Source organism: Bufo bufo, chromosome 4 (genome assembly GCF_905171765.1).
Source record: "Bufo bufo chromosome 4, aBufBuf1.1, whole genome shotgun sequence".
Lineage (NCBI taxonomy): Eukaryota > Metazoa > Chordata > Amphibia > Anura > Bufonidae > Bufo > Bufo bufo.
Genome location: NC_053392.1, coordinates 571044834 through 572198266, shown reverse-complemented (window position 1 = coordinate 572198266; position 1153433 = coordinate 571044834). Strand labels below are relative to the sequence as shown.

The 1153433-nt window shown below is 43.4% G+C and overlaps 4 protein-coding genes across 7 annotated transcripts; 3 read left to right on the top strand and 1 right to left on the bottom strand.

The window, feature by feature from the left end:
- Positions 1-187944: 187944 nt before the first annotated feature.
- PPM1B (protein phosphatase, Mg2+/Mn2+ dependent 1B) lies at positions 187945-252096 on the top strand. 4 transcript variants are annotated; one of them, XM_040430332.1, is made up of 6 exons: positions 187945-188124; positions 222785-223644; positions 244413-244530; positions 246655-246766; positions 247612-247669; positions 249514-250427. In XM_040430332.1, exons 2-6 carry the CDS (start codon positions 222799-222801, stop codon positions 249742-249744), a joined length of 1365 nt encoding a protein of 454 aa, XP_040286266.1. In that variant the 5' UTR covers positions 187945-188124; positions 222785-222798; the 3' UTR covers positions 249745-250427. The 4 variants fall into 4 exon arrangements, with proteins under 4 accessions (XP_040286266.1, XP_040286265.1, XP_040286267.1 ...); XM_040430331.1 differs by lacking the exon at positions 187945-188124 and adding an exon at positions 188204-188522; XM_040430333.1 differs by lacking the exons at positions 187945-188124; positions 249514-250427 and adding exons at positions 188205-188522; positions 251945-252096.
- An 84114-nt stretch (positions 252097-336210) lies between these two features.
- On the top strand, positions 336211-363663 carry SLC3A1 (solute carrier family 3 member 1). The gene is made up of 10 exons (XM_040430329.1): positions 336211-336862; positions 342249-342428; positions 342511-342665; positions 343508-343633; positions 353189-353308; positions 354878-355002; positions 355092-355293; positions 358847-359026; positions 362568-362684; positions 363014-363663. Exons 1-10 carry the CDS (start codon positions 336445-336447, stop codon positions 363452-363454), a joined length of 2064 nt encoding a protein of 687 aa, XP_040286263.1. The 5' UTR covers positions 336211-336444; the 3' UTR covers positions 363455-363663.
- A 6767-nt stretch (positions 363664-370430) lies between these two features.
- PREPL (prolyl endopeptidase like) lies at positions 370431-456181 on the bottom strand. The gene is made up of 15 exons (XM_040430328.1): positions 456141-456181; positions 420399-420591; positions 407293-407421; positions 405975-406041; positions 403038-403241; positions 402726-402849; positions 400735-400951; positions 398617-398802; positions 385181-385384; positions 381566-381738; positions 379603-379819; positions 377658-377807; positions 375169-375295; positions 372694-372779; positions 370431-370950 (listed from the first exon to the last, which is right to left on the bottom strand). The coding sequence occupies exons 2-15, from the start codon at positions 420564-420566 to the stop codon at positions 370897-370899; spliced, it is 2106 nt and encodes a 701-aa protein (XP_040286262.1). The 5' UTR covers positions 420567-420591; positions 456141-456181; the 3' UTR covers positions 370431-370896.
- A 98-nt stretch (positions 456182-456279) lies between these two features.
- On the top strand, positions 456280-990941 carry CAMKMT (calmodulin-lysine N-methyltransferase). Its single transcript, XM_040430327.1, has 11 exons — positions 456280-456485; positions 473578-473756; positions 489184-489248; positions 822605-822665; positions 824287-824341; positions 825411-825474; positions 841561-841627; positions 869698-869772; positions 925428-925491; positions 950799-950930; positions 990759-990941. The coding sequence occupies exons 1-11, from the start codon at positions 456360-456362 to the stop codon at positions 990831-990833; spliced, it is 963 nt and encodes a 320-aa protein (XP_040286261.1). The 5' UTR covers positions 456280-456359; the 3' UTR covers positions 990834-990941.
- The last annotated feature ends 162492 nt before the right edge of the window (positions 990942-1153433 follow it).

The window sequence follows — 1153433 nt, the reverse complement described above, 5'->3', positions numbered from 1 at the left end:
GAATGATTCATTTTGCACCATGCAGGACATTTATACTTCCCTTTGTTTGCAACAGCTGGTATGGCTTATAGATTAATATTACTAATTGCCCTATGGAGAAGGTGCCAAATGTCCTTTCAGTAGTCTGAACCCTTTAGGACTCCTGAAATCTAAGACCATCCTGCTTGGAAGACCCGATGACAGTTCCTGTGTGTGAATCTGACCAGGTTGTCCAGGACTAGAAAAACATGACTGCTTTCTATAAAAAAAAAAACACCACACCTGTCCATTAGCCATGTGGGGTATTGAAGTTCAATTGAGGGTGAAGTTAAAGGGGTTGGCTCATCTGGGACATTGATGTGATTGCCAGAAAGGTGAAGGTCTCACATCTAGGACACAGCACCCAGAACGGCAGATGATCAGTGATCAGAGAGCAACTGCACATGCCACCCTCTATTCACCGCTATGCGAGTTCCGAATACAGCTGAGGGTGCTAGATCGGCTGTTTTTGGAACTCCCATAGCAATGAATAGAGGGTGGCCGCTCATGCACAGTGTGCTATCCACTTCAGGGTCCTGTTCTGAAGATAGAAGTGGGTTCCAGAAGTGGGACCTGCACGTATCTGACATCAATGTCCCAGATGGGCCCAACCCTTTAACATAATAATAATAATAATAATAATAATCTTTATTTATATAGCGCCAACATATTCCGCAGCGCTTTGCAGTGCGGAGGTTCATGTACAAACAGTCATAAATAACATAGCAACAGACATGTCAATAATAACAAAAGGAGTGAGGGCCCTGCTCGCAAGAGCTTACAATCTATGCGGAGATAGGGGTGACACAAAAGGTAGAAGTGCTTGTTATGTACGATAGTCCAGCTATCTTGGGAGATTAGAGAAGCAGATATAAAGCTGCATGAGCCAGTCACCAGCCAATATATGAAGTGCTTCTGGGTGCATGGGTGCAGTGGAGAGTTTGGTGGATGATCAGGTTCAGGAAATGATAGATGGTCTATATATGAAGAGGAGTTAGATCAGGGGAGGTGATAGGCCACCCTAAAAAGATGTGTTTTTAACCCCTTAGGGACCCATGACGTATCGGTACGGCATGGTTCCCGAGTCCTTAAGGACCCATGACGTACCGGTACGTCATGTGTTGTTCCACATGACGTACCGGCGGGCGGTGATCGTTGAATCATTGAGCAGGCACCTCGGCTAAATGCGCGGGGGGGTCCCGTGACCCCCCCTGTGTCGGCGATCGCCGCAAACCGCAGGTCAATTCAGACTTGCGGTTTGCGGCTTTTTCTAAGTTGCGGCGGTGGCGCCATCGGGTCCCCATGGGGCTGTGGGGGGGACCCAATAGCATGGAAGGCAGCGCGATGTCTAAGGAAGGCATCGCGCTGCCTTCTGGTGAAGAGCCTGTGAAATCCAGCCCCCTGGATCTCACAGGCCGGAAGCTGTATGAGTAATACACACAGTATTACTCATACAGTCAATGCATTCCAATATAGAAGTATTGGAATGCATTGTAAAGGATTAGACCCCCAAAAGTTCAAGTCCCAAAGTGGAACAAAAAATAAAGTGAAAAAAAAGTTGAAAAAATTAAGTTTTCCCTCAAAAAAATTAAAAATTTCAAGTAAAAATAAACAAAAACTTAATTTTCCCCAAATAAAGTTAAAAAAAAATTGGTAAAAAATAGGGGGGGGGGGGGGAGTATACATATTAGGTATCGCCACGTCCATATCGACCGGCTCTATAAACATATCATAAATATGTATATATGTATACATAAATAAAAAAAAAGTATACATTAAGTATCGCCGCGTCTGTATCGACCGGCTCTATAAAAATATCACATGACCTTACCCCTCAGATGAACACCGTAAAAAATAAAAAATAAAAACTGTACTAAATAAACAATTTTTGGTCACCTTACATCACAAAAAGTGTAATAGCAAGCGATCAAAAAGTCACACGCACCCCAAAATAGTGCCAATAAAACCTTCATCTCATCCCGCAAAAATCATACCCTACCCAAGGTAATCGCCCAAAAACTGAAAAAATTATGGCTCTCAGACTATGGAAACACTAAAACATGATTTTTTTTGTTTCAAAAAATAAATCATTGTGTAAAACTTACATAAATAAAAAAAGTATACATATTAGGTATCGCCGCATCCGTGACAACCTGGTCTATAAAAATATCACATGATCTAACCTGTCAGATGAATGTTGTAAATAACAAAAATAAAAACGGTGCCAAAACAGCTATTTCTTGCTACCATGCCTCACAAAAAGTGTAATATAGAGCGACCAAAAATCATATGTACCCTAAACTAGTACTAACAAAACTGCCACCCTATCCTGTAGTTTCTAAAATGGGGTAACTTTTTTGGAGTTTCTACTCTAGGGCTGCATCAGGGGGGCTTCAAATGGGACATGGTGTCAAAAAAAACAGTCCAGCAAAATCTGCCTTCCAAAAACCGTATGGCATTCCTTTCCTTCTGCGCCCTGCCGTGTGCCCGTACAGCTGTTTACGACCACATATGGGGTGTTTCTGTAAACTACAGAATCAGGGCCATAAATATTGAGTTTTGTTTGGCTGCTAACCCTTGCTTTGTTACTGGGAAAAATTGATTAAAATGGAAAATTTGCCCAAAAAATTTTATTCTGAAATTTCATCTCCATTTGCCAATAACTCTTGTGAAACACCTAAAGGGTTAACGACGTTTGTAAAATCTGTTTTGAATACCTTCAGGGGTGTAGTTTCTTAGATGGGGTCACTTTTATGGAGTTTCTACTCTAGGGGTGCATCAGGGGGGCTTTAAATGGGACATGGTGTAAAAAAAAACTGTCCAGCAAAACCTGCCTTCCAAAAACCGTATGGGATTCCTTTCCTTCTGCGCCCTGCCGTGTGCCCGTACAGCGGTTTGCGACCACATATGGGGTGTTTCTGTAAACTACAGAATCAGGGCTATAAATATTGAGCTTGGTTTGGCTGTTAACCCTTGCTTTGTAACTGGAAAAAAATTATTAAAATGGAAAATCTGCCAAAAAAGTGAAATTTTAAAATTGTATCTCTATTTTCCATAAATTCTTGTGGAACACCTAAAGGGTTAACAACGTTTGTAAAATCAGTTTTGAATACCTTGAGGGGTGTAGTTTCTTAGATGGGGTCACTTTTATGGAGTTTCTACTCTAGGGGTGCATCAGGGGGGCTTCAAATGGGACATGGTGTAAAAAAAAAAGTCCAGCAAAACCTGCCTTCCAAAAACCGTATGGCATTCCTTTCCTTCTGCGCCCTGCCGTGTGCCCGTACAGCGGTTTACGACCACATATGGGGTGTTTCTGTAAACTACAGAATCAGGGCCATAAATATTGAGTTTGGTTTGGCTGTTAACCCTTGCTTTGTAACTGGAAAAAAATTATTAAAATAGAAAATCTGCCAAAAAAGTGAAATTTTGAAATTGGATCTCTATTTTCCATTAATTCTTGTGGAACACCTAAAGGGTTAACAAAGTTTGTCAAATCCGTTTTGAATACCTTGAGGGGTGTAGTTTATAGAATAGGGTCATTTTTGGGTGGTTTCTATTATGTAAGCCTCGCAAAGTGACTTCAGACCTGAACTGGTTCCTAAAAATTGGGTTTTTGAAAATCTCTGAAAAATTCCAAGATTTGCTTCTAAACTTCTAAGCCTTGTAACATCCCCAAAAAATAAAATATCATTCCCAAAATGATCCAAACATGAAGTAGACATATGGGGAATGTAAAGTAATAATTATTTTTGGAGGTATTACTATGTATTATAGAAGTAGAGAAATTGAAACTTGGAAAATTGCAATTTTTTAAAAAATTTGGGTAAATTTGGTATTTTTTTTATAAATAAAAATGATTTTTTTTAACTTCATTTTACCAATGTCATGAAGTATAATATGTGACGAAAAAACAATCTCAGAATGGCCTGAATAAGTCAAAGCGTTTTAAAGTTATCAGTCCTTAAGGGGTTTAGGAGCACTTAAAACTGTGTATGTTGTGTTTTAACCTGATTTCTTGGGGTAGGGCATTCCAGAGAACCGGTGCAGCTCGAGAGAAGTCTTGCAGCCGGGAACTTAAAGAGGACCTTTCATCTCTCCTGACATGCCTATTTTAATAGCTACATGCTGTCACGAGGGTGTCAAGAGCCACGTCTGACTCCGTTATACCCGGGGTCAGGAAGTCGCAGCGGGTGGCTGCGCGTTCGATGTACAAAGACAGTGCTGTTTCGTAATGGTAGCTTTCTGGGTTTGCCTTGCAATCCTTTTTGGCTCACTCAGGGATCCGTAGCTTCTCCTCCTCAGCAGTTTCTTGTCCAGCAATCCCAACCTCCTTATATTCCCATCTCCCACTTCTCTGGTTGCCAGATATAGAGCTTCCTGCCTGGACTTCTATACTGACCCACTGGAGCTGAGTAGCTGAGATCCCTGGTTGTTGTTCCAGAGTGTTACCCTCCGGATCCCTGTTGGGCCTTGGTGGTCTGCTGTTGTCGCCCACCTGGGATTATATGTTTGTCTGTATTGTCTGTCCTCTCCTTGGTGTTTTCCTCTTAGTGTCAGTGGTGCGGACTAGTGATCCCACCGCCCTGTTCACTACACAGGGCTCATCTTAGGGAAAGCCAGGGTTTAGGCACGTGATTGGCGTACGGGTGAGGAACCCGTCTAGGGACGTCAGGGCAGTCAGGTGCCAGCCGCAAGGTGAGTCAGGGGTCACCACCTTTCCCTCTCCCTTGGACAGGGCCTTCCCATTTCCCTTCCTTTGCTTGACGCCGGTCATTACATTTACCGTTAGCCGAGTTTGCCATAAATAATCGCCGTCAGGAATCTACTGGCAAGTCACCATTTCTTGGTGCATATGGTTTTCATCCCCAATTCTGTACTTTCAAAGAGGGGGGGTCTTCTGGGGTTCCCGAAGAGGAACGGTTTTCGTCGTCTCTTTCATCTGTATGGCAGAAAGTGCAAGCTAATTTGAAAAATATGGGAGGTAAATATAAATGCATAGCTGATAAGAAACGGTCGCCAGGTCCGGACCTAGGAGTGAATGACTATGTGTGGTTATCTACTAGGAATATTAAATTAAAGGTTCCCTCTTGGAAACTGGGTCCTAGGTTTATTGGTCCTTACAAAATAGTAGCCATCATTAACCCTGTGGCTTTTCGCCTGGAGCTACCTCAGACTTTTAAAATTCATAACGTCTTCCATAAATCGTTACTTAAAAAGTATGTTCCACCTCTAGAACCATCACCGCTGCCACCCCCTCCTGTTATTGTGGATGGTAATCTAGAGTTTCAAATATCCAAAATTGTTGATTCTCGTCGGGTCCGCCGTTCTCTTCAATATCTGGTGCATTGGAGGGGTTACGGTCCCGAGGAAAGAATGTGGGTTCCAGCGCCTGAGGTAAACGCCGACAGGTTAGTTCGGGTTTTTCATGCCTCTCATCCTGAGAGACCTAGTCCTGAGTGTCCGGAGGCCCCTTGTGGAAGGGGGGGTACTGTCACGAGGGTGTCAAGAGCCACGTCTGACTCCATTATACCCGGGGTCAGGAAGTCGCAGCGGGTGGCTGCGCGTTCGATGTACAAAGACAGTGCTGTTTCGTAATGGTAGCTTTCTGGGTTTGCCTTGCAATCCTTTTTGGCTCACTCAGGGATCCGTAGCTTCTCCTCCTCAGCTGTTTCTTGTCCAGCAATCCCAACCTCCTTATATTCCCATCTCCCACTTCTCTGGTTGCCAGATATAGAGCTTCCTGCCTGGACTTCTATACTGACCCACTGGAGCTGAGTAGCTGAGATCCCTGGTTGTTGTTCCAGAGTGTTACCCTCCGGATCCCTGTTGGGCCTTGGTGGTCTGCTGTTGTCGCCCACCTGGGATTATATGTTTGTCTGTATTGTCTGTCCTCTCCTTGGTGTTTTCCTCTTAGTGTCAGTGGTGCGGACTAGTGATCCCACCGCCCTGTTCACTACACAGGGCTCATCTTAGGGAAAGCCAGGGTTTAGGCACGTGATCGGCGTACGGGTGAGGAACCCGTCTAGGGACGTCAGGGCAGTCAGGTGCCAGCCGCAAGGTAAGTCAGGGGTCACCACCTTTCCCTCTCCCTTGGACAGGGCCTTCCCATTTCCCTTCCTTTGCGTGACGCCGGTCATTACACATGCATTCCCCATGCAGTAACAATTCTGGAGCATCTATTCTTATGGCTCTATGTTGTGCAATTCCTTTATTATTTCTACTAGAAGTTATGAATGAATTGCTAGCAGTCTGCAGTAAGGGTACAGAGGGGAGTTTCTAGGGGTGCATCATAAAAGTGACCCCATCTAAGAAACTACACCCCTCAAGGTATTCAAAACAGATTTTACAAACATCGTTAACCCTTTAGGTGTTCCACAAGAGTTATTGGCAAATGGAGATGAAATTTCAGAATTTTAATTTTTTGGAAAATTTTCCATTTTAATCAATTTTTCCCAGTAACAAAGCAAGGGTTAACAGCCAAACAAAACTCATTATTTATGGCCCTGATTCTGTAGTTTACAGAAACACCCCATATGTGGTCGTAAACTGCTGTACGGGCACACGGCAGGGCGCAGAAGGAAAGGAATGCCATACGGTTTTTGGAAGGCAGATTTTGCTGGACTGTTTTTTTTGACACCATGTCCCATTTGAAGCCCCCCTGATGCACCCCTAGAGTAGAAACTCCAAAAAAGTAACCCCATTTTAGAAACTACTCAAACACTCGGTGCTCACAATTAAGGACGACGCTTTGCATGTGGAAGAGGTGGAAATTGGGGAAGACATTACCAAGGTTGATAGCCAGACCACCCTCAGTTGGTCTTCTCAGCGCGAATTGGACGATGAAGAGGAGGAGGAGCTGGAGGCAGTTGCCTCCACTACAGAGGGTAGTACCATGGAAGTATAATTCCATCTGTTTAGCGTGGGTGGGCAAAAGAGGAGAAAGAGGAGATTGAGAGTGATATTCCTGATGTTGACAGCGAAGTTTTGCCTGTTGGTACTCTGGCACACATGGCTGACTTCATGTTAGACTGCCTTTCCCGTGACCCGCACGTTATACGCATTTTAGACAACAGGTATTACTAGTTGTTCCCCCTTCTTGACCCCCACTACAAAGAGAACTTCTCATCTCTCATTTATCTGGTGGAGAGGATGAGCAAAACTTTGCAATACCAGAAGATCCTTGTTGAAAAATTGCTCCAAAAATTTCCATCTGACAACGCTGGCGGCAGAGTATGTAGTTCCTTGGCCAACCAAGGAGGGGAGACAAGGGGAACACAGAGCTGTTACAACAGAGGCAGGGCAACACTCTCCAAAGCATGTTTCATGACACCCCGCCAGCACCATCACCCTGATGCGCGGCCTAGTGTCACAAGGAGGGAAACATTTTAGAAGATGGTGAAGGAGTACATAGCAGACTGTGTCAGCGTCGTCAATGATCCCTCAGATCCTTACAACTACTGGGTGTCCAAGCTGGACACGTGGCATGAACTGGCGCTCTATGCCTTGGAGGTGCTGGCCTGTCCTGCCACCAGCGCTTTGTCTGAGCGGGTATTTAGTGCTGCTGGTGGCATTATAACAGATAAGCGTATCCCCCTGTCAACTGAAAATGCTGACAGGTTGACTCTTATAAAAATTAGCAAGGCCTGGATTGACCATGACTTCTCGACTCCATTAGAGGAAAGCTAATGAACATAAAGGCACTTTAAATGTGTTGCTTATAATGTACTGAATACACTGTATTCCCATGCACCCCTTCCACCACAAACAAGGGTATATTGTTGAATCTTTCTTTTCTCATCCTCCTTCTCCTCTTCCATCATATCAACACATGCTTATTTGTCGCATATTCACTGAGGAAAATAAACTGTCAGATGAAATGCTGAATGTAAAAATAAATTCCCCATTAAAAGTGTCTTGTCTGACCCAGGAAGAAGTACAACAGCGACTTAAAAATATTAAAATAGACAAATCACCAGGACCAGATCGCATACACCCCCGTAGCCTAAGGGAATTAAGTAATGTCATAGCCAGACCCTTATTTCTGATATTTGCAGACTCTATACTGACAGGGAATGTTCCACAGGATTGGCGCATGGCAAATGTGGTGGCAATATTCAAAAAGGTCCAAAACCAGAGCCTGGAAACTATAGGCCGGTAAGTTTAACATCTGTTGTGGGTAAACTGTAAACTGTTTGAAGGTTTTCTAAGAGATGCTATCTTAGAGCATCTCAACGGAAATAAGCAAATAACGCCATATCAGCATGGCTTCATGAGGGATCGGTCATGCGAAACTAATTTAATTAGTTTCTATGAGGAGGTAAGTTATAGACTTGACAGTGGCGAATCAATGGATGTCGTATATCTGGACTTCTCCAAAGCATTTGACACTGTACCACATAAAAGGTTAGTATATAAAATGAGAATGCTCGGACTGGGAGAAAATGTTTGTAACTGGCTGAGTGATAATAAACAGAGGGTGTTTATTAACGGTACACACTCAGATTGGGTCACCGTCACTAGTGGGGTACCTCAGGGGTCAGTATTGGGCCCTATTCTCTTCAATATATTTATTAATTATCTTGTAGAAGGCTTGCATAGTAAAATATCAATTTTCACAGATGACACTAAACTGTGTAAAGTACTTAACACTGAAGAGGACAGTATACTACTACAGAGGGATCTTGATAGATTGGAGGCTTGGGCAGATAAGTGGCAGATGAGGTTTAACACTGACAAGGTTATGCACATGGGAAGGAATAATGCAAGTCACCCGTACATACTAAATGGTAAAACACTTGGTAACACTGACATGGAAAAGGATCTAGGAATTTTAATAAACAGCAAACTAAGGGTACTTGCACACTAGCGTTTTTTCTTTTCTGGCATAGAGTTCCGTCACAGGGGCTCTATACCGGAAAAGAACTGATCAGGCATATCCCCATGCATTCTGAATGGTGAGTAATCCGTTCAGGATGCATCAGGATGTCTTCAGTTCAGTCATTTTGACTGATCAGGCAAAAGATAAAACCGTAGCATGCTACGGTTTCATCTCCGGCAGGGCCGCCATCAGGGGGGTACAGCCGATACCCCAGTAAGGGGCCCGGACCCCAGGGGGGCCCGGCCAGTTCCAATTTTAATTTAATATTTTTGTATTTATTTATTTTTTGCCATTTGTCAGTGACTTCATTGCGTTGCTAGAAGGGGGCAATTGATTATTCCTTGCCCGTTCTCCCCCTCCCCCCCCCCCCCCCGCTGATTCTCGTATACCTTCAGACTGCAGTCCCCTTTAAAAGGCTCTGACTCTCTGAGCCGCTGCACAGAGGAACGCAGCTGCGCAGGTGACGTCAGACGCTGGCCGCTGCCTAACACCGCCGCCTGCCTGCCAGCCACTGCCAGACAGTCAATTCTGGTTTGCAGACTTGCAGCCAGGAGCGGCGGCGGGAACTTCTGGGACTGGAAACTTGGAAAGAACTTTTGTGGAAGTCTGCCCTAGTGCCCTCGCCCCTCTTAGCCAGCCCAGGAAGGAGTCAGTGCCAGCTCCATGCTCCAGCCTCCACTCCATCACATGTTGGACGGACCCCAATGATTCAGGTTACTTGTTTCCATAAATAATGTTATCATTTTACTGTTAATGGTGGCATACAGTATTTTTTCAAAGCAGAACACACAGCTAAATGGCTGGGGCTGGGTGGGCTGGCAAGGGAGGGGTTAATAACAATAAGTGATGGAGGATCATGGCCCTGTGGGATAATCCAGAAATGTGGCATACTGAGCTGAGCTATTTCAAAGGCTCCAAATTATTTATTTTCATATTGATCCTTATGTTGTCTACTTGGCTAGGCAGCTCTATGTTGTGTAGTCTTTGCTCGGGGGTAAAATGCAAAGCTGTTTTCTATATTATCCCACAGGGCCATGATCCTCCATCACTTATTGTTATTAACCCCTCCCTTGCCAGCCCACCTAGCCCCATTTAGCTGTGTGTTCTGCTTTGAAAAAAATGTTTAGGCCATGAAGGGGTTAATTAAGTGTTGCAGGGGGTGGGGGGTGTTATTGTGCATATTGTGTTTGGGATCCATTTAACAAGTTTGACCAGTTGGGTTTGAGAGTGGTTGAGTGTCGTCCACAGATTCCCCCCATAACAGTGTGTCATCCACAGATTCCCCCCATAACAGTGTGTCGTCCACAGATTCCCCCCATAACAGTGTGTCGTCCACAGATTCCCCCCATAACAGTGTGTCGTCCACAGATTCCCCCCATAACAGTGTGTCGTCCACAGATTCCCCCCATAACAGTGTGTCGTCCACAGATTCCCCCCATAACAGTGTGTCGTCCACAGATTCCCCCCATAACAGTGCGTCGTCCACAGATTCCCCCATAACAGTGCGTCGTCCACAGATTCCCCCCATAACAGCGCGTCGTCCACAGATTCCCCCCATAACAGCGCGTCGTCCACAGATTCCCCCCATAACAGTGCGTCGTCCACAGATTCCCCCCATAACAGTGCGTCGTCCACAGATTCCCCCCATAACAGTGCGTCGTCCACAGATTCCCCCCATAACAGTGCGTCGTCCACAGATTCCCCCCATAACAGTGCATCGTCCACAGATTCCCCCCATAACAGTGCGTCGTCCACAGATTCCCCCCATAACAGTGCGTCGTCCACAGATTCCCCCCATAACAGTGCGTCGTCCACAGATTCCCCCCATAACAGTGCGTCGTCCACAGATTCCCCCCCATAACAGTGCGTCGTCCACAGATCCCCACCATAACACTGTAACAGTAAACCTTGTGCTTTTAAGGTGTTTTTTCTTCCTTGGAGTCATTGCACACCTGACCAGTTAATCTGTCCTTGAGGCTGGTTTTAAAGTCAGTATAAAACTGAGTCTGCTTGTATAGAACCTACCATTAGCCATCTGGCTCCAGGAGAAGTATATGGTGGGTTCAGCATGCATGTTGGTACTTGCATCCCTGGATCCGATGAAAGCTGTAATGGCACCGGACCGGGTTACAAGCAAAGTGTACTTGGCTTGCATGCTGACCTGCATTCCCTGGATTTTATGTGGCTGTCATGGCCCATGAACAGGTAGGAACAAGAGTTAGGGACCACTCATGAGACGACCTTGACGCGGTGAGTGGCTTACTATGCTTTGGCCAAAATATAAACCAATGTCTCATCCAGCATGGAGGGCAGAGTGCTGGATGTAGTGTGCGATCACATTTGCATTTTCCGTTTGTATATGTATCTCGCCATAGTGATCTGCACCTGCAGGCAGGTTGTGCTGACCCAACCCCTTATTTTTTTCTTTGTAGTATATATTGGAGGCGTGGCGATCTCCTTGGAGTCATTGCACACCTGACCAGTTAATCTGTCCTTGAGGCTGGTTTTAAAGTCAGTATAAAACTGAGTCTGCTTGTATAGAACCTACCATTAGCCATCTGGCTCCAGGAGAAGTATATGGTGGGTTCAGCATGCATGTTGGTACTTGCATCCCTGGATCCGATGAAAGCTGTAATGGCACCGGACGGGGTTACAAGCAAAGTGTACTTGGCTTGCATGCTGACCTGCATTCCCTGGATTTTATGTGGCTGTCATGGCCCATGAACAGGTAGGAACAAGAGTTAGGGACCACTCATGAGACGACCTTGACGCGGTGAGTGGCTTACTATGCTTTGGCCAAAATATAAACCAATGTCTCATCCAGCATGGAGGGCAGAGTGCTGGATGTAGTGTGCGATCACATTTGCATTTTCCGTTTGTATATGTATTTCGCCATAGTGATCTGCACCTGCAGGCAGGTTGTGCTGACCCAACCCCTTATTTTTTTCTTTGTAGTATATATTGGAGGCGTGGCGATCTCCTTGGAGTCATTGCACACCTGACCAGTTAATCTGTCCTTGAGGCTGGTTTTAAAGTCAGTATAAAACTGAGTCTGCTTGTATAGAACCTACCATTAGCCATCTGGCTCCAGGAGAAGTATATGGTGGGTTCAGCATGCATGTTGGTACTTGCATCCCTGGATCCGATGAAAGCTGTAATGGCACCGGACGGGGTTACAAGCAAAGTGTACTTGGCTTGCATGCTGACCTGCATTCCCTGGATTTTATGTGGCTGTCATGGCCCATGAACAGGTAGGAACAAGAGTTAGGGACCACTCATGAGACGACCTTGACGCGGTGAGTGGCTTACTATGCTTTGGCCAAAATATAAACCAATGTCTCATCCAGCATGGAGGGCAGAGTGCTGGATGTAGTGTGCGATCACATTTGCATTTTCCGTTTGTATATGTATTTCGCCATAGTGATCTGCACCTGCAGGCAGGTTGTGCTGACCCAACCCCTTATTTTTTTCTTTGTAGTATATATTGGAGGCGTGGCGATCTCCTTGGAGTCATTGCACACCTGACCAGTTAATCTGTCCTTGAGGCTGGTTTTAAAGTCAGTATAAAACTGAGTCTGCTTGTATAGAACCTACCATTAGCCATCTGGCTCCAGGAGAAGTATATGGTGGGTTCAGCATGCATGTTGGTACTTGCATCCCTGGATCCGATGAAAGCTGTAATGGCACCGGACGGGGTTACAAGCAAAGTGTACTTGGCTTGCATGCTGACCTGCATTCCCTGGATTTTATGTGGCTGTCATGGCCCATGAACAGGTAGGAACAAGAGTTAGGGACCACTCATGAGACGACCTTGACGCGGTGAGTGGCTTACTATGCTTTGGCCAAAATATAAACCAATGTCTCATCCAGCATGGAGGGCAGAGTGCTGGATGTAGTGTGCGATCACATTTGCATTTTCCGTTTGTATATGTATTTCGCCATAGTGATCTGCACCTGCAGGCAGGTTGTGCTGACCCAACCCCTTATTTTTTTCTTTTTAGTATATATTGGAGGCGTGGCGATCTCCTTGGAGTCATTGCACACCTGACCAGTTAATCTGTCCTTGAGGCTGGTTTTAAAGTCAGTATAAAACTGAGTCTGCTTGTATAGAACCTACCATTAGCCATCTGGCTCCAGGAGAAGTATATGGTGGGTTCAGCATGCATGTTGGTACTTGCATCCCTGGATCCTGGAATGTTTCCTAACAATTTTTCATCCAAAATTGATTTCATCTTCGGTTTTGTGCGTATTATTGTCAGTCTTTAAAAGTGGCGTACTACTCGGACAACATCATTCCCAGCAGCGACCTGGGAGGTCAAGATGCATACAGACATCCTCCCCATGCTGTTCCCGAACTATTTAGGTGGTGTTTCGATCAATTTCTGACCTTTTCCTATGAACCAGACACCCTTCCCTCTTCAGAGCAGGGGTACCTGGTTTAATGCTCAGGTTCTCCCATTCACTTCTATTATACTCGGGTGCTTGGTAGAGCACCCGAGCATCCCGATGTGTTTGGGCCAAGCCCCTGAGTACTATGGTGCGCGATCCACACTAATGAGGACCAGTATATACAATATTATAGTGATTCTTTCTATGGTCATTGTACTGCTTAATTGTACCTGATGTATGAAGGCCATTCATTTAAATAAGTATTGGCTGACAGAATTGACCCTGGTAAGCTGGACACAATGAAAAAAGTTCAATATAAAAACCGACTTAATGTATGTATAGAGGAATCCAACATTAATGAGAAAGTGTGTGGGAGGTAAAATGAGGAGTTCAATTGCCATGCTAAGCTTATTCTTAGTTAGTAAATGGCATGACAGGATATTGCCTCTTTTGTGTCAGAGCATTAGATCCAGCTGAAAGGATCTTTTAGATCACCCATCAGTAAAATCAATTTTTTCTTCTTTTTTTTCACTCTTCCTGCTTTTGTAGCATTTTCTACAGTGTTGCTGCTATTACAGCTGAATTAAGCAAACAGACGCCTTTACTGTAAGAATCATACAGACATGACACTTCAAAGGAGAGGTTCTGTACAGAAATCACCTCTGTAACACACTTTGTTCTCTCTTGGTCAGTGCATGTAATCAGGTAAATTGGGCTACTTGGTCAAATTTAAAAATATCAAAAATTTCTAATTAAATTAGTCTTAACTCACTCTGTCATCCCCAGTAAAGAAATTACGCATGTGTTTTCAATGAGGAGAGAAGATTGGATGTTTAATTTTACTCAATTGTTCTCTTCTCTGATATCAACAGTTGGAACCTCCCCATACACATAAGATTGACGGCGGTCCTACCGAAAATGACAGGCTTGCCCAACAATAGTAATTTGTATGGGGGCCTTAAGACTTTAGAAGTGAGCGTGGCCACCACTTCTGAAGCTGGATATGTGCTAGCTAGACCACTCCTTCTTCATTCTTCCTATGTGCCAGACAACTCCTTCCCTATCTTTTCTGTGTGCCAGACCACTCCTTTTCAATGTCTTGTATGCGTTTACCACTTCTTTTCAAGCTTTCTCTCTGCATTGTAAGTTATTGGATGTGGGGCTATGAAAGAGTGAATAGTACACGCAAAGATTAGAATCTTTCGTGATATATTATTAGAGAAATATGCCTCTGTCTCCACTTATCAGTCTTCTTCCTAACCCTACCCTGCTCCATCCTCCTTGCACTAATCACTGACTCTAAATTCACAGCTAAAACCTGTCTTCAGTGGGGTTTGCAGTCCACTGAGATATTGGGTTACAGTTGCTGCTCATAGAAGTCTACAGGAAGAAGGAGGAGCTGCTGGAACGATTCATGTCCTCCATGCTGCTTTTGCTTCTAAGGGTATGCTACAAAGAGTTAGGGGAGCAGGATCTCCTCCTCTCTATGTGTTTTGTGTGGAAAACATCTTTACAACTAATCTCTACCGCTAGGCCAGAGAAAACTGACAATTAGAGATGGCATGTCAAGATGGGGAGTGCGGGGAAACACCCCACCGTACAATGTTAAAGGGATAAGGGTAGCAGCTAGACCAGGCCGCCAAGAAAAGGGAGCTGGTCACCTCCTATAGCATCCCTAAATCTGGCCCTGTTCTCCTAACTGTATGAGCCGACCCTCAAGGTAGGAGGACCCATACACTGGAAACATCAGAACCCTGAAATCCCTGAATATCCCTGAGGTTAGGAGACAGGGACAAGAGACAACCAGGTTCATCCAAAACATGGATGAACCAGAGTCTCCACAGGCCTAGCTGCAGGGAAAAGTGGACGACTGAATACAGCAACAGAGTCGGCAGGTAAGAACACCAGAAACACACTTACCTGCCGCAGCCACCAGGACTGGAACCCATGCAAAAGTACAGGTGCCCACACACCAAATAGGACACCGTACAAACAACACCACACACAGGTATCCAGCAAGCCTAATACTGCCTGGGCCCCATACAGCAAGGTGCACAGCAGCCCCAGGCAGCACTGCATCCAGATTTATGGTTCACCCCTCTGGGAAACCATCCCCCTTCCGGAGGTATCAACATACCGGGTGACGTATAGCATACATGCAGGGACCAACACGAACAACAGCCCAGACATGTAACAACCAACAAAACGCTTCACACACCCAGAACATAAACCCACATCACACGTACAACGTGTGATGGTGAAGGTACATAAGGGAGGACAATTTATGTTCCATAAGGTGGCCCTCAAGGACTGGGCAGAAACACCCAGGCAAGGAGCAAAGCTCCAACACCAAGCAAGGCTGTAGTACAACTGCACCCAGCCAGCAAGCCACAGGTATATATCAAGCCCGCGGCCACACCCAGGAAACACCTTAATCCCCACTAGCATGAATATTAACCCCTTGCTCACCAAACAGCAGGGAGGCAAACCTTAAAGGGGAAGTGCACATGCAAACTGCCAACAACACGTTGCCACCAGCAACCAGACTGCAGCAACCGCGTCACGGTCAAACACCAATATGACCGTGACATGGTGCCTGCAAAGGGGTAAATGGTGGTAACTACAAGAACTCATATAATGGCCATATACAATGTTATCCCTCATGTATACACAACTGCTTACCCTGAAATAAGTCACTTTAAAACAACAGGAAAGTCTGAAGTTTTAAATCTTCAACCATGTGGACTTCTCTTCAGTACCTAGTTCAAGAAAATGCTGTTCAAGAAATGTGCATAGTGTATGTGTGTATAAGAGGTTAACGTAGACTGATGATTAAAGATGCTGCTTATCTGTATATTAAGATGATATTTAACAAGCTTTAATTCTTGGCTTGTGCACTCTCTCCATCTCGCAAATCTAAAAAGATTTGTAAAAAAAAAAAGGCTGAAAATAAACATGAGTAACACATTTAGTGGAAAGTTTTGTGCCTTTTACTTTAATTGAGTTTTCCTTTATTTTTTGCCACAGTGATTGCAGTTAATTTTACATATAAAACACGATTTTATTTTGCTCTTCCCTCTTGTGTGCCAGCAGGTCGGTCTGGATGGGTTAATAAACCCTTATTGTCTGTTGAACAGCTGACACATATTGAGTAGAATTTGCACACTTGGAATATTTGAGAAATGATTGGACTTGGCAGGTTTGTTGCAAATTTTAATGGGGGCTCATCCCTCAGGCGCCAGCTTTCAATCCATCCTTCCTGCAGTTCAAAATATGGAAATGTGAATTACGTTGCCTGTTTTTTATTGTATACGTTTCAATAAATAGTTTTCAAAACATGTTTATGTCGGAATCATTTCAAAATGTATCACTAATCAAATATAGGCCGGGAGGAAATGATCTTGTCCTAATTTTCATTTTGCTCTTAGGGAGAGAAAGTCATCAACATCCTATCTGCATGATGCGCACACTGGCAATTGTAGTGCCGCTGCCAGGCCGGTGGCATGTTGAGCTTGCCAAAAAACAGATGTTCCTGCTAGACTAATACATTTCTCAGCTTGATACTTTTGTCAGGGCTACATAGAAGCTCGAAAACCTGCATGGTGATGAGCACACACTATTTTACATCTATCTGAAATTAGGCATATAATAAAGCAAGTAAAACTGTATTTGCCTCTATGAATGCCGAGGACACGAGAGTCCACTGCTTTTAATGCAAAATTGTGTTGGCTTTATCTGACCTGTCATCACATTTCTTTTGTCTAAGGGGTGTCTTCACTCTCATGGATAAGACTACTTTTATGGTTTGAGTCATTTATTTCTATGAAATTACCATGGTTTATCATTTCAGTGTTGCTAAGGGTGCCAAGGCTGCAGTCTCATCCGAATCATGGTGTTTTAGGGAGTCCAAAGACACCAGTATTGTAAATGGCACATATTAGGTGACGGGGCTGTTCTACAAATTTTGCATTGGGTCCTAGGAGCTTCAAGTCATGTCTCTGGGTTTACATGTCGAGTTTAACGTGATTGCACAAGTTATTAAAAAAGATCCCCAAAGCCAAGATGTAATAAAAGATTTGTGATAAAATAATAAAAGAATGTATACCCACCAATCTTATTCTCCTCTGTTTCCTGCAATGCCACTGTAGCCATCCCTCCAAGGCTTCGATTACTGGGCAGCAGTGATGTGTCCATATACGCCATGTGATTGTTGCAGCCAATCACTGGCCTCAGTAGTCTCATGCTGTATACTGCTGAGGCCACTGATTGGCTGCAGAGGTAACATGGGGTATATGAACACATTACCAGTGCAGTCAAGTATATACAGTCAGGTCCATAAATATTGGGACATCAACACAATTGTAACATTTTTAGCTCTATACACTACCACAGTAGATTTGAAATGAAACAAACAAGTTGTGCTTTAACTGCAGACTGTCAGCTTTAATTTGAGGGTATTTACATCAGAATCAGGTGAACGGTCTAGGAATTACAACAGTTTGCATATGTGCCTCCCACTTGTTAAGGAACCAAAAGTAATAGGACTATTGGGTTCTCAGCTGTTCCATGGCCAGGTGTGTGTTATTCCCTCATTATCCCAATTACAATGAGCAGATAAAAGGTCCAGAGTTCATTTCAAGTGTGCTATTTGCATTTGGAATCTGTTGCTGTCAACTCTCAAGATGAGATCCAAAGAGCTGTCACTATCAGTGAAGCAAGCCATCATTAGGCTGAAAAAACAAAACAAACCCTTCAGAGAGATAACAAAAACATTAGGCGTGGCCTAAACAACTGTTTAGAACATTCTTAAAAAGAAGGAACACACCGGTGAGCTCAGCAACACCAAAAGACCACGGAAAACAACTGTGGTAGATGACCGAAGAATTATTTTCCTGGTGAAGAAAACGCCCTTCACAACAGTTGGCCAGATCAAAAACACTCTCCAGGAGGTAGGTGTATGTGTGTCAAAGTCAACAATCAAGGGAAGACTTCACCAGAGTAAATACAGATGGTTCACCACAAGATGTAAACCATTGGTGAGCCTCAAAAACAGGAAGGCCAGATTACAGTTTGCCATCGACATCTAAAAAAGACTTCACAGTTCTGGAACAACATCCTATGGACAGGTGAGACCAAGATTAACTTGTACCAGAGTGATGGGAAGAGAAGAGTATGGAGAAGGAAAGGAACTGCTCATGATCCTAAGCATACCACCTCATCAGTGAAGCATGGTGGTGGTAGCGTCATGGTGTGGGCACGTATGGCTGCCAATCAAACTCGTTCTCTTGTATTTATTAATGATGTGACTGCTGACAAAAGCAGCAGGATGAATTCTGAAGTGTTTCGGGCAATATTATCTGATCATATTCAGCCAAATGCTTCAAAACTCATTGGACGGCGCTTCACAGTGCAGATGGACAATGATCCAAAAGCAACCAAAGAGTTTTTTAAGGGAAAGAAGTGGAATGTTATGCAATGGCCAAGTCAATCATCTGACCTGAATCCGATTCAGCATGCATTTCACTCGCTGAATACAAAACTGAAGGGAAAATGCCCCAAAAACAAGCAGGAAGACAGTTGCAGTAGAGGCCTGGCAGAGCATCACCCGGGATGAAACCCAGCATCTGGTGATGTCCATGCGTTCCAGACTTTAGGCTGTAATTGACTGCAAAGGATTTGCAACCAAGTATTAAAAGGTGAAAGTTTGATTTATGATTATTATTCTGTCCATTACTTGGTTCCTTAACAAGTGGGAGGCACATATGCAAACTGTTGTAATTCCTACACTGTTCACCTGATTTGGATGTAAATATACTCAAATTAAAGCTGACAGTGTGCAGTTAAAGCACATCTTGTTCGTTTCATTGCAAATCCATTGTGATAGTGTATAGAGCCAAAAATGTTAGAATTGTGTCGATGTCCCAATATTTATGGAACTGGCTGTAAAACCAAGCTGGGAGGACTGATGTGGCTCTGCAGGAAGCACAGGAGAACTTAAATGGGTGAGTTTTTTATTATTTTATCACAATTCGTGACTTTGCAGAGCTTTTTTGAATTACTCGGGCAATACCTTTAACTACACTTTTAAGAGTAGCTGAAACTGTTTCCCAAAGAAAAGAGAGTTATAAATTATTGTGAACCTCTAACCGTCCCTACTTTCGGAGATCCATTCCCATTTTTTATTTCTTCAAAAAAAACATTTGAATATGAGACATACAAAACATCTAAACGCAGTTAAAGGGAACCTGTCACCTGGATTTTGTGTATAGATCTGAAGACATGGGCTGCTAGATGGCCGCTAGCACATCCGCAATACCCAGTCCCCATAGCTCTGTGTGCTTTTATTGTGTAAAAAAAACTATTTGATACATATGCAAATTAACATAAAAGAGTCATATCTTACTTGTGTGACCAGAGAAGAGTCATATTTTCAAGCTCTGACTCATCTTAGGTTAATTTGCATATATATCAAATCGGTTTTTATACACAATAAAAGCAAACAGAGCTATTGGGGACCGGGTATTGCGGATGTGCTAGCGGCCATCTAGCAACCCATGTCCTCAGCTCTATACCCCAAATCCAGGTGACAGGTTACCTTTAAATGGGTTCTCCAGGAATTAAGAAAATAAAAATAGTTAAATATTACTTTATTATAAATATATTCCCAAATACGTTTCATTAGTTTTAATGGTTCGTTTTGTCTGGGGAGCAATCATCAAGAGAAATAAAATGGCTACCGTCCTATTAGTACACACAAAACCTGTCCTAATCACACAGCAGGACAAGTTACTTCACAACACTGAGCTAAAGAGCTGCCTCATCCTCCTCTCTGCTCTGCTTGTCAGGAATTATGATCCTGAATAGAGATGGCCTTGCGGTTCACCAGACGGTCGTTTTGCTGCAAACTTTTCTCATTCGCGATTCGCCGAACATGCGAACATATGGCGATGTCCGCGTGCACCATATTCTTTTGCATTGCGCCCAACTTTGACCCATGACATATCCATCAGGTGGGACAGGAAAGCCAATTAAGATGTTTCAGCACATGGACACACCTCCAACCCTATAACAGAACCCGATCTGGCAGCCATTTTACATTATGTGTTTTGCCAGTGTAGGGAGAGGTTGCATTTTGGAGCAGGGACAGGCTGTTAGGAACTTAGGGACACCAAACGCTAGCTATTAGGGCCACAAAAGTCCTTTTAAGGACTGGTAATGTTGTGCTATCGATAGGTGTGATACACATAGAAAGTATATTATAGTGCATTTGTATGCTTCCAGAAGATACTGATTGAGGGCTGTGATCTTTCAGCTGCCACAAAATAGTGATTGAGGTTTTCCATATACCTGCGTCCACAAAATTACTGCTTGAGGATGATATACCAGCTTCAACTAACATAACAAAAACAAATACAGGTGCACTCTGTGGTCTTACTAACCCTCGTACTGGTGTAAAATTGAGAATTAGCCAACATATCCTGCTTGGAGGACATGTCTGAGCCCGAGCACCGCGCCAAGGTTTCTCAAGTAGCTCGGGAACCTAACGCTAAACTTACCTGGGCCGTATGGGCAATACCAGGAGCCAGTGGGCGAATTACAGGTGCGCAAGGTCCGACTCAAAGCAATCTCCCAGTAACCTCCAGCATGTGACCATGCATACAATGGGAGGAGGCAGAGAGCTCTGAGCCCCACCCAAGACTGGCTGATATAGCCCGGGCCTCACATGTGCACCAGAATGCTGCCTGTGGATGGAAATGAAGGCACATTCAGACTAGGAGTTTCTACACCTCCAAAAATTCAAAATACAAACTACAAATTGGCGTGGTATTAAAAAGCAGGAAGTGCTCAACCCCATATGCAGTGGTGCATCTATACCGGGGGGGGGGGGGGGCAGATCCTGCACATATGGCCTGTTGCTAATGGCAACCCCCAGCAAAAATGCATACAATGGAGGATGCCTGCAGCGGACCACAAGTACCACAATGGACATCCTACACAGGATAGCAATTGTGTGGATGTGATAAACAGTCAAAATAACATAACAAAAACAAATACAGGTGCACTCTGCGGTCTTACTAACCCTCGTACTGGTGCAAAATTGAGAATTAGCCAACATATCCTGCTTGGAGGACATGTCTGAGCCCGAGCACCGCGCCAAGGTTACATATATCAGCTTCCACAAATACTGCTCTTCTCTAGAGACTTTGGCACAGGGTCATTTTGAAAATGACAGGCAGATGAAGAGGCAGGCCGTTCCACAGTGGTATTAGGGGTCAGGCAGGTGCAGCAGTCCGGAGCCTAAGTGGGAAGTTGGAGAAGGTGCGTGCGATTATGTCAAAGGACGCACTAGAGTTGGTTGAGTGGCTCACTCAGCCATCCACTTCTGCACCCTCCTCATCCTCTGTATCTGCACCCTCCTCACTCTCTGCTGTGTGCATCCCCCAAAGACACCACCACCCCCATAGCCCCTCCACTCGAGTCAGAGGAATTATTTTCCCATCCATTCCCAGAACTTACAGATGCACAGCCATTCTTGGCATTAGATGAGGAAGAGGAGGTAGCAACGGCCACCACCCAGCGGTCTGACGACAGTACCCAGATCAGCCCAAGGAGGGTGGTCCCCGCTGTTGCTGCCTACTCCAAGATCTCTAATGTCAGTGGTGGTGAAGGTGACGATGATGATGTGTCGATGGACGTCACGTGGGTGCCCACAGAAGAGGAAGAGGAGGGGAGTTTAGAGGGAGAGACAGAGCAGCAGATAGGGAGGAAAAGGAGGAGACGCAGGCAGAACTCGCAGTGCACAGGAGGCAAAAAGCAGACTGCAAATGTATCTGGAGCGAGCCATCCACCATGCACGGTCACATCTTGCGCATCCAGGACGCCGGCACATGGCTCCACAGTGTGGGCTTTTTTTAACGTGTCAGCTGCTGACAATAGTGTTTCCATCTGCAGCCTGTGCTGTCAACGCATAAGTCGTGGTAAGCCCAACACTCACCTAGGGACGACCGCCTTAATAAGGGACCTGGCCTCCCATCACCGAGCCCAGTGGGAGCAACGCCGTCAGAACCCACAAAGCCACACTCCCGGTGCTCCACGTCCTGCCTCTTCTCCTTCTCCTCTCTACTCCCATTTGTCCTCCACTCCACCTTCCACAGTAACGTAGTCGCGTTCATCTGGCACAAGGCAGGCTTTCGTGGCCCAAATGTTTGAGCGTAAAAAAATTATGACGCCGGATAAGCCTCTTGCGCAACGGCTAATCGCTGGCTTGTCGGAACTGCTAGCCCGCCAACTACTGCCATATAAATTGGTAGACTCGGGGCCTTTAGAAAATTGGCACACCGCAATGGAAGGTCCCCAGAAGGAAATATTTCTCCCAGAAGGGCATCCCTGAACTATATGGCCACGTTTAGCAGCAAATTAATATATCTCTGGCACACAGTGTCGTTGCCAAGATACATCTGACCACAGACACGTGGTCTAGCAAACACGGGCAGGGAAGGTACAAAACTATTACTGCCCACTGGGTGAACCTTCTGACGGCCATCAAGCATGTAACCCATGGCACCCGTGTGGATTTGGTGTTACCGCCACGGATTGCATGCAGGCCTGCCTCTTCTTCTCCTCCTCCTACTCCATCCTCCGTCTCCTCCTCTGCTGACTCCTCCTTTTCCACTGCTACCGCCTTTTCCTCTGCACCCCGCAAGCTCCCCAGAACATATTCGACATGCCAGGTGAGACGTTGCCATGCTGTGCTGCGGCTGTTGTACTTGGAAACCAAGAGCCACACCGGTCCTGCACTGCTTTCAGCTCTGCGGTCACAGGCTGATCAGTGGCTAACCCCGCTCAATTTGACAGTTGGTAAAGTGGTGTGTGAGAACGGTGCCAATCTGCTGAGCGTGCTGAAACAGGGCAAAATGGCACACGTCCTGAACCTCGTCGTACAGCGATTCGTTGCCAAATACCACGGGGTCCAGGACGTCTTGCGGCAGGCCAGTAAAATCTCTGGCCATTTTAGAAGATCTTACACGGCCATGGCTCGCCTTGCTGACATTCAGCGGCGAGACCATTTGCCCGTCAGACGTCTGATTTGTGACTGCCCGACGTGCTGGAACTCCACTTTGTATATGCTTGATAGGCTGCTCCAGCAGAAACGTGCCGTTAACGACTACCTGTACAACCTCTGCGGCAGGACTGGGGAGCTTGGTTTCTTTTCACCGCGCCAGTGGCTGCTCATGTGTGATGCATGCAGACTTCGTACCATCGTACCTTAGGCCTTCTTTCTGGAGCAGGCACTGCGTTGTGTCATTGATCAAGCCGTCGAGGAGCAGGAGCTGGAAGATGAGGAAGTCACAATGCTGAATGAATTCCCAGGGGGGGCTACTCCATCTGAGGCAGGGGTCTGAAGAGGAGTGATGGTGGCTGGGGGGGGGGGGGGGGGAGGAGGAGCAAGAAGAGCAGGCTTTAAACTTTTCGAGGATCCCTGGTGTTGTCAGTGGCTGGGGAGTGGAGATAGAGGACGACATTCTCCTGGGCGACGAACAGGAGCCAGGGCACTCCACCGCTTCCAATTTAGTGCAAATGGGGGCTTTCATGCTCCAGTGTTTGAAGAGGGACCCCCGTATAAAAAGCATAAAGGTCAAGGACCTGTACCTGGTGGCAACGTACTTAGACCCCTGGTACAAACACAAAATGGCGAACATGTTACCAGCATCACGGAGGGCTGTCAGAAGTCAGCATTTCCAGGCCTTGCTGCGAGAGATGCTGCATTCTGCTGTTGCGGGCACAGGCAGAGGAATTTCCACCCACAGCGAAACAGGTGCGGGTACCAATCCTACCGCACCTGCAAAAAGAGGGCGGTTTGAAGCTGTGTTGGTCACTTAGCATATGAGATCATTTTTGCACCCAACCCATCGACAGCCGCCCTCTGGATCCAGCCTCAGTGAACGCCTAGACCGACAGGTGTCCGACTACATTGGGTTAACCTCCGATGTGGACGCTCTGAGAAGCGAGGAACCCCCTGACTACTGGGTGTGCAGGCTTGACCTGTGGCCAGAGCTGGCACAATTTGCCATGGAACTCTTGGCTTTCCCCTCGTCGAGTGTCCTGTCCGAAAGGACGTTCAGCGCAGCAGTGGGGATCTTGACCGATAAGCGTACTCGCCTAGCTCACGAATGAATGAGGCATGGATCTCGGAGGAATTCAACACCTGTGATGACCACGTGTAATTGAATTTCCTCATGCCAGCCCACACATATCCGCCACCACCCAGAACAAAGAATGGTCCTTGCCTTATGTATATACAGCGGCATAAAAGGCCTTTTATGTCAGGTGAATGCCTAATTTTTGGGGCCTATACTGGCCGACAGTTAAATATTTATCCTGTGACCGCCTAATGTACCTCCAGCCACAGAATCCAAAGTTCTTTGCTGTCAGGTGAATGCCTATTGCCTAATTTTTGGGGCCTATACTGGCTGACAATTACATATTTATCCTGTGACCGCCTAATGTATCTCCAGCCACAGAATCCAACGTTCTTTGCTGTCAGGTGAATGCCTATTGCCTAATTTTTGGGGCCTGTACTGTCCAACAGTTACATTTTTATCCTGTGACTCCCTAATGTACCTCCAGTCACAGAATCCAAAGTTCTTTGCTGTCAGGTGAATGCTTATTGCCTAATTTTTGGGGCATGTACTGGCCGACAGTTACATTTTTTTTTTATCTCTAGCCACATAATCACACCCCTGTCTCACTCCTCTGCCTCTCTTTATGGTGGCGTATGAACCGCATTTACCATAAGGACCTTTTAATGTCACAGGGTCATGTGACTGTTCCACCCACCCCGTACTGTGCCCCTCGCCCCGTACTGTGCACCCTTATACCCTGCATTGTGCCCTCTTACCACACCCTGTGCAGTGCCCCTAGTCATTTCCTGTACTGTGTCCTCTCCTTTGAGCCACAATCATAAACGTATTTCTATATAATAAATGACCACCTAATTGTATTATTATTCGGGGGTAGGGCTAATATCTTTATATTATATAGATTCTAGTGTATTATACTGTGCCCTGTATTTCCCAGTAGAAAATGATCCTTGGGAAACACAGTCCTCATCCCTGACCACCAGGACCAGGTAGTGCTCTGGCAGTACATGGCGGCCTCCCCTCTCCTCCACGCTGCTCCGCTGTGTACTGGTGCCTATTCTGACACTAGGGCTGGGTTCACATTCTATTTTTGCCATCCATTTAATGCATACCAAAAATGTATGCGTTAACAGATGCTTCAGACTGATGCGATACACTGGCGTCCGTTCACCATACAGTTCCATGGTAGAAAAAAAATTTACGTTAACATATGCATTTTTTTATGGACTGTGCAGGATACAAAAACGTGGAGTGCTGACTATTTGTATACATCAAACCGATAGGAAATAAACATTTTCTAGGCTCCAGCAGGGCACATTTTTGAGAGTTTCCCTTTAAGACGCATAAAAATGGCCCCTGATTAAAATACATATTTTTTGTGGGAATTTTTGCCAATGATCCCCCTCTGGTATATCACTGTCCATGTTGTGGGACTATTTGCGTACTTCTAGTAGGTGTTTGCTGGCTGCAAATATGACCTGAAGGTTTTTCAGGTTTGCCTGCATTTAAAGTGAATGGGGCCCGCCGCAAACGCGCGGTTCGCGAATCATCTCGGCTGGTGTTCGTCCATCACTAATTCTGAATACAGATGATAGGATCTTGAGCTGAATCTCTGTAGGAATGGAGTTCATGAGGAGACATGAAGTACAGTGAGGAGGGTGGGGGTTGTATGCAGTCTCCATTACCACAGCCCCACATTGTCCATCCTCTCTGTACTTCATGTTTCCTTGTGAACTCCATTCCTATAGAGATTCAGCTGAAGATCTTATCAGCTGTATTCAGGGTCATAATTAGGGTTGAGCGAACCCGAACTGTAACGTTCGGGTTCGTACCGAACTTTAGGGTTTTTTGTACCCGGACCCGAACCCGAAATTTTTGGTAAAAGTTCGGGTTCGAGTTTAGTGTTCGGCGATTAAATGGCGCTTGTTTTCAAGGGCAGCCAATTAACAAGTGTTTAACTCGGGGGCCCAAAGAAGCCATCACAGCCATGCCTACTAATGGCATGGCTGTGATTGGCCAAGTGCAGCATGTGACCCAGCCTCTATATAAGCTGGAGTCATGTAGCGCCGCACGTCTCTCTGCTCTTACTAGTTGTAGGGATAGGATGCTGCTGCTGTGAGGGAGAGATTAGGAAAGACTCTGATATCTGCACTTGGTGTGAAGTCTGCGATCTACAGTGTTTTTTGTTTGGGGGTGCAATGAAACATTTTTGTACCCTGCCCTGAGCCCAGTGAGACTGAAAAAAAAGTTTTAATCTGTCTGTTAGTTAGGTGGGCGCCGGCGGCCATTTTGTGCAACAGCAGTGTACCAGCACTGCATATGTGCCAGGGACAATTATTTAAGCCTGTTCTTGTAGTTCAGTGGCCGACATATACCCATTTTTAAAGTGCCCCTGCACTGCATATGTGCCAGGGGAAGGAAAAAAATAATACCGTCTGTGAGTTCAGGGACCCAGGGGGTGACATATCCCCATTTATTTCTGTAAAGTACTCCTGTGCTGCATTTCTGAGAGTGAAATATAATCAGTTAAATCCATCTGTTCCATTGTGGGGTGACATATTTACATTTTTTGTTGTAAAGTACCTCTGAGGCCTGCACTACATAAATTCAGCAAATTCATCTGTGCCATTGTAGGGGTGACATATCCACAATTTATTATGTAAAAAAACCCTGTGCTAAATTTTTGAGATTGAAATATAATCTCAGTTAAATCTATTTCATTTATGGTTAAAGAAACCCTTTTTTGGGGGCAATAAAGTACCTTTTTGCCCCGTACTGCATTTCTGACAATCCTAAATAATCGACAAATACTGCAGTTAAATTTTTGGTTGAAAAATTCAAGTTTTTGTTGCTAGAAAGTACATTTGCTGCCTATGCTGCGTTCCTGTCATTCAAATAAAACCACTAAATACCGCTGTTACATTTTTGGGCTTCAAATTCCTATTTTTGGGTGTAAAGTACCTCTGAGGCCTGCACATGTGACAGGCAGGCACATAAATTCAGCAAATCCATCTGTTTCATTTTAGGGGTGAAATATCCACCATTTTTTATGTAAAAAAAAAACTGTGCTTCATTTGTGAGAGTGAAATATAATTGGAGATTTTCCTAGCTATTGTAACGGAAAATATAGATTTTATTGAAGACAGGAGGCGAGCATTGTGCATTAACTTTTACTACTCCCATTAGTAGCAAGAATAACTATTACAACAGGTGAAAAAAGTTTTTCTCAGACAGGTATTAAATATGTAAATGAGGTAGTCCAAATAGCGGAGATCTCCTTAGTGTATAAGAGGTGCTGTTGATGTAGATTCTGCCTCTTTCTTGATGATAACTTGAGATGAAACAACTTGAAATTAAACGGATCTTGACCATAAAAGAATATAAGTAGATCTAGATGAGACAAATCTGGAGTAACAGGAACATTGGAAGATTGATGGAGGATTGAAGGGTTGAAGATATTCTAGTATGCTATAGAGATAGAAAATATATATAAAAAACGATTAGGGTTGGGTTAAAAAGGGGGGGACAATGCTCGCCTCCTGTCTTCAATAAAATCTATATTTTCCGTTACAATAGCTAGAAAAATCTCCAATTTTATTGCAACAGGAAGCTCCCATTGTGCAAGTTTAAAGCTAAATTTATGCTAAATGACATAACCATAATTAAATGATAGACATGGATACATGAGTATCGGGTTTGAAATAAAATGTTTTAAAAGTGGATTCTGAAGACCAGTCCGCGGCCTTCAAAATCTCAGAGAGAGAAGCTCCTTTTTGGAATGCTTTAGTGGAAACCGCTCCTCGGATAGAGTGTGGGCCAAATATTGTTGTATTAATCCCTGCCATTTGCATGGCAAGTTTAATCCATCTCGCTAATGTAGGGGAGGACACTGGAAGATGTGGTTTACGAAAAGAAATAAGAAGTTGGGAAGATTGAGGAGAGCGTAAAGATTGGGTCATGGATTCGTATGTTTTTAAACAACGGACAATGCATAGTTTATCGTTAGAAGGGAAAGCCGGGTAAAAAACAATGTGTAGGTTGGTTTTGGTTCTTCTGGTTATTTGGAAAGTTACTCCGTTAGGGGTGAAGGATCTGTGAGAAATGTCTAAGGCTCTAACGTCTGACACCCTTTTAATGGAGATGAGACATAAAAGGGTCGTGATTTTAAAAGAGAGTAATTTTAGTGAAAGATGTTTATTGTCTTCCCAGTTAGAAAAAAGATTTAGAAGGGAGGTAACGTCCCAAGTGGAATGGTACCTAGGTTTTGGAGGGTTTCTAAAACGAATGCCTTTCATGAGTCTACAAATCATTGGATGTTTACCTACTGGGATGGAGTTAATAGGGGCATGTTCTGATGAAATTGCGGAACGATAAAGGTTTATGGTCCTATAAGCCTTCCCCATATTGAATGATTCAGAGAGAAAATTTAATATGTGGGTGACAGGTGCTTGAATGGGATCCAAGTCTCGTTGAGTGCACCAATGAAGCCAAATTTTCCAGGCTGATCTATAAGCCTTTTTGGTTCCCGGGGCCCATGCGTCGGAGAGGATGTCGATAGTAGATTGTGAAAGTCCGAGATCGATTGTTGGCTGCCTGAAATCAACCAAGCTATTAATGTTAGGTGTCCCAAAAGGATCAGAGGGTGTAGGTGTCCCGAAGGGTCTCGGAGAAGATCTTGGGGAGAAGGAAGAATTCTCGGGATATCTATCGTCAGGCTGAGTAATGTGGGAAACCATGTTTGAGACGGCCACCATGGGGTGATGATCACTAGTGTGGAATTTTGTGCTATTGTCTGAAGTAGAACCCTGGGGATTAGTGCAAATGGGGGAAAAGCGTAGAGACGTTCCTGAGGCCAAATTTGGCGGGGAGCGTCTATGGCTAAGGCTTCTGGATCTGGACGCCAGCTGAAGAAGGTGGGAAGTTGGGTGTTCAGTCGTGAAGCAAATAGATCTATGAGGAGGGGACCCCATAAATTGTTGATCTGTTGAAAGATGAGCGGGTGTAATTGCCAATCGCTGGAATCCGAAAGATATCGGGAATTCCAATAGGCAACTGAGTTCATCAAACCTGGAAGGTATTCTGCTTTTAAGGTGATATCCCTGTCTAGACAGAAGTGCCAAAATTCTTTGGCAATGTCGGTTAGAATCTTGGAGGTGGTACCCCCGAAACGGTTGATGTATTGAACTGCTGCAATATTGTCCATACGTAGAAGGATGCAGCAGTGTGATTTGTCTTTCGTGAAACTTTTCATGGCGAAAAAGGCGGCTAGTAATTCCAGACAATTGATGTGTAGTGGAGATTCTGAGTCTGACCATTTTCCTCCTGTGGAGTAAGGGCCACAACGAGCGCCCCATCCCGATAGGCTGGCGTCTGATTCTAGTATCAGATCTGGTAGGGAGTTGAATATCATTTTTCCATTCCAGATCTGAATATGTTGAAGCCACCAAAGAAGTTCTTCTTTGGCTTCCGGGGATAGTGGAACTTTGTCTGAATATTGTAACCCTTCTCGTAAATGTTGCGTTTTTAGACGTTGGAGGGCTCTGTAGTGTAATGGGGCGGGGAAGATTGCTTGTATGGAGGCCGATAAGAGGCCCACAATCCGGGCAATGGTCCTCAGTGAAACTAGATGTTTGTTTAGTACTGAGCGGATTTCCCTTCGAATTAATGTGAGTTTTTTGGTAGGAAGACTCAACAGAGCAGAGTCGGTATTGATGTTGAAGCCCAGGAACTCTAGTTCTTTGGATGGGGATAGGATAGATTTTTTGTAATTGATCAGAAAACCAAGATTGGTTAGAAGAGAAATGGTCCATTGTGAATGCGTAAGGATTAGTGAGAGTGTTTGTGCCATAATTAGGATTTCGTCTAAATATATGATTAGACGTACACCTCGGGATCTTAGGGATGATATCACTGGTTTCATTAATTTGGTGAAACACCATGGGGCTGATGAAAGGCCAAATGGGAGACAAGTGAATTGCCATTTCTGATTGTTCCAGAAAAATTGTAGAAAAGGTTTATGGGAAGGGTGTATGGGTACAGTGAGATAACCGTCTTTTAGATCTATTTTTATTAGCCAATCTTGAGGGAGTAAGAGATCCCTGAGGAGGTGAATTCCCTCCATTTTGAAATGATGGTAAGTCACAAAATTGTTGAGGGTTTTCAAATTTATGACAGGTCTGTGACCCCCATCTTTCTTTTTTACTAGAAAGATGTTGCTGATGAAACCTGGGAATAGAGGTGGTACCTGAATGATAGCTTTCTTGTGGAAAAGATCTATTATCTCTGACTCTATGAGGTCTTGGTCTAAATTGGAGAAATGTATTGGTTGAGGGATGCGGTTCTGTGAGGGGAAGGATTGGAAATCTATCAGATATCCTGAGATGGTGTTCAGGATCCATAAATCTGAGGTTAGAGAGGACCATATTTGGAAAAAATGTTTCAGTCTCCCCCCTAGAGGAAAGTGGGAATAGTTTGGGATAGAAGAGCTTACCTGATGAGGGTCTGGATCTAGGGAAACCTCGCTGGCCTCGGGTTCTCCATGGGCGTCCTCTGGTAGGGAAAAATGGTGTGGTGGACGGTGTATAGGTGGTAGGTCTGTCTGATTGGAAGGGAGCCTGCTGGGTTTGTCTGAACTGTGAAGTTCGGCTGGGAAAGCGGCCCCTGCCTTTCCCAGCCCTGCCAAAAATTTTGGGCTGACCTAATTTTTTCAAAGACGTTTTGGCTTTATCTCTTTAATGAGGGAATCCCCAAAGAGTAGACCATCCGCAGACTCATCAGGGTCAGAATTGGCCAAATGAGTGAGCTGAGGGTCTAATTTCATCAAGATGTTTTGTTTTCTTTCCGCACTCAGGGCTGAGTTAATGTTTCCGAAGAAACAGATGGCCCTTTGGGCCCAGCCACGTAGGACTGACGTGTCTACTGGTTCTCCTGTAATAACAGCTTGTTCTGATAAGTCTAATATTTTAGTAAGGGGTCCTAATAAATCTAAAAGTTTGTCCTGACAAAGTTTAAATGATCTGTCCAGACCCCTTTTGGGATTTTTTCCCGTTTTATTTAAATATTTAAAAATGATGGGATCTAACTCTGGAGTAAGGGATTTTTTATGTGGCAAAGTGGGTCTAGGACATTCAGCTTTTAGTTTGTTCCTGGAGGATCTATCCAGGGATTTATTAACCCAATGCATCAAAAATTTAGAAATTTGAGATTGGGGGACCCATTCTCCAGATCTAGGGTGTTTTATCTGATCTGGGTTGAAAAAGGGAATACCCTGACTGTCTAGAATTAGAGATTCAGGGATTTGGCTGGTTGAAGAGAATTTCTCCGTATCCTCAGGATAGTCATCCTCATGATAAAATGGTAACTCATCCCTTAAAACTGAATCAGAATCATCTGATAATGAGGAGGAAGATATTTCTTTGTAAGAGATAAACTTAGCCCTCTTACTGGCTGTCATAACCCGGCTATTGGTATTCTCCTCCCGGGTGAAGGATCTTTTGTGGGGATTTTCACCACCATTATCATCACCGCAAGGTTTATGCGGACATTCATTGGGATTTTGACCCTTTTCCGTGTTGTGGGATTTTGGGTCGTCTGTAAATCTTCTCTTTTTGGTTGATTTGCCTGATTTTTTAAAACCTTTGGCAAGTTCTGTAACTGAATCCTCCGCTGAGAGGAAATTGTCAGTTGGAGTAGAAGGGTAATTTTGGGGAAGCCTTTGGTTTACTACCAAGGAAAGGGATTTGGAAATGGAATCCTGAATGGATACCATGGCTGACTGTATTGCAACTGATACAGATTTAGACACGGATTGATCAACCATTTGTTGAATGGAATCCGAAATTAACACCTCATAGCCAATGGGTATGGATTGAGTGGATTGGGGATTAGGTTGTTCTTCACAGGGGTTCATATTACTAAATGAAGAATATGAATAGAAAATGAAAAATGGGAAAATTTAAATGAATGTTTATACTTATATACACACCAATACACGCATTCAGGAATATACTTAATCCGTATAAATATATACAGACCAGTATAAATTAGCTGAATGCATGCTAGTGTAAATGCATGTAAGTAATGTAATGTAAATGTGATAGGTATACTTACAATTGGGTAGGAGATATATAAGGATATATATATGTTTAAAAATGTGTGGAGTACACTGAGAGACGACGTGACACACTCTGTGAGGTGATTAGCTGCGCTGAGGTAATTTGAAAAGCGCGCGCAATCACCTCGAAATCTCGCGATAGACGGGATTTCGGTGTTGAATGTAGGAAGACGGCGTTTAAAGACTGGAGACGGGACGGAGGTAAATTTTAGGGGATTAAGGGCTGAAATAGTTTAATAGAACGAGTCGGCAGTCAGTGACCATTAGTATCGCAACAAAACGGTAGTTGAGAACATGAGATTTGACTGGGGACAAACGCTATTCAGAGTGGTCTGAAAACCGGACTTTATCGCTTGATATAAGAACTCTAAATCTTATATATTTATGCATTAAATTACATTGCATTAAATTGTAAACGGTGATATAGAAATAACATTAATAATACATATCTTCTCTTGTAGGAGCAGCAAGAAAGAGGCAGAATCTACATCAACAGCACCTCTTATACACTAAGGAGATCTCCGATTGGCTATTTGGACTACCTCATTTACATATTTAATACCTGTCTGAGAAAAACTTTTTTCCCCTGTTGTAATAGTTATTCTTGCTGCTAATGGGAGTAGTAAAGAAAGTTAATGCACAATGGGAGCCTCCTGTTGCAATAAAATCTCAGTTAAATCCATCTGTTTAATTTAGGGTTAAAAAAAAACTTTTCGGGGGGGCAATAAAGTACCTTTTTACCCTGTGCTGCATTCCTGACAGTCCAAAAAAAAAAAAAAAATACTGCAGTTACATTTTTTGTTGAAAAATTCAAATGTTTGTTGCTAGAAAGTACATTTGCGGCCTACGCTGCGTTCCTGTCAGTCAAATAAAACCAGTAAATACCGCTGTTACATTTTTGGGCTTTAAATTCACATTTTTGGGTGTAAAGTACCTCTGAGGCCTGCACATGTGACAGGCAGGCACATAAATTCAGCAAATCCATCTGTTCCATTGTAGGGGTGACATATCCACCATTTTTATGTAAAAAACCCCTGTGCTTCATTTGTGAGAGTGAAATATAATCTCAGTTAAATCCATCTGTTTCATTGTCTGTTTCATTTTTTGGCAATAAAGTACCTTTGCTGCCTGCACTGCATAGCAGACCGGGCAATAAGATTAAAAAATTTGTCTGTTCCATTGTTGGGTGACATTAACCCCTTTTTCCCGTCAAAAAAACCCTGCTCTGGCTAGGTGACAGGGACCTAAATTTCTAAATGCTTTGCATTGTTCACAAGGAACTTAATTTTGTAAAAACATCTGTTACTTCGGTGGGTGACCGCAAAAAATGAGGAGAGCGCCAAACAAGGGACGTGGCCCTGGTAGTGGTGCTTCTGGTGTTGATCTCCTGTTGCAGGGCGAGGACGTGGTCGATCTGTGCCAGCTACACGCCCAAGTGAAACACCTTCCCCAGGGCGACAGAATCTTCAGCATTATTTGGTAGGCCCGAATGCGGCTCTACAAATGGTGAGGCCAGAACAAGTACAGGTGATAGTAGATTGGGTGACTGACAGTGCCTCTAGTTCCTTCACATTTTCTCCCACCCAGTCCCCTGCTGAAAGCTCAGAGTTGGCACCTACAGCCCATGGCTATCTGTCTTTCAACTCAACCCTTGCAAAATCTGAGCCCCAAGTCATGCAGCAGTCTCTTATGCTTTTTGATGACTCTGCTGGCACGGTTTCCGTGGGCCATCCAAATAACCCTGCCCCAGAAGTGGAAGAGATTGAGTGCACTGATGCCCAACCACTTACAGTCAGGTCCATAAACATTGGGACATCGACACAATTCTAACATTGTTGGCTCTATACACCACCACAATGCATTTGAAATTAAACGAACAAGATGCGCTTTAACTGCAGACTGTCAGCTTTAATTTAAATTTAAATCTAAATCAGGTGAACGGTATAGGAATTACAACGGTTTGCATATGTGCCTCCCACTTGTTAAGGGACCAAAAGTAATGGGACAATTGGCTCCTCAGCTGTTCCATGGCCAGGTGTGTGTTATTCCCTCATTATCCCAATTAAAATGAGCAGATAAAAGGTCAAGAGTTCATTTCAAGTGTGCTATTTGCATTTGGAATCTGTTGCTGTCAACTCTCAAGATGAGATCCAAAGATCTGTCACTATCAGTGAAGCAAGCCATCATTAGGCTGAAAAAAACATAACAGACCCATCAGAGAGATAGCAAAAACATTAGGCGTGGCCAAAACAACTGTTTGGAACATTCTTAAAAAGATGAAACGCACCGGTGAGCTCAGCAACACCAAAAGACCCAAAAGACCGCAGAAAACAACTGTGGTGGATGACTGAAGAATGCTTTCCCTGGTGAAGAAAACACCCTTCACAACAGTTGGCCAGATCAAGAACACTCTCCAGGAGGTAGGTGTATGTGTGTCAAAGTCAACAATCAAGAAAAGACTTCACCAGAGTGAATACAGAGGGTTCACCACAAGATGTAAACCATTGGTGAGCCTCAAAAACAGGAAGGCCAGATTAGAGTTTGCCAAACAACACCTAAAAAAGCCTTCACAGTTCTGCAACAACATCCTATACACAGATGCAGGGCTGGCATCAGAACCCGGCATACCCGGGCAAGTGCTGGGGCCCACTGTAAGTTAGGGGGCCCACACGTCTCCGCGGCGCAGCGGAGAAACTCCAAAAAAGTTACCCCATCTAAGAAACTACACCCCTTAAGGTATTCAAAACAGATTTTACAAATGTCGTTAACCCTTTAGGTGTTCCACAAGAGTTATTGGCAAATGGAGATGAAATTTCAGAATTTAAATTTTTGGGCAAGTTTTCCATTTTAATCCATTTTTCCCAGTAACAAAGCAAGGGTTAACAGCCAAACAAAACTCAATATTTATGGCCCTGATTCTGTAGTTTACAGAAACACCCCATATGTGGTCGTAAACAGCTGTACGGGCACGCGGCAGGGCGCAGAAGGAAAGGAATGCCATACGGTTTTTGGAAGGCAGATTTTGCTGGACTGTTTTTTTTTGACACAATGTCCTATTTGAAGCCCCCCTGATGCACCCCTAGAGTAGAAACTCCAAAAAAGTCGCCCCATTTTAGAAACTACGGGATAGGTTGGCAGTATTGTTGGTACTAGTTTAGGGTACATATGATTTTTGGTTGCTCTATATTACACTTTTTGTGAGGCAAGATAACAAGAAATAGCTGTTTTGGCACCGTTTTTATTTTTTGTTATTTACAACATTCATCTGACAGGTTAGATCATGTGATATTTTTATAGACCAGGTTGTCACGGATGCGGCGATACCTAATATGTATACTTTTTTTTTTATTTATGTAAGTTTTACACAATGTAGGTATTAGAGAGGGCTCACCTGTTTAATCAAGAATAGTACGGGTGCTCCTACAAAGAGGATTCACCCAATCCTCTAAAAATATTGGGAACAAGGGAAAAAAGTAGAAGGGGCACACCAATATTCGGTTCCACACGGACAATTGATATAACAATATTTATTAGTCGTGATATACACTATTAAACGAACATGCTAAAAATACACCCTCTAAAATTAATAAAATGTTAAATACAGTAATAAATAATAAATATTAAATATTTTCTGTATTTGGACCAGAGTTTATTATATGGTACATTGGTGTCTTTCCAAACGGGTTAATTAACCCAATCAATATCCCAGTAAGTAATGTTTCAATCGTGGAGGTAGACTTGATATTTAGATGAAGTCTTTTAAATAGTCACTTGTATCCTTTGACCTAATAGTCGCTTCACATGTATTGTCGCTACAATGTTACTGCCTGTTAGCAAGAATAAGCCGGAGCTGTTTTACTCACAGTTTTAGATGGAGCAGTGCCGGCTTTTATTGCATAACTGGTGGCGTCCCACGTGTGATGGAGTTCTTTACAGGCTGCGATGTATAGAAGTTTGGTTTCCACAGGATTTATGCGGATTCGGGATCCTCGGTGATCATATATAACCGTACTGTATTGGAGGTCAGTTGGTAGTGTATTCCTTCTGCGTTTTTAGTTGATATCTCGCAGGGATGAACTTCACCAAAAATCAACTCTCCAAAAGGCAGGTGTCCGGCTTGTCTTTGCTTTTAAAGATGGAAATTCACCGATCCCTCACCTCTTTCGTTTCTTTAAGCGCTTTTGGTCCTCCGGTACTGTACTTTGTTTCATGGGTTAGTTACCATACGCGTTTCGGAGTGGGCTACGACTCCTTCTTCAGTGGCTAAGTTACCCATGAAAATGACTAGTTTTTATACACCTAAACAGGTGTGGTCTGAATTGATTAGCTTGTGCTGTGAATAGGAAGTGACGTGGGTTCCTTCTCATGTTGGAAAGACAAATATATCGCTTACAAACTCATTATTTCTTGGTTTAAAAGTAAATTAAATAAATGACTGGGTATATCACTTTATAATAAAAAACATACAGTAAGATGTGTCAATATAAAAACTCTAAAGTAAAAAGATCGTATATATATAAAACCGGGATCACATTTTTCTACATTATACATAGGATCCTTTTTATTATTTCATTTCATATATACCCCCATATTTCATAATAATAGTCATCTATGGCAATGGTTATATATGGTTATATATGGCAAGAGAAACTAACAATTGAAAAGCGCACAACCCGCTATGCGGTAATCCTGCGATTTTTATATAGTGCGGTTCTATTGCGTTTTTACTATAATTCAGTTTTATACGGATGACCATTATTATCAAACATATATTAACTTATATTCAGATCGTACAATTGTATATTGGTTCTAATTTGTAATAAATATATGACGTTAAAAATACATATATTATTAAAAGTTACATATATTGTTAAAAATTACATATATTGTTAATAATTAATTAAAAGACGGTATGACAAATGCAATCTGCTCTACAAAGAAATTTCTACATAGAACTTTCATAAAATCTTTCATAAAATCTTCATAAATATCTCTTCCCAGGAAAGTGTTCTATTAATTTAATTTAGGAGAAATTCAACATTTATTTAATTCAGGAGAAATTCAAGAGAAATTCAAGAGAAATTCAACATTTGGGGAGGATAGGGAGAGGGGGTCCACCACCGGGGGAGGACCCGGAGATCAAAATACTTACGGGTCCCTCCTCGGTGGAGAGCCCCCTCCCTCCTTAGTATAGAGTTATAAAAACCCATATATTTCAATTTCAGCATTTAATCCTGCTGGTAATAGGGTGTTAAAGTCAAAGATGTATCTTGATTCAATCCTTGACATTCTCTTAATGTGATTTCCACCCCTCCAGTCTACTTCTACTTTTTCAAGAGCCGAAAAAACAAGTCCTTTTGGGTCTTGATTATGTGTGGTTTTAAAATGGTTTGGCAGGGTATGTTTTTCGTAACCCTTCCTTATATTAGAAATGTGTTCCGCTATACGAACCTTCAGTTGTCTTTTGGTTCTCCCCACATATTGTCTCTTGCAGGGACATTGTATGACATAAATGACACTATTGGAATTACATGTAAGGAAGTCTTTAATTGTATGTTGGTGATTACTTGTTGTAGATTTTACTATCGATGTCTTTTTAGGGAACATAGTGTTTTTACAACCCATACATTTTCCACACTGGAAAAAACCTGTAGTATTCGTCCATTTTTGTATGGATGAATCTACTTTGTTTTTATTAGTTTTTGGGATTGTAGGTGCCACCATAAGTGCTAAGTTAGGTGCTTTGGTGAAAGTGATTGTGGGACTAGGTGGCCTATTACTTTATCTTTATTTAAAAAGTGCCAGTGTTTATTTATTATATACCTCACTTTTTTGTGTTGAGTGTTAAAAGGTAAAATTATTCTTGTGCTATCATCTTTATGTTCCTTTTTAGTTTTTGTGTCAAAAAAAGACTTCTGATCTAATTGTCTAACCATGTTTAATGCTGTCTCAAAAATTTCTGTAGGGTATTGTTTCTTCAAAAATAAATTTCTAATTTTGAATCGTTTTTATTAATATCCTCCAAAAATGTATCCAGTGATTCCTGATCGTTTTTCCATATGAAGAGGACATCATCGATGTACCTCTTCCAGAGCACCAGGTCTGTCCCCAGCTTGGGATCAATAGTCTGTTGTTCCCAATTCGCCATAAATAAATTAGCATAGCTGGGGGCAAACCTGGTGCCCATTGCAGTGCCGCATATCTGCAGATATATATCTGAATCAAACCAAAAATAGTTATGATCCAGAATATATTGTGTAGCTGTCTGCAGATACTCAATCTGTTCTATAGGTACCTGACTATTTTGTTGTAGTTGTTGTCCCATGGCTTTTATTCCTTGTTTGTGATTTATTACTGTATATAGGGACTGCACATCTAATGTTCCTATGATCCATTCAGGACTATACTGTATTTTTTTCTACCATTTGTATTATTGAGGTTGTATCTTTTATATACGATTTAATTGTCTTAACTACAGGTTGCAGTAATTTGTCTATATAATGTGACAGGTTTGCTGTGAGTGACCCTATACCAGAAATTATTGGTCGACCTGGCGGATTAATGGGGTCCTTGTGTAATTTAGGAATACAGTAGAATACTGGCAATCTACATTGACTGTTAGTAATATAGTGGTATTCCTGTTGGGATAGGATGCCCAATTTTTGACCCTGTTCGCATAAGTTTATCAGTTGTTTATGGAACTCTGTAGTAGGGTCAGTACGTAGACGTTTATACGTAGTTGTATCAGATAATTGTCTGATACATTCCTTATTATAGTTGTCTATATCCCATACAACTGTAGCTCCACCTTTGTCTGCTGGACGTATTATTATTTTTTGGTCCTTCTGTAGTTGTTTTATTGCCTGCATCTCAGCTTTTGATAAATTATTATCTCTACTATTACTCGTTTTTATTTTCCTGATATCAAATTCTACTGCTTGCCTAAAAGCTGTTATTTCTTCACTAATTTCTTGACGTGGATATTTTACCGATTTACTTTTCACATCTGTATGTATATACTTTTTTCCTTCTATTGGGATTCTATTGAGATTTGTATTGGTGTCTTTGTGTGTTCTGAGGCTCCTCGTATCGTGTTGTTGATCGAGATTGAGGTGTCTTGTATTGTTGATGAGTTTTGTGATGATATTGGTCCTGATTGATATCCCTGTGCCTCAAATTGTATCGATGTGTTGGGGACTCTATTCGTGTTGGATGTGACTGTGGTGATCGTCTTAGTGTTTTCTGCCGTGATCTTACTTTGTGGTGAGGTGGAGTTTGATGGTTCTCTGTAAATATTTCATATCTATTGGAGGTTGGTATATTAAATTCCCCTTGATCTAGATTATATGTTGTCTCTCTTTCTACAGTTTGTTTTGTATATTGGCTATTAGTCTTTTTTTGTATTTGTTTTTTCGGTTCTTTTTTTGCATTCCGAATTTTCTTGCTTTTCTTGGAGATTATATCATACTCGATTTTATCTATGTTTTTACAAATCCTTTCTTGCCATAATTTGTATTCATCATTTTTAGGTAGATTTGTCATGGTCACTTTTAGTTCCTCAATCTGGATTGTTAATTGCTCCAAAATCTGGGATCTCCTCTTCTTTACCCATTTCCATTAGTACAATGGACTGTGAATGTAGGAAATCATCCCATTCTTTTTCAAAATCAGTGTTGTACAAATCATGTGCTGGAGTTTTGGACAATAACAATCCAGTTGGTATTATTCCTTGTATAATATATTGTCTGAGGGCTCTAATTTTCCATCGTTGTTTTAACATTATAGGACTACTGTACCATCTTATTTATTCACACACTGCATTTTCTTATCATCAATTTTAGGCTGATTATTTTTAGGCTATTTTGTTTCATCCATTGTTGCATATTATATGTATGGTCATATTTTATGATTTTATGAGTATATTAAATTCTACAGGGTGGGCCATTTATATGGATACACCTTAATAAAATGGGAATGGTTGGTGATATTAACTTCCTGTTTGTGGCACATTAGTATATGTGAGGGGGGGAACTTTTCAAGATGGGTGGTGACCATGGCGGCCATTTTGAAGTCGGCCATTTTGAATCCAACTTTTGTTTTTTCAATAGGAAAAGGGTCATGTGACACATCAAACTTATTGGGAATTTCACAAGAAAAACAATGGTGTGCTTGGTTTTAACGTAACTTTATTCTTTCATGAGTTATTTACAAGTTTCTGACCACTTATAAAATATGTTCAATGTGCTGCCCATTGTGTTGGATTGTCAATGCAACCCTCTTCTCCCACTCTTCACACACTGATAGCAACACCGCAGGAGAAATGGTAGCACAGGCTTCCAGTATCCGTAGTTTCAGGTGCTGCACATCTCGTATCTTCACAGCATAGACAATTGCCTTCAGATGACCCCAAAGATAAAAGTCTAAGGGAGTCAGATCAGGAGACCTTGGGGGCCATTCAACTGGCCCACGACGACCAATCCACTTTCCAGGAAACTGTTCATCTAGGAATGCTCGGACCTGACACCCATAATGTGGTGGTGCACCATCTTGCTGGAAAAACTCAGGGAACGTGCCAGCTTCAGTGCATAAAGAGGGAAACACATCATCATGTAGCAATTTCGCATATCTTGTGACCCCCTTAGACTTCGGGGTCATCTGAAGGCAATTGTCTATGCTGTGAAGATATGAGATGTGCAGCACCTGAAACTACGGATACTGGAAGCCTGTGCTAGCATTTCTCCTGCGGTGTTGCTATCAGTGTGTGAAGAGTGGAAGAAGAGGGTTGCCTTGACAATCCAACACAATGGGCAGCACATTGAAAACATTTTATAAGTGGTCAGAAACTTGTAAATAACTAATGAAAGAATAAAGTTACATTAAAACCAAGCACACCATTGTTTTTCTTGTGAAATTCCCAATAAGTTTGACGTGTCACATGACCCTATTCCTACATGACCCTCTTCCTATTGAAAAAACTAAAGTTGGATTCAAAATGGCTGACTTCAAAATGGCCGCCATGGTCACCACCTATCTTGAAAAGTTTCCCCCCTCACATATACTAATGTGCCACAAACAGGAAGTTAATATCACCAACCATTCCCATTTTATTAAGGTGTATCCATATAAATGGGCCACCCTGTACATCTGGTACCGTGGTTCATTCAATGCGATGAATAAATGTTCCTTATCTCCTATGGAAATATTCAATAGACATCTTGCAATCACATTATGACTCTGAGAATCTCCATCCAGATCATGAATCCATTGGTCCTGTGGAGAGGAACCTTTAATCACTTTAGGGCTGGAGACCTGTTTTAAGAGACTTATATAGGCTTATATAACTGGCTTCAGATTTTAGATCCAACTTGGCATATTTCACCTGGGCTATATTGTTCACCTGTAAAGGAATCAATAATTTATCACTGACCTTCTCAATCCGTACCATGGATTGAGTATGCTTGGTCAGGTCCGCAACTTCGCAATTTCCCCCTTCAAGAGAAATAGTTAATACATCCCCATTCAAGGTTACCTTTTCAATTCTGTCCTTCTGGATGGTTATGGTATGAGCGGTACCATTGACATCTTCCCCAGGCTTACAATTTTTCAGGATCGTGACATCTGGCATCCGGTTGTTTCTAAAACGAACTTCAACAGAGTTAAGCCTCTCTTTAATCACATGACAACTATGTTGGGGTTGTGCATTGCAAGAATATTCATAGGTAATAGGTGCCTTTACCTGAGTCCAGATTGCTTCATTGATGAAGTCTACTATGGAACTCAATCTTTTCAGGAGGTCGATTAATATGATCAGCGGATCATAGGGAAGGTCCACAATGAGTGTGGGATGTCTAATTACTTTCTTGCCTATTTTAAATTTTAACCATGCTGTACCTCTTCCCTGCAAAGCAATTCCACCTACACTTATCAAAGAGCCATCAAACGATTTCAATTTCGGCCTCTTTGTTGTCACATCCATAACCTGTTGGAAATAACTATATGACAATATAGTGGCTTGTGATCCCGTGTCAAGTAAACCCCTAATTGGCCCGATAAGTTCATCTAGGAGATAAGAATTAACAAAACATCGGCCTTGAACCTGAAAAAAATCACATAAGAAATTAGGATGTTCACTCATCTGACGCTTTTTGAGGATTTGATCCTTTTGCAGCAGTGCGACTTCTGGAGAAACCCGTACATTATTACTGCACGCGGCAGCAGCCCGCACCTTTGGGGAAAACTGAATTATGTCACAGCTTACAGACGGCAGCTCACAGATTGACGCTGAGATGACGGGATCACTCATTGGAGAAGACACATTAGTGCACGAATCTACATGGTTTTACTGCAAGATAGACAACACGTTAGACATCTCCTCTTTGGCCTCAATTTTAGGGTCAAGAACGCTGCAAGGCAATATAGGATTATGAATCACATTAGATTCTTCTACAACCAGCTGGGTGGCCTTACATTGGCCTGGGCTCAGACCCAGCCCTGTCTGCTTTATAGGTCTGAGCTGGGACCTGCAGCCGCCTCTAAAGAAGGTTCAGGTTGTTTTTTTATGGACACCTGGGACATCTTATTAACTATTTCACTTAATTTAGCCACTTGATCTGCCAACTGATCAAAGCAATCATTTGATTTGTGCACAGTTGGTTTTGTGGTGTACCCTTACTAGAGGTGGGTGACCGACTTCTTTTTTAAATCAAGTCATTTTTATTGAATCAATAAATACAGAGTGTTACAAAAATCTATACGTTGTTTTTTCTTGCTTTATCCACCATGTGGAGTCAGAGTACAACAGTAACCGTACAAATATCATCACACAGTTCTATCCAGTATCTGTACATAACGTGTATACATGTTAAAACAAATATTTGAAACTAATAATTATAAATATCTAAACCCCCCCAAATCCCTACCCCCCCCCCTTGCCCTAACGCTCCCCTCCCTGATAACTGGGTGACCGACTTCTATTTGAAGTAGAGGGTTTAGGCCTACGTCGCTTCTGTTGTCTGGGCCTGTTATTCCAGTGCCTGTATGCCGGGGGACCCCTATTGTAATATTAGGGACAGTAGTTAGACCTTTTACCACCATTATTATCCCCCTCTGACCCGTTGGGGCTAAGAGGCTTTGTTTGCTTGGGTCCTACATGTTGTCGCTGGGTTTGTTGTAAAGGTCCTGTAGACGGAGGGTACCTGCATGACTGTGTTTCAAATCCCAGGCTAGGGTTTATTTTATCTTCTGCTACATTTTATTCTGGGGACCTATTGTATCTCCTCTCACCCGTAGTATGTCACTCACTGATGTTATACAGTGAAGTGGCAGCTGTCACCAATCAGTCCAAGGGAGCTTTAAGATCAAGATCTCTAGCTAGGCTAAATTTAATTTGTATAGGCCTTGCATCATAAAACAGTTGTTTGAATTTCCCAGATTCCCAATTTGGGGACCTCTACGCTAACCCATAGGCATTTTTAAGGATAGAGAGAAATTCCCGGGGACTTTGATTGGGTCTACATATGAGTTTATAAATATCACGTTTTGCAGCACTAATAGTCTGGTAAGGGCTGAATTCTAATTACACCTTGTGAAAAACATCCTGCCAATCCCGGATCCCCCTGTCCCTGAAGGAAATAAAGTAGTGGCGATACTTATTTTCAAATACCCATGGTAGGAATCTGATCCTGTCCTCATCAGAATACAATTTTAAAGAATCCATGGTGGACTGGTACAGTTCTAAGTGATCAGCAATTTCAGGAGAACCTCGGACATCTTATTAACTATTTCACTTAATTTAACCACTTGATCTGCCAACTGATCAAAGCAATCATTTGATTTGTGCACAGTTGGTTTTGTGGTGTACCCTTACTAGAGGTGGGTGACCGACTTCTATTTGAAGTAGAGGGTCTAGGCCTACGTCGCTTCTGTTGTCTGGGCCTGTTATTCCAGTGCCTGTATGCCGGGGGACCCCTATTGTAATATTAGGGACGGTAGTTAGACCTTTTACCACCATTATTATCCCCCTCTGACCCGTTGGGGCTAAGAGGCTTTGTTTGCTTGGGTCCTACATGTTGTCGCTGGGTTTGTTGTAAAGGTCCTGTAGACGGAGGGTACCTGCATGACTGTGTTTCAAATCCCAGGCTAGGGTTTATTTTATCTTCTGCTACATTTTATTCTGGGGACCTATTGTATCTCCTCTCACCCGTAGCATGTCACTCACTGATGTTATACAGTGAAGTGGCAGCTGTCACCAATCTGTCCAAGGGAGCTTTAAGATCAAGATCTCTAGCTAGGCTAAATTTAATTTGTATAGGCCTTGCATCATAAAACAGTTGTTTGAATTTCCCAGATTCCCAATTTGGGGACCTCTACGCTAACCCATAGGCATTTTTAAGGATAGAGAGAAATTCCCGGGGACTTTGATTGGGTCTACATATGAGTTTATAAATATCACGTTTTGCAGCACTAATAGTCTGGTAAGGGCTGAATTCTAATTACACCTTGTGAAAAACATCCTGCCAATCCCGGATCCCCCTGTCCCTGAAGGAAATAAAGTAGTGGCGATACTTATTTTCAAATACCCATGGTAGGAATCTGATCCTGTCCGCATCAGAATACAATTTTAAAGAATCCATGGTGGACTGGTACAGTTCTAAGTGATCAGCAATTTCAGGAGAACCTCTCTTAGAGAATTTAGGTACAGTGGCATTTAGAAATTTAATGATACTTGAGGAACTCTGATCCCCTTCTGCACACTGAGCATTTTTCTTTCTAGAGACCACTTCACTTCAGCGGTCGCCTAGAACTCTCATCGCCCTTGTGTGTAAACTCATGCCTGAGCGATGGAGAATAAGCCACATGCTTTTCCACATAACTGTCATAATCATTCATACTCCGATCACTTCCATCATACCCACTTGGCACAGGTGACTTAACCCGAACATTCCTCTCTAGGGGAAGGTGTGGGGGGACACTTCTGTGGCCTTTGGCATCGCTATCGCCTAGTAAGGCGATTACAGCTTGAAACGCCTGACTTAATTGGGTTAATGCCTGCTGTGTAATCATGCCATCACCCTCAGGTGGCTTAGAGTCTCGGATGGATTCCGCTTTAAGATGAAGACATATCTGTATTTTGAGGTGTGAGAGATGGAGGATCCAAAAATCTCTCATTATCAGACAGATCACTTTCAACATTGACTATAGCATGGCTTGGTCTGTCTGTTTGTTGAAGTCTGCAATAATGGAGGTTTAGCTCATCTGCCTCCCTTTTTAGTTGATGATAGGTAACATGGCTGAGATCGAGCTCACGCTTTAAGTCCTCGATCAATGCTTTTGCAGATTCTAATTCTGTTTCTATATGGGATATATAGACCTGCATGTCTGTTATATGCATATTTCTACTCTTTAAGAGGGTACTGACTTCTAATATCGCATACAGGACTAGTGGCAACATCTTTAAGAGGTGTTGGTCTTTACTGGCGTTACTTTTAAGCACACCAAAATAGGTTAGATGTCTCCTGACTGTACCAAGTGATGTCCATACTTACACACATTCTTTCTTGGCTTCTGCCTACAGCTCACTTAACCATGCAGTTACATCCTGATCCAAACCCAACCGTGAATTTACATATTCAACAATGTTGTGGATTAACTGTTCCGGGCTAGATGGACTACCTCCTGTAGCTTCACCAGAACCCGCGTCTCTACTAGCTGCGCTCATTTTCCCTACCAATAATTAGTACACAGATAGATGAACAATCTGGTTAGCCAAGAAAATCATGGAACGTTTTACTATTTACAAAAATAATTAATAAATTAACAATCTCAGCAGTGCCTCTAATTTATGTCGGGGATATAAAGCAAATGCTTTATATAAAAGAAAGGATCAAAGGAAAAATTTCAAAGGAATTGATCCTAGAGCCAGACATATAAAACACCTTAAAAATAATTCGTCATTAATTTAATTATATTGTGCAATCAGTAAAATATGGTACAACAGTCTATGCAAAAATATAAATAATTTATTATACAATAACTCAAGATACAATCAAAGATTAATCAATAGAAAAACTCAATAATGTGCAATAACACACAGTGATATGCAGTACCCAAAATTCGCCACTATATGGCTCTAACACGACTCCCCGCGTTCCATATCACCTCTCAAACATAAAAATGTAATACAAGCGTCCCAACGACAATTAGGACAGATACAAACCCTTGCTCTGCTCAAACTATGACCAATCTCGGATATTGGGTAGTATTTCTACATAAGTTATAAATTATCAAGCCTCATATGACTATGGAATGAAAATTCCAATCAGAGAGAATCTCTGATATCAATATTAGATCTTTTATTCAGTAATATGCATCTTTACTGAATAGTTATAATATTGATGTAGTACATCTAACATTACACATCCACAATAAAGCGGGAAGTTTCTAAATATAAGGGCAATTAGTTCAATCAATACTACACATAATAAAGTTATTGTCACGACCCTTGGTTAGGTCGTGACTCTGTGTCTTCACATGTGGTTGCCTTTGGCAACGTGGTTTGCATGTGAGGCACTTTTCCTTGGATGTGGTGTTTTCCCATTTTGGTTTGCACGGGGTTAAGGTGTGTCTGGTAGGTGTGACCTCAGGCCTCCTTATATGTTGGTGTGGTGGAGCCTGAAGGTCAGTTTGATTTTGATTGTCAGCTTGGTGTGGAGCTCTGCTCCTGGGCTGTTTGTGATTACGTCTGTGTAAGTCACCCTTATTTATTATTCTGTTTCCTTTGCTGTGTCTGTTGTCCCCTCCGGTGTGTTTCTGTCATTCCTCCACCCACCTGGTGTATGTAGTTATGGTGTGGGTTTTGCTTGGAGGTTTGATTGTGGTGTGTGACGGCTTCGGAAGGGGCGTGCTTTCCCGGAGGGGTTAAGCGAAGGCAAGACTGTGGGTTTCCCAGCCTGGAGCCTCCGTCCATCGCGGCTTCGGCAGGTAAGTGTAGATAGCATTGTTATGTTGCTGTGTGACTTACCTGCCATACTGCTTCACCCATAGCCTTGCATCCTGTCAGCTACTGGGCCCCTGGAGACGCCTGTCATCCGTGTCGTGGATGCACAGGTATTCTCTGCCCTATCATCAGGCCTAGGGCGTGGCAGGAATTGCAGGGTCCTAGGTTGGTGAGCATGAGCCCCCTTACCTTCTGAGGCGGCTCATGTGCTAGGAGTCTATGGAGAGCTCAGGGTTACATTAGGAGGTGACCTGCGCCCTGTTCCTTGCTATCTGGCGTTGCAGCCTCAGCTATTGCACGGTGGGGGGTTTTCCCCACTCCCCACCGTGACATAATAATAAATAACGGCTCTGCAGTCGCGGTTCCTTCGAAAGAGGGTGCAGCATGTATTGCCTTCCGTTTTTGGCATACATGCGCGTTCTCCGGAGGGAGAGCGTTAAGGAGTACACTGTTAATGGCGCGGTTGGTGGCTTTTTCCCCGCCACCTTGTTAACCGTTGTCCGTGTTGGTATCCTCTCGTCCCTCTCAGGGTTCCTTGCTCCGGTCAGCTGTTGTCAGTATTCCTGTCTGTATACCTGCTTTGTGCTGGTTTGGGAATGTCTGCTGGCAGCGACCTGGAGTACGAACGTTTTCCTGAGTCAGACACGGTGTCCAGTGTTCCTCCTCCAGACTGCTTTGATGGCTAACTGCCTGGGACCTAGGTGTCAGTTCAGGGAGGTTGGCGGCAGTTCTGGAGGGAGATACGGGCACCTGTCTGGCAGTGCCTCCATTTGTTCTTTCCTCCAGTCTGCTTTGGTGGCTTGTGACCTGGGACCTTTGTGTCGGTCAAGGTTTGTTGGAGGCAGTTCTGGAGGGAGACACTAGCAGTTATCAGCCATTGCCCCTCCCCCTTCCTGTTGTTTGGCCCCACCAGCTTCCCCTTTTCGGTTGGAGGGGGTTTTGAGGGGTGGGAATGTCACGACCCTTGGTTAGGTCGTGACTCTGTGTCTTCACATGCGGTTGCCTTTGGCAACGTGGTTTGCATGTGAGGCACTTTTCCTTGGATGTGGTGTTTCCCCATTTTGGTTTGCACGGGGTTAAGGTGTGTCTGGTAGGTGTGGTGGGTGTGACCACAGGCCTCCTTATATGTTGGTGTGGTGGAGCCTGAAGGTCAGTTTGATTTTGATTGTCAGCTTGGTGTGGAGCTCTGCTCCTGGGCTGTTTGTGATTATGTCTGTGTGAGTCACCCTTATTTATTATTCTGTTTCCTTTGCAGTGTCTGTTGTCCTCTCCAGTGTGTTTCTGTCATTCCTCTCCCCACCTGGTGTATGTAGTTATGGTGTGGGTTTTGCTTGGAGGTTTGATTGTGGTGTGTGACGGCTCCGGAAGGGGCGTGCTTTCCTGGAAAGGTTAAGCAAAGGCAAGACTGTGGGTTTCCCAGCCTGGAGCCTCCGTCCATCTTTGCTGCGGCAGGTAAGTGTAGATAGCATTGTTATGTTGCTGTCTGACTTACCTGCCATACTGCTTCACCCATAGCCTTGCATCCTGTCAGCTACTGGGCCTCTGGAGATGCCTGTCATCCGTGTCGTGGATGCACAAGGATTCTCTGCCCTGTCATCAGGCCTAGGGCGTAGCAAGGATAGCAGGGTCCTAGGTTGGTGAGCATGAGCCCCCTTAACTTTTGAGGCAGCTCATGCGCTAGGAGTCTAGGGAGAGCTCAGGGTTACATTAGGAGGTGACCTGCTCCCTGATCCTTGCTATCTGGCGTTGCAGCCACAGCTATTGCACGGTGGGGGGTTTTCCCCACTCCCCGCCGTGACAGTTATACGTTACTCGAGAATGCAGATGATATACAGAGTCTAAGAGAAGTCATCTCTAAGGTCCGTTCTGATCATTGGGTTTTTTCTCCTGGGGTCTCTCCTTTCTTTCTTTGTTTCTCTGTGTTTCTGTGTCTTCTGTTGCTCCCTGTTGTCGTTTTTCCCCTTCATGTGTGTGTGGTTTATGATCACAAACTTATAAGTTAGACACACCTTCCTAACTTGGAGTTTTCCAATCATTGTCGGTTAGTCGTGTACATATGATAATGACTATGATGTCACCGTATCACCCAGAATGCATTTCAGCTGTTGGTGCAATGTTACCTATTCATACCTAGGTGGCACTATTGCATAAGCTACTAGCATCATCATTATTAAGGGCTAACTGACTAGGTCTGATTTCTCTAACATTCTATACACATAATATATGGAATCCTAAATCAGAGCAAAAGGATTATCTTTGACACATAAACCAATTAAGGCATAGACTTTGTGGTACCATTTAGACTTTTCCCATACTCTCAAATTTATGTACAGATAAGAATATAATGGACCTTGTACTCTCACAGACATGTGTGTCTCCTCTGTTACTCCAACAGTTGATTGATTGTTAGTTAAAATAATACTATCTTACTAACAAAATTTTACACTTAAAATATTTCTCACCATGCTTTAGGAGTGTATGCGTTCCTAGTGAGAAATATATATAAGATAACAGATGCATTGACGTCCTTCATAATATTCAACAATATAGTACAATACCTATGTTCTATTGATTATCTTATACTAAAACTTAATGTTCATTATACATATACATCACAGACAGTGGCGTAGGGATCGCCATAGCAACCATAGCAGTGGCTATGGGGCCCTACGCCACTGGGGGCCCATCCGATCCGCCTTCTGTTTTTTTTTTACACACACACACACACTACAAACAGGCAGCCAGGCCCGAGCCGCGGACCGCCCGCCCACTACAACGATGTGACACTGTTGCTATACTTGCGGTTGCCCGCGGCAACGTGTTGCTGTTAGAGCATACGGTGGCCTTCTGGGTGATTGCCGTGACATGGTTGCCACGCATGCTGTTGCCGGTGGTAACGTGTGGCTTAGTTTGCTTGTGTGTGGCTGGTGTTGGAAGGGTAACTCCCTTCCTAGTGTTTTGTGAACACTGGGTTTATGTGTTTGTGGGTGTGGGTGTGGCTGCTTGGGCTTTTTAGTCTCTGCTGGAAGCCTGTAGCTCATGTGTTCCTCCAGGCTTGTTGTGTGCTGGTGGTTCACTGCTCCTGGCTTTACCATCTTTCCAGTGAGGGCCACCCTTGTGGTCACAGATGTTCAATGTTATCCCGGTGTCTACTTCCCTTCCTGTTCTTATTTGTATGGAGTGGGTTATGTTCAGGGTGTGGGTATGTCTAGTTTGGTGTTACATGTCTGGTGGTGTTTGGTGTCATGTTTACTAGACATTCCCCTGTCTCATGTTATTGCAGCTATGGGTGTCCTGGGTCTCTGTGTTGTTTGTGGTGTGTGCTGTGTCCTTTAATGTTGGTGTGGACACCAGCACTTGTGCACGGGTTCCAGTCAGTGTGTCTGTGGCAGGTAAGTGTGTTATGGGTGTCGCTTACCTGCCATCTCAATAGCTGTATGTGTTCCCCTATCCTTGCAGCCTGGCCTCAGATAGAGACTCCTGTTTCTCCATGACTGGGATGAACAGGTTGTCTCTTCCCTGCTCCTTGGTGAGGGATTACCAGAGCGACTTAGGGTCTCTAGGAATCCTGTGTATGAGTCGTCCTACCATCGTGGTCCGCTCATACGGTGAGGAGTCAGGGAGAGGATTAGGGATGCGGTAGGAGGTGACCTGCTCCCTTATTGCTCCTTTTGGCCAGGCTGATCCCCTTTTACCCTTTGACACCGCACGGTGGGGGGGATTCCCCACTACCCGCCGTGACATATACATATTCATCACAGATTTTCTGCTTCATCAATAGACATTAAACCATAGGGATAATTAGTAGAGATGTCGCGAACATAAAATTTTCCGTTCGCGAATGGCGAACGCGAATTTCCGCCATAGACTTCAATAGGCAGGTGAATTTTAAAACCCACAGGGACTCTTTCTGGCCACAATAGTGATGGAAAAGTTGTTTCAAGGGGACTAACACCTGGACTGTGGCATACGTAGTTGACGCAGAGTTGGGTTTTAATCCATAAAGGGCATAAATCACCTAACATTCCTAAATTGTTTGGAATAACGTGATTTAAAACATCAGGTATGATGTTGTATCGATCAGGTAGTGTAAGGGTTACGCCCGCTTCACAGTGACAGACCAAACTATGACAGACCAAACTCCCCGTTTAACGCACCGCAAACAACCGCAAACAGTTCATTTGCACAACCGCAAACTCCCCATTTGCACAAGGTTGGATACCAAGCTAGCCATGTCCGGTTCCTTGTCCTCACTGACGTCTCTTCCTCCACCCAGCCACGTACAACACCAAGGGTCCCTGAAAGGTGACAACAAGCCCCCTGGGACGCCTGCTGTGGTTGGTCTTCCACCTCCTCAAAGCCACTTTCCTCCTCTGACTCCTCTTCTTCAGACTCCTCTCTCTGCGTTGCCGCAGGTCCAGCAATCGACGACGACAAGGCTGCTTCTGGTGGTGATGGTGACCACAACTCTTCCTCTTCATGCTCATCTACGGCCTGATCCAGCACTCTTCGCAGGGCACGCTCCAGAAAAAACGCATATGGGATGAGGTCGATGATGTTGCCTTGGGTTTGACTGACCAGGTTTGTCACCTCCGCAAAAGGACGCATGAGCCTACAGCCATTGTGCATTAGCATTCAGTAACGCGGCAAAAAAATACCCAACTCCGCAGAGGCTGTCATCTTTTTTTTTTATTAAAAAAATCTGTTCTTACCAGTTTCATCTCTGTTTTGTCCCCTATCAGGGGCCGTTGTATGGAATATATTTTAGGAACTGGGAGATGGAAAAAGATGCTTAGACGGTCCTCTTACTTCCAATTTGGGGCACTGCGCGTGCGCCGTGCAATGTACTGTGCCACCCTATATGAGTGGTATGTTAAGTAGTACTATTCCTATCAGTTTAATCCCTGTTACGTCCCCTATCAGGGGCCGGTGTATGGAATAGATTTTAGGAACCGGGAGATGGAAAAAGATGCTTGGTTGGTCCTCTTACTTCCAATTTGGGGCACTGCGCATGCGCCGTGCAATGTACTGTGCTACCCTATATGAGTGGTATGTTAAGTAGTACTATTCCTATCAGTTTAATCCCTGTTACGTCCCCTATCAGGGGCCGGTGTATGGAATAGATTTTAGGAACCTGGAGATGGAAAAAGATGCTTGGTCGGTCCTCTTACTTCCAATTTGGGGCACTGCGCGTGCGCCGTGGAATGTACTGTGCTACCCTATATAAGTGGTATGTTAAGTAGTACTATTCCTATCAGTTTAATCCCTGTTACGTCCCCTATCAGGGGCCGGTGTATGGAATAGATTTTAGGAACCGGGAAATGGAAAAAGATGCTGGGTTGGTCCTCCTACTTCTAATTTGGGGCACTGCACGTGCGCCGTGCAATGTAATGTGCCACCCTATATGAGTGGTGTGTTAAGTAGTACTAATCTTATCAGTTTAATCCCTGTTACGTCCCCTATCAGGGGACGTGTATCGAATAGCTTTTAGACAACCGCAAAGAGTTGTCATAAATTTTATTCCTCTATGCGTCAATCTTGGTGTAGTGATGACTGTGCTCGTGCGCACGTTTGGGAGATTGCAGGCGATGGCGGTTTTTCAAAGCCTATGGTCGTGCTGAGGTAGTTCAGTGACAGTTAAGTGACCCAGAAAACAATGATTCTGCAGTGTGGGCCCATTGTCGGCCTAGTAGTCTTTAATGATTACCTTAGATGATCACTAAGAAAATTCATGTTTTTTCTATGCAAAATTATCCAGCCGATCGCTTTTGGTCTGTTCACAATGAAGCAACGACCTTATCATCTGGGGTGTGCCAACATTGCTATTGCCAACACACTCATAGAGGTGATCGCTTCATTGTGATACGCAAGCCCCTTCACCACAACAAGGTAACGATCATGAAGGGGAATTGACACATGTATGTGCCTTTTTTTTTTGTTTTGTTTTTGCAGCCACAGTGCAGCACAAGAGGCCAGAAAAATTAGGCATGTACAAATGCCTGAAAAATCTGGTATTGTTGCAGCCGCTGCTGTAGCAGCGGCCAGAAAAATTGATGTTTTCCAGGCAGAAAGTGCACTAAAACATTGCGGCTTGAACCCTAGTTGGTGGCGGAGAAGTCACGCAAGTCATCCGGCATGCAGAGATTAAATACAGCAGCGTGTGGACCATTTTTAGCCCAAGGCATCTCATCAGGCCTTTTTTAGTCAAATGCATCCCCCACTGTCAGTCCCTTCGGGACCCATGCCTCATTCATCTTAATAAAGGTGAGGTAATCTAGACTTTTTTGACCTAGGCGACTTCTCTTCTCAGTGACAATACCTCCTGCTGCGCTGAAGGTCCTTTCTGACAGGACACTTGAAGCGGGGCAGGCCAGAAGTTCTATCGCAAATTGGGATAGCTCAGGCCACAGGTCAAGCCTGCACACCCAGTAGTCAAGGGGTTCATCGCTCCTCAGAGTGTCAATATCTGCAGTTAAGGCGAGGTAGTCTGCTACCTGTCGGTCGAGTCGTTCTCTGAGGGTGGGCCCCGAAGGGCTGTGGCGATGCGTAGGACTTAAAAAGCTCTGCATGTCCTCCATCAACAACACGTCTGTAAAGCGTCCTGTCCTTGCCGGCGTGGTTGTGGTGGGAGGAGGATTACTTTCACCTCGTCCCCTGTTAGATTCCCGTTGTGCTGTGACATCACCCTTATACGCTGTGTAAAGCATACTTTTTAACTTGTTTTGGAACTGCTGCATCCTTTCCAACTTCCGGTAATTCGGTAACATTTCAGCCACTTTCTGCTTATACCGGGGGTCTAGTAGCGTGGCCACCCAGTACAGGTCGTTCTCCTTCAGCCTTTTTATACGAGGGTCCCTTAACAGGCATGACAGCATGAAAGACCCCATTTGCACAAGGTTGGATGCCGAGCTACTCATGTCCCGTTCCTCGTCCTCACTGATCTCATTGAAGGTCTGTTCTTCCCCCCAGCCACGTACAACACCACGGGTACCAGATAGGTGACAACGAGCACCCTGGGAGGCCTGTTGTGGTTGGTCTTCCTCCTCCTCAAAGCCACATTCCTCCTCTGACTCCTCTTCCTCAGACTCCTCTTCCAGCGTTGCTGCAGGTCCAGCAAGCAATGCTGATAAGGCTGTTTCTGGTGTTGATGGTGACCACAACTCTTCCTCTTCCTCTTCACGCTCATCTATGGCCTGATCCAGCACTCTTCGCAGGGCACGCTCCAGGAAGAAAACAAATGGTATGATGTAGCTGATGGTGTCTTCGGTGCGACTGACTAGGTTTGTCACCTCCTCAAAAGGACGCATGAGCCTACAGGCATTGCGCATGAGCGTCCAGTAACGTGGCAAAAAAATAACCAGCTCTGCAGAGGTTGTCCTAGCACCCCGGTCATACAAATACTCGTTGACGGCTTTTTCTTGTTGGAGCAGGCGGTAGAACATTAGGAGTGTTGAATTCCAACGTGTCGGGCTGTCGCAAATCAAGCGCCTCACTGGCATGTTGTTTCCCCGCTGAATATCGGAAAAGTGCACCATGGCCGTGTAGGAACACCTGAAATGGCCACACACCTTCCTGGCTTGCTTGAGGACGTCCTATAAGCCTGAGTACTTATGCACAAAGCGTTGTACGATCAGATTCAACACATGTGCCATGCACGGCACATATGTCAACTTGCCCAAATTCAATGCCGCCAACAAATTATTGTTATTACACACCACTTTGCCGATCTCCAGTTGGTGCGGAGTCAGCCACTGATCCACCTGTGCATTCAGGGCGGACAGGAGTGCTGGTCCGGTGTGACTCTCTGCTTTCAGGCAAGTCAACCCCAAGACGGCGTGACACTGTCGTATCCGGGATGTGGAATAGCCCCTGGGGAGCTGGGGGGTGCTGTTGATGTGGAGCAAGACGCAGCAGCAGAAGAGGACTCAGTCGAGGAGGTTAGCGAAGAGGATGGAGTAGGAGGAGTAGAGGAGGTGGCAGCAGGCCTGCCTGCAAGTTGTGGCGGTGTTACCAATTCCTCTGCAGAGCCGCGCATTCCATGCTTGGCAGCCGTCAGCAGGTTTACCCAATGCGCAGTGTACATGATATACCTGCCCTGACCGTGCTTTGCAGACCAGGTATCAGTGGTCAGATGGACCCTTGCCCCAACACTGTGTGCCAGACATGCCATGACTTCCTTTTCCATAATAGAGTACAGGTTGGGGATTGCCTTTTGTGAAAAAAAATTTCGGCCGGGTACCTTCCACTGTGGTGTCCCAATAGCTAAAAATTTTTTGAAGGCCTCAGACTCCACCAGCTTGTATGGTAAAAGCTGGCGGGCTAAGAGTTCCGACAAGCCAGCTGTCAGACGCCGGGCAAGGGGGTGACTCTGTGACATTGGCTTCTTACGCTCAAACATTTCCATAGACAGACAGACACCTGACTGTGGACAGATGAGCAGGAACTGCTGAAGGTGAGAGGCGGCGTGGCGGGTGGCTGAGAGGGGGCAAGGATGACAGCAGTGGTTGACGTGGCTGAAGATGCTGGACCAGGAGGAGGATGGTGGCTTTGAGTTTGTGTGCTGCTTGTACTCATCATGTGTTGATCCCATAGGCGTTTGTGATGTGAGATTATGTGCCTTCGCAAAGCAGTTGTACCTAGGTGGGTGTTGGACTTCCCACGACTCAGTTTCTTTTGGCGCAGGTTGCAAATGGCATCGCTGTTATTAGAGGCAGACACACAAAAAAAATGCCACACTGCTGAGCTTTGCAATGACGGCATTCTGGTGGTGGCAACAGCATGCGTTGATTGGCGTGCTGTCTGGCTGACCCCGGGTGCCGATACATGCTGTCTGACTGTGCCACTAGCTCCTTGCAACGACCTCCCCCTGCTTCCAACTCGTCTCCTCCTCCTCTCTGTCTCCCCATCTGAACTTTCCCCCTGTTCTTCTTCTCTTCGAGCGGGCACCCACGTCACATAAACGGACACATCGTCATCATCAACCGCTTCACTTGTATCTGACAACTCAGCAAAGGAAGCAGCAGCGGGTACAACATCATCATCACACCGTACATCCATGTGTGTAATGCTGCCTGACTGAGACATATCCCTGTTATCTACATCCTCTGGCAATAATGGTTGCGCATCACTCATTTCTTCCAAACTGATGTGTAAATAACTCCTCTGACAGATCAAGTGAAGCAGCTGTGGTGCTAGTGTTGGTGGTGGCGGCAGGCGGGCGGGTGGTAACTTGAGAGGCGCCAGAAGCTGAGCTGGAGGAGGATGGTGCGTCAAGGTTCCGAGCGGAAGCTGTAGAAGATTGGGTGTCCTGTGTTAGCCAGTCAACTATGTCCTCAGAACTTTTCGAGTTCAGGGTACGTGGCCTCTGAACACTGGGCATTATTCTAGGGCCAAAGGAAATCACAGCACCACGACCATGACGGCCCCTGCGGGGTGGCCTGCCTCTGCCTGTCATTTTTTTCTAGATTAGTGGTACTATGCGTGCAAGGTACTGTGCCACCCGATATGAGTGGTGGGCACTGGCAGTAGTGGGCACAGTACACTCTGTGGGCCTGACACACGCTGGCAGGCAACTGCATTTATATTACAGAGAAAAAATTGTTTTACTGTTTTAAATGCAAGCTACTGTGACACCAGATATGAATGGTGGGCACTGGCAGTAGTGGGCACAGTACACGCTGCGGGCCTGACACACGCTGGCAGGCAACTGCAATTATATTACAGAGATTTTTTTTTTACTGTTTTAAATGCAAGCTACTGTGACACCAGATATGAGTGGTGGGCACTGGCAGTAGAGGGCACAGTACACGCTGTGGGCCTGACACACGCTGGCAGGCAACTGCAATTATATTACAGAGAAAAAATTGTTTTACTGTTTTAAATGCAAGCTACTGTGACACCCGATATGAGTGGTGGGCACTGGCAGTAGTGGGCACAGTACACTCTGTGGGCCTGACACACGCTGGCAGGCAACTGCAATTATATTACAGAGATTTTTTTTTTACTGTTTTAAATGCAAGCTACTGTGACACCAGATATGAGTGGTGGGCACTGGCAGTAGTGGGCACAGTACACGCTGTGGGCCTGACACACGCTGGCAGGCAACTGCAATTATATTTCAGAGAAAAAATTGTTTTACTGTTTTAAATGCAAGCTACTGTGACACCCGATATGAGTGGTGGGCACTGGCAGTAGTGGGCACAGTACACTCTGTGGGCCTGACACACGCTGGCAGGCAACTGCAATTATATTACAGAGATTTTTTTTTTACTGTTTTAAATGCAAGCTACTGTGACACCAGATATGAGTGGTGGGCACTGGCAGTAGTGGGCACAGTACACGCTGTGGGCCTGACACACGCTGGCAGGCAACTGCAATTGTATTACAGAGAAAAAATTGTTTTACTGTTTCAAATGCAAGCTACTGTGACACCAGATATGAGTGGTGGGCACTGGCAGTAGTGGGCACAGTACACGCTGTGGGCCTGACACACGCTGGCAGGCAACTGCAATTATATTACAGAGAAAAAAAAAGCAGACTGATGTACTAGCCCTAAAAAGGGCTTTTTGGGGTGCTGTCAGGACGCTGTCCTTACAGCAGATCTGATGAGTCTTTGAGGACTGGAGTGGACACAGAACACTGGCCTAGGTAACGATTTCCCTATTAAATCAGCAGCAGTGGCACTGTCCCTGTTCTCACTAACACTGCAGCTTCAGAATGAATCTAAGATGGATGCTGTCCTTGCTTTTTGATAGGAGATGGGAGGGTCTGGGAGGGAGGGTATGCTGCTGATTGGCTGGAATGTGTCTGCTGACTGTGAGGTACAGGGTCAAAGTTTGCTCAATAATGACGTATAGCGGGCGGACCGAACATCGCATATGTTCGCCCGCCGCGGCGAACGCGAACAAGCGATGTTCGCCGGCGAATAGTTCGGGACATCTCTAATAATTAGTACCAGATGCATCTAGAAAATATCCTTATCTCAGTCATAAATCTATAAGGAGACAAGAATGACTCTTCTCAGACTGGTACATTTACAGAGAAGAAATTACTCTATATGAACTGTGTCAAATCACGGGGAAAAAAATATAAAACATCCTGCACGATATGATAATGAATGTTGCGGATGTACATGGCTACATTTATACAATCACAGAAAAAAATGCACTATAATAATAGATGCAAGCATAACATATAGACTAAGCCCTCACTCTATTGATAAAATCTGAGACACTTGGTCAATACATTTTGATAAAAACACATCTAAGCTCACCTACCAAGCGACAAGGTGGTCTCAGTTCAGGCTGGTCCTACGCTAAACCTGCCTATGCCGTTATGTATTTATGTTCAGGACCGCAGACCCCGCACATATAGTGTGTTGCTCCTAGTTACCTCCATGTGCAACAGCAACCGGTGGGAGGAGGAGCACAGACATCTATATGTACCACCTTAAATCAAGATCAAATATAAGGCAGCTCTCACCTGTGTTACTTAATCACCCTCTGGGCACGGATGCCGCACCTGGATGCGGGAAGATAAAGTCCAACGAAAAAAGGAGATAATCCAGCTCAGCTCAGGTGAAGTTATAATAACTTTATTCCAGCGATTTAAAATTTCCATATAACAAGAAGTGTAAAGTGACGCGTTTCAGACCTCTAAGACATATGGGTCCTTCCTCATGACAAACACAAAAGTGAAATGGGAGCACCCTCAGATATATCCCCTGCTAACCCCAGGTTAATGAACATCACCTGGGAGAGGGAGACATCGGAGGGCGGTCCTGCAATAGCTTTAATTAAAATACCTACAAGCCAAAAAAACAAAGAGAAAGCTGGGGTATAAATTCTAACATTAAAATAATATGTAGAACCAAGTGTTCACAAGTTATCAGTTTAATTAAAGCTATTGCAGGATGTCTCCCTTTCCCAGGTGATGTTTATTAACCTGGGGTTAGCAGGGGATATATCTGAGGGTGCTCCCATTTCACTTTTGTGTTTGTCATGAGGAAGGACCCATATGTCTTAGAGGTCTGAAATGCATCACTTTACACTTCTTGTTATATGGAAATTTTAAATCGCTGGAATAAAGTTATTATAACTTCACCCGAGCTGAGCTGGATTATCTCCTTTTTTCGTTGGACTTTACCTTAAATCAAGGTTGCCTATTAGATAGGTGGGGCAAAAGTGCACATGAATACTACACCCAAAATAGGAGCGTATTCACAAATGAAGGTGCCGCTCCTTTAAGATAAGTTAAACAAATCACGGAAAAAATATATATAAAACATCTTGCACGATATAATAATGAATGTTGCGGATGTACATGGCTACATTTATACAATCAGAATTGTATATGAACTGTGTCCTTTCCATGAACCTCTTTCTGCCTACTTTAAAATACATTCACAATGGTGAATATAACACAATATGGCCTATTATATATAGAATCCACTATAATTAGGATATTTAGATATAAATGTTATATACCTATGAAAAAGCACAACAAAAAATGATCTTAGTATACAGAGTCACAAGCCAGCATCTCTTCTAGTGTATATATCAAGGGGAGAAAATCAGAACTGGATCGCACATCCACAATGCTATGCTTAGATCTAATTAAACTCGCTTCTTAGCACAATATTGTACAAGAGTATAATAAAGTGTACAGCCCCCCATACTACATGCTGTACAAGAGGCATTAGTGTACATTTTGATCAAAAGTCATAAGCCCACTCACCACGCCAAGGTCGCCTCTTTGAGTGGGACCTACTCTGACAAAAAGGCGCAGCACAATGCGGTGACAAAGCGTCACTGCCCTAGTAGGCGGGAGGACCCAGGAGTCAAACAGCAACCCTGCTGTCTGACAATGCCACCCATGGCACTGGGTCCCACCAACTCACAAGCACAGCACCACAAAAACGAAGGCCACCACACAGTACTGCAGTACTCTTCTAGTGTAACAGGGGCAGTGTAGGGAAAGAATAGAAATACATAATTGAGGGATTTTGATCAGGGAAAGCTTTGAAGGAGTGAGGGGCTGGGCACACTGCTTAATACAGCTGCTGCTGCATCTCATTCTAGCAGTTCTGCATTACAAAACCAATCACCTGAAAGAAAAAAAAACTATTTTATTTTCATTTGGAGAGACAGAATTTTAAAATTTTATTTTATTTTAAAACTCCAAATTTCTATATAGACTTATTGCCAGGTCAGCATCCCTATAGCATTCTGCTACTAAGCAATTGCATTTTTTTCAAACACGTTTTTTTAAACTCATTGCATTGTTGCAAAAGCATTTTACAGTAAGAACTCAGGTTTTTTTTTACCAGTGAAATTAAAAATACATTACCCAGCAGACAGAAATATCACAACTTTTTCTACATTGTTATATTGGTGTCTTAACAGTGAATAAAGTTCTTTTTTTGAACCTGTGTTTTTAAATGCAGGAAATCTGGAGGGAGGCCATGGAGCCCACCATGAGATATCACAGTATGATAAAAAGGGGGGGGGGGGGGGGTGAGGACTATTATGATTGTGTGTTGGACAGTACCATGGAGACGGATTGGGGTGCTGAAAGGGAGGAGAAGGCATCAGAGGAGAAGGGTGGTGGCCACAGTGGTAATAAAGAGTGGAGACAATGTACAGTCAAAACCTTAAAAAGAACTGACAGGGTCATTATTGTGGTCAGCTCAGGAACTGGTGATGCCACTGATACTCTGGACACAGGCTCAAAACGTATCAGACCAAGGCCAAGCTCAGCTGCCTCTAGCTCTGTGTGAGAAACTCCCGCATGGCAGCTTCTCCCCACAAGGTCAGCACAGCCATATGCAAAATTTGCAGGATTAAAATTAGCCATGGGTATTGAAACACAAAAATAGGTACTGGGGCTATTTTGCAGCACATGAGGCGACACCACCAGAAAAAACATTCCCAATCAGAACAAGTCTGTCCACCTTCTCCTGTCTTCTTTCTAGCAGCCAGCCTGCCTCCCCAAGCAGTACAGTGTCGTTTTCATCATCATCACCTGCTTCATCTCCTGCTCAGATTTCTCCTCGTCCTCTGCTCCATTGTGAGACATCTATAATGGAATTTGTTACCCTGAGAAAACTATTCACGACTATCAATTAGCTTATGTGCAGGCTGAACTTCCACTTGGCCAAATTGCTGGCAGTTCAGTTGCTGCCATACCACTTAGTTGTGGCAAATGTGTCACCCAAATTTAACTTTTCTGGTTTCTGGCATGGGCTGTGACAGTGGCACTTTTCACCAAGCAATCAAGTGTACTGCGCTCTCCAAAAAAAAGTCTCTCGTTGGTCCACAAAGTTGACTCACTATTGTGCCTTACCCAAATTTAACTTTTCTGCACTTTGGCCCATGCAGTGTGTGGGTGTTGGGAAGCAAGCAAAAGTACTGCTGAATTTAAAAAAAATTACTCTCGTCGGTCCACAAATGTGGATCGGTGACAAACCATCACCCAAATTTTAGTTTACAAGCAAAAGAAGCTACAGCAACTATTCAGTCTGCTAGTTGTTACACAGTTTTTTCAACTCCCATGCCACCTGCCAAAACTTGTCTTGTCAATGTGAAAATTTGGCGTACTTCCGCTTCTTCACTAAAATGTTATTCTGCAGTTTGATATTTGTACTTCTGGCCAGCTGTCCATTTCATTATGTAAAAAAAATTGTTAAAACTGTCTGGTTCTCTAAATGTCTGTGGCCTTTTCCCAGCAGGGTAGGCAGACTGGAACAGTGGCACAAAGTGGCCTAGTATGCTCTCTCTGTTTTCTCTTGCCCAGCATCTTGTGTCATCTCAGAGAGGGTTTTTAGCGACACAGTGGGTATGGTGACACCCAAACAGACAAAGTTGCCCTCTGCCAGAGTCCAAAACATCACAAATTATTTTTTAAATTGTCACTTGTGTTTACAAATACAAGCAAGCATTTTTTTTTTCCATAACACCATATGTGCTCAAACAACATCTGCTCCCAATAAGGGACAATTTTTGGAATCTTTGTATTATAAAAAAAACATAACATGTGTGACGGCACAGTGCGTTTTTAATCCCTTAACGCCCGATGACATACATGCACGTCATATCTAGACGTGACTTAAAGCCCAGTGACGTACATATACGTCATGGTGATAGGGCAGAAGCTGCACCAGAAGTATTGTAATGCATTGTAAAGAGGATCAGACCCCCAAAAGTTGAAGTCCCAGAGTGGGACAAAAAGTGAAGTAAAAAAAAAGTTTAAAAAATGTCGTTTTCCCCCCCAAAAATGTAAAGTTTCAAGTAAAAAAAAAATGCGTCTTTTTCCCAAAATAAAGTCCATATTTTTTTTTTAAATAGGAAAAAAAGAAAAGTAGACATATTAGGTATCACCGCGTTCGTATCGACCGGCTCTATAAAAATATCACATGACCTAACCCCTCAGATGAACACCGTAAAAAATAAAAAATAAAAACTGTGCTAAATAAACAATTTTTTTGTCATCTTACATGACTAAAAGTGCAACACCAAGCGATCAAAGAGGCTTATACCCCCTAAAATAGTACCAATCTGTCACCTCATCCCACAAAAAATGAGCCGATGCCTAAGACAATCGCCTAAAAAATAAAAAAAACTATGACTCTCATAAAACATTTTATTTTTCAAAAATCATATCATTGTGTAAAAATTCAATAAATTAAAAAAAGTATACATATTAGGTATTGGCACGTCCATAACGACCTGCTCTAAAAAAATATCACATGACCTAACCCCTCAGGTGAACACCGGCAAAAAAATTTAATAAAAACGGTGTCAAAAAAGCCATTTTTTGTCACCTTACATCACAAAATGTGTAATAGCAAGTAATCAAAAAGTCATATGCAACCCAAAATAGTGCCAATCAAACCGTCATCTGATCCCGCAAAAAATAAAGCCCTACCTAAGACAATCGCCCAAAAAAAACCAAAAAACTATGGCTCTCAGAATATGGAGACACTAAGACATGTTTTTTGTTTCAAAAATGCTGTTATTGTGTAAAACTTAAATAAATAAAAAAAAAAGTATACTGTCACGACGGGGAGTGGTGGAAACCCCCCACCGTGCGGTGTCAGAGGGTAAAGGGGATCAGCCTGGCCAAAAGGAGTAATAAGGGAGCAGTTCACCTCCTACAACATCCCTAATCCTCTCCCTGACTCCTCACCGTATGAGCGGACCCCGATGGTAGGATGACTCGTACTCAGGATACCTAAAGACCCTAAGTCACCCTGGTAATCCCTCATCAAAGAGCAGGGAAGAGACAACCTTTTCATCCCAGTAATGGAGGAACAGGAGTCTCTATCTGAGGCCAGGCTGCAAGGAGAGGGGAACACATACAGCTATAAGGAGATGGCAGGTAAGTGAAACCAGTAACACACTTACCTGCCACAGACACACTGACTGGAACCCGTGCACAAGTGCTGGTGTCCACACCAACATTAAAAGGACACAGCGCACACCACAAACCACACAGGAACCCAGGACACCTATAGCTGCAATAAACGTGAGACACGATAAGAACATCTAACATCTATGACCACAAGGTTGGCCCTCACTGGACAGATGGAATATGAAGACCAGGAGGATAGCTCCAGCATACAGCATGGCTGGAGAACCCCCCAGCTTCAGGCATCCAGCAGAGGCTAAATAGCCCAAGCAGCCACACCCACACACACATAAACCCAGTGTGAGACCTCATGCACACGACCGTGCCGTTATTTGCGGTCCGCAAACGGCGGATCCGCAAAAAACGGAAGGTGCCCGTGTTGCCTTCCGCAATTTGCGGAACAGAACGGGCGCCGGCAATATAAATGCCTATTCTTGTCCGCAAAGCGCGGACAAGAATAGGACATGTTATATTTTTTTAGCGGGGCCACGGAACGGAACCACGGATGCGGACAGCACACGGAGTGCTGTCCGCATCTTTTGCGGTCCCATTGAAATGAATGGGTCCGAGCCGCCAAAACGGCGGCTCGAATGCGGACCCAAACAACGGTCGTGTGCATGAGGCCTTAACAAAACACTAGGAAGGGAGTTAACCCTTCAAACACCAGACAAGGGAAGGAAGCCACTTAAAGGGGAAGTGCACACACAAGCATACCAATCCACATGTTACCACCGGCAACAGCATGCGTGGCAACCATGTCCCGGCAATCACCCAGAAGGCCGAGACCCTGCCATCGCATGCACACACAGCAACACGTTGCAACACAGCAACAGTGTCACAGTGCACACCATAGGCCGTGACATATACATATTAGATATTGCCGCATCCGTAATAACCTACTGTATAAAAATATCACATGACCTAACCCCTCAGATGAACACCTTAAAAAAAAAAGTGTGTCAAAAAGCCATTTTTTATCACCTTACATCACAAAAAGCGTAATACCTAGTGATCAAAAAGTCATATGCACCCTAAAATAGTACCAATTAAATCATCATCTCATACCGAAAAGAATGAGCCCCTACATAAGACAGTCTCCCAAAAAATAAAGACTATGGCTTTTAGAATATGGAGACACTAAAAAATATTTTTTTTCAAAAATGCTTTATTATGTAAAACTGAAACAAACAACAAAAAAAAGTTGTCATATTTGGTATTGTCGCGTCCGTAAGAACTTGCTCTATAAATATAGCACATGATCTAACCTGTCAGATGAACATTGTACATAACAAAAATTAAAAACGGTGCCAAAACAGCAATTTTTTGTTACCTTGCCTCAAAAAAGTGTAATATAGAGCAACCCAAAATCATATGTACCCTAAAATAGTACCAACAAAACTGCCACCTTATCCTGTAGTTTCTAAAATGGGGTCACTTTTTTGGAGTTTCTACTTTAGGGGTGCATCAGGAGATCTTCAAATGTGACATGGCAGCTTAAAATTATCCCAGTGAAATCTGCCCTCCAAAAACCATATGGCGTTCCTTTCTTTCTGCGCCCTGCCGTGTGCCCGTAGAGCAGTTTACGACCACATATGGGGTGTTTCTGTAAACTACAGAATCAAGGAATGGCCTATTCAATTGTAAACAAACGTATTAACGGTCACATCACCCATCCAGTGTCCCTCACTAGGGTAAGTGAGGGACACTGGATGGGTGATGTCACCGTTAATACGTTTATTTACAATTGAATGAGCTATCATATGTGGTTCCTGGTCTACCTGAGGCATTATTGCTATGTACTTTAATAGGCTCTTTGCCTGTGTGTGGAAACCTGCTGTAGAATCTATTTCTTTCATTTTCTGTTACTAACTTGGGGCAACGTTTACACTTGTGTATTTATGTATTTAATTACATTTGCTGTTTCCCCATATGTATTCACATTTATTTGTCCCCTCCCCCCTGTGTTCCACTTTTAAACCTATTTTACTCCACCCAATGATGTAAGACTCCATTATATGTGTTTTATTGTGTTGTTCCAATAAAGTATATATTTTTTGCTTACAAAAAAATTGTAAAAATTTTTTTATAAAAATGAACAAAAAGAGATAACATATCTTCCTAAAAATTCTGACCTAGCAGACTACAGGGAGTTATCTACTAATTTTCAGGGCAACCTGGGGTCCGGCTAGAATCGATTTGGCCCAAACCGAACTTTATGAAAAACGAACCAAACCTGAATTGAACCAAATCTCAAAAGGTTCACTGATCTCAAGGATATTGGTCAGGAAATAGCTCTCAACCGCAGTGGCGTGCCTGGGGGGGGGGGGGGGGGGGGGCTTGTCGCCCCGGGTGTCAGAGTCGATATTACTGGTCACATGGCTATGAGGTAATCAAAGGTCCTTTCTCTTTGGCAGGAGTGTTGCTGCAGGAGAAGTTTGCCATAATTGTGGAGCTTTTTTTTGTGAAGATTACATCAGGAAAAGGTGACAGGGACTGTTATGCTATTATACTGTAAGCTACTGTATACTGTGGGGTGCTGTATACTGTATACTGTGGAGTGCTGTATACTGTGGGGTACTATACACTGTATACTGTGGGGTGCTGTATATTGTGGAGTGCTATACTGCTCTACTGTATACTGTGGAATGCTGTATACTGTGTGGTGCTTTATACTGTGGGGTGCTGTATACTGTATACGGTGGGGTACTATACACTGTATACTGTGGGGTGCTGTATACTGTGGGGTGCTGTATACTGAATACGGTGGGGTACTGTATATTGTAGGGTGCTCTATACTGTGGGGTGCTATACTGCTCTACTGTATACTGTGGGGTGCTATAGGATGCTATACTGCATACTGTGGGGTGTTATACTATGTATTGCATACTGTGGGGTACTATATTCTGTGGGGCGTTGAATACTGTGGGGTACTGTATACTATAGGGTGCTATACTGCATACTGTGGGGTGCTATACTATATATTGCATACTGTGGGGTGCTGTATACTGTGGGGTGCTATACTATATATTGCATACTGTGGGGTACTGTATACTATAGGGTGCTATACTGCATACTGTGGGGTGCTGTATACTATAGGGTGCTATACTGCATACTGTGGGGTGCTGTATACTGTGTATTACATACTATAGGGTACTGTATACTGGGCAGTGTTATATACTGTATACTGTGGGGTATTACACTGTATACTGCGGAGTGTTGTACCCTATACACTAGGGTTGGGCGATATCAAAAATATTCCTACGATAACGATATTAGGAAATTTATTGCGATAACGATATATATCGCGATAAATACCCATTTAGCAGAAAAAACACTTGGGGCCAAAAGGAGACATTATACTGTATGGGGCAGCCACAAGGAGACGTTACACTGTACGGGGCAGCCACAAGGAGACGTTATACTGTATGGGGCAGCCACAAAGAGACGTTACACTGTATGGGGCAGCCACAAGGAGACGTTACACTGTATGGGGCAGCCACAAGGAGACGTTGCACTGTATGGGGCAGCCACAAGGAGAAGTTGCACTGTATGGGGCAGCCACAAGGAGACGTTTTAATGTATGGGGCAGCCACAAGGAGACGTTATACTGTATGGGGCTGTGGGCCACAAGAATACGTTATACTGTATGGGGCGGTGGGCCACAAGGAGACATTATTCATACTGTGTATTGCATACTATGGGGTACTGTATACTGGGCAGTGTTATATACTGTATATTGTGGGGTATTACACTGTATACTGCGGAGTGTTGTACCCTATACACTAGGGTTGGGCGATATCAAAAATATTCCCACGATAACGATATTAAGAAATTTATTGCGATAACGATATATATCGCAATAAATACCCATTTAGCAGAAAAAACACTTGGGGCCAAAAGGAGACATTATACTGTATGGGGCAGCCACAAGAAGACGTTACACTGTATGGGGCAGCCACAAGGAGACGTTACACTGTATGGGGCAGCCACAAGGAGACGTTATACTGTATGGGGAAGCCACAAGGAGACGTTATACTGTATGGGGCAGCCACAAGGAGACGTTGCACTGTATGGGGCAGCCACAAGGAGACGTTGCACTGTATGGGGCAGCCACAAGGAGACGTTTTAATGTATGGGACAGACACAAGGAGACGTTATACTGTATGGGGCGGTGGGCCACAAGAATACGTTATACTGTATGGGGCGGTGGGCCACAAGGAGACATTATTCAGTATGGGGCGGTGTGTGGTATTGTAGGAAAGCCTCTTATGATCAATCTAACTGGGGTAAAATCCTATTAGGATAATTCGTGGAGGAAATCTTCTTTGGGAGATTTTAAAGAAGAGGACAGGGCTCCACATGGGCTAGAAGTGACAACTGGTATGGGGGGGGGGGGGGGGTCATTCTGTGGTAATGTCACTCTCCACCCCCAAAATAGCAGTACATGAGGAAGCTGACTTCAAATATGAAGTTCTCCTACCCCTAAAAAAATAAACATGGGGCACAACACAAAATAGGGGACTGTCGGGGCAAATAGACAGAGGAGTTAGGAGTGGTGCAGACAGTCACAGTGGCACTGTGGTGTGTGGCAGTTAGGAGTGGTGCAGACAGTCACAGTGGCACTGTGGTGTGTGGCAGCAGTGGTGCAGACAGTCACAGTGGCACTGTGGTGTGTGGCAGTTAGAAGTAGTGCAGACAGTCACAGTGGCACTATGGTGTGTGGCAGTTAGGAGTTGCGCAGACAGTCACAGTGGCACTGTGGTGTGTGGCAGTTAGGAGTGGTGCAGACAGTCACAGTGGCACTGTGGTGTGTGGCAGTTAGAAGTGGTGCAGACAGTCACAGTGGCACTCTGGTGTTTGGCAGTTAGGAGTCGTGCAGACAGTCACAGTGGCACTGGGGTGTGTGGCAGTTAGGAGTGGTGCGGACAGTCACAGTGGCACTCTGGTGTGTGGCAGTTAGGAGTGGTGCAGACAGTCACAGTGGCACTGGAGTGTGTGGCAGTTAGGAGTGGTGCAGACAGTCACAGTGGCACTGTGGTGTGTGGCAGTTAGGAATGGTGCAGACAGTCACAGTTGCACTGTGGCAGAACAGTGTGCAGGCAAGAGGCAGCAGACTAGACAGACTAGAGAGGTATTTTTTTCAGTTAAGGGCCTTGCTGCCTTGAATTTTCAATGGGGGGGGGGGGTGTTGAGGAGTTACGAGGCTGCTGCCAGCCAGAAATTTACAAGGCGCCCAAATATGGATGGGAAAGGACCAGGCTTATTAACCTGTAGGATACCAGTGCCGTACCTGTAAATTTATAAAAGCTGTTCAAAAACAGACACCTTTTTCTTCACCTTCCTTCACAAAATGTGTAATACCAAGCTTACATTGTATTTTCATGGTGACAGATTCCCTTAAAAGTTTAATTTACCAGCAATTTTCAGTTTATTAGCAATAAACAATGTTATTTCAAACAAAATGAATATTTCAGTATATTTAAATGTAAAAATAAAGTTTCTTATGGTTTCGGCGGAGGGAAGGGGGATGCCAGAGAAAGTACCCGCCCCGGGTGCCAAATACCCTAGGCACGACACTGCTCAACCGAGGTGTATAGAAACTTTATCCTTACACATAGACCAATATAAACTATGAAACTAGGGAGCAACATGTTAAATTTGGTTAAAATGAAGGATTATGGGGCAGATTTACTAACACTAGTGCAAACATAGACTAGACAGTCTAATAATGTATCAGATTTATTACAGTGGCAGATGCTGGATGACAAATCTAGTGCACCTTTAGACTGTCTAGTATAGGATAGGCCACCCAAGGCTAGATTCACAGCTACACTGCTGTACAACGTCCTCCATTAAGCTACTGCTTCTGAGAGTGTGCTCTAGATAGAAGAGGGAGCAGGATCTCATCTATGTGTGTAGTGTATGGGAGACATCACAGCAGCTAGTCTAACCCCACTAGCTCAGGGAAAACTAATAATTAGAGATGAAGCCTGCAGAGGGGAAAACTGATGATAATTGCAGAATACAAGTCGTGTAATGGCCAGATATAGTGTTAATCCTCATCACACACATGAGAATGTTTATTCTGGAAGCCTAACCCTTTCTCTCCTCGCTTGAATGTATATAATAAAGACTGAAAGAGTTAAACATGTTTTTTGAACGGGTTGAATCAGGTATACATGGTGCAACGAAATTCAATTTAGCCTTTGTACAGAGAACGGAGCGTCTTAAATGCTATCAATTTGTTTATAATCTTTGCAATCAGTAATCTTATGATTCACATCCACTGTCACGCTGTTCATTCATTATTACGTACAATACTCTCTCCGCGGTAAGAGAAGTCTTTTTGTGTTACATTTTTACCTTAAGTACTTTGCCTTTCTTTCTGTATTGATCCACGTTGTATAAATTGTGCCTCTTCCCAATATTCCCCCAGGTTTTTCCTTCTGCTGTTGAAGATAGGGCTTCACTTAAAGAATGTGACACAGCTTCAGTTTCCTCTAATTCTGTTCTCCAGTTGGTCAATGTCTTGATGTATTCGTCACGGCACCACATAAAGAACCATTATTTTTATAGAAACTCTAGTGCTTGTTACTAATGCTTTTACACAATCTCTTACACTTAACTATGATATTCTGCCTTTGAAAGTCAACGTAAAGAAATGTTGATACCTAGAAAGTAGTGCCATACTGATACATTTAAAGCTGACATATTTCCCAATAAATGAAGATGGAAAAGAGGGAGCAACAATGAAATAAAAAAATCTAAATCTGGTTATTGCTCCCCTTCCGTCTTCTAAAATATGCCCATCATGCTTTTTTTCTGGGATCGGAGGTGGGTATAGAAATACCAAAATCAAGTTCTTGCCACAGGTGCCAATCATATCACGTGGTCAACTTTTATGCAGGGCCAAAAATAAAAATATATATTCCTTTAACATAAAAATGTGATTTAAACAATAGGCCATTTTCTAAGGAAACTTTCCCTTTAAGAACTAGACCAATTACAATTTTTTGTGTCTATTTTTAATGCCCACCTTGCAAAGGCCATAACTTTTTTTTACTTTTCTGTTCACATTCATGGGACAAGTTGTATTTTTTGAGCATGCAGCCATGCTTGCAATGGGAGGAGGGAGGAAGCTGTGAGTCCCACCCAAGGCTGGCTGATAAGGCCCAGGCCTCAAAGTTGCACCTAAATGTTGCCTGTGGATGAAAATCAGGCACATTTAAATATGGAGTTTATATATTTCCAAACATATCTATATACAAACTACAGAAAATGGCGTGGTTAGCGTTAGGTCCCGAGCTACTTGAGATACCTTGGCGTGGTGCTCGGGCTCAGATATGTCCTTCAAATAAGGATATATTGGCTAAATTCTAAATTTTACCACCAGTTTGAGGGTTTAGTCAGACTTGTTTGTTTGCATCCACAGTAGTGCACCTTCCTTAATAATGTTCATTTTTATATAGCTATTTACATCCAGACATTTTTCTAACTCGTGTAGGATATCTTTTTGTGGTACTTGTGGTCCGCTGCGGGCATCCTCCACTGTATGCATTTTTGATGGGGATCGCCATTAGCAATGGGCCAGAAGAGCAGGATCTGCTCCCCTGGGCATAGATGCACAACTGCATATGGGGTTGAGCACTTCCTGCATTTTGACACCACAACATTTTCTGTAGTTTATATATCTTGTACTGAAAATGAAAAAGTAAATTATAAAATAGAAATAAATAAAAAACACAAGTCCACTATTTTTTGGGGGTTTTTGCTTTTACGCTGTTCACTATGCACTAAAAAATATATCATGACCTTATTCTGTGGGTCAGTATGATTACAACGATACCAAATGTATATCGTTTTTATATTTAATTAAGAAAACATTTTTGAATCGCCATATTCTGCCTCCCATAATCTTTTTATATTTCTGTCTACAGAGCTGTGTGAGGGCTGGTTTTATTTTTAGCAGCCAGGCTGTAGTACATATTAGTACCATTTTGGGGTAAATATGATTTGTGTTAATTCTTTATTAAATCTTTTTGGAGGAAGGGGGAAGAGGTGACCAAGAAATAGCCCAATTGTGCCAAAAGGACATGCACTGGATGAATGGGGACCTGGGCGGACATACTAGGTACATTCTATGAAGCAACACAGGGGCCCTATAGACAAAGGTAACCGTATCACAATGAAAAAAAATACATCAAGGTTGCCTTGGATCAAAATTACTGATAAATTTTATCCATCAGATGTAAGGTTGACTAGAGAGTCATAGTAAGAAGTAAAGGCTTATTTAGACGAATAGATAATCACTACTCTCCTCTTGGTAGGAGTGGGCTTGTCCAGCTTCCTGCCAGGAGGGGAGGTTCTAGCTAGGACAATAGGAGGAAAGAGTCAAAACTCCTAGGCTCTTAGGGACCATCTAGATATCCAGATCTCCTTTGAGATTACTATTTCAGAGAGACTGCAAGAAGACCAGTAAACCTGAAAAGATAGATCTTTCCCAAAATCTAGAGTGTTGATAGTCAGCAGAGTGACCAGCAAGCCTCAGCTTTACAGACCCTGTTGCAGGTGAGGTAATATGGGTCACCTATTGCCTAGAATAGCAACCAGGCCATACCAACTACAAACCTGCATTACATAGTGCACACCTATATCCACAAATGCCAGCTTTCAGCTTTTAGCCAAAGGTGCAAGAGAGAATTATCATCAAGGTAGTATATCTGAAAAAGGCTTCCGATACTGATAATACAACCATCTGCATCCGTTATGAACGGATTCGGTAGTATAATCTTTAACATAACCACTCCACTGAAAGTCAATGGAGGACGGATCCGTTTTCTATTTTGTCAGATTGTGTCAGAGAAAACAGATCTGTCCCCATTGACTTGCATGTCATTTTGCTCTGAATCCCATGAAGGAAAGAAAATCATAGCATGCTGCGGTTTGCTCTCCGGCATGAGAACGGAACGGAATGCATTTTGGAGCATTCTGTTCTATTCAGTTACGTTTTGTCCCCACTAACAATGAATGGGGACAAAACTGAAGTGTTTTTTTCCGGTATTGAGACCCTATGACGGATCTCAACACCGAAAATATTAACGCTAGTGTAAAAGTAGCATAAAGCAGTATTCTTAATTTTCCTTTATGCTTTAACTTGAAATCTCCTGCAGGTGGCGCTAATACTCCGCTTTTTTCCCCCCGTTTAGCAGAAGTGAGAGAATATTGCTGGCACTGACATTATGTGAAATGTCATGCTCAAACCATTAAAGATCTTTTGTATACTGAGTATAAATGCTCCATTTGCTGCTGTAAAATAAGCACAACTTGATAAAATGACATGAAACAATTACATGGGTGAAATTAGCTGCCAGATAAGCTCATCCTTGGATGCCGAATTTCAGTAAATTCTGTGACAGTAGGTTAAAACTGAATAAAATACCAAGGTCATCAAAATAGATGTAGCTCAAGATGTTGAGAAGAGCAGAAGTGACAATTTACAGATACTATAATTTGGCACATCCCTCCTTACCTAGGACCTCCTGGTTTAGTGGCAGTCAGAAAGTCCGATGTGGTGCAGTGAAGATGAGGTCAAGGGCGGTCAGTCAACACAATGGCCCGATTTACTAATCGTAAAGATGGTGTAAGCTTAGTTTGGCTGTCTAGACCTGCACCAGATTTATCACAGAGTCTCAGGCTTGATGATAAATGTGCTGCAGGGATAGAAGCTTTTCATTGACTCTATACTAACCATTGGCTGGCTTACTTTGAGACAGATTTTTACTCCAGAAATGTGGCTCTATTTGTGTGCAAAATGGACCATTCTTACAAACTAAGCCATGCTCCCTTCTGCTATGCCCCACCCATTGTCAAGCATGTTAGGAAAAAGTTGTACAAAGCCTAGGTGCACCAAATTGCACCACTTTTTTAGACAGATTAGTATGCCTAGTATGCCTAACTTTAAAATGTTGGTAAAGGTAGGCATAGAGGCCTGAATTCTGCAGGCCCATAGTGAAGGACAGTGCCCCTTTTGAGCATGGACGATGTATGGTATTGCAACAGCCCCATTCATTTGAAAGCTGCACTATAAGGAACAGTGCATGGACAAGGCACAGAGTGGTATGGACCCGCCCCAGGTGCACTTGAAAGAGTTTTCAGAGATTTTTTTTACTGATGACCTATCCTCAGGATAGCAGAAAAGTATGTTTGAAGACAGCAGCAGCGTCCCACTTTATAGAAGCGATGCACGGTCACCAGCGGTCTGGCTCCTTCCCGCTTCAAACTGTAGGAAGTAAAGCAATTGTGACCAGAGTCTTCTCTTTTTGCAAGTTTATTTCGATCAACACATCAGACAAGGCAACGTTTCGGCTTATACCATGGCTTGAGAAAGGATTGGTATAAGCTGAAACGTTGCCTTGTTTGATGTGTTGATCGAATTAAACTTGCAAAAAAATAAGACACTGGTCACAATTGTTTTACTTCCTATCCTCAGGATAGGTCATCAGTATCTGGGACCCCCGCCAATCAGCTGTTTTGAGAAGGCACCAGAGCTCCTGTGAGTGCTGCTGCCTTCTCGCAGCTTAGCAAGGACAGCGCCGTACATTGAATAGCGGCTGTGCATGGTACTGCTCTCAGCCCCATTCACTTGATGCTCCTAGGCCACATGATCGATAACCGTGTTGTCACTGGCCTAGGAAAAGCAGAGAGAACGCCATGGCACTCACAGGAGCACCGCTGCCTTCTCAAACAGCTGATCGGCAGGGGTCTTGAGTGTCGGACCCCCACTGATTAGATACTCATGACCTACTCTGAGGATAAGTCATCAGTGAAAAAATCTTGGAAAAATCCTTTAACTGCTCATTTGCATATAGTTTATAAGTACTTTTTCTCCAGAATGACGGAACAAATCGCTAAGTTAAAGGTATCATTAAATAATCTGAACTAGCCCTACAAGCCATTGTACCTAGTCTAACAGTGAATTTTCCAGTGACAAATTTTTTTTATATCTTTTTATAATTTATTAATAAATTGCTATTTGTTATTTTTCGTTTTATTTCCTTTTCTATGCTCTATTATTTTTCTTTTTTTTTGTGTTATGTATCTCTGACGTAGAGAGAACAGGTGGTGACTGAAGTGAATAGGGTGCAGCATGGCAGAATATGTTGGTCCCATAAAAATAGCTAAAGAATTACAAAGATCCAATGCATATTTTTGGGTGTTCAGACTTCTCAAAGCTATCTTTGTGTCTGTCCATCTCATTGCTGACCGCCCACTTCTTCTTATCATCAGTTCTTCCAACTATAAAATTCAAAAACATTTTGGGCCAGATTTATCATAGACCAGTGGCATACAATACAACGGTCTATAATAACCAGATGTGATGCCGGATGCTGCGCTTCATTTATGATGAGGCGTATGTCTGGTCATAAATTAGGCCCCGCATCCGGCAGTCAGAAAACTAGGGTGAAATATGATGAATTAAAGTCACGAACGTGCAGAATGTGACTTTTTCACATCACAAAAGTGACCTATTTAACTGATAAATCTGTCCCTTCATTTTATTTTATACAGTGATTTTATTTTTATTGTTTTTAAAGCTCAATTTGCCCACAAATATCAAAAAGCGCAGTCTACCTATAATTGTCTGAAATCTGAACTTCCAAGTCAAAAATAAACTTTTCTCTGTAACCCACACATTGATTTTTCCAGGACATGCATTTCCACTATCAGCCTACAACCTACAAGGAAAGTATTTTACTCGATCCACCCCTCCTCCCCCCCTGAAGACAGACCACCAGAGGGAGATGTTCTAAGATGACATTTTCTAAAAGCTCTTTCTTGTTCCGTTACACCGTACCCTGTCGTGTCCTTCATACCAGCTATTGATCAGAATTACCAACAATAGACTGGGGCCTGCAATGTCATAATTAAACGGGATTATTGATCCACCCCAGTGTATGAAAAGACATGGACTTGAGATAGAGCGAAGCTGAAGGAACCATGGCAAGTGAGACAGAATGGAAGTGCTCTGAAGATCGCTGGAGATTTTGTTTAGAAAATCTTTAATGAGAAGAAGCTGGAAGGAGGGAGCAGAAAACGCAGTCAATATTGGTTAAAGGGCATTTGCGTTTTAAGAGGAGGGGGAGAAAAAAAGACCCACGAAACTAGGCCATGCCAACCGAGGACTTAACTAATTGGATAAGAGCCCAGGCAGTGTCTTTCTCTCTTAACAAGTACATTAATGCTTTGCTCTAATGCTTCATCCATTTTGTAATTAACTGTTGAGACGGCTGTTAATTTATATTGTGGCGGGGCACTGATTTACAGACAAATATAAGGCGCCATTGTCAATAGCTGAAGCATGCACGGTGTTTACAACCATTATAAAAACCAACCGAAAAGCAACAGCCCTGGGAGGAATGCAGATTTTGTTTTGCTACAACGCAGGAAAGAGTGAGTTCAATTAAAGAAATGGGCACTATCATGAGCTAGCAGTAGCTACCAAATAGCTAGCAAAAGCTGACATGTGCTCACGAATGTTCTGCTTGATAGAGCAGAGGCTTGTACTCCAGAGCTGTTCTTCTTGCTGTACGTGCAAACATAGTCATTCATTTTGGTTTTATGGAACTGGTTTCCTGGTCACCCAACTTCCATTCAGAGGGGTTCTCCTAAGAGTATCCTTGAGGGAGTATTCCCATTTGGGACATTGATGGTATATCGCTAACATATGCCACCAATGTCAGATAGGTGCAGGTTCCTGGAACCTGCTCCTATCTACAGAATGAGATCCCCGAATTGATCACAGAGCACCTGCACATGTGTGGCCACTCTCCATTTACCGCTATTGGAGTCCCGAATATAGCTTGTCCGTGCTTGAGCTCTCTATTCTATGCAATGGGACTTTAAAAAATAGCCATGCTCGCTCGGCAATTTTCAGAACACCCATAGCAATAGCTGGGACCCTGTTATCTAGGTAGGAATGCTTCCCACCTGTGGGAGACATACCTATCTGACATTGATGGCTTATCCTATCGATATGCTATCAATGTCCCAGATGGGCATAGCCCTTAAAGACAGGCCATCAATATTTGATTGGTGGGTCTGGGACTTACGCCAATCAACACAATGAAGGGGAAGACTCACTTGTGAAAGTGCCAACTTATTTAAACAAGGCCACTGGCTCATCTGTAAAGGTGTCTGGGTCTGGTACTACGGCTTTGTTTCATTCTAGTAAACCGGTCAAGTTGCAGTACCAGGCACAGTCACCCATATGGACATGCTTGTGTGCTTGTGCAAACAATGACATAGCTCTGTTTGTGCTGATCAACAGGGGTCCCTTGGATCTCCACTAATCTATCCTAATGACAGGCCATTAATGGAATAGGCTAACAATGTTTAAGCCCTTAGGAGCCGCTTTAAATATTTTTAGACACTTCTCAACTCTCTTCTCATCTTTAATTTTGTAACTGCTAGACCTATAGCCATATAGCTGTATCTTTTGTGTCTACGTGGATTATTACAAAAGGGGAAACACCTTGTATGGAAGAGGACAATGGAAAGTAAACTTGCAGAAAAGTAAGAGTCCATAGGGCACAAAAGTAAAGCAAGGAATTGGTCCCTCAACTTGTTGACCATAAACTAAACCATAGTAACTCAAGCAGAAGTATAATAATTTTTAGATCAACAGCAACCAAATAATGTGCATATAGTAGTGCCATATATATTGTAGTGTATATTCTGTGCAAGAAGATCTCATATGGAAGCAAGCACCATGTCACCCAAAAATTTTTCTAGAAGTGGCCCCCTAAGCCTCTGCCCCCCAAAGCTTCTTCTGTAGTAATGTCCATGTTTACTGTATATGCACCATTGGAGCTATCAATACACGCTCCTCTTCTTAGAGTTTCCATTCATGTCAGTGAAAGTTACAGCCATTTAACAGCATACAGATAAAAATAATAAAAATGGGAAATTTCAATAACTTTTATATTATTATACAGGGTGGCCCATGAAAAGTATCCTGCCTGCAGCAATAGTATGATAAAATGAACGAGTGTTAGCCCAGTGGTCCATGCCGATGCTGCTGCCCCTACCCACAGGCACTGGCGCCAGGCTCCCTCTTTCCCTCCTGCTGCCATGCACCGTGCTGACAAACATGGGCAGCAGGCAGCTTAACTGTTGTATCTGTGCTCCATGCCAGAGCTTACTTCCTGCTTGAGTCCTGTACTGTTGCTAAGGTTTGCATGGGTGTGTCTCTCCTCCCTTGTGAGGCAGCACGTAAATGCCCTCTATCTCCCCAACCTATGGCTGGATTGCAGGAGGTATTTAAAGGCGCTTCCTGACCCAGGAAGGCTCCTGAGCAACTCTTGGTCTAGCTTGTCTAGTTCCTAGTGTGAAGGTGTTTTTGGAGTTTCTACTTTTCTGTGTACCGGACCCTGCTTTTGGATTTATCAGATATTGCTTGTTTTCCGCCTGCCTCTGACACCTTGGACTTTGTTTATGGACTTTGCTTGATTGCTGCCTGCCCTGACTTCAGAATTCCTGACCAATTACTTCTCCTTAGTGCTTGCACCGGTATCTCTGACCCCCTGGTCCGCTGCCCCTGACTCAGGGACTGCTCTGGAGTGGCACCTGGAAACTAACCGAAGCCTATCCTCACCATCAGAGGCTCTAGTGAAGACCAGGTAGTTGCTTAGTCACGACCCTCCAGGGTATAGCCTTTTAGTGGCGCAGTGGGTCCACACCCGCTTGCATAACAACGAGCAAGTAGATTGTTTTTTTTTTAATTACCCACAAGTCACAAAAGATGCTGAAAGTGGTCCCTGTTCACGTCTATGCATATTTGGGCAGGTTGGATTATGTTGGCTAATACTGCTTGTGATGCTGCGAATAGTGGATTGTTAGTGGACACTTACTGGTTTACATTTCCCCACAGATAAAAATCGCACGTGGACGAGTCTGGGGAAGGTAGTGGCCATAACCCCTGGCTCACAGTTCGCTCCTCCGTAAACAGTTTATAAACCCGTGCCAGTGAGTTCCGTGAGGTGCGGCATGTCGCCCCATCTTGTTGGAAAAAACAGGACATTTATTCTTCTGGTGTTAGTTGATTGTAAAACTGTTCAAAGATGTCCAGGTAAATTGCAGTATTCACAGTTGATTTGAACAAAATTGGCCCACTTATCTTGTTCCTGACACTGCTCACCAAACGCCAATTTTCTGGTCCTGAAGTGGTGTTTCATGAGTCAAATAGGGATTTTCAGTGGTCCAGTACCTCATATTCTGGGAATTTATGTGCCCTGATAAATGAAACCAAGCTTCGTCTGTCATGAAGTACAGCAATGGGTCCAAATATCTGTTAGCAATCATAGCCAGCAGCCAAGTCCAGTAATTGACACGATTAGCTTTGTTGGACTCTTTCAGTTCCTGCACACAAGTTATTCGGTGCGGTTTCAGGTTCAGAGATTTCCGCATTCACTGACACGTCGTTCGTGGTACACCAACTTGCTGAGACAGTATTCAAGTAAATTTTTGGGGGCTACTTGCAATCCGCTGCTGAATTTCATGCACAACTTCAGCTGTCCTGATTGATGGAGGCCACAGTTTGTTCCTGGATACTTGTTGGCAAAGGTGTCTTGCATTTCCTAAATCGATCTGCTTTGCACATAGCCTTCCGCAATCACTATTTGCTGTTCCAGTGACAAGTGATCTGTCATGTCACATGCCTTCTAATGAGTGGAATTGTGAAGTGTATTTGTTAATCTAAGAAGTCAGGGACAGTTATTGTAGTTGTAGGGAGGCACACTGACATGCTGGTTGTGGGTATTTAGTAAAATGGAGTATGAAATTATTTATTTAAGGCCTCATGCCCACGGACGTTTTTTTTTTGCGATCCGCAAAATGGATTTCCGTTGTTCAGTGATCCGTGACCGTTTTTTCTTCCGTGGGTCTTGATTTTTGGAGGATCCACGGACATGAAAAAAAAGTCATTTTGGTGTCCGCCTGGCCGTGCGGAGCCAAACGGATCCGTCCTGACTTACAATGCAAGTCAATGGGGACGGATCCGTTTGACGTTGACACAATATGGTGCAATTGCAAATGGATCCGTCCCCCATTGACTTTCAATGTAAAGTCAGGAGTCCCTATTATACCATCGGATCGGAGTTTTCTCCAATCCGATGGTATATTTTAACTTGAAGCGTCCCCATCACCATGGGAACGCCTCTATGTTAGAATATACCATCGGATTTGAGTTAGATCGTAAAAAACTCATATCCGACAGTATATTCTAACACAGAGGCGTTCCCATAGTGATGGGGACGCTTCAAGTTAGAATATACTAAGAACTTTGTACATGACTGCCCCCTGCTGCCTGGCAGCACCCGATCTCTTACAGGGGGCTGTGATCCGCACAATTAACCCCTCAGGTGCCTCACATAAGGGGTTAATTGTGCGTATCATAGCCCCCTGTAAGAGATCGGGTGCTGCCAGGCAGGAGGGGGCAGACCCCCCTCCCCTGTATTTAACTCATTGGTGGCCAGTGCGGCCCCCCTCCCTCCCCTGTATTTAACTCATTGGTGGCCAGTGCGGCCCCCCTCCCTTCCTCCCCAGTATTATATTCATTGGTGGCCAGTGCAGCCTACCCTCTCCCCCCCTAATTAAAATCACCTTCCCCCATCATTTGTGGCCAGTGCGGCCTCCCCTCTCCCCCCCCCTAATTAAAATCACCACCCCATCATTGGTGGCCAGTGCGGCCGGCCCTCTCCCCCCCCTAATTAAAATCACCTTTCCCCATCATTGGTGGCAGCAGAGAGTTCCGATCGGAGTCCCAGTTTAATCGCTGGGGCTCCGATCGGTTACCATGGCAACCAAGACGCTATTGCAGTCCTGGCTGCCATGGTTACTTAGCAATTTTTATAAGCATTATACTTACCTGCGATGTCTGTGACCGGCCGTGCGCTCCTCCTACTGGTAAGTGAAAGGTCTGTGCGGCGCATTGCTTATAGTAGGAGGAGCGCAAAGTCTGCGATCCGTCTGTGTGAAAGTAGCCTACGGCCACGGATCACGGATGCGGAAGCCAATCTTGTGTGTATCCGTGTTTTTTCACGGACCCATTGACTTGAATGGGTCCGTGAACCGTTGTCCGTCCAAAAAATAGGACAGGTCATATTATTTTGACGGACAGGAAACACGGATCACGGCCGCGGATGAACAACGGTGCATTTTCCGAGTTTTCAACGGACCCATTGAAAGTCAATGGGTTCGCAGAAAATCAGGGAAAACGGAACAACGGCCACGGATGCACACAACGGTCGTGTGCATGAGGCCTAACAATGATTACAATGCATGTATTTCATTAACTATTCATTCCTTTTTTTTTAATTTAGTAGTGTAATGCATTTATTATGTTTTACACATTGTAGCTATTTATTTTTTATAAAAAATAAAAAAATCCCTAGTGGCAGCCCTTTTGGCAGCCCATACTTCCTTGCTATATTGTCTGTATTGTTGGTATTGGAGCTGCAATGAATGACAGTTAATGGTAAGAAAAGAGACAACAGAGTATGATAACGTCCATGAGGTAATTAAGTACAGTCCCTCCCGCCAGAGACCAGGGAAGATGCATATAGAAAGAGTCTTACCAGTGCGCATAATGTACAGTTACTATCCTTATGTAGGTCTTCAGTAGTACAATAAAGCTGTCATCTCTCATTAAGTTCCCCACCTTCTAATGATGTGATAACTCTGCTCACTCTGTCCCAGTCTATATCGCAAAGCTGAAACGAGAGTTACAGGAAAAATAAATAAGTGTGGAAACTAAAAATTTTCAGAATACTTTTTTATATTAGAAACATAGAAACATAGAATGTGTCGGCAGATAAGAACTGTTTGGCCCATCTAGTCTGCCCAATATACTAAATACTATGGATAGCCCCTGGCCCTATCTTATATGAAGGATGGCCTTATGCCTATCCCATGCATGCTTAAACTCCTCCACTGTATTTGCAGCTGCCACTTCTGCAGGAAGGCTATTCCATGCATCCACTACTCTCTCAGTAAAGTAATACTTCCTGATATTACTTTTAAACCTTTGCCCCTCTAATTTAAAACTATGTCCGCTTGTAGCAGTTTTTCTTCTTTTAAATATTCTTTCCTCTTTTACCTTGTTGATTCCCTTTATGTATTTAAAAGTTTCTATCATATCCCCTCTGTCTCGTCTTTCTTCCAAGCTGTACATGTTAAGGTCCTTTAATCTTTCCTGGTAAGTTTTATCCTGCAATCCATGTACCAGTTTAGTAGCTCTTCTCTGAACTCTCTCCAAAGTATCAATATCCTTCTGGAGATATGGTCTCCAGTACTGAGCACAATACTCCAAATGAGGTCTCACTAGTGCTCTGTAGAGCGGCATGAGCACCTCCCTCTTTCTACTGGTAATTCCTCTTGCTATACACCCAAGCATTCTGCTAGCATTTCCTGCTGCTCTGTGACATTGTCTGCCTACCTTTAAGTCTTCTGAAATAATGATCCCTAAATCCCTTTCCTCAGATACTGAGGTTAGGACTGTATCACTGATTTTATATTCTGTTCTTGGGTTTTTACGTCCCAGGTGCATTATCTTGCACTTATCAACATTAAATTTTAGTTGCCAGATTTTTGACCATTCCTCTAGTTTTCCTAAGTCCTTTTCCATTTGGTGTATTCCTCCAGGAACATCAACCCTGTTACAAATCTTTGTGTCATCAGCAAAAAGACACAACTTACCATTGAGGCCTTCTGCAATTTCGCTGATAAAGATATTAAACAATATGGGTCCCAGAACAGATCCCTGAGGTACCCCACTGGTAACAAGACCTTGGTCTGAATATACTCCATTGACTACAACCCTCTGTTGCCTGTCCCTCAGCCACTGCCTAATCCATTCAACAATATGGGAGTCCAAGCCCAATGACTGCACTTTATTGATAAGCCTTCTATGTGGGACAGTATCAAAAGCCTTACTAAAGTCTAGATAAGCGATGTCTACTGCACCTCCTCCATCTATTATTTTAGTCACCCAATCAAAAAAATCAATAAGATTAGTTTGACATGATCTCCCTGAAGTAAACCCATGCTGTTTTTTATCTTTCAATCCATGGGATTTTAGATGGTCCACAATCCTCTCCTTAAGTATGGTTTCCATTAATTTCCCCACTATTGATGTCAGGCTTACTGGCCTATAGTTGCCCGATTGCTCCCTACTACCTTTCTTGTGAATGGGCACAACATTTGCTAATTTCCAATCTTCTGGGACGACTCCTGTTGCCAGTGATTGGTTAAATAAGTCTGTTAATGGTTTTGCTAGTTCACCGCTGAGCTCTTTTAATAGCTTTGGGTGTATCCCATCAGGCCCCTGTGACTTATTTGTATTAATTTTAGACAGTTGACTTAGAACCTCTTCCTCTGTAAAGACACATGCGTCAAAAGATTCATTAGTCTTCTTTCCCAACTGAGGTCCTTCTCCTTCATTTTCCTTTGTAAAAACTGAACAGAAGTATTCATTGAGGCAGTCAGCTAGTTCTTTATCATCTTCCATATACCTTCCTTCTTTAGTTTTTAATTTGGTAATTTCTTGTTTTAGTTTCCTTTTTTCATTTATGTATCTGAAGAATGCCTTATCGCCTTTTTTCCCTGACTGAGCTAATTTCTCTTCTGCCTGTGCTTTAGAAGCTCTTATAACTTGTTTGGCCTCTCTCTGCCTAATCTTATAAATTTGTCTGTCATCCTCGTTTTTTTTTTTTTTTATAATTCCTAAATGCTATCTTTTTGTTTTTAATGATTTTGGCCACTTCTGCTGAGTACCACAGTGGTCTCTTCCTTTTTTTGCTTTTACTGACATGCCTAATGCAATCTTCTGTTGCCTTCAATAGTGCCACTTTTAAGTAGTCCCATTTCTCCTGGACTCCAATTAAACTGTTCCAGTCTGATAGGGACTCGTATACCACTAATCTAATTTTAGAAAAGTCAGTTTTTCTAAAATCTAAAACTTTTGTTTTTGTGTGGTGTGACTCAGTCACTGTACTTATAGTAAACCACACTGACTGGTGATCACTAGATCCCAAGCTTTTCCCTACAGTAATATCAGATAACAAATTCCCATTTGTGAATACTAAATCTAAAATGGCCTCCTTCCGGGTTGGCTCCTCCACTACTTGCTGTAGAGATAATCCCAGTAGGGAATTTAGAATATCTGTACTCTTGGCAGAACTAGCTATTTTGGTTTTCCAGTTTACATCTGGAAGATTGAAGTCTCCCATAATGATAACTTCCCCCTTCAATGTCATTTTAGCTATTTCCTCAACTAGTAGATCATCTAATTCTTTGACTTGGGTAGGTGGTCTATATATAACACCTACACGAGTTACCTTATGATTACCAAGCTACAAGGTAACCCAAACTGACTCTAAATTGTTCTCGCTAACTTGTATCAAATTAGATTTCATGCTATCTTTCACATACAGGGCCACCCCTCCCCCCTTCTTGCCTTCTCTGTCTTTTCTGTATAGAGAGAACCCTGGTATTGATATATCCCAGTCATTACTCCCCTTGAACCACGTCTCAGTAACAGCCACTACATCTATATTCTCAGATGCCATTATAGCCTCAAGCTCATTGATCTTATTCCCTAGACTGCGAGCATTTGTAGACAAGACTCTGAGCTTGTCATTTCTATCATATTGATAGAAAAAAGCACTATAAAGATTACAAAATAAAAACATTTATTACAATGCATTAAATAATATACATATGTAATTTTTTGATACCTCTTGTAGTTACTTTTTATGAGATGTTCGGTTAATTTGAAACTGAAAAAAATATATTGCAAAATATAGAAGCCCCTTGCACTTTCTGATGGTACCTGGTACACCTAGAAATACATTTATCACATAGTAGGTACCACTTGATGCAATCATGATATGTAATGTAATACCGATGTAATTGCAGTTTATACTAACAACTTTTTTTCTATCATTTTATCTCTATCACACGGAGCATTTATTACGGTAATTATCCAAAAACGAATTTCAACTGAACTTTTTAGATCACAAGTAGATTGGGGTCTTATTATAATATTGAGAAGCAACAGTAACAGTTAAACAGTGAGTGGCCGGGAACATTTTGTGTGACTTGTCCTTTTAAGGCAATCATTTTACCTGCTTCATGAATTTTCTGTGTGGCCACAGGAAATCTGCTGTAAGAACAACTCATAACAGCAAAAACCGCAACACATTTGGTTTTCAGCTGATGACTCAGTGACCATATCACATATAGTGACTGTATCACACAATATACAGTACATGCTATTTCAATATACTGTATTTATATATACACACACAGCTACATTTTTTTTAACAAAGGTCCTGTGGACAAATATGCTTTAATGATAGCTATTTGGTGATACTGTAGATAGATTACATTTATAAATTGTATGTATGAAATACATAGATAGATAGATAGATTTGATATAAAGTGAGGTATTAGATGTATGATAGAAAGATTTGAGATATATTTAAAATAGAATATATAGATACATACATATTATTAGAAAGTTAAATATTTGCATATAAATTAGATATACATTACTATAGATAGATAATGCTAAATTGTTATGTATTAAATATGTGATAGATTTGAAAAAAGGTACATTTAAAATAGAATATAGAATAATATAATTAAATAGAAAATAAATATTTGCATTAATATTAGATAGATATGAGATAAATCAATAAACATACAGATGGACAGATAGATATAGATAGATACAGTGGATACAAAAAGTCTACACACCCCTGTTAAAATGTCAGGTTTCTGTGATGTAAAAAAAATAAAAAAAGATAAATCATTTCAGAACTTTTTCCACCTTTAATGTGACCTATAAACTGTACCACTCAATTGAAAAACAACTAAAATCTTTTAGGTAGAGGGAAGAAAACAAAAAAAAAAATAATAATGTGGTTGCATAAGTGTACACACTGGGGATGTAGCTGTGTTCAGAATTAAAGGGCTTCTGTCACCCCACTAAAGTCTTTTTTTTTTTTGCTACTTATAATCCCTATACTGCGATATATCAATAGATAATGTTATTAATCATTTCCGTTCAGTAGATAATTAAAAAAACGGACTTTATCATATGCAAATTACCTGTCTACCAGCAAGTAGGGCGGCTACTTGCTGGTAGCAGCCGCATCCTCCTCTCATAAACATGCCCCCTCCTCATGTTGATTGACAGGGCCAGCGAACGCGCAGGCGCACTGAGGCGAGGACGCTCGCTCGGTCGCTCCTTCCTCAGTGCGCCTGCGCCGGGTGTAGATGTGACATCACCGGCGCAGGCGCATTGCACGGCGAGAGCCGCCGGACTAAAAAGTCGGACATGCAGCACTGCCGTGCTGCGCCAGAGCTCCGCCCCCTTGTCCCCATTATAGTCAATGGGGACGGAGCGGCAGTCCGGCGGCACGGCAAAATAGCGGAAGATGGTGAACAGCCTGTCAGATCCATCCTGCCGCAAGTGTGAAAGTACCCTAACAGGGATGTCTTTTAACAGGGATAGACTTTTTATATCCACTGTAGATAGATAGATATGAGATAGATAGATAGATAGATAGATAGATACGGTAGATCTATTTGATATCTACCACATCTATCTATCTATCTATCTATCTATCTATTATCTATCTATCTATCTATCTATCTATCTATCTCATATCTATCTATCTTCATCCATCATTTTCTGTATGACTATTTCACTTGGCATTAATCTTACACAGCAGATCGTCAGTGCCCAGGGCAGAGGTGATGATAAACTACAGTATAATAAAGACAAGAGACATAGTAAGAAAGAGAGATGATTACTTAGCAGACATGGGCTTGTCACTGACAGGTAAGAATAATCGAGCTGTATGTGCAGTCATGCTTTTGTCACCACATTGATTCACCTGCCATCTATCAAAATTCAAACCAATGCAAATTCTATTTTTGAATATGTCTGGAGTCTGGATGTGATTTCTGTATCTCCGGGACACATGTCCATGCTTAGAAGTATGTACGTGAATATATATATCAGGAAATTGAGAGATAAGGTCACAAAAGGATCAAAAGACATTGATTTGCATGCAGAGAACAAACCCCTGGACTAAAAGTGAATCATTATAATAAAGTCCACATGATCATGTGATCCTCACATCTAGGTGTGCTTATCCTTCAATGCTTCTATTATTTACATACTGGGATGACCACTATTGTCAGACATTGGGGGAAACTATAATTACAGACTGACAGACGAGGGCAAGGGGTGGATGATTTGGGTGAAATGGGCTTAAAATATTTAAACAGTCCATCTTTAGGAAGAGGAACTTACTTATTGTTGCGTCCTCATAAATATAACTCCACATTTAAAGGGGTTATCTCATGAATAATGGAAAAAAATGACAATCAGACATCATATACGGTAGTACATGACAATCTCTTTCTAACAAAGCTAGAACCAGCCCTGTGCCTCACATGGATCCAGAGATCTCCACATTCATTTCTCCAATTTCTCTGCTGGATTTATATTAAGGTGGCAGCTCAAGGGAGTATCTTTTCTGCTGCAGCTCAGGGGGCGTGTCCATGCTCTCTCCCTATCATAGCTCAGGCAGTTGAAAGATGAAACTGAGCATGTGCGGCCTTCCTAATGAACCGGTCAAAGAAATAAGAAATTAAGTGGCACTATACAGCTACATTTTATTGAATAACTTAGTAGCTATACAAAAAATTGTATTACATGCAATTACAGAAGTATTCAGATCCAGGAGCTGGTTTGAAAACTGTAGAAATTTTTTGTGGGACAACTCCTTTAAAGATTTGTTCTTGAAGGGATATGATCCTAAAATTACCTATCACAACTCCTCTCCCTTACAGGGGCTGTCTTCTTTGGATGATCCTTTCTCTAATGATAATGTGATCAGATGGACCCCAGCAATCAGCTGTATTTTACAAGGAAAATGGAAGCCAATGTTCATTTTCCCTGCAGCACCACCACAGGTGAAATAAAGAATTACACGACTCCTAGTGAAACATACAGACATGGTCCTCCAGAGAAAAAGATATAAAAAAAATGTATTTCAAAATTATTTTCTAAACCAGACAACCCCTTATTTAAGTATTACTTAACCTGTTTCTAATTCCAGGGTGGAAGTGGATGACATGGTCTTAGCTATTCCCTCATAGCTTTGAGTGGATATGAATATTTTATGCATGGAGCAGGTCTATAGGTATACACATGCTATATATATATATTCTTTACTTATAACAAGCAAGTCAACCATTGAAATGGTGCAAAGACCATTCTTCAGATACAAAAAAACTATGAACACTGCACAGAAAATAACATACTGTATGTAAGAGTATACATGATACAAATTAATCAGGATGCACAGGTAATGCTGTCAAAGTCAGACAGTTATAATTCTAACAAGTAGAAATATTAAGCTATTGAGGGATCAAGATAAAAAAAACAAGGATGAAAAACAAAGGAAGGAAAAGAGAGAATGGAAAGGTAAGTATTATTATTAGTAGTAGGTAGTAAGTAGGGAGAAAAGGAAAAAGAACAAATACAAAGGAGGAAATGGGAGCTTGAAAACTCTGTAATGATAAGGGATGTCAAGTATAGATCATGTATATTACCTTTTATTGTAATTCTGACAGTGATGATGATGATGATGAGATGACTGCTTTGATGTAATCTCCACAGAGCAAGTAGTGTCAGCTTATTATGAGGCTCAATGACCAGTGAGAAAACTGCAGGAGAATAAAAAAAAGGGGATAATGGAATGGAAATTAGGAAAAACTGAGTAAATAAAAATAAATAAATAATAATAATAAAACATAAAAACTTGATTTAAACAGGTTATGTACTGATTATACATTCCCTTTATTGGAGCCATGGCAGCTTTAATGGATTTGTATTCAAACTAATCATAACAAAGGCTGATAGATTAAATCAACACAGCGCCAATGTGAGCAAAGCCTAAAAGGGAGGATTAGAATTTTAAATTATTTAGAAAAGAAAAATACAAAATAAACCAGAAAATGATCAACTTTAACATGGTAAATGATTCCTTACATTTCCATACAATCTTAGGACCTGTTAAACGTTAAATGAAAAAGTGAAATCTCTTGTTCTTGCTTTTTGACTAAAAAAAACTGACCAGGTTTCAAACTACTCCACAAGTCTCTGGTTGGAAAGAATTCCCAAAAAGCTGGACAGTAATTCTATTTTACTATGCATTTCAATACCATTTACTATATGGAAGAACTATGCGCAATTCCTGTTGTCTATACAGTGATATAAATCGCTGCATCTACATCGATTTCAGTCTGCTTTCTCATTATCTCATTGACTGGTACATTTGTCCATTTTTTTAAGGTATAAGAGGTTTCGATTTCGTGAAATTAAAGCTGCAATTCTCTATCCATGAGAAATGCAGTCCATGATTTTAGTAGATTTTACTACTAACTAGAACTCAGACTGCAACATTATAAAATTGTCAGTAAATTGGTCAGTAAAGTCAGCATCTCCCATCTAATTTTGCAGTTTTCACAAACGTGTCACCTATTACAATTAGAGACGAGCAAATTTCATGTTATGAAATTAGTTCACACTTCGTTCGGTGGTAAAAGCAGAATTGCATTATGGATTCTGTTACCACAGACCATAACGCAATTCTATGACGGAATGCATAACGGAATGCCTTTAGAGACATTCTGTTATTCATTCCGTCATAATAGAAGTATATGGCCTGCATAACGGATCCGTCCCGTTTCCGTTATGCAGGAGAGGACTCCCCTGCATAACGGAAACTGGACGGATCCGTTTTACAGCCCAAAGACTTCTATTATGACGGAATGAATAACGGAATGCCTCTCATTGAATTGAGTTATGGTCCGTGGTAACAGAATCCATAACGCAATTCTGCTTTTACCACCAAAGTGTGAACGAATTTCAAAATATGAAATTCGCTCATCTCTATTTACAATACAATATTTTGGAATGGGTTCATTTCATACAAAGTAAAAGTTTACAAATCTAATAAAATTCTGTAAAAGATAAAAAAACTGTCTTATTACATACAAGACTATGTTCAGCATATAACAACTTTTACATTATTGTTTTTACATTGTAGCAGTTAGTGGCTATATTTTAATAGATGAATCTCGCACCACCAAGTTGGCAGATACACATTGTCAAACCCTGATTAAAGGGAACCTGTCACCATGAAAATGCTGCCCAAATTATCAGCAGGAGGAACTGAGCAGATTGATATATAGCGTTTTGCACAAAGATTCAATATAACTTGTCACCTATTGATTGAAATCCCTGCTCATTCTGAGGTTAGGAGTCCAGTGGGTGGTCCTGCTCAGTGATTGATAGAAGCCTTCCTTGTATAAGTGTACATACAGAGATAGCTGTCAATCACTGAAAAGGGCCGCCCACTGGACTCTGACCAGAGGTCTAATGAATGAAATACAAGATATACTCAATGTTTTCTAAAAAAAAACATATATCGATCTGCTCAACTCCTCCTGCTCTATAATATGATGTTGGCAGATTAGACTGCTTGTTCAACATGATGAGTAACTTTTAATAACCGTCTTAAATGGGAAAGGTTATAAAAACATGAACTGATGTATCACGGAATCTAACTAAGATAAAAAGTAGCAAAGTATTTATACATTTCTCATCCATAGTTCTCAAGCACCAACATTAATGTATCCTACGTGGCTTCTACAAATTAAAACTATGCATTAAAGTGAACCTGTCGGGTGATTTTTGTAGCCCTATCTGAAAAGGTAAGAGAGGAATAGAAGCTCAGCTGTGTGATTTATAGGTTTATATGATTTCTTTTTTTTTATCAGATCATTTTTATTTGGGTTTATATGTACGTATCAAAGAAAAACATCATACAATAAGGCTACATCAAGAAACAGGTCTTAACATTAGCAATGAGACATGTAAACATTTTGTACATAGTCCAAATACTTACAATTCCCCCCCCCCCCCCAAGCCCTAAACACTCTCCTCCCCCCCCCCCCCCCACCAACCCCCCAAGGTTTATATGATTTCTATCAAGATTTCTAAGTAAATCCTAACAAGACTTTGAGGAGAGACAGTGAGATTCCTGAGTATCCCATCCACATAGGTGATTTTTTTTTCAGAACTTTCGGAGAGCGCAGGATATGACAGAGGGGGAGGAGTGTCACAATTATCATATGTGGGCATGATTACCAGGACTCTCATGATCTCCCCTTGGAGTCCTGTAAGTATTTACTCAGCTTTTTACTTAGAAATGCTGCTCTAAATCATATAAACATATATATCACAGAACTCAGCTCCTCTTCCTCTGTCATATCCTGCTTTGTCAGAAAGCACAGCAGAAAATCACCTATGTGGGTGGGATAATCAGGACTCTTACTGCAAATCTTAGAGTCCTGTGATATCTTGCTTCCTCAGAAAGTTAAGCACAAATAACCTATGTGTGTGTGTGTGTGGGGGGGGGGGGGGGGTAATCAGGACTCTAACTGTCATTCTTAAGAGTCCAGCCTGGATTTACTTTGCTTTTTTTCAGAAATCCTGGTCATAATCATATAAACCTATATATCAATAAGCTCAGCTCCATTCCCTCTATCATATTATCAGATTCCTCTGCAGAAATAACCTGACAGGTACTCTTTAAATTGAGTTCTCTTTTAAGCTGAATGGATATTTCAATCTCTTACTTTTTTAAACTTTATTTAAAGTACAAAACATAACTCATGGCAAAATATAATGGATTCCTTCTTTTTTATATTTTGAAACCTCAATAAAGTAGATCTAAGGTACCTCAAATCAGCATTTAAAATGGAATTTGAATCTCGAAAATGTGCTACCTGGCATATAGCTACTGTACAGAAGGGGTTAACTTTAAAATTGTCACAGAGAGCCATCGAACTATGACCAGCTTCTGCCCGATCTCCCGCTAAACAGCAGCTTCCATTTTAGCACTGGGCAATTCACAGGAATTGCCATTTTTCATGCGTGGAAACACAGAGATAAAACACACATTACTTCCATGGGCTGGCTTAATAACACCACTGCAAGTGACTTTTGGTTCGGTGAATTTACATTTTTTCTTGATACTAATGGGACAGTAAGTGTACTCATCCCAAAGATTCGAAATCGAAATGACAGTCATCAATACATCAAGTGACATACCCATCATACGTGCGTCTGATCTTTCACTCTGAAAGTTTATTTAAAAGCACGCTTAGCCTTAAAACGCCCATAGCTTCCTCGTCCATCTGCTCACATTAGATTTTCTCTCATAAGACAGCAATGATCAGCCCCCACAAAAGCTGAGAGGCAATCACCTTAATGCATCTGGAAACACATAAAAGAAAACAATAGTAGAGAAAACCTATACTCTGAGGAGGCTAAAACCTGCATGACTAACAAGGGCACTGGCGGACACTCGCCTCCTGTGTATGTGCCACCACGCCTCCCCACCCCCCGCTGTTCAAGACTGGCCAAGACAATAGCAGGGCATGAAGGTTTACATATTTATTTTTCCCAATCTGAAATATTCACAACAAATTTTATTCTTCATTTCTTCTTCAGATTGTGAAGAGACTTTTTCCCCCCACAAATCTGCTATTTTTGGAAAAAAATTGTTAGTTGAATGCTTTTAGTTGTCTCGCTGTTGATTTAACGATGAATAAATATCAGAGGCTATTATTCTTTTTGTTCTTGAAAGACAAGCTGGGACTTGGAGTTCATTTAATGTTGTATAAAAGACATTAAAATACTATGGAAGATATGTATAAACATCCCTGTGATATTTCTCATAAAGAAGTGTCTATCGGCAGAGAACATAACAGACAATATATTCTTTGTGGTTAACTAAACTCAAATTTCAATTTCGAAGAAACGTCAATACATTAAACGATGGCCATAAACTGTGTCGTAACAATCTACTTTATTTAGGAGGGACTATGGCATTCTGGTCAAGCTGCCATACCGTGAAAAGTTATTTCAAGCTCTACATGAAAAATATATGGGTTCACCAAAGAAATACCGAGAGAAGAGACAAATATATTCCTGTAGGTCTGAGGAAATTTTCCAAAAACATAGTTTCATGCATGTAATGTATTGTCCATTAAACAAATCCCACCAGATGTAACATGGACACAGCACATATTATTGCAATGAGTGTTGTGAAGAGGTTTGGACGACAGAAATCCTGATATTCTGTTAAGTATCACAAAATGAATTTGCCAAATTTTTTTTTTACAAAGGAACAGAAGCAAAAGAAGAGTTAAAGGGTTTATCCAGGTTTTTAAAATTGAAGGCGTATCCTTAGGACAGGCCATTGATACTAGATTGTGGGGCTCTGACTTTCAGCATTGATCTAAAACACTCCAAAGAATTTCAACTGTCCAAATAAATTCATTGAGGCCCCAAAGAGAGGGGAGAAGTGTTGCTGTTTAAACATGGGTGAATAAACTTCAATCCTTATTCACAATTTTTTTGGGCTGTTGAGTTTTCTGTCAAACTAGATTCACTGTTTTCCTTACATCTATCTATCTATCTATCTATCTATCTATCTATCTATCTATCTATCTATTTACTGTACTTTGCACAAGATTTAAACAGGTGTGGGGAAAAATGCTGCAAAATAAGAATGCTTTCAAAGATAGAAGTGTTAATAGTTTATTTTTATCAATTAACAAAATGCAAAGTTAATGAACAAAAGTGATATCTAAATTTAAACAATATTTGGTGTGAACAGCCTTTGCTTTCAAGCCAGCACCAATTCTTCTAGGTACACTTGCACACAGTTAGTGAAGGAAATTGGCAGGAAGGTTGTTTTTAAACATCTTGGGGAACTAACCACAGATCTTCTGTGGATATAGGCTTTCTCAAATCTTTCTGTCTCTTCACGTAATTCCAGACTGACTCAGTGATGTTGAGATCAGGGCTCTGTAGGGGCCATATCATCACTTCCAGGACTCTTTGTTCTTCTTTACGTTGAAGATAATTATGTTTGGGGTCACTGTCCTGCTGCAGAATAAATTTTAATGTAAACTATTATCACTTCTATTTTTGAAAGCATTCTTACTTTGCAGCATTTTTTTCTCTCACCTGATTAAAACATTTGCACATTACCGTGTCTATCTCATGTCTATTTCATACATATCTATCATTTAGAAACTATGAATAAGTAATGTATACAATTCCTAAATACAATCAATATAAAATGAACACAGTTTCTATAATCACAGAAGTTCAGGTTATATTTCACATAGTCCCAGTACTAAAGTACTGTCTTTTCTACATGACAATCATTTCCTCCTTTACACTGTATAATACATTCCATATAAATAACACTACAGAAGAATCATATTTAACTTACTATAAATGTATAAAACTATAGATATGTTCTAATCCATATGATTCAGCATTGTTAAGATAATATTTAGATTTGCTTAAAAATCAAGAGGAGTAATTCAAACATGAATTGCTCTGCCAATTCCAAATCTTTGTATGGATTAGTTAAAATTGAAGTGACCAAAATCAATCAGGAATAAAGTATACAGTACTTAACAGGAAGTATCCATTAGCCCCTGAATCTCAGAACTCCACAGGCATTTAAAAGACTATTGTACATTCCACACTAAAGTGTGCTCTACAAAAAGTCCTCTATTTGTACCTTTGCATTTTTAATATTTTTAGGGTAGCATCACTGTGTAAATGAAAACTTCTATAACTTATCATATACAGTATATAAAAAAGAGAATAATGCACTCCAATACAGTTTTGCTTCAATGTTGTTCTTATAGGCAATCTAAATCAGTGTAGTGTTTTGATCTGCGCACTCAGGACTAGAGATGAGTGAATTTCTTCAAATTCGTTTTAAGTGCAATGTTAACAAATAAGTTCACAGATTTGATTCAGGTATGAATAAATCTGACCCAACCCGAAAGTATGCAGATTGCCCTGAAAAGTCATGTATGAAACTATGAGGTCTCCTAGGACTGTATCCAATCAAGCCCTTCAACACCAAGACAGCATTAGCAATATTATAGTGACAGTGACTTACAGTATATGACTATGGGTAAAGGGATGGTAGCCCTACAATAATGCCTCAAACTAAATCATGAATGGGTCCCTCCCACAATATACCAAAAAACCTACAGAATTCCCCACAAGGGAGGGGGGATAAGTATTTATAAAAGTATAAAAACATCTTTATGGAGTACATCAAAACACATAAAACAACCCCATATTTAAGGAGGTATACCAGTACAATAAGAGGAAAAAGTATTACTATACACAGTAAGCTGTACCAAATTAAGTCTGGTTTCACATTGGCGTTACTTGTTCCAGCAAGCTGTTCCGCTGTTGCATGCTGCGTTTTTTGTCCGGCCACCTCTCGGCATATTTGTCGTGTTGAGGCTGGATTTCCGCCAGTCCCCATTATAGTAAATAGGGCCGGGCGGACTTCAGGCAGTGCACGGCTGTAGACAGTAGTTACAGATCCAGCAGGCTGTTCCCCTGCTGAAACAGCCTGCTGGAACAAATAACACCAGTGTGAAACAGGCTTTAACCCCCAATATATTCCAAATCTTGGGGAACTAACCACAGATCTTCTGTGGATATAGGCTTGCTCAAATCTTTCTGTCTCTTCACGTAATTCCAGACTGACTCAGTGATGTTGAGATCAGGGCTCTGTAGGGGCCATATCATCACTTCCAGGACTCTTTGTTCTTCTTTACGTTGAAGATAATTATGTTTGGGGTCACTGTCCTGCTGCAGAATAAATTTTAATGTAAACTATTATCACTTCTATTTTTGAAAGCATTCTTACTTTGCAGCATTTTTTACTCTCACCTGATTAAAACATTTGCACATTACCGTGTCTATCTCATGTCTATTTCATACATATCTATCATTTAGAAACTATGAATAAGTAATGTATACAATTCCTAAATACAATCAATATAAAATGAACACAGTTTCTATAATCACAGAAGTTCAGGTTATATTTCACATAGTCCCAGTACTAAAGTACTGTCTTTTCTACATGACAATCATTTCCTCCTTTACACTGTATAATACATTCCATATAAATAACACTACAGAAGAATCATATTTAACTTACTATAAATGTATAAAACTATATATATGTTCTAATCCATATGATTCAGCATTGTTAAGGGATGCTGAATCATTCAAAAGAATGTAATAACATAGTCACAAAAAGGTTTAGGCAGGGACAAGGGCCATGGGGGTCACATAACCATATATCAACTACTACTGCTGATGGTCTGCTGTGGTCCCATAAATTACGCTAATAGTCACAAAACAATAAAAAATTATCATATAAGGGCTACAATAATTCACCAATATTGTGAATCCCAACAGTGTATAATTAATTGTGCCCACAATATTACGTCATAACAACTCTACATAAAGTTATGCACAATACAGCTGTAAGCTATAATAGTCCACAAAAACCCATGTTCCCCTGATATCATAAAAATAACTACCTACCCTTGGACATGTGTGAGGATCCTTTCTCCAGCTTAATATCTTAATATAAACCTTTTAAAAATATTACTCTAAGTGCACCAGATATAATTCATAATACAGTTTTTGTCTCTAATAATACTAATCTTTATTTGTATAGTACTAACATATTCCGCAGTGCTTTACAATCACGGGGTTCATGCAAAAACAAAATCATGCAGTTCATAACAACAAACAAGTCAACAATTAAAACAAGAGGAATGAGTCTTTAAATACAATTTACATTGCTCTTTGACTCATTGCCATTGTATATTTATATTGCAGTTTTTGCAAAGCCAGAAAATTGTAAGCTCAGCCACAGATGTGATGGGACGTGTCTGCCATGTCTCTGACAGACACCAATTAGACACACAATCCTGCAATTTTAGGGTCTTGCAGGGACAGTGTAGAGAATGTGAATAAGATATATTTAATCAGGTAGATTGAATTCCTAGAGAGAAATTAGGTTTTATCATTAAGGACAGGATAGGGACAGTTAGCGTACTGTTGGGGTCATTTATCAATTGAGATTGTTTTTGAGTTTTAAGTTTGGCTTTGCTTTGTGTGCCTGCGCCAAATTTATGAACTGGTTCACCATATGTACAGTATATATATTTGAAGTGAAATGTGGTTTATACCTTCAGGTGTAAAAGTGGACCGGGGGTTGCCTGGCGTAGGTTGCGACTGTTTTGCGACCTTTGCAAAAGTTGCACATAGTAAATGAGCCATAATCCAGGTCTTATCTCACTTTTAGCTCTTAAACATAAACCACTGTGAAAAGTGTTGAGGATCACGAAATGTCGCAAATTTACCCAAATGTTGCATAAAATGTCGCAGTTGCAATAACTTGCAACTTTTCTAGACCACAAAGCTGACATATCGGATTTGATAAATGCCCCCCTGTGTGTCTGTAGCCAGGGCTGAAGCTGTTGAAAACTTCACGTGTTGCACTGGTCAAGACATGTGCTCTACTGTTGCAGATCTTCTATAATTGATAAGTGTGCAATAGGCATATTTCCCAGCATCACCAGCAACATATATTTTGCCACATATGCTGCACAATTGCTCCTTTTTCTTTACAAAAACTTGTTGCTTCTACAGTTTATACGTGTGCAATAAACATAATTTAGTGCATCAACAGCAGTGAATAGTTTGGTCGCATTCATGGGACGTCCAATTGGGCCTTTTGCTGTTTTCCAAAAAACACAGTTTTTTCCAGTACCGCCATGTGCGTTTAAATATTGCTAAGCATCTGCCCCCATTAAAGGACAATTTTTTGAATTTTTTATTTATTTTAAAAAGCCTTACAAATCAGACAGCACAGTGTGTTTTTAAACAGGCTGTTTGTTATCCCCTTAGTGACCAGCCTGTTTTGGACCTTACTGACGAAGCGTTTTTCATCCTTTTTGCATCGTTGCCTTCCAAGAACTATAACTTTTTTATTTTTCAGGCTAAATAGCTGTTTGAGGGCTTGTTTTTTGCGGGACAAGTTGTAGTTTTTAATGACTCCCATTTTGGGGTACACATAACTTTTGGATTAACTTTAATTAACTCTTAAATAAAAAGGTAGTGGGTGAGCACTCAAGCACTTGGACTTGATAAAATTTGATTAAATCAATTTATTAGTGCATGTACTAGTCATAAAACCATTTAAGATAGATATAAAACATAACATGAATTATAATCACCAATGGGAATGCATATGTTGAGTTTCCACACTTAAAATGAAGTATTGAAATTGTCCAAGCAGTGTGGACTGCCACAGCAAGTAACTGAGCACAAATCCGCGGTCACAGTGTCGATTCCAAAAATGTCAATCCTCAAATATGATTGTCAATCTTTATCCCATATATGGGACACATCAAGCACAAATAAATAGCCAAGATATGATTAAGATAGTATATCTCCTCCACAGGGCTGTCGGTGCAGTAGGATTAAACACAAGCTTAATGGCTATAGGTATTGATCATACCGTACGATGAAAGTCAATCCTTTGGGGAGGAATGGTATCTTACCTTCCTTCTTATTCACACAAACGGCTGACGGTGCAAGTTAGTCATGGACTCGGTCGCAAGCGGTGCCGGTTAATGCCGGCGTCACGCTCCACACTGTTCACGCTGCTAGTCCCGAACTAACGCGGGAGTTGGAGCGGGACTTGATGCGTCCGTGTGTGATAATCCTCCGGCTGGAACAAAGAAGTTACCTCTTCGGTCTGTGTTTATTTGTTCCTGTAAGGTTGACTGCGGCTGCAGTTGGAAGTAGCGTGGCCACGCTAAAGATCACGGAGGTGCTGCTCACAGGTGTCCGGCCCAGACGCGTTTCGGGAATTAGCCTTCCCTTCCTCAGTGGTGCCTTGACACCTGTGGACCTCCACCTTTTATATCCTGAATGTCACACCAAAACTGTGGATTCCTGGATTTCCATTTTGGAATACGTTTTCCAATTTCTATGCATGCGGTATTCATGCGGTTTTATTGAGCATATATGCGTTTTCTGTGCTATACAATTCTGCTGTTACATATGGACTTAGAATCAGAAAGCATTTTGTTATATCTACTTGTTAAACAAAGATAAAACATCTTGGGCAATTATTTCATTAACAATAATGTCTTCTATAATATCCAGGTCAGTAATTTGTCATATCTTGTTCTGACCATCTCAAAGGTGAACATATATATTAAACTATGAATATTTCAATATAAATACATAAAATACATAAAATCCATAAAATCACATAAAACATTTAAAATTGTATAACATAAAAAATATAAAATAAGTATGTCACATTGGATATATCCAACAGAGCATGACTAGATATTTTTTGGGGATCTGGTACGGACCCCAGAGATCTGATCGACCATTATATTAAAGCAATGTCCCTTTTATATCTTCATCAATTCCACTAGTCAGAGCTGATTACAATGACAGATGAATGCGAAGTAGATGTATAACAAAAGACATGCGGACATGTTGATTGAATGTCATATTGATTGGATGTATGGGGGCTGGGGGCCCCAGACCGAGTCCACGACGCAGTGTCGGTAAACGACCCAAACTGCGGCGTATGAGTCGGATATGGGGCACCCAGCCTACAAGAACCCAAAAATCTCGAGGTCTGCATTTAAGCCGGCTGGTAGCATAGATCCGAATTCATAGATGCGTCTTGATTCCATCCTAGACATCTGTTTGATGTAGTTCCCACCACGCCAGTGTATGTCTACCTTCTCCAATGCCGTGAAAACGAGACTGGACGGATCTTTATTGTGAACATCTCTATAATGTCTTGAAAGACAATGTTTCTCATATCCCTTACGGATATTGGAGATGTGTTCGGCCAGTCTGGTTTTCAGGGGGCGTTTAGTACGTCCTATATACTGTCTTTTACAGGGGCATTGGATCAGGTAGACCACACCAGTGGTATTGCAGGTCAGGCATTCCTTTATCTCCCATTTATATCTATTCTGTGTAGAGGCAATAGTTGATGTTTTCTTCGGTGTCGGGGAGATCTTACAGGCCATACACCTACCACATTTGAAAAAACCTTTTAATTTCATCCAGGTATCTATGGTTGTATTGACCTGTTTCGTTGGTTTTTTGATTGATGGGGCTATTTTGAGTCCCAAGTTAGGGGCTTTCGTAAATGTTAAAAGAGGCCCAGTGGGCATTAAATGGCCGATCACCCGATCACTCAAAATATGGTGCCAATGGGTTCTGATGATTTTCTGCAATCTCTTATAATTATTACTGAAGGGAAGTATCATTCTAGTATTAATTATGCCTCCTTCTTGTGTCTTTTTATTTGTTAGTTCTTTCTCCTGGAACCAAGTTTGTCTGTCTTTATTTCTTGTTTTTTCTATTGCTTCGTCTAAGATTTTCTCTGGGTATTGTCTGTTTAAAAACTGATTCTTCATTTTTACAGCTTCCATCTCAAAATCACCTTCTTGTGTACAATTTCTCTTGATTCTACCGAACTGGCCAACAGGGATATTAATCAGCCAATTCGGCAGATGGCAGCTGGAGAACTGAATAAAACTGTTTTTGGATGTCGGTTTGGTAAATGTACTACATATATATTTATTGCCCTCTTTCCTGATTTTGAGATCCAAGAATTCAACCATTTCCATAATATTGGAGGTGAACTTTAGGTTCATTGAGTTAATATTTAGCTCATTCAGAAATATTTCCAGTGACTCTCTATTACCTTTCCAAACAAAAATGATATCGTCTATGAATCTACGCCATAGGGCCAGATCCACCCCGAGTTTGGGTTTGATGGTGGTTTCTTCCCATTCTGCCAAAAATAAATTTGCATAACTCGGGGCGAATCTGGTCCCCATGGCGGTTCCACATTTCTGTAGGTAAAACTGGCCCTCAAAATAAAAATAGTTGTGGGCTAAAATGTACCCAATACCCTCTATAATAAACTCCGTGTGTTTCTCACTTATTGTACCATCTTTTTTTATTTGTTCTCGAATCGCTGACATCCCTTGTTGGTGATCGATTATGGTATATAGAGATTGTATATCGAGTGTTCCCATAATCCACTCTGGTTCTACTGTCAGTTCTTCTAATGTTTGTATGATATGGGTAGTGTCTTTAATATATGAACTAGTTTTTTTCACAATCGGTTGAAGCTGTACGTCAATATATTTTGACAAATTTGAAGATATAGAACCTATACCTGAGACTATCGGTCTACCAGGTGGTCTCAACATGCATTTATGAACCTTGGGGAGACAGTAGAAAACTGGTAGCTTCCTCTGTGTCCCCAAGATAAAGTCATGTTCTTGACTTGAAATAACAGCTGAATCCAATCCCCTCTTACACAGCATCCTGAGTTCCCCATCAAAATGCTCCAGCGGGTCATTTTTCAACATCTCATATGTCCTCACATCTCTAAGTTGTCGCAGACATTCATCATTGTAATCAGCCGTATTCATTATTACAGTTCCCCCCCCCTTGTCTGCGGGGCGTATGGTAATATTTTCATTTTTCTGTAATTGTTTTATGGAGTGGCGTTCGTGTCTAGTTAGGTTTCCCTGTCCCAGACCTTTTGTATTCAGTTTACGTATGTCCACTTCTACATTCCTCTGGAAAGTGGACATTTCCGCACTGATTTCATTTCTGGGAAACATTGTTGATCTATTTTTAAGGATAGTTTTAGTCGATTGATTCTTGGGGTCAGTTGTCCCTATAGGATTTTTTAGGAAGTGTTTTTTTAGACAGAGGTTCCGTATAAATTTTTGGATCCCTATATAGACTGAAAATTTGTCCAATTTTTCAGTTGGTGCAAACTTAAGGCCCTTTTGTAGTAATAGTGATTGTGAATTCGTGAGGTGAACCGAACTTAAATTAATTATAGTGGTGTCTTCATTTATTGGTGTCTCCTGTGTTGTCTTTCCCTTCCTGTGACTTCTCCTGGTCTTTCTCCCTCTGTGTGTTCTCGGTGATACTGGTTTCGGGGACCCCTGTGATTGTGATAGTGATTGGTTTCTAGTGATTGTGCTGGGTGATAATGTTTGTGCCTCAGATTGTAGTGATGTGTAGGTGATTCTCTGTCGTGTATAGGGGATGTGTGTTCCTTGTGTCTCGTTCGGGTCCTGTGATGTGCAGGGGTGTGATCTAAAAAATGTTGTTCAGAGGACAATTGATCATATCTATTACTCACAGTCACTTCGTATTTGTTTTTATTTTGTGTCTCTTCTACTCTAATTTCCCTATTATTGGATAAATTGTCTTTAGGTCTATTTATCTTCTCTCTATTATCCAATATATAGGGATTCTTTTGGGGATCTGTATGTTTCCTCCCTTTCCTATTGATTATATCATTTTCAATCCTATCTAATCCTCTACAGATGCGCTCTTGCCAGTTAGAAAATTCCTCGTTTTTAGGCAATTTATCTGTTTGTTCTTTGACTTTTTGTATCTTGCTGCTTAAGTCCTCCAGTATTTCAGTCCTTCTTTTAATAATTAATTTTATCAGTGATACTGAGGTTGAGAACAATAATGTATTCCATTCTTCCTCAAATGTATCACTGAATAGGTCTTGTGCTGGGGTCTTCTGCAGCAAGAGTCCTTTTGGTATCTTATTGTTTTCTAGATACTGTTGTAGGGATCTTATCTCCCAATGTTGCTTTAATTGTCTCTGTAGGAGACTCTCCAGCTCCCGAAAAATATCAGTCATGTCTCTGTTATCCAATTGTATCTCCCCAATATCACAAAATTTATAGGTCTCTGCCCTTTTTCTTTTGGTCTCTAAATGATGCCCCCAGCCCCCATACATCCAATCAATATGACATTCAATCAACATGTCCGCATGTCTTTTGTTATACATCTACTTCGCATTCATCTGTCATTGTAATCAGCTCTGACTAGTGGAATTGATGAAGATATAAAAGGGACATTGCTTTAATATAATGGTCGATCAGATCTCTGGGGTCCGTACCAGATCCCCAAAAAATATCTAGTCATGCTCTGTTGGATATATCCAATGTGACATACTTATTTTATATTTTTTATGTTATACAATTTTAAATGTTTTATGTGATTTTATGGATTTTATGTATTTTATGTATTTATATTGAAATATTCATAGTTTAATATATATGTTCACCTTTGAGATGGTCAGAACAAGATATGACAAATTACTGACCTGGATATTATAGAAGACATTATTGTTAATGAAATAATTGCCCAAGATGTTTTATCTTTGTTTAACAAGTAGATATAACAAAATGCTTTCTGATTCTAAGTCCATATGTAACAGCAGAATTGTATAGCACAGAAAACGCATATATGCTCAATAAAACCGCATGAATACCGCATGCATAGAAATTGGAAAACGTATTCCAAAATGGAAATCCAGGAATCCACAGTTTTGGTGTGACATTCAGGATATAAAAGGTGGAGGTCCACAGGTGTCAAGGCACCACTGAGGAAGGGAAGGCTAATTCCCGAAACGCGTCTGGGCCGGACACCTGTGAGCAGCACCTCCGTGATCTTTAGCGTGGCCACGCTACTTCCAACTGCAGCCGCAGTCAACCTTACAGGAACAAATAAACACAGACCGAAGAGGTAACTTCTTTGTTCCAGCCGGAGGATTATCACACACGGACGCATCAAGTCCCGCTCCAACTCCCGCGTTAGTTCGGGACTAGCAGCGTGAACAGTGTGGAGCGTGACGCCGGCATTAACCGGCACCGCTTGCGACCGAGTCCATGACTAACTTGCACCGTCAGCCGTTTGTGTGAATAAGAAGGAAGGTAAGATACCATTCCTCCCCAAAGGATTGACTTTCATCGTACGGTATGATCAATACCTATAGCCATTAAGCTTGTGTTTAATCCTACTGCACCGACAGCCCTGTGGAGGAGATATACTATCTTAATCATATCTTGGCTATTTATTTGTGCTTGATGTGTCCCATATATGGGATAAAGATTGACAATCATATTTGAGGATTGACATTTTTGGAATCGACACTGTGACCGCGGATTTGTGCTCAGTTACTTGCTGTGGCAGTCCACACTGCTTGGACAATTTCAATACTTCATTTTAAGTGTGGAAACTCAACATATGCATTCCCATTGGTGATTATAATTCATGTTATGTTTTATATCTATCTTAAATGGTTTTATGACTAGTACATGCACTAATAAATTGATTTAATCAAATTTTATCAAGTCCAAGTGCTTGAGTGCTCACCCACTACCTTTTTATTTATTAACCATACAATTAGAGGGTGGGTGTCCCTCTATTTTGGGTTGGCAGCACCTGACTCCATAATCCGCTTGAAGTGAGCCACCATATTGTATTAATACTCTTTAATTAACTCTTATCTTTAATTAACTCTTATCTGATATAGGGATATGGTAAAAACAGCAATACTGTCACTGAGTTTTTAGGTTATAAATTTTACGGCGTTCATTTTTCGGAATTAATAACATAATATCCTTATTCTCTGGGTCAGTATAATTACAGCAATACCAAATACATATAGTTTTTACTACTTTTCTGCAATAAAGTCCCTTTATTTTAAAAAATCTTTTTGCATTGTTGCTTCCCAACTTTTTTTATTTTTCTTTCTATGGAGTTGTGTGAGGGCTTGATTTTTGCGGGATGACTTGTAGTTTTCACTGGTATCATTGCATGTGTTTACTCATAGCTATATATATTAGAGTCACCCTGCTCGTACCATTTCACCACAGGACCAGAAGTGGCTTGATTCCATTTGACGCTGCGACCAATCATTGGCCTCAGCAATCAAATATGCTTGAACTGCTCAGCTCTTCCTCCACCCTACCTAAACAGTGACCTCTGCACATGTCACCGAGCATGCCCACTCTCCTCATAGAAGTCAGTACCTCATTTTCTGAACTAAAGGGGTTGTCTCATCTCAGACTTTGATGGCATATTGCTAGGATATGCCATCAAAGTCAGATAGGTGCAGGCCTCACCTCTGGGACCTGCAACTATCTCCAGACCAGGCCCCCCGAAGAAAAGAAGAGTGCACTGCACAAGTGCAGCAACCCTCCTTTCACTACTATGCGAGTTCTGAAAATAGCTGGCTTGGCTATTTCCGACTGTCCCATAATGGTGAATGGAACAGTGGCTGAGCATGCTCGGTGCACATTCAACGCTGGGGCTTCTGAAAATAGGCGAGCTTGCTCCTATAGCAGTGAATAAAGTTGGCCAAGCTTGTGCCATGCGTTCTCCTTCACTTAAGGGGCCTGCTCTGAATATAGATGCTATATTAGGTGCTAGAGATATGCCATCAAAGTCCGAGATGAGACAACCCCTTTAATTTTTTTGTTCCTAGGGGTCCGCAGTAAAGCAAATCTCTGGATCTGCCAACATACCGTTAACTATGCGAAAAATAGAATGAAAAAATTTACCATCAGAAAAGCAAAACAGATTAGACAAAAGATTCCAGTGTAAGGTGACAAATTCCCACAATTCCTGTCCATCCAACGTTGCTAATTTGAAACAAGCAGATTTCTATCTTTATAGTGTTACTCTGTAAAAAGGGCAAGGAATTGCTGGGATGTATAAACTTCAGCACATGGCGGCTTATTATAGAGGATCAATCTCGGTTGAGGATTTGCAAAATTAAAAAAAAAGAAACAAAATCATGAAGATGAAATGCACAAATCGATCACACGTGTCACTGCAAATATTTCACATGTCTATTAATGACAGTGCGTTAAATGTGCCTCTAAGATCAGACCCTTATAAAAATAGATTAGTGACTAATTAATTAAGGAAACAGGGCTTCTAAAACGGACAGAGGGGATTTTCTCTGTTCTCAATTTATCAGCCTGGGGTTATAATAGATGCAATTTCTCAAGGATGTGCTTGGAACAAGATAAAGATATCATATTTTCAAAACCACTTTTGCTGCACTTAAAGGATCAGGAACACAATGGAAGCATGGGTCTGGAACTTGTACGGAAGAGGACAGGGGCCATACAGCTCCATAGTACAGTCTCTCTGTGCTGCCACTTCACTGGATGCTGTATGTATGGAGGTATTCTTATTCTAGGAGAGAATGCCTCCATACATGTGCAGTTCATGCCAATGGCTCTGTAAAAAGACTAAAAGTGGCCCCATTTTGTAGCTAGATCCAAATTGACATAAGGCAGGGCAATACATATACATTTCTGTTCAAAATAATAGCAGTCAGACATCACTAACCTGATCAATCACTGTTTTTGGTAGAAATGATATTTCTACATGGCAAATAATTTACTAGCAGGTGTAGTAGAGTAATAGAAACCCAACAGATCTAACAGTCATGACATGCATGCTGCTGATTCTCTGTAATTCAATCACTAATTGAAAGGGGCATGTTCAAAATAATAGCAGTGTGGAGTTCAATGAGTGAGGTCATTCATTCTTTGAAAAACAGGTGGCAATTATTGCCCTTATTTAAGGAAGGAATGCAGCAAATGTTGTACATGCTGGTTACAGTGCATTTCTCTCTGAAAATTCTGAGGAAAATGGGTCGTTCCAGAAATTGTTAAGAAGAACAGCGTACCTTGATTAAAAAGTTGATTGGAGAGGGGAAAACATATAACGAAGTGCAGAAAATCATAGGCTGCTCAGCTAAAATGATCGCAAATGCTTTAAAATGGAAATGAAAACCTGAAAGACGTGGAAGAAAGCGAAAAACTACCATTCGAATGGATAGAAGAATAGCCAAAATGGCAAGGACTCAGCTAACAATCAGCTCCAGGAAGATCAAAGAAGGTCTAAAGTTACCTGTGAGAACTGTTACAATTAGAAGACGCCTATGTGAAGCCAAGCTATCTGCAAGAAGCCCCTCAAAGTGCCACTGTTGGAAAAAAAGACATGTGCTGAAGAGGTTACAATTTGCCAAAGAGCACATTGACTGGCCTAAAGAGAAATGGCACAACATTTTGTGGACTGATGAAAGTAAGATGGTTCTTTTTGGGTCTAGTGGCCGGAAACAGTTTGTCAGACGTCCCCCAAACACTGAATTCAAGCCCCAGTACACTGTGAAGACAGTGAAGCATGGTGGTGCAAGCATCATGATATGGGGATGTTTCTCATACTACGGTGTTGGGCCTATTTATCACATACCAGGGATCATGGATCAGTTTGAACACATCAGAATACTTGAAGAGGTCCTGCTGCCTTATGCTGAAGAGGAAATGCCCTGGAAATGGATGTTCCAACAAGACAACAACCCCATACACACCAGTAAACGTGCAACATCTTGGTTCCAGACCAACAAGATTGACATTATGGAGTGGTCAGCCCAATCCCGGATCTTAATCCAATAGATAACTTGTGGGGTGACATCAAAAATGCAGTTTCTGAGGCAAAACCAAGAAATAGAGAAGAACTGTGGAAAGTAGTCCAATCATCCTGGGCTGGAATACCTGTTCACAGGGGCCAGAAGTTGGTTGACTCCGAGCAACACAGATGTCCAGCAGTTCTCAGAAACAGCGGTTATACAACTAAATATTAGTGAAGTGATTCAAAGGAAAGCAAAATCTTCAAACATTTTTCAGTTTATATAGTGAATGTTTGAGTTTCTAAAGAAGAATACAAACACTGCTATTTGTTTGAACAGTCTAATATTCACTTTTCTTAAATGTTATTTTTTAGAGGAACAACACACATTTGATATATTTTTCTTCATGTTTTGATTTGGAATAGAAAGTGTAGTGTTCCCAATGCATTTGTGTGTATGGAAATAGAAGCTATTAGAAGGATTTTGAGCTTTATTCACTTTTTTAAACACACTGCTATTATTTTGAACACAACTGTACATGGAGCCAGCAATACCATATTGTGGCAAAAAATACCGCCCCAGCAGAGCCAAATACCATAGTGCGTCACAAAATACTACCCCAGCAACACAAAAACTGCCCCTCTGTGGTGGCCAGCACCATGTTCTGTCCTCCTACTCCACTTGCCTCAGGATGGAAATACTGTTGAATTCAGGAGTCAGGAAGGGAGCGTCAGATCATTACCATGGCTTGGTGCCGCGAGGAAAGCTCAGGCGGCCCCCTGGGCATCAGCCCACCGAAAAGTTTCCCTGTAGGGTCTATGGCCAATTCCCCTCGGGTTCATGCCAGGGTAGTACAGCTCAGCTCCTATGAGCATAGGGTATGCTGGCGCCAGAAACGACACAGTGTACGGCGCCTTCTGCCTCTGCTCCGTACACTATTAGTTACCATTACCAAGGCAGCCCGAAACAGCTGATTGGTGGGGGTGCCAGGGGTCGGATCCACACCAATCTGATATTGATGACCTATCGTCACCCATTTATTTTACATGGGCAGGAAGTAGTTGGCATAATCAGAGGTCCTACGACATAATATGGCCCCTAATAAAGTCTGTAGTGATTTTATGTACTTACAGTTTAATGAACTGGCATACAGAGGACATGTAGTTTCTTCAGATGCGCTACCATGTGCACTAACAGTGTTTTTATTGGCAATCTACAGAAGCTCAGAGATTTACATTAAAGTCCTGAGGTAATTTTCAAGGGCTGAGATGCACCGTAGTATCACAGATGTAGTTAAGGCAGGGCTGCTCATTATATAATATATATTTTTAGGTGAGATAACTGTGCCTGATACATACCATATAATGACATCTGGGCACCAGGAAAGGTGATGAATCAGATGAATTCTTTATTCAGAAGAGTAAAATGTCATGTGATCACCGAGAAAGCAACAAGCAGCACAACACTGCTGAGGCCAGTTATTGGCTGCAGCAGAACATCCCGATCCCTGTCAGATCCTATTGTAGTCAATGGGGATCTGGCGGTTCACAGCTTTAGGCCTCTTTCACACGACCGTTTTTTTTTTCCGTTTAGGGCTGTTTTTTGTATTCATTTCAATGGTTCCGTGTACTCCGTATGCATTCCGTTTCCGTATTTCCGTTGAAAGATAGAACATGTCCTATTATTGCCCGCAAATCACGTTCCGTGGCTCCATTCAAGTCAATGGGTCCGTAAAAAAAACGGAACACATACGGAAATGCATCCGAATGTCTTGCGTATCCGATCTGTTTTTGTGGAACCATCTATTGAAAATTTTATGCCCAGCCCAATTGTTTCTATGTAATTACTGTATACTGTATATGCCATCCGGAAAAACGGAAACACAACGGAAACAAAAACAGAACAACGGATCCGTTTATAACAGACCGCAAAACACTGAAAAAGCCATACGGTCGTGTGAAAGAGGCCTTATCGGGCTATGCCCTATGTCTCTTTCTGTAGAGATGGAGGGGAGCGTTACAAACAGCAGAGAAAATTTAAGAGAAAACTAGGGATGAGCGAATCGATTGTAACAAATTGATTCATCTGATTAGCAAGAGTTCTTCACCTATGAGGGGCTGTCCCCACAAGTAAAGAAGCACCACCCTGCCTGTTGACTGACAGGGCTGGACATTTCACCCGGCCCTGACAATCACACACCAATGCTGCTGCTCTGAGTAGCGGCACAAACGCAGAGGTTCTATTTGTGCTTTGGTAGCAGCAACTGTTAGGCTCCATTCGCACATCTGCAATTCTGTTCCGCATTTTGCGGAACTGAATTGCGGACCGTTTTATTTCTATGGGGCCGCTCTATGTGCGGCCCGGATACGGAATTACGCACTTCCGGGTCCGCAATTCCGTTCCCGAAAAAAATAGAACATGTCCTATTCTTGTCCGCAATTGCGGACAAGAATAGGCATATTCTATTAGTGCCGGCGATGGGCGGTCTGCAAAATGCGGAACGCACATTGCCACTGTCTGTGTTTTGCGGATCAGCAAAACACACTACGGACGTGTGAGTGGACCCTAAGGCCTCTTTCACATGGGCGAGTTTTCCACACATTGCACCCGCACTGAATCCAAACCCATTAATTTCTATGGGGCTGTGCACATGAGCAGTGATTTTCATGCATCACTTGTTCGTTGCGTGAAAATCGCAGCATGCTCTATATTGTGCGTTTTTCACGCAGCGCAGGCCCCATAGAAGTGAATGGGGCTGCGTGAAAATCGCAAGCATCCGCAAGCAAGTGCGGATGCGGTGCGATTTTCACGCATGGTTGCTAGGAGATGATCGGGATGGGGACCCGATCTTTATTATTTTCCCTTATAACATGGTTATAAGGGAAAATAATAGCATTCTTAATACAGAATGCTTAGTAAAATGTCCATTGAGGGGTTAAAAATAATAAACACATTTAACTCACCCCATCCACGTGTTCGCGTAGCAGATCTCCTCTTCTTTCTTCAGGACCTGGCAAAAGGACCTTTGATGAAGTCACTGCGCTCATCACATGGTCCATTAATACAAGGCACTTACTAATGTATTGTGATTGTCCATATTGCCTCCTTTGCTGGATAGACTCATTTTTCCATCATATTATATACTGCTCGCTTCCATGGTTACGACCACCCTGCAATCCATCAGTGGTGGTCGTGCTTGCACACTATAGGGGAAAAGCACTAGCTTATCTGCACTACCGCGGCCTGGGCCACCAGAGAGGCCTGTGCTTTTTCCTATAGTGTGCAAGCACGACCACCACTGCTGCATTGCAGGATGGTCATAACCATGGAAATGAGAAGTGTATAATGTGATGTAAAAATTAATCCAGCCAGCAAAGGAGGCAATATGGACAATAACAATAAATTAGTAAGTGCCCTGTATTAACTTTCTCTACATAATAAATGCTATTTGCTGAAGTGAGACAACCCCTTTAATGCTGTTGCAGAGGAGTGGTGCTGGTGCAGTGTTGGTTCTATGAGGTGAACATATCCATTGAACTGCTGCCTTTCGTTTGCATTACAGTATGTTATTCTCATGTTATAGATTTTGTTATAGTCGGGTTGGAAACCGCTGTCCATATTGTTTAGGGAACAATAGAAAGTGTCAGCCAAATGCAGCCCTCTTTACAGATTATGGGCACCTTCGGGTTTTCCGTTTTTTTTTACTGATTGCATTTTACTCATTTTGGCTAAAATCAATTTTTTCAATTGGTCTTTATTAAAAATGTTTTTTCCATTTCTGAGATACAAGGGTTAAAAAAACAGTTTGTTTGCAAGCTGTGACTTTGTTTACTTTGAAACCCATCATTTGACGTATAAAGCTCTATATCTATGATCTCCTGACCTCATAAACACATATTTAAGCAATATTCTTATTAGTTTGATAAGAATTGAGCTACAATGAGTGTTTATGAAATCATGAGACCAGAGATAAGAGCCAGGCATGAGCTGTTAAATGACAGATTCAAAGAAAACAGAAACTGACAGATTTTTTAACCCTTGTATCTCAGAAAAAGAACATTTTTAATAAAGACCAATTGAAAAAAAAAAGATTTTTAGCTCAAAATGAGTAAAATGCAATTATAAAAAAATGCCCTGAAGGTGCACATAGCGTTTAGGTCCATTCCAGGTGTATAAGGCTTGGGCTGAAATTTTGGGGGCTGTCTGTACTCCTACCTATAATCTAAATATGTAACCTGTATGGACAGCTCTATGAAAGCCATTGCATCCTCCTCCATGATATCCATACCTCATGATCGTTCAGCCTTTATTTATATATCAATGCGGCAATGTATATTTCCAAGTTTTGCGTCTCTATTATTTCAGTCCATGTGCCTTTAGATATGCTACTGGACTAATTTTAGTGATGAAATTCTCTGTCCACATTCCATGCAGTCCTCATCATATTTCAATGGTGAGTGTTGTCCACACAATTCCTGTGACCCTCGCACAACCACACACATGTTGAAGTCTCTCCGACGCTCTCTACACCAGGTCTGTGTTCCAGTTACTTCTTTTTACTGACTGCTAAAAAAATGTACTAAATTATCTAAGGGACTAAATCAAGGAGAGGAGAATACAGCTTTCTATTGTGAGCACGTCATTGTGTATATGTATGTGTGTTTTGTGTGCATTGCATACAGAGACAGTTCTGTTCAATATTTTTTTTTACAAAAAGTGTTTTTAAATTATAGTTTCAAAATTAAACAAAGTAAAGAAAATGATCTACCTAAAATGCATAATAAAGCATTGGTTTAATAGCCAACATTTGATGTGTGTGCATATGTGCGTATGTACGTGTGTATATATATATATATATATATATGTGTGTGTTTATATGTATGGGGTATGTATATGTGTCATGCTGACAGATGTGTGTATATATGTCTGTGAATATACATGTATGTAATGTATGTGTATTTCTACATGAATACAGATTGATCTGAAAAATGAAGCCCTGATATATATTTGTTGTGAAACTTCATGGGGTAAAAATATTAAGACATTGCGCCAGAATATTGTGCCTGCACCATTTTTAGTGTGCGCAAAATTTATAATTTGGGTTCTAAAATGTGTCTAAATTTGTGATGTTTTGTAAAGTGGGAAGATAAGACATAATGAGCCACACAGGCACCCTATTTACAACACAATGCGCCATAAGGCTTTATACTCTCAGAAGGTCACACCATATTTTATACCACCAAGTAGCCAATACAGTTTTTGTCCAATACATGCACCAAAAACCGTCGAAGACTTTGACAAAAACAAGGTGCAAAGTAAGCACAGATAAAAATCTGTAAAAGTCGTAAAAACTTGTTTCTCGTGTGTCATTAATAAAATAAAATCATGGAGCATACACTTCATATACAGTTGCAAGAAAAAGTATGTGAACCCTTTGGAATGATATGGATTTTTGCACAAATTGGTCATAAAATGTGATCTGATCTTCATCTAAATTACAACAGGCTGCTTAATCTAATAACACACAAAGAATTAAATGCTACCATGTTTTTATTGAACACACCATATGTAAACATTCACAGTGCAGGTGGAAAAAGTATGTGAACCCCTAGACTAATGACATCTCCAAGAGCTAATTGGAGTGAGGTGTCAGCCAACTGGAGTCCAATCAATGAGATGAGATTGGAGGTGTTGGTTACAGCTGCCCTGCCCTATAAAAAACACACACCAGTTCTGGGTTTGCTTTTCACAAGAAGCATTGCCTGATGTGAATGATGCCTCGCAAAAAAGAGCCCTCAGAAGACCTACGATTAAGAATTGTTGACTTGCATAAAGCTGGAAAGGGTTATAAAAGTATCTCCAAAAGCCTTGCTGTTCATCAGTCCACGGTAAGACAAATTGTCTATAAATGGAGAAAGTTCAGCACTGCTGCTACTCTCCCTAGGAGTGGCCATCCTGTAAAGATGACTGCAAGAGCACAGCGTAGACTGCTCAATGAGGTGAAGAAGAATCCTAGAGTGTCAGCTAAAGACTTACAAAAGTCTCTGGCATATGCTAACATCCCTGTTAACGAATCTACGATACGTAAAACACTAAACAAGAATGGATTTCATGGGAGGATACCACAGAGGAAGCCACTGCTGTCCAAAAAAAAACCATTGCTGCACGTTTACAGTTTTCACAAGAGCACCTGGATGTTCCACAGCAGTACTGGCAAAATATTCTGTGGACAGATGAAACCAAAGTTGAGTTGTTTGGAAGAAACAAACAACACTTTGTGTGGAGAAAAAGAGGCATAGCACACCAACATCAAAACCTCATCCCAACTGTGAAGTATGGTGGTGGGGGCATCATGGTTTGGGGCTGCTTTGCTGCGTCAGGGCCTGGACGGATTGCTGTCATCGAAGGAAAAATGAATCCAAGTTTATCAAGACATTTTGCAGGAGAACTTAAGGCCATCTGTCCACCAGCTGAAGCTCAACAGAAGATGGGTGTTGCAACAGGACAATGACCCAAAGCATAGCAGTAAATCAACAACAGAATGACTTAAACAGAAGAAAATACGCCTTCTGGAGTGGCCCAGTCAGAGTCCTGATCTCAACCCGATTGAGATACTGTGGCATGATCTCAAGAAAGCGATTCACACCAGACATCCAAGAATATTGCTGAACTGAAACAGTTCTGTAAAGAGGAATGGTCAAGAATTACTCCTGACCGTTGTGCACGTCTGATCTGCAACTACAGGAAATGTTTGGTTGAAGTTATTGCTGCCAAAGGAGGTTCAACCAGTTATTAAATCCAAGGGTTCACATACTTTTTCCACCTGAACTGTGAATGTTTACATGGTGTGTTCAATAAAAACATGGTAACATTTAATTCTTTGTGTGTTATTAGTTTAAGCAGACTGTGATTGTCTATTGTTGTGACTTAGAAGATCAGATCACATTTTATGACCAATTTGTGCAGAAAATCATATAATTGCAAAGGGTTCACATACTTTTTCTTGCAACTGTATTTAGCGCAGCACAAATTCTGGCTCAAATAAGATCCAATCCAGGTGCAGTGAGATTGATACATCTGACCCAAAGTGTATATGTTTACACAGTCATTGTGTGTGCGTATGCGTCTGAATGTGCAATGACAAATACAGATCGATCTTATCATTTTTGCCCACAGAAGTTTTCAAATTTTATTTCAAATCTATAGAAAAACTAGAGTGCTTCCATACTTTGTTTGGCAGGGGAGGGAGAAAACTTTTTTTTGGCTGGTAAATGGCATGCAAATCATATGGGTTTTTTTCAGTCACAAAACATTTTATTTTACTTTTTTTTTACCTATAGAGAAGTCTGTAGGACAACACTTGGGCAAAAAAAATGTAAAATTAACGCCAGGAATTCAGTATTTGTAGGGCATTTGTAGACATGTATCATCTGGGCGCTGAATTTTTTGCTCCCTCTTCCCCAAAAATATGGCCGCAAAAAAAGTGTAAAAAAAAACCCAACTATATGTGCTACCCCCCAAAAGACAAATAACATTAAGAGTCCATTAGCCAACAGTTTCCAGTAGCCGACATTCTATTAGCTTTCAACTGTGAATACAAGTCATTGTGTATGTATGTTGTGTGTACAGCATGTATGAGTGTGTGTGTGTATGTATATGTGTACATGTATGTGTTGAATGGTCATGTGTGTTTCATGTGTGGAATATGTCTATGTGAAATTTAGACCAATACAAATCAATTTGATCATTTTTGACCCAACAAAGTTTTTACATTGTAGTTTAAAAATCAATAATTTAGTATTGCCACAAAAGATTAGTGATACATGTAATTAAAGATATGTTCTCAATGTATATGTAATAAAGATTCACTTTTCTTTATTCATTTAATGTTAAAGTTAACAAAGATTTAAGAAGGCACTTTTGTGTATATGTTTATTTTATTTTACTGCAATTTATTCTGATACATGCATAATCAATTATATTTGAAACGTAGATTATGTGTTCCCACCTCATGTGATATGAAGTAATATTACATGTGAAAAATTAAATTTTCTGTATGTTATATTGAAATTTATTTTGTTCTAAAAATCAATAAAAAAAAAGCCAGGAAAGAAAAATAAATATAAGGGACAAGTTATGTAAAATGTCCACAGCGCAGCATTGTTTTTGCAGCAGACATTTGATTCAATGATTATATAATGCTCTGTTACTTTGAGACAGGTTTTCCATTGTTGCAAGGGATATTTAAAATACCATTTGCATTAGCGATTCCAATGTGACAGAAATTGTAATATTTTCAATAGAATACAATGCACAATATTGCTGAAAAGAACTGCCAGTTACTGCCATTTATTGTCCTTCAGGATTCATCTAAACGCCAAAAAAGGATCTGCCAGTTGTACTGAGTTTCATTATTGTCATTGCTGTTCTAGCCGTATTACTGGATTCTGTGTTTTATACAATATTACTTCTATTGTATTCTTTGCTGTGACAGAATTTTTGGGAACTTTTTCAAAGAAATTCTTTTTTTTTTTAAACAAAAAAAAAGATTCCTTCTAAAGTTCTGTACATTATAAATAGTGGATGGTAAGTGCAAGAACTGTTGTACAGTATCTCGGCATATTAACCCCTTTGAGACCAGCCTATTTTGCCCTAACTTTTTTTTATTTTTCCATTGACATAGTTTTGAGAAATAGTTTTTTTTACAGGATGAGTTGTATTTTTGGTGGCATAGCAGCACCATTCTGAGGGTACATATAATGTAATAACTTTTTGGGGGGATTGAAAAAAAAACAGCAACTTCGCCAACATTTTATTACATTTAAAATTTTGTGCCGTCCACCCTGTGACATAAAACATTTTAAAGTTATTCTGTGTGCCAGCAAAATTACTGTGGTATCCAATTAGATACTGTTTAATATTCACACTCTTTTTTAAACATTTGTTTCTGTATCATATTCTGAGAGCTAAAACTATGGTGGACTTGTGTGAGGGCTTCTTTTTGCGTGACAAGCTGTAAGTACATATAACTTTTTGATCCCTTTTTATTCTGTTTGTTGGGTTGACGTATGAACAAAAAAGAGCAATTCTACCATTTATAATAGCATTCACCTCATGTGAGTTAAATGATACCAAGTTTGCATAGTAATTTTTTTTAAAAATATGAAATATGCAATCCTTTTATTGTAGATATAATACTGTTTTAACGTGAATTCAAAGATTTGAGAATAAATAGGCTTACACAGGCAAAGTGATAAAAATATTTAAATAATAATCAATCACCTGCCCTGCAACACAACGGGCGAGCTCCCTTCACCACGCTACCCACGTAGCATATGGCCGATGCTCCATGGTAATACAAAAGAAAAATAGTGACCTACAACACCCTACTTGGATGATGTTTGTCTTTATGCACAAGGGTTTATACCTTTCTCCTAACGATGTGGTATGCAGTACACTTGTCCTGTAAGTTAACTACTCTGGAATGTGGACTAGTAGTTCCTAACTCATTACATTACAAGGAATTACAAGGAATATAGAAGGTAATATATAATAATCAAATGAGAAAAAAACAATCAGTATTTAATTATGTCAAATACCAATTATGTAAAATACTCTTACACGCAAATACACTGCACCACTTATGTTCTACAGTGTATTCAGTCAGCCTTTTAGTATCCTAATAGGCCTCTGCACTGAAGGCCCTTTGTTCAGTCTCTGGCTGCTAGAGCAACCATTAGCACCCACAAATGTCTTGTGGTGGGGTAGAGTTTTGAAGTGACAAAGTCAGCCCCCACTCTCTTTCGAAGCTCTTTGATGCCACAGTTGCTATTACGGCGGCATCTAAGGGATTTGGAGTCTGACTGTATATCACAGCCATCTTACGTAGTAGTGCAACTGTACGTGGATGTGGGGAAATCTTTAAAGCTACACAGAAACATTCAGACTGACATTGAAAAAGCAGCAAGCAGAATACCTCCCCATTTGAGAGACATTTATGTCCCAACCAGCAATACCCACAAAAGATCCCAGAAATTTTTGCACTAGATCCCCTTAAAAACCCTTTTTTTTGTCCGTGATTATGGATCCATCATGCACATTATAGTCTATGGGTCCATGAAAACCACTGACAAAACACGGATGCCATCCGTGTTTGGTCCATAGTTTTCACAGATCGTTGTTAAAATATGCTCTGGAAATGAACTTTCAGCCTAGCAGTGTTTGTGGAATATAGATGACACATGGAGGGCAAAAAGCAGACACACGGACCAAAGACAGATCCTTTATGGACAACTTCACAGAGGAAATACTGACCATCACTGATGGACATGTGAAAGATGTTTGAGGCCCAAAACAGGCCAGTCACTAAAGGGGCTAAAAATGTGATAATTTATTAAGGTTATAACCAGCAATATGTAAAAAAAAATTGGAAAATATTAAAATAACAATTCAACCAGACCAGTAATAAACAATATAGTTCATAAGCATTCTGCAAAAGGCAAAACTGAGCATAAGTATTAGGGCTCATGCACACGGCTGTTGTTCAGCTGTGCCCGGAATGGGTCTGTGATCCAGAAGGACGGTGCGTAACGGAGACACGGAACCCCACGGAAGCACTACGAAGTGCTTCAGTGGGGTTTCTGTCCGTGCCTCCGCACCGCAAAAAAATAGAACATCTTCTATGTTTTTGCTGTGCGGACAGATTTTGGACCAATTCAGGTTGAATTGGTCTGGATCCGCCGCAGAAGCCACACAAATGGTGCTCGTGCATTGGGGATGGCAAATTGCGGCCCCCAATGCATGGAACGGTCGATCAACGGCCGTGTGAATGAGCCCTTAACCCCTTTAAGGACTCGGCCCTATTTCACCTTCTGGACTTGGCCATTTTTTGCAAATCTGACCAGTGTCACTTTAAGTCCTGCTAACTTTAAAACGCTTTGACTTATCCAGGCCATTCTGAGAATGTTTTTTTGTCACATATTGTACTTCTTGAAGTAAAAAAATTTCATTTTTATTTATAAAAGAATACCAAATTTACCAAAACTTTTAAAAAAAATTGCAAGTTTCCAAGTTTCAATTTCTCTACTTCTATAATACATAGTAATACCTCCAAAAATAGTTATTACTTTACATTCCACATATGTCTACTTCATGTTTGGATAATTTTGGGAATGATATTTTATTTTTTGGGGATGTTACAAGGCTTAGAAGTTTAGAAGCAAATCTTGAAATTTTTCAGAAATTTTCAAAAACCCAATTTTTAGGGACCAGTTCAGGTCTGAAGTCACTTTGCGAGGCTTACATAATAGAAACCACCCAATAGACCCCATTATAGAAACTACACCCCTCAAGGTATTCAAAACTGATTTTACAAACGTCGTTAACCCTTTAGGTGTTCCACAAGAATTAATGAAAATAGAGATACAATTTCAAAATTTCACTTTTTTGGCAGATTTTCCATTTTAATAATTTTTTTCCAGTTACAAAGCAAGGGTTAGCAGCCAAACCAAACTCAATATTTATGGCCCTGATTCTGTAGTTTACAGAAACACCCCATATGTGGTCGTAAACTACTGTACGGGCACACGGCAGGGCGCAAAAGGAAAGGAATGCCATACAGTTTTTGGAAGGCAGATTTTGCTGGACTGGTTTTTTTGACACCATGTCCCATTTGAAGCCCCCCTGATGCACCCCTAGAGTAGAAACTCCATGAAAGTGACCCCATCTAAGAAACTACACCCCTCAAGGTATTCAAAACTGATTTTACAAGCTTTATTAACGCTTTAGGTGTTCCACAAGAATTAATGGAAAATAGAGATACAATTTCAAAATTTCACTTTTTTGGCAGATTTTCCATTTTAATATTTTTTTTACTTTTACAAAGCAAGGGTTACCGGGCAAACAAAACTCAATATTTATGGCTCTGATTCTGTAGTTTACAGAAACACCCCATATGTGGTCGTAAACTACTGTACGGGCACACGGCAGGGCGCAGAAGGAAAGGAATGCCATACGGTTTTTGGAAGGCAGATTTTGCTGGACTGTTTCTTTTTACACCATGTCCCATTTAAAGCCCCCCTGATGCACCCCTAGAGTAGAAACTCCAAAAAAGTGGCCCCATTTTAGAAACTATGGGAATAGGGTGGCAGTATTGTTGCTACTAGTTTAGGGTACATATGATTTTTGGTTGCTCTTTATTACACTTTTTGTGAGGCAAGATAACAAGAAATAGCTGTTTTTGCACCGTTTTTATTTTTTGTTATTTACAACATTCATCTGACAGGTTAGATCATGTGATATTTTTATAGACCAGGTTGTCATGGATGCGGCGATACCTAATATATATACTTTTTTTTAGTTATGTAAGTTTTACACAATGATTTCATTTTTTAAGCAAAAAAAATCATGTTTTAGTGTTTCCATAGTCTGAGAGCCATAATTTTTTCAGTTTTTGGGCGATTACCTTGGGTAGGGTATGATTTCTGCGGGATGAGATGATGGTTTTATTGGCACTATTTTGGGGTGCATATGACTTTTTGATCGCTTGCTATTACACTTTTTGTGATGTAAGGTGACAAAAAATGGTTTATTTAGCACAGGTTTTTTTTTTTTTTTTACGGTGTTCATCTGAGGGGTTAGGTCATGTGGTATTTTTATAGAGCCGGTCGATACGAACGCGGAGATACCAAATATGTGTACTTTTTTTTTATTTATGTACGTTTTACACAATAACAGCTTTTTTAAAACCAAAAAAATGATGTTTTAGTGTCTCCATATTCTGAGCCATAGTTTTTTTTATTTTTTGGGCGATTGTCTCAGGTAGGGGCTAATTTTATGCGGGATCAGGTGTCGGTTAGATTGGTACTATTTTGGTGGGCAAACGCCTTTTTGATCGCTTGCTGTTGTACTTTTTGTGATGTAAGGTGACAAAAAAATGGTTTATTTAGCACAGTTTTTATTTTTTATGGTGTTCATCTGAGGGGTGAGGTCATGTTATATGTTTATAGATCCGGTCGATACGGACGCGGCGATACCTAATATGTATACTTTTATTTTTCCCCTATTTTTTACCTATTTTTAAAAAAAATATTTGGGGAAAATGAAGTTTTGGTTTATTTTTACTTGAAACTTTAATTTTTTTGGGGGGAAAACTTTATTTTTTCAACTTTTTTTTCACTTTATTTTTTGTCCCACTTTGGGACTTGAACTTTTGGGGGTCTAATCCTTTACAATGCATTCCAATACTTCTGTATTGGAATGCATTGGCTGTATGAGTAATACTGTGTGTATTACTCATACAGCTTCCGGGGCCTGTGAGATCCAGGGAGCTGGATCTCACAGGCTCTTCACCGGAAGGCAGTGCAGATGCATCAGGAAGGCATCGCGCTGCCTTCCATGCCATCGGGTCCCCCCCACAGCCCCAGGGGGGCCCGATGGCACCACCGCCGCACCAGGTAAAAGCCGCAAACCGCAGGTCGGAATTGACCTGCGATTTGCGGCGATCGCCAACACGGGGGGTCACGGGACCCCCCCCGCGCATTTAGCCGAGGTGCCTGCTCAATGATTTGAGCAGGCACCTTGTTCCGATCACCGCCCGCCGGGCGGCGGTGATCGGAACAACACATGACGTACCGGTACGTCATGGGTCCTTAAGGACTCGGGAACCATGCCGTACCGGTACGTCATGGGTCCCTAAGGGGTTAAAGGGGTCTTACTGAGACTTTTATACTGATAAACTATAATTTGGATAAAAGTATCTGATCGGTGGGGTCCGACACATGGGACCCCGGCCGATCAGCTGTTTGAGAAGGCATCGGTGCCTGCAGTAGCGCCACCAAGCACAGCACTGTACAGTCGTGGCCAAAAGTTTTGAGAATGACAGAAATATTGGTTTTCACAAAGTTTGCTGCTAAACTGCTTTTAGATCGTTGTTTCAGTTGTTTCTGTAATGTAGTGAAATATAATTACACGCACTTCATACGTTTCAAAGGCTTTTATCGACAATTATATGACATTTATGCAAAGAGTCAGTATTTGCAGTGTTGGCCCTTCTTTTTCAGGACCTCTGCAATTCGACTGGGCATGCTCTCAATCAACTTCTGGGCCAATTCCTGACTGATAGCAACCCATTCTTTCAAAATCACTTCCTGGAGTTTGTCAGAATTAGTGGGTTTTTGTTTGTCCACCCGCCTCTTGAGGATTGACCACAAGTTCTCAATGGGATTAAGATCTGGGGAGTTTCCAGGCCATGGACCCAAAATGTCAACGTTTTGGTCCCCGAGCCACTTAGTTATCACTTTTGCCTTATGGCACGGTGCTCCATCGTGCTGGAAAATGCATTGTTCTTCACCAAACTGTTGTTGGAAGAAGTTGCTGTTGGAGGGTGTTTTGGTACCATTCTTTATTCATGGCTGTGTTTTTGGGCAAAATTGTGAGTGAGCCCACTCCCTTGGATGAGAAGCAACCCCACACATGAATGGTCTCAGGATGCTTTACTGTTGGCATGACACAGGACTGATGGTAGCGCTCACCTTTTCTTCTCCGGACAAGCCTTTTTCCAGATGCCCCAAACAATCGGAAAGAGGCTTCATCGGAGAATATGACTTTGCCCCAGTCCTCAGCAGTCCATTCTCCATACTTTCTGCAGAAGATCAATCTGTCCCTGATGTTTTTTTTTGGAGAGAAGTGACTTCTTTGCTGCCCTTCTTGACACCAGGCCATCTTCCAAAATGCGCTCACACCTGCCTGCTGCCATTCCTGAGCAAGCTCTGCACTGGTGGCACTCTGATCCCGCAGCTGAATCCTCTTTAGGAGACGATCCTGGCGCTTGCTGGACTTTCTTGGACGCCCTGAAGCCTTCTTAACAAGAATTGAACCTCTTTCCTTGCAGTTCTTGATGATCCTATAAATTGTTGAATGAGGTGCAATCTTAGTAGCCACAATATCCTTGCCTGTGAAGCCATTTTTATGCAACGCAATGATGGCTGCACGCGTTTCTTTGCAGGTCACCATGGTTAACAACGGAAGAACAATGATTTCAAGCATCACCCTCCTTTTAACATGTCAAGTCTGCCATTTTAACCCAATCAGCCTGATATAATGATCGCCAGCCTTGTGCTCGTCAACATTCTCACCTGAGATAACAAGACGATTACTGAAATGATCTCAGCAGGTCTTTTAATGACAGCAATGAAATGCAGTGGAAAGGTTTTTTTGGGTTTAAGTAAATTTTCATGGCAAAGAAGGACTATGCAATTCATCTGATCACTCTTCATAACATTCTGGAGTATATGCAAATTGCTATTATAAAAAGTTAAGCAGCAACTTTTCCAATTTCCAATATTTATGTAATTCTCAAAACTTTTGGCCACGACTGTACATTGTACAGCGGCTATGAGCGATATAACTGAGCCCTATTCACTTCAAAGGGGGTGAGCTGCGCCCAGACCATGTGACCAATGAACGTGTCGTCACATGGCCTAGTCAAAACCGTGAGAAGGCCGTGGTGCTACTGCGAATGCTTATGCCTTCTCAAACAGCTGATCAATAGAGATCCCGGGTGTCAGACCCCAACAAACAGATACTAATGACCTATTCAAAAGATAGGTCCTAAGTATAAAAATCTTGTAAAACCCCTTTAATATACCAATAAAAGAGAATGTGTGTTTGATAAAACAACAGCATAGAATATAAATGACAAGAATGCCATATGTTGTCTGTGAGCAAATGGAGCCGCCACAGATCTTTACTAAGGATCCATAGACACTCCGATTGCTGCCATAGTGTGCCTCCATGTTACACATGCATTGCAGCATCCCATAATCAACTGGAAGGACAGGAAGGTACAGCAGGCTATAGCCCTGGTGTTACAGATATGTATATCATGGATCTGTCATAAAGCAGAGTGCATGAGACCTAAGTCACTCATCTGTAAATGCACCATTTCAAAGCCCATGTAGCCATGGCAGTAAACACACTGTAAGTTGAGAAAACCTAAAGTTGAAGTTTTGACTTCCTGCCAAACTTAAGAACAGCTATGATTATTGAAGGGAAGATATATTTGGTCTTTCTGTACCAAAGTAAAGGATATGATTCATTGATCTGTAAATAGAGGTCTAGCAGAATGTTATCAAGCTCCTCAGATTAATTTCTGGCCATACCTTTCTTGGTGTGTCAAAAAAACGTTTCCAATCTAGTCGTTACATGTGCGGGCTTGATGCTGTTTTTTTTAGCCAAAGGCAGGAGTTGATCCAAAAGAGAGGAAACATTTAAAGGAAAAGACTACTTGGAGGTGTAACTTAAAGCTCCTGGTCCCTCAACAATGAATGGTTATTTACAGTATTTGTTTCCTATTATGGGGCAGAGTAACTTTTTGGGCCCCCCCAACAACTCCGTACAGTTACACCCCACTTTTCCTTTTTCTTGTTTCCACTCCTGTGTTGGAAAAATCCAAAACTGCATGTGTGAATCCAGTCTTATTGGATAGAAGATGACAGGTAATGACTTGAAGACATACAGGAGGATTCATAGTACAACACACAATAGTAAAATAAAAATAATTATTAGTTTCTATTCTTAGTAGTTTTTTGCATAATTTAATATTTAAGAATTTTCCAAACTGCTGAACGTTGAGATCATGGGTCAGTTACAAGCTTTATTATTTTCCAGGTTAACTATGGCCCATTCCTAGCATAGGAATTCAATATCAGAATAGTGGGGCCCATCTCTCAGCACCCCTGCCGATCCATTGCATAGCCACGACTAAGGCTACTTTCACACTAGTGTTTCTATTTTCTGGTATTGAGATCCGTCATAGGGTCTCAATACCGGAGAAAAACGCTTCCATTTTTGTCCAAAAAGCATTCCGTTCCATTTGGTTGTGCATGCTGCAGTTTTCTTTCCGTCGTGGGATGCGGAGCAAAACGGATCCGTCATGACCCACAATGCAAGTCAATTTTCTGACACAATCTGACACAATAGAAAACGGATCAGTACCCCATTGACTTTCAATGGAGTTCATGACGGATCCGTCTTGGCTATGTTAAAGATAATACAACAGGATCCGTTCATAACGGATGCAGATGGTTGTATTATCAGTAATGGAAGCGTTTTTGCTGAGCCCTGGCGGATCCAGCAAAAACACTAGTGTGAAAGTAGCCTAAGTGAAGAGGCTGCAGTACTCTCTCGCACAACACTGCCCCTTCTGGGGTGCCGAGAGTCCAACACCAACAATCTGATATTAATGACTCCTTTAAAAAATTAGAATTGAGAGGGTTAAGAGTTGATTTTTTATTTTTTTTTGCTATGCTTTGCAGCTTTTCTAAAACTAAGTTCACATTAAAGTGTGTGATATGGTCATGTCCGTGTATATAGGTAGTATTCAGTTTGAATTAAACTATATCTACATCTGTTTGCATCAGTGTCCATAATTTTTTTTCCAGTTCATTATCTATAGACTTTAGTTCATTGGATCTGATTACAATGACCTTTGTACATAATATTCATTGAAAAGTACAATCATAAAACATAACTTTTATTACATCATCTTAAAGGGAACCTGTCACCATGAAAATGCAATGTAAGCTACGGGCAGCATGTTATATAGCAGGAGGAGCTGAGCAAATTGAGCATTTAAATTCCTGCTCATTCTGGTCTTTGAAGTCCAGGAGGCGGTCCTATCAGTGATTGACAGCTGTCTCTGTATACACAGTCATAGAGGGAAGACTGTCAATCACTGATAGGACCGCCTCCGGGAATTCAATTTACCAATGTGGTATGCAGGCTATTAGCAGAGTGGTCCTGTTTTGCTGATAAGAAACATATTTCAGGTTCGGATATTCTTTAAAGAGAGACTCTTAACTGATAATACAGCTACACTTCAAAGGAAGGTTTATAATTAGGGATGAGCGAATCGACTTCGGATGAAACACCCGATTTGCATAATATTTCATTTGAATACTTTACAGAGGGAGAGCTCCGTACAGTATTAGAATGTATTGGCTCCTATGAGCCGAAGTTATTACTCCGTGAAGTCTCACGAGACTTCGCATAATACCTTTATAAATCAATTTCTACTGTAAAAAAAACATTTCGCAAACTCGGGTACCTTGGAACCGAACCCCAGTTTGGGAAATGATTTTTTACAGTAGAAATTGATTTATGAAGTTATTTTGCGAAGTCTCGCGAGACTTAGCTAAGTAATAACTTCGGCTCATAGGAGCCAATACATTCTAATTCTGTACGGATCGCTTGCTCCGTACAGTATTCAAACAAAGTATTATGCGAATCGACTTTGAATGTTTCATCCGAAGTCGATTCGCTCATCCCTATTTATAATATGATTTTATTAAATATAGTAAAGTAGCATATACATACTGTATAGTGATATATGGGGTTGTTGGATGCCGGTCTTAATACCCCTTGCACAGGCGCATGATGCCTCTAAGTGATGTATAGGTGCTGACCTCTACATAACTTAGGCGCATCCACCACTGGCTTAAATATATGCCAGCTCCCTTGCTAGCGTAGAGTTAGATCATTTTATATTCCTAAAACAGACACAGAAAATAATAAATGAGACGGGTCGGCCGACTCGCCCCCTTCCCTGCTCACGCTACGCCCCCTTTTTTAAACCTGGCGTGAGTGGGGAAAAGTCGCAGATCTGGCCGCAAATCCACTTTGAGACCAAATCTACACCAGATATATGCTAAAAATTGGCGGATATCTAATAATAAATGACCCCCATATACAAAGGATAAAATACATAATACACTATTAAATCAACACTTCAACTCTGTCTGACAGCGACATACATCGGCTGGAAGCACTTTCAGCGAAAGCAGTCAGAGTCTCGATCGGGAAAACCCCGATTAGGTCCCTACATGAGGCTCCCCCCGTAGGATGAGCTGACTTTATACAAAAAGCTCTATTCCCTAGTGGAACGTAGCCAGCACATGCGCTCCATAATTGCCACTGTGTATGTGTTAAAATTATAGAAAAAAGTCCCAATCCGTATGACAAAACTTTCCGCAGCGGTTCCCGATTGTGAAGTGGGTTAAGATCACAGTTCAGACCATGCGTTTTTGAGGGACCGCGCGTTCCCTATTCAGGAGGTCAGACCTCTTCAATCTTGAGGCATCCGAAGTTTCTGACACAGGCAAATAAATCAGGTCCCCACTATCAGTACACTAAGGCACCTGTGGGATAACAGAAAGTTCGCATATAGTGAAGCACTGCAGGTCACCAGGAAATTCCTTGTGTGTAAATACTCACAAGCGCAGCTTGATATATAGGCACATAATATAGCTCCACGGCTCTCCTCTATCCACGTCTCTTCACCACCACTAAAACAAGGATTCCTCTAATAGTCAAGTACCGCTAGCAAGTGGTTATATAAAAAGTATTTATTATACTCACAAACATATGGTAAAACCCAGGGCTGTGGAGTCGGTAGATAAATGGTCCGACTCCAACTCCTCAGTTTTTGGTACTTCCGACTCCTCTGCATTTAATATGCAAATGCATTTTATACATTCTTTGAAGGAAAGAAAGGCAACATACATGTCATTACCACAGAACTACTGGCTAGGAAGCCGCTGCCTTCTCCTTTGTGTGCTGATCTTCTGCTGAAGATAGGGCAGTGGGGGGATCCAGGACGGGGCAGGGGAAGGGGCATTTATTGTAAAACATGATTTCCCTAGTAGAATCCCATAGTCATGTTTAAAGTTTAAGCTAACAATCTGAGTTTACAAGTCTTTATAGCCTTAGCTGAATGACAGCAGTTTTTCAAATGGTTTACAGCTTCAGTCTTGAACTATTGACCATCCATTCCCTTCACTTATACAAGTGTCTAGTCCTGCAAAAAACGTATTTAGGCCTCCTGCACACGGCCGTTTTTTTTCCCCGTTTACTGGCTGTTTTTTGCGTTCCGTATACGGTCCGTATACGGAACCATTCATTTCAATGGTTCAGCAAAAAAAACGGAATGTACTCCGTATGCATTCCGTTTCCGTATTTCCGTTTTTCTGTTCAGTTTTAACATAGAACATATCCTATTATTGCCCGCAAATCACGTTCCGTGGCTCCATTCAAGTCAATGGGTCCGCAAAAAAAACGGAACACATATGGAAATACATCCGTATGTCTTCCATTTCCGTTCCGTTTTTTGCTGAACCATCTATTGAAAATGTTATGCCCAGCCCAATTTTATCTATGTAATTATTGTATACTGTATATGCCATACGGAAAAACGGAACGGAAAAACGGAACAGAAACGGAAACACAACGGAAACAAAAAACGAAACAACGGATCCGTGAAAAACGGACCGCAAAACACTGAAAAAGCCATACGGTCATGTGCAATAGGCCTTACTTAATCAGTTATCAGTGAGAGGCTCGGTTAACCATGGGCGTTGCGTTCCCTGTAACAGCGGAACACAACACAATGGAAAGTATAAGTATTGCCGCTCCTTAACTGTGCGTTGCGTGCCATATAGTGAAGCATATGAAAAGCATGCTTCTTCATGGTAACTTAACGTGTTCGTTTTGCGGTAACGTGACGCACTGCATGCATTGGCCTTTATTCTTACAGTAGAGAAGTACCATATTTTTCGCAAAAGTGGGGGAAAAATAGCAGTGCGTCTTATGGGGCGAATGCTGCGACCGTGAATAGGCTGAGAGGGAGGAGGGGCTGGGGGCCGGCATCTGTTTCTGTAATGGCAGCGGGGCCCGGTACAGTCACTGTATTCTACTACACCGGGCCCCGCTCACTGTAGTATACGGTAATCATATCTAACTTGTGGGTATTGTTAAAGTATTCCAATCATCTTAAATCTAGCGCTGTACTACTTACTACTAACTTCTTGGCAGTCAGGAGGCCGGGTGGGCGCTCGTAGAGTAACTCACTACGTCACGAGCCTGCTCCGCCCACTTTATGAATGAAGCAGGCACCGGGCCCCGCTGCCATTACAGAAACAGATGCCGGCCCCCATTCACTACACAGGGACACTGTTATGGGGGGGATCTGTGGATGACACATAAGATAAGATGCTATATATGTGTCATCCACAGATTCCCCCACAATGATCCCCCATAACAGTGCTACCCACAGATGCCCCCATAACAGTGCCACCCACAGATGCCCCCATAACAGTGCCACCCACAGATGCCCCCATAACAGTGCCATCCACAGATGCCCCCATAACAGTGCCATCCACAGATGCCCCCATAACAGTGCCATCCACAGATGCCCCCATAACAGTGCCATCCACAGATCCCCATAATAGTGTTATCCACAGACCACCATTAGTTCAAAACCCACCAAAAGCACACCTTTTGGTTCAAAATATATTTTTTCTTATTTTCCTCCTCAAAAACCTAGGTGCGTCTTATGGGCAGGTGCGTCTTATAGGGCGAAAAATACGGTAATTAATTATAACTTTTTGTGAATTGGGACATTTAAACTTGCTTTTTTATTTTTTATTCCAATTTAAATCTAGTAGGAGTCGGAGTCGGGGTCGGTTAATTTTTTGTCGACTCCGACTCCAGGTACCCAAAATTGCCTACGACTACGACTCCTCGACTCTGACTCCACAGCCCTGGTAAAACCACTTGCTAGCGGTACTTGACTATTAGAGGAATCCTTGTTTTAGTGGTGGTGAAGAGACATGGATAGAGGAGAGCCGTGGAGCTATATTATGTGCCTATATATCAAGCTGCGCTTGTGAGTATTTACACACAAGGAATTTCCTGGTGACCTGCAGTGCTTCACTATATGTGAACTGTGTGAGTCCCAAAGAAGCGTGAGAAAGTTTGTAGACAAAGCCTTACTCCCTTCCACCTGCGATCACAGGTCTTAAATTTAAATGGACAGATACTAAATGATGCAGAGTACATAAGCTCCATAGTACATCACTTCTCTGCCTGTACCCGCTCTCTTAAAGCCTGACATTGCCAGGCCGCAGGGAAATCCGTACTCTCATACACAGCAGTGGATGTACAAGGAATTGCAGCAGTGTACCAGAATACGGATTGCAAAGTGAGATTTCAATAGAAAAAGTAATATAGTATATTAGAAATATGTTTTGATGCCTTAACAACCCCCCTGTGAGACAAGTGACAAGTCATGAATTTAAAGATGGCGCTTGCGAGGGAACTGGGTGCCATAACCGTCAGATTTCTACCGTTTCAAAAAGCAGAAGCCAGGGGCTAATGTCTGCAATCAGCCAAAACCCCTCAGATGCCGTGGTCAAATGTGAAAATGCGTGTGGCGTATCGGGGAAACTGGTTTATGCCAGTAATAACCCAAAGTCTGCTTGAGGCTCCGATGTCTATCCACTGAATATTCCAAGACAGGCCTGCAAGTGACAGCACTGTTTTGGAATATACTGAATGCTGTGTTCAGTGATCGATAAATATCCATCACAGAATACAATTGGCAATCTAATGATTGCTGGTTATAGTCCCCTAGGATGACTTTAAAAAAAAGATATTTTATATAAGTTCAGATTAGCCCCCTTTCCCAAAAATTAAAATAAATGAAAAAAAACCATCATAGGCATCGCTTCATCAACAATCGCATGTGCTAATAAAATATAAAAATATTTATCCCATACGGCAAACAGAATAACAGAAAAAAATTCAAAATGGCCACCCTCCACAAAATTGAATAAAAAGTGATTAAAAAGTCTTACACACCCCAATATGGTATAAAAAAAAGGACAGATCACCCCGCCAAAAAATGAGCCCTTACACAGCTCAGTAGACATAAATATAGAAAAGCTATAGGAGTTAGAATATGACAATAAGATTTTTTTTTTTTTTACAAAGTTGTTATTTTTTTTCAGTATTAAAACACAAGAAAATATAAATATGTAATCTGTGTAATTGCACTGACCCAAAGAATGACGGTAAGGCTGCGTTCACACGGGCGAGATTTTCGCGCGGGTGCAATGCGGTAGGTGAACGCATTGCACCCGCACGGAATCCTGACCCATTCATTTCAATGGGGCTGTTCAGATGAGCGATGATTTTCACGCATCACTTGTGCATTGCGTGAAAATCGCAGCATGCTCTATATTCTGCGTTTTTCACGCAACGCAGGCCCCATAGAAGTGAATGGGGTTGCGTGAAAATCGCAAGCATCCGCAAGCAAGTGCGGATGCGGTGCGATTTTCACGCATGGTTGCTAGGTGACAGTCTATTCACTGTATTATTTTCCCTTATAACATGGTTATAAGGGAAAATAATACCATTCTGAATATAGAATGCTTAGTAAAATAGCGCTGGAGGGGTTAAAAAAAATAAACAAATTAACTCACTTTCTCCTCTTGATCGCATAGTTCCCAGTCTCTTCTGATGAGCTGTCGGCTAAAGGACCTTTGGTGACGTCAGATCACATGCTCCAATCACATGGTCCATCACCGTGGTGATGGACCATGTGATTGGAGCATGTGATCTGACGTCACCACAGGTCCTAGCCTGTAGTTCATCATTAAAGAAGTAAAGAAGAGACCGGGAACTACGTGGAGGAGGTGAGTTAATTTTTTTAATTTTTTTTAACCCTCTATTGATCACCTACTATGCATTCTGTATTCAGAATGCTATTATTTCCCCTTATAACCATGTTATAAGGGAAAATAATACAATCTACAGAACACCGATCCCGAACTTCTGTGAAGAAGTTTCCGGTCTGAGTACCACAGTCGGTTTTTTATCACGCGCGTGCAAAAAACATTGCACCCGCGCGATAAAAACTGAACATCGGAACGCAATCGCAGTCAAAACTGACTGCAATTGCATTCCTACTCGCGCGGGTTTGCCGCAACACACCGGGATGCATCCGGACCTAATCCGGAAACGCTTGTGTGAACCCAGCCTAACAGGTCAGCTTTACTAAGTAGGGAATGCCGGATAAGCAAAATACATAAAACTGTGCGGAATTGCTTTTTTTTTTTTACCAATTCCACCCCATTTTGAATTTTTTTCTAGGTCCCCACTACATCATATGCAATATTAAATGGTGCCATTAGAAAGTACAACTTTTCCCGCAAAAAAAATAAGCCCTCAAATGGCTATCTAAATGGAAAATTATGGCTCTGGGAAGGCAGGGAGTGAAAAACAAAAAGTGAAAATCACTGGGTGCTCTAAAGGTTAATAAAGTGAAACTGAAAGTTTAGGGACACTTTAACTGTTGTTTGTCACCTGAAAGGGGTTCTCAGATAATTAAGAAAATGAAAATACTTAAATATTACTTTATTATAAATATATTCTCAAATACCTTTCATTATTTATAATGGTTCGTTTTGTCTGGGGAGCAATCATCAGGGGAAACAAAATGGCCGCTGTCCCATTAGTTCACACAAAACCTGTCCTGATCACACATGAGGACAAGTTACTTTACAACATTGAGGTATAGACCTGCCTCATCCTCATCTTCCTCTCCTACTTGTCAGGAATTATGATCCTGAATACAGATGATAAGAACTTTAGCTAAATCTCTGGAGAATTTAGTTTATGAGGAGACATTAAGGACAGAGAGGAGGGACAGGACAGGCTGTGGTAATGGAGACTGTAAACAAGTGCTGCTGCTCATTAACCACACCTCACCTCATTTTCTCCATTCCCACAGAGATTCACCTGTATTCAGGATTATGATTCCTGACAAGCAGAGCAGAGAGGAGAATGAGGCAGCACTATGGCTCATTGTGGTGAAGTAACTTGTCCTCCTGTGTGATTAGGAGAGGTTTTGTGTGTACTGATAGGACGGCGGCCATTTTATTTCTCCTAATGATTGCTCCCCAGACAAAACGAGCCATTCTAAGTAATGAAAGGTATTTGTGAATATATTTATTATAAAATAATATTTAAGTATTTTCATTTTTTTTATTCCTGGAGAACCCCTTGAACTGTTTATATTAAGGTCCTCTATGTGTACTGTATGTGTACTATGTACCATAGGTGCACATTAGTAGTACAAACATAAATGTGATAAAAGTGTACCTGATTCACTTCACACTTAGAGGTGTCTCTACATCTGGTGGTTTTTGGTTCAACAGAACCACAAATAACGGCAGCCCTAAAATAATATTGCTGGCTCTGTGTCCGGCTCTGCAATAGCCGTGACGCGAGCCGGATGCCGGATACATAGGGGATTCTCAACGCATTTTCCCGCGACGCACATCTTATCCGGGCCAAAAACATGACGCCCGTGTGAAAGAGGCCTTAGAAATGTACGTCCCCTATGTTTTACCAGTGGAAAATTTCCCTTTTTAGAGCCTTATTTCCACCATATAGGGCAATAAATGCAGGATATGTGTCAGTATACGAACGTTTTTTTTCTGTTTTCATTCTGTTTTTGCGGATTCCGTTTGCGGTCCGTATGCGGAACTATTCATTTCAATGGTTCCGCAAAAAAACTGAATGTACTCCGTATGCATTCGGTTTCCGTATATCCGTTCCACTGAAAGATAGAACTTGTCCTATTATTGCCCGCAAATAACGATCCGTGGCTCCATTCAAGTCAATGTATCCGCAAAAAATACGGAATGCATACGGAACACATCCATGCCCACTTTGCCCATGTGTTTACTGTTAAAACACATTACTGTACATTACGTTAATGATAAAAAGTTTTATGTTTCTGTTTGTGGTCCGCAAACAACGGATCGCATACGGAAACCATACAGAGATTTTTTGCGGAACTACGGAATGGAAACAAAAAACTAAACAACAGATCCGTTAAAAACGGACCGCAAAATACTGAAAAAGCCATACGGTCATGTGCAAGAGGCTTATCAGGGAGAATTCACAAGCAGTAGATTTGCTCCTGGAATTTCTGCAGCTGAAAATCAATTCCACTCATACGAATCGGGTTGTTTTGCTGGCAATCACCTGGATTTCTGCAAGCCTCATTCCGATGAATTCTGCTGTAAGTGAATATGTTTTAAAATCCACTATTTTAAAGAGGTCCTTTCACTAGAATAAAACATCTAAACTAACTATACAGACATGTAGAGCGGCGCCCAGGGATCTCCCTGCACTTACTGTTATCCCCGGGCGCCGCTCCGTTCTCCCGTTATAGCCTCCAGTATCTTCATAGTTAGGCTCCACCCAGGGGAACCTGCCGGGGTCTCCTTCTCCCAGGCTGTAGCGCTGGCCAATCGCAGCGCTCAGCTCATAGCCTGAGAGGCTTTTTTTTCTCTCAGGCTATGAGCTGAGCGCTGCGATTGGCCAGCGCTACAGCATGGGAGAATGAGACGCCGGCAGGTTCCCCTGGGTGGAGCCTAACTATGAAGATACCGGAGGCTATAACGGGAGAACGGAGCGGCGCACAGGTATAACAGTAAGTGCAGGGGGATCCCTGGGCACCGCTCTACATGTCTGTATAGTTGGTTTAGATGTTTTATTCTAGTGAAAGGTCCTCTTTAAAGACATACAGATGCATGATGAGAAACGTGCCCATTGATGAAGCATTGTTTTATTAAAAAGTTAAAATGCCTTGAGAGTGCAAATTTAGGTAATATGAGTACTGCCCACTAGCCACAGCAGATAATCTTTCTGGGATTCTGCTACCTCTTTTTAGCCTATAGAGATGCGGAGATGCACGGCTAGATCGCCGCTAGCATGTCCGCAATATACCTGTTCCATAGCTCTGAGTGGTTCCTTCCCTGTGCTGGCATCAGCCCTTAGGGAAGGAACTGCGCATGTGCAAGCTCGCGCATCGCGAGATTACGGCGATCTGACTTGGTGAGCAAGGAGGAGATTCAAGGATACAGGCAGTGCTGGGCTCTTTCACAGGGGGGCATGGCTAGGCTCCAGAACGGTTAGTACAGCCCCTTGGACTCCTTACCAGGCTGATTTACATATACAGTACAGACCAAAAGTTTGGACACACCTTCTCATTCAAAGAGTTTTCTTTATTTTCATGACTATGAAGGCATCAAAACTATGAATTAACACATGTAGAATTATATACATAACAAACAAGTGTGAAACAACTGAAAATATGTCATATTCTAGGTTCTTCAAAGTAGCCACCTTTTGCTTTGATTACTGCTTTGCACACTCTTGGCATTCTCTTGATGAGCTTCAAGAGGTAGTCCCCTGAAATGGTCTTCCAACAGTCTTGAAGGAGTTCCCAGAGATGCTTAGCACTTGTTGACCCTTTTGCCTTCACTCTGCGGTCCAGCTCACCCCAAACCATCTCGATTGGGTTCAGGTCCGGTGACTGTGGAGGCCAGGTCATCTGGCGCAGCACCCCATCACTCTCCTTCATGGTCAAATAGCCCTTACTTTCAAAGTTTTCCCAATTTTTCGGCTGACTGACTGACCTTCATTTCTTAAAGTAATGATGGCCACTTGTTTTTCTTTACTTAGCTGCTTTTTTCTTGCCATAATACAAATTCTAACAGTCTATTCAGTAGGACTATCAGCTGTGTATCCACCTGACTTCTCCTCAACGCAACTGATGGTCCCAACCCCATTTATAAGGCAAGAAATCCCATTTATTAAACCTGACAGGGCACACCTGTGAAGTGAAAACCATTTCAGGGGACTACCTCTTGAAGCTCATCAAGAGAATGCCAAGAGTGTGCAAAGCAGTAATCAAAGCAAAAGGTGGCTACGTTGAAGAACCTAGAATATGACATATTTTCAGTTGTTTCACACTTGTTTGTTATGTATATAATTCCACATATGTTAATTCATAGTTTTGATGCCTTCAATGTGAATCTACAATTTTCATAGTCATGAAAATAAAGAAAACTGTTTGAATGAGAAGGTGTGTCCAAACTTTTGGTCTGTACTGTATTTAAAATCATTTTTTACACTCAATAAAACCACTCAGAGCTATGGGACAGGTATATTGCGGACATGCTAGCAGCGATCTAGCCGTGCATGTCCGCAGCTCTATAGGGTAAAAAGAGTTGACAGAATCCCTTTAATAAAACATGGCACTCACTTTAGAGTACTGTCACTACTCAATAGAATCAACAGCCAAACCTTGATTTTAACGGGTGGCTAAACTCTCTGATAACACAGTACAGGAATAATGCACACAGTGATGTCACAGTAAATGGAAAATAAATACAAGGATGTCACAGTGCTGAAGTAGCTGGTTTATTGCTCTGAGGTATACCGTATTTTTTGCTTTTAAGATACACCTGATAATAAGACGCATTGAATGACACACTGTTAGGGCTCGTTGACACACAAACATATTTTGCGTTCCGTATACGGGCCGTTTTCTGCGTTCCGCATACGGTCCGTATACGGAACCATTAATTTCAATGGGTCTGCAAAATATGCGGACAGCACTCTGTGTGCTGTCCGCATCCGTTGCTCCATTCCGTGGCCCCACAAAAAATTATGAGTCCTGTCCTATTCTTGTCCGTTTTGCGGACAAGAATAGGCATTTCTATAATGGGCCTTCTATTCCGTTCCGCAAATTGCGGAAGGCACACAGACGTGTGAACGAGCCCTTATGGGGATGTGTGGATGACAAACTTTTATGGGGAGATCTGTGGATGATGCACTGTTATGGGGGATCTGTGGATAAAGCACTGTTAGGCCTCTTGCACATGACCGTATGGTTTTGCAGTCCGTTTTAAATGGATCAGTTTTTTTGTTTCAGTAGTGTTTCCGTTCCGTTTTTCCGTTTGTGATCCGTTTTCTGCGGATCGCAAACGGAAACGGAAGCATCAATAATGTTTAAACAGTAAATACATAAAAAAATTGGGCTGGGCATAACATTTTCAATAGATGGTTGGTTCTGCAAAAACGGAACGGATACGGAAGACATACGGATGCATTCCATTTTTTTTGCGTAACCATTAACTTGAATGGAGCCACAGATCATTATTTGCGGGCAATAATAGGACAAGTTCTATCTTTCAGCTGAACGGAAATACGGAAACAGAATGCATACGGGGTACATTCAGTTTTTTTTTGCAGAACTATTGAAATGAATGGTTCCGCAATACGGACCGCAAATCGAATCTGCAAAAACGGAACGGAAAAATAAACGTTTGTGTGCAAGAGGCCTTATGTGACTATAACCCCCATTATCCAAAATAATACACCCATGTACTGCAGTACATGGGTGCATTCCTATGGATGAGGGGGGTTATAGTCATATTTAATATAAACACATGCTAATTACAGAACAGTCACTGGACAGTGTTTATATTAAATATGACTATAACCCCCTCATCCATAGGAATGCACCCATGTACTGCAGTACATGAGTGTATTCCAATAGATGAGGGGGGTTATAGTCATATTTAATATAAACACTGTCCACACACATTTCCTTTTTAGGCTGGCCCCTGAGCTGTCACTCACTCAGGGACTTTAGGTGACAGGCCAGGAAATAGCACAGGGTGACTGAGGCCCAGTAAAACCCTGCTGCCTTCTCTCTCACAGCTCTGTAACAGCGGCGCTTGTAGTACGGCGATGGGAGAGAGTAAGCTGATTGGTGGAGGCGAGGGAGCAATGGCAGTTCCCGCCGGCGCTCGCCACCAATCAGGGTTCATGCATGCGGGCCGCAGTGCATAGGGGAAGAACTGCTTTCCTCTCTTCTCCTCCTCCTCTGATATGGAGTGTACTCGACGGGCAGATCTGTGGTAAGGACGGGCAGACTGGTGGCACTCAGCATCACTCAGACTCACACTTAGTTAGCAGGCTCAGGAGCAGGCTTAGCAACAGTTCCTGCTATCCTGCAATAGTTCCCACCATCTTGATTTTAGGCACGTTCACTTTATAAGACGCACTGACTCCACTTTTGGTACATAGTAGCAGTTTGTAAGGCTGAAAAAGACATATGTCTATCTAGTTCAGCCTATTATCCTGCAAAGTCGATCCAGAAGAAGGCAAAAACCCTGTGAGGTAAAAGCCAATTTTCCTCATTTTAGGGGATACAATTCCTTCCCGACTCCAATCAGGAAATCAGAATAACTCCCTGGATCAACAACCTTATTATTACACTTCAGAAATACATCCAGGCCCCTCTTCGACTCTTTTAGTGAGATTACCACCACCACCTCCTCAGGCAGAGAGTTCCATAGTCTCACTGCTCTTACAGAGAAACCTTCTTTCCTCTAGACATAGAAGATGTTATGTACTAGCCTTTTATGTGGCAAAGTAGTAAATGTTTTGGAGAAGTCAAGATATATGACATCCAATGACTCACCCTGGTCAAGTCTTGAACTTAGGCTACTTTCAAACTGGCGCTTTGGTTTCCATTTGTGAAATCTGTTCAGGGATCTCACAAGCGGTCCAAAACTGATCAGTTTTGCCGTTAATGCATTCTGAATGGATAAGGATCCGCTCAGAATGCATCAATTTGGCTTAGTTCCGCCTTCATTCCGCTTTCTGACGAAACTGAGCCAAACAGATCCGTCCTGACACACAATGTAAGTCAATAGGGACGGATACGTTTTCACTGACACAAAACGGATCCGTCCTCCATTGACTTTCAATGGTGTTCAAGACGGATCCGTTTTGGCTATGTTAAAAATAATACAAACGGATCTGTTCTGAACGGATGCATGCGGTTGTATTATCTGAACGGATGCGTCTGTGCAGATCCATGACAGATCCGCACCAAACGCGAGTGTAAAAGTAGCCTTACCTCCTCATAGAAACTTTGACAGGACTGATCCCTCATAAACCTGTGCTGTTACGTTTATTTTCATTGAGATTCTCCAGAATGCAACAGATGTTAAACTTACCAGTCTATAGTTTATTGGATATTGGTACTAGATTTGCTAAGCACCAATCCTGTCATTATAGAGTCCTTATAAATCAGAAATAAGGGCCTGTCTATTACATTTCTTAATTTTCTTAAGATGCGGTGTATGCCATCTGCACCCTGTAATTTGGCTATTTTAATCTTTTTATGACGCCTCTGCACTTCTTCTTGGGTCAAACTAGCCACATTTAATGAAAGTTTACTTTGACACTCAGCATTTCATCTGACATTTCAGTTTGCTCAGTGAATCCAGTGGAGAAAAAAAATATATTTACTGGTAATAAATTGGCTTTCTCTTTATCACTCTCTAAAACTCCTCCTTCATCTCTTTTTAAAAGGCCAACACTATTTGGTTTAACCTTTTTTACTATTTACAATACATTTAGATAGTCTTTAGACCCTTTCAATCTTTTTCACATCTTGTTATGTTTATTTGATTGGAGTCTACCTTTGAAAAATTTTGTTGACTGGACATGATAGACACCCCTGTCTATATAAAGTCTCACAGCTGACAATACATATTAGAGCAAAAACTAAGCCATGAGAAGGAAGAAATGCCTGTACAGAGCTCAGGGACATAATTGTGTGAAGGCACAAGTCTGGAGAATGGTCCAAAATATTTCTGCTGCACTGAAAGTTCTCAAGATCTCAGTGGCCTCCATACGTTTGGAACTACCAGTAGTCTTCCTAGAGCTGGCTGCCCTATAAACTAGGTAATCGGAGGAGAAGGGCCTTTGTGAGTGAGGTGACCAAGAACCCAATGGTCAATCTGGATAAGCTCCAAAAATAATGTGTGCAGATGGGAGAAACTTCCAGAAGTTCAACCATCACTGCAGCATTCCTTCAATCTGGACTTTATGGCAGAGTGGCTAGAAAAAAGCCTCTCCCAGCAAAAGACACATGAAAGATCGTCTGGAGTTTGCAAAAAAAAGCACCTAAAAACTCTTTCTCTCTTCTTTTTTATAATTGTATTTTTACAATTGTTTCAACTGTATGCACAAGTGTACAAGATAAAGTCAGTCACGCAATATACTCAAGATATGCAAGAAATGAACATATAATATAACTTCACATTTTATGTGCATTGTAAATCAGACAAGAACCCATAAAGGAGACTTGAGAAACCTGCGTCTTGTCGTATTCATTTCTCAGGCCAATATCGATATATGAGAAGCAAAAAAGGAAAATTAAAAATAGGTAAAGGAAAAAAAAAACATTATCAATGTCGTCCCAGCATACGAGGGATTCTCATGAGGTAGTAGCAACATTGATCTAGTATTATGGCATGTGTGGTCTAAACTAAAGCCTATGTAACTAAGGCTACTTTCACACTCGTGTTTGGTGCGGATCCTTCATGGATCTGCACAAACGCTTCCGCTCAGATAATACAACCCCATGCATCCGTTCAGAATGGATCCGTTTGTATTATCTGTAAGATAGCCAAAACAGATCCGTCTTGAATACCATTAAAAGTCAATGGGGAACGGATCCGTTCTCTATTGTGCCATATTGTGTCAGTGAAAATGGATCCGTCCCCCTCTGCATCGTCAGGCAGCGTTTTGGTGTCCGCCTCCAGAGCGGAATGGAGGCAGAACGGAGGCAAACTGATGCATTCTGAACAAATCCTTATCCATTCAGAATGCATTAGGGCAAAACTGATCCATTTTGGACCGCTTGTGAGATCCCTGAAATGGATCCTTACACTGTAGCCTTACACTGTAGTAACAGAACAAAGTAAGACACACAATACAGACAATGATACATCAAGGGGAGGGGAGGTGCTCTATTCCTTCAGGTTCCTCTCAGGGTTGTCTAGTAGCCCAGTAGTTATCCCAACCATCCCAGATAGCATGAAATAGGTCTATTTTATCCTGGAACATCGCAGTTGTATACTCCAGAGTCCGGATTTTCAGCACCCTGGCATAAAGGTCGGAGATCCCAGGGGGATCAGGGCGCTTCCAGAAGCGGGAAATAAGGCAGCGTGCCACAGTCAGTATTTGTATTAACAGTTTAGGCGAGTATTTCATTATATGTGCTGGGGTGATATTGAGTAGGAAGGATATGGGGTCAGGTGGTATGCTGCAGGCAAACATGTAACTCAGGAGAGTGCTGACTGTGGTCTAGAAGGGACGTATTAGAGGGCAATCCCAGAAAATATGGTGTAATGTACCCTCATGCGTCCCGCATCTCCAACAGACTCTAGGAATTTCCAGATTAAATCTATGGAGGAGATCAGGAGTATGATACCAATACATTATGATCTTATACTGGTTCTCTTGGCAGAGTACGGACATTGAGGATTTCGTTGCTCTCCTCCATATAAGGTTCCAGAGTGCATCTGGCAGAACTCTCCCCAATTATTCCTCCCATCTGACCATGTAAGAGTATCTTTGAACCCGTTCCAGGAAGAGGGTCAACAAGATGGAGTATAGTCCTTTCATATGTACCCCTCTTATACAAAGGTGTTCAAATGCCTTCGGGAGGGAGACATTGAGCCCCGAGAATATAGTTTGGGCAAAGTGTCTAATTTGAATGTAGAAATAGTTGGTCAATGGAGGAAGGTCATATTTATTCTGAATAATTGAGAAGGGTAAAAGGTCCCTAGTGAATGGGTCTACGATGTCCGCATGGCGGAAGATGCCTCGTTGAAACCATAGTCTCGTTGCTGAAGTGGTAAGACTCGCTGGGAGTAGAGGGTGATATAAAAAGGAGGTGAAAGACCTGGAAGAAATGGAAGAATGGTGAAAGACCAGAGGAAACCGACGACTACAAGTACGCCAGATGGATTTAGTGGAGTCCATGGGCCCCAAAAGGTCCCCAGTTGATGATGGACTATATGGATTAGACCATAGCATAGAATTAGGGTGTACAGGAGCCAGCCAGAGTCTCTCTATCTGCATCCAAATAGAATATGGTTGCAGGGATGCCCAAGCTGTGATGCAGCGTAACTGAGCTGCCCAATAGTATTTGATCAAGTCAGGTACTTCTACACCACCCTGAGACTTGCTAGACAGTAGAACAGACCTAGGGATCCTATGGCATCTCTCAGTCCATATAAATCGGAGAAGTTGGGACTGAACAGATCTCAAATCTTTGAGAGGGACCGGAAAGCGTAAGGTCTCAAAGAGGTACAGTATCTTAGGTAAAATTGTCATTTTTACCGCCGCAATGCGGCCTAGAAAGGATAATGGGAGTGTGTGCCATTTAGTAAGAAGGTCTCTAACTTCCTTATATATACACGTGGGAAGTTAGTCCTATAGAGGTCCGTGTAACGGGGGTAAGGTACACACCCAAGTATCGCAAAAAACGGAAAGGGAAGTTTGCCCGAAGGAGGCCAAAGGTCACACGAGGTATATTAAGGGGGAGGGCCTCAGTTTTATAGGTGTTAACCTTATACCCCGACAGACGTCCAAACTCTTGTAGAATGGAGTGGAGATTTGGGAGGGAGGTATGGAGTTTAGTGAGTGTGAGTAGGACATCGTTCGCATATAGTGACAGTTTAAATTATTTTTTCCTGACCATAATTCCCCTGATGTCTGTGCAAGCCCTGATTTTAGCCGCTAGGGGTTCAATACACATTGCAAATAGTAGGGGGGGATAAAGGGCATCCCTGCCTTTTCCCGTTGGCTATGTGTGTTGGTCGAGACTCGGTGTGCGGCAGCCTGATTGTTGCTGTAGGGGAGGAGTACAAGCTTTGAATGACCTGAACAAAGGGACCGGAAAGACTGTATGCCTTCGGAGTCGCTTTTTCAGCGTCTAAAGTAAGTAGGAGTGCATTCCCTCCAGAGCGAACAACCACCTCCAGCAAGTCCATGTTCCGTCTCGTGTTGTCACTGCCCTGTCGACATGGGACAAAACCCACCTGGTCTTTATGGATCAATGAGGGGAGAAAGGTGTTTAAACGAGAGGCTAGTGGTTTAGTAAAAATCTTGAGATCCGAATTAAGTAGTGCAATGGGCCTGTAATTTTGTCAATCGAGATAATCCTTTCCGGGTTTTGGAATCAGCATAAGATATGAGTGGGACATGGGGGTAGGTAACGCGTCACCAGCTAGGAATTGATTAAAGAGATTTGCCATATTGGGGGGTGTCAGTTCTGTCCTAAAGATCTTATAATATTTATAGAAGAAGCCATCGGGGCCTGGGGACTTGCCCTTAGTTGGTGGTCAATGACCTCCTCTATCTCTTCCACAGTTACGGGTCTATTAAAGCCGTATTATCAGCAGTCGAAAGGGTGGGAAGATTACATGAGGTCAGATATGATTGCAACAGGCGCTCTCTGGTCTCTTCATTTGTAGGGAGGTCACTAGGCAGATTAGAAGGGAGGTATAGTATGTTGAGAATCGCTCCACAACTTCCCTGGGGTCATAGTGAACTGTCCCATCAGCTCCCTTAACTGCACAGGGGCCAGTTTGTTGAGGACGATTCCTATGCTGTTTGGCTAACAGCATGTGAGGTTTATTCCCCATGCATAGTACCGTTGTCGGGTGTATAACAATAGCTTGTTAACCCTACCCTGTGCTATCCTATTTAGGTGGGCTCTAACATCCACATATGCTATAGCGTGCGGCGGGTAGGGTGGGCAGACATTGTCTCCTCCAGAGCACGTAAACAGGATTTCAGTAACCGTACTGTATTTACCAAGTCATTTTTTAGTCTTGTGCCCAGAGCGATACAGTGCCCTCTCATTACCGTCTTATGGGCCTCCCATAGGGAACGTACGTCCTCAACCAACCCTATGTTAAGCTCGAAATGGGATTTTAGGTGACCACGTAGCTCGTCTCGTGAGAGTGGTCTCTTAAGGAGGGTGTCATTGAGACGCCAATGATATTGGCGAGTGTGACCGGACCCGAGGTCTATTCCAACCACTACTGGGGCATGATCAGACCAGGTAATTTGACCCATGTGAGCCCCGTTAACACACGAAGAGTGAGATGGTTCCAAGAATAATCAATTCGGGTGTGGGTACCATGCGGGCGAAGTAAAAAGAGAGGGACTTATCAGTGGGATGATTAAGTCGCCAAAGGTCATATAAGGAGTATCGTCTGATTAATTTACGAAAGTCCCTGGCTAATCGCTGTTGGGTTGGGTGCAAGGAACTGTCCGGTAGAGCCAGTCTATCCATAGAGTCAAAAAAAATAGTGTTAAAGTCCCCTCCCAGTAGAACCAATGATTCGGGAAATCCGAAAACCCTGTGGAAGACTCTGTTAAGGAAATTAATCTGGGACGTCTTCGGGGCATATAAGTTGCAAAGCGTGATAGGTTGACGTGCAAGTTTCCCTCTCAGGATGATATAGCGCCCCTGGGGATCTAATATTGAAGATTCAATTCTGATGGGGCAATGGGCTGATATAAGAATGGCGACTCCAGCCTTGCGGCGAGAATGGGTGGGTGAGTATGTCGCAGGATCTACTGTCGGTGTGATGTAAAACGAAAGGAGGAATTTTCCTCAAAGTGGGTCTCCTGAAGAAACACAACATCTGCTTTGAGGGATTTCAACTCCAAGAGCAATAGTCTCCTCTTGGCACTGGAGTTGAGTCCTTTGACATTTAGGGTCACACACTGTAACTTGTTAGTGTAGGAGTGAGTAAAGTGCAGAGAATACAGTTCCTTGTACGCTAATCGTGGAGCTTCACGTTTGATGGATTCTCGTCTAATGCTGAGTCCAGAGTGGTTGTGGTCAAAGGCTGTGAGGTACGGTAGTGAAACTGCTAATTCCGCTCCACTGGCTAGACACGAATCTGCCTACCTTGGGAGAGTGGATGCATAAAGCTCAGGAGATCTATAGGCTGGAAGAACTCTGTGAGGAGGATGGGGGAGCTGTGATCTGCAGGGTAAGTTGGGGCATAGTACCTGCTTCTTCTGATCCCTGCTGAGCACCGTCCTCTATGGCCGCCATGTTAGCCCCCAGCCTCTTGGAAGTGGCAGGGAATAAGTCCCGTGCTTTTGGAGAGAGTTCCTGCCCAGACCTCAGGAGTGCCGAATCCTCAGGTGGTGAGGCAGCATCGGTGGTGGTGAATGGCGCATCCCCCTGCTCATGCGAATCTTCCTGCGCTCCCGCACAAGCGCTTTGTGTAGGCGGTGGGAGGGAGCAATGGCGGGAGGATCCCTGCACTGTGGAGCGCCTCACTGGGAGCTCCGTCCGGGGAGATCGCGTCCAGCACTCCTCAAGTGTCCTGGGCGGCGAGGGGGGTTCGGGGTGGGGGAGAGGCTCTTCGGGCACCATTTTCCCCATTGGAGCGGAATTTAAGGTGTCGCTGGCCAGAATGCTATGGTGCAGACTGGAGCTGTGCACTTACGCTGCCCTCTTAATTTGCGTCCGGACACGCCCCCCCTTTTGGCCTCAATTGTAAGTGTCATGTCTGGAGGTAACCAGGCACTGCTCGTCACTTGCCCAATACCGTCCCGACAATGGAGCATAGTGGTGGCAGCATTATGCCGTGGAGGTGTTTTTCAGTATTTGGGACAGGGAGACCCAGTTTTAGTCATTATAGAGGACGACCTGTCCCTTCTCCTGACATGTCTGTTTTTGTAACTTCTCCAAGTAATACTTCTGGAGCATCTTTTGTTATGACTCTATGTTGCACTATTCCTCTTTTATTCCTGTTATGAATTGCCATCAGTCTGCAATAAAGGTCCACCTGGGTGTTACTGGCTTGGAGTGTGTCCATGCACAGTCTGACACTATCCAACCAGTGCTGCCAGTGCCAGATGGTGCAGGGACACACTCTCAACCAATGTTCCCTCTAAGCTGTGCACTCTGGAATGGAGACGGTTAAAACAACCTACTAATAAGGATCAACAAGCCGAATAAAAGCTTTACCTGCTACAAAGTTTGGAATTTTTAACTATTTCAATTCCAGAGAACACAGCTTAGTGGGAACGGTGCCCTCAACTGGTATACCCAGCTGGATTCTTATTGCAGACTGTAATGTAAAGTGAATTCGAAAGATTTGAGAATGAATAAGCTTACGCAGGCTACGTGAATAAATATATTTACTAAGTGATTGAATATATGATAACACAAAGAAAGCACATACAGAATAATAAAAATTAAATAAACATCACTATCCTAAATGGAGTGGAGACTTCATCGATCATGCTATAACCCATGGCTGTCTCCCCCACCATAACACATGAAGGACACCCCAGGGTGTACAAGAAAGATGGGGTAAGTCATACTCACATCCTACCTAGAATGGAGGGCCTGGTGGAGTCTCCTGAGAAAGTGTGTGCCACACAGTATAAACCTGTTAGCCCCTCCTCCAGTGTGCATCACGCATGTCTCTGGGATCACTCAGAAATGTGGTCTTATTAGCACATTGGTGGATGGGTACTATCTTTAACCCGGTTCATTACAAGGGAAACTTATAAACTATTTGTCACGTACGGGAGGAGTGTGTGCTGCCCTGAGCTCCACCCTCACCTCTGTCCCTGCCTACTTGCACGGTCTGCCCTAAGCAACGGTGTACAACTTGATGGCGGTCCCTAATCTGAGTACGTGCAGGGCCTTGAAGGTAAGAAAACAATATCAAAGTCAATACGAGCCGAGGTCAGGAGCCAGGAGGAACAACAATACAAAAGGGAAAAGCAAGATCAAGTCAAACTTACGTCGGGGACAAAGCCAAGAGGTCACGTCAAATGCAGGAAGTAGCAAGAGCGAGGTCAAAACACAACAAAAACTAACAGACGATATGCTGGTAAATGAAATAAAACCAATCACAGGCAACCTGTGGCCAGCAGGCTGCCTGTTTAAATAGCCCTGGCTGGTGAGTCACATGACGTGGCCAGCATCACGTGACTCACAGTACACAGCCCACCACAGCTGAGCACCGATCATCATTATGCACGCTCAGCTCATCTGCTGCTCGCCTGCTGCCATGGAGACAAGGACGCAGGCTGGGTTCTGGACCCCCTCCTTGCGCAGGGCACCGGCGGCAGTGATGGCCAGTTCGCCCGCGAACACATGCAGGCTGCCATCTTAAATCACAAGTCCGGCGATGCACAGGTAAGCCCTTACCTGTGCCTGCAGTGCGAGCCGGTCTGAAACATATGCGGTCACCGGGAGCAGGCAGTTCCGAGAACAGCCCGATGAAGGCCCCCGGCGATGGAACTGCCTGCCGGAATCCTCTGCCGCAAGTGTGTAAGTACCCTTAGTTTAAAAGATACAGGATTAATAATACTCACAATCTCATAAGGCCCAATAAATCGCGGTGCAAACTTATTTAAGGTACTTTTAGAGATAGATTTTTGGTGGATATACCTTCTCACACACCCTAAAATCCACCCCATGAGAGCGCTTTTTATTAGCCTTGATCTTTTGAACCTCTTAAGATTTTTTGTGGTTCGACTTAACCTAGGCCAGTTCTCTAGCCAACCTATCCGCCTCCGGAACTTGCGGGGAAGATGGTGAAAAAGAATTAAATCGTGGAAGGAAACCAAGGTTACAGAAAAAAGGAGACACCCCAGTGGATGAGTTCACCTGGTTGTTAATGGCGAATATGGCCAAGGGTAGATGTCTCACCCACAACTGTCGGCTGTCAGAAACATAACACCTCAAAAACTGCTCCAAAGACTGATTCAAACATTCCATTTGACCGTTAGTTTCAGGGTGAAAGGCCGAAGAAAACGCCTCTATCCGAGACCACTTTTTCTGGAATCCCGTGTAGACATACCACATGATCTATAAACAGAGAAGCCAGAGTCTTAGCATTGGGCAGCTTTGCCAGTGGAACAAAATGCACCATCTTACTAAACCTATTAACCACTACCCATACCACCAACTTACCCTCAGAGACCGGTAAGTCGGTGATAAAATCCATGGAAATATGAGACCAAGGTCTACTAGGGATGGGCAGTGTTTGTAACTCACCCGCCGGACGGGATCTAGAAGTTTTGGTTCTGGCATACACTTCACATGAAGACACATAAGAGTAGACATCTCTAGATAATGTGGGCCACCAGTAGGACCTGGAGACGAGCTCCTTGGTGGCATCAATACCCGGCTGTCCACTAAACACTGAATTATGGCACTCACCCAACAGACAAACAAGTTATCTGTAGAGGATTGTACCGGAGCTAGGTGTTGTCCTGCCTCTATTTCAGTAGTTAGATCGGAGGACACCGAAGCCACAATAATACCTGCTGGCAATATTGGTTCTGGAGGAGAATCCGGAGGTTGAAAAGCACAAAAACTTCGGGACAAGACATCGGCTTTAACATTTTTACTTACTGGCCTGAAAGTGATACAAAAGTTAAAACGTGTAAAGAATAATGCCCATCTTGCTTGTCTGGGATTAAAACGTTTAGCAGATACCAAATACAATAACATTTTATGATCAGCAAGAACTGTAACACAATTTTGAGCCTCCACCAGAAAATGAAGCCATTCCTCAAAGGCCCATTTAATAGCGAGTAACTCGTCGTAATTTCTTTCAGTGGGAGAGAACTTACGAGAGAAGAACGCACAAGGTCTCAGATTCGTGAGATATGATGACCCCTGAGAGAGAACCGCTCCTACTCCATCTTCAGATGCATCGACCTGAACTACAAAAGGCACTTCTTGATCCGGCTGAACCAGGATTGGGGCGTTAAAACACTTCTTGAGAGTTTTGAAGGCTTTTATGTCCTCAGATGGCCAATTCACTAGATCTGCCCCCTTCCTGGTAAGGTCAGTAAGAGGTTTAGCGACCACCGAAAATATTTTTAATAAATTTCCGTTAATAATTGGAAAACCCCCAAAAAACATTGCAACGCTTTAAGGGAAGAGGGTCTCGCCCATTCCTGAATGGCTTGCACCTTCTCCGGATCCATCTTAAAAGATTGAGGAGTAAGGATATATCCCAAAAACTTAATTTCTTGTACCCCAAATATACATTTCTCCGCTTTGGCAAAAAATAGTTTTTTTCTAAGGACCTCCAGAACCTGTCTGGTGTGAGTGACATGGGAATCCCAATTCGGTGGGAAAAAAAAATCAGGATATCGTCCAAATATATAAATCATACATTTTCCAATAAACTGCCTGAAAATATCATTAACAAAATTTAGAAAAACCGCCGGAGCATTACTGAGACCAAACGGCATGACCAAATATTCAAAATGACCCTCAGGAGTGTTAAAGGCAGTTTTCCACTCATCTTCCTCCCTAATTCGAATCAGATTATAAGCCCCCCTTAAATCGAGTCTCGTGAACAAACAGGCCCCAAGCACCTGATTGAACAGGTCTGGAATCAACGGCAAAGAGTACTGATTTTTAATAGTAATTTTGTTCAATTCTCTATAATCAATACAGGGTCTGAGACCCCAATCTTTTTTTTCCACAAAAAATAACCCTGCCCCCATAGGTGATACCGAGGGTCTAATATGACTTTTTATTAAACTTTCCTTCAGATATTCCCTCATAGAGGCTCGTTCAGGACCGGACAAGCTATAAATACGACCCTTCGGGTATTTGGATCCTACAATGAGATTGATGGCACAATCATATGATCTATGGGGTGGAAGGTTCTCAGCATCAGCGAAGTCATAAATGTATGGGGGAAGAGTTTTTAACCCACTAGTGATTCCAGCCTGAATAACCGATAGACAATATGAATTACATTTAGGTCCCCATTTCTCTATTTCACCCGTGGACCAATTAATGACAGGGTTATGAATCTGGAGCCAAGGCATGCCCAAAACCACCTCCATGGGTAAATTCTCTAATATCAAAATAGAACAAATTTCATTATGACAAGCCCCCACAGTCAAGGTCACCTCAGGAGTACAAAATTTGACCGTTCCGCCAACCAAAGGAGTAGAATCAATAACAACAATGTAGATTGGGTTAGGGAGAGACAAAATAAGTACCCCAATAGAGAGCAAAATTATGATCAAGAAAATTTGAGGCGGGGACTGAATCAATAAAGGCCTCCCCGTGACCCTTACAAGAACCAAAAGAAATAACCAACGGTACTAGTAATTTCTTTGAGACTTTCAGAGAGCGTTGATCTAAACTGACACTTGAGTGCTGGCTCATTCCAGCCAGAGGGAACACAATACTTGCAGAATTGGGTACAGTACTCCTCTACTGGTCTGTCCCCCTGAGTAAGCTAAACAAGGGGAGTCCGTGGGGAGGGAGTATGCCCATTCTTGTGGGTTGCCTTGCAACAAAGAGATAATAATCCCTACTCTTTGTTGTTCAGACCCTGAAAAATGAGAGCGTAAACGAAAGTACAATTTACAGCTTTCCCTAAATGCAAGAAAAGATCTACGATCCCCTGAAAAACGTTCCGGCAGCTTAACATGGGGCTCGATATTCTGCAGGGAGGAGGTAGCTACAGGTGGGGTCTGAACTGATTCCTGCTGCTGTAACTGATTCCTGCCACCAACTCCTGCACCATTTGAGCAAGGTTATGCACCTGATCAGGAAGCACTCGCACCGGGTCCATAATGAAGGTAAGGCCTGTGTGTCATGCCCTGCTCAGGTTATGTGCGGAGGTCTGCCAGGTTAGCAGCACGTGTGTAGTTTTTTGTTTTTGAGTTGAGTTGTATCCACCTCCCGTCAGGTGCACTGGGTCGGGTCATTTGTAGGAGTTTAAATTACGCCCCTTCCCAGTGTCCTGTACGGGTTATAGCTTCTATCTTGCTCAGTGGAAGGAAGGAAGGAAGGAAGGAAAGAAGGATTTGCTGTATCTGCTCTGTGACAAGATAAGTTGGTTTTGTTTTCTTGTGTGTGTTCTGTGTAGGCTGTTAGAGAGACGCCTGCCTCCTCCAGGTCTGAGGAAGCAAGCTGTCTCTTTCCCCCTGTCACCATCTTAGGGATTTTAGGGAATCTTCAGCCTTAGGCACGTTTATTCCCACCTCTAGGGTCTGAACGTGGGCACAGAAGTCTAGGGAGAGCTGGTAGGGATTTGTAAGGAGGTGACCTTTATCCCCAGCTTCTGGCCTAGACACTTGTTTGTGGAGTTCTGTTGTATCTTGTATCCTGTCCAGCGTGACATTATAACCCGCCCAAAACCTAGACTGCCATTTCTCAGCAGCTTTGAGATGGAGTCAATTGATTCATTGGTTGATCGCATGCAGGAGTTAACTTGGGAGGTAGCTGACCTCCACAATGCAGTTTCACTTTGTCAGAAATTTCTGCTTCATGGCTCCGCTGGTGGGAGTCAGTCCAGCCTTGAACCTAAGGTTGCTCTCCCTGATCGGTTTTCTGGGCGTGTGGATGATTTTATCCGCTTTAGAGAGTCATGCAAGTTGTATTTTCAGCTACGGCCGTCTTCATCTGGTGATGAGAGTCAGAGAGTAGGGATAATCATTTCCCTGCTTAAAGGGGACGCGAAGTCCTGGGCCTTTTCTCTGCCGACCGGTTCTCTGGCCCTCCGGTCGGTGGATGAATTTTTTAAAGCCTTGGGATTAATCTATGATGACCCAGATCGGGTTTCGATGGCAGAATCTAAGTTGCGTACTTTATTACAAGGAGAACATTCTGCAGAGGTGTATTGTGTTGAGTTTAGGAGATGGGCTAACGAGTCTGGTGGAATGACCCCGCGCTTCGTAGTCAGTTTTGTCAGGGGTTGTCTGAGAGATTAAAAGATGCCCTCGCTTTTCATGAGTATCCGGATACATTGGAGAATGCTATGTCTTTGGCAGTACGCATTAGAGAGAGGTGTAAGGTCCCCTCCACGTGAGGGATCCCTTCTGAGTGGTTTCGTCCCACCAGTTCCCCAGAGTATTGTGACATGTAATTCTGGGGTAGGGGAGGAACCCATGCAGCTGGGTCAGGTGTTGTTCCGTTCTGGTAATAGGAACTTTAGGAGGTTGCATAAGCTATGTTATTACCGTGGAGAAAGTGGTCATTTTGTTTATGCTTGTCCTTTTTGTTAAATCGCATGTTGATGATAAAGAACCACAAAGAGGTTTACATAAAGAGAAAAAAAAAAACATCCTTGACTCTTGGTAGTGTGAATAGGCTGCCGGAGCAAGCAAGGATGCAATCTCCCTGCAATACTTGTTTTCTCCTTCCAGCTATGGTGGCGCTAGACTCAATAAAATTAAATTTTGAAGTATTCCTTGATTGTGGTGCTGGGGTAAACATTATTGATTATCTTTTTCTTCAAAATCTGGGCCTAAGTACTTGCACCTTAGAAAGAGAGATTCCGGTGTTTGCAATTGATTCTTCCCCTCTTTCTCAAAGGAGTCTCACTCATATTGCTCATGGTATTCAGTTAAGGGTGGGTGATTCACATGTTGAGATCATCTCTTGTTTTGTCATGAAGGACTTGCCCGCTCCTATGGTCTTAGGGTTACCGTGGTTGATAAAACATAACCCTACTATAGTTTGGCAGGCAAGGCAGATCATTGGTTGGAGTGAATTTTGTTCGGACAATTGTCTTAGTACCTCTATCTCTGGGGTGTCTACTACGGTTTTACCCCAGTATCTCTCAGATTTTGCGGATGTATTTTCAGAAGGTGGGGCTCAGGAATTGCCTCCTCATCGTGAATATGATTGCCTTGTTAATCTCATCCCAGGGGCTAAGTTGCCAAAGTCTCGGCTATACAATCTTTCTCAACCCGAAAGAGAGGTCATGCCGAAGTATATTGCCGAGAGTTTGGCAAAGGGTCATATTAGGCCATCTAAATCTCCGGTCGCAGTTGGGTTATTCTTTGTTAAGAAAAAGGATGGATCGCTTAGACCCTGTTTGGATTTCCGGGAATTGAACCGCATTACGGTCCGTGATCCGTATACCCTTCCCTTGATCTCTGACCTTTTTGATCAAATTGTTGGAGCCAAGGTGTTCTCCAAGTTAGATTTAAGAGGGGCCTACAATCTGATCAGAATCAAGGAGGGGGATGAGTGGAAAACAGCCTTTAACACACACGAGGGTCATTTTGAGAATCTGGTTATGCCTTTTGGGTTAACTAACGCGCCAGCAGTGTTTCAGCGATTTGTCAATGACATTTTCCATCATTTTGTGGGAAGGTTCGTTGTAATTTACTTGGATGACATTCTAATTTACTTTCCTGATCTGAAGACTCATCAGGATCACGTGAGACAGGTTTTGTCGATCCTTCGGGAGAATAAATTGTATGCTAAATTGGAGAAATGTGTGTTTACTGTTCAGGAGCTTCCGTTTCTGGGTTACCTGCTTTCTGACTCTGGTTTTCGTATGGACCCCAAAAAGGTCCGGGCGGTTCTGGAATGGGACCGACCGGAGAATCAGAAAGCTTTGATGCGGTTTTTGGGGTTTACAAATTATTATAGAAAATGTATCTTGAACTACATTGTAAGACCCCTGACCGATATGACTAAGAAAGGCGTCGACTTCTCTGTCTGGTCGGATGAGGCATTGCAGGTCTTTTCGGCTATTAAGGAATGTTTTGCGTCTGCTCCCATTCTGATGCAGCCCGATGTGTCTCAGCCATTCGTGGTGGAGGTGGATGCATCAGAGGTTGGGGTTGGAGCAGTGTTGTCGCAGGGTTCATCTCCTGGCAAGTGGCGCCCGTGTGCTTTTTTTTCCAAGAAGCTCTCGGTCGCCGAGAGGAATTATGATGTAGGAGATAGGGAATTGCTGGCCATCAAATTGGCCTTTGAGGAATGGCGTCACTGGTTGGAGGGGGCGTCTCATCCCGTTACGGTATATACTGATCATAAGAACTTGGCTTACCTGCAAACTGCCAAGCGTCTGAATCCTAGACAGGCTAGATGGTCACTGTTCTTTACTAGGTTCAACTTTGTGGTTACGTTTCGCCCAGGGGTTAAAAACGTCAAGGCGGATGCATTGTCTCGTAGTTTTCCTGGGGGAGGTGATTCAGAGAATCCTGCTCTGATTTTGGCTGATGGGGTGGTTGTTTCCGATCTGTACCCCGAGTTCAAGATGGAGGTATTGGGAGCCCAGGAGGAGGCTCCGGATTCTTGTCCCCCAGGTAGGTTGTTTGTTCCTGCTGGATTGAGATACAAGGTATTCAAAGAACATCACGATACTGTCCTTGCGGGACATCCTGGTGGCAAGTCCACCTTTGATCTGATTTCCCGGAGGTTCTGGTGGCCCGGGTTACGTAAGAGTGTTGAGGATTACGTAGCAGCTTGTGAGACCTGTGCACGGGCAAAGGTTGCTCACACTCGACCTTCTGGTTCACTTCTTCCTTTGTCTATTCCATCTCGTCCTTGGACGCACTTGTCTATGGACTTTATTACTGATCTGCCGAGTTCCTCTGGGAAAACTGATTTTGGTGGTTGTTGACCGTTTCAGTAAAATGGCTCACTTTGTATCGTTAGCTAGTCTATACAAACTAAGAAGACAGGTTGGCATTAGCAGTAGGTGCTCAAACCCACATGCAGTTGTGCATATATATAGGGGAGCAAATCCTGCACTTGTGGCCCGTTGCTAATGGCAATCCCCAAGTACCACAAGTACCACAATAGACATCCTACACAAGATAACAAGTGCGGATGTCATAATTAATATAACAATATAACAAAACAATAACAAGGAGAGGTGCACTCTGCAGTCTCACTAGACCCTCAAACTGATTTTAAAATTGAGAGATTAGTCAACATGTCCTACGGTGTAGAACATGTCTAAGCCCGGACACCACGCCAAGGTTTCTCAAGTAGCCCGGGACCTAACACTCTCCTACCTGAGCCGTATGGGCGATACCAGGAGCCAGTGGGCAAATTACAGGAGCATAAGGCCGACTCACAAACAGCTCACCAGTTACCTCCAGCATGTAGCCATGCTTCCAATGGGAGGAGGGAGGAGTCTGCGAGTCCCACTCAAGACTGGCTGATATGTCCCAGGCCTCACAGGTGCACCTAAATGTGGCCTGTAGATGGAAAACAGGCACATTTAAATTGGAGTTTATACACCTCCAGAAATCTATATATACAAACTAAGAAGACAGGTTGGCATTAGCAGGAGGTGCTCAAACCCACATGCAGTTGTGCATATATATAGGGGAGCAAATCCTGCACTTGTGGCCCGTTGCTAATGGCAATCCCCAGCAAAATGCATACAATGGAGGATGCCCGCGGCGAACCACAAGTACCACAATAGACATCCTACACAAGATAACAAGTGCGGATGTCATAATTAATATAACAATATAACAAAACAATAACAAGGACAGGTGCACTCTGCAGTCTCACTAGACCCTCAAACTGATTTTAAAATTGAGAGATTAGTCAACATGTCCTACGGTGTAGAACATGTCTAAGCCCGGACACCACGCCAAGGTTTCTCAAGTAGCCCGGGTACTTGAGAAACCTAGTTCCTCTGGGATGCCAGAGGAGGAGAGATTTTCTTCTGCCTTGTCCTCTATCTGGCGGAAGATTCAAGTGAATTTGGAGAGGATGGGTGAGAGGTACAAGCGAATGGCTGACAAGAGACGTATGACTGGTCCGGACCTGTGTGTGGGTGATCTGGTGTGGTTATCTACTAAAAATATTGAGCTGAAAGTACCATCTTGGAAACTGGGTCCAAGATTTATTGGACCTTACAAAATATCTGCGGTGATCAATCCAGTAGCGTTTCGTCTGGATCTTCCACAGATCTGGAGGATCCACGATGTGTTCCACAGGTCTTTACTTAAGAAATATGTGAAACCGGTGGAACCATCGCCATTGCCTCCTCCCCCTGTTCTGGTTGATGGAAATTTAGAGTTCGAGATCTCTAGGGTTCTCGACTCACGGGTTCTTCGGGGTTCCCTTCAGTACCTGGTACACTGAAGGGGATACGGCCCTGAGGAGAGGATGTGGGTTCCGGCTGTGGATGTTAGTGCCAGCCGACTGGTGAGGGCTTTTCACAGATCCCACCCGGATAAAGTTCGGCCGGGGTGTCCGGAGGTCACCCGTAGAAGGGGGGGTACTGTCATGCCCTGCTCATGTTATGTGCGGAGGTCTGCCAGGTTAGTAGCCCGTGTGTAGTTTTTTGTTTTGGAGTTGAGCTGTATCCGCCTCCCTTCAGGTGCACTGGGTGGGGTCATTTGTAGGAGTTTAAATTACGCCCCTTCCCAGTGTCCTGTATGGGTTATAGCTTCTATCTTGCTCAGTGGAAGGAAGGAAGGATTTGCTGTATCTGCTCTGTGACAAGATAAATTGGTTTTGTTTTCTTGTGTGTGTTCTGTCTAGGCTGTTAGAGAGAAACGCCTGCCTCCTCCAGGTCTGAGGAAGCAAGCTGTCTCTTTCCCCCTGTCACCATCTTAGGGATTTTAGGGAATCTTCAGCCTTAGGCATGGGGGCACGTTTATTCCCACCTCTAGGGTCTGAACGTGGGCACAGAAGTCTAGGGAGAGCTGGTAGGGATTTGTAAGGAGGTGACCTTTATCCCCAGCTTCTGGCCTAGACACTTGTTTGTGTATCTTGTATCCTGTCCAGCGTGACACTGTGATTCTGTCACGTACGGGAGGAGTGTGTGCCGCCCTGAGCTCCACCCTCACCTCTGTCCCTGCCTACTTGCACGGTCCGCCCTAGGCAACGGTGTACAACTTGACGGCGGCCCCTAATCTGAGTACGTGCAGGGCCTTAAAGGGAACCTGTCACTGGGATTTTGGGTATAGAGCTGAGGACATGGGTTGCTAGATGGCCACTAGCACATCCGCAATACCCAGTCCCCATAGCTCTCTGTGCTTTTATTGTGTAAAAAAAACGATTTATACGATACATATGCAAATTAACATAAAAGAGTCATATCTTACTTGTGTGACCAGAGAAGAGTCATATTTTCAAGCTCTGACTCATCTCAGGTTAATTTGCATATGTATCAAATAGGTTTTTATACACAATAAAAGCACACAGAGCTATGGGGACTGGGTATTGCAGATGTGCTAGCGGCCATCTAGCAACCCATGTCCTCAGCTCTATACCCAAAATCCTGGTGACACGTTCCCTTTAAAGGTAAGAAAATAATAAAGGAGAAAACAACAAACAAAGGGACAAGCAGGCCCTGAGGGGTTAATCAAATATCAAAGTCAATACAAGCCGAGGTCAGGAGCCAGGAGGAACAATACAAAAGCGAAAAGCAAGATCAAGTTAAACTCACACCGGGGTCAAAGCCAAGAGGTCAAGTCAAATGCAGGTCAAGTCAATGAGCGAGGTCAAAATACGGAGCCGAGGTCAAAACACAACAAACACTAACAGACGATATGCTGGTGAATGAAATAAGACCAATCACAGTCAACCTGGCTGCCTGTTTAAATAGCCCTGGCTGGTGAGTCACCGGACGTGGCCAGCGTCACGTGACTCACAGTACACAGCCCAACACAGCTAAGCACCGATCATCATTATCTGCGCTAAGCTCCTCTGCTGCTCGCCTGCTGCCATGGAGACGAGGACGCAGGCTGCGTTCTGGACCCTCTCCTTGCGCAGGGCGCCGGCGGTGCTGCGAAGGAAGCACACGTCGCCGGCCCCTCGTTACACTATTACACAGAGCATTAAACAGAATTAGGGTCTATTCACACGTCCGCATGTGTTTTGCGGATCCGCAAAACTCGGACACTGGCAATGTGCGTTCCGCATTTTGCGGACCGCACATCGCCGGCACTCTCATAGAAAATGCCTGTCCGCATGTTCTATTTTTTTGCGGAACGGAAGTGCGGATCCGAAAGTGCAGATCCGCAAATGCAGATGCGGACAGGACATTCCGGCCCCATTGAAAATGAATGGGTCCGCACCTGTTCCGCAAAATTGCGTACAGATGCGGACCCATTTTGCGGACGTGTGAATGGACCCTTAAAGGGGAGAACCAGTCACTTAAAAATACCCTTACAATACTGTAGAAAGGGGTAAGGGTCTGTCATTGATGAAAGGTATGTGTCACCGAGATTCCTGGCCTCGGTGAGGTAAGAGACAGTAATTTCATGTGTCAGCGGCAGCTAGTGCTGGCTGACATGGTTTTGCTATTTAGTATGGCTGTAAAGCCGATCCTGGTCGACTCTTACTGGGAGCAGCCAAAGTACAGGGTGGGTGGCTTCTCCCCACGTTCCAGGCCGGGTCTTGGTTTGGGCTATAAAACACAGGCAGCACTGTCAGGTGGTGAGAATTTACTCCTCTCTGACAGTCTCTGTGTTGGGACCTGGGAGTTTGGGCCTGGGTAAAGGCCTGCTACCTTGTTGGCATGAGAGCAGCAGGCGGCTTCTGCTATGTCCAAGGACTTCTGCATTGCTGCATGGTGTGAACAAACACCAAACTCAAGATGACTGTTTTCCTTGAAACTGACTTTTTGTTTTGCTTATCCTTATGTGTGAATAAACACCGAACTGTTTAAGTTAAATACGCTGTCGTTGCCTCTATACTGCGTCCGCAAGCAAGTCTACCAGAGCAAATCCCCACAATACACAGACTGCTGGCAAATCATTCATAAACGTCAAGTAGTTACTAAACCAGACATGTCAGGAGAGGTCACAGGTCCCCTCTTTTAACAGTCACCATGATGCTGTAGCCCTTGTAAATACATTCTAGACCTGCACCTGTTGAAATCACACATTTTACTATCAGGGAGAAAAAGAATTTATAAGTCTGTGCGTGCTATATGTAAATAGCTTACCAACATGCAACATTCTGTTCTATTATAGAGTTCAATGTATAACAGTATGTACGGTATTGCTTGAAGGTTTATGAACCCTTCGGAATTCTCTATATTTCTGCATAAATTTCACCTAAAACTACATCAGATTTTTTAGATGGTTTATGTTTTTTTTTTTTCAAGATGTTCCCTATACGGTAAGACTGACCTGTTACTTTCTTTTTCCCGGTCAGTACGATTACAGGGATACCACATATGTATAGTTTTTCTTGCATTTTAATACTGAAAAAGTGTGTATAGGAGCGAGCAATCCCATTGAAGTTACTGGGACGGCTTGTAATTACAACTGCTTACCGCAGCGATGTCGACGGAGAGCAAGTAAACAATGAAGGGAAGGCTGCGCTCGCATGGGGCATGCCCTTCTCTTCAACCAACTGATTGACGGGGGTGCCAGGTGTCGGCCCCCCGCGATCTGATATTGATGACCTATCCTGACTCCTGAGGATAGGCATCATACGGCTATGTGAATGGAAAAATTATGCTTTTGGGAAGGTGAGAGTAAAAGCAGAAAATAAAAAAATTTCCTGGTTAATAAATGTTTTGTTTTTTAACCACTTAATAGTCCCACAAGGGGACTATAGCAGGCAATCTTTTGAGTGCTTCTAAAATACAATGCACTATCTCTATAGTGCATTGCATTTTAATGTCAGTGCTATAATGACATTGTCAGCAGGCTACAACTGCACAGCCTGCTGGAGAACACTCAAGGCAGGTTTGGGCCTACACCAGGTCCCAGCCTGCCTATACACACATCAGCAGTCTGCAATTGCATTTGAGGGGTGCTGATGAGGGACAAAGGGAGTCTGCTCCCTCTGTCACCACTTACATGTGGCAGGTGCCATTGCGCGCGGCATGTAAGAGGTTAAACAGCCCAGATTGGCACTCCTGCCAGTCCAGGCTGTTATAGCAGGAGACCTGTGCAAAGCTTAGACCAGGCCGCAATGAAAAGGCGGTGGCCCAGCCTAAGTCCCCTTAGTGACCACTGTAAAAAGGCATATTGGTGGTCAATAAGTCATTAAATAAGAAACGTTCTGCTTAGAGAAAGGAAAACACTTGTTGTGCTGGTGGCACAAACCCGCCGCTGTCCCGTTCTTTCGGGCAGGCATGGTCTCCGCGTTACTTACTCAGCTGGTTTTTCTGTTGTTCCAACAGTCCAGACCATGTGCCCTCCTATGCCCACCAACAGTGGGCTTGGTCCCTGGAGTCCCTTGTATCTCTTTCTTACAAAGGCCGCTGTCTGCACTAGCCAGCTCCTCCACTCCTGCCTGCCTGCCTCTTAAAAAGCCACTGTGCACTCCCTAATCACCAGATAATGGCTCGCCACCCACCCTTAGGTATGTAAGGCAACTTCCCCTGTGGGAGGGGGCCTGAGCAATTGGTGTTCTAGTCTGCTAGTCCCTGCAAAGCTGTTCTGTTTGTTTGCCCATGTACCAACTTCTGCCTTATTCCTGACTCTGACCCTCAACTGCCTGACCTGGTCTGATTATCATCTTGAACTTTTGCTGTCTGCCCTGACCTCAGCCTGTTTCTAACTACAAGTTTGACAGTGCCCTGCACCCATGTCAATAACCACAATGGGCCAGCTTTCAACCATACCATGACTAATTCAGCATGTAGCAGCCTGGTGGCTCTTCAGCAGCAATGTTCAGATCCCTACATAAAGGGTTAAATACACTGCCAGGACAATACCCTTAGATTTACCACAAAGTCAAACCATTGGTTGACACAGTGGTTCCACATCCACTGATCGTTACAACATTGCACTCCAGCATAAAAAAAACCTCATCCCATCTGTGAAACACAGTGGTGCTAGTATCATGGTTTAGGCCTGTTTTGCTGCATCTGGACCAGGGCAGCTTGACATCATTGGTGGAACAATGAATTCTGAATTATACCACCAAATTCTCAAGGAAAATGCCGGGACACCTGTCCATTGGCTGAATCTCAAGAGAATAGAGGTCACAAAGCAAGACAACAATCCTAAGTACACGAGTCATTTTACCAAAGAATGGTTAAAGAAGAACAAAGTTTAGGTTTTGGAATGGGCAAGTCAAAGTCCTGACCTTAATCCAATAGAAATGTTGGGGAAGGACCCGAAGTGAACAGTTCATGGGAGTAAACCCACCAAAAGATCAGCCTTCAAGCTGTTTTGTACAGAGGAATCAGCTACAATTCCTCCAAGCCGATACGCAGGTCATATTTATCTAGAAATATAGGAAATTTTTAAGGGTTGACAAACTTTCAAGCACCACTGCAAGCTCCATCTAGTGGTGGCTACAAGCAGTCAGAATTTCACCATTTAGCTCTAGATCTATGAGGCGGATTAAGAGTTCTATATCTGAAAAAAACTGATATCTGACTGCAGTACAGATTTATTACTATTCATCAGCACAGAGGTGTGGACCTGTTTAGATTAGAGAAACAAATTGGTGAATAAGGAGGAAAATAAGGATGGGGTGTTGGTGTGATCCCTTTAAGTCCTCTTTATAAATGTTCTCCAGCAGTGTGACTAGCACTCCGTGTTCTTATTTTATTGTGTATAACCAGCACGGATTTCTGTTTAATAAACTCCTCAGCTGGAACTCATTGCATGCTCCCTGGATAGGATTCCTTTTTTAGCCTAGCGGGTTCATCTGTCAAGGCCCTACCCTGCACGCCTGAAATATTTTTACAGATAGTTTTCAATGTCTCAGATAAGTTGACTTAGTTTAGAAAAGTCTCTCTGAACCCCATTTAAATGCCATTTGTTACGGGTGGGTTGAAATGTTTTCTATCATATAGATTAGGGATGATCATCGCTTTTATAAATCGTAACACAATATAGGAGAATTAGAAATGTGACGTTGCAAAACACATACTATTCTATTATGGCATGCTATTACGCAACAGGAAAAATACATAGATTTTCCAAAATGCAATAAAGTAGAGGTTTTCCTCTTATGTGCAAAGTACTGTTCTTAACCTCTTAAAAAAAACCTGCACAACTTTTGCCATTGTAGCAAAAGGCTTTAATCTGGAGTGACAGCCAGACATTTATTAGAAAAAAGGATCTCTTCTGCTGCCTCCATTGCATTATACAAAGCCATATATACAGTGGAGGACGCAGCAGACCAAGCATGGTTCTGACGGTGGCAAATATATTATTAGAGCCAAGTAACTAAAACATAGGAAAAAATACTTATACAGTAACATAAAAAAAAGATAATAAAAACACAAAAACCTCACACTTATCCCATGGAAGTTTTCATAGCCTTGTGTGACGCCAGATTTTCACACAGAGATTTATTTATACACAGCCCATGTGCTATTGTGTGATAATAGTCGATTGATGTTACTGTATAGGAGCCAACCTTTTATTTACACATTGCAACTTCTGCCTTCCTGAGTTTGTCTTTTGTTAAGCTAGAAAAACTTTTAAATAGCAATAACAATAAATAGCAATGATAAATATTTAACATTAAAAATAATAAAATATATTCTAATAAATAGTGAAAAGAAAAAACATAAATACAAATAAATAATAAAAACCGTGTTGGTATACTTTTACCAAATCAAATGCTACGTGTTGTTTGTTAAATTTAACACAGGGATTATAAGCTTATTCCGCTTCATATGCGGTGGTTGCCGGCTGTCTAATATAGCCAGCACTCAGCTGCAATGACTGCGATCGGCGATAACTTAGATCCCGCTGATTTAATCCCTCAGATGAAGTGGTCAATAGTGAGAGGTTAGACACAGGGAAGGGACTCCCTCTGCCCTTTGATTGGAGCCCCTTTTGACAAAATTCCAGTCGGTTGCTATGACAGCCAGAGGCATTATGAAGGTAAGCTGTGGCAGGGGTCACAGACAGCCAGTAAAAATCCCATAGATTGTAATAGTATTCTGTTGCAGTCTATGGTACAAAAGATTCCTAAGGAGACTAAAAAGTACAGTGAAAAATGTTTAAAAACATTAAAAACCCAAATCACCACCCTTTCCCAATTTTACATATTAAAATAAATAAACAATAACAAAATAAATATTACAAGTAGCATCCGAAAATATCCAAACTATTAAAAATATATATTTTTTTTCCCCTGTGCAGTGATAGCCATAACGGAAAAAAATGCATGATTTGCCATTTTTCTGTTGCCTTGCTTCTTCCAAAACATTGAATAAAAAGTGATCAAAATGCAGTATGCGCTCCATGATAGTACCAATAAAAATTAGAAATCACCCTGCAAAATATATGAATACAGAATATGGAGATGTAAAGAAATTTTTTATTTTTTCAAAGGTTTAGTAAAACAAACTAAAAACTATATAAATGTGGTATCATTGTAATTGTACTGACCAGTAGAATAAGCTTGTCATGTCATTTTTACTATACAGTGAAACCTATAAAAAAAATAAAAATGGGTGAAATTTTGGTTTTTTTAATCTCCCGCAAAAAAACATGCCTTCAAAAGGCTTTGTGAATGGGAAAGTAAAAAGTTAAGGGACATGGAAGGCAGGGAAGAAAATGCAAAAATAAAAATTGGCCCATTTCTTAAGGGGTTAAACAGGACACTTTTGTCTAGATAGGTTATTTCGCTGTTTCTACATGACCCCCTACACTTGTACATTTTTGTTTTGTTTTTTGTAACTTTTTGCAAAAGTCACAGAGCGATAAACTTGGAGTGGAAATAATTAACTCATAGCTAAGCTACCCACCCACTTTTCAAACTGGAGTTATTTGTGTAAATTCATTGTGCACGTGTGTTGTCCTTGAACTCCACAGATCACTTGTATCCATTGACTTTAACCTTTTCAATACTGGGTGAATTTTCTATTTTTTTTGTTTTCATTTTTTTCTCCCAGCCCTCCCAAAACCATCGCTTTTCTATTTTTTCAATCACATAGCCGTATGAAGGCTTTTTTTTGCGGGACAAGATGCACTTTCTAATGGCACCATTTACGGTTGAATACAATGTGGTAGGAAGCGGTAAAAGAAAAAATTCCCTATAGGGTGGAATTATTAAAATAAACACCATTCCACCACAGTTTTATGGGGGTTTTTTATACCGTTTCCTATGCGGTAAAACTTGTCCTGACCTGTTAGGCTTCTTTCACACGGGCGTCGCGTGTGAGGGAAAATGTGCGATTTAATGCGTTTTGCACGCGCGTCAAAAAAAATCGGCATGTTTGGTACCCAGACCCAAACCCGGACTTCTTCACAGAAGTTCTGGTTTGGGTTAGGTGTTCTGTAGATTTTATTATTTTCCCTTATAACATGGTTATAAGGGAAAATAATAGCATTCTTAATACAGAATGCATAGTAAAATGTCCAATGAGGGATAAAGATAATAAACAAATTTAACTCACCCCATTCACTTCTTTCTTCAGGACGTGGGTAAAGGACCTTTGATGACGTCACTGCGCTCATCACATGGTCCATCACCAGTGACATCATCAAAGGTCCTTTTTCTACCCATATCCTGAAGAAAGAAGAGGAGATCCGCTACGCGACCAAGTGGATGGGGTGAGTTAAATTAGTTTATTATTTTTTAACCCCTCCATCCCTAATTTATTAAGGATGCTATTATTTTCACTTATAACCATGTTATAAGGGAAAAAAATAAAGATCGGGTCCCCATCCCGATCGTCTCCTTAGCAACTATGCGTGAAAATCGCACCACATCCACACTTGCTTGCGGATGCTTGCGTTTTTTACGCAGCCCCACTCACTGGGGCCTGCGTTGCATGAAAAACGCACAATATAGAGCATGCTGCGTTTTTCACGCAACGCACAAGAGATGCGTGAAAATCACCGCTCATGTGCACAGTCCCATAGAAGTGAATGGGTCCGGATTCAGTGCGGGTGCAATGCGTTCACCTCACGCATTGCACCCACGCGGAAAACTCGCCCGTGGGAAAGGGGCCTTACTTTTATTCTCCGGGTCACTATGATTACAATGATACCACATATGTATATTTTTTCTTGTGTTTTAATACTGAGACACGGAGAGCAAAAAACACATGGACCAAACACAGGTTCCTCAAGGACATCTTCACGGAAAACCACTGACCATCTTGTCAGTGATGTCATCACAAACACAGACACGTGGAAGAGGTCTAAAAATGCAAAAATTCACAAAACCATAGTTTTACGACTTTTTGAAGCCTGAATTCTGGACATAAATTCCCTCCTTTATGTCCGAAGATTAGGGAAGCTCCTGGGCCACGAAGAAAGATCTGTAACTGGGAGCCCAACTATCATATGACATGTATAATGCTAACTGAATGCTAGCACAGTATATCGGCACGCAGATCCAGATACCGTATAAGAAAACTTAATTTACTGTCCTAACATCTTTACGTAGCAATTTTCTTGTAGTATATATTGAGGGTAGCACCACTTTTAGACTGACCAACGCTCATCTGCCTGGGACTTCTGAGCAGAGTACGTAAGTAGCTTGTTCCTACACTGCCCTGAAAACTGTAGGCTTAGGTAAGTCCAAGAGAGGTGGTATATTAGTGTTAGGGACCCATCTGCGGAAGCCACCTTGACGCCTGGTAGATGGGCCCGATACAAGTTTGATCAAAAATGTGGGCTAAGAGCTTCCATTTATAGTAGGTATAATACCACTTTAATTTAGAATGATCCCCATTTCTCAGCTCTATTGTTTGTATGTGTAAAGTTGTGCAGCCATTTTTTTATCAATCTTTACGTAGAAACCACATTTCAGCCGTTAAGGCTACTTTCACACTAGCATTTTTACTGGATCCGGCAGGGCTCAACAAAAACGCTTCAGGTTACTGATAAATTATCAGTAAGGGTGGGTTCACATCTGAGTTCTGGATTCCGTTATGGCTTTCCGTTATAACATGGTTATAACACAAAAAAACGGAATCCATAAGCCGGAAGTCAAAATAGAAGCCTTTAGAGGCATTCCGTTTTGATCCGTCTTCATAGAAGTCTATGGGAATCATAACGGATCCGTCTGGGTCCCGTTATGCAAGACGGAAAACAAAGTCCTGTCGACAGGACTTTTTTCTCCGTTCTGCATAACGGAAACGGGACGGATCCATTAGGATTCCCATAGACAGAATGCCTTTTAAAAGCTTCCGTTTTGCATTCCGTCATAATACAAGTCTATGGGCAGAAGAACGGATCCGTCCTTCCGTCTTATGGATTCCGTTATAACTATGTTATAACGGAAAGCCATAACGGAATACAGAATGAAGATGTGAACCCACCCTAACGGAAGCGTTTTTGCTGAACCCTGCCGGATCCAGTAAAAATACAACTGCATGCATCCGTTATGAACGGATCCGGTTGTATTATCTTTAACATTGCCAAGACAGATCCGTCATGAACTCCATTGAAAGTCAATGGGGGACGGATACGTTTTCTATTGTGTCAGAGAAAACGGATCCGCCCCCATTGACTTACATTGGGGGTCATGTCGGATCCGTCTTGCTCCGTATCCCAGGACGGAATACAAACCACAACATATTGCGGTTTGCTCTTCGGTATGGGAACGCAACTAAATGGAACGGAAAGGCATTCTGGAGCATTCCGTTCTGTTCAGTTTAGTTTTGTCCCCCTATGACGGATCTCAATACCGGAAAACTCAAACGCTAGTGTGAAAGTAGCCTAAAGGGGTATTCAATAGTACAAATACCCCCCACAATGCTTCGGCCCCTTCTATAGACAATACTTACCTGGTCCCCTCCAGATCCCTGCACGACCGCTGTTGCATCTCCCAGTCGAGCGGATCAAAACATCCGGCGACTGGGAGCAGCCAATAGCAGGTTGCGACAGTGACCAGCCTCCCTAGCGTCACTCACGATGCTAGGGAGGCTGGTCACCGCCGCGGCCTGCTATTGGCTGCTCCCACTGTCGCAGGAAGTTTTAATCTGAGCGACAGGGAGATGCAGCGGTGGCCATGCAGGGATCTGGAGTGACGCGGGTGTCGAGGACAGGGTAAGGGTATCGTCTATAGAAGGGGCATTGTGGGGGAGTATTTGTACTATTGGACAGCCCCTTTAAGTGCACTCAAGACTTTTTCTCCAGTTTTCTCCAGCTCAAAATGGTAGCCATTTCCTCTTGTCACTTTTGAGAATATAGGAAAAGAAGAGGGGGAGTATAAAAGTAAAGAAAAAATTCATAATAAAACAACTATAGAGGAAACTCATACTAAAGGGGTTACGCAGGATTATAAAAACGTGTTTCCTTTCTTTCACCTGTCCAGAGTGTGTGCTAAACTGCAGCTCAGCCACATTGAATTCAGTGAGACTCAACCCATGGATGGGTGTGGGGATGATTTTTGGATAACCCTCAAAGGGGCGTTTTTATTTGAGGTGGAGATGCCCTTTAAATCCCTAATTGATGCTTGTACCGAACTATTTTTATCTCCAAAATTACTTATCAAGAGAGTTGTTTTGTGGGAAAAGTCTTGCTTTTGCTATTGTATTCCAGTAGGGTGTGTAACAAAGATCCTATTGTAAAAATAACTATTTATTTGCAGTTATTGATAGCAGATGTCCGTTCATCTTCTCCAAATGCTAATGGTGAAACACAGTTTAAGCCTCATGCACACGTTCGTTAAACACGGACCGTGTGATACCGGCCTGGATTTCTTCGGAGTGCAGTAGTGCACGGCATCATTGGTTGCTATGACGCCGTGCGCTTCCTGCTGCCGCCGCCGCAGTACAGTGGTACACTGGTATAGATCATACGAGTGTATTACTGTACTGCGGCGGCAGCAGGAAGCGCACGGCGTCATAGCAACCAATGACGCGGTGCACTACTGCACTCAGAAGAAATCCAGGCCGGTATCACACGGTCCGTTTTTCACGGATGTGTGCATGAGGCTTTAAAGGGGTTGTTTTACTTCAGTAAGTGGCCTTTATCATGTAGAGAAAGTTAATACAAGCCACTTACTAATGTATTGTGATTGTCCATATTGCCTCCTTTGCTGGATTTATTTTTCCATCACATTATACACTGCTCGTTTCCATGGTTACAGACCACCCTCAAATCCATCAGTGGTGGTCGTGTTTGCACACTATAGGAAAAAGCGTCAGCCTCTCTGGTGGCCGGGTCCATTGGAGTGCACATAGGCTGGTGCTTTTTCCTATATTGTGCAAGCACGACTACCACTGATGGATTGGAGGGTGGTTGCAACCATGGAAACGAGCAGTGTATAATGTGATGAAAAAATTAATCCAGCCAGCAAAGGAGGCAATATGGACAATCACTATACATTAGTAAGTGGTTTGTATTAACTTTCTCTACATGATATTCAAACAAGGGAGAGTAATAGCTTCTGTCCTACTTATTGTACATGTGTCTCATATAAACACCTTCCGTCCCAGACAAACAATCCAAATTTTCGGTTGTGCTCAGCCTAACAAAGTCCTTAAAATGGTGCAAATATAGAAGAAATAGCCGGCACTCACCAATTTGGCCTTAAAAACGTCTTCGCCCTTATTTCAACAAACTTGCAGTAAAAACAGAAGGTTGTGGGGCGGACTGCGATCTCACACACATTATGTTGCGGCGACGGCCGTTTTGTGCAACCTGCGCTTCCTCTGGCCACTGACATAATGAAGTGGACGTGTCTCCCTTTTGTATACATCATCATGTGGGTGTGCCGTGCAAAATCACGGTATTAACCCTACATGGTGCTAATACAAATAGCAAACACTGCTGATTAATATTAACACATATCAATTATAAAAACGCACTCATTTCATTCTTATCATTAAGGCCCAGAGGGCCCATTGCTCCTGAGTAGTGTTGAGCGAACCTGTGTTTTAAGTTCTGCGTCCAAAGTTCGGGTTCAGGTTATCGAAGAATCGCGTTTTGGATTCCGCTACCATGGACCATAACGGAATTTGGAATCCATAACGGGATTCTTCCATAACCTGAACCCGAACTTTGGACGAAGAACTTAAAACACAAGTTCGCTCAACACTACTCCTGAGCGTATTATCCACCTGTCTTCTTTCCTCAAAAGCATACGGTGTCGGTCTCCTCCCCGCAAATCTCAGACATCTCGGGTTACCTCCATGTACTTCGTTTACATGCTCAATTAGACGGAGGCATCCCTTTCCAGAACTGATGGAGTTAACATGTTCCCTGAATCTTTCGTATAAGTGTCTTATTGTCTTGCCTACGTAGAAGCGGCCACAGTGACATATTATCAAATACACTACATACATGCTTTTGCAGTTAATGAAATTCGTTACTTTGTGATGGGTGTTACCAAATTGCAAGGTCTTCCACTGATGATTATTGTTGAGGAAGGGTTGAGACGTATGCATATATATCCATATATGCATGCAAACACGTGCATGCATGTATGGTATATATGCACGCATTGCCTGCCATATCATAGGATGTCCGCAGATGTGCCCAACATTTGCGCACATCTGCCCTTGGGGGCCCACAGGGGCTCATTGTGGCCACTGTGGGAAATATCTGTGCCCCCTTAGTATATATAGCTGTGCCCCCTAATAACATATATATATATATATATATATATATATATATATATACATACAGGTCCTTCTCAAAAAATTAGCATATTCTGATAAAGTAAATTATTTTCTGTAATGTACTGATAAACATTAGACTTTCATATATTTTAGATTCATAACACACAACTGAAGTAGTTCAAGCCTTTTCTTGTTTTAATATTGATGATTTTGGCATACAGCTCATGAAAACCCAAAATTCCTATCTCAAAAAATTAGCATATCATGAAAAGGTTCTCTAAACGAGCTATTAACCTAATCATCTGAATCAACTAATTAACTCTAAACACCTGCAAAAGATTCCTGAGGCTTTTAAAAACTCCCAGCCTGGTTCATTACTCAAAACCGCAAACATGGGTAAGACTGCCGACCTGACTGCTGTCCAGAAGGCCATCATTGACACCCTCAAGCAAGAGGGTAAGACACAGAAAGAAATTTCTGAACGAATAGGCTGTTCCCAGAGTGCTGTATCAAGGCACCTCAGTGGGAAGTCTGTGGGAAGGAAAAAGTGTGGCAGAAAACGCTGCACAACGAGAAGAGGTGACCGGACCCTGAGGAAGATTGTGGAGGAGGACCGATTCCAGACCTTGGGGGACCTGCGGAAGCAGTGGACTGAGTCTGGAGTAGAAACATCCAGAGCCACCGTGTACAGGCGTGTGCAGGAAATGGGCTACAGGTGCCGCATTCCCCAGGTCAAGCCACTTTTGAACCAGAAACAGCGGCAGAAGCGCCTGACCTGGGCTACAGAGAAGCAGCACTGGACTGTTGCTCAGTGGTCCAAAGTACTTTTTTCGGATGAAAGCAAATTTTGCATGTCATTCGGAAATCAAGGTGCCAGAGTCTGGAGGAAGACTGGGGAGAGGGAAATGCCAAAATGCCTGAAGTCCAGTGTCAAGTACCCACAGTCAGTGATGGTCTGGGGTGCCATGTCAGCTGCTGGTGTTGGTCCACTGTGTTTTATCAAGGGCAGGGTCAATGCAGCTAGCTATCAGGAGATTTTGGAGCACTTCATGCTTCCATCTGCTGAAAAGCTTTATGGAGATGAAGATTTCATTTTTCAGCACGACCTGGCACCTGCTCGCAGTGCCAAAACCACTGGTAAATGGTTTACTGACCATGGTATTACTGTGCTCAATTGGCCTGCCAACTCTCCTGACCTGAACCCCATAGAGAATCTGTGGGATATTGGGAAGAGAAAGTTGAGAGACACAAGACCCAACACTCTGGATGAGCTTAAGGCCGCTATCGAAGCATCCTGGGCCTCCATAACACCTCAGCAGTGCCACAGGCTGATTGCCTGCATGCCACTCCGCATTGAAGCAGTCATTTCTGCAAAAGGATTCCGGACCAAGTATTGAGTGCATAACTGAACTTAATTATTTGAAGGTTGACTTTTTTTGTATTAAAAACACTTTTCTTTTATTGGTCGGATGAAATATGCTAATTTTTTGAGATAGGAATTTTGGGTTTTCATGAGCTGTATGCCAAAATCATCAATATTAAAACAAGAAAAGGCTTGAACTACTTCAGTTGTGTGTAATGAATCTAAAATATATGAAAGTCTAATGTTTATCAGTACATTACAGAAAATAATGAACTTTATCACAATATGCAAATATTTTGAGAAGGACCTGTATATATATATAAAAAACGAAAAAAAGCAGGACTGCACTCCGAGATAGTGATGAAATAGAAGATTTTAATCACCCATCTTCTATTTCATCACTATCTCGGAGTGCAGTCCTGCTTTTTTCGTTTTGTATTATCGGGTGATGCCGTTACCCCACGTCGGACTTTGCACCCATATCCTGGTTGGTGCTCCCGCTGGACTTTCTTTTTATATATATATATATATATATATATATATATATATATATATATATATATATATATACACCCTGTACAGAATTATTAGGCAAATGAGTATTTTGACCACATCATCCTCTGTCTTACTCCAAGCTGTATAGGCTCGAAAGCCTACTACCAATTAAGCATATTAGGTGATGTGCATCTCTGTAATGAGAAGGGGTGTGGTCTAATGACATCAACACCCTATATCAGGTGTGCATAATTATTAGGCAACTTCCTTTCCTTTGGCAAAATGGGTCAAAAGAAGGACTTGACAGGCTCAGAAAAGTCAAAAATAGTGAGATATCTTGCAGAGGGATGCAGCACTCTTAAAATTGCAACGCTTCTGAAGCGTGATCATCGAACAATCAAGCGTTTCATTCAAAATAGTCAACAGGGTCGCAAGAAGCGTGTGGAAAAACCAAGGCGCAAAATAACTGCCCATGAACTGAGAAAAGTCAAGCGTGCAGCTGCCAAGATGCCACTTGCCACCAGTTTGGCCATATTTCAGAGCTGCAACATCACTGGAGTGCCCAAAAGCACAAGGTGTGCAATACTCAGAGACATGGCCAAGGTAAGAAAGGCTGAAAGACGACCACCACTGAACAAGACACACAAGCTGAAACGTCAAGACTGGGCCAAGAAATATCTCAAGACTGATTTTTCTAAGGTTTTATGGACTGATGAAATGAGAGTGAGTCTTGATGGGCCAGATGGATGGGCCCGTGGCTGGATTGGTAAAGGGCAGACGCCAGCAAGGTGGAGGTGGAGTACTGGTTTGGGCTGGTATCATCAAAGATGGGCTTGTGGGGCCTTTTCGGATTGAGGATGGAGTCAAGCTCAACTCCCAGTCCTACTGCCAGTTTCTGGAAGACACCTTCTTCAAGCAGTGGTACAGGAAGAAGTCTGCATCCTTCAAGAAAAACATGATTTTCATGCAGGACAATGCTCCATCACACGCGTCCAAGTACTCCACAGCGTGGCTGGCAAGAAAGGGTATAAAAGAAGAAAATCTAATGACATGGCCTCCTTGTTCACCTGATCTGAACCCCATTGAGAACCTGTGGTCCATCATCAAATGTGAGATTTACAAGGAGGGAAAACAGTACACCTCTCTGAACAGTGTCTGGGAGGCTGTGGTTGCTGCTGCACGCAATGTTGATGGTGAACAGATCAAAACACTGACAGAATCCATGGATGGCAGGCTTTTGAGTGTCCTTGCAAAGAAAGGTGGCTATATTGGTCACTGATTTGTTTTTGTTTTGTTTTTGAATATCAGAAATGTATATTTGTGAATGTTGAGATGTTATATTGGTTTCACTGGTAAAAATAAATAATTGAAATGGGTATATATTTGTTTTTTGTTAAGTTGCCTAATAATTATGCACAGTAATAGTCACCTGCACACACAGATATCCCCCTAAAATAGCTAAAACTAAAAACAAACTAAAAACTACTTCCAAAAATATTCAGCTTTGATATTAATGAGTTTTTTGGGTTCATTGAGAACATGGTTGTTGTTCAATAATAAAATTAATCCTCAAAAATACAACTTGCCTAATAATTCTGCACTCCCTGTATATATATAGAGAGAGAGTATATGTCCTCCTTATAATATATGTATATCCCCCATATACCTGAAACCAGGTGCATCGGTGTGAATGTGCCCCAAGCATTCACACTGATGCAATCTGGTTGATTGCATCAGAATGACCGGACAAAGGTCCGGTCATCCTGATGACTACAAAGGGCTCAGATTCAACAGAATCTGAGTCCTTTGTTGTAATCATCTCCAGCGCTGCTGGAGATAATTATGCATGATAGAAGGAAGGGAGAATACTCCCCTCCTTCTATTATGAGCATTCCGGCAGCGCGATTACCATCGCACTGCCCGGAATGCTAAATGCTACAGACGGGAGATCAAAGGCTTCTCCCGCCTGTTAGCATATGGCGCGGCCCCAATGTGCTCGTTCGGGGACGCGCGGGCTGGCGCAGTGACATCATCCCACTGCGCCGGCCCATGAGTCTTCGATAGTGGCGTGCGCGCCACCATGTGGGCGGTGCGGCAGTGCGGGCCGCCGGACATAAATATACGGCGGCCGCTGCACTGAGGGTGGACGGAGCGCCCCCCCGGCTGACGAGGATCACCCTAGACAACGCGCAACGAAGTGCTGAGTATCCAACCCCTACCGCTACCCCATCAACGATTTCCCCTGCACCACCCCTAATTAACCCCTCTACCCCACCAACGATTTCCCCTGCCACAGTAACCCTTACCTACCCTGTCCCACCAACGATCCTTATAACCCCCTGCCCATATCCTCTCCCCTACCTGCTACACCCCTACCCACCACCTACCCATATTTGTAGTGTATTAACCCTTGCCCAACCCTACCACCATCTCCCTCCCCAAACCCTGTAGGAGCATCCCTGCTCCCTATTCACCCCTGAATGTAACCCCCATTGTCCCTATACCATCCCTGCAGGCATCCATATTAACCCTTGCAGTGCTGTCCCATACCCTAACCCTACAGGACCATCCCTGCTCTCTATACTGTACCCCCCGCAATGTCTGTGGCCTGCATTCACCCCTGCAGTGCCACCGTTAACCCTTCGTCGTTCTCTTAGGCCTCTTTCACACGGGCGTTGCGGAAAAATGTGCGGGTGCGTTGCGGGAACACCCGAGTGCAAAAACATTGTAATGCGTTTTGCACTCGCGTGAGAAAAATCGCGCGTGTTTGGTACCCAAACCCGAACTTCTTCACAGAAGTTCGGGCTTGGGATCGGTGTTCTGTAAATAGTATTATTTTCCCTTATAACATGGTTATAAGGGAAAATTATAGCATTCTGAATACAGAATGCTAAGTAAAACAGGGCTGGAGGGGGTTAAAAAAAATAAAAAATCATTTAACTCACCTTAATCCACTTGCTCGCGATGCCGGGCATCTCCGTCTGACTCTTTTACTGTATAGGACCTGTGGAGAGCATTAACTATAGTTTAAGGACCTGGGATGACGTCACTCTGGTTATCACATGGTACGTCACATGATCTTTTACCATGGTGAATCATTTCTATGGGGCCTGCGTTACGTGAAAAACGCACAAAGAGGAGCATGCTGCGATTTTCACACAACGCAAAAGTGATGCGTGAAAATCACCGCTCGTGTGCACAGCCCCATAGAAATGAATGGGTCAGTATTCAGTGCGGGTGCAATGCGTTCACCTCCCGCATCGCATCCGCGCGGAATACTCGCTCGTGTGAAAGGGGCCTTAGGGATAGAATTAGTCAGGTGGGGTGGGCTGCTAATACATGTGTGAGTGTACTGTATTAGATAGCTTTGTGGGTGGAATTTGGGAACTGTGTAGTTTAGTGATGTATTTATAGTACTGTATTGTTAGTGTATTGCGTGCGTAGTGAATTGTTGGTATTAATAAATACTATGTTTTATTTATAACTATCTGTATAATGTGTGGTTATTAGCGATAGTTAGTTTAGTAAGGCGCATGCAGCTAGCTTAGGCCTCTTTCACACTTGCGTTGTCCGGATCCGGCGTGTACTCCACTTGCCGGAATTACACGCCGGATCCGGAAAAACGCAAGTGTACTGAAAGCATTTGAAGACGGAACCGTCTTCCAAATGCTTTCAGTGTTACTACGGCACCCAGGACGCTATTAAAGTCCTGGTTGCCGTAGTAGTAGTGGGGAGCGGGGGAGCAGTATACTTACAGTCCGTGCGGCTCCCGGGGCGCTCCAGAATGACGTCAGAGCGCCCCATGCGCATGGATGACGTGTCCATGTGATCACATGATCCATGCGCTTGGGGCGCCCTGACGTCACTCTGAAGCGCCCCGGGAGCCGCACAGACGGTAAGTATACTGCTCCCCCGCTCCCCACTACACTTTACCATGGCTGCCAGGACTTTAGCGTCCCGGCAGCCATGGTAACCACTCTGAAAAAGCTAAATGTCGGCTCCGGCAATGCGCCGAAACGACGTTTAGCTTAAGGCCGGATCCGGATCAATGCCTTTCAATGGGCATTAATTCCGGATCCGGCCTTGCGGCAAGTGTTCCGGATTTTTGGCCGGAGCAAAAAGCGCAGCATGCTGCGGTATTTTCTCCGGCCAAAAAACGTTCCGTTCCGGAACTGAAGACATCCTGATGCATCCTGAACGGATTTCTCTCCATTCAGAATGCATTAGGATAATCCTGATCAGGATTCTTCCGGCATAGAGCCCCGACGACGGAACTCTATGCCGGAAGACAAGAACGCAAGTGTGAAAGAGCCCTTAGTGATTAGCATAAAGTATAGTGAAAGTATTGTGTTATTAATATAAAGGTATAAATAGGCGGGGTCATCAATAGATGGCTCCACCTATTTATGAATATTAATTATTGATATTTGCATAAATATTGGTGATTAATATTCCCCCTTTACAATTATAATTGCAAAAAGCGCAGTTACCGGATTTATAATTCCCTATTGGGCGTAGTTCCCTCAGCCAAGTGGTGGGTTTTTCTTCTATAAATCGACTCCTCACTAAACGATCCCTAATAGTGAGGCTTCTCCTAATAGGTTTAGTCTGGGTGTATTCTTTTAGACTGTCTTTTTTTTTCAAAATGTCCCAATTCCTGAATATAGCCCTTTTTAATGGCATCTGCCATTGGGCTATATTTAAAAGAGAAGGCAAATCTCTTATTATCTTTCTCCTCCTTTTTCATTTTTTTTTTTAAAAGGTCCTGTTGGGTGACACTAGCTGCTCTCTCCATAGCTTCGTTCAACATGTCATTGGGGTAACCTCTCTCTCGGAGGCGTTTTTTCAACTCAGCGGCTTGTGACTCAGCGGCTTTTTCCATCACAAATCTGCTGACAGATGCCCTTTAAGTCTGAATCTTACAATTTATAGTATATTGGGAAAATAGTGAAGATCCTGTACTCAGTTCATCGAGAAATAAATATATATTTCCAGGGAGCGGCTTCAGTTTCTCCCATATTACTGAGGCGATACAATCTCCCTAATGTTTCTGACTGCTGTGATTACATTTTTACTTACCGAAATACACAATTCTAGTGCTAGTGTGAACTGGATCTTAAAGGGGTTGTCTCACTTCAGCAAGTGGCATTTATAATGTAGATTAAGTTGATACAAGGCACTTACTAATAAATTGTTTTATTTTGACTTAGACTTTTTTGAAAGAATAATGCAAACGGATCCGTTCTGAACGGATACAAGCGTTTGCATTATCGGTCCGGATCCGTCTGTGCAGATACAAGACGGAACCGCACCGAACGCAGGTGTGAAAGTAGCCTTACATGAAACAATTTTACATTCACACTTTTTACATGAAAAAAGCATAAAAATAACAACATACTCCTGAGCTCATTGTTCCCCCCTATATTGAATGCTGCTGTCAGTTTTTTCAGTGGAACGCCCAACAATGTGTATTCAGCATCCCAATTATTCTTTCATATATGCCACTGGATTTCAGCAAGCCCGATCATTTGTTCCCTGGCAGTAACTTATCTCCAGAGGCAGCAGCGGTTTGGCCATAGACTTAACAGGGAAATTGCCCAGTGGGACGATGCCCAGGGGGCCGCCTGAGCCCTCCGCATGGCCGGCCAGTGGAAGTTTTTGGGATGTATTTTGTGCTGCTGACGGCAGTATTTTGTGATGGACTGTGCTATTTGGCTCTGTTGGGGTTCCTTTTGGTATAATATTCCACAATATGTTATTGCTGGCGCTACCTTCCATCAATTTGGTCTCGACTATAAAACGGGGCCACTTTTAGTATTTTTTCCAGGGCCACTTTTAAGTTCCCAGTCCGCCCCTGTCCAGAGGCATACCTACAGTTTTAAGGGCCCTGGTGCAAAAGTTAATTTGCCTCCTTCATCTTTGACCATTACTATTAACATCAAAGCCACTGAGGTTTGAATACAATATATTTTAAAATAGCAAAAACAGATAATAGTGACCTGTTAAATATCCCACAATCTGTTAATACAATGGTCCTTAGTAGTGTTGAGCGAATCGAAGTCAAACGAATTGACTTCGATCTGAAGTTCAGGAAAAATTTGATTTGCCACGAGGCCGAATTTGCTTGCGCTGAGTGGTAACAAATCTATTTTTCCTGCACCAGGTCAGCGTAATGACCCCACGAGACTGTGCTCGATTTCTTCAACAAAGATGGCCGCCACAGCCTCTCCACGAGCAAATGGATAAGGTATGTATTTTTTGTAACCCTGATTAACCCCTGAAAGACCTCAATTTTAATGTCAGATGCCGTGATCAGCGATGAACGCGGCATCTGAGGGGCTCAATGACGGGGAGGATGGGGGGGGGGGGCGGCGTAACTAATCGAATTTCTTTGTGAAATTCAGTAAAGCAGCCAAATCTAATTTTTTCTAACTTCACTTTCTAGTCTCTATAGGCTCTCTAATCACGTATATCTGACATTTTTAGCAGTTTTCCTCTGTGCATAATGTGAATGTCTAGCTTGCAGTTCTCCCAAAAATAGTGGGTGGGGACTCGCTTCTATCCACTGCACATAGAAAGTAGAGGAGACTCTGCTTCCTAATCTTCTCTTAGGTACTCAGACGCAGCCCCAGTATCAAGGAATACATTACAGGGAGGTACTGACCTGTATGGTTGTGTGAATAAAATGCTTGGGAAGTTTATATCTCAATCCATGTAGCTCCAGCAGTCTGTCAGTGTGCGCTCCTTCTCGTCCCCCTCCATAGACCAGCCTGTTGCTTGGCCCGCCCTGTAAGTCTTTTACGTCATCCAGCGTACTGGCCAAGATCCCGCCAGCGCATGCGCACTGTGATGACCATTGTGGACAGCAGCATCGTTCCATGCAGTGCGCATGCGCTGGCGGGATCTCGTCCAGTACACTGGATGACGCAAGAGGCTTACAGGGTGGGCCAAGAAACAGGCTGGGGAGGAGTTATGTGAAAAGGAAGAGCGGCCTGGGCACTTACAGCCCGAACGCCACCCCTGGGCACTTGCGAATAAAACTCAGTTTTTGTCCCTGGTGAACATCCAAACAAGAAGACAAAGGTACCATTTGACTGATCTATAGTTATGCTACAGCGCTATGTAAGCGGTCTATAAGTGCAAATTGTGGTGACAGACTCCCTTTAAGGAGAAAGGACTTAAGCCGAGATAACAAATTAATGCCCATTAGCGTTTACCATGCTTACGTACTCCGGCTAAACCCGATTGTAATGTAGCTGCTTACAGTTTAGATAACTAACCAGCTTCTCGTTAAGCATCATTAACTGACAGTATTCATCTACTTCCAGTCAAGCCGAAAATAGGAAATCCAATAAAGGTTTGTAATGTAGCCATTATGAAAACGACGGCACTGGGACTGGCACAAGGCCAGCAGTAGATAAAGCTAATAAACTGATTGCTGACATACGTGCCTCCTGAGAGATTAGATTTTAGTGCCTAGACAATGTGAAGGTACCTTGCGGTGACCTCTTGCCACTGGCTATATGTCATACAGTTAATTTGTGGACTAGTCTAGCTGTATCTAATATACAGAAACAAAAAAGAAAAAGACAAAAACAGAGCCTCATGTGCAGTACGTCTGGACTAAAAATAATAGGAAATGGTGCGTATTGTGCTTACCGGATCCTGTTGTGAGGAGTCACAACAGCTATAGAAGCGTTGCTGGTGTTTGCCCTCACCGGCTTAAGGGGATGCCTTGCTGCTGCCTGGTCCCGCCCTGTCTCGTTGCCACGAACTTCAGGGGTAGTCGATTTGAAGGTTGAAGAAAAATATGACCACTTTCCGGCACTGTAGGAATATAAATCGATCCGCACGATGGCTTGGATGTTTTTTTTAATTTATTTATTGATAATAAAGATGTCTACGCGTTTCAAGGGCGTACAGCCTTCTTCCTCAGGACAGTATGCTTTACAGTAAAGCATACTGTCCTGAGGAAGAGGGCTGTATGCCCTTGTAACATGTAGACAGCTTTATTATCATTAAATAAAAATAAATGCCTACAGCGCCGGAAAGTGGTCCTATTTTTCTTCAACCTTTATCTGTATCTAAAGCATACATGGTCCTTAAAATTGAAATACAGTGAAAAGAAAAGGATCTTCTGATGTCATAGATAGATACAAGAACCCATTGGTGAAGTCTAACCTTGGACCACCAATGATTTTAGAAAAAAGTGGCCTCTACAGAGTGCTTAAAGGGGTCATCCAAGACTTAAAAAGACATCAGAGAGTGGATGACCCGCGGTGGGGTTCATACTTACTGGTCTCCGTCGCTAGGTTCTGACTCCATTGCTTCCAGGCTCTCTCTGTAGCGCTGCGATGCTCTGGCATCAACATCCTATTGACCACTGCAGCCAATCACTGTCATGTGGTGCATGGGTGAAAGGTCTCCGCTATGCCCAGCCAATCACTGTGTCATGTGGCACATGGGTGCCCGGACACCACTGTTTCCAGTGATTGGCTCCAGAGACAGCTAGAGAACAATGGAGCTGGAACCAAGTGGTGGGACCAGGTTAGTATGATCCCCACTCTCTGAGGTCTTTTGAAGTCTTGGATAATCCTTTTGAAGGGAATGCATTCCATTTTTTTTATCACTAGTTAAAACCAGGTACTGATAAATGTTCTTTTTTTCTAATCTATAATATATCTTCTGCACATGATTATGGGAGCAGCCATATTGCCTGAAATGCTATTGACAGCATTCACAGAAACTTTACAAAATTCCATATTGAATCAGAGGCCGACGGCGGTACAGTCTGGCTTTATAGCAGTCTTTGTCTGCCGTATTACTTTCACACTTGCGCTTACCCTTTTAAGAAACCCTTTTAAGTGAATGAGGCAAGTAATTTTTTATTTAACACAAGCAGAACTGGGGGGGGGGCACTCATGAGGGAATTACTAGTACTGGGAGCCACTTATGGCAGCATTCGTTGTACTGGGGCCACTGACGGGGGCATTAATAATCCTGGGGGGCACTAATGGGGGAATTTTTTATACTGGTTGGCACTATGGGGGCCATTATTCACACTGGAGGCACTATGGGGGCAACGTGATGTCCAGGGGGCATTATGTATACTGCGAGGGCCATTAAAAATGGACAGACGAACAGAAAATGGATTTCCATTTGGATGAAAAATGGCCATGAAAAACTGAGAGTGTGTCCGTTTTTAATGGTCATTTTTTTTTTACTGTCATATAAATGTAGCCTAATAAAAAAAATTCATGTGATATATTTGGCTTTAACAGTATTTGTAATCTTCATTTTAAAATTCATAGTAAATGCTAACATGTTCATATGAGTATATAATATAGAAACATCTTACGTATATTTTAGCATGAAGTTTTGGTTTCCCAGTTTGTCCATAAACATTTTGGCTGCCCATGGTTTTTGCCAATTATATTGCAATGTATATATACAGTTAGCTATGACAGAAGTTTCAAGTGAGCGAGGAGGATTTGTTCCCTTTTACTTGCTCTCATTTTGGATGCTGGATAAAGCCCAGTTTATCCTGAGTGAAATCAAATTTCTATGAAGGTTCTTTGGCACCCATCACCTCCACAAGTCATCACTTCCATCTCAAATATCGAAAAAATAAAAAATTGTAAGACATTAGGCAATGCCAGACAAATAATGTCTTCTTGCTTATTTATCCTTAAAGGGAACCTGTCATCAACTTTATGATGCCCATACTAACGGCAGAATAAAGTAGAGACAGGTGAGTTGATTTCAGCGGTCTGTCATTTATAAGTTAAAAGTAAGTGGTTGCCGAGAACCAACATCACAATCATTGCAGACTGGGCCTGGAGAAGAGTCCCGGCCACCTGAGAAGAGTCCTGGTTATTCATGAATTCTTGCTCTCCTACCACCTGCTGATGACTGACAGGCTTCTACCTAGGTTTTCTCCCTTTCTCTCTAGGAGAGAACTGCCAATCATCAGCAGATGGGCAGGAGATTATGTATAACCAGGACTCTTCTCAAGGCCTGTGCTGCAATGATTAAGATGCCGGTTCTCAGCAACCACTGACTTTTAGCTCATTAGTGACACACCGCTGAAATCAGCAATTCTGTCACTAATTTATGCTGCCCTCAGTGAAGTCTGCATAAAGTTGATGACAGGTTCCCTTTAAAGGATGAACACGCGTGTAAAATAATAAAATAAAGCAACTTCCAGTCTTGATGAAAAATGGTGTCTAAAGCTCTTATGCAGACCTAGGCGTCTCTATGGTTACAGACTACAAACAAAACTCTGTAGTCTGATACTGCAGTTACACTCTCTTCCTCCTATCCCTTACACTGGGGTTTCACAACCTATCTTGGTCTGAAGACCACAATGTCATACTGAACAACTCCTTTGGTGCTGCAAAAAGGGGTACTCCCATTTCAGACATTGATGCCATCAATGGCTGACAGGTACAAGTTCCTCGTTCAGGACTCCCACCTATTAAAGGAAGGCGGACCGCCACTTTCCCTATAGGTGGGAATAGAATGCTCTCGTTCACCAGATGAAAGCACAAAAATCATTGTTTCTGGGCAGCAGATCGTCCTGTGCAAACAGAAATCTGCTGCCCAGAAAGAATGAATCGTTATGGCGACTGCAGCAGCGATCAATCATCTACTATAATGTAAATGCAGCTTTCACTTTCTCTGACAAGCAGGCAACTATCAGGAACAAATGGTTTATTCCCAATAATTCCCTTCTTAGTCGGCCCATGTAAATGAGCCTTAAATCACAAATATAAACGAGTATCAAACCAACAGTTGTACCATTTATATTTTTCATTCAGCACATTGAGTAAGACACCACAGTGCAGTGAGAAAAATTAAGTGAACCTGTGACGAATACCACACCTCGTGCCCGCTTGACTACACCGCCTACGTCGAGCTCATGAGACGCAGTATGGTCACGGGTTACCAAAAACATGACGGTACGCCCTCCAGAGGAGAAGGTAAGGTCAGCTTGGTACAGTTTACACAGACACCTCTTGTACACGCTGGCACAGAGAGGCAACAAGCTGAGAGAGCCTTTTCACGGCCGCAGTGAAAACAGCGCTGTCTCAGCCCGGGAAATCTGCCACCAGCTTCTCGTTTGATATAAACCCGGTCCGCTAATGGGATTATATAGGGTGAGAAACCAACCCACGGTAGCTTATAACTAGGCCAAGACACGGACGTGGGGATTCGTGATTGAGATACAAGACAGCACAAGATTAAATTATATATTTAATCGCCGTAAGGGCACACTAGATATAACACAAGAGAATATACACAGTGGTCTGAGGTTACAGATACAGGTTATATGGGTACAACAGGGTTAAGCACAGTAAAAGTCAGTAACCGGGTAGTTGAAAGTTTTATGATGGTGGAATAGTCCTTAGCTGCAGTCACGTGGGGGGGGGGGGGGGGGGGGTGTCAGCGGTTTCCAGGTCTCTCCAAACACATTTGCACGATGTGACCCCCTTTCAGAAAAAGACCCTGCCCTCTGGCTTGCATGGGTTTATGACCTGTAGCCAGCCGCTCGCCTCCCCGCCTATGGGTAGGGTCCACCCCTCCTTCTCTGGTGCTGGGAGCAAATGACCCATAAAACCCCTTAGGGCTCATAGCCCCAGACCAGAATGTCGCAGGAAGATGGTTCCGGCCCCAATTGATCTGCCTGGGTTCCGGCTACTAGAGTCCAAACATGGTACCGTTATTTGGTTTCTGTGGGGAGATATGGCGTGGCTTACCGCAATGTCTTCCAGCCTAGTTACCGCTCTCCATAATTACTGGGGCTGACGGTGACGTCACCGGGCTCACTGCGAAGCGGAAGAAGAGGCTTCGCTCTCCAGCAAGGGACCAGATACGTCACTGACTATAAGAAAATAGGCACTTTCGGCTAAGAATTTGCAATATGAAAACGGGGCATCAGAAATGCGCGGCAAAGGTAGGACAGGCATGTGTGTAATATTTATGTCACTGTTGTACACTTACACCAATGTCCCCAATCTCGTACAACCCCTTTAAGATACTAGGGTATGTTATGAAAAATCCTGGGGGTCATGCTAAGCCCTGCCCCTTTTATTCACGCCCAAAAAGTGCTGAGAAGCTTGAAAAGTTGCAAATTATTGCGCACACATGACACATTTCACCATAAATTGCATCTTATTTACGCTGCATTAGTGGCATAAATAGGTTGATAAATGTCCCTCACTGTTTTCCTTCCATGAAGACCATTCATGTTTGGTGTTTTTCTAATAGTGGACACACGAACTGAGGCTTTTACAGCTTGTCGTCTTTGGCTTCTTTCTCACTTTCAGGACTGCCCGTTGTGCCCTTAGGTCTCATGCACACGGCCGTTGCCACTTTTGCGATTCCGCAAAACACGAATACCAGCCGTGTGCGGTCTGCATTTTGCGGAATGGAATGTCCTGCCCTCTATAGAACTGTCTTATCCTTGTCCGTAAAAACAGACAAGAGTAGGACATGTTCTATTTTTTTGCGATGCCGGGGAACAGACATACGGGGACAGACAGCACATAGAGTGCTGTCCACATCTTATGTGGCCCCATTAATGTGAATGGGTCTGCATCCGATCTGCAGAAAATGAGGGACAGATGCAGACAAAAACATGAATGGGCAGTGGTTCTCAACCTTTCTAAAGCCGTGACCCCTTAATACAGTTCCTCATGTTGTGGTGACCCCAACCATTACATTTTTTTCCTTGCTACGTCATAACTAATTTTGCTACTGTTATGAATTGTAATGTAAATATCTGATATGCAGGATGTATTTTTATTGCTACAAATTGAACATAATTAAAGCAGATTAATCACAAAGACAAAATGTTATATATTGTCAAATATTTATTTCTAATTACAAATAAATGAAATTTTGTATTGAAGCATGGTGTATAAATCAGTGGTGCTTCAAGTCCCCCCAAATAAATTAAGCCTTGCTCAGCCAAATAATTAAAATAAAATTAGCCAGGCTCAATTAAATCATTGGTGGCAGTGGTGCTCAGCGGCGGTGTCATTAACGAAAAAACTCGGACCTCAGCAGACAGGCGGCCCGACTTACCCGTCAGGCTCCTTCAAGCACAGGCAGTGATAGGACATCACTTCCTGTGCGCGAGGATAAGGGGCCGCTGCCGTTGTGCGGGCGACCCACAATAGGAAGCCTCAGACGACCCCCCGGAAAGGGCCGATCGACCCCCAAAGGGGTCGCGACCCCTAGGTTGAGAACCGCTGCCTTAGAGGGATCTCAACAGGTTGCTTACTCCTAAGCAGAGTAGCAACAGTCCTGAATTTTCTTCATCTGTAAGTAATTTGTCTAACCGTTGATTGATGTACTCTAAGGGCTCTTTCACACGAGCGGATCCCGTGTGTGGAATCCACTTTGTGAAAGACAGCCAAGCCCCGTCTCGGACAGCAGAGACACGGAGCAGTAACATGATTGATAATGCTCTGTGCCTCTCTGTGATCTTTTTACTACAAAATCACGGTGACAACTTTATCTCACTGTGATTTTGTAGTAAAAAGATCACAGAGAGGCAAAGAGCATTATCAATCATGTTACTGCTCCGTGTCTCTGCTGTCCGAGACGGGGCTTGGCTGTCTTTCACAAAGTGGATTCCACGCACGGGATCCGCTCGTGTGAAAGAGACCTTAGGTCTTTAGCAATGCTTTGGTTTCCTTTTCCAACCTTGTGCACCTCTATAAACATCATCGGAGGTCTTCTGAAAGTTGTTTGCAATAATTTATTGCGATTATCTATATTGCCTCCTTTGCTGGCTGGATTCATTTTTCTATCACATTATACACTGCTCGTTTTTCTGTCAATCAAAGGGTGTGGCAGTTGCAGAGAGAGCTGAGCTTCTCAGTGTAACGTTAACGTCCCCGTTGCTCCTAGAAGCTCATTTGCACATATTAAAAAAACTTATTTTTCTCAGCAATGTGGGCACATATGAACATGGAACCAACACAGATGCCTTCAGCTGCCAAGTGCACATGTAACAGGTCAGCCAGTGTCATAGGTACAAATCTGCTGACAGATGCCCTTTAGGCCCCATTCACACGACCGTGTTTTAGGTTCTGCATCCGATCTGCATTTTTTTTGGTTCACACAGATGCATTAATTTCTACGGGTCCGCAAAAGAAAGAAAAAAAAAAAAAAGACAGCACACTGTGTGCTATCGGTGCCTTATGTCTGTTTTGCCATTTTGCAGCCAAAAATATGTATTGTTACGAGTCTGCAAAAGTAAAACAGACGCAACACGGATGGATGCGGACCGCAAAATACATTCGGTTGTGTGAACGCACCCTTAATAGACAAAGCACTTGGTGCATCCCACACTTTCAATCTCATCTTCTTAAGGGCACATTCACACGGCCATATGAATAGGTCCGCATCCGTTCCGCAATTTTGGAAAACACGTACAGACCCATTCATTTCAATGGGGCAAAAAATTAAGAGCAAGTCCTATCGTGGACACGTTTAGAATAAACCACGGCACTCCAAGTTCTGTTGCATGAACTTCTTATTTTATTTTGTTATATTTTTAATCCATCCAGAAGAAGTAATATTTAGTCACTGGCCAACATTTCAGTCCAACCTAGACCTTGTTCACGGCCTTAGGCCTCCTGCCCGCTACGAATTTGACCGCGCAGCTGCAGTGGAAAAGGACAGAGGAGGGGAGTAAACAGGCGGGCAGACGCACACGGAGGGCGGGGTTATGAGCCGTTGAGGAGGTGCTGCCTGGGGCTCAGGGGATTGAGACGCCGCCCTGGGCACTTGAGAGGGCTCATTAACATAATGTTCAAAGTTCATTTTTGGCTAAAAGAAAAGTCAGTTTTCCACAACAAAGGTACCGTTTTTAAGTTCTGGGTGGCACATATAACACTATTTGATCAGTCTAATATGCCCAAATGTGGTGACAGATTCCCTTTAAGTCTGGTGACTGCGATGGCCACTTCAAAATGTTCCAGCCTTTAATCTGCAACCATGCTCTAGTGGACTTGGAGGTATGCTTGGGATCATTGTCCTGTTGAAAGGTCCAACGTCTCCCAAGCCTCAGGTTTGTGACGGCTGCATCACATTTTCATCCAATATCTCCTGGTACTGAAGAGAATTCATGGTACCTTGCACACGCTGAAGCTTCCGTGTACCTGTAGAAGCAAAACAGCCCCAAATCATGATTGACCCCCCACCATGCTTCACAGTAGACAAGGTGTTCTTTTCTTGTTCTTCCTCCACCAAACATAGCGTTGATCCATGGGCCCAAACAGTTCTAATTTTGTTTCATCAGTCCACAGAGTCACTGGTTCGTCCACATGACTTTTGGCATACTGCAGTCGACGCTTCTTATTCTTTGGAGACAGCAAGGGGGTGCGCCTGGGAGTTCTGGCATGAAGGCCTTCATTACGCAGTGTGCGCCTTATTGTCTGAGCTGAAACTTCAGTACCCACATCTGACAAATCTTTTTTCAGTTCCTCAGCAGTCACACGGGGACTTTTGTCCACTTTGCACTTCAGGTAGCGCACAGCAGTCGAAGTCAGCATCTTCTTTCTGCCACGACCAGGTAGCATTTCAACAGTGCCCTTTGCCTTGAATTTGTGAATGATGCTTCCTATGGTGTCTCTTGGTATGTTTAACATCTTTGCAATCTTCTTATAGCCATTGCCCTTCCTGTGAAGAGAAATCACCTCTTCTCTTGTCTTCCTGGACCATTCTCTTGACTTCACCATGTTTGTAAACACACCAGTAAATGTCTAGAAGGAGCTGAGTATCACAGTCCTTTTAAATCTGCCTAATTGGTGCTTATTATGCTTGATTGCTGCTCCTTGACATCCACAGGTGTTTTCAATACCTGATCGAAAACACTTGAATGAACCTCTGTTCTTAAGAGTCTGTTCTACCAGTCTTTAAGGGGTTGAATAATTGTGTCAATGAAAAAAACACAAAAAAAACATTTAATACTGTATTACAAAAACAATTGATGCCATTTTAGTTGCATTTGGTTCTTTAAAAAGTCCTTGTGAGATTTCATTCTGAACACAATTACAAATGTGCACTAAATTCCCTAAAACACTTTACAGCATTGGGGGTTGAATAATTTTTAATACAACTGTATTTTAGTGTCTTGCAACATTCGGACCTCTCGCGGCTTTAATGAATTGAAGTTTGATTTCCTTAGAGAGTCCGACTGTGATTTAAGTTTGGTTTAGTAGACGTAGGGATCTGGCAGGGATCAGCAAAAACGCTTCCGTTATTGATAATACAACCATTTCCATCAGTTATGAACGGATCCGGTTGTATTATTTTTAAAATGGCCATGACGGATCCATCATGAACGCCACTGAAAGTCAAGGGGGGATGAATCAGTTTACTATTGTGACAGAGAAAACGGATCCGTCCCCATTGACCGTTTTGTGCCGCATCCCATGACGGAAAGAAAACCGCAGCATGCTGCAAACCGCTCTCCGGTATGAGAACGGAACAGAATGCATTTTGGAGCACTCCGTTCTGTTCAGTTATGTTTTGTCCCCATTGACAATGAATTGGGACAAAACTAAGTGTTTTTTTTCCGGTATTGAGACCCTATGACGGATCTCAGTACCGGAAAATATTAACGCTAGTGTGAAAGTAGCCCAAGTCAATGGGCGCCAGATCCATTTTCAATTGTGTCTGAGAAAACAGATCCGGCACCATTGACTTGCATTGTCGGTCATGACGGATCTCATCATGGACAATGGGGGCACATCGCTAGAATATGCCCCCATTATCTTATAGGTGCGGGTCCCACCGCTCGGACCCACACCTATATCGAGAACGGAGCCCCGCAAGGTGGTGGCTGGAGGACTCTGGTCCGGCCACCATCAATCCGACTCCCATAGAAGTGAATGGGAGCGTACCGCGCATGCGCTCCCTTTCATTCCTATGAGGCCGACGGAAATAGCCGAGCTATTTTCGCTGGCCCCATAGGAATGAATGGAGGGTGGCGGCGCATGCGCAGTGCGCCCTCCTTCACTTGCGGGACTTTGTTCCCAATATAGGTGCGGGTCCCAGTGTTGGGACCCGCACCTATAAGACAATGGGGGCACATCCTAGCGATATGCCCCCATTTTCCATGACGAGAAAACTCTGCTAAATACGGATGACCTATCCTCCTTCTCCCGGCTCACCAAGCACAGTGCCGTACGTTGTATAGCGGCTGTGCTCGGTCCCATTCACTCCTATGGGACTGAGCTGCTCCTAGGCTACGGGACCGATGAGCCTGGCCTAGGGGAGGCTGGATAAGGCCGCGGCTGATTGGTGGGGGGCCCGGGTGTCAGAAGACCCCTTTAACGTGTGACCGTATATCACAATGATCTCCCCTTTTCTGTCTACGCGATTTCACTTTGCGACCTGCATGTTGTTTCCACAGGGATCTTAAGGCCACGGATCATGTCTTACCCCCAACCAAATCCGCAAACCTATTTCTGACCTTTTACTTCATATCTGACCCCATAACACCCAGAAATCCTTCCTAATTTACAAGGACTGTGGCCCCTCTCCCTATTCAGTACACCAGTCAGGCGTCCTGCAATAACAATGCCTTCCCACAAGAACACTCTGTCATCGAGCTTCGGTAACAAACTTCACTTTGCGTCTTTCCCCGCCCATGTTCTCCATGACAGACAGGCAAGGCGAGATGTTTTGGCGAAGACGATGACGTCACCCCCGCTGTTCATTGGCCAGTGATGAGCTCATGTTACATCCGGGCTTCTCGCCTCCCCCTCCCCAAAAGCTTCGCATTGAGGAAAACAACATCCACTCTGCAATTCTTGATTCTCACTCTAGCTTGAGCTCTACCTCCAAAGGCTATTGGTCGGCTGAGCCGTCCATCAACTCGCCTTAACCAATCCAAACTCTTACACCGGAGACCGCCCCGCCCCTCCTTACGGGCCGACAGACAAGGTTGGTTACGTCTCAAACGGCAATAACTGGCTTTCGGTGCTTCGGGCTTAAAAAAAAAAAAAAAAAGCCTAGAGCGTGAGCGTCAGGGAGCACGTGCCCATGCCGTGTACTGCTCAGCTACCGTACAGTCCAAGCAAACACCACACGGAAACGGCAGTGCGGTAGCGGCCGTGAAAACTTCGAGAAGCGTCAGCCAATCAGGGCGGCCGCCATAGGTAACGTCGCTTTTGACGGACAGGCTCCCTGACCAATAAGGTGCGGGTTTATTTCAGTTGTCCTCCAATCGGAGTGAAGACGGCGTTATCTCGCCCCATCCCCCCACGCTGCTGCGCTCGGTCGTTGGAGGCGAGGAGTCGCGCTCGTTGAATGGCCGGTGAAACGTCATGTCAGTCGTGAGGCCCCGTGTGCGCGCTCTTCGGGCGCTATGAGGCTGTGAACGCGACGTGCTATCGCGACAGGGGGGGTTCGTTTTAACCTTTGGTTTGGCCCAAGATGTACGCGGCGGTTTCCTCCCTGAGAGTGGCGTCAAAAGGCGTCCTAGTGTGACAGGCAGAGGGACGGACGACGTGCGCTCGCTGTGTAGGGAGGAGGCCACTGTAACTTGTGCTGTTAGGTAAGTGCCCTTAGTCCCCTGACACGCTGAGAGGTCACACACCCCTCAGGCCTGTCAGAGCTCACCGTGGCCCTGCTCATTGCTGTGGAAGGTCGTGGCCCTCAGGGTCCGGCCTGTAACATGTCTGTGCCGATTATATATTATGTGTGTTTTTTTTCTTAAAGGGAACCTGTCACCATAAACAGGCAGCGTGTGACCAAGCAGGAGGAGCTGAGCAGACTGACACGCCGCTTTATACGGAGAATGTGAACAGGCCCTTATACTGTATCGTCTCGTTTTTGCCAGATCTGTTTAGACATGCAGTAAAAGAACGTCCCCAAACGTATGCAATGTTGTGACTATAACTTGGGCTACTTTCACAGTAACGGACCTCCGGCTGGGGAACAGCCTGTCGGATCCGTCCTGCCGCTAGTGAACGCGTGCCCCCGGACTGCCGCTCCGTCCCCATTGACTATAATTGGGGGGCGAGCCGGAGGCACGGTGAGAGGCTGCCGGAATAAATGTCGGGGCAAGTCATAGTTTTATTCCGGCAGCCTCTCACCGTGCCTCCGGCTCGCCCCCAATTATAGTCAATGGGGACAGAGCGGCAGTCTGGGGGCACGCGTTCACTAGCGGCAGGATGGATCCGACAGGCTGTTCATCCGACTGAGGTCTGTGCCGCTACTATGAAAGTAGCCTTACACGTTAGGCTGGGTTCTCATCGCCTTTTTTTCCCCATCCGCTTAACGTATACAAAACATACATGTTAAATGGATGCCTAAGACTGATGCCATACAGTAGTGTCCGGTCACCATAGAGTTCCATTGTGAAAAAAAAAGTATCCTGTGCAGGATACAAGAATGTCGTGTGCTGCGTTTCAAGGTGTTCGTGGCTGATTTAAAGGGAGTTTTCTAAGTGCTTTCTACTGATGAGCTATCCTCAAGACAGTTCATCAGTATCTGATTGGTGGGTGTCGGACACCCTGGGCCCCACTGATCATCAGTTTGAGAAGGCACAGGCGCTCGCAGTTGTGTCGGGGCCTTCTCTCTCTCTCCATCAGGCTCAGCGCAGTACATTGTATAGTATAGCGACTGGACTTGGTATCGCAGCTCAGCCCCATTGATTTCTAGGACATGTGACCGATGAACGTGACCTCGCTGTCCTAGGAAAAGCTGTGAGAAGGTCATGGTCCTCACAGGAGCGCCGCTGCCTTCTCAAACAGCTGATCGGCGGGGGTCCCGTGTGTCAGACCCCCCCCCCCTCTAATCAGAAACCGGTGACCTATCCAGAGGGTAACGTACGCGTTTTTGCGAAACCGTTATTTTAAAGTGTTCTATCAAAGGAAGTATCTGGAGAAAAACCTGTACGTTTAACGGATGGCAACGTATTGGGGGCACATTTATCAAGGTTGCCTGTTTGTCGTAAAAACTAATCGATTTGGATCCGTCTTGCTATTGTACAGGCACTGCGCATGCGTGCGATATGTGGCCCAGGGTTGCCAACTATCCAGAATTTCCTGGTCAGTCCATTAAGGCTCCATTCACACGTCCGTAATAATGGATCTGTATCCATTCTGCAAATTCCAGAACGGGTGCGGACCCATTCATTCTCTATGGGGACGGAATGGATGCGGACAGCACACAGTGTGCTGTCTGCATCTGCGTTTCCGGAGCGCGGCTCTGGAAGAAAAATAGAACATGTCCTATTTTTGTCCGCAATTCCGCAACAAGAATAGGCATTTCTATGGGGGGTGCCGGCCGGGTGTATTGCAGATCCGTGGGGGAAAAAAAACTGCATCCATGATTTTTTGGAGGCAGGTGATTGTAATGACCATCATTTAATGGCAGACACTAAGAACTGCTAATGCAGTCATACGGGCAGACATGTATTACCTTCACTTGATCGTTTTGTCCGGTTATAAAAAAATTAAATAAATTGCCCGTCCGTGATTTTTATATACAGTTTGTCAAGTAGAGGGGTGCGTCCATGTGGTGAGGTGCTCTCGGGGTCCATCAGTCACAGACTCCTACATAAACCACTGCAATTCGATGCACTTCAAGGTATACTTTTCTGAGTTTTAAGAAAGAAAAACTCACATTGGCAACCCTGATGCGGCCATCGTATTCTGCCAGCGTCCAGCGCTGTGGGGACACCCTCTCAAAAGTGTAAATTAGTTCAGGTTTATGTAAGAGTCATGTGGGCGGTTCTACATGTGACTGACAGCTGCCTGTCTACATACACTAACCCAGTGGGGGCTGTCAATCACGGATAGGACCGCCTACGTGACCCTAAAGTATAGAAAAGTAAAATAAATTACAGGTTTTCCTGATACTTTTTCCCTAAAACTATACAGCAATCTGCTCAGCTCCTCCTGTTCTTTCATGTGCCCCCTGTAGATTTGCACTATATGTGCGTGTTCACAGCTTCCCTTCGATGGAAATGTCACAGAATGTTTTTACTGCCAGTTAAAGGGGCTCTGCAGTTTGTTTAAACTGATGATCTATCCTCTGGATAGATAATCAGCATCTGATCGGCAGGGGTCCAACATCCGGGATCCCCGCCGATCAGCTGTTTGAGAAGGCAGTGGCGCTCCAGCAGTGCCGTCACCTCACTGTTTACCGCTGGCCCAGTGACGTCACGACTAGTATCAACTGGCCTGGGCGGGGCTATGCTCTGTTCACTTGAATGGATTTTAGCCCCGCCCAGGCCAGTTGATGCTAGTCGTGACATCACTGGGCCTGAGGTAAACAGCGAGAAGTCCGCAACGCTCCTGGAGCACCACTGCTTTCTCAAACAGCTGATCGGCGGGGGTCCCGGGTGTCAGACCCCCGCCGATCAGATGCTGATGATCTATCCAGAGGATAGATCATCAGTTTAAAGAAATTGCAGAACCCCTTTAAAACCAGATAGCGCTGCATATACTTTGAAATTTTTTATTTATTTTCTGATAGCAGATTTTTTTTTTTTTTATTCTATATCTTGATCATGATGATGGGGGCGGCCATCTTGCCTTAGCTGTTCTTAAAGGGAACCTGTCACCTCTACTATGCTACCCTCATTGAGCGTTTCTAAATGTTCATTGTTACCCTAAACATATAAATTACACTTTTCATTTGCAGACTAATTCAATAAGTATTATGCAAATTAACATTAGAGTCATATCTTGTGTGACCAGAGAAGAGTCATATTTTCAAGCTCTGACTCATCTCAGGTTAATTTGCATATGTATCAAATCCATATATATATTTTTTAATACAATAAAGGCACACAGAGCTATTGGGACTGGGTATTGCGGATGTGCTAGCGGCCATCTAGCAACCCATGTCCTCAGCTTTATACCCAAAATCCAGGGGACAGGTTCCCTTTAACAGCATTTAGAAAGTGCTAAGAAAATTGCTTTACGGCAGCCCCATGGGCCATAGACACAATGGTCAGGAGGGGACGTCAGTGACTTCTATGGGAGAGTCTTCTAGGCATGCTCTGTGACCTGTGCAGAGGTCATTGTACAAGGAAAGAATAGATAAAGCTCTGACAATCACCTATTGTGAATGGAAAATACTATTATCCGTACACAGAGGTGATATCTGTCATTGTAAACATGCCTGTAATGATAAGAAGATAACTGCAGTAAAGTGATCTGTACTGATCAAGAGGTAGTGCCTATTATTAGGCTTAGTGGTTTTATGGGTTTTGGTTAAATATAGATATTGACATGGAAAATTAAAAATAACATAAGTTCTTTAGAAATATTAAACATAAAAGTGTGATTAAACAATAGGTCATTTTCTGTTAACACATTGCCTTTTAAAGAGCCCATGTCAGCATGATTAAACCAGGCACACTGGCTGGTAGGGTTGGTCATGCTGATTTAAACAGTACCTTTCTTTTGTCTGTATGTGAAACAGCTGCAGAGAGATGTGCTTTTATTCATCATATTTACAGTGCTATGGGATTAATGCCGTTTTAATAATATTCAAATGAGCACCAGAGGGCAGGTCTGCGTCCTTGAAGCACTGCTTTTGTAACACCCTCGTGCTCTCTTCCTCCCCTTGATTGACAGGGCTATACATTAGCATGCTGAGGGCAGAACTGTGTCCTAGTATCTGTTAATCATATATAATACTAGGAATCGACCGATATAGATTTTTTAGGGCCGATACCGTTAATTTGTGAACTTTCAGGCCGATAATTTATACCGATATTCTGGGAATTTTCATTTAAAAAAAAATATAATTTCCTACACATCTGCTGAAAATTTAATATGTTTATTGTTAACGTGTATTTTTTATTTTTTTTGCAAATCTTTTTTTCATTTATACTTGGAAACCCTTTAATATATATATATTTTTTTTAACACTTCGTTTCACATATTTAGCTGTCAGACACTAGCGATCCGCTAGTGTCTGCTCTAACAAACCATCCTAATATAATAATATAATAGGTTTTGGGGCAGCCGTTTTGCTAAAAAAATAACTTTTATAAATATGCTAATGAGCCTCTAGGTGCTATGGGGGCGTCATTAGCACCTAGAGGCTCGGTCTACCTTCACAAACTGCCGCCGCCCAGCGCGTCCCTCCAGCCCGCCCATCTCCTGCTGAATGCGATCCCCCCTGTGAGCGTATGTATTTTGCGCATGCGCAGTGAGTGTCTGACCGCTTCCCTGCAGACATCTCCACTGCGCCTGTTCCTCGGAGCACTATGATGTCATCGGCGCAGGCGCAGTGGAGATGTCTAAGCAGGGAAGCGGTCAGACATTCACTGCGCATGCGCCGAATAGAGACGCGCACGGGGAGGATCTCATTCAGCAGGAGATGGGCGGGCTGGAGGGACGCGCTGGGCGGCAGCAGTTTGTGAAGGTAGACCGAGCCTCTAGGTGCTAATGACGCCCCCATAGCACCTAGAGGCTCATTAGCATATCGATATAAGTTCTTTTTTTTAGCAAAACGGCTGCCCCAAAACCTATTATATTAGGATGGTTTGTTAGAGCAGACACTAGCGGATCGCTAGTGTCTGACAGCTAAATATGTGAAACGAAGTGATAGAAACCCTTTAACTAACTTTTAGCCCCTTAGGGACTAGAACCCTTGTCCTATTCACCCTGATAGATCTCTATCAGGGTGAATAGGAGCTCACACTGTCCCTGCTGCTCTGTGCTTTGTGCACACAGCAGCATGGAGCTGAACATGGCAGCCAGGGCTTCAGTAGCGTCCTGGCTGCCATGGTAACCGATCGGAGCCCCAGGATTACACAGCTGGGGCTCCGATCGGAGGAGCAGGGGAGAGGGGATCCTGTGGCCACTGCCACCAATGATTAATACTGGGGGGGGCGCACTGCGCCACCAACGTTTTTAATACTGGGATGGGGGTGGGGGGCGCACTGCGCCACCAATGCTTAATACTGGGGGGCTTGGGGGGGCGCACTGTGCCACCAATGAAGAGAAATCTCACATTAATTCAGATACAGGAGGCGGGAGCTGGCTGCAGAATCACATGGCCGGCTCCCGACCTCTATGAGCGGTAGCTGTGATCGTGGCACCTAAGGGGTTAACGACCGCAGCTACAGCTCATAGAGGTCGGGAGCCGGCTATGTGATTCTGCAGCCAGCTCCCGCCTCCTGTATCTGAATTAATGAAAGACTTATCTTCATTGGTGGAGCGGTGGCCACAGCCCCTCCTCTTAATTGGTGGCAGCAGCAGCACACGGGGAGGGAGGGAGACACTGCTTCCTTCTCCCCTGTGCTGCTGAGGGAACACGGAGAGCGCTGTCAGCAGCGCGTTTTGTGTTCCCAATACGTTATCGGTATATCGGCAAAATAGATACCGATAACTGTCAAAATCCTGAATATCGGCCGATAATATCGGTAAAACCGATAATCGGACGATCCCTATATAATACTATAGCCTTACTATGTTGAGACTTGTGTTTTTCTATGCTTAGAAAGGTAATGCATATTGCTGTTTTATTCACAGGCACAATATTTGATTATAAAGTAATATGTGTTAGCTTTCTAAGGGTACTTTCACACTTGCGTTGTTTGATTCCGGCAGGCAGCTCCGTTGCCTGAACTGCCTGCCTGATCAGGCAAACTGTATGCAAAGGCATGTCATTTTTTCTGACTGATCAGGCATTTTTCAGACTGATCAGTATCCTGATCAGTCAGAAAAATGCATTGCAATACCGGATCCGTTTTTCCGGTGTCATCAGGCAAAACGGATCCGGTATTTTTTTCTTTTTCATTTGTAAAGGTCTACGCATGCGCAGACCGGAAGGACGGATCCGGCACTAATACATTCCTATGGACTTGAATAGCGTCCTGGCTGCCATAGTAACACTGAACGCATTTTGAAGACGGATCCGTCTTCAAATGCTTTCAGTTCACTTGTGTTTTTCCGGATCCGGCGGGCACCTCCGGCAAATGGAATGCACGACTGATCCGGACAACGCAAGTGTGAAAGAGGCCTTATGTGAAAGTAGCCTTATTATACAGAACTCTACAAGTATACAAAAAAGTGGTAAGCTTTGCACATTGAGATCGCTAGTTCAAATCCCAGGAGAGAATTCTAGTATTTTTTTTCTTCAGCTATCTCTTATTTTTTTTTCTACCTCATTTAAACCCATAATAAAAGGCTGTAGTGGTTTTCTATGCTTAGGAAGCTAATACATATTACTGGTTTCTTTATTATAATTGGGGATGAGCGAATAGACTTCGGATGAAACATCCAAAGTCAATTTACATAATACTTTGTACTAGGGGTGCACCGAAATTTCGGCAGCCGAAAATATCGGCCGAAAATGCACCTAATCCACTTCGGCCGATATTGTTACATATCGGCCGAAAATATGGGGTGTGGGATTTGTCACCCACCATCTGCGGGCGGGCGCCAGGCGGGCGGTTTACTTTGTCACTGCATCTTTATTTTACCTTACAATCGTGAGGCTCCAGTAACTAACAACTCTGCAGGCAGAGCGGAGGCCGGCGTAACGTCACTTACTCACGTGACGCGCCTGCTCCGCCTCCTTCATTCATAAAGTGGGCGGAGCAGGTGCGTCACGTGAGTAAGTGACGTTACGCCGCCCTCCGCTCTGCCTGCAGAGTTGTTAGTTACTGGAGCCTCACGATTGTAAGGTAAAATAAAGATGCAGTGAGTGATGCTGTGAGCAGCAGGGCCGGGGCTGTTATGGGTAGGGGGATCGGTCTATGGCACTGCTATGGGGAGGGGGGATCTGTGCACTGCTATGGGGAGGGGGGATCTGTGCACTGTTATGGGGAAAGGGATCTGTGCACTGTTATGGGGAAAGGGATCTGTGCACTGTTATGCCCATAACAGTGCACAGATCCCCCTCTCCATAACAGCGCCACCCACAGATCCCCCTCTCCATAACAGCGCCACCCACAGATCCCCCTCTCCATAACAGCGCCACCCACAGATCCCCCTCTCCATAACAGCGCCACCCACAGATCCCCCTCTCCATAACAGCGCCACCCACAGATTACCCTCTCCATAACAGCGCCACCCACAGATCCCCCTCTCCATAACAGCGCCACCCACAGATCCCCCTCTCCATAACAGCGCCACCCACAGATCCCCCTCTCCATAACAGCGCCACCCACAGATCCCCCTCTCCATAACAGCGCCACCCACAGATCCCCCTCTCCATAACAGCGCCACCCACAGATCCCCCTCTCCATAACAGCGCCACCCACAGATCCCCCTCTCCATAGCGCCACCCACAGATCCCCCTCTCCATAGCGCCACCCACAGATCCCCCTTTCCATAACAGCGCCACCCACAGATCCCCCTCTCCATAACAGCGCCACCCACAGATCCCCCTCTCCATAACAGCGCCACCCACAGATCCCCTTCTCCATAACAGCGCCACCCACAGATCCCCCTCTCCATAACAGCGCCACCCACAGATGAATTTCATTCATGAAAAAGAATTATTAATAAAATCATTAAAAAAAAAGTATTTTAAAAGTATTTGGGCAAAAAGGCAGTTTCGGTTTCGGTTTTCGGTCAAGGGCATCCTGAATTTTCGGTTTCGGTTTCGGACCAGAATTTTCATTTCGGTGCACCCCTACTTTGTACAGATTTGGTTCCAAGTGGTACCTTGGAACCGAACCAGAGTTTGGGGAAATGTTTTTTTACAGTACAAATTAATTTATGAAGTTATTATGCGAAGTCTCGCTAGACTTCGCATAGTAATAACTTCGGCTTATAGGAGCAAATACATTCTCGCTTCATACAGTATTCAAACTAAGTATTATGCAAATCATCTTCGGATGTTTAATCCGAAGTCGACTCGCTCATCCCTTATTTTTAATAGGCTATTATGCCTTACAGTGTTCGATCAGTGATTTGGAGCCAAAACCAGGTGCGGCTCTAAAAAGAAAACAGGTGCAGATCTTTCCATTATACCTTGCGCCAGGCATGCTAAACCTACGGCCCTCCAGCTGTTGCAAAACTACAACTCCCAGCATGCCCGAACAGCCTACAGCTGGGCATTGTGAGAGTTGTAGTTTTACAACAGCTGGAGGGCCACAGGTTGAGCATGCCTGCCTTACGTCTTTGGAGTCTCCAATACTGGTTTTGGTTCACATTCACTGATGGAAATCACTGACGGCTTAAATAAACTCCAAAGACATACTGGGAACTTAAGGTGGATTTACACGGCCCAATGCAGCTGTATGGGGATGAACGATTGCGGTAGCCGTCCCTCGTCCTAATACCGTGAAGGAGATCGCTGCATGTAAATGCAGTGGTCTACTTCACAGAAAAAGCAGTTGACTGTCAAGAAAGAATGATTCCTTGCCGATCATTGGCTATAGTTTTTGGGCCACATTGGTGATGGCTTGATGCGAATGTCTGTAAAGCACTGTGGAATATAGCAGTGCTATATAAGTTCATGAAATAAAAAAAATAAAAAAAAGCAGTATTAGGCTTAGTTCACATCAGCGTTCAGCCTTTCCGTTCTCCTGCTCCGTTATAGGAGCAGAACGGAAAGGACTGATTTGGCACATAACTGAGCCGAACGGAGCCTACGGACCCCATAGACCCCCATAGACTATAATGGGGTCCGTTAGGTTTCCGCTCAGAAGATGATTTTGGAGCGGAGACAAAAGTTGTGCGCGCAGGACTTTTGTCTCCGCTCCAAAATCATCTTCTGAGCGGAAACCTAAAGGACCCCATTATAGTCTATGGGGTCTGTAGGCTCCGTTCGGCTCAGTTATGAGCCGAATCCGTCCTTTAGGAGCAGGAGAACGGAAAGGCTGAACGCTGATGTGAACTCGGCCTTAGCTTTCTAAATCTAGAACTCCTCTATTCTCAATAGAATTATTACTTTTATTATGGGTTAAATGAGGGATAAAAAACCGGGAAATTTCTTCTGGGATTTGAACCTGGGACATCTTCAAGCAAGGTTGACCCCTTGCCGCCAGGCTACAGCTATATCATATTGAGAAGAGTAGTTTTCTATCTTAGAAAGATAACACATATTGCTGGTATCTTTATAATCATATATTGTGTCTGTGAATAAACCGGTAATATTAGCTTTCTAAGTATAGAAAACCTGTTTTCTCTAAATGGTAAGGCTATAAGTGGTAGTGTTTATGATAGGGTTGTCACGATACGAAAAATTTTATTCAATTTCGATACCATAAAGTATTGTGATACTCTATACCACACAAAAAAAATAAAGCCAAAAAAGCTGCGTGCATTCCGCATTTTATGGCACGTCCATAATCAAACAGTCCTATCCTATTTTTTGGGAGGGATAAGTTGACTCAAGAATGGCGAATCGCACAGTTTTTATTATTTTTTTTCTGTTACTGCTTTCACCGCATAGGAGAATTTTTTTATATTTTGGACATGGCGATATGTAATATGTTTATTGTTTATATATTTTATACGTAAAATTTCGAAAGGGGTGACTTAGACTTAATATTTTGGTGTTTGTTTTGTTCTTAGTTTTTACTTTTTATTTAAAACTATTTCCCCCTTAGGGGCTAGAACATGGGATCTACTAACGGGGTTGTCTCATCATGGACAATGGGGGCTTATCGCTAGGATCTGCCCCATTGTCTTATAGGTGTGTGTCCCACCGCTAGGACCCACATCTATACCGAGAACGGAGCCCCGAAGTGAAGAAGGGCGCACTGCGCATGCGCAGCCACCCTTCATTCATTTTCTATGGGGCAGGCGAAAACAGAAGAGCTCTCGCTCGGCCTTATTCCTTCGGCCGCATAGAAATAAAAGGGAGCATGGGCCGCACATGCGCGGTACGCTCCCATTCACTTCTATGGGGAGCCGGCTTGGTGGTCGCCAGACCAGAGTCCTCCAGCCACCACCTTGCGGGGCTCTGTTCTTGATATAGGTGTGGGTCCTACAGATATGCCCCCATTGTCCATGATGAGACAACCCCTTTAATCCCTTGTCCTATTCACCCTAATAGAGCTCTATTAGGGTGAATAGGAGTTCACACTATCCCTGCTGCTCTGTGCATAGTACACACAGCAGCAGGGAGATTACCATGGCAGTCAGGGCTTCAGTAGCGTCCTGGTAACCAATCGGAGCCCCAGGATTACACTGCTGGGGCTCCGATCACAACTACCACTGCATCACCAAAGAAGAGGGCAGAGGGGACCCTGTGGCCACTGCCACCAATGATTATAATACTGGGGGGGGGGGGGCGCACTGTGCCACCAATGAAGATGATTAACATTTAATACAGATAAAGGAGGCGGGTGCCGGCGGCAGAATCGCATAGCCGGCAACCTACCTCTAACTGGGAGCTGCGATCAGTGGCAGTTAACCCCTCAGGTGCCGTGGATCGCAGCTTCCTGTCAGAGGTCGGGTGCTGGCTATGTGATTCTGCTGCCGGCACCCGTCTCCTGTATCTGTATTAAACGTTAATTATCTTTATTGGTGGCGCAATGGCCACAGTCTCTCCCCTAATCCGCCCCTCTCCCCTCTCATTGGTGGCAGCAGCGGTGGCACGGGGGGAGGGAGACACTTCTTCCTTCTCCCCTGTGCTGCAGAGGGTACATGGCCGCGCTGAGAGCAGCGCTTGTCAGGTTCTGATACTAGGCTGCGCAGTAGTGCAGCCTAGTATCGGTAAAAGGCAAGTCTTGGTATCCAATTGATACCGGTACAAAAGTATCTATTGGGTATCGATAATTCGATACCCGGTGCAACCCTAGTTTGATATGCATGTGCCAGGACACAGCTCTGCCTGCACTATGCTGTCTATCCCCTATCAATTAAAGGGAACCTGTCATCTAAAAACGCACCATAAACCACCAATATTACCTTACAGATGTTCTCATCATGTTTTTAAAGTAGTTTTGTTTTTTGTTTTATGATGCACCTAATTGCAGTTTGATTTCCTTGCATGCCGGATGTAAATTAAGTTCTTGAAGTCAAGCTGGCCACGCCCCCTTTCTGCCCCTTCACATTTGATTGGGCCCCGTTTAATTTCATGTACGAATCTGGCTTGAAATTTCACACATGTGCTGTATTGTTGGGATACCGGCTCCTGCACGTTGTTCCCTGCTGCTGTGTACTTATCTTAAGCAGCTCAGCGCAGGTACAGGCTCAACCGTGCACGAACGCACCACAAAACAATGCATGGGCCTGGTCCTGTTAGTGACATAAACGCATGGCATTGCTTTGTGGCGCCAAATTTAAAGCTGGATTCGTACATTAAATTAAACTGAGGCCATCAATCAAATGCGAAGGGGCTCTTGACTTCAAGAACTTCATTTACATACGGCATCCAACTTTTTCTGCGATTAGGTGCATCACAGAGCAAAGAAACTACTTTAGAAACATCATGAAAACATCTGTAAGGTGGTTTATGGTGCGTTTTTTTTTTTTTTAGTTTGACAGATTCCCTTTAAAAAGGGGGGGGGGGGGACAGAGCACGGGGGTGTTACAAAAGCAGTGCTCCAAGAATTCAGTTCTGCCTCCTTGCGCTCCAATGTGCTCATTTGCATATGAATATAATAGATATTACTTTTGTCTGTTTAACAAACAAAGGTATGGGTTTTAATCAGGTTGATCATGCTGACAGAGGCTCTTTAAAGGGCTTGTCCAGAATTAGAAAACATGGCTGCTTTCTTCACAGAACAGCAGCACTCCTGTGTGGTGCTGCTTGTAGAAGAAATCAGCCAAGTTCTGAATAACTCCTTTAAATCATGCTGAAATATAAAAATACCCCTTAGCCTCTGTTCACATTGCATTAGATCTTTCTCTCCTTGGTTTACAGTGGAGGGATTTCCCAGCATGTACAGTTACTGTTCAGGCATATGGGGCAGGTATTTTGTATTGATGGTCTGCTGGTCCCACCAGTATTGAGTATGTAACATCTGACACGCTTCAGACTTAAAAATCCGCACGGCGGGTCTGTGGTGTTTGGGAGATTTGTAATCACTTTGCTGGTACTGGATTACGGTTCATTTTTTGTGTGCATAATCCGCAGTGTATACCATCTGAACGTTTATGGTGTATCAATAGGAAAGGCTATAAACGTCTGATGGGTGCAGGTCCCACCTCTGATACCTGCTGCTATCTCAGGAATGGTAACCTAGAGTAAATGAACAGCACACCACGTATGTCGTGCGTTTCCTCTCTTGTTCTCCGTTCAATAGTGCACGCTCTCACTTGGCTAGCTTTGGAAGTCCCTTAGCGGTGAATGGAGAGGACGCCATGCATGTTTAACTTGCACTCATGATGCCTCCCTCGTTCTTGATCCACGAGCAGGACCCACACCTATTGGACATTTATGGCATATCCTGTTGATAAACCATGAATGTCATGGTGGGGCAACCCCAGTAGAAAGGCTAACCACACCCTATGTCCTACTTTTCAAAACTGGAGTGGTGTAGCAATGCAATGTATCACAAATTTGGTTGCCCAAAAAGCAGTTGGTTCCTCAGGTTCCATAATTATCCTGGATAGAATAGAGCAGCACGGTGCACTGTTCTGGCTGTCAAAAAGGAAGGAAGGGAAGGGACATAAGTGTAAAGCTACTTTCAGACTAGCGTTTTGGCTTTCCGTTTCTGTCATCCGTTAAGGGCCCTCACAAGCGGTCCAAACCAGATTAGTTTTGCCCGAATGCACTCTGAATGGAAAAGGATCCGCTCAGAATGCGTCAGTTTGCCTCCGATCAGTCTCCATTCTGCTCTGGAGGACGATACCAAAATGCTGCCTGCAGCGTTCTGGTGTCCGCTTGACGAAACTGAGCCAAACAGATCCGTCCTGGCACACAATGTAAGTCAATGAGGACGGATCTGTTTTCTCTGGCAAAATTGAAAACGGATCCGTCCCCCATTGACTTTCAATGGTGTTCAAGACTGATCAGTCATGGCTATGGAAGACCTAATACAACTGTATCCGTTCATGACGGATGCATGTGGTTGTATTATTGTAACGGAAGCGTTTTTGCAGATCCATGACGGATCCGCAAAAAAAACTAGCGTGAAAGTAGCTTAGTAGGGCCACTTTTTTGGGAGGTAAGAATTCAATGGGGCTAATACACATGTGGCCTCGTGCCACGTTAGTTACAATCTGTACTGTATTGACTGCAGTATGGATTCCCATTGACGCCAATTAGAGGCTGGTTTTCAGTGGTTCCTCATAGATTAAGGGCAGATTGTTGTATATTCTGTGTGTAAAGTTCTTTTGCTGTAAACTGGCTATTTTACGTTTGTGAAGGAACCTGTGATGTAGCTGGTGTGGCGCGTTGGATCTGCACTATTACTCCTGAAATTCTGCCACCTGTGTAGTGAATATTTCACGTCTCTCATGGTTATCACGTTACTCAGTGGCAGAGGTCGCAATAACGCCTGTAAAAGCGTCATAGACTCCTGTTCAGGCCATTTTACTCCCTGGAAAAAGTCTAAGGTGTACCGATACACCTTAGACTTTTCCCTGCCATTCATCAGCGCAGTGAGCGCTGTGAACGGCAAGGGCAGCGCACCGATGCTGCTGCTGCTTGAAACAACCAATAACAAAGCTCCTTACAGTAAGGAGCTTAGTGATTGGTCAGTTTGAGCGGGCTGCCGGAGCTTATGCCACACCGCTCTGAAGTAAGGAAGCAGGCGCACGATCCTCACTGGCGGGGTAAGTGGCCTTGCTGTGTAGTGAAATTTAGTGGGGGTCCCGGATCTGAGCGCCTGGTTTTTCCCTATAGTGATGAGTCTGAAGCGCTCAGCCAAGCGCCATCTCTCCTCCCTGCTGAGTGCGGTACTGAAGACAGCCTCAATAGAAGGTCTAGGGGACCGTCTTCACTACCGCGCTTAGCAGTAAGGAAAAGTGGCTGAGCGCTTCAGACTCCTGCTAATAGAAGTCAGCGAGGGTCTCGGCGCTAGACACGCCAACAGGAGACCAGCAGCAAGCAACACCAACCTCCAACTTTGGTCTGACCGCCAGCTGCAAGACAGCGAGGACACGGGAGGGAGACCCTCAGGGCAGGTCATTCTATTGTCCCATAGTGATAAAAATAAAGGAGGAGCATCTTATAGGTGCAGCAGACTGTGATGTGCCTGTGTACCCGGTGCAGGGCCCAACACATGCCTCCTGGCTGATAGATGTCACAGCATGACTGACTTACAGATACCCCTACTCTCATTGCCAATGCAAGTCCTGGAGATAACAGGGGAGAAGAGAGGAGGCTGCAAGCTCCATGGAACAGGAGGCTGCATGAGGGGTATGGTCGGGTTCACACACAGACAGTGGTGACCAAGGAAAAGCATCACTGTCCCACTATATACCGTACACTATTAAACAATGTGCACTATTGTCCATGATACTATCACACTATATACCGTATACTGTGTCACTATGTACACTAACAGTATATACAGTACATTATCACACTATAACAGTATATACAGTACACTATCACACTATAACAGTATATACAGTACACAATCACACTACATCCCACTATGTGCACTACATACAGTACATTATCACACTGTGCTACCCTAAGCCTACCACCCTGACCCTGCAGAGCCCTGTGCTACCCTAAGCCTACATAGCCTCATACTGTGCCAACCTGACCCTGCAGAGCCCTGTGCTACCCTAAGCCTTCATAGCCTCATACTGTGCCAACCTGACTCTGCAGAGCTCTGTGCCACCCTAAGACTACTTGGCATCCAATCGGAGACCACTATTAACTGCCTGAATAAGGTACGTTAAAAACAACTTTATTGTGTTCTTTTATAAAAAAAAATAAAACATCGGTTCTCCACCAAATCTGGCGATCAGGCTAGTAGTGTGAACTGTTGTATAAAGAATATTTATAAATACTTCACTCTGGTGTGAGTTGAGGAGGAAGTATTTATAAATATCCTTTATACACCAGTTCACACTACTAGCCTGATCGCCAGATTTGGTGGAGAACCTATTTTTTTTATTTTTTTTTAAGAACACAATAAAGTTGTTTTTAACGTACCTTATTCAGGCAGTTAATAGTTTTCAGTAGCAGTACGTCCATTTTCTATCAAAAAGCAGTGAACTACAATCTGAGACACAAAGATATGTAACAGGGTTGATGTTCCTGGAGGGAAACGCCAAATGGAAAAGGATTTAGGAAAACTAGAAGAATGGTCAGAACTCTGGAAACTGAAATTTAATGTGGATAAGTGCAAGATAATGCACCTGGGGCGTAAAAACCCAAGGGCAGAATATAGAATATTTGACACAGTCCTGACCTCAGTATCTGAGGAAAGGGATTTAGGAGTAATTATTTCAGAAGACTTAAAGGTGGGAAGACAATGTAATAGAGCAGCACGAAATGCCAGCAGAATGCTTGGATGTATAGGGAGAGGTATAAGCAGTAGAAAGAGTGAAGTGCTTATGCCGCTGTACAGAACACTGGTGAGACCTCACTTGGAGTATTGTGCGCAGTACTGGAGGCCATATCTCCAGAAGGATATAGATACTCTAGAGAGAGTTCAGAGAAGAGCTACTAAACTGGTACATGGATTGCAGGATAAAACTTACCAGGAAAGGTTAAAGGACCTTAATATGTATAGCTTGGAAGAAAGAAGAGACAGAGGGGATATGATAGAAACTTTTAAATACATAAAGGGAATCAACTCGGTAAAGGAAGAGAGCATATTTAAAAGAAGAAAAACTACCACAAGAGGACACAGTTTTAAATTAGAGGGGCAAAGGTTTAAAAGTAATATCAGGAAGTATTACTTTACTGAGAGAGTAGTGGATGCATGGAATAGCCTTCCTGCAGAAGTGGTAGCTGCAAATACAGTGAAGGGGTTTAAGCATGCATGGGATAGGCATAAGGCCATCCTTCATATAAGATAGGGCCGGGGGCTATCCATAGTATTCAGTATATTGGGCAGACTAGATGGGCCAAATGGTTCTTATCTGCCGACACATTCTATGTTTCTATGAGACGACTGCAGAGGGGGAAGCTCTCATGTAACAGTGTCCTCAGCTTTAGGCATTGGAGGAATGACTGTAATAAGGAGTCTACTGTTCGCGTCTATACCAGCAAAAACTGGTGGCACTGTTTAGGTGGCAGTGGTCTTATGTTTAGTATATGATGTCAGCTAAATTTAAAGTTGTCTAAATTTGCTATTTATGCATGGACGACAGTTCTAGAATACTAGTAATGGTTTCCCTGCATAAATAGCAAACCCTTAATGTTACTATTTGAATTACTGTAACTTTCGTACTCCTCATTGGCTAAAAATACTCCTCAAAAATGGTAAGAGGAGTATTTTTACTCTTCCAGAAAAAATGTAGCGCGACCTCTGCTCAGTGACCAATCCTAATCTGTCAATAAGGCTACGTTCACATCTGCGCTGTAACTTCCTTTTTTCTGTTCTGTTACAGAAACAGGAAAACGACAGTGCGAACAGTACGTTGTGGATGCCTTGAGAGCCACAATTTCTTGTGTGTTCTGAGGTATTCTCGGACTCGTCAGATTGTGTTCAGCAAGAAAAAAGACCGTACCTGTGAGATCAGTCAGCCAAACCTGCCAGACAGCTGCGGAGCCACGTGTAGCACCCAACCACCCACTGGTTAGGAGCTCTAAAGCTAAATGCACACGATTAGGATTGTGCGCAGAGAATCCGCACCGTAGGTCACGTACATTGTATTCTGTGAGAATTTGAAATTCTCCTGCAGATTTTGACCTACGGTGCGGGTTTTAAATACCACAGCATGTTAATTTATTTTATTTTTCCTGTCCCGATTTTCTCCATTCTCTTCAATGGTGACAGTGTAATCCGCGTGTAAATCTGCACCAATTGATGCGGATAGATTGCGAACACCTGCAGATTTCAGTGCGGATTGTCCGCACATAAATCCTGAATGTGCATTTACCCTAATGCTACATGCATACAAAAGTGGAAAAATAATGGCACTGAGGGGGGTGGTGATGGCACAAGGACTTATGGCACTGAGAGGAGGCTGCTAACATGGGGGGAGCTGATGGCACAGAGGACTGAGGGGGGAGCCGATGACACTGGGGTCTGATGATGGCACAGGGGGTCTGATGCCATTTTATAAAGGAAAACATTCTTTTTATTTTTTTTGGTAGTTTTGGAGTACTCGATAGATTACCTGATTACAAAAATATTCGATAGCTGCACCCCTAACTGCACTTATCTGTCACATGGCTGTTTATTGCTGTGGGTGCATGTAACCCAAGGGCTGGCACTGATCATTGGTGTGGACGTGTATCTTGGGGTTGGGCCATTAAATACATTAAAGGCTTGGCTTACACGTTTTTGATTAATTTTTTTGTTGTTGGCAAAGCATAACAGTGGATACAAAAGAAGAGAGAAGTAGTCTTTTCTTCAGAGGGGTTTTCTGAGACTCGGAGCCCCTGTTCATATGGGCAAGCACAGAGTAAGGGGTTTAAGAGGACTCTAGCGTTCCAGTGCCAAGTTCTCTTCTGCTCCGCTTCCAGTTCCCGCTGGACTAGTTGTGTAATGTGTTTATCACCACTGCAGCCAAACAGTGGTCATGTGCCGTGCCATTGATTGGCGGACTGCAGTGACATCCATGTAGACAACAGGGACTTTAAGCAGAGTTTCTGTAGCAGAAAAGTATTTTTCAAACCAGCTCCAGCATCTGAATACTTTTCTATTTGCATGTAATAAAAAAAAAAATTGTGTAACCACTTTTTTTTTTTTTTTTTTTTACAGAAATTTATATGTATAGCACCGCCACCTGCTGTTTTCCCTTTTTCTAAACTTTCTGTCCAGCTCACTAAGGTTGACATACATGCTCAGTTCTGTCCTTCTGCTGCCACCAGCTGCAGCAGAAAGGACATGCCCCGTGAGCTGCTTGAAGTAAATCAAGCAGAACAATTGCAGCAATGAATGAGCAAATCTCTGGGCTGGTTCTCTGTTTGTTAGACTCTCGTGTTGTATCGTATTTTTAGCAGGAGAAACGGAGGTGCCGGTGATCACCAGACGCAGACACTTGTTCATCGGGTGATGGTGTAATTCTGATCACACCAAAAAGCGTCGTACCGTCTGTAAACGACAATCTGCTGCCCAGGAATACTGACTTTCTATAGGGACAATAAATCGCTCAATTGGTCGTCCCCACACAGCGGAGGCGATTTCTGTTCGGTGTGTAAATGCAGCCCTCATCTCCACCCACAATCAGACCATTATTGAACGTTTACTTTGTTCCTAATAATCGGTGTAAAGGGACCTTTAGGGCTCATGCACATGACCTTTGTTTTTGTCTGCCTCCGATCTGCATTTTTTGCATCAGTGTGTCAGTTTTACGGCACCCGCCCAAAAAAAAAGGTCCCTTATTCTTGTCCATATTACAGACTGCAAGAATGGCTACGGCTATGTGTATGAATTCTTAACGTGCATACAGAGATAGCTGTCGGTGGCTGGCTGTACACGGGGGCAGTTTTAAGTTAAGAAAAAGCAGAGGTATAAATTCAAAGTTTTGCTAATTCTTTTCTCACAAGCTACACAGAACTCAATCTGCTCAGCTCCCCCTGCTTTATAACATGCCGCCTATAGATCACATTGGTTTTTGTGATGGAGTCCTAAATTCTGCATCTTGCCTGCTCAAATCAAAGTGGTTCCTGGTCTAACTGCAGCAAAAACTGCATGGGGGGAGATTTATTAAAATGGTATGAAGGGAAATTGGCTTAGCTGCCCATAGCAACCAATCAGATTCCACCTTTCAAATTCCCAAAGGAGCTGTGAAAAGTAAAAGTTGGAATCTGATTGGTTACTATGGGCAGCTAAGCTAGATTTCCTTTACACCAGTTTTGATAAATCTTCTCCCCCCCAGGTGTGCATCTAGGCCTGTCCGCTCCCATATGCTACCCTCACTGAGGACGGCATAGTGTAGTGAAAGACCTGCTGATTTCAGTGATCTGTCACTCCTGTGATGGTATTCATTTGTTTGACCTGTACAGGCCATCTATATTGATGACCTGTTGTCAGGATAGGTCATCAATATCTGATCAGGGGTGCCCTGTAACCCCTGAAATGAATGGAGCGGCCGCTTAGCCATGTGTGTGGTGTGGATGATATAGAAGAGCGGTGTACATGGCTATTAACAGAATTCCCATAAAAAAAATTAGGACTTTATATTAATTTGGTTAGAAAAGTGGCTATAGTCAATGTGTCTGGGTTGGTTCTTTTGAAGGTCCAACCAGTTGTTAGTCTGTTATCGTCCGTACTACATGTGAGGGAGTACCTCCAGCAGTGATCTTGTCAGGTCTAGGGCCTCATTCACACATATGTGGATTTTCACGTTTCCTTGCGAGGAAACAATGCATCACTTGGAGATGCACATGCTTTTCTTTGGTAGCGTCAGGCGTATCATTTTCTTTTAATATACAGCTGAGACTGTTTATACACCAAACATTATCCCCAAAGCCCATTTATGTAGGGAGTTAGCTGTGGATTAATTACAGATTTTTAGAAAGTTCAGTACTATACATGTGAATAGGGGCTAAGGATAGTCACATCTTTGTTAAAGGGGTTGTCTGGGTTCAGAGCTGAACGCGGACATACCCTTATTTTCACCCAGGCAGCTCCCCTGAGGCTAGCATCGGGGCATCTTATGCTCCGATGCGCTCCATTGCCCTGCGCTAAATCGCGCAGGGCACGGTCTCTTTTGTTTTCAATAACACACTGCCAGGCAGAAACTTCCGCCCAGCAGAGTGTTCGGTGGCGTCACCGGCTCTGATGGGCGGGCTTTTGCTGCCCTAGCCGTTTTACTGGCTAGGGCAGCGCTAAATCCTGCCCATTAGTGCCAGTGACGTCACCGGGCTTCCTGGCAGCCCCATGGAGAGCCCCGGTACGTCACCGAATCTCCAAAAAATGCCTTTGTCCTGCATGATATAGCACAGGGCAAAGGAGAGCATCAGAGCATGAACTGCTCTGATGCTCAAGTCAGGGGGGCTGCCGGGGTGAAAATGGAGGGATGTCTGGGTTCAGCTCTGAACCCAGACAACCCCTTTAAGGAGAAGCAGAGCACATGCTGGTTGTCAGCCAGACACAAAAATATAAATAATTGCATGCGGCTGTTTTTGTCTGGTGGAAACCTGACATTTATGCCAGAAAGCTGCCTGGTGACTGTCGGACCTCATTGTAGTCAATGGGTGAGGTAGAGGATCTGTCAGGCTGCTCTGTGCCGAAACAGCCTGCCAGATCTCCTAACGGAGATGTGAAAGAGGCCTTAAAGGGGTTGTCAAAGTTATATAAAAACCCAGGCTTTCCCTGTACATGGCCTAACATAACAAATGAATGGATGCTTCTATCTGCTCTGGCCTCAGCAGTGCATGAGGTACCTCTGTGGAGGCCACTGATTGACTGCAGCGGTGACCTATGTGCATGGAACGTTACTGTTGATGTCAGCTGCAGGAGGAGCGGAGCTCAGCTCAGGAAGAAGCAGGGGAGAAAACGGGTAACTATCCAATAATTTATTATTTTAGGCAATTTACAGGGTTGCGTGAGTTTTTTTTTATAACTCTAATAAACCCTTTAACTAAGCCCTAGTAAATGTAGTAGAAAACAGCCTTGCAGATTGACAAATTTGTGGTTTTTTTTTTTTTTTTTTTTTTTTTTTGCTGTGTGCATCGAACACATATATTCTGATCTCTAGGACTAGAGGTTTTTCAGCCAAGGTTATTTACCATCTTTGGATGGGCCTATGCACACGCTTTAAAAAAAAAAAAGTAAAATTATTATATGGCATGTATTTTATGTTTAAAAGGGATCTGTCACAGGATAGGGCATTAATATGAGATCAGCAGGGGCCCGAAACTGGAGGACCCACAGGAAACCGGGGGTGGGGGTATGGGACACAATCAGGCAGCCTGGAGTTTCATACCCCGGTCTTGGGCTACTTAAACACTAGCGTTTCTATTTTTCGGTATTGAGATCTGTCATAGGGTCTCAATACCGGGAAAAAAACGCTTCCATTTTTGTCCCCATTCATTGTCCTTGTGGACAAAACTTAACTGAACAGAACGGAATGTTCCAGAATGCATTCCCTTCAGTTCTCATACCGGAGAGCAAACGGCTGCATGCTGGGGTTTTCTTTCCGTCCTGGGATGCGGACCAAACGGATCCGTCCTGACCCACAATGCAAGTCAATGGGGACGGATCTGTTTTCTCTTGACACAATAGAAAATGGATCCGTCCCCCATTGACTTTCAATGGCATTCGTGACGGATCCGTCTGGGCTATGTTACAGATAATACAACTGGATCTGTTCATAACAGATGCAGATGGTTGTATTATCAGTAACGGAAAGGTTTTTGCAGAGCCCTTGCCGGATCGTGCAAAAACGCTTGTGTGAAAGTACACTGGCGTAAGATGGGCTGGTCAGTTTCTGGCGTAATTATAATAAATCCATCGGGCTCGCTGCTTTCATGCTAAGAAATAACGGATCTTAGACAGAAATGGCTAAAACGGATACCAAATGTGCTTAACTGATGCTTAGAATACAGTATCCGTTTCTTTGTTTCTCTGTTCTTCTAATGGATCAGAAGAAGGAAAAACAAACCTAGATTTGAACCGGACCTAAGGGCAAACAATCCCAAATTACTGTGCAAATATTTTGTGCGCCATAATTTGCTAATTTATTTTACACCTCCTTTTGTGGTGTACAACCTTTGATAAATGTGGCCCACCAGCTCCATGCAGATGTTGCCATGTGAGGCTCATGTACACGACATGTGTGGTTTTGGTCCCCATCCGTTCTGCATTTTTTCCGGATCGTATGTGGACACAATAATCTCATTGGTTCAGCAAAAGATGCAGACCGCACACCCGAGTGTTGTATGCATCTGCAAGTCCGCACCACAACCCTGCAAAAAAATGAGAACATGTCCAAAACAGACAAGGATAGGACATTTGTGCTTTAGGAAAAGAATGGCAGCAGGCGCTCTACTGGGATCCGCGATTTGCAGACCGGAAAAAACATATGGTCTTGTGCATGAGCCCTTACTCTGATTTACTCTAAATGGACACATACAGGGACTAGTCCATCGGCCCCTCATTCTGTGATCCCCTGTTGATCACACTTTTCTGTGTCCCATAAAATTGCTTTGTGGGAACCCCCCTCCTGCTGTGCACGGTAGGAAGATTTATTTTACATTCTACTACATAGATGTCATTAAAGATGATTGATGGGCCTGAGACTAATTTTAGTATTTTGTGCCTTTCTAAATATGTCTTCTGTTCAGGACGTCAACATCAGACCTGTCCACATAGTTTTATGGGCAGTGACAAGCATTTCCTATAGTGCAGGCTGTACAGATTTATTTTTTACAATGGAAGGTCATGGTGCATTTATACTGACATGGCTGTATGCGTTCATAGTGTTTGCTTCGCTTTGAAGTTTTTATTTATTTTTTTTAAAATCTGTATGCCTTTTGACCAATCATCCATTTTTAATGTTTCGATTTGAAGAAAAAAAAACATGATCCCAGTTACTCTGGGGTATATGGCTGTGTTCCCATTTTAGTAAATCAAACCAGAAGTAGTACAAAAATGGCGAAAGGTTTGGTCAACGAACGACATTTATCCCCTATCGACAAACTATGGCTGACCCACTCCATTAACCACCTCCGGACCGCTGTACGCACAGACGCGTCCTGGAGGTGGTTGATTCATTCCTCCTGGACGCGCCGGCGCGTCCTCTCGCGAGACGCGAGATTTCCTGTGAACGCGCGCACACAGGCGCGCGCGCTCACAGGAACGGAAGGTAAAAGAGTTGATCTCCAGCCTGCCAGCGGCGATCGTTCGCTGGCAGGCTGGAGATGTGTTTTTTTTTAACCCCTAACAGGTATATTAGACGCTGTTTTGATAACAGCGTCTAATATACCTGCTACCTGGTCCTCTGGTGGTCCCCTTTGTTTGGATCGACCACCAGAGGACACAGGTAGCTCAGTAAAGTAGCACCAAACTACACTACCCCCCCCCCCCCCCGTCACTTATTAACCCCTTATTAGCCCCTGATCACCCCATATAGACTCCCTGATCACCCCCCTGTCATTGATTACCCCCCTGTCATTGATCACCCCCCTGTAAAGCTCCATTCAGACGTCCGCATGATTTTTACGGATGCACTGATAGATGGATCGGATCTGCAAAACGCATACGGACGTCTGAATGAAGCCTTACAGGGGCATGATCAATGACTGTGGTTATCACCCCATATAGACTCCCTGATCCCCCCCCCTGTCATTGATCACCCCCCCTGTCATTGATCACCCCCCCTGTCATTGATCACCCCCCCTGTCATTGATCACCCCCCCTGTCATTGATCACCCCCCCTGTCATTGATCACCCCCCCGTAAGGCTCCATTCAGACATTTTTTTGGCCCAAGTTAGCGGAATTATTATTTTTTTTTCTTACAAAGTCTCATATTCCACTAACTTGTGTCAAAAAATAAAATCTCACATGAACTCACCATACCCCTCACGGAATCCAAATGCGTAAAATTTTTTAGACATTTATATTCCAGACTTCTTCTCACGCTTTAGGGCCCCTAGAATGCCAGGGCAGTATAAATACCCCACATGTGACCCCATTTCGGAAAGAAGACACCCCCAGGTACTCCATGAGGGGCATATTGAGTCCATGAAAGATTGAAATTTTTGTCCCAAGTTAGCGGAACGGGAGACTTTGTGAGAAAAAAATTAAAAATATCAATTTCCGCTAACTTGTGCCAAAAAAAAAATTTTTCTACAAACTCGCCATGCCCCTCATTGAATACCTTGGGGTGTCTTCTTTCCAAAATGGGGTCACATGTGGGGTATTTATACTGCCCTGGCATTCTAGGGGCCCCAAAGCGTGAGAAGAAGTCTGGTATCCAAATGTCTAAAAATGCCCTCCTAAAAGGAATTTGGGCCCCTTTGCGCATCTAGGCTGCAAAAAAGTGTCACACATCTGGTATCGCCGTACTCAGGAGAAGTTGGGGAATGTGTTTTGGGGTGTCATTTTACATATACCCATGCTGGGTGAGAGAAATATCTTGGCAAAAGACAACTTTTCCCATTTTTTTTATACAAAGTTGGCATTTGACCAAGATATTTCTCTCACCCAGCATGGGTATATATAAAATGACACCCCAAAACACATTCCCCACCTTCTCCTGAGTACGGAGATACCAGATATGTGACACTTTTTTGCAGCCTAGGTGGGCAAAGGGGCCCATATTCCAAAGAGCACCTTTCGGATTTCACAGGTCATTTTTTACAGAATTTGATTTCAAACTCCTTACCACACATTTGGGCCCCTAGAATGCCAGGGCAGTATAACTACCCCACAAGTGACCCCATTTTGGAAAGAAGAGACCCCAAGGTATTTCGTGATGGGCATAGTGAGTTCATAGAAGTTTTTATTTTTTGTCACAAGTTAGTGGAATATGAGACTTTGTAAGAAAAGAAAAAAAAAAGAAAAAAATCATCATTTTCCACTAACTTGTGACAAAAAATAAAAAGTTCTATGAACTCACTATGCCCATCAGCGAATACCTTAGGGTGTGTTCTTTCCGAAATGGGGTCATTTGTGGGGTGTTTGTACTGTCTGGCCATTGTAGAACCTCAGGAAACATGACAGGTGCTCAGAAAGTCAGAGCTGCTTCAAAAAGCGGAAATTCACATTTTTGTACCATAGTTTGTAAACGCTATAACTTTTACCCAAACCATTTTTTTTTTTACCCAAACATTTTTTTTTTATCAAAGCCTGTAGAACAATAAATTTAGAGCAAAATTTATATATGGATGTCGTTTTTTTTGCAAACTTTTACAACTGAAAGTGAAAAATGTCATTTTTTTGCAAAAAAAATCGTTAAATTTCGATTAATAACAAAAAAAGTAAAAATGTCAGCAGCAATGAAATACCACCAAATGAAAGCTCTATTAGTGAGAAGAAAAGGAGGTAAAATTCATTTGGGTGGTAAGTTGCATGACCGAGCAATAAACGGTGAAAGTAGGGTAGGTCAGAAGTGTAAAAAGTGGCCTGGTCATTAAGGGTGTTTAAGCACTGGGGGCTGAGGTGGTTAATTCTCTGTGGAACAGATAGGACCCCTGGGTACAGCAATCATACGTCTGTCTCCTGTGCTCTGGGTAGGTGATAAATGTTTTTTGTGGTAACAACCCCTTTAATTGATCGGAACCTCTTCTGTGTTTCGATCCCACTCCCGGTTTTGGATTACAAATATTAAAGGGGTTTTCTGAGATTTTTAATACTGATGATATCCTCAGGATAGATAATCAGTGTCTGATTGGTGGGGGTCCGACACCCGACAGAGTTTGAGAATCACAGCGCCGTACATGGTATAGTGGCTGTGCTTGGTATTGCGCTCAGCCCAATTCACTTCACTTTCCTAGGCCGATGAACATGTCACTGGCCTAGGAAAAGCTGAGAGAAGGCAACAACGCTACTGCAAGCACCGCTGCCTTTTCGAACAGCTGATCGGCGGGGGTCCTGAGTGTCGGACCCCCACTGTTCAGATACCGATCTAGAGTATACTATTCAGAGGATAGGTCATCAGTAATAAAATCTGAGAAAACCCTTTTTAATATCTGTGTGAATGAGACATAACAACCAGCAGAGATCTGGCTCACGGTCAGCGTGTTGGATGTTAAATTTAAGGCCTGTGACAACTCCCCCCACCACCCCAACAAGTGTTCCTCCCTCTGCCAAACTTTACAATCCTCAGAATCCAGACTTCTCCATCAGACTGCCGGCCGGTGAAGCTTGATACAAAACTTTCATGGTGATCTTGGGCATTTCTTGAAGCTCCCAACATGCACTTCTTGTGCTGTTGTCACTTTCAGAAGTACTGTGTGTTCAGAAAGTTTTCAGACCCCTTCACTTTTTTCATATTTTATGTTGTGGCCTTGTGTTACAATAAAAATAAAAAAAATCCAGTTTTTCCCCATCATTTTGCACTCAATACCCCATAATGAGAAAGTGAAAACAGAATGCTAGGAATCTTTGCTAATTTATTAAAAAAGGAAAAACTAAAATCTTGCACTGACATAAGTCTTTAGACCCTTTACTCAGTACTTAGTTGCAGCCCCTTTGGCAGCGATTCCAGTATTCTTGGGTACGATGCCACATGGTTTGCACACCTGGATTTGGGGATTTTCTAAATGCATTGTATGTTCCAACTCTGTATTGTGATGCTACAGAAGATTGGCCATTTTAACGCTCCAGGACTTGTCCTGTTGAGCCTCTGAATTTGTGATCTGTGATTTAGCATTTTTAAAGGTCTCCGCATCCGTTTTTCCAGAACACTTAGGGCCGGATCCAACATTAATGCATTTTAATGTAAAATAATGCAGTATCCGGCAAGTGTTTCGGAATTTTGGACAGAAAATACCGCAGCATGCTGCGGTATTTTCTCCGTCCAAAAGCCGTACAGTGACTGAACTGAAGACATCCTGATGCATCCTGAACGGATTGCTCTCCATTCACAATGCATTAGGATAAAACCTAGGATGTAACTTAATACCGGAAAAGAAAACTCTTCTACTTTGCTGTAAAAATGACTCTCGGCTGCGTTTTTCAGTTTCAAGGCATGATCAGCTGTATCTTTAGACGGGCAAATTATCAGGAACAAATGTTCGTAGGAACGTTCGTCCCTGATAATCTGCTGAACAATTGGGACGTGTAAACCCACCATTGGGTGTCAGCAATACATTTCTAAGGACACTTTGCTCAGCTGTGACTGGCAGGATATATTTTGTGTGTTTTTTACCTGTAATGCTACCTCACCAGCAGTATTCTAGCAGTGTCCTTTGTTTCCTCCGGCTCAGTGGCATTCATTTATTTTGACTGCTTTCATTGTGGGCAGCTGTGTCACGTGATACCAGTCCACAGCTTGCTGCAATGTGTGGACAGGAGGTCTTTCCTGCGTGGCTGCTATCGCCATCAGAGGCCGATGTAATCCTGTACACAGGAATTCAGGTCGTAGCAATTGGGCTTCTGTGAATTGACCTTCAGATCAATTCTAACACTTTTTCTTTACAGCATTAAAATGTATTGGCTTTGTGGAGCCAAAGTTCTTTTCGCCCGAAGTTGCACGAGAAATCGGTTTATTCCTACAGTATTCAAATCTGTGTATTGAAAAAAAAAATTCAAATAGGAATCCGAACTGGGCCAGTACCAAAAGCCCATATAGCTCCATGGAGCCAATACGTTTTAATGCTGTAGGGAAACAGCATTAAAATCTAAGTATTTGAATGAATTGATTCGCTCAAGCCTAGTAATCTTTGGCCGCCCCATAGACTTTAGATGGAGCAGCGTACACATGGTAAACCAGCCCTTCTTTCAGACTCCTGTGGAGAGGTGATAAATGTTGATTGTTGGAATGCCCCTTTAATAGAAGCCTGTTGGGCTGTATAAAACAGCTGGAGTGCTTCTTTAAAGAGGACCTTTCACTGCTCCTGACATGTCTGTTTAAATAGCTTCATGCATTCCCCATGTAATAATTCTGAAGCATCTATTCTTATGGCTCTATATTGTGCCATTCCTTTATTATTTCTACTAGAAATTATTATTATGAATGAAATGAATTACTAGCAGTCTGCAGTAAGGGTACAGAGGGGAGGAAACAAGTTTGGGGGGGGGGGGGAGGGTGTACCTGCACAGACTGAAAATGGCAGCACTGATTGGATAGAGTGCTACTGTGCAGGTACACCCCCCCCCCCCCAACTGGTTACCTCCCCTCTGTACCCTTACTGCAGACTGCTAGCAATTCATTCATAACTTCTAGTAGAAATAATAAAGGAATGGCACAACATACAGCCATAAGAATAGATGCTCCAAAATTGTTTTTTCATGGGGAACAGATGAAGCTATAAAAACAGGCATGTCAGGAGAGGGGACAGGTCCTCTTTTCTGCTAATTCCTCTTTCACGTCTGTTTCAGTAAATGCTTTCCCTCATAAAATAATTCTGGATGAATTATTTTTAGAGCAGTGTGTTTTGTTGTTCCTCCTGGAACTGTACACATTTCCTTTTGTCAGTGGCACGTGTCCAGACAGTCTGACCCACAGTACTAACTGGTAACACCCAGCTGGACCTTTACCTTTAGAAATGATAGCAGAATGGCACAACATAGTCTCATGAATAGATGCTCTAGAATTATTACATGAGGATGCCTGCCGTTAGCTCCACACTTTACATATGGTAAACACACACAATTAAAAATAAGTAGTTAAAACTAGTTGTCCCTTGCCACAAGGGCTAGCAATCTAACTGGGATGGGAGAAGTGACTCAGTAGCTGCGAGGTGCTATTTTTGTCCTTGGTACCAGCCCCTTGTGTATGCAGCAGAAGTATAAATAAAGCTGCACGGACCCGTCACCGGCCGGGATCTGAGCCAGCACCGGTATAAAGTACAGGCTGAGGACGGGATAGAGGGAGATGCTGTGTCCGCCATGGACTGTGGTTATGTGATAATGTCTTAAAGAATCCTCCTCTCCCTTGCTGTGGCACACCGGAGTGTCTCTGATCCTAAGATTGGTTTATTGCAATTGTGAACTGATGCTGAAGAATTGGGAATTCCACCTCGATTAAGCATGAAACGTGTAATATCTGCACATTAGTAAATGTTTTTTTTTTTTTTTTTTTATTCCCTAAAAGTTTTTCCAAACGTAAACTAGAATTTTTATAAAATCTCGATTGGGGTAGGTTCACACTCGTGTGAGGTAACTGCCTGCCGGAGTTCAGCGATGCTGCCATTTATTGCTGGACCTCATTGACTCTAATGGGATCCGGCAGGTATCTGGCCATTCCCGGCATAAGTGGCAGTTTTTGGCCAGACAAAGCTTGTTGCATGCATAACCTAGCAGCGTTTTATTTGCTTATGTATTACCTAAGGCTCCGTGGTGGGATGGAATTCCCTATCATTTGCTGTAAAGTAATGGCGGTACTACAACTTGCTGGCAATATTGGAGACCTTGTGAAAAATAAAAATAATCCCCTGGCTGTGCAGCGCCATTCTATGGGAGTCACGGCTTGGCTGGTTTTGACAGTTTTTGTGATTAAGGCCTCATGCACACGACAGTATTTTTTTTTTGCGATCCGCAAAAAGCTGTTCCGTGATCCGTTTACGTGTCTTCCTTGATTTTTGGAGGATCACCAGACATGAAAAGTGAAAAAAATCTAAGTCAAGTTTGCCTTGCAAATGATAAGAAAAAAACGTACGCGGATGATTTTTTGACGGACTGGAAACACGGATCACGGACGCGGATGACAAACGGTGCATTATCTGAGTTTTCAACGGACCCATTGAAAGTCAATGGGTCTGCAGAAAATCACGGAACACATCAACGGTCGTGTGCATGAGGCCTTATGGTGAGAGCTGTGCCCATGCATGGCTACCTCTCCATTCACTGATGGCCTTAGGCTACTTTCACACTGGCGTTTCTGGGTCCACTTGTGAGATCCGTTCAGGGCTCTCACAAGCGGCCCAAAATGGATCAGTTCAGCCCCAATGAATTCTGAATGGATAAGGATCCGTTCAGAATGCATCAGTTTGGCTGCGTTTTTTAGACTGTCACTAAAACGCAGCTTGCAGCGTTTTGGTGTCCGTCTGACTATGCGGAGCCAAACGGATCCGTCTAGACTTGCAATGTAAGTCAATGGGGACGGATCCGTTTTCACTGACACAATCTGGTGCAATTGAAAACGGATCCGTCCCACATTGACTTTCAATGTAAGTCTAGACGGATCCGTTTTGACTTAGACTTTTTTTTGAATGAATAATGCAAACTGATCCGTTATTAACGGATCTAAGCGTTTGCATTATTGGTGTGGATCCGTCTGTGCAGATACAAGACGGATCCGCACAAAACACGAGTGTGAAAGTAGCTTTAGGCTACTTTCACACTGGCGTTTTGGTTTCTGTTTGTGAGATCCGTTTCAGGGCTCTCACAAGCGGTCCAATACGTATCCGCTCAGAATGCATCAGTTTGCCTCCGTCACGTCTCCATTCCTCTTTGGAGACTAACACCAAAACGCTGCTTGCAGCGTTTTGGTGTCAGTCTGACGAAACTGAGCCAAACTGATCCGTTCTGGCACAATGTAATTCAATGGGGACGGTTTTCTCTGACACAATACAAAACGGATCCGTCCTCCATTGACTTTCAGTGGTGTTCAAGACAGATCCGTCTTGGCTATGTTAAAGATAATAAAAAAACGGATCCGTTCTGAACGGATGCATGCGGTTGTATTTTCGGTGCGGATCAGTCTGTGCAGATCCATGACTGATACGCACCAAACGCGAGTGTGAAAATAGCCTTACTAGGCAGAACAGGGGTCCTCTGTTTTGAAGACAGGTGGGATTTACACCTACAAACTTTTACGGCATCTCTTGTGAAAATGCTATAAACATCTTTCCAGACTTCGTATATTGATTACCTAAACTCAGGATAGGTAATATCCAATCAGTGGGGGTCCGACATCCCGTACCATTGCCAAAAGCAGCTGTTCCTTTCAGCCTCTGGTGCAGAAAGTAGCACGTTTGAACTAGACCAGAAACACAGCTCCGTTCAGAGTTTAGTGGCCGTGCTGGGGTACTGCAGTTCGCTCCCACAGAAGCAAGAGGCAGAGCCACCACTTTGACTCAAGCTGCGGTGCTTCTGCCAGCACCAGAGGCTGCAAGGAACGGCTGATCGTAGTAGGTGCGGGGTGTCGGACCAATAAGTCCTCAATATCAGGAGCCTGGACAACGCCAAATGCAAATAAAAGAAAACACCCTGGAACCTCCTAGCCAAAAAGTAGTCGCACACACTAGATTACTGTTGGACGACTTTCCCCCGGCAGCCTTTTGTTCTTGATGGGGGCTATGCCGCAGTTCAGTGTACTTAGCAGAGTATTATACTAACAGACATTCACTTGTTAGTATCACACGGCGACAGTAGCTTCTTATGGTAAGGAATGCAGTCTATACTACAAGCAGTCCTGTTCTGCTGCGGGTTGTATAGCTGCACACTTTGCATTGTGTGTAATCGTGGTACATTCCCCTGTGGTAAAAGTACGGTTTAACTTTTATACAGAAATTATTCTCCTCGACATGTTTGCTAGTTTCACATTTGTAAACTGCCTCTATTTCCACGTTGGTTTCACAAAGGCAATTAATTAAAGGGGTTGTCCAGTTTTCTGGTATTGATTACCAATCCTCAGGACAGGTCATCAATATTAGAACAACGCTGGGTCCCACTCTTGACACCCCCATTGATCAGCTGTTTGAAGGGTCTGGGGTGATCATGAGGGCACCACATCCCTTTGTTTACCTGCAAGGCTTTGACATAGCGGTGGCAGTGTGATTACAGCTTTCTCTTCTTTTTTTCTTGTTCACCAAGATCTCTGGTACTGGCTATTTAGGGGTTGTCTCACTTCAGCAACTGGCATTTATCATGTAGAGAAAGTTAATACAAGACACTAATGTACTGTGATTGTCCATCTGGCTGGATAGATTTTTCCGTCCCATTACACTGTCATGTTTTCATGGTTACAACCACCCGGTAACTAGCAGCGGTGGTCGTGCTTTCACAATATTGAGATAAGCTCTGCTGGCTGGGACACTGGGAGTGCCCATAGGTCAGAGCCAATTCCTATATTGTGCAAGCATGACCACCTCTACTGGATTGCAGGGTGGTCGTAACCATGGACACGAGCAGTGTATAATGTGATGGGGAATAATGAATCCAGCCAGGGAAGGAAGCAAAATGGACAATCGCAATACATTAGTAAGTGCCTTGTATTAACTTTCTCTATATGATAAATGCCACTTGCTGAAGTGAGACCACTCCTTAGATGCTGCTAGGACAGCTGCTGTTGCAGAGAATGAGGTCCCCTTCCCCCACCCTAATAGCTGGTCGAGCATGTGCACCTGCCGCCCGTTCATTATCTATGAAACTGCTGAAGAGCAGAAAAAATCTGGATTAAAATCTATTATTATCTTTAAATTGACAATCAAGATTTTTTTTTTCTTGTCAATATTGTCCAGCCCTAGAAATTATATATGAAGTAGAATACATTAAATTATATTCAGAAAACCTTTCAGATAGCTATACATACAAATAAATAAACACATCGCAGCACTTCCAATAGGTGAAAATAGTGGGATCCTTTTATTAATGCATGCGTGCCATGCAACGTTTCGGTCCACTTGCTGGGACCATTTTCAAGTGTGTGTGTGTGTAGATATATAGAGATAGAGATCATTGGGCACCTTTTCTAAATACTGGTTGTATGGGTTGTGCCACCACAAATATTTATTTCTTAACTATTTATTACTTTCTGGTACTAAGATGCTCCAGTTGTGAGAGAATCTTTACTTCATTATATTGGCTCCCCCTGGTGTTTAATCTGTATAGTAATTTGTGCATCCACCTCCTAAGCTGGTCGCACCTTCACAACTCCATCCTTCAACTGTCACCAGCCCTGTCTGCTATTCCAAGCTGTGGCAGTTACAGGGAGAAAGCTGCAGCAGAAAGGACGCGCCTCCTGAGCTGCTAGCTTGAAATGTCTCTATCCATGTGAGGTACAGACCTGGTTCTAGCTTTGTTGGAGACTGTCATGTACTTTATTTCCTTTAAGTCCCCCATTGTTCCATCATTGTCACTTCTGTGAGAATGGCGCGTACATCATTCATGTGCCGACTGCAGCCAATTGCTGTCCGCCAACAGTGATCCCTGCATGTATAACACGTGACTGCAGTCACATGAATGTTGTATGTGATGTCACAGCTGCCGGATGGGTGGGGTCCATCAGAGTGGTTCCATCTTAGTGGTGGGGGGTTATTTTTAATTGTATACAGTTTCATGCTTCTAGGCAATTTTCTTAAAGGGATTATCCTATGACTAATGTAAAAACTTAGCTAGAACCAGCCGTGTACCTCACATGGATCCAGAGATCTCCTCATTCATTGCTCTACTAGATTTATATTGAGCTGACAGCTCAGGGGGGAGTGTCTTGTCTGCTGCAGCTCAGGGGGCGTGTCTCAGCTCTCCCTATCACAGCTCAGGAGGCAGTTAAAGGATAAATCTGAGCATGTGCGACCTTCTCACTGAGCAGGACAAAGAAATAAGAAAAAGAACAAAGAGCAGGTTTTTTAATTACATGCAATTACAAAAGTATTAAAGGGGTGGTCTCACTTTAGCAAATGGCATGTATCATGTAGACCCAGTTAATACAAGGCCCTTACTAATGTATTGTGATTGTCCATATTGCCTCCTTTGCTCGCTGGATTCATTTTTCCATCCCATTATACACTGCTCGTTTCCATGGTTACAACCACCCCGCAATCCAGAAGTGGTGCCCGTGCTTTCACACCATAGAAAAAATTCTGGACTATGTGCATTCCCATGGTCCTGCCCACCAGAGAGGCCTGCCCTTTTTCCTATATTGTGCAAGCACAACCACCACTGACGGATTGCAGGGTGGTCGTAACCATGGACACATGGGCAGTGTATAATGTGATGGAAAAATGAATCCAGCCAGCAAAGAAAGCAATATGGACAATCACAATACATTAGTAAGTGCCTTTGTATTAATTGACTCTACATGATAAATGCCATTTGCTGAAGTGAGACAATTCCTTTAAGATCCAGTACAATAATTTTTGTGGGACAACCCCTTTAAACCTGGATAACCTCAATGCCTTGTCTGTGTTCCAGTGTCGGGGGGAGGGGCGGCTCGAGGAATATATATGCTGGATTTGGGGTCTTGTCACCATAGACTGACATTACGATGATTGAGTTTTTCCCTATTTCTTTTTCTCTGCAGGCTAATCACTGATCATGGGGGCATTTTTGGACAAACCTAAAACTGAGAAACACAACGCTCATGGAGCTGGAAATGGTTTGCAGTACGGACTCAGCAGCATGCAGGGCTGGCGAGTCGAAATGGAAGATGCTCACACGGCTGTGGTGGGTATCCCTCCTAGCCTGGAAGACTGGTCCTTTTTTGCTGTTTATGACGGCCATGCTGGATCTCGTGTTGCAAATTACTGCTCATCGCACTTGCTAGAGCATATAACAGATAACGAAGACTTCAGGCCAACTGAAATGTCAGGATCCAACGTGGAGCCCTCTGTAGAAAATGTTAAAAGTGGCATTCGAACTGGATTTTTAAAAATTGACGAGTATATGCGCAACTTTGCTGATTTAAGGAATGGCATGGACAGAAGCGGCTCAACTGCGGTGGCCATCCTTATTTCACCGAGCCATGTGTATTTCATCAACTGTGGGGATTCTAGGTCTGTGTTGTACAGGAGCGGACAAGTTTGCTTTTCCACACAGGATCACAAACCTTGCAATCCAAGGGAGAAAGAAAGGATTCAAAATGCCGGAGGCAGCGTCATGATCCAGCGCGTCAACGGATCGTTAGCGGTTTCTCGTGCCCTCGGGGACTATGACTACAAATGTGTTGATGGCAAAGGCCCTACTGAGCAGCTTGTGTCTCCCGAGCCTGAGGTGTATGAGATTGTACGAGCAGAAGACGACGAATTTATAATATTAGCTTGCGACGGCATTTGGGATGTCATGAGTAATGAAGAGCTTTGTGAATTTGTCAAGTATAGGCTCCAGCTAACAGATGACCTTGAGAAAGTGTGCAATTCTGTAGTGGACACCTGTTTACATAAGGTAAGTGAATAGCGAAGTGTTTAAAGATATATTTTTTTTTTACAGCTCAAATAATTGTCTTTACATGGACTGACACAGCAGGTAGTTATCGAGAATGAACTGGTCGTTCCCCATAACTGCCTGCTTGTCAGAGGAGGGGAGAGCTTCATTTACATCCAGCTGTCACTTCCGCTGTAAAAAAAACATTTCCCGAACTCTGGTTCGGTTCCAAGTGGAAAGTACCTTGGAACCGAACCAGAGTTCGGGAAATGTTGTTGTGTTTTTTTTTTTTTTGTATAAGTTAATTTCTGAAGTTTATGTGAAGTCTTGCGAGATTTTGTGAAGTATTAATTTCGGCTCATACATAACTTCCTGCTCCGTACAGTATTAGAACAAAGTTTTATGCATATCTACTTCGGATGTTTCATCCGAAGCCTATTCGCTCATCCCTAGTCATAGGTCATCAATATTAAAAGCCTGGAAAACCCCTTTAAACCTATGGGTTTCCATACTTACAGACTGCAAACAAACCCTTCCCATCTCCTGCTGTCTGTAAGGCTACTTTCACACTAGCGCTCAGAGCGGGTCCGTCTGATGTCTGCTCAGACGGATCCGCTCCTATAATGCAGACGTTTGTATCCGTTCAGAACGGATCCGTCTGCATTATAGTTTGAAAAAAAAAAAACGAAGTCTGAAAGTAGCCTGAACTGATCCGTCCAGACTTTACATTGAAAGTCAATGGGGGACGGATCCGTTTGAAGATTGAGCCATATGGTGTCATCTTCAAGCGGATCCGTCCCCATTGACTTCCATTGCAAGCAGCGTTCAGGTGTCCGCTTGCTGAGCGGAGGCTGAACGCTGGCAGACTGATGCATTCTCAGCGGATCCGCGTCCACTGAGAATGCATTAGGGCTGGACGGATGCTTTCGGGGCCGCTTGTCAGCCCCTTCTAACGGAGCTCACGAGCAGACACCCGAACGCAGGTGTGAAAGTAGCCTAATACTGTTTTCACACAAAGGACTCGTGCACGAATGTGTTCTGCATCCAATCCGCACTTTTTGCACGTCAGTTGCAGACCAATTCACTTCCGTATGTCCATCCTGTGACTTTCGCAAAATATGGAACATGTCCTAGGACTTTTCTGTTATGGCCGGATGCTCCATTCAGTAAAATGTGGAACGCATGCAGCTGGTATCTGTTCTGCAGACAGCAAAATGGTCGAGTGCATGGGCCAATACGCTAGAAAACGTCAGGTATATCCGGTCTGGAGATTTGACAGTGTTGCCCTGTCACTCAAGTTGCTATCAGCCTGGAGATGTTCCCCGTCTGGTGCTTTCACACTACAGAGGAGATGACGGTCTGGGTGCTCAGGCGCGGGGCGGGTACTTAAGGCATTGGCCCAATGTGATTTTACAGACCATTCACTGCTGTGTTCACACATGCGCTGACTCAGACAAACCCTGATATGTGGGCAGATTTCTCGCCCATTTTCCTTGGGGGACACAGAAGACCTTGGGTATAGCTCAGCTTCCTAGGAGGCGTGACACTAAGTGAAAGACTTTTAAGCCCCTCCTCCAGCAGCTATACCCTCAGCCTGGAGAGAGAGACTGACAGTTTTTGCTTGGTGTCCAAGGAGGAATTCTCCTTTAATTTTTGATTTTTACTTTTTTTTTTTTTTTCTCTTCCAGACATCAGGGACAACAGACGCACTAGACCTCTCTTTCTCCCGGGGTCGAGCTGCGCCAGTGCTGGTCACCCGCACTGCTGCCTCCCCCACAAAAGGCAAGATGGACCAGGGCAGCCTAGCTCCCCTGCATCCTGCCAGCGCAAGTGTTGCCCGCATGCCAAGTCCCTCTTTCAGCATCCTGCCACTACGTTGCCAGTAGCTGAAGGGGCGACCCTGCTGGAACGGACCGAGGGTGAAGACGGCTGATGGTGAGAGAGTGGCTTCCCCAGCCCTACGTCGTCGCCCCCCCCCCCCCCCCCCCCCCCACCCCGGTCTCCTGCGTGCCTGACCCCCATACTGGTGCCTCTGGACCCTTCCCCTGCTGGACCTAGGCTGGCCCTGGGGTGCCGCAGGGCAGCAATCTGCTCTCTCTCCTCCCTTCCTGGCCTCCATGGGACATTGCAGCTGGCTGCCTGCAGAATAGGTACAGCCACATTGCCTCCCTTCTCCTGCCGGAGTCCCTTCTATCCTCAGGCACCCGGTCTCAGGTTCACCCCCTTCCTGGTGCGCTGCTCAGGGCATGGGGCCCGCTCCTGACGGCAGTGGCGTAAGGCCTCGCCTCCGGCCCGCGGGGTGGGCACCCGCGGCCGGCATGGACATTCCAGTTTGCCGGGCGCCGCAAAATTTGGTCCAGGCTTTGCGGCCTGCTGGGCCGCACCTCAGGAGTTCCTTCCCGGCCCCCTGACTTTTCCGGCCTGCGGGGTGGGCTCCCGCGGCCGGCATTGGACTTGAGCAAGATGCTCCAACAGGCTCAGGCCAACCGTCGGTGCATTCCGGTCGGCCGGGCGCCGCAAATTTTGGCCCAGGCTTCGCGGCCTGCTGGGCAGCAATTCCGGCGCTCCATCCGGGCCTCTGACTCTTCCGGCCCGCGGGGTGGGGACCTGCGGCCGGTATGTACATGCGCCACTCCGGCTCAGGTCCCGGTGGTACCTCGAATACTGTGCGGGCCCGGTCGGCCAGGCGCCGCAAAAATTTAGGCCACGGCCTACTAGGCTGCATAATTCCGGCCTCTGTTGGAGGGGGGCGGGAACTTCTCCAGGCGTGAATTCTTCCCGCCTGGAGGTTCCTCCGCCCCCAGGGGATCGCAGCGCCGCCCCCCAGGCCGGTTCCCTGTTAACCCTTGGGGTACCGGCCGGCTCCCAATGGGCCTGTATGGCTGGCCCCCTTTTTCCTGCCTCTCAGAGAGGCTGTGCCCCTGTATGGTGGCCCCCCTTTCTGCCTCAGAGGCTGTGTTATTTAAAAAAAAAAACTAACTGATTTCTTGTGGGCTGCGTAGGACGCTGCAGCCTCATCCCTGTAGTGCTGCCTGTATGCATGCCCCCCTTCCATAGGTGGCATGGTGTCGCGCTCCCCGGCTGCGCCGCTGGCCAGGTGCATGTTCCCCTTCTAGGCGGTTTCTTGCCATCTCCCGGGATACGGCGCTGGCCAAGTGCATGTGGCCCTTTCTGTGGGCAGAATTCGTCACCCTCTCCTGTTATGGTGCCTGCCATGTGCATGACCCCCCCCCCCCTCCTAGGCGGGATACTGCACTCTCCCTGGCTGCGGGCTGGCCTTGTGCATGACCCCCTTCTAGATACGGTGCTGGCCATGTGCACGACCCCCTTCCATAGGCGGAACGCTGCACTCTCACTGGATTTGTTGCCGGCTATGTGCATGACCCCCTTCCTTAGGCAGAATACTGCACTCACTGGATTCGCTGCCGGCCATAGGCATGACTCCCTTCCATAGGCGGTATGCTGCACTCTCATTGGATTCGCTGCCGGCCTTGGGCATGCCTCCTTCCCTCAGGTGGCATACATACAGGTCCTTCTCAAAAAATTAGCATATTGTAATAAAGTTCATTATTTTCTGTAATGTACTGATAAACATTAGACTTTCATATATTTTAGATTCATTACACACAACTGAAGTAGTTCAAGCCTTTTCTTGTTGATGATTTTGGCATACAGCTCATGAAAACCCAAAATTCCTATCTCAAAAAATTTAGCATATCATGAAAAGGTTCTCTAAACGAGCTATTAACCTAATCATCTGAATCAACTAATTAACTCTAAACACCTGCAAAAGATTCCTGAGGCTTTTAAAAACTCCCAGCCTGGTTCATTACTCAAAACCGCAATCATGGGTAAGACTGCCGACCTGACTGCTGTCCAGAAGGCCATCATTGACACCCTCAAGCAAGAGGGTAAGACACAAAGAAATTTCTGAACGAATAGGCTGTTCCCAGAGTGCTGTATCAAGGCACCTCAGTGGGAAGTCTGTGGGAAGGAAAAAGTGTGGCAGAAAACGCTGCACAACGAGAAGAGGTGACCGGACCCTGAGAAAGATTGTGGAGAAGGACCGATTCCAGACCTTGGGGGACCTGCGGAAGCAGTGGACTGAGTCTGGAGTAGAAACATCCAGAGCCACCGTGTACAGGCGTGTGCAGGAAATGGGCTACAGGTGCCGCATTCCCCAGGTCAAGCCACTTTTGAACCAGAAACAGCGGCATGAGCGCATGACCTGGGCTACAGAGAAGCAGCACTGGACTGTTGCTCAGTGGTCCAAAGTACTTTTTTCGGATGAAAGCAAATTTTGCATGTCATTCGGAAATCAAGGTGCCAGAGTCTGGAGGAAAACTGGAGAGAGGGAAATGCCAAAATGCCTGAAGTCCAGTGTCCAGTACCCACAGTCAGTGATGGTCCACTGTTTTTTATCAAGGGCAGGGTCAATGCAGCTAGCTATCAGGAGATTTTGGAGCACTTCATGCTTTCATCTGCTGAAAAGCTTTATGGAGATGAAGATTTCATTTTTCAGCACGACCTGGCACCTGCTCACAGTGCCAAAACCACTGGTAAATGGCAGGCCAATTGAGCACAGTAATACCATGGTCAGTAAACCAACTCTCCTGACCTGAACCCCATAGAGAATCTGTGGGATATTGGGAAGAGAAAGTTGAGACGCAAGACCCAACACTCTGGATGAGCTTAAGGCCGCTATCGAAGCATCCTGGGCCTCCATAACACCTCAGCAGTGCCACAGGCTGATTGCCTCCATGCCACGCCGCATTGAAGCAGTCATTTCTGCAAAAGGATTCCCGACCAAGTATTGAGTGCATAACTGAACTTAATTATTTGAAGGTTGACTTTTTTTGTATTAAAAACACTTTTCTTTTATTGGTCGGATGAAATATGCTAATTTTTTGAGATAGGAATTTTGGGTTTTCATGAGCTGTATGCCAAAATCATCAATATTAAAACAAGAAAAGGCTTGAAGTACTTCAGTTGTGTGTAATGAATCTAAAATATATGAAAGTCTAATGTTTATCAGTACATTACAGAAAATAATGAACTTTATCACAATATGCTAATTTTTTGAGAAGAACCTGTACACTCTCACTGACTGGGGTTGTTCTCTCGCCGGTAAGTTGCTGGCCATGTGCATGACCCCCCTTTCGTGGGCGGTGTACCGCACTCTCTCTGGATTCGCTGCTGGCCATGGGCATGCCGCCTTTCCTCAGGCGACATATACACACACTCTCACTGACTGTGTTTGTTCTCTCGCCAGTACGTTGCTGGCCATGTGCATGACCCCCCCCCACCTTTCTGGGCGGCATACTGCACTCTCACCTGGTACATTGCTGGCCATGAGCATGGCCCTCTAACATGGGTGGAATGCTTGCACTCCCATTGGATACGGTGCTGGCCTTGTGCGTGACCACCTCTCATTCCATGGGCGGAATTTTGCACGCTCACGAGATTCACGGCTGTCCCTGTATATGCTGTGCTGGACTTGTACATGTCCCCCTTCATTGGCGGAGTAGTTGCACCCTCACGAAATTCAGTGTTGGATGGATTATTGTACACTTAATGCTAGGATAACCCTGCGCATGTTCCCCTTTCACTAGAGGGACCTTCTGCATTCCTGCTGGATACTGTGTGGCCATGTGCATGGCCCCCTTCTGGGCGAAATATGGTATGTCCTACTTCTCTGAAGTAGGTACGGGCCTTGGGCATCACCCCCTGTTGGGGTGGGCCTTTGCACTCTTGCCGACTGCAGTTTGCCAGGTACATTTCCCCCCCTTTCTGGGCGGACTGCTTGCGTTCCATCGCATGCCATATTAGTCTTGTGCAAAACTTCCTTTCAGGTTGCACTTTGCACTTCCGTAGATACTGTGGGACTCTGTGGCTGGCCCCCTTCGCTGAGTGACTATTTTGCAGTGAGCGGACGTTCTTGTGCGCTCTGTGCGTTGTTTGTGCCATGTATGCCTTTTCCTCCCGTAGGTGGGTTGGCCTTCTCACTGCTTACGGGGCTGCTCGTACGTATGCCTCCCTTCCTCCTGCGACATACTTTTTTTCTTTTGGGATACGATGCTTACAGCAAGCCTTGCACTCTTCTCTGAAGAGATCATTCTGCCCACCTGACCTGATCGGGCTCTACTTGGTCTCTAATGCACCGAGCTGGATTGTATATTGCGGTTCCGTTGTGATGGTATCCACCATGCTCGTTGGCCCTTCCGCCTGGGGAGGGTTCGTGGTTCCTAGATGCGTACCCATTCGTCCTCCCGCGGCATTGCTTCCCTGCGCAAGCGGTCACATGAACGAGAGTGCTGCCTGCAGCTCCCCTCGAGTTCTACGTTGGCTCTAGCCGGACTACGGTTCCCTTGCCTACTACCATTTCCTCCTCTTCGGTTGCAGTGTGGTATGAGTCCTTCCTGTTGGCGCCCTCTGCGCTTCAGTCTGATCTGCTACCTGGTTCGGGCCGCTCTTCTCGGGAATGTCACCCAACTTCTCTTGGGTGCTCGATTATCCAGGTCCGGGGGACCTCCACTTTGGGTTCTTCAGGGTATTCCCCTTCTGCGAGGCGGTGAACCGAGCGTCTCGCAGAGTAGCGGGGTTCTGTTTTTGAGCTGTCCTATGGCTTCCCTGTTGCACACTCCTCCTTTCGGTTGGAGGGTGTTATGTCGGCCTCTGTCTCGACTGCTTTTTCTCGCTAGCTCTGTTTTGGCTCCCGCTCGGGGCATATCACTCCGATGTGGCTTCTGCCCCGGCCAGGCTTCAGGGCTGTTCCTTCACTGCCCTCCCCTCTGGGGAGAGCATGGTTGTTCACGTAGATGGTTCCGGTGTTCCTTGTGGCCTCGTACTGTCTCCCTCGTTCACACTGGCTGTACTAGCTGTGTGCCTAATTTACTGGGTCTACCGCGCTCTGTCCTCCCGCTGGGTGAAGATTGCGTTTTCCATTCTGGGCAATGGTCCTGCTGTAGATTTACCTTCTCGGTAACTTTGGAGGACTACCCTTCGGTCACGATTGTCCTTATATCTCCCACACCGGGACTGTAGAACACCTTCCTGTGGTGGCTACATCGGCATGGACTTTAGCCTGTCTTGTCCTGGCATCTGTCGGATGCTGGGCGGAACCTTTCGGTTCCTTCCGCCTGTCCTTCTGCTCCCCCACTCCGGGTGGATATGGGACGACGTTGCTTGGGGGCCGACGGGACTAGTTTTGCCGACCCTTCTGCCCGTGTTACTGGTCTGCGCCTGATCAGGCGACTCCAGCGGGCACGCTAGTGTTCGCCCCCGGCCGTCCTTCGTCCAGGATCGGTTGTCGGACTTCGGGGTTTTACCTGGGGTTCTGTGGGAAGCTGGGCATTCCCCCACTCTGCCTTTCTCTCCCCATGGTTCTGTCTTTCTCCAGTCCAGCCTGGACCTGGGACTGGGACTCTGTTACTTGAAGTGTCAAGGTCCGCACTGTCCCTCCTCTTCCAGCGTTCCCTGGCCCTCTGGGCCTGTCAAGACCTTCTTCCACGGAGTGGCTCTTTGGTTCCTCTGTACCGTCCCCCGGTACCGCCCCTGGGAACTACATACTGAGCTCTCGGCGCTCCAATCTTTCTCTTGGAGCCGTTACAGAAGTTCTCTTTATTCCTTCTGTACGGTTGTGTTTCTGTAGTAATCGTGTCTGAATGGTGGCCCTTCTTGTTCCGAGCCTTCTGTCCTTCCCCAGGACAGGGCTGTTCTCCATCCTGTCCCTTCCTTCTGAAGGTGGTATCTGCCTTTTCATCTCACCGAGGCTATCGTCCTCCCCTTCCCACCCCCGGAATGGACACTTCACCGATTTGGACGTTGTTTGGGCCTTGCAGTTTTTACTTGGAGATCTCAGACTCTTGTCGCCGCTCGGTCTCTTGTGTTTCCAGGAGGTCCGCGCAAAGGTTTAACGGCCTCCAGGGTGGCTTTCCTCAGCTTTATCAGAATGGCTATTGCTGAGGTTACCGCACCAAGGGTAGGGTTCTGCCTTTTTGGTGTCACTGTTCATTTCACCAGAGCGGTCGGTCCCTCCCTGCATACTCGGGCTTCGGCGGATGCTGCCTTGAGTGCCTGGGTTTGCAGGCGGCGATTCCATGATTCCTTCGGGTGCTTCGCCTTGGTGCTGTAGTCCCTCCCCTCTTGGACTGCTCTCGAACGTCCCAAGGTCTTCTGTGTCCCCCAAGGAAAATGGGCGAGAAAACGAGATTTTTGTATAACTTACCAGTAAAATCTCTTTCGCGCTCTTCCTTGGGGGACACAGCACCCACCCATTTATTGTTTTTTCTACACTGTTTCCGAATTTGTTTTACCCGTTAAGTAGTTGGCTTGTTGTTCCACTTGTTGGACTTGGCCTTTTCTCACTACTTGGACACGCAACTGGCAGTCTCTGTCTGTCTCTCTCCAGTTTTCACTTAGTGTCACGCCTCCTAGGGAGCTGAGCTATACCCAAGGTCTCCTGTGTCCCCCAAGGAAGAGCGAGAAAGAGATTTTACTTACTCAGCACAGCAGGGTGCCGCCGGGCCTGTTGGATTCTGGCACGAATGTTGGCATTTTGGCAGACAAAGCGCTCCATGCTGTCCGGCACCAATTCTGGTGTTTGTACCTGGAACCTGCACCAATGCACGTCTCGGCGGCCATAGGCCCCCATCCCTGCACCCTATCAGCATCTCCTCTACCTCCAGTGGCACAGTGCCTGACGAAGGCCAGACACGGCCGAAAAAGTTTGCACAATTTTTGCCGCAATCCATTGCAAATAAAATCTATGAAAAACCTGACATCCCATTATAGCGAATAAGATCCAGTGGTGTCCAGCTGTGCAATTCCTGTATTATGTTGCTCTTTCGGATTAGAATGTGGTGTGGACTTAAAGAGGTATTCCTGTTGGTACAAGTTATCCCCTATCCTGTTTAGTTTGTGGGGCTCCCACGATCATAGGAAGGGCCCCCTGTAGCTCTTCTGAAATGACTGGAGCATCCAGTCGCTCATGTGCGCAGCCTCTCCTTTAATTTCTATGGGAGTTGGAGATAGCCGAGTATGGCTCCAAAACTCCAACATGTGCATCTGGTCATTGCAGGGGGTACATGGTCCCCGTTCTCGTGATCAGTGGTTGTCCCAGCAGTAGGACCCCCACTGATCTTAAAAACTCCTGCAGAAAAATGTATCCTCTGACCTGCTAGAATGGTGCATGGTGTAATTTCCTCACCAGCTTCTCGGCTGTCTCGTGACCAGCTATCTGACTCTCCAAATAACACCGCATCTTATGTGCAGGCAGGAGGCCAGTTTCTCTGTGTTCCTATGGGAGCCTCAGAGCCTGAATGTCCGTCTCATAGGAATAAATAGAGAAGTAACTGACCTCCTGTCGTGTCAGTTGGATATCGGAGTTGGTCACATGACCTAGCTGAGGATCAGAAGCGAGGGGATAGCTCGCAGTCACAAATGAGACTATTACATCATGTACTTTTTTAACAGGTCAAAAAAAAAAACATTTTTGCGGGAGTTCTTCTTTAAGGTTATCCCCTATCCTGTGTATAGGGGATAACGTGTGCCAACCGGAATACCCCTTTTAATAATGTTCTGAAGAGCTTATTAAGGCTAAACAGGACACCTCTGCCTAAATAAATTACTTCACTTTTCAGAGATTTTTTATTTATTTTTTATTTATTTTTGCAACTGCTTAAAGTTGCAGTGATTACTGTAAGGTAAAACTCTATTTACATCACTAACGACCCCCACTTTTTAAAACTTGAATGAGTGGTGTGAAAGTGCTAATTGTCACAAGTAAAAGGTGGATTTAGACGAGCATATAATCGCTTACAATCACAGGCACCAGCGACTACACGGCTAATGGTTGTAGAGACAAGTAGCATTTAAATGAAACTATTATCATGCATTTCATTAACAATAACCGATGATTGTACTTGTTCGCACGACTTCACAGACATTGAGCGAGCGTTTTTGGTCAGATCGCCCAGTTGTTAGAAACCTTTACATTGCAAAGTACTGTCTCAGCCATTTCTGGCGGTCCCATTGCCTTGAATAGAGAGGTGGCTATGCATGCAAGATGTGCCCTCCATTTTCTATTTTTCGGAAGTCCCAAAACGGTAAATGAACTACCTGTCTATGGATGTGTAGAAACCTCTGCACTACCGGTCTATACTCACAAAAAGTTAGGGATCTTTTTTAGCTTTCGGTGAAATTTATGGAAAGCGTTAAAAGTTCCTGCTACAGCGATATTATATCATGAAAGTCGGGCATTTAACCACCTCCGGACCGCCTAACGCAGGATCGCGTTCCGGAGGTGGCAGCGCTGCGCACAGTCACGCATATACGCGTCATCTCGCGAGACGCGAGATTTCCTGTGAACGCGCGCACACAGGATCGGACGGTAAGCGAGTTGATCTCCAGCCTGCCAGCGGCGACCGTTCGCTGGCAGGCTGGAGATGTGATTTTTTTTTAACCCCAAACAGGTATATTAGACGCTGTTTTAATAACAGCGTCTAATATACCTGCTACCTGGTCCTCTGGTGGTCCCTTTTGTTTGGATCGACCACCAGAGGACACAGGTAGCTCAGTAAAGTAGCACCAAACACCACTACACTACACCCCCCCCCCCCCCTGTCACTTATTAACCCCTTATGAACCCCTGATCACCCCATATAGACTCCCTGATCACCCCCCTGTAAGGCTGCATTCAGATGTCTGTATGATTTTTACGGATCCACTGATACATGGATCGGATCTGCAAAACACATACGGACATCTGAATGGAGCCTTACAGGTGGGTGATCACCCCATATAGACTCCCTGATCACCCCCCTGTCATTGATCACCCCCCTGTCAGGCTGCATTCAGATGTCTGTATGATTTTTACGGATCCACTGATACATGGATCGGATCCGCAAAACACATACGGACATCTGAATAGAGCCTTATAGGGGGGTGACCAATGACAGGGGATCACCCCCCCCTGTCATTGATCACCCCCCTGTCATTGATCACCCCCCTGTCATTGATCACCCCCCTATAAGGCTCCATTCAGACATTTTTTTTGGCCTAAGTTAGCGGAAATTATTATTTTTTTTCTTACAAAGTCTCATATTCCACTAACTTGTGGCAAAAAAATAAAATCTCACATGAACTCACCATACCCCTCACGGAATCCAAATGCGTAAAAATTTTTAGACATTTATATTCCAGACTTCTTCTCACGCTTTAGGGCCCCTAGAATGCCAGGGCAGTATAAATACCCCACATGTGACCCCATTTCGGAAAGAAGACACCCCAAGGTATTCCGTGAGGGGCATATTGACTCCATGAAAGATTGAAATTTTTGTCCCAAGTTAGCGGAAAGGGAGACTTTGAGAAAAAATAAATAAAATCAATTTCCGCTAACTTGTGCCAAAAAAAAAAAGAAAATTCTATGAACTCGCCATGCCCCTCATTGAATACCTTGGGGTGTCTTCTTTCCAAAATGGGGTCACATGTGTGGGGTATTTATACTGCCCTGGCATTTTAGGGGCCCTAAAGCGTGAGAAGAAGTCTGGGATCCAAATGTCTAAAAATGCCCTCCTAAAAGGAATTTGGGCCCCTTTGCGCATCTAGGCTGCAAAAAAGTGTCACACATCTGGTATCGCCGTACTCAGGAGAAGTTGGGCAATGTGTTTTGGGGTGTCATTTTACATATACCCATGCTGGGTGAGATAAATATCTTGGTCAAATGCCAACTTTGTATAAAAAATGGGAAAAGTTGTCTTTTGCCGAGCTATTTCTCTCACCCAGTATATGTAAAAAGACACCCCAAAACACATTGCCCAACTTCTCCTGAATACGGCGGTACCAAATGTGTGACACTTTTTTGCAGCCTAGGTGGGCAAAGGGGCCCAAATTCCAAAGAGCACCTTTAGGATTTCACAGGTCATTTACCTACTTACCACACATTAGGGCCCCTGGAAAATGCCAGGGCAGTATAACTACCCCACAAGTGACCCCATTTTGGAAAGAAGACACCCCAAGGTATTCCGTGAGGGGCATGGCGAGTTCCTATGCCCATTAGCGAATACCTTAGGGCAGTGTTGGCGAACCTATGGCACGGGTGCCAGAGGTGGCACTCAGAGCCCTCTCTGTGGGCACCCACACCCTGGAAAAAGTCTATGGTGTACCAATATGCCTTAGACTTTTCCTGCCATTCATCAGCGCAGGGCGCACTATGAACGGCACAGGCAGTCCATTGAATGTAGGCAGGCTATTATAGCTAAATGATAAAGTACATGGAAGATGTACTATATTGGACTGTTGTATTCAGGGTAAATTGCCGTATTGGCACTTTACGATAAATAAGTGGGTTTTGGGTTACAGTTTGGGCACTCGGTCTTAAAAAGGTTCACCATCACTGCCTTAGGGTGTCTACTTTCCGAAATGGGGTCATTTGTGGGGTGTTTGTACTGTCTGGCCATTGTAGAACCTCAGGAAACATGACAGGTGCTCAAAGTCAGAGCTGCTTCAAAAAGCGGAAATTCACATTTTTGTACCATAGTTTGTAAACGCTATAACTTTTACCCAAACCATTTTTTTTTTTACCCAAACATTATTTTTTTTATCAAAGACATGTAGAACAATTAATTTAGAGAAAAATTTATATATGGGTGTCGTTTTTTTGCAAAATTTTACAACTGAAAGTGAAAAATGAAATTTTTTTGCAAAAAAATCGTTACATTTCGATTAATAACAAAAAAAGTAAAAATGTCAGCAGCAATGAAATACCACCAAATGAAAGCTCTATTAGTGAGAAGAAAAGGAGGTAAAATTCATTTGGGTGGTAAGTTGCATGACTGAGCAATAAACGGTGAAAGTAGGGTAGGTCAGAAGTGTAAAGTGGCCTGGTCATTAAGGGTGTTTAACCCCTTAAGGACACAGCCTTTTTACACCTTAGGACCAGGCCATTTTTTGAAAATCTGACCAGAGTCCCTTTAAGTGCTGATAACTTTTAAAACGCTTTGACTTATCCAGGCCGTTCTGAGATTGTTTTTTCGTCACATATTGTACTTCATGACACTGGTAAAATGAAGTCAAAAAAATTATTTTTTTTGCACCAAAAAATACCTAATTTAACAAAAAATTTGGAAAGATTTGCAAATTTCAAAGTTTCAGTTTCTCTACTTCTGTAATACATAGTAATACCCCCAAAAATTGTGATGACTTTACATTCCCCATATGTCTACTTCATGTTAGAATTGATTTGGGAATGATATTTTATTTTTTGGGGATGTTATAAGGCTTAGAAGTTTAGAAGCAAATCTTGAAATTTTTCAGAAATTTACAAAAACTCAATTTTTAGGGACCAGTTCAGGTCTCAAGTCACTTTGCGAGGCTTACATTATAGAAACCACCCAAAAATGACCCCATCTAAGAAACTACACCCCTCAAGGTATTCAAAACTGATTTTGCATACGTTGTTAACCCTTTAGGTGTTGCACAAGAGTTATTGGCAAATGGGGAGGAAATTTGAGAATTTCATTTTTTTGTCTAATTTTTCATTTTAACCCATTTTTTTCCACTAACAAATCAAGGGTTAACAGCCAAACAAGACTGTATGTTTATTGCCCTGACTCTGCCGTTTACAGAAACACCCAATATGTGGCCGTAAACTACTGTACGGCCACACAGCGGGGCGTAGAGTGAAAGGTGCGCCGTATGGTTTTTGGAGGGCTGATTTTTATGGACTGGTTTATTTACACCATGTCCCATTTGAAGCCCCCTGATGCACCCCTAGAGGAGAAACTCCCTAAAAGTGACCCCATCTAAGAAACTACACCCCTCAAGCTATTCAAAACTGATTTTACATACATCGTTAACCCTTTAGGTGTTGCACAGGAGTTATTGGCAAATGGCGAAATTTGAGAATTTCATTTTTTTGCCTAATTTTCCATTTTAACCCATTTTTTTCACTAACAAAGCAAGGGTTAACAGCCAAACAAGACTGTATCTTTATTGCCCTGACTCTGCTGTTTACAGAAACACCCCATATGTGGCCGTAAACTACTGTACGGGCACACAGCGGGGCGTAGAGTGAAAGGTGCGCCGTTTGGTTTTTTGAGGGCTGATTTTGCTGGACTGTTTTTTTTGGCACCATGTCCCATTTGAAGCCCCCCTGATGCACCCCTGGAGTAGAAACTCCATAAAAGTGACCCCATCTAAGAAACTACACCCCTCAAGGTATTCAAAACTGATTTTACAAACTTTGTTAACCCTTTAGGTGTTGCACAAGATTTAATGGAAAATAGAGATACAATTTCAAAATTTCACTTTTTTGGCAGATTTTCCATTTTAATATTTTTCTTCCAGTTACAAAGCAAGGGTTAACAGCCAAACAAAACTCATTATTTATGGCCCTGATTCTGTAGTTTACAGAAACACCCCATATGTGGTCGTAAACTGCTGTACGTGCACACGGCAGGGCGCAGAAGGAAAGGAACGCCATACGGTTTTTGGAAGGCAGATTTTGCTGGACAGTTTTTTTTTTTTACACCATGTCCCATTTGAAGCCCCCCTGATGCACCCCTAGAGTAGAAACTCCAAAAAAGTGACCCCATTTTAGAAACTACGGGATAGGGTGGCAGTTTTGTTGGTACTAGTTTAGGGTACATATGATTTTTGGTTGCTCTATATTACACTTTTTGTGCGGCAAGGTAACAAGAAATAGATTTTTTGGCACGTTTTTATTTTTTGTTATTGACAACATTCATCTGACAGGTTAGATCATGTGGTAATTTTATAGAGCAGGTTGTCACGGACGCGGCGATACCTAATATGTATACTATTTTTTTTATTTATGTAAGTTTTACACAATGATTTCATTTTTAAAACAAAAAAAATGTTTTAGTGTCTCCATAGTCTAAGAGCCATAGTTTTTTCAGTTTTTGGGCGATTATCTTAAGTAGGGTCTCATTTTTTGCGGGATGAAATGACTGTTTGATTGGCATCTATTTTGGGGTGCATATGACTTTTTGATTGCTTGCTATTACACTTTTTGTGACGTAAGATGACAAAAAATTGCTTTTTTTACACCGTTTTTATTTTAATTTTTTTACGGTGGTCATCTGAGGGGTTAGATCATGTGATATTTTTATAGAGCCGGTCGATACGGACGCGGCGATACCTAATATGTATACTTTTTTTTTTATTTATGTAAGTTTTACACAATGATTTCATTTTTGAAACAAAAAAAATCATGTTTTAGTGTTTCCATAGTCTAAGAGCCATAGTTTTTTCAGTTTTTGGGCGATTATCTTGGGTAGGGTATGATTTTTGCGGGATGAGATGACGGTTTGATTAGTACTATTTTGGCGTACATGCGACTTTTTTGATCACTTTTATTACCTTTTTTGGGAAGTAAGGTGGGCAAAATTTCAATTTCATCATAGTTTTTTATTTTTATGGCGTTCACCGTTCGGGTAAAGTAACATAACCATTTTATAGATCAGGTCGTTACGGACGCGGCGATACCAAACATGTGTAGGGAATTTTATTTTTTTCATTTTTAATCAGTGATAAATGTGTTTTTTGATTTTTACTTTATTTTCACTTTTTTTAACTTTTTTTTTGACCCAGACCCACTTGGTTCTTGAAGATCCAGTGGGTCTGATGTCTGTATAATACAGTACAGTACAATATATATTGTTCTGTACTGTATTTTACTTACACTGAACAGATCTATGCTTTTAGCACAGATCTGTTCAGCACCATGGACAGCAGCACGCCTGAGAGGCGTCCTGTTGCCATGGGAACCTTCCCCGTCTGCTCAGAACTGCGCAGACGGGGAAGGGTAAGCACAGGGCTGAGGAGGGCTCTCTGGGGGCTCTCTCCCTCTCCCATCGGGGGGCTGCAAAGGCACAGCAGCCCCCCGATGAGGGAGGGAGCTCCCTGCGCTGTTAACCTTTTCCATACAGCGGTCCGTACGAACCGCTGTATGGAAAGGGTTAACGGCTGACATCGCATCGCAGATGTCAGCCGTTTATACCAGGGTGCCAGCAATGTGCTGGCACCCTGGTATACCCACTAGAAACCAACGATTATACAAGGGGAGGCGGGCGGGGGATCGCGATCCCGCCTGCCGCACCGCCCGCACTGCCCGCAACCCTCCCCCTGCACCTCCCACCGGGCTAAAATCACTCGGGGGGGGTGCAGGGGGAGGGATACAGATCTATTTTAGGAATACTAAAGTTTCTGATCCCCGCGGTCAGGGACCGCAGGGATCAGAAACTGCAGAAATCGCAGCAAACCGCAGGTCTGAATTGACCTGCGTTTTGCCGCGATCGCCGACATGGGGGGGTCACGGGACCCCCCCGCGCTTTTAGCCTAGGTGCCTGCTCGATGATTTGAGCAGGCACCGGGTTCCGATCACTGCCGGCCGGGCGGCAGTGATCGGAACAACACATGACGTACCGGTACGTCATGTGTCCTTAAGTACCAGGACATCATGACGTACCGGTACGTCATGTGTCCTTAAGAGGTTAAGCTAAGGGGGCTGAGGTGGTTAAGTAGAAGCAGCCATGGTGATTTTCTCGTCTCAGTTTATTGTAACAAATGCCGATACCAGTGGGGAGTATACCGCCACAAAAATGTCAGTGTTTCAATAACTTGTCATGTGGCCTTAAAGAGGATCTTTCACTAGATTAAAAAATCTAAACTAAGTATACAGCCATGTAGAGCGTTGCCCAGGGATCCCCCTGCACTTATTATTATACCTGGGCGCTGCTCCGTTCGCCCGGTATAGCCTCCAGTATCTTCACATGTTCGGCTCCACCCAGGGGAACCTGCCAGCGTCTTTCTCCCATGCTGTAGCGCTGGCCAATCGCAGCGCTCAGCTCATAGCCTGAGGTTTTTTTTCTCTCTCGGGCTATGAGCTGAGCGCTGCGATTGGCCAGCGCTACAGCATGGGAGAAAGACGCCGGCAGGTTCCCCTGGGTGGAGCCTAACATGTGAAGATACCGGAGGCTATACCGGGCGAACGGAGCGGCGCCCAGGTATAATAGTAAGTGCAGGGAGATCCCTGGGCGCCGCTCTACATGTCTGTATAGTTAGTTTAGATTTTTTAATCTAGTGAAAGGTCCTCTTTAAGCATCAATTACAGCTTGACGACAACGTCTCCTGCTGGTCTGGAGAAAGTGCAGGCCGCTCCATTTGAGGTCCCCCAATTTCTAGCAGCCACTCCATAATGATGCGACCTCGATGAGCTGGTGCATTGGCTTCCATGAAGATGTATAGTTCATGCAGAGGCACGCCTGTGGGCAGGTTCCCTTTGCAGATCATCTAGCATGCTGATGTAAACTCTTTCGAATGGTCCGACGTGACACTTCTCTTAAATGTGCCTGGAATTGTGTGACATTCATCATCCGTTTCCACAGGGCATTTTTCACAATGAAGCGGTCATCAGTGTGGGATGTGGCCAAAGGAAGTCCACTTCTATGCCTTTTTGTGACTCCTCCAGTCTCTCTGATACAACCTGACACTCTAAGCTCAGCAGCCACTTCTGTCTGAGAACATCCTGCTTGAAGCCTCACAATGGCGAAGTACTGTTTATAAGTTATTAGGTGTCGTATTGGTCTCATGATGTCAAAATGTGAACAGCATGATGAGGAGAACTGTTTAAATACCAAATCTAATTGAACCAGGAAATTTATTGGGCGATTCATAGATCAAACACCTGGTATGAATTTTGCAGTTAAGCTCCTTGTTAGAGAACAGCAAGTTGGGCAAAAAGTACTGAAGCACTGAACAGTTGGACATGTGCATACAGAAGGTCACATTAAGTCCACCTGTAAAGGTTAGCGGGCATTTTAGGTTCATCCTGAAATTTCACCCACAAGTTTAAATAATAACCCCTGCACTACAGGTCTATGTATGTAATAGGGGGAAAAAAACAATTAAGTGCAAAAAAATTCCCAATAAAAAATACGTTTATAAAATACACAATTTAAAAAAAATTATATATAGTATAAATCAAGATTCACATTGAAAATTGTCCATATGGTTGAAAGAAATCTAGATTATTTTAATTATTTTTATTTTTTGGGGGGAAACCTGCCTAGCCTTACTTTAAAATGCTTTTGCCTGTACTGGTGGCCATGGGATTGCTCGAAGGGATCAGTGGGTGTAAAGAGGATATATGGGCAGGTGAGATTATTTTAATGTGCTACCAGATTTGTCGCCTGTCATATTCAACCCACGAATGGCATTTGTCATCTATCCACAGATTGTGTGATTAAATGTCGGATCGCTGGGCCTCCCATTGGTGATAAATGCTGTTGGTGAGAGAACCCCGTTTAAGAGCATTCTATTTAAGGCCAGCATACTGTATGGACGTGCTGCGCTATTAGACCAGAAGGCACAAGATTTCCTTTGGTGCTGTTTGGTTAATATCAGCTATCAAAGAATATGGGGCATGTGAAGAAAGGGAGATGGTACACTGCAGAGGAGAAGTCGGGCCCAAGACACCTCTGGTTCAGTGGAGCTCTTCCTCGGCCACTTGTACGGCCTGCAGGCTGATCCCACAGAGGAGCTCCACCTCACAGGTTACAGTGTATGGAGCTGGCCAGCCCTCTCTGCACAGATAGTTGGTCATTGGAAATGACGGATTCTAGCTGTTTAACCCTCTCAGATGCTGTGGTCCAGACTGTCCAAAAAAATATCCGATATATTAAAAAATTCTGCCTGTACCAAAAGATTTATGGTAATAAGTTGGCAAAGTCATATGTGCCCTGAAATGTTACCAGTAATTACACCTCACACCGCAAAAAAAAGGCCTCCTGCAGCTCTGACGGGAAAAATACATTATTGATTTTTATAAGTAGTGTGACGCACAGAAAACCATAAATTGCTATAAAAGGGTTTTCCAAGATTTCTACTGATAATCTATCCTCTACATTATCAGTATCTGACCAGTGGGGGTCCAATAAACAGGACCCCTGCCATTCGGCCTTGAGAAGGCATTGGCGCTTGCAGTAGTGCCACTGTCGTCTTCTGCTTTCCGTAGGCCATGTGACGACACATTCATTGGTCACATGGCCTAAGTGAGGCTCAGCCCCATTGTAGTACATGGGGCTGAGTGCAATTCCAAGCACGGCCACTAGACAATGTATGGCGCTTGGTTTGTAGAGAGAAGACTGCAGCACTACTGCGAGCCCCAATGCATTCTCAAACGACTGATTGGTGGGGGTCCCATGTGTCGGACCACCGCTGATTATTTACGAATGACCTAATCCGTTCAAAAATTTCAGAAAACCTCCTTTAATTTTACGGACCCACAGAATATACTTTTTTTCTCTCTCGTATTTGGATGCTGTAAAAGTGAATACACCCACTCACAAAAAAAAAGAATTGGACTTTATTTTTTATTTTTTTAATCCTACTGATATTTTTTGCCATTTCTTAATTCATTGTATGAAATAAGTCCTCATGCTGCTATGTTGATTGAACAATAAGAAGGTTATAGCTCTTGAATGAGGGAATAAAAAAAATGAAAACCTTGCCAATATTGGCATGTGACAAGTGGCTCTTTTAAAAGGCTCCTCTGCAGGGACTGCGTTAGGCAGCGTGGTGGCTCAGTGGTTACAATTGGTCCCTTGCAGTACAGGGGTCCTGGGTTTAAATCTCGCAAAGGAAAAAGGTGTGTCCTTTCTGCTGCTGCGTTTTTCCTGTAAGGCCCCTTTTCACACAAGCGAGTATTCCACGCGGGTGCAATGCGTGAGATGAACGCATTGCACCCGCACAGAATCTGTACCCATTCATTTTAATGGGGCTCTGTACATGTGCTTAGGTTTTCACGCATCACTTGTGCATTGCATGAAAATCGCAGCATGTTCTATATTCTGCGATTTTCATGCAACGCTGGCCCCATAGAAGTGAATGGAGCTGCGTGAAAATTGCAAGCAAGTGCGGATGCGATGTGTTTTTCACGCACGGTTGCTAAGATGTTTGTATACATTCAGTTTTTTATCACACGCATTAAATTGCATTGCACCCGTGCGATAACTGAACGCGATCGCAGACAAAACTGAATTACTTTGTTTGCGAAATCGCGCATTTTTCATTGAACGCATCCGGACCTAATCCGCACACACTCGTCTGCAAAAGGCCTAACTAACAGCTCCTGGCAGGAGTTACAGCGGACGGCCGTTGGAAGGATGGGATGGAGCATGTGAGACCACACTATACACATACATTTTATTAATTAACCCAGTGGCTATACTATATCTTTGATTTACATGCAATTATTAACCTTTTCAGATCCAGGTGCTGGTTAGAAAAATGTGGAATATTTGTGAGACCGCTTTTAAACGGGTTGTCAGGCTTGTAACTTAATGAATTTTAAGGGTCAGAATTGCATAAAGAAACAAAAGTGATAATCAAATCGCTGCTCTCATTCTGACTCCCCGGGTACCCCCGGCGTACAGAAAGCGACTTCTCAGCCATCTTTGGGTGAGGCGGGTCACTGCAGCAGTTATATAGCCCCAACACTTACAACTATATAACATACGGTATCCTATGTTGCGGATTGACCCGCGCCAGTACATTCTTTGAGAATCGCTTTGTTCCCTTGTGGCATACATCTGGTCACATTTGGCCTATACGTTTGGAGCAGTTCCTGCCTTATTTGCCAAATGTGCACCGTGGATGTAGTGGGAATATAACAATGACTGTGTACAATCTATAGAAGGATATATTTAGGAATATGCCTACAATGATGATGTGTTTCTAAAGCTGTCTCTTCATTGTTTTCTGCACAGGGAAGTCGTGATAACATGAGCATTGTACTTGTTTGCTTTCCGAACTCCCCTAAAGTTTCTGAAGAAGCTATCAAGAAAGACGCTGAGCTGGATAAATATTTAGAATCGAGAATTGAAGGTACCTCCGTCCCTCCCTGATGTGGCTCCTTCTTATTCTGCCTGATTGGTGGGTGGTCAGAGGAGAGCAGCAGGACCAGCCTGCACCAACTTACTGCCATATGCAGCATCTGCAAACTCTGTATCACTCTAAACGTATTAATAATTATTATTAGATTAGAGCTGGACAGTAGACACCACATTAGGTGTCTCCTCTTCTCCGCGTGAGAGAAGCAGGGCAGAAGGTGCACACACAAAGCAGAGTAATCGGAGCATGCACGTCCACCTTATTACTGCATAGCTGGTGGACATAACCTTGAGAAACCAGTTGAAGCAGTCTGTGCCCGTTTAACCTTGCATTAGCAGATAACTTCACTTTTTTTTTTTAGCACATGGGTTTTACCAACATTAACACTTTCAAGCTTGGAGACTAATTACAGTGAATGTCTGTAGTAAAAAAATAAAACTAATGTACAATAGTGTATCTTCATTATTCCATCACCTTTAGTACTTTCTGCTGCTGATAGTCCAGATAGTGGTATTGAGCTGAATAAGAGTGCATACACTGGGGTGACTGGCTTCCACTTTTCTCGTACTTTGTTTATATCCTTACGTTAAAAATAAAGTATATTCATAGTTTTGCAGATTTATACACTACTTGTAAGCAGTTATGGAGGGGCCATACTATACCTCCAGTTTTATAGAGGTACCGAATGTAGCGCACAAAGAATTCTGTCCTCCATTGAATGCCATGTTACATATTCTTTCCAAAAAGTGTTACTTCTATAAACCAGTGCCATCGTTAACCAATGTGGCAGCAACATTGAGCAGTCCGTAGTAAAGAGCAGCTAGCTCTGCGCTGAGCACAAGATCTTAAAGGGGTATTCTGGTCATGTGACGTTATCCCTTGTCCACAGGATAGGAGACAAATATTAAATTGGTGGGGATCCTACCTGTGGGCCCCTCAGTGATCCCCTAAGAATGGGCGCCCCCCCAGGGCATGGCAGGTCAAACATGCACTGTGCCACTTTTCGTGTCTGTGGAGCTTGCCGGAAATATCTGAGCGCTGTACTCCACCATCTTCAGTAGTCTGATGCAGATGAATGGAGCATTAGTGCGCATGCTTGACCTGCCGTTTCTTATTTTCAGGAGGTCCTACTAGGATATAGCAGTAGGACCCCAACCAATGTAATAGTTATCCCCATTCTGTGGATGAGGTAACTGGAAATTATAGAAATATTCAAGTTTCTTTCAACTGTTCCCCGACCCTGTGCCTCAAAGTGCAACAGCTTACCAACCTTGCCTTTCCTTTAACGAAACCCCTTCTCTAAAGCAGAACCCAATGGCATGCAGCTGACCGCCATGCGACCAGCATTATTTTATGTATTAAAGGGGTTCTGCACTTTGTTTAAACTGATGATCTATCCTCTGGATAGATCATCAGCATCTGATCGGCGGGGGTCCAACACCCGGGACCCCTGTCGATCAGCTGTTTGAGAAGGCGGCAGCGCCGCGGCCTTCTCACTGTTTACCGCCGGCCCAGTGACGTCACGACTAGTATCAACTTGCCTGGGCGCGGCTAAGCTGTGTTCACTTGAATGAAGCTCAGGCAAGTTGATACTAGTCGTGACGTCACTGGGCCGGCAGTAAACAGTGAGAAGGCCGCGGCGCTGCTGGAGCGCCGCTGCCTTCTCAAACAGCTGATCGGCGGGTGTCCCAGGTGTCGGCCCCCCGCCGGTTAGATGCTGATGATCTATCCAGAGGATAGATCATCAGTTTAAACAAAGTGCAGAACCCCTTTTATGTATGCGCTTGTATACTCTTCAGACATTGTCGTCATTGACATCAGTCTGAACCCCCTGGCTTTCACCGCTCCGGCTGCTGGCACATGTACAGGGACAGCCATGTAATGGCTATGATGAGTCCTCCAGGTCAGGATCCACTCTCTGCAGCTGATCTCCGTTCATGTGACTTAATGGGGCACATGGACATGGCTTGTCCTAATGGGACGGCTGCTATGTCTACTCACATACTGCCATGTTTGGTACACTGTGTGGCCCTTAGTAGAGTGTGTATATGACTTTAGAATATCATTATAATTGTTTAACCAACGTTTCAAAAATGAAATTCTTTTTTACTCTCCTAGAAATCATGACAACTGCTGGGGAGGAAGGAATGCCAGATCTCACTCATGTAATGCGCATTTTATCAGCAGAGAACGTCCCACATTTACCACCTGGAGGTGGATTAGCTGGAAAGTGAGTGTATATAGAGTGTCTTGTATTAGCTGGACTTTACCTGTTCCTGTATAGCATTATTGCTTTATTTACCAGCTCTGTTTAAGGGTTCATTTACACATTGTGGTCAAAATCTTGATTTGACTGCAGCATGGTAATGCACCCATAATGGTGTTATCTGACCTCATACACATGACCATTTTTTTTTTTTTGGTCCGTGTCCTATCCACATTTACTTCTATGGGTCCGCAAAGAAAAAAGTTGTCTTAACTCACAAATAACATTTTATTATGTAGAGAAAGTTAATACAAGGCTATTACTAATGTATTGTGACTGTCCATATTGCTTCCTTTGCTGGCCTGATTCATTTTTCCATCACATTATACACTGCTCGTATCCAGGGGTTATGAACACCCTACAATCCATCAGTGGTGGCCGTGCTTGCACACTACAGGAAAAAGCGCCAGACTGTGGGAGGTGGGCTTGTGCTTTTTCCTATAGTGTGCAAGCGAGGCCACCACTGATGGATTGTAGGGTGTTCATAACCCCTGGATACGAGCAGTGTATAATGTGATCGGAAAATGAATCAAGTGAGCGAAGGAAGCAATATGGACAATCACGTTACATTAGTAAGTGCCCTGTATTAACGTTCTCTACATCATAAATGCCACTTTCTGAAGTGAGACAACCCCTTTAAAGAAGGTGCACATAGTTGAACCTGTAGTATTTGATTTTAGGAGAACCTAGACATTGAGGATGCTCTTGTTCCTTATGACTGCAAGACTCCTACACTCACTTCTGCCATTATGTCTCTATTTATTTGCACACTTTTCTCTTGGTCACGTCCATCTTCTTCTTTTTTTTAGACGCAGTGTTATTGAAGATGTCTATAATAGGTTGAATCCACATAGAGAGAATGATGGGGTAAGTTTTACAAATCCTCTTGCTCTGATTTGCGTAAGCACAAGTATGTTGGTTGATGTTGAGATCTCCAGTACACCCTACAGCAACAATAGAATGATTATCACCAGCAAGAAAAATCAGGCCCAATGTTCTCAGGCCTATGCTGACTGTAATAGGCCTGTTATCGATCCTGACAGGATGCAGCGTCGTGCTGATGGTCACAGCCGCTTCTGACTGGATGCAACATCCTAGCGAGGTGCCACCAGTGCGGAGTTAACCCTTATCAAAGGAGGTCCTTTAAAGGAGTATTCCAGTTATAACAAGTTTTGCCGTATCCACACTGTGTGGGTTGGCTGAGTCACAGAGGCCTTGTGCCCTGAAATGAATGGAGTGGCTGGTTAAGCATCGACCACGCCGCTGTATTCAGTCTCTGTGAGACTGCCAAATGCTGAACTCTATTTCTGGCTGTCCCATACAGAATGAATGGAGTGGTATGGCGAATGCTTAACAATCTGTTTCATTCATTTCAGTGTACCCCTTTCTAGTGATTGGTGGTAGGGTTTCCAGTGGTCAAATTTGCACCATTTTAATAGTTATACCCAATCATGTGGATAGGGTATAACCTGTTATAGCTAGAGTACCCCTTTTAGTTGATATGCACTCTACCATAGCATATATTAGCTTGACATAATTTGTATTAGAGACTTGCTGTTTTTGTAGTTCCTTAATGTCCATCGCTAGGTGCATTTGAACTAGCCCCCAAAGCATGTTGTACCTGATGAAAAAAATCACTCATCCGATTCCTTACTGGCAGTCTGACTGGGATTGTCTGGTCCCCGGCCTATAAATTTCCAGACATGGTCACAGGCGCTGCTGCAGCCAATGACTGACCTCAGCTAGCAAGGGTGGACTGGGAACTGAAAGTGGCCCTGGAAATAAAAATAAAGTTAATGTGGCTCTATTTTAATTGGACCCAGATAGATAGGAGGGACAGCACAAGTAGGCAGGGACAACTGAAGGAGGCAGAGCCAACAATACCATAGTGCAGCACAAAATACTGCCCCAGCCACAGTATTCAACTATCACTGTAATGAGGACAGCAATACAGTTAAGTTCAGAAGGGTATCTGTGGCTGCCGGCTAGAAGTACTTGATGCTCCTATCATTAATTAATATGTACTCGGCTGGCAGCCATGAGAAGGGCTTACACAGCCCCCAGTCATCGGCCCACCAGGAAATTTCCCTTTAGGGTCTATGGCTAGTCCACCTCTGTGAGCTAGTGACATGTGCCCCAGAGACACGAGACCCATGTGCTGCTTGAGGACATTTCACTCCTGAGGTGATTCATTGGCTGCAGTCATGCACATTACCCCGTCTGGATGGAGCATCGCAGAACCGAAACAGGCGAGTAGGATTTTTTATTTTTTACAGATGGTACAACACGCCTCCATTAAGTCCTAATGTGTACTGTAACATATGGTATTGAACACCTACTGCTGACTGCGGATCAGTCATTTGTATGTCTACATATAGCCCCATGGCCATGGAACGCACTGAGAGGACTCCTGTGCATGTGCACATAATGGAGAGTAGTCTAGGAGAAGTCCTCTCTATGCATGCCACGGCTGGTGGTGGGCACATAGCAGGGGAATGGGGTGAGTATGGATATACCGAATACTTATCTGGAGTCAGCAGCTGGTGCTCTGTACATGTTGTATTTTATAGGGTGTGCCAAGTAGTAACCTTTTTCCTGATGGAATAATAACCCATGATTAGGTCTTTTATGTATATGGAATGTTGTAGAATTACTTTTTTTTGTTTTTGTTTTTTTTTACGTACTGACTGGGGTCTTGAATCTAAAATAAGGACCCCACTGGAACAGAGGAAAATGCAGCGCATGGGAAGTTGGTGGAAGCTCTCAGGGAGCTGAGAATTAATCATAGGGGAAATTACCGTCAACTCCTGGAGGAAATGCTGAGTAGTTACAGGCTAGTTAAAATGCAGGGTGAAGAGTCATCTGCTGGATCTACAGAAGCTCCTGCTCCCGACGGTGCGGCCAGCAACACAGTAACTGGAAGCCACACTGAAGTGGAGTAAAGAGATCATTGCATGAATCCTTTCCCCTTCTCACAAAGTAAATCTGTGAGGTTATGTACAGGTCAATACAATGAGGCGTTTTAATAAGCGTACCTTCCCCACAGGCCGCATCCAATCCCTGGCTTACAGTTTTCCACTTCCTTTTGGCTGCTTTAATAAGCTTTCAGTGGCTGACTTCAGTAGTAGCATTACAGATGTGAGGTCTGGTGTGCATCAGGTGGAAGTTACCCCCTCCCACCCATCTCCTATAGTAGCCATCCACCAGCTCCGCTGAAAACCTTCCCATGTGTCTAAATTTGTTGGTTTTATGCAGGCCTGTATGTGAGTTTCCTTAGTTGCTTTTTTTTTTTTATTATTATTATTCCCTTTACGTTTGCCCATCCTTTTAGATGCTGCTACTCTGCCATTGTTCAAGTGGGGAGTAATGGTAAACGGTGCTGGCTTTGTATCTGATGCGTCTAAATCTGTATTTGGGATGATGTGCTGATTTATTACACTGTTACTAATGGCGTCCGTCCTTCCTGGTTAGGTAGACATTTGCGGGAGCCTTTATTAAGTCACTTTTCTTATCTATGGGATTTGTAATCTGGTTTACCCTTGACTGTACTTTTTATCACTTGTAGATGGCACTGTTATGCTAACTGCGTTCAATAAAATAAATGCTCCAGTGGTTTAAAGTCGGACACGGTTTCTTTATTTTCATCCACGCTTCTGATTGAAGTCATCTGTCGAACAACCCATCACTGCGTAGGTATTGGGCCTCGTGCACACGACCGTATCTTGCATCTGTGTCCGCGCTGCATTTTTTGCGGATAGCACAGGTTCCCATTTGTTTCTTTTGGTCTGCAATATAAAAAATAAGTTTAAAAAATTGGACCGCGCACAGATGTCACTCATATGTCCGGTAAGCAATTTATAAAAGGTCCTATTGTCCGTATTGCAAGAATAGTCACTTCAAGTGATTGTATTGAGAAGGCATCCGAATTTTGCAAGTCCGTGGCTTGCAGACCACAGTGTGGATACAGTCGTGTGCATAAGACCTTAATGTCACCTTAGCCAGGTGATAAAACAACCAGACATTTATAGGGGTATTCATTATGACCTATCGCTTCTGGGACCCCCACCAAATCCAAGAATAAAGGGAGACTATGCCTGGCCACATGCTGTTCAGGGAACTGCATCCCCGTTCCATTTAATTGAATGGGGTTGTGCTAGAGTTCTTTGCATGGCCGATGGCTGGAAATGTCATTGTGTTGAAACACTAAAGAAGCTGAAGTGACATTCCCTGCATGTCTGTCGGTTTCAGGAAGTAGGCAGGCGTAGGAATGGGAGTGGCAGGGGATCGCGTTTGAACATTACCTTTGTCTTTCTTTAAACATTGATCTGAGCAATTTTTTTTAAAATAATTGACCAGACGGCTTCTTTTACTAGCCCTGTAGCCACTTTGTTCTGAGAATCGATGGAGGTCCTGGCAGCTGTCACCATTTAGGAAGCGTTGGCATCTCCCAGTAAGGGCTCTTTCACATGAGCGTGTCCCTTGCGGGAATCGTGCTCCGCGTTAGAGATCGTCTGGTCTTTTTATACTGTACGTGACTTCATTGATTAACTTCGGTAGTTGATTTTTAAAGTGGAAAAACTTGAAGCCGAACTCAGCATTGGTTCGAAGGTGCCAGTCTGAACCTGAAGCAGAGTTCGGTTCCAAGTTTTAAAGTTAATTTCCACTTCAAAAATCAATTACTGAAGTTATTCTAAAAAAAAAGCCTTGCACGACTTCACAAATAACAGACTTCGGCTCATCAGAGCCCATAGATTCTAATACTGTATGGAGACAGATCACCATACAGTATTAATCTGAAGTTTTGAACTAAGCGACTTTGGATGTAGCACTCAAAGCTCGCTTTGCTCATCCCAATTGATAATCCCAGTATGATTCTGTTACAGAAAGGTCAGGCAGAATGCAGAGCGCTTCTGTAGTCCAGACCGCACAATCTTTCACACAGAGTTATTCCCGCAAGGGACACACTTGTGTGAAAGAGCCCTAATATGCCATCGCCTTCTGTTGGAAATCCACTTCAATCCTTTCAGTAAAGCAGGCTATGAGTTTACTATATGAAAAAATGCTGTCCGACAACATCTAGGTTCATTACAAACCACAGCAAAATGAGTCATGCTTTTGTTTTGTGTTTTTTCTTTTCTGTAGGGTGCTGGCGATCTAGAAGACCCATGGTAGCCTTTCAGAACTCCTTATATGTTTTTGGTCTGGAATAAAGGGGGAAAAACTTAAAATCACTGTTCTCTTTAATCCAACGAAGAGATTCTGGTGGAGCGTCAGCTATGTAATAATAATAAAAATAAAATAAAAAAAACTAATGGGCAAAATGAGAAATGATTAGTATTTTGCACCATTTATCGGTTTGTTTTATAACATTGTCACACTTTAGCAGTATTTTTTTTTTCTTTTGCCAGCCTCAGGATTTCTGGTCACGTCTCAGCCACATTACTCTTTAACACTTACAACTGGAGGGCCCTGCAGTGTGTTTTCTGGCCGGGCACCTTTGGTGCTAAAAAGAGCATAGGAAGAAATATGATGCCTCATGCAGTTTATTAGATGTATCGAGGTGCATGCTGTTTTACTTTAAAAAGGTGCGGCACTTCCCAACTAAACACCACACGCATGTAAAACACTTCATTGTATGAGACATTACTTGTATGTGTTTTTTTTTTTTTCTTCTTTATTTAAAGGGGGATGTAAGACCGCCAACATAGTTTCCCCCCCAAAAATTACCATTTACAACAGGTTTTCCCAGGCACATTCTGTTGACTTGCTTTAGGCTGCGGGAGCACAAGTCCTCACTTTTTGTACTGTCACAGCCGCAAGCTCTCGAACCCATCCAAGGATAGCCTCTCCACACTTCCAGGGTATTCTTTCCCCTCTCTATTATTGGTGCAGGCAATTTTTTTTAAGCTAAAAACCCTAGCCTCTTTTTTTATAATGTAAATTGTGATTTTTTTTTTTTGTTCGTATTTTTTTCTTTCTGATTTCAGCGTAAAATGGTAGCACTGTGTATTGTGGGTATAACTTTTTTTAATCTTTTTTTTTTTTTTTTTTCGGAGCTCAACTTACCAATTTGAAAGGACTATATATAAATATAAATATACTATAAAATAATCTATTTTAAATCTTAGCAAATAATACAGAGATATTTTCATGGATTCCGTGACTTTTTTTTTTTTCTTTTTTTTTTTTTCATTTTCTAAGCAATGGGCATGGTACAAGAGTGGATGTTGTGAGGTACTTGAAGATTGTCTAATTCTATTTTTGCAATAATCTTGATTTATCTGTTTATTTTTTATTCCTTTAAGTTGTGCATGTCAGAAATTCTGTTTAATGCTGAACGTGGAGTAAAAGTATTTATCTAAAAAAAATTAAAATTAATAAAAAGCTATTGGAGAAGAAACAAGGAATGTATAAATTGATTTACATGCTGTAGATGCCTTGTGGTTTTTTGTTTTTTTTCTTCAAGAATGTTTGGACATTTTTGTGTCGTTTTGAGCGGAGTTTTTTTTTTTCTTTTTCTTGTGAAATGAAGTTCATGTTATTTTCCTGTAACTGTTATCTTGCTGAAATTTGGAAATATATTCACATACTGGTACACATAGATCTGCTATGCCAATTACTACTTTAATTTCCTGTCTATTCCTGTGTTTTATTGTCTTAGGATTACTGCTACCTATTTTATTTATTCACTCGATTTTAGGTCTGTAAGTTAAGTGTTCTCCATGATGATGCAGAGTTCCACTACTTGTCCATTGGCTGGGCTTTTTGGTGTTTTTTTTCTGTTTGGTTTTCCTGTTCTTTCACTTCCCACCAGTTTTCTTTGGGGGGAAAAGATTGCAGAAATCCTTGATTAAAGTGTTCACGCTGGTCCAATACTATAACTTCCCAGTACCATGTTGTGATGTTTCATACAATACAGTGAACATAACCAACTTGTTACCTTCAATAAAAGATTGGTAAAATGGCGTGGTCTGTTTTTTTTGTTTTTTTGACACGGTACTTCCATAAATCCATTAAATGGGTTATTTCCATGTTCATTAAAGGGGTATTCCCATCACATACAATATGGGGCATATTACTAGGATATTCCCCATTGTCTGATAGCCTACAACTAGAGCGGGGTGAGCTGTGGCTGGAGGACCCCGGCTTTCCCAGGGTCCATCCACCACCAAGTGCTGCTCCCATAGAAGTGAATGGGAGCGCACCCGTGGCCCCTGCTCCCATTGTTTTCTATGAGGCAGACGGAAATAGCCGAGCCAGCGCTCGGATATTTTTGGCAGCCCCATAGAAATGAATGGAGGGCGGCTGCGCATGTGCAGTGCGCCCTCCGCTCATTTCACCGCTCTATTCTCATTTTAGGTGTGGGTCCCAGAGGTGGGACCCGCACCTATGAGACAATGGGGGCATGTCCTAGCAATATTGTCTGAGAAGGCAAAATCCCTTTTAACTCATGGACTGATCAGCCTGAATAAAGGTACATACACGGCTGCGGTTCAAAACCAGCATGCTCTGTTCCAGCATAAATGCTGGCTGTCGGCCAGACAAAACTGCTGCAGGTATTTGTGTGTCTGAAAGTTGTCATTTAAAGCCTCCTTTGCTTGCTTGATTAATTTTTCCCATCACATTATACACTGCCTGTTTCTGTGGTTACGACCACCCTGCAATCCGGCTGTGGTGGTTGTGCTTGCACATTATAGGAGCACTGGTGGCCGGGACTGTGGGAGTGCACATAGGCTGTTGCTTTTTCCTATAGTGTGCAAGCACGGCCACCACTGATGGATTGCAGGTTGGTCGTAACCTCTAGAAATGAGCAGTGTATAATGTGATGGAAAAAATGAATCCAGCCAGCAACGGAAACAATATGGATAATGACAATACAAGGCACTTACTAATGTATTAACTTCCTCTACATGATACATGCTTTGGCAACTGTGAATGTACCCTTATTGAAGCAGAACAGGTTAATACTGCTTTCACGTGTCCAGCTCTAGCTGTGTAATTTCAAAGGGGGAGGGCTTTTATTAGGTTAAAATGCAGCACGAGCCGTGAGGGTCTACTCGTGATCTAACCTAATTAAAGCTGGTTGAAGTGAGAGCGGACTATTACTGTGCTTGCAGCTTGTATGAATAAGCAGGGGGGCGTCTCGAGGCGGCTCAAAGACCTTCCTCTTGTCCCGTTATGGTTTTGATCATCCCAGAGAAATGGGTGAGATTAACCCTTCATATTATCTTTCCCCCCCCCCCCCCCAGCATACTTGCTTTCTGTCACATGGGTCGGGAGGGTCAGAAAAGTCAGCAGCACTATAAACCTAAAGGAGTTGTCCGTCTGGTTACAGATGTTGATTATTGGTCACTAAAAACACTAACAAAGTTTAGTGTATTTATTGTGCAGGTAGTGTAACAATAAGATATTAGGTGTTTGTGATCATACTCCTCTTTGAATAAAGTTATTTATATAAAACAGTTTAAATTGCTTTTCTTTTTATCCCCTGCCCCAAGGCAGTTAACGGAGGGCGTTGTCGAAGTTAATTTAAAGGGAACCTGTCATCACCTTTATGCTGCCCATACTAATGGCAGAATAAAGTAGAGACAGGTGAGTTGATTTCAGCGGTCTGTCATTTAGAAGTTAAAACTAAGTGGTTGCCGAGAACCAACATCACAATCATTGCAGACTGGGCCTGGAAAAGAGTCCCGGCCACCTGAGAAGAGTCCTGGTTATTCATGAAGTCCTGCTCTCCTGCCCACCTGCTGATGACTGACAGGCTTCTACTGAGTTTTCTCCCTAGGAGAGAACTGCCAATCAGATGGGTGAGAGAGCAGCAGATTATGTATAACCAGGACTCTTCTCGGGTAGATTTGACTCTTTTCAAGGCCTGGGCTGCAATGATTATGATGCTGGTTCTCAGCAACCACTTACTTTCAGCTCATGAGTGACACACCGCTGAGATCAGCATTTCTGTCACTATTCTATGCTGCCCAGAGTGAGGTCAGCATAAAGTTGATGACAGGTTCCCTTTAAAATTTGGCCCATTCTACCTTGTGCTTTAAACATTGTTATATACTTTCCTTTAAGGTCTCATACAGCTACAGTCAAGAAAAAAAATTAGGTTAAAAATGTAGGAAAACGGGGGAAGACTAGGTTAGTAGTCCATGAAGCCAAAATTGGTTATATTGCTAAGGGGTTAAAATGCATTTCAGGTGTTTTCAGAGATTTTGAAACGGATGGCCTATCCTCTGGATAGGTCATCAGTATCTGATCGGTGGGGTCGGACACCTGGGACCCCTGCCGATTAGCTGTTTGAGAAGGCACCAGCGCTCCTGTACATTGGCTGTGCTTGGTATCGCAGCTCAGCCCAATTCACTTCTATGGGGCTGACCTGCTCCTAAGGCATATGAACGTGACGTCATATGGCCTAGGGAAAGCTGAGAGAAGGCCGCAGTGCTCGCAGGAGCACCAGTGCAGTCTCAAACAGCTGATCGTCGGGGTTCAGGGTGTTGGACCCCCACTGATCAGATACGATTAACCTATCCGCAGGATAGATCAATTTAAAGGAGTTTCCCAAGATTTTTATTTTTTTTTTTAAAAGATGGCTGACCCTATAATCCTATACAGAAAAAATAATTTAAAGTAGAAAGAAAACAAATACAATAAGGTTACCTGTTTTGACCGAATAGCATGTGGTTCATGAATGTCAGGGGTGGCTCCCACAGATCCAGCATCCAAAGAGGGAAAGTTCAGCACTTTATTTTGTTTGGATTCAAAAGTTAAAATCTTCACTGCTTATGCATTTTGAATGCGATCGCACTCTTAGTCATAGCATAAAAGGTGATAGTATGTGATCAGTATATGTCGGGTATGTTGGGAAATAAACACAATTAACATGGAAAAGCTGTACAGGATCCAATGGATACTGCATCAAATTGACACAAGAAAGCAGGAACTTTACTTAGATATGGTTAGTAAAAATATGCTGAATCTTTTTTTAAGGTCATGTCCTTCGTAGATCGACTTTCAGGAGTCATAATCCAATAGGCTTCATGATGGAGGAGAGCGTTCCTCCAATCGCCTTTTCTTTTGGGTTGATTTAATCCTTTTAATGTGTTTTGCATTACTTTTTATGCTGTGACAGTCTCTCGCACTCAAAAAGTAAGTGGTGAAAGTATTAACTTTTGTATTTACACAAAGATAAAATAAAGGATTGAAGAATTTGAGTACTGAACGTTCCCTTTTGAAAATAAAAAAATTCAGTTTTTAAGTAGAAAAGTGTTCTACCTCTGTTTCCAACTTCTATTTTTAAATATGTCACAATTGAAAGTTTCAGATAATAAAACTATTATTTAACAAACATACCCCTAGTAAACACAATGATATAGCTATAGTCTGTTAGCTGTTTTGACCATGCTAAATGTTGTGGAGCTTTACTCATCAGGTGTAGTGAGAATATGAAATTTTGTTCTGACAGATTCTGCTTTCTCAAGTTCCCAGGTTGGAGCTTCAACAACAAAGTGCTCTCTGCATTGAACGGCTTCACAGCTCATCTTCTCTAAGTGATAGCTGCAGTGACCTCCTGGTTAGATGATACCTCTGTCACTCAGGGAAGGGCCAGTGAAGCAGCTGAACACAGAGAGCATGTCAAACGCCACCTCCAGTGCAGCTGAGAACAGAATCTGCAGAATAAAACTTCATATTCTCACTATTCCTGATGAGAAAAGCTACACAAAATGTAACCTTTTTTTCTGCTTATGTAGTCCCATTAAATTTTTTGAATTGAAAATGCTTTACCCTATGTTAAAAAAAAAAATGTAATTTTCCTCTTGGCAACTTAGCCTGTTAACCAAATTCAGTTGACAGTTGGGTTCCATTTTACTAGAAAAACCCAGGCATGGTTACTGCCAGACCTAATGAATCTAAACTAACTTAAATAGAACCTGTGTAAGGCTATATGAAGCATGCTAGAAAGTCTTAAAAAGCAGCAAAGGATACAGTCATGTTCTGAAGAGATTTGGACAAGGGTACAAAGTCAGCGTAAGGAGGCGTTCACACGACCGTATCTGTTTTGCGGTCCTCACATAAGCACTTCCCACCTTTTGTTGGAAATGCCTATGGTCCATTTTGTAGACATGTTGTTTTTTGCGGTGCTGTGGAATGGACATACAATTGCAGACATCCCCCGGACCGAAAATTTGGTTGTGTAAATGCCCCTAAAACAGACAGGTTCAATACACTGTTACCTATTGCAATGTATTGCACCACTAATCGGATGACTATGTTAAAGTCCCCAACTGGGACTTAAAAATTGATGAAAAATAATTTTAAGTGAAAAATAGGTTTCCTGTATCCACTCATTTATAATTGGTTAAAAAATAAATAAATGACTACACATAATTGGTATCGCTAGGTCCATAACAACCCGATCTATCAAAGTATCATGTTACTTATCCCATGTGAAGAATGCCATAAAAAAGACTAGTTCTTTCTGTCGCCTCACCTCCCAAATAAATTATATAAAAAGTGATATGTACCCCAAAATGGAACTAGTAAAAGCGACAGCCCATTCCGCAAAAAAAATAATAAAAGCAATCTCTCAAGTTATGAGTCTTAGATATGATGATGAAAATAAAAAGTAACCTTAGGATGCAAAAGGACAACATGAAATGAATCTATATAAATTTGGTATCCCAATATTAGTATTGACAACATAATAATGTTATATATACTGCATGGTGCACCCCATAATAATAATAAACACTCACAGTATTGCAATTTTTGGCCACTTCCCAAAAAAAGTGATCAACCCCAAAATGGTACCAATAAAAAAAACTGCAGCCCATCCTGTAAAAAAACAAGCCCTCATACAACTTCATTTAATGAAAAATGTTATGGAAGTTAGTCAATGGCGATGCAAAATACAACAGATTTTTTTTATTTTTTTTTATAAAAAGTGATTTTATGATGCAAAAGTAGTAACACGTGAAAAAACTATATGAATCTGGTAGTGCTATAATCGTATTAGGCCTCATGCACGGATGCGGACCCATTCACTTCAATGGAGCCGCAAAAGATGCAGACAGCACTCTGTGGCCCCGGTAAAAAAAAAATATAACCTGTCCTATTCTTGTCCGCGCTTTGCGGACAAGAATAGGCATTTATATTGAAGGCTTTCCGTGCCGTTCTGCAAATTGCGGAACGCGCATGGACGCCATCCGTGTTTTGCGGATTCGCGATTTGCGGACCGCAGAACACACCACAGTCGTGTGCAATGAGGCCTTAGGCTACTTTCACACTTGCGACAGAGTGATCCGGCAAGCAGTTCCGTTGCAAAACGTATGCCAACTGATGGCATTTGTAAGACTGATCAGTCAGAAAAATGCATTGAAATGACGGATCCGTCTTTCCGGTGTTATCCGGCAAAACGGATCCGGCATTTATTTATTTATTTTCACCTTTTTTTCGGTCTGCGCATGCGCAGACTGGAAGGACGGATCCAGCATTCTGGTATTTTGAATGCTGACTCCGCCACTAATACATTCCTATGGGAAAAAAAATGCCGGACCACAGTACCCTTAGACCACAGAATAAATTTATATCATGTAAACCGCATGATGAAATTTATATAAAATACTGACAGAATTTCAGTTTTTGCCCACCTTACAAAAAACAGCAGTTTATGAAACCATAAGGGGTATATCTATATGCTGGAGAAATTGTATAACATATGTGGTGCTATACTGTTGAAAAAAGAAAAAAATATTTTTCATGGTAAATTCTATGGAATAGCTGTAGGTTTAAAACCATCAGTACACCCCAAGCTGAATTCCTTGGGGGTGTAGTTAAAAAAATTGGGTTATTTTTGGGGGTTTCCCATTCCAATTAAATCTGCTCTTCAAAAGCAAAATCGCTCTCTCCTTCCCTTCTGAGCCCTGTTGTGTGCCCATATAGCAGGTTATAACCACATATGAGGTGTTGCCGTAACACGGAAATGGCATGACAATTTTTGGGGTTTCTTTTTCTCCTGTTGACCCTTGAAAAAATAAAGTTTAAGCTAAGGCTAAATATTATTTTTAAGATATAAGTTTTTTATTTTCATGCCCAAATTGTAATAATTTTTATGAAACATCTCTGGGGCCAAAATGCTCACTACATGTATAATGCCTCCATGAGATGTGTACTTTCCAAAATGGGGCCTTTTGGGGGTTTATGTTTTAGCACCTGAAGGCCTCTGCAACCTGAAATTGTGCCTGAAAAACTTAAAAAATAGAGACCCCAAAATTCACAAGGTACGCCTTCAATTATGAGGCTGATATTTGAGTAGCATTCTAGGGCAGTGCTCCAGACCAAAAAATAAAAATATCAAGGAGCCATTGGCTCCTAATCTGAAAAATTTAGGAGCCAAATTACATTTTTTATTCGCCAAATTGTTGTTGTATCATAAGGATCAGAAACTGGGTTTTCTTTAGCCTCTTGGCTATTAATTTTCCATTCATAAACCTCCACATTGAGCTCCCAGCAGCAGATAGAAGCCTGCAGGGTACGCTGGCACTTCTGGTGTGACATCACCTGAGCACATGGTCTTTGCTCAGCAGAGGTTCCGTTCCCGCCATACTGTCCCTGGCACTTCATGAGCAGTCGGCAGTGGCGCGTGCTCCCCTGCTCCATAAATGGCAGTTAAATCAAGGAAATGATTTACATTTGGTTTGTTTTGCAAAAGCCTTGAAAAATTTACTTAGAGCTGTTTTTAGCAGACTCTGGCACTAGGCGGGACTGTGCCAGACCGGACACTGCAAAGAGTAAGTAGCGGAGCGATGCAATCTGCTGGGGGAAGGGGGGGGGGGGATGTAACGCAGGATCAGTACAGGATAAGTAATGTATGTAAACAGTGACTCCACCAGGAGAATAGTGAGTGCATCTCTGGAGTATAATACAGGATGTAACTCAGGATCAGTACAGGATAAGTAATATACACTGCTCAAAAAAATAAAGGGAACACAAAAATAACATCCTAGATCTGAATTAATTAAATATTCTTCTGAAATACTTTGTTCTTTACATGGTGGTGCAGCGTGACGTTGGTGGATAGAGCGAGACATGATGTCCCAGATGTGCTCAATTGGATTCAGGTCTGGGGAACGGGCGGGCCAGTCCATAGCATCAATGCCTTCATCTTGCAGGAACTGCTGACACACTCCAGCCACATAAGGTCTAGCATCGTCTTGCATTAGGAGGAACGCAGGGCCAACCGCACCAATATATGGTCTCACAAGGGGTCTGAGGATCTCATCTCGGTACCTGATGGCAGTCAGGCTACCTCTGGCGAGCACATGGAGGGCTGTGCGGCCCTCCAAAGAATTGCCACCCCACAATATTACTGACCCAATGCCAAACCGGTCATGCTGGAGGATGTTGCAGGCAGCAGAAGGTTCTCCACAGCGTCTCCAGACTCTGTCACGTCTGTCACATGTGCTCAGTGTGAACCTGCTTTCATCTGTGAAGAGCACAGGGCGCCAGTGGCGAATTTGCCAATCTTGGTGTTCTCTGGCAAATGCTAAACGTCCTGTACGGTGTAGGGCTGTAAACACAACCCCCACCTGTGGACGTCGGGCCCTCATATCACCCTCATAGTCTGTTTCTGACCGTTTGAGCAGACATGCACATTTGTGGCCTGCTGGAGGTCATTTTGCAAGGCTCTGGCAGTGCTCCTCCTGTTCCTCCTTGCACAAAGGCGGAGGTAGCGGTCCTGCTGCTGGGTTACCTTACGTCCTAACCAGTGGCACAGATGGGGGCTATTCTGCCCCTGTGGACTGGTTAGGACATTTGGAAGTTTTAATGAAATAATAAAAAACTGACATATACATGCCCTCCCTGCCCCCAATAAAGAGGGGTGTGACCCTCCGGACATTGTGTTTTTTTCTGTCCTGCGGACAAGACAGGACGAGTGGTTCACTCCTCCATCCCTCGGTGGAGAGAGTGTTTTTTATTATCTTTTTCCTCTGGGAGCAGGTTCCGCTCCTCCTATGCCGATCCTATGAGATCTAGGACTCCTTAGCTGGAGTTCAGTCTTACCTCATTCGGGGTCTGAAGCGGCGGTGGCGGCGTCCCGCATGTTCTGCTGGGCGCCGCCATCTTGCGGAAGTGACGCCACTTCCGGGTTTTCTCCGGCCGATCGCAGTAGCGTCGGCCGGGGAGTATTTTCTCTGTTTATGGCTGTTGGGTGCCTTTATATGATTCAGGGTCCCTCTCTGGGTTCCAGAGGAGGTTTTTTTTTTTACTCAGTTCTAAAGGATAGGCTTTAGAGGTTTACCCCGCCCCTTTGTGGACGGGGCTTCCGTTTGGCGCCCAAACACCCTATTTAAACTTGGTGAGGCTCCAGGTTCAGTCTCCTGGAGCGCAGTTTTCTGTTAACCTTGAGTCGTGTGGTTGGTGCTAGAGTTGTTTGCGTGCAAACCTCTGTATTGCTGAAAAACCTTTTCCTTTATAATAGAGCTTGCTAGAATCTTCTGGGTAAAGATCCTGAAGCTTGCGGTTAAAGGTCTTTTTTTCTTGAATTATGCTTAAATTCATCTCTCTTCTATTTTTCAGCCATGTCTTCTACCGGGGACGGTGAGCGAGAGCCCAGCAGGAAGTCCGCTGGCAAGAGGCGTCACCTGCAGTGCCATGACTGCCAGATCGTGCTGGAGGACTCCTACGATTTTTCCCGGTGCCCACCCTGTAGGGCCAAGACACTCCCCCAGCTGGAGCCATCGGTCCACGACGTTGTCGATTGGGTAAAGGGCTATATGGAGACCAATATGAACCAGGTGAACGCCTCCATACAAGAGCTGAAGAATACCCTGGTTTCTAAACGCCATCGTCCTTCCTCCCCCCATCGGGAGATGGAGGTATCAGGTTGTCTGGAGACGAGAGACGATTCAGCCTCTTCCTCCTCGGATGAGGAGGACGGGTTTTCATATTTTTTTCCGCTGGAGAAGGCCCAGCGGCTACTAAAATCCGTCCGGTCGGGGGACCAGGACGTTGATCCGGGGGAAGCCTCATCCTCTGCCTCTAGGGGGCCTAGGGCCTTTAAAGCAGATGATTCTCTCCTGTCTCTGATGAAGACGGGATGGAGAAAGCCGGAGAAGGGTCCAGTGTTGACCAAAAGATTCAAGGCAGTGTTTCCGGTCAAAGAAGATCAAGTATCTTCCTGGGGGCCTCTCCCCAAGGTGGACATGGCGATTGCAAAACTATCTAGAAGGACCTTGATCCCATCAGACGACGGGTCAAGTTTGCAAGACCCAATGGCTTGGAAGGAGGATTGCACCCTTAGGCGCGCTTATTCCTCGGCCTCCGCCTCGGTTGCGATTTCTCCATCTGAAGTGGCGAATTTTCTGAAAACAAGATTCACCCAGATTCAGTCTGACCTAGACCAGGGGGTCTCTAGGGACGACATTCTGGCCTCATGTAAGACGGCCAGCCTTGCCATAGACTTCCTGTGTGACGCAGCTCCACAACAACTGAAGCTGGCATCTAAGTCCATGGCTCTCTCAACCGCGGGCAGGCGTCCGCTTTGGTTGAAACCTTGGAAGGCCGATACGACCTCAAAGCACAATCTTTGTGCCATGGCATATGAACCCGGCAAAATCTTTGGTGCAGAGCTTGACCAAATAATGGAAGTGCTGTCGGACAAGAAGAGCAATTCCCTTCCCCAGCAGTCCTTTCGTGGTCGGGGCAAGGGGTTTGGTTCCAGGGCGGAACCTCAACCCAGAGCCCAGAGGAATTGGGGTTCCCGTAGAGGAGGAAAATCCTCTCGGGGTTCTAGACCCCCCAAGAAGTCCTCGGCGCTCTGATTGCGGGCCTCCTCGAGGCTCTTGGTATTTAGCCGGTCTGACTGGAAATCCCAGGCTCCCTTCTCCCCACATTCCCGTAGGCTGTCGCCTACAGCACTTTCTACCTTGTTGGCAGGATCATATCCAGGACAGTTGGGTCCTGCGTGTAATTTCTCAGGGCTACCTTGTAGACTTGAGCAGTCCGCCTCCGGACAAGTTCGTCCAAACAAGGCTTCTTCCCAGCAACAAACAGAAGATTCTAGAAAATTACGTGCTAGAATACTTCCAGAAGGGGGCCTTAGAAGAGGTTCCTCTCCAAGAGAGGGGAACAGGTATCTACTCCCCAGTTTTCCTGGTACCCAAGAATACCGGAGGTTGGAGGATGATTATAGATTTGAGGTTCTTCAACCGTTTCATAAAACAAAAGAAGTTCCGTATGGAAACTATCCAGTCGGTGACCAATCTTCTTATGCCGGGAGATTTCTTGGCAACCTTAGACCTCAAGGATGCTTATCTCCATATTCCCATCCATCCTGGGTCCAGAAGATTCTTAAAGATCGCGGTAAACATCAGGGGGGGTTCTAAAACATTTTCAGTTTGTGGCCCTCCCGTTTGGGATTTCTTCAGCCCCACACACTTTCACCAAAGTGGTGGTCTCTGTGGTGGCCGCGCTAAGGCTTCAGGGCCTGAGTATAGTTCCATACCTGGCCGACTGGCTCCTCAGAGCTCCTTCCCAAGCGATCCTGTCCCAACACATCCAACAGGCTGTCACATTCCTGCATCTGTTGGGATGGATAATCAATTGGGACAAATCCCAACTTCAACCAGCCACCTCGGTAAGGTTCCTGGGGTTCATGGTGGATTCAGTCAGGATGACGATTCATCTCACTCCCGAAAGAAGGCAATCCGTGCAACAGACAGCCCGTTCTCTTTCTGTACCAAAACAGGTAACGATTCGAACATGGATGAAAATGTTGGGACTAATGTCTTTAACCGCTCAGGCGGTACCTTGGGCATTATGGCATCTACGTCCACTCCAGTCGGAAGTACTAGCCAAGTGGAATCACAGTCCAGTGGGACTCAATTCCGTGCTCTCCCTGCCTTACAAAGTCCGATCCTCTCTAAGGTGGTGGTCCCACCTCAAGGACGGCAAGTCCCTGATCCAGCCCTCTTCGATCATACTTACTTCAGACGCATCCCTAGTAGGCTGGTGTGTGCATCTGCAGGACATGACAGTCCAGGGAACTTGGACACCTCAGGAGAGGTTATTGTCATCAAATCTCCTGGAGATCAGAGCAATCAGACTAGCTCTTTTTCATTTTGCTCCCTTCATTCGAGGGAAGGCAGTGAAGGTACAATCAGACAGCATGACCGCTGTGCTGTATATCAACAAGCAGGGAGGCACGAGGTCACAAAGTCTCCTGAGAGAGATAGGGGTGATATTGGATTGGGCAGAACTGAACCTCACCCACTTATCAGCCGTTCACATTCGCGGAGTTCTCAATGTGATTGCGGATCGCTTGAGCCGAGGTCTTCCAACCGGAGAATGGTCACTTCATCCAGAGGTCTTCAAGGAGATAACGCTCAGGTGGGGCATGCCAGAGATCGATCTCATGGCAACGAGGTTCAACACCAAGGTGGAGAGGTATTGCTCCCTTTACAGGGAGGACAACCCGGTGGCTATAGATGCTCTGTCAATCCCATGGAGGTTCAGGCTGGCCTACATCTTCCCTCCAATTTCCTTGATATCAAGGGTCTTGATGAAAATCAGGCAGGACCAAGCGTCAGTTATCGCCATTATCCCATACTGGCCGAAAAGAGCTTGGTTTACCCAACTCTTACAGATGAGTCGGGGTCAATTTCTGAGGCTTCCCCCAGAGAGAGTACTGGTGTCGGGGGACACCCAGATCTCCTCAAATCTTCAAATGTTCAACCTGACAGCCTGGAGGTTGACCAGTCCCTTCCTAGGATAGAAGGGCTATCAGGGTCTGTCTTGAGAACCTTAGAGCACTCCAGATCAGAAGCTACCAATAAGGCCTACTCCAGAATCTGGAAGATTTTTTCATCCTGGTGTACAAGGCATCAGCAAACATCCGCTGAAGCTTCCATCCCGATAATTCTCCAATTTCTTCAAGACGGTCTGGACAGGGGGCTATCACCAGCTACCCTTAAAGTGCAGATTTCAGCAATCTCTGCTTGTCTCAACAGAGCTATTTCTCAAGACCCCCTTATCAAGAGATTCCTGAAGGGAGCCTCAAGATTAAAGCCTACAATAATCAGACCTATCCCTGTTTGGGAGTTATCGGTCGTGCTCAGGGGGTTATCATCTCCCCCCTTTGAGCCCCTAGAGGAGGCGGGATTCAAGTTCCTGACCTGGAAGATCACCTTCTTGTTGGCTGTTACCTCTGCAAAGCGAGTTGGGGAACTCCAGGCTTTTTCTGCCTTTGAGCCTTATACAAAGTTCCTGCAGGATCGGGTACTTCTCAAATTTTTGCCTACTTTCATCCCAAAGGTTCCATCCTTTGACAATATCAACCAGGTGATCTCCCTGCCAACGTTGGCTCCACCCCCCTCCTCTGAGGAAAGAGGGCTCCATACCCTCGACATTTCGAGATGTCTTAGGATTTAACTGGAACGCTCCAAGGTATTTAGGAAGGATGAAAACCTCCTTATCCTTTTTTCCGGTACCCATAAGGGGAGGAAAGCCTCTAAGCCCTCCATCAGTCGCTGGATTAAAGAGGCAATTCGGGAGTCTTATATGTCTCAGGGCTCGGAGCCCCCTGAATTTGTAAGGGCCCACTCTACTCGAGCAGTGGCCACTTCTTTTGCAGAGAGAAGCTCGATCCCATTGGACGTGATCTGTAAGTCAGCTTCTTGGAGTTCTCACTCCACTTTTATCTCACACTATAGAGTGGATACTAGAATACATAGTTATTCATTTGGTCGGACAGTGTTATCTTCCGCCAGGCATGAGGACCCTCCCATGGGGGTTTGTACTTGCTAAATCCCCATCTGTGCCACTGGTTAGGACGTAAGGGAATAGTTAACGTAGAAATTAACGATTGTTGCCCTCCTACGGCCTCCTCCACGTCTCCTGATGTACTGGCCTGTCTCCTGGTAGCGCTTCCATGCTCTGGACACTATGCTGACAGACACATCACAGACACAGACCTTCTTGCCACAGCTCGCATTGATGTGCCATTCTGGATAAGCTGCACTACCTGAGCCACTTGTGTGGATTGTAGACTCCGTCTCATGCTACCACTAGAGTGAAAGCACCACCAGCATTCAAAAGTGACCAAAACATCAGCCAGGAAGCATAGGAACTGAGAAATGGTCTGTGGTCACCACCTGCAGAACCACTCCTTTATTGGGGTGTCTTGCTAATTGCCTATAATATCCACCTGTTGTCTATCCCATTTGCACAACAGCATGTGAAATTGATTGTCACTCAGTGTTGCTTCCTAAGTGGACAGTTTGATTTCACAGAAGTGTGATTGACTTGGAGTTACATTGTGTTGTTTAAGTGTTCCCTTTATTTTTTTGAGCAGTGTATGTACATCGTGACTGCACCAGCAGAATAGTGAGTGCAGCTCTGGAGTATAATACAGGATCAGTGCAGGTTATACATGTACTTCTAGGACAGGTCTGATGTAGCAGTTGTGGATGCAGGGTTGACCACTAGGGGCACTCTACCACCAGTTCTTAAGGGAGGGCTCACGTCCTTTGTATTGGGGACAGGTGATAACCAGTAACTTCAGAGCAATTACTAAGCAGGGATACAAGTTTTTTTCGGCTACCCTTTACATACACCCCCGTTGGGAAATTCCTGTCCTCTGCCGGCGGTCTCACCTAGATTGTGGGTCTCTTGGTCCCAGTATTGCTCTCCCAGTCCTTCTCCGGCTGCTCCCCCTCTTTCCTCTGGGCAGGGGGCAGTGTGAACAGTCTCCGGTCTGACAGTCTGGAGTACACGGCTACGGTGCGGGGAAAGAGGATTGGGGTGACAGTACGCAGTCCGGCATGCTGCCCAGGTGTGGCATGGCACAGTAGGGGTCCGAGTGAACACTGAACAGACGCGTCCACTCTGGGGTTCACCTGAACCCCTACTTCTTTGGTGTAAGAGCGGCTCAGCCCCAGCTGGCTGAGCAAGGCCTACAGCTGAGCCCACCAGTAGTTATCCAGGCAGTCAAAGGGAAGGGCAGACTTCATGGGCCCTGGGGCCCCCTTGTAGGGAGGCTTCCAGTAGGGCCTCTTGGGTTTGCAGTAGGGGGGCTGCTGCCGGTAAGTGGGCCCATATTTTGGGAAGGGCGGATAGGGAGGGTTCATGACTCCAGACATAGTGCATGATCAGAGTCCTGCAAGGAGCAGGTGGGCTGCGCGGCTGCCCCTTATATCAGCCTGTTATAGCAGGCTCGTTACTTTAACGACCAGCAGCCCTGCGGCCTTAACCCCTTCACTGCCAGCCACACCTGCACCTCCCCAGGGTGGTGGCATCTCCCCACCGTAGACTGTACAAATGGCGGAGTGCTCCCTCATACCGCCGCACGTGCACCACCCGATGGAACTGGTCACAATTGCACTTTTATCGGGTTCACACCAGAAAAGCCCCCCTTCCCCCCCACACTTCAGCATAAAATTGGAGGCGCGCAGAGAGAGGTAGGTAGGTGGTGGGGGGGGGGATACTGGGCAGCGGCAGCCATTAGCAAGTGAAGTGGCGAGGTGATCATCAGTTATCTCGCCAATTGCTAATGTTAAGTGTGTGCTGAAAAATTTGTCAAGCTAACCTGTTCTATGGATCAGTAGGCATGGAGCGGGCTTCCCGTTTTCATAACTGAAGAGCAAGCTGCTGCTGTGTTCAGCGCGCGGAAGAATGGGGGTGGTGTGAGAGGAGCAGCCAATGGCAGGGCAGCCCGCGGATACTATGACCAATCAGCAGCCTCCTCACTAATAACAGAGCTCTGTACTGTACGGAGCTCTGTTATTGGATTGCTGTGTGTCTGCTGTATGAAATCCCGTTCTTCTTAAAGCGGCAGAGCAGCGGAGGGTCTTGTCGCCGTTTTGCAATAATAAATGTCGCATTGGCGACCATTTTGGTCGTCATCTGGAGCAAATAATGTGGGAATAGGCGCTAAAACAAAATAATAATAACTTTATTATATGTCTGGTTAAAATGAAGGGTATCACCCGTCAGTGTAACAATAGGCACTGACTGATACTAAGTGTGTGAGAAGGAATTGATGACTCCAAACAGCGCCACCATCTGGAGCACTAAATTAGTCTCACAGACTAACTAACACTTAGAAAGGGGCTCAATACGCCACAGGGCACAAGATGTGTAACCCAGGGTGAGGACTATAAACAAGGGGATGTCTGGTGTCTGGAGTACACCAAACAACACTCCAAACAGCGAGAGCCAGCGCGCAGACTCTCACTGCACTGAAATAGTCACAGGTGCAGGACTATGGCAGAGCACAAGCCGTCACTCCAAGGTGAAATTACGGAGCAAGGATTGCCCTGACATACCCCTCAATGGTAACAGCTCAACGCCTTTCTATGCATTTAGGAATGCATTTCATCAGGAGCTATGTGCACCGAACTTAGAACAGAGCCCAGAGCCTCAGCTATGATTTTTAGACCGAGGTAGTGGACACACAGGCAGCAGTAGAATAACCTGCCTAACACCGCATTCCTCTAGTGTGAGGTACGGTGCTGTAAATCACAGACTACTGTCCTGCCTGAGCTAGCAGCCTCTAGGTTGAGGCGCAGCGTGCTAGTGTGCATGTGAATCGGCGCTGTAATGGCCGCAAAGCGGCCCACAAAACGCTGAGATTTACAGGGTGAAACCCCGCCCTGCTAGACACGCCTCCGTCTAACAGCCAATCCGGCCAGGAGGCTCGGCACAGGGTAAACCAATGGCTGACAGAAGGAGGAACTCAGTGGGTCTCAGGGGAAGCGCAGAAGCGCCGCATTCTTATGTAAGAGAATTAACAAGGCGGCTTAAATACAATCACTGCAGCACAGAAACCTTATCGTTAGTATACAGTGGGGTAAGATCATACACTGCGTGCAGAATTATTAGGCAAATGAGTATTTTGACCACATAATCCTCTTTATGCATGTTGTCTTACTCCAAGCTGTATAGGCTCGAAAGCCTACTACCAATTAAGCATATTAGGTGATGTGCATCTCTGTAATGAGAAGGGGTGTGGTCTAATGACATCAACACCCTATATTAGGTGTGCATAATTATTAGGCAACTTCCTTTCCTTTGGCAAAATGGGTCAAAAGAAGGACTTGACAGGCTCAGAAAAGTCAAAAATAGTGAGATATCTTGCAGAGGGATGCAGCACTCTTAAAATTGCAAAGCTTCTGAAGCGTGATCATCGAACAATCAAGCGTTTCATTCAAAATAGTCAACAGGGTCGCAAGAAGCGTGTGGAAAAACCAAGGCGCAAAATAACTGCCCATGAACTGAGAAAAGTCAAGCGTGCAGCTGCCAAGAGGCTTGATGGGCCAGATGGATGGGCCCGTGGCTGGATTGGTAAAGGGCAGAGAGCTCCAGTCCGACTCAGACGCCAGCAAGGTGGAGGTGGAGTACTGGTTTGGGCTGGTATCATCAAAGATGAGCTTGTGGGGCCTTTTCGGGTTGAGGATGGAGTCAAGCTCAACTCCCAGTCCTACTGCCAGTTTCTGGAAGACACCTTCTTCAAGCAGTGGTACAGGAAGAAGTCTGCATCCTTCAAGAAAAACATGATTTTCATGCAGGACAATGCTCCATCACACGCATCCAAGTACTCCACAGCGTGGCTGGCAAGAAAGGGTATAAAAGAAGAAAATCTAATGACATGGCCTCCTTGTTCACCTGATCTGAACCCCATTGAGAACCTGTGGTCCATCATCAAATGTGAGATTTACAAGGAGGGAAAACAGTACACCTCTCTGAACAGTGTCTGGGAGGCTGTGGTTGCTGCTGCACGCAATGTTGATGGTGAACAGATCAAAACACTGACAGAATCCATGGATGGCAGGCTTTTGAGTGTCCTTGCAAAGAAAGGTGGCTATATTGGTCACTGATTTGTTTTTGTTTTGTTTTTGAATGTCAGAAATGTATATTTGTGAATGTTGAGATGTTATATTGGTTTCACTGGTAAAAATAAATATTTGAAATGGGTATATATTTGTTTTTTGTTAAGTTGCCTAATAATTATGCACAGTAATAGTCACCTGCACACACAGATATCCCCCTAAAATAGCTAAAACTAAAAACAAACTAAAAACTACTTCCAAAAATATTCAGCTTTGATATTAATGAGTTTTTTGGGTTCATTGAGAACATGGTTGTTGTTCAATAATAAAATTAATCCTCAAAAATACAACTTGCCTAATAATTCTGCACTCCCTGTAACAGAAAGATATATGTGAACGAGCAGCCGCATATGCTCACATGAATAGATGGATCAATATGAATCTCCTGATTTAAGACAATGCACGATATGGTAAAGCAGTCTTGTCATTATATAAAGGGGACAAATGAGATCGCATCATTGAGGCCAGATGGTTTAATGGTGTTTAGAGAAAAAATCCATCTCGCCTCTTTTTGTAACAACATGCGATCACAGTCGCCACCCCTAGGTGACAACTTCACAGAGTCGATCACTTGAAACTTGACCGCTGATGCATTCCCTCTGTGATGATCAAGAACATGGCGTGCAATTGGAGTGTCTTTGAGATTCGTGATGTCAAGAATATGCTCCCCGATCCGTCTTCTTAGCTCTCTGATGGTTTTGCCAACGTATTTGATGTTACAGACACATGTCATTAGATAAACGACACCAACCGACTTGCAATTATAGAAAGACTTGGTGAAAAACGTTTTATCTGTAGTACTGTTGGTGAAGCTCTTGGACTTGTTAATGAAACCACAAAATTTACAGGATCCACAAGGAAATGTCCCTGTAAGCGGGTTTCGTAACCATGATTGCGGTCGGGGGCTATTGTATAAGCTATGCGTCAACATGTCCCGCAAATTGTTGCTGCGCCGATATGTGACTGAGGGTTTAGCTGGAATCAGACACCCAATATCTGGGTCAGATTTGAGTATATCCCAGTGTTCAGCAAGAACATGGCGCACCCTCTCATGGGCACTGTCAAACGTCCCGATGATCCTCACGATGTTATCACCAGTGTCTCCCTTTTTGGGAGACAACAACAGATCCCTGTTGGTGCTTACAGAGTGCTGATAGGCCTCTTTTAAACACTGCTGAGGATAACCGCGACGCTGAAACCAGACATGTGTCTGTAACATCAAATACGTTGGCAAAACCATCAGAGAGCTAAGAAGACGGATCGGGGAGCATATTCTTGACATCACGAATCTCAAAGACACTCCAATTGCACGCCATGTTCTTGATCATCACAGAGGGAATGCATCAGCGGTCAAGTTTCAAGTGATCGACTCTGTGAAGTTGTCACCTAGGGGTGGCGACTGTGATCGCATGTTGTTACAAAAAGAGGCGAGATGGATTTTTTCTCTAAACACCATTAAACCATCTGGCCTCAATGATGCGATCTCACTTGTCCCCTTTATATAATGACAAGACTGCTTTACCATATCGTGCATTGTCTTAAATCAGGAGATTCATATTGATCCATCTATTCATGTGAGCATATGTGGCTGCTCGTTCACATATATCTTTCTGTTATGATCTTACCCCACTGTATACTAACGATAAGGTTTCTGTGCTGCGGTGATTGTATTTAAGCCGCCTTGTTAATTCCCTTGCATAAGAATGCGGCGCTTCTGCGCTTCCCCTGAGACCCACTGAGTTCCTCCTTCTGTCAGCCATTGGTTTACCCTGTGCCGAGCCTCCTGGCCGGATTGGCTGTTAGACGGAGGCGTGTCTAGCAGGGCGGGGTTTCACCCTGTAAATCTCGGCGTTTTGTGGGCCGCTTTGCGGCCATTACAGCGCCGATTCACATGCACACTAGCACGCTGCGCCTCAACCTAGAGGCTGCTAGCTCAGGCAGGACAGTAGTCTGTGATTTACAGCACCGTACCTCACACTAGAGGAATGCGGTGTTAGGCAGGTTATTCTACTGCTGCCTGTGTGTCCACTACCTCGGTCTAAAAATCATAGCTGAGGCTCTGGGCTCTGTTCTAAGTTCGGTGCACATAGCTCCTGATGAAATGCATTCCTAAATGCATAGAAAGGCGTTGAGCTGTTACCATTGAGGGGTATGTCAGGGCAATCCTTGCTCCGTAATTTCACCTTGGAGTGACGGCTTGTGCTCTGCCATAGTCCTGCACCTGTGACTATTTCAGTGCAGTGAGAGTCTGCGCGCTGGCTCTCGCTGTTTGGAGTGTTGTTTGGTGTACTCCAGACACCAGACATCCCCTTGTTTATAGTCCTCACCCTGGGTTACACATCTTGTGCCCTGTGGCGTATTGAGCCCCTTTCTAAGTGTTAGTTAGTCTGTGAGACTAATTTAGTGCTCCAGATGGTGGCGCTGTTTGGAGTCATCAATTCCTTCTCACACACTTAGTATCAGTCAGTGCCTATTGTTACACTGACGGGTGATACCCTTCATTTTAACCAGACATATAATAAAGTTATTATTATTTTGTTTTAGCGCCTATTCCCACATTATTTGCTCGATTGTTTATATAGGCGTATACCCAGTATACCACTCCAGTTTTTGATTCGTCATCTACAGCCCTGTAGGGCCACATATGGAATATTTCTAAACTGCAGAATCAGCATTTAAAATGTGGCATTTTTGTTTTATTTTATCACTTCCTGTGTTACATTGAAACACATAAAGGGTAACAAACTTTCTGAATGTCAGTTTTTAAAATATGGTGAATTATGGGAAGGTTCTACTATATAGGCCTCTCAAGGCCACTTCAGCACTGAACTAGTCCCTAAAAAAAAGGATTTGAACATTTGGAAAATTGTTGCTAAATTTAAGAGCCTTTTAACATTTCTAAAAAATAAAAGTACAATAATGCCAACATAAAGTAGACTTATAAATATTAATTAACTTTTGAGAGCTATGACTGTCTTAAAAGCATACAAATTCAAATATCAAAAATGGCAAATTTTGTTACATTTTCATAAAATTTTGGATTTCTTTTATGAATAAAACAAAATATATTGACCAAAATGTACCACTAACATGAAGTATAATGTGTCATGAAAAACCATTCTCAGAATTGCTTGGATAAGTAAAAGCATTCTAAAGTTATTACCATGTATAGTGACACGACAGATTTGAAAAATGAGGCTCTGTCCTTCTGGCCAAAATAGGCTTAGTCCTTAAGGGGTTAATAGGACCTATGTTTGATCATGCTGGACTTTTATTCGCCCAGTGTCACACCCAGCTTTCATCTGTGCTTGTGCAGGTCCTGGATGTGAAAGAAACTAGCGTGGAGGCAGAGCTTTTCAACATAAAACAGTAATGGACAGGTTTCGCCTCATGCTCCTCTTTTGACGGCCATTTTCAGAAACTTAGTTGACTAAAAGCCTTAAAGGGAACCTGTCACCGGGATTTTGGGTATAGAGCTAAGGACATGGGTTGCTAGATGGTCGCTAGCACATCCGCAATACCCAGTCCCTATAGCTCTGTGTGCTTTTATTGTGTAAAAAAAAACGATTTGATACATGTTTAGCACAACATAAAATGTGAAAAAGTCTTAAAATTTTCTGAATGCATTGTGCATTTACACCTTTCTCATGCCCCTGTAATTGCCTATATGGCCCCTGTAATTGCCTATATGGCCCCTGCAAATGCTCATATGGCACAGGTAGATTAGCGTTAGGTCCCATGCCACTATGAGAGACCTTGGCGAGGTGCGTAGGCTCCGATATGTTCTTGATATAAGAATATATTGGCGAAAGTCTCATTTTTAATATCGGTGAGGGTTTAGCCATATATTGTCAATTGCATTTCCCAATGTAGTGCACCAATTTTTGGAATTTTCTGTTTTTAAACATCTATTTTTTATTCATCAGGATGCATGTTACAAGAAGAAAGCCAATTCAATTGCCGACATGGTATGAGCAAAGACATTATGCAGGGAAGTGATACATCACATCATATGAATCATTACAGCTGTACATTGTGATATCCTGATCTTTTTCTATTCAGGTTTGCAGTTAAAACTTCGAACAATTCCCTCCTCCCTATAGAACATCTCCAAATTCCAAACTCCCTCTAACTTTGTTAACTTAGTGATGATTCTGTCTGTGTAAGGCTTCATTCACACGTCAGTATTTTTTTATATCCCGATTTTTGGTCCGTTTTTTGCGGATCCGTTGTTCCTGAAAATGTTTCCGTATGTCATCTGTTTTTTGCGGATCCGCAAAAAACGTAAACATGTATAAATTTCAATAAGCAAATAAAGTTGTTTGGATTTCTTTGAAAAAAAATTGAAAAAAAAAAAGTGAATAAAAGTTTATAAAATAAAAATTTAATTTCCAGGAACGGAATCCGCATAAAACGGATGACATACGTAATGACATACGAATGTCTTCCGTTTTTTGCGGATCCATTGACTTTGTATTGTACCAGGATCCGATTTTTGCGGAAAAGAATAGGACAAGTTTTATATTTTTTCAGACATGCGGAACGGAACAACGGAAACGGACAGCACACCTTGGGCTGTCCGATTTTTTCCAGGACCCATTGAAAATGCATAAAACGGAACAGATCAGGAAAGAAAAAAACCTCATCCATCCCTATTTAATGTACAGGGTGGGCCATTTATATGGATACACCTTAATAAAATGGGAATGGTTGGTGTTATTAACTTCCTGTTTGTGGCACATTAGTATATGTGAGGGGGGAAACTTTTCAAGATGGGTGGTGACCATGGCGGCCATTTTGAAGTCGGTCATTTTGAATCCAACTTTTGTTTTTTCAATAGGAAGAGGGTCATGTGACATGGCGTGCTTGGTTTTAACGTAACTTTATTCTTTCATGAGTTATTTACATGTTTCTGACCACTTATAAAATGTGTTCAATGTGCTGCCCATTGTGTTGGATTGTCAATGCAACCCTCTTCTCCCACTCTTCACACACTGATAGCAACACCGCAGGAGAAATGCTAGCACAGGCTTCCAGTATCCATAGTTTCAGGTGCTGCACATCTCGTATCTTCACAGCATAGACAATTGCCTTCAGATGACCCCAAAGATAAAAGTCTAAGGGGGTCAGATCGGGAGACCTTGGGGGCCATTCAACTGGCCCACGATGACCAATCCACTTTCCAGGAAACTGTTCATCTAGGAATGCTCTGACCTGACACCCATAATGTGGTGGTGCACCATCTTGCTGTAAAAACTCAGGGAACGTGCCAGCTTCAGTGCATAAAGAGGGAAACACATCATCATGTAGCAATTTCGCATATCCAGTGACCCCCTTCGATTTTTATCTTTGGGGTCATCTGAAAGCAATTGTCTATGCTGTGAAGATACGAGATGTGCAGCACCTGAAACTACGGATACTGGAAGCCTGTGCTAGCATTTCTCCTGCGGTGTTGCTATCAGTGTGTGAAGAGTGGGAGAAGAGGGTTGCATTGACAATCCAACACAATGGGCAGCACATTGAACACATTTTATAAGTGGTCAGAAACTTGTAAATAACTCATGAAAGAATAAAGTTACGTTAAAACCAAGCACACCATTGTTTTTCTTGTGAAAATCCCAATAAGTTTGATGTGTCACATGACCCTCTTACTATTGAAAAAACAAAAGTTGGATTCAAAATGGCCGACTTCAAAATGGCCGCCATGGTCACCACCCATCTTGAAAAGTTTCCCCCCTCACATATACTAATGTGCCACAAACAGGAAGTTAATATCACCAACCATTCCCATTTTATTAAGGTGTATCCATATAAATGGCCCACCCTGTAGACATCATAACCCCAACCTTCCGAGGGTTGCTTTCAGCTGAAGAATTTTCTGTTTTATATAATCAATCACATCCACACATTTGGCTATCCTGTCTAGGATTTTCTGCTTTTTAAGACCGGTGTACGATGTTCTTGTGGTACATGTGGTCCGTTGCAGGCATCCTTCATTGTTTGCATTTTTGCTGGGGGATTGCTGTTCGCCACAGATCACGTACAGGATTTGCTCCTCCATCTAGAAATGCGCAACAGCATTTGGGGGCTTTGAGCATTTTTCTGACTTTTAAGACCACTTTATTTTGTGATTTTGTTTTTACACCTTTCTCGCAGCATCCACCACCAGCTATAAACAATTTTAATTCAACATGCTGCTTCTTAGGCCTCATGCACATGGCCGTTGTGCGGCCGATCCGTGCATTGGGGACCACGATTTGCGGTCCCCAATGCACGGGCCCCATCTGTGCGGCAGCCGCAACAAATCCAGACCCATTCAACTTGAATGGGTCCGTGATACAAGTTAACCCAGAAAACCCACAGAAGCACTTTGTCGTGCTTCTAAACGTGCCTCCGCACCGCATCTCCCGGATTGCAGACCCATTCAAGTGAATGGGTCCGCGTGCAGGGTTCACACTGCTGTATGTCGGCAACGGCTGTGTGCATGAGGCCTTAGGCTTTGCCTCCTTGGCGACCTAAGTTTGCAAGATGTTATCAAATTTTAGCACATTTTACAATAAGGTCTAGGTACAATCACATAGGTAAACTTGTGAAAAAACTGTAATCTACTTCCAGGTCCCAAACATGAGCGGTCCTGACAAAAACAATCTACGTCTGTGGGACCTATTTATGTAGGTGCTGTTGCCAAAGCCCTGAATATGGTTTTTGTCCTCTTACATAATATTAATTACACGTAATAAATGCAGATGTCTTAGGGTGCCTTCTGCGACTGAAAATCAATTCTATTCATTTGAATGGGACTTGCCACCAAAACAACCACATTCAAATGACACGGTCTTATTTTCAATTGCAGAACTTTCTGCAACATAATCTGCCATTTGTTAAGGCACCCTTAATTAGTGCCATTGAAGTTCGTGAATAGTTTTCATGACTGAAATAATGCAAAACGCTAATTTATTTATTTTTTTGCATTTTAAAGGACTTGGAGATTTCTCTTCCTTTCAAACCAAATATAACATGAACTTTCATTACTTAACCAGCAGGTGGTACTACAGAGCCTTTAAAATTCTGCTCCCCACAACTTGGTCTACAACATATGTATCAACCTTTTTCACTTGAGGGTGTTTAGTGTATTTATTTATTCATTATACACACTTATATAGCGCTAATATATTTCTTATATTCTTTATAGACATTAGTATCAGGCTGTCCTCAATGCGGCTCACAATCTAAGGTCCCTATCAGTATGTCTTTGGAGTGTGGGAGGAAACCCACAGAAACACGGGGAGAACATACAAACTCCATGCAGATGTTCTCCTTGGTCGGATTCGAACCCAGGACCCCAGTGCTGCAAAGGCATCTAAAATGTACCCAAAGTTTATAGCCTGGAAGTGATGGGTTCACTTTGACAAAATTGGGTAGAAGAAGCCATTACATGCTTAGGTGGTGCATTGGAGGGGTTATTTGGGAATGATTTAAAGTGGCCACCAGCAAACTGTCCTAGATTGTGAGTAGGACTGATTGCCTCGACTTTTAGAGCTGCATAGGGGGTGAGGCCTTACTACACTTATTTATTGTAAATAGGAGGGTAATGATGCTATCCTTCTTGTGATATGCCATCATATCTGAGCAGCCTGACAGGAAAACTCATCAACATGTAGTATATGCAAAGGCTAATGTGTAGTGAGGCCCTGTCCCCTCAAGACCCCCCCCCCCCCCGCTCTGCAAGTGGTAGTGACCAGTCCTGCTCATATTCTAGGGCAGGTTGCTTGCGGCTCTTTTAAATCATTCCCGGCGAGACCCTTTAATGCAGATTTTTCTTTATAACAGATTTTAGTTGCATATCACTGCCTAATTAGGGAAGCCATGGTTGGAGTATGGTAGAATGTCAACTGGACGTATAGAATTCCCTATATGGAGAAAAGTATTAAGACACAAATCTCATTGCCACAGGTGTATAAAATCCAGCACCTAGCCATGCAGTCTGCCTTTATAAACATTTGAGAAAGAATGGTTTGTTCTACAGAGCTTTATGAACTCCAAGATCGGTGCACAAGAGTTGCCAATGCTCTGCTGACTCCATAACTGCAGAGATCCAAACCTCCTCTGGCATTAACATCACCACAAAAACTGTGCAGTGGGAGCTTCATGGCATGGGTTTCCATGGCTGAGAAGCCGCATGTAAGCCTTAAATCACCAAGCACAATGCCAAGCATCGGATGGAGTGGTGAAAAGCAGTGGTTCTCAGTCTTTTTACACCAAGCACCTCCTAGTGACAAAAAGTTCAAAACGAATACCCCCAAGCAAACAGTGATACATGTTAATGAAATGCCCCGTTATAGGCTTTGTGCTGACCCTTTGTCAGCAGTTCCTTCAGATTTGACATAAGAATTGCGCAGCATGTAGTTCTAATATCACTGTCAAAATGATAGACATCACATTAGGACCCATGATGGATGACTTACTATTTAAATTACATTACGCACTATCAAACATACAGGAGAATGCAGCACTACATTCTTATTACACCCAGTAACATCGTTTCTGATGCAGATGTTCTCTTTTCTCCTGTTCTCCATTCTGACCAGAATGTCATTATGACTTTTTTTCAGCCATGTCTAGTATCTGCAGAGTTTGTCACAGATACTTCTTAGGTTTCTACTTTTCCATCATCCTCCCCACCTTCTAAGCACGCCATCCAGCCACCCCCAATACAGTGCCCATTGTGCTCCCCAATACTATACTGAAGAAACCAATAGTCCCACTGAAGATACTAGTACCTTACATAATTATTGCCACAGAGTGCCCTCAAAAATAATTGCGCACAGAAAATAGTGCCCTGACAGTAAATGTGCTGCAAAGTGTTGCCCAAAAGTAATTGTGCTAAGCTGATACTGTCCCAGGGTGCTTACAGCAATAATGATCCCAAAAGTGCAACCAATAGTAATAATTCTCTCCCAGAGTGCCTTTAGTAGTAATAGTGCCCATACAGTGCCCTCAATAGTAATAATGTCCCCTATCGTGCCCCAGAAGTAATGCCCCCATAGTGCCCATTCTAGTAACATGTTCCCCATAGTCCCCCAGTAGTAATAAAGCGCACCATAATGCCCCAGTAGTAATTATTCACCCTATAGTGCCCTAGTAGAAGTAGAGCCCATCATAATGCCCTCAGTAGTAATAATGCCCCCATAAGTAATAATCCCTCAGTAGTACTAAAGCACCTATAGTGTCCCAGTAGTAATAAAGCCCACCATAGTGCCCCTAGTAGTAATAAATCCCATCACAGTGCCCTTCAGTAGTTATAAAGCCTACCATAATGCCCTCAGTAGTATTAAAGCCCCGACAGTGTGCTTTAACAGTAAATATGCCCCCTTATTGTGCCCTTTGTAGTACTACTGCCTCCCAGTAGTAATGGTGCCCACCATAGCGCCCCCGTAGTAGTAAAGTCTATATAGTATGTTCCAGAAGTAATAATGCCTGGCTATAGTGCCCCCAGTAGTAATAAAGCCCCTAATAATCTCCCTTGTCACTACTGTTCAGATTTGAATGAGTTACATCAGTTCATTTGTGCCTGGGATGTGAGAAACCACGGCTGCCCCACTTCTGATTTGCAGGAAAGTGCAGTGTGCAGTGATTAGTTTTTTTGTGGTCTGAGGGTGTGGCTGGTGCCGATATTTATCAAAGACTTTGTGCACAGTATGGAGAAAGTTTTGTTGCAAAGAAGTATGTATGAATGGATAGAGAAGTTCGAGGAAGGTTGCACAAGTGTCACCCATGAAGAAGGAGCTTGGTGCCCATCCATGAGTGATGACAACATTAATGAGTGATGACAACAATGAGCGTGCACGGAAAGTGATTCTGTTGGATAGACGAGTAACAGTGGATTATATGGCAAATTATTTGCAAATCAGCCATGGCTCTGTGGTCAAGACAGCGGTGCATTCGTGGCTCGCAGCTCAGCCTAAAACTTTTTTTTTTTAAACTCTTATTATTACGGGGAAAAAAATTACATAAACTGTCATACAATGTAAGAAACGGTCGGTAGAACAATTTGTATATCTCAACATACTTTAGTACACTGTTACACATATCTTGCAATTTCAGCAGACAGCAGCATGCATGAAGATAATAATACCTTTTAAGCCATTTGACAAGGCCTGGTGCATTCTCGATACGGAATACAGTGTGTATGGAGATCTGCACCATACGCCCCAGACCCTGTTAAACTTCTGAGGTTTATTGCGGTGTTTGTATACCAAAGAAATATAGGGTGTGATGGTAGTAGAAAATATCCCCGTCAAGCATTCCCTTCTTCTCATAAAAGAAAATCACCCAATATTCCACGAGTAGGAATATCCCTGGAATCGCCGAATAATCCACACATGAGTCAAAACTTAATGCTGGAACAAGACTGATTTACTGGTACACAGAACTCACAATTTATGCAGCATAAAACTCCTCCTCTGGGCCAGGCTAGATAATTGAGTTTTAGCAATACACACAGCTCAATTGTCCTAAAACTCCTCCTCTGGGCCAGGCTAGATAATTGAGTTTTAACAATACACACAGCTCAATTATCTGCTGGCCAGAACATTTACAATTTTTAACAATTTCAGAAAAGTACTTTCTATCCCACATACAAACATAATCTCAACATCCCTGTTCGGTACACGAATACATTCATTCTTGACATTTGGAACCAAACAATATAGACCTTACAATAGCAGGGAGAGAATTAAACTGAAGCATATAGGCAATTGCATAAAAGTCCTTCACAATGGCCCCCCTTTTTCTCTCTGCTCCGGCAACTCGGTTGGACCTTTCCTGGTCCAGTAGGGTTGACGGGTTCAGAGCTTTTAGTCCGAGGTTAAATCCGTTTGGCGTGACAATCCATCGGCATTCCCGTTTTGCTTGCCTGGGCGATAATGAATCGTAAAGTCATAGGGCTGTAAGGCCAAGCTCCAGCGTAGCAAACGGGCGTTGTCCCCTGAAACCCGGTTAAGCCACACCAAGGGGTTGTGATCGGTGATGAGAGTGAACGCCCGGCCATAAAGGTAAGGTGTGAGCTTTTTGAGTGCCCATACCAAGGCCAAACACTCTTTTTCAATGGTGGCATAACTGACCTCCCTTGGCAACAGCTTCCGACTCAGGTATGCCACCGGGTGCTCTCCTCCATCCTCCCCGATCTGGCTTAGTACTGCCCCCAGTCCAAACATTGAAGCGTCTGTGTGGACAATAAATCTTTTGTTAGGATCTGGGGTAACCAACACCGGAGCATTAACCAGAGCAGTCTTTAGTGCTTGGAAAGCCACCTCGCATTCCGGGGACCACAGGACTTGTCGGGGTAGCTTCTTTTTGGTTAAGTCGGTCAGGGGTTTGGCCAGGGCGCTATAGTCGGGTACAAAGCGTCTGTAATAGCCGGCTGTGCCTAAGAAAGCCATGACTTGTGTCTTGGTGTGGGGAGTGGGCCAATTGGCAACGGCCTCGATCTTAGCCGGCTCCGGCCGTTGCTTACCACATCCTACTCGGTGGCCCAAATATTGTACCTCCGCCATACCCAAGTGACATTTGTCGGGTTTCAGGGTCAGCCCGGCCCCCCTGATCCTATCTAATACTACCCCTACGTGCTCTAGGTGCGCTTCCCAGGTATCACTGTGGATGGCGATGTCATCCAGGTAAGCGCATGCAAAGCTCTGGAGACCCCTAAGTAACTGATCCACCATCCGTTGGAAGGTGGCCGGGGCGTTCTTCATCCCGAACGGCATAACCCGAAATTGGTATAGGCCGAACGGGGTGATGAAGGCCGACTTGGGTATGGCATCTTCTGCTAGGGGAATCTGCCAATATCCCTTGCATAGGTCTATTGTGGTCAGATACTTCCCTGCAGAGATACGGTCAAGCAGCTCGTCCATCCGTGGCATCGGATAGGCGTCCGTAACTGTCTTGTCGTTGAGGCGCCGGTAATCTACACAGAAGCGGGTTGTCCCATCCTTCTTTGGCACTAAGACTACCGGCGAGGCCCAAGGACTTTCTGAGGGTTCGATTACGCCTAGCCGAAGCATCTCATCTATTTCCTTCCGCATCCCTTCCCGGACTGCTTCGGGGATACGGTAGGGAGGCTGTCTCAGGGGTGCCTGTCCTGGAGTCTCTACCTTGTGTATGGCTAGGAGTGTGTATCCAGGCTCCTGAGAGAATGTAGCCTGTTTTGTTTCTAGTAAGCGGACAGCTTGAGCCCGCTCTTGCGGCTCCAACTGTTCACCTAGCTGGACTTTCTTTATCTGGGTCATCCCTTCGTTACTGCCCAATAGGTCGGGAAGGGGTAGGGTCTCTGTGTCTTCTCCTGCTGGTGCACAGATAGCGGCTACCTCCTCTGCCCGTTCCTGATAGGCTTTGAGCATGTTGATGTGAAAGGTTCGTTTCACATCTTCATCCTCGCAGCTGGCTATCGTGTAGGTAATGTCGCATATCTGTCCTATAACCTTATAGGGGCCCTGCCAGGCGGCCTGGAGCTTGTCTGTTCGGACCGGCCTTAATACCATGACCTTTTGGCCTATCTGAAAGCTCTGGTGCCTAGCCCGTCGGTCATACCATACCCTCTGGCGCTGTTGGGCCGCCCGGAGGTTCTCTCGCACTGTCTGGGCTAGTTCCTCCATGCGGCCCCTCAGCTCCAGGACATAAGGTACAACCGGGGTCCCCTCAATCTCTGTCTGCCCCTCCCAGTAATCCTTGATGAGATCTAAGGGCCCCCTCACCCGCCTCCCATAGAGAAGTTCGAAGGGTGAGAATCCGGTCGATTCTTGCGGCACCTCTCGGTAGGCAAAGAGAAGGTGTGGCAGGAATCGCTCCCAATCCTTGTATGCCCCCGTGAACGACTTCAACATTTGCTTTAGCATTCCGTTGAAGCGCTTGCACAGGCCGTTAGTCTGGGGATGGTATGGGGAGCTAGTCAGGGATTTAACTCCACAGGTTTTCCATATCTGCTGGGTTACCTCGGCCGTGAATTGGGTACTTTGGTCAGACAGAACCTCCTTGGGAAAGCCTACTCGGGAAAATACTTTAACTAGGGCCTCTGCTACGGTCTCAGCCTGTATGTTAGAGAGAGCTACCGCTTCGGGGTAACGGGTGGTGTAGTCTACTATGGTGAGTATATACCGCTTGCCGGAACGGCTAGGTTGGGCCAGGGGCCCTATAATGTCCACGGCTACCCTTGTGAACGGTTCTTCAATAATGGGCATGAAAACTAGTTTAGCCTTTGGGTGGTCTCCCTTTTTACCTATACGTTGGCATACCTCGCACGTTTGACAATATGTCCTGACGTCGTCGGACACCCCAGGCCAGAAGAAGTTCTGGGTTATCCGATACCCTGTCTTGCGTATTCCCAAATGGCCTGCCAAGGGTACGTCGTGACCAATCCTCAATAACTCCTGCCGGTATTTCCGGGGAACTACCAGCTGGCGTTTTTGCTTAGGCCCTGGTGTATTACCCCGGGTCTCGGTGAGCCTGTACAAGCGGCCTTTCTCCCAGATAAATTGCTCCTTCTTTAACCCCCCTTGGCCCCTCCTGGCTTTCTCTCAATACTTTCTGAGGGAAGGATCTCCGGTCACCTCCCGCCCAAAGTCCTCTGGGGTGTCCCAGGGTAGGGGTTCTACAGTCAAGGGTAGGTTGGGTTGGCTTACCTGGGTCTCAGTAGGAAGCGGATGGCTCTCGGCAGCGCGACTTTGTGCTCTGGTGGTTACTGCGTGGGCCTCCTGAGCGGGGGTAGAGGCGAACGCCGAAGTCAGGAGGCCAATGTCGTTGCCCAAGATGACTTCAGAAGGTAAGTCTTTCATGACGCCCACATGAACATTGCCAGCTCCCGCACCCCAGTCTAGGTGTACCTGTGCAGTAGGAATACGGTATACTGCCCCCCCTGCCACTCTCACAGCAATTGATTTCCCCGGTTTCTCTGATGCCTTAATAAGGTGTCTTTGTACCAACGTGATGGTTGCCCCACTGTCTCTTAATCCCCGGGCGGTTTTTCCGTTAACCATGACCAGCTGACAATGGTGTTTCCTGTTGTCCGTAATAACAGATTGTACCATGAGGGCTTCGTAAAGGGTGCCCAATGGTTCTTCCTGACCCAATTCCTGGGGATCCCAAGCCGAGTCTACACAATGGGCTGCTGCTGGTGGGCGGTACCCAGGTCGAGACCAATTTGACCTGGTGTTGTTGTCCATGGGACAATTCTGCTTGTAGTGACCCAGCTGTTTGCACCGGAAGCAGCGTTGTTAATTGTCCTCCTGGCGTGGATAGCGAGGGCTAGATGTCACCGGTCTGTTAGGAGGTTGGTATCTAGCGGCTGGTGGGTGTGAGGGCACCGTTGGTCGTGGAGGTTGTACCCGTGGTGTGACCGGGTTCGTCTTGCGAGTATCCGCATATTCATCCGCCAACTTAGCGGCCTCTGGTAGAGTCATGGGCCTGCGATCTCTCACCCAGTCTTTGACATCCGTCTGGATGCGATCGTAAAATTGTTCCAGGAGCATTAGTTGCAAAATGTCCTCTGCGGTGGTGGCCTGGCTGCTGTTGACCCAGTTAGAGGCCGACAGGGATAACTGGCATGCCCATTCCACGTAAGAGTCTTTCGTGGTTTTGCGCGAGTCCCTGAACTTTTGTCGGTAGGACTCTGGGGTTACTGCATAACGAGCCAGGAGCACTTCTTTAACCCTGGCGTAGCTATGGATCTCCTGCTCTGGCACGGTCCGGAGAGCATCAGAAGCTTTGCCTGACAGTTTGCCTGACAATATTGAGACCCACTCTCCTCTATCTATTCGGTGCAGGTTACATTGTCGCTCAAAATCTGCCAGGTAATTATCAATATCACAGTCTTTTTCATCAAAAGCTTTAAAAGCGCTAAACTGAATCTTCCTTGTGTCTGTTGTACTGTACTCACTGTTTGGAGAATGTGCGGCTGTTTGTTGGACTGCTGCCAGTTTTAACTGTAGCTCTGCGTCTCTTATTTGTTTAGCCTCCTCCGCTAACAGGTTCATCACTTTCAGCACCACATCCGCCGATGGGTTCGGACCGAACCATGCTAGCTTCTCTCTCATTGCCTTGTTGGCTGGTGATTCCTCCTCCTGAATCACTGGTGTCTCCATCTCTTGTACTGCTGGCGTTGCTGCACCCAAGTTCTCCTGGTCTAGCTCCATTAATTCTGCTATAATGACCCGCTTGGTTTTGTTGCTAGCAATCCTTCCACGGACTTCCAGTAGTTCTTTCAGTGTATTTCTTTTAAGCAGGGTGTACCAGCCTTCCATTCACTGTTCCCAGTGTCTGCTTGGAATCCTGGTGTAAAGGAAAGTAGAAGGGAAAATCCCGCTGCTGCCAACCATTTGTGATGGTAGTAGAAAATATCCCCGTCAAGCATTCCCTTCTTCTCATAAAAGAAAATCACCCAATATTCCACGAGTAGGAATATCCCTGGAATCGCCGAATAATCCACACATGAGTCAAAACTTAATGCTGGAACAAGACTGATTTACTGGTACACAGAACTCACAATTTATGCAGCATAAAACTCCTCCTCTGGGCCAGGCTAGATAATTGAGTTTTAGCAATACACACAGCTCAATTGTCCTAAAACTCCTCCTCTGGGCCAGGCTAGATAATTGAGTTTTAACAATACACACAGCTCAATTATCTGCTGGCCAGAACATTTACAATTTTTAACAATTTCAGAAAAGTACTTTCTATCCCACATACAAACATAATCTCAACATCCCTGTTCGGTACACGAATACATTCATTCTTGACATTTGGAACCGAACAATATAGACCTTAAAATAGCAGGGAGAGAATTAAACTGAAGCATATAGGCAATTTCATAAAAGTCCTTCACATAGGGTAAGATCTGATTTATTTGTGTTTTCCACATGCTTAAGGTTGGCACATTTGGGCTGTACCACCTCAAAACTATACATTTGCGTTCCAGGAACAGCGATTCCCGCAGAAGGATAGACATATAGTGATCCCATTGATCTTCTTCCATTATTCCCAAGAGGCACAGATCTGGAGTGCATGTGACCTGAACAGGCAGCAGGTCTGAAAGAAAAGTCGTCAGCCTAGTCAAGAAGACAGCAATTGGACTACATACCCACATCATATGCCAAAAATATGCCTCCATTTCCCCACATCTTGGGCATGCCGTAGAGGACGACCTTCCCATTCTACATAATCTAATCGGTGTGAGATATGTTTCATGAATAATGTAGAGCTGAATAAATTTATTGTTGATTGCTGGTGATACCTGTAAATGTGACTAATAAATCTGTTATTGATTCATCTGTGAGTGTGGATATCTGTGTTTTTCATTTATCTATCATCTTCAGGGGAGCAGCAAGCGATTTTGCTCGCAGCAGATGTGAGTAGATTGCAGAAATTAGACCTCTAGGCCCTTGGGTTTTAACAACACCTATAAGTGAGTATTGGAAACATGTAGTGTTGGGGTCTGGATACGTAGCCTGTAGTGCAGATCTGAGTTGCAGGTATGAAAAAACATAGATCTGGGTATTTTTTAAACTTTTGCATCAGATCTGAGAATGCTAGAAGTACTCCCTGATCACATACATCCCCCAAGCACTGCACTCCAGCCGCTTTCCATCTCTCCCTCCTATATACTTAACTAAAGATACATAAGAGACTGGATAACACCCCCCCCCCCCCCCCCGGGAGGCCAATTGTCTCGGCGAGTGGTTCGATTTTCAGTACAATAGCGGTGTTTGTTGACCGTCTGCTCCGCAAATTCCCTATGCAAGCTCCATCGTACATTAGGGATACTAGTCGTTTCTTGTTGAGACTGAGGGATGTTATATTGCCAGAGAAGTTCCTCTTGGTCTCATTCGATGTGGTCTCGTTATACACGTTGATTGAGCATGAGAGTGGGTTGAGAGCAGTCGATGTGGCGTTTTCTGCCACAGGATTCTCCCCGAGGGGTGTACAGTTTGTCCTCCAACTCTTGGAGGTGGTCCTCAAGAGGAATTATTTCCTCTTTGGGGACACCTTCTACCAACAGAAGCGTGGGACAGCAATGGGGTCCAATGTGGCCCCTTCATACGCTAACATCTATATGGCGCATGTGGAGGACAGATTGGTGTACCAATCAGTTTTTATGGGAAGAATCCTGTGCTGGTGGTGCTACATCGAAGATGTTTTCTTGATTTGGAGTGGCACAGAAACAGAATTGGATGATTTCCACATACATCTCAATGTAGGGGTACCAGGTCTACAGTTTACAAAGGTAGTATCTGATGCTGAGATACAATTCCTGGATGTAAGGGTATATGGTGAAAATGGAGGCATAAAGACTGATTTATATATAAAAAAAAACTTGTACCAGAGTGATGGGAAGAGAAGAGTATGGAGAAGGAAAGGAACTGCTCATGATCCTAAGCATACCACCTCATCAGTGAAGCATGGTGGTGGTAGTGTCATGGCGTGGGCATGTATGGCTGCCAATTAAATCCGTTCTCTTGTATTTATTACTGACGTTACTGCTGACAAAAGCAGCAGGATGAATTCTGAAGTGTTTCGGGCAATATTATCTGCTCATATTCAGCCAAATGCTTCAGAACTCATTGGACGGCGCTTCACATTGCAGATGGACAATGACCCAAAGCATACTGTAAAAGCAACCAAAGCGTTTTTTAAGGGAAAGAAGTAGAATGTTAAGCAAGTCAATCACCTGACCTAAATCCGACTGAGCATGCATTTCACTTGCTGAAGACAAAACTGAAGGGAAAATGCCCCAAGAACAAGCAGGAACTGAAGACAGTTGCAGTAGAGGCCTGGCAGAGCATCACCAGGCATGAAACCCAGCGTCTGGTGATGTCTATGCGTTCCAGACTTCAGGCTGTAATTGACTGCAAAGGATTTGCAACCAAGTATTAAAAAGTGAAAGTTTGATTTATGATTATTATTATGTCCCATTACTTTTGGTCCCTTAACATGTGGGAGGCACATATGAAAACTGTTGTAATTCCTACACCGTTCACCTGATTTGGATGTAAATACCCCTCACATTAAAGCTGACAGTCTGCAGTTAAAGCACATCTTGTTCGTTTCATTTCAAATCCATTGTGGTGGTGTATAGAGCCAAAAATGCTAGAATTGTGTCGATGTCCCAATATTTATGGACCTGACTGTATGTGTGGAAAATTTTGTAACAGAGGTTATCCCCACAGACTACTACAGAGGTCGTATAATAGAATCAAGAATGTGGAGACAGATAGGATCCCATTTATATCCACATATGGAGAACATAGTGGTAAGATAGCAAGAATCCTTTGAACGGAATGGCACATCTTAGAAAAGGGATTACCTGCTATAAAATAATTTGTGGTACCTCCCTTGATGGCCTATAGGAGAAATACTAATTTACAGGATAGACTCGTGAAATCTGACATAGGGGGAGATAGGAGTGAGAAGAAACAGCAGTATTTGGCCCCACAGAAAATGGGTAATTTTCCCTGTTTGAGGTGTTGTAATTGTGGTAACATTATTAAAGGAGATACTTTCACACACCCTTATACAGGACATGTCTTCAGGATTAAAGGACACTATATGTGTAGATCCAATGATGTGATCTACATGAGACAGTGTCCGTGTAGCTTTATTTATGTAGGAGAAACAACTATGGAAGTCAGAGAGCGTATTACTAAACATAAGAGTACTATCAGGAAAAAGATGCTTGACAAACCAGTAGCGAAACATTTTTTGGAGAAAGGTCACTCGATAAGTCAATTAAGATTTCGAGTTATTGACTTGGTGGGTAGACCAAGGAGAGGAGGAAACAGGGAGATGATTTTGCGGAAGAAGGAGTTGAGATTGATTTTTAATCTGAGATCACTACAACCATATGGATTGAATATTGAGTTTAATGTAGGTATTATTGACTAATGTTGTATAATGCTATATTAAGTATATCTTTATCAATCAGTAGCCGAATAGTTAAACAGAAGTGGTTTTATCTGTATTGTTTTTATTTACACACTAGGTGAAGGATATGACATATTGGATATCTACTATGCACGAATAAGACAGTCCCGTAAGTAAGTGCTGATGGACATGCATATATTTCAACATCCGTTTTATAGTTCTTTGATGGTCCTTACATGACCGAGGCACCGATTTATGAGGTGAATCCCATCATTATACATGGTTTTATTACCCGGTGTTCAGCTATGAGGGTCTCCATGACAATAGGAGACGCTCAGGAAGCGTGAGAAGTTGGTTCTGGGCCTGCTATGCTGAGCTCCTTTGCTGTAAACATCCAGTTTTACATCACCCCAGCCAATCACTGGCCCTTTGTGTCATGTGACCATTTGTCATGATGTAAGAGGAGCCAGTCTCCGCTGCCATCATTCATTGATTGGCTGTGGCATTGTCAAACCAGATGTTTACAGCGAGGGAGCCCAGCAGAGTATCACAGGTTTGGAGGAGAAGGAGCAGGGAGCCAGCATTGGGAAGAGGGTAAGTAAGCTTTTTTTTTTACAAATCCGGCTATGTGGAGGCGGGGGGGTGCCAATCTCTGCCCCCATCTCATTCTTGCATATTGTTGATGAGGATCTGAAGACATTTTAGGACATTTTACAAAAAGTCCACAAATTCTCGATAGCTTTTAATCTCCACTGGATTGCCAGAAGTACAAGAAGTTGTCAGTGTGCCATATCTTTCTACTTTGTGGAATACTTTGCGTACGTGATGCTAATGAACAGAGAGTTAGGGGTGACTCATTGTTTATAGGAGAAAGTACAATCAGTGGCAATGCACTGTGTCATCAGAGGTCTTGATTTTAATTGCTTAGGTCCTTTTTTGTTATGCTTTTGTGGCGAATTGAGTATTTTTTAGGGCAACAGACCATGTGCAAACAAGCAAACATCATCACTTGTGTGGAAACTGGAAGCAATCGAGACGTGAGCCTCATACATCCCATTTGCACGCTTCATTTCTAAGGCCCTTGTACTGCCTTTTTTAAAGGACGACTATCAGGAACTTGAAGCCGGCCACCGACCCGAACCTCCTGCTATGCCACACAACAGGTTGATTTTTCCCTCACAGAAAAGAGGATTGCTTACAGCACTAGATGATTTACAACATATTGTTACCTTCTGAACAATGGCAAACCCCTCTGATGCAAATAACAGAGATAGACCAGCATCTCCAAACAATATGAAATAAAGTACAGGTGCACGCTACTATGGCTGACATGTAAAAGCTAACAAACACAATATGTAGCCTCATAGTGCTCCTTTGTGATCAGTCACCTAGAACCAGGCCAATCTGCTATTAAGGAAATGATGTGGATAGATCTGACTGCTTGGTCTTTCTTCATAGGGGCCAATTCTTCGGCTGACCGGACACAGGCCTATATGGGACATTTTTGGTCAAACGTACTTAAAACTGAGTGATTTGACATCTTAATTAAAGGTCAAAAACTAAATATACAAAAAGTGTTTAAGGTGTGCCATGTAGGAAATACTGGCAGTTAATGGTAAGAGTTCCTAAACAGTAGCATACCTGTCCTTATGTTGAAGTAAATGGATATAAGCTACAATATCACACTGGATCTCCACTCTGGAGATCAGAGCCTGAAATCGGGTATGCCCCTCTCCTGCCTCCGATGCCCTCTTTGTGCCCCTGATGCCCCCTGCAGCCTGGTTCCCCTCTGTGCTGCATTGTATGCTGATGGAAGCGGCTCAGGAACATACAGATGGCACTCTGCTGCAATGGCTGAGATCGGTGCTGTTCCCTGTTCCCTGCTGTTTAACCCCTTACATGCAGCAGTCGGTAGCGACCTCTGATGTAAGGGGTTAACAGAGAGCGGGAGCTCCTTCTCTCCCCCATCGGGCCACTGCACTGCGATGGTTACCATGGCAAATGGACATCTTACAAAGGCATCCAGGCTTGCCATGTACTGAAGCCTGACACACCCTGCAATTGGCAGGGTCTGATCCAGCTTAATGTCAGTGTAAAACTGACAGTACTATACTCTGCAATAGGAGACTATTGCAGTGTACAGTTCAGCCATCAGCCCCATTGGATCTCAAAGAACAAAGTAGGACTTGATTTAAAAAAAAAGGGTAGAAAAAAAGTAATAAAATGTAAGTTAAAATAAAAAAATGTAATAAAAATTTTGAATGAAAAAAAATTTGCTTTTCCCATATCCGCTCATTTATAATTAATTCAAAAATAATATAAATAAAATAAACTACACATAATTGGTATCTCCGCATAATTGGTATTGTCCATAACAACCTGATCTATAAAAGTATCATGTTACTAATCCTGCATAGGAAATGGAGTAAAAGAAACTTCAAGAACAATGATGGAATTACTGTTTTTGTCACCTCACCTCCCCAAAAAATTTAATAAAAAGTCATATGTATCCCAAAATGATACCAATAAAAATACAGCCGGTCCTGCAAAATATAACTTATTGTTAATAAAAAAGTAATGTTATGCTGTAAAAGTAGTAAAACATGAAAAAAAACTATATCAATTTGGTATCACCATAGCTGTATCAACCCACAGAACAAACTTATAATATCATATATACCAAATGAAAAAAAAAAAAAACACTGACAGAACTGAAATTTTTGCCCACCTCACCTAAAATTGGTGTAAAAATTTATCAAAAAGTCATTTGTATCCCAAAATGAACCTACAGCTTGTCCTGCAACAAACAAGAACTCACACACAAAAAAATAAAAATGTTATGGCTCCTAAAACAATTTCAGAAAATTCCATGTTGGAAAATCCTGATGCCGCTTCTTCCCTTCTAATTGCTGCTGTGTGCCCAAACAGCAGTTTACGGCCACATGAGGTGTTGCAGGTATTCAGGAAAAATGCATAACAAACTGTTACGGCTTGTGAAAATAAAAAATGTGGGGCTAAAGCAACATTTTATTGGAAATAAAATGTAATTTTTCATTTTCACAGCCAAGTGTTTCTAAATTCTATGAAACGCTAGTTGAGTCAAAGCACTCACTACACCCCTCGATCAATTCCTTAAGAGGTATAGTTTCCAAAAAGGAGTCCGTTTTTGGGGGTTTCTTTTCTCAGGGAACCTCAGGGTCTTTTCAAATGTGACATGGCACCTAAAAACCATTCCAGCTAAATCTGCCCTCCTAAAACAATATTGCGTTCCTTTCCTTCTCAGCCCTGCATTTGCCCGTGAAGAGATTTATTACCATATATGGGGTGTTTCTGTAAACTGCAAAATCAGGGTAATACATATTGAGGTTTGAGGTATGCTGTGTTACAAGAAAAATGGATTAAAATGGAAAATCTGCCCCCAAAAAATAAATGTTAAAATTTTGCCTTCAATTTGCTTTAATTCCCGCAGGAACACCTAAAAGGTTAAAAGTTTTTAAAATTAGTTTTGAAAATATTGAGGGGTGTAGTTTCTAAAAGGGGGTTGGTCCATGTTCATATGTGCCCGCATTGCTGAGAAAAATGATGTTTTAATATATGCAAATGAGCCTCTAGGAGCAATGGGGAAATTGCCATTGCAGAGAAAACGGAGCCCATTGCTACTGGAGGCTCATTTGCATATTTTTCTCAGCAATGCGGGCACATATCAACATGGGACCAACACTGATGCCTTCAGCTGCCGCCAAGTGAACATGTAACAGGTCAGCCATTGTCATAGGTACAAATCTGCTGACAGATTCCCTTTAAAATTGTGAAAATATCCGCAGCACTCTTCAGTTTGTGCAAAAACCCAATTTTTTTTTAATCAGCAGCATACAATGCGATGTTTCGACTTAACCAAGGTTAAGTCGAAACGTTGCATTGTATGCTGCTGATTAAATAAAAAAACTGGATTTTTGCACAAACTGAAGAGTGCTACGGATATTTTCCCCATTTTATTATCTGGACCCCCAGCCTGGATCTCCTTCCGCGGGCACCATTTTTGGACCTGAATACTGGGTACCTGGATCGCTCATATAATTTACCCCATGGTGGAACTTGTAGTGCTGCTTAACCTTTCCTAAGATTCCCTTTAAAGTCACTTTAGAACTGAATTGTCCTAAAAAAACTGGAAATTTTCTTGAAAATTTCAAAAATTGCCTCCAACATATTGCCTTCTAACATACTAAAAATAAAACGACATTTACAAAATGATGCTAACATAGAGTAGATATATGGGGAATGTTAATAACTATTTTGTGAGGAATCACATTGTTTGTCTTAAAAGCAGAGAAATTCAAATTTTTTTATTTGCTAATTCTGTAAATTTTGGATTTTTTTTATACATAAAAGGTAAAACATATCAACTCAAATTCACCACTAACATGAAGTACGATGTGTCACAAGAAAACAGTCTGAGAATGGCTTGGATAAGTAAAAGCATTCCAAAGTTATTACCAAATAAAAAATGACACAGCATTTGGTACAAACTGTCTTTTGCTGGAAGGGGTTAATGGTGTGTCCTGTGTGCAAACATTAACACCTACTGAAAGTACGATTGTAAACAGGTAAATTAACCCTCTGGAATTTCTTGCATTTCAGCATTACTAATTGTGACGAGACCCAGTCTCGCCACATTGCATTGGAGAAGCCTGGTTGCCCGCCTACTTCCTTTAGACTATGGCCCCATGTTGAAACGCTTGATTTTCCCCTGCAAAGACATGAAAGCCGGGTCACTTGGTACTTGCCCTATTTGAACAGTGATACCCCAGATAGCTATGCCATGGAGCCTATTCGGATAACGAAAGATTATGTGAAAGAATTTGGCTCCATGGCAATTGAACTGTATGTATGTGATCTGAGCGCCATTCAGTAATAATGTGCGCTCAGATCCAAGCTATCTGGGGATATGTTAAATGTCTATGTTTACTGTAATGGTTATGACATTTTATATTTGAATAGTGATTTCTGTCCTTTTGTCCCCACGTGTATAAGGGCAATTTCCCTTTGTCCTGAGGGATAATTGAATTACTCCTTGGTTGTCTCCAGGGCAGAGAGGAGGAAACCACGATGCATTGTGGGGATGTATTGTGTCTGTGTGTCCTGAATTGCTGCTTGTCTGTCCTGTGTCCTTATCTGTCCTTCCATCTGGTCCCCTAGGGGCGTGTCCACCAGATGGGGACCTGCATAAATACGGGCGGGTAGCCCTCAGTAAAGAGAGATTCTGATTTACCCTCAACACAGAGCTTGGTCTCATTTTTGGGGGGGATTTATTGTATGCTGTTCCAGTTCGGCTGCTAGGAGTGTAAACCTTTCATATGGTTTTTCCTATTCGGCTGTATGCAGCATTCATATGGTTTCCAGTTCGGAGATTGGCGTCTTTAGTAGCTGCCTGTGCATCTGGAAAGGGAATATCTCTTAAACGGCTTTTACCCCCTTTTATGCCCGGGGTGCCGTTACACTAATTAAATATGCTCTGTTTGTAAAGCTGGGTTCACATCTGCTTTGTGAACTCCGGCACTGTGTCGGGCATATATGCCAGACTATACCAAATGCAGTATTTTTTGTCCGGCGGAAAACCTGGAAAGTCATTGGATCCCGTTATAGTGAATGGGGATCTGGCATTACACGGTGGTATCCAGCTATGCAACTGGAACAGACTAATGGAGTTCACAAAGCAGATGTGAATGTGGCGTTATCTAAATCACAAAAACTAAACTAAACTTTACAATTCAAGACACAATCTAAACGAATAACACACAAACATTTGTACTGATCTTTTATTGAGCACAGTGAAAAAAACAGTAAAGGCCCCTTCACATGGGCCAAAAATCAGGGCCTCCTGTGTCGGCCCATGTAAAGGTGTCTTTAGTGGACCTCTGTGTTAATGACTTCTCAAAGAGTTAACTGGCAAAAAGTGTTTCACTTAAAGGGGTTTTGCCACTTCAGCCAATAGCATTTATTATGCAGAGAAAGTTTCCATGGTTACGACCACCATGCAGTCCAGCAGCATGGCCGTGCTTGCACACTAAGTACCAGAAAAAGTACCAGCCTACGTGAGCTCCCACGGTCCAGGCCACCAGAGAGGCTGGCATTTTTTCTTATAGTGTGCAAGCACGACCATCACTGCTGGATTACAGGTTGTAGCCATAGAAACAAGCAGTGTATAATGAGATAGAATCCAGCCAGCAAAGGAAGCAATATGGACAATCACAATACATTAGTAAGTACCTTGCATTAACTTTCTCTGCATGTTAAATGCCACTTGCTGAAGTGAGACAACCCTTGAAGACCGCCCTCGGTCAACTATCAGTGACTGAGAGCTATGTACATATGTATACACACTTAGGCCTCATGCACACAAACTTATTTTCGGTTTGCATTTTTTACAGATCAAATGTGGACCCATTCATTTCTATGGGGCTGCAAAAAAATGTGGACAGCACACGGATGTTGTGTGCTGTCTGCATCCATTTACCATGTAGAGAAAGGTAATACAAGACACTTACTAATGTATTGTGATTGTCCATATTGCTTCCTTTGCTGGCTGGATTCATTTTCCCATAACATTATATACTGCTGTTTTTCATAGTTACAACCAACCTGCAATCCATCAGAAAAAATGCTAGCCTCTCTGGTAGCCGGGACTGTGGGAGCTCACATAAGCTGGTATTTTTTTCTATTGTGGCCGCGGCCACGGTCAGTAATGTGACAGGAGGGGGCTTTAACAGTGGCTGGTGTGTGCCTGGAGCCACGGGACGTGGGCCTGCCTAAAAGAGGGCCAACCCTAGGGAGAGTAGAAAGAAAGGGGTGGGAAAAGGGGGGGGGGGGGTTGTGCGAGTCGGCGGGCGCGGTGCGGTGAGCTGTACGAGGGGGTTTAAGAAGGGGGACCTGGCCCCTCCCACAATTACAGCCTTAACTATTTGTGGCCGCGGCCACGGTCAGTAATGTGACAGGAGGGGGCTTTAACAGTGGCTGGTGTGTGCCTGGAGCCACGGGACGTGGGCCTGCCTAAAAGAGGGCCAAAAAGACACCGAGTAGGATAAGTGCTGCTTTTTAATGCATGTTGGAACAGTATTACAAAACCAAGGAAAGGAATACTTGCCGGGTTTCAGTCAGCGGATCCGGGATGTACCGGGAAAAACAGGCAGACCTCCACCTACCCATGTGACGGATGACGTGCGGAGGCGTCCCGTGCTTGGAAGCTGCTGAGGCAGCTCCGATGCGGAATGAATGTCCTGATATAGTTTTGGGGTCCACCCCCAACCCTGCAACCAGGGATCTGATGTGAGAGACGAACTGTGGCGTGGACAGAGGTTTCCCTTGGAATGGAAGCAAAGGAGACTCTGGATCTGGAGATGATGTGGAAACAAGGAGACGTTGGAGTACCACCACCGGACACCAGACGTTTTCGGACTTGAAGAAGCGGATCTGTATGGGAGGACCGGTTTGGGACGTCTTGGTGGAAGGAAGGCTTAACACCAGATGATCCTGGCTCCAGGATAGCTGCTTCTTCTTCAGGAAGATCGTCTTCTGGGAAGAAACTGAGAATTCTCCTGGACGAAGGAAGCCGTAAAAGCTTAGATACATAGCGGCCTTGATGACCAGACTAATGGAAGGGCCAAAAGGATTGCCATCTAGGGATGCAGACAGCTGCCTGAATAGCTCGCCGGAGACCGGCCGACGGGACGGGTTGGAGTCTTTACTGTTTTTCTCAATGCCCCTGAGTGTGGCCTTGACGGCTTGGGATGTGAACGCCGCGCGAACTTCTGGATTCTGTAGGACCAAGAAATGTTGCGCCCCGGCTAGGTACAAACGGATTGTGCTGGGTGCCAGCTTGAGGTTGACATGGCAATGGGCCATGAAAGCCATGATGTAAGAAATGAAGGCCGTATCCTGTTGGGGATGGTCCCTGGAAAATTTTTGAAAGAGGTTCCAACCTGTGCTGTAATTGCGAGCCGTGTTGACCGAGAGGGATCGGTGCATGAGGTCCTTGGCGGTTGCCAGCAGAGACCTCAATCCAACATCAGGTCGCTGAAGCCGGGAATCCGGGCCCCGGTCCGGTCTGCCTCTGGACATACCTGAAAGAAGGTTTGAAAATTGAACCTAGATAAGGCATCGGCCGCCGTGTTGCTGGCACCTGGAATATGGGAACATGAGAAATGAAAGTTATTGATCATGGCCAGCCAGACCAGTTTGCGCAAAAGGGACATGACCCTGGCAGACTTAGCTCGGCCTTTGGAGATGATGTCCACCAGGTCCTGACTGTCAGAGATCAACATGACGCTGGAATTAGCCCAGAGGTGACCCCAGACGGATGCGGCCGCCACGATGGGATAACATTCCAGAAACGGTGACGAGCTGAGGGACGGAGGGTCGGAGCTGACCTGAGGAGGCCAAGGACCAGCCAACCACTGGGACCCGAAGATGGCAGCGAAACCCCGGGATGCCGCGGCATCGGAAAACACCCTGGTAGATGACTGGGACCAGGAGGGGACGAACAGGCTGACCCCGTTCCAGGATGAAAGAAAGCTGTCCCACATGCGCAAGTCTGCCATGGCAGCCCTGTCCAAGTGGACAATGCTGCTGGGTTCGGAGGCTGTGGGGAGGAGCGAGAGCAGACGGGAGATGAAGGCCCTGCCCTGGGGCATCACCCTCAAGGCAAAGTTCAGCCGACCCAGGATGGACTGTAGCTCGACCATGGTCACCTGGGAAGAGGTGATGGCCCTGGCCACGACTTCCCGGATTTGGGACAGCTTTGCCTCTGGAAGCCTGGCTTCCATCCTGTCTGAGTCCAGGACAATACCCAGGAAGGTGATGGAAGTGACCGGCCCCGAGGTCTTCCCCTGCGATATTGGGATGGAAAGGGCGGCAAAGATCTCCAGGAGGGAGTGCAGCCCGGATGGCCGACATAGCGGAGGTTCTATGAGGAGAAAGTCGTCCAGGTAGTGGATGACCGCTGGGGCGCTGCCGTGGTGGATCAGGATCCAGTGTAGAGCCTGCGCCAGTTGGTCGAATAACCACGGGCTGCTTTTGGAGCCGAAAGTCAACCTGTTGGCAAAATAGAACCTGCCCTCCCACCGAATACCATAGAACTGCCATAGGTGAGGGGCGATAGGCAGCAGTTTGAAGGCGTCCGCTATGTCAGTTTTAGACAACCAGGCGCCTTTCCCGGCGCTAAGGATGAGGGAAATGGCTTCGTCAATGGATGCATACTTCATGGCAAATTCTTCGGAGGGAATGAGAGAATTAATGCTGGGGATGACGGAATCATGGGGGGCGGAGAGATCGTAAATCAAACGTTTTTTATTTGACTCTTTCTTGGACACTATGCCTATGGGGCTGATCCGCCAGCGAGAGAAAGGAACCTGGTTGAAAGGGCCCAGGAGGAACCCTTTCTCCACCTCCGCATTCAGGAGTTCCTGCACAGTGGCGGAATCTGACCTGGCTGACTGCAGATTGTCGCACTCCCAGTTGGAATGGGGTAGTGCCACCAACCCTGTGTCAAAGCCGGAGCAGAGGCCAGAGATCAGGAAGTCCACGAATCCCGGCACCGGATGTTCCCGTAACAGGAGGGCTAGGAGGTCAATGTCGCAATCGGCCAGTCATAGGCGCTTGTACGCCTTCTTGGGACATGTGGACCTGGGGTGAGCCCTGAAGCAGATGGAGCAGATGTGCAGGGCCCTGCAACCGCCGAAGAGACAGGAACCAAAGTTAAAGTTGTTGCAAACTTGGCTGGTGGCAAGGTAAACAATGGGTCTGCCCAACTTATCAGTGGCGGAGGGACTGCGGGGGACCCCGGAGGGGCCTGGAATGACCTTGTCTGGTTGGGCCGTGGCAGTTTGAGGACACCACTCAGTGGAGTGAAAAATCGACTGACAAGTCGAACAAGCGGGGGCCCGGAGACCGGCGAAATGCTGGCAGAACAACTCCATGTCCAGCGTAGCCCAGTTGACGGAAAACTGAAACTGGGCAAGCGCGGCGGCGGCCTTGGCAGAAAAGGAGCGGTGATAATCATAAAAAGCCGTGCCGCCGTACTTGTGCCCAAGTCCAGTAACCTTGTGTAGATACGTGTCCAGCTCCTCCCGGCGAGCCGGAAAGGCGGAGCAGAACACATCTCTAAACAGGCCAAAGGCCAAAACAAACTCAGGTACCGAGAGCTTGCGGTTGAGACGGCCATCCTTGGCCCGAAGGACCACCGAGACCTCCCCGCAGTCAAAGGTCTTGTTGTCTGCGGCATCGTGGGACGCAATCAGGATGGACGCGAGATTCACGTCCTTGCCCGCCAAGATGTCCCTCCTGATGTGGTCCGGCACCAAGTGCGCAGGAGCCACCACCGGAGCAGCCGGGGACGTACCTGGAGCCGGAAGTTGAGATAGAGGGGGATCAGTGAAGGGGACCACCGCCTGGGATGACGCCGGTGTTCTGGACTCCAAGTCCACCACCCTGGTCCTGATGTCGGCAACGGAAGAGATGAGCGAATCCAAGGAGGCCTGTAACTGTACCAGGGACTGCTGGATGGCTGGGGGTGGATCTTCTCTTTCGGGAGGGCTGGGCTCGGTCATCAATAACCGGTATAGCTCGGCCTTCCTGGCTGAAGCTGGGTGCCTGATACCTCTTCTGCCCAACTCCGCAATGAGCCTTGGCACAGTCCATCTTCGGAGGGCTACTGGGCCGCCTTGGCCGGAGACTGAAGTACCCGGGAGGGACAAAGCGTCGTCGACGTCTGAGACCTGCGACATGGCTTCGCAAATAGCAGAGACCTTGCGAGACCTGGAATTAGAGACAACAATATGGCAGCTGGAAAGGTCATGGGGACGTGTACCATGACTACTGAGATCGTGGGTGAACGTATTGGAGGATGTACCTGAAAGCGTGGAATCAACACCCTTGCCTTACCATCTGAGGAACGACGGGAACGACCCGGCTGGCCCTGAGGACTGGAAAAGTTAGGAGCGACGTGAGAAAATTGCAGAGCGGGACCTGAAAACCATCGCGGATGCGTGCGGACACACCGCAGGGACGTCTAATAGCGGAAACAGGGAGACGTGGATGAAACATGAACCAAAAAGAAGGGGTATCTGGGGAGCCAGGAGGCGGAGTCTAAGGACTGCGAAAAGAAGGAGGCCTGGAAGTTCCAGGACGAGCGGCGAGGGGTGACCTGAACGTCTCAGGTTGGGGACGTGAGCCGGGTGCCTGAGTGCTGCAAGATACGTGGAACTGGGAGACACCTGACGCACCGGCGACTACCGTAAAGGTGGCTGCACCCGTGGCTGAAGAGACCCGGACCGACCCTGACGCTACAGGCCGCCGTGGACGGAGGAGACACCTGAGCGCTTCAGGGTACCTGGCAGGGAAGACACCTGAACGTCTCAGGCTGAGATGGACAGAGGAGACACCTGAACGCTTCAGGGTGCTAGGACAGAGAAGACACCTGAACGCCTCAGGCTAAGATGGACAGAGAAGACACCTGAACGCCTCAGGCTAAGATGGACAGAGAAGACACCTGAACGCTTCAGGGTACCTGGACAGAGAAGACCCCTGAACGCCTCAGGCCAGCTGGACAGAGAAGACACCTGAACGCTTCAGGGCACCTGGACAGAGAAGACACCTGAACGCCTCAGGCCAAGATGGACAGAGAAGACACCTAAACGCTTCAGGATACCTGGACAGAGAAGACACCTGACTGTCTCAGGCCGAGATGTGCAGAGAAACCACCTGAACGCTTCAGGGTACCTGGGCAGAGAAGACACCAGAACGCCTCAGGCTAAGAAGGACAGAAAAGACACCTGAACGTCTCAGGTTGAGTGAGAGAGAAAACATCCTTGCGTGCCTCCGGGGAGGCAACCCGGGATGTGGGTAAGAGGAACTGCTGGGAGCAGCCCAGGATTACCTACCTGAACCCTCAAGTTTGAGAAATCCCGCGAGTGGCCGGCAGCGACCTTCTGCAGGACCTAAACCTGACGTCAGGAAGTCGCGACAAGACACGTCGGGGACCACGAACGCTACTGGCACCTGGGAAAGGAACACATATGTGAAAATTGGGAGCAACAAGGGCCGGAGCCCCCGAGGGCCCGGCTGGAAGGCCGTGGGTAGGCCGGGGCGTGAACGGGCCTGGAGGGCCACGGGTCCGACCTGAGTGTGCGTGGCGGAGCCCGTGGCACATGCCAGCCTGGCAGGAGCGGGTGGGCTGGAGGTGGAAGCACCGGAGCCAGGAACGGGCGACCTGGATGGAGCAAGGTGGGACGTAGAGGGGTGCGGCCCGTTAATTGCCCATCAGTGGACCACACGTGATGGGCAATTAACGCATGTCAGGAATCATGACCGCCCGGATGTGGCGGTCATGACCTAAGCGCTATCTCTGCCAGCCCAACTCTGTGCCTCTATGATCGTTACCTGGCCTTCCTGCACCACTGCAGGCTGGCCACCACGATGTCCATGGGCTGGCTGGACGGTGCGGGTGGCAGCTGACCTGAGCACACCCAAAGGCAGAAGGCCACGGCCCTGATGGACGGACCGGAGACTCCAGGCAGGCGGCGTGCGGCGATACTTACCTGGGGAGCGTGCTTACCGGAAGTGACGTGAGTCACAGGAAGTGCGAGTCGGCGGGCGCGGTGCGGTGAGCTGTACGAGGGGGTTTAAGAAGGGGGACCTGGCCCCTCCCACAATTACAGGCTGCATGCAGCCTTAACTATTAGTGTACAAGCACAACCATGCTGCTGGACTGCAGGGTGGTCGTAACCATGAAAACCTTCTCTGCATAATAAATGCTATTTGCTGAAGTGGCAAAACCCCTTTAATGAGATGAAATTGGAAGTGGGGGTTTCAAAGTTGCTTTGCCCAATAAATAAAGGCACACAAATCCTGGTTACCGACAAATCTGTTCTTTTCAAGAAATATTGGTTAGTGTGAACCATGTCTTGATGCAAACAACCTTCAGAAGACATTATTAAGACACATGAACCTGGAAAAGACTACAAAAACAAAATCAAAAAGAGTTACAAAGAAAAACATCAGCACTACACAATACACACACTATGGAGGTCATTTATCAAACTAGTGAAAAGTAGAACTGGCTTAGTTCCCTATAGCAACCAATCAGATTCCACCATTTATTTTGGGCAGCTCTTTTGGAAAATGAAAGATGGAGTCTGATTGGTCTTACGTAAATTATATTACAGTCCATATGTTGTTTGTGTATATAAATATTTTCTTTTTTTCATAAAAAAAAGTATACACAGAGTTCTTTTCAGAGCATGACTTTATTTTCTAAAGAAGAAATATATGCAAAGAACAAAGGTTTTATTACTTTTACTAATAATTAGAATAGCGGTGTGCTTGGTGTGTTTTATAAATACAGATAGGTATTTTTTTTTTATATAAAAATTGGACATAAGCACACATACGTACAGTCAGGTCCATAAATATTGGGACATCGACACAATTCTAACATTTTGGGCTCTATACACCACCACAAGGGATTTGAAATGAGACGAACAAGATGTGATTTAACTGCTGACTGTCAGCTTTAATTTGAGGGTATTTACATCCAAATCAGGTGAACGGTGTAGGAATTACAACAGTTTGCATATGTGCCTCCCACTTGTTAAGTGACCAAAAGTAATGGGACAATTGGCTTCTCAGCTGTTCCATGGCCAGGTGTGTGTTATTCTCTCATTATCCCAATTACAATGAGCAGATAAAAGGTTCAGAGTTCATTTCAAGTGTGATATTTGCATTTGGAATCTGTTGCTGTCAACTCTCAAGATGAGATCCAAAGAGCTGTCACTATCAGTGAAGCAAGCCATCATTAGGCTGAAAAAACACAACAAACCCATCAGAGAGATAGCAAAAACATTAGGCGTGGCCAAAACAACTGTTTGGAACATTCTTAAAAAAAAGGAACGCATCTGTGAGCTCAGCAACACCAAAGGACCCGGAAGACCGCGGAAAAGAACTGTGGTGGATGACCAAAGAATTCTTTCCCTGGTGAAGAAAACACCCTTCAAAACAGTTGGCCAGATCAAGAACACTCTCCAGGAGGTAGGTGTATGTGTGTCAAAGTCAACAATCAAGAGAAGACTTCACCAGAGTGAATACAGAGAGTTCACCACAAGATGTAAACCATTGGTGAGCCTCAAAAACAGGAAGGCCAGATTAGAGTTTGCCAAACGACAAAGCCTTCGCAGTTCTGGAACAACATCCTATGGACAGAGGAGACCAAGATCAACTTGCACCAGAGTGATGGGAAGAGAAGAGTATGGAGAAGGAAAGGAACTGCTCATGATCCTAAACATACCACCTCATCAGTGAAGCATGGTGGTGGTAGTGTCATGGCATGGGCATGTATGGCTGCCAATGGAACTGGTTCTCTTGTATTTATTAATGATGTGACTGCTGACAAAAGCAGCAGGATGAATTTTGAAGTGTTTCGGGCAATATTATCTGCTCGTATTCAGCCAAATGCTTCAGAACTCTTTGGACGGCGCTTCACAGTGCAAATGGACAATGACCCAAAGCATACTGCAAAAGCAACCAAAGAGTTTTTTAAGGGAAAGATAAAATGTTATGCAATGGCCAAGTCAATGACCTGAATCCGATTGAGCATGCATTTAACTTGCTGAAGACAAAACTGAAGGGAAAATGCCCCAAGAACAAGCAGGAACTGAAGACAGTGCAGTAGAGGCCTGGCAGAGCATCACCAGGGATGAAACCCAGCGTCTGGTGATGTCTATGCGTTCCAGACTTCAGGCTGTAATTGACTGCAAAGGATTTGCAACCAAGTATTAAAAAGTGAAAGCTTGATTTATGATTATTATTATGTCCTATTACTTTTGGTTCCTTAACAAGTGGGAGGCACATATGCAAACTGTTGTAATTCCTACACTGTTCACCTGATTTGGATGTAAATACCCTCAAATTAAAGCTGACGGTCTGCAGTTAAAGCACATATTGTTCGTTTTATTTCAAATCCATTGTGGTGGTGTATAGAGCCAAAAATGTTAGAATTGTGTCGATGTCCCAATTGTTATGGACCTGACTGTATATTTAAAAACATCTTTATTTGAATACAGAGCTGAAGAGTTGTATGCTTTTGTCTGTTCCTCCAGTGAGGAAAGTTTTATGGAAGAGTCCGGTTCTGAGTATTAACCCATTGAAGGCAGTGACTCTGATTGTGACACCCACGTGCCACAAAAAATCCAGAGAGGGCAGCAGAGTTTAGTTGCCAGTGATGAGGAATGTTTGGCTAGTGCCAGCAGTGATGTACCAAGGCCATCTACAAGCCACGTGGCACTAAGCAAGTGACAACAGTGGTGAACAGAGTGGTGAATTTGTGAGTGAAACTACCAGTGCTGAGGTCCATAGTCAGCCTCAAACACGATCTGCATTTCTGAGCAGTCTGACATAAATCTAGTACGGTCCCCCTCAAAAAATACACCAAACATTCCACCATTTCCAGCACAAGCTGGCATTAATGTGCAAGCTGAAAATTTTTCCCCACTTGATTTTTTTCAACTTTCTATTACTGAGGAACTTTTAGAGGAAATTGTGCATTAGACAAATTTATATGCCTGGCAATATTTCGCAGAAAATCCCAATTCATCATATGCAAAACACAGATTTTGGAAGCCGACTAATGTGCCCATAATTTTTCAATTCCTTGCCCTGACATTCAACATGGGAATCATCAAAGAAGCTGAGCTGACATCCTACTGGTCCACAAATCCAATACATCATATGCAAATTTTTACATCTGCGATGGCTAGGTCACGTTTCCAAATTTTTATGAGATTTTTACATTTCAACGATAATTCCCTTTGTCGCAGTGACAATCCAGGTGGGCAAGACAGACTTTACAAACTGAGGCCCCTTGTATCATACCTTACGGGAAATTTAGAGAAATGTATACCCCCAAGAAAAATGTTGCAGTTGATGAATCCCTGTTCCACTTTACTGGCCGACTGTCGTTCAAACATTACAATCCAAGTAAACGTGCTAGATATGGTGTCAAGATATATAAGTTGTGCCCAAGTGGTACCATTTAGGGTGTACGAAGGAAAGGACAGTCAGTTGGATCCCCCTGATTGCCCATCTGGTAAAATTGTCTTAGATCTAATGAATCCACTACTAAGACAAAGCTATCATCTGTATGTGGACAACTACTATACAGGTATTCCACTGTTCAGACACTTGTTTGAGAGGGGTACCGTGTCCTTCGGGACAATTAGAAAAAACAAGAGGGGCTTCCCACAGTCACTTGTCAATAAAAATCTAAATAGAGGAGAATCAGCATCTCTTTCCAGCTCAGAATTGTTGGCTGTGAAATATGGAGATAAGATAAATGTTTTCTTACTCAGCACAATCCATGACAATTCCATCATTGGTAGATTGGCCATAGACCTTACAGGAAAATTTCCCGGTGGGCCGATGCCCTGGGGGCCTCCTGGGCCCTCCTCATGGCCGGCCAGTGGAAGTTTTTGGGGATGTATTTTGTGCTTCTGGCGGTATTTTATGATGGACTGTGGTATTTGGATCTGTTGGGGTGGTATAATGTGCCACAATATGGTATTGCTGGCCCTGTCTTCCATCAGTTTGAACCTGACTGCAAAATGGGGCCGCACTTAGTATTTTTTCCAGAGCCATTTTAAGTTCCCAGTCTGCCCCTGAATTCCATAATCCCTGTACGTCTTAGTCAAAGACACACACATACTGAAAAGCCGCACTGTGCTGTTGAATATAATAAGTACATGGGGGCATTAGATTTCAACAACCAAATGATGAAACCATACCTGGCAGTACGAAAATCAAAGCACTGGTACAAAAAGGTTTCTCTGTATCTTCTGCAGTTTGCAGTATACAGTTCCTATGTGGTATACAAAGAATCTGGAAATCGGGGTTATTTTCTCAATTTTCAAGAGGAAATTATGGGTCCAAGTCTGTCAGCAGACCGAGCAAAAGGCCCCCTGACATCACTCCTCATACCGGAAGCAAAACTAACTCATAGAAGAGGTGCAGGATTTTCCGAAGTCAGAATTGTTGTAACACGTCATGAAATTTTGCTATGCATAAGTATGCCTAAATGAATTAAGCACTTGGAAACTTTCAGGCTCTATATCTCACCATCCACTACAGCTTCTACTACCTGTAGCTGGCCAGCTAAGACCTGTCCTAGGCTGCTAGTATAGCTTATATGTGTATACAGCTAAACCTGCCAATAGCCTTAATACAGTTCCTATGTTTATGTGTTAAAGACAAAAGCAGAGTTATTTACTGTGACATCATGTTTTGGATGTCATATTACTGTTATATTTTGTGTTCACAGAAGCAGAAAAAGATAATATACCTTTAAGATTCATTTTGTAATGTAAGGTAAACTCAGTGATTTAGCAGAAATAACAGAAAGCATAGTGTTAATCTGTTGTTACTGGGCAGAAGTCTAGACCAATCACAGCCAGCTTCTCATACAGCAAGAGTTTTCACCAATCACAGCCAGCCTCACAGACAGCCTGTCTGGGAATTCCCCCAGCTCCTGCTGCTAGAATCATTATTCACCAGAGACAGAAGCTGAAGAGACATTCACTCCACTGAGAGCTGAGTTTTATAGGAACAAGGGGCCAAAATAGGTATTTAAAACAAGTTATATAATGTTCAAATTGTTAGTATTGTGTTTAGAACTGTATATTGAACTATATATATATATATATATATATATATATATATATATATATGTGTTTACTTACAGTTCCACCAATAATTGGAACCATACAAATTCAATTGCAAAGTACAAATACAAATTGCAAATTGCAAGCTACAGTTGCAAACTGTAAACTACTACAAATACCATGCAAACATATTGCAATCCAAATTACATACAACCATACCAGATCATACTCAACCAATCTGCAAATAGTCACTGTTAACTGCATACTGCAAGTGAACTATTAGTTAGACCTCAGATATACCGTATTTTTCACCCTATAAGACGCACTCCCCCCCCCCAAAAAAAGTGGGAGGGAAATGGCAGTGCGTCTTATGGGGCGAATGCTGCAGTTTTTACACTGATACACCGCCGACCGCAAGATGCACAGCGCGGCCGGCGTGTGTATCAGCGAGGGGGGAGGAGGGGCTGGGGGCCGGCCTTTAATTTTGTAATGGCAGCGAGGCCTAGTGCAGTCACTGTATTCTATTGCACCGGGCCCCGCTCACTGTACTAATGGTATCTACTGTAACTGCAGGCAGGCAATGTTTAACTATAAATATGTTCGATCCAGCAGCCTTTACTTATGATCATAGCAGGCTGGAGGCAGGGCGGGCGGGCACTGGCAGCATAACTTCCTACGTCACGTGCATGCTCCACCCACTTTATGAATAAAGCAGGTGGCGCAGGCACGTGACATAGGAAGTTACGCTGCCAGTGCCCGCCCGCCCACGCTCCCAGCCTCCTGCCTCCAGCCTGCTATGATCGTAAGTAAAGGCTGCTGGATCGAACATATTTATAGTTAAACATTGCCTGCCTGCAGTTACAGTAGATACCATTAGTACAGTGAGCGGGGCCTGGTGCAATAGAATACAATGACTGCACTGGGCCCCCGCTGCCATTTAAAAACTAGTGTAGATGCCAGCCCCCACCCCCTGTATTGGGGTCATTCACAGTGGATGGCACTGTTATGGGGGCATCTGTGGATGGCATGACACTGTTATGGGGGGGATCTGTGGATGTCAAATAGCATAAGATGCTATTTATCTGTCATCCAAAGATCCCCCCCATAGCAGTGTCATGCCATCCACAGATGCCCCCATAACAGTGCCATCCACAGACGCCCCTTTAACAGTGTCAGCCACAGACCCCCATAACTGTGTCAGCCACAGATCCCCATAACTGTGTCAGCCACAGATCACCATAACAGTGCCATCCACAGACCCCCATAACAGTGCCATACACAGACCCCCATAACAGTGCCATACACAGACCCCCATAATAGTGTCATTCACAGGCTACCATTAGTTCAAAGCCTACCAAAAGCACACCTTTTGGTTCAAAATATTTTTTTTCTTATTTTCCTCCTCAAAAACCTAGGTGCGTCTTATGGGCCGGTGCGTCTTATAGGGCGAAAAATACGGTACCTCTCAGAGAGATCATAAAGTGCTTAAATAACCTAAAGTGAGAGTACAGATACTCAAGAGAGAAATATATCCACCATTTTATGTTGAATGACAAGATTGAACAGTTGAACCACCATCTTATGCATACCGCCATTTTGTGATATCTTTTCAACACGTGATATGTACATGGGCTATCTGCTGCGGATGCGGCAGTGTTATATATGAAGAAAAGTTGAAGTTAATAAAGAAGTTATTTGAAGCATTTTGTGTGCTCTTTAAACCTAATGTTTCCATAGAAAGGCACTAGAGGAATTACAGAGTAATAGACAGTCTGGTTAGACTAAAAGTCAGAGATATCAAAATTCTTCTAATGCCACAGCGCAAAAGGCGCTTCATAGTGCTGCGCCTGCCACACTACCATCATTTTATAGACAATCATCTTGGCTATCTCATACATAAATTGGACTTGCAGCTATTTAGCATATGATTAGTTATGCAGATTATTGTCATGTAACTGCATTGTTACTGTTTTGCTACTAAAATTCTAAATTTTAATTTTAATTATTTGTAAATCCACCTTTGGCTTTGAACAATGCCTGAATCCTCTGGGCATGCTCTTGATCACATTCAAGCATGTCTTGACTGAAATCTGTTTCCAGGTCTCTTATACATGTTCCCAATGTTGGTGCATACTGGTCGACTCACTTGGGTAGGAATACAGCTTTTTCTTCAACTCTACCCACAAGCGTTCAATTGGATTGAGGTCTGAGGACTGTGCGGGCCAATCCAGCACCACTACTTCATTGTCATTGAACCATTTCTTCACCAATCTCGACGTGTGCTTCAGGTAATCTCTCGCTCTACCTGGGCTTGCTGTACTAAGTGGGCTTCTGAATAAGTGGAGTTTAAAGAAGAGGAGTTTAAGACAAGGAGCAAGAAACTAAGGTTTGATAGATTTTCTTTATTGTTTTCTTGATTCTAGCTAGTTCTCCAACTACAGCAGACAGGGTCTAATTCTAGCTCATATTTACTGTTTTCCTTATTTACTTTTCATCCCCATTTAAACAAGTGCTCCATAGACAATGCTACTAAGTGTGTGTCCTGTGAAATGTATGCGTGCCTTGAAGAGCCATTCGAGGGTGAATACATTTGCACTAGATGCAATCATGTTGCATATTTGGAAGCCCAGATCTTGGATCTAAATAAGCAGCTTGAAATACTTAGGGGCATTGCAAAATTGGAGAGAGGCTCAGACCTCACTGTGCAGGCACTGACTGGGGTCAGTGAAAAGGAGGTGGGAGAAGGAGGGCAAGATCAGGACTATCAGGTCAGCAGTTGGATTAATGTAGGAAGAAGGGATAGAGGGAAAAGTGCCAGGGAGGATAGTCCTGAGCTGGAACGCCCTAGTAAATATGCCTGTTTGGCTGATATTAGGGATGAAAGCCCAGGGCCAGCAACACTGCAGCAGGGCGTTTCTCCTAGCAACCAGGAGGATGACCGCTGCAGGAAGGATGGGAAAAGGAGTGCAGCAAAGGTTAGACAGATGCTGGTGGTAAGGGAATCTATTATTAGGAGGACAGACAGGGTCATCTGTCGCCGAGACTATGAATGCCGAACAGTGTGTTGTCTTCCGGGTGCTCGGGTTGGGCATATTGCGGATTGGATTGACAGAATGCTGGGTGGGGCTGGGGAAAACCCGGCGGTCATGGTACACATTGGCACCAATGACAAAGTCAGGGGGAGATGGAAGGTCCTTAAAAATGATTTTAGGGAACTAGGAGAGAAGCTCAAGTCCAGGACCTCCAAGGTAGTGTTTTCAGAAATACTACCAGTGCCATAAGCATCACCAGAGAGACAACGAGAGCTTAGGGAGTTAAATAAGTGGCTCAGAATCTGGTGCAGGAAGGAAGGGTTTGGGTTTATGGAGAACTGGGCCGACTTCTCTGTCAGTTACAGGCTCTACAGTAGGGATGGGCTGCACCTTAATGGGGAGGGTGCAACTGCCCTGGGGGAAAAATGGTTAGATGGCTGGAGGAGATTTGAAACTAGGAACCGGGGGGAGGGTGGGGGTCATACTAATAAGGGGGTAGATAGTGTAGATAGAGAGTGGGTTATAGGAGGGGACAGTGGGGATTTAGTGGGGGCTGGGGTTAGAGAGGAAATTAGGGAGAAGACTGGGCAGAACTATACACCAATGAAAAATAGAACTGCTGGCAACAAGAACCTGTTACATACAAACATCAACCAAGGTAACCGAAAAATCCCAGATATTCATTTTACAGGTAAAAGCAATTTAAAATGTATTTTCACAAATGCCAGAAGTCTAGCTAGAAAAATGGGGGAGCTGGAGGCTATGGTACTAGAAGAACACATAGATGTAGTTGGTGTGGCTGAGACATGGTTGGATTCTTCACATGACTGGGCTGTAAATATTAAGGGTTTTACACTATTTAGGAAAGACAGGGTCAATAGAAAAGGTGGTGGTGTGTGCCTGTATGTGAGGAGTGATCTGAAGACAAGTGTGAAAGAGGCAATAATGGGTGAGGATAGTGAGGATGTTGAAACCCTATGGGTGGAAGTTCAAGGGGATATAAACACTGAAAAAATAATACTTTTTGTAATCTATAGACCCTCTAACATCACAGAGGAGATAGAAACCCAACTGTATAACCAAATAGAGTGGGCAACACAGGCTGGTACAGTGGTCATAATGGGAGATTTTAACTTCCCAGATATTGACTGGGGTCATAATTATGCCTCAACCGCAAAGGGGAGAAGATTCCTAAACTTGCTGCAGGACCACTTTATAGGCCAGTTTGTAGAAGCTCCCACTAGGGGCAATGCTCTGTTGGATCTGGTAATCTCTTTATTTATTTTATACTTGTATATTTATTAAATAATATAGAAATTAAAATGCACATTTACAATAGATTAATGCACAATAGTACAAGGTAAAGGATGAAACATGAAGTACATCACATTCATATTGATTGAACACTTGTAACACTCGATAATAATCAATGATGAAAAATGAGAGACTGAGCAGAAATATAACAATAAAGTGTACTAAGGGAGACTGTGTCTATCTGTAATCAGTCCAAAGTAGGACTACTTAGGCTACTTTCACACTAGCCTTCGGGTGTCCGCTTGTGAGCTCCGTTTGAAGGGGCTCACAAGCGGCCCCGAACGCATCCGTACTGCCCTAATGCATTCTGAGTGGAACCGGATCCGCTCAGAATGCATCAGTCTGGCAGCGTTCAGCCTCCGCTCAGCAAGCGGACACCTGAACGCTGCTTGCAGCGTTCGGGTGTCCGCCTGGCCGTGCGGAGGCAAGCGGATCCGTCCAGACTTACAATGTAAGTCAATGGGGACGGATCCGTTTGAAGATGACACAATATGGCTCAATCTTCAAACGGATCCGTCCCCCATTTACTTTCAATGTAAAGTCTGGACGGATCCGTTCAGGCTACTTTCACACTTAAAATTTTTTTTAAACTATAATGCAGACGGATCCGTTCTGAACGGATACAAACGTCTGCATTATACGAGCGGATCCGTCTGTGCAGACATCAGACGGACCCGCTCTGAACGGTAGTGTGAAAGTAGCCTTAGCGGTATATCCTAGAACAAGAAGACATCAGGTAGTAGTGGAAGAGTCTTAAAGACCCAAAAGCCCAGGGCTTCTCAGCTAGTAATGTTTTACCTAACAAATAACCTAAAGACAAGACAAATAACATAGACAAAGACACAAGGGGGAACACCTCTTTCTAGTGAGGTCGTTAAGGTTGCTTTGTGGCCCACTAATTATCCCACAGGTCCCATATGGCGTTGAATAGTATTCCATTGTTCGGACCTCTGTCACCCTAGCATACAAATCAGAAACCTGTGGCGGTTCAGGGCTTTTCCAAGCTCGAGAGATTAGACAACGAGCTGCTGTTAGTATTAATAGTAATAACTTGAGTGAGTGTTTTTTAACTTGAATGGGGACCACATTAAGCAGGAAGGACATAGGATCAGGTCGGATTTCTACTGCAAAAATATCACTCAGGAGGGTGCCTACTCCGGTCCAATAGGGGCATATCTTGGGGCAGTCCCAGAAAATATAAGGAAATGTACCCCTATGTAAGCCGCATCTCCAGCAGTCTCCCGAGACTACTGGGTTCATTCTATGGAGAAGGTCAGGAGTGTGGTACCAGTGCATTAAGATTTTATATTGGTTCTCCTGATGAAGTACCGACAGAGGATTTCGCTGCCCTCCTCCATATAAGGTGCCAGAGTGCGTCCTATAAGGCCCTCCCCAGATACTCCTCCCATCGCACCATGTAGGAATGCCTTTGAACCCGATCGGGGAAGGGAGTAAGCAATATGGAGTAAATCTCAGAAATTAGACCTTTCTCATGTACCCCTTCCCTGCAAAGGCGTTTAAAGGGAGTCGGGAGGGAAACTGAAAAAATGGACTGTGCGAAGTGACTAATCTGGATATAAAAGTAATTGGAGGAGGGGGGAGATCATATTTGGTCTGGAGGGTAGAAAACGGCAAAAGGTCCCTAGTGAAGGGGTCCACAATATCTGCAAACCGAAACACCCCCCGCTGAAACCATGGTCTCGTTGTGGACGTGGTAAGACTAGCAGGGAGCATAGGGTGATACAAAAAGGAGGTCATGGCGGAGTTGTTAGAAACCAGAGGGAATTTGCCACTGCACTGCTGCCATATGAGTCTGGTACAAGCCATGGGCCCTAAGAGATCCTTAGCTGGTAGAGTCTTGTGAGATCCGGACAATAGCATGGAGTTAGGATGTATAGGAGCTAGCCAGAGTCTTTTCTACTTGCATCCAGACCGAGTATGGGTGCAAGGAAGCCCAGGCCGTGATAGAACATAGCTGGGCCGCCCAGTAATATTTGGACAGATCCGGTACCCCTAGTCCACCCTGATGCCTACTAGATAGAAGGACTGACCGTGGGATTCTATGACGCCTTCCCGCCCATATGAATCTAAGGAGGTGAGATTGAATGGATCTCAGATCTTTGAGGGGAACTATAATCGTTAAGGTCTCAAAAAGATACAGAAGCATGCGTAAGATCGTCATTTTAGTCGCAGCAATACGTCCCATGAGAGATAGTGGGAGAGCTTGCCACTTGTCCAGGAGACCCCTGATCTCCGCATATATGCGTGGGAAGTTAGCTTTATAAAGCTCCCCATATCGGGGAGTGAGGGGAACACCCAGATATCGCAGGGAGTCTGTCTTCCAATGGAAAGGGAAGTTAACCCTAAGAGAGCCCAGGGCCATCTGAGAAAGATTAAGAGGGAGGGCCTCAGTTTTATGGGTGTTGACCTTATACCCCGAGAGTCGGCCAAACTCCTACAGGATGGAGTGGAGGTTTGGTAGGGAAATATGAAGCTTGGTAAGGGTAAGAAGGATGTCGTCTGCATATAGTGATAGCTTAAACTCCCTGTCCCTGATTTTGGCCGCCAGGGGTTCGATACACATGGCAAATAATAGCGGAGATAGGGGGCAGCCTTGTCTCATCCCGTTAGCAATGCGTATGGGTCGAGATTGAGCATGAGGTAGTTTGATTGTCGCTGTGTGAGAGGAGTATAGGCTACGAATGGCCCTGACAAAAGGACCAGAACGGCCATATGCCTGCAAGGTAGCAAAAAGGAAAGGCCAACCTAAACAGTCAAACGCCTTTTCAGCATCTAAACTAAGAAGTAGCGCCTCCTCACCCGAGCGAGATATGACATCTATCAAGTCAATGTTTCTTTGTGTGTTGTCGGCTCCCTGACGGCCTGTGACAAATCCCACTTGATCTTTGTGGATCAGGGAGGGGAGAAAAACGTTTAGTCGGGAGGCTAGGGCTTTGGTGTAAATCTTAAGGTCTGAATTAAGCAGGGCAATGGGCCTGTAATTATGGCATTCGTGAAGATCTTTCCCAGGTTTCGGAATCATCGTGAGATAAGAGTGAGACATTGGGGCAGGTACTGCGTTGCCAGCTAGAAAATTATTAAAAAGGGTTACTAAGTGAGGGATTAGTTCAGTCTTGAAAGTCATAATATTTATACGAAAAGCCATCAGGCCCTGGGGATTTACCCTCAGGTAGATGGTCCACCACTTCCCCTATCTCTTCCGGCGTGATTGGACTATTAAGGGTGGCAAGGTCGGAAGTCGATAGGGTAGGAAGGTGACAGGATGCCAAATAAGACCGGAGTGTACTATCTCTAAGTCTCTCATCTGAGGGGTGGTCGGAGGGTAAATTGTACAGGGAAGAGTAGCTATCACTCTGGGGTCATAGTGGATTGTTCCTTCAGTCCCCCTAATAGCACTCGGACCCGTTTGGGAATTGCGATTCCTGAGTTGTCTGGCCAGCAAAGTATGAGGTTTGTTCCCCCAAGCATAATAACGCTGTCGTGTGTAAATTAGTAACTTGTTGACACGACCTAAAGCTAGACTCTTCAATTGGGCCCTGGTATCAACAATTCGTCTGAGTGTGCACCGAGAGAGGGTGAGCAGCCATCTTGTCTTCTAGTGTTCGCAAGCGAGACATAAGGGTCTTGACCAAAGCAGTCGAGTCCTTCTTTAATTTTGAGCTTATTGCAATACAATGTCCCCTCATGACCGCCTTATGCGCTTCCCACAAAGGACGGACATCCCCTATCAATCCCTCATTTAGTTCAAAGTACGTTTTCAGGTGTTCGCGGAGTTCCTCCCTAATGATAGGCTGCTTCAAGAGGGAGTCATTAAGTCTCCAGTGGCATTGGCGAACATAGCCCGACTCACTACTAATGTCAACTAGTACAGGAGCATGGTCAGACCAGGTGATTCGGCCCATGTCCACTCCTTCCAATATCCTGAGGGTCGAGATGGTACCAAAGAGGTAATCAATACGGGTAATCAATACGGGACGCCAGAGGTCATACAGGGAGTATTTCCGCACCAGTTTACGAAAGTCCCTGGCTAAGCGCTGCTGTGTCGAACGTATTGGTCTGCCCGGGAGGGCCAGGTGATCCATCGATTCAGAAAACTGCATTAAAATCCCCACCTTGGAGGACCAGGGGCTCCGAAGAGTCCACTCCCTCAACAAAAACCTTGCGGAAGATTCCGCAGAGAAAGTGGATCTGGGAATTGTTTGGGGCATAAATGTTACATAAGGTGATGGGTTTATCTGCTAAATGGCCACGGAGAATAATATAATGCCCCTGTGGGTCTAGAATTGAGGATTAAATTTTGAGGGGACATCGTGCAGATACCAAGATGGCAACCCCATCTAAGTAAACAATAGGATACAGGTGAGAGGCAAAACGAAAGGAGTAGTTGCCATCAAAATGTGTTTCTTGTAGGAACACAATGTCCGCTTTAAGGGATTTCAGTTCCAAAAGCGAGAGTTTCCTCTTGGCGTTGGAGTTGAGCCCCTTGAGATTGAAGGTTATGCACCGCACCATGTGAGTATGTGATTATATATAATATATGCAGGGTACAGCTCACCGAGGGAGTCCGTATACGTCAGTGGCTTTACACTAGTTGAACAACGGATCAAAGACAAAACTGAGGTACACGATCTCCACAGGCAAGGAAGTTCAGGCACCTACAACAGGAGAAAGAACACAACAGGGGTGGGGGGGAGACAGGACAATACAACACAAAGACAGACAAACAGATAGCAGTAAACAACTATTCCTAGGGATATAATCCCTGCTAGGGGCAAATAAGAAGCCCCTTTGGGGGTGTAAGTGTCGAAGACCAACAAATTGAGGCTGGCCAAAGAGCCAACCACAAGTATCTGAAAAAAAATAAAAATAAATTAACAACGAGGTGGGCCCTTCAGATAGCCCGCACCATAATGTAGCAACAAGAAAGCAATAACTGGCTTAACAGAAGTAATAAACGACCAATATAGGGGCCCATCAGAGACAGTCGATCCTGACGGCGTGAAGGATTAAGGGCAGAGTCTAGGATGACCAAGTCCTCCAAGCTTTTGGCGGTCAGGCAGATGGACGATGCCCTGATGACGGAGGAGACCGCAGAGAAGAGAATGCACTTGGACCAGGTCTTTTCCTGGTTACAGGAGACCAAATGCGTGGTGGCGGAAGCGCTGGTGACTCAAACTCCCAATTAGACATGTCGGGGATAGGAATTCCAAGCGATTCCAAAAAGGGTGAAGATCCGAGAAGGAACGGAGAGTCTCTGTTCTTCCTTGATGACGGACCATCAGGGCAAAGGGGAATCCCCAGCGATAGGCAATCTAGTGGTCCCTGAGTGATGTGAGGAGAGGCTGGAGATGTCTCCTTTTCTGGAGTATGAACCAGGATAGGTCAGGAAACAATTGTACCGGAGCGCCATCAAAGTCAAAGTTGCGTAAAGATCTCGCATTAGCCATGATGGCTTCTTTAAGGGTGAAGTCGTGGACACAACAAATTACGTCCCTAGGACGTGCAGCAGAGCCCTTGGGCTTGAGTGCTCTATGAGCTCTGTCCAGCTTGATCTCATGCGAGGGTGGTTGTCCCAAGATCATGTTAAATATGGCTTCCAGTGTGGCAAAGAGGTCCTTGTCTCCGGTAGCCTCCGGAAGGCCCCGTACCCAGATATTATTCCGGCGGCCTCGGTTGTCCAAGTCCTCTAAATGCCGCCCCATGCCCCTGAGCACTGCCATTTGGGCAGAAATGGATTTGTGAAGAGTGGATATGTATTGCCTGGTGTCATCATAGGCATTTTCTAGGGAGTCTACCCGGTCCACCACGTGTTTAATATCAGTGTGAACTGCCGCGATTTCAGCTCTACAGGCTTCAGAGATAAGAACCCGAAAGTCCTCTTTTGTAAGAAAACGGCTAAAATAGCTCGCCCAGGGCAGTGGAGGTTCATACAGGGGTGGGGGGTCCATAAGAGCAAGTGATTGGGGGCTTGGAGATCTGGCCCAGATGTCAGAAGGGAAAGGAGAGCTGCTGTCCCCTTGATCCAGCAATGGTGGGGCTGGGGACTGCTTATTTTGCCAGGGCTCATGCAAGGGGGTCCTAGGAAGGCTAGGTGCAGGGTCCACTAGGGTAGTATCTCATCCCCTAACAGGAGCCACAGTACCTTTGCGTGATGTCGCCCCCTGAGGGGTGAGTCCAGGAGCCATCACGGTGGGATCCCTCCTTTCAGCAGCGGCTGGCCGAAATTCCAGGGCAGCCGGTGAGAGCCACAGCTCTGAGAATCCGTGCGAGGACACCGCCAGCGGCAATCCAGTCCCTTGGTGAGCTCCAGCAGGGGTTTGCAGCGCTGGATCACGTTCACTACTCAAAGCGCGGGAGTCAGGCGGGGGAAGGGAGGTATGGCGGGAGGCCCTCTGTGCCTTGGTGCTGCACGGTGGAAGCGCTGGACCCGGAGCGCGATCCCAGCACTGTTCAAGGGTCCTGGCAGGTGAGGGGGATCGGGGAGGGAGAGGGGTCTTCTTGAGAGCCATTTTTTCCCCCATATGAGCCAGAACAAAGGAGTCGTTGGCCAGAAAGCTGCGGTGCGGGCAGGCGCCGATCTTTCAGGCGGCCATCACAGTCAGCGTCCGGACACCCCCCCCTGGTAATCTCTAATGAGGCAGAGCTTGTTGGTAATGTTACTGTTCGAGAAACACTAGGTAATAGTGACCACAATATAATTATATTCCCCCTAAACTATAAGAAGCAAACTCTGTCAGGTAGAGAAAAGACACTACATTTTAAAAAGGCTAATTTCCCTGGGTTGAGTGCAGCATTTCAGGGCATAGACTGGAGCAACTACTGTCACATAATAATACTGAGGATAAATGGGAGAGATTTAAATCCACATTGAGTAATTGCACTGAAAAATATATTCCTTTAGGTAACAAGTATAAACAGCTAAAATGAACCCCCCCCCATGGCTTACAGCTAATGTAAAAAGGGCAATAAAAGACAAAAAAAAGGGCATTAAAAAATACAATTCTGAGGGGTCAGCTGTAGCGTTTGAAGATTACAAAAGGCTTAATAAAATCTGTAAAAAGGAGATAAAATTTGCAAAAATACAAAACGAACAGCAGGTGGCAAAAGAGAGCAAAACAAATCCCTAAAAATCCCCTAGTAGTCTTTCACGCTCAGCGACCCGCTCAAAGACGGTGAGGAAGGCTTCTACGTCGTCCTCTGGGGTCATTTTTTGTAAGGTAGATTGCATGTTTTTTCTTCCACCCAAATTCTTTTCAGCCATATACCCCACTAGTTGTGCTGCCATTCCCTCTCTTAGGGTTGCAATTTGCTCCGTTATGTAGCGAGCTGGCCCTAGTCGCTCAATGAGCTCATCCACCCGGGGCATGGGATAAGCATCTACTTTGGACACCTTGTTTAATTTGCGGTAGTCATTACAAAACCGCTATTCTCCATTGGGCTTTGGGACTAGCACTATGGGACTAGACCACCCACTTTTTGATTCCTCAATTAGCCCCAGTTTTAACATTCTCTGGACCTCTTTGGAAACTATCTCCCTTCGGGCCTCGGGTATCCTGTATGGTTTTAAATTTACTTGCGCCTGAGGCTCCGTTAGAATCTCATGTTCCACGACCTTGGTTAACCCAGGGGTTTCTGTAAGCAAGTCCCTATTCTGCTGTAACAGGAGCTGGCATTGGTATTTTTGGGAAGAGGACAAGGTTTCGGTAATTTTTACATTGCCGATGGTGGCGTCTGGTTGGGTCAACAGACATGGGCTCTCAGAAGGGTCCCAATCCTTCCATGGTTTTAGCAAGTTGATGTGGTAGATTTGATATGGCTTTCTCCTACCTGGTTGATGTACCCGGTAGTTAACTTCGCCCACTCTCTCAGTTATCTCATAGGGCCCTTGCCACTTGGCTAGGAACTTGCTCTCTACTGTGTGGACTAAGACTAGAACCCAGCCCCCTGGACTGAACTGTCTAAGACGGGCCGTCCTGTTGTATATGTTTGCTTGCGCCTCCTGTGCCTGGAGCATATGCTCTTTCACAATAGGTGTTATTTTAGCTATTCGCTCCTGCAATGTAGTGACATGTTCAATGACACCTTTGTAAGGTGTGAACTTACTCTCCCAGGTCTCCTTAGTGATATCTAACAGGCCTCGTGGATGCCTTTCATACAATTCAAAAGTTGAGAAACCTGTTGACACTTTGGGTACCTCTCTGATTAAGAACAGTAGATAAGGCAACAGGTAATCCCAATCTCGGACATCTTTCTCAACCACTTTTTTCCACATGGCCTTCAAAGTTTTATTGAAGCGTTCTACCAGACCATTTGTCTGTGGGTGGTACACTGAGGTATGCAACTGGGTAATTTATAATACCTTACAGAGATCCTGCATGACCCTGGACATGAACGGGGTCTCCTGGTCAGTCAGGATCTCCTTGGGCAGCCCTGTTCTGGAAAAAATCTGGAACAGTTCTCTGGCTATAACTTTAGAGGTAGCTTTCCTCAAGGGAACCTCCTCAGGGTATCGGGTAGCATAATCCATTACCACTAATATATATTGGTGCCCCCTAGCGGACTTTACTAAAGGCCCGACTAAATCTATCGCAATTCTCTCGAATGGTATCTCGATAATTGTTAATGGAATTAGAGGGCTGCGGAAGTTTGCGACTGGAGAGGTTACTTGGCACGTAGGGCAGGATTGGCAGAAATCCTTAATTTCTCTGTGACACCAGGCCAATAAAACCTCAGCAAAACCCTTTCAAGGGTTTTTTCAGCCCCTAAGTGTCCCCCTAATACATGGCTATGTGCCAGGTCCATTACCATGCGTCGGTATGGTTAAGGAACCACAAGCTGTTCCACTAATTCTTCCTGGATTTTAGTCACCCGATACAACAAGGTTTTCATTCATTGCAAAGTGAGGGTACCTTTTGTCTGCCCCTGGCTCTTAAGGTACCTCATTGACTACCCCCACATTGTTTAAGACCCCTTTTAGAGTCTCATCTCAGAACTGAGCAGCCCCAAAGTTTCCCCGAGAAACCTTTAAGTCAGGGACAGTCTCCTCAAGAGCAGACTCCTCCTCATTCTCGCCTACCATGGCCGAGAACAGAAAGTAAGGGACCATCTCAGGGTCAAGGAGCACGGGGTTGTCTGCGGCCCCAGGGCATTGTTGGGGTATTGCCTTGGCCCACAGGTCCCAGAACACAGGACAGTCTTGGCCAACAATCAGTTCGTGCATCAACCCCTGCATGACCCCTACCTGGTGGTACACCATGCCCACTTCTGTTTTTAAGGTGACCTGGGCTATTGGGTAGACCTTGGTATCACCATGAATGCAGGTGACGCCCAAGGTCTTCCCAGGAACCAACTTATGAGGAATACAGGCCATTAGGAGCATGACCAGACTCCGAGTCCAGAAGTCCCGTTGTGGGGTTGCCATTCACACTAATTGCACAAAAATTAGTTCTGGGCTGATAGGACATTGGGCTGCCATATGTCCCAGGCCATGGCACCTCCAGCAGATGACCTCTCTTAGGGACGGTCGTGACGTTGGTTCTGGTAGACTTTTGGCCGCATAACATCCACTCCGGGGGGGGTTTTAGTCCCTTTCTCTGAACATCAGAGTCAACCCGCGCCTTCTAGTAGGGGGAGTTCAAGGATCCTGAGGCCGCTCTACGGCATAGTACCTCTCTACCAAGCCTATTAAGTCATCTGCAATCTGCGGATTTCCTTGTGCAACCCAGCACTGTATCGGCTTAGAGAGAGCATGCATGACATCCGGCTGTAGCCATTTTTGGACAAGGTGCAGCAGATCAAACATTTGGGACCTGGGAGGCTTGCCTCTCTGAAACCCCCACTGGAGCACCCTCTGAGCTTGGACGGTGACAATATTTCTACCTTTAGTCAGGAGTTTACCCGTGCATCCTGCAACGATAAGTCATAATACGCCTTCTGGGGTTCACCTGAGAGAAAGGGGGCCAGCACCTTGGCCCATTGCTCAGCTTTAGTCTCTCGCACTCAGCGATCCGCTCAATGGCGGTGAGGAAGGCTTCTACGTCGTCCTCTGCAGTCATTTTTTGTAAGGTAGATTGCACATTTTTTCTTCCGCCCAAATTATGTTCAGCCACATACCCCACTGGTTGTGCTGCCACCTCCTCTCTTAGGGTTGAAATTTGCTCCGACAGTAGGCGGTTCATCTCCTGCTGATGGGCATTAGCCTGCCGTTGAGCCTGCAAAGCCTCTGCATGAGCCCTTTGCTGCTGCTCCAAGGCCTGTCGCTGCTGCTGCTCCAATGCCCTTTGCTGCTGCAGATTGCTCTGCACCATCTGCTTGATAAGATCCTCTATTTTAACCGACTCTTGTTGAAGCTCTGCTGTTGCTTTAACCCAGGACATCAATTGGAAAACTTCCTTTCAACAAAAAAAATACATTTAGTAATTTAGGCTACTGTCCCTTTAAGAGTCCAACCAGAGGAGAAAAAAACAGCTTCTGACATTTTAACTTGTTGCAGCTTCAAGCAATCCTGGGTGTGCACGCATCCTCCACCAATTGTAGGGATTTCCCAAATGCTAGCCTTCAGATAAATACACAGCAGGCTTTTTTCAGTGAAAATTAAAGTAATAAATGTTTTTTATTGTTGGCACACAACAAGTTAACGGGCGGCAGTGATCGGCTTACTTATACTCCAGCCGACACGTAAAGAAAAAACAATTCAGTCCCGTATCTGGTGACATCACACAGGTATGATTAAGGCACAGCACCGTAATCCCCAAGGAGTGGAGGGGGATCTTGCTTTGTCCTCCGTCTCTCAGCAGAGACCCTCCGGCTTTCACTCAGCTAAAAAAAAAAACAGCCAGCTATCTAGAGCTGCACCGTCAGCCAGGCAATCACACACACCACCTGACCTTGCTGGCTGACTTTTGTAAGCCAGTCAAAACCCGGCCTGGAACATGGGGAGTAGGCACCCGCCCAGCACTATGGCTACTCCCAGTAAGAGCAGTCTCGGATTAGCTTTTCACAGCTATGCTAACTATCAAAGTGTCCATCAGCAACTGCTGCGGACATATGCACTACTGGCTCCTACTTCACCGAGGCCAGGAACCTCGGTGACACATATCTTCCATCTATGATAGTCCCTTGTGCCTTTCTACAAATACATACAATGGAGGATGCCCACAACGGACCACATGTAAGACACATGTGCGGATGGGGCTTATAAAAAACAGAAAAAACACTGAAAAATGTGCAATACAATGGTAAATGCAATTGACAATATATGGCTAAACCCTCACACTGATATTAAAATGAGACTTTCGCCAATACATTCTTATATCAAGAACATACCAGAGCCCGCTCACCTCGTCAAGATCTCTCAAAATGGCACCTAACGTTAACCTACCTATGGACAGTTTATGATAGGTGTATAAAGTCCGACACACAGCCAGCTCCCAGTTACCTCCAGCTTGAAATCACACATACAATGGGAGGAGGCTGTGAGTCCCACCTATGACTGGCTCATGTGATGCAGGCTGCACAGGTGCACCTGAATGTTGCCAATAGATCAGAATTATCAGTGATGTAATATTACTACTTTACAAAGCGTTGGTGCGGCCTCATCTGGAATATCGAGTTCAGTTCTGGGCACCAGTCCATAGAAAGGATGCTCTGCAGCTGGAAAAAGTACAGAGGAGAGCGACTGAACTAATAAGGGGCATGGAGGGTCTTAGTTATGAAGAAAGATTAAAAGAATTGAATTTATTTAGTCTTGAGAAGAGACGTCTAAGGGGGATACATGATTTAACTATACAAAATATATAAATGGGCCATACAAAAAATATGGTGAAAAACTGTTCCATGTAAAATGTCCTCAAAAGACAAGGGGCACCCGCCTCCACTTGGAGAAGGAAAAGTTCAGTCTCCAGAAGCATCAAAGCTTCTTTACTGTAAGAATTGTGAGTCTGTGGAATAGATTTCCTCAGGACGTGGTCACAGCAGGACCAGTGGACAGTTTTAAAAAGGGTTTAGATGAATTCTTAAAAGTAAATGACATTAATGCTTATGAAAACTTGTAGAAATCTGAGTCTCACTTCCTTCTGGGATTCGCGTCCCCACATATCCCTTGGTTGAACCTGATGGACTTATGTCTTTTTTTTAACTGTATCAACTATGTAACTATGTAATTGTCCTGCTGGAACATTATGTTGCCCTTTTCATAACCATAGTACTCGAGTGTGCGAAGTAACTCGTCTTGCAGGATACTCACATATAGCTCAGCATTGAGACCAGTCCACCACCTATCCTGGTCAAGTATCCAATGCCTTTGGTTGTGAAAAAATCCTATATAATTAGGCTTCCTCCACCAAACTTAACAGTTCCTTCAATTTCTCGATCCATTAGCCCCCTTTTCCCTTGTTTCTTCCAGATCCAATTGCACCCATCAGAGCCCAGTCTATTGACTTTCGTCTCACCCCTTTCCAATCTTCTATTGTCCACTGTTTGTACTTTTTTGCAAACTTGAGCTGACAGTTCTTATGATGATATTTAAGTCAAGACTTCTTCACCTTTTTTTGGGGCCACCATTTCAGACTTGTGTAATGCGTGTTGCATGTGCTTGCATAGATGTCTGTGATGTCACTATTACAAAGCATATAAGACACCTCCACTGCAGTGTTTGTCACACCAGAATTAATTGACCTTGTGTTAACTCCGATATTTTGCCTAGACATCAACCTCTTGGCTTTGGAATGAATGGACCAACTTCATTTTGTATTCTTCCAACTGTCATGGCACTCATATGATGCAGGTTGGCAATTTTATTGGCTGAGATAACTATCAATCAGCTGGATGATGCCGTTTCTCTTTTCTTGGGAAATTTTCATGGCTCCTTCTCGAATCAACCTAATAACACACAGGTATAACAGGTTGTAATTTGTAGTATACAAGAAGAAAAGTGTTCCACAACCAAAAGCAAGACAGTAACAATGCAGTTACATGACAAGAATCTGCATAACTAATCATATGCTAAATAGTTGCAAGTCCAATTTATGTATGAGATAGCCAAGATTATTGTCTATAAAATTATGGTAGTCTCGAGGCTGTAGTGGATGGTGATATATGGAGCCTGAAAGTCAAAAGTTCAAAACATTGTTACCCTTTTGCTCATCAGTGTACTTGCCCTGACACAATCACCCCAGTATAGACATGCAAAGTATCAAAATTAAGTATAAGGAATGCACATAAAAAGTTACATTTTAGGAAAACACTATGGCCCAAACAGTGCCTGTGCAGGTGCTCTTCCAGTTCAACTGAGGGCATTAGCTTCAACAGTTTCACTGAGCATGCGCCAAAAACGTCACTGGGCTCAGCGCATGCCCAGTAAAATAGTTGAAGCTAATGCTCACAGTCAGTGGCGTCGCCAGGAGGGGACCAGAGGGGCCCACGGCCCCCCCTACATCATGCTGTGCCCCCCCAACTAAAAATCCCCCCCCCCAAGTGAGCCGCCGCCGCCGCCGGGCACAGGGAGATGAGCGCTTCCATTGCGCTCATCTCCATTGTAACCTGCCTGTGCCAGCGGAGGTGCAGGGGAGGGAGAGGCGTGTCCCTTCCCCTTCCTCTGATAGGCTGCCGGCCTAGTGCCTGCAGCCTATCAGAGGCCGGCGCAGGCGGAGCAATGACGTCATCGCGCCGCCTGAGCCTTACAGCGCGGGACACAGGAAGAGTCTGCATTGCATCGCTGACACTGAGGTAAGTATAAGTGGTTTTTTTTTGTTTGTTTTTTTACAATAGTGTTACTGGCACATTGGGGGGGGCTTATTACAATGGGGGGGGACTTAATACTGGCACATGATGGGGGGACTTAAAACTGGCACATGATGATTGGGGGGGGCTTATTACAATGGGGGGGGACTTAATACTGGCACATGATGATGGGGGACTTAATACTGGCACATGATGATGGGGGGACTTAATACTGGCACATGATGATGGGGGGACTTAATACTGGCACATGATGATGGGGGGGACTTAATACTGGCACATGATGATGGGGGGGGACTTAATACTGGCACATGATGATGGGGGGACTTAATACTGGCACATGATGATGGGGGGACTTAATACTGGCACATGATGGGGGGACTTAATACTGGCACGTAATGGGGGGCTTAATACTGGCACGTAATGGGGGGCTTATTACTGCCACGTAATGGGGGGGCTTATTACTAGCACGTGATGGGGGGGCTTATTACTGGCACGTGATGGGGGGGCTTATTACTGGCACGTGATGGGGGGGCTTATTACTGGCACGTGATGGGAGCTCTTGTTACTGGCACGTGATGGGGGGCTTATTACTGGCACGTGATGGGGGGCTTATTACTGGCACGTGATGGGGGCTCTTGTTACTGGCACGTGATGGGGGCTTATTACTGGCACATTGGGGGGCTCTTGTTACTGGCAGTGGCACGTTATTGAGGGCACTTATTACTGGCACATTATTGGTGGGCACTATAGGGGCATCTACTGAGGCCACAAAGAAGGGGTGTTTTATATGGGGGGGCTCTGTACAGTAGCATTTTATACTGGGACACATTATGGTGGGTACTATGGAGAAGGGGAGACAGGAGTACTATGGAGTCATCTATGGGGGGCACTAAGAAGGGGTATTTTATACTTGCAAATTATGGGGGACACTGAGGGCATCTACTGGGGCACGATATATGGGGCATTTTATACTGGTACATTATGGGGGGCACTAGCAGGGAGGGGGAGAGGAGCACTATGGAGGCATTTACTGGGGCACTATATAGGGGTATTTTATACTGGCACATTATGGGGGACATTAGCTCAACTGGGGGCATAAGGGGGTATGTTTTGCACATTATAAGGAGAATTATTTCTACTGGGGGGCATTATGGTGGGTTTTATTACTCCCCCATGGTATGACCCCCTAGTAGCAGCACCAGCCTCTCCCTGCTCTGCTATCCCTCTGTCCCTTCTCCAAATCCTTATTATGAAATCTTCCTCATTAGGATAAAACACATCAGCTCCGCCGAGCCCCCGGCCAAAGTGTGGAAGTGGCGTCCGAGATCCCCAAGGGCCAAGCCAAGTAACTGTAAGTGTTCATGTGAAATATGTTTATTTTATATATGTACACTCCTGTGAGAGGCGGGGAGGGAGATCTGTGGATGACACTGTTATGGAGGGGGAAATGGGGATGACACTGTCATGGGGTGGATCTGTGGATGACACATATAGCATAAGATGCTATATACGGTATGTGGCATCCACAGATCCCCCCCATAGCAGTGTCCTCCACAGATCCCCCTCTCTATAAAAGTGTCATCCACAGACAGCTGGACTTTTCTTCCCTGTTGCGGTTTTAGGTATTGGGTAAAGTATTGAAGCATTTCTAAGCGTACTTGTGTAAATGTATCGTTGTTATAGCTGCCCCCCCTACTTTTGTTCTGGCCCCCAGTGTGCCCCCCCAAAATTTGAAAGCTAGAGACGCCACTGCTCACAGTTGAGCTGAAAAAGGGCAGGCGCAGGCAGTGTTCAGCACTTCGCCTGTTGGCTATGCTGAAGGAAAAGGGTGGGCAGGGTTATCGGTTGCTAGTGACGTAGGGGGGGCAGCAACGGCACTGCTGGGGGAGTAGTGTATGAGCGGAGAGAGAGGCATGCTTGGGTCTGGGCACCTTTGAATGAAAATAACGCCCCTCTGGGCACCTTAATGCCTCATTACCATATGGATTTAAGTGGATTTTATGAAGATATAATACAAGCTCCAAAGAAGAACATATGGAAAGAAGGTATGAAGTACTATAAGGACATACTTTTGGTGACAGATTCCCTTTGAACGAATGTGTACTAAAAATGGGCCAGAAATTGGTATAGCTGTGGGAGTGTTTATGTGCAGAGCTGAATATGTTTTTTTCTGCGTTCTATATGTACCCAGCTTCTATGTTCTTCCTGTATATGTACTCAGCTTTGTTAGTTACCGGGCATTATATTTACATATGTTACATATGCTACATTTATGTCTCTGAGCACGAAACAGGCTGTCTGGGAATTATAGTTAACGCGGGGTATTTCTCATGTAGATCCGGACTGCTAGTGGATCTGGTATTGGAAATCCTCCCGTGTTGCATAATGTCTGGCTCTAATACTAAGCTCCTTTTCATGTGAATTGTATGTACAGTGGTCTCCTATTAGGTTACCTAAAAATGCCGCCTAAGTACCGTAACTCAGGAGGGATGTCCTCGCCGAAAGGTGGCCCGGGGGGAAGCCCCCAGGTTTGATTAGATACATTTTTAAAGTCACCACCACCTAAAACCAGGGGAGGTGTGCAAAGATCTGACCCACAGGTTGAGCAGGGAGTGGTCAATACGGACCGTTCAGAGTTGGGTACTTTAAAAGCTACCATGCCCCAGAGTGAAGGTTTTGAGAGTATTAATAAAAAACTTTCGGATATACTGGGAGTAGTAAATTCTACTAGCACCTCTGTGGCAGAGTTGGCCTTTTCCCTCTCGGTAGTACAAGGAGATGTCACGATAATTAGAGATGAGATGACCAAATTGAGACTGAAGGTGAAGGAACTGGAATCTGCAGTTAACTCTGCTACGTTAGAGAACAGTCTATTAAAAAAGAGACTAGAAGAGGTAGATGAAGATCGTTCTTGGCTCAGAAGGAAAGTGATAGATCTAGAGGATAGGTCTTGTAGATACAACCTGCGACTGGTAGGTTTCCCAGAAGGGGCAGAACAGGATAATCCTGCTAACTTTATCCAAAAATGGCTGGTTGAAAATCTAGGACCAGATCACGATGCAGCTACCTTTTGCGTGGAAAGGGCCCACAGAATCCCCTGTAAAAAACTTCCTCCAGGGGCCCCCCCAGGGCAATTTTGGCGAAACTAGTTTGCTCAAAAGATCAGGACTGGGTACTTAGACGTAAAAGAGAAGTATTGGATACATATTTGGATGGTAATCTGATATCAATATACACAGACTTAGCTGCAGCTAACATTAAGTACTCAATGTTATATCCAGCCAAATTGAGGGTGGTCCACAATGATTCTGTCCGCTTCTTTCCTACACAGGCGGATGTTGTTCAATGGCTGGACTCGATGGGGCTATAAAGAAAATCTAAATGTGGGGAGGAGGGAGGTTAAGGGGGAAGTGGCAGGGGGGGAGGTTTGGTGGATTGGAAGAGGTTGATGGGTAATGTGATATTCCTTATCAACCATAGAGGGGGTTTTTTGGGGGAGGATATAAGGGTGGGATTGGCTGTCGTCACTTGCTTTCTAGGTCTACGTCTCTCTCTCCTAGATGGGGGACCGGGAATGTCATTTAGACACTGCTTATGCTACGTAATATTCTATTCTGGAATGTGAGAGGGTTGGGAGACAGAGTGAAGAGGACGGTGCTGTTTGATCTTGTGGCCCGTCATTTGCCGGCAATTGTGGTATTATTAGAAACCCACGTAACAGTAGATAGGCTCTATACATTGAAAAGAAAATGGGCTTCTTTGGAATATCATGCTTATTTCTCCTCTTATGCAAGAGGGGTTAGTGTATATATTCACGGTGGGATGGAATTTCTACCGGTAGATAACATGATTGATAAAGAAGGGAGATTTGTCTTCCTGCTTGGGTTTTGGAAAGGGCAGGAGTTTATATTGGCGTTTATCTATATTCCTCCACCATTTAAATCAACTGTCTTTTCCATATTATCTAAATACCTAGCCACAAAAAATCAATGTCCATTATTAGTAGCCAGAGATTTTAATGCTGTTCCTGACCCTGAGTTGGATCGCTTTTCTGCCTCTTCTGGGCAGGGTCGGACTGGATATCCTTTGAGTTCTGTTTGCCAGGAGCTGGCGCTGGTTGATATCTGGCGCCACCTCTGTGGCAATAAGAACATTTTCTCTTGCTTTAGCCAGTCCTACGGGTCAATGTCCCGTATTGATCTGGCTTTTGCAAGCCGTGATTTGAGTCATCAAATTGTGAGAATGAAGTATGAACCCCATGGAATTTCAGATCATTCCCCAGTCCTGATCTCGTTCAGAGAGATAGACCCTCCAGCCCCAGGTAGAACCTTCAAATTGAACCCGCACTGGTTTGATGTGATAGGGGAGCAAGGCCGAATTGACCAGGATGTACAGGAATTCTGGGGCTTTAATGTAGGCTCGACACATATTCATTATGTGTGGGATGCATTGAAGGCCCATATAAGGGGCTTATATTTTACTAAGATTAACCGGTATAGATTTGAACTCCGTCAAAGGGAACAACAGTTGACAGAGACAATTAGGAGATTACAAGGTGTATTAGTTACTCACTATAATGAGGAATATATAACCCAGTTAAAAGAGGCCAACTCACAGCTTAAGATACTTTTGTACAGTAAAGCTCAACATAAGCTTCTCTTCCAAGGTCAAAATCGCTTCTGTGAATCGGGTAAAACAGGTAAGTTCTTGGCACGGTTAGTTTCTAATTAGAGAGAGGCTACTAGTATAAGTGAGATTAGGAATATAAAAGGCAATAGGGTGAGGTCCCCAGAGATGATTAGGGAGGAATTTGTGAAATACTACTCTTCGCTTTATCAGTCTGACCCTACGCCTAGACGGGATGATATGGAGCAATACTTACAACAACTGGGGCTTCCCCAGTTAGATTTAAAGGATAGGGAAATGTTGGATCGGCCTGTTTGGAGGAGTTGCGATCGATACTTCCATTGCTGAAATATAATTCATCCCCTGGCCCTGATGGTTTGCCGTTTGAACTTTATAGGTACCATCTTAAATCGCTCCTTCCAATCTTTTTGCGGGTCTTCAATGAATCCTGTGTATCTGGTTCTTTGCCTCCATCATTCAGAGAGGCAGTGATTACCTTGGTGTTGAAAAAGGATAAAGATAGATGCGATATGGGATCATATAGACCCATATCGCTCTTAAATACAGATTACAAAATTTTTGCTAAAATTTTGGCTAATCGTTTGAAAAGGGTCATTGCCTCTCTGGTACATTCCAATCAGACGGGATTCATTCCGGGCCGGCAAATACAGATGAGTCTCTATAGGGTGTATTTGAATCTTTCTGTTGGGGGTGACATAGACCACTCCATCCTGTCTTTAGATGCCGCAAAGGCGTTTGACAGTATGGAGTGGTCTTTTCTGTGGTACACTATGTCTCATTTTGGCTTGGGGACTGTATTTATAGAAATGACCCAAATGCTATATGAACAGCCGTCAGCACGTATCAATATTAATGGCATTGGTTCTTCCCCCATTATGATGCGGCGAGGGATGAGACAGGGATGCCCTCTTTCTCCCCTTCTTTTTGCTTTATTTATTGAACCATTGGCCTGTAAGATCCGTTCAGATAACCGCATAGACGGCTTTGGGGTGGCAGGGGTGGCAGGAGTGAGCAATAAAATAAGTCTCTATGCCGATGATGTTATTTTGTGTTTGGACCAGGGATGGAAAATCCTCCCCTATGTGATGGCAGCAATAGAGGACTTTGGTAAATTATCGGGCTATCTGGTTAATTGGACCAAGTCATCGCTCCTCCCACTGAACCGCAACGCCGTAGATGAGGGGAGTGGAGTCTGGGTCCTGGCTCCAAATTAAACCTTGGACTACTTGGGGGTGAAGATTGGGGTTCCCATAAACAGGTTTTATGAGCTTAATTTGGCCCCGATGTTGAATAAAGTTAAGTCTAAAATATGCGCTTGGCAGAAATTGATACTGGCACAGACGGATCGAATAGCGCTGGTCAAAATGATTATTCTGCCTATTGTGATGTACCCGATGTGTGCCTCCCCTGTCTGGATCGATGATATTTTCTTTTATAGATTGGAGACTCTTATTAACAATCTAATATGGGGAAGGAAGAGGGTGAGGATAAAACAGAGTTATTTATGGCTGTCAGACTCAGATGGTGGGCTATCATTTCCTTTTTTTCAAGGATATTATTTATGTGCACAGGTTCAACGTTGTTGTAAATTTAAAGAGAGTTTATTAGCACAATATTTGACGCAGGTTATGGAAAAACCAATTGATAAAATTTTTACATGTTTGGAATCTGGTTATTTGGGAGTGAGGAAGTCCCTATTGATCCCTTGGACTCTACAGAAGGCTTGGAATAAGCTTAAGAGGATTCTGAAAGTCTCCTACTCTTTTGCTTTCACCCCTTTGTGGGAGAACAGGAATTTGGTGGAATTCTTCAAAATCACAGATTTTGTATATTGGCTACGTAGAGGGGTTGTTAATGTGTGTCACCTTTTTGTTTTTGGACACTTTAAATCCTTTAGATGTGTTTATGTATTCACGTTTAAAACACGTTTATGAGGCCTCTAGGAATAAAGGGTATATTTTTCCACGGGAGAATGTATTTTTTGATTATTGTTATGCCCAGACAGATCAGAGGGTTAAGATAGCTAGTCTATATAGTAAACTTCGAACGGCACTGGCAACTGTAACTCTATATAAAAGCCCAAGTAAATGGGAGCAAGAGCTGCATTGCCCACCATTACAATGGACTAGTATTTATAGAAATGTAAGAAAGGCCACAATCTCTAATGCTCACAGATTAATTCAATTTAAGATCTTGCATCGGTTGTACTATACGCCAAAAACCCAAGCAAAATTTCCCCAAAATAAAGGCAGAGACTGTGGCTGTCCTAAATGTGGATATGTGAACGTGGATTTCAGGCATTTACTTTGGGAATGTAGTAAAATAAAAAGGTATTGGGAACAGGTCTTTGTAGCTCTACAAAAGGAGTCTTCTTCGACATATAGCCCTGGGATGTTGACAGTGATGTTGGGATATTATGCTTTAGACATCAAAGTCCCGGCTCGGGTCAGACAGATCTGGATGAGGGGTCTGATGGTGGCAAAAGTTATTTTAGTCAAATATTGGGGGTCTGTCTCCCCACCCTCGTTAAACGAATGGAGCCTGTACCTCCAACAAATTAAAGTCTATGAGGATATGGAAAGGAAACGGAGAGCGGCACGTGTGACTGTTCAGACATAGTTACTAGTTTAATTATGTCTGTGTTTACTAGAGCTGTAGTGACGACAGCCAATTGGGGGGGACGGGGTGGGAGGTTATAGGTTTATTTTTTGTACCATTTGTGAATTTATAGTCATATTTATAATCTGTGTAGGATTCTGTGTTATGTTATAGGGTAGTTCGCTATTGTTTTATAGTGACTATCCTGTATTGGCTGTTTTTTCTATTACAATATGTGTTGTTTTGCATTGAGAAGAAAATTAAATAAAATGGATATTCAAAAAAAAAAATGGGCCAGAACTGGTTAAAGGAAAAGGAATGTATTACCTAAAGTAACATATCCGATGTACAGCATATCACCATAAATCCTACAGTAAAATGATAAAAAGGAAAACATGCAGCTATAAAGCATGAGTCCAACATGAAATACAGCTTTATGGCAATGTCATAAAGAAAATGAACCCCGTAACTCCTACAAGAATTCTAATCATTTGTACGAAGGTTTACAGCAGAGTGTTCATGCCACCATATACTCTTTGTCATATCCATGGCACCACCTTTTTGTATTGGAGATTATCTTCAGATACATTGGGGCAGACTGTCACTCTTTCATGCTGCCCATGGGTAGGGCAGCATAAAACTGATAACATATTTCCTTTTTTTTTATTTTAACTATAATTTACTATATGACATTGCGATTTTCTATAATACTAATTGTATAATAATTATATAATGATTATTAATGACAATTGAGGACCCAAATGGTGGTCTGCAATGCACAGACACCGGCCGTGTGAATCCCATATTGCGGTGCGGACCTATTGACTTAAATGGGTCAGCGATCCGCAAAGTACGACAAAACATAGGACATGCCCTATCTTTTGCTGTGCGGAGGAATGGACCCGAAAGCCCATAGAAGTGCTTTCAAGTGTTTCCATGGGCATTCTATCCTTGCCTCTGCTCCGCTAAAGATAGGACATGTCCTATCTTTTGCCATATTTTGCGGATCGCGGACCTATTAAAATCAATGGGTCTGCAACACGGAGTGCCCGTGGCCAGTGCCCGCATATTGCGAACCCACTGTTTGTGGTCCGCAATACAGGCACAGAGGCCATACGTTCGTGTGAATGGTTCCTTAGTGTGAATATGTAAAGGGTTGTCCTCATTTAGGCTTCTTTCACATGTCTGTGATGACATCCCTGACAAGATGGCCAGTGATTCATCTATGAAGATGTCCATGAAGAATCCGTGTATCTGTTTTTTTGCCCTCCGCATGCCATCCATATTACACGTACACTGCTAGGCCAAAAATGGACGTCTAGAGACTCCTCTACAATGGTCCGTGAAAACCACTGACAGAACAGTGATGCCATGCATGCTTTGTCAATGGTTTTCATGGACTACAATGGGCCACTACACTACTCGGATGAGCGGCGCATGGCCCAGATTGTTAGGGCCAGGCTGAATGTCCATATAAAATGGTCATATAAAAGGACTCAGTCTGAACATAAAAGGGTTGCCCTGATTTATAGAAAAAGGATACTGTGGGGGCAAAGACCCCTTACTCTTATTTATGCCGAGTTCCAAATCATCATTGCCCATAGATTTAGTAATGGTTACCCATTTAGAATTGATTGACCGACACAGTGATCAAACAAGTCTCTGTTTATTCAAGACAAAATGTGCAGATCCGTCTGCATAACAGCTTTTTCAGATCTGAGTTTTCACATAGTGGGGTTAATTGTGCGTATCATAGCCCCCTGTAAGAGATCGGGTGCTGCCAGGCAGCAGGGGGCAGACCCCCCTCCCTCCCTCCCCAGTATTAAATTCATTGGTGGCCAGTGCGGCCCCCCCCCCTCCCTCCCCTGTATTAAATTCATTGGTGGCCAGTGTGGCCCCCCTCCCTCCCCTGTATTAAATTCATTGGTGGCCAGTGCGGCCCCCCCTCCCTCCCCTGTATTAAATTCATTGGTGGCCAGTGCGGCAACCCCTCCCCTGTATTAAATTCATTGGTGGCCAGTGCGGCCTCCCCTCCCCCCTAATTAAAATCCCCCCCCCCCCATCATTGGTGGCAGCGGAGAGTTCCAATCGGAGTCCCAGTTTAATCGCTGGGGCTCCGATTGGTTACCATGGCAACCAGGACGCTACTGCAGTCCTGGCTGCCATGGTTACTTAGCAATTTTAGAAGCATTATACTTACCTGCGCTGTCTGTGACCGGACGGGCGCTCCTCCTACTGGTAAGTGACAGGTCTGTGCGGCGCATTGCTTATAGCACAGACCTGTCACTTACCAGTAGGAGGAGCGCCCGGCCGGTCACAGACAGCGCAGGTAAGTATAATGCTTCTAAAATTGCTAAGTAACCATGGCAGCCAGGACTGCAGTAGCGTCCTGGTTTCCATGGTAACCGATCGGAGCCCCAGCGATTAAACTGGGACTCCGATCGGAACTCTCCGCTGCCACCAATGATGGGGAGGGTGATTTTAATTAGGGGAGGGGAGGCCACCAATGAATTTAATACAGGGGAGGGAGGGAGGGGGGGGGCATCACTGGCCACCAATGAATTAAATACAGGGGAGGGAGGGGGGGCATCACTGGCCACCAATGAATTTAATACTGGGGAGGGAGGGGGGGCCGCACTGGCCACCAATGAATTTAAAACTGGGGAGGGAGGGGGGTCTGCCCCCTGCTGCCTGGCAGCACCTGATCTCTTACAGGGGGCTATGATACGCACAATTAACCCCTTAGGTGCGGCACCTGAGGGGTTAATTGTGCGGATCACAGCCCCCTGTAAGAGATCGGGTGCTGCCAGGCAGCAGGGGGCAGTCATGTACACAGTTCTTAGTATATTCTAACTTGAAGCGTCCCCATCACTATGGGAACGCCTCTGTGTTAGAATATACTGTCGGATCAGAGTTTTAACGATCTAACTCAAATCCGATGATATATTCTAACATAGAAGCGTTCCCATGGTGATGGGGACGCTTCAAGTTAAAATATACCATCGGATTGTAGAAAACTCCGATCCGATGGTATATTAATAGGGACTCCTGACTTTACATTGAAAGTCAATGGGGGACGGATCCGTTTGCAATTGCACCATATTGTGTCAACGCCAAACGGATCCGTCCCCATTGACTTGCATTGCATCCGTTTGGCTCCTTACGGCCAGGCGGACACCAAAACGACTTTTTTCCTTCATATCTGGTGATCCTCCAAAAATCAAGGAAGACACACGGAAACAAAAACGGAAACGGATCACGGAACCCCGTTTTACGGACCGTGAAAAAATACCCTTGTGTGCATGAGACCTTACACTTGGATACACGAGCTATGTACATTTGCGTAGTCAAGCATTACAAGTAGTTAAGACTCTAACTCTCACTCTATCAAAATATTTGAAATTCAAATCCATCTTTATAATGGATCCATTGTTTAGCCTTCGTCAGGAATTTATGCGCATCAAACAACCATTGTTCTTCCTCAGCGTGATCACATTGCCAAGAATGGCTTGTACTTTACTGCATGTTATCGAGCTGCAGTGAGCAAACGAATCCTACTCTTATCATCACAACACTACAGGAAGACTGCGGACACCAATTAATCCAGGTTGTTATGGAGCTGTGGACTATCAATGATTACCAGAACTTTGTATTATTCTGCCTCTCTGTACCTTGACCTGAGCTCAGGTATTTAGAGGGAATTCGCAGTGGTTTGCTGGCAGACCTCAGTTAAACTTTCTTTTGGTTCATCACCACTACTGTATGTTTGTGGATCAGAGGCTGGTCTAGCTGAGACCATGTCTGAGGAGGCAAATTCAGTTGAGTTGAAGAAGACAGGGGTGGAGAACAATGGTTTTGTTGCAGATCAGGGGTCTGAAGAACATGCAATATCAGACAGCAGGAAAAACAGCCAGACTGAAGACCAAGTCTTCGCAATTAAATTGGATTCTTTTGAAGACCAAATCCCCCTGAAGCCGTATGCCGGGATGTCTAAAGAGGTTCTACTACAGTTTTCAAATCAACCATGTTATAAAATTACCCGAGAGATTCTCTTCTGGCTTATCATCGTAGCAACACTAGCGATAATAGCAGCCTGCATCACAATTATTGCCCTGTCTCCCAAGTGCCTTGACTGGTGGCAGAGAAGTCCAATTTATCAAGTCTACCCAAAGTCCTTCCGAGACAGTGACAATGATGGCTCTGGTGATCTTAAGGGTATGTGCTATGTTTTTTGTTGTTTTATTTTTTTAATTAATCTCAAAATATTTTTGAGGTTGCTTTTGTTTACTTTTCAGTGTGTATATCTACGCTCTAGAAACTGGAAAACACCAGTGAAGGTGAGGGCAATGAGTTTTTGGGCCTAACCATAATATACCTTCCATGGGTCAGCTGCCCACTTGCATTTCTACAGAGATTATTTCAAGATGTGAGTTTGCTAGATCAGGAGAAAAATGAGTCTACACATCCAGAGGAAGGTGGTTGGTATCCACGGTGTTGGACTCAAGAACTCTTGCTTGGTCCACACTACTTACGAGACTAGACTAGACTATATTGATCTGGAAATAAAATGGATCCATTTTTATACTCTACAGTATCCATACGTTTCTATGCAACAGGGCCTTTTTGGCATATGTTTTTCAAGTTTATGTCTGGATATCTTCATTTTAAAGCAAAATATGAAACCAAAAAAAGCAGTATGACATTTATCATGTAGAGAAAGTTAATACAAAGCACTTGCTAATGTATTGTGATTGTCCATATTGCCTCCTTTGCTGGCTTGATTCATTTTTCCATTACATCATACACTGCTCGTTTCCTGGGGTTACGGCCACAGCTGCAGCACAGATACAAGTCGGACGAGGCGGAAGCTACTGTGCATGCATGCCTATGTGCACTCCCACAGTCCTGGCCACCAGAGAGGGCGGTGCGTTTTCCTATAGTGTGCAAGCACGACCACCGCTTCTGGATTGCAGAGTGGTCATAACCATGGATATGAGCAGTGTATAATGTGATAGACAAATAAATCAAACCAGCAAAGGAAGCAATATGGATAATAATAATACATTAGTAAGTCCCTTGTATTAACTTTCTGTACATAATAAATGCTATTTCAGAATTCAGGCTTCAAAAAGTTGCAAAATAGGGGCTTTGCAAATTACAACTTTTGGGGCTTATTGGTGCTAACATTTTGCCTTTTAATACCACTCCAGTTTTGAAAATTTGGTGTGGTTAGCCTATCAGACTGATTTGCTACTTTCACACTAGCGTTCTGCTGTCCGCTCGTGAGCTCCGTTTGAAGGGGCTCACGAGCGGAGCAGAACGCTTCCGTCCAGCCCTGATGCAGTCTGAATGGATGCGGATCCGCTCAGACTGCATCAGTCTGGCAGCGTTCAGCCTCCGCTCCGCTCGCCTCCGCACGGCCAGGCGGACAGCTGAACGCTGCTTGCAGCGTTCGGGTGTCCGCCTGGCCGTGCGGAGGCGAGCGGATCCGTCCACACTTACAATGTAAGTCAATGGGGACGGATCCGCTTGAAGATGACACAATGTGGCTCAATCTTCAAGCGGATCCGTTCCCCATTGACTTTCAATGTAAAGTCTGAACGGATCCGCTCAGGCTACTTTCACACTTAGAAAATTTTCTAAGTTTTAATGCAGACGGATCCGTTCTGAACGGATGCGAACGTCTGCATTATCGGAGCGGATCCGTCTGATGAAACATCAGACGGATCCGCTCCGAACGCTAGTGTGAAAGTAGCCTAAGTCATATTTATCAACTGCGATTTTTTTTAAAAGTCACAAAAATTGTCCCAATCTTCCTCCAGTAAAGGGGTGACATTTTATAGTATAGTAAGATTTCCAGACAGAAGTTGTTGGACTGAAGATGACGCAAATTTACCAAACATCGTGCAACATATGACGGCAAAGTAGACTCCTGCAAAACTTACATTAGACGTTTCCCTAATGATAAATCCCTCCCCCCCCCCTCCTGTTTCTTCCTGTGTAATACAGTACTTTATGTATTAGGGTACTTTCACACTAGTGTTTTTGTTTTCTGGTATTGAGTTCCGTCACAGGGGCTCAATATGGGAAAAAAAACGGATCAGTTTTATCCTAATGCATTCTGAATGGAGAGCATTCAGTTCAGTATGCATCAGATCAGTCCCTCTTATGTTTTTTGGCCGGAGAAAATACTGCAGCATGCTGCCGTTTTCTCTCCAGCCCAAAATCCTGAACACTTGCCGGAATGCCGGATCCGGCCCCAAGTGTTCCGGCAAAACGGATCCGTTTTTCCAGATGACAACCGGAAAGACAGATCCGGTATTGCAATGCATTTGTGAGACGGATCTGGATCCATCTCACAAATGCATCCGTTTGCGTCCGGATTGCCAGATCCGGCAAGCAGTTCCGGCGGCGGAACTGCCTGCCGGAATCCTCTGCCGGAAGTGTGAAAGTACCCTTAGAGAATGCCATGATTTTTTTTATTATTTTCCTATGGAAAAAATTGTGTGCCTCCATACAAACTCAAATGTACGAGGTAGAGTACAATAATTTGTGGACCCTAAATGGCATATCTCATGCTAAAACTTACAAAAAAGCATATGAAGGCTTTGTTTACACAATGCATATTTTGTATGTTATCTATACTCTATGGATGCATGTGGATGACAGGTTAAAGGGGCTGTCTAGAAAACCCATTATTTAAGATAATAGTTCAGTATCCTTCTCTCTTCTACAGTAAATTTAAAGAGCCTCTCGATGGAGGACCTGTCCTGTCCTGCAATACATAGACAACCCATTTACCTGAATGAGTTCACTGTAATGCTTAGTGGCGCTGCAGGGTAATTCATCACATACCACCAGGATTCCCTGCAGATCACCTTGCGCTTTCCATTTTTTCCAGAGTAGTTAAAAAAAATTAAGCAGAGCACGCTGTTTTGATTATTTTTTTTTTTAATTAAATTGAGTTTACTTTTATTATAGACTTGTCTATAAAATCATCGGTCATCAATACAAATCAATGTATTTCCTTTCAACACAATTTTTAGGATTTTGTGAGGACTTTGTGTGTTTGGTTTACTCATTATCGAGGTACAGTCGTACAGTACCTTTGTCCTCTAATGATCATTACCAGTAGATTACAGGTAGACTTTGACCAGGTCCGTAAATAATCCCAGTGAATTAGTAGTGAAAAGTAGATGAGTGGTCATACAGTACACGTTATCAGATGCCTCATGACAACAAAGTGCAGCGTTTTCCTTGGTTTTATTGTTTTATGGGTTCCTTAAAGACATTTACTAGGATTATCTACTCAAATACTTGATAATTATGTTTGTCTTCTTTATGATGCCCTTGACAAAGCAATCAAAATTAGAGAACAGTGATAACGGTTTCCATTTTGGCCGATAAACTGAAAATATGTCCCTTGTAAACCAATAATCATTTAATAAATTGAGCAGATCAACTGGAGAGTAAAAAAGGACTTAAAATCTTAAAGTGTCTTGTACAGACAGCCCCTTTAACCTCTTCTTGTCCAGGGTAATTTCGGTCTTCGGGACCAAACACTGTTTAGCTGTTGTTCACACTCGTTAGTTTATAGGGGTTGGCCTATGTCAGACATTGATCGGGTATCGCTAGGAAATTCCATCAACATCAGATAGGTGTGGGCTCTACCTCTGGGAACTGCTTCTATCTCCAGAACAGGGACCCCGAATTGAAGGAAAGCACATCGTGCATGTGTGACTTGCTCTCCATACACTGCTATGGGACTGCCGGAAATAAACAAGCCAGCACGGCCATTAGCGGTAGATCGAAGGTGGCCTCGCTTGCGCAGTGTGCTCCCCTTCACTTCAGGGGGTCCAATCTGACATAGATGGCATTATCCTAGAGATATTCCATCAATGTCTGACATGGGAATACTCCTTTAACTCCTATAATTTTTCTTTTATTGTTGGGCCAGCCATTTTTTTAGCTTTTCTCAGGGGAATAATTCAGGATTCTTTTCATATTATTTTTCTACATTCTTTAAACTTTTTAGGTGTTTTTAGCCATTTTGTTTGTTAATCATTGTCTATTTTGATACATTAAATGTCAAATTTTTGGTAATTGACTCTAGTGGTATGAGGGATGGGTTATTTTTTGTGCACTTCAGAAAGGTCAGAAAAAAAAATGGGTGACTTTTTTTTCCACTTTCATTTACTTTTCCACTGTTACTGCGTTCTGTCACTATTCAGGGCTGTGCTCAGTTCTGTATATAAAGCTCTTTGAGCACTGTGTACGAGCCACAAGAGAAGGCAGAAATGTTGAAAATCACTTCTGTCTTCTCTCTCAAGCTTTGACAGCAGAGCACCCAACATTCGGTTTCCGACTGCTAAAACCCGTGGACACATCTAAGCTCCCATTCAAGTGAATAGAATCTGGGATGCTGTGTGTCGGCACGGTCACTACACAGTGGATGGAGCTTTCTACTTCTGGCTCCATTCACTATGTTGTTTCTGGCACTGGCAGGTTCCGAAAACAGCTGATTGGTGGGGGTGCTGGGTGTTGGATCCCCACTGATCTGATATTAGTGACCTATCATAGGATAGCTGAAACCCCCTCAAGGCTAATATACTTTAAATCCTAATTAGATAAAGCTGCAATATCTCAAATACTGTCTCCTCTATATGTTATAAGGAACAACAGAGAAATATGACGACTGTATGCTAATAAAACATAACCAAGGTTTCATAATTATGGTTAACATCCACACAAAATTCCAGGAGAGATTAAACCCACTATAGACACAGTCAACTGGCAAGAACCTGTGTGCGGCTGTTAGGCTACTTTCACACTAGCGTTTTTTGCGGATCCGTCATGGATCTGCAAAAACGCTTCTGTTACAATAATAGAACCGCATGCATCCGTCATGAACGGATCCGGTTGTATTGTGTCTTATATAGCCATGACGGATCCGTCATGAACACCATTGAAACTCAATGGTAGACGGATTCCCTTTCTATTGTGTCAGAGAAAACGGATCCGTCCCCATTGACTTACATTGTGTGTTAGGATGGATCCGTCTTGCAGCATTATTCTGTCCATGATAGGAGCGCAACCAAACGGAACACATTTTGGTGTGAAAGTAGCCTTACCTGTACGTCTGGTGCGTCTGATGTCACTAGGTTGGAGGCTCCCACAGATTGGTATTTTGGTGAGCCTGCCTGAGATTCCACTAGTGAGCCTAGCCTCTAACACAAAAATGGGCCCCATTTATAGATGGCTTTGTAGTCAATCACTTGCCACTAGGGTCTATTTCTTGTGGGATGATCCTCAAGTAGCCTATTTGACGATATGTCCTGTATGTACAATGGTCATGCGCATGTTATATATAGTTAGAGGGTGGACATCCAGAATGGTGTCCTCTGTGGTGGCACAGGAATCCTCAGTAGATCACCAGAGTACAGTCAGAAAATGATGGTCACAGAAGACATAACAGAAGCTTATTCCCTCATGGTGCAATGAGGTTTCTGATCCATTGGTCAAATATGTAAGCTTTTGTCTTTTGTTTTTCGGTCAGTCTGAAGAACATGAATAACATCTAGTTGGTTTTAAAAAATTTCAGGAGTCCAAGAAAAGATAGATCACTTTGTATATCTGGATGTGAGCACTGTTTGGGTTGCTCCTTTTTACAAATCCACGCTGAAAGACTATCGATATGCTGCGGATGACTTCCGGTCTGTTGACCCTAGTTTTGGGACCATGACTGATTTTGATAACCTACTTGCTGCTCTCCATGACAAAGGTAATAAAAGTTGATTTAGGAGTCCACTATATTCCATTAACCGTACCTAAATGTAAACTATCTCTGTCCTCTTATCCACTAGGTATAAAACTAATCATTGACCTAATCCCAAATCATACTAGCAATAAACACAACTGGTTCGAGTTGAGCAGAAACAGAACCGATAAATATACTGACTACTATATTTGGCACGATTGTGGATTTTCCGAAGGCCTAGTTACCCCTCCCAATAATTGGGTACGTTTCAATAGGATTTTCCAAATGCATTCATGTTGTTGTGATTTGTTCCTTGCAGATTCTTGAATGTTTGACTTAACACAATGTAGGCAATTATATTAGTTTATATATCAAATAATCCATTAGGCACTAGGGACATCACTTTCTAAATTAATAGCGTACTGGTACCAATTTGAGTCAAAGGTTACATTCAGATAAAAACTACAAAAAAGGCGCTTCTGACATAATACGGTGGTAAATTTTATTTCTTGTAATATGTAACATTGAGCGAATCTTTTCATACTGAAGCAGATTTGTTACGGATTTCACAAATATTTGTAACAAACCCATCTGCAACTAGTTCTTTCAGGTCAAAAGTCCTTTATCAGAGCAAAGTAGTTCGAATCAGCTTTTTTAGTTGAGAGGCCTTGGGAGGACCTCTGGGTAGGTTCTATTTCTATTATGGAGACCAGTTAATATACGTGATGACTATTGTAAGCTACACAACACTCCTCTTGGTTTCTGGGAAAATATATGAAAATTAGCACATCTTACATCCGCTGGCATCAGATAGGCTTAGGAAAGCTAATTTGAATATCTTTCAAGAAACTCAGAGGGGCATTGCCTGGCCTACAATACTCCGCACACATAATACACAGAGTTGGCACTCCCAAGAATGAGAAAGAGAACTCCCCCACCCCAGACACTGTATACTGTATATATTGCAAAGAAACCCAGAACAGCATACTAGGTTCTCTCTCTCTCAAAAATCTAAGTAAACTGGAGTTGTATTTGATTTCTAAACCTGTATCTATTATAAGTAATTAATCTTGCTACATAAAACATGATGATGTTATTTCCAGGTGAGTGTGTATGGTAATTCTTCGTGGGAATATGACAATGTGAGGAAGCAATGCTATCTACACCAGTTCCGTAAAGAGCAGCCTGACTTAAATTTCTTCAATCCTGACGTACAAAATGAAATATTGGTAAGTAAAATCAGTGAAAAATCCACTGCTATTGTAGACCACATCTTGCATAGGAGCAGGCCTGGACAGATTTTTAGCCAGGTGCAGAAGCTAGCTCCAAAAGGCTTTCTGGCTGGGTCCAGATGGTAACTTGACCTTACAAATTACTTGAGGTTTTGACTCCCTCCCTGTCCGAATAGACTTCCCCCCGTGTTTGTTACAGCATTGCTAACCTGTCACATGTCTGACAGCGAGGCAAAGGTTTACTGTTGTCTGTTTCCAAGAGCAACCAGCAAAATTTTGATGGCAACTATCAAGTTTAGAAATATAACATAAACTTGCTCAAATTTAGTTGAAAAAAACAAGAGCAAACTACTGTATTTACGGAGTTCTGAAACAGTTTTTTGTAGACTTTTAACTGTGAGATGAAGTTGATTCTGCTTACAGATAGAGTTGATGACATTTGATCAGACCTTTCCAGTATCTTTATCTGGGTCACATGTTGACATCTTCTTTACACCTCCCTGCGTTCCATCACAGAATGGAGAATTAGCTTTAAAACGAGAAAGGTTAATAAGTTTACACTTCAATCAGTTAATAGGTGCGTCAGTAACTCGGAAAACTCAATGAACTTTACTCCTGCTGGTTTTCTCATTAAGCCATAATTATAAAATTAGTCACTCTACACATACTTTGAAACGGCTGACAACTTGTTCAAGGAACCTTTAAAACAGTAACAGAAGATTCACTGATTTATAATTATTAACTTTGATATGAGTGACACAAATTAGCGATTAAGGAAATCTCAAGTGATTTCAATAACATAAAGGTGATTAACTCCTTTCCATAGATCTGTATATGTGATGAATTCATGTAACGGGCCTTTTACACTGCCCGATGTTTAGGGAGGACGATCGGTGATCTGTGTGTCGATAATTTGTATTGGCACTACCGTTGTCATTCTTCCCCCCATTCAGTCCATTACACAGGCAAATGTGCTGCCGATAATAATATAATCTTTTATTATGATCAAAGATGCCAATCAGCCGACAAACGAGACCTGAATCGGTGGCACCATTATATATTATACTTTTTCCCGATAATTGACAGAAAAATTGTGTAATATGGTCTTATTTCCACCCTACAAAAGGACAGCTACCTTATTGGCAACTACTGACCCTAAAATTATGCTACGTCTAACAGTCTTAAAAAGGGTTGTCTGATTTAGAAAACCCATTTTCATGTACCATAATAGGAAATTATTAGAGAAGTGTCCTCTGTTCAGAATCCTCACCTCTTGACCAGAGTGGCTACAAAGAGTGTCCCTCGCTTTAGAGGATCTGTCCTATCCTACATTACACAGTTCATTGATTTCAACTGAAACATTGCAATGCTTTATTTCTCCTGTGGTGGCACTGTAGAACAATTGAACACTTACTTCGTTGGTTTGCCAACAAAACTATAGCTGATCACTGGGGATCCCAGCAAGGGGACACTTTGCGATCCGCTTATTGTTAAGGGACTCTTCTAACATGTAAACAAAAATCTCAAACAGATTAAGGCCTCATGCACACGACCGTTTTTCGGGTCTGCATCCGAGCCGCAGTTTTTGCGGCTCGGGTGCGGACCCATTCACTTCAATGGGGCCGCAAAAGATGCGGACAGCACTCCGTGTGCTGTCCGCATCCGTTGCTCTGTTCCGAGGCCCCGCAAAAAAAAAAATTGCATGTCCTATTCTTGTCCGTTTTGCGGACAAAAATAGGCATGTCTACAATGGGCTGCCCGTTCCGCAAATTGTGGAAGGCACACAGGCGGCTTACATTTTTTGCGGATCCGCGGTTTGCGGACCGTAAAAAACTGAAAGGTCGTGTGCATGAGGCCTAAAAAAAAACAAGAAAAAAAAAAAAAAACATCCTGCACAATGTAACAAATTAATATGCGGATGTGCATGGCTACATAAAAGAAAAATCACAGAAAATAATGAACTACATAAATGTAGCCATGCACATCCGCATATTCATTTGTTACATTGTGCAGGATGTTTTTTTTTTAATCTGTTTCTGTGATTTTTGTTTAGTCTGTAGTATACAGTCGTGGCCAAAAGTTTTGAGAATGACACAATTAGTTTTCGTAAAGTTTGCTGCTAAACTGCTTTTATATCTTTGTTTCAGTTGTTTCTGTGATGTAGTGAAATATAATTACACGCACTTCATACGTTTCAAAGGCTTTTATCGACAATTACATGACATTTATGCAAAGAGTTAGTATTTGTAGTGTTGGCCCTTCTTTTTCAGGACCTCTGCAATTCGACTGGGCATGCTCTCAATCAACTTCTGGGCCAATTCCTGACTGATAGCAACCCATTCTTTCATAATCACTTCTTGGAGTTTGTCAGAATTAGTGGGTTTTTGTTTGTCCACCCGCCTCTTGAGGATTGACCACAAGTTCTCAATGGGATTAAGATCTGGGGAGTTTCCAGGCCATGGACCCAAAATGTCAACGTTTTGTTCCCCGAGCCACTTAGTTATCACTTTTGCCTTATGGCACGGTGCTCCATCGTGCTGGAAAATGCATTGTTCTTCACCAAACTGTTGTTGGATTGTTGGAAGAAGTTGCTGTTGGAGGGTGTTTTGGTAACATTCTTTATTCATGGCTGTGTTTTTGGGCAAAATTGTGAGTGAGCCCACTCCCTTGGATGAGAAGCAACCCCACACATGAATAGTCTCAGGATGCTTTACTGTTGGCATGACACAGGACTGATGGTAGAGCTCACCTTTTCTTCTCCGGACAAGCCTTTTTCCAGATGCCCCAAACAATCGGAAAGAGGCTTCATCAGAGAATATGACTTTTCCCCAGTCCTCAGCAGTCCATTCACCATACTTTCTGCAGAAGATCAATCTGTCCCTGATGTTTTTTTTGGAGAGAAGTGGCTTCTTTGTTGCCCTTCTTTTTTTTTGTTAAATCTTTATTTTATTGTTTTAACTAGTAGATTTACAATAATAAAGACAAAAACCATAATACTCCAAATACAAACAATGGTCATCAAAGCATATTATACCATATTAAATGCAGGATATCGACATATTAATACATAGGCGTCAGATTTACATAGTACATCATTCAGTTGTTGTGGTATCGCACATTTTGTTCCGTATCTTAAATCAAAACCAGTCATTGGACCAGGTAAGTAACATTTTTATTTAACTCTCTCATTTATTTCCTAACCTCAGTATGATGAGTCACTGAGGTACCTGCATCGTTACACTCTATTCATTGCGCTTCTTATACCAATCCACCCATTTAACCCAGGTCAGCAAAAACTTGTCATGTGACAACGATTCCCAACTTGTCAGCTCCTCTAGTTAGCATATCTCCTGGACTTTATTTAGCCACTCCTGAAGACTGGGGACATCTTTAGATAACCAATACTTTGGTATTAGCAGTTTCGCTCCAGCTATAAGTTGTGCCGACAAAGAATGTTTGGCAAGTTTATAGTTGCTGTCAGGCAAATTCAGGAGAGCTACAGTTGGAGCGATAGGAAAACTTACTAGGCAAATTTCTTGTACTATTTTGGATATCCTATCCCAATAATCTGTGATAAGTGGGCAAGACCACCATATATGGTAAATGGTTCCTTTGCTCCCACCGCACCTCCAGCAATCCGCAGAATTTGTGGGTGAGATAGAGTGCAGTTTTGCAGGAGTTTTATACCATCTGGTTATTATCTTATAGGAATTTTCTTGTAGCTTAATACATCTCGAGTAACCGTGTGAATGGGATAATATTCGGTTCGTAGTTTCCTCATTCAAGGGTTGTCCTATCTCCTTCTCCCACTGATCGATAAACCAAGGTCTATCACCTGAGTCAATTTTCAAAATTTTCCTATAAATGAGTAAAATCGTGCCTTTTTTACCCACAGATTGGTTCCAAACTGCATCATACCATGTAGGAGTGTAATTACTTGATGAAGTGGATAAATATAGCTTGCAGTATCTATTTAGCTGAGAGTACTGTGATATAGTCCAGGGTATATGACTGAATCAAGTCTTCAAATCCGACACATCAGGGACTAAACGATTAGTAAGGAAGTCTCCAATAGCCATATCGCCCAAAGCCGCCCACAGACCCATATCGTCATGGAAATCTTCATTAAAGAAGTAAGGCACATGTCTAATAGGTGCGAGAGGCGACATGGACTTGGAAACGCCTAAGCAACCTGACAATTTATGCCAACAATCCAGCACTCCTCTCAATGATATAGGTATTTTAGAATTATGCTGTAGAGACCCAACTGGATCCCATAACTTCACAAGAGCCTTTGGTCCCAGTACCCTCCTGGCAATTTGGCAGCCTAGTTTGTTCACTTTAGTATTTATTATCTCTGAGTGCAATCTCATTTGTATAGCCTTATAGTAGCCACTTATATCTGGTAAGCTAAGGCCTCCTTTGGATCTAGGAAGAATCAATCTCTTATAGGCCAGCCTAGGACGAGCCTGGTTCCATATAAACGCTGAGAAAATCTTCCCTACCTGTGTCAAAAAGTGATGGGGTATTTGCACTGGTAGAGCCTGCATTAAGTATAGCAACTTGGGGAGTACATAAGTTTTTAAGACGTTTTTCCTCCCTAACCAGGTCAAAAAAGGTATCTTCAGCTCTTTCAACTGAAGTCTAATGTCAGCTAATAGTTTAGGGTAGTTTTGGGAGAAAAGTTTGTCCGGATCTCTAGTAATTTGGACCCCTAAATAATTGACATAATAGTTTTCCCAATGAAAGGGATAATTCTTTTTTAGATGGGCTATGGTCGTTTGGGGGGTATTAATTCCTAGGGCTACACATTTGGCCAAATTTATTTTGAAGTTGGATACATATCCGAACTTGTCTAATTGCAGTAGCAGAGCTGGAAATGCCACTCTAGGGTTTGATAGCAAAAGGAGCATATCGTCAGCGAATGCAGCTATAGTGTGCGACTGAGGTCCGATACGTATTCCATGTATATCTTTGTCTTGTCTAATAGCCTGTAAGAGCGTTTCTAAGCAAAGAATGAAGAGGGTAGGAGAGAGCGGGCAGCCTTGTCTGGTCCCGTTTTGTATTTCAAAGTGCGGCGTGAGAGTGCCATTTATGCAAATTCTTGCCGTGGGGCAGGAGTACAGGGACAGCACAGCTGTCACAAATTGAGGTGGAAACCCAAACTTATGTAAGGTGGCCTCCATGTAATGCCAGTCGACTCTGTCGAATGCCTTTTCGGCATCTGTACTTAATAGGGTAATTTTCTGACCATGAGTTAGAGCATATTGCTGTGCCTGTAAAACCCGAAATGTGCTGTCCCTTCACTCCCTGCCGCTCACGAACCCCGACTGCTCCAATGAGACCAGATCACCCAAGAATACTGCAATGCGATGTGCCAAGATTTTCGCCCATAGCTTGATATCTGCGTTTAGCAGAGAAATTGGGCGGTAGCTAGATGGGAGGTTTAAGTCTTTACCAGGTTTAGGCAAGACTGTGATGTGGGCCTCTAGTGACTGCTTGGGGAGTGTGGTGCCATTCATTAAAGAGTTAAACATGGATACTAAATGGGGGCCTAATGTAGTGAAGATTTTTTTGTAATAGGCGACCGTCAGACCATCCGGTCCTGGGCTCTTGCCTTTGGGGGTCGATTTTAGGGCTTTCTTGACTTCTTCTAGAGTCACCGGGGCCACTAGTGCTTCTTTGTTGGTGTCAGATAGGACTGGCAAGTTAAGGTTGTGCAAATAGGAAGCTGTCTTATCCTGACGATCCTTAAGCACTTCGTTAGAGTCATCTCTCCTTATATTATACAAGTCGTGGTAATACGTGGTGAATACCTGAGATATGACCTTGGCGTCTGTGGAAAGAGAACCTTCTGGTGTCTTCATCTGTCTAATGTAAGATTGTTCTGCCCTCTTCTTTATTAGCGCCGTCATAACCTTACTGCCCCTATTGCCATGTATGTAATGTTTCTGCTTAACCCTCATGTATGCTTTGGCTGCCTTAACATTGAGAACCGACTTGAGTTCTTGCCGGAGTGATACAAGCTTTTCGAACTCTTGCTCTGCTAGGGACCTTTTGTGCGTTCTTTCTAATTGGGAAATACTGGTTAAAAGTTCTGATATACGTTTTGTCCTCTCTTTTTTAATGTGCGAACCTAGTGAAATGAACTCTCCTCGTATTACCGCCTTATGTGCCTCCCAAGAGACAGCCGGAGATGTAACGGTATTAGTATTTAGTTCAAAATAGTCTTGCAGCTTCTTTGTGATGGACTCGACATGAGCTTGCGTGTCTAGCAATGTGTGATTGAGTCTCCAAGACCACTCTCTTCCAACTAAGTCAGGGAGTTGAATGGCACAAGATACCATAGCATGGTCCGACACTGTTATGCTGTCGATATTAGCAAATTTCACTAGAGAGACAAGACATTTTCTGGGAACATGAGATAATCCAATCTTTGATAGGTCCTATGTGGATTAGAGTAAAAAGTGTAGTCCCTTCTATCCCCATGTACAGACCGCCAAACATCAACCAGGTGTAGTGCCTTTAATCGCACTTGTAGGGATTTCAGGGCCCTAAATGAAATAGCCGAACGCTGAGTTGAAGAGTCTAACATGGGATTTAAGGTTAAGTTAAAATCCCCCCCTAACAAGATCTTACCAAATGCAAAAGCAGAGATTTTGTCTAATGACTCTATTAACCACTGGACCGTTTTGACGTTGGGAGCATATAAGTTGCATATTGTGAATTTTGTATGTCCTAATTCACAATTCACTAATAAGTAGCGACCCTCTGGATCGATCAACTGGGAATGTAAAGTAAAAGGGACATGTTTCTTTATCCCAATGCTAACCCCTTTGGACGCAGTTTTATCAGAGCATGAGTGGAACCAATAGTGGAAAGCAGAGTTCCCTAAATTGGGAATATGATTAGCTGAGAAATGTGTCTCCTGCAGCATAATAATATCCACTGATGTTATCTTAATGGTCCGGAAAATACGACACCGTTTCACTGGGCCTTTACAGCCATGAACATTAAATGTTGCGATATTGAGAACTAGTGGCGCCATTCATGCTCTTTATAAAAAGGGTCTCCTTGCATATACTTATCATGACCGATTATGGAGTATAAATCATGAACTATTTCAAGAAAAACATAAAGCAAACAATGCAAAATACAAGTAATAATACTCATGAGCCAGATTCCTAGGTAGGACTCTGTGCCTTGGGGGGTGATTATTTGTATCATGAACATATCCTGATCGGCCTAGATCCTTTCTATATACCCGACCATTCAGGTTCGAATCCCAACAGTGGTAGTACTCACTTTTGCATACGACTTCAACAATATAATGCAAATATCGACTATATGATAGAATAAGGCACTATAGAGCGCTAATGCGCGTCTAATTCACACATTTGAAAAGAGAACAGGTGCTATAAGGATATGGAAAGAGGGGTTAAACATTTGTAACAACAGGCTGTTCATGGCTCTAGTGTGGGAACCTAAGGAGCTCTTGACTGCCGTATTAAAAGAGAGCATAGCGTCCTGTACTTGCTCCAAGGACTCAACCCTGTCTCCAATATGGCGGACATCCGTCTTTATAGCGGCCAAATCTGCTGCAATGGGTGCTAGGGCTCTTTGCAGTGCCTGTTCTATGAAGTCTCTAGTGAGCGCTTCTGCTTGTGATCCGCTCACCTCGTTTATGTCATCATGAGTAGCTTCAGGACTCGAGGCTTCACCGAGGTCTCCTGTTCCTTGCCGCTTCAGCGCCATCTTTGGTGTGCGAGCGGAGATCTGAGGAGCTGATCTCTGGAAGAACTTCTCCATGTCAGATTGATGCGGTGAGTCCTTCTTTTGCTCCGAGGCGAGTCTAGTCAATTCCTTAGACTGAATCTTCATCCCTGTAGTTCGGGTAATGCTATTTCCAGGCTTATTTAGGATCTAGTGGCGGGAGCTCCGCTCTCAAGCAGCCGCCATCAAGCTCGGTCAGGCCACGCCCCCTTTGCTGCCCTTCTTGACACCAGGCCATCTTCCAAAAGTCTTCGCCTCACTGTGCGTGCAGATGCGCTCACACCTGCCTGCTGCCATTCCTGAGCAAGCTCTGCACTGGTGGCACTCCGATTCCGCAGCTGAATCCTCTTTAGGAGACGATCCTGGCGCTTGCTGGACTTTCTTGGATGCCCTGAAGCCTTCTTAACAAGAATTGAACCTCTTTCCTTGAAGTTCTTGATGATCCTATAAATTGCTGATTGAGGTGCAATCTTAGTAGCCACAATATCCTTGCCTGTGAAGCCATTTTTATGCACCGCAATGATGGCTGCACGCGTTTCTTTGCAGGTCACCATGTTTAACAATGGAAGAACAATGATTTCAAGCATCACCCTCCTTTTAACATGTCAAGTCTGCCATTTAAACCCAATCAGCCTGACATAATGATCTTCAGCCTTCTGCTCGTCAACATTCTCACCTGAGTTAACAAGACGATTACTGAAATGATCTTAGCAGGTCCTTTAATGACAGCAATGAAATGCAGTGGAAAGGTTTTTTTGGGATTAAGTTAATTTTCATGGCAAAGAAAGACTATGCAATTCATCTGATCACTCTTCATAACATTCTGGAGTATATGCAAATTGCTATTATAAAAACTTAAGCAGCAACTTTTCTAATTTCCAATATTTATGTAATTCTCAAAACTTTTGGCCACGACTGTAAACTTGAAGGAGTGTCACCTTCAAGTGTGAATGTGCTTCTATTTTATCTTGTGAGTAGTATAGTTTTATGGGAAAAGATTCAGAAAAACTTGTATTTCATTTATTTATATCCATGCTCATTCTGAGCTTTGAAGTCCAGGAGGCGGTCCTATCAGTGATGGACAGCCTTCCCTCTATGATTGTATATACAGAAATAACTGTCAGTCACTGATAGGACCGCCTCCTGGACTTCAAAGCTCTAAATGAGCAGGAATATAAATGAATAAATCACACGTTATACTGAAATCTTTTCCCATAAAACTACAGTATATATCAATCTGCTCAGCTCCTCCTGCTCTATAGCATGCTGCCTGAAGATTGCACTGTAATTTCATGGTGACAGGGTCCCTTTAAATAGGCATGAGCTTTAGTTCCAGGAACTGCCCAAGGATTTGAGTGGCATTGTGTAAGCAGATATAAAAATAGCACACATTATGGTCTTGTATTGGTTTTTGCAAATTTTTATTAAATATGAGACAAATGCAGGAATTTTTTTCTAATAAAGCAGCAAAAAAAAAAAAAAAAAAAAGGCAACATGATTGCCTTCTGTGCACATTCTTGCTCATATGTCACTCAACCCCTTTAAGGTTTTGTACACCTTTCTGCATGTTGGTCTATGTAGCAATATCAAAACTGTAATCAGTATTGTGAGGTTTCAGGTAAGGTCTTCATTTTATGTCTCAGCAGTTTACAATTAATATCTGACCACACTTAAGGTGGTTTCTCAACGTTTCAGTCTTAAGCAGATGGAAATAGGACGGATTATGTCTCCATCAATACCGTTCCCATAGCAATTACATAAATCTGTTTGTTATCTCAGGATATTATTAAGTTCTGGCTGGAGAAAGGTGTTGATGGTTTTACAGTGGATGCTGCTAAGTTCCTCCTGGAAGCTGAACACCTCCGAGATGAACCTCAGGTCAACAAATTACAAGATCCGGTAAGTGTCCGAAGTGAAATGTTACACTGCTCGCCTTAGGGTGCAGACACACAAGCAGGTTTTTAGCTTTAAAGGGAACCTGTCATCAACTTTATGCTGACCGTACTGAGGGCAGTATAAAGTAGTGACAAAAATGCTGATTTCAGCGGTGTATCACTCATCAGCTAAAAGTAAGTGGTTGCCGAGAACTAGCATCATAATCATTGCAGCCCAGGCCTTGAAAAGAGTCAAATCTACCTGAGAAGAGTCCTGGTTATTCCTAATCTCCTGCTCTCTCACCCATCTGCTGATGATTGGCAGTTCTCTCCTAGAGAGAGAGGGAGAAAACTAGGTAGAAGAAAGACTGTCAATCATCAGCAGGGAGAGCAGGAATTCATGTATAACCAGGACTCTTCTCAGGTAGATTTGACTCTTTTCAAGGCCCGGGCTGCAATGATTATGATGCTGGTTCTCGGCAACCACTTACTTTTAGCTGATGAGTGACACCGCTGAAATCAGCATTTCTGTCACTACTTTATACTGCCCTCGGTACAGTCGGCATAAAGTTGATGACAGGTTCCCTTTAAGCAGTTTTTGAAGCCAATATCAGGGATGGTTTTTAAAAGGAAAGAAATTATAAAAGGACATGGCTCCTGGTTATGGCTCCCAAAACTGCATTAAGAAACCTGAAATCGTGGCCGTACCCTTGCCCTCAATCTAAACCAGGAATGAAATGGATATTACACAGGTAACTCAAAGATTTACCAATATAATATGACTGACTGGTAGCATTCACATTTTACTTATCTTGGAGGTACATATAGCACTGTTTTAAACAAGCAGATTAGTAAGAGGACCACAGCACTGCTGTTTGCCTGAGGGAAGGAGGTACCAGGCACTGAACCTTTCTCTCTTCCTAACATGAAAGCACTGCATTTTGATGCATCTGCCACCAGGGGGAGCTCAGTCATTATTACAGTAACTACATAAATTGCTATACACTGAGCTCCCCCTAGTGGTGGCTGCAGGCAGCCAGTTTAGTAATATATTATAATGAAGGGAAGCAGTGATTTAGAGCACTATGTGGGAGATCTATCAATGTATTTACTGTATAACCCTTGTCTGGTGTAAAAACATTGAGAAATATGCTGCTCAACATGAGTGCCATATATATAGGTTCCTACAGAATTTGGATACAATGGGTAAGGCCAAGAGTGTCTTCTTTTTGTAAACATTTTTTATTGAAATTTCTACCACTCAATAACAAAAACAAATTGAAATGTGTCAGAAATCTGGGGCAGTGCGCTTTGTATTCTGCATTGCTTGTGAGTGATTGATGCATGCAGACTGGCAAACTGTGTGGGGCAGGGGAGCCCCATACTAAATTTTGTCATGGGGCCTATGACATTTGTGTACACCTCTAGTTGTCCCCAAGACTATGTTCCACTCATAAGGGTGAAAGGGCAAAAAGAAAAAGATTAATAAACTCTGAATTAGGCTCTTCACATCTAAACCTTATGTCAGAGGTATTTATCAGGAGTATTCCCCTACGTACACTTGTCTAAAAGTTAATATTTCATATCGTCCTAGGCCACAATTATAAACTATGAAGAACTGTATCATGACTACACAACCACACAGGTTGGGATGCACGACATCCTGCGTGATTTCCGGCAGACCATGAATACTTACAGCAGAGAGCCTGGACGTTACAGGTAATACAACCGAGAATTATGTGACAATGAGAGCGAGGCAGACATCTGTCATTTCCATGCAGTTTGCTCATGTAGGACTATTCTTGCAGGTTCATGGGCACAGAGTCCAATGATCAGAGGACAGTAAGAAGAACAATGATGTATTATGGCAACTCCTTCATCCAGGAAGCAGATTTTCCACTCAACTTCTACTTGTTTGACCTGAATAGCAATATCTCAGGAAATGCTGTATTTGACCTTGTGGATCTGTGGATGAAATCCATGCCCAAAGGAAAATGGCCGCACTGGATGGTACAATGTGCTTTTCTTCATACATGATATATATTGTAACAACAATGCAGCTGTAAACTAACAAAGTAAGGTTGGGTTTATATGGACATAACAGAGCAGTATTTTAGTGGCTGTATTAAAGAGGATTTCCGGGAATAAAAAGAAAAAGGGTGGAATAGACGGCTCTACTGCTCAGGCAAATACAATATTGATGAGCTAACCACAGGATAGGTCATCAGTTTCTGATTGGTCTGAGTCCCGCCACCCCCACTGGTTGGCTCCGGTGAGCACTGCAGGTTCCTCACAGTGCTGTACATTGGATAGTGGTTGTACTCGGTATTGCAGCTCAGCCCCATTCACTTGAAATAGGCTGAGCTCCGCCTAGGCGGTGTAACCGATGAATGTGATGTCACCGGCCTAGGAAGAGGCTGCGGTGCTCACCGGAGAGCTGCAGCCTATTCAAATAGCTGATAGGTGGGGGTGTTGGGGTCAGACCTCCACGGATCAGATATTGATGATCCATCCTGAGCATAGACCATCAATACTGTACTCCTGGAAAAAAAAAATATATATTTTTTTAAAAAGGACTTGTTCGATTGGCCCCTTGACAACAAGCAGGTAACAAATTGTCCACCTTCCTGGGAATCCCTACTGATCAACTGTAATCTGTGTCTAATGAGTTGTATGTGTAATGCAGGACAGGTCCTCCAGAGTGAGATAGAGACGGACACTCTTTGTAACCGCTCTCCATCCTGGCTTAGACTACCTGCACACATTGCGGATTACAGGCAGTTTTTCCGCACAGATTCTTGTGCACAAAAACCAGTGTGATACAGGAAAGTGTATAAAATTAGACAAATCTCATGTGCAGAAATTACCCTGCCGTGCGGATTTTACCCTTTTCATTGCAAGGGTAAGATCTGCAGCAAAACAGCATTAAATACAGTTTGTGGCGCAAAAATTCAGAATTTCTGCAAGACAGACTGCACCTGCATGAAGGTACCTAATAGATGAGGAACCTGAACATCTGACCCCCAACCTCTGTTACATAGTCAATACGGTTTAAAAAAGACAAACGTCCATCAAGTTCAACCAAGGGATAGGTGGGGACGCGAATTGTAGGGCTCTCCAATACAGGTTACGAAAATGAGTTTACTAAACTAGACAACCCATTTATGGACACAAAACCTGAACTCCATGGTTTTATGGAACTTAGATCCAAGTAAGGTTCAACAAAACCCTTGGGCTGGATTCACTCATATTGTGCATTCGGAAAGTTTTCAGACCCATTCACATTTTGTTATGTTGTGGACTTCTGCTAAAATAAAAAAATCTGGAGAAGGGGACAAAACATTTCTGCTGCACTGAAAGTACACAAGAGCACGGTGGCCTCCATAATTCTTACATGGAAGTAGTGTGGAGCAACCACCCCTCCAAACTAATTAAGCAAGGAATAGGGACTTGGTAAGAAAGGTGACCAAGAACCCAATGTTCACTCTGGCTTAGCTCCAAAGATCCAGTGTGCAGATTGGAGACATCCAGTAGGTCAGTCATCACTGCAGCATTCCACAAATCTGGTTTTATCACAGAGTGGCTAGAAAGAAGTGTCTCCTCAGTAAAAGGCACATTAAATACTCTCAGGCCTCCTGCACACGAACGTGTGCTGCCTGTTGCCGTATTGCGGATCGCATTTGCGGATCCGCAATACACGGGCGCCCTTCCGTGGGCATTCTGCATAACAGACGCGTACCCATTCACTTCAATGGGTCCGCAAATCTGGAGATGGGGAATGGTGCGGAACCCTATAGAAGCACTACGGAGTGCTTCCGTGGGGTTTCGTCCCGTACTTCTGTTCCGCAAAAAGATAGAACATGTTCTTTCTTTTGGCGGAACGGGCGGATCGCAGACCCATTAAAGTGAATGTGTCCACGATCCGCTGCGGCTGTCCCATGGTCGGTGTTCGTGCATTTTGCACAGCCATGGGGCTCACACGTTCGTGTGCAGGGGGCCTCAGACCGAGAAACAAGATTCTCTGGTCTGATAAAACAAAGATTGACCTTTTTGGCCTCAATTCTAATCATCATGTTTGTAGGAAACCAGGCACTGTTCATCCCCTGCCCAATACCATCCCTACAGTGAAGCATAGTGGTGGCAGCATGTTGTGGGGTGTTTTTCAGTGGCTGGGACAGGGAGACTGGTCAGGGTTGAAGGAAAGCTGAATGGAGCAAAGTACAGAGATATTCTCAATGAAAACCCGATAAAGAGTGCTCTGGACCTCAGACAGGGCTGATGCTTCACCTAACAACAAGACAATGACCCTACACACAGCCAAGATAACACAGGAGTGGTTTAGGGACAACTCTGGGAATGTCCCCGAGTGGCCTAGTCAGAGCCCTGACTTGAACCCAATTAAACACCTGTGGAGAGACCTGAAAATGGCTGTCTACCGACAGTCACCATCCAACCTGACAGAGCTTGAGAGGCTCTGCAGAGAAGAAAAGGTAGAAAGTCCCCAAATCCAGGTGTTCAAACCTTGTGGCATCATACCAAACACTATTGGAGGCTGTAATCGCTGCCAAGGCACATCATAACAAAATGTAAAAAAAAGTGAAAGAAACGGTCTGATGACACACACATTTGTTAAAAAACAAAAACAAAGGCTATAAAAACACTGTACAGAATAGAATGCATAATCTTTTGTTTTTATAGGTCAAAGAATGGTTTTATAGGTCAAAAAATGGTGGTCACTTTTTTTCTGGGCATTTTTGCCATTAAGACTTTTGTACCAATTTTTGTATACTTTATATATTTTATGGTGAATTCTGAATTGCATTTTTAATATTTTTTTCCTAATGTGGGTGAAACTTGGATCGTGGAATGTTCTTGTACAGAATACAGTCTTTACTTTACTTTAACCTTTTTGCCTTTCTTTTTGTTTTACATTTCATTACAGCATTTTCACACCTCATTATATGCTGTATATTAAAAAATAATGGAGGAACTCTTTTTCTAGCAAATTTCAGCACTGATTTCATTATGTCAAAAACAATGCACTTTGTATATAGATTTGTTTGGCATAAATAATAACAGAGCGATACACTATTTGTACCTTAAAATAAAGAAAAATAATTCAGTGTATCTCGACTGCGATATGCCAACAGGTCACATTTTGTTATACGTTTAAAGAGAACATGTCACATTGAACCTGGTATCTGAGCTTAAAGCAGCACGTTATAGAGCAGGAGGAGCTAAGCAGACAGTTTTACAGGAAAAATAAATAAATCTGTAAAACGTGTAATTTATTCATTTATATCCCTGCTCATTCTGGGCTTTGAAGTCCAGGAGGCAGTCCTATCAGTGATTGACAGCTATCTCTGTATACACAGTCATAGAGGGAAGCCTGTCAATCACTGATAGGACCGCCTACTAGACTTTAAAGCCCAGAATGAGCAGAAGAACTGAAGCATGAACCAATGCTTAAAAGGATGCTGTTCTCTAACATATCTGGATTGTCCCCAAAGGGGACAAAGAATGTCAGTATAAAAATCATAAAAATTTGTAATAATTCTTTCAGGTTGGAAGCCCCAGCAATTCTCGTATTGCTTCTCGAGTTGGGACAAGCTATGTGAAGGTCATTAATATGCTCCTGCTGACTCTTCCAGGCACTCCTACCACTTATTATGGCGAAGAACTGGGAATGGAAGACAACCCTGCACTAAGTAACACCGCAGATGTATCTGGTAAACATAATCCAGTGAGTCTCATACATAACCATTTTCGAGATATACAGTAGGTTTCTATATGCATATTTCTCCATTATAAGACCTCATACACAGGAACGTATTTTCTTTCCGTGTCCGTTCCTTTTTTTTGTGTGTATACGGAACCATTCATTTCAATGGGTCCGCAAAAAAAAAACAACTGAAGTTACTCTGTGTGCTTTCCGTTACCATATGTCCGTATTTCCGTTCCGCAAAAAAATAGAACATGTCCTATTATTGTCCACATTACAGACAAGGATATTACTGTTCTATTAGGGGCCAGCTGTTCTGTTCCACAAAATACGGAATGCACACGGATGTCATCCGTATTTTTTGCGGATCCATTTTTGCGGACCGCAAAATACATACGGTCATGTGCATGAGGCCTAAGGGTGCATATGGAATATAAAATGTACAGTATATAAAGGGCTCAAGCCTTTGTAGTCTACACGGCTGTACATCACTCCCCCCCCCCCCCCATTTAAATGTCGCTCAAGCTTACATCCTCCTTAATTATGAAGATAATTCAAGATTATTCCAATGAACCCCAATGGGATTCAATTTCTGGGTTCCTTCTAGACTGGCCCACTCTTATAATGACATTGTGCAAAATCTAACATGGCACCGATCGTTTGATCCAACGACAATCAGGTAAATATGGTATACAATCAATAACAATGTTACAGTGAGGAACAGAAGTATTTGAACACCCTGCGATTTTGCAAGTTCTCCCACTTAGAAATCATGACGGGGTCTGAAATTCACATTGTAGGTGCATTCCCACTCTGAGAGACAGAATAAAAAAATGAAATCAGCAAATCACATTGTATGATTTTTAAAGAAAGAATGTATTTGTCTTGCACTGCTGAACATGGGTATTTGAACACCTGAGAAACAGCAAGAATTCTGGCTCTCAAAGACCTGTTACTGTGTCTTTAAAACATCCACCTCTACTCCACTCATTAATCTAACTTAGTAGCACCTGTCTGAGCTCTTTAAAGACACCTGTCCACCCCACAATCAGTCAGACACCAACTACTACCATGGGCAAGACCAAAGAGCTGTCAAAAGACACCAGAGACAAAATTGTGGACCTCCACAAGGCTGGAAAGGGCTACGGGGCAATTGCCAAGCAGTTTGGTGAAAATAGATCAACTATTGGAGCAATTATTAGAAAATGGAAGAGGCTAAAGACTACTGCCAGTCTCCCTCGGACTGGGGCTCAATGCAAGATCTCACCTCGTGGGGTATCACTGATGATAAGAAAGGTGAGGAATTAGCCCAGAACTACAAGAGAGGAGCTGGTCAATGACATGAAGAGAGCTGAGACCACAGTTTCAAAGGTCACTGGCGGTAGAACACTACACCAACATGGTTTCAAATCATGCATTGCACGGAAGGTTCCCCTTCTCAAGTCATTACATGTCTGAGTCCGTCTGAAGTTTGCCAATGACCATCTGGATGATTCAGAGGAGGCATGGGAGAAAGTCATGTGGTCAGATGAGGCGAAAGTAGAACTTTTTGGTCTAACTTCACTCGTCGTGTTTGGAGGAAAAAAAAGGAGAAGGAGGAGTTGCATCCCAAGAACACCATCCCTGCTGTGAAGCATGGGGGTGGTAACATCATACTTTGGGGGTGCTTTTCTGTGAAGGGGACAGGACGACTGCACTATATTAAGGAGAGGATGAATGGGGCCATTTATTGTGATATTTTGAGCAACAACCTCCTTACCTCAGTCAGAGCATTGAAGATGGGTCGTGGCTGGGTCTTACAGCATGACAACAACCCGAAGCACACAGACAGGATAGCCAAGGAGTGGCTCCGTAAGAAGCATATCAAGGTGCTGGAGTGGCCTAGCCAGTCTCCAGACCTAAATCCAATAGAACATCTTTGGCCGGAGCTGAAACTCTGTGTTGCTCAGTGACATCCCAAAACCTGACAGATCTAGAGGAGATCTGTGTGGAGGAGTGGGCCAAAACCCCTGTTGCAGTGTGTGCAAACCTGGTCAAGAACTATAGGAAACGTTTGACCTCTGTAATTGCAAACAAAGGCTTCTGTACCAAATATTAACACTGATTTTCTCAGGTGTTCAAATACTTATGTTCAGCAGTGCAAGACAAATACATTCTTTAAAAATCATACAATGCGATTTCCTTTTTTTTATTTTATTTAGTCTCTGAGTGGGAACGCACCTACAATGTGAAGTTCAGACCCCGCCATGATTTCGTGGGAGAACGTGCAAAATCGCAGGGTGTTCAAATACTTCTGTTCCTCACTGTATGTATTGATAGGATATAAAAACTTCTTAAAGGGGTAGTCTCATTACAACTGATTCCCCAGGGTAGGTGATAAATGTCTGATGAGTGGGGATCTGAACACTGGGGCCCCTACCAATCGCAAGATTGGGGTCCTATACTCCCCCGTTTGAATGATATGGCAGCCACACATGCACTCTGCGGTTCCATTCAGCCATATTTAGCTGCCACAGGTAGCCGAGAGCGTGTACTCTACTATCTATGGCAGTCCCATAGAGTTGAATGACACATGGGGACACACACATCTGACTCCATTGAAATGGGGTTTTCTTCATATCATTTTTTGAAGTCACTCCACGTTTTCTACCTTTTGTTCTGACTCTGTTTGAACTTTTAGCACAGCACACAATCTCGCTCAACCATCAGTCAATCACTCTAGCCAGGGGAGGGGATTGAATCAATTAGAGCATCACATTTACATTATTCAATGCAGTATATAATACTGTCATCCCAATTCTACATCTACTATTATCATAAACATTACCCTTTAGGTAACCGCTTTCACTCACAGTAGCAGTAAACTGACACCAGAGTTTTATCTCTGTGCTGACTGCTACAGAAGGCAATATATTGTATTTACTTTTCAGTGGTATAGTACTGCCAAAAGGAAAAAGCCAAAAATGCAATACTCAGTTAAAAATACCTCTTTCTGATTGAAGTGTGACTTTAAGGATATGTCAATATTTTTGCTTTTTGATCAAAGCATTCCAAAGACAATAACTTATTTTTTTTTTCTAAATGTAGCCATATGCGAGCTTGTTTTTGTAGGAGGAGTTATATTTATTTATTTTTAAAAAAATTTGGGCTACATATAACTTATTGAACAACTCTTATTAACACCCTCTGGGGAGGAATTGGAGAAAAAAAAAGCAAATTTGCTTTGGTTGTTAATATTTGAGTTGTCCAGCATAATTAACGCTAAAGCTACAACTTTTTTACCTTTTTTTCTGGATATGAGGTGACTGGAAAAACAGCAATTCTGGCATTGTTTTTTTGCCATTTTTTTTTTTTTTTTTTACAGCGTTCACCATGCAGGTTAAGTAATCTGCTGATTTTATTATACAGGTTGTTAAGGAAGAAGCAATAACAATTGTGTACTTTTTTATTTTTACATAATGAAGCACTTTTTAAATATGGAGTAGACTATAACACTCACCAAGCTCTATTTCATTAGTATGATTATTTTTTTAATATATTACTTTATTTGCACACTTTATAGGCTGAATTTCCAGAGAAGACACCTATGCAATGGGATACAAGCTCAAATGCTGGGTTTAGTGGTGGTAACAAAACATGGCTGCCAGTCAACCAGGATTATCAAGTTACTAATGTTGAAGTGAGTACTGATAAATCTACCAGTGCCAAAAATTATAATGGATGCCACAATGGAATCTTGATCTTCAAGGTGCTTATTGGACCCCACTGACTTATAATTGGGTACACACCTGGATTCTGTATAATTTTGACAGAATCAATGGAAGCGCCTAAAAAAGGCACCAAACAGAGCTTCCAATGGCAGCATCATTACTAAAGCCAAGAAAATGGGCATTGGAAAATGATTCAAGGTGTATTAGTGTGCAATAATTAGCTGAAACTGGGAAACTGTGTCCTCTGACTTCTCACAATGATCGTAATTATTTTAATAACATGAAATCCTTCTTCTAGGTTCAAATGACGAAGCCAGATTCAACACTGAACTTGTATCGGGATATAATCCAGCTACGAAAGAGAGAGCTGCCCCTCCACAGGGGATGGTTGTGTTACGCCTGGAAAGATGCCAATGTTTTTGCCTACGTGAGAGAAATAGACGGGTTAAACAAAGTATTTATGATGGTGCTCAATTTTGGTATGGCGTCATCTGTTAATCTAAAAAATGAAATCCCAGACCTTCCAGCACAGGCAAAAATCAGGTTAAGTACAATAGCCAGCAACAGTGGAAATACTGTCAATATGGACAACATTAGGACAGAGCATGGAGAAGGACTAATACTGGAGTACAAAACCAACAAACCACTTCACAATAAGGAGGCTTTCCAGAACCAATGCTTTATTTCAGAAAAGGCCTGTTATTCCAGCGCCTTTGATTTACTGTACAACACTTGCTGAAGTTGTTGTAAGGAGCCAAGACATTACGCACATCATGTTTTTGGCCTATGTCAGACATACTGTATACAGCGACCTGTTCATAGGCTTCTGTTTGCAAATATGTGTGGTTTTGACCTATGGGTGCCAGATAAACATATGGCACAAACATGCTGAGTGCCACATAAAAAATAAATATTCATACACCTATCCAATAAAGGAAAAATACAAATGAAGAGAATTGTTTTTGCACTTAGGAAGTTTATATTTCATTTATTTGAAGGGGTGGTGCCACGGAAAGTATTCTACAATTTTCAAACCAGCACCCGGATTTCAATACTTTTGTAATTGAATGTACAGTATTTTTTGGACTGTAAGACACACCCAGGATTTACAGGAAGAAAACAAGAGAAAAAAAATAAAAAATTTCACCAGATCTCAGATCAGACCCCAAAATCAGACCCCCAATTCTTCATCAGACCTCAGATCTGTCCACCAAGCTGCATAAGATCTCCGCTCAGACCCTCAGACTCCCAAGCGCCATCAGCCTCAGATCAGACCCCTCCAGCCACCATCAGTCCTCAGATCAGACCTCCCATCAGACCTCAGATCAGACATTTAAAAAAATAAATTACCTTTCCTGCTCCGGACCGTGCTGACACTCACAGCTTCCTAGTCTTCATCTGGCCCCGACATCGCACAGCATCAGGTGATAGTGCTCGCCTACATATAGTATGTCTTGATGCTGTATGCATCGGGACACAGAGCGGGGCCTGGAAGAACAGGGAGGGAGAGTGTAGTAGGCACAGCATCTCCCTCACCACATGTATACTCATTATTAGCATTTGGACTATAAGACACACTGCCATTTTCCCTCACCTGCTTTTCCACCTCACTGAGGCAGCTGCATGCACTCAGTTTAAATGTTCAACTGCCACCAGCCATATCTACTGTTAGACGCTGTGGCAGTTACAGGGAAAGAGCTACATCAGAAAGAACATGCCCCCTGTGAGGTCAGCTTATAAAATTGGAGCAATGAATGGGGAGAGCTCTGGTTCCATGTGAGGTGCAGGGCTGCTTCCAACTCTGTTAGAAAGAGATTGTCATGTACTATATGATGTCTGATTTTAATTTTTTACATCAATTATAGCATAACCTCTTTAATATTGGGAGATAGATTGAGTACTAATGGCAAGTTGACATTAGCTTTGCAAAAAAATAAAAAATGTTGGAAGACAAAACGTGTTAAGGTAGCCTTACCACAAGGGCCACTATAAGATGCACCTAGGATTTAGAGAAGTAAAATAAGAGAAAAAATATTTTTCATCAGTCATTGGCACTCTTTAGTATGTTCTCTATTTTTCGGACTATAAGACTTTTTTTACCCCCCAAAAGTGAGGGGAAAAAAAAAGTCTTATAGTCCGAAAAATAGAGAACATACTAAAGAGTGCCAATTATTACTAACCCCCTTTAAAAATTCTCAAAAGGAAATTGGCTGCAATAACAAGTAACAAAATGTGCAGACAATGGGGGCATCTGATAAGGCCTTTGTGATTACATACGGGCATTAAAGTTAGTCATCTCCTGAATCCCTACTGATGGGGAAAATAATGACAGACTACTGGCAGAGAATCACGAACACAGGCCACACGCAAAATATAACACAAGATTCAAGAATGGGCATTAACACCAGGTAGTCAGAACTACTACACAGTATGTACTATTTTTATAGTTTGTTTTCCCATTAAATGGCTTTTTCCAAGTTTTAAAATAGAGAAAAGTACCTGTGACAGCTCACCAGGTGATACCAGTATTGATCGGAAGTTGTTTTTCTTTTTCATTATTTTGCCCAGCTCTTTGCTGCACTTTTTTTTGGATGCTAACAGGACTTGCTGTGGTTGGGATTACCAATGAGAAGGACTACAGCTCACAGACTGCTTCTATTTACAGCTGCCAGCACGCACCTCTATTACAAGGTGATAGTAAGGTAGTACTTAATTACTGAATACTTATTGTGTTCACACACAACACAGAACTGCTAATCGAGATCTGTATCTATATACTGCTCTATTGCACTTTAGATACCACATGTACATTGTACTGGACATCTCACAAGCAGGGGATATCCACAACAGAAACATGGCCATGTGATTGCATGTGAGACAGGCTTACAGAGGCAACTGAGCTACAGACCATATATTAGAAAGAGACTAATCATACCATTTCTTTATGATTTTTAAAAACAGAAAAATCCTTTAAAGCATATTAAACCAAATAATTGATTGGAGTTTATTACATGTATGTAGGGAAAAACGCTTTAGGGATGCTTTTCTACGTTACTAAAATGAGATTATTTTTCCAATTGGTCTTTCTAAAAAAAAAAAAATTGAGCCCCTTTCTCTATACAACCTTGAGATTCTCTAGTAGCATACTCTGTATTTTCGATGTGTTCCATCAGCTAACAACCCGGACCTCCTAAACACTCATTATAGCTCAATTTTTATCTTACTGATAAGAATGTGGCTTAAATAAGTGTTTACGACCTTTTAGTAATTTAGAGACAAGGTTTTTTAGGTTGATCGGAAAAAAGTAAAAGAACAATTGAAAAAAATGACTGTCAATCCAAAATGAGTCAAATACAATCATAAAAATTTTTTCCCCCCGAAGGTGTACATAGCCTTTAAGGCATCAATGTAAGAGATACTATGCCACCAGCAGTGCTCCACCAAACCCATAATTGGGGTACTCTGCAACAAACAAGGTAAGTCTCTTTCAGCATAATTAAAGAATAGAAAGAATTTGCATCTCTCACTAAAGGTGAAATGTTATTACGGAAACTTTGGTTAGCATCCAAACAGCTTCCTATTGTTAGATAAAACTGATAAACTGTGAAAGGTTTAGTTTAGGGTCCGAAGGGGAAGGAGGGCATAACATTTAGCCTAAAAAAACAAAAAAAAAACAAAGTCAAAACATCCTGTGTCAAGCCCCACCTATACTGAATATAACAATGCATACACTTTGCCTAGAGAGTTCCTTTACCTGCTGCATGTGCACTTGAAGATTCAGACAGCATTTGAAGGAGAACTCCAGTAAATGAAATGTGGATGCTTAAAAGGGTTTTCTAGGATTCTCATACTGATGTCCTATCTTCAGGACAGGTCATCAATATCAGATCGGTAGGGGTCTGTCTCCTGGCGTTCAGCTGTATGAAGGGGCCTAGGCTCTGTGAGCGCTTGGGTCTCTTCCTAGGCCATGTGACGTATCGTGCATCGGTCAACATGGCCTGGACTGAGCTGCAATACCAAGAACAGCCAGTATCAAATGGACTGTGCTTGGTAAGCTGCACGGAAGCCACATCACTCACTAGAGCTCTGATCGGGGTGGGGGTGCTGGACCTCCACCGATCCCAAACTAATTACCTTTCCTGAGAATAGGCCATCAATATGAAAATCCCCCCCCCAAAAAAAAACAACTTAAAGACGTTTTGCCACTTTAAAATAGCATTTATTATGCAGAGAAGGTTTCCATGGTTACGACCACCCTGCAGTCCAGCAGCATGGCCGTGCTTGTACACTATAGAAAAAAGTACCAGTCTATGTGAGCTCCCACGGTCCTGGACACCAGAGAGGCTGGCACTTTTTTTTACAGTGTGCAAGAACGAGCACCGCTGCTGGATTACAGGGTGGTCGTAACTATGGAAACAGTGTATAATGTGATAGAAAAACGAATGAAGCCAGCAAAGGAGGCAATATGGACAATCCCAATACACGAGAAAGGTAAAACAAGGCACTTACTATACATAATAAATGGATGCAGACCGCACACAACATCCGTGTGCTGTCCATATGTTTTTGCGGCCCCATAGAAATGAATGGGTTCGCATTTGATTCGTAAAAAATGCAAACCGAAAATACGATTGTGTGCATGAGGCCTAAGTGTGTATACATATGTACATAGCTCTCAGTCACTGATAGTTGATCAGGTTTTGTCTTCAAGGGTTGTCTCACTTCAGTAAGTGGCATTTATCATGTAGAGAAAGTTAATACAAGCCACTTACTAATGTATAGTGATTGTCCATATTGGCTCCTTTGCTGGCTGGATTAATTTTTCTAACACATTATACACTGCTCGTTTCCATGGTTACAACCACCCTGTAATCCAGCAGCGGTGCTCGTGCTTGCACACTATAAGAAAATCTGCCAGCCTCTCTGGTGGCCGGGACTGTGGGAGCTCACGTAGGCTGGTGCTTTAGGACTGCATGGTGGTCGTAACCATGGAAACTTTCTCCACATCATAAATACTTTTTGCTGAAGTGGCAAAACCCCTTTAAGGACAGAATGGCCCACATCTTTCCCAGATGAGTACTGCTTTACACAAGTCCTGATTGTTAAATAAGCTACTATAGACTAGGGACAAAAAGTAAAACAAAAAAAAAAGGATGCTGAATGTTCCCGAAATCTAAAGCCAGGATGCATATGGTGAGGCACACAGAGGAGAGATTTACAGAAATGGTGCACTCTACCTCCTTCACCCTGGTGAATGCTGCTGTCTTTTCTTAAATGCTGTTGTTTTCTCCCTGTTCTCATATCAACAAACAAGAAATGCCCTTCCTGCCAATTACAGGTCAATGTGGTGACCCAGCTGAGTCACAGATTGGTGGAACGATCATTTATAGTGCCGGGACCTAGGCAGCAATGAAAGAGCAGAGCCGGAGAAGGTAAAACACTGGAAAAATACCTTTACGTTTCTGTCCCAAGAAGTGGAAGTGAAGACCCTGCCTTTAGAAACCTAAAAACTGCACTGGTAAATGTACAAGTAAGAAAACCAACATGAATAATGTAATCTGCTTTTTACCATGGTAATGTGTAAGAACATACAGCAGCACGCCTGCAGAAAGTCATCTAACGGGATAAGGCACAGTAAATACACGTCTTCTCATCTTTAACACATTTATCACACGCTGACTCTACAGGAATGAATCCATCATTAAGGAAGGACAAATACACTATAAATGATAATGTGAGAGAATCAGGACTCAACGGATCTAAATAACCTTCAATATTTTTATTCTAAGATCGGCCACATCTGTCCATGGGTTGTGCCTGGAGAACAGGCATGATCAGTGTGTGTATTTAATGTACCATGTTGACTTGGTAGAAGACGCTCAGTAATTTTATGGAGGGGGGACAGGTTGGGCAGAATATCACAAGGCATTTAGATGGTAGGGAACAAAGCATAAGGTTTGGGTCAGAAAAGAAATAGACCTCTGGTCATGTCTAACCAGGAGAGAAAAAAAAAAAAGTGCTCAGTTTGGACATTAGAGAAGTTAAAGGCTTTTGGTGCAAAAACGAAGTCATAAAAAAATAAAAAATGTAGCATATGTTACTGCTACTGCAGCATTATGCATAAAGCAATCTTTAGTTTCTTCACATACCATTGTTTTCCTTGAGCTTTTGCCTTCGTTACGGCTGCTTTAACCTCTACAATATGAGGATCTTCTCGAGATTGCTCCTCTGCCAGTTCTCTGAGGCCAAAACTGACTTCCCTCGCTTCACATACACACTTGCTGCAGCCAGCAGCTTCCTGCCAGCCAATCAGATTGGATTACTGAGAGACCGTTGCTATGGCTTATCTGTCTTTCCTTTAGTGTAAACAGAAGACAGAGGGATTGCATGCCTGCATTAGGTTTCAGAGTGAGGAGGCGTTCCTCACTCTGAAATCTAATGCAGGCATGCAATCCCCATGTCTTCTGTTTACACTAAAGGGAAGACAGATAAGCCATAGCAACGGTCTTTTAAGGGAGCAGTGGAAAGGGACAGGGGACATTAATGAAAACTGTTGTTAGATAATTACAGATCTTCTGACAATAATTGACAGACTAACTAAGGTATACACGCCTAGTTCTAATAAACTAGCAAATAAAAAAATATGACAGTTACAGTCATGTAAAAGAGAGTAAATTCTGCCATAGCTGTGCAAGAGGTAGATGGATTCAAGAAAAAGAGGGAAGGTAAGGCAAAATCATCCTAAGGAAATGAAAACAGCAATCAAATTAGCAACAACTCGGGTGAGGAACCAATCTGCATAGGACATGACAAAAAATAACTCACTGGCGGGTGCAGTAGTTGAAATAGTAACACCTATCAAAATGAATACATGCTGCCACAACATGTACAAATACATCTTTATTTAGAAATCATGAATATTAAAAAAACTAAACAAAAAAAAGAACATGCAGACGCACTTCATTCTGGAATGGGGCACTTATTCACTAATTTCAATATAAAAAGTGGCAAAAAAAAACGCTCATTTATTATCAAGTGCATATACAAAAGAACAATCCCTTACACATATGAAGCAATTTGGAATTATCATCTAATTGTATACAATGATGAACATTTGTCACACAGGGACACAAAAGCGTAGGGATAATTGTGTGGCTGGGGCGACTCCCTGGGAAGTCAGTGGCTGCCTAATAGGCGCTCGACCTCAACATACTAGGGTCAATTTCAGAGGAAAACAATTTGCTTATTTGTATATTTTCGGATATACATTTTTTTGTCGCTTTTAAAGGGTTAATATCCCTTGGGAAAGTGATGGTTAAATATACATTCAGGGTTCCTTGGTGGTCTTCCACTTGTTGGAAATGTATTGTTTCTTTTGACCAGGAAGTTGGCCAGTGATTATTCTGGAGTGCTGAGGATGGAGGGCCCCTTTAAGGAAGCTCCAGTGGAAAAAAAAATGTTTGAGCACCCTTAGCAGTTTTTCTCAAGAAAGAGACAGAAAAAATGTCATGATTCAGCAATGATATTGCCCCAGAGTAGAGTCAGAAAATGACGCGATTGAGATGCATACTTGTAAGAGGCATTAGCAATCCTTTGAAGATCTGATAGAGATGGTGAAGTCATCGAGAAAAGGCACATTAATGGCCAAACTAATAAGGAGTAGGCCTTTAGATTTTTTCCTATGCAGGATAGCTTTGAGTTCATTGTTATTTTTTTTCTAAAAGTATTTTGTAGACATTCATTTCCCTATGGGGTGTTCCTCTTCTTGTGCATTGAAAAGTTCAGCTGGTTATTCATTGGTGTCTGTCATATCGTGATAGCTCACAATCTTGACAATTTTTCGTTAATTGGGCAGAGTGGTCTGGACATTTGTGAATGGGTGAAGTCAAAATTCATGGAGGATTTGATAAAATGGTGGGCACAAGGCTGTACTATTTTGGGATGGGAACTGGCTTTGGAGATGGATTATGCAGCTTTAGGGCCGAGAAGGTGGTGGCTTTGAAAGAACCAGAGGATAGAGAGTCTTAAGCTGATGGAGAAGCAGTCACCACTAGGGCCACTCCATTCGGCCTGTCAGGTGCTTCTTATGTGGGAGCTAAATGAGATACGGGCATAGCAATAATTTTTTCTTATGTATCATGAACTTTACTTTCCAGGTATTTCTTTGCAATGTCTACATGCTCATGTCTCCTGGAGTTTCAGTTCCTTGTGTAGAAAAGCAAAATGAGTGGCCACCTGGAAAAAAAGACAAAAAGAAAAAAACGATGGAAGCAAATAAAGCAATGGACTCCACAAGTCAATGGAACAAATCATTCATGAAATTCAGTATTTCAGATGAAAACATTACGGGACATGTTAAAAAACGATTCCCTCTATTCATTTTAAATTCTTGCTCCAATTATCACAATTTATAAGCAGGCATGATCATTGGGACAGTGTGCTGACTGACAGGGTTCTCCTCCGATTTACACCCACGTAGTGCAGAGCATCTGTTACTGGCGAACGCGCATGTTTCAACCCCCAATTACATATTTAGGGACAAAATTCTGCGACCACCGATCCATTCACTTCTATGGGGCTGCCAAGTACAGCGGTTGCGGTATCTCTGGCAGTCCCATAGTGTAACAGCGGCTGCGGTGTGCCGCTGTTCCCCCAATTACCGCTGCAGTCTGGGACATTCTGTTTGTATAAGTGATATTGCTTCTGAGGATTCCGCTCCACAGCTTCTGGACACAGCCCGAGCTCGGCTGGTGTCATGTTACCCTGCTCTAGGGGCGGCACACATCACTCCCTGGGCGGGCTGGGTTATGTCAGGTGACCTCGCTGACCAACCCTGGCTCTCCTGCAGGTATTTAACTGGTTCAGCCCCTTTCCCAGATGCCTCAGTGTTAAGGTCATTGTCTTTTGCTAAAGAGCCTGACAGCCACTGGTGCTCCTGACTTGTACTTTGTTTCTGGACTTCGCTTATCGTCTGATCCCTGCCTGTTTGATTCGTCTCTCCTGTTGCCGATCCGGATTGCCCGACCTGTTCCTGTGAAGCCTGCCCTGATCCTCTGCCTGTCTGACTTCGTCTCTGCCTTATCCTTTGGTCCTGCATAGTCTCTCCTGGTCTGCCTGGACCAGCTGCCACTGACTCAGTGGTTGTTCTGGAGTATCCCCTGGCATCTACCCTAATGGCTCAAGTCCATCCTCACCATCCGAGGCTCTGGTAAATACCAGCTAGTTGCTTAGACACGCCTCTCGGGAGCATAGCCAGTCGGTGGCACAGTGGGTTCACATCCGCTGATCTGTGACACATAGATGTGAATGGTGTGTTGGTCATGCATGTGCAACACCAAGCCCTTCTCATGGGCAGTTAAGGACTTCTGTTCTCATGATCTCTGGGGGGGGGGGGGTCCCAGTGACTGGACTCCCAGCAATCTGATACTTATCACCTATCCACAGGATAGAGGAGAAGTATTGCTAGTGGGACACCCCTTGAAGTGTACTTGTGGTTTTATTGGCTGGATTTATTATGCAACTATGAATCACATGGATTGCTGGACGTACTCATTTTTTTTAGGTCAGGCCAGACAGCGAGGAAAAAACAGAAAATTGGCTCATTGGGTACCCAAAGTAAAGAGGAATGGAGCTCGTTGCTGGAACTTTTTAATCTGCACCCTGTTTAGCCATTTCAAAAGGGGCTACCATTCTCAGAGAACTCCTTTATAAAGGCCCTTAGAGTTGATTGTTTTTTTTTTCTTTCCGTGTTTTCATAGTTTACAGCTAGTGTTGTGTCCACTGACTACTTTATCCTAGTAAACTGCATATTATTACGATTCCTTATTATTTCCACAGAACTGGATGCTGGTGATCTTTATACCATCATGACAGCAGATCCTCTTATCCTCTTTTTTGCTTGTGTTTTGTTAAATGATTATTTATTTATTTTTCATTAAATAAAGTAATACATTACTTAAAAAGCATCTATTACGTTACCTTCTTCAAGGAATCTTCCCAGGACAAGGAATCACAGTGACTACCTCCAGGCTGAACATCTAGCAATATATTTGGCATCCTCCAATCTGAAACAACATTATACTTATCAGTCATCCAGTTTTAGATTTATTTTATTGCAAAAATCCCTATGTACTATATTATGAATGCAATTTTTTTTTCATTTGCAATTGCATATTTGTGTCCACTAATTTCAGAGTACCTCTAAGGCTACCTTCACATATGGGCTTGTTCACACGACCGGACCGTGGTTTTGTTCCGCATCCGAGCCGTATTTTTTGCGGCTCGGGTGAGGACCCATTCACTTCAATGGGGCCGCAAAAGATGCGGACAGCACTCCATTTGCCGTCCGCATCCGTTGCCCCGGAAAAATTACGAGTCATGTCCTATTCTTGTCCGTTTTGCGGACAAGAATAGGCATTTCTATAATGGGCCTCCTGTTCCATTTCACAAATTGCGGAAGGCACACGGGCGGCATCCGTGTTTTGCCGATCCGCAAATTGCGGACCGCAAAACACGGCACGGTCGTGTGAACAAGCCCTATATCAGTTGTTCCTGGTCAGTTGCTTTAGGCTGGAGCCAGACACAACTGATGTGTATAGTGCTTTTCAGCGCACAGATCCGGCTTCTGTATATAGCACCGAACAGAAAAACTGAGCATGCAGAGTTTAGTTTTTCTGTCTGGTGCCATTTAACATCCAGCATCACAACTGATGCGCCGGATGTATGAGAACAATCCCATAGAAAACTACGAGGTCAGTTCTGGGTCAGTTACCCTCAGGTGTTTTCTGCTTTACGACTGGATAGTCGAATGTGTAGGGGGGTCCAAATGGAGTGGTGGATTTGGAGGACTCATGTGGGATATCATGTGGACATTTCTAAGAATGTTTCGCCAAGGCTGAAAAACATTTTGGGTAATGGGATGTATGAATAAATTGACAACTAGGAGTTTGCATTCCTCTTGTCAGTAGGGTATGTTCCTACACCATCAGCTCTGATTGCACAGTATAAGGGATCATGCACACAAACTTATTTTTTTCCATTCCATGTTTTTTTACAGGTCCGTATGCGGAACCATTCATTAAAAAAAACAAAAAACTGAAATGACTGTGTGCATTCCGTTTCCATATGTCTACATGTCCGTTCCACCAAAAATAGAACATGTTCTATTCTTGTCCGTTTTGCGGACAAGGACAGGCATTGTTACTGTGGATCTGCAAAAAAACTGATCCAACACGGATGTCACGTTTTTTTTTTGTAGACTGCAAAACATACGGTCATGTGCACGAGCCCTAAGGGTGCAGCCATATGGCCCCTTCCACACGGGCGTTGTGGGAAAATGTGCGGGTGCGTTGCGGGAACACCCACGATTTTTCCGCGCGAGTGCAAAACATTGTAATGCGTTTTGCACTCGCGTGAGAAAAATCGCGCATGTTTGGTACCCAAACCCGAACTTCTTCACAGAAGTTCGGGCTTGGGATCAATGTTCTGTAGATTGTATTATTTTCCCTTATAACATGGTTATAAGTGAAAATAATAGCATTCTGAATACAGAATGCAAAGTAAAACAGCGCTGGAGGGGTTAAAAAATAAATAAAAAAAAATTAACTCACCTTAGTCCACTTGATCGCGATGCCGGCATCTCCTTCTGTCTCCTTTGTTGAATAGGACCTGTGGTGAGCATTAAATACAGTTACAGGACCTTTGATGACGTCACTCCGGTCATCACATGATCCATCACCATGGTAAAAGATCATGTGATGTACCATGTGATGACCGGAGTGACGTCATCAAAGGTCCTGTAACTGTATTTAATGCTCACCACAGGTCCTATTCAACAAAGGAGACAGAAGGAGATGCCGGCATCGCGATCAAGTGGACTAAGGTTAGTTAATTATTTTTATTTATTTTTTTTAACCCCTCCAGCGCTGTTTTACTTTGCATTCTGTATTCAGAATGCTATTATTTTCCCTTATAACCATGTTATAAGGGAAAATAATAATGATCGGGTCTCCATCCCGATCGTCTCCTAGCAACCGTGTGTGAAAATCGCACCGCATCCGCACTTGCTTTCGGATGCTTGCGATTTTCACGCAACCCCATTCACTTCTATGGGGCCTGCGTTGCGTGAAAAACGCAGAATATAGAGCAGGCTGCGATTTTTTTACGCAACGCATAAGTGATGCGTGAAAATCACCGCTCATGTGAACAGCCCCATAGAAATGAATGGGTCGGTATTCAGTGCGGGTGCAATACGTTCACCTCACGCATCGCATCCGCGCGGAATACTCGCCCGTGTGAAAGGGGCCTATGTCTTGGCTGTGCTGCGTTTTGGTGGCAAAAATAAATTAAAAAAATGTATAACTCAGACAAAAGCTCAAATGAGACATACAGAGGCTTACTGACTGGTGCAATGCTGGTTCTCTGACTCGCAAATATCTTAAACTTTATACTCGCCTGGCAGAGCTGATGTCTGGAAATGGCAGAGTGCGGCCGTCCTGAGCTTTTTCATGTACCGCAGCAATCCATTCAACGCGACCCTCTGATCGTTCTCATAAGCAGTGATGAGAACAGAGGGGTAATTCTAAAGAACAAAAACATAGCCACAGACACGACAGCGACATTTTTATAGACGTTTCTGTGTACCGTCCAACAACCCTGAACATTTAGTAATTCAGCACTTGTCAGTTTATACGATCCGGTCCTGTCGTATCGTTAACAATGACAGTGAAGAAAGACCATGAGAGCCACACATCTTTTTGAACTCAAATTTTTTTTTAGACCATTGCACCGATTAAATCAGAGGAATATTACATGAGCGTATTCAGTGCAAGAAATACGGTCTGTGTGTCAGAGGCATTGCCCGTCCTGAATGCTGCTCAAATGATTTATAATTAGCGATGAGTGAAGGGAGCTTTGGGTGTTACATCTGAAGTCGCTTCTTTCATAACGCCTTGATAATACTGTACAGAGATCCGTCTCCGTACAGTATTAGAATGTACAGGCTCCGATAAGCCAAAGTTAGTTATTCACAAAGTCGTCCGTGACGTCGGTAATAGATTTTTAAAGTCGAAAACCACTTTAAAACTTGAAACCGAACTCGACTTTGGTTTCCGCGGTACCAGTTGGAACCGAAGCAGTGTTCAGTTTTAAGTTTTAAAGTGGTTTTCCACTTTAAAAATCAACTACTGAAGTTATTCAATGAAGTCACGCGCGACTTCGTAAATAACTAACTTCAGCTCAATGGAGCCCATACATTCTAATACTGTACAGAGACTGATCTCCGTACAGTATTAATCCGAAGTTATGAATGAAGCGACTTCTGATGTAACATCCGAAGTTCGCTTTGCTCATCGCTATTTATAAGGATTTATAATGCTGTGTGTTCTTGTCCGACATCAACTGATTTGTACGGACAGCATTTAGGTGAGTACAATTCATTAGAGCCGAGGTTGGGCAGGAACACAGCATTATAAATCATTATAAAGTCGTGGGTCCATGACATAGGAGCAGCATTGCAGGATGGGAAATACAGTCCTGATCAAAAGTTTGAAAAATAGCAAAAAATCATATTTAGCATGGCTGGATCTTAACAAGGTTCCAAATAGAGCTTCAACATGCAACAAGAAGAAATGGGAGTGAGAGAAAACATTTTTTGAGCATTTAATTTAATGAAAACAACGAATAAACTGAAACAGGCTGTTTTTCAGCTGATCAAAAGTTTAGGACCACACCTCCAAAAAAAACAAAAAAACTAAACCCCCCCAAAAACAGAAATCCAACTTCCAAACATGAACTCAGTAATGAGTAGCTCCGCCGTTATTGTTTATCACTTCAAAAATTCGTTTCAGCATGCTTGATGCAAGCGTTTCCATGAGGTGAGTGGGAACATTTCTCCAAGTGGTGAAGACGGCCGCACGAAGGCCATCTACTGTCTGGAACTGTTGTCCATTTTTGTAAACTTCCTTTGCCATCCATCCCCAAAGGTTCTCAATTGGATTTAGATCAAGGGAACACGCAGGATGGGCCAAAAGAGTGATGTTATTCTCCTGGAAGAAGTCCCTTGTCCTGCGGGCATTGTGTACTGTAGCGTTGTCCTGTTAAAAAACCCAGTCGTTACCACACAGACTAGGGCCCTCAGTCATGAGGAATGCTCTCTGCAACATCTGGACATAGCCAGCGGCCGTTTGACGCCCCTGCACTTCCTGAAGCTCCATTGTTCCACTGAAGGAAAAAGCACCCCAGACCATTATGGCGCCCCCTCCACTGTGGCGCGTAGAAAACATCTCAGGTGGGATCTGCTTGTCATGCCAGTAATGTTGGAAACCATCAGGACCATCGAGGTTCCATTTTTTTCTCATCAGAGAATAAAAGTTTATTCCACCTTTGAATGTCCCATGTTTGGTGCTCTCTTGCAAAGTCCAAACGAGCAGTTCTGTGGCGTTCAAGGAGACGAGGTCTTTGAAGACGTTTTGTTTTTGAAGCCCTTCAGTCTCAGATGCCGTCTGATGGTTATGGGGCTGCAGTCAGCACCAGTAAGGGCCTTAATTTGGGTCGAGGATCGTCCAGTGTCTTGACGGCCAGCCAATTGGATCCTCCGGCTCAGTGCTGATGAAATTTTTTTGGGTCTTCCACTTGACTTTTTTGTTCCATAACCCTCAGGATCATTTAAGAAATTGCAAATGACTGTCTTACTGCGTCCCACCTCAGCAGCGATGGCGCGCTGTGAGAGACCCTGCTTATGCAGTTCAACATCCCAACCACGTTCAAAAAGGGAGAGTTTTTTTTGCCTGTGCCATCACAACGTGTGACTACCTGACAGAAAATGACAATGAATCCACATCTTTGCACAGATTTGGCCTTTTAAAAAGGCATGTGGTCCTAAACTTTTAATCGGCCATAAACCAGAATAAAAATCAGGAAATTGTGGATCTTTGACCAAGTACCTGGGGAGTGATATTCTGATAAGGACAATATGCCTGTATAGCTCTGTAGTGTTGTACGTTAGTCTGCGGACTGCCCCATTCTTCATGCTCTTCAATGGTGAGTGGTAAAGACGGGTCCATCATAGTAGTCAACACATCAAGGAAAGGTGCCTGGCAAAGAAACTGGCATAGTCAGAAAGCCACTGCACTTCGTCAGTGTCGTTGTCTCACTTCAGCAAACAGCATTTATCATGCAGAGAAAGTTAATACAAGGCACTTACTAATGTATTGCGATTGTCCATATTGCTTCCTTCACTGGCTGGATTCATTTTTCCATTGCATTATACACTGGTCATATCCAGTGGTTACAACCACCAATGCAGCGGAGATACGAGGTAGCTGGGACAGGAGCTTCTTTGCATGCATGCCTATGTGCACTCCCACAGTCCTGGATACCAGAGAGGCCAGCGCTGTTTCCTATAGTGTGTAAGAACGACCACCACTGCGGGATTGCAGGGTGGTCATAACCCCTGGAAATGAGCAGTGTATAATGTGATGGAAAAATGAATCCAGCCAGCAAAGGAGGCAATATGGACAATCACAATACATTAGTAAGTGCCTTGTATTAACTTTCTCTACATGATAAATGCCATTTGCTGAAGTGAGACAACCCCCTTGAAGAACATATTGTCCTTTTGCAAAGAAAGCAAAGCTCAAAATATGATAACAGAATAGATGACTGAACGCTTAAAGGGGTTTTCTAGTCTAGGACTTAGCACAGGCCATTAAAGGTGTTGGCCAATTTATATTACTAGCTGCACATGCACTGGTAACATGCAGCTAGTAATAAACACTGATGTTTGATAGTTTAATAATAATAATTCATGTCACGGGACCCACATGCGGCCGCTGCGTTGAGAACATGGCACTGATGGAGTGCCCATTCATTTATCCCGGGGCAGACTGCGCATGCGCTAGTTTTCGTGTCAGTTCCCAGTGTAAAGGCTCATGCACACAAACAAATTTTCTTTCCGTGTATGTTCTGTTTTTTGCTCAGACCGTATGCGGAACCATTCATTTCAATGGGTCCACAAAAAAAAAACAAAAAAAACTAAAGTTACTCCGTGTGCATTCCGTTTCCGTATGTCCTTTCCGCAAAGAAATAGAACATGTCCTATTATTGTCCGCAATATGTACAAGGGTAGCACTGTCATATTAGGGACCAGCTGTTCTGTTCCGCAAAATACGGAATGCACACGGACGTCATCCGTATTTTTTGCAGACTGCAAAATACATACGGTCGTGTGCATGAACCCTTAGGGAATGGAGGCATCTGACGGAAGCAATCATTAATCAGCAGCCATGTTCCCAGCATTGCGCCAGCACACAGGACAGGGGACCTACATGTAATTAAAATATCGGACATCAGTACAATTGGCTTAATAATGCTCATTACCAGCTGCACATGTGCTGTTCTCAGCACATGCGCAGCTAGTAATATAAACTGGCCAACCCCTTGAATATACGATTGTGGGCTCTGAATCCCGCCACACGCACTAAAGGAAGAGGGCACAGCACTATACTCCTAGTTGTGGCAGCACCTGGTACTGCAGCTCACCCAAATCAATATGAAGTCCCAGAAAGCTGCTGTCATTGATAATAAACGCATCTGATACAAAGGTATGAATTTTCTATCGCTTGCTGAAGGCCATTCCATAATTAGACCATCAATGTATAGTCAGCAGGGGTTTAAGGAGGTAACTCACACGCTACAAATTTACAGGGCTGAGCTACAATATCAAACAAAGCCACACCAAAATGGCTTTTTTCTGCAGGCCGGCGAGGGTCCCAGGGGTTTGCCATCCACCTGTCACTCATTAATGCCCTACCATAGGGTAAGTCACTATTTTAAGAGCCCAGAAAACAATTTTAATGTACAGCAATGATGAACATAACAGTGCACTACCTCGAAGACCATCGCTTGCAAAAGCCAAGGCCTGGAATTGCACAGAGCTCCAGCGAGGACTCCTCCAGCGCTAGCGGCTTCCAGTGCGGTCCTGGAGGGCTGAGAAAATCCCTGACCATGCATGTGTACAATGCAAGCTTCCAGGTCCTCCAGACCATCCTGCTTCTTCTCCAGATTACCCTGTTTGTGCCAGTTACAGCCCAGTTCTCCGCCACCTCTGTAAAGACAGACCAGTCACTGCAGTGGGAAAGCAGAAAAGTGACCCCCCCTCCCCCTCAAGAAAAAAATAAAAATAAATGAAAATCCACATGTTCTGTATAATTCCTATATCATGAATACTTTAGAGGGAACAAAATACAAGTTCTCCTAAACTACAGAACAGCATAATAATAGCTTTACAAGTAAGGATTTTTTTTTAACGCCACTTCTGCAGTTTTAGCTGCATTCTTTTGCACCTGAGGTTTTTGATGCTTTTTTTGCGGTAAACACACCACCTCCAGAAGTTAGTGAAAGATGTTAGATGCAAGTGTCTACAAGAAATTAGAAATACAGGACACCCCCTTTTTTTTTTTTGCTTCTGCTGTTTTCTTTATTGAGGCGACTTTTTTTTTTTGAGACGTTAGCATATAAAAAAATAAATGCAGCAAGCTGAAGCTTTTGTGGTTGCCGTTACACCCACAGGATCTGTTCTCTCTCCAACTGCCATTTGATTGACAGAGCCAGGCAGTGATAAAGTTATCACAGATGCCTTCAGCTGCCAAGTGCACAAAAAACAGGTCATACAGTTTCATATATACAAATCCCTTTAAAGGATAACTGCCATGTTTTCATCAAAAAAATCTATTTTAGAATATGTTACTGCAGCAGCAGCATTATGCATAAAGCAATCTTTAGTTTCTTCACAAACTACTGTTTTCCTTGAGTTTCCCCTTAGTTACGGCTGTCTTGAATCCTACAATATGAGGATCTTCTCAAGATGGCTTCTCCGAGGCCAAAACTGCCTGCCCTCACTTCCCATACACACTTGCTGTAGCCAGAAGCTTCCTGCCAGCCAATCAGATTGGATTACTGAAAGACACGCCTCCTCACTCTGAAGGCAGGCATGCAGTGTGAAGGACCGCCCCTCTGTCTTCTGTTTACATTAAGTTGGGAGACAGATGAGCCCTAGCAACGGTCTTTTAAGGGAGCAGTGGAAAGGGACAGGAGACATTAATGAAAGCTGTTATTATAAGGTAATTACAGATCTTGTAGCTATCATTTACAGACTAAGGGCTCATGCACACGACAGTATTTTGCGTTCAGTATACTGGACGTTTTTTGAGTTCAGTATGCGGAACATATACTGAACCATTCATTTCAATGGTTCAGCAAAAAATACTCAAGTGTCTCCGTGTGCATTCCGTTTCAGTATTTCCGTACCGTGAAAAGATAGAACATGTCCTATTCTTGTCCGCAAATCACGGTGCTTGGCTCCATTTAAGTCAATGGGTCCGCAAAAAAAACGCAACACATACGGAAATACATCCGTATGTCTTCCGTATCCGTTCCGTTTTTGCTGAACCATCTATTGAAAATGTTATGCCCAGCCCAATTTTTTCTATGTAATTACTGTATATGGCATACGGAAAAACGGAACGGAAAAACGGAAAGGAAACTGAAACACAATGGAAACTAAAAACGGAACAACTAGCAAAAAATAAAAATAAATGACAGATCCCTTTAAATGTGAGCGGTAGCTCACTGTGCTGCACATTATTTGAAACTCCTATTGATTTGTACTAAAGCTATGGAAACAGGGTAGCACAACCCGGCTAATTCCATAGCTGGGACCACCTCTGACCGCTGCATCCAGGTCGGGGAAGGGCAGGCTGGCGTCAGGAAGTGGGAATACCACTTTAACAGTACTTGCCAAAAAACATGTGCAAACATTTACAGTATTTTTGCCTTTCGCACATGACTTTACCTTACATGACAATAAGCCAATATCCAGCCATCTTCGACCAGCATTCTCTTCTCAGCTTTAAAGCTCATGTTCAAGTCCATGCCGTAAGCACCGTAGACATGAACTAGTAGGGGTCTGTCTAGGAGCCCACTCTCTGCTTTATAAAAAACTGTGACTGGTACCAAAGTCCCATCCTGTTAAGAGAAAACAACACATGGTACATACATTAGAACAATTTAAAGAAGAACTCTTGACAGAAAATGGATTCTCTAACCTGCTAGAAAGGTACATTATATAATCTTAAGTGAATGTAATTTTCTTACCAGCGTCGGCATTTGAGAGTTATCCTCTCCCTTCTGATCCTCAGCTGTGTCATGTGACCAGCTATCAGACTCTCCAACTGACACAGCATCTTATGTGTGGACAGGAAGTCAGTTTCTTTATTTATTCCTATGGGAGCCTCAATTTCGGTCTCAAAGGAATGAATAGAAAAGTGACTCCTGTCCTGTGTCAGTTGGTGATCCTCTGCCGGATCTCAATACTGGAAAACAACAACGCAAGTGTGAAAGAGGCCTTAATCAGCATGATCAACTCTACCAGGCAATAAGCTTGGTTTAATAGAATTAATCATGCTGACAGAGGTCAGATTTTAAAATTTTAGAACAAAGCAATAACACCACGCAACAACAACAAAAAAAACAACTTTTAGTCTGCTCCTGGGCAAAAACCATTTGTCCTATACTAAATAGAGTGTGCGAATTACAAATCCGAAGTCAGAATTGTTGCAACACGTCACAAAATTTTGCTATGCATAAGTATGCCGAAATGAATTAAGCACTTTGAAAGCATTGAATAATTTTGAACAGAACGAGTTTTACTCCAACAATTACCTGATCTACATCAAAGTTTACGTAGTAAACAGTGTATGAAAATGTAATGGAATAACACAATTTCAAAAAGTCTTTCAGTTTAAAAAAGTCTTACTTGAGCAGAGCCCAGTACTGTTAAAAATGCTTCAGGCATCTGCTTTTGCGTTTGTGAACGGTCATATTTTCCAGTTGCAAAAACCAGCAGTAGTCCCCCATCATGTTGGGATTCCAGCGGCCTTGATACCTGTTCTCCATTGTAGAAATATCTTTATGGAACCGCTCTCCATGTTCGTCACTTACGTGTCCAAAATTGGGTGGGAAAAAGTCAAGATGGCAATGTAAGAAATGCACTTTCAATGACATTCGGCAGCCAAGTTGTTCATATGCTATAAGCATGTTGTCTGCTAATTCAGCATAGTTTGCAGCTTGTCTGTTCCCAAGGAAGTTCTGCACTACGAGCACAAATGCATCCCAAGCTGCAAGACGCACTCGCTTTGTCAGATTCTTGCGCTGATCATAAGTAGTGTATTTGCCACATATGTAGCAGAAATTGCCTGGACCGTTAACACATTTGCGTTTATCCATCTTCAGTTTCAAAACTGATAGCACTATAACAGATCACTTTATCAAAAGCTGTCCAGCTTGCCTTATATACTTACTGCTGACATCAGCCTGAGTGCGTCCGAACAGGTCTGGATATGTCCATTGGAATATCTCCAATATTATGCATTAATATTATAGTGGAATAGGCTTTGCATGTACTTAACCCTTTAAAGGACCTCCGCCGTACATGTACGACGGAAGTCCGGTCCCCAAACATGGCGCCCACTTGCACGTGCAGCGGGTGCCATAGCCGCCAGGTTTCTGCTATTTTAAATAGCAAAGACCTGCGGCATACATTTTCTCTTTCAGATGCCGTGGTCAAATGTGACCACGGCATCTGCGCAGTCTGGAAGCGGGAGTCGCGCACTTCCGCTCCGGGAACAGCGCTCCCCGGCTGAGATCGAGGAACCTGTTACATTGATCTAATAGGCTGAAGCCTCAAGCAGACTTTGGTGCCTATCAGATGACTATACCAATACAGGCCATTAGGTGGCAGCATTGTATTGGTATAGTGCAAATGAAGTGTTCAATGGTGTCTATATAGACATCAATGAACACAATAGGCAATCTAATGATCACCCAAGGTGACAAAAAAAATATAATCATCCCACTTTCCTTAAAATAAAAATACTTAAATAACAATAAAAATAAACTTCATGGGCATCGCTGCGTGCAAAAATGCCCATACTATTAAAATATAACAATATTAATGGCATACGGCAAAAAAAATAAACAGCCAATTTGCCATTTTTTGTCACTTCAACTACCCAATCATTTGTTTATAAAAAGTGATCAAAAAAAAAGTCACACACACTTCAAATTGGTATCACTGAAAAGAACAGATTGTCCCACAAAAAATGAGCCCCACACAGCCCCGTACAAATAACTACTAAAAAGTTATATGGGGTCAGAATATGATTAAAAAATATTTGTCCTCAAATAAGGTTTTAATTTTTTTTTTTTCAATATTAAAAAAAGCAAGAAAAATTATACAAGTGTGGTATCATTGTAACCGTACTGACCTGGAGAATGAAGATAACAGGTCAATTTTACTGCATAGTGTGCAGTGTAAAAAAATAAAAACCTTTATCAGAATTGCGTTTTTTTCCCAATTCTACCTCATTTGGAATCTTTTTCCTGCTTCCTACTACAAGGCTATGTGAATGGGAAAAAAAAAAAAAAGTTAGGACTATGGGAAGGCGGGAAGTGAAAAATGAAAATGCAAAAATGGAAAATCCCAGGCTCCTTAAGGGGTTAACCTTTCTAAAATCTAGACGTGTCAGGCAAATTCCGAGTTCATATTTGGAATCGGCACACTCCTTTTAGTGTAAATCACATGTTTTTCTCTCAGCAGCAAAATCATTGTTGCGTGGTGTAATCAATATATAACAGATAGCTCCACACCCAGATGAAGCGTCTTACAATCATGTCTTTCAAATGTCCTGTTTTGTTGGGATTGTCCCCAAAGGGGGTGACTAATGTGCTGTCCACATCCGTATGTCCGTTATGCGAAAAAGCAAAAAAGTTAGAACACGTCCTTTCTTGTCCATTTTGAGGACAAGGATGGTACAGTTCTAAAGAGGGCACGACGTTCCGTTCCGCAAAAAATGCGGACCGCACAAGGCGGAGCTGCAGAACTGCCCACAAGTATCGTTCTGGTTTCTGGCGGCTCAGTCTGCTCTCCCCCTCCCAGCAGGAGGCTGTCCAGGGCAGATGGGTATGGAGAGGGCAGGGAGAGATCTGTTCACGCAGGTTGTAGATGGGGAGGAAAGCATGCACAAGGCAGTTTGCAGAAGGGAAGACAATAGCATCCTGGACACACAGATCCAGCACGTATTACTAGGAGGGACAGTCCCTCAAGAGAATACTAGGAGCCGGTTGAAAACAGAATATCAGGGGTCTGAAAATAAATGAAGCAATAAAGACTGCAGACTTTTTTTTTTTCATTGAAAACACGTAGAAAAATTAATAAAAAATTATTTCCTTGTCAAAAGGTATCCACAGCCTTTAACTGGATGTCTATGCAGGTGATTTGGAGCTCCTTAGTAGAAAAAGAGAGCTCTGATTGCACACAAAAGAGAAATTACAGGGTGAAGTAAATTCATCCAACTTTGTATGTTTTTTTTAATTTTTTATAACCATTGGTGAAAGGATGAATGCAGACCTTGCTCTTTGCGTTCATTCGCACAAGGTGACAAGTCTTGCTCCCCTCTCTGCTGTAACCGGCTTCCACTGACAATTTCTTGTCTGGTACAGAATAAGCAAACATAATCGGGGGATGAACGGGAGACTCAAGGTAAAAGTTGATTGTGCTTGTCCTCTCCTCTGGGTAAGACTCAGGTTGCAGTGCACAGGCCCACGCTGGAAGCTGGATAAAGAAAGATGACATTTTATTTAGGAAAATTCAATGCCCGCCGCCCCCCCCCCCATACCTAATCTCTGTCTATGTACGATAGATTTAATCTGGAAAGCTGTTTCACCTCAATTCATATGATAATTATATATACGGATATCAGAGCAAAAGAAAGCCTTATGCTCACAGAACAAAACGCTGGTTGACAGAGGCAGAGCGTAAATGGTTCACTGCACTCAACTTGTTAATAACCTTTTTATTTAAACACTATAATGAAATTCAATCACTATTTCAATTAAAAAGCAAACTACGAAACAAGTCGTGATTTTCTTGTCAAATTAAATTTGCTCTGTGAAGTGATATTTAAAGTCACATTTTATCTGCTTAAAAAAAAATAAAAGGGGGGGGGGGAAACGTTGACTTCTACCTACAGTAAACGAACGGGCTGCCAACGCGCGGTTAGGTCAGACAGCTTACACAATTCATCTGTTGCTAGGACGGTCCATCAAGATCTGTTGTCCTTAAATTGCCCCTCCACCCGTATGAAAAATTAATGCTGCACCAAGAGGTGGTTCACATCCCCAATCAATAGACTTACTTAACACCACCCTGGCATGGTATCAGGGAAAAGCTTACACCATGGACAGAGCTCTAGTTGCGGTGACAAAGCTACTTGGGACCAGCCGATTGGCGTGGGTTCGGATGTCGGACGCCCGTCGATCGGATACTGATGGCCGATTGAGGCTAGGCCATCAATATCAGAATCCTGGAATACCCATTCAAAGACAGTTTTTTTTCCGCTTTATACTATAGATGTACATGAATGCTCAAAGCTTCCCTGTACTTCAACCATCCTATAAATCAGAGATCCCCAACCACCAGGCCACGGACCAGTAACAGGCTGCAGGGGGTGTCGCAGTTGAGTGGTGGGGATGGAAAACACTGGTCTCCACAGGGGGAGGGGGGGATAATTATATGTGAAAAGGCCACTACTTGGGGGCATTATATGTAGAGATGCCACTACTGGGGGGCATTATATATGATGAAGCCACTACTGGGGGGCATTAATATATGAAGAGGCCACTACTGGGGGACATTAATATATGAAGAGGCCACTACTGAGGGACATTAATATATGAAGAGGCCACTACTGGGGGACATTATATGTGAAGTGGGCAGTACTGGGGAGCATTAAATGTACAGAGGGTACAACTGGGGGGCATTATATGGACAAATGGCACTACTTGGAGGGATTCTATCTACTGGGGCCTAAATGGAAATTACTACTGAGTATGTCTGGGGCCTAAATGGGAATGATTACTGAGTGGTGGCATAAAAGGAGGCATTACCACTAAATAAGTGTGTTGTGTATGTCCCATTATGCAGGAACAAGTTGTGGTCAGGAGACATCATCAGAGTGACACAGCATCCCGCCCCCTCAACAGTGACCTTCACAGCAGCTGCCCCTTTATTAGTTACCTCCACAGTACTCCATCTCCTTAACAGTGATTTCCCCAACACCACGTCCCATCAACAGTGGCCTTTACAGGAATCTGCCCGTAGGGTAGTCAGAGGTCCGGTTTTAGGCTGGACAGTCCGGCTTTCAGACTCTGTCCTCCGTCTGGCACAAGGTCTGGACAGACATAGGGATGTCATTTTGAACAGCTCACTCTCAGACAGCAGCACTGTGCTGTCTGAGTGTGAGCAGCAGGGAGACAGTCACCCTCCCTCCCACCCCTGCAGCTGACAGAAGTTGATTTTTACCTTCATTTTTTAATCCCCGCCGGCTACGGAATGGGATTGGGCGTGGCCTACCAAGGTTGGGGCGTGGCTTAGTGGGACCTAGGGGCGGGGTCTGTCTTTTTGAGGGTGGCCTGAATGGCCACCCTATCTGCCCCCTCAACTGTGACATTCACAGCGCCCTGCCCCTTTAAAAGCTGAAGAAAAATGGCTGGGTTGTTATGGAAACCTGGTGTAAAACTGTGTGTATGTGGAGACTAAGGGCCTGCGAGCTTCTATTGGCTAATGCATTTTTTGTGTCATACAGAGACACACAGCATTATAAATGATTATAAATCTGTGCGCTCCACAGAAAAGAGCAGTGTCCAGAATGGCGAATCACTCTTTACACATGGAGCGTTATTTCCGCACTGGACACGCTCGTGTGAAACAGGCCTAACAGGGTATGTACAGATGGCAGGTGCAGTGTATTTGATTGGAGGAGACATTACATGACCCTCTATCAGCAGCCATTTTATAGACAGGAGCTCTGTGTGGGCAGCTCAAAAGACATGGAAAAAAGGGAGAATACCTAAAGAAATATAGGAAATGGCATATTAAAAAAAAATATATATATATATAAAAGTCTATTAGTAAGAGCAATATAATCATCATACATACACACTGGTCAACAGTAACCAGAAAATGGCCAACCCCTTTAATTGGCTCCGCCCACATGACTCCTAAGCATAAAAAGAACAGAGGTTTAAATGAATAAAGTAAATAAAATAAAGTTTTACTGAATCTTTTCCCATAAAACTATGGGGGTCATTTATTAAAACAGAAATACACCTATATTAGGCTACTTTTACACCTGCGTTAGGTGCGGATCCGTCTGGTATCTGCACAAACGGATCCGCACCTATAAATGCAAACACTGGTATCCGTTCAGTACGGATCCGTCTGCATAACTAAGTAAAAAAAAAAGTCTAAGTCAAACGGATCCGTCCTGACTTACATTGAAAGTCAATAGGGGACGGATCCGTTTACAATTGCACCAATATTGTGTCAATGTAAACGGATCCGTCCCCATTGACTTACATTGTGTGTCAGGACGGATCCGTTTGGCTCCGCACAGCCAGGCGGACACCAAAACGCTGCAAGAAGCGTTTTGGTGTCCGCCTCCAGAGCGGAATGGAGGCGGAACGGAGCCAAACTGATGCATTCTGAACGGATCCTTATATCCTTCAGAATGCATTGGGGCTGAACTGATCCATTTGGGGCCGATTGTGAGAGCCTTGAAACGGATCTCACAGGCGGACCCAGAAACGGCAGTGTGAAAGTAGCCTTAGGTGTATTTCTGGCGCAGACTGAGGCGCAAAAGGTCCTTTGCAGTGCAATCTGCAACTTTTCCCCATTCACTCTAGGTCAAAAAAAACTGGGCGTGGCGTTTACGGTGATGGCCGTTTTAGGAGTAGAAAAAAAGGTCTAAATGTAACACAGCTAGAAAACTGATTTACATTTAGAAGCGGCGGTGGATCCGCCAAAATTACAGTGGGGCAAAAAAGTATTTAGTCAGCCACCAATTGTGCAAGTTCTCCCACTTAAAAAGATGAGAGGCCTGTAATTTTCATCATAGGTACACTTCAACTATGAGAGACATAATGAGAAAAAAATAAAAATAATCCAGAAAATCACATTGTCTGATTTTTAAAGAATTTATTTGCAAATTATGGTGGAAAATAAGTATTTGGTCAATAACAAAAGTTTATAAAGTTCATCTTAATACTTTGTTATATACCCTTTGTTGGCAATGACAGAGGTCAAGCGTTTTCTGTAAGGCTGGGTTCACACGAGCGTGTCCGGATTAGTTCCGGATGCGTCCCGGTGTGTTGCGGCAAACCCGCGCGAGTAGGAATGCAATTGCAGTCAGTTTTGACTGCGATTGCGTTCCGTTGTTCAGTTTTTATCGTGCGTGTGCAATGTGTTTTGCACGCGCGTGATAAAAAACCGACTGTGGTACCCAGACCCGAACTTCTTCACAGAAGTTCAGGTTTGGGTTCGGTGTTGTGTAGATGTTATTATTTTCCCTTATAACATGGTTATAAGGGAAAATAATAGCATTCTGAAAACAGAATGCATAGTAGGTGATCAGTTGAGGGTTAAAAAAAATAAAAAAAATTAACTCACCTTCTCCGTTTGTTCGCGTAAGTCCCGGTCTCTTCTTTACTTCTCAAAAGATGAACTATGGGCTAAAGGACCTTTGATGACGTAAGATCACATGCTCCAATCACATGGTGATGGACCATGTGATTGGAGCATGTGATCTTACGTCATCAAAGGTCCTTTAGCCCAGAGTTCATCTTTTTAAAGAACTAAAGACCGGGAGAACTACGCGAACAAGAGGACAAGGTGAGTTAATTTTTTTTATTTTTTAACCCTCAATTGACCTTCTACTAAGCATTCTGTATTCAGAATGCTATTATTTTCCCTTATAACCATGTTATAAGGGAAAATAATACAGTGTATAGACAGTCACCTAGCAACCGTGCGTGAAAATCGCACCGCATCCGCACTTGCTTGCAGATGCTTGCGATTTTCACGCAACCCCATTCAATTCTATGGGGCCTGCGTTGCGTGAAAAACGCAGAATATAGAGCATGCTGCGATTTTCACGCAACGCATAAGTGATGCGTGAAAATCATCGCTCATCTGAACAGCCCCATTGAAATGAATGGGTCCAGATTCAGTGCGGGTGCAATGCGTTCACCTACCGCATTGCACCCGCGCGGAAATCTCGCCCGTGTGAACGCAGCCTAAGTCTTCACACACTGTTGCTGGTATTTTGGCCATTCCTCCATGCAGATCTCCTCTAGAGCAGTGATGTTTTGGGGCTGTCGCTGGGCAACATGGACTTTCAACTCCCTCCAAAGGTTTTCTATAGGGTTGAGATCTGGAGACTGGCTAGGCCCCTCCAGGACCTTAAAAATGCTTCTTACGAAGCCACTCCTTCGTTGCCCAGGCGGGTGTTTGGGATCATTGTCATGCTGAAAGCCACGTTTCATCTTCAATGCCCTTGCTGATGGAAGGAGGTTTTCACTCAAAATCTCGTGTTACATGGCCCCATTCATTCTTTCCTTTACACGGATCAGTCATCCTGCAGAAACACAGCCCCAAAGCATGATGTTTCCACCCCCATGCTTTACAGTAAGTATGGTGTTCTTTGGATGCAACTCAGCATTCTGTTTCCTCCAAACACAACGAGATGAGTTTTTACCAAAAAGTTCTACTTTGGTTTCATCTGACCATATGACATTCTCCCAATCCTCTTCTGGATCATCCAAATGCTCTCTAGCAAACTTCAGGCGGGCCCGGACATCTACTGGCTTAAGCAGGAGGACACGTCTAGTACTGCAGGATTTGAGTCCCTGGCGGCGTAGTGTGTTACTGATGGTAGCCTTTGTTACTTTGGTCCCAGCTCTCTGCAGGTCATTCACTAGGTCCCCCTGTGTGGTTCTGGGATTTTTGCTCACCGTTCTTGTGATCATTTTGACCCCACGGGGTGAGATCTTGCGTGGAGCTTCAGATCGAGGGAGATTATCAGTGGTCTTGTATGCCTTCCATTTTCTAATATTTGCTCCCACAGTTGATTTCTTCACACCAAGCTGCTTGCCTATTGCAGATTCAGTCTTCCCAGCCTGGTGCAGGTCTACAATTTTGTTTCTGGTGTCCTTCGACAGCTCTTTGGTCTTGGCCATAGTGGAGTTTGGAGTGTGACTGTTTGAGGTTGTGGACAGGAGTCTTTTATACGTAAAACAAGTTCAAACAGGTGCCATTAATACAAGTAACGAGTGCAGGACAGAGGAGCCTCTTAACCTCCTCCCGACCGCCTAACGCAGGGATGCGTCCTGCGGGCGGTCGGTTTGTTCCTCTTGGACCCATCGGCGCGTCATCTCGCGCGTTCACAGGATCGGAAGATAAACGAGCTGATTTACAGCCTGCCAGCGGCGATCATTCGCTGGCAGGCTGTAGATGCGATTTTTTTAACCCCTGAAAGGTATATCAGACGCTTTTTTGTTAACAGCGTCTGATATACCTGCTACCTGGTCCTCTGGTGGTCCCTTTTGCTTGGATCGACCACCAGAGGACACAGGCAGCTCTGTAAAGTAGCACCAATCACCACACTACACTACACCCCCCCGTGTCACTTATTAACCCCTTATTAACCCCCTGATCACCCCCCTGTAAGGCTCCATTCAGACGTCCGTATGTGTTTTGCGGATCCGCAGATCCACAAAACATGGACACCGCGGATCCGCAAAACACGGACACCAGCAATGTGCTTTCCGCATTTTGCGGATCTGCACATTGCCAGAACTATATAAAAACTATATAAAAAATGCCTTTTCTTGTCTGCAATTGCGGACAAGAATAGGACATGTTCTATAGGCTCTACAAAAAACGCAGTGTTCGCCCGATCTGGCCTGATCTTGTGCGCACACTTGCATTCAGTCCGCCCCACCGCAGTGACAGAATTATTTTTTCTGATGACTGCAAAAACACCGTAAAATCGCTGCGGCGCTATAAAGATCACTTTTGAGGGGCATGGCGAGTTCATAGAAGATTTATTTTTTTTGGCACAAGTTAGCGGAAATTGATCTAATATATATATATATATATATATATATATATATATATATATATATATATATTTTTTTTTTCTTACAAAGTCTCATATTCCACTAACTTGTGACAAAAAATAAAATCTCACATGAACTCACCATACCCCTCACGGAATCCAAATGCGTGAAATTTTTTAGACATTTATATTCCAGACTTCTTCTCACGATTTAGGTCCCCTAAAATGCCAGGGCAGTATAAATACCCCACATGTGACCCTATTTTGGAAAGAAGACACCCCAAGGTATTCCGTGAGGGGCATGGCGAGTTCACGTAAAATTTTATTTTTTGTCATAAGTTAGTGAAATATGAGACTTTGTAAGAGGAAAAAAAAAAAAAAAAAAAAAAAAAAAAAAAAAAAAAAGAAAAATAATCATTTTCCGCTAACTTGTGCAAAAAAAAAAAAAAATTCTAGGAAGTCGCAATGCCCCTCACGGAATACCTTGGGGTGTCTTCTTTCCAAAATGGGGTCACTTGTGGGGTATTTATACTGCCCTGGCATTTTAGGGGACCTAAAGCGTGAGAAGTAGTTTGGAATCCAAATGCGTAAAAAATGCCCTGTGAAATCCTAAAGATACTAAAGGAATTTGGGCCCCTTTGCGCACCTAGGCTGCAAAAAAGTGTCACACATGTGGTATCGCCGTACTCAGGAGAAGTAGGGCAATGTGTTTTGGGGTGTATTTTTACATATACCCATACTGTGCGAGATAAATATCTCTGTAAAAGACAACTTTTCCCATTTTTTTATACAAAGTTGTCATTTTACAGAGATATTTCTCTCACCCAGCATGGGTATATGTAAAAATACACCCCAAAAACATTGCCCTACTTCTCCTGAGTACGGTGATACCACATGTGTGACACTTTTTTGCAGCCTAGGTGCGTAAAGGGGCCGAAAGTCCAATGAGTACCTTTAGGCTTTACAGGGTTGCTCACAATTTAGCCCCGCCCAAAATGCCAGAACAGTAAACACACCCCACAAATGACCCCATTTCGGAAAGTAGACACCCCAAGGTATTCGCTGAGGGGCATATTGAGTCCATGAAAGATTGAACTTTTTGTCACAAGTTAGCGGAAAGGGAGACTTTGTGAGGAAAAAAAAAAAAAAAAAAAAAAAAAAAAAAAAATCAAATTACCGCTAACTTATGTAAAAAAAATAAAAAAATAAAACTTCTATGAACTCGCCATGCCCTTCACGGAATACCTTGGGGTATCTTCTTTACAAAATGGGGTCACTTGTGTGGTATTTATACTGCCCTGGCATTTTAGGGGCCCTAAAGCATGAGAAGTAGTTTGGAATCGAAATGCGTAAAAAAATGCCCTGTGAAATTCTAAAGATACTCATTGGAATTTGGGCCCCTTTGTGCACCTAGGCTGCAAAAAAGTGTCACACATGTGGTATCGCCGTACTCAGGAGAAATAGGGAAATGTGTTTTAGGGTGTATTTTTACATATACCCATACTGTGCGAGATAAATATCTCTGTAAAAGACAACTTTTCCCATTTTTTTATACAAAGTTGTCATTTTACAGAGATATTTATCTCACACAGCATGGGCATATGTAAAAATACACCCCAAAACACATTGCCCTACTTCCCCTGAGTACGGCGATACCACATGTGTGACACTTTTTTGCAGCCTAGGTGCGCAAAGGGGCCCAAATTCCTTTAGTATCTTTAGGATTTCACAGGGCATTTTTTACGCATTTGGATTCCAAACTACTTCTCACGCTTTAGGGCCCCTAAAATGCCAGGGCAGTATAAATACCCCACAAGTGACCCCATTTTAGAAAGAAGACACCCCAAGGTATTCCGTGAGGGGTATGGCGAGTTCATGTAAAATTGTATTTTTTGTCACAAGTTAGTGGAATATGAGACTTTGTAAGAAAGAAAAAAATAATTATAATTTTCCGCTAACTTGTGACAAAAAATAAAAACTTCCATGAACTCACTATGCCCATCAGCGAATACCGTAGGGTGTCTACTTTCCGAAATGGGGTCATTTGTGGGGTGTTTAAAGTAAAAAATTTCGGTCAATTTAGATTAATATAAAAAAAAGTTAAAATGTCAGCAGCAATAAAATACCACCAAATGAAAGCTCTATTAGTGAGAAGAAAAGGAGGTAAAATTCATTTGGGTGGTAAGCGCAATAAACCGTGAAAGTAGTGTAGTGCAGAATTGTAAAAAGTGGTCTGGTCATTAAGGGGGTTTAAGCTAGGGGAGCTGAGGTGGTTAAAGAAGAAGTTACAGGTCTGTGATAGTCAGAAATCTTGCTTGTTTGTAGGTGACCAATTAATTCATTAGAAATCCTACAATGTGATTCCCTGAATTCTTTCCCCCCATTCTGTCTCTTCATAGTTGAAGTGTACTATGATGAAAATTACAGGCCTCTCTTATCTTTTTAAGTGGGAGAACTTGCACAATTGGTGGCTGACTAAATACTTTTTTGCCCCACTGTATGTAGAGGCCTGCACCTCTACATAACTTTGGCGATCCACCGCCAGTGCAGGGCTTTATTAAGACTGACGTCTAAAACGCCAGTCTTAATAAATGTGCCCCTATATATCAATCTGCTCTGCTACTCTTTCTATATAACATGCTGTGTGCAGATTGTACAGCATTTCGTGGTGAGGTGACATTCAGTTTAAGGATATGGCATGCGTTAGCCTTGAGGATTCTGTGATTTTTTTAGTTTTTTTTCTCCTCGTCTTCTGAAAGCCATATTTAATTATTTTTTTTTTTACATTGAGGTACCTGTGCAAGGTCCGGTTTTCTTGAAAGAGGAGATGTTTTTTATTTCTACCATCTTGGGGTACTTATGACATTTTGCTAACCTTTTATACCATCTTTTGAGAACCGGGATTAACAAAAAGGAGACTTTTGTATTACTTACCAGTAAAGTCTCTTTCTCGCTCTTCCTTGGGGGACACAGGAAACCATGGGTATAGCTCTGCTCCCTAGGAGGCGTGACACTAAGTGAAAGCTGTAAGCCCCTCCTCCATCAGCTATACCCTTCAGCCTGGAGAAGAGACTGCCAGTTGCGTGTCCAAGTAGTGAAAGATAACCACCAACCGGAAAAAGAACCGTCAAGCCCCAACGGGGGCAACCAAGCCGGAACCACAACTGTAAACCCAAATGAAGGGCGGGTGCTGTGTCCCCCAAGGAAGAGCGAGAAAGAGACTTTACTGGTAAGTAATACAAAAGTCTCCTTTTCTCGCCCATATTCCTTGGGGGACACAGGAAACCATGGGACGTTCCAGAGCAGTCCCAGAAGGGAGGGACCAGAACAAACTAGACCGGATGATGCAAGCGGCAGCGGTAAGGGGGAACAGACTGAGGAGGCTGTGGAGGAGAGGCAGCAGCACCGGCTTCGGATCGCACTGCAGAGAGGATTCCACGCAGCACTGTGCGATGAACCCGGAAGTAGCGGAGCGCATGTAGGAAGCTCCGCCCCCTCCCTGCCGCTCTGAAGCAGAGCCGCGCGCGCGCGGCAAAATGAACTTAACCCCCAAGGATAATGAAGTGCCGGCCTGAAATGGCGCCGTTCACGCCAAGAAAGCGGCCCCCTCCGCGCCTGGATGTGGCAGAAGGCAGCGTCCCTGCCAAGGACTTGCCCAGATAAACTCCCCTGCCCGGTAACGGTCCGATATCGGGGGGGGGGGGGGGGGGGGAGGGGTGGGCGCACGATGTAGCAGTGGCCATGTAGTAACAGTGGCCATGGGAGCCCAGGAGGCCTGTAGCAGCGGTGGGAGGGAGGAAGGGGAGGCTGGAGCAGCCTGTCTCACCATACGCTGTCTTCACCCTCAATCCATCCAGCGGGGTCGCCCCTTCAGCTCCTGGCACCGCAGTGGCAGCAAGCCGGGGGAGGGACTTGGCGTGCGGGCGACCCTGAGCTGGCGGGACGCAGGGGAGCGAGGCTGCCCTGGTCCACCTTGTCTTCTGTGGGGGAGGCGGCAGTGCGGAATTACCGGCACTGGCGCAACTCAACCCCGGGAGAAACAGAGGGGTCTAATGCGCCTCTGTTGTCCCTGTAAGTAGAAAAAAACCGAATTAAAAACAACAAATAACGTAAAAATAAAAAATCATAGGAAAACAACCCTGCATAAGCAGGGGGTGTCTTGCCTCCTTGGACACTAAGCAAAAACTGGCAGTCTCTTCTCCAGGCTGAAGGGTATAGCTGATGGAGGAGGGGCTTACAGCTTTCACTTAGTGTCACGCCTCCTAGGGAGCAGAGCTATACCCATGGTTTCCTGTGTCCCCCAAGGAATATGGGCGAGAAAACTGCAGTTCTGCGTTTTGAAAATTTTTCCACTATTCACCACTTGAGTTTAACACCATTACAATATCAGAGTTTAAGTCATTACAGGCTCAGCAGGTCGAACTATTTGTGCTTTTTTTCCTTTTTGTTTTTGATATAAAGCATTTTTGAAGGGGAAAAAAAAGTTTTTTGTGTTTTTTTATTTTTCTAAATAATAACTGCCACTGCGGTACATGACTATGCAATCTTTTGATCGCATTTTCTATAATACACTGCATTACTAATGCATTCTGTTAGTGTAATGCTAACAGGCATCCAATTAAGCCCTTCCTCTGGCAGGGAGTAATAGGTGTATTAAGATACTAAGATTCTTTCATAGCAAGCCACAATTAGGTCCCAGGTCTGACGAACAAATGCCATAGTTGTTCAGCCAGTACTATTACTGTGCAAGTTGTGTAAAGCCCTTGGGGAGGTTTAAGATAAAAAGTAATATACATGTATCCCCCTGTTTGAATGGAGGGGCAGACATGCTATTCGACAATATGGAACTGCTGGAGACAACGGAGTACAAATGCTTATGCCGAATGAAGCGGCAGCATGCAATCTGCCAATCCATTAAAACAGGAAAACCCTGATCACCGCACTTGTGATTAGTGGGGGTCAAACTGGTCAGACCCCCACCAATCAGACACTTACCTAAGGGATATGTTCTAACAGGACAACAACCCCTTTAAGACAGGTCTTGAAAATTAAAATGGTTTTGCAGTTGACAGCATTTATCACCTATTCAGAGGATGGGCGAAAAATGCATAACCATTGGGGGTCTGAACATTGGGACCCTCGCTGATCACGAGACCAGGGGTCCTCAAGTGGTCTGTGTGAATGGAGAGGTGGTGCACACGAGTTCTGCAAAAGAGCTTTCAAAAATACATAAAAAAATTAATAAAATAAAAAAACAGCTAAATCTGTAGAATAGTCTCCAAAACAGACAACTCTGAGACTAATATTTGCTAGAATATATGAACTTGACAACGATTTATAAACTTTCGGGGGTCTGAACACTGGGACCCTTGCCGATCACGAGACCAGGGGTCCTCAAGTCCTCTCTGTGAAAGGAGAGCAGTGTTGCAAAACAGCTTTCAAAAATACATAAAAAACAGCTAACAGCCGACAGCTCAGAGACTAATATTTGCTAAAATGTGAACTTAAGATTTATTTATTTTTTATATAAGGACTTTGAGTTTTATTACACCACACAAAAAAAAAAGGCAACCACAGTCAGAACAAAAACACACGGATTTTACTGTTTAAGTGGAGTTGCCTCTAACACTGCTTCTTCTGTAGCCTCAAAAGAAGATCAGATGACATTTGTTTCAGACTGACCTGGTTTATTCTCAGTCTTAAAAGGGACAAGGGATACACGGAATACCAATGCACTGTCACAGACTATGATTTTGAGTAAAGAAACGCTTTTAGGGGTAAAATGTGAATTTGGATTTTTTTTTCTCTCCATTTCGGTTAAATAACATTATATTCAGCAAGTAATTCTACTCAGTCCTATTATTTCCCTCTCTCTGTCACTGATTATATGCCCTTGGCCGACTTGCTCTTGTAATCTAGCCAGTTTGATTCCAGCTAGCGATCTCGTGCTACAGGTTGGCTCTTTAGCATTTAGTCACTTGAAATTGGTGCCTTGGATCGGAGAGCTGAAGAAAAACCATTGAGCGGCACAATAACCCTTTTCTTGGCACATGTACACTCGGTGGATTGTAGCTATTATGTGTAGGATTCTCAAGGCAGGAAGGATAAAAAAATAAATTAAAAAAAAATAGAAATCAGTATTCATTCTCTGCGAGCTGCTGAGAGGCCAGAATTTCCATTCTTTCTGCTCTCCTAAACATAACAATTCAACACAACATAAAAAAAATAAAATAAAAAAAAATAATAGAATAAAATTGTGACTGCACCATGTCAAACATTCTCAATTTGATTATATTCTATGCCTTTGTGCCTCGTTTCTTTGCAATATATAATATGCAGGGAAGAGGGAACATTAGACAGAACTTGAAGAAGCAAAAAAACTGAGCAAAACAGCCAGGGAAAAATGACAATACAGAAAATGATAGTAAAAGCTTCTTTTACATGGTCTGACGATCGAGGAAAACATCGGGGATGAGCGCTCCTGGGATCGCTCAACCAAGTGATCAGTGTCCTGTGTAAAGGTGCTGCTGATCATCAGATTAACGAGAAAACGGTCATCGCTGACCGCGGCATCTGAGATTAATATTAAGGCCTTTCAGGGGTTAATCATAAAAATAAAAAAAACACTTAAATTTCACTTAAGCTCTTCTGCATTTGTGTGCCACTGCGGCCTCTTCGTGTTCAAATGCATAAGGGGAGTATGACTTTTCTTTATTTTTACCGCCATTTTAGAGAAAATTTAGCACAAGGAAATTCGGCTTGGCGGCAAATCAAATTTTCTCAGAAATTCGGATCGAGGTCCACTTAAGATACTTCCATTCGCTCAACACTAAATGCAACAACAAGCGAACAAACACAATGCATGGTCTGGGGAGAAGACACCACGTACCTTCAGAGAACCAATGACCGTCTCTCTGGAGAGGGAGATGACGTCCATGTGCAGCTCATTTTTCTGTCTTATGAACATAACACAATAATCCTCCAACATCTCCATGTCCAGCAGTCGGGATTCTGCAGGAACCCTGTATATGGGCTTCCACTGCTGTACATCACTGTTTAGTGGGGCCGTCATCAGCTGCACCATAAATGAAGAAATCTCAGGTTATGTATATAGACACTATGGGGGTCATTCATTAAGCTGAAATTAGGCTTATTTCAGGTGCAGATTGCGGCGCAACAGCTAGTTCTTCTCCCCGCTTACACCAGGTCTAAATGAGTGGGTGTGGAGTAGGTGAGGAAGGGGACGGCAGGCCCGTCTTTTACCATTTTCCACACCTGTTTCAGGAGTAGAAAAATGTCTAAATGTAAGACAGCTCGGAAGCCGTCTTACATTTAGAACTGGTGGAGGATGCGCTAAAGAGAATGGTGCCTCTTCATAATTTCGGCGTAACCACTGTCAGCTTAGGGGTTTAGTAAGACCGGTGTCTGAAACGGTGGTCTTAATAAATGTGCCCCTATAAGTATAGTCGGCAGATAGATCTCAATCTCTTTGGGAAATCCCTTTAATCCAGCATATGGTACATAAAGTTCACTAACCCTTTTGGTATATTCATGCAGCATTTTTATTTTTTTTTACAAGCATTTGGCATATTTTCGAGTCAGTTACATATCCAATCACCCCCAGTGCCTTATCATGGAGATTATTAGTCTCTTCCCTTCTGGTGAATTGGTGAAAATATGCATCGAGTCACATTATTCTGACCACCAGCTAATATCGGGAGTAACTGCCGTGTGCAGCACGGACAGCAGCTAGATGGGCTGGGAGGTCGGGAGTAACAGCAGCTAGATGGGCTGGGAGGTCGGGAGTAACTGCCGTGTGCAGCACGGACAGCAGCTAGATGGGCTGGGAGATCGGGAGTAACAGCAGCTAGATGGGCTGGGAGATCGGGAGTAACTGCCGTGTGCAGCACAGACAGCAGCTAGATGGGCTGGGAGGTCGGGAGTAACTGCCGTGTGCAGCACAGACAGCAGCTAGATGGGCTGGGAGCGACTCCATAAGGTCCTGGTAGGTTGTCACCGGTATCTGGAGCCATGCTGCCTGCAGTGCATCCCACAGCTGCTGGAGGGGCCTGTGGGGGGGGATAAATAGAGAGAACACGATGATCGAGGTGGTCCCATAGATGCCCAACTGAGTTCAAGTCTCAGCTGCCCCAGGGAAGACAATCGGCATGTATGGGAGTACATGATCTTCAAGGATGGATTCATAACCAAAACGTATGAGAGTGCCTTCCACATAAAAGAGTGGTAACAGAATGCCATGAAAACATCCCTCAGACCATACCGCTGCCACCACCAGCTTGTGGTCTTCCAGCAATGGTTGCAAGGTGTTTGTTCTCTGATGTTTCTCTCCTGACACTCCAACATTCATCCATTTGATAAAGCAGAAAATGTGACTAATTGGAGAAGGCAACCCTTTGCCAATCAGCAGGGGTCCAATTCTGATACTGCCATGAAAATGAAGATTTATTAGCAGAGGTGCGGAGCCCCACCACGTGCAATAATTTTGATGCATTTTTTCCAAACCGTTAGAATAAAATGACATGAAGGCGCCCATGATTGTAAAGTGTTACGTGGAATTTTCAACGAGTTGCCTGGTGTCTATCATACGGTATATAGGTATGGGAGTATATTACATTTTTTATAAATCACTTTGGAATAACAGAATAGAATATAATTCACACTTTTTGTTTTAATTATTAAAATGGTAAAAATGTTCATGGAAGCAAACGAGTTAAAGGGATTGTCCAAGATTAGAAAAGATAAATGTCAAATCTTTTTCCAGAAACTGTGCCACTTGTCCTGAATAGTGTAATGCCCAGAACAGCCCATGGTTTGTTGGGAAAAATGCAGACCCTTTGTCCTAATCGCAGCCGACCCCTTTCTTCTTGCCAGCATGGACACCTCTAGTATATAGTCCACAGTTTCATATGTCTCCAGTGTAACCTGCACAGAGTCTTTCTGAATTACTTTTTGTATTCAGCACATCCATTTTGCAGACAGAACTCACCTTGTACTCTGCAGGCTCTCCGTACGTTGTCAGAATATAGAGGCAGCCATTTCTGTGCTCCACATGATAAATGACACCAGGCAGCCGGTTCTGCACCAGGGCAGGAGGCAAGTAAGGGGCGCTACAGTCAACAAGCCAGACCTCAGCAGACGTCTTACTGTTACTGTTGATGGTGAGAAAGCGGTGGTCTCTGGTCATATAAAGGTCTACGAAAAACCTGAAAAATACATAGAGAGAAATTTGTATTGGTCTTGACAATAACAGACTGGACAATCCCTCTAACCGGTTTCATAAAATGGCGCCAGGGAGAGAAGTGATGGGGAAATGGATTTACCTAAAAGATTTTCCTACCCTATTATACACCGCTGCCTCCTAAAAAAGATGAATAGTATCATAAAAGTGAGCGGGAAATGCTGATTGCAATATCCTAATATACAGTACTGTGCAAAACTTTTAGGCAGGTGTGGAAATATGCTGCAAAGTAAGGGCTGTATTACACTGCTAGATTTAGCAGATGATTGTCGGGAAGGAATCATTCCTTCCCAACAACTGTCTGCTCATCGGTGAAGGAGACCTCTGTATTTACTTGCAGTGATCTCCTCCACAGTATGAGGAGGAGTGATCACTAATACCATCACTCTTCCCCATACAGAATCATTATTTGCCGGCAGCAGAGCATGATTAGATGTCACAATCTGCTGCCAGCAAACAATGGTTTTTGTGACCGCATGAAAGATGCGATTACCCAATGAACGAGCGTTTCGCTTGTGCATCAGCGAGTCTGCGGCACATTTACACCGGCAGATCATCGCTAACAAGCGTTCCTACGAAAGCTTGCTAGCGATCATCTGGCCGATCCTCATCAAGTGCAATACAGCCCTAAGAATGCATAAAAAAAAAAAAAAAAAAAGGAGAAGTGTTAATAGTTTACATTTATTCTGCAGCAGGACAACGACCTCAAACATACCACCAATAGCATTAAGAACTATCTTCAGCGTAAAGAAGAGCAAGGAGTCCTGGAAGTGATGATATGGCCCCACAGCGCCCTGATCTCATCATCATCCAGTCTGTCTGGGATTACATGGAGAGACAGAAGGATTTGAGTAAGTCTATATCCACAGAAGATCTGTGGTTAGTTCTCCAAGATGTTGTTTGGAGCAACTGCAGAGTTCCTTCAAAAACTGTGCAAGTGTCTCTAGAAGAACTGATGATGTTATGAAGGCAAAGGGCGGTCAGACCAAATATTGATTGGATTTAGATTTCTCTTTTGTTCATTCACTTTGCATTTTGCTAATCGATAAAAGTAAACTATTAGCGCCTCTATTTTTGAAAGCATTCTTACTTTGCTGCATTTTCCCCATAGCTGCCTAAGTCTTTTGCACGGAACTGTACAAAGTTGAAAAAAGTTACACTTGAATAGGAGGGCGCCGTCTCAGTGAAGTGAATGGAGGAGATGTAATTACACTGCTCACCGATGCAATGTCGACGACAACAAAACGCTCACACGAGTGCTGCCTTCTCTTAAAGAGGTATTCCCATCTCAGACAATGGGGGCATATCGCTAGGAAAGTGAAGGAGGGCTCACCACGCACGCACGGCTGCCCTCCATTATTTTCTTTAGGGCTGCAGAAAATAGCCGAACACTGGCTAGGCTATTTCCGTCAGCCCCATAGAAATAAATGGGAGCGGTGGCCATGCAAATGCGGTGCGCTCTCATTCACTTTTATAGGGCGTGTGCTTCTCCAGCCACCACTTTCCCGCTCTGTTCTCGATATAGGTGCTGGTCCCAGCGGTGGGACTTGCACCTATCAGACAATGTGGGCATACCCTAGCGATATGCCGCATTGTCGCAGATGGGAATACCCGTTTAAAACAGCTGATCGGCAGGGGCGCCGGGAATCAGGTCCCCGTTGATCGGATATTGATGACCTCTCCCGAGGAGAGGTCATCAATATAGCAAAAGTGGAGGAGGAAGGTTCACCTGCAGTTACCTGGGATCCTTCTCGTGATAAACCAGTCTGGTGGTACTTTCTCCACTGAATTCTGCTGCATACACAGAACGGCACTGGAGATTATCCTGCCTCGTGTGAAATAGGACGTTATCTGTAACCCACTCTGCAGAGAAGACCAAGCAATCAGACCTCAATAGTCAAGCGTCATCCGTCAGTACACAGTGGAAGCTACCACTAGGTTTGCGGATTTATTCATAAAATATAAAAAACAGATTTTAATACTGGTGCAACGCTGGCATAGATATTAAAAGGGATTGACACATGCTCCATTGATATGGCGGTCTCACTTACCACAACTAAAGACATTGGGTATACTGCATACTACTTGCGGCTGTCCCTCCATCCTCACCACTATACAGGTGGCCTCTTCACGATCCAAGCTTTTCAGAGTAACAGCCAAATAAGTCTGTGCAGGAGAAATCCGGATGCGCTGAATTACGTATTCCTGTAACCCAGCATCCTCAGGGCTGAAGAGAGTCTCTATGCTATCTTCTCCTGTAAGGAATTCATTAAACAGACTTCTGAATCTGAAATGTGCCCAGCCAACAGGACGCTTTAGCTTTCTCCAGCAGCGCGATGTACCTAGCAAAAAAAATAAATCCATACTCCCTTTTTTCCCCCATTGCTCCGTTCGGCAATCTTCTGGCCCTCGGCAATGTAAACTTCCGGACAGGGTCATGTGCTACACCCAATGACTGGCCTCCACTGTGACGTGTCCCCAAGTGGCATGTGACTGATCAGTGATGTGACAAGTCCTTAACCCTTTCATGACCAAAGGTCATTGATGCCCCAATGTCCAGGTCAAAATTTACAAATCTGACATGCGTCACTTTATGTGGTAATAGCTTTGGAACACTTTTACTTATCCAAGCCAATCTGAGACTGTTTTCTCATGACACATTGTACTTCATGACAGTCATAAATTTGAGTCAATATATATCACCTTTATTTATGAAAAAATCCCAAATTTACCCAAAAAATTTAAAAATTTGCTGGATTGGTTTTCTGAACGCCATATGTTTTTTAGTTTTCTACCGATCGGCTCGTTTTTTGCAGAAAGAGTTGAGGTTCTTATTGGTACCATTTTTGGGTACATATGATTTTTTGATCATTCATTATTACACTTTATGGGGCAAGGTGGCCAAAAAATTGGCTGTTTTGGAACAGTTTTTTTTTTTTTTACAGCGTTTATCTGAGGGGTTAGGTCATGTGACAGTTTTATAGAGCAGATCGTTACGGACGCGGCAATACCCAATATGTATACTTTTTCTTATTTATTTAAGTTTTACACAATAATAGCATTTCTGAAACCAAAAAAAATGATGTTTTAGTGTCTCCATAGTCTGAGAGCCATAGCTTTTTTATTTTTTGGGCGATTGTCTTAAATATGAGCTCATTTTTTGGGGTATATATGCCTTTTTGATTGCTTGGTGTTGCACTTTTTGTGATGTAAGGTGACAAAAATAGCTTATTTATTTACACCGTTTTTATATTTTATTTTTTATGGTGTTTATTGGACGGGGTTGATGATGTGATATATTTATAGAGATGGTCGTTACGGACGCGGTGACACCTAATATGTGTGTTTTTTTTTTCATAGGAAAAGGCAATTTATTTTTTACATTTTTATTTATTTATTTTCATTTTTTTCACTTTTTTTTTTATCAGTTCCCTCTTGGATCTTGAAGATCCAGTGGGGCTGATGGTTGTACTATACTTTGCAATGCTCTTGCATTGCAAAGTATAATACAATCAGATGCCCTGTAGGTGGCAGCACCAGACGCCTATGCCATGGCAACCGGACGCCTTTGCAAAGCGCCCGATTGCCATGGGAACCATCGGGCTCTGCGATCGCAGCAGCCCTGATGGTTGAGAGAGGGAGCCCCCTCCCTCTATTAACCCCATGGATGCCGCTACTGCGGCATCTATGGGGTTACAGCAGTGTCAGCATAGAGCTGACACACGCTGCTGATGGCGGCGGCTCAGGAATGGAGCCGCCGCCATCACACACAGAAGGGGGACCGATCGGGGGCAGCGCTGGAAAGGGGGGAGGGGGGGCAGCATTTTACAAATTACAGATCGGGGCAGGAGGGGGAGGACCGCATCGGGGGCAGGATAAGAAGAAGGACAAGGAGAAGAAGGGGGCACAGATCGGGGGCTTCAAGAAGGGGGCATAGATCGGGGGCTTCAAGAAGGGGGCACAGATCGGGGGCTTCAAGAAGGGGCCACAGATCGGGGGCTTCAGGACACATTACCTGATTTCAGGCTCTGATCTGCAGAGCGCAGATCAGAGCCTGAAACCGGCATTTTAACACTGCCTCGATCCGATTGGTTAGTCTGCACAGATTAACCAATCGGATCGATTTCCGGCAAGGGGCCACTCTGATTGGTCCCTTGCCGGCATTACTGCACTGTATGCTGTCCGTGACAGCAGCAGCGCTTGGATTAAAGAGCTGCCAGAACGTTTATATACGTGGTAGCTGCACGGGGCATGTGCAACTATCACGTATATATACAGATTGCAGTCGTGAAGGGGTTAAGGTGAAATAGGGCCGAGTCCTTAAGGGGTTAAAGGTGCCACGCATGGAATCTTATTTCTGCTCAGATACTTGGAACGGGGAATATTAGAATTAATGCAGTTTGACAAAATCCAATATATTGAAGAAATATTAAAACATTTTCACCTGTAAGACTCCAGGATCAATGCGTTTCTACTGCATGGCGGTCTTACACCACGAGTGGAAACGCATTGGTCCAGAAGTCTTAAAAGGTGAAAATGTTTTAAATTTTTCTTCAATAAATTGGATTTTACTTCACAATGAATCAATTGTATTATTGGTGGGGTGTCTGATCGCACACTTACGGCATACTTTAGATGGGTATTTCCTTGTACTGCAAAAATAGTAACTCTTTCGGCATCATTACGGCTGATTTGTTAAAAGGAAAAATGTAATAGCGATCTGCCGCCGACACACCGCTGCCCTGCATGGGGACGAGGGATGGCATAGCACGGAGCCTTCTGCTTCTTTATGGTTCATATTATGAGCACAAGATCTGTGCCCCCTATGGTTCCAGTGAACTGATCCCCATTGGTGACCCAAGCTCTGTTCAGCAGAACCGTCGGCTGCACAATTCCTAGCAGGGTCACAAATCAACTTTTAGGTTTATTACGCAAAAATTTAACCGCAACATAAGAATATAAAAAATTAGATCACCACGTTATATTACCAATGCTTTCCTGAAAGCGATAGATGTAGTTGTCCTCATCAAAATATGTGTAATCTCCATGTTTAATCTGCAAGTTAAGAAATTGACATATCCATGAATATACGGCAGAATGAATTAAGCTATTGCTGGGGAGCAATTGGAGGAGGGGGGTTAAAAATCACAGTAAGGGCTCTTTCAGATGACCAATTTTGCAGAACAGGTGCGGACCCATTCATTTCGTTGTTCTCTTCCGCAGGCCAGCAAGACAGAAAGAGCATGTCCTATTCTTGTCCGCAATCACGGACAAGAATAGGCATTTCTATAATGAGCCGTCAGTTCCGTAATTTGTGTAATGCATCCGTGTTTTGCGGACCTCTAAACATGGCACGTGAATGCGCCCCGAGTATGAGTGGTGGGTGCTGTCTGTATAAGATGTCTAGGCGCACGGGTGGGATCGTGATTAGCAACAGTCCATAAATTTACTGCACTCTGCAAAATTGGTCAGCAGCATCATCTCTGAATGCAAACGGATTTCAGCCCTTGTTTATACTGTGCATACGCTGGAGACAGAGTACACAGTGCAAACGAAGCTGCGCAGACTTCAGAAAGTAGTGGGCAGCCGGGGAGGGAATGTAGTCATTATGATGAGTATGTCCAGCCTCATCCACTCTCTGTCAATGTCTACCCGCCCAGAGGTTAAGGACGGTTCTACCAGATCTTCTCAGTCTGTGCACGTCAGTGCGGGCTGCTGGGGTCTGAATACATTTTAGGGTCTGCATTAGTTTTGGGATTCTGATGGCAAAACAATAGTGAGCTATTTATGAGCTATTATTTTGCCTGTACTAAAAATTCAGATATTTTGCTCAGGGGCCTTCCCAAACTTTAATCTGGCACTGCGACTAGTGTCTAAGAGTGGAATGCAACCCATTACCTAGCAATAAAGCTCCAAAATTAATACAGAGAAGGGAGGGGGTGAGGAGGATGAAGAGGAGGAGGTTGTCACGCTCCCTTCGCCTGCCTGGGCTGTTTTATATTACAAACAGCCAGAGCCGAGTATATACTGTATATATGTGGGGGGCGAGAATACACTAACTCTTTGCCCCACATAGAAAAATGCCAACAAAATACTGTTCCAACTTTATGATTTGAGGAGATTTATCAAAACTGGTGTAAAGGACAATTAACTTAGTTGCCCCTGGCAACCAATCAGATTCCTCCTTTCATTTTGGACAGCTCCTTTGGAAAATGAAAGGTGGAATCTGATTGGTTGCTAGGTGCAACTAAGCCAGTTTCCCTTTACACTAGTTTTGATAAATTTCCCCCCAATCTCCCTACTCACCATGTTGCGTTCTGCTCTTATCGGATACTTCTGATGCATCTCCTCAAGCCGTTTCATCAGAACTTCAGTCAGATCTTGGTACGTCACACAGGCTGCCTCCCAGCGTTTCCGTTCACAATCTAACAAGGCCTTTGTCGTTTAAAAAAAAATTAAACCGTATAATTACAGTGACAATTATGTTTTACAGAATAGCATTAACATACTTATAAGTAGGGCTGGGCGATTTTGCAAAAAAAAATAAAAAATAATATTAATATATATATATATATATATATATATTTATATATTTATATATTTATATATATTTTTTTTTTTGTGCTTACCGTAAGATCCTTTTCTCGTTGGATGCATTGGGGGACACATCACCATGGATATATGCCCAGCTGCCACTAGGTGGCTGACTCTAGTAAGAAAAAAAGTGTTGGCTCCACCCAAATGGTCTATACCCTCAACAAAGACACTAAACTAACCAGTTGGTCCGAAAGCAGTAGGAGCATCAAAAAACCAGATGAACGGTGAAGCCAATATGTCCTAAACCAGAAAGAGGACCATTATCAAAGGGTCTCGGGAAATCCGGAAAACCTGAACGAAGAAAAAAAACAAAGGGTGGGATCTGTGTCCCCCAATGCATCAAACGAGAAAAGGATTTTACGGTAAGTACAAAAATCCAGTTCTCGTGAATGGCATTGGGGGGCACAGCACCATGGGACTTTCCAAAGCAGTCCCCAAGGGTGGAAAGAAACAGCCATGTGAAGAACCTAGCACACAGCCGCTTGCAGAACCTTGCGACCGAAACTGGCATCAGCAGAGGCCAAGGAATGAATATGGTAGAATCTGGAGAAGGTGTGAACTGAGGCCCAGGTGGCGGCCTTGCAGACCTGGGAAGCAGAGGCTAGATGCCGGACCGCTTATTATGCCCCAACCGCCCTAGTGGAGTAAGCAGTCAACCGGAAGGGGGGCTCGCAAACCCATTCGCCACATAAGCTTCCTTGACAGCCGACCTAATCCAGCGGGAGATGGTAGCCTTGGAGGCTTAAAAAACCCTTACGTGAGCCCTTAAAGATGACAAAGCGGGAGTCAGTTTGCCGGAAGGACTCTATTAACTGGAGATACAGTCGAAGCGCCCGAACCACATCCAGATGGTGGAGAGACCGCTCTCTGGGATGATAGGGGTTGGGACAGAACGAAGGTAGGACAATCTCCTCATTAATGTGGGCTCGAAGGGAGAGGAATGAAGGGCATCTTGGACCAAATTCAAATCCCAGTGTTCCACCAGAGAACGGAAGGGAGGGTTGCCATGAGCCACCCCGTGAAGGAAAATTTGGGAGTTTATACTTTACCGGATTATTATTCACATTTTATCTGTTCATATTTAGCATTTATTTGGTTTTCGCAATGTTTTTTTTTTTTTTTTTACTAAAAACGCACTGAAAACGCATTGATATCGCATAAGCGTTTATTAGATAATTTTTTTGGTGTCATATTTTTCAAATAACCCATTTATTATGCTGGATGGAAAACGCAACAGGAAAAAGCTCAACTATGGGTGGAATGCGAAATAAATAAGAAATAAAAGGACATCCGATCCAGGTCTAATCCATTCCACAGTTTGATGTGGGCTAGATCCATCCCACAATTTGTATATCCCAATTTCCCTATATAAGGATATGAACATAGAGGACAGTTTAACCACTGAGGAAGGGGCCACTTAGAGCCCCGAAACGCGTTTGGTTCCTCCTGTACAACACAAAGACCACCGTATTCTACAGCCTTTTTTGTATTCATGGAAAAAGGTCGCAAATATATTACAAGTTCGTGATATCCTAAGAACCGGAAATTCGTATAAAGTCACTGGCGCCAGTTGGGAAAATATTTGTTTAAAGTAGATGGGGATAAAGATAAAGATCACTGCAAATCGAGACTGTGAAACTTCAACATCACAGTAGAAACCAACACTTCCGATACACTACATACCTCTGGTGAAACTTTCGACACTCACGTGAGTAAGCAGGAGCGGGGGGCCTGGTGCAACTACCACGCGGGACGCCGCAGTCTATACACTGAAATCCGCCCGTGATCGACCTGGCTTATGAGTAAACGCACCATATAGAGGATAACAAAAATAATTGTGTTGGTTGTGAAGTCGATTGTTCAGTTTGACTCGAATATTGATATTTAAATCGATTGATACGGTTCTAAGAACATTTGAATATGGACGGTGGACATCCGCAGAATTTTTATGCGAACATTGTGGAAACGCATGAAATTCTATGCGATTATTAGATCGAAGGCTATATTGCAGTAAGAACAGATTTTAGACAGATCCTCCCAAAAATCAGGTCTTATTGGAGAACATTGTTTTAAAGGGCTTCTGTCACCCCCCAAACACCAATTTTCAGTTTTTGACTTAATATATTTGCTAATGTTTACAGATTCGATATTTACCCCTCTTACCTCAGGCTGTGGTGTAATTTCAGTAAAAATCGGACTTTAGTGATATGTAAATTTCTTCACTACCAGCAAGTTGGGCGGACTTGCTGGTAGCCGCCGCATCCTCTGTCTGAAAAAACGCCCCCTCCTCCACTTGATTGAGAGGGCCAGCGAGTGCTCTCATCCTCCAGCTGGTCCTGCCTGCAGCTCAAATCCCGCGCCGTACCGGTCGTCATTAGGCGCAGGCGTTCTGAGAGAAGGAAGCTCGCTTGGCTGCTCCTTCCTCAGTGCGCCTGCACCGATGATGTCAGCCCTACACCCGGAAGAGAAGTCTTCTCTTCCGGGTGTAGGGCTGACATCGGCGCAGGCGCACTGAGGAAGGGGCAGCCAAGTGAGCGTCCTCTCAGAGCGCCTGCGCCGAATGACGACCGGTAGGGCGCAGGCGCGGGATTTGAGCTGCAGGCAGGGCCAGCTGGAGGATGAGAGCGCTCGCTGGCCCTGTCAATCAAGTGGAGGAGGGGGCGTTTTTTCTGACAGAGGATGCGGCGGCTACCAGCAAGTCCGCCCAACTTGCTAGTAGTGAAGAAATTTACATATCACTAAAGTCCGGGGTATATATCGAATCTGTAAACATAAGCAAATATATTAGGTCAAAAACTGAAAATTGGTGTTTGCGGGGTGACAGAAGCCCTTTAAAGTCTGGCCAGACCTCAATTCTTTTATTTATTGTGATTTTTTATAGGTTATATGCATTTACTGCGGGTTTTAAACATTGTATATGTTACTTATGTTTTTTATCGTATCTGACTATTCTAAAAATTAAAGTGCCACTTACTCCAGGTATAGCGAGTGTCCAGCCTCTTTTTGACATTTAGCTTTTTTATAGATGGGGTGAATCTGTTGGCTGAGAGCACCCATCCAGGAGACCAGACGCAGTAGTGCTACCTGTACAGTATTTTCTGGGAACAAGAAGCCAAGCGCCTTTGGAAAAGAACAGACAAGGCCGAGACCTGACCTTTGAGGGAGGCCAGCTGGAGAACTTTCTCAAGGCTGGCCTGAAGAAAGGCAAGAATCCTAAAGACTGAAAAAAAGCAGAGGGTGAACCTCACCAGATTCATCCAAGCAAAATAGGCCTTCCAGGTACGATGGTAGATCCTGGCCAACCGGGGTTTGCATGCATGAAGCATAGTCTGAATGACTGATTTGGAGAGACCGCGGAACCTCAGGACCACGGCCTCAACAGCCACGCCGTTAAACGAAGCCGAGGTAAACTCGGGTGGAGTAGCGGACCTTGAGAAAGGTGGTCAGGACCCAGAGGCATCCGCCAAGGGGCGTCGGCGAGCAGGAAGACGAGGTCTGCGTACCACGCCCTGTGGGGCCAGTCTGGAGCCATTAACATTGCCGGAACCCCATCCATTTTGAGGCGTTTGAGTAACCGAGGAAGAAGCGGAAGGGGAGGGAAGAGATACAGGAGACTAAATTGGGACCAAGGGAGCACTAAGGCGTCTACCGCCAGAGCCTGAGGATCCTGAGACCTGGCGACGTAAAGCGGGAGCTTGTGATTCAGACGGGAGGCGAAGAGATCCACGTCTGGGATTCCCCAACACTGACAGAGCTGGTGAAACACCTCTGGATGTAGAGACCACTAGCTCGGGTCAAGGCGCTGGCGACTGAGGAAGTCGGCTGCCAAATTGTCGACCCCGGGGATGTAGACCGCGGAGAGAGCGGGAATGCGAGAGGCAGGATGCGAGAGGCTTCCTTCAGGACTGGCGTGCTTCTGCTTCCCCCAGGACAGGGCTAGGTAAATGGCCCCGAGCTCCAGAATATTGATCTGTAGGGAGCTCTCCCTTATCGACCACTGACCCTAGGCAGTGAGAGACCCGAAGACTGACCCCCAACCTGCCATGATGGCATCTGTGGAGATCACCTGCCAACAGAGGGGAAGAAAGGATCTGCCGAGGGAGACTGTTAGCAGGTTCAGCCACCAGTGCAAGTCCCGGATAACCTGAGGGGACAGGCGGAACGGGTGATCGAGGCCTGACGGAGACTTGTTCCACCGGGCAAGAATAGAGAGCTGAAGGGATCGGGTGTGGAATTGGACGTAAGGAACGGCCTCGAAGGCGGCAACCATCCGGCCGAGGACGCGCATGCACACCCTGATGGACAGAGGAGACTGGAGACCTGACTGGAGAGCCACTACCTTGTCCTGAGGAAGGAACACTTGGCCAAGGCGAGTGTCAAGGACCATGCCTAGGAATTCCATCCTCTGGCTGGGAACAAGGAAGGACTTGGAGTAATTTACCAGCCAGCCAAACTGGGACAGCATGGACATGGTGATGTGGAGGCTGGACAGGTGGTCCTCCCGGGATGGAGCCTTCACCAGAAGATCATCCAGGTAGGGTATTATGGCAACTCCCCTGGCACAGAGAAGTACGACAAGGGGAGCCAACACCTTGGTAAAGACCCTTGGGGCGGACACCAGGTCGAAGGGCAACGCCACGAATTGAAAAGGCAGAGAACCTACCGCAAAGCGAATGTACCTCTGATGAGACATAGCTATGGGGACATGCAGGTAGGTGACTCGGATGTCGATAAACGACAAACTGGCCCCCCTCGAGGGAAGCAATAACCGACATGAGGGACTCCATTCAAAAGTGGCAGACAAAGTAATTAAGCGCCTTCAGATCCAAAATGGGGCGAAGGCAACCGTCCTTCTTGGAGTAATACCCCTGAAAACGCTCCAAGGCCGGGTCGAGACGGAAACAAAATCACTCCGTGAGCATGAAGTGAATGATTGGCCTGAAAAAAAGCGGCCGCCCGGGAGGGGGACCTGGGTGGAGACGACTGAAAGAACCGACCCGAATTCTATCTTGTATCCGGAGGACACATTCTCCAGAACCCAGGCATCGTCCACACTTGTGCTCCATTGCTCCTGAAAGGAGAGCAACCGCCCCCCCCCCCCCCCCACTCGAGGGGGCAACTTGAGCTGGGAAAACCAGTCATGCAGATAACTGCTTTGCAGACTAGGGTTTGGAAGTCCTAGGGCGGGAGTGCCAGGAGGGCTGACTGGAAGAGGAATCCCAAAAGGAGCGAAAGCGCTGAGATCTCGATGACGACATAGGACGGCGGCGGCGGGGACGGTTCTGGTGCAGGAGAGAACTTTTCCCACCCGTGGCTTCAGATATAAGCTCCTCCAAACGTTTCCCGAAAAGCCTATCACCCAGGAAAGTAAAAAATGAGAGATAGGAGCGCCTTTTTGGAGGCGGCATCCGCTGCCCAGGCACAAAGCCAAACAGTGTGGCAAATGGCCACAGAGTTGGCAGCCGCCCTGCCAGAACGGAGTGCCGATTCCAGGGAAGCATCACAAAGGTCCCGGGATGCCTGGAGAAGATGAGAAGCAAGGAGATGGTGCTCCCCTTGACTAGAATCCGGGGATAAGGACTGAACAAGCTGTTTGGCCCATACCACACAGGCCTTAGCCACCCATGACGCAGCAAAGGATAGATGGATATCGAAACCCGCTGCGACTAATGCAGACTTGGACAATGAGTACATCTTTTGTCCAACGGATCAGACAAGGAGGACGCGTCGGCCAAAGAAAGGGTGGTAGCCTTAGCAAGTCGGGCCACTTGTTGGTCTACCTGAGGAGGGACAGACCACGTAGTAATAGACTCCTTGGAATAGGGAAAGAGGACGTCGAGCTGTTAGCGGGCTGAAGACGCCTATCCAGATGATGCCACTCCTTGGCCAGGAGTGCATCCAGATCCGCAAGGTTTGGTTTTCCCTAAGCGGGGCGCCGGGAATAGCAGAAAGACACAGATTCCTGAGCCGAAGAGGAGGGGTCTTCCTGCACGTGGAGAGCATCCCTAACTGCCCTGATGAGATCCTGCATGGCCGCTGACAGGGCTGTGCTCTGCTCCGATCCGGAATAAGAGTCAGAGGTGTCCCCCGGGGCGGCAGAAGGTGCGGCAGGGGAGGATTCATCGCCAGCCTCCGCCATGTCCTGGGAGTGACCAGAGGATGAACGGGACATGGTTGTGATGACCCGAGGTCATTTGCGGGACCTGGTCTCGGAACGTAGCGTGCCCCTTCCGGTGAGGAGTCCCTGGGAGGGACCGAGGCGGCTGCAATCTGGGCAGGTAAGCGGTACCAGTGACTCAACGATGGACTAGGAGAGTCGGGCAAGGTTCCCTATGGGTTGGGACAGGGAGGCAGCCCATTCAGGAGAAACCGACCCAGAAGGGGTGGTCAGAGCGTCCCGAGAGGGTCTGGGGGAAAGGCTCTGAGCACAAACAGGATCAGGTTGACCGCATGGCAACTTTTACTTTTACAACGGGCGCAGAAATAAAACGTGGCGACCCCAAGGGGAGGCTGGGGATGGGCGTCTTCTCTGGAAGAGGACATGAGGACTGGTTGGGAGCCTGAAAAAAAGGAAAATCAGCCAGCCAGAGGCTGTCCTACTGGACCCCAGGCGCTGTGTCCCCGAAGAGGTGCTGCAGCAGTTGGATTAGAGTGCCAGGAAGGCTGCAGGGAGATCTGGAAAGCGTCCCTCAGGAGTACTGACAAGATGGATGCCCAGAATAAAAGCCGGCAAAAAGTATGCAAAAGCCAGCGCTAAATTGGGATAGGAAGGGAAGAAGACCCCTCGCAAGAGCAGAGAGGGATCAAGGAAAAGGCCTGGGAAGCGAGGGGGGTGGGTGAGTGGGGCTCCTGGGGAGAAGCGACGCTCAGGGAGGGAAAAACTGGGGGAAAAAAGAGCACCAGGGTCCCGAGGACAAGGCAGAACCTGGGGACTAAAAGGTAGAAGAGGGCCCGGGAGATGGAGCACCGCCAGACCGAAGGAGGGGAACTAACCTTAAACCCCATGGGGCGTCTTCAGGTGCCGCAGGGTCACCCCTTCGGCAAACTCGTCACAGATGTGGGATTGCCGGCATGCCACTGCGGATGCAGTATGGGGGACTGGGTGACCGGCGAGGTACTCCGAGTACGCGCCCGAATGGGGTGCAACTAAAGTGGATAACCACGATGGAGCCCCATCCTGCAGCAGGCTGAGACCTGCAGACGAGAAAAAAAAAATATTAAAATAATAAAAATAAAAAAAACAGCAAGACATGTAAAAAAAAAAACAGCAGGTCATGTCTGCCTCCTACGGACACTAGACTAAAGCTGGTTAGTTTAGTGTCTGTGCAGAGGTTATAGCCCATTTGGGTGGAGCCAACACTTTTTTTTTCTTTCTAGTGTCAGCCTCCTAGTGGCAGCTGGGCATATATCCATGGTGCTGTGTCCCCCAATGCCATTCACGAGAAAAATTATTATTTTCAATTTGAGGGCACTTACATTTTTTCTTGAATATTTTTTACAGGCAATACCGGTAACTTTTTATTTTTTGCCGATGCAGCCATACCAGAGCTTGTTTTTGGCAGGTCGTATTGTGTTTTTTAGTGAACCCATTTTGAAACACATATCTATTAGTTTTTATTTTATTTTTTGGGGGGGGCGGGGCAGGGAGTGTTTAATGAAAAAAAAAAAAAAGTTCAGCCATTTTTTTTTGCACTTTAAATATTTGACTTTTACAGTGCATTTTAACCACCTCAGCTCCCCTAGCTTAACCACCTCAACTCCCCTAGCTTAAACCCCCTTAATGACCAGACCACTTTTTACAATTCTGCACTACACTACTTTCACTGTTTATTGCTTGGTCATACAACTTACCACCCAACTGAATTTTACCTCCTTATCTTCTCACTAATAGAGCTTTCATTTGGTGGTATTTCATTGCTGCTGACCTTTTTACTTTTTTGTTATTAATCGAAATTGACTCAAATTTTTGCAAAAAAACAAAACTACATTTCTATATAAATTTTTCTCTAAATTTATTGTTCTACATGTCTTTGATAAAAAAAATATGCAATAAGTGTATATTTATTGGTTTGCGCAAAAGTTATAGCGTTTACAAACTATGGTACAAAAATGTGAATTTCCGCATTTTGAAGCAGCTCTGACTTTCTGAGCACCTGTCATGTTTCCTGAGGTTCTACAATGCCCAGACAGTAGAAACACCCCACAAATTACCCCATTTCGGAAAGTAGACACCCTAAGGTATTCGCTGATGGGCATAGTGAGTTCATGGAAGTTTTTATTTTTTGTCACAAGTTAGCGGAAATTTATTAATTTTTTTAAAATATATTTTTTTTCTTACAAAGTCTCATATTCCACTAACTTGTGACAAAAAAATAAAAATTTTACATGAACTCACCATACCTCTCACGGAATACCTTGGGGTGTCTTCTTTCCAAAATGGGGTCACTTGTGGGGTATTTATACTGCCCTGGCATTTTAGGGGACCTAAAGCGTGAGAAGTAGTTTGGAATCCAAATGCGTAAAAAATGCCCTGTGAAATCCTAAAGGTACTCTTTGGAATTTGGGCCCCTTTGCGCACCTAGGCTGCAAAAAAGTGTCACACATGTGGTATCGCCATATTCAGGAGAAGTAGGGAAATGTGTTTTGGGGTGTCTTTTTACATATACCCATGCTGGGTGAGAGAAATATCTCTGTAAAAAAGACAACTTTTCCCATTTTTTTTATAAAAAGTTGTCATTTTACAGAGATATTTCTCTCACCCAGCATGGGTATATGTAAAAAGACACCCCAAAACACATTTCCCTACTTCTCCTGAGTATGGCGATACCACATGTGTGACACTTTTTTGCAGCCTAGGTGCGCAAAGGGGCCCAAATTCCAATGAGAATCTTTACAAATTTCACAGGGCATTTTTTTACGCATTTGGATTCCAAACTACTTCTCACGCTTTAGGGCCCCTAAAATACCAGGGCAGTATAAATACCCCACAAGTGACAAATACCCCACAAATACCCCACAAGTGGCATGGCGAGTTCCTAGAATATTTTTTTTTTTTGGCACAAGTTAGCGGAAAACTATTTTTTATTTATTTTTCTTACAAAGTCTCATATTCCACTAACTTGTGACAAAAAAATAAAATTTTACATGAACTCGCCATGCCCCTCACGAAATACCTTGGGGTGTCTTTTTTTCCAAAATGGGGTCACATGTGGGGTATTTATACTGCCCTGGCATTTTAGGGGCCCTAAAGCGTGAGAAGAAGTCTGGAATATAAATGTCTAAAAATTTTAACGCATTTGGATTCCGTGAGGGGTATGGTGAGTTCATGTGAGATTTAATTTTTTGTCACAAGTTAGTGGAATATGAGACTTTGTAAGAAAAAAAAAAAGCAAAACAAAAAAAAAAAAAAAAACACATTTCCGCTAACTTGTGCCAAAATAAAATAATAAAATCTTCTATGAACTCGCCATGCCCCTCAAAAGTGATCTTTATAGCGCTGCAGCGATTTTACGCTGTTTTTGCAGTGATCAGAAAAACTGCGGTGGGGCGGACTGAACACAAGTGTGCGCACAAGATCAGGTCTGATCGGGCGAACACTGCGTTTTTTGTAGAGCCTATAGAACATGTCCTATTCTTGTCCGCAATTGGGGACAAGAAAAGGCATTTTCTATATAGTTCTGGCAATGTGCGGATCCGCAAAATGCGGAAAGCACATTGCCGGTGTCAGTGTTTTGCGGATCCGCGGTGTCCGTGTTTTGCGGATCCGCAAAACACATACGGACGTCTGAATGGAGCCTTACAGGGGGGTGATCAATGACAGGGGGGTGATAAGGGAGTCTATATGGGGTGATCAGGGGTTAATAAGTGACAGGGGGAGGGGGGTGTAGTGTAGTGGTGTTTGGTGCTACAGAGCTGCCTGTGTCCTCTGGTGGTCGATCCAAGCAAAAGGGACCACCAGAGGACCAGGTAGCAGGTATATTAGACGCTGTTAACAAAACAGCGTCTAATATACCTTTTTGGGGTTAAAAAAAAAAAATCGCATCTACAGCCTGCCAGCGAATGATCGCCGCTGGCAGGCTGTAGATCCACTCGTTTACCTCCCGATCCTGTGAACGCGCACTCCTGTGTGCGCGCGTTCACAGGAAATCTCGCGTCTCGCGAGATGACGCGCCGATGCGTCCAGGAGGAATAACCCGGCCGGCCGCAGGACGGCAAAAACAGACTTTTATTCATATGTAAATTAGGGCTCGCAAGTGCCCAGGGGCGGCGTTCACCTCGTTGGTGCCCAGGCTGTTCTGCCTCTTTTCGTCATATCCCCGCCCCAGCCTCTTCCTCTGCCCACCCCGCTCTTCCTTTGCGTCCTCCTTCTCAAGTTCTCTGCAGCGAGATGCCCCAGCAAAGCTATGGATAGCGCAGGTGCGGGATCTCGCTGCAGAGAAGGAGGACGCAAAGGAAGAGCGGGGCGGGCATAGGAAGAGGCTGGGGCGGGGATATGACGAAAAGAGGCAGAACAGCCTGGGCATCAACGAGGTGAACGCCGCCCCTGGGCACTTGCGAGCCCTAATTTACATATGAATAAAAGTCGGATTTTGCCTTGGGGGAACTTCACAAGAAAACATCAAAGGTACCATTAGAATCATATAGACTGCTATGCTAGAGCGCTATGTAAGCGGTCTATAAGGTCAAAATCTGGTGACAGACTCCCTTTAATTATATTAGTTTTTTTGCACAAAAATTGCACATTTTATGCAAAAGAATTGTTTTTTATGTTTTGCTTTTTTTTTTTATGTTGTTTATAGGGCGGTTTAAGTGGAGAACCATAGCAATGCAATAGATGTGTGCATATGTTTTTCAAAATAAAAAAAACTTTTAATGGAAAAATGGTTTTATTAATTTATAACTTTTTTTTAAAGTTTATTACCCTTCCTTTAATAATTCTCTTTTATTACTTTTCTTGTATTACTAGGTGAAATTACATAGGAAATTCAAAAACATTCATGTCAGGAGCGGTTACAGGTTCACTTTAAATCCCATTTGTACATATTTTTGAATCCTCAAAAACACCTGAATCTGAATACTTTTGTAATTGCATGGATTTAAAAATTTTGTATAGTCACTGAGTTATTTAATAAAATGTATCTGTATATCGCCACCTGCTGGTTGTTCTTTTGCTTATTTCTTTGTCCGTGTCACTGAGCTAAATCACACACTCAGTTTAAGGCTAAGTTCACACGAACGTGTGTGATCCGTGGCCGTATTGCGGCCCGCAAATCGCGGGCCGCAATACACGGGCACAGTTCCGTGTGAATTCCGCATCACGGATGCGGACCCAATCACTTCAATGGGTCCGCAAATCCGGAATCGCGGAACGGCCGCACGGGACCGGACCCCTCGGAAGCACTACGGAGTGCCTCCGTGGGGTTACGTCCCGTACTTCCATTCCGCAAAAAGATAGAACAAGTCCTATCTTTTTGCGGAACGGCCGGATCGCGGACCCATTAAAGTGAATGGGTCCGCGATCCGATGCGGCAGACCTACGGCCGGCGATCGTGCATTGCGGCCCGCTATTTGCACTCCATAGTGCTTCCGAGGGGTCCCGTTCCGTGCGGCCGTTCCGCAATTCCGAATTTGCAGACTTATTGAAGTGAATGGGTCCGCATCCGTGATGGTAGGCCCCCCAGCTAAAATAATGCCCCCCACACAGTGTATATAATTTTTTTTTATAGTGCCCCCAGCTTTAATAATGCCCCCATGTAGGCCCCCAGCTAAATAAAATGTCCCCCACAGTGTATATAATTTTTTGTATAGTGTCCCCAGCTTTCATAATGCCCCCAATGTAGGGCCCCATCTTAAATAATGTCCCCCATAGTGTGTGGTTTTTTTTTTTGGGCCCCCAGCTTTATAATGTCCCCCATGGTTTATATAATGCCCCCATAAAGTCCTACAGACCAAAAAAAAACAAAAAACCTTATCCACTTGCTCGCGCTGCAGCAGTCTCTTCTCTCTTCACAGAACGGGACCTGCCGAAGGTGCGCGATGACGTCACTGCGCGCTCCCACGTGGTTACATCACCACGCAGATGGTACTTCGGCAGGTCCTGCTCAATGAAGAGAGAAGAGACTGCCGCTCCGCGAATGAGGCGAGTTTTTTTTTTAACCCCTAAATGGCCTGTGTACCCGTTTTTAACAGCTGTTAGATGGGTGCACTCCTGTCAATCGGCCGTTAAAAAACGGCCCGATTGATTTCAAAGGGGTCCGTTCGGCATTGAAAACGGTCAAAAATAGGACATGTCCTATTTTTTGGACGGACACTATTCACTGGCCGTTAAAAGAATGGCCATGTGAATAGCCCCATAGACTTTCACCGGTGCTAAAAATGGCCGTGTGACAGCTGTCACACGGCCATTTTTCACTATCATGTGCATGTAGCCTTACAGAGAGAGATCTGCAGCAGAATGGAGAAGCCCCCTGAGCTGCCAGGCTGAAGATAATCTAGCAGAGCAATTGGAGCAATGAATGTGGAGATCTCTGGTTCCATGTGAGGTACAGGGCTGGTTCTAGCTTTGTTAGAAAGAGATCGTCATGTACTATAGCAGGGATGGCCAACCTGTGGCTCTCCAGCTGTTGCAAAACTACAACGCCCAGCATGCCCAGACAGCCTACATCTATCAGTCTACAGCAGGGCATTGTGGGAATTGTAGTTTTACAACAGCTGGAGAGCCGCAGATTGGCCAGCCCTGTACTATAGGATGTCTGATTTTTATTTTTTTACTTCTTTAAAGATGATGCACATGTAAAACAACACATGATCTTTACCTGCCAGGAGTGCAGTCCCCTTAGTAATTTGCTTTTAGACCACTCTCTGCGGTAACCAGTCAGGCAACCATTCTGCCAAGACGTGAAGAAGAGTTTTTGCTCTACTGCTCGGGTCCCATGTCTGCAGAAAAACCATGATGCTGAACTCACAAGTAACCGGATCTTCATTGCGTCAAGTGCTCATAGCCAAAACCTGCAAGACAGAATAGTATCATAGATATTAATTCACTGGGGAGAAAAACACAGAAGACTTAGGCTTCATTCACACGGCCGTGCCCGTATTGCGCCCCGCAAACAGCCTATCCGCAATATACGTGCACCGGCCAAGTGCGGACCGCAATCCGGAAGGGCGGTGCGGAACGGAATGCTTCCATGGGGTTTCTGTCCGTGCCTCCGCACTGCAAAAAAATTTATAAAAATAGAACATTCCGTTTCCGTATGTCCGTTCCGCAAAACTATAGAACATGTCCTATTATTGTCCGCATTACGGACAAGGATAGGATTGTTCGCAAAATACGGAATGCACACGGACTTCAACCGTATTTTTGGCGGACCGCAAAATACATATGGTCGTGTGCATGAGCCTTTAAGAAGAAAAAAAAAAAAAAAAAACAGGAGCAGTTGGCCCTAATAATCAGATTGCAAAGTTCAATAAAAAATGGCCACTGAAAATATAAAAAAGGGAATGTGATTGGCTGAGGGCAACTGCTCCACTTTTGATAAATCTCACAGGAGTATTTACTCCATTTGAACAGAGCGGCGGTCAGGCATGCACACTGCCACTCCACTTATTGTGAGCCAAGTACAAGAGTTGAATACAGGAGCACCCGTCACAACCCCCACTCCATTCGAATGGAAGTACATGGGACCCTCTTTCTCTTAAACCATGTGGGACCAAGTAATCAGACGCTTGCGACTGCAGTTCTTGGGAAAATGACGTTAAAGGGGTTATTCCATGACTAATGTAAAAGATGAAAATCAGACACAACATATAGAACATGACAACCTCTTTCTAACAAAGCTAGAACCAGCCCTGTACCTCACATGGATCCAGAGATCTCCATAGATTTATATCAAGCTGACAGCTCAAGGGGGCGTGTCCATGCTCCTCCTATCACAACTCAGGAGGCAGTTGAAAGATGAAACTGAGCATGTGCGGCCATCTCAGTGAGGTCAAAGAAATAAGAAAAAATAAATAAACAGCATGTGGCACTATACAGAGACATTTTATGGAATAACTCAGTGGCTATGCAAAATTTTTTAATTACATGAAATTACAAAATAATTCAGATCCAGGTGCTAGTTTGAAAACTGACTTCAATGGGTCCATGAACTACATTTTGCGGCAAGTATAGGACATACAGAAGAAAAAAAAAAAAGGATGCATCGCAGACATCATCCGTATTTTGCAGTCCGAAAAATACATACAGTTGGGGTGAATAACTGATAAAATATAAGGTATTACTTTTTGGTTGAAAAGTTGTAAATTATTAATTTCCTCCGATAACGATAGGCCACTCGAGACATGAATTGGTATAAAGAACATGCAGATGACTACATGAGAAAAGGAAAGATAAAAATACAAAATGAATAAAAATACAAAATGAAAACACATAAAAACAGATAACAGCCTGCAATATATGATAATTGAATAACAACCCCCAGACAAGTCTCCTAAGCACACTGTCCATATATTCATCAATTATTGGTCGATCTGAATGTTAGTAATTCAGGAATGTGTGCTGTGGCTAACCGCAGATTCTAATGGTACATATGAAGTATTGCACTACTGAAGGAGCCAAAACGCTCGGACAAGAATAAGCATTTTCTATTATGGTTGCGGCCATGTGCAGTCCGCAAATTACGGAACGAACACATCCGGTATCCGTGTTTTGAGGATCCGCAATTTGCGGATGCGCAAAGCACTACGGCCGTTTGAATGGGCCCTAAGGCTGGGTTCACATCACCGTTTCGTCTTCAGTTCTTCTAACTCGTCAGATCCTCCACGAGGTAAAATAATGGATCTCAAATGAGAAATGGCTAAAGCAGATGCAGAACCCGCATAACTGATGGTCAAAATAAAAGGATTAATTTTTTTTTTTCTGATGGATCACAATTACGGAAAACTGTGATGTGCTAACAGAGCAGCTTACAACACAAGACCTCCGGAGTTACTGACTCTGCCACCTATATGTAATGGGATATCTTCTATAAGGGACATTTTCAAAATTCAACGTATATTTTGCCATATGTGGATACAAAGATATGAATAGACATAATAATAAAGAAAAAGTAGAGATAAAATAAACATGAATAGGACCAGGTTTATATGTAACGAATCAGCAGTTCTCTGTATAAATCTAGTAAACTGAGAAGAGCACAATAAAGAATAGGAGAAAGTAAGAGGTGGGATAAAGGAAAGGTGGAGACTTAGGAGGGTAGTATGGACGGGAGACATGGAAGATGTGTGGTCGGAGACCTATTTTCAGGTCAAAGGAGAAAGATCATTGCGCATGGTTAGTACATTTTCGATCATATACAGTGCCTTGCAAAAGTATTCACCCCCTTGACGTATTTTGGTGCCTCACAAAAATTACATGGAATTAACATGGATTGTTTGAGGATTTGCATCATTTAATTTACAGAACATGCCCACAACTTTGAAGATGTTTGTTTTGCTTCCCCTTAAACCACTTAAGTGTTGTTTTAGCCGTGTGTTTGGGGTCATTGTCCTGCCGGAAGGTGAATATCCATCCTAGCCTCAGATCACGCACAGAGTGGTGCAGGTTTTGCTCAAGAATATCACTTTATTTAGCACCATCCATCTTTCCCTCAACTCTGACCAGTTACCAGTTTCCCACAGTATGATGCTGCCACCACCATGTTTCACTGTGGGGATGGTGTTCTTTGGGTGATGTGATGTGTTGGGTTTGCGCCAGACATAGCGTTTTCTTTGATGGACATAAAGTTCAATTTTAGTCTCCTCGGACCGGAGCACCCTCCTCCATACATTCTGGGAGTCTCCCACATGCCTTTTCGCAAACTCACAACGTGCCTTATTGTTTTTAGCTGAAAGTAATGGCTTTCTTCTGGCCACTCTGCCATAAAGCCCAACTCTATGGAGCGTACGGCTTATTGTCGTCCTATGTACAGATACTCCAGTCTCTGCTGTGGAACTCTGCAGCTCCTCCAGACTTACCTTAGGTCTCTGTGCTGCCTCTCGGATTAATGCCCTCCTTGCCCGGTCCGTGAATTTTGGTGGGTGGTCGTCTCTTGGCAGGTTTGTTGTTGTGCCATGTTCTTTCCATTTGGTTATGATAGATTTGATGGTGCTCCTGGGGATCAAAGATTTGGATATTTTTTTTTTTTGTATAACCTAACCCTGACTTGTACTTCTCAACAACATTGTCCCTTACTTGTTTGGAGAGTTCCTTGGTCTTCATGACAGTGTTTAGCTAGTGATGCCTCTTGCTTAGGTGCTGCAGCCTCTGGGGCCTTTCAAAAAAAGATGTGTATATGTGAGGACAGATCATGTGACACAGATTGCACACAGGTGGACATCATTTCACTAATTATGTGACTTCTGAAGGTAACTGGTTGCACCAGAGCTTTTTATGGGCTTCCTAACAAAGGGGGTGAATACATACGCACATGCCAGTTATCTGTTTTCTATTTCTAAACAATAGTTTTATTTATATATATTTTTCTCATTTCACTTCACCAACTTAGACTATTGTGTTCTGATCCATCACATAAAATTCTGACGACTAACAAAACATTGAACTTAAAGGGGTATTCCCATCTCAGACAATGGGGGCATATTGTGGTGGGACCCACACCTATAACGAGAACGGAGAGGGGAGAGCTGTGGCTGGAAGACCTCAGATTTACCGGGGTCCGTCCACCACCAAGCGCTGCTCCCATAAAAGTGAATGGGAGCGTATCGCGCATGCACGGCCCAGGCTCCCATTCATTTCTATGGGGCCGACGGAAATAGCCGAGCCAGTGCTTGGCTATTTTTGGCGACCCCATAGAAATGAATGGAGGGCGACTGCGCATGCGCAGTGCGCCCTCCTTCACTTGCGGGGCCCCGTTCTCGATATAGGTGCGAGTCTCAGCGGTGGGACCCACACCTATAAGACAATGGGGGCATATCCTAGCGATATGCCCCCCATTGTCTGAGATGGGAATACCCCTGTAATGTAACAAAATACGAAAAAAAGTCAAGGGGGGTGAATACTTTTGCAAGGCACTGTATGTGGAGCCATGGTGATCAATACATCCATTAAAGGGATTCTGTCACCTCGTTTTAGCTTATAGAGCTGCGGACATGCACGGCTAGATCGCCGCGAGCATGTCCGCAATATACCTGTCCCATAAAGCTGTGTCTTTTTATTGTGTTAAAAAAATGATGATTTTTTAGATATGTAAATGACCCTGGTAAGGAGCCCAGGACCGCCTGCGTCCTCTGAATCTCCTCCTTGCTCACAGTTAGATTGCCCTAATCTTGCGATGCGCGAACTCGCGCATGCGCAGTGCCAATATAGTGTTCCTTCCCTGTGCTGGCATCAGCCTCAGGGAAGGAACTGCGCATCGCGAGATTACAGCAATATAACTGAAGAAAGGAGGAGATTCGGAGAATGCAGGCGGTGCTGGGGTCCTTCACAGGGGGGCGTGGTTGGGCACCAGGAAGGTTATTACAGCCCCTTGGGCTCCTTACCAGGGTCATTTACATATCTATAAAATCATTTTTTAAACACAATAAAAGCACACAGCCCTATAGGACAGGTATATTGCGGACATGCTAGTGGCGATCTAGCCGTGCACGTCCGCAGCTCTATAGGCTAAAACGAGGTGACAGAATCCCTTTAAGTGAACAGTCAAAGAGGCCTGTGCAGTGGTGGACTGACATAAACCTTCTATAAAAAAAAAGAAAAAAAAAAAAGAAAATTAATGGGTAAAACCCTCCAGGGGTTTCAAATTTTGAGGAATTTTGTGCGGGTATGGATTTCACAGTGTGCTAGCTCCTCAAACTGGTAAATCTGGTCAACCTTTTCTGTCCAAGCTACTACAGTGGGGGGGGGGGGGGATTCATCTCTCTCCATAGCAGGGGGATTATTAGACGAGCCACAGTCAACATAGTGGGTCAATTATAGGAAGCTTCTATGGAGACATTCTGATTGCTGCTCAACATTCGGTGACACAAGGAAGAGCTTCAAACATCAGATTGAACTAGAAGGCTCAGATCTACAAACGACGCACGCGCTGGAATCTAAAGGCTTCTGGAACATACTCATCTCAAGCCCCATGGAATAGGCGTATACCAGCCTCTAAGGAAACCTTGGAAGTAACTGCATCTCTTTACACTGTGACTCTGGTTTGGAAAGTTGTGTACATTGTGGAAAGCTGAGGAGCAGCCAAAAAGCCCAGAGACAGTTCAAACTCATTGCTGTTGCCTCTAGCATACTGAATATTATATCTATTTTACGTCAAGGGATATTTATCCCACAAGAAAAAGCTTTGGTACTGTGTGTTAGCCAGTAGTAAGAAGTCTCGATGCTCTCAAAGGAAAAGAAACAAACTTCCACATGGCTCATCTGCAAATTACTTAAAGGGGTTATCAAAGACTATAAAATGGCCCCCATATGCCGGCCCTCTCACAATGAATATACTTACCTGGCTCCCGCCGACGCTTCTCCCTGTGCGTGGATGACAACATCCGGTGTCACGGGGGAGAAGCCAATGGAAGGTGTGGATGGGGAGGAGCCTCCCTAGTGTTACCCGTGATGCTAGGGAGGCTTGTCCCCGTCCCCACCTGCCATTGGCTGCTCCCCCTGACACTGGATGTTTTCATCCGCGTATGGGGAGAAGCAGCAGCGGCAGTGCGGGGACCAGGAGCGGCCCAGGAAGCGGGGTAAGTATATTCACTGCGAGGGGCCCGGGCACATGGGGGACCATTTTATAGTTTTGGTTAACCCCTTCTTCAAGACCATTCCCCTGTTTGTTTGTGTTCTGCGGTTGTTTTTGAATGTATTGCTGTTCCTTTTTAACTTACTTAAATGGAACCTGTCACCAGTTTTATGGTGTCCTAACTAAGGGCAACATAAATAAGTGACTGATTCTCTTAGCACAATGCTGGGTCACTTTCTTTAATTGACCCAGTCAATCTGCCAACATCGTGTATTGAAAAGCTCCAGCTGATAATGATGAGTCATGAATATTCATGAGCTCCTGACTCCCCCCGCCCACCTGCTGCTGAATGACAGTTATTTGCCATAAGAATCAGCAGCAGATGGGCAGGGGAGTGGCTATAGCTCTGAATTAAATATACGCTGGACTCAATGACATCACGCCGGACTCGAATCAGCTCATTAGCATGCAGCATCTTTGTGTGTATATTATGAAGTAACTATCTGTCACACCAGTAAGTGAATACATCTAAGGTACTTTTTAGTAGTTAATGATTGTATATAATTAGTCAGATTATAATCAAATATATCCACATGACAGGTTCCCTTTAAGTATATCTAAATGACCCTCTAAGGCCCCTTTCACACGGGCGAGTTTTCCTTGTGGGTGCAATGCGCGAGTTGAACGCATTGCACCCGCACTGAATCCGGACCCATTCATTTCTATGGGGCTGTGCACATGAGCGGTGATTTTCACGCATCACTTGTGCGTTGCGTGAAAATCGCAGCAAACTCTATTTTGTGCGTTTTTCACACAACGCAGGCCCCATAGAAGTGAATGGGGCTGAGTGAAAATGCGGATGCGGTGGGATTTTCACGCACGGTTGCTAGGAGACGTACGGGATGGGGACCCGATCATTATTATTTTCCCTTATAACATGGTTATAAGGGAAACTTATAGCATTCTAAATACAGTATGCCAAGTACAATAGGGCTGGAGGGTTAAAAAAAACATTTAACTCACTTTAATCCAATTGTTCGCGCAGCCGGCATCTCTTCTGTCTTAATCTGTGAGGAATAGGACCTTTGATGACGTCACTACGCTCATCACATGGTCCATCACATGATCTTTTACCATGGTGATGGACCATGTGATGAACGCAGTGACGTCAAAGGTCCTATTCCTCACAGATGAAGACAGAAGAGATGCCGGCTGCGCAAACAAGTGGATTAAGGCGAGTTAAAGAGGACCTTTCACTACTGTACAAACTAAAAACTAACTATATCAGTGGGCAGAGCGGCGCCCAGGGGTCCCCCTGCACTTACTAGTATGTCTGGGCGCCGCTCCGTTGTCTGCGCTCCCTCTGTTGCACTGGAGTGATTTCTTGTATGAGGCGTGTCCCTTGCTGCAGCGCTGGCTAATCGCAGCGCACAGCTCATAGCCTGGCTATGAGCTGTGCGCTGCAATTGGCCAGCGCTGCAGCAAGGGACACGCCTCATACAAGAAATCACTCCAGTGCAACAGAGGGAGCGCAGACACCGGAGCCTATACCGGGCGAACGGAGCGGCGCCCAGACATACTAGTAAGTGCAGGGGGACCCCTGGGCGCCGCTCTGCCCACTGATATAGTTAGTTTTTAGTTTGTACAGTAGTGAAATGTCCTCTTTAACCCCTTAAGGACACAGCCTTTTTTCACCTTAGGACCAGACCATTTTTTGCAAATCTGACCAGTGTCACTTTAAGTGCTAATAACTTTAAAACGCTTTGACTTATCCAGGCCATTCTGAGATAGTTTTTTCGTCACATATTGTACTTCATGACACTGTTAAAATGAAGTCAAAAATTTATTTTTTTTGCCCAAAAAAAAAAACCTAATTTACCAAAAATTTGGAAAAATTAGCAAATTTCAAAGTTTCAGTTTCTCTACTTCTGTAATACATAGTAATACCCCCAAAAATTGTGATGACTTTACATTCCCCATATGTCTACTTCATGTTTGAATTATTTTGGGAATGATATTTTATTTTTTGGGGATGTTATAAGGCTTAGAAGTTTAGAAGCAAATCTTGAAATTTTTCAGAAATTTACAAAAACTCAATTTTTAGGGACCAGTTCAGGTCTCAAGTCACTTTGCGAGGCTTACATAATAGAAACCACCCAAAAATGACCCCATCTAAGAAACTACACCCCTCAAGGTATTCAAAACTGATTTTGCATACGTTGTTAACCCTTTAGGTGTTGCACAATAGTTATTGGCAAATGGGGAGGAAATTTGAGAATTAAATTTTTTTGTCTAATTTTTCATTTTAACCCATTTTTTCCACTAACAAAGCAAGGGTTAACAGCCAAACAAGACTATCTTTATTGCCCTGACTCTGCCGTTTACAGAAACACCCAATATGTGGCCGTAAACTACTGGACGGCCACACAGCGGGGCGTAGAGTGAAAGGTGCGCCGTTTGGTTTTTGGAAGGCTGATTTTTATGGACTGGTTTATTTACACCATGTCCCATTTGAAGCCCCCTGATGCACCCCTAGAGGAGAAACTCCCTAAAAGTGACCCCATCTAAGAAACTACACCCCTCAAGGTATTCAAAACTGATTTTACAAACTTTGTTAACCCTTTAGGTGTTGCACAAGATTTAATGGAAAATAGAGATATAATTTCAAAATTTCACTTTTTTGGCAGATTTTCCATTTTTTTTTTAAACTCGTTTTTTTAAAGTTTAACAAGAAAGGCATGTTACATCATTAGGATAGACAAGGAATAATACATCCAGGGAATATCTCACGCAGGAGATAGTGTTGGCACTACTTTGCATGACATTTCTACAATAAAATCTGATACAGCATAAAATTTTTACATAGCAGAGTGATTCCAGAAGGGTATACTATGAAGGAGGCATAGCTTCAATATACACACTGACATAGCATTATATATCGGTTGCAGAGTACATACAAGCATTATGCACAGTCAGGGGGGATGCACACCATTCGCCCCACACTTTATCAAACTTTTGCGGACACTTCCTATGGATAAAGACAACCTTTCCATGCTAACAGCCTGATTGACCAGCGACTTCCATTGGCCCACCGTAGGCACTCTATCATCCATCCATCTCAGGGCAACAGCTTTTCTGGCAAAGAATAAGGTTTCACTCAAAAAAATTCTGTGGTAATGGCCCCAGACCTCCTCATCCGGGATACCAAGTATACAACTTTTTGGGCATAACGGCACTGCATTTGGAACTATAGCAGTCAATACTCCTATCACTGCTGCCCAAAAGCTCTTCAAATATGAGCAGTCCCACATGAGATGCCAGAAATCTGCCCCCTCCTGATGACACCTATGACACCTACTGTGTGGCAGTCTACCCATTTTCTGCAGTCGAACAGGTGTAAGGTAACTTCTATGCAAGATAAACAGCTGAATCAGCCTATTAGTTACTGACGGGGAGACCCGCGTTGGAGACAGCAGCGCTTCATTCCAATCATCAGCTGATAGGGAAGGGATGGAATTTCTCCATTTCTCCTCAACAGCAAGGGGATTCATCAGCGTGCGGTTATTAAGCAGATGTGTATAGAGCGCAGAGATAATACCTCTCGGGCCCTGTGATCTAAGAACTCCTATCAGAGGGTAATTAGAAATTTTCCGGCCGCCTGCCTCGAACTGTGCCGTTAGCGCATGTCTCAGCTGCAGGAATCTAAAGAAAAATGAGCGAGGCAGTTCAAACGTCTCCTGCAGCTGAGAGGAGGAGCACAGATTGCCCCCAGCATATAAGTCATTCAGTTTGCTGATTCCCTGCGCCTGCCACCATCTAGCTCCCTCTAAATCTTTTAAGTGGGCAAACATGGGGTTGTCCCATAGCGGGATGTCATCTGGGATATCTTTAAACGACCTCATTTTCGCAGCAGTCCATACTTGATGGGCCATTCTATGAATAGGGAGCAAGCGCATGGAAATAAACCGCGGTCCCTCTAACACAGGCCATAGTGAGGATAATCCTAGATACTCCTTGAGATAATATTCTGCATTAGGTAGAACAGTCGCCTGGACCCAGGGGGCTAGAAGTTTCAGCTGCCCAGCTAGGTAGTAAAGGAAAAAAATCAGGTAAAGCAGCGCCACCTTCTAGCTTGGGCCTCTGTAGGACTTGAAGGGATAGCTTCCGCCTTGATTCCCCCCACACAAATTTAGTCATTAATGCATAGATGCGAGCTAAGAATCCCTGCGATATCGGGGTGCACGCATGCGCCAGCAGGTACAACCCTTTGGGCAATAGAGTCATCTTGACCAAATTTAATCTTCCCATAATGGAAAGTCGTAAGGTCCTCCATGTCCTGAATTTATCCGTGAACATTGGCTCCAGAGGTGCAATATTCAGGGAGTACGCTAACTGGGGATCCCTAGCGACAACAACCCCCAAATATTTGAAAGAATCTACTACTGGCAGGTTGCAGTACTGAGAGGGCCACGTGTGTGTCCACAAAGGCATAAGCGCTGATTTCGTCCAATTTATGTGTAATCCCGAGAACTCCCCGAACTTGCCAATTATGTCAATTGCTCTAGGGAGTGTTGTCTCAGGTTCGTCCATAAAGAGAAGGAGATCATCCGCATAAAAGTCCAACTTTGTCCGTTCTATCACCCATGGACACCCCTTTGAAGACCTGATCTTGTCGAATCCTTAAAGCAAGATGCTCTATGGCAATGGCAAACAAAAGTGGTGACAGAGGGAAGCCTTGCCTAGTTCCCCTGTGAAGACTAAAGGAATCAGATGTTGAACCATTTACAAGTACATTAGCCCTGGGAAAGCGATACAAAATCTCCACCCATTCAATGTATCTAGGACCAAACCCAAAGCTACGTAGCACCTTCAGTAGGTACACCCACTCCACAGAGTCAAAGGCCTTGGCAGTATCCAGAGACGCCAAGGCCCAATGCTTGCCCCCTGCCACTCCCACCTGTGTCATAACCTGCGCCCTTCTAATGTCAGTCGTCGACCGTCCCGGTATAAACCCAGACTGATCTTTGTGTATTACAGTGGCTATGACCTTATTTAGTCTAGAGGCAAGCAGTCTCGTGAGTATTTTATAATCAAGGTTCAGGAGTGATATCAGCCTTTACGACCCGCATTCCAAGGGATCCTTATCCGGCTTCAAAATAACCACTATGGTGGCATCGTACATCGAGTCTGGGAGTCTACGTCTTCGCTGTGCTGCCTGGTAAATTTTAAGAAGCTCGGGCCCTAGTACTTCGGCGTATTTTCTGTAAACTTCTACCAGGATCCCGTCTGGGCCAGGTGCTTTGCCAGTAGGCAGCTCCGCCATTGCCATCTGAATTTCCTCTAGCGTAATATCAGCCTCTAATAAAATTCTATCCTCCTCACCAAGCTGCGGATGTGTGACCTGCCCTAGATAAGCTTCCAACTCTTGAGCAGAGTATTGAGCCGCCTATCTGTATAGGTCCTGATAAAATCCTTTGAATCTATTTAGTATATCACCCACTGATTCCACCACCACCCCAGCTGTGTCCTTTATTCTAATGACCGGGGGAGACATATTATTGCGCACAACGTGGGCTAAGAGTTTACCTGCCTGGCCGCCCAGCTCAAAGTTCTGTTGCTTTAGAAAGAACAGCTTGCGTTCACTCTTTTCCCTGAGATGCGTCATGTACATCCTGCCTTTTAACATCCAGTCCTGCCTATTCGTATCAGTGGGGTCTAACCTGAAGGAGTTCTCAGCTGCCTTACAGCTGGAGTGCAGCTCTAATTCCTTGCGCGCAGATTCCTTTTTGATATATGATATAGATGATTTAAGACACCCCCTTAGGTAGGCCCTTAACGTTTCCCAGAGAAGCAGTCCATCCGTCATCTCACCCTGCATTGCAAGGAATACCTGGAGTTGATCAGGGACTCTGTCATGAGAAGACATCAGAGACAGCCAGAAGGGGTGCACGCGCATCTTGGCACTCTGCCTGATGCCATTATACAGGGTGAACTGGGCTAGAACCGGGGCATGATCCGAGGGACCCTGTGATCCATATTCAATGTTTCCAAGATCCGTATACACTGCCGCATTTCCAAGCAGATAATCTATCCTGGACAGGGCGCCTCTGGCAGGGGTAAAACAGGAGTATTCCCTCCGAAGAGGGTAGCGCAGCCTCCACATATCCAACCACCCAAGTTCAGACGCAACTCTAGCAATATTGGTATCACTCTGGGTGTGATTACCCATTCTCCCTTCTGGGCGAAACCTGTCCAAGTCCTCATGCATCACCAGATTAAAGTCTCCCATGCAGAGAAATTTGGCATTGGGGTATTGCGCTACAAATCCCATCACCACCTGAAGTATGGTTATAGTAGCTGGGGGGGGAATTGTAAATATTAACTATTACGTATGGAGCGCAGTTAATAAAAGCATATACTAAAATATATTGGCCTTCAGGATCCACAACTAAGTGTTGGACCTCCCACCTGATGTTCTTGTGGACGAGCAGAGCGACCCCTCTAGAGTGTGTAGACCCATACGCATTTATTGACCATTGAACCCAGGGTTTCTTAATCCTATTCCCTGTCTCTGGAATCAAGTGGGTTTCTTGCATACTGCCTAATATGAGAGAATACAGAGATCCTTTTCCTCGGACTACCCAGACCCCTCACATTCCATGACATAACTTTAAAATCAGCCATCTCGACTTAATAATGCATTCTCCTTGCAACTCAACCATTCTCCAGCATATAAACCTTGTCTGCTGACATCGGACCGTCTCATGTGCGCTTGCCAGAATATCCCACCATGCTTTACATACCATGCCTTTAACAGTATGAACCTTCTATAACGTAATAACATAATAACAAATGAGTGGATAACTCCATAGTCGATGACATCTCTGTCATCTTGTATCGTGGCTGTTGTCACGGGGACCCGCATAGTACATAAGTTGTCAAACCTATGCAGGTATCCGCCCAACCCCATATCAATGAGACACCACTGATCATAGCAATTTGCGAAATCAAAAGACTAGGAAGAGGATAGGGGCGAGGAGAGAAGGGAGTCAGGCAACGAGGACAGGGAGAGAGAAAATGGAGGGAACAACCCTAGTCATAGTGACATATGTATAGGAGCAGTCCGCAGATAACACTCCCTCTGTTATAAACATCGCTGGGCTACTCCATAAGCCAAGCCAGGAACACAGAGTCTTAGATGCCCGTAGGAGCATAACATTACCACTCAGGGGGGCCTGAAGATGTCCCAAATGCAGGATCCTCAGCGAGGTTCTGGACGGCTTGGCCTTTTGGAGACCCATTCTTCCGCCTCCTTGGGGTCCACAAAGAAGACCGTCTTCTCTCCATCTACCATTCTGAGGCGCACTGGGTAAGCCATGGAATACTGCAAATTCATATCACGGAGACGCCTCTTAATAGAGATGTAAGTGGCCCTCTTCTTTTGTAGCTCAGCAGAGAAGTCAGGGAACAATGATATATTCGCTCCTTCATGCTTGATTTCTCTCTTATTTCTCGCTTGCCCCAGGATAAGATCTCTGTCCTTCCAATTAAGCAGCCTCGCCAGCAAGGGCCTTGGGGGAGCTCCAGGTGGGGGAGGTCTGGCAGGGACCCGGTGAGCTCGCTCTACTGCATAGGCACCAGAGAATGGCGCTTCAGGGAACTGTGCCTTGAACCAGAGTTCCAGAAAAGTAGCTGGGTCCGAGCCCTCCGCTCTCTCAGGTAACCCCAGGATCCTAACGTTGTTGCGTCTGGCCCTGTTCTCAAGGTCGTCGCATTTTTGCTGCCATAGGCCCACAGACCTTTCCACAGCCTATATTCTGCCTGTCAGAGGCCTTGTAAAGTCCTCTAAAGCGGAGACCCTGTCCTCCGTGTGACGTACCCGCTCCCTGAGCTGCTGCACATCCTGTCTGAGCAGGCCCAAATCCACCTTCACCTCCTCAATATTACAGGTAAGGGACGTCTGGCAGGTGGAAATTGCAGCTAGGAGCTGGTGAGAAACCGCCTTGAGCGTTACCTCTGGTTCTTCCGCCCCCTCCGCTTCTGTCTGCAGCGCTGCTTGGCCCCTTGTCACTGCCGCCCGTGGCGTAGCAGGGCCGCCGGCACCATTTTGGGCCTCTTGCCGGACATATTCTTTAAGCTTTTCAGCTGCAGATTGTGCCTTACTGGGACCCATGTCTGTCTTTCCAGGCTTCTTCCTTCTCCTCTGCACTTGCCACTCGTCTTTCTGTGTAGCCAGGGTGTCAGGATGCTCAAGGATTTAGATCGGGGTACGGAGCAGAGCTCAAGTGCGTGCGCTCATGTCGGCAGTTAGCCACGCCCCTCCAGATTTTCCATTTTAATATTTTTTTTCCAGTTACAAAGCAAAGGTTAACAGCCAAACAAAACTCATTATTTATGGCCCTGATTCTGTAGTTTACAGAAACACCCCATATAAGGTCGTAAACCGCTGTACGGGCACACGGCAGGGCGTAAGGAAAGGAAGGCCATACGGTTTTTGGAAGGCAGGTTTTGCTGGACTGTTTTTTTTTACACCATGTCCCATTTGAAGCCCCCCTGATGCACCCCTAGAGTAGAAACTCCAAAAAAGTGACCCCATTTTAGAAACTACGGGATAGTTTGGCAGTTTTGTTGGTACTAGTTTAGGGTACATATGATTTTTGGTTGCTCTATATTACACTTTTTGTGCTGCAAGGTAACAAGAAATAGCTTTTTTGGCACAGTTTTTTTTTTGTTATTTACAACATTCATCTGACAGGTTAGATCATGTGGTAATTTTATAGAGCAGGTTGTCACGGACGCGTCGATACCTAATATGTATACAATTTTTTTTATTTATGTAAGTTTTACACAATGATTTCATTTTTAAAACAAAAAAATTTTTTTTGTGTCTCCATAGTCTAAGAGCCATAGTTTTTTCAGTTTTTGGGCGATTATCTTAAGTAGGGTCTCATTTTTTGCGGGATGAGATGACGGTTTGATTGGCTTCTATTTTGGGGTGCATATGACTTTTTGATTGCTTGCCATTACACTTTTTGTGACGTAAGATGACAAAAAATAGCTTTTTTTACACCGTTTTTATTTTTTTACGGTGGTCACCTGAGGGGTTAGATCATGTGATATTTTTATAGAGCCGGTCGATACGGACGCGGCGATACCTAATAATATGTATACTTTTTTTTATTTATGTAAGTTTTACACAATGATTTCATTTTTTAAACAAAAAAAAAAATCATGTTTTAGTGTTTCCATAGTCTAAGAGCCATAGTTTTTTCAGTTTTTGGGCGATTATCTTGGGTAGGGTATGATTTTTGCGGGATGAGATGACGGTTTGATTGTTACAATTTTGGCGTACATGCGACTTTTTTGATCACTTTTATTACCTTTTTTGGGAAGTAAGGTGGGCAAAATTTCAATTTCATCATAGTTTTTTATTTTTATGGCGTTCACCGTTCGGGTAAAGTAACCTGACCGTTTTATAGATCAGGTCGTTACGGACGCGGCGATACCAAACATGTGTAGGGAATTAAATTTTTTTCATTTTTAATCAGTGATAAATGTGTTTTTTGATTTTTACTTTATTTTCACTTTTATTCACTTTTTTTTTTACCCAGACCCACTTGGTTCTTGAAGATCCAGTGGGTCTAAAGTCTGTATAATACAGTACAGTACAATATATATTGTACTGTATTTTACACTTTTTCTGAACAGATCTATGCCTTTTAGCTCAGATCTGTTCAGCACCATGGACAGCAGGACGCCTGAGACTGCGTCCTGTTGCCATGGGAACCTTCCCCGTCTGCTCAGTAGTGTTCAGAACTTCGCAGACGGGGAAGGGTGAGCACGGGGCTGCAGGGGGCTGTCTGGGGGCTCTCTCCCTCTCCGCATCGCAGATGTCAGCCGTTTATACCAGGGTGCCAGCAATGTGCTGGCACCCTGGTATACCCACTAGATGCCAACGATTATTCAAGGGGAGGCGGGCGGGGGATCGCGATCCCGCCTGCCGCACCGCCCGCAACCCTCCCCCTGCACCTCCCACCGGGCTAAAATCACTCAGGGGTGCAGGGGGGGGTGATACAGATATATTTTAGGAATACTAAAGTTTCTGATCCCCGCGGTCAGGGACCGCGGGGATCAGAAACTGCAGAAATCGCAGGTCTGAATTGACCTGCGGTTTGCCGCGATCGCCGACATCGGGGGGTCACGGGACCCCCCGCGCATTTAGCCTAGGTGCCTGCTCAATGATTTGAGCAGGCACCGGGTTCCGATCACTGCCAGCCTCACGGCAGTGATCGAAAATACACAGGGCGTACATGTACGCCCTGTGTCCTTAAGTACCAGGGCACAAGGGCGTACCTGTACGCCCTATGTCCTTAAGAGGTTAAATTATTTTTTATTTTTTTTAAAAACACATTGCACCCGCGCGATAAAAACTGAACAACGGCACGCAATCGGAGTCAAAACTGACTGCAATTGGGTACCTACTCACACGCTCGTGTGATAGAGGCCTAAGTCTTTACACATTATATGGATATTTATGTAAGACAGCTAGAAACACCACCTATTGTGATATTTAGTAATAGGACAGCATGTGCTCCATTACTGTGCCTTTTTAACTTATATCATTTCAATATGAGACTTTGTTCCTTGATCTGGTTTTAGCCCTTTTTATTAATATAGGTTGCTTTGTTCTTAGATGGCCACTAGTGTTGAGTGAACTTATGTTTTCAAGTTCGGCGTACGGGTTATCTTCGGGTAATGGATTCCATTACCACAGACCATAACGGAATTCTATGATGGCATGCACTACGGAAGCCTATAAGAGGCATTCAGTCATAATAAAAGTAAGTCGATATTGGCCATAGAGGGTTGAGCGAACTTGTGTTTTAAAGTTCGGCATACAAGGTTCGGGTTATCTAAGAATTCCGTTATGGATTCCGCTATCACGGACCATAAGTTATGGTCCGTGGTAGCAGAATCCATAACGGAATTCTTAGATAACCCGAACCTTGTACACTAAACTTGAAAACATAATTTCACACAACAGTATTCCTATAGGCTTCCGTGGTGCATGCAGACTAGGCCTGCACGATATATCGCCAGAGCAATCGTATCGCTATAATCGCCGATTGCGAAAGGGCAATTTGGCCGACCCAAAAATGCTGCGATTATTTTTCGCTTTATAAGACACACCTTTTTTCCCCCAAAAGTGGGAGGAAAATGGCAGTGAGTCTCATAAAGCGATGGTTGACTTTTTACGTGGCTGAGACTGATGTATGCCCTGCCGCTATGCTGCACAGCGCAGCCGGCGATACATCAGTTACAGTGTGGGGAGGGGCTGGAGGCAAGTCGCGGCGGGCCCCGCGCACATAACTGTCTTTGTATGCAAAATCTTTCTTTACTGCTGAAACAATTGCTCTCCTATTGATAAAATCACCAGCCTCTGTACTCACTATGAAAGCACTGCAACGAGCGGGCGGGCCGGCGCATGACTGACGTCAGTCGCGCTCCTGCTTCATTAATGAAGTGGGAGGAGCGTGACTGACTGAGTGACGTCAGTCATGCGCCGGCCCGCTCGCTGCAGTGCATTTATAGTGAGTACAGAGGCTGGTGATTTTATCAATAGGAGTTTCAATAGGAGAGCTATTGTTTCAGCTGTAAAGAAAGACTTTGCATACAAAGACAGTTATGTGCGCGGTTTAGGACACATGAGGGGACATTAATAAAGTAATGCTATGACACATAGGGCCATGAGGGGGACCAGCATAATATGCTATATGTGTGTCATTCACACATATAGCATCTTATGCTGGCCCCCCTCATGGCCCTATGTGTCATAGCACACATCCCCCACAACAGTGCCTCATCCACAGGTCCCCCCCCCCCCACAACAGTGCCTCATCCACAGGTCCCCCCCCACCACAACAGTGCCTCATCCACAGGTCCCCCCCCCCACAACAGTGCCTCATCCACAGGTCCCCCCCCCCACAACAGTGCCTCATCCACAGGTCCCCCCCCCCCCAACAGTGCCTCATCCACAGGTCCCCCCCCCCCCCCACAACAGTGCCTCATCCACAGGTCCCCCCCCCCCCACAACAGTGCCTCATCCACAGGTCCCCCCCACAACAGTGCCTCATCCACAGGCCCCCCCCCCCACAACAGTGCCTCATCCACAGGTCCCCCCCCCACAACAGTGCCTCATCCACAGGTCCCCCCCCCACAACAGTGCCTCATCCACAGCCCCCCCCCACAACAGTGCCTCATCCACAGGTCCCCCCCACAACAGTGCCTCATCCACAGGTCCCCCCCACAACAGTGCCTCATCCACAGGTCCCCCCCACAACAGTGCCTCATCCACAGGTCCCCCCCCCCCCACAACAGTGCCTCATCCACAGGTCTCCCATAACAGTGCCTCATCCACAGGTCCCCCATAACAGTGCCTCATCCACTGATCCCCCATAACAATGTCATACCCAGACCATTAGTTCAAAATCGACCAAAAGCACACCTTCTGGTTCAAAATATTTTTTTTCCTCCTCAAAAACCTAGGTGCGTCTTGTTATCAGGTTTGTCTTATAAAGCAAAAAATACGGTACCTGGGTGACGGGTCACGGCAGGGGCTCCTGTGGCGGCATCAGCGGCTCATACGGGGAAATCCAAGCAAATAGACCTCAACCACAATTCCCTTAAAATATCGCATATCGTTATCGCAATTTTTAGGGCCCTAATCGCAATCGCACAAAATTCCCATATCCCACATATGCAGCCCTAATGCAGACATAGAATTCAGTTACGGTCTGTGATAACGGAATTCTTAAATAACCCGAACTTGAAAACACAAGTTTGCTCATCCCTAATAGCCACTTAAAAGAACTACAGCACTTTATTTTTTAAACTTTTTGTACATTAAAGGGGTTGTTTCACTTCAGCAAGTGGCATTAATCATGTAGAGAAAGTTAAAGGGTTTGTCTGGGTTCAGATCTGAACCCGGACAGAACCATATTTTCACCCAGGCAGCCCCCCTGATGTTCACATTGGAGCATCTCATGCTCCAATGCGCTCCCTTGCCCTGTGCTAGATCGCGCAGGGCAAGGGCTTTTTTATTTACAATAATACACTGCTGGGTGGAAGCTTCTGCCCAGCAGTGTGTTCCGTGACGTAACCGGCTCTGATGGGCCAGCTTTAGCGCCGCCCTAGCCGTTTTACAGACTAGTCCGCCCATCAGTGCTGAAGCCTCCACCTGGCAGCCCTAAGGAGAGCCCAGTACGTCACAGGATCTTCGGAAACTGCCTTTGCCCTGCGATTCAGCGTGTCACTATCTAGGATAGACTTAAAACTGGGCAACACCGCGATGGGACAACTAATTCAAGACATACAATATCTCACCCGTAGAATATCAGACCATCCCCCTTTTCTTGTCACAGCCAACTTCCTTCCTCCTGTACTGCGGGGATGCATGGTGTGGAAATTTAACCCATTCTGGCTTAATGTGCTGGCGGGTATAGGAGACAAACTGAAGGAGTTCTTTATGCATAATCTCCCCTCAGCACCCCAGCTTGTAGTTTGGGACACTATGAAGGCTTTCCTATGGGAGGGGGGGGGGGGGGGGGGTGTACTAATTGCAGAGGTAAACAAAAATAAAAAAAATAAGAAACGAGACTAGGGCCAAAGTAAAAGGCCTCCTACTAGATGTAGAGAAGGCTGGAGCCAGGTATATTGTAAACCCATCTATTGAACAAGAGGAAAAGAATGTCGAGGAGCACAACAGAGGCTGAATGAATGCTGGCTACTGAACGCAAGAAATAAACGTTTCTTTCAGAAACAGACGTATTATGAGCAAGGAGAAAGGGCGGGTAGATTACTGGCTATGGTTTCTAAGGCTCCGCAACAATCAGCCTATATAAGCTGCTCTCCGCAACCCTGAAGGAGAACTCAGTACAGCTCCTGAAAAGGTACTTGAGATTATGCACTTGTTTTATTCCTCCCTGTACACATCTAAAACTTCTGCATCTGAAGCGGAGACCCAGGCGTTTCTCGACCCACTGAGACTTCATACCCTTACTACGGAACAGAGAAATATGCTAGATGCCCCTATTACTCTAAAATAAATGGAGGAGGAGGTGGGATGTAGGTCTAATAATTAGGCCCCGGGGGAGGAGATGGATTGCTAGCGGAGATATATAAAACCTATTCCTCAATCCTTTTACCCAATTTACTAGAGATTTATAATGAGGCCAAAAAGCAGGGTAGATTACTCTGTTTAGGAAGCACCACCACTATGGCTTCCTTCATGGAGGTTGGTAAAGACGTCCTAGCAGCGGAGTCCTATAGACCTATATTCCCTACTCCAACTAGATGTTAAAATATTAGCAAAAGCACTTTCAAATAGCTTAAACTCATTAGTAACGTCACTTATTCACACTGATCAGGCTGGCTTTATGCCGAGCATGTCCACAGCAGTAAATATTCAGGCTAGCCAGTTCCACGCCTTGAATGCAGCGGTTGCATCCCTTGATGCAGCCAAAGCATTCGACAGCGTGGAATGGCGATACCTGTGGACAGTGATGGGAAAGATGGGTTTTGGACCCGAGTTTATTAAATGGATACAAACTACTGTACGTTAGGGCTGCACCGGGTATCGCCTCATCGATACCCAATCGATAATTTTGTACCGCTATCGATTCGATACTGGGATTTGCCATTTACTGATACTAGGCTGCGCCACTGCGCAGCCTAGTATCAGAGAACATGGAGCGCGCTGCTCTCCATGTTCCCTCAGCAGCACAGGGGAGAAGGAAGCAGTCCCTCCCTTCCCCCTGTACTGCTGCTGCCACCAATGAGGAGAGAGAGGGTGGAGGAGGGGAGGGACTGTGGCCACTGCGCCACCAATGAAGATAAATAATCTAATACAAATACAGGAGGCGGGTGCTGTGACGAAACCAACCTCGCCACTGGGTTTTGGAGGGGGCTGCGTGCCCGCCTCTTGCCCCAGGATTATGGGCCCTCTCATCAGCCAGGCCTCATTTGTTCACAAAGGACTTGGACTAACTTGAACTCTCAACCCCATGAATTAGACCAGGGGTCAAGTTAGTCCATTATGTTTGGTAATGGTGTTTTGTGGATTGCGTCTCAGACAATGTTCATTGTGTTAGTTAATTGCGTCTCAGACAAATGCTCATTGTATTTTGTTTATTGCGTTACAGATAGAGGGCAGGGGATTTTGTGTACAATTGCTGGGAAGGTTGAATACTGTAGGTACATGTGATTGGCTGTTTTTACAAAACCCTGTGGGTGGTAACATTGTTGGGAGATGTGTATAAAATGCTTGTGTGTTAAAATAAAGAGAGTTCCTGTTTTATACCTTCATGAAGTCTTGGCTCATGTTTGGGGGATGGAATAACTACACTCTTGGGGATTGCTATATCACAATGCTCCCCCTGAGTATAAGCTCTTGTAAGAGCTTGCTCCTGGTTCCTGTCTCTGGATTTAGGAGAGGTTCACCCACTGGAGCCTTGTCGTAGGTCCAGGTTGGGTAGGAGACGGCGAGACCTCCACCAAGCTTCGGCGGTTCGTGGGGTCTGCAGTGCTGACGGTGTCAAGTGGAGTGCTTGGAGTCCTCTGGAAGCACTAGGAGCATCATATCGACGGAGGTACCCGGTCGGGGTGCTAGGCGTTCCGTTACAGGTGCCAGCAGCAGAATCACATAGCCGACACCCGGCCTCTGACAGGGAGCTGCGATCTGCGGATGTTAACCCCTCAGGTGCCGGAATTCAGGTGTCGGCCAGGACCCAGGACTTTGGGGAGTTGAATCTTGTCCTTTTGCTGGATAAATTCAGACGCAAGGTACAGGCCTGGACCCGACTGCCCCTCACTCTAGTCGGCCACACAAATCTATAAAAAATGATTCTCATGCCCCAGCTTCTCTTTGTATTGCATAATGCCCTGATTTGGATACCACTCCAATTTTTCTATAAAATAAAATGCGATCTTCGGGGATCTCATCTGAAAGAGGGGAATCCCGCGTATAAAAATCACAACGCTGCATAGGCTGAAAAACCAGGGTGGTGGTGGGGCACTCACGGTACCGGATTCATGGATATATTATTTGGAGGCTCAAATACAACACCTTAGGGGATGGGGATAAGGTCAACACGACTGGACGGATTGTACGGCATCTCCTCAATGGCCAATGCGTAATGTCAGCCCTGGAGGATGGAACTTTCTATACACGGGGTGGTCAACATCAGCTATTGCGCACCATACATGGAGTATGGTGGAAGCCTAGAGAACTGGCTGGAATTACAGGGTATACAGAACCTATGGCCTAACCATATGTATAGCGAACTAGATAAATTGTCAAATGTGCAGGCATGGGAGGAAAATGATCAGGGTAATAGGACCACTAATTGTAATTAGTCCCAACATAAAACCCAAATAAATATGCCACCTCGTGGGTGTATTGTGTACAGGTCATGCAAAGATAGAACCAGAGAGGACCAGTTAATAGAATACGCTAATAAAATTTGTTTAAGAGTGTATAAAAAAATCTGAGCTTCGTCACAATTATATAGTATGGGATTAAAATCACAGTTAAAAGGATAAGTAAAAAAATTAAAAATATTATTAGATATACATACAGGTCCATAAATATTGGGACATCGACACAATTCTAACATTTTTGGCTCTATACACCACCACAATGGATTTTAAATGAAATGAACAAGATGTGCTTTAACTGCAGACTATCAGCTTTCATTTGAGGGTATTTACATCAAAATCAGGTGAACGGTGTAGGAATTACAACAGTTTGCATATGTGCCTCCCACTTGTTAAGGAACCAAAAGTAATGGGACAATTGGCTTCTCAGCTGTTCCATGGCCAGGTGTGTGTAGTTCCCTCATATCCCAATTACAATGAACAGATAAAAGGTCCAGAGTTCATTTCAAGAGTGCTATTTGCATTTGGAATCTGTTGCTGTCAACTCTCAAGATGAGATCCAAAGAACTGTCACTATCAGTGAAGCAAGCCCTCATTAGGCTGAAAAAACAAAACAAACCAATCAGAGAGATAGCAAAAACGTTAGCCGTGGCCAAAACAACAGTTTGGAACTTTCTTAAAAAAGAAGGAACGCACCGGTGAGCTCAGCAACACCAAAAGACCCGGAAGACCACGGAAAACATCTGTGGTAGATGACCGAAGAATTCTTTCCCTGGTGAAGAAAACCCTTCACAACAGTTGGCCAGATCAAGAACACTCTCCAGGAGGTAGGTGTATGTGTGTCAAAGTCAACAATCAAGAGAAGACTTCACCAGAGTGAATATAAAGGGTCCACCACAAGATGTAAACCATTGGTGAGCCTCAAAAACAGGAAGACCAGACTAGAGTTTGCCAAACGACATCTAAAAAAGCCTTCACAGTTCTGGAACAACATCCTATGGACAGATGAGACCAAGATCAACTTGTACCAGAATGATGGGAAGAGAAGAGTATGGAGAAGGAAAGGAACTGCTCATGATCCTAAGCATACCACCTCATCAGTGAAGCATGGTGGTGGTAGTGTCATGGCGTGGGCATGTATGGCTGCCAATGGAACTGGTTCTTTTGTATTTATTGATGATGTGACTGTTTCGGGCAATATTATCTGCTCATATTCAGCCAAATGCTTAAGAAACTCATTGGACGACGCTTCACAGTGCAGATAGACAATGATCCAAAGCATACTGCAAAAGCAACCAAAGAGTTTAAGGGAAAGAAGTGTAATGCTATGCAATGACCAAGGCAATCACCTGACCTGAATCCGATTGAGCATGCATTTCACTTGCTGAAGACAAAACTGAAGGGAAAATGCCCCAAGAACAAGCAGGAACTGAAGACAGTTGTAGTAGATGCCTGGCAGAGTATCACCAGGGATGAAACCCAGCATCTGGTGATGTCTATGCGTTTCAGACTTCAGGCTGTAATTGACTGCAACCAAGTATTAAAAAGTGAAAGTTTGATTTATGATTATTATTCTGTCCCATTACTTTTGGTCCCTTAACAAGTGGGAGGCACATATGCAAACCGTTGTAATTCCTACACCGTTCACCTGATTTGGATGTAAATACCCTCAAATTAAAGCTGACAGTCAGCAGTTAAAGCACATCTTGTTCGTTTCATTTCAAATCCATTGTGGTGGTGTACAGAGCCAAAAATGTTAGAATTGTGTAGATGTCCCAATATTTATGGACCTGACTGTATATATGCTCTTTGACTTACTTCACGAGGGGGGGTGGTTATCTGGACAAATTTAAAACACCAGGGAACCGTAAACCCCCCCCCCCCCCCAGCCTGGATCGCCTGTAGAATGTCAGAAGATGAAGGCAGCCAACATCAATCTGGGCTTTTTTTCTAATTCTTTATTGAGAGTCAAGAATCCTATCTTGTGTAGGATGTCTATTGTGGTACTTGTGGTCCGCTGCGGGCATCCTCCACTGTATGCATTTTTGCTGGGGATCGCCATTAGCAACGGGCTACAAGTGCAGGATTTGCTCCCCTGTATATATATATGCACAACTGCATATGGGTTTGAGCACTTCCTGCTATTTTTTCTGTTGGTTTTTTACATCTTAATAAACCTAAACATGGTCATTTTTTTTATTTTATTGGGAAGGAAATTAATCGTGTGCTGTCATAGGTTCAAAGAAAACCTGATTATCGGTAAGTGTAATCCAATATTTCTCTTTCGCCCATGACAGCACCTCTGGAGAACAGGCAAGATACTCTATCTAGGGTGGGACAACAGCATGAAGCACCTTACGGCCAAAGATAAGGCCCTCATTAGAAGGTATCTTAAGTCTATAGTGCCTACAAAAAGTATGCGGAGAGCTCAAAGTGGCCGCTCTACACATCTGCTCTATGGAAGCTGAAGCTCTCTGCCCATGAAGTGGAGACCGATCTAGTAGAGAGTGAACCCCAAATCCAGAGGGCGGAACAATTCCCCTAGAAGAGTAAGCTCAGGAGATAGCCTACCAAATCCACCTAGCAATAGTCTGAGAAGAAACCGCAGATCCTTACTTTGCTCCCTGAAACAAAAGCAGCAGACGTGAGGAGGACCTCCAAGGCTAAATGCCCTGTAGATACAGCATAATACACCTCCTAACATCTAAACAATGGAATTCAGATTCCTTCTTATTTTTAGGAGAGGCACAAAAGAAAGGTAATACTATCTCTTGGGAACAGTGAAAATGGGAAGAGACCTTTGGCAAAAAAGTAGGATCAGGAGAAATCACCATCCGATCCTCAAAGATTACCAAGTAGGGAGGGCGCAGTCATCTTACTCACCCTCCTAGCAAAGGTAATGGCCAGAAGGAACGCAATTTTAAGGGAGAGCATTTTTGGGGAGATCTCATCAATCGACTCAAAAGGATCAGAAGTAAGAGCTGAGAGGACCAAATTAAAATCCCAGGGAGGAACCCTACTTTTACAAGCCCGGGACAACTTGGATACTGCTGTCACAAACCTCTTAACCCAAGGATGTTCGGCTAACAAGCAAAGCGCTTAATGCTGAAATTTGAACCTTTAAAGTACTAGGACTAAGCTTTTTCTTCCATCCCTCTTGTAAAAAATCTAATAAGCAGACTGTCAGGGACATCTAGCACATCCACAGGTCTGTTGGCAAATCTGTAAAAGGCCTTCTAAACTCTCAGATTGATACCAGAAGTGACCTTCTTATGACTAGCCAACACAGCGTTAACCACATCCTCCGAGAGACCTCTTTTCATTAAAATCTCCCTTTCAACAACCAGGCAGTCAGGTGCATATTCTTCACCTCTGGGTGAAAGATAGGACCCTGAGACAGAAGCTCCTGAGATTCCGGAAGCACCCAGGGGTTTGCTATTGACATCCTGCAGAGCCAGGAAAACCAAACCCTTCTTGGCCAAAAAGGAGCTACAACTATCACCGTGGCGCTCTCCTCTCTGATCTTCCTGAGAACCCTTGGCAACAACTGTAGGGGGGGAGGGAAGGCATAAAGAATGCCCTGCTCCCACGATTGGGCCAATGCATCCACTGCTCTCGGATGCTCTCCTGGAGACAGGGAAAAGAAGACCTCTAACCTTTTTGTTTGGCCTGGTGGCAAAAAGATCTATCTCCGGAATCCTCCATAATGCGGTATTTGATTGAATGCACCCTGGTCTATGGACCACTTACCCTGGTTTAGATGATGATGGCTGAGGAAGTACGCTTTTACATTGTCTGTACCTCTTAGAAAGATAATAGAGAAGCTTCTGCTAGACTGAATATCTGATGAGTGAGAGACATGAGGCCCTGAGCCCTTGTACCTCCCTGCCGATTGTTATAAGCCACTGTTGTCGTATTGTCCGAGTAAACTATCACCTTTTTGCAATATACACTCACCTAAAGAATTATTAGGAACACCTGTTCTATTTCTCATTAATGCAATTATCTAGTCAACCAATCACATGGCAGTTGCTTCAATGCATTTAGGGTTGTGGTCCTGGTCAAGACAATCTCCTGAACTCCAAACTGAATGTCAGAATGGGAAAGAAATGTGATTTAAGCAATTCCGAGCGTGGCATTGTTGTTGGTGCCAGACGGGCCGGTCTGAGTATTTCACAATCTGCTCAGTTACTGGGATTTTCACGCACAACCATTTCTAGGGTTTACAAAGAATGGTGTGAAAAGGGAAAAACATCCAGTATGCGGCAGTCCTGTGGGCAAAAATGCCTTGTGGATGCTAGAGGTCAGAGGAGAATGGGCCGACTGATTCAAGCTGATAGAAGAGCAACGTTGACTGAAATAACCGAGGTATGCAGCAAAGCATTTGTGAAGCCACAACACGCACAACCTTGAGGCGGATGGGCTACAACAGCAGAAGACCCCACCGGGTACCACTCATCTCCACTACAAATAGGAAAAAGAGGCTACAATTTGCACGAGCTCACCAAAATTGGACTGTTGAAGACTGGAAAAATGTTGCCTGGTCTGATGAGTCTTGATTTCTGTTGAGACATTCAAATGGTAGAGTCCGAATTTGGCGTAAACAGAATGAGAACATGTATCCATCCTCTGATGGCTACTTCCAGCAGGATAATGCACCATGTCACAAAGCTCGAATCATTTCAAATTGGTTTCTTGAACATGACAATGAGTTCACTGTACTAAAATGGCCCCCACAGTCACCAGATCTCAACCCAATAGAACATCTTTGGGATGTGGTGGAACGGGAGCTTCGTGCCCTGGATGTGCATCCCTCAAATCTCCATCAACTGCAAGATGCTATCCTATCAATATGGGCCAACATTTCTAAAGAATGCTATCAGCACCTTGTTGAATCAATGCCACGTAGAATTAAGGCAGTTCTGAAGGCAAAAGGGGTTCCTAATAATTCTTTAGGTTAGTGTATAACGAGAGGTATTGAGGGCACCGTCCTGCACCTGAAATATCAGGGAACACAGCCCTGGCCTCCTCCGACCATCCAGGAAAACGGGGTGCGAAGATTAAGCAGAATATAATTGAAAGCAAGATCAAAAAGATGCATCGCATTCACCATCCATGTTCATGTTCACGCTTCTTTATTAGTGATTGCAGAGTTACATGCAGGGGCGGACTCACATGGAGTATAAGTTAACAGCGACGGCCGTTTCGCGGTGTGACCGCTTCCTCCGGCTGTTTGATTCACTCTGTGGATCGTGTGCACGCTGGTGTATAACCTCATAAGGGGGAGGGTTCAACCGACCCATCACTCAAAAAACCCTGACGTCACACCAGCAGTGCACACCTGAAACACAGGTGCATCAATCCATTAGTGCAAGTCCATGTGAGTCCGCCCCTGCATGTAACTCTGCAATCACTAATAAAGAAGCGTGAACATGAACATGGATGGTGAGTGCGATGCATCTTTTTGATCTTGCTTTCAATTATCACCTTTTTGCCCTTGATAACCGGGAGACTCTGTACTAAGGCTATCCTGATTGCATTAAATTCCTTGAAATTGTGAAACTGGGATACAGAATCGCTGTCCCAGCTCCCCTGCAACAGAAGGGACCCTACATGGGCTCCCCAACCGGATGGGCTGGCATCCGTGGTCAAGAGGAAAACCGCCTCCCTGAGTCAAGGAACCCCTCTCTGCAGATTTCGCAGATCCATCCACCACCCCAAGGAATTCCGAGTCTGGGGTGATAGAGAGATCCCCGAGTTCATAGAGAGGAGACCTCTGTCCCAATCTTGCAGAATCTGAAACTCGAGAAGCCTTGAATGATACTGGGTCCATTCTACCCCCGGAATAGCGGCTGTCATGAGACCCAGCACAAACATGGCCTCCCTCAAGGTGACCGACGGACGCGAGTGCAGGAGCTGAACCCTTGATTTGATAAGGATAGCTTTTTTTAAGGGGTCACAGGCACTTCCGGGAACTGGAGTCCAGGATCATTCCTAAGAGGCTGCATCTCTGGCTTGGGCATAAACTGGACTTCTCTAGGTTTATCTCCCATCCCAGTTTCTCCAGAACCCCCCTCAACCAGGCAATCTGTCCCTGAAGAACCTCACCTGACCGGGCAACTAGAATAAAATCGTCCAGGTAGGGTACAATGACAATCTCCTTCTCCCTCACGTGGACCATCATTTCTGATATAATCTTTGTGAAGACCCTCAGAGCTTGAGAGAGCCCAAAGGGTAAGGCCTAGAACTAAAGATGCAGAACTTCCCCCCCTTCTAGCTGAACTGCTACCCTCAGAAACCTCTGGTGGCTGGAATAGATAGGACATGATAGTACGCATCCCTCAGGTCTACTGTGACCATTAAGCAGTCTGGGAAGAGATTGTTCACAGCCGACCTGATGGATTCCATTTGAAATCTCTCGTACAGCAGATACCAGTTCAAAACACTAAGTTTATTATAGTTCGAAACGAGCCATTCGGTTTTTTGACCAGAAAATGGGTAGAGTAAAACCCCTTTGTCACTTCCTGCTCTGGAACCTTTACCAACACCTTTTTCTCTAATAGGGGAAAAACCTCTTAGATGATGGCTGACTGCTTTGTGGGATCTGAACGGTAAATTACAAATCTCCCTCTTGGAATACATTGAAACTTTAGTTTTAAGCCCTCCCTTATCACAGAATTTATCCAAGGGCTGTTGGAGGTCTTCCACCACTGATGAGAAAGGAGAGACAGATGACCTCCAACTGGGGGCCCGGCGGATTGGGACTGTTTTTTTCAGGCATCAGACCCGGAAAAAAGAAACCCCTTAGGCCCCTTTCCCACGGGCGAGTATTCCGCGCGGATGCGATGCGTGAGTTGAACGCATTGCACCCGCACTGAATCATGACCCATTCATTTCTATGGGGCTGTGCACACGAGCGGTGATTTTCACGCATCACTTGTGCGTTGCGTGAAAATCGCAGCATGTTCTATATTCTGCGTTTTTCACGTAACGCAGGCTCCATAGAAATAAATGTGCGGATGCAGTGCGGATGCAGTGCGATTTTCACACACGGTTGGTAGGAGACGAACGGGATGGAGACCCGATCATTATTATTTTCCCTTATAACATGGTTATAAGGGAAAATAATAGCATTCTGAATACAGAATGCATAGTAAAATAGCGCTGGAGGGGTTAAAAAAAATATATAATCTAATAATAATAATAATAATAATTTAACTCACCTTAGTCCACTTGATCACGCAGCCCGGCTTCTCTTCTGTCTCCTTTGCTGATTGCAGGAAAAGGACCTGTGGTGACGTCACTCCGGTCATCATATGATCTTTTACCATGGTGATGAATCATGTGATGGACCATGTGATGACCGGTGTGACGTCACCACAGGTCCTTTTCCTGCAATCAGCAAAGGAGACAGAAGAAAAGCCGGGCTGCGCGATCAAGTGGACTAAGGGGAGTTAAATTTTTATTTTTAGAACCCCTCCAGCGCTATTTTACTATGCATTCTGTATTCAGAATGCTATTATTTTCCCTTATAACCATGTTATAAGGGAAAATAATACAATCTACAGAACACCGACCCCAAGCCAGAACTTCTGTGAAGAAGTTCGGGTACCAAACATGCGCGATTTTTCTCACGCGAGTGCAAAACGCATTACAATGTTTTGCACTCGCGCGGAAAAATCGCGCATGTTCCGCAACGCCCGTGTGAAAGAGGCCTTAGACTTCCTAGCAGCTCCTGTAAACTGCCTTGCTCTCTCCTTCCCATTACCAATTTTCTTTTTATTGGAAAAATAGAAAAATCACGTGCATGAAATATCATCACCTCAGACACATGAAACAGTGTAATGAATATTATAGGATACAGAACATAAAGTATACAATCGCATGGCTCGATGCATGGCGGTACACAAAAAGCGCCATATCTGTAGATTAAGGCAAAAGGATGACCATATTTTCAAGAGCTCTGCATATATTCAGTGTCAGAGACGTTCGGGGAGGCCTAGACCTCGGATGGAGGACTATATGCTGCAGTTAAACTCTGTGCATGGATCACAACAACAACAATAGACGACAGACATTGAAGACAAAGGGGAGAGACGGAGAAAAGGGGGTAGGGGGATAGAAAGGATGTACAATATTGTGTTTAAGGGGGGGGGGGGGGGGGGGTTGCGGTCACGCATAAGTCAACAGAGGTTCCTGAACTTCCAGTTTTGCCAGGTGTTGAGGAACTTTTGGCGAGAACCCAGTTCCCAAGAGGCCAATTCCTCAAATCTGAATAGTTGGTCTATTTTTCCCCATCCAGGGCTCAATCAGAGGTGGCAAGTCAGATTTCTAGTTTAGTGGAATTAATAGTCTGGCTGCAGTGATGAGAGTTGTCGGAAGGCAGTTCTTCGTCGGGATGAGATAAACATTCAGACACCACAGTAGGGTCAACTTAGGGTCCAATTGTATCGGAGGTTGTGGAGAGCATATCTGGTTTATGTATTGCTGAATTTGGGACCAAAAGAGGTGTATCTTGTGACAACTCCACCAAATATGAAGTAGAGAGCCTGGGTCTACTCCACACCTCCAGCAAGTGTCCGGAATGTCCGGGTTTATCTTGTGTAAGTATACGGGTGTTTTGTACCATCTCGTTAAAAGTTTGTATGAGTTTTCTTGGATAGTGATACAACGCGAGAAGCCATGAGAGTTAGCTAAAATTGCAGCCTTTTCAGGTGCAGAGAGCTTTATAGAAATTTCCCGTTCCCAGGCATCTAGGTAATGGAGGACTGGAGGTGTGGAGGAGAGTAATTCTTTATACATGATGGACAGGGTTCTATGTTCGGGGGGTTTAGAACCTATTTTTCTTTCTAGCCATGTGGGGAAGGGGGGGGGGGGTCAGCAGGGGTAGGGGGTAGTTTGAGTGCTCTAATGTCACTCTGGAAGCTTATCAGATGTAGAAACAGAGTTTTTAACCCGAGGTAAATCTAAAATGGCATTCCAATCTAGAACTTCTCCTGAATTGCATATGTAATCTAGGGTGAGCCCTTGGAGAGATGCCCATACTCCAGAAGGGGGCTTCTCTATCATCGTGAAGATATGCCTGTAAAAGTGGCAGTGGGAGGGCTGGAAGCGGGAACCTCAAGTCATTGCTCGCATATAGTTTGGACCATTCTATTAGCATTCCTTTCCATATTGGGGATACATTGGCCGTATTAAACAAGCAGGGGCGAATACCCCAAAGAGAGAGCTGTTCTCTATAAGAGAGAAGGGTATCTTTTAATTGCGAACACATTGAGGATGGTTGATTTGCTAACAGGTTAACCACTTCCCATCTGGGCCACTTACCCTCTTCCTGACCAGGTGTCACGGATCAGAGTGGGGGTAACTCTAATCCGTGGGATGTCAATATGAAAGATAGCTGCTAGGCCAGGACAGAAATCAGGTCGCCTCCTATCACATCCCTAATTCTGACCCTGTCTCCTAGCCGTATGAGCCGACCCTGATGGTAGGAGGGCTCATACTCAGGAACCTAAGATCCCTACTAGCCCTCAGGGTAGCCCTGGACTAGGAGCAGGGTAAGACGACCATGTTCCTCCCCATCACAGACGAACACGAGTCTCAGTGGCCAGGCTGCAAGGAAAGGGGCACATGTACAGCATATGGCAATGGCAGGTAAGTAAACTAGTATTACACGTACCTGCCACAGACACACAGCCTGGAACCCATGCACGAGAGCTGCTGTTCACAAGAACACAAACTGACACAGCCCACACCACACAGGAAGCCAGGACCATAAGCTGCAATAAAGATAAAGACACCACTAGACATATAACAATACAAGAACAATAATGTCTAACATAACTTATGACCACAAGGGTGGCCCTCACCGGCAGATGGTATATAACCAGGAGGATGACTCCAGCTAACCATGGCTGAAGTACCCCCCAGATACAGGCATCCAGCGGAAGCTAAATAGCCCAAGTAGCCACACACACAGACACACCCAGTGTTCACTCACTAGGAAGGGAGTTAACCCTTCCTAAACTAGGCAAGGGAAGAAAGCCACTTAAAGGGGAAGTGTACAAATAACTAACTATCAAACTGTAGCTGTTACCACCGTCAACGACATGCGTGGCAACCATGTCCTGGGAAACAGCCAGAAGGCCGAGACACTGCCACCACATGTTAACAACACCAGACGTTGCCACGGACAACCGCAAGTGACGAAAAGTGTCACAATGCACACATACAGAACCTCGTGCACAACAACACACACATAGCCAGAGGCAACCGCACGCATCAACAGTGAGGCGCCTAGCAACCAGCTCAGGCTGCTACACTGCCAACAAACACCTGTTGTCCGCGGCAACCGCACTTGAGGCAAACTACTAACAGCCCCCAGCTGCGGTTGACAAAACACCCAGACCGCGGGCAACAGCATGCGGATCCCAAGGAGTTACGACCATGCACATGGGCGTGACACTAGGCCTAATTTTGCAAATCTGACATATCTCACTTTATGTGGTAATAACTGTGGAACGCCTTTACTTATCCGAGTCAGAGATTGTACTTCATGATAGTCATAAATTTGAGTCAAGATATTTCACCTTTATTTATGAAAAATCCCAAATTTACCAAAAATTTTGAATAATTCGCAATTTTCTAAATTTCCATTTCTCTGCTTTTAAAATAGAAAGTGATACCTCATAAAATATTTATTACTTAAGATTCCCCATATGTCTACTTTATGTTGGCATCATTTTGGAAAAGTCTTTTTATTTTTTTAGAACGTTAGAAGGCTTAGAAGTTTAGAAGCAATTCTTAAAATTTTTAAGAAAATTGCCAAAACTCACTTTTTAAGGACCAGTTCAGGTCTGAAGTCACTTTGTGGGGCCTACATAGTGGATACCCCCATAAATGACCCCATTGTAGAAACTACACCCCTCAAGTTACTTAAAACCGATTTTACAAACTTTGTTAACCCTTTAGGCGTTCCACAAGAATTAAAGGAAAATGGAGATCAAATTTTTAAATTTCACTTTTTGGGCAGATTTTCAATTTTAATTAAATTTTTTCTTTAACACATCGATGGTTAACAGCCAAACAAAACTCAATATTTATTACCCAGATTCTGCGGTTTACAGAAACACCCCACATGTGGTAATAAACTGCTGTATGGGCACACGGCAGGGCGCAGAAGAAAAGGAACTCCACATGATTTTTAGATGCCATGTCCCATTTGAAGCCCCCCTGATGCACCCTTACAGTAGAAACTCCCAAGAAGTGACCCCAGTTTTATTGGTACTATTTTTGGGTACATATGATTTTTTGATCATTCATTATAACACTTTATGGGGCAAGGTGACCAAAAAATTGGTTGTTTTAGCAGTTTTTATTTATTTATTTTTACAGCGTTCACCTGAGGGGTTCGGTCAAGTGAAATTTTTATAGAGCAGATCGTTACGGACGTGACGATACCTAATATGTATACTTTTTCTTATTTATTTAAGTTTTACACAATAATAGCATTTTTGAAACAAAAAAATTATTTTTTAATGTATCCATGTTCTGAGAGCTATAGTTTTTATATTTTTTGAGAGAGAGATTTTTTTATGTAGGGGCTCATTTTTTGCGAGATGAGGTGACTGTTTTATTGGTACCATTTTGTGGGACATACGCCTTTTTGATCGTTTGGTGTTGCACTTTTTGTGATGTAAGGTGACAAAAAGACTTACATTACTCTTACCGGTAATCGTTTTTTCCCTTTAGCCTCCACAACGGCAGTAAACATGGAGATTATCCCGCCTTCTCAGGGACAGGAAAACAGCTTTGTGGACCAGCCCATATAAGGCCCCCTCCCTCTTACCTCTCCAGTTAGTAACCTAGTACTCAGAGATAAATGCAAGGAAGGTTTAATAAAGAACAAAAGTAACAGATATCAGAGCCAGTCTGCTCTAACTTAGAAGAACATATATATTTCATCAATAGAATATACACATATAAGTATGAATACGTATTAAATAATGTATATCTATATATAGAGATTTTTTTTGGGGGGGGGGGGGGGGGAAATTCCTCCTGCCGTTGTGGAGGCTAAAGGGAAAAAACTATTACCGGTAAGAGTAATGTAAGTCTTTTCCCTACGCCTCCACAACGGCAGTAAACATGGAGGAAGTAACATAGGATAACAGCCTAGGGTGGGACAACTGCAGATAGGACCCTCCGCCCAAAGGCTAAATCCCTATTTGCAGAAACATCTAACTGTACATGGATTGGACCATGTAGCTGCACGGCAGATGTCCTCTAAGGAAGCTGAAGCACCCTCGGCCCAGGATGTGGCTAGGGCCCTGGTAGAGTGAGCTTTGAGAAACGGTGGAGGAGGAACACCCTCTGTCTGGTAGGCTAGATAGATACAGGACTTGATCCATCTTGATATTGAAGTCTTGCTGGCAGCCCAGACATACTAGTAGGTGCAGGGGGACCCCTGGGCGCCGCTCTGCCCACTGATATAGTTAGTTTTTAGACGAGTGAAAGGTCCTCTTTAATGCTCCGATGCTCTTCTTTGCCCTGCGCTAAATTGCACAGGGCAAAGGCATTTTTAGGAGATCCGGTGACGTACCGGGGCTCTCCATGGGGCTGCCAGGAAGCCTGGTGACGTCACCGGCACTGATGGGCGGGATTTAGCGCTGCCCTAGCCAGTAAAACAGCTAGGGCAGCACTAAAGCCCGTCCATCAGAGCCGATGACGTCACCGAACACACTGCCGGGCGGAAGCTTCCGCCCAGCAATGTGTTATTAAAAACAAAAGAGCCCGTGCCCTGCGCAATCTAACGCAGGGCAAGGGAGCGCATCGGAGCATGAGATGCTCCGATGCTAGCCTCAGGGCGGCTGCCTGGGTGAAAATAAGGGTATGTCTGCGTTCAGCTCTGAACCCGGACAACCCCTTTAACTTTCTCTACGTGACAAATGCCATTTGCTGAAGGGAGACAACCCCTTTAACCTCTAAAGGTACGGTTACACAGCACCATGCGTCTCTCACCACTCAAAGTTGCAGAACCTGTGGAAACCCAGCTGAGTCACGTGTTAAAGTCAAGGGAAGAGAAGTCACGTTAGTCGTTTAAGGGTTAAATTACAACAATGAAAAATTCGACCATAGTCATTTAGGACGTCATTACCCACAGACACACTATAGTACATGAGGACACCGGGGTAATGGAGGAAAAGCAATGCACACGGACGCGCAGCCGCTCTACAGAAGCGGTCAGACACTGCTGGATCTGAGCCTAAAGTCTGTTTCTCAGCAATGTACATGAGAAGACGCAGCGGAACCTCTAACCGCAAAGGACAATGTGAACGAAAGCCGCTCACGAGCTGGAAATCAGTGGAGGAGATTTAAAAAAAAAAAAACGCACAGTACCACAGTCCTATCGTACACACGTGTGTGGGTCGCCTTCTGATGACGTCAAAGCAGACAGACTTCAGTTTCCGGCATTTAATGAAACCTTAAGCGCTGATTGGTCGAATAGAGTAAGGGGTGTGGTTAGTAGCGGATCGCGTGTTGTTTGTTTTCGGAAGTCGCCGAGTTGCTTTTGACAGGCGGGCGGGCAAAAAAAAAAAAAACTGTTGTAGGAGGAATATGGAGAGTAGAAGCCGAGCGGATGGAGAGACATCGGTGGAAGACAAAGTGCAAGAGCGGGAGGAGGAGGATGCAGGCAAAGGCAGACAGGGTACTGCAAGAGCGCGCTGGAAAATGCTTGGGCAGGTAATGGAAAGCTCAGATATTGAAGTATTATGGTCCTTCTGGCTACCTGTAGGGATTCCTTAAAGGGGTAGTCCACTTTTTGGACACCTGGTCATAAAATCTTTAAGTTTATGTTTAGCCAATAATGGGGAGTACTTTTAAGTAATTACAGAAAGTGACATGGCTCCTGAAGGTGACTAAAGATGCAGGCGTTCAGTTTGTTTTGGTAGGTCAGGAGAAGACAGTCACTGTTTCCTTGTCCTTTTAGATGTTGGGGAGTGCAGTCCTTGCTTATCCATATAGTCCGGAATGATAGCTGTCATGAAGAATGACCCTCTCTCTGGTGGTCTCACCGGTTATTCTTGGGCAAACTGCAACCGCTATAGTAGATTCAAAGGGTATTATGTGAGACGTAGGGTCTGAACTGAATCCAGGTTCTCTGATCACATCTAAAAAAAACAGTTCCACCCTCTTCTCACAGATGATCTGTAGCTGCTCATAGATGACTGTAATGCAGCTGGGGACCCCTCTGTGGAGCGCTGGAGATGAACTGCAGGACAGGTGTGAACAGAGGTGGAGATGGACTGCAGGACAGGTGTGAACAGAGGTGGAGGTGGACTGCAGGGCAGGTGGGAACACGGCTGGAGATGGACTGCAGGGCAGGTGTGAACAGGGCTGGAGATGGACTGCAGGACAGGTGTGAACAGGGCTGGAGATGGACTGCAGGGCAGGTGGGAACACGGCTGGAGATGGACTGCAGGGCAGGTGTGAACAGGGCTGGAGATGGACTGCAGGACAGGTGTGAACAGGGCTGGAGACAAACTGCAGGACAGGTGTGAACAGGGCTGGAGATGGACTGCAGGACAGGTGTGAACAGGGCTGGAGATGGACTGCAGGACAGGTGTGAACAGGGCTGGAGATGGACTGCAGGACAGGTGTGAACAGGGCTGGAGATGGACTGCAGGACAGGTGTGAACAGGGCTGGAGGTGGACTGCAGGACAGGTGTGAACAGGGCTGGAGATGGACTGCAGGACAGGTGTGAACAGGGCTGGAGATGGACTGCAGGACAGATGAGAACAGGGCTGGAGATGGACTGCAGGACAGGTGGGAACAGGGCTGGAGACGAACTGCAGGACAGGTGTGAACAGGGCTGGAGATGGACTGCAGGACAGGTGGGAACAGGGCTGGAGATGGACTGCAGGACAGGTGTGAACAGGGCTGGAGGTGGACTGCAGGACATGTGTGAACAGGGCTGGAGGTGGACTGCAGGACAGGTGTGAACAGGGCTGGAGATGGACTGCAGGACAGGTGTGAACAGGGCTGGAGGTGGACTGCAGGACAGGTGTGAACAGAGGTGGAGGTGGACTGCAGGACAGGTGTGAACAGGGCTGGAGATGGACTGCAGGACAGGTGTGAACAGGGCTGGAGGTGGACTGCAGGACAGGTGTGAACAGAGGTGGAGGTGGACTGCAGGACAGGTGTGAACAGGGCTGGAGGTGGACTGCAGGACAGGTGTGAACAGAGGTGGAGGTGGACTGCAGGACAGGTGTGAACAGGGCTGGAGGTGGACTGCAGGACAGGTGTGAACAGGGCTGGAGATGGACTGCAGGACAGGTGTGAACAGAGGTGGAGATGGACTGCAGGACAGGTGTGAACAGGGCTGGAAATGGACTGCAGGACAGGTGTGAACAGGGCTGGAGATGGACTGCAATTAAAATGTGGAGATGAGGTGGAAATGGAAAAATAACAGTACTCCAGACATTTTACTACATATACTTAAAGGGTTTCTGTCACCCCACTAAAGTGATTTTTTTTTTTTTGGGCTAGTTAAATTAGTTATATAGCGATATCTGAAAAAATAATAGTGTTCCTTACTTTGATCCAGCAGTTTAGTCAAAAAATGAAGTTTTATCATATGCAAATTCGGTCTCTACCAGCAAGTAGGGCGTCTACTTGCTGGTAGCTGCTGCAGAAATCCGCCCCCTCCTCTTGTTGATTGACAGGGCCAGCCGGGATCTCCTCCTCCGGCCAGCTCTGTCGGCATTTCAAAAATCGCGCGCCCGTGTTGAATCTGCGCAGGCGCTTTGAGATGAAGAGGCTCGTCTCCTCAGAACTCCCTCAGTGCGCCTGCGCCGATGACGTCTTCTATTTCGATGATGTCATCGGCGCAGGCGCACTGAGGGAGCTCTGAGGAGACGAGCCTCCTCATCTCAGAGCGCCTGCGCAGATTCAACACGGGCGCGCGATTTTTGAAACGCCGACAGGGCTGGCCGGAGGAGGAGATCATGGCTGGCCCTGTCAATCAACACGACGAGGGGGCGGATTTCTGCAGCAGCTACCAGCAAGTAGACGCCCTACTTGCTGGTAGAGACCGAATTTGCATATGATAAAACTTCGTTTTTTGACTAAACTGCTGGATCAAAGTAAGGAACACAATTATATTTTCAGATATCGCTATATAACTAATTTAACTAGCCCAAAAAAAAAAAAATCACTTTAGTGGGGTGACAGAAGCCCTTTAATGGGGTTGTCCAGGCTACAGATTTTAAAGGGGTTTTCTGGCAGTTTTACTTTTTACTGATGACCTATACTCTGGATAGGTCATCAGTATCTGATTGGTAGGGAACCGACACCCAGGACCTCCGCCGATCATCTGTTTGAGAAGACACTTGCACTTGCCTACTCTGTGCTTTCCGCTGGTCAGTGACAGGACCTAGGCGCAGCTCAGCTCTATTGAAGTGAATGGGGCTAAGCTGCACCCAGGCCTGTGAAATAGTCGTGATGTCACTGGTATGCGGGAAGCTGTGAGAAGGCTGTGCTACTACTGCGATCGCCACTGACTTCTCAAACAGCTGATCAGTGGGGGTGTCGGACCCCCACAGATCAGACACTGATGATCTATCCAGAGGATAGATTATCAGTAGGAAAAAGGTATAGAACCCCTTTAACCACTAACCAAGCCTGAAGGAGAACTCTGAAGGAATAGATGGATTAAGTGTTTTCAGCAAAATATCTGGAGTGTTGTTTCATTTTTATCTCCATTTATGGATGTGATTAGTCCAGTCATATGGAAAACGCTACGGCACAATTTAAGTGATGCTTTTAATTCATCATGTGCAGTTTTGCATCATTTTGTATATCCAGATCATATGCCACTGTATCAGGCCGTATACAGTCAGGTCCATAAATATTGGGACATCGACACAATTCTAACATTTTTGGCTCTATACACCACCACAATGGATTTTAAATGAAACTAACAAGATGTGCTTTAACTGCAGACTGTCAGCTTTAATTTGAGGGTATTTATATCCAAATCAGGTGAACGGTGTAGGAATTACAGCAGTTTGCATATGTGCCTCCCACTTGTTAAGGGACCAAAAGTAATGGGACAGAATAATAATCATAAATCAAACTTTCACTTTTTAATACTTGGTTGCAAATCCTTTGCAGTCAATTACAGCCTGAAGTCTGGAACACATAGACATCACCAGACGCTGGGTTTCATCCCTGGTGATGCTCTGCCAGGCCTCTACTGCAACTGTCTTCAGTTCCTGCTTGTTCTTGGGGCATTTTCCCTTCAGTTTTGTCTTCAGCAAGTAAAATGCATGGTCAATAGGATTCAGCTCAGGTGATTGACTTGGCCATTGCATAACACTCCACTTCTTTCCCTTAAAAAAACTCTTTGGTTGCTTTTGCAGTATGCTTTGGGTCGTTGTCTATCTGCACTGTGAAGCGCCGCCCAATAAGTTCTGAAGCATTTGGCTGAATATGAGCAGATAATATTGCCCGAAACACTTCAGAATTCATCCTGCTGCTTTTGGCAGCAGTCACATCATCAATAAATACAAAATAACCAGTTCCATTGGCAGCCATACATGCCCACGCCATGACACTTACAACCACCATGCTTCACTGATCCTGAGCAGTTCCTTTCCTTCTCCATACTCTTCTCTTCACATCACTCTGGTACAAGTTGATCTTGGTCTCATCTGTCCATAGGATGTTGTTCCAGAACTGTGAAGGCTTTTTTAGATGTCGTTTGGCAAACTCTAGTCTGGTCTTCCTGTTTTTGAGGCTCACCAATGGTTTACATCTTGTGGTGAAACCTCTGTATTCACTCTGGTGAAGTCTTCTCTTGATTGTTGACTTTGACACACATACACTTACCTCCTGGAGAGTGTTCTTGATCTGGTCAACTGTTGTGAAGGGTGTTTTCTTCACCAGGGAAAGAATTATTCGGTCATCCACCACAGTTGTTTTCTGTGGTCTTCCGGGTCTTTTGGTGTTGCTGAGGTCACCGGTGCGTTCCTTCTTTTTAAGAATGTTCCAAACAGTTGTTTTGGCCACGCCTAATGTTTTTGCTATCTCTCTGATGGGTTTATTTTGTTTTTTCAGCCTAATGATGGCTTGCTTCACTGATAGTGACAGCTCTTTGGATCTCATCTTGAGAGTTGACAGCAACTGATTCCAAATGCAAATAGCACACTTGAAATGAACTCTGGACCTTTTATCTGCTCATTGTAATTGGGATAATGAGGGAATAACACACACCTGGCCATGGAACAGCAGAGAAGCCAATTGTCCTATTACTTTTGGTCCCTTAACAAGTGGGAGGCACATATGCAAACTGTTGTAATTCCTACACCGTTCACCTGATTTGGATGTAAATACCCTCAAATTAAGGCTGACAGTCTGCAGTTAACCACCTCAGCCCCCTTAGCTTAAACACCCTGAAAGACCAGGCCACTTTTTACACTTCTGACCTACACTACTTTCACCGTTTATTGCTCGGTCATGCAACTTACCACCCAAATGAATTTTACCTCCTTTTCTTCTCACTAATAGAGCTTTCATTTGGTGGTATTTCATTGCTGCTGACATTTTTACTTTTCTTGTTATTAATCGAAATTTAACGATTTTTTTTGCAAAAAAAATGACATTTTTCACTTTCAGTTGTAAAATTTTGCAAAAAAAACGAGATCCATATATAAATTTTGCTCTAAATTTATTGTTCTACATGTCTTTGATAAAAAAAAAATGGTTTGGGTAAAAGTTATAGCGTTTACAAACTATGGTACAAAAATGTGAATTTCCGCTTTTTGCAGCAGCTCTGACTTTCTGAGCACCTGTCATGTTTCCTGAGGTTCTACAATGCCCAGACAGTACAAACACCCCACAAATGACCCCATTTCGGAAAGTAGACACCCTAAGGTATTCGCTGATGGGCATAGTGAGTTCATAGAACTTTTTATTTTTTGTCACAAGTTAGCGGAAAATGATGATTATTTTTTTTTTTTTTTTTTCTTACAAAGTCTCATATTCCACTAACTTGTGACAAAAAATAAAAAATTCTAGGAACTCGCCATGCCCCTCACGGAATACCTTGGGGTGTCTTCTTACCAAAATGGGGTCACTTGTGGGGTAGTTATTCTGCCCTGGCATTCTAGGGGCCCAAATGTGTGGTAAGGAGTTTGAAATCAAATTCTGTAAAAAATGGCCAGTGAAATCCGAAAGGTGCTCTTTGGAATATGGGCCCCTTTGCCCACCTAGGCTGCAAAAAAGTGTCACACATGTGGTATCTCCGTATTCAGGAGAAGTTGGGGAATGGGTTTTGGGGTGTCATTTTACATATACCCATGCTGGGTGAGAGAAATATCTTGGCAAAAGACAACTTTTCCCATTTTTTTATACAAAGTTGGCATTTGACCAAGATATTTATCTCATCCAGCATGGGTATATGTAAAATGACACCCCAAAACACATTCCCCAACTTCTCCTGAATACGGAGATACCACATGTGTGACACTTTTTTGCAGCCTAGGTGGGCAAAGGGGCCCATATTCCAAAGAGCACCTTTCGGATTTCACTGGCCATTTTTTACAGAATTTGATTTCAAACTCCTTACCACACATTTGGGCCCCTAGAATGCCAGGGCAGTATAACTACCCCACAAGTGACCCCATTTTGGAAAGAAGACACCCCAAGGTATTCCGTGAGGGGCATGGCGAGTTCCTAGAATTTTTTATTTTTTGTCACAAGTTAGTGGAAAATGATGATTTTTTATTTATTTTTTTCTTACAAAGTCTCATATTCCACTAACATGTGACAAAAAATAAAAAATTCTAGGAACTCGCCATGCCCCTCACGGAATACCTTGGGGTGTCTTCTTTCCAAAATGGGGTCACTTGTGGGGTAGTTATACTGCCCTGGCATTTTCCAGGGGCCCTAATGTGTGGTAAGTAGGTAAATGACCTGTGAAATCCTAAAGGTGCTCTTTGGAATATGGGCCCCTTTGCCCACCTAGGCTGCAAAAAAGTGTCACACATGTGGTATCTCCGTATTCAGGAGAAGTTGGGGAATGTGTTTTGGGGTGTCATTTTACATATACCCATGCTGGGTGAGATAAATGTCTTGGTCAAATGCCAACTTTGTATAAAAAAAGGGTAAAAGTTGTCTTTTGCCAAGATATTTCTCTCACCCAGCATGGGTATATGTAAAATGACACCCCAAAACACATTCCCCAACTTCTCCTGAGTACGGCGATACCAGATGTGTGACACTTTTTTGCAGCCTAGATGCGCAAAGGTGCCCAAATTCCTTTTAGGGGGGCATTTTTAGACATTTGGATACCAGACTTCTTCTCACGCTTTGGGGCCCCTAGAATGCCAGGGCAGTATAAATACCCCACATGTGACCCCATTTTGGAGAGAAGACACCCCAAGGTATTCAATGAGGGGCATGGCGAGTTCATAGAAATTTTTTTTTTTTTGGCACAAGTTAGCGGAAATTGATATTTTTTATTTTTTTCTCACAAAGTCTCCCTTTCCGCTAACTTGGGACAAAAATTTCAATCTTTCATGGACTCAATATGCCCCTCACGGAATACCTGGGGGTGTCTTCTTTCCGAAATGGGGTCACATGTGGGGTATTTATACTGCCCTGGCATTCTAGGGGCCCTAAAGCGTGAGAAGAAGTCTGGAATATGAATGTCTAAAAAATCTTACGCATTTGGATTCCGTGAGGGGTATGGTGAGTTCATGTGAGATTTTATTTTTTGACACAAGTTAGTGGAATATGAGACTTTGTAAGAAAAAAAAAAAATAATTCCGCTAACTTGGGCCAAAAAAATGTCTGAATGGAGCCTTACAGAGGGGTGATCAATGACAGGGGGGTGATCAATGACAGGGGGGTGATCAATGACAGGGGGGTGATCAGGGAGTCTATATGGGGTGATCACCCCCCTGTCATTGATCACCCCCCTGTAAGGCTCCATTCAGATGTCCGTATGTGTTTTGCGGATCCGATCCATGTATCCGTGGATCCGTAAAAATCATACGGACATCTGAATGCAGCCTGACAGGGGGGTGATCAATGACAGGGGGGTAATCAATGACAGGGGGGTGATCAGGGAGTCTATATGGGGTGATCACCCCCCCTGGAAGGCTCCAGGGAGACGCCTGTATGTGTTTTGCGGATCCGATCCATCTATCAGTGGATCCGTAAAAATCATGCGGACATCTGAATGGAGCTTTACAGGGGGTTGATCAATGACAGGGGGGTAATCAATGACAGGGGAGTGATCAGGGAGTCTATATGGGGTGATCACCACAGTCATTGATCACGCCCCTGTAAGGCTCCATTCAGACGTCCGTATGCGTTTTGCGGATCCGATCCATCTATCAGTGGATCTGTAAAAATCATGCGGACATCTGAATGGAGCTTTACAGGGGGTTGATCAATGACAGGGGGGTGATCAGGGAGTCTATATGGGGTGATCACCACAGTCATTGATCACGCCCCTGTAAGGCTCCATTCAGACGTCCGTATGCGTTTTGCGGATCCGATCCATCTATCAGTGGATCCGTAAAAATCATGCGGACATCTGAATGGAGCTTTACAGGGGGTTGATCAATGACAGGGGTGTAATCAATGACAGGGGGGTGATCAGGGAGTCTATATGGGGTGATCACCACAGTCATTGGTTACGCCCCTGTAAGGCTCCATTCAGACGTCCGTATGCGTTTTGCGGATCCGATCCATCTATCAGTGGATCCGTAAAAATCATGCGGACATCTGAATGGAGCTTTACAGGGGGTTATCAATGACAGGGGGGTGATCAGGGAGTCTATATGGGGTGATCACCTCCGTCATTGATCACTCCCCTGTAAGGCTGCATTCAGACGTCCGTATGTGTTTTTAGGATCCGATCCATCTATCAGTGGATCCGTAAAATTCATACGGACCTCTGAATGGAGCCTTACAGGGGGTTATCAATGACAGGGGGGTGATCAGGGAGTCTATATGGGGTGATCACCTCCGTCATTGATCACTCCCCTGTAAGGCTGCATTCAGACGTCCGTATGTGTTTTGCGGATCCGATCCATCTATCAGTGGATCCGTAAAATTCATACGGACCTCTGAATGGAGCCTGACAGGGGGTTATCAATGACAGGGGGGTGATCAGGGAGTCTATATGGGGTGATCAGGGGTGATCAAGGGTGAATAAGGGGTTAATAAGTGACAGGGGGGGGGGTGTAGTGTAGTGGTGCTTGGTGCAACATATTACTGAGCTACCTGTGTCCTCTGGTGGTCGATCCAAACAAAGGGGACCACCAGAGGACCAGGTAGCAGGTATATTAGACGCTGTTATCAAAACAGCGTCTAATATACCTGTTAGGGGTTAAAAAAAACACATCTCCAGCCTGCCAGCGAACGATCGCCGCTGGCAGGCTGGAGATCAACTCTCTTACCTTCCGTTCCTGTGTGCGCGCGTTCACAGGAAATCTCGCGTCTCGCGAGATGACGCATATATGCGTGATTGTGCGCAGCGCTGCCACCTCCGGAACGCGAATCTGCGTTAGGCGGTCCGGAGGTGGTTAAAGCACATCTTGTTCATTTCATTTCAAATCCATTGTGGTGGTGTATAGAGCCAAAAATGTTAGAATTGTGTCGATGTCCCAATATTTATGGACCTGAATGTAAGTAGTCCCATCCCAATGTTTCGGTCGGATAACGACCTTTATCAAGGGATCTCTGGCCTCCGTGGAGTGAAGTGCGCTCTCGATGTGTTTGGATGTGATTAGTCCAGTGGCAGCAAATTTAAGAACCAGCACCTACTGGATTGTAGTCTAGATGTGAGCAGACTGTTGAATGTGGAGTACCACACACTGTTATTGCTGGTGCCAGCAAGGACTTGTTAGTCGTAATCAAATAGTAGAAAATTGCAGCACACAGTTTTTTTCTTTGCTGTAAAGTTTCATTTTAATAGTATTTTATCATATGAAAATCATGATCCAGTGCAATTACAGGACATGTAGGACAGTCATGTACATATCAATATGGCGACCGTAGATGTGAACAGGGGCGGAGCTGGTTGTAGTCCAGATGTGAGCAGAGGTGGAGCTGGTTGTAGTCCAGATGTGAGCAGGGGCGGAGCTGGTTGTAGTCCAGATGTGAGCAGGGGCGGAGCTGGTTGTAGTCCAGATGTGAGCAGGGGCGGAGCTGGATCTTAGTCCAGATGTGAGCAGAGGCGGAGCTGGATCTTAGTCCAGATGTGAGCAGGGGCGAAGCTGGTTGTAGTCCAGATGTGAGCAGAGGCGGAGCTGGATCTTAGTCCAGATGTGAGCAGGGGCGAAGCTGGTTGTAGTCCAGATGTGAGCAGGGGCGGAGCTGGATCTTAGTCCAGATGTGAGCAGAGGCGGAGCTGGATCTTAGTCCAGATGTGAGCAGAGGCGGAGCTGGATCTTAGTCCAGATGTGAGCAGAGGCGGAGCTGGATCTTAGTCCAGATGTGAGCAGAGGCGGAGCTGGATCTTAGTCCAGATGTGAGCAGAGGCGGAGCTGGATCTTAGTCCAGATGTGAGCAGAGGCGGAGCTGGATCTTAGTCCAGATGTGAGCAGAGGCGGAGCTGGATCTTAGTCCAGATGTGAGCAGAGGCGGAGCTGGATCTTAGTCCAGATGTGAGCAGAGGCGGAGCTGGATCTTAGTCCAGATGTGAGCAGGGGCGGAGCTGGATCTTAGTCCAGATGTGAGCAGAGTTGGTGCTGGATTGCAGTCCAGATGTGAGTCAGCTGAGGCAGCATAAAGCAGCGACAGACATGCTAATTTCAGTGGTCTGACACTTATCTACTATTGTGTGTTTTCCGAGGAAATTACTGTGTAATTTTGGCAGCTTTCACTGGAGAAGAGTCGGGCACTTCCAGAGAGATGAGTCCAGTTTATTTATGAGCTCCGACCCCACCTGCTGCAGCCTTTTCATATAAGAAAAGAGTCAGTCATCAGCCGAGCGGGAGCTCGTGAATAAGCTGGCAGTGTCTGACTCTGGCACACACTGCCAGGATTATTAAGTTCTCAGAAACCACTTGACAATGGCAGATAAGTCACAGACCGCTGAAATAGTCTGGGGCTACATAGCGATCTTGGGCGCGACATCCTTTGAGCAAAGATCGCTCTGTTTCAGTGCAGCGATTGCACTCCCCTGTGGTCTAGGTTGTAGAAGGGTAATGCCAGCTTCCTTGGTCATCTAAGCTGGAGAAGGGGTAATGCCAGCTTCTGTGGTGGCATAGGATAGTGAAGGGGTTAGTGGTCTGTGGTAATAGAGCAGGAATGATGGTAATAGAGGGATTAATACCTGGTTTCGTGTAGAATTCTCACTCAACAGACAGTGATCTCTGATAGGGCAGAGCGCTTCATACGTTTGAAGAAAATGATCTGTGGGTCTGGTGTTGCTGTATGTCTTTTTTGAGTGTCTCGTTTTTGCAGTGTCATTTTTTATGTGTTTTGAGCCGATTGCATTGCATTGGTGTTGAACATCTTGACATTCTAGTTCATCCCAAAATCTTTGAGGGCAGGGCTGGGTGCAGGCCATTCAAGTTCTTTGAAAGTGGTATTCCAACTTTTACATCCTCCAGATAGGTAACCATTATCAGATTGGTGGGGGTCCGACACCTGGCACCCCCTCTGATCAGCTGTTATCAGCAGGCACTGAAATTGTATAGTAGATGGGACTGGAAGCAGAAGGCTCTGTCCACTTTGTAGTGGCTGTGCTGGGGTACTGCAGGTCAGCTCCCATTCGAGTGAAGGGGGGGGGGGGCAGGCCCCCAACAATCTGTTATTGATGACCTATCCGAAAGATTTACATTTCTCACTAGAGAACTGGATCATCTAGGAAGTATGGACTTTCCTGGTTGGATTTCAAGGCAATGGCTTCAAAATAGTTACTGATGGGTGACAGAAGCGCTGATGGAACAGCACTAAAGTCGTATTACAGGAATCACATACTGGGTCTGAGCCACAATTAGATTTAAAGGGTAACTGTCATATTTTTATTATTTTTTTGCTAGTTTATTAGAGCTAGGTATGTATACCTGAGTCAGTCTGTCAATGATTGTCAAAAGATCTGTAATTACCTTATAATAACAGTTTTCATTAATGTCCTCTGTCCCTTTCCACTGCTCCCTTAAAAGACCGTTGCTATGGCTTGTCTGTCTTACCTTTAGTGTAAACAGAAGACGGAGGGCCGGTCCTTCACACTGCATGCCTGCATTAGGCTTCAGAGTGAGGAGGCGTGTCTCTCAGTAATCCAATCTGATTGGCTGGCAGGAAGCTGCTGGCTACAGTGAGTGTGTATGGGAGGTGAGGGAAAGCAGTTTTGGCCTCAGAGAACTGGCAGAGGAGCCATCTTGAGAAGGTCCTCATATTGTAAATGTTTAAACAGCCGTAACCAAGGGTGAAAACTCAAGGAAAACAGTGGTATGTGAAGAAAGCGCAAAATATGAAGAAACTTCTTCAGAATCCAATGAAAGTCCTCTAAAACTTCTCCTTTATTGTAGTATATATGACAGCAGACACATCGCGTTTCAGACATTACGTCCTTAATCGTAACAAAGTATCACGATGGAGAGCTAAATTTAAATGTGCACTAATCCTTCCTCTCAAAAACCGAGGGGAGGGAAAAACGACTCCATTGGTCACTCCATCATGATATCACCTGTTACCTACACACACATCATCAGATTGCAGGTGCCTTTCACACTGGGCTCAGGTTTCTTCACCAGGTTAACCCTTGCCTTCCATTATATTCCTGAGACAAACACTGTCTCCACATTTGGGCTTCAATACTCTGGCTAAAATAAACCGCACAGTGTGAACAGCAAACTGCCTTATAAAACATATAGTAGCTAACCTTTCAATGGCCTAGATTCTATACCATAAAAACCTACCCAGAGATCCATATAACCAGCTTGGGAACACATTTTCTTACATTTGCTACAAATTATTGATATACTGTATATACATGAGCTCTTTTTTTAAGTTCAGACCCGCAGGTACTATGGTATTGAGCCTGAATATCCAATACGCCTCACGGAGGAGGAGTTTTTTGCGGTGGTCACCACCCCGCAATGGTGCAAAAACCATTTCCACCGCAAAGGCACAAAAACCCTTTGTCTTGCGGGGCATGAACTTGTATAACATGTCTGGCTACATTGGAGATGTTTATAGCAGTGGGATTTGTGATGTAAGGTGTTCCAGTATCCTATTTTTAAATTTGCGTATGGTACTTCCAACATACACGAGGTCACATTCTGTACAGCGGATGACATACACCCGTTTCTTCATATTTTGCACTGCCGTATCTGGGACTCACCCAAGGCATCAGAAGTCGGGAGTATCAAAGACCGGACAGGTGAGCTGGAAAAGTATGCATGAAATCCACGTATGTGAAGAAACTAAAGATTGCTTTATGAATAATGCTGATGCAGCAGTAACATATGCTAAAATAGATTATTATTTTTTTTTTTATGAAAACATGACAGTTAGCCTTTGATGGGGTTTTTCGGTTATAATGATTTTTAAGCAAGTGCCCACAGTCTGCCTGCTGAAGCTAGAGATTTATATTTACCTGCTCCATCTCCATCTTCCGGTCCCCACACTGTGTACATCCGGTGGGGCATGGGCATGGTGACCTGCACCGCTACAGGGGTGCTGGGGGAGTCTTGTTAGTACTGGAGATGTGTGTGGGGTGCTGTGGCTTTGGGTATTGAGAGGGGCCTGCTGTGTCTATTTGGGATGTGGAAGGCATGTTTAGAGGGGATAGTGGGGAATGTAAAACCTGACTATGGAGACAATTAGTTGTTTTCTGGTCAGAAAGCAGGAGGTAAGCGTTTCTGTGATATTCATTCTCTTCTGTTCCTGATGACATGAGAGGGTAACTACGCAATCTTGTTTGGTGAGTTCAAGTACCTGTCATTGGCGTTTTATGTTCTGACATGATGTGACATTGAGAAGAACAGTACGGACTGGAGTCCTTTCTGAGCCGCATCTGCCGTCCACAAATAGTCAGCAGCTATTCATGAGATGATGGGCTCTTAATGTATCTTCGTATGGTTTATTGAGGTTCATAAAAAAGACCTTTTTTCATTGTTTAAAAGAAGATGGAGAATCGTCTCTGCTGATCTCAAGTAGCTTTAGCTAAAGAAGCCATAAGTGGCTCCATATTGTATCTCGTATGAGAAGAGAATATAGACTGTATTGTATATATTCTAATAGGGCAGGCAAGAAGGACAGGCTGTAAGCATTGCCTTAACTCATCGGAAAGATAACCTTTGTTGGCCGAACCTTGAAAATTCTCCCTGTAAAATCATAGCCCAAAACTTTGATGAGCCGCAGGAGGCGGAGGGAGAAGAGCCGCAGGAGGCGGAGGGAGAAGAGCCGCAGGGGGCGGAGGGAGAAGAGCCGCAGGGGGCGGAGGGAGAAGAGCCAATTAGCCATAGTCTGATCACTTAGGGCTCTTTCACACGAAGGGATCCCGTGCGTGAAATCCACTGCGTGAAAGACAGCCAAGCCCCGTCTCGGACAGCAGAGAGACGGAGCAGTAACGTGATTGATAATGCTCTTTGCCTCTCTGTGATCTTTTTACTACAAAATTACGGTGACAACTTTATCTCACCGTGATTTTGTAGTAAAAAGATCACAGAGAGGCACACATTATCAATCATGTTACGGCTCCGTGTCTCTGCTGTCCGGAACGGGGCTTGGCTCTCTTTCACGCAGCAGATTACCCGCACTGCATCCGCTCTTGTGAAAGAGCCCTAGGACTACTTTCACATCTGTAATTTGGTTTGAGGTTGTAAGATCCGGCAGAGGATCTCAAATTTGGACCAAAACGGTTCAGTTTGATTTAACACATCAGGATGCATCCGTTCCATTAGGATGTGGTTGTGTTAAATGTGAAATGGAACAAACCGAATCAGCCACTAAAAACAATGTAATTCAATGGGTGATGGATTTTTTTTAATTTTTTTTTAAGGATCTTAAAAAAAAAACGTTCCGACACCATTACATTGTTTTTAGTGACTGATCCGGTTTGTTCCGCTTCAATGACTGGACAGAAAACTGCAATTTGCTGTAGTTTTGTGTCTGGTCAGAAAACGGAATTGGAATGCCTTTGGAATGCCAAAACGCTGATGTGAGAGCAGCCTACCGTTTCAGATTACCTCTATGGTGATTTTCATGCCTGAAAGCCATATTGTTCAGGTCTCTATTATGTCACTGGATGATGGCTGGACAGATAGACCATAGACTGTGAGGATGAATTCACTCGCCAGATTTGTCGCTGCAATTTTTTGAAACTGTTCCATTTCAATGCGTGGCGTTAGATGCATGAATCTGATTTTCCTTAGGCCCGGGTTCACATCACCGTTTAGCTTTCTGTTCTTCTGATCAGGATCCATAATTTTGAGCATCAGTGCCTCAGTTATGCTCAGTTTGTGTTACGTCCATCAGAGATGCATGCAGGACTTTTCGCCTATCAAAAATAACTGATCTCTGACGGAAATGGCACAAACAGATCATAACAGACGCTCAAGATAAAGGATCCATTTAGTTTTTTTTTTCTGTTCTTCTATCAGCTAAACGGTGATGTGAACTCAGCCTAAGTAACATATTAACATGATTTGCAAGGCTGAAAAAAACAAAAAAAACTTGATCCAGAGGAAGGCTATAACCCTCATCGGGAAGAAGTCAATTTTCCTCATCTTAGTGGGAAAAAATTCTTCCCCACTACAAACTAGGTAATCGGAATAATTTTGTGGAGAAAAGAGCCATTTCTAGTAACTATAGCCTATAATATTATTACGCTCCCGAAATACATCCAGGCCCCTCTTGAATTCCTTTAGTGAACTCACCATCACCACCTCCTCAGGCAGAGAGCTCCATAGTCTCACTGCTCTTACTGTAAAGAATCCTCTTCTATGTTTGTGTACAAACCTTCTTTCCTCCAGACGCAGAGGATGTCCCCTCGTCACAGTCACAGTCCTGGGGATAAATAGATGATGGGAGAGATCTCTGTACTGACCCCTGATATATTTATACATAGTAATTAGATCTCCTCTCAGTCGTCTTTTTTCCAAAGTGAATAACCCTAATGTTAATAATCTTTCAGGGTACTGTAGTCCACCCATCCCAGTTATTACCGGTACGTTAGTTACCCTCCTCTGAACTCTCTCCAGCTCTGCTATGTCTTTAATGTGCACAATACTCCATGTGCGGCATGACTGATGATGTGTAAGGTAGTAAAACTATGTTCAGGAGCAGACATTTCTGCAGCATATGAACTCTGTTAGATCATCGCAGGAGCCAATTTGATATTTTAGTAGTTAGAATATAATATAAAAACTATTAAACACGACCCCAAATTGAGTGCAAAAACACCTTAATGAATAATAAAATCCGACTTTTATTGAATACAAGATTAAAAAGTAATAATCACAGCAAAAACATAATAGAAGTGACTCCTCCTGATGAAGCCATAACACTGAATACTATGGGCAATCGAATGATTGCCAGTTATTGTCACCCAAAGTGACTTAAAAAAAGAAAAAAAAAAGTTTTTACAAATATAAAAAAACCTAAAAGTTCAAATCACCCCCCTTTCCTTAAAATAAAATAAAAAAAGTAACCAAAAAAAATAAACATCATAGGCATTGCCACGTGCGAAAATGCCCATACTATTAAAATATAACAATATTAATGGCATACAGCAAATGGCGTAGAGGAAAAAAAAAAAAAAAACAGCCAATTTGCCATTTTTTGTCATTTCAACTACCCAATAATTTTTTCATAAAAAGTGATCAAAAAGTCGCACACACTTAAAATTGATATCACTGAAAAAACAGATCGTCCCGCAAAAAATGAGCCCTCACACAGCCCCTTACACATAGCTACAAAAAAGTTGTTATAGGGGTCAGAATATGGTTATGAAAAAAAAAAAGTTTTTTTCCTCAAAGGTTTACATTTTTTTTTTTGTATTAAAACGCAAGATAAATTATACAAGTGCGGTATCGTTGGAACCATACTGACCTGGAGAATACAGTGTAAAAAAATTAATAAATAGAAACCTTTATCAGAATTGCGTTTTTCCCAATTCTCCCCCATTTGGAATTTTTTTCCCGCTTCCTACCACATGGTATGCAACCGTAAATGGCGCCATTAGAAAGTACAACTTGTCCCGCAAAAGATAAGCCCTCATAAGGCTATGTGAATGGAAAAATAAGAAAAGTTAGGACTATGGGAAGGCGGGGAGTGAAAAACGAAAACGCAAAAATGGAAAATCCCAGGGTCCTTAAGGGGTTAACCTTCTCTATTTATTGTTGTTTCTTCCACTATGCTATGCGTTTTATAGCTTCAGTTTGAGTTATGGATAGCTGGTGTGTGGATCTCGGCTGAGTTCCTGGTGCTGCCATAGCCACTTGAAGTTAAGTGTTTTCTTTCCCTTTTGTATTTTGTTTGGGTTATTTTGTGTGCTGTATTTCCCTGTTATTTGTATTAAGGCCTGAGGGAGACTCCTGTTCATCCTTCCTATTGAAGGAACAGGTTGTCTCAGTCCTGACATTAGTACCAGGGTCCTTTAGGGTGAGTTAGGACATTAGGTATTCCTGTGTATGAACTCACCTACCTCTGGGGTCTGTTCATACATCTCCTTTCTCTAGTTTCCAGGTCTTATTCCCTCACCCCTTCCCTCCTATGTTCGGTATGGTTTTTCCAGTTTATTAAAGCCTTACTGCTGCTTGTACTGTCCACTGCTATTCACATGATATATTTGGATTTCAGGCACTAAGAAAGAAGCGTCTTGATAAAGACAACCTGCAAAAAGTGTCCGTCAGAAGATTTAATTCATTCCAACTTTTCTCAGTTACGGAATTATTAAAGAAGGAAAAGGAAGATGATGATGAGCATACCTGGCTGAAGTACACAAGTGTCTTCTACCCTGAATACAGTGTTTTTTTGAGGTATAATTTTTTTTCTTCATATTAATTTTCTAAGTCTGAAAAATAACTGGAAAGAATCTATGATCTGATTGTAATCCAGGAACATGTCATCATGGCAGACAGTCGCTGCTGGATCTGCGCGTGATCATGGCAGACAGTCGCTGCTGGATCTGCGCGTGATCATGGCAGACAGTCGCTGCTGGATCTGCGCGTGATCATGGCAGGCAGTCGCTGCTGGATCTGCGCTTGATCATGGCAGACAGTAGCTGCTGGATCTGCGCGTGATCATGGCAGGCATTAGCTGCTGGATCTGCTCGTGATCATGGCAGGCAGTAGCTGCTGGATCTGCACGTGATCATGGCAGGCAGTCGCTGCTGGATCTGCACGTGATCATGGCAGGCAGTCGCTGCTGGATCTGCGCGTGATCATGGCAGGCAGTCGCTGCTGGATCTGCGCGTGATCATGGCAGGCAGTCGCTGCTGGATCTGCGCGTGATCATGGCAGGCAGTCGCTGCTGGATCTGCGCGTGATCATGGCAGGCAGTCGCTGCTGGATCTGCGCGTGATCATGGCAGGCAGTCGCTGCTGGATCTGCGCGTGATCATGGCAGGCAGTCGCTGCTGGATCTGCGCGTGATCATGGCAGGCAGTCGCTGCTGGATGTGCGCGTGATCATGGCAGGCAGTCGCTGCTGGATGTGCGCGTGATCATGGCAGGCAGTCGCTGCTGGATGTGCGCGTGATCATGGCAGGCAGTCGCTGCTGGATGTGCGCGTGATCATGGCAGGCAGTCGCTGCTGGATGTGCGCGTGATCATGGCAGGCAGTCGCTGCTGGATGTGCGCGTGATCATGGCAGGCAGTCGCTGCTGGATGTGCGCGTGATCATGGCAGGCAGTCGCTGCTGGATGTGCGCGTGATCATGGCAGGCAGTCGCTGCTGGATGTGCGCGTGATCATGGCAGGCAGTCGCTGCTGGATGTGCGCGTGATCATGGCAGGCAGTCGCTGCTGGATGTGCGCGTGATCATGGCAGGCAGTCGCTGCTGGATGTGCGCGTGATCATGGCAGGCAGTCGCTGCTGGATGTGCGCGTGATCATGGCAGGCAGGCGCTGCTGGATCTGCGCGTGATCATGGCAGGCAGGCGCTGCTGGATCTGCGCGTGATCATGGCAGGCAGTCGCTGCTGGATCTGCGCGTGATCATGGCAGGCAGTCGCTGCTGGATCTGCGCGTGATCATGGCAGGCAGTCGCTGCTGGATCTGCGCGTGATCATGGCAGGCAGTCGCTGCTGGATCGCTGCGTGATCATGGCAGGCAGTTGTTGGCCGCTGCGGTGACATGTAGTCTATAGTGGCCCTGGTGACTGATGGCACTAGAAAACTGCCACACCTGTTATTTAAATTAAGTTTTAATAGTAAACATATTTTTTTTTAAGAAGTTTATTTTTTTATTTTTTATCTATATATAATGTTGCAGTCGACGGTCAATTCCAGTCACTTTTCAGCTTGTGCTGTGTGCACGGGGAATCAGGACTGGTAGTCCTCTTATCATCAGAGGGCAGGGTTACAATGACAAGTAACAGCTCTGTCATAAAGCTAATGCCGTATAGCACAGGATCACACCTCTGACAGTAGGTGATGGATACAGCTCACTTTCTCCTCTCCCACCCTGCACAGTGTCACAGGGAATGCCCACTACAATCTCCCATAGAAGTCAGCAGGTTGATTTCGGAATTAAAGGAATTTTCTGTACTTTTTTTCTAGATATGGATGGGCTATCATCAATATCAGATCAGTGGGGTCCAGAAGCCGGTACCCTGCCAATCAAACGTTTTGGGTAACTGCCAGAGCCAAAAACTATACAGTAGACTGAAGCAGGAAGCACAAGGTTCTGTCCTCCCGGCCGTGCCGGGTACTGCAGCTCCGCTCTCATTGAAGTGAATAGAAGTTGGGCTGCAGCATGTCGCCGCTGGAGATACACAGTGGACAGAGCCTTCTGTTAACTGCATAGCTTTTGGTGGTGGCTGCCGAAACAGCTGATCGGTGGGGATCCTGTGTATCGGCCCCCCACGATCTGATATTGATGACCTGTTCTGAGGATAGGTTATTAGCATCTAAGTCACAGAAAGCCCCTTAAAGGCTACGTTCACACCTGCAGTAAAGGTATCCGGCAGAATGTTCCAGCAGAGAACAGCCTGCCAGAGTTCACCAGATCGGGACGTTTTCCGGCAAAATGCTGGCTTTCGGGCTGACGAAAACAGTTGCATGCAGTGGTATTTGTCTGCCTAAAAGCCACCACTTAGGCTCCATTCACACGTCTGCAATTCTGTTCCGCATTTTGCAGAATGTAATTGCGGACCCATTCATTTCTGTGGGGCCGCACGATGAGGACCCGCACTTCTGGGTCCGCATTTCCGTTCACAAAAAAAATAGAATATGCTCTATTCTTGTCCGCAATTGCATATTCTATTAGTGCTGGTGATATGCGGCCCGCAAAATGCAGAACGCACATTGCCGGTGTCCGTGTTTTGCAGATTCGTGAATGGACCCTTATGCTGGAAAATGGGCGGATCCTATTACAGTCAATAGGGTCCAGCAGTGAATGGCAGTATCTGGCTAGACTGGATCCGATGAACTCCGGCAGGCTGTTCTCTGCCGTAACAAAGTGACAGATACTGCAGATGTGAATGTGGCCTCAGCTGCCATACAAATTAAATAGCTACCCGTCATCTCTCTTAACTACCCGTAAACATTCAGTTGAAGATAAACGCTCAGCTTCTCTTGCACAGTGACCTTTGCATGTGTCACAGAGCGTGCTCACAGTACCTTTGTATGTGTCACAGAGCGTGCTCACAGTACCTTTGCATGTGTCACAGAGCGTGCTCACACTACCTTTGCATGTGTCACAGAGCGTGCCCACACTACCTTTGCATGTGTCACAGAGCGTGCCCACCCTACCTTTGCATGTGTCACAGAGCGTGCCCACACTACCTTTGCATGTGTCACAGAGCGTGCCCACACTACCTTTGCATGTGTCACAGAGCGTGCCCACACTACCTTTGCATGTGTCACAGAGCGTGCCCACACTACCTTTGCATGTGTCACAGAGCGTGCTCACAGTACCTTTGCATGTGTCACAGAGCGTGCTCACAGTACCTTTGCATGTGTCACAGAGCGTGCTCGCAACACCTTTGCATGTGTCACAGAGCGTGCCCACACTACCTTTGCATGTGTCACAGAGCGTGCCCACACTACCTTTGCATGTGTCACAGAGCGTGCCCACACTACCTTTGCATGTGTCACAGAGCGTGCCCACACTACCTTTGCATGTGTCACAGAGCGCGCCCACACTACCTTTGCATGTGTCACAGAGCGTGCCCACACTACCTTTGCATGTGTCACAGAGCGTGCCCACACTACCTTTGCATGTGTCACAGAGCGTGCCCACACTACCTTTGCATGTTTCACAGAGCGTGCCCACACTACCTTTGCATGTGTCACAGAGCGTGCCCACACTACCTTTGCATGTGTCACAGAGCGTGCCCACACTACCTTTGCATGTGTCACAGAGCGTGCCCACACTACCTTTGCATGTGTCACAGAGCGTGCCCACACTACCTTTGCATGTGTCACAGAGCGTGCCCACCCTACCTTTGCATGTGTCACAGAGCGTGCCCACACTACCTTTGCATGTGTCACAGAGCGTGCCCACCCTACCTTTGCATGTGTCACAGAGCGTGCCCACACTACCTTTGCATGTGTCACAGAGCGTGCTCACAGTACCTTTGCATGTGTCACAGAGCGTGCCCACCCTACCTTTGCATGTGTCACAGAGCGTGCCCACACTACCTTTGCATGTGTCACAGAGCGTGCCCACACTACCTTTTGCATATGTCACAGAGCGTGCTCACAGCACCTTTTGCATGTGTCACAGAGCCTGCTCACAGCACCTTTGCATGTGTCACAGAGCGTGCCCACACTACCTTTGCATGTGTCACAGAGCGTGCCCACACTACCTTTGCATGTGTCACAGAGCGTGCCCACCCTACCTTTGCATGTGTCACAGAGCGTTCCCACAATACCTTTTGCATGTGTCACAGAGCGTGCTCACAGCACCTTTGCATGTGTCACAGAGCGTGCTCACTACAGTCTCCTATAGAAGTAAATAGGTCACATTAAATATCGGTTGGCGGGCTGCATCTCCTGCAGGTGTATGTCAGTGAGGTCCGGAATAAGTGCTCGCCTAATGAGTTGGCACCAGCCACAGGATTCATCAGAATGGTCTCGGCACTGAAAATACTTCTTTCTGACCAGTTCAAGGTCGTCGGTAAAAGCCACTTATCTACTTTTTAACACTTACTGGACCTAAAAATTTAGCCATGAATTTTAAACGTCTTTCTGAGAACATTGTAGATTCTTTTCTGAACATTGCCAAGAAAACAGCCTCAGATCTTTCTTTTTCTCCTGAAATCTATTCCCGCTTTCAAACCTTTTTTTCTTCGTGACCCTGAGACCATTTATTACACTCGAAAGATGATTCTTAGGTTAAGTGCATCACACCGGGTATGCATCCAGCCGTCGTCATGGCAACAGATGTATATACCGGGGGGGACTTGGATCACTTCAGTAGGTTAGACTCGCGCTGCCTGCGACAGTATAATGTGCACAATGTCTCCTTTGACTCTGTACACATTAGGATGTCAATACTGCATGCACCGTACAACTGCAATACTCCCAGCTCATTCTGTTCAATAGGACGTCATTATGTTAAAAGCGGTGTTAGCTACGGCTCAATGACCAATAGTTCCCTCGCTGATAGAATAACATTTCATACGCTGTGTCCCTGAGTGCATGTGCAATGGACCCGAGAACCAGCAGTTCAGGCAATTTTGGTTGAAGAAATGTATTTCCCCGATGTTTGTGAACTTCCAGTTTTATAGAACATGTAACATTCAGGGGCCTGCAGCCTCCGAGACTCTATCTGTTGGAAAACTACTATTCTCAGTGTAACGGTCGCGTACACACACACACAGGGGGGGAGGGAAGTGACCACTGCGCTCCACCCTTACCCCTGGCCCTGCCTACTTGCCTCGCGAGTCCTAATGACAGGGGACAACTGGACGGCAATCCCTAACTTGGAATAAGTGCAGGGATGACAGACAGACAAACAACAGGACGTGAACGGACCGAGTCAATACCAGGAAAGCTACAAAGTACAAAGAATTAAGCAAAGAATGGTCAGGAGAAGCCGGGGTCAAATACCAGGAGAGCAGAGAAGTACAAGAGGAGTCCTAAGAGAGTAGTCAGGTGGGAGCCGAGGTCACAATACCAGGACGGATGCGCAGTACAGGAGGAGCAGGCAAAAGGATGGTCAAGGAACAGTATCAGGTAAGTATTCAGCAGTCCAACAAATAGCCAGGAACCTAGAAATTAACAGGCAACCTGTAGCCAGCAGGCTGCCTGTATTTATAGTGGGGAGTGAGGGTCATGTGACGTGGCCAGCGTCACATGACCGACAGACCAACCAGTCGAGCACCGAGTGATCAGCTCGGCGCTCAAGGCAGACTAGGAGCAGGGAGCCACCCAGCTAGTAAAGCCGCCCTGGGAATGAGGTCAAACACAGATCCTCATTCCCAAAGCTAAGCAACAGTTCTGCGGGCGATGGGGGACCGAGTGCACCTTCGGAACCCCGTGACACTCAGCATGGACACTTGCTCGGCTTGAAGCTCCCATCGACTTGAATAGAGCTTGCTGGGAGTTGTAGTTTGTCAACAGCTGGAGTGTCGGAGGTTGCTGACATGGGATGGGGGCCCCCGTGGAGCCAGGAACCTCATAAACAGGTACCATAAAAATTTTTCATTTTAGGTGACCAAAGGTCTTGAAGTTGTCCTGTTGCAACCTCTGATCAAGTCTGACCAGCGGGTGTCCAACTGCTTGGGCCCCCAACTACTCACAAGGGGACTGCCGGAGATAGGCTAGGTTTAAATCTCCGTTCAGCCGCTGCCTATCGGTGTTCACCTGATACGGCAGTGCTGGATACTACTACTCACCGCTGGACCCCATACACCAGGGATGGCCATCCTGCGCCTCTCCAGCTGTTGTAAAACTACAATTCCCACCATGCCCTGCTGTAGGCTGATAGCTGTAGGCAGTCTTTGCATGCTGGGAGTTGTAGTTTTGCAACAGCTGGGGAGCCGCATGTTGTTCATGTCTGCTATACACTATTATAGGGATTCAGGCAGTTTCTGGCATAAGTGCTGGGTTTCGACAAGACAAAAACCATTGTATGCAGCATTTTTTGTCCAGCGGAAAGCTGCCATTTCACCTGCCGAATGGAGATGTGAGCATAGCCATAGCTGAGTACAAGTGCGCGTCTGTCTCTAGCAGTTCCATGGAGCTGAGTGGAGTGGCAGTGTGCACGTGCGACTTCTGTTCCATTAAAAAGAGGAAACACAGACCCCCAGTCTTGTGATCGGCAGGGACCGTAGCAGTGACTCCAAACCCCTCTGATCAGACCTTTGGATGGGGGATAAGTTGTTATTATAGGACAACCCCTTTAAAGGGATTGTCTCATGAAGATAACCCCTGTCCTTATGACCTCATAGAAGGGGGGTCCTCCCCTCTGGACCCTACTCCATTAGGCAGGATGAAGAGCTGCTCTGTATGAGTGGCACCTGTTCTGGTGGACTCCATCCCTCTATGTATCACCTGGATGGCCAATCTTCTTCATGGCGTCATGTAAAACTACATTTCTCCTACAGAAGCTGCTACATGGAAAATGCCTGTCTGGCCCAGGGTGGGCTACATTCTGAGAGGGCTTGTCTCTGACCAGGGTTGTTGTCCTCTGGAGAACACCTTTTTTTTAATATTGTAACCGTCTGGCAATGTGGGAACCTGCAGGAGAAATGTTGTTTGCACCATGTTTGCTGTCAACACTAGGAAAATCTCCGGACATATGCAGGTAACCCATAGACTTTAAAGGGGTTTCTCCGGGAATTAAGAAAAAATACGTAAATATTACTTTATTATAAATATATTCCTAAATACCTTTCATTAGTTATAATGGCTCGTTTTGTCTAGGGAGAAATCATTAGGAGAAACAAAATGGCCGCTGTCCTATTAGCACACACAAAACCTGTCCTAATCACACAGAAGGACAAGTTACTTCAGTACACTGAGGTAAAATGCTGCCTCATCCTCCAGTCTACTTGTCAGGGATTATGATCCTGAATACAGATGAGAAGATCTTCAGCTGAATCTACCGTATTTTTCGCCCATAAGACGCACCTAGGTTTTTGAGGAGGAAAATAAGAAAAAATAAATTTTGAACCAAAAGGTGTGCTTTTGCTGGGTTTTAAACTAATTGTGGTCTGTGGATGGCGCACTGTTATGGGGGATCTGTGGGTGACGCACTGTTATGGGGGATCTGTGGGTGACACTTATGGGGGATCTGTGGGTGGCTCTTATTGGGGTCTCTGGATGGCACTGTTATGGGGATCTGTGTATGACAGTTATAGGGGGGATCTGTGGATGACACATATATAGCATCTTATGCTATGTGTCATCCACAGATCCCCTCCATAAGTGTCCCTGTAGTGAATGACCCTCAATACAGGGGGTGGGGGTCGCATCTGCTTTTATAATGACAGCGGGGCCCGTGCAGTGACTGTATTCTACTACACGGGCCCCGCTCACTGTAGAATCGTATCTCTAATAGTTAATTGTTATGTATATACCGTAATCGCATAATCAGCGCCTGTATACTTACAACTACAAGCGCTCGGTAGGTAGCAGAGAGGAGGGAGGAGGCAGGCCGGGAGGACGGGCGCTGGCAGCGTGAGTCACTACGTCATGAGCCTGCGCCGCCTGCTTCATTCATAAAGTGGGCGGCGCAGGCGCGTGACGTAGTGACTCACGCTGCCAGCTCCCGGCCTGCCTCCTCCCTCCTCTCTGCTACCTACCGAGCGCTTGTAGTTGTAAGTATACAGGCGCTGATTATGCGATTACGGTATATACATAACAATTAACTATTAGAGATACGATTATACAGTGGGCGGGGCCCGTGTAGTAGAATACAGTCACTGCACGGGCCCCGCTGTCATTATAAAAGCAGATGCCGGCCTCCAGCCCCTCCTCCCTCACAGCTGATACACCCGCCGCGCGGCATCGCAGCGGGTGTATCATTGAATATTCAGCAAAATCAGCAGCATTCGCCCCATAAGACGCACTGCTTTTGGGGGGGGGGGAAAGTGCGTCCTATAGGGCGAAAAATACGGTATGTAGGAATGGAGTTGATGAGGAGACATGAAGTACAAAGAGAACAGACAGGACAGACTGTGGTAATGGAGACTGTATACAAGACCTGCTGCTCATTACCACATCCCCCTCCTCCTCTCTGTACATCTGCTTATGAACTCCATTCCCACATAGATTCAGTTGAAGATTTTATCTGCTGTATTGAGGATCATAATCCCTGACAAGCAGAGCTCTTTACCACAGTGTTGTGAAGTAACTTGTGATTAGGACAGGTTTTGTGTGTGCTAATAGGACGGCTGCCATTTTGTTTCTCCTAATGATTGCTCCCCAGACAAAACGAGCCATTATAACTAATGTAAGGTATTTGGGAATATATTTATAATTAAGTAATATTTAAGTATTTTCATTTTCTTAATTCCCGGAGACCCCCTTTAATGGTCCAAGTGGGTGAAAAGTTGTGTTCTTTTTGGAATACTTTGTCAGATGTTATGAAAATTTCACATATGTAGCCCCTTCATTCTCAGGATAGATGCCAGAAGTTGGGTCCCCGCCCATGATAAAGCGATGACGACTTATCCCTTTGAGTACCCCTTTAACCAAATGTCAGGTTAACGACAGAACAGACATTACTGTGAATTGCAGCCAATTTCTGTATTTCACTCTAAAAAAGGCTGCTGCAAAAAAGTTTGATCTGAGAATGTTGTATTTTTTGCTATATTTCTAGGTTCCTCGCATCTTTCTTTCCTATAGGGAAACATTGACGTTTCTAGCAATTTTACTGCAAACCATATTCAGTTCTATGTATCGACGAGGAGCGCCAGGCGAAAATGGGACGCTATGTACAAAAATGTGAATGTGTTGCCAAGTTTGTTACAATCTGGCTCTTCTGCCCTCTGGTGGCTAAACCTGGTAATTGAGTATATAAACGCTGCACTCCTCACATTGCTAAGCCTGTCTGCTCTTTCCGAGTGACACCAAGATTAGCTCAGAATTTTCTTTTTTTCCTGGTGATTTAGGATGTATTGAAATAATTCCTAGGTCACTAAAACTCTGCACTTGATTCGTGAGGAGGCAAAGAGAGGCCGGAAATAAACTTAAGACCTTAAGCTTCTCAAGGGAGAGCAACGTGCCCGGAGAGATTGCTGTTTACCAGGTGAATGGAGTCCTGTTGGAAAAGCAATCTGGAAAATCACTCAGGCTTAATGCTAATGTATGAGGACCTTACCGGACCGGTGTAGCAGCATGGCGTGTGATAATGAGGGGGTTGTGACCACGCTAGGAAACGGTGGAGTTTGTTACTTAAAGAAGTCTGCCATGATAATGTAAAAAATGGAAGTACATGACAATCTCTCTCTAACAAAGCTAGGACCAGCCCTGTACCTCACATGGGTCCAGAGATCTCCCCAGTCATTGCTCCAGTTGCTCTACTAGATTTATTTCAGGCTGGCATCTAAGGGGACGCGTCCTTTCTGGGGGGTCTTTTCTGCTGTAGCTCTTTCCCTGTAACTGCCACAGCTTATAGCTAGAGATGAGTGAATCCAAACCCACGAAGAGGAATTAGATTCGAATTTCAGGAATTATTCGATTCGCCTAGAAGCCGAATTGCCTCGTGTCAGCGAATCGATTAATCCTGAAATCCAAACTTACCGCGTCCATTTGCGCGCGAAGGGCCGCCAGCCTCCATCTTGCTTGAAGATCTCGGCCGAAATCCCATGCGGCGCGAGATTACATCATCACGCCGGCCGACGTGATGACGTAATCTCGCGCCACACGTGATTTCGGCCGAGATCTTCAAGCAAGATGGCGGCGGCCGGCCCGTCGCGCGCAAATGGAGGAGGTAAGTTTGATGTAATGTTTTTTTTTTTTATGTTGTTTTCACACTGTTTGTACACTCAGATGCCGTGATCATGTATGAACGCGGCATCTGAGGGGTACAATGTCGGGGGTGGCGCTGTCGCAGCTACCTGTCATTGCACCCGCTACTTACAAAAAATTGCGCTTCGTGGCAAAGTAATTCGTCATGAAGCAAATTTTTTCGTGAAATTCGGTGAATCAGCCAATTAGAATTTTCAAGAAATTCGCTCATCTCTACTTATAATAGAAGATATGGCTGGTGCAATCACCTCAGTGAGGTGGACAAGAAAAAAGAACAAACAGCAGGTGGCGCTATACAGATACAATTTATTGAGTGGCTCAGTGACTATGCTAAATTTTTATTGCATGTATTTACCAAGGTATTCTGATCCAGGTGCTTGTTTGAAAAAGGTAGACTATTTTTTTGTAGCACAGCCCCTTTAAAGATGACCTGTCCCCTCTCCTGACATGTCTGGTTTAGTAACTACTTGCATTCCCCATGTAATAACAATCCTAGAGCATCTATTCTTATGACTCTGTGCTGAGCCATTCCTCAATTATTCCTGCTAGAAGTTATGAATGAATTGCTAGCGGTTTGCAATGAATGTTCAAATGGGTGTTACCAGTTGCAGGGCTCCAGATGGCGACCAAAATGGTCGCCAATGCGACTTTGAATTTACAAATGGCGACAAGACTTTTTAGTCTTGACCCACCGCCGCAGCTCTGCCGTTGAATAGTTCTCTGCCCCGCCGCCGATGTTCTTCTCAGCAGCCCAGTGGAGGAGGAGTCTCTCCCTCCTCCCTGTGCTGCTGCCGCCGCCGATAGAAAAGGAGACGAGAGGGGGAGGGGCTGTGGCCACTGCGCCACCAATGAAGATAACTGACCTGTTAATACAAATACAGGAGGCGGGTGCCGGAATCAAATAGCCGGCACCCGACCTCTATGACAGGGAGCTTCGATCAGCTGCAGTTAACCCCTCAGGTACCGCACCTGAAGGGTTAACTGCCGCTGATCGCAGCTCCCTGTCATAGAGGTCGGGTGCCGGCTATTTGATTCCGGCACCCGCCTCCTGTATTTGTATTAACAGGTCAGTTATCCTCATTGGTGGCGCAGTGCGCCCCCCCCACTATAATAAACATTGGTGCGCAGTGCCAATGAGGGTTAAAAAATAAAAATAATATTAACTCACCTCCTCCAATTGATCGCGTAGCTGCCAATCTGTTCTTTCTTCAGGACCTGTCAAAGGACCTGTGGTGACGTCACTGAGCTTATCACATGGTCCATTACCATGGTGATGGATCATGTGATTGTACCATGTGATGAGCACAGTGATATCACCACAGGTCCTTTGACAGGTCCTGAAGAAAGAACAGGAGACCGGCAGCTACGGGATCAATTGGAGGAGGTGAGTTAATTATTTTTTATTTATTTTTTTAACCCTCAATTGACCTTCTAAGTATTCTGTATTAAAGAATGCTATTATTTTCCCTTATAACCATGTTATAAGGGAAAATAATACAGTGAATAGACTGTCATCTTAGCAACCATGCGTGAAAATCGCACTTGCTTGCAGATGCTTACGATTTTCACGCAGCCCCATTCACTTCTATGGGGCCTGCGTTGCATGAAAAATGCACAAGTGATGCGTGAAAATCACCGCTCATGTGCACAGCCCCATAGAAGTGAATGGGTCCGGATTCAGTGCGGGTGCAATGCGTTCACGTCACGCATTGCACCCGCGCAGAAATCTCGCCCTTGTGAAAGGGGCCTAAGGGTGAATAGGACAAGGGGGCTAATAGTAAGTAAAAAAAAAACTAAAAAACACAAACACTACTTTCACACCTGCCGGATCCGCCGATCTGGATGAGACTGAAAGCATTTGTGAGACGCATCTGGATGCAGATCCATCTCACAAATGCATTGCAAGAACGAATCCATCTTTCCGCTTGTCATGCGGACAGACGGATCCGTCTTGTATCTTTTTACACATTTTTACCAGTCTGCGCATGCGCAGACCGGAAGGACGGATCCGGCATTCCGGTATTTTGAATGCCGGATCCGGCACTAATACATTACTATGAGGAAAAATGCCGGATCTGGCATTAAGGCAAGTCTTCATTTTTTTCCGCCGGAGATAAAACCGTAGCATGCTACGGTTTTATCTTTTGCCTGATCAGTCAAAATGACTGAACTGAAGACATCCTGATGCATCCTGAACGGATTACTCTCCATTCAGAATGCATGAGGATATGCCTGATCAGTTATTTTCCGGTATAGTGCCCCTAGGACGGAACTCTATGCCGGAAATGAAAAATGCTAGTGTGAAAGTACCCTAAAATATTAAGTTTAAATCCCCCCTTTCCCAATTTTACATATAAAATATATAAACCATAAATAAATAAACATATTAAATAGCGCTGTGTCCGAAAAGTCCAAACTATTAAATTATTAAAAAATATCTCCTATGCGGTGAGCGCCGTAACAGAAATAAATAAATAAAAACCATGCGATTTGCTATTTTTTAGTCACCTTGTCCCCCCAAAAAATAGGATAGGACTGTTCTATTATGGGCCGAACGTTTCATAAAATGCGAAATGCACGCAGCTTTTTTTTGTATTATTATTATTTTTTTCGCGTGGTATTGAGTATCGCAATACTTTTTTATGGTGACGAAAGCGAATCAAAATTTTGGTATCGAAACAACCCTACGCCGATCTGATCGGCGTAGCGTTGTCATGATACCAAAATTTTGATTCGGTTTCGATTTGGCGACTAAAAATTTTATTTGGCTCCTAAATTTTTCAGTTCAGGAGCCAATGGCTACTAGGTATTTTTTTTTTTGTCTGGAGCACTGAGTTGGGGTGGGGGTGCGGGGGGGGGGGGGGTCCCTGCACAGTCTGACACTGGGAGCAATGATTGGATGGTGTCGGACTGTGCAACTGGTAATACCCATCTGGAACTTCATTGCAAACTGCTAGCAATTTATTCATCATTTCTAATAGGAATAACAGAGGAATGACACCACACAGAGTCATAAGGGTAGATGCTCCAGAATTGTCAGGAGAGGTGACAGCTCCACTTTAAAGCCAGGCAAAAACAACACAACTGCTCTCAAGCCAGGCACAGCCACTCCGAAGCGTATGGAGCAGCGCCTGGTAACAATGAAAGAAACGGGACACTCAGCAGTCCGCCACTACCCCCTTCAATCAGCTGATTGGCGAAGTTGCAGGGTGTTGTGCTCCCGCTGATCTTAGCTCCTTATACTAAGGTGTAGGTGTGTTACACAACATTGCTATGGCTGACACCTTGGCATTGTGGGACTGACAGCAGCGGGGGATGAGGGCAGAATTGAAGTCTAATTGTCATTTTTTTTCGAATGTGTAGGGACAGTGATAGGGAATGTTTTTGTAATATACTTTTTTTTTTTTGTGAATTTATGCATTTCTATAATATAAATCTCTCTGATCATCGCCCACTAGATGAGTGTTGCTAAGGAAAGTCTGTCTGTGAAGATGCTGCAGCTCATAGGCCTAAAGCTGATCATATCTGTATACTATACCATAGCTGAAATGTAAAAGCAAACAAGTACTACAAGTAGCAGCAGACTGCCATTCGCAACGACACATGCAAACACTAGAAACATGAATAAATGTAAACTAAATCACTGCTTTACTTACTATATGAAAATTATAAACTCTTTGCGCACATTATGGATCAAAATTGTGTGGGGCCCATCTACCAGCGACAAGGTGGCTTCTAACAGATGGGACCTACGCTAAAAGACTTGCATCTCCTGGGCTTAAAGAGGGCCTTTCATGGGTCCAGACATTATGAAATAAGTAGGGGGTTGTGTAGGGCATAGTGCAGGCATGTAAGATCGCTTACTAGCTTATCTGTCCTGCGCTCCATTCCCCCGCTATGCCCCCCTTTTAATTTTCCCGCCTGGTATGGAAATATATATCATCGGTACAGGGAGGAGGAGACTTCCCTGTTTCTCAATGGGCGTCTCCTTCTCCCTGGCTGTAGTGCGGTCCAATCACAGCGGAGAGCGTCACAGCCAGGGAGAAGGTGAGCTTTTTTTTCTCCCTGGCTGTGACGCTCTCCGCTGTGATTGGACCACGCTACAGCCAGGGAGAAGGAGATGCCCATTGAGAAACAGGGAAGTCTCCTCCTCCCTGTACCAATGATATATATTTCCATACCAGGTCCTCTTTAAAACTACAAAATACAGAGCAATGTAGAATGCAGCTATATCGCATTCCGATTAAAGGCTCTGGGTAGATGGGCAGGGGTGCACAGTCCAAAAAGGGGGCAGGCGCTTACCCCGAATGTACAATGCAATTATAGAAAATTAGAAGCTCTTTGTGCACATTTTTGAGCACAATGGTGTCAGGCTTATCTTCCAGCGACTATCAGACTTGCCTCTCCTGGGATTTTGACATACAAAACCGTGCACCTGAACCTCTTTTTTTTTCATATTGTTTAGAGGTGCTGGTCTAACGCAGGTTTTTGCATTGTACATTTGGGGGGAGTAGCTGCCCCCTTTTTGGACCGTGCACTCCAGCGCATCTGCCCAGGACTTTTATCCAGGGTATAATATAGCTGGATTCTACATTGCCCTGAATCTTGTAGGTTTAGGCCCAGGAGTGGCAAGTCTGATAGTGTAGGTCCCATCTGCTGCTAGGTCACCTTGTCGATGGTAGATGGGCCCCGACACAATCTTGATCCAAAATGTGCGCAAAGAGTTCAAAGAGTATCATTTCCATATAGTAAGTATAGCAGTGATGCAGTTTACATTTATTCTTATTTCTAGTGTTTGCATGTGTCTTTGCGTATGGCAGTGTACTGCTACTTGTAGTCCTTGTTTGCTTTTACATTGCAGCCATGGTAGCGTATATATATAATGGTCAGTTTTAGGCCTATGTAGGAGGGAGGCAGTGAGCTTCAGCGTCTTCACTGACCCATTCATCTCAATGAGGTTGAAAAAGATGCAGACAGCGCACCTGTGTTCTGTCTGCATTCGTAAGTCCATTCCATGGCCCCGCAAAAAAAAAAGAAAAAAAAAAGAACATGTCCTGGTTATATCTGTTTTGCAGAGAAGGATAGGACATTTCTGCAGGACCAAAAAAAAATGACGACAGGCAGGTATCTGTGTTTTGCGGATCTTTGATTTGCAGACCGCAAAAACGAATATGGTTGTGTGCAGGAGCCCTTAGAGTACATTCACACGACTGTATGTTTTTTGTGGTCCGCAAAACATACGGATGATGTCCGCATGACGATTGTAAGTATTAAGTGTATATAAAAAAAAAATTAATAATTTCAAGCCGATCTTTTATTTCAGGCAGAACAGAGGAGCGTTAAATGTTTCCGACATCCTGACGAGCTTTGACAACACTGGAAACGTGTGTAAGTCCTATTCCCATTGTATCGCTAAATCCCCAGCATTGTTTTCCGCTCACGCAGATTTACATGACAAAAGTGTAAAATTTTAGTTGTGCTAATTTCCCGGTATTTAATTGTTTTCCGATGCGGCGGTGGATCTGTGTAATTCACGCCGATTGAGTTCAGGAATTATGAATGATCTGCATACGTTTTGACAGGTTTTTGCGACTCTGAATGTAAGGCAGCTGCTCCATTCAGAAAGATTAGGCCACAGAAAAGCCTTATGGAATGAGCAGCTAAAGCCTGCTAACTGAATACACTCCAACAATTTGTACTCCCGCGGGCAAAACGCTTTATGAATGGCATATTTATCTCCGAGGTCAAATAAGAGGCAGATGTGCTAAGCTTTGTATAAATATGTCTCCATTATAAGCGCCTTTTTCCAAACTGGGGGAATTCCTCGCTGAGAGAAGAAAAGTTGATGATGACAGGAGAAATCTGTGCGGGTGATGTGGCAAAAATAATAACGGAAGGGTCGATCGTGTGCCGAGCTGTGGAAACGCTGACTGTCTGTTGTCTATAGCATGTACCTGACACTTCTCATATGCTTCCATCACCTGCACACGGGGCGTTTGAATGGAGAGCTACCCCGTTTTTTAGGCGGGATGGGTCTAATATATTGCACTCTCTGATGTGGGTCCTACTGCTGGGACTTCCATTGATCACGAGACCCACTGCACCTCCTCATCCAAAACAAATGGACTGGCCAGTCAAGCATGCGACCTACCGCTCCATTCATCTGGAGACAGCTGAGGGTTACTGTTTCACCGTTCTTGTGATCAGTGGGGGTCCCGGCAGTAGGACCAACCCTAAAAAACTGTAATACCCCTTTAAAGGGTTTCTGTCACCTGAAAAATGGGTATTAAGCTGGCTGACATTAGCGATGTGCTTTGAATCAAAATCTGTTAGACTTGACTGATGATATGGGGTTTGGGCACCTAGGATAATTTCCTTTTGACGGGCCCGAGGAACACCAGTCTGACCCCACCTGTAAGTACTGTATCCTGTCTTCAGGAGGGCCATTTATATATAATTTGATGGGCGGTCTGACACCCCCATCAGCCAGACGGGAGTAATTCCAGCACTGGAACCACACAGCTTCGTCCATTGTGTAGTGGACGTTGCTACTCCTATACACTTCAATGGGAGCAGTGCTGCACTGTGCAGTGGGCAGAGCGGTGTAGTTCTGACACCGGAACTACCCCCAAAGAGCTGGTCAGCAGCTGTGTGGGGTGTCAAAAATTAACGGCTCCTCCTGAGTGCCCGTTCTGGGCACCAGTCCATAGAAGGAATGCCCTGGAGCTGTAAAAAGTACAGAAGAGAGCAACTATACTGATAAGGGGCATGGAGGGTTTTAGGTTTGAGGAAAGATTAAATTTAATTAGTCTTGAGAAGAGGCGTCTTAGGGGGGACATGAGTAACCTATACAAATTTAGAAATGGGTTGGACAAAAAACATGGTGAAAAGCTGTAAAGTTCCCTCAAAAGACAATGGGGCACTGCCTCTGTCTGGAGAAGGAAAAAGTTCAGTCTCCAGAGGCGTCAGAACTGTGAATCTGTGGAATAGACTTCCTCAGGACGTGGTCACAGCAGGAACAGTGGACAGTTTTAAAAAGGGCTTAGATTAATTTTTAAAAATAAATTGCATTAATTCCTTGGTTGAACTTCATGAACTCAAGTCTTTTTTTCAACCTTATTAACCGATGGAATTAAAATAAAAGGAGTGTGCAACCCCTTTAAGGGCTTTATGTCACAGTGGAATTGTCGCACAACTGCACAGCACAGAAGTCAGTAAAAATTGCAGGTGCAGCAGAACGTGCGTCGTAAAGCTTGCATTCGGAGCAGATTTATCTCACAGGCCTGTAGAGCTGCCGTGAGGTCCCTGTGTGTGACTGTATGACGTGTAAGGCTACTTTCACACTTGCGTTGTTGTTTTACGGTATTGGAATCCGGCCGAAAAAATTTTCCGTTTAGTCCTCGTGCATTCTGCATGGAAAGAGATCTGTTCAGGATGTCTTCCGTTCCGTCAGCATTCTGTTTTGTGACCGGACACAAGACCGCTGCGGTTTTGTGTCCGGTCATAAAAACGGATCCAGCACTGAAAACAATGTAAGTCAATGTTGACGGATCAGTTTTTTAGGAGCCTAAAAAAACGGATTTGTCACCCCTTGACTTTCAATGTATTTAGTGATGTATCCGTTTTGATTTCACACAACCGCATCATAATGGAACGGATGCATCCTGATGCGTAAAATCAAAACGGATCCGTTTAATTCCGGTATAGAGATCCTCTGTCGGATCTCAATACCAGAATTAACAACGCAAGTGTGCCTGCGTGATCAGGCAGGAAACAGCAGAGGGAGCTGCAGCCTCAGCACTCGTCACTGCAGTAAGTAAGGCCGGGCTGCGCAGCGATCTTTTCATTGTTCTGTCTGTGTGCAGACATTTGGTCAGTTTTAAAATATTTTTGTATGAAAGATAAAAATTAGAAAGCTACCGTTCTGAATAATAGGTAAGCCATAAGAATCGTTGTATAAATTGGATTATTATACAAAGTCCCTTGGAGTTTGTTTTTCCCATGAATTCATATGGAAGAAAGGCATATCATATACCGCAAGTATTTTCCCTACAACAAACCCTTATTACAGAGTGCCTGCAGTTCCATATTGCAAAACCTTAGAGACTTTGGGGGTCATTTATTATCCAGAAATATGCCTATATTAGGTGTATTGCTGGCGCAGATTGCGGCACAACGATTACTTGCACCACAGTCTGCGACTCTTTCCCCCCCCCCCCCGCCCTCGCGCCAGGTCTAAAAAAGTGGGTGTGGCGTGAAAGGGGACGGGGCGAAAGGCCCGTCTCGTTCGTCATTTTCCAAGCCTGTTTTAGGTGTAGAAAATGGTCTAAATGTAAGGAAGATAGCTTACATTTCGACTGGCACTGGATGCGCTGAAGTTATGGAGAGGCCAGGGTCCAGCTAAAGGGGCTATTAAGACTGGCGTCTAAAACGCTGGTCTTAATAAATGCCCCCCTTTGTGTGCTCCCATTTAAAGGAGTTAGGGGGTACAATCTCTCCTTAATCAGCGTGAGGAGACTTATAGGCCATACATGCTCGTCTGGAATTATGGGAAGAAAGGGATGCAAATGAGCTCTTAGCCAGCTCTGCCTCTAATGCCACCAGATGTAGCGTAGCTATCCTATTAGTCAGTGTTCAAGCTTTTTAAATAGGCCTTCAGACATGACTCAGATATTAAATATGCCAGCACCTCATCTGCAGACAGTTGTTTTGGGGTGATGGACCCTCATTAATGCAGAGCAGAGAGTACTGGCTTAACCCGGTAAGACGCCTTATGGAGAGCGCCTTAATCGGCGTGAGGAGGCTTATAGGTTATACATGCTCCTCTGGAATTCACATCTGGTGGCATCAGAGGCAGAACTTGCTAACAGCTCATTTTCATCACTTCTTCCCAGAATTCCAGTGGAGCATGTATGGCCTATAAGCCTCCTTAACCACCTCCGGACCGCCGAACGCAGCGACGCGTCCTGGAGGTGGTTGATTGATTCCTCCTGGACGCGCCGGCGCGTCCTCTCGCGAGACGCAAGATTTCCTGTGAACGCGCGCACACAGGCGCGCGCGTTCACAGGAACGGAAGGTAAGAGAGTGGATCTCCAGCCTGCCAGCGGCGATCGTTCGCTGGCAGGCTGGAGATGTGTTTTTTTAACCCCTAACAGGTATATTAGACGCTGTTTTGATAACAGCGTCTAATATACCTGCTACCTGGTCCTCTGGTGGTCCCCTTTGTTTGGATCGACCACCAGAGGACACAGGTAGCTCAGTAATATGTAGCACCAAGCACCACACTACACTACCCCCCCCCCCCCCCCGTCACTTATTAACCCCTTATTCACCCCTGATCACCCCAGATCACCCCATATAGACTCCCTGATCACCCCCCTGTCATTGATCACCCCCTGTCATTGATCACCCCCCTGTCATTGATCACCCCCCTGTAAAGCTCCATTCAGACATCCGTATGATTTTTTACGGATCCACTGATAGATGGATCGGATCCGCAAAACACATACGGACGTCTGAATGGAGCCTTACAGGGGCGTGATCAATGACGGAGGTGATCACCCCATATAGACTTCCTGATCACCCCCCTGTCATTGATCACCCCCCTGTAAGGCTCCATTCAGATGTCCGTATGATTTTTACGGATCCACTGATAGATGGATCGGATCCGCAAAACGCATACGGACATCTGAATGCAGCCTTACAGGGGGGTGATCACCCCATATAGACTCCCTGATCACCCCCCTGTCATTGATCACCCCCCTGTCATTGATCACCCCCCTGTAAGGCTGCATTCAGATGTCCGTATGCGTTTTGCGGATCCGATCCATGTATCAGTGGATCCGTAAAAATCATACGGACATCTGAATGCAGCCTTACAGGGGGGTGATCAATGACAGGGGGGTGATCACCCCATATAGACTCCCTGATCACCCCCCTGTCATTGATCACCCCCCTGTCATTGATCACCCCCCTGTAAGGCTCCATTCAGACATTTGTTGGGCCCAGGTTAGCGGAAATATATATTTTTTTTCTTACCATGTCTCATATTCCACTAACTTGTGTCAAAAAATAAAATCTCACATGAACTCACCATACCCCTCACGGAATCCAAATGCGTAAAATTTTTTAGACATTTATATTCCAGACTTCTTCTCACGCTTTAGGGCCCCTAGAATGCCAGGGCAGTATAAATACTCCACATGTGACCCCATTTCGGAAAGAAGACACCCCCAGGTATTCCGTGAGGGGCATATTGAGTCCATGAAAGATTGACATTTTTGTCCCAAGTTAGCGGAAAGGGAGACTTTGTGAGAAAAAAAAAAAAATATCAATTTCCGCTAACTTGTGCCAAAAAAAAATAAATTCTATGAACTCGCCATGCCCCTCATTGAATACCTTGGGGTGTCTTCTTTCCAAAATGGGGTCACATGTGGGGTATTTATACTGCCCTGGCATTCTAGGGGCCCTAAAGCGTGAGAAGAAGTCTAGGATCCAAATGTCTAAAAATGCCCTCATAAAATGAATGTGGGCCCCTTTGCGCATCTAGGCTGCAAAAAAGTGTCACACATGTGGTATCGCCGTATTCAGGAGAAGTTGGGCAATGTGTTTTGGGGTGTCATTTTACATATACCCATGCTGGGTGAGATAAATATCTTGGTCAAATGCCAACTTTGTATAAAAAATGGGAAAAGTTGTCTTTTGCCGAGATATTTCTCTCACCCAGCATGAGTATATGTAAAATGACACCCCAAAACACATTCCCCAACTTCTCCTGAGTACGGAGATACCACATCGCCCTGTTCACTACCTAGGGCTCAGCTCAGGGAAATCCAGGGCTTTAGGCACGTGATCGGCGTACGGGTGAGGAACCCGTCTAGGGACGTCAGGGCAGCCAGGTGCCAGCCGCCAGGTGAGTCAGGGGTCACCATCTTCCCTCTCACTTGGGCAGGGCCTTCCTCGTTCCCTCCCTCTGTGTCACGTATGTGATAGCCACGCCGACCGTGATAAACAGGCAATTTGGGAAGCATTAGAACAGGAGTGGCGGGGAACCGGCTGTGAGGAGGTGTGTTAGGCTACTTTCACACTAGCGGCACAGACCTCCGTCAGTCTCTTCCGTCGGTTGAACAGCCTGTCGGATCCGTCCTGCCGCTAGTGAACGTTTGACTATAATGGGGGCGGGGGCGGAGTTCCGGCGGAGGCACGGCAGCGCACGGCGAGAGGCTGCCGGAATAAAACTACGACATGTCCAACACTTATTCCGGCAGCCTCTCGCCGTGAGCTGCCGTGCCTCCGCCGGAACTCCGCCCCGCCCCCATTATAGTCAATGGGGATGGAGCGGCAGTCTGAGGGCACACGGTCACTAGCGGCAGGACGGATCCGACAGGCTGTTCACCCGACGGAACAGCCTGCCGGAGGTCCGTGCCGCTAGTGTGAAAGTAGCATTACTCTTTTTTTTTTACACATTTTTGAGCCAGTTAAAAACACACAAAAAATTCAGCTAACCCCTTTTAAAGTGGTTGTGGATCTTGGATTTTCTTGGACTAAGATGACTGCTGACAACCACCTGTGGATAGGGGATAGCTTGAAAACCTGGCACAAAAGCCCCCAAACTTGGCCTAAAGCCCCCTACCTACTCACTCCATTGAGCGCCAAGGGCACATTGCACAAAATAAATTCATACCTCTTGTGCCCAGCAATGGATCCAGTGTGCATGGACCTGCAAATATAATTTTATGCATGTCTTTATTGCAGCATAATATCGCGTGTTAACTCGCCTTGTTGGTGCCGTGTGTGTATGTGATAATCTTACTAAGACAATAACTTTTCTTTTGCAGTGTTTTGTCTCTCTTTTTCTCAGTTATAAGCTGTCAGTTGAATTGTGCCGGAGAGCTGAACCAAGCCGTCAGCCTTTTTATTTTATTTTTTATTTTTATTTTTTTTAGAGTTCATGTTTTGCTCTCCTGAGTGCATTGTGCGTCTAAAGAGAGAGCATTATGAAGCTATTTAAAACTGAAAGTAGAATCATTGTTAGTTGCTCAAGCTTTCTATTCACATTAAAATACAGGTAGTCACGTATTTAATTAACGAATTTGTCTCTTGAGTGGTCGTCATGTTTAGTTTACAGGTGGAATGGCTTGATGTTTTGTACCATTTATTCATTCAGACTCCCGTCGGTTCTGTAACCATTATAAATGTTGTCATTCAGCTTAAAATATCTCGCTCATTGAAATGGACGGACGTACTGAACTCGCTATAGCACAGACCTTAAGAACAGTCATCCTGTATAGGATTATTTAGCATAAAGAAAAATTGCAAGGCCCTCATGAACCTAAGTATTGAAAAAAACTCAGGAACCAGGAACTCTGTTATGGAAGCCACTGGAACTTTTTTGCTTTCTATATTCAGATTCTAGGAATTTATACTTTGATGAGAAATGATTTTTTTGTATGTTCTGGAGAGTCTCAAAAGATTAGCGTATTTTTGTTTAAAAGTGTTGTCCTTTTTGTTTCATAAACTTCATCCCTTCCCAATGGACGTGTGAAGGGTAGCATACTTAGCTACTCCCCGCTGCTCGGCTCTTACCTGGGGAGTCTGCACTGCACTTTGGTCCCTGCATGTAAACTTCCAGAATTGATGTCGCTACGTGCGCCACTGCCTCAGTGGTGACGTGTTTTAAATGGCATGTGACCCATCAATGATATGAAACTTGGAGACACATCACTGATGAGGCCAGTCATTGGCTGCAATTGCACATGTGACCCCTCCCATGCTGGAAATTTACATGCGGGGACCCAAGGTGCAGTGAAGATAGCCTAGTGCAGAAACGAGCTGCGGGGAGAAGGTAAGTATGCTTCCTTTGACTGGTCCAGCAGGGAGAGGGTGGAATTAAAAAAAAATGAATCAATGATGGGCAAACCCTTTGAAGATATGTTGTGGCCGTCTCATCTGACTACATGGGTCTTTTTTTTTTTAATTGATGTAAAATTTTGTGGTGAATAATCTTTATAGCAGTTGCAGCTTAAAGAGATTGTCAGGCAAAAATCACATAAAAAAAATACAAAACATCCTGCATGATATGATAACTAAATATGAAGATATACATGGCAACATTTATAAGAAAAAATAAATGGAAAATAATGCACTAACACAAGAGATGCCAACATTATATATGGACTAAGCCCTCACTCTTATATGATAAAATCTGAGACTCTCAGCCAATATATTTCGATCGAAACACATCTGTGCCCGCCTACACGCGACAAGGTGGTCTCAGTCAGGCAGATCCTACGCTAAAACCTACGTATGCCGTTGGGCATCTACCTTCAGAAGAGCAGACCCTGCACATATAGTGTGCTGCTCTGTGTGCACCGAGCAACCAATGAGATGAGGCGCAAGCACACCTATATGTACCACCTAATCAAAGGCGCATGTGGGATAGGTGGGGCAAAAGGAAGACAAGAATGCTGCTCCCCTAGGAGCGCATTCAAAATTGAAGGTGCCACTCCTTCAAGCATATTCATTTATCAAAAATCACAGAAAAAAATACAAAACATCCTGCACGATATGATAACTAAATATGCGGGTGTACTTGGCAGCATTTATAAGGGAAAAAAAATCACGGAATTGTCAGGCATAACTGCAAAATTAAAGTGTGCCGACAGAAAAAATAAATAAAAAAACACCACTTATCTGTCGACAGTAGGGTTGTTGCGGGTATCGAAATTTCAATACCCAATCGATACTTTTGTCCCAGTATCGATACGATAACGGGATTTCCATTTTGCCAGCGTGCTAATGTTCCCTCAGCAGCACAGGGGAGAAGGAAGCAGTCTCTTCCTCCCCCCTGTGCTGCTGCTGCAGCTGCCACCAAAGAGGACAGAGGGGCAGGACTTTTCATAGGTCCGGACTTTAAGTTAGTAGGCTACATAGAGCGGCGCCCAGGGATCTCCCTGCACTTTCTATTATTCTTGGGCACTGCTCCGTTTGCCTGCTCTGCCCCCATTACCTTTTCCTGCTCCGTATGCTAATTACTATTATTGGAGCAATGGGCAGGAGACATCATCTTCTCTCCTGTAGCGCTGTCCAATCGCAGCGCAGAACGTCACAGCCAGGGGGGAGGAACGACCAGGAGAGAAGCTGATGTCTCCTGCTTATTGCTCCAATAGTAGTAATTAGCATACAGCGCACGAGACGGTAACGGGGCCACAGCAGGCGAATGGAGCGGCGCCACTATATATAGCCTGCTAACTTAAAGTCCGAACCAACGAAAGGTCGTCTTTAACTTTTAATACAGGAGGCAGGTGCCGGCAGCAGAATCACATAGCCGACACCCTGCCTCTGACAGGGAGCTGGGATTAGCAGCAGTTAACCCCTCAGGTGTGGCACCTGAGGGGTTAACTGCCGCTGATCTGCTGCTGGCACCCGCCTCCTGTATTAAAGGTTAATTATCATTGGTGGCGTAGTGCGCCCGCCCCCTCAACCCCCCCAGTATTAAAATCATTGGTGGCAGTGGCCACAGGGTCCCCTCCCCTTCTCATTGGTGGCAGTGGCCACAGGGTCCCCTCCCCTTCTCATTGGTGGCAGTGGCCACAGGGTCCCCTCCCCTTCTTTTCATTGGTGGTGCAGTGGCAGCTTCTGATCGGAGCCCCAGCAGTGTAATCCTGGGGCTCTGATCGGTTACCATGGCATACTGAAGCCCCGGTTGCAATGGCAACATCCCTGCTGCTGTGTGTACTATGCACAGGGCAGCAGGGAGAGTGTGAGATCCTATTCACCCTAATAGAGCTCTATCAGGGTGAATAGGACAAGGGATGAAAAGATCCCAGGTTCTAGCTCCTATACAAGTATATAGAATTGATCCGTACCTTTGAAATGAATTGGACGACTTGGGTGTAATTACAGCTGCTCACCGCTGCAGATGCAACGGCGAGAAGGTAAACAATGAAGGGGAGGCAGCGCTGGCACTTTAAACAGCTGATCAGGGGGGGGGGGGGGGGGGTGCCGGGTGTCGGACCCCAGCCGATCTGATATTGATGACCTATCCTGAGGATAGGTCATCAATAAATATAACTTGGACAACCCCTTTAACCACCTCAGCCCCCCTAGCTTAAACACCCTTAATGACCAGGCCACTTTTTACACTTCTGACCTACACTACTTTATTTGCACCGTTTATTGCTCGGTCATGCAACTTACCACCCAAATGAATTTTACCTCCTTTTCTTCTCACTAATAGAGCTTTCATTTGGTGGTATTTCATTGCTGCTGACATTTTAACTTTTTTTGTTATTAATCGAAATGTAACGATTTTTTTTGCAAAAAAATGTCATTTTTTACTTTCAGTTGTAAAATTTTGCAAAAAAAATGGCATCCATATATAAATTTTTCTCAAAATTTATTGTTCTACATGTCTTTGATTAAAAAAAAAAAATGTTTGGGTGAAAAAAATGGTTTGGGTAAAAGTTAGAGCGTTTACCAACTATGGTACAAAAATGTGAATTTCCGCTTTTTGAAGCAGCTCTGACTTTCTGAGCACCTGTCATGTTTCCTGAGGTTCTACAATGGCCAGACAGTACAAACACCCAACAAATGACCCCATTTCGGAAAGTAGACACCCTAAGATATTCGCTGATGGGCATAGTGAGTTCATAGAACTTTTTATTTTTTGTCACAAGTTAGCGGAAAATTATGATTTTTTTTTTCCATACAAAGTCTATATTCCACTAACTTGTGACAAAAAATAAAAACTTCCATGAACTCACTATGCCCATCACGAAATATCTTGGGGTGTCTTCTTTCCAAAATGGGGTCACTTGTAGGGTAGTTATACTGCCCTGGCATTTTAGGGGCTCTAATGTGTGGGAAGTAGTTTGAAATCAAAATCTGTAAAAAATGGCCGGTGAAATCCGAAAGGTGCTCTTTGGAATGTGGGCCCATTTGCCCACCTAGGCTGCAAAAAAGTGTCACACATCTGGTATCGCCGTACTCAGAAGAAGTAGGGCAATGTGTTTTGGGGTGTCTTTTTACATATACCCATGCTGGGTGAGAGAAATATCTCGGCAAAAGACAACTTTTCCCATTTTTTTTATACAAAGTTGGCATTTGTCTGAGATATTTATCTCACCCAGCATGGGTATATGTAAAATAATACCCCAAAACACATTGCCCAACTTCTCCTGAGTACGGCGATACCAGATGTGTGACACTTTTTTGCAGCCTAGGTGGGCAAAGGGGCCCAAATTCCAAAGAGCACCTTTAGGATTTCACAGGGCATTTTTTACACATTTTGATTTCAAATTACTTCCCACACATTAGGGCCCCTAAAATGCCAGGGCAGTATAACTACCCTACAAGTGACCCCATTTTGGAAAGAAGACACCCCAAGGTAATTCGTGATGGGCATAGTGAGTTCATGGAAGTTTTTATTTTATGTCACAAGTTAGTGAAATATGAGACTTTGTAAGAAATAAAAATAAATAAAAAATCATCATTTTCCGCTAACTTGTGACAAAAAATTTAAAATTCTAGGAACTCGCCATGCCCCTCACGGAATACCTTGGGGTGTCTTCTTTCCAAAATGGGGTCACTTGTGGGGTAGTTATACTGCACTGGCATTTTAGGGGCCCTAATGCGTGAGAAGTAGTTTGAAATCAAAATCTGTAAAAAATGCCCTGTGAAATCCGAAAGGTGCTCTTTGGAATGTGGGCCCATTTGCCCACCTAGGCTGCAAAAAAGTGTCACACATCTGGTATCGCCGTACTCAGAAGAAGTAGGGCAATGTGTTTTGGGGTGTCTTTTTACATATACCCATGCTGGGTGAGAGAAATATCTCGGCAAAAGACAACTTTTCCCATTTTTTTATACAAAGTTGGCATTTGACCAAGATATTTATCTCACCCAGCACGGGTATATGTAAAATGACACCCCAAAACACATTGCCCAACTTCTCCTGAGTACGGAGATACCACGTGTGACACTTTTTTGCAGCCTAGATGCGCAAAGGGGCCCAAATTCCTTTTATGAGGGCATTTTTAGACATTTGGATCCCAGACTTCTTCTCACGCTTTAGGGCCCCTAAAATGCCAGGGCAGTATAAATACCCCAAATGTGACCCCATTTTGGAAAGAAGACACCCCAAGGTATTCAATGAGGGGCATGGTGAGTTCATAGAATTTTTTTTTTTTTGGCACAAGTTAGCGGAAATAGATTTTTTTTTGTTTTTTCTCACAAAGTCTCCCTTTCCGCTAACTTGGGACAAAAATTTCAATCTTTCATGGACTCAATATGCCGCTCACGGAATACCTTGGGGTGTCTTCTTTCCGAAATGGGGTCACGTGGGGTATTTATACTGCCCTGGCATTTTAGGGGCCCTAAAGCGTGAGAAGAAGTCTGGAATATAAATGTCTAATAAAATTTACGCATTTGGATTCCGTGAGGGGTATGGTGAGTTCATGTGAGATTTTATTTTTTTGACACAAGTTAGTGGAATATGAGACTTTGTAAGAAAAGAAAAAAATTCTGCTAACTTGGGCCAAAAAAATGTCTGAATGGAGCCTTACAGGGGGGTGACCAATGACAGGGGGGTGATCAGGGAGTCTATATGGGGTGATCACCCCCCTGTCATTGATCACCCCCCTGTAAGGCTCCATTCAGACGTCCGTATGTGTTTTGCGGATCCGATCCATGTATCCGTGGATCCGTAAAAAACATACGGATGTCTGAATGGAGCCTTACAGGGGGGTGATCAATGACAGGGGGGTGATCAATGACAGGGGGATGATCAGGGAGTCTATATGGGGTGATCAGGAGTTGATAAGTGACAAGGGGGGGTGTAGTGTAGTGGTGTTTGGTGCTACTTATTACTGAGCTGCCTGTGTCCTCTGGTGGTCAATCCAAGCAAAAGGGACCACCAGAGGACCAGGTAGCAGGTATATTAGACGCTGTTATCAAAACAGCGTCTAATATACCTGTTAGGGGTTAAAAAAATCGCATCTACAGCCTGCCAGCGAACGATCGCCACTGGCAGGCTGTAGATCCACTCGCTCACCTTCCGATCCTGTGAACGCGCGCGCCTGTGTGCGCACGTTCACAGGAAATCTCGCGTCTCGCGAGATGACGCATAGATGCGTGACTCTGCCTGGAGCTGCCGCCTCCGGAACGCGATCCTGCATTAGGCGTTCCGGAGGCGGTTAAGTAAATCACTCCCTTTCCCAATTTTACATATAAAATATAGAAACAATAAATAAACATATCACATATCGCCACGTCCGAAAAGTCCAAACTATTAAAATAAAATAAAAAATCTATGCGGTGAACACCGGAACAGAAAAATAAATAAATAAAAACTGCGCGATTTGCCATTTTTTTTAAAATGCGGAATGCATGTGGCTTTTTTGGTGTTTTATTTATTTTTCACGTGGTATCGAATGGTATCGAGTATCGCAATACTTTTTATGATATTGAAATCGAATAAAAAATTTGGTATTGCAACAACTCTAGTTCTTTGTATGTTTCTAGCTAATCAAATGTAACAGCTTTACCATGCACTTAGTGAAATCTGAGAAAGGAGCAACTACAGATGCAGTGAGGGTCACATGACCTGTGATGTCACCTTCTTTCTCTGCTCTGATAATGTTTTGTGCACAAGCCTGAGACAGCAGATAGGAGTCTGTACACAAGACGTCACTGTGCTGGCCACGCCCCCCTGCATTGCCGGCTGCTGCTTATTGCTCTCTCCCTGGATTATTAACCCCTTCAGCAGCACAGACTCAGGGCTGAAGGCTTTACCGAGTAGCTGCAGGCAGTGAGGAGACAAATTCTGGGCACAGGAGCTGACAGAGGAGTTCTGCAGAGCATTGCACAACAGGTAGGGGGAAGATCCTGTGTGTATCAGCGGTGCCATTGTACAGCTGGGACCTGTAGTTCTCCACATGCAACAATGCTGCTGAGTCTCCCAGCAGTCAGACATGTCACTCAGGGCAGACTTAATCACTTCCTTTGCAGAGCAGGGGGAGGGGCAGAGATTGTTGTTTTTGCAGGGAAATAAAGGGAACCAGGGAAATGAGAAAATATTTTTTTTTTTACCTAAAACTTGCTTAGCTCAGTTATATATTGCTGCCCATCAGATTTACAGTGCTATATATATTTTTTTTCATAACTTAGACAACCCCTTTAAGTAGTTTTAATTTTCATTATTTCGAACAGATCTGTACAGCACCTTTGTTGTAATGTTGCAAGAGCTTGCTGTGGTGCAGATTACTATATAAAGGACTAAGGTTGGCAAGATTCCTGTCCCCTCTCACAGGCATCTGCATACATGCCCCTCTATTACTAGATGTAAGGTAGTGCTGTAATGACTTTCTTTCTTCACAGACAACACAGATCTGCAACTAAGACACTTCTCTGCCGTTCTGTTGCCCACTGACCCTGCACAGTCTGCTGCCCAGCATGTGAAACACTTCCCATTCTGAGACAGAAAAGGAGGGGGAAAGAGCATAGAGATAGCAGACGGAGAAAAGGCAAGTGATCTCCCATAATGCAGGCAGGGGAGAGGAGCAATAGCCAAGTGTTCAAAGTTCGTTATTCAAATTAGCTGTCCTCCATAAGGAAGAACACTGTCTGTCTAGGGTCTCTCTACAGATGAGTGTCTCTTCCTTTTCGAAGGGTCTCTTCTGGATTGGCTAAAATCCCTAGATATACTTCAAGGCTCTTTAATGGGTTGGACATTTACTGGCATTGTTGCTGCTTCCAATAGGTGGCGCTAGAGAGACCGTTTTGTTCCTAAGGCCTCCTGCACACGACCGTATGGCTTTTTCAGTGTTTTGCGGTCCGTTTTTCACGGATCTGTTGTTCTGTTTTTTGTTTCCGTTGTGTATCCGTTTCTGTTTCGTTTTTCCGTTTCCTTTTTTCCGTATGGCATATACAGTATACAGTAATTACATAGATAAAATTCGGGCTGGGCTTAACATTTTTAATAGATGGTTCTGCAAAAAAACGGAACGGAAACGGAAGACATACGGATGCATTTCCGTATGTGTTCCGTTTTTTTGCGGACCCATTGACTTGAATGGAGACACGGAACGTGATTTGCGGCCAATAATAGGACGTGTTCTATCTTTAAACGGAAAAACGGAATGCATACAGAGTACATTCCGTTTTTTTTTGCGGAACCATTGAAATGAATAGTTCCGTATACGGAACGTAAAAAAACGGCCAGTAAACAGGAAAAAAAAAAAACGGTTGTGTGCAGGAGGCCTTATAAAGGAGAGCTATTTTGCATACTTTTCTCTGTAAGCATCGTGTCTGTAAGTCTCCCTATGACGGACCGGCGATCTCCACAAGGAGAAACAGTACCCATGAGTTGAACACCAAGAGACTGGTCAAGAGTGCAGGTATGTCTGGCTACATAAGTGAGAACAGAAGTAGACAGGGCTTGCAACACTGTAGTGCAGAATAAATTACCACCGAAGAAGATCCAAACACCGCAGTGCAGTACAAAATAATACTGCCCTCAGCACAGGATTCAACTGTATCACCGTCTTGAGGATGGTAATACAGTTGAGTTCAAGAGTAGGGATGAGCGGACCCGATGTTCGGGTTCGCCGAGTTTGGCTGAGCTTCGGGTCAAAGTTTGGGTTCAGGACCTGAACTCGAACCCAAACCCTATTAAAGTCAATAGGGACCTGAACTTTGGTGCACTAAAATGGCTGTAAAATAGTCGTAGTAAGGGCTAGAGGGCTGCAGAAGGAAGCAAAATGGGGGTAAGAGCAGGACAGTTGCCCTGCAAACAAATGTGGATAGGGAAATGACTTAAAATAACATAGAATAGAAAAAAAAAATAATAATCTTAAACTAGGAGGCGGAGGTCAAAGTGAAGTAGGAGGTTGAGGAGGCGGTGGACGTGGCGGTGTAGGTGGAAGCGGCGATGGAGGACGAGGAGGTACCCAACACAGTTTTTTTTTTTCTTTATTTATTTATTTTTTTATAAATTTGGGAAGACCCCAAAATATTGGGAAGTAGAAAGGAGAATGCAAAGAGAAAGTGCGCTGGAGTATAACAATGGCTGGGTACGACCAGTATACTTGTCTACTCAGCACAAGGTACGGACAAGTCCTGTGGGATCCATGCCTGGTTCATTTTAATGAACGGGAGCTTGTCCACGTTGGCTGTGGACAGGTGGCTGCGCTTGTCTGCACACTTTCGGACAATAGACTTGCTGCAGGCGTAAAGGGCAAACTCGGGCCATGTGCCCAATTTGGAGACCCAGAAGTTGAATTGGGCAGACCCATCAGTCAGTATGTGTAGGCATGTGCACACGTACTGTTCCACCATGTTGCTGAAATTCTGCCTCCTGCTACGACGTTCCGTATCAGCTGGTGGTGCTGGGTTTTTGTGGCGTGCTGACAAAGCTTTTCCACATTTCGGCCATGCTAACCCTCCTTTCTGAGGTGCTGGCGGTGCCCCAGCTGAGTTGTCGACTTTTTCCTCCTCCTCCTCTGCCTTGTGCTTCCACTTAGCCCCTGCTGTCAGGTGTGAATGCCATCAGCAGCGCGTCTACCAGCGCGTGCTTGTACTCGCGCATCTTACGATCACGCTCCAGTGACAGAATTAAGGACAGCACGTTGTCCTTGTAGCGGGGATCCAGCAAGGTGGCCACCCAGTAATCAGCACTGGTTAGAATGTGGGCAACTCGGCGGTCGTTGGGCAGGCACTGCAGCATGTAGTCGCTCATGTGTACCAGGCTGCCCAGAGGCAACGACAAGCTGTCCACTGTGGGAGGTGTATCGTCTGTGTCCTCTGTATCCCCCCAACCACCCTCCATTGATGTTCATGAATAGGCGACAAGACGACCCAGATGTTGTATCATAGTGTCTTAGAGCATTATTATAATGTGGAAATGTTAATAGAAGAAATATTGATAGAAGAAATCGGATGGGTATCTCGAAACAAAGGAGACGTCGCAGCGGCGGAAAAACGGCCTGGCATGCGACATCTCATCGATGACAAGACATCCAGGCTGTAGGAAAATCTGGAGAAGCAGGTGTTTGTAATTTGGATCCAATTAGAGACAATACAAAGGATGGAGGCAAGGCGGGCAACTCCTGACCACTGAGGAAGGGATAGCGTAACATCCCGAAACGCGTCTGATAGAAAGGTAGACGCACCCGCGACAAAGTCCTCCAAAAAGAACTGTATGGCCATACAGAAAGAATTTTGAAGAAACAACGCAGAAAATAAGGAACAAGCATAATCCCTCCGGTCCCAGCATTTGAACATACAGCTATTAAGGTAACATCGCGGTGGAAGAGCGCGTGTGCTCCCGCGAGACTTGTGCTGTTCTGGCTTGAGGAGTGCGACGGGAGACGCCGGCAATAATTCGCGCCGTTCGCCCCTCGCTAAGTGATCGGAAGATATCCGAACTATACACTGGGAAGGAGGTAAGAAAAAGACCTGCAAAGATTGTTTTTCTGCACCAGCGAAATTGGAGTTTAAGGAAAGACTCTACAGACACAGTATACATGCGTAATGTGATACAACTTATCGGGAAAATATTCAAGTGACTCTATATATAGGTGCAACACATGTGCCCAAATGTGATATTATATTAGCGACTCTACCATTGTTGATCCCAATATACAGTAACATCTGTTTATATATACGGTCACAGATGGAAATTGTCTGAAGCGGTTTACAAACAGCAAGTGCGACTTTTTGTACGCAATATGGTTACAGATTGAATACAGGTTGCCCATTACAGTCATCTGTACAGTTTTAATATTATTTTTATTCATAGTTTGTATTTTAACATTTTATGTGTACCATTTTACTATTTAAATAAATTTTCTGTATACCTCAATTAGATGCCGAGTGTATGAGTGCTCGCCCATTTCCAAATTATATACATTTATCTACCATTTAGAGGGTTGGGTGTTCCCTTTTTTGGGTTTGTAGCACCACGTCAGAGCTAATCAGGAGTGAGCCACCTCAGCCTATTCAATCAACCTCCATTGATGCCCATAAGCTGCTTTGGGTACCATCCTGCTGTGAACACAGTTCCTCCTCCTCATCATCCTCCTCATCATCCTCCTCATCCTGCAGAACTGTGCCCTGGCTGGACATTTGTATACCTGGCCTCTGTTGGTGCAGGAACCCACCCTCTGAGCCACTTGTGAATGACTGGCCTGATAACCGTGGAAATGATCCCTCTTCCTACTCCTCTTCCTCCTGTGCCACATCCTTTTCCATCATCGCCCGAAGTGTTTTTTCAAGGAGACCTAGAAGTGGGATAGTATCGCTGAGGACTGCGTCATCTGCACTGGCCATGTTGGTGGAGTACTCGAAACAGCGCAACATGGCACACGTCCTGCATGAAGGCCCACTCGTTGGTGGTGAAGTTGTGCTGTTCCGCAGAGCGACTCACCCGTGCGTGCTGCAGCTGAAACTCCTGCACAGTCTCTCCAGCATGTGCAAGGTGGAGTTCCACCTTGTGGGTATGTTGCATATGAGGCGGTAAGTGGGATGGCCGAAGTTATGCTGCAGCGCAGACAGTCGAGCAGCAGCAGGCTAAGAATGCCGAAAGCACGCACAGACGGCCCGCACTTTCTGCAGCAGCTCAGATATATCGGGGTAATTATTCAGGAACCTCTGCACCACCAAATTCAGCAGGCAAGAGATGTGCGTCAAACCGGCTAGCCCCAGAGCTGGTACGAGATTTCTCCAGTTAACGCACACCACCAGGCCAAGATTGAGGCTCAGCGGCACCAACCACTCATCGGTCTGTTGTTCCATGCCCATCCACAGCTCCGGCAAGGAGTGGGGTTTTTCAGATACGTTTCTAAACAGCCTGCTGTCATTTCCCCCTGGATGTGCTCACGTTGGTGGTGAAGGTGTTACGCTGAACGGATGAGGAAGAAGCGGAGTAGGAGTCAAGAGAAGACAACGAAAAATGTCCTGCAATCCTCGGTGGCGGTAGGACATGCGCCAAACTGCTATCCGCCTCAGGCCCAGCCGCCAATGCATTTACCCAATGTGCAGTTAGGGAGATATAATGTCCCTGCCCATGCTTACTGGTCCACGTATCGGTAGTTATGTGGACCTTGCCACAGATGGCGTTGCGCAGTGCAAACCTGATTTTGTCCGCCACTTGGTTGTCCAGGGCACGGTTGTCCCGCCTGGAAAAGTAGTGGCAGCTGGGAACCACGTACTGTGGGACAGCCACCGCCATAAGGTTTTTAAAAGTCTCTGTCTCCACCAGAGGGAATGACAGCATTTCAAAGGCCAGGAATTTTGAAATGCTGGCATTCAGGGCCAGGGATTGCGGGTGGGTAGGGGGGTACTTCCTCTTTCTCTCCAGTGTTTGGGGGATGGACAGCTGAACGCTTCCATGGGATAGTGTGGACATGCTGGGTGAGGTGGTGGTGTTGCTGCCATATCATCTGTATGCGGGGTGGCATGTGCCACTGTCACTTCAGAGGGAGAGGAAGAGGCTGAGACCGCAGCAGACGAGGGAGCAAGAGGAGCCTGAGATCTTTTGTGGTTTTTGAGGTGTGTACTCCACTGCAGCTCGTGCTTTGCATTTAGATGCCTGGTCATGCAGGTGGTGCTCAGGTTTAAAACATTTATGCCTGGCTTCAGGCTCTGATTGTACAGCGTGCAAACCACTCGCGTCTTGTCGTCGGCACATTGTCCGGGAACTCCTTGGAGCTGGCTTTGGTGTGCTCAGTCCCTGGGTGTGGTGGGCAGTAGCAGGCATATTGGCTAGGGGACGGCCTCTCTGCTTTTGCACCCTGCTCCCTATTTTGCTGTGCGGCTGGCGCTGTGTGACCACCACCTGTTCTCCGAACTGCACACGTCACTCGCCTGACCTTGATTCCATGTGGGGTCTAGGAGCTCATCATCCTCCACATCATCTTCCACCCAGTCTTCACCCCTGCCTTCCATGCCGGTCTGCACACGGCAGAAAGCCGCAACAGTTGGCACCTGTGTTTCGTCATCATCATCAGAGACGTGCTGCAGTGGTCCTCCCATATCCACTTCCTGAAACATAGGTGGTTAAGCATCAGTGCACTCAATCTCTTCCCCTTCTGGGGCAGGGCTAGGTGGATTGCCCACGAAAACCCCGGCAGCAGAATTATCAAAAAGCATAAGAGACTGCTGCATGACTTGGGGCTCAGACTGCTTGGCTGATTTGCTGAATGTCCTGTCACCTACGTGCACCTGAGGAAGGTGTTTCATTTGGGCATATAGCTGGCACAGATCGACCACGTCCTCTCCCTGCAACAGGAGCTCCAGCACCACCACGACCAGGGCCACATCCCTTATTTGATGCTCTCCTCATTCTTTGAGGTCACCCACAGAACTAACAGACAGATTATATTAATTTCCCTGTCACGTATGCAGTGCAGGTGTATCTCACACCAAAAATGGGTATATTGTATGTCACCCATCGAACTAACAGACGGATTAACTGTTATTTTTGTGTCAGGGGTACATAAATTGTGTATTGCACCCACAAAGATTTACTATAGGTCACCCACAGAATTAACAGCAAGATTTATTATTATTATCTTTCTGTGTCAGGGGTGCAAAGCTGGTGTATTGCACCCACAAAAAAATCATTATAGGTCACCCACAAAACAAATAGCCAGATTCCTAACTCTCTCCCTCGCTTTAGCTGCCTGCTTCCTGTCCCTGCACTACTCAGAGCTGATGGGCGGCTTGTATAGAGGCTGGGTCACATGATGCACCGGCCAATCACAGCCATGCCATTATTAGGCATGGCTGTGATGGCTTCTAAGTGCCCACAGCTTAAAAGCTTGTTGATTGGCTGCCCTGCAGCCTTTCAAAAGCTTTATTAAATGCCCAAACTCAAACCCAAACTTTTCTGGCAGTTCGGGTTCGCTCAACACTATTCAATAGGGCACCTGCGGCCATTAGCCACGTGTTTAGGTATTAGCATTAATTAAAGGGGTTGTCCAGGCTTTTCAGTATTGATGACCTATCCTCAGGATAGGATAGGTCATCAATATCAAACCCCTTTTAACGCTGAGAGCTTCAGATTGTTATACACCAGGTCACCGGCCATGAGGAGGTCTCCGACCACCCCCTGGGCATTGGTCCATCTTGAAATTTCCCAGTATGGACAGTCGCCCCTAGGTTTGCTAGATCCGGTGCTTGGTGTCAGATGGGGGCCAACAAGTTGTTCTGCCTTGGCCAGGTTATTTAGATACAGGGCTAGGGAACCAAATTTATTTTGACACTACAGGTTGTAGCAGGTCAACAGATTTGTGAATTTTAAGACTTCTGACCGCTTGTGCTGTGTTACTTCAATCTTATTTTCTTCATACCTTTTACAGATTGAGTCTCGTCATTATAATATCTCACTGAATACCCAAATACCAGATTTAATGGAGCAAGAAAGTCAGCTGAATACGAGATATGTCATACATTAAATGATAAAATGGATGTTTGTTGTAATCTGTATTTCTCTGTGAAAGTCCATACAAGGTCACTTGTTCAGTTAACAATGGCTGACAGGGGCCAAAAACCTTCAGCCTTACGGAGTATAAATTCCCTTTAAACGTATTTTCTTTTCTGTACAATAGTTAGTTATGTATTTGATGTTTTAGATTATTGCAATAAATAAATTGTAAGCATCGGCTTCTTTGTGACCTTCACCCATTGCAAACTCATCTGTATTATGTACGGTGTGTATGGAGATTGTTTTTCAAGGGCAAATATGCATGTCCTCAGATTTCGGAACACCTCTTCCATTGTGTTATTCCTTTCTTTTTGTATCCTTTCTTATTGCTAGATATGTTAATATTATATTACCCCTGTATCTATCATCAGCATGTCTTTAAAAGGAATGTTTTGTGTATTTAATATTAGTGTCATTGATTTTGATTATTTTTTATTCACTTTTCTCATTTTATAAATATAACAATCAGATAATGTTGAGGACATAATAGCTAAGTCATAGAATTCAGGACAATATCAGTGCCAACAACAGAGAACTCCCGCCACTCATCCCGAAAACGTAGTTATTCGTCCATGCAAAAGTTTAATTGGATAGATTTAAGTCTATGGAAGAGACATAGGGGGTCATTTACTATCCATAAATATGCCTATATTAGGTGTATTTCTGACGCAGATTCCGGTGCCAAGGTTTCTGAATTTTCGCTATAATTTACTGCCCTTACATAGGGCTACATAGTCAACTGACAGATCAACTTTAAATCCCTTGTTCTCTATTTACTCTGTCCCAGTCTACACAGCAAAGCTGACAAGTGAACTAAAGAAAACCCGCAAAGTCAGCCTATTGTGTGTGCTGTAGTGGATAGTCACATAAAGATATTTATAATTAAAATGGGTAATCCATTTACTATAAAGGGAGTCTGTCACCAGGAAATTCACCTATAAACCAAGTGCAATGCATTGTAGGGCTAGCTCGGCTGAATGTAATGATACCTTTCACTTAGTGATCTGCTGCTTCATTCTGGAGAAAACGTGCTTTTCATCCATATGAGCAGTTAAGTGCACCAAGCCCCTCTGTGCACCCTTTCCCCCCCTTCTTCCTCTACCAGCCCCTCTATTTGAGTGACAGAGGCAGGTGAGATGACTGTGCGGGAACCTAATCTAGAAGGAAAGCGAGGGGCTGGTAGACGAAGCAGGAGAAGAAAGGGTGCACAGAGAGGTTTGGTCCCGCCCTCAGTGCACTTACCTGCTAATTTTTATATGGATTAAGAGTACCTTTTCTCCAGAATCGAGCAAGGGATCACTAAAGTCCCCTTTAGACTGCACAATATTCTGCCAAATTATCGCTAACAAGCACTCGTAGCAATAATCAGCCTGTTTAAAGGTGCCCTGCTTACCCGATCAACGAGTGGATCGATTGTGCACACCTAAATTATCGTGTGTGATTTTGTATGGGGATGAGCTATGGCATTAGTGATCCCTACTGTGGAGGAGATCTCTGCATGTAAAAGCAGCGGTCACCTCCGTAGACGAGAGGTGGATTTTCGGGAAGGAACGATTCTTTCTCGACAATCGTCTTCTCCATCGAGCAGCGCAAAGGGGCTTTTAGTGAAAGGTATCATTACATTCATCCCTACAGGGCATTGTGCCTGGTCTAACAATGAAGTTCCCGGTGTCAGACTCCCATTAATCACGTTTAAATTTTTATAAGAATATATATTTTTTTGAGTGCTGGCTAGATCGATATATGCGTATAAATGCATAAAAATAGCATAAAAAACTCTCATTGATTGGGCGTTTGAAAGGTCTGGTGTATCAGTCATTTTTTAAGATTGCAAAGGAATAAAAGGTTTAACTGGTACAATCAGCAAACACTATAGTTAGCCTCAGACAAGTATAGTTTGCCCACCTACACACTACTTTTTTCTTCTCTCTTAGAAATAAAATACCCATGCCTGATCTGCGGCTTTTATTCCTCTATTAAGTAAAACATGGTGCCTGCTGTCTGAGACGCTTATAATTATTTAAGTACACCGAGAGGACCATCTATACATTTACTTTCCAACAGTTAACATTTTTTCCTGATGACACAGGCTTGAGCAATAAAGTGCCTCCTGGCAGCTTCTTGTATGCAGATGGGAGAGAACCTCGTATTCGCGATTATGATCGATAGCGCTGGTACAATCCATGTTCCTTGGATCACCTACACACCAATATACAACATACGCCCACTGATTGAAATATATTCTCCCCCCCCCCCCCCTTTTTTTTTTTTTTTTCCTTTGAGCTGCAACCGTATTAAGCAGCATGGCTTAAGTATCCTGATAGAGGTAGGCTACCAATGCTGTAGAAAAACGTTGAATAAAGGAAGGTTAGATCTATGGGTTAGCGAGTGTGCTTACCTTTGGTGAACCTTGGCAGATATATTAGGGACTTCAAATCGCACTAATATGGTGGGAATTTTTGTATTTTTAGGGAAAGCATTGATAGGGACAGACTGGGAACTTAAAGTGGCCCTGGAAAAAAGAAACAAACCTAAAAGTAGCCCCATGTCGTAGGGGTGTCCAAATCAACAGAAGGCAGGACAACACAAATAGGCAGGGAACGCAATACCATAGCTCAAAATACCGCCCCAGCAGAAACATATACCACAGAGCAGCACAATATACTGCCCCAAAAGCTGTCCTTCTGTTGTGGCCGTCATTAGATACCATTTCTGTCCTCCTCCAGTTGTCTCTGATTAAGATATGGAGCGGGGGGCTGAGATGAAGTTGAGGTGTAGGCCACATCAGTTGAATTCAGAGTGCATGTGCGGTCACTGGTGGGGTACATGAGTTTCTGATTCTCACAGGGTTAATTACCGCTGAGAGCTCATTATGTACCTGGCCAACGGCAGACAGGAGGGCTTGGGTGGCCCCATGGGCATCGGCCCACCAGGAAATTTCCCTGTAAGGTGTATGGCCAGTCCGCCCCTGATAGACAAGGGTCGCACTCTAGGGCTAAGGGAGAAGAGGTGCTTGGAAAGAGGTGATGTGCCCACAAATTGTGTAGAAGTACTTCCACCACCTCCTCAACCTCCTACTTCACTCCAGTACTTTTCGAATTGTAAAATTTTGTTGGTACGTCAGTTGTCACATTCGGTCTCAAAAAAGTAGATATTCAGCCAGATAATTCATTTTCAAGTATTCATAAGTTAGTGCGGCCTGTCTTCTCTGGACATTTTGGTGGTGATCCCAAGAGCTGCTGGAGAGAAACGCTTCACAGCAATGGCAGTGGATAAAAACGTGACATTTGATAAATTTGGCATAAATGGCACAGATTCAAGAAAAACTGAAATTCCCATCATGACAACTTCCCCCCCATTAGCGTTATTGCTGGTGTCACTTTAGCAACAGGAATATTGGAACCTAGCACCAGTTTTTACCCTCCTAAACCATTCCCACCTACCAGCATAACTACGCTGCATACCTTACATATTCAAATTACCGTATTTTTCGCTTTATAAGACGCACCTGAAGATGAGATGCACCCCAGATTTTAGAGGAGGAAAATAACTAAGAAAAATTATTTTCAACCAAAAGGTGGGCTAAAATATGTGCAGTACATACCTATGGATGAGAGGGGTTATAGTCATATAATATAAACACTGTCCAGTGTACCGTAATTGGCCTAAGTGCTGCAGTATATGGGTGTGTTCCTATAGATGAGGGGCTTATGGTCACATTTAATATACACAGGTCAATTATGGTACAATCCCTGGACGGTGTTTATATTAAATGTGACTATAACCCCCCTCATCCATAGGAATTCACCCATGTATGAGGGGGGTTATAGTCACATTTAATGCAAACACTTAGGCCAATAATAGTACAGCTCCTGGACAGTGTTTATATTAAGGGTCCATTCACGTTTCGGCAAGTGTTTTATGATCCCAAAATTGCGGATCCGCAAAACATGGGCACCGCACTTTAATAGAAATGCCTTTTCTTGTCCATGTCGGCGGACTAGAATAGGACATGTTCTATTTTTTGCGGAACGGAAGTGCGGATGCGGACAGCACACTGTGTGCTGTCCACATCTTTTTCGGTCCCATTGAAAATGAATAGGTCCGGATCCGTTCCGCAACATAGCAGAACAGATCTGGATCCATTTTGCGGACGCGTGAATGGACCCTAAATTTGACTATAACCCCCCTCATCCTTAAGAGTGCACCCACGGAACTGCTTGCCGGATCCGTCAAAACGTATGCAAACTGATGGCATTTGTCAGACAGATCAGGATCCGTATGACAAATACATTGAAATGCCGGATACGTCTCTCCGGTGTCATCCGAAAAAACGGATCCGGCATTTTTTCCCCCCACATTTTTTGCAGTCTGAGCATGTGCAGACCGCAAAATAGGATCCGTTTTTTCCGGAACACTAGGGGCCGGATCTGGCATTAATGCATTTAAACAGGAAAAAAAAAATGCCGGTTCCAGCATTCCGGCAACTGTTCCGGAACTTTAGACGGAGATAAAACCGCAGCATGCTGCGGTATTATCTCCGTCCTGAAAAGGCAAAAAGACTGAACTGAAGACATCCTGATGCATCCTGAACGGATTTCTCTCCATTCAGAATACATGGGGATAAAACTGATCAGTTTTTTTCCGGTATTGAGCCCCTAGGACGGATCTCAATGCCGGAAAAGAATAACGCTGGTGTGAAAGTACCCTTACAGAAGTGGCAAGCGGTCGGGCAACTGGCTAAACAGATTGGTGGAGGCGGCGGAGCAGCAGTTCCCAGGTTATTTAGATACAGGGCTGAATTTTTTTTGACATTGCAGGTTGTAGCGGGTCAACAGATTTGTGATTTGTAAGACTTCTGACCTTTTGTGCTGTGTTACTTCAATCTTATTTTCTTCATACCTTTACAGATTGAGTCTCGTCATTATAATATCTCACTGAATACCCAAATACCAGATTTAATGGAGAAAGAAAGTCAGTTGAATACGAGATATGTCATACATTAAATGATAAAATGGATGTTTGTTGTAATCTGTATTTCTTTGTGAAAGTCCATACAAGGTCACTTGTTCAGTTAACAATGGCTGAAAGAGGCCAAAAACCTTCAGCCTTACGGAGTATAAATTCCCTTTAAACTTATTTTCTTTTCTGTACAATAGTTATGTATTTGATGTTTAGATTATTGCAAAAAATAAATTGCATACTTCCTACTAGAGGGCTCCACTTCACATTATTAACACTGGAGGTGCGTCTCTAGATATCAGCCTGCAGTGTGACGGCCATATTTCTGGGCATGTTCTCTTTATAAGACGCATTGACTCCCCCCCCCCCCCCCACTTTGGGGGGAAAAAGTGCGTCTTATAAAGCAAAAAATACGGTAAATCTCAGGTGTCCACTGGGCATATCTGGACCATTCAAGTGTCCTGGTCTGTCAGCATTAATCCAGCCCCTCTTGCTTTGACATATATGACAACTTCTCTGGCGCATTACTCTGTTCTGGTTAAGAAGGGTAAAACCTGCTGACAAGTTCCCTTTAATGATGCATATAAGGCCATTGCTCTACAAGTCTGTCAATAGCGCGGGGGTAGTGGTAAACTGCAAACAATGAAACCCATGGAAATTGCAAAAAAAAAATCTTAAAATGGTATTAATAGATATCCAAAATTTACTTGTAAGTGATTTTTTTGGACTTCATTGCAGAGGATTGACATGGTGCAGATTTAAAGGGGTTGTCCGAGTGTTTAATACTGCAGACCTATACTCAGGATAGCTTTTCGAAGAGACCGTGGAGCTCCAGTCACATCACAGTTAACAGTGGCCTGATCAAGTGAATGGAGGAAGCGCAACCGCTATCCAATGGACAGTGCTGTGCTTGGCAAGCTGCGAGGAAACCGTGGAGCTCACCGGGGCGTTAAACCTCCACTCTTGAATATACTGATGACCTACCCTGAGAATAGGTCATCAACATGTAAAGTTCGGGTTCGTACCGAACTTTGCGAGTTCAGGTACCCAGACCCGAACCCGAACTTTGACGGAAAAGTTTGAGTTCGGTGTTCGGGCATTTAATAAAGCTTTTAAAAGGCTGCAGGGCAGCCAATCAACAAGCTTTTAAGCTGTGGGCACTCAGAAGCCATCACAGCCATGCCTAGTAATGGCATAGCTGTGATTGGCTGGTGCATCATGTGACCCAGCCTCTGTACAAGCTGGATCACGTGTAGCACCGCCCATGAGCTCTGAGTAGTGCAGGGACAGGAAGCAGGCAGCTGCGGCGAAGGAGAGTGTTAGGAAGCTGGCTATTTGTTTTGTGGGTGACCTATAGTAGATTTTTGTGGGTGCAATACACCATTTTTGTACCCCTTACACAAAAATATAATAAATCTGGCTGTTAATTCTGTGGGTGACCTATAACGATTTTTTTTTTGTGGGTGCAATACACCAGCTTTGCACCCCTGACACAGAAATATAATAAATCTGGCTGTTAATTCTGTGGGTGACCTATAGTGATTTTTTGTGAGTGCAATGCACCATTTTTGTACCCCTGACACACAAATATAATAGTTAATCCGTCTATTAGTTTGATGTGTGACATAGTCCCATTTTTGGTGTGAGGTACACCTGCACTGTATACGTGACAGCAAAATTAATATAGATAATCCGTCTGTTAGTTCAGTGGGTGACATATACCCATTTTTGGTGTGAGATTACACGTGCACTTTATAAGTGACAGGGAAATTAATATAGTTAATCTGACTGTTAGTTCGGCGGTATACCCAAAAATAAAAATAACAAACAACAAAAACCGTGTTGGCTACCTTCTCCTCCTCCACCGCCGCTTGCACCTACATCGCCACGTCCACCGCCTCCTCAACCTCTTACTCCACTTTGACCTCCGCCTCTTAGTTCAAGATTATAATTTTATATTTTTTTCTATTCTATGTTATTTTAAGTAATTTCCCTATCCACATTTGTTTGCAGGGCAACTGTCCTGCTCTTACCCCATTTTGCTTCCTTTTGCATCCCTTTAGCCCTTTGTTCAGTTTCCGGTCAAGTTCGGGCCCCGAACTCGAACTTAGACCCGAAGTTCGGCCAAACCTGGCGAATCTGAACATCCACAGGTCCGCTCATTCCTAGTCAAGATATATACAGCATCCATTGCAAAAATGCTTCTCAGTATGTGGATAAGATAATCTAATACATAAAGCTGAGTGTATGTGTGTGTCTATGTCCGCTAAAGGAATCCGCACCGTCGCATTTACAATCACGTAATTTGGCACACAGGTATATCAGGTGTCTGGGAAGGTCTCTAGGACGTACCGTTCCTGAGATATTCCCAAAAAATGCATTAGCCAATAGAAGCTTGGTCACATGACCCTTATAAGCCAATAGAAGCTCGCAGGTCCTCCAGCCTCCACATACACAGTTTTACTCCAGGTTTCCATAACAACCCAGCCATTTATCTTCACTGCTGTAGAAGAGCTTTAAAGGAAATCTGTCACCAAGATAATCGCTATTGAAGTAAAGCCATGGCCTAATAGCGCTTAGTACCTTATTTCCAGATGTGCCTTTGTTCCAGCAATAGATGTTTTCTATCCTCTGAGAATCCAGTTTATTTGGTATGCAAATGAGCCAGTAAGGTGCCCAGAGGGGGCGTCACTCTTGCAGGAAGGAGCCCAGACACACCCCCTGCCACAATGTGTCCACTCTCAAAAGGACTTAAAACCCCACCCCCAGGTCCCGCTAAGCCACAAACCTTATCTTGTTAGGCCACGCCCCCTCCCACTCCTGAGCCGACAGTGATTGAAAAAAATGAAGGTAAAAATCAATTGTCAGCTGCAGGGGTGGGAGGGAGGGTGACTTTCTCCCTGCAGCTCACACTCAGACAGAACTGTTCTCCCGTCTTAGAGTGAGCTGTTCAAAAGGACACGCCCCCAATCCGGTTGGGCCTTGCCCCCTCCCCTTCCTCAGCCGACTGAGATTGAAAAAATGAATTTAAAAATCAACTTCTAGGTCCCGCTAAGCCACTCCCTGATCTGGTTAGGCCACGCCCCTCCACACCTCAACCGACAGGGATTGAAAAAATGAAGGTAAAAATCAACTTCTGTCAGCTGCAGGGGTGGGATGGCCTACCTTTAAGTCTTCTGAAATAATGACCCCTAAATCCCTTTCCTCAGATACTGAGGTTAGGACTGTATCACTGATTTTATATTCTGCTCTTGTGTCTTTACGCCCCAGGTGCATTATCTTGCACTAGGTGCATTATCTTGCACTATCTGTACTCTCACTTTAAGTTATTTAAGCACTTTATGATCTCTCTGAGAGGTATATCTGAGGTCTAACTAATAGTTCTGCTTGCTCAACTTGGTATGCAATTGCTTATGATCTGGTATGAGCAGTTCTCAGTTTGTATGCAATTTGTATGTAATCTGGTTTGTTTGCTTGCAATTTGTATTTGGTGGAACTGTAAGTAAACACACATATAATTGGTTCAGTATACAGTTCAAATCACAATACTAACAATATGAACATAATATAACTGTTCTAAATACCTATTTTGGCTTTTTGTTCCCATAAAACTGGACTCTGAATGGAACTGTGTGTCTGTTCAGCTCCTCTCTCTGGTGAGTAATGATTCCAGCAGCTCCTGCTAGGGGAATTCCCAGACAGGCTGTCTGTGATTGGTGAAAACTCTTGCTGTGTGAGAAGCTGACTGTGATTGGTCTAGACTTCTGCCCAGCAACAACAGATTAACACTATGCTTTCTGTTGTTTCTGCTGTGTCACTGAGATTACTTTACATTGCAAAATTAATCTTAAAGGCATATTATCCCTTTCTGCTTCTGTGAACACAAAATATAACAGTTATATGACCTCTAAAACATGATGTCACAGTAAATAACTCTTTTGTCTTTAACATATAAACATAGGAACTGTATTAGGGTTTAGCTGTATACACATATAAGGCTATACTAGCAACCTAGGACATTCTTTTTATATTTTCTGTGATCTTAAACACTTTTTCAATTTTTTGGAGTGGGGAAGTGCTTTGACATGGTTGGCCATTCATATACTGCAGGGACTACCGTATTTATCGGCGTATAACACGCACTTTTTCCCCCTGAAAATAGGGGGCAAATCATGTATGCGTGTTATACGCCGATATTCATTGCGCTGTATGAGCCGGGAGAGAGGAGGGGCTGGAGTCCGTAACTAGGGGCGGGGCCCGTTGCAGTCACTGTACTCTTACACCGGGCCCCGCCGCTCACCAAAGTATTTATAAACGTGAATCCTTATCCTGTTATTAAGCTGCCCTTTCCCATGTTCCCATGTCCCCCCTGTATCCCCATAGCACTTACTTAAGCTTCAATAGCAGGCAGAGCGGACGGCAGCAGTAACGTCACTCACTGACGTCGAGCGCCTGCTCCGCCCCCTTTATGAATGAAGCAGGCGGAGCAGACGCGCGACGTCAGTGAGTGACGTTACTGCTGCCGTCCGCCCTGCCTGCTATGGAAGCGTGTGAATCGTAAGTGCTGTGGGGATACAGGGGAACATGGGAACATGGGAGAGGGCAGCTTAATAACAGGATAAGGATTCACGTTTATAAATACTTCGGTGAGCAGAGGGCCGGTGTATTGGGGGACACTGTTATGAGGGGGATCTGTGGATGACATATAGCAGTGTCATCCACAGATCCCCCCCCATAACAGTTCCATCCACAGATCCCCCCACCCCATAGCAGTACAATTTGAAATGGACACTGTTATGAGGGGGATCTGTGGATGACATATAGCAGTGTCATCCACAGATCCCCCCCATAACAGTTCCATCCACAGATCCCCCCACCCCATAGCAGTACAATTTGAAATTTAATTTTTTTTCCTGAAATTTCCCTTAAAATGAAGGTGCGTGTTATATGCCTGTGCGTGTTATACGCCGATAAATACGGTATATCTGTCTGGCAAAGTAATTTCCTTGCAATATCGGTATTTTGTCTGATGAGACAACTCCTTTAATCATGTCACATTTAGGGCTCACGTACACAGCAAATTGACATTGAGGTCTGCAAATTGACATTGAGGTCTGCAAATTGCGGATCCGCAAAACACAGATACCGGCTGTGTGTGCACCGCATTTTGCAGAACAGTACGTCCTGCCCTCTGTTAGAACTGCCTTTTCTTTTCCTCAAAACGGACAAGAATAGGACATGTTCTATGTTTTTTGCAGGACTACAGAACGAACCTGGGGATGCGGACAGTACATGGTGTTCCATCTGCATCTTTTTCGGCCCCATTAAAATGAATGGGTCTGCCTCCGATCCGCAAAAATCACGGTCGGGTGCACAAGGCCTCAGGCTGTGAACCTCTTTAGTGAACATCTTGAGGAAAAGGAGATTGAAGTCAACTAAAGGAATCGGTCACCATAAAATGCAGTATAATCTGCAGGCACCAGAGTGACACACAAATTAGCAGGTGCATTTTGGTTCTTGTGTTATTTTTGCACATTGCCTACTTTTGCCCAAACTATGTCGGTCTTGGACAACCCCTTTAAATTGATAGATCCTCAATATCTGATTGGTGCGGCTCTGACTCATGGTATCCCCACCGATCATCTGTTGAAGGGCCACAGCAGCCTCTCCCTCGACCTGTGGCGTCACGTCTATCAATTATACGGCCAAAGGGAATGGGATTGAGCTGCAATACCACGTATGTCCACTATAGAATATACCGCGCTGTTCTCAGTATACTGTGAAGAGCCCACAGCGCTAGTCCAAGCGCTTCAGCCCCTGATCGGCGGTTAGGTCATCAATATTGAATTCCCGGAAAAAACCCTTTAAACCACCCTATAAACATCTACTGTTTTTTTTTGTGTTTTTTTTTTTTTTAAACTAAATTGGGCAACGTATCAAAAACCAGTCTTTCTTTCTTTCTAATACGATATCTTCCATTACTCTGAATGTACTCGTGTAGAAAATAATACTGCTGTGTCTTTCTTGTTTCTTGGATTTTTAGACAATCGTACAAGGGGACAAAACACAAATTATAGAGTAAATGGTATTAAGCACCGTGTAAGTAATTACTTGCAGCTTAATCAAGATTATTCCTAAATGTTTTTCTTTGTGATAGGAAGCTTAACTCAATAGTGTTCTTCCCTCACCTGAATTATTTTAATAGTGTGTTTTCACCAGTTCATAGATTACTGTTAATAAAGGAGAAGTGGCAGCTGTTGGACGCTTATATAAGGTGACCTGAACCGTGGAAACCACGGGCTTCACGTGCAATAATGCAAAAATAAAACCGAGAGCAGAACCGGCCTGCGGGTCTTATTTTTGTGTTTTGCTCAGAGTAAAATGTACATGAGAAAATTTATTTTTTTTGTTTTTCTATTACTTGCTCAGTTTTTGTGCTGTAAGAGCCATAATGCCCTATTAAAGGGGTATTCCAGTCGAAGCAAGTTATCCCCTAGCCACAGGATAAGGGATATCTATTAGATGGATGGGGGTCCTACCATTGGGACCCTCATTATCATGAGAACGAGAAACCTGCAGGAACCCTCCACCCACCACCCCAAAATGAACGGAGTGGGAGGTCAACCATGCACACTGCCACTCATTTCGGAGGGAGTCCCGGAAATAGCAGAATGCTGTATTGAGCTGTCTCCAGAATTCACATAGAGATGAATGGAGAGGCAGTGAGCATGCTCAACCTGCCGCTCCATTCATTTCAGGGGTCCCCATTCTCATGATCGGTAGGGGTTCCAGTGGTAGAGCACCCAACTATCTAATAGTTATCTCCTGTGGATGATTTGACACAACCAGAATACCCCAGGTTATACTTACAACTCCACTCCCCGGCACCCACGTAGCTTCTGATGCCCACATGGACGCCGCTGCATCTCTCTGTCACGCTGATCAAAACATCCGGCGATGGGGGGAGCAGCCAATAGCAGGCCGAGACGGGAACAAGCCTCCCCAGCATTACCCATGATGCTAGGGAGATGCAGCGGCGGCCGTGCAAGGCATCAGAAGCGATGAAGGTGCCGGGGAGAGGGGTTGTAAGTATAACCTGTTTGAGGAGCCCGGGCCATTTTGGGGGGCATTATAGGTGTTGGATAACCCCTTTAAGTCACAAAATTTGGGTCCTGCCTGTTCTTGCAGGTCTGTTAATACTTTGCTCTATTTTGTATGTAATCCATAAAACCAGTCATGTGGGAAAACAAACTGTTCCTACAAAGCAGTTCTCCAAAGACGTAATCTAAAGCAGTTCGTACAGGGTGAGAGGTGTTAGGTCTTACAGGGAACTTGTCAGCATGAAAACGCAATGTTATTTGCAGGCCGCATGTTAAAGAGCAGGAGGAGCTGAGCAGATTCATATATACTTTTTATGGGAAAAGATTCAGTAAAACTTGTACATTTATTCAAATCTCTGCTCTTTCTATACTTAGGAGTCCAGTGGGCGGTCCCACAGTTATCTCTGGGAAAGAGCAGTGATTTAAATGTATAAACTACACGTTAGGCTACATTCACACGACAATAAAAGACAATGGCCACTGGAAGAGGACTCACTGTCAGTTTTTAATGGCCATTCGTTTGTTTTAATGGCCGTTCAAAAAATGACCATGAAAAATGGATGAATGCCATATTTTTATTTTTTTGGGGGAATATAGATATCCCTTATATTATACACTGCCCGAGTGTAAATAATAGCCACCATTTTCCTCCCAGTATCTATAATCCTCCAAGTGTTTAAAATGCCTGTCATAGTGACCTCATTATATATAAGCCCCCACAGTGCTCCTGTATATAAATTATCCCAATAATGCCTTCCATTATAAATATTGCCCCCAATAGTCCCTCCCAGTATAAATAGTGCCCCCAAAAGTGCTCTCCAAAATAAAAAAGTAAATAAAATAAAAAATTTAACTTTGACTTGAACATGAGGGAACACTCATTCTGCACTGGAGGGAGCCGGACCTGACGCTTCCAGCATTATGATGTCACATCAAGTCACAACGCTGGGAGCGTCAGGTCCTGCTCCCCCCAGTGCAGAGCACGTTTCCCCTTACCTTCAAGTGGATTAGGTGAGTATTATATAACTTTTTTTTTTTTTTTTTTTTACTTCTGAAACCTAAAATAAAATTACCCATTTTAATGGTCCTTTAGAAGGGTGCACTCCTGTGATCAGCAAATTTAGATTTTGGTCTGATTCCGGCTTGACCCGTATTGATTTGTTCAGAATTGAAAAAGGCTTAAGTCTTCATCTCTCTCTTTCTTTGTTGAAAATTTCGGATCAGATTTTGATTGGGGGCTCGAACCTAAACCCAAATTCCAAGCTAAAAACTTACTCAAACTTGCTGTCACATTTCTTGCCTCGCTATTTCACAGTGTGGTAAAGCAGTCTAGAACGTTCCCTCAACTAAAAGACCCTGATTTATAGTCCTAGGTGTTCATAGCATTTAATCTCGGGGCATAAGAGTTGCATAAAGCATATCCCTACTGTCTCCATGTGCATGGTCCTGTACAGTGTCAGACTTGGGTCCCTAGGGCCCACCAGTAAAATTTATTTTGGGGGCCCACCGTACGGATACATTCAAATATTACCTGCTCACACAGCAGCAAGATGCTACCCGTTGATTGAATATAGGGGTTTCTGCAGCAACTTTGAGAAGGTAGGTCCTGGGGAGAAGAGACACTGTCTAGCTTTCCTCTATACCTAGAAGTCATCTCAGCTCTGATCGTGTCTATAATAATACACTGGGTAGTTTCTTTAAGAATCTATCAGGTTTTTTATATGAACATAGGCTGGTGGAGGAGCTGTACATTGAATATATGTGTGTAGTGCAGTAAGTCTAATGTGTTATGTGCCACTTGTGCAGGGGGTGGGAGACTAGGGGCCCACCTTGCTCAGGGGCCCACCAGGGGGATTACTTGTACCCCTGTGGGCCAGTCCGAGCCATGCCCTGTATAGTATCATGAGATGTTCTCCTAGGTGGTACTGTACAGCTGGGGGTGTTGGAGGCCGCCTGGTGGTGCGGAGCAGTCAGTAAATGTTTGCTTCCCAGTCTTTAGAGAAAGCTAATTGTTTATTTTGGGTGATTCTTTTCAGGATGGAGCGAAATTATCAGGCCTGTACGCATCAGCCGATAAACAATTAGGAAACACTAAGCTAATGGCCCCCTTCAGTGCCAGGAATGGGTGACAACAATTGTACATGGGCCTAACCCAGGAACTCCTTGTTTGGCTTCTAGGTGTTAATGCAAATTTGTTCTTTTGATTATCCAGCCTCCAGGCTCTATTCTTTTGATTTAATTAAACCTAATTGGTGACATTGCTCCTCCCCGGCCCCTGAGGTGGTTTTGTTTGTTTCCAGGTCTTCTTAGCAATGCATCTATTCATGGCCCTGAAATGCTGGCTGAATGCTAGCCCTTCTCTTCACACTGGATTTTGCTGGCAAATTATGACTTGCAAATGGTTTACTTACACTGCTAACAGTAAATGACTGGTGAAATAACTCGTTGGGAGGTAAAATGTAGCCGCGCTGAAAGCCAGGACTTAATGAGGATAAATTACGAGAGGAGGAAATGAAGATTTGTGTATTAGGTTAAATGAGCATTGTGTTTACTGTGCTAATAGGAAAACCTCCAGATGTGTAGGTATGGAGCTATAGTGTGCGTATGGACGCAGTGCTTACACTGGCCGCTTGTCATTATGGCTAATGATAATTGGCCGTATGCATACAACAACAAAAAAGATCAAGCCTTACACATCTACTAACGATCGTTTGGCCGACGGCTTGCTCTCCTGGTTCCTCCATACACCTCGGCCGGACATGTACATTTATTCAAAGGGGAGAGGGGAGAAAGCCGCTGCCAGACACCTCTGCTGGCGGCTTATCTCGAGAGAGAGAGAAGAAAAGGATAAGATGAAAATTTTCACGTTGCCTTCCTTCTCTATGCCAACGTTATCTCGGAGGAGAGTCAGGAGCTCCCCAAAGGGCATCTGTCAGCAGATTTGTACCTATGAAACTGGCTGACCTGTTGCGTTTGACAGCTGAAGGCACCTGTGTTCAGAAGTGCGCACATTGCTGAGAAAAAGAATGTTTTAATATATGCAAATGAGCCTCGAGGTGCAATGGAGGCGTCGCCATTACACCTAGAGGCTTTGCCCTCTCTGCAACTGCCTGGGCCAGGCATGATGACGTTTACACTGCCTGGCACTTTCAATCAAAGTAGAGCGGGCACGGCCGTTGTAGAAAAAACAGAGCCTCTAGGTGTAATGGCACTGCCCCCGTTGCTCCTAGAGGCTCATTTGCATATATTAAAACAGAATTTTTCTAAGCAATGCAGACACATATGAACATGGGATCAACACAGATGTCTTCAGCTGCAAAGTTCACATGCAACAGGTCAGCCAGTATCATAGGTACAAATCTGCTGACAGATGCCCTTTAAGACTATTGTGTTCATCAGTCTAAGGGTCCATTCACGGATCCGCAAAACATGGACACCGGCAATGGACCGCAAATCGCCGGCACTCTCATAGAAAATGCCTTTTCTTGTCCGCAATTGCTGACAAGAATAGGACATGTTCTATTTTTTTGCAGAACGGAAGTGCGGATCCGCGTATGCAGACAGCGCATTCCGGCCCTATTGAAAATCAATGGGTCCGCACCTGTTCCGCAAAATTGTGGAACGGATGCGGACCCATTTTGCGGACGTGTCAATGGACCCTTAACGTTATTAGCAGGACGATGGTAATTGTGAATGGTATTGCTGCCGAGCACAGGTTCTTACAAGCGCTATCGATAGGCAACATTATTGCTTCTTACCCAGCAGCGAGGAGTTTCTTCGCGATCAGCTATCGGACTCTCCATGCAGGAGCTTCAAACTACTGACCTTGTAAAGCAGGGGTGCAGAGACCTTGTCATATTGTTCTTATTCAAGGGACTGCAATAAACCTTTTGCTTCACAGTGTTCTGACAGCTATTACTTTTTTTTCCATTTATATACATTAGTGAGGGCTTATTTTTGCGGGATGGGGTGTATTAATTAAAGAGGTTGTCCGGTCCTAGAATCAAAATTCTTACCATGCATATATACTCCCCCAATACCTGTTTTTTATGTCTGTGCTTTCTTTCTCCTGGACTGGGCATCAGACTATCCTGGCAGATCTGTTTACATTCCTAGTTTCCTGTTTTGTTGAATAGGTAACTTTATTGATAAAGCCTGGCTGCACTGTAGAGTGATGAGTCACAGGCTGGCCCCACTCCCCACTGTTCAGGGGCTACCCCCACTACATGTGGCCATCTTACTACACCCATACATGAATTCTGCTATTCTATTTCTCACTCAGTGTCTAATCACTTATCTGACAGTCCACAGACTCTTCCCTCACCATCTTCAGAGTGCGATAAACAGCTTGAATAAGCAAGCACATCCAATCACATCTGTATCTAATCCTATCCTTTGCGATACAGTCTGCTGAGCTGTGTATCTAATCCCTTCATGTACGATACAGCATGCCGAGTTGTGTATCTAACCCTGTTATGTGTGATACTGCCTGCCGAACTGTGTATCTAATCCTGTCATGTACGACACAGCCTGCGATGCCTGATACACAGCCTGGTGTGTATCTAATCTCATCTGGTACTATACTGTCTAGTGTGGTATGTGTCTAAACCCATCTTGTATGATACTGTCTGATGTGTATCTAAGGCTACTTTCACACTCGCGTTTTGGGTGGATCCGTCATGGATCTGTAAAGACGGGTCCGTTACAATAATACAACCGCATGCATCCGTCATGAACGGATCCATTTGTATTATCTGTAACATAGCCAAGACGAATCCGTCATGAACTCCATTGAAAGTCAATAGGAGACGGATCCGTTTTCTATTGTGCCAGATTGTGTCAGAGAAAACGGATCTGTCCCCATTGACTTACATTGTGTGTCAGGACGGATCCGTTTGGCTCAGTTTTGTCAAGCAGACAGCAAAACGCTGCAAGCAGCGTTTTGGTGTCCGCCTCCAGAGCGGAATGCAAACTGATGCATTCTGAGCGGATCCTTTTCCATTAAGAATGCATTAGGGCAAAACTGATCCGTTTTGGACCGCTTGTGAGAGCCCTGAACGGATCTCACAAAAGAAAAGCCAAAACGTGAGTGTGAAAGTAGCCTAAGCTTATCATGTCAGATACTGTCTGGTGTGCCTCTATAGCTAAATCTATCATCTGCGATACACTCTATTGTTCTTGTATCAAAGATTATTATGTGTGATACTGCTTGCTGAGCTGTGTATCTAATCCTACACTGAACAAAAATATAAATGCAACACTTTCGGTTTTGCTCCCATTTTGCATGAGCTGAACTCAAAGATCTGCAACATTTTCTACATACAGTCGTGGCCAAAAGTTTTGAGAATTAGATAAATATTGGAAAAGTTGCTGCTTAAGTTTTTATAATAGCAATTTGCATATACTCCAGAATGTTATGAAGAGTGATCAGATGAATTGCATAGTCCTTCTTTGCCATGAAAATTAACTTAATCCCCAAAAAACCTTTCCGCTGCATTTCATTGCTGTCATTAAAGGACCTGCTGAGATCATTTCAGTAATCGTCTTGTTAACTCAGGTGAGAATGTTGACGAGCACAAGGCTGGAGATCATTATGTCAGGCTGATTGGGTTAAAATGGCAGACTTGACATGTTAAAAGGAGGGTGATGCTTGAAATCATTGTTCTTCCATTGTTAACCATGGTGACCTGCAAAGAAACGCGTGCAGCCATCATTGCATTGCATAAAAATGGCTTCACAGGCAAGGATATTGTGGCTACTAAGATTGCACCTCAATCAACAATTTATAGGATCATCAAGAACTTCAAGGAAAGAGGTTCAATTCTTGTTAAGAAGGATTCAGGGCGTCCAAGAAAGTCCAGCAAGCGCCAGGATCGTCTCCTAAAGAGGATTCAGCTGCGGGATCGGAGTGCCACCAGTGCAGAGCTTGCTCAGGAATGGCAGCAGGCAGGTGTGAGCGCATCTGCACGCACAGTGAGGCGAAGACTTTTGGAAGATGGCCTGGTGTCAAGAAGGGCAGCAAAGAAGCCACTCCTCTCCAAAAAAAACCATCAGGGACAGATTGATCTTCTGCAGAAAGTTTGGTGACTGGACTGCTGAGCACTGGGGCAAAGTCATATTCTCCAATGAAGCCTCTTTCCGATTGTTTGGGGCATCTGGAAAAAGGCTTGTCCGGAGAAGAAAAGGTGAGCGCTACCATCAGTCCTGTGTCATGCCAACAGTAAAGCATCCTGAGACCATTAATGTGTGGGGTTGCTTCTCATCCAAGGGAGTGGGCTCACTCACAATTTTGCCCAAAAACACAGCCATGAATAAAGAATGGTACCAAAACACCCTCCAACTTCTTCCAACAATCCAACAACAGTTTGGTGAAGAACAATGCATTTTCCAGCACGATGGAGCACCGTGCCATAAGGCAAAAGTGATGATTAAGTGGCTCGGGGACCAAAACGTTGACATTTTGGGTCCATGGCCTGGAAACTCCCCAGATCTTAATCCCATTGAGAACTTGTGGTCAATCCTCAAGAGGCGGGTGGACAAACAAAAACCCACTACTTCTGACAAACTCCAAGAAGTGATTTTGAAAGAATGGGTTGCTATCAGTCAGGAATTGTCCCAGAAGTTGATTGAGAGCATGCCCAGTCGGATTGCAGAGGTCCTGAAAAAGAAGGGCCAACACTGCAAATACTGACTCTTTGCATAAATGTCATGTAATTGTCGATAAAAGCCTTTGAAACGTATGAAGTGCGTGTAATTATATTTCACTACATCACAGAAACAACTGAAACAAAGATCTAAAAGCAGTTTAGCAGCAAACTTTGTGAAAACTAATATTTGTGTTATTCTCAAAACCTTTGGCCACGACGGTACACAAAAGACCCATTACTCTCAAATATTGTTCACAAATCTGTCTAAATCTGTGTTAGTGAGCACTTCGCCTTTGCCAAGATAATCCATCCCACCTCACAGGTGTGGCATATCAAGGTGCTGATTAGACAGCATGAATATTGCACAAGTGTGCCTTAGACTGCCCACAATAAAAGCCCACTCTGAAATGTGCAGTTTGATCACACAGCACAATGCCACAGATGTTGTGTAACGTTTGAGGGAGCGTGCAATTGGCATGCTGACTGCAGGAATGTCTACCAGAGCTGTTGCCCGTGCAATAAATGTTCATTTCTCTACCATAAGCCGTCTTCAAAGGCGTTTCAGAGAATTTGGCAGTACATCCAACCGGACTCACAACCGCAGACCACGTGTAACCGGCCCAGGACCTCCACATCCAGCATGTTCACCTCCATGATCGTTTGAGACCAGCCACCCGGACAGCTGCAGCAACTATCGGTTTGCTTAACCAAATAATTTCTGCACAAACTGTCAGAAACCGTCTCAGGGAAGCTCATCTGCATGCTCGTCGTCCTCATCGGGGTCTGGACCTGACTGCAGTTCGTCGTCGTAACCGACTTGAGTGGGCAAATGCTCACATTCGATGGCGTCTGGTACGTTGGAGAGGCGTTCTGTTCACGGATAAGTCCCGGTTTTCACTGTTCAGGGCAGATGGCACACAGCGTGTATGGCATCGTGTGGGTGAGCGGTTTGCTGACATCAGCATTGTGGTGGTGGGGTTATGGTATGGGCAGGCGTATGTTATGGACAATGAACACAGGTGCATTTTATTGATGACATTTTGAATGCTCAGAGATACCGTGACGAGATACTGAGGCCGATTGTTGTGCCGTTCATTCACGACCATCACCTCATGTTGCAGCATGATAATGCACGGACCCATATTGCAAGGATCTGTACACAATTCCTGGAAGCTGAAAACATCCCAGTTCTTGCATGGCCAGAATACTCACCGGACATGTCACCCATTGAGCATGTTTGGGACGCTCTGGATCGTCGTATACGACAGCGTTTTCCAGTTCCTGCCAATATTCTGCAACTTCGCACAGATATTGGAGAGGAGTGGACCAACATTCCACAGGCCACAATCAACAACCTGATCTACTGACTGGTTTTCAGGCTGACCTTTTATTGTGCAATATTCATGCTGTCTAATCAGCACCTTGATATGCCACACCTGTGAGGTGGGATGGATTTTCTCGGCAAAGGAGAAGTGCTCACTAACACAGATTTAAACAGATTTGTGAACAATATTTGAGAGTAATGGGTCTTTTGTGTCTGTAGAAAATGTTTCAGATCTTTGAGTTCAGCTCATGCAAAATGGGAGCAAAACCGAAAGTGTTGCATTTATATTTTTGTTAAGTGTATATTGTATGATGCTGCCTGCTGGAATGTGTATCTAAAGCCTCAACGCTGTATCTGTTTTGCGGTTTGTAAGTTATGGATGCGCTAATTAAGGATACTGCCAGTGTGCGACCAGCATTTTTTTTTTTGCTGAGCCATTGACTTCTATGGATTCGAGGTCTGCATTTTGAGGACCAGAATAGGACATGGTCTATCTTTTGTGGAACTGATCTACTGATGTGGAAAGCACACTGAAAGCACACATGGCGTGAGGAGACTTATAGGCCATACACCGATTAGGGCGTTCTCCATAAGGAGAGATAGTACCCCCCAAATACTGACCTAGAGGCCTCTCACCCAGTTAATCCAGAACTCTCTGCTCTGCACTGATGAGGGGCAATCACCTCTAAACAGCTGTCTGCAGATGAGATGCTGGCTTATTTAATTTCCGAGTCATGTCTCAAGGCCTATTTAAAGGGTTGAACATTGACTTAGAAGATAGCTGCCTTACATCTGGTGGCATGAGAGGCAGAGCTTGTTAAGAGCTCATTTGCATCCCTTTCTTCCTAGAGTGCAGGAAGAGAATTGCTGCCATTGGGCAGGTCATTGAAGTATCCTGACGTCATGCAGCAGAGCAGTGTTGCCTGTGAAGCCGCACCCAGCGATCTCTTTAGGTCAGCACGGTGGCTCAGTGGTTAGCACTGGTTCCTTGCAGCTCTGAAGTCATGGGTTTGAATCTAACCAAGGACAACATCTGCATGGAGTTTGTATGTTCTCCCCGTGTTTGCGTAGGTTTCCTCCCACACTCCAAAGACATTCTGATAGGGAACTTAGACTGTGAGCCCCATTGGGGACAGCAAGTGATGATACGTCTTACTAGAGGTTTATGAGTAAATTAGCAATGTAAGTCCGGAGTTACCAGTCGGGAGCGTGTCCGTGCACTGTTTGACCATGGCAGCACTCATTGGATAGTGTCAGGCTGTACACTGCGTGCAGAATTATTAGGCAAATGAGTATTTTGACCACATCATCCTCTTTATGCATGTTGTCTTACTCCAAGCTGTATAGGCTCGAAAGCCTACTACCAATTAAGCATATTAGGTGATGTGCATCTCTGTAATGAGAAGGGGTGTGGTCTAATGACATCAACACCCTATATTAGGTGTGCATAATTATTAGGCAACTTCCTTTCCTTTGGCAAAATGGGTCAAAAGAAGGACTTGACAGGCTCAGAAAAGTAAAAAATAGTGAGATATCTTGCAGAGGGATGCAGCACTCTTAAAATTGCAAAGCTTCTGAAGCGTGATCATCGAACAATCAAGCGTTTCATTCAAAATAGTCAACAGGGTCGCAAGAAGCGTGTGGAAAAACCAAGGCGCAAAATAACTGCCCATGAACTGAGAAAAGTCAAGCGTGCAGCTGCCAAGATGCCACTTGCCACCAGTTTGGCCATATTTCAGAGCTGCAACATCACTGGAGTGCCCAAAAGCACAAGGTGTGCAATACTCAGAGACATGGCCAAGGTAAGAAAGGCTGAAAGACGACCACCACTGAACAAGACACACAAGCTGAAACGTCAAGACTGGGCCAAGAAATATCTCAAGACTGATTTTTCTAAGGTTTTATGGACTGATGAAATGAGAGTGAGTCTTGATGGGCCAGATGGATGGGCCCGTGGCTGGATTGGTAAAGGGCAGAGAGCTCCAGTCCGACTCAGACGCCAGCAAGATGGAGGTGGAGTACTGGTTTGGGCTGGTATCATCAAAGATGAGCTTGTGGGGCCTTTTCGGGTTGAGGATGGAGTCAAGCTCAACTCCCAGTCCTACTGCCAGTTTCTGGAAGACACCTTCTTCAAGCAGTGGTACAGGAAGAAGTCTGCATCCTTCAAGAAAAACATGATTTTCATGCAGGACAATGCTCCATCACACGCGTCCAAGTACTCCACAGCGTGGCTGGCAAGAAAGGGTATAAAAGAAGAAAATCTAATGACATGGCCTCCTTGTTCACCTGATCTGAACCCCATTGAGAACCTGTGGTCCATCATCAAATGTGAGATTTACAAGGAGGGAAAACAGTACACCTCTCTGAACAGTGTCTGGGAGGCTGTAGTTGCTGCTGCACGCAATGTTGATGGTGAACAGATCAAAATACTGACAGAATCCATGGATGGCAGGCTTTTGAGTGTCCTTGCAAAGAAAGGTGGCTATATTGGTCACTGATTTGTTTTTGTTTTGTTTTTGAATGTCAGAAATGTATATTTGTGAATGTTGAGATGTTATATTGGTTTCACTGGTAAAAATAAATAATTGAAATGGGTATATATTTGTTTTTTGTTAAGTTGCCTAATAATTATGCACAGTAATAGTCACCTGCACACACAGATATCCCCCTAAAATAGCTAAAACTAAAAACAAACTAAAAACTACTTCCAAAAATATTCAGCTTTGATATTAATGAGTTTTTTGGGTTCATTGAGAACATGGTTGTTGTTCAATAATAAAATTAATCCTCAAAAATACAACTTGCCTAAAATTTCTGCACTCCCTGTATATATGCACCCCCCCCCCCCCCCCCCCCCCCAATCTGGTCACACCTAGTTCGACCTATTGCTGACTTTTGGCAATTGATTTTTCAACTTATAGTGGGAATAATAGAGGAAGGCCACAGCATAGAGATATAGGAAATGATAATCCACATTTGTTATTGCATAAAGAGTGGAAGTATTTATAAAAATTTACATGTCAGGAGAGGTGACAGGTCCTCCTTAAATCTCCAAGTCCTGCACGAGGTACAACACAGCATATGTACATCATCTTCACTACCTTTTTTTGCTGTTACTGTGACTTCTAGATAATTAAAATACTGTATTTTGGTTAATTCAGCCATTGACACTTTTTTTTTTAAAGTGACCCTCCGACTACAAGGTCGCTTTCATTGGGGCATACGCCTTCATATGCGAGTCACTGCTAAGAAAAACAGATGATTAAAGGAATATTCAGAGAACAAGAAATTATCCCCTTTCCTCTTATCCCTTGAACTGTTAGATCCATTGCGTCCGATCGCTGCAATCCCAGTCCCATAGACTTTGAATGAAGCACCAGCGTGCATGTTTTTCGTTGGTGGCCCATACCCTCCGCTATCCCTCTCCTCCAGGCAGGCACAGGCCTTGCCATACTCACCCAAGTGGTCCGGAGCAGCTTGCCCTTATCTGCCCAACAGCAGTGGGCCCAACCAGCGGAGTCCCATGCGTCTTGTTCTCATACGTGCTGCGGCCTATGCTTGCCAGCCCCTCCTCTACTGCCTGCCTATAGGACGTACACATGTGCACTCCCCAGGTCATAAAGTGCCATCATGCATTCCCCAATGTTCACCAGCCAATGGTTGGCCACCCTGGGGTATTTTAGGCACTTTCCCCTAGGGGAAGGTGTCTGAGCAATAGGTGTCCTAGGGTGCTAGTCCCTGTAAGTCTTCCTGTGCACCGACCTCTGCCCGATTCTCGACTCTGACTTTTCGTTGCCTGACCTGTACCTAATTACCGTATTGACCCTTTGCTGCCTGCCCTGACTTAATACCTGTTTCACAGATTTGCACGAATTCTGCCTGCCCTGACCCCGCCTTTTAGTAACTAAGAGTTTTGCCTGATCCCTCGATACCTTGCATTGGTGTTTCTGCTCTTGTGGGTCAGCTATCAACCACAGCTGCACCATTCCTAAAGATAGCGGCCTGGCGGCTCCCCTGCAGCAAAGTCTAGATCCCTATATAGGGGGTAAAGAGTGAATACCAGGGGACTGCCAGGATAAAGCCCTTAGGTTTAGCCCAAAGTCAAACTAGTTGTTTGACACAGTAGTTTAACACTCACTGATCCTAACAGCATGCTACATTCAAACTAGTGACTAGACCCCCGTTCTCATAAACAGTGGTGGTCCCGGCGGATCCCTACCAATCTAACAGTTATCTCCTGTCCATGGAATAGCTTAAAACCCCTTAAAAGAGAAATGAGAGAAGTGGGAAATTAACTGATACATGGGAAAAAGGTGGTGTAAGTAGGGTTGGGTGATATCAAAAATATTTAGATGATAACGATATTAAGAAATTTTTCGCGATAAATACCCGTTTAAAAGAAAAAAAACACAAGGAGACGTTATACTGTATGGGGGCAGCCACAAGGGGACATTATACTGTATGGGGGCAGCCACAAGGGGACATTATACTGTATGGGGGCAGCCATCAGGGGACATTATACTGTATGGGGGGGCCACAAGGGGACGTTATACTGTATGGGGGGCCACAAGGGGACATTATACTGTATGGGGGGGCCACAAGGAGACGTTATACTGAATGGGGGGCCACAAGGAGACGTTATACTGTATGGGGGCAGCCACAAGGAGACGTTATACTGTATGGGGGCAGCCACAAGGAGACGCTATACTGTATGGGGGCAGCCTCAAGGAGACGCTTTACTGTATGGGGGCAGCCACAAGGAGACGTTATATTTTTCGGGGCAGCCAGCAGGAGACGTTATACTGTATGGGGTCAGCCACAAGGAGACATTACACTGTATGGGGGCCACAAGGAGATGTTACACTGTATGGGGGCCACAAGGAGACGTTGCACTGTATGGGGAAGCCAGCAGGAGACATTATACTGTATGGGGTCAGCCACAAGGAGACATTACACTGTATGGGGACAACAAGGAGACATTATGCTTTATGGGGATAATGTGGGCCACAAGGAGACATTGGCTTGGGGCAGCGGCCAGGCAGCCACAACTTGGAGACATTAATATAACAGTGTTCGCCGGGGCAGCAGCCACAAGGAGACATTACAATATCAAGGGCAGCAGCCACAAGGAGACATTACAGTATGGGGGCAGCAGCCACAAAAGGAGACATTACAGTGGGGGCAGCAGCCACAAGGTGCTGCCCCCCTCCCATGTCTTATGGCCACCTGTGTGACCTGCCTGCCACCATTATACAGTAATTCCTTCTTGTTGGTCATGGGGGAGGGAGGGACACGTGATGGCTCATTCCCTGCCTGCCTGCTGGCTGCTATTTCAGTGTGCAGTGCGGAGCATGCAGCTAGTTGCATTGCAGGCAGGCATGAAGGACTGACGACTGAGTAGGCCAAGGTCGGACAGAAGACATATAATTGGGGCAGACATTACACCTTTAATAGCTGCCCGTCCGGCAGCTGTGATAAAGTTCAACTTCTGACTGACTTTCCCGCCACTCGCTCGCTGCTACTGCGCTGCTTAGCCTGGGCGTCATCTGATTCCGACGTTAGATGTCGGTGGGCGGAGACTGCACCATGGGAGCAAGCGAGGAGGGGCCTGGTCGGCCGCTGCGGGAGGCAATTGGTGTGTAATGATGCAGGGGCGGGCGGCCGCAGTTTTTAATGCGATGACGTCACAAAATACCGTGCCGTTTTTTTTATACCGCGGTATATCGCGATACCGGTATATCGCCCAACCCTAGGTGTAAGTAGGCCTGTCCTAGAATAGTAGGAGTTTACGCTAGGTTCACATCTGCATTTGGTGAAGCCAGTAGTCTGTTACAACAGAGGAGCAAACTACTGAAATTACCTTATCCAGCATAGCCAGACATCGCCGGGGCCCTCCGAATCCCCATTCAATATAATTAGATCTGTCTGGTTTCTGGCATGAAATCCGGCTTTGTGACGGAGAATACCACTACATGCAGTATTTTTTTTCCTGCAGAAAGCTGGCAGTTTTGCCAGACACCCACTAGATCTCATTATAATGAATAGGGATCTGGTGGGCCATGGTGGTGTCCGGCTATGCTGTATACGTAAATTCTGGTCGTCTCCTCTTCTGTGGTAACAGCCTGTTGAATTTACTGAATGCAGATGTGGAGGTAGCCTTAGGCTTTGATGACTAATCTTCTCCATTCACACTGCATCTATCTGCGTTTTATCAGTGGTTTTACATTAGGACCCTACTGGCTTTAGAGGGGTCATCTGTTAAAAAGGGTCTTTTTTTTTCATTAATGGCACCACTCTTGTCCATGGTCGGTGACTGGTATTGCAGCTTATTCTAATTCCAATGAATAGGGCTGCATTACCTGACACAGCCCAATGGTGGTGCTATTTGTAGAAGAAAACCCCATTAAGATTTACGACCCTGTGATAAAAGTTTTTGTTTTGTGTTACATTTCTAAAAACGTTACATTTAGTTGTACAATTTGGACATTGGCACAGTGTTTTCTGCAGTTGAGCGGTGTCCTCCCGTTTTGGTGTATTATTCCTCAGGGGATCGGTTTATTTATTTATTTTATGCACTGAACCAAATAAGCATTAAGTTTGTGTTTTCTCCATAATTTGCTCGTGTTGTTTTGCTTTTCGTTGCCAGTTGTTTAGACATTTCCAGTGTGGGCTGTAATTAACATAGTATTGGGGAGAATGCTGCAGTCTGACATTCTTGGATCCATATTCTGCCTTATGGGGCTGCATTAAAAAGAAAATATCTGCCTTTTATATTCAGTGTTTGTGTAATTTTATTGGAATACATGCAGAGGAGATTAAGCCACACTTCCAAAAATGATGAGAGGTATTAGAGGGTTCTGGATATGTAAAAATTCTTTATTTTAGCATGGATGTTTTATGATTATTTTTTATAGTTTTCTGTTCCTTCAGATAGGCCCTGTTTAACCTTTTAAAGGGAATGTATCACCTATATTTTTTTTATCAACTGAAGCGAGATAGTATTACATATTTATTAATTTTTTTTCAATCTGACTTTATTTTCTGATTGTATAGTTTTTATTATTTAGTGGGTGACCATCTTGCATGAGCTGCTGTTAACGGCAGCCACATAGACCATAGACACAATACAATAGACAGGAGAGTTTCCTTGACTTCCATGGGAGAGTTTTTTAGGCATACACTGTGACCTGTGCGGAGGTCACTGTGCAGGGTGGAAGAGTAGATAACAAATTCAAAAAATAGGGGTTAGTCAGCACAATGCGCAGTTGCACGTTGCCGTGGCTGAAAGCACAAAAGCAAAAACAAACACAATGCAACAGCACTCTGCAAACTCAAATAATATATGAAATACAATAGTGCCATACTCACTGTAGAAAATATACTAGTGCTAATGCTACGTTATAAATGTGAGATTCTTGGCAATTATATTTTGTACAAAATCATTTGTATCTGTGCGCTAACGACAAGGCGATCTCTTTAGGACAGGAACCTACACTAAATACTACCTCTTCTGTTGCCATATTGGTCTCCATTAAATTCAGGGAATGTAGGTTCCACTTGCATGCTGAGCCCACACTGTATTATACCTCTTTTGGTGCCACAATGGCCTCCATTAAATTCAGGGTGTGCAGGTTCCACTTGCATGCTGAGTCGCTAAAGAGCAGGCTAAAGCTTTATATTTGCACTAATTAAAATCAATAGAAAGTCAGCGGCTCACCCACCAACTAAAAATGGAATGGTGCACACCCCACTAGCTTACCCAAAGTCTGTATAAACCAAGATTAAATATATAAAAATTGGGTGGCACTTAATACCAGGACCATATGGACCACTGTGAATATCATAAATGGACTTTAAAGGGAGTCTGTCATCAAAGTTTCACCTTTTTAACCCTTCCCATAGCTTTCTAGCAGCCTTACAGTTAATAAAAACGTTACCTTTTATGAGCAATCCTGGACTTATAAAACCGTCAAAAAACAACTTAGTAGCATATGCAAATGAGGGCTCGCAAGTGCCCAGGGGCGGCGTTACCCTCGTAGGTGCCCAGCTAGCTCAGCCTTATTGTCGCTTCCCCACGCCCATTCTTTCCCTCTGACCGCCCATCTACTTACTTCTTGTTTCGCCGAGATCCCGCGCCTGCGCACTCAGTCCGTCGGCCGGCGCATGCGCACTGCGATGCCCATTCCTTGTACGGCATTACAGTAATTAATGCGCATGCGTCGGCTGAGCTAGCTGGGCACCTACGAGGCTAACGCCGCCCCTGGGCACTTGCGAGCGCTCACTTGCATATGCTACAAACTTGTTTTTTGCCGGTTTTATAAGTCCGGGATTGCTCATAAAGGTAACGTTTTTATTAACTGTAAGGCTGCTAGAAAGCTATGGGAAGGGTTAAAAAGGTGAAACTTTGATGACAGACTCCCTTTAATATACAATTACATAGGTCATTAGGCCTGCACAAACACAAATTATTTTTTTTATATAATAAAATGAATATAAAATAGCAAGCAAAAGTGGCTGTACCCCTATCCCGGGTTGTATATTAAATAATGCTGCACATAAAGTAGTAATTTTTGCAGTCGATTCATTAATTGATATTTGTACTTGTGAGTGCGGTATTCCTCCAATTCCGTACAAATATTCTAGGTATTGCACTGCACCGTCCCACTTTACATAGTGTACATTAATTCATGTCCCGACTGCCTTAAATATTATTATTCCATAGCGCTGTACATATGATAAGGGGTATACATACATAATACAGACAATTGCACGAAGCATAAACAAGATGAGCTACAGACTGGTACAGAAGGAGAGAGGGACATTATTCTCATACTCATTTAGGATCCTCCTCCTTTGATTTTCAACTGGCTACAGTTGAAAATCAAAGGAGGAGTATCCTAAATGAGTAGGACAATAATGGATTAAGGAAGTCGGGACATAAATTAATGTACACTATATAAAGTAGGATGGTGCAGTGCAATACCTAGAATATTTGTACGGAATTGGAGGAATACCGCACTCACAAGTCCAAATATCAATTAATGAATCGACTGCAAACTGCCACTTTATGTGCAGCATTATTTAATCTACAACCCGAGATAGGGGTACAGCCACTTGCACTTGCTATTTTGTTATACAGGGTGGGCCATTTATATGGATACACCTTAATAAAATGGGAATGGTTGGTGATATTAACTTCCTGTTTGTGGCACATTAGTATATGTGAGGGGGGAAACTTTTCAAGATGGGTGGTGACCATGGCGGCCATTTTGAAGTCGGCCATTTTGAATTTGTTTTTTTAATAGGAAGAGTGTCATGTGACACATCAATCTTATTGGGAATTTCACAAGAAAAACAATGGTGTGCTTGGTTTTAACGTAACTTTTTTCTTTCATGAGTTATTTACAAGTTTCTGACCACTTACAAAATGTGTTCAATGTGCTGCCCATTGTGTTGGATTGTCAATGCAACCCTCTTCTCCCACTCTTCACACACTGATAGCAACACCGCAGGAGAAATGCTAGCACAGGCTTACAGTATCCGTAGTTTCAGGTGCTGCACATCTCGTATCATCTGAAGGCAATCGTCTATGCTGTGAAGATACGAGATGTGCAGCACCTGAAACTACGGATACTGGAAGCCTGTGCTAGCATTTCTCCTGCGGTGTTGCTATCAGTGTGTGAAGAGTGGGAGAAGAGGGTTGCAATGACAATCCAAGACAATGGGCAGCACATTGAACACATTTTATAAGTGGTCAGAAACTTGTAAATAACTCATGAAAGAATAAAGTTACGTTAAAACCAAGCACACCATTGTTTTTCTTGTGAAATTCCAAATAAGTTTGATGTGTCACATGACCCTCTTCCTATTGAAAAAACAAAAGTTGGATTCAAAATGGCCGACTTCAAAATGGCCGCCATGGTCACCACCCATCTTGAAAAGTTTCCCCCCTCACATATACTAATGTGCCACAAACAGGAAGTTAATATCACCAACCATTCCCATTTTATTAAGGTGTATCCATATAAATGGCCCACCCTGTACTAATTAAAATCAGCCTATAGAACAGACAGGTTAGTTTGAAGTGCAAGTCCAATGGAGGCCAGTATAGCACCAGAGGAGGTAGCATTTAGTGTAGGTTCCTGTCCTACAGAGATCGCCTTGTTGCTGTTGGACAAGCACACCTTTTTAACGCAGCATTAGCACATTTTCTATAATGAGTATGGCCCTATTGTATTTACTATATTATTTTTGTTTGCAGAGAAACCGTTGATAAGCCGTGACATCACCTTTTATCTTTCACTAGCGTATATATAACCAGTTGTCCAGCTGTGACTGACTGTCCAGCGCTTCAGGAAGAGCATGCTGGAACTGTGAAATGGCTGCATTGTCTGGAGCAGGAGAGGTAAATAGTTTTATTTATTTTTTGTGTCATCTGAGGTCTGGTGAAGATTGGGGGTCTGATAAAAATTATTTTTTCTTATTTTCCTCCTCAAAATCCTAGCTGCATCTTATAGTCCGGTGCATTTTATAGAGTAAAAAATTTGGCACTCATTGGTGTCTTTGGCCCATTAGTGTATTGTGGGCTGAACCTGTTGTTCTTGGTGTGTTTGACAATAGCTTAATTTGTATGGTGAGCTCCTAACTTTCCCCTGACAGATGACTACTGTGTGGGGGACTATGGGGGCATAACTACTATATAGGGTGCTATGGGGGCACGACTACTGTGTGGGGGCACCATGATGGCATGAATACTGTCAGGGGGCATAAATACTTTGTAGGGGGCACTATGGGGTATAAATAGCAGGGTCACTATGAAGGCATGAATACTGTGTAGGGGCACTATGGAGGTATAAATACTGTTTGGAGGCACTATGGCGGCATGTCTACTTTGTGGGCATAAATTTAGGGGGCACAATGTGTATAAATACCATGTGGGGCCACTATGGGGGTATGACTACTGTGTGGGTGTACTATAGGGGTATAAATACTGTGTGGGGGCACTATGGGGGCATAAATACTGTATGGGGGCACTGGTGGTATAAATACTGTGCAATTCCAATAGTAAGTCCCACGTACACTCAAGAATTTGAATGCAAAATTGGTGATTTATTGTACAAAACAAATCTCCATAAGTGGCACAGTGAGCATATACATTCCAGCGTGCTATAATAATAGCCAAAATAAATGGGACTAGTAACCCGTATTATATTATATCTATCTGTTGGTTACGTGCGATCTTCTAATCTCAAGACGTTTTGGTCCCACCTGGACCTTTTTAAGTGAGTCGCAGTAAGGCAAAATGGTGGAGTGTGCGCCTCTAAGGCGCTTAGCCCATGTGAGGCAGAGTGAGAAGCAATGCCCAGATAGTTACAGTTACATGTATACTCCATCAAAAAGCCATTACTTTATTAGAACCTTCCAGAACTCTGTTTGGATGGACTTGATAACACTCCAGTATTTTAAGTTGGATCATGAAGAGTCTACGTACCAAGTTTCGTTAAAATCCATCATACATATAGGAGCTTATGAAGACCAAACATACAAACTATTACTTATATATAGATTGTAATCCTGCCTGTGATAATAAGGAGATGACTGGCTAAAGGTCAAATCTCCATATAAAAGGAAGTGTCAACATATTATGAGGCTTAATGGCCATTGAGAAAACTGCAGGATTTTACGATTTTTTTTAAATTTAGACAGTGACTTGGACAATATAAAAAATATAGATTATATGGTCATTTTCTGATATGTTCCCTTAATGGACCAAGCACATTTTGACTCCAGAAGTCTGACCACCAGGCTTTCCTTTCTTATTGTTATGACTGTTCTGCAATTTGAGGACTTTTTTTTTGTGGGATGGGACAACTCCTATCTATATGTCCTGTGGCATATGAATATTATAGATGGAGGACTACCCGCTCTTAGAGTGGAAAGGGAGCAAACAAGAAGCAGTATCCACTCTGGCTGACTTGATCTGAATGGCCTCCATATACCAAATGTTTCACTCTATAAGACACACTCCCCCCCCCCCCCCCCCCAAAAGTGGGGGGAAAATGTCACTGCGTCTTACAGGGCTAATACTAATGAATGCTCATTAGCTCATGAAAGCGCTCATTAGTACAGTAGGATTGGGGAGAGGTGAATACAGCGCTCCCTGTGCTGGCAGTTCTTACCGCTCCCTGACCGTCTTCTGCCGGCGCCACGCTGTGTCTTGCGCGCTTACATCAGGTCACACAGTACAACGCTGCAGGAAGAGCACTGGATCTAAGGAGCGATGGTGGCATCCAGAGCACGAGAGGTAAGTTGATTTATTTTTTTATTGATACTGATTGTGGGTCTGAGCTAGGGTCTAACTAACTTTGGGGGTCTGAGCTGAGGTCTGATTAGGGTCTGAGCTGAGGTCTAATTAATATTGGGAGTCTGAGCTGAGGTCTGATTAACGTTGGAGGTTTGATATGAGGTCTGATAAAAAAAATAAAAAAATTCTTCCTAGGATGTGGAGAAACTGTCTTGCCGGCCATGGCAAAATCAGCAGTTTAGTGAGGGAGTGTCTGGAACCACTGACACACCCTGTGGCAATTTTTGTCTTAGGTAATTTAGTTTGCATATGATGACTAACCATAAATATTTCTCAATAAGGGCTCGTTCACACAACCGTTGCGTTTTTTGCGGTCCGCAAATTTCGGATCTGCAAAAAACGGATGCCGCCCGTGTGCCTTCTGCAATTTGCTGAACGAAACAGGAGGCCCATTATAGAAATGCCTATTCTCGTCCGCAAAACTTTTGCGGGGCCACGGAACGGAGCAATGGATGCGGACAGCACACAGAGTGCTGTCCGCATCTTTTGAGGACCCATTGAAATGAATGGTTCCGTATATGGACCGTATGCGGAACGCATAAAATGGCCCGTATACGGAACACAAAATACGTTCGTGTGAACGAGCCTTAAGATGGTGTTTTATGCTTTTCAGTATCCAACTAATTTGTTTTTAATCTTTGCATGCCATTTTTTTTTTTACTATACTGCGTTTTTGCCATTTAAAGAGTATTTTATTTTTATTTTTTTTATTATTTCTTCATCTGTTTTGTAAAACCCCTGTCACGATGTATAAAAAACACTCCTTTTACAAAGTGATGCTTTTTTTAGCTGATAGGAATACAGGTTACTCTTGGAAAATATTACATTCTTGTCTGCTCATTTTCATATTTATTTTCCTTTTTTTTTTTTTTTTTACCAAATTGCATATTTTTCGTATTAAATTTTTCTATATTTTTTTTTTGTGGGTTAAAAAGTGACATGTACCAACTATAAAGGCAGAAATAAAACAATCCCATTTTTTAATGATAATAATTTGATGGAAAAGCATTTCGGCATTTTTTTTTCCCCCCCTGTGAAACATTATTTATTATACTCAAATTGTAATCTATTTTGAAAACGGTATGTATCCTGGTTCTACGCCAGTAGTTGAATCATTTTTTGCTAGAATTGTATTATTTAAGCTTCGACTGTAATGCAAATTTTACCAGGGAATTAGACGACAATATTTATTATTATTATTGGTGTTATTTTAATCGTATTGGCAGGTTTCATTTTGTGCATATTTTTTTGTGCGCTTTTTGCTGCAATTTTACAAACATGTCACAAGGAAACTGGGAAAATTGTTTTGCATTAATAATGGAAGTGAAAGAATCCAGTGGGATGTTTAGCATAGCGAAATGTCACAGAGTGAATGTGTAGTTTCTGATTAATACTGTGAATCTTGAAACCGTTCCAAATGGCTGCCATTGTGAGCTTTAATACCGTGTGTTGTGCCCCTCTAAATGCCATGGTTTTTCAGCAGGCTTTCCCTTTTTATAAGGGGTTACAAGATTAGCAGGAAATCACTTTGAGACATTAATAATGCAACATGTTCAATAACAAAGAGTATTTGTGAAAAAAAATTGGACTACCTAATTTGCCTGTGGCTGCAGCTACCAACTTTTCCCTCAAGCTTTGTATTAGAATTTTTGTTATTGCAGATAGAGACGTTATATGAAGCTTGTATTTTTGGGCTGACATTTTAAAACAATTACTTTTACTTTACTTTCTTCATGAGATGTTATTTCTCTTTGTCACTTGCTGTCACTTTTCCATAGCTTATCTAATGAAATCCTTTTTTTTTTTTTTTAGCTTGAAGTTTTTCAGTTTTCTTTTTTGAAGAGAGAGCGTGTAGACAGCAAGAATAAAAATGTACTTGTTGCTCACAGAAGAAAATGTTTAGTTTTTTTTTAGCTGAATCAATATTTAGATCAGCATTTTGGTGAGTCGTGATGCACTTTTGCAGAGAACAATGGCAACCTATTATGTTTGGTCTTATAAACATTTTTTTTTCTATTTTTTTTTCTTTATGAACAACCCGGTAACAGTATGCAATTATAATATACCGTATTTTTCACTCCATAAGAAGCATCGGACCATAAGACAAATCTCCTATCAGACCCCCAAGCTCTATTAGACTTTAGATCAGACCTCCATCCGACCCCCAAGCTCCATTAGACCTCAGATCAGACCCCCATGCTCCATCAGACCTCTGTATCAGACCCACATTCCTCCTTAGACCTCAGATCAGACCCCCATTCCTCCTAATATCAGACCCCAAGCTCCATCAGACCCCCAGAGGAAGGTTTCAAATCGAAACGTGCGTCGGGGTGTGCAGTCTTCCTGTGGACTTGTTACTTTCATATACGGTATGTGACTTTGCTTTGTTTGGACCGCATGTCTGACTATCTCTGTTGCGGTTCTCTGCCTTTTGAACCATTTTTGGTCATGTTATTTATTTATCATCTCCTACAGCTTGCACATGCACTTTACTGTTTGTTATACTTAGCTGTATAGATACAACTATACATTTGGAAAGAGCCACATTTGAGGGTTGATACTTTTTGCCCTCTACTTACTATAGATAATATGCACTTGCACTTTCATATTTAATGCATTCATTTGCATTGTGGATACTCTTTTTAAGTGTACATTTTGTGTAGGAGCTTCTTTATATACAGGCGTCTATACCTTTGGTCACTTACCCTATTACTCTGCTATACTGGATAAACTCTCCCAGGATTTGCACTTGTTTGTCATCTCTTTGTATATGTTTTTAATTATATGCTCAATAAAATAATATCTTTTAGCTTAATAGTTCTCAGTGTTTCTTTATAGGTTATCTAGTCATTTTCTGAGTTAAGCTCTAGTTAAGGGCTTCACTGTTATTCTACGCCATTCTTTATGTAACCTATTTCCGCCCCAAAAGGGGTTAGTCCAGATGTGTAAGTTCATCGTCACACTGGAATTTGGAGCCCTTTCCAGTTACGTGGCATTGTGGGTATACCAAACAGAAACTTGACAGATTTGTGAACAAGAGCATATATTTGTACACACAGGTGACATTGGGCCTCATTAATTGGAATATTTTATCTTTGACTTCTTAGGATGCCCACACATAAAAGCAAAATTGTCTGAACCCCCTAATGTCTGGCAGGATCAACTGACTAGCCAGAGGACTTTAAAAAGAAGGCATAAATATAAGAATGTATGACAAAATTAATGCAAATGAACTCTTAACAAGCTTTGCCTCTAATGCCACCAGATGTAAGGCAGCTATCCTATAAGTCAATGCTCGACCCTTTAAATAGGTCTTGAGACATGACTTGGATATTAAATAAGCCAGCATCTCATCTGCAGACAGCTGTTTCTGGGTGATTGCTCCTCATCAGTGCAGAGTTCTGGTTTAACTGGGTGAGAGGTTCAAGTCAGGATTTGGGGGGTTCTTCCCCGAATTCCAGAGGAGCATGTGTGGCCTGTAAGTCTCCTCATGCCGATTAAGTTGCTCTCTCCCCAAGGAGCGATAGCACCCTCCAAATGCCAAAATTAAAACATACAATTAAAAGCACTTGAAGGTGCTTAGATATTGGTGACTTACCCTTAGGATAGCTCTTCAATATTATATTGGTAAGGTTCCAACACCCGGCTACCCCATAGAAGGATCATCTGTTTATGGTAGCTGTTGGCGCCAGAAACTATACAGTGAACAGAACCAGAAGCACAAGGTTTTGTCCACTATGTAGTGGCCGTGCAAAGGGCGAGCTTCTTCAATACTTGAACAAAATGTGAGTTTACTTAGGGAACACCACATGTGAAACCAACACTCCCTATCAAATGGCATGGTCCATGTATATACACTGAAAATAAAATCAATATGGTTTAAAAGCTGGGTGCAAAAAATTGAAGATGGATCAATTTGTATGAGCACCAATATACTGTAAGCCTAAAGCTGTGAGCAGAGCTTGTAGTCACTCACATTAGTCCTTGTTCTAAAGAGGGCTTACAATTTAAAGGGGTATTCAGGCTGTTAAAAGCTATTTCCTATCCACAGGATAGGAGACCCCATACCCCTCAGAGCCCCCAAAACTGAGCAGAGCAGCAGGTCGGGCATGCGAACTGCCTCTCCATTCATCTTTATAGGCCTTTTGGAAAAGGCTGAGTGCTGTACTTGGCTGTTTCCGGAACTCCCGTAGAGATGAAGGGAGTGGCAGTGCACATGCTTGACCTGCTGCTCTATTTATTTCATTGGGCCCCGAGGGGTATGGGATACCCATTCTCGTGATTGGTGGGGGTCCAGAGGTAGCATTCCCACCAATTTAATAGTTATCCCCTAAGTTCTATGTCACCTGCACATACTATGACCAAGTTTGTAGGAATCCAATTAAAGAGTCTCCCAGAATTTATCACCTATCCATGTGATAAGTGTCTGATCATTGGGATCTCCACCGATCACAAAAACGGCATCTTGTGTCCTCCCTTACTTATCATTGTCCGGCCGCAGTGAAGAGCATCTTGACTGGTTTGGTGGATGGGGATGTAGTAGTTTGCCATTTAAAGTCTAGCTGACTGACAGAGATCACCAAGCGATCGCTCGACTGCCACTTCATTCATGCTCCTCGGTGCAGTGAGGAGGAATGGGGGACACAGGACTTCCATTCACAAGATCGTAGGGTCCTAGCTGAATAGATAATAAATAATGATTCTGGGAAAACCTCTTTGACCTGCCATTATTATTGATGGCCTTGCGGTTCGCCCGGCGGTCGGTTCGCGGCGAACTTTGCTCGTTCGCGATTCGCCGAAACATGTGAACATATGGCGATATTCGCGCCCGCCATATCCTTTTACATTGTGAAGAACTTTGACCCATGACACATCCATCAGGTGGCACAGGACAGCCAATTGAAAAGTTTCAGCACACGGACATACCCCCTACCTTATAAATAGATCCGATCTGGCGGCCATTTTACATTCAGTCTTTTGCCAGTGTAGGGAGACGTTGCTGTGTGGAGCAGGGACAGGCTGTTAGGGACACAAATCGCTAGCTAATAGGGCCACAAAAGTCCTTTTAAGAACTGGTATAGGTGAGCTATCGATAGGTGTGACTTACTGAGGGGTGTAATATACTTATAATATACTTTCTATATAGTGCAATTGTATTGTGCAGCAGTTGTGAGCGGTTCTGCAGCGATACCGCAGCTATACAGAGGGCCAAGCGCAATTAGAAAAAATTATTATAACTGGTGTGATTTACCAGTCTCCCCCTCCAAAAAACTGATAGAAGCGGGGTGTTATATACCAATAATATACTTTCTTTATAGTGTATTTGGGTACTGCAGCATTTGTTTGCTGTTTTGCTGCGTTCTCTCTGCTACACACAGTGACAAACGGTATTGGAAAAAATAATCATAGCTGGTGTGCTCATGAGCATACGCGAAAATTACATTGCCGATATTTCGCATTGAAAAAAATAATGAATGGAGATCGAAAATTCGAATAATCCATCTGGTATGTCACTGTCCATGTTGTGGGACTATTTGTGTACTTCTAGTCATTATTTCTTGGCTGAAAATATGAGCTGAAGGTTTTATCAGGTTCGCCTGCCGTTAAAATGAATGGGACCCGCCGCAAGCTTGCGGTTCGGGAACATTTGATCTCGTTCACGAACCGTCCCGGCAGATTTTTTGTCCATCACTAGCCATTAGGCTTTTGGAGTGTAGGAGGAAACCATAGTACCCAAAGAAAACCAATGCAAACTCCATCCAGACGTTGTCCTTAGTTGGTTGCGAACCCCGGTTATACGAGACCACCGTTCTAGCCATTGTGCTGCCCCACACCTACAGCACAGATATGGGATTGGGATATAAAAGTATAGATAAACAAAATCTAACATTATTCTTGGAACTTTGAATCAAGGGAATTTTGCATGGCACTGATAAAAATGTTTTTCTGCAGAAAGGAATTAGAAATGGAGTTAGAAGCAATGGATTGAGGCAGTCACTAATCCAAGCGCCATGTAAGGATTAGTAGTTTGGCTTGACATGACACGGTGACTGTATATCACACCCCGGGTAGTGCCAGCTCTTCAGCAGACTTCCCCAGAGATTAGAGTATGATATTACAAACTGCTGCGGTGAACTTTGTTGCCAGACGTTCTTTTTAAGCAGTATGAAAGTGACTTCAGCCCGTACACTGCCAGCTACTTACTGGGCGCCGCGCACGGTGATTAGCGGGGGTTTTATAAATCTATTTTCAGAAATGCCTGTTTAGATTTTTTTTTTTTCTCGAGGCTTTATAAAAGTAGCAGGAAAATATCTGACTGCAGTTTCAGACACAAATGAATAAAAATTAAGTTTACTGTGATTGCTTTGAATAATCTCAGGGTAATTTGCATATGGATCAAATCGTTTTTTCCCCACAATAAAAGCACACAGAGCTATAGGGACTGGGTGTTGCGGATGTGCTAGCGGCCATCTAGCAACCCATGTCCTCAGCTCTATACGTCAAATCCCGCTGACAGGTTCCCTTTAAAAGGAATTTTACGTTTTGCATCAATATCCTTTAAAATAATCATTTATGAAGGTCGCTGTGATTTTGTAATGTTCTTCCTTCACCTTTATTGCCTCTATCTCCCCTTCTGTGATGTGGTCACATGACCATGTCCATGCCGCTCTTTCTTATTTCCTGTGATGTTATGTCCATGGGCGGGGCAGTGATCGGAGAGTGTCGATGTAAATAGCTGGGTGGGAGGAGCGATAAACTAGCTGGGAGGGGTTAGGGCGGGGCTGGAGCTATTGCAGAGAAAGGAGAGGTGCCTTATTAGTTTGTTCGGTTATCTTTTCCTTGATAATATTCCGTAATAAAACGATTTTTTATGTAGTAAAGGTTTGGGTGATTTATATTTTTTTTACTCAGTTTGGAATATTCCTCCCAATATTCAGAATATAAATTGCCTGGTTCAGGGATATCTGGAAAACAAATAAACCAATAAGGGTTTAGAGTGCTGATACTCCTTGTGCATTTATTGATTCCCCAGGTAGGTTTGGTGAAACTTGAGAAATGTAGTGGGGTGTCATTGCAAGTACCAAGTGTGAACTAGCCAGGTCAAGACAAGTTGGTAGTGCTGATGTGTGAATAAACACATTAAGGTCATTGGATCCGTGTGCACACGTCTGTGGTTTACATGTGAAACATGCCGAACAGTGAGCGGGAAAAACAATTTCCACGCTGAACAGGGTACTAACCTCTATAATGGGCAACGGCGTCTGACTACAATTTGCTTGACACCCTGCGCATGCGCCACCTGGCATCCTAGCGGGCTCTGCGGTTGAGAACAGGACAGTTCCAGTAGACAAGAGTTACCAGCAACCCTCGATGATGGCGTAATAAGTTTAGTACGTAGATATGTACGTTGTAAGCGAGATTGCAATGTGGATACATCCAAAATAACATAACAAGCAAACTAAATTTTACCCTAGTTCATCAATATTGAAGTGGGGATGCACGGAGCAGGGAATTCCAAATTCAGTTTATTTACTTGTCTATTCTCAGGAGCCTTTCAAGAAGCATAGAATAAAGAAGAGTGTTCCAGAAGCGGATGTGGATCCTCTACGCCTCCTTAAAGGGGTTCTCTGGGAATTAACCCCTTCCCGCATTATCATGTACATGTACGTGGGGAAATGTGGTGCCTTACCGCATTCCCATGTACATGTACGTGATGGGATCGGGCAGGTGCAGGAGCTGCACCTGCCCGATCCGCAGCACGGCCCGGCTGTTACTGATAACCGGGTCCGTGCTGCATCCACCATCATCGCTGTATGCAGCGATGCCGGCAGATTAACCCTTTCCCCTTTCACATGCCGCGGTCAGCGCTGACCGCGGCACGTGCAGGGTTTACAGAGGGAGGGGGCTCCCTTTGACTCCATCGGCCCCCACGCTACGCTGACAGGGGGCCGATGGTTGCCATGGCAGCCCTGATGCCTTCCACAGGCATCGGAGCCTGCCAGGTACGGAAGCCCAGGAGATCAAGCCTGAGAGCTGGGTCTCCGAGGCAACTGTCAGCGTATTACTGTGTAAAACGCTGACAGTTCAATTCAGTTCAATACATAACGTATTGTACTGAATTGGAACAGGGATCAAACCCTGAAAAGGTGAAGTCCCACAGTGGAAAAAATATAAAAAGTAAAAAAAAAGTAAAAAAATAAAGGGTTTTCTTTTATAATAAAAAAATGTAGTTTCAAGTAAAAAATAAAAAAAGCATCCCTTTCCCAAAATAAAGTATAAAAAATTGTAAAAAATTTGGAAAATCAGAAAAGTAGACATATTAGGTATCGCCGCGTCCGTATCAATCGGCTCTATAAAAATATCACATGACCTAACCCCTCAGATGAACACCGTCAAACAAATAAAATAAAAACTGTGCTGAAAAAACTTTTTTTTGTCACCTTACATCACTAAAAGTGCAACACCAAGCGATCAAAAAGGCGTATGCCCCCCAGAATAGTTCCAATCTAACCATCACCTCATCCCACAAAAAATGAGCCCCTACCTAAGACAATCACCCAAAAAAATTTAAAAAACTATGGCTCTTGGACTATGGAGATACTCAAACATGTTTTGTTTTTTGTTTCAAAAATATTATTGTGTAAAACTTAAATAAATAAAAAAAAGTATACATATTGGGTATTGCCACGTCCGTAACGGCCAGCTCTATAAAAATTTCACATGATCTAACCCCTCAGTTGAACACCGTAAAAAATAAAAAATAAAAACTGTGTCAAAAAAGCCATTTTATGTCACCTTACATCACAAAAAGTGTAATAGCAAGTGATCAAAAAGTCATACGCACCACCATACAAATCAAACCATCATCTCATCCTGCAAAAAATGAGACCCTACATAAGACAATCGCCCAAAAAATAAAAAAACTATGGGTCTCAGAATATGGAGACACTAAAACATGATTTTTTTGTTTCAAAAATGATATTATTATGTAAAACTTAAATAAATTTAAAGAAAGTATACATATTAGGTATCGCCGCGTCCATAGGAACCTGCTGTATAAAAATATCACATGAACTAACCCCTAAGGTGAACACCGTAAAAAAAAAAAAAAAATTAAACGGGACAGTCGCCCCGAAAAAATAAAAAATAAAATAAAAACTGCCTTTCAGAATATGGAGACACTAAAAAATCTTTTTTTTTCAAAAATGCTTTATTATGTAATTATGTACTGAAACAAACAACCAAAAAAATATATTGGTATTTTCGCGTCTGTAACAACCTGCTCTATAAAAATACCACATGATCTACCGTATTTTTCGCCCTATAAGACGCACCGGCCCATAAGACGCACCTAGGTTTTTGAGGAGGAAAATAAGAAAAAAAATATTTTGAACCAAAAGGTGTGCTTTTGGTGGGTTTTGAACTAATTGCGGTCTGTGGATGGCGCACTGTTATGGGGGATCTGTGGGTGACGCACTATTATGGGGGATCTGTGGGTGACGCACTATTATGGGGGATCTGTGGGTGACGCACTGTTATGGGGGATCTGTGGGTGACACTTATGGGGGATCTGTGGGTGACACTTATGGGGGATCTGTGGGTGACACTTATGGGGGATCTGTGGGTGGCTCTTATTGGGGTCTCTGGATGGCACTGTTATGGGGATCTATGTATGACAGTTATGGGGGGGGGATCTGTGGATGACACATATATAGCATCTTATGCTATGTGTCATCCACATATCCCCTCCATAAGTGTCCCTGTAGTGAATGACCCTCAATACAGGGGGTGGGGGTCGCATCTGCTTTTATAATGACAGCGGGGCCCATGCAGTGACTGTATTCTACTACACGGGCCCCGCTCACTGTATATTATCGTATCTGTAATAGGTAATTGTTATGTATATAATCGGGTAATCAGCGCCTGTATACTTACAACTACAAGCGCTCGGTAGCAGGGAGGAGGCAGGCCGGGAGGACCGGCTCTGGCAGCATTAGTCACTACGTCATGCGCCCACGCCGCCAGCTTCATTCATAAAGTGGGCGGCGCAGGCGCGTGACGTAGTGACTTACGCTGCCAGAGCCCGTCCTCCCGGCCTGCCTCCTCTCTGCTACCGAGCGCTTGTAGTTGTAAGTATACAGGCGCTGATTACCCGATTATATACATAACAATTAACTATTACAGCTACGATTATACAGTGAGCGGGGCCTGTGTAGTAGAATACAGTCACTGCACGGGCCCCGCTGTCATTCTAAAAGCAGATGCCGGCCCCCAGCCCCTCACAGCTGATACACCTGCCGCGCGGCATCGCGGCGGGTGTATCATTGAAAATTCGGCAAAATCGCAGCATTCGCCCCATAAGACGCACTGCTATCTTTCCCCCACTTTTTTGGGGGGAAAAGTGCGTCTTATAGGGCGAAAAATACGGTAACCTGTCAAATGAACATTGTAAATAACAAAAAATAAACTTGGTGCCAAAACAGCTATTTTTTGTTACCTTGCCTCACAAAAAGTGGAATATAGAGCAACCAAAAATTATATGTACCCTAAAATAGTACCAACAAAACTGCCACTTTATCCCTTAGTTTCCAAAATGGAGTAATTTTTGGGGAGTTTCTACTCTAGGGGTGCATCAGGGGGTCTTCAAATGTGACATGGCAACTTAAAATTATCCCAGTGAAATCTGCCCTCCAAAAACCATATGGCGTTCCTTTCCTTCTGCATCCTGCTGTGTGCCCATACAGCAGTTTTACAATCACAAATGAGGTGTTTCTGTAAACTACAGAATCGGGCTACTAAATATTGAGTTTTGTTTGGATGTTAAGGGGTGTAGTTTCTAAAATGGGGCCATTTATGTGTAGTTTCTATTATGTAAGCCTCACAAAGTGACTTCAGACCTGAACGGGTCCTTAAAAAGTGGATTTTCTGAAAAATTTCAAGATTTGCTTCTAAACTTCTAAGCCTTCTAACGTCCCAAAAAAAAAAAAATTATTTTACAAAATGATCCAAACATGAAGTAGACATATGGGAAATTTAAGTAATAACTATTTTAGTAGGTATCACTATCTGTTTTAAAAGCCGAGAAACTGAAATGTAAAAAATTGAGAATTTTTCAAAAATTTTGGTAATTTTTTATTTTTTTTTTATAATTAAAATTGTAACGTATTTTGTTTCCGTGTCCGTTCCGTTTTTTTTTGTGGATTGGATGCAGACCCATTCATTTCAATGGGTCCGCAAAAAATAGTGTGCTGTCCGCATCAGTATGTCCATTCCGTAGCCCCGCAAAATGTCCTATTCTTGTCCGTTTTAGGCATTGTTACAATGGATCCGCAAAAAAAAACGGATGGCATACGGATGTCATCCTTTTTTTTTTTTGCGGACCGCAAAACACATACGGTCGTGTGCATGTAGCCTTACACAGAGAATGCTATCAATCACTGATAACACCTCGCTCATGTACTGAGAGTTGTTCAAAGGGGTTGCCGCTATCTTTTAGAGTAGGGCATCATCCTCAATTGAGGCTGATGCCGTCAGTTAAACTGGAAGAGCACAGGTGCCGGCACTGTTTGGCACTGCGCTAGTTGGTTATGCTGAAGGTAAAGGGTGGGCGGGGTTATCGGCTACTAGCGTCGTAGCCGGGGGGGGCGTGATGGCAATGCTGGGGGCGTAGTGAATGAGCGGAGAGAGAAGCATGCTTGGGCTCTGTCGGGGGAGGGGGGGGGGGGGCCTGGGCACTCGATGGAGGGTGTTCCTGGGCACCTTTTGAATGAAAATAAGGCCCCTCTTGGCACCTTAATGCCTCGTTTTAAGGATAAAAAGTGGATTTTTATGAGGAAAAAGAAAACATATGGAAAGAAGGTCTGAAGTGCTGTGAGGACATACTTTGCTTTAATATTGATTATCCAGGTGACAGATGTCCCGAACTATTCGCCGGCGAATAGTTTTCCGGCGAACATAGCTTGTTCGCGTTCGCCGCGGCGGGCGAACATATGCGATGTTCGGTCCGCCCCCTATACGTCATCATTGAGCAAACTTTGACCCTGTACCTCACAGTCAGCAGACACATTCCAGCCAATCAGCATACCCTCCCTCCCAGACCCTCCCACCTCCTATCAAATAGCAAGGACAGCATTCATTTTAGGGACAGCATCCATCTTAGATTCATTCTGAAGCTGCAGTGTCACAAATTTGACTAAGTTGTAATCGCAATGCGATTAATACAGGTTATATTAATCGCTTAGCGAATTCAACTTAGAGCTGGGTTCCTAATGGTTGTATTGCTAGAATATAACGAAGATTGAGAATATAGTGCTATATATAGTGCTATATATAGTGCTATAAATCATTATATTCGTCAATTCTAGCAATACAACCATTAGGAAATCTAAGTTGTAATCGCAATGCGATTAATACAGGTTTTATTAATCGCATTGCGAATTCAACTTACCACACTCTGCGTCGTCAACTACGTAATTTTCCATGGGAGTTTTGCCATGGATCCCTCTCCGGCATGCCACAGTCCAGGTGTTAGTCCCCTTTAGACAACTTTTCCATCACTATTGTGGCCAGAAAGAGTCCCTGTGGGTTTTAAAATTCGCCTGTCTATTGAAGTCTATGGCGGTTCGCCTGTTCGCGAACATTTGCGGAAATTCGCGTTTGCCGTTTGCGAACGGAAAATGTTATGTTCGCGACATCTCTAGTGACAGATTGCCTTTAAGTAAGGCTACTTTGACGGGTATAGTATATGTGCTTTATTGCTCTCGTATTATGAATCCTACACCTGAACCTCCTGTGTTTCATCAGTAAATGAGTTAGAGCCACCATAACTCTGGTTCTCATAAACCGTGGGTGGTCCAGGTGTTGTCTCCAAAGTATGAACACAAAAATCCCCTGTATTACACTGTGGCTGAATACCATTGTTTTAAAAAAAACTATACTAATTGAAAACAATTGTTTATGGTGATCGTCAATGACTTAAAACGTCTTTTCTCACTTGTGAAAATCTTTTCCATCTTTTAGAAATATATTAGATATTGCTGCATAGTGATTATCGATTTTACTGCAGTGTGTAATAGGTATCACTAGAGAAGTGATCTGCATACTTTACTCTAGATTGGGTATGGACAAGATTAGGACAGTGTAAAATGTAAACTTTTTTGATGTTGGTATGTTTGATGCAACTCATTTGGCAGTGTGATCTGGATGTTGGTATGCTCTCTCATTGATGGGTGAAGGGAGTTGATAATATTAATTGAAGTTCATGTTACCCTCCCCTTGGAACCATGTACACAGGGAGAGAATCTGTTTGTTTTCTGTACAGCACATTCCCCAATGGCCCCACCTCTCCTCCTCCACTGGCAGCTGGAGGGGGGTGGGCTGCTTTATCCTTGAATATATATCGGGCTATCATATCATGCATCTTTGCAAGGTGGCAGTTCAGGACGTATCTCATACATTCTTGCTATTGATGACTGGATCTCAGGCTGTATAGCAGCTAGAGTCTTGAGACTTTTAAAGCTGATAAGTTAAGTCTTAAAACAAGTCCAGGATCACAATTCAGGTTTTGTTAAATCACAAGTTACAGCACTTGGGTTGGAAGTGAGAGCTGTAGGTATATACAGCTTTCTCTGAGACCGCTTTAACTGGTGATAAATCACAGCTAGCGCCTCAGTCCTGGTTATGTTTTAAAGGTTAGATGGTTAAGTCTCTAGCTGTTATACAGCCTGAGATTCAGCCATCAGCAGCAAGGACATACAAGATATGTCCTTGGCTACTGAATTGCCACCTTACAGGACATATGAGTGTTACAGCAGTGGGTGTAGAACCACTGTGTCAGCCAACAGATTTGACTTTGGACTAAACCTAAGGGAATTTTCCCTGACAGTCCACTGGTCTTCACGCTTTAATCCCTGTATATCGATCTTGACTTTGTTGCAAGGCCACCACCAGGGCACTACCTTCTGGAGTAGTCTCTTTATAAATGACAGCTGACTCACGGGGGCAGAGAAACTGATGCAGAGCACCAAGGGTTTAGGAAAAATCATAGTCAGGGACAGTCCAAGTTTAGAGCTGGCCGAGTATGTGCAATACGGTAAATGGTATGAAGTGAGGGCAGGCAGCAAGGGATCATTACGGAAGTCAGGTACAGGCCAGGTCATGCATCTGAGGAACAGAATCCAGTAAACAGGCAGAAAGTCAGTACACAGGCAGACAGAATGCAGCACACCTTTGCAGGGAATTAGGAAGCTAGACAACCTATTGCTCAGGCACCATTCTACAGGGAAAAGTGCTTAAAGTAACCCCAGGGTTGCCAGCCATTGGCTGGTGAATATTAAGGTGGGCCAGGGAAGCATTCTCACCCCTTATGAGCTGAGGAGTAGCGGCCTTGCCAGAAAGAAGGTGGCAGAAGAAGACAGCGGGGGGCAGGTCTCAGGCCGCGATCCGCCACCGTAACAGTGGTAGGGAAATGCTTAAAGTAATTTGTCAGCTACAGTCCAGGTGCCCATACACCAATAGAGGTCGACAGAAAACTCCTGACTCCCCCATACATATACACGCTCAGCATGTACTGTACATGTTTTCAATGGGGTGATAAGAGAAAGCTGCTGCCAGACAACTGTAACGGCTTATGTCCCAGGATAACAAAAGGCTTGGGTTTTGAAATTCAAAGCACTTGGTCCTGCTCCCCATATGCACTTGATCGTCGACCAGCCCTGCAGAAAATGTCAGGTTTGACTGACATTAGTCTAATGTTTGTGGGGGCCTTTATTTCGGATCCCTCAGTTACCTAGACAGAGCAGTTTTTTAATACACAGCAAAATACGCCGTATACTGTACATACATTTTGATGATTATTTTCTTTTTTCTAGTTTATTACTTCCATATCTGCTCCAGTCCGTTGCAGCAAAAACTCAATACATTTGTTGTTTAAGTAGTTGCCATTGAAGCACCCAGAAAGTAAAGAGGGATATGCTCAAACAGCATGAATACTTAAGTTCCAGATGGATCGGTTCGAAGGGTCAAGTTGTGAAGAAAAAAGCCGTCACACACACTTCATCAACACTGTGGAATGAGAGCCCAGTGCATTTACTGAGCAGTGGATTTCCAACGAGTACATAAACTAATTGCTGGATGAGCATGCCCCAGGAGCAATGATTTTAAGGTCATAGCAGGCTCAATGAATAGTGCTGACTTACACTGTGTCTCACTGATAGCTGATCTTACCAATGAGAGGGTTACAAGCAATCAAGCCTGAAGCCTTTCCGTGTGCGTCGAATGGTCTGTCAGCGGTCACCATTTCTGACGTCCTTTATATTTGTCCAGTCAGCTTAAAATCTTTAGGTTGGGCCTCAAATTACTCAGTAAAGAAAAGAGAGGAGCAATTATTTTCAGTCACTGGGTTTTAGAGACCTTTGTGTTAATTATACCAAATACTGGCGATTCACTAACAGATTCCCAACTTGCAGTTGCAAATAGGAGAAAGAAAAAAAAAAGAAGAAATTTAGGTGAACCAAGCTAAAAATTGTTTTGAAAATTTACTGAATATAAAAAGTGCATTTTAAATGGAAAAATAGATCTAATAGTATAAAAAGGCAATGGAAACAATAGCACAGAAGTAAATACAAAATAGATATTTTCTTTGAGACTTGTAAATTGAGTCTTAATAATATAGGTGCGTCATAAAGGGGTTGTCCGGGTTCAGAACTTAACCAGACCTATCCCCATCTTCCCCATCAGCCCCTCTGACATGAGCATCAGAGCATTTCGTGATGTACCGGGCTCTCCATGGGTAAGCTAGACAGAGGCTGTAAAACGGCTAGGCAGCACTAAAGCCCGCCCATCAGTGCCGGTGACATCACCGGGGACACTGCCTCCACACAGCCTCCACCTAGCATTGTAAAAATATGAACAAAAAAAGCCCTTGTCCAGAGCATGCTCCGATGCTCATATCAGAAGGCCTGCCTGTATGAAAATGGGGATATGTCCAGGTTCAGAGATGACCCCTTTAAAGAGGACCTTTCACCGATCCTGACATTGTGAACTAAGTATCATGACATATACAGCGGCGCCCAGGGATCTCACTGCACTTACTATTATCCCTGGGCGCCTCTCCGATCTCCCGTTATGTCCTCCGGTATGTTCGGGGACTTGGTTATAGTAGGCGGAGTCTGCCCTTGTTCTGCTGGGCGTCTCCTTCTCCTAGGCTGTAGCGCTGGCCAATCGCAGCGCAGAGCTCACAGCCTGGGAGGTTTTTTTCTCCCAGGATGTGAGCTCTGCGCTGTGATTGGCCAGCGCTACAGCCTAGGAGAAGGAGACGCCCGCATAACAAGGGCAGACTCCGCCTACTATAACCAAGTCCCCGAACATACCGGAGGACATAACGGGAGAACGGAGAGGCGCCCAGGGATAATAGTAAGTGCAGTGAGATCCCTGGGCGCCGCTGTATATGTCATGATACTTAGTTCACAATGTCAGGATCGGTGAAAGGTCCTCTTTAAGGTCTCTTTCACATGTCAGTCAATCAGACGTCTCCACGGACAACACATGTACACATTGACCTTAATATGTGTATTCACATGTCAGTGGTTTTCCACAGACCGTGGATCTGCAGTGACTCCACAGAAGCATGCCCTATCAGTGATTTCAGATTCCTCACTCACATTATAGTCTGTGGGTCTATTTTCACAGACCATTGGTAGGAGGTAATCTGGGAATGAATTTTCAGCCCAACAGTGTACGTGGAACACAGAGGGAAAAAAAAAACGGACACGCAGACCAAACATGGATACTTCATGGATTAATCAATAACCACCTTGTCACAGATGTCATCATGGACACGGCAAAATGAATAAGGCCTAGTAAGAAGTAATACAAGAAGCAGTGTTTGAGTGGGTATTAAAAAAAAAAAAGGATTGTGGTGTATGGATATACAGTAAGCCGATTTCCACATGGCAATTACAGTATCGTGTTTTTCTAATAGTAACAATGTTAATTAACCAGTGTAAAAGGAACAAAATTATAAAAAAATTTAAATTAAAAAACAAAAACAGAATTATTCCCACCTAAAAATAATATCTGTAATTTTGAAGTTGTTAGGATTTGTTCTCACTTGGTTCATTAATGTTTGACTGTAATTCTCGGTGATATTGCTTGAGACCCAAAGGACACCATTAAAGTGATATTCTGGTCATTAGGGAATAACTATTAGATCGGTGGGGGTCCTACCGCTGTGATCCCCCCCACTGATCCCGAGGACTGGGATCCCATACACAGCAGGGCCACCCAAAGTTAAAGGAGCATCAGATCGAGCATGTGCTGTTTTCCTGCTAGAGATGAATGGGGCGGCAGTGCACACACTCAGCCTTAGGGCTCATTCAGACGGCCGTATGCTGTCCGCAAAAAATGAGGATCCGTTTTTTTGCGGATTAGATGCTGTCCCATTCACTTCTATGGGGCCTTTTCTTCCTTTGCACGGCTCAGCAAAAAAAATGAAACCTGTCCTATACTTGTGAAAGTCAGGGCATGGCCCCATTAAAGTCTATGGGTCAGCAAAAAAACAAAATAGAATCCGTTTTTTTGCGGACATGCTGAACTGTCTGCAAAAAAACGGATCCGCATTTTTGCGGACAACATACGGCTGTCTGAATGAGCCCTTAAAGGGGTATTCCCATCTCAGACAATGGGGGTATATTGCTAGGATATGCCCCCATTGTCTGATAGGTGCGGATCCCAGAGGTGGAACGGAGAGAGTGGTGGCTGGAGGACCCTGGGTTTCCTGGGGTCCGGCCACCGCCAAGCACTCTTCCCATACAAGTGAATGGGAGCGCACCTCGCTTGCATGGCCACTGCTCCCATTCGTTTCTATGGAGCCGACGGAAATAGCCGAGCCGTTCTCAGTGTAGGTGCGATGATCCTAACAATGGATCTGTGATGGGAATAGCCCTTTAAGTTCTGTTCATTTTGGGTGCCCTGCACAGTATGATTCCACTTTCTAGTGATTGGTGGTGGTCCTAGCGATAGGACCCCACCAGTCTAATAGTTATCTGTTATCCACAGAATGGGAAATAACTTCAAATTAACAAAATACTTCTTTAAACTCAGTGTGTAGTCTGATCGTTTAGCCATCGGGATCCATTGAATTCCTTTGTATGATGGATCCGTCACAGTGGAAGCTATGATGCTAGTGTGAACAGAGTTATGAATGTTGTCATCCAATTTTCTTCTAGCACAGTAGACGGCACTGTGCTTTGTAAGGAGGCCGGGCTGCTCACTGGAGTGTCACGGCCTCCTCAAATAACTGATCAGCGGGGCTTACTGGGTACTTTCTCTGAGGATAGGTCATCAGCATTAAAATCTTGGAAAACCGCAGTCACTGGAATTGAGCTGCTCCTAGACCATGTGAGCGATGAATGTGCCGTCACCGGCCTAGGAAGAGGCTGTGGCACTCGGCGGGGGTATCGGATGTCAGACCCCTGCCAATCTGATGTTGATGACTAGAGATGAGCGAATTTCTTAAAAGTTTGATTCGGCTGATTCGCCGAATAAAAAAACAAAATTCGCTTCGTGACGAAGCGCATTATTTTATTTTTTTATAAGTAGCGGGTGCAATGACAGGGAGCTGTGATAGCGCCACACCCTTCATTGTACCCCTCAGATGCCGCGTTCATACATGATCGTGGCATCTGAGTGTAAAATTAACGATAAAAAAATTAATAATTTAAATCAAACTTACCGCCTCCATTTGCTCACGACAGGCTGGCCGCCGCCATCTTGCTTGAAGTTCTCGCCCCAAATCCTGTGCGGCGCGAGATTACGTCATCAAGCCGGCTGGCATGGTGACTATGACGTCATCACGCCGGCCTGCGTGATGATGTAATCTCCCGCCGCACGGGATTACGGCCGAGATCTTCAAGCAAGATGGCGGCGGCCAGCCTGTCCTGAGCAAATGGAGGCGGTAAGCTTGAATTTTTTTAGTTTTTTATACTATTTCAGGTTAAATCGATTCGCTGACACGAAGCACGAGGAAATTCGGCTTCTCGGCGGATCAAATTTATCCTGAAATTTGGATCGAATTCCACTTGATTCGCTCATCTCTACTGATGACCTATCCTGAGGATTGGTCATCAATATCAAAATCTCGGAGAGCGCTTTTAAAATTTTGTATACTGTAAGGTGAACGGATCCACCAAGGGATATGTTTCAATACCGGTTTTGGGTCTAAAACTCAGTGTGAACGGGACCTTACTACTTACTGCAGTGACACCCTACTCATGTCATCATCTTCATTTATTTGCACAATATAAGGCTACCTACCTTCACGCTACCCATTTTGCTTTACAGTGTGGCAGTGCTGTTTGTTTTGCAGCATTATATGCTTTTTTTTAATTTGCCTGTTTGGTCCCTAAGCCTTATGTAAAAGGCGTGTGTGTAAATCACGCTGTGGGCAAATGGTTTCGTTTCAGCTCTTTGTCTCCTTTTATGTCTTTGTAAATAGCGTTTCATACTGAATCCTGTTCAGCTCAAAGGATGCTCTATAGCTTAAAAAAAAAAGTGAAATTGAACCATCACAGTGAAATATCGATTATGCATACCTGCCCCAGGCGCAGTCCTTTCCCATTATGAGCTTGCGCTGCTCCCTGTTTATCGACTGTCTGCATTGTCAAACTGCAGTAAATATCTGATTACATGATTTGTAACATGTTAATGATGTTGTCTGCACAGAACGTGAAATCGGAACAACACAGCGAGTTAATCTTACAGCCGCGACGGGGAAAAAAAGGAAGAGAAATAAAAAGATTAACATTAAATAGCCGGTGAGAGAGCAAGGCTTTCAGTCCTCATGCAGATGTAGAGCTCTTTTGTTACTGTAGGTTTCAGCGACCGGCCTTCCTTTTACCATGTCTAATGAAAATAGTACAGTAGTGGAATAAATTAAAAGTAACTTTTATGCTTTTTAAGCAAGTTGACATTTAGAGTTTTAATAGATTTTTTATTTTTTTTGCTAACGTCAAAAATACAGTTTTCTATCAGCCTGGTTAAAGTCGTGCCAGGAAAAAGAAGTTCCACCCGGAACTGTAATTGAGCTATGACGCTGCAGCTCTCTCTGCACTTTTATTAAAGGGATTATCTTATATAGACAACCCTTTTAATTTGGGGATTTGGAGGTTTAAAAAGCTTACACCCCCAGCTAGGCATGGATTTATATTGGATATACGGAAGTTAGGGCCTGCTCACCTCCATACATGTAGTCAGCCTGGTTAAAGGGAACCTGTCACATTGAACATGATGTTTGAGCTACAGGCGGCATGTTATAGAGCAGGAGGAGCAGAGCAGATTGATATATAAGGTAGTTTTATGGGAAATGATTCAGTAGAACTTGTATTTTAGACATGTAAATTCCTCTTCATTCTGGGCTTTGAAGTCAATAAGACGTTGCTATCGACTGATCAGCAGGTGTGCCAGGAGTCAACATGAGTACAGGACATCGGTATTAAACACTCCGACAACCCCTTTCTTTTAATTACAAAATATCTTAAACCAGGACCCTCTAGTTAAGAAAGTGTTAGATACGGGATGGGAACCCAATCTGTTCCTGCTATTTGATTTCGGTGGGCGTTATGTAATGCTTTATTTCTCCTGTGGAGGCAGTGTTGAAAAACTGAACATTTGCGGTTCGTTTCCTCTACTTATTTCATCTGGTGGTTAGGGGTCCAAGTAGAAGAACATCCTTTGATCCACCTATTTTCTTGGGTAACCTTCTAAAAGAAAGGGTTTGTCCAAGTTGTAGAACCCCTTTAAGGAGATTACCTCTAGAATGAATGGAACGTAGAGATAAAAAAAAAAAGAAAATGTGAAACATGTTCGGTTTGTTAGGTCACCTCTTTTTTGCATAGTTAAACACCTTGGGCATTTACAAGGATAAAATAATAATCCTTACCCATTGTATTTGTTTTGTTCATAAGGTGAACCTTATTGACTATTGTTTCCCATAGAAAAGTTGAGTGGAATTTTTTTTTTTTTTATCCTTTTACATTATAAATTAGTCATCTTGGGGGTCATTGCTGTCATTTTTACTCTTCATTTATATCTCATAGCTGTGTAGACAATGCATTTTGAAATATTTTCTCTGTAGAAACAGTCAAGTGTATTGTTTTAGCAAAAATTTAGGAGTTCCCAGTAGTAGGGGACAAGGGCGCCTTCACACACGGCAGATTTTGTTGCAGAAAGTCGAAACTGAAAATACGTTATGTTCATTTGAATGGGGTTTGTAGAAATCCATGTGCTTGCCGCCAAAACAACCCTATTGAGATGAATGGAACTGATTTTCATCTGCAACTAAATCTGCCACATATAAAGCCACCGTTATGGTCACAGCATCTCCAAAACAGCAGGTGTTCCCTCTATGCAGTGTTTAGTACCTAACAAAAAGACGTCCAAGGAAGGACAACTGGTGAATTGGCAACCGTCCACTGCCAAATGTGCCTATAATGGGCATGCGAACATCAGAACTGGACCAAGAAGCATCGGGAGAAGGTGTCCTGGTCTGGTTTATTTACATCATGTGGACAGCATCACTAACCTGGGAAATAGATAGGACCAACATGCACTATGAAAAAAAGTCTGGAAGAGGCTCTGGGCAATGTTCTGCTGATATATTTTGTGTCCTAGCATGTATATGGATATTACTTGGACATAAACTACCTACCTATAGTTCCAGACCAAGTAGACCATGTCATGGCAATGGTATTGCCTAAGGGCAGTGACTTCTTTCAGCAAGATAGTATGTTCTGCCAAACTACAAAATTTGTTCAAGAAAGGACCATGACAAAGAGTTCAAAATGTAGACTTGGCCTTCAGATTTCCCAGATATCCTTTCGATCATCTATAGAATGTGGCAGAAAAACAAGTCAGATCCATGGAGACTCCACCTCACAACTTACAGGTGGGCCCGGCGGGGAAAGGTAGTATCCGGCTATGCCAGATTTGAAGAAAAGAAAAAATGTTCCCACACAATTTTTTAGTTATTTTGATAATTTTTTGGGTATCTATGCCAGATATGATGGACTTCGGCAGGTTGTTCCTTTGCCGGAACAGCCTGCCAGAAGATTTTAGCGCTAGTGTGAAACTAGCCTTACAAATTTATCGATGGTTCCCTCCATCAAATTAACCAGTGTAGAGAACAGTTTCAAAAAGTTTATTTTGCGATGGAGGACCCATCTATAGGTTACATGGACCATCCATTGATTTTAACGGCAACCATGCCATGCTGCAGATTGCTGAAGGTTCCAGCTGTTGGATATCCTGTCATCTCTCAGGGAGACTTGCGATCCAAAAATTATTGTCCCAAAGTAGAGAACTTCTCCAAGATGGTTATGGCTAAATGCAAGCCTGCCTATTCGTGCCTCAGGTTAGTGCAGTGATAGACTGTTTTGATCACTTTTAGGTGAAAATTATATAATTGTAGTCAATCCTGCAGTTTGTTATTAAGGCTTACATGTAAATAAAGTAGAACTATAACCAAAAGATGTAAAACTAAAAAGTTTTTTTTATTTTTCTCAAAAACAGCACCCCTCTTGTACATGGATTGTATCTGAACCTCTAGCACAGTGACCTTCTTCTGTGTTAAAGCCATTTTCCATGGTCACTGAACACTGTAGTGAAAATCAGTTTGACAAGTTTTGTTCAAGGATTTGAGAACATTTTAAATGAAAGTTTGACTTTAAAAAGTTTTGATTCCAAAGTTAGCATTTTTTATGGACTGTAGAAAAGCTTATTCCTGTACCAGATTTGTATGGACCATTCCAGGCGGCATACTCAATTTTTTTTATTTTTTCCTGTAAGAACGTTGCTCAGAAGCGAATAGATTAATAGATCAACCAACAAAGGGCTCGTCTCTTGAGTGGCCGTGATTATTTCTCATGGATTTCACTTGAATGAAGTACGGTAATTGTATGAAAGGAACTTGGAGACAGATAATGGTCTCTTTACCTCCTCAATTTTATATTATCTGGTTATTGTTGTCCCAATGATAATGGATGCTAGTATGTAGAGGATGGCATAGAGCGTAGTAATGTACCTACTTGTCGATAATGCACCCATTCCTGAATGACATAGTGAATTTGAGATAGGCCAAGTACAAATGTATTTATAGCATATATTTAAAAGGGTTGTCTCACTTCAGCAAGTAGCATTTATCAAGTAGAAGAAGTAATACAAGGCACTTGCTAATGTATTGTGATTGTCCATATTGCTTTCTTTGATGCTATGGCTGGATTAATTTTTTACATCACATTATACATGGCTCATTTCCATGGTTATGACCACTCTGCAATCCTTCAGTGGTGGCCGTGCTTGCACACTACAATAAAAAGCATCGGCGTCTCTGGTGGCCGGGACTGTGATACCGCACATAGGCTGGTGCTTTTTCCTACAGTGTGTAAGCACGACCACCGCTGCTGGATTGCAGGGTGGTAATAACCATGAAAACGAGCAGTGTGTAATGTGATGGAAAAATGAATCCAGCCAGCAAAGGAAGCAATATGGATAAAAAATACATTAGTAAGTGCCTTGTATTCACTTCCTCTGCATAATAAATGCCATTTGCTGTAGTGAGACAACCCCTTTAAAGGGAGCCCATCTCCAGTAAATTTACTGTTGTACCAGGCACAACGTCTTGTAGGGCTAGCTCAGCTGAATGCAGTGATGTCTTTCATTTATTGATCTGTTGCTTCATTCTGGAGAAATAGTCTTTATACAAAGTACTGAGGGCGGGCCCAAGCCGCTCTGTGCACCTTTCTCCTCCCGCTTCCTCTGCTAGCCCCTCCCCCTCCTTAATTGAAAGGGCCAGGTTCCTGCATAGTCATCTCACCTGGTCCTGTCAATCAGAATGGAGATAGGATCTGATGAGAGATTCCTGATTTGTTTTTGTTTTTTTAAATAATTTTAGTACATTTGCTGCTGTCCAATCCCTTTAACAAAGTTGGAGTCCCCTGTTCAGGACATTTATCAGTTATAATAGACAGCAGCAGCAAAAGAGTGTCCCTTGATCTGGAACACCTGTGTCATCTGTTCGATACACAGACCATGTGGGGGGGATACTGCAAGGCAAAAGAATGCTTATTGCCAGGTTCCCCCACAGTTTACAGCTGATCTCCTAGGGTCTAAGTAGCTTAAAGGGGTTGTCCAAGATAGCAAAATCCACGTCCATGTCCTGACCAACCATGTGTGTACCCTCTGTCTCTGTAGCACATGCTATGAATTCAAGGACCAGGGCGTGTGCAGTAGAACCTTACCTAGACCACTGTTTTCCCATCCGTGGTGCTTCCAAGACAATATATTGGCGCATGCGCAGCATTAGATTTGCCTACTGCACATGCATCTCTTTGTTATCCTGAATGCACAACGACCGGGGAGACAGAGTACTGGGTACATTTTTACTGCACATGCCCTGGTCCTTTGATTCGTAGCATGCGCAATAGAGACAAAGGGATGCGGATGTGCTTATGGTCATAAATGGTCTGGTCAGGTGACCCACTTCCAGGGCGTGATGTCACTTGGGCGTGTCCAGGAGAAATCTGATTGTCTACTTTCAGGGCAGCAAGTTAAGAACATGGAACTGCGCCAAAACCGAAAGTTAGGAAAGATATAGTTATTTACACTTCTGCAACATATGCTTAATGCAATGTATTTGTAGGAAAGAGGCCAACCCCTATCAGGTTTATAAAAAGACGCAACATGCATAAAAAACTACATACATTTTTGCGCCAACCAGTGAATAAAATTTCTAATAATTCAGTTTTCCATAGCACCATTTTCACTGCAGTATTTCATTTGGGAGCACAAGTACCTACAATTTATTATGCTCTTTATTTGTTTCTGTGTTGATTGCTTGACCCTCATCTAGATCACTACATAAGCAGACATTTACTCATCGGTTAATCCACACAGCTCTTCCGTAGTTCTTTGTTTCACTGTGTTTCCTTTTATCCCATTTTATATTTTTTTCTCTTTTGTCTTAAATTAGCCCAAGGGCCCTGTAAGGAATGCTAGTAATGCAACCATAATAATGCACATTGCCCAATTGCTTGTGTGCATGATATAGGTTGGGAATGCTAGTGGCTTGACAGGCTATTACCGAATGTAATGAACAGCTATTTTTAAGCAAAAGAAATTCAAGTTGACAGGTTGGCAATGAAATTCAGCTAGTGGCATAATTTTTATCTTATTTAGTGTGGAGAGTGGATTTCAGTTCAGTTTAAAGAAATTTGTATCATAGACATCATGTAGAAAACATTTTGTTCCTTGGCTTTCTCTATTCGAGCTTGTTATAAGATCTAGCGGCGACTGCAGAATGCACTTGTAAAGTACTTTTCCCTCTTGTCTTCCTGTACAGAAGGTACAGTGTCAATGTCTATATAAAGGATATAGTAATATATACTTGATATAAATTAATTCATCCTATATTTTTTAATGGTCTACCTAAAACTGTTGTATCAACGTTTTAGAGAGTCCTGCATTATTGAGAAAAAAATTAAAATCATCTTGGACCTTGGTGGTCACCAGGGACTTGAATTTCTTCTTGTTACCTACATTGTATTGGCAGCACGGACCCCAGCCTTGAAGCACTGGGGTCCTAGGTTAGAATCCAACCAAGGACAACATCTGCATGGAGTTTGTATGTTCTCCCCATGTTTGCCTGGGTTTCTTCCAGGTTCTCTGGTTTCCTCCCACACTCCATTGGGGACAGCTTGATGATGATGCCTGTAAAGCACTGCGGAATTTAGCAGCGCTATGTAAGTGCATAAAATAAATAAATACACCGTGACCTCTGGCACCCGCTTCCACATAGGCCCTAATGCATTTCATTTTGCCTACACTAAATTGACTACTATGAGACTACTTAAATGTACAACTTTTTGAAGAAAGTCAGCCAGTGGTACATACTGTAGGCTCGGTCTGCTGCAGTGGACTTTATACTCCCTTACTTGACAAGGCTCCAGAGATGTCCCTCATATGGACCTGAGTGTTATGACTCCATCTTCTTTCCAAGGTGTCCACAGGTCTTATGTGTCACTGCCTCTCAGTAACATGGCCCTGACACACAAAATGTTTTTGACCTACCTAGATGGTAGATTTTTCACAGAGGTACTTCTCAATTTTCATAACTTCACCATACTTCTATTTCCATACTCATTTCTTTTTAATTTTCTTTATATTGTTCTACCAATGCCTATCTCATCCCTTGTACTATTCTTACATCTTACCCCTTTCATTTTTACCACCTATTTTAATACTTTTATGTGGCACCTTCAAGCTCTTTGCCGTAGTGAGACATTTTCCAAGGTAGGAACTCTACTTACCTATAAACTTTCGAAGTGCTTTGGAGCCACTTTTTTATTTTAGGGAATTGAACTATGAGATAACTCACTCTCCCGACATTGTTTCTCGATGATATAATGAGTCCTAGAAAAGGTTCAAGACAATTCAGAAGGTAAAGCTGAATTACTGCATCTTTCTCTAAAGATGAAGGGAAATTATCCTACACCTATAATTAACGTTTGTAAATCCAACTTTGTGCATTTGTGCAAGAGCTATAATGATGGGTTAAATTTTTCCCCCTTTAAACCAGTAGCCTTTGACATTTCATCTCTTGTTTCACAGTATTCCTCCAGGCATCTTCTCTATCCTGGCTGTGACCCCAGTCTCACCTCTTTTTCTGGTTATGTCTTGTCATTCATACTTACCAGACTTCTAGTGCTGGACTGAGGATGGAATTTCAATCCTTTCCCCAATAGGCACTTATCCAGTCTTTTTTTAAACTCTCCGAAGAATCTACATTCTCCCTAAATCCTTTTTCTTACAGAGCCGCTAAATACTTACTATACACTTTTGTTTGTCCTATTTTGTTCTGTTCCTGAATGGCTGGGCTTAAGGCGGACCTTTTTCTAAATTCATGACTTTTACTTTTTAAATTGATCTTTTGTTGCACATTTCCTTCATTTTTTGCATGTTGAAAATAATGAAGTGGATTTTTTCCCCTTAAATATTTCCTTTCATGGGTCCATTTAGCTGTTACTTTTCCAGTTAGAACTGTAAATTACTTAGAGGACACCTTTGGGGGCAGTTTTTTATCACCACATTAAAAAAAAAATTTAATTGGTCTTTGTTAAAAAAATTTCAACAGTTTTTCCTCTACAGCTTTCAGTTTCTGTATATCTACAGATTTTTGCTCTCTGTAATAGTATTGATAACAGGCACTCTACCACCCAGAATTGTATTAAAAAGCGGTATTTTATTAAGCAGTAGAACTAAAATAGAATAAAATAAACCACAATACACCAAGAAAAGGGGGCTCTAATAGATAAAAAATATATATTTCATGGGATTGCAATATTATACACAATATACAGTTCAGTTGAAAATTTGTATATTTTGCTATATTCCTTGAAAAAATCTCTTTAAAAAGTCAAGATAAAACAGAGAGATTGCGAATTAGGTAGCTGGAATATTCAATAAGTCCTACACAGTAAATCTCTATGAGTTAGGAGAAAGTCTGACGATCCAGTATCTATTGTGTATCCAGTTCATCCAATAGTTCCACTGTTCCACCTGGTTAGATGATATTATATCCAAGTGTCAATTCATAAAGCTTTGTCATGTCCAAGTAATAATTCATAAAATGTTATAAAATGTCACAAATAGGCACTTGTTCATAATTGTATAGAGTTAATATATAATTGAATTTATGGGTTAGTAATTGTATTTAATAATCAAAATAGATTAGATGGTTAGTCCCATTTCATAAATCATTACTCGCGATCATATGTACTTGGTAATCACTAATCACTGTTCATGATTCTTCATATCTGTGTTTTTCAAACTCTTGATTTTTTTTTTTAGCCCAAAATGAGTAAAATGCAATGATAAAAAGAAAAATGCCCTCAAAGATGTACCTATCCGTTAAAGAGGTTTTCCACCTTTTATATTTAGCTTTAGGATAGGTCATGAATAATATTTCTGTGGGTAGTCAGAGGCAAAACCGTTAACAAATCAGGAAAATACCTATCATTAGATGAAGGGGAGCTGGGAGGAGAGGTGGGCCCTGCAGATATCCTAGTAATCACACGTCTAAGATAGCCAGGGACATGATTCTAGAACCTGGGCAGTCGACTAAGGCTAGTTTCACATCAGCGGCACAGCTTTCTGGCAGACTGTTCCGTCGTAGAATGCCAGGAATGGGCTGGACAAAATCCGCCAGATCCCATTATAGCAACGCCGGATCCGGAGAACTCCAGGAGGCTGTACTCTACCGGAACAGCCTGCAGAAGAACTTTGCCACAGATGTGAAACTATCCTAACACAGAGAACAATTAGGAAATAAATTTTATAATATTTGTCCTTTTGATTTATGTATATTTATACCATGCCTGTCAAGCCTTTTTTAAATTAGTTTTCTTGTTAGAAATTGTATTTTATTAATTTAGTTTTTTTTTTTTATGATTTCTAACAATGTAAGCAATTCATGTTTTGTATGACTGAATTTTTATATGTTTTATGCTTAAATAAAGCTAAAGGAATATTTAGACATGCAAAAAATAATTTACTCTGCATACTTAATTTCCCTTAATGAGAATCCTCAGTGATTTTCCTCTCCTTAAAATCATTCTTGATCCATTGCCTAAATAGACCAAAGGTACAAGCTTATTCTGTGGTTGAAATCAGTGTTAGGAAACTGAAGTTCAGAGGGCATCATGCTAGTTTTTTTCACAAATTCATTTAAGTACCAGTCTTAGCCATTGCTTTAACTGGGGCAGACAACCATACAAATGACTTGAGATAAAATGAAAATAATGGACTAAGCTGGGTGCCGGAGGTGGTAGTTACACTGCATGCACATCAGTAAGCATTCAGTGTTATTCTATGCTAATGTGAGTCTGATAGATCAGCTTTCGCTTTTAGCCTGGGGGACCATTAACCACTAGAAGCTAGGTCAAACTGATACTGCAAGGCAGGCGTCTCCTAACGGTTTGCCATACTTGTTAACAACAGTCAGTCTGAAACACAAAACGCTCCTGAAATGAAGTCATGTTTGTTGAGGGTCTTTGTTTTACGAGTAGCTCGGTACATGGCCGCCAGATCATTGTAGAAAGGCATCTTCCTATATCTGTAGAAGAGGTTTATTGGCTTAAAAAATATTGTATTCTCACTAATTACTGGTGTAATCTTTAGGTAGCACCAACATAGTAGATTGGGGAGAGAATGCACAAGTAAAATGATGAGTAATCGAAACAATAGAACAGAGATAGAGAGAGAGAGACAAAAGGAGAGAGGTCCCTGCCCATAAAAGCTTATGATTTACAGGAGAGAGATCACTGGCCATAAAAGCTGATGATCTACAGGAGAGAGAGAGACCCCTGCCCATAAGAGCTTACACCGTACAGGAGAGAGTTGCCTGTCCATAAGAGCTTACAATCTACAGGAGAGAAGTCCCTACCCAAAAGAGCTTACAGTCTACAAGAGACCCATAGAGCTTACACTCTACAGGAGAGAGGCCCCTGACCATAAGATATTACAGTCTACAGAAGAGAGGTCGCTGTCCATAAGAGCTTACACTCTACAGGAGAGAGGTCTCTGCCCATAAAAGCTTACATTTTACAGGAGAGAGGTCTCTGCCCATAAGAGCTTACAATCTACAAGATAAAGGTCCCTGCCCATAAGAGCTTACAATCTATAGGATAAAGGTCCCTGCCCATAAAAGCTTACACTCTACAGGAGAGAGGTCCCTGTCCATAAGAGCTTACACTCTACAGGAGAGAGGTCTCTGCCATAAGAGCTTGCACTCTACTGGAGAGAGATCTCTGCCAATAAAAGCTTATACTTTACAGGAGAGAGTTCCCTGTCCATAAGAGCTTACACTCTACAGAAGAAAAGTCCCTGTCCATAAGAGCTTACATTTTACGGGAGAGAGGTCTCTGCCGATAAGAGCTTACAATCTACAAGATAAAGGTCCCTGCCCATAAGAGCTTACAATCTATAGGATAAAGGTCCCTGCCCATAAGAGCTTACACTCTACAGGAGAAAGGTCCCTGTCCATAAGAGCTTACACTCTACAGGAGAGAGGCCTCCGCCATAAGAGCTTGCACTCTACTGGAGAGAGATCTCTGCCCATAAAAGCTTATACTTTACAGGAGAGAGTTCCCTGTCCATAAGAGCTTACACTCTACAGAAGAAAAGTCCCTGTCCATAGAAGCTTACACTACAGGAGAAAGGTCCCTGTCCATATGAGCTTACACTCTACAGGAGAGAGGTCCCTGTCCATATGAGCTTACACTCTACAGGAGAGAGGTCCCTGTCCATAAGAGCTTACAGTCTACAGGACAGAGGTCTCTGCCCATAAGAGCTTACAGTCTAGAGGAGAGAGTTCCTTGCCCATAAGAGCTTACAGTGTACAGGAGAGGGGCCTCTGCCCATAAGAGCTTACAGTCTACAGGAGAGAGGTCCCTGCAAGGGCTGACTGGGAACTTAAAGCGGCCCTGGAAAAAATACTAAAAGTGGCCCAGTTTTGTAGTTGGGTCCAAATTGATGGAAGGCAGGACCAGCAATACCATATTGCGGCACATTATACCACCCCAACAGATCCAAATACCACGGTCCATCATAAAATACTGCCAGCAGCACAAAATACATCCCCAAAAACTTCCACTGGCCGGCCGTGAAGAGGGCCCAAGCGGCACACAATGTTTCCATGCAGATCTGTGCCCTGGCCACCTGTTTTGCAGAGAGAAGGCAGCACCGCTACATTCAAGGGGTTGTCCACCTTAATGGGAGAAGTGCTGCAGTTACCAGCTCTATCTGCTACACTGTGGGTTGGGCTATGTATTTCTAGCACCTTCTTCCGGCACCAGAGCTACAAGACAACAGCTGATTGTCGGAGTGTCAGACAACTGCTCATCTGAAGGATAAGCCATCAGTATTAAGGTCCTGGACAGCCTCTTTAAAGTTATTGGGGCCACCTCCATTTCCTGCACAGCCAGGTAGCCGGGAGCGCTGCTGTGCATGGAAACATCTGCAAAACATTTTAACGTTTTTTTTATTGTGACAACTGTGCGGTCAATAACTGCATCCTAAAATGGAGGCAATTCTCTGTAAAGTGTGTGCACTTGTGCCACACAGAAATTGGCTACATGGGAAATGACTTCTGCATCTGATCCCAGCCTTAGACCAGCCCTTTCTATATGTCCTATAAGATACTATGGCTGTAATAGAAGACTTTCTCCTTTTGGAGGTCCCCTCTATCAGCGAGGGTAGAGATTCATTGCATGCGAGTGTTTTTTCCTTTTGTTTGTCCTAGCTTGTACAGTACTCACATTACAAAGACGGCTGTTGTGTCTGCTGCAGGCAAGTGTGTTGCTATAGGGGATGCCAGCTGAGCAGTCACACCCCTACCCTAAGAAGACACCAGTATGATAAATGACACTTAAGTGGTGGCCCTTATATAGTTTCACATTGTGGCCCAGGAGCTTTAGGGAGCCCCAGGATTTTGCTAGTGGTCCCTCTGTATCCAGTTTATCCTTAGGAGATTTTTCGAATAAATAGGGTATGACCACATAGAAAATGAGTAACAAGATCAACTTAAAGGTGCATTCCCATCTGGGACATTTATGACATATCGACAGGAAATAAAGCAGAAGAAAGATGACCGAATTCCTGGCACTTTCCCCAGAAGACTTATTGGACAAGTAATTGTGAACTATAAGTTCTTTATTGTCAACACGTTTCGAGGTCAGAAAGCCCTCTTCAGCAGGCACATCTGAGACATTTATGACATATCAACAGGCAATCAAAGCAGAAGAAACAGGACCAAATTCCTGGCACTTTTCCTAGAAGACTTCTTGGACAAGTAAATATGAAATATAGATATATAACGTATTTTTCAGACTATAAGACACACCAGACTATAAGACTCTCCTAGGATTTAGAGGAGGAAAAAAAGAAAAGATAATCATTTTCTTCAGACCCTAGAGCAGCCTCCCAAATCAAACCCTCTTTTTTCATCAGACCTCAGATCGGACCCTCATCAGACCCCCAGCCTCAGATCAACCTCCTATCAGACCCCCCAGCCTCCATCAACCTCAGATCAGACCCTCCCAGCCCCCATCAGACACAGATGAGACCCCCAATCAGCCTCAGATTTGACCCTCCAGCCCCAAACAGCCTCAGATTGGACCTTCCAGCCCCAATCAGCCTCAGATGGGACCTCACAGCCTCCATCAGACCCCCAGCCCCCATCAGCCTCAGATCAGACCCCACTCAGCCTCAGATCAGACCCCACTAAGCCTCAGGTCAGACTCCTGTGTCCCCATCAGCCTCAGATCGGCCCTGATCAGACCCCTCAGCCATCAGACCCTAACAGCCTCTGATTTGATCCCCCCAAGGCCTACTCAGTCTCAGATAGAACTCCTCCAGCCCCAATCATCCTTAGATCAGACCCCTCAGCCATCAGACCCTACCAGCCTCTGATCGGATCCCCCCAGCCCCATTCAGTCTCAGATCACACTCCCCAGCCCCCATCAGACCTCAGATCAGACATTAAAAAATAAAAAACAACTTACCTCGCTTGCTCCGGACGGCACCACATATCCAGGACTAACTGCTTCATTGCTTCTTCTGGGTCCCTCTGTGTATTTTGACCTGAAGCCGCACAGCGGCAGGTCATAGTACGCGCCTGCATGCACCAATTCCTGCCGCTGTACGTGGTCAGGACACCACAATAGGACCCAGAAGAAGATCAGAGAAAGTGAGTACAGCCAGTGCAGAGCTCCCGCATGCTAATGACCGCTGCCATAAGACGCAAGTGCTATTGAAGTGAATGGAGAGAGCTGCACGTGCACCCATAACCTATCAGACATTTATGGCATATTCTGTCGATATGCTATAAATGTTCCAGATGGGAATACCCCTTTCTTTGGTATTGTCAGCGTCACCCAGTTGACCTCAGAAGAGCTGTAATGTCCCCAGGTGTCTTGGCAAATGTTCGATTTGATAATTCTGCGAGTCTATTTTAAGCTTGGCTCGCACAAGATATGGCTTGTTAGCTGCCTCTATAAAGGGATTATAAAATAAAAACAGTATACATTTACAATCTGCTGCAGGAAAAGGGCAGAGCTTCTTCATGATACATTTCAAGGCATTCAACATGAATTTCATCCTCAGGGCAGCAATGTATTAATGCTCGTCTTGAGTAGATATTGTAATTTGGTGCTATATCCTTGGAGAAAATTACAGTTTTTGAATAGTGTCTACAAAGTGCTTTCAGAATGAAGACACTGTAGAAATGTACTAAATGAATTCTTAAGGATTGTTATTATTAATACTGTAATCTATTGAAAACGGCTTCAATTTAAAGGTCACATAAAATCACACTTGTGTATTAATGTACATCAATCCCAGTGTGTCACTATACATGAAACAACCTCATATCTCCATATTCAGATGTAACCGGCGTGATATCTATTACTTTTTGTGATGAAAGTCATATACAAAAATGCTAACTAATGATGGTAGAAGTGCCTCTGTGCAGGTAGGTGGCCTTTACAATATTATTGGTTCTGGAGAAGCCATATAATTGCTCAAAGCTCCCGCTTGTCTATCAGCAAAAGCTGTTCTTACCTGACAAAGGATCCAGTTTTAAACGTGTTGTATATATGCACATGTTCAATAAATATTGACCTAAGGAATATAAGAGTACTAGGAGTCCTCAAAGGGTTTATACAGATTTTTTTTTTTTATCTGTCCCCCAGACATCGGGACCTCTGGAGAATTCAATACTCACCTGGTCCCTGATTCTCAGTTCTGGCTCCCGGGCCATGTTGACTGGATCTCCAGTCTTCATCTGTCAACTCTTTGCATGGATGGGATCATGTGTGCCGCTGCAGACAATGACTGGTCTCAACAGCGACATGTCCCCATGCCATATGGACCTTGTATATACATTCATTGACAAAAAAATAATGTACAAAAATGGAGTTGTTGGAATGAATGAAACCTTCTATGTGTGGATGTAATGATGATACAAATATATAGTAACTTAGCGGCTCAACCAAAACACCAGAAAATTCCAGGTGCTCACCCCTTTGGCATCCCCAAAGCCTTGGCAAAAATGGTAAATAATAAAAAGATGGGAGGCACTCTATATCTGGTAATACATGGAATGCCGCAATTGCTTACTTTGCATAAAATATTTATTGATTACACTAATAATATCACCCTATAAAAAACTGATAAAAACATATGTAAAAGGTCCAGAGTTCATTTCAAGTGTGCTATTTGCATTTGGAATCTGTTGCTGTCAACTCTCAAGATGAGATCCAAAGAGCTGTCACTATCAGTGAATCAAGCCATCATTAGGCTGAAAAAACAAAACAAACCAATCAGAGAGATAGCAAAAACAAGATGTAAACCATTGGTGAGCCTCAAAAACAGGAAGGCCAGATTAGAGTTTGCCAAACGTCATCTAAAAAAGCCTTCACGGTTCTGGAACAACATCCTATGGACAGATGAGACAGATGAGACCAAGATCAGCTTGTAGCAGAGTGATGGAAAGAGAAGAGTATGGAGAAGAAAAGGAACTGCTCATGATCCTAAGCATACCACCTCATCAGTGAAGCATGGTGGTGGTAGTGTCATGGCGTGGGCATGTATGGCTGCCAATGGAACTTGTTCTCTAGTATTTATTGATGATGTGACTGCTGACAAAAGCAGCAATTCTGAAGTGTTTCGGGCAATATTATCTGCTCATATTAAGCCAAATGCTTCAGAACTCATTGGACGGCGCTTCACAGTGCAGATGGACAATGACCCAAAGCATACTGCAAAAGCAACCAAAGAGTTTTTTAAGGGAAAGAAGTGGAATGTTATGCTATGGCCAAGTCAATCACCTGACCTGAATCCGATTGAGCATGCATTTCACTTGCTGAAGACAAAACTGAAGGGAAAATGCCCCAAGAACAAGCAGGAACTGAAGACAGTTGCAGTAGAGGCCTGGCAGAGCATCACCAGGGATGAAACCCAGCGTCTGGTGTGGTCTATGCGTTCCAGACTTCAGGCTCTAATTGACTGCAAAGGATTTGCAACCAAGTTGTCACGAGGGTATCGAGAACCACGCCTGACTCCGTTATACCCGGGGTCAGGAAGTCGCAGCGGTTGGCTGCACGCTCTATTTAAGATAGGGCTGTTTTCCTTATAGTAGCTTTCTGGGTTTGCTTTGCAAACCCTTTTGGCTCACCCTTTTGGCCTTTAGGCATATAGCAAGACACCCCCAATAAAGGAGTGGTTCTGCAGGTGGTAACCACAGACCACTTCTCAGTTCCTATGCTTCCTGGCTGATGTTTTGGTCACTTTTGAATGCTGGCGGTGCTTTCACTCTAGTGGTAGCATGAGACGGAGTCTACAACCCACACAAGTGGCTCAGGTAGTGCAGCTTATCCAGGATGGCACATCAATGCGAGCTGTGGCAAGAAGGTTTGCTGTGTCTGTCAGCGTAGTGTCCAGAGCATGGAGGCGCTACCAGGAGATAGGGCTGTCGAATATAATCGATGCAGCGATGCATCGCGATTCGACCCCCGGCGATTCTGCATCGATGCGGTTGCTTTAAATAATCGATGCATGTTGATGACGTCAGCGTCGCGTCCGCCGTGCAGAGCCGAGTCGGAAAAAAAAGTTTTTGGGCGCCTTCTTTCCCGCCTCCCGCTGACGTGACGACAGTGACACCCCCCTCCCCCTGTGTAAATCTTTATTGGATCACACGAACCAAAAAAAAAAAACACACCTACCTGACCTCATGTTGTCTGTGGCTGTGCCACATTGCCCGCTTGTCTGTCTGACCTGCTGTGGCCTGCCCTTTACCAATCATTATCCAGTGTCATGTGTGTGTTTTCTTTTTTTTTTGGTATTCTGTGGTGACTGTTTGTGATCCCATAAAGATTTGTCCAAGGTTTTCAGATTCAGTTGCCAATTTTTTCGGTCAAGGATTTTCCAGCTTCCTCTAATGGTGGCGTGGCTTGGCTTCAGTTGGTGTATGCGACTATGCGTGGTAGAATGCAGGTAAAATTTTCTGTTAAGTCACTGTGTGACGACAAGCTTTTCAATTTCTAGCACTGGGGAGAATGGTATTATTTTTTAAGATTGTGTCGGACACAATCTTCAAAAATGTGTCCATTCCATTGAATTTTCTAACTTGATGTACTGTCTATCTTTTGAATGTCAATTTTTAGGGGGGCTCAACTTAAAACCTCAGCCAAATATTCTAAAAGTGTATTTATTTGATTAAAGACAACTGACGCCCGCCAAGCCACCAGAGGAAGGCAAATCATTGAAAGAATAAATTGAAACTTAAAACCTGGAGTAAATCTTTATTGGATCACACAAATACACATTCACACAAACCAAAAAAACACACACCGACCTTCTGACATCATGTCTGACTATGGTGGCTGTGCCACATTGCCCGTCCTGTGGCCTGCCCTTTACCATTATGATTCAGTGAGGAGGATGTGTGTTTATTTTTTTTCTGGTATTCTGTGGTGTGTGTTTGTGATCCCATAAAGATTTGTCCAAGGTTTTCAGATTCAGTTGAAAATGTATTCTGTCAAGGATTTTCCAGCTTCCTCTAATGGTGGCATGGCTTGGCTTCAGTTGATGTATCGTGGTAGAGTGCTTGCTGAGTGCTCAGTGCAGGTAACGTTTTCTGTAAAGTGACAACTCTGAGAGCTTATAGCACTGATCTAGACGTACTACCCATCTGGTGCTGGTGGTGGTGGTGGTGGTGGTGGTGGTGGTGCTGGTGGTGGTGCTGCTCCTGCTGCCAAAACAATCACGGTGAACCAGGAAGTTCTGCAACACAGACAACTTGAACACACTGTGTGACAGACAGTTCCTGACTGGCAAACATCACAGTGAGTGAACCTATAACACAGTCACTGACTGTGTTATAGGTTCACTGACTCACTGTGATGTTTTACAGTCAGGAACTGAAGTGCTCCTTTTTTTGTAGGTACTGTTTAATATTATATAATATATAATATATATTATATGGTAAAACTATTGTAAAACTTATAAACTAACTGCACCAGCCAGGCCAGCACAACAGTTTAATGTTACAGAGACACTGACAGTACTGTTTTAAATAAATACTGTTGTCTGCTGCACTGTTTTGTTCATTCAGACTTTGCTATATGATATGCAGGGAACTTGGTATGATTTGTTTAAATAGCAGATACAAATAAATATTTTTGTGCAATTTCTGACTGATTGAATTAATTTTTTGATGTAAAATTGAAAAACAAGGGGACTTGGGTAATAATCTTGATGCATCGTGATGCATCGCCGAATCGAATCATGGACTTGATAATCGTAATCGCATCGAATCGTGAGACGAGTGAAGATGCGCAGCCCTACCAGGAGACAGGCCAGTACATCAGGAGACGTGGAGGAGGCCGTAGGAGGGCAACAACCCAGCAGCAGGACCGCTACCTCCGCCTTTGTGCAAGGAGGAACAGGAGGAGCACTGCCAGAGCCCTGCAAAATGACCTTCAGCAGGCCACAAATGTGCATGTGTCTGCTCAAACGGTCAGAAACAGACTCCATGAGGGTGATATGAGGGCCTGACGTCCGCAGGTGGGGGTTGTGCTTACAGCCCAACACCGTGCAGGACATTTGGCATTTGCCAGAGAACACCAAGATTGGCAAATTTGCCACTGGCGCCCTGTGCTCTTCACAGATGAAAGCAGGTTCACACTGAGCACGTGACAGATGTGACAGAGTCTGGAGACGCTGTGGAGAACGTTCTGCTGCCTGCAACATCCTCCAGCATGACCGGTTTGGCATTGGGTCAGTAATGGTGTGGGGTGGCATTTCTTTGGAGGGCCGCACAGCCCTCCATGTGCTCGCCAGAGGTAGCCTGACTGCCATTAGGTACCGAGATGAGATCCTCAGACCCCTTGTGAGACCATATGCTGGTGCGGTTGGCCCTGGGTTCCTCCTAATGCAAGACAATGCTAGACCTCATGTGGCTGGAGTGTGTCAGCAGTTCCTGCAAGACGAAGGCATTGATGCTATGGACTGGCCCGCCCGTTCCCCAGACCTGAATCCAATTGAGCACATCTGGGACATCATGTCTCGCTCTATCCACCAACGTCACGTTGCACCACAGACTGTCCAGGAGTTGGCAGATGCTTTAGTCCAGGTCTGGGAGGAGATCCCTCAGGAGACCATCCGCCTCCTCATCAGGAGCATGCACAGGCGTTGTAGGGAGGTCATACAGGCACGTGGAGGCCACACACACTACTGAGCCTCATTTTGACTTGTTTTAAGGACATTACATCAAAGTTGGATCAGCCTGTAGTGTGTTTTTCCACTTTAATTTTGAGTGTGACTCCAAATCCAGACCTCCATGGGTCAAAAAATTTGATTTCCATTTTTTTATTTTTGTGTGATTTTGTTGTCAGCACATTCAACTATGTAAAGAACAAAGTATTTCAGAAGAATATTAATTAATTCAGATCTAGGATGTGTTATTTTTGTGTTCCCTTTATTTTTTTGAGCAGTGTATATATATATATATATATATATATATATATATTAATTTTTTTTATATATTTTTTTTACATCTGTATGCACATACAGTCCTGATTAAAAGTTTAAGACCACTTGAAAAATGGCAAAAAATCATATTTAGCATGGCTGGATCTTAACAAGGTTCCAAGTAGAGCTTCAACATGCAACAAGAAGAAATGAGAGTGAGACAAAACATTTTTTGAGTATTCAATTTAATGAAAACAACGAATAAACTGAAACAGGCTGTTTTTCAGCTGATCAAAAGTTTAGCACCACATGCCTTTAAAAGGCCAAATCTGTGCAAAGATGTTGATTCATTGTCATTTTCTGTCAGGTAGTCACACGTTGTGATGGCAAAGGCAAAAAAACTCTCCCTTTTTGAACGTGGTTGGGTTGTTGAACTGCATAAGCAGGGTCTCTTACAGCGCGCCATCGCTGCTGAGGTGGGACGCAGTAAGACAGTCATTTGGAATTTCTTAAATGATCCTGAGGGTTATGGAACAAAAAAGTGAAGTGGAAGACCCAAAAAAAATGTCATCAGCACTTAGCTGGAGGATCCAATTGGCTGTCCGTCAAGACACTGGACGATCCTCGACTCAAATTAAGGCCCTTACTGGTGCTGACTGCAGCCCCATAACCATCAGACGGCATCTGAGACTGAAGGGCTTCAAAAACAAAAATCGTCTTCAAAGACCTTGTCTCCTTGAACGCCACAGAACTGCTCGTTTGGACTTTGCAAGAGAGCACCAAACATGGGACATTCAAAGGTGGAAGAAAGTTTTATTCTCTGATGAGAATAAATTTAACCTTGATGGTTCTGATGGTTTTCAACGTTACTGGCATGACAAGCAGATCCCACCTGAGATGTTTTCTACGCGCCACAGTGGAGGGGGCGCCATAATGGTCTGGGGTGCTTTTTCCTTCAGTGGAACAATGGAGCTTCAGGAAGTGCAGGGGCGTCAAACCGCTGGCTATGTCCAGATGTTGCAGAGAGCATTCCTCATGACTGAGGGCCCTCATCTGTGTGGTAACGACTGCGTTTTTCAACAGGACAACGCTACAGTACACAATGCACGCAGGACAAGGGACTTCTTTCAGGAGAATAACATCACTCTTTTGGCCCATCCTGCGTGTTCCCCTGATCTAAATCCAAATGAGGACCTTTGGGGATGGATGGCAAGGGAAGTTTACAAAAATGGACAACAGTTACAGACAGTAGATGGTCTTCGTGCGGCCGTCTTCACCACTTGGAGAAATGTTCCCACTCACCTCATGGAAACGCTTGCGTCAAGCATGCCGAAACGAATTTTGGAAGTGATAAACAATAACGGCGGAGCTACTCATTACTGAGTTCATGTTTGGTAGTTGGATTTCTGTTTTGGGGGGTTTATTTTTTTTTTGGAGGTGTGGTCCTAAACTTTTGATCAGCTGAAAAACAGCCTGTTTCAGTTTATTTGTTGTTTTCATTAAATTGAATGCTCAAAAAATGTTTTGTCTCACTCCCATTTCTTCTTGTTGCATGTTGAAGCTCTGCTTGGGACCTTTTTAAGATCCAGCCATGCTAAATATGATTTTTTGCCATTTTTCAAGTGGTCTTAAACTTTTGATCAGGACTGTATGTTTTTATCTGTTTCTTATAGGGTGATATTATTAGTGTAATCAATAAATATTTTATGCAAAGTAAGCAATTGCGGCAGTCCAGGTATTACCAGATATAGTGATGATACAGTGTTTCACAAAAGTGAGTAAACCCCTCACACTTTTGTAAATATTTTATTACATCTTTTGATGGGACAACACTGAAGATATGACACTGATACAATGTAAAGTAGTCAGTGTACAGCTTGTTTAACAGTGTAAATTTGGTGTGCCCTCAAAATAACTCAACACACAGCCATTAATGTCTAAACCGCTGGCAACAAAAGTGAGTACACCCCTAAGGAAAATGGCCAAATTGTGCCCAAAATGTCAATATTTTGTGTGGTTACCATTATTTTCCTGCACTGCCTTAACTCTCTTGTGCATGGAGTTCTCTAGAGCTTCCCAGGTTGCTACTCCTCCATGACGACATCACAGAGCTGGTGGATGTTAGAGACCTTGCGCTCTCCACCTTTCATTTAAGGATGTCCCACAGCGAGTGCTCCGTGCAGTATTAGAATGTATTGGTTCAAATTGGTCTCGGTACCACTTGGAACTGACCCCGAGGTCGGGAAATTGATTTTTACAGTAGAAATAAATTTATGAAGTTATTATCCGAAGTCTCGCGAGACTTCGCAAAGTAATAACTTCGGCTCATCAGAGACAATACATTCTAATACCGTACGGAGCACTCGCTCCGTACAGTATTGAATCAAAGTTTTATGCAAATCAATTCGGATGAAACATGATTCGCTCATCCCTAATTACTAGAACCAAGTATACCAAGATAAACTTATGCTTCATCTGAAGTCGATTCGCTCATCCCTACCAGTAATCCATGTCCTTAACCCCTTCAACCCCGGGCCTGTTTTCACCTTCCTGCCCAGGCCATTTTTTGCAAATCTGACATGTGTCACTTTATGTGGTGATAACTTTAAAATGCTTTTACTTATACAGGCCATTCTGAGATTGTTTTCTCGTCACATATTGTATTTCATGACAGTGGTAAAAAGAAGTAAAAAAAAATAATTTTGTTCATAAAAAATACCAAATTTACCCAAAATTTTGAAAAATTAACAAATTACCAAGTTTCTATTTCTCTACTATTATAATAGATAGTAATACCTTCAAAAATAGTAATTACTTTACATTCCCCATATGTCTACTTCATGTTTGGTTCATTTTGAAAATTACATTTTATTTTTGGGGGACATTAGAAGGCTTAGAACTATGGAAGCAAATCTTGAAATTTTTTGGAAAATTTCCAAAACCCACATTTTAAGGACCAGTTCAGGTCTGAAGTTACTTTGTGAGGCTTACATGATAGAAACCACCCAAAAATTACCCCATTTTAGAAACGACACCCCTCAAGGTATACAAAACTGATTTTACAAACTTTGTTAACCCTTTAGGTGTTCCACAAGAATTGATGGAAAATGAAGATGAAATTTCAGAATTTCATTTTTTTGGCAGATATTACATTTTAATCCTTTTTTTCCCAGTAGTAAAGCAAGGGTTAACAGCCAAATAAAACTCAATATTTATTACCCTGATTCTGCGGTTTACAGAAACACCCACATGTGATCGTAAACTGCAAGTACGGGCACACGGCAGGGCGCAGAAGGAAAGGAACGCCATATGGTTTTTGGAAGGCAAATTTAGCTAAACTGGTTTTTAGATGCCATGTCCCATTTGAAGCCCCCCTGATGCACCCCTACAGTAGAAACTCAAAAAAGTGACTACGGGATAAGGTGCCAGTTTTATTGGTACTATTTTGGGGTACATATAATTTTTTATTCCTCTATATTACGTTTTTTGTGAGGCAAGGTAACAAAAAAATTTCTGTTTTGGCACCATTTAGATTTTTTATTTTTACAGCGTTTACCTGAGGGATTAGGTCATGTTACTTTTTTATACAGCAGATCGTTACGCACGTGGCAATACCTAATATGTCTACTTTTTCTTATTTATTTAAGTTTTAAACAATAATAGCATTTTTGAAACTGAAATAAGGATATTTTAGTGTCTCATAGTTTGAGAGCCATAGCTTTTTCATTTTTTGACCGATTCTCCTAGGTAGGGTCTCATTTTTTGCGGGATGAGGTGACGGCCTGATTGGTACTATTTTGGGGTGCATACGCCTTTTTGATCACTTGCTTTTGCAATTTTTGTGATGTAATGTGACAAAAATTGCTTTTTTTTGTGCACATTTTATTTTAAATTTTTTACGGTGTTCACCTGAGTGGTTAGGTCATGTAATATTTTTATAGAGCTGTTTGTTACGGACGTGGCGATACCTAATATGTATATTTTATTTTATGTATTTCACTTTAGCACAATGATAGCAGTTTTGAAACAAAAGAAATTATGTTTTCGTGTCTCCATGTTCTGAGAGTTATAGTTTATTTATTTTTGGGCGATTGTCTTAGGTAGGGGCTCATTTTTTGCGGGATGAGGTGACGGTTTTATTGATACTATTTTGGGGGGCATGCGCCTTTTTGATTGCTTGGTATTGCACTTTTTGTGATGTAATGTGACAAAAATGGCTTTTTTTTACACTGTTTTTTAAATTTATTTTATGGTGTTTATCGGACAGGGTGGATCATGTGATATATTTATAGAGGCGGTCATTACGGACGCAGCGATACCTAATATGTGGGGATTTTGGTATTTTTTTTTTTGTTTTTTATTATAAAATAAGGGGAAAGGGGCTTTTTTTTTCTTTTTCACTTTATTAATTTTATTACTTTATTAATTTTATTAAAAACTCTTCTTTTTTTTTTTTACTTTTTTTTATTTACTTTATGACATTCACTTTTGGGGGTCTGATCCCCTCTGCAATGCATTACAATACATCTGTATTGTAATGCATTGCCTGTTAGTGTATGACACAGAGTAATACACTAACAGGTTGCCTAGGAGACCCAGCCTGAGACTGGATCTCCTCGGCTCCCGTAGAAGGCAGTTCCCGATGCCGTACAAGGCATTAGGCAGCCTCTGCACAGCATTGGGCTCCCTTGTGTCGCATCGGGTCCCCGCCACAGCGGCGCGGGGACTCGATGCGATCGTTCACCTGAAACAAACCTCTTCTATGTCGCAGTCAGCGCGGACCGCGGCATAGAAGGGGTTAATCCACCGGCATCGGCTTTTACAGCGATGCCGGCGGATACAGCAGGGGCCCGGCTACCACGGACTGCCGGGCCCCTTCAGTGATCGCGTGCGCACCTCTCCGGTGCCCGTGCGATCACTATGACGTACTATTACGTAACAGTACGTCAAAGGTCGGGAAGGGGTTAATCTGCTTGTCTTCAGCAAACTGTTTGCGGGCTTTCTTGTGCATCATCTTTAGAAAAGGCTTCCTTGTGGGATGACAGCCATGCAGACCTATTTGATGCAGTGTGTGGCATATGGTCTGAGCACTGACAGGCTGACCCCCCCCCCCCCCCACCCCTTTAACTTCTGCAACAATACTGGCAGCACTGGATATGACGCTGAGCACGTGCACACAACTTCTTTGGTCGACCATGGTGAGGCCTGTTCTGAGTGGAACCATTCTTATTAAACCGCTATATGGTCTTGGCCACCGTGCTGCAGCTCAGTTTCAGGGTGTTGGCAATCTTCTTATAGCCTAGGCCAGTGTTGGCGAACCTATGGCACTGGAAAGTCTATGGCACACTAATATGACTTCATTAGCGCAGGGCTCCCAATGAACAGCACAGGCAGCACACTCAGTGTAGCAGGTTATTATAGCTAAATGATAGAGTACATGGAAGATATACTTTGTTTGACTGTAGAATTCAGGTTAAATTACCGTGTTGGCACTTTGCGATAAATAAGTGGGCTTTGGGTTGAAGTTTGGGCACTTAGTCTCTAAAAGGTTCACCATCACTGGCCTAGGCCATCTTTATGTAGAGCAGCAATTCTTTTTTTCAGATCCTCAGAGAGTTCCTTGCCATGAGGTGCCATGTTGAACTTCCAGTGACCAGTCTGAGAGAGTGTGAGAGCGATAACACCAAATTTAACACACCTGCTCCCCATTCACAAATGAGACCTTTTACACTAACGAGTCACATGACACCGGGTAGGGAAAATGGCTAATTGGGCACAATTTGGCCATTTTCACTTATGGGTGTACTCGCCCAGCAGTTTAGACATTATTGGCTGCATGTTGAGTTATTTTGAGAGTTATACAAGCTGTACACTGACAACTTTACATTGTATTAAAGTGTCATATCTTCAGTGTTGTCTCATGAAAAAATATAATAAAATATTTTCCATAAAGGTAGGGGTGTGCTTAGTTTTGTGAAATACTGTATATGTGATTACAATATTAGAGCGAAAGGATAAGTTTATTGAGGAAAATGATATAATTGACAGAAGGCTCCAGGACCCTGTTGGGCGCCTTTAGCCTGGATACAAGAGGAGATACGGCCTCTAGCTTGGATACATGAGGAGATATGGCCTCTAGCCTGGATACTTTGGTTTGGTGTCAAAAATCATGATACTGTACTTAGTATTGGAATTGAATACAACCCTACTCTCAACATCTAACAGTTACATCATAACAGGCAAGATGCCGGGCAGGTCGTGGAGACGACTATCCTACTTCTCTCAGTCCAGTGATGCGCCCCCTCTCAAAGTCTGTCAACTGGGCATATTGTCTTTGAGTGCATCGTAGAGACATGTCTGGCAGTCAACAATCTCACACCAACAGGTACACTACCCAAAAGTAGCCTCTGAGAGCCTTTTGTAGGGCATTGGGGAAAGCACTGTTGTTGCAAGACCCAGTGTCTAATCAGACACACCTGTAATCATTTACATGACACTTAACTGCATGCCAAATTTTGCCGCAGTCCTTCATTTTTGTCTCTGTGTTTTTTTTTTTGTCAATGAGTGTATAATAGAGTGTCTTACTGTCTATGCTTCATGCCCGAAAGTGTTATCCAGCCTATTATGGTTTTAAGTGTCCTGTGTATTACCGTATTTGCATTAAATGAATACTTCATTAGAGACCCCCATGTGTGTTGGACCTCCTTTGGCCTTCAGAACTGCAGCAATTCCTCGTAGCATAGATTCCACTAGGTGTTTGAAATAATTTTGCAGACATATCGGTCCTTCTTTATTAATTCTGGAGTGCTACCAAGTCTACTTTATTTTTATATCTGGAGACAGGGCCGCTTAAACCATAGGACACGGTGTAGATCCATGGGGCCCACCTGCGCCATATCACGAGACTCCTCATGTCTTCAACCTGTTATACCCACTGGAGGCCCCTTCACATGTGTCAGATGTCAGTATGAAGTTTCTAAAGAAGAAAGGGATGCAAATGATCTCTCTACAAAGCTCTGCCTCTGATGCCACCAGATGTAAGGCAGCTATCCTATGAGTCAATGTTCAACCCTTTAAATAGGCCTTGAGACATGACTCAGATATTAAATAAGCCAGCACCTCATCTGCAGACAGCTGTTTTGGGGTGATTGCCCCTCATCAGTGCAGAGCAGAGAGTACTGGCTTAACTGGGTGAGTTACAACTGTCTGCAGATGAGGCGCTGGCTTATTTAAATTAATATCCATCACAAGGCCTGTATTTCATCTTGTGGCATTTGGGGCAGAGCTTGTTAAGAGCTCATTTGAATCCCTTTCTTCCCAGAATTCCAGAGGAGCATGTATGGGCTATAAGTCTCCTCATAACGATTTAAGGCACTCTCTCCCCAAGGAGAGATAGTACCCCCTAAGTCTCTAAAGAAACGTGTTTATACACGGGAAAGAATAGAGAGGTGGAGTAATAAATTGCAAAGCACCAACCGAGGAATGGTCTTGGAGAAAGAGTACCAAACATTTTTATGATCATATGGGGCAGGACCAGTGTGAGTGTGTCACGGCCACGGTTTTGGCCGTGACTCCTTGGGAGCCGCATACTGTTGCCCGCGGTTTTGGGTTGTAGTGTCAACCGCAGCTTGAGGCATAATGTAGTTAGCCTCAGGTGCGGTTGCCGCGGACAACAGCTATGTGTGCGGTTCCCTTGGAGTTATGTGCACGTTTGTATGCACTTTCGTATGTCTGTGTGCACTCTGTTTTGTGTGTGGTGTGCACTGACATCTTCCCTTCACTGTGGTTGCCCGTGGCAACGTTTGGTTGTATGTGTACATGTGGTGGCAGTGTCCCGGCCTTCGGGCTGACTCCCAGGACACGCTTGCCACCCATGTCGTTGCCTGCGGCAACAGCCACAGTGTGTTTGTAGTTTTGACACTTCCCCTTTTAGTTATGTTTTCCCTTCTGTGGTATTGGAAGGGTTAACTCCCTTTCTGTGTGTCTGAGTCACGGGGTGTGTCTGATTGTTGGGTGTGGCCTCTTGGCCCTATATAGCCTCAGTTGTAGGCAGTAGCCAGAGAGGGTGTTTCAGCCATGCTGGCTGTAGACATCCTCCTGGTTACTTACCAACTGCCAGTGGGGGCCAACCTTCTGGTCATAAGCTTATATATGTCCTTTGGTGTCTGAAGATGTGTTTGCTTTATGTTGTTTTATTGCACCTGTGGTCCTGGGTTCCCGTGTGTTGTATGTTTGTGTGCTGAGTCCTGCTGTTTGTGGGCAGTACACCCACATGGGTTCCAGGCTTGGTTGTCTGTGGCAGGTCAGTGTGATGTTTGTGGCAAGTACCTGCCACTGCCACAGGTTGCACTTGTTCTCCCTTCCTTGCAGCTTGGCCAGTTAGACTCCTGTTCCTCCGTATCCAGAAGGAACAGGATGTCTTACTCTGACTCCTAGCCTAGGGACCGGCGGAGGGCGAGTAGGGATCCGAGGTTCCTGCGCATGGGTCCTCCTACCTTCAAGGTCGGCCCATGCAGGTAGGAGTTAGGGTCAGGTTAGGGACGCTGTTAGGAGGTGACCTGCTCCCTAATCCTGTTCGTCCTGGTCAAGCAGCGACCATCATCCTCCGGCACACGGCTGAGGGTTTCCCCCATCCTCAGCCGTAACAGCGTGATATGTTATCTCTGTAGGCAGGTTTCACATCCACAATATGAGAATGAGGGATCACTACTGCTGTTGCTCGTCCTCATACAGCCGCGTTGTTTCTGGGCAGCAGAGTTCTTTTTGAACCACACAATCTGCTGCCCAGAAATGATCATGCAAGTAAGTAAATTAACGACTTCTCACCCAGTTCGCTCGTTCATTTCGTGATCAGCTGCTCCTTTTGACTAGGAAATTATCGGGAACAAGCGTTTGTAGAAATGTTCATCCCCGATAACCTGCCGACAGTGTAAACCTGCTATTAATATTGTAACCAGCGGTGTGACTATGTACTGACCATGTAACCTGACAGTAGAATATCTAAAACATAATAGCGCAGTACTGCACCCAAGAGCTGTCACACTACAGAGGATTTCTATCTATCTATCTATCTATCTATCTATCTATCTATCTATCTATCTAAACAATAAGTAAATTGCAGCACTCCTTTTCTGCCAGGTGCAAAGTCCTTGAAGGATTCCACATTTTAAAAAAATCCACAAACTGTTATGTAAAATTGAAACAAGGCAGCACTCTGGTCTTAGTGAGAAGAAAGTGGATCCTTTATTTCACTCAATGCAACGTTTCAGCTCATCTCAATAGAGCCTTTGTCGAGCAGTGATAGCAGAGCTCACAGCAGGTCTGAATAGGTGAGTGCCAAAGTGTACATGATTAAGGATTGATGAGATCAACAAATAAACATGATAATTAGGGTCCATTCACTCGTCCGTGGTGTATAGCGGATCCGCAATACACCGGGCCGCACATGGCCGGCACTAAATAGAGAAGTCCTATTCTCGTCCGCAGCTGCGGAAAATAATAGGACATGCTCTTTTTTCTTGCGGAGCTGCGGACCGGAAGTTCGGGGCCGCACTCCGGAAATGCGGATGCAGAGAGCACATAGTGTGCTCTCCGCATCCATTCCATCCCCCATAGAGAATGAATGGGTCCGCACCTGTTCTGCACAATTGCGGAACGGATGCGGACCACACTTGCGGAACGGATGCGGACCACACTTGCGGACTTGTGAATGGAGCCTAAATGTGTAAATACAGTCATTCTCATTAAGATATATTTCATGATCAAATCTCCAGAAATACATGATTGAAAAGTGTTCAATAAATCACATACAAGTCAATAATTTATGTGTAATCATGAAATATTCCACAATTGTGTCCCATAAAAAGTTATCAAGTGCACATGCGCAAAATAAAATACATCTGAGCAAATGAATCCGTGAGACGCTCACCCTCCAATGTCGGACCCATGTGGTGATGGTTCAGCGTTCAGAAATGTTCATTGCGCCTGCGCTGGTGTAACACTATCAATAACAGAGAAAGGAATGCCCGGAAACTCCACATCGTCCGCGCGCATGCGCCTGGAGGACGACACAGTACCTTTGCCAGTACTAGCGATGGAGCTCACTATGTGAGAATCGCTAACTGCGCATGTCAATACGGACCAACACATACTTCAGATGGTAACCATAGTAACCAGGTATACAAAAGAAAGCGCACAGAGAACAGTGGTGCGCCATGCCTTCCACATCCCATCGCCTCCTCATATGAGGTCCAGGGTGTCATCAGGGGGAGCGCTAAATCCCCAGCATGTAACTGAGGGTCCTCTCCCACCATAGCGGGATCAGGCACGGGGGCGCGATCAATGTCCTCGGTCTCAACCCTCAACACCCCAGGTCCCAAAGAGAAGACTAGCTGTGGACAGCCACGTTCATATAGAACAATTTGTCCAAGGATTCCCAAGGAGGCGCAAGAACCCCAGCAACTAGCGCGAGGGATCTCGCCTCCAGAGTCCAGCCAGGGGGTGAGGGGCACAATTAGGCGTCCCCCAATCCCTAGTGGGTATTCAGGCAATCCAGGACATCTGTTATAATAGATTACAGTCCCATCCAAATTTGTTCAGCAATCTATGCACAGTTATTCAAGCAGACTAAGGGCAAACAAATAAACAAGTTCCATGGATACAAAAAAATAAAAATTAAACCACACGGGACTCCATGTTGGGTGGCGTCTTCACAAAGATCTTCATAATCTCCTAAGAGATATACAAATATTACATAATATATTGATAGTGTAACGCCAGCGCAGGCGCAATGAACATTTCTGAACGCTGAACCATCACCACATGGGTCCGACACTGGAGGGTGAGCGTCTCACGGATTCATTTGCTCAGATGTATTAATTTTGCGCATGTGCACTTGATTACTTTTTATGGGACACAATTATGGAATATTTCATGATTAAACAAATTATTGACTTGTATGTGATTTATTGAACACTTTTCAATCATGTATTTCTGGAGATTTGATCATGAAATATATCTTAATGAGAATGGCTGTACTTACACATTTATTATCATGTTTATTTGTTGATCTCATCAATCCTTAATCATGTACACTTTGGCACTCACCTATTCAGACCTGCTGTGAGCTCTGCTATCACTGCTCGACAAAGGCTCCATTGAGATGAGCTGAAACGTTGCATTGAGTGAAATAAAGGATCCACTTTCTTCTCACTAAGACCAGAGTAATGCCTTGTTTCAATGTTACCTATCTATCAATCAATCAATCAATCAATCAATCTATCTCTATCAATATCTATCATTATCTATCTCATATCTATCTATCTATCTATCTATCTATCTATCTATCTATCTATCTATCTATCTATCTATCTATCTATCTCTATCTATCTCTATCATTATCTATCTATCTGACTATCTACTATCTATCTATCTATCTATCTATCTATCTATCTATATCATTATCTATCTATCTATCTATCTATCTATCTATCTATCTATCTATCTATCTATCTATATCATTATCTATCTGTCCGTCTGTCTATTATCTCTCTCCCATATATCTCTCCCCCATCCTCTCCTCCCTTCTCTATCTTCCTTCTCTCTTCTCTAGTGATGATCCCCGCCATCTTGTGCACCTTTCCTGCCCGTTACTGCATCCTCTTCCTCTCTCACATGTATTCAGATGACTTAATATATTATTTATGTTTTTTGTCCAATTTACTGTTTCAATCCCAATTAATCTAACACCTGCAAATCAGCAAGGCTTCTCAGTGACTGCCAGCAAACGGCGAACGATTGACATCTATTGCCCGCAATCTCATTTTCTTCAAAACTGAAATGAATTGCAAAGTTTCGAGGGTCAGGTTCTGCTACCCTAAACCACCTTGATACTTTTTTTCTTCCCCTTCAAACAGAAGTTAGTCTTTGCTTTACAAAACATGGAAAAGCTTTTAAACTAATGTATTTGAAGTAAATTTGCAGTAAAAGTGAGGACACCTGCTGTTAAGAAAAGTGCTTGCAGATTTGGTACACTTATCCGTCCCCAATAGAGGGAACTAACAAGCAAATGTGTAATGCCTGCAGAGTCCTATAGATGGCAGCAGTTACTGTAAATTTACATGGCTCTGCTTTTTGCCAAGACGTGTACAGCGGAGAATAAACTGACGGAATCTTCTTTGAAATATGATAGCGATTGGAAGTTTTTGGTTTCCTTTTTTTAAAAGATTTTAAGTAGCTTATCTTTTCTTAAAAGTCCTATGTCACACTTTTAATTACATATCACCCGATAACCTGAGAGATGGTGGGAGGCCAAGTGCACGGCAAAGTCTTTTTAACTATTACGGTTACTGTAGAATTAGGCAGGAAACAAAAGAGAACAGAATGAGGCTTTGTGGTTGATTCTTAACCTTGCCCTGAATGTTACAAAAGAACAAGGCATGTGCCACTTCTGAAAGCCAAGTGATAGCTGCAGGCGTGGTAGTAGGAACCATTTGTTGCAGTCTGTTCCTAGTATAAAAGTGCTCCTTCATCTTCGGTAGCCAACAGCTATAGCTCCCAATTCCCCTATAATAGGCATGGTCAGTTCGGCCAAGCAAGCATGTGTTTTCAGTAGCAATAGAAAATTAAGGCACCATCGGACACCTTAGGAGCAGCTTGTCTCCTGCCAGAACAAAAATTGAGCATTGAAATTCAGCTTGCCCAATCCTATCCTTCAATATCATCTGTCGACGTGACCTCACCGATGCAGCCAGGTAAATAGAGACCATGTGAGAGAACCAGAGTAGCTGCATCAGTGCCCGGCCCTTTGAACCCAACCCAAGTTCGGGCAATGGTTTTTTACAGTATAAATTCATTTATGAAGTTATTATGCGAAGTCTCGCGAGACTTCGCGAAGCAATAACTTCGGCTCATCGGAGCCAATACATTCTAATACTGTACGGAGCTCCTGCTCCGTACAGTATTGGAACGAAGTTTTATGCGAATCGACTTTGGATGTTTCATCCGAAGTTGATTCGCTCATCCCTACTTTTCTACATCACTGCAATCAGCATCCAGGGGTGTGAAATTTGGAACCATGATGCTTTGTGGAAAGGAGCAAAATCTAAACTTCCCTAGTCTAGGAGGTTCTTAATCTAGAGCCACCGGTTTGCCAATAGTATTATGGTAAAAGTGTGACAAACTTTCTTTGCTTCTTCAGTATTTGGACCCTTCATTCAGCATTTCAAAACCAAATCATGGAGCATTTTAAAGGGTTCTTCAGTCTACAGATGACTTTTTCCCAGGATAGGTCATCAATATCAGATCAGTCAAAGTCCGACATCCGGCACCCCAACCGATCAGCTGTTTTCTGATTGGCCATGGTGCCGGAAACTAACAGTGTACAGAGCGTAAGCAGAAGGCTCTGTCCAATGTGTAGTTTCGGGGGCCAGCATACTGGAGCTCAGCTTCCATTGTGAAAGGGGTTTTAAGGAGGGCTGTGGAGACAGAGTTGGTAGAAATGTTCCGACTATCATTTATTATTTTTCATACAAAAATTTAGATAAGTTTAGAAATGTTAATCATATATTTTATCTTTTTCTAAGGCCATTATTTATCCAGCAGAGTGATAAGCAGGGTGTTCTAGTGGTGATAGACAATCAGTTCTCCCCTCTCATGTGTTCTCCCCTCTCTCCTATACTAGGTATCTTCATGCTGCTCCAAGGCCCTTAGTTATAATGTCAGAAACGTTGCTGCACATATTTAGTAGTAAGTTCCTCCTCTAAAGACCAAAAGAGGGGGTTCAGTACTGGGCATGCCTCCAGTCATCTAAGATCTGCTAGACAGAACGGGAAGACATCATTAAAGGGGGTTGTCCAGGAATAAGTAACTTTTCACAAGTGCTCGCAACCTGCCTCTGCTATGGAAAGAATCATACCTACTCCCCACTGTTCCAGTCCCGCGTACCGACACCCGTGTCTATATTTCGGTTTGTGGCTGTTTTAATTTCGGCCCGGCATGGCCATAATCCCCTGCTCTGCAGCAGCCAATAACTGGCTTCAGCGGTGATGTGTCTCTTGTCGACATGTCATCCCTGAATCCAGTCATTGGCTGCAGTGGAGCAGATCATCATGCCCATGGCGGACAGGAAGTGAACAATCCGCGGACTGAAGGAAAAAGACACGGAAGTCAGTGCGCAGAACCAGAGCGGCAGCATGAAATATGGAAGATACACTTTTTACATGTTTCTTTTATTCCCATTTAGACGTGCACATGGTTATCTGCATTTCCAGAACATACACATAGGGGCACATTTATTAAGACCAGAGTTTTAGACGCCAGTCTTAATAAGGCCTATAGCTGGCAGTTATGTAGAGGCACCGATCTCTATATAACTTCGGCGTATCCAATCCCGCTTCTAAATGTAAAACAGCCTACTTGCTGTCTTACATTTATACAATTTTCTACGTCTAAACCAGGCGTAGAAAATGATGACTTAGACGGGATTGCCGGCCTGTCCACTTCCACGCCCGCTTTTTTTAGACCTGACATGAGCTGAGAAGAAGTCTCAGGTTCTGCCGCACCATGGCATGAGACAGAATCTGCGCCATCTGGTAATAAATGACCCCCATAGAGCTTTTCTAACCAGTACAAAAATCATAGATTTCATATTAAGTGTATATTAGTGTTTTCCAGTTATAATAATAATAATTATTATTATTATTATTATATTATTATTAATGCATAACGCATTACATATTTATTTGCAGGGATTTAGAAAATTTCTGAAATTATATTCCAATAAATATGGTTTAAGATCTACCAATGTTAGTAGCCTGATTACTTACATGATGGTGAGAAAAAGCCTGATCTTACGATATTACTACAGTAAATTTATTAATACTAAATTATTGACCATTTATGAAGGAGTCAGAACTTTGGCTTACCGACTCCATAGCCCTGATTTTAGGCTTCATATACATGGTAGAGCTGCAATCACAGAACTTTATAGAAGGAAAAAGTGCCCCTAGTGTGGCCCCATATAATGTTGCACTTCATTAACTTCTTAAGGACCTGGCCAGTTATTATTTTTGTGTTTTGAGCTTTTTTCATTTCTACCATACAAAAGTCACAACTTTTAATATTTTTTAATTTTTCATTCACAGATGAAGTTTTATTTTTTGAGTGGAACAGGTTGTATTTTTTAATGGCACCATTTCATTTACCATAACTTGTATTGGAGAATACGGCTGAAATTTCTCTGTGGGGCGAAATTGAAAAAGAACTCAATATTCAAAACCCAAACGTTTTTTGTTTTTTGTTATTATGCGCTAAAATTTTACTCTACGGGTCAGTATGACAACAGCTATGCCAAATTTCTATAGTTTTTATTAAGTTGTGCTGCTTTTATAAAAAATAAAAACCTTACTTGAATGAGAAAAATAAAAACCTTTGAAAAAATACTTTTTCTGGACAAGGACACAAATTTAGTTGTTTTTTTTTCCTGTTTACTAAAACATATTCAAGTTATAGTTATATAATGGACATGGACATAAAGTCCAGACTTGGCTTTCATTTGAGGGTATCCACATTAAAATTGGATGAAGGGTTTAGGAGTTTCTGCTCCTTTACATGTAGCACCCTGTTTTTAAGGGGCCAAAAGTTATTGGACAATAGACTCAAAGGCTGTTTCATGGGCAGGTGTGGGCAATTCCTTCATTATTTCATTCTCAATTAAGCACATAAAAGGCCTGGAGTTGATTTGAGGTGTAGTGGTTGCATTTTTAAACATTTTCTGAGAAATTAAACATGCGGTCAAAGGAGCTCTCCATGCAGGTGAAACAAACCATCCTTTATCTGCAAAAACTGAAAAAAAAACATCAGAGAAATTGCTTCATTATTAGGAGTGGCAAAATCTACAGTTTGGTACATCCTGAGAAAGAAAGCACTGGTGACCTCAACAATGCAAAAAGACCTGGACGCCCGTGGATGATCGCAGAATAATTACCAAGCTGAAGAGAAACCCCTTCACAACAGCCAACCAAGAGAGCAACACTCTCCATGATATAGGCGTATCAATAGCCAAATCTACCGTAAAGAGAAGACTGCATGAAAGTAAATACAGAGGGTTCACTGCTCGGTGCAAGCCACTCATAAGCCTCAAGAATAAGAAGGCTAGATTGGACTTTGCTAAAAAAACATCTTAAAAAACCATCACACTTCTGAAACAACATTCTTTGGACAGATGAAACCAAGATCAACCTTTACCAGAATGATGGAAAGAAAAAAGTATGGCGAAGGCATGGTACAGCTCATGATCCAAAGCATACCACATCATCTGTAAAACACAGCGGAGACAGTGTGATGGCTTGGGCATGCATGGCTGCCAGTGGCACTGGGTCCCTAGTGTTTATTGATGAAGTGACACAGGACAGAAGCAGCCGGATGAATTCTGGGGTTTTCAAAGACATACTGAAAGGAAGGGATTGAGTTCAATCACATTTTTATGCAATCATTTTGTTCAACCCACTGAATTAAAGCTAAAAGTCTGAACTTCGACTGCATCTGAATTGTTTTGTTCAAAATCCATTGTGGTAATGTACAGAACAAAAATTAGAAAAATGTTGTCTCTGTCCAAATATACAGTACAGACCAAAAGTTTGGACACACCTTCTCATTCAAAGAGTTTTATTTATTTTCATGACTATGAAGGCATCAAAACTATGAATTAACACATGTGGAATTATATACACAACAAACAAGTGTGAATCAACTGAAAATATGTCATGTTCTAGGTTCTTCAAAGTAGCCACCTTGCTTTGCACACTCTTGGCATTCTCTTGATGAGCTTCAAGAGGTAGTCCCCTGAAATGGTCTTCCAACAGTCTTGAAGGAGTTCCCAGAGATGCTTAGCACTTGTTGGCCCTTTTGCCTTCACTCTGCAGTCCAGCTCACCCCAAACCATCTCGATTGGGTTCAGGTCCGGTGACTGTGGAGGCCAGGTCCACCCCATCACTCTCTTCATGGTCAAATAGCCCTTACTTTCAAAGTTTTCCCAATTTTTCGGCTGACTGACTGACCTTCATTTCTTAAAGTAATGATGGCCACTCATTTTTCTTTACTTAGCTGCTTTTTTCTTGCCATAATACTAATTCTAACAGTCTATTCAGTAGGACTATCAGCTGTGTATCCACCTGACTTCTCCTCAACGCAACTGATGGTCCCAACCCCATTTATAAGGCAAGAAATCCCACTTAATAAAACTGACAGGGCACACCTGTGAAGTGAAAACCATTTCAGGGGACTACCTCTTGAAGCTCATCAAGAGAATGCCAAGAGTGTGCAAAGCAGTAATCAAAGCAAAAGGTGGCTACTTGGAAGAACCTAGAATATGACATATTTTCAGTTGTTTCACACTTGTTTGTTATGTATATAATTCCACATGTGTTAATTCATAGTTTTGATGCCTTCAGTGTGAATCTACAATTTTCATAGTCATGAAAATAAAGAAAACTCTTTGAATGAAAAGGTGTGTCCAAACTTTTGGTCTGTACTGTATATGGACCTAACTGTATATTTCTATTTACATAGCTATTTGAGGACTTGTTTTTTTCAGAGCGAACTGTCGTTTTTATTGGTACCATTTTGGGGAATGTACGACTATTTTTCGAGGGAAAAGGTGACCAAAAAAAAAGGCAAATCATGTATTTTTATATTTTTCTCATACGGTGTTCGAAGCTTAATAAAAATATTTGATATTTTAATCGAATATTTAAGAAGGCGGCAATGCCTGTTATGCGTATTGATTATTTGTATACAGGGTGGATTTGATTTAAATCAAAATGATTTAAATCATAGTTTTCTACATAAAGACTATTTCTTGCTGGTATAACTTATAATATGCAAGTAGATAAAGATTTAAACAACTTTTCATATTAGTTTGATTCGGTTGATTCTGCATTCATAGGTTTGTAGAAGTTAGGATTAAGGTATTTTTCTCAACTCTGGTCATGTTATAAAATTTTTGCTGTGAAGAAGAGGCAGGTGATCTCTGCTGAGTCAAATTCAGTTTTGAGAACTGCAAAAGTAAACCAAGCATCTGTGATAATATCTTGTAGGCAGAGAAACTGCCCAATAATCTTACAAAAACCTCTGGAAGAGCATGACATTGTGAATGGAGTAATGAAATTTATTTACCAAAAAAATTACACATATAGAAACATAGAATGTGTCGGCAGATAAGAACCATTTGGCCCATCTAGTCTGCCCAATATACTGAATACTATGGATAGCCCCTGGCCCTATCTTATATGAAGGATGGCCTTATGCCTATCCCATGCATGCTTACACTCCTTCACTGTATTTGCAGCTACCACTTCTGCAGGAAGGCTATTCCATGCATCCACTACTCTCTCAGTAAAGTAATACTTCCTGATATTACTTTTAAACCTTTGCCCCTCTAATTTAAAACTATGTCCTCTTGTAGCAGTTTTTCTTCTTTTAAATATTCTCTCCTCTTTTACCTTGTTGATTCCCTTTATGTATTTAGGAGTTTCTCTCATCTCCCCTCTGTCTCGTCTTTCTTCCAAGCTCTACATGTTAAGGTCCTTTAATCTTTCCTGGTAAGTTTTGTCCTGCAATCCATGGACCAGTTTAGTAGCTCTTCTCTGAACTCTCTCCAAAGTATCAATATCCTTCTGGAGATATGGTCTCCAGTACTGAGCACAATACGCCAAATGAGGTCTCACTAGTGCTCTGTAGAGCGGCATGAGCGCCTCCCTCTGTCTACTGGTAATGCCTCTCCCTATACACCCCAGCATTCTGCTAGCATCTCCTGCTGCTCTATGACATTGTCTGCCTACCTTTAAGTCTTCTGAAATAATGACCCCTAAATCCCTTTCCTCAGATACTGAGGTTAGGACTGTATCACTGATTGTATATTCTGCTCTTGGGTTTTTACGCCCCAGGTGCATTATCTTGCACTTAACATTAAATTTTAGTTGCCAGATTTTTGACCATTCCTCTAGTTTTCCTAAATTCTTTTCCATTTTGTGTATCCCTCCAGGAACATCAACCCTGTTACAAATCTTTGTGTCATCAGAAAAAAGACACACCTTACCATCAAGGCCTTCTGCAATATATATTAAACAATATGGGTCCCAGAACAGATCCCTGAGGTGCCCCACTGGTAACAAGACCATGGTCTGAATATACTCCATTGACTACAACCCTCTGTTGTCTGTCCCTCAGCCACTGCCTAATCCATTCAACAATATGGCAGTCTACGTACAGCCTTATTCTACATAATTAAAAAACTAATCTTTATTTCATGATGGAATAACTTTGGATGGTAATATATTTTCCTCAAAAAGCATTTTATATTAAAAAAATCTGATTTAAATCAAAAAAATCTAACGCGGCTGGGTATGACATAGTTATGGGGGATCTGTGGATGACGCTGTGTTGTGGGGGATCTGTGGAGGACGCTGTTATGTGGGGGATCTGTGGATGACGCTGTTATGTGGGGGATCTGTGGAGGACGCTGTTATGTGGGGGATCTGTGGATGACGCTGTTATGTGGGGGATCTGTGGATGACGCTGTTATGGGGAATCTGTGGATGACGCTGTTATGTGGGGGATCTGTGGAGGACGCTGTTATGTGGGGGATCTGTGGATGACGCTGTTATGTGGGGGATCTGTGGAGGACGCTGTTATGTGGGGGATCTGTGGATGACGCTGTTATGTGGGGGATCTGTGGATGACGCTGTTATGTGGGGGATCTGTGGATGACGCTGTTATGGGGAATCTGTGGATGACGCTGTTATGTGGGGGATCTGTGGAGGACGCTGTTATGTGGGGGATCTGTGGATTACGCTGTTATGTGGGGGATCTGTGGATGACGCTGTTATATGGGGGATCTGTGGATGACGCTGTTATGTGGTGGGTCTGTGGATGACGCTGTTATGTGGGGGATCTGTGGATGACGCTGTTATGTGGGGGATCTGTGGCTGATGCTGTTATGTGGGGGATCTGTGGATGATGCTGTTATGTGGGGGATCTGTGGATGACGCTGTTATGTGGGGATCTGTGGAGGACGCTGTTATGGGGGATCTGTGGAGGGCGATGTTATGGGGCATCTGTGAAGAACGCTGTTATGGGGGATCTGTGGAGGACGCTGTTATGGGGGATCTGTGGAGGGCGATGTTATGGGGGATCTGTGGAGGACGCTGTTATGTGGGGGATCTGTGGAGGACGCTGTTATGAGGGATCTGTGGAGGACAGTGTTATGGGGATCTGTGGAGGACACTTATGGGGATCTGTGGATGACGCTGTTATGTGGGGGATCTGTGGATTACGCTGTTATGTGGGGGATCTGTGGATGACGCTGTTATGTGGGGGATCTGTGGATGACGCTGTTATGTGGGGGATCTGTGGAGGACGCTGTTATGTGGGGGATCTGTGGATGACGCTGTTATGTGGGGGATCTGTGGATGACGCTGTTATGTGGGGGATCTGTGGAGGACGCCGTTATGGGGGATCTGTGGAGGACACCGTTATGGGGGATCTGTGGAGGACGCTGTTATGGGGGATCTGTGGAGGACGCTGTTATGTGGGGGATCTGTGGATGACGCTGTTATGTGGGGATCTGTGGATGACGCTGTTATGTGGTGGATCTGTGGAGGACGCCGTTATGTGGTGGATCTGTGGAGGACGCGGTTATGGGGGATCTGTGGAGGACGCGGTTATGGGGGATCTGTGGAGGACGCTGTTATGGGGGATCTGTGGAGGACGCTGTTATGGGGGATCTGTGGACGGCGATGTTATGGGGCATCTGTGAAGAACGCTGTTATAGGGGATCTGTGGAGGACGCTGTTATGGGGGATCTGTGGAGGGCGATGTTATGGGGGATCTGTGGAGGACGCTGTTATGTGGGGGATCTGTGGAGGACGCTGTTATGGGGGATCTGTGGAGGACAGTGTTATGGGGATCTGTGGAGGACACTTATGGGGACCTGTGAATGGCACTGTTATGGGGTGGATCTGTGGAGGACACTGTTATAGGGGATGTGTGCTATGACTGCCACATAGGGCCATGAGGGGGGCCAGCATAAGACATATAGCATCTTATGCTGGTTCCCCTCATGGCCCTATGTGTCCCCTCATGTGTCCTAAACTGCGCACATAACTGGCTTTGTGTTAAGTATTTTACTAGTGTGTGAAACAATCTCTCTCCTATTGATAACAGGTCCAGCCTCTGTTACTCACTGTCACTATGAATGCACTACAGCGAGCGGGAGCGACGTCACTTAGTAACGCTCCTCCCACTTGAGAAAGACCGAGGACGGTCGAAACGTCGCATCCACCTGCTGTTTTTTCTATGGAATAAATCAACTATTTGCTTTAACTGACGAGTGCTGCGGATTTGTGTATATACTTTGAAGCTGGGATCAATGGCCAGGATCTCGATCTGCTTGCACCACCATTACCGCAAGTAAGGTACTGTTTATGGTTTTCCCAATTGTTTTTTTTGGGCATAGTAGTGCTGCCGGATCTTTCTATATATACTAAGTGACGTCAGTCACGCGCCGGCCGCTCCGCTCGCTCCCGCTCACTGCAGTGCATTCATCGTGAAAGTGAGTACAGAGGCTGGACCTGTTATGAAAAGGAGAGAGATTGTTACACACACTAGTAAAATACTTTACACGCAAAGCCAGTTATGTGCGCGGGGCCCCTTCATATATAATCGCAGCATTTTCAGGTCGGCCAAATCGCCATATCGCATTTGCCGATTATCGCGATTCGATTATTTTTTTGATTTATTGTGCAGCCCTATTCTGAAATAATGACCCCTAAATCCCTTTCCTCAGATACTGAGGTTAGGACTGTATCACTGATTGTATATTCTGCTCTTGGGTTTTTACGTCCCAGGTGCATTATCTTGCACTTATCAACATTAAATTTTAGTTGCCAGATTTTTGACCATTCCTCTAGTTTTCCTAAATCCTTTTCAATTTGGTGTATTCCTCCAGGAACATCAACCCTGTTACAAATCTTTGTGTCATCAGCAAAAAGACCCACCTTACCATCGAGGCCTTCTGCAATTTCGCTGATAAAGATATTAAACAATATGGGTCCCAGAACAGATCCCTGAGGTACCCCACTGGTAACAAGACCTTGGTCTGAATATACTCCATTGACTACAACCCTCTGTTGTCTGTCCCTCAGCCACTGCCTAATCCATTCAACAATATGGGAGTCTACCTACGTACAGCCTTATTCTACATAATTAAAAAACTAATCTTTATTTCATGATGGAATAACCTTTGGATGGTAATATATTTTCCTCAAAAAGCATTTTATTTAAAAAAAAATCCGATTTAAATCCCAAAAATCCGATTTAAATAAAAAAAATCCGATTTTTTAAATTTATTTTTTAAAATCATTGATTTTTATCCACCCTGTTGGGGGTGCATCGTATAAAGAGAAAAATATGCCATATTTTCTTTTTTTGTTCAATAAACATGCAGTACATGTTTTATTTGTTTCCTTTTTATGTTTTCGGTCTCGACTTTTTCTTTTTTTGGCCCTGACTTGGAAAGCATTTTTCATGGTCCACTTGTACATATTTTGATTTTAATAGCATTGCATTTTCCTTTTAATGACAAAGATATGTGCCATGTTATTTTTACACTCCAAGTGACATTACATTGTGCTCATTGTCGAGCAGTCACCTGGCTGTCTTTTTTTCTTGCGGAGTTCAGTGATACGCGATTTAAGTGGCTGCCAAGTAAGTTGAGAAATGTTACATTAAAAAGCATGTTGTTTGCTTGTGCATTTTGAAATTCCATTCAATTTATGGCAATTTCAAGTTATTTTTCTGTCACTTTGTATTTCTCTTCAACCTGACATACAGAAACACTGACTGGAGTAAAAAAAAAAGAAGAAAATAATTATGAAAAAAAATTATTAGAAAAAATGCTCACTTGGGGTTTAGTTAGAAAGTGTCAGCAGTCAAGAGCATGAGGTGCAGCATGCAGTAATCTTGAGTCATAAAAATGTCAATTTCCAGTGACTTATGTGCCGTGTTTTTCACTCAAAAGATACCTGTTCTTCCTACTGTAGTTGTGACTCATTTATCTCTAAGCAGATGTACTTGACATGAGACAACTTGAGCAGCGAGACGGTTTCTGTACTCTCTGTTGACTTTATTTGTATTGCAGTAGCGGCACGGCATGATAATGTGATGTTCTACTGTAATTGTGTTAGCGGTGAGGCTGGTTTCTCTCCTGAGAATTTCTGAGGTGTGCAGCTATATATTTCAATTTGATATAATTCGCCATATCAAATATGTTTAATTTTGTATTTGTCCAAAATTGTGAAAGGGACATTAACCCGACGCCGCAGCACCAAGCTTCCACCATTTGGCTTTGCAAATGAGCTCTCTTTCTAAAAAGGAAAGAAACCTTGAGCCTCTATTGCCACCAGATGTAAGGTAACTATCCTATAAGTCAATGCTTTACCTTTTAAACAGGCCTTGTGGCATCATTTAGGATTATCGCCAAGTCAGTACCTTATCTGCTGACTGGTCTTTCAGGGTAATTGCCCCTCATCAACTGCATTGCCTGGCTTATGACTCCTTACGCCTACAAGGTACTCTCCGTAAGTAGAAAAAGTATCCCGGACCACTGGCTTTAGTCACATACGAGCAGTCAGACCCTGAAACTCCAGCGCCTTGCACAAAAGTTTAATGTGCCCTGCATTGTAAGTGCATTGTCCTTTAGAGGACTGGGATAACACCTGCATTGTTTGCGCAAACTACCCCCTGTATTTAGACTAAGATCCATTTTGCGAAAGAAAATGTTGTCCCACAGACTTCCACAAATCAGCCTATATACCAGTAATGGCCTTGTATAGAGATATATGGGATGATAAGCTATTAATATGTGTATATACAGGATGAGCCATGAAAAACAGAACTGACGCTCGGTATGACTTTGGCTAAAGTGATTTCAGTACATGTTGACATGTTCTGCAAATGTGCGCCTGCTGGTATAACTTTGAATTATTATTGTTGCACATCAGTGTGCTAAGGTGTTGTCCATCCTCCTACAGTTTTTGAAAAATTGTGTAGAATGGTATAAATTTAAAAAAGAAGGAATGCTTACTTTACCACTCCCCCAAGGTTCCCGCTCCAATGTTTCCCTATCTCCCTCTCCTTTAGGCCTCTTGCACACGACCGTATGCCCTCCGAGATATACGGTCCGTGAGCGGGTCATATGTCCCGGAGCGGCATTGATCGTGCGCACGGGAGCACACAGCATCATAGATTACAATGATGCTGTGGACGTCGGGTCGTATGATCACAGACCGTATCTCGGAGGGCATACGGTTGTGTGCAAGAGGCCTTAGTCTCTGTATACTGCCCTCAGTGTCGTAACTAGAGTGTTATGGGTCCCAGTTAAAACTTTGGATCGGGCCCCCCCCCCCCCCTATTTTTACAAAGAGGCGGCAGATTTTCTTTACACTAAGGGCTCTTTCACACGAGTGGATGCCGTGCAGCTAATCCGCTGCGTGAAAGAGAGCCAAGCCACGCTCTAGACAGCGGAGACACAGAGAGCGGAGAATTAACATGATTGATAATGCTCTATGCCTCTCTGTGATCTTTTTACTACAAAATCACAGTGAGATAAAGTTGTCACCGTGATTTTGTAGTAAAAAGATCACAGAGAGGCACAGAGCATTATCAATCATGTTAATGCTCTGTGCCTCTGCTGTCCGGGACGGGGCTTGGCTGTCTTTCACGCAGTGGATTACCCGCACATGATCCACTCGTGTTAAAGAGCCCTAAGCCCAATGCATGGCTACACTCACCCAGTCCTTATAAAATCTGGTCCTACCTCATCCAGGGAGTCACTGGCGTCGGCGTGATTTCTACTGGATCCAGAACAAGGTACCTCTGGTCATAGAGAAAAAAAGAATAATCACATAAGGAAGGGATGGTGACTGCCCCTGTGAAATCAAATCACCAACAGTAGTTATGCCAGATATGTGACCCCTCACAGCGGTTATTCCATATATTTTCCCCTCACAGTGGTTATGCCAGATATGTGCCCCCTCACAGTGGTTATGGACAGATATGTGACCCTCACAGTGGTTATGGCCAGATATGTGCCTCCCTCACAGTAGTTATGCCAGATATGTGCCCCCTCACAGTAGTTATGCCCACATATGTGCCCCCCTTACAGTAGTTATTCCAGATTAATCCACCCCCTCAGTAAAGATGCCCACTTTTGTGCCCCCTCACTCTAGTTGTTGCCCCCCTTTTGCCTCCAGTCTGCAGCTTTATGGAAAAACAAAAAAAACACATACTTACCCTCTTCCCTGATGAAGCGCTCCCACACTCACATCCTGCTGCTGGCTGTGCTGAAGGCCGATTCCTGGGCTTTCAGCACTCCTCCCACAGACAGCAGCGCATGTGCTGCCCGACAGGGGAGCGCCGGAGCAAGGAAGAACAGTGAAGCAGGGAGCTGAGAGGTCACCCTGCTTGACTCTGAAAACGAACAGCCCGACAGAAACAAGAACTACTGGGTGATTGCGCTTCCCCCCTCCCCCCGTTCTTTGCTTCTGAGCTCCCCCTGCCTCCTGTACCCCCTCATTTTGAAGAGCGCTCTGACGGGGCCCAGCATTCTTACTGTATTACATGTAGCAGGGCCCCTCCCCCCGTCGGGCCCTGTCACGGTTGCACCCTCTGGAACCGCGATCGTTATGCACCTGACTTCTCTTCAGTCAGTCTATGGCTGATGTGTCAACACCTCTAAAGTCACAAGTCTGTGTGAACATGTCATTGCTGGAGGCTAAAAAAAGTATTAAAAAGATATAAAATAATTGTACAATAAAATAGTTTTTGGTTTGTTTGTTCTGACTGTCACAGTAGGTAAGATAAGGGAAGGAAACAGAACACGACAAGGCAAACAAAACAACTGACTAGGACCCAAATGCTAGGGATCAAAGGGGTCACCTCCTAGCAATCCCTAAAACACTTTCCCTAAGCTGCTATGCCCATGTGCATATCTCGATGGTAGATATGCACATGCCCTTTACCTAAGACTATAACACACTGAACCAAACCCTCAGCTGTAGGGAAAAGGGAAAGAGACACCCAGCTCCTTTAACAATCTAAGGAGCTAGAGGCCTAGTAAAAACAGACACAAAAGGGAAAAGGACTTATCTAGAGATGTGTTGGAGCAGACGATCCACCAAACTTCCAGAGCTCACACAAGGCAGAACTATAACCCGCAAAGGCTATTGGGTGAGGGAGGAATAAATAGCCTCACCAATTACCTAAAGAACAACACCTGGGAGGAGGTGGGATTCAGTTCAAACCCACAACAAAACAAACTGTCAGATCGAGTCATGTGCAGCAACTCTGACAGATCTCCTCAGAACACCCACAGGGCAGGGCGTGACACTGACCTGTTATACGAAAGGGGTTATCCAGGATTTTATTATTGATCGTCTATCCTTAGGATAGGTCATCAACATCAGATTGGTGGGTGTATGATACCCCGCACCGCTGTTGATCAGCTGTTACTTTGTACCTCATTTCACAGGGAGCAGTGCTGCAGTTATCAGTTCTGTCCACCACACACTGGATGGACCTGTGTAGTTCTAACACCAACTACCAGAACCAGGTAACAGCTGATCATTGGGGAACGCTGATTTACGGATAGACCATCAGTATCAAAATCCTGGACAACCCTTTGAATTTGGCCATACACATTAGATGTGCGTTGGCCAAACCTGTTGATTTGGGCAGATAAAGCTGACCATCCAATGTGTATGGTGACCTCCTGACTCTTGTCTGACAGATGATGTTGGAGAAGATAAGAAACGGGCACAGGGGATTTAGTTGCCTGATCCTTTTGTTTTTGGGGAGATAAGCTCTCAACAGCGGCTTTCCTCCTATTTACTACATATACATGCTTGGCTGAGCCAAGGATACGTATGTATGGGAGAATCGGGCGATATAGCTGTCGATCGTGTGCGCTTTCTGACAGTTGTCTCATGGCCTGCTGAAAATTGGTATATGTGATTGGGGTGTGTGTGTGGAACATTGTGATTTTACTAATAGAGTGAGCACTTTTTACAGTGTATAATGTACAAGACGCAGGTGTGGGCATGACAGGTAAATCAATACATGATGGCGAAGGGTTGAGTTTCCCTCCTACAGAACACTGTGGTAATTGTTATTTCTGGTTAGTGTCTCATACTGTAAAAATATATTCTACTAAGTAAAGTTAACATAGATGACCTGTTGTATACTAAGCAATTTGGGACGAACAACTAGGGGGGTCCACCACCTGTGCCACTTCAGTTGTTGCAGAACTACAAATCAAAGAATGTCCTGACAGCTGTGGGCTGAGTGGGTGTACTGGGAGTTGTATTCCAACAGCTAGAGAGTCATAAGTTAAAGACTTCTAAACTAGAAGACACAAAAAAATAACATTAAACAATTGTAGACATGATCTTATATTTCCAGGACGTCCCCCATGACAGCACATGGGAGGTTGTCCTTATAGGTCTCTGTAGAGACAGGAAGCAAAAGAGTTTAAAAGGCCTCTCCCCACCCCCCTCTCCAGTTTTCTTCCTGTCCTTACAGGGAGTTGGCAAGAGAAGCCCTCTTTAGGGTTGAAGAAAGGAAAAGGATTGGAAGTAGCCACATGGTTACTAGGGCTGGAGCTGGGTCGGGTGGTGTCCGGCCATTCCTCCCAGTTCCTCAAGGCCCTGCTAGTACCTCTATGCGAGGTTCCCTAGCATTTCCCAGTATACCTCTTTCCATGGCCGCGGTATCTGGGGGCCGATGCGTCTTCCCCTCCGGGGGCTCTGGGCTCGGCAGCGCACACTCCTCCTCGGCATCGCGGGCGGGAGCAGTGACGTCACTTCTGGGGGTTTCACTTGCGGGGTACAGGAAGTGATGTCCTGTTGCCAGGCTCCAAGATGGCAGCGCCCAGCGTTTCCATGCTTGAGGCCTGGTGTTGGGCCTCGCATGGGGGGTCGACTCTCCCCTAGGGGATTAAATCCCCCTGAGGAAGGAGGAGTGCAGTGGCAGCAGGAGGGGCGGGCCCTTAAGATAAGATCTATATAAAGGAACCAGCAGTAAGCAGTAAAGCTTGTCTGCTGTTCCAGATGGAGGTTTAATTATCTACCAAGCCTGAGGTGGCTGGCGATCCCCCTGCTCAGGGTTATGTAAGTTAATTACCCATACCCTGGTCTGTTTGGTTTACTTGTGTGTCTAGTACTAAGGGAGAGTTCCCTCTTGTTTGTTCCTAGGGAGAAAAGAATCAGGGACATAGATACCAGACGGAACCTAAAAGAAAAACCAGGAAATGTGTTTCCTGTACTAAAAAGCTACAGGAATCATACAAAAACAATTATGCCATGATTGTATTGCCAAACTTCTGAAGGAGGAACAGCTGTCCTTTCTCTCTGATCTGAGATCTATGATAAGAGAAGAAGTACATGCTTCAGTCTCAAGTTTGATTCCTCCTCCACCTGTTTCACCGCCAGTATATAAAAAAAATGGAATCTGATTCAGATGAACAAGGCAGGAATACTTACTAATCTAATGGGGAATTAGAAGAGGAAGAGTTAGTCATTCCTTCAGTTTCTTCTGAAGACCAGAAAAAATATATTTTTTCTTTGGAAGATTTAGACTGTCTACTATCGGCGGTAAGGGAAACCATGGAGGTGGAGGAGGTTCAGCAACCTAAAACAACTCAGGACGAGATGTTTGGCGGATTAAGGGCAAAGAAAAAGAAGCTGTTTCCGGTTAATTCCAACTTGAGAGAGATGATACTACAGGAATGGGAAGATGCAGAAAAGAAACTTTCTATTCCTCTGGAATTCAGAAGTCGTCTCCTCTTTAATTCTGATGACACTAAATTATGGGAAGAAGTTCCAAAATAGATGTCCAGGTAGCTAAAGTTGAAAAAAAGACGACCATCCCATTTAAAGACTCGTCCCAATTAAAAACTCCCCATGGATTGAAAATCTGATGGGCTCCTAAAAAGAGTCTGGGAATCTTCATCAGCAACAATTAATACTAATATTGCCAGAGCAATGGGATTATGGCTCAATCAATTGGAGAACCATTTAAAGCTCAAAACATCTAGAGAAGAAATTCTAGAATCTCTACCTCTGCTAAAAATGGCTACAGCTTTTATGGCGGACGCCTCTGCGGAATCTTTCCATTTTGCAGTGAGAAGTGTAACGCTAACAAATACTGCTAGAAGGGCCGAAGACCTGGACGGGCGACATAGCTTCTAAGAACAAGTTATGTGCAATACCATTCTCTGGTTCCTATGTATTTGGACCAGTACTGGACACCATTTTAGAAAAAGCTGCTGACAAGAAAAAGGGATTTCCGAAAGAGAAGCCCAAGAAAAATCAGCCCTTTCGGAAGACAAATAGACAATCCCATTACTCGACCAGTAGAGGGAAGGGAAAATTACTCCGGCCTGGCCCAAAAAGAGCTGGTATTCGCTCCTCAGAGCAATAGGCATAGAAGATCCATTAATCCTTCCCAGGAGACAGGATCTTCTTGTTCAGGGCCCGCTGAAGCACTCAGATCTGAAGACCTTGAGTTTGACGGCCTGGATCCTGAAAGGGAAATGCTAAAAAGGCAAAGTCTTTCTGAAAAAGTAATCTCAACATTACAAAATAGTCGGAAGCCAGTTACTTCGGCCATTTACTGGAAAATCTGGAAGAAAATTGTTTCCTGGTTGTCTACACCCAGACGGTTCCTCACCTGCCATTTCATACATCCTAGATTTCCTTTAAAAACGGTTTGATTTAGGGTTGAGGCCTAGTACCTTAAAAGTCCAAGTTTCTGCTTATCTAGATTTCCCGTTAGCAGAACATAGATGGGTTAAAAGTTTTTTTAAAGCCGTTTCCAGATGTCGTAAGACAAATGAGTCCTAAACTCCCTTTGTGAACCTCTTTTTGAACCTTTAGATAATATCTCGCCAAAATATTTGACCATAAAGACAGCCTTCCTGGTAGCCATTACCTCTGCTCCTAGAATAGGGGGGATTCAGGCTCTCTCTATGAAGGAACCCTATCTAAAACTTCTTGATGACAGAATCATCCTAAAATTAGACCCAGCTTTCTTACCGAAAGTGGTCTCCACTTTCCATAAAGAGCAGGAAATAATTTTCCCTTCCTTTTGTGCTTCTCCTTGAAATACCAAAAAGGAGCGTTTTTCATTACTTGGATGTGAGTACAGCGGTAGTTAAATATCTTCAGTCAACAGAATCTTGGAGACAGGATTCTAATTTGTTCATTCAGCATTGGGGAAAAATAAAGAGGCCCGGGCATATGGGGGGAATTATAGTTCTTGGATAACCGCTTTAAAGCATCGTTATAGTGATCGGAGCTCAGTTTTTCTGATACAGACCTCCGAGTTCTCTTAATAGATGTTGATTGAAAATATACCATTCCACTAGGGGGAGCTCGAGCTTACTGTATTATTGTTATTATTATTGTCAATGTATCAAAAAGTGGGCTCCTGAGCTCTTCACAGGGGATTTGGAGCTCTGTATGAGTAAACCAAAGTTCTGATGGTTCTAAATACCGTATATATATTAATAGTGTGTATATATAAGAAAAATAAAAAGACTAAATGGTATTAAAAAATAGCTGGTTTGCAATAAAAATATAGACTGGAGCAGAATGTATAACTGTCGCAGAACACTTTTACAAGGCAATGTACTTATTTACAGTATTTATGAAAAAGTGTAAAGTCCAAAATAATGCAAAATATCTTTTGTCTAGTAATAATGTGCCTATTTGGTCAAATTTCTGTTTGCAAATAATGTGAGTCATTGAGAATATCACGTTGTGAATCATCCTTCATGCTGGGAGCAAAGGATGCTCTGAAGAGATATACAAAGCAGAGGCAATGTATGCATTTACTGTAGATATGCAGATCCGTGGGGTGCATGTATTAATGGACTGATAAGCACATGGAATAGAGCAGCGGATAATTCCTTACTATATACTTTTAAGTGTATGTGATCATATCGGCGAACATGAAGGTGAACGGAGATGTGAGCTTTGATGGTATGACAAGTGTTACTTTTTCATAGCCGTCATGGTAAGCTAACCCCATTACCACATCAACCTACAAACAAGCTGGAGCATCGGTATCCTGTTTACTTGCAGATGATGATTTCAAGGATTACTTCAATCTTTGCTGGTACATTTTTTTGTGATCTGTGGATATCATCATGGAGCGCTATACTTGTCACATCCCGGAGGAACCAGAAATACAAGTCACCACCAGAGAAATGCTAGCATGGAAATATAATTTAAAATGTATATTTAAACTATGGAAATTATAGAAAATGTAATAAAATGTTAATACTGTAATATGACTGTTAATGAAGGGTTAAAGGGTTATTCCCATCTTTAACATAGGGGAGGATATATTACTAGGATATGCCCTCAATGTCTGATAGGTGCAAGTTCTATCTCTGGAACCTGCACTTATACTTAGAACGGAGCTTTTAAAGCACTGGAGGGCGCACCTTCATTCATTCCTATGGGAGTGCCGAAAAATAGCGGAGTGGCACGCTCGACTATTTTCAGAAGTCCCATTGAAATGAATGGGGATGCACCCAACGCAGCCACTGCTCCATCCACTTCTATGGGGCTTACGGAAATTGCTGAGCCAGCGCTTGCCTATTTTCGGCGCTCCCATAGGAATGAATGGGGGGTGATCGCACATGCGCCTCTGGCACTTTGCGGGCTCTGTTCTAAGTATAGGTGTGGGTTCCAGAGTTGGGACTCACACCTATCATACATTGGGGGCGTAGCCTAACTATATGCCCCAATGTCCAAGAAGGTAATACCCCTTTAAGTAATGTTTCAGACTGCACTGACATCTGTGTTGGAGTCACCATCAGGAGCCTCCAATGTAGATCCTCTAAAAAAAATGACAAAGTTGTCCAGCATGCACCAATGCCTCTGTGTCCGTCATGTGGCAGATCCGGCACTGACGTCATTTCCATTGTACTGCTCATATGATGTAGGAACAGTGGAAATGATTAGTGCAGATGTGAACAGTGCCTAATATTGCATTAATGCAGGGATTTTTTAACCCTTCAGAATTTTTTAGGTTTCTGCATACATTTCTGCAAGCCGTCCTGGCGCAAATGCAACAAAACAGGCAGGCACACAGGCAGTCAGACAGGAATAAGCAAACCTTCATAAGGACCAGCCAATTATGCACCTAAAGCTCAGGCACCCTCCCACTAGGAATGGTTCCTTATAAACCCAAGAACAGCTAGCAATATGCCAGGGAAGAGTTTGAACAGGTGCGCTGTCCTTTTAAGAGGCCAAGTACACGAAGGAGAAAGCCTTCACCAGAGGATCGGGGCAACAGCAGGCTCAAGGAATACCAGCGGCCAGGCCAGCTGCAGGTGGTGGATGAGAGCACGCAGGTCTGGACCAACAGCAAAGCAGGATGCAGAGCTGGGTAAGAAATGCAGCACCCATTCCTGCTCAGGGGAGCGGGGCAGAGGTGGGCACGGGCTGCTATCGTAACAGTTTGGTTATGTTTATCTACTTTTAGGATTTGTGTGAAAATCTGATGTAGCTTTAGGTCAAATTATGCATAAATATAGAAAACTTTTAATTAGCATAGTAAATAGATAGATAGATAGATATCAGATAGATATGAGATAGATAGATATTGGCTCAATAGATATGATAGATAACTGATATAAATAAATATTAGCTAGATAGATACTACATTTCATATGTAATTATTGAAGATAATCCAGCGCCTGCTCATCATGACATATTAATGTGGTTTTGGCATGAAAGCGTGGAGTGACTTTCCAAGGCAGTAGTCACATATTCCCTACCATCTGGGTCTGTGCACATGGGGTTCGGTATCTGTGTGTTCAGGTTTGTGGACACATTCCAAACATTTTCTTCATTTATTTAGTAGATTTATAATTCTACCTAAAAAAGTTACTGTAATCTGAACTCCTTTTTTTTTTTTTCCTAAAAACCCTACATATCTACTTGTAGGTAGTCAAATAAACCACTTACCCACTAAAGCTCTACTGATAACCTTGTTGAACAGCACCCCATATCTCAACACTTGGATTAGACAAGGATGTGACCACTGTAGCCAATAAAGAGGTTCTCCCATCGGAGAAATTCACTAGGATATACAATCAATAGTAAATGCCGCATCCAGACATTCAGTGACCTTTCGGTTAGGATTGAAGCCTGGCAACCCAATCCTTTTTGGTCATTGTTGGTGGAATTCATATACCAGTGGGTGGTAACCCCACGTTGCCATATATCTGCTGCACTGATGATGATTTCTAGTTAGTTATTGAGTTTCTGCCGTCTTGGGTCTGTTGTATGTTACCAACTATCCTCTTGCATGTGGCTGGTGGGCTCAAAGATTTTACACAGTATATATGGGGTGGAATTGGTAAAAAAACAAACAAAAAAACAAAGGAATCATTAAAAATCCATGAGCTGCTGTTCTGTTACCAAGTGCCCGCTGGTAACCACTTTCTGGTCCTGGTTCAACGCACAGGAAGTGGCAGGAGAGGAGATGCCTGCTCAGCCAACTACTGGTCGAGGTAAAGACCTACCTCAGCCACTAATTGGTGGGGCAGGCATTTCCTGTGTGTCAACTCAGCCCAGGAAGTGGCGATAAGCAGGTTCCTGTAAGCATCAGAACGGTGAAGGAGGATTGGTGAGTTATGTCTTTCTTTACTTTAAAGGGCATCTGTCAGCAGATTTGTACCTATGACACTGGCTGACCTGTTACATGTGCACTTGGCAGCTGAAGACATCTCGGAGCTTGTACCGAGTTACCTTTTTTACGGGTATCCCATTACATTTACATTGGGTAGGCACTGTCCCCCATGTGTTCTTGGGACACCCGGGGTCTTTTCTTCTTTTCTTCAGACATCTGTGTTGGTCCGATGTTCATATGTGCCTGCATTGCTGTGAAAAATTAGATGTTAATATATGCCTAGGAGCAACGGGGCGTTGCCATTACACCTAGAGGCTCTGTTCTCTCTGCAACTGCCGCGCCCTCTACACTTTGATTGGCAGAGCCGGGCAGTGAAAACATCATCAACCTAGCCCGGCCAATCAAAGTGCAGAGGGCACAGCAGTTGCAGAGAGAGCAGAGCCTCTAGGTGTAATGAAAACTCCCCCATTGCTCCTAGAGGCTCATTTGCATATATTAAAGGCTGGTTTTGCGCCGTTCGCCGGTGCATGGGCAGTAGTTAAAGCGATGCCGTGCCAACAATGGGCATCGCAGTGTGCATTCCCCGGCCTGGCGAGGCAGTGCGCAGGCGTGGGCTCTCGGTCGGCCCGAAGGATGATGCAAGGGAATAGGAGGGAGGGCATAGGCAGAGACTGGGGCGGGGAAACAATGAAAAAAGGCAGAGCAGCCTGGGCTCCAACACAGTGAACGCCGGGCACTTGCGAGTGCTTTAAAACATCATTTTCCTCAGCAATGTGGGCACATATGAACATGGGACCAACACAGATGCCTTCAGCTGCCAAGTGCACACGTATCAGGTCAGCCAGTGTCATAGGGACAAATCTGCATTGTAATCCCAATGGTCAACCTATATGTCATCTATAGTATCACATGCTTGTTCTATAGCTCTAGTTCATTGACCTCCTTAGTACATACAAGATCAAAAATCTACATAATGCACAAACTTTTTAGATCATCTCCTGTGTCAAGTCCCTTCTAGTCTCTGTCCAGAGATCTGCAGAAATATTAATTTTGTTTTCTTTTGCAACAAATTCTTGGCGAATAGGTTGGCATAAGCTAAATGCATTGATCCATCCTATTCTTTCCATAATGCGCAGCATCCTACAGCTGTATTGTTTCAGTCAGTGATCTGCGGAGTAGTCGATAATATACAAGAAGGACAGCTGCTTTCTAAGTAGTAAGGCTAAATGCCCCCCACCGTTCGCCAGAAGCAAATTCACTCTTTATCATTATGGAAATAATGATAGTTCAGTGTGGAAAATGTGGGAAGGTGTCTTATATATTTTCCAATATTGCACAATTCTTTTCACTTTGGAGCGATGCACCCCTTAGGGTGCCTCCTTGCTGAATGGAAAGATGTTCTTCCGTGTTCATAGACATATTATACAAAGCTAAGAACAACAATAAGAAATCGCAGGAGGGTTGATTAATGTCCCGCAGCTGCATAGCCGTTCCCTCGGGTTGTATGGATATTAAATTATCACCACAATTGATAAATGACGAGATGGATGCCTAGATGCACAAATATTGACAGATCATGGTAATGCATGACTCCCTCTTTCATATTGTTCGAATGATGAAAAAACAAGCTTGATATGATGAAAATATTGTGCCGTTCATGTAAGAGACACCCGCAGACTGAAGGATTTTATTGTTTTTTCATTACTGCTTTTTAGAAGCTAGTAAAGGTTGCTTTATTCCTTGGATATTATTTTACTTTGGGTAAATTATGTTTGTTTGTTTTTTAACTTGCATTTGTATTCCAAAAAATCTATTCTATGTAGAAAGGGATTAATAAAAACAGATTTTCTGGGATCCAGCAGACCCCACAATCCCACCTCAATTACTCATAGCTCACCTATAGAAATAAGATTTTAATAAATTGGATTTTTTCGGATTATAAGACGCAGCGGATCATAAGACGCACCTAGGATATGGAGCAGGAAAATAAGAAAGTAAATATTTTTCATCAGACCTCAGATCAGACCCCCAAGCTTCATCAGACCTCAGATAAGACCCCCATCAGACCCCCATTCCTTCTCATACCTCAGATTAGACCCTCATTCATTCTCAGACCTCAGATCAGACCCCCATCAGACCCATAAGCTCCTCAGACCACAGATCAGACCCCCAAGCTCCATTAGACCTCAGATAAGACCCCCATCAGACCCCCATTCATCCTCCAAACTCAGATCCGACTTAGAACCCCATTCCTCCTCACCCTCCATTCCTCCTCAGATAAGAACCTTATCAGACCTCTGTATCAGACCCCATTCTTCCTCAGACCTCAGATAAGAACCTCATCAGACCTCTGTATCAGACCCCTATTCCTCCTCATCTCTGATCAGACCCTCAAGCTCCATTAGACAAAAAAAGAAATAAATGAACTGCACTGCCACTTCCCCCCACTTTTGGGTGGGGGTAAAGTGTGTCATATAGTACAACAAATATGGTACTTACTGTCTCTATCTTGTGTACATCAACCGCTCGGGAACCCAGTCATGTGATGGTCCCTTTTCCTAAAATCCTGCATCTGCCAATGTCATGTTTTTTTTACCAGGTTTCCATTCTGGGCTATAGATGGGGGGTTGTGGATAGGTTAACATGCGCAAACTCTTGAAGCCACCTCATCTGCACATGTAACAGGGAGATGAATAGTTCTGGCACCGTCCACAGCACCTACCCCATTCTGGGCTGTGGAAGTCCCTTCCATACAACAGACCGAAACCTAATAAAGAGTGTGACGTTAATGGGTGTGGGATTTTCTGAAGAGGAGTGTAACATGAATGGGTTCCTGTGCGTGTAATCCATGCAACTTCAGGACAGTAAGAATATTAGAAATATGGGTAATTTTAGGGATTCTCCGAGAATTTTGAAATTAAAAATACTTAAATATTACTGTATTATAAATATATTCCAAAATACCTTTCATTAGTTATAAGGGCTAATTTTGTTCAGGGATCAATCATTAGGAGAAATAAAATGGAGCAGGACAAGTTACTTCACAACACTGAGCTAAAGAGCTGCCTTATCCTCCTTTCTGCTCTGCTTGTCAGGGATCCTGAATACAGCTGATAATCTTCAGCTGAATCTGTAGGAATGGTGAAGATCTTGAGACAGCTAAAGTACAGAGAGGAGGTGGGGGTGTAGTAATGAGCAGCACTTGTATGCAGTCTGTATTACGACACTGCATGCACTAGTTTTTTGTGGTGTGGATTGCAGACCGCGTCCTCAGATGGCGGGCACACCATCAAGAGTTCCATAGAGTTGGATGAAGAGAGAGCGGACATGTACGAACACTGCGGATTTCAAAAGGGGCATCATATGGGTTTGTTTAAAACTAAAAACTGCACCCATGATCCAAACTAACTAATTATAAATCACTATGTTGCTGTTAGTTTGGAGCACTAGACCTGAGATGGAGCCACGGCATGCGGCCTAGAAATACTGCCTCCATATGGCGATCTGATTGAGGCCTTATGCAGTATGCTAAATTATGCTGCATGATGAGAAGTAATGTCCATAGCCTAAGGGCTCATGCACGTGGGCGTTGCTCAGCCATTCCGTGCAATTTGCACTATCCGTGCACCTGCCGCAATGGATCCAGACCCATTTAACTTGAATTGCGTACGTGATACATTCGCAACGCAAAAAAATAGAAAAAATAAATTTTTATTTCCTGTGCGGAGGCACTGAGAGAAACCCATGGAAGCTCTCCGTAGTGCTTCCGTGGGGTTCCGTGCCCCCATTCTGCACCTTCCCATTCAAGTGAATGGGTCGGATGCGCTGCAAAAACGACCGTGTGCATGAAGCCTAAATGTTCTTTTACACAGACTGATAATCTGGACCTATTCTCAGGGATGAACATTTGTTAGAAGCATTCATTCTCGCTTGCCCCTGTAAAAGGTAACCTTTTTTGGACAGCACCAAAAATCATAGTTATTGGGCATCAGATCCTCCTCTACGAACAAGGATCTGCCACCCAGAAACAATGATTCTCTATGGGGATGAGGAATCCCAGTACAGCGGAGATGATTGCTGCATGTAAATAGAAGTTTATCTCCATTGACGATCAGGCAGTTATCAGGAATGTTTGGTTAATTCCCAATAATTGCCTGAAACATCGGTCCGTGCAGCATGTTAGGCTACTTTCACACTAGCGTTTAAGTTTTCTGGTAAAAACGCTTCAGTTTTGTCCCAATTCATTCTCAATGAGGACAAAATTGAACTGAACCGAACGGAGTGCTCCAAAATGCATCCAGTTCCGTTTAGTTGCGTTCCCATACCGGAGAGCAAACCGCAATATGTTGCATTTTGCTTTCCGTCCTGGGATGTGGAGCAAGACGGATCCAGCATTACCCCCAATGCAAGTCAATGGGGATGGATCCGTTTTCTCTGCCACAATCTGCCACAATAGAAAACGGATCCGTCCCCCATTGACTTTCAGTGGAGTTAATGACGGATCCGTCTTGGCTATGTTACAGATAATACAACTGGATCTGTTCATAACGGATGCAGACGGTTGTATTATCAGTAATGGAAGTGTTTTTGCTGAACCCTGCCGGATCCAGCAAAACTCTAGTGTGAAAGTAGCCTTATAGAGCAGGAGGAGCCGAGCAGATTCATGTATACTTTTGTTAGAGAAGATTCAGTATAACTTGTAACTTATTCATTTTATCCTCTGTTTAGGCTTAGTCCAGTGGGTGGTCCTACTGTGATTGACAGCATTCCTTGTATGAGTGTGCCTACAAAGATAGCTGTCAGTCACTGAATAGGACCGCCCACTGGACTCCTAAGAGTAGAAAGAGCAGAGATTTCCATGTATAAACTGCAAGTTTTACTAAATGTTTTCCTACAAAACTATATATCAATCTGCTCAGCTCCTCCTGCTCTATAACCTGCTGTCTGCAGATGGTTCTGTATTTTCACTATAAAGCTATGGACATTACTTCTTGCCATGTAGTGTTATTTAGCATATTGTCTAAGTCCTCAGTCAGATGACATCATTTTAGTGTCCATATTAGAGGGGTTGGCTTATCTAATACATTGATGGCATATCACTAGGATGTGACGTCAATGTCAGATAGGCGGCAGAACAGGGTCCCCAAAGTGAAGTAGAGCACTCTGCATGAGGGCCTCCTCCATTCACTTCTCAGTTCTGGAGATTGGTGCAGGTCCAGACCCTCTCCGTTCTGAAAATAGCCGAACATTTCTGGCAGTCCTATAGCGGTGAATGGAGCAGTGGCCGTGCTTGCACAGTGGGCTGCCCATTCACCGCTATGAAACTCCATTGGGAGTTGTTAAAATAGCCAAGCGAACACGCTCAGCTGTTTTTGGAAGTTTCATAGCAGTGAATGGGCAGCCCACTGTGCAAGCAAGGCCACTGCTCCATTCACCGCTATAGGACTGCCAGAAATGTTCGGCTATTTTCAGAACGGAGAGGGTCTGGACCTGCACTAATCTCCAGAACTGAGAAGTGAAAGGAGGAGGCCCTCTTATCTTCAGAACAGGGCCCCCAAAGCGAAGTAGAGTAGGCCAACCTCCGTTCACTGTTATGGAAGTACCGAAAATAGCCGAGCGCCAGCTGAATGAAGAGGTGGCTGTGCCTGTGCGGTGTGCTCCCCATTCGCAGCTATGGGACTTCTGAAAGCAGCCAAACTCACTTGCTCGGCTATTTTTGGAACTCTCATAGCAATGGATGGAGAGCATGGTGTGCATGCGTGGGGTGCTCTTCTTTTCTGTAGAGCCCTATTATGAACATAGGAGCAGGTCCCAGGGGTGGGACCCGTACAAATCTGTCATTTGGTGGAGTTTCTTAGCAATATGCCATCAATGTCGGAGATGAGACAACCCACTTATGGACACATGTCTTCACTCAATCTTGAGTTTTGGTGGCCCAAACTAACAGCAGCATAGTGATCTATAATGCTGTCAGTTCGGTTCCCAAATGCTAAAATGGTGTAATAAAAAACAAACAAAACAAAAACATACATTAGGCCTATGAGACATAGATATAACCTATGAGTTACCATATGATTGTGGATCTGAGAAAGTACGCCCTTAGCTACTAATTTGGAATCAATACAAAAACAAAATTCTCAAGCATGCATCTGTTGACCTACAACACAACCCCCAAACTAAAGAATTGAAATACAAAGAGCATGTTAATACCAGGATGGGAGATCGGAGCTGCTGGCAGCCTCTCAACTGCAGTCGTATTGTTGATCAGATATTCAGTGAGCAGAATGGGCCCATATGAGATACAGCTGTGCGAGCCTCATGTGGACATGGAGACAAAAAACATTAAAAGATCTAGTTATATTAAATCAAATAGATGCATTTACAATGCCGGTGCACAACAACACTGCCATACATGGTAGTTAGAATAAAAATAATTATTAAAACATTTATTTAAAGCTAAAGCACGCCATCCATGGCTCATGAACATTATAGAGGTCCCTGGAATAGCCTTACATGGCCCCTGATTTTGTAGAATGACCAGCGACAGGGGTGTCTTTTTTGTATTCCTTATACTGGAACAAGCAGCTCCACTCTTGAGGACTTGAGGCCATAGCCCATTTATCTGATAGGGCACTTAGTAATACTGTATTGATCTATGTGACCACCTTCAGCTCAGCGAGACTTCGATTAGAGTTTTCCTGATGGGTCACCACCCTGCCCTTTGAGGGGGACTATGTAGTACTCTATTTTTCCTATGATGGCACTGCAGGGGAATTTAACACATTTTTGCCAATTACAGCTGATCACTGGTGGTAACCTTTTCAAGGGATAGCCTTAACATAATACGCCCTTGCTACATGGACATAAGGTCGGCCAATAGCTATACCTCCTAATGGGCCACCATACACGCTCAGCTGAGTTTTCTTCTAACTGGTACCAGACAGACCCCTGTGGTGTCAACCTATCTTCCCTCAGACCAAAAAGAGCAGGCATGTTGAACTTCAACTGCCTGATCCTTCTTTTCACTGACATGTACCTGTTAAGAGTCAGGAGCCTTCCTACCCCAATTACATGATAGGTTAGTCCGGCCAAAATCATTGGGTTCCGCCAACTTTAACCTAATGTGTGTAGCCAGCTTTTATCGCATAGGACAGATAAAACTACTTAAAGTTGTTGTGCAAGATTAGAAAGACTGCTGTTTTCTTCCAGAAAAAGCTTCATATCTGTATATGGGTTTTTCAGGAGGGACTAGATAAGCTGTGATATCACCTACAGTGAATGGTGGATCCTGTATTATCTATACCAGTGATCAGCAACCTCCAGCACTCCAGGTGTTGTGAAACTACATCTCCCATCATGCACACTTGCTTGGCTTCTCCCTGAACTCCCACAGAAGTGAAAGGAGCTTGCTGGGAGTTGTAATTTTTACAACAGCTGGAGTGCCGAAGGTTGCTGATCCCTGATCTATACAAAGCTAATATCTGTCATTGTAGTCCTTCCATGTGATGATAATGTGATGACTGCTGAAAAGTTACCTGTACAGAACAAAGTCTCAACCTATTATTGGGCCTAGTGGCCAGTGTGAAAACTGCACGATTTTTATTTATTTATTTTTATGTAGATAATGACATGGAAAATGAAAATCGCCAATAATTCTAATAAACTATGTTTAAGGCTACCTTCACACCTGCGTTCGGGGCTCCGCTTGTGATCTCCGTTTGAAGGGGCTCACAAGCGGCCCCGAACGCATCCGTACTGCCCTAATGCATTCTGAGTGGATGCGGATCCGCTCAGAATGCATCAGTCTGGCAGCGTTCAGCCTCCGCTCCGCTCCGCTCAGCAGGCAGACACCTGAACGCTGCTTGCAGCGTTCGGGTGTCCGCCTGGCCGTGCGGAGGCAAACGGATCCGTCCAGACTTACAATGTAAGTCAATGGGGACGGATCCGTTTGAATTTGACCCTATATGGCTCAATTTTCAAACGGATCCGTCCCCCATTGACTTTCAATGTAAAGTCTGGACGGATCCGTCTGAAGCTACTTTGTAGAATTTTTTCTACAATATAATGCAGACGGATCCGTTCTGAACGGATCCCAAGTCTGCATTATATGAGCGGATCCGTCTGGGCAGACAGCAGACGGACCCGCTCTGAACGCAAGTGTGAAAGTAGCCTAACATAAAAAAAAAGCTTTAAACAATAGGTTCATTCCTTGAAAGTAGATGGTGCTAAACAGTAACACTGTACACCACCTGTGGACAGATGTGGTGCTTTTTTTTTAAAGCCGCCATGTTTTTAATCCTGCACAACCTCTATGTAGGGGTTGTCCAGGATTTTGCAAGTGATTGCCGATCCTCAGGATAGGCCATCACTATCTGATCACTGGAGGTCTGACTCCCTGCACCCCCGCCAAACAGCTGTTTCACAGCAGCTCCGGCACTGGAAGTCGGCGTCAGAACTATACATCGCCATCTGTTGTGTAGTGGATGGAATAGAACTAGTCACTGCAGCAGGGCTCCCATTCACTTCAGTACCCAACTCCATCCACTACACATTGGTCTATCCTTCTTCCTAAATGTAGGCCATCAATAGTAAAATACGGAACAACCCCTATAAGACAAGTTATCAGTGAGCGCCCACGATGAATGACGTTTTTTTAAATTTATTTTTTATATCTAACGATTGCTAATACCAGGAGCTTATACTTCGGCATTCAATACATGTGAAAATATTTAATCTCACTTAACTCGGTTGTCTGCTAGATACGTTTATTTGCAGAATATTTCTTGCCATAGATAGCCGATCCCGAGAAGATATCATTTTCAGATTAAAAGCTAGGCAACACATTCTTAATTAGTACCCTATGAAGCTAAAAATTAAATCACAACCGGGAAATAGTTGTCATGCGAACCGAGTCCTCAATTATACTAAAGATTCAGGATCCTGCGGAGCTAATGTAAAAGATTGTCTACTCTTAGAGATGGCTCATTTTCTTCTAAATATATACGTAAAATAAATAATTCTGCATTTCTGCCCATTATTGGAACAATAAAGATTTTTGCTGCTGGCCGGTGGAAAATTATTTTCCGCTCTTCAATTGAATTGGCTTAGTTGGAGATGAAATGCAAGTCAGGTGAAAACGATATATATTTTTGGGGCATGGTTGGGTTATGAATATTAAAACAAAGCCCGTGGCCTCATAAATAGCTACCTTGTGCAAATCTATGGAATTTCTAAAGTGCAGTAAACCGGAAATCTGAGCATTCACAGTATGATCAGTTTTTGGATGTCAGGTAATAATGGTTTTTATTCGACCGTGTCTGTGACGAATATACCATTTATTTAAGGTAGCGGTTTTAATGACTTAATGCATGGGAATAAAATATTCCGCCAAAGATCTTTGAGAATTAACTGTGGCACGCAACCATACAGTGCGTAAGGGGGTGTTCAAATTTGCATTGGGAGTCTCTGTTGCAAATGGCGCTAAAAAAAAGTTGGACAGAATAGCTCAGCATGGTGCATTACTTTGTCTTGAAAATGACAGACACTATAACAGAAACGCGACAGACTCCATTGGAGCCCATCGGACACCTTTACTGTTTGTCATCTAATGGATCTGACACGGCCGTTATTTTCATTGTTTTGCTCCCGTAACAGAAATAATTGGTGGAAGCCCTTATCTTTCCATGCTCCAGTGTGCAACCATCATGTGCTTGGCTGTTTCTGTAACTACTGTAGAAGTGAATGGAGCGAGACGGGCACATGTGTGGCCACCTGTCCATTAACCCCTTCCCGCATTATCACGTACATGTATGTGAGCGAATGTGGCCCCTTGCCGCATCCTCACGTGCATGTACGTGATGGGATCGGGCGGGTGCAGAAGCTATCAGTAAAATCCAGGCCCCTGCTGCATCCGCCGACATCGGTGTGTGCAGTGATGCCGGCGGATTAACTTTTTCACGTGCGGCGGTCAGTGCTGACCGCGTCACGTGCGGGGTATACAGAGGGAGGGGGCTCCTTCTGACTCCATCGCCCCCCCCGAGCTGCGCTGGCAGGGGGTCGATGGTTCCCATGGCAGCCCTGATGCCTTGCACAGGCATCTGAGCTGCCAGCCTACGGAAGCTCAAGAGATCCAGCCTGAGCACTGGCTCTCCTAGGCACCTGTCAGCGTCTCACTGAATTGAAACGGGGATCAAACCCTGTAAAGATGAAGTCCCACAGTGGGACAAATCTAAAAACTAAAATTAAGTGTTTTTTTTTTATAATAAAATAATGTAAGTTTCAAGTAAAAAAATAAAAGCGTCCTTTTTCCAAAATAAAGTAAAAACAAAATTTTTTCAAAAATAGGGAAAAAAAGAAAAGTAGACATATTACGTTTCACCGGGTCCGTATAGACTGGCTCTATAAAAAATATCACATGACCTAACCCCTCAGATGAACACTGTCAAAAAAGTAAAATAAAAACTGTTTTAAAAAAAACTATTTTTATATAGTGCAACACCAAGCGATCAAAAAGGCGTATGCCCCCCAAACTAATACCAATCTAACCGTCACCTTATTCCGCTAAAAATGAGCCCCTACCTAAAAGAATCGCGCAAATAATAAAAATACTATGGCTCTCAGACTATGGAGACACTAAAACATGATTATTTTTTTTGTTTCAAAAATATTAGTGTATAAAACTTTAATAAATAAAAAAAATAGACACATTAGGTATTGCCACGTCCGTAACGACCTGCTCTATAAAAATATCACATGATTTAATCCTGTGAACACCGTAAAAAAAATAATATAAAAACGGTGTAAAAAAAGCCATTTTTTTGTCACCTTACATCACAAAAAGTGTAATACCAAGCGATCAAAAAGTAATAGCGATCAAAAGATTTTCACTTTTGCGTTGCGTGAAAATCGCAGCATGCTCCTCCTGGTGCGTTTTCCACGAACGCAGGCCCCATAGAAGTGAATAGGGCTGCGTGAAAATCTCAAGCATCCGCAAGCAAGTGCGGATGCGGTGCGATTTTCACGCACGGTTGCTAGCAGACGATCAGGATGGGGACCCGATCATTATTATTTTCCCTTATAACATGGTTATAAGGGAAAATAATAGCATTCTTAATACAGAATGCATAGTACAATAGCGCTGGAAGGGTTAAAAAGAAAAATAATAATAATTTAACTCACCTTAATCCACTTGTTCGCGCAGCCCGGCTTCTCTTCTGTCTTCATCTTGGCTGTGCAGTAGGAAAAGGACCTGTGGTGATGTCACTACACTCATCACATGGTCCGTCACATGATCCATCACCATGGTAAAAAAGATCATGTGATGGACCATGTGATGAGCGCAGTGACGTCAGCAAAGGTCCTATTCCTCAAAGAAGAAGACAAAAGAGAAGCCAGGCTGCGCGAACAAGGGGATTAAGGTGAGTTAAATTCTTTTTTATTTTTTAACCCCTCCAGCCCTATTGTACTATGCATTCTGTATTAAGAATGCTATTATTTTCTCTTATAATCATGTTATAAGGGAAAATAATACAATCTACACAACACCTAACCCAAACCTGAACTTCTGTGAAGAAGTTCGGGTTTGGGTACCAAACATGCCGATTTTTCTCACGCGCGTGCAAAATGCATTACAATGTTTTGCACTCGCATTTTCCCGCGACGCACTCGCATCTTATCCGGGCCAAAAACATGACACCCGTGTGAAAGAGGCCTAAAACATGATCTTTTTTCTTTCGAAAATGCTGTTATTGTGTAGAACTTTAATAAATAAAAAAAAGTATACATATTAGTTATTGCCGCATCCGTAATAACCTGCTGTATAAAAATATCACATGACCTAACCCCCTCAGGTGAACACCGTAAAAAAATAAAAAATGTGTCAAAAAAGGCATTTTTTGTCACCTTACATCACTAAAAGTGTAACACCAAGTGATCAAAAAGTCATACACACTCCAAAATTGTACCAATAAAACCGTCATCTCATCCCGCAAAAAATGAGACCTTATATAAGACAGTCGCCCAAAAAAAAAAAAAAACTATGGCTTTCAGAATATGGAGACACTAAAAAATATTTTTTTAAAAAAATGCTTTATTATGTAAAACTGAAACAAACAAACAAAAAAAAGTAGTCATATTTGGTATTTTCGCATCTGTAACAAGCTGCTCTATAAAAATGCCACATGATCTAACCTGTCAGATAAACATTGTAAATAACAAAAAATAAAAATGGTGCCAAAACTATTTTTTGTTAGTGCCAATAAAACTGCCACCTTATCCCGTAGTTTCCAAAATGGAGTCATTTTTTGAAGTTTCTAGTCTAGGGGTGCATCAGGGGGTCTTCAAATGTGACATGGCCCTCGAAAAACCATATGGCATTCCTTTCCTTCTGCGCCCTGCCGTGTGCCCGTACAGCAGTTTACGATCACAAATAGGGGTGTTTCTGTAATCTACAGAATCGGGGCCATAAATATTGAGTTTTGTTTGGCTGTTAACCATTGCTTTGTTACTGGAAAAAATGGATTAAAATGGAAAATCTGCCAAAAAAGTGAAATTCAGAAATTTAATTTCCATTTTCCTTTAATTCTTGTGGAACACCTAAAGGGTTAACAAAGTTTGTAAAATCAGTTTTGAATACTTTGAGGGGTGTAGTTTCTAAAATGGGGTCATTTTTGGGTGGTTTCTATTATCCTTAAAAAGTGGGTTTTGGAGATTTGCTTCTAAACTTATAAGCCTTCTAACGTCCCCAAAAAATAAAATGCCATTCTCAAAATGATCCAAACATGAAGTAGACATATGGAAAATGTAAAGTAATAACTATTTTTGGAGTTATTACTTTCTATTATAAAAGTAGAGAAATAGAAATTTGGAAATTTGGTATTTTTTTTATAAATAAAAATGAAAAAAAATTTGACTCAATTTTACCAGTGTCATGAAGTACAATATGTGACCAGAAAACAATCTCAGAATGGCCTGGATAAGTAAAAGCGTTTTAAAGTTATTACCACATAAAGTGACACATGTCGGATTTGCTAAAAATGGCCTGGTCCTGAAGGTAAAAACTAGCTTGGTCTTGAAGGGGTTAATGGGCATGTGTCAGAAGATTTGTACCTATGACACTGGATGACCTGTTACATGTGCACTTGGCAGCTGAAGGCATCAGTGTTGGTCCCATGTTCATATGTGCCCGCATTGCTGAGAAAAATGATGTTTTATTATATGCAAATGAGCCTCTAGGAGCAATGGTGTTGTGAGGTCCTACATCCGAACCAAATGACCAAGTGAAACATCTACATGGAGTTTGTATCTTTTTCTTTGTTTGGGTTTCTTCTCTGTTCTCTGGTTTCTTCCCACACACTAAAAAAAAATCATACTGATAGATTCATTTGGGATTTAGATTGTGAAAACCATTATATGGCCTTGTGCATGAGGCCTCAAAGAGGTGCCCTTGATGCAATGTATGGCCTACTGGGAAACAATGGCTAGTAAGAAGGGGGTTGGGATTCTTGGATGGGACACATGAATCCGTTGTCTCATTACACTTATGCGTTCTGCCGTTCCATTCAACTCTTCGGGATTGCCTTTGATAGTCAAGTACAAGCGCTCCGCCATCTCTGCCAGCCTCATAGAGTTGAATGGAGCGACAGCAAGCATATGAGACCGCCACTCTATTCAAATAGGGCAACACAGTGATCCCAGTTTTATGATTGGTCGGACCCCCACCGATTGGACACTTTGCTCCCAAGTGTTTGTAATGGAACAACCCCTTTAGGACCCTTGTAGACGTGTGTGTCCGGATTAGGTCCGGATGCGTGCCGGTGCATTGCGGCAAACCAGCGCGAGTAGGTACGCAATTGCAGTCAGTTTTGACTGCGATTGCGTTCCGTTGTTCAGTTTTTATCGCGCGGGTGCAATGTGTTTTGCACGCGCGTGATAAAAAACTGACTGTGGTACCCAGACCCGAACTTCTTCACAGAAGTTCAGGTTTGGGTTCAAGGTTGTGTAGATTGTATTATTTTCCCTTATAACATGGTTATAAGGGAAAATAATAGCATTCTGAATACAGAATGCATAGTAAAATAGGGCTGGAGGGGTTAAAAAATAAAAATTTAACTCACCTTAATCCACTTGTTCGCGCAGCCGGCATCTCTTCTATCTTCATCTGTGAGGAAAAGGACCTTTGATGACGTCACTACGCTCATCACATGGTCAGTCACATGATCCATCACCATGGGGATGGATCATGTGACGGACCATGTGATGAACGTAGTGACGTCATCAAATGTCCTATTCCTCACAGAACAAGACAGAAGAGAAGCCGGGCTGCGCGAACAAGTGGATTAAGGTGAGTTAAATTATTATTTATTTATTTTTAACCCCTCCAGCCCTATTTTACTATGCATTCTGTATTCAGAATGCTATTATTTTCCCTTATAACCATGTTATAAGGGAAAATAATAATGATTGGGTCCCCATCCCGATCATCACCTAGCAACCGTGCGTGAAAATCTCACCGCATCCGCACTTGCTTGCGGATTCTTGCGATTTTCACGCAACCCCATTCATTTCTTAAGGGGCCTGCGTTACGTGAAAAACGCACAAAGGGGAGCAGGCTGTGATTTTCACGCAACGCACAAGTGATGCGTGAAAATCACAGCTCATGTGCACAGCCCCATAGAAATGAAATGGTCCGGATTCAGTGCGGGTGCAATGTGTTCACCTCACGCATTGCACCCGCGCGGAAATCTCGCTCGTGTGAAAGGGGCCTTAGAGTTACATACTGTACCATGCAGTTACACAAAAGACAGCACCTCTAAAAATGGAGGCGTCCGTAAAGACTAAACATGCCTCATATACACGCAGCAGGGCTTTTATTCCCTCATCAATCAGAATGTTTATGAGCCATGCTTTTTCATTTCATTCCATCATTGCTGTCAAAAAGGGAAAAAAAAAATCTTTTTTTTTTTTTTTACCCTGAACATTACCACTGTTTTCTGCATACCAAAACAAGTCATTTCAATGTGACATTATTACACCAGGTGGCCTCTTAAGAGTCAGCTCAATGTGATTTCAAATGATAGGTTAGAATGCATAAAGGAAATTAAAATAGTATCATACTTCTGATTTAAAAGCCAGTTAATTGCCAGGGCTTGTTAATAAACAGTAGAAAAAAAAATAACAGAAGGCAATGTCATATGTACTACATGGCCGATAAGTAAACCATGGTAATGAAAGACAGGCATGATGTGGCGCATTTAAATGAAATTAAAATGTGCTTAATAGTACTTTACAGCTCAATGAGAACACTGTACAATCTTCATGTCGTCACGGCCGTAGATGGCTCTATGGATTGGTGTCTGAATATCTGATAATGCGCCTGATATGTAATAGAATTCTAATCGGGTAATTCATTCAGAGACGGTTAACTACGGCCGGTTTGTCATTGGGAATTTACGATGAGTGAAAACCAATAAATAAGCTAATGTATAATAATGTATAGCTACTCACAGGGCGTAATATACTATAAGTCTCCTTCATTGTCCTTGGCTGGAAGTGGTCTCCGAGAGAGAGAGAGAGAGACGGTTCAGGTCTTGGATGCCTGAAATGGTCTTTAACTTTTCACACAACTTTGTATAAATCAGTAGTACAGGCAGATATAAAAAAAACTTTGTAATATATCTCATCCCAAAATAATGCCTCTTTCTTCACTTATCAGTTTCTTTACATGTTCATCCAACTCATATTCTCTGTCTTGAGAGAGCGAGATGGACTTTGAGCTTGTCACGAGGGTGTCAAGAACCACGCCTGACTCCGTTATACCCGGGGTCAGGAAGTCGCAGCGGTTGGCTGCTCGCTCTATGTAAGATAGGGCTGTTTCCTTATAGTAGCTTTCTGAGTTTGCTTTGCAACCCTTTTTGTCTCACTCAGGGATCCGTAGCTCCTTCTCCTCAGCTGTTCCTTGTCCAGCACTCCCAACCTCCTTATATTCCCCTCTCACACTTCTCTGGTTGCCAGATATAGAGCTTTCTGCCTGGACTTCTATTCTGACCCTCTGGAGCTGTGTTGCTGCGTTCTCTGGTAGTTGGTCCAGAACGTTACCCTCCGGATCCCTGTTGGACCTTTGTGGTCTGCTGTGGTCGCCCACCTAGGTGTATGTGTTTGTCTGTATTGTCTGTCCTCTCCCTGGTGTTTCCCTCTTAGTGTCAGTGGTGCGGACTAGCGATCCCACCGGCCCGTTCACTATCTAGGGCTCATTCTAGGGAAAGCCAAGGTTTAGGCACGTGATCGCCGCACGGGTGAGGAACCCATCTAGGGACGTCAGGGCAGTCAGGTGCCAGCCGCAAGGTGAGTCAGGGGTCACCACCTTTCCCTCTCCCTTGGGCAGGGCTTTCCCTTTTCCCTCCCTGTGTGTGACGCCGGTCATTACAGAGCTATACGATGCCGCAGGTTAAATGGCCTTTCCGTCACACAAATTCCCTTGTTTCACACTTGCGTTGTGGCATTCCGATTTTGAAATCCGGCAGAAGATCTCGAAACCGGCCCAAAACTGATCAGTTTTTTCCCCATTCATATGATCAGGATGCATTCTGTTCCATTTTGTTGCGTTTTTTGACCAGACACAAAACTGCTGCAAGCTGCAGTTTTGAGCCCGGTCTGCGAAATGGAACAAACCGGATCCAACATGAAAACCAATCTAAGTCAATGGTGCCGTATACGTTTTTTTTTGTTAAGGAAAAAAAATGGATCCGGCGCCCGTTGACTTACAATGATTTTCATACCGTATCCAGTTCAGTTTTGATTTAATACAACCCTATCCGGCTGAAATGGATGTATCCGGATATTTTAAATGGCATGGATCCGTTTAATTCCAGTTTTCAGATACTCTGCCGGATCTTAAAAACAGAATGCCACAACGCAAGTGTGAAACAGGTCTTAAATGGATTTGTAGTAGTGGATTTGATTGGTGGGGGGCTGACACCTAGGACCCTCACTGATCAGCTGTTTGAGAAAGCAGCAGCACGTAGCTCCACAGCCGTCTCCAGCTTTTCCTAGGCCATGTGATGTCACATTAATTGATCACATGGCCTAGGGGCAGCTCAGACCCAATGAAATGATATGTATGGCGCTGTTCTTGGTGAGCAGAGAGAATGCCTTGGCGCTACTACGAGCACCAATGCCTTCTCAAACAGTTAATCGGCGGGGATCCTGGGTGTCAGAGCCCACCGATCAGATTCGTCAAATACCTATTGTGAATGGTGCATCTTGTCTTATCTATACACCGAGGTGATATCGTTATAGGCAGGATTAAAATGACAGATAAGCAGATAACTGCAGTAAAGTGATCTGTACAGACCAAGAAGTGGCTCTTGTTATTAGTGGCCTGGTCGAAAACCGCAGGATTTTTTTTTAAATATAGATAGTGACATGGAAAATTAAATATTTGTTACACATAAAAATGTGATTTAATCGATAGGTCATTTTCTGATGACACATTCCCTTTAAATTACTTCCAAGAATAAAGATTTAATCATTTAAAGAATGTAGGAGTCTGGCGCTGTTTTCTCTTCCACTGGTCTAGGACACTCCTGTCTCTCAACTTCTGCTCACGTGCAAAGGCATTGTCCTTTTCAAATGAGCGTGCTGTTGCATCGGTTAGCACACAGTTGTCAGTGTATTTATGCTTTTCTAAGAGGAATAACCGATGTATGACACCATGTAGAGTTCTAAGAACAGAAGCTCCAGATTATTTCATGGCGAATACAAGTATTCAATAAAGCAGACGTGTCAGGGGAGGCGATAGAAGGATGTGATTGTTTTTTTGTGCGTACGTACAAATCCCACACTCCGGCGATCACCTCTGTAGGTAGACGAGCAGTATTACATTCTTATGTTCCGACTCTGCCCCTTATTGTATTATTGTAACATTGCAGTTCGAGCGTGTGCGCATTCTTTCACCCATGTATGCTTTATCTTGCTGAAAATTATCCATTCTATGTTGTCAGTAATATCCTCATGGCACTTGAATGTAATTTATTATGCCATCTATTTTTTTACGTGGCTTTTTTTGTAATTTGCAAAAGAGTAAATGAGAATTGAAAGCACACAAACTACACACTACAAAAAGTTAGGGATATTCAGCTTTCGGGTGAAATTTATGGAAAAATTAAAAGGTTCAAGCTACAGTGATATTATATCATAAAAGTCGGGCATTTAAGTAGGAGCAGCAATGGTGATTTCCTCATCTCAAACAATTTGACACAAAAGGCCAACACCAGTGGTGGGTATACCCCCACAAAAATGAAAATTTCTCAATAACTTGTCATGTGGTCTTGAACATCAATTACAGCTTGACGACATCTCATGCTGTTTATAAGTCGACTTATTGTCTGCTGAGGCATGGCATCCCACTCTTCCTGAAGGGCGGCCTTCAGGTCATTGAGGTTCTGGGGTACAGAGTTACAAGCCTCACGGTGACTCAGCTGATCCCATAGGTTTTCAATGGGATTCAGGTCTGGAGAAAGTGCAGGCCGCTCCATTTGAGGTCCCCCAGTCTCCAGCAGCCGTTCCCTAATGATGTGACCTCAATGAGCTGGCACATTGTCGTCCATGCAGATGAAATTAGGCCTGTGTTGTTCATGCAGAGGCACAATGACTGGATTAATAATGTTATTTAAGTAGTATGGGCTTGTCACTGTACCACTCACCAGGTGTAGGGCAGGTCTCTATTGAGTAGACACACCTGCTCACACTGTAACACCACCACCACCAAAGGCTCATCTGGTGACAACAGTGGCTGATGCATAGCTCGCGCCTGGACGTCACCAACATCGTTGACAGTCATCATTTCTGCTCACCGTTAATCGACTTTCTTCAGTAAGGTCCACTGAGGCCCACTGGTCCCTCGTTCAGCGTAGATGCTCTCTGGCCCATGCAATAGGCGATAGGTACCCTTGCAGGTCGTCTAGCATGCAGACCAGGCTGATGCAAACCATTTTGAATGGTCTGACGTGACACTTGGTGCCTCTCACCTCCCTTAAATGAGCCTGGAGTTGTGTGGCATTCAACATCCGGTTCCGCAGGGCATTGTTCACAATGAAGCGGTCATCAGTGCGGGATGTGGCCAAAGGCAGTCCACTTCTATGCCTTTCTGTGACTCTTCCAGTCTCTTTTTATCTCTGTTGCAACCTGCAGATGACACTCTGTGACACTCTAAGCTTAGTGGCCACTTCCATCTGAGAACATCCTTCTTGAAGCTGGGGAGGTACTGTTGATCAATTATTAGTTCGTCTTGGCCTCCTGATGTCAAAATGTGAACAGCATGATGAGGAGGACTGTTTAAATACCAATTCTAATTGAACCAGGAAATGTATTGGGTGATTCATGGATTAAACACCTGTTGTGAATTTTGCATTAAGCTCCTTGTTAGAGAACAGCAAGTTGTGCAAAAAGTACTGAAATATTGAACAGTTTGGGCATGTGCATTCAAAAGTTTAGAGAAGGTCACATTAAAGCCTTATTCACACGTCAGTGTTCGGTCAGTGATTTCCATCAGTGATTTTGAGCCAAAACCAGGTGTGACTCTAAACACAGAACAGGTGCAGATCTTTCCCTTATACCTTATGTCTGTGGAGGCTCCAATCCTGGTTTTGGCTCACAATCAATGATGGGAAAACACTGACGTGTGAATGAGGCTTGAGTTCACCTGTAAAGGTTAGAGTGCATTTTAGGTTCATCCTGAAATTTCACCCACTGAATGGCCTCAGCAGTGACGTGTCACCAAGAAGCATGTCAGTGATGGGTCACATGCCTCTTGGAGACACGTCACCACTCAGGCTAGTCTTTGGCTGCAACAGAGCACATGACCTTGTCCGTTCCCCACTCAAAAGTAAACAAGCCAAGGACCGGAAGATCGTCAGTTCGGAGTGGCAAGTAGCAGGTGAGTATGATTCCTTCATTAGTTACCACACTGTAGGGGGTGATTAAAAAGGGACCAACTCCTGTTCAAAAAATTTTGTGGAAAGGTGATAATGGAATTATTTCTAGTTAATTGATGTCCTCTACCCAGTGGGCAGAATGATAAACAGAATTATATACTGATATGTGCAGTTTTTGGTAACAGAATGAAGCCTACTCTTACATGACACCCCTGCCATATGAGCTCAGGGAAATCCATCTTTTTGGAGGTTACTGTCAAACGTCCCAGGGAGCCAGTAGTGGGATGAGGAACCCACTGGCAGTAAGGAGCTGACAGCCCAGAAACGCGGTACAAGTTTAGGGATAATCCAAGAGGGGTAGTCAATGTCCAATCCGGGTCGAGGCAGGCAGCGAAGGTTCAAAGGTGGAAGACAGTCCAAGGGTCAGTAACCGGGAAGGATACAAAGGAACAACAGGCAGATAGAAGGATCCGCAGTGAGAATAGGTGTTCACCATAAGGTGGAATAACTCAGCAATGAACCAGAGCTCAGGCCAGGTCTTTATAGCCAGGGAAGGTAGGACCACCCCCTGGTCCCCAAGGCAACCAGGAGGCCTCCCTCCCCGGGAACCAATGGCAGGCGAGGAAGATGGAAGGTGTGTACTGGGAACCTCCCTCAGCAATGCTCACACCTGACAGCCATATAATGAAGGAACGCTATGCTCCCGGGGATGCGCGCGCAGCCTGCGTACTGCGCACGCGACTCGCGCACCCGCAACTCGGGCACCAGGTGTTCTACCGAGCTGAAGGGGAACCCGTGCCCTGCGCCGTGCCCGCGGTCCCCGAGTAGAGTTAACACCCCCTGCTTCCTGACAGTTACAGAATAAAATCAAGAACAGTCCAGCTTGCTCGCACTCCATTTCTATATATTCCTTAGGGTATTTTAACAAGAGACGCCTTTTGCTCGGATAGGTCAAGGTCCCAGCCCTACCAATCCCAGCCCTGTACTCAACTTGCACGACTGTCCATGAATACTTACATGATTTGCCCTTAATGGCGGCCCACAACTTGGCAATAGTCCCTGACTTGACTAAGTGGAGGGGACTAAACCTAGAGGTCTAAAAGAGTAGGCAGATAGAAGTCAAAACCAGACAGGCAAAACCAGGACCATATCAGAATCCAAAAGCTAAGTCAAATACACAGCAGAGTGCAACCAGGAGATAAAGTTAGAGACAAGGTCAGCAGGCGAAGTCTCAAGCTAGCAGAGTCTAATACCAAAAAGCGGTGTTCAATATCAAGGAGAGTAAAATAACAAGCAGAGTCAAATACCAGGAAGTCATGTCAGAGGCAAAATGAGAATATAGTGGCAAGGTCGTAGAAATAGGCAAAAAGTCAGCGATCCAAAATAACAAACGCAAAACTCGCTAGTGACACAGGAATGCCACTCACAGGAAACTGTGTCCAGCAGCTGCTTGTTTAAATAGTCTGCCCTCCGGAAGCATGTAATGTTGTAAGGCAGCACTGAGCCTAATTGGTCCGGCAGCAGGGCTGGTTGCCATACTTGAATGGAGAAGACATCACATGGACATGGTCACATGACCCTGCATCAGCAGTCATTTTATGTACAGGATCTTGGTCAAAAGACTTGTCGAACAAGGGGGCCTGACCTATGAAATATAGAAGATGGTGCAGAATTGTAACAAAGGCTGTGTTAGTAAGTGAGATATAGTCATCTTACAAACAAATTAATCAACATTAACCAGAAAGTGGACAATCCCTTTAAACAATAAAGAGCTGTTAAATGTTAGCATTAAATGGTCCTCGCGCAATTCAGAAATTAAATGCCGGAGGTGACAGCAACAGCTTGCTTGTTAGGCTTCCGTGAAAGAAGATGTCTTTGTTTGGTATCATTCCCCAAGCTTTCTGTTAGAAATCCCAGCATGAGGTTTCACTGCAGCAACTATTATCTGGTGCTAATGTTAATAGGACAGGAGGATTAATTCTTAATTTTGTGGAGAGAATTATAGCATCTGTTCAGTTATCGAATGCATTGCATCATACAGTAGAGCCCTGAGCCAGTCACCAGGCTGCCTGGTGGTCTGTGGTCCATCATTTAACCCTTTTGTGTGCAATTGGGTGTGCATTGTTTGGCGGCGTGGCTCCCTAGAGGTTAATGTGTCTCATCCTCTGTTCCCTGGTGGTTTAAAAACAGATTTTTCAGATCTAAATGGAGGCTGAATGATTGCACGTTGCTTCTGCACAGCTCAGTTATTACCTACCCCTGCAAGATATAGAATTACACTATAACAGCGGTGGTAGCACAAAGAGACAGAGCTTACATAAAGATTACATTTGTGCTCTATGTATGGGCGGAAGCTGAGCCTTCGATAAGAAGTAAAAAAAAAAAAGCTAAATTTGCTGGTGGTTATCATATTTATGCTTTGGTTATGGGCGCGTTGAAGGGTTGCGAGCTGTGTAGATAAGATCAGACAGCAGCATGTAAAATACTAAAGCTGATCATGGTCATAAGAGTCTACACTTGAGACCCAAAAACATTAAAAACGTTAGATAAACCCACAAATTATTTTGTGTGTATAGGGGGCCTCCTGACTCTACCGACAGATGATGTCTGGGGAAAGATGGACCAATTTCAGTGGCTGATCCTTTTGTTCTCAGGGGTGATATGGATGTGTCCTTCCTTAGCTTTCCTCTTGGATCAACCTATCCCAAGATTTGTATAGTTTTTAAAAATAAAAATGTTTTTGGATACTGAGTCACAAGATGTCTATGCTCTATTGTTCTCTGTATTGTTCTCTGGAGGCGTGCACCTTCTCTTTTTTTTAATTTTTTTTGTTTATTTGTTTCTTATTTTGCTCTGCTGCTCTAATTTAATGTTTTTGCTTAAAGGGGTTGCCCGGGTTCAGAACTGAACCCGGACATACCTCCATTTTCACCCCCGGCAGCCCCCCTGACTTGAGCATCGGAGCAGTTTATGCTCCGATGCTCTCCTTTGCCCTGCGCTAAATTGCGCAGGGCAAAGGCATTTTTGGGAGATCCGGTGACGTACCAGGGCTCTCCATGGGGCTGCCAGGAAGCTCGGTGACGTCACCAACACTGATGGGCGGGATTTAGTGCTGCCCTAGCCAGTAAAACGGCTAGGGCAGCGCTAAAGCCCGTCCATTAGAGCCGGTGTTGTCATTAAACACACTGCCGGGCGGAAAAGAAAAGAGCCCGTGCCCTGCGCTATTTAGCGCAGGGCAATGGAGCGCATTGGAGCAAGAGATGCTCCGATGCTAGCCTCAGGGGGGCTGCCTGGGTGAAAATAAGGCTATGTCCGGGTTCAGCTCTGAACCCGGACAACCCCTTTAAGTGTATAGGAGGTATAGGTGATGGCAAGTTGAGAGCCATGACCATTTGCATTGATGCAAAGGGACCAAGTCACTTCCACAGCCAGCGATTGACTGCAGCAGAGGGAGCCCAGAGTAGCAGCCCGGGAATGGAAGAGAAGGAGCAGGAAGCCATGGCCGGGAAGTAGATAAGTAAGCTTCCCTTCGTAAGTCTGGCCAAGAGGGGTGGGGGTTGCAAAATAACCCCAAACTTGCGCTACCCCTTTAACCCGTAGGAAACGGCGCTGGTATCAGGGTCACAAATCCTAGCGCCGTACAGCTATGGCGCCCTGGTTGGACAGGCGCAGGAGCTGTGCCCACCCGATCAGCTGCAGGGGTACGGCACTCACAGATAGCTGGACCCCTGCTGTATGCGCTGGCATCGGTGAAAACACCTATGCTGGCGCATTAACCCTTGCACTGCCGTGGTCAGAACTGACCGCGGCACGTGCGGTATCCTGCAGAGTGTGGGGTGGCCATTAGGTCCCCGCGCTGCTGTGACGGGGACCTGATAGGTGGGACGGCTGCCCGATGCCTTCCTTAGGCATCATGGCTGCCATCCGTGTCAGCCTGTGAGATCCAGCCCCCTGGATCTCACAGGAAGGAAGCTGTAAGTGTATTACAGTGTGTAATACACTTACAGCCAATGCATTACAATACAGAAGTATTGTAATGCATTGTAAAGAGGATCAGACCCCGGAAAGTTGATGTCCCAGAGTGGGACAAAAAATAAAGTGAAAAAAGAAGTTAAAAACAAGTTTTACCCAAACAAATTAAAAGTTTTAAGTAAAAGAAAAAGCGTCCTTTTCTCAAAATAAAGTAAAAAAGAAAATTGTAAAAAAAATAGGGGGAAAAAAGAAAAGTAGACATCTTAGGTATCGCCGTGTCCGTATCGACCGGCTCTATAAAAATATCACATGATCCACCCCATCAGGTGAACGCCGTAAAAAAATTAATAAAAAGGTGTCAAAAAAGCAATTTTCTGGTCACCTTGTCTTACAAAAAGTGTAATACCAAGTGATCAAAAAGTCTTATGTACCCTAAAATGGTACCAATCAAACCGCTATCTCATCCTGCAAAAAATGAGCCCCTTCCTAAGACAATTGCCCAAAAAATAAAAAAATAGGGCTCAGAAAATAGCAACACAAAAACAAGATTTTATTCTGTTCAAAAATGATTTCACTGTGTAAAACTGAACAAAAATAAAAATGCTAGACATATTAGGTATCTCCGCGTCTGTAACAACCTGCTCTATAAATATATCACATTATATACCCCCTCAAGTGAATGCTGTAAAAAAAATAATAATAATTTAAAACAATGCCAAAAACATTTTTTGGACCTTGCCTCACAAAATGTTTAACACCTAGCGATCAAAAAGTCTTATGTACCCCAAAATGGTACCAATCAACTGTAACTTCGTCTCGCAAAAAAATAAGCTCTAACATAAGACAATCGCTTAAAAAAAAATAACAATGTCACCCATAAGCCAATCCTTCAAAATCTGGCACTCCTTCCATTCTGAGTCCAGCCATGTGCCTCTTCAGCAGTTTATCACAACATATGGGGTGTTGCCGTATTGAGGAGAAAATGGGTAACAAATTATAGGTTGCTTTTTCTCCTGTTACCTCTTTTGAAAATGAAACATTTGGGGCTGAAACAACATTTTATTGGAAGAAACTAAACTCTTCATTTTTACAATGTTTCTAAATTCCGTAAAACGCTTAGGGGGTCAAAGTGCTCAGTACCCCCTAATATATTCTTTAAGGGGTGTAATTTCCAAAATGGGGGTCACTTTTTGAGGGTTTCCACTGTAGAGGTACGTCAGATCTCTTCAAATACAATGGTGCCTAAAAACCATTCTAGCGAAATCTGCCTCCAAAATCCATATGGCGCTCCTTTCTCCTGACCACTGCCACGTGCCCATAGAGCAGTTTACCGCCCCATATGGTGTATTTCTGTAAACTGCAGAATCAGAGTAATATATATTGAGCTTTATTTTGCTGTTAAACCTTGCTGTGTTGCAAGAAAAAATTGATCAACATAAAAAATTTACTAAAAAAGTTAAATTTCACCTCCATTTTCCTTTAATTTTTGTGGAACTCCTCAAGGGTTAACAAAATTTGTAACATCAGTTTTGAATAATTTGAGGGGTGTAGTTTCTAAAATGGTGTCATTTATGGGTGATTTCCATTACCTACGCCCCTCAAAATCACTTTATATCTTAATTGGTGCTTAACCACTTCCCGACCGCCCATAGGATATAAATGTCCTTGCGCGGTCGGTTAATCTCTGAATGGACATTCTTGCAGCTGCAGATCGGGTTGCCCGCTGTCAGTGACCGAAGGGCAACCCTTAGAGAAGGCAGGGACAGTTCCCATGTGTCCCTGCCTTCTAGATCGTTGTATACACAGGTATTATGAGGTATTACTATCTGTCTTAAAAGTAGAGAAATAAAAATTTAGAAAATTTAGAATTTTTCCAAATTTTTGTACATTTTGGATTATTTCATAAATAAAGGTGAAATAAATCGACTGAAATTTACAACGGTCATAAAGTACAATGTGTGACAAGAAAACAATCTCAGAATGGCTTTGATAAGTAAAAGTGTTCTAAAGTTATTACCACTTAAAGTGACACATGTCAGGTTTTCAAAAATCGGCCTGGGATTTAAGGTGAAAAGTGGCCCGGTACTGACAGGGTTAAAATGTATATCTAATATTTACATATGTGTTCTAGGGTGAGATATTGAACATCACTGACAACCTAGTGTGCTCAATAATCCTCAGAGGGGTCCATTTGGGACATTGATGGCATATCACTATGATATGCCATCAATATGAGGTGCAGGTCACACCTGTGGGATCCGCTCCGATCTCCAGAACAGGGCCCCTGAACACAATAGATAGCAGTTGCGCATGATTGGCCACCCTCTGTTTACCGCTATGGGAGTTTCAAAAAATAGCTGCTCTTCAACTTCACTTCGGGGGCCCTACGATATGCCATCAGTGTCCCAGATGGGCAAGGGGCTATTTCACACGAGCGGATGCCGTGCGGATAATCCACTGTGTGAAAGAAGGCCATTGAGATAAAGTTGTCACCATGATTTTGTAGTAAAAAGATCACAGAGAGGCACGGAGCATTATCAGTCATGTTAATGCTCCGTGTCTCCGCTGTCTGGAACGGGGCTTGGCTCTCTTTCACGCAGCGGATTTCACGCACAGGATCCACTCGTGTGAAAGAGCCCTAAGAAGATATTTCTAGGTGATAGTGCCCTTGTTGCACCGATGGCATCCCTGAGATAAATTGTGCTGCACCATTCATCTGTCTATTGCCTCAACCTCATATTTTTTTATGCTCCCAAAATCTGAGATAGATGAGGCCTCAAAGTGTTTTTTTCCGCTATTGTACACCGTATATTAACCCCAGTAAAGGGTAAATGGACAATTTATGCATGATAAGTGCATGCAGTCTTTTCCGTTCATTGCCTGTGGTGCTATTTTTGTATTGTTCAGCGCTGAGAAAATCCGAATTGCATGCTTCTTTTATTTACTGTTGTTTTGACCATATGGGACCAGAGGTGCTACTTGACTTTACATTCATAGATGTAAAACAGACTGACGAGATGAATATGAGATGTTTTAATGCTTAACCTTGAGCATTCTCAAGAGCAGATTAGAAGCTGAAATCACTACATTGTATTGTGCTTGCCCTCTGAACCCTGATTCCTGCAGTCAGGCTAATTATCGACAATTATGGTCTGCAAATGCAACAGTTCCATAGTTTCTATTACTAACTCCAAGCTCAGCATTATGGCAATAAATTTATCAACTTCTACACTCCTGACTTTGCGCTCAAAAACTGTCAGCGAGTTATTATTTGCCTATTTCTTGATAATGTCATATTGACCTTTAAATTTTAGTGACAGTACCCATTTTATAAAGCTATCGGCTTAAAGGGTCCAGGACTTTACTATTGAGGACCTGTCCTCAGGCTATACCATTAATATCAGATGGGCAGGAATCCAACACAGTGCACCACCACCACCGATCAGCTGTTCTGCAGTAGCTCCGGTACCAGAACTACACAGCTCTGTCCATGGTGTAGAAGAGGACGGTGCTAACAATTGCAGCACTGCTTCCATTCAATTGAATAAGAACAGCATGGAAGTTACCAGTTCCATCTGCTACACCATGGGCGGAGATTCCTAGTCCTGGTGCTGAAGCTACTGCAGAACAGATGATCAATGGGGGGTGCGTAGTATTGGACCACTGCCGATCTGATATTGATGGCATACCTAGAGAGCAGTTCTAACTTCTGGCAGGAGAGCTACAAGGTAAACGCTTAGCGGTGGTTCAGGCCAGCGGGCCCCAACAATCTCATAATGATGATGACCTATACTGAGGATAGACCATCAATATCCTGGACAACCACTTTCACCTTCAGATGATATGTACGGCAGAAGTCATCTGTTTAAATATGACGTCCGCTTGCGCTATAGCCATTGGGTTTTATGATCTTTCAAGCAGCAGAGGCCCAGACCTAATGTCTGTGCTGGGCCATAACTCCAATTGCAGACATTTAACACATCAGATGGTGTGGTCAAATGTGACCACGGTATCTAAAAGCTGAAACCCTGGAGGCTCTACACTTCTGGGTCTGGAATGGCACCCTTTATTCCCTGTGTAAGCCCTGGTCCTCCTGAATGATCTGAGGCTGCTGCAGCTATGTTCCCATGGAGACCCTCCCTGTGGCAGAGTTCCATAGGAGCATGGTGAAATTTTCATTTTCATATACGCCAATGCATCTGATGATCAGATGTGCATGGGGAACTTTTTAAAAGTGTAAGAATTTTTTTTTAAATCACCCCCTTTCCCCAAAATTAAAATAAAATTACACTGAGCAAAAATATAAACGCAACACTTTTGGTTTTACTCCCATTTTGCATGAGCTGAAATATTTTCTACAGACACAAAAGACTCATTACTCTCAAATATTGTTCACAAATCTGTGTAAGGCCTCATGCACACGACCGTGCCGTTTTTTGCGGTCCGCAAACCGCGGATCTGCAAAAAACGGAAGCTGCCCGTGTGCCTTCCGCAATTTGCGGAACAGAACGGGCGGCCCATTGTAGAAATGCCTATTCTTGTCCCCAGAACGGACAAGAATAGGACATGCTATATTTTTTTTGCAGGGCCACGGAATGGTGCAACGGATACGGACAGCACACGGAGTGCTGTCCGCATCTTTTACGGCCCCATTAAAGTGAATGGGTCCGCACCCGAGCCTCAAAAAATGCGGCTCGGATGCCGACCACAAAAACGGTTGTGTGCATGAGGCCTAAATCTGTGTTAGTGAGCACTTCTCCATTGCCGAGATAATCCATCCCACCTCACAGGTGTGGCATATCAAGGTGCTGATTAGACAGCATGAATATTGCACAGGTGTGCCTTAGACTGCACACAATAAAAGGCCACTCTGAAATGTGCAGTTTTTTCACGCAGCACAATGCCACAGATGTCACAATGTTGCTGCAGCTGTCCGGGTGGCTGGTCTCAGACGATCATGGAGGTGAACATGTTGGATGTGGAGGTCCTGGGCTGGTGTGGTTACACGTGGTCTGCGGTTGTGAGGCCGGTTGGATGTACTGCCAAATTCTCTGAAACGCCTTTGGAGACGGCTTATGGTAGAGAAATGAACATTCATGGGACGGGCAACAGCTCTGGTAGACATTCCTGCAGTCAGCATTCCAATTGCACGCTCCCTCAAACGTTGCGACATCTGTGGCATGGTGCTGTGTGATCAAACTGCACATTTCAAAGTGGCCTTTTATTGTGGGCAGTCTAAGGCACACCTGTGCAATATTCATGCTGTCTAATCAGCACCTTGATATGCCACACCTGTGAGGTGGGATGGATTATCTCGGCACAGGAGAAGTGCTCACTAACACAGATTTAGACAGATTTGTGAACAATATTTGAGAGTAATGGGTCTTTTGTGTCTGTAGAAAATGTTTCTGATTTTTGAGTTCAGCTCATGCAAAATGGGAGCAAAACCGAAAGTGTTGCATTTATATTTTTGCTCAGTGTATAAACATCATAGGCATCACCAAAAATGCACAAGCTCTAAAAATATATTTATCCCATCTGGCGAATAATGTAACAGGGTAAAAAAAACATACACCTTTTTATTGCTTCACCTGCCCCCAAAAATTTAATAAAAGGTGATCAAAAAGTCATCTACATACCAAAAAGGAAGAAAAAAATGCAGCTCTACCTGCAAAAAAATGAGCCCTCAGACAGGTCTGTAGACGTAATTCTAAAAAAGTCTGAATATTTTTTTGGAGTATTAAAACACAAGAAAAACTATATAAATGTGGTATTTCTGTAATTGTACTGACCCAGAAAATGAAGGGCTCAAATAGATAAAGCGAATGCAGTAATTTTTTATGCCCTATCTGATGCTGCTGAGAAAGGTGATTGGGTGAGCGGGCATCTACAGGCATCTCCAGTGTGTGTCTGCAGTGAACCAGGCATCTAACCTAATACAAGTTGGTGAGGCCAACATAGAGTCAGTTTGGGTTACGTTGCAGTTTGCTAACCATGCAGTAACTCGTGTAGGTGTGATATATAGACCACCTGGTCAAGTTAAAGAACTAGATGATCTACTAGTTGAAGAAATAGCTAAAATGACAATGAAAGGAGAAGTTATCATTATGGGAGATTTCAATCTTCCAGATATAAACTGGAAAACCAAAATAGCAAGTTCTACCAGGAGTACAGATATTCTAAATTCCCTACTGGAGTTATCTCTACAACAAGTGGTTGAGGAGCCAACCCGGAGGGAGGCCATTTTGGATTTGGTATTCACAAACGGGGATTCGGTATATGATGTCATTGTAGGCGAAACCTTGGGATCTAGTGATCACCAGTCAGTGTGGTTTAATATAAGAACTGTGAAAGAGTCCCACCACACAAAAACAAAAGTTTTAGATTTTAGAAAAACAGACTTTTCAAAAATGAAATTAGTCATAAATGAGTCCTTATCAGACTGGAACGGATTACATGGAGTCCAGGAGAAATGGGACTACTTAAAAGGTGCATTATTGAAGGCAACAGAAAATTGCATTAGACTTGTCAGTAAAAGCAAAAAAAGGAGGAGACCACTGTGGTACTCAGCAGAAGTGGCCCAAATCATTAAAAATAAAAAGCTAGCATTTTGTAATTATAAAAAAACCCAGAGCAATGAAGATAAGGAAATCTACAAGATTAGGCAGAGAGAGGCCAAGCAAGTTATAAGAACTTCTAAAGCGCAGGCAGAAGAAAAACTAGCTCAGTCTATGAAAAAAGGGGATAAGACATTCTTCAGATATATAAATGAAAAAAGGAAATTAAAACAAGGAATAACTAAATTAAAAACAAAGGACGGAAGGTATGTAGAAGAGAATAAAGGGCTAGCCGACTGCCTTAATGAATACTTCTGTTCAGTTTTTACAAAAGAAAAAGGAGAAGGACCTCCACTAGAATAAATGACTAATAAATCGTTTGATGCATGTATCTTTACAGAGGAAGATGTTCTAAGTTTGCTGTCTAAGGTGAAGACAAATAAGTCACAGGGGCCTGATGAGATACACCCAAAATTATTAAAAGAGCTTAGTGGTGAGCTGGCAAAACCGTTAACAGATTTATTTAACCAATCATTAGTAACAGGAGTCGTCCCGGAAGATTGGAAATTGGCAAATGTCGTGCCCATTCACAAGAAAGGTAGTAGGGAGGAATCGAGCAACTATAGACCAGTGAGTCTGACATCAATAGTAGGCAAATTAATGGAAACCCTATTAAAGGATAGGATTGTGGAACATCTAAAATCCCATGGATTGCAAGATGAAAAACAACATGGGTTTACTTCAGGGAGATCATGTCAAACAAATCTTATAGATTTTTTTGACTGGGTGAATAAAATAATAGACGGTGGAGGTGCAGTAGACATCGCATATCTAGATTTTAGTAAGGCTTTTGACACTGTCCCACATAGAAGACTTATCAATAAACTGCAGTCATTGAGCATGGACTCCCATATTGTTGAGTGGATTAGGCAGTGGCTGAGTGACAGACAACAGAGGGTTGTAGTCAATGGAGAACATTCAAAACAAGGTCATGTTACCAGTGGGGTTCCACAGGGATCTGTACTGGGACCGATTTTGTTTAATATCTTCATAAGTGATATTGCAAAAGGCCTCGCTGGTAAGGTTTGTCTTTTTGCTGATGACACAAAGATATGTAACAGGGTTGATGTTCCTGGAGGGAAACGCCAAATGGAAAAGGATTTAGGAAAACTAGAAGAATAGTCAGAACTCTGGAAACTGAAATTTAATGTGGATAAGTGCAAGATAATGCACCTGGGGCGTAAAAACCCAAGGGCAGAATATAGAATATTTGACACAGTCCTGACCTCAGTATCTGAGGAAAGGGATTTAGGAGTAATTATTTCAGAAGACATAAAGGTGGGAAGACAATGTAATAGAGCAGCACGAAATGCCAGCAGAATGCTTGGATGTATAGGGAGAGGTATAAGCAGTAGAAAGAGTGAAGTGCTTATGCCGCTGTACAGAACACTGGTGAGACCTCACTTGGAGTATTGTGCGCAGTACTGGAGGCCATATCTCCAGAAGGATATAGATACTCTAGAGAGAGTTCAGAGAAGAGCTACTAAACTAGTACATGGATTGCAGGATAAAACTTACCAGGAAAGGTTAAAGGACCTTAATATGTATAGCTTGGAAGAAAGAAGAGACAGAGGGGATATGATAGAAACTTTTAAATACATAAAGGGAGTGGAGTGATGGGACCCGGGGCCCATGTGGCCTCACTGTACAGTGGGGCCGCTGTGCGGCTGCTGGATCCCATTGCCTGCTGGAGCGGTGTGGAGGCGTGTCGGTCGCCGCACGGCTCTGCGCCATGGTTAGAGTAGGTTCCCACTTAAACAAGAGGCATCCTTGTCGCGGTAAGTGGGCCTATGCGCTTTGATCAAACTGTATACTAATTGCCTCTATATAGTGCACAGCAAATGATTGATAGCATCGCTGTATAGCCATGTTTTATCATAAGAAATGCTGATAATTGAAAACAGTTGTATATCAGAAGCATAGGTATGAGGATGTGCGATTTAGAGATTCTCTCTACATATCCATACATAAAGGGAATCAACTCGGTAAAGGAAGAGAGCATATTTAAAAGAAGAAAAACTACCACAAGAGGACACAGTTTTAAATTAGAGGGGCAAAGGTTTAAAAGTAATATAAGGAAGTATTACTTTACTGAGAGAGTAGTGGATGCATGGAATAGCCTTCCTGCAGAAGTGGTAGCTGCAAATACAGTGAAGGGGTTTAAGCATGCATGGGATAGGCATAAGGCCATCCTTCATATAAGATAGGGCCGGGGGCTATTCATAGTATTCAGTATATTGGGCAGACTAGATGGGCCAAATGGTTCTTATCTGCCGACACATTCTATGTTTCTATGGGGACATGGTAAACATTGCAATGGGAGCACCAGAGGATCAGTAAGGATGGCTATCCCTTCTTTTAGGCCCCTTTCACATGAGCGAGTTTTCCACGCGGGTGCAATGCGTGAAGTGAACGCCTAGCACCCGCACTGAATCCTGACCCATTCATTTCAATAGGTCTGTGTACATGAGCATTTTCTTTTTCACGCATCAGTTCTGCATTGCATGAAAAACGTAGCATGTTCTATATTCACGCAGCCCTGGCCCCATAGAAGTGAATGGGGCTTCAGTGAAAAACACATTGCATCCGCAAGCAAGTGCGGATGCAATGCGTTTTTCACTGATGGTTGCTAAGAGATGTTGTTTGTAAACCTTCAGTTTTTTATCATGAGCCTGAAAAACACATCAAAACGCATTGCACCCGCACGGATAAAACTGAACAACTGAACGCAATCACAGACAAAACTGACTGAACTTGGTTGCAAAATGGCGCAAGTTTCACTGAACGCATCCGGAGCCAATCCGTCATGCTCGTGTGAAAGGGGCCTTATTTATTTGTTTATTTTTTTTATTAACCCACTCTAAGCCCTTTCTAACAAATTTTCCCAGGTATTGTTTCTAATATAATGCAAACAATCATATTACTATATGTAAATGGTCCTACACTATAATATGGCTTGAGTTTTCTCAACCCTGACATAACTGGCACCAACTGTCCTTAAAGTCCAAATACAATCTTCAGTAGCATGGGTTGTAGTCTGCAGACAGGAGCTGTTTTTAACTGGAAGCCACTGGTTATTTAATCCATTTCATATTTTGGGAAATTGTGCAGAGTTCAACTTCATAGTATACAGTACTATGGCTTTAACCCCTTAAGGACCCGTGACGTACATGTACGGCGCTGGTGGACATGACTTAAGTACCAGCGCTGTACATGTACGGCGGGCTGATCGGGCGGGTGCAGGAGCTGTGCCCGCCTGATCAGCGGCAGGGGTCCAGCAGTCACTGATAGCCGGAGCCCTGCTGTATGCGCTGGCATTGGTGAAGACACCAAAGCCAGCACATTAACCCTTGCACTGCCGCGGTCAGCGCTGACCACGGCACGTGCTGGATCCTGCCGGGTGTGGGGTGGCCATCGGTTTCCCACGCTGCTGTGACGGGGACCCGATGACAGGGAAGGCAGCCCGATGCCTTCTTTAGGCATCGTGGCTGCCTTCCGTGACGGCCTGTGAGATCCAGCCCCCTGGATCTCACAAGAAGCAGGCTGTAAGTGTATTACATTCAGTAATACACTTACAGCCAATGCATCACAATACAGAAGTATTGTGATGCATTGGAAAGGGGGTCAGACCCCCAAAAGTTGAAGTCCCAGAGTGGGACAAAAAATTAAGTAAAAAAAGAACGTTTTACAAAAAATAATTAAGTTTCAAGTAAATATAAAAAAGCGTCCTTTTCCCAAAATAAAGTTTAAAAAAATTGGGAAAAATTGGGGAAAAAAAAGAAAAGTAGACATATTATGTATCACCGCGTCCATATCGACTGGTTCTATAAAAATATCACATAGCCTAACCCCTCAGGTGAACACCGTCACAAAATAAAATAAAAACTGTGCTAAAAAACCTTTTTTTTTGTCACCTTACATCACAAAAAGTTTAATACCAAGCAATCAAAAAGTTATACGCACCCCAAAAGCATACCAATCAAACTGTCATCTCATCCCACAAAAAATGAGACCCTACCTAGGACTATCGCCCAAAAAAAAAAAAAAAATGGCTTTCAAAATATGGAGACACTAAAACATGATTTTATTTTGTTTCAAAAATGCTGTTATTGTGTAAAACTTAAAGAGGTTGTCCGGTCCCAAAATCAAAATTCTGTTTTTGTGCTCCTAACACCCCTCTACGTGCATACATATGCCCCCAATACCTGTTTTTCATTTTTGTGCTTTTCTTCCCCTGTTTTTGCTTCAGACTCTCCTGTGTAAAGCCTAGAATGTATTGGCTTCTTTGAGGCAGAGCTGTTTACATTCTTCAGTTTCCGGTTTAGTTCTTTCCTAACTTTAATCATACTCAAGCTTGGCTGCACTGCACAGAGATGAGTCATAGGCTGTCCCTGCCTGCTACACGTGTGGGCGAAAAAACGAATCACTGCACACACCTTTTTGTAACTAGCCAGCCAAGTTTTCCAATTTGCCCAAATGCCTCCCGAAGTTGAAATGAAACAAAAGCACACAAGTAAATGTTTATTAGTTATTTATATTCTACACTACTCAAATTACTAATTATATTAGTAATTTGAGTAGTGTAGGACAATCCCAATAGGAAGCAGTTTCTGACACTTCCCTCACTGTAAACCTGTAAGTACGAGCCAAAGGAGATACCGGCACATGCGCAGTGCCTGTGTGTACGAAGCCGGAGCAGAGATACCAGCGCATGTGCATTGTAATTGTACATACTGCGCCTGCGTTGGGTAAGAAGACGGAGGCCGGCGCTTCCACTTGCAGGAGGCGGTGACGTCATTAGTGACGAACTGTTTCCTGCTCAAGGCAAGAAGAGAGGAGCAGAAGACTAGGAGACGGACTTTGCCCAGAAGCACAGAAAAGCCATCTGGGGGGGCCACGTGACCAGGAGGCAGATCTCAAGAACAGCTACACTGTGGAAGGTAAGTACGTGAGCAATAATCTTTCCTCCACAGATTAGCTTTTCATAGCCAAAAATAGGTTAAGCCCGGAGAACCCCTTTAAATAAATAAATAAAAAAAAGTATACAAATTAGGTATTGCCACGTCTGTAAGAACCTGCTTTATAAAAATATCACATGACCTAAACCCTCAGGTGAACACTGTAAATAAAATAAAAAGTGTGTCAAAAAGCCATTTTTTGTCACCTTACATCACAAAAAGTGTAATACCAAGCGATCAAAAAGTCATATGCACCCTAAAATATTACCAACCAAACCGTCATCTCATACCGAAAAAAATAAGCCCCTACATAAGACAGTTGCCCCAAAAAAAAAAAATATGGCTTTCAGAATATAGAGACATTAAAAAAACTTTTTTTTTTAAATGCTTTAATAAGTAAAACTGAAACTGTCATATTTTGTATTGTCGCGTCCGTAACAACCTGCTCTATAAAAATACCACATGTTCTAACCTGTCAGATGAACATTGTAAATAAAAAAAAATAAAAACGGTGCCAAAACAAAAATGTTTTTGTTACCTTGCCTCACAAAAAGTGTAATATAGAGCAACCAAAAATCATATGTAATCTAAAATAGTACCAACCTGCCGCCTTATCCCGTAGTTTCCAAAATAGGGTCATTCTTTTGGAGTTTCTACTCTAGGGGTGCATCAGGGGGTCTTCAAATGTGACATGGTAGCTTAAAATTATTCCAGTGATATCTGCCCTCCAAAAATCATATGGCGTTACTTTCCTTCTGCGCCCTGCCGTGTGCCCATACAGCAGTTTAGGACCACATATGGGGTGTTTCTGTAAACTACAGAATCAGGGCAATAAATATTGAGTTTTGTTTGGCTGTTAACCCTTACTTTGTTACTGGAAAAAATGGATTAAAATGGAAAATCTGCCCAAAAAAGTGAAATTCTGAAATTTCTTATGCATCTTCCTTTAATTCTTGTGGAACACCTAAAGGGTTAAGAAAGTTTGTAAAATCTGTTTTAAATATCTTGAGGGGCGTAGTTTCCAAAATGGGGCAATTTATGGGTGGTTTATATTATGTAAGCCTCACAAAGTGACTTCAGACCTAAACTGGTCCATAAAAAGTGGGTTATGGAAATTGCTTAAAAATTTCAAGATTTGCTTCTAAACTTCTAAGGCTGCGTTCACACGGGCGAGATTTCCGCGCGGGTGCAATGCGGTAGGTGAACGCATTGCACCCGCACTGAATCTGGACCCATTCATTTCAATGGGGCTGTTCAGATGAGCGATGATTTTCACGCATCACTTATGCGTTGCGTGAAAATCGCAGCATGCTCTATATTCTGCGTTTTTCACGCAACGCAGGCCCCATAGAAGTGAATGGGGTTGCGTGAAAATCGCAAGCATCCGCAAGCAAGTGTGGATGCGGTGCGATTTTCACGCATGGTTGCTAGGAGACAGTCTATATAAACTGTATTATTTTCCCTTATAACATGGTTATAAGGGAAAATAATAGCATTCTGAATCAATTGAGGGTTAAAAAAAAATAAAAAAATTAACTCACCTTCTCCTCTTGGTCGCATAGCTCCCTGTCTCTTCTTTACTTCTCAAAAGATGAACTATGGGCTAAAGGACCTTTGGTGACGTCAGATCACATGCTCCAATCACATGGTACATCACCGCGGTGATGTACCATGTGATTGGAGCATGTGATCTGACGTCACCAAAGGTCATTTAGCCCATAGTTCATCTTTTAAAGAACTAAAGACCGGGAGAACTACGCGAACAAGAGGAGAAGGTGAGTTAATTTTTTTAATTTTTTTTAACCCTCAATTGATCACCTACTATGCATTCTGTTTTCAGAATGCTATTATTTTCCCTTATAACCATGTTATAAGGGAAAATAATAACATCTACACAACACCGAACCCAAACCTGAACTTCAGTGAAGAAGTTCGGGTCTGGGTACCACAGTCGGTTTTTTATCACGCGCGTGCAAAACACTTGCACCCGCGCAATAAAAACTGAACATCGGAACGCAATCGCAGTCAAAACTGACTGCAATTGCATTCCTACTCGCGCGGGTTTGCCGCAACACACCGGGACGCATCCGGAACTAATCCGGACACGCTCGTGTGAACCCAGCCTAAGCCTTCTAACGTCCCAAAAAAAAGAAAATGTCATTTACAAAATGATCCGAACATGAAGTAGACATATGGGAAATGTCAAGTAATAATTATTTTAGGAGGTATCACTATCTGTTTTAAAAGCAGAGAAATCGAAATTTTGAAAATTGCAAATTTTTTAAAAATTTGGGTAAATTTTGTATTTTTTTTATAAAAATGAAATATTTTGACTCAAATTTAGCACAGTCGTGAAGTACAATATGTGACGAGAAAACAGTCTTATAATGACTTGGATAAGTAAAAGCGTTTTAAAGTTATCACCACATAAAGTGACAAATGTCAGATTTGCAAAAAATGGCCTGGTACTTAAGGTGAAAAATGGCAGGGTCCTGAAAGGGTTAAGATATTGCATAGTGTTAATTATGAATTTTTTATAACCTAGCTATTCCCAGTGCCTGAAAATCCAGGTGTGATTTCAACCTTTCAATCAAGGCTTGGTTCACATTATTCTAATGTTGCATTGGGGTTCTTAAGTTTCAGCACTATTTTTTTTTCCAAAAACACTTGGACGTCAACAGAAACATGATGATTCCCATTATTAGTGGGATCCATCAGTGTGCATTAGGGTCTATTTAAAGCTGCATCCACCATACCAGTCATAGTATCGATCACCAATTAAAATAAAAATACACAAGGCTAGTGTGAACAGAGCTTAAAGGGAACCTGTCATCAACTTTATGCTAACCTCACTGAGGGCAGCATAGAATAGTGACAGAAATGCTGATGTCAGCGGTGTGTCACTAATGAGCTGAAAGTAAGTGGTTGCTGAGAACCAGCATCATAATCATTGCAGCCCAGGCCTTGAAAAGAGTCAAATCTACCTGAGAAGAGTCCTGGTTATACATAATCTCTCCCCATCTGCTGATGATTGGCAGTTCTCTCCTAGAGAGAAAGGGAGAAAACTCAGTAGAAGCCTGTCAGTCATCAGCAGGTGGCAGGAGAGCAGGACTTCATGAATAACCAGGACTCTTCTCAGGTGGCCGGGACTCTTTTCCAGGCCTAATCTGCAATGATTGTGATGTTGGTTCTCGGCAACCACTTAATTTTAACTTTTAAATGACAGACCGCTGAAATCAACTCGCCTGTCTCTACTTTATGTTGCCGTTAGTATGGACAACACAAAGTTGATGACAGGTTCCCTTTAACCACTATGTTCCTCTCCCCCATTGTATAGCAAGCGCACAGTATTCCTCAATAGTAGGTGCCCGGTTTGGGGCCAATTCCTTATAGCAGGGCTCGACAAATCCCAGGCGCCAGTTCGCGATCAGTGGCAGTTAACCCCTCAGGTTAACGCCTCCTGTATTAAGGGTTAATTATCATTGGTGGCGCAGTGCTCCCCCCCACCCCATTAAAATCATTCGTGGCAGTGGCCACAGGGTCCCCTCTGCTCCTCTTCATTGGTGGTGCAGTGGCAGCTTCTGATCGGAGGCCCAGCAGTGTAATCCTGGGTCTCTGATCGGTTACCATGGCAGCCAGGACGCTACTGAAGCGCTGGCTGCCATAGTAAGCTCCCTGCAGCTGTGTGTACTATGCACAGGTCAGCAGGGACAATAAAGTAAAAAAAAATAAAAAAAAATATTAAGTATAAATCAACCTCTTTCCCAATTTCACATATAAAATATATAAATAATAAATAAATAAACATATCACATATTGCCACGTCAGAAAATTCCAAACTATTAAAATATAAAAAAAATCTATGTGGTGAACGCCGGAACAGAAAAAAATAAATAAAACTGTGCGATTCGCCATTTTTTAAAAATGCGGAATACACGTGGCTTTTTTTGTTTCTTTTTTCGCGTGGTATCGAATGGTATCGAGTATCGCAATACTTTTTTATGGTATCGAAATCGAATCAAAAATTTGGTATCGCAACAACTCTACTCTGTACACTGCCACTGTATATGTGTGTGCGGTTCTGTACACTGCCACTGTATATGTGTGTGCGGTTCTGTACACTGCCACTGTATATGTGTGTGCAGTTCTGTACACTGCCGCTGTATATGTGTGCGGTACTGTACACTGCCGCTGTATATGTGTGTGCGGTTCTGTACACTGCCGCTGTATATGTGTGCGGTACTGTACACTGCCGCTGTATATGTGTTTTCGATTCTGTACACTGCCGCTGTATGTGTGTACGGTTCTGTACACTGCCGCTGTAGATGTGTGTGCGGTTCTGTACACTGCCGCTGTATATGTGTGTGCGGTTCTGTATACTGCCACTGTATATGTGTGTGCGATTCTGTACACTGCCGCTGTATATGTGTGTGCGGTTCTGTATACTGCCACTGTATATGTGTGTGCAATTCTGTACACTGCCGCTGTATGTGTGTGTGCGGTTCTGTACACTGCCCCGCTGTATGTGTGTGTGCGGTTCTGTACACTGCCGATGTATATGTGTGTGCGGTTCTGTATACTGCCACTGTATATGTGTGTGCAATTCTGTACACTGCCGCTGTATGTGTGTGTGCGGTTCTGTACACTGCCGATGTATATGTGTGTGCGATTCTGTACACTGCCGCTGTATATGTGTGTGCGCTTCTGTACACTGCCTCTGTATATGTGTGCGCGATTCTGTACACTGCCTCTGTATATGTTGTTAATGCCCATGTTGTTTGGTTCTAGACTTCTTTATATGTTAATTTAAGGCTGAGTTCACACGGGCGAGATTTCCTCGCGGGTGCAATACGTGAGGTGAACGCATTGCACCCGCACTGAATCCGGAACCATTCACTTCTATGGGGCTGCGCACATGAGCGGTGATTTTCACGCATCACTTATGCGTTGCGTGAAAATCGCAGCATGCTCTATATTTTGAGAGCCTGGGCACACCAGAGGATCCTCTGGAACGCTGGTGGGCCAGTCCTACCCTGGACGTTTCTGTCCTGTAGTGGACCTTCCTCTGATAGTCGGGATGTGTAGTAAAATGTAGTGTGCATCAGCTGTGCTGTGTGATGTGACCTCTCATTATAACCACAGACCCCCCCATACCAAGAGCAACTGAGGTTACATCAAACAGTGTACTAGATTCACACTTCATTTCACGACACATCCCGCAGTCTTTCTGAAAAAGGTCCATTACAGGGCTGAAACGTCATGTATATTTATGGATTGCATATAATAACCACAACCTCACCACCACCATGTCACACATGCAATAACCCAGAAAACAGAGGTATAGGGAGGTTTCTGTAGTGGCAACCGGTTCCTGCACTGATCAATGGTTAGCCGCCGCCACCAGTGTCGGAAACACAACACTTGATGGAGCTGGAAACAAAAGCCACTGGTCTTTGTATATTGGCCATGTCAGTGTTCCATTCACTTGAATGGGAGCTGGGCTGGCTGTGTAGGCCCCGTGGCCACTACACAGGGTCCAACAACCCTCCATACCTCAGCTTTTTGAACCTATATGAATATGGCACTGGGTTGTTTTTTTTGGTGGAATTTGGTTTTCAATGCATAATGAATATGAATAATAGTATTTTCTTTCTGCTATTCCATTGTGCTTAGAGGTATTGTACGCCTCACAATGGAGCAGGGTCTCCTAGGAATCATCAGCTTCAGCAAATTGTTGTGACTCGCAGTACTTTAATCTATGACCTCTATTTACTGTTAGGGATCCTGATGGATGTGCCAGTATGTATCTTCGGGTCTATACTTGGCGTATGACAGCACTCATGATATAAATCAATATTCAATGTTCAGTAAGTGAACCGGGAAGTTTTATTGCTGCAAATGGCACCGTGCCTCAGGCATCTGTCAGGAATGGGTATTTAGTCATTACCCACCCCCGCACCTTCACTTATCGTAGTCAGTTGGGGTCAGATACAAAAGGCACTCGAGATAAAAAATATTTTGCAGCAGCTCTTAAAATGTGGAGGCAGGTGTCCCTGGTCCGTCGCTGGTATGGAGAGCAAGTTTAGCTTCGGCTGCGTGAAAATACACATTACACCTTATCTAGTAGAATGACCCGGTGGTGAAGATATCCGTTTAGTATATACTATGTGTGTAGTATGCGCTTAGTGACCGGAAGCTATAAATGATTGCAGAGTTTGGCAATAACCATGTATGTATGAACCATATAATCTTTGAGGGACATTTATAGAACGGCTGCCTTCATAGACCGGCCAGTCTGTGATACCCCATGCGCTGCCAGAGGATGCACCTAATTTATGGCGAGGCACAGACCTCATCATCAATTAGGCGCGTCCTTCGGCAATCCATGCGCCTAAAGTGAAATCTACGGCAGCTTGGAGCTTCCGTAGATTTCAGTCTTCTTTTGGAATGTGGCGAGGGCGGCGTAGAAACTCCACTTGCACCTAGATTTTGGCATTATAAAAGTCACAGACACTGGGTTCTGGCTTGGGGGAATGATCAATTTTCCCTTGGACTTTTTTGAGGCAAAATTAGAAAATGCTACCAAAATACAATACTGCTTCTCACATTTTCCATTGGTACACAACAGCATTTCCTGTTAGTACCGAGTCATCTATAACATCCCTTCTGCCAGGAGCTTCTCACCTCCTACATAGAGATAGATGTAAAGGGAATCTATCAGCAGGAAATTCACTGATAAACCAGACACAATGTCTTGTAGGGCTAGCTCAGCCAAATCTATTGATAACTTTCAACTTTTTTTTAGCGATGCGTTGCTTTATTTAATCCATATGTAAATGAGCAGTTAAGCGCACTAAGGGTGGGCCTAAGCCGCTCTGGGCACTAGGTGGGCGGAGTTCCAAAGCACTTCCTCCGATATGCATAAATCCCAGAGATAGAGAATCAATCCACCTCTATCACCAGCAACTGATCCATCTTATTTTGGAGAACTTCTCGGCTGACATCAAGATGAGACATGAAGAGACTCTGGGCCTGCCAACACTGAAGCCATTGGTCCTAGTGCAGGTTATTGGTAGTAATCAGTTCATCTCTAGTATACCACCTAGGTTCTGAAGGGTGCAAAAGGTGTTAAACTAGTAGTATACCCTTCGCTCTCCATTCCCTGAGGAAATTCTAGGTGATTCCATAAAGGTCATTGTCATAAACTTACCTGTCCGAGCTCCATCGGCACGTGCCAGGAGGGACTCGCTGCTGAGCCTTGTTTGGGCTCACTAGCTAGGTTGCTGGTTCTTGTTCCTGTGCTGAATTGGATTGCTCGTGTTTTTGACTTCAGCTCGTCCTTCGTTGTCCTTCTGGTTCTGACCCATTTACGTACTACTCTGTTTGTACTGTTTGTCTCTTGGTGTTTGTCTGTCTCTGCACCTTATTAGCATAGGGACTGTTGACCAGTTGCGGTCTTGCTACCTAGGGATTGCACTGGAAGTAGGTAGGGAAAGCAGGCTGGGTTCTGGGTTAGGGCTCATGGTCCGTGTCTGTCCCTATCTACAGGCGTTACAGGTAATTATTTGGAAATACAGAAGGAAAGCTACATTTTTTTAAGAACTGCTTTGCAACTTATAATTGTGTCTCTAAGCACTATGGACTTTCTTAAATGTACTGGAATGTTCCTAGTAGGGATATGAAGTAGTGTTACAATGTCCCAGGGTGAGCAATAGTCAGATTTAAGGGGAGAAAGCTGAGAATTATGGTGCTTCTTGGTGAGTGAGAGACGGGAACCTCCTGTCTACGTGTGTATTCTGTGGGAAGACATGAAGAGCATCTAATCTCCACTCACCAGCTCAAGGGCAACTGAGAATTAGGCTACTTTCACACTGCCGTTTTGGCTTTTCGTTTCTGCGATCCGTTCAGGGCTTTCACAAGCGGTCCAAAACGGATCAGTTTGCCCTAATGCATTCTGAATAGATAAGGATCCGATCAGAATGCATCAGTCTGGTTCAGTTCCGCCTCCATTCCGCTTTGGAGGTGGATACCAAAACGCTGCTTGCAGTGTTTTGGTGTCCGTCTGACGAAACTGAGCCAAATGGATCCATCCTGACACACAATGTAAGTCAATTGGGAACGGATCCGTTTTCACTGACACAATATGGCACAATAGAAAACAGATCCGTCCTCCATTGACTTTCAATGGTGTTCAAGACGGATTTGGCAGTGTTAAAGATCATACAAACGGATCCGTTCTGAACGGATCCATTCAGTTGTATTATCGGTGCGGATCCATCTGTGCAGATCCATGACGGATCCGCACCAAACGGCAGTGTGAAAGTAGCCTTAGAGATGCAGCATGCAAAGGAGAAAACTTCTAACAGTAGCAGATACAAGTCATATAATGGCCAGATATTGTGCTATCATTCATGTATAAAGATTGTTTCTGGTATTGAATTTTCGATACCCAATCAATACTTTTGCCTGGTATCGACCTCGATACCAGGATTTGCCTTTTTTTCAATACTAGGCTTCGCTATGGGAAGGAAAGAGAAGCAAATGAGCTCTTAACAAGCTCTGCCTCTAATGCCACCAAAAAATAGGATCGGACTGTTCTATTATGGGCCGGACGTTCCCTAAAATGCGGAATGCATGCGGCTTTTTTGGGTGTTTTATTTTTTTGGCGTGGTATTGAATGGTATCGAGTATCGCAATACTTTTTTATGGTATCGAAACCAAATAAAAATTTTGGTATCGAAACAACCCTATCATGTATACACGTCAGCTTATTCTGAAAAGTTATCTGAAAGCTTAGGTACGCTTTAAATAAAAAAAATGTTGCTCAAGGCTAGAGATTTACTTTAAGCTGCCATCCTCCACCCTCACCTCAAAGATAGCCAGAGCTGCCTCAGGATAGTCCATCTATATACTGATCTTGGTAAACCCCTTTTACCTCATGGACAAGTTTAAAAGGGTTATGCCATGACTGATGTAAAAAATGAAAATCAGACATCTTATAGAACATGGTAATCTCTTTCTAACAAAGCTAGAACCAGCCTTGTACCTCACATGGATCCAGAGATCTCCCGATTCATTGCTCGATTTGCTCTGCTAGGTTATCTTCAGCCTGGCAGCTCAGGGGACGAGTCCTTTCTGCTGCAGTTCTCTCCCTGTTCCTGCCACAGCTTCTAACAGAACATATGGCTGGTGGCAGTTGAAGATTTAAACTGAGCGTGTGCGACCAGCTCAGAGAGACGGACAAAAAAAATAAGGAAAAGAGCAAACAGCAGGTGGTGATATACAGATGCATTTTATACAATTTTTAATTACAGGCAATTACAAAAGTATTCAGATCTAGGTGCTGGTTTGAAAAATGTAGAATATGCTTTGTGACACAACCCCTTTAACGACCTATCCTCAGGATAGGTTATCAGACTGGTGGGGGTCCGACTCTGCACCCGGCCAATCACCTGTTTGAAGGGTTAGCGGTGTTTGTGCGAGTGTTGCTTCCTCTTTATTATTTACCTGCATGAAGCAGTGGCGCAGTGTAATTACAGCTGTTTGTCTAAGTCAGTGGTCGGCAAAGTGCGGCTCGCGAACCACCAGCGGCTCTTTTGATCCTTCAATGCGGCTCTTTGGTGCGGGCTGGCGCACAGCCATATCGCGCCGCTCAACCTGCTTGTAAAATGTCCGTCATGCGCCTGCTGTCCCGTCTGTCTGCTCCTTCCACTTTATGAATGAAGCAGGCAGGAGGCGCATGACGGAGGGAGAGATGTCACGCTGCGCACAGCAGCAGAAGGGCGGGCAGCGGCGCTCTAGTTCGGCTGCCCACTGCCGGCCTTTTGACAAGTAGTGAAGAGGCCGCCGCTCAGAGGAACGAAATGTCCTGCAGCAGAAAGGTAGGAGCTGCCCCCGGTGTGTGCACTGCACCGGCCCCGCCGCAAGTGTCCCTGCCTCCTTTCTTCCCCCCACTAATACATTACTACTGGAAGGCACTTATGGGGGATATCTGTGGATGGCTCACTTATGGGGGATATCTGTGGAGGGCACTTATGGGGGATACCTGTAGATAGGGCACTTATGGGGGATATCTGTGGAGGGCACTTATGGGGGATATCTGTGGAGGGCACTTATGGGGGATATCTGTGGATGACTTCTGGCTGTGCCTCCGCACCGCATCCACAGATATCCCCCATAAGTGCGTCATCCACAGATATCCCCCATAAGTGCATCATCAACAGATATCCCCCATAAGTGCGTCATCCACAGATATCCCCCATAAGTGCGTCATCCACAGATATCCCCCATAAGTGCGTCATCCACAGATATCCCCCATAAGTGCGTCATCCACAGATATCCCCCATAAGTGCGTCATCCACATATATCCCCCATAAGTGCGTCATCCACAGATATCCCCCATAAGTGCGTCATCCACAGATATCCCCCACAAGTGCGTCATCCACTGATATCCCCCATAAATGCGTCATCCACAGATATCCCCCATAAGTGCGTCATCCACAGATATCCCCCATAAGTGGGTCATCCACAGATATCCCCCATAAGTGCGTCATCCACAGATATCCCCCATAAGTGCGTCATCCACAGATATCCCCCATAAGTGCGTCATCCACAGATATCCCCCATAAGTGCGTCATCCACTGATATCCCCCATAAGTGCGTCATCCACAGATATCCCACATAAGTGCGTCATCCACAGATATCCCCCATAAGTGCGTCATCCACATTACATCCACATCTGCAGACAAGTTTAATAAAAGTAAAAAATGATAAAGATAAAATGAAATAATAATCAACATCCAAATAAAAGAAAGTACATATAAAAGTATGTAAAAACACATTCTGGGCTCATGCCCACGAATGTAAGGGCGCCGTGCCTGTGCTGCGGACCGCAAATAGCGGTCCGCAATGCACGGACACAGACCATGGGGCAGCTGCATGAGGATCGCGGACCCATTCACTTGAATGGGGTTCGCGATTCGCATCCGACTGCCCGCACCGCAAAAAAGTAGCGCATGCTGAAGTGAATGGCTCTATGATGCGGGCTGCACACGGCCGTGTGCAGCCCGCATCATGGACCCATTCACTTCAATGGGTCCAGGATCCGGCATATGAGTGCTACAGTGTGCTTCCGTGGTGCTTCTGGCTGTGCCTCCGCACCGCAAAAAAGTAGTGCATGCGCTACTTTTTTGCAGTGCGGAGGCACAGCCAGAAGCACCACGGAAGCACACTGTAGCACTCATATGCCGGATCCTGGACCCATTGAAGTGAATGGGTCCTTGATGCGGGCTGCACACGGCCGTGTGCAGCCCGCATCATGGACCCATTCACTTCAGCATGCGCTGCTTTTTTGTGGTTGTGTGCATGAGCCTAATAGTCCTCACTGGTACTGTTGACGCAATATTTTAGGTTTTAAAATTGTGGCTCTAGAAAGAAATTCCAATCGTGGTTTTGGCGATATTTGGCTCAGTTGACAAAAAAGTTTGCCCACCACTGGTCTAAGTCAAGTGTAGGTGGTGAGCATTTGAAATTATACTGTACTGCACTAAAAAGAGTAACGATCTAATCCAGGCACCGTCAAACTGCGGCCCTCCAGCTGTTGTAAAACGACAACTCCCACAATGCCCTGCTGTAGGCTGATACCTGTAGGCTGTTGGGGCATGCTGGGAGTTTTGCAACAGCTGGAGGGCCGCAGTTTGAGGATGCCTGATCTAATCTAATAGAGTTTTATTTTTAATATGGCAAAATTCAAATCATCACCCTTTTGCCATTTATTATATTGGCAATGAAAAAATAAACTGAATTTGGATCACCTCATCCAAGAATTTCCAGTCTATTAACCCCTTAAGGACCAGGCTCATTTTCACCTTAAGGACCAGGCCATTTTTTGCAAATCTGACCAGTGTCACTTTATGTGTGAATAACTTTAAAACGCTTTAACTTATCCAGGCTATTCTGAGATTACTTTTTCGTCACATATTGTACTTCATGACACTGGTAAAATGGAGTCAAAAAAATAAATTTTTATTTATAAAAAAATGTCAAATTTACCAAAAATTTGGAAAAATTAGCTAATTTCAAATTTTAATTTCTCTACTTCTATAATACATAGTAATACCTCCGAAAATAGTTATTAATTTACATTCCCCATATGTCTACTTGATGTTTGGATCATTTTGTGAATGCCATTTTATTTTTTGGGGACGTTAGAAGGCTTAGACGTTTAGAAGCAAATCTTGAAATTTTTCTGAAAATTTCTAAAACCCACTTTTTCAGGACCAGTTCCAGTCTGAAGTCACTTTGTGAGGCTTACATAATAGAAACCACTGAAAAATGACCCCATTTTACAAACTACACCCCTCAAGGTATTCAAAACTGATTTTACAAACTTTGTTAACCCTTTAGGTGTTCCACAAGAATCAATGAAAAATAGAGATAAAATTCTATTTTTTTACGGTATTTATCTGAGGGGTTAGGTCATGTGATATTTTTATAGAGCAGGTTATTACGGACGTGGCGATATCTAATATGTAAGCTTTTTTTTATGTAAGTGTTACACAGTTATTTCATTTTTGAAAAATCATGTTTTAGTGTCTCCATATTTTGAGAGCCATAGTTTTTTCAGTTTTTGGGCGATTGTCTTGGGTAGGGTATGATTTTTCCGGGATGAGATGACCGTGTGATTGGCACTATTTTGGGGTGCGCATGACTTTTTGATCGCTTGCTATTACACTTTTTGTGATGTAAGGTGACCAAAAATGGCTTTTTTTTTTTTTTTTTTTACGGTATTCATCTGAGGGGTTAGGTCATGTGATATTTTTATAGAGCAGGTTATTACGGACGCGGCGATACCTAATATGTGTAGTGCATTTTATTTTTTTATTTTAATCAGTGATAAATGTGTTTTTTTATTGTTACAATTTTTTTTCACTTTTTACATTTTTTTTTTATCCCTGACCCACTTGGTTCTTGAAGATACAGTGGGTCTGATGTCTGTATAATACAATACAGTACACTATATAGTGTACTGTACTGTATTTTCACTTTACACTTAGTCTGATCAGACTTCTGCCTTTAGCAGACGTCTGATCAGACTTAGCCTTTCCATGGCAATCCGGAAGCCTGTGAAGGCATCCGGTTGCCATGGTAACCATCACCCGCTGCCACAACAGAGCAGCGGGGGATGGGTAGAAAGAGGGGTCCTCCTCGCTTTGTGATCCCGTCAAGAATCGGGGGCTGAAACGGCACAGCAGCCCCCGATGGGAGAGATAGGGAGCTCCCTCCCTGTTAACCCCTTCCATACAGCGGTCCCTACGGACCGCGGCATGGAAGGGGTTAAACGGCTGACATCTGTGAGCACGGATGTCAGCCGTTTCAAGCAGAGTGTCAGCAATGTGCTGACACTCTGCTAACCGCTCGGCCATCCTGAGGGAGGGGGCGGGTGGATGATCGCGGGGATCAGAAACTTCCGAAAGCACTGCAAACCGCAGGTCTGAATTGACCTGCGGTTTGCAGCGATCGCCGATACGGGGCGGTCACAGGACCCCCCTCGGCATTATCACAGAGTGCCGGCTGAATGATTTGTACGCCCTGTGTCCTAAAGAGGACCTTTCACCGATCCTGACATTGTGAACTAAGTATCATGACATATACAGCGGCGCCCAGGGATCTCACTGCACTTACTATTATCCCTGGGCGCCGCTCCATTTTTCCGTTATGTCCTCCGGTATGTTCGGGGACTTGGTTATAGTAGGCGGAGTCTGCCCTTGTTCTGCTGGGCGTCTCCTTCTCCTAGGCTATAGCGCTGGCCAATCGCATCGCAGAGCTCACAGCCTGGGAGAAAAAACCTCCCAGGCTGTGAGCTCTGTGCTGCGATTGGCCAGCGCTGCAGCCTAGGAGAAGGAGACGCCCAGCAGAACAAGGGCAGACTCCTCCTACTATAACCAAGTCCACTAAGTCTCCGCCTACTATAACCAAGTCCCCGAACATACCGGAGGACATAACAGGAGAACGGAGCGGCGTCCAGGGATAATAGTAGGTGCAGTGAGATCCCTGGGCGCCGCTGTATGTCATGATACTTAGTTCACAATGTCAGGATCGGTGAAAGGTCCTCTTTAAGGACTCAGACATCAGGGCGTACAGGTACGCCCTGTGTCCGCAAGAGGTTAAACTGTCATTTGATTTATCCTACAAAAAAAATAAAATGCCTCCTAAAATTGCAATAAAAATTATCAAAAAGTTTAATGTTCAAAATGTAAAAAAAAAAATGCCTCCCTATAAATGGAAAAATCTGCTCATTCTGATATGATAAAATCTGAGACTCTCGGCCCATATATTTTGCTCAAAACACATCTGTGCCCGCCTACCCGTGCCAAGGTAGTCTCAGTCAGGCAAGTTTAACCTCCTATATGCTGGAGACTATATACCAACCATGGTTTTATATTGTTGGTATATAGGATCCACATGATCTTTGTCTTTGTCCCTCAAATATATATGTGTATTCTTGACATATTTTTTCCTCAGGGGTAGACCGCACTTTACATTTGATGTGTTATGTCTCTTTAATTCTAATATATATGTATTTAATAAAGTATGTTTGTACTTTGAAGCCTGTCTAGTATAAGTTTTTCTTTTTTTGTAGGTTGACTTATCATTACTGAGTGTTTTTTTTTTCTTAGGATCTGCTCATAGTACCCAGTACTTTATCTGGGTTTATATTTGAATGTTGTGTAACCTGTGTATGCTAATCCTTTAGATAAATATACTGCACATTCACACCCCAGAGGTCTGAGTGTAGTGAGCACATCACAGAGCAATCACTTATTATCACCACTGTTCAGCATGATTGACAAAGTCCCTTCTCTGGAGGATTCTGGTGCTAAGCTGCAATAGAGTCTTCATCACATTTTATTTTAGAGAGGGTGGCCCCGTAGGTCAGGACAGCAGTTAAATCCTCACACTGCTGTGAAATGCTGTCACGGCTGAAACTACTTTCATGTTTTTTTTTTTGGTGACTACAATGATCACTGTACTGCCGCTATTTGCCAGGGAAAAATGACTTTACTATAATTTTCGCTGACATTTCATTGAGCCATGTCATAATGGTTTGGACTCGTATTACATAATTGTAAATCAATGCTGCCTTGCATGTTATTTACATCTGAACAGTGAGGGTCTCCTCCGAGGCACAATCCTATAACAGTGATGGATTGGACTTGTATTTGCCCCACCGAAAGTCAGATACTAGTGGAATTTGTATTTTACATTTGTTTTAGATCTGTTGTAATTTCCTTTGTTCACTGAGGATATTTTTTATTAGAATAAAAGGATGCAACCATTTTACAGGTTGGATCCATGTCATTTACAGTATAACCTTTCCACGAAGGGCCCCTGTGCAGAAGGGCTTATGGGCTATTATAGTTCCAGCTACTCAGCTACTAATTTGATAAGAGAAGGGTGCTACTCAGAGAGCACCTTCTTCATGGCTGTCCAGAAAATCCCTGTCCACTGGTTATTGTTAATCATAGATGTAAATTAGGCAACCAAATGGCGGCCTTTAAGTATCAATGTGCCCGTTACATGCATGGTCCCTGTATGTCCACCGAAGACCAGGTTCACATCACTGCTTCGTTTTCCGTTTTTATGATCGGTCAGAAGAACAGAAAACAAAAAAAACAAAAAACGCCTCCTGTATTTTAAATATCCATTATGCTCAGTAAAGCACATTTTGCATTTGTTTTAACCATTTCTTTCTGTGATCTGTTATTTTAAACGGTAAAAAAGTCCTACACAAATTTATTTTTTTTTTTTGTATTTTCTTGGGCTTAACCGATCTCAAAAGGAAATAGCTAAAACCGATGTGCATAACTGAGAATACAGGATCCTTTTTTGTTGTTTTCTGTTCTTCTGACCAATCGGAAGAACAGAAAACAAAATGGTGATGTGAACCCGACCTCAGGGTTTCCTAGGCTCCATTCACACCGCCGCCAAAGCCTGTGATAGTTGAAATTAATATTAATGTGCCCTGCAGCACTATTCTGGTTGTAATCAAAAAACACAATGGAAGCCCAGTGGACCCTATTATAACCCAGTAAAGTCCACTGAGTGCCTTTGGGATCCATTTGACAAAAAATCCAGCATGGCGTCATGGCTTATAAAGAGAAGCAACAACATAGATATGAAGAGAGCCTAGGACAGTGATGGTGAACCTTTTACAGACCGAGTGCCCAAACTGCAACCCAAAACCCACTTTTTTATCGCAAAGTGCCAACATGGAATTTAACCTGAATACTGCAGTCCAATATAGTACATCTTCCATGTACGTTATCATTTAGCTATAATAACCTGCCTACATTCAATGCGCTGCCTCTGCCGTTCATAGTGCGCCCTGCGCTGATGAATGGCAGGAATTATCTAATGCATATTGGTACACCATAGACTTTTTCCAGGGTGCGGCTCTGAGTGCCGCCTCTGGCACCCGTGCCATAGGTTCACCATCACTGACCTAGGAAGTCAAACATTAGCTCTGCAAAATGAAAGGTTCTTCAGATCTGTTTAGGGATTTAGATGTTGGCTCTGAATTAATGCAGTGCTTTGTGGCCTCCACAAACATTGTTCACTGCATGGGGTCATCAAAGGAGTTCTCTGGTTTTAACAAATTGTGCAACCTGTACCTATCTCTGTAATCCCCAAACAGTATGTCAGTCTCTGAAATTCCTGTTGCTGGGTCCACTTGGGATAAGTCTTCATCATTAAAAAGGCACATCCCCAACATTTTTTATTCTCTGACCTAACAGAAAGGTACATGATGTAAACTGTGGTGAAGGTACTTAACGGTGACTGTATTTGTGAGTCATAACCTCCCTTCTGATCCCCAGCTGATCAGCTTGGTCCCATTCAACTGAATGGGTCTTGGATGCAATACCAAACACAGCCACTATACAATGTACTGCGCTGTGCTTAAAAAACGGTGAGGAGGGCGTACCATGCGAGCCCTGCAGCCTCTTCAAACAGCTGACCGAGTGTCGGTCCCACACCAATCAGATATTGATTACCTATCCTGAGGATAGGTCAATCAATATTAAACTCCCAGAAAATCCCTTCACTTCCTTTCTGGGATTCTCACTTCCTTTTTGGGATTCACGTCCCCACCTATCCCTTGGTTGAACTTGATAGACTTATGTCTTTTTTCAACCATATTAACTATGTAACTATATTGTAGGAATATGTATTCTGTTCTCTAATTTTAAATATTTTTGTGAAAATATTCCTACATTCATTTGAAATTAAAACCAGCCCTATATGATTCCATGAACAATATGATGTTAAGACTATTCAGTCAGACATTGCCTTCTTTCTCTATTATCCATCTATGTTATCCTCGGTTTTATCACGCTCATCATTTTATTTATTTTTTAGCTCAAACTATACAAACTATATTATAATGGCGCACATCAAAAATGCTCATTATGGCAAGAATTAAATGCCAGACAAGTGTTTCCCAGCACCGTGGCCTGACATATTGTAGTCTTTGTGACATGATCAAGAAAGTGTCAGCCACTATTTTTTTCCTGCCTGTAATTCAGCAGCCTAGTAGTTGACATTTATAGGTGATTGAGCAGCCTTCAAGGTTATTTGTGCATGGAACATATAAAGTATATATTGTATAGAACTGTCAGGGCCACTAATAAGAAAGTTAAAATCCTTGAAGACATTAAAAGAGGTACTTATCTTGTGGTGCGCAAAGTTCCAGGGCTGCCAGGTCCACTTCTTCACTGTCAAAGTGCTTACTTTCAGCACTCAAGAACAACATTCAAAGAAAGTGCTATTCACAGCTCAGGTCATCAAAATTGCAATTTAAAGCATTTAGCTAAAGGTACAGAAGCAGGAGTTGTGCTTGGAGAAATGACAGTGTCTTGAGCGCGAGACAGCTTTTTTCCCCCCAGCCCTTTCAGATCAGTAATATAAGGGCATACATTTACTGAAGGGAATTTGAGCAAGAAATCAGTAGAAGCTAATAGACCACGGGAGGCTTGGGAATAAAAACCTGGCTATTTCGAGCCCATCTAATAGAATAATTTGACCTACATCCTATATAGATAGATAGCTATAGATATATACAGGTCTTTATAGTCAGATAGCTATAGGTATATACAGGTCTTTATAATCAGATAGCTATAGATATATACAGGTCTTTATAATCGGATAGCTATAGGTATATGCAGGTCTTTATAGTCAGATATCTATAGGTATATACAGGTCTTTATAATCAGATATCTATAGGTATATACAGGTCTTTATAGTCAGATAGCTATAGATATATACAGGTCTTTATAATCCGCTATAGATATATACAGGTCTTTATAATCCGCTAAAGATATATACAGGTCTTTATAGTCAGATAGCTATAGATATATACAGATCTTTATAATCAGATAGCTATATATATGTACAGGTCTTTATAATCAGATAGCTATAGGTATATACAGGTCTTTATAATCAGATAGCTATAGGTATATACAGGTCTTTATAATCAGATAGCTATAGATATATACAGGTCTTTATAATCAGATAGCTATAGGTATATACAGGTCTTTATAATCCGCTATAGATATATACAGGTCTTTATAATCAGATAGCTATATATATGTACAGGTCTTTATAATCAGATAGCTATAGGTATATACAGGTCTTTATAGTCCAATAGCTATAGATATATACAGGTCTTTATAGTCAGATATCTATAGGTATATACAGGTCTTTATAGTCAGATATCTATAGATATATACAGGTCTTTATAGTCAGATATCTATAGATATATACAGGTCTTTATAATCAGATATCTATAGATATATACAGGTCTTTATAGTCAGATAGCTATAGATATATACAGGTCTTTATAATCAGATATCTATAGATATATACAGGTCTTTATAGTCCGATAGCTATAGGTATATACAGGTCTTTATAATCAGATATCTATAGATATATACAGGTCTTTATAATCAGATAGCTATAGATATATACAGGTCTTTATAATCAGATAGCTAATAGGTATATACAGGTCTTTATAATCAGATAGCTATAGGTATATACAGGTCTTTATAATCAGATAGCTATAGGTATATACAGGTCTTTATAGTCAGATATCTATAGGTATATACAGGTCTTTATAATCAGATAGCTATAGATATATACAGGTCTTTATAATCAGATAGCTATAGATATATACAGGTCTTTATAATCAGATAGCTATAGGTATATACAGGTCTTTATAATCAGATATCTATAGGTATATACAGGTCTTTATAGTCAGATAGCTATAGATATATACAGGTCTTTATAATCAGATAGCTATAGATATATACAGGTCTTTATAATCAGATAGCTATAGATATATACAGGTCTTTATAGTCAGATAGCTATAGGTATATACAGGTCTTTATAATCAGATAGCTAATAGGTATATACAGGTCTTTATAGTCAGATAGCTATAGGTATATACAGGTCTTTATAATCAGATAGCTATAGGTATATACAGGTCTTTATAGTCAGATATCTATAGGTATATACAGGTCTTTATAGTCAGATATCTATAGGTATATACAGGTCTTTATAATCAGATAGCTATAGATATATACAGGTCTTTATAATCAGATAGCTATAGATATATACAGGTCTTTATAGTCAGATAGCTATAGGTATATACAGGTCTTTATAATCAGATAGCTAATAGGTATATACAGGTCTTTATAGTCAGATAGCTATAGGTATATACAGGTCTTTATAATCAGATAGCTATAGGTATATACAGGTCTTTATAGTCAGATATCTATAGGTATATACAGGTCTTTATAGTCAGATATCTATAGGTATATACAGGTCTTTATAATCAGATAGCTAATAGGTATATACAGGTCTTTATAATCAGATAGCTATAGGTATATACAGGTCTTTATAGTCAGATATCTATAGGTATATACAGGTCTTTATAGTCAGATAGCTATAGATATATACAGGTCTTTATAATCAGATAGCTATAGATATATACAGGTCTTTATAATCAGATAGCTATAGATATATACAGGTCTTTATAGTCAGATATCTATAGGTATATACAGGTCTTTATAATCAGATAGCTATAGATATATACAGGTCTTTATAATCAGATAGCTATAGATATATACAGGTCTTTATAATCAGATAGCTATAGGTATATACAGGTCTTTATAATCAGATATCTATAGGTATATACAGGTCTTTATAGTCAGATAGCTATAGATATATACAGGTCTTTATAATCAGATAGCTATAGATATATACAGGTCTTTATAATCAGATAGCTAATAGGTATATACAGGTCTTTATAGTCAGATAGCTATAGGTATATACAGGTCTTTATAATCAGATAGCTATAGGTATATACAGGTCTTTATAGTCAGATATCTATAGGTATATACAGGTCTTTATAGTCAGATATCTATAGGTATATACAGGTCTTTATAATCAGATAGCTAATAGGTATATACAGGTCTTTATAATCAGATAGCTATAGGTATATACAGGTCTTTATAGTCAGATATCTATAGGTATATACAGGTCTTTATAGTCAGATATCTATAGGTATATACAGGTCTTTATAGTCAGATATCTATAGGTATATACAGGTCTTTATAATCAGATAGCTAATAGGTATATACAGGTCTTTATAATCAGATAGCTATAGATATATACAGGTCTTTATAATCAGATAGCTAATAGATATATACAGGTCTTTATAATCAGATATCTATAGGTATATACAGGTCTTTATAATCAGATAGCTAATAGGTATATACAGGTCTTTATAATCAGATATCTATAGGTATATACAGGTCTTTATAGTCAGATAGCTAATAGGTATATACAGGTCTTTATAGTCAGATAGCTATAGGTATATACAGGCCTTTATAGTCAGATAGCTATAGATATATACAGGTCTTTATAATCAGATAGCTATAGGTATATACAGGTCTTTATAATCAGATAGCTATAGATATATACAGGTCTTTATAGTCCGATATCTATAGGTATATACAGGTCTTTATAATCAGATATCTATAGGTATATACAGGTCTTTATAGTCAGATAGCTATAGGTATATACAGGTCTTTATAGTCAGATAGCTATAGGTATATACAGGTCTTTATAGTCAGATAGCTAATAGGTATATACAGGTCTTTATAGTCAGATAGCTATAGGTATATACAGGCCTTTATAGTCAGATAGCTATAGATATATACAGGTCTTTATAATCAGATAGCTATAGGTATATACAGGTCTTTATAATCAGATAGCTATAGATATATACAGGTCTTTATAGTCCGATATCTATAGGTATATACAGGTCTTTATAATCAGATATCTATAGGTATATACAGGTCTTTATAGTCAGATGGCTATAGGTATATACAGGTCTTTATAGTCAGATAGCTATAGGTATATACAGGTATTTATAGTCAGATAGCTATAGATATATACAGGTCTTTATAATCCAGATAGCTATAGATATATACAGGTCTTTATAGTCAGATAGCTATAGATATATACAGGTCTTTATAATCAGATGGAAGTAAAGGAGCTGGGACGGATTATGGAATTAGAAGACAAATTCAGAAATATCATATTTAGATGTACGATCAGACTTGACCGTGCTCGAGATTAATAGGTCAAGATGTGATTACGGGCCATCAAAGTATTAACGTCCATAATACAGAATCAATACAGTGTATTATAGTCGGAGGCAGGCAAGATTTTAACTGATGCTTTGTTTCGTCTTTATAAGAATATAAGATTTTTGTGGGTATTTCTTTTTAGATTATTTAGATTTAAAGGGTACTGCCTGGGGCCCTAACAAGATGCATATTTCAGTATAACGCAAATGTGTTGAGCCACATTAAAGTATAAAGTAATATATATTATTAAAGGGGTTGACTCAGGGCAACAACCCCCTGTCAATATACCCTACTATAAGCTACAACACAGGGCTATTCTAGTAGCCAGAGTGGTACCCACGTCAATCTAATATTGATGAACTATCCTGAGGATAGATCCTCAATATTGGAAACCGGACTATTCCTTTAAAGGTGTTATGCAAAGTATAAAACATGCCCCTCATATAGATTATACTTGCGCTGCTCCCTGGCACCCACGTAGCTCCTGATCCCCGAATCGCCACTGCTACATCTCCTCGTCGCCTGGATCAAAACATCAGGCGAGGGGAGGAGAGCCTTCCTAGCATCACACGCGATGCTAGGGAGGCTCGTCCCCATCACAGCTTGCTAATGGCTGCTCCCCCCAACACCGGATGTTATGATCCACATGATGGGGAGATGCAGCGGCGGCTGTGCGGGGATCAGGAACGATGCAGGGAGCGGGGTAAGTATCTATATAAGGGGGACATGTTTTGTACTTTGGATAACCCCTTTAAAGGGAACCTGTCACCTGGTGATAAGCTGAGGACATGGGTTGCTATATCGCCGCTAGCACATCCGCAATATCCAGTCCCCATAGCTCTGTGTGCTTTTATTGTTTAAAAAACAACGATTTTATATATATGTAAATGAGGCTACTAACGTTTCCGGAGCCCAGCCATAGGAACCCCGCATACTCCGAATCTCCTCCTTGCTCCCCGACGTCACAAAGCTAGAGCGCCGTAATCTCACGATGCACGAGCTAGCACAGTGTCGGCATAGTGTTCCTTCCCTGTGCTGGCATGTGCTAGCTTGCAATTGCGAGATTACGGCACTCTAGCTTTGATACGTCGGGGAGCAAGGAGGAAAATACGGAGGATGCGGGGCGGTGCTGGGCTCTTTCACAGTGGGCATGGCTGGGCTCAGAGTCAGAGAACGGTGGACTAAGGTTAATTTACATATCTATAAATTCTATTTTTTCACACAATAAAAGCACAGAGAGCTATGGGGATTGGATATTGCGGATGTGCTAGCGGCCATCTAGCAGCCCATGTCCTCAGCTCTATACACAAAATCCAGGTGACAGGTTCCCTTTAAAGAGAACCTTTTATCAACTTTATGCTGATCTCACTGAGGGCAGCATAAAATAGTGACAGAAATACTGATCTCAGCGGTGTGTCAATAATGAGCTAAAAGTAAGTGGTTGCCGAGAACCAGCATCACATTCATTGCAGCCCAGGCCTTGAAAAGAGTCAAATCTACCTGAGAAGAGTCCTGGTTATTCCTAATCTCCTGCTCTCTCGCCCATCTGCTGATGATTGGCAGTTCTCTCCTAGAGAGAGAGGGAGAAAACTACGTAGGAGACTGTCAGTCATCAGCAGGTGGCAGGGAGAGCAGGAATTCATGAATAACCAGGACTCTTCTCAGGTGGCCATGACTCTTTTCCAGGCCTAGTCTGCAATGATTGTGATGTTGGTTCTCGGCAACCACTTACTTTTAACTTAATAAATTACAGAGTGCTGAAATCAACTCACCTGTCTTTACTTTATTCTGCCGTTAGTATGGGCAGCACAAAGTTGATGACAGGTTCCCTTTAAGGACCAGTAACATTTTTCCACCTCTATTTTCTGGCAGTCATAACTTTTTTATTTTTTTACCTGTTTAGCTATATGAGACCTTGAGTTTTTCTGTGTTGTATTTTTTTCTAGAACCGTTTTGGGGTACATAGAGTGTATTAAATAACTTGAGTTATTTTATTTTTAGAGGGGACAGTAGTTTTAACACTATTTTGCGGAATTTATTTTCATGGCATTCACTATATGGTATAAGTAATATGATAACTTTATTCTGTGGGTTAGTCCAATTATGATGATGGCAGATTTACCATATATAGTTTTATTACATTATACTACTAGCTCAATAAAAACACTTGTTTTTACAAAATTATTAGTCTTTGTGTCACTGCATTCCAAAACCCAGAACATTAAAATTTTTATGACAACGTAACCGTGTGAGGGCTAATAGATATTCCTCTCTGGTGATAAGTGTTATTGATGTTACTGTACCGTGTAACAGAAATCGCTAGAAGTCATTCACTTATTTGTGTGGTAAGGTTAGAATATGGACCAGACAAACAGTTGTCACCGCCAGCTCTCTGAGAGGGTCTGGCAGACGTTCTTCTGTACCTCTTGCATGATGTTCTTTGTTTTGGTTTCACTTTGTCATCTCATTTCCTTCTCCCAGCTGTGACCTATTCACACTAATTGCCTCCCTTTATATTCCCTCCCATACTGCCTCACTTTGCGGTTTATACCACTTCCTGGATTGAAGTGATCACTGCTGGAGACTTTTGTTACTGCTTGTTCAGATAAGTCTTTTCTTGTATTGTGTTTCTTTGCTGGCTTGATTCTAGGTGACCCTGAATCCCTCCGTATTAAGTGCAGGGAGCCGGTGGTCGTGTCCCCTCACTATTATAGGGTTTTCAGGTGTCACACAGTCTAGGTACGAGAGCATGCAATCGTCTACCTCTGAGACCTTTTGTATGTGCTTAGCAGTCAGGATGAGCTCTTAGGGTTTTACAGGGGTCACCTTTATGCTCCTTAGTTTGGGATCAAGCCAGTCGGATGTTTATCCATAACTTCCAGCTATCTGCTATATCATCCGTGACATTATAAACCGCCATTACCGTCTTAAGCATGGATCCTGTTTCAGCCTTGATTGACCGCATGCAGGGTCTTTCACTGGAGGTAGCAGATCTCCGTAAAACTGTGTCTCAGTTTCAGAAGACCGGTTCTGCTTGCCTTCATGGAGTTTGTTTAGAGCCTAAGATCTCGCTTCCGGATACGTTCTCCGGGGGTAGTGAGAATTTTGTTCGCTTTAGAGAGGCTTGCAAACTCCATTTTCGCCTACATTCCTCAGGTGATGAGGAGCAGAGGGTGGGGATCATCGTCTCGCTGCTCAGGGATAACGCTCAGTCTTGGGCCTTTTCGCTGCTGGTGGGGGCACGGCCTCTCCGATCGGTGGATGAATTTTTTGTAGCCCTGGGGCAGATATATGATGACCTGGATCATATTGCTCTGGCTGAATCTAACTGCGTCTTTTATGCCAGGGTAAACAGTCCGCAGAGATATATTGTTCTGAATTTCGGAGATGGGCAGCTGATACTGGTTGGAACGATGCTGCACTCCGAAGTCAATTTTGCCATGGTCTTTCGGAGAGATTGAAAGATGCATTTGCGTTTAATGAGAGACCTGCCTCGTTGGACTCTGCCATGTCTCTAGCTGTCCGTATTGACAGGCGTCTTAGGGAGAGAGGAGAGACCACTCCTTCATGTCATATTCAGTCCAAGGACAGTGGGGCGGTCTCATTCAGTGCGCAGGGGCCTCAGTCTCTTTCAATTCCCTCTGAGCAGGAGGCCATGCAGCTGGGTTTGCTTGCCTCTGATAGTAGAGAATTCAGCTCTCAGAGGAGGGTTTGTTTCTCTTGTGGGGGAATAAATCATTTGGCTAATGTTTGCCCCTCTAGGAGATTCAGGGAGTTTTCTGAGGGTAATAAAGAAACAAAAAGAAAAAAACCCTTTAAAAACTTTCCATTTGCTACTATTGGCAAGGTTGATGCAGAAATTGAAGGTTTGCCGTTTGCTTGTAGTTCCCGTTTTGTCCTACCTGCCAGGGTGGCGCTAGATTGCAATCACATTGCTTGTGAGATTTTTGTAGATAGTGGAGCAGCTGTCAATCTCATTGATAATCAATTTGCTATAACACATGGTTTCCAGGTATGCACTTTGGAAAAGGATATACCTGTTTTTGCTATCGATTCCGCTCCACTTTCTCAAAAATCATTAAAGGGCATAGTTCACAATATCCGTTTGACTGTGGGTGATGCTCATGTTGAGGATATGTCATGTTTCGTCCTAAGCGGATTACCTACTCCTCTAGTGTTGGGGCTACCCTGGCTCACTAAACATAACCCCACCATTGATTGGCAAGCAAGGCAAATAAATGGTTGGAGTGACTTTTGCAGAGAGAATTGCCTCACGGCGTCTCTTTCAGAGGTTTCTACCAAGACTGTACGATCTTTTCTCTCAGAATTTTCGGATGTGTTTTCCGAGAGTGGTGTCCAGGAGCTGCCCCCTCACCGGGAGTACGATTGCCCTATTAATCTCATCCCAGGCGCCAAGCTGCCAAAATCTCGTTTATACAATCTCTCTCCCAACCTGAAAGAGTCGATATGCGTACTTATATCTCTGAGAGCCTGAGAAAGGGACACATCCGACCCTCGAAGTCACCTGTTGCCGCTGGGTTTTTTTTGTTAAGAAAAAAGATGGTTCTTTAAGACCTTGTCTGGATTTCAGGGAGCTGAACTGTATCACAATTTGTGACCCATATCCCCTTCCTCTGATCCCGGACCTGTTTAACCAGATTGTTGGGGCTAAAGTTTTTTCTAAGTTGGATTTAATCGGGGCATACAATCTAGTCAGGGTCAGGGAAGGGGACGAATGGAAGACGGCCTTCAATACCCCTGAGGGTCATTTCGAGAATTTGGTTATGCCCTTCGGTTTGATGAATGCTCCGGCCGTCTTTCAACATTTTGTGAACAGCATTTTTTATCATGTAATGGGGAAATTTGTACTGGTGTATCTAGATGGCATTTTGATATTTTTCTCCTGATTTCAAAACTCATAGGGACCACCTAAGTCAGGTCTTGCTCATTCTGCGGGAGAATAAATTGTACGCTTAACTGGAAAAATGTGTGTTTGCAGTTCCGGAGATTCAATTTCTTGGTTTTCTTCTCTCCACTTCTGGTTTTCGCATGGACCCTGAGAAGGTCCGCGCTGTGCTTGATTGGGAGCTCCCTGAGAATCAGAAGGCGCTGATGCGGTTTTTGGGTTTTGCCAATTATTACAGAAAGTTAATTTTGAATTATTCCTCTGTTGTTAAGCCACTCACTGATATGACTAAAAAGGGGGTAGATTTTTCCTCCTGGTCGGTAGATGCGCTTAAGGCCTTTTCTAGTATCAAGGAGAGTTTTGCTTCCGCTCCCATTTTGGTACAACCTGATGTCTCTCTACCTTTTATTGTTGAGGTGGACGCTTCTGAGGTGGGTGTGGGTGCGGTCTTATCTCAGGGTCCCTCTCCTGTCAAATGGCGACCGTGTGCCTTTTTCTCAAGGAAACTCTCCTCCGCAGAGAGAAATTATAATGTGGGAGATAGGGAGTTGTTGGCCATCAAATTAGCTTTTGAGGAATGGCGCCATTGGCTAGAGTGAGCCAGACACCCTATTACCGTGTTTACTGACCATAAGAATCTGGCCTACTTGGAATCAGCCAAGCATCTGAACCCAAGACAGGCCATATGGTCTTTATTCTTTTCTAGATTTAATTTTGTTGTCACGTTCCGCCCTAGGGTTAAAAATGTGAAGGCTGATGCCCTGTCACGTTGTTTTCCGGGAGGGGGGAACTTTGAAGACCCGGGTCCCATTTTGGTTGAAGGGGTGGTCGTCTCTGCTCTTTATCCTGATTTGGAGGCAGAGGTTCAGGCAGCCCAGGCAGAGGCTCCTGATCTTTGTCCTCCTTGGAGGTTGTTTGTGCCTCTCGCTTTACGACACAAGGTTTTTAAGGAGCACCACGATACTGTCCTTGCTGGGCACCCGGGGAGTAGAGCCACACTAGATCTCATTGCTCTGAGATTCTGGTGGCCGGCTCTTCGTAAGACGGTTGAGGGTTTTGTGGCAACCTGTGAGACCTTCGCTCGTGCCAAGGTCCCTCATTTAGGGCCATCGGGTTCTCTCCTCCCGTTACCCATTCCTTCCCGTCCTTGGGCGCAACTGTCCATGGACTTCATTACGGACCTGCCTCGTTCCTCGGGGAAGACTGTGATCCTGGTAGTAGTGGACCGTTTTAGCAAAATGGCGCATTTCATTCCCTTTCCTGGGTTACCCAATGCTAAGACGCTGGTGCAAGCATTTGTTGATCACATTGTCAAATTGCATGGCATTCCTTCAGACATCGTTTCTGATAGGGGCACGCAATTTGTTTCCAGATTCTGGAAGGCCTTCTGTTCTCGCTTGGGGGTTCGGTTGTCGTTCTCTTCTGCTTTTCACCCGCAGTCAAATGGTCAGACCGAACACGTCAATCAGAATCTGGAGACATATCTGCGCTGTATTGTGGCAGAGAATCAGGAGGATTGGTGTTCTTTTTTGTTCCTTGCTGAGTTTGCTTTAAATAACCGTCGCCAGGAGTCCTCTGATAAGTCACAATTTCTTGGTGCATATGGGTTTCATCCGCAGTTTGGGACATTCTCTGGAGAGGGGTCTTCTGGTTTACCTGATGAGGAGAGATTTTCCTCGTCTTTGTCATTTATTTGGCAAAAGATTCAGGGTAATCTAAAGAGGATGAGTGAGAGATATAAGCGTGTGGCTAATAAGAGATGTGTGCCTGGTCCGGACCTGAATGTGGGTGATCTGGTGTGGTTGTCTACAAAGAATATCAAACTGAAGGTTCCCTCCTGAAAGTTGGGTCCTAAGTTTATTGGGCCTTACAAGATCTTCTCCGTCATCAATCCCGTTGCCTTCCGTCTTGATCTTCCTCAGACTTGGAAGATCCATAATGTTTTTCACAGGTCCCTATTAAAACCTTATGTCCAACCCACTGTACCCTCCTCTTTGCCTCCTCCTCCGATTGTTGTTGATGGTAATCTTGAATTTCAGGTCTCTAGGATTTTGGATTCTCGCATTATCCGCTGTTCTCTCCAGTACCTCGTTCATTGGGAGGGTTATGGTCCTGAGGAGAGGATGTGGGTCCCAGTGGCGGACATTAAGGCCACTCGTCTCATCAGGGCTTTCCATAGGTCCCATCCTGAGAAGGTGGGCTCTGAGTGTCCGGAGTCCACTCGTAGAGGGAGGGGTACTGTTACCGCCAGCTCTCTGAGAAGGTCTGGCAGATGTTCTTCTGTACCTCTTGCATGATGTTCTTTGTTTTGGTTTCACTTTGTCATCTCATTTCCTTCTCCCAGCTGTCACCTATTCACACTAATTGCCTCCCTTTATATTCCCTCCCATACTGCCTCACTTTGCGGTTTATACTACTTCCTGGATTGAAGTGATCACTGCTGGAGACTTCTGTTACTGCTTGTTCAGATAAGTCCTTTCTTGTATTGTGTTTCTTTGCTGGCTTGATTCTAGGTGACCCTGACTCCCCCTGTATTAAGTGCAGGGAGCTTGTGGTCGTGTCCCCTCACTATTATAGGGTTTTCAGGTGTCACACAGTCTAGGTACGAGGGCATGCAATCGTCTACCTCTGAGACCTTTTGTATGTGCTTAGCAGTCAGGATGAGCTCTTAGGGTTTTACAGGGGTCACCTTTATGCTCCTTAGTTTGGGATCAAGCCAGTCGGATGTTTATCCATAACTTCCAGCTATCTGCTATATCATCCGTGACAACAGTGTTCAATGTGTGTGTGTGTGTTTGGGGGGGGCAAGTGTTTGGTGTGACCTACTTGATGCCGTGATCCGGATACTTGTAAATGTCTGGGTCTTGACATCAATAATTTGGCTCAGAGGGATGATTATGGTGGGCAAGTGCTTTTCTTCTCCCCTCTTTCCTGCATTAAAAAGACCTTCATATGTGATAATCAGAAAGCAAGTATGCTTTCTGATTGATAGAGGAGATGTGGATAGGTAGCATGCACAGAAGTCCATGTTACCCTACCCAATGCCCCCCTCCTTCACCTTGGCTGAGATCACAGTCAGCTGAAGGGGGGAGGGCTCATTTAACCTTGTATATCTTGAGCCTTTTAGCAGCAACTAGGATCAAAGCATTAAATGGTGTAGGTCGGGGGATATAGACTTTAAAATTTGGTTCAGCAATGAAAGCAATTGAAATCTGCTTTCACTTTCAGCTGCTATCACTCATGACCCTAACTCAAAAGGTTATATATCTTGATGTAGAAGATATAATGCTGTGATCCTGGTCTTGTTTTAAAGCTTAGATTTCCGCCTTTCAAACAAGGCCAAGATGTGAAGTCTTAAAGCAAACCTTCCGCCTCACCCTTCTGCCGAGTTCTGTTGTTAGGTACTTTTCTGAAAGCCAAAACTTGGGCAAAACTCTTAGGGGTTAAAGAACTTAAAGGGTTTCTGTCATCAGAAAAATCGTTATGTAGCTGGCTGACATTAGCAATGTGCTAAGGTCAGCAGAACATAACTGTATGACTTATATCTCCCTGCCTGCCGCCGTTCGCGCTAAATAATGACGTATGCCCCCCAAAAAAGTACCAATCAAGCCGTCACCTCATCCTGCAAAAAATGAGAACCTACCTAAGACAATCGGTCAAAAAATAAAAAAGCTATCACTTTCAGACAATGGAGACACTAAAGTATGATTTTCTTTTGCTTGAAAACTGCTATTATTGTGCAAAAATTGAAATAAATTATCCGTAACAACCTGCTCTATAAAAATACCACATGACATAACCCCTCAGATGAACACCGTAAAAAAAAAAAACTGTGCCAAAAAAAGCCGTTTTTTTGTCACCTTACATCACAAAAATTGCAACACCAAGCGATCAAAAAGGCGTATGCCCCCCAAAATAGTAACAATCAAACCGTCACCTCTACCCGCAAAAAAGGAGATCCTACCTAAGATAATTGGTAAAAAAATAAAAAAGCTATGGCTTTCAGACTATGGAGACACTAAAGCATCATTTTTTTGTTTCAAAAATGCTATTATTGTGTAAAAGTTAAATAATTAAGAAAAAGTATACATATTAGGTATTGCTACGTACTTAACGATCTACTCTATAAAAATATCACATGACCTAACACCTTTCCCCCTTAAATCATATGTACCCAAAAATTACTGTTCCTGCAAAAAACGAGCACCTGCACAAGACGATCAGCAGTAAAATAAAAAAAATAAGACGTTCAGAAAATGGAGACACAAAAAAATAAGTTTTTTTTTCAAAAATGCTTTATTATTTGAAACTGAAACAAAGAAAGTAGACATATTTGATATCATTGCTTCCGTAAAAACCTGCCCTATAAAAATAGCACATGATCTACCCTGTCAGATGAATGTTGTAAAAAATAAAAACGGTGCCAAAACAGCCATTTTTTTGTTACCTTGCCTCACAAAAAACATAATATAGAGCAATTAAAAATCATATTTACTCCAAAATAGTACTAATAAAACGGGCACCTTATCCCCTAGTTTCCAAAATTGTGTCACTTTATAGGAGCTTCTACTGTAAGGTTGCATCAGGGGGGCTTAAAATGCGACATGATATCTAAAAACCAGTCTAGCAAAATCTGCCTTCCAAAAAATCATGTGGCGCTCCTTTCCTTCTGCGCCCTGCCGTGTGCCCTTACATCAGTTTACGACCACATGTGGGGTGTTTCTGTAAATCACAGAATCAGGGTAATAAATATTGAGTTTTGTTTGGCTGTTAACCCGCAATGTGTTAAAGAAAAAAATTTGAGTAAAATGGAAAATCTGCCCAAAAAGTGAAATTTTGAAATTTCATCTCCATTTTCCTTCAATTCTTGTGGAACACCTAAAGGGTTAACCAAGTTTGTAAAATCAGTTTTGAGTAGCTTGAGGGGTGTAGTTTCTACAATGGGGTCATTTATTGGGGGTTTCCACTATGTAAGCCCCACAAAGTGACTTCAGACCTGAAATGGTCCTTAAAAAGTGGGTTTTGGAAATTTTCTTTAAAATTTTAAGAATTGCTTTTAAAATTCTAAGCCTTCTAACGTCCTAAAAAAATTAAATGACATTTACAAAATGATGCCAACATAAAGTAGACATATGGGAAATGTTAAGTAATAAATATTTTATGAGGTATCACTTTCTGTTTTGAAAGCAGAGAAATAGAAATTTAGAAAATTGTGAATTTTTCAAACTTTTAGGTAAATTTGGGATTTTTTCATAAATAAAGGTGAAATATATTAACTCAAATTTATGACTATCATGAAGTACAATGTGTCACGAGAAAACAGTCTTAGAATGGCTTGGATAAATAAAAGTGTTCCAAAGTTATTACCACATAAAGTGACACATGTCGGATTTGCAAAAAATGGCCTGGGAAGGAAGGTGAAAACTGGCCTGGGGTAGAAAGGGTTAAATAGCTAACCTTCATAGTTTTATAAAGCCTCTGTAGTGTGTTATTATACGTGCCTAGACAAGGACGATGCAGTGACACTATTAAAAACCGTACATGTCTAATAGCGGCACTAAGGCATTCTTTATCCAGTCGCTATTTTCTTGATGTATACTTGGACAGATGCAGCTTCATTGTTCTGCGCAGTTCCTGAGTGCCTACAGAGTTGCGCAGGTTTCAGACACGGCTGAAATGACCTTGTTTACTTTGAATTCCTGACAAGTCCCTCTATACAGAAGATGACACCCGGAGTAGTTCATTAGATTGTGCCGTTAAGATGTTGAAACATTGTAATTTGAGACGCTTGTTTTCTTTTAGTTTATGTATCGATCCAGGTTGGAACAGCATCGGAGAAATTGATTTTCTCCTATTTATACAAATACTATGTTTTATCCGTATATTTAGCCTCTGAGACCTTGTGTTTCATAGAGATGCTAAAGCTGTTTATTATCCAGGTACAATATGGTAGCAAACAATGGAGAGAAAGGTACACAGATATCCTCTATTTTCATTAGTCCTTGTCCCTGATGGGTCTCTCAGTCTAATTTGCCTATCTTAGGGAGACAGAATAGAGCCAGGTTCATAGGAAAGGATTGTTCTGCCATATAGATTGATGAGCTATCATCAGCATAGGTCAGAAATATCTCATCGGCGGGGGTCTGACACCCGGCACCCCTGACGATCAGCTGTTTGAAGAGCATGCATGGAGCTCCGTTTTCTCTTCATTACACTGCACGTTGTCTGAAAAGTACACTCGCTCCATTCACAGGTGATGACATGTAGTGTAAAGACCAGCTCCTCAAACAGCTGATCAGTGGTGGTGCCGAGTGTCGGATCCCCTCCGATCAGATACTGATGACCTATCCTGACGATAGGTTATCCATATATATGGTAGGACAACCCTCTAAAGGGAATGTGTCATCAGAAAATGACCTATTGTTTAAATTAAGTTTTTTATGTTTAACATATTTTTAAAGAATTTTTATGACGTTATTTAAAATTTTCCATGTCAATAGCTATATTTAAACAAAAAACATAAAATCCTGTGGTTTTCACACTGACCATTAAACCTAATAATTTTTCACCACTTCTTGGTCCATACAGATTACTTTACTGCAGTTAACTGCTTATCTGTCATTCTACTCCTGCCTGTAATGATATCACCTCTGTGTATAAATAAGACAGGATCCACCATTCACAATAGGTGATTGTCAAAGCTTATCTATTCTTTCCTTGTACAATGACCTCTGCACAGGTCACAGAGCATGCCCAGAAAACTCTCCCATAGAGGTCACTGAGGTCCCGTCCATACCATTGTGTCTATGGCCCATGTGGCTGACGTAAAGCAATTTTTTTAATGCTGTGTCAATGCTGTTAAGAACAGGTCGGGCAAGATGTCCGCCCCCATAATCATGTTCAGGAAATAGAATAAATAAATAAATAAATAAATAAAAACAGATTAGAAAAAAAAGGAGATAGGCTACTATCTGATTTTAACTGGCAGCTACAATTTCCTTTAATACCCCTTCTTCTAGCCCTGTAAAGAGTAATAGGAACGGGGCAATCCCTACTGAGGCTTTCTTCTCCAGGAACCCAGTACAGGTTATTGGGGGTTGCCCATACAGTGAGAGAGAGAGAGAGACTCCATATCTGTAATAGTTTTTAAAGTGGTTGTGCCAAGTTTATTCTACTATTATTCTATCTTATTTCATGGAATTCTGATTTCAATGCAGGTTCCACCTTCCTTCTGTGGTGCCACTGCAGGGAAATGACAAAGCCTTCTGTTAAATTTACTAGTGCAGGGTTCCTCAACTCCGGTCCTCAGGGCCCACCTCCGGTCATGCTTTCTGGATTTCCTTAGTATTGAGCAGGTGATATAATTAGTGTCCATGCATCAGAGCTTACCACAGGTGTTCATTCTGTGGGATGTTCTGAAATCATGACCGGTAGGTGGGCCCCGAGGACTGGAGTTGAGGAACACTGTACTGATCAAGGCCCAGCAAATGGACATCCTGTGATCAGTCTGTTGTTGGGTCCCTTCTAACTAAATGGGGCAGAGGACAAACCCCTTAATATGTGTAGCTTAAACATTGTTTAAAAAAAAATAAGATAAAACAAACCTATATATGTATGTTTAGTCAGTACTTGTATTTAATACAAAAGGATTATACAGATTTCAAAGTTATTACAGTCCTCAATATCAATTTAGGGAGATTTTATGGCAAATACAGAACTCATGCAGCCAGGATAATTTTCTCTTTTAACAGGATTACCCTTCAATCAGGTATTTATTTAATCCACCATAAATCTATTTAGAAAAAGCAGTAATAAATGTGAGGTTTACACCGAAACACAGGCCACTGAAATGAATACTTTTAAACAATTCCTTTAATGTTAATATATTACTTTACATGCCCGTTGAGCTTGAAATTATTTTAAGTATACTGTGCCATTCTGGATAGAGCACATCTGGTGTATCTGAGTATGCTCGGGTTCAGATAAGAGTTTGTACTTGCACTTCTGTCTTTCATTTTATTTTCTCTCTCTCTCTTTGCTTTTCATAGCAATTTTATCAGTTTGTAAAATGGTTTAACTCTAAGGCCTCCCTGCAAATACGTTTCAGTTTATTGAAATTTCTTGCATGCCTTGCGTGGACAGCCCTCTTCAGGACATGCCACGGCATCTCGATAGGGTTAAAGTTTTAGGACTCTGACTTGGCCATTCCAAATCACAGATCTTTTCTATATCAACAATTTTTTAGTTGATTTACATGTGTGCTTTGGGTCGCGATGTTATTCTTTTGAACACCAGCAGCTTCCTTTGTAGTATCCTAAACACCCTTCTTGTTCAATTTTTTTTTTTTTAAGGTGAACACATGGTGCAGTTTGTAGAGTTTTTTTCTCACCTCTTTCAGGATTGCCGGGTTTGCTCTTAGAGTAATCTTAAATGGGTTGTCCGGGTTTGCTCTTAGAGTAACCTTAAAGGGGTTGTCCGGGTTCAGAGCTGAACCTGGACATACCCACATTTTCACCCGGACAGCCCCCTGTTACGAGCATCAGAGCATTTCATGCTCCGATGCTCTCCTTTGCGCTGCGCTGAATCGCGCAGGGCAAAGGCCTTTTATGGAGTTCCGGTGACGTACCGGGCTCTCCATAAGCACTGCTAGGCGGAGGCTTCCCCCCAGCAGTGAGCCCGGTGACGTCACTGGCTCTGATGGACCTGTAAAACGGCAAGGGCAGCGCTAAAGCCTGCCCATCAGAGCCGACCATGTTACAGTGCTGGGCGGAAGCCTCTGCCTTGCAGTGTGTTGTTATAAACAAAAAAGCTCTTGCCCTACGTTATCCAGCGCAGGGCAAGGGAGAGCATCGGAGCATGAAATGCTCTCTGATGCTCATATCTCAGGGGCTGGAGGGGTGAAATTCTGGGTACGTTCGGGTTCTGCTCTGAACCTGGACAACCCCTTAACAGGAAGGCCACTCTCAGGAAGAATAGTTCAGAATTTTCTCAGTTTATGAAGAATTTGTATAGGCATCAAAACTATGAATTAACACATGTGGAAATACATACATAACAACTGAAAATATGTCATATTCTAGGTTCTTCAAAGTAGCAACCTTTTGCTTTGATTACTTCTTTGCACACTCTTGGCATTCTCTTGATGAGCTTCAAGAGGTAGTCCCCTGAAATGGTCTTCCAACAGTCTTGAAGGAGTTCCCAGAGATGCTTAGCACTTGTTGGCCCTTTTGACTTCACTCTGCGGTCCAGCTCACCCCAAACCATCTCGATTGGGTTCAGGTCCGATGACTGTGGAGGCCAGGTCATCTGGCGCAGCACCCCATCACTCTCCTACATGGTCAAATAGCCCTTACTTTCAAAGTTTTCCCAATTTTTCGGCTGACTGACTGACCTTAATTTCTTAAAGTAATGATGGCCACTCGTTTTTCTTTACTTAGCTGCTTTTTTCTTGCCATAATACAAATTCTAACAGTCTATTCAGTAGGACTATCAGCTGTGTATCCACCTGACTTCTCCTCAACGCCACTGATGGTCCCAACCCCATTTATAAGACAAGAAATCCCACTTATTAAACCTTCAAGACTGTTGGAAGACCATTTCAGGGGACTACCTCTTGAAGCTCATCAAGAGAATGCCAAGAGTGTGCAAAGCAGTAATCAAAGAAAAAGGTGGCTACTTTGAAGAACCTAGAATATGACATATTTTCAGTTGTTTCACACTTGTTTGTTATGTATATAATTCCACATGTGTTAATTCATAGTTTTGATGCCTTCAGTGTGAATCTACAATTTTCATAGTGATGAAAATAATGAAACTCTTTGAATGAGAAGGTGTGTCCAAACTTTTGGTCTGTACTGTATGTTGTGCTTTCCAAATGTACTTTAAAGGATAAAGGCGCAGCATAAAATAGACGCATAATGACATTCAATGCGGACTCCTGCATATACATCTCTACCAGTACATAGAGACAGTGTACAATACGATATGGAAGACAGTAGTGACATATAGAAGACGCCACAATGTCATTACAAGAAGAACCGCATGCATTATGTGCCTATGCGATAACTCTAGTGTGAACATTGCTCTGTGAACTCAGCTTGTAACAATCCACAGACATTGGAGCTCCACAGAACTACATATTCCACATCAGCCATGGTTATGTGAGATAAGAATAGGAAGCTCCACTTCAAATAAAGCATGCATAGGATATTGAGTCATTAAGGCCTTTGGGCTTAGTCGTATCAAGGGTAAAAGTCCATTGGGCCTCCTTTCTCAGGAGTAAGGTGTCTATATCACCCCCTCTGGGTGGTGTTCTCACATGTTCTATACCTTGAAACATAACGCAGTTCCTCATTGTGGGATGGTTAACCGCAACATGTTGTGCAATAGCGGTATCACTGCAATTGTTGATCTTTAATAGGTGTTCCCTTATTCGCCTCCTGAATTCACGTTTTGTTTTGCCCACGTACTGTAGGCCACATACGCATGTTGCCAAATACACTACTCCCACTGTTCTGCAGTTGATAAAGGACTTTATGTCATAACTGCGTCCAGTGACAAAGCTTATGAACTGACCTCCTTTTCTAATGGCCTTACAGGCTAAACAGTTGCCACATCTGTAAGTGCCATTAGGTTTTCTTGAGGTCAACCAGGTTTCACTGACCGGGGAGCTAAATGCACTATGGACCAACTTGTCCCACTTGTAGCCATCGATTGATGTGCACCCAGGTCTTTAGCAGGACTTTTGCAGTCTTTTCCAGCTTCTCTGTAACATATCAGCTGTTTACATCAAGGAATGGATCTTGCAAATCAGTCGTTCTTGAGAAGAACAAGTTTGTCTGTAACCAACTGTGAAACCCACAATTCTAATCTCCTTAACTGAAACACCTTTTGCTACTCACCTTAGCTGTTGGAGGTCTTTAAAGAGATTGTTCAAGCTTTTACCATTGATGACCTATTCTCAGGATCGGCTGGGCTCCGACACCCGGCACCCCCTCCGATCACCTGTATGAGGAGACGGCGCACGCAGTGTGCACATGCCGTTTCCCGTCTCCCTTCCTGTCCGCTGCTGCTTTGCCATAGACATACAGCAGTGGACAGGAAGAGAGAAGGGAGACGGCACATATGCACTGCGTGCCCCATCTCATACAGCTGATCAGCGGGGTGCCGAGATTTGGATCCCTGCCGGACAACCCCTTTAACACAGAGGTTCACTTACTTTTGATCCCTGCACTGTTGAAGTTAACTCAATGTGCCCAATAAACGACATAAATGGTACAACTGTTTGTATCTTAATAATTTAGTTAGCACATTTTATTAGTAATTCATGCAGAAATCCCAGTAATTCCAAATGGTTTACTTAATTTTCCTTGCGACTGTACTCATAGCCTGATTGCCTCTTTGGAGGGAAGGTGTTTAGTATGTTTAAGCGCATCCACGGGTTCATCTTTGTAGAAGCTTTACATTATCCAATAGATTTTTACTTGAGTGACATCAGTTCTCCCAGCGATCAAAGAGATCTTTCATCCTTCCTCTTTTAACAATCTCTTTACCATCCTGGTCAATGTCTTATCCTTTTCCCCTTCTCTTGATCATCTTGCCCATCAGCTAGACAGCAGCTAGTCAGACGTTTAAAAAAAAGACCTAAAATAGGCTTTACTGCATTCAAAGTGGAATAACAAATTTTCTCATATATTTGGCTGTCTGATTCACCTTCAGTCCCCTTCTGATTCACCTTCAGTCCCCTGTCTCAACTATCTGCTAGATCAAGGGTCGTGTTCGTAACAGTGCCACATTACGACTTAGAATCACCAGCTGATCCATGTCGAATGACTACATTTATCATTGACTGCTGCAGTCACTTGCTATGGCCATCACTTCATCAGTCATGCTTTCAAAACTGCATGTATTGGGACCCAGGGAAGAGCAGTAGAAATTGTTATTGTGCCGTATACCACCCATTTTTACAGCATATTCAGCATTGTATAAGCGTATTGATGCGTAAATATACCATGGAATAATAGAGTTTTCCACTTTCCACATATTGATTACCTATCCTCCAGTATAGACTGCAAAGAAAAATTGGTGGTCAGTCAGCACATCCAGTGCGCAGGTGCGCGTTGCCATGGCTGAAAGCACAAAGGCAAAAAAATATACAATGCAACAGCACTATGCAAACCAAAGTACAATAATGCCAAAATAATAGAAAGTATTCTGGTGCAAATGCTACGCTAATAAATTTGAGATGCTTGGCAAATCATTTTGTACAAAATTATTTGGGCCCGTCTGCCAAACGTCAAGGCGATCTCAGTAAGACGGGAACCTAACACTAAATACCACATTAACTGGTGCCATATTGGCCTCCATTACATTCAGGGAATGCAGGTTCCACATGCATGCCGAACCCACATTATATTTTGCCTCTTATGGTGCCACAATGGCCTCCATTATATTCAGGGGATGCAGGCTCCTCATGCATGCCGAACCCCTACTATATAATATCCTCAGTATAGGTCAGATTGGCGGGGTCCGAGTCCCAGCACCCCCGATGAACAGCTGTATGTAGAGAACTCAACGTTCCTGCAAACATTGTTTACCTGCTCCCCGTCGACCAGTCAACTGTTTTGAGATTCCACTGAAGCAGCAGGCTCCGTAAGCTGTGTAGATTCTGGTACTTGCGTACTGAAACCAAGCTCCCATTTACTTGAATGGTAGTTGAGCTGCAATGCCCCAGTGTGGTCATTTTACAGTTTATGGAGCTGGCTGCCTACAGCTCCATATACTATATAGCCTCGGGCACCACGACAAACTGAAACAGATGTTCATTTTTTGAACCCCCAACAGTACTGATATTGATGTCCCATCCTGAGCATAGGTCATCAATATCTGTAACCTGGAATGCCCCATGCTGGTCATAAACCTTGGGTGGCAGGCCATCTGATGCGCCCCCTTTTGCATAGGCCACTGATGTATCCTATTTGGTTGCACACGCCCAAGAAGCCCTCCTGTCTCCCATATCATTCAACAATATTACATTACTTATAATGAGGTTCTTTTAAACACAAACCTCAACATTTCTTCGAATTTTAAAGTTTGCCATAAATTATTTGAACCATTACCGCAGTAATATTCTACTCTAAAATTCCCAAGGAAGCAAAAATAAAGCTCAATTATAATGTAATGTCACCGTACTTATCTCTTCAATTATGTTTAATGTAAACAGAGTGAAAGCTGAAGAAGCCATAATTACACAAATGTATTAAATCTAATATCCAGGTTGGTCTGGCTTGGGAGCTAGTTAGCGTATGCTCGGGTTTCAAGAGAAATAATTAGACTTGAGTGGGATCAGTATTTCTTAAGTCTCTGTACAGACAAGGGTGCAGGTGACTTTAGGATTAATAGAGCAGAAAAGGTTGAGTCTTAAGACATATCCTCCTTTCATTTCCTGACCTCAGCTGTGTCTCTAAGCAGTCTCTCAGAACTCAGTGTATTAAGGCATTAGACTGTTTGTTGAAAAGACAAGTATATTACATGCTGTAGATGCCGGTAAAAGGAAGATATACCAAAGTAATGGCTGACATATTTAAGGTGTCTTCTTTTATGTATATTGGAGCATGTAAATGTTTAATGCAGTTCTTTTCACAAGATATTTCCATAAACAGTACTTCATTCTGAAGAGATGTCTAATTTTTCAGCTCCACTTGGGCATGATAAAAAATAAGTCATTTTTAGGTCATCTTAACACTTATATGGGACCACTTTGAACATGGAAAATATGGACATTGATGGACAAATAGGTGTTGGATCATGTCTCCTGCCATGAATTAGGACTTGGTGGCATCTTGATCATGTATGACCAGTTAAAGACCCCATCAAGACAAAGAATATTTTAGGTTTTTGGCAATGGGTAAGATGTCCAGGACAGGATTGCACCAAAACTTTGTATACCATAACTGACCAAGAACCTTAAAAAATCCCCCATATTGTCTTACAACAGAACATGCCTAGATCATAGTCATTTCTTTGCTTTTACATTTATCTGGACCAACTGAACTGTGTCCAAGACAGTTGCCGGTAACAATCTAGAGCATTGAAGTAGGAGTAGACTTCCATTGCATGACATGAGCCTACTTTATAAATTAGAGCCAGGAGAGGTGCTGTAAAGGCTGGTTGACCCTCCTATGAATACCCAGCTTGCAATACATCAAGAACAGCATTTTTCGAGCGAATGAGGTGGAGAGGAATGGGAAGAATGTATTATGAAAAAGAATGCTAGCGATTGACAGGAGGCAATTAAACAAATGATTGTCCATTCCGACACCTAGAATGTTGTACTTCATAAAGTGAAGTTTGTGGAGCTCATTTTCATAACCCTGTCTTAAAAACCAAGATAGCTTGTCCCACCACTGACCTACATATCATGGGATTTTGGTTAAGGAATTATAAAGATGGAGCAGATACATAGGGGTTCATTTATTATCCGGAAATACGCCTATATTAAGTGTTTTTTCTGGTGCAGATTGCGGCGCAAAGGTTATCTGAGCCGCAATCTGCGACTTTTCCCCGCTCACTCCAGGTCTAAAAAAGTGGCCATGGCGGGGTAGAGGATGGGTTGGTAGACCCATCTCATTCATCATTTTGTACTGTAGTTTTAGGCGTAGAAAATGGTCTAGGGAGCTGGCTTACATTTAGACTGGCGCCTCTACATAACTACAGTGGATCCATCGTCATCTATATGGGTTATCAAGACCGGTGTCTAAAACGCCTGTCTTAATAAATTACCCCCATTGTTACCTAAAGTGGTAGTTTTGATGCCCTTTCAGGCCTAGCATACAAAGGGCTTTCTGTTTCTGATGACCAGATGATACCACATGCCTGTTGGTTTGTCCTATGTGCACTGTGACCTGGAGATTCACATCAGATGCAACTTGGTCAAATTGAGCCATTCAAATGGTATTAGTTGCATCAGCTCATCCTAAGAAGAGAATCATCATGTAGAACTGTGGTTTGGATGTGTGTAAGTCATATTGGGTGTATTTTTTGCCTTGCTTGTATCTAGTTGCGCTTTTAATTTACAGAAGATGATGAGGATCCACTGTCAGCTACAGGGGTTATTAAGATCGGCGTCTAAAATGCCTGTCTTAATAAATGACCCCCATAGTTACTAAAGTGATGGTACGCTGGATGCCATTTGAGGCCTAGCATACTTTCTGAGGACCAGATGCTTTTAGGAAAGCAAAGGTGGATTGACCAGTTGGTCAGTATCCCAAAGAGCCCAGATATTTAACAGACCTTCCAGGGCTCATCTGTCCTTTCTTGTTGTGGACTTCTATAGGAAGCTGTAAGTGGAATGGACCATGTTATACTTCAACTGCCAGAGCATCAAAAGTGGAAGTTCATTTATTATCTGGAAATACGGCTATATTAAGTGTTTTTTTCTGGCGCAGATTGCTGCGCAAAGGTTATCTGAGCCGCAATCTGCGATTTTTCCCCACTCACTCCAGGTCTAAAAAAGTGGCCATGGCGGGGAAGAGGATGGGTTGGTAGACCCATCTCATTCATCATTTTGTACTGTAGTTTTAGGCATAGCAAAATGGTCTAGGGAGCTGGCTTACATTTAGACTGGCGGTGGATATGCCAAAGTTTATGTAGAGGCTGGCGCCTCTACATAACTACAGTGGATTCATCGCCAGCTATATGGGTTATCAAGACCGGTGTCTAAAACGCCTGTCTTAATAAATTACCCCCATAGTTACCTAAAGTGATGGTAGTTTTGATGCCCTTTTAGGCCTAGCATACAAAGGGTTTTCTGTTTCTGAGCCATACAAATGGTATTAGTTCCATCAGATCATCCTAAGAAGAGATAAATGGAGGGAGTCATCATGTAGCCCTGTGGTTTGGATGTGTGTAAGTCATATTAGGTGTTTTTTTTTGCTTTGCTTGTATCTAGTTGCACTTTGAATTTACAGGAGATGATGATGATCCACTGTCAGCTACAGGGGTTATTAAGATCGGCGTCTAAAATGCCTGTCTTAATAAATGACCCCCATAGTTCCTAAAGTGATGGTACGCTGGATGCCCTTTCAGGCCTAGCATACTTTCTGAGGACCAGATGATACCACATGCCTGTTGGTTTGTCCTATGTGCACTGTGACCTGGAGATTCACATCAGGTGCAACTTTGCCAAATTGAGCCATACAATTGGTATTAGTTGCGTCCGCTCAACCTAATAAGAGATGAATGGAGGGAGTCGTCATGTAGCCCTGTGAGTTAGTTGTGTGTAAGTCATATTGGGTGTATTTTTTGCCTTGCTTGTATCTAGTTGCGCTTTTAATTTACAGGAGATGATGAGGTCAGTAAGGTTGGTGTCTCATTACATCAAAAGCAGGACATCTTGAAAGTCTGCTATCATAACATTTGCAAGGCTTGAGAAGTAATCTACACACCTCAATTCACAAAGACAATTTTGGTTACTTTCAGAAGGTGGATGTCAATGAAGCTTAGATCATAGTCGTATAGAAAATGATAATTCACTCTAGTGACTGTCACATTTATCACAACCACATTATTCCTGTCAGAAATGTGAAAATAATTAGGTCAAAATGCTGACACAATGTAATGGAGTATGTAAGATGTGAAATTCACATGTTGGATGGAATCTGTCTGCGAGGCCCGTCTGTCAGTCATTGGAGTAAATGCTTAGCAACCGGTTTTGGAATTCGGAAAGGAAGAGGTGAAGAGTCGAACCACTGATCTTACTGGTGTTTTTCATTGCCTTTTTCATGCGCCACAGCGTGCATTTCCAACAAAGAAGTGTATTTTAAGTCAAAGAGGTTGCTTTGAGTGTAAAGTGCTGCAATTTGCTCTCTAACACTTGCTTTAATTCGAGTCAGAGATGAATGTATTGACCTGCATAAGATGTCTTCAGGATCAAGTTGGCAGGCAGAACATCAGTATCTCCTCGGTACACAAGTTATCTTGAATTCTGTGATTTGTTTCTTTAAATGGAAACGTATAAAGTGGGTTAAAGTGGTACTCCCATGATTAATATATAAAATTAAAATCCTATAGTACACGACAATGTCTTTCTAACAAAGCTAGAAGCAGCCCTGTACCTCACATGGATCCAGAGATCTCACCATTCATTGCTCTGCTAGATTTATATCAAGCTGGCAGCTCAAAGGGGAGTGTCTTTTCAGTTGCAGCTCTGGGGGCGTGTCTCAGCTCTCCCTATCACAGCTCAGGAGGCAGTTGAAGCATAAAACTGAGCATGTGCGGCCATCTCAAAGAGCCGGACAAATAAATAAGAAAAAGAACAAACAGCAGGTTGCGCTATACAGATACATTTTGTTGAATAACTCAGCGGTTATACAAAAGTTTTAATTACATGCAATTACAAAAGTATTCAGATCTAGGTGCTGGTTTGAAAACTGTAGAATAGTTTTTGTAAGACAACCCTTATTCACCCTTACTGATCCTTCACCCTTCTTCTGTCCCTGCTTAACTCCATATTTTGCTCCCAGAACTGTGATCCATGTATAAAATAATATTGCCTCGAGAAAAACTTTCTAAATGCTTTCTGATGAGGCTCTCACAATGAGTAGATGCTTTAGCTTTTCTATTGCTTTTCTATTTACTGTACAAGGAGCAGTGGGGGATATTGTTGAATGAGGGATCAGGTTCTGAGGAATAATATAGAAGGAGCGGGATACAGATCAGGGAATGCCCAAAGCCTGCTTAAAAAGATGTTATTTTAGGACATGTTTAAAGGAATTTTTTTAACTGATGACCTATCCTCTGGGAAACTACAGAGAGATGAAGATAATTGTACCTTTCACAATCCCACGAAAAATATTCTAACCAGCCCCTAGACCTGAATACTTTTGTAATTGTATGTGATTAAAAATTTTGTACAGCCACTGAGTTATTCACTGAAATCTATAGCGCCACCTGCTGTTTGCTCTTTTTCCAAATTCTTTGTCCAGCTCACGGAAGTGGAAGCACATGCTCAGTTCTATCCTTTAACTGCCACCGGCTGCAGCGGAAAGGACATGACCACCGAGAGAGGACACACCCACTGAGCTGACATCTTGATATATAAATCTAGCAGAGCAATTGGAGCAGTGAATGGAAAGATCTCTGCATCCATATCAGTTACAGGGCCGGTTCTAGCTTTGTTAGAAATGGATTGCTATGTACTATATGATGTCTTGTTTTCATTTTTTACATTATTTATGGGATAACCTCTTTAAACATTCATTAGAAATGGTACAGGGAGAGAACATGAGCGAAGAAGTAGCACAAATATATATATATATATATATATATATACTGTGTGTGTGTGTATATATATATATATATATATGTATAATTCCACTAGGCATGGATCATAGCCGCATCAACCTTTACTTATGCAAAAAGTAGATATCAGCTTTTCTCCAATGACATATGCGAATAAAAAGAGCGAACTGTCACAATATTGAATTTATTTAAATTATCTGTTTCGAGAAGATCTGCTGTGTGGGTCTAGCAATAATCATACTTATATCAATCTATATTGCATGACTTTTGTTATGGGTAAAAATAGTGCTTTTCAGTAAATTGTCACTTATTATTGTTCATTCAAGGCCACTAACATGAAAAAAAAGGGAGAGAGAGAGAAAAACGCTTCGGCTACAGTGTCAAAAGAATAAGGACAATTTAGTGTTTTCTTTTGATGCTGTTTGTTGATATCTAGACCACTGCAGCTTGATTGCCTAACATTAAACCTATAATAACAGTGCAATCATAGAAGTATCATCATGAATGCCTTTGCAATAGAAACAGCATTTAGACTGCTGTAGAATGGCATCAAAGTTTTGCTCGCGAATCTCTTATTTGCTGTCATTGATCCGCCTTGGCCAGTTGTTAGTTCTCCTCATCTGAGCTGTATTGATTGTATAATCAGTAGATGGAGGCTGCGGGCAGATGAAAATTCAGTGTTGTTGGGCAAATAATTGGCTGGTTGCCTGTTGACCTGGACCCCACAGTTTGTGCCGTATGTGTCGACGGGGATTGTTACCTACTTTACTGACCCTATTTTATCGCTACGAGCGCATTGTCATAAGAAAGATATAAATAAAGCTGCTCACGTGGTGAATAATTTGGGTACTTTAAAACTTGTATTGTTAATTCCGGTATTGAGATCCGGCAGAGGATCTCAATACCGGAATCAAACAGATCCGTTTTGATTGTGCACATCAGGATGCATCCGTTGCATTGTTTGAAATCAAAACGGGGAAAAAACGGATCTGTCACTAAATACATTGAAAGTCAATGGGCGATGGATCTGTCACCATTGACTTACAATGTTTTCAGTGACCGATCCGTTTTTAAAAAAAAATTTGACTGTACAGAAAGCCACAGCTTGCAGTGGTTTTGTGTCCGGTTACAAAACAGAATGCCGTCGGAACGGAAGACATCCTGATGCATCCTGAACTGATTTCTTTCCATTCAGAATGCATGAGGACTAAACGGAAAAAAGATTCAGGTATCGAGATTCTCTGCCGGATCTCAATACCGGAAAACCTCAATGCAAGTGCGAAAGTAGCCTTACAAAAATAGGACATATAGGCTCTTGGTGCATCGTGTCGGCTCTTCACTGAAGTTGAGAAGACGCAAAGCAATACGCCAGGCACCAATTTTTATTTCTATTCCTTTTGTATCTGCATTTATCGCTGTCCGGGAGCAAGTGATGGAGCTCTTTGTACCCTAAAGGCCACCAGGCAAAGCATGCTGGGGTTAGGTTAGTAAACCCAACACGAAGCTGATGAAAACAGGAAGTTCTGCATGAAAACAGGATGCAGTGATGCTGAGAGCAGGGGAAGAAAAGTACTGACATAAAAACAGAAATATGGGGCAAAAATATGCAGTGTGGGTTATTCTGGGCAAATAAAAAAATGTTATTATGAAAACGGAGAACACCTTTAATTGCATATAGAAAATTTATCAAAGCAGAAGTGGATTGACCAGTTGGTCAGTATCCCAAAGAGCCCAGATATTTAACAGACCTTCCAGTGCTCATCTGTCCTTTCTTGTTGTGGACTTCTATAGGAAGCTGTAAGTGGGTGCCGTGCATAAAAGGTGTCTCACCACTGACAACCTGTTTAATGTCAGTATCATTGCAGCAATCACATGATCGTTAGATGTACAACACATTTATTTTTATTCCAGTGGAAGGTACACAGCTGATGGGTGGGCCAAGTCGTCCAGAGCGGGAGCTGCTTTGTTTTAGAGAATTTCCCCTTTGGCTGATTAAGTGGTTTCTGGTTTAGGGTTACTTAATTTATGACATCAATATGGCTAAATAGGGCATATGATCTCGATGGTCCAATCCATTTAAGTAACGCCAATAGAGTGGAGACATAATTCTCCAGGGTAGATGTCTGCCCAAAAGCAGCTTTTATTCAAAAAGTTTAACTCAATTTTTCACTCCACTCCAACCAGCCTACAGTACTAGATTAATAATTGGACACTCCCATTAGGGACCGCGATATGATCGCGCTCTCGGCGCACACCATGGTTTCCTGAGCCGGCACAGTGGAGAAGGAGGGAGTCCCTCCCTCCCCACTGTGCGCGGCTGCCTCTGGCCACTAAGAACAGAGGAGCAGGGGAGGGACTGTGGCCACTGCGCCACCAATGAATGTGCCGGCCATATCCCGGCCCCTATAACTGCCCGCTGTGATCCGCGCGATTAACCCCTCAGTTGAGGGGTTAATCGCGCGGATCACAGCGTCCTGTCAGAGGTCGGGTGCCGGGAATGTTTGTCTGCATTGGTGGCAGTGGGCAGTTCCGATCGGTTACCATGGCAGCCAGGAGTCACGCTACTGAAGTCCTGGCTGCGAGGGTATGTTAGTGAGCAGCATTATACTCACGTGCGCCGTGGCCGCCGGTTGCTCCTTCTTCTGTCTGTGCGGCGCATTGCTAATGCTTATAGCATTAGCAATGCGCCGCACAGACCTAGGAGAAGAAGGAGCGCCCGGCGGCCACGGCGCACGTGAGTATATAATGCTGCTCACTAACATACCATCGCAGCCAGGACTTCAGTAGCGTCCTGACTGCCATGGTAACCGATCGGAGCCCCAGCATTACACTGCTGGGACTCCGATCGGAACTGCCCACTGCCACCAATGATGGGGGGGAGGAGGGGGACCCTGTGGCCACTGCCACCAATGATTAATACTGGGAAGGGAGGGGGGGGGGTTTGTTACTAGAGGGGGCTGATAAGAGGGAGAGGCTGGGGGGCTGATCAGAGGCGGGGAGCACATGAGAGGCTGGGGGGCTGATCAGAGGCGGGGGGGCACATGAGAGGCTGGGGGCGGATCAGGGGCTGGGGGCACATGAGAGGCTGGGGGGCGGATCAGGGGCTGGGGGGCACATGAGAGGCTAGGGGGCTGATCAGAGGCTGGGGGGCTGATCAGAGGGCTGGGGGGCACATGGGGGGCTGATCAGAGGCTGTGGGGCACATGATAGGCTGTGGGGCACATGATACACTGGGGGGCACATAAGAGGCTGGGGGGCACATGAGAGGCTGGCTGCCATGGTCAGCTCCCTGCTGTTGTGTGCACAAAGCACAGGGCAGCAGGGAGAGTGTAAAGTCCTATTCACCCTAATAGAGCTCTATTAGGGTGAATATGACAAAAGTTCTAGCCCTTAAGGAGGCTAATAGTTATTAAATAAAAAGTAAAAAAAAAAAAGTTTAAACACCCCCCCCCCCAATATAGAAAACAATATATCTCGATATATATTGCATATCGCACATGCTTAAAATTATATCGCAATATAGATTTTAGGCCATATCGCCCACCCCTAACTCCCATCTTGTAAGGTATTTTCATACCTCTAGGATGCCCTTTGAGTGATGGTGTCACAACACCAATTTTGTGCAGCGTTCCCTTCTAGGTTCTCCCTGCACATTGACACTCCTGTTCAGGAAACTGCAGTTAGCCTCATCCACTCGCGTAGCTGGGACACCTCTATGCATTAAATAAAACAGTGAAGAAGATGCAGAAGTAAAATAAACTACCACTATATCCTTTAATAACCCTTCCATTTGAGGGACCATCCAGCAGCACTAGAAGCTCCCACTGACATGTTGGAGGTAGAACATCTTGTGGATTGCTTTTGTCATGATGGATCCTCTTTAAATGACCAGTTCAGTGGGTACAGTATTTACATGATTGAATCAGATCATGTAGAACCTACAATAGCATTCACACTTCTTACTGCTTCTTTACCCCTGGCTGGTGTGTCTTGAGTACTGCATCAGTTGTTCCATGACTTGATAAGGAATATAGCAATTAATTCAGAAGGGCATTTTGCTAAAAGGATGTTTATTAAGCTGCATTTAGAACGAGGAGAAGCCGATTGTTGGGAAGGAAGCCATCCCTCCTGACAGTCAGCTGCTCGTTAAGTGGAGGTGAAGCACTGCATTTACATGCAGCGATCATCTCCACAGCATGAGGACAAGTGGTCGCTAATGCTATCGCTTGTCCCCATACATAATCATTGCTGCTGGAAAGGGGCAGACTGGGAACTTAAAGTGTCCCTGGAAAAAAATACTAAAAGTGGCCCCGTTTTGTAATTGGGTCCAAATTGATGGAAGGCAGGACCAGCAATACCATATTGTGGCACATTATGCCACCCCAACAGAGCCAAGTACCACAGTCCATCACAAAATACTGCCAGCAGCACAAAAAACAACCCCAAAAACTTCTACTCAGATGACCCCATGGGCATCGGCCCACAAGGGAATTTCCCTGTAAAGTATATGGCCAATCCGCATCTGCTGCTGGGCAGCAGACTGCTGTTTAGATCGCACGATCTGCTACCCGGGAACAACGAATGAGGTGTCCGTACTTCCGATTACTTCACCCAATTGACGAGCGTTGCGGCACCTTTAGATGGGCCGACTATGAGGAACGAGCGTTTGTAGGAATGTTCGTTCACGATAATCGGCCCGATATTCAGGCCAAGTTTTATCTGTTGCAATAGCTGTTTAGGTCAAGAGATTTAGATGCCCTAGTGCCCATGAATGTGAATTACCTTTTAGCCTTCACTGTGGTGGATCATGGAAATTTTGTTGTACTTGGATTAGACTAGGTTGGCATAACTAAACATTTGTGTTTTTGTTTTTTTGCTAGAATTTGAAATGTGTTTTGTGAAAAAAATTAAGAAAATTATGAATACAGGCTCTAAAGGCAAATTCTCATTTCAGTAAGTGCGCATTGTCTTGAGCTTTTAATGCTTGTGCTAATGCTATAAATCTTCATGATTGGCAAAAAGACAGGTGCAAAACCCCATCTAGTGTATTCAAAATTAATCTTTTAGTTCCAGTATTTCTTTACGCCAAGCCGTCATAAGTTGCCTCTTATTACAGGACGAGCGAACACATTATATAAATGGAGTCATCTTATTAGTTTTGGATAAATCTTTCTTAATACCCCTTTAAGGATTTATTGATCGTAGCAGGTGAGTGCCCCCTTCCCCTCCCTCATGGGAATTTGAATTGAAATTGTGTATTTCAGGATTTATGGAGCTGGTAATCGGTTGTAAACAAGAGAGATCTATGCAGCTTGCTTAATAATATGCTGTGTTTTTTGTATTGTTACACTTTAACGGGTTTGTCCTATTAGATAATTCAAAATTAACCCCTTAAGGATACAGCCAGTTTTCACCTTAAAGGGGTTATCCGGTGAATAATGTAAAAAATGAATATCAGACATCATATAGTACATGACCATCTCTTTCTAACAAAGCTAGAACCAGCCCTGTACCTCACATGGATCCAGAGATCTCCCCATTCATTGCTCTGCTAGATTTATATCAAGCTGACAGCTCAAGGGGAGTGTCTTTTCTGCTGCAGCTAAGGGGGCGTGTCCATGTTCTCCCTATCACAGCTCAGGAGGCAGTTGAAGGATGAAACCGAGCATGTGCGACCTTCTCAGTGAGCAGGTCAAAGAAATAAGAAAAAAACAAACAGCAGGTGGCGCTATACAGATACATTTTGTTGAATACCTCAGTGGGTATGCTAAATTTGTAATGGCATGCAATTACAAAAGTATTCAGATCCAGGTGCTGGTTTAAAAACTGTAGAATATTTTTCGTGGGACAACCCCTTTAAAGAGACATTAAAAGCCTGAAAATACATAAATAACACACAAAAAAAACATTTAATTGCTAGTACACACACAGCTATGTCTGCTAGATGCTCGCAAATCTTCTGTAAAAAGCAGTTTGGGAGAGATCCTAAGCCTCATCCACATGACCGTATGTTCCGTTCCGGTCCTTATTCTTGGCGGATCGTATGTGGACCCATTCATTTCAATGGAGACGTATAAGATGCGGACACCACACCGTGTTCTGTCCGCATCTGTATGTCAGTTCTGTGGCCCAGCAAAAAAAGATAGAACATCCCCTATTCTTGTCTATTTTGCGCACAAGAATAGGCATGTTTTCAATGTGGCCCGCACATGGACCACATCCGTATTTTGTGGATCTGTGATTTGCAGACCAAAAAACAGATACAGTCTGTATATTCTGTAGCTGAACATGGAAGAGGACTGGGGGAATGAGAAACCTCTCTGTCTGTAAGGTTTGCAAATCACGGATCCCGGTTGTAATGCAAGGCACCAACAAACAGACTAGTGATGAAAGCAAAAAGGTGTTTATTCACCAGAAACATAAACGTCCAGGACACTTGCTGGTAACAAGGAATAATAACAAAAACCAGGCAAGGAGATTCCAGGAATAGTCCCAACCAGTGCTGAATGATGCTGTGCACTTGGCAGTCGAGTCACTCCAGATCTTGGGTCCGCTGCAAAGGACAAAGTTCCTGGCAGTCTTCAGTCACTAGCAGTTGTGACCTATACCTGGTTGAGGGAAAATAACAGTGGGCACTGATCACCCTGAGAGACCTCCTTTTAAATGCCTGCTGACCAATCCCAGGGTGCCAAGTGTCCACTACCATAGGTGAACAAATTGCCCTGCACCTGAGTACATGGCCTAAGGCAATCACAAGTTGATTAACCCATGGCTGGCTCCCTAATCCACTTTGCTCTTGTGAGTCAGTATATTATGCGCCACTGGTCGACGAAGCGCATAAGAAGCGCGTACTCGCGACCGTGTATCCCTTTGCGAACCTGCCCTCGTGCGTACGCACGGACGCATGATTGACTCAACGCGAGTATGCGAGCGCGTGGACCCAGATGCGGAAACGGAAGTCGCAGGAGACACCGGAGACAACCCTGGCCGCGGCGTCTTGTCACTCGCCTGGCCACTCTGTCCCCGGGACTCCGACGGTCCTCCCCTCCGATGTCCACGCGAACGCATCCCCGCACTGGCTCGCAAAGGGGTCAGCGCTGGTGCATCAGAGACACGCATAACCTGTCCCGCAACTCCACGAGGACCCCTCTTGGTTCCCCTGGAGTGCAAAGCAGGTGAGGATCTTACATTACCCCCCCCTCGAGGAGGCGGCTCTGAAGACTCCAAGCAAGCTTTCCCCGGATTATCCCGGTGAAAGGCTGCCACCAACTCATCCGCATGCACCTGGCGAGCAGGTATCCAACATCTCTCCTCTGGACCAAAACCCTTCCAGTCCACCAAGTATTGAAGAGACCTTTGGACAAAACGAGAGTCCAAAATTCTGTTCACCTCGAACTCCGGTACCCCTTGGACCTCCAGCGGGGATGGGGTCTGAATGAAGGGAGCGGAGTCGGCTGCCGATTTGAGAAGTGAAACATGAAAGGTGTTCACTCCTCGGATCGACGGTGGAAGAGCAACCTTGTAAGTAACTCGGTTGATCTTTTGTGTCACTGGGTATGGGCCAATGAATCGAGGACCCAACTTGGAAGATGGCTGACGCAGCGGAATGTTCCGGGTGGAGACCCACACCTGATCTCCCACCTTGAACTTTTGCTCTACGGTGCGATGACGATCAGCAAATTTCTTCTGTTGCGCCACCGCACTGCGGAGATTCCGCTGGGCCGACGACCAAATGGGATGTCTATCCTCGAACCATTGATCCACCACCGGTGAGTCAGTGGAGGGTCCAGCCAAAGAAGAGAGTCTTGGATCCCTGCCCCCCACGCACCTGAACGGAGACATCTTAGTGGAAGCATGCTCAGAGTTGTTATAAGCCACCTCCGCAAAGGGTAGATACGCTGCCCATTCCTCCTGGCAGTCTGACACGAAGCACCGGAGATATTGCTCCAGGGTCTGGTTAGTCCTTTCCGTCTGACCGTTGGTCTCTGGGTGAAAACCAGAAGAAAAAGACAAATTAATACCCAATCGGGAGCAGAAAGAACGCCAGAAGCGAGAGATGAATTGCACTCCTCTGTCTGAAACAATGTCATCCGGCGCTCCGTGTAATCGAAAGACATGATTCAAGAACAGATCTGCCAATTCTCTGGCCGAGGGCAATCCAGGGAGTGGGATAAAATGGGCCATCTTACTAAAACGGTCCACCACTACCCAGATTACCGTACTTCCAGAGGACCTTGGCAAATCTGTGATGAAATCCATGGAAATGTGAGTCCATGGAGCCTGGGGAATTGGCAGTGGGAGTAAAGTCCCAGAAGGGGCAGACCGGGACGGTTTACATCTGGCACAAACAGTACATGCCTGGATATAGGCCTTAACATCCACGGACATGTTGGGCCACCACACGTGACGTTTAACAAGGGCAAGTGTTTTCTTAACACCCAAATGCCCGGCAGACTTTGAGTCATGAAGCTGTTGGATGACCTTCAATCGGAGGTTAATGGGTACAAACCAACGACCCTCAGGTTTGTCAGGTGGACTCTCTGCCTGTGAAGGCTCAAGAAGGGAGGACAAGTCCTCCATTACTTCTGCGGCCCCCAGGGCAGCAAGAAAACATTTAGTTGGGAGAATGGTTTCTGGCTCAGAGTCCAGGACGGAAGCAGCCTCGGGGAAGCAGCGGGACAGGGCATCTGCCTTCACGTTTTTGGAACCTGGTTTATAAGTGAGACGGAAATTGAAGCGGGTGAAAAACAATGCCCACCGGGCTTGTCGGGAGTTGAGTCTTTTGGCACTCTCTAGATACTCCAAATTTTTGTGGTCAGTGTAAACCGTGATGGGATGTTCTGCACCCTCTAGCCAATGTCTCCACTCTTGAAAAGCCAATCTTACTCCCAGAAGCTCTCTATTGCCGATATCATAATTACACTCGGCTGGAGAGAGCTTCCGAGAGAAGAAGGCACAGGGATGTAACCTCTCAGGGTCCCCAGAATACTGTGAGAGAACTGCCCCTACACCGACCTCTGAGGCATCGACCTCGAGAACAAAAGGTCTGGAGGTGTCTGGATGAGTAAGAATTGGTGCCGTGCAAAAGGCCTGTTTCAGCGTCTCAAAGGCTCTGACTGCCTCTCTCGTCCACTTAGAAGGATTAGCTCCCTTCTTAGTGAGGTTGGTGAGAGGTACTACTATCGCAGAAAAATTCTTAATAAACTTGCGGTAGAAGTTGGCAAAGACTAAGAAACGCTGCAACCCCTTAAGATCCTTAGGCTGAGGCCAATCCAAGACAGCAGAAAGTTTGGATGGGTCCATAGCCAATCCCTTTTCTGAGATAATGTACCCTAGGAAAGGCAACTCCTTCACCTCAAACAGACACTTCTCAAGTTTGGCATAGAGGCGGTTCTCCCTCAGCTTCTGGAAAACCTGACACACGTGTTTCCGATGAGAGACCAGATCCGAAGAGTAGATTAGTATGTCATCTAGATAGACAACAACACATCTATCCAAGAAATCTCTGAGAACATCGTTGATGAACTCCTGGAAGACCGCGGGAGCATTACAGAGACCGAAAGGCATCACGAGATACTCGTAATGCCCGTCTCTGGTATTAAATGCGGTCTTCCATTCGTCACCCTCTCTAATGCGAACTAAATTATAAGCACCCCTTAAATCGAGTTTGGTGAAGACTCGGGCCCCTGCCACCTGAGAAAACAGATCATCAATCAGAGGCAGTGGATACCGATTCTTCACCGTAATCCGATTAAGGGCACGATAATCGATGCAAGGTCTCAAGCCTCCATCCTTCTTCTCCACAAAGAAGAATCCAGCTCCAGCAGGGGAAGTGGATGGACGAATGAAATTCTTCTCAAGGTTCTCTTTAATATACTCCCGCTGAGCCTGAACCTCAGGCCCAGTGAGATTATAAAGATGCCCTCGTGGTGGCATGGTACCTGGCAACAGGTCTATAGGACAATCATATGACCTGTGGGGAGGTAACACATCAGCCCCCTGAGGACTGAACACATCTCGGAAATTATGATACTGCTGTGGTAAAGTACTTAATACTTCCATGGAGGCTAGTGACAGGTCGGGACGAATGCACTTAGTAAGGCATTCCGTACTCCACTGACAAATAAGACCCGAGCGCCAGTCCACTACTGGATTATGGAGCCTTAACCAAGGGAGACCCAAAATCACGGGAGTGGATGGCATGTCAAGGACAAAAAGGCTTAAGGTCTCCCGATGATCAGCCCCCACCGTTACCTGTATTCCCGGAGTCATCCACACTGCACGACCATCTTGAAGAGGGGAACCATCAATCGCGGTCACTGACATGGTGGTTTTCGGCTGGATCAACGGGATGCCAAGTCGACGAACCAAGGTTGAGTCCACAAAATTCCCAGCGACCCCAGAATCGATTAGTGCTGAAAACTCATGGACCTTGTCTTGCCACCGTAAGGATATGGATACCATCACCCGGCTTGGAGGAGGGATAATAGCACCTAGGGGGTTCTCCTCTATGCCCCCTAGGTTCATTCGTTTCCCGCCGGCAGGAGGGGACAGGTTTTAACGAGGTGTCCAGACTTTCCGCAAAATAGGCACAGGCCTTTCTGTTGGCGACGAGCTCGTTCTGCCTGTGTGAGATGGGAGGATCCAACCTCCATTGGCTCTTCGGCCGATTTAAGAGGCCCTGGATGTGGTCGAGAGGATGAAAACCGAGACGACCAATCCACTCGCCTCTCACGGATTCGCCTGTCGGCATCGATTGCCTGAGAGATAGCCATTTCCAACGAGAAGGGGGTAGGCAAGGCCAAAAGAAGATCCCGGACCGCATCCGAAAGTCCCAAACGGAAGCGATGGCGTAGGGCTGCGTCGCCCCAGGTGGTGAAAGCTGCCCATCGCCTGAATTCTGCAGCGTATTCTTCAGCTGGGCAGCGGCCTTGTTGAATATGCTCAAGATTGGTCTCTGCGGTGCGAGTACGATCCGGGTCATCGTAAATCACAGCCATAGCTCCGAAGAAGGCGTCCACTGACGAAAAAGCTGTATGGTCTTGAGCCAAATTAAATGCCCAACGTTGGGGGTCTCCACGTAGCAGTGACATTACAATCCCAATTCTCTGCCTGAGAGTGCCAGAAGCCATCGGACGCAACTGGAAATAAAGGAGACAGGAGTCCCTGAAGTTTAAGAACTCCTGTCGCTCTCCTGTGAAGGGGTCAGGCAGGGGGATCTTAGGTTCTGTTTGATGCCTTGCGATAGTGACGGGTAGTGCTGAGGTTCCCTGGATAAGCTGCTGAACCTCCTCCATCACAGTTGTCAGTTGCTCTTGGATTTGCGCTGCAGCGGCTGCTGGTATATTTGGGCGTCGTTGGAACAGCAGGTTAACGGCTCCCGTTAATTCACTCAGCTGCTGCTGGATCTTGTCCATGGCAACTGTTAGTTGGGCCCACTGTTCTGTAATGCAAGGCACCAACAAACAGACCAGTGATGAAAGCAAAAAGGTGTTTATTCACCAGAAACATAAACGTCCAGGACACTTGCTGGTAACAAGGAATAATAACAAAAACCAGGCAAGGAGATTCCAGGAATAGTCCCAACCAGTGCTGAATGATGCTGTGCACTTGGCAGTCGAGTCACTCCAGATCTTGGGTCCACTGCAAAGGACAAAGTTCCTGGCAGTCTTCAGTCACTAGCAGTTGTGACCTATACCTGGTTGAGGGAAAATAACAGTGGGCACTGATCACCCTGAGAGACCTCCTTTTAAATGCCTGCTGACCAATCCCAGGGTGCCAAGTGTCCACTACCATAGGTGAACAAATTGCCCCGCACCTGAGTACATGGCCTAAGGCAATCACAAGTTGATTAACCCATGGCTGGCTCCCTAATCCACTTTGCTCTTGTGAGTCAGTATATTATGCGCCACTGGTCGACGAAGCGCATAAGAAGCGCGTACTCGCGACCGTGTATCCCTTTGCGAACCTGCCCTCTTGCGTACGCACGGACGCATGATTGACTCAACGCGAGTATGCGAGCGCGTGGACCCAGATGCGGAAACGGAGGTCGCAGGAGACACCGGAGACAACCCTGGCCGCGGCGTCTTGTCACTCGCCTGGCCACTCTGTCCCCGGGACTCCGACGGTCCTCCCCTCCGATGTCCACGCGAACGCATCCCCGCACTGGCTCGCAAAGGGGTCAGCGCTGGTGCATCAGAGACACGCATAACCTGTCCCGCAACTCCACAAGGACCCCTCTTGGTTCCCCTGGAGTGCAAAGCAGGTGAGGATCTTACACCGGTCTTGTGCATGCTGACAATTTTCTTTTTTTTACTCCTGTAGAAATGTCCTATCATTGTCCACAAAACAGATAAGAATAGTATATGCTCTATCATTTGCAGTTTGGCTGCACAGATGCAGACAGCACACGGATGACATCAGTGTGCTGTCCACATTTTTTGTGGACCCATTGAAATAAATAGGTTTGAGTCTGACCAATAAGACGCGTACCAAAAATTTGATCGTGTGTATGCACCCTAAACAGGAAGTTCAGGAGGGGGCAGGTCCTGAAGCCTCAATACACCCGTATGCAGTATGCTGTGTTAGAAGTTTTACTTAGAAAGCACAGGACATCAGGCTGGAAGCTAATGAATACCAATGTGATTTGTGTTTTGTATTTATTGACTGTGTATGCCAGGCATGCTCAACCTGCGGCCCTCCAGCTGTTGCAAAACCACAACTCCCAGCATTCTCGGACATCCTACAGCTATCAACCTACAGCAGGGCATTGTGGGAGTTGTAGTTTTACAACAGCTGGAGAGCCGCAGGTTGAGCATCCCTCGTGTATACAGTTTGTTTAGAATTTTTGCAGTGATAATGTATATTTGTATGTATGCATAAGAGACAGTGCTGTATATCTGTATATATATATATATATACACACACGAGTGGTGTTCAGTAAGTTATCTAACAAAAAATTACAGCAGAGTAGATATATATCTAATGCTCAAATATGGATCACCAATGTATGAGGGTTAACATTAAGGGAGAGATCAATTGTAATTATTCAAATTTAACATTTAATCTATTATCTAAAATAAATTACCCTTAGATAGACCAAGATATAAATAAATTCAAAAAGAATTACAGTGAAATAGGAACACACAGTGCACGGCGGCACTGATATAAATAAACCGTGGTCCTACCACTCTGGTGACAGGTCCCTTGATATGGCAGCCTGGGTCCAATTAAAGACGGATCATTTCTTTTGTGGGCTAAAATAACCATTCGTTGTCGGGGTAGTTAGACAACACCTATTCGCCCCTAAATGAGCCCCTGTGGTGGCCCTAGCCTAGATAATCAGAGCAGCCTCACCACAGGGCACTCGTCCTTATAAGGGCGACCCTGTCTGGAACCTGTCCCTAGCTCAAAGCCCTATATTTCTCTACTCTATTCCCGACATGCATGTTTCACATTTGTCTATCCCGATAACGAATGGTTATTTTAGCCCACAAAAGAAATGATCCGTCTTTAATTGGACCCGGGCTGCCATATCAAGGGACCTGTCGCCAGAGTGGTAGGACCACGGTTTATTTATATTAGTGCCGCCGTGCACTGTGTTCCAATGTCACTGTGATTCTTTTTGAATTTATTTATTTCTTGGTCTATCTAAGGGTAATTTATTTTAGATAATAGATTAAATGTTACATTTTAATAACTGCAATAAGTTATCTACCTGAATACAAGAACAACATTTTCTTAGAAAATTGAACTTCCTATTTTTCAATGTAATCCCCCTTTGACTTCAGCACTATTATTCCACTTCACCTCCAGTGATTGGATGCCCTCAGAATAGAAGGAGACTTCTTGCTGCTGCAGGACCGCATTATCATAAGGAAATCGTTGCCCACGCAGAAATTTCTTCACATTTTGAAAGAGAAAGTAATCTCTGGAAGCCAGGTCTGGACTGTAGGGTGGATGGTTAAGCTCCATGAAGCCGCATTTGCAGTACGCAGCCCTGCAGGGTATTGCGATGGTGAGGTCACTGTTAATAGGCAAACGAGGGTTGCTCTTGGTTACTCACAGTTTATGAAAGACCCTGGGCAGGCGTACAGCAGTGATGGAGAGGCTGGCACAGGAGTCCTCTGGGGCACTCTCAATGTATAGGGACCAGGCCGGTGGTAGGTGAGGTGCCCTAGGTGTTGCAGGTTTAATGTGCCTGTGGCAAGATCCCTTTAAGTTTGTGACGCCAGTGCCGGTAATGGTGGCACACCGATTTATAATAGGAATAATTGAGGAACACGATGTTGTGGTGAACCAAAACTTCCTTTTACTGGAAACAATGAACTATTTACAGTCTTAGGTTCAGTTCCATATGACAGCAGCAGTCACAAGCAGGCTTATGCAATAAGCCTGCGGCTGAACGAGTGTAATTGTGGCCCCAGTGTCGTGTAGAGCTTCGGCCTCCTCCCCATCTACGGTAACCCACTGTCGGTGATGATTCCGGTTGTCAGTTTCCGCCTGTGCCGTATTGGCCTCGTACAAAATGTTCCACTGTTCTTCACTGGACGCAGGGTTGACATTAGGCTCATGATGGTAACAGTGAGTGGTGGCCTTGTAAGGATGTGCAGCTGGTGAGCCCCCTCTGTTTCTGAGTGGACAATGGGGCTTAATGTGCCCAGGTTGGTTGCACAGAAAACACACTTTGGGTTGATGCCTGGGGTTTGTAGTTGCTTGGTAGGGTACGGGCTTTTGTATTGGGGAAAAAGGGACAAACGGTTTGGAGCTGGCTCGTACCTCTTTGACTTCCGACCGTCTGGTGTCCTGATACTCATCCGCCAATTTTGCTGCTACTGTTTTTTTTTTTTATCTTTCACCCAATGCCTGAGATCCTTCTCCAGATCATCATAGAATTGTTCCAACGTGAGGAGCTGCAAAGCATCCTCCAACGTTGAAGCTTGGGATCCCCTGCAGCCAGTTGTGTGCTGCCCTCTTTAACCTGCAGGAGTCTTTCCCAGTCTTTTTTAATTCTCTGAATTTCAGGCGATACGCCTTTGGGGTGACGGAAAATCGGGACAACAGTACCTCCTTTATCTTTTGATAATTCCGAATGTCCTCGTCCGGTACTGCTCTATAAGCCTCTGCCGCCCGCCCAGTTAACTTGCTGCTGAGTACTGAGACCCATCTTTCCTCCTCCATTCCCTCTAACATGCATTGGCGTTCAAAGTCTTTTAAAAAGCCGTCAATATCTGCTTCGTTGTCATCAAATTTTTTAAAAGCAGCATGATTTACCTTTTTAGGATGTCCATTTGTAAATCCAGGGGAATGTAGCGAGTCCCCTTGCATTGACCCGATTCTGGATTGCTGCGCTACATGTGCTTTTTGGGTGTCCGCAATCAACTGTACAACAGCCCTTTCCGAGGGATTTGGCAGCCGAATAAACATCTGCAGTTTCTTTTCCAGCTCATCTGGTTCCGTATTTCCTCTCTCCATATTGCTGGCTCCGTCACTCTGCATTAGTTCGGCAATTAGAGTAGCTTTCGACTTGTTACTTGCCGCAATGCCTCGAGCTTCCAGCAGGTCTTTTAATGTGGTTCTCTTTAGTGGCTCGTACTGCTGAGCCATTCACTTATTCTCCTGTCCGGGACGTCCCTTCGGGATACGACATCCCTCACCAATTGTAACGAACCCCGTAGTAGTAGCGTCTGGTTTACCCGAACGGAAAAGCACGCAGTGAGTATAGCCCTCCGTTCGGTTGCTTGTTCGGTAGATTCCCAAGGTATAACATCCAGCAATCTCAGCGGTATCACTCCCACACACATCACAGGTTCCCAAACATCAGCCGAAACATGATGAAGGTTGTAAAAAGACTCTCTTTTATTGAACAGAACTTGTATTTATACTGTACCCCATGCAAGGGGGAGGCAAGAGACAACCAATAGTACATGCTTTACAGTTATGTCTCTCCCTTTGTTTGCCTGGAGGCAATTAGTCCAGACACTGTATAACTTAACTATCTCCAGACACTAAACCCACGGAAATTCCCCAATAGACAAATTACAGGGTACAATTGCAGGCCACACAATACACATATCTTCACAGGTCTCTCCCTTTGTTTGCCTGGAGACAATTAGTCCAGACACTGTATAACTTAACTGTCTCCAGACACTAAACCCACGGAAATTCCCCAATAGACAAATTACATGGTACCATTGCAGGCCACACAATACGCATATCTTCACAGTTACGTTTTGTGGGTTGTTCTTTTGTTGTGTTTAGATTCTGGCATTAGTTCCCCTTTAAAGAGGACCTTTCACTTGTATAAACTAGGGGTGCACCGAAATTCCGGCAGCCGAAAATATCGGCCGAAAATGTACCTAATCCATTTCGGCCGATATTGTTACATATCGGCCGAAAATATGGGGTGTGGGATTTGTCACCCACCAAGTAGCTCACCATCTGCGGGCGGGCGCCGGGCGGGCGGTTTACTTTAAGTCACTGCATCTTTATTTTACCTTACAATCGTGACGCTCCAGTACAACTCTGCAGGCAGAGCGGAGGGCGGCGTAACGTCACTTACTCACGTGACGCGCCTGCTCCGCCTCCTTCATTCATAAAGTGGGCGGAGCAGGTGCGTCACGTGAGTAAGTGACGTTACGTCGCCGGGGCTGTTATGGGTAGGGGGATCGGTCTATGGCACTGCTATGGGGAGGGGGGATCTGTGCACTGTTATGCCCATAACAGTGCACATATCCCCCCCTCCATAACAGCGCCACCCACAGATCCCCCTCTCCATAACAGCGCCACCCACAGATCCCCCTTTCCATAACAGCGCCACCCACAGATCCCCCTCTCCATAACAGAGCCACCCACAGATCCCCCTCTCCATAACAGAGCCACCCACAGATCCCCCCCTCCATAACAGCGCCACCCACAGATCCCCCTCTCCATAACAGCGCCACCCACAGATCCCCCTCTCCATAACAGAGCCACCCACAGATCCCCCTCTCCATAACAGCGCCACCCACAGATCCCCCTCTCCATAACAGAGCCACCCACAGATCCCCCTCTCCATAACAGCGCCACCCACAGATCCCCCTCTCCATAACAGCGCCACCCACAGATCCCCCTCTCCATAACAGAGCCACCCACAGATCCCCCTCTCCATATATAATATGATTTATTAAATTCATGAAAAAGAATTATTAATAAAATCATTAAAAAAAAAGTATTTTAAAAGTATTTGGGCAAAAAGGCAGTTTCGGTTTTCGGTCAAGGGCATCCTGAATTTTCGGTTTCGGTTTCGGACCAGAATTTTCATTTCGGTGCACCCCTAGTATAAACTATGTGAACTGAGTATGCTGCCATATAGAGCGGCGCCCGGGGATCTCACTGCACTTATTATTATCCCCGGGCGCCGCTCCGTTCTCCCGCTATAGGCTCCGGTACCTTTGCTCCTTAAGTTATAGTAGGCGGGTCTTCCCTTGTCCTGTGGGCGTCTCCTTCTCCTAGGCTGCAGCGGTGGCCAATCGCAGCACACAGCTCACAGCCTGGGAGGTTTTTTTCTCCCAGGCTGTGAGCTGTGAGCTGTGCGCTGCGATTGGCCAGCAGTGCAGCCTAGGAGAAGGAGACGCCCACAGGACAAGGGAAGACCCGCCTACTATAACTTAAGGAGCAAAGGTACCGGAGCCTATAACGGGAGAACGGAGCGGCGCCCGGGGATAATAGTAAGTGCAGTGAAACCCCCGCGCGCCGCTCTATATGGCAGCATACTCAGTTCACATAGTTTATACAAGTGAAAGGTCCTCTTTAAGGACCGAACCTAATTTTGCAAATCTGCCATGTTACTTAATGTGGTAATAACTAGGGTTGTCCCGATACCGATACTAGTATCGGTATCGGGACCGATTCCGAGTTTTCTCGGCGGTACTCAGCCGCCGATACCCCGCCCCGATACATAAATAGAATACTATGGGCGTAACTATGGGCGGGGCCCGGTGCAGTCACTGTACTCTTACACCGGGCCCCGCCGCTCACCGAAGTATTTATAAACGTGAATCCTTATCCTGTTGTTAAGTTGAACTAACGCTGCGCTCTCCCATGTTCCCCTGTATCCCCACAGCACTTACTTAAGCTTCCATAGCAGGCAGAGCAGACGGCAGCAGTAACGTCACTCACTGACGTAGAGCGCCTGCTCCGCCCACTTTATGAGTGAAGCAGGCGGAGCAGGCGCGCGACGTCAGTGAGTGACGTTACTGGTGCCGTCCGCTCTGCCTGCTATTGAAGCTTAAGTAAGTGCTGTGGGGATACAGGGGAACATGGGAGAGGGCAGCGTTAGTTCAACTTAACAACAGGATAAGGATTCACGTTTATAAATACTTCGGTGAGCGGCGGGGCCCGGTGTATTGGGGGACACTGTTATGAGGGGGATCTGTGGATGACATATAGCAGTGTCATCCACAGATCCTCCCCATAACAGTTCCATCCACAGATCCCCCACCAAATAACAATGCCATCCTCAGATCCCCCCACCCCATAACAATGCCATCCACAGATATCCCACCCCATAGCAGTACCATCCACAGATCCCCATAACAGTGCCATCCACAGATCCCCCATAACAGTGCCATCCACAGATCCCCCATAACAGTGCCATCCACAGATCCCCATAACAGTGCCATCCACAGATCCCCCATAACAGCACCATCCACAGATCCCCATAACAGTGCCATCCACAGATCCCCCATAACAGTGCCATCCACAGATCCCCCATAACAGTGCCATCCACAGATCCCCATAACAGTGCCATCCACAGATCCCCATAACAGCGCCATCCAGAGATCCCCCATAACAGCACCATCCACAGATCCCCATAACAGCGCCATCCACAGATCCCCCATAACAGTGCCATCCACAGATCCCCCATAACAGTGCCATCCACAGATCCCCCATAACAGTGCCATCCACAGATCCCCCATAACAGTGCCATCCACAGATCCCCCATAACAGTGCCATCCACAGATCCCCCATAACAGTGCCATCCACAGGTCCCCCATAACAGTGCCATCCACAGATCCCCCACATGACAGTGCGTCATCCACAGATCCACAGATCCCCCAAAACGGTCACATGACATTTAAAAAAAGTATCGGTATTCGGTATCGGTGACTACTTGAAAAAAAGTATCGGTACTTGTACTCGGTCCTAAAAAAGTGGTATCGGGACAACCCTAGTAATAACTTTAGGATGCTTTTACTTATTCAGCTGATTCTGAGACTGTTTTCTAGTGGCACATTGTACTTTATCTTAATGCTAAATTTGGTTCAATATGTTTTTATTTATAAAAAATGCTAAATTTACAGAAAATGTTCTGCTTTTAAGACAGATAGTGATAGTTATTCAAATTTGCCATATATCTTTATCTTGGCATCATTTTGTAAATGTCATTTTATTTTTTAGGACGTCAAGACCTAGAATTTTAGAAGCAATTTTTCAAAATCGCAAGAAAATTTCCAAAATGTTTAAAGACTTCAGTTTTGAAGTCACTTTAAAGGGATGCTGTCAGGCCTTCTGAGCATAATTAGATCTTTATATGCCCTCCTAGGTCTTGTAATAAGTTTCCAATTCATATAAGTATTATCCCTGTGCGCATTGTAAACCGTGAAAAATAATCTTTATAATCACCTGTCAGTCAACTGTCCTTTATTCCCAAGGGGCGTTCTTTGCGTCGCATTTGTGCCCTGCCGCGCTCCAACTGCCGGATCCTTAGACACGCCCATCTCATTAGAATTCACTTCGCTGGGCGGTATTTTCCTGTCCCCGACATTCCGAGATCCTGCGCGTGCCCAATAGGAAGTTACGGTCATCGGCCTCAATAGGGGACGCAGGCGCGATGTTATCCCGGCAAATGAGGGTGCCGGGCGCATGCGCAGGATCTCGGAATGTCGGGGACAGGAAAATACCTCCCAGCGAAGTGAATTCTAATGAGATGGGCGTGTCTAAGGATCCAGCAGTTGGGGCGCGGCTGGGCACAAATGCGGCGTAAAGAACGCCCCTTGGACATAAAGGACAGTAGATTGACAGGTGATTATAAAGATTATTTTTCACGGCTTACAATGCGCACAGGGATAATACTTAGATGAATTGGAAACTTATTACAAGACCTAGGAGGGCATATAAAGATCTGATTATGCTCAGAAGGCCTGACAGTGTCCCTTTAAGGGGCCAACAGAATAGTAACCACCCATAAATGACCCCAAGTTATTCAAAACTGAATTTAGAAACTTGGTTAACTCTTTAGGTGTTCCACAGGAATTTAACCAAAATTTAGGTGAAATTTAAAAATGTATCTTTTTTGCTGATTTTACATTTTAATAAATTTGTTCCTGTAACATAGCAAGGGTTAACAGAAAAAAACACTCCACATTGAATACTCTAATTATGCAGGTTACAGAAACACCCCATATGTGGTTGTAAACAGCTGTATTTGCACACTGCAGGGCTCAGAAGAAAAGTAGCACCTTATGACTTTTGGAGAGTAGATTGGTTTTCAGGCACCATGTTGCAATTGAAGAGGCTCTGAGATACCCCCTACAATGGGAACCCCCAAAAATCCCATTTTGGATTTGGAAACTTCTCACCTTAGGAAATCTTTCAGATAGTGTAGTAAGCACTTTGACCCAACAGGTGTTTCATAGAATTTAGTAACACTTGGCAGTGAAAGTGAAAATTTTTATTTTTTACAATAAAATGCTTTAGCCCCAAATTTTTTATTTTCACACAGGGTAATAAGAAAAAAAGAATCCCGCAGGACTCTCAAGGGAAGAAGTGCTGTATGGCTTTTTGGGGGCAGATTTTGCAGAAATGTTTTTCAGGCACTATGTCCCATTTCAGAAGACCCTAAGGTAACCCTACAGTGGAAAGCCCCAAGAAGTAACCCAATTTTGGAAATTACACCCCTCGAGAAAGGGGTGTCATTAGCATTTAGACCCCATTAGGAGTGTCATAGGATTTACAAACACTTGATTGTGAAGAAAAAAAAATAATTACTATAAAATGCTGCTTTATCCCCAAATGTATTTATTTTCACAAGGGGTAGCATGGAAAAAATTTACCCCTTAATTTTTTACCCTTTTTCTTCTGAATATGGCAATACCCCATATGTGCTTGTAAACTGCTGTATGGGCACACTGCAGTGCAGGACTCAAAAAAGGAGCGCCATATTGATTTTGGAGGCCTGATTTCACTGAAATGGTTTTCAGGTGCCATGTTCCATTTGAAGAGACCCTGAGGTACCCTTACAGTGGAAACCCCCAAGAAGTGACCTCATTTTGGAGACTACATCCCTCGAGAATTTTTTAAGAGCTGTAGTGTTTTCCAAAGGTGAATCTGTAGTGGTTGGTGAAAAGCTGTTCAAAATATATCAGATTGCAATAAAGTGGCAAAGTTACAGGGTACATAAAGGATAAAATTAATAATCCATGGATGAATGGTATGCTTCGAATCAATCCTTTATACAGATGTCCTTTCATATGTCCTTTTTGCAACACATTCTGCATGTTTTTCAGTCCTTTCCTATCTTGCTGTTTGGGGGACTTCACCAGGGAAATGTTGTGCTGGTGCAACATGGTCACTTTCCCTTTCAGAAGTATTGCACCCCCTCCCCCTTACAGGCTTTGAAAAATTAGGGCCTTATTTCCCAGTTGTTTAAAATGAAGGAATGTTCCTTTCTGGCCTACAGATTGAAATAACAGGTAAGTATTATACAGTGCCATTCATACAATGTGCACGATCAGCTTTCTGTACCACACTTTTGTTTTCCATGTGGGAATGTACCACTTCAGAACTTGATCTAAATGATCAACCTCTCCTATGTTTGTATTGTAGTCCAGGGTGCAGTCTGGCTTTGGGGTAGTTGTAGTGGTAGCTGCTGTTCCTGTGAATTTTGGTCAGTACAAGGACATCCCTCTTGTCAGAGCATCAGAGGCAATGATGGCATATGTCTCCCCAGTTGAATGTCGTCTTTAGGATGATTGAGTTATTTTTATTGGAGTGTGTAATTCAACACATGCAAAGTGTATATTAATTTGATTTATTTACAGGGTTGTGTATGTAGTGCTTTTACATGTGAAGGAGCTGTAATAAATTGTAGGAAAAAATAAAAAAAAATAAGATAATTTAGTACCAAAAAAAAGTAGCTTTTCTATAGAAAAAAAACCTCTGTCCCTAAAACAGCACAGATACAATCAGTGATATACAGTACTGATTAATGCTCAGCAGTTGCAGGACGCACGCAACATCTGCTTGTGTTCGTTCAAAAATCTAAATAAACACTACCTGAAATTTATATATATATATATATTTATATTATATATATATATATATTTATATTATATATATATTTATATTATATATATATATATATATATAGTGGTAGGTTGTGGTGGCTCACTAGCAAGTAGTTAAGGTATGGTGCTGCAAGCTCATATAGAGGGAATCACCCCACCCTCTCTTAAAAGGCAAATGTAATAATTGACATATGCAGAAAATATTTATTAAATCCCCATAAAATACAAGTAATAAAATTTATAAGAACAATGTAGCAATAATATACAACATTACAATCACATATATTGTGGTAGATATGATCGATACTATATTCGATAAAAAATAGATTCGATAAAAATATTCAATAAATGGAATGGTAGAAAATTCAATGTTGAAATATTCGATAGAATATTCGATACCACTCAATAGTGTCGATAAATTCAATAATATATATCACACAAAAAACTTCAAGTATATGCTGTTATTTGGGAAAGAGGGGGTATTATCTTCTAGAGCTCTATCCCAATTTGGGAAACTGAATGTCACTGAAAATGTTGTAGGTGTATTCACTGGGAGCGCAATATGTTCACAGGAATCCTGATAATGTGAAAAGTCTCTTATAGCATATCCTTTTAAGGTCGATATGAGCTTTAAATCGAAGAAAAATTTGAATCGATATTTGGCTTACCGTCTAGCGTCTGCTGTCTCCCTATCGCTTCAATGGAGCTTTAAATATTTGCCGGCTTATTCAGTCGCTCCATACAGCAAGCTGGTTTAAATTTCGTGGGAGTTCCAAAGATCGCGGGAGTTGCCACTCTGTTCCGCAATTTCCTTTGGTGCAGCTTTCGACGATAAGAATAGTTAATCCTTTACTGTAGAGATTTTCTTCTGTATGGCCATACAGTATTATTGGAGGCTTTTCAATGCAGGTACATCACTTGTTTCACCATACGCGTTTCGGGTATATATACCGTATTTTTCTGCTTTATAAGACACACTTTTGCCCCCAAAAGTGGGTGGAAAATTGCAACACATCTTATAAAGCGAATACTAATGAGCTTTTTCATTACGGAAGTGCTCATTAGTATGCATGAGATGAGTGGAGCGGTGACTGTAGCGTTGCTAGAACTGGCTGTACTTAGGCTCCCCAGTCTTCCGAGAGCCTGCTGTGCTGTGTCTTCACTCTTCACTGCGTATAGGGTCAGGACAGGGTGCACGTAGGCATACACTGTGACCTGATACTGTGTGACGCAGGGCCGGTAGACCTGGTACTGTGTGACGCAGGGCCGGTAGAAGACCTGGGAGCGGTGAGTTCAGAATTTATCAGATAAATGTGTTTTGTTCCTGTATTACAGTATTAGTAGAAGATTAATATGTTCTTTCCTATAAATATGTGTAGTGATGTTTCTTTCCACCATTTATAAAACAGTTATAAGAAATTAATTTACATCCATTCACACGCATAGTTTTTGAAAGCCGGAGATTCACTCTTTGAATTGAAACGAGAGATGTTTTCATGCCTCAACTGGCCAACTAAAAGCTTTGTAATGTATGGTAATGTCTTCAACACCTAACATTACATACACCTTGTTTACAGGAGTGGAATAAATGAAAACAGTAGGAGAACATTGATAATGGGTTATTACTTGCATGTTTGCATTTGATTGCTGCTAACTTTGTTAGCATGTCTCATCTTCCAGGAATCATGTCCAATAGTTTGTACACTACAAACCAAAAATCTCAGCTCGTGTTGTCTTTATAATACTTACATTCTTTTTTATAACGTTTTCTTTTCAGTGGCAATGAAATTATCAGCAGTGCGTATGACAGGACCCAAATTTTCCTGTTCTCTTACTTAAAAAGCAATTCTACGAGTTTAACTTTCATTGTTAATATGGAGATCAGGGCTTCTAAAATATTTTCTGGTTTCACGAATATGGTTTGAAAGTAGCTACATTTTTGTTTAGCAGCTAGATGTGAAAGCATTTTAGGAACTGGAGCATCAATGACCAGGAGGAAGCAAATTTTCTGATAAGTTTAGTGGAAAATACAGTGAGGCAGATTTACTAATCCTGACAAACACTAAAGGTGGCCATACACATTGACCGAAATTTGACCAAAACCAACAATTTCAACCAAACCATTGTTCGTTGGGTGCAATTTAACAATAAAAAAATTTTTGCGTGGACTGTAGACAGACAATTCTCATCTGAAAATAATTTGGCCGTGTTTAAAATTTTCAATCGTTTGTTGAAAGGCCGTTCATAGACACAAGACCTTCCTTTAAAAGAATGTTCCTAAAAGACTTTTAGTCCATCAACAGCTTTCTGTAGCAAAACTGATGAGACACAAGTAACCTGTCTAGTAAACCTCCCACCCAATGGCAGACCTAGTGCTCACAACAAGAGACAAGGTTAGCATATCCTGTAAAATTAAGTGAATGTGCTGGTGAGCGAATCGAGCTTCTGATCCAAGATGCGAAGTCAATTCGTTCAAAAACTTTGTTTTAATGCTGTACGGAGACCTGTCTCCGTACAGCATTAAAATGTATGTGCTTTGACGAGGAAAAATTCGTTAAGTCTTAAGTCACGTGAGACTTCTGTGAATAACTTCGGGCTTCGATTCTACAACTTTAAAAACATTTTAAAATAGGAATCAGAAGTCTGCTCCTGTACTGGCTGGTGCCTCTCTACTAAAGTCAACTTTAGATCCCTGTTTTAAAATGTTTTTAAAGTCGTATAATCGAAGCTTGAAGTTATTCACCAAAGTTTTGTGCGACTTTGAACTTAATGAATTTTGCCTCGCTGAAGCACATACATTTGAAAACAGAGTTTTTGAACAAATGGATTTTGGATCTTGGATCTTGGATCTGAAGCTCAATTCACTCACCTCTAGTCATCATGGCTGAAAATACAAACGTAAAAGCAAACATCATGAAACAGCACTCTGCAAACATAGAATACATGAACTAATGCTATATTTAATATATATCAAATTAATATAAGGCACTTAGCAAATATATTTTGATCAAAATCAATTTTTGTCCATCCACCACAGCAAGGTGACCTCTTTTGGGTGGAAAACTATGTTATATGAGACCTCTCCTTGAGCCCAAATTCTTAGTTTTTTATTTGCAGGGTGCTGTTTCATTTTGTTTGCATTTACTCTGGAATGCAAACAAAATGGAAAACAAGCTGGAAAACTTGCTCTGCAACGCCCCATCACTACGGGCCCTGTCTGCAGTGGAAAGCTGCCCTGATGAGAGAGATCCCACTTTCAGGAACCTAACTAGTTAACCCTGTACATACCCTGTGAATTGAATGGAATCTAATATTGTGTTCACAGGATACCTGCTGGCAGTTCAAGTTGTCAAACTATCCAGGTGGGAAACAGAGAGGTGAAAAGCCAAAGCTAGGTCAAAGCACACATATATTCACTATATGCACAGAGAACTAGCAAACACACAGGAATCAGGTAGCATTCACAATAACTGGCAAAAAGCAGCCCTAGAGCACGATTTAAGTAGAGCACAAATCACACTGATTGGCCAAGCCTCCCTCTGTCTTTCTGCTCTAGAACAGGTGAACTTGTCAGACTACATCCTCTCCTATCTCTTTGCTTGGCTTCTGGAGCAGAGACTGCTAATATGACTGTCTGCAAAATGATCATTCACCAGATGATTGTTTGTTCAACTGCTGTTCATCCATCAACAAACTTCTAATGTGTATGGCCAGCTTAAAGATGGCACCAAATTTCTTAAAGTGGCTCATGCTCGATGATAAATTTCCTAGCAAGGCAGAAAAGTTACTAAAACACATAACAAATGTGATGCAAAGCAAATATAAATTTTTTTTGACGCATTTAAGACATAATTCTTCCTTAATAAAGATACACAGTTGAAGATGTTTGGAGACTTTTATGATTGAATTTTATTCATTTTGAGCTGCCGGGCGAGAAAAAGTAAAAATACAGAGCCTGCTACTAGAAAATCTCAAGGCTGTACAGAGAAAGGAGCTCAAAATTTTTAATAAAGCTCAAAATGAGCACAATGCAATAATTTAAATAAATAGCTTCCAAAGGTGTATATAGCCTTTAATGGAAACCTGTCACACTGTACATGCAGTCTTATTTGTGTGCAACCTACTAACCTCCTGGAGCAGGAGTAGCTCAGCAGATTAATTTTCAGTTTTGTGGGAAAAGCTTTATTATAACTATTAAATTAATTAATTTAATCCTCTTCTCATTTTTTATGTTTAGAAAGTTCAGTGGGCCGTCCTACAGACTGATTGACAGTGTTCCCTGTATGACTCTGCATGCAGAGATAGCTGTCAGTCATTGAGTAGGACCGCCCCCTGGTCTAGTGAGATAAAAGAGATCTATAAACTTGAATTGCAGCCAAATCCTCGGATATGCTTCCAAGGAAATGTATATTTGATCTTATGCCACTAAAAGAAGAGCAAGTATTCTTCTTAGCAAGGGAGATGATACTAGCTGAGTGGATCTTAAAGGGGTTGTCTCATGAAAGCCATTCTACATTTTTCAAATCAGCACCTGGATCTGAATTCAATTGTATTTGCTTATAATTCATAATTTAGCATAGCCACTAAGTTATTCAATAATATGTATCTTTATAGCACCACCTGCTGTATGCTTTTTCTTTATTTTTCTGTCCATCTCAGTAACATTGATGAGGTGGTCACACATGCTCAGTTCCATCTTTCAACTACCACCAGCCATATCTGCTGTTATAAGCTGTGACAGTTACAGGGAGAGAGCTGCAGCTGAAAGGACACATTCCCTGAGGAAGGACACACTCCCTAAACTGCAGTCTGAAATAATCCTAGTAAAGCAGCTGAAGCAATGAGTAGGGGCGATCTGGATCTATGTGAGGTGCAGCGCTGGTTCTAGCTTTGTTAGAAAGAAATTTTCATGGACTATGTGATATCTGATTTTACATTAATCATTGGGATAGCCCTTTTAAATGTGCCAATAGATGTGAGTGCTTGGTAGTCTTCAGTAAATGAAATAATACCACTTGAAAGGAGAACAGACATTTTGAACTCACTGGTAGCCAAGTTTGATGAATGTACGACTATTGGTACAAGCAACACTTCTTTTTGTAAGAGGTGTAGATTTGGTTTTCTGGTACATGGACACATCTATCTATCTATCTATCTATCTATCTATCTACCTACCTATTGTTCTATCTATTGATCTTTATCTGTCTCTATCTGTCTATTGATCTGTCTATTGATCTATGATCTCTTTGTCTGTATCGGTCTGTGTGTCTATCCATCTGTAGTCATCCTCCCATTTCTATCCCATCCAAGACAGACCATATTTTGAATGCACTGAACATTCTCCATCATGGAACCCCCCCGGCATCTAGGTAATGTACACTGAAAACAAAATCTACCTTAAGACCTGCGCAAGTGCGTTTCCGAGCTTTGATAGCTGAAAGTATATGTTATAGGTTCTGTAGTATTAGATGATATTCCGTAGGACGGGGGCTGCGTACATTAATTGCTGTTCTCATGGTAGATCTCCGATTTTAAGAAAAAAGCCTTCATTTTTTTTCTTTTCGAGCTCAGCCTAGCACGCTCTCCCTTCTAGCGTTTAATCATATATTCAGTTTCAATTATTAAATATTTATGTGCACTGGTAATAGCTAAACATCTCGTAATGGATGGATTTTTCTCTTTAAAAGTAAAAAGATGTTCTGCGCCGAAAGCAGCAGGTGTGGTTTTAATCTTTAATAGGTCACCTTCCCGAGTGCAAAGGAAGCAAGCTGTTATTGATCAAAGAGGTTTTGTTGTCTGCCTCTCAGATTATTGAGTGACAAACTTTATTGAATTTGACTTAACGGGAGTCACAAGACTGCTGAAACAGACAAGCCCGCGCTGCCGTCAGAGTCATTTCACGACAAGCAAGGAGCCAAAGCTCAGAGACAGATACCGAGCTCGATGCTAGCCCTTGGAGATTAACTGATCATCTTCTCTTACAATTCCCAAGCCTGTCAGCAGAACCAATTAGATTTTCAACCAGCAGACAAGAAGGGTGGCACTTGAAGACCTTTTCTGCTTCAGGTTGGAGGCTTTTCAGACTTCAGCGTGGTGACAGTGACAATGACACGTTGAGTGTTGGTTGGTTTCGAGACAAGTTAAATTAGCAGTCTTGAAATCGCTGTAACTGTCTCCCTTCTTCTCACTGTTGCCATATACAGTGGATCCTGTCAGAAGCCGCTTGATGATTTAATAGTCTTTCCTGAGTGAATTTGAGCACTCTCTCTTTGTGTTTATGTGTAGTTGTCATGCTTAAAATATTCATATGAGCCGCTGAAATATTTATTTAAAAGCGCATTTTGCACAGGTCAGCAATACAGCTTTGCTACCTTTTTTTCCTCCTCTTTTTGCTGCTGTAAGCAGTCTTTTTTAACTGCTGCCTTCAGAAATATTACAGGACGGTGCTCCTTGGTGTCACACCATGGCGTCTTTGAGTACTGGCATCCCTGTCGTACGTTTCTGAGTTTAAAAGGGAATCGGTCACCTCCCCCGAGACCTGTGAAGTGTAGTACTATAGGAATAGCGCTTCTGCCCCTGACTCTGGGAAGGAAATTTTTCCCCTAAAACAAGGAAAATTGCCCTCTACCTCACAGTTTTTTTTTTTTTGCCTTCCTCTGGATCAACTTGCAGGATAACAGGCTGAACTGGATAGACGGATGTCTTTTCTCAGCCTTGCAAACTGTTACTAAGTTGTGTCTTCTTGCTCACCCCCATTCCTATGCTGTACACCCTCATCCTGGAGTCCTCTCCATTACATTTGCATACTCATCCTTGCAATGTATTCCAGTGCTAGTTTGCAGATGCACAATGAGTATAGATATATACCGTATTTTTCACTCTATAAGATGAACCTGTCCATAAGACGCACCTAGGTTTTTGAGGAGGAAAATAAGAAAAAATATAATTCATGAGACCTCGGATAAGACACCCCATGTTAATCAGACCTCAGTTAAGATCCCCAATATTAATCAGACCCCCAATGTTAATCAGACCTCAGATCAGACCCTCAATGTTAGTCAGACCTTAACTCAGACTACCAATCAGACCCCCAATATTAATCAGATCTCAGCTCAGACCCCAGTCAGTCCCCCAATGTTAATCATACATCATATCAGACCCACAATGTTGAGCAAACCTCAGTTCAGACCCCCAATGTTAATCAGATCAGACCAAAAAAAAACACTCCTGCTCCGGACACCACCGTCAATTGGGAGATCCAGCACTCTTCCTTATGGGGCGAAAATACGGTAAATTAGTGATCTGGACTAAGGGACAGCAGTAGTATTCATGTAGAACTATACTTCATAGGGCCTGGGGGAGGTGACAGACTCCCATTAAGGGAGTGTTATGACATCAGGAATGTTTTAAGAGAGGGTTTTGCATCTGTCACTCTGTAATATGCTATCAAAATTCACTATTCAAGGAAAGTTGCCAAGACCCCTTAGAATTAAAGGAGTCTTTAGTGTTTAGTCTGATCTTGGGGGTCTGACACCCACTACCCTGAGGATGGCCATCAGTATTAAACACTCGAACAACCCCTTTAAGTAGTGTGTTTCTCACAGAATTCCTTCTGCTATATTGATAGGAACGCAGACAGCCTTTCATGTATTCCTATACAAGTGATGGTATTATAATCCTCAGGATAGGTCATCAATATCAGATCAGCGGGGGTCTGACACCCCCCCCCCCCCCGATGGTAGAAGAGAAGGCCGTGCTCCATGCGAGCGCAGCCTTCCCTTTGCTGTTTACCTGCTCACCCTCTACATCACAGTGGTGATTAGGTGTAATTACAAGCTTTCCCATCTGTCACTTCAATTGGACGGCTCTGCCGGTGACAGGTTTGAGAAGGTCTGAAAGATTATCTGCACATTAGTTATCTGACAGCCTCTTTTGGTTTCACTTTGTCTGTGTTGCTGGTATGTCCACACCCCCTGTTCAGGTGTGGATCATGTGACCTTCACCTCCCCCTATTTAGTCTGACTTTACCCATCACTCCTTGCTCTGGATAGCTTCATTTGGTTTTTGGAAAAGCTGGATTGTGGTTCGTGGTGAAGTCCTGTTCGTCGATCATCCATCAGCCTCAGAAGTTAAGTGTTCCGCTTGTTGTGTTTTGTATTCCCCCCCACCTTTGTTGTTTACTAGCCCTCAGCGACATGCTGGTTCCTTCACCAGGGAAGGAGAGGGTTGTCTCTGCCCTGTCATTTCTATTAGGGCATCTGAGGGCCACCAGGATTTTCTAGGTTCCTGTGTATGGGCATCTCTACCATCGAGAGGTGCCCATACGGATATGAGTTAGGGCCAGGAGCAGGGTTTTATAGGTGGTGACCCTTTTCCTTCCCTAGCGGTGAGGCCTAGTTTTTTTTCCCTTCCTTCTTGTTGTCTTTTGGTGTTCTCCCCTACAACATCCGTGACAGGCTCCTTTCTATACACATGAATACTACAGAGCTGTCCCATTGAAGTGAATGGGTCGGCTTGTAGTTAGACCTGCTCACCACTGCAGTGTTGATGGCGAGCAGGTAAACAATAAAAGGAAGGTTGCGCTGGCACGAGCGCTGCCTTCTCTTCAACCAGGGGTGGCGGGGGTGCCAGGATTCGGACTCCCGCCGATCTGATATTGATGACCTATCCTGAGGTCATCAATATTAAAATCTCAGAAAAACCTTTTAAATAAGTGTATATGACCTTTTAATAATTTTGAGATAAGGGTTATTAGGTGACCAGCACAAAGTGATAGTAAAAAGTGCCATTCACACAGCTAGAAAAACAGTTTGTGACCGAAAGGCTCGATATTTTTAATTAAAACCATTCGAAAAAATGTTTTTTATCCTAAAACGAGTTAAATTCAGTCATACAAAATGCCCCCAAAGGTGTACATAGCCTTTAACTTATGACACAATTACCAACTCCAGTCCACAGATGAGACCTCCTGATGAAGCGAAGCCTTTTTACATTAATGACCGTTTCCTCAAATTCAGGGTGGCACTAAAGCCTGTCTGCCATGACAGAATCTTTTTAAGTTTAGAGGCCATTTAAGAAAGATTTTCCGGCTGTCATAACCCAAAATGGAGTGTGGTATTGCCAAGCTACTTGTTCTTACTTTTAAAATAGTAATTTGTATTTGTCGACAGAAATAAAGACAAAAGCAAGTGAAATAATGGATGAGAACTGTAAAAACAGATTTCTCCCCTCATCATTGAAAAAACGCTAATCAGAAAAGTAGCGATAATATGGCTTTATGTCAATTTTTATTTTTAAGTGCTAGTAGTGTCAAACCATATTTTTTTTCTTGAGTTTTTGTTTCGTGCTCTTTCTATCACTTCCCTGGCTCTGAAGTGAACTCGAGTAGCACAACCCCATGCAGAAACTAAATGTACCAGTTCTGAAAGAGATGTCATCATCTGCAATAAAATGGGGCTCCTAGTTTAGCATTTGGTAACCAGGGTCTTCAAATGTAGGACATCTTAGTTCAGTGATGGTGAACCTTTTACAGACCGAGTGCCCAAACTGCAACCAAATACCCACTTATTTATCGCAAAGTGCCAACACGGCAATTTAACCTGAATACCAATATGGTATATCTTCCATGTACTTTATCATTTAGCTATAATAGCTTAATAGCCTACATTCAGTGCGCTGCCTGTGCTGTTCATAGTGTGTCCTGTGCTGATGAATGGCAGGAAAAGTCTAAAGCATATTGGTACGCCATAGACTTTTTCCAAGGCGCGGGTGCCCACAGAGAGGGCTCTGAGTGCCGCCTCTGGCACCCGTGCCATAGGTTCGCCATCACTGTCTTAGTTCATGACGATTAGAGAAGCAGTGGGAGAAAATCTTTTATCTTTGCACTTTAGATAAATAGTGGTGCCCTTAATTTTCTTACTAAATACTTTCTACCTGATATATCAACCTCCAATACATGACGTTGTACCACGTGGCTCACACAATGACTCTCCAAATATACAATGTAGTCAGTGTGGACCATGATTCAACCTCTCTATTCATTCCCATGAGGGTCTCACTGTTGATGTCTGGTTCACACTGACAACACTGTGAGTTCAGAGAGTCCCGGTGGGGATTCTCACGGTACAATCTCATATTTTCCTTTTGCTTAGTCATATTTTGTCTAATATAAAGATTTAGAAAGAAAGTTCCAGAAAGTCATCCATGTCTCTCCTCCTCCTCAGAATCTTTTGACAATCAGTGAGACAAGTGGCTGCAGCAGGAGTCTACCTGCAGTGTCCTGTCTGCAGTAGAACAGTTGGATTGTTAAGCTCTACCCTTTGAGCCTTACCCCCATCTCATTAGTAAGTCTCTTGCTGAGGATGGAGAAGATCAGCAGAACAATAACCCATTTGGTTTGTTCCCCGCAAGATTTATATAAGACTGTTTGTGTCACGATCAGGGCTGTGGAGTCGGAGTCGAGGAGTCGGAGGCAATTTTGGGTACCTGGAGTCGGCAAAAAATGAACCGACTCCGACTCCTACTAAATTTAAATTGGAATAAAAAAAAAAAAGCAAGTTTAACCCCTTAGGGACTTAGGACGTACCGATACTTAACCACCTCAGCCCCCAGTGCTTAAACACCCTGAAAGACCAGGCAACTTTTTACACTTCTGACCTACACTACTTTCACCGTTTATTGCTCGGTCATGCAACTTACCACCCAAATGAATTTTACCTCCTTTTCTTCTCACTAATAGAGCTTTCATTTGGTGGTATTTCATTGCTGCTGACATTTTTACTTTTTTTGTTATTAATCGAAATTTAACGATTTTTTTTGCAAAAAAATGACATTTTTCACTTTCAGTTGTAAAATTTTGCAAAAAAAAACGAGATCCATATAGAAATTTTGCTCTAAATTTATAGTTCTACATGTCTTTGATAAAAAAAAAATGTTTGGGTAAATAAAAAATGGTTTGGGTAAAAGTTATAGCGTTTACAAACTATGGTACAAAAATGTGAATTTCCGCTTTTTGAAGCAGCTCTGACTTTCTGAGCACCTGTCATGTTTCCTGAGGTTCTACAATGGCCAGACAGTACAAACACCCCACAAATGACCCCATTTCGGAAAGTACACACCCTAAGGTATTCGCTGATGGGCATAGTGAGTTCATAGAACTTTTTATTTTTTGTCACAAGTTAGTGGAAAATGATGATTTTTTTTTTTGATTTTTTTTCTTACAAAGTCTCATATTCCACTAACTTGTGACAAAAAATAAAAACTTCTATGAACTCACTATGCCCATCACGAAATACCTTGGGGTCTCTTCTTTCCAAAATGGGGTCACTTGTGGGGTAGTTATACTGCCCTGGCATTTTAGGGGCCCAAATGTGTGGTAAGGAGTTTGAAATCAAATTCTGTAAAAAATGACCTGTGAAATCCGAAAGGTGCTCTTTGGAATATGGGCCCCTTTGCCCACCTAGGCTGCAAAAAAGTGTCACACATCTGGTATCTCCGTACTCAGGAGAAGGTGGGGAATGTGTTTTGGGGTGTCTTTTTACATATACCCATGCTGGGTGAGATAAATATCTTGGTCAAATGCCAACTTTGTATAAAAAAATGGGAAAAGTTGTCTTTTGCCAAGATATTTCTCTCACCCAGCATGGGTATATGTAAAATGACACCCCAAAACACATTCCCCACCTTCTCCTGAGTACGGCAATACCAGATGTGTGACACTTTTTTGCAGCCTAGGTGGGCAAAGGGGCCCATATTCCAAAGAGCACCTTTCGGATTTCACAGGTCATTTTTTACAGAATTTGATTTCAAACTCCTTACCACACATTTGGGCCCCTAGAATGCCAGGGCAGTATAACTACCCCACAAGTGACCCCATTTTGGAAAGAAGACACCCCAAGGTATTCCGTGAGGGGCATGGCAAGTTCCTAGAATTTTTTATTTTTTGTCACAAGTTAGTGGAAAATGATGATTTTTTTTTTTTTTTTCATACAAAGTCTCATATTCCACTAACTTGTGACAAAAAATAAAAACTTCCATGAACTCACTATGCCCATCAGCGAATACCTTGGGGTCTCTTCTTTCCAAAATGGGGTCACTTGTGGGGTAGTTATACTGCCCTGGCATTCTAGGGGCCCAAATGTGTGGTAAGGAGTTTGAAATCAAATTCTGTAAAAAATGACCTGTGAAATCCGAAAGGTGCTCTTTGGAATATGGGCCCCTTTGCCCACCTAGGCTGCAAAAAAGTGTCACACATCTGGTATCTCCGTACTCAGGAGAAGGTGGGGAATGTGTTTTGGGGTGTCATTTTACATATACCCATGCTGGGTGAGATAAATATCTTGGTCAAATGCCAACTTTGTATAAAAAAATGGGAAAAGTTGTCATTTTTTACAGAATTTGATTTCAAACTCCTTACCACACATTTGGGCCCCTAGAATGCCAGGGCAGTATAACTACCCCACAAGTGACCCCATTTTGGAAAGAAGAGACCCCAAGGTATTCGCTGATGGGCATAGTGAGTTCATGGAAGTTTTTATTTTTTGTCACAAGTTAGTGGAATATGAGACTTTGTATGAAAAAAAAAAAAAATCTGCATTTTCCACTAACTTGTGACAAAAAATAAAAAATTCTAGGAACTCGCCATGCCCCTCACGGAATACCTTGGGGTGTCTTCTTTCCAAAATGGGGTCACTTGTGGGGTAGTTATACTGCCCTGGCATTTTCCAGGGGCCCTAATGTGTGGTAAGTAGGTAAATGACCTGTGAAATCCTAAAGGTGCTCTTTGGAATGTGGGCCCCTTTGCCCACCTAGGCTGCAAAAAAGTGTCACACATGTGGTATCGCCGTATTCAGGAGAAGTTGGGGAATGTGTTTTGGGGTGTCATTTTACATATACCCTTGCTGGGTGAGAGAAATATCTTGGCAAAAGACAACTTTTCCCATTTTTTTATACAAAGTTGGCATTTGACCAAGATATTTCTCTCACCCAGCATGGGTATATGTAAAATGACACCCCAAAACACATTCCCCACCTTCTCCTGAGTACGGCGATACCACATGTGTGACATTTTTTTGCAGCCTAGATGCGCAAAGGGGCCCAAATTCCTTTTAGGAGGGCATTTTTAGACATTTGGATACCAGACTTCTTCTCACGCTTTGGGGCCCCTAGAATGCCAGGGCAGTATAAATACCCCACATGTGACCCCATTTTGGAAAGAAGACACCCCAAGGTATTCAATGAGGGGCATGGCGAGTTCATATAAAAAATTTTTTTTTGGCACAAGTTAGCGGAAATTGATATTTTTTATTTTTTTCTCACAAAGTCTCCCGTTCCGCTAACTTGGGACAAAAATTTCAATCTTTCATGGACTCAATATGCCCCTCACGGAATACCTGGGGGTGTCTTCTTTCCGAAATGGGGTCACATGTGGGGTATTTATACTGCCCTGGCATTCTAGGGGCCCTAAAGCGTGAGAAGAAGTCTGGAATATAAATGTCTAAAAAATTTTACGCATTTGGTTTCCGTGAGGGGTATGGTGAGTTCATGTGAGATTTTATTTTTTGACACAAGTTAGTGGAATATGAGACTTTGTAAGAAAAAAATAAAAAAAATTCCGCTAACTTGGGCCAAAAAAATGTCTGAATGGAGCCTTACAGAGGGGTGATCAATGACAGGGGGGTGATCAATGACAGGGGGGGGTGATCAATGACAGGGGGGTGATCAATGACAGGGGGGTGATCAGGGAGTCTATATGGGGTGATAACCACAGTCATTGATCACGCCCCTGTAAGGCTTCATTCAGACGTCCGTATGCGTTTTGCGGATCCGATCCATCTATCAGTGGATCCGTAAAAATCATGCGGACGTCTGAATGGAGCTTTACAGGGGGGTAATCAATGACAGGGGGGTAATCAATGACAGGGGGGTGATCAGGGAGTCTATATGGGGTGATCACCACAGTCATTGATCACGCCCCTGTAAGGCTTCATTCAGACGTCCGTATGCGTTTTGCGGATCCGATCCATCTATCAGTGCATCCGTAAAAATCATGCGGACATCTGAATGGAGCTTTACAGGGGGGTAATCAATGACAGGGGGGTGATCAGGGAGTCTATATGGGGTGATCACCACAGTCATTGATCACGCCCCTGTAAGGCTTCATTCAGACGTCCGGATGCGTTTTGCGGATCCGATCCATCTATCAGTGGATCCGTAAAAATCATGCGGACGTCTGAATGGAGCTTTACAGGGGGGTAATCAATGACAGGGGGGTAATCAATGACAGGGGGGTGATCAGGGAGTCTATATGGGGTGATCACCACAGTCATTGATCACGCCCCTGTAAGGCTTCATTCAGACGTCCGGATGCGTTTTGCGGATCCGATCCATCTATCAGTGCATCCGTAAAAATCATGCGGACATCTGAATGGAGCTTTACAGGGGGTTGATCAATGACAGGGGGGTGATCACCACAGTCATTGATCATGCCCCTGTAAGGCTTCATTCAGACGTCCGGATGCGTTTTGCGGATCGGATCCATCTATCAGTGCATCCGTAAAAATCATGCGGACATCTGAATGGCGCTTTACAGGGGGGTGATCAGGGAGTCTATATGGGGTGATCACCACAGTCATTGATCATGCCCCTGTAAGGCTTCATTCAGACGTCCGGATGCGTTTTGCGGATCCGATCCATCTATCAGTGCATCCGTAAAAATCATGCGGACATCTGAATGGAGCTTTACAGGGGGGTAATCAATGACAGGGGGGTGATCACCACAGTCATTGATCATGCCCCTGTAAGGCTTCATTCAGACGTCCGGATGCGTTTTGCGGATCGGATCCATCTATCAGTGCATCCGTAAAAATCATGCGGACATCTGAATGGAGCTTTACAGGGGGTGATCAGGGAGTCTATATGGGGTGATCACCACAGTCATTGATCATGCCCCTGTAAGGCTTCATTCAGACGTCCGGATGCGTTTTGCGGATCGGATCCATCTATCAGTGCATCCGTAAAAATCATGCGGACATCTGAATGGAGCTTTACAGGGGGGTGATCAGGGAGTCTATATGGGGTGATCACCACAGTCATTGATCATGCCCCTGTAAGGCTTCATTCAGATGTCCGGATGCGTTTTGCGGATCCGATCCATCTATCAGTGGATCCGTAAAAATCATGCGGACGTCTGAATGGAGCTTTACAGGGGGGTAATCAATGACAGGGGGGTAATCAATGACAGGGGGTGATCAGGGAGTTTATATGGGGTGATCACCACAGTCATTGATCATGCCCCTGTAAGGCTTCATTCAGACGTCCGGATGCGTTTTGCGGATCCGATCCATCTATCAGTGGATCCGTAAAAATCATGCGGACGTCTGAATGGAGCTTTACAGGGGGGTAATCAATGACAGGGGGTGATCAGGGAGTCTATATGGGGTGATCACCACAGTCATTGATCATGCCCCTGTAAGGCTTCATTCAGACGTCCGGATGCGTTTTGCGGATCCGATCCATCTATCAGTGGATCCGTAAAAATCATGCGGACATCTGAATGGAGCTTTACAGGGGGGTGATCAATGACAGGGGGGTAATCAATGACAGGGGGGTGATCAGGGAGTCTATATGGGGTGATCAGGGGTGATCAGGGGCTAATAAGGGGTTAATAAGTGACGGGGGGGGGGTGTAGTGTAGTGGTGCTTGGTGCTACTTTACTGAGCTACCTGTGTCCTCTGGTGGTCGATCCAAACAAAGGGGACCACCAGAGGACCAGGTAGCAGGTATATTAGACGCTGTTATCAAAACAGCGTCTAATATACCTGTTAGGGGTTAAAAAAAACACATCTCCAGCCTGCCAGCGAACGATCGCCGCTGGCAGGCTGGAGATCAACTCTCTTACCTTCCGTTCCTGTGAGCGCGCGCGCCTGTGTGCGCGCGTTCACAGGAAATCTCGGCCATCGCGAGATGACGCGTATATGCGTGACTGTGCGCAGCGCTGCCACCTCCGGAACGCGATCCTGCGTTAGGCGGTCCGGAGGTGGTTAAGGACTCAGTACGTACCGGTACGTCCTAACTTTAAATCGCGATTGCGGCACGCCGGGGGTTAATCGGAACAGTATGTCCGCTGAAATCATTCAGCAGGCATCCCTTCACAACGCCGGGGGGGGGGGGGGGGGGTCCCATGACCCCCCTGTGTCGTCGATCAATTCAGACCTGCGGTTTGCGGCTTTTACCTTATCCGGCGGGCGGCGGTGCCATCGGGTCCCCATGCGGCTGTAGGGGGGACCCGATGGCATGCAAGGCAGCGCAATGCCTTCCTTAGGCATCTGCGCTGCCTTCCGGTGACGAGCCTGTGAGATCCAGCCCCCTGGATCTCACAGGCCAGAAGCTGTATGAGTAATACACACAGTATTACTCATACAGCCAATGCATTCCAATACAGAAGTATTGGAATGCATTGTAAAAGGGATTAGGCCCCCAAAAGTTGAAGTCCCAAAGTGGGACAAAAAATAAAGTAAAAAAAAAGTTGAAAAAATTAAGTTTTCCCCCCCAAAAATTAAAAGTTTCAAGTAAAAATAAACAAAAGCGTCATTTTCCCCAAATAAAGTTAAAAAAAATTGGTAAATAATAGGGGGGGGGGGGATTATGGCTCTCAGACTATGGAAACACTGAAACATAATTTTTTTTTGCTTCAAAAATGAAATCATTGTGTAAAACTTACATAAATAAATAAAAAGTATACATATTAGGTATCGCAGTGTCCATAATAACTTGCTCTATAAAAATATCACTGTATAGTAGTGGTGGTGGCTGCTCTCCTATATAGCCTATGGTATGGTGCTACAAGTCCAGGGAGAGGACACCCTACCTCTCTGAATGGGGTAAAAGTAGACCAAAAGTGTATGGACGAGCACTCTACCAATTGGCACACATTTATTATAAATGTAAATAAAATGGCTAGCAAGGTAAAATATATAAAACAGTACAATAAAAAATAGCACAATAAAAATACAAAGTAACCACAATGGGGTAAATGAATATTGTCAGTATCCAAAAAGTCCTTTGTCATGGATTGTATCTCAGGTACTATATAGCGCGTTCTGATGTTGCCTATGTATCCATAGGGATCCGGTATGTCCACAATAAATGTACGCGGTACCTATACAATACTAGGAGTTTGGACAGTCAGCTAGTACTTTATATATCAGATGACAATCCCATGATGTTTGGTAACGTCACGGACGGAATTTGGAAAAGGACTTGCCGGCTTATTCGCCGCTTACCTCCCCTTCGTATGGGTAGTCCACTTCGGTCCTGCGGTTTGCTCAAACGGAGCAGATGGAGCACACCGGGTGGTGTATGAGAACGGCGTCTCACGTGACTCTGTTTGCTGACCGCATTCAATACTCGCGGGATAGCACTTGCTTCACTTCCTGTATGGTCCGGTAGTGACGTCTCTCTTGTATTTGATCCGATAATTCCGAACTTTAATTTTTCGGATGTTCACTTACAAAAGTCCTGTCTGCATGGCCATGCAATTGAGGAGATATCGACAGGTGTATGGCGTTGGGTATGGTGTTGGGTTCAACGCCATACACCTGTCGATATCTCCTCAATTGCATGGCCATGCAGACAGGACTTTTGTAAGTGAACATCCGAAAAATTGAAGTTCGGAATTATCGGATCAAATACAAGAGAGACGTCACTACCGGACCATACAGGAAGTGACGCAAGTGCTATCCCGCGAGTATTGAATGCGGTCAGCAAACAGAGTCACGTGAGACGCCGTCCTCATACGCCACCCGGTGTGCTCCATCTGCTCCGTTTGAGCAAACCGCAGGACCGAAGTGGACTACCCATACGAAGGGGAGGTAAGCGGCAAATAAGCCGGCAAGTCCTTTTCCAAATTCCGTCCGTGACGTTACCAAACATCATGGGATTGTCACCTGATATATAAAGTACTAGCTGACTGTCCAAACTCCTAGTATTGTATAGGTACCGCGTACATTTATTGTGGACATACCGGATCCCTATGGATACATAGGCAACATCAGAACGCGCTATATAGTACCTGAGATACAATCCATGACAAAGGACTTTTTGGATACTGACAATATTCATTTACCCCATTGTGGTTACTTTGTATTTTTATTGTGCTATTTTTTATTGTACTGTTTTATATATTTTACCTTGCTAGCCATTTTATTTACATTTATAATAAATGTGTGCCAATTGGTAGAGTGCTCGTCCATACACTTTTGTTCTACTATAAAAATATCACATGACCTAACTGCTCAGGTGAATACCGTAAAAACATAAAAATAAAAACGGTGTAAAAAAAAAGCAATTTTTTGTCACCTTAGATCACAAAAAGTGTAATAGCAAGCGATCAAAAAGTCACACGCACCCCAAAATAGTGCTAATAAAACCTTCATCTCATCCCGCAAAAATCATACCCTACCCAAGGTAATCGCCCAAAAACTGATTTTTTTTGTTTCAAAAAAGAAATCATTGTGTAAAACTTACATAAATAAAAAAAAGTATACATATTGGGTATCGCTGCATCCCTGACAACCTGGTCTATAAAAATATCACCTGATCTAACCTGTCAGATGAATGTTGTAAATAACAAAAAATAAAAACGGTGCCAAAACAGCTATTTCTTGTTACCTTGCCTCACAAAAAGTGTAATATAGAGCAACCAAAAATCATATGTACCCTAAACTAGTACCAACAAAACTGCCACCCTATCCTGTAGTTTATAAAATGGGGTCACTTTTTTGGAGTTTCAACTCTAGGGGTGCATCGGGGGGCTTCAAATGGGACATGGTGTCAAAAAAACTAGTCCAGCAAAATCTGCCTTCCAAAAACCGTATGGCATTCCTTTTCTTTTGCGCCCTGCCATGTGCCCCTACAGCGGTTTACGACCACATATGGGGTGTTTCTGTAAACTACAGAATCAGGGCCATAAATATTGAGTTTGGTTTGGCTGTTAACCCTTGCTTTGTAACTGGAAAAAAAATTATTAAAATGGAAATGGATTCTACTTAGGGAAATCATCTTTTAAAATAAATGCCCCTTCCTGGATCCTTCCACTGCTCTATCTTCAGCATAAGATCAGCACACAAAGGAGAAGGCAGCAGCTTCCTAGCCAGTAGTTCTGTGGTAATGACATGTACAGTCCTGATCAAAAGTTTAAGACCACTTGAAAAATGGCAAAAAAATCATATTTTACATTGTTGGATCTTAACAAGGTTCCAAGTAGAGCTTCAACATGCAACAAGAAGAAATGAGAGTGAGACAAAAAAAAAATTGAGCATTCAATTAATTGAAAATAACGATTAAACTGAAACAGGCTGTTTTTCAGCTGATCCAAATTTTAGGACCACATGCCTTTAAAAGGCCAAATCTGTGCAAAGATGTGGATTCATTGTCATTTTCTGTCAGGTAGTCACACGTTGTGATGGCAAAGGCAAAAAACCTCTCCCTTTTTGAACGTGGTCGGGTTGTTGAACTGCATAAGCAGGGTCTCTCACAGCGCACCATCGCTGCTGAGGTGGGATGCAGTAAGACAGTCATTTGGAATTTCTTAAATGATCCTGAGGGTTATGGAACAAAAAAGTCAAGTGGAAGACCCAAAATTTCATCAGCACTGAGCCGGAGGATCCAATTGGCTGTCCGTCAAGACACTGGACGATCCTCGACCCAAATTAAGGCCCTTACTGGTGCTGACTGCAGCCCCATAACCATCAGACAGCATCTGAGACTGAAGGGCTTCAAAAACAAAAAACTTCTTCAAAGACCTAGTCTCCTTGAACGCCACAGAACTGCTCGTTTGGACTTTGCAAGAGAGCACCAAACATGGGACATTCAAAGGTGGAAGAAAGTTTTATTCTCTGATGAGAAATTTTTTAACCTTGATGGACCTGATGGTTTCCAACGTTACTGGCATGACAAGCAGATCCCACCTGAGATGTTTTCTACGCACCACAGTGGAGGGGGCGCCATAATGGTCTGGGGTGCTTTTTCCTTCAGTGGAACAATGGAGCTTCAGGAAGTGCAGGGGCGTCAAACGGCCGCTGCCTATGTCCAGATGTTGCAGAGAGCATTCCTCATGACTGAGGTCCCTCATCTGTGTGGTAACGACTGTTTTTTTTTTAACAGGACAACGCTACAGTACACAATGCCCGCAGGACAAGGGACTTCTTCCAGGAAAATAACATCACTCTTTTGGCCCATCCTGCGTGTTCCCTTGATCTAAATCCAATTGAGAACCTTTGGGGATGGATGGCAAGGGAAGTTTACAAAAATGGACAACAGTTCCAGACAGTAGATGGCCTTCATGTGGCCGTCTTCACCACTTGGAGAAATGTTCCCACTCACCTCATGGAAACGCTTGCATCAAGCATGCCGAATGAATTTTGGAAGTGATAAACAATAACGGCGGAGCTACTCATTACTGAGTTCATGTTTGGAAGTTGGACTTCTGTTTTGGGGGGTTTAGTTTTTTTTTGGAGGTGTGGTCCTAAACTTTTGATCAGCTGAAAAACAGCCTGTTTCAGTTTATTCGTTGTTTTCATTAAATTGAATGCTCAAAAAATGTTTTGTCTCACTCCCATTTCTTCTTGTTGCATGTTGAAGCTCTACTTTGAACCTTGTTAAGATCCAGCCATGCTAAATATAATTTTTTTGCTATTTTTCAAGTGGTCTTAAACTTTTGATCAGGACTGTATGTTGCCTTTCTTTCCTTCAAGGAATGTATAAAATACATTTGCATATTAAATACAGAGGAGTCGGAGTCGGAAGTACCAAAAACTGAGGAGTTAGAGTTGGAGTCGGAGCATTTATCTACCGACTCCACAGCCCTGGTCACAATCATGCAGAAAGTACTGCAGACTGACACATAGTGAGGAAAATTATATGTATTGTAGAAAACCTAGCATTGATTTCTAGGTTGTGTTTCTTAAAGTTGTACAGACCCAATTTATTACTTAAGTGGACCGTCAGGCTTGTTTGGCATTTGCTCTAAGGGCTAATAAGATCAACCATATTTGATTTTTATCATGGTGACTCCAGCTGTCTGTCCACCAATATTAGTGGGGTTTAAAATACCAGACACAACCTATGGACAGGGGATGTGCTGTTTTTAAAAGAAATCAGACATGTTTTTTAAATCATGGACGTCCCCTTTAACTCTTTCCAGACCTCCGGCATGCATGCACAGCGGAAGTAATTTTTTTTTTTAAATGGCGCCCGCTGTGCTTGTTGCTTTTTTAAACAGCAGACATCCTGGGCTAATGTCTGTGATCGGTGATAACACTGATGTCAGATGTCTTGATCAAATGTGACCACAGCATCAGAGAGTTGAAAACCTGGAAGCGCCGTGGCTCCCCGACACGGTGATCGAAATGCCTGAGCTGGAGACTATAAGGTCTTTGACAGGTATATTCTAATGTACACCTGCAGGTGGCAACACTACATTGGAATTTACAGAATTTTTGATTTAGCAATGTACTGATTTCCATTGCTGAATACAAATGGCAATCTAACAACATTTTGTTAGGCCCTTCGGGGCCTATTGCAAAATAAAAAATAAAGAAACCAAAAAATAAACATCATAGGCATTGCTGCTTCCCAAAATGGCTGTAACACAAAGAAAAACAAAATGGCTGATTCGCAATTTTTTCGCTCTTCGCCTCCACAAAATTCTTTATAAAAAGTGACCAAAAAGTCATACCACACATGATATCAATAATAACTACTGGCTGAACTGCCAAAAAAGGAGCCCCCCACGCAACTCCATAGACATAACTATAAAAAACTTTATGGGGGTAAGTATGTGACAATGAAAATAATTATATTTTTTTTAAAGTTTTCATATTTTTTTCAGTATTAAAACACATTAAAAACTATATAAATTGGTAAGTTGTAATCAGACTGACCCAGAGAATGAAAGGAATGAGGTCATTTTTACCGCATAGGGACCACTGTAAAAAACAAAACCCAAAAAAACTGTGGCAGAGTTGCGCTTTTTTTCAAAATTTCACCCTGTTTGGAATTTTCAAGCTTCCAACAACATTGTATCCAACAGTAAATGGCGCCATTAGAATGTACAACTTACCCCACAAAAAAACATTCCCTCATTTGACTATGTGAACAGAAAGTAAAAATGTTATGGCTCTGGGAAGGCAGGGAGTGAAAAACAAAAACTGAAAATCGTAAGGTCCTGAAGAGGTTAATACCAAAATATTTTTTGGCCCATAAGTTCCAAATGACTCCATAGTGTCATCAAATAGCACTTTAGTGTAATAAAAATGATTGGTTGCTATGGACAACAAAGACCATTTCCTTTTATACAGTTTCATAATTCTCCCCCAGTTTGTTACAGTGAAATTATTTTTTTTGACCTTTCTCATTAACTTTAGTCTTCTTTTACTTAATATTTAAATTATTTTGTTGAACCATTTTTAGCATTAGGAAAAGATAACACTGCAAAAAATACTAAATTGCCATTTTTTTGCTTTAACAAAAGGCATGTCAGTTTTCTGGCTTTTCTGGTGGCGTTTAAAAAGTCCTGTTCTTATTTAACCTTATTCCTCTGATTGCTTGCTGTGAAAATTATGGCTGTCGGCTTTTAAGGAAATATGGTCACTACTTCCTCCTCTCATTTTTAAAATGACTTGTGCCTTTTATGTGGCAGAAAAGCACCATTTTGAATACATTCGTAGTACTCGTTTAAACTTTATACTAAAACATTCTATTTAAACTTCCTGGTTATTTAGGAAGGTCTGATTTGAAAGGAACTGTCAGACTGCACAGCACTCAAATAAAATGCCAATAGTTTTTTTCTTGTTTTTCTTCTTCTTTTTTTTTTTTTTTAAGTTTACTTGAAAAAATGCACAATGTAGTCCATGCCAGATACTTTATACTTTATGCTACATAACCATTATCCAGACTACTTTGATTTAAAAAAAAACTACAGAAAGACTTGTGAGAGCACCTTCCCTCCAGTTGATCTATAGCACTTGAGGAGTTACAGAGATTAGACAAATGAAGGTTCACGTCTATACCCAGGCTAAAAACATTAGCAATTTTTTTTTCATTTAGTTTTCAAATTTTATTTTTATATTTTTAGTCAGGAATTTTAAACTGATTTAGTCTTTGTTGTGAGCAGGTTCCTCAGAGTTATTTTAATGAATATTTTTAATTTTCTGTTGAATTGTTTTTGCTGCCCACAGTTATTAATGATGTTGTCTGAGATTCTGATATTGATGGCCTATCGGCTTTTGATATCCTCTTTTTTTTTCCAACTCCAACCCCCCCCCCCCCTCCTGAGAATTTTTAACTTTTGCATTTACAGGGATGTGCAGAATTATTAGGCAAGTTGTATTTTGAGGATTAATTTTATTATTGAACAACAACCATGTCTCAATGAACCCAAAAACTCATTAATATCAAAGCTGAATATTTTTGAAGTAGTTTTTAGTTTGTTTTTAGTTTTAGCTATTTTAGGGGGATATCTGTGTGTGCAGGTGACTTACTGTGCATAATTATTAGGCGACTTAACAAAAAACAAATATATACCCATTTCAATTATTTATTTTTACCAGTGAAACCAATATAACATCTCAACATTCACAAATATACATTTCTGACATTCAAAACAAAACAAAAACAAATCAGTGACCAATATAGCCACCTTTCTTTGCAAGGACACTCAAAGCCTGCCATCCATGGATTCTGTCAGTGTTTTGATCTGTTCACCATCAACATTGCGTGCAGCAGCAACCACAGCCTCCAGACACTGTTCAGAGAGGTGTACTGTTTTCCCTCCTTGTAAATCTCACATTTGATGATGGACCACAGGTTCTCAATGGGGTTCAGATCAGGTGAACAAGGAGGCCATGTCATTAGATTTTCTTCTTTTATACCCTTTCTTGCCAGCCACGCTGTGGAGTACTTGGACGCGTGTGATGGAGCATTGTCCTGCATGAAAATCATGTTTTTCTTGAAGGATGCAGACTTCTTCCTGTACCACTGCTTGAAGAAGGTGTCTTCCAGAAACTGGCAGTAGGACTGGGAGTTGAGCTTGACTCCATCCTCAACCCGAAAAGGCCCCACAAGCTCATCTTTGATGATACCAGCCCAAACCAGTACTCAACCTCCACCTTGCTGGCGTCTGAGTCGGACTGGAGCTCTCTGCCCTTTACCAATCCAGCCACGGGCCCATCCATCTGGCCCATCAAGACTCTCTCTCATTTCATCAGTCCATAAAACCTTAGAAAAATCAGTCTTGAGATATTTCTTGGCCCAGTCTTGACGTTTCAGCTTGTGTGTCTTGTTCAGTGGTGGTCGTCTTTCAGCCTTTCTTACCTTGGCCATGTCTCTGAGTATTGCACACCTTGTGCTTTTGGGCACTCCAGTGATGTTGCAGCTCTGAAATATGGCCAAACTGGTGGCAAGTGGCATCTTGGCAGCTGCACGCTTGACTTTTCTCAGTTTATGGTCAGTTATTTTGCGCCTTGGTTTTTCCACACGCTTCTTGCGACCCTGTTGACTATTTTGAATGAAACGCTTGATTGTTCGATGATCACGCTTCAGAAGCTTTGCAATTTTAAGAGTGCTGCATCCCTCTGCAAGATATCTCACTATTTTTGACTTTTCTGAGCCTGTCAAGTCCTTCTTTTGACCCATTTTGCCAAGGAAAGGAAGTTGCCTAATAATTATGCACACCTAATATAGGGTGTTGATGTCATTAGACCACACCCCTTCTCATTACAGAGATGCACATCACCTAATATGCTTAATTGGTAGTAGGCTTTCGAGCCCTATACAGCTTGGAGTAAGACAACATGCATAAAGAGGATGATGTGGTCAAAATACTCATTTGCCTAATAATTCTGCACGCAGTGTAAAAAGGTGTTTTCTGAGATTTTGATTACCTATCCTCAGGGATAGATCATTAATAACAGATTGGCGGGGGTCCAACACCCAGGACCCCCACCGATCAACTGTTTGTGGAGGCTTGCGGTGCTCTGGTGAGCTCTGCAGCCTCATTCATCGGTCATGTGGCCTAGGTGCAGTTCTGTCCCATTCAAGTGAATGGGGCAGAGCTGCAATACCGAGCATGGCCTCTATCTAATGGGCAGCGCCGTGGCACCCTCAAACAGCTGATTAGTTGGGGTCCCAGGAGAGGGGGGGGATATAAGATAACCTATGTGCCACTGCTAGACGATTGCCTTCAGATGATACAAGATGTGCAGCACCTGAAACTACGGATACTGGAAGCCTGTGCTAGCATTTCTCCTGCGGTGTTGCTATCAGTGTGTGAAGAGTGGGAGAAGAGGGTTGCATTGACAATCAACACAATGGGCCAGCACATTGAACACATTTATAAGTGTCAGAAACTTGTAAATAACTCATGAAAGAATAAAGTTACGTTTAAACCAAGCACACCATTTTTTTTTCTTGTGAAATTCCCAATAAGTTTGATGTGTCACATGACCCTCTTCCTATTGAAAAAACAAAAGTTGGATTCAAAATGGCCGACTTCAAAATGGCCGCCATGGTCACCACCCATCTTGAAAAGTTTCCCCCCTCACATATACTAATGTGCCACAAACAGGAAGTTAATATCACCAACCATTCCCATTTTATTAAGGTGTATCCATATAAATGGCCCACCCTGTATTTGTTTCATGTTACTGGCTTCTGAAAGTACCGATGGCACCAAGAACCTCCCAAACCCACACTGTGAGAAGAGTGGGCATCTCTGGGCTAAATAGACTTTAAAGGGGGTTTTCCATCGTCTGGTCTTTTTGGCCAGTCTTCACCTACCACCCCATGTGGCTGGACCTGTGAAGGAAAGCCTACTTACCTGCTCCCTGCCGCTGGGTTCTGGCTCCTTTACTACTCCACTGCCACTGCAGCACTCCTCTCCCCATGTGTCAACATCTGGTTTGACGGCTGCTGCAGCCAATCACTGACTGACATGAATGGGTCAGATGATGTAAGAGGGACTCTCTACCGTTTAGTGATTGGCTGCAACAGCCGTCAAACCGGATGTTGACACATGGGTAGAGGAGTGCTGCAGTGGCCAGTGGAGTAAAGGAGCCAGAACCCAGCGGTAGGGAGCAGGTAAGTAGGCTTCCCTATGCAGGTCTGGACACCTGGGTCTGCTCGAAAGCCACTGAAGATGGAAAACCTCTTTAATTCTTTATTAGGCATAATAGACTGCAAGAAATTAGTCAGCACTGAATTTTGTACCCTAAAGCCAGTGACGTTTTTTCTTATTAGCTGGATAAGCAAATTGATTGTCATTGATTGCTATGGACCTCCCAGTTATATACTTGAATGTAGTCCATGGTGAATTTAAAAGGCCTGCTCTAAAATGTGTGTCAGGTGTCTTTGGTGGTGGTTTGTTTGGCCATATGGCGATGATGACTATGGATTACATGTAGCAAGTTTTACTGATTAGCTATTGGCTTTTTTTTAAAGGATAAGCCCATATGGCACTGATTGTGTCAGTGTACATGGGCATATAGGTTAAGATGATTAATTTTTCTGTTTTTTCTAATCTAGCAGAAAATGCCTTAAAAATCACTTGCCATGTATTCATCTGTCACCTCCTGCATGCCCTATTCATGGGATTATGCCTCGACTGATATAAAAAAATGAGAATCAGACATCATATAGTTATTGTAATATTTTAACAAGCTAGAACCATCCCTGTACCTCACATGGATCCAAAGATCTCCTCATTCATTGCTCCAATTGTTCCGCTGGATTTATTTCAGGCTGGCCGCTCAGGGGACATGTCACTTCTCAGGGAGTGTGTCCTTTCTGCTGTAGCTTTTACCCTGTAACTGCCACAGCTTCTAACAGAAGATTTGATTTGATTTAGATCTTGGTAAAGTGGACAATTAATAAGGAAAATAACAAACAGCAGGTGGCGCTATGCAGATGCATTTTATTGAATAGCTCAGTGGCTGTACTAAATTTTTAATTACAGGTGCTGGTTTGAAAAATGTAGAATATTTTTCGTGGCACATCCCTTTTAAGTGCAGTACTATGTAAATAACACTGTTCCTGCTGACTAATGATCATTTATGTATCTGTCCAAAATCACCCATGTTTCCTGGCTGTGTATCCACAAACCGGTGCTGGAATACATTAAGAGGACCCATCTTGGAGTCCTCTCCATTATGGGCGTTGCGCTCATAAGTCCTTGAAATGTATTCCAGCATTGGTCTGTGGGTGCATAGATTGGAACAGGGGTGTAAGTATGGACACTATTAATGTGAAGTCAGCAGAAGCAGTACTGTTCATGTAGTATTGTCCAAATAGGTCCTGGTGGAGATGTCAGATTCCCTTTAAGTGTTATCCATATGAGTGATTTTAGAGAGGATTTGGGGAGATTTAAGGGTGGTGTCAAGGAATACTGGCCATAGTAACCAATCAGATTCTGCCTTTCATTTTCCTAAGGAGCTTTGAAAAATGAAAGGTGGAACATTATTGGTTGCAAGGGAGCAACTAAGCCAGTTCTACTTTACACCAGTTTTTGATACATCTCCCCCAGTGTCTCTGACTAAATATTAATAATCAAGAAAATAATTTCTCCTGAGAAACTATATATATACCTAAAAGTTCCTGAGAATGTCGAGCTTTTTATCTATGATTATCAGAACTAAACAGCTGGCATCCAAAACCTGATTAGGGACTGTTTAGTATCCATCATAAAAAGCACAAACACCTCATTAGCTTTTAATGGAGCAAATGCCTCGTCCAATAATGTTTATGTATTTTCTTTCCCTGTTTTTGTGCTTAGTAGCTGTTATTTGACATTTCAATTGAACACTCATATTTTCTGTACTACCCCATGTTTGGACCTTGTAGACAGTGACAGTTACGGAAATGCGTATGAACAGTACCAAGTAACCAATTTGACATTAGGCCAACCCTAAGGGCGTTATTTGGTGCCTTCTCGGTTTTCACCCTTTAATCATGTACAGGGATGTGGACTGCATGTGGACACACAGACTACAGCACCTTGGACATAGTTCAGTCACAGCAGATACATACAGAAACTAGGCAAAGCCAATTGGACTAGAACTAGGACAGAATGCAGACAAACACATGGAACAGACTTTAGCCAAACAAACGAGAACAGGATTAAGAACGTGACACACATCAGACTATGGCAAACTAAGACAGATTTCAGATCCAGTGTCATAACTAGAACATGCAGAGATGAACAAGAACTAGGACTATGACTATGGAAGCTCACTAGCCGTAAACACAGTCCTATATACACTATGTACTTTGGTGTGAAGCAATAAAAGTCTAAAAACTTGAAGCACACCACATTTGCCGGTGATTTCTCTTAACTTGATTAATTGGGGTTCCTCACTTCCTGCGGCAACAGACAACATGCTGGCCAGACTACTGTCTTATTATGACTATGGATAGACATAATAGACTCCAAACAGAACAAATCAAGACAACCAGGGCAGGTTATAGCATTCAAGAGAGATCCACCAAACAGACAAAGAACTCAAAACTATATAGCAGACTTAACAAACAGGTGCGCACTGCAAGGGAAAGAGAATACAAAGTTTATAGGTTATTCCCATCTATAACCCCACAAGATAAATATGGTTAACTTTCACATGCTCCTCTGTGTAGTAGACACAACATCATTGGGCTGAGTTTCCATATTAACCACTTCACATCTGGGCCATTTGCCCCCTTCCTGACCAGGCCTAATTTTGCAAATCTGACATATTTCACTTTATGTGGTAACAACTTTGGAACGCTTTTACTTATCCAACTCATTCAGAGAATGTTTTCTCGTGACACATTGTACTTCATGATAGTCATAAATTTGAGTCAATATATTTCACCTTTATTTATGAAAAAATCCCAAATTTACCAAAAGTTTTGAAAAATTCGCAATTTTCTAAATCTCAATTTCTCTGCTTTTAAACAGAAAGTGATACCTCAAAAATATTTATTACCTTAACATTCCCCATATCGTCAACTTTATGTTGCATCATTTGGAAATGTAATTTTATTTTTTTGGGGACGTTTAGAAGGCTTAGAAGTTTAGAAGCAATTCTTCAAATTTTTAAGAAAATGCCCAAAACCACCTTTTTAATGACCAGTTCAGGTCTGAAGTCACTTTGTGGGGCCTACATAGTGGATACCCCCATAAATGACCCCATTGAAGAAACTACACCCCCTTAAGTTACTTAAAACGATTTTACAAACTTTGTTAACCCTTTAGGCAGTCCACAAGAATTAAAGGAAAATGGAGATCAAATTTTTAAATTTCACTTTTTTGGCAGATTTTCCATTTTAATCAATTTTTTATCTTTAATACATCAATGGTTAACAGCCAAACAAAACTCAATATTTATTACCCAAATTCTGCGGTTTACATAAAACCCCACATGTGGTCATAAACTGCTGTATGGGCACACGGCAGGGCGCAGAAGAAAATGAGCGCCACATGGTTTTTAGATGCCATGTCCCATTTTGAAGCCCCCCTGATGCACCCTTACAGTAGAAATCCAAGAAGTGACCCCATTTTGGAAACTAGGGGATAAGGTGCCAGTTTTATTGGTACTATTTTTGGGTACATATGATTTATTTATCATTCATTATAACACTATTATGGGGCAAGGTGACCAAAAATTGGTTGTTTTAGCACAGTTTTTATTTATTTATTTTTACAGCATTCACCTGAAGGGTTCGGTCAAGTGACATTTTTATAGAGCAGATCGTTACGGACATGGCGATACCTAATATGTATACTTTTTCTTATTTATTTAGTTTTACACAATTATAGCATTTTTGAAACAAAAAAATTATGTTTTAATGTGTCCATGTTCTGAGGCTATAGTTTTTTTATTTTTTGATCAATTTTCTTATAGTAGGAGCTCATTTTTCCGGTATGAGGTGACAGTTTTATTGGTACTATTTTGTGGGACATACGCCTTTTTGATCACTTGGTGTTGCACTTTTTGAAACCAAAAAAATGATGTTTTAGTGTCTCCATGTTCTGAGAGCTATAGTTTTGAAAAAAAATTCTTATGTAGGGCTCATTTTTTGCGGTATGAGGTGACGGTTTTATTGGTACCATTTGCGGGACATACACCTTTTTTTATGGTGTTTATCAGACTAGGTCGATCATGTGATATATTTATAGAGCCGACCGTCACAAACGCGACAATACCAAATATGTCTATTTTATTTTATTTTTTCTATATATTATTTTTATTCCTTAGATGGGGAATTTTTCTTTTACATGTGAAACCTTTTTTATTTTATTTATGTAACACTTTATTTTTTTAATTTTTTATTTTACACTTTGCGTCCCACATAAGGTCATACAAGATCTCTGGGGGACATTTACTTCACTTTTTTTTTTTCAATGTTGATTTCTCTCCTGTAACTGGGGCTGACATAGTAGCCCCAGTTACAGGAGAAATGCACCCCCCAGAGAGGCTGTAGAGCGCTGTACAGCCTCAGTGCAGGGCTGATCGAGGTCTCTAAAAGCGCATAGTGCTTCCTGCACTGTATACACAGCGCTCGGTGGTGCAGCGATCTAGAAGGCAGGGACACCTGGGCACTATCCCTTCCTTCTCTAAGGGATGCCCTGCTGTCACTGACAGCGGGCAACACGATCAGCGGCTGCACGATTAGCGTGCAGCTGCGATCTCTGGATAGACGTTTTTAAACGTCCATTCAGAGATAGAGAACCACCTCCCAGACGTTTATATTCAATTGGCGGACAGGAGGTGGTTAAGGTTTTTTGGTACAATCTTTAAAGGTAAAAACCAGAATGTACCTGTAAAGAAAGACTGTCTTCTCCTCTAATCCCTATTCTTGGCTTCAAAAACTGCATCAAAAAGCCTTAATGTTAACAGCCTATGAAAGGCTAAATATGCAAGTCCTGTTGCTAGACTTTGGAACTTTGATTGGCATCTTTCTGGGGTACTGTCACTTTAATGATCTATTTTAATTATTTACTATTTATTATTTCAAGTACTGCGACTGTTGTCATGGGTAGACAATGAGCTAGGATCTTTAAGTGACTCTCAAAGATGATGACAATTACATATAAGATGTAAGCAAATTAAAAATTTGCCACAAAAAACATTCTAGATTGGGGGTAGTCTTCTCAATGAAATGGTCTTCTGAGAGGGGAGTTACTGTATAGATTTGAAAATATGTCTTGTAAATTATCGCTCTCTCACAGGGGGTCGCAATCACAGACTTCTCCTTGACAACGGGGTTCAAGTCCAAATGGTGCTTTATTTTGGCACTTTAGCACCAGCAGAAACATAAATCCAAACTAAATTAAGCACCTGCCTGTCTGGGCTCTAGCTAATACAGAGGTCTTCTCCTGACTCACCTCTAAAGCGCAGTTTACCACAGGGTCTCAGGCTCAACCTTTAGCAGGTCAGCTCACCAAACATAAGTCCACAGTAGAGATCCGGCTTCACTAAGGCTGCGTTCACACGGGCGAGATTTCCGTGCGGGTGCAATGCGGTAGGTGAACGCATTGCACCCGCACTGAATCTGGACCCATTCATTCAATGGGGCTGTTCAGATGAGCGATGATTTCACGCATCACTTATGCGTTGCGTGAAAATCGCAGCATGCTCTATATTCTGCGTTTTTCACGCAACACAGGCCCCATAGAAGTGAATGGGGTTGCGTGAAAATCGCATGCATCCGCAAGCAAGTGCGGATGCGGTGCGATTTTCACGCACGGTTTGCTAGGTGACTGTCTATACACTGTATTATTTTCCCTTATAACATGGTTATAAGGGAAAATAATAGCATTCTGAATACAGAATGCTTAGTAGGTGATCAATTGAGGGTTAAAAATAAAAAAATTAACTCACCTTGTCCTCTTGTTCGCGTAGTTCTCCCGGTCTTTAGTTCTTTAAAAAGATGAACTATGGGTAAAGGACCTTTGGTGACGTCAGATCACATGCTCCTATCACAGGGTCCATCACCGCGGTGATGTACCATGTGATTGGAGCATGTGATCTGACGTCACAAAGGTCCTTTAGCCCTAGTTCATATTTTTAAAGAACTAAAGACGGGAGAACTACGCGAACAGAGGACAAGGTGAGTTAATTTTTTTTATTTTTTAACCCTCAATTGATCACTACTAAGCATTCTGTTATTCGAATGCTATTATTTTCCCTTATAACCATGTTTAAGGGGAAAATAATAACATCTACACAACACCGAACCCAAACCTGAACATAGTGAAGAAGTTCGGGTCTGGGTACCACAGTCGTTTTTTTTATCACGCGCGTGCAAAAAACATTGCACCCCGCGCGATAAAAACTGAACATCGGAACGCAATCGCAGTCAAAACTGACTGCAATTGCATTCCACTCGCGCGGGTTTGCCGCAACACACCGGGACGCATCCGGAAACTAATCCGGACACGCTCGTGTGAACGCAGCCCTAAGCCGTACGGTCTAGAAGCCCACCTGACTGTGACCACACAAGCCTCCCAGGCTTCCGTCTCTGTAGGTTCACTTCCTCTCCCCCAGACTAATACACTAAGGGTGGTTTATCCCTTATTGATTACAGCCCAGCTGACCTGACCTGGGGCCACGGAACCTGTAATGGAGTAGTGGTGTGGACAGGAAGACTCCCACTACCAAACCTGTCTCCCAGTTCAAAGAAATACTGTCATACAACCTTTAAATAAAAAACAGCTCGAGCAATATGCCTTGCTGAAGCCATACATTTCTGGATTTCAGTTCTCACCCAGCTAACTGAACAACCAGGTGAGATACACACCCCCACCATACCACTACCGTGCACTTTATGTACACATTTTCAGTCTCCAAGAGGTTCTCTAAGACCATAAATCAATGGTCAAGGGGCCGAGCATAGTGCAGAGTCATCTGCTTAGAGTGTTCCAGGTCTAGCTTCGGGCTCCCATCTTCGCTGCTTCCAGTTCCTGGAAGTGTGACATGATGTCTACATACTCATCATCTCTGCAGACCATCAGTAGTCTTAGTGGTGACCTGTGCAGGAATGGCACAAGACACATTCCTGACACATCACCTGAGGCCATTGATAGGTCAGCAGGGGTGATATGCATGTAGATGGCATGTCACACTTCTGGTACAGTGTGACCGGAAGCGGCAGAGAACTTTTGCACCATGCCTGGTCCTCTGACCATTGGTTACTTGACTCAAATAACCTTTAATAACCAATTTACAGTGATAAATCTTTCTAATCCTTTATCCCCACACGTACTAAAAAGCGTAGGTAATAAAATTTTTTTCATTTTTAGAGCCAGTGTTTTATTTTATTTTTTTTTACTTAGTAGTTGTGCGTTGTGCCCTTTGTATCAGTGACTTACAATTAGATTGCATGGCTTTCCGATTCTTGATTTGGATTGCAAAGAGAAAACCATTAATTTAAGATAATACACAAGAACTTATCTTCTAGATTCAGCACCACTCTAACCTCATTGATTACACCTGGGACCTACTCCAAATAAATGTTGGAAGATTAGCTAGCTTCATGCTAAAGCCACCGGTATTGTGTCATTTTAAAAGAGTGTTGTCATGTTGTGCAAAACTGCGTATAATGAGTCTGGCGGATCCAAAAGTCGCGTAACACCCCAGCCAACTAGCAAGTTAAAACACTTAGATTTTTTGTATCTCGGACAAAGTAACAACTTTCCCTTCCATGTACATGCATTAAAATATCTTGCCTTTCCTCTTTTCTGGGCTCTTTGCCCACTAGAAAATGTTTCCTTAAATGTCATAAATGGCAAGAGCTGCTTTCCATGCATTACTGAAGATTAGGCAGAATCCCCCCCTAGTTTTATTATAGTTGTGATCCAACATTATGTTTGTTTAAGCGTTTGAAAACCTAAAATATACTCTTTTTTTTCTTTTCTGTCTTTTTTTTTTCATGCTCTAAAATTACACTGTTTTCGTATTAGCAACATTGAAAAGAAATTCTTCCGAGCTAACAATTTCCACTATTTTTAATTTCTTGATATTTAGAAATTGAAATTTCTCCAAGTTAGAACACTTCCCATTTTAAATTCTCGATTTTCTGTATTTTTTTTTTGTATTTTTTTTTTCAAGTTATTCACTTTTACAGACTTTAATTGGTCTCCTGTTTTTAACTTTGGTAGTGTTGTGCAAATAGCATTTACTTTTATAGACGTAAGAAAACAAAGATGGGTAAAAAAAACGATTATATCAGCATTTCTTTTCTTTCCTACTTTCTTTTAGCCGAAGAGGTTAAACCCCAGAGGTGGTGGCTGTTTTAAATCAAGCCTTGAGATTTTGCTAGTGAATATGGTATTAATGCTACACGTGAACATTATTTTCATAAATGTTGCAAAGCCTACTGAATATTATCAGCAACATGCACAGTTGGCACATGGCAGAATGCAAGCCACTCTTGCCTGTGCAATAAACATCAGTCTGACTGTGCGAGCTGATAATTGCCTCTGTATGCACTTCCTTTGGCACCTACTGATCTCAGCTAAGTGGTTAGTAAAGCGTATTTTCCTATGAAATGTCAAGCACTTCTGAGATTTTTGAAGGACTTGGCTCTTTGATTGGTCTCGTACCTTCTTTTGTTTTAACGTTGACCTGACACCAACATTTATTTGAACAAAAATATATAAAAATGAGAAAAAAAATATCATTTAGCTTTTTTTTAATTGTATTTCAATGCTTTTACTATGTACGTTCTGTCAAAAGCTAGTTTTTTTTGTACATATGTCCCCCTGTCTACATTACAACGCGGACTCTCATCTCTGTAGAGATAAGTATTAGAGCACATCCTTATACATTCTTTTCATTGACAGAATTTTTATTTTTTAAGTTTTCCTCAGAACCAGATTTATCATATCCTTAACAAGTTATCTGTCCAAACTTTCCTTTTAAATGCAGTGTAAGAAAGTAGGAAGAGCAGAGGCTTTTCTGTTTGGCTCAAATATATAAAAGGTCATGTGCTCTGTGTTCTAGAAAAGAGAAAATGGAGCATTATTTTGGAAAATGATCATACTATATCCAAATATTAACTTCGACATTTCCCTGATTTGTAAATTGTCCACAAATGCAATAATATTAATTTTTTTATAGCCATCTGACTGTCCCGACATCTTTGTGTTGTCATTAGTGATATTGTTTAATTTTTAACCTTCTACTTTAATTCCTCATCCATCTATGGAAAACACACTTCCAAAAAGTTTAACGATGAAATGGAACGTGTTATTGTACGACAACACTGTCAGTTTTCTGCATGCCGTTTTGGAAGCCAAAATCAGGAGTGGATCATAAATGAGAGAGTATAGAGAGCGGATATTCACCCCTGCTTTTGGCTTCCAAAACTGCATGCAGAAACCTGACCGTGTGGTCGTACAATAACACGATCCATTTCATCGATAAACCCTACTGTGTGGTTGTGCCTTTAAAAAGACAATAATTAATAAAATTCCAGCCATCTCACTGTTCAGACACTTGATCAGAAGCCACTGTTTCCATGATCTTTGTGTGACCTAAATGATACCATTGTTACTTTCAAAAGTAAAATAAAGGGCTCATGCACACGAATGTATTTTCTTTCCGTGTTCATTCCGTTTTTGGTTTTTTTTGCAGACCGGATGCGGAATCATTCATTTCAATGGGTTCGCAAAGAAAACTGAAGTGACTGTGTGCATTCGGTTTCCGTATGTCCGTAAATCTGTTCCGCAAAAAAATTGAACATGTCCTATTTTTGTCTGCATTACGGACAAGGATAGGACTGTTCTATTAGAGGCCATCTGTTCCGTTCAGCAAAATAAGGAATGCACACGGACGTCATTCATGTTTTTTTGCGGATCATTGTTTTTGCGGACTGCAAAATACATACAGCTGTGTGTGTGAGCCCGAAATATAATGAGAAAAGTTTATTTTATTTTCATTTTTTTTTACTTTTTAACCTCCAAGATTGTGAACTGTTTTCTGTAGTGTGGCAATGCTTGTGATTACTTTGATTCCTCATCCATGTATAAAAAAAACGCTCTTCCAGAACGTTTACCGAGGAGCTAGCTCTTATTAGCGTACAGCCACATGGTCAGGTTTCTGCATGCCTTTTTGGAAGCCAAAATCAGGAGTGGATCATAAAAGGAGATAAAGTAAAGAGAGCAGATATTCACTCCTGGTTTTGGCTTCCAAAACTGTATGCAGAAACCTGGCCTCATGGTTGTATTCTAAAGTGATCAATTTCAAAAATAAAATGCCATGAGAAAAGTTTATTTAATTTTTAATATATATATATTTTTTAACCTCCAAGAACTATTATTCTATTGTGGCAACATTTATGATTACTTTGGTTCCCCTTCCATGTATAGAAAACGCACTTCCAGAACGTTTGTTTAGCAGTTCAATGGATCATGTAAAAAATACAAAATCAATAGTTAAAAAATTCCAGATATCTCACTGTTCAGACACTTTATCCGAAGCCACCGTTTCATTGATCTTTGTGTGTCCTGTATGATACCTTTTTTTATATTCAAAAATAGAGTAAAATGTAATGAGAAAAGTTTACGGTATATCTTTTTTTATTTTTAACCTCCAAGATTGTAGAACTATTTTTCTATTGTGGAAATGCTTATGATTACTTTGATTCCCCTTCCATGAAAACGCACTTCCAGAGTGTTTAATGGTTCAATGGATCATGTAAAAAGAAAAAATATATATTTAAAAAATCCAGCCTTTCTCACTGTTCAGACTCTTTATCCGGTTTCCATGATCTTTGTGTGTCCTGTATAATGCTTTGTTACTTTCAAAAATAAAATGTAATGAAAAAAGTTTATTTAATTTTATTTTTCATTTTTTACAACTGTAAAACAGTTTTCTGTATTGTGGCAGTGCTTGTGATTACTTGATTCCCCATCCACGTATGTAAAACGTACTTCCGAATGTTAGCGTTTAATGATCATGTAAGGACAGTAATAGCCGTCACCGTTCCGCTTATTATTTTCCTCTTTCATGGGAGGTTCTCAGCAGAATGAGAATTGTCACACTTTTTCCTTTTTCTCTGAGAGTAGCAGCGACAGACAGTTAAAAGCCTCTTCATGTAAGGATGTATTTCATAAGGACACCCATGCTGGATTATCCTCTTCACTTTAAACCTCTGCCAGCTGTACAAAAAAGATAAAACAAAATAGCCACAGTCCAGGGGTGGAGATGTGCCGGGCCTGATCCGCTCCGTGTCCACAGCTTTCATTTGATTAGTCACATGTAGGAGAATTCACTTAGGCCGAGAGGTAAAATTAATACCAGTTATGCCCATGCTGTTCATATCACAACCATTTTCACATGATGCCACTTAAATCCTGAGAAGCAGAAAGGTAATCGGTAACTGGCCAGCTAAGGTGTCATAATGCATTAGGACCAGGGCTCGCTGCAGGGGATAAGGCTTTGATAGCTGTTGACTCATGGTCTCCACCACTGCCTCATGTAAAATAAGTGAACATTTAAAAGGCATCAAGATGTGAGAAGAGGTAAAAAAAAAAAAAAAAAAAAAAAAGAGAAAAAAAAAAACCTGTTCTAATTTCAACCACCTGAACGTAAAGTCTCCTTTTCACCCTGAGTGGTATAAAATTATAACTGAATATTTCATAGGTTACCTGGCCTAAGCTTTTAAACTTGCTGTATTGGTGCACCAGATGTAACTTTTTTATTTTAGATATTTTTTAAAAATATTTTTTGAAAAATCTGCCAAATTGCAGCCGGGAGCTGCTCCAACGTGTTATCTTTTATGGGCAATTGATTTATTTTATCTTTAATTCCTTTGACCTTGGCCATCCGCCTGTTCTTCATTTCTCAGCTGAAGGCTAAATCAAGTTACGCTGTGGCATAAAGCGTGCGGCAGAGTCCTCTCCAAAGGCCTAGTTAAATCTGCTATTATAAAAAAAAATAAAAAAATAATACATTTGAAAAAATAGAAAAATCACAGTTCCAGTTTACAGTAAGCATATGCTTCATTTGACATCTGATTCGAAGACTTGGATGCTTTATATCGTGTAACAGGCCCCAATAAATGGCCTTGTTTAAAGTCTGCTCACTCATTGAATTGGATTGTTCAGCTGGGGATTTTAGTTGCAGCTGATCCCCCTACCGCTCATAGCTGATAGGAAAGGGGGGCAAATCAGGGAAGGTCAGTTCTATTTATTAATGCAGATTTTAACATTCTCAATTAACCACTTAACTAGACTTAGATGACGACCAAAATCCTTGCCTGCTCAAGCAGACGAAAAGGGATATGCTTCAAAGCACTAAATTTTAGCTTGAAAACAAGTTTTTTTTTCTTGTCTACTAGGGATAGTATATGGCATGCTATATTACAAGGCAGTAGATGTTTTTTTTACTTACTTATTTGAATTTAGACACACACCGGTACTTTTTATGTAGGTGGAAAAACATTTATGATCATCTCATATTTTATATTTGTGTATGTGTGTATACATATGCAAACATAAATGTATTAATTTATATATATATTAATATTTATTTTATATATGAGTACGAGGCCCGGACTGTCCATGTTGATGTTGATGGGCCAATTCTGAAGCAGGTTCCCGGCCCGCAATTCACTTGCATAGGCCACTAGGCCGAAGCTTATGACGCAGTGCAGGCAGTCACGAAGCCAATTACCAGGACACAGACAGCACTATGGCTTTATTGCCACTGCCTATGCTGGGATGAGGGCAACTCTACTTACTTACTATTGGGAGCATTTTATGGTGCCTTTTTACTACAGGGGATACTATAGGGGAATTATTACTAATAGGAGCATTTTAGGGGGACCTTATTAATTACTGGGGTCTCTTTATGGGCCTTATTACTACTGGGTGCACCTTAGGGTACCCTATTACTACTGACTGCACTTTAAGAGGTCTTATTACTACAGTGGGCATGTTAGGGGGCTTTATTTACAATTAGGAGCATGTTAGTACTAGTGTAACAGTCATTCATTTTTTTTTTCAGTGAAACTAACCATTTTTGAAATATACAGGGTGGGCCATTTATATGGATACACCCTTTATAAAATGGGAATGGTTGGTGATATTAACTTCCTGTTTGTGGCACATTAGTATATGTGCGGGGGGAAACTTTTCAAGATGGGTGGTGACCATGGTGCCATTTTGAAGTCAAGCCATTTGAATCCAACTTTTGTTTTTTCAATAGGAAGAGGGTCATGTGACACCTCAAACTTATTGGGAATTTCACAAGAAAAACAATGGTGTGCTTGGTTTTTGTCAATGCAACCCCTCTTCTCCCACTCTTCACACACTGATAGCAACACCGCAGAGAAATGCTAGCACAGGCTTCCAGTATCCGTAGTTCAGGTGCTGCACATCTCGTATCTTCACAGCATAGATGATTGCCTTCAATGATACGAGATGTGCAACACCTGAAACTACGGATACTGAAGCCTGTGCTAGCATTTCTCCTGCGGTGTTGCTTTCAGTGTGTGAAGAGTGGGAGAAGAGGTTGCATTGACAATCCAACACAATGGGCAGCACATTGAACACATTTTATAAGTGGTCAGAAACTTGTAAATACTCATGAAAGAATAAAGTTACCTAAAACCAAGCACTCCATTGTTTTTCTTGTGAAATTCCAATAAGTTTGATGTGTCACATGACCCTCTTTCTATTGAAAATTCAAAATGGGCCGACTTCAAATGGCCGCCATGGTCACCCCCCATCTTGAAAAGTTTCCCCCCTCAACATATACTAATTGTGCCACAAAACAGGAAGTTAATATCACCAACCATTCCCATTTTATTAAGGTGTATCCATATAAATGGCCCCCCCTGTACTTTAATTACTGAAATCGTACATTTCTATTAGAAAATAGCTCTCTCTGTATGTATGTATGTATATGTATTCTCTGCTTTAATTTAAGGGGATTCACATCCTAATTGGAGGAAGGTTTAGGAATTACAGCTCTTTAATATGCTAGCTGCCTCTTTTTTAGGGGACCAAAGGTAATTGACACAAATATCTCAAAAGCTATTTAAATGGCTGGCATGCGCTATTCCCATTAATCTATCATCAGTTAAGCAGGTAAAAGGTCTGGATAGATTCCAGGTGTGGCATTTTTTGCATTTGGAAGCTGTTGCTGTGAACCCACCCCATGCAGTCAAAGGAAGTGAAACAGACCATCATAAGGCTGAAAAAAAGAAGAAATCCATCAGAGAGAAAGCGGAAAATATTAGGAGTGGTCAAGTCAACAGTTTGGTACACTCTGGTCAAAAAGAGCTCACTGGTAAGCTCAGGAACTCAAAAGGCCTGGACGTCCATGGAAGGCAACAGTGGGGGATGAACGCAGAATCCTTTCCACGGGTGAAGAAAAAATCCTTCACACTCTGCAGGAAATAGGTGTATCAGTGTTTTAAGGCTACCATAAAGAGAAGACTTGTGTTTTAAGTCTACCATAAAGAGAAGACTTCATGAGAGCAAATACAGAGTGTTCACCACAAGGTGAAAACCATTAATCAGCCTCAAAATAGAAAGCCCAGATTAGATGTTGTCATAAAACATTTAAAAAAAGCAGCCTAGTTCTGGAACAGCTTTCTTGGAGACATGAAACTAAGATCAACCTATACTAGAATGATGGGAAAAAGAAAGTAAAGAGAAGGTATGAAATTGCTCATGATGCAAAGCACACCACATCATCTGTAAAACATGGTGGATGCAGTGAGATGTCATGGGCATGCATGTCCTTCCAGTGGCACTGGGTTACTAGTGTTTATTGATGATGTGACCGAAAACAGAAGCAGCCGGATGAATTCTAAAGTGTACAGGGATAGACTTACTGCTCAGATTCAAAGAAATACAGGAAGGTTGATTGGACGCTGCATCACAGTACAGATGGACAATGATTCCAAAACATACTGTGAAAGTGACTTAGAGGTTTTTTAAGGCAAAGAAGTGGAATATTCTTCATTGGCTGAGTGAATCACCCGATCTTAACCCGATCGAGCATGCATTTACTTGCTTAAGACAAAACTTAATTCAGAAAGACCCACAAACAAGCAACAACTGAAGACAGCTGCAGTAACGGCCTGGCAAAGCATCACAAAGGAGAAAACCCAGCGTTTGGTTATGTACATAGGTTCAAATAGGTTCCAGACTTGCAAAAGCATTGCATAGCATTGCAAAAATGAAAATCTTATTTATGGTAATGTTAATCTGAGCCCCTGAAATGAGGAGGCTTTGTAGAAAAATGGTTGCGATACCTAAACGTTTGACAGGATATTTTTGTTCAACCCTTGAAGTGTAGACTTTCAGGTTTAATTCAAGTGCATGTCAGTTGCTTCATTTCAAATTCCAAAGGGGTGGCATGCAGAGCCCAAATATGAAGATTTGTGGTCACTGTTAGAAGACACAAGCACAAAATGGGCCACTTCAGAGCTTTTCTAATAGAATGTATGCTTTAACTAATTAAGTGTATTACAAAAATGGTCAGTATCACTACGCCTACACATTACAAAAAAAAAAAAAAGAATGACAGTTGCCCTTTAATGGGCTTTAATACCACAGGGCAAACTTTAGGGGTCTTATTGCTACTGGGGTCACTATGAGGCATTACCACTACTGGAGATACTGTGGGACATTACAATAATTGGGCACAATATGGAGGGCACTGCAACCGACTGAGACACTCTCAAGGGAACATTGTCACTGTAGGTGGCACTATTAGTAATGAGGGTAGTCTGGGAGATAATTGGTGTCCATATTAGCAAAAAAATAAAAAATATTTATATAACATCAGCACGAAAACTGTGCTGTACCAGAAGCTTCAAGACATGGGTTTCCATGGTCGAGTGGCTGCATGCAAACCTTATATCGCCAAGCACAGTGGAGTGGTTTAAAACATGCTACTACTGGCCTCTGAAGAAGTGTCTCAAGGCCCAAAAGGCATGTTTGGTGTGGAAGAACTTGACAGAGCCCTGACCGCAACACCATCCAGCTCCTTTGGGATAAATTAAGATAGAGTCTGTGAGCCAAGTCCTATTGTCCCAACATCAGGTCCAACCTCACAAATGTTCTCCTGGATGAAACAGGAAAATTCCAATCTTCTAGAAAGCCTTACATAGAAGAGTGGAAGCTGTTTTAACTTCAAAGTGGGAAGCAGCTCCAGTAAATCCCTATGGATTTAGAATGGGATATCATGAAAGCTCCTCTTGATGTAATGTATAGGTCACTCCAATACTTTTTTCCATATAGTGTATATGTGTGTATAGATACTTTGTATACCGTATAAGCGAGTGTGTGTATAACCCGTACATCAAGTAAAACTTTTATTTTTCATAGGCCATGTTCAGTTTATGTGTACCCAACACTTTTTAGAAATGGTCTACTGCTCCCCATTTACTGTGCAAATACGTTTTGTACATGCAACTGGAGGAAAAAAAAATATATATAGGAAAAATATATATATTCGCACACAATATACACGTTATGCTGGTCTTCCTAGCTACATGTTATTACAATATATGTAGAATTTTTGCATAGCACAGTTTAATCATTTTAATCATACATGTTCCAGAATTGGAGGAAGCTGCCTGTGACGGATGTGTGTTTTTTCCTTGCCGGTTAAAATACTTAGCCTGTAATATCCTGAAACATGAGCCAATTTACACAGGATTTTTGTTGGAGAAGCTGTGTTTACCCCTCCTAATCTTGGTATGAATGCAGCTCGGTGTATAAACCTTTTTATTTAACAAATTCGGCTTTTGAGAGGAGACATGATTACAGAGTTCTACAACTTTTACGATTGTGTCCTTCCTGGTTTCCATGAATATCCCCACACCATTTCTTCTCATTCCAAGCATCAACTTTGTTTTTCTTTTTTTCCCCTTTAATTTTTATATATGGTAAAAATTTCATTGAAGAGAGATTCTGGATGACAGGACTATAATTTTAAAGCCAATAGTAGAGGAGTAAGCAATTTGAGCTTAGCTGAGACATAATCTTAGGTTGTCAAGAAGAAAGCCATTCTCCCTATGCTAATCAATCAGTGTATCAACGAACCAATCATCTCCTCAGCTTAGCAATATCCCAAGGTTTGATATATCTATTAACTGCCCATCATGAAGCTGGTGTCTGGATGATGAGATTTCCTCATATCTTCCATTTGGAGTCAGGTAACAGAGCTATCACACGCCTGGGAGAAATACCAAATAGAGATTTGCCCGGCCATTGTGACAGTCAAGAATGCTGGAAATTTTTTAAGTAATCCCTCAATCAAAAAAAAGAAACACAAATCGAAAGCTTTTACTGACAAACTATAACTAAAATGATTGGTTGTAAATTTTAATAAATGGTACAATTACTATATTTTGCAAAAATGTAATTTTTTCTAAAAATGTTAATTTCATCAAATGCTACATATTTCTATAATAAATATCCAATATAAAACCTCAAGTGGTGTATAGTAAAAACCCAAATAAAATTTAGTTTTTGTTTTTTTTTCATAATTTTGTAGTTTCCTGTTCTGAGTGGTCGGACTCCTCCTAGTGTGATGTCACGACAATCGGCTTGCTTTTGACCCAATCAGTTGTCTCCACCCTACTCTTCCCCTTCCTCCTCACAGCATCAGTTTCATACAGGAGGAACTGTAATGTGATTCCTCATCCCCCTTCACTAAACTGTTTACTCTAGATGGATTTATTTGGTGAGTGAGGGAGGTGCCATTTTCTCTCAAGGGTTTTTCCAGGATTATGCATTGTTGATATATCTTAGAATAGAACTTCAATATGAGATTAGTGAATAAAGCATTACCGACTCTTTAGGAGGAATTTATCATAGAGTGGCATTTTTTTTGCTGGTCTATGATATCCCCTGTGTTGCCGAAGAATGCACCTAATTTATGGTGAGGTTCAAGACACATCATAAAGAAGGTGCTTCCTCAGGCAGTCCGAACCTAGACCTAAATCTAAATTCAGTTTTCTTTCATGCCAGAAAATTGGTGAAAAAGAAGATACATTTGCTGGGCCCGCTGGTCTTGCTATGCCTCCTTTTCAGAAAGTGGGCTCTAGATTTAGGCGCAATGACGTTTAAAAAGTCGCAAATACAAGGTTTGTGACTTTGTTTTATGCCAGAAAACTGATGTAATGGTATTGATAAATTACAGTAGAACATAGCCAGCATCTCAAGATCCATAAATTAGGCTTCAATCAAGAAATTGCCTACATAACAAGTGGTTGCAAAAAGATCCAAATAATGTCTAAACGTTTCAGACAATTTGCACTCCCATAGCAAGGACATGGAAGCTGGTCATAACATGTAGCGTTGTTTAGATCTTTTTGGAATCACTTGTTATATTTGGAATTTCTTGAATGAAGAAATAATTTATAATACATTTTTACTTTTCTCAGTTTTAAGTTATTTCAGTGATCTTTGTGGGTTTTTAATTCTTTAACGCAAAGGTACCAACAATTTTGTCCACGTGTGTGCTCATATAACAATTACCGTGATAGACACATAAAAATTTTTGGTGATTCTGAAAAACTGTCACTTTGTTGTCTCAGTCAGGGTACATTCACACTAGCGTTATTCTTTTTTCGGTATTGAGTTCCGTCCTAGGGGCTCAATACTGGAAAAAAAACTGATCAGTATTAATCCTAATGCATTCTGAATAGAGAGCATTCCGTTCAGGTAATGCATAAGTTCAGTCCCTCTTATGGAATTTGCCGGAGAAAATTCCGGAACTCTTGCCGAATGCCGATCCTGCATTAATTTCCATTAAATGTGTTAGTGCCGGATCTGGCATTAAAATTGCCGCATTGACCGGATGCCGTCTTCGGTCTGCGCATGTGCAGACATTTAAAAATGTGAAAATAATAAATACTGGATCCGTTTTTTCTCCGGATGACACCGGAGAGACTGATCCGGTATTTCAATGCATTTGTCAGACGGATCCGCATCCGAATCATTACAAATGATATCCGTTTGCATACGGATTTCCGGATCCGGCAGACAGTTCCGGATCCTCACAACGCAAGTGTGAAAGTACCCTGATAAGAATAATTTTTATGTTACAGTAAAATAAGGCAAAGATTGCATTTTTCACCTGATATTACAAATCGTTTCAAAGGAGCAGTGGAAGATTCTCGAGAGAAACGTAATAGGGCTTTGTATATACATTAAATAATTACAGGGAATCCATATACTATGAGTGTAATAATTAGAGGTGGACGAATCCAGTTTTTTTCAAATCTGATCCGAAAAGGTTCTTGAATCTTTTGAATCTCGAATCCTACGAATTGTGTGAACGGTGTAAAGAAACAATGTGATCCAAACACTTATGGGGGGATCTGTGGATGGCACTGTTACAGTGGCGGGAAATAATTATTTGATCCCTCACTGATTTTGTATGTTTGTCCAATGACAAGAAATGAAAAGTCTCAGAACAGTATCATTTCAAAGGTAGGTTTATTGTAACAGTGGCAGATAGCACATCAAAAGGAAAATCGAAAAATAACTTTAAATAAAAGATAGCAACTGATTTGCATTTCATTGAGTGAAATAAGTATTATGAAACCCTACCAACCATTAAGAGTTCTGGCTCCCACAGAGTGGTTAGACACTTCTACTCAATTAGTCACCCTCATTAAGGACACCTGTCTTAACTAGTCACCTGTATAAAAGACACCTGTCCACAGAATCAATCAATCAAGCAGACTCCAAACTCTCCAACATGGAAAAGACCAAAGAGCTGTCCAAGGATGTCAGAGACAAAATTGTAGACCTGCACAAGGCTGGAATGGGCTACAAAACCATTAGCAAGAAGCTGGGAGAGAAGGTGACAACTGTTGGTGCGATTGTTCGAAAATGGAAGGAGCACAAAATGACCAACAATCGACCTCGCTCTGGGGCTCCACGCAAGATCTCACCTCGTGGGTGTCAATGGTTCTGAGAAAGGTGAAAAAGCATCCTAGAACTACACGGGAGGAGTTAGTTAATGACCTCAAATTAGCTGGGACCACAGTCACCAAGAAAACCATTGAAACACATTACACCGCAATGATTAAAATCCTGAAGGGCTCGCAAGGTCCCCCTGCTCGAGATGGCACATGTGCAGGCCCGTCTGAAGTTTGCCAATGAACACCTGAATGATTCAGAGAGTGACTGGGAGAAGGTGCTGTGGTCCTGATGAGACCAAAATAGAGCTCTTTGGGCATTAACTCAACTCGCTGTGATTGGAGGAAGAAAAATGCTGCCTATGACCCCCAAAACACGTCCCCACCGTCAAGCATGGGGGTGGAAACATTTTGCTTTGGGGGTGTTTTCTGCTAAGGGCACAGGACAACTTATTCGCATAAACGGGAAAATGGACGGAGCCATGTATCGTGAAATCCAGAGCGACAACACTCCTTCCCTCTGCCAGGAAACTGAAAATGGGTCGTGGATGGGTGTTCCAGCACGACAAAGACCCAAAACATACAGCAAAGGCAACAAAGGAGTGGCTCAAGAAGAAGCACATTAAGGTCATGGAGTGGCCTAGTCAGTCTCCGGACCTTAATCCCAATCGAAAACCTATGGAGGGGAAGCTCAAGCTCAGAGTTGCACAGAGACAGCCTCGAAACCTTAGGGATTAGAGATGATCTGCAAAGAGGAGTGGACCAACTTCCTCCAAAAAGTGCGCAAACTTGGTCATCAATTTACAAGAAAACGTTTGACCTCTGTGCTTGCAAACAAGGGTTTTCCACCAAGTATTAAGTCTTTTTTTGTTAGAGGGTTCAAATACTTATTTCACTCAATGAAATGCAAATCAGTTGCTATCTTTTATTTAAAGTTTTTTTTTTCGATTTTCCTTTTGATTGCTATCTGCCACTGTTACAATAACCTACCATTGAAATGATACTGTTCTGAGACTTTTCATTTCTTTGTCATTGGACAAACTTACAAAATCAGTGAGGGGTCAAATAATTATTTCCGCCACTGTATGTAGGGGATCTGTGGATGGCACTGTTATGTGGGGGATCTGTGGATCACACTGTTATGGGGGGGATCTGTGGATGGCACTGTTATGGGGGGGATCTGTGGATGGCACTGTTATGGGGGGATCTGTGGATGGCACTGTTATGGGGTATCTGTAGATGGCACTGTTATGGGGTATCTGTGGATGGCACTGTTATGGGGGATCTGTGGATGGCACTGTTATGGGGGATCTCTGGATATCACTGTTATGGGGGATCTATGGATGGCACTGTTATGGGGGATCTGTGGATGGCACTGTTATGGGGGATCTGTGGATGGCATTGTTATGGGGGATCTCTGGATGGCACTGTTATGGGGATCTGTGGATGGCACTGTTATGGGGGATCTTTTGATGGCACTGTTATGGGGGATCTGTGGATGGCACTGTTATGGGGGATCTCTGGATGGCACTGTTATAAGGGATCTCTGGATGGCACTGTTATGGGGATCTCTGGATGGCACTGTTATGGGGAACTCTGGATGGCACTGTTATGTAGGGGATCTGTGGATGGCACTGTTATGGGGGGATCTGTGGATCACACTGTTATGGGGGGGGATCTGTGGATGGCACTGTTATGGGGGGGATCTGTGGATTGCACTGTTATGGGGGGATCTGTGGATGGCACTGTTATGGGGTATCTGTAGATGGCACTGTTATGGGGTATCTGTGGATGGCACTGTTATGGGGTATCTGTGGATGGCACTGTTATGGGGGATCTCTGGATATCACTGTTATGGGGGATCTGTGGATGGCACTGTTATGGGGGATCTGTGGATGGCACTGTTATGGGGGATCTGTGGATGGCATTGTTATGGGGGATCTCTGGATGGCACTGTTATGGGGATCTGTGGATGGCACTGTTATGGGGGATCTTTTGATGGCACTGTTATGGGGGATCTGTGGATGGCATTGTTATGGGGGATCTCTGGATGGCACTGTTATGGGGAACTCTGGATGGCACTGTTATGGGGGATCTCTGGATGGCACTGTTATGGGGGGATCTCTGGATGGCACTGTGATGGGGGGGATCTGTGGATGACACATATATAGCATCTTATGCTATGTGCCATCCACAGATCCCTCACATAACAGTGTCTCTGCAGTGTGAATGACCCCCAATACAGGGGCTGGGGGACGGCATCTGGTTTAGGAATGACAGCGGGGACCGGTGCAGTCCCTGTATTCAAAAGCACCGACCCCGCTCACTGTAGTATAATCTTATGATCTAACCTGCATTGTTAAGATATAATAATCCATCTGTATTACTTACATTACAACATTTAGTTCCGGAGGAGGGAGGACGGGTGGGCGGTGCGTCACTCACTACTTCACGCGCCCGTGCCTCCTGCTTTATTCATAAAGTGGGCGGCTCAGGCACGTGACGTAGTGAGTGATACGCCGCCCGCCCGGCCTCCCTCCTCTCTGCTACGGAACTTAAAGTTGTAATTTAAAGGGAACCTGTCACCAAAAAATTGCTTATTAAGCTGTTCAGAGTACCTTATAGTGCTACATAGTAGTGTCCTATAGCACTTTTTCGTTGTTTCCCAGCATTTAGCCTCATTGAGAAATCAATGTTTTATTCAGCTGCTGCCCCGTGTTTCAAGTCAGGCTTGAAGTCAAGGGGGCAGCGGCCTAGGCGTCTCCAATCCTGCTCTCCCCACCTCCCGCCGCCTTGATTGACACTCCGCATCTCAGTGCCGGGACCGCGCTCTCAGCCCGCATGTGCAGTAAAGGGCTGCTTTAGCGCGATCCCGGCTCCGGCTCGTACACTCAGCCGGCTTCAATCTCGCTACAGCGCATGCGCCCGCCAGCCTTACATACTCGCGCGCGGCATCTTCTCTACCTGCGCATACAGAGCGGGCGCATGCGCTGTAGTGAGACTGAAGCCGGCTGAGTGTACGAGCCGGAGCCGGGATCGCGCTACAGCAGCCCTTTACTGTGCATGCGGGCTGAGAGCACGGTCCCGGCACTGAGATGCGGAGTGTCAATCAAGGCGGGGGGAGCAGGATTGGAGACGCCTAGGCCTCTGCCCCCTTGACTTCAAGCCTGACTTGAAACACGGGGCAGCAGCTCAATAAAACATCGATTTCTCAATGAGGCTAAATGCTGGGAAACGACGAAAAAGTGCTATAGGACACTACTATGTAGCACTATAAGGTACTCTGAACAGCTTAACAAGCGATTTTTTGGTGACAGGTTTCCTTTAAGTAATACAGATGGATTATTATATTTTAACAATGCAGGTTAGATCATAAGATTATACTACAGTGAGCGGGGCCGGTGCATTAGAATACAGGGACTGCACCGGTCCCCGCTGTCATGGATTCGTCGGATTCGAATTTAGTAAATGAGGTCGGGATTCGTGGATTCGACGGATCCGTCGTCCCACTTTTAGTAATAATGATATATCCACAGCACCAATGTCATGAATACAGGGGAGGGGAGGGACACAGAACTAGGCCTCAAGTCTAGGGAGAGGGAAAAGGTCACTTCCTAGGAAGCCCCTAAACCTAGGCCTGACTCCTGTCATTATGTATAGACCCTGAAGGTGGGAAAATATATATGCTGGAACCTAGACCCTAGGAGCCCTGAAATGCCTTAGGTAGTGGCAGGAAATGAGACTACTGGTTCCTTCCCAGGTTAACGAACCAGCGTCTCCCTGAGGCCTAGTGACAACAAGCACAGGGGAACAACCAAATACAAAGAGCAGTACAACGTATCTAATAGAAAATTGATGAGCAGGAACACAGGTAAGGTCCACACACCAACCCTTCCAAGCAGAGAATATCAACCGCATGGTATGAAGTGTGAGACCAAACTAAGTAACATAGAAACATATAATGTGTCGGCAGATAAGAACCATTTGGCCCATCTAGTCTGCCCAATATACTGAATACTATGAATAGCCCCTGGCCCTATCTTATATGAAGGATGGCAAATATGGCGAGAGACAAAAATGGGGAGAGGCGATCATAGGGTGGTGGGTATCGATAATACGGTTTAACGAAATGGATGGAGTATGCTCACCTTTTGGTGTTGTGCGTGTGTAAGCACAACGTCCGTAGGGGCAGGTCCACAGAGAGAGAAGGGGGGGTCGGTGCCGCCAGTACGCGTTCGGTCCCTTTGAATGGAGTTGCCAAAAACTCCTATGGACTGTGGAGGAAGTAGTGGGTGGTTTGTGTGCAGGTGAGCGGCGCCCTGCAGAGCAAGCACACACCAGAAGAGGCTCCCAGCCCTCTGGCCACTCTTGTTGCTGACGCCCCTAAGACTTGAGAAAGGAGTTATAAACTCCGAAACGCGTTGTCTACTGCACAATAAACAGCTATTAAACCAAACGTTCCCTAATTGAGGTCGTCTTTCTGTGCGCCAAAGAAGTACCCTACCGTGTGCCAGCACACAAACCACCCACTACTTATATGAAGGATGGCCTTATCCCTATCCAATGCATGCTTAAACTCCTTCACTGTATTTGCAGCTACCACTTCTGCAAGAAGGCTATTCATGCATCCACTACTCTCTCAGTAAAGTAATACTTCCTGATATTACTTTTAAAAACCTTTAGCCCCACTAGTTTAAAACTATGTCCTCTTGTAGCAGTTTCTCTTCTTTTAAATATTCTCTCCTCTTTTACCTTGTTGATTCCCTTTATGTATTAAAAAGTTTCTATCATATCCCCTCTGTCTCGTCTTTCTTCCAAGCTATACATGTTAAAGGTCCTTTAATCTTTCCTGGTAAGTTTTATCTGCAATCCATGTACCAGTTTAGTAGCACTTCTCTGAACTCTCTCCAAAGTATCAGATATCCTTCTGGAGATATGGTCTCCAGTACTGCGCACAATACTCCAAATGAGGTCTCACTAGTGCTCTGTAGAGAGCATGAGCACCTCCCTCTTTCTACTGGTAATGCCTCTCCCTATACACCCAAGCATTCTGCTAGCATTTCCTGCTGCTCTATGACATTGTCTGCCTACCTTTAAGTCTTCTGAAATAATGACCCCTAAATCCCTTTCCTCAGATACTGAGGTTAGGACTGTATCACTGATCTTATATTCTGCTCTTGGGTTTTTACGCCCCAGGTGCATTGTCTTGTAGGGAATGCAGTAATGACCACGGGCTGCACCTGACAACAGGTGTGGTCATTACCAAACCACAACACTGTGAATCAAGAGACTGTCAGTTAACCTCACATGCAGTTAGTCTCTCCAATCTTCTAACCTCTGTCACAGAAGGTACCGAGACAACCAGTTTCAGGATTGCGTGACACCTAGTGTTATATGTAACACCTAAAGTCTTCCATGAAATATGTATAATTCTGTAGTGTTATGACTGTTAGATACCCAAGGTCATTTCTGTAGAAAATTCTGCATGTAAACATGCCTCTGTAAGGCCCGAGGTAACCTCTGTAATGTAAGACATGTGCCCTATTATCTTATTTCTAATCTATGACTTGAGAAATTACCATAATTCATTAAAAAATATTGGTAAAGAATATTGCATTTATAAGCAACCCAAGGCTCGACTGATGAAGGTATAGTTCAAGCAAGTGGAGAGTATAACCAAACCGAGCTAAGTTAGGATAGGTAGTAAAAAGGATTTGAAGCAAAAACACATAAGAAGCAAGCCAACCAAGGTAAAAGGGGTTGTCCAAGTGTTTTATATCTTAAGGATAGGTCATCAGTATCTGATCGGCACCCCCACTAATCAGCTGTTTGAAGAGGCTGCGGTGGTCTGGTGAGTCCTGCAGCCTCGTCCTAGGCCAGTGATGTCACGTTCTTTAGACACATGGCCTAGGTGCAGCTCAGCCCCATTCAATGCTGTAAATAAACAGCACTGTACATGGTAAGCTGCAAGAAGGCCTCTTCAAACAGCTGATTAGCAGGATGCTGAAAGTCGGACCCCCTCCATAGAAAAACAATCGGAAAACCCCTTTAAAGTCCTGCAGTAGTTCAAGTCTTAGGACAGCAGGCAAAAGAGAATTCAAAAGTCCAGTGTCCAGCAAACATACAGACGGATGTGGTGAGTAAACCAATACAAGACGGCTCAGAATCAAGTAACAACACTCACAGAAAACTCCCAGGAAACCTAAACTAATAAGTGCCACATACACGTAAATGAGAGATTCAAGAAGATCTCTCAGCACTCTGATTGCAAGAAAACCAGGCCTCCTAAAGATCAGATTGGCTGTTTGGCAGAGTACACAGATGGACTGGGTGACCATGCGTCTTGAGCACACATTAAGCAGCATCCCCACCAGCCCCATCATGGAGTCTATTACAGCGACAATGGTTAGTCTATTAAGTTATGGACATTACACTAAAGATGACCTTTGGGTTTTAATAATAGTTTTGTATGGGCTTCAAATTTAGAATGAATGAATTTTGTAATGTACTCACCTCACCAAATTCCACTCAATTTCCACCTTGTCACCACTGCCTGCAGCTCCTCAGTCTTCTTGTCTGGAAACAAACGTGTTGGAGCCCAATATTTTCCCCATATTAGTGATGTTTAAGTATGCTTATCTTTGAATAACGAGGTTGTGGCGAAAACCAACCTCGCCACTGGGTTTCGGAGGGCAATTTCATTGATAGTTGGGATGTCCTGACATTCAGATATACATGATTTGATTAGAATCAATAAAAATAAAAAAATTGCTCCTGTGTCAAGATATTGCTCTTTTATGGCGATCTCTGGTGTTCATTTCTCTGCTTTCCCAGAAAGGCTGCCTAATATGACCACCTAAATGACAGTTCCACCATTCTTTTAGTCACAGGAGGTGGAATCATTTCTATATTAGTTGAGGTTGACCCAGTAAAAATCCTGTGGGACTAATCCTTTAGTACCCAGAAAAAAAATCTACAAAGGAGGCTCAACTTTCCTGATCAAAATGAGAATACTTTGGGGCAAAACTTGGTCTGAGGATTGTGAAATTATTGTTGACATGAGTGTACGTTTGAAGGCCGCAGTTACCTCACTGGTTGTTCTGGAACTCTAAATAGCTGGATCTAACCTTATATGACTCAATGGCTGCTCTTTACCAAATCCATTTCTGACTGTTTTCTACCTTGCATCTCTGATCTAATTTGTAAATACCAACCAATCCGCCCTTTCTGCTACTCATTACCCCTTAACATGCAAGGACTGCTCAAAGGCTGCCTCCTTGGCCGATCAGACTTGCCCCCTACTTTTATAACATTAAAACCATCCTTCAGTACCAACCTCCTAAAGATTGCAGATCGAAAATCTTCACTCTATCCAAAATCTGGCCACATATATTTGATAAAAACCTGCTAAACCTGTAGATTTTAGTGGAATTTTTCCAACATTTTAATTTGTATGAGGCCTCTTGAGAGTCCCCAACGGCACGCAGAAGGATCGTACATGCTGATCCATTTGTTTTCATTGGAGATAAGTCACCACTAGAGAGGTCTGACAGTGGTATTTTCTCCTATGAAAAAAATATGCATGTGAAGCCAGGGATTGTCCAGAGGCTTAACTTTTTTTTTGTAGAATAGGTTAAAAAGAAGCATTTACTAACCTGACTGTTTCCCCACCACTGCCGTTCCGATGCTTACCGGGTCCCTACTGGTCTCCACTTCCTGGTCACGGGTTTATACACAGGAAATGCCTGGAGATGCCTGCTCAGTGCGGACAGGGGTCACTGCTGTGGCCAGCGATTGGCTGAGCAGGCATCTCCACCTGCCATTTCCTGTGTGTTGAACCAATGCCAGCAAAAGAAAGACCAGTCCCATATAAAAAAAAAATCCTATTTGACAACCCCTTTAAAGGGGTTCTGTACTATAAGTATTAGTGGCATATCCTTGAGTGTATGATCGTGCAGGTCCTGACTATCAAGAATGAAAGGGCCATGTGGCCTGTACAGAGTTTTTAAGCATCTCTATTATAGCCATATGTGTGAGTACTCACTGAGACTCTACATAAGAGATCATTCAGACGACCGTGCCGTGTTTTGCGGTCCGCAAATTGTGGATCCACAAAACACGGATGCAGCCAGTGTGCGTTCTGCAATTTGCGGAACAGAACGGCCGGCCCATTGTAGAAATACCTAGTCTTGTCCGCAAAATGGACAAGAATAGGACATGTTCTATCTTTTTTTGCAGGGCCACAGAACGGAGCAACTGATAGAAATGAATGGGTCCGCACTGCGGAGTGGATGCGGATCCATTCATACGGTCGTGTGAATGAGCCCTAAGTCTATAAATTTGTTAATTCATAGACTCCAGTAAATTCACCATTGTTTTTGATTACTTACCAATTTATTACTTAAAGTGGACCTTTCGCCTCTTCTGACATGTCTATTTTAGTCACTACCTTCATGTAATAATTATGGAGCATCTATTCTTATGACTGATGTGCCATTCTGCTATTATTCCTGCTAGAGGTTATGAATGAATTACTAAACGTGTGCAATAAAGGTCCAAATGTGTGTTACCAGTTGGGGGTGTGTCCCTGCACAGTCTGACACTATCCAATCAGTGATGCCAGTGTCATACTGTGCTGGGACGCACCCCCCAACTAGTAACACCCAGATGGACCTTCATTGCAGACTGCTGGCAATTTACTCATAACTTCTAGATGGAGTAATAGAGGAATGGTACAACATAGAGTGATAAGAATAGATGCTCCAGAATTGTTATTACATGGGGAATGCAAGAAGTTTCCTGAAACAGACATGTCAGGGGAGGAGAGGGGACAGATCTTCTCTGAGTATAAATGTTTGAATTGGTTATCATAAAAGATGTTAGTAATATATGCAAATATATCTTTAGGGTTTAAATACTAAAAGAGTATGAGTTATGATGTTTGATTATAAATGCTAGGAACATTATAATAATGTGCCATGATACAAATGTACAAATGGTTATCAACACAGAGAGGAGATATGCATTATACTTTGGGTAATGGAAAAAAAAAAAACCTGGTGGTTTAATCAGTATAACTACTAAGGAGCCGAGTGATCGGGTTTTGTGCACGAGCCTTAAAATACCAAGTCAATTCTCATTTAGAAAATGTATGTCTTTACTGAATCAATCCTGCGGGGGTCATTTAAAGATCAAAGCACAGTTTCCACGCCAAGCTGTTGATTGTAACAAGGAGATCAGGGAGGCCTTTTTTTCCGATGTCGTATGCAAGTAGCATATGACATTACTAAAAGTCTATGTGATGGATCAGATCATCGATTAAGGGCATGTTTCTACACTTTGTGCACATTTGGCTGCATTTCAATTGATTTTAAAGGGGTTCTTTACATTTTTTAAGAATGGTTTAGTCATAAAATAAAAAAAAAAAAAGTAATACTTAATATGAGATTAGAGGTGGAGGGGGTAAGCAGATAAGCGCCTTTATGCCTTTATCTTGGTGCCAAGCAAAGCAATCCAGTTGTTTACTGCCCATTAATGGGGTTGTCCGGGATCTTGATATTGATGACATATCTTTAACTTCCGGGACTCCACCAGTCAGCTTTAGTGCTCATGCACACCGCCGTTGCCACCCCCGCTGCAGTATTCAACTGTATTACTGTCCTGAGGATGGCAATACAGATGAATTTAGGAGGGGACCTGCGGCCTCCTGCAAGGTCCCTAAGTACTTGATGCTCCTAGCATTAATTAATACAGAGAGCATCAGATTGTCATGTATCTCACTGGTGGCAGTGAGGTGGGCTCGGTCCACCCCCAGAGTATTTCCCCTCCGGGAAATTTCCCTGTAGGGTCTATGGCCAGTTCGCACCGATTCGGTCCCATTCAAGTGAATGGTGTTGAGCTGTAATACCACTTTACAGTGTACAGTGCTGTGTTAGGTAAGCTGCAAGGAGGCCGTGTGCATAATTGTAGTGAGTGTGCGTATTATTTGGGCACTGCACTGCGGTATTATTCATTGTCTAGTAGTATTACTTGGTGTTGATGTGGAGATTCCAGCACTGCTCTGCATTATTATTTGGGATCTGCATGATGCCATTATTTCGGCACATTATGTTGAAAGTCTTGGGTATGAAATAGTTGGGGTGTGTTGTATAGCTTCATTGTTTATGCATTTTTAATGACCGTGGTATGTACAGCATCCGTATATGTGCTTCTGTATGGATTTTTGTTCGTATGAAATTGCATATTGATGACCATGAACCCAGTTTCTTGACAGAACTTTGAATACTTCCCTGATGAATATTTCTCTCTTTGCCATTGTTTTCCCTTCCTTCCTGTTTGCAGCCAGCAATGTAAGGAATGCATGGTTTTGTTCATCGATGCAATGGCCCTTGACATCATACATAAATTTTACCTTCATACATACCTCGCATAAAGCTTTAATGTCACATGTCAGAACTGAGCAAAAGTGACCGACTACTTGAAGTTTATTGTTTCAATTAATGCATGATGTTGCGTTAATTTATCTTCTTGTGGAACATCATATGATGGAAATATGGACATATGTGCAGATGGCAACTAAAATAGTGGGAAGTGCAACTAAATTGTTTAATGTAACTGTGTTTGCCATTTGCTGGTGGCTTTATCCTTCTTAGACTTGCACTGAGTTGGTGTGGATCAGCTAAGTGGCTTACGTTAACATGAGACCACCCATTGGTCCTATGATGGTGGGCTTTGTGCAGGAGAATGAATGTATAACCCCCTTACCCCCATTCCTCCACAAGGGAACCAGCATAGGATTGCCAGTTAATACACAAGCCCGGCGAGCAGTCTACATAGGCAAATTGGGCATGTGGTACAGATGCTCGATCATTGTGATTACTCAAACACCTCAGTTGTTGACCTGTAGCAAGTCCTATAAAAATTCTGTTCTAGTGATGTTGGAAGAGTTATGTAGCATTGCTGTAGAATGGTTCATGTTACTGTTCAGAATAGAGTCCGAAAAAATGGAAAACTAACAGTAAGCAATCTATTTTATCTTAAAGGGGTTGTCCACTTTGAGCAATTCCTTTTTGTAACAAGGTTACCCAGAAAATAAGCTGATGTTAGGGTGTGGAGCTGCTAGAAACTTCAGTTATCAGCTGTAGTATGTGAGGAAACCGGACAAGGGGGCGATTTATCAAGACTGACATTTCCTTCTCCAGTCTTGATCTCCTGTGCGCTGCAATGAGATGCGCCAAATTTATACCTCTTAATAAATTGGGTGCATCTCTGGCCCCCTCAGATTAGAAACTGTAATCTGTGGCAGCTAAGAGCTGGTGTAGACTTGAGCTATAGTTTACGCCAGTTTTCTGGCATAAATTAGAGTAAATATGGCGGGCTTCGGAGGCTTGACCCCTCCTCCTGATAAGCTTCGCCCCCTTTCCTTGATACTTTAGAAAAGTGTTGAGAAGCACAAAAATTTGCAAACAGTGTGACATTTTTATCTCCAGTTTTGTAATGTAAAAGCCTTAATAAATCTCCCACCTAGTCTTCATTTTTCAGCAGCACCATCACAGGAGAAATGGGGCATTACACAATGACCAAAGAAATCAGTGGACTGTCCATGTAATGCCTGGACTTGCAGGATTCTCCCAAGAGACATTTTTTGCAGCTGCCCTCTGCCTTTGTTAGGTAGAGGACTACCTCTATTTACTCAAAACACTGTAATAGGGTAGAAATAGGTTCTCTAACCCAGACAACCCTTTAATGTTAAAAGGGGTTGTCCAGCTTTTACTAAGTAATGGAAACCTTCCCTCAGGATAGGCAATCATTAGCTGACCGACAGGAGTTCGACACCCCGCACCACAGCCGATCAGCTGTTCGTGTGTAGACCCATCACCAGAAGTCAGCTTTGGAATAACACAGCTCTGTCAACTGTGTAATGGACAGATCTCGTCATTGTGGGAGCAGTGGTGTAATAGAGAGCTCCCTCCACTCCACAGTTGACAGAGCTGTGTTGTTCTGGTGACTTCCAGTCATGGAGCTACACCTGAACAGCTAATCGGGTGCAGGGTTTGGGTCCCCAACAATCAGCTAGTGATTGCCTATTCTGAGGATAGACCAGCACTAATGAAAGTAGGACAACCCATTTAATATCCTGAAATATTCATTTGTGTCCTCCTAAGATTACTTCAAGTTCTTAGAAAGGACACAATGGCTTTTATTGAAAGTACGAAGCTACAACACATCCTGAACTGTGGTTAGATTTAGGGTTAAGAAAGTTCAATAATGTAATTCTTCTCTATGGCTTACTACTTGGCTTACTACTTGTGCATCTGATTTTTGTTTCCCGAGGTGTGGTCTTTCTGCACGGGGATTAGCATGAGATACACATGATCCTGACACTGAATGCCTGAGGAGATTTTCATTATAGTTTTGAGATCCTCATTTCAGAGATTAGACTGTAGGAAAGGCTCTTGAAACATAAAGATATTAGAATGGATGCCCAGAGACAGAACAGCCAAGGATGATGATAGCTATTTGTTGTGGAGTTACTCAAACAATAGACCATAGACATACGTGCTAGGAAAGAGCTGTTGCTTCACCTTGGTTGGTACTACACCATCTGAAGCCCTTGAGGCAAAGATACCTTGTAATAGATGCAAGACATGTCTAGACAGTCCACCAGCTTCAACCTTCTGCTGCATTCTTATTGTTTCCTCATAGCTCAGAGAATATAGGGTTTCCAGAAGCAATTATGAGGAAAAAATATCTGATCTTTCAAAATGAAGCTCCAAAATATAGAAGAATATTGTGGCATAGAGCATGAGGAGCCTAAATAAAAAAATAAAAAAGGTCTCAGAAGACTTTTTCGACTGATGGTGGTTCTGTGTCTGTAACTATTATTTACAAAGGCTGTATCTGAAGCCAAAGACGATCCACCATAGGTGATTGTCAAAGCTTTTCTATTTTTTCCTTGTATAATGACCTCTGCACAGGTCACAAAGCATGCCTAGAAAACACTCCCATAGAAGTCACTGAGGTCCCCTCCTGGCCATTTTATCTGTAGACCATGATGCTGCCATAAAGCTATTTTTCTAATGCTGTGTAGATGCTTTTAAGAAAAGCTCAGTCAAGATGGCGGTCCCCATAATCATGTTCAGAAATTGAATTAAAAAATCTGCAATCAGAAAAAAAAACTGATTAGATAAAAAGGATACGTGTTACTATCTGGTTTTAACTAACAGATAATATTTTTGGTGACACATTTCTTTTAAAACACATAAAGAGCTATACCACATTTTTTATATTGATGGCCCATCCTCAGCCATCAATATCTGATCGGTGAGTTCTGACACCTAACACTTTTAGCGATCAGCTTTTTCAGAGTAGCTCCAGTGCCAGAACTACACAACTCTGCCCATTGTTACTGCAATACTGCTTCCAGTACAGTTAAACAGCTGATCCAATATTGCTGGCCTAACCTGAAAGTACTTCATCAATATTAAAATCCCCCTTTTAATCTTGCTTAAAATAGGCCATGTTTGATGCCAACAAATAAACAAACAATAAAAGGGCCTTGGCACTTCAGCTAGTTCAGTGGCTCCTTCATTATTTACGAAAGGCACATTGTAGAACGTATGGATGTGCCAAGCTGTGCTTTAGAGATGTATTGCAGTGCATGTGTAACGTTCGATGCATGTGACTCCCGCCCCTAGGACCCTCGATCAAGGACTCATGGCATGTGCCCGAGCACTGCCCCCTTTCATTCCGCTGTTCAGCAGATGTCCCGAGGGTTGATATGACTGCACATATAGCCAACATTTCAGTGAGAAAGTCCAGTACCTATGTGTACTTTTTCATCCTTCCATTACCCAACAAAATATTTGATTAGTCTTAGTAGCTATAAGATTTTTGATACATCAATTGATATTTAATGAATTTTTTTCCTAATATAAAATTATCATTGATATTTTGAAGTAACACTGTCTTCCCAGCTGAAAATGGCAGGTCCTTATCTCTGTGATACATTTAAAAGGCATAAAATAAAAACACATTTTGGAATGTGCATATTGCATCCAGTTTTGGCCATTCAGTTGGCAATATTCAAATTGTTATTGATCTTCCAAAATGATCTTCTTGAATATGTGAAGATTACCACCAGTTACGGTTGAACAGTTGCTTGATGGGGAGACATCTGTCTGTGGGTTCATCTTTGGCCAAGATAGATATACAGTACAGACCAAAAGTTTGGACACACCTTCTCATTCAAAGAGTTTTCTTTATTTTCATGACTATGAAAATTGTAGATTCACACTGAAGGCATCAAAACTATGAATTAACACATGTGGAATTATATACATAACAAACAAGTGTGAAACAACTGAAAATATGTCATGTTCTAGGTTCTTCAAAGTAGCCACCTTTTGCTTTGATTACTGCTTTGCACACTCTTGGCATTCTCTTGATGAGCTTCAAGAGGTAGTCCCCTGAAATGGTTTTCACTTCACAGGTGTGCCCTGTCAGGTTTAATAAGTGGGATTTCTTGCCTTATAAATGGGGTTGGGACCATCAGTGGCGTTGAGGAGAAGTCAGGTGGATACACAGCTATTAGTCCTACTGAATAGACTGTTAGAATTGGTATTATGGCAAGAAAAAAGCAGCTAAGTAAAGAAAAACGAGTGGCAATCATTACTTTAAGAAATTAAGGTCAGTCAGTCAGCCGAAAAATTGGGAAAACTTTGAAAGTAAGGGCTATTTGACCATGAAGGAGAGTGATGGGGTGCTGCGCCAGATGACCTGGCCTCCACAGTCACCGGACCTGAACCCAATCGAGATGGTTTGGGGTGAGCTGGACCGCAGAGTGAAGGCAAAAGGGCCAACAAGTGCTAAGCATCTCTGGGAACTCCTTCAAGACTGTTGGAAGACCATTTCAGGGGACTACCTCTAGAAGCTCATCAAGAGAATGCCAAGAGTGTGCAAAGCAGTAATCAAAGCAAAAGGTGGCTACTTTTAAGAACCTAGAATATGACATATTTTCAGTTGTTTCACATTTGTTTGTTATGTATATAAGTCCACATGTGTTAATTCATAGTTTTGATGCCTTCATAGTCATGAAAATAAAGAAAACTCTTTGAATGAGAAGGTGTGTCCAAACTTTTGGTCTGTACTGTGTGTATATATATATATATATATATATATATATAGTCAGCACCAGTAGTTAGCCTTGCAGCGCTGGAGTCCTAGGTTCCTATCCGACCAAGGACATCTGCATGGAGTTTGGATGTTCTCCCAGTGTTTGCGTGCGTTTCCTCTGAGTACTCCGGTTTCCTCCCACACTCCAAAGACATACTGATAGGGAACTTAGATTGTGAGCCCCCATGAGGATGTCATGATGCTAATATCTGTAAAGCTCTGTGGAATATCTCAGCACTACATAGGTAAAATAATAATAAAATAATCCCGGAAATAGGACCAGTGTGTTGTTTCCTTGTGGCTTTAAGGCGTTGCCCACGTGGTCTCCAGACCAATCTCCAGCTAGCATTGTATCCATGACAAAAATGTGACTCATCGCTGAAGAGGATAGACCTCCATTCCAGCCTTCATTGTTGTCTTTGTACCATGGTAGTCTTTAAGAGCAGAGGCGTGAGGTCAATGGAACACCTGTAACTGGATGTCTGGCTCATACCCCAATGCCGTGCAAACACCTTCTGATGGTTTGTGTAGACTTTGTTTGCCGCCTAAGACAGGATGTGATGTCCAATTTCACTTGCAGTACAGATTGGATCACTATGCGCCATTCTTCTAATTAGATGATCTGTTCGTGAAGAGGTTCTCCTCTGTGCCCCTTTTGCTGTCAGTCAAGTTCATCGTCGTTCTTCCAAGCATCGGGACACACTGCCTTCCAGCAGTTTTCTTCTAGCTGATTCTCGCCATATTTGCCGGGTTATGGCCAGATCTCCGCCTGTCCCCATTATAGCTAATTGGACTAGACGGAGACTTTCAAGCTTTCAGCAATGCCAGAATGCAGATAGATCCTGCAGGCAGTTTTCTTCCCGATCAGCCTGCCAGATCCCTAGGTTTAGTGTGAAACTAGCCTTCGACACCAAAGCTTCCTTGTAGTCATAACGTACATGCAAAACAGTGACCAATGCTATTATAGCTATTTAAAAAACTGATAGATCCTAGGGCATACTTGTCAACTCTCTTGTAATATCCCAGAGGCTCCTGGAAAAAGGAGAGACCTCTTGGTCTCCGGAAGAGCTGGCAAATTTCCAAGGAACATCATAGAGGGCTTATTTTTCCTTGTAATTAACCCTCCATGTCCTTTTAATTTATACAACACTAATTTGTATACATTAGACACAACCCCGGTGCATAGAGGGGGCATGGTGCCGTAAGAAAAGGGCAGGATACCGCAAGAGATGGACAGGGCACTATAAGACAAAAGATGTGTAAGTGTGTAAGAAAAAGGGCACAGTTATGTCAGAAAAATGATGACCGCGTAGGCACCATCCCCCTTCCTGAAGGCTGCAGGTCAAAATTTGTCAAGTATGTCCTAGGGACAACCAGTAAAATCCCAACAGTTTATATTTGTGTATTTTCATTACCTTCTCAATCTTAAGCCCATAAATTGCTATTTGAATCAGAATTAATCATAGTGGGCTTTCGTTTTCTTGTAGAAATAATATGTTTGTCGAGGCCATGCACCCAAATGTTTTTCCATTTTTCTTCTTCAGCTGTTTAAAAAAAAAAGCAGGTTTATTTCAATCAGATAATATGAAAATACATTTGTTAATTCGAAATTCAGGTATCCTGCCACTCTTACGGTGGAGATTGCTAGTTGATCATGCTAAGATGCTTCCTTATCTATTATTGGATCTGCAAGAGAGAAGGATTAAGAATTATCTGACTTCTTAGTTAATGTTGAAATCATCTGAAAGGCTCGGCTGTGCAGTGCCTAGAAGTCTATATTGAACCAAAATAGTAATAACGTCTCAGGGCTTTTAATAGCGAAAAAAATATTACATTAAAGCCTAAAGTGTTGTTGTCCTTTTAGAATGTAAAGGTGTGATTTATGTTGAAGTGGTTAATGAATGCTTTTAGACGTGTTTTGAAATTCGACATATTATTACAATGCCTAAGAGCGGCTGTGTATGGAATTAGGAAATGTACAGGATTTCTGTCTTTCTTATTCAAATGGAGCGTATTTTCCATTGCTCTGAAATAATTTCAGAATTGTATTGAAGAGAGGGGAGAAAAAAAATTCTGTTTCATAAATAATTCTTTGAAGTAGTTAAAATGAATTACACCTTTAATAAAAGAGCACGCGTGATGTATGTCTAATGAAGTGTAATTGTATAATGTAAATTATAGCATTTGTAATGGGAAAGAAAAATGCTGTAAAGACTTCTTTATTGAAGAAATGATGTATTTTCCTCATGTCAAGTGATGGAGAAGATAATATTAAGGTAGATACAGTAGCATTATACAATGTAGGGTATGTTTTAAGCCCCCTTACTGCACATCCGCTTTTCTCGCTTTGGATGTAAAGGCTTTTTTTTTTGCTTTTTTTCCAAGGTAAAAGTTTTTGAACTTTCAAGTTTTGCAAGACTTGCTCCTGAGGTTTACCAAAATGACAATAAAAGAGACAGGAAATAGTGGACATTTTTCTGAAGACCTGTAATAACTCATTTTCAAATATGTCCTACACATCTTTGTTAAAATTAAACTAAGGATTGGTTTTGAACGAATGGTCCTATAGCCTTACAGTTGCTGTGGATGGATGCACCTAAGCTGCTTATTATACTGATGGGTTTTGCTACTCGGCAGAAAATGAAAAACAGGCAGCTGCTTTACCCCCCCCAACCCCCCCACCCATCAAAGCATCGAAAAGCAGAGCGAGTTTGTGAAAAAAGAGTGTTCATTTCTTCTATTGCCAAAATTCTTGCACAAAACAAAGGAGCAGTTTTAGCACATTATTGCTTAACTAGACTAGAACAACTGACAGCAAGTGATAAGGGTTTTCTGCTTTTCACAACTGGTAATCATTTTGGAAGAGATATTTTAATATACTTGAATGTGAAATTTTGTAATTTACATCTACAATGCCATGTGCATTTAAAAGTCTAATTTGTTGTCTGCAGCAGGATCATGGTCACTGTAAGTGCCTAGAAGTCCATGTTCTGTCATTTTTCATTTGGAAAACGCTGAAATCTGATGATTTGCTTTCATGAGCTAGTTGGCTCTTTTTCTGTGTGATAGGGATGTTTTCTCATTGCCGCATATCATTTCTGTGGCTTATATATATCTTAAAATATATATTTAAAAAATCGATCTGAATATGAATGTATGGGGAAAACAGGGGTGGCCTTTCCTGAGTGTAATGGGCGTACAGATGCCTCCATGAAAGTCAAGTTTTGGACTTTCCCATATAGGATTGCCTCCTGCCTGTTTCTCTATTGATGCAGTATCATGGCCAATCATGATGTAAGTGGCTGCCTCCGAGCATAGAGGAAAGCTACATTGTTGTAGAGATCTGTACAATAGCAGTGATGTTTATTGGATTAGTCGTAAAACACTGGATACTAAATACAGACCCAGTAATGGATGCCAGAACAAAGATGCTCAACCAAGAGACTTGGGTTGGGGATCACAACAAGTAAACATGAGAGATTTTGGTGCCCGTCATAGATTTACTTCCCTTGCCTTGAGGGCAAAGTCAAGTTTTTAAACTTGTCCTCAGGAGGATCTTCTGGTCTGCCATGAGTTCCCATATAGGATTGCCTCCTGCCTGTTTCTCTATTGATGCAGTATTATGGCCAATCATGATGTAAGTGGCTGCCTCCGAGCATAGAGGAAAGCTACATTCTTGTAGAGATCTGTACAAGAGTAGTGATGTTTATTGGATTAGTCGCAAAACACTGGATACTAAATACAGACCCAGTAATGGATGCCAGAACAGAGATGCTAAACCAAGAGACTTGGGTTGGGGATCACAACAAGTTAACATGGGATATTTGGGTGCCCATCATAGAATTACTTCCCTTGCCTTGAGGGCGTAAATTTATGATAGACACCTTCTTCTCAGTTACTTAAAGGGCTTCCGTCACCCCACTAAACTCTTTTTTTTTTTTTTTGTGTACTTATAATCCCTATCCTGCCATATTGCCATACATTATGTTATTAATAATTTTCGTTCAGTAGATTTAGCAAAAAACGTACTTTTATGATATGCTAATTACCTTTCTACCAGCAAGTAGGGCGTCTACTTGCTGGTAGCAGCCGCAGAAAACCGCCCCCTCCTTCTGTTGATTGGCAGGGCCAGCCGCGATCTCCTCCTCCGGTGGCCCTGTCAGCATTTCAAAAATCACGCGCCTGTGTTGATTCGGCGCAGGCGCTCTGAGATAAGGTGGTTCGCCTCCTTAGCACTCCCTCAGTGCGCCTGCGCCGATGACGTCTTCTCTTTCGGTGACGTCATCGGCGCAGGCGCACTGAAGGAGTGCTGAGGAGGCGAGCCTCCTTATCTCAGAGCGCCTGCGCCAAATCAACACAGGCGCGCGATTTTTGAAATGCTGACAGGGCCACCGGAGGAGGAGATCGCGGCTGGCCCTGTCAATCAACAGAAGGAGGGGGCGGTTTTCTGCGGCTGCTACCAGCAAGTACACGCCCTACTTGCTGGTAGAAAGGTAATTAGCATATCATAAAAGTACGTTTTTTGCTAAATCTACTGAACGAAAATTATTAATAACATAATGTATGGCAATATCGGAAGATAGGGATTATAAGTGTAACGGTCGCGTAAACACACACACAGGGGGGAGGGAAGTGACCACTGCGCTCCACCCTTACCCCTGGCCCTGCATACTTGCCTCACGAGTCCTAATGACAGGGGACAACTGGACGGCAAGTGCAGGGATGACAATATAGGAATATTTATTAATGCTGAGAGGATCAGATCATTATATACACAGTCAGTGACAGTGAGGAGGGCTACTGCAGCTTCCTGGGCATCAGCCAATCGGGAAATTTCCCTGTAGGAAAAAATAATAATAATTCACTCTTCTGTTTGATTCCCCCAGCTTTCAATGCCACCGCTCCTATGCCCCCCTTATTATTCTTTACCTGGCTTTATCATTCATGTCCCCATAACCCATTGCTGCAGCCAATCTCTGGCTGTATTCTGCTGCTGGGGGCTGTAATTGACTGCAGTGGTTACCGCTGCAAGCATTGGAGCACTGGAGCTACTGCGGAGCAGTGCATTGGTATAATGTAATATCCTGAGGATAGGCAATCACTTGTAAAATCCCTGATGACCCTTTTAAGGGGGTTTTCTGACATTTTGAAAAACCTGAATATAAGATACCAATTGGTAACAGAAATAAATTACGGCTGTGAAAATATGAGGAAACTAAGAGGAAAAGAAAAACTTGCTGTTCGGAGTCTTCTCACCATAACAGCTCCTTGTCCTTGTCTGACTGGCTTCATATCTAAAAGGCATTGTTCATAAAGTTTCCTACCTCTAAAACTCCATTGATCACTAGTTATCACTGATGAAAGTTCTTAAGTGACTGTACATTTATGTAATGCAAGGATTGGTAATCCTTTATAGGCATTATTGCATCCCTAAAGGGGTTTTCCTGGCTTTTTTTCCATCCTAGAAACATAGAATGTGTCGGCAGATAAGAACCATTTGGCCCATCTAGTCTGCCCAATATACTGAATACTATGGCCCTATCTTATATGAAGGATGGCCTTATGCCTATCCCATGCATGCTTAAACTCCTTCACTGTATTTGCAGCTACCACTTCTGCAGATAGGCTATTCCATGCATCCACTACTCTCTCAGTAAAGTAATACTTCCTGATATTACTTTTAAACCTTTGCCCCTCTAATTTAAAACTATGTCCTCTTGTAGCAGTTTTTCTTCTTTTAAATATTCTCTCCTCTTTTACCTTGTTGATTCCCTTTATGTATTTAAAAGTTTCTATCATATCCCCTCTGTCTCGTCTTTCTTCCAAGCTATACATGTTAAGGTCCTTTAATCTTTCCTGGTAAGTTTTATCCTGCAATCCATGTACCAGTTTAGTAGCTCTTCTCTGAACTCTCTCCAAAGTATCAATATCCTTCTGGAGATATGGTCTCCAGTACTTCAATCCTTTTTCTTTCCTGTGGAAGAAAGATAGTTTATTTAGTACTTACTCCTCCGTTGAGCCACCAACTCTCCTGCACTCACAACGGATGTGTGCCCTAGTCTTCCTGTTCAGCTGCATAATAGTAGATGCAGTAGAACAGGAAGACTTGGGCACACATTAGTTCGGGACCCGAGCAGAAGAGCCTGCGGCCTGTGTGAGTGCAGCGGAGATGGTGGCATCGGTGGAGCGATGTACAGGTAAATATTAACCAGGGTGTCTTTCTTCCACATGACAGAAGAAAAGATAGATTTAAAAAAAACGCCTGGAGGATGTCTACGAAAAGTAACTGTCTTTGCTTTCCTGAACGTATTTTATTATCTATGTATTAAATCATATTTTCAAAAGAATTTTCTTCCATTCTTTATTTACCTTTTTTAATCCCCCCCTCCCCATAAAAAAGTACCGTAACTATGTTTTAAATTCAAATTACAAAAATCAAGAGTATTGTTCAGTAAATGTAATGTGATCTGTCATTACGACTGTTCTGTAAATTTTCTAAGGAACCAAAACAATAGAGTTAGTTGTGATATGTATTTAAAATTTAGGCCACATTTAAGTCAAATGAAGATACTTATTTACGTAGTGGGATTTTAATGACAGCTACTTTGAATGAATAAAAAAAATGAGTATACTTATTTTCATTTGTATATGGTAATCAAACATATTCATTTTATATGGTTCTATTATATGGTTTCAGGAGGCCTGCATTTAGGTATCTTTTTGTTAAAGCTTTTATTATTTTTATTAAATTTTTTCTTTATTGCTTTAGAAAGAAATATCAATAATAATTCAAAAAATCTTAGCAAAATAGCGATGTGCTAGTATTTCCATTTGTAAAATGAATAATTAAATTTGTACGTGGTTATAAAACGCAATTAACTTTAATGTTTGAAAAAATAGATCCTTGATGCATAGCGCTAAGGACAAATGAATTGTCGTTCCATACCTATAGAGAGAACATCATTTTCTAATTGCAGAGATGAGGCTTAAAATACAGTGTGTCTATAAATGATGGACGTACAATTTCATCTATTAGTTTTTGTTAAGGTAGCCATGAATTATATATGCAAAATAGCCTTTGAGCTGTCATGTGATCTCCGAAAACCCTTTCTGTAGGCCTAACAATACAAATCCATTTATCTTATCCATCTTGTATGGTAGTACAGTGGAGTAAATGATTTCAGATGTCACCACTGTCATTTAGATGATTACCACACCAGACCGGTTGTTGTTAATGTTTTAGAAGCAGAAAAAATAATATTCTACGGTTTCCGGAGGGTAAACATTTTCTACGTTTAATAATAGAAAAATAATCAAATGTTTTATCTCATAGTATAACCTTTTTTCCCCTCCACAAATAAATTCACAAACAATACATATTTCAGCCCAGATCTCCAGTATATAGTTCTTAAAGGCTTCGTACACCTATGCAACTAACTGTTTTTATATTGTCCTGATAAATAGAAAATGTAATATGAAGCAATTTTGCAATAGGTCTTGCAAGGTTTTCCAAGATATTTTTAATGATGTATGGGTCATCACTATCTGATTCGTGGGGGGTCCAACACCTGGGACCCCCGCAGATCAGCTGTTTGAAAAGGAATCGGCACCTGCAGTAGTGCAGCAGCCTTCTCTCTGCTTTCACTAGGCCATGTGACGTCACATTCATTGGTCACATGGTGTAGGCACAGCTGAGCCCCATTTCAGTGAATGGGGCTGAGCGCGAGACCAAGCACAGTGGCTATCAAAAGGGCGACGCTGTGCTTGGTGAGCAGAGAGAATGCTGTAGCACTACTGAGAGCACCAGTGCCTTCTCAAACAGTTGATCGTCGGGGTACTGGGTGTCGGACCCCCACTGATCAGATGTTGATGATCTGTCTTGAGGTCATCAGTAAAATTTTCTCTGAAAACCCTTTTTGCATCTCCATGGGAACAAATGGCAAACACATTCTATGTAGTGTAATCTTGCAGTCAGGAACGTACACAGATATCATTGGGCCCCATAGCAAAACTTAATATTCTCCCCGTCCCCATAAGCCCTATCCAATTATGGGATTTATACCCCTATCCCTATCCAATTGATATTTTGAAAGAACTGGAACAGGTGCTTCATAAATAATATATTAATATTATGAACTGTTATAATATGAACTGACAGCCAGCAATAAATACATCTCCTCTTACAACCCTATTGCTTTCGCCAGTAAACTGTATTATAAAATTGTCTGCCTGAAGCCACCACTAGGGGGAACTTAAAGCATAGGAATTTATACAGTTACCATTGAATGCACTGGAAGACTCAAAAATCTCTTTGCACTGAGCTCCCTCTAGTGGCAGCTGCATGGAAATGCTAAATTTTCATGTCAGGAAAAGAAGAAAGAATTCAGCGCCTCCCCTTTCCTCGGGGCCTATAGCAGTCCCTTTGTCTGCCTTCATGGAATCTCATACCTTTTTCTATTTCTCTACTTCGTGCTAATACATGTAAGTTGGCTAGCTTGAAGTAGAGAACAAATAAAAGAGATTGTAAGTGCAGAATCAAAAATTTATAAATAAGACCTGTTGGAAAGTTATAATATAATACGTATAGACCCATTGTAAATTTGTAACATAATTAATATAGACTAGTGTTGGTTGAGCACCAAAGTACCGAGCACCCAAGCACAATGGAAGTCAATGGGAGATCCCGAGCATTAAACCAGGCACCCCCTGCTCTGAAGAGGGGAGGGTGTCTGGTTCATAGTAAAAAGTCAGAAAGTAACATAGTACATAAGGGCGGAAAAAGACATTTGTCCATCCAGTTCGGCCTGTCATCCTGCAAGTTGATCCAGAGGAAGGCAAAAAAAAAAGTGATGGAAACACCACTGAAATGGTTCGGGAACAGCATGGGGAGGATGTCTGGATGCATCTTGGACTCCCAGGTCGCTGCTGGGAACCATGTTGTCCGAGTAGTACGCCAATTTTACAGACTGACAATAATATGCACCAAACCGAAGATAAAATCGATTTTAGAGGAAAAATTGTTAGGAAACATTCTTTCCTGTATATTTACTTGTATATAAAGTGCAAGTGCTGCCAAAAATTACAAGGAAGAGGCACTCCGATATAACCTGTATAACCTGTATATCACATAAAGGAGGGCCTCATTCACATTGTAGTACAATTGTTCAGGTAGTGGGACTCCTACACTCATAAAGCCTATGCACTAAGGGAAAGGGCTGCCAAAAATTACAAGGAATCGGCACTCCAATACACGCTTTATTACACATAAAGGAGGGCATCATAAACACCTTTGAAAAATGTATGATTGATGGCCTGCTGGTGACCCTCTAAAACATTAGGGGTAAGGGCCTGCTGCTGAGCTGACCATCAAAAAAATGTTTTGGGCGAGGGCCTGCTGCCAAGCTGACCATCTAAAAAATTTTGTGGGCGAGGGCCTGCTGAAGAGCTGACCATCTAAAACATTATAGGTGAGGGCCTGCTGCCGAGCTGACCATCTAAAACATTATGGGCGAGGGCCTGCTGCCGAGCGGACCATCTAAAACATTAGGGGTGATGGTCTGCTGCTGAGCTGACCCTTTAAAACATTATAGTTGAGGGCCTGCTGGTGACCCTCAAAAACATTATGGATGAGGGCCCACTGCTGAGCTGACCCTCTAAAACATTAGGAGCGAGGGCAGCCTAATAAGCATGTTGATATGATGGAGGAGGAGGATGAGAAAAGGGAGACTGAACCATATACCCTTTTTAGTGGTGGAAGTGGTGCATGGGAATACAGTGTATTCAATACACCATAAAAGCCACATTTAGAGTGCCTTTATGTTCAGCTGCTTCCCTCTGGTAGAGTAGAGAAGTCAGGGGCAATCCAGGCCTTGTTCATTTTTATAAGAGTCAACCGGTCAGCATTTTCAGTTGACAGGCTGATGCGCTTATCAGTTATTATTCCACAGCAGCACTAAATACAATCTCTGACAAAACCCTGGCGACTGGGCAGGCCAGCACCTCCAAGGCGTAGAGCACCAGTTCATGCCACGTGTCCAGCTTGGACACCCAATAGTTGTAAGGCACACAGGGATCACTGAGGACGCTGACATGGTCTTCTACGTACTCCTTTACCATCTTCCAAAATGTTTCCCTCCTTGTGACACTAGGCCGCGCATCATGTTGAGGGTGCTGGTGGGGTGTCCTAGGCCTTGGAGAGTGTTGCCCTGCTTCTGTTGGAACTGCTCTTCGTACTCTGCAGCCAGCGTTGTCAGCTGGAAATTTTTGGAGCATTTTTTCCACAAGGACCTTCTGGTATTGCACCATTTTGCTCGTCCTCTCCACCACAGGAATGAGAGATGAGAAGTTATTTTTGTAGCGGGGGTCGATAAGGGTGAACAACCAGTAATCGGTGTTGGCCAAAATGTGTACAACGCAAGGGTCACGGGAAAGGCAGCCTAATATAAAGTCAGCCATGTGTGCCAGAGCCCCAACAGACAAGACTTTGCTGTCCTCATCAGGAGGATGACTCTCAATATTCCTCATCCTCTTCCTCCTCTTCTACCCATCCACGCTGAACAGATGGAATACAACTTCCATGGGTACTACCCTCTGTAGCGGAGGGCAACCGTCTCCTGCTCCTCCTCCTCATCATCCAATTCACGCTGAGAAGACGAACTGAGGGTGGTCTGGCTATCACCCTGTGTACTTTCTGCCCCCATTTCCACCTCTTCCACATGCAAAGCGTCCTCCTTAATTGTGAGCAGCAAGCGTTTGAGTAGACACAGAAATGGGATGGTTATGCTGATAATAGCGTTATCGCCGCTCACCACTCACCATCTGTGTTGATTCCTCAAAGTTGCGTAAAACCTCACAGAGGTCAGACATCAATGCGCACTCATCGCTTGTGAAAAGCGGAAGCTGACTGGAAAGGCGACGACCATGTTGCAGCTGGTATTCCTCTACTGCCCTCTGCAGCTCACAAAGCCTGGCCAACATGTGGAACGTGGAGTTCTAGCGCGTGCTCACGTCGCACAACAGTCTGTGAGCTGGCAATTGCAAGCGCTGCTGCAGCCTTGCCAGAAGCTGTCGATGACTTGTGGAAATGGGCACACACGCAGCGCCACAGCTCAGTCTGGTCCCTTATCCCCTGCCACAGCTCTGCGGTGGTGTGCTGTTTGTCACCTAAGCAGATCAGTTTAAGGTGGCCTGTTGCCGCTTCCCAACTGCAGTTCTACACTGCTTCCAGCTACTGACTGATGGCTGACTGGTGCTGCAAGATGATAATTCAGAGGTGGAAGTGGAGAAGGGCGGGTTGCAGCCACTAACGTAGGTGGCGGCAGAAACCCTGATGGAAGTAGGGCCCCCAATCCTTGGCGTCGGTAACACCTGTGCCATCCCAGGGTACGCCTTGCTCCCGGCCTCCACAATGTTCACCCAGTGTGCCGTCAGAGAAATGTAGCGTCCCTGGCCAAAAGCACTTGTCCATGTGTCAGTCGTTAATTGGACGTTCCCAATAACTGCGTTGGTCAGGGCACGGGTGTTGTTACGGGACACATGCTGGTGTAAGGCTGGGACTGCACATCGTGAAAAATATTGGCGGCTGGGGACAGAGTACCGCGGGACAGACGCCGCCATCAGGCTGAGGAAAGCCTCAGTGTCCACAAGCCTAAATGGCAAAATTTCCAGGGCCAGCCATTTGGAAAGGTGCGCATTTAGTGCTATGGCCTGTGGGTGGGTGGCTGGGTTTTTGCGCTTTCGTTTAAATTTCTGGGGTATAGACATCTGTACGCTGCTCTGGGACACAGAAATGGATGTGCTAGCTGATGGTGCTTGCGAAGGTCCAGGTGCATGGCGGGAGGCATACGGGCCTGCGTCTTGGACAGGGTATTGGCCAGCACATAACATAGGGGAAGAAGAGGCAGTGGTGTGACCCACAGACATTGGTTTTGGACCCAGGTGTTCGGCCCACCTATTAGGGTGCTTTGATGCCATGTGGCGGATCATGCTGGTGGTGGTGAGGTTGCTAGTGTTCACGCCCCTGCTGATTTTGGTACGGCACAGGTTGCAAATGACAATTCTTTTATCGTCCGGACTTTCCTCAAAAAAGCACCAGACTGCAGAACACCTACCCCTTGGCAAGGGAGATTGTCGCGAGAGGGTGCAACGGAAAACAGTTGCGGGCCTGTTTGGTGTGGCCCGCCTTCTCCCTTTTGCCACCCCACTGCCGCTTCCAGCCTGTTGTGGTGCTATGGATCCCTCCCCCTCTATACTGCTGTCCTCGCTCGGCTTGCCACCTTCCCAGGGAGGGTCAGTGACTTCATCGTCCAGCACCTCCTCTTCTACTTCCTCACTCTGGTCATCCTCCTGACTTGTTGACCTAACAACAACCTCAGTTATTGACAACTGTGTCTCATCCTCATCATGAACCTCTTGAGACACTAATTGCGGTTGACCTATTGGCAACTGTTTCTCATCATCATCATCCACCTCATGAAACACTACCGTATTTTTCGCCCTATAAGACGCACTTTTTTCCCCCCAAAAGTGGGGGGAAAATAGCAGTGCGTCTTATGGGGCAAATGCAGCTGATTTTGCCGAATTTTCAATGATACACCTGCCGCGATGCTGCGCGGCGGGTGTATCAGCTGTGAGGGAGGAGGGGCTGGGGGCCGGCATCTGCTTTTATAATGACAGCGGGGCCCGTGCAGTGACTGTATTCTACTACACGGGCCCCGCTCACTGTATAATCGTATCTGTAATAGTTAATTATGTATATACCGGTAATCGCATAATCAGCGCTACTTACAACTACAAGCGCTCGGTAGGTAACCGAGAGGAGGGGGGAGGCAGGCGGGGAGGAAGGGGCGCTGGCAACGTGAGTCACTACGTCACGCGCCTGCGCCGCCCACTTTATGAATAAAGCAGGCAGCGCGGGCGCATGACGTAGTGACTCACGCTGCCAGCGCCCGTCCTCCCGGCCTGCCTCCTCTCTGCTACCTACCGAGTGCTTGTAGTTGTAAGTAGCGCTGATCATGCGATTACCGGTATATACATAATTAACTATTACAGATACGATTATACAGTGAGCGGGGCCCCTGTAGTAGAATACAGTCACTGCACGGGCCCCGCTGTCATTATAAAAGCAGATGCGACCCCCACCACCTGTATTGAGGGTCATTCACTACAGGGACACTGTTATGGAGGGGATCTGTGGATGACACATAGCATAAGATGCTATATACAGTACAGACCAAAAGTTTGGACACACCTTCTCATTCAAAGAGTTTTCTTTATTTTCATGACTATGAAAATTGTAGATTCACACTGAAGGATCAAAACTATGAATTAACACATGTGGAATTATATTCATAACAAACAAGTGTGAAACAACTGATTCTTCAAAGTAGCCATCTTTTGCTTTGATTACTGCTTTGCACACTCTTGGCATTCTCTTGATAAGCTTCAAGAGGTAGTCCCCTGAAATGGTTTTCACTTCACAGGTGTGCCCTGTCAGGTTTAATAAGTGGGATTTCTTGCCTTATAAATGGGGTTGGCACCATCAGTTGCGTTGAGGATAAGTCAGGTGGATACACAGCTGATAGTCCTACTGAATAGACTGTTAGAATTTGTATTATGGCAAGAAAAAAGCAGCTAAGTAAAGAAAAACGAGTGTCCATCATTACTTTAAGAAATGAAGGTCAGTCAGTCAGCCGGAAAATTGGGAAAACTTTGAAAGTAAGGGCTATTTGACCATGAAGGAGAGTGATGGAGTGCTGCGCCAGATGAACTGGCCTCCACAGTCACCGGACCTGAACCCAATCAAGATGGTTTGGGGTGAGCTGGACCGCAGAGTGAAGGCAAAAGGGCCAACAAGTGCTAAGCATCTCTGGGAACTCCTTCAAGACTGTTGGAAGACCATTTCAGGGGACTACCTCTTGAAGCTCATCAAGAGAATGCCAAGAGTGTGCAAAGCAGTAATCAAAGCAAAAGGTGGCTACTTTGAAGAACCTAGAATATGACATATTTTCAGTTGTTTCACACTTGTTTGTTATGTATATAATTCCACATGTGTTAATTCATAGTTTTGATGCCTTCATAGTCATGAAAATAAAGAAAACTCTTTGAATGAGAAGGTGTGTCCAAACTTTTGGTCTGTACTGTATGTGTCATCCACAGATCCCCCCCATAACTGTCATACACAGATCCCCATAACAGTGCCATCCAGAGACCCCAATAAGAACCACCCACAGATCCCCCATAAGTGTCACCAACAGATCCCCCATAAGTGTCACCCACAGATCCCCCATAACAGTGCGTCACCCACAGATCCCCCAAACAGTGCGTCACCCACAGATCCCCCATAACAGTGCGTCACCCACAAATCCCCCATAACAGTTCGCCATCCACAGATCCCCCATAACAGTGCGCCATCCACAGATCCCCCATAACAGTGCGCCATCCACAGACCACAATTAGTTCAAAACCCACCAAAAGCACACCTATTGGTTCAAAATATTTTTTTTCTTATTTTCCTCCTCAAAAACATAGGTGGGTCTTATAGGGCGAAAAATACGGTAATTGCCATTGCCCACCGTCATCTTCTTTTGACTGTGGATGCTCCAGAGTTTGGGAATAAGGCACAAGATCTCCTCATGTCCCTCTTCAAGCCCAAATTAAGAAATGGCGATGAAAATAGCTCCTCGGAATATCCGAGTGTGGGATCACTTGTTTGCCAAAACTTTCCATGGTGGGTGGAAGGAGGATCAGGGTGAGGATTCTGTTAACCAGACTCTTGGCTACTGAGACTGGACTTTGTGGAAGACAGGGTGGTACTTAACCGACTGGAAGCATTATCTGCTGCAATCCAACCGACCACCTGGTTGCACTGGTCTGACTTCGAGAGTGGTGTCCTGCGCTGCCCTGCAAACTGGGACATGAAGCTAGGTATCGTGGATGAGTGAGTTTCTTGTGCTCTGGCAGCAGGCATAGTTTCAACGCGCCCAGGGTCACTGCCTCTGCATGCACCATCAGCAGCACAGCCACTTCCCCGTCCCTTACTTCTCACCTTGCGCATATTAAATAATATATATGCTTGCAAGTATGTCACATGTACAGTAGTGCAGGTTTTGTAAGTGTATGCTCAAATAAAGTGCGGAAAGTCACAGATATTTTTAGGATGCGCACACGTTAAACAGGAGGTATAGCGCAAGTAATGTCGCTGTCACCTCCCCCTAATAAAAAATGACACTCAATGAATGTCACTGATATTTAGTATGCACAAACGTTATACAGGAGGTATAGCGCAAGTAATGTCGCTGTCACCACTGAATGAATGTCACTGATATTTAGGATGCGCTAAAGTGCTAAAAAGCTTCCTCCAGGGGCTCCAACTAGGGCAATTCTGGCGAAACTAGTTTGCTCAAAGGACCGGGACTGGGTACTTAGACGTAAAAGAGAAGTATTAGAGATATATTTTGATGGTAATTTGATATCAATATACGCAGATTTTTCGCGAGAGACCCAAAGTAAAAGAAGATCTTTTTTTTATGTAAAAAAAAGATTAGCTGCAGCTAACATTAAGTACTTAATGCTATACCCAGCCAAATTGAGGGTGGTGCACAATAATTCGGTCCTTTTTTTTTCTACACAGGCGGATGTTGTTCAATGGCTGGACTCGGTGGGGCTATAAAGAAAATATGAGTGTGGGGAGGAGGGAGGCTAAGGGGGGAAGTAGCTTGGGGGGAGGTTTGGTGGATTGAAAGAGGTTGATGGGTAATGTGCTTTTCCTTATCAACCATGGAGGTTTTTTTGGGGGGGTGGGTATAAGGGAGGGATTGGGTCGTCACTCGCTTTTTAGGTCTATGTGTCTCTCTCCTAGATGGGGGACCGGGATTGTCATTTATTCACTGCCTATGCCATGTAATATTCTATTCTGGAATGTGAGAGGGTTGGGAGACAGGGTGAAGAGGACAGTGGTGTTTGATCTTGTGGCCCGTCATTTGCCGGCAATCGTGGTATTAGAAACCCATGCAACAGTAGACAGGCTCTATACATTGAAAAGAAAATGGGCTTCTTTTGAATATCATGCTTACTTCTCCTCTTATGCAAGAGGGGTTAGTGTATATATTCACGGTGGGATGGAATTTCTACCGGTAGATAACATGATTGATAAAGAAGGGAGATTTGTCTTCTTGCATGGGTATTGGAAAGGGCAGGAGATTATATTGGCGTTCATCTATATTCCTCCACCATATAAGTCAACTGTCTTTTCTCTATTATCTAAATACCTAGCCACAAAAAATCCTTGTCAATGTAGGATTGGCACACTCAAAACATGCGGAGTGTGTTCCTGATCCTGAGTTGGATCGTTTTTCTACCTCTTCTGGGCAAGGTCGGACTGGATCTTCTTTTGAGTTCTGTTTGCCAGGAGCTGGCGCTGGTTGATATCTGGTGCCACCTCTATGGAAACAAGATAATTTTCTCTTGTTTTAGCCAGTCCTATGGGTCAATCTCCCGTATTGATCTGGCTTTTGCAAGTTGTGATTTGAGTCATCAAATTGTGAAAATGAAGTACGAACCTTAAGGAATCTCAGATCACTCTCCAGTCCTGATTTCGTTCAGAGAGGTGGACTTTCCAGCCCCAGGTAGAACCTTTAAATTGAATTCGCACTGGTTTGATGTGATAGGGGAGCAAGGGTCGGATAGACCAGGATATACAGGAATTCTGGGGCTTCAATGTAGGCTCGACACATATTCATTATGTGTGAGATGCATTGAAGGCCCATATAAGGGGCATATATTTTACTAAAATTAACCGGTATAGACGTGAACTTCGTCAAAGGGAACAACACCTGACAGAGACAATTAGGAGATTACAGGGTGTATTGGTTGCTCACCACAATGAGCAACTTATAACCCAGTTAAAAGAGGCCAATTCACAGCTTAAGATACTCTTATATAGCAAAGCCCAACATAAGCTTCTCTTTCAGGGTCAAAATCGCTTCTGTGAATCGGGCAAAACAGGTAAGTTCTTGGCACGGTTGGTTGCTAATCAGAGAGAGGCTACTAGTATAAGTGAGATTAGGAATTCAAAAGGTAATAGGGTGAGATCCCCAGAGATGATTAGGGAGGAATTTGTGAAATACTACTCTTCGCTTTATCAGTCTGACATTACGCTTAGTCGGGATGATATGGACCAATACTTACAACAACTAGGGCTTCCCCAGTTAGATCTACAGGATAGGGAAATGTTGGATCGGTCTATTTGTTTGGAGGAGTTGCGATCGATACTTCCATTGCTGAAATATAATTCATCCCCTGGTCCTGATGGTTTGCCGTTTGAACTCTATAGGTACCATGCTAAATCGCTTCTTCCAATTCTTTTGCGGGTCTTGAATGAATCCTGTGTATCTGGCTCTTTGCCTCCATCATTCAGAGAGGCAGTGATTACCTTGGGGTTGAAAAAGGATAAAGATAGATGCGATATGGGATCATATAGACCCATATCACTCTTAAATACAGATTACAAGATCTTTGCAAAAATATTGGCTAATCGCTTGAAAAGGGTCATAGCCTCTCTGGTACATTCCAATCAGACGGGATTGATTCCGGGCTGACAAATACAGATGAGTCTCTATAGGGTGTATTTGAATCTTTCTGTTGGGGGTAGTATAGACCACTCCATCCTGTCCTTAGATGCCGCAAAGGAGTGGTCTTTTTTGTGGTCTACTATGTCTCATTTTGGATTGGGGACTGTATTCATAGAAATTACCCAAATTTTATATGAACAGCCGTCAGCACGTATTAATATTAATGGCATTGGTTCTTCCCCCATTATGATGCGGCGAGGGATGAGAAAGGGATGCCCTCTTTCTCCCCTTCTTTTTGCTCTATTCATTGAACCATTGGCCTGTAAGATCCGTTCAGATAACAGCATAGACAGCTTTGGGGTGGCAGGAGTGAGTGATAAAATAAGCCTCTATGCCGTTGATGTTATTTTGTTTTTGGACCAGGGATGGAAAATCCTCCCTTATGTGATGGCAGTAGTAGAGGACTTTAGTAGATTTTCGGGCTATCTGATCAATTGGTCCAAGTCATCGCTCCTCCCGCTGAACCGCAAGGCCGTAGATGAGGGGAGTCGAGTCCAGGTCCTTGCTCCCAATGAAACCCTGGACTATTTGGGAGTTAAGATTGGGGTTCCTATAAAGAGGTTTAATTTAGTCCTGGTTTTGAATAAAGTTAAGTCTAAAATATGCGCTTGGCAGAAATTGATATTGGCACAGACGGATCGAATAGCGCTGGTTAAGATGATTATCCTGCCTATTGTGATGTACCCGATGTGTGCCTCCCCTGTTTGGATCGATGATATCTTTTTTTTTATAGACTGGAGACTCTTATTAATGATCTAATATGGGGAAGGAAGAGGGTGAGGATAAAACAAAGATATTTATGGCTGTCGGAATCAGATGGTGGGCTATCATTTCCTTTCTTTCAAGGATATTATTTATGTGCACAGGTTCAGCGTTGTAATTTTAAAGAGAGTTTATTAGCACAATATTTGTCGCAGGTTATGGAAAAACCAATAGAGAATATTTTTACATGTTTGGAATCTGGTTATTTGGGGGTGAGGAAGTCCCTATTGATTCCTTGGACCGTACAAATGGTTTGGAATAAGCTTAAGAGGATTTTGAAAGTCTCCTACTCTTTTGCTTTCACCCCTTTGTGGGAGAACAGGAATCTGATGGAATTCTTCAAAATCACAGACTTTGTTTATTGGCTACGTAGGGGGGTGGTTAATGTGTGTCATCTTTTTGTGTGTGGACACTTTAACCACCTCAGCCCCCAGTGCTTAAACACCCTGAAAGACCAGGCCACTTTTTACACTTCTGACCTACACTACTTTCACCGTTTATTGCTCGGTCATGCAACTTACTACCCAAATGAATTTTACCTCCTTTTCTTCTCACTAATAGAGCTTTCATTTGGTGGTATTTCATTGCTGCTGACATTTTTACTTTTTTTGTTATTAATCGAAATTTAACGATTTTTTTGCAAAAAAATGACATTTTTCACTTTCAGTTGTCAAATTTTGCAGAAAAAACGAGATCCATATATAAATTTTGCTCTAAATTTATTGTTCTACATGTCTTTGATAAAAAAAAAATGTTTGGGTAAAAAAAAAATGGTTTGGGTAAAAGTTATAGCGTTTACAAACTATGGTACAAAAATGTGAATTTCCGCTTTTTGAAGCAGCTCTGACTTTCTGAGCACCTGTCATGTTTCCTGAGGTTCTACAATGCCCAGACAGTACAAACACCCCACAAATGACCCCATTTCGGAAAGTACACACCCTAAGGTATTCGCTGATGGGCATAGTGAGTTCATAGAACTTTTTATTTTTTGTCACAAGTTAGCGGAAAATGATGATTTTTTTATTTTTTTTTCTTACAAAGTCTCATATTCCACTAACTTGTGACAAAAAATATAAAGTTCTATGAACTCACTATGCCCATCACGAAATACCTTGGGGTCTCTTCTTTCCAAAATGGGGTCACTTGTGGGGTAGTTATACTGCCCTGGCATTCTAGGGGCCCAAATGTGTGGTAAGGAGTTTGAAATCAAATTCTGTAAAAAATGACGAGTGAAATCCGAAAGGTGCTCTTTGGAATATGGGCCCCTTTGCCCACCTAGGCTGCAAAAAAGTGTCGCACATCTGGTATCTCTGTATTCAGGAGAAGTTGAGGAATGTGTTTTGGGGTGTCTTTTTACATATACCCATGCTGGGTGAGATAAATATCTTGGTCAAATGCCAACTTTGTATAAAAAAATGGGAAAAGTTGTCTTTTGCCAAGATATTTCTCTCACCCAGCATGGGTATATGTAAAATGACACCCCAAAACACATTCCCCACCTTCTCCTGAGTACGGAGATACCAGATGTGTGACCCTTTTTTGCAGCCTAGGTGGGCAAAGGGGCCCATATTCCAAAGAGCACCTTTCGGATTTCACAGGTCATTTTTTACAGAATTTGATTTCAAACTCCTTACCACACATTTGGGCCCCTAGAATGCCAGGGCAGTATAACTACCCCACAAGTGACCCCATTTTGGAAAGAAGAGACCCCAAGGTATTCGCTGATGGGCATAGTGAGTTCATGGAAGTTTTTATTTTTTGTCACAAGTAAGTGGAATATGAGACTTTGTATGAAAAATAAAAATAAAAAAAATAAATCATCATTTTCCACTAACTTGTGACAAAAAAAATTCTAGGAACTCGCCATGCCCCTCACAGAATACCTTGGGGTGTCTTCTTTCCAAAATGGGGTCACTTGTGGGGTAGTTATACTGCCCTGGCATTTTCCAGGGGCCCTAATGTGTGGTAAGTAGGTTAATGACCTGTGAAATCCGAAAGGTGCTCTTTGGAATGTGGGCCCCTTTGCCCACCTAGGCTGCAAAAAAGTGTCACACATCTGGTATCTCCGTACTCAGGAGAAGGTGGGGAATGTGTTTTGGGGTGTCATTTTACATATACCCATGCTGGGTGAGAGAAATATCTTGGCAAAAGACAACTTTTCCCATTTTTTTATACAAAGTTGGCATTTGACCAAGATATTTATCTCACCCAGCATGGGTATATGTAAAAAGACACCCCAAAACACATTCCTCAACTTCTCCTGAATACAGAGATACCAGATGTGTGACACTTTTTTGCAGCCTAGGTGGGCAAAGGTGCCCAAATTCCTTTTAGGAGGGCATTTGGGGCCCCTAAAATGCCAGGGCAGTATAAATACCCCACATGTGACCCCATTTTGGAAAGAAGACACCCCAAGGTATTCAATGAGGGGCATGGCTAGTTCATTGAAAAAAAAAAATTTTGGCACAAGTTAGCGGAAATTGATTTTTTTTATTTTGTTCTCACAAAGTCTCCCTTTCCGCTAACTTGGGACAAAAATTTCAATCTTTCATGGACTCAATATGCCCCTCAGCGAATACCTTGGGGTGTCTTCTTTCCAAAATGGTGTTATTTGTGGGGTGTTTGTACTGCCCTGGCATTTGAGGGTCTCCACAATCATTACATGTATGCCCAGCATTAGGAGTTTCTGCTATTCTCCTTATATTGAGCATACGGGTAATGAGATTTTTTTTTTCCGTTCAGCCTCTGGACTGAAAGAAAAAAATGAACGGCACAGATTTCTTCATTCGCATCGATCAATGTGGATGAAAAAATCTCTGCCAAAAAAAGAAAAAGGAGGGGAAAGGCGTCTGCCAGGACATAGGAGCTCCGCCCAACATCCATACCCACTTCAGCTCGTATGCCCTGGCAAACCAGATTTCTCCATTCACATCAATCGATGTGGATGAATAAATCATTGCCGGGATTTTTTTTTTTATATATACAAAGTGTTTGCCAAAGTATATGAACACCGCCACCTCCTCAGCTCATATGCCTCGGCAAACATATCTTTTACTGCAGAGGAGAAATCTCGTCTTGCAGCGCCGCATACACCGACTTGCGTGTAATCTGACAGCAGCGCAATGCTTCTGTCCGAATGCACATCAGTGCTGCAGCTGGTCGATCGGTTTGTCCACCTGGAAGGTAAAAAAAACAAAAGAAAAAAGAAAAAACCAGGCCGCAAAGCAATAACTTTATTAACTTTAGAACAGAACATATTAACTTTTTTTAACTTTTTTAACTTTTTTACTTACCGGTAATTTTTTTTTTTGTTTAGTTTTTTTTACCTTTATAGAACAAACCTCTCCTTCCCCATGGGACAATGTGCAAAGCGCAAATCGCCCAAAGATGTGGCGAAGTACATTATGCACTTTATCCCAGGTGAAAGGAGAGGTTTGCAGCAGCTGAGTGTAAAAGGGCCCTAATAGCCCTGTGTGCCTGTCCTGTGAGATGCAATCCCTATGCTAAGTGTACCTGTGTGTGGTACTTCCGGAAACACTCACCAAAGCATAGGGCAGGGTGGTCAGGACAGTCAGGACAGAAATAGCGGGTGTCACGCCTTATTCCACTCCTGCTACAGACACGACATCTTTTTCGGGGTGACGGTTGGGTTGAGGTACCAGGAACGACACTGGGGAAATGTCGCTCGTGTAGACGGCTAACTACACTGGTGGATGGGGCCACGGAACCTCCTGGGTAAAGGAGGTTCTCGATGATCTCTTCCTGGAATTTGAGGAAAGATCGTGTTCTCCCAGCCTTACTGTAGAGAACAAAACTATTGTACAGCGCCAATTGAATTAAATATACAGACATCTTCTTATACCAGCGTCTGGTTCTGCGGGAAACTAAATACGGAGACAACATCTGGTCATTGAAGTCCACCCCTCCCATGAGCGCATTATAGTCGTGGACACAGAGGGGCTTTTCAATGACACGGGTTGCTCGCTCAATTTGGATTGTCGTGTCTGCGTGAATGGAGGAGAGCATGTAAACGTCACGCTTGTCTCTCCATTTCACCGCGAGCAGTTCTTCATTACACAAGGCAGCCCTCTCCCCCCTTGCAAGACGGGTGGTTACAAGCCGTTAGGGGAAGCCCACGCGACTAGTTCGCACGGTGCCACAGGCGCAAATCCGTTCTAGAAACAAATGCCTAAAGAGGGCCACACTTGTGTAAAAATTGTCCACATAAAGATGGTACCCCTTGCCGAAAAAGGTTGACACCAAGTCCCAGACTGTCTTCCCACTGCTCCCCAGGTAGTCAGGGCAACCGACCGGCTCCAGGGTCTGATCTTTTCCCTCATAGATCCGAAATTTGTGGGTATAGCCTGTGGCCCTTTCACAGAGCTTATACAATTTGACCCCATACCGGGCACGCTTGCTTGGGATGTACTGTTTGAAGCCAAGGCGCCCGGTAAAATGTATTAGGGACTCGTCTACGCAGATGTTTTGCTCGGGGGTATACAAATCTGCAAATTTCTGGTTGAAATGGTCTATGAGGGGCCGAATTTTGTGGAGCCGGTCAAAAGCTGGGTGGCCTCTGGGACAGGAGGTGGTGTTGTCGCTAAAATGCAGGAAACGGAGGATGGCCTCAAATCATGCCCTGGACATAGCAGCAGAGAACATGGGCATGTGATGAATCGGGTGCGTGGACCAATATGACCGCAATTCATGCTTTTTTGTCAGGCCCATGTTGAGGAGAAGGCCCAAAAAAAATTTAAGTTCGGAAACTTCTACTGGTTTCCACCGGAAAGGCTGGGCATAAAAGCTTCCCGGGTTGGCGGATATAAATTGTGTGGCATACCGGTTTGTCTCTGCCACGACTAAGTCCAAGAGCTCCGCAGTCAAGAACAGCTCAAAAAATCCCAGGGCCGAACCGATTTGAGCTGTCTCAACCCGAACTCCAGACTGGGCGGTGAAAGGGGGAACTACAGGTGCGGCTGAAGTTGGTGACTGCCAATCAGGGTTTGCCAGCACCTCAGGGATTCTAGGGGCTCTACGGGCCTGTCTGTGCGGTGGCTGCGACGGGGTAACTAGTGCACGTGCCACCGTACCAGCTTCAACTGCCCTTCTGGTGCTCGCCACGTCACCATGTTGTACGGCAGTGCTGGTACTAGGTCCAGGGAGGGCTGCGCTGCTGGTGTATGCCTCACCACGTGATCCGGCAGCGACAGCCCCACTCTGCTGCTCTTGAAGCGGATCCTGCATAACCTGTGGTCTAGCGACACGGGGCCGGGTACGCCTGGTGCTGCCAGGGACCTCAACCTCCTCGTCCGAACTTTGGGTCAGAGAGCCACTGCTTTCTACAGGTTCATATTCTGACCCGCTAGATTCGTCAGATGAGGGTTACCACTCCTCATCCGACTGGGTCAGAATCCTGTAGGCCTCTTCAGAAGAATACCCCCTGTTTGACATTTGGACTACTAAATTTAGGGGTATTCCCTGAGACTACCCAAGAAAAAAAGCAAGCCTGTCTTACAAAGGGGAGGCTAGCGAAGTACCGGAGGCCGCTGCGGTTGCTAAAAAATATCAAAACTGATTTTTTTATCGCCGCAGTGCGTGTAAAATGAATGTGCAGTGATCAAAAAATATATATTTTTTGTCACTGCGGTGGGGCGGGCGTGGGTGAACGCACGTGTGGGCGACCGACCAGGCCTGATCGGGCAAACACTGCGTTTTGGGTGGAGGGCGAACTAAAGTGACACTAATACTATTATAGATCTGACCGTGATCAGTTTTGATCACTTACAGATACTATAAAAGTACAAATGCTGATTAGCGATACGCTATTCAGCGAATAAAAGTGACTTCGGTGCGGTGGGCTGGGCGCTAACTGACGCTAACTACCTAACCAAGGGGCCTAAACTATCCCTAAAACCTAACAGCCAATACCAGTGAAAAAAAAAAAGTGACAGTTTACACTGATCACTTTTTTTCCTTTCACTAGTGATTGACAGGGGCGATCAAAGGGGTGATCAAAGGGTTAATTGGGGTGCAGGGGGGTGATCTGGGGCTAAGGTGTAGTGTTTGGTGTACTCACAGTGATGTCTGCTCCTGTGCTGGATCCAACCGACGAAAAGGACCAGCACAGGAGCAGACAAGCCATATAACAGATCATATTTACTAATATGATCTGTTATATGACTTTTGATAGAATTTTTTGAAAATCGCCAGCCTGCCAGCCAATGATCGTTGCTGGCAGGCTGGTGACGAACTTGTTCTTTGAATTTTGCCGGCCCGCGATGCGCATGCGTGGGCCGGCTTTGAGCGAAATCTCGCGTCTCGCGAGATGATGCGTATATGCGTGATTGTGCGCAGCGCTGCCACCTCCGGAACGCGAATCTGCGTACAGCGGTCCGGAGGTGGTTAAATCCTTTTCGGACTATAATTTCACTGATAGTACATTATTAGATGTGTTTATGTATTCACGTTTAAAACACATGTATAAGGCTTCTAGAAATAAAGGTTATATTTGTCCACGGGAGAATGTATTTTTTTTATTATTGTTATGCCCAGACAGATCAGAGGGTTAAGATAGCTAGTTTATACAGTAAACTTCAAACAACACTGGCAACTGTTACTCTATTTAAAAGCGCAAGTAAGGCTACTTTCACACTAGCGTTCGGAGCGGATCCTTCTGATGTTTCATCAGACGGATCCGCTCCGATAATGCAGACGTTCGCATCCGTTCTAAGTGTGAAAGTTGTCTGAGCAGATCCGTTCACACTTTACATTGAAAGTCAATGGGGGCGGATCCGCTTGAAGATTGAGCCATATTGTGTCATCTTCAAGCGGATCCGTCCCCATTGACTTACATTGTAAGTCTGGACGGATCCGCTCGCCTCCGCACGGCCAGGCGGACACCCGAACGCTGCAAGCAGCGTTCAGGTGTCCGCTCACTGAGCGGAGGCTGAGCGCTGGCAGGGGGATGCATTCTCAGTGGATCCGCCTCCACTGAGAATGCATTAGGGCCAGACGGATGCGTTCGGGGCCGCTCGTGAGCCCCTTCAAACGGTGCGCACGAGCGGACACCCGAACACTAGTGTGAAAGTTATATAATAAGTAATATAACAGGGCACTCAAGAAACCGTGACCATGTGGTTCATATGGTTAAACACTTTATTTGCAGTTATAATCAAAATGCTGGTATTGGATGGTATTATCATAAAGATGATTGATATTAGGCAGCAAAAATAAAAATAATTCGATTATCACAATGGATACATCAATTTGTGCAATATACCAATAATGATAAATATAATAATATGACTTGCAACTATGGATCAATAGTCCCAAAAATATCTTGAATGGGTTGGTCAATCAATAGATCAAAACATAATTGTTACACCTGAGTGTCGATGTATAAAATCAGATGTATAGTAGCAAATGTATAAAAATCAAGTCTCTGTGTCCACCCTCAGTATCAGCAGCGTCCCACCGATACGAGGCAAGTAGCGGCGTCCCGCTACGTAATTACTTGCAAGTTTTAAGCTGGTTACCTTGTCTCTGACCACAGATTGTTAGACTTCCTCTCCCTTGATGTGCGCAGCACAATGTATCAGAAGGCTTTTCCTCGACGGCTCTGTCGTTGTATTTCACGTCACTGCCTGGATTTCCGGCTTACGGCCTCTAAGTAAAGGATTCCGCGATGGTATTATACCGGAGGTTTTTGCAGCAGTGTTAGATCAGAGGTTTCTCGTCGGGAACGATGTCCAGTGGTCGATTTAAGGTGCTTGGATCTTTCAGTATAAATAAGCAGGGGGTGTAGCACCAGACGCGTTTCGGGGTCTAACGTATTGCCCCTTCCTCAGTGGTATGCTTCACCCCTACCATTGCCCCTCTTATATACAGCCTCTTCTATGGTTTCATTCGTCACTCAATTAAACATCCGAACCTGTTTGTTAATTAGCCCAGGTGTTGAAATTACTAATCAAACTTCGTCTCAAAAAATAACTTGTCTTAAAAGGATATTTGTACCTCTTAGCAATGTAATATAGTTGTGTAATTTCACCCACTGGTATAACTAGGAGTTATGTTTCTCCTGAGGAAAAAACGCATGGTTACCCCATGCGTTTTTGATGCGGTTTCCATGCGTTTTTTCATTTTTCTTTCTTTTCATGTCTCTTTCCCTCCACACAAACCATTACTCACTTACAGGCATTCTCATATAGTTGTGCTTCATATTAATCAACACAAGTGAGGAACATTACCTAAAATATAAATATAAATGTATATATATGTATATATATAAAACTTTACAATATTAAGTAGCATATAAAATATTAAAATGGGAAATATACGAATATAAAATTTTGACAAATATAAATAGTTATAAATAGTTATAAAAAAATTATAAAATAGATGTATAATTTTTTTATAACAATTTTTTTATAACAATTTTTTTATAACTATTTATAACTATTTATATTTGTCAAAATTTTATATTCGTACATTTCCCATTTTAATATTTTATATGCTACTTAATATTGTAAAGTTTTATATATATACATATATATACATTTATATTTATATTTTAGGTAATGTTCCTCACTTGTGTTGATTAATATGAAGCACAACTATATGAGAATGCCTGTAAGTGAGTAATGGTTTGTGTGGAGGGAAAGAGACATGAAAAGAAAGAAAAATGAAAAAACGCATGGAAACCGCATCAAAAACGCATGGGGTAACCATGCGTTTTTTCCTCAGGAGAAACATAACTCCTAGTTATACCAGTGGGTGAAATTACACAACTATATTACATTGCTAAGAGGTACAAATATCCTTTTAAGACAAGTTATTTTTTGAGACGAAGTTTGATTAGTAATTTCAACACCTGGGCTAATTAACAAACAGGTTCGGATGTTTAATTGAGTGACGAATGAAACCATAGAAGAGGCTGTATATAAGAGGGGCAATGGTAGGGGTGAAGCATACCACTGAGGAAGGGGCAATACGTTAGACCCCGAAACGCGTCTGGTGCTACACCCCCTGCTTATTTATACTGAAAGATCCAAGCACCTTAAATCGACCACTGGACATCGTTCCCGACGAGAAACCTCTGATCTAACACTGCTGCAAAAACCTCCGGTATAATACCATCGCGGAATCCTTTACTTAGAGGCCGTAAGCCGGAAATCCAGGCAGTGACGTGAAATACAACGACAGAGCCGTCGAGGAAAAGCCTTCTGATACATTGTGCTGCGCACATCAAGGGAGAGGAAGTCTAACAATCTGTGGTCAGAGACAAGGTAACCAGCTTAAAACTTGCAAGTAATTACGTAGCGGGACGCCGCTACTTGCCTCGTATCGGTGGGACGCTGCTGATACTGAGGGTGGACACAGAGACTTGATTTTTATACATTTGCTACTATACATCTGATTTTATACATCGACACTCAGGTGTAACAATTATGTTTTGATCTATTGATTGACCAACCCATTCAAGATATTTTTGGGACTATTGATCCATAGTTGCAAGTCATATTATTATATTTATCATTATTGGTATATTGCACAAATTGATGTATCCATTGTGATAATCGAATTATTTTTATTTTTGCTGCCTAATATCAATCATCTTTATGATAATACCATCCAATACCAGCATTTTGATTATAACTGCAAATAAAGTGTTTAACCATATGAACCACATGGTCACGGTTTCTTGAGTGCCCTGTTATATTACTTATTATATACCTTTTTTTGATTGAGTGAGTGGTCTCAATTATACAGGAGCACCAGTTTGGGGTCTAGTTTTCCTAGTGCGACATCTTACTAGATTATCTACTAGTGTGAAAGTAGCCTAAGTGGGAGCAAGAGTTGCATTGCCCACCATTACAATGGTCTAGTATATATAGGAACGTAAGAAAGGCTACAATTTCTAATGCCCACAGATTAATTCAATTTAAGATCCTTCATCGGTTGTACTATGCGCCACAAATCCAAGCGAAATTTCCCCAAAATAAAGGCAGAGACTGTTGCTGCCCTAAATGTGGATATGTGAACGCGGATTTCAAGCATTTACTTTGGGAATGTAGTAAAATAAAAAGGTATTGGGAACAAGTTTTTGTAGCCCTACAAAAGGAGTCTTCTTCGACATATAGCCCTGGGATGGTGACAGTATTGTTGGGAGATTATGCTCTAGTTATGGAAGTTCCGGCCCGGGTCTGATGGTGGCAAAAGTAATTTTAGTCAGATATTGGTGCTCTGTCTCCCCACCTTCGTTAAATGAATGGATCCTGTACATTCAACAGAGGTTGAGAAAAAAGAACTTTTATAATATGCTAATTATAGGTTAATTAGCATATTATACAAGTTATTTTTTCTCAATAACGGTGGCAGGCAGTGAGATTGCATTAATATAGTTATGTTCAGCTGACATAATGTCAGCCAGCTTAATACCCATTTTTCAGGTGACAGAAACCCTTTAAAAGGACTTTTGGGTCTATAACAAGTATAAAAGCTAAAATATTCCCATTTCACTCTCTATACTATCACTCCCTTCTGCTCTCCAGCTCTCCCTGACTAAGACTGAGCCGAAAACATGTCGTCGGGAGCTATATAGCACCCGATGACTCGTTTCGGCCAGCCAATCACTGTAATGACAGTAGCCAACATGGCTACAGCATTACGGTGAATGGCAGTACTTACCTGCACGTTTATTGGCTGCGTAGCAGCCAACAAAACGTGCAGGGAGTAGACTCGAGCACACGCGGTATTCGGCCGAACACCGCGATGTGCCGAGCATCGCGATGCTCGAGTAAAATTTGTGTTCGGCCAAGCATGCTCGCCCAACACTAGTATAGACCAATTGTAAATTTGTAATATACTCGGTATAGACCTAATGTAAAGTTTTACTCTAAAGATATTGCTTCTCCATTGAGTTAATTAAAAAAATGCATAGTCTTTGAATGGTTGTCATAAATGGTTGCCATGTTTATGGCTAATGAAGGGGAGATCCAATAAATACGCCAATAGATCAAATAAATACAATACAGTAGAATAAGGAAAACAGTCACAAGCAAATAAATATATAATCAATATGATTTATTATAGACATAGCAACACATGATTCAGAAACTACAAAGTGCTAGTGCTAGTGCAAAAAAAAGTATTATAAACATTACATCACTTGAGTCAAAGAGATTCAAAAGTGCTAGTTCTATGTGCAAAAGAGAATTTTCACTGTGCAAATACGACCTTGAGAATGCTGTGGGGCTAAACCCCATGCGTATCTCTTTTGCAAATCCTACAGCTTCATCATTAGGAGTAAATTGGTAGCATAAAAAGCTGTGTTAATCAATCTTGATGATGGTGATGAGTGGATTACCATACAAAAGATCTCATTTATCTATATTGTTATTTACTCAATCATGTAACAATACTTACGCTACACATTTTTATGTATATTCTTTATTGTGGTTGGCCAATTCACAACTGCACAAGCGCATATGATTTTCTGACTTTTTCTCACACTCCTTGGTGAATGCAAGGCATCTTCGTGAACGTTCATTCTGTCTGTTCATGGTACGTGCGTAGCATCTCCTCCCTGTGACTTGTGCGTCCACCATGCACATGCCTATTTTGTATTTCCAGATGCCTGCATAAATTTTCATTCTTGTGTATAACTTTGCCTCTTTGTAACTTGTGCGTCCCACCATGCGCATGTCTATTTGGTACTTCTTCAATCACCATCTTTAAACCTATATGAGAGTCAGACATTTGGTATTTAAAGGGGTTGTCTCACGAAAAATATTCTACAGTTTTCAAACCAGCACCTGGATCTGAATACTTTTGTAATTGCATGTAATTACAAGTTTACCATAACCACTGAGTTATTCAATAAAATGTATCTGTATAGCACCACCTGCTGTTTGTTTTTTTCTTATTTCTTTGACCTGCTCACTGAGATGGTCGCACATGCTCAGTTCCATCCTTCAACTGTTCCCTGAGCTGTGATAGGGAGAGCTGAGACACGCCCCCTTAGCTGCAGCACCAAAGACACTCCCCTTGAGCTGTCAGCTTGAAATAAATCTAGCAGAGCAATGAATGTGGAGATCTTTGGATCCATGTAAGATACAGGGCTGGTTCTAGTTTTGTTAAAAAGAGATTGTCACGTACTATATGATGTCTGATTTTCATGTTTTACATTAGTCATGGGATAACCCCTTTAAGTGAGGTGGAAATTCTCTTTTGCACATAGCACTAGCACTTTTGAATCTCTTTGTGATGTGACGTTTATAGTGATATTTTTTTGCACTAGCACTTTGTAGTGCTCATGTGTTGCTATGTCTATAATAAATTATTATATATTATTATATTTTTATTTGCTTATGCTCGTTTTCTTGGACATTTGTCTGATATACTTTTTCCACTGTATTGTATTTATTTGATCTATTGGTGTATTTATTGGATCTCCATACCCATTATATGTGTTATGCTGTGTGTGTGTGTGGGGGTCTTTCATATACAAGGGGACCCAAGAAAAAGTAGCCCACTTCCAGCGATAGTATGACGAGATGAACAAGCAAGTGGATTGTTGTTTTTTTTTTGTTTTTTTTGATTACCCACAAGTCACAAAAGATGCTGAAATTGGTCCCCGTTCAGGTGTATGCATCTTTGGGCAGGTCGGATTATGTCAGCTGATACTGTTTGCTATGCTGCGGATGGTGTTTGTGATGTTTTCACTGAGTTCCTCCAGGGGATGTGGATTGTTAGCGGACATTTTCTGTTTTAAATTTCCCCACGGATAAAAATCACATGTGCTCAAGTCTGGGGAACGTGGTGACCATAACCCCTCGCTCACAGTTCGCTCCTTCGTAAACAGTTCATAAACCCGTGCCAGTGAGTTCCGTGAGGGGCGGCATGTTGCCCATCTTGTTGGAAAAAACAGGACATTTTTTCTTCTGGTGTTAGCTGGTTTTAAAACTGTTCAAAGATGTCCAGGTAATTTGCGATATTCAAAGTTGGTTTTAAGAAAATTGGGCCCACTATTCGTGTTCCTGACACTGAGCACCAAGCGACAATTTTCTGGTTGTGAAGTGGTGTTTCGGGAGTCCAATGGGGATTTTCAGTGGTCCAGTACCTCGTATTCAGGGAATTTACGCGACCTGATTAATGAAACCAAGCTTCGTCCATCATGAAGTACAGCAATGGGTCCAAATGTCTGTGAGCAATCATAGTCAGCAACCAAGTCCAGTAATTGACACATTTAGCTTTGTCAGACTCTCTCAGCTCCTGCACACACGTTATTCTGTACGGTTTCAGGTTCAGAGATTTCAGTACTCGCGGACACGTCATTCATGATACACCAACTCACTGAGACAGTCTTCGAGTTGATTTTTGGGGGCTACTTGCAACCCGCTGCTGAATTCCATGCACAACTTCAGCCGTCCTGATCGATTGAGGCCTCAGTTTGTTCATGTTTGCAACAGAGGCAGTTTGATGCCATTTCCGAACCAGACTCTGAATACAATATTTAGCTGGTGGTTTTGTTCCTGGGTACTTGTCGGTAAAGGTCTCTTGCATTTCATTAATGGATCTGCTTCGCACATCGTCTTCCACAATCACTATTCGCTGTTCCAGGGAGAACACCATCTTTCTGACAAAATAGGCCACTTTTATCATCTGAATAATAAATCAGTCTTAGGGCTCTTTCACACTTGCGTTATTGTCTTCCGGCATAGAGTTCCGTCGTCGGGGCTCTATGCCGGAAGAATCCTGATCAGTTTTATCCTAATGCATTCTGAATGGAGAGAAATCCGTTCAGGATGCATCAGGATGTCTTCAGTTCCGGAACGGAACGTTTGTTGGCCGGAGAAAATACCGCAGCATGCTGCGCTTTTTGCTCCGGCCAAAAATTCGGAACACTTGCCGCAAGGCCGGATCCGGAATTAATGCCCATTGAAAGGCATTGATCCGGATCCGGCCTGAAGCTAAACGTTGTTTCGGCGCATTGCCGGAGCCGACATTTAGCTTTTTCAGAGTGGTTACCATGGCTGCCGGGACGCTAAAGTCCTGACAGCCATGGTAAGTGTAGTGGGGAGCGGGGGAGCGGCATACTTACCGTCCGTGCGGCTCCCCGGGCGCTCCAGAGTGACGTCAGGGCGCCCCAAGCGCATGGATCACGTGATCGCATGGATCACGTCATCCATGCGCATGGGGCGCTCTGACGTCATTCTGGAGCGCCCCGGGAGCCGCACGGACTGTAAGTATACCGCTCCCCTGCTCCCCGCTCCTACTATGGCAACCAGGACTTTAATAGCGTCCTGGGTGCCATAGTAACACTGAAAGCATTTGGAAGACGGTTCCGTCTTCAAATGCTTTCAGTAAACTTGCGTTTTTCCGGATCCGGCGGGCACCTCCGGCAACGGAAGTGCATGCCGGATCCCAACAATGCAAGTGTGAAAGAGGCCTTAGTTGCCCATAGCAACCAATCAGAGCTCAGCTTTCAGTTCCTACAGGGCTCTGAAAAAATAAAAGCTGAGCTCTGATTGGTTGCTATGGACAACTAAGACATATTTACTATTAGGCAGTTTGATTTGGAGATACTGGAGTTGGGCTACTTTTTCACGGGCCACTCTGCATTTTACTTGAGACCTCCCAGTTTGTTGTGTATGTTTTTAATAGTTTTAATGACTACCCAATAAAACTATTATTCATCATTATATAGTGTGCATCACTTTTAACATATACTTTCATTTTTCTTTGGTCTTGCAATTTTATAAGTGGATAGCACCTTTATTTTTAGTATTGTTATAGTATAATAAAAAGTTCTGCAAGAATTCTTTCTACTGGGAAGTATCTTGAAAATAATGACAAGTTAAAATCCAAAATTTTGTTTCAGCTCCTCGTCGATTTAAAGAGGACCTTTCACTTGTAAAAACAATGTGAACTAAGTATGCTGACATGTAGAGCGGCGCCCGGGGATCTCACTGCACTTACTTTTATCCCCGGGCGCCGCTCCGTTCTCCCGTTATGTCCTCCGGTATCTTTGCTCTGTAAGTTATAGTAGGCGGTGTCTGCCCTTGTCCTGTGGGCGTCTCCTTCTCCTAGGCTGTAGCGCTGGCCAATCGCAGCGCACAGCTCACAGCCTAGGAGAAAAAAACCTCCCAGGCTGTGAGCTGTGCGCTGCCTCTGATGCCACTATGTTGGGTATCAAAGTCAATGCTTAGCCTTTTAAAAATTCCTTGAAGCATAACTTAAATGCATAAATGCATTAAATGCATAAAGAAAGAACTGGCAGAGCTAGGTGAGAGGCCTTGGTTGGGATCCAGGGGGTTCTATTTCTCATTATGGAAAGCACCTGAGCAGCTAGTAGGCATGAGGACTCTTGTAGGCCAGGCAACGCTCCTCTGGGTTTCTGGGGAAAAGATATGCAAATTAGCCTTCCTTCCTAAAGGAGAAGAAAGCTAAGAGTGGAATCCTTTGCAAACTACATCACCTGCTGAAATAACTGGAGACATTCAGCTTCAGAAAATCCACAACAAACCCTTATTTACACACTGCAACACTCTCTTTCTTATTTGGGTAGAATTGCTTTGTACTACTATATTACAAAACAACATTTACTTTGATACCTAAGATCTGGTGGCATCAGAGGCTTTCTGTTCATTTTGGAAACAAAGCTAATCTGCATACCCATAGGAGGATTGTCATGTCTGTAAGACTTCTCATGCAGGTGAATCTCTCTCTCTCTTTTGAGAAATTCGGGATGAATTCCATTCAGTAGAATCGATTCACTCACCTCTAATCTAGAGGCTATTTTCAGAGTTCTCTTCTTCACTTGTTTCAAACTCTGATCTGTACACAGGATTTACATGGGCCGTTACACAGGGCTATTCTCAGGAACGAGCAGTTTATTCCAAACATTGCCCACTTTTTTAAGATGCATTTACTTGTAGTAATCATCCCCTCTGTATAGAAATGATTGATCGCTACTATGATCGCTGATTGATCGCTACATACAGATTCATAGTTTATCAGCAGCGGTTCCTTGTTTTTATAGAGCAATGTGCTATTAACGAGCAATTATTTTAGGGGCCACATAAACAATGGACCTCCCAACAAATGAGTGTTTTTCTCATTTGTCAGGTGATCAATGGCACTTTTATATTGAGCAGTTATTGGGAACGAACATTCATAGAAATGTTTGTCCAAGTTAGGCTACTTTCACACTTGCGTTAGGTGCGGATCCGTCTGGTATCTGCACAGACGGATCCGCACCTATAAATGCAAACGATGGTATCCGTTCAGAACAGATCCGTCTGCATTCTATGTAAAAAAAAAGTCTAAGTCTAATTGTTAGTCAGACGGATCCGTCCTGACTTTACATTGTAAGTCAATGGGGGACGGATCCGTTTGCAATTGCACCATATTGTGTCAACGTCAAACGGATCCGTCCCCATTGACTTGCATTGTAAGTCAGGACGGATCCGTTTGGCTCCGCACGGCCAGACGGACACCAAAACGCTGCAAGCAGCGTTTTGGTGTCCGCCTCCAGAGCGGAATAGAGGCGGAACGGAGCCAAACTGATGCATTCTAAACGGATCCTTATCCATTCAGAATGCATTGGGGATGAACGGATCAGTTCGGGGCCGCTTGTGAGAGCCCTCAAACGAATCTCACAAGCGGAACCCCAAACGCAAGTGTGAAAGTAGCCTAAATGAGCCCTAAGAATGAGTTGCTTTTAAGTTTGTCAGATTCAGTAAACAGGAATATTCGTGTTTGTTGAAAGCAGAAATCTCAAAAAGTTGAGATATTGAAACACAAAGGCCCAGATTTACTAATCCTTAAGATGGTCTTAGCTTATACATGCTTTCTAGACCTGCACCAATCTCACTTGCTCAGGCTGGATGATAAATGTGCTGCAGGGATAAACACTTTTCTTACTTTGAGTTTACTTCAGAATTGTGCTGCAGTTTTGGCATAAAATGGCACATTTTGGACCGTGCCCCCTTCTTGTGAATCCACACCCCTCTTGCCAAGCTGTATCCACTTTTTAAGCAAATCGAGAAAAAAGTGTAGAAGCCTTAGCTGTGCCAAAATTGTTCCAATTTGTGCCACTTGTTAGATAAATTCTTTAGCTTTATGCTTTATCTACATTCACCTAAAGAATTATTAGGAACACCATACTAATACGGTGTTGGACCCCCTTTTGCCTTCAGAACTGCCTTAATTCTATGTGGCATTGATTCAACAAGGTGCTGATAGCATTCTTTAGAAATGTTGGCCCATATTGATAGGATAGCATCTTGCAGTTGATGGAGATTTGAGGGATGCACATCCAGGGCACGAAGCTCCCGTTCCACCACATCCCAAAGATGCTCTATTGGGTTGAGATCTGGTGACTGTGGGGGCCATTTTAGTACAGTGAACTCATTGTCATGTTCAAGAAACCAATTTAAAATGATTCGAGCTTTGTGACATGGTGCATTATCCTGCTGGAAGTAGCCATCAGAGGATGGATACATGTTCTCATTCTGTTTACGCCAAATTCGGACTCTACCATTTGAATGTCTCAACAGAAATCGAGACTCATCAGACCAGGAAACATTTTTCCAGTCTTCAACAGTCCAATTTTGGTGAGCTCGTGCCAATTGTAGCCTCTTTTTCCTATTTGTAGTGGAGATGAGTGGTACCCGGTGGGGTCTTCTGCTGTTGTAGCCCATCCGCCTCAAGGTTGTGCGTGTTGCGGCTTCACAAATGCTTTGCTGCATACCTCGGTTGTAACGAGTGGTTATTTCAGTCAACGTTGCTCTTCTATCAGCTTGAATCAGTCGGCCCATTCTCCTCTGACCTCTAGCATCCACAAGGCATTTTTGCCCACAGGACTGCCGCATACTGGATGTTTTTCCCTTTTCACACCATTCTTTGTAAACCCTAGAAATGGTTGTGCATGAAAATCCCAGTAACTGAGCAGATTGTGAAATACTCAGACCGGCCTGTCTGGCACCAACAACCATGCCACGCTCAAAATTGCTTAAATCACCTTTCTTTCCCATTCTGATTCAGTTTGGAGTTCAGGAGATTGTCTTGACCAGGACCACACCCCTAAATGCATTGAAGCAACTGCCATGTGATTGGTTGACTAGATAATTTCATTAATGAGAAATAGAACAGGTGTTCCTAATAATTCTTTAGGTGAGTGTATGTTTTTTTATGATTGAGCTTTCCTTACATTGTTTATAATTAGGCTTTTTTTTACCTCTTCCATTACTAAGTGAACAAAACAGGGTACAAGTCTAAAATCCAGTTTATGTATTGGGTAGTAGATGGCAATTTAGTCCATCAGAATGCAGAAACCTGTCAAAATTCCAGACTGATAAATACCAACATTTGTATCAGAAAAGTCCTTTAAAATTGATGAGGACATTAATGAATATACAGTAAGTGGGTACCATACTACAGTTCCATACAACCTGGAAGGTGTACCATAAGTACCTGTATTAGACTATATAAAGTTCTATTCACTCTGCATTAGGATATTTATATGTATTGTAATGAGCCATGGAGTCTTTGAGTGACCACTTTTGTAACCCTGTACTAGGGGGCTATCACTCAATATTGCCCTTTTAGTTTATATGAACCTCATCTAAAGGAGGAGTTCTTTGAGGCCACCCACAGCTTCCCTCCACCTCGGGTTTAAGCTGCCAGACCCATATTGATCAACTGATCGCTAGAGATGAGAGAAGAGGTTGTACTGATGGGAAATACTCTTTGATCCTAAAAGATACATGGCAAGGAAATGTTGCCCAGTCTTGCCATAAAGTGGGAATTACACTGCCATAAAAGAGTCACACATTTTTGTGACTTTTTGTGATTGTATGCCTCTCTTGCCACTTTTCAAAAGTGGGTGAATAGTTGGGCCTGGTTAGCTATGTTATTTAAAAAATTCACAAAAAAACTTAAATCTTACTCCAGTTGGTGGACGGCGTAAAAAAATTGGTGTAACATCTCTAGCTAAAAATTGTCCTTTGTATAGATGCTCCAAATTAATCAAACGTGATATTTGATGAATTTGGCAAAATTGACATCAATGAAGACCTACACCAGGAGCTGCCTTTTCTTTCATTGGTTTTAAGAAGCAAACCACACATTAGAAAGTTATCTAATATCCAGCAAGTGAGATAGAGAGCTTCTCAATCCCTTCTGACTAAGAACCTTTTCTTTCCGATTGCAAGCATGCGGCAAACAGCAGACGTGCAAATAATGGAAGGGAGCAGAACGTTTCATGAGCTCGGTTACTGTTCTGTATGACACGACTGTCTACGTGACACTGGAAAACTATCGCTCATCATGTTTAACTATTAGAGTGCAGAGTAACTGCAAATGCTCAGACTTTCTAGATTCAATTACAGTGGATTGGAGTGGAAACTACACACATTGCATGCTACAGAACATTTTTTTGTTTCAGAAGGGTAAGGGTGGCTGCACACAACGCGGATAACATGCTTTTTTTTTCTCTGCTGATTTAGTGCAGAAAAAATGCAGCTTAATACAGTACCAGCAAAATGTATGAGATTTGACAAATCTCGTGTACACTTTGCTTTTTTCTTTAGGTGCAAAAAATGACCTTAGGTGCGAATTTTTAAATCTGCAGCACATGAATTGTTGCGATTCCGTACCTTCTGTAGAGTGGGTTTCCCCGTAGACTTCAATGGTTGTTAACAAAAACAGAAAGTCTGCACAGCAAAAACAGCATGAAAACTGCACAAAAAACCAGGGTGGATTTGATTTAAATCACTAGTCGGTAAGGCTTGATTTAAATCATAGTTTTCTACATAAAGACTAATTCTTGCTGGTATAACTTATAATATGCAAGTAGATGAAGATTTTTAGAATAAAAACTTTTCATATTAGTTTGATTAGGTTGATTCTGTATTCATAGGTTTGTAGAAGTTAGGATTAAAAGGGTTATCCGAGTTATTTTTTTGTTCTTTCTACAGGGAGTGCAGAATTATTAGGCAAGTTGTATTTTTGAGGATTAATTTTATTATTGAACAACAACCATGTTCTCAATGAACCCAAAAAACTCATTGATATCAAAGCTGAATATTTTTGGAAGTAGTTTTTAGTTTGTTTTTAGTTTTAGCTATTTTAGGGGGATATCTGTGTGTGCAGGTGACTATTACTGTGCATAATTATTAGGTAACTTAACAAAAAACAAATATATACCCATTTCAATTATTTATTTTTACCAGTGAAACCAATATAACATCTCAACATTCACAAATATACATTTCTGACATTCAAAAAAAACAAAAAAAACAAATCAGTGACCAATATAGCCACCTTTATTTGCAAGGACACTCAAAAGCCTGCCATCCATGGATTCTGTCAGTGTTTTGATCTGTTCACCATCAACATTGCGTGCAGCAGCAACCACAGCCTCCCAGACACTGTTCAGAGAGGTGTACTGTTTTCCCTCCTTGTAAATCTCACATTTGATGATGGACCACAGGTTCTCAATGGGGTTCAGATCAGGTGAACAAGGAGGCCATGTCATTAGATTTTCTTCTTTTATACCCTTTCTTGCCATCCACGCTGTGGAGTACTTGGACACGTGTGATGGAGCATTGTCCTGCATGAAAATCATGTTTTTCTTGAAGGATGCAGACTTCTTCCTGTACCACTGCTTGAAGAAGGTGTCTTCCAGAAACTGGCAGTAGGACTGGGAGTTGAGCTTGACTCCATCCTCAACCCGAAAAGGCCCCACAAGCTCATCTTTGATGATACCAGCCCAAACCAGTACTCCACCTCCACCTTGCTGGCGTCTGAGTCGGACTGGAGCTCTCTGCCCTTTACCAATCCAGCCACGGGCCCATCCATCTGGCCCATCAAGACTCACTCTCATTTCATCAGTCCATAAAACCTTAGAAAAATCAGTCTTGAGATATTTCTTGTCCCAGTCTTGACGTTTCAGCTTGTGTGTCTTGTTCAGTGGTGGTCGTCTTTCAGCCTTTCTTACCTTGGCCATGTCTCTGAGTATTGCACACCTTGTGCTTTTGGGCACTCCAGTGATGTTGCAGCTCTGAAATATGGCCAAACTGGTGGCAAGTGGCATCTTGGCAGCTGCACGCTTGACTTTTCTCAGTTCATGGGCAGTTATTTTGCGCCTTGGTTTTTCCACACGCTTCTTGCGACCCTGTTGACTATTTTGAATGAAACGCTTGATTGTTCGATGATCACGCTTCAGAAGCTTTGCAATTTTAAGAGTGCTGCATCCCTCTGCAAGATATCTCACTATTTTTGACTTTTCTGAGCCTGTCAAGTCCTTCTTTTGACCCATTTTGCCAAAGGAAAGGAAGTTGCCTAATAATTATGCACACCTTATATAGGGTGTTGATGTCATTAGACCACACCCCTTCTCATTACAGAGATGCACATCACCTAATATGCTTAATTGGTAGTAGGCTTTCGAGCCTATACAGCTTGGAGTAAGACAACATGCATAAAGAGGATGATGTGGTCAAAATACTCATTTGCCTAATAATTCTGCACTCCCTGTATGTTCCTAACTAGTCAAATGTAACAGCTTTCCAATTAACTCACTTTATCTCCAGTGCCTGGTTTCTCAGATTTCACTGAGGGTCACATGACCTGTGATGTCAGCTTCTCTCCCTGCTCTGATAAAGGTCATTTACAAGCCTGTAAACAAGACGTCACTGTGCTGGCCACACCCCCCTTCACTGCCGTCTGCTCTCTCTCCTAAGATTCTTAACCCCTTTAGCTGCACATACTGGCTAGCTGCAGCAGTGACAATTCTGGGCACAGGATCTGACAGACTAGAGAGAGCATTGCACAAGAAGGTAGGGGGAAGATCCTGTGTGTATTAGCAGTGTTATTATACAAGTGGGACTTGTAGTTCTACACTTACAAGTTGCTGTTGATTCTCCCAGCAGGCAGACATGTCACTCAGGACAGCTCTTGTATCCACTCCCTTAGCAGTGTCATTATACAGCTGGGACTTGTAGTCCTACACATACAACATGCTGCAGAGTCTCCCAGCAGGCAGACATGTCACTCAGGGCAGCACTTGTATTCACTCACTAAGCAGAGCAGGGGGAGGGGCAGACATGTCACTCAGGGCAGCTCTTGTATTCACTCCCTTAGCAGAGCAGGGGGAGGGGCAGACATGTCACTCAGGGCAGCTCTTGTATTCACTTCCTTAGCAGTGCAGGGGGAGGGGCAGAGGTTGTTTTTATTGCATGTAAACAAAGGGCCAGAAAAGAACCAGGTAAATGAGGAAATATATATATATATATATATATATATATATATTTTGCATAAAACTTGCTTAGCTCAGTTATATATCAGATTTTCAGTGCTATATTATTATTTTTTCATAACTCGGACAATCCCTTTTTCTCAACTCTGCTCATGTTATAAAATTTTTGCTGTGAAGAAGAGGCATGTGATCTCTGCTGAGTCCAATTCAGTTTTGAGAACTGCAAAAGTAAACCAAGCATCTGTGATAATATCTTGTAGGCAGAGAAACTGACCAATAATCTTACAAAAACCTCTGGAAGAGCATGACATTGTGAATGGATTAATGGAATTTATTTACCCCAAAAATTAAACATATACAGCCTTATTCTACATAATTAAAAAAAATAATCTTCATTTCATGATGGAATAACCTTTGGATGGTAATATATTTTCCTCAAAAAGCATTTTATATTAAAAAAAATCAGATTTAAATTAAAAAAAAAACAGATTTTTTTTAATTTATTTTTAAAAATCGTAGATTTTTATCACCCTGCAAAAAACTCACCAAAACCGCAATAAATAGTGCGGATTTATGTGCATTTTATTGATCGGTTGGTGTAGATTTCTTGTAAACTTTCTGCAAACAAATCTGCATGTGCAGGTACCCTAAGGGAGTTTCATATCAAGTAGTGGTAGATAAGATGCCCCCTACTCTCTTTAAAAAGAGGAATAATGTACTTTCTACTATATAATAGAATGAATAAGTTCCATGACCTGGATAAACACATTCAGCCTACAGCTTTGGCTTTTACATGGTCACAGAACCCTTTGGTGACACAATATTTACATATGTCTATGCATATGGTACAGTTTTGTGGCGCTCTACTCACTGCACCAACAGTCTTCCTACAATGGGCACACATTGGGCCCATTACAGTCTTACAGTCTATGGGCATACATTTCTTTTGCATCTCTTGATGTACACCTTAGTGTGAATACAAAATAATTTTGTAGTATTTCATGTACTGAATATTACACAATTCATAGTTTTGTAATATATTTTTATTTACGAACTCCTCGGGGGCTGGCCTTGTTGTATACGATGTTGGTAATATTCTTTATCCATGCATACCCTTACACTACATGGATAGAGTTATAATACATTGATATCTATACCTCCTAGGTTTTCACTTACTTCCACATCTGATGTGCACCACCCAAATTACACATGCCTTTCAAAGACAAAAGGGAACAAATGATAATTGTGAAAAGGATATGTGGTCCCAATTAAAATATAGATTTTATTAATATTGCTTAAAAAGACGTGGTCACAAATGTCTAAAAACTATAAAGACCCCGGCAGTATGAGTTGCCTTCAGCACACATGGATAGAGTGAGGGATGACTGTCTTCTATTAAATTTGCATATTACATGTTTAAAGCAAACGGAAAAAAAAACTGATTCTACCAATGCAGCCTTAGGCCGAGTTCACACGAACGTGTGTGACCCGTGCCCGTGCTGCGGCCCGCAAATTGCGGGCCGCAATGCACGATCGCCGGCCGTGGGTCAGCCGCATCGGATCGCGGACCCATTCACTTTAATGGGTCCGCGATCCGCCCGTTCCGCAAAAAGATAGGACATGTTCTATCTTTTTTCGGAAGGGAAGTACGGGACGCAACCCCACGGAAGCACTCCGTAGTGCTTCCAAGGGGTCCCGTTCCGTGCGGCTGTTCCGCAATTCGGGATTTGCGGACCCATTGAAGTGAATGGGTCCGCATCCGTGATGCGGAATGCACACGGAACTGTGGCCGTGTATTGCGGACCGCAATTTGCGGGCCGCAATTTGCGGGCCGCAATACGGCCACGGATCACACACGTTCGTGTGAACTAGGCCTTAATCATTGAAATCTGGGAGAAATGGCCTAATTAGTATGTGGCATAAACGCAGTTATTCCTGTACTTCATTGGCTGGCTAAATCAGTCATTCATTGTTAAAGGGGTTGTCCGGGCTCCTTCTATTGATGACCTATCCTCAGGATAGGTCATCAATACCAGATTGGCGGGGCTCCGACACCTGGCACCCCCGTCGTTCAGCTCGTCCTGTCTGCTGCTGCTGTCCCATAGACATACAGCAGCAGAGCAGGAAGAGAGACGGGAGACGACACATGCACACTGCGTGCTCCGTCTCCTCGTTTCGAGTATTGGACCCCTGCCGATCTGATATTGATGACCTATCCTGAGGATAGGTCATCAAAAGAAAAAGCTTGGACAACCCCTTTAAATTGCAGCAGGCAAACATTTGTTATGATTGAAATAATACGTTTTCATCATCTTCAGTCTATTGTGTCTTCTTAAAGGAAATGTGTCACAAATGATTTTACCTGCCAGTTAAAAACTGATTTCAGATGTATTTTTTCTATTTCCTGAGCATGATTATGGTGGCGGCCATCTTGCCTGAGCTCTGACAGTCACCTATTGTGAATGGTGGATCCTGTCTTATCTGTACACAGAGGTAATACCATTACAGGCAGGATTAGAATGACAGATAGACAGATAACTACAGTAAAGTGATCTGTTTAATTTTAATTAGGTTTGTGGCCAGTTTGAAAACTGCAGGATTTTATGTTTTTTGTTTAAATATAGATATTGACATGGAAAATAAAAAATAACAATTATAAAAAATTCATTAAAAATATGTTAATAAAAATGTGATTTAAACAATAGATCATTTTCTGGTGACACATTCCCTTTAAGTGTTCAGTGGTACAAGAGAGCTTAAATTAATGTCGTGAACTTGCCCACCATCTAATATAAATTTAATGACTGTGCACATTCTGACCAATTCTATACAGTAAAGCAACAAGTGAAAACAGGAAGTGTCAGCCTTTTGTCCGTGCTCAATTTGGATATGTTCCCTTTAAAGAGAGAACTTAAGATACAGTGACTGAATCCAACATGGTGTCAATGTCATTGCTCGTGAGTGTTCTATTCGCGTCTGAATCGATTAATTGTATATGAATATATAACACAATTTTTCGTCTTTTCTTTCCTTAGGTATCTGGCCCTCTGAAGAGGTATTGGCCTACTATTGTCTCAAACACAAAGACCTGTTCAGGTAAACAATTATGTGCACACATGTACGGTAGTAGTAATGTCTCCTTTCTATTAGATTGGTTATTATTAGAGATGAGCGAATTTCTTAAAAGTTCAATTCGGCTGATTTGCCGAATTTCACAAAAAAATTTTGCTTTGTGATGAATTACTTCGTCACGAAGTGCATTTTTTGTAAGTAGCGGGTGCAATGACAGGGAGCTGTGATAGCGCCACCCCCTTCATTGTACCCCTCAGATACCACGTTCATACATGATCGCAGCAGCTGAGTGTAAAATTAACAATAAAAAAAAAAGATCTCAGCCGAAATCCTGTGTGGCGCGAGATTACATCATCACGCCGGCTGGCGTGATGACGTATGACGTCATCACGTCGGCCAGCGTGATGATGTAATCTCGCGCCGCACGGGATTTCGGCCGAGATCTTCAAGCAAGATAAAGGCTGGCGGCCCGTCGCGAGCAAATGGAGGCGGTAAGTTAGAATTTTTTTCGTTTTTTATACTATTTCAGGTTAAATCGATTCACTGACATGAAGCACAAGGAAATTCGGCTTCTAGGCTAATCAAATTTATCCTGAAATTCAGATCGAATTCCACTTTGTGGGATTCGATTTGTTCATCTCTAGTTATCATGTATGGAAGAAAAGTACAAGATGACAACGTGTTGCTGCTGACAAGGCTTGCTCGACTGCCTGTAGGTACTAATATTGCACAGCAAGCTTTGCTGTACGTCAAAGAATTCTGATTTCCACTTGAGGCATTTTATTTCACTTTGATTTTTTGGGAAACAAAAGTGAGTCTTCAGTCAATCAATGCGTATTGTGAAGGACAGGGAGAATAACAGGCATTTCGTCATCTCTCTTCTGTCATTAGAACTATTGAGCATTATGCAATAAAAAAATACCATATCATTTAGCCGTGTTCTGCCGCCAATGGTCATATCAACAGACTGTGTATTTTCCTTCTTTTAATACCCGGTGCCGTGCCAGCGCCGAAGCAATTTAGATTTTAAAAGGCCCGATGTAGTCCTAACCACTGGGGAGAGGCAGACCATGCTTCTTTTGTAAAGTCATCGACAGTCACACAGTTCTTAATTGTAACGTGATATCGCTTGTGTGGTAGATCCAAAATGTAAAAAAATAATAATGAATTTCAAAAATAAGAAAGAATGGAGGTGAGTAACTGAATTTTGAAATGTTTAAAAAGTTATGGGTTGTTTGCAGGAAGCAGAAAGAATATTAAGCATGCAATTTTGTACAAACAATTACATTTCGCTACTCTAGCAAGTTTCGGTTTTAATAGAGAATGCTACTGACAAAGGAGAAAAGAAAAAGGGGAAGAAAAAAAAAAAGAAACCTTGGATTTTTTAGCTCAGCAGTGGTAATGTTGCAGAAAACACTAATGAGGGATCCCCCACGGCTCTGCCTGCTTTGTGACTTTTCTTTATCATAATTATTTTTAAAACGCAAAACGCCATGAGGTCGCCTGGTAGTGTCCCTACAACTTCCTGCCAACTTCTTTTTTTTTCTTCTTTTTTTCCCCCACTGCAGATGGCAGTTTGTTCTTGTAACATATATATGTCTGCCCATTTTCTTCTTATTTGTATGGCTTCTTTTCTGTTTTGCAGGGACCTTGCTGTGTGTGAGCTAGGGGGTGGCATGACATGCTTGGCTGGTCTCATGGTAGGTTTTTTTCTCAATTCCAATTCCATTCACAGAGTGGAACAAAAGGGGAAACAGTTCCACTGCCACCAACCGCTGGGTCAGAGAACTGTCAACAGCCTCAGCTGCGGTCAAGCTGCAGTCTGGAGAGATCTTCTAGGCTGCCTTGCCTTCGCTTCATATTGATTTTATGGTTGCCTCGGAGAGCAGAAACGTTTTCCTTGAGAGTAGTCAATATCTCTTGTTGTGACATTCCAATCCACAATATGTTACGTCTTGCCATAGTTGAAGCTTTCTTCCCTCCAAACCCCTACCCCCCCCCACCTCCAGATTATAGTCCCATTTGCTAAAATACAGGAATAGCCTCGCAAATCACAGTTGGAGTACTATGATATAGCTGCTAATGTTTTGCCTGCATTATTACACCAACAAACATGATCCAGAGCGCTCCGTAATTAGATTCTTTTGAATTAGATTGGCCATTCAGGAGAGTGGTTGACCATTCTTCGGTTCGCGAGTCATGTATTCAGAAGATATTATGTCGCAGCCCTGTGCATTAGACAAGTTTCTATGTCTGGGCAAATAAAAGCATATTGTTACACTGATTGGCATTTGACAAACCTGTCGCATTTGTACAATGTGTCAAGGTTACAGCCCAATGTGCGAGGATGTCAAGCTTACAAAAAAATTACCCTTACAAAGCCATCAGCTTGCGATGCAAAGTTATATGAAGGGCACCAGGCAGCCAGACAGAAAGAGGCTGAAAGGCAGAATGACAGGCCTGGTATGATGGTTCCACTAGATAAACAGAACCCGCAAATGAAAGCCTTTCGGAATACCATCATCCGTTGTCACAATGCAATTACTGAACAGAATGATAGCAAGATAGAGACTCCCGCAAATGGAAAGATAAAAGTATTGACTGATTTGATTGAATGATTAAAATAATGCAGACATAAAATGAAAAAGATTGAAGATTGTTACGGAGAAATAGTGGAAGAAGCATGATACTGAATGCTTGTCACTCCTGGGTCTACTTCCGTGCAGCCGGTGGTTCCTCACTCGTTTCCCCTGTTCTCCTTCCTCCTAGGTCTCGGTTTCTTCTGAAGCAAAAGAAGTTCTCCTAACAGATGGAAATGAAAAAGCCATTATAAGTATCCTTATTAAGGCTGGGAAAGTATGACGTGTGCCCCGCCATCTTAACAAGTGAAGGCTCTACTGTGTTCTGACGGGAAAAAAAGATATGACTGTTGACTGTTTTTGTATTTTAGGCTCAGTTGAAACTGCACTTTGTCTTACCATTGGTGGTATCATCTACACTGTGTGCAGAATTATTAGGCAAATGAGTATTTTGACCACATCATCCTCTTTATGCATGTTGTCTTACTCCAAGCTGTATAGGCTCGAAAGCCTACTACCAATTAAGCATATTAGGTGATGTGCATCTCTGTAATGAGACGGGGTGTGGTCTAATGACATCAACACCCTATATTAGATGTGCATAATTATTAGGCAACTTCCTTTACTTTGGCAAAATGGGTCAAAAGAAGGACTTGACAGGCTCAGAAAAGTCAAAAATAGTGAGATATCTTGCAGAGGGATGCAGCACTCTTAAAATTGCAAAGCTTCTGAAGCGTGATCATCGAACAATCAAGCGTTTCATTCAAAATAGTCAACAGGGTCGCAAGAAGCGTGTGGAAAAACCAAGGCGCAAAATAACTGCCCATGAACTGAGAAAAGTCAAGCGTGCAGCTGCCAAGATGCCACTTGCCACCAGTTTGGCCATATTTCAGAGCTGCAACATCACTGGAGTGCCCAAAAGCACAAGGTGTGCAATACTCAGAGACATGGCCAAGGTAAGAAAGGCTGAAAGACGACCACCACTGAACAAGACACACAAGCTGAAACGTCAAGACTGGGCCAAGAAATATCTCAAGACTGATTTTTCTAAGGTTTTATGGACTGATGAAATGAGAGTGAGTCTTGATGGGCCAGATGGATGGGCTCGTGGCTGGATTGGTAAAGGGCAGAGAGCTCCAGTCCGACTCAGACGCCAGCAAGGTGGAGGTGGAGTACTGGTTTGGGCTGGTATCATCAAAGATGAGCTTGTGGGGCCTTTTCGGGTTGAGGATGGAGTCAAGCTCAACTCCCAGTCCTACTGCCAGTTTCTGGAAGACACCTTCTTCAAGCAGTGGTACAGGAAGAAGTCTGCATCCTTCAAGAAAAACATGATTTTCATGCAGGACAATGCTCCATCACACGCGTCCAAGTACTCCACAGCGTGGCTGGCAAGAAAGGGTATAAAAGAAGAAAATCTAATGACATGGCCTCCTTGTTCACCTGATCTGAACCCCATTGATAACCTGTGGTCCATCATCAAATGTGAGATTTACAAGGAGGGAAAACAGTACACCTCTCTGAACAGTGTATGGGAGACTGTGGTTGCTGCTGCACGCAATGTTGATGGTGAACAGATCAAAACACTGTGTTTGCAGGGAATCATTTTGTACTCTGGAAAATCTGCATATCTGAAATTCTCTGTTCGGGAAGCAGGGTGTGAGCTCTCCACCGATCAGCTAATGGCCTGTCCTAAGGATTGGCCAGTAATATTAAACGGGTTGTCCACCTTCACTGGCTTGCATAGATACCTGCTTCCCTCCACTGGGTTCCAGCTCTTTTGGTCAACCCCTGCCGTTCTCCAATCCCGCTGGTAAGCTTCCTGTTTGATGGATGCCATTGGCTGCAGCATTGACATATCCCCCCATGCTTCACGTCACTAGGTCACATGATGCATGGGGGACTTGTCACCACAGCAGCCATATGATCCCCATCAAATTGGACATTTACCACCAGATTAGAGCACAGCAGTGGGAGGCTGATGGACCTGGAACCCAGAGGCAAGGAGCAGTTAAGAATACCTCCCTCCACAGGCCTAGCGACCTGGTGCGGTCTAGCCGAAAAAGGCTTCTTAAGGTGGATAACCCCTTTACAATACTAGAAACCCTTGTATATGATATCTTATCATGAGTTTAAAGTAGGTATAGGAGTAATTGTCTAACCTAAGATATAAATACAGGTCTCTTCATTGGGGTAATAATACTATAAAAATTGAAAAATAAGCACTGCATAAAAAAAGGATTATGCACTATGTAAGTTGGGAGAGTTGAGGATAGGCAAGAATGACGCTGATCAAAAGCCAAAAATGAGATCCCCTTGGTGAAACACCTCCTCAGGAATCCCAATGCAGACTAGTAATGTGGACTAGCAAATTGAAAAGGTAGCTGTTCTGAAGTTCAGTGGTGCCGTGGCAATGATGAAACCATTATATGAAATCAGTATGTGCGTCCGCCATTAGTGCCTGATCGGCAGGAGTCATACACCCCTCATCTTTGCCGATCAGTTTATCTACAGTAGCGCTGGAGCCAGAACTACACAGCTCCTTCAGTGGAGCTGTGGACAGAGCTGGTTACTACAGCAATGCTCCCATTTAAGCACTGCTCCCATTTACTTCAGCAGCTGATCGGTGAAGGGGGATGCGACGCCCTCCACCCAAGGCTAACCCGTCAAAGACTTAGGCCACTCTTTTAAGCTTTAGCTTATAGTGGCCACTTTTTTACACCCACTCTAATGCTGCCTTTGTAAATGGACTTATATAAAAATGTTTTACATGGAGCATATAACATATTCATACCACCAATGAGTCTGTTCCACGGCTGTAAATGTATACTGTGTGCTCATTTCACATCCATGATCCATGGTGTTTCATGACTGCAATGTTATATTGACATTTAAATGTATAGCCAAGTCTTTAGTTAGTTAATTTATGCTATTGAGAATGACATATCCAATTGATTTTTATGTGACACCGCTTTGCTGCGTACACAGACGGCAGGAAAATTGAACTGTACAGTGGGAAGAGTAATTTGCAGCTGCACTGAATGGTACGACTGGCATGAAGACTTCTACAGTGAAGCTGTTGGAGATTAAGAGAGGATATGGAAGATGTCTATTTGCATTTGTTCTCTTGATTCATTTAACGTGAATTGCCAAGACGGGTGAAATTGTTATCCCACTGCAATTATTGCTTCAAAATAATTGCATCTCTAAAATACAATGCCAGGTAAATCCTGAGGAAGGGCGCACTATATACAGTAGAAATTCTCTGATGAAAAACAAAGACATTTCTGTCAAACATTGCTGATATCTTTCTCAAAGAAATAAATCCCTTTGGGTTGGGCACCAGGTTGGCACTCTAAGGCCCCTTTCACACGGGCATCCTGGATTTGCTCCGGATGCGTCTTGTGTGCGTTGCTGGAAAACCGAGCGAGTAGGCACGCAATTGCAGTCAGTTTTGACTGCGATTGCGTTCCGATGTTCAGTTTTTTCCGAACATCGGAAGTTCGGGTTTGGGTTAGGTGTTCTATTCTTTTTTTTATTTTCCCTTATAACATGGTTATAAGGGAAAGTAATCATACAGAATGCTTACTAAAATGTGGATTGAGGGGTTAAAAAATAAAAAAATTAACTCACCTTATCCAATTGATCGCGCAGCTGGCATCATCTTCTTGCTTCTTCTTTCAGGACCTGCAAAAGGACCATTGATGACGTAGAAATCTTCTATCTTCATTCAGCAGGACCTGCTCTGACGTCAGGTGGTGAGTGCGATTACTTCATCAAAGTCCTTTGGCAGGTCAAGAAAGAAGAAGATGCCGGGCGCGCGAACAACAGGATAAGGTGAGTTAATTTTATTTATTTTTTAACCCCCGAAAGCCACATTTTAGTAAGCATTCTGTATTAAGAATGTTATTATTTTCCCTTATAACCATGTTATAAGAGAAAATAATACTGTAAATTGACTTATCAGTTTACTTACATCATCTCCTAGCAACCATGCGTGAAAATCGCACCGCATCCGCACTTGCTTGCGGATGCTTGAGATTTTCATGCAGACCCATTCATTTCTATGGGGCCTGCTTTGCGTGAAAAACGCAGAATATAGAACATGCTGCGATTTTCACGCAACGCACAAGTGATCTGCACAGCCCCATTGAACTGAATAGGTCCGGATTCAGTGCGGGTGCAATGCGTTCACCTCACGCATTGCACCCGCACAGAATTCTCACCCGTGTGAAAGGGGCCAAAGGCTAGTTTCACACTAGCGGCAGCCTTCTCCGGCAGACTGATCCGTGCTGCTGCTAGTGCACCGTGCTGCCAGAAGTCCGCTCCGGCCCCATTGAGCACAGCAAATAAGCCAAGATGCGGCGGGAATAAAACTATGACATGTCGTGTATATATATATATATATATATATATATGCCTGTGTGTGTATATATATATATATTGTAGGAAGGAACAAGGGGCCGTCATTGATGGTCGGTATGTGTCACCGAGGTTTCTGGCCTCGGTGAGGTAAGAGACGGTTTTTAGCAAGTGTCATTATTGCAGATTGCAGTCTGACACTTCAGCTGTTTAGGATGTCTGTAAAGCTGATTCGGGGCGGCTTTTTCTGGGAGTAGCCAATCGGCTGGGTGGGTGGATACTCCCCACGTTCCAGGCCGGGTCTTGGCAGGCTTAAAAGCAGTCAGCACTATCAGGTGGTTTGGATTTTACTTTCATCTGACAGTGAAGCTGTGGAGTCCTCTGGGCTGAAAGCTGAAGACTGCAAACGGGCGTGCAGGCCGCCTGAAAGCCTGCCAGTGAACTTTTCTGTGGCTGAGCATTCAGCCGGGTGTGAACTGACACATAGGATTCCAGGTGAACACTGTTTTGTTTTGCTGTGTGTGAACAAGCACCAAGACTGTTATGTTTTGCGGTGTGTGAACAAGCACCAAGACTGTTATGTATTGCTGAGTGTGAATAAAACACTGAAGTTTAATTTACAACCTGGTTCCTTGCCTCTATACTGTGTTCGCTATCCTATCTACTAGAGCAAAGCCCCACATTTGGTGGAGGATGCGGGTATATACATTGAGGCTGGCCTGAAGGCCGAAAAGTTTTTAATTTTTTTTTCTGGGCACCAGGTGGCCAGTGCCAGGAAAACCTGCTCGGGATATACTCGCTACAGACCTAGCTTTGATGGTCTGTTGGCGGTGTCAAGAGCCTGGTCACATAAGAGCCCATGGACACTAACTATGGCTACTGCCCCTCAATGTATGCCAGGGGGCTGTGTGAAAACCGGTACCCCCGAGACAATAGACAATAGTCACCTGTGCCAGGTGCAAGTGGGAGATACTCTGGCGGTGACGCTGCTGGACTCAGGGAGCCTGGCGTCTCTGGTAAGAGCTGCCCTGGTGCGGCCCGCCGAGTATACTGGCCGAAAAGTCGGCATTGTGTGCATCCATGGAGACTTAAAGGACTATCCTACCGCCCTGGTGTCTCTATCCACGGTGTCCAGCAGGTGGACTCATGAGGTGGCCGTCGCCACAATAGTTACATTATGAACTAATGTACTGTTGGCCTGAGGCAAGGGTCACCGATATCCATGGGGCAGGAATGGCCCCAATAGAATGGGCTTGCTCAGGGGGGAAACCGGAACCCTGGGAACCTGATGCAGAAGGGCCAGCAGTAGGGGTGGACGCCACTGCGGTGGAAGGGGGGGAGCCAACCCCACTGAATGTAATAGTGGGAGTTGTGGAGGATTTTCCGTTGGGTCCGGAGTTGGCAAACCTCAACGTCTCTGGAAACAATTTTGGTACAGCACAGCACCAGGACCTGACTCTATCTCGAGCCTGGGAAAATGTGGTAGTAGTTAAGGGTGAGCCGCAACAACCGGGGCAGAGTCTATGTTCCCCTGTTTTGTGGTTCAACAGGGGATACTGTACCGGGTAAATCAACTGCGGTGTGAGCATATTGAACAGTTGGTGGTGCAAGGTGTATCGCAAGCTCGTGTTGGAGTTAGCCCACCAAGATGTTCTTGGGGGACACCTGGGCCAGCAGAAAACGCAGGACCGGATTCTACAGCGGCTTTACTGGCCCAGTGTGTTCAGAGAGGTGGAAGAGTATTGCAAGTCTTGCCCAACCTGCCAGATAACCAGCCCCCAGCCACATTTCCATAGTCCCCTGGTCCCTATCCCGATTATTGATGTTCCTTTCGAGCGGATCGCTATGGATCTCATAGGCCCAGTGCCGAAGTCCACTAGAGGGCACCAACACATCTTGGTAGTGCTGGACTATGCCACTCGGTTCCCGGAGGCGGTGACTCTGCGATATACAGTACAGACCAAAAGTTTGGACACACCTTCTCATTCAAAGAGTTTTCTTTATTTTCATGACTATGAAGGCATCAAAACTATGAATTAACACATGTGGAATTATATACATAACAAACAAGTGTGAAACAACTGAAAATATGTAATATTCTAGGTTCTTCAAGTAGCCACCTTTTGCTTTGATTACTGCTTTGCACACTCTTGGCATTCTCTTGATGAGCTTCAAGAGGTAGTCCCCTGAAATGGTCTTCCAACAGTCTTGAAGGAGTTCCCAGAGATGCTTAGCACTTGTTGGCCCTTTTGCCTTCACTCTGCGGTCCAGCTCACCCCAAACCATCTCGATTGGGTTCAGGTCCAGTCACTGTGGAGGCCAGGTCATCTGGCGCAGCACACCATCACTCTCCTTCATGGTCAAATAGCCCTTACTTTCAAAGTTTTCCCAATTTTTCGGCTGACTGACTGACCTTCGTTTTTCTTTACTTAGCTACTTTTTTCTTGCCATAATACAAATTCTAACAGTCTATTCAGTAGGACTATCAGCTGTGTATCCACCTGACTTCTCCTCAACGCAACTGATGGTCCCAACCCCATTTATAAGGCAAGAAATCCCACTTATTAAACCTGACAGGGCACACCTGTGAAGTGAAAACCATTTCAGGGGACTACCTCTTGAAGCTCATCAAGAGAATGCCAAGAGTGTGCAAAGCAGTAATCAAAGCAAAAGGTGGCTACTTTGAAGAACCTAGAATATGACATATTTTCAGTTGTTTCACACTTGTTTGTTATGTATATAATTCCACATGTGTTAATTCATAGTTTTGATGCCTTCAGTGTGAATCTACAATTTTCATAGTCATGAAAATAAAGAAAACTCTTTGAATGAGAAGGTGTGTCCAAATTTTTGGTCTGTACTGTACTTCCACCAAACTTATAGCCAAAGAGTTAATGGAGATGTTTTCCCGAGTGTGCCTACCTAAAGAGATTCTGACCAACCAGGGGACCCCTTTTATGTCCAAAGTTATGAGGGAACTCAGTAAACTACTACAGATCAAACAGTTACGGACGTCCGTCTATTACCCGCAAACAGACGGCCTGGTAGAGAGTTTTAATCAAACCTTGAAAAACATGTTAAAGCGGGTGGTGTCTAAAGATGGGAGGGATTGGGATCTTCTACTGCCCTATCTCATATTCGCAGTAAGAAAGATGCCCCAGGCCTCTACTGGGTTCTCACCCTTCGAACTGCTGTATGGCCGACACCCGCGTGGTCTGTTGGACATAGCCAAAGAGGCGTGGGAACAACAACCCACACCGCTTAAAAGTCTGATTGAGTATGTCACTCGGATGCAAGAGCGAATGGAGACAGTGTTGCCGCTGGTTAAGGAACATATGGAGGCAGCACAGCGAGCCTAGAGTAGGTCCTATAATCGCCAGGCTCGGGTTCAGAATTTTAACCCGGGAGATCGGGTTTTGGTTCTGGTGCTGACAGTGAACAGTAAGTTTCTGGCTAGGTGGCAGGGTCCCTACGAAGTGCTCTAAAAAGTTGGGGAGGTAACCTACAAGGTACTCCAGCCCAGGCGGAGAAAGCCAAAGCAGGTGTACCATGTAAACTTACTGAAACCGTGGAAAGATAGGGAGACCAGTACGGACAACAGCCCCCAGCCGGGTTTTTCTGGGGGTAGAGTTTCCAGTCCCACGGTCTGATACAAGGGAAGCAGTTGCCACAGTAAAGATTGCTGACAACCTTTCCTCTAAACAGACTCAGGAGGCCAGGGAGTTCGTCAGCAGGAACACGGATGTGTTTTCGGACCTTCCTAGACTCACTTCTATCATCCAACATGACATTGTCACTGAGCCTCAGGCCAGAATCCGGTTGAAACCATACCTGGTACCTGAGTCGCGGCGAAAAGCCATCTTGTAAGAAGTGCAGCTGATGTTACAGCTAGGTGTCATAGAGGAGTCAAAAGTGAATGGGCCAGTCCGATAGTCTTAATACCTAAGCCGGACGGGACGTTACGATTCTGTAACGACTTCCGCAAACTTAATGAGGTTTCCAAGTTTGACGCATATCCCATGCCTGGATGAGCTTATTGAGAAGTTAGGCCAAGCCCGGTATTTTTTGGTTTTGGACCTCACCAAAGGGTACTGGCAGGTACCCTTGACGGAGGCTGCCAAGGAGAAAACGGCTTTCATCACACCGGAGGGGCTGTATCAGTACAACGTATTACCCTTTGGTCTACATGGCGCTCCCGCCACGTTTCAAAGGCTAATGGACATTGTACTCCGTCCACATCATCGGTACGCTTCGGCGTACCTGGACGATATCCTTATTCACAGTACCGACTGGAAAAGTCACCTACCTAAAGTACAGGCTGTAGTGGACTCCCTTAGGAAGGCTGGCTTAACCGCAAACCCAAAAAAGTGCGCAATAGGGTTAGAAGAGACCAAGTACCTGGGGTATGTAATTGGGCGCGGAGTTATCAAACCTCAGGTGAACAAAATTGAGGCAATTCGGAATTGTCCCCGACCTGTCACTACTCGGCAAGTAAAGTCGTTCCTGGGAATGGTGGGATACTATATGAGGTTGTCCCCACTTTTCTACAGTGGCCGCACCATTGACAGGCCTTTTGAAGGGATGCAAGTCAGTGGCGGTCCACTGGAATGAGCAGGCAGAAGAGGCTTTCTCCGCTTTGAAGTGGCCCTGTGTGGGTCCCCGGTTTTGGTGACACCCGACTTCAGAAGGGAGTTTATAGTACAGACTGATGCCTCTGAAGTAGATCTGGGTGCTGTACTGTCTCAGGAGGTCAACGGGGAGGAGCATCCTGTTGTCTTCCTCAGCCGAAAGCTTACCCCAGCCGAGACCAGGTATAGTATAGTGGAGAGAGAGTGCCTGGCTATCAAGTGGGCACTCAAGTCTCTCCGCTATTATTTGTTGGGTAAAACATTTTGTCTGGTGACCGACCACTCCCCTCTCAAATGGATGAGTCAGGCCAAGGACAGAAATGCCCGGGTCACCCGGTGGTTTCTGTCTTAATAAAATTTCAAGTTTTCGGTGGAACACAGGGCAGGCCAGTTGCCCTGTCCCGAGTACACTGTTTAATGTGTGTCCACCCCTTCAGGGTTGAACAAAGAGGGGAGGTATGTAGGAAGGAACAAGGGGCCTTCATTGATGGTCGGTAGGTGTCACCGAGGTTCCTGGCCTCGGTGAGGTAAGAGCCGGTTTTTATCAAGTGTCATTATTGCAGATTGCAGTCTGACACTTCAGCTGTTTAGTATGGCGTTAAAGCTGATCCGTGACGATTTTTACTGGCAGTAGCCAAAGTGCTGGGTGGGTGGTTGCTCCCCACGTTCCAGGCCGGGTCTTGGCAGGCTTAAAAGCAGTCAGCACTATCAGGTGGTGTGGATTTTACCTCCATCTGACAGTGAAGCTGTGAGGTCCTCTGGGCTGAAAGCTGAAGACTGCAAACGGGCGTGCAGGCCGCCTGGACGCCTGCCAGTGAACTTTTCTGTGGCTGAGCATTCAGCCGGGTGTGAACTGACACCCAGGATTTCAGGTGAACACTGTTATGTTTTGCTGTGTGCGAATAAAACACTGAAGTTTGATTTGCAACCTGGTTCCTTGCTTCTATACTGCGTCCGCTAACCTGTCTACCAGAGCAAATCCCCACAATATATATATATATATATATATATATATATAGATCCAGAAGAAAGAGCGGCACTCCGATGGATAAAAGCAAGTGAACCCTTTATTCACCCAGGTGGTGCAACGTTTCGGCTCCAAACATGAGCCTTCTTCAAGCAAAGATACAACTCAAATGATAGCAGTTATATAAGAAAATCAATCAGCATACAAATCATGTGATCACACTCCACCCTGTGGGTGTGTTACAAATTGTGACATTGATGTAATAAATAAATACAGTGACACATAGTGACATTAGATAAGAGTACATATCATAAAACAAAATACATGACCATGCATGCCATATATATCTCAAACATGGTGCAAAGTGTACATGGATCAGGTACAATAAACTTGATCAGATGATATATCAAAATAGTTGTGTGTGATGCAGGGGGAGGAGCAAAGAAGTGGTATCGCAGACATACCCGATCAGCAGGGAGGCTCATTCAATGCCGCTGTGTCGGCGTTGTGGACATCTTATTGCGCAGGCGTGGCACAGCACCAATTAGAGACTGTAGATGAACGGGAAACGCTGAGCGTCATCAAAGCAGGCCGGCACTCATACGTCACCCGGACGTCATTCTATCCAGCCTCGATGTGTTACTCCATGCGCATGCCCAGTAAGAAACCTTACTCAGAGCGCCTCTTGATGATTAGAAAGTTGCCCATAGATCTTGACTCAGTGTATCGCATCCAACCTAATGCAGAATCGGGTATTGGTGACTTGAAAAGGCAGAGAACTCCCCTAGAAACAGGGTGTCCACATGCCCAACCCAGGCAAAAGTCCACCGCAACCACGGAATCCGCGGTATCTGCAGGGGTGTCGCCAGCTGTGAAGACGATCCAACTTCCAACTAGGTAAATGAAAAAATTCCACCGCACTCCCAAAAAAGTTAATTAAAAGTAGTGTTCTTTAATCACCAAAAGCAACGTTTCAGTCCTCTTACTGGGACTTTACTCACCTTATCTACTTGAATGCGCGGGGACACTCGCTCATCGAACCCTTGCTATTTCCCAGATGCAGCAGGATCTCACGTTCCCTGTGTTGCACAGGCATTCAGTAAATAGTGAGGGTTCGAGGAGCAAGTGTCCCGCACAATCAAGTGGATGATTATTTAATTTTTTTTTTTACTTAAAGGGTACTTTCACACTTGCGTCAGAGGATTCCGCAAACTGATGGCATTTGTCAGACGGATCCGAATGCAGATCCGTCTGACAAATGCATTGAAATACTGGATCTGTCTCTCCGGTTTCATACGGAAAAATGGATCCTGTATTTATTTATTTCACTGATTTAAAGGTCTGCGCATGCGCAAACCGGAAGAACGGATCCATAAACGCAGCAATACATTTCAATTGAAATTAATGCCTGATCCGGCATTCCGGCAAGTGTTCAGGATTTTTGGCTGGAGATAAAAATACAGCATGCTGCTGTATCTTCTCCGGCCAAAAAACTTAGGAGGAACTGAACTGATGCATACTGAACGGAATGCTCTCCATTCAGAATGCATTAGGATAAAACTGATCAGTTTTTTTTCCGGTACTGAGTCCCTGTCACGGCGATGGCTATGATCGTGACTCCTGAACCGCATGCGGTTGTCAGCGGTTTAGTTTGGTTGTTAATCACAGGTGAGGGCTGTGGTATTTGCCTCACCTGTGGTTGCCGCTGGCAACAGTATGTATGTGGCAGCATAGCAGTCTGAGCTGTGTCATTGCAGCTTGCTATGTTGTGCATGCGGTTTCGTGTGATGTGTGTATGTGTGCAATTGGTTTTATGTTATTGTGTGCACTTCCCCTTTATGTGGTGTTTTCCCTTCCCTGGTGTTGGAAGGGTTAACCTCCTTCCTAGTGTGTGTGTGCACTGGGTGTGTCTGACTGTGGGTGTGGCTACTTGGCCCTATAAAGCCTCAGTGGAAGGCAGTAGTCAGAGGGTGCTTCAGCCATGCTGCTGGAGACATCCTCCTGCTGGTTACCATCCTTCCAGTAAGGGCCACCCTTCCGGTCATAAAATCCTTATCCCTGATGTTTAGTTTATGTCCTATGCTTTTGGTTGTTAATGCAGCTATGAATGTCCTGGTTCCTCTGTGTGCTTATGTGTGTGCTGTTTGTCTATGTTTGTGTGGACAGCGTTCCTGAGCACAGGTTCCAGTCAGCAAGGCTGTGGCAGGTTAGTGTGGAACAGTTAGGTTCACCTGTCATATTCATAGGCTGTTCTTGTTCCCCTTCTCCCTGCTGCTTGGCCAGTGAGACCCCTGTTCCTCCGTGCCTAGGAGGAATAGGTAGTCTTACCCTCCTCCTAGTTCAGGGCCGTCCTGAGGGCTTCCAGGGACTATTAGGTTCCAGTGTATGAGTCCTCCCACCATCAGGGTCGGCTCATGCGGACAGGAGACAGGGTCAGTGCTAGGGACGCAATAGGAGGTGACCTGCTCCCTAATGCTGTTGCCCTGGCCGAGTAGCGACCGGACATTTCTGAGCATCGCACGGCTGAGGGTTTTCCCCATCCTCAGCCGTGACAGTATGACCGGAAGGGTGGCCCTTACTGGAAGGATGGTAACCAGCAGGAGGATGTCTCCAGCAGCATGGCTGAAGCACCCTCTGACTACTGCCTTCCACTGAGGCTTTATAGGGCCAAGTAGCCACACCCACAGTCAGACACACCCAGTGCACACATACACTAGGAAGGAGGTTAACCCTTCCAACACCAGGGAAGGGAAAACACCACATAAAGGGGAAGTGCACACATACACACATCACACGAAACCGCATGCACAACATAGCAAGCTGCAATGACACAGCTCAGACTGCTATGCTGCCACATACATACTGTTGCCAGCGGCAACCACAGGTGAGGCAAATACCACAGCCCTCACCTGTGATTAACAACCAAACTAAACCGCTGACAACCGCATGCGGTTCAGGAGTCACGGTCATAGCCATGGCCGTGACAGTCCCTAGGACGGAACTCAATACTGAAAAAGAATAACGCTAGTGTGAAAGTACCCTAACTCCTGAATGTCCCTTGTAACATTCCTGTGTATACAGCCATTTAAAACGGGCCCATTGATTTCATTTGGGTTTATCGGGCCATGAAAACAGCCAAAAATAGGAAATGTCCTATTTTTTTTACGGCGCCTATTCACGGGCTGTTAAAAAAAAAAATGAAGACTTTTATTGGCTCTGAAATCAGCCTTGTGCTGGCTCTGTAGTCGTGTGAATGTAGCATCATTCTAAAATATTGGAGTTTCTGGATTGATGGTCATTAGGGAAGAAATTACCAGGAAACTAGCTGCAGGGCCCTGGTACATGAGGGTGTCCAAAAAGAACTTAACCACATAGGAATATTTAACTACAGTATTATAAATAGCACGTGGTGGTTGAGGGTCCTCATAGAGATTTTCCATTGGAGCCCAGGAGCTTCAAGATAAGCCTCAAGGAATTAATCATGGCAACTATTCACTTGCCTGGTTGATCTCGCCACTTAGGAATATTTTAAGACAGATCCATTTCAGTTGGGGCACCTATGGATACCATAATTAATTCATGCTTATCTGTGGCATACCACGGTGTAGATCAGGGGGTCAAGAGGAAGCAAGATCTGAATGAAAATGATGCATCTAGTGCATACTTCATGATGCACCTAGTCTTGGACACTTACAGTATAGATACGTTGTCTCAGTAATACCTGATTCAAATGGGTGAAGGAATGCATGCACGTTAGCACATAGTGTTTTGGAATTATTGGATTATAGATGCTTCATTTTGGTCTCCTGGGTCTGTGGAATTACTTTGTTGGTGCAAATACCTCCAGGAGCTTGGTGTTTCTAGGTTATCTAACATATTTGTTGTACATATTATATAGTAAATTGGTATTTTGGGTTGACAGGTTGCCTATAATGGATGTGTCAGGCTCAATTCATTTAAGGTAATTTACAGATGCATGGAACAAGTTGGTCCTACAAGGATCACAAACACCTAAGGTGGAATTCATAGGGATGCCTGTGCTGAGATAACACCTTTAAAGAGCCACTTGCACCAGAAAGGGGCTTACTTTTTTAAAGCCAGTTTTCATAGAAAAGTATTTTTATAAGAATTTTTGCCTTTTTTTTTTTTTCATTTTGACATTCTTTTTTCCCATTGAAAACTAAATACAATTTGTATTAAATACAATATGGTATTTCTATAACAATCAGCAAAAAAATAATAATAATAATTAGTACCCCTATATAGACAGGTAATTCCTTGTTGATTTACTGTTGCTTTGTGGGGAAGATATTATCCTCTTGATAATTGTAGGTGAAGAACTTAGATAACAATATGCCAGCTCTGTTGTTTTCTTGAGAGGCCTAGGTAGAGATGCCAACAGAGGAGCATTGCATTGATTAGAGTAATGTGTGATGATGTGATTGGAGCGTTCCATCTGGTCACCATGATGGTCTGACTGAGAGAGTTAAGCGAGACAGTCTGTATGCTTAAAGTCCAAACAAAAGAGTAAGTTGAAGAGCCAGGGTAGGAAGCAGAATAAATGTAGTGACTTCAAATAAATTACATCCAGAAAACCATCAACTTGTTTTGTTTTCTTAAATTACATAGAAAGGTCCCATATATGTTGTTATTATGTGATTTAAAAAAATTGATGGACGTGTCCCTTTAAGATAGTGTACCTCCTGAAATCAGGGTTATTTGCTGTTAGCTGCTCATTTGCCCTTTAGCAGCTGCTGCAAGGTAAAAGTAATATTAGGTCTACCAAAATCTACCTGCACTTTCCTTAGTGTCCCTCCTATCTGACTCATAGAATGATGGCTTGAGGGTGACTCTCTATATCCATTTCCCTAAGGTCTTTTTGCAGCTTTGGATTTGCCAAATAGAGGTACCCATAATTTCCACTGTGCCCCATTGTCAAAAATGTCTGCAAAATGGACAAGAATAGGACATTTTTTATTTTTTGTGGGACTAACATGCAGACATATACGAATGCGGAGAGCTCATGGCGCGCCGTCCGCATTTTTTGTGGAAGAGCCTCCAGCAGAATTAGCCTCACAAAAATGCTGATTCTCAGCATTCTCTGCCAGAACTGCCAGCTGGAACACCCGGCTGCAGATGGGAAAGTAGCCTTAAAGTGTAACTGTCATATTTGTTTTTATTTGCTAGTTTATTAGAGCTAGGCATGTATACCTGAGTTAGTCTCTCAATGATTGTCCAAAGGTCTGTACCTTATAATAACAGCTTTCATTAATGTCCCTTGTCCCTTTTCACTTGTTCCTTAAAACAGCGTTGCTATGACTTTTCTGTCTTCCCTTTAGTGTAAACAGAAGATAGAGGGGCATTGCATGCCTACATTAGGCTTCAGAGTGAGGAGGCGTGTCACTCAGTAATCCAATCTGATTGGTTGGCAGGAAGTTGCTGGCTACCGCAAGTGTGTATGGGAAGTGAGGGAAGGCAGTTTTGGCCTCAGAACTGTCAGAGGAGCCATCTCGAGAAGATCCTCAGAACTGGCAGAGGAGCCATCTCGAGAAGATCCTCATATTGTAGAGGTTAAAGAATGTAACTAAGGGAAAATCTCAAGGGAAACAGTGATATGTCAAGAAACTAAAGATTGCTTTATGCATAATGCTGCAGCAGCAATAACGTGCTAAAATTGATTATTTTGCGAAAACATGACAATTACATTTTGTTTGTCCAGTATTCGAAGAACATGGCTACTTACTTCCAAAAACAGGCTTTGTCTAGTCCTTCAGCTAAATCCCATTCTCTTCTCAATGGAACAGGATTGCATACCATACCACAAGCCATGGGCAGTGCTGTATTTAGAAGAAAACCACCATGTATTTCTAACCATAAAGGGCAGTAAGATATTTAATTTTCATGCACTATATTTATTGATTACGGTAGGTGAATTTTATATTCGGCTGGATGAAAGTACATGTTGTGCTTTATGCAGTATTTGTCTTTGCATTACAGATTGTTTGAGTACAAAGAAAGCATTTTGTCAGCATTGCTGAGTGGTTTTCTACGTCCTGGCCTACATTTAACAAAAAACCCTATTGCATCAGTCTCGCTATATAAGCTAAAAATCACAGGTGGCATTTTTCTGAAAAGACTAACTCCATGCAGCCACATTGATTTCATTTTTGAAAATGATATTTGGCCATAAAAAACCTGTTCTTTCCCTATTTATACCTCGCTCCTATTTTTATTCACACATTACTAATGTTGAATGAATAGTCCGTAGCAATTATATAATACTTCGATTTTAGGACCAACTGGGCACAAGGTATAAATCATGAGTGAATTGGTAGGCGAGAAGCGATGAAAATCACAAAATGTTCTCCTTAACAAAGTATGTCCAGATGTGTCACACATCATCGAGAGACACGAAAATACGAAGGGATTTAATGGCCGCTTGATATCCACTCGGTGAGTTATGTGTGCACTTAACGGGGGGTATTTTTTTCGATGATGTCTTCATGAAATCATGCTGAACTATTGTAAGGAAACAATCAAAGCATCAAGAGCTAAATAAAATGGAGGCTTTCACATATACTATGAATAGCAATGTCAGGCAGGGGCTGGCAATTTCATCAAGTTGACTGTGGACGTTGTAAATGGCAGCGGGAAGCAGCCCGTTGATAGCCCATACCGCAACCATTGGGCGTGAAATAAAATCAAAAGGGAAGCCATTTCATAATCTTTTGGCCTTTAGGGCATTTTGTTTGTCTCTTATACAAGTAACACTGAGTGACAACCAGTATTGGCCCCCAGTCATACATGATGAATGGAATATACAGTAGGTGAATTGCTCAGTACAGGTTTACTATGGAAGTCTTATAAGCAGAGAAAATCACGCCACTCAATAAATTACTTTTGCTGAACTCTTTGTCTTTTTATTTTTCCGTCCAAATTTAGATTATACAATGGCCAACGTTTCGGTCCACTCCCAGGACTTTGTTCACGGCCAGATTGGGCTGTACTGTGCTGTGATGCTGGATGGTGGTACCACCACCACATCTGGCCGTGAACAAGGTCCTGGGAGTGGACCGAAACGTTGGCCATTGTATAATCTAAATTTTTAATTAGAAAAATAAAAAGACAAAAGCGTTCAGCAAAGTTGGTTTTCTCTACTAATTGACACGGGTGAACCCCCTACCACTGAGCATCAACACTTTATTTGTTGGCGTGCCAACCATTGACTTTTCTATTTATGTCAGTCTTAACATGTAGAAAGGTTGCGGCAATGTTGGCACCAGAGGTTTAAAGGGGGTTTCCAGGCTCCCAATATTGAGGACCTATCTTCAGAAAAGGTCATTAATATCCAATTGCTGAGAGTCCACCTCCACCCTCTGATCAGCTATTTCCTGAGGCTCTGGAATAAGCACTGTGAATGGAGAGGGAACCACAGCTCTGTTCAAAGTAAGTGACCGTGCTGGGTAAAGTGAATGGGAGCTGAGTGTAATAACTCGGCATGACCACTACACTTTGAACGGAGCTGTGCTTTCTGTTCCATTCACACTGCTAGTTTCAGCACTGGAAGATGCAAGGAACAGCTGATCGGATTCGGTTTGGGTGTTGGATCCTAATCTATCAGATATTGATGACCTGTCCTGAGAATAGATCATCAATATCAGGAGCCTGGAAAATCCCTTTAAAAGGGGTTTTCCGGGATTTTGATACTGATTGCCTATCCTCTGGATAAGTCATGAGTATCTGATCGATGGGGGTCTGACACCAAGGACCCCCACCGATCAGCTGTTTGAGAAGGCTCCTGTGAGCACCGTGGCCTTCTTAATGCTTACCAAGCACAGCGCCATACATTGTATAATAGTTGTGCTTGGTATCACGCGCTGCCCCCTTGGAGAAGGCTGCGGTGCTCACAGGAGGATAGGTCATCAGTTGTAACATCCCGGAAAACCCCTTTAACTTGAGGCACATGTCTCTCCTTATATAGGACAGAGTCCTTTTCACCCACAAGAAAAAGGGAAAAGATGTCCAGCACTGAGATGAAAATAAAATGTTCAATCTTTTTTTGGTTTCATCACACTCGCGTTTGGTGCGGATCCGTCATGGATCTGCACAGACGGATCCGTTCAAATAATACAACCGTCTGCATCCGTTCAGAACGGATCCGTTTGTATTATCTGTAACATAACCAAGACGGATCCGTCTTGAACACCATTGAAAGTCAATGGAGGACGGATCCGTTTTCTATTGTACCAGATTGTGTCATAGAAAACTGATCCGTCCCCATTGACTTACATTGTGTGTCAGAACGGATCCGTTTGGCTCAGTTTCATAAGACAGACACCAAAACGCTACTAGCAGCGTTTTGTTGTCCGCCTCCAGAGCGGAATGGTGACTGAACTGATGCAAGCTGATGCATTCTGAGCGGATCCTTTTCCATTCAGAATGCATTAGGGCAAAACGGATTCGTTTTGGACCGCTTGTGGGAGCCCTGAACGGATCTCACAAACAGAAAGCCAAAACACCAGTGTGAAAGTAGCCTAAAAATACATCTCCACATGGAAAGCTGTAACGCTACCAACGCGTTTCAATCTAACAGATCTTAGTCATGTTTTTTTACATGAAGCCAAATAAAGATTGAAGATTTTATTTTCATCTCAGTGCTGGACATCTTTTCTCTTTTTCTCCTGGATTGTTTAGGGACTGGACCGAGTCCTTGCACGAGACATTACACGGGTAGTGCTGGCTTGACGTCTGATTTACTTAGTATTCTTTTCACCCACCCCTCAAGCTTCAGGTCCTGGATATGACTGCAACCTCTGCAGCCCCTATACAGGGTCAGCCTGGCCCACCCAAGTACCAGAGGATCCTCCAGTGGGCCAAGCTTTGACACAACAATAGACCTCTGATACAACAGGGCCACTAAGGTTTAGCATAAGCTAAAGCTGACCAGGTGGACATGCTATATATGCAGCCTGTGCAACTGCAAAGGTTCCCAGTTGGAAATGAGGCCCAGTACCATCTTGTCAAGAATGCTCCAATGCTTCCTAATGTCTGCTTCATTATTTTGCTTGCACAGGAGCCCTTTATTGTCCATGTCCACCTCTGAACCGGAAAGCCTGTGTATTCAGTGATAATTACTTGTCACGGATCAACGGATGTGAACCCACTGTGCCACTGACTAGCAATACTCTGGAGGGGAGTAACTAAGCAACTACCCAGATTTCACAAGAGCCTCAGATGGTGAGGATAGGCTTGACCGTCGGTAATTGCCAGGGGCTAATCCAGAGCGTAAACCAGTCAGTGGCAGCTGGTCCAGGCAGACCAGGAGGTACCTGCGAAGGTACCGACAGTACAGACGTGGTCAGACAGGCAGGGTCGTTACCAGGATCAACAAGACAGGAACCAAGGAAGAGACAGACGTAGTCAGAACAAGCAATGGGTCAGGGCAGGCGGCCCAGGAACAAGGTCAGACAATCTGGGTCGGCAACGGGAGAGGCGATGCAAGCAGGCAGGGATCAGACGATAAGCGAAGTCCAGGAACAAAGTATGAAGTTAGGAACATCAGTGGTAAGCAAGCTCTTTAGCACAAGATTAGGACCTTGACCTTGAGGCGTCTGGGTAAAGGGCTGACCCTCTTAAATACCTGCAGGAGAGCCAGGGTAGGTTAACGAGATCACATGACATGACTCAGCCCCGCCCAGGGAGTGATGCGTACTGCCACATCAGCAGCCGAGTACAAGCAGTGTCCAGTTTAAATGGAAGTTGTGGAGCGGAAACCACATAGGTAATACCAACCACACAGGCAGAGTCCAGAGCTGCAACAGAGGCTGGAAGTAGAGATTAAACAGCAGGCCATTCATAGGACGCACCACCATCATTGGCATGTGGGTACAACTGTTGCTCCTCTGAAAGTCTGTCTATTGTGTCTTATATTCTATGTTGGATTGTAATCCCCCCCCCCCCCATTTCTTTGACTCTGCATCAGTTTTCTTAAACTGATAATTTTTCTTCCCCGGGAATATGACATAAATGTCCAAAAGTCAGAAAAGCGTCAGAACATGAGTATAGGGCATAAATTGAGCTGCACCAGGGGCAGATTCCAGTACATGGGTGCCCTTTTCAGAACAGTTGCTCTGTATTAAAGGGTTTATCTTATGAATAATGTAAAAAAAATTAAAATCTGATATCATAGAGTGCATGACAACCTCTTTCTAACAAAGCTAGAACCATCCCTGTACCTCACATGGATCCAGAGATCTCCCCATCCATTGCTTCAATTATTATGCTATATTCAAGATGTCAGCTTATGGGTTGATCTTTCTCAGAATGTGTCCTTTCTGCTGCAGCTGGTGGCAGTTGAAGGATGGAACTGAGCATGTGCTTGCATCTCAGGGAGCAGGACAGAAAAATTAGAAAAAGAACAAACAGCAGGTGGTGCTATACAGATAGATTGCATTGAATAACTGGCTATACTAAATTTTTAATTACATGCAGTTACAAAAGTATTCAGATCCAATTGCTGGTTTGAAAACTGTAGAATATTTTTCTAGGTGCAACCCCTTTAAGTGTTCACAGTCCTATAGGCAGGGTGAGGTCCCTAGCAGTTGGTTATCACGCCCAGATGGACCAGGTCATTATCCGTGCTGCATCCTCTGATTTATCTATATCATAACTTTTGGTTGTTTGTTTGAATTTTGTGTGATTTTCTTGATTTTACTTATTCTTAAGTTTCAAGTTAAGATTTAGCCACTGCAGTTCTGTGATATTGAATTGAAACCATTAGCTTGAAACTTAGCTCATGAGTCTGATCTGGATTGAAGGAGGAGGATGTAACAGCATCTTAGGCCACATCTGCATATTTCATTCCAGCAGGCTGTTCCGTCAGAGAACATCCTGCCGGAGTGAACTGGATCCGGCACTGCTGGATGCGAATGGAATGTCATCTGGCCCGACTAAAGGCTATATACACCTTCAGAGGCAATTTTTGTTTATCATTGCATTTTACTAATTTTTGCCTAGAAATCATACTTTCAGTTGGCCTTTATTAAAAATATTGAGCCATTCTGTCACAAAGGATTAACTGTTTTTCTAACTGTGAATTGTACTTTCACTTTGTGCTGGTCATCTAATAAACCTTATCTCTAAACTGCCAAGAGGTCATAAACACTTAAGACACATTCTTATCAGTAAGATAAGAACTGAGTGTTTATAATGTCAGGGAGCAGAGATAAGGAGCCCATCAGCTCCCCATCTGACGGAAAATAGAGAAAATCCACAGGCTGCTAATAGAGCATCTCACAGCTATTTACAGAAAAAAGACTCCATATTTTTAATAAAGACCAATTGAAAAATTGCTCAAAACGAGTACAATGCAATAATTTTAAAAAAATTGCCCCCAAAGGTGTACATAGCTTTTAAAGTATAATGCGGTGCAGCAGACATTCTGTTTGCATCCAGCAGACTAGCGGAGAACCTGCCGGACACAAACCGATGCATGCTGTGATTTGTGTCCGGACGATCCTCCACATGTCTGCCAGAGCAGGCTACCGGAACATTTTTACCTCAGATGTGAAGGTAGCCTTAGAGGGTTATCCAGAGGCATCCAAAAGGAATCTATTAGTAGGAAATTCATTGATAAACCAGGCAAAATGCCTTGCAGGGCTAGCTCAGCTGAATGTAATGATACCTTTCACTTAGCAATCCATTGCATCCTTCTGGAGAAAAAGTACTTTTAATCCATATGCAAAAGAGCAGGTAAGTGCATTGACGCTGGGTCCAAGCCACTCTGTGCACCCTTGCGCTCCTGCTTCCTCTGCCAGCCCCTCCCTTTCCGTCTTAGTTGCCAGGACCAGGTTCTCGCATAATTGCCTGGCCTTGTCAATCAAGAAGGAGAGGGAGAGGCTGGAAGAGGAAGCAGAAGGAGCAAGGATGCAAAAATTGCATTGGGTCCGCCCTCAGTGCACTTACCTGCTCATTTGCATATTGATTAAAAGTACCTTTTCTCCAAAAGGAAGCAGTGGATCGCTAAGGGAAAGATATTATTACTTTCATCTGAAATAGCCCTAATTTTTCTAAACAACCTTTTTATATTACATTGTTTCCATATAAATAAGTGCACCCCAACAAGGGTTACTATTTCTTTAAAAAAGAAAAAAAGATACAAATGGTGACTATTTTTCTAGTTCTTGTCTTTATGAAGAAGTAAGAAAGTTGTATCATTTGATGGACAAGCGGGTAAAAAGACCTATAAATCGGTTTTGTGTACTTTGTGCTGATTTTCATCCTTTTGGTTCATAGTCTTTATAATTTCTAGTGATTATACAGGCACGCTTTTATTGTATGTTTGCATAGAAAATTCTGTTGACAACTGAAGAAGTGTACAAATTTCCCCGCAAGGATCTATTTGCATATAAATAAGATGTGTTTACAGTGAGTGAACTCAAATTCAGATAGGTAATAGCCAGTCCATCAATTGTCAAGCATCAGCAGGAATCCAAACAGTACATTGACAGCGCCGCGCACAACTGATGTGAATAAGCCCCAGAGAAGAGAGAATAAGCCAAGAAGACATTTACATTGAGTCTGGCACAATGATGGGAGATGTGGCCGAAATAAAACGGCTATACTCATGAAGTATAATGAGGCGTAAATCATATTTATCATATAGCATAAGCAATTATATCAGTGTAGGTCTATAGCCGCTATGCAGTGGCAACTGGTACTCCAAATGACAGGTCATCACAGCTTATGATGGGACTGGCACTGAGCAGAAAATAAGAAGCACCGTAGGCTGATACATGCTAAACTCCATACGTAGTCATTAAAATTTAAAGACACATATATGAAATTCACCACACCCCTGCAAGTTTTTATTGAAAAGTTCCTGCAGCTAAATGGAGCATGTCCACGGCAATATGATAAAGGGGTTGTCCAGTGGTATTACTTTTTTAAATATGGCTCACAAGTGGTTAAAAATAAAAAAGAAGCCATACTCACCCTCACCGATCCCCTTGCGATGCTGTTCTTATGATGCTTCGGTCCCTGCTGCTCTCCGCTTCCTTTTTTCTTTTCTTTTTTCTTGTGCTTTAATACTTAAAAAAATTAAAACTTTGGGGAAATTAATTTTTTCTTTTCATTGACTCCCATAATGTTTTTATAGTTACTTCTACAGAACTGTGTGAGGGCTCATTTTTTGTGGAGGATCTGTAGATTTCAGTGGTCCGAATTTGGGGTGTGTATGACTTTATCATCACTTTTTTTTCAATTTTTGGGGAGGTGAAGTGATGAAAAAAAAAAAAGGTGAATCAGCCATTTAGATTTTTTCAGTTACGGCGCCCGCCATACAGTTACGGCGTACATATTTTATTTTTTTATTGTTTATTTCTATTATGGGGAAAGGTCAGGTGATTTAAATTTTTTGTATATTTTTTAAAACTTATTTTAAACTTTTTTTAAGCCCCTCTAGGAACCTGAACACGCGGTCTTGAGATCCCTTCTGTATTACACTACAAAGAATTATCATTGCAATGCATGGCAGATTTGCTAAGTTCTTATGGAGCTCTGCCGTCTGCAGGCTTCCATAAGAACTACAGCTGTAATAGGTTATTACCACAACAAAATGGCTTCCACGATCTCATTGCAGGGAAGCTATTCAGATCCTGGAATCTCACTGCTCCCGGGGAAAGCCACCTCAGATGCAGTAGTCACAATTGACCATGGCATCTGAGGGGTTACATGTGTGTGATCGGCATTATCGCTAATCGCAGACATTAACCCTGGGTCTCTGTCGTTTAAAACAGCAGAAACCCAGTGGCTATGGCACCTGCTGCGCTACCAAGTGGACGCCATTTTTAAACCCTCCCCCTCTGCCTTACAGGTGGTGCTAAAGGAAATAACACACTGCAAGCCATATATTAAAAGTTTCTAATTATGGCTCTTGGTACTTACATACCCACCAGGACTTGAATAAAGCAGAATTACAGAACAACCAGATGGTCACCAAAAGAGATATGCAAAGCATGTATCAGAAAAAAAAGGGGGTCAGTCAGCACATCCCAATGCGCAGATGCAAGCTGCCATGGCTAGAAACACGAAGAAAAAACACAATGCAACAACACTCTGCAAACACAAATAAAGTACAATAATGCCATAGTTATAGAAAATATTCTGGTGCTAATGCTACGCTTATTTTGTAAATTTGAGACTCTTGCAAACAAATTTTGTACAAAATTATTTGGGCCTGTTTGGAAAACGTCAAGGCAATCTCTATAAGACGGGAACCTAACACTAAATTCTACGTGTTATGTGCCTAAATGGCCACCATAAAATTCAGGGAGTGCAGGTTCCACATGCATGCTGGGTCCACTCTGCTTTTTAAACAATTTTTGGTGCCATAATGACCTCCATTAAATCCAGGGAATGCAGGTACCAACATGAATGCAGAGCCCGTACCTCTCCTGGTGCCAGATGGCTTCCAATGAATGCAATGAGAGCAGGCTACAGCTTTATACTTAGGGCTCATGCACACAAACGTATTTTCTTTCCGTGTCCGTTCCAGGGGATTTCTGCGGAACGTATGCAGAACCATTAATTTCAATGGTTCTTCAAAAAAAACTAAAGTTACTCCATGTGCATTCCGTTTCCGTATTTCCGTTCGGCAAAAAGATAGAACATGTCCTATTAATGTCCGCATTACGGACAAGGATAGGACTGTTCTATTAGGGGCCAGCTGTTCCATTCCGCAAAATACGGAATGCACACGGACATCATCCGTATTTTTTGCGGACCAAAAAAATGCATACGATCGTGTGCATAAGCCCTTACACTGATTAAAATCAACCTCATTGGCAGGGCTGTGGAGTCGGAGGTAATGTTGGGTACCTGGAGTCGGAGTCAGCAAAAATGAACCGACTCCGACTCCTGCTAAATTTAAATTGGAATAAAAAAATCAAAAAAGTTTAAATGTGCCAATTAACAAAAAGTTATAATTAAATACTTCTCTACTGTAGGAATAAAGGCCAATGCATGCAGTGCGTTACGTTACCGCAAAATGAACACGTTAAGTGACCGTGCTTTTTATATGCTTCACTATATGGCACGCAACGCACAGTTAAGGAGCAGCAATAATTATATTTTCCATTGTGTTGTGTTCCGCTGTTACAGGGAACGCAACGCCCATGGTTAACCTAGCCTCTCACTGATAAGGGATTAAGTAAATATGTTTTTTGAGGGACTAGAGACACTTGTATAAGTGAAGGGAATGGATAGTCAATAGTTCAAGACTGAAGCTGTAAACCATTTGAAAAACTGCTGTCATTCAGCTAAGGCTATAATAACTTGTAAACTCAGATTGTTAGCTTAAATTTTAAACATGACTATGGGATTCTACTAGGGAAATCATGTTTTAAAATAAATGCCCCTTCCCCTGCCACTTCCTGGATCCTCCCACTGCCCTATCTTCAGCAGAAGATCAGCACACAAAGGAGAAGGCAGCAGCTTCTGCCCAACTACCTCTCTCTGCTATAAGAGCTTAGAAAAACTTGGTGGAACAGCTGTATGTTGCCTTTCTTTCCTTCAAGGAATGTATAAAATACATTCGCATATTAAATACAGAGGAGTCGGGAAGTCTGAGTCGGAAGTACCAAAAACGGAGGCGTCGGAGTCGGAGCATTTATCTACCGACTCCACAGCCCTGCTCATTGGAAGCTGTCTGACACCAGGAGAGGTATAGAGTGCGCTCAGCATGCATGTTGGTACCTGCAATTCCTGGATTTAATGGAGGCCATTATGGCACAAAAAATGGTAAAAAGCAGTGTGGACCCAGCATGCATGTGGAACCTGCACTCCTTGAATTTTATAGTGGCCATTATGGCACATAACAGGTATGATTTAGTGTTAGGTTCCTGTCATATAGAGATCTCCTTGACATTTGGCAGACGGGCCCAAATAATTTTGTACAAAATGTGTTTGCTAAGAATCTCAAATTTACTAAATAAGCGTAGCATTAGTACCAGAATATTTTCGATAACTTTGGCATTATTGTACTTTATTTGTGTTTGCAGAGTGATGTTGTATTATGTTTTTTTCTTCAAGCACGTATCAGATTAACAGGCAAAAATACAGAGTAATAGACTCACCAATAGATGACAGTAAACTGGATGATGATGGCAACAGATGAGGGAGATGGAGTCCAGTAATGGAACAGACGGCAGATGGCAATGGAGTGCAGTTGGGAGCAATACATTTAGGTAAGAAGGATAAAGTCTATCAGAAATTTAACCTGAAGACAAATAAAAGCAGCCAAACTAAAGATAGAGCGATTAATTGCCAAAAAGAGTAAAACTAACCCTAAAATGTTCTTCAATTATATAAATGGTAAAAAATATAAATCTGAAGGTGTCTGCCCTTTACAGAGTGATGAGGGGGAAGTTGCAGAGAGCGATGAGGAGAAAGAATATTTTTTTTATCCACTGTATTCACTGAGAAAAGTAAACTGTCAGATGAAATGCAGAATGTAAAAGTAAATTCCCCATTAAAAGTGCCCTGTCTGACCCAGGAAGAAGTAAAGCAGCATTAGCAAAAAAAGATTAAAATAGACAAATCGCCAGCACCAGATGGCATACACCCCCGTATCCTAAGAGAATTAAGTAATGTCATAGCCAGCCCCTTATTTCTGATATTTAGGGACTCTATAATGGCAGGGAGTGTTCCACAAGATTTGCGCATAGCAAATGTGGTGCCAATATTGAAAAAGGGTCCAAAAACAGAGCCTGGAAACTATAGGCCGGTAAGTTTAACATCTGTCGTGGGTAAACTGTTTGAAGGTTTTCTAAGAGATACTATTTTGGAGTACCTCAATGAAAATAAGCAAATAACGCCATATCAGCATGGCTTCATGAGGAATTGGTCTTGTCAAACTAATTTAATCAGTTTCTATGAGGAGGTAAGTTCTAGACTTGACCGCGGCGAATCAATGGTTGTCGTATATCTGGACTACTCCAAAGCATTTAACACTATACCGCATATAAGGTTAGTATATAAAATGAGAATGCTTGGACTGGGAGAAAATGTCTGTATCTGGGTAAGTAACTGGCTCAGTGATAGAAAACAGAGCGTGGTTATTAACGGTACACACTCAGATTGGGTCACTGTCACTAGTAGAGTACCTCAGGGGTCAGTATTGGGCCCTATTGTCTTCACTATATTTATTAATGATCTTGTAGAAGGCTGTCACAGTAAAATATAAATTGTTGCAGATGACACTAAACTGTCTAAAGTAATTAACACGGAAGAAGACAGTATACGGCTGCAGATGGATCTGGATAGATTGGAAATGTAAGGTTATGCACATGGGAAGGAATAATGCAAGTCACTAGTACATACTAAATGGTAAAACACTGGATAACACTGACATGGAAAAGGAGCTAGGAATTTTGGTGAACCACAAACTAAGCTGTAGAAACCAGTGTCAGGCAGCTGCTGCCAAGGCCAATAAGATAAGGGGTTGCATCAAAAGTGGCATAGATGCCCGTGATGAGAACATAGTCCTGCCACTTTACAAATCACTAGTCAGACCACACATGGAGGACTGTGTACAGTTCCAGGCTCCTGTGAACAAGGCAGACATAGCAGAGCTGGAGAGGGTTCAGAGGAGGGCAACTAAAGTAATAACTGAAATGGGGGGACTACAGCACCCAGAAAGATTATCAAAATTAGGGTTATTCACTTTAGAAAAAAAGACGACTGAGGGGAGATCTAATAACTATGTATAAATATATCAGGGGTCAGTAAAGAGATCTCTCCCATCATCTACAGTCCTGATCAAAAGTTTAAGACCACTTGAAAAATGGCAAAAAAATCATATTTAGCATGGCTGGATCTTAACAAAGTTCCAAGTAGAGCTTCAACATGCAACAAGAAGAAATGGGAGTGAGACAAACATTTTTTGAGCATTCAATTTAATGAAAACAACGAATAAACTGAAACAGGCTGTTTTTCAGCTGATCAAAAGTTTAGGACCACATGCCTTTAAAAGGCCAAATCTGTGCAAAGATGTGGATTCATTGTCATTTTCTGTCAGGTAGTCACACGTGATGGCAAAGGCAAAAAAACTCTCCCTTTTTGAATGCGATCGGGTTGTTGAACTGCATAAGCAGGGTCTGTCACAACACGCCATCGCTGCTGAGGTGGGACGCAGTAAGACAGTCATTTGGAATTTCTTAAATGATCCTGAGGGTTATGGAACAAAAAGTCAAGTGGAAGACCTCAAAAAATTTCATCAGCACTGAGCCGGAGGAACCAATTGGCTGTCCGTCAAGACACTGGACGATCCTCGACCCAAACTAAGGCCCTTACTGGTGCTGACTGCAGACCCATAACCATCAGACGGTATCTGAGACTGAAATTTAACCTTGATGGTCCTGATGGTTTCCAACGTTACTGGCATGACAAGCAGATTCTACGCGCCACAGTGGAGGGGGCGCCATAATGGTCTGGGGTGCTTTTTCGTTCCCCTGATCTAAATCCAATTGAGAACCTTTGGGGATGGATGGCAAGGGAAGTTTAAAAAATGGACAACAGTTCCAGACAGTAGATGGCCTTCGTGCGGCCGTCTCCACCACTTGGAGAAATGTTCCCACTCACCTCATGGAAACGCTTGCATCAAGCATGCCGAAATGAATTTTTGAAGTGTGTCACGACCCGTGGTTAGGTCGTGACTCTGTGTCTTCACATGCGGTTGCCTTTGGCACGGGGTTAAGGTGTGTCTGGTAGGTGTGGTGGGTGTGACCTCAGGCCTCCTTATATGTTGGTGTGGTGGAGCCTGAAGGTCAGTATGACCACAATGGCTCCTTGCTTGGATCCACCTTTGGAAGAGGGTGCAGCTTGCATCGCCATATGTCTGTGGGGTGCATGCGCGTTCTCCGGAGGGAGAGCGTTTTGGGGATCACCGTTAACGGCGCGGTTGGTGGCTTATTCCCTGCCACCTTACCTGCCGTGTCCGTGTTGGTGATCCCTCGTCCCTCTCTATGTTCCTATCTCTGGTCGTCTGCTGGCAGCATTCCGTTGGTGTTCCGGCTGTGTGCTGGTTAGGAGTGTCTGTTGGCAGCGACTGGAGTGGGAACGTGAGTAGAGAGTGGACGCAGTGTCAGTGCGGTCTCCCCGGGCTGTTTCATTGCTGGTCTCTGGTTCCTGTGTGTTGCTCCAGAGCCTGGCAGTCGGATCTTGGTTCCTGTGTGTTGCTCCAGGGTCCGGCAGCAGTCCTGGGGAGACTCGCATGTACTGTCGCTGATTCCCCCATTTTTTTCCCTTCTCCCATCCCTTTTTGAGTTCCTCACTAGTTTCCCCTTTTTTTTTTTTGGTGGGGGGGCTTTGAGGGGTGGGAGTGTCACGCCCATGTTTATGGTCGTGACTCCTGATCCGCATGCTGTTGCCTGCGGTTTGGTTTTATTGTCAACCACATGGTGAGGGCTGCTTGTATGTTGCCTCACGTGTGGTTGCCGCTGGCATCATGATTGTACTTGCAGTATAGCAGCCTGAGCTGATGCTAGGCAGCTTTCTGTCAAGTGCATGCGGTTACACCTGGTTGGGGGTGTGTGTGTGTACAGTACAGACCAAAAGTTTGGACACACCTTCTCATTCAAAGAGTTTTCTTTATTTTCATGACTATGAAGGCATCAAAACTATGAATTAACACATGTGGAATTATATACATAACAAACAAGTGTGAAACAACTGAAAATATGTCATATTCTAGGTTCTTCAAAGTAGCCACCTTTTGCTTTGATTACTGCTTTGCACACTCTTGGCATTCTCTTGATGAGCTTCAAGAGGTAGCCCCCTGAAATGGTTTTCACTTCACAGGTGTGCTCTGTCAGGTTTAATAAGTGGGATTTCTTGCCTTATAAATGAGGTTGGGACCATCAGTTGCGTTGAGGAGAAGTCAGGTGGATACACAGCTGATAGTCCTACTGAATAGACTGTTAGAATTTGTATTATGGCAAGAAAAAAACAGCTAAGTAAAGAAAAACGAGTGGCCATCATTACTTTAAGAAATGAAGGTCAGTCAGTCAGCCGAAAAATTGGGAAAACTTTGAAAGTAAGGGCTATTTGACCATGAAGGAGAGTGATGGGGTGCTGCGCCAGATGACCTGGCCTCCACAGTCACCGGACCTGAACCCAATCGAGATGGTTTGGGGTGAGCTGGACCGCAGAGTGAAGGCAAAAGGGCCAACAAGTGCTAAGCATCTCTGGGAACTCCTTCAAGACTGTTGGAAGACCATTTCAAGGGACTACCTCTAGAAGCTCATCAAGAGAATGCCAAGAGTGTGCAAAGCAGTAATCAAAACAAAAGGTGGCTACTTTTAAGAACCTAAAATATGACATATTTTCAGTTGTTTCACACTTGTTTGTTATGTATATAATTCCACATGTGTTAATTCATAGTTTTGATGCCTTCATAGTCATGAAAATAAAGAAAACTATTTGAATGAGAAGGTGCGTCCAAACTTTTGGTCTGTACTGTATGTATTCACTTTCTATGTCTGGTGTGCACAAGGTTTATGTATGTGTGCACTGTGACACTTCCCTTCACTTGTGGCTGCCCGTGGCAACGTTTGGTATTGTGTACATGTGGTGGCAGTGTCTCGGCCTTCTGGCTGACTCCCAGGACAAGGTTGCCACGCATGTCGTTGCCTGCGGTAACAGCTGCAGTGTAATTGTTTATTGTACACTTCCCCTTTAAGTGGCTTTTTTCCTTGCCTGGTGTAGGAAGGGTTAACTCCATTCTTAGTGTGTGAACACTGTGTGTGGGTGTGGCTACTTGGGCTATTTAGCTTCCGCTGGATGCCTGTATCTGAGGGGTACTTCAGCCATGGTTTGCTGGAGTCATCCTCCTGGTATATTCCATCTTCTTGTGAGGGCCACCCTTGTGGTCATAAAACCTATGTATGATGTCAAGTTGATGTGTTATCCTTTCCGTGTTTATTATAGCTATGGATGTCCTGGTTTCCTGTGTGTTTTGTGGTGTGCTGTCTCCTTGATGTTTGTGTGGACAGCAATACTGGCGCATGGGTTCTAGTCAGCAAGGCTGTGGCAGGTAGGTTTAGAACTAGTGTTGTTCACCTGCCATATCCATATGTCTGTATGTGTTTTCCCCTTCCTTGAAGCTTGGCCAGTGAGACTCCTGTTCCTCCGTGTCCTGGAGGAACAGGTCGTCTTACCCTGCTCCTAGTTCAGGGCCACCCTGAGGGCTAGTAGGGACCCCAAGGTTTCCGGTGTATGAGCCCTCCCACCATCAGGGTTGGCTCATACGGCTAGGAGTCAGGGTCAGTATTAGGGACGCGATAGGAGGTGACCTGCTCCCTAATTCTGTCGTCCTGGTCGAGCAGCGACCAAACATCTTCTGGCATCGCACGGCTGAGGGTTTTCCCCATCCTCAGTCGTGACAAAGTAATAAACAATAACGGCGGAGCTACTCATTACTGAGTTCATGTTTGGAAGTTGGATTTCTGTTTTGGGGGGTTTATTTTTTTTTTTAAAGGTGTGGTCCTAAACTTTTGATCAGCTGAAAAACAGCCTGTTTCAGTTTATTCGTTGTTTTCATTAAATTGAATGCTCAAAAATGTTTTGTCTCACTCCCATTTCTTCTTGTTGCATGTTGAAGCTCTTCTTGGAACCTTGTTAAGATCCAGCCATGCTAAATACCATTTTTCAAGTGGTCTTAAACTTTTGATCGGGACTGTATTTATCCCCAGGACTGTGACTGTGACAAGGGGACATCCTCTGCGTCTGGAGGAAAGAAACATAGAAGAGGATTCTTTATGGTAAGAGCAGTGAGACTATGAAACTCTCTGCCTGAGGAGTGGTGATGGTGAGTTCACTAAAAGAGTTCAAGAGGGGCCTGGATGTGTTTCTGGAGTGTAAGAATATTACAGGTTATAGTTACTAGAGAGGGGTCGTTGATCCAGGGAGTTATTCTGATTGGAGTCGGGGAGGAATTTTTTCCCTAAAGTGAGGAAAATTGGCTTCTACCTCACAGGGTTTTTTTTTCCTTCCTCTGGATCAACTTGCAGGATAACAGGCTGAACTGGATGGACAAATTTCTTTTTTCAGCCGTATAAACTATGTTACTATGTAACTGCTAAGTTTAACAAGACAGGCTGTCTTGACTGTGTGATGGCGTTTTTGTTACAGCTGTTGCCTGGCCATGTTCAGAACCAATTAAAGTCAATGACCATTTTTTTTAATGCCCAGTGAGGATTGGCCATCAAAAAAATAGGACATGTTCCACTTGGCCGTTTTCACAGCCAGATGGACCCTGTTGAAATCATTGGGTACGTGTGTAACAGTTGTTTAGACAGGAGTGTGCCCATCTAACAGCCATTTTAAACGTGTACACTATGTTTAATAAAAGGGCCTTTCCGCGGTTAAAATAAATAAAAACAACAACCTAATCCACTTGCAGGACCTTCTTTCCCATGACGTGACACCACAACGCTGGGAGCTTCAGGTGCTGGTGCCTCCAGTGCACAGCAAGTGTTCCCAGACATGAAAGTGGATGAGATGAGTATTTTTATTTTATAAATGATCTGTTTGCACTACCAGGGGGCCATTAAATATATATACTGAGGCACTTTGTCGCTACACCCAACAAAGAGGTACAGAAACTAAAGTTATTTAACCCTTTCAGAACGCCGCCTGTTTCCTTTATTAATTTCTTCCCCGCCTTCCAAAAGCCATAATTATTTAGTTTCCTCTTCACATAGTTGTTTGAGGGCTTGATTTTTGTGGGACAAGTTGCATTTAGTAATAGCACAGCTTGTATTGAAAATGGGAAAAATATTTATTTGTGTGGTGAAATTGGAAAAAAATCTCAATTCTGCCAATGTTTTTTGGGATACTTTTTTGGGGTTTTAGCATTCACTGTGTGCTAGAAATGACATGATGACCTTATTCTGCCGGTCAGTACGATTATGAAGATATTACAGAGTAGTGTGAGGGTTTGTTGATACCAATTATGTTTATTTTTGTTTATTTATTTTCTATGTAAAATTGGGAAAGGGGGAGGGTGATTTTGTATTTTCAATATTTTTATTGTTTTTCAATTATTTAGAAAAACAAACATTTAATTTGTTTTACTATACTTTTTAGTCCCCTTAGTGGACTTGAACATGCAATCTTCAGATCGCTTGTCCCATAGAATGCAATAAAATACTATTGTAGTCTATGGGATTTTCAGATAAAAAGAATCTCTCACCCAACTTACAGCACATTGAATCCTTACTGGTTATTCGGTGCATGGACATTCAGGGCTGGCCACTCTGTGCAATATTCCAAGAAAAATATGGGTTGTACAGCAGTTCCAAAATGATATGCTTTATTATTCACAGAAAAGATTAAAACCCAAAAGCTGACGTTTTGAGTGTCAAAGCACCCTTAATCGTAGAGCCATGTGTCATTAAAACATGTCAGCTTTCAGATTTTAACATTCTCCTTGAATTAATAAAGCAGATTACTTTAGAAGTGGTGAACAATCCCTTTTTTCTAGTCATACTGTAGTGGTTGCTGTAGTGGAAATGTAGCCTTCCATGCCAGTCAATGAAATACCGTGCCGAGCATGTAATATAGGGATGGGTCCACTAGACTTAGAGCTGCTATTAGTAAGTAAAGGTGGTCATATACATTTGGTAAATGTTGTCCAAAACCGCCAATTTAAATGGGAAAAGGCAGCGATCTAATATGTATGAGGGTGTCTGGGTGCTCACCCAACAGCAATGACAATAATGGCTACGGCCGTGTATGTGAGCCCTTAGTCTCATCTGGACAAACCTATCATAGCCACAGTGGAGAGTTTCTAATTAGGAGCAGCTCCTGCTCTCTTGATCCTGGCAATGGATTATTTTGTCGGCTATTTATTTGTAGCAGAAATGTATAGCCAATCTAAAGTTCCTCAGGTGACAATAGCTGAACTCCAAGGAACCAGGTGCCTTCAAGAAACAGCCCTTCAAAAAGACTTTAAAGAGTAACTAAACTTTTAATTAACTTTTTGGTAAAATATCCCTAATGTCCTAATAATACGTTTTGTAATGTACTTGATTAATGCATTTTTAATTTTTAATAGAGATACCCCCCCAACCCCAAGTGCACCTTTCCTTGTGCACTTAAAATCCACTTTTCTGTACACAGAGTCTACTCTTTATGAATGGGACCGCAGAAAACGGAGTACGGTAAGGAGCACACATTGCTGCTCCTGCCTGTGCCTCTACCCCCCCCCCCCCCCCACGAGATTTACTAAATCCTGACATAGCACATAGGTACCCTGTAACCGTGTGCTATATAAGGATTAGCTAAGCGGAGTGGCTCCTGTATGTGCCAGCTTCGCTAAGCTGTCACCTCCGCCAGGCCATAATACGTGCAGTAAATACATGTATAGAACACCTGTCGCTGACTCCGGATCAGCCATTTGTATGTCGATACACCTGTTCCCCAGCATTGAGAGGACTCCTGTGTATTCCACATCTGGTTTTTGGACACATAACTGTAGAATGGGGGTGAGTATCCACATACAAATTATATCTGGAGGTGTTCTGTACATGTATTATTGTACTTAATAGACTCGCCGGAGGTGACAGATTTCTTTCAAAAGTAAAGACAGGGTGTTTCACATCTTTAGAAAAGCGTTTAAAACCTGAAGAAGCCCATTAGATTTGCATCATAACCAAGACTCCCTGGAAACATCCTCAGGAACGTCTTGTTTTATTTAAGCTTATTTAGCAATATACATCATTTTCTCATTTCTTGAAGTGCTTACAATGCAATTTGGTTACTAATTGCTACATAAGCAACTGTTTAAAGTTTAAGCTGATGTGTTCTCCTAGTTAATGGCTGGCCAAGCTACACAAATAGCACACTTACCAATGTTCTATATTTAAACACATGACTTGTGATTGATGGATTACTTTATATTTGGATGTATGTGCTGTGATCATGTCGCAAAAGCTTCAATTAATAAATAAAGGTTTAATATATAATTCATTTTATATCTTTAATTTAATAAGAACTTTGCAAGATGGTTTATTTTTTAGATGGCGAAATATCCGGAAAGTAGCGCTTGAACCCCAATGCAAAATCTGTAACAGGACCACACACATGCCAAGCACCATTTATAGTAGTGGTCTTTTAATTTGGGCAGATAGAACTTTGGACCTTCTCATGCTCCAGTACCCAGATGAGCTAGAATATATTTGCTCCCTTCAGAGACCTCTAAAGCTGTCATTCAGAAACGATGGGAGCGGCTGTGGAGGAGCTCAACGCATAGATCACTTCACAGTGAAGCACCTCCTCCAGGGCACTTGCAAAAACAGAATTTGTCAGAATAAAACTCTACATTCACACTACTCCTGATAATAAAAGTGCAGCAAAAGATATGTTTACACTGCTCTTCCCAGCCTCTGTTGGCAACAGTCCAGCATGGTCAAAGCACACACACACTGAATGGCCACAATTATATGCGTTGGGTCTTCTTTGACCGTCAGAACTGCAATAATTCCTCATTGAATAAGTTTTTACTAGGTGTTGAAATCTTTCTGCAGGAATAATGGCCCTTGCACACAGGATAGATTCCAGCAGTTGCTGAAGATTAGATGGAGGTAATAAAATGCTCTAACAACCTGCTCTTCCTTGTCTCAGAGATTATATGATTAAGATCTGGGGACTGTGAAGGCCAGGAAAGGAAAGCAAACCCTATATCATCTTCCTAGAACCTACTCATGACCATACAATCCTTGTGTCATAGTACATTGTCCTGTCCTTCTGCCATAAAAGAGTGAACTTGGTCAGCCACGGAGCTTATGTAAAACCTACTGTCTGAACATCCATCCACAAGTATTAGTGGATCCAGGGTGTCCCAAAAAATATTCCACACACCATTGCTCCATTTCCACCAGCCTGAACTGTTGATGACTGACAGGAAGGTTTCATTGAGTCATGCTGCTTGTGCCAAATTCTGACCCTCCCATCAGCATGGTGGAACACAAATCTGCTTTGACTAGGTGATGTTTTTCCACTGCTCAATGATTTACTTTTAGCGCTGGACAATGGCACTTGACCTGGTCATCTGCTCTTGCACTCAAAGTGTCCTAAGGAACCATGAGTTGTACATTCAGACATGTTATTTGCAGCACCACTGTTTTATTGGGCTACAATTTGTTTGACTATGCACTGCCTGTTGGTCAGAACAATTCTTTACATGCTCTTCTGACCCCTTTCATCGACAATTTGTTTAGGTTCTCAGGATCGCTGGATGTTTTACCTCGATCACACTGTTCTCAATATACTCTTGACTCCCATGCAGGATAAAACCTTGCAAAGTTAGCACTTTTGAAATACTGGCCTCAGTTAGTCTAGTACTGATGACCATGCCCAGGGGTGGACTAGGACTTTAAAGTGGCCCTGGGAAAAAAAACTAAAAGCGGTCCCATGTTGTAGACAGGTCCAAATTGACAAAAGGCGGGGCAACACAAGTAATCAAAGACAACAGAAATGGGGAGGGGCAGCAATACTGCAGTGCAACTCAAAATACTGCCACCAAATACCACAGTGCAGCACAAAGTACTGTCTCTCCTGCTGCATTATTCAACTTTATTACCATCCTGAGGACTGCAATGCAGTTGAATTTAGGAGGCACCTGCAACCGGCAGCCAGATGCTGTACCTGATACTCTTACTATTAATTAATGCTAAGAGCATCAGATCCTCAGGATGATCTGATCCGCTGGACATTGGCCCACCATGAAATTTCCCTGTAAGGTCTATGGCTAGTTTGGTCCTGACCATGCCTTGTTCAGAGTCACTCAGATCACTAGATGTTCCCATTCTAATGTGGATTCAGACTAAAACTGATCCACGTGAATCTTGCTGTCTTATTTTATTTTGCACCCCGGGGTCACGTATCTAATTTCCGTACAGGGAAGCATCAATCATGAAAGAACATCTCTAATGAGGTGGCCACCCAGTGTCTGTATACATATATATATATATATATATATATATAACTAAAAAATCCAGAATGTTGTTAGTAAACTCCTGGAAAACTCCCTTTTGTTTTTTGACCCTTTTTTTTTCTTTGAATTATAATTATTGTCTAATTCCACTTGAGAAATCTCTTAGTGATCAGTTCAATACATGAAGGATGGGTAATTGAAAAAGCTAGGGAAAGCGATGAGTTTAGTTTTAATAGGCACTGGTAATTATATTCTGACACACTGAAAATCATATTAGTACACGTGGAAACGAGAACATATTTTCATTCATTAGGCAGTTATAAATGCACAGTACTTTCAATCATTACTGGATTCAGTAGAGCTACTTAAGGACTCGACGTACCCACCCCATTCATTAAACTTCAGTGTGAAGAGAGAAGGTCTCATCTGCTAATGTGAGATCTGCTGGTTGGTGTTTTTTTGTGTTTTGAGTATTTTCTATATTTTTTAAAATCATTTTTTTTTTTTAGCTGACTGTGTCCTATGGGGGTTATACTTCTCTCATAGGATATAATCTTTGCAATATTAATCAAAAGCAAATTTCCTACACAGCGCTCATTTACATTAATGTAAGTCTTTGGGTCACTTGCTATTATTTGAGTGTGTTTCAACATATGGAGGTAGTGAATAATAGATTGCAAACCCATGCTGGGAAGCAAGATTACGTTTTCAAAGGACGTAATTTTTGTTTACTGGGTGTTATTAATCTCCAATTAAAAACATTCCTCAACTTGCTGAATGTGGATATTATTTTTCACTGAAAGCATTAATCTCCCCGTCTATATGTTAACATTTCAGGCTTCAGTCTAAAAATAAATGCACTTGGTTGGTATAAGCAAAAAACAAAAACAAAGAAGAATTTAAAAAAAAGACAATTAAGAGAATTTTTGTTAACTGAGCTGAAATGCGGTTACACAGTGATTCCAACGTAGTGGAACATTATATAACCCATTAAACACAATGACAAACAGTAGATATTTTTATTTTTAAGGTATTCTAGTCCAGGATGTTTATTGTGGCTGAGGTTAGTTGACCTATTCCTTCCCAGAATTGAATTATCATGGTGTCTTCTTGTGATCAAAATATAAATATGGCCCTCTCCATGAGTCATCGATGTATAGGAGGTCCTCCCAGTATGCCTCCAGTGACAAAGGTCAGAGGAAAAAAACGATTGGGCATTTTGGGTTTAAACAGTTCCAATCCTTTGAAGAGATAAGCTACTGCTCAAGGTTTCTGAAAGTGACGCACGCATGTTTATGGTGTCATCAGGGACGAACTGGGATCTTAAAGTGTCCCTGAAAAAAACCTAAAGGCGGTCATTTATGACCTGATGTACAGCAGAATCTGCGACTTCTTTCCCACTCCCGCCAGGTCTAAAAAAGTGGGTGTGGTGTGGGCGGGGAAGGAAGCTGGCTTACATTTAGAATCGGCACTGCCTGTACCAAAGTTATGTAGAGGCCAGCGCCTCTACGTAACTTTGGCGATCCACCGCCGGCTATAGAGCTTATTAAGACCGGCGTCTAAAGCACCAGTCTTAATAAATGTGCCCTTAAAAGTGGCCCATATTGTAGTTGGATCCAAATTGACAGAAGACGGGCCAACAGAAATGGGCAGGGACAATAAAAGTAGGCATGGCCTGCAGTATCATAGTGCAACACAAAATATCTCCCCAACAGAAGCAGATATCACTGTGCAGCACAAAATACCACCCCAGCAGACCAGATATCATAGTGCAGCAGAAAATACTGCTGCCCTCGCCACAGTATTCAACTATATTACTGCTCTAAGAATGTGATACAGTTGAGTTCAGGAGGGCACTTGCAACCGATGGTCAATTACACAAGTATCGGATGCTCCCAGCATTAATTAATGCTGAGAGCATCAGATCATTATGTACCCAGCCGGCCATGAGGAGGACTCAGGCGCCCCCCCCTGGGCATTGGCCCACAGGTTCTGACAAAATAAGGTCAAACTAGTGTTTGACCAATAGTCGACATATAGTCATAGGGTCTACGGTAACATTGCTATGCCAAGAGGGGCATGCATGACACAAGGCTTCTTGGTCATGTCTTTGAATCCCTGTATTGTACATTGTCCTCTCAGGTTCTGCATTAGGCATAACACAGCGTATACGTTTTGCTTGGACTGTTCCTTTAGTCCCTTTTTATAGGCATGACTATTAAAATTTCCTTCAAACATGGAATATTTTTGACAAAATTACAGCAAAAGAAAATTGCTTCCATACATCTGGGCTTGCTACTGCAGCATGTGCGTGGATTTTTGCAAATTCAGTTCAGACGAAAATGTCCAGACACTTCTACAAAGGTCTAAGAAGAGCTTTGTCTTTTTGTCTTGCATTTTATTTAGGTTACATTCAGAGACTTAACATGAAGCTTCATGGCCCAAATACAAAATAAGTAACAGGGCCCCAACGTGCCAAGTGCTGTTTGCAGTGCTGGTGTTTTCTTAGGTGGCAGAGGTCTATATTGAATCCCCCTCAGATACAATGACTTGAGTATGGCTGCTACCTCTGCAACCCCTATAGCTACTCCCCTGGTTACTCCAGTCAAAATGCTCCAGGAATGTGCTTTGACATATAAAATATGTCTGGAAAATGTAGAAATATTTATTGGAAATGCTGTAAAATCCAAGTAGCTAAATAGGCAAATAAACTTTTTACATCTTCTCAATGCCTTAGAATAAGAATTATAGAATATTGTTTGTCAAGAGAATGAACCACTTTTTCGAGGAAAAATTTGCATCTTCACTAAACTTAACTTTGCTCGTTATAGAAACAGATACATTAATGCAAAAGTGTACACTGAGTTTACTGCTGTCTCTTAAGAAATATGAGTATTACAAGCATTGATAGAACAGGTGCTCAAGAACGTCCATAGGACACCAGGTCTCCTTTGTAAAGTTCTCCTCCAGTTACCACTTCCAGCTGTTAAATGCATCGCCTATGGCACTATAGCATATCCTATAGATGGATATGATTGAAAGAGTCAGCATGGTTATGGCCAATTATGTAAGGCTTAATTATGGAGTGCAGCCTGACAAAAGCCTCAAGGTACCATATGGGAGGAGGGCCTGATTTGTAAAATGTTCATTGAAGCATCAGTTCTGAAAACCACACTTGTATGACTAATGGTATAAACTGTATCTTGCTAACGTTGGATCAGTGCAGTTCACCGAGTGGTCAGCCTCCAAGTATATGTTCACAACTAAATATATGTACGGCAATGAAAAAAGGCCACTAAACCCAAAAAATAAGTTGCCTATAAAGCAAAATGTATAACCATATATGAAAATGATTATCTAAAGTGGTGTGTAAGTTGGCACATGGAGTCCCTGGGCTCTTACCTCGGTGCCTTCAGTGTTTCTCCAAACAATACAGTATTAACAAAGATTTTCTGTTATATTGGTAATACGGCACCCGATGAGCATGATAATTAATTTTTTTATGGCAAATTCATATGACATATGACAAAGATGCCCCATATAAAACCAGAGCCATATACAGTATTGTGCAAAAGCTTTCGGAAAGTGTGGAAATGCTGCAAAGTAAGAAAGCTGTTAATAATTAATTTTTTATCAATTAACAAACTATGAAGCAAATGGAGCAAAAGTGAAATCTCTAAATCCAATCAATATTTGGTGTGACCACCTTTGGTCTTCAGAACAGCATTTGTTTTTCTAGCAACACTTGTGCACCGTTTTTGAAGGAACTAGGCAGGCACGTTGTTTCAAACATCATAGGGAAACTAACCACATATCTTCTGTTGATGTAGGCTTGCTCAAATCCTTCTGTCTCTTCATGTAATCCCAGACAGGCTCTAAACATCGCTTTCAGGACTCCTTGTTCTTCACAACACTGTAGATAGTTGCTAATGACATTGGCTCTATGTTTGGGGTCATTGACCTGCTGCAGAATAAATTTTGAGTCAATCAGACACCTCCTTGATGGTACTGCTTAATGGATAAGTATCGACCTGTAACATACCCTTACCCTTCCCTGTAAAAATCTGGTCCTCTCTAATCCAGAGAAATGCTTATTTTTTGCTAATGAGAGATAAGGTACAACATGGGCATAAATGTGTGCCTCTTCAACTGCCCAGCGCTCTGCTTTGGTTTGACAAGGCCAGGCTTCCTCTTACATTATCACTCCTGGCTCTGAGATCCCTTGCCCGTGCTGATTGTTCAAACTTCTGTGCATGCGTAGAGCAGCCCTTGGTCCTGACCTGGCCTCTGTGGAGTGTGCAGTGCATGTGCCAAAAGTTTGAACAATCAGCGCTGGATTTCAGAGCAAGTAGTAGTGATGCAGGGGAAGCCTGGCCCTGTCCATCAAAGCAGAGTAGGAAGCTGTGGGCTGTGAAAGCGGCACAGCAATAGTACACAGAATGGTGTGGCCCCATGTAAGGAGTACCAATGACCTAATTAGCGTAAAGATAAAAAGAAACATTTCTCTGGATTAAAGGACCAGAATTTCACAAGAGCCTACATTCCAGAAGGATAGACTTCCTTTAAGGGTTCATTCACACGACCGTATTTCTGGGTCCACATGCAAAAAAGGTAGAGCATCTCCTATTCTTGTCAGCGGACAAGAATAGGTATTTCTATCATAGGGCTGGCCATGTGTGCTCCACAAAGTGCGGAACGCACACGGCCGGTGCCCATGTTTTGCGGATCTGCAATTTACAGACTGCAAAGCATTTACGGTCGTGTGAATGTACTCTAAACAGTGAGGGTCACATATGAATAAATGTACCTTAATAAACAGCTGAATAATATCTGCTGCATTATCCTTGTGACTTTCTTACTTCTTACTTACGCACTTTGTAAGGCTACTTTCACACTTGCGGCAGAGAGATCCGGCAAGCAGTTCCGTCGCCGGAACTGCCTGCCGGATCAGGCAAAATGTATGCTAACTGATGGCATTAGTAAGACTGATCAGGATCCTGATCAGTCTTAAAAATGCCTGATCAGTCGAAAAAATGCATTGAAATGCCGGATCCGTCTTTCCGGTGTCATCCGGCAAAACGGATACGGCATTTATTTTTTTCACCTTTTTTTCGATCTGCGCATGCGCAGACCGGAAGGACGGATCCGGCATTCCGGTATTCTGAATACATTCCTATGGAAAAAATGCCGGATCCGGCATTCAGGCAAGTCTTCAGTCTTTTTTTGCCGGAGATAAAACCGTAGCATGCTACGGTTTTCTCTTTTGCCTGATCAGTCAAAACTACTGAACTGAAGACATCCTGATGCATCCTGAACGGATCACTCTCCATTCAGAATGCATGGGGATAAAACTGATCAGTTCTTTTCCGGTATAGAGCCCCTGTGACGGAACAATATGCCGGAAAAGAAAAACGCAAGTGTGAAAGTACCCTTAGTTACATAGTGAGCTATTATCTTCAGTGACTATGCAAGCATCAATATTCTCATAAAATGTTCATAAATGCCTGTGGAATAAAGGCATTCATGGGCATTTCTAAGCATGCATCTAAAGCTCTAAACAAACATTATAACAGGGTAAAAATGAAAGCCGGTGCATTAAGGGTACTTTCACACTAGCGTTATTCTTTTCGGTATTGAATTCCGGTAAAGGGTCTCAATACCAGAAGAAAATGCATCAGTTTTGTCCTAATTCCGGTCTGCGCATGTGCCGGGCTTTTGATCTTTGAAAAAAAAAATTATACCGGATCCGTACTCCATATGCCTTCCATTTTTCCGTTCCGTTCAGAGATAGAATATGTCCTATTATTGTCCACATAATGGACAAGAATAGCACTGTTTGATCAGGGGCCAGCTGTTCCGTTCCGCAAAAAATGTAAAGCACACGGACGTCATCCGTATTTTTTGCGGATTTGCTTTTTGCGGGCCGCAAAATACTGAAAAAGCCATATGGTCGTGAGCAAGAGGCCTTAAAGTTGGAACTTTCAAGGGCATAGTCAGAAGAGGATGCTTTCGTAGGAATATAATCGATGTTTTCCCAATTGAGTCTCTGGTTCCGCTGAAAGGGTTCTCAGCTGATGTGTTGCTGTCAGATGATGCCTGTTCTGTCGGTGATGTAAATTCTTTATCCTTTGTATATAGATAATTGCAAAAGAAAGACATACCATTGCCTTAATAAAATATACTTATATAATAATTATATTTAGCTAATGGCTACTATATTTAGCCATTCTAAAACTGGTGTGTAGTCTCTCTTTAAAAAAATATCAGAACCCAAAGTTTCTTTTTATGTATTTTTGAGTTCCGTATGGATGCTGTATGAATTTTTTCTTGCTTCACAGCCAATCCTTGTCGGTAGCAAAACAATGCATATGGAAGTTTTTGTATGGAGTCTATTCTTTAATTTCCATTACCTTCTTTGGTGGCAATCAGCAACCATACACCAGCCGCATTTACATGTCACTATTTTTCGTAAGTGCATTCAACAAGGGCTCCATACAAAAACAGAGTGTGACTCCGAGGTATGAAATCCTCAATAGAATATCACTACCACTGGATTATGACTCCATCACTACCACTTGGAACTGGTATAGATCCATAATATTACTGACCTACCCCACGTCTGCCGAAAGCATGCCCAACATAAATCTTCTCTAGATATTTTAACGTTGGCTTTGATCGTATAAATCCATCATTGCTGCAGTTTAAAAAAATAATATCTACACGGTGCCAGTCAAGCACACAGATTAAAAATTACTTAAAAATAATATTTTTTTCTAAAAAGAATTACCTATTCTAGAAATTCAGTAGCGGTAACCAGTCACTTTTTATATGGAACAATGATTATCAGATTTTTTTTTTTTCATTTTTCTTTTACTTCTATTGAAAAAATCAGATTGTATCATGTAGAGAAAATTGTTACAGCTGCCAGAATCGCATAGAGGAGTGAAAGAGGAGCTATTCTTTTAGGATCTAGTCAGTCACTGCAGATGATTTTTTAGCAATACGATTGTGTATAGTTATTTATAATCTTAGAGCGAACTAAAACAGTGGAGAGGCTTTGAAATAAAAGTGCAATGAATGATGCCTTTAGAGTAAACACACCTCCCACGTCTTCACAGCTCTTATGAAGCTTTATTTTTGGGCTCAAATGATGTTTCTTCCCATTGGTGAGCATTACATCATAATGTGACGTAGCCATTGGGGGGCGCAGAAGCAGCCATCGCCTCCAGGCCCTGGAGTATGAGGGAGTCCAGAGGCCTCTCTCCACATTATATATTGCACATGGTAGGTTTTGCCTTGGTTCTTCAAGGTAGGCTACTGTGGGACATGTAAAACAAAAAGAAAATTCAAAATCGCTACCTTCACCGGATTCCTGAAGGACCTGCTAAAAGTGGTCTTGAGATAGGTTTGCAAACATCTTATTTCCTTTTAACACTGATTGTCATCCAAGCATCTTCTGTGTTTAAAAAAAAGAGAAAATGCAAAAAATTAAAATGACCTTTTTTGTGCTTTTCCCCCCCTTCTTTAGCGTTTTACGATGGGATAATGAGACAGATGTCTCTCAACTGGAAGGACATTTTGACATTGTTATGTGTGCTGACTGGTAAGTACATAAAAAACGGTAACTAGCGTAACAGGGGGAAAAAAATAGATTTGTTGAAGTAATTGCACTGCTCCGCTCTCTGACGGCTGAACAAAGTCAACAAATGAAGCACTAAACCGCCTTAACCTCAACAAATTAATATTCATCTCTATGTGACAGTCATGAGGTAGTCTTCTATCAGAGAGTAACTTCTACCACATTATTTCCTGAAGATTGATTTTGAGAAGCATTTCCATTTTGCGAAATTGCCTCTGTTTCATGCTTGACGTATCAGTAAATGGACGACTTAAGCAAATTGCAAATAATTATGGTTCAGGGAGGAACAGTCTGAAGGAAAGGGAGTTTATCAACACAAACAGCTCAATTAACTTACTTGTTACTAAATATCCGACTACTGATATTAGCACAAGCAAGGTTGTGCAATTTTTTATTTTTTTGCATAAAAGTGATCGCCCCAAATCGTCTTCTGCACGGAGACCATACGAGATGTAGCAACGTGTTGTGACACCAGCTATCTTAAGTGGGGTCCAGAATAATTCATGTATAAGAAAATGCCTTTGAGTGATCTGTGGTCTTAAGCTGAATTCTAATAGCTATTTAGAGGGCTTTAAATACATACAAGGCCTTTGCTCAACTCGGGAACTTGTACACGTCAATCGTTTGAGATTAGAGGCAAATTATATCTGATATTTCTGAAGACTGCTGAAGTTAAGTAGACAGTTATTAATGGCAAAGTAATAGGGAGGAACATTGTATCATGTTCTTTATTCTCCGTAAAAATCATCCTACGACATACTGTAACATGTAATTAAGAGAACAGGTATTATTTCACCGGAGTTGACAGAAATAGCATTAATCAAGCATTTCACCATTGTCATCTAATTCACAGCTCTGCTTGTGTTTTACATATATTAGTTGAAAGCTCTTGAAATCTTTTTGCCAGTTTCCACTAGGTTTTCATGGATGACTGTTTAATCCAGAATGAATGTCCCACCTCAGTGATACTGTGTGTGCTATATTTACTTTCATTTATTTTTTACTTATTTTTTTGTGTTCTGTGTGTATATATATATATATATATATACACACACAACATATATATATATATTTATTATTAAAGCAACATTCATTCCATGGTGCTGTACATATAAAAAGGAAAACACACACCTATATATATATATATATATATATATATATATATGTACAGCAGGCTGGATTTCCAGCCTGCATTTGTGGGAGGGGCATAGGGTACTTATCCTGCCGCACGTCCTCTCCAAGGTGTCGGCATCGCGTGGTGTGGCTTCTCGTCTTGCGTGACGTCATTCTCGTGCGACTTCCGGTTCCGGCCTTCCCAGCGTCCACGGGCAGCGGCGGCACTCCTCTCCTACGCTGCGATCTCAGTAAGCGAAACCGGTCTGATTCGCTACTCCACCCGTCTGCTATCACGGGCAGCCGCCGCCAGCTGCGCGGTCCCCTCAGGCTTTACCCCCGCTTACTGCGCTCCCTCCGCTCGTCAGGTATGGGGCATGTGTATAGCGGCCCCCGGCTGCCTTACTGTCAAGTCCGGCGCATCACCGCAACTCCCCCAATTGTAAGTGCTACCACAGTGCTCCAGAAAGTCTTATTTCCTGTCATGACGGAAAATATTACTACCAGATATGATGCCTCATTATAGTATTACTGCCGGTGCCCCTATGATTGAATGATTATTGCCCCACAATTGTGCTATGTATTGCCCCTCCTTAAACTGCTGCCACTGACTCAATTCTAGGAAATAATACTCGCCAGCCCCTATTTCCATGCTGTCTTCTAGCAATGCAGTTCACACGTGGCCTAACATAGGCAGCATGGTGATGTCACTTTCCACCTGCATAACACAGCAGGTGCCAGATGGTGGGATCATAGTGGGGCAGGGAGCCAAACACTTGTACATGTCTGCTGAATGCATGACAGAACTGGGTAGCCATCCCACTTCTCCCCCCCCCCCCCCCCCCCCGTTTTGCAGCGCTCCCACGTTTCTCTTAAATTGCCCCTGTGTTTGCTATCCAGGTTGACTATTTTCATTATACTTTCCGCTCATGAATCGCAGCATCCTCAAACGGCCTGGGTTCCATCTCCCCAAACCACGGATCGCGGGTCTGGCCGGTGGAGAACCGTCCTCCGTTTCTATGCTGCGTCCCTTCAAGCAGCACTTCCACTGCCGCAGGATAAAAAAAACAACTCCTGCCTGATACGTTCGGGTCGTCTTCGTGTCCTATTTTCCTGATACGTTCAGGTTTCTTCGTGTCCTCTTGCCTGATACGTTCAGGTTTTTCTTCGTGTCCTGTGTCCTGATACGTTCAGGTGTTTCTTCGTGTCCTGTTTGCCTGATACGTTCAGGTTTTTCTTCGTGTTCTGTTGCCTGATACGTTCAGGTTTTCTTCGTGTCCTGTTGCCTGATACGTTCAGGTTTTCTTCGTGTCCTGTGGCCTGATATGTCCAGGGTTACTTCGTGTCCTCTTGCCTGTTACGTTCAGGTTTTCGTCATGTGCTCTCGCTCTTCGTGTCATTTGTCCTGATACCTTCAGGTCCTCTTTTGTCCTGTTGCCTGATCTGCTCGTTTGTTTCGTCAATCCAAGTCCTTTTCCTTTGTCTACTCACGCCACTCACGTCGAACTCCTCCCCTACTGTCCTGTCACACTTCTTGTCTTCTGCCTCATAAGTGTACCTATCACGGTCAGTTCATGCTTCTTTACCTGTCACGCTCAGGTCCTGTTGCTCTCCGTTGCCATCACGCGCGGGTCATGTCACACTGGTAAATTCCACGCTGGCATCCAGTTGGGGCTTCGTCACCAGAGGCGTCTCGGCTCTCGGTCTTGTTTACAGGGCCCAACCTTTCTAAATCACCTGTCACGCCAGCACATGTTTTTGTGATTCCTTCAGGTCTTGTCCTTCCGACGCCTGGAACCGTTCAGGTTATTTCCACGTTTCTTCTGCCTGATACGTTCAGGTCAGTTTCGTTGGCCCTGGGCATGCTTTCTGTCCACTCATCACGGCACCTGGCATGTGCCACTCGTCTACACAGCACCATCTTTCATCTCCTTCAGAACCAACTCCTGGTGCACCCTGGGTCTCCAATCCGATCATTCTGCACCGTCTATTGTTTTTTCGTAAATTCCTGACAGGTTGTAATTTCTTTTCTCCTTATTCAGGTTTCGTTCTTCCTGATCGTCAACTACGTAAGTTCCGTTTCAGAATATTTTGGTGTACCTCTTCACGCAGGTACCAGTTAGTTTTCTTCCTCACTTACCGATCCCAGGTTCACGGGGTGTGAAGTTCTTTACCCTCTTTGCGGACATACCCGGCCTTTTCGATTGCGCCCAGTGTTCCATTTAAATTCCATCCTAACCCTTCTTGGCTCCAGGTAAGTTACAAAAAAATAAAAATAATCTTGGTATTACATGAGGTTTGTCAGTTCACTTCAGATCCTCCCAACAGGGTCTGGCTCGAACGGTGTGCCCATATTCAGTGGCATCATGTCCCACGTGTCCGACATTGAAGACTCGATGTCTATACCGGAGTCAGCGATCTCCGAAGCAGCCAGCCGTGCTTCTTACAGACATTGGACTATCCCTAGGATGGTCACGGGACTCAAAAAGAAAGGGATCCGCCACTCTGCATCAGCACGAAAGGCCGAGCTGTACCGTCTGCTCTTTCCCGAATCACCCAGGGCTCCCGAACCACCCGGAGCCTCCGAAGACCTGGTCTCCATGTCTACCATTCAACTATCCCTGACCCAACTCCACGCAACCATCAATAACTTAGCGTCTTCAATGTCGCACATCGATTCCAGGCTCCAGGCCGTCAAGAACAAGATTTCCACGTCTCCTCCTCCCCCAGAACCCGAAGCCGTTCCTTCCACTTCCCGGTCTAACACCCCAGGTACAAGTCATGGCACTCCCGACATCGCCCCCGCTTTCTTCGTGCCAGAAAATATCAGGCGTGATATTCTGGCAGGAAAGGACATCAACTTAGCCGCCATCCTGATCTCCCCCCACGACACAGTCGAAAACCGGACAATTGCCTGCGGTGATGTATCGATGGTGCTCAGGTCTAAAGATGTCCGCCTCAATAGGAAGCTTACCATCCCCGAATTCATGCTGACCTTCAGCCTGTACCGTGACATCGTGTGCTCCATGCATCCCCACCGCAGGGAGGAACTAGACACGTACCTGTACAGGATCACCGAGTTAGGGTACAAATACTGAGGCTCCGCCTTCTACGAATACCATCGGTCATTTTCCGCAAAGGCAGCAGCTGCGTTCCTCCAATACCAGCACGTCACCAACTGGGCTGTCTTAGACATGGAGCTTTTTTGCAGGTATTTTGCCGGCCAGAAAGCCCCAGCTTGCTCCGGCTGCCAATCAGTCCTCCATTCTTCCGATTGGTGCCCCCATGTCTCCAACCACACCCCTGCCAGGCCAATAATCAACACCGGAGCGCAAAAATCCAACCCTTTCACGGTCAAACTCGGCCGTCCCATCACCTTCTTAGGGAAGAATCAAATATGCAACAATTTCAACTTAGGTTTCTGCAGTTATGACAAGTGCAAAGCATTACACATTTGCTCTATCTGTTTTAGGGCCCACCCTCAGTCCTACTGTTACCAACGAACGGCGAAATGCTCCTGACTAGGCGGGGTCAACATTGACCTGTTACTCTCCCTCCTCCAACAGCACCATGACCCCAGTTTCGTCCTGTTTCTCAAACAGGGTTTTTCCGAGGGTTTCCATACAGGGTTAGTCACCCTTCCGCAGGTCACTCATGAATGCCCCAACCTTCTCTGATTTCTGGCGGACCCTTTGGCGGTGGACGAATTGTTGGAGGCTGAATTGTAGAAAGGATTCATGATTGGTCCATTTGCCAAATCTCCTTTCCTTGTGTACCGGGTCAGCCCCATAGGCCTAGTTGTCAAGAAATCCTCAAATAAAAAAAGATTAATCTACGACCTGTCTGCTCCTCATGCATCCAGCACCCCCAGCCTAAATTCTCTGGTCCCGTCGGATGAATTCTCAATGCAGTATTCTTCTCTGGACGAGGCCATAGAGCTCATCTTACAGGTCGGGGCAGGAGCTCGGTTATCGAAGGCTGACATTTCTGACGCCTTCAAGTTGCTGCCAATTCTGCCTCACCTGTGGAAGTTCTATGGCGTCAAATGGAGGGCAAAGTATTATTTTGCCACCCGCTTGACGTTCGGGTCAAAGATCAGTTCGCCCAAGCACTTCACTGGATTCTGGTCAACCATGCTCATTGTCCAAGGGTGATCCATTACTTGGACGACTTCTTGCTCATCGAGCAGGCCGAACACGTCCCGGACAGGCTGGACAGCCTCCTCAGCCTGTTCAGTCGCCTGAACGTCCCAGTGGCCCCATCAAAGGTTGAGGGCCCCTCCAGGGTAATCACCTTTATAGGTATCACCCTGGACACCGTCAAGATGGAGGCCAGCCTTCCCCTGGACAAGTTAATTAGGCTAAAGGACTCAATGGCCAGGCTCGCGGGTACCTGCACGGTGTCAAAGTTGGAACTCCAAACGTTGTTGGGGTCTTTCAACTTTGCCGCCAGGATCATGCCCCAGGGCAGATCGTTTACCTCCGGCCTACTCAGACTCCTCCCAACAGCCTCAGATCAGCATGCCCTCATCCACCTCGGACGCGATGTGTTGGCGGATCTGGCCATGTGGTCAGTTTTTTTGTCCAGCTGGAACGGCATCTCCCTCTTTGTTCCCCAGTGGAACGATGCCTCCCCCTTGGTGTTTTCCGATGCTGCCGCATCCCTCGGTTTCGGGGCCATCTGCGGGGACCAATGGTTTGCGGTCCCTTGGCCCGCGCAGGTCTCTTCAGACCAGGAGGCCGCCAAGTCCTCTCCTCTGCTCGAAGTATACCCCATTGTAGCAGCAGCTCTCGTCTGGGGGCAGTCATGGAGTAACAGGCCAGTATGCTTCATGACGGACAACCAAGCGGTTGTCGACATCCTCGCCAGGGGTAGGTCCAGCTCCCCCAAGGTCATGCGTCTAGTTCGCAAACTCACCTGGCTATCTTTGCAACACAACTTCCATGTCATCTGCAGGCACATAGAGGGCAAAAAGAACACCGCAGCCGATGCCCTGTCCCGATTAAACTTTAATTTATTTTTTCAGGTCATGCCAGGAGCCCGGAGAGTCGGAATCAAACCTCCAGGGTTCGAAGCCCTGATCATGGACTAGAGGAGTACATTTCCGCAGCCCACAGTCTCATCCGCAAGTCGCTCTCAGCTAATTCTGCCCGGAACTATCTAACGGGGTGGAACACCTTCAGACGGTTTTCACGCCTTCATCCTAGGGGGGACAGGGATCAAGTCTCCTTCGTCCTGGCTTTTTTGGCGTACTGCCACAAGGAGCTCCGGTTATCCCACAACACCATCAGACTTTACTTAGCGGGCATCCAGCATCACCACATGATCAATCATCCCAGTCATATCTCCCTCTTTTCTTCCCAGGCGGTTAAGGCAGTCTTGAGAGGCATCCAGAAACTCTCCTCTCCATCCACTCCCACCAGACAACCGGTCACAGGGGATTTATTTCCAAAAATTTCTGCCACCCTAGATGGTAGTCCTTTTGGCCCTTTTAAAAGTTTGATCCTCAAAGCTGCCCTCTACTTCAGCTTCTATGGGTTCCTTAGGCCTGGGGAGTTCTGCTGCACCTCAACCCAAAACTTAGGGCCAGCAATTAATCAGCTTCACCGTAGTCTCGACCATTTCATTTTTCTCCTACCTTCCTCTAAAACCTCCCAAGTCGGTCCACCGGTTCAGATCGAGTACTTCAATTCCTTCAACCCTTGGTGCCCAGTGGCAGTGTTCAACCAACTGCTCTCCACTCTCCGTGACAGAAACCCCGACAGTCCCTTACTGCCATTTCCCGTATGCTCACTGTCTTCTGCGCAGTTCATCAGACACATTCGCACTCTAGCTTCGGGTCTAGGGTTTCACGCTGCCTCCATATCCGGGCATTCTTTCCGAATCGGGGCCGCGTCCGCAGCTTCCAAACACGGCGTCCCAGCTCACATCATACGGAAGATGGGACGGTGGCAATCTTCATGTTTTTCCCGTTACATCCCACATCCACGGGTCGAGATCGCCAAAGCTTTTTCCAGTCTGGTTCTGTAAATTCTCAATCAATAAACTGACTAAATTCATGGATTTCCAGCCTGCATTTGTGGGAGGGGCATAGGGTACTTATCCTGCCGCACGTCCTCTCCAAGGTGTCGGCATCGCGTGGTGCCCCACCCTACCCTCCCTCATTTCCAGTCTCATTCCAAGCTCAGACTCCTTGGGTTTGCCCCCTTTTCTGGCTTACCCGCGTACATGGCTAAAGGCACACCACTAGCCAAGTTAGGTTCAACCGTGTCCAGTTTCTCTTACCTTCATCCAGCACTCCCCCTGGAGCCTTGACCACAAATATATATATAGAGAGAGAGATATACTTTTAACCCAGAAAGAATATTCCATATCAGTTGTATGGCATGTCCAATATATATATTTTTTTTTTTTCCATATTCCTTTTTTTTTTTACTCTTTTAAAAAAAAAATTTGTTCAGAATGAATGTATTATGTCATAGCATGTCATATATTGTTATTTGTTCTTTTTTTTTTTTTTTTTACATTTTTTAAATACTCTACAAATGACATCACATCTTCTGCATCACCCTGCCATACCCACAACATATCATCGATAAAACGCCCATACCATTTTATAGATGTGGAAAATGGTTACTGTCCGAAAATAAAAAACAATTCTCCCACCATGCCATGAACACGTTAGCCACAGAAGGAGAGAATTATTTTTTGGGTATTGTATTGTAATGCATTGTCTCATACTCAGTGTAATACACTAACAGGTTGCCCGGGGCTGGATCTCCTCAGCCCCCTGTAGAAGGCAGGTCTCGATGCCGTGCAAGTCATCGGGCTGCCTTGTCACCCATCGGGTCCCCGCCACAGCAGCGTGGGGACCCGATTGGCTCCCTCACCCACTGCATGCACCTTCTAATCCGCCAGCATCGGCTTTTACAGCGATGCTGGCAGATACAGCAGGGGCCCGGCTATCAGGGACTGCTGGGCCCCTGCAGTGATCGGGCGCGCACCGCTTCGGTGCCCACCCGATCACCATGACGTAATAGTATGTCAAAATGCAGCAAGTCACTTGCCGCCATGACGTACTATTACGTCATATGTCGGGAAGGGGTTAAATAATTGTGTCCCCTCCATTAAACTTTCTATGGTCAGTGATTTTTCTTCTATTGTATTTTTGGATCTCTCATTGTGGGGAGATCCAGAAGACCATAGGGTTTATTCCTGCACACATTGAAAAATAACCGCAGGAAATACTCTGCTCCATGCATCATCCTGCCATCCCCCTCATGTAGCCAAAAACATTCCTAAAGGGGAAATGCTGAGGGCTCGACGTAATTGTTCTACCCTTGATTTGTTTTCAAGGGAAGCCTCTGACATTGCAGTAAGGTTGCAGACTAGGGGATACTCTATTGAAAATATTCGCACAGCGAGGAAGTATGCGAAAATAGTGGACAGGAATTCTCTTGTGTTTACTCAAACCGAAAGCATGAAACAAATTCATAAGAGAAAATGTAAGAAAAGAAAACGTGATCGAATTTGTGCACGAGGTTTAAGTGAACCGGTGAATTTTTGTCACAAACTACAGTCATCTGCAACATCTTACGTAAACATTTCCCAGTCATCGGTTATGATGAGGGCTGGGGAGATGTTGCAGAAGCAGGTATCAAGTGTATAGAGAAAAAAGCACCGACCATTGGACAAAAAGTGAGTCCCAGTTTATTTACGGAGAATATCACTTGCGAACCAGTTTGGTTGAATACGAAGGGTAACTTTAAATGTGGAAGTAAAAAGTGTATCTGTTGTTCCCACATGACAATAAGTAAAAATATTGTATCTACATCGAATGGTAGCACACATGAATTGCGACAGTATATAAATTGCAATACAGACTATGCGCATTGCAATATGTGGGATGTACTACGAATCAGCTTAAAGTTAGAATGCGAAAACATTTGAGTGATGTCCCGCATGTTTCAATGCGCAATGTATCAGCAGCCACTTTACATTTTGCGCTAGTTCACAAAGGCGATACCTCTGCGTTTTCTGTACAGGGCATTGAAAGTGTCATTACACCGATCGGGGGGAGATCGCAGACAGAAACTTTTTAGTTGAGAAACATATTGAATGTTTAACCTTGGAACATGCACACCGAAGGGATTGAATAAGAAGCACGAGTTGACCCTACAATATAAATGATACATTTTCTATCTGTATTGAGCCTCCGTTCCACTGAATTTCCCTTTTGTTAGATTCTACTTACCGTCAGGTGCTGATTCCTGGTGGTGTGGATTATTCAATCAAGTGGGCGTTTTCATGCCAGTGTATAAAATCTAGGTTTTTAAGTCTGTTTGTTTGTCTTGATGAAGGGCTGTCACGGCTGTATGTGAGCAACAAGAGCATGCACAGTAAATAGAGCTACTGACCGGACCCAAACTAGGGAGGATAAAGGGTGACCCCTGTCAGACCCTCAAAGCTCTCCCTATGCTGCTAAGCACATGCCCGGATCCAAATGGTGGAACGAGGCATGCCCGCGTACCTAAGACTGATGACCACTGTAACCCCTACAATAGTGGAAGGGGCACGGCCACCGGTGCCCTGCTCAGTATATGGAGGGAACCGTGGTCGCCTCGGATCCAGTCAGAAAACACACAGATACACTACAATGTCTGCACACTTAGCTGAAGGAGCTGCAGCAGCAGAGAAGACGGTTCCAAAGACAGCTTGCAATATCCGGAGTACTTGCTGCAGCAGAACACAGGTCCAGTGAAAGGATAGCATACAAGTGAAGATACTCAAGCAAGAGCTACAACTCAAATGAGAAATATAATCCACACCCTACAAAGGAGGAGGGGTGATTTAAAGGCAGAGAAATCAAACACAGGAGGAACAGCTGGGAGGAAGGAAACAGAAAGTAAAGACTTCATCCCAGGGGCGGAGAAACAGAGCAGTGAGAACTCCTCCAAGCTCTAGTAGTGACATCATCACAGGGGTGGAGAAACAGAGCTGTGAGAACGTCTCAAAGCTCTGGTAGTGACAGTACCCCCCCTCTACGGGTGGACTCCGGACACCCAGGACCCACCTTCTCAGGATAACCCCTTTGAAATGCCCTGATGAGGCGAGTGGCTTTAATGTCCGACACCGGAACCCACATCCTCTCCTCAGGATCATAACCCTTCCAATAAACGAGGTACTGAAGAGAACCGCGGACAATGCGAGAGTCCACAATTCTGGAAACCTCAAACTCCAGATTGCCAACAATCAAAATCGGAGGAGGAGGCAAAGAGGAGGGTACCGTGGGCTGGACATATGGTTTTAAGAGAGATCTGTGAAATAAATTATGTATCTTCCAAACCCGTGGAAGATCAAGACGGAAGGCAACAGGATTGATGACTGACAAGATTTTATAAGGCCCAATAAACTTGGGACCCAATTTCCAGGAGGGAACCTTCAGTTTAATATTTCTTGTAGACAACCACACCAGATCACCCACATTCAGGTCCGGACCAGGCACACGTCTCTTATCAGCCACACGCTTATACTTCTCACTCATCTTTCTAAGATTACTCTGAATCTTTTGCCAAATGGTAGACAAAGACGAGGAAAATCTCTCCTCCTCAGGTAAACCAGAAAGAGCCCCTCCCGAGAATGTCCCAAACTGCGGATGGAACCCATATGCACCAAAGAATGGTGACTTATCAGAAGATTCCTGACGACGGTTGTTCAGAGCAAACTCAGCAAGAGGGAGAAATGAACACCAATCCTCCTGGTTCTCTGCCACAAAACAGCGCAAATATGTCTCCAGATTCTGATTGAGGCGCTCAGTCTGACCATTCAACTGCGGGTGAAAAGCAGAAGAGAAGGACAGCCGAACCCCCAGGCGAGAACAGAAAGCCTTCCAGAATCTGGACACAAACTGCGTGCCTCTATCGAAAACAATATCAGAGGGAATGCCATGCAATTTAACAATATGGTCGACAAAAGCTTGCGCCAACGTTTTAGCATTGGGTAAACCAGGGAAAGGTACGAAATGAGCCATCTTGCTAAAACGATCCACCACCACCAGGATCACCGACTTCTCTGAGGAACGAGGAAGATCCGTGATAAAGTCCATGGACAGGTGTGTCCAAGGACGGGAATGTATGGGTAACGGGAGAAGGGAACCTGAAGGCCGTGAACGAGGGACCTTAGCGCGAGCGCACGTCTCACAAGCAGCCACAAAACCCTCCACCGACTTACGAAGAGCCGGCCACCAAAATCTCCGAGCAATGAGATCCACCGTGCCTCCACTCCCGGGGTGACCAGCAAGAACAGTATCATGATGCTCCTTGAAGAGTTTGTGACGTAGCTCAGGAGGCACAAACAACTTCCCAGAAGGACAACGGGCAGGTGCCTCAGTCTGGGCAGCCTGGACCTCGGCCTCCAAATCAGAATATAGAGCAGAAACAACTACCCCCTCCGCCAAAATGGGACCCGGGTCCTCGGAGTTTCCTCCTCCCGGAAAACAGCGAGAGAGAGCATCAGCCTTCACATTTTTGATCCCAGGGCGAAATGTAACGACAAAATTGAATCTGGAGAAGAACAGAGACCATCTGGCCTGTCTCGGATTCATACGCCTGGCCGACTCCAAGTATGCCAGATTCTTATGGTCGGTAAAAACGGTGATAGGGTGCCTGGCCCCCTCCAACCAATGGCGCCATTCCTGGAAAGCCAACTTGATGGCCAACAACTCCCTATCTCCCACATCATAGTTTTTCTCTGCCGGGGAGAGTTTTTTAGAGAAAAAGGCACAGGGTCGCCATTTGGCAGGAGAAGGGCCCTGGGACAAAACCGCACCCACACCCACCTCGGAAGCATCCACCTCAACAATAAAAGGTAAGGAAACATCGGGATGCACCAAGACGGGAGCAGATGCAAAACTCTCTTTAATCTTAGAAAAAGCTGCAAGCGCCTCCTCCGACCAAGAGGAAAAATCCGCCCCCTTTTTTGTCATGTCAGTGAGGGGTTTGACAACAGAGGAATAATTCAAAATGAACTTTCTGTAATAGTTCGCAAAACCCAGAAAGCGCATCAATGCCTTCTGATTCTCAGGGAGCTCCCACTCAAGTACAGCACGGACCTTCTCCGGATCCATGCGAAAACCAGAAGCAGAGAGGAGAAAACCCAGAAATTGAATCTCCGATACCATAAAAAGACATTTCTCCAGCTTGGCGTACAATTTATTTTCCCGCAGAATCCGCAGAACCTGAAAAAGATGATCCTGATGGGTCTGAACATCAGGGGAAAAAATCAAAATATCATCAAGATACACCAATACAAATTTCCCCATTAAATGGTAGAAAATACTGTTAACAAAATGCTGAAAGACGGCCGGAGCATTCATCAGGCCGAAAGGCATAACGAGATTCTCGAAATGCCCGTTAGGGGTATTAAAGGCCGTTTTCCATTCATCCCCCTCTCTGACCCTGACCAGGTTGTACGCGCCTCTCAAATCCAATTTGGAAAAAACCTTGGCCCCAACAATTTGGTTGAAGAGGTCCGGGATCAGAGGAAGAAGATAGGGATCGCGAATCGTGATACGGTTCAGCTCCCTAAAATCTAGGCAAGGTCTCAGAGAGCCATCTTTTTTTTTAACAAAAAAAAAAAACAGCGGCAACAGGTGATTTTGAGGGACGAATATGCCCCTTATCGAGACTCTCAGAGATATAGGTTCGCATTGCGATTCTTTCCGGTTGTGAGAGATTGTAGAGGCGTGCTTTTGGCAGCTTGGCGCCGGGAATGAGGTTAATGGGACAGTCAAACTCCCGGTGAGGAGGTAGCTCCTGAACACCGCTCTCGGAAAACACGTCCGAGAAATCAGAGAGAAATGATGGCACAGTTTTAGTAGACACCTCTGCAAAAGTCGCTGTGAGACAATTCTCTCTACAAAAATCACTCCACTCATTTATTTGCCTTCCTTGCCAATCAATAGTGGGGTTATGTCTAGTGAGCCAGGGTAACCCCAAAACTAGAGGAGAAGGCAATCCGTTAAGGACAAAACAAGATATATCCTCCACATGAGTGTCACCTACAGCTAACCGGATATTGTGAACAATGCCCTTCAGAGATCTCTGTGAGAGTGGAGCAGAGTCAATAGCAAAAACAGGTATATCCTTTTCTAATGTGCAATCCTGAAAACCATGCATGGCTACAAATTGAGTGTCAATAAGATTGACGGCCGCTCCACTATCGACAAAAATCTCACAAGAAATGACTTTGCTCTCTAGCGCCACCCTGGCAGACAGGAGAAAACGGGAACTGCAGGTCAGAGGAAAAGCATCAATTCCTACATCAACTTTGCCCAAAGTAGCAAATGAAGCAGAGTTTGATGATTTACATTTTGAGGTTTTTCTCTTATTATCGCTCTTAGTACAGTTCAAGAATCTCCTAGACGGACAAACATTTGCCAAATGACCTATGCTCCCACAACAAAAATACACCATACTCTGAGGACTAAATCCTCTTTTATCAGGGGCAAGTCGACCTAGCTGCATGGGCTCCTCCTCAGAGGGGACCGAGACAGGATGAGGCCCCTGCACACTGAATGAGTCCGCACCACTGCCCCTAGACTGACAATGGCTGGACAGAGAGGTCTCGTTTCTTTCTCTTAGACGCCTGTCAAGGCGTACCGCCAATGACATGGCAGACTCTAAGGACGTTGGTCTCTCATGGAAAACAAACGCATCTTTCAATCTCTCTGAGAGACCATGACAGAACTGACTCCAGAGTGCAGCATCATTCCAACCTGAATCAGCTGCCCATCTCCGAAATTCAGAACAATAAAGCTCCGCAGACAGTTTGCTCTGGCATAAAAAACGTAAGTTAGATTCGGCCAGAGCAACACGATCCGGGTCATCATATATCTGCCCCAGGGCCACAAAAAATCCTTCCACGGATCGAAGGGAGGGATCCCCTGATGGCAGCGAAAAAGCCCAAGTCTGAGCATTACCCCTGAGCAGGGAGATGACAATCCTCACCCTCTGCTCCTCATTACCAGAGGAATGGGGACACAAGCAAAAATGGAGTTTGCATGCCTCTCTGAAGCGAACAAAATTCTCACTGCCCCCGGAGAACGTTTCCGGAAGTGAGACCTTTGGCTCGCAACAGACTCCATGGGCCGGAGCAGAGCCCAATGCTTGAAGCTGAGTCATAGATTGACGGAGATCCGCTACCTCCAAAGAAAGACCCTGCATGCGGTCAACCAGGCCAGAAAGCGGATCCATGTAAAAAAAGACGGTTTTGGTGGATTATAATGTCACGGCTGTATGTGAGCAACAAGAGCATGCACAGTAAATAGAGCTACTGACCGGACCCAAACTAGGGAGGATAAAGGGTGACCCCTGTCAGACCCTCAAAGCTCTCCCTATGCTGCTAAGCACATGCCCGGATCCAAATGGTGGAACGAGGCATGCCCGCGTACCTAAGACTGATGACCACTGTAACCCCTACAATAGTGGAAGGGGCTCTATAAATATATCACATCATCCACCCCGTCCAATAAACACCATAAAAAAAAAACTGTGTCAAAAAAAGCCATTTTTGTCACCTTACATCACAAAAAGTGCAACACCAAGTGATCAAAAAGGCGTATGTGCCACATATGGTACCAATAAAACCGTCACCTCATCCAGCAAAAAAATGAGCCCCTACATAAGAAAATCGCTATAAAAATGTAAAAAACTATAACTCTCAAAACATAGAGACACTAAAACATAATTTTTTTGTTTCTAAAATGCTATTATTGTGTTAAAGTGAATTTAAAAAAAAAAAAAGAATACATATTGGGTATAGCGGCATCCGTAACAACCCGCTCTATAAAAATATCACATGACCTAACCCCTCAGCTGAACGCTGTAAAAATAAAAAACGCTGAACGCTGTCACATAAAGTACAACACCAAGTGATCAAAAAGGTGTATGCCCCACAAAATAGTACCAATCAAACCGTCACGTCATCCCGCCAAAAATTAGCCCCTACCTAAGACAATCGGTCAAAAAATAAAAAAGCTATCGCTCTCAGAATATGGCCTCATGCACACGACCGTTGTGTGCACCCGTGGCCGTTGTGCCGTTTTCCGTTTTTTTTCGCGGACCCATTGACTTTCCCATTGACTGAGTTAACTACAGGGGAGGGAGGGGGGGGGCCGGCCACACTGGCCACCAATGTGTTAACTACAGGGGGGGCTGCCCCCTGCTGCCTGGCAGCACCTGCCAGGCAGCAGGGGGCAGTCATGTACGCAGTTCTTTTAGTATATTCTAACCTGAAGCGTCCCCATCACCATGGGAACGCCTCTGTGTTAGAATATCCTGTCGGATTTGAGTTTCACGATGTAACTCAAATCCGACAGTATATTCTAACATAGAGGCGTTCCCATGGTGATGGGGACGCTTCAAGTTAAAATATACCATCGGATTGGAGAAAACTCCGATCCGATGGTATATTAACTCCTGACTTTACATTGAAAGTCAATGGGGGACGGATCCGTTTGAAATTGCACCATATTGTGTCAACGTCAAACGGATCCGTCCCCATTGACTTGCAATGTAATTCAGGACGGATCCGTTTGGCTCCGCATGGCCAGGCGGACACCAAAACAACTTTTTTTTTCATGTCCGTGGATCCTCCTAAAATCAAGGAAGACCCACGGATGAAAAAACGGTCACGGATCACGGAAAAACTGAACCCCGTTTTGCGGACCGCAAAAAAATACGGTGGTGTGCATGAGGCCTATGGAGACACTAAAACATGTAAAACTTAAATAAATAAGAAAAATTATGCATATTACGTATTGCCATGTCTGTAACAACCTGCTCTATGAAAATGTCACATGAACTAACCCCTCAGCTGAACAATGTAAAAAAATAAATAATAAAAAACTGTGGCAAAAAGAATTTTTTTGTCACCTAACGTCACATAAAGTGCAACACCAAGTGATCAAAAAGGTGTATGCAACCCAAAGTAGTACCAATCAAACCGTCACCTTATCCCGCAAAAAATGAGCCCCTACCTAAGACAATTGGTCAAAAAATAAAAAAGCTTTGGCTCTCAAACTATGAAGACACTAAAACATATTTTTTTGTTTCAAAAATGCTATTATTGTGTAAAACTTAAATAAATAAGAAAAAGGATACATATTAGATATTGCCATGTTTGTAACGACCTTCTATATAAAAATGTCACATGACCTAACCCATCAAGTGAACGCTGTAAAAATAAATAAATTAAACTGTTCCAAAACAACAAATTTTTTGGTCACCTTGCCCCATAAAGTGTAATAATGAATGATCATTTGTACCCAAAAATGATACCAATAAAAACATCAACTCTTCCTGCAAAAAACGATCAGCAGAAAAATATAAAAAAAATATTGCGTTCAGAAAATGGAGACACAAAAACATAATTTTTTTTCAAAAATGCTTTGTTATGTAAAACTGAAACAAACAAACAAACAAAGTAGACATATTTAATATCATTGCGTCTGTAACAACCTGCTCTATCAAAATAGCCCATGATCTACCCTGTCAGATGAATATTGTAAAAAGTAAAAACTGTGGCAAAACAGCTATTTTGTTTGGTTACCTTGCCTCACAAAAAACTTAATATATAGAGAAATTAAAAATCATATGTACCCCCAAAATAGTACCAATAAAAGTGGCACCTTATCTCCCTAGTTTCCAAAATGGGGTCACTTATTGGGAGTTTCTACTGTGGGGTGCATCATGGGGGCTTCAAATGGGACATGGCATCTAAAAATCAGTCCAGCAAAATCTGCCTTCCAAAAACCATATGGCGCTCCTTTTTTTCTGCGCCCTGCTGTGTGCCCTTACATCGGTTTACGACCACATGTGGGATGTTTCTGCAAACCATAGAATCAGGGTAATAAATATTGAGTTTTGTTTGGCTGTTAACCCTCGATGTGTTAAAGAAAAAAATGGATTAAAATGGAAAATCTGCCAAAAAAGTAAAATTAAAAATTTCATCTCCATTTTCCTTTAATTCTTGTGGAACACCTAAAGGGTTAACAAAGTTTGTAAAATCAGTTTTGAGTATCTTGAGGGGTGTAGTTTCTACAATGGGGTTATTTATGCGGGGGTTCCACTATGTAAGCCCCACAAAGTGACTACAGACCTAAACTGGTCCGTAAAAAGTGGGTTTTGGAAATTGTCTTAAAAATTTTAAGAATTGCTTCTAAAATTCTGTAGTAGACATATGGGCAATGTTAAGTAATAAATATTTTACGAGGTATCACTTTCTGTGATGATTTATGACTATCATGAAGTACAATGTGTCACGAGAAAACAATCTCAGAATGGCTTGGATAAGTAAAAGCGTTCCAAAGTTATTACCACATAAAGTGACACGTCAGGTTTGCAAAAAATGGCCTGGGCAGGAGGGCAAAAACTGGCCCGGGGTAGAAGGGGTTAAAATAATTTTAGTTTAAAAGGAATGTATTATGTCATGACATATTTTTTTTATTATTTTTTCAAAATTTTTTAAATATTAGTTTTTCTTTTTAATTATTTGAATCTAGAATCAAGTTCAAATTAACTTTTGTAAATTAACTACCGTATTTTTCGCTTTATAAGACGCACTTTCCCCCCCCCCAAAAGTGGGGGGGAAATGGCAGTGCGTCTTATAAAGCAAACACTGCCATGTTTACTTTGGTCACGCTGATACATCGCAAGCCGCGATGTATCAGAGGGGTGGGAGGAGGGGACAGAGGCTGGCAACACTCGCGGCGGGGCCCGGTGCAGTAACTGTACTGTAATACATCGGGCCCCGCTCACGGCAATTATCACATGTACAGTCTATAATCTTCAAGCAGTATCTCTGCTTTAAACTAGGGCAATCCTCTGTAGCAGTACAACTCACTATGAAAGCGGCAGGCAGAGCGGCAGCGTAACCTCGCGATGCTCACTCATTCACGCTCCTCCCACTTCATTCATGGAAAGGAAGTGGGAGGAGGGTGAATAAGTGAGCATCGCGAGGTTACGCTGCCGCCCTGCCTGCCGCTTTCATAGTGAGTTGTACTGCTACAGAGGATTGCCCTAGTTTAAAGCAGAGATACTGCTTGAAGATTATAGACTTTACATATAGAAGAAAGCAGAGTGTAATGAAGCAGTTTTCATAACAGTACTCACTATGAAAGCAGCGGTCCAGCCGGCGCGTGACATCACTCACTCGGTCATGCTCCTCCCACTTCATTAATGAAGCTGGCAGGAGCGTGACTGACTGAGTGAGTGACGTCACGTGCTGGCCAGACTGCTGCTTTTATAGTGAGTACAGTTATAGAAGAAAGCAGAGCCATTAAAAGATTTTACATATAAAATCTACTGTGTGCCCTGTGGTGTAATGGGGGTCACTATTCACACAGGGACAATATACTGTGACACATATGATACTGTGACCAGCATAAGATCATCTTATGCTGGTCACAGTATCATATTTGTCACAGTATATTGTCCCTGTGTGAATAGTGACCCCCATTACATAAGATGCTATATATGATGCTACATCCCCCGTAGTAGTGTATCATCCACACATCCCCCTCATAACAGTGCGTCATCCACAGATCCCCCATAACAGTGCGTCATTCACAGGTCCCCCCATAACAGTGTCATCCACAGGTCCCCCCATAACAGTGCGTCATCCACAGGTCCCCCCATAACAGTGCGTCATCCACAGGTCCCCCCATAACACTGCGTCATCCACAGGTCCCCCCATAACACTGCGTCATCCACAGACCACCATTAGTTCAAAACCCCTCCAAAAGCACACCTTTTGGTTCAATTTTTTTCTTTCTTATTTTCCTCCTCAAAAATCTAGGTGCGTCTTATCATCAGGTGCGTCTTATGAAGCGAAAAAATACGGTACATTTTGTTTAATAGTTTTATTTCAGCATGAACATCCAACATCAATGTTCTGGCATGTCCAATATTTATTTTCAATTTTTTTTTTTTCAGTTTGTTTTTTTAGACAGTTTAGTTGAGAGAACGAATGTCTTACGTCATGTCATATTTTTTAATTTTAAATATTGACTTTTTTAAAAATGTGTAATTATATGAATATTTGCTCAATAATTTTAATTCAGTATGAACATCCTTGATGTTTTATATATACACTCACCTAAAGAATTATTAGGAACACCTGTTCTATTTCTCATTAATGCAATTATTTAGTCAACCAATCACATGGCAGTTGCTTCAATGCATTTAGGGGGGTGGTCCTGGTCAAGACAATCTCCTGAACTCCAAACTGAATGTCGAATGGGAAAGAAAGGTGATTTAAGCAATTTTGAGCGTGGCCTGGTTGTTGGTGCCAGACGGGCCGGTCTGAGTATTTCACAATCTGCTCAGTTACTGGGATTTTCACACACAACCATTTCTAGGGTTTACAAAGAATGGTGTGAAAAGGGAAAAACATCCAGTATGCGGCAGTCCTGTGGGCAAAAATGCCTTGTGGATGCTAGAGGTCAGAGGAGAATGGGCCGACTGATTCAAGCTGATAGAAGAGCAACGTTGACTGAAATAACCACTCGTTACAACCGAGGTATGCAGCAAAGCATTTGTGAAGCCACAACACGCACAACCTTGAGGCGGATGGGCTACAACAGCAGAAGACCCCACCGGGTACCACTCATCTCCACTACAAATAGGAAAAAGACACTACAATTTGCACGAGCTCACCAAAATTGGACTGTTGAAGACAGGAAAAATGTTGCCTGGTCTGATGAGTCTCGATTTCTGTTGAGACATTCAAATGGTAGAGTCCGAATTTGGCGTAAACAGAATCAGAACATGTATCCATCCTCTGATGGCTACTTCCAGCAGGATAATGCACCATGTCACGAAGCTCGAATCATTTCAAATTGGTTTCTTGAACATGACAATGAGTTCACTGTACTAAAATGGCCCCCACAGTCACCAGATCTCAACCCAATAGAGCATCTTTGTGCCCTGGATGTGCATCCCTCAAATCTCCATCAACTGCAAGATGCTATCCTATCAATATGGGCCAACATTTCTAAAGAATGCTATCAGCACCTTGTTGAATCAATGCCACGTAGAATTAAGGCAGTTCTGAAGGCAAAAGGGGGTCCAACACCGTATTAGTATGGTGTTCCTAAAAATTCTTTAGGTGAGTGTATATTTATATATATCCAAGAAAAATGGCGGCACTAGCTTTAGACGGGAAAGATTGGGTGCACGTTCCAGGGGAATGGACTTCTTACCCCAACCAATGGTTCCAGAAAATGGACGGCACTCCAGTAAGATGAAAATAAGTGATTCCTTTATTCACCCATACGGTGCAACGTTTCGGCTCCAAAAACTAGCCTTTTTCAAGCAGAGATACAATCCAAGTGAAGGCAATTATATATGTGAGTCAATCAGTATACAGATCATGTGACCACACCCCGCCCAGTGGGTGTGTTACAAAAATGTGACAATAACATAATAGCAAATGAAAATACAATAAACAAAAGAATGGTAGCAGTGACAATACAGTGTAAAACCAGTGGTAAAGCAAGGGACATGATCATACATGTCGCATATTCGCATACATCGTGTTGATAAAATTACGGACCCATCCATCAGATACAAAAAACTGATCGATTGATGCGTCCAGTGAACCTGTGGCAAACAGTGGGAGGAGCAGGGAGGCGATCGCGCAGACATACCCAGCCGGCGGGAGGCACATTCCATGCAGCTGTTCGGCGTTGTGTGTACAGTACTGCGCAGGCGCGGCGCTACACCAATCCAGGACCAGCGGCGGCAGGGAGACGCTGAGCGTCATCAAAGCTGGCCAGTGCTCACACGTCACCCAGGCGCCGTTCAGTTCAGCCTCGGTGTATTTTTTAGCGCATGTCCAGTACGAGTCTGGTGTCAGAGCGCCATCTTGAAGACTGGAGAAATGCCCATGAACAATATGACCCTGTGGAAAGCATCAGAGCTGCTACAAAATTGAGTATTGCAACCTTGACAAGTAGGGACAACCTGATAAACAAGGTGCCCACATACTATGGCCAGGCAACAACCCGCAACGCCCACGGTGAACCGCGGTGTAAAGAGCGGTATTGTCCAGGATGTCAAACCGCAATCATACTCAAGAGGGTTCTCCTCCTGCAGGTGCACAGATGCCACAGGGGGCAAATCCATAACAGGTGAAGTAAGTAATCTAAGTTACACCATCAAGGCTATTGTAACAAGATATACAGGTCCCAAGGTGTTCGCCGAGCCTGGCAGTGCAGGATGTATAAAACAAACAAGAATAAAAAATGAATAATAAATCCCGGGTGGGATGCTGCGTCCACTTCATCCACATTCTCCATCCCTCCTGGTGCTGAATACAAGTGATCTATGGATAAAAAAGAGAACAGAAAAAATTACTATTAAGGCGAGAAATATTGAGATATATAAACTCTCCTAGTGTGTACACAAGTCACTGAGAAGCAGCCTGCCGAACACAGGAGTCAAACCACACTTCATAAAATGTCCCCAAAATTAAATTCTACATTTAAACCGTTGGGTCTTAAGCTGTTCAATCTGTGAATCCAGCTAAGTTCCTTGCGCTTAAGTAACCTAGACCTATCGCCACCGCATCTGGGCTGAGGTATATGATCGAGGATCCAACACCTCAGATCACCCTGTGCCTGGCCTCAGAAAAATGCTTGGATACTGGTAAATCAAGAAGTTTTTTCCGGATACTCAAACGGTGATTATTTAAGCAGGTTTTAAGCTCAGTCGTCATTTCGCCCACGTAGAGCAAGTTACACGGGCAAGATAACACATATATGACGAAACTTGAGTCGCACGTTAGATGAAACAAGATGTCATAAGACTCACCCATGCTAGGGTGCACAAATGTTTTCCCTTTACGGATATATCTACAATTGACGCACTCCAAGCAGGCAAAGCAACCCAAGCCGGTCTGCGTCAATGTAGTTTGTCTATGGGACCCCTTGGAGCCAATGTCGGCTTTGACCAGCTGATCTCTTAAGTTCCTGGAACGCCGGTAAGAGAACAGTGGTGGACGTTGAAACTCAGGAATCTCCTTAAAGCAAGAGCCCAGGAGATCCCAGTGTTTCCTAAGGACCTTGTTAATCGAAGGACTGAGTTCACTATATACTGAAACGAACGGAATCCTGTCAGATTTTTGGACAGTTTTCCGTTTTGACAGTAATTCACCCCTGTCAAGACCGCAAACCCTGTCCATGTGTTCTTCCAACAATCTTTTGGGGTAACCCCTATCCCGAAATTTAATGGCCATGGAGTCCAGGGTCGCATTTAATTTCTGCTCATCGGACACAACACGTTTTACCCTGAGGAACTGGGAGAACGGGAGTGACTGAACCATTCTCCTTGGGTGGGAACTGTTGTAGCACAAGAAGGTATTGGTATCAGTGGGTTTGGTATATAACTCAGTGTGCAGCACACCTCCACTTAGCACAACCTTGGTGTCCAAGAACTGGATCTCTGTGCTGGAATAAACGAGAGTGAATTGTAGACTGGAATCATGGCTATTCAAAAAGCCATGAAAGTCAGTCAACTCAGTCTCGCTCCCTGTCCATATGAGGAAGATATTGGTAGGTTGTGGTGGCTCACTAGCAAGTAGTTAAGGTATGGTGCTGCAAGCTCATATAGAGGGAATCACCCCACCCTCTCTTAAAGGCAAATGTAGTAATAGAGTAATGAGCGAGCACTCATACACTTGGCAACCAAATTGACATGTGCAGAAAATATTTATTATATCCCCATAAAATACAAGTAATAAAATTTATAAGAACAATGTAGCAATAATATACAACATTACAGTCACATATATTGTGGTAGATATGATCAACACTATATTCATATGACTCAATAGTGTCGATAAATTCAATAATATACACTGCGTGCAGAATTATTAGGCAAATGAGTATTTTGACCACATCATCCTCTTTATGCATGTTGTCTTACTCCAAGCTGTATAGGCTCGAAAGCCTACTACCAATTAAGCATATTAGGTGATGTGCATCTCTGTAATGAGAAGGGGTGTGGTCTAATGACATCAACACCCTATATTAGGTGTGCATAATTATTAGGCAACTTCCTTTCCTTTGGCAAAATGGGTCAAAAGAAGGACTTGACAGGCTCAGAAAAGTCAAAAATAGTGAGATATCTTGCAGAGGGATGCAGCACTCTTAAAATTGCAAAGCTTCTGAAGCGTGATCATCGAACAATCAAGCGTTTCATTCAAAATAGTCAACAGGGTCGCAAGAAGCGTGTGGAAAAACCAAGGCGCAAAATAACTGCCCAAGAACTGAGAAAAGTCAAGCGTGCAGCTGCCAAGATGCCACTTGCCACCAGTTTGGCCATATTTCAGAGCTGCAACATCACTGGAGTGCCCAAAAGCACAAGGTGTGCAATACTCAGAGACATGGCCAAGGTAAGAAAGGCTGAAAGACGACCACCACTGAACAAGACACACAAGCTGAAACGTCAAGACTGGGCCAAGAAATATCTCAAGACTGATTTTTCTAAGGTTTTATGGACTGATGAAATGAGAGTGAGTCTTGATGGGCCAGATGGATGGGCCCGTGGCTGGATTGGTAAAGGGCAGAGAGCTCCAGTCCGACTCAGACGCCAGCAAGGTGGAGGTGGAGTACTGGTTTGGGCTGGTATCATCAAAGATGAGCTTGTGGGGCCTTTTCGGGTTGAGGATGGAGTCAAGCTCAACTCCCAGTCCTACTGCCAGTTTCTGGAAGACACCTTCTTCAAGCAGTGGTACAGGAAGAAGTCTGCATCCTTCAAGAAAAACATGATTTTCATGCAGGACAATGCTCCATCACACGCGTCCAAGTACTCCACAGCGTGGCTGGCAAGAAAGGGTATAAAAGAAGAAAATCTAATGACATGGCCTCCTTGTTCACCTGATCTGAACCCCATTGAGAACCTGTGGTCCATCATCAAATGTGAGATTTACAAGGAGGGAAAACAGTACACCTCTCTGAGCAGTGTCTGGGAGGCTGTGGTTGCTGCTGCACGCAATGTTGATGGTGAACAGATCAAAACACTGACAGAATCCATGGATGGCAGGCTTTTGAGTGTCCTTGCAAAGAAAGGTGGCTATATTGGTCACTGATTTGTTTTTGTTTTGTTTTTGAATGTCAGAAATGTATATTTGTGAATGTTGAGATGTTATATTGGTTTCACTGGTAAAAATAAATAATTGAAATGGGTATATATTTGTTTTTTGTTAAGTTGCCTAATAATTATGCACAGTAATAGTCACCTGCACACACAGATATCCCCCTAAAATAGCTAAAACTAAAAACAAACTAAAAACTACTTCCAAAAATATTCAGCTTTGATATTAATGAGTTTTTTGGGTTCATTGAGAACATGGTTGTTGTTCAATAATAAAATTAATCCTCAAAAATACAACTTGCCTAATAATTCTGCACTCCCTGTATATCACACCAAGAAACTTCAAGTATATGCTGTTATTTGGGAAGAGGGGGTATTATCTTCTAGCGCTCTATCCCAATTTGGGAAACTGAATGTCACTGAAAATGTTGTAGGTGTATTCACTGGGAGCGCAATATGTTCATAAAGTGTCCACAGGAATCCTGATAATGTGAAAAGTCTCTTATAGCATATCCTTTTAAGCTCGATATGAGCTTTGGATTGGAGAAAACTTTAAATCGATGTTTGGCTTACCGTCTAGCGTCTGCTGTCTCCCTATTGCTTCAATGGAGCTTTAAATATTTGCCGGCTTATTCAGTCGCTCCATACAGCAAGCTGGTTTAAATTTCGCAGGAGTTCCAAAGATCGCAGGAGTTGCCACTCTGTTCCGCAATTTCCTTTGGTGCAGCTTTCGACGATAAGAATAGTTAATCCTTTACTGTAGAGATTTTCTTCTGTATGGCCATACAGTATTATCGGAGGCTTTTCAATGCAGGTACATCACTTGTTTCACCAAACTTGGTGAAACAAGTGATGTACCTGCATTGAAAAGCCTCCGATAATACTGTATGCCCATACAGAAGAAAATCTCTACAGTAAAGGATTAACTATTCTTATCGTCGAAAGCTGCACCAAAGGAAATTGCGGAACAGAGTGGCAACTCCTGCGATCTTTGGAACTCCTGCGAAATTTAAACCAGCTTGCTGTATGGAGCGACTGAATAAGCCGGCAAATATTTAAAGCTCCATTGAAGCAATAGGGAGACAGCAGACGCTAGACGGTAAGCCAAACATCGATTTAAAGTTTTCTCCAATCCAAAGCTCATATCGAGCTTAAAAGGATATGCTATAAGAGACTTTTCACATTATCAGGATTCCTGTGGACACTTTATGAACATATTGCGCTCCCAGTGAATACACCTACAACATTTTCAGTGACATTCAGTTTCCCAAATTGGGATAGAGCGCTAGAAGATAATACCCCCTCTTCCCAAATAACAGCATATACTTGAAGTTTCTTGGTGTGATATATATTATTGAATTTATCGACACTATTGAGTCATATGAATATAGTGTTGATCATATCTACCACAATATATGTGACTGTAATGTTGTATATTATTGCTACATTGTTCTTATAAATTTTATTACTTGTATTTTATGGGGATATAATAAATATTTTCTGCACATGTCAATTTGGTTGCCAAGTGTATGAGTGCTCGCTCATTACTCTATTACTACATATGAGGAAGATGTCGTCGATATATCTCCACCACCTCAGCACATGTCTGAAGTGGTGGGACAGATAGACAACATCTTCCTCATAGCACCGCATAAAAATATTTGCATACGTGGGGGCCACGTGAGACCCCATGGCCACGCTACGTTGCTGCAAATAAAACACATCTTTAAAAAGAAAATAGTTATAATGGAGAACAATGTTGAGCAAATCAATTATAAACTCAGAAGCATGAGGAGTGTATGATGACGTCATTAGCATTTTCTTAACTGCCTGAATACCCCTCTCATGTACTATGGACGTGTACAGTGAGGTCACATCAAACGATGCAAGCAACACTGAAGACACATGCGACACATCAGTGTCCCGTAATTTGACAAGACAATCTGATGTATCCTGTATGTAGGAAGACCCCCCCCAATGGAGAACTCACGCAACACTTTGTCTAGAAAGATAGCTATGTTGCTGAAGATGGATTCAGACCCCGAGACGATGGGACGTCCCGGGTTATTGATGAGGGTCTTGTGAGTGACATAGATCACCGGAGTGACCGGATGTGCCACCTCAAGAAATTCACACAGACCCCCATCGATAGTACCAGCAGCCATAGCATCCCTCAAGCACTTGCGAATGATACCAGCAATCATAAATCTGGGGTCAGAGTCTAATACTCTGTATACTTGTGGGTCCCGTAGTTGTCGCATGATCTCATGGACATATTTGTTAGTGTCCATTACCACGACCGCACCACCCTTATCTGCTGGTTTCAGAGTAAGGGTGGGGTCGGATCTGGGTAATTCAAGAGCCTCAATCTCAGTCAGTGCTAGTCAGATTGGGGCGCCTAAAGTCCAGATCCCCCCGGAAGGAAGACCTGAGCTCAGACATCCCCCGTCGGACAGCACTGATGTAGGCTTCAACAGCAGGTTCATTGATATTAGGTACAAAGTTGCTCTTCTGAAATAAGTTGAGAGATCCCAGTGTGAAATCACTGGTCTGGGGTCTCTCAACTCCAACCCTATTGTGAAACCATATTTTGAGCTTAATGCGGCGAAAAAAGGAAAATAAATTGGACTCCAGTTCACATGGGAATATATATATAGATAGATATATAGATAGATAAATATATATACAGTATATTTTTTAAATGAAAAGATTTTTTGTTTGTTTTAGTTCAGCATGAACATCCAACATCAATGTTATGGCATGCCGATATTAATTGTCATCTATTTCTGTTAGCACAGTGCTCCATACTGGCACCCCTGCCAACACGTGCCAGCACGGTCGCTGGGTGTATCCCCTTCCTTGGTGCTGAGCATCATCCTGGCTTCCTTCCCCTTGCCGCCCCAGATGCTGTCCTCTGCGAAGGCTCCTGCCTCCGCATCCTCTGTTTCCTCCTGTATTTCGCTAGCGGTGGTGTCTGCCACCAGCATCCTCCTTCCTGCTCTTGAAGGAGATAGTGCTCCATGCTCAGAGTCTTTTGGCTGTGTGTAGGGCGCGCGTGCCTCTTCTCCTTATGTGAGGCAGCGCGTGCACACCCTTAGTTTTCCCCAGCTTATGGATGCTCTCCAAAGTGTATAAATTGGCGCATTCTACTACAGCAACTTGTCTAAGTTCCTGTAAGCAAAGGTATTACTGGGATTCTTGTCATTACTGTGTACTAGACCCTGGATCTTGTTTAACGGACCTTGCCTTACTCCCGCCTGCCCCTGACCTTGGATCTTGTCTTATGGATTTTGCTATCTTGTCACCTGCCCTGCCCTCGGATCTCGTTTATGGACTTCGCCATATTGCCGCCTGCCCTGACCTTGGACTTTGTACTCAGACCTTGCCTTGCCACTGCTTGATCAGCCTCTGGCCTCCTAGCACCTTCTGGATGTACCGTACCATCTGGAGTTCAGTCCAGTGGTTCCACACCCAGGTTTCTGTTCCGTCATGTGTGAAGGGATCCGGCAGTCTGAAGATCAAACTGACAGCTTCACTGGGTGTCCTTGGTCTCCAATTGGTGACCATTCTTTCTTCAGAAGGTCCGGGGGGGCCTGTATTCCTCCCCCGTCACTCTGTGTACTGCTATCTGGTGCCTCATTCGTTCTCCTATCTGCACCTCGCACTGGGGCCGAAGGTACCACCAAGGCTTTTGTTATTACCAGGTAGATGCCTGTTTGTCTACGGGGGATTCCACATACTGAGCATGTGTCCCTCCCATCCGGGTTTTGTTGGCAGCAATTGCGGCAAACCCATCCCTCTAGTCCACTGACCGTGGGCATCTCCTTCCCTCCTGAATAAGGAGGGGGTATTTTTCCGTTTCCCCTAATAAAGTATTCTCTCCCTTTATGCTCTTGTCTCCTCCACACTCCCTCTGCTGTTACTTTCTATGCTGTTCTGTGCCAACTGTCCACCACCTCACTACATCTATTCTCTTTTATCCATCTACCACAGTCTCTCTTAAACTGATCCCACACTTCTGGATCTAACGTACTTTCGCCTTTATTTCTTACTTTCCTTAACACCTTCTCAATCCCTTCCAGGGCCTTTTTTCCTTCCATGTCGGATACCAGTTCCTTAGCTGTCTTCACATTGTCTGGCTTACTAAAAATTCAGCTACAATATATTTTCTCAATTTTGAGAACAGCACGGACACGCTTAATGGTGTGAAGCCTATTAGTCTTTATAATTCTGTTTGTGCTCACATATGTTACATAAAAACATTGGGAACTATGTTTTTTTATATATATCAGGAAGGTTTGTTGTTTGTAAAAAGACAAATCTGGGTTTCCAGTTAAACCGCTGATAATGTGTCCCCGAGATGCATCATCTGATTAAAATAAAGAGCTAAACAACACCATATGATTTCAGCAAGTAATTTAGTAAATGCCTTCCTCACCAAATATTAGAATGGATACTACAGGTTTCATTGCACAGATGAAGTTAATGCTCGGTAGGATTAGACCAGATTAAGTATGAAAGTCAGATCAGAGAGCTGGCGGACATGAGCAGGAGGGCAACAGTCTTCTCATAGGCTTAGACAAGGCTCACATATGGATGTTTTCCAGATTACGTGGGTGAAGCAAGGTCTTGCCAACAGATTTAGAGTTAAATTTGCTCTTCACACAAATATCAAAACAACTCTGGCATTTGCCATCTTCTTTTGCTCATGATACTCACACCGTGTCATCCAATTTGTAAAAATAATTCATAGTGCTGATTGCCGATGGCTTTATGCAACCATCCTGATTGTCTATTTTTTATTCCTTGGAATTTTTTTAGTTGGTCGTATTAATAATAAATGAATCAGGTACTTTCTATTACATATATGAATAGAAAAAACAGTTGGTTTATTTTTATTCATCATAAACAGCACTTACCTTCGCCATGGCTTGTGTCTGGTATTGCATTTTTCACAAAATATATGATAACAGAAGCTTTTATGATATCCTATTCTAAATCGACTCTGCAGGTAAAACGGCTTTCATTCTTCTGGGAAGGCTTTCTACAAGATGTTGGAGATTGCCTGTGGGATTTTTTGCCCATTCATCCAGAAGACCATTTGTGATGTCAGACACCTGATGTTGGACCAGAGGTCTTAACTTGCAATTTGCATTCTAGTTCATCCCACAGGTGTTCAATGGGGTTGAGGTCAGGGCTCTGTGTGGTCATGGTCTTTCATACAAAACTCACCAAACTATGCCTTTATGGACCATTCTTTGTGCACTCGGCACAGTCATGCTGGAACACAAAGGAGCCATTTCCAAACAGATTCCGCAAAATTGGAAGCATAGAATTTTCTAAAAGGTTTTGGTATGGCGAAACATTAAGATTTTCCTAAAAAATAACCTCGTAGCATTATCCCTCCTTCACCAAATTTTACAATAGGCACAATGCAGTGAGGCAGGTAACTGTAACAGTCGCGTCCACACACACACAGGGGGAAGGATAGTGACCACTGCGCTCCACCCTCTCCCCTGGCCCTGCCTACTTGCCTCACGAGTCCTGATGACAGGGGACAACTGGACGACAGTCCCTTACTTAGGATATGTGCAGGGAAGACAGACTAGACAAAATACGAAACGTGAACGGACCGGGTCAGAACCAAGAGAGCTACGCAGTACAGAGGATAAAGCAAAGAATGGTCAGGAGAAGCCGGGTCAACTACCAGGAGAATAGAGAAGTACCAGAGGAGTCCACAAAGAGTAGTCAGGTGGGAGCCGAGGTCAAAATACCAGGAGGGATACGCAGTACAGGAGGAGCAGGCAAAGGATCGTCAGGGAACAGGATCAGGTGAGTATTCAGTAGTCCAACAAATCGCCAGGAACCTAGAATTAACAGGCAACGTGTGGCCAGCAGGCTGCCTGTTAAATACTGACTAGCTGGGGTCATGTGACGTGGCCAGCGTCACATGACCCGCAGCAGGAAGTACAGCCGAGTGCCCAGCTCGGTGCTCAGACCCCGTCTGGTTGCTGGGGAAACTGGGGACTCCGGCCGTGCGGAGGAGACATGTGCGGCCGGTCCATCCCGCCCCCTCTCACCAAGGAGACAAGGACGCCGTGCGCTTCCTCGCTCCTGCACAGAAATGGGACGCCAGCGGCGCTGAGGAGAGTGAGCGCCCCAGCGTCCCGTGACAGTAATGTTCGCTTGGTATTCACCATACCCAAACTTGTTCATCAGACTGCATGATAGAGAAGTGTGATTCCTCAATATACAGGACACTTTTCCACTGCTCCAGAGTCCAGTATCACCATGCTTTACTTCTCTTCATCTGACACTTGGTATTGTACTTGGTTATATAAGACTTACATGCAGCTGCTCGACCATGGAAACTCATTTCATGAAGCTCCCAGCCAGAGGAGGTTTGGTGCTCTGTAGCAATGGAGTTAGCAGAGCGTTGGCAACGTTTTCACACAATACACCTCAGCACTCTGTAACTTTATGTGGTCCCCACTTCATGGTTGAGTTGCACGACTCACATGTGATGGTAGAATATCTAGAAGGGAAGAAATTTCAGGAACTGACTTGTGGCAGCTGTGACATCCAATTATAGGACCACACTGTGAGCTCTGTAGAATGAGCTGTTCTTCCACAAAAGTTTGTAAAGGCAGACTGCATTGCTAGGGACTGGGACAGAACACCTGATTTCAATTATTAAGAGGTGTGTCCCAGTGCTTTTTGTATTTATTTGAAGAATCTGAGCCACTGTTAGTGACATGTGTGATTGTGTGGACAGTTTTATGCCACTTTTAAGGTGGCCATAATCATTAGATAGACATAGATTGAGGATTGAACAGTAGTTAAACCATCAGTTATTTGGGTGAAGGACCATTTTGCAGACATAGCTATACACATTTTAGTCCATATTTACCCTTACTCTTGTTTAAACTGGCCGTATATGTTCAATTAAGCCATGCAAGTAATGAAACTGAGAACATCCCTTCAACAAAAGAGCTTTCCTCTGCCAACAATCTATTTTAAAGAACCAGTCTATTTTCAAACACCGCCAAACTTCTTTTCAGATGATGATGGTCTGTCATTGGCTAGCAAAAATGATCATTAAAGGGGTTTTCTCAGCCTTTTATGGACTATCAGAGAAAATTTTTAAAAAATATGGTTGACCTCTTTCAATATAAAAATGGTGGTTTATCGATCATCAAAAACAATAGTTCATTGTTAAACTGCAACTGAAGAATGATTGTGTTGGTTGAAATAGACAGTTTTGATCAACTTTAGCCCAGTGTTTATGGCCACCTTTAAAGAGAGGCAAGAAACCTTTAGGCCCCTTTCACACGGGCGAGTATTCCGCGCGGATGCGATGCATGAGTTGAACGCATTGCACCCGCACTGAATCCTGACCCATTCATTTCTATGGGCCTGTGCACACGAGCGGTGATTTCCACGCATCACTTGTGCGTTGCGTGAAAATCGCAACATGCTCCTCTTTGTGCGTTTTTCACGAAACGCAGGCCCCATAGAAATGAATGGGGTTGCGTGAAAATCGCAAGCATCCGCAAGCAAGTGCGGATGCGGTGCGATTTTCACACACGGTTGCTAGGAGACGATCGGGATGGGGACCCGATCATTATTATTTTCCCTTATAACATGGTTATAAGGGAAAATAATAGCATCCTGAATACAGAATGCATAGTAAAATAGGGCTGGAGGGGTTAAAAATAAATAAATAATAATTTAACTCACCTTAATCCACTTGCTCGCGCAGCTCTTCTGTCTTCTTTTTTGCTGTGTGCAGGAAAAGGACCTGTGGTGACGTCACTCAGGTCATCACATGGTCCGTCACATGATCTTTTACCATGGTGATGGATCATGTGATGACCGGAGTGACATCACCACAGGTCCTTTACCTGCACACAGCAAAAAAGAAGACAGAAGAGATGCCGGGCTGCGCGAGCAAGTGGATTAAGGTGAGTTAAATTATTATTATTATTTTTTTTAACCCCTCCAGCCCTATTTTACTATGCATTCTGTATTCAGAATGCTATTATTTTCCCTTATAACCATGTTATAAGGGAAAATAATACAATCTACAGAACACCTAACCCAAACCCGAACTTCTGTGAAGAAGTTCGGGTTTGGGTACCAAACATGCGCGATTTTTCTCACGCGAGTGCAAAACGCATTACAATGTTTTGCACTCGCGCGGAAAAATCGCGCATGTTCCCGCAACGCACCCGCACCTTTTCCCGCAACGCCCGTGTAAAAGAGGCCTTACAATTGTCTGCCCCATTATCACTACTTTATACAACCTACATCTATAGCTCTAAAAATCCTTCCAGAAATATTTATTAAAGAGGTTTTCCAACTATACTGTTACGCAGTAGATGTGGAACCACTGTCAACTGAACAGATTTGTCTCGGGGGCTACTCCTAAGGTTGTTATACTGGTAGTCCGCTTGTTTTTCACTTTTAAACCCTATACCGCAGGGGAACTGCCAGTTAGATACCTCCTGGAGTAGTCTCTCTTTTGTTGACAGCTGACCCATGGGGACACCAGTGCAGAGTACCGAGGGATCAGGCAAAAACATAGTCAGTAACAGGCCAAGGTTAGGGCTGGCAGCTCAGGGACAATGTGGAAATTAGGCAGAGGTCAGGCAGCGAGGGGTCAAATCCAGAAAGCAGGCAGAAGACGGTACATGGGTGCATTTTGCGGAACGGAATTGCGGACCCATTCATTTCTATGCGGACTCGCACTTCCGGGTCTGTAATTCCGTTCCCGAAAAAATACATGTCCTATTCTTGTCCGCAATTGCGGACAAGATTAGGCATTTTCTATTATAGTGCCGGCGATGTGCGGTCCGCAAAATGCGGAACGCACATTGCTGGTGTCCTTGTTTTTCGTATTCGTGTATCTGCAAAACACATACAGATGTGTGAATGGACCCTAAGATGGCAAGCAATTTGGCTGGTGCAGATCAATGTGAATGCTGGCCCCTTACAAGTCCAAAAGATTGTAAACTTGCCTATAGACAGAGGAGGAGAGGTCTTACCAGCAAGAAGCAGGCCACAGCCTGCATAGAGTGTCAGAGCAACTTCAGAGACTGGGCCACCTTGAAGTAAAGGAGAGTCTGAATAATGAAGCCACACACTCTCAAGTTGATATGCGAGGGGGGGGGGGGGGGGGGAATTGCATATCAACTCAAGAGTGCGTGCGCTTCATTATTCAGACTTTAGCTGGGTTTTAACCCTTATGCCACAGTACCTCCCCCAATAGGAGTGCATATTCCTGTTTTTATTCTGAAGTAAAGGAAAGAACAGCAGTTCCATGCATCCAGAAATGCCATGCATCCAGAGGCCATAAGGCCTGCTGTAACACATAGACAAGTTTGATTGTTTTTTTGTTACATGCACGGATGTCATTTTTCTGTCTCACCCCCTTATTGTGGTGATAAGGTTATAAAAATCTAAGATTGGAGTATCACTTTAGAATTGATTGGAACCAGACACCTAGAAAACTGTAAGATTTCCAAACATCTGTAGAAGTAAGTGTTAGGTGCCATATACATAAGAGTATATCCAGCCATTTAAAAGACTTCAATCAGCAGAATTACTCTAATAAGGCTAAACTAGTAGTAAACAGCCAAAATAAAATGGGGCATATATGCTAATGAGTGCACAAGGCACCTGCCACAGTCCCTCAGGTGACTGATGTCAGGAAATCAAGTAGATTGGCTGAGCATGGAGGAATCTAACAGCCTCCTTGATTTCTCTTGATTCAGTTTTGATAGGGTTAATGACCACTTCCCTTTTCTCAGCTATTGTTCAGTGGTCATCACTTCTACCCTTTATAGTCTGACCCCACCCTTCTGACTATGCAGTAGATAAGCTTCATTTGGGTTTGGCTGAGCTGGTGGGAGTTTGTCTGTGGTGTTCCTGCTTGTCCGTCTCTACAGAAGTTAAGTGTTGCATTTGTTTGTGTTTGTTATATTCGCTGTTGTTTGTATCTGGGCCTGGGGCAGAGACTTCCATTCGTCCATCTGGGGAGGAATGGGTTGTCTCTGGTCCTAACCTTTTCCAGGGCCTTATAGGGATATAAAGGCCTAGGTATCCTGCATATGAATATTCCTACCTGTTCCCCTTCCCTCCTATGTTCAGTGTGGAGTTTCCCCCCACACTGATCGTGACAGCACCTTTCTTCTTAGTGATTCACTTTGCCCACTCAGCAATGCAAAGAGTCCACTTGACATGCCTGAGTCTCCTTTTACTGTTTTTGAGAAATTCTGCAAAGTATCTTAATTCTCTTGACCAGTCAGCAATAGTAATGAAAGATAAACCATTGCATATGTTGATTAGCATTTGAACATTTTTAAGTCCTTCCAGGACTTCAGCATCCATTTTTATTGGTGTAGGTTACAAAGGCCTCATTTCAAGTGATCTGTCCTGCTAAAGGAAAAACAGGGTTCCCCAACCGTGTGTACCTTGTGAACAACCTTCAAACCAACTTTAACTGATGTTCTTTAACCATCTAAAAGCAAAAAAGGATAAATAAGCAATAATTGACATGTGCAGATAGTTTTTTGGTTGTAATTGACACCAGTGAGCCTCATTTAATTCCTAAACCACTGGTTGAGGATTGTAATACTGTACTCTATTACCTTGAGGCTTTCATTTCCGCTGTCATGTTTTTTTTTAAGGGAACTTCCTCCATTGCTCTGGGCTTGTGCAGTAAGTTTCTGTAGGTTCCTGTACTGTGTTAAGGTGCTTATCTTTCTGCTGCCCACCCTATTTTTGCCTGCCCTGACCTTCAGCCTGCATACCATTGTGCAAGATCTCTGACTTTCCTGACCTCATCCCGTGTGGCTGTGTTTGCTGCCTTGGTACTGAAAACTACCTTTAACCATTACTAAAAGAGACTACTCTGGGGGTATTGACCCAGGGTTTTCCTGACGGAAAGTCCATACCTCCTTGTTTGGGTTTAAGGTGAAAAACTCACAATCCTTTAGACTCTGCTTCCTGGTTTATCCCAACAAATTATCCCAACACAAAATCTGTATCAACCCAGTGGGCTGCATTATCCCTGGAGTAGAGTATAATAGAGTAGAAATAATAAAGGCCTCTTTACATGGGCTAATACAGAAGGCATTTATCAGGAATTAAACATTTGTCTCCGATAATTGCCTGCTCATCAGAGGTAAAAGCAACATTTACATGCAGCAATCATCTCCCCTGTATGGGGATGAGCAATTGGTACTGTGATTTCTAATCTCCATAGAGAATCATTGTTTATGAGCAGTAGATCACTGTTTAGATTGTTGCCTAGAAACAATCTTTTTGGTGACCACATCACCAATGCTTTCATCTGATGAATGAGCAGTTGCTCATTCATCAATTATTTGGTGGAACCATTACACAGGGCATTTATCAGGAAAGAGCGCTCCTAGGAATGCTCCTTTCCTATAATTGCCCCAATCATCGGCCCTTGTAAAGTGGTCTTAACATATAGTTTTGCCCCCTTACCATTTTATACAGGTTATTACCATATTTCCCGCCCCATAAGACGCACCTAGGTTTTACAGGAGGAAAATATATATATTTTTCATAAGACTTCAGATTAGACCCCCAATCTTGATCAGACTCCCAAATCAGACCCCCAATCTTGATCAGACCTCAGATCAGACCCCCAAATCCGACACACATTCCTCATCAGACTTCAGATCAGACCACCAATTGGACCTCAGATCACACCCTCATTCCTAATCAGGCTTCAGATCAGACTCCAATCAGACCTCCATTCCTTATCAGACCCATCAGACCTCTAAATGAGACATAAATAAATGAACTTACCTCTCCTGCTCCGGATGACGCCATTACTCCTGCACACTCACCGCTGGTCTTTTTCGGTCAGTGTATTGCCGGTAGAAGAAAACCAGGGAGCGTTGTATACAACCAGCACAAGGAGCATTGTATTCACTGCTTCCCAATCCTACTGTGTACTACTGAGCTCTTGCATAATGGGAGCGCTTACTAGTATTCATTGCCATTTTCCTCCCATTTTTTGAAGCAAAAATGTATTATGATGTGGGAATTTACTTGTATTTTCCAGTTTAAGGTCTTATATTCTTGTATTTAGAGATGGATGTAAAGGGCTATAATTTGTTTGAGTCGGCAAACCACTTTCCTAAGGAAACTGTGTTAGCATCCTTAGTGCTAGCATGTATGCTAGGTGCCTGATTAAATTTTTTTTTTTTCCTCCAGCAAAAGTGGTATTGTCTGACTGTCTGAATAAGCCAGTTTTACAGTCTCCGCTCATTTACATGAAAACAAGGTCTATTCACAAAGCCACTGTACAAAAAAAAAGCAGATGGAAATTCATGTATATACATGATTGCATTTATATATTTCCATGTTTACATTCACAGACACTTGTAAGATTCGAGTACTCTTTTCAAGAAGTTATTTGCAGCCACGGATACACTTAGTAGTTACATGTAGAAAATACTGCAGGGTTATTATGTTTCTTATGCTCATTTTATCAGTGCTGGTAGAACGGCATAAGAGCTCGATTCAGAAAGGGATGTCGAGGGGTGTCCTAGAACTTCTTCCAGTCTCCACTGATTGACAGTTGTGTCAAGTATTGGAAAGATACACTGTATAGGCGGATGAGAAGAAAACACTGTGACAAGAAGAAGTGCAGTCACCAAAGCAGACAGAGGAAAAGGAATAGACTTTTAATGGGCGGTAAGAGATTCTTTACCCTCCGCATGAAAAGCTGTTAGGTGGGTGGGCGTTCAGCTGAGAGATAAAGACAAGAACTTAGCTGTTGGAAAGTGATGGACGAACCATCTAGTCAGTGTGTGGAGGAATGTTTTTTAGACTAGAATGGGTGGTAAATTTAAACTAAACTAGACAAATCCCTCTTTAGTTTCATGTAGCAAGTTATTTCAGGTGAGACCTTTGGGTGGGTGGTAAATTATTGGCAATTCACTCTAGTAGGAATAAGTACACAACTCAAATTGCCACTAAAGTATTCCTAAGCCGATGATTTTTCTATTTCATCCACCATGACGGCTACAGATGAGATTGACCCCTTGACATCTGTAGGGGCAGGAATACACAGTGATAGAGAGTTTAAAAGCCCCCACCCACTCTCTCTTTTCGGTGTTTGCTGTCCCTATGGGGGCATTACACAGAGAGGCCTTCAAAAAGGGAGGTGAAAAGTTTTCGTTTTATAATTTTGTTCTTTTTTTTTCCCTTTAAATAAAACTGGAGGTTGGCTTACCAATCTTTTCCTCTGCTCTCCCGCAGCTGCTGCTAAAGCTGGGCAGAGGAAATTAGGGTGATTCTCTTCCCTGAGATCAGGGGCCTTTTCTCACCCCTTGCTGCATGGTCTCCCTTCTCTCTGGTGAGGAAGCAGACCTGTGAGAGCGGGACGCTGCATGCTGAACGGGGGGCAGAGCCAAGATCTAGCTCTCGGATTCCTGGCGAGGTCCAGAGGGGGCGGAGCTTTGGGACACGTGTGAGGACGCCTCATCGCTCCTGGGACGCGGGCTGATGACATCAGACGCCGCTCCATGGGAAAAAAAGCAAGCGATTCTGACAATGCTGTCTCCACTAACTCCAGACGCATGTCAGCTCTCGAGGCTCCTGGTACCCGCATGGACAGCTCAGACCCACCTTCGGCCACTCCTTCCATGAGTTCCCCTGTGTGGAATCTGCAAATGTCTTCTTTTTTTTGTTTTTACTTTTATGATACCTTCTGATACCTGGTTGCTCTTCTGTTTTTAGGGAGTGAAAGGAACTAAAATCAAATTGAAATATATTAAATGTGCCATTTGTGCTAAGAAACTCCCATAAAGTTGCAAAAAGAAACTATGCAAATCTTGCATTAGTGATCTGTTAAAGGAAGAGCAACCATCTATCCTTATGGAAGTAAAGTCCATGATTCAGGATGAAATTAAATCCTTCCTGGCCTCCCTTACGCCAGTTCCTCCTATGCCTCCTTCCAAAAAAACAAGGTTATCAGCTCCATCCTCCTCTGATGCAGAGGACATGGACAAAGAGGTATCCTCCTCTAGACATGATATTGATGAAGATCAGTTGTCAGAGGGTTAAATAGTCGAAGACGATAAAAAGTACTATTTTTCCTCAGAGGAAATGGAGGAACTACTAAGGGCAGTAAGGGCAACCATGGGTATTGAAGACATCTGAAAACTACGATCGGTTCAGTACGAAATGTTTAGGGGATTACGTGCGAAAAGATCCAAAGTATTTCCCATTAACGAGAATATTAAGGACATGATCTTCGATGAGTGGACGGATCCAGAAAAGAGATTAGGCGTCTCTAAGGAATTTTGAAATAGACTACTCTTTGATCCGTCTGAAACTAAGATCTTTAATGAGACCCCAAAAATGTATATACTGGTAGCAAAAGTTGTAATGAAACCTTCCCTGCCATTCGAGGATTCATCGCAGTTATGTGACCCAATGGAACGAAAGGCAGATGACCTTTTGAGAAAATGCTGGGAAGCCTCCATGTTTGGGGTAATGACAAATATTGCGGCAACTTCTGTGGCTAGGGCCATGTATTTCTGGCTTACTGAGTTAGAAAATCACATTAAAAATAAAACCCCTAGGGAGGAAATTTTGCATTCCATTCCCCTTCTTAGGTCCGCCACTGCGTTTCTAGCAGACGCCTCTGCGGAATCAGTCAGATTTGCTGCCAAAGATGCGGCCCTTTCAAATTCAGCTAGACGAGCGCTATGGATGAAATCTGGGGGCGACAGGACCCCCAAAGCGAAGTTGTCCTCCATTGCTTTCTCTGGAGAATATGTCTTCAGCTCTGTACTAGATAAAATCTTAGAGAAAGCGGCCGATAAAAAGAAAAGGTTTCCAGAAGAGAGTAAAAGGAAACCTTTTTGTGCATTCAATTTGCAATCCAGACCCTATGGGGAAAAGGAAAAACAGGGCGCTGGAGCTATCAGAAGGGGGGCAAAGGTGGGGGATTCCTCCTTAATCCCTAAAATAAGCAGAACAAAAAACAATGACGCCAGAGTAGGAGGGAGGTTGAGAAAATTTCTGACCCAGTGGGAATCTGTAACATCAAATCCCTGGGCTTTAGACATCGCGAGAAACGGTTACAAAATAGAATTTTCCTTAACTCCACCAAGATTTCAGACCACTTCCCACAGTTCCACCATTCTATCAAAGGTATGGCAGGGCATTCTAGAATTAAAAAAATCAGACGTACTAAAAAATGTACCCGAAACAGAAAAAGGAAAAGGTTTCTATTCAAGGCTATTTCTAGTCCAAAAACCAGATTAATCTTTCCGTACCATCATAAACTTAAAGGATCTAAACAAATCGATAATGTACAGAAAGTTCAAGATGGAATCAATTTCGTTCATTGTCCCCTTAATCAAAAAGGGAGCCTACATGACATCTATCGATCTGAAAGATGCCTACTATCATATTCCCATCCATCTAAACTCACAAAAGTATCTCAGATTTGCACTAAAATACCCCGAGGGCAAGTTGCATCATTTCAAATTCTACGCTCTTCCATTTGTTATTTCCTCAGCGCCAAGAATCTTCACAAAGTTGGTGGTCGAGATGATATCACCTCTTAGACAGGAAGGACTCTTAATCTTCCCATACTTGGATGATTTATTTATAGTAGGAAGTTCAGAAACAGAAGCAGTCAGACAAACAGACTATTTTTTGCAAAGGATATCGGACTTAGGTTGGTTAATAAACATAAAAAAGTCCTACTTAATTCCGTCATCCAACAGAAAGTTTCTGGGAGTAATGTTGGACTCTGTATCCCAAACATCATCTCTGCCACAGGAAAAGATAGAAGCTTTCATAACAAAGATAGAAAACCTCCAATCTCTAAACCGGTGCTCTACCAGAATGGTTATGAGCATTCTAGGTCTTATAACATCCTGCATAACAGCTGTAGCTTGGTGTCAAGCTCACACCAGAATTATGCAAACCTGGATCCTAGTGAGTTGGAACAAAAAAACTGTTGTCCCTAGACAGAAAGATAGTCATTCCATACCCAGTAAAGTCGGATCTAAATTGGTGGAAGAAAAAGATAAATCTATCAAACGGCGTCATCTGGCTGAAAGACCCAGAGATACAGATTGTGACATACACAAGCAGTGTGGGTTGGGGAGCAAAAGTAGCCTCCTCAATCTGGCAGGGAAGGTGGTCAGAAAAGATAAAAACAGATCCTCAAATTACAGAGAGTTGTGAGCGGTCTGGGAGACTCTAAAGGTGAGTCAAGGTCTTCTAAGCAAAAAACATCTAAAAATATTTTCAGACAATATAGCAGCGGTCGCCTATTTAAAATATCAGGATGGTAGAAGGTCCCCAAGTTTGAGATCTCTAGCAGGAAAAAAAACTTCTTCTGGGCAGAAAAAAATGTCCTATCCATTACAGCTGTTCGTCTCGGGATCAGAAAATTTTGAGGCAAATTTCTTGAGCAGAAAAACCCTAGACCCAGGGGAATGGTCTTTAAATCCAAGAATCTTTAAAGAAATAGCCGCCAAATGGGGCTTACCGCAAATAGACCTGTTCACCTCAAAAAGAAATGCAAAAGTCAAGCGTTTTTGCTCCTTAGATCCGAGAGAAAGGCCATGGGCAGTAGACGCTTTTTCCATAAAATGGACATGGGGTCTAGCATACGCCTTTGCTCCTTGAGCTCTGATCCCTCATGTTCTACAGAAAATTCTAACAGACCCAGTAACAGTGATATTAATAACCCCCGCCCAAAAGAAGCTGGTTCTCCATTCTAAGGAAAATAGCGCTGGAGGATCCTTGGTTAAAGGGATTCTGTCACCAGGATTAACGATATAGCGATATTTATATGTGCCCATTATTCTTCATGCAGTGTTTTAAATGATCCCACTGTTTATGCTGTGTGTGTGTTAGATTCTTATAAAAACTGATCTTATTGATATGTAAATTACCTCTGTCAGGAGCCCAAGGGGTTGTCCCACGATATGCTGGAGCCCAGCAGCGCCCATCGATCCGGAGCCCAGCACCGCCTACCACTTAATTTATTCACTCCACTCTCCCTGACGTCAATTCTTCTCAGTGCCGTAATCTCGCGCAGGCGCAGTGGACACTGTAGTCTGCGCCCGTGCGGACTACTGGCACCGACTTCGACGAGTCAACTGCGCATGCGCCGGCTCCCTCGTTGAAGCCGGTGACAGTAGTCCGCACGGGCGCAGACTACAGTGTCCACTGCGCCTGCGCTAGATTATGGCACTGAGAAGAACTGACGTCAGGGATATTGGAATGAATAAATTAAGTGGTAGGCGGTGCTGGGCTCCGGATCGATGGGCTGGGCTCCAACATATCGTGGGACAACCCTTTGGGCTCCTGACAGAGGTAATTTACATATCAATAAAATCGGTTTTTATAAGAATCTAACACACACAGAGCATAAACAGTGGGATAATTTTAAACACTGCATGGAGACTAATGGGCACATATAAATATTGCTATATGGTTAATCCTGGTGACAGAATCCCTTTAATACCCTTTTAAAAGAACATTCTTTCTCAGGGCCCAATTCTTCATCAAAATCCAAGTCTTTTCAAACTGTCAGCCTGGATCCTGAGAGCGAGATCTTAAGGAGTAAGGGACTCTCTGACAAAGTTATATGTACATTAAAGGCCAGTAGAAAGAAGGTTACTTCAGCTATCTACCAAAAAATCTGGAAGAAGTACTGTAGTTGGATGGGGGAAGTCTCTCCAGATATGTCCTCCCCATGTATTCAAAAGATTTTAGATTTTCTTCAGAAAGGGCTAGACCTAGGTGTTAGGCCAATTACCCTAAAGGTACAGATCTCCGCCCTAGGTGCATTCTATGATACATATCTAGCTGATCATAGATGGGTTAGAAGGTTCATAAGAGCAGCATCCAGACTTAGACCATTATTAAATCTTAAGGTTCCTCAATGGGATTTAAATGTAGTTTTAAATGGGTTGACAAGAGCACCTTTTTCTCCCATTTTAAGACATTTCCATTAAGCACCTCTTCTTTAAGACTGCTTTCTTAATAGTCATAACATCAGCTAGACGCCTGGGAGAAATCCAGGCCCTTTCATGCAGAGAACCTTATCTTTCAGTTTTTTCCAACAGGATAGTTGTAAAATTGGACCCGGGGTTCCTTCCTAAGATGGTTTCAAACATCCATAGGGACCGACCAGGAAATTGTCTTACCATCTTTCTGTAGAGACCCAAAAAGCCCCACAGAAGAACAATTTTATCTTTTAGACAGGAGGGAGACTATTATCCAGTACCTGGCGACCACTAAAGCTTTTAGGAAAGATGACAATCTATAGATTCAGTTTGCGGGACGCAATAAGGGGTAGAAGCTTTCCAAAGTATCCATAGGTCGCTGGATAAAATCCACTATATCATGTTGTTATTCCCTAATGGGTCTCACTGGTCCTACTAGAATAAAAGCCCACTCCACCAGAGCTATGCCTTCTTCATGGGCGGAGAAAGTTGGTGTATCTCTTGATCAGATATGTAAGGCCACTACATGGTCTAGTATCAAAACATTATCGTCTAAATATCTCTGCTTTTACAGATCTGGCCTTTGGCCAGAAAGTTCTGCAAGCAGTAGCCCCCCTACTGTATAATCTGTTAGTTCTCATCTGTAGCCGTCATGGTGGATGAAATGGAAAACCGTAATTAGACTTACCGGTAATTCTGTATATTCCCTCCCTTAAAGTACTTATAATGAGTATGAATTTAACACTTAAAAAAAATAAAAAATTTGTGTGCATTGTAGGAGGGCGCAAGGGTCCGTCATTGACGGAAGGTACGTGTCGCCGAGATTCCTGCTCTCTGTGAGTCAAGAACCGGTAATTTCGTGTGTCAGCAGCAGCTAGTGCTAGCTGACACTATTGTTTTACTTAGTATGGCTGTAAAGCCGATCCGGGACGGTTCTTATTGGGAGCAGCCAAAGAGCAGGGTGGGTGGCTGTTCCCCACGTTTCCAGGCCGGGTTTTGGGCTCGGCTATAAAAACCCAGCCAACAGTCTCAGCTGGGTGTAATTGATCCTCCATCTGACAGTGGAGCTCTGTCAGGCTCTGCTTTGGGACCTAAATGTTTGGTACCGTGCTGGAGAACCACAGGCTGGGAATCAGGCACCCTATAGCCTGCTGGGGACGGCTGGGGATTGCCGTGGATAAATCAGCCTACCAGGTGACATCTTTGTTCTGTGGACTTTGCAGAGTCCTGGTGTTAATTCACACAGCACAAAGTTCCTTTTGTGTGAATAAACACTGAACTTTTGCTTTACTACCATGTTCTTGCCTCTGTACTGCGTCCGCTTACCCTGCCTAACAGAGCAAATCACTACAACATATATAGATATTTTAATACTTGATAGCTACAACTTAGGTAATTTGTAAACACTGAAGGGAGAGAGTGGGTGGGGGCTTTTAAAATTTCTATCTCTGTGTATTCCTGCCCCTACAGAGGTCAAGGGGTCAATCTCATCTGTAGCCGTCATGGTGGTTTCAAGGAAACAGAATTACCAGTAAGTCTAATTATGGTTTTCTTCTTCAAATTCATAGCCTTGTGGGAAGTAGAAAATGCAAGATGCACGGGTAATCAACTTCTTGATCCAACTAAGGTTTCAATTTTATTTTTATTTCCTGATGCCTATATAACAGACGATGTAACCATTCACGTCTATAACCGACCACCAGGGCTCACAGTCCCATTTTACTATATCAAGACATAGAAAACCATCCGTTTCATAGACAATGAGCCTATTTATCTGGTGGAGAACATACTAATTCCATGTAGATTTTGTCCTTCGTTAGATCAGAACCCAGGGTTGCAAAGCAAAGTGCTAACGTGTGAGCCACCATGTTGCCCTAGTATACCCTTATTAGTAATACAGCATTCTGACTCATTAGTCTATTGAGATAAACTGATGGCCGCTGTCTTAGGTGACAGATGACATCTGAGCATCTTAGGATATCACTGTGTATAATGCAGATGTCTGGAGCTCATGGAAAGACATGTCCAGGATCTTCTGTGCAGGTTTAAAGGAACACTAAATGGACAAGAAAAAAATATATAAAGAAATATTCTCTTTGTATCCCAGGAGGAGCCTCCACTTATGCCCCGTCTTTAATAGAGATTGTTAAACCAGACCATATTGTCCCATCTCAGACAATAGGGGCATATCTCTAGGCATACCTCTATTCATTTCTATGGGGCCGCCGAAAATAGCCGAGCGCTGGCTCGGCTATTTTCATCTGCCCCATAGAAGTGAATTGGAGCAGGGGCCGCGCGTGCGCGGTGCGCTCCCATTCACTTCTATGGGAGCAGCGCTTGGTGGTGAACGGACCCTGGGAAATCCGGGGTCCTACAGCCACAGCTCTACCCACTTCGTTCTCGTTGTAGCGATATTCCCCTATTGTCTGAGATGGGAATACCCCTTTAAGTTCTGCCTCCTCAGTTATTCCCAAGCTGAAAATGGACCAGATAAGCTGGAGATTAACCCATTTGTTTTCTGCAGTCTACAAGACTGTGCTAGGACCATGCAGAAAATGCTGCAGACTTATAACCAGTGGGGACAATATTATCTTCTGTTTGCTTTAATCATTTATTTCCAGGTTTAGAGATCCTTTAATCTGAGGTGCACAATGGTTTATGAATGTCCACCTTGTAACAGCAGTTTATTTTTAGGTGTAATATTGTCGGGGTGTAATATTGTGCCAATTAATATAATGTACAGTATATCTTTGTAGGGGTTGGAGGGTGATTTCTTTCTTATACCATGTGCAATTTTTTTTTTGTTTCTCATTTTCTTAACTTGTCATAACACGTGTTTACACATTTTTTTATTTATGCCTTAAAGGCATATGTAAATAAGAATATGCATTAGATTCGTTTTCTATAAATCCAGAACAGTGATATATTGTAATATATCTATATGGAGTAATTCCTGAAAAACTTTTTCACTCTTGTTGCACATGTTCTGAGATAGATAGATAGATAGATAGATAGATATAAATAGACAGATGGATAGAAAGAAAGAAAGAAAGAAAGAGCAGCACAATAAATGAAAAAATCAAGATAGGTGCAAGTCCTCTATAGGTCTTTGGCCTGAGGCCCTATAGAAGATGCAAAAAAATGAGGCAGCACTCCAAAAGTAGTGAAAAGCGAAGTGGACTCTATTTATTCACCCTTGCTTCTTTAGATAGATAGATAGATAGATAGATAGATAGATATTAGATAACCTGTCTGTATTTTTTGCTATTTGCCTGGGTATAGTTATGCTATCTTCTGGTTATTAGATAAATAGCTCTATGATGGATGGATAGATAGATAGATAGATAGATAATTAGATAAATATATGTATAGATTGATATTAGATATTGCATAGATAAATAGATATTAGATAAATATATGACTACATTGATTGATAGATCTACAAAAATGGCAGCAGTCCATGTAGTCAAGAACCTGTGGCTGGAACCCATCTTTAATTTTTGCTATTTGCCTGGGTCATTCCAAATATTGTAATATACAGTGCCTTGCAAAAGTATTCACCCACCTTGACTTTTTTCGTATTTTGTTACATTACAGCCTTAATTTCAATGTTTTGATAATCAGAATTTTATGTGACGGATCAGAACACAATAGTCTAAGTTGGTGAAGTGAAATGAGAAAAATATATTAAAAAAACTATTGTTTAGAAATTGGCATGTGCGTATGTATTTACCCCCTTTGTTAGGAAGCCCATAAAAAGCTCTGGTGCAACCAATTACCTTCAGAAGTCACATAATTAGTGAAATGATGTCCACCTGTGTGCAATCTGTGTCACATGATCTGTAATTAAATATACACACCTTTTTTGAAAGGCCCCAGAGGCTGCAACACCTAAGCAAGAGGCATCACTAACCAAACACTGCCATGAAGACCAAGGAACCTCTCCAAACAAGTAAGGGGCAATGTTGTTGAGAAGTACAAGTCAGGGTTAGGTTATAAAAAAAATAGCCAAATCTTTGATGATCCCCAGGAGCACCATCAAATCTATTATAACCAAATGGAAAGAACATGGCACAACAACAAACCTGCCAAGAGACGGCAGCCCACCAACCTCACGGACCAGGCAAGGAGGGCATTAATCAGAGAGGCAGCACAGAGACCTAAGGTAACCCTGGAGGAGCTGCAGAGTTCCACAGCAGAGACTGGAGTATCTGTACATAGGACGACAATAAGCCGTACGCTCCATAGAGTTGGGCTTTATGGTAGAGTGGCCAGAAGAAAGCCATTACTTTCAGCTAAAAATAAAAAGGCACGTTGTGAGTTTGCGAAAAGACGTGGGAGACTCCCAAAATGTACGGAGGAAGGTGCTCTGGTCTGATGAGACTAAAATTTAACTTTTCTGCCATCAAAGAAAACGCTGCTATTTCTGGCGCAAACCCAACACATCACATCACCCAAAGAACCCCATCCCCACAGTGAAACATGGTGGTGGCAGCATCATGCTGTGGGGACTGGGAAACTGGTCAGCGTTGAGGGAAAGATGGATGGTGCTTAATACAGGGATATTTTTGAGCAAAACCTGCACCACTCTGTGCGTGATTTGAGGCTAGGACGGAGGTTCACCTTCCAGCAGGACAATGACCCCAAACACACGGCTAAAGCAACACTTGAGTGGTTTAAGGGGAAACATGTAAATGTGTTGGAATGGCCTAGTCAAAGCCCAGATCTCAATCCAATAGAAAATCTGTGGTCAGACTTAAAGATTGCTGTTCACAAGCGCAAACCATCCAACTTGAAGGAGCTGGAGCAGTTTTGCAAGGAGGAATGGGCAAAAATCCCAGTGGTAAGATGTGGCAAGCTCATAGAGACTTATCCAAAGCGACTTGGAGCTGTGATTGCCGCAAAAGGTGGCTCTACAATGTATTGACTTTAGGGGGTGAATAGTTATGCACAATGACTTTTTCTGTTATTTTGTCCTATTTGTTGTTTGCTTCACAAAAAAAATAAAAAATAATCTTCAAAGTTGTGGGCATGTTCTGTAAATTAAATGAAGCAAATCCTCAAACAATCCATGTTAATTCCAGGTTGTGAGGCACCAAAATACGAAAAAAGTCAAGGGGGTGAAAACTTTTGCAAGGCACTGTATCTATATGGAGGAATTCCTAAATATGTTTTCACTGTTGTTGCACATGTTGTGTGATTAACATAGAGATGCTCTAAGTCCTCTTGGAGCCCCGGATAGATATTAGATAGATAGATCCACAAAAATGTCAGCACTCCATTTTTGTGTATTTGGGGGGTACCTGTAGTCAAGGAACCTGTGGCTGGAACCCATCTGTAATTTTTGCTATTTTCCTGGGTATAGTGCTGCTATGTTCTGGTAACTAGATACATAAATTACATAGATATATAGCTGATAGTTAGATAGATAGATATAATATATAATATATACATGATAGATAGATACATATGAGATAGATAATAGATAGATATGAGATAGACAATAAATAGATATAATATATAGATGATAGATAGTAGATAGATAGATAATAGATAAATAGTATTAGATAGATAATAGATAGATATAATATATAGATAGATAGATATGAGATAAATAATAGATAGATAGATAGATAGATAGATAATAGATAAATAGTATTAGATAGATAATAGATAGATAGATATGAGATAGATAGATAGATAGATAGATAATAGATATAATATATAGATAGAGAGATATGAGATAAATAATAGATAGATAGATAGATAGATAGATAGATAGATAGATAGATAATAGATAAATAGTATTAGATAGATAATAGATAGATAGATATGAGATAGATAGATAGATAGATAATAGATATAATATATAGATGATAGATAGATATGAGATAAATAATAGATAGATATAATATATAGATAATAAATAGATATTAGATAGATAATAGATAGATAAAAATAGATTTGCATGTACTGTACATGTATTTCATAAAACGTCTTGACCGACATACTGGCATTAGCATAAGAAGTCATGACCTCTCAGAGGTCTTGAATAAGCCGTATTATGACCCAGTAGCTAGATCCTTAACTGTTTGCAGGGGATGACATCTTTTACCTCGCCGTTGTTATTGAGCAGCTGTGCGGAGGCTTCTTGAATTACTTCTGAGTCTTTCATCCAATTTGTCTGCTGGGGATATTGCTGACTTGACTTGTCTTTCTGGGTGTCGTTTTATTCATCGCTGCTCTTTAAGCTGAGACTTGTCCCCTTTTCGATTCACCTCTGCACTGGGTGATGAGGGCTTTGTGTTCTAACCGTTCATAATGATAACCAGCATAATTCTCATCTTCCAGGCACGTTACTCTAGCGCATCAAATCTCCTTACAGTCTCTCGTGCCATTATATAATGCTCTCGTACACTTAACCTGATTCATACATCAAGAGTTTAACCTAATGCTGCTCTGAAGCCATGCTCCCTACTTAACGCCATTTATGTAACATTTGTTGGAAGCCTCAATGCGAAAAAAATATATTTCCTCCTAGAATAAAACAAATACTTTGTCCTCTTCTGTCAGATTTCTACGATTGTATTCGGCTGGTTTCTATTCCACTCTGCATCTTCCCTTTCTCATGCTAATGCTAATACATTGGTGTCTATGAGAGAAGCAATCTAATGATTGCTTCTTAAAGTTCCGTAGGGGAACTGTTAAGGGTGGGTTCACACTAGCGTTAGGGATTCCGTTATAGCTTTCCGTTATAACATGGTTATAACGGAATCCATAAGACGGAAAGACGAATCCATTCTTCTGCCCATAGACTTGTATTATGACGGAATGCAAAACGGAAGCCTTTAAAAGACATTCTGTTTGCTCTCCGTCATAATAGAAGTTTATGGGAAAGCATAACGGATCTGTCTGGGTCCCGTTATGCAAGACGGAAAACAAAGTCCTGTCAACAGGACTTTATTTTCCGTCTTGCATAACGGGACCCAGACGGATCCGTTTTGATTCCCATAGACTTCTATTAGGACAGAAAAAAAACTGAATGTCTTTTAACCCCTTAAGGACTTAGCCCTATTTCACCTTAAGGACTTGGCCATTTTTTGAAAATCTGACCAGTGTCACTTTAAGTGCTGATAACTTTAAAACGCTTTTACTTACCTAGGCCATTCTGAGATTGTTTTTTCGTCACATATTGTACTTCATGACACTGCTAAAATTGGGTCCAAAAAGTTAATTTTTTTTGCATAATAAAATACGAAATTTACCAAAAATGTGGAAAAATGTGCAAATTTCCAAGTTTCAATTTCTCTACTTCTATAATACATAGTAATACCTCCAAAAATAGTAATTACTTTACATTCCCCATATGTCTACTTCATGTTTGGATCATTTTGGGAATGATATTAAATTTTTGGGGGATGTTACAAGGCTTAGAAGTTTAGAAGCAAATCTTGAAATTTTTCAGAAATTTTCAAAAACCCAATTTTTAGGGACCAGTTCAGGTCTGAAGTCACTTTGCGAGGCTTACATAATAGAAACCACCCAAAAATGACCCCATTCTATAAACTACATCCTTCAAGGTATTCAAAACCGATTTTACAAACTTTGTTAACCCTTTAGGTGTTCCACAAGAATTAATGGAAAATAGAGATACAATTTCAAAATTTCACTTTTTTGGCAGATTTTCCATTTTAATATTTTTTTTCCAGTTACAAAGCAAGGGTTAACAGCCAAACCAAACTCAATATTTATGGCTCTGATTCTGTAGTTTAAACTACAGAACGGGCACACGGCAGGGCGCAGAAGGAAAGGAATGCCATACGGTTTTTGGAAGGCAGATTTTGCTGGACTGTTTTTTTTGACACCATGTCCCATTTGAATCCCCCTGATGCACCCCTAGAGTAGAAACTCCAAAAAAATGGCCCCTTTTTAGAAACTAAGGGATAGGGTGGCAGTATTGTTGGTACTAGTTTAGGGTAGGCTATCGCACCACCCTTAAGGGACCACCCTCTTTATTTCTCTACTAGTTTAAAGTACATATGATTTTTGGTTGCTCTATATTACACTTTTTGTGAGGCAAGATAACAAGAAATAGCTGTTTTGGCACCGTTTTTATTTTTTGTTATTTACAACATTCATCTGACAGGTTAGATCATGTGATATTTTTATAGACCAGGTTGTCGCGGATGCGGCGATACCTAATATGTATCCTTTTTTTATTATTTATGTAATTTTACACAATGATTTCTTTTTTGAAGCAAAAAAATCATGTTTTAGTGTTTTCATAGTCTAAGAGCCATATTTTTTTTAGTTTTTGGGCAATTACCTTGGGTAGGGTATGATTTTTGCGTGATGAGATGACGTTATGTAAGGTGACAAAAATGGTTTATTCAGCACGTTTTTATTTTTTAGTTTTTACAGTGTTCGTCTGAGGGGTTAGGTCATGTGATATTTTTATAGAACCGGTCGATACGGACACAGTGATACCTAATATGTATACTTTTTTTTATTTATGTAAGTATTACACAATAATATCATTTTTGAAACAAAAAAAAAATCATGTTTTAGTGTCTCCATATTCTGAGAGCCATAGTTTTTTCAGTTTTTGGGCGATTATCTTAGGTAGGGTCTCATTTTTTGCCGGATGAGATGACGGTTTGATTGGTACTATTTTGGGGTGCATATAACTTTTTGATCGTTTGCTGTTGTACTTTTTGTGATGTAAGGTGACAAAAAATTGTTTATTTAGCACAGCTTTTATTTTTTATTTTTCACGGTGTTCATCTGAGGGGTTACCGTATTTTTCGCCCTATAAGACGCACCGGCCTATAAGACGCACCTAGGTTTTTGAGGACGAAAATAAGAAAAAAAATATTTTTAACCAAAAGGTGTGCTTTTGGTGGGTTTTGAATTAATGGTGGTCTGTGCATGACACTATTATGGGGGATCTGTGGATGACGTACTGTCATGTGGGGGATCTGTGGATGGCACTGTTATGGGGGACCCGTGGATGGCACTGTTATGGGGGATCTCTGGATGGCACTGTTATGGGGATCTGTGGATGGCGCTGTTATGGGGGATCTGTGGATGGTACTGCTATGGGGTGGGAGATCTGTGGATGGCATTGTTATGGGGTGGGGGATCTGTGGATGGCATTGTTATGGGGTGGGGGATCTGTGGATGGCATTGTTATGGGGTGGGGGATCTGTGGATGGCATTGTTATGGGGTGGGGGATCTGTGGATGGCATTGAATGGGGTGGGGGATCTGTGGATGGCATTGTTATGGAGTGGGGGATCTGTGGATGGAACTGTTATGGGGGATCTGTGGATGACACTGCTATATGTCATCCACAGATCCCACTCATAACAGTGTACCCCAAAATACACCGGCCCTCTGCTCACCAAATTATTTATAAACATGAATCCTCATCCTGTTATTAAGTTGAACTAACGCTGCGCTCTCCCATGTTCCCATGTCCCCTGTATCCCCACAGCACTTACGAACAAGCTCCCATAGCAGGCAGAGCGGACGGCAGCAGTAACGTCACTCACTGACGTCGCGCGCCTGCTCCGCCTGCTTCATTCATAAAGTGGGCGGAGCAGGCGCTCAACGTCAGTGAGTGACGTTACTGCTGCCGTCCGCTCTGCCTGCTATGGGAGCTTGTTCGTAAGTGCTGTGGGGATACAGGGGACATGGGAACATGGGAGAGCGCAGCGTTAGTTACAGGATGAGGATTCATGTTTATAAATACTGCGGTGAGCGGCGGGGCCCGGTGTAAGAGTACAGTGACTGCACCGGGCCCTGCCCCTAGTTCCGGACTCCAGCCCCTCCTCTCTCCCGGCTCATACATTGCAGTCCGCGATGCTGCAGCGTCGCAGACTGCGATGTAAAATGGAAGCATTCGCCCCATAAGATGCAGGGGCATTTTCCCCCCACTTTTAGGGGGGAAAAAGTGTGTCTTATGGGGCGAAAAATACGGTAGGTCATGTGATATTTTTATAGAGCCGGTCGATACGAATGCAGCGATACCAAATATGTATACCTTTTTTTTTAATGTAAGTTTTACACAATAACAGCTTTTTTTAAACAAAAGAAAATGATGTTTTATTGTCTCCATATTCTGAGCCATAGTTTTTTTATTTTTTGGGCGATTGTCTCAGGTAGGGGCTAATTGTTAGCGGGATGAGGTGACGGTTAGATTGGTACTATTTTGGTGGGCAAACGCCTTTTTGATCGCTTGCTGTTTTACTTTTTGTGATGTAAGGTGACAAAAAAATGGTTTATTTAGCACAGGTTAGGTCATGTGATATGCTTATAGAGCCGGTCGATACGGACGCGGTGATACCTAATATGTATACTTTTTTTTTCCCACCACTTTTTACCAATTTTTTTTAACTTTATTTTGGGAAAATGACGTTTTTGTTTATTTTTACTTGAAACTTTAAATGTTTTGGGGGGAAAACTTAATTTTTTCAACTTTATTTTTTACTTTATTTTTTGTCCCACTTTGGGACTTGAACTTTAGGGGGTCTAATCCTTTACAATGCATTTCAATACTTCTGTATTTGGAATGCATTGGCTGTATGAGTAATACAGTGAGTATTACTCATACAGCTTCCGGCCTGTGAGATCCAGGGGGCTGAATCTCACAGGCTCTTCACTGGAAGGCAGCGCGATGCCTTCCTTAGGCATCGCGCTGCCTTCCATGCCATCGGGTCCCCCCCACAGCCCCATGGGGACCCGATACTACCGCTGCCCGCACAATAAAAAGCTGCAAACCGCAGGTCTGAATTGACCTGCAGTTTGCGGCGATCGCCGAAACTGCGGCGATCGCCGACACGGGGGGGTCACGGGACCCCCCCGCGCATTTAGCCGTGGTGCCTGCTCAATGTTTGAACAGGCACCGTGCTCCGATCACCGCCCACGGAACTATAGATGACGTACCGGTACGTCATGCGTCCCTAAGGGGTTAAAGGCTTCCGTTTTGCATTCCATCATAATACAAGTCTATGGGCAGAAGAATGGATTCGTCCTTCCGTCTTATGGATTCCGTTATTTTCCGTTATAACCATGTTATAGCCATAACGGAATCCCTAACGCTAGTGTGAACCCACCCTAAACAGTTGAAAAAGAAAAAAGTTTTTAAAAATATTACAAATATATTTAAAAACTCGAATTACACACCCCCTTCCCCAAAACTAAAACAAAAATACATAAACAATTTAAAAAATAAACATCATGGGCATCACTGCATGTGAAAACGCCCGTACTATTAAACTATGAAAATAGAACAACGAAATAGGGGGGAAAAGTCTAAATGGACGATTCACTGTTTTTTGGTTGCTTCATCTCCCACAAAAAATTCAATAAAAAGTGATCAAAAGGTCATGCATACCCCAAAATGAAATCAATGAAAAGAATAGATCGCCCTGCAAAAAAATGAGCCCTCACAAAAAGCTCTCTGTTCACATAGCTACAAAAAAGTTATGGGGGTCAAAATATAGCAATGCAAAGAAAAAAATAGGTTTTTTTTTTCCAAACTGTTTATTTTTAGTCTTTTAGAATTAAAAAACAAAAACTATACATATGTGGTATTGTTGTAATTGTACTGACCCGGAGAATGAAAGTAACAGGTCAGTTTTACCACCTAGGAAACACTGTAAAAACAAAACCCCTAAAACGGTGTCAGAATTTAGTTATTTTTTATTTATTTTTATTCCACCCTATTTATAATTTTTTTCCTGCTTCACAGTACATTATGTGCAACCGTAAAGGATGCCTTTAGAAAGTACAACTTGTCCGGCAAAAAAACAAGCCCTCATATGGCTAAGTGAATGGAAAAATTAAAAAGTTATGGCTTTGGGAAGGCAGGGAGGGAAAAACAAATTTGTAAAAATACAAAATCGCCTAGTCCTGAAAGAGTTTAAGTTTGCTAAGGGTCTGTTCATACTTGCAAAGCCCTTTAAAGGGAGAAGTAACGACTACCATTACAATTTTCATTGTGGTTCATCTTTTTCAATCTTTTGCCAAGAGGTCATTCTTAACTCAGCAGATTCAGAGATCATTTCTTAGGCTGCCCATACATGATACGGCCCTGGCAGCGCGATCTGCATGTAACGCCTGTAATTGTCGTCCGGTACCTGTACATGCTTTTTGTTTCAAATGTACAAGTTCAGCCTGGCAAATATGGGCGCGGACAGAAATTAACATCAAGACGCATGCAGATCCCGCTGCCAAGGCGGCATTGTGCACGGTCAACCTAACTGTGGGATCCTCAGGCAGATTAATGGCTCATTCACTCAACCATATTGTCGCCGTGCCCGTGTTGCGGACTACAAATAGTGGTCCACAAAACAGCGGCACCGCCTATGTGAACTCTGCATCATGGATGCGCACCTATTGACTTGAATGGGTCCGTAAGGTACGGCAAAAGATAGGACGTGTCCTATCATTTGCAGCACAGAGGCATGGACCCAAAAGCCCATGGAAGGACGTCCAAGTGTTTCCGAGGACATGTCTTATCTTTTACCATATCTTGGGGATCCTGGACCCATTCAAGTCAGTGGGTCCACATCCGCGATGCGGCGTTCTCATACCTGTGAATGAGACCATACATGTGAATGAGCCCTTATGTTGATTGCCAGGCCGCATCCCTAATTGTCACCCAGTACCTGTACCTGCTGTGTCAAATAGCCTGTACAAGTGCGGCCTGGGAAATAGCGGTGAGCCACTTACGGATCCTGCTGGCGTGGCCACACAGTGTTCAGGCAGCCTAACTGTGGAATCCGCACGCAGATTACCACTATTTGCCAAATGGCATCTGTACTTTATATTTAGCGATGAGCAAAGCGAGCTTCGGATCCTAGATCCAAAGGTCACTTCGCTCAATACTTTGGATTAATGCTGTACGGAGATTCTTAACTTTGTGAGACTTCGGTGAATAACTTCGGCATTTGATTTTTAAAAGGAAACCACTTTAAAAACTTGGATCCGAACTCGGCTTCGGTTCCGACTGGTACGGATATCCGTACAGCATCCATCCCAAGTTTTGCGCGAAGGATCCAAAGCACGCTTCTATCATCACTATTTCTATTATTTCTACAGCAATTAGCAGTAATCCACATGCCGATCCCACGGCTGGAACCCGTGCGGTCATCCATTGGGTAGAAAATGACTTGATACTGATTTGATACTAATTGAATTGTCGAGAGCCTTATTAGCGCTGCAGAATGAGTTCAATTGCTTTAATATTTGTCTTTCTTGTATCATTAAAATGTCAAAACCCTCCTGTAATCCGCAATGTGTTCTTTTCTGAATGTCAGCCTGTTTCTGGACCAGTACAGAGTTTGCCTGGTTGATGCAATAAAGAGATTACTCCAGCCCAGTGTAAGTATGTTTCTATTTTCTCCTGATCACTGGCTTCAGAATAATTAGTCTCTGCCCAATGATTGAGAAAGTAATGGAATGGCAGGATTAATGTCATGTAATACTGTAATACTTATTATGTCCAACTTCAATTGAGTCTTCTAATCTATCAGATTCTTTTCCTAATCATAAACTAGAGAAACTTCTTCTACTTGGCCTTCTGATAAGGCTCACAGTGGGTAGCAAAATAAATGAAACCGCTTCAAAGATTGAATGAGATTATTATTATTTTTCTTTGATAATGCCGGAGTTGTGTTAAAGTAAAAGTAAGATGGTGACTTTTGTTTTGCACGCACATTAGATCTGGTTAATGTGCTGTGTAGTAATTATTTCTAAAAACAAAATAAAAGATACACTGATTAAAAAAAAACATACAATTAAAGGGGTTAAACCATGATTAAGGTAAAAAATGAAAATCATACATCACATAGTACATGACAATCTCGTTCTAACAAAGCTAGAACCAGCCCTGTACCTCACATGGATCCAGAGGTCTACACATTCATTGCTCTGCTAGATTCACCGTATTTTTTGCCCTATAAGACTCATTTTTTTCTCCCAAAAGTGGGGGGGGAAATGGCAGTGCATCTTATGGGGCGAATGCTGCCATTTAACACTGATACATCGCTGGCCGCGATGTATCAGCGGGGAGGGAGGAGGGTCTGGGGGCCAGCAACTGATATTGGAATTGTAGCAGGGCCCGATGCAGTCACTGTATTCTATTACACCGGGCCCCCGCTCACTGTAGTATTCATATCTAACATGTAGGCATGGGCGCTTTGTTAAACTATAGAAATTCTTTGCAGCAGTAGAGAAATCCCCGTAGTACTCACTTCAAATTCCAGTAGCAGGCCGGGCGGCAGCGTAACGTCACTCACTATGTCACGTGCCTGCTCCTCCCACTTTATGAATGAAGAAGGCGGAGCAGGCGCGTGACTTAGTGAGTGACGTTACGCTGCCGCCCGGCCTGCTACTGGAATTTGAAGTGAGTACTACGGGGATTTCTCTACTGCTGCAAAGAATTGCTATAGTTTAACAAAGCGCCCATGCCTATACGTTAGATATGAATACTACAGTGAGCCGGGCCCGGTGTAATAGAATACAGTGACTGCACTGGGCCCCACTGCTATTCCAATATCAGTTGCTGGCCCCCAGCCCCTGTATTGGGGGTCATTCACTATTTACACAGGGACACTGTTATGGAGGGGATCTGTGAATGACACATATATAGCAACAGATCCACATAACAGTGTCATCCACAGATCCCCATAACAGTGCCATCCACAGATCCCCCATACCAGTGCCATCCACAGATCCCCATAACAGTGCCATCCACAGATCACCATAACAGAGCGTATCCACAGATCCCCATAACAGTGTCATCCACAGATCCCCCATAGCAGTGCGTCATCCACAGCTCCCCTCCATAACAGTGTCATCCACAGATCCCCCATAATAGTGTCTTTCACAGATCACCATTAGTTCAAAACCCACCAATAGCAGACCTTTTGGTTCAAAATTTATTTTTTCTTATTTTCCTCCTCAAAAACCTAGGTGCATCTTATAGGGCGAAAAATACGGTATATCAAGCTGACAGCTCAAGGGGAGTGAATGTTCTGCTGCAGCTCAGGGGGCGTGTCCATGTTCTCCCTATCACAGCTCAGGAGGCAGTTGAAGGATGAAGCTGAGCATGTGCGACCTTCTCAGTGAGCAGGACAAAGAAATAAGAAAAAAAAAAAAAAACAGCAGGTTGCACTATACAGATACAGTTTATTAAATAAAGGTACTTTCACACTGGCGTTATTCTTTTCCATCACTGAGTTCCGTCCTAGGGGCTCAATACCGGAAAAGAACTAATCAGTTTTATCCCCATGCATTCTGAATGGAGAGAAATCCGTAGGATGTCTTCAGTTCAGTCTTTTTGACTTTTCAGGACGGAGATAATACCGCAGCATGCTGCGGTATTATCTTCGTCCAAAAATTCCGGAATGCCGAATCCAGCATTAATTTACATTGAAATGTACATTAAAAATACTGCAATGCCGGATCTGTCCTTCCGGTCTGCGCATGCGCAGACCTTTAAAAATGTGGGGGGAAAAATGTAAACTGATCCGTTTGTCCGTATGACAAACGGACAGGCGGATCCGTTCTTGCAATGCATTTGTGAGACGGATCCGCATCTGGATCCGTCTACAAATGCTTTCCGTTTGCATGCAGATTGCCTGATCCGGCGACGGAACTGCTTGCCGGATCACTCTGCCGCAAGTGAAAGTAGCCTAAGTCAGTGGCTATGCAAAATTTTTAATTACATGCAATTACAAAAGTATTCAGAACCAGGTGCTGGTTTGAAAACTGTAGAATATTTATCGCGGGCCAACCCCTTTAAATAGAGTTTTACCATCAATACATCACCTGTCTATTTCCCCAACAGCTGTTGCTCTGCTGGACTCGAGGTGTCCATGTATTACATGGACGGTAATTCATCTGAATGGTTGCAGTTTAATTCGGTTATATTTTGGCGTGTGCTGTACTGGCAGTGTTTACGGATGCAGCAATGCCCAAGATGTTTTTTTTTTTTTTATTGGTTTATTGATATTTATTTTAATTTATTTTATAAGGGGGTGATTTAAACTTTCATATTTTTTAAATCTTTTTTTTTTTACTTTAAGTCACCATAGGTGGCTATTGAAAGCAATCATTAGCCATTTATATTCTGTAATGGAATTTTATTCATTACAGAACACAGCATTCAGTATATTCCAGTGCAGTGATGCCACCTGCATGCTTGTATTGGAATATACTAATGATAGGCATTGGAGCCTCAAGCAGGCTCCATCCTATCACTGCAATGTAATATCTTCCCTGGTCCTAGCCGAGGCATTTTGACAGCTCAGATGTCATGGTAACATTTGACCATGACATCTGAGGGGTTAAATGTCTGCAATCTGCGTTATCTGCAGCTGATAGGCGGGGGTGCTGGGAATCAGACCACCACCAATCAGATATAGATGACTTATCCTGAGGATTGGTCATCTATATTTTACTTCCAGAAAACCCTATAGGTTTACTGAGCTGGTAGTGCAACTCAACTGAATGTGAACTGAGCCGTTAATTCAACTGGCACCTTTAATTCTAAACTGCAGGGGAAAGGCCTGGCTAGCCATGGTTTCTCAATCTGATTTTGAACATTTCAATACTAAAATGTTCTCAAAAGGGACCATAGCAAAATGTTACACATATATTGATGAACATATGTGGGCTGAGCCGTGGCTCTGTTTACATCTTTGGGCACCTCCTTCTACTGTCTTCACGACTCATGAGTAGCTCTTGGAGGTCTCATGTGTAAGAAGGTGCCAGTCACATTACAACCACTGTACCACAGCTTCAGTAGGCAGATATGTTTATCTTCTGTGGTTCTTCAAACCCTCATTGTATAATTCTATTTTTTGTGGCCAAATACGTCTATGAAAGAAAAGTCATTGCTTATCATCCTTTCACCAGAGACCAGGCTTTAGTTTGATGTCCAAGCCCTGTTTCTAAATACCCAATTAGTGGCCAAATAGAATGGACTAGGTGTTGTCTAGGCCTTGGCACCCAGCACCTGGAGCAAATGCCCAGTGAGCCCTACCCCTGGTTATGAATCTGTTAGAAGGATAAATATTAATATGAAAGCCTTCAGTTCTACCTTTTAAGAATATAATTGAATCTGCACCTCTATTTTGTCTACAATTTTTGTGACAAAAAAAATGATGCGCACACCATAATTTCACGATAATTTGCAAGTTTCTACTCTTCTCTACACTTTTTAAAAGTCGTGTGAAAAGTGGATGGGGCTTATTAAGAGGGAACGTAGCCTCCCACAGCCCATCAGAGTTACCATCAGATGGATTGCCAGATAGATTGCCATTTGGAATATATAGGTACCATGCCAAATCACTCTTGCCGATCTTACTTCAAGTCTTTAATGAAGCGTGTGCTTCTGGCTCTTTACCCCCATCGTTTAGAGAGGCGGTGATCATCTTGGTTTTGAAAAAGGAGAAGGATCCATGCGATATGGGGTCTTATAGACCTATATCGCTGCTAAATACGGACTATAAGATCTTTGCAAAAATCCTTGCCAGTCGTCTGAAGAGGGTTATCGCTTGCCTGGTACATTCAGACCAGACGGGCTTTATCCCGGGCCGCCAAATACAGATGAGCATATATAGAGTATACCTGAATCTATCTGTTGGGGGGGGGTGGACCACTCCATCCTGTCTTTAGACGCCGCAAAGGCGTTTGACAGGATGAAGTGGCCTTTTTTGTGGGCTACGATGGCTGGTTTTGGCCTTGGGAACCTATTTGTGAAAATGACCCAAATGCTTTATGAACATCCGATTGCACATATTAATATTAATGGCACTGGCTCTTCTCCTGTTATGATGCGGAGGGGGATGAGGCAGGGTTGCCCCCTGTCTCCTCTCCTCTTCGCACTTTTTATTGAACCGTTGGCTTGCCGGATTCGTTTAGATAATTGTATAGATGGCTTCGGAGTGGCGGGAGTGAGCGACAAAATAAGCTTATATGTAGATGATGTGATTCTGTTCTTGGATCAGGGTTGGAAAATCCTACAGTATGTGATAGAGGTAATAGAAGAATATGGTAAATTATCAGGTTATAGGATCAATTGGTCAAAGTCGTCGCTCCTTCCGCTGAACCGGAAAGCTGTAGAGGAAGGGCAGCGAGTCCATGTCTTGGCTCCTAATGATACCTTGGATTATCTGGGGGTTAAGATTGGTGTTCCTTTGAGTAGGTTTTATGAGCTAAATTTGGCCCCGGTTTTGAATAAAGTTGGGGCCAAAGTCGCCGCTTGGCGGAAATTGATACTGGCCCAGACAGATCGAATTGCATTGATTAACCACTTCCCGTCCGCCCATAGGATATAAACGTCCTATGGGTGGACGTCTATTTCTGACAGCACGTTTTAGAACGTCCTGTCAGAAATAGCAGCTGCACGCTAATCGTGCAGCTGCTGATCGGGTTGCCCGCTGTCAGTGACAGCAGGGCAACCCAGAGAGGAGGCAGAGACAGTGCCCAGGTGTCCCTGCCTTCACGATCGCTGCAGACACAGCGCTCACCGAGCGCTGTGTCTGCAGAGAAGGAAGCGCTGTGCGCTTCCTGTTCCGGCCCGGCGGTCATGTGACCGCCGTGACCGGAGTGTGCAGGAGCTGTGTGAGGTCTCTCAGAGACCTCGATCAGCCCTGCTCTGAGGCTGTACAGCGCAGGATTGCTGCTGTACAGCCTCTAAAGGGGTGCATTTGTCCTGTAACTGGGGCTACTATGTCAGCCCCAGTGTCACGGAACCATGAACCAGACATACAACAAGGGATAAGTGAAAATAAGAAGGCTTTATTGAAAATAAAGCTGTAAAGCAAAAGTCCAAACGGATGGTGAAACCGAAGCAGAGTCTTTGCGAAGCCAGAGGTCAGGAAACAGAAGGGTAGTCAGACGAAGCCAGGATCAGGAACCAGCAGGGTAGTCAGACGAAGCCAGGATCAGGAACCAGCAGGGTAGTCGGACGAAACCAGGATCAGGAACCAGCAGGGTAGTCGGACGAAACCAGGATCAGGAACCAGAAGCAGCAGCAGTCTAGAAGCATGTGAACACAGGAGGACCAAGCAAGGCACTGAAGCCACAGACCTCCTATATATATGAGCTAGGCATCCAGCTCCTCCCAGTGGGAAGGAGGAGCCGCAGGGTGGGAGGCTACAAGAAACCCAGAAACCAAGATGGCCGCCAGCACATGTCAAACGAAGGAGAACAGCAAAAAGGTAAGACCATGACAGTACCTCCCCCTCAAGGGCCCCTCCTCCGCGGAGTAAAGAACGGTTTCTGAGGGAAGCGTGCGTGGAAGGCTCGGAGCAAGGCAGGAGCATGGACATCTGTGGAGGGAACCCAGGAACGCTCCTCTGGACCATAACCACGCCAATGGACCAAAAACTGCACCCGACCGCGGACCAGGCGTGAGTCCAGGATATTGCTCACCTCATACTCCTCACGATTACCCACTTGGACCGGACGAGGCCGAGGAACCGAGGAAGTGAAACGATTACACACCAGTGGCTTCAACAGGGAGACATGAAACACGTTGGAGATCCGCATTCCAGGAGGAAGCGCAAGGGCATAGGCTACCGGGTTTACCCTGCGAAGCACTCGGAAGGGACCAACAAAGCGAGGCGCCAGCTTGGGAGTGGGCACTCGAAGGTTGAGGTTGCGGGTGGACAACCATACACGGTCTCCGACCTGGTAGGAAGGAGCAGGCGCTCGTCTGCGATCAGCCTGGAGTCTCTGGCGCTGGGCAGAGACCTCAAGGGACTTCTGGATCAGTACCCAAGAAGCACGTAGGACGGAAAGGTGATCCTCCACAGCCGGAATATCCTGGGGAGAGAATACCTCCGGTAACACGGCAGGTTGGAACCCATAATTGGCCATGAAGGCAGACGTCCCAGAGGAAGAGTTCACCGCCGTGTTCCTGGCAAACTCAGCCCAAGGCAGGAGGTCAACCCAATTGTCTTGGTGATCGGAGACATAGCAACGAAGGAATTGCTCCAAGGCCTGATTGGATCGTTCTGCGGCCCCATTGGACTGAGGGTGGTAGGCCGAGGAGAAGGAGAGATGAATCCCCAACTGGGAGCAAAAGGCGCGCCAGAACCTGGACACAAACTGACTCCCCCGATCCGACACAATCTCCTTGGGCAAACCGTGCAACCGGAAGACCTCCCTGGCAAAAATCGTGGCCAACTCTTGTGCAGAGGGTAACTTCTTGAGAGGAACACAGTGGCACATTTTGGAAAACCGATCCACAATCATGAGAATGACCGTATGGCCTCGGGATGCAGGGAGGTCCACAATGAAATCCATCCCCAGGTGTGACCATGGGCACTCCCCGGTGGCTATGGGTTGCAGAAGGCCCAACGGAAGGTGCCGAGGGGACTTACTCTGGGCACAAACGGAGCATGCCGCTACATATGCGGCGATGTCGGAACGTAGGGAAGGACACCAGAACAGACGTGAAACAGCCCAGGACAGCTGATTCTTTCCAGGATGCCCCGCGGTCTTGGAGTTATGGTAGGTTCGCAACAACCGAGTGCGCAACTCCTCAGGCACAAAACATCTGCCGTTGGGTCTCCCAGAGGGAGCACCAGATTGAGCCGCCAAAATCTGCTCACCCAGGGGAGAGGTCAGGCTGGTGCGAATGGCGGCCAAGATCTGATTCGGAGGTATGACCGAAGTCGGAATCGACTCCTCCCTGGACAGCTCGGAGTACTGATGTTCTTGGAACCGGGTAGGTAGGAGACCACGTAATTAAAACGTGACAAGAACAGAGCCCATCTGGCCTGACGTGGTGTCAATCTCTTGGCCTCAGAAAGGTAGGTCAGATTCTTGTGGTCCGTCAGGATGAGAACCGGAACCACCGAACCCTCGAGCAAGTGCCTCCATTCTTTAAGGGCCTGCACGATGGCCAATAACTCCCTGTCACCAATCTGATAGTTGCACTCCGCGGAAGACAGTTTCCGGGAGTAAAACCCACAAGGAAGCAGAGGACCCTCTGGTGTTCTACGCTGAGACAGAAGGGCGCCTCAGACGCGTCCACCTCGAGGACAAAGGGCAACCCATGGTTGGGATGCGACAGAATCGGAGCCGACACAAAGGCGGACTTTAGAGCCTCAAAAGCTCGGATGGCCTCGAGCGGCCAGACCTGGGAATTACTGCCCTTCCTGGTCAGATCCGTGAGAGGCTTGGCTAACATGGAAAAGTCCCTGATGAACTTCCGATAATAATTGGCGAAGCCCAAAAAGCGCTGCAGGGAACGAAGACCACTGGGCTGGGGCCACTGTAAGACAGCCGAAACCTTCTCAGGATCCATGGAGAACCCCTCAGCGGAAATGATGTAACCTAAGAAGGTTACCTGGGATCGGTGAAATTCGCATTTCTCAAGCTTACCGAACAGCTTGTTCTCTCGTAACCGTTGCAACACTCGTCTGACATCCAGAATGTGGGCCTCCATGGATTCAGAATATACCAAGATGTCATCCAAATAGACCACCACACACTGCTGCAACAGGTCACGGAAAACATCGTTGATGAATTCCTGAAAGACTGCGGGCGCATTGCACAACCCAAAGGGCATAACCAAGGATTCATAATGACCGGTCCTGGTGTTAAACGCGGTCTTCCACTCATCGCCCGCCTTGATCCTTACCAGGTTATATGCCGCCCTCAGGTCGAGTTTGGTAAAGACCGTGGCCCCTTTAAGGCGATCGAACAGCTCGGAAATCAAGGGTATCGGGTAAGCGTTCTTGATCGTGATGCGATTGAGACCCCTGTAATCGATGCAAGGCCTCAACTCACCGCCCTTCTTTTTCACAAAGAAAAATTCAGCCCCTGCCGGGGACGAGGATTTGCGAATGTGTCCGCGTGAAAGCGCCTCCCTCACGTACTCCTCCATGGCCTCATTCTCCGCTACCGACAGTGGATAGACTTTGCCACGAGGAGGAACGGCACCAGATTGTAACTCTATGGCACAATCGTATGGGCGGTGCGGAGGTAGGGCAACCGCGCGCACCTTATCGAATACATCCCGGTACTCCTCGTATTCAGGAGGCAACAGAGAGTCCGAGGAAGTACACAGCAACTTGACAGACCCATGGATGCAACTAGCCCCACACTGCGGTGACCACGAGAGGATCTCGGCCGGTCTCCAATCGAAAGTCGGATTATGCTTCCGGAGCCAGGGGTACCCCAAGACCACCGAGTAGTGTGGAGACGAAATAACCTGGAGGCAGACCGACTCTCTGTGAACGGCACCAATGGCTATCCCCACTGGAAGGGTCTCATGAGTCACGTGTGGTGGCAGAAGGGGTCTGCCGTCTATCGCCTCAAGAGCCAGTGGGGAACCTCGAGCCTGCAGAGGAATGGAATTGGCGGCAGCGAACACATTATCAATGAACAAACCACCAGCACCATAGTCCACCAACGCCTGGGTCGTCACCGAGCCCCCGACCCAGGAGAGGACAACAGTGATCAGTGGTTTGTCAACACGGGAAACCGGGGACGAGGAGACTCCACCCAAGATCTGCCCCCGACAGGATCTCAGGTGCGAGCGTTTCCCGGACTGTTCGGACATGCCAACCGAAAATGCCCACCGAGACCACAGTACATGCATCGGCCCTCGCGTCTCCGGAGTACCCTCTCCCCCTCGGACAGGCGAGCAAACCCCAGCTGCATGGGTTCACCCCCAGACAAGTCATCCCCAGGAGGCGTGGGAGGAGAGGGAGGCACGGGTGGGACAGCAAACGTAGGCGCCAATCTGTTAGAAAACCTCCGCAGGCTCTCCTTAAAGGAAGGTCTCTCCCTGAGTCTGGTGTCAATCAAAATCAGGAAAGAAATAAGAGACTCGAGCTCCACTGGTAGGTCCTTAGCTGCAACCTCATCCTTCAAGGCATCCGAGAGACCATGAGAGAAAGCAGCGACCAGAGCCTCATTATTCCAGCCCACCTCTGCTGCCAGGGTACGAAACTCAATGGCGTATTCAGCTACGGATCGTGAACCCTGTCTGATGGACATAAGGAGCTTCGCAGCAGAGGCAGCACGAGCCGGCACATCGAATACCTTCCGAAGAGAAGCAACAAAACCGGAAAACTCGGCAACCACCGGATTGTTGTTCTCCCATAAAGGGCTGGCCCAGGCCAAGGCCTTGTCCGAGAGCAGCGAGATCAAGAAGCCCACCTTTGATCTCTCAGTGGGAAAGGCATGTGGCAGCAACTCGAAATAAATGCCCACCTGGTTAAGGAAACCTCGGCACTGAGTTGGCTCTCCCCCAAAGCGCTGTGGAAGAGGGGCAGAACCGGTCATACCCCGAAACACCGCAGGTGCAACAACAGGTGTCGGGGTAGACTCTGGTGCAACAACCGGAGCGGCAGTAGGAGCGGGCCCAGGAGCGACAACCGACCCATCGGCAACGGGAGCGAAATGAGCCGTGCGTTCAAGCAGGGTTTGCAACGCCACAGCGAACCGACCCAACAGGTGATCCTGCTGATCAAGTCTGGCAACCAGCGTGGGTAGCGAGGAAGGCCCTGTACCGTCAGAATTCATGGCTTGGTCCTAATGTCACGGAACCATGAACCAGACGTACAACAAGGGATAAGTGAAAATAAGAAGGCTTTATTGAAAATAAAGCTGTAAAGCAAAAGTCCAAACGGATGGCGAAACCGAAGCAGAGTCTTTGCGAAGCCAGAGGTCAGGAACCAGAAGGGTAGTCAGACGAAGCCAGGATCAGGAACCAGCAGGGTAGTCAGACAAAGCCAGGATCAGGAACCAGCAGGGTAGTCGGACGAAACCAGGATCAGGAACCAGCAGGGTAGTCGGACGAAACCAGGATCAGGAACCAGAAGCAGCAGCAGTCTAGAAGCATGTGAACACAGGAGGACCAAGCAAGGAACTGAAGCCACAGACCTCCTATATATATGAGCTAGGCATCCAGCTCCTCCCAGTGGGAAGGAGGAGCCGCAGGGTGGGAGGCTACAAGAAACCCAGAAACCAAGATGGCCGCCAGCACATGTCAAACGAAGGAGAGCAGCAAAAAGGTAAGACCATGACACCCAGTTACAGGAGAAATCAACAGTGAAAAAAAAAGAAAAAGTGAAGCAAATGTCCCCCAGAGGTCTTGTATGACCTTATGGGGGACGAAAAGTGTAAAAAAAAAAAATAATAATAAAGGGTTGAAAAAATAAAATAAAATAAAGTTTCACATGTAAAAAAAAAAAAAAGTTCCCAAGTAAGGAATAAAAAAAAAAAATTAAAAATAGAAAAAATAAAATAAAATAGACATATTAGGTATCGCCGCGTCCGTAAAAACCAGCTCTATAAAAGTATCACATGACCTAACCCCTCGGGTGAACACCGTAAAAAAAAAAAAAAAAAACTGTGTCAAAACAAGCAATTTTTGTCACCTTGCATCACAAAAGGTGCAACACCAAGTGATCAAAAATGCGTATGTCCCACAAAATAGTACCAATGAAACCGTCACCTCATCCCGCAAAAAATGAGCCCCTACATAAGAAAATCTCTCAAAAAATAAAAAAACTATAGCTCTCAGAACATGGACACATTAAAACATAATTTTTTTGTTTCAAAAATGCTATTATTGTGTAAAACTTTAATAAATGAGAAAAAGTATACATATTGGGTATCGCCACGTCCGTAACAATCTGCTCTATAAAAATGTCACTTGACAGAACCCCTCAGGTGAACGCTGTAAAAATAAATAAATAGAAACTGTGCTAAAACAACCAATTTTTTGGTCACCTTGCCCCATAAAGTGTTATAATGAATGATCAAAAAATCATATGTACCCAAAAATAGTACTAATAAAACTGGCACCTTATCCCCTAGTTTCCAAAATGGGGTCACTTCTTGGGAGTTTCTACTGTAAGGGTGCATCAGGGGGCTTCAAATGGGACATGGCATCTAAAAACCATGTGGAGTTCCTTTTCTTCTGCGCCCTGCCGTGTGCCCGTACAGCAGTTTATGACCACATGTGGGGTGTTTCTGTAAACCGTAGAATCTGGGTAATAAATATTGAGTTTTGTTTGGCTGTTAACCATCTATGTGTTAAAGAAAAAAATTGATTAAAATGGAAAATCTGCTAAAAAAGTGAAATTTAAAAATTTGATCTCCATTTTCCTTTAATTCTTGTGGAACGCCTAAAGGGTTAACAAAGTTTGTAAAATCGGTTTTGAATACCTTGAGGGGTGTAGTTTCTACAATCGGGTCATTTATGGGGGTATCCCCTATGTAGGCCCCACAAAGTGACTTCATACCTGAACTGGTCCTTAAAAAGTGGGTTTTGGCAATTTTCTTAAAAATTTGAAGAATTGCTTCTAAACTTCTAAGCCTTCTAACATCCTAAAAAAATTAAATGACATTTCCAAAATGATGCCAACATAAAGTAGACATATGGGGAATGTTAAATAATAAATATTTTATGAGGTATCACTTTCTGTTTTAAAAGCAGAGAAATTGAAATTTAGAAAATTGAGAATTTTTCAAATTTTTGGGTAAATTTGGGATTTTTTCATAAATAAAGGTGAAATATTTTGACTCAAATTTATGACTATCATGAAGTACAATGTGTCACGAGAAAACAATCTCTGAATGACTTGGATAAATAAAGGCGTTCCAAAGTTATTACCACATAAAGTGAGATATGTCAGTTTTGCAAAATTTGGCCTGGTCAGGAAGGGGGCAAATGGCCCGGATGGCAAGTGGTTAAGATGATTATATTGCCTATAGTCTTGTTCCCGATCAGTGCTTCTCCTATTTTGATTGATGATATGTTTTTCCATAGATTGGAGACTTTGATCAACGATTTAATTTGGGGAAGGAAGAGGGTGCGTATAAAGCAGAGATATCTTTGGTTGTCGGAGGCAGATGGTGGGCTGTCACTTCCTTTTTTTCAAGGTTATTTTTTGTGTGCACAGATACAGCGTTGTTGTTATTGGAAAGAGTGCTTACTTTCACTGTATTTATCTAAGTTTATTGATAGGTCAATAGAGAACATATTTGCATATTTGGAGACTGGGTCTATGGGAATGGAGAGGTCCCTGTTGATCCCTTGCTCACTACAGAGGGTGTGGAATAGGTTGAAGGAGATCCTTAAAGTCTCCGACCCGTTCGCTTTTACCCCTCTGTGGGGGAACAGGGGGTTGGAGGAATTCTTCAAAATTACAGATTTTGGTTATTGGACACAAAATGGCATCAATAGGGTGTCTCATCTTTTTCAGGCAGGTCGTTTTAAGTCAGTTTTGGAATTAGATTTTTCTGCTAGTTCACCATTAGATTTATTTAACTATGCACGATTGAAACACATATTTGAAGCATCTAGGGACAGGGGTGCTATTTTTCCACGAGAAAATATATTCTTTGATTACTGTGAAGCTCAGAAGGACGTGAAGGGGAAACTATCTAGTTTATATGCTAAGCTCCGATTGGCACTGGCAACCGTAACGCCTTTTAAAAGCCCTAGTAAGTGGGAGCAGGAGTTGAATTGCCCCCCACTGCAATGGCCTACTATCTATAGGAATGTGAAAAAGGCGACAGTTTCCAGTGCCCATAGGCTAATCCAATTTAAGATTCTCCATAGGCTGTATTATACGCCCAAAACCCAAGGGAAATTCCCCCAAAATAAGGACCGGGACTGTTCCTGTCCTAAGTGTGGATATGTAAATGCGAACTATTTTCATTTGCTTTGGGGTTGCAATAAAATAAGAAAGTATTGGGATGAGGTTTTTTCTGCCCTTCAAAAGGAGTCTACAATGAACTATAACCCGGGGATTCTGATAGTGATCTTTGGAGATTATGGCTCAGAGATGGAGATTCCGCCCCAGGTTAGACGGATTTGGATGAGAGGATTGATGGTAGCGAAAGCTATATTGGTCAAGTATTGGGGATCTGTCTCCCCGCCCTCGTCAAGGGAGTGGGCTCTACTCTTACAACAAATTAAAATATACGAGGATATTGAAAGGAAGCGGAGAGATGCACGCAGGGCTATGTAGTTATACATTATTTAATTTTTGAGACTATCATACATTAACTGAACGGAGGGGACGACAGCCAAGGGGTGGTGGGGGGGGATATAATGATGTTATATGACTGTTACATTGGATATATTATCATGACAGAGATTGGCTTATGTATTGATTGTACGGTTTTCTAAAAGTAAAATAAAGATAACTTTAAAAAAAAAAAAAAAAAAGAGTTACCATCAGAACTAACCGCTGCGATGTCGATAGCGAGCAGGTAAACAATAAAGGGAAGGTTGCGCTGCCTTCTTTTTAACCAGCTGATTGGCAGCGGTGTCGGAACCCCGCCGATCTGATATTGATGAACTATCCTGAGGATAAGTCATTAATATTAAAATCTTTAAGGCCTCATGCAGAACACCCTATTTTTTGTCTTATTCATTTCAACGGGAATGTCCGCATCCATATGTCTGTTCCGCTGCCCCGCAAGAAATAAAAAGAACGTGTCCTATTCTTGTCTGTTTTTTGACAAGAATAGGCATTTGAAACATACTGCGGCACCTGCAGAAGGGAAAATATGGGATGCACACTGCCGTTATCCATGTTTCGCGGATCTGCTATTTGGGGGTCTTCAAAAACGGATACGGCTGTGTGTATGAAGCCTTATTAAGAGGCCGATGCATTTTGCACTGGCAGGCTTTACACTAAGACTGGCGATTGTAATGCTGGTCTTAGTATCTCTGCTCCACTGTCTGCATGCCTACCCTGTCTAACTCATAGTAAATCGAGGCCTTGGTGTTATTCTGGTGCAGAGCCTGAGGGGGTGGAGCATGACACAGGGATTCTGAGAATCACCAAAGAATGTTTGTCACGCACCGCCCCCTCAGTGTGGCACTAGACAGGACACAGAGTGTTTTTTTAAGGAGTTGCACGTGTTCTGTGCTTTATGTTGGGATCATCTGAAGTGAGTACAAGGCGGAGGATCTAAGCATGTTGCCCTGTTGACTTTGGCACACTCCCAATCAGGATGACCGGGTTTGACTACTATCACTTCTAGCTAGCTGCAGATTGATTCGCCAGTTTACATTAGGCTTTTGTGAGTCAATAGTCGAATACATTTATTTTTTTTAACAATAGGAACACAAACATAGCTGGAGATGTTACTTTATATGGATACAGCCTTATAATACATTTGGCAATCGTGCGAATCCAGGGTTAGGGAAGACGCACCTTAAATATCTCATTATCTGTTGTTTGCAGAGAGAAGGCTTACGTTTTAATGGATTATTTAATACAGGGATTACCCCCCGCTGTATTCGACAGCACTTTGTTCTGTCTTGTATCACAGCGCGCAGCCATGTTTGTTTTCACATTGCGCCAGCGGTGAGGTTTGTGTTGATAGCACACCTCGTAAAACACAAAAACTGTCAGTGCACCTGATGGGCTTTTATTATGTATGAACATAAACCGGGAACCTTGAGCCATAGACCAAAACGTAAGGAGGAGTTTATCATCCCCCCCCCCCAGTTTTTTGGCATAAAAACGTCTCAAAACCTGTGGCGGTCATTTATCAACTTGAAATAAAGATATTTTAGGCGTATTTTAGGTGCAGATTGCAGTGGTTAGTTGTGCCGCAATCTGCAACTTTTCCCCGCTCACGACATGTCTAAAAATGTGGGTGTGATGTGGGTGGAGAAGGGGACAGGCCAGCATGCCCGTCTCATTTATCATTTTCTACGCCTGTTTTAGGTGTAGAAAATCGGCTAAATGTAAGACAGAAAGGAAGCGGTCTTACATTTAGAAGTGGCGCTGGATGCACCAAAGTTATGGAGAGGCTAGCGCCTCTTCAGAACTTCCGCGGATCCACCACCAGTGCAGGGCTTTATTAAGAGCGACGTCTAAAAGGCCAGTCTTATTAAATGATCCCCTTTGTTTGTGACTTACACCAAGTGGCATTCCCAAAAAGGGAGCATGGGGAGGGGTCATCGGACCAGGCATATTTATCTTTACGCCATTTACACCTGTCGTAAATGAAGGCACAAATCTATGACAGCTAGCAGGCTGCCATAGATTTCTGTGTGGCTGCTGGAGGATGCGCCAAATCTATGAAGAGGCCTGTGCCGCCGCATAAATTAGGCACATCCTCAGGCTGCTCAAGAATAGGCCATGTCTTAAAAAAGGTCCCCCCAAAGTGTTATACAAGTGGTCCCTCAAATTACAATATTAGGCCTCATGCACGCGACCATGTACGTTTTGCGGTCTGCAAACTGCAGGTCTGCAAAATATGGATGCAGTCCATGTGCAGTCCACATTTTTTTGTGTGGACCCATTGACAATGGGTCCATGGTCCGCATTTTGAGGCTGTATTCTGTGGTTTTGCAGAACGGACATACGGATGTGGAAAGTACAAAATGCGGATGTGACATTGAGGCACATTTATTAAGACAGTGTTTTAGACGCCGGGATTGCCGAAGTTATGAAGAGGCGCAGACCTCTTCCTAACTTCGGCGTATCCACCGCCGCTTCTTAATGTAAGAAATCTTCCTAGCTGTCTTACCTTTACACCTTTTTCTACGCCTGAAACAATATAGCCGTGTCTCAGCTTCATAAATGACCCCCAGGGTCTGTATTTTGCAGATCCGCAAATTGTGGACCACAAAATACATCCAGTTATGTGCATGAGGCCTTAATTGGTTTCGGGACCACCATGGTATGTTGAAACCATTGTAACTTGAGTTCATAACTGTATGAAAAACTGGTAAAGCCCCAAAATACCTTCCCAAGGAAATAAAGATGTAAGAAAAATATGCTAACACAGATAAAGCAAGTCCTTACAGTCACGCAGTCCATACATATTGTAGAAAAATGACCCTAGTATACTATAGGGGATACGTTCAGTTGCTCTCCATTTACTTATGAGGATATTAAGCGACATTAATATATTTTTTGAGAATGAAATTATACCCACGGGAGGTATTTAAGGGTACAGCCGCAGGATCAGCAACAGGTTTGAAGAAAGGGAATTCTAGCAAAAGTGGATTGTACTGTGAAAGGGCCGTGCGTCGGCTGATTTGTTTTCACAGTTCTCACCACCTGTGAAGCTGTTCTGATAGAAGACAGGTTTTCACTTTAACTTTGAGATGAAAGGCGTGCTGGTGGTTATGCCTTCAGTATGCTGCAATGTGCTGCTAAAGTATATCCCTGCTGTTCCCCATGAATTGATTGGGAGTTTATTTCTTCTTATGCCGTAGCTCTCTGCAGCATTTCACCGATAGACTTTGAGTTTTTAATACACAGCAATGCTCACCACCTGAGAGACAGTTCCGATGGGACACTGAGTTCATCTTCAGCTTCAGGCTGGAAAACAAAAGATTTTTTCCTGGGAGACACGGGTTAGGTTTTCATTCTTCCGCCTCGTCAGGTTATTATGTAGCGCTGCTTCGCTCTGTGAAATGGCCGCGATGGTTATCATATTTTTCACCAATGTATTACTAGTATTAATACACATTTAGAAGCATCCGCTGTGATTGTGTTGTCGGAGTATCCAGCGGGGTTGCAGTCACGTAGGATTCAAGTGTTTGTCTACAGATCTATTTGTAACATTTCCATGAGTAGGGTTTGTACTTTTTTATGTTGGAAATTATATATTTCTTTTTTGTTTTTTACTATGCGTAGTTACACTTTCTTGGCAAACATTTGGCCATGTTGACACCTAAACCAATAGATAGAGCTGCTTGCAATTTTGTCAGGAGCATAGAAATTGAAATGACAAGATTGGACGTCCCCCAAGCCCACCTTCCTTTATTTTTTCGTATGGACTGGGCAGATGCCATGTTTTAAAGGAATCTAAGGTCCAAAATATCCATTAGTATGAATCATTTATGGCTAAAAATTCAACAAAAGTTGCTTAGTTTCTTCCAGCATACAACATGGTACCTAATGATTCCCCTGCTAATACCCCATCCCTAGGGTTGTCATAGTGTAGTCTCGGGAAAGAAAAACACGGGTGAAATTATCTCTACAGAAATCTGGCTTTAAAAAGTTGCAAAAATAAGGCTTTATGACTTTCAGGGCCTGTTTGCTCAAAAAATTTCTGACCTTTTAGTATGAAGTCAGCGGGAATTTGGACATGGGCCAAATTTATCAAATGAAACTTGTAAAATTGTTGCAGTTTTATTCCAGTAAAGGGGTGGTATACAAAGTGGAGAAACATCTCAAGACCAAAATGTAAGACTTGAAGATGCACCACATTTATCAAGCAGAAATTACGACAACAAAGACTCCTGTAAAACTGACTTTAAAATTCCCTTCATGGTAAATATGCAAAATAAATGTGGAGCCCCAGTTAAGGGTCTTCAACACAGAGAAAGACAGATATCCTTCAAAGGAAGGAAAACCAAGCAAAGGGGTGTCTCCATTACAGAGATCACCAGATCCACCATATTAAGTGGCCCCTATGTCAAGATCCTGCTCTTTTTCAAGCTTTAAGGATGTGACGGGGGAAGACCTAAGCCGGTTATCCATCCACAGACAGCTGTTTCGGGGTGTTGCCCCTCATCAGTGTGGAGTAGGATTCTGGCTAATTAGGAGAAATGCCTTGGAGACTGCTCAAACATTTATTATTTTGTTTGAGTCTTCATGGTAAATGTCATCCATAGAGTGTTGCATTCCATAGGACAATCCCGTGGTATGCTGTGGGAAGGTGACTGGGCTTGACACTTACCTGAAGGTGACGTCCTCAAGCCAGGGATAACACTGGTAACAGGAAGGTTATGAGACCACTACTGCTCCCAATTCCTGGGTGGGATATCTTGCATCCAGTTGGGAGAAGAAATTATTGGTACAGGCAAGTAAAGAAGACAAAATAGTCAGGGACTATATAGGAATAGGGAACTGGGATAGTCAATGCGTCAGATAATATATAGAGTATTATATAGATAATATAGAGTTGTAATATATGCAAATGAGCCACGAGGAGCAACGGGGCTGTTACACTTAGAGGCTCTAGCTGCTGCACCTTCTCCACTTTGATTCACAGGGCCAGACATTATGATGTTTTCACTACCTGGCCCTGTCAATTAAAGTGCAGAGGGCGCGGCAGTTGCTGAGAGAGCAGAGCCTCTAGGTGTAACAGCAACACCCCTGTTGCTCCTAGAAGCTCATTTGCATATATTAAAACATCATTTTTCTCCGCAATGCCGGCATGTATGAACATGGAACCAACACAGATGTCTTCAGCTGCCAAGTGCACATGTAACACGTCAGCCAGTGTCATAGGTACAAAACTGCTGACAGAGGTCCTTTAAAGGGAACCTGTCACGTTGAAAATTGTGTTTCAGCTGCAGGCAGCATGTTATAGAGCAGGAGGAGCTGAGCAGATGGATTTATAGTTTTATGGGAAAATATTTAGAATAACTCCCATTTAATATATTTAATTTTCTGCTCATTCTGGGCTTTGAAGTTCAGGAGGCGGTCCTATCAATGATTGACAGCTATCTCTGTATACACAGTCATAGAGGAAAGGCTGTCAATCACTGATAGGACCGCCTCCTGGACTTCAAAGCTCAGAATGAGCAGGAATTTAAATATATGACACACCCCCAGGAGGAATCGAGGCGAAACGTACGTCGGGGTTTCTCACCCCCTGAACACTGGGTCTGTATTCTATTGTATTGGTTCCACTTGTGTATTAGTATGCAACCGAGTATGGTAATAATGTCCTTTTAGTATGGGTACAATACAGTTGCAGTACTATACTGTATGATGGAATTTTCTTAGGGGTGCTATTGCTCCATTTTAGGCACAATTGGTAGTCAATATTCTTTACTTCAGGTATAGATTATTATGTATTAATACTATCTTCTGCTGGTCCTTAATATTGTTAAGCAGTCACACCTCATTGTTCCACCCTCACTTGTGGAGGTGTAGGAGACATGTACAGACCTTGAGTTCTACTGAAGGTGGGATTTTTCTTGTCCACATTGTGAGTCTACACTGCAATTTTTATAATTTTTAATATGTATATTTCATGATTAAATGAAGGATGTATTTATATTTGATGTGACCGTACAGTACAAGTCCACCTGTGAAAAGGAATAGCTAAGTTACATATGTCTGACTGGTTGCTAAGAACACATGACCTAATCACCAGTTTTTCTTTTCATTTGGGGTTGTCAGGCAGCATGGCATAGCTGTTTTAGATTACTGGTGCAAGATGGTTGGAAAGACTTAAAGGGAACTGGTCAACGGGATTTTGGGTATAGAGCTGAGGACATGGGTTGCTAGATGGCCGCTAGCACATCCGTAATACCCAGTCCCTATCGCTCTGTGTGGTTTCATTGTGTAAAAAAAACGATTTGATACATATGCAAATTAACCTGAGAAGAGTCCTGTAGGTGAGATGAGTCAGGGACAGGACTCATCTCAGGTTAATTTGCATATGTATCAAATCGTTTTTTTTACACAATAAAAGCACACAGAGCTATGGGGACTGGATATTGCGGATGTCCTAGCGACCATCTAGCAGCCCATGTCCTCAGCTCTATACCCAAAATCCCGGTGACAGGTTTCCTTTAAGGGGGTTTTCCCACTACTATCGACTAGAAAACAGGTGCCAGGCCCCCTGTGCAAGATGAGACATGGCCCTGACTTTAATGGTCATTCTACAGAAACAGAAATGAGCAAGTGAGACGAAGCCCATTACAGTGAGACATCTAGCCACCTATAGACAGCCATGTGTTCTCAATTTGTTCACACCTCTGTTGGAAATTATGTCATATTTGACAGAAGAATACTGTGATATTATACAGCACTATTCTTCCCGGCAAAATTATGGTCATTGTGGTGGAACCTGACAGACCCCGTTATCAGTGTAGTCCCTTGGACCATTGGAGATGATTTTATGATGGATCCAGCACTCTGTTATTTTTGTCTTTCTGCTCCTATGATGAAACAAAAAAAAGTTTGATGGAAATGTGGAGGCTTTTCTAAGACCCCCTTCACATATATCAGTTGTGTCCAGCCAGCTACTTCACGCCGAGAGCTGGACATTACTGATATACAGTACAGACCAAAAGTTTGGACACACCTTCTCATTCAAAGAGTTTTCTTTATTTTCATGACTATTAAGGCATCAAAACTATGAATTAACACATGTGGAATTATATACATAACAAACAAGTGTGAAACAACTGAAAATATGTCATATTCTAGGTTCTTCAAAGTAGCCACCTTTTGCTTTGATTACTGCTTTGCACACTCTTGGCATTCTCTTGATGAGCTTCAAGAGGTAATCCCCTGAAATGGTCTTCCAACAGTCTTGAAGGAGTTCCCAGAGATGCTTAGCACTTGGCCCTTTTGCCTTCACTCTGCGGTCCAGCTCACCCCAAACCATCTCGATTGGGTTCAGGTCCGGTGACTGTGGAGGCCAGGTCATCTGGCGCAGCACCCCATCACTCTCCTTCGTGGTCAAATAGCCCTTACTTTCAAAGTTTTCCCAATTTTTCGGCTGACTGACCTTCATTTCTTAAAGTAATGATGGCCACTAGTTTTTCTTTACTTAGCTGCTTTTTTCTTGCCATAATACAAATTCTAACAGTCTATTCAGTAGGACTATCAGCTGTGTATCCACCTGACTTTTCCTCAATGCAACTGATGGTCCCAACCCCATTTATAAGGCAAGAAATCCCACTTATTAAACCTGACAGGGCACACCTGTGAAGTGAAAACCATTTCAGGGGACTACCTCTTGAAGCTCATCAAGAGAATGCCAAGAGTGTGCAAAGCAGTAATCAAAGCAAAAGGTGGCTACTTTAAAGAACCTAGAATATGACATATTTTCAGTTGTTTCACACTTGTTTGTTATGTATATAATTCCACATGTTTTATTCATAGTTTTGATGCCTTCAGTGTGAATCTACAATTTCCATAGTCATGAAAATAAAGAAAACTCTTTGAATGAGAAGGTGTGTCCAAACTTTTGGTCTGTACTGTATGTGTACTGCTCTTCAGTGCACAGATCTGGTGTCTATACACAGTGATGGCTCCAGATAGGAAGACGCTGCATGTACTATTTTTCTATCTGGCGCTATTTGACATCTGATGTCATCAGTGATATGCCGGATAGTGTTGCGCAAATCAAAGTCATTGCTATTTACAAAGAAATGCTGTTCGTGACAAAGCGCTGGATTAAAAGTGAACGATCCCATAAAAAACTGTGGGATTAGTTCTAGCTTCAGTTCCTCTCTGGTGTTTTCTACACCTCGCCAGAGGAGAACTAAACAGGACTGGTAGATATAGGTGAAGCTGGACTAAGACCCCCCGCAAAATGCTCGTAAAGACAGGAAGTGTTATAATGTAATAAAAGTGGCCTTAGGCCTCATGCACTCAACCGTATGTATTTTGCGATCCGCAAAAAAACAGATCTGCCAAAAATACGGATGACGTCCGTGTGCACTCCGTATTTTGCGGAACGGAACAGCCGGCCCCTAATAGAGCAGTCCTATCCTTGTCCGTAATGCGGACAGTAATAAGACATGTTCTATTTTTTTTGCAGTCCGCCAAAAAAACGGAACGGACACGGAAAGAAAATACATTTGTGTGCATGAGACCTTACTCACCTGTCTGATCCGTCTCCATTCCTGGGTTGGTGTCTCCACTTTCAGTGCTGCAGTGATGATGTCCCCTCTACCCCACGTGATCACTGCCAGTTACTGGCCTCGGCGTTCATGTGAGGTAGTCATTATTGCTGCAGTACCAGAAACAAAAACTGGCTTTGCGGTTGTGCCAAAACGGCAAGGGATCAGACAGGAGAGTAAGGCTGTTTTTAGAACACTCTCTACATTTGCCTAATTTTTTGGGTGGTCTCTGAAAACCCATTTAAACATAAGATATATTTAATAAATGGATCAGATAAACATTTTGCAATTTCACCTTCTCGCCATGATGTGGCTTTAATAGCTTTAATGCCTAGAGTAGTTAAGAAATGGATACGGAAATCAATCTTTCCTCAGATTAAAATGCTTTTCTAGTGCTTTTCTCAATACAATTTCTGTTGTGGGTTCAGTCTGTTCTAATGGGTTCTGCTGATAAAGACACTGTCTAAAAATTCACTCGGTTATAATGCTCACACAATTGCCTCTCGTTGTTGATTTATTTTACTATTGTCCGCTGTGCTCTACTACTTGGGGAGAGTACGCAGCCCACATAATTCCAGATATGACTTGCAGGAGCAGAATCCAACTATTCATGACATGGAAATGCCTGAAGATTTTACGGTTTGCAGGCATAGAACCGCTTCGGAGCCCAAAAAATAACGGGGCCCATTTCCAAGCAGAGGTGAGGTGCAATTCATGATGACTGTGAATGGTGAAAGATGATGGTTGCATTCAGGGGCGGATTGGCCATAGACCTTGCAGGGAAATTTCCCGGTGGGCCGATGCCCAGAGGGTCACTCAAGCACTCCTCTCTGCCACAACCCACATGCCCTTCTGAATTCAACAGCTCTTGCCCAATTCTATCCTCTTAAGCCCCCTGCTCCATATCTTAATCAGAGAAAACTGGAGGAGGACAGAAAATGGCATTTTTTGATGGCCACCACAGAGGGACAGATTTTGGGGCAATATATTGTGCTGCACTGTGGTATATGGTATTTTGCCCTATGGTATTGCTGACCCTGCATATATCTGTTGCCTTGCCTTCTGTCAATTTGGACACTTCTACAACATGGGGCCAGTTTTAGGATTTTTTTCCAGGACCACTAAATTCCCAGTCCGCCCCAGATTGGATCATCAAAATCCTGGGAGATCAAGTTAATCACAAACATTACATGATGGAAGGGAGCCTGGGTCCGGTTTACTGTCTGCCCCTTGGCTACTCGTCACAACACTGTCCAAGAACCAGTGGTGACATCACGACTGAATATTCAGAGGACAATGGCTCTGTGGACTATAAGGAGATTTTACCATGTTCCGTTTTCTTGCATGAGGAAGTTGCAGATTTTGTCACACGCCATATTGCATAATTTTTTGGGGAAAAAATCTGATTTTCCAACGAAAGCAAAAAATAGCGATGGGGCTTAGCAAGAGTAGAGGCCTCCTCAATCCAACTGAGTTATTTTTCATTTACAGTAGAAACTTGATCTGAATGATGGTCTACACCAGCTCATTACTGCCACAGATTTCAGCATAGACAGGCCAAAGATGTGCCATATGTAATAATTGTTTAATTTGGTGCATCTTAATCCTATGGCTTTTGACTAAGGCCTCTTGCACATGAACGTGTGCGTCCCGAGGCCGTGCTACGGCCCGCAAATTGCGGGCCGCAATGCACGAACACCAACCGTGGGGCAGCCGCAAAAAGATAGGACATGTTCTATCTTTTTGCGGAACGGAAGTACGGGACGGAAGCACTCCGTAGTGCTTCTGTAGGGTTCCGTCCCGTGCTTCGGTTCCACACCATTCTTCATTTCCGGATTTGCGGACCCGTTCAAGTGAATGCGTCCGCATCCATGATGCGGAATGCCCACGGAATGGCGCCCGTGTATTGCGGATCCGAAAATGCGGTCCACAATACGGCCACGGAGCGCACACGTTCGTGTGAAAGAGGCCTAAGACTAGCATATGAAACGCCAGTTTCAATAAACCTGCCCCTTTACCACCTATGTTTATTCTCTCCATTGATCCCGACAGCTGCATTCGCCAGCAATGTCTATTGTTTATGTTGCTACAAGCTATAGCTTGTTGTTCGATCTTATTGACGACAATGCTAAATTATTTCCATCTGCTCAGAATCTCCTCCAATGAGTCATGAAGATACTGCAGCTTAAGGAGCAGCCTCTCACCACATCATGAGATCCCTCTGCATACCTGAATGAGCAGACAGGAAAGCAGGACTGAGCATGTGTGTCCACCTCTGCACATTTACTGAGTGGACATAGAAAGGCTGTTCAATGGAAACAGCACATGGCGCTATACTAACAATATTTATGGAATATCTGAAGACATAAGCATTCTTTTAAACTGGTTTAAATACAAAAAATGTTTTATAATTATGCGCTATATTTAACTAAACAATATTTTTCATGGGACAACCCCAGCCTGTGGGTATGGCTTATCTAACCCCTGGAAATTAGCTGTTTTTGATGGGTGAAGCCATGCCTGGCCACAAATTTACTGTGCAGTGGCAGACAGATTGTAGTATTACATTGAAACGAATGGCAAACCATGCCATACATTGGAAGTTGGGGTCCGCTCTTTGTGAACAGCTCTGACTCATGGAGGAGGGAGTCAAGTGGAATAGCCATATTACGGTACCTAATATTAGAAGGGGCTGTGGGGAGACGTCCATTGTCACATTTCTCCTTTTGCTTTTTTTTTTTAGATGATTGGTTCATTTTGAGTTTCCATCAAGCATCAATAAAAGCGGCAGAAAAACACGGCTACATTTTTTTCAACAACAGTGCCACACCTGTCCACAGGTGGTGTGTGGTATTGCAGCTCACTGGAGCAGACCTGCAGTACTAGAAACAACCCAGGAACAGATGTGGTCCTGTTCCGGAAATAAAGCCGCCATGTTTTTGTAATTCTGTACAATCCCTTTAAAGAAAAGTAACCTTCAGCACACTCTAGTCATATTTGGACATTTACCTAACGTTCTTCTACAAATGCGTTTTCAAATATTTTTTTTTGTTTTGTTTCATTCTTACAGGGAAAAGCGATGGTATTTGCTCCACCAAGAGGGAACACTTTAAAGCAGTTTTGCAATCTAGCAGAAGCGGCCGGCTTTTCTATCCAAAGACATGAAAATTACGATGAGCACATTTCCAACTTCCACTCCAAGGTTGGTTCTCTGCTTGCGACAGATAATACTTTAATCCACATTGCATTTTGAAAAGATCATGGTCTTTTTGGCAGGTAACAAACGTTTGATTAAAGCAGTCCTTAGGTGAGCTGCTTCTAAACAGCTATTTTTATGTGATTAGTTTTTGCTGTTAAACCGCCCTTTATCTCTCCGTGTCTAGCAGGGGTTTTAACACAAGACTCTCCTAGCTGAGTTACCATAGGGAAAGAAAAAAAAGAAAAATAACCTAATATTCGCCGCCGTCCCGTTCGCGGCTACTTGTATGACACATTGCTTACAGTCTAAAGTCAACAAGCGGGTAAATCGGCTGCAAATAAAACAAACCCAAATGTTCAGCTAATCTAGGAAAGAAAATGCGGGGAAACAAAACAGACGGCTAATGTCTAATTGTGTCATATCATACCTTAAATCCTTATCTCTAGTTGCTTTATAGTCGGGTCATTTGGCAGATTGAAACTGCTAAATTTTGAAACAGAATTTCACAGCTGCGAGGTTAGATGTCACATCGAGGCGCCGTAAGATTTAGGTCAAAAGCACTTATCTGTGATGTCTAAGCTTGCTTACATAAAGCCACTGCTCTCCGCTATATTCTCATCGTTAGCTGTAGGTAGATACTAATGAAAAGCGTAATAGGAGGGAGCGACTGGGCCACGGTTTGCAGGATCTGGGGAAATATCCAATGCATGGAAGATATAGGTCGCTTAAAGGGCACTTAACATACAGGCTTAGGCAGATTACATTGTCGTGGACTGGCTTGCCAACCGTTGTATCCTGCCCGCAGTGACTGCAGTAATCATGGAGCAAAAGACGAGATGCTGCCAGTCCATAGGCTGTTCTCTGCGATGTTAAAGCGAACCTCCGGTCTCCTGGTATAGCAGTATTAAAGGAAATGTGTCACCTACTATTTTTGTTTTTCGCCTAGTTAAAACCAGATAGTGACACGTATCCTTTTTTTCTAATCTGCTTTTTTTTATGATTGAAGCTTTTTTTTTATTTTTTATTCTAGTTCCTGAACATGATTATGGGGGTGGCCATCTTACCTGAGCTGTTGTTAACAGCATTTAGAAGTTTGCTTTACAGTAGCCATTACGAATTGTAGAAACAATGGACAAGGAGGGGACTCCTTGACTTCTGTGGGAGAGTTTTTTTTTAAACATGCTCTATGGTCTGTGCCGAGGTCATTTTTCAGAGAGGGGGAGTAGATAAGCTGTGACATCATCTATTGGGAATGGGGGATCCTGTGTTATTTATATACAGGTGTTACCTGTCATTGGAGTCCTGTCACTGATGATAATGGAGCGGCTGCTGAAAAGTGATGTGTATGTAACAAGTAGTGTTGATCGCGAATATCGGCACTTTGAGAATTCGCGAAGATCTAGACTATAGTGCTATATCTTCGTAATCTTGAATATTCTAGATTTTTTTTCAACAGTACCCTCAATGCTTCTTGCTTGTTGGCCAATGAGAAGGCTGCAATATCTTTGTCTGAGCTTAGTAACATCCCTAGCAACCAATAGGAAAGTTGCCCACCCCTTACTATATAAGAACCTCCCCAGCTGCCATTTTCTGCAGTTTTTTTTTTTCAGTTCTGAGAGAGACAGCAGTGTCATTGCTCTGCTCTGTGATTTCATCTGGATCCTTATTCAATTACATTAGATAGATAGTTAGTTATAGTCATAATACAGATAATTAGTGGGAGATAGTCAGTGTAGGTTAGATAGTGATATAGTGTAGCTGATAGATTCCAGTGCAGGATGTTAGTGTCACGGCTGGGTCATGGTCTGGTGGTAGTGGACCGTGACACTTTTGCCGTGCATGCTTGTTGCCAGTGGCTATGTGTTGTTTTAGCATGTTTGGACACTTTAAGTTTGGTGTTTCTTCCCATTTTGGTCTGTACAGGGTTAAGGTGTGCAAGGTGGAGCTGGGTGTGGTCTCATGGCTCTTCTTATGTTGGAGTTGTGAGCTTGAGGTCAATGGTATGTCTGCCTTTGTATGAGTAGGAGCTTTGCTCCCCTCTGGATGTGTCACCTCTCAATGAGGGCCTCCTTGTGGATCATCAAGGTCTTTAGCGATGTCTTCCTATGTTCTCCTCCTCGTTCCCTACCTTACCTGTTGTTATGTTTGGTGTGGGTTTGTTTTGGAGATTTGTTGTTATGTCTAGTTTGGTGTTCTATGTCTGGTATCTTTGGTGTATTGCCCGGCATGGTTGCTAGACATCCCCTTGTTTGTCTGTACGTCCGGTGAAGGGGTCCCAGGGGTTCCTCAGAGGGGGAACCACAAGTCAGCAAGCAGTAGTTCCACCCAGTCGTTGTGGCAGGTAAGTTCTGTTGTTCCAGTGCTTATCGTTTTGCGCTGGGCTCTTACCTGCTGCTATGTGTTTTTGCTTGCCGTCTGCTCCTTCCTAGTTGCTAGGCCTGTGTGAGACTCCGGTTCATCGGTGTCATGGATGAACTGGTGGTCTCTTATTCCTGACTCTTATTTCAGGGATGTTAGGGTCAGAAGGTCCCAGGTTCCAGAGTATGAGCCCCCCTAACATCGAGGCCGGCTCATACAGTTAGGAGGTCAGGCATAGGATGAGGGTGGCGTTAGGAGGTGACCTGCTCCCCTTATCCCGGTTTCCAGGACTAGTTGCTTTCTCTAATTCCCCACATTTTACGGTGGGGAGTTTTCCCCCACTCCCCACCATGACAGTATGTTCCACAAGGAGGCCCTCACGGACAGGTGACACATCCAGAGGGGAGCAAAGCTCCTACTCATACAAAGGCAGACATACCACTGACCTCAAGCTCACAACTCCAACATAAGAAGAGCCATGAGGCCACACCCAGCCCCATCTTGCACACCTTAGCCCCATACGCACCAAAATGGGAAGAAACACCAAGCTTAAAGGGGAAGTGTCAAAACATGCTAAAACAACAAGTTGCCACCGGCAACAAGCATGCATGGCAAAAGTGTCATGATCCACTTCCACCAGACCATTACACAGCTGTGACAGTTAGGTAGTGTGATAGGAATTACTGTGCTGTGGTAGGGATTAGTGTCTTTGTCTTTCGTCTTTGAAAAAAAAAGTAATTTGCTGTCTATTTTTCTGTGCTGTGATAGGGATTAGTGTGCTGTGATAGGAATTACTGTGATGTGATAGGGATTAGTGTTTTTCGTCTTTGAAGTCATTTGCTGTCTGTTTTTCTGAATCCATTTTTTTATTTATTTTTCCCCCATTGTCCCAAAAACAATAAAGTAATCCCAAAGTCCCTCTTTATTTTCTTTGTATAGTTTTTTTGGCTTTAAATACATTTTTTGCTGATCATGAGCGGCTGTGGGTGTGCCGGCAGCCGTGGTCGTGGTAGGGGAGTTGGTTCCAGTGCTGGACCACTGCCAGCATGGGTCCGCTCATCCGGGATTTTGGGCGTGGCAGCCGCTACATTTCATCTCAGGATGCCGAGGCAGTTGTGGCTTTCGTGACACAAGCCAGTGGCACGGAGTCCTCTGCCCCGGCTCTGAGCAGCAGCAGCTCTCCGTCTCCTGCAGGACCAGCCCCCAAGACCCGTCCCTGCTGCTGTTTGACAGCGACAGCGAGAGGGACATCATGGGGAAGGTAATGCAGGAGAGTGAGCTGCTGCTTGGTCCTGATGCTCAGGACCTATTGGAAGGGATGGAGGAGTAGGAGGGGGTTGGTTGGGTGGTTTCAGCCATTTTTTAACTACAAGTATTACAAATAATGTCTTCAACAACACAACAAAAAGTATTTAAGTCTTTGAAGGAAAAATATTAGGTTTAATGTTACCATTATAAGATCAGATTGTATTGCGATTATATGTGTATGGGGTCTGAGAAATCGGATATTGGCCAGCTGAGCAGAGATGTACCTGTCTAGTGAAGTGACCGTACGGTATGGGGTGTACCGCTGGTTCGCTTCCCTCTGATGCACCCTGGGTAATGCTAAATCAAGCAGCAAATACTGGCGGTCTAACAAAGAAAGCTTCTCCTGACCAACAGGACACAAACTCTAATCTATAGACTGTGTGTGTGGGGTATATAGTGTGTAGCAGGAAAATGGATGTGCAATGTGCATGTGAGAGATATTTCTCTGCTGTCCATACGTACATGCTACAGACATAGGGCTAGATTTATCATTAGCTCAAGTCAGAATAATGGAGTGAAAAAGTCGCAAAAAAATGCGCAAACGCTAAAACTGCGCACAAATTTGCGATTTTTTACTGCTCTGCACTATGCTCGCCAGTTTTCTGAAAGTGGGCGTGTTTACTTATATAAATTAATCTCTAGACAGATTTACTATTGGGACTATTTAAAAAGTCGCAAAAATATATGCGCAATTTCACTCCAGTGAGGACCATGCTTATCTTATGAGACTTTTTAATAGAGCATGCGACTTTTTCGTAAAACGTGTGACTTTTTCGTAAAGATGTGAGACTTGTAAAGCTGCTTACTGACGGATAAACTGCTACCGTCAAACCACATTTATTACAGTCTTAAAGGGCCGATCATAAATCTAACTTGGCTAAAACTGACTTTAGCCATATGTGAAAGTGAAGTGAGCTGTCAGTGTAATGATAAATCTGGCCCATAGTGCTGTGATGTCACAACTATACTTAGTGCACCAATCAGTAATATCTACTCAGACCTGATAAAATGTGAAGTTGCATGTATTGCGCAAACAATATGCACATCATTTGTGCTGATTTACGCAATTGCGCATATATTGAGGCACTCTATCTGCATATAAAGCTATTGTTCTGCCATGCATGCGAAATGTAATCAAAAACAGTGCTGTAATGTAAAATTACTTACAGTGATCAGGAGTTCTTCCTCACAGTCCCGAAAGTTGCTGCCAACCATATTCTCCAGTCTCAGGAAACTTCTAGCAGCTTGAAAAATTTTGTAAAAGTGAGCCACGCCTGTATTGCACGCGCAATACGTGCATATTACATTGCCGATTTTCGCAATCAAGAAGATAATGACTGGATATCACGAATTCTAGACTTTGCGAATTTCTGGCGAATATTAGGCAAAAAATTCACAAAATATCGTGAAAGCAAATATTGCCTATGCTGCTCATCACTAGTAACAAGATGTGGCATCTATTATTAGGCCTAGTGGTTAGTGCGAAAACTGCAGGATTTTCATATTTTTTTAGAGAGACATCGAAAATTTAAAATAGCCACCAAAAATTCTTTAAAAATATGTTTAACATAAAAACTTGATTTTAACAATGTCATTTTCTTTCGACACATTCCCTTTAAACAAGGTTTTCTAAGAAAAAACACAGTGGTGCAACATAGGCGTTGCCTCAATATAGCGGAGGAGTGTGTGATAAATTCTGCTCACCTTGGGCCATGGTGCTTGGAGCACAACAGTCTTGTAGACACGTAGATAATTGGGGCTGAAGCCTGAGGTCCGTCCTTGTAAATCAGGAGTTGGTACTGGGAAAAAGGATTGTATCAGGAGCTGCCGAGGATAGAAAATCTTGAGGCGTAGTCTTTTTGACCGTTTATTATCAGTGTAAAAGCAACGCGTTTCCGGACTTGACTCGTCCCTTCTTCACGCATTACACAACAGAACAGAAACATATGTGCACACAACAGAGAACTACCGCCTTGGTCCGTAAGTCACAGGTCAAGGGTGGTGGAATAAATTCATAATATTTTGAAATCAGGTGGCACTTCACCATCTCTGTGCTTGAGGGCATGATTGTGCTGAAGTGTGCCAGGTTGGACGCCTTCAGAGTGAGCTCACTCCCTCCTCTATGGCTTGATACATATTCCGCTTTCACGTCACAGTATATCTATTCCACCTCATACTCTGGGAATCTTTTAAATACTTTCTTTAGGCATCAATTTATTACTTGAATACAGTTCAGCTTAATCCTCACCTTTTTTTCCAAGTCCAGGCACACATGGGGTGGATTTATTAATTTTTTATTTTTATATATTTATTTACATTTTTTCAAATTCACATTGAAATTGTATCCAAATCAATTATATAACTAACCTATTCAATTCATAAAGGGCCATCAAATTTTTAAAAAATTTTGAATTTTTTCCACCACCATTGACCTGTGACCCAGTCTCACCCCTGTTGTGTGAATATATATACTTGTGTATGCTTCGTATTGTGTAATGCCTGAAGAAGGGACTAGTCCAGTACCGAAACGTGGTGCTTTTACACTGATAATAAACAGTCAAATAGACTACGTCTCAAGGTTTCTATCCTCGGCAGCACTGGGCACAGTCCTTTTTCCAGCACAAATTCCCTTCTTTATTTTTCCCTACAACTATTTGATGATCGGCTTGCTATGTGGTTGATTGGTGCTCGTTAAATACAGAAATCTGCCGTCTGAGTAAATTGACATAGTGACTGAGCCATCTTATTAGGTAACATGTAGCATAATTCCTACATTAAGAGGGGTTTTCACCAATATAGTCAAATACGTTGCAGATAGACTCCTTTGCATGGGGCAGAGGGGCCTTTGGACGGTTACTGTAACTTCTTCACCCCCTGTACTTACTAGCCCAAATGCAATGCAAAGGACCATGGGAGCAAAAATAAAACTTGTATAAAGAAGTTATAGTAATATGTAGCCTGTACATTGATAAGCATATTCACCATGCTGCTATTTGGAGCACGGGGTATTGACCATAGTGGCCTAGATATCTGTATTTCTCTGGTCGCTCGCCACTAGTTGTTTCCATTGTACTGTTTTATCTCTTAGAAAGAAGCAGCATATATTGATTCTTAACAGTTTCCCTTGGGAGAGTTTTCTATTTATCCACCGCCCTGCAACCTTTACGTAAGAGTATAGACCCTGTATACCCCCCTACGGGCTATAGTAATGGGAATCTGTAGTGACTAACACATACCATGGTATATACCGAAGCGCACGAGTAATAAACAGTACAACCGCAAATAAAGGGGGTCAGTCAGCACATCCCAATGTGCAGGTGCACACTGCCAAGGCTAGAAACATACAGGAAAAAAAGACAATGCAGCAGCACTCTGCAAACACAAATAAAGTACAATAATGCCATAATTATAGAAAACTTTCTGGTGCTAATACTACACTTATTTAGCAAATTTAAGATTATTGGCAAATATTTTTTGTACAAAATTATTTGGGCCCGTCTGCCAAACGTCAAGGCGATCTCTATAAGACGGGAACCTAACACTAAATCCTACCTGGTATGTGCCATAATGGCCACCATAAAATTCAAGGAGTGCAGGTTCCACATGTATGCTGAATCCACTCTGCTTTTTACCATTTTTGGTGCCATAACGGCCTCCATTAAATCCAGGAGTGCAGGTACCAACATGCATGCTGAGCCCACTCTATACTTCTTCTGGTGCCAAATGGCTTCCAATAAATACAATGAGAGCAGACTTCAGCTTTATTCTTACTCTAATTAAAATCAGCCTATGGGGCATACAGGCTGGTCAGGGGTGCAAGACCAACTGGAGTGCCACACCTCCAGCTCCAGTACAACTACAAACAGAGGGGGTCAGTCAGCACATCCCAATGTGCAGGTGCACGCTGCCATGGCTAGAAACATACAGGGAAAAAAGACAATGCAGTAGCACTCTGCAAACACAAATAAAGTACAATTATGCCATAATAATTTTGTCCAAAATGTATTTGCCAAGAATCTCAAATTTGCTAAATAAGCGTAGCATTAGCACCAGAAAGTTTTCCATATTTATGGCATTATTGTACTTTATTTGTGTTTGCAGAGTGCTGCTGCATTATTTTATTTTTTTCTAGTAATAAACAGTTCATAACGCTCATAGCCCCAGTAGGTCAGTGGTTAACACACACTCAAGTCTCACAGCCTCGCACTTCAAAAATTCTGCATTTATTACAATATTTTGCTATATTTTTTGATTACAGCCATTTGCCGTACTGATAATAATACATCGGGGGATGCAGGGCGATTATTGGATAAATAAAGTCATTGCTAGCGTGAAATCGGCACCCACCAGTAATGTCCTTCATTTATGACTTGGTTTTGGATATTGTCATTACTTCATAAAGCCAAGTGCCAATACACTTATTAATATGACAGCTATAATCAATACGCACTTTCACAGGAGTGCACTGCTGCGTGGACTGCCAGAACACGTAGGAGATTGCTGATGTTTACTTGAAGAAATGTGGTTGTTGTGTTTGTTTTTTGCTGGCCTACATTTTTTTAACTCAATTTTGAAAAAAAATATCTTTAAAGGGATTGTCAAATTTTTGCAGCTGTGATTTTTTCTATTTTTAGATTTTATTCACCTATTCAGTTAGCCCAAGCCCACCCATTCACAGATCCCAGTACCTCCCTTGTGCGCGCCTAACTGCCTGTGACGTCACTGATGCCCTTCCCATCTCTACTGCTGACATTGCTTCTCCGCTTTTCCTTGGCCTGCTTGTCACAGTGTCTATAGTAAGGGCATCAGCCTTACTATACTTGCTGCGCATGCGCAGCGCTGCTGGTATCTTTACTGTGGGAGCGCCGCCATCTCGCAGTGAAGATACCAGCGGCGCTGTGCATGCGCAGCAAGTATAGTGAGGCCGATGCCTTAACTATACACTGTGATGAATAGGCCAAGGCAGACATCAGGGAGGTGACATCACCAGCAGAGGGGGAAGGGCATCGGTGACGTTGCAGGCAGTTAGGAACGCACGGGAGAGTTACTGGGTTCTGTTAATGGGCGGGCTTGGACTCACTGAATAGGCGGTCTTAGAGAGTTTGGAAACGTCCTGCTGGACACTTTGCACCCTAATTTGTATATTGAATAAACACAGTTTTCTCAAAATAGGAAATGACAAATAAATATCAAAGATATGTTTTAAACCAAGTCTGCATGCACACCGGCTTGGTAGCATTACTTATGTAGGTCAAATGTTGGTGACAGATTCCTTTTAAAGTGGTCACATATCCCCAATTTCACCCCGGCAGCCCCCTTGACTTGAGCATCGGAGCAGGTCATACTCCGATGCTCTCCTTTGCCCTGCGCTAAATTGCGCAAGGCAAAGGCATTTTCTGGAGCTCCGGTGACGAACCGGGCTGCCAGGCGTAGGCTTCCGCCCAGCAGTGAGCCCGGTGATGTCACCGGCACTAATGGGCGGGCTTTAGCGCTGCTCTTGCCTGTAAAACGGCTAGGGCAGAGCTACAGCACGCCCATCAGAGACGGTGATGTCACTGAACACAATGCTGGGCAGAAGCCTCCGTCCGGCAGTGTGTTATTGTAAATAAAAGAGCCCTTGCCCTGCGCGATCCAGCGCAAGGCAAAGGAGAGCTAACATCAGGGGGGTTGCCTGGGTGAAATTATGGGTATGTCCGGGTTCAGCTCTGAACCCGGACCACCCCTTTAAATCATTAGAATGACTTAATATGATAAATATCGCAGCAGTGACCAACCAGCCCAATGGGGACCTGGTAAGCGCCAGGACAGAAGCGATTGGTGATCAAGTGAGTATCCGTTTTCTTTATTTTATAAAAATAATTATAGCAATCTGACAGCCGCTTTGATATTCCAACTGAATTATTTTTAATCATTTTTCATTTCTGTAGTATATTGTAATATGTAATCAATACAATTTTCTAAATTATGTTCTGACTAAAACCCTACAACATCCCCACCCCCATACCCCCCAGCTGTTCCTATTCACTTCAGTGGGATCTGTGCTGCAGTAACTGGCTCTGCCCACTACATAGTGGATGGACATGTGCATTTCTGGTGCCAATTTTAAGCATTGGAACTACAGAAAAACAGTTGATAGACAGAGGTGTCGGACATCTGCCAATCTAATATTGATGACCAATCCTAGGGATAGCTCATCAGTTGTTACATCCTAGAGAACCCCTTTAAAGTCCATCTGTCAGCAGATTTGTACCTATGACACTGACCTGTTACACGTGCACTTGGCAGCTGAAGGCCTCTGTTTCGGTCCCTTGTTCATATGTGTCCACATTGCGGAGAAAAAAACACAGATGACTTCAGCTGCCAAGCACACATGCCACATGGTTTGAAAACTGCTGACAGATGCCCTTTAAAGTCACAGCTTGAGCATTCAGAGTGGACAGTGGAAAGTGATCCTGAAGAACCATTTTCTACCTGCCTTGGATCATCTTGACAAAATATGGGATAGAATAGCTGCTCTCCAATTCGATGATAATGGCTCATTCAATGTGATCGGATGGTCCTCATAAAGGGCCATTCCACAAGTTCACTCTCCACAGCCCAATCTGTATGCTTATGCCTTGAAATATAAAAATTGGGTTAGATGTGCTTCTGCTGTATCAATACATATGGGTCATATGGGACACCAATATTTGGCATTTGGGGGTTAATTTATTTTAACAGATATGGGGTTCTCGGTCAAAGAGAAAATATCCCTCAATTTTAGTGGAATAAGGCGATGATATAGATGTAGGGGTGTAGAATGCAGCAATCATATTACCGAAAACCTAGACCCACGCTGCAAGGACCATATGTAGACCATGATATAGGGCCTGTTTATATAATATTAGCAGCAATTGATTCTGTTTTATGTTTCTTTTTTACATTTCATCAGGCAGACGACATGGAGGGAAGACTTTTCAATAGGGCACTTTCATATTGTTGCATTAAACCCTTCCCTATGTCTTTAAGTAGTCCCATCTCTTAACCAGTTTAGCCCAACTCTCATTCCTGTAGTTCCCACGTCCTCCACTGGTTTCTGTACTACCTTGTCCCACTCAGCAAAGACATGTTATGCTGCAGCCAGTCACTGGCTGTCACAGGTTACCGCTGCAGGCAGTGATTGGCTGCAATGTCACATTTCCACATCTAGTGGCGCCAGGAAGTAAAGAGACTGACGAGGGAACCAGAAAGGCTCTGTCCACTGTGAAGTCTCCAGCACTGGTGGCGGCCCAAAGCAGCTGATCAGTGGGGGTGCCGTGTGACAGACCCTCACTTATCTGATATTGATGACCTATCTTGATTACAGACCATCTTTATCTCAGTACTGGAAAACTCCTTTAATTGGCTTCCTAAGAAATTGAAACGCTTGATTGTCTGAGATGGAAATGTGTCTGGGGACAGGGACTGATACTAGTTCATCTCAATAAATTAAAATATCATCGACAAATTAATTAATTTCTATGACTCAATTCAAAAAGGTAAACGCATATATTATACAGATTTATAACACAGAGTAATTTATTTTAAAGGGAATCTGTCACCTGGTTTGAGCATATTAACCACCTCAGCCCCCAGTGCTTAAACACCCTGAAAGACCAGGCCACTTTTTACACTTCTGACCTACACTACTTTCACCGTTTATTGCTCGGTCATGCAACTTACCACCCAAATGAATTTTACCTCCTTTTCTTCTCACTAATAGAGCTTTCATTTGGTGGTATTTCATTGCTGCTGACATTTTTACTTTTTTTGTTATTAATCGAAATTTAACGATTTTTTTGCAAAAAAATGACATTTTTCACTTTCAGTTGTAAAATTTTGCAAAAAAAACGAGATCCATATAGAAATTTTGCTCTAAATTTATTGTTCTACATGTCTTTGATATAAAAAAAAATGTTTGGGTAAAAAAAAAAAATGGTTTGGGTAAAAGTTATAGCGTTTACAAACTATGGTACAAAAATGTGAATTTCCGCTTTTTGAAGCAGCTCTGACTTTCTAAGCACCTGTCATGTTTCCTGAGGTTCTACAATGGCCAGACAGTACAAACACCCCACAAATGACCCCATTTCGGAAAGTACACACCCTAAGGTATTCGCTGATGGGCATACTGAGTTCATAGAACTTTTTATTTTTTGTCACAAGTTAGCGGAAAATGATGATTTTTTTTTTTTTTTCTTTTCTTACAAAGTCTCATATTCCACTAACTTGTGACAAAAAATAAAAACTTCTATGAACTCACTATGCCCATCACGAAATACCTTGGGGTCTCTTCTTTCCAAAATGGGGTCACTTGTGGGGTAGTTATACTGCCCTGGCATTCTAGGGGCCCAAATGTGTGGTAAGGAGTTTGAAATCAAATTCTGTAAAAAATGACCTGTGAAATCCGAAAGGTGCTCTTTGGAATATGGGCCCCTTTGCCCACCTAGGCTGCAAAAAAGTGTCACACATCTGGTATCTCTGTATTCAGGAGAAGTTGAGGAATGTGTTTTGGGGTGTCTTTTTACATATACCCATGCTGGGTGAGATAAATATCTTGGTCAAATGCCAACTTTGTATAAAAAAAATGGGAAAAGTTGTCTTTTGCCAAGATATTTCTCTCACCCAGCATGGGTATATGTAAAATGACACCCCAAAACACATTCCCCAACTTCTCCCGAGTACGGAGATACCAGATGTGTGACACTTTTTTGCAGCCTAGGTGGGCAAAGGGGCCCATATTCCAAAGAGCACCTTTCGGATTTCACAGGTCATTTTTTACAGAATTTGATTTCAAACTCCTTACCACACATTTGGGCCCCTAGAATGCCAGGGCAGTATAACTACCCCACAAGTGACCCCATTTTGGAAAGAAGAGACCCCAAGGTATTCGCTGATGGGCATAGTGAGTTCATGGAAGTTTTTATATTTTTTGTCACAAGTTAGTGGAATATGAGACTTTGTATGAAAAAAAAAAAAAAAATCAGCATTTTCCACTAACTTGTGACAAAAAATAAAAAATTCTAGGAACTCGCCATGCCCCTCACGGAATACCTTGGGGTGTCTTCTTTCCAAAATGGGGTCACTTGTGGGGTAGTTATACTGCCCTGGCATTTTCCAGGGGCCCTAATGTGTGGTAAGTAGGTAAATGACCTGTGAAATCCTAAAGGTGCTCTTTGGAATATGGGCCCCTTTGCCCACCTAGGCTGCAAAAAAGTGTCACACATCTGGTATCTCCGTACTCGGGAGAAGTTGGGGAATGTGTTTTGGGGTGTCATTTTACATATACCCATGCTGGGTGAGAGAAATATCTTGGCAAAAGACAACTTTTCCCATTTTTTTATACAAAGTTGGCATTTGACCAAGATATTTCTCTCACCCAGCATGGGTATATGTAAAATGACACCCCAAAACACATTCCCCAACTTCTCCTGAGTACGGCGATACCAGATGTGTGACACTTTTTTGCAGCCTAGATGCGCAAAGGTGCCCAAATTCCTTTTAGGAGGGCATTTTTAGACATTTGAATACCAGACTTCTTCTCACGCTTTGGGGCCCCTAGAATGCCAGGGCAGTATAAATACCCCACATGTGACCCCATTTTGGAAAGAAGACACCCCAAGGTATTCAATGAGGGGCATGGCGAGTTCATAGAAATTTTTTTTTTTTGGCACAAGTTAGCGGAAATTGATATTTTTAATTTTTTTCTCACAAAGTCTCCCTTTCCGCTAACTTGGGACAAAAATTTCAATCTTTCATGGACTCAATATGCCCCTCACGGAATACCTGGGGGTGTCTTCTTTCCGAAATGGGGTCACATGTGGGGTATTTATACTGCCCTGGCATTCTAGGGGCCCTAAAGCGTGAGAAGAAGTCTGGAATATAAATGTCTAAAAAATTTTACGCATTTGGATTCCGTGAGGGGTATGGTGAGTTCATGTGAGATTTTATTTTTTGACACAAGTTAGTGGAATATGAGACTTTGTAAGAAAAAAAAAATAATAATTCCGCTAACTTGGGCCAAAAAAATGTCTGAATGGAGCCTTACAGGGGGGTGATCAATGACAGGGGGGTGATCAATGACAGGGGAGTGATCAATGACAGGGGGGTGATCAATGACAGGGGGAGTGATCAATGACAGGGGGGGTGATCAGGGAGTCTATATGGGGTGATCACCACAGTCATTGATCACGCCCCTGTAAGGCTTCATTCAGACGTCCGGATGCGTTTTGCGGATCCGATCCATCTATCAGTGCATCCGTAAAAATCATGCGGACATCTGAATGGAGCTTTACAGGGGGGTGATCAATGACAGGGGGGTAATCAATGACAGGGGGGTGATCAATGACAGGGGGGTGATCAGGGAGTCTATATGGGGTGATCACCACAGTCATTGATCACGCCCCTGTAAGGCTTCATTCCGACGTCCGGATGCGTTTTGCGGATCCGATCCATCTATCAGTGGATCCGTAAAAATCATGCGGACGTCTGAATGGAGCCTTACAGAGGGGTGATCAATGACAGGGGGGGTGATCAATGACAGGGGGGGTGATCAATGACAGGGGGGTGATCAGGGAGTCTATATGGGGTGATAACCACAGTCATTGATCATGCCCCTGTAAGGCTTCATTCAGACGTCCGGATGCGTTTTGCGGATCCGATCCATCTATCAGTGCATCCGTAAAAATCATGCGGACGTCTGAATGGAGCTTTACAGGGGGGTAATCAATGACAGGGGGGTAATCAATGACAGGGGGGGTGATCAATGACAGGGGGGTGATCACCACAGTCATTGATCACGCCCCTGTAAGGCTTCATTCAGACGTCCGGATGCGTTTTGCGGATCCGATCCATCTATCAGTGCATCCGTAAAAATCATGCGGACATCTGAATGGAGCTTTACAGGGGGGTAATCAATGACAGGGGGGTAATCAATGACAGGGGGGTGATCAGGGAGTCTATATGGGGTGATCACCACAGTCATTGATCACGCCCCTGTAAGGCTTCATTCAGACGTCCGGATGCGTTTTGCGGATCCGATCCATCTATCAGTGGATCCGTAAAAATCATGCGGACGTCTGAATGGAGCTTTACAGGGGGTTGATCAATGACAGGGGGTAATCAATGACAGGGGGGTGATCAGGGAGTCTATATGGGGTGATCAGGGGCTAATAAGGGGTTAATAAGTGACGGGGGGGGGGGTTGTAGTGTAGTGTAGTGGTGCTTGGTGCTACTTTACTGAGCTACCTGTGTCCTCTGGTGGTCGATCCAAACAAAGGGGACCACCAGAGGACCAGGTAGCAGGTATATTAGACGCTGTTATCAAAACAGCGTCTAATATACCTGTTAGGGGTTAAAAAAAACACATCTCCAGCCTGCCAGCGAACGATCGCCGCTGGCAGGCTGGAGATCAACTCTCTTACCTTCCGTTCCTGTGAGCGCGCGCGCCTGTGTGCGCGCGTTCACAGGAAGTCTCGCGTCTCGCGAGATGACGCATATATGCGTGACTGTGCGCAGCGCTGCCACCTCCGGAACGCGATCCTGCGTTAGGCGGTCCGGAGGTGGTTAAGCTCTCACCATTGGCATGTACAATAAACTACCTTCTTTCCTGCAGTGGTCTTCTTTCTTCTCTTCATGGTTTCATTTTGATTTTAAAAAAAGCGCTTTTTGTGATATGCAAATGAACCTCAAAGGTGCCCAGAGGGGCGTTATCAACACAAAATACCTAAAGGTTTCCTAATTCTTTAAATGGTCCATCAGTCTGGTGTAGTAGGTTAAACAATCATGGTGAAGACTGCTGACTTGACAGTTGTCCACAAGGAAGGTAAGCCATAAACGGTCATTGCCAAAGATGCTGGTTGTTCACAGAGTGCTGTGTCCAAGCTTATTAATGAAAAGTTGAATGAAAGGAAAAAGTGTGGTAGAAAAAGGTGCACAAGATACAGGGATAACCACAGCCTTGACAGGAATGTCAAGAAAAGGCCATTCAAGAATTTGGGGGAGATTCACAAGGAGTGGACTGTGGCTGGAGTCAGTGCTTCAAGAGCCAGCACACACAGACATATCCAGGACATGGGCTACAGCTGTCGCATTCCTTGCGTCAAGCCACTTATGACCCAGAGGCAATGTCAGAAGAGTCTTACCTGGGCTAAAGTGAAAAAGGACTGGACTGTTTGCTCAGTGCTCCAAGTTCTTGTTTTCAGATGAAAGTTCATTTTGCATTTTACTTGGAAATCAAGATTCCAGAGTCTGGAGGAAGAGTGGAAAGGCACACAATCTAAGTTGCTTGAGGTCCAGTATGAAGTTTCCATAGTCAGTGATGGTTCGTGGAGACATGTCATCTGCTGGTGTTGGTCCACTGTGTTAAATCAAGTCCAACGTCAGCGCAGACGTCTACCAGAACATTTTTGAGCACTTCATGCTTCCCTCTGCTGACAAGTTTTATAGAGATACTGATTTCATTTTCAGCAGAACTTGGCACCTGCCCACACTGCCAAAAGTACCAATACGTGGTTTAATAACCACAGTATCACTGTACTTGTTTGGCCAGGACACTCCCCTGACCTACACCCCATAGAGAATATATAGCGTATTGTCAAGAGGAAGATGAGAGACACCAGACCGTACAATGCAGACGAGCTGAAGGCCACTACCAAAGCAACCTGGTCTTCCATAACATCTCAGCAACGCCACAGGCTGATCGCCTCCATGCCACGATGCATTGATGCAGTAATTCATACAAAAGGATCCCTGACTAAGGCCTCTTTCACACAAGCGTGTCCGGATAAGGTCCGGATGCGTTGCGGCAAACCCGCGCGAGTAGGTACCCAATTGCAGTCAGTTTTGACTGCGATTGTGTTCCGTTGTTCAGTTTTTATCGCGCGGGTGCAATGCGTTTTGCACGCGCGTGATAAAAAACTGAATGTGGTACCCAGACCCGAACTTCTTCACAGAAGTTTAGGTTTGGGTTCAAGGTTGTGTAGATTGTATTATTTTCCCACTTGCACTTGCTTGCGGATGCTTGCGATTTTCACGCAGCCCCATTCGCTTCTATGGGGCCGGGTTGCGTGAAAAACGCACAAAATAGAGCATGCTGCGATTTTCACGCAACGCACAAGTGATGCGTGAAAATCACCGCTCATGTGCACAGCCCTATAGAAATGAATGGGTCCGGATTTAATGCGGGTGCAATGCGTTCAACTCACGCATTGCATCCGCGCGGAAAACTTGCCCGTGTGAAAGGGGCCTAAGTATTGAGTGCATATACCGGACATGCTTTTCAGTAGGCCAACATTTCTGCGTAAAAAAAAATCTTTTTTTAATTGGTCTTATATAATATTTTAATTGTCTGCAATACTAACTTTTGGGTTTTCATTAGCTGTAAGCCATAATCATCAACATTAAAGGAAATGAAACGCTTGAAATAGATCACTCTGTGTGTAATGAATCTATAGAATATATTAGTTTCACTTTTTGAATTGAATTACTGAAATAAATTAACCTTTTGAAGATATTCTAATTTATTGAGATGCACTAGTATGTTGAGACTGGAACAACACCAGAATGAATGCCTGGAGTATGATGCGTGCGTGCTGCCGTGTTACGTATTTCAACATATTCAGTATTTCAGATAATTCTTAGGCGTTAATTGTGATGATAATTGTTAATAGATATGTTGGCGCACAGTCTGGCTGTATAGACACGCTGATACAAAAGCAGTCGCTGTCTTTTCTTGAGGGAAGCTAGATCTTATATCATGTATGGAGCCGTTTTATTTGATCCGGGTGCACTCGGCACAAATGATTAATTAGCAGCGAACAATAGACTGCAAAGTTTTGGCACATAAAATAAAGGGAAAAAATCATGTTGCTATCAGCCCTCCATATCTACACAGTGCTAATTGAATGAATCTATTAATTAGTTTTTATACAGTTATTAAAGATAATAAGCACGTTGAATAGAAAGCGTCTAATCTCTTCTTTTTTTCTTCAGTCTGCCCAGAAATATACTGTACATATAAAGAATAGCTCTGTACATCCCAGATCATCAAGTACAATTATGTTAAGTTCAAGATATTTTACATTGTGCAATTCCCTTTATTGCACGGAGTTTATTGTTACAAAAAAGGATGATTACATGTGAGATTCATTAAAGGGGTTTCAAGGGGTTTAGGGATAAAAAAAAAAGATTTTTTTTCCCCCCAGAAACATTGCCACACTTGTCCATGGGCGTAAGAATGAAAGAAAACCGGCACTCCCAAAAATCTTTGCTGGTGATAAATTTATTGGTCACTCATATGAGTGACCAATAAATTTATCACCAGCAAAGATTTTTGGGAGTGCCGGTTTTCTTTCATTCTTCTGATTTTGGGATTACCTCCACACAAACCGAGCACCCCTCAACCGGTACGCTGTGCCGCCTGACTTCATTACACAATTGTCCATGGGCGTGTCTGGTATTGCAGCTAAGCCAAGTACACCTAAAACGAGCTGTGTTATATAAGAGATACAGCCCATGGTTAAGAATGGGACTGTTTCAGCTGTCTGGGACGGGGACCCCCAAAAAATCACAAACACTGATGTCCCAAAGAATGAAGGAGCGATGTGCTTGTGTAACCACCACTCCATTTACTTCTATGGAGCTGCCAGAGAAAGTGTTGAGTGATCTGCTCAGCAGTTCTATAGAAGTGGTTGGAACCCCAGCCATCAGACACTTACCCTCTATCCAGTGTATACGGGATAAGTGTTGTTAGTAGGAAAGCCCCTTTAATTGGAATCTGTCACCCAATCTTATGCTTTTTTCTGCTGTAATACATGTGTAGTACTGCAGATTACGAGTCCAGGTCACTTTTTTATGTTCCTTTTGTGACCTATTCCCCCACTGCACTTGTATACAGTGTCAGGACTGCTGTGCATGCACATGAGTCCTCTGCATTGTGTTAGCACAGCACATCAGTCCTGACTGTGTATTTCAGCGTAACTGTGAGTGCTGACAGTAGTAAAAAAGAAAAAAATGGCTATAATTACATAATCATCCAGAATCATGGTGACCCCTTTAGGACACAGCCTTATTTCACCTTAAGGACCAGGCCATTTTTTGCAAATCTGACCAGTGTCACTTTAAGTGCTGATAACTTTAAAACGCTTTGACTTATCCAGGCCATTCCGAGATAGTTTTCTCGTCACATATTGTACTTCCTGACACTGGTAAAATGAAGTTAAAAAATATATATATTATTTATATTAAAAAAAATACCAAATTTACCAAAACTTTGTAAAAAATTGCAAATTTCCAAGTTTCAATTTCTCTACTTATATAATACATAGTAATACCTCCAAAAATAGTTATTACTTTACATTCCCCATATGTCTACTTCATGTTTGGATCATTTTGGGAATGATATTTTATTTTTTGGGGATGTTACAAGGCTTAGAAGTTTAGAAGCAAATCTTGCAATTTTTCAGAAATGTTCAAAAACCCAATTTATAGGGACCAGTTTAGGTCTGAAGTCACTTTGTGAGGTTTACATAATAGAAACCACCCAAAAATGACCCCATCTAAGAAACTACACCCCTCAAGGTATTCAAAACTGATTTTACAAACTTTGTTAACCCTTTAGGTGTTGCACAAGAGTTATTGGCAAATGGGGATGAAATTTGCGAATTTCAATTTTTTGGCAAATTTTCCATTTTAATCAATTTTTTACAGTAACAAAGCAAGGGTTAACAGCCAAACAAAATGCTATATTTATTGCCCCGATTCTGTAGTTTGCAGAAACACCCCATATGTGGCCGTAAACTACTGTACAGGCACACAGTAGGCCGTAGAGGGAAAGGTGTGCCGTATGGTTTTTGGAAGGCAGATTTTGCTGGACTGGTTTATTTACACCATGTCCCATTTGAAGCCCCCCTGATGCACCCCTAGAGTAGAAACTCCATAAAAGTTACCCCCATCTAGGAATTTACACCCATCAAGGTATTCAAAACTGATTTTACAAACTTTGTTAACTCTTTAGGTGTTGCACAAGAGTTGTTGGCATATGGGGATGAAATTTGAGAATTTAAATTTTTTGGCAAATTTTCAATTTTAATCCATTTCTTCCAGTAACAAAGCAAGGGTTAACAGCCAAACAAAATGCTATATTTATTGCCCCGATTCTGTAGTTTGCAGAAACACCCCATATGTGGCCGTAAACTACTGTACGTGAACACGGTAGGGCGTAGAGGGAGAGGTGCGCCGTGTGGTTTTTGGAAGGCAGATTTTGCTGGACTGGTTTATTTACACCATGTCCCATTTGAAGCCCCCCTGATGCACCCCTAGAGTAGAAACTCCATAAAAGTGACCCCATTTTGGAAACTACGGGATGTGATTGTTTGACCACCACTCGATGACCGGCCTGATTTTGTACAGGTGGTCATAGGCAGGATCACCTCGGGGGGGGGGGGGGGGGGGGGACATGCTGCATTATCTGAATAATGCAGGCATTTCCGGATGGCCTCTAACCGGGAGCGTGTCATGGCCGTACTGTAAAGTGGGGTCTGGTAGAGGACGTCCCCACTCCAGTAATGCCTGACACTAGGTTTCTTGACTAGGCCCATGTGCAGCACGAGGCCCCAAAATGTCCTCATCTCGGCTGCACTGACCGGGGTCCAGCCACCGGGCCTAGCCAAAAAGGAGACCGAGTGTTGAGCAACGAACTGTTGGGCGTATAGGTTTGTCTGCTCCACCATCAGATTTACAAAGTGGTCACTGAAAAAAAGACTAAAATAGTCATATTCAGTGAAGCCCACTGTGTAAATCTGGATTCCTGGTTGGCCTACAAAATCAGGAATCATGGGCTCAAATTGCTCTGGGGTACACCAGACAAGTTCACCGGCAGGGGGCTCCGGTGGATTTAACTGGTGGCCTGGGAAACTAGTACGAGCCCCAGAGCTGCTCGTACCAGGGTGGGCCACAGGGTCCCTAGCATGGCGGTCCCCTTGCTCCTCCTGGCGGCATCTCCACCGCCTTGGGCGCTCATCATCATCGCTAGATGATGAGGAGGACGCGGATGACAAAAGGAAAGTCGGGTCATCCTTGTCCTCACTAGGACTCTCGGAGTCGGAGGCAAGCTGGGCGTATGCCTTCTTGGCCGAGAACAACCGGCGGGCCATAGGGGAGTGTGTGTCTGCGTGTGTGTGTGCGTGTTAAACTTTATTTGGTGTGTGTGAGGGCACGGGTGTTTGCGAACTCACCCTAAACCTAACAGACAAAAATAAAAAAAAGACTAACTAAAAAAAGGGCAAAAAAATTGTAAAAAATAAAAATTCAAAATCGCTGATCAACCGTCCGAAGCTGCAGCTCCCCTGGGAGGTCTAGGGTCACACAGATGCCTAATCTAACCTGTCCCTAGCCTTTCCCTAATTACCTGGGTGCTGGGGCACAGATGGGGATGCTGGGGCACAGATAGGGGTGCTGGCTGGAGATCCGTGCAGCGATCCACACGCAATGCTCCTCTCTCCTCGGCTCTCCGGACACATAAGGAGGAGGAGAGGAGCGCTGCGATAATTTGAACCTCCTGCCCCTGCAGCCGACCAATGAGAGCGATCCTGAGAGGTGATGTCACCATCACCTCTCAGGATCGCTGGACGTTGATTGGTGGTGTATTATCACACCACCGATCACCATCCGGTTCCGGGTTATCGGGTCCCCAGAGACCCGAATAACCTGGAAACGCAGCAAACCGCAGGTCTGAATTGACCTGTGGTTTGCTGCAATCGCCGACATGGGGGGGTCACAGGACCCCCCAGCGCATTGAGCCAAGGTGCTTGCTCAATTATTTTCGGGCGGCGGTGATCGGAACTATACATGACGTACCGGTACGTCATGTGTCCTTAAGTACCAGGACAACATGCCGCACCGGTACGTCATGTGTCCGGAAGAGGTTAAAGATTTGGCTGAAGGCTATTGGAATCTGTCGACAGTTTTTAGATCGACACACTCATAAACCACGGAGCTTGAGTGTCCTTTGAGACAACACAGTGTTTTTGGTGCAGATATTTTCTCATTCACATTGGTGAGTATAAGGCCCCTTTCACACGAGCAAAGATATTATAATGGAATCAGATCACCTGTAGTCCCTGCATTATGCTTCTTGTCTGTCATGTGACTTTTCCGCGCGGGTGCAATGCGTGACATGAACGCCTAGCACCCGCACTGAATCCTGACCCATTCATTTCAATGGGTCTGTTTACACAAGCGTTTTTTCTTTCAGGCATCAGTTCTACGTTGCGTGAAAAAACGCAGAATGTTCTATATTTAGCGTTTTTCACGCAGCCTTGGCCCCATAGAGGTGAATGGGTCTTCACTAAAACATGATTTTTTTTGCTTAAAAAATGAAATCACTGTGTAAAACGTACATAAAAAAAGTTTACATATTAGGTATCGCCGCGTCCGCATCGACCGGCTCTATAAAAATATCACATGACCTAACCCTTTAGATGAACACCGTAAAAAATTTAAAATAAAAACTTTTTTTTGTCACCTTACATCACAAAAAGTGTAATAGCAAGCGATCAAAAAGTCACACGCACCCCAAAATAGTGCCAATAAAACCGTCATCTCATCCCGCAAAAATTATACCCTACCCAAGGTAATCGCCCAAAAACTGAAAAAATTATGGCTCTCAGACTATGGAAACACTAAAACATGATTTTTTGGGTTTCAAAAATGAAATCATTGTGTAAAACTTACATAAATAAAAAAAAGTATACATATTAGGTATCGCCGCGTCCGTGAAAACCTGGTCTATAAAAATACCACATGATCTAACCTGTCAGGTGAATTTTGTAAATAACAAAAAATAAAAATGGTGCCAAAACAGCTATTTCTTGTTATCTTGCCTCACAAAAAGTGTAATATAGAGCAACCGAAAATCATATGTACCCTAAACTAGTACCAACAAAACTTCAACCCTATCCCGTAGTTTCTAAAATGGGGTCACTTTTTTGGAGTTTCTACTCTAGGGGTGTGTAACGGATCTCCTAGCACCCCGACCGGGTACCTCCGTTGATAGATGCTCCTAGTGCTTTCCGAGGACTCCAAGCACTCCACTTGACACCGTACGCACTGCAGACCCCACGAACCGCCGAAGCTTGGTTGAGGTCTCACCGTCTCCTACCCACCCTGTACCTACGACAAGGCTCCAGGCTCCAGTGGGTGAACCTCTCCTAAAACCAGAGAGCAGGAACAGCTCTTAAAAGAGCTAGTAGTTATAGCCAGGGGAGTATAGCAAATCTCCCAGCGTATAGCAATCCCCCAGTGTTGATCAGTTACCCAAACACCAGCCTCAACATGATGAAGGATAAAACAGGCACACTTTATTGAAGGCTACCCGCCCGTATTTATGCAGGTCCCAATCTGGTGGACACGCCTCTAGGGGACCAGAAGGAAGACTGTGACACAGAACAGATACGTAGCAACTCAGGATACACAGACACAACACATCCCCACAATGCATCATGGTTTCCTCCTCTCTGTCCTGGAGACACCTGAGGAGCAATTCAATTATCTCTCAGGACAAAGGGAAATAGCCAATACACATGTGGGGACAACAGGACAGAAATCACCACCCAAACACACAATGTCACACCCGCACAGCAAACACAGACATTTAACATATCCCCAGATAGCTCAAGTCTGAGTGCATATCATTAAGTGAATGGCACTCAGAATACACGAATACAATAAAATTAGCTATCTGGGTACCCTCACATAACAAAATACAATTCCAAAGACAGATTTAAGCTGTGCGGCCGGTCTGTCTTCTCCTTTAAAGTTAGTATGGGCCATAATCCTGAGGCAAGAGGCTGGTAAACAGGCCTCTCCAAAACCCAGTGGCGAGGTTGGTTTCGCCACAGGGTGCATCAAGGGAGCTTCAAATGGGACATGGTGTAAAAAAAAACAGTCCAGCAAAATCTGCCTCCCAAAAACCGTATGGCATTCCTTTCCTTCTGCGCCATGCCATGTGCCCGTACAGCAGTTTACGACCACATATGGGGTGTTTCTGTAAACTACAGAATCAGGGACATAAATATTGAGTTTTGTTTGGCTGTTAATCCTTGCTTTGTTACTGGAAGAAATGGATTAAAATGGAAAATTTGACAAAAAATTGAAATTCTGAAATTTCATCTCCATTTGCCAATAACTCTTGTGGAACACCTAAAGAGTTAACAACGTTTGTAAAAATCCATTTTGAATACCTTGAGGGGTGTAGTTTCTTAGATGGGGTCACTTTTATGGAGTTTCTACTCTAGGGGTGCATCAGGGGGGCTTTAAATGGGACATGGTGTCAAAAAAACCAGTCCAGCAAAATCTGCCTTCCAAAAACCATATGGCATTCCTTTCCTTCTGCGCCCTTCCGTGTGCCCGTACAGTAGTTTACGACCACATATGAGGTGTTTCTGTAAACTACAGAATCCGGGCAATAAATATTGAGTTTTGTTTGGCTGTTAACCCTTGCTTTGTTGCTGGAAAAAATTTATTAAAATGGAAAATTTGCCAAAAAATTTAAATTCTGAAATTTCATCTCCATTTGCCAATAACTGTTGTGGAACACCTAAAGGGTTAACAACGTTTTTAAAATCAGTTTTGAATACCTTGAGGGGTTTCGTTTCTTAGATGGGGTACATTTATGGAGTTTCTACTCTAGGGTTGCATCAGGGGGGCTTCAAATGTGACATGGTGTAAAACAAAACAGTCCAGCAAAATCTGCCTTCCAAAAACCGTATGGCATTCCTTTCCTTCTGCGCCCTGCCGCATGCCCGTACAGCGGTTTACGACCACATATGGGGTGTTTCTGTAAACTGCAGAATCAGAGCCATAAATATTGAGTTTGGTTTGGATGTTAACCCTTGCTTTATAACTGAAAAAAAAAATATTATAATGGAAAATCAGCCAAAAAAGTGAAATTTTGAAATTGTATCTCTATTTTCCAATAATTCTTGTGGAACACCTAAAGGGTTAACAAAGTTTGTAAAATCAGTTTTGAATACCTTGAGGGGTGTAGTTTATAGAATGGGGTCATTTTTGGGTGGTTTCTATTATGTAAGCCTCGCAAAGTGACTTCAGACCTGAACTGGGTTTTTGTAAATTTCTGAAAAATTTCAAGATTTGCTTCTAAACTTCTAAGCCTTGTATCATCCCCAAAAAATAAAATATCATTCCCAAAATGATCCAAACATGAAGTAGACTTATGGGGAATGTAAAGTAATAATATCTCAGAATGGCCTGGATAAGTCAAAGCATTTTAAATTTATCACCACTTAAAGTGACACTGATCAGATTTGCAAAAATGGCCTGGTCCTTAAGATGAAATAAGGCTGTGTCCTTAAGAAGTTAAGGAGGCCCCTGCTCTGGTGAGCACTGCAGCCACTTCCTGGGCCATGCACATTCATCAGTCACATGGCCTATGTGCAGCTCAGTCTGAGCCTGAGTTACAATACGAAGCACAGCCACTATACAATGTACAGGGCTGTGTTCGGTAAGCTTTGAGGAGGCCTTTAGCGCTCACTGGAGTGCCACAGCCTCATCAAACAACTGATTGGCGGAGGTGCTGGGAATCGGACCCTCACTGATCAGATATTGATGACCTATCCTGGGGTTATGCCATCAATGTCAAAATCCCGGACAGGCTGACAGTAAAGACAGTTATTGGAAAGGATCTTTCCTAGGAATGTTCATTCCTAATAACTGCCCTGTGTAAAGGTGCCGCCGATCACCTATTGAACAAACAATCGCTTTAGGTGAAAACATTGTTGATGTGGAAACCAAAATCATTGTTTTGGTGTCCCCATCAACAGTGATCTGCATCCCAGAAGCAATGATTCTGTACAGGGACAAGCAATCTCAGTACAAACCGGATTCCAAAAAAGTTGGAACACTAAACAAATTGTGAATAAAAACTGAATGCAATGATGTGGAGATGGCAAATGTCAATATTTTATTTGTAATAGAACGTAGATGAGTAAATGTATCATTTTAAAGGAAAAATACATTGATTCCAATTTTCACGGTGTCAACAAATCCCAAAAAAGTTGGAACAAGTAGCAATAAGAGGCTGGAAAAAGTAAATTTGAGCATAACGAAGAGCTGGAAGACCAATTAACACTAATTAGGTCAATTGGCAACATGATTGGGTATAAAAAGAGCTTCTCAGAGTGGCAGTGTCTCTCAGAAGCCAAGATGGGTAGAGGATCACCAATTCCCACAATGTTGCGCAGAAAGATAGTTGAGCAATATCAGAAAGGTGTTACCCAGTGAAAAATTGCAAAGACTTTGCATCTATCATCATGAACTGTGCATAACATCATCCGAAGATTCAGAGAATCTGGAACAATCTCTGTGCGTAAGGCTTATTGCACACGACAGTATATTTTCACGGTCCGCAAAACGGGGTCCCGTTTTTCCGTGATCCGTGACCGTTTTTTTCGTCCGTGGGTCTTCCTTGATTTTTGGAGGATCCTCGGACATGAAAAAAAAGTCGTTTTGGTGTCCGCCTGGCCGTGCGGAGCCAAACGGATCCGTCCTGAATTACAATGCAAGTCAATAGGGACGGATCCGTTTGACGTTGACACAATATGGTGCCATTTCAAATGGATCCGTCCCCATTGACTTTCAATGTAAAGTCTGGAGTCCCTTTTATACCATCAGATCGGAGTTTTCTCCAATCCGATGGTATATTTTAACTTGAAGCGTCCCCATCACCATGGGAACGCCTCTATGTTAGAATATACTGTCGGATATGAGTTAGATCGTGAAACCTCATTTCCGACAGTATATTCTAACACAGAGGCGTTCCCATGGTGATGGAGACGCTTCTAGTTAGAATATACTACAAACTGTGTACATGACTGCCCGATCTCTTACAGGGGGCCGTGATCAGCACAATTAACCCCTCAGGTGCCGCACCTGAAGGGGTTAATTGTACTATCATATCCCCCTGTAAGAGATCAGGGCTCCCAGGCAGCAGGGGGCAGACCCCCCCCCCCTCCCCAGTTTGAATATCATTGGTGGCCAGTGCGGCCCCCCCCCTTCCTCCCTCTATTGTAATAATTCGTTGGTGGCACAGTGTGCGCCCCCCCCCCCCTTCCTCCCTCTATTGTAATAATTCGTTGGTGGCACAGTGTGCGTCCCCCCCCCTTCCTCCCTCTATTGTAATAAATCGTTGGTGGCACAGTGTGCGCCCCCCCCTTCCTCCCTCTATTGTAATAATTTGTTGGTGGCACAATGTGCGCCCCCCCCCCCTTCCTCCCTTCCTCCCTCTATTGTAATAAATCGTTGGTGGCACAGTGTGCGCCCCCCATCGGCCCCCCCTCCCTCTATAGCATTAACAACATTGGTGGCACAGTGTGCGCCCCCCATCGGCCCCCCCCCTCCCTCTATAGCATTAACAACATTGGTGGCACAGTGTGCGCCCCCCATCGGCCCCCCCTCCCTCTATAGCATTAACAACATTGGTGGCCAGTGTGCGGCCTCCCATCTCCCCCCCCGATCATTGGTGGCAGCGGGTTACTAGCAATAGTACAATAGTAAAAGATTCATACTTACCTGGGAGATGCGATGTTCGTGTCCGGTCGGGAGCTCCTCCTACTAGTAAGTGACAGTTCATTTAGCAATGCGCCGCACAGACCCTGTCACTTACCAGTAGGTGGAGCTCCCGGCCGGACACGAACATCGCAGCAGCAGCCAGCAGCAGGTAAGTATGAATCTTCTATTGTACTATTGCTAAGTAACCATGGCAACAAAGACTGTAGTAGCGTCCTGGTTGCCATGGTTACCGATCGGAGCCCCAGCGATTAAACTGGGACTCCGATCGGAACTCCGCTGCCACCAATGATGGGGGAAGGGGGGGGGGGAGATGGGAGGCCGCACACTGGCCACCAATGTTGTTAATGCTATAGAGGGAGGGGGGGCCGATGGGGGGCGCACACTGTGCCACCAACGATTTATTAGAATAGAGGGAGGAAGGGGGGGGCGCACACTGTGCCACCAACGATTTATTACGATAGAGGGAGGGGGGAGGGCGCACACTGTGCCACCAACGAATAATTACAATAGAGGGGGGGGGGGGGCCGCACTGGCCACCAACCTATTATTACAATAGAGGGGGGGGGGGGCCGCACTGGCCACCAACCTATTATTACAATAGAGGGGGGGGGGGCCGCACTGGCCACCAATGATATTCAAACTGGGGAGGGGGGGAGGGTCTGCCCCCTGCTGCCTGGCAGCCCTGATCTCTTACAGGGGGATATGATAGTACAATTAACCCATTCAGGTGCCGCACCTGAAGGGGTTAATTGTGCTGATCACGGCCCCCTGTAAGAGATCGGGTGCTGCCAGGCAGCAGGGGGCAGTCTTGTACACAGTTTGTAGTGTATTCTAACTAGAAGCGTCCCCATCACCATGGGAACGCTTCTGTGTTAGAATATACTGTCGGTTCTGAGTTTTCACAAAGTGAAAACTCAGCTATGAAAAAGCTTTTATGCAGACGGATCTTCGGATCCGTCTGTATAAAAAGTAACCTACGGCCATGGATCACGGACACGGATGCAATCTTGTGTGCATCCGTGTTCTTTCACGGACCCATTGACTTGAATGGGTCCGTGAACCGTTGGCCGTGAAAAAAATAGGACAGGTCATATTTTTTTCATGGCCAGGAAACACGGATCTCGGATGCGGCTGCAAAACGGTGCATTTTCCGTTTTTTCCACGGACCCATTGAAAGTCATGGGGTCCGCGAAAAAAAACGGAAAACGGCACAACGGCCACGGGTGCACACAACGGTCGTGTGAAAGAGGCCTAAGGGTCAAGGCCGTAAAACCATACTGGATGCCCGTGATCTCCGGGCCCTTAAACGACACTGCACCACAAACAGGAATGCTACTGTAAAGGAAATCACAGAATGGGCTCAGGAATACTTCCAGAAACCATTGTCAGTGAACACAATCCACCGTGCCATCCGCCGTTGCCAGCTGAAACTCTACAGTGCAAAGAAGAAGCCATTTCTAAGCAAGATCCACAAGCTCAGGCGTTTTCACTGGGCCAGGGATCATTTAAAATGGAGTGTGGCAAAATGGAAGACTGTTCTGTGGTCAGACGAGTCACGATTCAAAGTTCTTTTTGGAAATCTGGGACGCCATGTCATCCGGACCAAAGAGGACAAGGACAACCCAAGTTGTTATCAACGCTCAGTTCAGAAGCCTGCATCTCTAATGGTATGGGGTTGCATGAGTGCGTGTGGCATAGGCAGCTTGCATGTCTGGAAAGGCACCATCAATGCAGAAAAATATATTCAGGTTCTAGAACAACATATGCTCCCATCCAGACGTCATTTCTTTCAGGGAAGACCCTGCATTTTTCAACAAGATAATGCCAGACCACATTCTGCATCAATCACAACATCATGGCTGCGTAGGAGAAGGATCCGGGTACTGAAATGGCCAGTCTGCAGTCCAGATCTTTCACCTATAGAGAACATTTGGCGCATCATAAAGAGGAAGGTGCAACAAAGAAGGCCCAAGACGATTGAACAGTTAGAGGCCTGTATTAGACAAGAATGGGAGAGCATTCCTATTTCTAAACTTGAGAAACTGGTCTCCTCGGTCCCCAGACGTCTGTTGAGTGTTGTAAGAAGAAGGGGAGATGCCACACAGTGGTGAAAATGGCCTTGTCCCAACTTTTTGGGGATTTGTTGACACCATGAAATTCTGATTCAACATATTTTTCCCTTAAGGCCTCATGCACACGGACGTTTTTTTTCACGGTCCGCAAAAACGGGGTCCGTAGGTCCGTGATCCGTGACCGTTTTTTCGTCCGTGGGTCTTCCTTGATTTTTGGAGGATCCACGGACATGAAAAAAAAGTCGTTTTGGTGTCCGCCTGGCCGTGCGGAGCCAAACGGATCTGTCCTGAATTACAATGCAAGTCAATGGGGACGGATCCGTTTGACGTTGACACAATATGGTGCCATTTCAAACGGATCCGTCCCCATTGACTTTCAATGTAAAGTCTGGAGTCCCTTTTATACCATCGGATCGGAGTTTTCTCCAATCCGATGGTATATTTTAACTTGAAGCGTCCCCATCACCATGGGAACGCCTCTATGTTAGAATATACTGTCGGATATGAGTTAGATCGTGAAACCTCATTTCCGACAGTATATTCTAACACAGAGGCGTTCCCATGGTGATGGGGACGCTTCTAGTTAGAATATACTACAAACTGTGTACATGACTGCCCCCTGCTGCCTAGCAGCATCCGATCTCTTACAGGGGGCCGTGATCAGCACAATTTACCCCTCAGGTGCCGCACCTGAAGGGGTTAATTGTACTATCATATCCCCCTGTAAGAGATCAGGGCTGCCAGGCAGCAGGGGGCAGACCCCCCTCCCTCCCCAGTTTGAATATCATTGGTGGCCAGTGCGCCCCCCCCCCTTTCTCCCTCTATTGTAATAATTCGTTGGTGGCACAGTGTGCGCCCCCCCCCTTCCTCCCTCTATTGTAATAAATCGTTGGTGGCAGAGTGTGCGCCCCCCCCCCCTTCCTCCCTCTATTGTAATAAATCGTTGGTGGCACAGTGTGCGCCCCCCCCCCCTTCCTCCCTCTATTGTAATAAATCGTTGGTGGCACAGTGTGCGCCCCCCATCGGCCCCCCCTCCCTCTATAGCATTAACAACATTGGTGGCCAGTGTGCGGCCTCCCATCTCCCCCCCCGATCATTGGTGGCAGCGGGTTACTAGCAATAGTACAATAGTAAAAGATTCATACTTACCTGGGAGCTGCGATGTCTGCTTCCGGCCGGGAGCTCCTCCTACTGGTAAGTGACAGTTCATTTAGCAATGCGCCGCACAGACCTGTCACTTACCAGTAGGTGGAGCTCCCGGCCGGACACGAACATCGCAGCAGCCGGTAAGTATGAATCTTCTACTATTGTACTATTGCTAAGTAACCATGGCAACCTGGACTGTAGTAGCGTCCTGGTTGCCATGGTTACCGATCGGAGCCCCAGCGATTAAACTGGGACTCCGATCGGAACTCCGCTGCCACCAATGATGGGGGGGAGATGGGAGGCCGCACACTGGCCACCAATGTTGTTAATGCTATAGAGGGAGGGGGGGCCGATGGGGGGCGCACACTGTGCCACCAACGAATTATTACAATAGAGGGAGGGAGGGGGGGGCGCACACTGTGCCACCAACGAATTATTACAATAGAGGGAGGGGGGGGGCCGCACTGGCCACCAACCTATTATTACAATAGAGGGGGGGGGGCCGCACTGGCCACCAATGATATTCAAACTGGGGAGGGGGGGGGAGGGTCTGCCCCCTGCTGCCTGGCAGCCCTGATCTCTTACAGGGGGCCGTGATCAGCACAATTAACCCCTTCAGGTGCCGCACCTGAAGGGGTTAATTGTGCTGATCACGCCCCCTGTAAGAGATCGGGTGCTGCCAGGCAGCAGGGGGCAGTCTTGTACACAGTTTGTAGTGTATTCTAACTAGAAGCGTCCCCATCACCATGGGAACGCTTCTGTGTTAGAATATACTGTCGGTTCTGAGTTTTCACGAAGTGAAAACTCAGCTTTGAAAAAGCTTTTATGCAGACGGATCTTCGGATCCGTCTGTATAAAACCTAACCTACGGCCACGGATCACGGACACGGATGCCAATCTTGTGTGCATCCGTGTTCTTTCACGGACCCATTGACTTGAATGGGTCCGTGAACCGTTGGCGTGAAAAAAATAGGACAGGTCATATTTTTTTCACGGCCAGGAAACACGGATCACGGATGCGGCTGCAAAACGGTGCATTTTACCGATTTTTCCACGGACCCATTGAAAGTCAATGGGTCCGCGAAAAAAAACTGAAAACGGCACAACGGCCACGGGTGCACACAACGGTCGTGTGCATGAGGCCTAAAATGGTACATTTTCTCAGTTTAAGCTTTTGTTCCGTGATTTATGTTCTATTCTGAATAAAATATTAGAAGTTGGCACCTCCACATCATTGCATTCAGTTTTTATTCACGATTTGTATAGTGTCCCAACTTTTTTGGAATCCGGTTTGTACATACAGAGGAGTTTACTGCTGCAGGTAAATGCAGCTCTCATCTCTGCTCACGTTCAGGCAATTATTGGGAACAAATGGTGTTCCTGATAATTGCCTTCACATTCAGCCCATGCAAGTGGTTATATCTAGCAACCCACTTATCCCTTCCTTTGAAATCATAGTCCACTAGGGATAGAAATTGATCTATACCTTAGGTGTCACACCTTTCTGTTTTTTGTTTTTTTAATATACAGTATATTTTTGGATATAATCTCTCATAATAACTGCTTAGGAGCTGTAACGGGGCTTGGAGGCTGAAGAGCTACTGCAAGTACAGAAGATCATCGCTTTTTGTGGGAAACAAGGTGGAAACTTTTCTGACATCTGGCACTTTACGTGGGAGCTCTCTCTCTGGATCAGGGTGCACAGCCTGTTCTGGTCCAAGTGCCACATTGTACTGCTTTAGTATGCAGCAATTCCCATTGCAGTTTATGACATTTAAAGAAACAACTAAAAAATGCTGCAACTTTCAAAAATTACAACAGAAAGAGCCACATATACTGTATGTATAGCCAATTCTACTTCCCCATTAGTACTGGCATGTTCCTGCTCCCTTCTGTGTGCAGCTCTTCTGCTCTTTATTCTGAGATGGAAGTTACAAGTTAGCAGCCACCAGAGGGCACTCCCATGGATCTTCAATGTTGTGCGCTGATTGAGAGAGCGGAGCGGCTGTCACATGACAGCACCTCACTATCTGCATCAGGCCTCATGCACACGGCCGTTGGGACAGATTTACTGACCCTGTCTAAAATTTAGACAGCATTCTAAAAATGGGCCAAATTGACCACAATGGCTCCTGCCCAATAATAAATCTGGTGCGTTGTTAGACACGTTTGTCTAAGTTTACACCACCTATTGGTTGGCTTACCTTGCTGTAAAATTTTGGCACAAAACTGACGCACATTGTTGCATGTTTAGTCACGACCCTTTCTTCTGAGCCAGAGGGGGTGGATTATTCTTTTTGGTGCATTTGCTTCATAAATAGGTGTAAAACCTGACTTGACACTGTAGACCAGAAATGCCCAAAATGTTGATGCATTTTAAGACAAGGTCTTAAAGGGGTTGTGTCACTATAGAAAAAAAGCACCAGCCTACGTGAGCTCCCACGGTCCTGGGCACCAGAGAGGTCGGCACTTTTTCCTATAGTGTGCAATCACGACCACCACTGCTGGATTGCAAGGTGGTCGTAAAAAAAAACAAGCAGTGTATAATGTGATGGAAAAATGAAAGAAGCCAGCAAAGGAGGCAATATGGACAATCGCAATACATAAGTAAGCGCCTTTTATTACCTTTCTCCACATGATAGATGCTATTTGATGAAGTGACATAACCCCTTTAAATTGCTTTAGTGCAGTGGTGCCCAACCATAGACATGGTATAAATTTCGTGGGCCAGAACCAGGTAGCTTTGCCAGAAAGAAATGCAAACATTGTGAGGGGGCACGTGTGAGCATTACTAAAATACACAATACGTAGGCCTTCAAATCTGCCTTGGAGGCTGTGTTTGGAGTCTCTGTTGCAGATTCTGTGGAAAGACCAGACAAAAAAGCCTTGTATGCAGCACTTTTGTGTCCGGTAAAAAGACAGGATCTAGAATGGAAACTGAAAGGATCCCATCATAGTCGGTGGAGTCTGTTTAGCTTCTTCCCTGTGGGGTGACAGGAGGAGGGGGGAACAGGGTCACTAGTGGGGTGACAGGAGGAGGAGGGGGGAGCAGGGTCACTAATGAGGTGACAGGAGGAGGGGGGAGCAGGGTCACTAGTGGGGTGACAGGAGGAGGGGGGAGCAGGGTCACTAGTGGGGTGACAGGAGGAGGGGGGAGCAGGGTCACTAGTGAGGTGACAGGAGGAGGAGGGGGGAGCAGGGTCACTAATGAGGTGACAGGAGGAGGGGGGAGCAGGGTCACTAGTGAGGTGACAGGAGGAGGGGGAAGCAGATGTCACTAGTGAGGTGACAGGAGGAGGGGGGAGCAGGGTCACTAGTGGGGTGACAGGAGGAGGAGGGGGGAGCAGGGTCACTAATGAGGTGACAGGAGGAGGGGGAGCAGGGTCACTAGTGAGGTGACAGGAGGAGGGGGAAGCAGATGTCACTAGTGAGGTGACAGGAGGAGGGGGAGCAGGGTCACTAGTGAGGTGACAGGAGGAGGGGGGAGCAGGGTCACTAGTGAGGTGACAGGAGGAGGGGGAAGCAGATGTCACTAGTGAGGTGACAGGAGGAGGGGGAGCAGGGTCACTAGTGAGGTGACAGGAGGAGGGGGAGCAGGGTCACTAGTGAGGGGACAGGAGGAGGGGAGAGCAGTGTCACTAATGAGGTGACAGGAGGAGGGGGGAGCAGGGTCACTAGTGGGGTGACAGGAGGAGGGGGGAGCAGGGTCACTAGTGAGGTGACAGGAGGAGGGGGAGCAGGGTCACTAGTGAGGTGACAGGAGGAGGGGGGAGCAGGGTCACTAGTGGGGTGACAGGAGGAGGGGGGAGCAGGGTCACTAGTGAGTTGACAGGAGGAGGGGTTAGCAGGGTCACTAGTGAGGTGACAGGAGGAGGGGGAGCAGGGTCACTAGGGAGGTGACAGGAGGAGGGGGAAGCAGGGTCACTAGTGAGGTGACAGGAGGAGGGAGGAGCAGGGTCACTAGTGAGGTGACAGGAGGAGGGGGAAGCAGATGTCACTAGTGAGGTGACAGGAGGAGGGGGAGCAGGGTCACTAGTGGGGTGACAGGAGGAGGGGGGAGCAGGGTCACTAGTGGGGTGACAGGAGGAGGGGGGAGCAGGGTCACTAGTGGGATGAGAGGAGAAGGGGAGAGCAGGGTCACTAGAGAGGTGACAGGAGGAGGGGGAGCAGGGTCACTAGAGAGGTGACAGGAGGAGGGGGGAGCAGGGTCACTAGTGAGTTGACAGGAGGAGGGGAGAGCAGGGTCACTAATGAGGTGACAGGAGGAGGGGGGAGCAGGGTCACTAGTGGGGTGACAGGAGGAGGGGGGAGCAGGGTCACTAGTGAGGTGACAGGAGGAGGGGGGAGCAGGGTCACTAGAGAGGTGACAGGAGGAGGGGGGAGCAGGGTCACTAGTGAGGTGACAGGAGGAGGGGGAGCAGGGTCACTAGTGGGGTGACAGGAGGAGGGGGGAGCAGGGTCACTAGTGAGGTGACAGGATGAGGGGGAGCAGGGTCACTAGTGAGGTGACAGGAGGAGGGGGAGCAGGGTCACTAGTGGGGTGACAGGAGGAGGGGGAGCAGGGTCACTAGTGAGGTGAAAGGACGAGGGGGAAGCAGGGTCACTAGTGAGGTGACAGGAGGAGGGGGAAGCAGGGTCACTAGTGGGGTGACAGGAGGAGGGGGGAGCAGGATCACTAGTGGGGTGACGGGAGGAGCAGGGTCACTAGTGAGGTGACAGGAGGAGGGGGGAGCAGGGTCACTAGTGGGGTGATAGGAGGAGGGGGGAGCAGGGTCACTAGTGAGGTGACAGGAGGAGGGGGGAGCAGGGTCACTAGTGGGGTGATAGGAGGAGAGGGGAGCAGGGTCACTAGTGAGGTGACAGGAGGAGGGGGAAGCAGATGTCACTAGTGAGGTGACAGGAGGAGGGGGAAGCAGGGTCACTAGTGGGGTGACAGGAGGAGGGGGGAGCAGAGTCACTAGTGGGGTGACAGGAGGAGGGGGAGCAGGGTCACTAGTGGGGTGACAGGAGGAGGAGGGGGAGCAGGGTCACTAGTGGGGTGACAGGAGGAGGGGGAGCAGGGTCACTAGTGGGGTGACAGGAGGAGGGGGGAGCAGAGTCACTAGTGGGGTGACAGGAGGAGGGGGGAGCAGGGTCACTAGTGGGGTGACAGGAGGAGGGGGGAGCATGGTCACTAGTGGGGTGATAGGAGGAGAGGGGAGCAGGGTCACTAGTGAGGTGACAGGAGGAGGGGGAAGCAGATGTCACTAGTGAGGTGACAGGAGGAGGGGGAAGCAGGGTCACTAGTGGGGTGACAGGAGGAGGGGGGAGCAGAGTCACTAGTGGGGTGACAGGAGGAGGGGGGAGCAGGGTCACTAGTGGTGTGACAGGAGGAGGAGGGGGGAGCAGGGTCACTAGTGGGGTGACAGGAGGAGGGGGGGAGCAGGGTCACTAGTAGGGTGACAGGAGGAGGGGGAAGCAGAGTCACTAGTGGGGTGACAGGAGGAGGGGGGAGCAGGGTCACTAGTGGGGTCACAGGAGGAGGGGGAAGCAGATGTCACTAGTCAGGTGACAGGAGGAGGGGGGAGCAGGGTCACTAGTGGGGTGACAGGAGGAGGGGGGAGCAGGGTCACTAGTGGGGTGACAGGAGGAGGGGGGAGCAGGGTCACTAGTGGGCTGATAGGAGGAGAGGGGAGCAGGGTCACTAGTGAGGTGACAGGAGGAGGGGGAAGCAGATGTCACTAGTGAGGTGACAGGAGGAGGGGGAAGCAGAGTCACTAGTGGGGTGACAGGAGGAGGGGGGAGCAGGGTTACTAGTGGGGTGACAGGAGGAGGAGGGGGGAGCAGGGTCACTAGTGGGGTGACAGGAGGAGGGGGGAGCAGGGTCACTAGTAGGGTGACAGGAGAAGAGGGGAGCAGAGTCACTAGTGGGGTGACAGGAGGAGGGGGGAGCAGGGTCACTAGTGGGGTGACAGGAGGAGGGAGGAGCAGGGTCACTAGTGGGGTCACAGGAGGAGGGGGAAGCAGATGTCACTAGTCAGGTGACAGGAGGAGGGGGAGCAGGGTCACTAGTGGGGTGACAGGAGGAGGGGGGAGCAGGGTCATTAGTGGGGTGACAGGAGGAGGGGGGAGCAGGGTCACTAGAGCCGGCCCCTCCTCCTTCGAGCGCCTGCCGGCTTCCCGTGCCTGACCCGACCTGTATCGCTCTGGCGCGCCTATACCAACCAATAACAAAGCTCCTTGCTGTAAGGAGCTTTGCTATTTGTTATTTCAGGCACAGGCAGCATCGTTGCGCTGCCTGTGCCGTTCACAGCGCTCACTGCGCTGATTAATGTGGGGGAAAATATTTTTTCCAGTGAGTCAAACGGACCGCATGACACAGCTTCGCGGGCTGGATTTGGCCATCACAGCTTTAGTGAATTTCCTCCTGTTTTCTCTAGGCTGTACACTTCTGGCAAATCCCAAAAATGTCTGTCCCTATGGTCACTTCTGAATCTCGCACATCTCCAGCTCTGAGAACCTTGAGAAACATTTCTACACATACTTTTGACAGATATTAGAAGTCCATTTATAAAATGTACTTTTGTATTCTGTACACTTTAAGTTTGTTACTCCTCTAAAATGGACATGAAGATTTACCAAAGCAAATGAAAGATACTTTCAGGTCTTTAAAAAGCTAATTGCAGTTTAATTCATTGTCTGCAATTTCTCCTTAAAACGTTTTTGTGTTGATCTTTTTTATTTTTTTGTGTGTGTGTGTATATATATATATATATATGTGTGTGTATATATATACACATTATTTGTTTTATATATATATACCTTATTTGTTTTGCTGGAGGTTTCTAATTGAAATTTATTTTTTCTGTATAATGCCTCTGATTTAACCTGTCACTGTTTCTTTTCTGTTTCTCTTGCCCGTAAGTAAACCACGTAGTATCTTCCACTTGCATACTCATGACGCCGACTGAAGTTTATTGTATATTCCACACTTAAAGCTACAACTCATTTTATTCATTTGCGACAAGTGGCGCAGTAAAGAGCAAGTTGCCCTGGCTTCTTGTCGTCCCCATTCTGAGCTGCAATTTCTTTTCTTTTCAGTGCGCCAGTGTGTTTTGTCCAACATTGTTGTGTAAATTGTTAGCTGCGGGTCCCTTGTTCATAGGAAAGCTTTTGTTACGTTTTACATTCACGCTGATAAGTACAACTCAATATTTCTGCCTGTTTGGCAGGGTTGCGTTTTCTGCCTGTACATATCCTTCATGCCTCATCTTCCCGAGGATGATTTTTGCTCCCAAAATAAGAAGAGGCGTTTTCCTTGAGGCTGCATGTTATCCTCTTATCCCTACTGTTTTGGAATAGAGCGTAACCAGCTGGAGAACTGTAAGAAGTCTGATAATGCAGCTATTTTCTGCTGTCTCGTCTTAATCTTGTTACACAAATGGTTGTGAAGAGATTCATGAATTTTAATTTTGCCCTCTGCATTAGCGCGTCATGTCACTCATACGCAGCTGCATTCTACGGGGAGATGTTTTCCCCTCCTTCTACAACAAGGGTGGGGGGGGGGAGACGAAAAATTAGTTACAATCTTGGCAGTAAAGCAAGTTACAAAAAAAAATAAAAAATCCACAGATTTAGGCAGCCACCCATGAAGCTGATTAACAGTCAGTGATCAGGAGGAACAGCTTTGCCTCTTAAACTTTTCACCTTTCATTGTTAGCTGTGAAATTTTATTTCCGTTAAAAAAAAAAAAGAAGCAAGCCTGTAATCAAAACTGTGCAATGCCACACTATATGCCGGTGCTTTTTATTATTTTTTTTGACAGACTGTATTACAACCAGCTCTAGGAACAAGGCAATGGGAACGGTACGTTAACACTTTTATGCCATTGTGTTTGTGTGGGTTTTTATTTCCTTTGCTGGTAATTATTGTTAATATTCTGGCAAATAAGAGTTAAAATAGTGCATAAAAAAAAAAAAAAAATTATCATATTTTGTATTTGCCTATAACTTACCAGAGCTCTGCTATCCTGGTGTCAAGACGGCTGACTTTTCACCTCCATTTCCTTATTTAAATGTCTATCCCAAGTGCCCGATATTTCTAATCTCTGCAGAGTGTTGTTGATAATTGTGAATTGTCTTTAAGGTAAACAGTATGAAACCCACCCATTCCACCCCCCCCCCCCCCCCAATCCGGCAGCTGCTGTTCACCCGGTGGGTCTGAGCTTGCTACATCCAATTACACTGTAACCCATAAAGCTACTAATAGCAACTATATTATTGCCTCCTTAGCTGCTTTCTTCGACCTTATTCTGCGTATCAAATTGGAAAATCGCTTTCTTTTCATCAGGGTTTTGTTTTACTTTACGTTTCGCCGATCTGAAACAATAAAGGTGTTTTAATTAGCAAAATGTGTTTTCTGTACAGCAGGCAATTTATTTGACATTTTACACAAAAGATATTTTCTACCAGTGCTAAACACCTACACTAAAAGGTTCGAGGCTTCTTTTTATTATTTTTTTATTTTTTATTCAGTCGTTTTATTTTGCAGCACTTTAACATGTAAAATATCTGTGTTGGCATTTTATTTCATCAGGAAATAGTTCTAGGTGAGCTAAAAGGCATGTCAATTTTTTTTTATATATATTATTTGTATAATGGCTTTGTTTCTATGAATATAAATAAAAATAATTGACCTTTAAGGTGACAACGCATTGTGAGTAGATACATTAGAAGCTGAAGATATTATAATGGAATCAGATCACCTGTAGTCCCTGCATTATGCTTCTTGTCTGTCATGTGACTTCCCTTTCTCTCTCTCTCTCTCTCTCTCCAGTCGCAGCTAGAATATAACTCATTTCTATATTTAATCTCTGACCAATATACGAGCCGCTTTACGTATTTTACTCACCTGGGGGAAAACGCGAAAAGAAATCCAACTGAGATTGCTTAATACATAGATTAGTTAAATATCCAGTGCTTTTAGACATGTTTCTATAGCGCGTTATGTTATAGCATAAAATACTAATGTTACGCCATGCACTCAAATTATCGACCTGCTTATATAGCGCTCATTATTCTTAGTAGTAGCTTTAATAGGTCGTGTGTATTTATTATTATTATGATGATGATTATTACTATTTATTATCATTTCATTTGTAACAGCATTTTATAAATGAAGAACATTCAAAACAATATTCGGGGAAGATCTCTTCAATATTGTCTTGATCTATTGGATGAGCTGATTACTTATATTAAAAAAAAATTCAACATCAACTTTTTAATATCATTCTGGTTTATTGCATTGTGGAGAAGATATTCCCATATAGTACTCTCTTATCCCTTCTTTTTTTTTTTTACTGTTTCAGATTAAGGAAGAAGATAGTGACGTTTACGACCCAGACATCCATTATCCGATATTACTCATCCTCACATCAAGATAGTGAAGTTTCATCTGCAGAAATAGAAGATCTCACAAGTTACTTTTTTTCTGGGCATTTCATGTTATTTTTCTTTTTTTATTACACCTAAAATAAAAGTCACAATTGAAAGCAGGTTTTATAATTGTAATTTTATTATAGATCTATATATATATATATATATATTTTTTTTTTTGCATTCTCTTGTTCATTTTTCTCGACTTGCATAACCCCCCTCTGAAGACCATAAGAAATGACTGGATCAGACAAAAGCCTCATGAACTGACCATTTGTCCTGTGGACACAAAGGCTCACCCGGCTCTCGGCTCCTCCTCCTCAATTATCTGCGATTAGTCTCAGTATGTTGAGTCAAGAAGGGGGAGTAAACCGAGTGCTTATTATCTGTTTAGGTAGAAGAAGAGCACATTTAGGGCCTCTCTTAGAATGAAAAGTGAGCTCTAATCAGATCCCCAAAGAAAATGGGTGTTCTTTTCGAAATCTTACCAAAACACACCTTGTTTTATTTATGGAAATGTTGCATTCTACAGTACAGATAAATGCTATAATCAAATCAGGCAAAGCTCTCATGAATATTTACCACTGTATGTGATTACAATGTAATGTTGTTCAGTGCTCGGGTGACTATTTGGTAGGCTACAATGGCCTATTGTGAAAATTCAAATCAAAGACCTTAACGTGGGCTAAAAAAAAAAAAAAATAGCAGTGTATTATATTCAGGCAAATTGTTTTTAGAATGTTTTTCTAGTTAAGAAAATATGAAAAAAAAAAAAATTCTGAACGGAATTGATTGCGGTTTTCTTCTATGTTATTCTGTTCCTTATTTTTTTTTTTTTATAATTTTAGAATAATAAACAGAAGTGGATATCCAGGAACACCCTTGAGACAAATGAAAATCTAAGGGGATTTTTTTTTTTAAGAGAAGGGGCTTACCTGTAAATCTCTGTCCCGCTATGGTAGAATTTGGAGGTTATTATACAAGATGATTCAAGGTAAAAAAAATACTTGCAGCCTTTCCTGTCGGTGTTGAAGTACTTCAGATTAAAGTTCATGATTAGGAGATTATTTTTCCCTTAATATACTACGCATTTTTTGCTTTTTGCCTGATGTCATGTACAGAACAGCTCACTGTGGTTGCATTAATCACAATAAGTCGTTGTCACCATCGTCGTAGAGAAAGGTCTAGTATTTCTTCATGGACAAAGGAAGTACAATGAAAGAATCAGGAAAGGCTTAAGGTTTATTAGACAATAATGGGTGCTGTTGCTATGTGACCTTCCTACCTTAACAAAGAGTTTTTGCCCTCCTATTCAAAGCAAAAGGTAGAAATTGTATCCCTAATTTATCTTTCCTACTTGCAGGATTAAAAGTAAAGTTACTCACACACCATGAAATCAGCAGTAATGGGCAGTGCATAGAAATGATCCATCTGGACAGCAGTCACGCTGTATTTTCATCCGACAGTCTTGGTTGTGTTGTGGCCACAAACTTGACACTCTCTTACCTGGCTGTCTCAGGTTTGTCACCTGCATCCCTGCAAGTAGCTTATCTTTTGCAGTATAAGCAGCCACTATTGAGATTTCTTGGCCATTGTCATGTTCCTTCATATCATTTTTGGCTGTAGGGCCTCTACTTGACTGCAAATCTTAACATTCCACAATTGTCCTTCTAGCCTTAAGGTCCCTTTTAAATGCAGTGATCTCCTCCACAGTATGAGGAGGAGCAATCGCTGATGCAATCACTTATCCCCATACAGAATCAGCAGAGTGCTGTTTAGATGGCATGATTTGCTGCTGGCGAACGACGGTTTAAAAGACTGCATGAAAGCTGCAGTTACCTGATGAACGAGCATTTTGCTCGCTCATTGGGTAAATCAGCTACACCTTTACACTGCCAGATAATCACTAATGAGTATTCCTATGAATGCTTGTTAGCGATTATCAGGCCAATTTTTAGCCTGTGTAAAGGGCCCTTAAGTCACACAAAGCCTCGGACCAATTTTACAGAAAGCCTTTTCACCTAACTTTTTTTTCCAGAGATCGTGGAAACAGAGCAGTGTGTCCAAATATGGGTATACAAATTAAATGCAGATGGCCTGGCCCAAACCCATGGTCCCAGCAGTAGTAGGTTGCAAGGCCAGTCTCCTTACCAGAACGTTACTCCAGGTAACACTGTGTTTGCAGCGGTAGTCAGAGAGATATTTGCTTTGATGACAATATAACAATTCATTTTATGTCTCAAACAGAAACATTTAAGGGGTTGTCAGGTTCAGAGCTGAACCTGGACATATCCCCTTCTTCCCCCACTCAGCCCCTCCAACATAAGCATGAATCGTGCATGGCAAGGGCTTTTTCTCCAGATTCGGTGATGTACTGGGTCTCTGCTAGGTGGAGGCTTCCGCCTAGCAGTGTTCCTGGTGACGTCACTTGCACTAATGGGCGGGCTTTATTGCTGTTCTAGCCTGTAAAATGGCTAGGGCAGCTCTAAAGCCTGCCCATCACAGCCGGTGAGGTCACCGGGCTCACTGCTAGGCAGAAGCCTCTGCCTAGCAGTGTAAAAATGTAAACAAAAAAGCCCTTGCCCTGCGTGATACAGTGCAAGGCAAGGGAGAGCATCGAGCATGAAATGCTCCGATGCTCATGTCAAAGGGGCTGAGTGGGGGAAGAAGGGGATATGTCTGGACCGGGACAACCCCTTTAAGTTGGCCATGGACTTTTGATCAAAGTCATCTAAATCGATTTGGGGTCTTCCGACTGATTCCCAATGGTAGATGAAATCCAACATGGCCAAATGTTTGCTGTGTAGCTGCAATGTCTAGCAGCGGGTTATTACCCTTCCACATCTTCTTATTCAAATAAATACGTACATGTTTATCGGGGGAATCAGTAGAGATTGCGCTCATGTAAACCAGGGTTTGGCTGATGACTATCCATCATGTATGACTGCCGTTAAGAAGTAATATTTATTCAGAACCCTTTTAACGACCAAAACATGGCCATTTCTACAACCTGAACATGAGATTAAAGTAGTCAACATATAGTTTCCATGACTGTACTTTTCTGCTGTCAAAGTAAAAAAATATATTCTCTAACATAATTTGAGAAATGTTGCAAAGCTACAGCTCTGATACTTTATGGAGAAGACTTGGAAAAGTGAGAAATGTGATCAATCTTCCTGTGGCTTGGCTGCCAAAATAGCTCAGAAGGAGCATTAAGAATTACTGTAAACTACAGGTTTCGAAAACATCTTAAGAGAACTTCTAAAATAAAACTGCAGATACAGGTAGCCTCAGCTAAGGTTGTTTTTCATGATTCCTCGAAAAGAAAGCGGCCAACAATGGTATAATAGAGTAACGATGCAGAAATGACTGCTAAGAGAAATCCAAGTACTGTAAATCATCAATGGACTAGCATATGGAGAAAATTAAAAACTGAAGTGGTTTGGGACAATGTTTTGCTGACCTTAAAGGGGTTGTCTAACCTTCCAAGTTCAGCGCTGGCACGGTTACATAGCTCTGCAGTTAGGAGGTGGTCGCCGCTTGTAATCATGCCCGCCTCTTGCCTGTGCATGTCCGCTTCACAGCCATGTTCATAGCTGTATAGGACTGCTTGCTCCAAGGAGCATGCCCTGGAGCTGTTCTATACTAACATTTAGAGGACATAGGGGGTAGCCTGGGAGGGGAGCTACTGACAGAGGCGATAAGAGGTGGCCGGGAACAGGTGCTACAGCGCATGTGCATGAGCCAATGCACACTTGGTCCCATGATCCCGACCACCAGATAGACCAGTATTCTTCTGCATTGCAGTGGTGGACGTAACCCCTATAGATGAGCAAGGTCTAAAAACAAGCAAAATTGTCAAAATTAAGGACTGGAGGAATTATTGCTAATGAAACCATTTTGATAAGTGACTTGTATTACTTTTTTACACATAATAAATATCAAAGCTTGAGGTGAGACAACCCCTTTAACATAGCAACTGTTAAATAGCGTGGTGGTAGTAATACAATGACATAAATATGTTTTGTTTCCTCGGAAATCAAAATCTGTAAAGCACCAGTCATTGTGAGAGACTAATTATATATTGACATCATTGTATTTTTGGAGACACACTGCTGCTGTTTTTTTTGAACCAGATACAAAAGTGGATCAAGCAGGAAGGACAGTATAAGTCCTGTCTTTTGAATCCATGCCTGGCTTTGGCTCAAATAACTGCATCAAAGACTGCAGTGTCGTTTTTCCAGCATATGCTGTATTTTGAAGCACCCCAAGGCCTCGTTCACATTTCTGTGTCAGTATTACGTACGTTGACAATAGTGTCCTTATTTAATCTGTGAAGATGTTCGTGAAGGATAGGTGGATGGTCCATGTGTCCGTTTTTACCCTCTGTGTGTCATCCGTAATCAACTGATATTGCTCAGCTGAAAATAAATTTCAAGAGCATTTCCTAGCTGTCTTATGTGAAAAACGTACACACCATGGTGATTTTCATGTACCCATAGACTTCAATGGGCATGTTTGCTCTGCATCATGAACCAAAGTAGTGCATGTCTCCGTGATTTTTTTTTATGAACCCACGGTCAGTAAAAAAAATATACTGATTTGTGAACAGATACATTTAAATTAATGGGTACGTGTGCTGTCCGTGGAAAATGCAGACAGCACATGCCCTTGAAAAATGAAAATGTGAAATAGTCCTAAGAGGGGTGTCACACATAACTTTTTGTGGCAGTTTTTGAGTAGGTTGTAAAGGAAAGAAATACAATGGAAGAACTTCTACTTCTCATCCCTGCAGGATCCACTTCTGTCTCAAAAAATTGCCACAAAAAACAGTGTCTGATTTTTCAGCATACAATCGCTAACAATTAAGTGGAATACTGCCGCCGATTGCCTGGTGAACGAGCAAACCCTCAATCATCGGGCAATCCAAATCTTTTGACATGCTAAAATTTTTTCTTTTGCAGGCGCCAGATCATGGTTTCTAATAACGATCTGCCACTGGCAAGCCTTTATACAGCATGGGACGAGTGATGGCATAGCGATTGCTCCTCTCCATGCTGCGGAGGAGAATTTTGATAATCTTTAAGGGTACTGTAGTCCACCCATTCCAGTTATTACTTTTTTGCCCTCCTCTGAACCCTCTCCAGCTCTACTATGTCTGCCTTGTTCACAGGAGCCCAGAACTGTACACAGTCCTCCATGTGTGGTCTGACTAGTGATTTGTAAAATGGCAGGACTATGTTCTCATCACAGGCATCTATGTTCCTTTTGATGCAATTATCTTTTTGGCCTTGGCAGCAGCTGCCTGACACTGGTTTCTACAGCTTAGTTTGTGGTTCACCAAAATTCCTAGGTCCTTTTCCATGTCAGTGTTATCCAGTGTTTTACCATTTAGTATGTACTGGTGACTTGCATTATTCCTTCCCATTGCATAACCTTACATTTGTAAGTGTTAAACCTCATCTGCCACTTATCTGCCTAAGCCTCCAATCTATCCAGATCCCTCTGTAGCAGTATACTGTCCTCTTCCGTGTTAATTACTTTACACAGTTTAGTGTCATCTGCAAAAATTGATATTTTACTGTGCAAGCCTTCTACAAGATCATTAATAAATATATTGAAGAGAATAGGGCCCAATACTGACCCCTGTGATACTCCACTAGTGGTTCAATCTGAGTGTGTACCACTAATAACTACCCTCTGCTTTCTATTACTGAGCCACTTACCCACATACAGACATTTTTTCCCAGTCCAAGCATTCTCATTTTATATACTTGCCTTTTATGTGGTACAGTGTCAAATGCTTTGGAGAAGTCCAGATATACGACATCCATTGATTCGCCGCTGTCAAGTCTAGAACTTACCTCCTCATAGAAACTGATTAAATTAGTTTGACATGACTGATCCCTTATGAAGCCATGCTGATATGGCGTTATTTGCTTATTTTCATTGAGGTACTCCAAGATAGGATCTCTTGTTAAACTTACCGGCCTATAGTTTCTGGGCTCTGTTTTTGGACCCTTTATGAATATTGGCACCACATTTGCTATGCTCCAATCCTGTGGAACACTCCCTGTCAGAAATAAGGTTCTGGCTATGACATTACTTAATTATCTTAGAATAAGGGGGTGTATGCCATCTGGTCCTGGCGATTTGTCTATTTTAATCTTTTTAAGACGCCACTGTACTTCTTCCTGGCTCAGACAGGGCACTTTTAATGGGGAATTTACTTTTACATTCTGCATTTCATCTGACAGTTTATTTTCTTCAGTAAATACAGTGGAGAAAAAAATATTTAATAGCTTTGTTTTCTCCTCATTGCTCTCTGTAACTCCCCGCTCATTACTCTGTAAAGGGCCGACACATTCAGATTTATACTTTTTACCATTTATATAATTGAAGAACATTTTAGGGTTAGTTTTACTCTCTTTGGCAATTAATCTCTCGGTCTCTAGTTTGGCTGCTTTTATTTGTTTTTTACATATTCAATTTTTTTCCTTATAGTGTTTCAGGGCTTCCTCGCTACCCTCCTCTTTTACTGATTTAAACGCTTTCTTTTTGTCATTTATTGCTTTCTTTACAATTATATTTATCCGCATTGTTTTTTTCTTGTTCCTTAACCTTTTATTCCCATAAGGTATGTACCTCTCACAATTTGATTTTAGGATGGTTTAAAAAATATCCAATTTTGTGGCTTTTTTGAAGTTTTGGTATTTTTGTTCCTCCATGAAGAAACACTCTTTTGAGTGACAATTGGAAGGCTATTACTTTATGGTCACTATATCCCAGGTGTCCCCCAACCTGCACATCTGTTGTTCTGTCAGGTCTATTTGTTAATACTAAGTCCAGTACGGCCGTCCCTCTAGTCCTGAACCAGTTGGAATGAGAGTGAACACTCTGAGCTCTTCTGTCTCGTTGTTTTAACAATCAGCGTCAGCACTCGGACACGCATAATCAAAACCGTTTAAGAGAACCTATCACCACAAAATGTGGGCAGTATGTTATAGAGCAGGAGAAGCTGAGCAGATTGATACATAGTTTTGTGGTAAAAGATTCTGTAAAACATATAATTTATATATTTATATTTCAGCTTTTTCTGACTTCATTTGCACACAGGGAAGTGTCTGAAAGATTATCAGCACATTAGTGATCTGACAGCCTCTTTTGGTTTCACTTTGTGTGTTGCTGGTATGTCCACACTTCCTGTTCAGGTGTGGATCATGTGACCTTTACCCATCCCTATTTAGTCTGACTTTACCGATCACTCCTTGCTCTGGATAGCTTCATTTGGTTTTGGAAGAGCTGGAGTGTGGTTCGTGTTGAAGTCCTGTTCATCCATCATCCTCAGAAGTTAAGTGTCCCGCTTGTTGTGTTTTGTATCCCCCCCCTGGTTGTTTACTAGGCCTCATCGAGATGCTAGTTCCTTCACCAGGGAAGGAACGGGTTGTCTCTGCCCTGTAATTACCTTTAGGGCATTCAAAGGTCACCAGGGTTTTCTAGGTTCCTGTGTATGGGCATCTCTACCATCGAGAGGTGCCCATACGGATAGGAGTTAGAGCCAGGAGCAAGGTTTTATAGGTGGTGACCCTTTTCCTTCCCTAGCGGTGAGGCCTAGTGTCTTTTCCCTTCCTTCTTGTTGTCTTTTGGTGTTCTCCCCTATTACATCCGTGACAGGAAGGTGTTATCAGTAATTGATAGCATTCCCAGAGGTAAGTGTGTATGCAAGATAGCTGTCAGTCACTGATAGCTGTACATGGGGGGCGGTCTTAAAAGAGTATTCATGGTCTTAAAGGAGTATTTGTGGTTTCATTAAATTAATGACAGGTCATCAATATCAGATTGGTAGAGTGTCTAACCCCAGCCGTTCAGCTGTTTGAAGGGGTTGCGGTTCTAGTGCACTATGTTGTCTTTTTTTTTTTTTACCTGCGCAGCATGTACTTTGTAGTGGTGGTGCAGTGAAATTACAGCTGTTCATCCCTTTCAAGTGAATGGTAGAGGAAGCTGTAATTACACTGCACCATCACTACAATGTAGAGAGTGTGCAGGTAAACATTGAAGAGGATGCAGCCCTCGCACCGCAGCACCTTTTAAGCGGATGATCGGCAGGGGTGCTCTATAACATTATGCCTGCAGATTACCTGCCATGTCATTTTATGTGGCCTTTGCGAGGTTGTGTAAAAGACAGGGAACCGCCGTTTGGAATAGTAATTCTCTATACCGGGCGGTGGTCCCTTTACAAATCAGGGCTGCGGTAGGGTGACGTTGTGACATCATGCGCAGACTACAGAGGCCTGAGAGGGAAGGCGGGAGATAAATGGAGGAGCTGAATGTCTGCCCTCTGCCTGGTTAAAGGATGTGCCTGCCACCTTTGCCAGGTGTATCTTTGGTGATGTGGTCTGGAGTCTGTGGAAGTGGACTAGATATAAGTAGACTGGTCTGGTCAGTCTGGCTCCCAGTAATATGAATAATTTTGGCTCCATAGGACTGCACCTAACATCAACATCAAGTCTGTATTTAGAGAGTTATCACTGTGTTATCTGTGGTGTTACATAGGACTGCAGGTGACATACTACAAACTATGTTATCTGTACTCAGAATTATCACTGTTTAATCTGTGGGGTTACATAGGACTGCATATGACATATACTACAAACTACATTATCTATACTCTGAGTTATCACTGTGTTACCTGTGGTGTTACATAGGACTGCACTGCAGACTCTGGTGTACTGAAAGGCGGCCCTTTGAAGGCAACCATAATGCTGATGTGGACCTTGGTGAAAATGAGTATGTATACGCCATGTATATGCCATAAAGGTCTGGTAGGTGCCGGTTCCAGAGATGGGTCCCCTGATCCATGTCCAGTCTGATGGGGTGGCTGCTGACTGGTGCTTTCAGGCATAAATAACATGAAGATATGGTCGTCTGGTTGTATCCAATTTGTTCTGTGGGAATTCATAAAATAACCAAGTAAGAATTCTTGGCTCTTCCTGTAACTCCTATAGAAGTGAATAGAGAGGGACACTTATACAGTATGTGCACCAGCTCTCCATTTATCCTCTGCCTACATTTGTTGGTCGGGTGGGATGGGTGTTTCTGCCAGTGTATTTGTCATATGTATTTGAGATTGGAGTATCCTTTTTAACAGTGAAATATCTCCTGGTATATCAACAAATTTACTATTTTGAACTGTGGGAGGGCTGGGGAGTATTCATGGTAACCATGTTTGTTGTCACTATTTTCTCAGAAGCAAGTATGACAAAGAAATGGCTTTAAAAATTTGGAAGAAACAGGAGGGGAGGGTATGTTAAACAGGACAGTCAATGAACAAAAGACTACTAAATGTATTTGATGCTTTTTAGTAATACAATTCATTATTAAGAATGAATAAAGACTGAGAGAAAACCCATTGATCAATAAATCACTTTAGGGCAGACAAGCTTTTAATTAAAACGAGTCTACAGGGAGATTTAGAGGAGAGCAAACATATGGATGGTCAATAATTTAATTTCTAAGAAGTAAACAAAAAAATCCCCCAAATTAAATTTTTTGGACTAAATTGTAGAGTGGTTAAAATTTTATTTTAAAGCTTTTTTTGTGATTTTCCATTCTTAAGTAACCTCTCGGGCATTGAAGTCATGGGTGGCTTACGAAAGTTGACTTTTCCCTCATTCTGACACATAGGGTTAGCACACATTGAGGTACATATATTGCTCTGGCTCTCTTTTTGATGTTATATATATTGGGGTTGCTAATGGCCTTTATTTTCCCAAAATATTTTTAGAATAGTTAATATAGGATTTCTTCAGTGTTCTTTACATCTTTTCACTAAAGAGTCAAATCAAAAAATCACGTTGATTGCGTTTTGTAGCATTGAACGACATTATTTTACTCACAAACAAGTACTGCATTTATTGATACAGATTGATAAGACATGTTTAGGGGAAAAATATTTCAATACAATATTGAGTTATGAAAAATACAATAAAGTGTCCAAAATAAATGCTAAAATAATCTGTCTTCACAAATACCTTCATCCAAGTAAGTCAGGGACAACCATCAAAGTGTTGGTGTTAAAACAGAGGATGAATTAAATTATTTGAAAAGGAATGCAAATTCTTAAATTATTTGGACAACAAATATCAATATTTTTTGATTTTTTATCTGTAATTTTACAGAACATTGTATCAATAGGTTGTTGCATTATATTCTGTATATTGCATGGTTCATTGCAGTATTTAAGTTTAAATAATTTAAAGGGCAATTAGATTTTCTTATTGATTTTTTTTTTAGGGATCCAGCCCAATATATATATACTATTTAAAAAATGTATAAAATATAGTAATTTCATTTAGAATTTAATCTTGTAAAATACATATCTCAAATGAAAAAAAAAATGTGTATTTTTAGATTTTTTTTCCGAGGAGCAAGACAACTATATTATTTCTCAATAAAAATTAAACTCACTTGACATGAGAATAATTATTACCGATGCAAGATTATATTTGCAGGTCGTAGGGTGTGGAAGTATTTTGAATTCCTCTGCTTAGCAAAATTAAGAGTTAATTGCTTCATCTTTTCAATTTCGCCAGTGCCTGTAGTGTTAGCTGCACCTGGAAAAACAGCTTATTCGCATTGCCTTTCAGAGGTTCTTTAAAGCAGGATTTGCCAAAGTATACACACATCTTGTGGAATTTTCCAGTGATAAAAATACATTGTTATAAAAATAAAAGATAATTTCCCCTAAAGGTAAAGTGTTGCCTCTAATGGATAACTTCTATGCTGTCCTCATGCAACGCATGGTACAATTCCTGCCGTGCATTCAAATGGTCTTTGAGAGCGTTGGCGAGGCTGACATCCCATTGTACCAAGTTTGGAGAGTCCTGAAGTTATGGAAACAATAGGTAACTGTTAGAAGAAAAATAATTGACTGTGGAAAATTTAAGGTAGTAATTTTCCAGCCGTTTTCTGTGGGAAGTAACAACTCAAAAACAAAATATGCAGGGTGCCGAAGCGGAAATTCTGGACAGGTTTTTTTTTTTTTTGGCACCTGCTACTGCATTTGGATCTGAATTAATAAATTGGGAATTTTGCCATCAACGGTATGTGTCTCTGTTGACCTAGTGTGCCTACTGATTACATAGCTTCTTAGCATCACAGGTGATATCACAGTCTTGGTGAGCGGAAGACAGTGCTGTTTGGGAGTCATACTATTCTGAGTATGTGAGAATCCATGCACAGCCCGATAAAGAAAAAAGGACACAAAAGCATCTTATGAGCAGGCTGTGGCTTGTACTATAGTCAGGCATATCGGTGAAATCAGCCTCTCTATAATTTTTAGGATAAGCAATCAATGCATAATCGGCTGTGGTCTGATCGCCAAGTCAGCAGAATGAAGGGTCTAGCTGCAGTACAAGGGACAGCCTCATGTACCAACTGCTGTGCATATATAGTCATTTTACAAGCGGTGGTGCTTACTGAAGAGTCACGGACTCTTCTACTGCTGATTAGTAGGGATTATAGGGATGGGGCCCCACTGTTTGCATATTTATAACCTGCTAATCAGTCAACGTAATATGCAAGTGTTACAAACATTTAACTGAAACATAACTACCGTATATACCACTTTATAAGATGCACATGTTGATAAGATGCACCCCAGGTTTTAAAGGAGGAAAATAAGAAAAACATTGTTTTCATCAGACCCCATATCATATCCTCAGATCAGACCCCCATATCAAATTCTCAGCTCAGACCCCCATATCAGAGCCTCAGATCAGATCCCCATATCAAATACTCAGATCTGATCCGCAAGACATTACATCAGACCCCCATATCAGGACATTACATCAAACCCCCATAACAGGATATCTCATCAGACCCCCATATCAGGACATCACATGAGACCTTCATATCAGAACCCCACCAGACCTCATATCAGCCATTCATTTCAGACCCCCATTCTAGACCCCTATCAGACCTCAGATCAGATCTCTCCTGTACCACGGCTCTGCTCCGTGTCTGACGGTCTCTTTAGAAGCCGTGCTACCCTGTCTTCTCTGACCTGTGTTGCACAGTCACCTGACTGCATGCATCAGGACAGTGTGCACGCTGCCCCAGGAAGGAAGACCAGCGCTTCACTCCTCTATCCTGGCACCTAATTGAAGCGCTCACTAGTATTCGCTTCATAAGATGCACAGCCATTTCCCCCCCACTTTTTGGGGGAAAAAGGTGTGTCTTATAAAGCAAAAAATACGGTGTATATACCCTGTCATGTTCCACATAACTATATACCCAGTTTGGGTACTGTATTTGCTATTTAAGTTTGTCCCTGCAATTTCCCTGTAGCTAGGCCCTGATGTAATCAGCTCCACACGCCTCCGTATGGTGGCAGTCATTTTACATATATGCTTTCTACAGGCCATATGTTCTGTTAAACCCTGGCAAAAAATTATAATTTTACTTACTGTTTTGTGCATAATTACAAGGATTCATCTTGGAATAAACCTCATCTGAATTTTTCATACATGTCTGATCATTTGGGTTGACCTGACAAGATTTCAGGAGAGAGTAGCACTTTTCAATACCGCCAAGCATAGCCATATTGTCTCACAAACCTTGCCGCCTAACTACAGTATTGAGTCAGAACACACCTCTTAATAATAGCATGCCATAATCATCACTAGAGGAATTAAATAGTTTTCAGAGTAATGTAGTCAAGTAAATCCACTCATCTGGAACACATAACTGTTAATAAGTTAGTTTTCTAACTAAAATTAGACATTAAATAATGTAATTATAATAATAAAAAAAACACTGAAAACAACAATACTGTGTCCCTCAATAACTCTTGGAGTATAATACACAATATCAGTAAAAAGTGTAAAGAATATGACAACGTTGGACATCTTCCAGAGGCAGGACACCTTCAAATATTGTTAGACCACACAAGAAGAGCACTAGTAAAGGTGACCAGTGACATCTCTGAAGGAGTTACAGTACACACTTCAGTTTCTAATGTGATATCGACTATTTAGTATATACAACACCTTTTGCTGTGTGAACCACCATTGAAAAAATGTCTACAGATTGGTAAAAGTCAAATATAAAGCCAAGTGGAAAAAATAATTATGGTTAATTCAAGATGAGACCAAACCTGAGCTTTTTGGCTTAAAATGCTTGACATAAAATACTCAACATTACTAACAACACATCACCTCCCCCCCCCCCCCACATAAACCATTTGATGGCACCATCACACTCGTCTTTACTCAAAGAAGTGAATGTAGAAGGTAGCATGAAAGCAGCGAGATATAGAGAAAATACTGAAAGAAAACCTTCTGCAGTCTTCAAGAAAATTGTGACTTAGGAGGTTTATTTTTTTTCACAATCTTTGAGGTGTAGAGAAAGAAAGCTAGTAGAAACCCTGAATTGAAGTTCACTATGAGGTCAAAACTAATGGTGGATTTACACATGTCGAAGAGCAGCCGATTATCAGTAAGGAAGTGTTCCTTCCCCACAACTGGTTGTTCGTTCAGTGGGGGTGAAGCGCAGTGATCACTTCCACAGTATGAGAATGAGCGATCGCAACAGCGATCAGACCGGAGTAATCAGAATAATTGTTGGACAAGTTAACTGTACGTTGTTAAAAGTTATCCTAACTATCTAATATTGGTGACCTAACTTAAGGAAAGGTCAACAATATGAATATATTCCTGTTGTTAAAAGCTATCCCCTATACAAAAAATATTAGATCAGTGGGGGTCCTATGGCTGGGACCCCCACTGATCATGAAAACGAGTACCTCGTACCCCTTAGAGCACCCTCTGAATGCTCACTGCCGCATTATTCATCTCTATGTGAGTTCCATAGACACTAGATTACAGTGCTCTTCTATTTCCATAACTCCCATAGAGATGAGTGGCAGTCTGCATGCCCGACCTGCCCCTTTAAGGGCCATAAAGGCAGTAATGTTTTGGGGTGCCCCAGAATAGATAACCCCTACTTAATATTCAAAAGGGCATTCTAGGACTTTCATACTGGTAACCTCTGCTTAAGTTTGGTCACCAATATCAGATTGGTGAAGGCCAGACTCACAGCACTCCTGCCGACCAGCAGTTTTCAGGAGCCAGGGTCCGTAGCACTGTGAGGCAGCCGAGAAATGTACTGCCAGCTCAGTCCCATTCACACAGTGTGCTAGTTTCAGAGCACTGTGGCTCATGCAAACAGCTGATTAAGGGAGTACTGTGGTTGGACCTACTTATCTGACTGATTATCTATCCTAAGGAATATCTGTTATACCCCTTTAAATCTGAGATGTAGGATGACCTGGCTTACTTAAATCTTTGTTTTATGCTATGCATATTATCTATTCTGTGATGGATATGCTAGCCTAACCATGGAAAGTAAACTTTTGAGAAACAAAAACTTCAGAATATTGATAATTGTCTACATTCATATATTTACATTTGAAAGCATTGTAAAGCTGGGTAACCCCTTCCAGATCACCCTTTAACTATACACATCAGATGTTTCTGAATGTCCTTTCAGAGATGGCAGCTGCATGCTAATGGTGCTGCTGCCGAGCGGGGAGCTTGCTGTCAAAGACAGCAGGGTACTCCAGAGAGAAGGCAGGGACCATTCCTGGGTACCCCGGCCTGCTAGATTGCTGTATACACAGCGCTATGCCACTTACTGTCCTGGCCCGGTGGTCATGTGACCGCCGGGGCTGGGGGAGTTCAGGAGCTGTGGGGTCGTCCATAGACCTCGATCAGCCCTGCACTGAGGCTGTACAGCGTTGTATACTGCTGTACAGACTTTGTGGGGGTTGTATTTCCACTGTAACTGGGGCTACTATGTCATCCCCAGTTACAGGAGAAACCAATAGTAAAAATAAAAAATAAAGTTAAATGTCCTCCAGAGGTCTTGTATGACCTTATGGGGGACACAAAGTGTAAAACTAAAAAATAAAAAGTTTCACATTTAACCACCTCCGGACCGCCTAACGCAGATTCGCGTTCCGGAGGTGGCAGCGCTGCGCAGAGTCACGCATATACGCGTCATCTCGCGAGACGCGAGATTTCGCTCAAAGCCGGCCCGCGCATGCGCATCGCGGGCCGGCAAAAGTTAAAGGACAAGTTCGTCACCAGCCTGCCAGCAACGATCATTGGCAGGCTGGCGATTTTCAAAAAAACCAATCACAAGTCATATAACAGATCATATTAGTAAATATGATCTGTTATATGGCTTGTCTGCTCCTCTGCTGGTCCTTTTCGTCGGTTGGATCCAGCAGAGGAGCAGACTTTCACAGTGAGTAGCACCAACAGTACACTTTAGCCCCAGATCACCCCCTGCACCCCAATTAACCCTTTGATCACCCCTTTGATCGCCCCTGTCAATCACCTAGTGAAAGGAAAAAAGTGATCAGTGTAAACTGTCACTTTTTTTTTTCACTGGTATTGACTGATAGGTTTTAGGATAGTTTAGGCCCCTTGGTTAGGTAGTTTAGGGATCAGTTAGCGCCCAGCCCACCGCACCGCAGTCACTTATTCGCTGTTTAGCGTATCGCTAATCAGCATTTGTACTTTTATAGTATCTGTAAGTGATCAAAACTGATCACGGTCAGATCTATAATAGTATTAGTGTCACCTTAGCTCACCCTCCACCCAAAACGCAGTGTTTGCCCGATCAGGCCTGATCGGTCGCCCACACGTGCGTTCACCCACGCCCGCCCCACCGCAGTGACAAAAAATATATATTTTTTGATCACTGCACATTCACTTTACAAGCACTGCGGCGATAAAAAAAATCAGTTTTGATATTTTTTATCAACCGCAGCAGCCTCCGGTACTTCGCTAGCCTCCCCTTTGTAAGACAGGCTTGCTTTTTTTCTTGGGTAGTCTCAGGGAATACCCCTAAATTTAGTAGTCCAAAATGTCAAACGGGGTATTCTTCTGAAGAGGCCTACAGGATTCTGACCCAGTCGGATGAGGAATGGGAACCCTCATCTGACGAATCTAGCGGGTCAGAATATGAACCTGTAGAAAGCAGTGGCTCTCTGAACCAAAGTTCGGACGAGGAGGTGGAGGTCCCTGATAGCACCAGGCGTACCAGGCCCCGTGTCGCTAGACCACAGGTTGTGCAGGATCCGCTTCAAGAGCAGCAGAGTGGGGCTGGCGCTGCCGGATCACGTGGTGAGGCATACACCAGCAGCGCAGCCCTCCCTGGACCTAGTACCAGCACTGCCGTACAACATGGTGACGTGGCGAGCACCAGAAGGGCAGTTGAAGCTGGTACGGTGGCACGTGCAGTAGTTACCCCGTCGCAGCCACCGCACAGACAGGCCCGTAGAGCCCCTAGAATCCCTGAGGTGCTGGCAAACCCTGATTGGCAGTCACCAACTTCAGCCGCACCATTAGTTCCCCCTTTCACCGCCCAGTCTGGAGTTCGGGTTGAGACGGCTCAGATCGGTTCGGCCCTGGGATTTTTTGAGCTGTTCTTGACTGCGGAGCTCTTGGACTTAGTCGTGGCAGAGACAAACCGGTATGCCACACAATTTATATCCGCCAACCCGGGAAGCTATTATGCCCAGTCTTTCCGGTGGAAACCAGTCCAAGTTTCCGAAATTAAAATTTTTCTGGGCCTTCTCCTCAACATTGGTCTAACTAAAAAGCATGAATTGCGGTCATATTGGTCCACGAACCCAATTCATCACATGCCCATGTTCTCTGCTGCTATGTCCAGGGCACGTTTTGAGACCATCCTGCGTTTCCTGCACTTTAGCGACAACACCACCTCCCGTCCCAGAGGCCACCCAGCTTTTGACCGGCTCCACAAAATTCGGCCCCTCATAGACCATTTCAACCAGAAATTTGCAGATTTGTATACCCCCGAGCAAAACATCTGCGTAGACGAGTCCCTAATACATTTTACCGGGCGCCTTGGCTTCAAACAATACATCCCAAGCAAGCGTGCCCGGTATGGGGTCAAATTGTATAAGCTCTGTGAAAGGGCCACAGGCTATACCCACAAATTTCGGATCTATAAGGGGAAAAGATCGGACCCTGGAGCCGGTCGGTTGCCCTGACTACCTGGGGAGCAGTGGGAAGACAGTCTGGGACTTGGTGTCACCCTTATTCGGCAAGGGGTACCATCTTTATGTGGCCCTCTTTAGGCATTTGTTTCTAGAACGGATTTGCGTCTGTGGCACCGCGCGAACTAGTCGCGTGGGCTTCCCCCAATGGCTTGTAACCACCCGTCTTGCAAGGGGGAAGAGGGCTGCCTTGTGTAACCAAGAACTGCTCGCGGTGAAATGGAGAGACAAGCGTGACGTTTACATGCTCTCCTCCATTCACGCAGACACGACAATCCAAATTGAGCGAGCAACCCGTGTCATTGAAAAGCCCCTCTCAGTCCACGACTATAATTTGCTCATGGGAGGGGTGGACTTCAATGACCAGATGTTGTCTCCGTATTTAGTTTCCCAACGCACCAGACGCTGGTATAAGAAGGTGTCTGTATATTTAATTCAATTGGCTCTGTACAATAGTTTTGTTCTCTACAGTAAGGCTGGGAGAACAGGATCCTTCCTCAAATTCCAGGAAGAGATCATTGAGAACCTCCTTTATCCAGGAGGTTCTGTGGCCCCATCCACCAGTGTAGTTAGCCGTCTACACGAGCGACATTTCCCCAGTGTCGTTCCTGGTACCTCAACCCAACCGTCACCCCGAAAAAGATGTCGTGTCTGTAGCAGGAGTGGAATAAGGCGTGACACCCGCTATTTCTGTCCTGACTGTCCTGACCACCCTGCCCTATGCTTTGGAGAGTGTTTCCAGAAGTACCACACACAGGTACACTTAGCATAGGGATTGCATCTCACAGGACAGGCACACAGGGCTATTAGGGCCCTTTTACTCACAGCTGCTGCAAACCTCTCCTTTCCCCTGGGATAAAGTGCATAACGTACTTCGCCACATCTTTGGGCGATTTGCGCTTTGCACATTGTCCCATGGGGAAGGAGAGGTTTGTTCTATAAAGGTAAAAAAAACTAAACAAAAAAAAAAATACCGGTAAGTATAAAAGTTAACGTTCAGTTAAAAAAGTTAAAAAAAGTTTATATGTTCTGTTCAAAAGTTAATAAAATTATTGTGTTGCGGCCTGGTTTTTTCTTTTTTGTTTTGTTTTTTTTTACCTTCCAGGTGGACCAACCGATCGACTAGCTGCAGCACTGATGTGCATTCGGACAGAAGCATTGCGCTGCTGTCAGATTACACGCAAGTCGGTGTATGCGGCGCTGCAAGACGAGATTTCTCCTCTGCAGTAAAAGATACGTTTGCCGAGGCATATGAGCTGAGGAGGTGGCTGTGTTCATATACTTTGGCAAACACTTTGTATATATAAAAAAAAAAATCCCGGCAATGATTTATTCATCCACATCGATTGATGTGAATGGAGAAATCTGGTTTGCCAGGGCATACGAGCTAAGTGGGTATGGATGTTGGGCGGAGCTCCTATGTCCTGGCAGACGCCTTTCCCCTCCTTTTTCTTTTTTTGGCAGAGATTTTTTAATCTACATTGATCGATGCGAATGAATAAATCTTTGCCGTTCATTTTTTTCTTTCTGCCCAGAGGCTGAACGGAAAAAAAAAATCTCATTACCTGTATGCTCAATATAAGGAGAATAGCACAAACTCCTAATGCTGGGCATACATGTAATGATTGCGGAGACCCTCAAATGCCAGGGCAGTACAAACACCCCACAAATGACCCCATTTTGGAAAGAAGACACCCCAAGGTATCCGCTGAGGGGCATATTGAGTCCATGAAAGATTGAAATTTTTGTCCCAAGTTAGCGGAAAGGGAGACTTTGTGAGAAAAAAATCAAAAAAATCAATTTCCGCTAACTTGTGCCAAAATTTTTTTTTCTCTATGAACTCGCCATGCCCCTCATTGAATACCTTGGGGTGTCTTCTTTCCAAAATGGGGTCACATGTGGGGTATTTATACTGCCCTGGCATTTTAGGGGCCCCAAAGCGTGAGAAGAAGTCTGGTATCCAAATGTCTAAAAATGCCCTCCTAAAAGGAATTTTGGCACCTTTGCCCACCTAGGCTGCAAAAAAGTGTCACACATGTTGTTTCTCCGTATTCAGGAGAAGTTGGGGAATGCTGGGTGAGATAAATATCTTGGTCAAATGCCAACTTTGCATAAAAAAATGGGAAAAGTTGTCTTTTGCCAAGATATTTCTCTCACCCAGCATGGGTATATGTAAAATGACACCCCAAAACACATTCCCCAACTTCTCCTGAATACGGCGATACCACATGTGTGACACTTTTTTGCAGCCTAGGTGGGCAAAGGGGCCCACATTCCAAAGAGCACCTTTCGGATTTCACAGGTCATTTACCTACTTACCACACATTTGGGCCCCTAGAATGCCAGGGCAGTATAACTACCCCACAAGTGACCCCATTTTGGAAAGAAGACACCCCAAGGTATTCGCTGATGGGCATAGCGAGTTCATAGAATTTTTTATTTTTTGTCACAAGTTAGTGGAAAATGATGATTTTTTTTTTTATTTTTTTTATTACAAAGTCTCATATTCCACTAACTTGTGACGAAAAATAAAAACTTCCATGAACTCACTAGGCCCATCAGCGAATACCTTGGGGTGTCTTCTTTTTAAAATGGGGTCACTTGTGGGGTAGTTATACTGCCCTGGCATTCTAGGGGCCCAAATGTGTGGTAAGGAGTTTGAAATCAAATTCTGTAAAAAATGGCCTGTGAAATCCGAAAGGTGCTCTTTGGAATGTGGGCCCCTTTGCCCACCTAGGCTGCAAAAAAGTGTCACACATGTGGTATCTCCGTATTCAGGAGAAGTTGGGGAATGTGTTTTGGGGTGTCATTTTACATATATCCATGCTGGGTGAGAGAAATATCTTGGCAAAAGACAACTTTTCCCATTTTTTTATACAAAGTTGGCATTTGACCAAGATATTTATCTCACCCAGCATGGGTATATGTAAAATTACACCCCAAAACACATTCCCCAACTTCTCCTGAATACGGAGATACCACATGTGTGACACTTTTTTGCAGCCTAGGTGGGCAAAGGGGCCCACATTCCAAAGAGCACCTTTCGGATTTCACTGGCCATTTTTTACAGAATTTGATTTCAAACTCCTTACCACACATTTGGGCCCCTAGAATGCCAGGGCAGTATAACTACCCCACAAGTGACCCCATTTTGGAAAGAAGACACCCCAAGGTATTCACTGATGGGCATAGTGAGTTCATAGAACTTTTTATTTTTTGTCACAAGTTAGTGGAATATGAGACTTTGTAAGAATAAAAAAAAAATTATCATTTTCCGCTAACTTGTGACAAAAAATAAAAAGTTCTATGAACTCACTATGCCCATCAGCAAATACCTTAGGGTGTCTTCTTTCCAAAATGGGGTCACTTGTGGGGTAGTTATACTGCCCTGGCATTCTAGGGGCCCAAATGTGTGGTAAGGAGTTTGAAATCAAATTCTGTAAAAAATGGCCAGTGAAATCTGAAAGGTGCTCTTTGGAATGTGGGCCCCTTTGCCCACCTAGTCTGCAAAAAAGTGTCACACATGTGGTATCTCCGTATTCAGGAGAAGTTGGGGAATGTGTTTTGGGGTGTAATTTTACATATACCCATGCTGGGTGAGATAAATATCTTGGTCAAATGCCAACTTTGTATAAAAAAATGGGAAAAGTTGTCTTTTGCCAAGATATTTCTCTCACCCAGCATGGGTATATGTAAAATGACACCCCAAAACACATTCCCCAACTTCTCCTGAATACGGAGATACCACATGTGTGACACTTTTTTGCAGCCTAGGTGGGCAAAGGGGCCCACATTCCAAAGAGCACCTTTCGGATTTCACTGGCCATTTTTTACAGAATTTGATTTCAAACTCCTTACCACACATTTGGGCCCCTAGAATGCAAGGGCAGTATAACTACCCCACAAGTGACCCCATTTTGGAAAGAAGACTCCCCAAGGTATTCCGTGAGGGGCATGGCGAGTTCCTAGAATGTTTTATTTTTTGTCACAAGTTAGTGGAAAATGATGATTTTTTTTATTTATTTTTATTACAAAGTCTCATATTCCACTAACTTGTGACAAAAAATAAAAACTTCCATGAACTCACTATGCCCATCAGCGAATACCTTGGGGTGTCTTCTTTCCAAAATGGGGTCACTTGTGGGGTAGTTATACTGCCCTGGCATTCTAGGGGCCCAAATGTGTGGTAAGGAGTTTGAAATAAAATTCTGTAAAAAATGGCCAGTGAAATCCGAAAGGTGCTCTTTGGAATGTGGGCCCCTTTGCCCACCTAGGCTGCAAAAAAGTGTCACACATGTGGTATATCCGTATTCAGGAGAAGTTGGGGAATGTGTTTTGGGGTGTCATTTTACATATACCCATGCTGGGTGAGAGAAATATCTTGGCAAAAGACAACTTTTACCATTTTTTTATACAAAGTTGGCATTTGACCAAGATATTTATCTCACCCAGCATGGGTATATGTAAAATGACACCCCAAAACACATTCCCCAACTTCTCCTGAATACGGAGATACCACATGTGTGACACTTTTTTGCAGCCTAGGTGGGCAAAGGGGCCCACATTCCAAAGAGCACCTTTCGGATTTCACTGGCCATTTTTTACAGAATTTGATTTCAAACTCCTTACCACACATTTGGGCCCCTAGAATGCCAGGGCAGTATAACTACCCCACAAGTGACCCCATTTTGGAAAGAAGACACCCCAAGGTATTCACTGATGGGCATAGTGAGTTCATAGAACTTTTTTGTCACAAGTTAGTGGAATATGAGACTTTGTAAGAAAAAAAAAAAAAATCATCATTTTCCGCTAACTTGTGACAAAAAATAAAAAGTTCTATGAACTCACTATGCCCATCAGCGAATACCTTAGGGTGTCTACTTTCCGAAATGGGGTCATTTGTGGGGTGTTTGTACTGTCTGGCCATTGTAGAACCTCAGGAAACATGACAGGTGCTCAGAAAGTCAGAGCTGCTTCAGAAAGCGGAAATTCACATTTTTGTACCATAGTTTGTAAACGCTATAACTTTTACCCAAACCATTTTTTTTTTTACCCGAACATTATTTTTTTGATCAAAGACATGTATAACAATAAATTTAGAGCAAAATTTATATATGGATGTCGTTTTTTTTGCAAAATTTTACAACTGAAAGTGAAAAATTTCATTTTTTTGCAAAAAAATCGTTAAATTTCGATTAATAACAAAAAAAGTAAAAATGTCAGCAGCAATGAAATACCACCAAATGAAAGCTCTATTAGTGAGAAGAAAAGGAGGTAAAATTCATTTGGGTGGTAAGTTGCATGACCGAGCAATAAACGGTGAAAGTAGTGTAGGTCAGAAGTGTAAAAAGTGGCCTGGTCTTTCAGGGTGTTTAAGCCATAGGGGCTGAGGTGGTTAAAAAACTAAAATTCCCCCCAAATCCATTATTATTATTATAATTATTATTAAAAAATATAAGAAAAAAATAAAATAGTCAGATTTGGTATCACCGCGTCCGCAACTACCAGCTCTATAATAATATCATATGATCTACCCCATGAGGTGAATGTTGTAAAAAATAAAAATAAATAAACATTACGCCAAAACTGATTTTTTATTTTTTTTAGTTAGCTCACCTCCCAAAAAACATCAATCAATCAAAAAGTTGTATGTACCCAAAAATGGTAGCAATAAAAATGTCACCTCATCCCGCAAAAAATAAGCCCCCACACAAGACCATAGCCAGAAAAATAAAACAAATATGGCTCTATGAAAATACCAACACAAAAACATGCTCTTATTGTGTAAAACGGAAAAAAAAAATAGACATATTTGGTATCGCCGCATCCGTTACAATTGGCTATACAAAAATATCACATGATCTACCCCATCAAGTGAACGGTGTAAAAAATAACTCATCCTGCAAAAAACAAGCCCTCACACTAGGCTATAGCCAGAAAAATGAAAAAAATATTGCTCTAAGAAAATGCCAACACAAAAACATAATATTTTTTTCTAAAAATGTTTTTATTGTCTAAAATGTAAAAAAATAAAAACTAGACATATTTGGTATCGTTGCATCCGTAATGACCGGATCTATAAAAATATCAATATCAATGAATCTACCCCATCAAATTTAGAAAACACTGAATTTAATTTTTTTTATAAATAAAGGTAAAACATATTGACTCAAATTTACCATTAACATGAAGTACAATGTGTCATGAGAAAACAATCTTGTGGCTTGAATGGCTTGGATAAGTAACAATCTCGTGGCTTGAATGGCTTGGATAAGTAAAAGCGTTCCAAAGTTATTACCACATAAAGTGACACATGTCAGATTTGAAAAATTAGGCCTGGTCAGAAACGGGGCAAATAGCCGGTCTGGAAGTGGTTAAGGCCCTCATACACATTATATTATTGTCAGTTGAACCCCTTCCCCACCCCCACCTTCAGCAGGTCCAGCCAACAATCTAAAGTGTATGGAGAGCTCCTGGCAGATGATGTTGGGGAAGAGAAGTATTTCAGTGTCTGATCCTTCTGTTGTCAAAAAAATTTGGGTCTCTGAGCGTGTTTGTGTATCGGAAAGTGTGCACTAAAAGTGCTTGGACACCTTTACATTTTAATCTCCTACCACTTCAGTCCCATCATTTTAAAGTGGCTCTCCAGCAGGGGCGTACAAAGAATCTGAATTGGGCCCTCTAACCCCGCCCACTACCCACCCCTGGCCCATCCCACCTTCTGTCCTGGCTCCTTCCCTGCCACACCCCAATTTGCTAATAAAGAAATGTATACATGACCTACTGAAATTGTTAGGGATAAATCTTTTTATTTATTTTTATTAACCAACTTTGTTGCAGTAACTAAAAAAACATTTAGACATAAAAACCTATACATATGTGGTATCATTGTAATCGTACTGACCCATAGAATGAAGGGCACAGGTCAGTTTTGCCGCAAAGGGAATGCCGTAGGAACAAAACCCGTTGAACGGTGGAGAAATTGCATTTTTTTTTTCAAACTCCACCCCATTTGGAATTTTTTTGCCCGCTTCCCACTACATTGTATGCCATATTAAAGTACAACTTCTCCCGCAAAAAATAAGCTCTCATACATCTATGTGAATGGAAAAATAAAAAAGTTATGGCTGAAGGAAGATAGGGAAGAAAAAAGAAAATGCAAAAACTAAAAAACCTCTGGTATCCTAAGAGTTAAAGGGGTTATCCAAATAAACACCTATTTATGCCCCCCAAAATGCCCAGGCACCGCATACAGTGCGCAGGCATTTTAGGGGGCATTATAGGGGTTGGTTGGATAACCCCTTTAACTCATTGCTGCTGATGCTTAGTGTGCACATAGCTCCCCCCCACCTCCGCAGGGTGACTAATGTGCTGGAGGGGGGGCCTGTAGGCTAATAGAGGACTCAGAAGTACAGTGTGCTTCCCCACTCCCCTGGGGGGGGGGGGGGAGTAGGAGGAAAGCACACTGTCATTCTGAGCCTACAGGCCCCCCCTCCAAAACCCCACTGTTTGCTCAGCTGCCGCCCTCCCCCCATAAAAAATATCCATATCCATCCAACCTGAACCTTTTATTAAAAGTGACACTCTACTGTGGCACACTGCCTGAGTAAGTGTGTTTATCCTGTCCCGGTTCGGAGCGGTCCTTCAGTTTGGGCCGGGGGGGGGGGGGGCTGCGCTCACTCACTGACACTGGCTGAGTGATGACTTGAGGGTCGAGGGTCCGAGGCAGATGGCGGGCAGAACACACTGATGGCAGAGAGAGGATAACTACTGCCACGCTGGGTGCGAGCCTCTGTGTTTGCACCTCTGTGTGTGCTTCACAGTGCTTGAGCCTGCACCGCTCCTGCTGCCTGCCAGCGATACACTGGCCAATCGGCAGCAAGATCTTTGCGCTGCTTAATGCTGATTGGCCAGTATGAAATGCAGCAGAGAGCAGACGCAGTGCCTGGGAGCCCTCAGCCCGGATCAAATGGAGGTCAGACAGGGGGAGGGATCGCAATCGCATCATCGCCGAGGAGGAGGAGAGGGGGGCCGCTGGGAGAACACAAGTGGGCGGGCCATGGGCCACCTCATACCCCAGCCAGTAAACTGTCTTGTGCAGAGTAGATGTAGGGGGGCGGGGCCTTCCTTGTGCTCTGACCCCCCTGTGCCACGGGCCCTATAGCAATGGCGTGGTCTTCCTATATTGCCACTGCTCTCCAGCCTCCTGCTTGCGTTAGTCTTTTGGCATGTATATATATATAACGACTGGAATGGAGATGATTACTTCATTAACTTCCTGTAGAAATTTTTATGAGCTTTCGCTTAGACATCGAGACCAATCTGGTCCATTGTTGGGTCTTGCCACCGATAGGCAGGGCCAGTTTTAGACAAAATGTGGCCCTGGGCGAAATTAAAAGCGGGGCCCCAAATTCTGAAGTACTGTATCAACAGTCACATTTATTCACGACGCAAGCGGAGAAGTCCCCGCCACGGCCCACGATTGGTTGCAGGCTGCATCAAAATGGATGATGACATCCAGGGACCTGAGCAGAGGTCAGAGAGCACCGGAGCTGAGAGCCAGTGTCAGGAAGCAGGTAAGGCCCAGTTCACACTTCAGTTGTTTGGTCAGTTATTTCCATCAGTTATTGTGAGCCCAAACCAGTAGTGAAGCCTACTCAGAGATCAGGTATAAGGCAAAGATTTCCTCCTGTTCTGTGTTTTTGACCCGCATCTGGTTTTGGCTCACAATAATTGATGGAAATAACTGAAATGTGAACTCAGTCTAAGGGCTCATGCAGACGGCCATTGCTTGTCTGCACTATGTGGGCACCGACCGTGTGCTCACCCTATCAAGCATCCGGACCCATTCACTTGAATGGGTCCGCAATCCAGAAGGTGCAGTGTGGAACGGAGGCACGGAACCCCACGGAAGAACTATGGAGCGATGCCATGGGGTTTCTCTCCGAACCTCTGCACCACTAAAAAATAGAACATGTTCTATTTTTTTGTGGTGCGGACGGATAACAGACCCATTCAAGTTGAATGGGTCTGTTTCCTTCTGAGGCAGCCGCATGGATGGTGCCCGTGCATTGGGGACAGCAAATTGCGGTCCCCAATGCACAGAACAGCCGCTTTGTGTTCAAAAGCCAGATTTATACCAAGATTCAATAAAAAAAATGCAACGGCTCAGTAACAATGAATGCAAATGATACACACTGGAGCTAAGCAATCCATAGACTGCCAACAGGAGGGAGCTGGGAGGGTTGGGGGAATAAAGGAATCCACTTGTTTCACTGAAGTCAAAATGCTGCCTTTCTACCATAATTTTAGATAGATAGATAGATAGATAGATAGATAGATAGATAGATATGAGATAGATAGATAGATAGATAGATAGATAGATATGAGATAGATAGATAATAGATAGATATGAGACATCAGGAGCAATGTGAATGACTCTGTGCCAGCAGCTGTGGAAGTGATCCAGCAGTAACTAGAAAAGAAAATTCTACGCTGCTCCCAAAAGTTGTTCAAAGGTCGTGTTCTTTAATCACCAATGCGATGTTTCAGTCCTCCAGGACTTTTCTCACACAGTATTTTTATAATGCTTGAGAAAAGTCCTGGTAAGAGGACTGAAACATCGCATTGGTGATTAAAGAACACGACCTTTGAACAACTTTTGGGAGCAGCGTGGACTTTTCTTTTCTAGATAGATAGATAGATAGATATGAGATACATAGGTAAATAAATATGAAATAGATTACATTATATTTAGACAATTGTGTTCCAGGCAGCAAATAGTTTAAAAAAAAAACAGCTACAGTGGGGGGGGGGGGGGGGGGGGGGGGCGGGTTTGCAGAGGACAGGTCCTGTATATTCTCTCAGGTTATGTCTGCCAACTAGCAGCCCTTGTAATTTATTGCAGCACAGAGAGGAGAGAGGGGCCGGCAGCACATATGTCAGGTCATTAGAGGGTGACATTCTGAACTCACCAGTAAACCAGGAGAGCAGGCTAGAGGAGGCCATTACATTCATAGAGCAGGGCCTTCATGTGAGAGAGAGGAAAGGGCGGGGCCAAGGTCTGCCTGACGGCTGTGGAGCCGGTTCTATGGATGCAGCACCCAGCTCCTCACTACATGATAAGGACCCTGTCGGCCACAGTGGGCGGGAGACCAGGGACCAGCGCTCCTTGCTGTGCTGTCTGTGCTCTTCTCAGGTGCAGCCACCAGCTCTCTTCCACTTCTGTCTGGGCAGCTCAGCAGGGGGCCCCATTTAGGGATGGGGGCCCTGGGCAGTTGCCAAGTAGGGTTGTGCCAAATTAGTGTAGGTACACATTTAAAAGAGACCACCATGGCGTGGTGAGTGGCAATAGATCAATGGGTGGCATGTGGATGTGCCATGCCTGTCTCTACAGTTGTTGCATTCGTAAATAACTTTGCCACCTTCGTATTGTATCCCCACCTAAGGCTTCGTCCACACTTTTGTGAGCATTATGTCAATATTAGGAAGGGAACATTCATAGAAACTTTGTTCCTTTTTTCCAGCACACTTTCCAAGGTAAAACCTATTGTTGGAGGAGCAGCAACTTTCCTTGATCGTTGTCTTTAGAAATGTTCACGGTCGGGATTTAGAATGGAAGCTATTGTGATACTACAGACCAGGTTAATAAAATCTGTATTTCCGGAGAAAGCTCTTTTACTTACACATACCCTGCAAATCAATTTCAGCCTACACAAACGAGATCATCTACTAGGAAAGTGGATTCAAAGGTGTTTTGGTGAAAGAATCTCCGTATTGTTCCTAGGTAGTGCATGTTTCAGTTCAGGGTTTAGGAAGTATGGCCTTGCTAATATTCTCCTTTATTTGTTCAGTCTTTTCACAATGAGAAAATTGATGATGGATATGAAAGATGAATGAAGCAGGGTCATGAACTCCTAGTTTTTCAACCCACCATTGAGACTGAACAATATGGATTTCAGCTGCTTGCTTTGCCTCACAATCCTATAAATCCAGCTTGGCAGATGAACACTATGATATAACTAAGAAACCTTTTAAAATATCAACACGTTCCATGGTCTGTCTGTTTTATTGCTATTAATAATATCAGAGGTATTATGTAGAAAACAGAAAAGATCTGTCAAATTTAACTAGTGGTGGTTTTCTAAGTGTTTTATACTGGTGGCCTATTCTCAGGATGGGTCATCAGTAGAGATGAGCGAATCGAAGCTGACGATTCCGAAGTGGAATTCGTTCCAAATTTCAGGAAAAATTCAATTCGCACCGAAGCCGAATTTCCTCTCGATTCGTGGTAACGAATCACATTTTTTTTCTAAAATGGCTACTGCATGTGTGAAGACATGGAGCAAGGAACTCTGGGAAGGTGGGATCACCCACAATACCATGCATTCAGCCAATCGGCATTCAGCCAGTCCTGTGATGTCACAGCCCTATAAATAGCCTCAGCCATCTTGGATTCTGCCATTTTCCAGTGTACTTAGTGCAGGGAGAGACGTCAGCAAGCGCTAGGGACAGTGCTAGAAAAAACTTTATTGTGCCAAAAAAAAAGTTTTACAAGTGCAGGGAAAGATTATTCAAGGTGTAGGGTAAGAATAGAGAGGAATCATTCCACAGTATTGAAGCAGAACAGGGTTCAGTAGGGGAGGTTACAGACTGGGTAATAGTAACAATCCTATTACACCTTGCTGCACTGACTGGGGATCCGAATTGCCATTATACAGCTCTGTAATTCCAGCAAACCGTTATTATTAGGGTGCAATTGCTGTTTGATACAGGCATTAAAAGGGGTTTTTACAAGGAAATATTTATACATCTTGTTTGCCCTTCTGCGGTGCAGTTATATGTTCTAAAGCATTTTTTGGCTTGTATTAGTGGGAAAAAGGGCTTATTAGCCGTTGTGTGGTGAAGTGCTAAAATGACAGCCCTTTTTGTTTTAGTGTATTAGTGGCAAAAGTAAAATATATTTGCCGTTCAGCGGGGCAGTTATATGATCTAAAGCCTTTTGTGGCGTGTATTAGTGGAAAAAGAAAAAATATATTTGCCGTTCAGCGGTGCAGTTATATGTTCTAAAGCCCTTTTTGTCGTGTAGTAGTGGAAAAAGAAAAAATATATTTGCCGTTCAGCGGTGCAGTTATATGTTCTAAAGCCCTTTTTGTCGTGTGATAGTGGCAAAATAAAAATATATTTGCCGTTCAGCGGTGCAGTTACATGTTCTAAAGCCTTTTGTGGCGTGTATTAGTGAAAAAATAATATATTTGCTGTTCAGTGGTGCAGTTATATGTTCTAAAGCCTTTTGTGGCGTGTATTTGTGGCAAAATACAAATATATTTGTCGCTGAGAGGTGCAGTTATATGTTCTAAAGCCATTTTTGGCGTGTATTAGTGGGGAAAAAGAAAAAGGGCTTATTAGCCGTTGTGTGGTGAAGTGAGAAAATTACAGTCCTTTTTGGTGTGTATTAGTGGCAAAAAATTTTTTTTGCCATTCAGCAGTTGAAGTTCCATTGTACTACAGCCATTTACAGGGTGTATTAATAGGATAGATACATACGTCATATTAGCCGTTCTCCGGTGAATTGTGATTGTTATATAAATTTTTTTGGGGTGTATTAATAGGAAAAAGAATACGTCTTATTAGCCGGTCTGCAGTGAACCGACATTGTTATACAGCCATTGTTGGGGTGTATTAATGGGAAAAATATTTACGTGTTTTTAGCCATTCTGCTGTGAATTTACATTGTCATACAGACATTGTTGCGCTGTATTAATAGCAAAAATAAGTATGTGTTACTAGCAGTTCTGCGGTGAATTTACATTGTTATTCAGTGGTGAAATTTGTTTGTGAAACAGCTTTTTGGGGGAAAATTGATAGGTGATTGTAGACTTCCGTTTGCTGTACGGACCAAATTACGTCGATTAGCCATTTGTTGGGGAATTTTTTTATGAAACAGCCTGTTTTGGGAAAATTGCCGGGTGATTGTAGACCTCTTTTTGCTGTATGGACCGAATTACGTTGATTAGCCATTCATTGGGGAATTTGTTTTGTGAAACAGCCTTTTTTGGGAAAATTGATTGGTGATTGTAGACTTCCTTTTGCTGTACGCACCAAATTGCGTCGATTAGCCATTCGTTGTGGAATTTTTTTTGTGAAACAGCCTTTTTGGGGAAAATTGATGGGTGATTGGGGACTTTCTTCTGTATAGACCGAGTTACATAGATTAGCCATTCAGTGGTGAATTTTTTTTGTGAAACAGCCTTTTTTGGGAAAATTGGTTGGTAGCTGTAACTACAGTCTAGGACAATACATGTCCTTTACGGCCCACTGGGTAAATGTGGTTCCTGCCCAGCCACACCAGCAACTTGGCCAGGTGACGCCGCTTCTGCCTCCACGTTCTCACACTGTTGATCCTGCGACAATGTCCGCCTCTACCTCCTCATCCTCCACCGTGTCCTCAGCCTCCACTGCAGGGACAATTGAATACTGATGGATTACTGACCAAATGCTGACCGAGTGAAGGCGGATGCTCAACAGACAGGATACGTTTTTTGTTTTTTTTTTGTTCTGATGGATCAGAGGAAGGGCAAAATATCCAGTGACATCAACACAAACTTACTGCTGACACCCTCTCCACTCTGTTGGGGGGCTCTACTTGTATAAGCGTTTAATAGAACAGGTTCTGTAGACATCTATGTGGAATCAGCTGATTACATTGTAAAAGGAGTGCGTTTCTTCTTGGGGCTAACGTCAACCTGCAGTGATTCTAAGAGCGACACCTGTCATCTGCATGTCATACTGACTCACAGTATAATTTTTCTACCACAGCAGACTCCCTATGCGTGTTACTGCAAGGCACAGTGTTCTACACCACTATAAAGGCTCTCTGCAGCCAGGAAATAACCGTTTTTTACGCGATTCGGCGCAAATAAATTCGGATCGAAACAAATTTTTTTTCAAAATTGAGCGAACTGGCCGAATCGAATTTTTGAAAAATTTGCTCATCTCTAGTCATCAGTATCTGATTGGTGGAGATCCGACACCTCGAATGCCAGCCTTTCAGCTGTTTGAGGAAGCCACAGCACTCCAGTGAGCCGCTTAGCAGCTGTGCTTAGTGCATGGGCTAGGCCAGTGATGGTGAACCTTTTACAGACCGAGTGCCCAAACTGCAACCCAAAACCCACCTATTTATCGTAAAGTGCTAACACAGCAATTTAACCTGAATACGAATATAGTATATCTTCCAGGTACTTGATCATTTAGCTATAATAGCCTGCCTACATTCAATAAGCTGCCCGTGCTGTTCACAGTGCGCCCTGCACTGATGAATGACAGAAAAAGTCAAATGCATATTGGTACACCATAGACTTTTTCCAGGGTGCGGGTACCCACAGAGAGGGCTCTGAGTGTCGCCTCTGGCACCCATGCCATAGGTTCGCCACCACTGGCCTAGGCCATGTGACCGATGAACATGATATCACTGGCCTAGAGAAAGCTGCAAGGAGGATGCAAAATGCTGTGGCCTCTTCAAGCAGCTGATTAGTGGGGGCTGCAAGGAGTTAGACCCCCCCCACCGATCAGATACTTATGACCTATCCTGAGTGATGACCTACGGTAAGTGCTCACCGCCCCTGGGAACTCCTTCAAGACTACTGGGAAACCATTCCAGGCAACAACCTCATGAAGCTGATTAAGAAAATTGAAAAAAATAAAATAAAATTTAATGAAACTGTCCAAACATCATGGAGTTTTCTGTGTTCTATTTCGGTTTGAAATGTTTTTCTTCTGCTTAATCTTTTTTATTTTCCAAGGACACACAGAAAAATGGAAATGTGTATCATCAATAAAAATCCACAATGAGCCTAGCATTCAAGTTTACAAACCATTTAGCCCTATAAATGGAGATATTTCATGGTATAATGTTAGATACATTACTTTCAAACCAACGTGAAAGTGATAAAAATACATAACGTGCCACAGAGTAGTATAGTCTGCAAAGGAGAGAAGTACACCATAGTTGTCCAAATGCATGCACCTATTATGGTTGTGAAAAAGTTACATTTTAGTTATATTTATATTACTGTTGGCTACAGTAAGTCACCTTGCTGGGGCAGGTACCTTCAGAGATTTCAGATGAAAATGGATGTAGCGCAAGCTTTATTTGGACAAGCAGTCCCTCAAGGTACAATGGCCTCAGGTTACAATATTTTCAACATACAATGGTCTTTCTTGGCCCATTGTAACTTGGAAGCACATTCAATATCCAATGCCAACACAGACCTTCCAGATCACCTGCTACTATGGTGGCCTACCCTTAGGGTCCATTCACACGTAATTTTGGTCAGGTGAACGTTCATTTGGCCAGCAGGTATCTCTCCAAGTCCCTCCATACACAAGCAAGCTCAGCTTAGCATGCATTTGTTTTGAATAGGTAAAGGGAAGTGAGCCTCTTCCTGACTCCTCTGGTGGCAGCTTACCTCCCCAAGAACAAAAGGATTGAGAAAGTTGGAAACCAGCTGCCCGATCCTTCTCTTAATTTATGTTAGATGATTGGCTGATCCCTCTGAATTTGGCGGGTTTGGCTATCGTTAATCATAGTAATAAAGTGCTTTAGTCAAAGACCTGAAAAACAATTACAGGAAAGAAAATGAGGCTGATGGGTGACAATGAAATGTCCAGGACTTGCCATATTCTTGTTGCTTGACATGCGTGTGGCTTTCCTTTGTCGGAGTGTACTTTCCACCATCTCAGATTAAAGAGTTCTTTAAAGCTACAAGAGGAGTGACTTCAGCTTTGGGGTCTCTAATTAGACAAATTGATTCTTATGAAATGATTCGCTCATCTGTAGTTTCTACATGTGTGATTCCCAATGTGAATTCAAGGCACACTTAACCATCAAGGCTTCCACAGCATTCTGCAACGATATGCCATTTCGGCGACTGAACTGCTTGCCGGATTACTCTGCTGCAAGTGTGAAAGTAGCCTAAATAGCAGGAAGTGCTCAAAACCCCAAACACTGTAGCGTGTTTATACCCAGGGGAGCATGTGATCTGCTGCTAACGGTAATCCCCAGCAAAAATGCATACAAAGGAGGATGTTGGCAGCGGACCACATGCACCACAAAAACATCCTACACAAGATGGAACAATGTGTGGATGAAAATATAAAAATCCATAAATCACTGCAAAAGATGGACCACAATAATATGCTACTGACAATACTGGCCAAACCCTCACGCTGATGTTAAAAACTGAGACTTTGGCCAATATATTCCAGTCAGGAGCATATCGGAGCCCAAGGCACCCCGTCAAGGTATCTCAGTATGGCATGGGTATATTTATCTGAGGCGTGTGAATGGTGGCATTGCACTGATAAAAGAACTATATCATTGAAGTGCATGCACTGATTGGCTCAAGGGCGGACTGGGAACCAAAAGTAGCTCTGGAAAAATACTAAAAGTGGACCCATGTTGTAGGCAGGGCAACAGAGGTAGGTGGGGCCTGAAATACTGTAGTGCAGAGCAAAATACTGCCCCAGCAGAACCAAATACCACATTGCAGTATAAAATGCTGCCTCAGCAGCACCAACTACCACGGTGTAGCACAAAATACTGCCTCTGCAAAGCCAAATACCACAATGCAGCACATTATACTGCCACAAACGCCACAGGATGAAATGGCATCATAATCCTGAGCAGGCAAAACAGTTGAATTCAGGAGGGCACCTGAGGCTACTGGCCAGGTGCATAAGTGCCTGATGATCCTGCAATAATTCTGAGAGCAATCAGATCTTTATGTACAGTACCTAGCTGGCAGACAAGGAGGGCTTGTGGCAGCCCCCTTGGCATTGGCCCACCAGGAAATTTCCCTGTAGATTCTTTGGCCAGTCTGCTCAAATATTGGCTGTCTGATAGCTCTTCTCTGCAGTACGGTACAGTACTACCTTTCCTGTACAACCTTTTCCTAGTGCCAGTGCAAATTGCTTCTTTGGATACTAGAGAGGGTGGCCAAACCTATTTTTATGGTACACTGTGCACTGTTCAGGACCCTGAAGAAGCCCATGTACTCTACATAAAAAGTTATTTACAGCTTCTAGCAGCTGCTTCTGATTTTCATAAGTAAGGATTCTGTTTATATCTATTCATGTTCTTCCTTTTTGCATTTCATCTTGAGTTTTCTTATTTTAGGGTCTTCCAATATTTTTTTTTATAGAGATATGTTTGTTTGTTTTTTACTCACAATGCTCATCTAGGAACTAATTAATATTGTAGCCTGAGGGATCTCCTGAGGGGTTACATATCTGTGTGTTTTCCCAGTAAATCATTTACTATGTTATGCTGTGTAGTTATGTGTGGAAGTATTGTTTGTTTATGTGATTATGCAATGCGATCTACTTTTTAATTGACTATTATGCCTTTAATATATATTTTTGGATTTTTCAGTTCTTTATCCCTGTATTTATGTTATATGAGCAAATGTTTGAGGGTACCCCTCCTAATTATTGAATTCCAGTGTTTCTACCACACTGACAGCAAACAGGTGCATAAAATCAAGCACACAGCCATTCATATAGTATACAGGTGAAACTCGAAAAATTTGAATATCGTGCAAAAGTCCATTTATTTCAGTAATGCAAATTAAAATGAATTGCATCACTGCAGCTTAAAATTAGAATTGTGTGAAAAGGTTCAATATTCTAGGCTCAAAGTGTCACACTCTAGTCAGCTAATTAATCCATACCCCCTGAGCAAAGGGTACCTCAAAATTGTGACTTTGGGGTTTCATAAGCTGTGAGCTATAATCATCCAAATTATACCAAATAAAGGCTTGAAATATCTCGCTTTGCATGTAATGAGTCCATCTCATATATTAGTTTCACCTTTTAAGTTGCATTACTGAAATAAATAACCTTTGCACGATATTCAAATTTTTTGAAATGAATCGATTTGGAATTTTCCAAAAAATGTAGATTCTGATGAACAGCTTGTGATTCTTTTTCAGAGAGAGCGGCTAATATGCTTCTTTGGTCTTCAGGGAAATATATATGTGTTGTCTGGTGATTATGCTTTCTCATTATGGAAATCACCTAGTATGCCTGAGGAACAGGGGTCGAGTCGAGGGGGAACGCGTGGGAATGGCGTTCCTGCACTTTTTTCATGGCAGGAACGCCGTTCCCTTTCACGGCAAAAGGACCAGGAGGGGAAGCGGTGAAATCAGATTCACAGGGGGCGGAGCGGAGGCGAGGCCCTGCGTGACTCGCACTGTGCAGTGCAGGCTAAGTGAGGACGGAAGACTCACTGACTGACTCCCCCCCCCCCTCCTGGCTGAGAGCTCCCCTCCTCCTATCCTGAGCCTGCGACTGCCTGACTGCAGTGGCGTGCCTACCATATAGGCAATCCACGCAGCTGCTATGGGCCCGTGAGGAAGGGGGGGCCCTGCAGTGGAGGAGAGTCCCCGCCCCTGTCTATCTTCCTAATTGTCTCCCGTCTGCTAGCCCCGCCTCCTAGCTCCGTCTCCTGCCTGTTAGCTCCGCCCCCGCCTGATTCCTCTGGATTGCCACAACCAGTAATGAAGTAAGTGACGACTTGTAGGTGAGGACAGTGCAGAGGTGTATGTGTGTGGAAGGGGGCAAGGTCACTCAGCTTTCCCAGGCTATTCCTCTGCACATATGCCATTCAGAACAGGAGGGAAGCTGGGTGTCACTACATTATGTAATGTGACTCAGCTTTCCTGATGTCCTGCATGGCACAAGTGCAGAGGCATGAGAAGATATTAGGGTTGTGTTACTCAGCTTTCTCATGTCTCTCCACATGTGCCATGCAGGAGAGCAGAAAAGCTGGGTGCTATTACATCATGTGATGTCACTCAGATTTCCTGCTATCCTGCAAGGCATAAAAGCTATGGGGCCCAATGATTTCTGTGTACGCCCCTGCCTGACAGTCTGCTGAGGTGAGCGTGGCTGGACCATCTGACCGGACCGGGGTCCTGGTGGTCCGGTCCAGACCAGTCTAAGTGTCTGTGACTGTCCCTGAGTGAGTCCGGGGGCCCTAACCCACCTGGTGGGAGCGCCGGTGGCCAGCAGCCCCAGACCAGACCAGTCAATACCCCCTCTTTTATCTCAGTCAGTACTCTCATCAAATGTAACTGCAGGCAGCACAGCAGCAGGCCAGAAGAGATCGATCAGCCAGGATTAATGTGCACAGCCTGGGTGGGAGGCCCCCCTTACCCTGGCCTTAGGCAAGTGACAAACTGCCCCCCCCCCCTCCTCAATCTTAGGCAAGTGACAAACCCAGCTCTGCTACATCTACAATGAGCAACTACAACAAATGTAATGCCAAACTGCAGTTCCTCTATGTGATTGTGATGCCTCAGATAGCTTCCACTGGACCCACAGCCTGTGGGTCCAGTGGAAGCTATCCAAGGCATCACATAGAGGAACTGCAGTTTGGCATTACATTTGTTGTAGTTGCTCATTGTAGATGTAGCAGAGCTGAGTTTGTCACTTGCCTAAGAATGAGGGGGGCAGTTTGTCACTTGCATAAGCGAGGCCTCCCACTGTGCACATTAATCCTGGCTGATCGATCGCTGCTGCTCTCACATCTGATGAGAGATTTCCTAAGGGGGTATTGACTGGAATTAGGGACGGGCTGGTGGATGAGGGCAGCCACCCGGTCCTGCCTATGGATCACCCAGTTTGCACTTAGCTATGCCCAGGCCCCATGCCAGGGGGTCCCTGATGTATTAACTGACCAATAACATGGAGATCCCAGTGCCAGCTGCCTTGCTGGTGGACGATTGGCATATGGGCCACAGCAGAAGTATATGCCAATCGTCCACCAGCAAGGCAGCTGGCACTGGGATCTCCATGTTTATTTCTTGTTAATTTTGCAGTTGTTTGTGTAAACTGGCACTTTACAATAAATTTTGCACTGAATTTTCAACGAAATATATATATTTTTTTTTTTGGGGGGGGGGGGGTTGCAGTGGATCTTGGGTAAGTTCCCACACTTTTTTCCCCAGGACTTGACCCCTGCTGAGGAATACTGTAGGGCAGGCAACACTGCTCTTGGTTTCTGGTATGCATATTAGCAGAGAAGCATTGCCTAGCTTACAATATACCTGACATATACTAGGCAGTCTCCAAAAATAGAAATAGTACCCGCTCAGAAGCCCCCCAAGACATCTCAGGTAAAAAAAAAAAAACAGCAACTCTTTTCTGCTCTGGTAAATGCTATATACCTGGAAAGAGCTATTTGTAGTTAGCATAGTTATCTTAGTTATCCTTGGAGGCCTGTTTAAACAGCCGAGCATTGATTTGGTATGGATGGCTACACTATATCAGCTTTCTTTTCCACTTGGAGTTGTGTGTCCGAATCAAATTTTTTGAAAAGTTAGGTGAATCACACCCAAAACGAATTTCAAGAAATCCACTCATCTCTAATATGAATGATACTGAAGAGCTTAGTGACATACAATGTGGTATTATCATAAGATGACGCCATTGCAACAGGTAGGTTTGTGAAATTTCTGATCTGTTAGACTTGTTTTGGTCAGCTGTAAGTGCTACTATTGGAAGCATCTAGCAGTTGCAACAGCTCAACCACAAACCGATATACTTCGCAATATCACATGCTGCAGAGTGCTGAAGTGCATAAAAAAATTGCTTATCCTCATTTGAATGCACAGTACCAAACTCCCTCTGTAAATGGCATCAGGGAACAGCGGTGTTTGGCGAGCCATTCCAATCCAAGGAAAGACAATGGAATGTTTCCCAGATCAGTGGAAAAGTAAAAAAAATAAAATTATTTTTGAAACACATGCGAGATCTAGGTCATTCGATTTTCTGGCTTTATGTAACATAGAAGATCAACCTTCCAGGGTAGAACGTGTAGCCCCAGATTTACCATACCTTCACTCTAGAATTCTGGCATCAAAAAGTCGCAAAGTTAACGCTTTGCCTTCTTCAGGCTTAACTGAATCAGTGTAAATCAGCTGTATATAGACCCATAAACCAGAAGTAGAAAGACAACTGAATGCATAGAAATGGTTAATTTATAACAAATAATAAAAATAACCATGCTCCATGCATGTAGATAACATTTGCATAGTATACAAATAAATCGAAAACATTAACTAAAAGAACACAGTGTTCAAATAAGGGATGACCTCAAATAAGTGGATGACCTCGAACTACATGAAATGGAGGAAAAGGTGCCCCCAGAGGGAGTAAAGAAAAGAAATGTGCTGCAGCGGACACTTCAATGGCAAGTACGGTATTTATTAAAGTATTAAAAACATAGATAAAAGCATGAGCAACGTGTTTCAGTGGTGGTCCACCACCTTCATCAGGATAAAACATAGATAGAAGCAGGGGCGGATTGGCCATAGATCTTACAGGGAAATTTCCTGTTGGGCCGATGCCCAAAAGGCCACCCAAGCCCTCCTCTCTGCCGCTGACTGGGTACATAATGAGCTCTTAGTGGTAATTAAAGGGGTTCTCTGGGCTTTTAATATTGATGACCTATTCTCAGGATAGGTCATCAATATCAGATCAGTGGTAAGTGTTTTGTGGTCTGCAAATTACCGGCCATGTGCATTCTGCAGGGCAAGATTGAGGGCAAGAATAGGGATATGCTCTATCTTTTTTTCTGGTGCCGCGAAACGGAACTATGGATGCAGGCAGCCCCATAGTGTGCTGTCTGCATCTTTTGCGGCTCCATTGAAATGAACAGATGAGGACCCAGAATTACAGACGTGTAATTGACCCTAAGAGGCATGATCCAACACAATTTGAACGGATTCTCATCCAGCATTGGTCACCGCTACAGTATCTTGTGTACAGACTCAGAGACCCAACAATCCCATTAGGGTCAGTTCACACAGAGTTTTTTGGCACTGATTTTGGAGCCTTTCTGCCTCAAAATCAGCAATGTCCTATCTTGGGTCAAAATCAGCGCTGAATTTCCAATTCAAATAAATGGGAAGCAAAAAAAAAAAAAGGAAATTTTTAGATGTGTACATACGCGAGTAGATCAGAAAAAATAGATGGTAGGACAGCACCACTTACTTGGATACACTCAAGAGACTTTGCGGCGGTGCTCGTGGCGTCAGGTCTCGGCCTCAGAGACCCCCAAAATTACCAGTAGAAATGAAGAAGGTCACGGCACTCCAAAAGCTTCCTTGTTCAATGTTCTTTATTACACCAAAAATACAGCAGCAACGTTTCGACAATATAGTCTTTATCAAGCTACAGTAGCTGTAGCTTGATAAAGACTATATTGTCGAAACGTTGCTGCTGTATTTTTGGTGTAATAAAGAACATTGAACAAGGAAGCTTTTGGAGTGCCGTGACCTTCTTCATTTCTACATACGCGAGTAAGCGCGCCAAATAACGCTTGTAGGAAAAGTACTATAGAATTTAATAAAGTAAAAAATCTTCTTGAAAAACACTTTACAAAAAAATTTAATAAAAAAATGCACGTAATTTTGAGGTGTAAAAATCAGCTTGGATTCAATGCTCATTTTTTACATGTGTATTTTTAAAATAAGCAGTGTAAACTGACCCTTAGCTATTTTCTTTAAATACAAGGAGGTATATTTAAAAGGATCTACCAATTGTTCTATTTCTGACCTGGGCAAAAATGTATAAATAAATAATCACCATTTAAAGAAAAAAAAAAAAAGGTGCTCTCCGTTCAGGTTGTTTTTCGCTTTCTATTTATATCCATATAAAGGTAGTGTCACACCTGTTGCACCACCTCCTCCGAGGACTGGGGTGTAGGTTGCAACCACTTATGCTAAATATATCTGATTGCTACCAGCAAAAAATGTATGAACAATGGTCGGCCACGGAGATTCCTTGGGATTAATATGACATAAAAGAGCTTGGAGTTTCAGTGGAATCCGTAGGTGCAGTTTGTCCTTAAAGGTGTTGTCCCATGAAAAAATATTCTACAGTTTTGAAACCAGCACCTCGATCAAAATTCTTTTGTAATTGCATATAATGAAAAATTTAGTATAACCACTGAGTTATTCTATAAAATGTATCTCTATAGCGCCACCTGCTGTTTTCTCTTATTTCTTTGTCTTGCTCACTGAGAAGGCCGCACATGCTCAGTTTCATCCTTCTACTGCCTCCTGAGCTTTGATAGGGAGAGTATGGACACGCCCCCTGAACTGCAGCAGAAAAGACACTCCCCCTTGAGCCGCCAGCTTGATATAAATCTAGCAGAGCAATGAATGGGGAGATCTCTGGATCCATGTGAGGTTCAGGGCTGGTTTTAGCTTTGTTAGAAAAGGATTGTCATTTCATTTTTTACATAAGTCATGGGATAAGTAAAATAAGAACGCTCAACCAAAAGGTCCTGAGAGGAGGGGCAGCACCATGCAGGATATTGGCTTTTGACAACTGACATCACCGCTAAGGCTATTTTCACACTCGCATTTGGTGCAGATCCGTCTAGTATCTGCACAGACGGATCCGCACGAATATTGCAAACGCTTGTATCCGTTAATAACGGATCCTTTTGCATTATTCATTTAAAAAAAAGTCGAAGTCAAAACGGATCTGTCTTGACTTTCATTGAAAGTCAATGGGGGACGGATTCGTTTTCAATTGCACCATATTGTGTCAGTGAAAAACGGATCTGTCCCCATTGAATTACATTGTAAGTCAGGACGGATCCGTTTTGGCTCCGCATAGTCAGACGGTCACCAAAACGCGGCAAGCTGCGTTTTAGTGACCATCTAAAAAACACGACGGAGACCAAACGCAGCCAAATTGATGCATTCTGAACGGATCCTTATCCATTCAGAATGCATTGGGGCTGAACTGATCCTTTTTGGACCGCTTGTGAGAGCCCTGAAACGGATCTCACAAGCGGACCCAGAAACGCCAGTGTGAAAGTAGCCTTATTATGTAGTGGGATATCGGCACATATTAAGGACTGTGACATGATCACTAGGGATGAGCGAATCGACTTCGAATGAAACATCCGAAGTTGATTCGCATAAAACTTCATTTTAATACTGTACGGAGCAGGAGCTCTGTACAGTATTAGAATGTATTGGCTTCGATGAGCCGAAGTTAAATTAATTTGTACTGTAAAAAAACATTTCCCCAACTCAGGTTCGGCTCCTAGGTACCACTTGGAACCGAACCGGAGTTTGGGAAATGTTTTTTTACAGTATAAATTAATTTATGAAGTTATTGCGCGAAGTCTCAAGAGATTTCGCGCAATAACTTCATAAATTAATTTATACTGTAAAAAAACTATTCCCAAACTCCGATTCGGTTCCAAGTGGTACCTAGGAGCCGAACCTGAGTTGGGGAAATGTTTTTTTACAGTACAAATTAATTTATGAAGTTATTGCGCAAAGTCTCGCGAGACTTCGCGAAGCATCAACTTCGGCTCATCGAAGCCAATACATTCTAATACTGTACAGAGCTCCTCCCCCGTACAGTATTAGAATGAAGTTTTATGTGTATCAACTTCAGATGTTTCAAGAAGTCGATTCGCTCATCCCTAATGATCACATATTATGGAGTGTGACATCATCACATATTATGGAGTGTGACATCATCACATATTATGGAGTATGACATCATCACGTCTTATGGAGATGATATCCACGACAGCTAGGTGTATCTTTCACATTACAGCCCAGGAGTTTCAACACATGGCTCTGGTTTTTTGGGCCACTTTTCTAAAGCTAACTAAGGTGAACTTCTCTACAATATCAGGACTGTGCTTTCGGGTTCAGCTATGAGACAGGTCAGGCTAGTTTCACACTAGCGTTTTAGTTTTCTGGTATTGAGATCCGTCATAGGGGCTCAATACCGAAAAAAAAAACGCTTACGTTTTGTCCCCATTCATCGTCAATGGTGAGAACTGAACAGAACGGAATGCTCCAAAATGCGTTCCGTTCCGTTCTCATACCGGAGAGCAAACCGCAGCATGTTGTAGTTTGTTTTCCGTCCTGGAATGCGGAGCAAGACGGATCCGGCATGACCCCCAATGCAAGTCAATGGAGACAGATCCGTTTTCTCTGACACAATAGAAAATGGATCCGCCCCCCATTGACTTTCAGTGGAGTTCATGAAGGATCAGACTTTGCTATGTTAAAGATTATACAACCGGATCCGTTCATGACGGATGCAGACGGTTGTATTATCGGTAACGGAAGCGTTGTTGCTGAACCCTGCCGGATCCAGTAAAAATGCTAGTGTGATAGTAGCCTAATGTGTTTGAAGATCCCAAATTTGTAAAATATAACAGACAAAGGATTTCCAAAAATATCGCTGGAAAATTAAGAGAGTTAGATTAGATATTCAGCGGTTAATGGAGTACACAAAGTGTACAGTAACCGAATCTAGGAAGCCGTGCAAATGAAGATAGCTGTTCAGTGCAAACCAAGTATGAAAATTGTTTTTAATTAGCACCTTCCCCAAGAACTACTGATTAATACTGTTTGGTTTGGTGAAAAGCTTTCAGCTGAGTAATTTGTACAGCCATTACAACATTTTGTTAGACCAGGACTCCTGTTGTTAAACACAAACAGCAGATGATAATGGTAGATGATGAGTTTGTCATGTAACAATTTGCCTTATTAAACAAAAAAAGGGAAAGAAGAAAAAAAAAATGAAGAAGCTTTATACGAAACCAAATACAGTAGCAAGAGCGGAAATCACACATTTAGAAACCACCAAAATTGCTGTGTTCCCTACTAGTGTTTTGGTTACTTCAAGCAGAATCTAAATTGCATTTATGTACAATTTAATGGTATTGTGATGAGGGCGCTGTCTATTCACCACTCCTAACCACAGGCCCCACATCTATCATTTAAAGTTATATGTTTGTCTTCTTTTTTTTAATTTTTATGTATAATTGTTTGTGAATATAAAAAAATCTAATTTGTATATTTTTTATTTTTGTTTTTATTTATTTTATGTTTGCTATTTATTTTCTATTTTCCTTGAATTGTTTGAATTGTCATTTTTGTTTTGTATATTAAAGCAAAATCTGAACACAGAACTCTACTTTTTTTATTTGACAGAGATGAGATTTAATTTGGCGATTGGTGTCAGTGAGCAGTGCTTGGTGATCGCAAAAGTTTTTTGAGTTTCTTTTTTTTTTTCATCTCAAATCAAGGTGAGTGAGCCTTGGAAAATGTGTGTGAGGCCATCACAGAGCATGAGGGATTTTCTGTCGGCTGGGATACGGTAATGACAAGGGTTGAGGCTCGCGGCGGTGCCAAATAAGCTTCAGACAGCATAATAGTCTAAGAAGAAAAGCCACAGAGCACTAATGCAAAAAAAAGAGCTGTCCACCACATGCAGTACAAAATCACCAAAGGTCATTTTATGGTAGCAATTGTGTCACAAAATTGGTGGTCATGCTACATGTCTAATACTCAGCACAGCTTTATAAATGATGGGCCCCTTGCGATGGCTGTCATTAAGTGCTTTCATCATAATAAACTTTAAACTGTTGGCTTTATGAATTGCCAGCCAGCTTCAGCTGTTCTTTGGATAACACTTGCAGTGCTTTAAGTGTGACAAGGCCTATTAGGAATTGCAACCATGTTTCAAGCCTACTTGGCTTCCCCACTCCTGGGGTGATTGCCGTCTATTAAACGGCATCTGGGAAGATTTTCCTCCAGCAATCTCTGATCAAGAGCTTTTTTGGGCTTTGACCTGCATTTCCTTCAAGACTTTTCTAAGGAGTTTTATAAGAGCAAGACTCCAGAGAATTTATAGCCACTTCTGATTAATACCTTTTCAGATTTTTGCAGCAACTCTCCCACTGTTACATGGATGGTTTTTTTTTTTAAAAAAAAAGGCTTTCATTGTTCCTATGGTGCTTGTTTCTGAACTTGACCCCTTTCTGAAGCTCTGCTATGTTCTTAGTAAAAAAAAAAAGCTCCATGCTTAAGCAAAATTCTGGTCTTGGTTTTATGAAACTTTTAAAAAATGCTGGTGTAAAAAAAAAAAAAAGTGGAATTTCTGTTTAAGTATAGGGCAAAGTATATTCTGTTGAAATAAGAGAAACGGAATTTGTCCTGATCGCGTTTAATACATTTTCTTCTGAAATGACATGACAGTGTGTGAAATCATATTATCCTGTATGCATGTGGAGATTTAGGTAAATCTAGAATTGAAAATTGGAAATAAAATAAAAAAAATTAAGAAAAAAAAATGGCTATTTTTCTCTAAACTTTTTGTATTTTTCTCTCAGAATTTAGTATTTTTTCTGTTTATTTTTACATTTAATTCATTTTATATATTTTTTTTAAACCAACAACTTGAGGCTGGTTTCACATAGTCTTTTTTTGCAGCACTTCTTCCACCTTTTTTTTCATGTGTCCAACTGTTTTAAAGCCTATAGTAAATTACTAAATTCGCTACTTACAAAGCCTTTTTTGGTGTGGCGTTTTTGTGTTGCTTTTCCATATTTTTAGTGCTTTTGGTGTTCACATAAGGCAGCTTTCTCTGGGCATGGCCGGCAAAGAGTGCTGTCTAAATTATTCTATAGCTTTCTCTGGGCATGGCATTTACTTATTTTTTGCCACAGGCATCTCTATCAGAGTAGAAAAACTGTTGTATAAAATTTGACAATAAACAACGGTTTAAAAAAGTTGTAAATATGCCACAAAAAAGTAAAAAATATAGTTTTTTTTGCAACCAACAAAAAAAATACTCTCATTGTTGCCAACTGTCCCAAATTTGCAGGGACTATCCCTGATCTTCAAAGACAGTCCTGGGTGAAAATGGGAGGGTCTATTACCCTACCCATAAGTGGGTGTTACCAGGGACAAGGCTTACATACCATCAATTTACTAAGTAAAATGTTAGTAAATTTATACTTTGTGCAAAGAAAGTTTAAGGGTCCCCATACACATCAATTTGTGTAAAAATAGTAAAAAAAAAATACAGAATAGCTTTTTTTTGCCCTATAGAGATGGTGATGACAAAATGCCTGACAAAAATGCTAAGTCCTCCAGCATGTTGTGTTTTTTTTTTTTTTTTAAAAAAGCCAGAATGACAAAAAACACCACCTAATAGGAAAAAGGGCCAGGAACAAAAAAACAAACACTTGTGTGTCCTGCATTTCGTATTTCCCATAGACTTTCAGCTAACATCTGGAGCTGGCACTGAAGTACAGAAAAACATCATTAAAGACCTACATGTGAAAGCATCCCTACACTGAATCTCACTAGTTATGTATGAATACTCAGTGAGTAATCTTATCTTCCAGCATTAAACACAGTAGGACACTATGGAATACAGTTTGGACACAGGTGTTCTTGGTGTGGTGAAAGCTAGACCTGTCTCATGCAGTTGTTAACATCTCGTTAAAACCAGGTAATGTCACATAAGAGGTTTAAATACACGTCTCAGCCATGGACAATTACACAAGTAATTTGTGAAACCTTTGCAAGATTAGAATTTAGTGAAAGCACCCAGGGGTTTGGGTGTGGAGAAGTATTAATTTTTTTTTTTAAATGGTGGGACAATCTCCTGCAGAGAATATCCAACATCCTCTCAGCTACTTGGAGAAAGGGGCAGAAACATGTAATTGTAACAAATCTATGTTTTATACATACAGTGGATATAAAAAGTCTACACACCCCTGTTAAAATGGCAGGTTTCTGTTATGTAAAAAAAATGAGACAAAGATAAATCATTTCAGAACTTTTTCCACCTTTAATGTGACCTATAAACTGTACAACTCAATTGAAAAACAAACTGAAATATTTTAGATAGAGGGAAGAAAAAATATAAAAATAAAATAATATGGTTGCATAAGTGTGCACACCCTTAAACAAATACTTTGTTGAAGCACCTTTTGATTTTATTACAGCACTCAGTCTTTTTGGGTATGAGTCTATCAGCATGGCACATTTTGACTTGGAAAGATTTGCCAACTCTTCTTTGCAAAAACACTACAAATCTGTCAGATTGCGAGGGCATCTCCTGTGCACAGCCCTCTTCAGATCACCCCACAGATTTTCAATCGGATTCAGATCTGGGCTCCGGCTGGGCCATTCCAAAACTTTAATCTTCTTCTGGTGAAGCCATTCCTTTGTTGATTTGGATGTATGTTTGGATTTTAGCCGTTTGAACATACCCTCAAAGTAAGTCTACTTTCACACTAGCGTTTTGGCTTTCCGTTTCTGAGATCCGTCATGGGCTCTCACAAGCGGTCCAAAACGGATCAGTTTTGCCCTAATGCATTCTGAATAGAAAAGGATCCGCTCAGAATGCATCAGTTTGCCTCCGTTCAGTCTCTATTCCGCTCTGGAGGCCGACACCAAAATGCTGCCTGCAGCGTTTTGCTGTGCGCCTGACGAAGCGGAGCCAAACGGATCCGTCCTGGCACACAATGTAAGTCAATGGGGATGGATCCATTTTCTCTGACACAATAGAAAGCGGATCCGTCCCCCATTGACTTTCAATGGTGTTCATGACGAATCCGTCATGGCTATTGAAGACATCAGGGGCGGACTGACCGAGGGCCCGTGGCCACTAGGGGGCCCGCTCACTCCTGCAGCCATAGTTCGCAATATCTTTTACTCAGTGGCGTTCTAAGGGGGAGGCCCTCACGGGGGTGCCAGAAGCAATGAGCGCTTTCATCAATACAGATGGAAGCGCTCATTGCTGGAGCACAGGAAGCTGGGTCCTGTCACTCACCGCTCAGCTCCCCGTGCTCCTCCCCTACTTCAGGCCGGCGGCGCTCTGAATGGTAGAGCAGGAAGACTTCTCCCCGCTTCACCATTCAGCCTGCAGGCACGGATCGCGCTGCCAGCCTGTGTAGGCGGAGCCTGCAGCCCGGGATTCTTCACAAACTCCGCCCACTCAGTGCTGCAGAGTGATCTGTGCCTGCAGGGGAGAGAGGACTGTGAGCTTCAGGAACCGGACAAGGTGAGTAGTTACTGTGTTTTGTTTTGTTTTTATGTTTTTTACACAGAGGGGGCACAATGGTCATTGCTAATGTGAAGGGGGCACAATGGGCATTTCTACTCTGGAGGGGGCACAATGGACATTGCTAATGTGAGGGGGCACAATGGGCATTTCTACTCTGGAGTGGGAACAATGAGCATTTCTTCTCTGGAGGGAGCACAATGGCATTACTAATGTGAAGGGAGCACAATGGGCATTTCTACTATGGAGGGGGCACAATGGGGATTTCTACTCTGGAGGGGGCACAACAGGCATTGCTAATGTGAAGGGGACACAATACTCATTTCTACTATGGAGGGGGCACAGTGCACAGAGGGCATTACTACTCTGAAGGGTGCACAGAGAGCATTACTACTATGAAGGGGGCACAGAGGACATTATTACTGTGAAGGGGGCACAATGGGCATTACTAGCACAGAGGGCATTACTACTATTAAGGGGGCACAATGGGGATTTTTATATGGAGGGGACACAGAGGGCATTATTACTGTGAAGGGGGCACAATGGGCATTATTACTATTAAGGGGGCACAGTGGGCATTTTTACTGTGAAGGGGGCCAATGGGCATTACTACTGTTAAGGGGCATTATTATTGTGAAGGAGGCACAATGGGGATTATTACTGTGAGGGGGGCACCACACTAGTGACCCTGCTCCCCTCTCCTCCTTTCCCCCCAGTGACCCTGCTCCCCCCTCCTCCTGTCACCCCACTAGTGACCCTGCTCCCCCCTCCTCCTTTCCCCCCAGTGACTCTGCTCCCCCCTCCTCCTGTCACCCCACTAGTAACCCTGCTTCCCCTCCTCCTGTCACCCCACTAGTGACCCTGCTCCCCTCCACTAGTGACCCTGTGTGTTCCTGTACGGAGAGGAGCCTGGCTGGAGTGTGGTGAGGCCTAGCTGTGTGTCCATTACGGATCTGTAAAAAACGCTAGTGTGAAAGTAGCCTAAGCCAGGCAATAGTTGGTATAGAGTCAGTGGAAAGTATCTGTCCCTGCACCACATTTATCATCCAGCTTGAGACTTTGTGATAAATCTGGTGCAGGACTAGACTTCGGGTCTAAGCTTGCACCATCTACAGGATTAGGAAATTTGGGCCACTGTTTTATCCAACATGGAGTAGCACTTATCAGTAAGGGTCCATTCACACGTCCGTGTGTGTGGATCCGCAAAACATGGAAATCGGCGATGTGCGTTCCGCATTTTGCGGACCGCACATCGCCGGCACTTAATAGAAAATGCCTATTCTTGTCCCCAATTGCGGACAAGAATAGGACATGTTCTATATTTTTCGGGATTGGAATTGCCGATCCGGAAGTGCGGATCCGCAATTCCGGATCCGGGCAGCACATCGTGCTGCCCCATAGAAATGAATGGGTCCGCAATTCCGTTCCGCAAAATGCGGAACGAAATTGCGGACGTGTGAATGGACCCTATAGCGTAGTTCACTAGAATTGTGGACCTAGGACTATCAATAAGCCAAGGATCAGCAACCTCTGGGACTTATAAGAACAGCCGAATAAGTGTGCATGCTGGAAATTGTAGTTTCAGAGCAGCTGGAGGGCAAAAGGTTGCTGATCCATGCATTAAGCCATGCCGGCACAGTATGGGCAGCCTGATGTTGATGTAGAGCAGGAGCAGGTGCTGAACAGATTGATACATAGATTTGTGTCAGTATAAGTTCAGCTAAATTCCAGCTCATTGTAGGCTTAAAAAGGTTGTCCCATGAAAAATATTCTACATTTTTGAAACCAGCACCTGCATCTGAATACTTTGTAATTGCATGAATTTTAAAATTTAGCATAGCCACTGAGTACTTCAATAAAAATGTATTTTTGTAGCTCCACCTGCTGTTTGTTCTTTTCTTAACTTTTTTGTTCACTTCAATAGCATCACTGAATAGCATCACTGGTCACACATGCTCAGTTTCATCCTTCAACTACCACCAGGCATATCTACTGTTAGAACCTGTAACAGTTCCAGGGAAAGTGCGAGTAATGATGGTCTTTATAGTGGTCTGGGTTAGATGGAAAAGAAAATGAGTGATTCCAATCAGAAACTTCACCTGTAAAGTTACTTTTATCTGTAACACTTATGTAGTCTGCAGAGTGCCTATGTAGAACTGATATCTACATGTGGTCCAGGGCTCCAGATGGCGACCAAAACGGTCGCCAATGCGCCTTAAAATTTGCAGATGGCGACAAGACTTTTTAGTCTTGTCGCCATTTCTGACTGTACCGCCGCGATCCTGCGCAGCCTAAGTTCTCTTCAGTAGCACAGTGGAGAAGGAAGGAGTCCCTCCCTCTCCACTGTGACGCGGCCGCCACTACCACCAATGGGGAGATAGCAGGGAGGAGCTGTCGCCACTGCGCCACCAATGAATGCAAAACATAAGTATAGGCAGCGGTATCACTGACCCGGCACCCGGCCTTAATAACAGGGCATACGATCCGCGGCAATTAACCCCTCAGGTGCCACAGATCGCATGCCCTGTTATTGAGGCTGGCTGCCGGGTCTGTGATACCGCTGCAGACAATTGTATAAAGGAGTTAAAGAGGACCTTTCGTGGGTCCAAAGAATATGAACTTAGTAGCAGGATGCATAGAGCGGCGCCCAGGGATCTAAGTGCACTTACTATTATTCCTGGGCGCCGCTCCGTTCACCCGCTGTGGCCCCCGGTATTTTCAACATTCAGAGCAAGGAGGAGGAGACGCCAGTGTCTCTCCTTCTCCCTGACAGCCACGCTGTCCAATCAGAGCTCAGAGCGAGGGAGTTTTTTTTTCTCCCTGGCTCTGAGCTCTGAGCTCTGATTGGACAGCGCTGTCAGGGAGGTGAGACACTGGCGTCTCCTCCTCCTTGCTCTGAATGTTGAAAATACCGGGGGCCACAGCGGGTGAACGGAGCGGCGCCCAGGAATAATAGTAAGTGCACTTAGATCCCTGGGCGCCGCTCTATGCAGCCTGCTACTAGGTTCATATTCTTTGGACCCACGAAAGGTCTTCTTTAATTACATTCATTGGTGGTGCAGTGCACCCCCCCAAAGCCTCTCCCCCCCATTATCACTGGCCACAAGTCCCCCCCCCCATTGTTATATAGTGGCCACAGGGTCCCATCCCCTTCATTGGTGGCAGTGGCAGATTACACTGCTGGGGCTCAGATCGTTACCATGGCAGCCAGGACGCTACTGAAGCCCTGGCTGCCACGTTCAGCTCCCTGCTGCTGTGTGCACAAAGCACAGGGCAATAGGGAGATGTGTGAGATCCTATTCACCCTGATAGAGCTCTATCAGGGTGAATAGCACAAGGGATGAAAAGATCCAGGTTCTAATCCCTAAGGGAAGAAATGGTTATTAAATAAAAAACACCAAATACTAAAAGTTTAAAAGGCCCCCTTCCCAGTTTTACATATAAAATTTACAAACAATAAAGAATAAACATATTACATATCGCCACGTCCCAAAAAGTGTGAGCTATTAAAATATAAAAAAATATTTCCGCTCGGTGAAGGTCGTAACAGAAAAAAAAAACTCTAAACCACACAATTCGCCATTTTTAGTCCCCCAGAAGATGTCCCTGGATGTGAGAGGTATGTGGTGCTGTTTTCCCCTATATGTAGAGCTGGCTCACTACTGTGACCTGCGTCTCATCTTCTCAAAGTCCTTTTTTTAAAATTATATGCATTTTAAATTTGGGGACTAAAAAATGTAATTTGGCTCCTAAATTTATTAGTTTAGGAGCCAATGGCTCCTGGTCATTTTTTTTTTGTCTGGAGCACTGTGGTCATCGTATGGTGGTAATTTTGGTCTCAGGACAGTGGTTTTTATTTAATATTAGTATGGTAGTATTATCAGACAATATGTGCTGGTAATTTGGGTACATGGTCTGGCTTTTCATTTGGGAGGATGGTACATACAGTTGCAAGAAAAAGTATGTGAACCCTTTGGAATGATATGGATTTCTGAACAAATTGGTCATAAAATGTTATCTGATCTTCAGTCACAACAATAGACAATCACAGTCTGCTTAAGCTAATAACACACAAAGAATTAAATGTTACCATGTTTTTATTGAACACACCATGTAAACATTCACAGTGCAGGTGGAAAAAATATGTGAACCCTTGGATTTAATAACTGGTTGAACCTCCTTTGGCAGCAATAACTTCAACCAAACGTTTCCTGTAGTTGCAGATCAGACGTGCACAGCGGTCAGGAGTAATTCTTGACCATTCCTCTTTACTGAACTGTTTCAGTTCAGCAATATTCTTAGGATGTCTGGTGTGATTCTCTTTCTTGAGGTCATGCCACAGCATCTCAATCGGGTTGAGGTCAGGACTCTGACTGGGCCACTCCAGAAGGTGTATTTTCTTCTGTCTAAGCCATTCTGTTGTTGATTTACTTCTATGCTTTGGGTCGTTGTCCTGTTGCAACACCCATCTTATGTGAAGCTTCAGCTGGTGGACAGATGGCCTTAAGTTCTCCTGCAAAATGTCTTGATAAACTTCGGAATTCATTTTTCCTTCGATGATAGCAATCTGTCCAGGCCCTGACACAGCATAGCAGCCCCAAACCATGATGCTTCCACCACCATACTTCACAGTTGGGATAAGGTTTTGATGTTGGTGTGCTGTGCCTCTTTTTCTCCACACATAGTGTTGTGTGTTTCTTCCAAACAACTCAACTTTGGTTTCATCTGTCCACAGAATATTTTGTCAGTACTGCTGTGGAACATCCAGGTGCTCTTGTGCAAATTGTAAACGTGCAGCATTGTTTTTTTTGGACAGCAGTGGCTTCCTCTGTGGTATCCTCCCAGGAAATCCATTCTTGTTTAGTGTTTTACGTATCGTAGATTCGCTAACAGGGATGTTAGCATATGCCAGAGACTTTTGTAAGTCTTTAGCTGACACTCTAGGATTCTTCTTCACTTCAATGAGTAGTCTGTGCTGTGCTCTTGCAGTCATCTTTACAGGACGGCCACTCCTAGAGAGAGTAGCAGCAGTGCTGAACTTTCTCCATTTATAGACAATTTGTCTTACTGTGGACTGATGAACAGCAAGGCTTTTGGAGATACTTTTATAACCCTTTCCAGCTTTATGCAAGTAAACAATTCTTAGTCGTAGGTCTTCTGAGAGCTCTTTTGTGAGAGGCATCATTCACATCAGGCAATACTTCTTGTGAAAAGCAAACCCAGAACTGGTGTGTGTTTTTTATAGGGCAGGGCAGCTGTAACCAACACCTCCAATCTCATCTCATTGATTGGACTCTAGTTGGCTGACACCTCACTCCAATTAGCTCTTGGAGATGTCATTAGTCTAGGGGTTCACATCATTTTTCAACCTGCACTGTGAATGTTTACATGGTGTGTTCAATAAAAACATGGTAACATTTAATTCTTTGTGTGTTATTAGTTTAAGCAGACTGTGATTGTCTATAGTTGTGACTTAGATGAAGATCAGATCATATTTTATGACCAATTTGTGCAGAAATCCATATCATTCCAAAGGGTTCACATACTTTTTATTGCAACTGTATATCTCTATAGACCCTGGTAGTGTCACTGAATCTTGCACATCTGAGCAACAGTATGGTGGTGGGGCCCAAATCCAAAATTTGTGCAGGGCCCCATAGAACCCTAGTTACTCAACCTGGTTAGAGATGACTGATCGAAAAGAAAGAAACCTAAAGGATGTTTATACTTTACTACACAGACATATTTAGAAGGTCCATTAGAAAATGTCAATTAAATGGAACCTGTCAGCCACTTCTACTATAGGTATGCAATGCCAGTGCAATGTACATCTGTCTAACATCATTTCAACCATATCTTTGTTAGCTTTATCTGTACTTAAAACTCCAGATAATGCACATTATTCGGTATTAAAATGAGGTTCAAAGTGCCCAGCAGGGCATCACCAATGGTTTCAAGAGCCCAGGACCACTTCCCCTAAATGCCCAAGCCCACTTCTCGCAAGGGCCCAAGACCACCTCTTCATCTCTAGCACTAACTACCCTTGCACTTTCCACTCTGCTGCTCTTCTTAGATTTCCCTTCAACTCTGCCCGCTGCTTCAGAGGAGCTGTGCATGCGCTATACTAGCAGTGAGTCTGATGCCCACTGCAGGAATAACAGTGCGCATGCTCACGCAAATTCATGTTCTGTGCTTGCATGAGCTTTCAGTGAGACACAGGCTAATGTCGTGGGCGGGGTTGAAGGGAAACAGTGATGTCATGATGGAGGTCAAGACTACATGAGGCTGGGGCAGGGTCCTGAAGCGAGGGAAGGTTAGAATATCCTATAGCCAGTGAGATCACAGACATGATGGTAGCAGAAAAGGACCTTGCTAGTCCTGTGGGAAGTAGTGACCTTTCTAATGAAATGATAGCAGTAAGAGAAGGGCTGCATGTAACAGGGAATGTATCAGTGACATTTGCTAGGTTTTACTAAGGAATGCGCACTGGGTGCCAGGGAGGGTGCCACCAAGCAGCATTGTTTTGGCCAGGGCATTTAATTAAAGGACTATATAACTGAACCTTTGCCATGGGTGAACAAAATTGACCTACTACACTACAGTTATCCTAGGATATCCGCAAAGTTCCACCAAAACCAGAGTTGATCATTGATTGCCAAATAAGAATCTTTGCTAATGAAACCTTAAATCCAGTTTCATAGTGAAATGTCTTTATCTGCCCAGAGTACCCCAAACATTGCATATTTTGTCCCATATATCTGTATTTCATGTCATCACTTTCCTTCTCCTGTTCTCAGCATCACTGCATCCTGGCAGAACTTCCTGTTATCATTAGCTTTCTGGTGGGTTTTCTTACCAAACCCCAGCAAGCTGTACTCTGCAATGTTTCACAGGGCTTGCTCCGCATAGCTAACATGGAAAGGATGGATAGAAAAAGTGGAGATGGCATGATTACTGCAGAAAGAACAATGTGGCAGGCGGAACAAACCCTGTTAAACATTACAGAGGAAAGAAAACCCAAAAGGAACTGATGAAAACAGGAAGTTCTGCATATAAACATCCTGCAGGGATGCAGTGATGCTGTGAACAGGGGAAGGAAAGCGCTTACATGAACAACCGGTATATGGAATAAAATATGCAAAAAAGGGGTTGTTTGTGATGAGACACCCCTTTAACCTCTCGCCGTCACACTAATGCCGATAGGCCTCAGTGCGGGGGCTCTCTCAGGTCTCAATGACGCCTATTGGCGTCATCTCGTGAGACCCGGCGCGCTGCTCGGAAGTTATACTAGAGCCTGCCAGCGCTGATCATTTGCTGGCAGGCTGTAGATGAAATTTTTTTAACATCAGAAAGGTATATTAGACGCTGTTTTGTTATCAGCGTCTGATATACCTGCTACCTGGTCCTCTGGTGGTCCCTTTTGCTTGGATCGACCACCAGAGGACACAGGCAGCTCTGTAAGTAACACCAAACACCACACTACACTACACCCCCCCTGTCACTTATTAACCCCTTATTAACCCCTGATCACCCAATATAGACTCCCTGATCACCCCCCTGTCATTGATCACCCCCCTGTAAGGCTCCATTCAGACGTCCGTATGTGTTTTGCGGATCCGCACATTGCCAGAACTATATAGAAAATGCGGACAAGAATAGGACATGTTCTATATTTTTGCGGAACGGAAGTGTGGACCCGGAAGTGCAGATCCGCAATTCCGGATCTGAGCGGGACAAAGTCTGTCCCCATAGAAATAAATGGGTCCGCAATTCCGTTCCGCGAAATGCGGAACAGAATTGCGCACGTGTGAATGGGGCCTAAGGGTCCCTTATCACCGCCAGTTAGTTAGCTACTTGTTAGGTAGTTAGCGCTCAGCCCACCGCACCACAGTCACTGATTAGTCGCTGATTAACGTCATCGCTGTCGCTAATCAGCACTAGTACTATATAGTATCTGTAAGTGATCAAGACTAGGGATGAGCGAACCCGAACTGTATAGTTCGGGTTCGTACCGAATTTTGGGGTGTCCGTGACACGGACCCGAACCCGAACATTTTCGTAAAAGTCCGGGTTCGGGTTCGGTGTTCGGCGCTTTCTTGGCGCTTTTTGAAAGGCTGCAAAGCAGCCAATCAACAAGCGTCATACTACTTGGCCCAAGAGGCCATCACAGCCATGCCTACTATTGGCATGGCTGTGATTGGCCAGTGCACCATGTGACCCAGCCTCTATTTAAGCTGGAGTCACGTAGCGCCGCACGTCACTCTGCTATGATCAGTATAGGGAGAGGTTGCAGCTGCGACATTAGGGCGAGATTAGGCAGATTAACTCCTCCAAAAGACTTCATTCTGTGATCGATCTGCAGCTGTGGATCATTGAAGTGCTATTATTGACTTGCTCACTTTTTTGAGGCTGCCCAGAGCGTTTTTAGATCACTTTTTTTCTGGGGTGATCGGCGGCCATTTTGTGACTTGTGGTGCGCCAGCAGGAGCTATCACCAAGTGTATTTAACCATCGATAGTGTGGATATTTTGTGCTATATCCTACATCAGCTGTAGGCTGAGCCTGTGTCACCGAAGTGCATTTAACCATCAACAGTCTGGTTATTTTTTGGCCATATACTACATCAGCTGCAGGCTGAGCCTGTGTCACCCAAGTGCATTTAACCATCAACAGTGTGGTTATTTTTTGGCCATATATTACATCAGGGGCAAGTTGAGCCTGTCACCCAGCACCTAAAAAATAGACCTGACATTTCTATTCAACCAAATCTGCACAGTTTTAGCTGGTCAAGTTATTTGTAGTGACCGTAAAAGCAGACTTTTTGTTCTGGGTTGAAAAAGCATTCCCAAATTTGCCATTCTGAAAATAACTAGTTTGTGGTATTTGAGGCCTACTTGAAATCTATCCCAAAAAGAAAATCTTACATTGAAGGTATTGATAGTGTCATTCAGAAAAACCTAAGACACACGCTAGCGTGCTGATAGAAGTGTCATTCTGTGATTAAACCTATAACTGTCACACAGCGCAAAAAAAAACAGGTCTCACATCTCTATTCAACCAAATCTGCACTGTTTTAGCTGGTCAAGTTATTTGTAGTGACCGTAAAAGCAGACTTTTTGTTCTGGGTTGAAAAAGCATTCCCAAATTTGCCATTCTCAAAATAACTAGTTTGTGGTATTTGAGGCCTACTTGAAATCTATCCCAAAAAGAAAATCTTACATTGAAGGTATTGATAGTGTCATTCAGAAAAACCTAAGACACACGCTAGCGTGCTGATAGAAGTGTCATTCTGTGATTAAACCTATAACTGTCACACAGCGCAAAAAAAAACAGGTCTCACATCTCTATTCAACCAAATCTGCACAGTTTTAGCTGGTCAAGTTATTTGTAGTGACCGTAAAAGCAGACTTTTTGTTCTGGGTTGAAAAAGAATTCCCAAATTTGCCATTCTCAAAATAACTAGTTTGTGGTATTTGAGGCCTACTTGAAATCTATCCCAAAAAGAAAATCTTACATTGAAGGTATTGATAGTGTCATTCAGAAAAACCTAAGACACACGCTAGCGTGCTGATAGAAGTGTCATTCTGTGATTAAACCTATAACTGTCACACAGCGCAAAAAAAAAACAGGTCTCACATCTCTATTCAACCAAATCTGCACAGTTTTAGCTGGTCAAGTTATTTGTAGTGACCGTAAAAGCAGACTTTTTGTTCTGGGTTGAAAAAGCATTCCCAAATTTGCCATTCTCAAAATAACTAGTTTGTGGTATTTGAGGCCTACTTGAAATCTATCCCAAAAAGAAAATCTTACATTGAAGGTATTGATAGTGTCATTCAGAAAAACCTAAGACACATGCTAGCGTGCTGATAGAAGTGTCATTCTGTGATTAAACCTATAACTGTCACACAGCGCAAAAAAAAACAGGTCTCACATCTCTATTCAACCAAATCTGCACAGTTTTAGCTGGTCAAGTTATTTGTGGTGACCGTAAAAGCAGACTTTTTGTTCTGGGTTGAAAAAACAATCCCAAATTTGCCATTCTGAAAATAACTAGTTTGTGGTATTTGAGGCCTACTTGAAATCTATCCCAAAAAGAAAATCTTACATTGAAGGTATTGATAGTGTCATTCAGAAAAACCTAAGACACACGCTAGCGTGCTGATAGAAGTATCATTCTGTGATTAAACCTATAACTGTCACACAGCGCAAAAAAAAAAACAGGTCTCACATCTCTATTCAACCAAATCTGCACAGTTTTAGCTGGTCAAGTTATTTGTAGTGACCGTAAAAGCAGACTTTTTGTTCTGGGTTCAAAAAGCATTCCCAAATTTGCAATTCTCAAAATTGTGGTGAACGGGAACAATGAGGAAAACATCTAATAAGGGACGCGGACGTGGACGTGGACGTGGACATGGTCGTGGTGGTGTTAGTGGACCCTCTGGTGCTGGGAGAGGACGTGGCCGTTCTGCCACAGCCACACGTCCTAGTTAACCAACTACCTCAGGTCCCAGTAGCCATCAGAATTTACAGCGATATTTGGTGGGGCCTAATGCCGTTCTAAGGATGGTAAGGCCTGAGCAGGTACAGGCATTAGTCAATTGGGTGGCCGACAGTGGATCCAGCACGTTCACATTATCTCCCACCCAGTCTTCTGCAAAAAGAGCACAGATGGCGCATGAAAACCAAGCCCATCGGTCTGTCACATCACCGCCATGCATATCAGGGAAACTGTCTGAGCCCCAAGTTATGCAGCAGTCTCTTATGCTGTTTGAAGACTCTGCTGCCAGGGTTTCCCAAGGGCATCCACCTAGCCCTTCCCCAGGGGTGGAAGAGATAGAATGCACTAACGCACAACCACTTATTTTTCCTGATGATGAGGACATGGGAATACCACCTCAGCACGTCTCTGATGATGACGAAACACAGGTGCCAACTGCTGCGTCTTTCTGCAGTGTGCAGACTGAACAGGAGGTCAGGGATCAAGACTGGGTGGAAGACGATGCAGGGGACGATGAGGTCCTAGACCCCACATGGAATGAAGGTCGTGCCACTGACTTTCACAGTTCGGAGGAAGAGGCAGTGGTGAGACCGAGCCAACAGCGTAGCAAAAGAGGGAGCAGTGGGCAAAATCAGAACACCCGCCGCCAAGAGACTCCGCCTGCTACTGACCGCCGCCATCTGGGACCGAGCACCCCAAAGGCAGCTTCAAGGAGTTCCCTGGCATGGCACTTCTTCAAACAATGTGCTGACGACAAGACCCGAGTGGTTTGCACGCTGTGCCATCAGAGCCTGAAGCGAGGCATTAACGTTCTGAACCTTAGCACAACCTGCATGACCAGGCACCTGCATGCAAAGCATGAACTGCAGTGGAGTAAACACCTTAAAAACAAGGAAGTCACTCAGGCTCCCCCTGCTACCTCTTCTGCTGCTGCCGCCTCGGCCTCTTCTGCTGCTGCTGCCGCCGCCTCGGCCTCTTCCTCCGCCTCTGGAGGAACGTTGGCACCTGCCGCCCAGCAAACATGGGATGTACCACCAACACCACCACCTGCGTCACCAAGCATCTCAACCATGTCACACGGCAGCGTTCAGCTCTCCATCTCACAAACATTTGAGAGAAAGCGTAAATTCTCACCTAGCCACCCTCGATCCCTGGCCCTGAATGCCAGCATTTCTAAACTACTGGCCTATTAAATGCTGTCATTTAGGCTGGTGGACACACACAGCTTCAAACAGCTCATGTCACTTGCTGTCCCACAGTATGTTGTTCCCAGCCGCCACTACTTCTCCAAGAGAGCCGTGCCTTCCCTGCACAAACAAGTGTCCGATAAAATCAAGTGTGCACTGCGCAACGCCATCTGTGGCAAGGTCCACCTAACCACAGATACGTGGACCAGGAGGCACGGCCAGGGACGCTATATCTCCCTAACTGCACACTGGGTAAATGTAGTGGCGGCTGGGCCCCAGGCGGAGAGCTATTTGGCGCACGTCCTTCCGCCGCCAAGGATCGCAGGGCAACATTCTTTGCCTCCTGTCTCCTCCTTCTCCTACTCAGCTTCCTCCTCCTCTTCTTCCACCTGCTCATCCAGTCAGCCACACACCTTCACCACCAACTTCAGCACAGCACGGGGTAAACGTCAGCAGGCCATTCTGAAACTCATATGTTTGGGGGACAGGCCCCACACCGCACAGGAGTTGTGGCGGGGTATAGAACAACAGACCGACGAGTGGTTGCTGCCGGTGAGCCTCAAGCCCGGCCTGGTGGTGTGCGATAATGGGCGAAATCTCGTTGCAGCTCTGGGACTAGCCGGTTTGACGCACATCCCTTGCCTGGCGCATGTGCTGAATTTGGTGGTGCAGAAGTTCATTTGCAACTACCCCGACATGTCAGAGCTGCTGCATAAAGTGCGGGCCGTCTGTTCGCGCTTCCGGCGTTCACACCCTGCCGCTGCTCGCCTGTCTGCGCTACAGCGTAACTTCGGCCTTCCCGCTCACCGCCTCATATGCGACGTGCCCACCAGGTGGAACTCCACCTTGCATATGCTGGACAGACTGTGCGAGCAGCAGCAGGCCATAGTGGAGTTTCAGCTGCAGCACGCACGGGTCAGTCGCACTGCGGATCAGACCCACTTCACCACCAATGACTGGGCCTCCATGCGAGACCTGTGTGCCCTGTTGCGCTGTTTCGAGTACTCCACCAACATGGCCAGTGGCGATGACGCCGTTATCAGCATTACAATACCACTTCTATGTCTCCTTGAGAAAACACTTAGGGCGATGATGGAAGAGGAGGTGGCCCAGGAGGAAGAGGGGTCATTTTTAGCACTTTCAGGCCAGTCTCTTCGAAGTGACTCAGAGGGAGGTTTTTTGCAACACCAGAGGCCAGGTACAAATGTGGCCAGACAGGGCCCACTACTGGAGGACGAGGAGGACGAGGATGAGGAGGAGGTGGAGGAGGATGAGGATGAAGCATGTTCACAGCGGGGTGGCACCCAAAGCAGCTCGGGCCCATCACTGGTGCGTGGCTGGGGGGAAACACAGGACGATGACGATACGCCTCCCACAGAGGACAGCTTGTCCTTACCTCTGGGCAGCCTGGCACACATGAGCGACTACATGCTGCAGTGCCTGCGCAACGACAGCAGAGTTGCCCACATTTTAACGTGTGCGGACTACTGGGTTGCCACCCTGCTGGATCCCCGGTACAAAGACAATGTGCCCACCTTACTTCCTACACTGGAGCGTGATAGGAAGATGCGCGAGTACAAGCGCACGTTGGTAATCGCGCTACTGAGAGCATTCCCAAATGTCACAGGGGAACCAGTGGAAGCCCAAGGCGAAGGCAGAGGAGGAGCAAGAGGTCGCCAACGCAGCTGTGTCACGCCCGCCTCCTCTGAGGGCAGGGTTAGCATGGCAGAGATGTGGAAAAGTTTTGTCAACATGCCACAGCTAAGTGCACCACCACCTGATACGGAACGTGTTAGCAGGAGGCAACATTTCACTAACATGGTGGAACAGTACCTGTGCACACCCCTCCACGTACTGACTGATGGTTCGGCCCCATTCAACTTCTGGGTCTCCAAATTGTCCACGTGGCCAGAGCTAGCCTTTTATGCCTTGGAGGTGCTGGCCTGCCCGGCGGCCAGCGTTTTGTCTGAACGTGTATTCAGCACGGCAGGGGGCGTCATTACAGACAAACGCAGCCGCCTGTCTACAGCCAATGTGGATAAGCTGACGTTCATAAAAATGAACCAGGCATGGATCCCACAGGACCTGTCCTTCCCTTGTGCAGATTAGATATTAACTACCTCCCCTTAACAATATATTATTCTACTCCAGGGCACTTCCTCATTCAATACTATTTTTAATTTCATTTTACCATTATATTGCGGGGCAACCCAAAGTTGAATGAACCTCTCCTCTGTCTGGGTGCCGGGGCCTAAATGTGTGACAGTGGCCTGTTCCAGTGGTGGGTGACGTGAAGCCTGATTCTCTGCTATGACATGAATACAGATTCTGCGCTGACATAAGGCCAGATTCTCTGTTACGGGACCGCTCTCCTCTGCCTGGGTGCCTGGGCCTAAATGTGTGACAGTGGCCTGTTCCAGTGGTGGCTGACGTGAAGCCTGATTCTCTGCTATGACATGAAGACAGATTCTGCGCTGACATAAGGCCAGATTCTCTGTTACGGGACCGCTCTCCTCTGTCTGGGTGCCGGGGCCTAAATGTGTGACAGTGGCCTGTTCCAGTGGTGGGTGACGTGAAGCCTGATTCTCTGCTATGACATGAATACAGATTCTGCGCTGACATAAGGCCAGATTCTCTGTTACGGGACCGCTCTCCTCTGCCTGGGTGCCTGGGCCTAAATGTGTGACAGTGGCCTGTTCCAGTGGTGGCTGACGTGAAGCCTGATTCTCTGCTATGACATGAAGACAGATTCTGCGCTGACATAAGGCCAGATTCTCTGTTACGGGACCGCTCTCCTCTGTCTGGGTGCCGGGGCCTAAATGTGTGACAGTGGCCTGTTCCAGTGGTGGGTGACGTGAAGCCTGATTCTCTGCTATGACATGAATACAGATTCTGCGCTGACATAAGGCCAGATTCTCTGTTACGGGACCTCTCTCCTCTGCCTGGGTGCCTGGGCCTAAATGTGTAACAGTGGCCTGTTCCAGTGGTGGCTGACGTGAAGCCTGATTCTCTGCTATGACATGAAGACAGATTCTGCGCTGACATAAGGCCAGATTCTCTGTTACGGGACCGCTCTCCTCTGTCTGGGTGCCGGGGCCTAAATGTGTGACAGTGGCCTGTTCCAGTGGTGGGTGACGTGAAGCCTGATTCTCTGCTATGACATGAAGACAGATTCTGCGCTGACATAAGGCCAGATTCTCTGTTACGGGACCGCTCTCCTCTGTCTGGGTGCCGGGGCCTAAATGTGTGACAGTGGCCTGTTCCAGTGGTGGGTGACGTGAAGCCTGATTCTCTGCTATGACATGAATACAGATTCTGCGCTGACATAAGGCCAGATTCTCTGTTACGGGACCGCTCTCCTCTGCCTGGGTGCCTGGGCCTAAATGTGTGACAGTGGCCTGTTCCAGTGGTGGCTGACGTGAAGCCTGATTCTCTGCTATGACATGAAGACAGATTCTGCGCTGACATAAGGCCAGATTCTCTGTTACGGGACCGCTCTCCTCTGTCTGGGTGCCGGGGCCTAAATGTGTGACAGTGGCCTGTTCCAGTGGTGGGTGACGTGAAGCCTGATTCTCTGCTATGACATGAAGACTGATTCTGCGCTGACATGAAGCCAGATTCTCTGCTATGGCATGAAGAGACTGATTCTCTGCTGACATGAAGCCAGATTCTTTGCTATGGCATGAAGAGACTGATTCTCTGCTGACGTGAAGCCAGATTCTCTGCTATGGGACCTCTGTCCAATTGATATTGGTTCATTTTTATTTTTTTAATTTTAATTTTAATTCATTTCCCTATCCACATTTGTTTGCAGGGGATTTACCCACATGTTGCTGCCTTTTGCAGCCCTCTAACTCTTTCCTGGGCTGTTTTACAGCCTTTTTAGTGCCCAAAAGTTCGGGTCCCCATTGACTTCAATGGGGTTCGGGTTAGGGACGAAGTTCGGTTCGGGTTCGGATCCCGAACCCGAACATTTACGGGAAGTTCGGCCGAACTTCTCGAACCCGAACATCCAGGTGTTCGCTCAACTCTAATCAAGACTGATCGCAATCAGATCTATATCAGTACATTAGGGTCACCTTAGGCTCTCCAAAAAACGCAGTGTTCGCCCGATCAGGCCTGATCTTGTGCACACACTTGCGTTCAGTCCACCCCACCGCAGTGACAGAAATATATTTTTTTCTGATCACTGCAAAAACACCGTAAAATCGCTGCGGCGCTATAAAGATCACTTTTGAGGGGCATGGCGAGTTCATAGAAGATTTTTTTTTTTGCCACAAGTTAGCGGAACTTTTTTAGTTTTTTTATTTTTATTTTTTCTTACAAAGTCTCATATTCCACTAACTTGTGACAAAAAATAAAATCTTACATGAACTCACCATACCCCTCACGGAATCCAAATGCGTAAAAATGCCCTGTGAAATCCTAAAGGTACTCATTGGAATTTGGGCCCCTTTGCGCATCTCGGCTGCAAAAAAGTGTCACACATGTGGTATCGCCGTACTCAGAAGAAGTAGGGCAATGTGTTTTGGGGTGTATTTTTACATATACCCATGCTGGGTGAGAGAAATATCTCTGTAAATTGACAACTTTGTATAAAAAAATGGAAAAAGTTGTCATTTACAGAGATATTTCTCACACACAGTATGGGTATATGTAAAAATACACCCCAAAACACATTGCCCTACTTCTCCTGAGTACGGCGATACCACATGTGTGACACTTTTTTGCAGCCTAGGTGCGCAAAGGGGCCCAAATTCCAATGAGTACCTTTTAGGATTTCACATGGCATTTTTAGACATTTGGATTCCAGACTTCTTCTCACGCTTTAGGGCCCCTAAAATGCCAGGGCAGTATAAATACCCCACAAGTGACCCCATTTTGGAAAGAAGACACCCCAAGGTATTCCGTGAGGGGCATGGCGAGTTCATGTAAAATTTTATTTTTTGTCACAAGTTAGTGGAATATGAGACTTTGTAAGGAAAAAAATAATAAAAAATCACTTTCCGCTAATTTTTGCCCAAAAAAATAAACTTATATGAACTCGACCATGCCCCTCACGGAATACCTTGGGGTGTCTTCTTTCCAAAATGGGGTTACTTGTGGGGTATTTATACTGCCCTGGCATTTTAGGGGCCCTAAAGCGTGAGAAGTAGTTTGGATTCCAAATGCGTAAAAATGCCCTGTGAAATCCTAAAAGTACTCATTGGAATTTGGGCCCCTTTGCGCACCTAGGCTGCAAAAAAGTGTCACACATGTGGTATCGCCGTACTCAGGAGAAGTAGGGCAATGTGTTTTGGGGTGTATTTTTACATATACCCATACTGTGTGTGAGAAATATCTCTGTAAATGACAACTTTTTAAAAAAATGTATACAAAGTTGTCAATTTACAGAGATATTTCTCTCACCCAGCATGGGTATATATAAAAATACACCCCAAAACACATTGCCCTACTTCTTCTGAGTACAGCAATACCACATGTGTGACACTTTTTTGCAGCCTAGGTGCGCAAAGGGGCCCAAATTCCAATGAGTACTTTTAGGATTTCACAGGGCATTTTCACGCATTTGCATTCCAAACTACTTCTCACGCTTTAGGGCCCCTAAAATGCCAGGGCAGTATAAATACCCCAGCAGCAATCAAATACCACCAAAAGAAACCTGTATTTGTGAGAAGAAAAGGAGGTAAAATTCATTTGGGTGCCAAGTTGCATGACCGAGCAATAAACCGTTAAAGTTGTGAAGTGCCGATTTGTAAAAAAGGGCCTGGTCACTAGGGGGGTATAAATCTGTGGTCCTTAAGTGGTTAAATGCACTGTAGAATATTGACAGTGAGCCTTTAGACACATTTATGAAGAAATGCTTCATATTTTCTTGTATCCTTCATGGCTTTCACTCTTGTCTATCTAAGTCAGTGATGGCTAACCTCCGGCATTCCAGCTGTGGTGAAACTATGACTCCCAGCATGCTCCATTCATTTCTATGGAGTTCTGAGAACAGCCATGCAAGTGTGCATCTTGGGAGTTGTAGTTTTACCACAGCTGGAGTGCCGGAGGTTAGCCATCACAGATCTAAGTACTGCCAGTCATCCCATGTATGTATACTTACCTTTTTATCTCCATCAGAAAGCAAGAGGACTATCCAAAAGCAAAAGAGTAGGAGCAAGGAAAGGGATAAGGAAGGTTGATATTTAGATATCACACTTTAAAATTCAGGTTTCACAGTAATTTTATTATTTTATTTAAATACACATAGGAAGCATGTAAAAGATATTAACTAGATTGATAGATATATAGATAGATAGAATTGCAAAGAACACAGCAGCACAATTAGACAATGTGGAGCTGGGTGCAAATCCTCAGGGGAGATAGGTATTACTTCCACTGATAAATCCAATAAACAAAAAGTGAGGCAGCCTCACTTTTTGTTTATTAGATTTTTTTCTGGCTCTGTACAAATATAAAATACTAGGAATGTTTTCATTTTTGGTCTGAATATAACAAACTTATTTTCACTTAATGCACATCTAAAGCGTTTTTACGTAGGTGCACATATTTTCCATGACTCTCATTATCTTACATACCAGCATAGTTTTTTTTGACTGGTAACAGTTTGATAAATCATCCAGAAATGACCACCACATTTCGAAGTCATTGAAGTTGGCAGTCTACAAACACACTGAGCTAAGTCCACAATTCCGGCATTTAGTGCATGCGGGACATTACTGTGTTTAATATTTATGCCTTGCTCTGGGCTTCTTGCCTTCTAAATTGCTCTTTGCTCCTTTTTTAATGCCACAATCTACTTTGATTACCATGGAAACACATATTGTAGAAGGAAGCTCAAGACAAAATATCGCACCTCCCCTGATCTTGAACGGTCCTATTCCACAATATGCAGGCAAAGCTTGCCCCCTGTTCATCGTTTGTGATACTATTTTGAGTCATGTGCATGAATTCAATGACATTCATATTGTAGTGAAGAGGTAATGCTGTCAATATAGTCCAATGACTATGGTTCTAGATATTCAATACTGGTTCGAGAGAATAAGGAATATTAATTTAAGGCGTTTAGTATCTTTTATGTATATAAGGGTACTTTCACACTAGCGTTTTTGTTTTCCGGTATTGAGTTCCGTCCTAGGGGCTCAATATCAGAAAAAAACTGATCAGTTTTATCCTAATGCATTCTGAATGGAAAGCATTCCGTTCAGGTTGCATCAGTTCAGTCCTTCTTACGTTTTTTGGCCGGAGAAAATACTGCAGCATGCTGCCGTTTTCTCTCCGGCCAAAAATCTTGAACACTATCCAGAATGCTGGATCTGGCATTCATTTTAATTGAAATGCATTAATGCCCAAGTGTTCTGGCAAAACGGATCCGTTCTTTCCGTCCGCGCATGCGCAGACCATTAAATCTGTGAAAAAAATAAATACCGTATCCGTTTTTCCGAATGACAACTGGAAAGATGGATCCGGTATTGCAATGCATTTGTGAGACGGATCAGCATCCGGATCCGTCTCACAAATGCATCTGTTTGCATCCAGATTGCCTGATTCGACAGACAGTTCCGGCGACAGAACTGCCTGCCGGAATCCTCTGCCGCAAGTGTGAAAGTACCCTAAATCTTAATATTAATTTATAGCGGTATTATTTAGACACTGTACAGCACTATTATGAGATGACTTTTTGTATGAAGCTGTTATTTGTTCACTATATTTTGGGTTTAGCACTGTATAGCAGGATTGCGTGGCACTGCTCCTATTTCATTTTTGCAGTGTTTGGTGGTGGCATAGTATAGCATTATTATTTGGGCAACTGTATGTGTTATTTGCTGAATATATGGCACTGTTACTTATTTAGACCATAATCTATGGTGCTTAAAATTAGTCACTGTATGGTGTAGTAATTTGTACATTGTATGACCACAGACCACATAGGGGGCAACAATATCACCTCCACCACTGTGAAACAAAAATTGCACTTATCTGTTATTAACCCCTCTCCACATCTGCTGTAAATAGACAAGTTTTTAAAGATAGCTCCAAGTCAGAAGCTTAACAGGTACAATAGTTGGTGGGTGCCTACTGTTTTACCTAAAAGACACCCCCTCGATGGTGTCTATGAGCAGAGACAACTCTACTCATACAGGGAGTGCAGAATTATTAGGCAAATGAGTATTTTGACCACATCATCCTCTTTATGCATGTTGTCTTACTCCAAGCTGTATAGGCTCGAAAGCCTACTACCAATTAAGCATATTAGGTGATGTGCATCTCTGTAATGAGAAGGGGTGTGGTCTAATGACATCAACACCCTATATCAGGTGTGCATAATTATTAGGCAACTTCCTTTCCTTTGGCAAAATGGGTCAAAAGAAGGACTTGACAGGCTCAGAAAAGTCAAAAATCGTGAGATATCTTGCAGAGGGATGCAGCACTCTTAAAATTGCAAAGCTTCTGAAGCGTGATCATCGAACAATCAAGCGTTTCATTCAAAATAGTCAACAGGGTCGCAAGAAGCATGTGGAAAAACCAAGGCGCAAAATAACTGCCCATGAACTGAGAAAAGTCAAGCGTGCAGCTGCCAAGATGCCACTTTCCACCAGTTTGGCCACATTTCAGAGCTGCAACATCACTGGAGTGCCCAAAAGCACAAGGTGTGCAATACTCAGAGACATGGCCAAGGTAAGAAAGGCTGAAAGACGACCACCACTGAACAAGACACACAAGCTGAAACGTCAAGACTGGGCCAAGAAATATCTCAAGACTGATTTTTCTAAGGTTTTATGGACTGATGAAATGAGAGTGAGTCTTGATGGGCCAGATGGATGGGCCCGTGGCTGCATTGGTAAAGGGCAGAGAGCTCCAGTCCGACTCAGACGCCAGCAAGGTGGAGGTGGAGTACTGGTTTGGGCTGGTATCATCAAAGATGAGCTTGTGGGGCCTTTTCGGGTTGAGGATGGAGTCAAGCTCAACTCCCAGTCCTACTGCCAGTTTCTGGAAGACACCTTCTTCAAGCAGTGGTACAGGAAGAAGTCTGCATCCTTTAAGAAAAACATGATTTTCATGCAGGACAATGCTCCATCACACGCGTCCAAGTACTCCACAGCGTGGCTGGCAAGAAAGGGTATAAAAGAAGAAAATCTAATGACATGGCCTCCTTGTTCACCTGATCTGAACCCAATTGAGAACCTGTGGTCCATCATCAAATGTGAGATTTACAAGGAGGGAAAACAGTACACCTCTCTGAACAGTGTCTGGGATCCCGGCTGTGGTTGCTGCTGCACGCAATGTTGATGGTGAACAGATCAAAACACTGACAGAATCCATTGATGGCAGGCTTTTGAGTGTCCTTGCAAAGAAAGGTGGCTATATTGGTCAATGATTTGTTTTTGTTTTGTTTTTGAATGTCAGAAATGTATATTTGTGAATGTTGAGATGTTATATTGGTTTCACTGGTAAAAATTAATAATTGAAATGGGTATATATTTGTTTTTTGTTAAGTTGCCTAATAATTATGCACAGTAATAGTCACCTGCACACACAGATATCCCCCTAAAATAGCCAAAACTAAAAACAAACTAAAAACTACTTCCAAAAATATTCAGCTTTGATATTAATGAGTTTTTTGGGTTCATTGAGAACATGGTTGTTGTTCAATAATAAAATGAATCCTCAAAAATACAACTTGCCTAATAATTCTGCACTCCCTGTATACATGTAACCCCTCAGATTGTGATCATGACATCTGAGTGGTCATTTAGAGGGAGGGCGCTTCCTCCGGTGTTCGAACAGCCCTCCTGAGATGAGATTGCAGAAGCCGTTCACTTGCTATGGCAGCATGGGGCCTTTTGAAGGCTCTCAGACCTGCCATAGTAAAGATCCTATAGTGACCACGCATATTTTTTCAAAATTGCCAAAATTGAAACTTTTTTGTTTTTTCATCAATAAACCTTTATGAGGCCTTATTTTTTGCAGGACAAGTTATAGTTTTTAATGCGCCATTTTTGGTACATATAATCATTGATTAACACCAGCTATCTGTCTTAAACCCCCTTTGTTTACGTCAGTAAAAATGCGTATTCGTAGTCACTAAGGGGTTAAGCCTTGCCTCATACATGACTTAATAAGAACATAGAGGGGCATTTATCAAGTCTGCAACTATAGTTTTGTGGTATAAAATGTACAACATTCTGTGCATATTTTTGTGACCTTTGGTTAAAATTTGCAACATTTGGCGAGTCTTGCCACTTTTAGAAGTGGAGTGAAAAGTAGGTCAGATTACAGATTGGAACACCTTTAAATATAATTTATTTTTAAAAAGTCACATCTCTACGCCAGACAACTCTCTGGTGTACTTTTACAGACACAGGTGTACATTACTTACTAATAATATTACTGTATTTGCACTTATATTATCACTGTGCCCCATTTCATAAATTTGGCGCAACCTCACAAAGAAAAGTCAGACTTAAAACTGACACCAGAACCACTGCAAATGATAAATTCCTCCCATATAGTGCACTACTATACTATTACAGTCTGTGGTATAAGTGATCTAATGATCACATGTTGAAGGAGTACCAAAAAGAAAATTAAGAAAAGGAAAGAAAAAGTTTTTACACATATATATAAAAAAATATATTCTAATCCCACCTTCCCCATTTTCCATAAATAAACATCATTGGTCTAAAAATGTTCAAACTATTAAAATACAAAATTAGCTATCCTGTACGGTAAATATTGTAATGGAAAAAAATCTAAATGCCCAAAGTGTTTCACTTTACAAAAGAAAATTTTAATACAAAGTGATCAAAAAATACCCCAAATTGGAATCAATGAAGTACAGCTTACCTCAGAAATATAAAAAAAGTGAATGAAGTGAAAACAAAATTCATGAAATAATGTTGCAATTGCATTTTTTTCCAATTCTATCTATAATTTATTTTCTTCCAGCTTTCCAACACATCATATGGAAGATTAAATGATGCCATTAGAAGGTACAACTTGTCCTGCAGAAAACAAGCCTTCACACAACTATGAGAAAGGAGGTTATGGCTTTTAGAAGGCGAGAAATAGAAAAGGCAAAAATAGAAAATGGCTGCATCAAGAAGGGGTTAAAGGGCTTTGCTCATGACAGTAAGCCCAATCCTTATGCACTATCACACACAGCACAGGATTTTCCTCTATGGGCAAGAACAAGGAGCTCTGGTTCTTGGAGATGGAAGGCTATCTCCACTGTTGCTGTGTATTACTACAGGAGCAGAGGAAATACTGTGCAGGCCACAGCTTCCCTGGACAAACTCAGTTGGGTGCCAGGACCCACACCTGGATTCTCAAAGGCGTTGTCTCTTAGACACATTTAATAGTTTAGGTTTATTTAGGATGTAGGATACTTACCAGGGGATTCATCTGGAATGACTGGGAATAAAGTGTACCAACTTGTCCATGCATTTTTGATGAAATCCATACTATAAATCTGAGTAATATTACCATTTATTCAATACAAGTAGTATCCTATATGCTCATTATGGGTCCTCAGCATTCCCACGTAGCTGTCAAAATATTAGTAGCATCATCTATAATGGGGAGGCCCATTAAAAAGTTTTATACCAATGACATTGACTTGAATTGATGTCAGCAGACCTCCACCATTCAAACCTCTACAGGACAGCACAGCTTTCTACTGTAGATCTCAAAATGAGTATGGCTTCTTAAAGGGCCTGGTCCTCTACAATATAGGCATAATTAAATGCATTAGACATGATCTGGGTGCACCAGGAGTTGAGAAGTATTTCAAAACAGAGATACTTAGATATTAGTGTTCTGTTTTTGTTTTTGTTTTCTATCCTAGGATATTTCTAAGACTCTGGCCAGGGTGGTCTGACTGCCGATACCCCCTACAATCCTCAGAATGAAGGCTCCTTCATAGTTTTTCCTGGCAAAGTGCTGCTCCTGTCCAGCCGTTTCGCAGGGAACTGTAACCCACCACTCAGTAGAATGAGACTGCAGCTATTTAATGAATGGTAGGAATTGGGCAAGGGCTGCACGGCGACACTGATCGAGCAACACCTGTCGCGGCCAGGATCGCTGAGCAGCGGTGATCCCATAGAAATGAATAGGATCACCGTGGCAGTCACAATAAATCCAACACTGCTATGGGATCACTGCTGCTCGGCGATCCTGGCCGTGACAAGTGTCCCGCGTACAGTGGCGCCGTGTAGCCCTAGCCTAACTGTCTTAGTCTGTAACGACACAAGTATGAGTCTCTGTGGATTCCGATGCCCAGAGGGTCACCTTCACCTGGGCCCTACAGTCAGGTAAGTGATGATCTGATGCTCCCTGAGTTAATTAACACTGGAATCGTCAAGAACCTATGTACCTGACTGACGGCCGCAGGTGCCCTCCTAATGCCTGAATTCAACTGTTTTGCCATCCTGAGGCAACTGGAGTAGGAGGACAGAACATGGGAGGTTGGGCTGACCACCACAAGCTACTTCTTGGGAGGTATTTTTTGCTTTTGGAGCATTATTCTATGCTGCACTGTGGTATTTGGTACCGCTGAGACAGTATTTTGTACCACAATATGATATTGATAACCCCGTCTAATTGTATTGACCCGCCTTCTGTCGGTTTAGACCTGCGTACAACATGGGGCCACTTTTAGTTTTTTCCAGGGCCACTTTAAATTCCCAGTACATTCCTGGTTTATAGGTGCTGCACAGAATAAATGACACACAGCTCCATATATATTCAGAGCATGACTGGAAGCAGCAACATCACAGCATTGCTAGCACACCTTATGGTACCAGAATTAGAAAAATAGCACTTGCCGTTGTCACCAGGCATAGCATATCACTGGCACTAGGCATGGCAGTTACCAGTGTAGAATTGCAGTTAGCACCCACCCTTCAGCACTGTATGGGAGAAGGCAAGAAACCACTGGGTAACTTAAGGAATATCCCCATAAGCATGAATATGGCAGACAGTGGTCAATGTCAGACAGCTACTTCCTGCCCCAAAAACTGAAGGCAGGAGAATTCTGGAGCATAAACTGCTGAGCTGAATATACATGGTGACACTGCACATATTTACTGAACATTATTTTTGCTATTTTTCTTTCAAATGTTAATTTTTTTTTATCTGATAATTATTATTACTGCTATTATTATTACTATTATTGTTGATATATTTGTATTACGGTACATTCTTTTATTACATTTATTATGTTTTTATTTTATGTTTTGTTTATTAGTTTTGTTTTATTTTATTTACATTTTGTATTTACCATTATTATTTATTTACTTATTACATTTATTACAAATTATTTTTATTTACATATTTTATTGCTAATATTTTTATTACATTTTTATTACATTAATTACAATTGTTTTATTTGGTTTATTTACATATTTTGCATGTTTTATTATTACTACTGAATAAAAACTGCTACATTTTATATTTAGAAGTATTTTATTTATTTATTTTTAACTTTGCCACCAATTTATAATTTCCTGTATTCAAACCTTGGGTTTATACTGCCATAGTTGCATTAAAATTCCAGATGTACTCAATGGACGCAGTACCCTATTGTAGCCTGCGACAGGCACTGTTGCAGTATGTGGTACAATTTAGTCATTGTCTAAAAGGCTTCTGCACAATCCCCATGTCACTTAATGGCTTAGTATAACAAATGAGTGATTTCTATGACCCATCTATTAGATGAATTGAAGGGGTATAGGAGTGTATAGAGACAACAGTATCTCTGGCTGGGAGTTCCACGCAGCTCTGGGGAACTTGATGCTGCCAATGTGAAGAGACCACACATGTTATGTGAAGATAGACAATGAGGCAGCATCCTGTTCAGGTGGGGGGGAATCATTATTTCTGAAGCACCACATCTGTTCAACCAGAGATTCCGGATTAAGCAAATCGCCCACTCTTTTGTTTGGCTAGGGGTAATATGAATGCCCTGCTATTGTTGACACGAGGAAGCATGTAAAGAAAAAAAAATCTGCAAACCAAACAATGTAAATTAAATATCGGGTAATTTGTAGCAAAAATGTTGAATTAAATGGACGCTGTGGGAAAATGGCGGCACGAGGAAATTTCTGGCTGCAACAAGGTGACGGAGATTTACTAGAAAAAAGAAGGTGTGAAGTGGTGAGACTGACAGGTAGACACGATCTCCATTGTGCTTGAAGTTATCAGTTCCATCTACAGTAGGGGATGACTGCCTTAAGAGGGACATTACAGGGGATTTGATAATAGGATACAAGATAAGGCATCTGCATAGATAGAAATGGATACATTGCAATGTAAAGACACAACAGAGAGATTAGATACATTTACATGGTTTGCAAGGCCCTTTTCACATCACTTTTTAGCTCCCAACCTATACACTAAATATTCCCATAGTTCTCCATTCACCCAACGGAGGCCAAAAGACCCCGTCGGGCGGGTATACGTCGCTATAACAATTTGTACTGTAAGCTACACTTTTCTATGCAGAGGCTTAAACCCCAGAAAATGCACGTCGGAACTTCCCATTGGAGGAATACGTCAGGCAATACTCTTGATGTACAGTGCCTTGCAAAAGTGTTCACCCCCTTGACTTTTTTGTGTTTTGTTACATTACAGCCTTAAGTTCAATGTTTTGTTAGTCGTCAGAATTTTATGTGATGGATCAGAACACAATAGTCTAAGTTGGTGAAGTGAAATGAGAAAAAGATATAAATAAAACTATTATTTAGAAATAGAAAACAGAAAATTGGCATGTGCGTATGTATTCACCCCCTTTGTTAGGAAGCCCATAAAAAGCTCTGATGCAACCAATTACCTTCAGAAGTCACATAATTAGTGAAATGATATCCACCTGTGTGCAATCTAAGTGTCACATGATCTGTCATTACATATACACACCTTTTTTGAAAGGCCCCAAAGGCTGCAGCACCTAAGCAAGAGGCATTACTAGCCAAACACTGCCATGAAGACCAAGGAACTCTCCAAACAAGTAAGGGACAATGTTGTTTAGAAGAACAAGTCAGGGTTAGGTTATCAAAAATATACAAATCTTTGATGATCCCCAGGAGCACCATCAAATCTAGCATAACCAAATGGAAACAACATGGCACAACAGCAAACCTGCCAACAGACGGCCACCCACCAAAACTCACGGACCGGGCAAGGAGGGCATTAATCAGAGAGGCAGCACAGCGTCCTAAGGTAACTCTGGAGGAGCTGCAGAGTTCCACAGCAGAGACTGGAGTATCTGTACATAGGACGACAATAAGCCGTACGCTCCATAGAGTTGGGTTTTATGGCAGAGTGGCCAGAGAAAGCCATTACTTTCAGCTAAAAACAATAAGGCACATTGTGAGTTTGTGAAAAGGCATGTGGGAGACTCCCAAAATGTATGGAGGAGGGTGCTCTGGTCTGACGAGACTAAAATTGAACTTTTCGGCCATCAAAGAAAACACTATGTCTGACGCAAACCTCACACATCACACCACCCAAAGTGAAACATGGTGGCGGCAGCATCATACTGTGGGGATGTTTTTCAGCAGCCGAGACTGGAAAACTGGTCAGAATTTAGGGAAAGATGCATGGTGCTAAATATAGGGATATTCCTGAGCAAAACCTGCACCACTCTGTGCGTGATTTGAGGCTAGGATGGATATTCACCTTCCAGCAGGACAATGACCCCAAACACAAGGCTAAAGCAACACTTGAGTGGTTTAAGGGGAAACATGTAAATGTGTTGGAATGGCCTAGTCAAAGTTTAGATCTCAATCCAATAGAAAATCTGTGGTCAGACTTAACGATTGCTGTTCACAAGCGCAAACATCCAACTTGAAGGAGCTGGAGCAGTTTTGCAAGGAGGAATGGGCAAAAATCCCAGTGGTAAGATGTGGCAAGCTCATAGAGACTTATCCAAGGCGACTTGGAGGTGTGATTGCAGAAAAATGTGGCTCTACAAAGTATTGACTTTAGGGGGGTGAATAGTTATGCACATTGACTTTTTCTGTTATTTTGTCCTATTTGTTGATTGCTTCCCAATAAAAATAAGAAAAAAAAAACATTTTTAAAGTTGTGGGCATGTTCTGTAAATTAAATGATGCAAATCCTCAAACAATCCATGTTAATTCTAGGTTGTGAGGCATCAAAATACAAAAAAAGTCAAGGGGGTGAATTCTTTTGCAAGGCACTGTACTATATATGGTTCATGGAACTAATGTGAACAGAGTCTGAGCAGAATTACAATTCGGCTACTTTCATGTCCACACGTTGATGATTTTGGAACGGCAACCAAAGCTGGCCATTCACATGCTCCAGAAAAATAATTCAGCCTGGAATCATGAACGCACTGCGGGTTTTAAAAGGTGGGTAAAAAGCCACGGATTAGCTCCACTCAATAACATTGGGGATAATCCACCTGTGGATCTACTGGCCAATGTGCAGCACAAATACAAGTTCCAGCCATGGACGTCCGCTACGGATTGTCTACTGATGGATTTGTCTAGGGTTAGTCCATGCTGAGTGAACATATACTTAAAGGGGATATCCCATGAGTAATGTAGAAAATAAAAATCAGACATCATATAGTACATAACAATCACATGGATCCAGAGATCTCCCCATTCATTGCTCCAATTTCTCTGCTAGATTTATTTCAGATTAGCAGCTCAGGGGGTGTGTCCTTTCTACTGCAGCGGGTGTCCGTTGAAGGGTGTAACTGAGAATGTATGTCCACCTGAGAGAGCTGGACAGAGAATGTAGAAAGCAGGTGGCGCTATACAGAAAGAATTCAGTTAATAACCCAGTAGCTATAATACATTTTGAAATAAATGCAATTACAAAAGTGTTCAGATCCAAGTGCTGGTTTGAAAACTAGTATATTTCCGTGGGGAAAATTATTTATAGGGGTTGTGCCAATAAAATCACTTATTCCCTACCCTGCAGACAGTGATTGAAAGACTCTCGAAGAGATACTTAGGGGTAGATTTATCAAAACTGATTAAAAGCAACCAATCAGGTTCCACCTTTCATTTTCCAAAAGAGCTGTGAAAATGAAAGGTGGAATCTGATTGGTTGCTATGGGCAACTTAGGGTACTTTCACACTAGCGTTGTGAGCATCCGGCAGGCAGTATGTAAACGGATATTGTTTTTTTCCGGATCCTTTAGACGGGTCCGGTGAAATACAGGATCAGTCTCATCCAGTATCATCCGGATTAACGGATCCGGTATTTAAATTTTTTTGAAGATCAAAGGTCGAAAATAGCTCCTGCTATGTCCCGGCGCCTATGCGGCAACGTGCCAATTTCCAGAACACTTGGTACCGGATCCGTCATTAATACATCTCTAGTGTTGAGCGCGAATATTCGAATTACGAATATTTATCTCGAATATCGCAACTTCTAGAATTCGCGAATATTTCGAATATAGTGCTATATATTCGCTATATGGAATATTCGTCATTTTTGAACATCTGAAAACATGATTACTCCCTGCTTCTTCCTTGTGGGCCAATGAGTCATTGGCCCACAAGCAACTTAAGCAGGGATGAATCATGACTTTAGATGGGAAAAATGACGAATATTCTAAAAAACTAATATATAGCACTATATCGAATATATTAGTTTTTTTGAATATTCAATCTATACAGTTGTTCCACTTCGGCATACTCCTCCCCGACAAGCGTCCCCATCACCATGGGAACGCCTGGGGGTTAGAATATACAGTCAGGTCCATAAATATTGGGACATCTACACAATTCTAACATTTTTGGCTCTATACACCACCACAATGGATTTGAAATGAAACAAACAAGATGTGCTTTAACTGCAGACTGTCAGCTTTAATTTGAGGGAATTTACATCCAAATCAGGTGAACAGTGTAGGAATTACAACAGTTTGCATATGTGCCTCCCACTTGTTAAGGGACCAAAAGTAATGGGACAGAATAATAATCATAAATCAAACTTTCACTTTTTAATACTTGGTTGCAAATCCTTTGCAGTCAATTACAGCCTGAAGTCTGGAACGCATAGACATCACCAGACGCTGGGTTTCATCCCTGGTGATGCTCTGCCAGGCCTCTACTGCAACTGTCTTCAGTTCCTGCTTGTTCTTGGGGCATTTTCCCTTCAGTTTTGTCTTCAGCAAGTGAAATGCATGCTCAATCGGATTCAGGTCAGGTGATTGACTTGGCCATTGCTTAACATTCTACTTCTCTCCCTTAAAAAACTCTTTGGTTGCTTTTGCAGTATGCTTTGGGTCATTGTCCATCTGCACTGTGAAGCGCCGTCCAATGAGTAGCCATACATGCCCACGCCATGACACTACCACCACCATGCTTCACTGATGAGGTGGTATGCTTAGGATCATGAGCAGTTCTTTTCCTTTTCCATACTCTTCTCAGGGCCGGTGCAAGGATTTTTTCCACCCTAGGCAAAGATCCATTTTGCCGCCCCCTCATGTCACTCACTGACAGACACACACACACACTGACAGACAGACACTCACTGAATGACGTACACAGAAACTCACTGACAGACACACATACACTCACTGACAGACACACATACACTCACTGACAGACACACATACACTCACTGACAGACACACATACACTCACTGAAAGACAGACATACACTCACTGACAGACAGACACACACACTCACTCACTCACTGACAGACACTCACTGACAGACATACACCTACCCACTGAAACACACACACACACGGAAACTCACTGGCAGACAAACACACACATATACTCACTGACAAACACACAGACACTTACTGATTGACAGACATCCACACTCACTGGCATACACTCACTCACTGATATACACACACACAGACACTCAATGATAGACACACATACATTTACTGACAGAAAGACAGACAGACATACATACATACATACATACACTAACTCACTGACATAAATACTCAGGCAGACACTCACTCAGTCAAACACTTAAACACTCACCTCCCTGGGGTCCAGTGTGGTACAGCTCCTCAGTTCTCCAGCGTGCCGTTTAGTATGCCGGGGCCGGAATGACATCATATTCCGGCATTACAGAGGGCGCACGAGGGAGGAGTGGGGAGCCGCTAGAACAGCCTCCCTTGCCGCCCGCCTCCTCTCCTCCGGTAATTTACTGGCAGAGCAGGCACCTGCCATCAGGGTAAGCAGATGCCTGCTCTGCCATATTTAAGAAGGACCTCCACCTCCTGGCCCCCCTGTAACGGCGCCGGGGGCGGCTCAAGAGCCGCTCGCCCTGTCGCCCAGGGCTGCAGCTCCAGTCAGGGGGAGCCCACCAAGGAGCCCCCAGCAGGCCGGCGCCCTAGGCGTTTGTTCGCCTATATGGTTGCGCCGGCCCTGACTTTTCTCTTCCCATCACTCTGGTACAAGTTGATCTTGGTCTCATCTGTCCATAGGATGTTGTTCCAGAACTGTGAAGGCTTTTTTAGATGTCGTTTGGCAAACTCTAATCTGGCCTTCCTGTTTCTGAAGCTCACCAATGGTTTACATCTTGTGGTGAACCCTCTGTATTCACTCTGGTCAAGTCTTCTCTTGATTGTTGACTTTGACACACATACACCTACCTACCTGTTTTTTAGAATATTCGTCTTTTAAAAAAAATAAAAATGTGTACACGGCCCCATCTAAGAGGTAAGGATGGGTCCCAGAGGTGGGACCAGCACCTATCTGAACTTTGTGGCATATTCTAGTGACATGCCATAAATGTTGAGATGGGACACCATTTTCTTTAATTATACAATTATTTTGCTTATTTTTATATAATCCTACATGTAATGACTAGAAGGGGAAGCTCTAGGCAAGTTTTCAAATAAAGCTACTTTTACACTCACGTTTTGTGCGGATCCGTCATGGATGGATCCGTTCAGATAATACAACCGTCTGCATCCATTCAGAACGGATCCGTTTGTATTATCTTTAACATAGCCAAGACGGATCCGTCTTGAACACCATTGAAAGTCAATGGAGGATGAATCCGTTTTCTATTGTGCCATATTGTGTCAGTGAAAACGGATCCGTCCCCATTGACTTACATTGCGTGCCAGGACGGATCCGTTTGGCTCAGTTTCATCAGACGGACACCAAAACGCTGCAAGCAGTGTTTTGGTGTCCGTCTTCAAAGCGGAATGGAGACGGAACGGAGGCAAACTAATGCATTCTGAGCGGATCCTTTTCCATTCCGAATGCATTAGAATGCAAACTGATCAGTTTAGGACCGCTTGTGAGATCCCAGAACGGATCTCACAAACAGAAAGCCAAAACGCGAGTGTGAAAGTAGCCTAAGTCAAAAAGATCCATTTATTCAAATGCCTATTTTCATACAAAGGAAATCATTCACATTTTCTCTCTCATTTTAGAAAAATGTACATTAGGGGAATGCAGTTCCTTTGCTGTATGGGTGATCACACTAGTCATTATGTTAATGCTAAAATATTTGTAATGCTCACATTGGAAAATGGTTCACACATTAAATTGCATTATTAGCGTGCAACCTGATATTTTAACATATTACAATATCAGGTTATCAGCAGCAATAATTATTGATATTATTCATCAATCATTTTAAAATATCACGTTACCATTTAATGCATAATATAGTTCTATTTATTTCCACATTGTTCGGGTGCTTGCTTAACCTTGGAGCATTGTCTGCTTTAGCACCTTACAAGCTTGTTTCATAATGCAACCTCGGCACAAAAGTTACACAAGACGGCTTAACACAGAGCTCTGATTATTGTGCGGAAACTTAAGCCTGTATTACTCCGGAAGATTTTCTGCCGGTTCTTCTGGCACACTGATACTGCCACCGATTACCCGATGAACAAAAAAACGCTTGTTCATCGGGCAATCATGATCTTTCATCATGCTGAAAGATCGCGATTTGCCGGCGGCAGATCGTGCCTGGCAAATAACTAGACAGAATGGGGACTAGCGATGACATAACGATCACTCCTCCCCATGCTGTGGAGGAGATCGCTGCATGTAGTAGCAGCAGTCTCCTCCAATAGCGAGCAGGTGATTGCTGGGAAGAAACACTTCCCTCCCGAGAATTGCCTGCAGAATCAGCTGGTGTAATACAGCTATTCCGCTTCCCTCCTGACAATCGCCTTCAGAATCGGCTGGTGTAATACAGCCTTTAGGCATCAGTCATTCTAAGTAGGTCAGAAATAATCTACACCTAAAGAGATAATCTGATTACACAGGAAACACGTAGACATCCTGGAGAATTTCTACACAGAGGGGAAATGGTGCAAATAATCCATGGGGCTTTTAGAAAACATTCAAAAAATGTAACTTTAGGAATCAAAAATATGTTTAAAGATAGCACCCCCTCAAGAGCTGAGTGGGTGCCATAGAAGAGTCCATAATAGGTGATAACGCAGATCACAGACTTTTAATTACTCAATTTCTCCACTGCCGGTGACTGAAAGGTGAGATTGATGAGAGCTGTTCTGTTGCTATAGCAGCCCCAGGCCTTCTGAAGGCTCCGAGGCCTATCATAGCAAATTCCTATCAAGCCGTTCCACAGGCAGGACTTCATAGGAGGAATGTAGTAATTCACCCATAAACTGCAACTGTAAATCTGTGCAATCTAGTTTAAAGTTTAAAAACTCCCAAAATACAAATGTTCAAATCACTCCCCTTTCCCCTATTTAAAAAATAAAAAATAAACAATAAAATTAAAGATCTTTAGTATCGCTGCATCTGGAAATGCATTTAATATACTAAAGTATAAAAACAAATCTAAATGGACAGTTTGACATTTTTGGGTTGCTTTTTCTTTTGCAAAAAAACTGAATAGAACACCCCAATATGGTATCAATAAAAACTACAAGTTGCGCCGCAAAAAATAAGCCCTCACATAGCTGCTTAGACGTGACTATAAAAAAAGTTTGGTCAGAATATGTCGATTCTATGAAAAAAAAAAATATATATTATTTTATTTTAAACAGAAGAAAAACTACACAAATGTGGTATCACTGTAATTGTACTGTAATTGTACTGACCCACACAATTAAGTTAACATGTCAGTTTAACCACATAGGGAATACCGCAAAAACGTTACGTCTTAAAACAATGGCAGACTTGCGTTTTTTCCCATTCCCAACTCATTTGAAATTGGTTTTTTTCCAGCTTCCCACTACATCGTATGAAATATTAAATGGTGCCATTATGAAGTACAACTTGCCCTGCAAAAAAATTAGCCCTCATATAACCATGTGAACTGAAAAATATAAAAAGTTATGTCTCCGGGAAGGCAGGAAGGAAAAAACAAATAAGAAAAAATGGAATAGCTTTTGCCTGAACAAGCATAAGCCTTCAGAAATGTTTGGTGCTGTGTATAGCATGAGAGAGTATATGGAAAAGTATCCCAGTTATTGGAGATATATTTATAATTTTTCAAAATATTCGGAAAGGTTTCCAACTGAAAATAGAAGAGAGGGCCTCCATCAATGTTGATACGCCCATTGCAACTGTACATGTTAGAAAAATGTATATTTTCTTGTGTGATGAAATTGAATAAGTATGAATTTATGAAATTCTACCCAACAACATATAGAATTGTATTTTTATAAATTATTTGTACACAAACATAGAAGAGGATTCTTTACGGAAAGAGCAGTGAGACTATGGACCTCTCTGCCTGAGGAGGTGGTGATGGTGAGTACAATAAAGGGGCCAGTTTTTTTTTTGCCTTCCTCTGGATCAACTTGCAGGATGACAGGCCGAACTGGATGGACAAATGTCTTTTTTTTGGCCTTAAATACTGTGTTACTATGTTACTATGTTACTATTAAACATTTTTCAATTAGCAAAGGCAAAAGAAAATATCTAAAGATAAATTTTTATTTTTCTGTTGTTAATAAAACCTGTCAGAATAACACAAGAGCAATACTGCTGTAGTAAAAAATGCCTACATTTCATGGAGTTTATAACATGAATTACAGCAAATTTCTGGATAAATTTGATTCGCAGTGAGGTCGAATGTCCTCGTGCTTCGCAGTAGCGAATCACTTTAACCTGAAATAGGGTAAAAAAACATAAAAATAATACTTACCTGCTCCATTTGCTTGCGACGGGCATCTTGCTTGAAGAAGATCTTGGGTACATTGACATGATCATCTTGGGATGTGTGAGATTTCATGCCAGACCTTCAAGCAAGATGGCGGCGGCTGGCCTGTTGCGAGCAAATGGATCAGGTATTTCATTTATTTATTTTACACTCTTTTATGTATATCGGATGCTGCGATTTTGAATGAACATGGCATCTGAGGGGTACAATGACGGGGGGGGGGGGGGGGGGGGGCGGCGCAATCGCTGCTCCCTGTCATTGCACCCACTACTTACAAAGAAATACGCCTTATGACAAAGTAATTCATCATAAAGTAGATTTTTTTGTAAAATTCAGCGAAGTAGCTGAATCCAATTTTACAAAACTATGCTTAGCTTTAACTAATAGGCCTTTTACACACGATGATGATTGGGAATTAGACATGAGCAAATTTCTTAAAATTCGATTCTGACCCAACATGTCCAGATTAACCATCAGATTTGATTCTGGTTCAAATGAATTTCACTCTCTCACGCTCTCTCTCCTTGATTCAAATGGATTCAGACGAAATTCATATTTTGTTAAATTATAATTTTTTGAAAAGTTTGGGTTAACATTACAAGATCAGAATTTATTCAATCATCTCTATTGGGAATGAATAGTCATTTCTGATCACTTCCCCATACCATGATCACTTGACAAATGAGTAAACCTTCCTGTGATTGCATCTTTTGTGACAAAAATTATTTGCCAACAGGACATCGTCTTGTGTAAACGGGAATGTGCTGCCGACTGTATGGGAAACTGTATAGGAATAAACAATCGTATTACTGATCAATCGTCCCTATACAAAGGATAATTGCCACATGGAAATGCAGGTATTTAGTACCGATCGACATCATCAATCTGAGCTCATTACTGGGCAGAACATCTGCTTGTGTGAAAGGACCCAAAGATGGAAAACTGAATTTTATAGGAAGTAAATTACATTTCAGTTCTAAATTTTAGTGCTGCAGCTGCCGTTATGCATCCCTTGGCTTTTTTTTTATCAGATCAGAAAATATAAAGTTTCTACATCAGAACCTAAAATTGCAACATCACTTCATCACTACTAATGCACTGCAGTTTGACCCCTACCCACCATCCTTTCAAATTCTTTCGGACTTCGTAATTCTTAAAATTACAACACTTTGGAAAGATTTTTTCTATTTTATTCATTTTATTGATAATGATAATGTATATTATTTTTTTATATTGCTTTTAAATAACTACATGAACGTTCGATATTGAGATAAAATATAAGTATCACCATCCTCCTCCTCATCATCATAATCCACTGATTTTGGTGATTCTTAAAATTACAACACTTTGGAAATAATCCACCAATTTGGGTAGTTCTTGAAATTACAACACTTTGGAAAGATTTTTTCTATTTTATTCATTTTATTGATAATGATAATGTATATTATTTTTTATATTGCTTTTACATAACTACATAAAAGTTTGATACTGAGATAAAATATAAGTATCACCATCCTCCTCCTCATCATAATCCACTGTTTTTTTAACCTTTTTTTTTAAAATAAATATTCATGTTAATTCAAAATCTCATTTCAAATGTAATTGTTTATTTCTGGATCAACATAAGACAGATGATCAGGCATACAGTAGAACATCACAGACTTAATTCATTTGACTTAATTACAAGGTGGATATTTTATATACATTGTATCTAAGACTTGCTCCATGTGTTCCTAATGATATACAATCAGCAGACCTTTTTGACATGAATCGGTTTTCAGTGCCTTTTTCCATTAAATTTTAACATGGATCACATTTCAAAACCATAATTGTCGTTCACCCTGTGAGTCCTTTTAAAAAGCTGTGCTTTCCAGGAGCTGCTGGAACTTCGAATGGCTTGTCCCCTGTGGATTATTCCAAGCAGTCAGTTTCTTCTGGGTGGTCAACATGCCCATTAGGGACAGGTGCCTGGGTTGCAATAGTTTTAAAGATTTACCTTCTGTTTGCACAAAGGACCACTTCCTCCACATCGACACCACCTGGCCTTCTGCTTTGGCCTGTGTGGTTAAAAATGGAGAAACCAATACAGCAAAAATTTACCAATTCTATCTATCTATCTCCTATCACATACATGAATTACGCAATAATATTATGAATTAATACACAAATATTTTCAATAAACCAAAACATTGAATTATTTGTTACTAAGTAGCCAAGATAACTTGGTTTATAACACTTTTTAGTTTTATTTTACATTTTTATATTAAAAAAATCTTAATTATTTATTTATTTTTATTTATTTATTTTGTTTAAGAATAATAGCAGAATGAGATGTCCTTGGCTAGTTTTGTGTGTGCTCAGAGATCACCGTCGTTCTCTTTTGCCCGGCATTGTTTTCGTGAGTGATCATTTTGTTCGGTGAGCTTGTAAACTTTTAATGTAGGATGAATTATATGTCTACGAGAAAACAATTTGTGTGACAGACTATCCCTCATAATCCCTCTCTTCAGACTTCTCCTAACAAAAGACTCTTAATACAGAAGATGTTTTGTGGGAGGGGAAACATTTTCTAAACAAGAAGTTTCTCTGTTTCAGTCCAGGTAACAAAACAGCTTGAGGAATTTCTGCTGGCCTTGTTAGAACTGGCCTATAGGTTTTAGGACCACCTGCTGGTTAAGCCATTGGTCAATAGATTAACTGCTGCTATAACTAAGTGGTAAGAAAAGCAAGTTATCTGGCAGAACAAACAGAATCAAGCTTCCCTTAACACATGGCAATTCAAACACTGATAAGTCCACTTCCAACTGTAAAACAATCAGCCCTGATGACTTCTTTTCCTTCCCTGTGCCTCTTCTCCAGTGTACAGCGGCATTAATCCTTGCATTATCAGGAATGAATGGCTGGATTAAGGAAAGCAAAATTGACATTTGATTCCTTCCAAGTCTAAAAAATCTTCATAATGCATGGACTAATAAAATCTGGAAGATAATAGATATGGTATGGATAGAAAACCATAAGGCTGGTTTCAGACAAAGTGTGGCCCTGTGCAAAATTAAAAGTGGGGCCCCAAAAAAATACCTTACCAACAATCTAGTCACATTCAGTCAGTTCAGAAGGTTATATTCAGAGACCTGCAGCGCTGATCTCTAGAGCTTCCAGGGCCAGTTGCAGGGTCTTTGAAGACCCAAGGTATATGTCTCCCCCACACACGCAATTGCATAGTATCGTGTTAACCAGATGAAAACTATGTGATGTTGAATACGTTTGTGTTAATAAATACAAAAGTATTAGGCCTCTTTCACACGAACGATACAGATTAGGTCCGGATGCGTTCAGTGAAACTCGCACTATTTTGCAAGCAAGCTCAGTCAGTTTTGTCTGCGATTGTATTCAGTTGTTCAGTTTTTTCAGCACGAGTGCAATGCGTTTTGATACGTTTTTCACGCGCGTGATAAAAAACTGAAGATTTACAAACAAGATCTCTTAGTCACCATCAGTGAGAAACGCATTGCATTCGCACATGCTTGTGGATGCAATGCGTTTTTGACTGAAGCCCCATTCACTTCTATGGGGCTAGGGCTGCGTGAAAAACGCAGAATATGGCCTCCTGCACACGAACGTATTTTTTTGCGGTCCGCAAAAACGGGTCCCGTTTTTCCGTGATCCGTGCCAGTTTTTTCGTCCGTGGGTCTTCCTTGATTTTTGGAGGGTCCACGGACATGAAAAAAAAGTCGTTTTGGTGTCCGCCTGGCCGTGCGGAGCCAAACGGATCCGTCCTGAATTACAATGCAAGTCAATGGGGACGGATCCGTTTGACGTTGACACAATATGGTGCCATTTCAAACGGATCCGTCCCTATTAACTTTCAATGTAAAGTCTGGAGTCCCTTTTATACCATCGGATCGGAGTTTTCTCCAATCCGATGGTATATTTTAACTTGAAGCGTCCCCATCACCATGGGAACGCCCCTATGTTAGAATATACTGTCGGATATGAGTTAGATCGTGAAACCTCATTTCCGACAGTATATTCTAACACAGAGGCGTTCCCATGGTGATGGGGACGCTTCTAGTTAGAATATACTACAAACTGTGTACATGACTGCCCCCTGCTGCCTAGCAGCATCCGATCTCTTACAGGGGGCCGTGATCAGCACAATTAACCCCTCAAGTGCTGAACCTGAAGGGGTTAATTGTACTATCATATCCCCCTGTAAGAGATCAGGGCTGCCAGGCAGCAGGGGGCAGACCCCCCCCCCCTCCCCAGTTTGAATATCTATTGTAATAAATCGTTGGTGGCACAGTGTGCGGCCCCACCCCCTTCCTCCCTCTATTGTAATAAATCGTTGGTGGCACAGTGTGCGCCCCCCCGCCCCCCCTTCCTCCCTCTATTGTAATAAATCGTTGGTGGCACAGTGTGCGCCCCCCATCGGCCCCCCCCTCCCTCTATAGCATTAACAACATTGGTGGCCAGTGTGCGGCCTCCCATCTCCCCCCCCCCCCGATCATTGGTCGCAGCGGGTCACTAGCAAAGATTCATACTTACCTGGGAGAGGCGATGTTCGTGTCCGGCCGGGAGCTCCTCCTACTGGTAAGTGACAGTTCATTTAGCAATGCGCCGCACAGACCTGAGGCTGTCACTTACCAGTAGGTGGAGCTCCCGGCCGGACACGAACATCGCAGCAGCCGGTAAGTATGAATCTTCTACTACTGTACTATTGCTATGTAACCATGGCAACCAGGACTGTAGTAGCGTCCTGGTTGCCATGGTTACCGATCGGAGCCCCAGCGATTAAACTGGGACTCCGATCGGAACTCCGCTGCCACCAATGATGATGGGGGGGGGAGATGGGAGGCTGCACACTGGCCACCAATGTTGTTAATGCTATAGAGGGAGGGGGGGCCGATGGGGGGCGCACACTGTGCCACCAACGAATTATTACAATAGAGGGAGGGGGGGGGGGCGCACACTGTGCCACCAACGAATAATTACAATAGAGGGGGGGGGGGCCGCACTGGCCATCAATGATATTCAAACTGGGGAGGGGGGGGGGGGTCTGCCCCTGCTGCCTGGCAGCCCTGATCTCTTACAGGGGGATATGATAATACAATTAACCCTTTCAGGTGCCGCACCTGAAGGGGTTAATTGTGCTGATCACGGCCCCCTGTAAGAGATCGGGTGCTGCCAGGCAGCAGGGGGCAGTCTTGTACACAGTTTGTAGTGTATTCTAACTAGAAGCGTCCCCATCACCATGGGAACGCTTCTGTGTTAGAATATACTGTCGGTTCTGAGTTTTCACGAAGTGAAAACTCAGCTTTGAAAAAGCTTTATGCAGACGGATCTTCGGATCCGTCTGTATAAAAAGTAACCTACGGCCACGGATCACGGACACGGATGCCAATCTTGTGTGCATCCGTGTTCTTTCACGGACCCATTGACTTGAATGGCTCCGTGAACCGTTGGCCGTGAAAAAAATAGGACAGGTCATATTTTTTTCACGGCCATGAAACACGGATCACGGATGCGGCTGCAAAACGGTGCATTTTCCGTTTTTTCCACGGACCCATTGAAAGTCAATGGGTCCGCGAAAAAAAACGGAAAACGGCACAACGACCACGGGTGCACACAACGGTCGTGTGCAGGAGGCCTAAAGAACATGCTACGTTTTTTCACGCAACTGATTCATGAAAAAAAATGCTCATGTACACAGACCCGTTGAAATGAATGGGTCAGGATTCAGTGCGGGTGCTATGCGTTCACATCACGCATTGCACCTGCAAAGGAAAACTCGCTCGTATGAAAGGGACCTTAAGGGAAAAAACATATTGCAAGCTCTCAGAGTGCAAAGGCTCCTTCTTCAGGCGACCTTACAAAAAAAACTATCCAGGATCAATTATTAGCACTCAACCAGGATCAAATATTACCACCATACCACCAGTGATTAAATGTTATCTCCTTAATGTTACTGAACAAAATGCACTACACAAAGAACAGAAATACCAATAATACTGCTATACAAGGTGCAAATAATACCATCACATAGTGACTTAATAATATTATGAAACTGTTGCTGAATAAAAGCCACTACACAAAAACCAATAGTACCAATGATTCCTGTATACAAGACCCAAATAATACTGCCACATCATGACAACATATTACCAACTCATAGTGACTGAAAAATATTACTATACTGTAACTGAGTAAAAAAAGAACTATGTACAAAGGCAAATATTTCCAATAATACCTCTATACAATGCCCAAATAATGCTGTCACACCATGGGACAGATAGAACCCCATATTGCGGTCCACACAGTTATAGTTTGTACTCAGGGCTTACACACAGAAATAGTGTCCCATTCAGGTCCCATACAGCAGCAGTGCTCCTCCATGTGCCTCACAAAATAATATTATTTTCTGCTCCTACAAAGTAATAATGCCCCTTTTGTACCCCCTAGAAATGATAAAGGTTGGACATTTTTATTTCGTGGGAACACTAAGTGGCTTGTCAATAGTGTTTGTGGGCAGAAAGGGGCATTGTAGAAAGAATGGCAGGCAGGGAGCCACGGTCAATGAATCATTTTAAACCTACATACAGTCAGGTCCATAAATATTGGGACATGGACACAATTCTAACATTTTTGGCTCTATAAACCACCACAATAGATTTGAAATGAAACAAACTACTGTAGATGTGCTTTAACTGCAGACTGTCAGCTTTAATTTGAGGGTATTTACATCCAAATTAGGTGAACGGTGTAGGAATTACAACAGTTTGCATATGTGCCTCCCACTTGTTAAGGAACCAAAAGTAATGGGACAGAATAATAATCATAAATCAAACTTTCACTTTTTAATACTTGGTTGCAAATCCTTTGCAGTCAATTACAGCCTGAAGTCTGGAACGCATAGACATCACCAGACGCTGGGTTTCATCCCTGGTGATGCTCTGCCAGGCCTCTACTGCAACTGTCTTCAGTTCCTGCTTGTTCTTGGGGCATTTTCCCTTCAGTTTTGTCTTCAGCAAGTGAAATGCATGCTCAAACGGATTCAGGTCAGGTGATTGACTTGGCCACTGCATAATATTGCACTTCTTTCCCTTAAAAACTCTTTGGTTGCTTTTGCAGTATGCTTTGGGTCATTGTCCATTTGCACTGTGAAGCGCCGTCCAATGAGTTCTGAAGCATTTGGCTGAATATGAGCAGATAATATTGCCCGAAACACTTCAGAATTCATCCTGCTGCTTTTGTCAGCAGTCACATCAATAAATACAAGAGAACCTGTTCCATTGGCAGCCATTCATGCCCACGCCATGACACTACCACCACCATGCTTCACTGATGAGGTGGTATGCTTAGGATCATGAGCAGTTCCTTTACTTCTCCATACTCTTCTCTTCCCATCACTCTGGTACAAGGTGATCTTGGTCTCACCTGTCCATAGGATGTTTCTCCAGAAATGTGAAGGCTTTTTTAGATGTCATTTGGCAAACTCTAATCTGGTTTTCCTGTTTTTGAGGCTCACCAATGGTTTACATCTTGTGGTGAACCCTCTGTATTCACTCTGGTGAAGTCTTCTCTTGATTGTTGACTTTGACACACATACACCTACCTCCTGGAGAGTGTTCTTGATCTGGCCAACTGTTGTGAAGGGTGTTTTCTTCATCAGGGAAATAATTCTTCGGTCATCCACCACAGTTGTTTTCCGTGGTCCTCCGGGTCTTTTGGTGTTGCTGAGCTCACCGGTGCGTTCCTTCTTTTTAAGAATGTTCCAAACAGTTGTTTTGGCCACACCTAATATTTCTGCTATCTCTCTAATGGGTTTGTTGTGTTTTTTCAGCCTAATGATGGCTTGCTTCACTGATAGTGACAGCTCTTTGGATCTCATCTTGAGAGTTGACAGCAACAAATTCCAAATGCAAATAGCACACTGGAAATGAACTCTGGACCTTTTATCTGCTCATTGTAATTGGGATAATGAGGGAATAACACACACCTGACATGGAACAGCTGAGGAGCCAATTGTCCCATTACTTTTGGTTCCTTAACAAGTGGGAGGCACATATGCAAACTGTTGTAATTCCTGCACCGTTCACCTGATTTGGATGTAAATACCCTCAAATTAAAGATGACAGTCTGCAGTTAAAGCACATCTTGTTAGTTTCATTTCAAATCCATTGTGGTGGTGTATAGTAACATAGTAACATAGTACATAAGGCCGAAAAAAGACATTTGTCCATCCAGTTCGGCCTGTTATCCTGCAAGTTGATCCAGAGGAAGGCAAAAAACCCTGTGAGGTAGAAGCCAATTTTCTCCACTTTAGGGGAAAAAAAAATTCCTTCCCGACTCCAATCATGCAATCAGAATAATTCCCTGGATCAACGACCCCTCTCTAGTAGCTATAGCCTGTAATATTATTACGCTCTAGAAATACATCCAGGCCCCTCTTGAATTCCTTTATTGTACTCACCATCACCACCTCCTCAGGCAGAGAGCTCCATAGTCTCACTGCTCTTACCGTAAAGAATCCTTTTCTATGTTTGTGTACAAACCTTCTTTCCTCCAGACGCAGAGGATGTCCCCTCGTCACAGTCACAGTCCTGGGGATAAATAGCTGATGGGATAGATCTCTGTACTGACCCCTGATATATTTATACATATTAATTAGATCTCCCCTCAGTCGTCTTTTTTCTAAAGTGAATAACCCTAATTTTGATAATCTTTCAGGGTACTGTAGTTGCCCCATTCCAGTTATTACTTTAGTTGCCCTCCTCTGAACCCTCTCCAGCTCTGCTATGTCTGCCTTGTTTACAGGAGCCCAGAACTGTACACAGTACTCCATGTGTGGTCTGACGAGCGATTTGTAAAGTGGTAGGACTATGTTCATATCACGAGAATCTATGCCCCTTCTGATGCAACCCATTATCTTGTTGGCCTTGGAAGCAGCTGCCTGACACTGGTTTTTGCTGCTTAGTTTGCTGTTTATTAAAATTCCTAGATCCTTTTCCATGTCAGTGTTACCGAGTGTTTTACCATTTAGTATGTACGGGTGACTTGCATTTTTCCTTCCCATGTGCATAACTTTACATTTATCAGTGTTAAATAGAGCCAAAAATTTTGGAATTGTGTCGATGTCCCAATATTTATGGACCTGACTGTATGCCAATAATCTTTTTCCAGGGGTGTGCAGACCCTTCCGCCATAGAAGAAGACACCAATATTATTAAATGTTACATGGTAGATGGGGACCTGTTACAGATTTTACATTAGGGCCCAGGTGACTTTGACTCATTGATTCTGCAGTCTATCCCCACCCTCTGTAGCAAAAAAAAAAAAAAAAAACACCTATCCAGCTGCCCCTTTAACAATGCCATATTGCAGCTTCCAATATTGTGCCTGCTGCTGCCCAATGCCCCCAAATATTGTACTGCCAAAATAAAAGTGCCCAAGGACACAGATACAAAACAAGAAAGTGATGGGCCCCGAAGCAGACTTTAGGCATGAAATCCCAGAACAGACCCCAAAATAAGTACAAACTACAGATCCAACCCCAAAATAGGTTCAAATCCCAGGTCGGAACTCTAAATAAAAAGTTATAAAATAATAAAATTAGTGATAACTTATTGATTCCCCACCGCTGACATCCCAATGACTGGCTGTAGTGGTCACATTTCCAAGTTGAGCAGAACTTGGAAGTACAGAATCCAGCGAGGACATAGGAAATAACAGAAGGAGAGTGGCGGGGGTGGGGTGGGGGGTCATAAAGGTATCACTACTTTTTACTTTTAATTATTTTAGGACATTCCAATTAATCTTTAAAAATGTATTTTACATGACTGGATAACCCCTGCCTAACACAGACCCCTAAAATAAGTACAGACCCATACGCCCCCAAATGAATACAAACCTGCAGACAGACTTAAAAATTCATACAGACCCCTAGACTCCAAAATTAAAGACCTCCAGATTAAACCCCAAAATGACCCAAGATCAACCGACAAATTCATACACATTCAACAAGACTCCAGATTTATATAGACCCCAAATTCATAAGACCCCAGATCAGACCCCAATCTCACAAAAACCCCAGATTCTCCTAAAACAGTCCACAAATTCATTCAATTCCCAGATGGGTCCTCAAATTTATACAGGCCCCAGATCAGTCCCTTAATTCATTCAGGCCACAAATTTCTTCAGACCCCTGTGACCCCAATAAATCCCACCCTAAATGCAGATCTCAGACCAGACCAAAAAACAAAACAAAAACACTCACCTTCCTTCTTGTCCTCCGGGCCCACCACTGTTTTTCTGTTGCACTCTTGCACCCCGACCATGCTGCACTGTGAAAGGGCCAGACAAAATAACTATCCAAGAACCTGGCCCTGTCAATCAAGAAGTAGAGGGGGGGCTGGCAGAAGAAGCAAGAGGAGCAAGGATGCACAGAGTAACTTGGGCCCGCCCTCAGTGCACTTAACTGCTCATTTGCCTATAGATTAAAAGCCACTTTTCTCCAGAAGGAAGCAATGGTTCGCTAAGTGAAAGGTATCATTACATTTACCTAAGCTAGCTCTGTGCCTGATGTAACAGTGAATTTCCTGGTGACAGATTCCTTTAAGACACTTGAGAGAGCATATATAGTGATGGAGAATAAGAGTGTACACGTGTGACACATGTCCAGGTTGATCATGTCTTGTGTTAGTACAGTTGCTTCACATATACCTCATCAACCTTATATTAGCTGAATTATAAGCATTTTTCTTAGTTGTCGGAACATGTTTGCTTTTATAGGGATCAGTTGCGTCAGTTCTTTAAAACCTTTGACACAGTCTTGATATTATCTGTTTGTACAAAATAGTCAAGACTTTAAGTGGATTTGAGAGAGAACTTGAGAGGTTGATATAAGGGTATCTAGTCTTACAATAGATCTGGCACTCAGTGAAATGTTTAGGAATGCTGTTATGTACCTTAGCTACTGGGAGGACTTGCTGCCATAACATGCACAGGAAGGCAAGCATTACAGCTGCGTCCCACCATGTGTAATCCAGTCATTCAGAAACCCTTAGCAACCAAGACCCAATCCTTTCAACATACCTGGACAATTGTCTCGAGGTCAGTGGACACCCCAAATGTGCAGCCAGGTTTTGATTCTTGTCTTGGGAATTGGGTCAATTCAATATCTAAAAAACTAGAGAGTGGTGTAATGGGTATCCGTCCTACTGAACAATCGAATAAATATATGTATGGAGAAGGACGCTAAAAGAAAATAACACAACAAAATCTTTATTATAATGTCTCAGTAAAATATAGGGGTGTCTACCCAAACTGCACAGAGCAGCTACTGCACTGATTTATGGGACCAACCATCATAATGACCACACTGGTAAAGATGGAACTGCACTGGAGCAGAGTGAACGGTGGATCCCACAAACTAAAACCCACCAACACTAGGGGGCAAATCACCACTGGGTCCTAGGTGTGAGACCTGGGTGAATTACTGTATAGCTGGATATCTGGTACCAAGTATAGCACCAGGTATCACTCCTAACAGTGGATGTCAGCGTGCAGACATCCACTGCACTGACACAATACAGGTGGAGGACTATGACAGGGTAAGAGCCGCTAACTCCGACTGGTGTGTCAAGAGCACCGATTCCCCTGACACTGTCCTCAATGGTTAGTGCTCAACGCGTTTCCTGAACAGCGGGCGGAGCTACATCGGTCCCGGGGAAAGCACAATGCGCCGCATTCAAAGAGGAGAACATTCTCCTCTTTGAATGCGGCGCATTGCGCTTTCCCCGGGACCGATGTAGCTCCGCCCGCTGTTCAGCCATTGGTTGTTCCTTTACCGAGCCTCCTGGCCGGATTGGCTGTCATGCGGGGGGTTTGTCCAGCGGGGCGGAGTTTCACCCTTTGAATCTCGGCGTTCTGTGACCCACTTCGCGGCCATTACAGCGCCGATGTGTTTGCACACCAACACGCTGCCCCTCAACCTAGAGGTGGACGACTTAGGCAGGACCGTAGGTTCCAGTGACGATACCGTGCCTCACACTAGAGGAAGTCAGTTATTGGCAAGTCACCCTACCTCTGCCTCCTTGTCATAGCCTCAAGTAAATATCCATATTAGAGGCTGTGGGCTCCATTCATGGTGCGTGTTGCTCCTGATGAAGTGCACGTTCAGTGCATGGAAACGCGTTGAGCACTAACCATTGAGGACAGTGTCAGGGGAATCGGTGCTCTTGACACACCAGTCGGAGTCAGCGGCTCTTACCCTGTCTCAGTCCTGCACCTGTATTGTGTCAGTGCAGTGGATGTCTGCACGCTGACATCCACTGTGAGGAGTGATACCTGGTGCTATACTTGGTACCAGATATCCAGCTATACAGTATTTCACCCAGGTCTCACACCTAGGACCCTGTGGTGTGTTGCCCCCCCAGTGTTGGTGGGTTTTAGTTTGTGGGATCCACCGTTCACTCTGCTCTAGTGCAGTTCCACCTTTACCAGTGTGGTCATTATGATGGTGGTCCCATAAATCAGTGACGGTTCAAGTAGCTGCTCTGTGCAGTTTGGGTAGACACCCCTATATTTTACTGAGACATTTTAATAAAGATTTAGTTATTTTGTTTTAGCGTCCTTCTCAATTCAATATCTGTCAATGTATTGTGCAGGATGTCCAACTAGGAGAACCTTGCTTAAGCCATATGCCCTGTCAGGAATGTCCTACTCAAGACCCTTCTGCTAGTCTGAATGGAGGGCTCGATGAAATGTTCACCCATTTGGGCAATCACTTTTTAACCCCTGTGGGTTCCATCACTTGAGAAGAGTGATATCTCTCTTTATCAATTATTTATTCAAAAACATTAACCCAACTAATAGAAAGATATTTTTCAGCCATTTTCCCCAATCTCAGTAATACACATTGTTATAGACTGTGCCTGCCTAGGAGATTAGTAGCTATGTATAATTCACATCTGGTTGCTAGGGACAAACAGTAGTCTTTTTGGAAAGGTTATCAGGTAGCACGTCCATAGCAACCTGTCTGTGTCTTAGAAATTAAAAAATTAGCTTAAAGGGGTTTTCTCATCTTGCTACTTCATCCTCAATTGCTGCCAGCTATCTGTTCACTTCCTGGTTTCCTGCAGCGAAGGCTGGGCGGGCTTAGGCAGCTAGAGTGAAGGCCAGCCACACCTCCTTATGACATCACACCAAGAACTCATTCCTTGCGTGCTAGTTCATGTGAAGAGTATGACTCATCAGTCTGGCAGCCTGCAGTGTCTGAGGCCCCTCCCCCTGCTGGGGAATCATCAGAGAGCCATGTGAAGTGAGCTCAGTGTACATATACAACTCTGCTACATCAGTTTCTCTCTTCCACCAGCATTGATGCTGACCCGCAACATATACAGCTCTGCTACATCAGTTTCTCACTTCCACCAGCATTGATGCTGACCCGCAACATATACAGCTCTGCTCCATCAGTTTCTCTCTTCCCCTAGCATTGATGCTGACCCGCAACATATACAGCTCTGCTACATCAGTTTCTCTCTTCCACCAGCATTGATGCTGACCCGCAACATATACAGTTCTGCTCCATCAGTTTCTCTCTTCCCCTAGCATTGATGCTGACCCGCAACATATACAGCCCTGCTACATCAGTTTCTCTCTTCCACCAGCATTGATGCTGACTCGCAACATATACAGCTTTGCTACATCTGTCTATTCCCTTCCCCACTAGAACTATGGCTGAACAGCAGCATATTCAGATCTGCTACATCCATCAGCCCCCATATGCTCAAACAGCCCCACTCATATGCCCCAAACAGCGCCCCATATGCCTCAAACAGCCCCCCATCAGCCTCAAACAGCCCCCCATCAGCCTCAAATAGCCCCCCATCAGCCTCAAATAGTCCCCATCAGCCTCAAACAGCCCTCGTCAGCCTCAAACAGCCCCCATATGCCTCAAACAGCCCCCATATGCCTCAAATAGCCCCCATATGCCTCAAACAGCCCCCCATATGCCTCAAACAGCCCTCCATCAGCCTCAAATAGCCCCCCATCAACCTCAAACAGCCCCCCCATCAGCCTCAAACAGCCCCCATCAGCCTCAAACAGCCCCCCATCAGCCTCAAATAGCCCCCCATCAGCCTCAAATAGCCCCCATCAGCCTTAAACAGCCACCATCAGCCTCAAATAGCCCCCTCACAGTATTTATTGCCATCTATGTGCCCACAAAAATTATTTTGCGCCAGATATATGCCCCCTCACAGTATTTATTGCCATCTGTGTCACCTAAATTTATTTTGCGCCAGATATGTGCCCCCTCACAGTATTTATTGCCATCTATGTGCCACCTAAAATTATTTTGCGCCAGATATGTGCCCCCTCACAGTATTTATTGCCAGATATGTGCCCCCTTACAGTTTTTATTGCCAGATATGTGCCCCCTAAACTTATTTTGTCCAAGATATGTGCCCCCTCACAGTATTTATTGACATATATGTGCCCCCTCACAGTATTTAATGCCATCTATGTGCCCACAAAAATTATTTTGCGCCAGATATGTGCCCCCTCACAGTATTTATTGCCAGATATGTGCCCCCTCACAGTATTTATTGCCAGATATGTGCCCCCTCAAACTATTTATTGCCAGATATGTGTCCCCTTACAGTATTTATTGACAGATATGTGCCCCCTAAACTTATTTTGCTCAAGATATGTGCCCCCTCACAGTATTTATTGACATATATGTGCCCCCTCACAGTATTTATTGCCAGATATGTGCCCCCCTTTATTGTAAAATATTAGTAAATAGTTGGTGGAATTGGTGGGGCATTTACAAATAATACTTACCCATGTCCTCCACTGGCTGTTCCAACGACCTCAGACTCTTCTCTTCCTCCACCGAAGTGTTCGGGCGCCCGCGCATGCGCAGAAGTATATTCCTTTGTTTGGAGCCGCGGCACGAAGTAAAGTTGATCTGGATTTTAAAATTTTATTAAAAAACTAGAGGATTTATAAATGGCATTATATTTAGGAAAAGGCTCGGGGGGGGGGGGGGGGGGGGTGTCAAATACAACATGATGACCAAGATGAGAATACCCCTTTAATGCAGAATTGTCACTCAACTTGGGGCAGAGAAGGGGCAAGGACACATTATGGGCTGAAAGGGATTTTCTGGGCTTAGTATGGTTGTTAACAGATATGTTCATGTAGTTGCTTATCTCATGTACATCTTCCCCATGCTTTTTCTTTTGTTGGTTTGTACTCTCCTGACCCATTTTCACCATGTAGAGCAATCTGGAAACAATCTGGTTTGTTTCCATCCTGTATGTAGCACTTCCTGTTGCTGTATCCAACCAAACCCATGATGCACTTCTCTTTTTTCTGCCACAGCTCAAGCACTGCCCCTAACAATGCCCCTTCTAGTTTATAGCTCCTCCCAGTCAGATAGTTACATAGATGCTCCCCTATCACTGCCCCTTACAATGCCCAGCTACTTTATAGCTCCTCCCACCCAGCTAGTTACATAGACACTACCCTATCACTGCCCCTAACAACGCCCAGCTAGTTTATAGCTCCTCCCACCCAGCTAGTTACATAGAAACTATCCTATCACTGCCCCTAACAACGCCCAGCTAGTTTATAGCTCCTCCCACAAAGCTAGTTACATAGACACTACCTTATATCAAGGGGAGAAAAACAGAACTGGATCGCACATCCACAATGCTATGCTTAGATCTAATTAAACTCGCTTCTTAGCACAATATTAAAGTGTACAGCCCCAATACTGCATGCTGTACAAGAGGCATTAGTTTACATTTTGATCAAAAGGCATAAGTCCACTCACCACGCCAAGGTCACCTCTTTGAGTGGGACCTACTCTGACAAAAAGGCGCAGCACAATGTGGTGACAAATCGTCACTGCCCTAGTAGGCGGCAGGACCCAGGAGTCAAACAGAAACCAGCCTGGGTCCCACCGCCTACTAGGGCAGTGCCGCTTTGTCACCACATTGTGCTGCGCCTTTTTTTGTCAGAGTAGGTCCCACTCAAAGAGGCGACCTTGGCGTGGTGAGTGGGCTTATGCCTTTTGATCAAAATGTACACTAATGCCTCTTGTACAGCATGCAGTATAGGGGGCTGTACACTTTAATATTGCGCTGAGAAGCGAGTTCAATTAGATCTTAGCATAGCATTGTGGATGTGCGATCCAGTTCTGTTTTTCTCCCCTTGATATATACATGTTTAATCTTTCTTCTTTATTACTGGTATCCGCACTCCTTACTAGTTAGGAAGAGCGCCCGGCCTCTCCTAACAGCTGATCGGTGGGGGTCCCAAGGATAGGTCACAGGATTGCCAACCAGAATTTGCCAACCTTGTCTATACATGTCTATAGCTCAATATACCTTTAACACCTCATTACCAGCATTTACTGTGAGCTGTAAAATGATGATAATTACCACCAATATAATCTAGTCAAGGACCACCAGCCTCAAAAAAATCATGGACACATCTATTTTTTTTCAAGGACACAGGGAAAAAAGTTGCCTATTTTTACGGACTGTCCAGAAATTTCTGGACAGTTGACAACCCTGATAGGTCATCAATAATAATTGCCGGATAAACCCTTTAATTTGGGGTGAGCTGCAATACCGCACACAGCACATGGACAATGGTGGCGTTGTTTTTTAAAGAAAACAGCCATTCTTGATGCTGACAAGGTTATCTTACAAGGCTTTATAGGTTAAGCATTAGAGGTTGTGTAGCTAGAGTCATTATACTATCAGCTATATCATTAAGGCAGATATCTCCTTTGAGCACTGAGTACAACAGTCTCCTTTCAAGGTACAAAGCAATCGAGAAATGTTTTGTGGACATTCCTCTCTTATAAAAAAAATATGTCGGCTAAGTCATTCGAGGCATGCTGATCTCCGTCATTAGCCGCCTTTTTTTTTCCTCCGTCTTATTTTTCCTTGACTGTGATTTTGTGATGAAAAAAGAAATTGACTGGCTATTGATCTGCGAGAACAGAATCATCTTGTTAGCACATCCCCGCAGAACGTTCCCTTTATTCTGCTTCTCTTTATTTTTTAACCTTTTTGAGGGACATAATTCATAATGTACAATATATTAAGGAATAACTTGACTTTCCGTAATTACATTTCTTATATCAGTTTTCATTACATTTTTACACAGCGTGAGGTTACGTTCTGACACTTCAGAAGAAATGGTGTAAAAAAAAAAGCGCAACTAGAAGCAGACAACACATAGATAGATACAGTCGATGGCAGGAATGAGGACAAACCGAGGCGTAACTTGAAGCTCCTGGGCTCCAATGCAAAATCTATAACCCCCTGCTTAACAAATGTCATATAACAGGGGCTGGAAAGCTCTCCTGGTGCCTAAGGCATGGGTTTCAGAATCTTAGATAACAGGCCCTCCTCGACACAATAATTGAATGGAACCTACATCATCAATGGCAACTTGGACACAATATCCGTTTGGTTGTACAACACACTAAGCCTGTGATGGCTAACCTCTGGCACTCCAGCTGTGGTAAAACTATGACTCTCAAGATATACACTTGCTTGGCTGTTCTCAGAACTCCATAGAAATGAATGGAGCATACTGGGAGTCGTAGTTTCATCACAGCTGGAGTGCTGGAGCTTAGCCGTCACTGCACTAGGAGATGTCAGATAGGTGCGGGTCCCACCTTTGGGATGTGCTCCAATCTCCAGAGTGGGGCCCCCAAAGTGAAGGAGAGTACACCACGCATACACAGGTTGCTCTCCATTAATCTCTATGGGAGTTTCAAAAGTAGCTGATTGAGCGTGCTTGGCTATTCTCAAAGTTCCATAGTGGTGAATAGAGAGATCGCATTGTGCACAAGCGGTCACCACTCCATTCTCTGCTATGGGACTGCTGGAAATAGCCGAACGTGGTGAACGGGTGGCTGCACATGAGCGGCTGTCTTCTGTTCACTTCAGGGGCCATCGTTCTGGAGATAGGAACATGTCTCAGAGGTCGGACCCACACCTATCTGACCTTCATGGTGTATCCTAGTGATATGTGATAGGTGTGGGACCCACCTCTGGGACATCCCCCTATCTCCAGAACAGGGCCCTGAAAGTGAAGGAGAGCACACAGCGCATACACAGGGTACACTCATTCATCTCTATAGCCGAGTGAGCTTACTCTGCTATTCTTGAAAATCCCATCGGCTGCTCTCCCTTTACTTCAGGGACCACTGTTTGGGATATAGGATGGGACCCACACTTACTCTATCTGACATTAAAGGCATAGCCTAGGCCTGTGATGGCTAACCTCCAGCACTCCAGCCATGCTAAAACTATGACTCCCAAGATGCACACTTGCTTGGCTGTTCTCAGAACTCCATAGAAATGAATCGAGCATGCTGGGAGTCGTAGTTTCACCACAGCTGGAGTGTCGGAGGTTAGCCGTCACTCACTGGCCTAGTGATATACCATCAGGTGTGACTGGTACTGTACACCTCTGTGGTACCTCTACACCATTTAGGTGGGTTCACATTACCGTTTCATTTTCCGTTCTTCCGATCTGTCAACAGATCAGAAAACAATAAAAAAAAGATGGCATACATAGAGAAGTAAGGGCCCCATAGCAAGGATCAAACCAGGCCCCCATCACAGGACAGAAGAGTTTCCGCCTAAACCCCTTTCAATGACCCTTGGGCCATTTTTCGACTGCTTAATTTGATAAAAGTTGTTTTTTTTGCGCAGCGGTCCCCAACCGCCGGGCCGCGGCCCAGGACCGGGCCCTGGAAGATGGTTTGCCGGGCCGCGGCGATCAGGGCAGTCTTTAACTCTGTACTAATGAAGCGCTCGGCTCGGCTATCGTCTGTGCATGGCTGCGCACAGCGTGAGGTCGCTCTGTGACCTCACACTGTGCGCCGCTATACACAGCCAGCCGACAGCAGAATGAAGAGGATCGCGATGGTGACCAGGAGCAGGAGAGGTAAGTGTTTTTTTTTTTTGTTTTTTTTTGCATGGGGGCTGATGGCTGACCTGGGGGACATATGGCTGACATGAGGGGCAGACATGAGGGGCAGACATGAGGGGCAGACATATGGCTGACATGTGGGACTGACATATGGCTGACATGGGGGGCTGACATATGGCTGACATGGGGGGCTTATGGCTGACATTGGGGGGGCTTATGGCTGACATTGGGGGGGCTTATGGCTGACATTGGGGGGCTTATGGTTGACATTGGGGGGGTTTATGGCTGACATTGGGGGGGTTTATGGCTGACATTGGGGGGGCTTATGGCTGACATTGGGGGGCTTATGGCTGACATTGGGGGCTGATAGATGGCTAAAGGTTTGGGGGTTGATCTGAGCCATTGGGGGTCTGATCTGAGGTCTGATTAACATTGGGGGTCTGATTGCTGGTCTGACCTGAGGTGTAATAAAAAATTTACCTAGGTGCATCTTATAGGGCGAAAAATGCGGTCCAGTGCAGCAGATACCAGTGCAGCAGAGACCAGTGCAGCAGAGACCATAGTCAGTTTATATAGTCGTTATATACTGTTATATATTTTAATATGCATCTTGTGTTTTGTTATGCGCGTGAATCAGTCAGCCCCGCCCACCCCCAAACCCCCCCTCAGAAGAACGGAAAATTAAACGTTTATGTGAACCCAGCCTTATACTTAAAAGTGGGTGTGTATATATATATATACATATATATATATATATATATATATATATATATTTGGCAGGATTGGCTGACCATCTAATGTATAGGGGTTTCACCACGCCAATCCTTTTGTACTCAGGAGACCTTGCGTGTTGAGTTTGTGTGTGTATGGTGAGGCAGGAGGAATAGCTGATGGTCAAATGGGCATTTGGCTGGCAGCAATGTAAAGTATATGGCCAGTTTAGTTAAGTTTTTGAATGTTTTTTTATACTGAATATAAGTTGGGGGTTGGTTCTGCAGATGGATGTGAATGGATCCAAATTCTTTCAATAGCTTAATGACAATTGTCCTTCTAAGCCTTCTCAATTACAGGCTGGTGGTAAGAATAATACTCACCTACTGGGTATCCAGCAGGGCTGAGCAAACTTTTTTCTTATCAGTGAAGAGGTTCATGTCCAGTCAAGCCTGATTAATTGGTTCCAAGCCCTGAATGATCCCAAGTATAACAAATAACAGCTACACCTGTTTATCGAGTCCCTTCATTTCCCTTCTCCTGTCTCTTTTTGAAAAGGGGTATTAATTAAGATAGTAAACAAGCAAGTTCCTATTCTAAGTCGGAGCTGCAGGCATCGAAGAGATAACCCAGCTCTTGAGAAGAGGGATTTTCAGTTAATTTATGAAATTGACTGTCACTTGTAGGGTGAAGGAGCTGGCTGGGAACCTCGAGCAGGCAGGTTGTGTGTGATTGCTTGACTCTAGCAGAATCTATCCAAAATCTGATGGCCATTTATGTTTTTTTAGGGTGATTGCTTTCTCTGAAAGGCTTTCTTGTCTGCCATAATAATTTAGTGGAGGTCCTTCTTGTGAATAATAATGCCATATAAATTTACAATGTTCTCTGATTTGAAGATCGAGATGGTTATGTTGGGTCACCTAGTGAAGAACAATATCAAACAATGGTTTAGCTGGCCAAAGACTCAATATTGTTTCCCTAAATACAAGTGTGATCCCAAATTTTTTTGTGGAATAGTTGTTTTGGTATATTAATTTAGTACAAAGATATAATTAATTATTTACACTGAACAAAAATATAAAAGCAACACTTTCGGTTCTGCTCCCATTTTGCATGAGCTGAACTCAAAGATCTGAAAAATTTTCTACAGACACAAAAGACCTATTACTCTCAAATATTGTTCACAAATCTGTCTAAATCTGTGTTAGTGAGCACTTCTCCTTTGCTGAGATAATCCATCCCACCTCACAGGTGTGGCATATCAAGGTGCTGATTAGACAGCATGAATATTGCACAGGTGTGCCTTAGACTGCCCACAATAAAAGCCCACTTTGAAATGTGCAGTTTGATCACACAGCACAATGCCACAGATGTCGCAATGTTTGAGGGAGGGTGCAATTGGCATGCTGACTGCAGGAATGTCTACCAGAGCTGTTGCCCGTGCAATGAATGTTCATTTCTCTACCATAAGCCGTCTCCAAAGGTGTTTCAGAGAATTTGGCAGTACATCCAACCGGCCTCACAACCGCAGACCACATGTAACCACACCAGTCCAGGACCTCCACATCCAGCATGTACACCTCCATGATCATCTGAGACCAGCCACCCGGACAGCTGCAGCAATAATCGGTTTGCATAACCAAAGAATTTCTGCACAAACTGTCAAAAAACATCTCAGGGAAGCTCATCTGCATGCTCGTCGTCCTCATCGGGGTCTGGACCTGACTGCAGTTCGTCATCGTAATCGACTTGAGTGGGAAAATGCTCACATTCTATGGCGTCTGGCACTTTGAAGAGGCGTTCTGTTCATGAATGAGTCCCGGTTTTCACTGTTCAGGGCAGATGGCAGACAGCGTGTGTGGCGTCGTGTGGGTGAGCGGTTTGCTGACGTCAACGTTGTGGATTGAGAGGCCCATGGTGGCGGTGTGGTTATGATATGGGGTTATGAATGCACAGAGATACCGCGATGGGATCCTGAGGCCCATTGTTGTGCCATTAATCCACGACCATCACCTCATGTTGCAGCATGATAATGCACGGCCCTATATTGCAAGGATCTGTACACAATTCCTGGAAGCTGAAAACATCCCAGTTCTTGCATGGCCAGCATACTCACCAGACATGTCACCCATTGAGCATGTTTGGGATGCTCTGGATCGTCGTATACGACAGCGTTTTCCAATTCCTGCCAATATTCTGCAACTTTGCACAGCTATTGAAGAGGAGTGGACCAACATTCCACAGGCCACAATCAACAACCTGATCAACTCTATGCGACGGAGATGTGTTGCACTGCGTGAGGCAAATGGTGGCCACACCAGATAATGCACATTTCAGGGTGGCCTTTTATTCTGGACAGTCTAAAGCATACCTGTGCAATATTCATCCTGTCTAATCAGCACCTTGATATGCCACACCTGTGAGGTAGGATGGATTATCTCGGCAAAGGAGAAGTGCTCACTAACACAGATTTAGACAGATTTGTGAACAACATTTTAGAGTAATGGGTCTTTTGTGTATGTAGAAAATGTTTCAGATCTTTGAGTTCAGCTCATGCAAAATGGGAGCAAAACCGAAAAATGCTGCGTTTATATTTTTGTTCAGTGTAAATATAATTTTACATAAATCATTTAGTCTTTGGTAGAGTTGAGCGAACACCTGGATGTTCGGGTTCGACGAGTTCGGCCGAACTTTCGAAAAATGTTCGGGTTCGGGATCCGAACTCGACCCGAACTTCATCCCGAACCCGAACCCCATAGAAGTCAATGGGGACCCGAACTTTTGGGCACTAAAAAGGCTGTAAAACACACCCGGAAAGGGCTAGAGGGCTGCAAAAGGCAGCAAAATGTAGTTAAATCCCCTGCAAACAAATGTAGATAGGGAAATGATGAGTTAACATAAAATAAATAAAAATTAAACAATATTAATTGGAGTGAGGTCCCATAGCACAGAATCAGGCTTCAAGTCACCCACCAATGGAGAAGGTCACTTACTATTATTTTGACCACAGCACCCAGACAAAGGAGAGAGGTCCCACAGCAGAGAACCAGGCATCATATCACCCACCACAGGAGTAGGCCACCATTTAGTTACTTTGACCCCTACACCCAGACGGAGGAGAGAGGTTACACAGCAGAGAATCAGGCATTTAGATCACCCACCACAGGAGTAGGCCACCATTGAATCAGACCCCGGCAACCATGTCAGATGGCACAAGCATAAGCTTTATATCAATCAGCACAGGAGAAGGCGACTTTGACAGACTTTGACCCCTACACCCGGACGGAGGAGAGAGGTTTCAAAGCAGAGAATCAGGCATTTAGATCACCCACCACAGGAGTAGGCCCCAATTTAATGGGACCCCGGCAACCATGTCAGATGGCACAACCATCAGCTTCATATCAATCAGCACAGGAGAAGGCGACTTTGAAAGACTTTGACCCCTACACCCAGACGGAGGAGAGAGGTTTCACAGCAGAGAATCAGGCATTTAGATCACCCACCACAGGAGTAGGCCCCCATTGAATCAGACCCTGGCAACCATGTCAGATGGCACAACCATCAGCTTTATATCAATCAGCACAGGAGAAGGCGACTTTGAAAGACTTTGACCCCTACACCCAGATGGAGGAGAGAGGTTTCACAGCAGAGAATCAGGCATCATATCAACCACCACAGGAGAAGCCACCATTTAGTTACTTTGACCCCTGCACCCAGGAAGAGGAGAGAGGCACCACAGCACATATTCTGGCATCATATCAGCCACCACAGGAGAAGCCACCATTGAGTTACTTTGACCCCCGCACCCAGGAAGAGGAGAGAGGCACCACAGCACATATTCTGGCATCATATCAGCCACCACAGGAGAAGCCACCATTGAGTTACTTTGACCCCCGCACCCAGGAAGAGGAGAGAGGCACCACAGCACATATTCTGGCATCATATCAGCCACCACAGGAGAAGCCATCATTGAGTTACTTTGACCCCTGCACCCAGGAAGAGGAGAGAGGCCCCACAGCACATATTCTGGCATCATATCAGCCACCACAGGAGAAGCCACCATTTAGTTACTTTGACCCCTTCACCCAAACAGAGGAGAGAGGTTCCACATCAGAGAATCAGGCATCATATCAACCACCACAGGAGTAGGCCACAATTTAATGGGACCCCGGCAACCATGTCAGATGGCACAACCATCAGCTTCATATCAATCAGCACAGGAGAAGGCGACTTTGAAAGACTTTGACCCCTACACCCAGACGGAGGAGAGAGGTTTCACAGCAGAGAATCAGGCATTTAGATCACCCACCACAGGAGTAGGCCCCCATTGAATCAGACCCTGGCAACCATGTCAGATGGCACAACCATCAGCTTTATATCAATCAGCACAGGAGAAGCCACCATTGAGTTACTTTGACCCCTGCACCCAGGAAGAGGAGAGAGGCCCCACAGCACATATTCTGGCATCATATCAGCCACCACAGGAGAAGCCACCATTGAGTTACTTTGACCCCCGCACCCAGGAAGAGGAGAGAGGCACCACAGCACATATTCTGGCATCATATCAGCCACCACAGGAGAAGCCACCATTTAGTTACTTTGACCCCTGCACCCAGGAAGAGGAGAGAGGCACCACAGCACATATTCTGGCATCATATCAGCCACCACAGGAGAAGCCACCATTTAGTTACTTTGACCCCTGCACCCAGGAAGAGGAGAGAGGCACCACAGCACATATTCTGGCATCATATCAGCCACCACAGGAGAAGCCACGATTGAGTTACTTTGACCCCTGCACCCAGGAAGAGGAGAGAGGCCCCACAGCACATATTCTGGCATCATACTAACCACCACAGGAGAAGCCACCATTGAGTTACTTTGACCCCTGCACCCAGGAAGAGGAGAGAGGCCCCACAGCACATATTCTGGCATCATATCAGCCACCACAGGAGAAGCCACCATTTAGTTACTTTGACCCCTGCACCCAGGAAGAGGAGAGAGGCCCCACAGCACATATTCTGGCATCATATCAGCCACCACAGGAGAAGCCACCATTTAGTTACTTTGACCCCTGCACCCAGGAAGAGGAGAGAGGCACCACAGCACATATTCTGGCATCATATCAGCCACCACAGGAGAAGCCACCATTGAGTTACTTTGACCCCTGCACCCAGGAAGAGGAGAGAGGCCCCACAGCACATATTCTGGCATCATATCAGCCACCACAGGAGAAGCCACCATTGAGTTACTTTGACCCCCGCACCCAGGAAGAGGAGAGAGGCACCACAGCACATATTCAGGCATCATATCACACACCACAGGAGAAGGCCTCTTTCAGTGATTTAGGCCTTTGGACCCAGACAGAGGAGAGAGGCACCACAGCACATATTCTGGCATCATATCAGCCACCACAGGAGAAGCCACCATTGAGTTACTTTGACCCCTGCACCCAGGAAGAGGAGAGAGGCCCCACAGCACATATTCTGGCATCATATCAGCCACCACAGGAGAAGCCACCATTTAGTTACTTTGACCCCTGCACCCAGGAAGAGGAGAGAGGCACCACAGCACATATTCTGGCATCATATCAGCCACCACAGGAGTAGGCCACAATTTAGTTTATTTGACCCCTGCACCCAGGAAGAGGAGAGAGGCCCCACAGCACATATTCTGGCATCATATCACACACCACAGGAGAAGGCCTCTTTCAGTGATTTAGGCCTTTGGACCCAGACAGAGGAGAGAGGTCAGAGATTAGCTTCATATCCCCCAGCACAGCAGAAGACCGCTTTATTTGACTTAGGCCTCAGCACCCAGACAGAAGACAGAGGTAGCATGGCAGAGGTTATGGCTTCATGTCACCCGTTAGTTTAACCGGCCTACTTTCATCTGGTTAGGCCCCGGCGCCCAGACAGAGAAGAGTTTCATTCAACTGTGGGTTTCATAAAATTTGTATCAAATAAAGAAGTGGCCCGTAGCACAACAAGACATGTTTTAGGCAGTTAATAAGGACTACTCTGCACAAGGGAGGGACAGGTCCTGTGGGATCCATGCCTGGTTCATCTTTATGAAGGTCAGCTTGTCCACGTTGGCTGTGGACAGGCGGCTGCGCTTGTCAGTAATGACGCCCCCTGCCGTGCTGAATACGCGTTCAGATAAAACGCTGGCCGCCGGGCAGGAAAGCACCTCCAAGGCATAACATGCTAACTCTGGCCACGTGGACAATTTCGAAACCCAGTAGTTGAATGGGGCCGAACCATCCGTCAGGATGTGGAGGGGTGTGCAGACATACTGTTCAACCATGTTAGTGAAATGCTGCCTCCTGCTAACACGTTCCGTATCAGGTGTCGGTGCAGATAGCTGTGGCGTGGAGACAAAACTTTTCCACATTTCTGCCATGCTAACCCTGCCCTCAGATGAGCTGGCCGTGACACAGCTGCGTTGGCGACCTCTTGCCACTCCTCTGCCTTCACCTTCCACCTGTTCCCCTGTGACATGTGGGAATGCTCTCAAGAGCGCCTCTATCAGCGTGCGCTTGTACTCGCGCATCTTACGGTCGCGCTCCAGTTCAGGAATTAAAGTGGGCACATTGTCTTTATACCGGGGATCCAGCAGGGTGGCCACCCAGTAGTCTGCACACGTTAAAACGTGGGCAACTCTGCTGTCGTTGCGCAGGCATTGGAGCATATATTCGCTCATGTGGGCCAGGCTACCCATGGGTAAGGACAAGCTGTCCTCTGTGGGAGGCGTATCGTCATCGTCCACCGTATCCCCCCAGCCACGCACCAGTGATGGGCCTGGGCTGCCACCCCGCTGTGAACTTGCGTCATCCTCGTCCCCCTCCACCTCCTCCTCCTCATCCTCCTCGTCCTCCAGTACAGTGCCTTGGCTGGCGACTTGTGAACCTGTCCTCTGCTGCTTAAACAAACCTCCCTCTGAGCCACTTCGAACAGACTGGCCCGAAAGTGTTAGAAACGAGCCCTCATCCTCCTCCACCTGGGCCACCTCCTCTAACATCATTGCCCTAAGTGTTTTCTCAAGGAGACATAGAAGTGGTATTGTAACGCTGATAACAGTGTCATCGCCACTGGCCATGTTGGTGGAGTACTCGAAACAGCGCAGCAGGGCACACAGGTCTCGCATGGAGGCCCAATCATTGGTGGTGAAGTGGTGCTGTTCGGCAGTACGACTGACGCGAGCGTGCTGCAGCTGAAACTCCACTATGGCCTGCTGCTGCTCGCACAGTCTCTCCAGCATGTGCAAGGTGGAGTTCCACCGGGTGGGCACGTCGCATATGAGGCGGTGAGCGGGAAGGCCGAAGTTCCGCTGTAGCGCAGACAGGCGAGCAGCGGCAGGATGTGAACGGCGGAAGCGCGCACAGACGGCCCGCACTTTATGCAGCAGCTCTGACATGTTGGGGTAGTGGTGAATGAACCTCTGCACCACCAAGTTCAGCACATGCGCCAGGCAAGGGATGTGCGTCAAACCGGCTAGTCCCAGAGCTGCCACGAGATTTCGCCCATTATCGCATACCACCAGGCCTGGCTTGAGGCCCACCGGCAGAAACCACTCGTCGGTCTGTTGTTCAATACCCCGCCACAACTCCTGTGCGGTGTGGGGCCTGTCCCCCAAACATATGAGTTTCAGAATGGCCTGCTGACGTTTACCCCGGGCTGTGCTGAAGTTGGTGGTGAAGGTGTGTGGCTGACCGGATGAGCTGGTGGAAGCAGTGGAGGAGGAAGCCGAGTAGGAGGAGGAGGCTACAGGAGGCAGAGAATGATGCCCTGCGATCCTAGGGGGCGGAAGGACGTGCGCCAAGGAACTGTCCGCCGGGGGCCCAGCCGCCACTACATTCATCCAGTGTGCAGTTAGTGAGATATAGCGTCCCTGGCCGTGCTTACTGGTCCACGTATCTGTGGTTAGGTGGACCTTGCCACAAATGGCGTTGCGCAGTGCACACTTGATTTTATCGGACACTTGCATGTGCAGGGAAGGCACGGCTGTCTTGGAGAAGTAGTGGCGGCTGGGAACCACATACTGCGGGACAGCCATGGCCATCAGCTTTTTGAAGCTGTCTGTGTCCACCAGCCGGAATGACAGCATTTCAAAGGCCAGCAGTTTAGAAATGCTGGCGTTCAGGCCAAGGGCTCGAGGGTGACTCGGGGGGAATTTGCGCTTCCTCTCTAAGGTTTGAGATATTGAGAGCTGAACGCTGCTGTGTGATATAGTGGAGACGCTAGTTGACGGTGGCGGTGGTGGTGGTGTCGGTGGCACATCCTCTGTTTGCTGCTCGGCAGGTGGCAACATTTCTCTCGAGGCGGAAGCCGAGGCAGCAGCGGTAGAGGGAGCAGGGGGAGCCTCAGCGAGTGCCTGGTTTTTAAGGTGTGTACCCCACTGCAGTTCATGCTTTGCATGTAGATGCCTGGTCATGCAGGTTGTGCTGAGGTTCAGAACGTTAATGCCTCGCCTCAGGCTCTGATGGCAGAGCGTGCAAGTCACTCGGGTCTTGTCGGTAGGACATTGTTTAAAGAAGTGCCATGCCAGGGAACTCTTTGAAGCTGCCTTTGTGGGGCTGGGTCCCTGTTGGCGATGTCCAGTAGCAGGCGAACTCTGGGGGCGGCGGCTCGTCTGCTTTGGCCCCCTGCTCCCTCTTTGGCTTCGCTGTTGTCTCGGTCTCACCACTACCTCTTCCTCTGAACTGTGAAAGTCATCGCCACGACCTTCAGTCCATGTGGGGTCTAAGACCTCATCGTCCTCTGCATCGTCTTCCACCCAGTCTCCCTCCCTGACCTCCTCCTGTTCAGTCTGCACACTGCAAAAAGACGCGGCAGTGGGCACCTGTGTTTCGTCATCATCAGAGAGTCGGTGACTCTGCTGTGGTGGTATTCCCATGTCCTCTTCATCTGGAGACATAAGTGGTTGTGCGTCAGTGCATGGTATGTCTTCCTCCACTGGGGAAGGGCTAGGTGGACGCCCCTGGGAAACCCTGGAAGCAGAGTCTTCAAACAGAAGAAGAGACTGCTGCATAACTTGTGGCTCAGACCGTTTCCCTGATATGCTTGGGGGTGATGTGACAGACTGATGGGCTTGGTTTTCAGGTGCCACCTGTGCGCTTTCCGCAGAAGACTGGGTGGAAGACCATGTGGTGAACGTGCTGGAAGCACTGTCGGCCACCCAATCGATTAATGCCTGTACCTGCTCAGGCCTTACCATCCTAAGAGCGGCATTGTGCCCCACGAGATATTGCGGTACATTCTGCCGGCTAGTTGAGGGAGTTCGTTCCCTACTGTGTGCGCCTGGGGCCGAACGGCCACGTCCTCTACCAGCAACAGAGGCTCCACGGACACCACCACGACCGCGTCCTCGTCCCTTAATAGTATTTTTCTTCATTGTTGCGATTCAACTCGCACCACAATGAAATATATTATTTTTTATAAGCAAAATCCCCTCACTGGAATACTTTCAGTCTTTTGACTGTATGGATTACAGATGGAATGACTGTTATATGTGAGTACCGCTTTCTTTGACAGATTCTAGTATGGGTACATATATGTTTTCCCAACCCCAGCACATTAGTTTGCTAATTCCAGATGTATGAAACGCAGGCCTAACTGTATCTAGTATATTGAACGCCAGATAAACTAACTTGGCCTTTTTTAAATAAAAAAAATTCCCTCACTGGAATACTTTCAGTCTTTTGACTGTATGGATTACAGATGGAATGACTGTTATATGTGAGTACCGCTTTCTTTGACAGATTCTAGTATGGGTACATATATGTTTTCCCAACCCCAGCACATTAGTTTGCTAATTCCAGATGTATGAAACGCAGGCCTAACTGTATCTAGTATATTGAACGCCAGATAAACTAACTTGGCCTTTTTTAAATAAAAAAAATTCCCTCACTGGAATACTTTCAGTCTTTTGACTGTATGGATTACAGATGGAATGACTGTTATATGTGAGTACCGCTTTCTTTGACAGATTCTAGTATGGGTACATATATGTTTTCCCAACCCCAGCAAATTAGTTTGCTAATTCCAGATGTATGAAACGCAGGCCTAACTGTATCTAGTATATTGAACGCCAGATAAACTAACTTGGCCTTTTTTAAATAAAAAAAATTCCCTCACTGGAATACTTTCAGTCTTTTGACTATATGGATTACAGATGGAATGACTGTTATATGTGAGTACCGCTTTCTTTGACAGATTCTAGTATGGGTACATATATGTTTTCCCAACCCCAGCACATTAGTTTGCTAATTCCAGATGTATGAAACGCAGGCCTAACTGTATCTAGTATATTGAACGCCAGATAAACTAACTTGGCCTTTTTTAAATAAAAAAAATTCCCTCACTGGAATACTTTCAGTCTTTTGACTGTATGGATTACAGATGGAATGACTGTTATATGTGAGTACCGCTTTCTTTGACAGATTCTAGTATGGGTACATATATGTTTTCCCAACCCCAGCAAATTAGTTTGCTAATTCCAGATGTATGAAACGCAGGCCTAACTGTATCTAGTATATTGAACGCCAGATAAACTAACTTGGCCTTTTTTAAATAAAAAAAATTCCCTCACTGGAATACTTTCAGTCTTTTGACTGTATGGATTACAGATGGAATGACTGTTATATGTGAGTACCGCTTTCTTTGACAGATTCTAGTATGGGTACATATATGTTTTCCCAACCCCAGCACATTAGTTTGCTAATTCCAGATGTATGAAACGCAGGCCTAACTGTATCTAGTATATTGAACGCCAGATAAACTAACTTGGCCTTTTTTAAATAAAAAAAATTCCCTCACTGGAATACTTTCAGTCTTTTGACTGTATGGATTACAGATGGAATGACTGTTATATGTGAGTACCGCTTTCTTTGACAGATTCTAGTATGGGTACATATATGTTTTCCCAACCCCAGCAAATTAGTTTGCTAATTCCAGATGTATGAAACGCAGGCCTAACTGTATCTAGTATATTGAACGCCAGATAAACTAACTTGGCCTTTTTTAAATAAAAAAAATTCCCTCACTGGAATACTTTCAGTCTTTTGACTGTATGGATTACAGATGGAATGACTGTTATATGTGAGTACCGCTTTCTTTGACAGATTCTAGTATGGGTACATATATGTTTTCCCAACCCCAGCAAATTAGTTTGCTAATTCCAGATGTATGAAACGCAGGCCTAACTGTATCTAGTATATTGAACGCCAGATAAACTAACTTGGCCTTTTTTAAATAAAAAAAATTCCCTCACTGGAATACTTTCAGTCTTTTGACTGTATGGATTACAGATGGAATGACTGTTATATGTGAGTAACGCTTTCTTTGACAGATTCTAGTATGGGTACATATATGTTTTCCCAACCCCAGCAAATTAGTTTGCTAATTCCAGATGTATGAAACGCAGGCCTAACTGTATCTAGTATATTGAACGCCAGATAAACTAACTTGGCCTTTTTTAAATAAAAAAAATTCCCTCACTGGAATACTTTCAGTCTTTTGACTGTATGGATTACAGATGGAATGACTGTTATATGTGAGTACCGCTTTCTTTGACAGATTCTAGTATGGGTACATATATGTTTTCCCAACCCCAGCAAATTAGTTTGCTAATTCCAGATGTATGAAACGCAGGCCTAACTGTATCTAGTATATTGAACGCCAGATAAACTAACTTGGCCTTTTTTAAATAAAAAAAATTCCCTCACTGGAATACTTTCAGTCTTTTGACTGTATGGATTACAGATGGAATGACTGTTATATGTGAGTACCGCTTTCTTTGACAGATTCTAGTATGGGTACATATATGTTTTCCCAACCCCAGCACATTAGTTTGCTAATTCCAGATGTATGAAACGCAGGCCTAACTGTATCTAGTATATTGAACGCCAGATAAACTAACTTGGCCTTTTTTAAATAAATAAAAAATTCCCTCACTGGAATACTTTCAGTCTTTTGACTGTATGGATTACAGATGGAATGACTGTTATATGTGAGTACCGCTTTCTTTGACAGATTCTAGTATGGGTACATATATGTTTTCCCAACCCCAGCAAATTAGTTTGCTAATTCCAGATGTATGAAACGCAGGCCTAACTGTATCTAGTATATTGAACGCCAGATAAACTAACTTGGCCTTTTTTAAATAAAAAAAATTCCCTCACTGGAATACTTTCAGTCTTTTGACTGTATGGATTACAGATGGAATGACTGTTATATGTGAGTACCGCTTTCTTTGACAGATTCTAGTATGGGTACATATATGTTTTCCCAACCCCAGCACATTAGTTTGCTAATTCCAGATGTATGAAACGCAGGCCTAACTGTATCTAGTATATTGAACGCCAGATAAACTAACTTGGCCTTTTTTAAATAAAAAAAATTCCCTCACTGGAATACTTTCAGTCTTTTGACTGTATGGATTACAGATGGAATGACTGTTATATGTGAGTACCGCTTTCTTTGACAGATTCTAGTATGGGTACATATATGTTTTCCCAACCCCAGCAAATTAGTTTGCTAATTCCAGATGTATGAAACGCAGGCCTAACTGTATCTAGTATATTGAACGCCAGATAAACTAACTTGGCCTTTTTTAAATAAAAAAAATTCCCTCACTGGAATACTTTCAGTCTTTTGACTATATGGATTACAGATGGAATGACTGTTATATGTGAGTACCGCTTTCTTTGACAGATTCTAGTATGGGTACATATATGTTTTCCCAACCCCAGCACATTAGTTTGCTAATTCCAGATGTATGAAACGCAGGCCTAACTGTATCTAGTATATTGAACGCCAGATAAACTAACTTGGCCTTTTTTAAATAAAAAAAATTCCCTCACTGGAATACTTTCAGTCTTTTGACTGTATGGATTACAGATGGAATGACTGTTATATGTGAGTACCGCTTTCTTTGACAGATTCTAGTATGGGTACATATATGTTTTCCCAACCCCAGCAAATTAGTTTGCTAATTCCAGATGTATGAAACATAGGCCTAACTGTATCTAGTATATTGAACGCCAGATAAACTAACTTGGCCTTTTTTAAATAAAAAAAATTCCCTCACTGGAATACTTTCAGTCTTTTGACTGTATGGATTACAGATGGAATGACTGTTATATGTGAGTACCGCTTTCTTTGACAGATTCTAGTATGGGTACATATATGTTTTCCCAACCCCAGCACATTAGTTTGCTAATTCCAGATGTATGAAACGCAGGCCTAACTGTATCTAGTATATTGAACGCCAGATAAACTAACTTGGCCTTTTTTAAATAAAAAAAATTCCCTCACTGGAATACTTTCAGTCTTTTGACTGTATGGATTACAGATGGAATGACTGTTATATGTGAGTACCGCTTTCTTTGACAGATTCTAGTATGGGTACATATATGTTTTCCCAACCCCAGCAAATTAGTTTGCTAATTCCAGATGTATGAAACGCAGGCCTAACTGTATCTAGTATATTGAACGCCAGATAAACTAACTTGGCCTTTTTTAAATAAAAAAAATTCCCTCACTGGAATACTTTCAGTCTTTTGACTGTATGGATTACAGATGGAATGACTGTTATATGTGAGTACCGCTTTCTTTGACAGATTCTAGTATGGGTACATATATGTTTTCCCAACCCCAGCACATTAGTTTGCTAATTCCAGATGTATGAAACGCAGGCCTAACTGTATCTAGTATATTGAACGCCAGATAAACTAACTTGGCCTTTTTTAAATAAAAAAAATTCCCTCACTGGAATACTTTCAGTCTTTTGACTGTATGGATTACAGATGGAATGACTGTTATATGTGAGTACCGCTTTCTTTGACAGATTCTAGTATGGGTACATATATGTTTTCCCAACCCCAGCAAATTAGTTTGCTAATTCCAGATGTATGAAACGCAGGCCTAACTGTATCTAGTATATTGAACGCCAGATAAACTAACTTGGCCTTTTTTAAATAAAAAAAATTCCCTCACTGGAATACTTTCAGTCTTTTGACTGTATGGATTACAGATGAAATGACTGTTATATGTGAGTACCGCTTTCTTTGACAGATTCTAGTATGGGTACATATATGTTTTCCCAACCCCAGCAAATTAGTTTGCTAATTCCAGATGTATGAAACGCAGGCCTAACTGTATCTAGTATATTGAACGCCAGATAAACTAACTTGGCCTTTTTTAAATAAAAAAAATTCCCTCACTGGAATACTTTCAGTCTTTTGACTGTATGGATTACAGATGGAATGACTGTTATATGTGAGTACCGCTTTCTTTGACAGATTCTAGTATGGGTACATATATGTTTTCCCAACCCCAGCACATTAGTTTGCTAATTCCAGATGTATGAAACGCAGGCCTAACTGTATCTAGTATATTGAACGCCAGATAAACTAACTTGGCCTTTTTTAAATAAAAAAAAATTCCCTCACTGGAATACTTTCAGTCTTTTGACTGTATGGATTACAGATGGAATGACTGTTATATGTGAGTACCGCTTTCTTTGACAGATTCTAGTATGGGTACATATATGTTTTCCCAACCCCAGCAAATTAGTTTGCTAATTCCAGATGTATGAAACGCAGGCCTAACTGTATCTAGTATATTGAACGCCAGATAAACTAACTTGGCCTTTTTTAAATAAAAAAAATTCCCTCACTGGAATACTTTCAGTCTTTTGACTGTATGGATTACAGATGGAATGACTGTTATATGTGAGTAACGCTTTCTTTGACAGATTCTAGTATGGGTACATATATGTTTTCCCAACCCCAGCAAATTAGTTTGCTAATTCCAGATGTATGAAACGCAGGCCTAACTGTATCTAGTATATTGAACGCCAGATAAACTAACTTGGCCTTTTTTAAATAAAAAAAATTCCCTCACTGGAATACTTTCAGTCTTTTGACTGTATGGATTACAGATGGAATGACTGTTATATGTGAGTACCGCTTTCTTTGACAGATTCTAGTATGGGTACATATATGTTTTCCCAACCCCAGCAAATTAGTTTGCTAATTCCAGATGTATGAAACGCAGGCCTAACTGTATCTAGTATATTGAACGCCAGATAAACTAACTTGGCCTTTTTTAAATAAAAAAAATTCCCTCACTGGAATACTTTCAGTCTTTTGACTGTATGGATTACAGATGGAATGACTGTTATATGTGAGTACCGCTTTCTTTGACAGATTCTAGTATGGGTACATATATGTTTTCCCAACCCCAGCACATTAGTTTGCTAATTCCAGATGTATGAAACGCAGGCCTAACTGTATCTAGTATATTGAACGCCAGATAAACTAACTTGGCCTTTTTTAAATAAATAAAAAATTCCCTCACTGGAATACTTTCAGTCTTTTGACTGTATGGATTACAGATGGAATGACTGTTATATGTGAGTACCGCTTTCTTTGACAGATTCTAGTATGGGTACATATATGTTTTCCCAACCCCAGCAAATTAGTTTGCTAATTCCAGATGTATGAAACGCAGGCCTAACTGTATCTAGTATATTGAACGCCAGATAAACTAACTTGGCCTTTTTTAAATAAAAAAAAATTCCCTCACTGGAATACTTTCAGTCTTTTGACTGTATGGATTACAGATGGAATGACTGTTATATGTGAGTACCGCTTTCTTTGACAGATTCTAGTATGGGTACATATATGTTTTCCCAACCCCAGCACATTAGTTTGCTAATTCCAGATGTATGAAACGCAGGCCTAACTGTATCTAGTATATTGAACGCCAGATAAACTAACTTGGCCTTTTTTAAATAAAAAAAATTCCCTCACTGGAATACTTTCAGTCTTTTGACTGTATGGATTACAGATGGAATGACTGTTATATGTGAGTACCGCTTTCTTTGACAGATTCTAGTATGGGTACATATATGTTTTCCCAACCCCAGCAAATTAGTTTGCTAATTCCAGATGTATGAAACGCAGGCCTAACTGTATCTAGTATATTGAACGCCAGATAAACTAACTTGGCCTTTTTTAAATAAAAAAAAATTCCCTCACTGGAATACTTTCAGTCTTTTGACTGTATGGATTACAGATGGAATGACTGTTATATGTGAGTACCGCTTTCTTTGACAGATTCTAGTATGGGTACATATATGTTTTCCCAACCCCAGCACATTAGTTTGCTAATTCCAGATGTATGAAACGCAGGCCTAACTGTATCTAGTATATTGAACGCCAGATAAACTAACTTGGCCTTTTTTAAATAAAAAAAATTCCCTCACTGGAATACTTTCAGTCTTTTGACTGTATGGATTACAGATGGAATGACTGTTATATGTGAGTACCGCTTTCTTTGACAGATTCTAGTATGGGTACATATATGTTTTCCCAACCCCAGCACATTAGTTTGCTAATTCCAGATGTATGAAACGCAGGCCTAACTGTATCTAGTATATTGAACGCCAGATAAACTAACTTGGCCTTTTTTAAATAAAAAAAATTCCCTCACTGGAATACTTTCAGTCTTTTGACTGTATGGATTACAGATGGAATGACTGTTATATGTGAGTACCGCTTTCTTTGACAGATTCTAGTATGGGTACATATATGTTTTCCCAACCCCAGCAAATTAGTTTGCTAATTCCAGATGTATGAAACGCAGGCCTAACTGTATCTAGTATATTGAACGCCAGATAAACTAACTTGGCCTTTTTTAAATAAAAAAAATTCCCTCACTGGAATACTTTCAGTCTTTTGACTGTATGGATTACAGATGGAATGACTGTTATATGTGAGTACCGCTTTCTTTGACAGATTCTAGTATGGGTACATATATGTTTTCCCAACCCCAGCAAATTAGTTTGCTAATTCCAGATGTATGAAACGCAGGCCTAACTGTATCTAGTATATTGAACGCCAGATAAACTAACTTGGCCTTTTTTAAATAAAAAAAATTCCCTCACTGGAATACTTTAAGTCTTTTGACTGTATGGATTACAGATGGAATGACTGTTATATGTGAGTACCGCTTTCTTTGACAGATTCTAGTATGGGTACATATATGTTTTCCCAACCCCAGCAAATTAGTTTGCTAATTCCAGATGTATGAAACGCAGGCCTAACTGTATCTAGTATATTGAACGCCAGATGAACTAACTTGGCCTTTTTTAAATAAAAAAAATTCCCTCACTGGAATACTTTCAGTCTTTTGACTGTATGGATTACAGATGGAATGACTGTTATATGTGAGTACCGCTTTCTTTGACAGATTCTAGTATGGGTACATATATGTTTTCCCAACCCCAGCACATTAGTTTGCTAATTCCAGATGTATGAAACGCAGGCCTAACTGTATCTAGTATATTGAACGCCAGATAAACTAACTTGGCCTTTTTTAAATAAAAAAAAAATTCCCTCACTGGAATACTTTCAGTCTTTTGACTGTATGGATTACAGATGGAATGACTGTTATATGTGAGTACCGCTTTCTTTGACAGATTCTAGTATGGGTACATATATGTTTTCCCAACCCCAGCAAATTAGTTTGCTAATTCCAGATGTATGAAACGCAGGTCTAACTGTATCTAGTATATTGAACGCCAGATAAACTAACTTGGCCTTTTTTAAATAAAAAAAATTCCCTCACTGAAATACTTTCAGTCTTTTGACTGTATGGATTACAGATGGAATGACTGTTATATGTGAGTACCGCTTTCTTTGACAGATTTAGTATGGGTACATATATGTTTTCCCAACCCCAGCAAATTAGTTTGCTAATTCCAGATGTATGAAACGCAGGCCTAACTGTATCTAGTATATTGAACGCCAGATAAACTAACTTGGCCTTTTTTAAATAAAAAAAATTCCCTCACTGGAATACTTTCAGTCTTTTGACTGTATGGATTACAGATGGAATGACTGTTATATGTGAGTACCGCTTTCTTTGACAGTTTCTAGTATGGGTACATATATGTTTTCCCAACCCCAGCACATTAGTTTGCTAATTCCAGATGTATGAAACGCAGGCCTAACTGTATCTAGTATATTGAACGCCAGATAAACTAACTTGGCCTTTTTTAAATAAATAAAAAATTCCCTCACTGGAATACTTTCAGTCTTTTGACTGTATGGATTACAGATGGAATGACTGTTATATGTGAGTACCGCTTTCTTTGACAGATTCTAGTATGGGTACATATATGTTTTCCCAACCCCAGCAAATTAGTTTGCTAATTCCAGATGTATGAAACGCAGGCCTAACTGTATCTAGTATATTGAACGCCAGATAAACTAACTTGGCCTTTTTTAAATAAAAAAAATTCCCTCACTGGAATACTTTCAGTCTTTTGACTGTATGGATTACAGATGGAATGACTGTTATATGTGAGTACCGCTTTCTTTGACAGATTCTAGTATGGGTACATATATGTTTTCCCAACCCCAGCACATTAGTTTGCTAATTCCAGATGTATGAAACGCAGGCCTAACTGTATCTAGTATATTGAACGCCAGATAAACTAACTTGGCCTTTTTTAAATAAAAAAAATTCCCTCACTGGAATACTTTCAGTCTTTTGACTGTATGGATTACAGATGGAATGACTGTTATATGTGAGTACCGCTTTCTTTGACAGATTCTAGTATGGGTACATATATGTTTTCCCAACCCCAGCAAATTAGTTTGCTAATTCCAGATGTATGAAATGCAGGCCTAACTGTATCTAGTATATTGAACGCCAGATAAACTAACTTGGCCTTTTTTAAATAAAAAAAATTCCCTCACTGGAATACTTTCAGTCTTTTGACTATATGGATTACAGATGGAATGACTGTTATATGTGAGTACCGCTTTCTTTGACAGATTCTAGTATGGGTACATATATGTTTTCCCAACCCCAGCACATTAGTTTGCTAATTCCAGATGTATGAAACGCAGGCCTAACTGTATCTAGTATATTGAACGCCAGATAAACTAACTTGGCCTTTTTTAAATAAAAAAAATTCCCTCACTGGAATACTTTCAGTCTTTTGACTGTATGGATTACAGATGGAATGACTGTTATATGTGAGTACCGCTTTCTTTGACAGATTCTAGTATGGGTACATATATGTTTTCCCAACCCCAGCACATTAGTTTGCTAATTCCAGATGTATGAAACGCAGGCCTAACTGTATCTAGTATATTGAACGCCAGATAAACTAACTTGGCCTTTTTTAAATAAAAAAAATTCCCTCACTGGAATACTTTCAGTCTTTTGACTGTATGGATTACAGATGGAATGACTGTTATATGTGAGTACCGCTTTCTTTGACAGATTCTAGTATGGGTACATATATGTTTTCCCAACCCCAGCACATTAGTTTGCTAATTCCAGATGTATGAAACGCAGGCCTAACTGTATCTAGTATATTGAACGCCAGATAAACTAACTTGGCCTTTTTTAAATAAAAAAAATTCCCTCACTGGAATACTTTCAGTCTTTTGACTGTATGGATTACAGATGGAATGACTGTTATATGTGAGTACCGCTTTCTTTGACAGATTCTAGTATGGGTACATATATGTTTTCCCAACCCCAGCAAATTAGTTTGCTAATTCCAGATGTATGAAACGCAGGCCTAACTGTTTCTAGTATATTGAACGCCAGATAAACTAACTTGGCCTTTTTTAAATAAAAAAAATTCCCTCACTGGAATACTTTCAGTCTTTTGACTGTATGGATTACAGATGGAATGACTGTTATATGTGAGTACCGCTTTCTTTGACAGATTCTAGTATGGGTACATATATGTTTTCCCAACCCCAGCACATTAGTTTGCTAATTCCAGATGTATGAAACGCAGGCCTAACTGTATCTAGTATATTGAACGCCAGATAAACTAACTTGGCCTTTTTTAAATAAAAAAAAAATTCCCTCACTGGAATACTTTCAGTCTTTTGACTGTATGGATTACAGATGGAATGACTGTTATATGTGAGTACTGCTTTCTTTGACAGATTCTAGTATGGGTACATATATGTTTTCCCAACCCCAGCAAATTAGTTTGCTAATTCCAGATGTATGAAACGCAGGCCTAACTGTATCTAGTATATTGAACGCCAGATAAACTAACTTGGCCTTTTTTAAATAAAAAAAATTCCCTCACTGGAATACTTTCAGTCTTTTGACTGTATGGATTACAGATGGAATGACTGTTATATGTGAGTACCGCTTTCTTTGACAGATTCTAGTATGGGTACATATATGTTTTCCCAACCCCAGCAAATTAGTTTGCTAATTCCAGATGTATGAAACGCAGGCCTAACTGTATCTAGTATATTGAACGCCAGATAAACTAACTTGGCCTTTTTTAAATAAAAAAAATTCCCTCACTGGAATACTTTCAGTCTTTTGACTGTATGGATTACAGATGGAATGACTGTTATATGTGAGTACCGCTTTCTTTGACAGATTCTAGTATGGGTACATATATGTTTTCCCAACCCCAGCACATTAGTTTGCTAATTCCAGATGTATGAAACGCAGGCCTAACTGTATCTAGTATATTGATCGCCAGATAAACTAACTTGGCCTTTTTTAAATAAATAAAAAATTCCCTCACTAGAATACTTTCAGTCTTTTGACTGTATGGATTACAGATGGAATGACTGTTATATGTGAGTACCGCTTTCTTTGACAGATTCTAGTATGGGTACATATATGTTTTCCCAACCCCAGCAAATTAGTTTGCTAATTCCAGATGTATGAAACGCAGGCCTAACTGTATCTAGTATATTGAACGCCAGATAAACTAACTTGGCCTTTTTTAAATAAAAAAAATTCCCTCACTGGAATACTTTCAGTCTTTTGACTGTATGGATTACAGATGGAATGACTGTTATATGTGAGTACCGCTTTCTTTGACAGATTCTAGTATGGGTACATATATGTTTTCCCAACCCCAGCACATTAGTTTGCTAATTCCAGATGTATGAAACGCAGGCCTAACTGTATCTAGTATATTGAACGCCAGATAAACTAACTTGGCCTTTTTTAAATAAAAAAAATTCCCTCACTGGAATACTTTCAGTCTTTTGACTGTATGGATTACAGATGGAATGACTGTTATATGTGAGTACCGCTTTCTTTGACAGATTCTAGTATGGGTACATATATGTTTTCCCAACCCCAGCAAATTAGTTTGCTAATTCCAGATGTATGAAACGCAGGCCTAACTGTATCTAGTAGATTGAACGCCAGATAAACTAACTTGGCCTTTTTTAAATAAAAAAAATTCCCTCACTGGAATACTTTCAGTCTTTTGACTATATGGATTACAGATGGAATGACTGTTATATGTGAGTACCGCTTTCTTTGACAGATTCTAGTATGGGTACATATATGTTTTCCCAACCCCAGCACATTAGTTTGCTAATTCCAGATGTATGAAACGCAGGCCTAACTGTATCTAGTATATTGAACGCCAGATAAACTAACTTGGCCTTTTTTAAATAAAAAAAATTCCCTCACTGGAATACTTTCAGTCTTTTGACTGTATGGATTACAGATGGAATGACTGTTATATGTGAGTACCGCTTTCTTTGACAGATTCTAGTATGGGTACATATATGTTTTCCCAACCCCAGCAAATTAGTTTGCTAATTCCAGATGTATGAAACGCAGGCCTAACTGTATCTAGTATATTGAACGCCAGATAAACTAACTTGGCCTTTTTTAAATAAAAAAAATTCCCTCACTGGAATACTTTCAGTCTTTTGACTGTATGGATTACAGATGGAATGACTGTTATATGTGAGTACCGCTTTCTTTGACAGATTCTAGTATGGGTACATATATGTTTTCCCAACCCCAGCACATTAGTTTGCTAATTCCAGATGTATGAAACGCAGGCCTAACTGTATCTAGTATATTGAACGCCAGATAAACTAACTTGGCCTTTTTTAAATAAAAAAAATTCCCTCACTGGAATACTTTCAGTCTTTTGACTGTATGGATTACAGATGGAATGACTATTATATGTGAGTACCGCTTTCTTTGACAGATTCTAGTATGGGTACATATATGTTTTCCCAACCCCAGCAAATTAGTTTGCTAATTCCAGATGTATGAAATGCAGGCCTAACTGTATCTAGTATATTGAACGCCAGATAAACTAACTTGGCCTTTTTTAAATAAAAAAAATTCCCTCACTGGAATACTTTCAGTCTTTTGACTATATGGATTACAGATGGAATGACTGTTATATGTGAGTACCGCTTTCTTTGACAGATTCTAGTATGGGTACATATATGTTTTCCCAACCCCAGCACATTAGTTTGCTAATTCCAGATGTATGAAACGCAGGCCTAACTGTATCTAGTATATTGAACGCCAGATAAACTAACTTGGCCTTTTTTAAATAAAAAAAATTCCCTCACTGGAATACTTTCAGTCTTTTGACTGTATGGATTACAGATGGAATGACTGTTATATGTGAGTACCGCTTTCTTTGACAGATTCTAGTATGGGTACATATATGTTTTCCCAACCCCAGCACATTAGTTTGCTAATTCCAGATGTATGAAACGCAGGCCTAACTGTATCTAGTATATTGAACGCCAGATAAACTAACTTGGCCTTTTTTAAATAAAAAAAATTCCCTCACTGGAATACTTTCAGTCTTTTGACTGTATGGATTACAGATGGAATGACTGTTATATGTGAGTACCGCTTTCTTTGACAGATTCTAGTATGGGTACATATATGTTTTCCCAACCCCAGCACATTAGTTTGCTAATTCCAGATGTATGAAACGCAGGCCTAACTGTATCTAGTATATTGAACGCCAGATAAACTAACTTGGCCTTTTTTAAATAAAAAAAATTCCCTCACTGGAATACTTTCAGTCTTTTGACTGTATGGATTACAGATGGAATGACTGTTATATGTGAGTACCGCTTTCTTTGACAGATTCTAGTATGGGTACATATATGTTTTCCCAACCCCAGCAAATTAGTTTGCTAATTCCAGATGTATGAAACGCAGGCCTAACTGTATCTAGTATATTGAACGCCAGATAAACTAACTTGGCCTTTTTTAAATAAAAAAAATTCCCTCACTGGAATACTTTCAGTCTTTTGACTGTATGGATTACAGATGGAATGACTGTTATATGTGAGTACCGCTTTCTTTGACAGATTCTAGTATGGGTACATATATGTTTTCCCAACCCCAGCACATTAGTTTGCTAATTCCAGATGTATGAAACGCAGGCCTAACTGTATCTAGTATATTGAACGCCAGATAAACTAACTTGGCCTTTTTTAAATAAAAAAAAAATTCCCTCACTGGAATACTTTCAGTCTTTTGACTGTATGGATTACAGATGGAATGACTGTTATATGTGAGTACCGCTTTCTTTGACAGATTCTAGTATGGGTACATATATGTTTTCCCAACCCCAGCAAATTAGTTTGCTAATTCCAGATGTATGAAACGCAGGCCTAACTGTATCTAGTATATTGAACGCCAGATAAACTAACTTGGCCTTTTTTAAATAAAAAAAATTCCCTCACTGGAATACTTTCAGTCTTTTGACTGTATGGATTACAGATGGAATGACTGTTATATGTGAGTACCGCTTTCTTTGACAGATTCTAGTATGGGTACATATATGTTTTCCCAACCCCAGCAAATTAGTTTGCTAATTCCAGATGTATGAAACGCAGGCCTAACTGTATCTAGTATATTGAACGCCAGATAAACTAACTTGGCCTTTTTTAAATAAAAAAAATTCCCTCACTGGAATACTTTCAGTCTTTTGACTGTATGGATTACAGATGGAATGACTGTTATATGTGAGTACCGCTTTCTTTGACAGATTCTAGTATGGGTACATATATGTTTTCCCAACCCCAGCACATTAGTTTGCTAATTCCAGATGTATGAAACGCAGGCCTAACTGTATCTAGTATATTGATCGCCAGATAAACTAACTTGGCCTTTTTTAAATAAATAAAAAATTCCCTCACTGGAATACTTTCAGTCTTTTGACTGTATGGATTACAGATGGAATGACTGTTATATGTGAGTACCGCTTTCTTTGACAGATTCTAGTATGGGTACATATATGTTTTCCCAACCCCAGCAAATTAGTTTGCTAATTCCAGATGTATGAAACGCAGGCCTAACTGTATCTAGTATATTGAACGCCAGATAAACTAACTTGGCCTTTTTTAAATAAAAAAAATTCCCTCACTGGAATACTTTCAGTCTTTTGACTGTATGGATTACAGATGGAATGACTGTTATATGTGAGTACCGCTTTCTTTGACAGATTCTAGTATGGGTACATATATGTTTTCCCAACCCCAGCACATTAGTTTGCTAATTCCAGATGTATGAAACGCAGGCCTAACTGTATCTAGTATATTGAACGCCAGATAAACTAACTTGGCCTTTTTTAAATAATAAAAATTCCCTCACTGGAATACTTTCAGTCTTTTGACTGTATGGATTACAGATGGAATGACTGTTATATGTGAGTACCGCTTTCTTTGACAGATTCTAGTATGGGTACATATATGTTTTCCCAACCCCAGCAAATTAGTTTGCTAATTCCAGATGTATGAAACGCAGGCCTAACTGTATCTAGTATATTGAACGCCAGATAAACTAACTTGGCCTTTTTTAAATAAAAAAAATTCCCTCACTGGAATACTTTCAGTCTTTTGACTATATGGATTACAGATGGAATGACTGTTATATGTGAGTACCGCTTTCTTTGACAGATTCTAGTATGGGTACATATATGTTTTCCCAACCCCAGCACATTAGTTTGCTAATTCCAGATGTATGAAACGCAGGCCTAACTGTATCTAGTATATTGAACGCCAGATAAACTAACTTGGCCTTTTTTAAATAAAAAAAATTCCCTCACTGGAATACTTTCAGTCTTTTGACTGTATGGATTACAGATGGAATGACTGTTATATGTGAGTACCGCTTTCTTTGACAGATTCTAGTATGGGTACATATATGTTTTCCCAACCCCAGCAAATTAGTTTGCTAATTCCAGATGTATGAAACGCAGGCCTAACTGTATCTAGTATATTGAACGCCAGATAAACTAACTTGGCCTTTTTTAAATAAAAAAAATTCCCTCACTGGAATACTTTCAGTCTTTTTACTGTATGGATTACAGATGGAATGACTGTTATATGTGAGTACCGCTTTCTTTGACAGATTCTAGTATGGGTACATATATGTTTTCCCAACCCCAGCACATTAGTTTGCTAATTCCAGATGTATGAAACGCAGGCCTAACTGTATCTAGTATATTGAACGCCAGATAAACTAACTTGGCCTTTTTTAAATAAAAAAAATTCCCTCACTGGAATACTTTCAGTCTTTTGACTGTATGGATTACAGATGGAATGACTGTTATATGTGAGTACCGCTTTCTTTGACAGATTCTAGTATGGGTACATATATGTTTTCCCAACCCCAGCAAATTAGTTTGCTAATTCCAGATATATGAAACGCAGGCCTAACTGTATCTAGTATATTGAACGCCAGATAAACTAACTTGGCCTTTTTTAAATAAAAAAAATTCCCTCACTGGAATACTTTCAGTCTTTTGACTGTATGGATTACAGATGGAATGACTGTTATATGTGAGTACCGCTTTCTTTGACAGATTCTAGTATGGGTACATATATGTTTTCCCAACCCCAGCAAATTAGTTTGCTAATTCCAGATGTATGAAACGCAGGCCTAACTGTATCTAGTATATTGAACGCCAGATAAACTAACTTGGCCTTTTTTAAATAAAAAAAATTCCCTCACTGGAATACTTTCAGTCTTTTGACTGTATGGATTACAGATGGAATGACTGTTATATGTGAGTACCGCTTTCTTTGACAGATTCTAGTATGGGTACATATATGTTTTCCCAACCCCAGCACATTAGTTTGCTAATTCCAGATGTATGAAACGCAGGCCTAACTGTATCTAGTATATTGAACGCCAGATAAACTAACTTGGCCTTTTTTAAATAAAAAAAAATTTTTAGGCCTGCGTTTCATACATCTGGAATTAGCAAACTAATTTGCTGGGGTTGGGAAAACATATATGTACCCATACTAGAATCTGTCAAAGAAAGCGGTACTCACATATAACAGTCATTCCATCTGTAATCCATACAGTCAAAAGACTGAAAGTATTCCAGTGAGGGAATTTTTTTTATTTAAAAAAGGCCAAGTTAGTTTATCTGGCGTTCAATATACTAGATACAGTTAGGCCTGCGTTTCATACATCTGGAATTACTGTATCTAGTATATTGAACGCCAGATAAACTAACTTGGCCTTTTTTAAATAAAAAAAATTCCCTCACTGGAATACTTTCAGTCTTTTGACTGTATGGATTACAGATGGAATGACTGTTATATGTGAGTACCGCTTTCTTTGACAGATTCTAGTATGGGTACATATATGTTTTCCCAACCCCAGCACATTAGTTTGCTAATTCCAGATGTATGAAACGCAGGCCTAACTGTATCTAGTATATTGAACGCCAGATAAACTAACTTGGCCTTTTTTAAATAAAAAAAATTCCCTCACTGGAATACTTTCAGTCTTTTGACTGTATGGATTACAGATGGAATGACTGTTATATGTGAGTACCGCTTTCTTTGACAGATTCTAGTATGGGTACATATATGTTTTCCCAACCCCAGCAAATTAGTTTGCTAATTCCAGATGTATGAAATGCAGGCCTAACTGTATCTAGTATATTGAACGCCAGATAAACTAACTTGGCCTTTTTTAAATAAAAAAAATTCCCTCACTGGAATACTTTCAGTCTTTTGACTATATGGATTACAGATGGAATGACTGTTATATGTGAGTACCGCTTTCTTTGACAGATTCTAGTATGGGTACATATATGTTTTCCCAACCCCAGCACATTAGTTTGCTAATTCCAGATGTATGAAACGCAGGCCTAACTGTATCTAGTATATTGAACGCCAGATAAACTAACTTGGCCTTTTTTAAATAAAAAAAATTCCCTCACTGGAATACTTTCAGTCTTTTGACTGTATGGATTACAGATGGAATGACTGTTATATGTGAGTACCGCTTTCTTTGACAGATTCTAGTATGGGTACATATATGTTTTCCCAACCCCAGCACATTAGTTTGCTAATTCCAGATGTATGAAACGCAGGCCTAACTGTATCTAGTATATTGAACGCCAGATAAACTAACTTGGCCTTTTTTAAATAAAAAAAATTCCCTCACTGGAATACTTTCAGTCTTTTGACTGTATGGATTACAGATGGAATGACTGTTATATGTGAGTACCGCTTTCTTTGACAGATTCTAGTATGGGTACATATATGTTTTCCCAACCCCAGCACATTAGTTTGCTAATTCCAGATGTATGAAACGCAGGCCTAACTGTATCTAGTATATTGAACGCCAGATAAACTAACTTGGCCTTTTTTAAATAAAAAAAATTCCCTCACTGGAATACTTTCAGTCTTTTGACTGTATGGATTACAGATGGAATGACTGTTATATGTGAGTACCGCTTTCTTTGACAGATTCTAGTATGGGTACATATATGTTTTCCCAACCCCAGCAAATTAGTTTGCTAATTCCAGATGTATGAAACGCAGGCCTAACTGTATCTAGTATATTGAACGCCAGATAAACTAACTTGGCCTTTTTTAAATAAAAAAAATTCCCTCACTGGAATACTTTCAGTCTTTTGACTGTATGGATTACAGATGGAATGACTGTTATATGTGAGTACCGCTTTCTTTGACAGATTCTAGTATGGGTACATATATGTTTTCCCAACCCCAGCACATTAGTTTGCTAATTCCAGATGTATGAAACGCAGGCCTAACTGTATCTAGTATATTGAACGCCAGATAAACTAACTTGGCCTTTTTTAAATAAAAAAAAATTCCCTCACTGGAATACTTTCAGTCTTTTGACTGTATGGATTACAGATGGAATGACTGTTATATGTGAGTACCGCTTTCTTTGACAGATTCTAGTATGGGTACATATATGTTTTCCCAACCCCAGCAAATTAGTTTGCTAATTCCAGATGTATGAAACGCAGGCCTAACTGTATCTAGTATATTGAACGCCAGATAAACTAACTTGGCCTTTTTTAAATAAAAAAAATTCCCTCACTGGAATACTTTCAGTCTTTTGACTGTATGGATTACAGATGGAATGACTGTTATATGTGAGTACCGCTTTCTTTGACAGATTCTAGTATGGGTACATATATGTTTTCCCAACCCCAGCAAATTAGTTTGCTAATTCCAGATGTATGAAACGCAGGCCTAACTGTATCTAGTATATTGAACGCCAGATAAACTAACTTGGCCTTTTTTAAATAAAAAAAATTCCCTCACTGGAATACTTTCAGTCTTTTGACTGTATGGATTACAGATGGAATGACTGTTATATGTGAGTACCGCTTTCTTTGACAGATTCTAGTATGGGTACATATATGTTTTCCCAACCCCAGCACATTAGTTTGCTAATTCCAGATGTATGAAACGCAGGCCTAACTGTATCTAGTATATTGATCGCCAGATAAACTAACTTGGCCTTTTTTAAATAAATAAAAAATTCCCTCACTGGAATACTTTCAGTCTTTTGACTGTATGGATTACAGATGGAATGACTGTTATATGTGAGTACCGCTTTCTTTGACAGATTCTAGTATGGGTACATATATGTTTTCCCAACCCCAGCAAATTAGTTTGCTAATTCCAGATGTATGAAACGCAGGCCTAACTGTATCTAGTATATTGAACGCCAGATAAACTAACTTGGCCTTTTTTAAATAAAAAAAATTCCCTCACTGGAATACTTTCAGTCTTTTGACTGTATGGATTACAGATGGAATGACTGTTATATGTGAGTACCGCTTTCTTTGACAGATTCTAGTATGGGTACATATATGTTTTCCCAACCCCAGCACATTAGTTTGCTAATTCCAGATGTATGAAACGCAGGCCTAACTGTATCTAGTATATTGAACGCCAGATAAACTAACTTGGCCTTTTTTAAATAATAAAAATTCCCTCACTGGAATACTTTCAGTCTTTTGACTGTATGGATTACAGATGGAATGACTGTTATATGTGAGTACCGCTTTCTTTGACAGATTCTAGTATGGGTACATATATGTTTTCCCAACCCCAGCAAATTAGTTTGCTAATTCCAGATGTATGAAACGCAGGCCTAACTGTATCTAGTATATTGAACGCCAGATAAACTAACTTGGCCTTTTTTAAATAAAAAAAATTCCCTCACTGGAATACTTTCAGTCTTTTGACTATATGGATTACAGATGGAATGACTGTTATATGTGAGTACCGCTTTCTTTGACAGATTCTAGTATGGGTACATATATGTTTTCCCAACCCCAGCACATTAGTTTGCTAATTCCAGATGTATGAAACGCAGGCCTAACTGTATCTAGTATATTGAACGCCAGATAAACTAACTTGGCCTTTTTTAAATAAAAAAAATTCCCTCACTGGAATACTTTCAGTCTTTTGACTGTATGGATTACAGATGGAATGACTGTTATATGTGAGTACCGCTTTCTTTGACAGATTCTAGTATGGGTACATATATGTTTTCCCAACCCCAGCAAATTAGTTTGCTAATTCCAGATGTATGAAACGCAGGCCTAACTGTATCTAGTATATTGAACGCCAGATAAACTAACTTGGCCTTTTTTAAATAAAAAAAATTCCCTCACTGGAATACTTTCAGTCTTTTTACTGTATGGATTACAGATGGAATGACTGTTATATGTGAGTACCGCTTTCTTTGACAGATTCTAGTATGGGTACATATATGTTTTCCCAACCCCAGCACATTAGTTTGCTAATTCCAGATGTATGAAACGCAGGCCTAACTGTATCTAGTATATTGAACGCCAGATAAACTAACTTGGCCTTTTTTAAATAAAAAAAATTCCCTCACTGGAATACTTTCAGTCTTTTGACTGTATGGATTACAGATGGAATGACTGTTATATGTGAGTACCGCTTTCTTTGACAGATTCTAGTATGGGTACATATATGTTTTCCCAACCCCAGCAAATTAGTTTGCTAATTCCAGATATATGAAACGCAGGCCTAACTGTATCTAGTATATTGAACGCCAGATAAACTAACTTGGCCTTTTTTAAATAAAAAAAATTCCCTCACTGGAATACTTTCAGTCTTTTGACTGTATGGATTACAGATGGAATGACTGTTATATGTGAGTACCGCTTTCTTTGACAGATTCTAGTATGGGTACATATATGTTTTCCCAACCCCAGCAAATTAGTTTGCTAATTCCAGATGTATGAAACGCAGGCCTAACTGTATCTAGTATATTGAACGCCAGATAAACTAACTTGGCCTTTTTTAAATAAAAAAAATTCCCTCACTGGAATACTTTCAGTCTTTTGACTGTATGGATTACAGATGGAATGACTGTTATATGTGAGTACCGCTTTCTTTGACAGATTCTAGTATGGGTACATATATGTTTTCCCAACCCCAGCACATTAGTTTGCTAATTCCAGATGTATGAAACGCAGGCCTAACTGTATCTAGTATATTGAACGCCAGATAAACTAACTTGGCCTTTTTTAAATAAAAAAAAAATTCCCTCACTGGAATACTTTCAGTCTTTTGACTGTATGGATTACAGATGGAATGACTGTTATATGTGAGTACCGCTTTCTTTGACAGATTCTAGTATGGGTACATATATGTTTTCCCAACCCCAGCAAATTAGTTTGCTAATTCCAGATGTATGAAACGCAGGCCTAACTGTATCTAGTAGATTGAACGCCAGATAAACTAACTTGGCCTTTTTTAAATAAAAAAAATTCCCTCACTGGAATACTTTCAGTCTTTTGACTGTATGGATTACAGATGGAATGACTGTTATATGTGAGTACCGCTTTCTTTGACAGATTCTAGTATGGGTACATATATGTTTTCCCAACCCCAGCAAATTAGTTTGCTAATTCCAGATGTATGAAACGCAGGCCTAACTGTATCTAGTATATTGAACGCCAGATAAACTAACTTGGCCTTTTTTAAATAAAAAAAATTCCCTCACTGGAATACTTTCAGTCTTTTGACTGTATGTATTACAGATGGAATGACTGTTATATGTGAGTACCGCTTTCTTTGACAGATTCTAGTATGGGTACATATATGTTTTCCCAACCCCAGCACATTAGTTTGCTAATTCCAGATGTATGAAACGCAGGCCTAACTGTATCTAGTATATTGAACGCCAGATAAACTAACTTGGCCTTTTTTAAATAAATAAAAAATTCCCTCACTGGAATACTTTCAGTCTTTTGACTGTATGGATTACAGATGGAATGACTGTTATATGTGAGTACCGCTTTCTTTGACAGATTCTAGTATGGGTACATATATGTTTTCCCAACCCCAGCAAATTAGTTTGCTAATTCCAGATGTATGAAACGCAGGCCTAACTGTATCTAGTATATTGAACGCCAGATAAACTAACTTGGCCTTTTTTAAATAAAAAAAATTCCCTCACTGGAATACTTTCAGTCTTTTGACTGTATGGATTACAGATGGAATGACTGTTATATGTGAGTACCGCTTTCTTTGACAGATTCTAGTATGGGTACATATATGTTTTCCCAACCCCAGCAAATTAGTTTGCTAATTCCAGATGTATGAAACGCAGGCCTAACTGTATCTAGTATATTGAACGCCAGATAAACTAACTTGGCCTTTTTTAAATAAAAAAAATTCCCTCACTGGAATACTTTCAGTCTTTTGACTGTATGGATTACAGATGGAATGACTGTTATATGTGAGTACCGCTTTCTTTGACAGATTCTAGTATGGGTACATATATGTTTTCCCAACGCCAGCAAATTAGTTTGCTAATTCCAGATGTATGAAACGCAGGCCTAACTGTATCTAGTATATTGAACGCCAGATAAACTAACTTGGCCTTTTTTAAATAAAAAAAATTCCCTCACTGGAATACTTTCAGTCTTTTGACTGTATGGATTACAGATGGAATGACTGTTATATGTGAGTACCGCTTTCTTTGACAGATTCTAGTATGGGTACATATATGTTTTCCCAACCCCAGCACATTAGTTTGCTAATTCCAGATGTATGAAACGCAGGCCTAACTGTATCTAGTATATTGAACGCCAGATAAACTAACTTGGCCTTTTTTAAATAAAAAAAATTCCCTCACTGGAATACTTTCAGTCTTTTGACTGTATGGATTACAGATGGAATGACTGTTATATGTGAGTACCGCTTTCTTTGACAGATTCTAGTATGGGTACATATATGTTTTCCCAACCCCAGCACATTAGTTTGCTAATTCCAGATGTATGAAACGCAGGCCTAACTGTATCTAGTATATTGAACGCCAGATAAACTAACTTGGCCTTTTTTAAATAAAAAAAATTCCCTCACTGGAATACTTTCAGTCTTTTGACTGTATGGATTACAGATGGAATGACTGTTATATGTGAGTACCGCTTTCTTTGACAGATTCTAGTATGGGTACATATATGTTTTCCCAACCCCAGCAAATTAGTTTGCTAATTCCAGATGTATGAAACGCAGGCCTAACTGTATCTAGTATATTGAACGCCAGATAAACTAACTTGGCCTTTTTTAAATAAAAAAAATTCCCTCACTGGAATACTTTCAGTCTTTTGACTGTATGGATTACAGATGGAATGACTGTTATATGTGAGTACCGCTTTCTTTGACAGATTCTAGTATGGGTACATATATGTTTTCCCAACCCCAGCACATTAGTTTGCTAATTCCAGATGTATGAAACGCAGGCCTAACTGTATCTAGTATATTGAACGCCAGATAAACTAACTTGGCCTTTTTTAAATAAAAAAGATTCCCTCACTGGAATACTTTCAGTCTTTTGACTGTATGGATTACAGATGGAATGACTGTTATATGTGAGTACCGCTTTCTTTGACAGATTCTAGTATGGGTACATATATGTTTTCCCAACCCCAGCACATTAGTTTGCTAATTCCAGATGTATGAAACGCAGGCCTAACTGTATCTAGTATATTGAACGCCAGATAAACTAACTTGGCCTTTTTTAAATAAAAAAAATTCCCTCACTGGAATACTTTCAGTCTTTTGACTGTATGGATTACAGATGGAATGACTGTTATATGTGAGTACCGCTTTCTTTGACAGATTCTAGTATGGGTACATATATGTTTTCCCAACCCCAGCACATTAGTTTGCTAATTCCAGATGTATGAAACGCAGGCCTAACTGTATCTAGTATATTGAACGCCAGATAAACTAACTTGGCCTTTTTTAAATAAAAAAAATTCCCTCACTGGAATACTTTCAGTCTTTTGACTGTATGGATTACAGATGGAATGACTGTTATATGTGAGTACCGCTTTCTTTGACAGATTCTAGTATGGGTACATATATGTTTTCCCAACCCCAGCAAATTAGTTTGCTAATTCCAGATGTATGAAACGCAGGCCTAACTGTATCTAGTATATTGAACGCCAGATAAACTAACTTGGCCTTTTTTAAATAAAAAAAATTCCCTCACTGGAATACTTTCAGTCTTTTGACTGTATGGATTACAGATGGAATGACTGTTATATGTGAGTACCGCTTTCTTTGACAGATTCTAGTATGGGTACATATATGTTTTCCCAACCCCAGCACATTAGTTTGCTAATTCCAGATGTATGAAACGCAGGCCTAACTGTATCTAGTATATTGAACGCCAGATAAACTAACTTGGCCTTTTTTAAATAAAAAAAATTCCCTCACTGGAATACTTTCAGTCTTTTGACTGTATGGATTACAGATGGAATGACTGTTATATGTGAGTACCGCTTTCTTTGACAGATTCTAGTATGGGTACATATATGTTTTCCCAACCCCAGCACATTAGTTTGCTAATTCCAGATGTATGAAACGCAGGCCTAACTGTATCTAGTATATTGAACGCCAGATAAACTAACTTGGCCTTTTTTAAATAAAAAAAAAATTCCCTCACTGGAATACTTTCAGTCTTTTGACTGTATGGATTACAGATGGAATGACTGTTATATGTGAGTACCGCTTTCTTTGACAGATTCTAGTATGGGTACATATATGTTTTCCCAACCCCAGCACATTAGTTTGCTAATTCCAGATGTATGAAACGCAGGCCTAACTGTATCTAGTATATTGAACGCCAGATAAACTAACTTGGCCTTTTTTAAATAAAAAAAATTCCCTCACTGGAATACTTTCAGTCTTTTGACTGTATGGATTACAGATGGAATGACTGTTATATGTGAGTACCGCTTTCTTTGACAGATTCTAGTATGGGTACATATATGTTTTCCCAACCCCAGCACATTAGTTTGCTAATTCCAGATGTATGAAACGCAGGCCTAACTGTATCTAGTATATTGAACGCCAGATAAACTAACTTGGCCTTTTTTAAATAAAAAAAAAATTCCCTCACTGGAATACTTTATGGCTTTTCACTGTATGGATTACAGGTGGACTGGTATTAGTAGGGGTGACACAAGCACACCCAAGTCCCTGATGTAGGATTTCTATGGCACAGACCACTATTACAAGTGATTAATGGACGTTGGGAGAGATTGTGCTGCAGCACTAGTCCCAAGATGGCCGCCGCCTATCAGCCCAGTAACATGTGCCACAAAATGGTCTGCACAACCTTTAAAAAAAATAGCCTTGGACTGTGCTGCTAAATCGCTATTGGTCTGAATCCCAGGTGTAGATGTCTGACTTGTTTGGAGCTTTGGAATGCACACTGTGGCAGCTTCTGCTGCAGCACTACAAGTCGCAAAATGGCGGCCGGCGGTCAGTCCGGGTACATGTGGATGGAAAAATCACTCTGGCCACTCTAAAAATAGCCAATCCCTATCAAAAAAGCAGCTCAGCTGCAGTTGTTCAGATGAATCACAGGTGGAGGAGAGAAATTTGCTTCCAGTTATTCAATTATCCCTGCCTATTCTCGCCCTAGCATCAGCTGCGTCTAACCCTGTTCTATTCACATCGGGAGTGAGCACGTCCCGACGTGCGCACAAGCTTATAAGAGGCTGAGTCACATGCTGCACTTGGCCAATCACAGCCTTGCCAATAGCAGGCATGGCTGCGATGGCATCTTAGGGCAAGTAGTATGATGCATGTTGATTGGCTGCTTTGCAGCCTTTCAAAATGCGCCAAAATACATGCCGAACGACGAACCCGAACCCGAACTTTTACGAAAAAGTTCGGGTTCGGGTCCGTGTCACGAACACCCCAAAATTCGGTACGGACCCGAACTATGCTCGAACTGTTCGCTCAACACTAGTCTTTGGTTGAATGCTGCCGTTGCCCATATAGCGAATTATGCAGCCACCACTTATAGAAGTTAGCCCGCACTGTATATCTGTATTCCAGAGTTGAATACATCCGCTGTATTCATCAGCGGATGATGATGATGATGAGGGGGTAGAGGAGTAGAGGAAAGTGGCATCCTCTTCTCCCTCACTGGCCGACTCAGTATCAGAGGCAAGATATGCGTATGCCTCTTCTGCTGAGTAAACTCGTTGGGATGGACGGGCCATTTTTATTTTATTGGGGTGTTTTGTGTGAAATGTGTAAAACTTTATTTAGTATGGGGTGTATATGTAGTGTTTTCACACGTGAAGGGGCCTGTTATAAATTTGAAATATATAGAAAAGAGTAGAATTTTTATTTTATTTTTTAATTGCTGGATGCACGCACAAACCTACACTAACACTACCTAACTAAAATTGATTTCTATATATATGTATATGGGGATTTATATATATATATATATATATATATAGATAAAACTAACTACACAAAAAAATAAAAATAAAAAATGTGCACAGTAAACTGAGCAGACCGGTCAGAAAATAGATGTTTCTGATCAGCGCTCAGCAGGTGCAGGACTCACGCGTGCAAATATTTACACTAATACTACCTTACTAAAATTTATTTCTACAGTACAGACCAAAAGTTTGGACACACCTTCTCATTCAAAGAGTTTTCTTTATTTTCATGACTATGAAGGCATCAAAACTATAAATTAACACATGTGGAATTATATACATAACAGACAAGTGTGAAACAACTGAAAATATGTCATATTCTAGGTTCTTCAAAGTAGCCACCTTTTGCTTTGATTACTGCTTTGCACACTCTTGGCATTCTCTTGATGAGCTTCAAGAGGTAGTCCCCTGAAATGGTCTTCCAACAGTCTTGAAGGAGTTCCCAGAGATGCTTAGCACTTGTTGGCCCTTTTGCCTTCACTCTGCAGTCCAGCTCACCCCAAACCATCTCTATTAGGTTCAGGTCCGGTGACTGTGGAGGCCAGGTCATCTGGCGCAGCACCCCATCACTCTCCTTCATGGTCAAATAGCCCTTACTTTCAAAGTTTTCCCAATTTGTCGGCTGACTGACTGACCTTCATTTCTTAAAGTAATGATGGCCACTCGTTTTTCTTTACTTAGCTGCTTTTTTCTTGCCATAATACAAATTCTAACAGTCTATTCAGTAGGACTATCATCTGTGTATCCACCTGACTTCTCCTCAACGCAACTGGTGGTCCCAACCCCATTTATAAGGCAAGAAATCCCACTTATTAAACCTGACAGGGCACACCTGTGAAGTGAAAACCATTTCAGGGGACTACCTCTTGAAGCTCATCAAGAGAATGCCAAGAGTGTGCAAAGCAGTAATCAAAGCAAAAGGTGGCTACTTTGAAGAACCTAGAATATGAGTGTTAATTTATAGTTTTGATGCCTTCATAGTCATGAAAACAAAGAAAACTCTTTGAATGAGAAGGTGTGTCCAAACTTTTGGTCTGTACTGTATCTAACACTAAAAGTACGTTTTACACCAAAAAAAAATAAAAAAAATGAGCACAAAAGCAACCAGTAAAAAAAATGGTACTTATTGGTGCTCAGGGCTGCAGAACGCATGCAAGCGGACGTTTAGTGTGTTCGTGCAGACACTGCAGTATAAAAATTTACTGCAGATACAAAAAAAGAGCACTAGCTAAAAATTAACTTATATATATATATGATTCTAACTATTACTTCTTAAAAAAAAATGAAAAAAAGGGACAGATGAAAAAAATATATATCTGCACCAAAAAAAAGAGCCCAGGTGCTGAGCAGTGAAGTACGGACTGATCAGCATTTGGCGTTCACAGCTCGCACACAGAAAAAGTGGTGCAGAGCAGAAAAAAAAAAAAAAGATAAAAGTGACAAAGAAAGTCAAAATTTCTTTGCCGTAGGCAAAAGGGAGGTTCTGCCCTTTCCTGTGCAGCTGTAGCGCGGCCATTGGCTGCAGCGCTGGCAGGGGCCTCCAAACACTGGTGCCCCTGCCTCACCTCAGAGGTGACCGATGCTGACTAGTTCAGCACCGGCCATCTCCCCCTGACCCCCTCCCCCCGGCCCGCAGCTTACATGTGCTCCCGGCGCTGTGATGTGCCGGTCTTCACTGATCAGCCAATCGCAGCGCACGGAGCTGCAGGGGGGCTGAAATACCCGATGCTGCCCTTACCCGGCATGGCTGCCTGTCGGTAAGAGCAGCCATCGCGCTCGGTTTCCCCGCTATTTTCACCCAAAGCCCGGCGGACCTCCCCCTGTACATCTATGGCGCTGGTCCTTAAGTAAAGCCCAGTTGCGCCATACGGCACGGGTCCTCTACGGGTTAATACCTTAAAAAAATATGAAAACTTTGGAAAAAAAGATTTTTTTTACATCTACAGAGCTCTGTAAGGGTTCATTTTTTGCAGTGTGATCTCTACTTTTCAAGGATACCATTTTGGGGTGTGCATGACTTTTTCATCACTGTTTATAAATTTTTTTGAGAGGTGAAGCAACAAGAAACAGCGAATTGGCCATTTTGAATTTCTTTTTTACGCTGTTAGACGTACAGGATAAATATTTTTATATTTAATTAACATGGGCATTTTTGGATGCAGCGAATCCCCTGATGTTTATTTTTTATTTATTTATTTTGTATCCTAGGAGAGTGATTTGAATTTTTACATTATTTATATTTTATACTTTTTTTGTGACCCTAAATGACTATAACATGCAATAGAATATCTATCCATTAATACAATTCAGGATTCAGTATATTCCAATGCAGTGCTGCTACCTGCAGGTTAGCATTGGAATATACAAGTAATCAGCCTGGAAGCCTTGTACAGGCACGGGCCTATTACTAGTATGAGCCGCCTTTCCCAATCTCAGCCAGGGGAAGGTGGCCAGGGCAGTAAGCACGCGCTTCAGGTTTCAATGCTCTGAGATGCCGTGGTCATATTTGAACATGGTATCTGAGCGATTAAATTATTTAATTGCTACAATCTGTATTATTGCAGATCGCAGACATTAGCCCCGGGTGTCTGCTGTTTAAAAAAGCAGTCATCCGGTGGCTATGATGTCCACGCCCCATTTTTAAACCCTCCCTTCCACCATACATGTACAGCACTGGGACTCAAGGGGTTGACCAGACACAGAGCTAGATACCAGAAATTGAATAATGCAATGTATTTCCAACATTGACCCTTTAGATACCTGTGTTATCATTGTAAAGGTCCTATACTTGGCTTGTTGGTTCACTCTTCCATCAGACTTTTCATCTGAAAGAAATGTCTAAAGGAACACTTCAGAAAGGTGAATTTTCTTATCTATTTTTTAAATAATTTTGGGCTGTTTTTCTTTTTTTGTTTTAGCTGTATTATACCAGTGAAAATTAAATACAAAATCTATCCCCTCTGTAGCAGTCAACACTGAGAGATGACACATCTATATACAGTTGCAAGAAAAATTATGTTAACCCTTTGGAATGATATGGATTTCTGCACCAATTGGTCATAAAATGTGATCTGATCTTCATCTAAGTCACAACAATAGACAATCACAGTCTGCTTAAGCTAATAACACACAAATAATTAAATGTTACCATGTTTTTATTGAACACACCATGTAAAAATTCACAGTGCAGGTGGAAAAAGTATGTGAACCCCTAGACTAATGACATCTCCAAGAGCTAATTGGAGTGAGGTGTCAGCCAACTGGAGTCCAATCAATGAGATGAGATTGGAGGTGTTGGTTACAGCTGCCCTGCCCTATAAAAACACACACCAGTTCTGGGTTTGTTTTTCACAAGAAGCATTGCCTGAATGTGTGAATGATGCCTAGCACAAAAGAGCTTTCAGAAGACCTACGATTAAGAATTGTTGACTTGCATAAAACTGGAAAGATTTATAAAAGTATCTCCAAAAGCCTTGCTGTTCATCAGTCCACGGTAAGACAAATTGTCTATAAATGGAGAAAGTTCAGCACTGCTGCTACTCTCCATAGGAGTGGCCGTCCTGTAAAGATGACTGCAAGAGCACAGCGAAGACTACTCAATGAGGTGAAGAAGAATCCTAGAGTGTCAGCTAAATACTTACAAAAGTCTCTGCCATATGCTAACATCCCTGTTAGTGAATCTACGATACGTAAAACACTAAACAAAGTATGGATTTCATGGGAGGATACCACAGAGGAAGCCACTGCTGTCCAAAAAAAACATTGCTGCACGTTTACAGTTTGCACAAGAGCACCTGGATGTTCCACAGCAGTACTGGCAAAATATTCTGTGGACAGATGAAACCAAAGTTGAGTTGTTTGGAAGAAACACACAACACTATGTGTGGAGAAAAAGAGGCACAGCACACTAACATCAAAACCTCATCCTAACTGTGAAGTATTTGCTTTGCTGCGTCAGGGCCTGGACGGATTGCTATCATCGAAGGAAAAATGAATTCCCAAGTTTATCAAGACATTTTGCAGGAGAACTTAAGGCCATCAGTCCACCAGCTGAAGCTCAACAGAAGATGGGTGTTGCAACAGGACAACGACCCAAAGCATCGAAGTAAATCAACAACAGACTGGCTTAAACAGAAGAAAATACGCCTTCTGGAGTGGCCCAGTCAGAGTCCTGACCTCAACCCGATTGAGATGCTGTGGCATGACCTCAAGAAAGCGATTCACACCAGACATCCCAAGAATATTGCTGAACTGAAACAGTTCTGAAAAGAGGAATGGTCAAGAATTACTCCTGACCGTTGTGCACGTCTGATCTGCAACTACAGGAAACGTTTGGTTGAAGTTATTGCTGCCAAAGGAGATTCAACCAGTTATTAAATCCAAGGGTTCACATACTTTTTCCACCTGCACTGTGAATGTTTACATGGTGTGTTCAATAAAAACATGGTAACATTTAATTCTTTGTGTGTTATTAGTTTAAGCAAACTGTGATTGTCTATTGTTGTGACTCAGATGAAGATCAGATCACATTTTATGACCAATTTGTTCAGAAATCCATATCATTCCAAAGGGTTCACATACTTTTTCTTGCAACTGTAGATAGGTAATCCATTATTAGTTTACTGCTGCTGTAAGGGAAAGATACTGCCTGTTAGTATAATAGTAGATTAGTAGAATTAGGATAACAGTATGAAAGGTCTGTTGTTCTCTTCGTAGGCCTCAATAAAGATTCTCACAGAAGAGCATTGCATTTACTTGAGTGAGGCCTCTTTCACAAGAGCGATATGGAATGAGTCAGGGTCTGTTCAGTGAAAAAACAATGGTTTTACATGCAAGTTCAATCAGTTTTGTCTGCAAATGCATTCAGTATTTCAGTTTTTTCCGTCCAGATTGCATCCATATTGCATCTGTTTTTCACCCGCGTAAAGAAAACTGAAGAATAACCATCCACATCTCCTACCAACCATCAATGAAAAACGAACTGCATCTGGATGTCCTCCATTTTTTCACGAAGCCCCATGGAGTGGCTTCAAAAAATTATATCTAGTAAACCATCCACCGTTTTTTTTTGTAAAATAAATAAATAAAGGCTGTTAATATGTGTTAACATTTGATAGTATTGCCCTTTAACAACTTAAGGACCACAGGTTTATACCCCCCTAAAGACCAGGCCCTTTTTTACAAATCGGCACTACACTACTTTCACCGTTTATTGCTCGGTCATGCAACTTACCACCCAAATGAATTTTACCTCCTTTTCTTCTCACTAATAGAGCTTTCATTTGGTGGTATTTCATTGCTGCTGACATTTTTACTTTTTTTGTTATTAATCGAAATTTAACGATTTTTTTGCAAAAAAATGACATTTTTCACTTTCAGTTGTAAAATTTTGCAAAAAAAACGAGATCCATATAAAAATTTTGCTCTAAATTTATTGTTCTACATGTCTTTGATAAAAAAAAAATGTTTGGGTAAAAAAAAAATGGTTTGGGTAAAAGTTATAGCGTTTACAAACTATGGTACAAAAATGTGAATTTCCGTTTTTTGAAGCAGCTCTGACTTTCAGAGCACCTGTCATGTTTCCTGAGGTTCTACAATGCCCAGACAGTACAAACACCCCACAAATGACCCCATTTTGGAAAGTAGACACCCTAAGGTATTCGCTGATGGGCATAGTGAGTTCATAGAACTTTTTATTTTTTGTCACAAGTTAGCGGAAAATGATGATTTTTTTTTTGATTTTTTTTTTCTTACAAAGTCTCATATTCCACTAACTTGTGACAAAAAATAAAAAGTTCTATGAACTCACTATGCCCATCAGTGAATACCTTGGGGTGTCTTCTTTCCAAAATGGGGTCACTTGTGGGGTAGTTATACTGCCCTGGCATTCTAGGGGCCCAAATGTGTGGTAAGGAGTTTGAAATCAAATTCTGTAAAAAATGACCAGTGAAATCCGAAAGGTGCTCTTTGGAATATGGGCCCCTTTGCCCACCTAGGCTGCAAAAAAGTGTCACACATCTGGTATCTCTGTATTCAGGAGAAGTTGAGGAATGTGTTTTGGGGTGTCTTTTTACATATACCCATGCTGGGTGAGATAAATATCTTGGTCAAATGCCAACTTTGTATAAAAAAATGGGAAAAGTTGTCTTTTGCCAAGATATTTCTCTCACCCAGCATGGGTATATGTAAAATGACACCCCAAAACACATTCCCCAACTTCTCCTAGGAAATTCTAGGAACTCGCCATGCCCCTCACGGAATACCTTGGGGTGTCTTCTTTCCAAAATGTGGTCACTTGTGGGGTAGTTATACTGCCCTGGCATTTTCCAGGGGCCCTAATGTGTGGTAAGTAGGTAAATGACCTGTGAAATCCGAAAGGTGTTCTTTGGAATGTGGGCCCCTTTGCCCACCTAGGCTGCAAAAAAGTGTCACACATGTGGTATCTCCGTACTCGGGAGAAGTTGGGGAATGTGTTTTGGGGTGTCATTTTACATATACCCATGCTGGGTGAGAGAAATATCTTGGCAAAAGACAACTTTTCCCATTTTTTTTTATACAAAGTTGGCATTTGACCAAGATATTTCTCTCACCCAGTATGAGTATATGTAAAAAGACACCCCAAAACACATTCCTCAACTTCTCCTGAATACAGAGATACCAGATGTGTGACACTTTTTTGCAGCCTAGGTGGGCAAAGGGGCCCATATTCCAAAGAGCACCTTTCGGATTTCACTGGTCATTTTTTACAGAATTTGATTTCAAACTCCTTACCACACATTTGGGCCCCTAGAATGCCAGGGCAGTATAACTACCCCACAAGTGACCCCATTTTGGAAAGAAGACACCCCAAGGTATTCGCTGATGGGCATAGTGAGTTCATGGAAGTTTTTATTTTTTGTCACTAGTTAGTGGATTATGAGACTTTGTAAGAAAAAAAAAAATAAAAAAAAAATCATCATTTTCCACTAACTTGTGACAAAAAAGAAAAAATTCTAGGAACTCGCCATGCCCCTTACGGAATACCTTGGGGTGTCTTCTTTCCAAAATGGGGTCACTTGTGGGGTAGTTATACTGCCCTGGCATTTTCCAGGGGCCCCAATGTGTGGTAAGTAGGTAAATGACCTGTGAAATCCGAAAGGTGCTCTTTGGAATGTGGGCCCCTTTGCCCACCTAGGCTGCAAAAATGTGTCACACATGTGGTATCTCCGTACTCGGGAGAAGTTAGGGAATGTGTTTTGGGGTGTCATTTTACATATACCCATGCTGGGTGAGATAAATATCTTGGTCAAATGCCAACTTTGTATAAAAAAATGGGAAAAGTTGTCTTTTGCCAAGATATTTCTCTCACCCAGCATGGGTATATGTAAAATGACACCCCAAAACACATTCCCCAACTTCTCCTGAGTACGGCGATACCAGATGTGTGACACTTTTTTGCAGCCTAAATGCGAAAAGGGGCCCACATTCCTTTTATGAGGGCATTTTTAGACATTTGGATCCCAGACTTCTTCTCACGCTTTAGGGCCCCTAGAATGCCAGGGCAGTATAAATACCCCACATATGACCCCATTTTGGAAAGAAGACACCCCAAGGTATTCAATGAGGGGCATTTTTTTTTGGGCACAAGTTAGCGGAAATTGATTTTATTTATTTTTTTCTCACAAAGTCTCCCTTTCCGCTAACTTGGGACAAAAATTTCAATCTTTCATGGACTCAATATGCCCCTCACGGAATACCTGGGGGTGTCTTCTTTCCGAAATGGGGTCACATGTGGGGTATTTATACTGCCCTGGCATTCTAGGGGCCCTAAAGTGTGAGAAGAAGTCTGGAATATAAATGTCTAAAAGATTTTACGCATTTGGATTCCGTGAGGGGTATGGTGAGTTCATGTGAGATTAAATTTTTTGACACAAGTTAGTGGAATATGAGACTTTGTAAGAAAAAAAAAAAATTTCCGCTAACTTGGGCCAAAAAAATGTCTGAATGGAGCCTTACAGAGGGGTGATCAATGACAGGGGGGGTGATCAATGACAGGGGGGTGATCAATGACAGGCGGGTGATCAGGGAGTCTATATGGGGTGATCACCACAGTCATTGATCACGCCCCTGTAAGGCTCCATTCAGACGTCCGTGTGCGTTTTGCGGATCCGATCCATCTATCAGTGGATCCGTAAAAATCATGCGGACGTCTGAATGGAGCTTTACAGGGGGGTGATCAATGACAGGGGTGTAATCAATGACAGGGGGGTGATCAGGGAGTCTATATGGGGTGATCACCACAGTCATTGATCATGCCCCTGTAAGGCTCCATTCAGACGTCCGTGTGCGTTTTGCGGATCCGATCCATCTATCAGTGGATCCGTAAAAATCATGCGGACGTCTGAATGGAACTTTACAGGGGTGTGATCAATGACAGGGGGGTGATGAGGGAGTCTATATGGGGTGATCACCACAGTCATTGATCACGCCCCTGTAAGGCTCCATTCAGACGTCCGTGTGCGTTTTGCGGATCCGATCCATCTATCAGTGGATCCGTAAAAATCATGCGGACGTCTGAATGGAGCTTTACAGCGGTGTGATCAATGACAGGGGGGTAATCAATGACAGGGGGGTGATCAGGGAGTCTATATGGGGTGATCAGGGGCTAATAAGGGGTTAATAAGTGACGGGGGGGGGGGTGTAGTGTAGTGTAGTGGTGCTTGGTGCTACTTTACTGAGCTACCTGTGTCCTCTGGTGGTCGATCCAAACAAAGGGGACCACCAGAGGACCAGGTAGCAGGTATATTAGACGCTGTTATCAAAACAGCGTCTAATATACCTGTTAGGGGTTAAAAAAAAACACATCTCCAGCCTGCCAGCGAACGATCGCCGCTGGCAGGCTGGAGATCAACTCTCTTACCTTCCGTTCCTGTGAGCGCGCGCGCCTGTGTGCGCGCGTTCACAGGAAATCTCGGCTCACGCGAGATGACGCCTATTGGCGTTAGCGTAGCCTGGGGGAGCCGCCGCAATGACGCCTTTCGGCGTTAGCGTGGCGGCAAGCGGTTAAATAGGAAAGTAAATGTTTTGCAACATATTTTCCAGATACATCCTATAAACACTTCATCAGACTACCTTGTGGAAGGAGATGTACAGTCAGGTCCATAAATGTTGGGACAGCGACACAATTCTAACATTTTTGGCTCTATACACCACCACAATGGATTTGAAATGAAACGAACAAGATGTGCTTTAACTGCAGACCGTCAGCTTTAATTTGAGGGTATTTGCATCCAAATCAGGTGAACCGTGTAGGAATTACAACAGTTTGCATATGTGCCTCCCACTTGTTAAGGGACCAAAAGTAATGGGACAGAATAATAATCATAAATCAAACTTTCACTTTTTAATACTTGGTTGCAAATCCTTTGCAGTCAATTACAGCCTGAAGTCTGGAACGCATAGACATCACCAGATGCTGGGTTTCATCCCTGGTGATGCTTTGCCAGGCCTCTACTGCAACTGTCTTCAGTTCCTGCTTGTTCTTGGGGCATTTTCCCTTCAGTTTTGTCTTCAGCAAATTAAATGCATGCTCAATCGGATTCAGGTCAGGTGATTGACTTGGCCATTGCATAACATTCCACTTCTTTCCCTTAAAATACTCTTTGGTTGCTTTTGCAGTATGCTTTGGGTCATTGTCCATCTGCACTGTGAAGCGCCGTCCAATGAGTTCTGAAGCATTTGACTGAGTATGAGCAGAATTCATCCTGCTGCTTTTGTCAGCAGTCACATTATCAATAAATACAAGAGAACCAGTTCCATTGGCAGCCATACATGCCCACGCCATGACACTACCACCACCATGCTTCACTGATGAGGTGGTATGCCTAGGATCCTGAGCAGTTCCTTTCCTTCTTCATACTCTTCTCTTCCCATCACTCTGGTACAAGTTGATCTTGGTCTCATCTGTATATAGGATGTTGTTCCTGAACTGTGAAGGCTTTTTTGGATGTTGTTTGGCAAACTCTAATCTGGCCTTCCTGTTTTTGAGGCTCACCAATGGTTTACATCTTGTGGTGAACCCACTGTATTCACTCAGGTGAAGTCTTCTCTTCATTGTTGACTTTGACACACATACACCTACCTCCTGGAGAGTGTTCTTGATCTGGCCAACTGTTGTGAAGGGTGTTTTCTTCACCAGGGAAATAATTATTCGGTCATCCATCACAGTTGTTTTCCGTGGTCTTCTGGGTCTTTTGGTGGTGCTGAGCTCACCAGTGCCTTCCTTCTTTTTAAGAATGTTCCAAACAGTTGTTTTGGCCACGCCTAATGTTTTTGCTATCTCTCTGATGGGTTTATTTTGTTTTTTTCAGCCTAATGATGGCTTGCTTCACTGATAGTGACAGCCCTTTGGAGCTCATCTTGAGAGTTGACAGCAACAGATTCCAAATGCAAATAGCACACTTGAAATGAACTCTGGATCTCTGCTCATTGTAATTGGGATAATGAGGGAATAACACACACCTGGCCGTGGAACAGGTGAGAAGCCAATTGTCCCATTACTTTTGGTCACTTAACAAGTGGAATGCACATATGCAAACTGTTGTAATTCCTACACCGTTCACCTGATTTGGATGTAAATACCCTCAAATTAAAGCTGATAGTCTGCAGTTGAAGCACATCTTGTTTGTTTCATTTCAAATCCATTGTGGTGGTGTATAGAGCCAAAAATGTTAGAATTGTGTCAATGTACCAATATTTATGGACCTGACTGTATATAGTAATAGATGTAGAATATCTAGAAGCATGGCAGACTCTACAATAGTTGGGAATAATTAATTCTATGTCTCATTTGTTGTTTAAATAACTAATTTCTCTCCTTTACAATATACGTCTGTTCAATTACTTCATATGACTCCAGTTATAATAGATGTCCTTGGCTAAAAGCACAGGTTGTAAAGGTTATGGCTTCATTTATTGTTCATTTACTTCTTGGAAATGTAATAAAAGTAAAGTTACCTCGCTTCTAACATACAAAGTTATTTTTTCTTTTCACCTTTATGAAATTGATTAAACTCGAGATTTTATATATATATATATATATATATATATATATATATATATATATATATATATATCTATATATATATATCTTAGCACTGTGTAGGTAAAGTATTGGAGGGGGTGTATATTTCGCCCAGAATGCTCAGATGGGTAAGGTAAAGCAATCCAGGAGAGCTGTGTTGTTTCGGAAAAGTGTAGTTTGCTGAGGCACATGCTTTTAACGTGTATTATGGGCCTCTATTATTTTTATGGAATGGTCGGTAGATGTTGGTAGAGGGACTTGCCATACCCTCCTACTCCAGTACGGCATTTTACCCTAGACTGAGATGAACCCAGGTGTAGCTGGTGGACTTATTGCTGTGGAATGAAGACAAGGCTGAGAGACTTATTCAGAGTCAGTTCCTGGAAGCTGCTTGACCTGTGGTGGATGTGCAAAGCCTGATTCCCTCTGTATTTGGATTTGAAGCCTGATGTATAGTTAGCGCCCAGAAGGGCAAAGTGATTTAATTTTTGGATGTCACACACATGTGGATGTATAAAAAGTGACTAATGAACTTGCATGCCACTGTCTTGTGTTGGATGGAAAATAAAAGCTGTTTGGACTTCTGCCATTGCGACTGCTGCCATTGTGACTATACAGGGAGTGCAGAATTATTAGGCAAATGAGTATTTTGACCACATCATCCTCTTTATGCATGTTGTCTTACTCCAAGCTGTATAGGCTCGAAAGCCTACTACCAATTAAGCTTATTAGGTGATGTGCATCTCTGTAATGAGAAGGGGTGTGGTCTAATGACATCAACACCCTATATCAGGTGTGCATAATTATTAGGCAACTTCCTTTCTTTTGGCAAAATGGGTCAAAAGAAGGACTTGACAGGCTCAGAAAAGTCAAAAATAGTGAGATATCTTGCAGAGGGATGCAGCACTCTTAAAATTGCAAAGCTTCTGAAGCGTGATCATCGAACAATCAAGCGTTTCATTCAAAATAGTCAACAGGGTCGCAAGAAGCGTGTGGAAAAACCAAGGCGCAAAATAACTGCCCATGAACTGAGAAAAGTCAAGCGTGCAGCTGCCAAGATGCCACTTGCCACCAGTTTGGCCATATTTCAGAGCTGCAACATCACTGGAGTGCCCAAAAGCACAAGGTGTGCAATACTCAGAGACATGGCCAAGGTAAGAAAGGCTGAAAGACGACCACCACTGAACAAGACACACAAGCTGAAACGTCAAGACTGGGCCAAGAAATATCTCAAGACTGATTTTTCTAAGGTTTTATGGACTGATGAAATGAGAGTGAGTCTTGATTGGCCAGATGGATGGGCCCGTGGCTGGATTGGTAAAGGGCAGAGAGCTCCAGTCCGACTCAGACGCCAGCAAGGTGGAGATGGAGTACTGGTTTGGGCTGGTATCATCAAAGATGAGCTTGTGGGGGCTTTTCGGGTTGAGAATGGAGTCAAGCTCAACTCCCAGTCCTACTGCCAGTTTCTGGAAGACACCTTCCTCAAGCAGTGGTACAGGAAGAAGTCTGCATCCTTCAAGAAAAACATGATTTTCATGCAGGACAATGCTCCATCACACGCGTCCAAGTACTCCACAGCGTGGCTGGCAAGAAAGGGTATAAAAGAAGAAAATCTAATGACATGGCCTCCTTGTTCACCTGATCTGAACCCCATTGAGAACCTGTGGTCCATCATCAAATGTGAGATTTACAAGGAGGGAAAACAGTACACCTCTCTGAACAGTGTCTGGGAGGCTGTGGTTGCTGCTGCACGCAATGTTGATGGTGAACAGATCAAAACACTGACAGAATCCATGGATGGCAGGCTTTTGAGTGTCCTTGCAAAGAAAGGTGGCTATATTGGTCACTGATTTGTTTTTGTTTTGTTTTTGAATGTCAGAAATGTATATTTGTGAATGTTGAGATGTTATATTGGTTTCACTGGTAAAAATAAATAAGTGAAATGGGTATATATTTGTTTTTTGTTAAGTTGCCTAATAATTATGCACAGTAATAGTCACCTGCACACACAGATATCCCCCTAAAATAGCTAAAACTAAAAACAAACTAAAAACTACTTCCAAAAATATTCAGCTTTGATATTAATGAGTTTTTTGGGTTCATTGAGAACATGGTTGTTGTTCAATAATAAAATTAATTCTCAAAAATACAACTTGCCTAATAATTCTGCACTCCCTGTATATATGTTTTTGCGTTTATATATATATATATATATATATATATTTGTATATTATTTGTATATTTCATTTGCCTAACAACATTGCATATGACATACTGGTTTGTGCTGGGAAAATCTGCCGATGTATATACCCAAAAGTATAGCCTTGTCATATATAACTATGTACCACAGCGATGTATCTAGGAAGGACTGTCAGGGCATGTGCCTTAGGTGCTGGCTGCTAAACAGTGTACTAACAAGCTTCTCTGGCTTGGTCAGGATATTTAGATACAGTGCTAGGGCAACAAACTGAAACTTTTCCCCTGGTAATGGAAGGCCTAGCTGGTATGCTATACAGTGGAACATATCACCTATTGACTCCCATTCTAAAAATAAAGTACAACTACGCTTTCAAATGCAGTAAAAATACACTAAAAATATATGTTAATACATACTGTCCATTTATTTAAAAAAGAGACTTTGTTGGCGTATATGACATCTATTATATGCTATGGACACATTTTGCATATATATGTCCTAAGCAGAGGTGTAGTTGTGGTTGTGGTACAACAGTGGCACCAGGGCCCCTGGGCTAGAAGGACCCCAAAGAACCATCTGTCACATAGGAAGACACCAGTGTCATAAATGGCACATAGTTGAATGGGGACTCCATGAGTTATTGCCCATGGCCTTGCATTGGAGCCAAGGAAATTTAACCAGTTAAGGACCACCTGCCATATATTTACAATCGGTCGTTCAGGTGTATAAAGCCAATGGCATTCCAAATTTTTTCACTGCTGGAGTGATTGGGCAGCTGAATGTTGTGTCCCACGTGGTGAAAGACTGCGGGAACCCGAGAGAGAAGAAAGAAGTGGTTTTCATTTCTTCTTTCTTCTCTGTTCTTCCATACCTTTAGGCTGGAGGCAGTGGTCTGAAGACCCAGCAAGGACCTAGCAGTGACAATTGTCACTTGTAATGGGCAAATTTGTATACTATAACAAGTATAACAGCTCCAGTTATAGTAGAGTGCATAATAATTATAATAATTGTTACGGATCAGTGGAAATTTCCCACCCAGGGGTAGCTTAAAGTGGGTCTTTGACATCTCCTGACATGTATGTTTTACTACCTACTTGCATAACCCTTGTAATACAGATTCTGGAGCATCTATTCTGTGACTTGCCCTGGTTGTGCAACTGTCACGCTGCACAGGATACAAGATACAATAGACAAACAGAAAACCACAAAACAAGTGTCTAGGCCAGAAGCTGGGGATAAAGGTCACCTCCTGACTAATCCCTACCAGCTCTCCCTAAACTTCTGTGCCCAAGTTCAGACCCTAAAGGTGGGAATAAACGTGCCCCCGTGCCTAAGGCTGAAGATTCCCTAAAATCCTTAAGATGGTAAAAGGGGGAAAGAGACAGCCTGCTTCCTCAGGACCTGGAGGGGGCAGGCGTCTCACTAACAGCTTAGACAGAAAACAAAAAGAGAACAAAACCAGGGGTGTTATTTATGCTCAAATCATTTGCAGTCATTTCTTGTGAAAAAGCATAGGGCGGTATTTCAGTAATACACGAAACATTTAAACGCACTGCACGGTTACATTAATTTCTGGTGAAAGAGTATAGGGGCTTATTTCATAAAAAAAATTAAAATACATACGCACTGCTGGTGAAAGCGTATAGTGGCCTATTTCAGTCCAACAAGAAAAATAAATTTTCAGTTCACTTCTGCAGTTATTTCTGTTGAAAGCGTATAGTGGCCTATTTGAGTCCAACAAGAAATATATATTCTCAGGTCACTTCTGCAGTTATTTCTGGTGAAAGCGTATAGGGGCGTATTTCAGTACTACAGGAAAAATATATTCTCAGTTCACTGTTGCAGTTTTATCTGGTAAAGCTTTTACTGGCATATAGCAGTAGAAAAAGAAATATACATTCGCCATTCCCTGCTGCACTTATATCTTGAAAAACATTTATTGACATATATCAGTAGAAAAATAAAAATATATTCAGCTTTCACTGTTGCAGTTATATGAGGTAAAGCCTTTAGTGGCGTATTTCTATACAAAAAGAAAGATATATTCTGCGTTCAGCGCTGCAGTTATGTGTAGGAAAGTCCTTTTTGCGGTATGGACTGAATTACATAGTGTTAAAATTTTGTATTTACGTTTCACACACTGCGCACTTACGTTACGACGTCCATAAGAGCGGCGCACCAATACTGGTGAATACACTATGCACTAACCCTGCACAAAAATGCGAAATAATTCCCACCAGCCCGCATCTATCTATGGTATTGCTTACTGGACACTACGGGGACTTTTCTGCAGCACAGAAACCGCACGAGGTCCGCGTCTCGCTCTTCCAGCGTGGACCTACTTCCTCCGCTACGTCCCGTTCACTTCAGAAAAAATCTTGTATTCTGCGTTAACTGCTGCACGGATATGCGCAAATTAAAAAAAAAAATAATTTGGGTGGAAAAAAATCTTGTATTCGGCGTTAACCGCTGCACTGATATGCGCTAAAATCTCTTTTGAAATATTTGGGTGGCAAAAAATCTTGTATTTGGCGTTAAGCGCTGCACTGATATGCGCTAAAATCTCTTTAGAAATATTTGGGTGGCATAAAATCTTGTATTCAGCGTTAAGCGCTGCACTGATATGCGCTAAAATCTCTTTAGAAATATTTGGGTGGCATAAAATCTTGTATTCAGTGTTAAGCGCTGCACTGATATGCGCTAAAATCTTTTTTTAAATATTTTGGTTGTTAAAAAAACTTGTATTCGGCGTTAAGCGCTGGACTGATATGCGCTAAAATCTCTTTTGAAATATTTTGGTGGAAAAAAAACTCGTATTCGGCGTTAAGCTCTGCACTTATATGCAGTAAAATCTTTTGTGAATTATTTCGGTGGAAATAAAAATTTCCACCTCCTCCATTAACTTCCTTATCTCTTTATTAACATCGGACACACTAACTTTACACCCCCCCCCCCCCCCAGCTATATATCTAAGTGGTTCCTGCACCACCTAGGAGCGAATAAAGGTAAATGATACTGCCACCTGTTAAAGGGAACTACAGCATGATACCACAATACATTTGATATGACATTTAGTAAGAGTTTAAAGTGCCCACATATAGCACATAGTGGGACACTGCATCAAGATGAATCAGGCGTGGATCAGCCAGGATTTCAACACACCAATGCCTGATGCATCAGACCAGATCATCCATGGTGCCACACCAACATTTTGACAAAAGAAACAGTTTTCTTCTGACTACCTACCTCAGCTACTATTCTGATGCTGTTACCTGCCTGATGCCAAACATCTGATGCCAAGTGCTCCTTCTTTCACCCACCATCTTCAGTGAGTACTAGTATTGCCACCCACCTTCACACTGTCACCTTGCCACTCTGTGGCCTACTGATGCTGCCATGTCCACACTATGTCACCTTGCCACTCTGTGGCCTCCTGGTGTTGCCATATCTACACTATGTTACCATGCCACTCTGTTGTATCATGCTGCTGCTGCTGCCATGTCCACACTATGTCACAGTGCCACTCTGTTGTATCATGCTGCTGCTGCTGCCATCTCCACACTATGTAACCTGGCCACTCGCTGGCCTCCACATACTGCTGCCAACTACATACTCTGTGATTGTGCCACTCGGTGGCCTCCTCATACTGCTGCCACCTCCACACTATCATTGTGCCACTCTGTGGCCTTCTAATGCTGCCGCCACCTCCAGACTTTGTCATTGGGCCACTGTGTGGTCTCCTCATGCTGTTTTGACCTCACCACTCTGTCATAGGGACACTCTGTGGACTTCTCATGCTGTTCACACCCTCCCCACTTCATGGCTGGGCCACTATTTTGGCTTTCGGCCTGGCTGACATCATCATTTATTTGACCTTTCTTCTGATCTGTCAGAAGGAAAGAAAAATCAGACGCACAACAGATCCTGTCTATGTAGCAGCTGTAAGGCCTGTATGGTCCCATCAGAATTGGCTTATGATTTGGTAGACAAAAGCAGGAGTGGGTACAAAACACAGAAGACATGCAAATATTCCATTCACCTGTCTTCTCTGTTATAGATCCACTCCTATTTTTATTGGGATTAGCAATACTGATGGATTATTGAGCAAATGCTGACCGAGTGAAGGAGTATGCTCCAAAGACAGGATCCGTTTTTTGTGGGTTATTGTTCTGACGGATCAGAGGAAGGGCAAATTAATCAGTGACGTCAACACAAACTTACTGCTGACATCCTCTCCACTCTGTCAGGAGGGCTCTACCTGTATAAGTGTGTAATAGGACAGGTTCTGTAGACATCTATGTGGAATCAGCTGACACCCTTGTAAAAGGAGTGTTCTTCTTCTTGACACTAACATCGACCTGTAAGGCAGAGTTCATACAGTACTTGAGTTATTAAGCCAGGTTTGGCAAATTTAAGTATACTTTCTTATAATTTTAATCAAGTTTTGGTTTAATAAAATTAATGTTAAAATATTTATAAAATTTAATAATAAAACTTTTATGTTGCGTAAGATAGGAGAGAATCGGCCAGACTTCGGTTTATTCAACGACATGTTGTTCTTTTCTGTACATTGAATGAATAATTTTTGGGGCCTGCACTCCACTGGCCTGCAGTAAAATTGATATCTAATGACCGTCTAATATACCTCAATAGGGTGTGTCAATTTAGAGGAGAAAAATAAAAATTTGGGATTTATGTAAATGAGGGGGTCCAAAAATCTGCCTTTTGATGTGTAATATCCTAATTTAAAAGGTTTTTCGTTATTGATAAATATTTAGCTTGGTAAATTTGTGCTTGATTATAATGTATATTGAAATTTTCAAAAAAAGGGAATAAATTAATATATACTCCACAAAAATTTGCTCAAAAAGTTGTTTAATGAAGTAAAACAATTTTATTTATATTTTGTCTCTATTATCAAACACTGAAAAGACATTGTAAAAAAATTAAAAAAGCTTCAACCAACAATATTCATCAAACCTTGCTTCAATTCATCCCTAGACATTATTCTTCTGCTTGCTTCCTGGCCTCTAATGAATCCTTCTCGTTTCTCATGAGTATACACTTTGCCAGAAGCCTCTGTTACTTGTTTCACACACCTCTCTATGTACTGTCCATGACATGGCCACTTTAGAACTTGCATTGGCTCTTGAACAAACTTTTGTATTTCTGATATTTAGAGTTTACAAGTAAGTGGAGGTTCATATACTTTTTCTGACCAGTCTATAGCCTCTTTCACATGGGCGAGTTTTCCACGCAGGTGCAATGCGTGAGGTGAACGCATTGCACCCGCACTGAATCCAGACCCATTCATTTCTATGGGGCTGTGCACTTGAGCGGTGATTTTCAAGCATCACTTGTGTGTTGTGTGAAAATCGCAGCATGCTCTATATTGTGCGTTTTTCACGCAACGCAGGGCCCATAGAAGTGAATGGGGCTGCGTGAAAATCGCAAGCATCCGCAAGCAAGTGGGGATGCGGTGTGATTTTCACGCATGGTTGCCAGGAGACGATCAGGATAGGGACCCGATCTTTATTATTTTCCCATATAACATGGTTATAAGGGAAAATAATAGCATTCTTAATACATAATGCTAAGTAAATGAGGGATGGAGTGGTTAAAAAAAATAAAATAAATTTAAACTCACCTCAGCCACTTGTTTGCGCAGCCCGGCTTGTCTTCATTCTTCTTCTTTGAGTACCTGGGAGAAAAGGACCTTTGATGACGTCACTAAGCTCATCACATGGTCCATAACCATGGTGATGGAGCATGTGATGAGCGTGGTGATGTCATCAAAGGTCCTTTTCTCCCAGGTCATGAAAGAAGAAGAAAGAAGATGAACCGGGCAGCGCGAACAAATGGCTGAGGTGAGTTTAAATATTTTTTTTTAACCCCTCCATCCCTCATATACTTAGCATTCTGTATTAAGAATGCTATTATTTTCCCTTATAACCATGCTATAAGGGAAAATAATAAAATCTACAGAATACCTACAGCAAACCTGAACTTCTGTGAAGAAGTCTGGGTTCGGGTCTGGGTACCAAACATGGCAATTTTTCTCACGCGCGTGCAAAACGCATTATAATGCTTAGCACTCACACGGAAAAATCACGCATTTTCCCTTACAGGACCAATTTCTAATAATGCCAGATCAGTTGGAAGTACACCTGTACTTATGGCCTGAGTTATCCTGTAACCATAAGCCTGATCTGTAGAGAGATTTTTGACAACAGTGTCACTCAATGGAACCAAAGGCTCTGGAAAGGATATTCTGACAAATGAGGGATTTATTTTAAGTTCAGTTGCACTATCAATCATGTTGCCAATTTTACCACTACACTTGTTGTTAGACAAAGTTTTCCCAACCAACTGTTTGATCAAGTGCCGCAAAGGTAGCTCATTAGTATGAAGAGCACAAACCAACCAGATGAGTTTACGATTCAGCTTTACCTCAACCCAATGCATGACTCCTCCTTCACAACCAGTGTTAACATTCGTTGAGTCACCACCAATAGCCTGCAAACTTTTATCAATGCTGTTTTTCTTTAAAAAATACACAAGATGGTTAGCAATAACTTCAGCAGGTTTCTTTTTCGTTAAGTCTTTCTATGGAGTAAAATGGCAAAGATACCTTCCACCTGGCTCACTGCAAACAGTGTAATGCTCTTCTTTCATAATACTTGGAAACTGATGACTTGAGTTATCTGCTTGTAACAGAACTTTAGTGGAATCTTGGCGTCCATCAAAGAAGATACATTCAATCTTGCCTATGCGGCATCGAGCATGAAATTCTTCAAGTGATTTCATGAGGTTTTTTTTGGGCCCTTTTTACTTTATTGCAGGCATCCTCAAACTGCGGCCCTCCAGCTGTTGTAAAACTACAACTCCCACAATGCCCTGCCTTAGGCTGATACCTGTAGGCTGTTCGGGCATGCAGGGAGTTGTAGTTTTGCAACAGCTGGAGGGCCGCAGTTTGAGGATGCCTGCTTTATTGTGATAAACCACAAGTCTCCTGTCTCCTTCAGTAATTAATCCAGCATCCAAAAATGCAGCTGTTGTAATTATAGCTGTAGCACGTAGACCGACACCATACCTAATACTTTGCAATGCAACATTGCGCAATTGTAATCTATTATACTGACTTCTACTTGAAGTAGAAGGTACATCAGAATCATCACATGGTATCTACAAAGGTTCTTCAGAATCTTCATCTTCAACATCAGTTAGCTCTTCTTCTTTGGAGAAAAGAACTTCATTTGGTTGTAATGACTGTAATGTTAACTCTTCCTTCCTTTTCTGCTTATATTCAGAAATTCTTCTTACTTCATCTTCTTGCCTCTTCTGCTTTTTAATTTGTCTTCTGTGCTCAGGTAGATCTGGTAATCCAATTTGATGCTGTCCAACAGATACAACCTTCTCTCTTTGACCATTAATAAACACTAGTTCTTTGACAGGGATCTTCATGTCCTTAGAACAAGAGCAGGAGATGTGCACTTCATGTTTACAGTCAGCACCACCTGGACATGGACCCTCAAATTCTGAACATAGCTTAATCTCACACTTGCAATTGAGGATGTCAAAGAGATTGTCTAATGTTGCTATGAAAGCCTCTTTCACTTCCAGTTTGCCTCTGCCAAGTGATATGTTTTTGGCCTTTTCCCAGTTTTCTTCTATCTTCTTCAAATTTAAAATTGGCACCACAAAACAACTGTTTGCTAGCTCCCACTTTTCAAGCACTTTTAGATAAATATCCTTTGGAAGAGTGGCTGCTGGGTAATTTCTGATATTCTCTCCACTCTGCTCTCTTAGCAGAAGGCCATATCTTAGAACATCACGCAGAGTTGGGAGTTCAGAAGGCAGCATTTCTCGACCAGTTCCAATGAAGTAACTCATGTGAGTGGAAGTTGCCAGTCTTGCCTTCCTTTTACTAGCCATGGTTCCGAATTTTCTGATTGTGCAAGTGGAAGAAACTATCTGTGCCTGGAATAAGAAAGACAAGAAAATGTTACTATTTGTATGATACTATGATAAAAATGGATAAAGTATGACATTAGCAAAAATTATTAAAAAGACACTCTGCTGCAAATGAGTATTGCCAGTTTAAAAACTTTTACGAATGGGAATTTTTTTTTTAACATATTTTATAGTATAATATAAGTACAGTCAGGTCCATAAATATTGGGACATCAACACAATTCTAACATTTTTGGCTCTATACACCACCAAAATAGATTTGAAATGAAACGAACAAAATGTGCTTTAACTGCAGACTGTCAGCTTTAATTTGAGGGTATTTACATCCAAATCAGGTGAACGGTGTAGGAATTACAACAGTTTGCTTATGTGCCTCCCACTTGTTAAGGGATCAAAAGTAATGGGACAATTGTCTTCTCAGCTGTTCCATGGCCAGGTGTGTGTTATTCCCTCATTATCCCAACCACAATGAGCAGATAAAAGGTCCAGAGTTCATTTCAAGTGTGCTATTTGCATTTGGAATCTGTTCCTGTCAACTCTCAAGATGAGATCCAAAGAGCTGTCACTATCAGTGAAGCAAGCCATCATTAGGCTAAAAAAACAAAACAAACCCATCAGAGAGATAGCAAAAACATTAGGCATGGCCAAAACAACTGTTTGGAACATTCTTAAAAAAAAAAAAAGGAATGCACCGGTGACCTCAGCAACACCAAAAGACCCAGAAGACTATGGAAAACAACTGTGGTGGATGACTGAAGAATTCTTTACCTGGTGAAGAAAACACCCTTCACAACAGTTGGCCAAATCAAGAACACTCTCCAGGAGGTAGGTGTATGTGTGTCAAAGTCAACAATAAAGAGAAAACTTCACCAGAGTGAATACAGAGGGTTCACCACAAGATGTAAACCATTGGTAAGCCTCAAAAACAGGAAGGCCAGATTAGAGTTTGCCAAACGACATCTAAAAAAGCCTTCACAGTTCTGGAACAACATCCTATGGATAGATGAGACCAAGATCAACTTGTACCCAGAGTGATGGGAAGAGAAGAGTATGGAGAAGGAAAGAAACTGCTCATGATCCTAAGCATACCACCTCATCAGTGAAGCATGGTGGTGGTAGTGTCATGGCGTGGGCATGAATGGCTGCCAATGGAACTGGTTCTCTTGTATTTATTGATGTGACTGCTGACAAAAGCAGCAGGATGAATTCTGAAGTGTTTCGGGCAATATTATCTGCTCATATTCAGTCAATTGCTTCAGAACTCATTGGACGGCGCTTCACAGTGGACAATGACCCAAAGCATACTGCAAAAGCAACCAAAGAGATTTTTAAGGGAAAGAAGTGGAATATTATGCAGTGGCCAAGTCAATCACCTGACCTGAATCCGATTGAGCATGCATTTCACTTGCTGAAGGCAAAACTGAAGGGAAAATGCCCCAAGAACAAGCAGGAACTGAAGACAGTTGCAGTAGAGGCCTGGCAGAGCATCACCAGGGATGAAACCCAGCGTCTGGTGGTGTCTATGTGTTCCAGACTTCAGGCTGTAATTGACTGCAAAGGATTTGCAACCAAGTATTAAAAAGCGAAAGTTTGATTTATGATTATTATTCTGTCCCATTACTTTTGGTCCCTTAACAAGTAGGAGGCACATATGCAAACTGTTGTAATTCCTACACAGTTTACCTGATTTGGATGTAAATACCCTCAAATTAAGGCCTCATGCACACGACCGTTGTTGTGTTCCGTGTCCGTTGTTCCGTTTTCCGCGATTTTCTGCAGACCCATTGACTTTCAATGGGTCCGTTGAAAATTCGGCTAAAGCACCGTTTGTCATCCGCGTCCGTGATCCGTGGTTTCAGTCCGTCCAAAAAATATGATCTGTCCTATTTTTTCGTGGATAACCGTTCGCGGACCCGTTCAAGTCAATGGGTCTGCGAAAAAACGCGGAGGCACACAATATTGTCACCTGCGTCAGCGCGTCCGCGTCCGTTTTTTCCTATCATTTGCAAAGCAAACTTGACTTAGATTTTTTTTTACTTTCCTTCATGTTTAGTGGTCCTCCAAAAATAAAGGAAGACACACGGAAACAAAAACGGAAACGGATCACGGAACAACGGAACCCCATTTTGCGGAACGGAACACAACAACGGTCGTGTGCATGAGGCCTAAAGCTGACAGTCTGCAGTTAAAGCACATCTTGTTAGTTTCATTTCAAATCTATTGTGGTGGTGTATAGAGACAAAAATGTTAGAATTGTGTCGATGTCCCAATATTTATAGACCTGACTGTATATTCTTAACCTTAGAGCAGAAGTACAGACAGAAATAATGAGAAGAAGGCACTTCTTGAAAGAAGACAGTTTGCTGCGAATTTTACATAAAACGTCAAAATATCGCAAAATTGAAGTACAAACCGGATTCCAAAAAAGTTGGGACACTATACAAATCGTGAATAAAAACTGAATGCAATGATGTGGAGGTGCCAACTTCTAATATTTTATTCAGAATAGAACATAAATCACGGAACAAAAGTTTAAACTGAGAAAATGTACCATTTTAAAGGAAAAATATGTTGAATCAGAATTTCATGGTGTCAACAAATCCCAAAAAAGTTGGGACAAGGCCATTTTCACCACTGTGTGGCATCTCCCCTTCTTCTTACAACACTCAACAGACGTCTGGGGACCGAGGAGACCAGTTTCTCAAGTTTAGAAATAGGAATGCTCTCCCATTCTTGTCTAATACAGGCCTCTAACTGTTCAATCGTCTTGGGCCTTCTTTGTTGCACCTTCCTCTTTATGATGCGCCAAATGTTCTCTATAGGTGAAAGATCTGGACTGCAGACTGGCCATTTCAGTACCCGGATCCTTCTCCTACGCAGCCATGATGTTGTGATTGATGCAGAATGTGGTCTGGCATTATCTTGTTGAAAAATGCAGGGTCTTCCCTGAAAGAGATGACGTCTGGATGGGAGCATATGTTGTTCTAGAACCTGAATATATTTTTCTGCATTGATGGTGCCTTTCCAGACATGCAAGCTGCCCGTGCCACACGCACTCATGCAACCCCATACCATCAGAGATGCAGGCTTCTGAACTGAGCGTTGATAACAACTTGGGTTGTCCTTGTCCTCTTTGGTCCGGATGACATGGCGTCCCAGATTTCCAAAAAGAACTTCGAATCGTGACTCGTCTGACCACAGAACAGTCTTCCATTTTGCCACACTCCATTTTAAATGATCCCTGGCCCAGTGAAAACGCCTGAGCTTGTGGATCTTGCTTAGAAATGGCTTCTTCTTTGCACTGTAGAGTTTCAGCTGGCAACGGCAGATGGCACGGTAGATTGTGTTCACTGACAATGGTTTCTGGAAGTATTCCTGAGCCCATTCTGTGATTTCCTTTACAGTAGCATTCCTGTTTGTGGTGCAGTGTCGTTTAAGGACCCGGAGATCACGGGCATCCAGTATGGTTTTACGGCCTTGACCCTTACGCACAGAGATTGTTCCAGATTCTCTGAATCTTCGGATGATGTTATGCACAGTTGATGATGATAGATGCAAAGTCTTTGCAATTTTTCGCTGGGTAACACCTTTCTGATATTGCTCCACTATCTTTCTGCGCAACATTGTGGGAATTGGTGATCCTCTACCCATCTTGGCTTCTGAGAGACACTGCCACTCTGAGAAGCTCTTTTTATACCCAATCATGTTGCCAATTGACCTAATTAGTGTTAATTGGTCTTCCAGCTCTTCGTTATGCTCAAATTTACTTTTTCCAGCCTCTTATTGCTACTTGTCCCAACTTTTTTGGGATTTGTTGACACCGTGAACTTTTGAATCAACGTATTTTTCCTTTAAAATGATACATTTACTCGGATTAAACGTTTGATCTGTCATCTTCGTTCTATTACAAATAAAATATTGACATTTGCCATCTCCACATCATTGCATTCAGTTTTTATTCACAATTTGTTTAGTGTCCCAACTTTTTTGGA

Excerpts from the sequence above, each read along its gene's own strand:
- PPM1B (XM_040430332.1), top strand. The coding sequence starts at position 222,799 with ATGGGGGCATTTTTGGACAAACCTAAAACTGAGAAACACAACGCTCAT. Across the intron at positions 246,767-247,611 it reads GGAGGTGGATTAGCTGGAAA|ACGCAGTGTTATTGAAGATG; the intron begins GTGAGTGTATAT and ends TCTTTTTTTTAG. Across the intron at positions 247,670-249,513 it reads CACATAGAGAGAATGATGGG|GACCCCACTGGAACAGAGGA; the intron begins GTAAGTTTTACA and ends ATCTAAAATAAG.
- SLC3A1 (XM_040430329.1), top strand. The coding sequence starts at position 336,445 with ATGTCTGAGGAGGCAAATTCAGTTGAGTTGAAGAAGACAGGGGTGGAG. Across the intron at positions 336,863-342,248 it reads TGGCTCTGGTGATCTTAAGG|GAGTCCAAGAAAAGATAGAT; the intron begins GTATGTGCTATG and ends AAAAAATTTCAG. Across the intron at positions 359,027-362,567 it reads TATCTGGTAAACATAATCCA|GCTGAATTTCCAGAGAAGAC; the intron begins GTGAGTCTCATA and ends CACACTTTATAG.
- PREPL (XM_040430328.1), bottom strand. The coding sequence starts at position 420,566 with ATGAAGATCCGGTTACTTGTGAGTTCAGCATCATGGTTTTTCTGCAGA. Across the intron at positions 407,422-420,398 it reads GGGGACTGCACTCCTGGCAG|GCCTTGTTAGATTGTGAACG; the intron begins GTAAAGATCATG and ends TAAACGACAAAG. Across the intron at positions 402,850-403,037 it reads ACCCAATGTCTTTAGTTGTG|AGTGGGTTACAGATAACGTC; the intron begins GTAAGTGAGACC and ends TCTTCTCTGCAG.
- CAMKMT (XM_040430327.1), top strand. The coding sequence starts at position 456,360 with ATGGAGAGTAGAAGCCGAGCGGATGGAGAGACATCGGTGGAAGACAAA. Across the intron at positions 456,486-473,577 it reads GCTGGAAAATGCTTGGGCAG|GCACTAAGAAAGAAGCGTCT; the intron begins GTAATGGAAAGC and ends TTTGGATTTCAG. Across the intron at positions 950,931-990,758 it reads TTTCCAACTTCCACTCCAAG|ATTAAGGAAGAAGATAGTGA; the intron begins GTTGGTTCTCTG and ends TTACTGTTTCAG.